Source organism: Larus michahellis, chromosome 9, assembly GCF_964199755.1.
Source record: "Larus michahellis chromosome 9, bLarMic1.1, whole genome shotgun sequence".
Lineage (NCBI taxonomy): Eukaryota > Metazoa > Chordata > Aves > Charadriiformes > Laridae > Larus > Larus michahellis.
Window position 1 is genome coordinate 30,774,536 of NC_133904.1, and position 1,153,433 is coordinate 31,927,968.

The 1,153,433-nt window shown below is 40.5% G+C and overlaps 4 protein-coding genes and 1 long non-coding RNA gene across 57 annotated transcripts; 3 read left to right on the forward strand and 2 right to left on the reverse strand.

Moving 5' to 3' along the window:
• Window positions 1–104,840: 104,840 nt before the first annotated feature.
• On the reverse strand, window positions 104,841–377,674 carry FGF13 (fibroblast growth factor 13). 4 transcript variants are annotated; one of them, XM_074601703.1, is made up of 6 exons: window positions 377,168–377,674; window positions 234,265–234,432; window positions 171,853–171,963; window positions 165,907–166,010; window positions 110,934–111,132; window positions 104,841–109,686 (listed from the first exon to the last, which is right to left on the reverse strand). In XM_074601703.1, exons 1-6 carry the CDS (start codon window positions 377,214–377,216, stop codon window positions 109,550–109,552), a joined length of 768 nt encoding a protein of 255 aa, XP_074457804.1. In that variant the 5' UTR covers window positions 377,217–377,674; the 3' UTR covers window positions 104,841–109,549. The 4 variants fall into 4 exon arrangements, with proteins under 4 accessions (XP_074457804.1, XP_074457806.1, XP_074457807.1 ...); XM_074601705.1 differs by lacking the exon at window positions 377,168–377,674 and adding an exon at window positions 368,379–368,535; XM_074601706.1 differs by lacking the exon at window positions 234,265–234,432 and having other exon boundaries at window positions 377,168–377,612.
• A 58,703-nt stretch (window positions 377,675–436,377) lies between these two features.
• Window positions 436,378–453,457, forward strand: F9 (coagulation factor IX). The gene is made up of 8 exons (XM_074601702.1): window positions 436,378–436,470; window positions 439,531–439,694; window positions 440,031–440,055; window positions 441,954–442,067; window positions 443,768–443,896; window positions 446,870–447,117; window positions 449,182–449,299; window positions 452,717–453,457. The coding sequence occupies exons 1-8, from the start codon at window positions 436,404–436,406 to the stop codon at window positions 453,262–453,264; spliced, it is 1,413 nt and encodes a 470-aa protein (XP_074457803.1). The 5' UTR covers window positions 436,378–436,403; the 3' UTR covers window positions 453,265–453,457.
• Window positions 453,458–453,600: 143 nt separating this feature from the next.
• On the reverse strand, window positions 453,601–697,278 carry LOC141748935 (guanine nucleotide exchange factor DBS-like). Of its 46 annotated transcripts, none has more exons than XM_074601713.1 (30): window positions 697,206–697,278; window positions 688,147–688,244; window positions 687,395–687,502; window positions 686,627–686,676; window positions 597,844–597,984; window positions 585,365–585,514; window positions 584,591–584,641; window positions 576,577–576,648; window positions 576,305–576,471; window positions 572,606–572,783; window positions 572,395–572,519; window positions 557,248–557,376; window positions 555,717–555,795; window positions 550,948–551,027; window positions 547,152–547,714; window positions 530,090–530,141; window positions 524,181–524,314; window positions 484,267–484,553; window positions 479,829–480,000; window positions 468,321–478,985; window positions 467,277–467,498; window positions 465,057–466,741; window positions 463,713–463,805; window positions 462,657–462,735; window positions 462,058–462,121; window positions 461,477–461,583; window positions 461,282–461,394; window positions 460,806–460,918; window positions 459,344–459,444; window positions 453,601–457,171 (listed from the first exon to the last, which is right to left on the reverse strand). In XM_074601713.1, exons 23-30 carry the CDS (start codon window positions 463,803–463,805, stop codon window positions 457,125–457,127), a joined length of 717 nt encoding a protein of 238 aa, XP_074457814.1. In that variant the 5' UTR covers window positions 465,057–466,741; window positions 467,277–467,498; window positions 468,321–478,985; window positions 479,829–480,000; window positions 484,267–484,553; window positions 524,181–524,314; window positions 530,090–530,141; window positions 547,152–547,714; window positions 550,948–551,027; window positions 555,717–555,795; window positions 557,248–557,376; window positions 572,395–572,519; window positions 572,606–572,783; window positions 576,305–576,471; window positions 576,577–576,648; window positions 584,591–584,641; window positions 585,365–585,514; window positions 597,844–597,984; window positions 686,627–686,676; window positions 687,395–687,502; window positions 688,147–688,244; window positions 697,206–697,278; the 3' UTR covers window positions 453,601–457,124. The 46 variants fall into 46 exon arrangements, 45 of the variants coding, with proteins under 45 accessions (XP_074457814.1, XP_074457829.1, XP_074457828.1 ...); XM_074601728.1 differs by lacking the exons at window positions 687,395–687,502; window positions 688,147–688,244; window positions 697,206–697,278 and adding exons at window positions 638,268–638,377; window positions 641,752–641,817; window positions 686,783–686,817; XM_074601727.1 differs by lacking the exon at window positions 687,395–687,502.
• Window positions 688,125–695,268, forward strand: LOC141748937 (uncharacterized). Its single transcript, XR_012589169.1, has 3 exons — window positions 688,125–688,304; window positions 690,093–690,224; window positions 693,737–695,268. It is a non-coding gene; the product is annotated as an uncharacterized LOC141748937 (long non-coding RNA).
• Window positions 697,279–697,369: 91 nt separating the features above from the next.
• Window positions 697,370–922,479, forward strand: DIAPH2 (diaphanous related formin 2). 5 transcript variants are annotated; one of them, XM_074601951.1, is made up of 29 exons: window positions 697,380–697,685; window positions 713,525–713,557; window positions 715,953–716,129; window positions 717,634–717,738; window positions 721,994–722,014; window positions 727,982–728,121; window positions 728,497–728,571; window positions 728,659–728,728; window positions 730,151–730,287; window positions 731,474–731,582; window positions 733,552–733,662; window positions 735,107–735,225; window positions 736,180–736,296; window positions 737,021–737,139; window positions 738,570–738,634; window positions 740,468–740,572; window positions 743,027–743,614; window positions 745,902–746,016; window positions 771,126–771,227; window positions 772,669–772,763; window positions 777,654–777,755; window positions 783,166–783,405; window positions 791,654–791,783; window positions 806,516–806,639; window positions 829,868–830,033; window positions 845,988–846,123; window positions 862,310–862,405; window positions 870,973–871,074; window positions 921,955–922,083. In XM_074601951.1, exons 1-28 carry the CDS (start codon window positions 697,566–697,568, stop codon window positions 871,044–871,046), a joined length of 3,591 nt encoding a protein of 1,196 aa, XP_074458052.1. In that variant the 5' UTR covers window positions 697,380–697,565; the 3' UTR covers window positions 871,047–871,074; window positions 921,955–922,083. The 5 variants fall into 5 exon arrangements, with proteins under 5 accessions (XP_074458056.1, XP_074458057.1, XP_074458052.1 ...); XM_074601955.1 differs by lacking the exon at window positions 713,525–713,557 and having other exon boundaries at window positions 697,370–697,685; XM_074601953.1 differs by lacking the exon at window positions 870,973–871,074 and having other exon boundaries at window positions 921,955–922,479.
• The last annotated feature ends 230,954 nt before the right edge of the window (window positions 922,480–1,153,433 follow it).

Genomic DNA, 1,153,433 nt, shown 5'->3' on the forward strand with positions numbered 1-1,153,433 from the left:
GGTGGCTGGTCCAAGTAAGACAGTCCTGATCATTTTAACAGAAGAGCTGGACTTTCAGTTGAGATTTTATGTTTACAGTGCTGTTAGGGCTTTCTGTTCTCTTGGGGACAGCCTCTTACAGCTAGGGAGTGCAATCAGAGAGCTGACCTTGTACTATTACACTTCCTTACCGTCCTAGCTTCAGCCACACATGGCAGGTTATAGGGAATCAGGCCCTAGGACTTGTCTTTGGGCTCATGGGGTGGTGGCATTGAATGCTGATAGCCATATACTTTCCTGCTGTGGTACTGCCGTCCTGGCTGGGCAGTCAGGCACAGCTGGTGGAAGCGAATAACAATACGATTTCTCACTTCAGAATTGTCTCACTTGGCATTCGTGCCCTTATGAAGCAACTATTGCCATTTTCCCTTTCTCTGCTGTATCCCTAACAGCGCCTGCGGGTGACAAATCGTAATCAATTACACTATTACTTTTAACGTGGGCTGTATTGATTACCTGGACTCTGCTCCGGGTAGGCCTGAGATATCTTGCTTCAAACTGTTCTTTTCTCTTGGCACCAAGAATCAGTGCGTGGCGCATTGAAATGAACTCGAATTAGAGCAGGCGGCGTGTGATGTGCTGAGTGACAGGCCACCACTTGCTGGGAGGCCAGCAAAATTTGCAGCGCGCTGGGAGGGGATGTAGGGGCATACGCCAGCAGCCTTCTGCTGAAGCTCCCTGCCAGAGACCTCGCTCCCAGCCCTCGGGAAAACTCCTCCTGATACAACCTGTGCTGAGAGCTCGAGCTCAGGCATGTGGGTCACCATACCCATGGCTTCCCGGGAAAGCCTCTCTGCCTCCTAGGTACTTTCTGCCTACCAAATCTCATCACAATAAATTTGTTTTTTTATATTTTTTTTCCTTTTTTTTTTTTCTGTATCCAGTTGGCTTTATCCAGATCACCTTCCACTGGGCTGCCTTATTCCCCTTCTGACTTTCCCCATATTCATGTATAAATACTGAAAGGGTGGGTGTCAGTGGGACGGGGCCAGGCTCTTCTCAGTGGTGCCCGGGGACAGGACAAGGGGTAACGGGCACAAACTTGACCATGGGAAGTTCCACCTAAACATGAGGAGGAACTTCTTTCCTGTGAGGGTGGCAGAGCCCTGGCACAGGCTGCCCAGAGAGGTGGTGGAGTCTCCGTCTCTGGAGACATTCCAAACCCGCCTGGAGGCGTTCCTGTGCCACCTGCTGTGGGTGACCCTGCTCTGGCAGGGGGTTGGACTGGATCATCTCCAGAGGTCCCTGCCAACCCCTGCCAGTCTGGGATTCTGTAGTTTCTGTGATTCTTTGCAGCCCCAATAAGGTATTGGGCTAGGAGCTGGTCCCTGTGGGACTCAGAAAAGCTTTGCTCGTTGATGATATCCTGCTGTACTTGGGGTTTCAAACGTGTATTTTTGTTGGTTTAGTATCCTTTTGTGATAACTTTTGCCAGGCTGCCTTGGTGTATTTTTAGTTTCTAAACCAGAAAAATGCCCTATGATACCAAGTCAAATAGCTGATGAAATATTCTCTATGAGAAAACTGAAACTCGCCGAATTAAAAGATGTTTGCAAGAATGAATAGATTACAAATAATCTAACCATTCTGAAAACAAAGTAGGGAAAAAAATCTGAAATAGCAGCAATGAACAAGTTTCATTTTTCAACTGTAAAGGACCTTTTCTTTTGAAATATTAGCTCATTTATACTTTCTGAGAAGTCAAACTTGAGGTAAAGCATTCTGCTTTCACAGCTCCAAAACATTTTGGGTTAGTGACTGCTTTTCTCGCTATATAAAGTTTGGGATGGCAAAGAATGTAGAATTATAAATAAATAAATATTTGGAACAGTGTCAGATTGCTTCCTGGTCAGAACTACCTAAGTCCAGGATATTAACATTTTCATTACAGCAATGAAACCTGCAATTTTACCCCAAATGATGATAATGAGTTAGCTTTGAAGGTGCAAAGTGAAATAAAAATCTTTAAATTCAGAGCCAGTTGAGATTTTCACACATTTACTTTTAGGTGAAAGTGAATGCAGAAATATAGGAACACTGGATGCAAATGGTTTCACTGCTGCCGTTTGTAGCAATCCAAGAATAAGTGGATATCTTTCTATAAAACTGATCTAACGAGATTTTGAAATAAAAGGGTCGTCTTTATTGGAGCATTAATTAGATTCTTTGAAAAAAATGGGTAGCTAAAATTTTTGGTCTGTCAGCGCCCTAGGAAAGACAGAAAACCTGTTACTAAATGTCTGTTAAAAGTATAACAAGATCATGTAACTAGAAACTGAAGAAGTCAGCGAAAATCAGAAAGCAAGCAGGCCATTTTTAAAGTGAGATTAATTAACCATTGAAATAGCTTCCTAAGGGGCACAGTAACTTTCCTACCACTGAAAGTCCTTAGCTCAAGGTGGAATGTCTTTTTCAAGAAGATTCTGTAACAGTGCGAATTGTTCAACTATCTCTAGGGGTCGTGGGGTGAAATGCTGTGTTATGCAGGAGTTCAGATTAAAGAGGATCGCCACCTTCTCCTTTGGCCTTGGCATCCGTGGGTTCCAGACTTCATGGAATGGGTAAGAGTCAGGTCTGCAAGCTGAGACTTTGGGAAGCCGAGGCTTTGGAAACCAAGACTTTGAAGGACGTGTGGAGTACGTGTGTGGGGTGTACGGATGTGCAGCTCTGTGCAGGTGGAGCACAGTGGTCCATTTTGAGCTCCAGCTGGAGCAAATCATGTCCAGGGAGGTTGCAAGATGAAGCAGGCTTTGTCCTGTGGTTTGCACTTGTTTAGTTTTTCTTATCCCTTGTCTAGTTTTTCTTATTAGGTCAAGGGAGGAGATTCTGCCCCTCTACTCCACTCTGGTGAGACCCCACCTGCAGTACTGTGTCCAGCTTTGGAGTCCTCAGCACAAGAATGACATGGACCTATTGGAGGGGTTCTAGAGTTGGTCATGAACATGATCCAAGGGCTGGAGCCCCTCTGCTGTGAGGACAGTCTGAGAGAGTTGTGGGGGTTCAGCCTGGAGAAGAGAAGGCTCCAGGGAGATCTTAGAGCCCCTTCCAGTCCCTAAAGGGGCTCCAGGAAAGCTGGGGAGGGGCTTTTTACAAGGGCATGTAGTGATAGGATGAGGGGCAACGGCTTCAAACTGGAAGAGAGGAGATTTGGATTAGATATCAGGAAGCAATTCTTTGCTGTGAGGGTGGTGAGCCCCTGGCCCAGGTTGCCCAGAGAATCTGTGGCTTGCCCCATCCCTGGAGGTGTTCAAGGCCAGGCTGGACGGGGCTTGGAGCAACCTGGTCTGGTGGGAGGTGTCCCATGGTAGGGTTGCTGGAACTAAGATGATTTTTAAGGTCCCTTCCAACCTAAACCTTTCTGTGATTCTGTGATCCCTTCCTGTTGCTCCCACACCTTTTGAGCGACTGCTGCTTGCAAAGCCACTGTTAAACTCTGCCATCGCTGAACCCGCATTAACCTGAAGGCATTAGAGAAATCGGTTGGAAAGCTCAGAACATTCTTGGAGGTCAGGAAAAAGACTCTTATAAATGACAAAGAAGAAAATAGGAGTCAATGAGACACAATGGTAGAGGAAAAATATTCTCTTTTAGAAAATCCAGTGGCTGAGGAAATTTCCCAGAGAAAGGAGAATAAGGTGCTTCCTGCATGACAGTGAATGACAGCTTCTTCGTGTACTGTGGCTTGAAAGTTACGTTTTTCCCCCTGAGAAGCAAGTGAGAAAGGAGAGACTAACTCTTTTCTCAGAACATGAATGTTCACGCACATCCCAGCTCTTCTCTATTTTGGTGTTCTCCATTTCAAGTCCAGATCTTCCTCCGCTTCTGCTGAACCCTGCACCAGTCTTTGTTGCACAAGATTTGAATGAAAAAAAAGACAGGGGAAAAGAGGAATGGACCAACCTTCTGCTTCCTGCCCTAAAAGTAAGTGCTCCTGGTTCCCTCCATGTCACCGGCTGCTGCAGCCCTTGGGTGGTGGATCATCAGCAGTGGGAAATATGATCCCCAGTGACACCAGGAGCTTCATCATGGAGACACAACCGTGCACCGTGGTGAAACTAGGAGGTGCCTGGTGCATTTACTGCTTCACAGGATTAAGGACTGTGGGTCTCTGCAAGCACTCCTGGAAAAGGGAAAACACAACCCAAGGCAGAGTATAGGGTGCTTTGTGAGGAGTGAGGTCCCGGCCACCCCATGGAGTAAGAGGCTCTCCTCAGGCTCCTGTGGCTAGCTCTGGTTTTCCAGGAGTCTCCTCCCAGTCTTCTGACCCAGCGTGAAGTGGATGAAACTGCCCTGAGCAGGACAACACAGATTCTCCACCACCCTCAGCCAGAGAGATGGAGCACTGGTGGGCCAGGGCCACCACAGTTTTATGTCCTTCTCTTCATGCACTGAAAAGGGAGAAGAACTGGCTGCAGTGTCCGATCCTGGACCATCCGACCTCCCCTGTGCGTATTTACACGTTTGCAGGGTTCGGGCCGTTGCACAGTCTGCAGCCAGTTCTGCATGTCCCGTTTGCTGTCACTCTGTCCCGTCCAAGTATGGGCTTTATCCTGCCTAATACCTGCTGCGGTATTTTTGTGTTTCCTTCTGATGTCTAAGGATGAAAAAGGTATCTGAAAGGAGGACACATGGTTTGTAGCAGGCGAAATATAATATGCAATTTTCTGAGCCCGTTTGAAGCCCCTTAGGCAACGGTTACGCCATCTCAAAGCAAGGTTTGGTGAAATAGCTCGTGTTGGTTTCTTGGGGGTTATAACTTCTTAGCAGGGAAATCCCTGGGTGCGCTGCCTCTTTCCCTTGACTGTCTAGTTTAACATCTTGTTTGCTTTTGTCTTGTATTATTTTTTTCTTTCCTCTTTTTCGGCGAGCCTTACTCACTGACTCTCCTGTTGGTTTTGATGCCCGAGTCATGGCTTGTGAGGCGAACGGGGTGCTGCAACGGGGAGGCTGCTGTCGGTCGGTCCATCTCTTCTTCTCGTTCCCTTCTCTAAATTCAGCTTCACAGGGTAACGGATAAAAACTACAACCCTTCCCTGCAGGTCTCGTGGTGGCCTTGATCTTTGTGGTTTTTCAGCTCCAGCCCCATAAACCGTCGAAGCCAACCTTGCAGCTGCGTCCTGCTCGGCTCTCCCGCACAGGTCAATCTCATTTCTAGTTTTGATTGTTACGGTTTAAAGATAGAATTTCCCTTTCTTGCTTCACAGCATTCAAATGCTAATTAGATCCCTTAAATGTCTAGGAAGTTATCCCAGTTTACACATATATGGTTTATTAACTCCTGCTCATTTCAGACCTTTTCTTTGATGTAGGCTAATGGAATTATTCTTTTAGAATCACTTTAAAAGGTGACTTTTCTCTCTTTTTTTTGCTGGATGATGTTTCTCCGAAACACGTTTGTGACTGCTTGCCTTTGGAAAAAAATACCTGCTTTTCCATGGGCTAATGTCAAACGTTCCTGGAGTTGCGTGCAACAGATAAACAGCTGCTTTCTATTTGCGGCAACTTACTTTTTCAAGTTCACGCTTCTACTTTCCTGCTGAAGCAATATTTATTTTCCCTCCCTTTCCATAGCTGCACGGCTAATAAGACGGAGCAGACCAGGTTCACAAAAATTAATCTGCCTAGAGAATATGGTCGTGTGAGCCAGCATTTGTTTCCAGCTGTTTTCTTGTCATTAGCTTTTAATTTCAACAACTACCTGCTTGTGCCTCTCCTCTTCCACCCCCCCCCCCCCCGCCTCAGGTATTTTGCGCTGTTATTGTGATTGTCAGTTCTGTTCTGCTTGAAAGGTTTCAGTGTATGTTGCCATGGTTACAGGTGCCAGAATTGGAAATAAATGAAGGGGGTATCAAGGCACCGTTGTGACTCTGATGGAGGCTTAGCACTAAGATGGTAGCTATTACTTCGCTGGATTCCACATTATTTGATGACAGATCCATTTTAATAGAATATTTAAATGCTTGCGTGAATATAGATTGCACTAAAATGGAATTATGCAGAACTGGATTTAAAGTAAATTAATTTTTTTTAACAGTATTTTTTTTTTTTAATGAGTGCATAGCCTTTGGGACAGTCTGCAAGTAAGCAAACAAGGTGTCTAGAACATCTCCTTCTGCATGAATGGTATGATCATGCTTGATTATATCTGCCACTGGAGTATGGAAGAGTATTGGGTATGTTTCTTTCCAAAAGTTCAACGAGAAAAGAGAAAAACTTTTTTTAGGAAGTAGGCAGCTTCTTCAGAATGGTTTCCTAAACCTGAATGAGGAAGGCACTTGGAAATTTGGTGCTCGCTGTCTCTCTCTTACGGTCTGTGTAGTAGTAACACTTGCTTCTGAAGGCTTGCAGGAGGCTCACGATGGAGACGACATGAGGGTTCTGCAAAATCCGAGTTCCTCCTTCCTTTTCTCATTTTACAGTCTTGAGACGTAAGCCAAAGCCAGGCCAACTCAATGGAGAAATTCCTAACGACAACAGTGAAATCTGAATCAAATCTTAGGTCAGTTTTTTAGCAACCTTTTCCCACATTGTTTAAAATCTGTTTTAAGCCCTTTTTTTTCTATCAGATTGTCCCAATCAGTCCATCCCTCTCAGTGTGCATCCATGGGTAATGTGTTTCATGTGTTCTTTAACCAGGGGGATGGGCGAAATGTGGAAGCGCTGCTAAATGTTTAAAATGGGTGGTAATCACACTTATCCCAAAGAAAGTTCCTAACTGGAACTTGGATTTTCCTTTATCGGTGATATCTGGCCCCACTGAATCAAGCTGAAAAGCTCCTGCCCATGTGAAAGGAAATGGTGTGTGAGTATATACAGGTATACATTTATACACACGTGTAGTTATGCATGGTTAATTCAAATCTTCATCTTTTTGAAGTAGTTTTACACAGAAACCTGTGGCTTTCTAGTTTCAGAAATGTTGTTTTGAAGCCAGCAGAAAGAGGGCAAAAGATATGGTATTCTTATAGCATTGATTAGTGATTAAAATTGGAGGGTAATAGTAATATGACATTTTACTAAAGGTCAAGGTTTTTACAATAATTCAATTTATCTTCTGTAAAATGCAGGTAACTGGAACAAGTTGAAGGCAGTTACTGTATTCATCCTTTCCCCTAATTTTGTCTTCATTTCTTATTAACCCTTCCTCTAGTAAAATTGCTCAACGAGAGCATTCTTCCTCTAGCCATTGGGCTTAATCTTGTGGAATAGCTTTGATAATACCGTTATAAATGTGGAACTTGGAAAATAGCCCCTCCAGAAAATGCAGAACTTGCGTTTACCCTCGTCAGAGAGTTTGCATTTGTTCTTGAAAGCTGGCTCCCTTCTGAGGTGGGTTAGAAATAGGGCTGTACGGCGACCCCAGTGGGGTAGGCAGTAAGTGTCTGCGATCTGGTTCTGTAGTTGGAAAGCGGGAGGTGCCTTTAGTGTCTCTCTTAGGTGACTCAGTCCCGTTTGGGCATAAAACAGGTAGATGTGACTGTCTGGAGAAGGAGGATTTAGGCTGTGGGGTGAATCTGCTACAGGAAGGAACAAAGCTTGGGAAAGAGATGGAACTTTTCTTTATTATTATTATTTTTTTATTAATGAATGTAGATCCCAAAAGGGAACTGAGATTTAAACCCTCCAAAATCACAAGTTCCTAAAAAAATAATTAAGACAGAGTTTAACCATGTAATTCTGTGTCACAGAGCCATAAAAACTACGCCTGGCGGCCAGAGCACCTCCGAGTCCATAGTTACTGAGGTTTCACAAGTGCAGTCAGTTCGACATACAAAGTCCAACTTGTCAATTGTAGTTGCGGTCACCTTTTGTACACCTTGTGGCACTTATAGAAGGGCTAGTGGCTGTACCGTTTCCACTGCCTGAACTGGCTGATATGGAGTAGCCAGGGTAACTCTGCGCAGCACTGAAATATGCTTTGCAGCCCCCTGCCCCCCTCAGTGCCCTACTCATATTTGTGAATTCTGCTCCACCAGCTGGATACCTAAAAGCTCAGCCCTTAAAAGTCCCTTTGTCAATCTGGGCCTAAATTTTTAACTCTATATACTGTAGAGACTTTGTCTGGGGGAAGCTCGAGAAAGCAGCATCTGCTTTGTTTGAGCACTTGCTTTGTCTGAGCACTCGGCAAACACCCAAAACTTCCACAAAACCGGGGATCATATTTTCCTGTGATGTTGCAATCGCCCGTCGTTAGGTTGGGAGACACTTGTGCACGTGGGATAAAAGGAGCTGCATCAAAATCAGTGTTTACACAAACTCCGTAAACAAAGCAGCATCTGCTTGGCTAGCTGCAGTGCTTCCAATTCACTGCGACACCTAATTGTTGTCAAACTGTTGTGTTTTCCTTGACGCTGAATATAATTTACAGGCAGAGGTAAATGTAACACCCCTTCATCTGATGAATGAGCAGGGCAACCGTTTTATGCTTGACTTTAAAATTTTGACTGTGGTTTGTCCCCGATGAAAATAAACTCGTGGAAAATACTTGGCGGTGTTCCCTCCCTGCGCCAACTCTGGGAATTATTGCTGCGCAGGGCGACAACGACCACTAGTGGCTAAAGCTATTTTTTCCAAAATTGCTAAAACTGCCAGGGAAAAGTCATGGATTTGATACGTTGACTTAATGCTATTGGATGGATTTGGTGTGCTATGAGATAAAAACCTGTCAGTGTTTTTGTAAGGTGCACATATTCTTGTTCACAGCTGTGATTTCTCTCCTTTTCCCAGGACTGCTCCAAGGTCTCCTCCAGCTGGCCGCGTGGTCGGTATTAACGCAGACTGCTCCAGGCCCACTTCTCCCTCCAAATTACTCAATTTTGCTTTTACTGTGTTCTTTGCTGGTTCAGCTGCTATATTGATACAAGTCGCAAGCACAGCGCAAGGTCTTCAGCAGCAAACTGTGGAGTAGCTTCCAGCCATTGCCCCGATATGGAGAATCCGGGCTTTCCCCCCATTTAGGTATGCTGCATCAGCCCTTGGTACTGCAGTTCTTGCTTCTCCTGTTGGTTAGCATCTTCTGCTGCTTGTCTTTCATGCACTTTTTAATGAGTTAATTATTTTATCCGTATGCTAAGCACACACTAGAGCGCCAGTCATTAGTGATACCACGTGTTGAGTTCACTCTACACATTGTGGCTGGAGAGCTGCCTGGCAGAAAAGGACCTGGGGGTTCTAATTGACAAGCGGCTGAACATGAGCCAGCAGTGTGCCCAGGTGGCCAAGAAAGCCGATGGTATCCTGGCTTGTATTAGAAATAGTGTGACCAGCAGAAGTAGGGAGGTGACTGTCCCCCTGTACTCAGCACTGGTGAGGCCACACCTTGAGTATTGTGTCCAGTTCTGGGCACCTCAATACGAGAGAGATATCGAGGTGTTGGAGCGAGTGCAGAGGAGGGCAACGAAGCTGGTGAAGGGCCTGGAGAATAAATCTTATGAGGAGCGATTGAAGGAGCTGGGACTGTTTAGTTTGAAGAAGAGGAGGCTGAGGGGAGACCTCATCACTCTCTACAACTACTGGAAAGGACATTGTAGAGAGGTTAGTGCTGGTCTCTTCTCACAGGTAGTTAGCAATAGAACAAGAGGGAATGGCTTTAAGCTGCAGCAGGGTAGGTTTAGGCTGGACATTAGGAAAAAATTTTTCACAGAAAGAGTGGTCAGACACTGGAATAGGCTGCCCGGGGAGGTGGTGGAGTCACCATCCCTGAATGTGTTTAAGAGTAGTTTAGATGTGGTGTTGGGGGATATGGTGTAAGGGAGAACTTTGTAGAGTGGAGTTGATGGTTGGACTCAATGATCCCAGGGGTCTTTTCCAACCTAAATGATTCTATGATTTTTAAATGCTATATTTAGGCATTTCCTGGTCTGCGCGTCTTCCTTGAACAATACCATAGGTATCTCACATAGGCCTTTTGTTAGTTCTTTAGTGGGACCTAGGCATCCTGCTTGTTAGTCTGTTACCTAGCTGCTCATCCTTCGTGCTCACAGGCTCCCCATGACTTCCCTTGCACAGCCACAATAATTATACATCATTCTTTCCGGCGCAAGTCTGTAGTGTTTCATGGACAGATGATGCAGAACGCTACGAAGATAGTATCTCTCCAGGCCAGGGACTGTTTTACCCTCTGCTTGTTTTGCGTTGCCAACAACGTTTGCGGTGAAACTGAGCCCACCGAAGCATGAAGTCAGCTCCGATGAGGTGAAGGGACCACAGAGCATCCAGTCCCTTTTGCCTTTCCCTAAATGACTTTAATACAGTGCAGGGCACTGGGAATCAGCCTTCATACATCCCTACCTCAAAATGATAGTCCTGCTGCCCCCCTGCGCCCCTTTTTAAAATCGTTGTGCTCTCTTGCAGGAGTTACTGCAGTACCACATGGCAGAGGAAGGTGGCACAGGAGGAAGAGGAATCAGAGACACGTTAATGAACAAAGCTGCTGGAGTTCAGCTTGGGCACTGCTCGTCCTCTGCTGCCATTCAGCCCAGGGTAAACTTAGTCGAAACAGGGCAAGGAGCGTGAAACAGAATAAAACGTCCGAATAAAATATAGATAATATGAAGGGCAAGCAGAACCTGAGCTTTATCTCCCCGTAAGCTCTTTGTGGTTCCTCCTGTTACTCCAAATACCAGTCTGCGAACTGAGTTTTGCACTGGTTCGGTTGGTGTGCTGGGGGGCTCCAGCAAGGACAAGAAAGTCATCTGATCCATAGTGGAGCTAATTTCCCCTATCCATGCAAATGCGTGTAAGTCACTTTATTGTTAATGAGCTGCAGGCGTGAGTGGAAGGGGAATGTGCTCCCCAGCTGACTTTACGAGACAGTGTGTAGTTATTGTTCTGAATGGTCTCTGCAACGTGTAGTTGAACCCAAGCCAGGGGCATAGTGCCAAAAGAAAGGGGGAAAATACTTAAGGCAGACAGTTTGCCAGTAGCTTAAGCAGCTGTCAACTAGTTGTTCCAGGAAAATATAAATATTTAAGATTAATGATACCTGGCTCTAACTCTCTTTCTGTGTATAATACGTAATAATATCTGTGTTGCTATATGATGCGTGTGTTGTATTTAGAGATGATTATTAATTTAAACTGCTCAACAGTGTGAGCAAAAAGATGATGATTGACTGAACACCAAATGCAAAAGCTACATCCTGTATTTACAAGAAAAGTTATTTCTTCCCAGTTGGCCATGGTGGGAGGTAAGGGGTGGTTCTCTGGTTAGGGCACCCACTTGGGCTCTGAAGCTCTGCACTGAATCCTCCCGTGGGGAAACTCCTTTCCAGGAAGCCCCAAATCCCCTTTTTACTGAAACGCTCCCTCTGAGACCCAAAGAATGACTACGTAAGAGGTTAATGCCTAGCTACATACTTAATTTCCACTGAAAGAGACAGAATAAAGGGAAATTTCTTCCTTCTTTAGGGGACTATTAGGATACATGTTAAGGAGCTATATCTATCAGCAGGGAATCATATCCACAACTAAGGGAAAACTTTGGGAATTTCCCCTTATCCTTCTTTGATTTTAATTGACATATAAATTTTAAACAGCTTATACTAGATGGTCAGAAGACAGAAAGAAAAGTCCAAAGACGTGATGGAATTTTTTTTTCTATGTCTGCTTTTTGAGAACAGGGAGAGTACAGGAATGGTTGGGCCCGTAGTCCCATAGAAGGGCTTCTACGGGTATGTCAGCCAGAAAAGGAAGCTCAAAGAAAGCATACCCCCCTGATGAGCAGGACCATCAAACTGGTAACAACAGATGAGGACAAGGCTGTAGTAGTCCACAACTCTTTTGGCTCAGTCTTCCCTGGCAGCCTCTCTTCCCACACCTCAAAGGTGATTCTGTGGTCTGGGAGGTGACTCTATCGCTCTGCTCCGCTCTGGTGGTACCACACCTGCAGTGCTGCCTCCAGTTCTGGAGCCCTCAGCATGGGAAAGACAAGGACCTGTTGGAGAGAGGAGGCCACAGAGATGCTCCAAGGGCTGGAGCGCCTCTGCTGTGCGGACAGTCTGAGAGAGCTGGGGGGGTTCAGCCTGGAGAAGAGAAGGCTCCAGGGAGACCTTAAAGCCCCTTCCAGTCCCTAAAGGGGGCCTACAGGAAAGATGTGGACAAACTTTTTAGCAGGGCCCGTTGTGATAGGACAAGGGGTAATGGCTTTAAAACTAAAAGAGGGTAGATTTAGACTAGATATAAGGAAGCAATTTTTTACCCTGGGGGTGGTGAGACACTGGCCCAGGTTGCCCAGAGAGATTGTGGATGCTCCATCCCTGGAAATATTCCAGGCCAGGCTGGACGAGGCTCTGAGCAACCTGATCTAGTTGAAGATGTCCCTGCTCATTGCAGGGGGGTTGGACTAGATGGCCTTTAAAGGCCCCTTCCAACCCAAACTATTCTGTGATTTCAATCTCCATCCTTTCATAAATGGGTTGATTCTTCTTGGGTTTTTCTGGCTAACCAAAATGGGAAAAATCTTTATTCCTTCCTGCGAGAAATCTCCAAAATCTTGACATGCACACTGATTTCTGTTTCTTTGTTAGTAGGTTGAACCTTGGCTAGCGATCACATTCAAGCAGCCTCTGGGATGGACATGGTGGTGTTAGCTGGCTCTCCAGATGTCCCACCTGTGTTGGAAAAAGTTGGTCGTTGATTCTGGGCTGAAGAAAAGTCACCAGTTTTGGAGCAGCCAATGTGGCCTTTATGGTTCTGTACCTTCAGGAGCTCCTTTTCTCATCCCCTTCTACTCGTGGATCGGTGGAGCTGAATGCTGGAGCTGAAATTAGAGCATCCCCATGGTAGTTCAGGTGAGTATGGGAAAGCCGTGCCCTTGTGCAGGCTGGCTGACAGGGGATAGCTTCCGCTGCAGGACACGCTTAGGAATATTAGATGTCTTAAATGTTAACACATGGGGCATAAAAAAATTCGTCCTTAGCAGAGAGAATTTGGCTCAGGTTCCTTCCTCCACTAAGGGACCCAAAAATAGTTCAGAGTCTTTTTTCTATGCAAATGAATGTATTGTTATAAATCCATTTTCTCATGAAAGATATGTTTGGAAAACATTTCACTGTTTCCAGTGTTTGCCCCATATTAACTGGCAGCTTGGACACGTGTATTTAGCATTTGAATGAAGCTAGATTGTTTCTATATTGGAACAGGTCCTCACTCTCTGAATGAAAATACTCTTACATAGCCTCTCTTATGGCACTGGTTTAATTTGTTCCCAGTTGCTAGTCCTATTAGGGGGCTCTTTGGAGAGCCCGTGTTAATCTGCTCTTAGAAATTTGTAGAGATTCATCTGAAAATCAGCCTAATTGGAGTGCTTCATCGCCGATCCTTCCTGTGCCAATGCACTTAGCTCTGATGTGCATTAAGCCACTATGTTGAATAAAATGTCCTTGGGATTGGTTCATGTTAAAGGTAGGCTTTTATCCGATTATGTAAATTTTGCTCTGTAGGGACTGTTCCTGATGGCCCTTCTAATCACCCAGGCAAAAGAGTGCTGCTTACACCTTTAGGTAAAGGCATGTGTATCGATGACAAAGTGTTTGCTTTGCCAGAGCATCCCCGTTACACCAGTAAAACCTTCCTGCTTCCTTCTCCCTCGTGGTCTGGGAACAAGAGAGACCACACGGCTTATCACAGCCGAAGACAAACAGCTTAAATGACACAGGTGCTGGAGTGTGGGTACTTCTCCCAAAGCATCAAACTATTTCAGATGGCCTTTTCTAGGAAACCATGGTGCGCTTGTGGATGTTTCATATATGGAAAAAAAAAAGAAAAAAAAATTTAATTAATTAATCAGTTGAGTCTGAGTTAGGTGTTGGGAGCTATCAGTTCAGCCAAGGAAAAGTCACTGCGGAGGCAGGGTGATCAGCCTTCTCACCACCGCATCCAGAAAAAGGGAAGTTGCGTTTCATTTTAAACACTTTTGCGTGTGCAACTTCTAGCTTTTCACCTGCTTCTCTTCTGCTTTTCCCTCTGGTAGCGTGGTACAATTGTGGTCATTTCAGCGGCGTGTTAGCAGGTGGCAGTCTCGATCAAGTTTTGAAACAGGGTGAAATTTCTCTCCTTCCTTCCTAGGTGGGCCCTGAAGATGGTGCAAACCTTCTCCTGCCAAGGATGGGCTACCTGGGCGTGGAAGGAGGGGGTGGTCTCACTTTCCTATAGCAAAGTATATGCACTGCACTGGCAGCAAACCTCACTTGAGGACATTTTCATCTGTGGCCTGCTTTCCTCCTGGAATGTGACTTTTAACTATACCTGTGAAAGCTGATCATATTCAGCAAGGCGACCAACTGGTTTCAGACGTTAATGCTCTTCCGCATCTCCTTAAACGACTGTCCAGACTGAACAGGAAAGAGGGATTGTAGAGCCCAGCTTTCCTGGGGCCCTGCCAGCAGCTTGCAGCCAACAAGGTGTTATTTTACTATGGTTATTTTCCAGAATTAAAGTGTTACCTTACTAAATATTGACCTTTGAGACACCTCCTTGCCTGTGGCCTCAGCTCGCGGGCAGCAGGGAATTCCTTCCTCTCCTGGTTGTTCTTCCAGTGTGGTGGTGGTGGTGGTGCTAATGGGGACACCTTGACCTCCTTTTGAAGGAAAAGCTGTCTGAGATGCTGTTGTGCTGTCGGTGTAGGCTGGGCACACTCTGGGCTGCCTGAGCGTGGGACATGCTGGGGGGATATCTGGAAATGCTGCCCTCCTTGGAGGGTCCTGGGCCATGAGTAGCTCAAACCTGGGGAGCTCTGGGCATCTCCAGGGGGACCTGGTGAAGTTGGAAGTCACACAGAGAGGTGACATCACCAGGGCTAAGGTGTAAATGGTGATTTTTAGCTGCAATCGCCCCAGGTCCACTGGAACCCCTCTTATAGGAACCTTGCTGGTTCTGGCTCTGAGTTTGCCTCTCGTCTGTCAAAGATGGATAAAAGCATTTCACCGCTTTGTAGGATAATCCCGGGTTAGTCTGCAGTGGAACTGTGGATTTAGCCCTTGAGCTCCTCTGAAAACTGAGCACACTGGTGCAAGAGCATCTCTCCCTTGGAAGATGGGGAGAGATCTCATCTGTGAGAGCAAAAATCCAGGGAGACAGTTCTTGGATTGCCGTCCTGAAAGAAAGATGAGCTGTTTTAGCAGGGACTAACATGTTCACCTGCAGAGGTGTGAAACCTCCTGAAGTATTTTTGGGGTTGGTGCTGCGGGTAGTCTCCAGGGAGAGGAGATATATGCACACATATAGGAGTGCTTGGGTCAGCAGGTGCTTGAAGCAGACCTACTGTTGGCTTTACCAGGGTAATTTAGAGATATAATTCTCTTGGAGAGGCAGAGGTAAAATGCTGTGCATGGAGGAGCGGGCAGAAAGAGCATATGTGTGGTCTGGCAGGGATGCCACAAGCTATAAAACCAGTGATGCTGCCTTTGGCCATGGGAGGGGAGAGGGAGGAGCGGTGCCTGCGCCTGCCCACACCTCCGCACAGGAGCCCTCAGACACTTGTGGAGCATTTCAGCTCTCCTCCGGCCTCCTTGGAGGCACTCAGCTGACTCACTTCTCAAGTCTGGCCTGTCTGATTTGACCTCTGTCTCTGGAGAAAGAAATGGGAGGGCTTACTGATGTGGGTTGAAAGCCCTTCCGTGTTTCTCCTTGGATCCTTTCCCAGCCTGTATCGATAGGCAGGTCACCTTTCTTTGCTTTCAAAGTTGATGGCTTTATGTTTATCATCGCAATATGTCTCTCAAAAGTTAGCCAGGAGAGATGACTTGCATGCTAGTCTACCAAAGAAAGATATTTTTAAAGTAATCATCTCCATTACAGATAAATGGAGTAGAAAGTGGGTGATGGATAGTACATTTCTTTCTGAGAAACTTCACGTAACTAGAATATCGCTGCATTAAACTGGACTGAATGTTATAATAGTCATCCAGTGAATTGGAGAGAAGCACTATTTTCAGCCTAGCATTAATCTAAATGGAAACTTTCCCCAGGTTTTAAATTATTTATTCCTCTGCTGTCTTGCAAGTTCAAGACAACTGCGGTTTTAAGAACAGCTCTAATCCACTTCATGAAGGTTTTGGGTATGGAGAGGGATCAGCAGTGCAGCTGCAGAGAAGCCGGTCCTGCTGGGGCGGGAGGGTGAACCACCGAGACCATTTGTTAATTGTGCGGCGCGTGCCGGGGAAGACAGCCTGGAAGTCAGCTGAGACCTTACTTTCATTCCTCTTTGATAGACTCTCTTGTTGGAGCTCTATCAGAAAAATGGATTGGATCATATCAACTGCTCAGGCAATTGCCACAGGGCTGTTAATGAAGATTTCAAGCTATGAAGGGTATCTGGCCTGGCCTTTCTTCCTTGGACAGCATGGGGATAAGGTCTCCAGTCGCTGAAGGGTGCTACAGGAAAGCTGGGGAGGGGCTGTTGGCAAGGGCATGTAGCGACAGGACGAGGGGCAATGGTTTTAAACTAGAGCAGGGCGGGTTCAGATGAGACATTAGGAAGAAGTTCTTTACACTGAGGGTGGTGAGACACTGGCCTAGGCTGCCCAGAGAGGTGGTGGAAGCCCCATCCCTGGAGACATCCAAGGCCAGGCTGGATGAGGCTCTGAGCGACCTGATCTAGTTGAAGATGTCCCTGCTGACTGCAGGGGGGTTGGACTAGATGGCCTTTTGGGGTCCCTTCCAACCCAATGCATTCTATCATTCTATGACTCGTGACCTCCTCCTAAATCCCCCTCTCCTCAGCTGGAGAAGCTGCTTTGTGGGTTTTGTCCTTAACCATCTCCTGAGGAATTTTGTGCCATCCTCTGGCTGCTACAAAAACTGGAGCGGGGAGAACATAGGGTAAAATAATAACAGGCAATTAACAAAAGAGAAAGTTCTGAATTCCTCCTTGTTGGATAAACGCACGCTCAGTTGCCATATCGTTTGTGTGTAGTCTCACCCTGCACGGCACTGCGAAGCTCTTCGCGCTCCTCAGGGTTGTTGGGAGCTACTGGATCTTTGTGGGAGGCAGATTGCAAGGAGTCCTCTGAGAAGGTGGCATCTGCTTCTGGAAAATAAGCAGAAGACATGGGAGGAATAGGGCCTCCACTCTTAGTTTCTGCCTTCCTATCTTTGTTTTGGGAAAGAGGTATGGGAAAGATTTCCAACAGAAATGTTTTAATTGGAGCCACTTTTGGCTCTTCTCAGCCAACAGCATTTTTTTTTTTTTTTTGCGTGTAGCATGACTGTTGGTAACTTTGAAAAGTGGGCAAAGCTAATTTCAGATGTTTCTTCTCCTGGCCCTGAGGATTTTACTTTACGAGAGAGTGTGGTCCCTTCAGTAAAGCAAAGTTATTGGTCTGGCACCACTTTCGGCAGCTTTCTCAGCAACAGCGCATGTGTCTGGGGTACCAGAGATCTGGTGATCCCCCTCTGCCGAGGGCATCGTGGATTTTTAAAATGATGAGATGGAGAGGTAGGAGCAGAAGGACCACTGGTGCAATGAGAGCTTATCCTGGGGAGCAATGCAGTGGGACAAACTCTTGACTTCTCAGTGGGGAGACTGGGAAATGAGCCCTACGGCCCCGGGCTGCGACAGCGGCTGTGCGTGACCCTGCCAGCACGAACGCTTCCCGCCGTAGAGCGGCGGCTCCTGCAGGCAGGGCCTGGTGTGTGCTGGCCGAGAGAAAACACAGTCACAATTTACAGCTGCGATGCAAGAACTGGGTGGTAAAAGTTTTATGGACTTCTCGTGGGAGCCAGAGCAATAGGGTAACTGTAAATCTTGGAGGCGATGCCTGTAGTCTTCTAAAGAGAGAGCATGCCAGTGATTTCAACAAAGTGCTTTCTTTTAATAGCAGTAACTATGCCTACAGCATACAAATCCACCCTGTGTCCGACTGACTCCCAAATCCATCTGTAGCCATATCCTGTGCAGTGCCTGTGGATCCACAAGATGGCACTTGGTCCTCGTATTACTCTGAATTTGCTTTTTCCTCTGCTCCAACTTGGCAGATGCTATAAATGGTGACTGTCTGGATGTCTGGGTGTTACTCTTCATTCTGAGTTAATCCTTTTCTTTTTTAACTTGCTGTTAATTTGGAAATTAGTTGTTGGAAATCGGTAATGCTAAAATGCTCTGAAAGCAATTAATAGAATAGACTCAGCTGTGACCCACACCTAGGGTTACAGTTATTTGTAAAAGAGAGTCCTTTGGGAAAGCTTACACCCGAGGTACAAATATTTTAATGACATCTAATTGGATTTTGAAAAAACTTCTGAGCATTTTAACTTTGTGCTTTAGTGTTCAGTCTCATCAAATGTGTGTAGTTACAGCAATGTATAAATCCAGAGTGACGGGGGATTATTCCGAGATGCTGGAAGCCCCCCCTCAGCAGAGCGTTGCTGCTGGCTCCGTTAGAGAGCAGAGAGCACCTGGGGTGACGGGGACTGTCCTCTGTAGTGTGAACCCTGAAAATGAATCCCAGCAGGTGTAAAGAACAAGAGAAAAATCAGTGGGAGGGGCTAATGCTAATCAGAGTAATAAAGACAACACCACACGTTCATCTTCTGACACAGACGTTAAAATAGATATGCTAGAGCAAAATGACATGTAGAAGAGACAAGGGACTCTATTAAACTTTTTTTTAAATAGCTAGTCTACATAAAACTACCTCTAAATTCTGGATTTTCTTCCATTTGATTTCTTTCTCCCCCAAATGGGTAGTTGCTCTGCTTTGGAGAAACAGAGGCTGAAGGTGGGTATTTGCTGCTGAGACTTCAAAATCTGTTTTCTTCACACAGGGAGAAGCAGTATCTGTTCTTGGCAGTCCTAGCCTCTTCCAGGCCGGCTCGTAGCCCAACATCTGGCTCCTGGTCCTTAGTGCAATGTCCGAGCAACATTTCCTTGTCGTTTGGTCCAACTGTTTGGCATCTGCAGCTTCTTGCTGAAAGGCAGCTGTAACTGAGTCGGTCATTGCTGCTGCTTTGGACTGTGTGTTCCAGGTTTACACAGCACGTTCATTCAGCGGTAACTTCCCGCTGCCCTGGTTGTTGCGCAAAGGTCTCATCTCCTTTTTGTTGATGTAGTTTGGCTTTTGATGCAGGTCTCTGTCATTTCAGAGTTTCTTCTCCCAGTACGATGCTCCTGAGAAAATGGACTGGAGAACCTTCTGTGGAAAAAAATGGTGCTTAAACTTAGTGGATGTTTCTGGGGTCATCTGTCTTCACTTTTCCAAATGGCTCTATCCATACCAGTGCAGTTTTATTCCCCTTCCTGCCAGTTCTCCAGCGGGAGTATTGGAGTCTGCTCATGTGTTTTTCCCCCCACAGTGAATTTCTCACTATTGGCAGTGGGAGATGGTGGCCCATCTCCTGTTCCTAGGGATGTCTGTGTCCGTTAAAGACAAAGGGATTACTCTAGATTGAAAACGAAGCTTTCTGTCGTATTCAGTAGTGTTTTTATTGAAACTGTAAATCTGCAAAATGTTTTGGAGTTGCCAAAATGTCTTGTGCTGTTCTTCATTTCAACTCAGACCAACAAACCCAAATGCCAGTTCTGACCGTATTGCGAAGTTTTAACTCCTAGCACTTTCTTTCCATTTCAGTTGGGAAAATTCCATACTATAGCTTTAAAAAGCCTATATTTCATTTGAAATATCATGAGTTTTCTGAAAAAAACCACAAACCAACCAAAAATACACTTCAGTCTGCCAGAACACTCTTTCTTCTCCTTGGAAACTGCACTTGCCCTTCTCCATATCGAATTTCTAAAAAACTGTACTCCTGCCTGGAATTAGTGTGCTAATTTGATTACAGCTCCGAAGTCCGCTTATGCTCCCTGTTCTCCTGTAGACTGGGATGAGCCAAGGCAGGATTTTGCCATTTTTGCTCCCGTAAGGTGGCCGACACAGACCGGCTTTGTTTGTTTAGCAGAGCGTTTGCACTAAATGACACCAACAATGTTAAGTAATGAACTTTGCTGGTACATTTTGATGAATTTCAAAGACCAATTAAACCAAGAAGAGCACAAAGTAGTGTCATATAAATATTTAATGTAAACTTATGGATTACATTGTTCTGGAGACTGCTATCAGCGGCACTTTGAAACCACATGTGGCTCACGATCGCTAGACAGAGCCAGTTTCAGCCAGAGATGAGTTCAGACTCCTCTAATAAATGCCCCTCCAGGGATCGCTTTGAAGTGGTAAAATCTTACGAGTGGCTAAAAAATCAGAGTTCTGCAGTCAACAATAAGCACCGTTGTATTTCCTCTCTGCCCTAACGAAAAGGACGGAATATGTATTTTTAGTACCCTTCTCCAAAATGAAGGTCGGGTAGCACAGCTTTGAGAGAAAAATGGTAAACAAAGCAAGGGGTTCACGGGGAACGGGAGCCTTTGTAGCTGGCACCGGTCTCCAGATGCTCTTAGAGCAATGGATTTGGAAGGAAGCTCTTTGTACCAGCTGCTGGCAGTGACGTGCGCCTGGGCTGCAGCAGCCACTGTTCGGCTCCATGTTACCCAAACGGATCGATCTCCATGTGTGCTGCGAACACCAGGGAGAACAGCACGTTCTGCCCTTGCTTTAATGAGCTGGTGCCACTGGCGCGGCCGCGAAGCCCCCGCCCGCCGCTAAGTGCGGTAAGTGCCTGCCCCTCTTTGCTCCTCCTTCTCCGCTCTCGGTTTCTCTCTCCCCGTTTTGGCAATCGGAGGCAGAATGAGCTCCAGGGGTAGCCTTGATGGCTGGGAACCACAGAGGTGATCTCTGGGCAGGAACTTCCTACAGGTTAAGGAGAGGCTGGTGGAAGACCGCACAGGACAGAGAGCACTTAAAGAGGGAGAGGAGAGGATGATGAAGCTATATACCCGCTAGAAGAGGGTCTGAGTGGCCCATCCGCTTAACTAAAAACAGTGGTAGGAGACTGTTTCTAGCACACACTGCTTTGTCAGAGCATTTCACCCCGTGCTGTAGGACTGCTGGAGCTGTGCCCATTTCCAGGTGGGGATGCTGAGGCCGAGAAGGGCGGTGGCACCGTGGAAGCCGAGAGTACAGCTCCTGCCTGCCGACTCCTGTTGCATCCTCCCTTATCAGCCAGGGAACGCAGCCAAGAGCAGAAGGTTTCCTGCGTGGAAGTTAGAGCTGTGTCTAATGAGGCTTCCTAATTGCATTTGGATTCATGTAACCAGTCAGGAGCACCTGAAGGTAGCATCTCTGCATCTATAAACCCTCCCTCCATAAGAAGGGAGTCTCTTTAGGGTGCCAGATCCCTCTCTGCACGGGCATGCTCCCCAAACCACAAGCAAGTTCTCCCGGGTTAGCCTCACCAGTTCACGACTGGTCATGACTTGGCCTGCTGAATGTCTGCCATGCACCTTGTGCAAACTTTTTTTTAGGAAAAAAAAAAGTTATAAGCGTCAATTTGCAGTTAAAAGAGTCTTAAGGAATTGCAACAATGGCAACTTAAAATCTACATTTCCAGAAAGTTTTATAATGCCGGAGACATCTGTGTTTTGCGCTGTACTGGGTTTTATTTTCAATCATTTTTCTCATTAAAAAAATGTGTGTATCTCATTATGTCTTCATATCTGAGCCAGCATTTAATTCTCTGATTGCATATGGTCGGTACAGCATGTGCCATTACACCCACCAAAATAATGAAATGACAGTTCCCTTTGCAAAGTAGAAGACTAGAAATAACTTTCTGCTGAGAGATGCTATTAATTTTTCTCTCTCTCCTTTTTTTTTTTTTTTCCTTCCCCCTCCCCCCCAAAAAAAGTGAATAGCTAAATGGCCATGATTCAGATCTCAGAAAGTGTTTTCTGGCTTGTCTGTGACTTGACATGTAAGGGCTGCACTGCAGCTTTGATATTTATGGTATATTATACCCATGTAAGAGTTATTTTAAGAGGCTACGAGCAACAGCTGCCTTGTGTTTTATGCATTATTTATCGGCCTCTTATTCTTTCCTTTATGCTGCGGATTTTTATTTTTTTCTATATCTTCCCCCTTGATGTTACAAAGTAATTGGCCTAATAACGTAATTTGTGTTGGGAAGATGTTCCCTGTGGCGGGGGCTGGGATGCAAGTGGGCAGGGCCCGGCTGGTCCCCACCACCCGGGAAGTGGCTGCGGTGCCGCAGAGCTCCTTCAGCGGTAGATGGCTCTGTCAGCTCTTCCTCGGGAAGCCACTTTATCAGAGCACCTGGAGTTTTCCCAGGCTTTTTTTTTTTTTTTTCCAAACTTTATTGCTGCTGTTCATCTTGCGTTAATTATCGTCCCCTCCGCCTTAATATTTCCTCCACTTTGGGAAAGCTTGTCTCTTCCTAATCCAGAAAATGTCTCGTGGTTTGTAAAAAGGATGTAAAATTAATGTGAAACCAGTGAACGGCAGCGTCAGGGTTATAGAATCATGGAATGGTTTAGGTTGGAAGGGACCTTAAACATCATTTAGTTCCAACCCCCCTGCCCTGGGCAGGGACACCTCCCACCAGACCAGGTTGCTCCAAGCCCCGTCCAGCCTGGCCTTGAACACCTCTAGGGTTCTCCGCTGGCTGGAAAACAGAGCGTGAAACCAGTGCTTCTGGCCCAGCAGCATCAGCTTGCGAAGGGCAAAAGACCTCCCATTAGCCCAAGGCAACAAATACCCATCTGCTAAACACGTATGCAGCAAACCCCTGGTTATGCCGGTGTGCAGCAGTCCCAGTTACCGAGGAGGTGGTTTGTGGATGGGAAGCTGCCCTTCACATAGGATGGGGGGAGGATTATTTAACAGAAATGCTGCAATATTTAGGGTTTTTTGGTTTTTTTGTTTGTTTTTTTTTTGTTTTTTTTTTTTTGTTTTTTTTTTTTAAATTTGAGTTTAACTACTTCATTTTCCTTGCTAATTATGTGTCGTGTATGCTCTTGTAGGAGCAACCAGCCTGTCAGCTCTCGTGTTGGCCGCCTTGTGCCTGTCTCGCCTCATGGCAGATATTCCCATTGCTCATCCCAAACAGGAGGCAGCTCCTTTACGGGAAGAGCTGGTCCAGAAAAGCCACAGCACTCCTGCTGTGTGCTGCGGAGTCTCAGCAGTGCTCTGGGGCTCGGGATGGGCGAACGGAGCAGAGGGGCCCGTTTCTCCACATCTCTCCATTCCCTGCACTCACAGATCGATTGGAGTTATTTTATCCAAACCTCTGTGACTTGTTTTGTTGCCTTTATCTCCCTGCTGCAGTCGAAGCATTGAAGCTCCTGGAGATAATAAAGAAGCAGCTGTATATTCACCCCAAAGGTATCGGTTACAATTTAATAATATTTTTCCCTTATTGCGTTCCCCCCTCCCCCGCCTTTCCACATGAACTGCAGTGACGTCCCTTTGAGCAGCTGTCTTCTTCCATCCCTGCTTTATCGGGTACCCTCTGGCTTTAGAGTGGTTCTTCGCAAACTCCTGCGTCCGCACGTCGGTTGGCTTATGGCTGTGCAGTTTGGGCAAGGATTGGATGACTGTTTTCCAGTGGGGAAGGCTCAGCTGCGAGCATCGAATCACATGGAAAAAGACACGTGCCAACCAGCCCAAAAGTCATCCCGAGCCTCATCGTGCCAGCGTTGTTTATTCCCATGTACTTTGGTGAGTGGATCTCAACAAAGTGAGACAACCCCAGGAAGTGGGTGGGTGTTTGTTCAAAGGGAAGTGAAAGCCAAATGTGCTTTTCAACAGGGTTCACCTTTCAGGGTGCCAGTTGTTGTGAAGTGAGCTGTTTTCTAGGCTGTCTCTGCTCTTTGAAGCTACGTTTTTTTTCCCTGATGTCGACAAGGCACCTGGGAAACATGGCCCCTAATCCATCCCTTACTGCATTTGTTACATTCTGCAGTGACACATCCTTTTTACTTCTTCTAACAGGTGTTTTTTAAATAAAAGAAAAGGCAGACTTCTTAGCGGCAGCTTGGTTATTCATCAATATTATTAGATTCTCCCTGCCCTCTCCCAAAGCTAGGAATAGAAACCTATGAAATTGCTGTGGAGGATGCGCTCTTAAAACAAAGCGCCGAGTAAGGAGGATGGGAAAAACAGCTGAAATACAGAAAGAGGGTTTTATGTGCCAGTGTAGGGGGAATATTACATTTGATACTGGGTGTATGAGCTGGCAGGACCTGGTCGGGAGCAGCACGAGGGAGCGGGGAGGGTCCGCCATGCCCGTGCCCCGCTGCCGGCGAGGGACTCCCCTCTCACTCCAACAAGGTCGGTCATGAGAGTGAACGCCTGGCCAGACCTGGCAGGGCAGAACAGCTGCTTTTGAGAAATATATTGGATATTTTTTTTTCCTTGCTTCCAAAGCTGAGACATACACAAACCCAGAGAAAAGGCCGTGCCTCCTTGAAATCTTGGCGAGGTATTTTTCTCACGTGGCGGGGGCACGGGCAGCTTGTACCAGGGTGGCTGTTTGCAGGTGGGGTTGGTTGTGTGGTTGTGTTCCAGCTGATTTGCCCCAAATGAATCGGGGAGTGGAGGCAGCCATGGAAATCACTGCACTAACAGCCCACCAGGGCTGGAGGTGGTATGGAGCATCCCTCCCAGTTTGATCCGAGAGGGTGATTGCCTGCTGGCCCAGCCTTGGGAAAGGAGCTGAGCCCCGGAGAAGTGCTTTTGCAGTGTATTTATCACTAGTGCCTGGTCAGGTCACGCTTTCTTTCAGTGGGTGACTTGAGGAAAGTAAGTCTGCAAGTGAGAGATGTATCCAGGCTGCTGTGAGTTTGAGCAAGAGCTGGAGGGAGAAGTACTTGAGTCTCCATCACACCCAGTCATGGCCACAGGTGGATTTCCAGTAAGAGCTTGTGGCTTGCTGTCTTTTGGAAGTGCTTTTTAGCCTTGTCCCAGCCAAACACAAGCCTTCTTGGCTTTGTTTGTCCTTCCTGTGGGAAAATTCTAGTTGGGCAATGCCTTGTCTCTCATGTAACAAGCAGAGAAATAAAAATGCAGCCCTTACTCCAAGCTCATCAAAATATAAATACAGGACAGTACAGGAGGTGTTAAAACTCCTCCTGCAATTACAAACTGAGGTGTGAAGGAGGAATTGGAAAAACTGCAAGGTCCAAGTGCTGTACGTGACAGAGAACCAGTGCTCCAGCCAGCACAGGGAGAGCAGCCTCCATCCTTCGGCTGTGGCTGCTTTGCTTTTTCACAACCTATGACACTATGGAAACACAGCTGCAGTTACGTTTCTGCTGCAAACACATAGCTCACAGATGTGGTACTGCCTAGGAAAGTCCTGGGCTTCCCAGGAAGTTATTGTGCTGGGTTTCTCCCACCTTTCTGGCCTGGGTTAATAAGGGCACAGGGTGCTGGATGAGAAAACGTGGAGCTTTTCTCTTTGCAGTTCTCACAGGCGCAAGTTTCACCTGTGGTTCAGTGTTTAACTAAAATTAAAGCTGACAGCTTTTCCCTATAAATTAAATTAATGAGATGTTTGAACTGCTGCTAAATTGTTTGTGCAGCTCTTTGCTGCTTGATATTGTGCTCCCTTCCCATGGACACCCTCCGCAGCTGCACTCCCTCACCTGCCCGTGCTGGGATTACAAGAGGGGTCGTTACTGGTGTGGGGAGAGACGGACACGCAGAAACTCCCTGCTTCGCACAGAGCCACTCCTGTGCAGGGAAAAAAAAGTTTACTTACTACAAAAAAATAATTAAAAACTGAGAAAATCCTGCCTTTTTAATCAGGCAGGATGCTTTTGCTGGTGGTGGCCTAAGGGCACTGTACAGCAGCAGTGCTGGGTGACGGTGACCGTGCTCTAGGTGGGTCTCTCCACTCTGCCCATTTCACTTTGACCTTCTCAACTCATCCTCTTCCAGCCCCTTGCCACCCATGGCCATCTCCCAACAGCAGCACCACTCTGCCCTTGTCATCACTTTTCAGTTAAAATGGGCTGTATTAGCAGAGGGTACTAATGAGCTCGTTTAGGCCAAAATGGGATAAGGGATCTATGTAGCCAGAAGTAGGAGCTTTGCCCCCTGGTAGAGCGGGAGGCAGTGAGGTCTGTTTGCCGGTACCACCAGCTGCAGGACCTCAGTGGCTTGATCCAGCCTGGGGCCAGCTGGGAGAGGTGGCAGGACCTTGATGATTACAGGACACTTGCCTGGGGTAAATAGGGCTGGAGCCCCTCTGCTGTGAGGACAGGCTGAGAGAGTTGGGGGGGTTCAGCCTGGAGAAGAGAAGGCTCCGGGGAGACCTCAGAGCCCCTTCCAGTCCGTAAAGGGGACACAGGAAAGCTGGGGAGGGACCTTTATCAGAGAGTGGAGCAATAGGACGAGGGGGAATGGTTTTAAACTGAAAAAGGGGAACTTCAGGTGGGATATGCGGAAGAAATTCTTGGCTGTGAGGGTGGTGAGCCCCTGGCCCAGGTTGCCCAGAGAAGCTGTGGCTGCCCCATCCCTGGAGGGGTTCAAGGCCAGGCTGGACGGGGCTTGGAGCAACCTGGTCTGGTGGGAGGTGTCCCTGCCCAGGGCAGGGGGTGGCACTGGATGAGCTTTAAGATCCCTTATAACCCAAACCGTTCCATGATTCTATAAATCTGCTCCCTGAGTAGCTCTGGGAGGGTGGGTAACAGCTATGGGTTGTTAGCATTTTCATCCTAAAGAACTGCAGCACTTGGAGGAGAACATCTACTCTATGGAGCAAGCAGAGCAAGCAAGTTATTTAAAGAATAACAACCTTGTAGAAGACAAACTTTTTAAAATGGGAGTTTGTGTGATTTGGTGAAGCTTCCTGAGCTCTCCCTTTGCTGTATCTTTGCAGAGAAAGACTTTTCTTCATAATAGCACAATTCCCCGTAGCAGAGTAAAGATGCAGTCGTGACCTGGGAGCTGTGGTTGCCCAGCTGAGGACGGGAGAGAGCACATTAGCTCTCTGTTGCTTGAAAATTAATCTGAGCAAGTATCACTGTCAGAGGAGTTAATAGCTGTAAAACAGATAGGAAAGCAAAATGCAGGTAATGAGGCTATTTTACATGTACATCTTAAGAGGGTTTTAGCTGTGGTCTGATACCTCAAGGAACCAGTTTGTGGCCAAAATCTGTGGTTTGTAGTAAAACCAGTGTTTTTAAAAATTTCAGGTTTAATTTTGTCTCTTCTATCCCATTTGCACTGCATCTCCATTACAGTCCAGGATGGATGTAGAAAGTGTTGTTGAGTAAGTGCTTACCCTCTTTTGCTACCATTTGAGCCCTGGTTGCATCAGTGGAAACGGCACCCAAATGAGCACATCGCAAGCCTGGAGTGCAGGTGGAGCGAGCAACAGTTTCTTTGCAAACACCTGTGAATTAAAGCTGGTTACTCTATTCCATTCCAGTAAGGGTAAAATTCTTGTGAGGGGAAATAGTCACGACCATTGCTCAAACAAATATAGTATCCCTTGGGCTCCTGGTAGTATTGCAAAAGTTAAGCCGAACAGCAAATTGCCAAACAAGAATAAAATGTGACCAAGTATAGTCATTTGCCTGATGGAAGGGGAGCGGTTTTCCAGCAGAATGGTTTAGCATCCAGGACTCCCCTGCTCCAAGGGGCTGAAATTGGACTGAGTGTATAGTTGTGTGTATCTGGTGGTCTCTTTGCCGCTGACATTCCCATCAGATCAATGTTTCCTTGGGGAATCCGGGTGCTGTTTTATAACTGGAGTATTTTTTTTGTTCTTTGGGAAAACATAGACCTCTGCTTCTTGCTGAATCATCAAATGAATAGTTCATCCATTAAGTTGTTTTCAAAATAGCATCCATTTCCCTCTCTCTGGTACCATATTCTGCTTAATAAATGCAAACACAGTACAGGGAGGGTTGAAAGAAGCAAATTAGAGATCCGTCTAGAGCAAAATATCCTTCATGCAGGGAGCAACTCAGCGCAGAAGACAAAAATGAACGTATCGTACAGACGTGGCCTGCAGACCTTGCAGCTCACAGGCCGTTGGGTTGCGAGTGACCGAGAAGGGAGAAGGCGGGTAAGAGGAGAGGGACCAAGGCAGGAGAAGGTTGTTGTGAAGGGGGAGCAGGCAGCGTGTGTGGATTAAACTTAACGAATATAGTGCATTCTATTGGATAACTCTGTGTGAGTTGTCTCTACCCGGGCTTTCCAGTTTGAACGGCCCCCCAAAATTACTGGGTGTCCAGCTCCTGTTTAATTATTGGCATTGGGATACCTCAGGCAGATTTCGGTAATCTCAGCCTTTTGGGCTGATGCGGTGTTTCTTCAGGGTTGCCAATGAATTTTGTGTCCTCCCCTGTTTGCATTTTCATCTGAGATTTACAGCAAACAGCAAAGAGAGATGCCAGAGGGCAACTTTTCAATTCTTAGCAAAATAAAAATACGTGCCAGGATTCATGCATATATTCATGTGGACACCTGTGTTATTGAAACACATTTCCTTTGCTATTTGTGATGTATTTACTTGAACCATTCTAAAATTCAACTAATGCATAATACTGAAAAACCTCCTGTGGAGCTTGGTAGGAAACATGAAACTTTATTTTGTGCTTGGAAATACTGCGCTATATATTACCTACGTTCCCTTCAAGCACTTCTAGCACTTTTTATTCTTGGCTGGAACCGGTGCAAACCCTGGAGGGTCTCAGCAGGCTCTGAGCAGAGCAAAGCCTTTAGGGGTCAGTACTTGTTTCTAAGCCGTATTCCTGGGCAGTTCCATTTTCCACCTAGTACTGAACTTACCTTCAAGTCTTGTCTGGCTATTTGAGATGCTCTCTCATCACCAAAACATTTGCACCTTTGCTTAGCTTGTTTAATTTATAGATGAGATCTCCCCCCGATCCCCTGGTATCTTCTTTTTTCAGTTGATTACAGGAGCTTATGCTCTTCTCAGACTCGTGTTACAAGTGACTAACCCTTCCAGGGAGATATTAGCCCTCTAAGGACCTTCCCTCCGTGACTTCGAGGAGATGCTGGGAACGTCTGACAGACTGTTGAGACAGAGGAGTAGAGTAGGGAGGAATGGGATCTTTATTTATGGTGTGACGTTTAGTGGGAAGTGCGGTGAGGTCCTGACTCACTGCTCAGACACCCTCCTATTTATCTCCTCCTATTTAACACGTGTCTAAAATGTAGCTCTAAGCACATGTGCAGAACTTATTGCTGTAACAAATCTTGTCAACCTGAACAATGTTTGAGATGAAGAACAGGAAGAGAGGCCTTCAAGTCAGAGCCAAGGAAGGATACCAGAGGAGATTAATAGGCCATGTCTGGATACATTTGTGCGATGGTATCACGTTGTCACCCGTGTCCTGCTGGCGCAGGTCCCTGGCACCAGGGCTTTGCTCCAAGACCACATTGCTGCGAGGAGCTTGTGGCGCAGCCTGAACTCGGGAAAGCTCTTTGGAACTAATGAAGATAATCAAGAGTTCCCATTCCGTGAAATCGCAGTGCACCGGGCCCTTCCTGCAGATGTGATTGAAACCTATGAAAACTTGCCTTGTTTGCTACCGGGAGGCTGAGGCAATGGCACTCGTTCGATCTCTTCCAGCCAAGCCCGGGTTCAAGCTCTCTTACCTGTGAAAAATCGATAAATCAAAATGTTAGAAGGTGCCATGCTGATAATTGATTCTTCCAAGAATATTTTCCCCAAAGCTTAAACTATTTCCAACAACAAGAAGTTGTAATGAAGACTAAGTGTATTTATGAAGTGAAATCATTAACAATGGATTAGCCTGTGGAATCCAATTTCCTGTTCCATCAGTGATGCTAACACAGACTGAAATTCCATTGACGTATTGGGCATCATTGCCATCCTCCTAACTGGGAGAAAAATTATATTTGCCGTTCTCCACTGGCTGCACTTCACAGGCAACTCCATCTTATACAAAGGATCAAGCCAGAGTCTTAATGGAAAAAGTATTTACAAGAAAATAAATGTGCACATAAATATTTCACAGGCATCTCACATGTGCTTTGTGTTTCATCATATTTAATGCATGAACGTAACTGTTTCACTTGTGTGGATTTTTTCCTCTTAAGCAATGTCTTAAGGAGCTTAAGGTAGAGAAACACACTTACGTGAATGTCTTTAAGGTTTTATAAGATGATATATGGAAGGGGTACAGGAAACCTTCTCCTAAGCGTTCTTTTTCTTAAAGAACAGAACTGAAAGAACTCTTTCACCGCTTTGTAAGTATTAAGGACTAAAATCCAGGTGTGTGAAGCTCTGGTCCCTGCATTTATGCTCCATGCTCTCAGCCCTGCTGTGGCTTTCCCTCTCCCCAGAGGAGGGGGGCTCTGGCTTCCACACAGCTCCTGGAAATGGGCTTCACAGGCAGCAGCAGGGAAGCGGCTGTCATTTTGGATAGCCAGTTCCACGCCAGGGGACCAAACCACCTCAGGCAGAGCAGAGATCTGGACTAATCTGAACCCCAGTGTCATCTGCAAGTGTTGCTGCCTTGCTGCTCATTGCTCTCTTCTCCCAGCCCCTCAGGAAATACATTAAGCAGCAGGTGATCTTAGAATCATAACGTTGTCTAGGTTGGAAGTGACCTTTAAGATCATGGAGCCCAACCGTCAACCTGATGCTGCCAAAACCACCACTACCCCATGTCCCTCAGCACCATGTCTGCCCGGCTTTTAAATACCACCAGGGATTGTGATTCTACCACTTCCCTGGGCAGCCTATTCCAATGTTTGTTTCTTCTATGAAGAATTTTTTCCTAATACCCATCCCAAACCTCCCCTGGCACAACTTGAGGCTGTTTCCTCTTGTCCTATCACCTGTTTCTTGCAAGAAGAGACTGACCCCTCCTTTCAGGGAGTTGCAGAGAGTGAGAAGGTCTCCCCTCAGCCTCCTTTTCTCCAGGCTGAACACCCCCAGCTCCCTCAGCTGTGGGTTGTTGTCTGGACTTGTTCTCTAGACCCCTCTCTCTGGGGAAAACCGACAGTTTAATTCTTCTCCTTGCTTCCCAAGTGCTCTCCCTCCTTCCACCCCTAGGATCGTATTTTAGCGTCTGAAGTAGCCTTTGGTAGAGGACTCTGCTGGACTGCAACAAGGTTGTCCATATGATGTATCTGGTGGTGACTGAGACAAGGTGCTCTCTCTGGGTGTAGTAAAGCTGCATCTTTAGCCTTCTTAGCACAGAATAAATACAAGCTACCATGTGTTAGGTCCTGCGAGGGGCTCCTGGCAGTTCAGTGTGGTGCACTGTCATCACGAGGTCAATACCGTGGTGCTTCGGGGTGTTATATAGGTCTGCAAACAGCGTGCTTAGTTGCATATGCTGGTGGTTAAATTTTTTTCTCTGAATTGTTCTCTGCCAGAATAATGTGGTTTGGGAAAATCCTCAGGAGACGCTGACGGTCAGGAAAATCAGCTGCTGTGCACTTCTGGGGGGTGGTGGTTGTGGTGTTACTCCATGTGCAGCCCAGCAGGTACCAACTTCATCTCCCCGAGCACAGGCAGCAGGGCTCTGTCTGTAAATAGTGCCTTTCTTCAGTTATCAGACCACTGTCCTAAACCAAAAATGAAATATAAGATTTTGGTCCAGTGTTATAACTATGCAGTGATTGATACAAAAGGAAACACACCCACACCAAACATTTTGTTTAGGGAAAAGTAATTTTTGTAAATGTTATTTTAAAAATAAGGACATGGAAACTTTAACTTGAAATACAAAACAAACGTGGCTTTGCTGTAGGCTTTTAGTGAAATCTATTTCCCTTTTCCTGCCAATTACAAATGCCCAAACCAATCCATTTCCAATCCAGCTCAAGGTGACCAAAAGGTAATTCAAATAGAAGATAAGACCTTATTGCATTTGGACTTGTCTTGAGTTTTAATACCTGCAAGCATGTTACTTTCTCATCACGTAAACTCTAGAGAGAGGAAAGATTATTATTATTATTTTTTTAAATGCTGATGCTAAAATTCTCTGTTAGCTCTGAACATTTCTGCTACGATAGTTGTGGCGTTACCTCCCACAGCCACCTCTCCCACTGACACAGAAGCCGGGGAGCCAGGTGGCTGTGTTCATAGTGCACCAGATTAGCTCGAGCTGCTCATGAAGGAGGCTTTGCTCTGATAAGCACCAGAGTTTGCCTCTGTCACCCCCCCCACCGCCCCCTGGAGCAGGCTGACCTCACCGGAGGGCTGGAGGAGATGGTGTTCAGAGGAAAGGTTTACTAGGGGAGGTCTGTCTCAGTCCTTAGTGCTTCTGCCTTTTAACAGAATGATTAAATACAAAACTAAATCAGGTTAAGCAGCCAACAGGGGCTTTACTTCTCGCCTCCACTTAGTACGCAATGTAGTCAGCGTGTGATGCCGGGTAACTTTGCTGTTTCCTTGGAATAGCCCTCTGCTTTGCTTTTGCTGAAACCCAGGAAAAGATTTCCCCCCGCCCCGACAGTCAGGTCCTAGTTTTAAATTGCACTATGGAAATAGCTAATCAAATGCAGTTTCTGCAGAGTTTGGGGCTTACGCCACCCCTGCAGTGCTGCAGGATGCAAATGCAGCCCCGCTCTCACCATCCATTGTAGTGCCGGTGAAGATGTTCAACCTACTGCGCTAATCGTGTGGAGCTGGGTTACCTTCTTCAGCAGTTGAGTCATCGCGTATATAATATGAAATCACCGTTTGTGTCTCCAGTGGTTCCCTCAGAGGCCAAAGCAGTGAGGAGGAACATCCATCAAGTACCCCAGTCTGCTGCTTTGGAAGCTCTGATGGCCACCATCCCTCCTGGGCAGGCCAGCAGCTGCGGCTGGGCCAGGCTGGGCTGCAGGTGGCGATGCTTGGCAGGGAATGTGCGGCTCCATCCCTGGAGAGGAGGCTGGATTTGGAGCCTTACTGCTCAGATGTGGGCTAGAAATGTGCAGTCTGGGTCCTTCCTATTTGGACATGGGTGTGGGAGGGGGAAGCAAGCACTGCAGCGGGGACAGTGGTGTGGCACAGTTAAAATCAAAAGAAAAATGTGTGATGAAGAAGGAACTAATGAAAGGGAAAGAAGTTGTCAGTGCAGAGGCAGGTGGGTGTGAGATGAGAGCCAGAGGGTTTTGGCATCCAGGAGGGCTGGGGGCTTGCAAAAAGGGAGGGATGCTCGCTAGTTGGGGCACGTGGGCTGGTACCAGTCTGCAAACCGAACTGTGCTGGGGATGCTCAGAAGGGCTGCGAGCCCCCGAGAAGTTCTGCCTCAGAGCAGCCCCTTCCCCATGCTTAATGCCATGCTCTGGAGGCTGAGGGTCCTGGATGTGATTCCCTGCCTCTCCAGAGGGAGCCTGGGGGCCTTAGGTGAGAACAAGTTGCCTTGAAAAGCCCACTCTGTGACTGGAAAAGAAATCTATTCCTTGCCATTAAGGTATTCAAATTGGAATGTGCCATATGCAGCATTTCCCCATGGGATGCAGCCAGCAGATGCATTGGCAGTCCCCTGCAGCCCACAGTGGGCAAAACAAATGCTCGCAAACACAATAATAACCGTTCTTTGAAATCTGGGCCAGTCTCAGCTCTGCCTGTATAACTTGGGAGGCTCTGGGATGTGTCCGAGATCACACGGGAAGTCTGTGAAGCAGGGACTTGAATTCCTGTCTCTCCATCATATGGTGATGCTGTAACGAGTAGACCATCCTGGAATAACAGCAGTGAGGAGAACAATATTTAAATGTATATCCTACCGGGGAGGTAGACTAGGGGTTGAATGTATCTGATTGGGTATCGAGTTTTAGAAGAGGCTCTGTGGCTGAAGTATGGAGTGGGGAGAATTATCTGATTTCTTTTGTGTTCTTCAATCACCTACAGAATATCAGAAGGTCACGGGCAGGGGGAATTCTTCTTAACGCTGAGACTCTTCTCTTAATGTCATGGTTGTGTTCTGCACGTCAACATCAAATAGTCTGCAGAAAAATTATTCTGTTTAGAAAAGCATCAAAAGCTAGCTTCAGAGAATAATGCATCAAGACCAAGTACGTGCTCCAGCATTTTTGAAGTTGCCTTCATACTCATTAGACTTTAATGATATGATGAGTGACTTTTTGTCTATCAAAAGTTGCAGAGACTTCTAACTTTCTAAGCACCTTGCACATCACTAATGTCTGGTTTCGGTAGTCCTCCCTATTGCATTACATTTTGCTTGTGTGCTTTTAAGCCTTTTATTACACAAAATGAGGCCTTTTGCTGGGCAAACTCCAGTAATTTACGAATTCTGGAGGCTTTTTCCATTTACAAATCAAATGGAGGAATTAAATTGGATTGGGACAATAAACATCCAGGGGATGGTAGGAGATGCCGTCTTCCGAAGCGTAGCCTTCATCTGGCTTAGCTGCACAGACGCAGTGTAACAAATCAGCTCTGTTTACCAAAGTGCTCCGGGTGTTTGCCGTGCTGTGTCCCTAAATGTCATTACTGTGAAGCACGCAAACTTCCTGCAGGTGCACCAGGCTCAGTCTTTAGCTGTTTTTAGGGGAGGTAACAGATTTCTGATCCAGGCAGCTATTTCTTTTTAAAGAGGGATACTGTCTTCAAAAGTTAGACGTTTGATGTAAGGTAATAACTGGAAATGAAGGGCACAATGAGCTGATCCTCTCCGCTGCTTCTCTGCAGCCCCAAGCTGAGTAAGGAGATGGTACCAGGCCCTTGCTTTTTCTCCTAGGATGCTCCTGCTCTGTACATAAGGTGTTTTGGCTGTATTGGAAATACCCTATGGCTTTCTGGTGGCATCACCCCCCAAAACTTTGCAGTACATCCATGCTTATACGAGAACCAGTTGCGTGTGAGGGTGGTGAAAGCCAAAGCCAGGTTTCACAGGTTTCAACCCCAAAGAGGCAAACCCGACTCGTCCTTGGGACAGCCTGGGAGCCACCAGCAGCCTGGGGACTCTCTCAGGTCTGGTTGGAGTTAGCAGAAATCCTGTCTTTGTGCTTTCTTGCGTCTGTATTGGGGAAAAGGTCTTTTCTAAAGCTCTGATATTAAGCTCTTCTGTCATACGGAGCTTGCATATAATAGATAGAGGATGCAAGTTATTGGTTTCCAGGGAATAGTGTACGCAGTGATGTTCTTTTTATTATTATTTTTTAAAGTCAGATGTCTCCATTACTCTGACAGCAAGGAAAGTGAACAAGCTGCATAGTCTTTGGTGACGGCCACCTCTTCCCTCCCCTCTTACATACAGGGAACAGGGACACCAACCAAGTTTCTCCCCTGTGGTACGACTGGGTGCTTGGCTCTGGCAGTACAAGGAAAAACCACCCCTGCTGCTCTCCAGCTGGAGGTGGCACTTCTGCAGGCAGAAAAGGAGCAACCAAAGGAAAAGATATCCAGGTTTTCTGGCTGAGGTAACTGAACCTATTCTTTGCAACCCTCAACCCTCTGCTACCTCTTCCCTACAGTTCAGCTGGGTATTCTGTGAGTTCTCTGATTTTCAAACCAAGCTGCTGTAAGCCTGTTGCCCTGGGGTTGCGCCAGCAAAGTTTTTGCCATCCCAGTGGACCTTGTAATGGCAGGAAAAGAGAGCAGTGCTGGGGTCCGAATCGGAGCTGATGGGCAGCACATCTCCAGAGAACATCCTCCTTTTCCCTAGCGAGACATGGGGCACACAGGTATCGGTAGGTGGGAGCAGCTGCACTCTCTGCTGTGGGAGAGAATTAATACCATTTAAAATGAATTATGTGCTTGAGATAAAATACCTCCTGCAAGTGCGTTGCCTCAGAAGAGTCTATGGCTTGTATTGAATAGCATTGACAAGGTGTTCAGGCTTCTGCGAAATCGGGAGAGATTTAAACTTGTGAAGGAACTGCAAGTTCTCATGTTTCTGGGAGGTCTGGGTTTCTCTAATCCCCATCTCTATTCACTTACATTCATTAGAGACAGGCCCTGAAATGGTGTAGTGGGCTGTGTGCATGCTGAATCCATAGCTGAGACAAATTCATTTATCAAGTGTCATTCTTGAACACAACTGACCACCTGGCTCTGAAACGCCGGCATGCAGGACCTCCGGCAGGCTGGGCAGGAGGGCCGGGCAGGTCATGGGAAGATCATGCTTGTCTCCGCTTGTGCAAGCTCTTCTGGCTGCCTTTCAGGGATTGCAGAGGGGCCGCTCTTGCCTGTGCTAGTAATGCAGCTAGAGTGGTTAGTGCTTTGCACTCACAGAATACTTTGGGTTGGAAGGGACCCTTAAAGGTCATCTAGTCACCCCCCCTGCAATGAGCAGAGACATCTTCAACTAGACCAGGTTGCTCAGAGCCCCGTCCAACCTGGCCTTGAATGTTTCCAGGGATGGGGCGTCTCCCACCTCTCTGGGCAACCTGAGCCAGGGTTTCACCACCCTCAGTGTAAAAAATTTCTTCCTGATATCTAGTCTAAATCTACCTTCTTTTAGTTTAAAGCCATTAACCCTTGTTCTATCGCAGCAGGCCCTGCTAAAAAGTTTGTCCTTATCTTTCCTGTAGCCCCTTTAGGGACTGGAAGGGGCTTGAAGGTCTCCCCAGAGCCTTCTCTTCTCCAGGCTGAACCCCCCCAACTCTCTCAGCCTGTCCTCACAGCAGAGGGGCTCCAGCCCTCCCAGCATCTCTGTGGCCTCCTCCGGCCCCGCTCCAACAGCTCCGTGTCCTTCTGCTGTTGGTGCCCCAGAGCTGAAGGCAGCACTGCAGGGGGGTCTCACAGAGTGGAGCAGAGGGGCAGAATTCCCTCCTCACCCTGCTGCCCATGCTGCTGGGGATGCAGCCTAGGCTGCGGGGGCTTTCTGGGCTGCCAGCGCACATTGCCGGCTTATGTCAAGTTTTCATCCACCAGTATCCCCAAGTCCTTCTTGGCAGGGCTGCTCTCAATCCCTACATCTCCCAGCCTCTATTGATACTGGTGGTTGCCCCAACCCAGGTGCAGGGCCCCTCACTTGGCCTTGCTGAACCTTATGGGATTCACAGGGACCCACTTCTTGAGCCTGTCCAGGTCCCTCTGGATGGCGTCCTGTCCTTCAGGTGTGTCAACTGCACCACTCAGCTTGGTGTCGTCCCCAAACTTGCTGAGGATGCACTCAATCCCACCGTTTCTGTCCTTGATGAAGATATTGAACAGTACTGGTCCCAGTACAGACCCCTGAGCAGCACCATCATAACTTTCTTTTGCAGTTCTGGAAGCACCAGGCCCATCTCCTGCTGTTACAGTGAGCATCAGAGCGGTCCAAAATGCTTCTCAGCATGTTCCTCGCTGGCTTTGCAAACACATTGCTTGAAAAACCTGCTGGTTATGAGGTCAGGTTGGAAGCGATTGGCAGTTTAACACCTGCTTTGGAAAAATGTGCTTGTCATAAAGTCATGTTTGTCAATGAAGCCAAGCTGCAATTAAACATTTGAATTGCTGGAGTAAATATGCTCGTAAAATGATATGGAATTAACTCATGGAGCTGTGGTGACATGGCATTTGTGTCTTGTGGCTTCCACAGATACACACGACAGTATTTTGCAAACACTGTATGTCACCTGAAATATATTTTTGCTACTTCAGGAATAATAATTACACTTAAGTGTGTTCTGCACAAAAACATTCCTTAAGCATTTGTTGAATGATGAAAACTAAACAGGTTTTCAAAGGTCATTGCAGCTTTCTTGGCTCTAATCGTCAATGTTTCCCAAACCAGAGGGGGATGAAAAAGGAGGCAGAGAAAGCCCCTTGCCCAAGGTTCTGTGCATGGAATTTTGTGATATGCTCCAGTGAGCGCAGTTAGCTCAGGGCAAAAGGCTGGGGTATGTACATGCCCCGTCAGCAGCAAGGCTGGTTGCACCCATGTTGGGTAAGGTAATGAGAGACTGGTTGGGGAGATACGGCCTTGAAATAGTACTGAGAGAAAGGAGAAAAGGGAAAGTTCAGGAGAGAGCAAAGGACATGAGTAAACAGATCCATCCACGTCAAGCAGAGGGGCTGGAGGTGACAGATACGTGGGGGTGGAGGGTTGTTCCCTTCAGCACATGAAAGTACCCCTAGAAATAAGAAGTTGCGAAGAAAGGGACGCTAAACCTAAAGCGGCGCTTTCCTGAGGGGACATTTTCCTTTTCCAAGTGAGGCCGATGGTTTGAAAGGGTCTGTCTCCAGCGCTGGGAGCAAACCAGGGCAGAGCCCTGCACCCGGTCTGCGCTTGGGTGAAGGCTGGATGTCTCCAGCGCTTCAGCCCCGCAGAGCACACTGAGTACTGGCCTCGGCTCAGATCCGGTGCCGACTGTGGAGGCTGAGTTCTTACAGAAATCTGGCTCATCTTGTGTAGGAATAATTGAAACAGTCAGAATTATTATTCTCCCTCCCCAGTTCTTCTTCATATCAAATATGCATTTCCCCCCCTATGCTCTAATTAAAAACTAAAGGAGAGGGAGAGAGGAGGAGGAAACTAATAATGCCAATTACACATTTGGCTTACAAAAAAGAAAAGAAAAGCACACTCTAATGCGTTTGTGGACAATGAGTAGGAAATGATTCACGCTTAATAAACCTCTTTGCTGTTAATCTCCATTAACCTAGGCATTCTGTAACTTATATCGAAAAATCTCCTCACTTTCTGTTGTGTTATTGCAGAGAATGAACTTGTGTTATTATTTTTTTGCAGGGGCTATTGAACCTGCTGCCTCTGGAGCACTGGGTTGCTGTGCAGATGGGGCAGCCTGGCTGTTGTCACGGTAAGAATATTTTATCACCGTGATGCTCCTTCCCCTCGCCCACTGCGATGCTGGGAGGACAGGAGGGCCCAGGACATGCACCAGTGTCATGGAAGGGCTGTCTGCAGCTTCCCAGGTCTTGATGCAGGAGGGCTGCTGGGGTCACCTGCTCATTAAGATCAGAGAATCATAGAATGGTTTGGGTTGGAAGGGAACTTAAAGACCATCTAGTTCCACCCCCCTGCCCTGGGCAGGGACACCTCCCACCAGACCAGGTTGCTCCAAGCCCCGTCCAGCCTGGCCTTGAACCCCTCCAGGGATGGGGCAGCCACAGCTTCTCTGGGCAACCTGGGCCAGGGGCTCACCACCCTCACAGCAAAGAATTTCTTCCTAATATCCAATCTAAAGTTCCCCTTTTTCAGTTTAAAACTGTTCCCCCTTGTCCCATGGCTCCCCTCCCTGATCCAGAGTCCCTCCCCATCTTTCCTGTGTCCCCTTTAGGGACTGGAAGGGGCTCTGAGGTCTCCCCGGAGCCTTCTCTTCTCCAGGCTGAACCCCCCCAACTCTCTCAGCCTGTCCTCACAGCAGAGGGGCTTCAGCCCTCGCAGCGTCTTCATGGCCCTCCACTGGACCTGTTACAACAGGGCCACGTCCTTCTTTTGCTGAGGACTCCAGAGCTGCACTCTGATGTGATCGCTGATTGACAGGTGCTGCTAGAGGGGTTTCTGGGTGGATTCCCGCCACCTGAAGGGCTGAGGATGAGTCTGTGCTGGAGAGTTTAGAAAGGAGCCCCAAGCTAAGCATCTGCCAGCCGTCCCGCCACCTCGCTGGAGGGCTGGGAGTACAACGGACGGATGTGATTAGCACACTGTGTTAAAAAAACATATTTTTCTAGCATGATGCACAGTCTTTCACAGCTTTCTCATCCCATGGAGTAATGCCCAGAAATTGATGTTACGCTGTTGTAATCGGAAAGGAGTGGGGGGCTGCAAGGGGCAGAATGGATGTTGCTGAGAATCCCTCATGATTAATGATTTTCTTTCCAGCAGCATCATCTTCCACCCTCTCCCTTGCGCCTGGGCTTCAAACATCTAAAGTGTGGTTGGTTTTTTCTTTTTTTTTTTCTAGTCTTGGTCTGTGACATTAAATTCCGTCACTGTTTTTCTGAAGCAGCTGTGGTGGCAGAGGCCAGGTGACTCATCCCGTCTGTAACCGATGGCTCAGGAGGACACAGATGCCATCAGTGTTACTGGGAGCTGCAGATGGATGATCCACGACCCTCCTGTGGTGCTGCTGCGTGTGCGTGTGGCCGACTCGAGGAGAGCGAAGGTGTCTTTGCAGGCAGGGGATGTGTAAGAAGAGGAAAATGAGATTTTGGGGAAGAACCAACATCTAATGCAAGATGTCCCTGTGACTCCTGAAGCAACTCCCAAGAAAGCCCTGTGCTCTTGCTATGTCTGGATGATGGCTCTTCCCTTCTCTGCAATCCGCAGATCTTCCCTTCCGGCCCAGCTGGACCCAAGCTTTCAGAGAACGCCAGCATCTCTGGCTGAGATGTCTCCAACCCGTGAGGTTCACAGGAGGGTCAAATCTTGATTAGATATCAAATCCTTCAAAGGAAACTTTCCCATTGATTTAATGCATTGGGTTTTTTTACCTCCAGTCAGGAGTTTTATCTCATTAGTTCTGTGAATCAAACCGTGCATCTGAAATCCTTTAATTTTCTTTCTGAGAGAAGGATATTTTAAATTCAGAGCTGGATAAAAATTAAAGCATGAACATTATCTGGCTGGATTGTAAGTCCTTTATGAGATATTCAGAGTGAAGTCTGTACAGCTGCACAATGTCATTCCCTCTTAGTGTAATCAATACTCTCCTCTCGTGCAGTGTTATTACAGGCATGTTACTCTTTGGTTCTGGCCAGTGAATTTTGAAATATTGTTTGCATAAATTTGCCTGCTTCTCACTGTGTTTATTTGCCAATGCTTTTAATTATCCCCAAATCGGATTTTCAAATATAGCAGTTTCTCCCCTCGGTGATTGTTATGGAAATTTCACCTGGAAAATCAAAGCTTTCAGAGGTCGTTTTACTTTTGCCTCTTCCTTTTGATGAGGTCCTAAGGCATCAAATATCCACGCTCAGAAGCATCCCGCTCTACTCGAACATTTGAAATACCAGGAGGCCTTCATGGTACAGGAGGAGCGCAACGAGGAGCGTCACACCACTGCGCTCACTGGAGCTTGGGATGAGGACCCAAATCATGTCAAAACTCAGGATGCTTGGCTGGAGTGTTGCCTGTCTGCGGGCACCACTGCTGGGACCGAGCAAAGCAGGAGCATGTCAGGGCTGGATTGAAACTGGACAGAAAAGGTCCTACAGGAGCACGTTTTCTACGGGAAAACCCCTGAGATGAGAGGATTCAGTGCTGGGTTGCCAGCAGCTGGTTACTAATGCTCTGAAGGCTTTCTGTAAATAATTTAACAATCTTTCCATCCAACCTCAGGGAAATTTTTGCCATGTGTTGAAACGTTCTCCGCCGATAACTGAAATGATGAGAGAAACCCAACCTGAGCACTAACACTTGTCATGACAAAGATGAACAAGAAAAAGTGCACGGAGAAGCAGCCCTCCTGCCGGAATATGACATTTAAATGTGTTTCCCTCTTTCGATTTAAAATGCAAGAAGCAAACAGATGTAAGAAGGCACTCGCTTGAGGTTCAAAGAGCTGTTCATGTAAAGGATCAATAGATCCAGCACTGTATTTAGTGTCCTACAAAATGCGGGACCAGGCAATTATTTTGATTCATCGCTGTGGTAAGCGAAGCATCCAAGTGTGACAGAAAATTCTCATATTTTCTTGTTTCTTGTTAACTGAAATATTTCATCTTTAGAGGCAGTTATGTTAAAGATTAATATTCTGTTCTCGACAGGTAGTGCCAATGGCTTGTTAATTCAGTGTTAGTTTTACAGGTTTTTTTGGCATTTTGCATTCACTCAGTCTCTGATCCCTGGGATATCTGCTCCAGAGGGACTCTTCTAGTAGCACCAGTGTCCTCTGAGCCACCTGGCTGGAGCATTAGGGAGCAAATGTGTTTACTGGCACCGCAGGGAGAACTCCTGCTGGCTCCAAAGAGCCAGTTCTAGAGTTGGATCCATCTTACTTTAACAATCTAAAAGATATAGGTCTAAATTTATGCAGGGTGACAGATTAGATAACCAACATATTACATATGCTCAACCGCTTTGTTTCAAAACACTTTACTGGTTCTGTAGTCACTAACAGCAACAGAGAGGTGTCATAATGTCTTGAATAAAACCTGCAAGAAAAGCTCTTACTTTTTGTTATTATATAGGTAAAAGCAGCAGATTCTTATGACATCCTTCGCCAGTCCACGGGACAGCCGAGAGACTGGGAATTCATGCCCTGAGCCTGCAGTGGATTTCCCACATCGGTGACTTGCAAGTAGTGTTTCTTCCAGCTGAGATGAACAGAAGTTTGATCGTGAAACTAATGCTGTCCTGAGGATGGGGTGGCCTTGCAACCACGAGTTGCTGTCAAGAGTTTGCAACCCTTTTCAGCCACAGGAGGGTGTGTTGAAGCCAATGAAATTAAACGCTAAGGGAGCTGCTGACCATCTTGTATGAGTGGTGTGTGACCTCCTGGGTAGCTTATGAAGAGCCCAAGGGTTTCCATTTTTACCCAAGGTCTTCATGGTCTTGGGTACCTACAGCAGCCTTCCTATAGCAGCCTTCCAGTGCCTAAAAGGGGCCTAGAGGAAGGATGGGGAGGGACTCTTTATCAGGGATGACAGGACATGGGGTAACGGCCTCAAACTGAAAGATGGTAGATTTAGATTGGATATTAAGAAGAAATTCTTTGCTGTGAGGGTGGTGAGCCCCTGGCCCAGGTTGCCCAGAGAAGCTGTGGCTGCCCCATCCCTGGAGGGGTTCAAGGCCAGGCTGGACGGGGCTTGGAGCAACCTGGTGTGGTGGGAGGTGTCCCTGCCCAGGGCAGGGGGTGGCACTGGGTGGGCTTTAAGGTCCCTTCCAACCCAAACCATTCTGTGATTCTGCGAAACGTGGGCTTAGGAATGGAAAAAGTGTCAGAAGTGAAGATAATATTCTGAGAGGAGAACAGCTCAGCGTGTGTGGGGGAAGGGTACAAACAGTCCCCTAAAAATACTGGAGCCCAAATGAGTATCTGTTGGAGGCTTTTAAGGACAATCGCTGTTCCAGAGAACAACGACCTTTGGACCTGAGGACATGATGCTCTGAGGTTTCAGCTCTTTTCAAGTGCTCTGTGCTCGTTGAAGAACCTCTTGATTTTACCAGCTGTGTAAGTCATAGCTTACATACTACAGAGCAACTTGCAGCGATGTGGGGGCAAAGGGAACTGATTGCACCAGTTCTGGAGTGTTTATCTCCTTCCACAGAGCCGCAGCTCTTCATTATTCGGTATGATTTGAGCATGCTGTGAAAAACACCGCAAGTCTTCAATTACCTGTGCTGTGATGGGTTAGAGGTACGGGCTGGTCCTTAAAGTCCTGGGCTCTGAAACTGTGATACTGTAACCCTCGGTGTCATCTGTTGCCTTCATCCCTAACTTGTGTTGCAGATATACCTGCTCAAAAGAACAGGAAGATGCTGGCTTAAATTATATATATACACACATATTTGTATTTTTTTTTTCTTTTAAAGTAATTAAAATTCCACTAAAACTCTATAGAAGGTTCTTTAGGAAACTGCCCGCCTGAGGTGCCTCTGCAGGCTGTTTTTTACCTGTTCTTGGCAATATTTCTGCCTTAAATCCTTGTCGCAGACTCAGGATACAACGTCACCTGGAGAGGGCCTTCAAAAGATCAGCAATAGGACGGATCTGGCCCGCAGAACACGGCAGGCAGCTGGAATCGAAATTACTGAAAGTACCAGTGGAAAGCTCAGAATTTATATCAGATATAATGTATTACAAGTAAGATTTATAAAAGGATTACAGAAAGCAGTTAGTTAAAGCTACTGGCAGTAAACAGGGATTAAAATATTTATCTAGCTGTAAAAATATGGATAATGGAGTCATTTATTTAGTTATGTAAAGAAGCTGCGTACTTTAAACTGACAACAAATAAGGCTCTTAATATCACTGATATTTTACAACGTCCATGTATCAAAATCCTTCCATGCCTTTCACTTCCAAGCAAAATCCTCTTGTATCTAATCAGTGCATAACACAGAATTTCCTCAAGCGATGGACTTGCTCACAAGGGGGTAGATCACCCGACAACGTAGTTATTTGCCTTCCTGCCTCCTTTCCCTCTCCAAGGCTGCAGCATTTGGAGATCAGTTCTTCCTTTTCCTTCCCTCTGGGAGAGTATGTGATGCTGGGTACAAGGCAGCCGGCTGCTAATATTTCCTGCATTTTTATATCGCTCTTCCAATTATTGCCTTTCTTCTGACTTTGTGATTAGTATTATTTTACAGGAAGGTCAGGTCTTTCTTTGGGAAGTGGTTGAGATGTGGGCCCTCCGCAACTCCAGTCTAAGACTTGAACCTTTTTACATAAAAGCATCCGTCTTTTTGATGAAGATCTCGCTGTGGTCACCTGCTGCAATATGCCTTCAGTTCAGCAGCTCAGCCATGTAATCTATACAATGATCAGCAAAAGTAAGGCAAACACTTATTGCCCCAAAAAAATGTATTGGTGACCATGACTGCTATTAGAGCTTTCACTTTTTACTTTTTCAATCACCTGCTTGCTAGGAATAAATTTAAACATTGTACATCTACGGTGATGCTTCCAGGCGCTCTGTGGTGTTTTATCATGGAAAAGCTGCAAATTCCCTTGTTGTTGTAGGTCTGTAAATCTGTGCTTAAGTCTGCCTGGACTGGTAAAACAATCTGGTGGGGAATCATCAGCTTCATTTGGAGGATTTGTACAGTCCTCTGATGGCCAAAGCACAGCCCCGGGGCCAGTTCCTTCCTGTTGTGTCCTTATGGATTTCAGTTGCCACCAGGTCTCTCGACCCTCACCTCGAGGGCTGTGTCCAGTTTTGGGCCCCTCACTGCAAGAAAGACATTGAGGTGCTGGAGTGTGTCCAGAGAAGGGCAACGGAGCTGGTGAGGGGTCTGGAGCACAAGCCTTGTGAGGAGCGGCTGAGGAGCTGGGGGTGTTCAGCCTGGAGAAAAGGGGGCTGAGGGGAGACCTTCTCGCTCTCTGCAACTCCCTGAAAGGAGGGGGTACCCGGGGGGGGGTTGGTCTCTTCTCCCAAGAAACAGGTGATAGGACAAGAGGAAACAGCTTCAAGTAGTGCCAGGGAAGGTTTAAGACGGATATTAGGAAAAATATCTTCACTGTGAAAGGGTTGTCAAACGTTGGAACAGGCTGTGCAGGGCAGCGGTGGAATCGCCATCCCTGGAGGTATTTAAAAGACGGGTAGACGTGGTGCTGAGGGACATGGGTTAGTGGTGGTTTTGTCAGCATCAGGTTGATAGATGGACTCTATCTTAAAGGTCTCTTCCAACCTAGATGATTCTATGATTCTACAAGCATCTTGCTGCCAACCTTGTGGGTGAGATAAAAATATTGTTCATTCCTTGTTTAGGACTAAGGTAGGAAAGCTCGGTGGTTTGCTGGTTTCTCCTCTTACTCTCAAGTCAGCTTAAATTTTTAAAATATTCAACAGAGAGGATTAGGAAGCACAGCTGGCCTTACTTCTGTGTCTTGCTGGATTCCCATGGTAATTGGTCACGCCGCACATCGAGTGGCTCCCAACAGCTGGTTATTTCCTACGTTATCTTCTGCTGACAGTAGTGAGTTTAGCCCTTGGGGTTAGTCTGGGAAATTGGCATTAATAACGATTTTTGGGTGGCCAGTTCATTTCCTTCCTGGGTCAGACCACCCAAGCTTTGGTCCTCTCTCCCCCTGCAAGGGATTGGTCTCACTACACTGCATCGACACAATTGATTTAGTCAGTTTGTGTTTGAACTCTTATCTTTTAAACGTAAGTTGTGAGTTCTGGGTGAGCTGTGTTTGTGGATTTTTTTTTTTTTGTATGCACAACGATTCGTCCCCTCCTGAACATCTGTGGTGTTGAAGTGTGGCTCTTCCTCTTGATCGGCACATTCCCGAGCAGAGTGTCAGTCCTTGGGAGCAAGGAGCCGGCACACAGCCGGGTACCCTCTCACAAAGCAGGGAGCTGCAGAGCTTAGGGGTGTCTCTACCTTTGGAATTGCAAAGTGATTTTAGTGCTCATCGAAAGCATGGCGTGCTAATTTAAAAGGGTATGAGCAGTGGCAATCACAGCAAGGAAATATGGTATTAAAATAAAGCTAAAATATATAGTATTGAAAAGATGGTGTGATTATTTCAGATCGCTAGTTAAAAATGATGCAGTAAGACTCATGAAAGAGGAATAAAAAAGGGATGTGTGTGTGTGTGTAGCAAGAGACAGATAGGAAGTAGCTGCCAGAGGGTTACCCGAATGGTAAAAAGGCATGAAATATTCTCATAAAAAGAAATTTCAGCTGCTAAAATGGGAAGGAACACTTTCTGTTGCAAAAGCCTTTCTGCTTCTGCCAAGTAGGGAGAAAAAAAAAATATATTGTGGTGACACCTGGGATTTATTGCTCAACTGCGTTGAAAATAGAGCTGGTTTTCAAGGTATAGATAGGAAATAGAGCAGGAGTGGATCACAAAAGCAGGAGATCTCTCTCCCCTGGATTCTGTCAGGAGATTCCTCAAGGTTTCCCATCTCTACAATTATTTTTGATTGTTCATAACCTAGTGGCTTTCATTTTTTTTAAGGCAATATCAGCATGCATTCTTTAGTCATTATATTATGATTCATGTGTTCTCAGGGCTTCTTCACACTGTTATTTAGAATTAGTTTTCCATCAGCATGGGGATGTATTAAACTTTGTAGAAGTTATTACCTTGCTTTCTCATGAGGAAAATGGGAGGGAATGGGCTGTACATCTGTCCTGCCCCAGATTAGTAACGGTGTCTACCTGCTCAAAGGCTTCTCGTTCTTTGCAAATAGTCTTAACACATTGTTTATTAACAGTTTTAACAAGCAGCACAGTGTCTGTACTTGTTGTGTACATTTTTTGAAGTGTTTAGCCTAAATAAATGCAAAAATACAGCACAATAGTAGCTAATGGTGGGCAAAGTGTCAGCCAGAAGTTCCTAAGTAGCTTCTGATGACCCATAATTATTCAGTCTGGAGAAGAGAAGGCTCCGGGGAGACCTTATAGCGGCCTTCCAGTATGTGAAGGGGCCTACAAGAAAGCTGGAGAAGGGACTATTTACAAGGGGATGTAGTGATAGGATGAGGGGTGATGGCTTCAGACTGGAAGAGGGGAGATTTAGGTGAGATATCAGGAAGAAACTTTTCACTCTGAGGGTGGTGAGCCCCTGTCCCAGGTTGCCCAGAGAAGCTGTGGCTGCCCCATCCCTGGAGGGGTTCAAGGCCAGGCTGGACGGGGCTTGGAGCAACCTGGGCTGGTGGGAGGTGTCCCTGCCCAGGGCAGGGGGTGGCACTGGGTGCGCTTTAATGTCCCTTCCAACCCAAACCATTCTATGATTCTATAATGTCTTGTTATATTTACACTGAAGTTCTACCCTGTGCTCCTCCTCCAGGCTGCTTGGGAAATCTGGCAGCAGTTCCTGGGCAGGAATTAACTTTGCTTTGAAATGACCTTTTCAGGGTCAAAAAGGCATAAATAAAGTTCCTAGTGGAGGCATGTTGTTCTGCAAGATTGCAACTCCCTTCCTGTGAAACACCCGGACTTGGCCACTGCCTCAACATACGGGCAGTGGACAAACGCCTCTCCAGACTAATTCACAGAGCCACGTTCTTACTTTCTTCTGACAGCAAAATAGAGACTGATTTGTCCAAAGTGTGTGAAAGATGTTGAAGTTATCAGTCTTCAGAAGTAAACGTGATCCCAAAATGAGTTTATATCAAGCCTTGGGTCATTGTCAACTTCAGTGCAGTCCTTGGGCTAATGTCGTATGAAGCACCATAAGACATTAATATTTTATACTTTGGAAAACTTGCAGCCAGCCATCCTTGGTGCATGTCCAATGTCTCCAGCATTGGAAGGAAAATCGGCACTTTGCAGTGCTGATTTTTACTCTGGGTCTGATCCGGCAAAGCTGCCACTACGGGGACAACTAGAAGGCTGTGAGCTGCTGCACCGTGGGTGTGGATTTAGCTGTTTTACAGCCTTGAAGGAGTGGGCACCTGGCTGGACTGAGCTCTCCTCTTGGCTTGCGCCTTAGTTGGGAGCAGCTCCTTCTGCCCGAGGTTCTCCTTCCCAGCCACTTGGCACGAGTAGGACGGAATGAGGAAAGCAGGTTAGGAATTACCAGGAGAATCCCAAAGCAGGGAATTAGACTGGCCTGAAAAACATCATCCATATTGTTTTAAAGTGACATCTACCTGATCAGTTTGTTCTGGTTACATTTTTGTTTCAAATGAAGGATGCAATGATGTGCTGGAAATTTTTTATTTCGATGCGTTTTTACGATGCATTTCAACAGCAACAGGAAAAATGAAAGGGAAAAAGCAGGAGGGAAATATTGATAAGAACAAAGAAAAATCACAGCCAACTAAGTATCAAACCTTAAGGAGCATAGCATGCCTGAAATAATAGGGAAAAGCTATTTTTGAATGATGGTTGTCTCAGAAATGCGAAGCTTCCAACTTTCTGATTTGCCTCATTATTTCAAAACTCCCTGATACACCAGGTCAGGTGTTTGGCAGGTTTCAGAGGAAGAAAAGGGAGTAACTTCAAAGGTCTGAAATAGGATGCTACGTCGCTGTGGAGGTGGGGGGGGGTTGTCCGTTGCAGGCTTCTCACTTCAGCCCCGTGGAGATGAAACATGCTGCACCCCCCGGGTTAGCATCATCTGACATGGCTTATCTCTGGGTGGGGGCAGCTCTGCTGTTGTCTTCAATAGCAGCAGGTTTAAACCAATACGGAGGGCTTTAAAAAAATGCTGTTCGTAATAATAGTAAACAATTTGGAGTTGCTACCTCCAATGCAAGGCTATGAAATGCCCTTGGGCTTTGGCACAGGCAGGGCAGCAGCTGTGCTGGCCAGGGATAGCCCTGTTTGCTTAGTCTTGGCAGTGAGAAACCAAGATTTCTGTGATTTCTGCAGACTATTTAAAGTGTTTCAGGGTTTGCTTGTAGTTTCTGCTGAGACTGGAAGCCAAGGGATGCGGTCGTACAAAATGTCGGTTCTTCAAAATGGAATATGAAGTTTTTCTTCCTGGTCTGCAAACTAAAACTTCTAAACAAAATGACAACATGCTTTTTTATGAGGGAGTACGAAAGCAATGTTTAAAGGAATACAATTTCTCAATATCTGGGGCTAAAGAGGGAAGCTTGCAGTGCTTTTTTTGTTTGTTTTGTTTTAAATCCAGGGCAGACGCTTCAGTCCTGCAAAGTGCCAAGCACGCTGGTCTCTCCCAGCAAAGCCACAATACATGTCGCAGAGCATCAGATCAGTCCCACAGATTTCATGCTCAGTCACTTTTTTGGATCAGACGGGAGCACTCTGTGCTTATTCTGGCAAGCTATTTTTCCGTCGAGAGAAAAATGCTTGGGGCGCTGTGGGGGCACATCACTAAATGTCTTTTTTTTTTCCTTTTTTTTTTTTTTTTTCCTGGAAAGTAGAACAGAGCATCCCCCATATCATCCTGTTTGATTCTTAAGGGGGAGTAATTCCACCCAGTGTAAATTCCAGTGCTGTATCTAATCTTGCCTCAGAAATCGCCAGTACTTGGGGGAGAGGAAGGAAATTAGGATATTGGGTAGGAGGTAACTCCAGCAGCATTGCCTGGGGGAGATGTGGACATTTCGGGGTATGGACATTGACTCTGTAGGAAAACAGGGCTCCCTCAATTGAATGGAGGCACAAGCCTCTCTCCATCCCTTGGGACCTCCGTGTTAGTTTTACGGAGCCCCATCAAGCGAGTCGCAGACCTCTGAAATGTCACCTGCTGCTGTGCAAACCCGCGGGTGACTCAGCAATGCAACACAAGGGCTTGCTCAGTAATGACAGATTGTTCTGTATTTCTAAGTACATTACTTCTTTTTTTTTCTTTTTTTTTTTCTTCTCATTATGTTCTCTTTGGTATTGATCTTGTGCCCTTTTAGAAGCTACGTTCACCCTTTGCTCCCTAAGAAGCAGAAAAGAAAATATTTGGAGTCTGAGGTGCTCTGTGGTCCACCAACCATGTCTGCTGGGCTCGTTTGCTGGCTGACAGTTGGTTTGGGACCCTTGACTGCATTTTTTTTAGGGCTGTGATTTTACAGTATGTCAGCATCTTATGTCTATCTCCCTTCCCTGCAAACCACTTGTGGACAGCTGACCAAACCTAAGTTTTATGTTTTCAGAAAAAACAAGATGCGATTTTTTAGCAATGTGATTCTGTTGCCAACTCTCCTGTCATTCTCCTGTCCTATTTATTGCTTAGACTTGAAAAGCATAACAATTTTTGAAGGCTTTGCTTTTAAACTCTGCTCTTGTTTTTCCTTTGTGACTGCTTTGACAGACTGCTCTGATGTATATTTCAGTATAGGTTGATGCGAAGCTAATGAGAAGGCAGGGGTTTATTTACAGAAATATGGGTTCCATTTGTAAAATTATTTCCTGGTGAGAAAAACATTGCTTTCCTATTGCCTTACATGCTAGGATTTTTAAAACTTTTGTTTTACATCTGCATTTCTTTACAGCTTGGTCTTTAAACTGTATATTGCTACAGATGTATAAAACAGCCAGTAACCCCTAACCCTACAACTTTAGAGATCATTATAAGACACAAAAAGATTCAACTGTTGTTTTAAGTGAAGAAACAGATTTACACATCATAAAATTAGTTTAGAAATCTGACTAATAAGTACTAAATAAAAAAAAGATTAAGTTTATAAATTTTTCGGTGACACTTTGAGATATCTGTTGATTGACTTACATGAAGTAAAGCTTAGAAGCTCTGTTGTTCTTAGTTTTACACAATCTTGTCTTCCATATAAACCCTGACCCTTGTTGCATACGTCCTGCTTAGACTTATTTTTATCACTCCACCTTTTGTTATTACCCTTGGCTCTATAAAATAATTGTATAAATAGAAGCATAGCTGCTCTGTAGCATACGGTCATGAACTGATGCTGTATATTAAAGCCTACCTCATCCAAATTAAACACAGAGATCTGCTCGTGTTTTAGAATGGGATTGAGGGTCCAAGTACCTAGCTGTGAGAGACTGAGCTGGCCTTTTTGGGGATGGGATGAGGTAGACTGCAGGTAGGGGATGCTCTTGCTGCAGTTTGTGCAGACTCGGGACCGGCTCTGGCACTGCCTGCTTGTTTACAAGGGTAGGTAAAAACTTTAGGAGGTAAAATTTGCCCGAGAAAAGGACTAAATACTCAAGTGGCTCCTGTATATCTGCCGTGGTTGGTAGCTAAATCGGCTTGCAGTGAGATGTGCATGCCCCAGAATCTCTAGAGTGCTGCCACTGGGGCAACCACGATGCTGTTCTACCTGCAATGGGACCCCCGGCTGGCCAGGGTGTCCCTCCTGGCTTGCACCAGAAGTAACAGGGTTTTTCCTAACTTGGGCTTGCAGGTCATGTGACAGGATCGACCCCCCTGTGTGAGTCACCTGGTGGGAGAAGACAGGGAGAAGGTCTACAGTGGTCTTGGGTCCCTCTAGCTGGTGTGTGGGGCCAAGTGGTGCCGGTGGAGAGGAGGCCTGGCAGTGCACTGGAGATGAGTAAGTCCCCTGTGCTAGCCCCTGCTGGCTCTCCTTCCCTCTCCTGATAGACCATAGATCTGATAGACCCCAGAAGTATGTTTACAACCTCTTCTAGTAATTCATCAATGTTTTCCTTGTGCCCTGAGGGTAGCTGGAAGGACAAACCACCTTGTTTCTCCTTATCTCCAGCTGCTTTTTTGTATTAAGTGTCTCTAAGAATTTTACTTGATGTTTTCTGGGGTTGCTTGGCTTTCTGTTTTGCTTTTTTTGTAAACAAGCAGTGCAGTTGCTGCAGGGAGATCTTCCCTTTCCCAGCATCAGGGACTGGCTGGCAACCTGGAGCCAGACCCCTTTAGGGACTTGCCTGCGTTGTGGGACAAGCCTGGGGGACCTTCCATGCTTGCCTCCAGCCTTAGCAGGCTGCCTGAAGCGTTGAGTACATCTGGCTGAGTTACGCTTGCACCTTCAGGCTGGTCCTGCCTGGGGAAAAAAGATCTCCTGTTCTTCTCCTTCTTACTTTTTGCCAGGGAGATGTTTCTCCATCGTCCCTTTGCCAGCTCATGGCTGCTCCTCCTCCAACTCTGGTGGGCAGAACGGGGTCAGTCCCATGGTGGAGAAATCTGCCCTTACCTTGCTGGACCTAGGCTCATGCGGAGAGCCAGCTGTGTGTTTTCCTAGCTTGTTTGTGGAGCAATAAAATCTCTTGAGGTTGTTTCCACCACAGTTTCCTTCCCTTCATTTGAACTTCCAAAGCCAAGCTCCTCCGTCCTCCCAGAGTATGGTTGCAAAGGTAGATAGTAGGATCGTGCAGGACATGACCACCCTGAAGTCCTTGGATGTCAGAGCAAAATTAGACCTTTTATCTCCATATTCTGCGTTTCAGCAGCTGGGTGGTTTCCCACTAAATCTTGGAATCCCTGTTGATAAAAGAAAAGGGGAAAACGAATAAGCTCTCTAAGAAACATACCCTATCAGGGAGCTTACTGGCACAGTAATTGGTGAAACCTGGCTGCGTTCCTGTTTGAGGCTTTGAATGAAATATGTTGCTTCAGTTTTTGATTCACTTTCATTCTGAATGAGAATTACACAGTCCCGTTACCTTGTCTTCAGGGAACTGGTTTCTAAGACTTCATCTACCAGGTTACTGCTAGACTAACTTTTATCAGGCTTAGTCTCTACTCAGTGTTTTTGAGGAAAGTCCCTTTTTTTTTTACTTTTTATTTAAGATGAAAAAATATTTCCCCCCTCTGCTAGGAAAAAAATAACCATCCTGTACTGCGTGGCTTTGTTGGGAGAGAAGGAGTTGCAAGATCAGGATTTTTAGCCACCCAGAACTGGAAATCTGACTTAGAAATGTGTGTAAATTGGGATCCAGAGCTGCACCGACTTCGGAGGTGGGCACAGCCCCTCCGTCTCAGCTCCTGCGTTTGGTCCACAAGAGCCGTGCAAAGGAGTCCGTGCTGCTGGAGGGCTGCAACTTGCCAAATCGTTTTGGCAGCCAAATCCACGCAGCCTGTCCAAGAAGGGTAAATGAGAGCAGGATTTGGCCTGCTTTCTTTCGGTTAATCTCTCTTTTCAGAGGAGCTCCGCGTTCGTCTGGTTGCCACACGGATGTTCAAGAGCTCAGCTCTGCTTGTTGAGGACGTTACTAGCCTGACAGCAGCCTGTAATTACCGCATGTCATGCAGGGTTGGTGATAGATACAGCAGCACTGGAATCCAGGGGCTGGTGAATTCATGAACCACTCGAGGGTATCCGAACAGTAGAACGACACTTGGTGTGACTAAAGCATGCAAACGCTTCAGAACGGGCTTAATATAAAGCCTGCGAGTTGTCCTGCTGGAGGAAATGGAAATATTAGTATGCTTATACAAAAATATCTCTACGCTTGAAGGCTTAAACATCAATCCAGTTTGAGAATTAATTTATATTGACGTTGTGGTATGTTAGTATGCTCGGGGTATCTTTACCCACAAAAGTCGATGTGCGTCGTGGTGGTTTGTGTTACGCAGTAAGTGCATGTACTTCTGCCATCAAGGCCGCTTGTCCTCTGTGTAAGGGAAGCTTGGAGAAGGTCAGTTGATGTGGTATAAGCACGATCATCACTTTAGCCACTCACCATATTTATGTTATTTCTAACTTTATCCAGGTTTTGGACCCTAACCCTGTAAGGGTGGATGATGCAGGTCCCTGCCGTGTGCTGCGCGAGATGCTGTACGAGGTCTGTCCCCATCAGCCTCCTCCGTGTTTTCCAGCTCAGCAATGAAGTTACTTCAGGCTGTTATTCTTTGATTAAACCCTGATTTGTCTGGAAGGGTGAGTCACCTGTAATCAGCACATTAAATGAAAGACCTGCCCGATTTGCTATTGAGAAATAATCACAAATTCAATAAAGGCTTAATTCCACATTTACAAATCCTGGTGCTTTCAGCTCTGTAATCACTGTTCCCTGTCAACCACAAAAGTCTTTTCATTTCCTGATGTATGAATGCAAACAACGGTGCAAGGAGCCACAGGCAGAAACCAGGGTTGACTTGCTCTGTGCTAGGACACTGCATATTCAGATACCATCTCATCTCATTAGAAAACCTGGGATTTTCATGTTTCTAAGGCATTTTATGGAATCACACATCTAACAAGGGTGTCGCATCTGTCACTGCTGATGTCCTGAGAGATCCGGCCAGCTGGTAAGTGGAATAAGCCAGCATCCACCAAGTTTCCAGGCTCTCCAGGTCTGTATTTGGTGGTGTCCAGGCGTATTTGAAAGGATTGATGTTTCTGGAATCATTTTAACGCTTAGGAAGCTTTGGAGAAATGCGCTGCTGCGTGAAAGCAAATGGCTCCCTTGTTGTTGAAAGGTGTGTCCCCAAAGGAAGCTCATCACAAAGTCAGAGCTGTTGAGCAGCTGAGTCTGTCTCACGTCTCTACAGACACTGACTCAGGAAAACAACTGGGAACTGCTGTGCCTTGTTTCCTGCCTTTCTCCATAGCCGGATTTTGGCCGAGGCGGTCTTCTGAATGATTCAACGAAATAGAAAAAGTAAAAAGACCAGCAAGGTCATTTCACAAACAAAATTCCCTCAAGATTAACTCTATTATACACCTCTGGAGTTTCAGCAGAACAGTGAATTCTTTTCTTGGAGAGAAAGGATTTAGCATGTGCTTTTTTGTGTAAGTCTGAAGTGGGCTAACGGCAGTTCTGAGGTGGGGAATAAAAGGCTGAATCGGTGACTGAAGTGCTCTGGATCTGCAGTGGCGGTGCTTCATTAAGCCTGTTTCATAGACTTACCAGAAGGCAAGGTTCAGGCGCTCGAAGCTACGCAGAAAAAGGGAAGAAATGCCTTAGTGCAAGGCACACTGCCCCGTTGTTGTGTTGTTCCACACTGTTGTGTTGGGGAACTTTTTGGGGGGAGTTTAGAAGGAGACAGGACTGACAGCTAAAGGATTAGTGACCAGCAGAAGTAGGGAGGTGATTGTCCCCCTGTACTCAGCACCAGTGAGGCCACACCTTGAGTATTGTGTCCAGTTTTGGGCACCTCAATACGAGAGAGATATCGAGGTGTTGGAGCGAGTGCAGAGGAGGGCAACGAAGCTGGTGAAGGGCCTGGAGAATAAATCTTATGAGGAGCGATTGAAGGAGCTGGGACTGTTTAGTTTGAGGAAGAGGAGGCTGAGGGGAGACCTCATCACTCTCTACAACTACTGGAAAGGACATTGTAGAGAGGTTGGTGCTGGTCTCTTCTCACAGGTAGTTAGCAATAGAACAAGAGGGAATGGCTTTAAGCTGCAGCAGGGTAGGTTTAGGCTGGACATTAGGAAAAAATTCTTCACAGAAAGAGTGGTCAGACACTGGAATAGGCTGCCCGGGGAGGTGGTGGAGTCACCATCCCTGAATGTGTTTAAGAGCTGTTAAGATGTGGTGTTGGGGGATATGGTGTTGGGGAGAACTTTGTAGAGTGGAGTTGATGGTTGGACTCGATGATCCCAAGGGTCTTTTCCAACCTAAATGATTCTATGATTCTATGATTGATGTTTGTTGTATGTATTTACTAAGTTGCATTGATGTGTATAAGCAAAATGAGTTAGTCTGTTCTCCCTCCAGCAGTGTTCCTAGAGCTAGGACTGTCCAGCACTTAAAGGATTTGTGGAACGATGTTTCTTACAAAGATGAAGAGTGGCAACTTTTTATATCAAGCATGTCTGAGATTTCCTTTTCACTTGGCACACGCAGGCTCAATTAGACTCAAAGTGATCCTAGGATAACGATGCAAGCAGAAGCAAAACAAGAAAATTGAGGGAAGTGCTTTTAACTGCAGTGATCTGAAGTGTCAAAGATAAATAATACATAGATTGGCATGGCTTGCTAAAGTCGACCGCTGAGTCTGCTGGAGGTTTTATTGCTGAGAAGTCACGTGTGCCCTGTGGAAGAGCTGGCGTCGGGTCATTTGTGCTGAGGAGAGCTGGAGTGATGAGGAATTCCTCTCCTCTGCGCAGCACCAGAGGTGGCAGGGCTGCTTCTCCGCTGACAGCAGATCCCTTCAGCACCCTCTTATTTCAGGTTGCTGCGTTAGCTCAGTTTTAATAATCTACTTGCAAGAATTAATGGAGTCTGCTTCTGCAGCAGAGGACTCATGCGGCAAAGTGGGGAGGGGATGGTTCCCTTTGTCAGGCTGAACTCTCTGTGCTGGAGAAATGAAACAACTTGAAAGGGAAGGCAGTGTTTTGCTCTAAGAAGGTGCTCTTGAGGTGGCATAATGTGATCCTGTGTGATTTTTTCCCCCAGGCTTGTTGATGGTAGGAGCTGATGTAGGGGTGGGAATGACTGAACCTAAAGGTGACAGTGTTGTGGCATTTGTAGGGCTAAGATGGTGATGTGGAGATGTGCTGGCACCGGGGACCAGGAAGGAAGGGAGGAGGGGAGGCAGCTGAATGTGATAGAAGATCCTCGGAGACAACCAGCAAGGGAAAGATGGGAGGGGAACACCAGAGAGAACAGGAAAAACGAGGAGGGAATGTGTCCCGGATGGGCTGTGCTTCCCTTTATGTGACTGTGGAGCCTGGTGGTGATGCATCCAGGACCAGGGTAACACCAGTGTCTCCTCTTGTCACCTGGACCTGCTTTCTGCAGCCTCAGCCTTGTCCCATTCATGGCACCCAGTGGATGAGCCCTTCTTACCATGCTCTGCTTCCTCAGATCAGCAGCTCCAGTAGCTGGTCGGGGGCCAAAGTAATGTTGACGGAGTCGTTACCATTCAAGTTGCTCCACCAACGCTTGATGGGCTGCACAGAGGCCCCGCTGCCTGCAGCCTCATCCATATTCATAACTATGATAGCTTCACACTCGCAAAAATTGAATTCCCTTGTTTCGCAGCCCTTGATAGTTACAGTATGTGGTTCCGTTTGATTCTAACAAGGCAGATAAGACACATCCTACAAGCTGGTGGCAGTCTTATATTGATTTTGAGTAACTCTGATTTCTGTCTTTTGACAAACTATCACTTTCTGTTGTGATAATTAAAGTACAATTTTGCTTTCTGTGGCATGAAGCCCTGATTTTCTGTGCACGATACACTGAGTTCCCACATCACACGGGAAACTATTGGGAAATCCATAATTGCAGGGCTTTGGCAACCTTTAAATATTTCCATGGTTACTGTGGGGAAGGAATTTCCCATTGGTTGATGCACTAATTATGTCAGTGACAAGGATGAACATGATTTTTGAAGTTGTTTGTTAGTGCGTTATTTGTAGTACCGACTTAATATCGTAGCTTAGAGCACAATTTAACTACTTGCTATTTATTGTTTTTCAAAGCTGATTAATGAGAGGCGTTACAACTTCGGCTAATAGAGCCAGTGGAATGATGTGGAAAACTTTGCCGCTGGTACTTTTCTGTTACTTTCTAGTGAATGGGGAAGGCCAGACTCTTGTCTATTTGATTTCATTGTGATTTGCATCTGGATTTCATGCCTATGTCAAAAATTGTGGTTTTACTGATACAAAAATCCCCAGAAAAGAAAATTCAGGGTTAAAACAAACAACTGTAAGTTTGTGCCTTATTCAAGTGTATTCAGGTAGAAATTAATGTGCTGAGATCATACACGGCCCAGCTGTGATCAGCTGGTGCCTGGCTGATTTCAGGCTATCTCCATAACAGGCTCCTCAAAGTCAAGACGGGCCAAAATGTGCCTGCGGTCGATGGAAAGAGGGAGTACCAGGGTTTGTATGTGTGTGCAGGAGGATGCTGAGACTTCCCTTCTAGAGCTTTCCCATGAACAAAAGAGGGCAAGGTTGACTGAATAAGTAGCTTATGAAATATTGCTCGGTTTTCCAGCAGCGAGGACAAGAGAGTAATTCTGGAGAGAGCCCCAACCTGTAACGCTTGCTCTGATCCTGCTTGTGCAAGGGATGTGAAGCGATGCCAGGTACTGGAAACCAGTTTCCATTTGTGCCTGTTTCTGACTTCTCTTATCTTCTTCAAAGAGTGCCCATGTAGCACAGAGGGTGGGTGTCTCTACGCCAGGTGACTTCTTGGTGCATTTGCAACTTTGGCCTGACAATTCCTAGAGTTAAAGATTTAGAGCTCGGTACGTTTGCCCATTCTTTGGCCCATTATCAGTCTAACCCAGTTTGATGAACAAATCTTCAAATTTGTATTATACATTGAGTCTCAGCATGTTTGTTTTCTCTAGGGGAGTTACGACAAGTCTTAACGTCAAACTGGATTTGAACTGAAAGCATCACACAGGAGCTGTTTTATGGGATAATACTCCAGTGTTGGGTTGGGTTGGGTTGGGAGGGGGACTGCCCCCTCCTACTGCCTACACACAGCCCCAAATTAGGACAGTTAGAAATTTTCTGGTTGAAAAAGCTCAAATACAGCTACCTTCAGTACGTCTCTGTGCTAATGCCATGGGCACATGAATAGAAGCAAGACTTGAGGCATAAACCTGGGGCAATTCACACTGTGGCAGCTGCAAACAAAGAGGCAGGCTGTGCGTGGAAAGGTGGACACTTGAAAGTGTGTCAGATTTAGCCAGGATTCAACCCAGGGGACACAGTGAAATCATTCTGGGGGGCTGTGTGCACAGATTGATTTATTTTTTAATTGGGACAGCTTGTGTTGGCAGGGGTTAACTTATTCACAGCTCTGTGGCCCAGTAAGGAGCATATTGTTGTGGACTGAGAGGCCAAATGCTCCATCGCCTACATAAATAAGCCCACCTTCTCCTTGCTAGGAGCTGCACTGACGCAAACAGCATATCAACTTCAGTACAGTAGTGAAAAGAAGCCTAATGTATCATAGATCATAGAACGGTTTGGGTTGGAAGTGATCTTAAAGGCCATCCAGTGCCACCCCCTGCCCTGGCAGGGACACCTCCCACCAGATCAGGTTGCTCCAAGCCCTGTCCAGTCTGGCCTTGAACACCTCCGTGCGGACATGGGAATCTTCTCATTGGCTATGATCACCTTTAAAATGGTCGTCAGATAAATTGGCAAGGTGGGAATCCTGTATTTTGAGGGATTTGGGTACATGAAAGGATTTTCCCATGGCATGCTGGCTGGCTTGAGTGGGGGGTAATCTGTGCACTTGCAGGAGAATGGTCACTTTTCCTGCTGTGGGGTGGTAGACCCTAATGGGCTCCAGCTGTCCCTGGACATGCTTCCAGGCTGACCCTCCACACCATCCTTCCCAGGGAGCTGTAAACCCACAAACCTTGACTGGGACACACAGAGATGCTGTGCTGCTCCAGCACAGGCAAGGCTGGGTCCGAGGTGATACTTACTCCTGGCCCTCCAGAAAGGTGGGGAACCACTGGACTCGAAGGTGCTTCTCTCATCATTCAGTCCCAGCAAAACTCTTGCTCACCTGGAAGAACATGGGCTGGGCATTAAGTCCCCTTCCCTTTCCTCCCACCTGGTTGTGGTGAGGGATCTGGCCCATCTCCCCTCTTTCTTTCCTCTGGCCCATGTGCTGGCGGCGGCTGCTGGCTTTATCTCGTCTTGATGCGATTTGGGATGACACGGAGCAGCGGCATACAAGATTAATGAAAATGTTCTGTAGTCCCTTCAAGTCTTTCTGGTGAGGTAATGTAATGCAGATTGATTTGCACCATTCCTCTCGCCTGTCCCTGTTTCCCGGAGGCTTTGACAGGATGGCAGGCTCGCTTGTCTGCTTTATTTATTTATTTTAAATGGGGGAGGAAGGATGTTAAATATCCCAATTGGTAGTTGTTATTTGAGAGCTCAGTTATCTCAGAGGCCAAAAGAAGTCCCTTCTCTGATGTTTGTATGTTTTAAAAAAAAATATGGTCTCTTCATGTCCTGTGCCATGTGTATAAGCATAGATACATACGTAATCACTTAAAATTCACAGTTACTTTTCCATGGAATAGGTAATTGAGAGAAAGTGCCCATTTTATGTATTTCAGTTAGAAGAAAACCTCGTGGGAGTGGTGGGTCTGTGGCAGTCACAACTTAAAGAGGTAGAGCCCTGTCCCCTGCGGAGACCACCTGAATTCGGTGCGCTCTGCCAGCAGCCAGACAGGTATGCCCTCGGCAGCTCCGATATTTAGGATAGAGGAGGAATTTCTTCCATGTGCACAAATGACTCTGTGGAGCAGCTCTGCATTGTACCATGCTCCTGCTCTATTATTACAAGTGCCCTTAAAACCTTGTTTTTCTCCTGCCCCTGTGGCATCTCCAGTCTTGACAACGCTGCCCTGCTGGTGGATGTGGCTTTGCTTTAATTTTGCTGACACAACCTCTCCGTGCCCCTCCTGTCCTGCCCCAGGGAACCAAAGAGCTTCTGCAAGCAAAGGCGGAACCAAGAAACGGGTATAAAAGCTCTTGAATGGAAAATTGTCCACCAACAATTAAATCCCTCGTACAGTCTAGATCTAAGGACCATAAACCTTGTACCCTCAAAGCTGATATTTGCCCCCATGCTTTGGGGGTGTCTAGGTGTTATTTCAGGGCTCAAATTCACTTCTGTTCTGCATAAATTTGATTGTAATAAGGAATCTGTCATTTTTTGACTTTGCTTTTTCATCCTGTTGGATGCGGGTCCAGAGGATCCCCACCTTGCTCCACACCCCTGGGTTACTGGCATTGGCTGCCTGCAATCAAGTGTCACCTTCATTTTTATTTGTTACTTTCTTTTTTTCTTTTAGCTGGCACCGCTGATTTTTAACCCTTTCAGGGCAGCAGCTGTGGCTGGGTGTGAACGCAGTGCTGGGTTGTAACAGGCAGCCACAGTCGGTTGCTTTTCTGGATATGAGACAGGCTTCCCATGCTTATCTCAGCCTCTCCATCAGCATCTCTGTTGCTTTCTGCTTTTTAGAAACCACTATAAAAGATATTAGAAAAGCTTCCTTTTTAATTGCCTAATTGTTTCACTGAGACAATTTTTGCACTGGTCTGTATCCCCATGACATATGTGGCTATGACCTCTCACATGTGGCTCTTTCCTTCTGTTTTTTTCTTTTTTTTTTTCCTTTAAACAACTTTAGCACCAGATCCAGGTGATCTCGCATCCCAGAAGGCCAATCACATCCTGGTCTGCATCAGAAGAAACGTGGCCAGCAGATCCAGAGAGGTGATTTTCTCCCACTACTCTGCTCTGGTGAGACCCCACCTGGAGTACTGTGTCCAGCTCTGGAGCCCTCAGCACAAGAAGGACATGGACCTGTTAGAGCGGGGCCAGAGGAGGCCACGGAGATGCTCCAAGGTCTGGAGCCCCTCTGCTGTGAGGACAGGCTGAGAGAGCTGGGGGGGTTCAGCCTGGAGAAGAGAAGGCTCCGGGGAGACCTTCCAGCCCCTTCCAGTCCCTGAAGGGGGCCTACAGGAAGGATGGGGAGGGGCTGTTGGCAAGGGCATGTAGCGATAGGACGAGGGGCAATGGTTTTAAACTAGAGCAGGGTGGGTTTAGATGAGACATTAGGAAGAAGTTCTTTCCACTGAGGGTGGTGAGGCACTGGCCCAGGTTGCCCAGAGAGGTGGTGGAGGCCCCATCCCTGGAGACATCCAAGGCCAGGCTGGATGAGGCTCTGAGCAACCTGATCTAGTTGAAGATGTCCCTGCTGACTGCAGGGGGGTTGGACTAGATGGCCTTTAGAGGTCCCTTCCAACCCAACACATTCTGTGATTCTGTGACTTTTGTCACAGCAGTGACCAGAAAGTCACAGCTTGTGAACAGAAACCAGCCTGTCGAAACAGGCCCGATCTTACCATCCTGGATGCGGCTCTGCCAATGCTTCCTTGTGAACACAACTTCATTTGTTTTTCCCTTTCCTTCCAGTCAAAAATCTTCTTCCCCACTCTCGAGTCTACATTCAGTGTTTACTTAAAACACTCCTGCTTTTAGCAGCTATACGGAAGCTACAGTGCGAGACAACTCATTACAGCATGATAGAGGGGTATGGACATATGTATGCACCAGACTCACATACAAACAAATCTAGAAAAGAAATAGCGAGGCAAGAAATAGTACGGCAAAGACAAGTGGGAGAAGAAGTGACTGTCAGAGGAGGGATTTCAGCCTGCGGTTAGTCACCGTTGCGGCTCCTGCATCAGCTCTTAAGGATGAGGAATCCCCGTATGCCCTGAGCAATGTGTAGGTCATCAAGCAGCTTTGCAGAAGGTTTAGGAGCCAAGAGAGGGACCCAGAAAACCTCAGAGTAATTTAGAAAGCTGCTGGGAAGATGTCATTTTTTTTTCCTTATTCTCATGAATTTTGGCTTCAGTAGGGTGCGTGTTCGCGTTTGTAGTGGGGAAATTGCTTTTTCAATGATCGAATTAGAAGCCACCTTTTCCTGCTTTAATTCTCTCAGAGGAAGGCAGGGAAGAGCTTTGGGTTATAGGTAGAAGCAGGGGAGGCTTTTTCAATGGTAGCTGGGGTCTCTGGTTTTCACTGCCTTTGAAATGTTCCTCTGTAGGCCTAGAAGTGGTTTTAAGGGCATCTTGCCCGAACAAGAATAAATCAGTTCTAGAGTTAGTTTAGTGTTGGGAAGGCATTTTTTTTTGCCAACATTTTCCTTCCACTGTCTTGCTGCTGTATGGTTCCATGCCCTCATGGAAAGCAATTGATCTGCACAGAAAAGGGACTTTCCTTAGATGCTGTTTTGCAATAGCGGGGGCAAATCCTTAATTTTTTGACTTGGAGGGTAAGAACAAGCCGTGCCATACACAGAGCTCTCTGACAGCTAGAATTGCATCTGCACACATGATTACAGCCTGTGATAAGAGAAAATACTCCATTAAACCCAGCTGATAAATCTTAAAGTAGCCTAAATTTTCTATGAGGTGAGCCTCAGGCTAGCTGTCTCTGAACCAGAATGGAAAAAGTTTTACAATTACGAGAATTTCTTGTTTAGTATCTTCAAACAATCCTCATTACAGCTAAACTGCATGTTTAAATCAAAGTCTTTTCTGGGTAAGTCTACAAAAAAAATAATTATAAGAGGCAAAGGCAATTGCGAATCACTACCTGAGTTTCTTTAAAGGATGAAAAGAATTAACTTGTCTATAAACCTACATTTTCCCCTTCTCTCTTTTCCCCATTTTGCATTTTCTTTTCCCCAGGACCCAAAGCATGTCCTGCCAGTGAGACCTTGGTGGCACCTCCACGGAGACAAGCCTCTGAGCTGCTGCTCCGGCAGTCGGGAGCCCAGCTTTTCTCCGGCTTTGAGCTACTGTAGGTGCCTGGGTGATGGCCTGGGTGGGTACTTGGGGTGGCTGTGCTTCCCGCACCCCCAGGAGCTGGAGCAGAGGGTACAGACAAGCTGCTCGGAGTAACACCATGAGATCTGGGCGATGAAATCTGCCTGTGAACTGCAGATCTCTGCCAGAGCAGAGAAATGCAAAGCCTGGCTCTGGACTCAGAGCTTACCCACCCTGTGACCGGTCTCTGGCACAGCCTGTACTGATGCTTGGGAAAGAGCATCCCAGCAGGGGGTTTTTAGGGGGGTCCCTCCCCAGTTTTCCTCTCCTCAGCCTCCATACACCAGCTCTTTTGGCCGGAGGGGCCTTTGCCCACAGAGCAGCGGGTGGTGGTGCAGTGGAGATGCACTCCGTGGTTTTCCCTGAGCTCCCTATGAGCTTATTTATATTTTTGGGTGTTACAATATCCTGTAGCAAAAAGTTCCAAGATTTAATTAAAGGCTTTCTCAAGTGTCATTTCCTTTTGTTTGCTCTAAACAGGCATCTCTCGAGGTAGCAGATGTTTCAGGAGGTGAAGGAATCCCCAAAATGCTTTTAATGCGCTCTTTGCATTTGTGTTGGTGATGAGGGTTTTGCAGAACTGAGAGATCCAGCCAAGGATTTTTCCAGTGAGGACGGTGAAGGCTGTCGCTCTCTGTGCACAGAATGCAGTTTCCTTGACAGGGCACAATGACATTTCCCGTTCATTGCATGGGGACAGTGGCATCGGCAGGAACGGTTGCCATGGCAATGTGATAACTAGCACATCCCCGGGGAGGTGGTCCCCTCTGCGGCATCCCGAGGTTTCCCTTTGCCTCCCGCTAACGTAAGAGCTGCTCTCGAAGCCAGCTGCTGTAGCTGTTGCTATTGCAACAAAAATAAAGCAAACTCACCCCCGAAACGGGAGGCACCTGTGGAACATGAGTGTGGAGCAAAGCAGCCAGCAAGGGGGCGAGGAGCTGCCACTGGTTTCGGGAAGTGAGAGCCGAGTCTTGCGCGGGTGGGACAGGACTGAGACATTCGGGTACTGCATGTGGCACAGCCATGGCTGTCACGCCGCCCTGCTGTCCCTGCCAAAGGCACCCGAAATCACAGCAGCCTGTGGCGGGGCTCTGGCACTGCCTGGGTGCTGTGTTTTTGAGGATGGTGGCTAAAACCTTCTATATTTTTTTTTCTACTTTCCCTCGACCTAAAAGTGCCCTCCAGGTTCGAATCTTTAAGCAATGCCTTGAGGAAGAGGGTTTTCTGTAGCCACCAATATGGTTTTTTTGATTTTTATCTTGTTCCGTGTACCACCAGGGTTGAGAAAGGTGTACTGCAAGCAGGGAGAGCTGAGGCGGAGCTGTGATTGCCTGGCTGTATGACCAGCTCCTGGGCAAGTGAGTGTCCTCCCTTAGCCTGGTTCATGCGTGACACTGAAATTTGTGCCAGACCAGCTCGGACAGGCTGGTGCGCATGGGGTAGGAAAATAAATAAAGGCTGAAGCCCACCTCAGTGATTCAAGGGCATCGTAGCAAGAAAAACCTGCATTTGCCGAGAGCTGAACTGTAACTGTTACATTTCGGCAAGTACTTTAAAGCAGAGTCACAGAATTATTCTGTGTTACTAGACGACCACTTTGTTGTTATAAGCTGGACTTTGCCAGTAACATTAGCACATGTTGCGCCGTTCTGGGTACTGGCTTAATCTCAAAGAAAACTAATCCGTTTCAAGAAGCAAAGTGTCGCTTTCATTGTATGCTCCAAATCACCACTTTTCCTTTTCTCAGTGTGAGAATCCGAGCCTGCCACTGTGTAATTTGAGTGGCTGAGACGGCTTTATATTGTCACTGTTGTCAGCAGTTCCAGTTTTCATCAAACAGCTACTTTTTGGCGTGGGGAAATTTAGCATGCACATTGTCATGCTGGGTGCAAACTTCCATCTTAAAATATAGCTTAACGTAGCAAAAGCTCGTTCCAGCTCTCCCCAAGGTTGTCTCTGTACCACTCCAGACACACCGATACTGGGAAAATAAAGGGCATGCACTGCTAGAGCCAGCCTGTAACTGGGAGAGAAGCACCAAGAATCAGTTTTGCAGGATCCTAGAGAGCTCCCTCAGGGATGGGGACAGGCTCTTTTCCCTGACCTCCATTTCCACTCTGGCTTGGAGGAAATCACTTGCTGGTGATTCTTTACAGAGGGAGGAATTGCATCCTGTGCACGTAGAGGGGGATTTTGGATGGTAATGAAACCGGAGATCTGCCCATTCTTTGCTCCCTTCTCGCATGACTGTGAGATTTCTGGTCTGCAAATAGAAACTGCAGAGGAGCCTGAAGACCTGCTTGTGCCTGAGAGGGAGAGGTCTTCTCCTCCTCTTTATGACTTTACTACTGAAGAAGGCCGCACAAACCCAGCTGTTAGTGACATTCCCCTGCCAGCTATGTTCTTGGCGGAGGTAACTTACAGCATTAGCTCAGCATCCTCCAGACAAATGTCACAGATGTAGGATAGCTTCTGCTTAGCAAAAAAAGCCCTTTGGAGCTGGAGATTTGTGTCCTTGTCAGGAACAGCAGGCATCGTCCAACAGGAGGCTGGTGCCTGCGACCCAGAGATGCAGCGCTGCTGTGAGGAATGGACGTTTATGGAAACGTTGGAAAGGGCCAGAGGTCTGTTTGGCTCGGACCTCCAGTAGTTTTTAGGTGTGAGGGGACCCTGATCCCTGCAAAGCGTTCGCAGAAGGTGATGCTGCAGGGATTTTGCTGTAGAAATGCCCCCTTGGAGAGAAATTGCAGCGTGAGCTGGGTCCTGGTGGGAACTGGTCTTTAAACCATCTGGTGCAAAAATGAGCAAAATGGAGAACCTTAAATTAATAGACTTAGAAAACTTCCAGAAAACACTCAGAGTGCTTGCCAGCAATTGGAGTGGGTCCTAGCAGCCTCCCCCCAAACTTGTAGCCTTCTTGGGGCAGCAGCATGGTCCCAAGAGTAGCCAAGGGGGATCATTCTTTGAGGAGCTGAAGCTGCCTGCACTTCCCAGCTCCGCACAGGGACACAGCCAGCGCTCTCCTGATGGGAGGTGAGATTGGCAGGGTCCCCATCTGGGAGACACCCTGTGAGAGGTTGTGACATCCAAAGAGCTTCACCAAAAGCAAGTTCACTGAGGTGGAAGGTGCTGGCAAAATGAGCTGGATGAAAATACTCCAGCATCAGCATGGTCAGGGCACGTAGCCTGCTCCACCCCTGGGTTTTGGGTGACACACGCCTCATGTGGGGAAGGATATTTCTCTTCTCAGTTGCTTTCCTCCGTCCCTGCTCCCCAGGCAAACCCAGGGGCAAGCTCACATGGAGTGCAGTCACAGTGGACCCTGCAAAAGCAAAAATTCCGCAAGCTTTTTCTTTCCACAGACCCTGTCACTGCCTCTAGGCAAGTGCCTCAAAACTGTGGGTAGTGGAGTATTTCTAGGTGGGTGTATGCAGGAGCAAAGTTTGACCCGAAATTCTTAAGTCAGCCTCAAATGGGAATCCTGGAGGAGGGGAAGGACAAATGGAGATAACGCTTTAGCTTTGCTTTGGAAAATTTGCTTTTTCATAGAGGAAAGAATATTTTTCAGTTTCTTAACTGAATTTGTTGTTGCACAGAGTTGAGTTTCATTTGGAAAAGGGCATTCGGCAAATGCGTGTGATTATATTGAGCTCAAAGGAGGTGACTCACTGGCATAAGATATTTCCAGGAAACAAATGAAGGGTAGGGTAATGATATGTTGTTTCTTTTATCACGGAATAAAAGACTAACCTTTCTGCCTGAGGGTACTTCTAGAAAACCAGATAAAACCTGAAGTCAGAAACATTTCAATCGATAAATCCTGTCTTTGAGGTTTCCTGTGCTGTAGTTTCCGAGGAAAAGGCTGGGCTCTGAGAATCAAGTTACTTCCAGCCACAGAGATTTGAAGCTAAGTTAGCCAAAATGCTTCCTCCGTACCTCTGCTGGAGGGGTCCCTAAATACCTGACTCCTTGCGGGACAGAGCCGCTTAAGCAGATGAAGTAAGGGGGCTGGAAATAGTCATTACAATGCTGGGTGCAAACTTCCAGGGTCTTTCTCTAATAGCTGGTGCTGCCCACAAGCGTGCCGGGGTGGAGAGGGCTGCTGTGGCATTAGAGCGATGTTTGGGAAAGGCTGAAGGAACCGGTCCAACTGCTGAGCATTGCTTCTGCTTCTGGGAAGACTTAAAAAAAAACTTTAAAAAAATCATTTGAAATCACCCACTCATCAAAAGAAGAACAATGCACGTATGCAGATCTCTCTGCAGCATGGAAATCTTTTCTAACAAACACATGAAGAGTCATTACAACTTGTGCTTCCTTGCTAGGATTCAAATAAAACTAAAAATAATTTACAGCCTACAACAAATCCTGTAGATAGAGGAGACATAATTTTCAAAGCTTAGTATTTCTGGTTTGGAACAATTATAGAACCTTGTATTATAGAGGATGATGTGATTGTTTTTCATGTGGAAACACCATTTAATTAAGATTTAAACAGATGGTTAACAGGAATGGTATTGTAGGCTTCATCAAAGTAAAATCTAAAGGGCACAATAATATTTCCACTTCAAAGTGGTTTGTTTTGATTTCTACCAATAAATAAATTAAGTTCAGGTGTCAAAGGGAAACATTTTCACCGTGCGGTTAGTCTATTACTGCTTGTGCAGTAAAGTGTGGTTCACAAAACAGGGGCTCAATTTCTAACCCCAACGCTGATAGAAGTCTACTAACTGAGTGAATTACCCGATATTTGAAATCTAGTGATAACCACCAAATGCGGGAAAAAAAAAATTAATCTGTTTTCCATAACTGGGAAAAATACATCCATGAGTTCCATGGGAAGGCGGCGACCAGCCCCTCTGCTTTGCCCTTCCCCTCTGCTGCCACCACCAGTGTGCCTTCCCCAGCTGAGAGAGAGGGAGGACGTTCTGCAAAGCAAAGAGGACGCTCATGAGATAAGGAAAATGAGAGAAGTGGTGCTCTTATCTCCCTTTACTCAGGGAAGCGAAGGAAACATGGTGATTTAACCCAAGAACGGGGCTGGAAGTGTGTAAACAAAAGTCGACGATGGGAGCGGCTCTCACCCCACCATGTGTCATCCTCTCCATCCACTCCTTGCACGCACCAGCTTGCAGAAAACCCGTAGCAGGAGGAAAGTGAGTGCAGTGTGGTTTTGTAGATGGGGCTTATTTATTTTTTCCTCTCTGACACAGCTCAGCTGAAGAGGCGCTCTCACAAAACCCCCGTCACACTTTTCACATTCAGAAAGGAGAAAGCGCCGTATCTAAATCAAATGGAAATGAAATTTTCTGGAACTTCTTAGGGCAAAGCATTATTTTGATAAGAAAACTCGCCTATCGAAAGGGAGAGGCCACGCTGGCCCCATGGCTCACCTCCAGAAGAAGGTGAGAGCAGCCCAGCTGAGATAAAGTGCCCTATTTCTGGGCATGGCTCAGCAGCGAGTCTGTTCCGCAGCCCCAAAAGAAGATTCCCAGGAAGCAAAGGTCACAGCAGGTAAAGCAGTGGTTTAGGAGCTGTCTCTCTCTCCGGTTGACGTGCTTTCTGCCACCTTCCTCTTCCTGCTCACACGCAGCTAAAGAGCAAACCTGAGTTCAGAAGTCACTCTCCTCCAGCAAGGATGCATTGGGCAAATGGTCTGGGATTCATCTCGTCCAGTTTTAGCTAAAATCTAGTTTCCTTGGGAGTCCGCAGGAAGAAATCAGCTCTTCTGGAAGGTCACTCAGCCCACGCATTTATCCCTGTTGACTTCCAAGAGAGTCTGAACGACTTAGCTGATCCCAAAGCCCTGGTGCTGCACCCTGCCAATGCCAGTGTGCTGGTGAGACTGGAGCTTGCTCCTGCAAACTGGTCTTTGCAGAGAGGTAATCTGCGATCCTGGGTGCCATGCTGGGATATGAGTGATAGCGTAAAGGCACCTGTTCAAAGCTCATGTAGGCTCTAGGGCTATTTTGGGAGGATCCTGGGATTCCCTGCTTGTCCTGAAGTTCCTACTTGCTCCAGTGGAGCTCCAGCTCCACTTTTGCTGTGTTTCTAGCATGAATATTTAGGAATTTGGAATGTCTAGGGAAAAAACAGAAGTGATGTCTGGTGGGAGGGAGGGTAGATGGGCAGTGTGTAGTACGCATGGCACTGACACTGTGCCCACAGCACGGGCTCCAGCCAAGGCTGAGACTGGTCCCATCAGTTTTTTTTGCAAACCCCCAGAGATGGAGCTGCTTGTCCTAAAGACATCATAGTCTAAAGATACCCCACAGGTAGGTGAGGACCCTGCAAACCAACAGCAGAGCTGGGAACATGAGCCAGATCTGCAGCTTTTCAGGGAAATACTCTGTGAAATATAACAATAGAGGCAAGCATCGCTTGAGACATCCCATTTGTAATTAGCACTTTGCAAAAGACAGGAGGGTTTTTCCCTGTGCAAGACCTAATGTCATTAAACTTAAACCTGGCAAATGTCAGAGTTACTGGAAACAAATTCAGCCTTGTCTGGGAATACAAACTCCGTCCTTAAAGTGCTGATTTCCCAAAACATGCAGGGGACAGGCTTGGAAAGTGTAATTAGAAAACCCCGCCAGGCTTAAAAGGAAATTTTTTCACCCACAAAAGACCCAAGTGCATATGAGGCTCCTATCACCCCATGGCTTGATGTATTTAGTAGTCTCATTGCTCAAAGTGATAGCCAGACCATGTTGAATTTGATATTGGACCATAGAAGTCTGAAGGAAAATTAACAGTATCGAGTTCCACCTCGCTTAATTCTTCTCATGGTAGTTGGCAGTGCTCTTTGTCTTCTGATTTGTTTGTTTGTTTCTTTGTTTGTTCCGACAATGTTGTCACCTCTCCCCCTCCCCTTCTGTCCCCCTCACCCTCTCCTTGCGTGATCTTCCTCCAGCTGATTTCCAATTTTCATCCCTCGTAGAAGAGGTGACTCACAGGATTCCAGTTGTATCAGCATCTCCAAGGTGTTTAACAGCAGGAGCAACCTGAATATGGCATGAAAGTTAATAGCTGATGAAAGCATAATTTAGCATAGTATTAAGAGGCCGGATTCTCAGCTGATACAAATTGAGGAGAAAATTAAATTGCACCAATTTTCAGCCGCTAAAGAGAGGCACAGTGTAGATCTCTAGGTAAAAGTAGCTTATGTGGTTAAAATTTCACACTCTACCTTATCTGGAGACAGGGAATTAAACAAGATGACTAAGCATCTTCCAGAAATAGATGCATCAGTGAGAGCTGGAAAAGGATTTTTAACGTAATTACTATCCTGCCTGGGGTGTCAGATTCATCAATAAAAGCAAAGCTTTTCTATTGTATCAGAACATGTAAAATGGAGCCGACCCCACGTTCTGCGCTAATTGGTTGAACTAGACGTTTTGCAGAAATACTGAAATGGTGAAAAGTGGCCAGATGGAGGGGTGAAACCTGTCGGGCAAGTCTGAGTAAGGGCTGCCTGGTTTGGCCCCTTGTCTTTCCTTAGGGGGCACCAGAGAAATGATGGCTCATGACGCGGCGCCTCATCCCTCTTCTGACGGCAGCAGATGGCCAGGGCTGCTCAGTCCCACATTAATCAAAACTCCATTTGGAAGAGGCAGTGCACTTGAGGAACAGTCCAGAGACGGGACTGGGCTGACAGAGGGGGCAGCAGGATTGCATGTGCTGAGAAAACCCCCGTGGGATTTATGGAAAAAGTAAACAAAAATGTTCTAGGAACGGGTGCAAAAGGAAGGGGAAGGACAACTTCTAGATGTGATTGTCAGGACTTGGGGTGGGAGCCAGACTGATCCCCTAGGCTTTTTCCAAGAACATTTCCCACAGGTTTTGCAGCGAGCAGTAATGTCATAGAGCGGTGATGCAATCCGAGGACCTGGAGCTAGAGATGTCATATTTTATGACACAGCAGTGACAGAGAGTTGCAGTCCTGGCCGTAACCAAGCCCACGAGTCACCAGGCATTAAGGAGGTGCACACTTTCCCTTCGCCTTTCTGTCCCCTGGGGAAAACTGAGTTCCAGAGAGGTGCGATGGGTCTGCGTCCTGATGTCAGTGACATTGCTGATATTACTGCCTGAATGAGGGCTGCCCCTTTTGGCAGCGATCCCCGAGTCCCGGTGGAGTGGGGGAGGATCTGGTGGAGACGCCTAATGCCTTGTCATCCAGAGCTGTCGCTGCTGCAGATAGCCGCGGTGTAGGAGTAAAGTATATTTGGGAATCCCTGGTTTAATGCGGTATTTGGGATACTGCAGGACTGGCTGCATCGTTTGGGCTGGCCTGGTTCTGCCCTTTGGAAGAGGTGTTACTTCCCCACAGAAACCCTGGGATTTTGGTGTTTTGGAGGGTTATGCCTCCTTCAATTACCCCACAGAATCTGATTTGATCCTCAATTTCTATAAAAATCTGTTACATACTCGTCTTATATTACTGCTTTGTGGAAGAAATCGTTTTTTTTTCCCTATCGTATTAATTCTGCAATGGTTCTTAGGGCTGTGGAAAGGGCAGAGATGAACCAGTACTAAGTCAGAGTTTTAAGCCCAGTTATACCGGGCTTTATGATGCAGTGTGTGAGTGGGTGAGCTGCAGGAGAACGTGCTGCCGACCAGCCGGAGTCCCAGCAAACAGACTTCCCTGCATGGGCACGATGAAGAGTTACCAGAAAAATTGGCCATGTTGCTTGAAGGAGATTTTTATAGCACATATAGATGCTTCAGTGGTTTTAAATCAGGCAGGCAGCCACATCAGCTTAGTTAATAAACTCTGCTGTAGGTATGCAGGATTCATTGGTAGCTTCTTAATAAGTTCTGCTCTTGGTTTTAAAGGAAGCTGTTTAATTCTGCACATGATGCTACCAGGACCACGGGGTGAGACTGGTTCCGTGCTGCATGTAGAGGATCTTGCGGCTTGCTCAGGGTGCTGCTCTGCGTGTGTGGCAGCGTCCCGAGGAACAGTGGGACTTCTAATGTCATCTTGCCTTTTGAACAGGAGAAATGGCTGAAATCAGGGACAATGCATTCCTCTACCCTCCCTTGCAGAAAGAAGGATTGTAAATCCAAGAACTAGACACAGCACAGGTTGTGCCTGTCAAGCAATGCAGGCTGTAGGTGTTTTTTGGGAGTGTTGATCCACAGTATTTGGTATTTAGTGCATTTAGTGGTGACTGGTATTGGTGCAGAAATGAAAAATATATCAGAACTTTTCCTCTGGGGTGCCTATCTCATTTTAGGCTGCATAAATACTCTCCATAGGTTTGCAATAATACATTGGCTAACTTTCTGCAGGTGATTTAAAATGTGTGTTTGACGAGATTCCCTGTGCCATGTTTCCCTTGCTGCTTGAATGCCCTTTAGCATTCAACAAAAATCCAGACTGCTTATGTTAATCTGATTTTCCCAATCAAGCCACCCTAAAGTGCATTTATTCCTGTGTGGTGAGTCATGCTGTAACGATCTGATTTGTAGATCAAGTCCGGGTTCTGCAGGGTATTGTGCAGACATGAGACAATTTCTTTTTCAAAAGTCCTGGAAGGCACTTTCTCTCTGCTCCATGGTAACAAAAGAAATGAAAATGCTTATGACTACTCCAAGTGGAAGACAAAGCTTTCAATTGCATTTGAAAACAAAATTCACAATATTTTCGTTAAAGGAAAACACGCATGAAGAATTGTCAGGTGAAACCTGAGATCCCAACGGGGTGAGGGAAGTAAAGGTCTCCTGAAGCCACGATGGGAGCAGAGATGACAGTAGTACACATAGTTTGTGGACAAGGAAAATGTGTACTAAAAACAATGCAGGGCAACTAAGTCATGTCTAGATTACCATGGACATAACACTTATATTTCCTTCTTGCCCCATGTCCCTTCTCCAGAGTTAACAGGACATTTGCTGTTGTTGCTTTGGTGTAGTCCTTCAGTTAACACCACCTGACTTTGAAGAGCAGTAATTTCGGTGTATTAATTATCGTTATTGACATTTTGTTTCTGAACTGCAAGTGCGCATCTAAAGTTTAATTCAAATGACTGGATTGGGAGCTGGAGGCAACACAGCTGGCAGTGCTAAACCCGAGCTAATTAATTCTGCTGCAAGACAGCCTTATTAGCTCAGACAATATTTCCTAACCAGGGAGGATCTAGTTCATCTGTGAAGGAGAAGGTTGGTAATGCCATGGGAGCTGCAGACCACTTGTGGGTCATGTAGGAGGGAGAGTGAAGAATTTTTAAGTCCAAGCAGGACCACTGTGGTGCCATGTTGGTGTCCGCTGTCTGGAGGCCATACACTGCCTGGGCTGGCTGGTGCCTCCACTTGGCACTGCCCTTCACCGTGCATGGACACCATGCATGCATGGCTCGGTGGTGCCTCCTCAATGGTGTTGGTTCACTCTGAACTCTTCTTCATGTCCAAATTGTTTGGGCATGGCTGGGAATTTCTGCCTTTCAGACTATTGAAATTGGGAACAAAATCCCTGACTGTAAACCCAACATGCCACGGAGCTGCTGCTCCTTTATTAATGACGTACACACACACTGGCTGCCCTCCGCGAGCCGAGCTGCCAGCAGCGTCTCGCATGGCTTCAGGGAGTTGTTTCATTCTGGTGTAAGGTTAGAAATGTTTTGGTCGACTGTGTTCCCTCGTTTAGTGCTGTGATTTTTGGTGATGGCCAGATGAAGCGATATCAGCGGCAGAGACCTGCAGGCCAGGCAGGGACCAGTGAGCGGCACTGGCTCACATGGGGGTTGCTTGTGCTTCTGGTGGGGAAAGGTCTGCACCATGGTCAGAGCCAGCGACTGCCATGGGAGATTGAGGAATGGGCTTGAATAGGAATATCACCACAGGTTCCCTTCTTTCATCCTGCTGAACTGGCAGGCTTTTTTCCCTAGGAAGACACAGTGAGTTTTCCTTTGCCTTACATAGGTGAGGAGGTATAACTTGCGCTTGGAAAAATACTCTTTTTCTCCTTTCTCTGTTGACTTGTTTTTTCATAAGTGCCATTCACACGGGGCTGTATCAGGCTCACAGCTGTGGTCCTCTCCTTCCTGCTACCCAGGTGCCCATCGCCAGGGGACAGATTCCAGAATTTGCTGCTTTAGGAGCAGTGACCCTTTGCGTTCGTTTCAGGTCACATTGTTCTTTCTCCATGATAAAGCCTTGGAAACGCATCCCATATTGTAACAGTCCCTTTTGGTTACTTTAATCCTAAATGCAGAAATTTCATTAAATTACTCATTCTACCGCATTTTCATTGTGATCACCAGCCATGTCAGTCACAGCCACTCTTCAAAGAGGGAGGCTGAACTGTACATCAGATATGACTTCATTCTTTGTATTTATAAGGCAAAGCATAAATTCTAACAGGTCCACTAGTCATATCTATTGATTTGGTACTTAATCATATGAACACAATGAATATTCAGTGCCTGTATGATATAAAAAGAACAATCAGAATAAGCTATTATAGGTGCTGGAATCTCATTTAAAATCTAATTAGGTCTAGAACAAAACTAGAGGAGTCCTGTCTGAGTATGAAGAAATGGATGTGTCTATATAATGAGTGAAATGTCTTCTTTTTTCACCCATCTCTTGGCATGTATTAAGAGACTAATATTTTTTTTTCTCAGTTCCCACTTAGAAAACCATTACTCTGTCTAGCTCAGACAATGGCTGGTGCCCTCATGCTTTAACTCAAAAATTAAAGCTGATCGCTCCATGATGTATAACTATGCACTACTTTATACATAGCATGGTTACGGTCACGGTGTTAGGGGGTGGTCAACGCAACTCAAGCAGCAATTGTTTTGTAGCTGTCCCTGTTCCACTGCACTTACTGGCCTCAAGCCTTAGGATCGCTCTCTGCAACTACCTGAAAGGAGGTTGTGGCAAGGTGGGGTCGGTCTCTTCTCCTAAGAAATAGGTGATATGACAAGAGGAAATGGCCTCGAGTTGCACCAGGGGAGGTTTAGGTTGGATATTAGGAAAAATTTCTTCACCAAAAGGGTTGTCAAACATTGGAACAGGCTGCCCAGGGCAGTGGTGGAATCGCCATCCCTGGAGGTATTTAAAAGATGGGTAGACGTGGTGCTGAGGGACATGGTTTAGTGGTGGTTTTGACAGTGCTGGGTTGATGGTTGGACTCGATGATCTTAAAGGTCCCTTCCAACCTGGACAATTAAAAAAAAACACGAGACAATGGCACCTGCACCAGCTCAGCGTTACAAAACCCGCTTGCAAGAGATGAATGAGAGCATCAAATGCTGTGATAAACTTCATTAATTCTAGTCACTTGCTCAAATGCTTTTAAAGATTTGTGTTTGGTTAACAAGGAACACCAGATTTGGTCAGCTGCTGTCCATTGTGGGGGCAAATGCAAAATTTACTGCCGCTTAAGTCACCTTTCATTAAGGATCTCAATTAGCTGATTTGTGAGAACAATTACAGTACGACTGCTGAAATCAATAACTGCGTTTCAGAGCAGACAGATAGATTGTATTTTCTTGCCTAGCTTCCATTTACAGAGGCCAAATGAGGCTATCACTAGAAAATCTTATAAAGCCTCAGAGCCTCTTAGAATCTAGTTAGAAGTGAAAATTCCCCCCTTCATTTAGCCCCTTGCCTTGCCAGGGCGAGATTGCAATGCGTTTCTTAGCATCTTATAAAGAGTTACCATCGAATGAAGTGGGTTTAAGAGATTCTGATTAAACCCATTCATCTCAGATGAGATGGAACAGAATCAAAATCAAATCCTGGGAACAATATAGTTGAGGAAGGCAATACCTATCAGGCAAAAATTAGGATCCATGCACAGCAGCCTGCAAAGTCTAGGGACATACCTGGCAATTGCTGGGGTTTAATCCATTACAACAAGGAGAAGAAGTGCAAGGAAACCATCAGTATACCAAGCAAGACCTTCCTCATTCTCCTCAAACCATGAGGAACACATGCTAATTCAGGAATTAACCTCATGCCAATTAAACTTCTTCACTAGTGATGGAATCTTTCTTTCCCGAAACCCCTTGTGTAGCTCCCCCATCATCAGGTAGGTCTCAGCCCTAGAGATGGTGGCCTCATGGTAGTTCCATGAGGTGACTGCCACACTGGGTGGTCCTGCGCATGGTATGTTTCCTCTGCATCATTTGCTGCTGGGACCCAGCATTGTCCCTGGTGGCCACCCTGACCTGGCATTTGGGCTCCCTGAACCCATCCCTGTTTTCACAGGTTCAGATGCATCAAGTGACTAGAGTTTATCAAGCCATCCCTTGCCTGTTGAGCATCCCAGCTCTTCATGAGCACAGTTTCTCCCTGGCAAAGAGAGGTTATGGAACTTCTCTTGGCCTGCTATGGTATGGAGGTTAAACTGAGTCTCAGCAACTTGAATTTGCAGGGCTAAAATGGTGGAAACAGCCACTTACTACAGGTGGAAAGATGCGCACAACTTGGGTTATACTTCTGAATCTTAATGTTCACAAGGAACAATGTTAACATATTATTCAGAAAGTCTAGCAAGGAGTGGGTCCTTACTGGTTAGTCCCTGTGTGAATATAGTATATCAGAGGGTACAGTATAGAATATCAGAATTACTTTCCCTGATTCCTTTTAATTCTCTATTTATGTGTGAAGCAATAGACTTGTAAATATAATTCCTTACATTTGGAATAATGATATTAATTCTAGACAGCCAGTTGGGGTGGGGATACTCGCAGTTGGCAGTTCTGAAGTCATTGCAACACTGCTTCAGGCTGAGCCTTTTGCAATCCAAGTACATCGTCGTAAATGGCACTTTTCCTAGAACAGCTGCCTTGGCTTCTGTGCCGTTAAAAACCTTTGAAGGTGGGATAAGAACAGGCGTTCAAAGCATAAAGATCATTCCAGCTACAAATGTTCAGCAGCAAGGAAATGAATTCATGAATGAAATGTCATTTCTATATCCAGGGCTATATTTCCAGGAAATTAACATTTAGGATGGTGTGTATTTAAGCAGTTGTTAGCCAGCTTCTTGGGCAAACTCTAATCTCCAGCTTTGCTAACCCATGGTGCCATTCATGGGCTTCATTCAAAAGCAGACTTACACGATCTGACCTTTAAAAAGTGAGGGTGAAGCTGTCACCTGAAGAACACCAGATTTTGTGTTATGGGCTGGAAATGACACAGAAGGAGAAAAAACCCAGTTGTAGTCACTGAATAAAGGATGATTAAAAGACGCAGTGTAATTTGAGCACATCAAGCACAGTCATCCCACCACACGCAGGGTGGCAAAGCTTCCCCTGAAAAGCCTTGCAGCCTTTCAACCCTCCTCTGCCAGGCTCTGAACGTTGTTTTGCAGGGTGCGTAGGTGCATGATGCACTTTTATCACCATTATAGCCTGATCCAAAGCTAACTGCAGTCAAAGAACAGGTTTGCATGACTACTATGAGGCCTTCTGGCTCAGATCTTGAGGGTCTGGAGGACCAAGTCCACCTTGCCCATCGGAAAAGGCTGAGTCCAGTCAGAGCCGAGATCACTGATGCCAAGCAAACCACTGGCTCCGACACGGGCACACTGGCCAGTGGTTCACCGCAGGGTGACCACTGCTCACATCTCTTGGCTGCCTCAGCACGAGAAGTCAAGCTGGATTAGACCCAGCCTAACCTTTAAAGGGAAGCCAGTCATTCACCAGCTCAACTCTGCCCAGCAGAGCAAGCCCCTCTGTCCTCACACAAGACAACCCCATTTTTTACAAATAACTGAAGTCTTTCTCAATCTTGTTATTAATAAATGAAAAAAAAAATACCAAAACCAAAAGCCACAGAGCACTCATCTGATATGGTGATGAAATCTGGAAAACGATGAGTTCAATTAAAGCAATGTAAATTAGGGAGCTTATGAGCTTCTGGTGAGAGCCTGTTATGGTTTGAGTAACCCACAACAACTTATTGTCTTTCAGACAATTATTCATCACCTGATGACCCCTCCCCAGCCATGAAGGGGAATCGGGAAAAACAAGGAAACCCGAGGGTTGAAACATAAACAGATTTAACAGAATAAGACTAGATAATTAGCATTAGTAACACTAGACAACCACTATTGGTCCTGATACCAATATAAAATACACAAGAACTGTACCCAGCCCATTCCACCAGCAGAAGCCGTGCACTCCCTGCAGGGACAGCCAATGTGGGACACTTCAGGAGGAAGGGAAGGGCTCAGGGCTCCGGCACCGGGGCAAGGAGCTCTCAGGATCTCTGATGTCGAGGGAGACAGAGAGAGAACACATCAGCAAACTTTCTTATTTCTATTGAGTGTGCCGTTCATGGTATGAAATAATCCTGTTGGCAGCTTGGGGCAAGTGCCTGGGTCTTGCTCCTCCTCGTCCCCGCACCTGGGGAGCTCAGAAACACTGAGACCTTGAACCCGGCACCCCAGAGCTGGCAATAAAGTAAATATTGTCACAAATTCAGTCACTAGAGTCTTCTAAAAGTGCAGTTTTCCCAAGCATTAGAAGATAAATTAGTCCTGTGTTGCCCAAACCACGACAGAGTCTTAGCCTGGTAAATACAGATGGCATCCAGGCACAGAGTTTATTTTGAAAGCAAGATTTTAATAAGGCTGAAATCTCCAATTAGGCTGAAAATTGAGGAAGACAGGCAATGTCTGGAAGCAGCCCAGTCTGCAGAGTAGCCAGCCGTTGCCACACAGGAGGAGAAGAGGCTTCCCAGCCCTGGAAGGGGACAGGTCACACCACAGCGTGTGTTCCTGGCATCCTCCACCCAGGTATTTCCAGATGCTTTCCCCACGGCAGTACCTCTGCAGGCCCAGGTTATTTTTTAACCAGTTTGGGGAAGGCAAGGCTGGGTTTCCCGATGTGCGCTGACCCACTCTCGCTCCTCGTAGCTGCCGTCCTTGAGGGGCACGGGGCAGAGAGCCTGCACCGGGAGCAGACAGACAGACAGGCAGATGACCCCACTGCGGGAAAGCTAAGTCAAAGATTTGTCAGGATTGTATTTAGCTGTGAAACCCTCAGAGCATCCAAAGAGGCTTTTAACTCTTGATTAATCTCCTGGGGATGCTAAATTTAAGCATTTTTTTCTGCAGTGCTTCAAGAAGGAAAATCCCCATTATTGACAGTAGCAATGGCCAGTTACAGACATCTGAAGGTAAAGGATTTTCATGTTAAATCAGAGTTTGAAGCCTAAACTCTTTTTCTTGCAGTGAAAAGCAGGGAAAACATTTCCTGCAAGAGAACTATGGACTCACATGGCATTCAACCTCAAGTGCCTTTCCTGTCTTGGTCTCCGCCTGCCCTCCTGCATCGCCGATGGAGAAAAAGCAGAGGAGTGAAAGACAGCAAGAGTGTGAATAATCCTACTTAGTCGGTTGAACCCACTCCTACAAACACTTTGGTTCACCAAGAAAAGCACAAGGGAAAGTAGAACAGGCATTAAACAACAGATTCACTTTGCTGGCACAGTTTTAACAGAAAGATATACCCTGAAGACAGAAAGCCATGTCCTATTTGCAGAACACAGTTAGCTGAAAGGTGTTTATTTTCCTTGGTTCTGTTCTTCATCTGCCCCTGAGGCAATCAATACATGTGGTGAAAAACAGTTTTATTCACTTGCACAACTATCTATGTAAGAGCATATACTCATGGTACTCCATTTTTCCTGCAAAATATAAATGCTGAACCCAATTATGATCTATTTTTACCTAATCATCCAGGCATGTGTATAACACTGATAGAGCTACATCCATCTATACGTCTCTCTTTATAAATGGCGGGGCAGGCTCTGTCCTAATCTGGGAGTCTGACCAGATTTATTTTAAAATAAAGCCTGCAAGACCCTATTTTTATTCCCCCGGATTTCTTGCATGACATCTTAGTGCCCTAAGTGGATTTTAAATATGGGATAGGATTTTCCTATCTCCCACTCTTTTTACTATAAAAGAGCTCCTGGTAGAGCCCCACTCCGCACAGGTTTCAAAGGCAGACGGATCTCCTGGTGTGGTACATCTGTACCTGAAGTCATCCTCGTTCTGCTGTTGCCAGTGAGACACATGTGAACAAAGCCAGAGGAAAGAGGCCTTCACTGACTCTAACAGGGAGTGATAATGACCTCAACTTCTCTGTGACTCCTTTTTTCTGAGTTCCTCAGCACATTGCAGTCACATCTGCAACTGCCCGTGAGGAGGAGTCTCAGAGCCCACCAAGGATCTCTGTGATGCCTCCCTTTGAGAGCACTTGGCCACGCTCAAGCTCATGATGCACCGTTTCTCCATGGCACTGCTGCCCAGGGAGAGGTCCAGCGCTGCTGGGGAAAGGGACACCCCAGTGCTGCAGTCAGACAGACCTCGGTGAACACAGTATTTGCTGCAATTACTCTTTTTACTACCTTCAAGCACCTAGTCTAGCCTAAAGCCCACCAGAGGTGGTGGGCAGTAAGGATGCTGGTCCATTAGCACTGTGGGCAATGCAACCATAGAATCATCTAGGTTGGAAGGGACTTTTAAGATCATCGATCCTCCCTCACCAGCTTTGTTGCCCTTCTCTGGACTCACTCCAGAATTTCAATGTCTTTCCTGGAGTGAAGGGCCCAAAACCGAACACAGCACTCGAGGTGGGGCCTCATCAGTGCAGTACAGGTGCACGATCACTTTCTTAGTCCTACTCACCACATTTTTCCTGATACAGGCCAGGATGCTGTTGGCCTTCTTGGCCACCTGGACACACTGTTGGCTCGTATTCATCTGGCTGTCGACCAACACTCCCAGGTTCTTTTCCCAGAGAAGTGCTTTTCATCAGCTCCAGACAAGGGCTCCTCTGTAGAAAGGGCAGACCCCAAACACTGGATGTGAAGACGCCATCGTGCCAGTGGTCTGCAGTCACGGGAGCATCAGGTCTCATGTCTAGTGCATGGCCGTGTTGTCCTCATGGCTGATACGCTGCTGATTCATGAGATCCTTGACACCAGGGTGTGCACAGGGGAGGCCGAGGTGTCAGGTCTGGAGGCAGGACCACACCTGAAAAGTGCTCCTTCCAGTTCCAGGCAGTATTTCCCCAGGTTTGTGGCTCCTCCGTGCAGCTCTGCACTTGGGGCATTTTCTTGCATTTAGTGACCATGGAGCATCTCATTGCTGCTTTGGGATGTGTTCCCCAGCACGTGAGGGGGAAGGTGCAGGGAGAGACATCACGGGAGCTTTGTGTTCAAAGCCCAAGACATGGCAGCTCTGTTTTGCAGCCATTTCGGAGGGGTTTTGGCATCTCTTTGTTCTCCTGTTTGCTTGTGTGTTTTTCTGCCTTCATTTTGCAGCTCTCGCTGGTAAGAGAGGACTCTCTGAAGTTCTTCTGAAGATTCAAAAAATTAGCATACTTTCTCCTCTGAACTTTCAAAATCCAACTAAAGGCTTTTAGCTGATTATCTCAAGTCTCCTCTCACTAATGACTTTCCAGTTTCTTGATGCTGAGCAAAAATCAGCGCATAACTCTCTCTATTACATATAATTATCTAATACATATTGAGCTTAGGAAATTATTCCGTTAATTTTGTCTTTAGTCTTCCATTTCCTGTTAGAGATTTGAAGCGTAAGCCTGCAGTTCTCTCTTAATTACTGCATCCTGTTGATTTCTTTTTCCATTTTTAAAGATAAGCATGTACTTAAGTGAGAGCCTTTGAAAGAGGGAAATATAAAGTCTTTGTTAAAGTGTGATTGTGGTTTGAGTGCACAAATATCACTGACTAAGGTGAACCCTGATTTCCGATTGAAAATTCACCACTGATTTAGCAATTTCTTTTGCAGAGATAGCAAGGGGGGGATGGGGCTCGCCTTAGCAGGAAAAGAGTATTTCTCTTGATTAGATTTCAATCCTGCCTCTGCACTTCATCCTCCGGAGGATGGGTTCTTGTTCAAGTGGAGCTACACTAATAGGAATGATCATATCCCATACTTGGCTGCTTTAGATCTTTTTTTAACACTTATCAACCATTCAGCTGATTATAAAGAAACTGTTAATATGGAAGGACGTTTATCAGGCTGCAAACTGCTTGAACTACGAAGTGCCTTCAGTCGCAGGTGAGCAGCTGGGATCGCGCTCTGTGTTGCAGAGATTTTGCTGCCATAGCTTGTCTTCCTATAGCGGATGAGGAGAAGTCTTTCCTGTGGCTTTTTAAGGTCCCCAGACTAATTTTCAGACATTTTATTTTGTATGGGGGGGTGGCGGTGGTGTCTCCATCACTGTACCCATGCTTGCTTTCCTGCCATAGTGGTGCTGGTGCAAACACCCACTGCCTGTGCACTGGGTTGTTAAGAGAGCTGGGTATTTTGTCCTAAATGAAGCAAACTGCAGCCCACTGTTCGTTTTTTTTTTTTCTTTTTCTTTCCTCTAAAAAGTAGTTATTTACAACTTAATTCTTCAATCCTTAGGATCACAGAATAATATAGGTTGGAAGGGACCTCTATCTTTGGCCTTTATTCTAGTCTGAACAGAGCATTTTATTATTTTTTTTTTTTTATTCTGAACAGAGCACATCGCTACATGTTCATCTTCTCAAATAAGCAAGAAAAATATTCAGTTAGTGCAGCTGAGAAAGTAGGTCTGGATCTCGCTGCTGGATTTCCTTCCCTTGCCTATCCTTGATACCTCTTGTTCCATTTTTGCCAGTGCTACCTTTATCGCAGAGCAGTCTGACAGCAGGCACACACTGAGTTCCTCTAGTTTGATGTTTCTATTGCGATATTAGGCTGAATGGTAGTTGGCAGCAAAATCCATCCCTATACCTCCAGAGACTCATTAAAAGCGGCTAACTCTGAAGTACAGCAAAATTATTTCTGTTTGGACTACATTGCCAATTTAACAGATGTGTGAAAGGTAAAATGACTAAGTAGATGCTTGTAAGGAAATTCCTCTACTAGGCACTTTCTAAAAACTTCCAATAAATGTTCACTTATTAGATCAAGATTGTAGACATAACTTCTCGTAATCATTTACTGCATGTCTAAGAGAGAACATAGCATTTTTTTTTAGGCCCACACAGTTTCTTACATAGCTGATTATAATTGCAACGATTTGTGTATGTGTTTAAAGCAGAGGATTGGGAGGACCATCATTGCATGGTTTCACGACGCATACTGGTTGAGCAATGCAGCCGCTTCCGTTGGATCCTAGCCGGCATGGATGAACTTTGCCCTCCCCAGTTCTCCTTCTCCTGGAGCTTGCACAGACCTCAGCCCCTCATCCCCCTCTCCTCTTTCTGGAGAGCAACAAGCGCACAATGAATGGTGCTGTAACTGCACTATCCACTCAGCACATACAACTGTTGGGGCAGTGGATTTAACAATTGTACATAAACAAACCAGTTCTTGGCCAGGGTTTGGCCACAGCTAGATATTCTGGTTGAATTATAGCAGCTTTCAGTACCTGAAGGGAGCCTACGGGAAAGCTGGAGGAGGAGTTTTTACAAGGGCATGTAGTGATAGGACAAGAGGTAACGGCCTCAAACTGGAAGAGGGGAGATTTAGAACAGATAATGGGAAGAAATTCTTTGCTGTGAGGGTGGTGAGGCCCTGGCCCAGGTTGCCCAGAGAAGCTGTGGCTGCCCCATCTCTGGAGGGGTTCAAGGCCAGGCTGGACGGGGCTTGGAGCAACCTGGTGTGGTGGGAGGTGTCCCTGCCCGGGGCAGGGGGTTGGAACCTTGGGCACAGGAGCAAGCTGCGGACATCTGGTATTTTTGAGGCCAGCCCTGGGGCGAGTGAACAAGGCCGGTTTTGAGGCTGAAGGTGGCAGGAAAGCCCGAAGCCCCGAGGGTTGTGGGGCAATGCAAGTTGTTCCCAGAAAGGGTTGGAATGAGGCATAGTTTTCCTTCCTGGCAGCTCAGGCGCAGGAATAAGCTGTGGACATGTCCTGATTTGGGGTGAAGCAGAGTCAACTTTCTGTGCAGCGAGAGGGGCTCTTGCTTATGCTTGTTGCTGTGGCCACCAGGCTCAGCTGACTTGGTTGTTTACCCTGTGGAAGGATTTCACCTGTGTCCACAGGTGACCCAAAGTGACCAATCAGGTGTTCCTTCCCATCTGCCCTGCTCAGTATAAAAGCTGAGGGATCAAAGCAATCAGGTTGGTTCCTCTCCAAGGGCTCTTCTCTTGTGAGTTCTTTGTCAATGGGTGGCTTCTTCAATGACTGACATCTGAGGAGGACCCCCATCAGCTCATGTACCTTTTGATACTGATTAGTGTGATCCAGTTCCTACGTTTAAAAGAGTCCAGTATGGAATTTTCACAGTGCTTGTCAGTGACATCTCCCTGGGAGCTTGCTACAGTTTTGTGTACAGGCATGGGAGCCACCTTTGGATGTTTGGTATTTTGGAGGCCAGTCCTGGCGTAAGTCAGAAAGGGTGGTTTTGAGGCTGAAGGTGGCAGGAAAGCCCGGAGCCCCTGGGGTTGTGGGGCTGTCCTGGTTCCGGTGGTTCTTTGTTGCCGTCTGAGGCTAAACCACGACAGTCGCGATGCAAGTGGTTCCCAGAGAGCGTGAGAGCAAGGCTCAGTTTTCCCTCCTGGTAGAATTGCAGAAAAAAGATGTGATATAGATGAGTGCCTGAACACCTTTTTACCTTCCAGGGCACACACCCCTGTGTATGTACCTCTCATTAGGTAGAATGTTGTTGGCATGCCCATGCCTCTCAACTGTTTTTGTGTCCACACCTGAAAACTTATACCATAAACTAACTTCACTGACATGGCGTTGAATTCTGCTTCTCTAGGGCTTGGTCTTTAAGGTCCCTTCCAAAACCATTCTATGTTTCTATGATTCTAATTCAGACCCCACTGAAATAGTTCTGATTTTGACTTCCCCTTCCCCCCATCTCAAATTAGAAGTTTTTTGCTGTCAAGAGTTAGAGAGGAAGGAAGAGCTGTTCCAAATCCCCAGGAAAGCCTGCTTCGGTCTGGACTCATAATTTTAGCCCTAATCATAAAGGAATATCTACTGTGGTTTTATTTTAAGCCCCTTTGGTAGAGGTGGCAGACTGACACTGCTTGAGCCCTGACACTGGAAGGGAAATAATCCCCCTCTGACAGGCTGCTCAGTCAAACAGAGATGTCACGCAGGAGGTCAAGACAATCCCACTAACGCATTCAGCCCCGAGATCTCCCCTCCGGCAAATTCACGCCTGCCAGCCGGGGTGCCCAAATGTGTTGCCAAAAGGCCAGATGCTGCTAATCATCGTCTGGGCAGGTGGACACCCCAACCCCCAGCCGCTCCGGCTGAGGTGGTGGGGACCCTGCCAAGGCGCCGCAGAATGTTTCTGCAGCACCGGCAGGTTTTCCTAATTCACTTTTACGCACAAAAATCAAACAGGGAAATATTGAATTTGACAGGGCAAACAAATGGTGCTTTAGTGGAGGAACGATACTTTAAGCATATGATAGCCATCTGCCTGTTCCTCGCCGTGATTGTTGGGGAGTTATAATTGGACATGCGGTTTTGACACCTATGGAGCGTAGCTGTCATCGCCACGAGGCAATTTTAAGTGGGACAGAGCACTTATGAGTGTGAATTTTCACTTGGCTGCCATCCCAACAGCCCTGTTAAGGATCACTGAGTGATCGGGGATAGAAATGGTTAATAAAGATTCTGCCTAGGTTAAAGCTAGCTGTAGAAAATGCGCACGTTTTGTATTTAGAGTTTATAAAGATTCTTCCTGGGTTAAAACAAAAGGTACAAATTGTACGTTTACACATATTGGCGTTCATAATCGAGCTCTGACTGCTCTCAGGACCAGGTAACCAAGCTTTTGGTAATCACGCCGCATCCTGAAAAATGCAGGCAGGAGCCGTGCCCCCTGCCCAGCCTGTGCCCGTGCACACAAAAATCAGTGTGTGATTCATGCCACTGGTGCTCAAACCGCATCTCCTGTAATTTGAGTTCTTTTCTTAGTAAAGGGTGATAAAGTTTTCATAGACTCTTTTTTTTCCCCATTTCAAAATATCAATTTTTAGCCCAAGCTTGTTGCCAAATTCTATTTTGATTCTGTGCTTGTTTGGTTTTTTGGTTTGTTTTTTTTTTTTTTTTTTTTTTTGAGAACTGGAGATCACTAAATTCAGGACTCACAATTACGTGGAGAAAATAATGATAATCTTGTTCTACAGCTTACCCACAAAACGTCTGCATGTGGTGTTTATCCTCTCGGTATCTAACGCTAGTGACAGCAAACAGTCCTGCTGAAAGCTGCCTCTTTTCCAGGGAGCTCTGCAAAACGCAGGTGTGAGCAGGAACGTGTCATAGATCCATCCTGGGAGTGTGTGGGCGGAGGATGAGCAAGGACAGGGGTGCACAGCAGCTCAGGTCTGTTGTGTGCATTAATGGCTATAATGAACAGAACTGCCCCAAAATCCCACTCTGGCATCCTGGAGGAGCTGCCAGGTCCCTGGGGACCATCTGCCACATGGAGCAGGTCCTGGCACATCATAGAACCACAGAATGGTTGAGGTTGGAAGAGCCCTTAAAGCCCACCCAGTGCCACCCCCTGCCCTGGGCAGGGACACCTCCCACCAGACCAGGTTGCTCCAAGCCCCGTCCAGCCTGGCCTTGAACCCCTCCAGAGATGGGGCAGCCACAGCTTCTCTGGGCAACCTGGGCCAGGGGCTCACCACCCTCACAGCAAAGAATTTCTTCCTCACATCTCATCTAAATCTCCTGTCTTTCAGTTTGAAACCGTTCCCCCTCATCCTATGGCTCCCCTCCCTGATCCAGAGTCCCTCCCCAGCTTTCCTGGAGCCCCTTTAGGGACTGGAAGGGGCTCTGAGGTCTCCCTGGAGCCTTCTCTTCTCCAGGCTGAACCCCCCCAACTCTCTCAGCCTGTCTTCCCTCTGCTTGCATGGAGGGTGGCTGGGAGAAGCTGGAGCCAGCAGAGAAGAGGTGGCAGCACCTGAGCCCCTCTTCTTGTGCTGGCTGTACAGAGGGATGAACCACCCATGCAACAGCCCAGACCTTTCCAGGTGGGTTCCCTGGTGCCATGCCTCTGGACACAGGTCTTTTCTGCTGGGCACAAGTGAAGTTCATAGGTTTTAAGCTTGGAACAGAGGCGTCCTAGAGAACCTAACGGCCAGGGGCTTTGCTGTAGATCCTGATTTTCTAGAGGCAATTTCCCCCCCATCGTGGGGCTAAGTGTTGCTGGGCTGTGCTAAAACATCGGCATCGCAGACCCATTCTGGACCTGCCTATTCCAGCTGGGAAGGCGAGTGGCGATGTCGCTCTGGCATTTGTAGTAGGTGTGGAGGAAATGAGCTTTTAATACAGTGTGCCTGGCTGTTCTTCATTTAATATTGAAGGGAGCTGCTTTAACAACGCATGACGGGGCAATCATTTCCCATCGAGTATTACAGATATATTTGAAATGGGACCACTCTCTCTGACGATCTATAATTCAGTGGTTCGTGCCCAGGCAGAGGAGGGTCAGTACAGCCTTGGACGAAAGCTGTGCCAGCATAAAGATACTCTTTGGCACCGCAGAGGGTTGCCAGGTCCAAGACCCGATTTCTTTATTTATTGATACATTAATTCTTGAATGAAAAAGAAGGCATGGCTCTGACAAGAACAGACCTGAACTCCTCTGGTCCTCTACCAGCAGCGAGGTGAGGCAGGAGCACATCTCCGTTCTTGCCCTGTGGGCAGATGTTGGAGGACCCACGCTTCTTCTCCAACTACTAATGGTCATGTAGTGTCAAAAAGACTGATGCTGCCAGACTCAGGTTGCAAAGTTTTGTTTTCTTTGTTGTTTTGTTGGGTTTTTTTTGTTTTTTTTTTTTTAAAGAATGGAAATTAGAGGATTCAGGAATGGTTTCCATGCATTTAATTCTGACCTCTCGAGAGGACACTCATCAGTGATTTTCTCAGGTTTAGGTTACTGACTAATCCTAAACCCCAAACCTGCTATCGATTCCCTCCTTTGCTGTGTTTTGCTACTTTGTCCCAGGCACTCTTTAGCTAAGGGACTGTCCTAATTATGTACAAAAATACCAAACCAACAGAAGTGGGATCCCAAAGGTGGATTATGGATTATTTTTTCTTTGTTGAGGGAACAATGTTTTTGTCCATGTATTTAAAGGCACGCCTTTGTTCATGAACAATTTAAGAAAGAAATATTTGATGCTGCAGGGGGCTCGGTAATGACTTCATCAAAGGCAAAATACCCCTTTGCTCCAGTTCAATGATTATATAGTTGAGTTCTTATTAGCATTGATTTTCCCCAAACCTTTAGCATCTTATTTATGAAAGGCAGCGTAATGAATTTTAGCAATAAACAAGAATGTTGGAACAACAAAATAGCCCATTCTCCCACTCGCTGGTGTGTAGGTGTAAAACTCCTGCTGCATTTCTAGACGGGCTCTACCTTGGCTGGTTTACGTTTCCTCTACAGTCACACGGCAAACATATTGTGCTTCCGTCTCCATCCATATGTAGGACAAGAGGAGTCAGAAACCACCTGGTATGTGGAAAAAAACCCACGTCTACATGAGCAGACACAAATCCCACTCCAGCCAGCCTGCCTCCACCGAGCAGAGCATCCCTTCTGTGCCTTCCTTCCTCCCAACGCCTAATGAAGAGCCCGGGGCTTCCCGGTGTAGACCTGACCTTGTGATTGAGGGGGAAAAAGGCGATGCGATGCCGTACCGACAGATTTTACGGCAGATGAGGGACATGCTGAGCTTCTGGTCTGATGATGTTTTTATTTAAGTCAGCTGGGAGCCTCTGACATTCGCAATTAAGGCTTGTTTGCACACACTCCTTGCAATTGAAATGCAGTTTGCGGGCGGTGCACCTAATGCCTGCTCTGGGACAAGCTGAAATCTCACTGTCAAAGGTATGAAAGCATGTGGCATTTGCAGTGCTAATAGAGAAGGATCTGGGAAAAAAAAAAAATATGCCCAAACTTTCTTCAGACCTTTTAAGCAATGACTCGGTCACAGTTCTTCATTGATGTTCTAATTACGAACCAATACCAGCTTAGGCTGTCTAAAAATAAACTTCGCATTTTCCTTTAATCAGTCGGACTGTCTGCCTCACTGCCGTGAAAATGATATCGAAAAAAATATTTACTGAAAGGAGTTTCTTAAGTACAATCTCTCAGCTATTTGAATTTCCCTAACAGGTAAGACAATAAATCTGCAGAAAAATGTGTTAAACTATAAACACATGTTTATAGTGTTGAAGTGCTGGAGCGTGTCCAGAGAAGAGCTACCAGGCTGGTGAGGGGTCTGGAGACCAGGTCATACGAGGAGAGGCTGAGGGAGCTGAGCATGTTTAGTTTGGAGGAGAGGAGGCTGAGGGGAGACCTCATTGCCCTCTGCAACTAGCTGAAAGGAGGTGGGAGAGAGGTGGGTGTTGGCCTCTTCTCCCAAGTGAATAATGACAGGACCAGAGGAAACGGTCTGAAGTTGTGGCAGGGGAGGTTTAGGTTAGATATTAGGAGGAATTTCTTTACTGCAAGAGTGGTCAGGCACTGGAACAGCCTGCCCAGGGAGGTGATTGAGTCTCCATCCCTAGAGGTGTTTAAGAAACGTCTAGATGTGGCACTTCAGGGCATGCTCTAGTGGCAGAGATTGTAGGTTGTTTGGTTGGACTCGATGATCTTAAGGGTCCTTTCCAACCATGAAGATTCTGTGATTCTCTGATAAAAGGCAATGGGAGAGTGAGTTTTGGGTGGGGGGGAGCCAAATGCCTGTGTCTTTTTCTGGAACCCTGAAGCTCACAGCCCTGCCTCGCAGGAGATGCAGGATCTCCCTCATTCTTGTCTAGCCTTTCCTTGACAAAACTCATATAAAAACCCAGTGAATGACTGAATTTTTGCACTCAGCCTCCAACCAGAGCCCACCCCGGGGGATAGCACACAGGTGGCAAAATCTCCCAGTTGTGTGTTTTGAAGCAGAAAAGGGACTTGTGGGCAGCGAGGGCTCTGCCAACTCTTTTGTCTGTGCAGCCCCAGGAAGGCTGGGGGCCTCCCGTGCCCTGGGAGCTGGAGCAGTGGCGCTCCCGCTCGGCGCATCCCTCTATCTCCAGTAACTTCCCCCCTCCCGATGCCCTTTGCTATGGCTACAGCTTTGCTTTTCACAGGGGAAGGATTAGCGTTTGCAGTCAGCAGCTCAGACCTGCGTCCTGGTCAAGCCGTTGTGATTTCTTTCTTTGTGATGAGATTCTGGCATGTAAATAATAACGCGTGTTAACATCTCTGGAAGCGCTGCACCGGCTGCTGGGCGTTGCGGTGGCCTCGCTGTTACACCGTAATATTCTTCTGATGAGTAGCAGCTTCCTAACAAAACACTGTGCCCCTCAAGCATCTGAAAAGAAGTGAAAACTGGGATAATGATGGGGTTTATGCTTTTTTTTCTTATTATTTTTTTTGTAGTGTATGTGTTAGTGATTTGCAATCACTTGAGAGAATACTGCAAAAATGCTCTTGCGAATATTTATCTCCGCTCCCTGTGAAAGGCTACTCGAGACATTCGAATGCCAATAAAACAGTTCTCAGGGACATTAGGCAGGGGGAAGCACGTGGATGGGGATATGGGGGAGATGACTGGATCAGTGGTTGTGTCTGAGAAGTGCTGCTTGATCATCCCAAAATCCTTGGTGGGCTGAGGCTGACCATCCGAGAAGCACGGACTCAGCAGACACCAGGATCAGTAGCTGAAGGATTTGTAAGGATAGTTTTTGGCTGCATTATATTAATGTAAACTGGGACATGCCTTCTTATTATATTTATGAATAGTGGAGTTTCAGGGCATAATTCACAAGGCAAAAAAAAAAAAAAAAAAAGGAGGTAGAGTTGACAAACAAACTATGCATTGAATGTTTTGCCCATCTGAAAGATGTTGCTGGCAAAACTGAAAAACCTCAGGTAATTTCTGTTTCAGCTTTATGATGAAGGCCAGGTTGGACGGGGCTTGGAGCAACCTGGTGTGGTGGGAGGTGTCCCTGCCCAGGGCAGGGGGTGGCACTGGGTGGGCTTTAAGGTCCCTTCCAACCCAAACCATTCTGTGATTCTATGAACTATTTATTATCCCAATAATTATGTTTGATGGTCAAAGATCAATATAGATCGTCTAAGTCGTTAATGACAAAGAGTGTCTACCTTTACTTAGTGCAGGTCCAGTCCAGCTCCCCAAAATCTGGCTGTTGGTGACTCTGTTTTGGCAAGATGCTGCTACTGAAGCATTCCTGTTAGCCTGGGGGAGATGCTTGCCAGAGGACGGCGATGCTGCAAATACCTGTGAGACGGGCAGCACCTCGGGAAGGGGGGGCAACCATGCCACCGTGCTATGTGCCCTGCGCCAGAGCCACTTAAAGCCATCTTCTCGGCCATTCCTCAGAAAGAGAAGCCCTGCCTGGGTGAATGCCTGCAACGCGCTTAGTGGGAAGTCCAAACCTTCAGGTAACGCTACCCCTGAGCGTTCAGAAATCATGGAGGTGGCTCAAAATGATGCCTTTACTTTTTTCATGTGAGCAGCCTTTGTCTTCTAGTTTCTGAGCTTCTCAAAGTGTCTCACTTACGATAATTAATGTTTGTTTTTTTTTTCTGCAGAACTTTATGAATAGTAAAGCTTTTTATGTAAAAGAAAGAAAATGCAGAGGTTTTCCTGGGGAATATCCCACTACCAGGATCTATCGGGTAAATTGCCAGATCATTCTGAGATTTGCATTAAAAAGCACAGGGTTAGCTATCCCCAAGACATAATACTCTACCTCCATTGCTTGTGTGTTGCTCAATTACTCAGCAACCACAATTAAGCCTTCAGAGTGGGGGTTTGCATGAAGATCTCCGAGGAGAGCTTTGCAGCGTCCTCCTGCAGCGTGGACGGGTCCTGCCCCACCTCCCAGGGCAGGCTGTCCAGGAGGAGGAGGGGGCTCACCCCTTATTTCTAATTTCATGCCCTCCATGAGCTTGGCTCCTTTGGCATGTTTTGAGGTGGCAGGATGCTCCTTTCCCTGCGTGCTGAGGCTGTATTCCTTTTTCTGGTCTTTTTTTTTTTTTATCTCTGGTTGTGGGTTTATACCTCTTTTTCTGGTCTTTTTTTGTCTAGGTGCTGAGGCTGTGCCTCTTTTTCTGGTATTTCTTCCCCTGGATGCTGAGGCTGTACCTCTTTTGCTCGTCTTTTTTTGTCTGAGTGTGGGTTTGTACCTCTTTTTCTGGTCTTTTTATTCTGAATGCTGAGGCTGTACCTCTTTTTATGTTTTTTTTGTTGTTTTTTTTTTTTTTTCCCCCTGAGTGCTGAGGCTGTACCTCTTTTTATGGTCTTCCCCTCCCGCTATTCCACGTTGCACAGGGATGCTGCAGCCCAGCCCGCAGGGGAGCATCATCTGCAACACGTGCGGAGAAAACCCATTTCTCCTTGTCCCCACCAGCCCCCGTCCACCGACTGAATGCTTTTCCTCCCACTCATTTTTCCTCGGCGCCGGGAGGGTGGTGGGTGGCGGGGAGAGGCAGGGAACCCTCCCCGCGGTTTCAAAGCGCTGGTGCGATTCCTGCCATCCGACTGGCGCGGATGTGATGGGAATGAGAATCGCGGAGCCCTGTCCTCATGCAGCGCTTTGTAAATGAATCGCTTTGATCTCAGGCGGATTTCCCCGTGCTATTTTTAGATGCGGTGAGGATAACCGAGGGATGTCGATTCTAATGCAGACAGAAAGGAATTTCAGATGCAGTTTTCCTCCTGGGGCAGGAGAGGAGAGCAGGAGGAGGAAAACAAGGCAATCTCCACCAGCATTTCTGAGTCTCCTGGAACAGACAGAGCTAGGTCGCTAAGCCCTTGAGGCTCGAGAGGGATGTTCCCCAAATACAAAATTCACTAGATGATAGCTGCTAATGCGCCTTATGTTTCTCCTTGCTGCCTTTTGTATAACTCACCGCTCCGCTACAGCCCAGCTTCAAGACCTGTGATTAGATTCAGCTTTGTAGTGTCGTGGATGTGTTCATGAGGAATTGCTAGTAATTACCCTTGGATTGAAAAATAATTGCAGCGTCTCTGAGCTTCCCTGCTTACGGGACATATGTGGAGGTCTCAAATTGCTTGGTTTTGATCGTGCCAATCCCTGCCTTGCATTTCGCCTTCGAAAATAATAAAAAACTTAAGCAAAACAACACACAGATAAGCAAATCAACACATGGATAAGCAAATCAGGCCTTTCTTCCATAGTGAAAGGAGTGTGTGTGTGTGTGTGTGTGCAGGTTTGCATGCAGGCTGCTGAGAAGACCAAGAACCTGTTTACAGGGGAAAAAGCTCTTCCGAAGGATTTTTGTATTTTCTTCCTCTTCTTCTCCTTCTCCTTCTTCTTCTTCTTCTTCTTCTTCTTCTTCTTCCTCCTCTCCTCCCATCTGCCGTTGCTGGGGAAACCGCCATCCCCGGCGCTCAGAGCGGCTGACTCACCCAGCCCGGTCCTCTGCCGCTCGCATCGCGCCTCCAGCTCCAGCACAGCAACAAAAGAAATACAGACTTCAGCAGTTCAACATGGAATACGGAAACATCTCCTTTCCCGGTGTCTCCGGGACAGGGATGGTGACAGCTGGCTGTAAGTGGTCCCCAGAGGCTGTAGAAAAGCGATGGGAGAAGCTTTTCTTTGGTGCCCCGGGGAAGAAGGAGCTACCCAGAGTGATAGAATCATGGAATCATAGGGTCATAGAATCAGAATTTCCCAAGTTGTGATGTGGGTCCCAAGCCTCGCAGCAGCCGGCAGCCCCATGGAGGGTGAATCCATAGGGAATCCCATCCCTACAAAGGTTGCTGAAGCTGATGGAGAAAACCCCTATTGCTTTTCATTGGATTTTACTCACTTCTCACCTTTCCATAAATGAACACGAATGAGCCCTCTTCCCCTGCTCCCTTGCCTCCTGTGTTTGCTGATTCTGGAGTGGAGCTCAGTTCTGCCCGGCCGTGAGCTCTGGGGCTTGTAACGGGAATCTGTTTATTTTGAATTGTGATACCTGTGGCGCCTGAGGTTAGAGGATGGCTTTCCGTGGCCAAGTGCAGTGGTGCAGTAAACCTGGTGATCTGTTAGCATAAATCAAGATGCTAATACACTTAAGTTCATAAATCCCAAACCACAAGGTCAGCCAAATAAGCTTAAAGGTCAGAAGCTTAAAAATAAGAAAATTAGGGTCTACTTGGGTTTTGCAATGCTTTTACAGCTATTTTATTCCGCTTTTCTCCTCTGTCTTGAGCTCTAGAATTTTAGCTGCTACTCCGTTGTTTCTGGATTTCATCTTTTCTTTTTATCCAGTGCCATAGATTTGGAGGGAGGGGGGGAATCCAGGAAATGTGATGAGGCTGCAGGAGAGCAGTGAACACAGCAGGACCGGCAGCAGCCCAGAAATCAAGCTTAGCAGGTTGTCGTTAGGCTGGTGCGTTTGGCTCCTGGCCTTGGCAAGCTTTGGGAAACGGAGCAATGTCTGGAAATTTCCCCTGCACGGGTTTCTGGGCAGCCTGCGATGCACAGATGTTTCTAACATCTGCGGCTGAGAGCAGAGCCCTGATGTTACAGTTGTTGAGGTCTGAGACAGGCACTACCAGCTCTAAGACTTCCAGTTCTTTACACACAACCTTTCCCTGCCCCCGCTTTATCCCTTCTTTTCCCTTTCCAACACTGGGGTACAACCCACTTCTTCAGGCTAAGTTAACCTCACAGCTGAAGCAAAAAGATTCAGATTTGGAAAAAGAGCTCCAGACCCTTCAGTTACTAGAGCACAGATGTTTGTGTCCAGGTGGATCAGTTAAACCTCCTTTCTGCCCCCCCGTGCAATTTTTCCAAAGCCTTTTTGGTACCCAGGTTACCCCTTCCTCGGCATCACCAGGGCTGTCTTTTCTCTCCATCAGCCGTGGTTAGTCCCGATGCCCCGCTGCAGCAAAACATTCCCCTTTTGTTCCTTTCTCCTGCTTCAAGCTTGTTTCTTTTTTCTTCTGCAGGAGTCCCTCTGGGTTTGACGCTATCAGTAGCGCTGTCTCGCTTTGTTCTCCAGCCCAGAGAAAGCCCGTTCCTGCGAATCTCCTGAGAGGAAAGGGGGGAAACAGGGCTGTGGGCTCAGCGCTGCTTCTTTGTTCACCCTGGACAAGTGCTTTTCAGGTGCTCGGGGTCAGACCCTCTTTGTAGACAAATATTCCCTTGTTCCTCTGCACACAGGGGAAGGAATATAATGAAAGGAAGTTGTAATATCAGCCCAGAATCTGGTGTTGTGCTTGGGCAGGTCCCTCAAAGGCTCATGGCTCGCTGCCCCAGCGCCCTGTGCCTGACCAGTGCTCCCACATACCCACTGCAGAGCTGCTGCTCGTCGGCTGTGATGGGCATAAAATCACAGAATGGTTTGGGTTGGAAAGGACCTTAAAGCCCACCCAGTGCCACCCCCTGCCCTGGGCAGGGACACCTCCCACCACACCAGGTTGCTCCAAGCCCCGTCCAGCCTGGCCTTGAACCCCTCCAGGGATGGGGCAGCCACAGCTTCTCTGGGCAACCTGGGCCAGGGGCTCACCACCCTCACAGCAAAGAATTTCTTCCTCAGATCTCATCTAAATCTCCCCTCTTCCAGTTTAAAACCATTCCCCCTTGTCCCATGGCTTCCCTCCCTGATCCAGAGTCCCTCCCCATCTTTCCTGTGTCCCCTTTAGGGACTGGAAGGGGCTCTAAGGTCTCCCCAGAGCTTTCTCTTCTCCAGGGCTGAACCCCCCCCAACTCTCTCAGTCTTTCCTCAAGGCTGTTGCATTTTGCAGGGATGATGTGGAAGGAGAGACCCACTGGGGAGGACGGAAATCCACCCACATGAACCGAGCAAGAAATTTTGCACTGCAGGTTTATATTTTGCACCTGCACGATTAAATTGGACTTTTGCACCTGCAAATTTAAGGCTCGTGTCTTTTCAGTGGTTCAGATAGCTGCAGTAGCACGGTGCAGGCACATCCCAGCCACGCTCTACCCGCACAGCCCCATCCCTGACTCCTTCCCTCCAACTCCCCACAACTCAGCCCCTTTTTTTTCCTGTGTATACAACAATGTACCACTGCTCGCTGGGACATGGAAGGCAGGTTTGGTTTTTTTTTCCCTGGTTTCTTGGCAAGGTGCATTAGCTGCACTGAGCCACCTGTGAGCTGCTGTTCTGGGGTCGGACCCCCGCTTGCGTGAGAACCTTTTGCTGCAGCTTGACATTATCTTCCACATCCCAGGAAGAGACTGGGCACAGCTGGAGAGCTGCCAGAAGTCAGGGCGGGAGAAGAGTGGTTTTAGCTCAAGTAACGAAGCAGCATTTCAAGCCGAGTCATAAGCCAAATCTGGGTTTTCACAACAGAAATTTGGGTTTAGAGGGTGGACTGTCTCCTGAATCCTAAAACCTTTCTCCTGGTGAATTCTTAATTCTGCAAGTAGGTCATGCCTGCTTTCTCCCCTTGGGTACGGCGGAGACTTGACAGGTCTAAATAATAATTCTTATCTCTTTGCTCTTTGATGTTAGATGTCACTAAGTTGTTCCCTGCCGTCCGCTTTTCATTTCTTCCCTTCAACTCCTGTAAAATTCTGCTGAACACTCAATTTACTGAAGGATAAGACATTTCTAGGTCCCACTGATTTTTTGTGGCACGTGGGCTCCCCCCTGCCCCCAGCATCACCCATCGCGTTGGCCTGGCATGAGAGACAGGCTGGAAGGACCACGGCGTCCTGTGAAGTCATGGGGCACCCAAAGCTTGTCTTTTAGTGGGTGTTTCAGTGTGCAATGCCCAAACTTGGCTACCCTCTGCCTATAAAAGAAGTCACGATCTATAGGGCATGGCCAAGAGCATCTCTGTGGGGTGTGGAGGCCACCTCCATCTCACCTGGGCACAGAGGCTGTGTTCATGCCATTGGCGCTTCCAATTCCACCTTACAACGCATAATTTCTTAACTATATTTTACCTATAGGCATTCAGCTGAGTCTCTCTCACAGAGGTTTCAACTTCCACCGGGAGCCTTTTAAAGACCTTGCCCTAATTACGAAGAAATTCCAGCGACATTTTAAATTATGGGTGAGTTTTACATAATTCTTTTGATACGTGTTGTTATGACATGTAAAATTCTATCTTTGCCAGATGCGGTGAATTATGTAAGGTCTCTGTTTTGCGTTTGTCAGGATAATTTGAACCATTGCACATTGAACAAACGCACTTTCAAAGGACCCAGTCCCGCGCGCAGCTGCGATAGCACAGATAAGCTCCATAAACTTTGTTAAATTTCTATTCAATTATATAAGCTAACAGACAAGTTTATATGACAGTGTTCAAACTGCAGAGCCACGCGTGCGAGGAGCAGGAAGAGCCTTATCCTGAAGCGCAGCCCCTTCCCTGGGCTGCCAGCGATGGCTCATTATATGCTCAAAGGCTGGTTTTTCCGTGGGGGCCCTGCCTGAGCAGACGGCCTGATGCAAATCAGTGGGCAGCAATTCAAAAATCTGTTTTCTTCCCGTCATTCAGCGTGTGGCCCCAGCCCTTGTTTACCGCATACTGCTCAGCCTTGCCGTAAAGACGAAATGCTGTTTGCACTTGGGTTTTGGGTTGTTTTTTTTCTTTTTTTTGGTGACACTCATTACTCCAGTCGTGTTTGTTTATTTCACATGCAAACCATTAATTAATTTGTCTCTGTGAAGCCCAGTAAGGCAGGGGAGAAACATTATCGCTTTATAGATAAGGCACAGAGACGCAGAAAGGTTCAGTCAAGAGCGTCAATTAATTTGGGATGTTCAACTTGAGATGCTCAAGGGCTGATATCTCGGAGCACACGCGGTTTGTTTGCTCGCTTTGGCGGGGCTGTGTCTTCAGGCACCAGCGGGCCAGGACGGCAGCCGCTGCCCAAAGCACTTCCCAGGACACGAGACAACAAACAGCAGCCAGACGGAGGGGAAGGGAGGATACACACAATGCCTTCTTGGCCAGGATGTGCACAGGGAAACAGGGAATGTTAAAGCAAAGGGATAAAGGAAAATGTGGATGTGACTTTGTGGGTGCTTTCTTGTCGTCTGTTTGCTCTGTATCCGTTCAGGCACCAGTTCACAGACTGCAGCCTGTTCCTGGTCATCGCATCCATTGCTAGAGGAGTCCTGCACGCTCCTGCAGCCTGGTCAAAAGAGGAGAAAAAAATCACCCCTTTCCATCTCTCACTTGGGCTCCAGCATGCACCAGTTCCACAAACGAGAACCTGGATGAAGCACGGGCAGCCGCAGGGACCCAGGTCCGTGTTGAGCTCACCAGCCTCCTTGGCTCATTTTCAACCATGATTTGCCAGCTCCCAGCCCATTAATGAGAGACCGGAGAATGACTGCAGAAAGTTTCACTTGTCCAAGTTCCAAGAGTATTTATGTAATTTAATCGATAAATTGCATTGATTTATTTGCGCTAAGTAACGCCTTGGGATCTAGAAAATAGATAAGGGTGTGCATGGTGCTGCACAAACACATCATAAATAAATGTAGCTTACAAATCAATTGCCAGATATTAGTGATTAATCTTCTCATAGTCAAATAATGTGATGTCTGTCCATTATGGAATTTTTTAAAAAAAATCTGACCTAAGAGGTTTTAGAGTCAGTTATTTCAGGAAGGCTGCCCTTTAAGCCAGATCGTGCACTTTTTAAAAGGTCGTGGGGTTTAAATATCATGGTTACTTACGAAGCGCGGCTCCCCGAGTGGTTTGACAGCTGCCTTCATCAGAACAAATCAAGGTCCTGTTCAAATAAGTGCTCGGCCGTTGAGGCTGAAGGCTGGGTGCTTGCAGGGAATTTCACACTACCGTCCTCTTTGGCTGCTGGTGCCGAATATATAGAGGTTGCCCTAAAATACGGTATGATCGATGATTTACTGCACTACATTTCATGCTAGTTTTATGCAGGCAAAAGACAAATGTCTCTGACCAGAGCTAGGTGTGATTCCAGGTACACTCAGCCCAACAAACCCCCTTCTCAAGCAGTCAAGCCAGACTAGACTGTGGCCATCAGATCCATCACCAGCCCTCGGTGCTCCCAAGCTGTGCAATCTCGTTCATCCCCATGAATGATAGCAAGGAGAAAGTGTTTGTTCTCTATCTGTTCACCCAAAGGGTTGTCAAACATTGGAACAGGGCAGTGGTGGAGTCGCCATCCCTGGAGGTATTTAAAAGACGGGTGGTAGTGGTGCTGAGGGACATGGTTCAGGGGTGGGTTTTGTCAGTGTTAGTTTAACGGTTGGACTTGATGATCTTAAAGATCCCTTCCAATCTACCCGATTCTATGATTAGGTTTTCCGAAACAGGACAAACTTCCTTGTCTCTTGATCTTCCTCATCCTCTCTTAGCACATGAAGGGCAGTGAGGAAAGGCCACGTTGTCCAAACATCTCTCTGTCATCTGTAGTTCGGGTGTTCCACGTGGTGGTTCCATTTTCTTTTTAAGAGCAAAAAGGGCTTTTACAGTAATTTGTGTGCAATTGTTCTATCATACCTACAATGCCTTTCTTTTGCTGGTTTCTCATACCCTCTTTTTCATGCACTTTTAGGCACACATCACTTTATTTCGTAGCACAGCATTCACTTTTAAGAAGGGCGGGTGACAGCCACTTGAGCTATTTGGATTAGGATGGTTTTGTTCTAAGAGTATTTACAGGACAGGGGGATGTACATGTTTGCTGCTAAACTTTTAGTTGATTCGACTGATAAATTCACAGTGATAGCCTGAAGTCCACTTGGACACAGATGAAGTATTTGGCAGAGCACTGTTATCCTTTACGTATGTGAAGTAACACAAACCATCTGATTACAAATTTGGCTTACAAATAAATTATTTCCTTCTGCTTATAGAGCAGTAACACGGTTTTAGCCCAAGGTTTGGACGATAAATAAAACTGGTTAAAGCCGCTGCTGCTCAGCCACTCGCCCTGGGCCTGTTTGTTCCAGGATGCAATACGCGCAGGCTTGACGAGCTCATTCATTTCAGTTGACCTTTCTGTAACTACAGTGCTTTTTCCTCTCACAGCCATTTTCCAGGAAGGCGAGGAGATGACTTACCCTGTGCTCTGGGCAATCAGAGCAGGGATCAGCTTCGGTGGTTCAGAACTAGATGCCTGGAAGTTTTATTGGCATTAAATGAAGACTTTTGGTACTAAGACAACTGCTTAGATCTGGAGGCAGCCCAACGTTCAATAACTTCTTTGCCACTTTTGAGTCATCTTAATACCAACCCACTCAGCGGTTATTCCTAGGCCCCCTCTCTCTTCCCAGCACTTTTTTGCACATATACTTTCAATTTCCTTTAACCCTGTTGGCAATTAACCTTCCCCCTCCGCCCTGCTTCTTGTCTCCTCTTACCTGGCACGCTCCATCCAACTCTGTAATCTTTGTCAGCTGCTTAATCCCTTCTGCATTTCCGTGGCAGTTTTCAAAGACTTGAGGTCTTTGTGCAGCTTTCTGTGAAGTTTTAGCAGCCACTTCCCCTCCCTGTTGCTGTGTTGGTCAAGGGACTGGAGTCTGCTTTCCTCTTTCATGCCGTTGCTGAGCAATTCTTCACCATTGCATGTCACCCTGGCTGATCAAAGCCTTTCCCACTGCAAACTTTGATCAAGGAGTAAAAGACTTCTAGCAAAGGGTCGGTCCCTTCCTGTACAAGGTGGCTGAGCCAGCACCGAGGGGAATACGAGGGCTTTGAAAGTGCTTGCATGAAGGAGGCTTGCAGGGTTTTCATCTCCTAAACATTTTCCAGTTTACTGCCTAGGCAAGGTGGGTTTCTGCCTGCTGCAAGCCTGCTTCGCACCAAGAGGCACTCCTTGAGCTTGCTGGTGCCGACCCCATCCTCACCAGTTCAGGCTGTTTGCCCAACAAGCACGAGCTCATATATATATACACAGATCGATCGATTGATCTATATATCTATATCTATCTATCTATAATATACATATAAAACTTATATATGTATGTAATTATATGTGTGCGTGTATATGTATCTTTCATATGAGCTTGTGTGTGCGCATATATACTAGATTTCCTTGTACTTCTGTGATCATATTTTCCTCCTTGGCAGAATTTAAACTCTGAGTGGGCTGCTGTCTGTCTGATGGGGAGCATGATGGAAGAATTCTGCCTTTGTCTCCGTTGAAAATGAAAATGGTTTAGAGCTGGCTCTGCTGTGGGTGAGCAGCTGCCGCAGCTGCCCCGGAGCCAGATGTGCAGCTGGGTAGGTACCGTCCTCTGCTCTGCACGGTGCATCTCATGAGGGGCCACACTGAGGAGGAGAAGGACCCTCAGCAAGTGACCTCCAGTGGGGAAACACCGATGAGATGCTTTGCATGACAGTAGAGATGCCACGGACCTACCACGGGAAGCAGGCTCGTGCCTGGGCTCCACATCGTGCATCCAGGGAAGCTGCTTTTGGCAGGTGAGTCAAGGCAGAAATGCCTAAGCTTTTCTTGAATGTTAGTTAAATTTGCAGAAAAAGATACAGCAGGACCATGCATTAGTGACCAAGAAGGTGAGAGACTGGTGATGTGTTTGTAGGTTGAGCCCTAGGGATCATCCAAGCAGAAGAGGACGCTGGCTGGTAAGAGCAGCATCGCTGTTCCTGACTGGCTTATGATTTCCTTTTCTCTTTGTTTTGCTCAGTCTACCCTGATTAAGTGACCATAAGATCTGCTGATTCAAACTCCCTAGAAAACCTCATCGTATTAGCTAATGCAAAACCTTTGCGTTATTTAATGCAAAGAGTATTTACACCGACATCCCTGTAGCAGGTGGGTTCCCAAATATTGACACTATTTCCAAAGGCATTAATTGTTCTTTTAAATGAGGAAAGTTTAAAAAAACCCACCCCTTTAAACAACAACAAAAGTTCTGCTTGTGTTTAACAAGGGAAGAAGTTTAATTTTTAAGGATCACTCTATATTATTAACTTGCTTAATTATCAGAAGGGATGGTTGGATGAGCAGACAATTAAAATAAGGAGAAGCTCAGAAAGAAATGTTCATCAGTGCATTAGACAGACAATGGGGGAAAGTAAAACTATTTCAAGTACCATTTCAAGGAAACCATTTGGGAAGGAAATAGGATTAATTAAGTTTTGAACCGGTTAATTTTGTTATCTAAAAATATTTCACAGATTAACCACTGTAACGTACTTATGCATGAGGTAATGTCTGAGGTCCTTCAGCCATAGGGAGAATTGCTGGTCTAGATAAAGGTACTTCAAATCGGCAAGGGACTCCAGATTTACCGGGGTCCGTGGGTGTATTCTCCAACTGAGATTAGGACCAGGCCTTGAGACATCCACAACAGAGGAGTCAGAACTGTGCCATGTTATTTTGCTGTGGTTGTGGGTCAGGGTGTGAGCCGAGTCCTACTGAACGCAGTGCTTGGCAGTGGTTTTGCTGCCTCTCATGGCGAACGCGTCCTTACGCTGCGTCCCCTCCTTCACCTCCCTTTATTGGCCTTGTCCTTTTCATCATAGGCACAGTGGCACTTCTGCTTCGTTGGTCTAAAACATCTTTGTTAGAGCTGTAACAGTGACCTGGAGGAACCTGCAGCGATGTCACTGTCACCAGAAATCCCCCTGGACAGGAATCATTTTCCTTCTGACACTTTATTCCCATTACCCTTCCCTGGAGCACGTGTGCGTGCAGCACCAGGGATGCCCCAGGTGTCCTTCGGAGGGTTTCCAAGTACAACACTAATTCATGTAAACTCTTCTCTACCTTTTCTTTTTCCTGTTTCCCTTGAGAAGGTGTCTATAAACCTTCCCTTCCACAGACTCGTCTCCCTGAGGTTTTGGCTGTAGGGTTGATCCTGAGATCACAGTAGGGAAAAGAGAAGACAGTTTTTGCTGACTTTGGCTCAGACCTCGCCGTGGTTTCCTTCAAAATATATATAGGCTTGTTTGAAAACATTAAAAGAGCTCTGAGTTCTTGTCTATATGAAACTTCCCTGCTGTAAAATTTTGGACAATGGAGTCTGTGCCCCTGCTCCAAGTGCAGCGCCCTGCTTTGTGTAACCGGCGCCAATAACTGAATTAAATCAATACACAAAGGAAGGGCAAATAAATGATGTGCTCACCCCAGTTGGATAGGGCTTTTGTTTGTGCCTTCGCTTTCCTTAAGGTGTGGGTGACAAATCAGGACAAATTACTTTTCAGAGCTTTGCAGTCTATTCACTAATGAATTAATTTTAACAGGCGCCAGCCACGGACTTCTCAGCGCTGCCACAGCCGCGGCCGTTCAGCCACAGCGAGCAGCATTTTGCCGTCAGTGCCTGAGCAGTTCTTTTCATTGAAAAGCCCCCAGATTCAGCCCAGGCTCCCCTGGGAACACGCTCTGAGCTGAGAGGTCTCTGCCAGTCTGCTGTGTCTCCCCCCAAAATATGCCATCAACAGCTCGGATCTGCCCTGGTCAACACCTCATCAAATCAATCAGCTCTGTGCACTGGAAACATTGGGACAGGGACAACCCTTCCTCTATAGACAAAAGTGGTGGGCCTTGGTGGAGGGTGGACCCGTGACCCTGTCCTCGGCAAGGGGACGAGCTCAGAAATGGACTGTGACAGGCAATGTGCTATGTGGAGAAACCCATGGGAGATGAAAGCATTCATCCAGCTGTTGAGCTTAGGTGAGAGATGCCAAACATATGTGGGGAAAAAATTAGGCCTACGGGTCCTTGAAAGTAATTTTCCATATGTGGTATTTATGAAACTTAACTTCCAAATCGTTAATAATGATCTTTGAAGGGAATCCTATAAACTGTCTTCCAGTTCCTGATGAGATGGAATAATTTATTACTTCAATTTCTCTGATTCATGTAAAACATGTTTCAAATTTGGGTTTTTCTTTAATATTTAAACTTCCCCCTGAGAAGAGCGGCAGAAGGGCAGGGTGATTGAGTGCTCCCCAAGCTGACATGGCATGGTCCCAAAGCAGGGTAAGCTCTGCTACCGGAGCCGATAAGCAATAAAAGCCACCATGCACCATCAAACCCAGCTTGTTGCAGGACCCCACTCTCCAAAAGGCATGGACCAGGAAAGGGCAGGGCCCCACAGCTCTGCTCACTCATGCCAGGGAAGAGAATTTCTTAAAAATTTAACCCATGATCCAAGTTGGGAATTTTAAGTTGTCACAAACGTCTGCCCCAAAAAGAGTTGAAAAAAAGCCCAAAGCTGTTGTTATGTATGGTAAATTGCATGGTAGAGCTTTTTTCTCAAGAAACCAATTTATTTTAAATAGGCTTTCTACTATTCTTTCTGTCATTTTTGTAGAGCCAAAGTCAGACAAAACCACGGTGGTCTTTATCTTGGTCTTACCAAGAAACTGAGCTCCAATATTTAGAGTAGCCATTCCCTGCGCTGGTAAAACACACCTCACTTTCTGCCTCCTCCATGAGCCACGGAGAGGCTGCAGTGACTGAAGGATCCGTCTGGGATGGTCCTCTCTTGACCACTCAAGTTGCCCCTCTGTGGTTCAGGAAGACTTAGGAAAAGGACAATGTTAACACCAAAAGGTCTATATCCCAAGGATAGCCCAGCTTTGAGGCTGGCAGAGCCCTGGCACAGGCTGCCCAGAGATGTGGTGGAGTCTCCGTCTCTGGAGACATACCAAACCCGCCTGGAGGCATTCCTGTGCCACCTGCTGTGGGTGACCCTGCTCTGGCAGGGGGCTGGACTGGGTCATCTCCAGAGGTCCCTTCCAACGCCGACCATTCTGTAATTCAGTGAAAGCTAAGCAATGGCACAGTGCACCAGTGCTGGAGTGGAGAACCTTTAAATAGCTGCAGTGATAAAAATCAGAGCCCAGACAAGAGGGAGCCTGTTTTAGAGAGAGTTATTTATTAGAAGATAGGAGGTTGTTATGTACAGATTCTGTCCTGCAAAAGTGTCCTGGTCACGGATATGTCAGGGAGACATTTAAACCCGTTAGAGCTGGCTCTGGTCTCCACGCAGAGATACTCAAGACACAGCAGAGCTCTGCCAGACCTGGCTCTCGTGCTGGTGCTCAGCTGGGGAGAGGCCTGGCGTACCACAGCATCCCTGAGCTCGTTACAACCGTCTTTATCCCACTGGAAAACCTGGCCCGTGGGCTGGAAACCAGCGGTGGGGACAGCAGACGGTGCTGCAGAAGGGGCACCATTCTTCCCTGGGATAACTTGGAGATATTTTCCCCAAGTAGGGAATTGTCTTCCATCGTGCCAGCGATGAACATGGCTGAGCAAGCGGCTACGGAGATACAACCATGCTATGAGGTAGCATGAGGTAAATGCAAAGAAAAAAGGAAAAGAAAGAAAGAAAGATTCTCTGTGGTACAGAGAAGAGCTCTTCCCACCCTCCCTCACCCCAAAACCAGACCAAGCAGGCAATGCCTGAACCCCCTCCAAAGACCTCCGAGAAAGCAGCTCTGACAGGTGGATCACAAAAAGGTAGCAATTTTGTCTCCTAACAGTTGTGCTCCTGGCAGTATTCCTCCTGATTTCATGGGTGACCTGTTTTCGTTTGGGTTGGCGGGGAGGATTTGTCAGCCTTTTGTAAGGCCTCCGCACAAGCCCCTGCGGTGGCTCAGGGCTTTGCCCAGTGAAGCCCAGGTGAATCAGAAAGCTGCTGTGACGCTTTTGCACCTCCTGAGCCAACTCCAGCCCCATGGAACATGGGCAGCAGCGGTGGAGAGGCAGGGACAAGAGAAGCGGCAGATGAAAGGAATCAACCACCACATTGGCAATAACACAAGGGCCTGGGACCAAACCTTCTCCAGATGGTTAGTGGCTCATGGCCAGCGTGGGGTTTGGTTTCACACTGGCCCCTGGGCTTTGTCCTTATTCCAGGTGTGCATCTTACTGCACTCTGCTGCTGTAGCTGTGGCAGAGCAAAGTGGGTTGAGCAGCGGCTATAACTTTTCTTGATAGACAACCAATATGGGCGTTTTTCCAACATCTAGCAGATTTCTTAAAGGAAGCTATTATCCAGGAGTCATCTGTTTAACTTTCTAATTTACGGGTGCTGAAGGATAAATAAATACTCCAGAGTCTGGCTCCTAAATCTGGTCCTCTGCTGAAGCCACATTCTTGTCTACCCAAGACTGGTTGGGTCACAATATCACTGTCACTTCACTGTCTGCAAAGGCTCATTTAACTCTATTTCTCCTCATTAAATCTCAGTCTATGGCTCCAGAGGCTACATGTAAACCCCTGCTTTGCCCATAGCGTACATGAGCTTTTGTCTACTATCAGGACCCTACCAAGAGTATTCCCCCATGAGTCCACAATAAGCTGAAGGAAAAGCTATTGTTGGAACGGGTTTGTCAGAAATTTCATGTAACTGTCAGAAACACCTGTTTATAGGTCATCTATCACCATATCTCTCTCCTCATCTTTAATCCAAGAGTGACCTTTCTTAGCTTGGTATCTAAGAAACCTTTGAAACTAGGCACTTAGCAGTGAACGCTCACAGCTGATGCCAATGTCAGTACGAAAGATGGGTCAGACTACAGATTTCAGAAGGGACAATTTGTGAGATGAGCATTTTTCTTTCACTGCAGATGACCTTCAAGGTTGGAGGTACTCGGGGTGGGGAACAACAGTAAGACTGCAGTTATAAAGCAAAGCAGCAGACCTCCAGTTACCTTTAGGAAAGATAAAGCTCAGCATTGACCTAGCTCTGCCACAAATATGTCTATTTTTTAATCAGGTTTTATGTTCCTAAGGCACTCGGACTCCTTTTTTGGAACATGCACCCCAATAATTTGATGTATGGGCTTGGGAGGGTTAAGAGAGGTGTTCCACAAGGGCATACTCCAATTAGTTGAAGGGAACTCCAGGATGCTCCAGACGCACTGAGTTATCAAAACCTCTGGAGCAATCATGGCAACCTCCACAATTTTTAAGGATTTCTATGGCACTGGTTGTGCTCCCACCTTCTTCACCCTTTGGAAAGGGGTGAGCTGAGGATCCCCAGGCCCTCTGAGGGACAGGCAACACCGTGCTTCAATATGGGAGCTCAGCAAGCCAAAGCTCTTTGCCTACTATTTGCCACAAAACAAATCTGGGGGTTTGATCTGAAATATAATCTCCTTCCCTCCTCTCTCAGATCCAACCTTAAAAAAAAACATTGTCCCAGCCTGGTCTGAGGTCTAATTCCAGCTTGGTCAAGTGGGAGGCACAGAGAGCAGACAGCAGAATAACTCATTTTAATTTCAGGCTGACATTCATACGACACTTTTTGCCTCCATTTCCGTTATTCCCTTCCAGAACTAGTTCTTCTGCCACCCATGGTGAAAACTTGTTCCTCCTAGGACTTTTTGAAGCACCTTATATTAGAATCATAGAATCATAGAATGGTTTGGGTTGGAAGGGACCTTGAAGATCATCTCGTTCCAACCTCCTGCCCTGGGCAGGGACACCTCCCACTAGACCAGGTTGCTCAGAGGCCCATCCAACCTGGTCTTGAACATTTCCATGTAAGGGGCATCCACAACTTCTCTGGGCAACATGAGCCAGTGTCTTACCACCCTCACAGGAAATAATTTCTTCCTCATATCTAATCTAAACTTCCCCTCTTTCAGTTTAAAACCATTACCCCTCGTCCTATATCTACACACCTTCATAAACCTTGATGAGTGAAGCTCACCTGTCAGAGCTGCCTGGATGTTACAGATGAGGAAAGTTCTCACTGATGTTTTTGGAGAGGGACATTTTCTCTCCAGAGCATGTGCAGAAAGGCAGGAGGCACAGGAGCCTTTTCCCTCGAGACCAGATACAGCTGGCCCCTAAAGGGTACCTGCAGTGACACACAGCAACCTCCGAGCATCCTCAAGGCGCCACCTTGGTAGGAGCAAGTGCTTGACTTCCCGGCCCCCTTTGGGACCCGCTGGGCTGTGGGGAGGTGTGCTGTGAGGCAGCGCTACGTGGCTGCACTAAAGGAAGTCTAACAGGGAGGGCAGACACGGAGAAGCTGGAGAAGATCAAAGCAGAGGAGTGCAATTCACTGGGGCTCCGTCACCAAGACTTTGCGGCACTTAATCGTCACTATGTTTTGAGTATCTCGGCTGGGGACATAAGACCAGTTCTAACAATATCCAAAAGAAACAACATGTTCTCATTTGTATAGCATACAGCATTACAGGGGAATAACCCATTACATAGAAACGTTTTGAACATTAATTACAGTATTATAATTTAACTGCCAACCCTTTCCCTCGAAATTAATCATGGATGTACATCATATAATCAAACCAGCTTTTTTAAAAAGTACATCTTAATATAAATAGTTTATTCAGTGCATGGTTGTGTATACAACAAATAATAAACAACTCTTTTCGTACGAGGCAGAAAGCTGCCTGTACGGAACTATGTCAGTTTTGGAGCACAGAATCCAACGATGATTAATGCACAAAATCTTACACATCATGCAACTCTATGCCAATATTCCAACTTTCTCCCATGCAACAGACATGATGACCTAAATGGAAACCTAACTACATTTTTTTTAAACAATTGTTTCCAATAGCATGTATAAGTATATGTTGTTTAGGGGTAACCTGTCCTAACGCTTCCTCCTACACAATATTCACGTGCCCGTTACAGTGAAAGAAGGACTTTTACAAATAAGACGTTTCTTATAAAAAAATTAAGTCACCTTAATTCCACAGTTTCTGTCTTTAGAAAAGAAGCCACAACAATAGTTTAACATGACACACAAAATGGAATTAAGAGAAATCTACACTGGAGGATAATTTTATCCCTTTCTGGTAACTTCCACTTGGGATAACAAAACAACTCAGCTCCTACAGACTGGGGTTAGCACAAGAACTTTACCAGAAACTACAAATCTATAAAAATTTATATTTCATTGTGTTTAAAACCACAAGAACACTGTTTGCTTGAGCCTGAGACACCAACTCTCAGTTCCAACCCTGATTTTTAAATTATTTTTTTAAAGACATAGCTTTAAAGACCCATTGGAGTTCAGAAATCAAAAAGTTGCACTATTCCAAATTAAAGGATACATTTTTTATCAAGCCTTAGATATAAAACGGTAAGCCAAGGAAACAACAGAGTTTACATATTTGTTTTTTGTTTGCCCCTATAAAACATACAAGCATTAAAATTTCCTTTGAAGAGCAAAAGTGGTCTTTTTCTGAGTTGGAAAGCAAATTCTTATCAGCAGTGAATGCTGTGAAATGTTTTTGTTTCGTATTCCACAAAGCATAGGAGAGAGAGAGAGAGAGAAAGAGAGACAGAAAAAGAGAGAGAGAGAGAAAGAGCTGGACATTTCTTCTCCGAGATTTATTCCGCAGGTATGTTTGCTGGCTATCCAAGTGCCTTGTGATATGCACAAGCATATTCTACATTATTGGGGTATATCCTTTGACAACCAGTAGATCTAATGGCTGATAAAAGAGTGACCTATGCAAGTTCGGTGGCTTGTCCTGGGCAATTGAACATTTGGATGAAAGACTGCTAGTAAGAATTCAACTGCATCCAGAGGTAAGGTTCTGTTTAGAGAGCACTTGGCTTGCCTGAACCTGGCTACGTTGACTCGTTTTGGCTCATGGATTTACCCCCATTTAGCACTCCTGAAACACTTCTGCTCTTTGTTGGGGTCCCACTTCCAGATCTTGAGAACTCTGTGAGATCGTGGAGAGAAGGCTCTTTGTACATGGCCACTGCAAAGCAAAAGAGAGGTGGCATGTCAGCACGCGCTACGGGCTGCTCGGTCTGTGGGTGCAAAGTCCGGCGGCAAAATGTCGGGATTTTTGATTCAGCAACATGCAGTGTCAGGAGCGAATGAAAGAAACACGGCAAGGGGACCTCTTCCATTTCAAACACTAAGAGCCTCTGAGGTCCTCTTCAAGGCAATGACAGTTTAGAGAAGGGAAAAACCAGAGCTCCCTCCCTCTCCCAGTTAAATCACCCAACCTACCCACCGCACTTACAAAACTCTGCAGGATAGACCTAAGCTGCTATAAATCAACATTTCCTTATTAACAGTGAAGCAGCGCTGTCGACAGCTGTGATTTGACCTGTTACTTGTACACGTAGCCTAAGCAGGTGGGTGTGAAAATGGATTTTCAGTCATCTGTTTCCTTTGTTTTCACACGCATTAGAAGTGAGGATCAACCTTGACATCAGGTGCCTAACACCTAGTCCTAAATGTAGACTGCCAAACCAGTCCAGCATCCACCCAGGGCTAGACACCTTTGAAATATCCTCTCTGATTTTGAAATGACACTGCCTTAAACGGCTACCTAAGAGCATAGCCCAGAAGTAGGCGGCTTCATTCCTCTTAAGGAAAGGGCATATGGAAGGTAGTTCTTCTGGAGAAAAGGAGAACCTCCATACATCGACTGAGATCTCCCTCTTTGCATTGACCAAAGAGGAAGCCAAGTCTGACCACAGTCCTGATTCAGATCCTTTGGATAACTGGGGTGAGTCTAGGTCCTGGCTTTTCATACACAGCGGTATATCTATGCCACATGCATTATTGCCTTTAATGTCATATGCTGATGCCACATTAATTGCGGCACCGCACATCAGAGATTTATCTCAGGCAAAAACAGACAAACAAACATCTCGGAACATAAAGCACAGATTGACAAGCCACACAGCAAGTTGCTGATGGCCTGTGAGCAGATGCTTGAGCCATTCCAGATAAAGCCTTCGTTATCTGTAATGGATACACTGTGGACTTTGGGCATAAAGGAACTAATATGTGCATTTGGTTAGATTACAGAAATGCAGAGATAACGCAGAGAAACCTAAAAAAAGCAGCTCTGGTTACATTAACAGTGTGTCACAGAACATTATACTCCTATAAGTAGCTGAACCCTTCAAATATGTATGCACAGCAATTAAACATCTCTGACACAAGACAATGTCAGTTCAGATAGACAGAGCAAACCCAAGCAATTACCTTTTAATGGTTTTGGAAGAAAGTGTGCTGCAGGTTTATTTTTCTTCACATGGTTTCCCTTCATTATTTCTCCTTCTTTGTTAAGACCCAAATACCAACCCCGGCCAGACTGTTGCTGTCTGTAGATCATTGAAGAATACGTCACATAGTAGTTTTCAAATACTGATTCTTTGAACTTGCATTCAGGTGTAAAATGTTCCTGTAAGAAAATAACAGATCAATATGTGCAGTGCTGAATCTCACATCGGTTAATGAAAAAGCATCCAATATTCATTGCTTTCCCGATGGTTAAAAGACATACTTCTCACCCTGCGCTATCCAATTATGAAACACGGGCCCTGAAAGTATTAACAGAAGCGTAACACAATTTGAAACCTGTGAAATGACGCCGTGAGCGGCTCAAAGTGGCATAATAAAGTCTTTTTGAACAAGGAGTAAAATGTCTAAGTGAAGAATTATTGATCAATGCCAGTAACGAACAGGAGGCAGACCCAGCCCTGATGCCAGCCCCACAGGACCAGCTGTGCTCCAGCCCCACGGGTGAGAAGCGAGGCCATGTAATGCCTCTGTGCATTAACTCCTGGCCTTTACTGCTTAGGAGGAAAGCGTGATAAAAATTCAAAGCCAGGATGCCATGAGTAAACGGTCGTCTCTTACTAACCCAGCAATATTCAGTTCGTTTGTGGCAGCTGCCTCTTTGGGCTGACCTGTGCTCTTTCTCTGCCCAGCCTATCAGCCACTGAAAGAGGCTAACGCAGACATTAGCCTCTGCCCTGGGGTTGGCAAGAGTTAAACAGTACACAGCTGAAAGTGTACGGGATCTTTACGGAAGCTCTAGTCTTCATGTCGAATTGCACTGCTTCTTTTGGGGAGATGGCGTTGGGCTAGCAGTTAAAATAACGAGCAGTAATCCAGGAGAGACTTTTTCTTCCTGCCAATGGTTTCCCCTGTGCAATGCTCTCGACTCAATCAATACCTGCTGGCACTACTGCCCATATTCAGGAAAGGACACAGACATGAAACATGGGTTTTGGAGGGAGCTAAGACCGAAACACCAGTCCTGACAGCACCTCTCAGCTGCTTCCCAAGGCCTCCAGGTGCTGCAGGGTCTCTAACATCCCAAGTTCTGACCATATCTCACCTAAGGACCCCTAAAAGTCCATAAAATGTGAAAGAGGAAGAGCTTGGTCTGTTGACGGGGATGTTAATATCCCAATCCTGCCTGTCGTGGCACGGCGCAGCAGGCAGCTGGTTGCCGGTTTTCCCTTGCAGAGGCAGCCAGCTTCAGCGGAGCTGCCCTTGTGCTTCAAGTATCCTACAGCGGCGCGAAAGGAAGGAGGAAAAATTGTGCTTGCATAATGATTGTGATCTTGAGTTTAAAAAAACGAAAGGAAATTAAATGTCTCAGGCGCTTAAGATGTTCTTATTTAGTTTCTCAAATATTCTTGTGTGAGAAAAAGATGGTATTTAAAAAAAAAAAAAAACCCACTGCATTTTCTGCACATCTTTTGCCATTTTCGCTTCTCATAGGAGAAAGAAAAAAACCTCCCATCCTCTGACTGGCGTTTGCTTCAACAAAGAATGTGAAGTAAGCAATTTCCTTCTTTTTTTCTTCAAGCTAATTGGCTGTTATTTAGTTAATTGACGATTGGTTTCAATTGCTGTCAAGCAGGGACAGTCACTGCATTTTTGCAAGATTTCTAAATAAAAGCCTTCCATCACTGTACCCTGCCCAGCACTAGCCACGTTAACAAAGACTATTGCATGTGTATCATCCAATTAGCAGCAAAATGGAAAACTACAGTGCTCCCACCGGAAGATTATGGTTTATGTACAGTAATTTGGAGCTGTTTCGGGTACAAAAAGCCTGCTTGTACACAGCGGCAGAGGGTCAGATTGCAAACACAACCACAACATTTACTCTGGCTCTCTTAGGAAGCAAGTTAACCTCGGTACGAGCAGCAGGAGCCAACAGCCGGCGGAGTCCCTTGAAGCAGAGGGCCAGAAACGGTGGGGAGACAGAAAGAAAGACACCAAAAACCCCTTCACCACTCATTTTTCCCTTGGCTGGGAGGCTTGTGATAGCAAGCTGTGATGATGGTGCACACCAGCCATCCCCCGCGAGCATCACAGACAGCAGTCGCCTCCCTGGAGCATCCCACGATTCAACAAAAACTGCCACAGCAGTCATGTCTAGGGGCTGACCTGCTGGAGAGCAGCTCTGCAGAGAGGGACCTGGGAGTCCTGGGGGACCACAAGTTGCCCATGAGCCAGCAATGTGCCCTTGTGGCCAAGAAGGCCAATGGCATTCGGGAGGACATTAAAAAGAGCATGGCCAGCAGGTGTAGGGAGGTCATCCTCCCCCTCTGCTCTGCCCTGGGGAGGCCACATCTGGAGTGCTGCGTCCAGTTCTGGGCTCTGCAGTTCAAGAAGGACAGGGGACTACTGGAGAGAGTCCAGCAGAAGGCTATGAAGATAGTCAGCGGAAGGGAGCATCTCTCAGCTGAGGAAGGTCTGAGAGCCCTGGGGCTGTTCAGCCTGGAGAAGAGGAGACTGAGAGGGGATCTCATCAATGCTGAGCAATATCTAACGGGAGGGTGTCAGGAGGATGGAGCCAGGCTCTTTTCAGTGGGGCCCAGCAACAGGACTCAGGGCAGCGGGCACAAACTGGAACACAGGAAGTTCCACGTAAACATAAGGAGGAACTTCTTTCCTGTGAGGGTGGCAGAGCCCTGGCACAGGCTGCCCAGAGAGGTGGTAGAGTCTCCGTCTCTGGAGACATTCCAAACCCGCCTGGAGGCATTCCTGTGCCACCTGCTGTGGGTGACCCTGCTCTGGCAGGGGGTGGGACTGGATCATCTCCAGAGGGCCCTGCCAACCCCGACCATTCTGTGATTCTCGTGACAAACAGCGGGGCACAGAAACGAAGACACCTCTCTATAACGTCCTCAGTTACCGTGTCAAATTCCCTCACAATTCTTCCGGCACCAAAGCAGACCCACCTCCTTTACCTGACTAGCTTGGTGCAGAATTGTGCCACTTTGTCTCGACTGACGTGTGTTTAATTCCTCAGCTACGGCTGCAGCTGCAGAAAGGTGCTGCATGGTGGGAAACCCATCCTCCTTGCCAAAGAGAAGTTGATCCCACGTGAGCTGTTTGCAGCAGCTGAAGTGCTCTGCTTGCTCCTGAATACTAAGCGGTCGCTTACCTTTTGCAAGCGTTTGTTCCCACCCATCACTTGCCTTTAGTTCAACCCAACCTGTGTCCTTCCCACTCCTTAAAAATAGAATCGGGGGGAGGACTGCAGAGGGAAGCTCTGAACGACGAATGCTAAGCAACTGTGCTCCGGATTTGGGGGTATTACAATTAAAAGGTAATTTTCTGTGTGGCAAGTCCATGTGCCAACCCAACTGGGTATGGACAGGGCTTCCTTCAGCACATCGGTTCAAAATACAGTGCAGAGCAGCAAGTGCAAAGTGGCCATTGTGTTATCTTTGCTGGCAAATTCTTCAATAAAATACTGAGGAAGTGCAAGTTAAAGCTGGGAGAGGGCTGAGTGCCCCAATTAAACCCGATCTTTTCCAGCTCATATAGTCATTCCTATTGAAAAATTTCTAAATATAATTAAGTGTTGAATTTTAAGACCAGTTTTTTCCTGTCTCTCAGCTGTCCTCTTTGTCCATTTTTGTAATAAAAATAATTTTAATGAGTTCTGAGACGTCCAATGTTATGAATATCTTGTTATGCAAAAGATGAAAAACGGGTATTTGTGTGAAACAGTATTTCTTTCTCAGCTTACCTCAGAAGTCAGGGATGATGGCTCCCACGCCATGGTAAATCACACTCACCCAAGCCCCTCACACATGCACCCTAACAATGAATAAGGCAATGAATGAACAAACGAATGAATAAATAAAAGTTAACGAAAGTGCTGGATTCACTGTAGTCATGACTCAGCCATGCTTAAGTAAGCAAGAAGACAAACTGTCAGGAGCTTCTTCTTGGTTTTGAGCTGATCAGCTGAACTACTGAAATGTTCCTTCATGAATAGATCTGCAGCTGCATTAAATATGTGAAAAATAATTAAAAGAAAAAAAAAGAATAATTTGGTGTATGATAATTTGGTAAAAAGGCCTCGTAGCAAACACTTAGAGTGGCTGTATTTCCAGGCAGCTGACTAGATTACATCTAAAATAATCCAGTCTCTTCCATACAGATACTGCATTACGGGTAAGCCAAGGCTGAAAGCTAAAATACTGTAAAAGTGAAGCTGGAATTCTTCCTGCTCTAATTGTGCAAAAGCCAAAGACCATCCAAATTATCAGCCATCACACCCACCTACACTGCAGGACAGAATATTAATTCTTCTGGCCCCCAAATGATCGTGACCGAGGAATTCAGACTTCCCTTAGACAGAAAATGGGAAATCCGCTTTAAAGAAAGGTATTTAGTGTCTTCCGATTTCTGTCATATTCTAGAAGTTAATTCAGGATGGCTGTAGGCACAGTGCACGTATGAGGGCAAAGATGTTTCCTCTCTGCTATTTATTGCATGTTGTATTTGCATTACGGGTGCCATCAGCAGGGAACATCACCAAGTATTTTATGGAGTAGTAAGTTTAAGTCACTAGGTCATTACTGAGTTTGTTAAATGTCTGTACGTTGCCCGTCCTGCAGCTACCCTGCAGCAGTTGACCAGAATAATCAGAAATTTTATTCAGATGGGTTTAGTGCTAGGACCATGAATAAACAAGAAGAAAAAAATAACTGACTTCTTTGAAAAATATTTGGGAAAAGTATGGGGTACTTGAGGAAACTTGGAAAATGTTCTTATATATCGAGCATATAATTACATTCCATGGGATCAATGACGATATCTGCATATGGGATTTATTCTTTATTTTCTCCACTTAATGAAAATTGGATTTTTTTCCCTTCATATCCTGATCTCTTTCAGGACCATAATGTAGCCCAGGATTCCATTCTATAATCATGAATTTTTGAAGGAGCCTCTTTAAGGCTCCAGAGTAGTGATTTTCTGCGCCACTAAGCCTGCCTTTTTTTATTAACCGAGATTGATTTTCTCCATCTTGGCATGTGAAGTTCTGGGGTGTATCCTCTGGATCATCACCCTCTAATGTGCAGTGATATCAACAGCACAAGATGTGAATACTTCAACTTGAACGCTATCAGAAATAACAGCTTTTAGATCACCAGTGTTGGAAGACTCTCTGAAGAAACCAGTATTTCCGGAAGCCACCAAAAGCTGTTTGCTATGGGAATGGAAACTTACAATTATCTTGAACCAATTTATTCTGCATCAGATATATTGCAGTTCCCACAGATAGTTCCTAATCCCACAGTATCGTCCAATTTGCTTAAATTCACCTATTTTGAGGAATCCTAGTGATTTCAGAGGGAGCAACTCACAATATATGGTGAGGGGTCTGGAGCACAAGTCTTGTGAGGAGCGGCTGAGGGAGCTGGGGGTGTTCAGCCTGGAGAAATGGGGGCTGAGGGGAGACCTTCTCACTCTTTGCAACTCCCTGAAAGGAGGGGGCAGCCAGGGGGGGTCAGGCTCTTCTCCCCAGGAACAGGCGATGGGACAAGAGGAAACGGCCTCAAGTAGCACCAGGGGAGGTTTAGATTGGATATTAGGAAAAAATGCTTCACTGAAAGGGTTATCAAACATTGGAACAGGCTGCCCAGGGAAGGGGTTGAGGCACCATGCCTGGAGGTATTTAAAAGATGGGTAGACATAGTGCTGAGAGATATGGGTTAGTGATGGGTTTTGTCAGCGTTCGGTTGATGGTTGGACTCGATGATCTGAAAGGTCCCTTCCAACCTAGGCGATTCGATGATGCTATGATTCTATATGAATATGTACAGGTCTCATAGGACCTGTAATTAGGAAGGCTATTTGACCATGCAATCGTCACCGTACACAACAGTTGCCAGTCACAGCAAAAGATGTGCTCATCAAAAAGCTGCGTGGGCTCTTGAAGACAGATGCTCTACCAGTGCAGAGCTTGATTTTGGCTGTGTCTGTTCCAGGTGAGTTCTCACAAAGACACCGTAGGTAGCCCGAAGCCCTCAGGAGGTGCTGCAAAGCTGAACTAACTGCTGCTTGAACCAAAACCTACTGCTGAGCAGGAATTTCCTGAAGGCTGGAATTCCCCTTGAGTTCGCTACAATCTGAAGGCATGTCTAGCGGCCATGTGGTCATGTAAAGAAGAAATTAAATTCAAAATTATATAGAAAAGATACACTAAATTCTTTCATCAGGAAACCTACTTACTGGCAGGAGGGATAGGAAGGCACAATTTTCCGGGAGGGTGATGCCAAACTACTCCATAGGATGGAATTGCCTGGGATAGAGCAATCAGCAGGAATTTATCAAGTGAAACCCAAACTGTCAGGGGTGCGTAAATTTATTTAGGACAAAGTCTCCAGAAAGAGTAAAATGGAGCCCAAGGAAGCAGCTGGATATCCAGCGTCTCCAGGGTAAGATTTCAGGTTGTCACTAGGTATTCTCTGAATCTATGAGAAAAGCATTGAAAGGATCCTGTAATTATTCCCTTGACATTGTTCCTCTGCACAGCAAATCAAATGCGCAAACTCGGGGAAAGAACGCACACAGTGAACTGAAGCAGAAAACATATTAATTACAAATATGGAGATTTAGTGGTTTAAGTTTTGTTCATGACTCTTTTTCTAGCCTTATCAGTGACTCAGTTGCGAAAACTTGTCCAAGTCATCTTTGCCCAGATTTTTAAGTGGCATTTAGGCGCATCAATAAATACCTATTTAAAGCGTGGTGCGTCACCTCTCAGCATGCTCTGCCCATGGAATGGATGTACTGCCTGATGACCCCAGGGAAAAAGACTCAGTGGCTGCAAACAACGCTGAAATTTAATTGAGATAGGAACTCTGCATGATCATATTATTGTTCCCTTGTCTTCTGGTGATGCTTCACTTCTACGACTGTGTTGATTAACCAAAGCACTCCTTAATTGGGGCAAGAGAACTAACGCATGATACATACAGAAAGAAGACGCTCTTCTGATTACCGCAGAGGAAATTAATCCTGTTAGAGAAAGCCTGTAATGTGGTTTAAAAGTTCTGCAAGATGCCCAGGAGAACACCTCCCAGATGTCAAACGCAGGCCCCTTTCCTAATCTGGCCCACAAAGTCATGAGATGTAATTTACTTGATGTGAATAAGGAAGAGAGAAGACCCACTTTGCCCCCAAATGCTCCTCTTTTGCATCAGTGCTGAGCGGCCCTGAACATGTGCATCCCTGACGATGCTGGAAGCGTGGTACAGGCAAACCTCTGCAATTTCCTGAATGATCAAGTCCTCTATAAATATTTTAATACCTTCTAATGCTTGTTCCTACCCTTTTTTAATTTTGGTGGCTTCAGGGCACCAGACCTGCCAGTCCCAGTTCAAAATCAGTGAAATTCTAATATAATAAAAGGAAGAAACTACTCTTTAAACATTGCCTGTTTTGTGAAGCTTGGGAAAGTTCATTAAGCAGAAGGTGCCCATCAGGTTGTCTGAGGGCTCTAAACCAGACTGACAGAGAAAGTCCGTGTGATAGAACCCTACTACTACCTAGAAGCTGTTTTTTAAATCATATCAAATTTTTATTGTTTCCCACAAACAGAAGTCCTGTTACTGCTTCTAGATCTGTAAAGGGAAGCCTACATATTAATCTGCAATTAAGCCTCTTCGGAAAGAGATCTTCTCTACTAGTGTAACCATGGGTTTGGTGTTAAAAAAAGATTAGAATAACTTTCTCAATGGCTAGCCAAAGTTTTTATTGCATGATAAAGCCCCCTGATTCATGGACTGCACTCCCAGGGTTGGTCAAGGACTGGCCAACACCACTATAGCCTTTGACTAAGGTTGAAAAATGGGAGATGGAAGTATCCTGCACTTTTTCCTTGTACTTCCCCACTCTGATCTCATATTCTTCTCTAGGTATGTGCCTCTCATCATCTTTGGGCAGTGAACTTGCTGGACCTGGATCTGCTACAACTTCTTGTGATGCTCCCTCCCGTGTGACGGAGTCAAGCAGAGGAACTAAACCTTCCTGGCTGAGCAAAGCACCATGAGCAGGTCAGCAAGAGCTGCCTCGATACGCGACCTGCACGGCCATTAGAGAAAACAGGGATGTTGGAAAGGATGTGCTCCCTGAGAACGCGCTGGGAAAGAGCCCACCTACTCAACCTGGACAAAAATTGAGTCATCTTACATCACCGAAGGCACCTGAAGTGGGTAACTATCCATACCTAGAGCATGGGCAGTGTACAAATACCCACCGAGGCTGGCGGTTCCTTTCAGCAGCCTTGGGATCACGCCAACTGGTGAATCCTGCTCCCCTTCAAAGCTCCAGAAGAATTCCCTTTTCCTCTCAGTTGGCTCGCAATTTTCCCCAGAGTGCCAATCCTTTCCATAATTTTCCTAAGCTCATTATCTCTGTTTCCTGCAACAGCGGCTTCCACAGGTGAAGCCAGCACTGTGGAAAACATATTTAAAATCTGTCCGTTGTTGTTTTTTGATCGTAAGCACATTTCTTCTCTTAGTTTTTTTTACAGCTTTCTTCTCTCGGCTTTTAATTTTGGAAAACAGCACACAGCGTGCCTCTTCTGTGCCATTCAGTACCCCACATCTCTCTACCCTGTCTCTGCTTATTCATCTCTTGTTTTAACTAAGCGGGCTTAATCTTTTTAAATCTCTCCTCCTATGAAAGGTTCTCTGTGCCTCTAATCATTTTCATTACCCTTCGCTGAATCCTTTCAATTTTTTTTTTTTTCCCTCCATCATTTCCAGAACTGAAAGACAACATTTAATAAGAGGCTGTGGCATTGAGTTGCGTAACGGAGGTAAGATATTTTCAGTCATTTGTCTTATGACAAAGTAAAACCGTCTTCGCTGTTCAGCCTCACGATTGTGCATCTGTACAAAAGTTCTCTGCCTTTTAAGTTGTGTCTCTGATAAATACGGTCCAATTTTATGGTATTTCTGACCCTCTGATCGTTCGGTGTACCCAAGCTTAACAATTGAAGGAAGGGAGAAGGAAGCAAAAGGCAGATAGGACAGCTTTCTTCCCCAGAACTAGAGCAGAGAGCCCCAAAGATGCTAAGCAACCTATTTTATAACATGCCCATTATTACACAGATAACCTGCCAGCCACAGCAATCAGATTTCTGGCAGTTATAATTGACATCAAATCCCGGCATTGTCAAATCTCTCTGACACAGCTGTTGTGCAGAATGTCCTCAGCTTAAGTGTGTCACGCATTACTTTTTACTTTAAAAAAATATATATTTAAGTTGAAAAACTCCTTTTGAAGTACAGGGCCCATGCTCTGCTTTCAGTTAAAGGCAGCCCAGCGTCCTGCTTGTTTTAATGGCCAAGCCCTCAGCCCATTGCCATTCGCTCAAGGTGGCCAGTGGCATGAGATGCTGGAGGACTAAGAGGAGCCTGAGCCTTAGGAGACACCACAACCGCCTTGTCTGGAGCGAGCTACGTGTGGTTTGTTCCCCTGAGCTGCTAATTGCCTGCCAGCTGTCCCTTTGGCTTTGTGTGCCACCGGCTCCGTGGGACATGGGGACAGAGCAACCACGCAAAGCCTGGTATCTTCCATCGAGCAGCAGCAAGGACGCACCGAGGGAAAGCCACTCCATCAGCCAGACGAGCGTGGCATGAAGAGACATCGCTTTGTCACAGCCCGGCCGCTGCGAGGGCGAGATGTCTGCGAGCTGGCAAGAGCAGCCGGGAAAGAAAACACGTCCCTGTCCCAGTAGCCCTTTTACACATTTACTCTTGTATTCGTCTACATGATCGCTGCCAGCGGGGGAAACCCACACTGCTGCTGGGGCTGCGGCAGCCAGGGGTTAATTTGCTGCTGGATCGAGGTGGCTTGGCCAGCATTTGATAACCACCCCCTGGGAGAGAGGGGCGAGAAGGGCAGCACAACCTTTCTCCTGCCATGTTGAATGCCTTGGCCGTACCATCCCAAAAGGATCCCTCCAGTTCCCTGGGGGTTTAGCAGGAATGACGGCCGCATCGGGGCAACCCCAGCCTCCGCAGCTGTGACGGGCAGCGGTGCTGGAGCTCTGCATCCCCTGATGCTTTCGTGGTCCAGCTCTCCCTGCGCCAGGGAGCTCTGCAGAAGCAGCAGGGCTAATTGGAGGAGTGTGGGATTTATTGCTCTATCCTAGATACAGGACATCAGCCCCGGGGTAAGGAGATAGAAGAGATCTCCTTCAGACTGTCACCCACGAATTCATGCAGATTTATCTTAAAGTGCTGGAAAACAATAATTTAATCAGTGTTTGCAGCAAGCTCTAAATCTCTCTGTTTAATTACAAGCTGGGACATGACCCTTTTAGCAGCGGATGCTCCTAAAATTCTATGGAAAAAAGGAAAGCAACAAAGGTTTCTCTTTTCTGGAGGAAGGGCAGCTGAACGAACAACAGTCAGAACAAGTGCTGCCGTCCTTCCCGTGGGAGTAGGTGATAACAGGGAAGGCTGTTTCTGTGGTAACCTGCAACCTGGCTGGAAGCCTGTTTGTCCAAACACTGCGAGCTACGACGGGTGAATCCATGTGGAAGTGATCTCCTGGTCCTCTGCTGCTCTGGTGAGCTGCCACCCTACGTTTCTGATGGCAAACTGGTGGAGGCAGTGCTCCTCCACCCAAAGGCTGGGCAGGGAGTCCCCCACAAGCCCAGCCTCAGCGCAGCTGGGACGTCCCCAAACTACCACAGGCCACCTGGCTGACACTGCAGAAGAACGATGGGGTCTGCCCCAAAGGATGTCACAAAAATGCTCTGAGGGCTGGAGCCCCTCTGCTGTGAGGACAGGCTGAGAGAGTTGGCGAGCTTCAGCCTGGAGAAGAGAAGGCTCCAGGGAGACCTCAGAGCCCCTTCCAGTCTCTAAAGGGGACACAGGAAAGATGGGGAGGGACTCTGGATCAGGGAGGGGAGCCATAGGACGAGGGTGAACGGTTTTAAACTGGAAGAGGGGAGATTGAAATGAGATGTGAGGAAGAAATTCTTTGCTGTGAGGGTGGTGAGCCCCTGGCCCAGGTTGCCCAGAGAAGCTGTGGCTGCCCCATCCCTGGAGGGGTTCAAGGCCAGGCTGGACAGGGCTTGGAGCAACCTGGTCTGGTGGGAGGTGTCCCTGCCCAGGGCAGGGGGGTGGGACTGGGGGCGCTTTAAGGTCCCTTCTAACCCAAACCATTCTATGATTCTATGATTCTATGTGCTTAGAGACAGATGCTGCCCAACGAGGTCTTTTTCTGCACGCTAGAAATTGCCTCTGCTCACTGACTGCGAGAAGCAGCAAGTGGAAGATAAATAACAGCGTGAGCAGCAGCAGAAGAAATAATGCCACATTACATCAAACAGGCCCGTGCTTCACTGTCAGCTTAGAGTCTATTCCGCACCAAAGGACAGCCCTGCCATTTGGCCTGTATATTTTATTAATGCGGATGCATATTTATGGCGCTATGGATTAGCCGATACTTTGGCATTCAATACCGTCCTTTTATGCTGTAGTTCTCGGCAAAGGCATTTGTCCTGTTGGCTGTTATTCCTCGTGGGCTCTCGGACGGCTGCTGTTCGGCCCCTGCACCACCTGGGCTGGAATCACTGCCGTGGAGATGCTCACCTATACCAATACTACCAAACATGTTTTGGGAACCCGCTGTAAACCTCTGTAAAGTACTAAATGCAGCAGTATTTGGACTGGCATTGTATGCTAAAATGCTCTTTTTTAAATATATATAATATATATAATATATGTAATATATGATATACGAAATATTAATACTAAACTAATAGGCCTGTTAATTAGGTTTTTATTCTGCAAAGCACTAAACCGCACGCTAAATTTTTAACACGGATAATGTCAGTGTCAGGAAAGTTAAGCAGGTCATTACACTGAAGAAAAGCAGTGACTCTTTCAGGACCTGATCTAAAATGCGTTATGAGCAAGGGAAATACTCCCCCAAAATGCTTTACTGCATTTTGGTTGGTTTTTTAACGTTCATGTAGTCTGCAAAGAAACATATATGTCTTGCTGTAAGAAACCAAGGCTATTTGGTATTTTTCACTATTAATTCAGCTTACTTGCTCGCTACGAGGTGATTAAGCTTAATAATAATGGGAATGTCACAGGTTCAAGGAGCTGGTTAGCTCCACCGTGACCAAACCAGCATCCCTCTATGACCAAATGGTAATGAGACCTTTTCAGATGAGTTTGATTTACTGCATTCCATTTATTCACGAATGCCATGGATGGATGTTTTTCAGACCTCGGTAGTTTGACAGTGCCAGGGCATTACTGGCAGCCAAAGCCTGCTTCTTGATATAAAGCGGCGATGCTCTTTGGAATTCCTCTGCCCTAAATTACGCTATTGAACATATGCCACTAAGAGGATCTCAGAGGGATGTTTGTATTAGGTGGCAGGCTAATGAAGGGATTTGAGAGATTTCAGATGGCAAAAAAACTTTAAAAAACAAGATAATCAAGGATTATCCCAGGTAGATGAGATGTAAGAATGACCCTTTATTTAAGAGTTGATGCTGACTGGCAGAAAACATTTGTTTCAGCAGATAAACACCCCACCTAAGAAGGAGCACTTGCACAGGGAACAGGCTGAATTTCTCTCAGTAAATGACATATCTGCATTTCTCATCAGCAATGCTCTGAGGGTCAAATTAATGGAAATTTTGGGGAAGTTTCCCAGCACCTTGCCCACGAAAAACTGTGCAGCGGAGCAGAGCCCAACCTCCCCCGCAACAGGCAGAGGTATGAGGAGCACATACGGCTTTGGGGGTAATTTGGGGGAGTCATGCACTGGCATTTAAAACACTGCACTGCTCTAACAAGCAAGTTGGCAGCACGGAGCTTGAGGAATGGGAGGTTTCATGTTACGGTCAGCGCTGGAACCACGGCTAAGCCTGAATACGTCCCTAGAAACCTCGCTTCATGATATGGCTATGCCATTAACGTGAGATGAATATTACACGTCCTCCTAACGGTCCTCCAACTGTCCTAATGAAGTTAAGAATACACGCTTTCTTTTTCAGTGATTTATGGGAAGCTTTCTCCAAAACAAATACACGGTCTAATAGGAACCCCTATCCTTCCAAGAGGCAGCCTGAGCACAGAGATAAGCTTCTAAAGCTCTGTTTTCTTTCCCGCACGGTGATCTGGACTTTGCGAGGGTCTGTCATTTGGCTGTTTCACGACTCCCTGCCGCCCCTGGGCTGTGGAACAGATTATTCTGGAGCCAGACTTTTGGGAGACACCGAGCTGCTAGGGTCTGAGCGGCAGAGGAGAAACGGGTCCCTGGTAAAACACTTGCAGAGCTAATTTAAACTTGGAAAGCACCCAAATGTCTCTGGGAGGTGCAATTTAAAACCCTAACCTAAGATAGCCTGGACGGCAATCGCAGATTTCTGGGAACGACGTGGAACAGTTGCTCCATGAGCCAAACACTGCAGATCTCTGTACTACAGTATTTCGGTAGGAGAGCTGGTGCCATTCTGAGCTGCCTCACAGGGAAAAAAGTAGCAAAACACTAAATTCAAACATAGGCACGACCATTCCCTGGCTTACACATCTGTACCGGCAAGTCTCTCAGGCTCCCCGAGACTTTGAGTCAAGGAACGTATAACATCTCAATCTCAATTTCTCCGACAGTGTTGCCTGTTGAATTGACAGGGAGCTTCCTGAAAGGATTTAGATGGCTTCTAGTGCAGCGAAATCTCCGTCCCTGAATCATACAAAAAGTTGAACGGTGTGAGCACCTTGATTTTAAACCCAACCCTTGTATCTCTGCTACAGAAAGCCCTTTTAAGCACGGTTAAAACAAAGAAGTTTCTGGCACTAGATGAACAAATGCTGTGCTTTGCCCTACAGAAGGAATCTCAAAGGTGAGGCCAAAGCTTAGTTTGAAAACTACTGTTGTATTTTTTTTTTTTTTGAGAATCTAAACTGCTTTGGATCAGTTCTGCTTCGAAAATCTGGTTATCTGTTTCCAAGCCAGCAAATAACAGCTGGCTGCAGCCAGCCAGGCAGAGAGCTAAACCCCGCAGCAATTCAAAGTATAAAGGTGAGCTTGTCCATCAGAAAAGGTGACCGTCTCTCAGTTTGCCCACTGGTTGATCTTCCATTTCACCGTCCAGGGCCACCCGTTGTTAGTGTCACCTAACAAGCAGCAAAAAAGGCTGAGGGGAGAAGGCACAGCAGACCAAGGATTCAAGGGAAATGCTGATGAATCACCTGCCACAAGGAATATGTGCTGGCAAGTTCAGAAACGCAATTTTCCTGCTGGCAAGAAAGACGCCTTGGACATCCTTGGACTTTGAAAGCTTTGAGGTTAAAGCCTGTGGAGACCAAATGGGGTAACTAAATGCCATTTAAATTCTACCATTGAAACAAAGTAAGACTACCAATGAAACAAATGGGATTCATCTATCTAAATATCCCTGAGGATCTGAGTCCAAATCTGGACCTGTGTGTGCAAGTCCAAGCTCTGATTCATCTCACCTACCTTCAGGCACTTAAAAGAAACACCAAAGTTAGGAGCTGGGTCAATCTAGGATTTTCCTGTCCTCAATGAACGTAGTTGAGATAAATTACCCTCCAGAGAGGATAAGGGAGGATGGATCTGCTGTGTTTGACTCCTACACCACAGACCCAGCTCGGACAAAGCCTCTGGTCCTTTCTGAGAAGAGGAGCAACGTCTCAGGGCAGGAGACCCATGCCCCATGCCACCGCGGTGCCCGGAGACAGCTGCTGGCATGCCACGGCTTGCACCACCAGTGCTCGGCTGGGGATGGGGTCCTGCAGGTGGGGAGAGGCCAGCAGGGGAAAAGCAGGGAGGCGAGGGCAGGGCTGGGAACGGGCAGAGGTAAGACCCAGGTGGAAATGGAGGGAGAGGAGAGGGGTGAGAGACAAAGCAAAGCAAACGGGGGGGGCCAGGCTTCTCCTGCCAAACCACAAACTGAGCTGCAGAGGTGCTGGCACTGTTCCTCCTCCAGTGATGCTGTCGGGGTGAGGCCAGTCTGGGAGCTCTGCTGGAAGCCTCGGCAGGACTGTTCTACCCCACTACGCTGTGGCTCTACAGAGCAGCACAGGCTGTCCCCAGGTGGCCCCAAGTGGCTGTCCCCGTCACAACATGAGATGGGTTAAGTGAGCTTTAATACCAGGTATTGGAGAGAAGAGGATTTCATAGAATCACAGAATGGTTTGGGTTGGAAGGGACCTTAAAGCCCATCCAGTGCCACTCCCTGCCCTGGGCAGGGACACCTCCCACCACACCAGGTTGCTCCAAGCCCTGTCCAGCCTGGCCTTGAACCCCTCCAGGGATGGGGCAGCCACAGCTTCTCTGGGCAACCTGGGCCAGGGGCTCATCACCCTCACAGCAAAGAATTTCTTCCTCAGATCTCATCTCAATCTCCCCTCTTCCAGTTTAAAACCATTCCCCCTCGTCCTATCACTCCCCTCCCTGATCCAGAGTCCCTCCCCAGCTTTCCTGGAGCCCCTTTAGTGACTGGAAGGGGCTCGAAGGTCTCCCCGGAGCCTTCTCTTCTCCAGGCTGAACCCCCCCAACTCTCTCAGCCTGTCCTCACAGCAGAGGGGCTCCAGCCCTTGGAGCATCTCTGTGGCCTCCTCCGGCCCCGCTCCAACAGCTCCGTGTCCTTCTGCTGTTGGTGTCCCCAGAGCTGGAGGCAGCACTGCAGGTTTCAATTCTGTTCTCGTCCAAGCCAGGGAAAGTCTGTCCCTGCTCAGCCTTGGCATCAGCAGTCTGACTGCCGAAATGGAAAGAAATTACCTTGGGTACATCCGAGATACAGTTTTCCCTTTGCAGTATTTACAGGGATTTCTTTCCCCATCACTGGAACAGCCCCCAGACCTCACAGTCTTATTTTGGCCAAGCTCCCACTGAAATGAATCACGACTTTGCCCGAGTTAGTGCTCCAGGATTGAGCTCTAAATTATTAAAAGCGAATGATATGTAAGAATTTATGTCAATTTTCAAAACAGCTCAGCAAAGGTAGACAAAAATGCTGCTTTGAAACTAGTAGAAGGCAGGTAGCTGAAATCCCAGCCTGCTTTGAAATCCAAGCCCTAGCTTTTTAGTGAAACACGGTGCCTTTTAGACCTCATATTTTAATCATCGTACTTCTGTATGATGCGGAACTCTTGCCTTGTTTCTTTGCTGCAAATACAGCCTCCACCATGGGTGTACGGTGTCAGCGAGCCCCTGGCACTGCAAGCTGACGCTCTCCTCCCGGGGGAGCTGTCGGCTCCTTCCTTTTCTCCCTCTTGCAAAATAACCGGCTGTCGGAACAGAAAAACGTACCTTCCCAGAGCGACCTGTCGATATCCCTTCCCGTTCCTGCACGGCGCCTTCAGGGGACTCAGACTGAACATCAAATATTGCTTTAGGCATTTGTAAAATTAGCATCTGTCGCTCAAGGGCTAATTAACCCTTCCTTGGATTTGGGTGGGGGGGTGTGTGTGTGTTTAGCCTGTGCCACCTGCACAGCCAGGTGAGTGGGTGGCTTTTTGCTGAACTGGAAGCAACGTACATGGAGCTGAGCAGAGCTCCACGTGCCCAGATGGCTCGAGACCGATTTCCGAACTCCGTGACAGGCAGGACACCTTCCAGAGTGGCACCCGTGGCCCTTGATGCCAGCCTCAGCCCTCAGCCACGTCCACGGGCCAGCAGAGGCCCCAGCTACTCGTGTTTGCTCAATTCAGTAACGCCACAGAAAGATTACCATCTGATCATCAGGGATTCCTCGACTTTCATCACAGTGGAATGTTTTTATAATTATTCCTAGCTGGCCTTGCCTAGGATGTCTGAGTGCAGATTAATTGAGTATACAGAGTAATTATTTTCTTTCAGTAGGATATAACAGTTGGCTGCTGGCCCCTTGTCTTTCGAAAATGAAAAAAGTGACGGTGAAATTGGTGGAATTCAGCTCTTTGCTTCCGTGTATGCCCTGGCTGGATGTTCGTTATTGAAAGGCGGCTTCTGCCAGAGCTGAAAACACAGCTACACAAGCGCGGAATGCAGAAACTGGAAGACGATGTGGAAGAAAAAGATTAATTTCTTCCCCTAGATTTTGCAAAGCCATTACCTGTTTTTGAATGACATTTCCAATTCTACACTGGGAACCGCTAAAGCATTTACATAAGAATGCAAAAATGCACACATTATCACTGCAGGAAGCACTTAAAATTTAAGATAATTATATAGTATGGAAACGATTTCAAAGGACTCAAACAAAATAACAACTAATTCTAGAGAGTCACCCTTTAAGATGATTATTACTCTGCACTACCGCTGATCGCTCACTAAAAAATCCTTCTCTTTACAATTATATGCACATTATACATTCCTACTTTGTTCTTCCACCATCAAGCTCCTACAGCTGCCGCTGACAAATTTGCATTCTCTGAGAGCTTAACGAGGCAGCCCAAATACTCGCACTGCAAGCGGAGGTGAAGCGCACCCTTTGCCATGCTGGGGTACGATCCTCCCTTCACCCTCGCCTCACGCCGGGTCCTCTCCTGAGGGCTTCTCCATCGTGATTTGAAAGGTGCTGAGGTTCAACCAGGGGACGTGGCAGGGGAGTCCTGGGGGACAACAGGATGACCATGGGGCAGCAATGTGCCCTTGTGGCCAAGAAGGCCAATGGCATCCTGGGGGGCATCAAGAAGAGTGTGGCCAGCAGGGGAAGGGAGGTCATCCTTCCCCTCTGCTCTGCCCTGGGGAGGCCACATCTGGAGTGCTGTGTCCAGTGCTGGGCTCCCCGGTTCCAGAAGGACAGGGAACTGCTGGAGAGGGGACAGCAAAGGGCTACCAAGATGCTGAGGGGACTGGAACACCTCTCTCATGGAGAAAGGCTGAGGGATTTGGGTCTCTTCAGTCTGGAAAAAAGACGACTGAGGGGGGATCTTATCAACACTTATAAATACTGAAAGGGTGGCTGTCAGGAGGATGGAGCCAGGCTCTTTCCTTTCTGTGACCTCTTTGTTACAGGTACCCAGTGACAGGACAAGAGGTAACGGGCACAAATTTGAGCATGGGAAGTTCCACCTCAACATGAGGAGGAACTTCTTTCCTGTGAGGGCGGCAGAGCCCTGGCACAGGCTGCCCAGAGAGGTGGTGGAGTCTCCGTCTCTGGAGACATTCCAAACCCGCCTGGAGGCGTTCCTGTGCCACCTGCTGTGGGTGACCCTGCTCTGGCAGGGGGTTGGACTGGATCATCTCCAGAGGTCCCTTCCAACCCTACCATTGATTCTGTGGGACACAGCAGGGGACATGGAGGGCTGAAGCCCATCCCGCAAACGCACAGACAGCACGGAGATGCAGGCAGAGAGTTTGCAACAGGGAGGTGGGGAGGATTCCCCTGAGGGACTTGGTATTTCTCTGCCGTGTGATGAACGGAAGAATAAAGCATCCTACACCAGAGCCAGCAGCACCGGTTACACACAAAACCTCCAGCCCTGGGTTTCAGGGGAGAAACCCTCTCTGTCATTCATCAGTGTGGTGAGAGCAGCAGCCAGTGAACAGGGATGCATCTTCTCATCCGCGCAAACTAATAAAAGCAGTAAAGATTTATTTGGTCAGTGGATTTCCAGACAAAAAAATATCACATTTGAACTGGGGAAACCTGACATAGGAAGGGAGCAGCACGCTTGTGTAGGTGAAAACCTCCTGCCCCACTAGCCTCTCTCCACCTCCCATCTCCACTCCTCACTGGCACTCTCGTTCCTGCCTCCTGCCGCCGTTCCTCTCTCTTATCTTTTCCCCAATTGTCCCAGGAAAAAAAAAAAAAAAAAAAAAGAAAAAAAAAGAAAAAAAATCCTGCCCAGTTCTTTTGCTCAAGGCAAACTCAGTTGGGGAAAAACTTATCTGCCAAACCCTAATATGTTTTTATTGGATATCTGCAAAGAGAGATTTACAGAAGCTCATGCCAAAGTCAAACACTACCTTCCCCCCCCCCGCCCTTTTTTTTTTTTTCTACAGCAAGGGCAAAAGTACATCCTGAACTCCCAGCAAATGAAAACCTCTTGTCTCAGATATTATGGAGACATAAGAAAGTCCCATCCCAAGGCTCTGACTGAATATAAATGGACCCCCAAAAAAGTGTTTTCCAAGTCTAATTCTTGAAAATAATTGCAGTGATAGAGCTGAAACTTCCCCGCAGACTTCAGCCTGAAATGCAAAACTTAGAGATTTTAAATCTTAAACTCCGACAAAGTACAGAGCAGCTGAAAATAGTACCTGGTAATGGGAAGCGCAGCCAACTTACTAATAGGTGTTGCTACCTGGGCTGCTGCTGGTCTTTCACACCACGGTCTCAAACGAACCAAAGCGTCAGAGGTCGGAACAAACCAGGACTGTTTGATTGGCAATGGGGTTCCTGTTGGAAATTTAATTAGGCTTGGACTAGAAAACATTTTGGGTAGCGCTGGCATGAATTCCCATCTATTAAATAACACTTTGCATGAGCAGAATGCCACCAATGCTTTTGCAAAACGTCTTACGGATGTATGCGAAGCTTTAGCAGCTAACTGTGAGCAGGTCGGCGTAGGGCAACGCACGTTCACAGCAGTTATTTAAATCCTCCAGGGCTGCAGCGTTTCTTTTCTATGGTCAGCTTGGCTGGCTCAACTATTGCACTCCAGAGACGGCTTCTGCTATCAGGAAATGCCATAATGAAGCCTCTTATTCTTCAAACATAGACAGGGGTGTATGAGATCCTGTTTCCCTAAAGGGCCTTTTGGGCCCTTTGTTGGCCCCAAAGGCAGAAACCACCTTCCCTCCAGTTTGTCCCCATGGCTCCAATCCTGGTGTTTCTTCAAAGAGGGATGAGATTTCCCTGCCACCTCTTGTCACCACGTACCTGGTTCTTCTGCCCATCTTTTTTGGGCATGGAAACCATCACAAACAGCAGCCAGAGATGCTCCCCTGCCTGCTTGGACCCCAGGTGGGTCACTGCAGTGGGCAGCAGCATGGGCTGGGACACAGGTGGCCTCTGTTGTTGACATACCTCATCCCATGAAGGCACACAACCGCCTCACAATTTCCTCAGACAAGAGACGAGAGGAGTTGCCAGCCTGTGACATCACTTTTAAAAGCAAGCTTGCCAAACTCACTCTAAAATGAATTACAGAAGTCTAGCTTAAGCCAACCAGCTGCCTACCCAACATCCAGATTGCAAGGACCTGTCTAGACGGAGAGGTAATTATACAGAAAACAAGACACTAGGTCTTTGCAGGAGAGCCCATTTTTCATGTATTGTTGTCACTGAAACCTTATCACTACTGAAAAAGACAAAAGAGTTGTGCCAAGCGATGGTCTAGATGTCATCATCTGGTGGGGACACAACCTCATCTGACCTTTCAAATCAGCCAGCGCCATTTGAGGAGGGCCATGAAGATGATCTGAGGGCTGGAGCCCCTCTGCTGTGAGGACAGGCTGAGAGAGTTGGGGGGGTTCAGCCTGGAGAAGAGAAGGCTCCGGGGGGACCTTAGAGCCCCTTCCAGTCCCTGAAGGGGGCCTACAGGAAGGATGGGGAGGGGCTGTTGGCAAGGGCATGTAGCGATAGGACGAGGGGCAATGGTTTTAAACTAGAGCAGAGTGGGTTTAGATGAGACATTAGGAAGAAGTTCTTTACACTGAGGGTGGTGAGACACTGGCCCAGGTTGCCCAGAGAGGTGGTGGAGGCCCCATCCCTGGAGACATCCAAGGCCAGGCTGGATGAGGCTCTGAGCAACCTGATCTAGTTGAAGATGTCCCTGCTCCCTGCAGGGGGGTTGGACTAGATGGCCTTTAGAGGTCCCTTCCAACCCAACACATTCTATGGTTCTATGATTTGGGGTCAGGGCACCACAATTGCCTAATTCAAGTTTGACACTTGCCAGCATGGCCTAGGACATGTCTCTTAGTTAGAGCCTCGTTTCTCAGGGACACACTTTGGGGAGCTGCGCACACTAAAATGCGCAAAGCACTATATCCAATTTCCTATTTTGTAAACCAGCAGTGATTACAACTGCGAAGAGTAATTAATGTTTGCACTGCGTTGTGAAAATGAAGACTACTAAATAATATCTGAGTGTAATCACATTTACATAGTTGAAGTGTGCATAGGAAAAAAAATAATCTTTTAAGAGATTCACCTTTCCTGCTCCCAGTAGCTGCAGTCAGTAGCGAGACCAGCCAAGAATGCAAAGGGCTGAATTATTTTTGCAGACAGGAAGATGCTTTATATATTTTTAAATAATTCATGTGAATTATATCAAAAAAGCTTGTAACCTAACCATCAAATGCCGTATAGGGTGGCTTATGATCAGGGTTTTAATATGATACCTCTAAAATACAAATATATATGATTCAGTGATTTATCAATAACTTAATTCTACAACACAGGCAGAGATGCAAAGCAGGACAGGTCTAAACCCACCACTCTTAATTACCACTGCAAAAATTAAACCATTTGGTTGGTTTTATTATCCCTTCGTAATTTTTAATTGGTTAGTAGGCTACTTTCTACCTCAGTGAATCAATAAATTAGCCTTCCATCATCAGAGATCTTTACAATATTGTTGTTGCTCATTTACTCTGTTACATTTCTGGATGTGCTGGGCATATCCCAGACACGCAAGAAGGACCTACCTGCCCTGAGAAACTCCAGGTCAAAGAATAAGGAAGATAAAGATGAAAAACATTCATCAGAGGCAGCAGGAAAGAAGGGGTCTCAGAGACAGGCAGCAATATAATGTTAAAAATTAATAATAAAAAAAAAGATATAGAGCTGAAGTGCATTTTAGTTTCAGTAGCAACTTCAGCACTCAGGGTAAACTTGTGGAAGTGCTGCGGTGATTTAGGAATGTATTTTTCTTGGTTTATCAGGAGTTCCGTCTCCCTCTGTTCCCTCCTTGCTTTTGGAAACAGGACTTGCCCACCAGCAGGACCTCCCAGCGCTCGCATGACATTCCCGCATGAGCCATTTTACAAAGGAGGAAATGGAAACCAAGTTTTTACATGTTTTGCCCAAGGCTAATAAGGAATTTATCTCCCAGCGTGGATTAAAACCCCACAATGCTTCCTGCACCACGACTGTTTTTCGTACAGCCTTTCCCTGCCTCCCCGGACTCCACCGAGCTCTCCTGCACATTGAGGTCGAGGTGAGTTTGGAGTCTCTTGATTTATTGGTTTTTAAACCCATAAAAAGTCCTGAAATAGCCCCAGTCCTCGTGGTCTCCTTACCGTCTCCTGCTACATTGCTAAATCTGTCTTTTGTCTTTTTCTGTAAACCTTTTCACGCTCAGGAGATGTGCGCAGAATCCTAGGGCCAGCGGAAGAGCATCCAGCCTTGAGCTCACGCAAGGAGTATGGCCACGTCTCCCTCTTACAAAGTTAAAAGGCAGAGGAGTAGCTCCTAATGAGGGTCCAAGCCTCCTGCCCGCAGAAAAGCAACCCTCTTCCCAGCAAAGAGGAGACTCCCCCTGTATTTACACTACGTTTACGTTTACCTCTGTACCATGCCTTTATTACTAACACAGCCACGTTGTCCTCTGATTTCTTCGAAAAAGGTAGATGCCAAGGAACGCGGGGGCATCTCCAGACTGACTCTTCTGCAACTTTATTACTGCTTTCTGGAGCAAGAATTTCCTATAACACCACCCTGGTGACCTCCACCTGCACTGTCCAACTGCAGAGGCCTCTCGGCAGTGAACTTTTGGGGGTATTTTTACCTGATGCAGCTTTTTTTCACCCTGAAGCTGGCAGCACACTACTGACCTCTTGGCAATGGCAAACCGTTGGCACCAGCACCTGGTTGCCATCAAAAGAAAGCTGGGCTGCACCAGACGCAAGGTACTACCATAGTTTTAAAAATTAATATGGCACCGTGCACTGTCAAGCGTCTCCGTCCCCTGCCAAAAATGAGTCCATGCTGGTGTGGGAGGGGGAATTGGTGGGAGGATCTGTTGGTAATCACTATGTACCAGTAAAACATGGTTAATGTGCATAAACAGCTACACACTGCACCAGTTACAGTACGTAGCTACAAGTAAGTCAAGTACTTTATTTGTGTAATTACAAGGAACCGATCCCTGGGGGTCATACAAATAATTCAGTGCGCTAGCTAAAAATGAGCTTTCTGAGAACATTTACACTAGTATAATCTGATGGGATGCGGAGTTCTGGAAAATAAATGCCAAAGGGGATGAGAACACCGCTAAAGCTAATTTATTTTTTAAATCAAGTGAATATTCACATCCCCCCCCCCCCCCGTATTTGCTCAGCTTTAATGAATAGCTTCTTTGCTTCTTCATTGCTGTCTCTCCCATCTTGGGCAATATATCCCAAGTTGGGGAATTGTATCCAAGGCTCAGCGCAACTGCCAAGGGTGAAATGCAGTTAAAATAAAGCCCTCAATATACACCTTTGTCCGTCATCTGAACGGACAGCCTTTTCAGGGAGCTTCTGAAAAATAACCTCCCTTATTAAATTAATCAGCTCGTGTCAAACGGCAGAGTGACAAGAGAGAAAATTTACCTGGGTAATAACTCAGCAATAAATGTATATAGAGAGGAGGAGGAAATTGGGTTGTTGCAGGGACAGCAATAACATCATGAAGCAAAATCCAATATTGGAAGAGATAAAAGTTTTCTGTCCCAATATTCCTCAGTGAAAAATATGAAAGAGTATGCATAAGAACAAGGGAAAAAAGATGAAAGATAGCATCGGTAAAAAAGGGCTTTGAAAAGTGAGCTAACAGGTAATTAATCCCTCAAAAAAAAGAAGATCAGAGCATTTGGGAAACTTGCAGAGATACCCATCTCAGTAACATACGCTTTGGGTCCTCCCCGTTTAGTTTTGTTAAATGCTCTGCAAAGGGGATTCGGAGAGATCCCAACCAAAGGGGCTGCCTCTGCCCCCGGGAGAACCCTGCAGAGCTCCCCCCGCTTCCACCCGCCCGCAAAAATAACGCCTCCATGGGGGCAAGCAGGGCACTAAGGTGGCAATGGTGGCAAGCCAGAGACAAAATGTATGGAGCAGTGACATGTTTTCTAACAGTGATGACAGATTTTAATAAGCAAGCTATTCTTCAGTTTTGATTTGAGGTGTATATAATTAGGTAACGTGGGCGTTGAGTGATAAAACCCACAAGAAATACACAAACTGGGAGCACTGATTTTTTGAAACCGTGGCCCATTTCATTCTAAATGGCGTGACCTATTTTTATTGCATTATGATATTTGAAAAATAAAAGGAAATATTTTCTTTTTCATCTCCTCTTCGTCATGGGGAAAGATATATTGGGGACAAATCACGCTGCTTTTTCAAATCTCCTCTTTCAAAACCGAAGAACCCCTATTTGCGGTTTGATTTCTTTTACTGTTTTCTGGCTTCTTCCTAGGATTTACGGATAAGACCTACCTTTTCTTTTCTAGGTTTTTTCAGTGATCACTTTCACAAACTTTGCTACAAACTCAGCTCGATATTACCCTGTTCTAGATTCCAATAAGAACAGGGAACGCTAGAAAAACTCCGTGACTGCTGATCAGAAGCAAGAATTTACAATGAATTTCAAGAATATCCTTTTGAAGGGAATATGGCTGCTGAAAAAATATGAGGCTTTTTGATCCGCTCTGAATTTTCGGGCGTTTGCACACATGGCAAGATCTTTTTTATGAGCTCTAAATGTGAAATACCTAGGACAACTTCTTATGCAGATTGGAAGAGTTCATAGTCCTTGCCACCGTCGCTAATGGGCTGAACGTGGAATTAATAGAGCAGCTGTACAAAATGCATATTTCTATCTACCTCAGTAATTTAATCAATTCCTTTTTAAACAAGCTAGATTATCTTCGTTAAATTTATAACTTGAAGTACTTCAGTGTGCAGGACGGTTTCTCGTTCTAGTACCTTCAGAGTCTTCCATACAGGCTTCCACCGGCCAGTAATTCATTAATTACCTTTTTTAGAGCAAGTTATCATCTTTAAATCATACAAATGTTGCATAATGACACACCTTTATCTACAGTACTCGCTACGAGCAAAAGCACAGCATTATTATTTCCCAAGAAATCCAGTCCACCTACCAAGGCTGACCAAAGATAGCTGTTGTTATTGAAAACGCTATCAAATACAGATCTTGGGAAACACAATTTGGCCAAATCTCCTGTCATACAGCCCGCACAAAAACGTTGGCCAACCTTATCCGAGTCCCGCTCTCTCTGATGTGCTGCACCAATTTGGTACGTGGCTTTCCGCCTGCCATGCCATCCCCAGCTGGGGCCCAGCACACAAAGCCTGAGCTGCAGGGAGAACTGCAAACCCCCTTCACAGGCTTCTCTGAAGCCCAAGTGCTCCTCAACCAGCCATTCATTCATTTTTGCTACGGCCCTAGCAAATGATAAGGTACCATTAGAGCAAATATAAACAAATTCAGTCCTAGAGGAAACACCGGGACTTCAAAAATCTGCTCTTGTGTCAAACGAGCATGAGAAAAAACCAAAATCTCAGATCTTTTCCCAAAATATAGAGAAAGCATCTCTTGATAGTCTAAAAATGCTTCATTTAGGCTACCGTACAACATGAAAACTGAAATTGTAATGTTGAAATGTTTTTAGCCATAGTACAATATTTTCACAATCTTCCCTCAGGGATTTGAAAAGTCAAAACTTCCAGCTTTTCTTCTGAACCCAGCCATCCTTCTCCCAGGCTTTCTCTCCTGAACCCTATATTCCTGACGTCTTTGATTTTCCTTATGGATGAACAGCCCTGTTTTATAGATGTCTATATACAGCACCTCATCCAGAGGATTCCTGATCCTGGTTCCCCAAGTATCTTCCTAAAGCTGTCATCCATTTGAATTCATAAGAGCAGTGATTAATAAGGATAAGAACATAAAACCAGCAGCAACAAGAGCTTAGTGGGAATGCTATACTTTTAAATGAAAGCTGATTAGTCTCAGCTGTTCCTTCCTGGCTAAGAGTGAACTATAATAATTCTTGATTCTGTCTGCTTTACTACTTGGCCTTTTGAGGGGGTGGGGCGGAAATAAATCCCTTTTATTTTTATAACTGGGAAGGCAAAGTACAGTGTTTTCAGTGACCTCAAAGCTATGATGAACTCAAGAACAAGCATCCTTGCCGACGATCTGCGCAAAATTTTCCTTTTTGTCCCACTGCCTTTCTACTTAACATGTGGTTGCACCTGGGGGGAACCTGAGAAATCCCCTCCTCCCTCTGCTCGACCCATTTTCAGCCCCAGTATTGCCAGGGTTGAGTTTAGTGACTCCTCCCCACCCCAAATAACCTGCCGGCCCTCAGCCTGCCAGCTCCCGTGTGGGGATCGCTCCCAGTGCGGCTTCACGGTTTTGCCATCCACCTCCGCGTCCTCTGCGCTGGGGTGGGATAAATCCCAGCGCTGCTCCCAGCATCTCCGCCCCAGGAGGAGCCAGCGGTGGGGCTGGAAAGCTGATTGCTAAAGGTTTCCTATCGCTGACAGCAAGGCACGCTGCTCTGTTGCACTGAGGACAGCACCAGCTTTCCAAATATCTCAAGGACTTTGCAAAGAAAACACTATTGCAGGTCAAAAAAAACTATACTGCGGGGAGGAAGACCCTTTTAACGCAGTGTGGGAATGTTCCTCAAACCCCTGCCGTACCCAGACAAGCTTAGTGACCTTCACAGCTACGCCTGGAAGACGCTGCACGCTGAGGGGATGATGCTGTAAGTAAAAGCCAGGAGCAGTAGGAAATGGACTGCTAAGTGTCTCATTAAGTTCCATTAAAGGGTCTAACCGCTCTCCTTGGATTGACTGTCAGATGGAAAACATCTGTTTTATTTAGTGATTTCTACTGATGCTATTCAGATCCCCGCAAGTTTGAAATGCTGCCCCTTATGCACTTAGAGCACATTTCCCAATTAAGAGCGGAGCAGTTCTTTTTATAGTAAAGTGGGAGACTTGCAGTAACTACTGTAACGCAATTGTAAGGAAACTCTCCAGGGCCTGATGAACTTTTTCATTGCAAAATGCAATCTTGGTGAGAAAAAGCAAAATCTTAACTCGTATAGCGGTTTCCCAGATGAGCTCTGTCCTGGTTGTGCCTTCCCTTAGTCCCACCACCAGAAGGTTGCAAGATGTGTCCAGAGGCTCAGTGTACAGAAATGGAGCCACTTCTGATTATTGTCGGGGGGGGGGGGGGGGGGGGGGGAAGGACAGATTCACAGAATTCCTTATAAAGAGACTGACCTGGAAGAGCGAGTGTATTGTCTGATAGGCAGGAGACTTGTTTCCCACAGGAATACACTTTCAGGGAGGTTGTAACTTAGCCCTTATCACTTCTCGACATAAAAAGAAAACGCTTTTACCAGCTAATGGTTCAGAAAAGCGCACGACTGGTTACTGTAACCACAACAACGTACTCGGAAGCAGCCAGACAGAAAATGAAGTGCCCGATAAGCATATGTTGTTTTTAATAAAGAATGATTTAGTGCTAAGTGGACCACACCGTCTCCAAAGGTTGCTCTGTGAAAGCAGAAGAGGGGGGGAAACCAGCACCCTCGGGATGCCACGCTGTCTCCCATCCATCACCATCATCTCAGCCTTCTCCCCCTTGTGCAACCTGTCCCTTGCTGCAAAACAGAGCTGGTGTCTTCCTTTTTCCGCCTTCCCTACACAAACTGTTCATCTCCCCGCCCCCCCGCACAAGGCCAGACCAAATTCAGTGCTTAATGTACTCTCCGGGTATTTAGGACTAGGATCGTTTGGTCAGAACTGAGATTTGGAAAGACAATTTTGTTCTGGCCTCGCGTTAACTGTTCATTTATTACACCGTAAGGTCAGCGGCTTGTTATCAATACGCAGAGGTCTGAATGCACCCGGCGCAGACGTGCCGCAGCCTGACAGTCGTTTATTTTGTAGAATGGCAGAGATGAGATCAGGGGAGAAGCGCTACCATCCAGGTGGCTTTCTGAGTACAAGCACAATGAATCAGCCATCAGCAATTTAAAATCCTTCCTGTGAAATTCTGGAAAAGGGAGGGAAGTTGGCCCTCACCCCGCCTGCCGTTCCTCCTGCTCCTGGGCGCAAGAGAGCACCGTGTCCACGAGACTGACTTCAAATGCTCTTTGCCTTTCATGAGGGTCATCCCAAGCAGGGCCTAAAAATACCTTGTTTACAGACTGCAGCTGAAACAAGCAAGATCACCCTTCTTCCTACAGCAAACCCTCAGTAGACCCTGCCTGTGGCACCCTTCCTGTGGCACCACATCTCAGCACAGAGAGATTAAAACAGTGGGCAACCCTGGTCGCCCCCAGGCTGTGTGGCCATGATATAAGACCTTCTTCCAGCTGCCTTTTGTTCTTCAGCCTCAAATAGGTAGGTGAGGTTACTGTTAGGTCCAAACTCTATGCAGGAAGAAACATCTAGTGTCAAAATCAGTTCTCATGGCAAGTGAGACCTCAAATAGACTTCACTCAACACCACCACTCCAGCAACCGCCAAGCCATGAAGGTGCTCCTTGTGCTGGTTCAACCACCACCAACCTCCTTATATGCTTCCCTGCAAGAAAAACGTAATTTCTTCCTTCTTGGGAATGGTTATAAGAAATGTAAAGCTTGGGTAAAAGTTTGTATGGGAATGGGAATCTGGCTCCAGAGCGATCGTTACTGTGGAGCAAATGGGCGCAATGATGAATAGAACACAAACAGCCACGAACAAGAATGAGACAGAATTTACAGAGAAAAAATATGTCGCCTTATTTAAATGAGCAAATCACTATTATTAAATTACCACCTCCTTTAGCTGGCGCTGAGCTGATTTACCCTCCACCAAAACACGCACAGCTAAGGAAACAAGAATGAATATAGGGCTGGGATGAACGCTGGGTGTCTCTGAGCACTCGCATCCAGCTGAGAAATGCTAATGCAATGTTTTTGCTTAAACCTGGTGCTCGGACCCCACTTTTGAGAAGGCGCAAAGGCAACCGCTGCTTATACAAAACCAAGTCTCTGATAAGATGTTGCAGGTTCCACACCGTTTCCTGAAAGGGAGATAAGGACAGAGCTTGGACAACTCCAATCCTGGGCAGTGGTGACTCAGAAAATCCATCTCTGGGTACAAAAGCACAGATCCAGGTAAACTCATTGGTTGATATGGAAAAGTCATTCTATTTGGGAGATGAAAAGTATTTTGGAGTCTCATAAAAACAATCAGACAGAACAAAAAGCACTTACAAACTTGTATCGAATCTAGCTCCATCTTTTGTCTTCCTTGATTTAAGGGCTAGACTCCTACAGCTCAATAGGTCAGACCATAGGTCAGACAGTAGCACTTTGGGCTCTGAAAGTAGCATCACTTCTACAAGCTGCTGGATCATCCTTTGTGTGGCCGTGCCAAGGACTGGAAGGGTGTCACCCATGCTAGCAGCAACGCTGCAGAGGGGTTAGCCTTGGTGGCACCAGTGGTGCGGCACACGTGGTGGCGGGGACGTGCTGGGCACAACCTATGTGTCTGATGGCTCCCATCGAGACAAGCCCCGGGACTTGTCTGCTTTTGCCTACTTACATCTTGTCTTCCCCGCGGTGGGACCAGAGGCTCTGTGAGTACGGAGCTCTGCAAGTCAGGTTTGGAGACCCAGCGCCTGCCTTCGCTGCAAGATTTAGCCAAGGAGAACCAGATCTTGGGTGGTCTGGGGCACCACAAGCTAACAGCATCATCCCTGCACCTGGCTCCTTCCCTCTTCCCTCCTGGTAAAAAAATAACAGCCATTTTCCTGAAGGTTTTCAAACTTTTTTTTTTTTTCACAGGCTCCAGATTACTGACAAAGTTCTGATCTCCAGCTATCACGGACTAACCCTTTGTAAACCACTTATAAATGGATCCTTACCATCAAGTGCAACTTGGTTCAAGGAGAAGGCTTGATCACGTAGCTAATTTAGGCTGGAGGAAACAGCCTCTCTGCTAACCCTCTACGCTCATATTTCACACCGCTTTGACAATCTTAAATGTTTTCCACTTGTGCTGATACTTTTCTCCTTGGTGTCAAGCTCCATGTAAAAATGTCTGGAAAATTTCAACATGTACCTTCAAATCATCTTCAAGTTGAGGAAAATCTGAAAAGTGTGCATCTCCCCACATAAAACCACCCCCAAAATATCTGCCATTCCTTCTACTGCCCAAGCGAGGTTTGAAACTTCAGGGAACACCTTCATTTAGCGAGGGAAAAAAAATAAGAATCAAGGAGGATGAACTATATTGAAAATCATCTGTCATCGGTGTGTTCAGAGATAGCTGCTAGGATCTTAGCAGAGCCTGACATTTCATAACTCATCTATTCCCAGCGTGCCCAGCCACCCTGCCGGCGGTTTTCGAGCACAAAGGGGCCATTAAAGAGTAATTTCTGCCTTTCGGAGGTCCCAAGACTCACATTCACGGGGCTGTGGCTTGTGATGGTGAGAGCTGTCCTCAGGCTGTTGGAAGGACCGTCCACACCCAGTGGGCACACAAGATGCCTGTGCAAACCAGATGATGCCTGCACACACGAGATGCCTGCATGCACGAGGTGATGCTTGTGCATACGAGATGCTTGCACACATGAGATGATGCCTGCGCACACGAGATGCCTGCACACAAGGCAATACCTGCGCACACAAGATGATGCCTGCACATGAGATGCCCATGCACACGAGATGATGCCTGAGCACACGAGATGCCTGTGCACATGAGATGGTAGCTGTGCACGTGAGATGATGCCTGTACACGAGATGATGCCTGTGCACATGAGATGATAGCGGTGCCCACCAGATGACGACTGTGCACATGAGATGACGCCTGTGCACACGAGATGCCTGCACCCACCAGATGATGGCTGCACACACAAGATGATGCCTGTGCACATGAGATGCCGCACACACGATATGATGCCTGCGCATACGAGATGCCTGCACACACGAGAGGATAATGGCACCTGCCAGATAATGCCTGTGCACATGAGATGATGCCTGCGCACAAGAGATAGCATCACAGTGTCATAGAATCACCTGAGTTGGAAGGGACCTTTCAGATCATCTAGTCCAACCATCAACCTAACACTGACAAAACCCATCACTAAACCATATCTCTAAGCGTTATGTCTACCCGTCTTTTAAATACCTCCAGGCATGGTGCCTCAACCACTTCCCTGGGCAGCCTGTTCCAATGCTTGATAACCCTTTCAGTATAAAAATTTTTCCTAATATCCAATCTAAACCTCACCTGGTGCAACTTGAGGCCGTTTCCCCTTTTCCTTTCACCTGTTACTTGACAGAAGAGACCAACCCCCACCTCACTGCACCCTCCTTTCAGGGAGTTGTAGAGAGCGATAACATGCCTGTGCACATGAGATGCCTGTGCACAAGAGATGATGCCTGTGCACATGAGATGCTTGCACCCACCAGATGATGCCTGTGCACACAAGATGACGCCTGTGCACGTGAGATGATGCCTGTGCACATGAGATGATACCAGCACCCGCCAGATGATGCCTGTGCACACAAGATGACGCCTGTGCACATGAGATGATGCCTGTGCACATGAGATGATACCAGCACCCACCAGATGATGCCTGTGGACACGAGATGATGCCTGCACCCACCAGATGATGCCTGCGCATATGAGATGATAGCTGCGCACATGAGATGCCTGTGCACATGAGATGCCTGTGCCCACCAGATGACGCCTGCACAGGTGAGATGGTATCAGTGCACACAAGACGATGCCTGTGCACGTGAGATGATGCCTGCACACACGAGATGCCTGTGAACACATGATGATCCCTGCCCGTGCGAGATGACGCCTGCACCTGCAAGATGCCTGTGCCCAGAAGAAGCAGCTGCTGCCCGGTCGCTGCCACTTGCCGCTTGCTGAGCCCTTCCCATTTGCTCTTGTTAAACCTCCAGGCTCAGAAACACGAGCACTACTTCACAAGGGGTGGATGAAATGATTTTGCAAATAAGTAGGTGCGGAGTGCCCGTGTTGCAGGGCTGTGGTTTGACGCCAGGGCAGGGGAGGCACGGCGGTGAGCACGGCCGCCTGGGCCAATGCCCTCGCCATCCCCACCAGCATCCCAGAGTGATGCTGCCCCGGGGACCCCGGCGTGCGTCAGTGGAGGACAAGCCAGTAACAAAACCCTGCTGAGAGTTCAAACACTTCCCTCTTTGGCTGTCCCACAGAGTTGCAAAGAATTTTGCAAACGCCTCTTTTCAGCAATTCTGCCACTAAACTCCAGTCCTGGTGGCGTTGCAGTGAAAAGGAGAACTCTCTCATTCAAAATGAGCAACTCATTTTCAGGTAAACAAACGAATCCATCACCGAAAAGTCAGATAAAGGATTTGCAAGTTTCTTTGGTGGGGGACAACGATGCAACGGTCCCGCTGCCACAGACTGGTATAGAAAAGATGGTTTAAAATTTCCTGTGCCAAATCGCGTTGCAGACCAGAGGGAAAAATCTACACGTGTGCACAAGGAGAAAACACACATGTTCTGGAGAGAATTTATTTCCTCCGAGGGAAATTATTGAATGTTTTAAACCCATGAAGAAAGCAGCCAGGGAACATGGCCCTATTTAATCCTCATTACTGATATCCGCATTCCCTGGCTCATCCATGCATAACTCCGTGTGTCAAAGGGTTCAACTTCCAGTACATAAACTTTCCCCACTGCTAATTAATTCTCTCCCAATACTTCTTTTTCCCTGAGTAATTTTCTATGTGGAAAAAAACCGCTGAATTAATCCTTTGCCCAGCTATACTTTGTTAAGAATAATCCAGTCTCAGATGTGATGGATGGCTGTCTGATCTATAATATGCTTGCCTTATATCATATTTTATATTATTCTGCTTTCTTTCTTTCCCTGTTTCTGTTGCTTTATTAATTCCTTCTCTCCCTCCCCTCCCTCTGGCTTTCCCCTTTGGTAATTCTCTGCTCACTTCCCAGCCTTATTTTTATCAGTGGATTTTTCCATGGCTCCTTTTTTTGGCCTCCTGAAGAAAATAGCAAACCTAATAACGCCCGAGCCCTGGCCGGACCTCCAGACTGTGAAAGCTCCTCCACCTTTGGTAGCAAGCAGCACACTTTTTGCCCATTTTCACTTTTTTTTTTTCTTTTTTTTTAACAAGCCTTCGAATAAAAATGCCAGTGCTTAAACGGTACAGCCTCTTTTTGCACAGAGATGATCACATTCCTAAGCAGTTCATCCAAAGGCTTTGCAAAGGCAATTCAAGCGCATCCTTTTACCTGGGAGAAACGGATTGTTATTTCCCAGAGGCAAACACAGCCTGATGCTCATTTAAACAGAGCTCAGGAAACCGTGTGTGCTGCTCTGAATGGCTAAGGATCATTAGGGTTTACACCACATAGGCATCCTAGCCATGGTAATTTTAAATTACCCTATATATATATATATATATATGCATATATGTATAAAAATATATAGAAGAGTTGAATATCTATGCCTGCCACCCCCACTTCAAATTGAAAATTACTTTCTTCGTAATAAACGCCTATTTTGAGCAGAGTGTTTGGAAAAGAAAAGCCCTTCCAAGCCAGGGTGTCCTCTGAAGCAAGCGGGAAAAGAAACAGGTTTTCAAACCACTCCTTTTGTTCCAAAATGCGAACTGCTTTTTTGTTATTTTTATAGCCACGCACTTGCAATTGGCTCCAGGAAGCTTTGAACCAGGCCTGAGACGATTCTGGGAACAGGAGGGAGGGGGCGATGGGAAGGAAATTTGCCTTCTCTGCTGGCAAAAGGAGGGATGGAATAAGTGCTGGGGAGGGGGGGGAAGACAAAGGGAGAAAAGTGATAAATAAAATATTGAGAAAAGTGGACATGAGAGGAGGGGAAGTGACAGGAAGAAAGGGAAAGAGAAGCCAGTTGTAGTAAAAATTAACAAGCTGTTCATAAAAAAGGATGCAATAAAAGGAGAAGAAGGAGCCACTGAAGTTAGGGGAAATCAAGGACAGTCTCTGGCACCAAGCTGGCAGAGGAAGGTGGTCGGGAGGTGGTCACTCATCCTGTGCTCCCCTTGCAAGGTGAGGACCATGCCAGGGAAGGTGCTGGATGTAACCAACAGCCACATCAGCTTTCTGCTGAGGATGTAGGGTGATGCCGGGCAGCCTGGACCCACACAGCCACCTCCCGCCCATGGACACTGGCAGGCAAAAGCCGTCAGGAGCCTTTGTGATCTGCAAACCCACCTGGAATCCCACCAAAGCCAGTGCCCTGTCCTGTGGGCAGGAGGAGAGCCCAGCTCCCCTTTCACGGCGCTGCTGCAGGACCTGAGCTGCTCTCCCCCAGTCTTAGCAAGCCCTTAGACAACTTCACACGCTCAGTCTCTTTAAACTAGCTTTGGGCTTTCTCCCGACTTAATGAGAAACAATTTCTGAGCTACTCATCTAGAAAAGTGCCCTTCTTCAAAGCCCTTGCCAGGTGCCATGTGCAAACAGTAGCAGATCCAGGTTCCCTCCTTAGATCTCACTTCTCCGCATCCAAGGACTGCTCCCGGGAGCCGTTTCAAAGGCTGAAGTGTCAGAATTAGAAAGAAAAGAGGTGTGTGGGTGTGAAGTTACTAAATGCAAAACTGTCACTCTCCTTTCATTTACAACCCTGAATATGCATGCATGCAAAAATGTAGGGCTTACATTAAAGTTTTTACTCTTGGAGCAGAAAATATCAAGGAAAAAAGAGACTAAAAGATAGATGAGGCGGCGCAGGTTAGAATTCTCTCTCAACTAATCTTTTATTTTTCATCAATAATTATTTCTGTTAATAAACCCTGCCCTACCTTGAATTAGATTGTCTTTTATCGTCCCGGGGAAGGGCGCCGTCAGCAGACAGACACGCTGGTGCTGCTGACTGGTCAACGGCAGTAATGAACAGCAGATGGATTTTTTAGTCTCTTACCCAGATAAAAGCCATGCAGAGAATTACTGATGTCCAACCCAGAAGAGCACTGGCTTAAAAAGCACCTGAAGGGGAGTTGTGGGCTGTCTGGGGGTTCACAGTGGAGGAGGCTTCCTGGGCTTGAGGCCTGGCAGGTTCCTGGCGAGGAACCCAAAGAGTTACCTGAACAACTGGGAGAGCTACGTTTACTGGTTGCATGCGCAGGAACAAGGACACACACAGCTGTCTTGGACACTCAGTGCCTGCACCAGCCTTCACAGAATCACAGAATGGTCGGGGTTGGAAGGGACCTCTGGAGATCATCTAGTCCAACCCCCTGCCAGAGCAGGGTCACCCACAGCAGGTGGCACAGGAACGCCTCCAGGCGGGTTTGGAATGTCTCCAGAGACGGAGACTCCACCACCTCTCTGGGCAGCCTGTGCCAGGGCTCTGCCACCCTCACAGGAAAGAAGTTCCTCCTCATGTTGAGGTGGAACTTCCCATGGTCAAGTTTGTGCCCGTTACTTTTCATAATGCAAAATTGTTAGGAATATGCATTGCTGCTCTTCAAGAAAATACGTTCCTTATCCTAGCTTGCACTAGCCAAGAAGGATGAAAACTTACCCCATCTGATGGGAAACCTTCTGCATTCTGCACCTCGGTCGCCCCCAGACTGCATTTCAGCATGAACTCTGCTGCCTGGTGGTGGCTTGGACATGTCACCCGGTCAGGGAGGGACACACACCTGCCCACCGTCTCAGCAGAACATTTGCTAATGCCGCTGGGACAGCTCAGATGCCAGGCACCACCACCACCACGCTCCCATGATGCTCTGTGGTAGCTGAGGCTCCCTGAGCTGCCAAAATAATTACGTGCTTGGATCTAAATGGAAAAGAGCAGTGGGGCGGAGGTAAAGCACCAAGGACTGAAGGTGGAACATGTCTTTAATAGACACCCCCAACGTTTAAATGGATTATTTTTGCATTTACTAAGTTGCATTTACTCAACCTCCAGATATTCTGGCTGAGCGTCTGAACTTGCAGGCAGTTCCCAAATGAGGCATACCGGCAAGGATGCTGGAGAGGGCAGAGGAAGATACCAAATTTCAGTTGGAGGATTTTTAGAGCCCCCCAGCACCCAGAGCCAGCGCTCAACAAATTGAGCTTGTGCCCCTTGATGAATTGCGTCAGCGCACCTGGGTGAGCAAAGAAACACTTGGTACAACCAACAGACTGATGGTATCGCCCAAATCCCTGAAAGACAAAATTTACATGGGGTAAATGGTTCCATTTTTTATTCTGCACCATATTGCATTATGAAAGGATTTCTCAGATGAGATTTTTCAGTATAATGCAATGAGCTACATGTGGGGGATGAAAATTAATGAGAATGTCTTTCCTTTTACAAAGGACTACGGTACTTTGATTGATCTGCTGGGCTTAAAGGAAAAGCTAAGCATTTAAAATACAAACACGCACATGCACAAATACATGTTTTCCCAGTTTCCAGTCCTGGAAACAGGAATGCTGCAGCAGGTGGATGCCGTCCTATGGGCTCTCTGCTAGTAGGACCAGCGCCACAGCTAGGAAGATAAAGCACACAAACTGACCCAGGAATGCTTTTATGATTAAAATCCTCACCTGCCTTCCAACAAATCTTTGCTTATGACTGCCATTTAGCCTTTGCAGTAATGGCAAATATTACTAACATGTTTCTACAGGCTTTGATTACAGACATTGTCCTAACCCTGATTTTTTACCACCTTTTTTACCACCACAAGCAACAATCCAGAGAAGTAGAGCTCTGGCGTGCCACGCAGCCAAAGGAGCGCGCAACTTCCACATATATCAGCTTGCTGGATGCAGATTGCTTATTAAATACTGTTGTACAGTAGGTAACATAGCCAAGAACACCGATTGACTGCACTCCTGGCCTCCGGACAAACTCAATATTTCAACGAGACTTCTCTGACTCTGACCCTTCTTCCCATGAGAACCTGCAACACCGTGGCTGCACTACAGATGCTGCTCTTGGTTATAGCCTCAGCGGCATCCGATACACCAGAGATAACCAACAGAGCTAAAAATTACAAGGCTGGGCCTTAAAAATGGGCAGTTTCACAAGCAGTCACTTGAAGGGAGCCTTGTTTCCCAGGGTTTCCCAAGCAGCTGGGTTCTCTAGTGTCTAGTAAAGCGTAAGTCTTGGTGGTTCCCAACCTGAGGGCATTCCTGCTTCCCCAGGGGCTTCCCCTGGGTTTGCTAAGAGTTGAGCCATGCTGCAGCGTTCCTTTCCTTATGCCCATGAGCAGGTCAGCTCTCTCTCCCTTACCCAGCTGCCTTATTTCATGAAAATTGCAGGAAAGTAGTATCTCTGAAAACTGCACATAGTCTGCTCCATGTTGTCAGAACTAGATTTTAATGTTATAAGGAGTAGAGTCAGATGACCAAGCAGGCACACAAACACAGTATGTACACTTCAGGAAACAAGGCAACATTGTTTTGATGTCCTTCTCTCTGATAGATTTTGTAAAGAAATAAATTTAAATAAAATTCTCCCAAACACCTTATTTGCTTTGCGACAGTCTGGTGCCATGTTGCAGTAGCTATACTAACTTCCAGGGCAAAAAGAAATAGGAAGTTAAGAAAATAAAAGATGAAAAGAGGATGTAAAAGTTTTTTAACTGGCTGTTACCTGTGCTTAAATAAAACCACAACTTTTGAGTCACTGTGGTTTCTAAATCATCTGCAGTTTCCTTCTATACCGATTATTAAATACATGCACTCTCCGAGGCCCTACTAAATACACTTTGCTGTTGTGCTGCTGTAAAAAAAAATCATAATACATCATCTGTTTGTAACAGGATTCATTACAACTGAAATGTTGTACCGGCCAGATAGAGTCTCAAACATTCTTCTTATGAAGCACTTCATAGGAAAAGTGACTTATTTAAGAGGAGAAAAGTACACAAACAGGTGAATCTAAATTTACATCCCACCAGCTGTCCTTGAGGCCCTATCACCAACCCCACTGATAAAATAAAAGCAATGATTTCTGAAATGTAAATATCCAGTGCTTGCTGCCAGTCAAATCTTCCCGGAATTACTATACAGAATTTGGAGGAGAGTCAGTTGACGTAACAGAGAGGCTTTAATATCCAAACCAAGCAAGAACAAGTTTAATAAGGCACAAAAATACCTGTAGGTTTTCAACTAATACCCATCCTCTTTGCGCTGGATGTGGATCTCCAATGCGCCATGATCCCTACGTGCCTGATCTCAACCATGCTCCTGACCACACCAGGTACACAAATGCAGGCAGAGGACTGGACTCAGACCCTTCATTTGCTTTCATCCATTGTAATGCACACAGGAAGGGGGGAAAAAACCACTACAGAATAGCCAGAAACCTTGGGAAAGGTTTCTTGTTCCACCCCACGGTGATAACAGCTCTACTGTGCATTGATTACTGAGCCCTAAAGAGGTATTTTCTTTTTTTTTCCGAGGCTTAAATGATTGTACTTTGAACTGTCCGCACATTTGCACATCAAGGTGTTTGCTAAGTGGGATACCAGGAGCTTGCTAAGGACAAAAGGATCATAATATCATCCAGCTAAAGGTCAGCCTGAAGAGTAATAGGATTTTTGAGTGGTTGCTTCCCTGGCCTGTGTCACATGCTCACAGAGACTCACAAAAAGAAAAGGAGATCAAGGAGTAGGGGAAAGGAGCTGGTGGAGAAGGGCATGCCTCATCTCCTTCCAAATGCTCACAAACACGGCCTTGCAAATGAAAATATCAGCGTGAAAACCTGACCTCGCTGGAGTTAGCAATGGCTTCGACACTGGCGGGCCATAGCTTGGCCAAGCACTAGCATTTCATCCTTCTGCGCGCTGCAGTCTCAGTGATTCGTGTTCAGAGATTTAAAAAGCAGCAGACATGAAAGTATTACTACTGCCCTTATCCCTTCCCCAGGATGCGACCAAACCGAACAGGAAGAGTTCAGCTATTTTTAACCAGTTTCTCTTTCTCTCCTGCAAGACCTATGTGGGCATAAGTGCATGAGAACAGACTTGGCTCACGGACATTCGGGGCTCGCTTTGGTTCAGCATGGAAAATATTGCCTAGGCACAGCATTTAGCTACCAATCTAACCCCAGATCTTTCCTCACCTCCTTTTTCATTGGTGCCTGAGCTGTTGAGATATCAGATTTTGATGCAAGCCAACTCCTGAGCTGTTTGCACGTTAGGCATAATGTAAACCTGTATATGGCTATTTCATCAGTTTGGAGAGGACGTTGAAGATACTGAAGTTGCCTCCCTGGGGAGCCTCTGCGAGAAGAGGCCAGGCCACCAGGACTCAGAGCGAACCTTTGACCACAACGGGCATGCATTTTGGTTATATCCCACCTCACCCTCCTCTGCGGCAACGTCTCTCTCGGAGAAGGCAGGAATTATAGGAGCCTGGCTCACGCTTATACCGCATCGTTTCCAGCCAATGCAGCATCCCGTGCAGCGTGGCACTCAACATCAGGGGGCGAGGAGGCTCTGCGAGAGCGGCCAAATGCCCTGCGAGGGGCACTTCCCTCACGCTTGAGAGCAGGTACCCAACATACAAATTGATGATGGCTTAACAATCACACTGAGAAACGAAATGGGCTCTTTCGAGCTGAACCGCCGCTCGGTGCCACACTCTTTGTATTGTGCTTGCTGTGTCACACAACACCGTGTACCGATAAGACGTGTCGTAAGTGACACAAACAGTGAGAGAAAGCAGGGCATGCAAAATAAATGCTTGGAGAGGTGGATGTCGGGACTGGGTGAAATGTGCCATTCCACACGCTCCCTCGGATGGTTCCAGTTTGCTATTTGCACATCCCAGTGCAACCCTTCCCGCACCAGCAGCATGCTCTGAAGCAGTGCCCAAGGACATTGCTCTAATCAGGGGGCCTTCCCAGAGCTGCTGGTATCAGAAAAGGGCTGCAGCCACTGCTGAGTGTTTGACCATCGCTATTTCAACTGCCATCCCCTACCATTTACCACTCGACCTTAAAAACAAACCTTTGGTGGGACTTGGTAGGCAAGGTTGCAGCCTTGGAATGAGGTTGATGGAGTCTGGATGTGGGCGTGAATCATCCCTGTGACTGCAAATCACAAAAACCTTGGGTTTTCTAAGCAGAAATACAACTCTTTACTCTTAATATCCCAATTAACTCAAAAACCACAGCCTGATCATAAGACCAGCTTTCTCATAAGAATATCTACTGAATGGGTATGGTGGCTTCTCATAAGTGATAGATTGGAAGAAGCTTTCAAGGCGGTACTGGTATCATCAGGTGACTGCTGGCCTGCACGCACGTAACTTTTCAAGCAGAACACTCCACTTCTAACCAGCCATAGCAAAGCGTTATTCACACCCAGTCTTTCAGAGACGGTGCAATTAGCTTTAGGGGCACAACTGCCTCCTCTTAAATCTTATACGCCAATGTAAGCAACAGACTAATATCTCCACAGCAGTAGAAAGTGTCGAATGGGTCAAGAAGAACAAATACATCTTGGATTGAAATTAAATCCATGCTATGAAGTTAAAACTTTCCTGTTCTTGAAAGAGCAATAGAAAAAAAAAACAACAAACAAAACCCAAACCAAAACAAACAAGTAAGCTGTCTTAAAGCCAGGTTGAGCCTGAGCCAAAAAATTTTACATTTGGAGAGACTGGCATTTGGAGAAAAGCCCTGAGTTCTGGCACATCTCTATTTCCATTGTTTGTTTGTTGGAAGCTTCCCTGTCCCCCGCCCCAAATCTCACCTGAAGTTTTATTCCAGGTTCCAGTTTATACCTACACAGAGCTCCACAACCCAGTTTAAAGTCTTGGGTGTTGTCCATCTCTATTTATTCTCTCTATATGGGTTTACGTGTCATATCTTCTGTACAACAGATATGTTCTTTATCATTACATTAAGAAACTAAACGGTATCAGGTTGGTAGCGATGCAAAGATATTATTTCAGAAGACCTTTTCCAAGGAAACAGAATTTTATCAGACTTTCAGGACATCGAAGATGAGAGAGAAATGAATTTTTCTGTAGCTTTGTTAACCTACTTTCCAGGAATTTATCCATTTTTGAAGTAATCAATATAAACTCACAAAACTCTCTATTTCTAAGAGTAATTTGGGCTATTTGCATATCCCCTGTATTTACTGCTGTCCTACAGAAATGGAGACTTCTACCTCCAGCTTGAAGTGCTTTGATTTGGGTTTAAGCACTACGTGACCTGTAAAACCTCACAAGAGTCTCTACCCACAGAGCTTTAAAAATGCCAAAACAGCACTCAAAGGACCAAACTCTTCTCTTCATCATGTGTGTGACACTGCTGCAGCTGACACAGTGATGTGGGTACGTGGACGGTGCAACCTGAATGGGTCTAAGGCACAGGAAACTCAATTCTACGTTACTCAACATTTTTTTTTGAGAAAGAGTAGAGATGTTTGGCCTTACTGTAGCAAACAGTCTCCAGAGGGATCAGTCTAATGACAACTTAATTTTACCAACTTTGCTTGACTCAGTAAAAAAGTACAGATTAGATAATTGCTATATCAAAAAGTAAAGGCCGTAACCATCACAATTACCCACATTAATTCCAATTGTTTCATAAGAGAGGCAACTGTTGTTTAGAAGACTGTCAGAGCCAGAGGGAAACAAAACAGCTCAACAGCAGAAAGCCTGGTATTAAATGAGAGGGGGAAAAAAATCACTTATCTTCTTCTACTGTCATTCCTGTGATAATAAAATGAAGGGCTGCAAATGCAGAGGGTTTGCTGTTGGGTAACAAGTGAAGCTTCATCAGATGATTCACAGCCAAGCCAGGGTGACTGTGTTCATCTCCTCAGTTAACAGCACAAAAGGAGGTTGGTTTCCTTAGCACGGGTATTCCCAAGCCCCTTGCAGATCAAAACTGCCTCCTGCTCAGCTGAAAATGTCAAGATCTTCAGGGATTCACCACGGGGAAATTACTGCATGGCCTCTGAACGTCGCACTGCCTGGGCTCTGTGATAGAGGTGGTGCATAAACACGTGCTTTTAGTGCGATCAAATCAACGCCGTTTGGGAAGATGCATCGTGAGGGGAATGGCTATGGGCCGATGAGCCGGGAATACCCTCTCCCTGCCACTGCTGTTGGGCAGAATTTTGTGAGGAAAAATATTATTTATAGTTTAGTTGTAAGAGCTACAAGTTCTAATAAATGCTTGCCATTCTGGTATTGTTCCTACAAGCATAATTAAAAGAAATATAAACTGTTAGTGCAACACTTAGAGAGTACAGGTGTTTTTTGGCATCTCGCTGATTAGAAATGTAAATTTGGAAAACAATTAGCTAATGTGGTAGAAATCAACAATTTGCATAAAGCTCTTTCAGGTCTTTTCTATTGCAGCTGCAATAATCTCCCCAAGAAAAAGCCTGCGGAAGCCTGTGCCCAACTCCACTGCCCATGGAGCAAGCTCCCAGTCTCTCAGTCTAGAATACACATTACATCTTTGTTTCACGCAGAGGCAGCTAAAGCATAAATTAAAGTCAAGATTTTTCAAAAATAGGTGAGTGAAGCTGGCTCCGGTTTCATGACGCCCAATGGTGGCAACGCAAACGCAGTCGCAGCCTTGCTGATGCGTGACACCAGGCGTAAGAAGACACGGCAGGCTGTGCTCGCTGGTGAACCTTATTGCAAGGCTGCTGGTGCCGTGACAGCGCTGCAGAAAGAGCCTGCTGCTAACCTTCCCCCGCACCTGCACAACTCGAGATTTCCATATGGTCTGCCAGAAAACTTTAAGCCCTAAAAGCAAATGTCCAAAAAGTGCAAGGCGCTCGCAGAGAGGGATTGTTTGTGAACGACACAACACCTGGTTCTCCACTTGCTGAACTCTTCCGTAGGAAAGCATTAGCCGCCCAGCCACCGCATGGCTCAAAATGGGCATTCAGTTCCAGAGAAGGCTGCAAGCCTCAAGTCTCGCCCATGACACTGAACCAACCCCCTGGGCATCCAGGACCAGGGTCTGCTGCTCTCCCTCCACCTGATAACCATTCCAGGCCTTGGGACCTGCCTCCAGGCAAGAGGGGACTTATTTTAGTCTTTAAGCTTCACTGGCCTCCCAAATGCTCAGTTCATTTTTTAATCAGACAGAAATTTCATATTGCAAATCAATGGCTGCCTTGTCCAGACCCTGAAAATCTTAGGTAAATTAATTCTTCCTCTGGCAGGCAGTCAATGAAACTGCTTGCTTGAGTAAGGATTACTTACACGAGAAAGGGTTTGCAATACCAAGCCCATTAAACTCTTAGTTCATCAGGTGAAGGGAACAGATCAGCACTTTGAACTGTGTCTATTCCACTTATTAGAATTTCTTTGGCTTTTTGTTCTGTTTCAGATCATTCACTTATTTACTCTGAGCTTATTGTGCCTTCTGTCAGTGTCAATATGGCTCAGCTGGCAGCAGATGCTCCTCTAGAGCTGAGCACACTGGTGTGAAATAACGAGAACGGAATGAGAATTGATGGGAACTTTTGCCTAAAACCTGAACTGAAACCTTCATGTTTACGAAACTCTGCTTCTAATTTGTGTACCAGCTCCATGAGATATCCTCGTTTTAAAAATACAGCAGGTCTTCCAGTTTAGTTGGAGGCCGCGAGTACTGGCAGGGTGAGGAAAAGCCCACACTTTTCAGTTTGCTAGACCCGTTTTGTTAAAACATTAGGTTCTGGAGTTGTTGTTTGAGGAAACGTGCTCTCACAAGTCCTTTGAGGTTTGCCCATTCCCAGTCAGCTCAAATGCAAGGTCCCACCAACACTCGAGAGGGTTCAAGAGGAATGCTGCTATCTCATAACAGGATTTTTTACTGTCTGAAAAAGCTCTGGGGATGAGGATGGAGGGTCTAAATTGACTCCCTCATTAAACTGCATTTGAAGTCATGAGAATGAAGAAAGGGAACAGCCTTCATAAAGCAGACAGCCTCGTGTGCTGTGCTTCTGAAACCGGCTCTCTGATTTTTAGATACCTCCTGAGGCTTTAAATAAACAGAACTGTACTTCACCAATTATCATGCCTGTTTTGCTTAGCTCCCCAGTGGATTTAGTTTTAGAAGAACCGTACCGCTCAATATTCAGTGCTGTTTGAGTAAAATTACAAAAATGAAAAACAATGTGATAGCACCTGTAGCAACCACAGAACGTAAAATATGAAAGGTCTTGTCTGTTCAATTATTTAAACCATCCAATCTGCTGGTAAAAGCTATTATATTGGCATTATATCCAAAGACTCCCTAATCCATTCTAAATTTTGCATTCCTTTGTTAATCCTACGTTGCCTAATGAAAGCAGTTCCGTTTGGAAATGCAAGTTTCTTGGTACAATTTTTATCCAACTGACTTGTTTTCTTTCCCAGACCCTTTTTAGGTTATTCCATCCAGGAATTCAGCAGCCTACCTCCAAGCTTATATATGGAAGAGTTAGTTTCTGAAACCAAGGCCTCAAGGACATAATCTACATATGACAACTCTCCTGTTTCCTTTGTCCTTGCTTCTGTTATCACCATGTTTATCCTGCTTTCTAGGACTCATACAGGCATCTCTGGTTTCAGCGCTGAGAAGTCATGCCACGAGGATGGCATTCAGGCTCTCTGTGACTAAAGTAGAGGAGTTTCCTTTGGAAACCCTGTCCAGTTGTGCTGCAGGTCCCAAAAGCAACCATAACGCTCAGAATCTTGGGGATAATGACTCCTTTTTCTTGCCCAATGACTCTTCATCAGTTTTGCTTCGCAGACTTTTCAAAAGATGCCTACAGAGAAGGTGGAGAAGGACTCTTTATCAAGAAGTGTAGTGATAGGATGAGGGCTAATGGTTTTAAACTGAAAGAAGGGACATTTAGAGGAGATGTGAGGAAGAAATTCTTTGCTGTGAGGGTGGTGAGCCCCTGGCCCAGGCTGCCCAGAGAAGCTGTGGCTGCCCCCTCCCTGGAGGTGTTCAAGGCCAGGCTGGACGGGGCTTGGAGCAACGTGGTCTGGTGGGAGGTGTCCCTGCCCAGGGCAGGGGGTGGCATTGGGTGGGCTTTAAGGTCCCTTCCAACCCAAACCATTCTGTGATTCTGTGCCTTTTGACTGACAACACTGCAAATGCAATCTGAACTTTTACAGTCAAGCTGGATTCTCACTTTTCGCACCTCATCACTTGCAACAGAAGTTCTGCCAGGAAGAGGATGCTCTCAGTGGGTTTGCAAGGATGTAAATGGCCAGAAAGCAGTAAACATTCTCTATGGGCTGCCAAGTAGGAACAGAACTGAATTCACTTCCTCTTAGCACTGTCGCAACTGCGTGGTACATGAAGATAAAAAGACACAAAAATGTGTTTAATAAAGTCACTCCAAATACCCCCACATGACAGATCTGTTGCTGATGCCAGCCTGGATTGATGGATAGTCATTTTGGGGAAATGAACTGCCCTTTACTTACTTTTAGCACAGGAAATGCCAAATTCTGTTTGTCCTGGCACTGCTGCAACAGCCGGAGCTCCTGGTCCTGCCCTGCAGCAATAGGCACACACAAGAACAGGCGCAGGAACAGGCATATACAGGAACAGGCACGTTTCCATCTCCTTGGTCAGCTTTTCTGCAGCCCGTTCTCACCCCAGTCCCATACTCTCACCACAACCACTTTTTTTTCTTGCATATAGAATCACAGAATCACAGAATGGTTTGGGTTGGAAGGGACCTTAAAGATCATCTCAGTCCAGCCCCCTGCCCTGGGCAGGGACACCTCCCACCAGACCAGGTTGCTCCAAGCCCCGTCCAGCCTGGCCTTGAACACCTCCAGGGATGGGGCAGCCACAGCTTCTCTGGGCAACCTGGGCCAGGGGCTCACCACCCTCACAGCAAAGAATTTCTTCCTCACATCTCATCTAAATCTCCCCTCTTCCAGTTTGAAACCATTCCCCCTTGTCCCATGGCTTCCCTCCCTGATCCAGAGTCCCTCCCCAGCTTTCCTGGAGCCCCTTTAGGGACTGGCAGGGGCTCTGAGGTCTCCCCGGAGCCTTCTCTTCTCCAGGCTGAACCCCCCCAGCTCTCTCAGCCTGTCCTCACAGCAGAGGGGCTCCAGCCCTCCCAGCATCTCTGTGGCCTCCTCTGGACCTGGGTTATCCTTAACCATGGTTAACTAACACTTTTGGGTATTTCTTATCAAAGCACCAACAGCCTCCTGAAAACTAACCCATAAAGAAAACATCAACAGGATGCAGCAGCAGAACGGTAAGGGCACATCTTTCTCAAGCCGTTGGCCTGTCACTGGCTAACTGCAGGTGCCTATCGGAGAATATAAAGAAACAAAGGGAATTTTATACCAATATTTTCCCAGCACACTTCCCCAGTCCCTGGTGAGCCGTGATTTCAGGACATTTCTAAGCCAAACACGACATCATTGTATTTCGCAGCATTTTTCTTTCAAGAATTTGCCTAAATGATATTGGAGCCCACAAAAATGAAGGCATCCTCGGCACCCTATTGCAGCAAGTTCCTCAGCTGAGGGGAAACCACTTTCTGCAGATTTAATAAATGTGACGAATCCTTGTGCTTCAGTGTCATCCTGGGCGAGTTTCCACTCCGAGTTCTGAGTTTGTTTTCCAGCCCAAACTGACTCCCGTTGGTTGCGGGGAGTCCTTGGAGGCTGCCTTTAATTGCTCCGGCATCCTTGTTTAGATGTTCATCCTCGCATGGGCATTTCCAGCGAGCAGCAGGCTGCGAGCGCCGCCGGGGTTGAGGCATCTCGTCGGCAGGTTACAGAGTGAGCCTAACGAGGCAGAAGCGCTGCTGAGTCACTGTGACAAGAGCTGCTTCATTAGCTCAACCTGCAGCACGAGAGGGAGGGGAAGCCCTTCTGGGCAGAGGATGGGAAGGCAGACAGCTTTCCAGAAGGAAAGGCAAGCGTAGGAAAGAAGCTGAGGTTTCATAATGGTATTTGCTTTTAATTAAAGCCACATTCTGAAAAAAAAAACCCATGTTAAGTTTGGAGAGTTATCTTGCTTCTGATCTTGAAGATATTTCTCACATAGCTTGGAAAAACAATGCCACAACTCAGAAATCCACAGAAATACTAATATACGTATTTTCCCAGCAAATTGGGAAAGAAGAGCCCAGCCCTGCAGGGAGCAGGCACACATACCACTCGACAGGCACCTACGCCACCAGTCACAACGTGTAGCACCCACACCACATTTAGGAGAGAAATCGGAATATTCCGAGGTGGTCTGAATACACAATCCCAACCGAACACGCCGAGAACCTGACAATGCTCTTATTCTCGCACTTTGCGATGCAAGGCCGTCCGCTCCAGCCCTTATCAGCTTACAATCCTGGCTTGCCAAAGACGCTTCACGACATGACAGTGAAGAGTTGGGAGTCACCTGGAAGTCCTGGAACTCAGTATTCCCTGTTTGCTGGCGCGGGGCCGAGACACAATGCTGGAAGCAGGCGGTGTGTTATCCAGGTGCCAAACTATCAAACTCGGGTCCAGCTCCAAATTCTGCAGAGGTGGGTTGTTTTTTTTTTTTGGCATCAGGCTGGTTTTGTGTCACTGTGACCCCAGTGAGCAGCGCAACGGACTGGAAAACTGGGCCCTATGAGCTACATTGCCTTTTCAGCCCCATTTCTGAGCTTGCTGAGTCCCAAACTTCTGCTCTGAGCAACATCTGAGCTTATAAAGGCTTTCTGCCTTTTCACCCAAGGACTTCGGCATCGATTAGCAAATGACTAACAAAGAGAGTGGATGCACTTTTAGTCTTTTATCTGCTTCACATGTACATTGTTTATCTCTTCGGGCGTTGAAACTGTTCTTGCACAAACAGCAATTTCATCGCGGATTTTTAACAACTGCTCTGTCAAGAAAATCATTGCACAGGTCTGGCAGGATCCGAGCAGCGCACAGTCCTGAAGCATCACTTTCTCATGCTTGGGGTCCTCTCATGAAGCCTCATTTTAGAAGGTGCCGAGTATCCCCAGCTCCCACCACCTGCGGTGAGGGATGAATGCACCTCTGTGGATTTCAGATGCCTGAGAGACGACTTGTAGAGAAACGCAGCGTAATAGCTCCAAGACTTTCAGCTTGCTGAGTCTTGTAATAATTCTCCCAGACAAGGACGATGCTTTTCCCCCTTTCCTGCTGGAGACATGCTGTCTCCTGACATCTGGAATCACTCTCATCCCGGCAGAGACAAGCACCTGAACGAAACAGCACTGATCTCCCTGCCCCACCGCTCAGCAACAGCACAGATCATTAAGAAAGACCAGCACATATCTCATTAAGGAAGGCCTGCTGCAGGAAACCCCTCCGCCTCCCCAGGGACCCAACCCCCAGGAGCGTCCCACCCCACAGAGCGGGGCCAGCCAGCCACAGCCAGCTCAGCAACAGGCTGCCGGGCCCTTCGGCAAGTGGGAGACAAGTCTGTGAGCGGTGGGTTCTGCAGCTACACTGCTGGGCACAGCACAGCCCGCAACCAACCCTCAAACCATCACGGAGCCTGTGATGCTGCACGGAGACCCACCAGGCTTCCACCCAACCGGGCACCACCAGAACCCACCTCTGTGCTGCATCACTGATGTAAAACTGAACCAAAGGACAATTGTTTGCATCTGCCCAGCTTAGCTGCCAGCATAATTTAGAGCAGAGTCTATGGGTGAAGGTGTCAGAAAACATTTATCAGTTTGGGCTGGTCCTACAATGCTCGGGAACCTCCTTCGAACACGCTCTTGTCCCAGTGCTGATCCCAGACCTCTCCCACGGTTGAAGTGGGGCAGCGAGAGCGGTCTGGGATGTCAGCACGATGCCAGGTCGCGGCAGGACTAGAGCATCCCTCCTCACCATAAGCGTGTTGCATGTTTATCCAGCATAGAGCAAGAAAACTGTGCTGTGGCTCTATCTAAGACCCCATCACTGAAGACAATGAACTATCTTAAGGTACAGTCTACGCTTGAGCATGCATGGTTAAAAATGATTTATACTGACATGCAAATTTAACTAGATGAAGCTTTTGATTATTCCCCCTGTCTCCTTCTTTGCGCTATTTCCCTGAGGTGGGAAAATGCTCTTTGCCAGTAATTCATTATAAATGCCCCAGCCATTCCCATTAGCTACAGCAGGTCTCCCCTGCACTGCTCAGTATTAAAATATGCACAAACTTCTCTCCAAAACCAATTTTTGAATCACTCTGAGAATTTAATCACATTTCCCTTCTCTTGGCTATAATCAACGTGCATGCTTCATACAATATTTACTTTCCGTGCAGGTACCAAACTTATATATGACAATCTATTTTACATACAGAGGACAACATTAGCTGAATGCTCTCTTAGGGTAAATTATATATAAAATTCTGCACAGGGTATTATATCAAAGTGCTCCTTAAACCCATGCTAACTCTGTACCGAGTGCATCAGACAAGAAATGGTGAAATTAAGCCATGTACAGCAGCTCTATTAACTCAAATATACTGGACATCCTAAAAGAGCTAACAACGCAAGCATAAACAACTCTGCCGCGTAGCATTCTTCCTAAGACCCATCCTACAAGAGGCTGAATGCCCTGAATTTCCAATAAATGAGCTGAAAGGCTGCAGGAGGGAGGGACAGACTCATGGTCAGGACTACTCTCGGTCAAGGACTCTATCCAAGCTGGGAGAAGCTGTAAGCTCCCTCGCACATGACACTGTTAAATCAAACGCTTTGGCAAATCACAGGAACGCAGAGCAAGACAAGACGGAAAGCACTCTTTACAAGCTGAGGTGCATGGCTCCTGAGAGCAGCCAGAAGGACACAATGAGCAGCACACATTGAATTTCTGACAACGCATCCAGGCTAAACAAGCACACAATTAACATGGTCCAAAACGTTCTATAAGAGAAATACGCATTTCGCCGACAATCATTAAATGATTTTAAAAACTCCGACATGATGGTGCACGGAAAATACAGGGCTAGATGTTCTCAGGTTGTTCTTTTAAAATTTACTGTATTTTGGCTTATGCTTCAGTCTATGTGGAATTCAAGCGGTACATCCAATTCTCTTCACCTACATACCCGCCTTCCTTTTAATGAACTTCACTCAGCGGCTGCTCTGTATCACTGTGAGCCTCCTCCGTCACATCACAGTCACTTTAATGAGAAAGCAATAGCTCTAGGACTACACGTCTGACAAGCAGATCCTTAAAATATTTTCCACTCTTTTGTTCCAAGACGACGAAAGGACACAAGGAATTCGGAGGGTACGAAACCTAAAAAAACTCAAGCATAGTATCAGTGGTCATCTGAAAGATGTGGTTGTTCATAGAAAGAAAAATAAGATAAATTAAAAGCCATCCTAAATTATAAAAGTGCATGATTCATTGTGTGGTTACGTAAGGCAGCAGTGCCATAACACTGTTTAAGTCATCTTGCAGAAGCACGACGGTGCTTTAAGAAGGGATGAATCAAACCCCGTGTTTTCCTTTTAAAAGGGTGCTCGAGCACCAAACAGCAGGAAGAGCCACGGCTTGAAATGGCTCCTGACAAGGTCCCTCCAAATACAATTGCGAGGGTGGGTTCGGCTTGGGAGGTGTAGTCACACAACTCCCTTCAACTTTGGTAGGAAACTGGCTACAATTAAAAAATGGTTTCAAATGTGGTGTTCTCTTCCATGATAGGAAGATGTGTTTCCCACCCGGCGTGGAGAGGAGGCACTCCACAGAGCGGGGCGAGCAGTTGCTTCCCTTCCCTGCCGTCCAGGACTTCTAATGCACTTCTACAACAAATGTAGATAATTATATAGAATCATAGAATCTTCATGGTTGGAAAGGACCTTTGAGATCATCAAGTCCAAATACACACACACAAAAAAACCCCTACAATCTCTGCCACTAGAGCATGCCCTGAAGTGCCACATCTAGACGTTTCTTGAACACCTCTAGGGATGGAGACTCCACCACCTCCCTGGGCAGGCTGTTCCAGTGCCTGACCAGTCTTGCAGTAAAGTCATTCTTCCCAATGTCTAATCTAAACCTCCCCTGCCACAACTTCAGACCATTTCCTCTGGTCCTGTCATTATTCACCCGGGAGAAGAGGCCAACACCCACCTCTCTCCAACTTCCTTTCAGCTAGTTGCAGAGGGCAATGAGGTCTCCCCTCAGCCTCCTCTTCTCCAAACTAAACATGCTCAGCTGCCTCAGCCTCTCCTCATATGACCTGGTCTCCAGACCCCTCACCAGCCTGGTAGCTCTCCTCTGGACATGCTCCAGCACCTCAATGTCCCTCTTGTACAGAGGGGCCCAGAACTGAACACACAGTACACGACGTAAGGCCTCACCGGTGCACCAGATATTATGTTAAAATAAATATATTTATTTTTTACTTAATATCTTTTTTTTCTACTTAGCTGAGTTGCTGCCTTGTCCCCGAGGAGCTTTTATCATTACATTAAAGATCTTATTTTTGCTCTAACTGACAGACGCCGCAAACTATCTATAAACTCTGGCAGACAACTACAGGTATCTGTTCTCGGCTGATTTATTAGACATCAACGATCCCCTCGTAGAGCAAATCCACCTCGTTCTTGAGTACAGTCACTGGATCAGAAGCAAACCAGCCTACCTTTGAGGTCAGAGACCAGAGTCCGCATCCTGGGCAACTGCTAGGGAAGAAGAGGCATGGCCAAAGCCCCGAACTCAACAAATTAGCAAACTGGATCCACAGATATTCTCCATCTGCCAACCACTGTTATGGACTGTGGCTGAGACGTACTCCCTACATATGCAGGACACTCAGAATCAACTCAGTCAATTCTGTTGCTGCACAGCCCAAACCTAAAAAATATACCGTAAGGAACAACATACAAGAATTCACCACAGCCGTTAAAAGGAAAAGCAACTGCGATTTAATATTGCAATTTAGCGCAAGGTACATGGAAATGGGACACCTGGTGCGTTAGCCTTAATGTGCTCTCCTGTGCGAGTGTGGGAAGGCACTTAGCTGTGCCTCCATTTATCCTCCCGTAAGCCAGATGTCTTATTTACCTATTTACCAGTGGGGTAATTGCCGAGGACTTAATGGCGTCTTTATCAGGCGCAGCATTTTGGAAATGTTTCAGGCTAAAAGGCGCTATCAGGTGCAAGGCACAGACAGGAGCACGGGGTGAGGAACAGGGATGCCGTGGTAGCAGGGTGTTTTTCAAACCATTTACCTAATGAACCTTCGGCAACGCAATCTGAAGGAAACGATTCCGCACAGACACACGCATGACTGAAGTGCAAGAGTCGCCGTAAAACCAAAAGATCATGACACAGACCACAATATTCTCTCTCCCTGTTACATTGCATCATCAATTCTCTCTGGAAATGGTGCAACTACCTGTTATAGTTATCTACAATTTAAGTACCTTTCTGTATTTCCCCTTATTCTTGCTTCAGGAATTTGACAGTGTTTTGTGGGGCTTTCGCTCCTGATCAATCCCATGTTGCCATCTGTCTGCTCCTGACAAATCCCAATCAGGAACACATCTCTGTGAGGGCTTGGAAACCCTCAGGATGTGTAGATGGATGTCATTTACTTGAGCTGAGCCGGTCCCCAGGCTCCCTGTTGGCATCCCTTGAACAGGTGAGTGTTCAGCTGGTGTAAATCATCTGAGCTCTCTGGGGACTCATTCACATCAACCAAGAATCCAGCCCAAAATATAGAGCTAATTTCCCATGCATCAGGCTGTCAGGCTGTAGGGCTTGCTGAAAGGACCATTAGCAGCAAAAGAAGTGCTAGAAATGCTTGAAAAATGGTGCTGGAACTGCAATTCTGGTAACCTTTTTGCCTAGCAGATGAAGTAGGGGCAGATGCTCCTCACCAGCCCTTGTCCATTCCCTGGGCACATTGACAGAGACATGAGCAAGGTTTTGCCCCCTAAAACAGTTTCTTGCAATTATTGTAAAGGACAAAACAACCAAACCAGAAAGCACCAAGTGATAAACCCAAGATCATTGAGAGCTTGGGTGGGAACCCTCTTCGGAAAAGGAGATCAACATGAAATGGACACCTGTCTTTGGGAAGAGAATTCAAAAATATGGATTTCGGACACAACAACATGACAAAAGTCTAAGGCCTTGCCAAGCCCATGAGGTTCAAGAAGAATAAAAGAATAAATGTGAGAAAATATAGCCGCCTAATAAAGAAACAAAAATGACCATTGTTACTAAGGGGAAAAGAGAGGGGTGTCACCAGTTAATTTAGCAATGGCATAAACTATTAAATTCACAGATACTAAAGGATTCAAGGAAGACGCTATTCATGGCAACATGTGAGACCACATGAGGAACTACCCCTGATCAATGCAAATACCAAAATTACAACCAAAGTGAATCTCTGAGCTCTGCCTAAGATGCCTAGACACCCATCAAACTAAAAGCTGGACTTAATCTAAATAAGGGTTATATTCAGTCCCTCCTCCTCCCATTGAGGGATACTAGAAATGAAACTTCATCCTCTCAGTGGCCCCTTTGACTTCAGGATTACGTTTCACAACGAGAAGTTACTGCTTCGGCGGCAGAATCTGTCCCATTTGCTGCATCTTCGCAAAAATGGCTCTGGTTCTTCCAGAATGTGCGCGATGAAAGAACTGACCCACTCAAACCCAGCACCTTCGCTGCGTGCGGTGATGGAATTTCCCTTTCTGTCCAAACCTCTCTATCCCACCCTGAGCCGCGGCTCGAGGGGATGCTCTCTGAGGGGGAATGCAGCCCGCAGAAGTGCTGTCTCGGGGAGCGGGCAGCCGGGGAGGAGCGCGGCTGAGGATGCTAAAGTCAACGAAAACCCACGGTACAGCCCAAGGTACATTTGCAGGGCAAGTGTAAATGACCCGTGACCACACGGGATGAAGGGGACTTTGCACAATCTGGCTGTGCGGCTGCAAGCCCTGCAAACACATCTGTGGATTAACCGCCCTGAGCAAATAGCCAGAGTCAAAAGAAGAGCAGAGTTCGAGGCCGTTCACTGAGATCTTAGTTTTACTTTGCCCCACAGCACACCCAGTTCTAATTCACTTTGGCTCTGGCAAGAGGAAAAAGCAAAGCCGCCCCTCGTCCCAGCTGTCAGCGTTGCAAAACAAAACGAGATATTTGAATATGTTTACTTAACTGCTATCAGTATTAAAGGCACCTTAAGGGAATCATTCATAGAAGAGAATAATTTGTAGTAGATAATAAATCACATTTTCCTCTATTCTCCTCCTTGGGAAAAATCTATTAAGACTTTATAATTAAAACTCCTGAACATAGTTCAACTAAATGTTTTTAATTGAAAAATGGTCTATTTTTAAAAATGTCCTTTTTTTCTTTTTTTTTTTTTTCATAAAAACACTGTTTGCTCTCTTGAGGAATGCCACTGAAAATTATTAACTATCATTCCTCATCAAAACTGCTAATAAAACATTTCTTTACTCACTCAGCAACTTGGAGCCATAAGATTTTGACACCTAATTCCATTTCTATTTGAAAATCCTGGCCAAACAAAAAAAAAAAATTAGTTTCTCTAATCCCTTTTAAGAACAGTAATAGAGATTATAGAGGAAGATATAAAACGTGTTCAGGCACGTGTGTGATTCACAAAGTTGTCCCTTTCCCTCTGTCCCCCGCACTGATTAGCCCGAGCAGTCCGCAGTGACCAAGAGAGAGCATCCTCTCGGTTTGGGGTTTTCCTTGTGGGTTTTTCATTATTCCACACTTTGGGATCATTCGTTTGCATCAAAGGCACCGCAGTTCAATTCTGTACATCTGTACGTGTTCATAATGGAAACAGAGTAATAAGCTAAAACCAGACTCTCGCCACATTCCCTGTCACTATACGGAATTTGCTGTCAAATCTCACGTCTATAAACAGATTCCTTGCAACAGTAAATTATTCATTTACTACGTTCTTACCATAATTTCAGTGAGAACAAAATGAAAAACGTTTACTTACTGATGTATATAGGTATCCTTCACTGTTCATTGCCAGATACAATTTTGTTTGAACCCCCTGAATCGCCACCACTCGTAAACCCACAGGTATGAGGTTAAACAAAGCTAGGAGAGAAAGGAGACGGAGAGCAAAATTAATCCTTTAGAGTAGGCAGATTAGATAGAGAATTAAACCATAATTACCAGAACCAAATAAAAAATGCCCATTCGTGCATATATTAATTTCTGCGGGTGCTATAGACCAATACTGCTGCTATCGTGTTCTTCTATAGCAATTTCCATCAACAGCTCAGAAATTATCTAGAGGGTACCAGCGTATGTCCCCCAGTCTGAAGACGGTGCATTGGAGGTACTGAGAGCTAAACGGACTTACCTGCCTCGTGAGCGGAATCCGGGGGTTGCTGAGTTGAACACACTGAATTTGGTTTTGGTTTTATCTTTTTTTGTCAGCAAGTGCAAAATGAAAAAAAAAAAAGGTAATCCAAAAACAAACACAAACTTCTTTTTTTTTTTTTTTTTTTTTGCAATTTCAGAGCAAATCCAGTAACCATTTTTGACCCAAAGGAAGGAGCAAGATGAAATTCAGAAAAATTAAAACCCTTCATTAACATCTCAAAATGTTTCCACTCAAAATTCATCAGGGGTTTAGTGGTTTTTTTTCTCTTTTTGAGAGGAGAATGGGTTTGAAAAAAACATAGTTAAAGAACTTCAAAACAAAACGAAATGACAGCATGTTCTTTAGATCAAGCCCTCAATCTGGGCTTTCAAAATTGAGTTGCTTCGAATGTTCTGCTTGCATTTATGTTTGTACACATGCTAATAGTGGCAGGATTTATAAGCAGAGAAACTTCTCTTCAAAAAATGAAGATTCCGGTTTGTAGAGTGGCTAATTAAAAAAAAAAAACAAACCAAAACAAAACAACCAAACAACCAAAAACCAAGCAAAGCTCTGCCATAACTTAGATTCATGGATACGTTAAAATTGAACACAGGTAAGAACAAGTTGAATACGGTACTCTGTGTTCAATATGTAGGATTATAAATAAAGGGGAATTAAGAAAATTTTGAAGCACTGTTATCGTAGCCCAAAGCATGTCCTTTCAGGCTGCCCTATAAATGCAGAGAGAGTATGAAAAAAGAGCCAAACTGGCTCTTATTTCCAATGGTTTATTATTTGGCTGGAAAACTCCAGTCTGCTTCAGGCTGAAGTTTGGTATTTATGGTCACTGTCTGAAGCTAATTTCAAACTGAATTATGAATTCGATAGATTTTTATTATTTCCAAAAGTATAAGCTAAGAATGATGACACATGATAAATTCCCTTTTTTTTTTTTTTTTTCAGCCTGGCAACCCCCAGACGGTCATATTTAATTAAAAGACAATTTGCAGCCTGTCATTGTTTAATACAGAGCCTAAATTCTGGGTGCGGAGTTGTCAAAAGTATATCCAAAAAGGGGGCTGGCAGCCTGTGGGTGCTCTGCACCTCTGGGCATTGAATACAGGTGGAAATACCCAGAATTAATAAATGAACGTAGGACATCACGAAATCATGCCTGTGTTTTTCTTTCCCTCTCATAGACACGAGGGTCCAGGCAGCCACAAACACACAGACACAGCCCCCCCTGCCCCCCCCAACTCGCCTTTTGCAAGCATAAAATCAATAGAAATGGCTTTCTCTTCCCTAAAACAAAATCCTCTAGTTCTGGGTGATTTTTGGCAAAGAAAACGTAGATTTTTCAGTAAGAGCAGTGGATTTTTCTCATTTCTTCTATCAAATGCTTGACTTTACTTGGGGGAGAAAATAGTCCCTGTCTGACTCAGTAAATATTCCCTTGGAGAGCCCTCTTTTTCTGCAGTTCAACCCCAAAAAGCAGCGTCCGATCTGTGTGTAGGTGGGAGAGCGCGATTTAAAGCCCAGGATCTGGGCAGAACCTGGAGGTCCCTTTCCAAAGGCGCTTTCTTAATGGCAGATTTATGAGCAGGGCAAGCAGTTGGGCATTTTCAGCACAAGGGGAGGAGCCTGGGCTCCGCTGTAAATAGTGGTAGGAACCTGCCAGTGGATTGGCCAAGGACAGAGAATTGAGAAGATAAGAAGATGGAGCTCCCAGCCCTGGAGACGGGTTTTTGTGAGCAGTTCCTGGCTGGGCTGTGCTTGGCAAAGTGACTGGAGACGGGAGACCCTGCCATGGGTGCTCAGCTGCTTTCCCCGGCAGATGGACGTGTTTTCCTGCCGTAAACCTCCGTGCTCTATTTTGAGGCAAGACGAAGGTTGGGACACACTCGACACACTCAGGAGCTGGTGTAGACATCGGCGGGATTAGCAGCTGCGGTGGCACAGGCTCTTGGAAGTGGGAAAAGGGCTGTGGGGGAGTGAGGATGGCTCTGCTGCCAATGGCTCTGCCAAAGGGGACAGGGACCGGCTGGTAGAGGGGGGCACAGCCAGACACAGCCAGGCTGCCCCAGCTGTTGCCTCCGAGTCCAAGTCCTGCTTCTTCTGAGCAACCTGGTCTAGTGGGAGGTGTCCCTGCCCATGGCATAGAACTAGATGATCTTTAAGGTCCCTTCCAACCCAAACCATCCCATGATTCTGTGGTTCTATGAGTGAGTGCCCTGTCTGTGACCAGCGAATGTGATGGGACCAACAGCAGAGCCACGCAGACCCCCCTTCTCTGCAAGCCCCCAGTGCCACGGACACGGGCTTTGAGATGCTATCGCCTTTCTAGGGGTTGACGCTCATGCGGGCAGATGTGGCAGAAGGGGTGGCAAAAAGCCACGGGAAAATAAACTGTTTGCTACAACAATCACTTTGTGTTAGCACAAAATAATGCAAAGTGATCTGCGTCTTAGCCTTTCTCTATTACATTTGCGCTGCTTAAAATAAGGATATGCTATCCAGCGTAATGAAAAACTTGGAGATGCCCAAGGGAGAGATGATCTTTGCTACGGCCCTTGTGCAACACAAGCCGACAGAGAATTAGAGCTGCAAAATAAAAGGCACTGGGCCACAGCTGGATTTGTGAATGCGTACATTACTGTGAGCTCTGTGCCATCCTTGGCTTGGCCACCTGGACTTGCAGGAAATTGTTTCCTCTATTTCCTTATTTTATCGGTCTTGAAATCTCTTTGTCTTGCCAAAATTGGGGAATAAATTCTGCCTTGATTTAAAACCTTGCCCTACTTAATACATTTAATGAGGCGAAATCTCTCTCTCAGCCAGGAAATCCTTTCCATGAGGAGCTTCCTCAAATTACGTAGACTTTTGGCTAACCCTGGGGTCTGGTGAGTGCTATGGCTCCTCAAATCCCTGTTTCTTCCTGCCTAAAACTCTGCTCCAAAAATCTCAGCTTGCTTTTAAACTCCCTACGATTGTGGATCCAACCTTGGTTTCGCGAAGCCTAGTACAGCAGTAGGTCTGCAGAGCCTGAAATAATTGCTCCCAGGCCAGGAGCCCAAGGGGATCTTCAGGCAAGCTTCTCACCCAGCGCTAGGGAAGAAAACGATGGAGAAGGTGGAATCCTGGCCCCAGGATGCTGTCAGGAGCACAAACCAGCAGCTGGCTATCGGGGGTGGCAATTTCTATCGGGAGTGGCAATTTCTCCAGGCAAATTCTGAAATTTCAGGCAAATTCTGAAATTTAAACAAGGCTGAGTAAGGCTCTGTCTGGAGACCAGGTGGATTACAGCTACGGTTTGCTCTAAAAAAATGCAGTTTTAGAGTCCTAACGCTGTGCAACTGCTCTGCTGGCCACTGCTGAATAAGAATAAGAGGATGTTCCCCTTATTCTTAAAGGGGAGTTTTAATTATCGTCCTGCAACGTAAAGCAAATGGCCTTAGAGTAGATGTTCAGTGAAGGTGAGGAAAGGGAACAGCAGTGATACCCCTCGGGGGTGCAGGGGAGAAGAGAATGGACCCTCCTTCATTCAGAGGGGGCTACAAGCCCCGTGGCTTCCCGGCAGTGCAGTAACACGGGCTAAATGAGAGATGTCCCTGCAGATATTGGAACGAAGGATTTTAAAGGGCCTGATCCCCTTAATATTCATGCGGGCAAGGCTTTGGGAGAAGCCCCTCATGTGGGCTCTGATCCACAGCATAAATCAGTCTCTTACTAATTCCGTTAAAAATATGGTAATTAGAATAAATTCAGGACTGCAGGACCTTTGGGTCTATACACCTACCTTACGTAAAGAAGGAATACATACAAAAGCGTGTGGTTTTTTATGATAAATCCCTCCTCTGAACACTTAGATGCTACAGCTCAGCTGCAACCATTTCTGGGATACTTCCATTATATTTAAGTATTTGGTGTTTTGGGAGGCTGGTATCCAGCAAGAAGGAGTTTTTAAGATTTGCTTTGTAATCTGTGGGGTTATGGGAAGTTTAAGGACACCGTGAAAACACAGGCATCTTAGAAACGGACACAGTTGTATGAACGTCAAAAAGGACAGATTCCCATAAATTTTATCTTCGTTTGAATCTCAGAATCCCTATTAGAGGAATTGCAAGCAAAGTATTTGAGTGAAATTATCACTTAAAAAAAAAAAAGATGGAATTTCAGCTATTTGGTCTGGTGCATTAGAAGTTTATAATAATATCATGCTTTGATGTAAAAAGTAAGGTTTGCCTATTTTTTCTTTTTGAAGGTAATCAACAGAATTACCCTGAAATCCTGAACGATCTGCACTGACTTTTTATATTGTAAATATTAGACCATTCACTTGAAAGAAAAGCGATGTTTAAGGTCCATAAGGATTGTTCTTAGAGCGGATTTCGTGGCTCCACTGAGGAGAAGTCAATTAGTTGGCAGCGGCCACCCAGCATCGCACTGATCTGGTCCTCAGGCCACCTTCTCCATGGGCGAGGATGGGACCTGGAGCCAGACCTCAGGTGTCCCTACGGACCCCAAGCTTGATTACCCTAAGGCCAGTACCTTCAGAGGATGCCAAGGAGACCTCCTTCAGCAGCATAACCCGTTCCCTCCCGTCACTCCCAAGTTAATACCGGGATGCAAAAAGGGTTAAAAAACGTGTGGGAGCAAGTGATGGGATGAATAACATAAGATACATCTTACTGGGCCGTATTCAAGTGCCCTGGAAAATGAAACGATCTGTCACCTGCAAATGCTATTCCTATGAAAAGGATGGGACTTAAATCAGTGCTTTTCAATAATTAAAATGAAAGCTCTGCCTGTTGATTTTCCTGTTGAAATACCTTCTCGAGCTCCTGGCTCCTCTTTTCAGAACAGAAACGTAGTTTCAGCTAAACAGCACGACTATGGGAAACACTTAAATGTCTTATTCACACACACCAAAGTTGTGCGTCTAGTCATCTTTTCCTTTTTCCTACTAATTCTCAAAGTTGTGAAAAAAAATAAATAAAAAAAATCAAAACCGTTTAGAGCTTTCTCATGGAACAGCTGAGGGAAAGAAATCTGGTTGGAAGCTGAAGGTATAATTAAGTTTAGAAGGGGTAAAAAAAATAATAATAATAGGGAAATGTGAACTTTAAAATGATGATGAACTCTCATTGTGTGAAATAACACAGCTCCGTTTGAATGAGCCCCTGTTTAAGAGTGGAGATAGTGTTATTCTATTTCAGGCGCTCTGAGTAGGCGAGCAAATTTTCCCTGTCGAAAAAAAATTAAAAAAAAAAGTCTAATAAAATCCTAAAGGACAGCAATGAACTTCTCTAGATTACCATGGAGATAACATTTGCTTTGTTTGTCGTATGTGTCATCATTACCTCCTCTGGTTCATTATTTCTATAAGTGATTTTTATTTGCATTTCTCTCAGACCCAGTAAGTCTGAAAGGCTTCCGTGCCGGGAGCGCAGCGGTCGTGCCGCTTCCACTCACCCAGTCATCCCAGGACAACAATTGGGAAGGGATCTACACGGGGAAGGAGGAGACACCACAATTCACAAACACACCATTTATTCTCGTGTCACTTACTATAACTACTGTCCTCCTCTTTTGTTCCATCAATTGTTCCATCTGCTTGCAACTGCAAGTGGTATCCTTGCCTGCTGTATAGCTTTGTTACTATACCTTTAAGCTGAGGCTCTGTAAAAAAACAACAGGGAGATTAATGTGGGAAATCCTGAGGTGCCGTTCCAAGTGAGCAGGATGCTAAAACCAAACCTCCGGGTTTCTTCTCAAGGCTGAGATATGAAAGAAAAAAAAAAAAAAAGATCCAACCCAAAAGCAGGGCAACCAGCTTGGCAACACTTTTCGTTTAGGTTGAGATGGGATTTACGGCTCTGAAATCAATTAGCAAAATGATTAAATGCCACTCTGGATTGTAATGTAGGTAGCACGGTGCCATCGGCTTCCAGTGAATCCAAATTCCGACGGCGTGCTGCTTGGCCTCAGCAGCTCAGCCCTATCTCGTTTAAGATTAGAAACGAGCTGGCAAAGAGCGTATTCCGCCTTTTAAAAAGGTGTGAGTTCTTAAATGGAGAGGAAAAAGAGGGCTACTACGATAGCGCTAATAAGAGCCATAGTGACAGTTGAGAGCCTAAATATATAGCAGCAAACGTTTAGCACAGGAACTGCTGCGGCTCTAATAAACAAACCCCCATCCCTCGCTGCTCCGAGGAGTACGGAGCATCCCGAGTGCAAAACCACTCAATGAACATATGGAAAATGGAGGGGGGAAACCCTGAAATCCAGCAATGTGTGGAACTGCAAAATAAATATTACCATAAGGGTTGAGGTAATTACCTCATCAGCTAGAAGAAGAAAGATCAAAACAACGCATAGTTTGGATAGATTTCTTTTTTTTTCCCCCCCGCCCCATAACCATTCTCAGATTCACAGTTAGAAAGTCAGGGATCTCATACGGTTTCAGATCATTCTAGACCAAAAAGTAAACAGCAACGGGATGTGCTGTCAAGTCTGTCATTTAAGATATCTAGGTAATGCACCAGGAGCAATTGCAAAAAAAAAAAAAAAAAAAAAAGGTCTACTTCCCCTGCATCCCAATGACATCTGCATTGTACTCATTTCACACAATTATGCCTGTCAGGAGGCGATGCATCTCCGCAGCTCGCTCCACAACAACTTACTGAATTCTGTGAATTCAGAGATAAACACACTGTGAAGATACGACGCGTCGTTTCTAGCAGCCGGTATCTGGGTAAAGACGCCTTGTGTTTATAATCAAAGGCATCAGGGAGCTCTGCTACTGTGCTTCGTTTTAGGAGGAGCTGAAGGCAAAGCCTGCAATAGTTTGCTGAAGTATATTAGCTCCTATTAGCAACCCTTAATAAGGGTACTGATGGATGCACAAATCTTATCCACCAACTTTTCTGACAAGAAATTAATCCAACCCCCCGCTTTGGCTTTTGAACCGTAACACATCCCAAAGCTGTTTGCAAACTGGGAACCGGGCACCTCTCCTGCAGCCAGCTGAGAAGGGGAGATGGGTTAAGTGGCTAACGGCATCCAGGTTTCAGCGCAGCAAAGCGACAGCAACATTACCAGAGGGTTTTGCTCCTCCCACATACAAAAAAACCCCACTCAGATCAGGGACTGAGTCTTCATGCCTGATCTTTTGCACCTCCGGCACAGAGAGCATCGCGTCTGCAGGGCGGCTGCATGGAGGAGATTCCTAGAAAGGAACAGGGCGCTGAAGCAAAACTCTGGAAGGTGCCAGCGAAAGCAAAAAGCCATGTCTGCAATCAGCAAATAAAGCCCGGCACAGGCATTCTGCGAAGCAGGAAGACAAAAATCCAGCTCTCTAGACTGCCAAGTTATTTAACAAACAACCGAAGGAGATATACGTGTGGGAACTTCCCCTGTGAACATCTCCCCCACAAATAAATCACGTGTGTTTGTATATGTGCAAGACAGGCTACTGAATTACTGGTAGACAGGTGTGCAAGTGAGGCAGAAAGCAATGGTTTATCCAAATAAACCAGATGAATATGAAAGGAGAAGGGACTGGCACGGGGCACCCACATCTGTCAGATCATACAAGCCAGGATGGGGCAATACCTGCATGTTCATTTTACCAGCCCAGAGGCATCGGTCCCCCTTTCCCCACGCCTGACGCACACCCCAGTTTGCATGAAATTAAACAAACCAACCCCCACCAAAGACATAACCCTTGCCAACCTGGTCGCCGCCTTCGCCTTTTCTTGGAGCCAAAGAGTTTGACCCTGGAAAACACATTCAACTTGTTCTTGTCGCAGCTTCCCTTGCTCTTGCTGGGGCTGTTGACACACTTACAAGCATTGGACTTCTCCCGCTCCCTGGCTTGTCTCTTCTGGCGGATCAGGGAGCTGGCGATGGCTGCGGCCATGGCCGCCACCGCCCCGGCACCACCGGCAGGTCAGGCACGCGGGGTTTGCTTGCTGGCCGCGGGCGCCGCAGCCAGCATGCTGCTCGGCCCGTCCCCAATGCCGGGGACGCTGCCGGGCGCCTTGGCCAATGCCACCCACCGCCAGTCGGCTTGGGAGCCCAGGAGGTAGCGGCGGGATGCTTGCACCGGAGCCCCGGGTTGGGATGCAACAGTTTAGCTCAAGCGTTTTTGTCCGCCAAGATCTTCCCCTTTCGATTTTCTGGTGCTTTTTTATTCCTCCCAACTTCTGGCAGGGGAAAGTTTGCAGGCAGCGGTGAGCGTTTCTACGGAGATGGAGCAGATCACTTGCAAGACATCCCTCCGAGCTTCTCCAGACGCACTATTCACACGCAGACATGGCACATCCACTTGGCGCAAGATCATCGCATCTCTCCTAGCCCCAATTTCGCCAGTTAACTTTTCTCCCCACCCGTCCCCTCCCCATTCAAATCCCAGCAAACACCTGTTAGACTCCAGCAGGGGGTCTGTCCTCTTGCAGGGGTTTTCCGGAGCCTTTTTTTCCTCTTTTCCCTTCAGGAGATCCGAAGCAAGCGGTGATGGAGACACAGGGAGGAGGTGCCGATGCCTGGGAAGCCGGGGCTGCCTGCTGCCGAACGCCTGGGGATGGCTCTTCCCCTTCAATCCTTACAGGTTGCCGTTGCCAGCGCAGCCTCCCCTCCTCTCCGCGGCCGCCTTGGGCTTGTGCGTGGCCACCTTTGTCGCCAGGCGGTAAACAGCCCGGGCTCCCCCGACGCCCGGCAGCTCCGCGCCGCGCTGCAGCAGCCGCCGAGCTCAGGCAGCCGATGGCACTCGCGTCCCCCCCCCTCCCACCCCCCCCTCCCGCCCCTCCGAGCTGTGCGCTGGGTACAGAAATGATGGAAGCGACGCGGCAAGCCCCTTATCACCACCCTCCCCTCCTCCTCCTCCTCTTCCTCCTCCTCCTCTCCCAGAGGGAGACCTGCCCCGGTGGCTGCGCGGAGTTGCGGGGGAGCCCCCCCAGGGGAGCAAGACCGGCAGGGAGAAGGGGGTGCACCTCAGCACCCACCCCCCCCCACACACACACCCCCCCCCACGGGCTGTGGGTACCCGCTTTTGGCAGAGCCACCTCCTGGGGAGGCGCAGACACCCAAACAGACGTGACTGCGATGAGCAAGTAGCTGGCACCGGGGGTTCAGCAGCAGGGTGAGGACGCCTGGCCGGCGGCTGGAAGGGGGTTCGGTGAGACAGACAGGGGGGCAGGCAGGGGAGCTCCCCCCTGCCTTTCCCTCATCCTTACAGGAAGGGCCCCCGCTGTGCCTCACCGATTTATTAGGGGCTTTTTGCCTCTCTTGCCTTTCCTTCCTCCTCCCCACACCTGCTCTTAGCTCCGCTTTTCTACCAGAGACTAGAAAATCCTCAGAGAGCGCCATTCCCTTGTCATTGCCATGTTCTCCACCCCGCCCCATCCTCACGGTGCCTCTGTGTCCTGCAAGGCCAGGCTCTGGGTTTATCCACCCTTGGCTAAGTGGTGGTACCGGGGCAGGGAGAAGCAGCAGCGGTGCCACGATGCTGGGAGTGGAGCCTGGTGTCAGAGCCTGGCACCGCGTCATGGGTAATGTCCTGCACAGAGGGCACCCAACCCTGCACACAGGACACAGGCAGCAGGAGGTCCTGGGGGTCCCTTTGCCACCCCCACCCCTGCTCTTCAGCATGCTTTCAGCAGCTGGAGCCTAAAATAAAGCCAATTCAGGCTAGAAACAAAACTGAGATTTGCAACCCTGAAGGCAAACAGCTATTGAAAGAATTTATCCCCGCAGCAGAGGGGATTCGCAGTCACTTGCAGGTGCGGAGGCAGGGTGGGATGTCTGTTGCTGGGGGGAGGCTGTGGGCTGGTTCCTTGCAGGAGCTGAACTCACCAGGGACCACAATGGCAACTTCAGTCACCCAAGTCCGGGAGCTGTGTCCTGTGTGCCCTGGGCCGGCCCCAGGGCTCCCCTGGGGCTATCAAGACAGAAACAATGCAGGTGGGTTGGTGTGACAGCACCACATTTCCGATGGGACTTCAGACTCCGCCAGGCTTTGCAGGACACCTGCGCCGCCTTCTTCTCCTCCACACAGCCTTGGCAAAGCCACGCCGTCCTCCCCTCCCTCCCTAGGGTTGCACACTGTGGTTCCAGGCAAGCACAGTACAAACCATGTCACCCAGCGCCTTCACTTCAAAGAGCTCAAGCTGTTCATTCTACCTCTGCAAACATTCCAGTCCTTCCCTGGGCTAGAAACAGCTCACAACAGGTCCAAACCTCTTTCCTCCAACTGGGAACTCCTGCCCCAATAAAAGATGCTGCATGGCCAGGCCTTAATAAAAGAAATGCCCATAATGCACAAGTTTTAAGAGAATATCTGACAAAGTACAACATGTGCCATCACAGCCCAAGGCTGCAACAGCTGATATGGTATATTGAGTTTGGCAGCCCCACAAACCCATCCACAATACCTCTTTTCTGCAAGAAGTCTGTATGTATATATGCATGGGTGAATACACACTCACCTTTGTTTATGAGGGACTTCACAGCATCCACATGTTCATATTAAATAAATAAGAATTTCTTATTTGGGCAAAACGGTAAGGTAAAAATAACTGTAATTCACAAGTCCCACCACTACCTTCATCTGCCAGTCCACATAAGGCATGTGAAATCCAACCCAAGAGACAGCCAGTTGGATATTATTAGTAATAACTCATCCTACTCAACTCACCGGTAACATACTATGAATTTTGCCATCTTTCCACTTCCAATACAGTCACACAAGCGAGGCTTGTTTTTCCTGAGACTCACCCATCACTTCCCCAGTTTGGAAAGCAGCGTTTGATCTTCAGATCAAAGTGAAGCTGCCTCATTGTGATCTGTCCTATGGGTCAGATGATATTTCATTTTCACAACGACTAACCACAACTCAGAATTCGGCTAACCTTGAACATCCTGGGGAAAAGCAGGATATAAAAGCAGCACTTAGGATATCTTTCTGCCAGCATTCCAGCTTGCATGCTTAAAATCCATAAAGAAAATTCATTTGCACAAATGTTCCTTGACAGATAACTAAAGAGAGGAATAAAAATAGCATATATGCATAATCAGATTTAAGTTTCAAAAAAACAGTCCTCCAGTTTTTTTGCATGATCAACCTCCCCATCTATCGGTACTCCTACAAACATGTCTTCATTTACTATAAATGGCACATGAAAATGAAGATCATCTTGGGAAAATGCCTTTGGTACAAGACCAGTCTTTGGACTACTTCAGTGTCACAGACATAAAAATCTCAAGGAACAGCTTTATTTTCTTTGAACAGCAAGAGCTGTTCACTCCCCACCATGCTAAAAAGATAAAATAAAATAAAATGACATTCCAAGTGAGTTTTTGAATGTAGAAGGCAAACAGATGCTCCTTCAACGTACATCCTCTTTCTTTGTGTGGGACTATTGTAGCAGGGCAGACTTAAAGCTAAAGAGCAAATTGCCAGCCCCATTTCATAGAATCATAGAATCGCAGCATTGCCTGGGTTGGAAGGACCTTTCAGATCACCGAGTCCAACCATCAATGTAACTCTGACAAAAACCGTCTCTAACCCATGTCCCTCAGCACCACGTCTACCCGTCTTTTAAATATCTCCAGCGATGTCGATTCAACCACTTCCCTGGGCAGCCTGTTCCAATGCTTGACAACCCTTTCAGTGTGAAAATATTTCCTAATATCCAATCTAAACCTCCCCGGCGCAACTTGAGGCCATTTCCTCTTGTCCTGTCGCCTGTTCCTTGGGAAGAGACACCAACTCCACATGGCTGCCCCCTCCTTTCAGGCAGCTGCAGAGAGTGAGAAGGTCTCCCCTCAGCCTCCTCTTCTCCAGGCTGAACACACCCAGCTCCCTCAGCTGCTCCTCACAAGGCTTGTGCTCCAGACCCCTCACCAGCTTCGTTGCCCTTCTCTGGACACGCTCCAGCACCTCAATGTCTTTGCTGTAGTAAAGGGCCCAAAACTGGATCCAGAAATCAGCATGGGACAGACCTGTAGAGTTACCATCAGGGACAGAGCCATGAGCTACCTGGAACTGGGATCTGACCCATCAGTGGTTCCACTCTTTTGAAGTAGACCAAGATCTCACCCGCTTTTGATTTACATTTTTTCATCCCAGTCATCTGTTGAGTTTATGCTGATGATTATCTCCACAATTCTGGTCATTAAAACATACTTCAACCTCCAGAAGTTGCCTGGATTGGGCAAAAGCAAAGCCTGCAATTTGGTACCATGCCCCCCCAAACCAGGACTGGCTCTTTGACCAACACAGGACATGGGTTTTGACCAACACAAAGTGTGCTGCCCTCGCTGCCTTGCCCCTCAAGAAAAGGCATCAAACCTCCACCATTGGCCCAAACTGCCAACAACGGTGGCTTTTTCACCAAATTAGAGAAAAGCGCAAAAACTCTGGGTTTTGCTCCATCCTCCTTGAACCATTTGCACCGTAGCAGGTCCCACTGCTGTCTTCCATGTGTTGGAATCTACCTTGAGCGCAAAAGATTTATAGTAGGTCCTATATAAACAAGTAGATGCCGGGCGAAATGAATGCTGCACAAAAATCGAGACCAGAAGAAGAATCACAAGCCGGCTCCCGACCTCACTCTCATGAAAGACGCTGCAAGTTTTGAGAAGCTGCTGCAGCTTTGCAGCACGGACGGTGCCAGCTGCTGCCTGCGAGCAGGGGAGCTCCTTCCCCCCCACCGCTTACCTCCCACGCTATTTCAGCACATGATGTCACCAGATGTGACCGAGCGTGGTGCAGCGTATCGGTGCAGCTTTGCTATCAGAGAAGGGAACAGGTGGAGAAGAGACCGCACTTTCTGGCTGCCTCTTCAAGTGCACCAGTGGTTGCCACATGAGCCCAACGTGTGACTCATGGAGGGACCCAAGCTCATCTGTGCCCTGTAGAATCACAGAGGACGGGACCTTCGGAGATGATCCAGTCCAACCCCCTGCCAGAGCAGGGTCACCCACAGCAGGTGGCACAGGAACGCCTCCAGGCAGGTTTGGAATGTCTGCAGAGACGGAGACTCCACCACCTCTCTGGGCAGCCTGTGCCAGTGCGCTGCCACCCTCACAGGAAAAGTTTTCCTCATGTCGAGATGGAATTTCCCCTCTCAGCATCCCAAACTGGAATGTTCCAGTTTGTGCCCGTTGCCCCTTGTCCTCTCTTATGAAGAAAAGCTGAGGGATTTGGGTCTCTTCAGTCTGGAAAAAAGACGACTGAGGGGGGATCTTACCAATGCTTATAAATACTGAAAGGGTGGGTGTCAGGAAGATGGGGCCAGGATCTTCTCAGTGGTGCCCAGTGACAGGACAAGGGGTAATGGGCACAAACTTGAGCATAGGAAGTTCCACCTCAACTGATGGATCTCCAGAGGTCCCTTCCAACCCCTGCCAGTCTGGGATTCTGTGAAGGCTGGTGCAGGCACTGAGTATCCAAGACAGCTGTGTGTGTCCTTGTTCCTGCATATGCCTTCAGTAGAGCAGTAAATGTGGTTCTCCAGAGGTCCGTTCCAACCCTACGATTCTATGATTCTGTCTCTTGGCACCACTGAGAAGATCCAGACTCTTCTGTCTGACCCATCCTCTTGCCACCCGCACTTTAGATACTGATGACATCCCCTCTCAGTATTCTCTTCTCCAGGTTGAACAGCCCCAGGGCTCTCAGCCTTTCCTCAGCAGAGAGATGCTCCATTCCCTTCATCATCTTCATAACATGCATTAACAGTTCTCACGACATGTTGCCATAAAGCAGGAACTTACTGCCAGCACCTTGGGTCAAAATATCCCATTTCCTCAGACTAAACAGCACTGTCAGTTATTTCCTCTTCCCCTATAAACAAGTACCAAAATATTTATAGTAGGTCCTATATAAACAGGTAAAACTGGTAAAAAACAGGTAAAAAAACCCGGGGAGAACAAATGCTGCAGGAAAATCACAACCAGAACAAAAATCACAAGCCAGGTCCACACCTCACTCGGCCCAGCGTAAACCCGAAGCCATCCCTCTGTATTTACAAGACTCAAGCTGCCTTTGGTGTGATGATAAAGTCTCAGGTGGGCATGGAATGCCAGGAGTCCCTCCCGAGGCTCTCTTGTTCTCACTGGCATAACACGCTAGTGATGTCACAGGAAAAAAAAAGCTTCAGGACTAAAATCTATGGACTATTTCCAATGCCTCCCCAAAAGTAGAGAATTATTTTCTGAAAAGCGCCACCACAATCCCTTCTCTCTCTTTTCAGGCTGAGATAAACAAGACTTCATCCAGTCGGGTATGACACAGCAGCACCGAGGCCCCCAGTGATTTTTTCCTTCTTCTAAGTAAACAGAATTACTATTCACCGGGAAACAGAGCTGCTCCGACCTGAGCCCCGCATCACTTCGCTCCTCCGTGAAACATCCCGTGGAAATGACTCAGCCTTTCCTCTGCAGCCAGCTCCGCGGCTGGAGACGGGCACTGCAGAACGGCCAGGCTCTGGGTGCCAGTTCACTGCCCACCCCCCCCAGCCTACTTTTACCCTAGATATGAGCCAAATGAAGAGCCCGCTCGAGGTTCATTTCTGAGTGCAAGGTGGAAAAAGGTATCAGTGGAAGAGCTGGGCCTTCAGGCAGCTCCAGACCAAGAGCTCAAATTTGAGGCTATTTTAGCCAACAGACCTACCTTAAAATCAAACTTAATGGTAAATATTAGCTTCAATAACCAGCCGCAGACCTTTATACAAGCTATATTGCTATAAATAGAGGTATTTTTATGCTGAAACTGTAAGGGCACTTGTAAACGGACATGGATGTTCCCCTGTGTGTCTGTGCCGTGGTTCTTTGCCAAGGTGCACTGGGCAACCCTGCTCAGTAACAGGAAAAACAATCAAAATAAATTCTTTTGACACCAGTGTAGACACGTCACGTGGACCCAATTTATCTAAGACCTCACTTATTGTTCAAAGGTTGATTTTTGTCTTCTCTGAGTAGAGAATCACAAATCCCAACACCAGAAGAGACTCCAGTACAACTGGCGCACAGGACTGGATGTGCCGAAACTGGCCCCCATCCAGTGAAGCAGAGAAACGACGTCTCCGTCTTCAACATCTGAGTCATCTCACTAAGATATTTAAAAAACAATCATGCGCCTGATGCATTACAAAAGGTTCTCATATCCTAATCCTGTTCTCTTATCAGAGCTACACAAGTTTGCTACGATAAGGTTCACTGACTCTGACAAGAATTTGGGTCTCTTCTTCATGCCTGACGTGCCCTGCTAGATGCTCGGGACGGCCACGAGATCTCACATCAAGAACACCAGTTTCCTCTCAGGTTCTCTGAGAAAATATTAAAGAGAGAAATCCCAGTTCTGCCCCTTCCCAGCTGTGAATTCCGATCCCTTTACAGCACCGTCTCAAGTCAAAACTGGATTTGATCTGACCTGGTGGTGCAGGCATTTTCGGAAAAGGAGGGCATTGTTTGAAGGTAGAAAAATGGAAATATTTTTGCCTAGGTTAATCCATATTCAGTCAACCCAAAATGTCAACCACAAAAGATCGTCTATCCGGTGCATAAAAGATCAGTGCCAATCAGCTGGGAAAGGTCAGAGAACAAACAGAAGAGATCAGCTCCCACAGCTCTGCGGACTCCCAAATTGGGAACATGTTATTCCGGTGTCTCCGGGGGCCCAACCTGAACCAGGAACTTGCAGCAAGTGACCGACCGACTTCTCTCTGCCCACCGCAAAGCCAGAGCAAAAAATACTCCGGAGCCTCCCACATCAGTATGCACAGAAGTATCTGTTCATTCACCTCTCAGCATGATGACTCTCAGAAACATCAATGTAAATGACAGCATATCATCCCTGAAATATTTACTTCTCAGCATGGGACACACGAGAAGTGTGGGCTATATGCCACTGTCAAACTGAACATAAGGCCACTTTACACATGACAAAACACATAAATAGTCCTTTGCAGACCCAAAGCAAGTTGCCTAGAGATTGTCACACTACTCAAATGGATCTTCCTCCACCTTTTCATATATCTGATGGTTCAGCCTCTGTCAAGAGCTTGACAAAAACAGACTCACTGGGTCTCCACTGAGTTGGAGCCTCTGAGAGTTTTCCTCCTCCCACCTGCACCCAAACATTCCTACCGGTTTCTCACAGCTATGGCCCTTCCGAAGTGAAGTTCTGCCCCGTTCCTTGACTTCATGTAACTACAGAGCCAAATTCACTGCAATCTTGTGATGAATGCCACGCTCGCTGCTTCCCGTTGCTCTATTAACGATGTAAGACCCATCTGTTTTCTAATAATGAAACCAAATTACCCGGGCTGGGATCAGAAGAGCCTGGCCAAGGTTTTCTGTGACTTACTTGACTGCTGACATCATGGCATCAAGTTCACACAGGACAAATGAGAATGTGAACACGCTGGCCATGAACGAAAGGGACTTTGAGGAAGAACTGCCATGTCTTGGGTGGAGGAAGTGCTCTCCAGGAGCTGGAGTCAGAGCCTGCACTGTGTCGCTGCTTCTGCACATGTCCAAGGGGGACCTTGCTCCACTCACTGTCATGGAACTGGAACCAGTTTACCTGAGCAAAAATGCTGTTCTCAGTTTCAGTAACCAGAAGGAAGGTATATCCTTGAGTACTAGGAAAAAAGCCATGAGCCCGAACTTCAGCATTCTGTCTCAGTTCACCATGTAATAATCATGATGGTAACAGTGATGTAAGAAGACCTGACCTAAATTCAGTGATGTAACAGTGAGGTTTCTCTACGCTCATCTGACCAAATATCTGGGCTGTACAACCAAGAAAGAAGTGAGAAAGGCACCTCTCCAGATGGCAATTCATTCCCATCCAAAAAAAATCAGCATTATTTTCACAGCTGCATGAAGGAAAACACTACCTCTGCCTTACTGAACTATCATTGCAGAGTGATTCAGATTGTAATCTATGTAATGCATCTTTACAATAAATAATATTTACCACCATCAAAACTAAGTAATCACTTAATAGAAGTCCGTGTAGCTCAGTGTCTTGCTTCTGGCAGTGCTCAGTAGTACGCATGGATATAAAACCAGCCCAAGTAGTCACACAGTGGCACTTCCCCCCCCTCCCCCCCCACCTTCCAGCAAGTGGCCTCGTGGCACCTCCAGGCTTAGCAGGAGCTGCTGCTGGCAAGCACAGAGCAACGGTGACATCTATAAATCACACAGGTATTTTGAGGTGAAAAATACAACATTATCATAAGTAAACAGAGAAAAAATCATTAGCATAAGTTAGATGCACTCTTTTTGCAAGCAACACTTACAAAGAACATCAGCTAGTGAAATAGGAATGAGAACTATCAGCTGGAATTTGCTGTATTGGATTTAAATAGGTCTGGAGACCAGAAAAATTGTGTATGAAAATTCTACATAAGCAAATTAAAAGAAATTCAGAGAAGTCAATTCAGAGGAGGAGGCTAATAGCAGAACATCTGCTGCTGCTCCCAATATTCGCATTCGGCAGCTGGGTACATTTCTGGGGACTCGGGCATCATCAGAAAGCACAGAAAGGTTTTGTTGCTATGCAGAGAAACAATGCTCAGAAATCAGAGAAATAGATACGAAGCTGCCCCAGCTGAGCGCTGTTATTCCTCGCTTAAGTCCAGCTGAACTACAATAGGAACACATCTGCTTTTACAGAGACTGGATAACTGCCCAACTTGGAGCTGCATTTCTACCTGAAACCACCATAAAACTAGTATGTTAGGCTGCAAAAGTAGATACAAATATAATGCCGTGATTTTAATTAAATTCCCAGTCCATACGCATGGCCTTTGCAACTCCCAAGTCATACTGCTAAATCACGCTGAGCTAACCTCACAGCAGAGAGACACCATATTTAGCAGATGATGATACATCATCAGGATTCCTGTTCTCTCCCTTCAACCCTCTTCCCTTTGTTTATCATTCTCGTTGTCCACCTCTCCTTGCCAGGATCTTCTTTCCTTGTTTCATTAAAAATTACAACATGCTTCTAATGAGCGGTAACCACAAAACCCATCAGTATCTCGACATCCCTATCCTTCAGTTGAGGTCAACTTAATCCTGTTTACAAACAATTAAGCTTAGTTTTGCTTCATCTACGATACAACATTCCAAGGCCTTGGAGCTTTTCCTGGGAAAGAAAGGATGAAGAGCAGAATGAGATCCTGAGGCACAGAACTAAGCCTGCTGGTTTGTAAGATGTTATCTTGGCTGATCTTCCAACGCTATCATTTGACCAACTCCACTCCGCCCATTCCATGTAACCACAAGGAATGAAGACCTCTTTACATTTTCTTGTATCCTATATGGGGCAGTTATGAAAAGGTAGAGAGTCTAATTGTAAAACAGCACCTATACGTACAGCTGCATGGGTAAAACACATGGCCACACAGAATTCATGAAATTTTGCAGCACTCTGCGAGGCCTGCAGGGATTCCCAGGCAGTTCCCCTCATATGACTGGAGCAAGAGATCCGGCTCTGTATTTCCTCCGGACTGGAACTGGGATTGGATGGCTCAAACCTCTGCAAATATGGATTCTGCGTTCATAATACAGACATTTAAACACTGGCATTTTTTTTCTGCCTTTCCTCTTCCTGACTTCCAAATACGAGCAAACTCAAGATGTTTCAACGCTGCTGAGATGCACAAACACCCGGGAATCAGAGCAGAGCTGTTAAAGCTGGGAGAAACTTCCACCTTCCTCAGCCCTTTTTATTTTTCCCAGCTCTGTAATATAGGAAATGTCTTACTCATTGACTATATTTTTAAACCATTATTGCCATAAATTTTAGCCTACTTAAAAAGTTCTGCTGTAAAGCCTTTTCAGGAGGCTTTTGGCAAAATATAGAGTTTCCTGTACAGGAAGCATGCCGTAGAACAGTAATTTGTAAACAGTTACAAACCAAACAAATGGGACAGATTTCCAGTACTTTCAGTCGAAAACCCAAACGTATAAAATTGCTGCTAAAACCAGAAACAAGAGGGACACCTAGGGTTAGTTCTTGTAACTGCCACAGCAAGGTCATTCACTTTCTTTTCCAGTTTTGTTTCGGTCATTGGCGATATTTAATTACAACCAACGCCCGTGGTGCCTCCGGCTGTTAATTAACAGCGAACTTGAAAGCGCAGGGTTGGGGCAAGCAGGGAGAGACGCTGTGATTCGGCATTTAATGCTGTGCTGTTATATTTACCCGGAGCTCGGTGGAGCCTCCCTCCCTCTCGGTGGGACCCCGAGACAATGTCACCGGCGACGATGTCACCCAAGACGATGTCACCCAGGACGGTGTCACCCTGGGGCAGAGGCTGCTGTCCGCGGTGCTGATCCGCACCCTGCCCTGCTCCTCCCAGCTCCGTCAACGCGTCCCCGGGCCTTGACACCAGATTTACAATCAAAGGTCCATCACAAACCACCAGAATTCCTTTCATATCTTGTGGCTAGGCAATGTGCTCCCCAAAAGCTAACCTACCGCAAAGTCTTACAGTTTCAGACCCACTTCATCCTTACAGCTATCACGCTATAAAAACTTGCCGCTTTTGCAAAAAAGCAAGGCATTTAGTAGTTAATAATGTGGATTACATATTAAGTGATTATATTTCATAAATGCATTTTTAACCTGCCAAAAAATTGCACTTGACATTCTACGCTTTACTATACTTAGATTTACTATATTAATTTTGAAGAGAAAAAACCCCATGGATGCCACGTGCAATGTCATAAAAGTTGTTTACTAATCATGTTGAGTCATTTCTAATAAAGAATGATATATGACCCAGACAGTTAATATTTAACTCTCACAGTTAATATCTAACTCTCTGTACAGACTGCCGATCAGATTATTGTTTGATATTGGGGCATTTTCCAAGAGTCCTTGGATTTGTTTTTCCCTTCTAGCCGTAGGGCGTTGGTTCTTACAGTAATCTGATCATTTCACATGCCAAATGCAGAGGACATACTTTTTCATTATTAAAGAAAAATAAATTGCACCATCACAAGCCTTTAGCTAAAACATTTGCAAAAGAATAGAGAAATGCTGATGGTTTTGTATTAAAAATGTTTTCAAGTTATTAACAACAAAACAAGATTGTCTTCAGTTAATGTTAGGCACAGTACCCTCATGAAAGGCAATTAGAACAGAACAGGAATCATTGTTCTTTTTTTCCTTAAAGCAAGTTTTATAGCCGACAAAAAGCTTGGGCACAAAATTAACTAAATATGTGGCATGGATATTTAAAAGGCCATAAAATCAACCTGTGCGACATTCAAAATACATATTCAAACAGGACAAATTTGCCAGTTCAGCAGCATATTCAGTATATTTACAGTTCTAATCACTAGTAATTAACAATAAGACTTCCCTTTTCCTTCTTAAATATTGTATTTTTAGAATTATCAAAGAAAATTCATGAAGTCAAAGAACAACCACATTCTTAATAAATATTAAGGTTTAATTTCTTTATATAGTTTATCACCTCTACAGAGGATTAGTCACCAGGAAATACCTTCTTGTTTTTTCCTGTAAAAATATTGCTTAAATACATCTTACCTGAATAAGACTTTCTTAACCCCAAAGCCATGCTGCCTTACAAGCTGCTCCTATCCAGACAATTGCAGTCTACATTTGGAGGAGACACACAGGGAGCAGATCAGAGAAAGTTTAAGGCATATTTAAAGTATTCTCTAAGGTACTGGCCAGAAACATCAAGCCCATACTCGCGGTATAGAGAGATCATTAATGGGCATTAGTGACAGACCATTATGACTTTCAGAGATCATTAAAGATTCATAATGTAGCTGTATTGTTCTGGCAATATCTGACCATTTCTTGGACATAAATGTACGTTTCTCCTACATGATTTACCTAAACTTATTATTTTTGAGTGTCAAATTTTATTTTCTGCCTCCTAGAATTACAAAGAATGCCTGTAACAGGATACTGTAGTACATTACGCCAGCCACAGGAGCCTGGTGCTTGGTTTAGTTGATACCCTTTATTCTAAGGCATTTTGCAATATGAATAGCTCAACAACATTCATGAGGTAAAATATGTACCACATATTCTTTATGTAGAATATGTACTACTTCCTTTTTTAAATAAGCTGCATTATTGATGTACTGGAAATGTTACAAGTATAAAAAGCACTCAGAATAATTATATTTCCTAACAATTCTGAAATAATTAATTTTAGAAATGTTTAAGATTTACCTCTGCATTTCAAAAAAGCTCACTGTTTGGTATATGGATTTAGTGAAAAATATTGAAAATATTCTTGTTGGGGTCAACCAAATCAGTTACTCTTAATGCCATTTTGACAAGTGAAGAAAACACTCAGATTTGGTGTTGAAGATGTACAGTACTGCAAACACCGTGGTCAAAATGTGGCTACAGTTACACTTCAATTGCGTTAATCAAGGGCTGGATTTGAATTTTCTGTTGCTGAACTTGACTGAGACCTTGTTTAACTCATCCTTCTTCAGCACTGCAAGTTAAGCCCATGCTCACATATTATATAATAAGATTTAGGCAATTTAGAAGCAGAGTCAGATTTCAAAGTCAAATACTGTCTCTAAGTGTGATTTGGTCATTGTGGAGGCATATAATTACACGTAGTAGAGAAAAGCTATTTAAATAGGCTCTCCCTATTACCACTCCCTCCAAGACACGATTACAAGTCACGTGTGCATGAGCTTGGTTAATTTTGCAGTGCAACGGACCCGCAATGAGCATATACCAATTTGCGTATCAGAAGGAAAATCACCGAACTCCAGCTGAGGAGCACTAACTTCTTAATTCCTCTAACACAATCACTTGCAAATGTCTGAGATGTGTTGAGGATCCGACCCTTAAAGTCATAGACAAGTAAATGTCTTCCAGATGCTGGCCTTTAGGTACTAAAATGAGATCTACCGACTCAAGTCACTGAAGCATTTTAACATGCTTTAGCATTTATGTTTTGCTGAATCTAGGCCTGAAAGGTGAATCATGCCAATTTACTACCAATAAACAATTTTCCCCAAATAATATTTCAGTGTTTATTAATACGCACTAACACTTATGTACTTGTAATTCACAACAAGAAGGATGCAGAAACAAACCATGCTGTGATTTGCACAATTTTAGAATATTCACTGTTTATTGTGTCACGGTGGCTTATAATCAAGCTGTGAATATTGCTGATATCCAAATACACAGAACTATTTAAAACATCCTTATTTATTGCTGCCAGAAACAAGCAGTACCACACCAAGAAAACTGCAGTGGGGCAAAAAATGAAGTTAATTCTGAGACCTACCCGCTTGGAAACGGCACCATTTTCACAAAAAGAAGTCAAAAACCCCCGTGGAAGAAGAACGTACCCAAGCCCATCTCTAATCGCCTGCTGAGTTCTGTAGATTCCCAACAACTGACCTTGAGTCGATAGGTTTTATGTCACCCATGTCAATTATTGACAGGCAGTCAAAAGCCAGCGGCGCCATTGCTTACTGCCTTACAATTATAAACAACGTTAATCGGCTTGTAAATGTAGGTTTTTTTCTTTTCACAAGCCCCAGTGCATTTAACTCCTTTTCCCAAAGCCTACATGAATTTGTAATGACAACTCCCTAAAATTTACACGGTTCTTATTAAGATTTCATTATTCTGTACTTTTCAGCTACCTCAAAAATGGTTTAAGTGATTCAGAATAATTCTTACAGTTTTACAATAAAGTTAGAGTTGTATATTGAAAACATAACCTGTGTCCAGCTAATCCATGTTACCATCTAGTTATTCATTGCATATTAACTGGATTTCTTGTTTTCATTAAAGAAAAAAAAAAGAGAAAAAATAGCTCGTGTCTCATCTCCACTTTGTTTTGATCACTTTATGTCTATTATGTGCCCATGACTGGAACCACCTGGCGTAAAGGAACGCAGCTCCTCTGAGATCCCTGCGTTTAGACCAGCTAAGACCTTACCTCTATGGAGTATCAGTTACCTCTGTGGGGCATCAGTTTCAAAAAGCAACTTTATAGCGTAATGTAGGACCTGCAGCAAAAGAACTAAAAGTAGAATTTGTAATAAAACAGCCATTTTATATTTTTTCCTTATGTACCAATAAAAATCAAGCTGACGTTTGCTAAGAAGTGCTCACTGGAGATTTTCACCTTATAAAAACTGCAGATGACTGATGAGTAAACAACTAAGAGAAAGGAGAAAAGATGGTTCAAAGAGGGCATTTACATTCCTAACCATCCAAAGAGGAAAACTCAAATTAGCCCTCCAAAAGAGACAGTAGTGAGTCAAACCCAGCCCCTTTAAGGCATAATTTGATCAGATTACCCATGGTATTATGTGTCCTACCTATTGGCTTTCCAAGCAACCAGAAGAGATGGCTTGGGAGGTCCCAGTAGGATTAGTGGCCCCATGTTCCCTTGCTGGCTGGTATGGGGATAGTGCAGCGAAGAATTTCAAGCACATGGTCCCACTACCAGCATGGTGCTCTACCTTCTGCATGTTGCCCACGACAGATACGCTTTGGCTAGTTGGCATCTAAGCAACAATGCATGCTGAAATAAAGGCCCAAAGAAGCCACAGCCAGCAGGTCGAGGGAGGTGATTCTGCTCCTCTGCTCTGCTCTGGTGAGAACCCACCTGGAGTACTGCATCCAGCTCTGGAGTCCCCAGCACAGGAGGGACATGGACCTGTTGGAACGGGTCCAGAGGAGGCCACGAAGATGCTCCAAGGGCTGGAGCCCCTCTGCTGTGAGGACAGGCTGAGAGAGTTGGGGGGGTTCAGCCTGGAGAAGGGAAGGCTTTGGGGAGACCTTAGATGCCCTTCCAGTTCCTGAAGGGACTCCAGGAAAGCTGGGGAGGGACTCTGGATCAGGGAGGGGAGCGACAGGACATGGGGGAATGGTTTTAAACTGGAGAGGGGAGGTTTGGATTAGATCTGAGGAAGAAATTCTTGGCTGTGAGGGTGGTGAGCCCCTGGCCCAGGTTGCCCAGAGAAGCTGTGGCTGCCCCATCCCTAGAGGTGATGCCCCACCTGGATGGTGCCTCCATCCCTGGAGGTGTCCCTGGATGGGGCTTTGAGCAACTTGGTCTGGTGGGAGGCGTCCCTGTCCAGGGCAGGGGGGTGGAACAAGGTGATCTTTACAGTCCCTTCCAACCCAAACCATTCTATGATTCTGTGATAAGCTAGTATGTGTACAAGAGAAACAACACACATTGTTGCTCTGCTGTTGCAGAATAAATAGCCCCTTTCCATGAATGCAACATGGGATCAGATTGATAACCTAACAAACTATTAGGCACTCCTATTTCAATAAATCCTATGTTGCAGTTTTGAACTGACCTCATCCAGAAAAAAAACCCAAACAATCAGGGTTGACCTTATTCCCTGGAATTCAACAAGAAAACCTCCAACTGTCATGAGGAGGCTGAGAGCTTAGGCTCCAGTTCTGCTGCTGCTGTTATGACCAAACTCAAATGCAACATGAGCAACACGAGCATGCGCAGCACTGCTGCCTCCGCAGTCCCACAGCAGCACCGTGCAACGTTGAACAGCAGCTGCAACAGAAGCCTTCCAGGGAACTACAGGTGATGAGTAGGAGAAGGTTCCTGCCTCCTTGGAGAAGGGGAGAATAAGGGGAATAGAGTGCTCTGACCTGCCGCCCAGCCAGACAAATCCCCCATTTGGGCTTCTAGAGCCTGTCGCCCTGCATAGACTATTTTCATATTAGTGATCATTATATTTTCATAGAGTCATTCGGCTGTTTAAATTTTAGCGCCAAAAGGAAGTGTCTCAATTAATCCCATTTTATATGTATTTCAGATTAGTAAAAATACCATATATTTGTATATTTGCATGGGAGAATCCATGATTCCATCCAATTATTTTTTCTCTCTCTCTTTTTGACCTGATTGTACTACCCTGTACAAGCCAAAATAAGGAAGAAACCCCTTAAAGAGTGAATCCGATATTCCGATGCAGGGAATGTTTCCGTTTCTACTTCCTAAAGGGAATTCAGGGCAGCACTAGCACTTTCTTTCCTTGGCTTCAGCTGCCACCTGGTGGTACAATCCCAGCGAGCAGAAAGTGGCACTTTTCTGGAAGAACCCCCCATGTTCCAACAGGCTCCTGGAGTGAAGTTGTTTGTAAGGCTGCAAAAAGCTCATGTCCACACACAACGCAACATGTTTAAAAAGCATTCTGCGATCAAAAAAAAATATCTTTTAACAGGAAGGGCACGTTTGAAATACAGATTTTTCCATGTATGAAGCTAAACAGCTGCAAACTCCCAAGTGTCAGAAATTGTCCCGATAACTTATAACACTTAGGACAAGTTCCTGAGCCCAACGGAAGCTCAATTATAAAAGCAGGACTCACAGTCAGACGTAGGATTGAAAACGGCAAAGTGTGAGAGCCACTTTGTGACCTGCAAAGAGCTTGTGACGCCCCGCAGTTACGCCACGACAATAAAGCAGGAAGGACTAGAACAGGGACTAACCTAAACTTTTAAAGCTATTGTATTCTATTTGGAATACAGTGTTTATTGTATATTCTATGCAGAACACTTCAGTAAAGTTGCAAAATGAAGTATAATCAAAAGTAACTCCTATTTTCTCTTTTTTTGCCCTTGTTTGTGTTGTCCCACATGTGGCACAGGGACAGGGTGACCCAGTATCCACATCACATCGCTTTGCAGCTGCGGGTGGGAAAGTAAATATTTACTACCAGGACGTGTCCCTCTGGCCAAAACCTAAAGGCCAAGTCTGCTTGGCACAGTGTGGTAGTGAGCAGGGACATTCAGGCTGTCTTGGGTCTAGCAGCGCTACTGTTAATTAGCAGACAGAATGCTTTGTCTGGCATTCCCAAGATACCGAAGAGAGCACAGTACCGTTGCACTGCCACACTCAAGGATGGGTATCTCGAATCATTTCCATCTCTGAAATATGGGGAAAATTAGGTGAATATACATCAGGTTACTAGCCCACTCTGCCTTACAACCGTGCTGCCGCCGTGCACCCTCCGCATTTGCAGAGGCTTTTGGCAGGATGACTCTACAGCAGCTCACAGTGAAGCCCCCGCTCCTTCCTTGCCTCTTATCATAACCCAAGGACAGACACATGCATAAATGCTGATGAACACACAGCAAACATTTGTTAAAAAAAAGAGACACAAGTATTCTGATAGCCACCTGAGTATTTACACAAGCCCTGTAGGATGACATCCTTCTGATACCTGGAAAGCAAATTTTGATCACACCGGCAAACTTCTAACTCAAACCCAGTTTTTACTTACTCGCCAAACATGGGAAAGAAAACACAGCAAATGTCTAATCCGAGCCCTCACAACAGCATGGGCTTACTCATATCTGGCACTACAGGTGCTGGAGAGAAATTCTTAAATCTAAAAGGAGCATTTTCCCTATTTTCCATTACAGACCAAAACTAAGACTAACCCTTCACTTGCCTGTTGAGGGAAGGTGGATCATAGAACCACAGAATAGTTTGGGTTGGAAGGGACCTTAAAGATCATCCAGTGCCACCCCCTGCCCTGGGCAGGGACACCTCCCACCAGACCAGGTTGCTCCAAGCCCCGTCCAGCCTGGCCTTGAACCCCTCCAGGGATGGAGCAGCCACAGCTTCTCTGGGCAACCTGGGCCAGGGGCTCACCACCCTCACAGCAAAGAATTTCTTCCTGATATCCAATCTAAATCTCCCCTCTTTCAGTTTGAAGCTGTCACCCCGTATCCTATCATTACACTACCTGATAAAGAGTCCTTCCCCATCCTTCCTGGATGCTCCATGTATGTTTGTGATGGGGTTTGCAAAAACACCTGAAGGGAATTGGGAGCATAAAACTGATTATATTTCCCTGCCACGCATGTATCAAACTCCATAAAGTGCTTTTGAAAAAACCCACCGAAAATCACATTGAGACATTTGCAAGGAAATACTGGGCAGATGTTGGGGATGAGGAGATGGGAAAGACTCCATCTCCATCCCCCTGAGACAAGCCACCAGCAGCCCAGATGGGTTGAGTCTGGTGGTGGCTACCAGGAAAGGTGGCTGAGGAAACCCCAAAGACCCTGGTCCAGGTGAGAGTTGAGCGTGAAGTACCCAAAGCCCTGTCCTGGCCAAATGGCAGGCAGCCCAACCACGGCCGCTGCAGCATTCAGTAATGAGCAGATCCTTTGGGAATGATGGAGCCTCTTGCCAAGTCTGACCTGCTCTGACTCCCCCAGTTCTGCATCACCCCCAGGCCACTTCCAAAGGCTCTGCGCAAACACAACTCACACGGAAAGCTCTTCCCTCAGCAGCCTGCAAGCATTTCCAGCCAAAATCAATACGCACATCAGTGCTAATAAAAGTAATTTCATTTATGATAATTAAATAAATTTGCTCCAATAAAAATCATGATTTCACTATTTACCAGAGGAAAAGAATGGGTTGAAAGTCATTTAATTTGACACAAACTTGGGGTTGGGTCTAATCCTTTAGATTTTATTCTTCATTTCTGCTCATGTTTTATAACAGTGCAAATCGTCATTATTTTATTTTCCTGTGGTAACATAGGAAAATAAACTACTGAAAATACTGACCTAAGATCTGGAGAGAGAAGGGTGAGCAGACATCCCTGAATGTCAGTTGGATGCACCGTTTGGAAAATCAGCCTCAAGTTCCTTGCATGCACATCAATAAAAAAATAAAACACTCTGCAAGTGGATTCAGACCATGTTTATACCTGGGAATTCCTGATGTGAAGACACAGAAGTTGTACTGTATTTGCACGGGTATAAATGAGATGGAAGCCTCCATCCTCACCATGTAAGTTAATGCCTCGAAGAAGTTCGATCAAAGTACAAAATTCAATATTTTTCTCCCAAAGTTCCATTCTACAGAGAAGATGCTGCACCAAACCCTACTAGAAAAGTGCGAGTGAAAAACACGAATAGATTAAATGGGTTCTTATGTGCCGTTATCATCCATCAGACCTTCATTCTGATTGTTAAATACACTGTCCCAGCACTATGCTTATATCCAGATGGGGAGCTGATCACACAGGAAAAGGTTTGTTAATAAAAGATGCTGGGTGTCTTTACCAGAAGGACAAGCATAAACCTCTATCAGACAAAAAAAACCCAAACAACCCTCTCACCACTTATTTTGCAGACATCATTCTGGCCTACTTTCCTCATTAGGGAAAAAAGCATGAGTCAAGCCCGCCAAAAAAAAAAAATCAATAAAACATTTGCCACTAGAGGAGGCTATTTCATAATTCTTTTTCCAGTGACATACCCGTACCAGGGAAATTTCAGTGGAGAGTTTCTGCAAAACTGCAAACTGTTTCCTATCTAGTCCTGTTGTGACTGACTCTGAAATCAGCAAATTTCTGAATAACCGTATTCATACTTAATCTTGAGCCAAAGGAAAAATAAACCCACAAAACCCACAGAGTTCATAACCTGGATAATTTCTGTCCACGTTAGCATGATGGTACATCTCACGGCCTGTAGAGTTGCCAAGGGGAAGATGTTGGTGAGCAAGTCAGGGGACTTCAGCAACTCCACTGATCTGTAAGTATAATAATCCTCAACAGAGAAACTTCAGCTGGATGAATTACCGATCAAGCCCTACCATGAGCAAGTGCATCGGTTTTCTTCACTACTCCCCCACCCCCTTTTTGTTTTTTTTTTTAAGTCTTTCAAGCATCTGGCCCCAGATTAATATCCCAGATACCCTCAGCCTCAGACCATCAGCCTCCAGGCCCCAAAACTTCCCTTGGAGAATTGTGTTTTCTTGCATTTTGTTCCAGATCTGAATAGAACCAAATTTTAAAATATTCCCATTTTGCGTGAAACAGATTTGCCCTTTCCAGTCTGGTCTAGGTATAAACAGATATTAAGGGAAATGGTCCGTGTAACTCTGCTGGAAAAATCTCGCACTCATAAAACATCTCTGGCTGATGGTCCCAGAAATAGATGCCCTTTCTCCATCAACAGAACAAGCACATCCCAGAGGAGATCAGCACAGCAATGGGAGAAAGGTATGTCCAACAAGCCCATCTTTTGATGCATGCATCATAGGTTGTTGTACCCGGTGGTACCTCTAGAGACTCCTTCTTGCCTCTTCTTTACCTTCAGCAACAGAGGCTCAGACATGGGGTTTGGCCACGTTTTTGGCCACAATGCCCCATAATCAGGCAATGCTTGTGGTCAGAGAGGCCTTTGACAGAGGGGGACACCTGCAAATTGCAGCCATGCCTCCAGAACTCACCTTGAGCTTTGCTAGCTCCCAAGGGAGCTCACACAGATAGAATCAGCAAATCTTCTAGGTTGGAAGGGACCTTTAAGATCATTGAGTGCAATCATCAACCTAACACTGCAGGTTCCTAGGTGGCAGCCCTCCTTTAGAAACGACCCAAAAAAAGCTACTGGTATCCTCTGCCACAGGCCAGGCTAGGAACCGCCTCATAGACTCGGAAGGGTAGTTCAGAGGTTGGAAATAATATCGCTTATGGCTTAAATGATGTGGGTGCCACAAGTCACATCATGCATCTGGGGCTCCAGGACGCTAAAACCCACCCCTCCTGCTGCAGCACTTCAGAGGCCCAGCACTTCAGTAGGAAGCATCCAGGATCATTTTTGGGGACAGAGCCTGGAAGCCGGCTACTTAGTGACACCTTCTGTGCTGCTCCTCTGGCTTCCGACTCATAAACTCCAAATCTGACGCTGCGTCATTAAACATTCCCACCTCCATTTCCTTGGCAAAGGAGCAGCTGTGAAACAAAGTAATTTAATTTAATTACAATTTTTTAATTAAACAACTATGTAACTAAGTGCTCAACTGCAGTGGTGAGAGCTCTAACTCCACATCTCAGCATTAGAGGGAGTCCTGCTCCCTTTTTATTCTCTTTGCAGAAAGGAGGAAAAGTTGGAAGCGTGGCTTTAGGGAACAGCATCCCAGCAGTCAGTCAGCAGCACTAGAAAAATGAACACGGAAAAAACCCAAGAGCATATTTCATGCTCTGCAGTGGACCCATAGCACACAGCAGCATAAAAATCTGGTCCCTTTGCTCATGTCAAGCATTAGCATCCCTGCTCTAAGCAACCCTGCTCTGGGCTGCAACGCTTCGAAGACTATTCACGCAGATATTCAGGTTCAGCGACCTTGGAGATCCAAAAGGACACATCAGCCTTTCAAGTAGTTAGCTTTTATGTTGACGGGCTTGGAGAAATCTGTCAGACATGGGCAGACAGATAGGAGTCACCCATCTCTGGTTTTTTGATATTATGGTAATGACTGACGAATACAGACACCCATAAATAAATGGGCAGATGACTCCAGTGACATCATGTTCTCAAGTACTACAGCAACAGAGGCAAGGTAAGTAGACAGGCAGACAGGAGACGATCCAGTCATGCCCTATCTGCGCATTATGGCGTGAGTCATATTACCTTCTTTCTTCAATTGAGGTACTTGAGGGGTGTACCTGGAGAGCCGCTGAAGGTGTGTGCGAATTCAACCAAGGGAAGTACTTGGCAGTGCCTTGTCTGCGCAAACATCACAGGGCCATAAAGACTGCTGCATATTCAAGAATCTGGATCAGATCTTGACTTCAGGGCTTGGACTGAACAGCACAGGCTCATAGATCCTTGGAAATACTCCTTTCAGCCTTATTTACCCATCTGACCCTGTGTATTGCTCCTTTTTATTTTGCCTCTACGTACCCTGGAACGGGACTTATGTTTTGCAGGGCTCCATACCCAGTAAGAGAAGGTAACGGGAGTCAGCTACGAATGTGTTTCCAAAATATTATTCCAGACTCCGCTATCATACAAGTGGCTCTGCAATCAATAGCTAGGCAAGAACAGCTTCTTAAAACCAATTTTAAAACAACAGCAGGCACAACAACAACAAAATACCTCTGATAAGGACACTACAAGCCCATTGACATGAGAGCTCTGAATTCCTCTAAAGAAGTGAGTCCCCAAGCTCTTGAGCTCCCAGCAACTGAGCAGCTCATCTGAGCACCAACCAGCTTCTGCTGAGCTAACAGAAAACAAGACGAAGTTAAGCTGAGGGAGAATAAAAAGAGCAGCTAATTTCATCTTCTGTTTGGGACATCGGGAAAATCCACTCAGATCAAGAGGGGCACTGAAAGAGCAGGACTAGGAAGGTGCTCTCAGTGCAGTACAGGAGCCTGTGCTTTCCTGTTCACAGAATCACAGAACGGTTTGGGTTGAAAGGGACCTTAAAGCCCACCCAGTGCCACCCCCTGCCCTGGGCAGGGACACCTCCCACCAGACCAGGTTGCTCCAAGCCCCGTCCAGCCTGGCCTTGAACCCCTCCAGGGATGGGGCAGCCACAGCTTCTCTGGGCAACCTGGGCCAGGGGCTCACCACCCTCACAGCAAAGAATTTCTTCCTCAGATCTCATCTAAATCTCCCCTCTTCCAGTTTGAAGCCATTACCCCTCATCCTATCACTACATGCCTTTGTAAAAAGTCCCTCCCCAGCTTTCCTGATTCCCTTCAGATACTGGAAGGCTGCTGTAAGGTCTGCCCGGAGCCTTCTCTTCTCCAGGCTGAACACCCCCAGCTCTCTCAGCCTGTCCTCATAGGAGAGGTGTTCTGAGTGGTTCTCTGAGAACGGGCTGCTTACGAAAGCATGCGCATCTGTGAGAAATGATTTAGGGGATTTGAAATGGGAAACGGAGCTTTGTTTCCCTAGCTCCTGTTTAAACACAGTCATGAGCATCAGCGCCTAAAAGCTGTCAGGATGCAGAGGCTTTTCAAAAAGCTGTGGCCCTGTTGAAAAACAAAGTGCTTAAAGTCAGGCACCTAAATCTACGCTTGCGTGTCCAACTGGGAGCAAAGTGAGCCTCATGCCACAGCAGCTTCCCCGCTCTCCAGGAGACGGTCTCAGCCCGCAGAAGCCACCGGCTGACAGAGCAACGCAAACCTGCCCGCATGGGGACAGGCCACCCAGACAGCTGCCACCAAGACCCTCGCCAGCTTAGAGGACTCCACTGGGGAAACTCAGCCCCGTTTTCAAATGGGAGGGCGCCAGGAGTCAGTGCAGCAGCTGAGAGATCTTCTTAGGTATGGGGCTTTCCAGGATTTAAATGTGTCTGGTTTTCGGAAACATTAGGTCTCACCTGCATTTCTCAATGTGGGCACATAGACTCAATTGGGTGTTGAAATAATCACAAATATCAGAAATCTCGGTAAAATGCAGAAAGGAGCTTAAAATTTTCACTGAAAATTTTCCATCTAGAAATTATAAGTACAGATGAGCAAGCAGTATTTTTTAAGAGCACAATGACAAGTACATATCATCCCTAATGTCAGGATCTTAACCAAACTGCAGACTGTGCTACGCTAAATTACCGTCCAGCACATGAGGCTGTTTCGGGATGTCTCTAGGGCCATGCTGTCCTACAATTACTTTAGAGAGAAAACAATACGCTACAAAACCTGAAATAAGTATTTCAGAAATGCACAGATTTCTAGCATTTTCTTCATTTTAATTTGAAAAGTGGTAACTCAGGATACAGTTCTGGTCTAGAGATATGTCTCCTTTTTTTTACTTTTTCATGTATTTAAGCGATCTCTCGATTTGGGGTGCCTTTGGTCAGCAGCAAATAACTTTAAAAGGCTTGTTACTTTGTTTTCAGAGTTTTGACACTTTCATAGAGAAGAGGATTTACCCCTTTGTCAGGTATTAGAGGAAAGGTGTTAATTCAGGTGACATTTGGAAGTTTTCTCTGTATCTAGAAGAAAGCAGTGAATGGGGTAAAAGTTAACTAACTGTCAATGGCAGTTCAGGACTATTACTCATGCCCATTGTATTTCTAAATTAGTTTTTCTGCAACTTCTTATACCGTCTTGTATGTCAATCACCCTTCTTGGAATGAAAAGTCCATCCTCTCCAGCTGGTGTCTAACAGGGGATTCAATTGTATTTTGGAGCCAAGGCTTCCAGTTTGCCCACAGCGACAATTCCTTCCCTGTACCTTCAGCTTTCACGTGGTTGGGACACAACCCCTCTGGTGTGGCCATTGGGGCTTAATTTCTGGGAGGAACATTCAACCAGAGCAATGCTGCTGATCTGCTCTTCACATGACTCCAGACCCAGCTCAGACCCACCTCCTCTGAAGTTCACGCTCATGACTATCCAAGGAACGCCGAGTAGTACCACCACAGGTACCAGTTAGCTTTCTGGTGCATAACATAGGAAGCTTATTAAACCTTCTCCTTCATAAACCAGTATTCTAAGGAAAAATTAAGGGGTATCTCTGACTTCGAAGAATTCTTTCTGGTTTGGGCCCTAGATAACTCTGAAATGGGTGGGAACTGATGCTCCATTGCCAAACAGCTTAGGCCAGGCTAAGCACAACTATCTGATGGGAAATGGAGAAGGAGACACCACATTCTGCCCTCGTTCAACACTCAACCTGGTGTGTTCAAGACAGCGATGGCATACAGAATTTACGGGGGAATTTGCTGCCTTCCAAGGTTTGAGCGTGCAGGATTTTCTTAACAATGGGAACACTTCCAAGACCATTCTCTTACCTCAAGCTTTAACTGCCCTAGTTAGAGGGCAGGGGAAGGTGCAGTCTTACTCTTTTGTGCATGTTCTCTCCACGCTGATGACACATCACTTAAGACTGATGGGGGGATGCACTTTCTGCTATTTTTAGGCTCCTGCAAACCAAAAGATGGGATAAACAACACTACCCGAGCTGGATAAAACAAGGTAACACCGAACAGAACAGGTCATATGAGGAAATGGTGTGGGATGCTGATCTTTATCACTTATTTCCTTAATTTAAAATATATGAGGGCATATTCCGTGCATCAATGCAGCTGTCACTCACAAAGGTGCCCACTTGAACATACAACTGATGTACAGTAATAGTAACTCCTTTTTTGGCAACCCAGCCAAAGGAGTCAATGGGGAATTTGAGTACCTACTTAAAGCACTAAAAATGGCTACGTGCCACCAGAGACACGCACAAATATTTCACCCCACTGTGAGGAAGAAAAGCGGTTGGTATGGAGAAAACAGGCACTGATAAGACTGTGTCTAATATTCTTTTACCCAGGAATATCTTATATATTTGGCTCAACACTCAGTGCTAACAAGTTTTCCCAACTCTTCAACTTTAAGCCAGGGAACTGATGATGAAAATTAAGGTGAAAGGCAGATTACTATTTATCTCTTGTTATGTCATGCTTAACAGCCTGCTAATAAATGAACGTCAAGAAAATACTTATTACCAACTTTCCTGTAGTTTAAGCAGCGGGTTGTGCCTATAAGTAAACCAGGCACTTTTGTTTAATTCAACAGAGGGAGAAATATTCTGGAATAGAGGAGGAAGAGCTGCTTTACTCCTGACGACTACCCAGGGTAGAGCAGAGCTCCCTGATGCCTCACACTGTGCACGGCTACCACAGCCGGTGGGGCAGGAGGTGGGGAACGGGGCACCCACACCAAGCAGGACCCCCTCTGCACCCCTCCATCAGCTGTGGGGTGACCCTCTGCAGCACCGTACAAGGATGATCTCCTGTGCCGACGCTGCTCCATGAACACGACCCATCTGTTTTCCTACCTCTGCTGCTGCTAAGACGGTATTTTAACAACCAGGCTGCGGTTCCTCAATATAATTTGAGAGGCAAGATTAAAGCAACATTCTTTTCTATGCTCCACTCCGTGTTTTGCTGTGCTCCTCCAATCAATCTATGAAGCATCAAGTGTTTGTTTTTATCTTTGGCTGCAATTAAACCTACAGGAAACATGTGGTAAACGTAACCTTCCCACGGGGAATATTACTCTGCAAGCCACTGACTAACCACTAGATAAAACACCTAAATGACACCAGCATCAATTTTTCACAAAGCAAGACTAAGATGAACATCTCACGGTAATAATGTTAATTACACTCGGTGGATAAAATGAGGAGAAAAACACCCAGAGAATTCAGTGAGGGATGCTAAGATCTGTAATGCTTAAATAGCTAAATGCAATTAAGAGACTCACTCTTTAGTCATCAGCACTTTTGCAGCTCTACCGTAGGACATAAGCACTGGAGCCAGTGCACTGTGACAAGAGAACAGATTTCTCCTTTGCTCTATGGCTGACAATCCTTTATCTGTGGGATGTTTGACATTTTATGCTAGGTTTGTTTTTTTTTTTAAATAAACTTGGCACAACTGAACAATCGTATGAGTGTTATAATTAGCAGCCATTTTCCAAAGCAATCGTTTATCCGATCAGATTGTATATGATTTTTAGATGTGACCAAGAGTATTTTAATGTCGAAAAACAACAAGGGATCTTCACATGAGGCTAAAACATACCTGAATATCCAACATCTGTTTGACTGAATGCTGTTGAGCCCACCTAGGCTGGGTTTAGCGCGGATGTGTGTCCTTCAAGAGTTGTGAGCAGTTGTTTGCAGGATCCAGGTGCCTTTTAGGGCAGGTCTGCTTAATCTCAACCATATCAGTCCAATAAAGCCTAAGCACAGAAGCAGCTCAAAAGGCAAAACCTCTGTGAGCTCATCTGCAGTTTGTCAAAAGCCAGGAAAACATAGAAAGGCCCAACTGCTCCATGGGTTGGAGTCACCTCCAACCTGTTTCACAGGGACAGCCGTGACAACTCTTCAGCCAAACAAACCCATAACCATAGCTCTTCATCATTTCACACCCACCCTTAGCAAAATAACCATGTAATTTTGGCTCGAGCTTAAAGGTGCTGCCTCCACAGATACGATTCTCTTAACCTCTTGGCCTGCGTATCATAAGAAGTTTTACCAGCATCCTTTGAATCAGGTTTATTAGTTAGGGCCAATTAAGCATTGCATAAACATGCCCTGCTGACCAGTCATTTTGAAACAGCCACAGAAAGTCACAAAACTATTCCACGAGCCAAGGGCACATGTGAATATTAAATATTCCTTTATTATAAAAATGAGACTGTCTGTCATTCGCCAGAGCAAGTGCATAGGGAAATGACCGTTTCCCACCCACCGGCACCATGGAGGGCAACCTGTCACCTATCACCACCTTACACAAGCCTTTCTACTTTATCTCATCCTTAAATAATGCCTTGTTGCTACCTTGCAACATATACTTCAGCTCATCTACCTGAATTGCTTGTTGAAATATGCATGTGTTCTTTAATTACCACAGTTTCATTATTTTTACAGCTAACTTTGCAATCGATTGCTAATCAAAATCAATTCTGGCACACAGCTTGCACTATTATTCCTTGGGAAAATATCCTGACTTTATTACCGTTTTCATCCAAAAACCAAACGACGTCACTATAATTTTCTGGATACTAGGTTGGCTGCTGCGCATCAGCATACCCACAATTCATTTACCAGATCAAATAGCTGAACGGTAAACAAGCGGGACTCCTCAAGCCCTACTTTTCCCTGTCTATATGACCCCAAACTAAAACCAAAAAAGCAAAATCAAAAAAAAGTCAAAACCTCATTTAGGTTTCTACAATGGGATGTTAAATTAACCTGGTTGCCCAGTAACTATAAAAATTAGCCCCTTATCTTTATAAAGTCCAGCTACGAATCTCGCAGAGACAAAATACGAAGCAGAAACCTGTCGTCGGACTTGCAGAATTACCTCCAAGTGCTCTCAGCAAGATTAGATTACGAATCAATGACAGCTATGCCGAGAGCCAAATTATGGCTGACCCTGAGTGAGTATAAAAAATGTGAAGAATGTGCAATACCTTCCTTTTTCCTCTATTTTGTTTCCACATAATACCATGCACAACTCAACCCATTCAGCTTTCCCAGGTAATTGATTTTTTTTTTTTTCAGTTTGACGCCCAATAAAACATTTCCTTTCTCCTAAAAAATGATAAGTTTTGCTTTAATGTGGTTTTGCAATGTTCTCCCACAACCTGCAGCACTTCAGAACAATATCTAATTTTGAACTAAAAAGCCAAAACAACCTGTTTTAAAAAACTGCAACACTTTTTTCTTTTAACCAGGCTGAAGCTACTTGCTGAACATCACTCATTCATCTCCAAACTCCAGCTCCGCATGAAAAATGGCTTTGTACCATTTCCTTCCTAATGTTATCATTAATCACCCAGGAGATTCCTTTTCCTCATGAAAATTTTAGGCACTTCAATGAAGTTTAAGCTATAAAGCTAGTTTGCAAGGAACTCCATGTTATTATTGGCCTGAGGAGGAGAAGGCCCCGGGGAGACCTTAGAGGCCCTGCCAGTCCCTGAAGGGGGCCTACAGGAAGGATGGGGAGGGGCTGTTGGCAAGGGCATGTAGCGATAGGACAAGGGGCAATGGTTTTAAACTAGAGCAGGGTGGGTGTTTAGCAGGTGTTTAGATGAGACATTAGGAACAAGTTCTTTCCAATGAGGGCAGTGAGGCACTGGAAGAGGTTGCCCAGAGAGGTGGTGGAGGCCCCATCTCTGGAGACATTCAAGGCCAGGCTGGATGAGGCTCTGAGCAACCTGATCTAGTTGAAGATGTCCCTGCTGACTGCAGGGGGGTTGGACTAGATGGCCGTTAGAGGTCCCTTTCAACCCAACACATTCTATGATTCTGTGATTAATCAAAGGAGACCAACTCCTCCACAGAGGGAAGAAACCCAGGTCCACCTGGGTGTGAGTCCTCTGGCTTGTCCAAGGGGATCCAGCCAAGCAGGGGCAAAGCCAGCACTAAAATCCCAGCATATCCTGGACTGCAGATTAGGTGACACGCTTTCCCTGCTGCACCACTACTTTTCCAAAAGCTGATAACTCTCAACCTGCTGCTGCTTCTGAACAGCCATGAGGGGCGGCCCACGGCAAATTCAAAAGCCGCTCACCACAGTGGCAATGCCTACCACAGACAAAACAAGTCACCTCCAGCTTGGTACATTCAAAAAAAACCCAAAATGCTCTCAGCTACCAAACATACACTGTTAAAAAATATGAGGTGTGTGGCCCAAGAGACGTGTTAGAGGAGAGAACTCCAAGGCTCACGCTTCATCATTTCCAGTGTCATCCGCTCATTTCACCAGATGACTGAGAGCATGGAAGGCAAGCAGTGGAAATCTTGCCAAATAAATACTCCTACATCTGTCGACAGCTTCTAGGCACTCAGCTAAAACGAAGTCATTTGTTTTCAAACTGCACATTAAGGCTCGGAAGGGATGAAATTACCAACTTCATCATCAAATAATGCAATATTTGTAATATGGTAAGATCTAGAAACCACAACCAGGTTCTTAAATGGAACCTGCAAAGGGATTGAGACACAGATCCTTGTCTGAATAGACAATTAGCATTGCAAACTGACTAATCATTGTTTCTACCATCAATAGCTTGACTTAAATTGTGTATGGAGACATAAATAACTAGAGACAAAGCTCTGGGTGTTTTTGCACTGTTTTGGCTATGCATGCCAGAGCTTTACAATTAATGAATCCAGTCAACTGGAAGAAATGCATATCTACTCTCAGCTGAAGGTGGAGGGATTTTGTAGTTTCATACAGCCTTGCGCTGCTTTACATCTTGCCTCTCCTAAGCCTCTTCGGAGCACACAGAGTGGCAAGCTGTGATGTGCCAGTTCACAAACCATTTCAAAACATGGACAGACTAGAAGAAACTGATTAAAAAAAAATTCCCCCTTTTGTGTTTTTGGTTTTTTTTTTTTGGCAAATTAGAGTATCTGCTAATTTAATTTTGGGTGAAATTCAGCTCTTTGCAAAGGTTAATTTTTTATTTTCCATTTCCAACACCTGGAAGTGATGTTCAATGGATATGTCTAAATGAAAGGTTTCCATTTACAGATTTTTTTTTCACCAGGATTTGTTTTTTAATTAATATTTTACCAAAATCAGGAAGAACTCCTGAAATGTTTCAGTTTCACCAAGCCTTCAGACCAAAAGATGTCACGGTGAAAATGAATGAAGAGTTTTTCTACCCTTAATATACGCCCATAGTAAGTGACGGGGCTGATGCTACCCATAGGTAGGAAATGCTTGTAGATACGACGGCACGGAAGGAGCACACTGTCATCTCCACGTGGTGGTAGCAGTGAGGACTGAGGGAAAACCCACCTCAGACATGATGAGTGAATTACGTATCTTATTTCTGCCGTTGTCAACAAGACCTACACAGCTGTGAAATTTAAGCTGTTACAAAAGCTGCCGATACGTATGTACAGGCTATAAACAACTGGCTCCTTTCAGAATGTCATTTTTATTAAGCAGGAACAATCAATAAAACAGAAGAGACACTGAGAAAACTTACATTCCCGCTACTATAGCAACACCTTCTTAATCAATAGGGAGAATGCAAAGAATATGCAAAGCAACGGACAACGCAGCTGCAGTTAGTACTTCACGTGGGACTATGCTTCATTTGCATTGCGATATCCAATCAGTCAGAATTAAGTTTTGTGTGCTACCCTATGTCCCCAGATCTCTCCTTCAGCTAATCTGTCACATCCTTTTACAGAAGTGTTACAAATAAGATTTATCAAGATGACAAATAGAGCTTTCATTCCTACGGCGCACCGCGCCTGCCGCGCTCAGTGTACAATCAGCAGCTCAGCTGCTAAGCAACAAAAAGAAACAGAGAAAGAAAAAAGTCGCCCCCATCTCCCCAAACCCCATCAGAAATGCCCATCTTTTGGCACACCGAGTGGGAACCACCATCACGAGAAAGGGAATCAGTTGCACCACGGACACTCCGCATTCTCACGCATGGGGGAAAAAAGTTATGCTTATTTGCCATGTCTCTGATTAACAACAACCTTTGATTTACTGGGTCCTACAGCAAATTCCTGTTTTCAGAAACATGTTCTGTTCTTCCTTTTTCCAAAGCTGACTCATAAAATAACTGCTGCCTGGGGCAACGTAATGTCTGCTGTTGCCCTCACCAACACGCTGCTCCGACACTCCGTACTCCACCAAGGTATTATTACCTTGACGCTTGTGTTCTCTCAATCAGCACAACACACAGACAACTCCCATAACACGGAGCTCAGCAATCACATTTCAGAGAAATCTACTTCTGAATGACTTTTAAACTGCTATTACGTTCATTTCAGATTTCCTCCTCTCCAATCCTTGTCAGAATTTACTAGGCCGCGCATACTACACGTTTTATTTAATATTGATATTCTGCTTTGTACTACTTTTATTTCCACTAACCCAAGCGCTGAATTTAATTGCCAGCCCTGCCATATATCTTTATAACAAAACCAAACGATGTTTTGCTCTTCAGCCAAAACCACTCTTACCACCAAGGGAACCAGCAGGGGAGAGGTCTGAAGACTGCCATGGTTTGTATCTGCAAGTCTAGAACCGCACACAGCAACAGGCTTCGATGCTACAGATTTAGGTTTAGAGCCAAAATAACTTCAGCTCCACCACAATGTCCGTGACAGTCAAGTGAAAAACTCGTAGCTGAATTTACAAACAAGTCATAGCAAGGTAACAAGCTTCCATAAGCTCATGGATCCAAGGTTCCTCTCTGCACTTGGTCTTTGTTCCTAGAAAATAAGGAACAATGCAGTTAATTTATTCTGTCTCCGTTAAATTTGAATAAATTGGATGGCATCTTTGTACTTAAAATTTCCTCTACTTCAATATAATTTATCCAAGAATCTACGATGCATATCTACTTTTACTTTCTTGGTTCAGCTTTTACTTATGTATGTTGTATTATATAGCAGGCTTATCACAATACTTATCACAGGGTACAGAATTAACTCCAGTAGAGCAAAATAGATGGCTCTGTCTACAAATATTGTTATGGATGGGATAATTTAGTAGAACAACAGCTTAGAGACACATTTAAGAACCTGAATATTACCTAAAGAGCTATGTGAGCGCTACCTGCCTTTTAAGTGATGGTTCTTAGCTGGCTCCTAACAACCGAAGCACAAATCCACTCCTCGTTTCAAATGCTGAACGGCACAACCTGCCTGAGCTCTTCCCTTAGCTCTGATCCGCGTGGCACCTAAGTGCCTCCCAGTCTTTGATATACTTATCTTTGCTAGATTCCTTTTAACTGAGATTCCTTTTAACTGATTTTGCCCGCGTCGCTGTATGTGGAGGGTATCTATTATCCCACACCTGAGCACAGCTCTCCCAGCAGCCAAGTCGCCTGACTCTGATTGCTATCGCTATCTCTGCCTCCCCCAAGGGGAGCGCGGTGATACTCAGAGCTACTCTATGATGAAGAGTCTTTGGAAGCTCTGCAGATAGAGGAAGAGCTAGTAAACGGGAGAGAAACACAAAGTTCAGTCCATAGGCCATAGCCCCTTGAAGACTACAATACAACACCGTAACCACGTTCAAAATAACCAGGACTTTAATTTTTCAAGCACAGCCTTATTTACCTACAATGGGACAATGTGTATAATATCTAACAACCGAGCATCAGAAAATTTTCTGCAAGGCTTATCACCACCAAGAATAACAGGAAAATAAAGGAATTATCATACCAGGTAGAAACAGAGATCCACCTATCCCAGATCCTAAAAAGAAAAGTATATGCACCGTGCAGTAATGACACCTCCTCTTCTCTCTCCTGCCAACTCTATTTGATACTATGAGAGTGGTTTAAATCCTATAACATCTGAACATGAAACCCTGCCAAAACCTACTTGCAATTAATCTACAACTAGATATTTTGATCACTGGCACTTCCATGGAGCCCAAGTACACCACCTCCCAGCTATCCCCACATGAACTCCAGTTTCTAGAGAAGCCAGTTCAAATTTACTTTTTTTTTTTTTTTTAAACTCTATATATTTATGGAAAAAACAGAACTTTGCATAAAAGTTCGGAAAACCAATGCCTGCCCCCAAATTGAACAGTCTTAAACAGCCTTGAGCCAACATAGTATCAAAGCCAAGAGTCTGAGGGAAATTTAATTCACATCTTAGTCATCAGCTTTAACTGCAGACATATTCATTTGCCAATGGCCAGAAATACAGCGACAGTAAACCTCACCCAGTCACCCAGATTAACACCCTCCCACATCTGAAGTCTCCAAGCAGCCCTTGTCTGCAAGAGCCAAAGCCAGTTGCAGCTGAGGGACTAGGAGGGAACATCCATGCTCAGAGTTAACTTCAGGCTCAAAGCCAAATTCCAGACCAGATTTGCACCAGCAACATTCCTGGCAAACTCTGCCTGCACCCCGGGAAACCTGGTCACACTCAGCATCTTGAGACACCCCCAAGGTCCCACCTCTGCAGTCTGAACTGGTTGACACGGCTGGACCTGAGCAGGATACTGCCCAACCACACAGCAGGTATTACACGTTTAGCTCTTCCTAACCACAACCTGGGTGATTTGAGCTACAGCCAAATCAGCAACCCCTGTGGCAGGCAGGCAGAAACCATGGGGCCCAATGCACTCGACCATTTCTGGATGTACTCTTCAGTTCATCTGAAGACTCAGCTTTGTTGTTTCCGTAGATGCTGGATCAAAACCCTCCTAAGGCCATCTGGTTTGACTTTGCTGCATGGTCTGTATCAGCAAGTAGCTAGAGAGTTTCCTTATTGAAATTTCTACATATTAAAAGTGCCAGAAAGGTACCTTTGAGTCATGTTGATAAATCCTTGTTTAATAGCTGTCAAGGGAACATGACAGATTAGCCAGAGGGGGGATCTCTGGGCATCCAGCACTCACAGGCATATCACGTACAATAAAATGCAGATGTAAGAAGCGATCACATCACAGTGCCAGGCAGCATCATGTCTGCCCATAACATATGGGTATCAGCCTGCATAAGAAAAATGGCGTTATAAACCTTTATGGTGTTATCGTAGGCTGAGGGAAACTCTGGAGCCTGTTTTGGCTGCAGAAGTCAATAGGACAAAACCCATGCGTTGCCTCACCATGAAGAAGGCAAACACAGCCTGGTCCTTGGAGAAGAGGCATCACCAGTCCAGCCCCAGACACAAGACGCACATGCTATTCCTTTGATTGCCAGTTGTTATGGTATGAGAAAATCCATAACAATTTATTGTCATTTAGAAAATTATTCTATCACCTGATAACCCCTCCCCACCAGAAAAGGGGCATTGGGGAAAGCAAGGAAACACAAGGGTTGAAATATAAATAGATTTAATGGGATAAGACTACATAATTAACAATAATACTAAAGAACAAGTATTAATCCCAATACTAACATAAGATATACAAGAATTATACTCAGCCTGTTCCACCAGCAGAAGCCATGCACTCCCAGCAGGGACAGCCAATGTGGGACCCTGTGAGCACCGCAGCTTCGGGAGGAAGGGAAGGGCTCAGGGCTCCGGCACTGGGGCAAGGAGTTTCTCTGTACCGCCACCATCAAGGGAGAGAAAAACTACGCAGCAAACTTCCTAATTTATACCAAATGTGCCGTTCATGGTACGAAATAATCCTGTTGGCCAGCCTGGGTCAAATGCCCAGGCCTCGCTCCTCCTCATCCCTGCACCTGGCAAGGCTTGAAAACACTGAGACCCTGAATCCCACATAGCCTAGCTGGCTATAAAGTAAATATTTTCACAAATTCAGACGCTAGAGTCTTCCAAAAGTGGAGTTTTGCACAGCATTAGAAGAGAAATTAGTCCTGTGTTGCTCAACCTGGGACACCAGTGTAACACAGCTGCTTCCATCAGGGGTTGAACTTCCTTGTTTTGTCAAATATCCATTGCACCCCAGCAGTTACATGAAGCAGATTAATTCAAAATACAAGTGATTTGGCCTTTAGACCAACCGTGTAACAACAAGACCCCACTTTTTCCTGTGCTACTGCTGCTGCCCCCTTGAATCATAGAATGGTTTGGGTTGGAAGGGACCTTAGAGATCATCCAGTTCCAACCTCAAATCTCAAGGGTTAGATGACTAGAACTCCAGAATAGCTTGTAAGCAAGTACCTATGGACAATATTTGGACAACTTTTCCTCCTGTGCTGTATCTTTGTCATGTAATGCTCATGGTCTTGCATACAAAATGACGGAGTCCAGATGTAAAATTTGCAGATAAAATCTTAACAAACACTAGACAAAATCCCAGTGGGGACACGCCACAGGCCTCTGATGTATAGCAAGTTTAATCTTCCTGAATAATTGTTTTCTTTCCCATCCCGCACTGCTGTATTTTTCTCTATCTTAATTTATTTTAATAAAACATACGTTTGTTTGGAAACAGCATATATTATTGAGCTGCTCCTGGTTTAGAAAACAGAATCATTAACATGATATAGCACACAAGTGCATCTCTAGTTCATGTTATTTTCTGCTTTGTCAGTTTGACTCAGTCTGTTTTAAATTGCTCAAGCTATTTTTAATGGCCTTTTTGCAATTCAAATCTGCATTCTGTAAGTATAACGGAAAAGATAACAGTTCATTTTCAGCCTTGCACTCAAATCTGTTGAAGGAGGCTTTACTAACTGTTGAATATTCTGTTATTTAAACTGCCTTTTTGATTGTATTAATTTTAAAACAAAATATTCTTTAAGAAGTTAGACCTATGAGATGAAGTAAAAAGGTGAGGCTGGGTTTGCAGCCTGAAGGCAGGCTCCGAGAAGACCAGTGAGACGGATGTTTCATGACAGGAAATTTGAACTGGAGCTCCGTGTGGAAACACTTATCCCAAGCCCGTTGCGTCGGAGCTCCAAGGTTAGACCCTGAAAACCCATCTTTGAGAAGTCTCTTCTAGGTTTTTCCAACTTTTTTCTCCCTTTTCCACATCACACACCGGAGAAGTACTCTACCTATGTTTTTGAAAAATCTGTTTTCACTTACGTCTCTTGGACCTACCATAAGGTTGCATGCAAGCAGAAAGCACAACGCAGAAGAAAATCAGCTCCCTCCTCGCACCCATTTCTGTCTCTTTGGCTGGAGCCTTGGATCAAGTCACGAATCACAGAGCATTTTGTCCTAATTTAAAGCGATAACTGTAAAAGAAATTTGGAATGTATATAAAATTGCCTTGGGTAATAATGATTTTCTTGACTCCGCATAAGGCAGCGTTGGAATAATTACTACATGTTTGGTGCTGCAGGGCCAGAGAAGAGCTGGTGTCAGGGAACAAGTGCTGGATAAGGCTCAGAAAAGAGCTTGCAGGAAGGGGAGCTGCCACAGACACATTGGGAACAGTCTGACCCGCACAGCACGGTCTGACACACCGTTCTCGCCCATTACTTTCCAGTCACTGTGATTACCTTCCGTGGACTGTGGAAATCAGGGGTGCCTGCATGTCACCACAAAGTCAGTACGCAGGTTAATCACTGGCCTTTGGGTTACTGATGGGCTTTTGTGGCAGACTCCAGCATTCTGATTTGTGAGACTGTATCAGTAATGAGAATTACTGAATCTCGTTAAGGCCACACAGCTCAACATCTCTGTGGTCTGTATCAGCCCTGCTGAACCGGCAGAGATCACCAAGGTTGCAGAAAGTATGGGATAGCGTTCGGGAAGGATATTCATGCTGGTAAAACAGGCAGCAGCACAGTTTTGTGGAGCATTGGGCAGTGGATTGGAGTTTAGGCACCCAAAGGGAATAGGTGCTCCCGAGCCGCTTTCAGTCTTATCAGCAGACCAATTCACAAACCTCAAAATCCCCCAGTCCATGGTTTCACCTCCTCCAGAGGAGGTTCAGACCTCCTCTGTTCCCTTTGAGCGTTGCTTAGCTTCGATAAGAGATTTTAACATATGAGATCAAAACCATTACCATATAGTCTTCTATCGAAATGCCTTCACAGCCGTATATTCAAGAAGTGAAAAGGCAGAACAAGGTTTAGTAATTATAGGACTGTGTTAAACTTATTCTGGGTTACTCTGATTTAGAAGATCATGTCAAATAATGAAAAGTGCCCTGGTACAGCAGCAGGGCTCCTACACTTTCCGGATTCCCTGGGTACCTGTGGATGGAGAAAGCTTTCATGTCAAGACTCTCATTAGACATGCACAAGGCTTTATAAAAATAAAGTTTGCTTCTGAATTCTGAAGCCATAAAAATATAATTAGCAGAAAAAGAGGGTATAAGCAAACCTGCTTGGGCATCCATGTATTCAAACTGATGTGTGCACTGAGACACACGAATCAATGGAGATGCTGTGCCCGGCCTGAGGACCGTCAAGGACGCCCAGGCTTTATCTCGCAGCTCACTTACGTTACACCCATTTCACACGTCTGCCTTAAACCATCGCGTTGCCATAATGGGCCATGGAAAGCGAGTCTGCCAGTAGCGGCCCTTCTTTCAGCTTGAAGGGTCAGAGGAGGAACAGGTCCAGCCCTGGCTTTAGGCACCCCCGGGGCCACATGCAGCAAGGAGCGAGTAGGCACAAAGGCCACCCTCTCCCTGTGGTCAGAGAGCCACCAGGCCACATTGTCCCCGCAGGGATGTGCGAGTGGCTTTACAGCCCAGTCTCAGTTCGTACATTTAAATGAGTTTCCACATTTCAGTGTTGACAGTTGGCGTATCTGAGGCATTATGAGAGTACCGTTCTATAGAGTTTGACCTTAAAAAGTATGTAAGTTAACAGCAGAGGAAGAGAACAGTTGCTGAAACTATTGATTTTTAATTAATCTTCATTCTTTAATTACATGCCGTTCTAATTAAATCGCTGTGAAGTTGGAATGCTGGAGCATCCGTAGAGGTTAGTACCTTGTTCCTATGTGTCTTTTACCTTTAATATTTTATCCTTAAAGGTAAGTTGGACATCTTTAGAACACTCGTTCAACTTCCCAAAAGGTAAGTTGGCAATCTTTAGAACACTTGTTAAACTTCAGCATACAACCCCAAATTTTGGTGGGTGTACGCTGCAGGAAGACGCAGTGGATAATTACCGGACCAACCCCACTCCCAGCTCAGAAGTCTCTTTCTAGCACATTGCAACAAGGGCTATTGATCTCCTACCAGCAGCCTGAGAATGGACAGAAAATCATGTATTTTCAGTGACCCTCGTGTAGATTTATTATTTTGACAGAGAAATAATACCTGGGAGTGTCTACTTAGATTGTCATGTTTTTGGGTGGGAATGAAACAGCTTTTGTTATATGAGACAACACTAAACCACGAACAGATATTACCATAATCCAATTACGGTAACAACAGCCATCATCACCCCTTTTTGCTTTACTGTCTAGCTTAGAATATAGTCAATTTTAACTAAAAGCACATATTCTTTACTGATCTCAGTTATGGAGCCGGCTCTGTCACCTTTGCTAATCTTTGAAGAATGGTTATGCTGTGGGTAAACACGAGATCTAGGCTATTTATTTCTGCCACAAGTAAACACAGGACCAAGTGATGTCAGGAAAGGAGACAGAGGCCTTCCCAAGTGGAAGGAAATACTGAAAAAAGGGGGCCTTTTTGGCATTCTTTAGGTACGAAGTGAGCAACAACTTTAAAGAAAAGCAGCATCTTTTAGCATGAGTTAAAAACACTGTCTTTTCCTACAAGCCACATTTGACTTCTTATCCATTACGGTTACAACAGCACTAATATTATGCTACGAATGTATTCGAAAATGTAAATTGGATCAAGTCATCACAGCAATACATTCTAAAAAAAGAGGAAAAATAAAAACATCGAAGGCCAAAATGTCACCGATTTAAGTAGAGAGGGTAAAGGAACTTTTTCCAAAAGCAAGGCTCCCAGAAGTTCACCGTAGCATAGACTGTATTTTCCTCTCTTCTGAGCCTTGTACCTGGGTTCCTTCCACCATCCTGCTCTACGCTTCGGCCCAGTCGGACATTGCTGTAAAGATGATGCGCTCTCACGATGCCAAAGCGGTAAGTTCTCAAGAGAGCTCTGCTCCACAGCGTGGGCTTCCCGCTTTGGCCCCCCAGGGATCTCTCTGGAGGTTTCCTTTGACAGCTTCCCGAGTTTTTGCTCTGAATTCCATGAATGTACAAACCCCAAATTACACGAATGAAAATTCTACACGTCTTGTGCCAACGGGCTATAAAACTACAAATGCCCTGCTTCTCTCAAAACCAGGAGCTGGGGTTTCTGTTGAGATTTCTGAACCTAAAGGGTCATTTCTGTCCCTCTGGAATCTGCTCTCTGCTTTTGCAGTGCCAGTGTCCCAGCGCACTGCTGAGCACTAACCACGGAGTTTCAAGTCCTCTGCTCTTCCCCTTCAGCAGCAACCGTTCGATATCCCATTTCCTCTCCTTGGCTTTCCTGCTGAATAGGCAATTTTTCTCCACTAACTTCTCATTTTTTTCCCCCGAGTCAGCTTGCTGCAGCATCTATCTGAGCAGTCATTTACTATGGAGTTCTTTACTCCTAGGCTTATTATCTTCCATTTATCTGCATTGGACTGTGCTGCCCGATTACAGCCCAGGTACTCAAAATTAATCCTCCTCATGTATCAGATTAAATTGTTTCTCATTATCTGCTTGAATCCCAATTCAGTACCATTTGTAAAACTAAAACCTACTTTTCCATCTTATTAATCAAGACATTTTTTTTTGGTGACAAAAAGCCATTGTGTCCCAATCTGAATGATCTAACAGTTCAAGCAATATTCCTTCTGCTAGCCAAACTTGAACGGTTCCCTGTTTTCCTCTTCCCTTCCTCCTGAATTCCTGCTTTGTGATCAGCCTTTTGAAACGTGAAATTAATGCATCTAATGTATATTTCTCTAACCTGTACTACCTCCTTATAGCTAAAGGTTCTCAGGGATCAATATTTTACATGATCAGATCAATCATAGCCTGTGCAGCTGCTCTAGGAGCCCTGATGAAACAATTTCCTATTGCTTTTCTAAAATGGATTTACAAGGCAATTTCCTCACTTGCTCTCTAGCTGTACCAGCCTTCCTCTAGCCTTTAGATATATGTTTGTTTATGCTAATTTCTTGAACTTCATTTTGTTGCAGATTGCGGGGTATGGGGTTTCAAATCTGGGTAATTTTAAAATGAATTGTGAATCACCTTACAACTTGCCAACATTTGAATTCTATTTGATAACAAAGACAGTAATAACCCTTTAGTAAATATGCATGTTCCCCTGCTTTGATTAACTGCCTTTAATTACACCACTCCAATTAGTTACTCCTAATTCGCCACACCATTAAATCTGAAACACGTGTGGCCTCTTTCCCCGACCCTCCCCACCATCTCATCCGACACAACCCTGATTAAAATGCAATTTGGTTGCTTAGGAGATCCCTCTTGGGGCAAGAAGAGCAACCCAAAGGCTAAAGCTTTCTACATGTGCCAGAGATGCAGAGAGAGGAGACAACCAAGACAGCAGGCTGGGAAGAGATAAGAAATGCCTCTTGTGGGCAAACCTACAGGAGATTTTGAGGGCCACAGTGTTCTGATAACATTCCCTGTACGTACGGTGGTCCGTAATCATAGACAGTACGATTATGACCTTGGAGACAGGATAATTCTCAAATTATAAGATAGAGAAGACACAATTTTGAGAAGCCATTAGGGAAATCCTGCTGACACCTCCTCTCTCTGACTCCAGAACTTACAGGAACATTTTCAGCACATTAATTTTATACGCATGATCCCCATTCCCTCCACTGTATTTATCCCCTTTGAAAATGGAGAAGAAGGGAAGAGGAGAAATAAAAAATGACCCATACTTGAAATTTAATTTAAGAATGGCTCTGTTCCAGAAAAGAGCAGCCTTGGTTTATTCAGTCCCTCAGTTATCAAAAAGCACTTCAGCCTCGACTGAAGGGCAAGTCTGTGTCTCTCTCCCTCGATACCTCGGCATGGGAGGACTCACTAACACACCACCCCCTGAGCATTTCCTAGCACATCCCTTCTGCTGACAGACCTCTGCAGTCAAATGCACGGGTTTGAAATCCGCTGACAACAATCTTCCAAATTTAGGTTCACGAATTAGCTGGAAATAATTCCCTACTGGGACCCAAATGCTTTTGGAGTAAACTTCATTGGAAAACCCAGCCCAAACCTAGACAACTCTTCCGGGGAGCTCTGCAGGGGCACTGCCAGAGCTGGCCCAAAGGGTGAACATCTTCCCTGGGGGTGGGGAAGCCACAGGTGTGTCCCCCCAGTGTCCCCTCCTGCCCCGAGTAACGCTGGTGCACACCCTGTCTTTGCATGGATGCTCTGCAGCAAACGCAGTCGGGGAATTTCCCCTCTACAGGACTCCACACAAACCAATTTTCCCTTAACATACCATGCTCTTCTATGTATGCTTTAATGAAAATCTTCACGCTTTTCTTTAAATATACCAATACCCAGTCTGTCTAGAAAATACAGTTAAAACATGGAGAGGACAAAGGAAATTTTATGGTAAGTGAAGATGACTGCATCAACCATTTTTCAGAGCAATTTTTGAGGAAAACAGACTACCAAGAAGATGGTGCATCTTGAAGGTGAGATTGCTTTCAAAGAGATATATTGGAATCAAATGGAGCCCTGGGCTTAATACCCCAGTCTGGAAGCGATGCTGTGGCCTCCATTACTCAGATGATCTAATGTCATTTCTGCTTCGAGTCATGGCAGCCCACTTGCAATTCAGAAAAACCTAATCCCCTCAGGCTTGAAAACCAAGTAGAAAACTTAATACTGCGCTCTGTGGGTGAGGTTATTTCCACGCTTCCTGCTGTAATACTCTTCTATGCAGAACGCTGCTCAGCTCATATACAAATCATGCACCAAAAGATCTTTTCTCCTTCCTGAATTCCTGCCTCCCATTGCCTAATAGAAGACATGAACTTACAGCACTTATTGGGAACTTGACGCTCTTCAGCACTTTCTACACCTAGGCACAACACCTCTGCATTAATTGTCCCAATCAAGTGATTGTGCCATGAAGAACAATTTGACATACTGTGCAGAATATCTCATCTGGTCTCTGCATTGACACTTCACTCACTATGAGAAAGAAGAACATACTCCTGGCTCTCCCATTATTCAACGCTAATAGACTTAATTATAGTATAGAGGTTACAGAAAAAATCTCAAGACTATCCTAAACCATTTCACATATTTGTTAATTATTAAGGAAGCACACAATCCAATTACACCTGACTTTTATTTGCCCTTAGTGCAAAGGGAACTAAAAGGTGATGTAACATTCTTAAAGAATAATTAAGGTCACTGCAAGGCTCCTTCCAACCATCAAAATGTGTGAATGACCTAGTACAAGTAAGAACCAAGTCTATTACTTTAATGAAATCACAGCCATAAGTGGAAATACACTGTCCTGGGACAACAGCAATTAATGTCACAGGGTAGCTTACCCAGTCAATAAACCTTGAATCTTTTAAAGCTGAAGCTATGCCAGTTGAGTCAGCAAGAACAACGGTCTCTTCTCTATGAAGAGTTTCTTTGCCCGTGTTTCTGCTTGTTGATCCTTTAACTTCTAGTCCATGAACCCAGCAATCAAGAAGGAAATACGATCGCTGCTAAACTCAGGAATTACATTGATTTTTGGAGAGTACTGTCCCTCATTTTCCTACGCACTTTAATTTCCTATCCATTCTTTTGCTTAGAGTATGTACTTAGTAACTGTATTTTTCATTGATACTCTCCTCTCTGCCAAACACTCTCAAGGTGAACGCACTCTGTGAAGTTATGAGCAGGAGAGACTTTAGAGAAGATCTTTACCTGCATTTGCTTATATGCAATGTAACTTAAACTTACTGATTGGATACGCACATGGAAACATAAAATTTGGCCATCCTTTACCTATGAGATGATTATTTGTTAGCAGTGAAAGAGACCAAGAGATTTCACTGGGTTTTCTGTTTTCAGTCTCCAGGGGAAATTTTTTGTTTTAGAGAAAAATGGGAATTTTTCTCCAGGGGAATGTAGTTTTTATTCCAAGAAAAGATACATCTTTGGGTAGAGGGGAATAAAAAAAGTAGACCTTTGTACCAACTATTAACATAATAAATGGCTTTTAAAAATAACACAGATGGAGTTGTCCTATGCAGAAGGAGCATGAAAACCAGACTGTCCAATTCAGCCTACGCTGAATGTAGTGCATGCATTACTCCTCACTTCCTTGCCCTGCCACCAAACGAATGAAACGGCATCGCAGGGTTACCCTGAGAGGACATGACAAGGGACTGAGACAAAGTCTGAGCTGTTAGCTCATTTGTTGAGATGGGAAGACAACCCATGGATTCCGATTCCTGAATATCTGAAGTTTTTCAATATGCAAAGCCCTGACTCACGCCCAAACTACACCTTGCCCTAATATTCCAGCAGTTTTCTCTATCATGTTGGAAAAACTCTCACATCTTCTACTAGTTCATGCAGTCTTGTTGAAGAAGACACATGCCCTGAAGATATGTCGAAACGTAAGTCTACAGAGCAATCTTTACGAGAGAGGGAAAGGTTTAAAACAATTTTGCAAGGAAACCAGGATAATTTCCCAACTTGGTCTCTGGTCTTGTTATTACAGAAAATGGAGGATGAAACGGCTTATCATGAGGAACCTCTATAAACGGTGAAAGAGGTCTCCACATGGGAAGACTCCAATAAACACTCCTGCAACGGCTCAGGAGGGAAAGAGCGAGGGACAGAGCAAGAGAGAGAGAGAGAGAGAGAGAGAGAGAGAAACACTTTGAGAAAAAAAGTAGAAAGTATTTTCTTGGCTTAATTTAGACCCAAATAATCAATTTATGCAATGCAAAGTTGATAATGAAATGTGACCCATGCTACTACGTGGCACATTTGCACAGTTACACCCCTTTTTTGGTGAACCATATTTCTTCTTTAATGAAAACCTGTGCTGAAAGCACTTCCCTCCTAAGTCTTCAGGGTTCATGTTACAGACACTCTTAACAGCTGCAGAAGACATAGTTCCAGACAAAATCTCTGTTTTGCGCATATGGATTTCTTCTTGTTCCTCCCGCCTCCCCTCTCATTTGTTTTTTAGTAGACTGCTGAGAAGAAGGGCTATTAGGAGTAGCTGAAGCAGGCAAAGCCATTATCACTTGTTCTTTACAGGACCTTCATTGCAGCTAAGCTTAATGGAGTGGCAGAGGATTCCTAGAACATTTGGCAGCACCGCATATAAAATCAACCTTGAGTATTTAGTCTCTCAAGAAGTTAGAAGAAAGCATTACGAGCCAGGTTCTCAGCCAACACTCACTCCACTCCTGCAATCCCTCCGCTTCACAGCTTCAAGATCCATTGACTTCAAATGGGGCGATGCCAATTTGAACAAGTTATATTACACACGGAATAAAAAGTCTTGTTATTACAATGATGGAGAAATCAGACATCAGCTCTCCCATACTCTGCAACACCGTCGCCACTAGATTTTTAAAGACCACAAAGAAGTCCTAAACTACTTGTGAATTTGCTCATACTACCAACTGCAAGAACCAATCTGGTTTGATCCTTCCCTGGAGTCCCATCCTAAATCAAAGTAGTACAACTGCACCTTTTAACTAAGGGTTCCTTTCTACCCAACCTATAGCAAGAGAAGTCTCTTGAGAAATCTGGTGCATGAGTTTAGATTTACATGTTTTTCCTTATAAAACTTGACTTACGGATTATAACAAAACCCAGCATTCCTACAGATTTGTGTCCTTAAAAGTAAGCGTTCACCACAGACATCAACTCCAGGAGAATGAAAAGCTGATGGTATTTTACTGGGTGCTCCTTCCCAAACTCCTCCTGCCTCCCAGCCAGAATCCTTTCCCTAGGACTAAACAGAGAGAAGATGGACTTCTTAGAGCAACAATAGATTGAGCTCAGAAGGAAACAGAATGACTCATGAAACACAAGTTATACAGAAAGATTGCTAGAAATAAAAGAAGGAATGAAGGTAGAGAGCTTGGCACCTGGAGAAGAAACAGCTCCTCTTAAGAGAGGAGAGCTAAATATAGAACTCCTCTGCAACACCAAGTTAAGTCACTGGTGCCTTTCAAAGGTATGGGATGAAATCTCTGGGGATGTATTACAGAACTCAGACATTAAGTTGACCCGAAGCCAACTACTGCTCTCACCGCATCCATCCCAGGATGACTGAATTCCAATTTTACCCATAAATAAGAGTCTGGCCAAGCACTTACAAAGAAAAATGTCGGCAAGCATCCATCTCAACTTCATTCTGTTGGAAACAAGCTGACTTTAAAAGTTGGCAATAAAACTCCTAAAAAAAACTCCTAGGCCCAAAACACACCACTAAAAAAAGCCTGGCAGGAGTGTTGGATTGGTTTTTTTTCTTTTTTAAGATGTCCTTTTGAGATGTTAGTTTTTAAAAGGCACCTTTTCAATTTTGCTGATGCAGTGCAATTTCAGCTATAAAAGAGATTATATCAAGAACAAATTGTCATAGTGCTACTCTGTGATTTTCCTCAGTTAATCTCTTGGATAAACAATTATGCACATGTTTTCATTTGCATGTGCAAATTAAAGAATCTGCCCATAAATACACCTGATCAGGTATAAATCGGCAGCATTCTGCAGAAGTCAATGTACTTCATTAAATCTACATAAATTGAGGATATGGACCACTACTTGTGTGGTTCTAATCCATTGTTTAGATTATTAAATCCTGGCATGCATATGAGGGTACGTACAGAGTGGGAACATGGAGTTAGAGAAGAAACTGCTGTGCTTTTTGCCTCTGGCTGGTCGGTTCATGGGATCAGATCTTCTCAGGGTGAAGCAGAACAACCCAAGAAGAACAGACTGTGTTTCTCTGGTAGTGCTGGCGTAACAAAGATGATGTAACTCAAAACAAAGTCACAGCTGAGTAACTAATGTGTTTTTCTTTGGAGATGTCTGTCCTCTCCTGCTCTTTTTTCTCACTTTCAGGTTTCCATCCAGAACGGGCTTCCAACTCCTCTCCAATGCAGTAGCCTGCTAACTCGGTTGGAGCTCAGGGATCCCTCTCTTTTGCAATTTTGGATCTCACCTGCAGCCAACAAGTTCATCCAAAAGCACCCTGATCATCTGTCCATACCACCAGCTTCTTAGCCACTCTCCTAACAGACTTTTCTTCCTCATCATTGGACTCACCTTCTCCCATTTCAGTTTCTCCTCCTCGGTACCATGACATCTTACGGTTCAAAACCTGTACTCTTCTTGCTGCTCTTTATACCCATTCTCCTACCATTGGTTGCCACCCTACTCAATCCATGTTTCGTCTTGATGATTAGTCCACACTTATTTGCAGCTTGCTTTTAAATTAAAATTAATAGGAATGGGGAATAGAAGTGTTTTTCAGCAAATGAAAAATACATTTATCTTCAAAAGTGTCTTCAGTGGACATGACCCGTCAACTCATCAGAGTTTTCAGGGTTCCCAATGGTACCAGCCTGCACAAGCTGAGCATCTGCTGCCATTACATCCTGAAGATGTTCTGCTGTATTTGAATTTGAAAGAAATGTTATTTACACACAGAACAGACATCCTTAGGAAAGCATGCACCTTAGTGTGCCAAAGAACAAGCAGCCAAGAGAAACCTCTGCAAGAGAAATGGCCATCCCTTAAAACAACCTACTAATTTCGGTTAGAAGGTCATCAGTCTTAAAGAGGAGGAGTCCACGTTAATTCAGGAACCTTTCGGCGATCTGCTTAGTCTTCCTCAAGGCTAATCAGCATGCCTTGGAGGTAGCTTGCTCAGCAACCCAGCAGACAAATGATTTTAAATAACCTCCTTGTCTGTTATTTGGAAGGAAACTATCAAGGGGCAAAGGAATTTTTCAAGCAGAGCATCCATCTGAATTTTAGAGAATATATAACTTCCCCTTGAGTAGCAATTGCATATCATAAAGGATATGTTCTTCAGCGCCAGCAGGAAACCTTGTTTTGACTCAGAGCTTCCCTCAACTTTGAAATAACTAGCGCCGTACTTTTTTTTTACATATCCAGAAATATATCATACTGACTGAACATTTCACAACACGTATTATTAAATGCACTACATGAAATTCTTTTCAGTTAAAACAGTAATTTCCTAAACGTGCTCCTTTGTTATTAGTACAAAGAGCAGCAAAATTTCTCACCATTTTTATATTTATCTAATTTAATATCCACGTGATTTAAGAAACCCCTTCCTTGCATTTGGCTAAGTCCCATTCAAATTTTTGCTTACTACTGTTCTGACAGTGTATTTAATCTAAATTGATCATAAAAAGGCCAGCTGTGTGAACTCTACTGGGTTAATGCTGGTCATTAGAATGGCCATCATTAGAAGGGAACATCCTATGCGAAGCTTAAATATTTTCTACTAACAATATTTGAGAGACACCGGCCACATTCGATGTCAGCTTTGCCACTGGTCTGAAATGAGAGAATGATTATACTCACCAGAGGGAAGAGCCAAAACTCACTTCTTCAACTACTGGCTCAAACAAGCAGGAGATGCAGAGGAAGAGAAACAGGAGCAGGCACCAATATAGCAAAGGTGCGCAACCAAAATAAACTCTACATTTTTAACAACTCTCGCAATTAAGTGTCATCTTTGGCATCACCTGGTGCAGAAATTTGAAAAACTATGACTGCACAGAGGAAAGGCAGGTTTAGAGAACAGACTGACAGTCACCACAAACGTCGCTCATTCACTCTTAGTGCCTTTTTCAAAAGGCAGAAAACTTAGCACCGCATTCACTGCAGCCCCAGATTCTTGTCCTGCAGATGGTCTCCGTGGCAGACTCTTTTTCTGCAGCCCCAGCTGTCTTCACAACATTGAAGTCAAATTGGTAAAGCTTCCAAACCAATGGTGTCCATGAGAGCAGGAGATACGAGTGACGACACCCCTATTCATGAAGTCACCAGCTCACAGTTTACTGGCATCAGAGCCCTCCATGCCCTCAGAAGTCTCCAGACCATTTACTGATGTATCTTCAAGGGATGCTAAAGTACCAGCTTGCTGTATGGAGTAAGTTCTGCAGATTCAGGGACATAGATACTTTTTCGCCTCTTTGTTTCATCCTCTAAGAATGTGAGGTTCTAGGTCAAGCTAAGCCTCTAACTTTCTCATAAAGGTTGCAAGAAACACAGCTGAGGAATGAAATGTACCTTTTCCACAAGATCCAAGGAAAGAAAGCCTGAGACAGGAGTATTTTAACAAGAAGGAAAACCAAGCATAAGAAGGAAGGTTAAGCTGTTATTTAGAAAATATTTGTTAAGAAACCCAAACCTCAATCAGAGCAATTAAGAGGAAGCAGGGTTAGGCCACTTCATTTGTCTTCTGTACCAGGCCCCAGCAAAACAATCGAGATGCTTAGATATTTGTGTAACGTTACACTCAGTCACCACTCTGCACCAACGCTCTTCTGACTTCTCTATGCCAAGGGCCACAAAAAAAATTTAAAATCTGGCTGAATGATGCTGGCACAAATTTGAGGAGTGGTCACTAAGTTTTTATTTTCTTGTGAGAATTAAATTTGAATAGATAGTGAGAACTAACACAGCTGCACCAATAACCTCTCTAGAAGGGATTTTTATGTAATGTGGAAATGTCAAGTGCGAAAGACAGTTGGTACCTAAAGACTTCTTGTGCAATAAATTGTATATCTTCTTATACAACACGCAAGAATTTAGTGCACTTGGAAACTGTGGCAGACAGCTTCAGATCAGGAGTATCCAAGAGGCCTGAGAAAGGATTGCTCCTTGTTTCCAAACTGCACCATCGTTTTCTTCACAGCGGGAGTTCAAGGAACACTGTGTCACTTCAAGAGGATGCGTAGCCACGTGCCGGACACACCTCTGCAGGCCAGAACCTTGGCAGGTGTATGGCCCTTCTAACCTGTAGGGTTTAACCCACCTCTTCTGTAATCTCAGTCTTTCAGGAAAAAAAAAAAAAAGATCTGTCCGTCTCAGTGTTTTCAAACACGTGGTAGAAAGAAATAAACATGCACGCTGGGATCAACACCCAGCAATCTCCTGTTCCGTCTTCCTGAACACCACTGCTGGATAGTGCACCTTTCTGTCCTGGAGGACAAGACCTGGCTTAAAAGAAGGTATTTTGCACTGTCCTACAAAAGCTGGGGTTTTTTTTAAGCATATAAGCAACATCAAAGAACTTGTACACAGCAGGAAAACTCTGTAGATAGATTCCAGTGGGCAAAAAACTGAATATAAAACAGTCTGAGCACTGACTTTTTCCAAACACTCGGATACTACTGAAAAAGCATTCAATAATTTTATGTAAGTGTTCTAGGAAAACTCTGGCCTTTTGCAATCTTTGGACCTCTGTTGTGCTCGCTGAGGTCTGGGTAAAGCTTCTTCAGTTTCTTTAGCTTTACAGGTCAGGACGCTTAAAAAAGAATGAAAAATAGAGACAAAAATACTACCAGCAAAAGTTAACCGCTTATGCAATCATAAAAGAACACTAACGCACATTAGTGCATGGCGTGCTCACCACGTATTTGAAATATAATGCACTGCTGTGCAAATTCTTTAGCTTTGTTCTGAAAGCATCCACAGCGTCGACAGAGCAGTACCTGGAACAAGGAGGAGCATAAGAGAAAAACACTGAGTTGAGGGAGCACGTGGAGACCAGGCTGAGTTTGAAGCAAGACTGAGCTCCTCTTCTTTTCCAGATAATCCTAGAGGTAAGGAGTCTGCTAGGCTTTCAGATGAACCTTGACCACTTTTGTGCATTCAGAGGTATCACAGCTGCTGAAGGCCCAGACTGTTGATGGAACGAAGAGCAGAAACCCCCAAGTTGCATGTGGGCTGAGCTAACCCTGGAACTGAAAACGGTAGACATGCTGCAACATAATACTGTGAGTTACTCGAGCTAATTGCCCCTGAGACTACCAACACCATGGCATGGTGCTGCACTGGGCTGCAGAGATGTGGGACAGTAGCTCGGGGATCTCTGCAGCACGTTCTGCTGCACCATGCAGACATGCCTAAATGCTTTTGTAAGTGATTGCCTTGGGAAAGGAAACAACTTTCCAGCGATAGCTAAAAAGTTTAACAACTCCTTGTTTCTGGAGTTGTCCTAAACCTACAACAGCATGACAAATTTGGTGTGCTCTCAACCCAAAGGCCAATGTTTAAAAACTACAGACGTTACCACTGACAAAGGGTCGTGCAATAATTATGATGGGCCATGTAGTTGAATAAGGTACAAAGAACCTTCATTATTAATAAAGAACTACATCATCGTGTTTAAAATGAGGACAGATTGAAGAGTCAAGTCTGATGCTTTCTCAAGAGAACCATGGAATCAAAAAGTAGCAAGACAAAGGCCTTCCTCCATACAAGGAGCACTCTTTGAAGCTCTCAAAGAATCCTTTAAAGATGAGATGAGAAAAGAACACCAGTGTGACTCATTTGGTAGAAATGCCCTACTTCAGATATGCTAAGTGCCAGATACTGTCTCCATAATGAATATTTATTCTGAGACGAGCACAAAATAGCAAAAGGCACAGATAAAAGATTTGCCTTGAAGAGGACACAGGTAAGGTAAGAGATAAGAGTTGTCTTTAGGTTGCCATGACCTGCTCAGTGGTGGGGCCAGCTCCAGCTTGAGAATTAAAAACCATCGTCTTGAAATAAAAGCGCTAAAACTGCTCCTAATGCTGGTACTTACTTAAACTTCTCCAATGCTACAGAGTGCCAATTTGGCTAACCATTACACAATTCACAACTACAGCTGCACCTCTGAATTTTTCCACCAGGAAAACCCAGTCCAACAAACCACTTAATTTCCAATTTGTTACTTGTGGGCAGGTGAGATGGAAGAGATAAGTACTGTGAGGACTCTTCGTGCCTCTCCAGGTGCATCTTCTACCTATGGACTTGGGACCACTCACTCAATGACTCCATGAGAACAGTCACCCAGGTCTGCATAAGGTGGAAAAACAGCACCGACTTGAAGGTTGAAATCTGATTGTCCTTTACAGAGGTCAGGAAACATCTGGGCACTGAAGAAATTGGCTAGCAGAAAAAAGAACGTAGTCCAAAAGGGATTATGCACTCAATACCACATGTACACAAAAAGGTACTTTATAATGGTAGATGTGATCAAAGCACATGGTCTGCAGAAACTATGACTTAAATACCAGCTCCCCTGAAGAGCGCTGGGTAAGAGGTGGCTGCAGGGTGAGCATCGGTCCATCAGTGCCCGACACCAGCTGAATTCCCCCTCTGCGAGCTGCTGGCCTGGGCAGCAGCCTGGAAAGAGCAGTGGCACTGTTAAATTTGAAATCCTTCTTCTATCAGAAAGAGGGTGCCTGGGCTCCCTTTCTTCCTTATATTTTATCCTCGTTTCCCCCAGCTACGTTGTTCTAAAGACTTAAGTCTGACAAACAGACCAAGGTGTGCGCCCCACTTCCTGGACTGAGAGGTGTGCGCATACACAGTGAGAAGGATTTTTCCAGCTGTAATCCTTATTTCAGGTCACGTTCAGCTGACAGCAAGAGCCACAGACCTTTGACAAAGTCTATTTTTTCAGACAGGTAGGAATAACCTGGCAGGTGTATTAGTTAAAAGGAATTAGCAAAGCAAATCAATAGGATGCAGGAGTCAGGGCTGTGTGTAACAGACTGATCTCCAAGCCTCTCAGGAGCGAAGGAAAGCCCTAAGGAAACCTCTCGCACCGTCTCCTGGGAGGTGGCAGGTATACGTGAATTCAGGAACAAAAGAGATTGGCAAGCCATTCGAAATGCTACATTCAGTGACTTTTCTTCAAAACCTAAATGCCTTCCTCAATATACGCTTTGTAATCATTGTAGTACCTGCTGACAGAAATGTTTTGTCAACAATTAGATGCCTCCTGCTCAGGACTTTAAACAGTGAACCACCACGTTATTCTTTAAATCGTGTCCAGTCACCTTAAAAAGAAGTATTTTTTATAAGGCAGCACACAGACGGATGGGTAAACACTCAGCATAGAGCCAACTACTTGGTAAAAAGTAAATAAAGTGCAGAAAATGAAAGAAGTGGTAGAGGATATCAGTTTAGGCTAAAGCTGAAATAGCCTAATGCCATTCGTGCATTACCTGCTAATGCTGGCTGCTCCTGTCCCCCGGTCCTCTGTCCCTCACCATGCCACCCCACCCTTCCTGCCACAGCCAGAACTGGGCTCACCTAGTGCTGAGCCATTCGTTGACTTACATGGTGAGAAAAGAAGGTATTTGGTGATTGGAGGTGATTCTGGTCCTCTACTCCACTCTCCTGAGACCCTGGAATCCACCCAGATTACTGCATCCAGCTCTGCAGTGGATAAGTGGATAACATAAGAAGGACATGGAGCTGTTGGAGCGGGGCCAGAGGAGGCCACAGAGATGCTCCAAGGGCTGGAGCCCCTCTGCTGTGAGGACAGGCTGAGAGAGTTGCGGGGGGGTTCAGCCTGGAGAAGAGAAGGCTCTGGGGAGACCTTCGAGCCGCTGCCAGTCCCTAAAGAGGCTCCAGGAAAGCTGGGGAGGGACTTTTTACAAAGGCATGTAGTGATAGAACGAGGGGTAATGGCTTGAATCTGGAAGAGGGGAGATTGAGATGAGATCTGAGGAAGAAATTCTTTGCTGTGAGGGCGGTGAGCCCCTGGCCCAGGTTGCCCAGAGAAGCCGTGGCTGCCCCAGCCCTGGAGGTGTTCAAGGCCAGGCTGGACGGGGCTTGGAGCAACCTGGTCTGGTGGGAGGTGTCCCTGTCCAGGGCAGGGGGTTGGAACTGGATGGGCTTTAAGGTCCCTTCCAACCCAGACCATTCTGTGATTCTATGATTGGTAACAGACCTTGCCGAAGCACGGTCAATGCACAAGCACGTGGTGAGCGGCAAGAGGAAGGGAGGGATGGAGGCAGCTGGCAGTTCATCTGGCACAGGCTGCTGCAGAGAAGAGAAAGACAAAACACTCAGATTCCAAGTTTAAATCTATGTAAAAATGTTGAATTCCCAGCTCTGCTCTATTTCCACATGGCTAGAAGTGTCACACCCCAGAATCTTCCAAAGACAATAATTCAGTACCTGGTGCTCAGCTGATTCAGTAGGCAGTGTTACCGCAACGCTGATGAGATGCCCAAATAAGTTTTAAGAGTCAAATTCTTCACTTCCCTCTTTATAATGGGAAAGATTACATTTCCCTACTGCACAGCAGTGCTATGAGGACAAGCGTGTTCAATCTTGAATGGCTGTGGCAATAAGGACCATAAAAACTCCTAAGAGAGTGGGAAAAGAACTCAAATTAAACTCTATCAGAGGGTTCTGATCCCATTTGCAGACAAGTAAATATCGAGTAAACCTTGGATTTTGGCGGAATTACTCTGGATTTGCACTGTCTGAGCCTGAACCCGAGCCAGGCCCAGACCGCGTTCAGGTAAGCTCATTAAATACATCCCAACCCCTCTGACTCTGCTGGGAGCACTCACATGTTTAAAGTTAATCGTGTGCTTAAAGGCTTTGGAGGATCAGGGCAAGAGGGCTCAGCCACTTACAGGACTGAGCCATTCTGCTTTATGTACTAAGCATCTGAAGAAAATAAGAGTGCGGTTGTCACCACTGCCTCCCAATGCCCTGAAATAGAAGGTTATCACTTAATCACGAAGTCGGCTTCTCTTTGGGGGGAAAAAGCCATTATAACAGCGGCAGCTTCAGACCTTTGGCTTTTGTGGTCTATGCCACTCCTTTCAGATCATCCTTCACTACAGATATGGTCCCACAGCTGCAGCAACTCCATGTGTCTCCAGACAGACAGGATTTAGAGCTTAATATTGGACAAGGCTCAGGCATTGCTCATTCCTTCTTCTTGCCAGTGCCAGGACTCAGGAGGGACATGAGGTGAAAGCTTCACGTTCCCCACAGGAGGACCCAAGAGATGCAGGCAAAATCCCATCAAGAACAAGGTTTTGCTGAGGGAAAGGGTGATGATGGATGCTCTGAGGGCTGCAGGGCCCGACACCAGGCAATAGCAGACTGCCTGCCATCCTTCCCTCCCTGGGATGAACTACTCCAGGCCAGAAAGCTCAGCTGCGGCAGAAAAGGGCAGGAAACTCCTGTTGGCAAAAGCCTTGGTAAATGGGAAACCAAGTCTTCACTTTTCACTTCCACTGAAAGCAGAAGACACAATGAAAAATATCACAGAAGATGAGGAAACGTGATTAATTTCATATCAGGGGACCATAACCCCGATAAAGTTTCTAAATAGGATCATATACCTTAGTAGGAACCCCTATTCAACGAACCACTGAGCTGCTTTGAAGTGGCTGGTGGTCCAGGTTAAATCAGAGGTTGAATGCACCCACAGCAGACACTGAACCTCCGCGCTGGTGTCTCACAGCTGAATGTGCTGGGTCTGAACATCTCCGACACGACCAGCACAGGCAAACATACCTATGTTTCACATGCCTCATCTCCATTATTCCCCACTGCAATGCAAAGTCTTTTTCAGTTCTGAACAATAGATAAAGCCAAAAAATGTCTCGGCGTTCTCCGTGATTTCAAATACAGGTTCTCCTCCCACTTCTTTTGTCTTATTCTCCTCTAAAATGCAGAAATGCACATGTATTAACATAATTAAAGGAGGGAGCTGGGCTAATAGGACTGATTTGGTCTAGAAGAGAAGTGTATAATTAGAGTGCCAAGTAACAGTACTCTCAGCGGTGACACGACGCTTGGAGCACCAAAGGGACATTCGGTGTGACAACAGAAAGGCTGGGAAATTCAGCTGGTGACAAAACCCTGTGTATACATGGGGTAGGCAGAACAGCCAGCCTCCCACATCGTGCGCTTAAATGTCCTACCTCTTCCTCCCCCCCGGGACTGGGTCCGCCAGTCAGCCCATTGCTAGGGACGAAGATAACAAACCATTGTCAAGGGCAACCGCAAAGCTGCTTGTTTCACATTAGCATCCTTAACATTTTCTATCTAATCAGATTTCCTGTTGGTTGAGGAAAGCTGCCTGTCCTCATTACCAGCTGCTATCCCAGATTTCCCTCTCCCAATACATATTTTGCCATGCTTGTCTGCTTTTCTGTGTAAAAAGGTTATGTATGCCTGGAGGGAGACTAAATGTTAACACAAAAAAAGAAAAAAAAAAAAAAGGGCCAAACCCCCCCACGTGAAAACAGAACTGTGGGCAAGAGGCCAAGACTCTTGAATATGTGACTGTGACTAACCAATGGGTGTTTTTAAAAAAACATTTCTCTCATTATATTCCCTCCTCTGGATGTAATAATACAACTCAAATTAGTTTTCCAGGAGCAGACTTCTTTTTATGTACCCATGTTTTATACAGATAGCAGCAGCTTACGTTTAAACTATTTAAGAGAACAAATAGCTGCAAAATGTACTTCAGATGGCCCTTCTCCTGCTAGCAGTGTATTCCTGGCTGGAGGGAAGCTACAAAAACACCCTGTATTTTTGCTGCTGCTGGGATGTAATTGTAAACAATGCGCAATGCCCACAGGAGCTAACATCCAGGTAAGGATGTCAGGTCTGCTTGTTTTATTGCATTTGAGAGATCCACGACATTGTAAACTGTAGAAGGACTTTGACAAAACAAAGCCGGAATGATGCAGAATAAAAGCAGCAGTTCGTCTTTTACCTTAGTCCAAAGTTGCCCATAGCATAAGGAAAGGCAGCATCCTATCTGAACTGGGATCCGGATGACAGACATCACCCTGCTGGCACTGGACCCCAATGGGAATTTCCACATTTTGAGAAGATAATATTGTTGTGTTTCCTATTGTTCTCCTCCTTCCTTCCACATCTACCACTTAAAAAAAAGACCGTCCTTGCTGTAATTACTGCACTAAGGACCTTCTATGGGTCCTCCAGGCTGGTATCAAATGTACGGGCCCTGGACCTATTCTGTTAAGGTGTAGTTGAGGCAGATGGGTGCTGTGAAAAATGATGACATTGCAAGCAGGCAGGTAGAGTGCCAGAAAAAGAACAAGAAATCAAGCCAGGTTTAATTTAGGAAACACAGATCTAATTTTCCTATTCCTTCTCTTGCTTTTAGAAATGGGCCTGAGATACAAGAAACGATGGGCCACTTGGTTAAGACACCGGAGTGAGGTGGTATTTAAGTCTTTCAGCAAACAGTAGAACGTTCCCCAAACACCCCTACAAAAAGCCAGGAAAATCTTTTTACCTGGTAACATCATACATGCCTAGGGGGTTCAAATTCTAAAGCGTTAGATGAGGTTCCTTGAGCATTAACCCTCTGTGAAAGTGGTTAAAAAGTGCAGAGAAGAAATCCATCATCTAAATGAAATATTTAGACAAGGAGTTGCAAAGTTAGAAACGTGCAGGATTTACTCTGTGCTCCCAAGTTGTTACTCAGCAGATAAAAAAGGTACATTTTTTATACTCTCTGCAGAGTCTTTCAAGTCTGTGGTTTTCCATAAAACTTCCATTATGACATTTTACTTGGAGAGCTTTCCTAATAGCTTCTTAGTTGCCATACTTTCCGGTACCTTCAAAAACATGCAAATTATGCTGCAGTAACAGGTTTAAATGTTTCTTTTCATTCATCCTCCTAGCACAATCGAGCTATTAACTGCTCGGTTCACTCTAGAAGGTTTTCAGGTGGGGTTTGCTTCGGCCACTCCAGTAACTTCAACGGACTGTTTTAGTTTTTGCACTGAAAGCACAGTTCAGATCATTTCACACTCAAAATTTTTCAAGCTTCATGCCAACAAACCCCTGAGGATGACACCCACCAGTCTTCCAGTGGGTCTAACACCATTGCCAACCAGTTCACAGATTTTGAAGAAAGCCCAATGCAGCCCAGGCCATTTAAACTGCAGCACAGACTACAAGGACTCCTAAACATGTCTTTTCCCTCTCATGCTAGTGGCAATTTCTTTCACAGAAACACATATAGAAATCACGCAACAATAACAAAGGATACCCCTATGAGTTTCCATCAATTCAGATGGTTGTGGGATAAGTCAATAGGGCCACTGCTTCTTGTGCCCCATCTAATAATGCAAAATTCCTGGAGGAGAGGGTGAAGGATAAAAAAGGGAAGGGGAAGAGACATCCCTCCTTGTACACTGCAGTAAAAGATGAAAAGCTTTCCTCTTAGAACTAAACATTTTCGGTAAGAATGATTAACGGTACCATCTGCCATGGAGGAAGGAGTAACACAGCTGCTGTTGGAGAGAGACAGTACGTAGATTTACGGAGAATCTAAGAAGAGCAACTGTTGGCTTCCAGGTGACAATACGGCAGAGCTGATGCTCCCCAGGTCTTCACTTAGAGCCTGCACCTTACAAGCTTCTCCCAGCGGATCCTGAATGCTCCACATTGAAGAAAACCATGCCCCCAGGAGATTCACGCTCTGGAGATAAAAGGCCCAGCACAACTCCAGTTCCCTTGTTCCTCTTGAATATTACATGCCATTACCATGTAAAATTGTTGATTTATTCACTCAAAATGATCAGACTAAGAGCTAGTCCCCAGGAGGAATCCAGCTGCCGGTAGAAGTTCCACTGAAATGACCATCAGCTTCCGCTGGAGTTACACATGACCACAAGGAAAAATTGAAATACAGCATGTGAGTCGATGCCAAGTTGAGGGCCCTTCTTTTTATGGCTCATGTGGAACCTTTTCATTTCATCCAATATCACCTCCTGAGGATGCTGAGCACCTCTAGTAGCTCAGTTGTCATCATCTGCCTAGAGGAGCTTGACACACAGAGCTCTCGGCTCATAATTTACTCATGAACAACACAAACCCTGACAGATGCTAGGAAATTCATTGTATTTGCTAATCCAGAAGAGTGCTATGGGATTCACCTTTCCTTCACGTTTACTGAAGTCAGAATTACAAAATCATGACTCCTATCAAGTCAGCCGCAGAACTGAGAGAAAAATTAGACTTTGTGTTCTCAAAACCCGATTGCAATATTCAGCTATATCATCACCGAACCAAAAAACCTCTCCCCGCACCTTCCATCAGTGTTTGTGTCAGACTTAGTATTTCTGGTGAGATGAGAAAGAAATGCTATTTTAATAAAAATACTTTTAAAATAAAACACCCAGAGCTCCCAGAAGCGATACAAAGAACATTCATGCAAAATTTAGGGTATGTAAGAGGAGAAAGCAATTGAGTGAATATTTTGGGCTAATAGTGACAGCTCAGCAACTGATGCCCATCATTACACAGGGAATAATAGAAGTGATTTGTGAGGAAGGACTCCAACCTGCTCACTTTGCCATTCCCGCAGACTCAATTGTGGCAGAATCCAGCCCTGAATATTTCATCTTAAAATACATCTACCAGCAATAAGCATTATTTGTCTTGGCAGATACTGGAGCTTATGCAAAAAAGTAGAAGGCTTACCATGTGGAATATGAGGCAGTAACGCAAAACACATACGGAACAATAAGAGAAAATAGTAAAAAAATATAATTTATAATACCTTAATCTTACTTACACTAGACAAACAAGTTAAGATATAGATACCTCAATTAATAATTACATATTAGTAAACACAGCATTAGAACAGACCATACCTTTGCTTTATCTGAAAAGGAAAACATTCTACTTGTATTTTTCTGCTCTGCATGCATTTCATTTTCCAAAATGCAACCGGGCGTGCATTACAGACAAACTTCACCCTGCTTCAACCGAAGGACAGCTGTCATGAGCATTCTCTAGCGCTATGCAGAAGCCTTATGGAGTGAAAGGTGTTTGGGGACAAGCCGAATCCGAGTCTAAGTGCCATATTTGCAGCAGAGTGCAGCTTCGGGAATGTTATTGGAAAGAATCGACTAGGAATTGATGCCGTTTACGTAGCAAGCGACTTTTGGCAGCCAAAAAAAGGGCAGTGTGTAATGATGAGAGCTGAAACAAACAGACTTTATTTGAGAAAAAGCAGCGTCACTTTACTTCTTGTCTAGAATGATACCGTACATGGCTTGTATTGCTGTGTCCCGTGATAGCTGAATCAGACACTAACAGGCAAGCAAAGGGGGACACGGAGTGCATCGCGCTGCCTGCACTGACACAGGCTGGGAAACACACAGCACACTCTAGGGACATACATGGAAAAAAAAAATAAAATAAGAGAAACAAACAGAACATGGATCCATAGTGCCACAAACCTTCTGGCTCTGTGTTCTCTTTGAGGTGCACTTGCTTCAGTGGGCAGCAGAAGATTTCGTGACACTTAGCACGAAAAGGGGACTCTTTTTTCTTTAATTCCGCAGATTGGATCGAATCTTGCCGTAACATAATGTACTCCTGTGTGCCAGGGGGAGCGTCATCCATAACTGTGGTCACCACATAACAAAATGAACTCAAGTTAGAGCTTGAGAAAAGCAATCTAGAGAATTAAATCAACTACATCATGTCAGGGTGGGGGAAAGAAAGGAGGGGAAGAAAGGTTTATAGGAAAGAAAATCAAATTTAAAGTGTAAAGTATCTTAGTCATGGTGGTAGAAGGGTGGGGGAAATATTTACTTCTATAAACAACGCTTCTCATAAACATCAACACTTTATATTGTTTCATGCAGCTTTAATAAACAGTAGAATAACACCCTGCTCCAAAAAGCAACAAGGCTCTCTCCTATGTCTTTGCTTTATTCTCCTATAGCACCTATATCTACTCTGCATGCAGACTAAGAAAAAAAAGGCAAACACAGCATGCTGTTATTGCCTAGCCACAGGCAATCTCTCCGTTAACACCAGGGAGTAATCATTCCACATCTGCAGGTAACGCAACATCAGTGTATCTATTCCCCAAAGTAAAAAGAACACGCCTTTATCAGGATATGTAATTGCACACAGTTCCTTAGAGCAAGGCTGACAATCCAATGACATTTGACTTGGCCGTAATTTTCAACGGGTAGAAGAGTAGATGTACAAAGAGAAAGCACATTAATCCTTTCGACGGTTTTCTCGTAAAACAGCAAGTCATTTTTTAAAGTTGATCTTATAAGTCAATACTGCCATTAATAATATAAATGATACGCAGCCTGAAATGTTTTCTGAATGGGGTCAGACTATTAAACGGTAAAAAGATAAAATATACAGCACACAGAAAGCTCCAGCTACCTCAAACTATTACATTACCAGAAAGAATTGAAACACTTTTCCACTATCTAAGAAACGGAGCCTTAATAACGGAAATAGTGAGATTCCTCAGCTTACAGCTTTAAGGCAGAGATCATCTCTCAAGAACAAAAATTAAACGCTTTTTCAAAACACAGTCTCTAACCACTGCTAGATATTTCTAGTGTGATGCAGAGATATAAAACCACAGCCAAAACCAGGCTGAGATTCTCCAACTCTGTAGAAAAAAAAATAAAAATAAAAACATAGATATATATAACAAATTCCAAAGATTGGGAAAGTAAAATTCCAACAATCAGGAAAGTAACGATTGATAGGCTAGTCTAAAACTGCAGACGCACTAGCGCTATGTAAGTTTATACGGGTCTAGAAGTGTCGGCTGTTAATTCAAACAATTTAACCGCTTCCTAAATATCTGTACATCTATAATCATTTCAAAAAACTGTCAGATTTAAATATGGATCCCCTCAAGCAAATATGACCCTCTTGCATTTTCATGCACCGGACTTTTTCCTCTCCCATCACGAACAGCACTAGGAAGAGTCACATCTAGGTGCTAAGTAAGTGACTCAATTTGATAGCCTTTCGTTTCCCAGTGGGCAGCCACACTCTTTCAAGACCTCATTAATCTGCAGGAGACACTTTGCACCTTGGCTGTTGTTGCTTCATTAGACTACACGCAGCACCAGTGACACACGCTAATAATCCATATAAAGCGTCATTAAAAGGGATGCAGGAGCTAATAGGAAAGCACAAGTCGTCTAAAAAAAAAAAAGAGCAGTGGGTTAATGGAGCACAAGGTCTGGGTTGACAGACAGTTTCTCCCTTAACAATATTAGTTTTACTTTGGCTTGCTGGAAGGCTATGTGTGTGTTCACAAAACATACCGACAGCCCTGAGAATGAAGGGCAATTCCTGGGAGTAATTATTATGAGTCAACACCCAAGATAAGCCGAAGACCAACAAGCCCTGCTGGGTCAACTCCTCCAAAAACTGTTGCAAGCATCTGCGTAAAGCCACCACCAAGCTGTGCCACCAACGTCAACGGTGCGGGAGCCCTACGGCGCGTCCTTCTGACATTTAGAGGGAGGAAGGATAACAGGCGCCGTGACACATGAATAGCCAGCAGAGGAGTGAAAGGCGCAGCTCTGGCTGATGCGCAGCAGAGCGTGTCCTGCTGGCAAAACCCCAGCTTTGGGCAAAAGGCACATCCCTGGCCTGACCAACCCTCTGAGAGACAGAGCCCTCGCTAAGAAGTCCCATTCAGCTGTGGGGACCTCAGAGAATGACCCACAAAGCTCAACGCTGTGGGATGTTGGACTCATACTTTAGTGAAAAAAAACAAAAACCAAAAAGCAGAAATCAGGCTGCTAAACAGGGTCTGCAGGTGAGGAGGAGGACTGGAGATTACCCAGAGGTATGGAGTAAGGACCGGTTCTTCTAGCCACGAGAGCTGTTTGGCACTGGGCTATGATTTCTCAGCTTCTGTAAGCTCAGAGGGCTCTTGCAGCATCTGCAAACCAACTCCACCGACTGATTCCATTCACCCAATGTTTGGCAAATAGTTGCTTGATATCATTAGGTAGGTCCACCTCTACCTGGGGCAAGCTCACTAAGGCAGGTAGAGGAGATATAAGTGGTCCTTTATCAGTCACCTATATGCTCATATCACCACTATTTATTTAAATATGAATAAGCCACAAAGAGAACCACACCTTCAATAAGTCTAGAACACACTGAGATCAACAAAAGAACATGGGGTCACTAGAATCTGGGACAGCAGGGGTAAACGAGCCTTAGTTTTGAGGACCATCATAGTACTGACATCTGGAGCAAACCCCAGCAACCGCAGCTCTAATAAAGCCTTAATGCTGGAATGATGTATGGATAACTTAATTGATGTCAGTGTTTTGAAGGAAACGGCTAAAACCTTTTCTTAACTTGATAAATAGCCTCAAGTCAGGCAGAGAATTTATTACAAAACTAGGAACACTCCCTGGCCCCCATGCCTCCTTTCCCCTGCTATGACGACAGCCAGACACCCTCGTGGAGCCACTGAAATCACAGCTACGGGACCTCAATTATGGGTCCCAAGAACCAATCCACAGGGAGGTTTCAACGACACAGAATCTAATGTAAAAAGCTTTAAAAAACCTGATGATGTCCGTTTTTGATGACTAAAAATAATCAGTGCACAACCATGAAAGGATCATTGTTAAACAACTGTGAACAAGCACTTTGGAAAAGGAGAAATATCACTAGGAATCTGTTAGGATTTTGCTAATGGGATAAAAAAAAAAACACATATGAAGGAAACACACATACACCAGAGTAGGAGAGAAACGGTAAATTTTAGGTGATTAACAAAAATCCAAAGTAGTATTTACATACTATGCTATGTGGAGCAGAGGACATTGCTTTTACTCAACTGTTCCCACCACTACAGACTCTGCTAATTGCAGGACCTAAGATATGCTTACACCCCTCTGCATAACGCACAGGTACACAAGTGAGCTTTAAACCAGCTAATTTGGGTAGCAATCACAAGCCAGCACCAGGATCAACAAGGGCAGAAGACCCATGAGAAGCCTGACGGACGCCCAGCTTCACTCCATCACATGGATGCTGTTCTCAAGAGCAGCTGAAGAACCCTTCATCGAGGCACATCTATATTTCCTTGGCCACCTTCCTGAAGGCAGATGCGGAGTCATCCTGCCAGCCTCCGATATTCAGCAATGCCTCCGTCGTTATACTTCAGCAGCCACTCACCCTAATGGTACTCCCCATCCTCATGGGTAAAACGCCTCGTTGGTCTCCATTTCCATCTCCCCGTGAGTAAAACAGGGACAAGACTTCATAAGTCATGGCCACAAGTGATTAAGATACTAGTAAGTAACTTGTATATCCTCAGCTAGAAGATGATAATTAAATACTTCATAGCTTTAAAAAAACCAAACCAAAACAACATGTTTTTTCTTCCCTTCATCCTCTCCTCATAATTCAATGGAGAGACAGAAAACACAGCAACTGTGTCTACATGAGAGGAATTTGCTCAGCAGTTAGCATAAAATAGCTGCAGTAACTGTTGTTTCCTACATCAAAACATTCAACTTCCTAAATAACAGCCTGTAGCATATCCCTTAGGTTTTTTTTTAAAAATAAAATAATGACAGTAATAAAAACTTACTGACAAGCCAGTAGGAAAAAAAAAAAATAAAAATAATCTTTTTTCCTATAAGCCTTACTGAGACAGAGGAAAGTGATCTTTAGGATGACTGAAGGCATCAGGATGTTTTTCAAGATAAATCCAAACATGTTTACTTTCTATAAACGCACCAGCTAAACACTCTGCTGGTTTGTGTCTTTCTTTTATGTCCAACTGCATTTCAGTCCCATCTAGAATTGCCAGAAACCATAACATCAACCCTGTCCATAGGCTTTGGCTCAGGTTCCAACTGAATAATCTTTGGTATAATTCAGAGTTTAATAAAGCTGGAAGGAAGCATCCTTCCCCCTTCCCTCGTTTTAGATGGAGAGGCTTCAGCTCTGCGAGCTAAAGGCTGTAACAACCATAGGTTAAATACACATTGATATCCAGGCTAAAAAAATCCCCACGTTCCTGTTAGACTGTTGTTCTTGTAGGTACGACACAATTTAACACAAACATTTTATGCTTCTACGGATCCTTTCCCTCCTTGAATGACCTTTTCAGGTCATTACCTGCAACATGTGCTTTCTCCCTCCTCCTTCAGTTCCTTTACTTTTCTTAGTCTGGTTAGTTTTACATGCTGTGAACCCCAGGATACTTATCCTTGCAATAAATTACTTTTTCTGGCATTTCAGAAGGACTAAAGTCATAGCTCTACACTAGATCTTCAAGCCATGAAGAGCACTGGAGTGCCTCTTCAGTCATTGCATCCGCAAAGTGAAGAAAATCCCCCTCTTTGGCACAAGGGAGCAAGTTGTAAAGGAAAAACATTCCCCCAGTATGACTCTTTTGTTTTTTTTTTTTTGAAAAATCAAGGCAGCAGCACATGCCCCACCGCTGCAGCTGGCCAGGCTGTGCTGCCAAACGAAGCGAGGATGCTCCCACCGAGCCCCTCCCGCATCCTCCGCCTCCTCCACCCACGAAAAGGAAAGAAAGATCACGAGTGAGGGGACCCAGGCCCCTGAGGCTGTTTACGGTTATGCAGGAAATGTTTTTTTTCCCTTTTAGAGAAAATATTAGGATACTGTGGTCGCTTTCAGCTCCTCACAGGGACAAAACTAAAAAAAAACAAAAAAACCCTCCGAAATAACTTGCTTCAAGTGAGTGGCTGCAGGACAGGGAATGGGTAAGAAAGAGGGGTATTTTTTCTGTAATAACATTTCCCCCACTGAAGCAGCTGCTGAAAAGCTCTCAGGTACACATGCAACAACAATTCCCTTTGCTTCTTTTCATTACTGCTTTGTTTTCTCCCTAATTTATTCCCGTTGAAGGGGTGGGTTTTGTCGGCCACCTGAACAACCACAATCAAGTCAGGGCCCCAAAATACTTACAAGCTAATTAAAAAATAAAACAAAATTCTATTCTAGGGTTGTGATACACTCAAGTCCTCTTAATGGCAACACGGTCTATCCATACCATTTCCCCACCCAGCTTTGCCAAAATCCCGACAAAGTTTTCTTACCCAACAGCCCCGGCACTTCTGACTCCCCCAGAAACCTTACCTCCCAACTTTAAAGTTTCTTGACTCTGACTTGCAATTTCCCCAATGAAGACAGATGTCACAGGCGATACAAGCAGCCGTATTCTCTGAATTTTACTCACGACAATTCATTCCTGGAGTGTCTCCTTTTGCCCTGCTCCTTTCTCCCCAGCACACCACCAAACCCGGGCATCGCACTGGAAACACACCACCTCGTTCAAAGTTTAAAAAAAAAAAAACAACAAACCAAGACGGCAAAAATACCTTGTGGAAGATGTAACTTTTACCTTGAGAGTTTCTTTAGATGGTATTTCAAAATTAAGACTCCGCTGGAAATGCAAACTCTCGTTACAGCTGGCAGGAGGCCGTGATGGACGACAGGCTGCCAGCGCCACGGCGGCACAACCGGCTCTTACTGGGAAGCAGCGCCTGGTCTTTTGTTCTCAAACCAATACTATAAATTTCCTCTACAGCAACTACTTCTCTGTGCTTATTTTTGAACTGATATTAAAAGGACAGTTTTATGGCATGCGTGAACAGAGCATAAATTTTGAGATGGGCAATAGTCGTCTCTAAGAGCTCAGACACTTACAGTCTTGGGAAAGCAAATTCCTTATCCAATAGAGGGCTTTTACTACTTCAGCTAATGATTTTTCAAACTGCTGATCTAAATTAGATTGCAATTGGTTATTAGGAGTTGAGGCTTTGGGGATTCAACAGTGATCTAAGAGCTCTTTTCTGTGTCTGGTGGGAAAGGGAGGTTAAACTTCTATTTATGGCACAAATGTCACAGGAATATTTAAAATCCACTGTCGATGGATGTCCAAGTAACAATCCTTATGGTAAAGCCAACAGCCCAGCTCCTGCTGTGATTGCCAGGTAAAGCAGAGATTCTCCAACACTTCTATAGGCAGGAGCCTGGACCTCTGCATTTCCCCAGCCCCTGGGGCAGGTTCCTCATCCCGCATCAATTATTGGTTTTATTTGTTGTATCAGTTTTTGTTACCCCAGCAGCAGCCACGGCCAACCACGCTAACGCGCATCTCATCCAAACAGCCCCGAACTGCTGCAGCAGAGGCTGCAGCGTAAGCGTCCCCAACGATTTCTGCCAAACCCTAGTCCGAACTGGGGGCCTGATTCCTAGATGGAAACAAAGCGGAGAACAGACATGCCCTCTGCCAGAGGCTGCAGGAGGAGATGGAGTGCCACAGTCCTACTCCCAGGGCTTGGTTGAGCGCGTGCAAAGCAGAACGTCCCATCTAGCTCATCAAGTGCGCCACCTTCCCCCCTCCAAGAAAGTAGGAACAAACTCCATTTAAATCCATTCCAGCTCATCCACAGTGGATTTCTCCCCAAGAGCTCCTCAGCTCCCAGGTGGATCCACAGGTGGATTTCTCCCTGAGCTCCTCCCTGCTTTAGGTGGACCATCAGTAGTTACCGCACAGTCCCTTCCTATACACTCCATAAAGTCCTTATTAAAGAACCAGGAACAAAAGTGAGCCCAAATGATGCGGTTAAGACCTGCTTTAGGCAGAACATTTAATTCTTAATTAATTCTTAAGGTCTGCACAACCCTGCCTTCACTCCCACATCAAAGAATTTCACTGATGACTTCAGATAGTCGGTTTATTTTCCGATTTGAAACTACTTTCCATTGTGAAATATCTTTAATATTTCACAAATTAAAATAAGCAACTATTGTCTTGCAGTCAAAATTGAAAGCCTGCAGCCCTTTTGAACGCGTCTCTTTCAATACGTGTAAGAATTTCTAAACTTTTTTATCTGCTGAAAAATTCTGAAATATGTTCTCTTTGGGTCAACCACACAGAATAATTTTCTCAGATCCGCCAAAAATATTTGCACAGAACACTCCCCCTTGACCTAAAAGAGTAATTGGATTAACTGCTAGCAGTAATAGGCTGTTATCCTCTAAAAAGACTAGCCAAGATAAGGCTGCATTTAGATCCTTGTGCATAATAAAGACAATGACATCCAACATCAAAAATTTGCCAATAAATTCTGCTAAGAGCGCATCTCCTCTTTTTCCCTATGGAAAGGGCACTAACGTTTCTCCTTATTTCCCAGCTGTTCTAAGCACCTACTACCAAACAGCCTTTGATTAACTCTAATCTGGCCACTATTCAGTGATGCAGCTGCCTATAACCGTGATTTTACTGTGCCCACACGCAAGAGGGTGGTTCCGATGGGCAGCAGTTTCCTCTCCAGATGCTGCAAGGCAGTGCCATCAGCCTCCCACATCCGAGCTGTGATAAAGATCCACGTTCCTGCTCATCCAGGGATAAGTAACATCCACAACCAAGGCCAGGTTATACAGGGCTTGGAGCACCCTGGTCTGGTGGGAGGTGTCCCTGCCCAGGGCAGGGGGTGGGGCTGGATGATCTTTAAGGTCCCTTCCAACCTCAACCATTCTATGATTCTATGATTCTAATTTACTCGCCATGGTGCAGACCTGCTGCCTTTCCCTTCCCAGCCACCAGGATCTGTGGTTTTGCTATGCAAGACGCGTGCCCACTCGTATCTAACTCGGCAGCTCAGTTCACCACGTCACCGTGCTTGCCACTGAATGGATAAATATTGCTTCCCTGCCTTCTCTGAGTGGCTTTCTGCTTTTCCCATCTGCTAAAATAAACGCGAGCTGGCTGCTTTCCAAACAGGTGGGTTGCTTCATGCTCCACAGCAGACGAGATAGTAATTTACAGTGTACTATTCATTTTTCTGGCGTGCGTGTATCAAGAGCAACAGCCATACGGACCAGCCTACGGCAGAGCTGTGAGCACACCAGAGTGTTACCGGGGACACTTCATGGAGAAGTCGGGGTTGGCTCAAGGGAGGATATGGAAATGGCAGGAGCTGCTTGGCCAGCTTCAGAAGATATCCCATCCATATTGCACAGCCACCAAAAGATGTTGCATCTTCAGATCAAATTCTGGCTGACACACAATGTGGTGCTGAGGGACATGGGTTAGTGGTGGTTTTGGCAGTGTTAGGTTGATGTTTGGACTCGATGGTCCCTTCCAACCTAGACGAGTCTATGATTCTACCGCATCAGCACACAGCTTGTGGATCAACCATTCCTCTTTCTGCTGCAAAGACGCAGGTAAGGGAGCCTTGGGGATGAGGGGAGGAGATGGGAGGCAGCCCCGGATGAAAACGAGAGCTCCCACCCCTCACTCACCCCCAACCTAACCCCAAATCCACTCTGACCAGCTCCACACAGAGAATATCTCGTAGTCACACAGCAGTGAATCATAGAATCATAGGGTTGGAAGGGACCTCTGGAGATCATCCAGTCCAACCCCCTGCCAGAGCAGGGTCACCCACAGCAGGTGGCACAGGAACGCCTCCAGGCGGGTTTGGAATGTCTCCAGAGACGGAGACTCCACCACCTCTCTGGGCAGCCTGTGCCAGGGCTCTGCCACCCTCACAGGAAAGAAGTTCCTCCTCATGTTGAGGTGGAGCTTCCCATGCTCAAATTTGTGCCTGTTGCCCCTAGTCCTGTCACCAGGCACCACTGAAAAGAACCTGGCCCCATCCTCCTGACACCCACCCTTTCAGTATTTATAAGCATTGATAAGATCCCCCCTCAGTCGTCTTTTTTCCAGACTGAAGAGACCCAAATCCCTCAGCCTTTCTCCATGAGAGAGGTGTTCCAGTCCCCTCAGCATCTTGGTAGCCCTTTGCTGTCCCCTCTCCAGCAGTTCCCTGTCCTTCTGGAACCGGGGAGCCCAGCACTGGACACAGCACTCCAGACGTGGCCTCCCCAGGGCAGAGCAGAGTGGGAGGATGACCTCCCTCCACCTGCTGGCCACACTCTTCTTGATGCCCCCCAGGATGCCATTGGCCTTCTTGGCCACAAGGGCACATTGCTGGCCCATGGGCATCCTGTTGTCCCCCAGGACTCCCAGGTCTCTTTCCACAGAGCTGCTCTCCAGCAGGTCACCCCCAACCTGTCCTGGTGCAGGGGGTTATTCGTCCCCAGGGGCAGCACCCTACAGGTATGTTTCCCTCCATGGAGGAAGTTTGGGAGAAAGAGGGAGGAATGCCTCTGTTTCTAAGAGAATATCCTTGCAGTGTGGTGAAAAACAGGCAAGCAGAGGAGGAAGCAGCAAGAGAACTGCTAGCAAGGTCCGGGGATGAGTGGGAAGCTAACAGTTTTTAAGAGAGCTTTGGAGAGCTACAGCTCACTAGTTATGAAATATTAGAATGCTCTTGTGCAACATAACTTTTAATAACAATTTAATTATTAATCTAGCTCTATTTGGAGCTAGGAGAATAGTTTCAAATGACATGGGATGTCAAGAGAAGCAGGAATGCCTGTAGCTTTTTATTCCTATTTATAGAGCTTCTAGTGACAACAGAAGGGCTACAAAAAGAGACATAAATTTCCCTGGCGGTGGGCAGAAAAGAAAAACAAAAACACAAAGAACTAAAAGAAATCAGAATCATCCTGGAAGTGCAGAGCAAGGAATAGAAGCCTGTGACAGGCAACAAAATCATCAAATGAAAGACTGCATCCTTCCTGGAAATGTGAAGAAGGATCAGCCGTACCTGTTGAGGTACAGGAGATGGGCAGCAGCACAACAGACTAAGACTCTTGTTTCGGAGACTCTCTACCACTGCAGCTCTTGGGCATTTCACTCGGAAGAAGGGGACAAGAACAGAAGCACCGTTCATGAAAGGACAGGTGACACCTCCCAGTTATGTGCCTATTTCACTGTGGATTAACAGAAGGAAGGAGGCAAGAAATGGAGTGTTTTAAGATTCAAACTCATTACAGAAAGAGCCGTTCTGAGACACGGCCTCAGAGGAAATCTTTCAAAGCAAAGCACAGAAAAAAACTAATCAGCAGGAGCAAAAGGTGTGCACCCTGTTCCCATGGCCCCGGGAAGCGGCGGAGCCCCATACGATGCTCTGGTCCAGCAGCTGCTGGATGAACAGCCGAAACATTGTTTCAGAAAAGAAAAAAAAATAATCTAATTTAACCTAAAATTAACATTCTTCTTCATTTTAAGGTCAGAAGTTACTTTCAATAGGTTGAAAACTAAGCTTATACAAAATGGGTCTCTGCACACAAAAACACGTGTACACAAAATATTTCAAAACATTATTAAAAAACATTAAAAACATATTTTTAAAACAGTCAAAAGAAAGGCTGCAACATTTTCTCATATTCTTTTCTTAGTTAAATTCACCTCCATCCACAAGTGGATGCAAACCCCAAAAAATTCCCAGCAAGTTATTCACCCTGAAAAATACTATTCAACCGTAGCCTCAATGGAGTCACTCATATGACCAAGAGAAACCTCTGCCTACACTGTCATTTCTATTTACCAGTCTATCACCTACTGCAGAAGCCACTGCTGGAACAGCATTCCCCGGCCAGCCAGGGGAAAGCTCTGACATACAGGCTGCCAACATCATGACCGAATAACACACCTCAAATAATGTGACAATTAGCCAGCTTCCCCCGCCCCCAATCTGGCTCATAAAGTCTTAAGTCATTATATCCACTTGAACAGCATATCGATTAGGAATGATGTGCAACAATACTCATAAGACTGCATGCTCCCCGCTCCTGATGCTTCCTGAAATAAAAGGACCACATTCCAGAAGCCTTCACTTGACACGGGTATAGCAACTGTACTTGGAAATATTTTTTCCCCTCTCTACATTTATCGAAATCCCTCTGTACATTACACAATTCCATGTGCAATTATGCTATCACCGTTACACGCTGTAGCTACAATGCACTTGCTGCACAGACACAGGGGGGTTTTGCTTTTCACTGTTAAACAATTTAATCAGCACAGAGCCAAATGAGCAGAAGATTAAACTACCTGTCTTCCTGTTACCGTTCACCGTAATGATCATGCTTGTGGAGTCCAGCTACATGTTCTCAACTACCCAACAACTTCGTTTTGTACTTTCACATAGCGGGCAGCACAACCACTAGGTACTGGCAGCCTAACTGCACCAGAATCACCGTAATTTTCATAAAGTATGACTTTAAATGTTATATTCTTATTATTTCATGTCTAAAAGGGCATCTTTCAATTCATTGAGGCAGCTGCTAGACCATCTGAAAGACAAGGCGGGAGAGGTCATCAGCGCTGGGTCACCTGCAAGAAGCAGCGAATGTGCAGCGACGTGGCAAACACCACTGACCAGGTGGATCAGGGAGAGCGCAAGGAGGACTTTCACTGCCCAGTTATTCCAGCTTGAACAGACAGAAGCTCACAGCAGAAACTGGAGCCAACTTGACCTCAGCAAGCATGAAGCGACCAGCTCCTCCCTCTCCAAGTGGACTCTGCAGGCAGATGTCTTGGCAGCCCTCTTCTTCTCCCTGTCCTGCGAGCAGATGATGGATGAGCAAGACCTGAGTGGGTGATGAACGAGCAGGACCTGGATGGGCGATGGACAAGCAGGACCTCCTTGGCTCCCCAAAACAGAGAAGCCAACCTACCCCATGTATGCACAGCCTGGAGGTGGTACCCAGACAGGCTGCTTAACCAACAACATTACAAGGTTGTCATGTTCCTCCCACTGGTTTAAGCTGCCGCCACTCAGGTAGGAGCACCGATGCCAGCCCAATTCTCTGAGCGGGTTGAGTGAGGGAAGATACACCAAGAAAGCTGCCGCTGGTGTAGCTTAGAGTATGTTTGCATGACGTCCACTGCATTGACATGGCTGCACACACAACCTGGACCACAAAAGCACTGGCACTCTAGACTAAGGCCTGATACGAAAGGAATTTCAATACTAAGTGTTTGCATACTAGTGAAAAAAAGAGTTAAAAACCCAAGGGGTGCTGTGCTTAAGCCAAACTGTAAATAACTCAGAGGAGCGACTCTGACCCAGCAGGTCACTGGTCTGCTCAAAACAGGCCAACTCATCTTGCACTTGTTTGTGACTGAGTGACGTGTTGTCACCAACGGGAAGGGCACAGTGACAAGATCATAGGAAAGAAATTAATTCTGAATTTTCTACAAACCAGCGGATGTTTCCACACAGCTTAGCGTGACATTCAGATGTTGCTACAGGTGATCTCCATACCCGGGTGGCTGCCATCCACCGCCGGCTGCAGGAGACCACTCTGCAGCAGCAGCTCCTCCAACACCCATCAATGTGCACTCCTGGACACCCAAGCTGCAACACACTATTTGGAATGATCTTTTTTCAGAAATCAAAAGGCAAAAGGATCAAACAAGGCTGTTCCGTTAAAGTAGAAATATCAGCGGAGTTTATTGCCTTCATACCTATTTCTTACACTACATTGCATAATATGCTCACATTGGCGTTCAGCGCTGTAAATGACATAAAAAATAACCCTGGGCAGCAAGCACAGCAGAGCTTGAAGAAAAAAACCCTCGTATTTCACATTCCAGTGCATGAATACTGCAGTCCTCTAGCTTATAACAGTACAGGAAAGCTAGCAAAGACAAATGTCTGTCTTAGAGAAAAGACAGTTTGAATACTGAGCTATAAATTAGCTTCTAGTGTTTAGGATGTAGTAAATGATTTTTATTTTAGTAGAAGAAAATGCCACTCTCTTCAAACTAAGTAAGGACACTGCGTACTGCAGATTGGCGTGGGGGATCTGCCTCTGGGGGTACCACGATCCCTTTTCGTACTGCTTTGAACCCATCCATATTAGAGACAAGTCACTACTTCACATCACTATCGTATTTACGCCTACTGGGCCTTCACATAGCTCAAAATAAATTAAAACATTTATTCTGGAAGATGGTTCAAAAACTTTAAAACATGGAAAGGACTTTCTGTTGCTGTAAATGTCTGGAACTTGTGGATTCATACCAGCTCCAGTCAAATAGAAAAAAAAAATAAATCAAGAAAAGCTTCAGAGCAATTTGCAGTAGCTGAATACTTGGCCCATACAGCTGTCAAAACAAGTTCTCGAGTATGTACGTCCTGCAAATGCTCATTACTGAGTATTGTGCTGCTTTGGACCGTTCAATTTTGCAAACTCTGTGCTCAGCAGTATTTGCACAGTTCCTAATCACCAGGGGTAGGAGTCGTTCTATTGCTCCTTGCCCTGTACGCCACAACAGCACTGACGGTATTTTTAATACAAGCCCCCACAACTCCGCTTGCATCTTAAGTGACTGCTGGAGAACACAAAATACATTTTTAAGGGTTTTCTCACAGAATTCATTTAAGAAATGAGGTCTTTGCAGGTTGAGAACAAATCCACCTTTCCTTTTACTTTTGAATCTATTAATCTGTAACTTCCACGTTACTGATGTGCTCTGCTCCTGAACCAAAATCCTAAAGAGATTTTTGCAAAACCTTATTAGCATTTTAGCCTGCCTTTAACTATTCATTTCACAGCCGATACACAATTGTCACGGGCTAATGGACGCCAGCTTGGTGAAGGGGAGGAGGAGAAGGGGACAAAGGCTGCAGATCACAGACGTGCCATCCCACCCCTCCAAGCCCCCGCCTACAACAGGTCCTACCTCTCACTGCCTTGGTCTTTTGGGATCAACCCCACCTGAAGCCCTCTCTGGAAGCAAGAAGACAGTGACTTTGAGCTGCTTCTCCTTGTCCTGAGCTGTCCCGCAGATACGGGGAACTGAGGCCATCCTGGGGGCCCGTGGATCTCCAGGCTGCTAAATTCAACGATCAGAGATGACTCACTGTCACTCTCAAATACATTAAATGGTTCTGTCAATGTTCTGACTTGTATTATTGCTGTAATTGTTGTGTCTCACAGCTGAGGAGCTGACACTAGGGCTGACTCACCCACGGCAGCCGTGCTGGCTCAGGCTGCTCCTGGCGCTGGGGCTCAGACCTTGCCCTTACCCATCAGAAGTCATTCTCTCCCACCAGGTAAGACAACAAAAGAGAGCTTCCCTCGGCCATATCTGACAGATCTGCGCCGAAGTTTCTCTCCAGGAATGCTTTGCATATCGTATATTAATAGAGTCTGACTAGCGTCTTTAGCTTCACAACATGTCTAGACAAAGTGTCCCGCTGTGGGCAGTTGCCTGGAAGGGCACTTGCCTGGAAGGGCACTTGCAAAAGCTGTGGGTGAACAAAACAGAAACCGTGTGGAGGGCTGACACATTGTGTGTTCCCTGCATCTCATTTATTTATTCGCAGAAAAGTGAAAATCATGGGAACCTGGCTGAAGTTTTAGGCCAAAAGAGGCTAAAGCCCCAATGTTCATTCCTTTCAGTAGATGTCCATCACCCAACCACCTACAACAAAGGAAATAGTCAGCAGACAAGAACTAGTTAAAAGTTCCACAGAAGCTTTTTGAGGGTAAAAATGTTAAACAGGCACAAATTGCACAAACAAGATGTTTAACCAAGTGCTCCCAGTGCTGAATTGCTCTCCCAAGCCCGGGTGTACTCAGCAGCGTCCACCCTGCCTGCACTCCAACCATACAACTTCTACCCAAACATCGACCAATGCACTATATAGTTTATATGGGAAAGGGACTGTCAACACATGGTGTAAAAACACCGTGTCACAGCAAAGTCACAGTAAGACGACGCTGAAAACCAAGAACAAAGTATTTATAGCCCACCAGAGAGTCTCTACCACTTCTCACCAACCACAGAAGTTCGCTTGCCCTTGCCATGTTTCTTGTTAGGTGAAGACTGCAGCTAGATATAAAGTTGCATCACTGCTTTCCTTCATGTAAATGATCTATTTAAATCGAATGCATTTAACTCCCTTTCAGCGCCTTTTGTTATCCTCCAACATGCTGTGGCACGATTACAGCTTTAAATATTTACTTGACATTATCTTGCATCTGGCAAATGTATTCTGATACTCCCAAGTAAGTCCCATGCAGGATTAAGTTATCCACTGGTCTTTGCACAGTTGCGATGGAGCCATTTATTTTATCGTTGCAATTCTCTCTGAATCCGGCCTGCAAAGTCTAAGGAGTTTTCCAATGATTATGTTATGACAGATGAGATTTGCAGAAACCAGACTAATTTCTGAGTTTCTATAGAAGCTAAGTCTTTCTTTCCTCCATTAGGATTTCTCAGTTTCTACACTATTCAAACCCATATAAAGCCCGGCTAATATTCTGTTAGTGCTGCCAATCTGTATGCATCTTCTCAGTTTATTCTCTTTCTTATTGTTAATTAACTATTTCATGTTGCAAATTCCCATTTTTAAGATAAGGTGCTGTTGTCACAAAAGTCCCTTAAGTGAATCATTATAACTATAATGCATTCATAAATAACACATTACAAGACTTAAAATAAATATTTTTTCTACAGTTGCTGCAACTCAATTGGCCTACGTGTAATAGAAATTGTGCACCCATGAAATTAAACGGAACAAAAAAAATAATTATTTTCAAAGGCTTAGTTCTCTGAAAAACTTATTGCTTCTAATTCTTTTTGGTCCATGCTATTTTCTTTTTGATCCTAAAACAGAAATTAGAATACTAAGACACATAAAAATGACAGCCTCTGGGTAGAGAACTGAAATAATGAATGGCAACCAAATTCCACTGAAGGCCAGGAAATCACAGCGGTGGGAAGGAGAGAGGAAGACGAGGAAGGAGAAAAGCAAACACCTAAATATCTGCTAAAGAACCTGTGGCAGTGTAGCAGCATTCTCAGACAAGTCTTCAGTAAAACTTTCCAGAAATCCTGGTCTCTAAATTGGAGACACACAAATTTGACAGATGGACCACTTGGTGGATCAGGAATTGGATGGATGGCCGCAGTCAAAGAGTTGCGGTCAACAGCTCGGTGTCCAAGTGGAGACCAGTGATGAGTGGCGTCCCTCAGGGGTCAGTACTGGGACCGGTGTTGTTTAATATCTTTGTTGGCAACATGGACAGTGGGATTGAGGGAACCCTCAGCAAGTTTGCCAATGAGACCAAGCTGTGTGGTGTGGTTGACACACTGGAGGGAAAGGATGCCATCCAGAGGGACCCGGACAGGCTTGAGAGGTGGGACCGTGCAAATCTCATGAAATTCAACAAGGCCAAGTGCAGGGTCCTGCACCTGGGTCACGGCAATCCCAAGCACAAATCCAGGCTGGGTGGAGAATGGATGGAGAACAGCCCTAAGGAGAAGGACTTGGGGGTGTTGGTTGACAAGAAGCTCAACATGAGCTGGCAATGTTTGCTGGCAGCCCAGAAAGCCAACCGCACCCTGGGCTGCATTCCCAGCAGCGTGGCCAGTGGGGCGAAGTGGGGGGATCCTTCCCCTCTGCTCTGCGCTGGGGAGACCCCCCTGCAGTGCTGCCTCCAGCGCTGGGGCACCAACAGCAGAAGGACACGGAGCTGTTGGAGCGGGGCCAGAGGAGACCACAGAGATGCTCCAAGGGCTGGAGCCCCTCTGCTGTGAGGACAGGCTGAGAGAGTTGGGGGGGGTTCGGCCTGGAGAAGAGAAGGCTCCGGGGAGACCTTAGAGCCCCTTCCAGTCCCTAAAGGGGCTCCAGGAAAGCTGGGGAGGGACTCTGGATCAGGGAGTAGGGCAAAAGGATGAGGGGGAACCATTTTAAACTGGAAGAGGGGAGATTGAGATGAGATCTGAGGAAGAAATTCTTTGCTGTGAGGGTGGTGAGCCCCTGGCCCAGGTTGCCCAGAGAAACTGTGGCTGCCGCATCCCTGGAGGTGTTCAAGGCCAGGCTGGATGGGGGTTGGAGCAGCCTGGTCTGGTGGGAGGTGTCCCTGCCCATGGCAGGGGGGTTGCAACTAGATGGTCTTTAGTGTGCCTTCCAACTCAAACCATTCTAGGATTCTCCTCCCCAAAGGCAAGGTCAGGTAGGAGGAAAGGGAACATAGCAAAGGTTTTTCTCCCTCTTTTGCACAGGGCACAGGCAGGAAGGTCTGCATGGATCTGTGACCATAATCTCATGAGCAGGGAGAGGGGGTGAGAGGCTGATAGGATGACACACAATTTATCCTCAGTGATGGCAGCAACACACCCACACTGGAAGTCATCAACCTAAAGGGCCTCAAAAGCAACGTCACACATCTTCAAGATGAGAATTAAAAAGCAGGGTCCTGACCATCAATGATCTCCACACATTTTTAGAAGAGGGAGGGCAAAATATCAAGTGTGGTTCATCACTAATTGCATCTCCACATTCCTCCCTCCTGGAAGAGACAGCAAATGCAATTATGCTTTGATGTGCTGTCACCAAGCCTTTTGCAATTAATTCCTCTGTGCTCTCAAAGAAACCTCTGATAATGGAGAGCTCTGCGTAGACTCCTGCATACATCTGAACAGGCTGGACTGACATTTGCCAAGGCCCCGTTGCCATGCTCTTCTCTCTGCCTTTGCACAGGTTTCCATGCCCGTAGATAACACACGCTTCATTGCTCACCTCCTCCTGGTGAGCCCCCATCCCACTGAGGACACAGACCTAATGAGCACCAGTAACACGCAAAATCCTACTTCACTGTAAGCTTTGGTTGGGTGTTCACAGCCCCGCGAGAGGCAACACAAGTTTAATTTGATGTCAAAGCCCATGTGTAAGTTATGGAGCTTTTGCAGCTCTCTCATTGATCCGATCACAACCATGAAAACGGATGGACAGTACTGGTGCGGAGTGCTTGGGAACTGGGTGCCTAGACCGACCAGCATGAAGAGTCTGCGCGACATCCCTTTTCCAGGGATGCAACAGAGCACAGTCAAGAGAAGATTGTCAATGTTTCTATCACCCTTTCTGCTCCAGTCCAACCTGCAAGTGCTAAAGAGCCCCCTTGCTTTCCCCACACACCGTTACTTCTCCATTTCAGGTTGGAAATCGCCTTGCCGTGCCCCCAACAGTGCACGCCGCAGGCGGACTCTGCTCCGCACACATTCCTACAGCGCTGCGCAGAATGGGTTTTTTCCCCATTTACTTGCCATGAAGAAACTCAGCCAACAACAACATGGGGAGGGGGAGTTGCCCAAGAACAGTTTTGTCAGGTTCTACAAAAGTAAAAATTCAAAAGGATGCCCCCCCCGCCAAGTTGAAATAATTAGGCAAGTCCACGTTTTTTGGCTGACCCAACTTTGCGCTTAGCGAGACGCTCTGTAAAACATCTCCCTGATTTCTCCTGAATGGCCTTTAAAACATTGGCAGTTCAGCCTGCTTAGGTCAGCACCACACGCAGAAAGCTATTAAAACCTGTGCCTTAATAACTAATCCCTTCTACCCGCTCGTGCCCACCCCACCGAGCAGCAACGTGACAGGTAAGGGTTGTTCCCAGCACCGACTGCAGCATGGACAACGGTTACATTTCCTTCGTACCTAAACCAGCAATATTTTCACTTTATTTTTGGCTCACTCTTTATCACAGGGCTAATAAGTCCCGGTCGGGTAAGGCTTTTGCAGGCTATCCAAGGCTAAATCACCTAAAAGCACCCCTCCAGCTCACAGCGCTTTGCCACTGCTGGCATATGGAGAGTTTAGATGAAAATGAGCAAATACTGGGAAAAAACTATTCCAGAAGAAGCTGAATATTTATGGTTTGTGCACAGAAACCTGACTGGCAAGTGAATGCTTCAGGTAGAGATAAAAGGAGTGACAGAAGAATAACTTTTATTTATGCAGTCCGCATTTAATGAATGCAGCAACATTTGCAGATGATTAAGGTCTAACCAAAGCGCTTTGTTGTTCCTGTTGCAATTCTGAAGGGTTTGGGCTTTATTTATTCTTTGTCTTCTTTTTTTTCCTCCCCCCATAGTTGCAACTAAATATAATTTTTGGCTTTGCGAAGGCCTATTTCCATTTATAGAATCCAGATGACAGGCTGGGGACGATATTTTCCTAGCTGAGGCATCTGCCTCCTTGACAGAGAGAGAGATAATCACGTTGGGTGAAACAGGCTCGGCGTCTGCGACAAGCTTAAGATGTCAGAAATGAGAGTATCGCGTCTTGTCCCTCTGGATATTTTTTTATTATTTTTTTTTTCTGGAGAAATTTAGCCACATCTCATGTGAAACGCAGCCAGCTCGCAGCCCTGCTCTGCCGCCAGCGACAGGGAGGGGGAGAAGGGAGGGAGGCAGGGGACCAATTCGCTTCTGAGACTGCCACAGTTTCTATTTAATTGCTTGCTTATTTATTTAATTATGGCAGCGACAAGAACTTCTGGTCAAGCTGACAGCATGCTTTCCCTGAAACAATTCACTGGTCTGAAATTACTTTCGCTGGACAATCCTCCTTCCCTCCTGGATCTCCACCAGGAGTCGCCAAGGCACAGAGCAGCTCCATCTTCTTCTGCATTCCCCTCTTCTTCTGCATCCCCATCCTCTCCTTGCATTCCCATCCTCTTCTGTATCCCTGTCTTCTCCTTGTATCCCCATCCTCTCCTGCATCCCCATCCTCACCTTGCTTCCCCATCCTCTCCCTGCATCCCCATCAAGAGGGACCAAGCTGACTGGAGCCACCTTGCCCCAAGGCAGCAGAGGCAGGAGGTCCACTGCACAAAGGTTTTTGCAAGTGGACTGAGTCTGGAGAAGCATCTCCAGGTGGACTGAATGCTTGTATCCGAACAAATGCCTCCATGGCACACGTCCCTGCCTACCAGATCAGCACTAACCTTCAGCACTTCCCCCCGCTTCGCACAGATTACATCCTGCTTTTTGAATTATAGATCAAATGTTCTGCAGTCACAGATCAAATTACGCTGATCAAATTAGTAAGATCAAGGTGGTACTTTTCTTTCGAGATTGGCCATTTGATGCTGCAAAATGCCACCAAATGAACTTTTCTGAAAGCAGATCCCTCCTCCCTCTCACAACTGTTTCTTGCCAGATGTTGATGTAAACGCTCACAAATCAGGGCAGATCTCCGACAGATGTGCCACCTTTGGTGGAATACACAAGAACAAGGAGGCTTTTTGAATTCAAGACTAACATTAAGCCAGAAGTGATTGCTCGATGCAGATGACTGTTAGTATAAATATTTTAACTAATGTTCACCAGGGGATTTTTTTTCAAGAAAGGCTGTTCTCCTTGAGTTGATTATTAAGGTACTATTTTGTAATGACTTGCATTATATCACGAAGAAGCTCCCTCAGCCTGTCTTAACAGGAGTGCAAGTAGTACTCTTCACAAAGTTTGGAGCTAATGAGACTAAGAAAATGCCTTTTTTCCCCAACATTATTTCCTAAGAAACTCAGAAATGGGCTCTGACTCAGAAATAGTCTTAGAAAATAACTCTGCTGAAACTATAAAACGTTCCTTGAATCCAACACTTCCCTTCCCTTCACAGCAAAAATATCCAAAAAGCAAGAAATGCCAATACATAAAAGATATATAAGGTGATACTGCAGGAGTTTCTCCAAGAGAGACACATATTATTTGGCAAATATGGGCTCTGGACCAATACAGTTACTCAAAGACTGTGCAGTAACCAACCAACAGACAAAAGTGCTCCTTTAAAACATTAAATAGGGCATCTTAGGCTAGCAGACAGTGCTACAGACAGCAGACGGCTATTGTTTGACCAGCTGTAGTCTATTTACTTTACTGCAAGCTTATATTTGTTGTGTAAATGCTACCACAGCAGATGAAATTCCACTTGAATTGACTGAAGCCAAGGAAACAGCCCCCCACCCCACCTTTCCCACTCTCTGGTGGTCAGGTCCCAGTAGCCACCCAGGAGGACCGAGGTGACAGCAGAGGAGAACAGAAGTGGCCGCAGCAGGTTTTGGAGAAGAGCAAAATGATGCTGAAAACCAGTTTCTTTTCGCCAGAGCGACCTAAATGATTCACAACTCTAGACTCCTCACCAGTCCTTCCCCACCATAGTCACGATCGTCTCCCCTGAAGGAGTCCTTCTCCCTACTCCCGCTTTATTTCAGGACCAACATTTTTGTCCTGTACTGTGGATGCTGGCACATTACAGACTCTCACAACGTTTGCCTTGTTCTGACACTGAACCAGCAGCTTCTGCAGGAAAAGCAACGTGCCGCACTGCCTACCACAGAGATTTCTATAAACACTATATTTTAATCTCGTCGAGTTTTCAGCATAATATTTTAGAGGTTAATTTGAGCTCTGCTGAGGTTTCAGCTCCTGTGATCTATACTCACCAATTTAATTACAACCTTGTCAACTCATTCTGTCTAAAGCAAAAGGTCCAAAATCTACCCCTGGAAGCACACGTTCAAGTGCTATGCCAGTCTTCCTCCTTCAGTCCAAGGGGATTTAAGTCCAAAGCTCTACAGTTGTGAAGATGAAGATGTGAAAGTTGTTTGAAAAATGTGCCAATCATTTTTCACACTCTCTTCATCATCCAGCAAAGAATGACAGTAGAGGCCTTTGGGGCTTCTACTCCTTCTCTGGGAAAGAGTGCTGGAGTGACCAGAGTAAGGACAGTACAAAAATTATTTTGGTATATATATAATATCCTACTGGTTTTTATATTTTGCTTTGTACTTTTAACAGTTGACCCTGTAGAACATCACCAGCCCTTTTTAAATTTATAAAAGGATTCCAGAAAGAGGAAAGCTCTCTATATAAACTTTCATGGTAGGATAGCTTCTCATTTGCAATATATTCAATAAAATCAATTCAAAACCATTGAGTATGGATCAGCACGTAGCAGAAAGCTGTACTTAGGATTATCTTGAATGACAAGTGGGAAACGCTCTTCAAGAAAAACTGAAAATAAGGAAAGCACATTAGCAAAAGAAGAGGCAAAAGGACCAGACACGCAGGGCAGACAAACTGCAAAGACAAACTTTCTGGTTGATATACAGCATATGCAAGTGGCTCTGTGCCTGCCCAGGTTTGTGTTTATTACATGACAATAGAGTGTCCAGAAAGTCCTACTGAGATGCTACAGTCCCATGGAAACGATCCCTTGTGCTACACAGAGACTTCTCCCCAAACTACAGTGTAGCTTTTTATCTCCATTTCTTCTGTCATTGCCATAGTTAATATATGTGGCCCCGCAAAGATGGAACAATTATTATTAAAATACAATAATAACAAAAATATAATCAGACAACGGTAATCGTACACCCATTCTCTAGACAAGCCTACGTGAAAACCAGTGTTGATGAAGTTACTTAAACTTTTTTCCTTTCAAATCATTCCGACGTGCTTCGCTGGTTATTCTAACCATGACAGATCACCTATTTTACATTAAGTGCCATTTCAAAACAGCCTCCCACCCCTGAGACAGCCACATTTCACAGATGCCACCTGTGGCAGCGTATTCGTTAGGAAATTTTCTTGGCCTGGTTCTCAGCTGCTTGCAGGTTACACAGGGCGCATCTCCTCAGGGAATTGCTTTCAGCTGGTTATCAAAGGAGGTCCCACCTCCATCCTCCCCGCGCTCAGGTGCACGCTGCCAGAAGGCAGGAGGTGGGGAGGGAAGGGTGATACAAGAGGGCAGGAGATCTGCCTACGCTGCCTCTTGCCACTTTCCTTCCCAAAAGTGCTATTCTCCCCAGCAACCCTATCAATAAACACCCCCCCACATTTCTCTGAGCTGAAGGGAATGGAAGAAAAGCAACTTTCCAAATCATTCTAGATTTTAGGGTGCAAGGACTGGGGTTTTTTTCCAAGGGAGGCAGGCAGAACAAATACGTATTTGCTCTTCAAACATACCACAGCCAGTTCCTCCTCTCATCCAACTGTCTAGTGTGGTGGAAGGCAGTCGATGGCTATGCCAAAACCTTGGGACTCCCCGATGGTTCACAGGGCTCATGAGACTAAGCACATACCATTTAGATTAGGATGAAGTTCTTTCCATTGAAGGTGGTGAGACACTGGCCCAGGTTGCCCAGAGAGGTGGTGGAGGCCCCATCCCTGGAGACATTCAAGGCCAGGCTGGATGAGGCTCTGAGCAACCTGATCTAGTTGAAGATGTCCCTGCTGACTGCAGGTGGGTTGGACTAGATGGCCTTTGGAGGTCCCTTCCAACCCAATGCATTCTATGATTCTATGATTCGCCCTCCTCATGGCAAGGCAATGAAACCAACACAGAGTCTGGCAGGGAGCTGCGATCAAATCTACATTTTCAGAGGTCTGTGGGATCTGGTATCCACCACAGCACGTAGTTTAAATGCAGATGCCTTTGATTCAACTACTTGAGGCTTAACCCCCATAGTTAAGGAGGATGTTTCTTTCTTGCTGTGCTCAGATCTACTCCTTGTCATCCGCAAACAATTTAACGATTAAAACAGAGATCACGAAGGTATTAATAAGCCACAATTAGTTTGCTCATTGCAGAGCCAGGGACAGATTGGGAACCTGTTTCCCAAGCAGATTTGCATACTGGTTTGTGCATAGTTTGACCATCCAGGTGAATGGCAAGTTTTAACAACTATCGGCATGTTTCAGCCATCAACACAACGCATGGCATAGCTCAGATATTAAGATCTGTGCCAGAGACTCACTCCCTGGGTGTCACGAAAGCTCTGCAAAGCAATTACAGAAGCAAATAAATTATTAAGAGAAAGAAGTGACAGCTCTGGGAATTGATGCAGATCCCGGTGTGAATCTAGGTTGTTACTGACAGAAAAGTATTGTTGAGTAGGTGATTGGTAATGCATAAGAAATGAGAGTTTGGTCTTGTTTTGAATACCCTCCTCACGAGCCACAGAAGGAATGAGCAACGTGAGTTACCTTCAGGGTTTTGGTGGCTCTTCATCCCTTCGGTCTGCTTCAGACACACAACCAAGCCCAGCTACCTCTTGCTCTGGCTCGGAAATTGACGTTCTAGCACCCGTCCTCTCAGATGCTTCGACGCCAGATGCGGAGTTTCCTCCCCCACCCCGAGGAGCACTGCCACCATCTTCTCCCCATCTCCAGCTCCCTCCATGGACTGCCCCCCTGGAAACACAGCCTGGCAGCAGGTGACGCAGAGCAAGCCTTGCACCCACACGCTCCTTCCTTAAATTGTTTTTCCTTTCTCTCACATTCAAGTAAAATTAAAACTTGCAAACTTCTACTGCTGTCCTTGGCACTCTTGACATCTATGTATTCTTTTGTTTGTTTTTTCCTCCTTTCACTCTTGTTCTCTGCATCTGACACAAGACTTGTCAGAAAGGACATAAATGGGAGAAAGCACTTGACAGAAGAAGAATGAAAACATTCAAAGTAAAGTTTTTCTATTAAAAAAACAGAGTTTCCAGCCCAAGATTCCTCCTCTTTTTGAATTATATTTTTTTTTTCCTAATTGAAGTCTTTCCAAGAAAACAGACACCAGCCACAAAGCGCTTGCCTAGTTGCAAACCCAGGGTGTTCCGGAGTGTAACAAGAGACAGAGGAACAGAGGGCAAAAGAGGGGATGCATTTTTTTAACAGCTGTGAATCTATGTCAGCTCCCTGCGAAATCACCAGAAATCTTTCCATCGAATGTAATGGGCCTGGCCTGTGCCCGCAGAGTGCAAACCAACTCGTGTCCTTCTCATCTGGTGGAATAACCCGTTCTTTCACCTGGATAATTCACCACCACTCCGGGACTGATACTTCTCCCTCCCTCTCCTACGTGTTATCAAGTAAGACAGCTCATGTAAGGGGAGATATGACAGTCTGTCAAGATGTAAAGAGGTTGTTATGAAAACTTATGTTCTCTCTGAAAACAACTGCTCTCCGTCCCTACAAGAGATTGCTTCATATGCGGCAACAATATCAGATAGTGTATCGAGGGGAGAAATACCTTTGCTAACGTTCAAGGGTGGAAAGGATGGAATAACCCAGGAAGGCTCTTTGCGTTGGGACATTCATAGTGCTCCTGGAGTTGATGAGAAGGTCGCGTTACAGTTTATATCAAAGTTCAATCTTTAATACAACACATCAGCTAACAAACATGAGGCCAAAGACCTTGAGATGAAGAGAGGAATCTGCATGTTTCCTCTCTTCGAACATTACTGGTATGATTGAACTTACCAACCCGACTTAACCTGAATACTCTTGAGCTGTCACATTTACACCAGAGCCCCAAACAGACAAGTATACTTCCAATTAAAAATCCGTATGTAGAAGTTCATATGTATATATACTTTGCTACGCATATATCCGCGCATACCTCAATCTCTGCTTTAGCCTTGTACATCTTTCTGGGGCCTTTCTTTTGGTGCTGTGCCATCTACTCTATCGCCCTCGCATGCTCTGTTTAAAAACCTGTATAATTTCTCACATTTCCTATCCTTCTCTTCCAGAAGTGGAAGAGATCTCTCAAATATAATTTCAGCTAGTAACGATGCCAGTATCAATGCTGCTGCCCTGAAAGTCAGCAGATAGAAATCCAAATCTGATTCTCCAGCTTCTTTAGCATTCCTTTCTATAAGATCATTGCACTGCAGGCTCAGAGTTACACACTTTAAATCATGTCCTTTTGCCCAAAAAAAAAAAGTGTAAACTCCAAACAATCGAATTGTGATTCATTATCTGTCATTTTCGGTCAATATAGCATGTCTAGCAAATATTGATTTACATGTAAGATTACAGACTTTGCAGTTGTATTTTCCAACAAAGCTATTCAATAATAGCAATGATAACCAAGAACTGATAGGCAATTTTTCCAGTATACACAAATTAATCTTTGCTCATGTGAACATAAATGACCCTAAAGTTTCATGATTCATTTTCACATGCAAAACTGCAGGTGCTGATTTGCATTTTTTGGTCACATTATTCTTCTTTTTTCCTCCCCATCTCGTCCTTTGATTATTAAACTCTTTGATGGTATCTCATGCTTTCATTTTACTTGCTTTATGTATTTAGTAGAAAAGCAGATTTCCCTTCTCCATCTCTGCACGTGTCTTGTAGTTTTGCTTCTCTTGTAAAGTATTCTCTCATCTGGAAAAGTCTTCTAATACGTCCTCCTGTGTCATGGCTGCAAATCCAAACCTGACATCCTACTTTGCAAAACAATTTCCGAATGATTTTCCAAAGCTGTCAGGCAGCACCTCACATGCCCTCACCCAAAGGAACAATCTTCCCCCCAGCTGCTCTGCCCGTGCCTTGCCTCGGAGGTTTCTCTTCACAGCCTTTTTTTTATAACCTCAGCTCTCACACAGACTGTGATACACACGTACTACCCACCACCAGGTAAAAGTGTATTTTTACTCATCTGGGTAAGACATGGTCCGAAAGGTTTTGCGTAACTGAATTTGGGACTAGGTATGAAGCGGTTCTGTTTGTACTCTGCAACTGCAGACTGGATTTCAGCTTTCATAGAATCATAGAATGTCTTAGGTTGGAAGGGACCTCTAAAGGCCATCTAGTCCAACCCACCTGCAGTGAGCAGGGACATCTTCAACTGGATCAGGTTGCTCAGAGCCTCATCCAGCCTGGCCTTGAATGTCTCCAGGGATGGGGCCTCCACCACATCTCTGGGCAACCTGGGCCAGTGCCTCACCACCCTCAGTGGAAAGAACTTCTTCCTAATGTCTCATCTAAACCCGCCCTGCTCTAGTTTAAAACCACTGCCCCTCGTCCTATCGCTACATGCCCTTGCCAACAGCCCCTCCCCAGCTTTCCTGTAGGTCCCCTTCAGGGACTGGAAGGGGCTCGAAGGTCTCCCCGGAGCCTTCTCTTCTCCAGGCTGAACCCCCCCAACTCTCTCAGCCTGTCCTCACAGCAGAGGGGCTCCAGCCCTTGGAGCATCTCCGTGGCTCCTCTGGCCCCACTCCAACGGGTCCATGTCCTTCTTGTGCTGAGGGTTACAGAGCTGGACAAGCTTTCCTTGGAGCTGGGTGCTGCAAGCTCATCTGCTGCTGCGCTGCTTTGGTTTCCCCACTAAAATTTGTAGATCGATTTAAGGAGACTCTGCTTGGCCGTAAATTAAATTGCTCCCTTTTTTCTTTTTTTTTTTTTTTTTTTTTAACATTAAGCAACGAATTTCTACTAACCTTCTCAGTTCTGAGAGTCTGATATTCATTATGGTCTCATTTCAAATTAGGGACCTCGTATGCCCTCCAACAAAATCCCATCTGATTCAGGAGTATCAAAGTGCCTGTTAATGATTGAAAAGTTTCTTCTTTGATATTTTTTTGTTTAATTTATGCTGTTAAACACTCCAATTACTTCAGCAGCAATTCTATTCTTTAAATCTCAATGTATAGGCAGGTAATGGCTTGGTCTTCCCACTCACCATAGGCTGTTAAACAATTCTAATGTCTCAGGGTCACTACTATTCACAAAAATACCTTTTGCTTACTCCCATTCCCAGGCTCTCCATTCAGCTTCACAAAGGGGGTTACCAGTTAACCTCCAGTAAATCTCCACAATTTGTTCCGTTTGCATTGCGTTCTCAGGACTACTACTGCATTTTCTCATTTGTCACCTTTTCTCCTATTTCCCTATTGCGAGTTATTGTATTCTATTTCTAGTATCACACAGTATTTTTAATAACAGACAGTGTAAGCTCTTATGCCGTTACATCTAATCAAGAGGAAACTACCCTAGGTAAGCCAGAAATGAAAGAATTGAGAGAGTTCTCTATATCGACTCTTCACAGCGCAAATAAACCAAAACCAAAAAAAATGCACTAAAGTAAAAAAATCAATAAAAAATTAACAGCTTCCAATGTTGAACGGTCACAGGTTTTGCCTTGACTGGGCAAAAGATGAACCCTGTGCCAGCTGACACCTGAAAATAAGGCTGTTGGGATGGAAGGCGACTATCCCAACCTTGCACCACACTGCCCCAAGATAAAGACGAAGCGCGTTAAAGCTCCGGCTTTGCTAAGTTGCCATGTGTGCAATAAAAAAAAAAATGCTTTTTTTCCCTTGAGGGCAGCCTGATTTCAGCCTGGCAGGTCCCACACACACAGCTCCTGACCCCCCGAGGAGGGACACGATGCCTGACATGGCCAGGGGCAGGGCTGCCGTCCTTCAGGAGCTTTAGCTCACTGCCATTAAAATTAAAATTTAAAGAGAGACACACCGTTGATCTGAAACGGCCACCCACAGTTATACACGCGAGCCAGCACCCTACCCATCAGGACTGTTATTTTCACACCGATCTGCTGCTACATGGTTGTTTTATTAATAGAAAGGATCACACGCAGCCACGAGGCAAATTTAAATTCAAATTCTGCTATTTCATGTCATTGTACAATATGGCAGGCTGTTGTTTGATTTGGTTTCAAGTAAAGCAGGCTAACAAACTTCCTTCCAAGCCATTAATTCAGAAATGTAACAAGGCTAACACAACTGCACTGACTCATTAAAGCAATTGGATGTAAGCTGCACTCATTAGAGCAGCTACCATCTATATTCCTACGACCGCAGCCTTGTTTTCAGACACCACCAGAGATGACCTGCTGTGCCAAATGCCTCTTCTGTCGCGGCAAAACTTCAGAGAAACAGCAAAATGGAAAACCTTGCTTTGCTCAGGCCTCAAAATCCATTCCCCCACAAGAATATTATAACATTTTGAGGCTCTCTTTTCAGCCGGAAAAAGGCTATTTCATTAGATAAGGAGGGAAATGCTACAACAATACAGACAGTACTGCGAAGACAGTCATGCACGAGCTAAGTTTACAGATAAAATTGATAAAGTTCCTCCTATATTTGGTGGAAAAGATGGTTTATGAGTACAGGAAAAAAAAATAATAAAAAAGACTAATTATGGGTGGGCCACAGTCGAAATAATAAGAACCAACCCGTGACCTTGGTGTGCAGCCCCGGCTGTCTGTAAGTCTAAAAACCAACTGTGGAGAGAGGGCTGTTGCCCAGAGGTAGGGAGAAAAAGCTTTCTGTGTTTAAAAAAATAAAAAGGACACCAAGAGAAGGTACAAAGACAATCAAGGCTGCGTTTAACCTTTAAGCGGTGACCTTTACAGGTGTTCCAGTCATTAAGCTTGGAATAATTAAGCCCGGCCCTTGGACTAGATCAATCCACAAAGCACAAAATCCTGGAGCAAGACTAATTCTGAGGCCTCCATCAGAGAAATTAAATAGCTTAACACAAAGCAGCTTTCATTCTCTTAGCATACTTAAAAAACAAAGTGCTGTTATTGACCTAACACAAGGGAAAGAGAAGTGCAGCAGACTTTTGACCCGCTACTACATAGTCAAAGGAACTGCCTAAGAATAACAAAAAAAAGAGAAATCTATGCACATATCACCTGTTTCCTAAACAAAAACCTGTTTATTCGAACTCAGGTCCACACTCAACATTGAATAATGTTGTAACTGCGTTGACAACACTGCAGGCTTGCACAGGCCGGTGCCCTCATTACATACCTCCCTATGAATGAACTCAAGAGTTCACACTAGATGAAAAAGTTTTTTAAAAAGATTTTGTTTATTTATTTCAATTTCGAAGCACTACATCTCCTGTAACTAAGGCACCAATGCTGGGAGAAGCAGCTGGCGTGCACAGAGGAATTTGTGAGTAGAACCAGAACTTTTCTGCCCCCAAAATTCATGCCCCTCACTTGAACTACAGGAAAATCACTTTAGCTAAAAGTGACAGAACATCCTGTATCGCCCCTGTGGGCTGGACAACCCCTGTCACCTACAGAAGGGCTGCACCTCAGGCTCATCCCTGCTTTCCTTCACTACCCAAGATAGATGCTGCCATGTATCCATAGAAAGTGATTGGGTTTCAGCAGGACTGCTCAGAGACAACTAAGGAGAATTTCACCCGGTATCTTTATTTCTGAAAACACTTCTAAAGTTCTTTCTCGGTTCCCTTTTAGAAGGCTTCCTGAGTAACCTGCTAAATAATTAGTATCTTTCTTATTTTGCTACCGTCATGTGAATAGTTAATACTTTCTTTAGTAACTACTATATAACAAGAGAATAAAGTGATGCAGTGCAGTTTCAGAGAGTATTTACACACTTCCCCAGAGGCACCTGCACAGGGGGTCTGAGTGGCTCACATCCCTTTTACCATCATCCCATTGAGAAATTCTTTAAAGTTTCACATCCCCTTCACCAAGGATCCCAAAACACGTAGTCCAATGCTGGCAGATATTTTGTGAAACCTTTGGGCGTTTTTTCACTATGCTTGTTGTCATGCATCCTCTGGTTGTGTCTTGCCAGCCTTCCCTCCCCCTGCTGCTGCACACAGAAGGTGGACCTTGCCTCCCCCTGCTCCGTCACAGGCCACCGTGCCAAAGCCACAAGCTTTTCTGTGATGGCAAAGGTGGAAAACTCCTGCGCTTTTGCTCCTCCCAACCGCCTGTATTATAACAATGCCTTTATAATCTTAATGGAATCTTTATAATCTAATGGAACAGGTTTAATAAAATTCAGATAAATTGTCTCAAAGGAGCCATTGAGATGGCAAGATGGCATTTCATGTAGGAGTGGTGGAACAGTTTCAGAACAAGGGTTAGCCCAGTGCTACAGCACCAGCTCCATGCTGTCGCCTAGGAACAGGGACCAGCAGCCTTCTACAACACTGCCCTTCCATATATCCCCTCCGCCAGCTATTTTCAACTAAGGGATGCTTGGATGACTCCCAAGCCCTTCGAACCGTCTTTTTCTTGAGCCCAAATTCTCTGTAACAGGCCCATAAACACATGGGTGGATGGACAATTATTCAAGGTTTTTCAAGTTCATAATCTTTCCTTGTTCACCTGTGATTTCTTGGAGGTTTTCTTCAGCTTTTCTCCCTCATCAATCCTTTTCCCAGCACATGCCAGTCCAAAAGTTTTTTTTTTCAACTTTCAACTCTGGACAAGTTTTTCTGATGCTTTGGGGTCTCCAGGTGAACATCGGAAAAAACTAAGGTGGTGGCGACAGCCGGGAACAGCACAAGGAAATTCTCAACCAGAAAAATCCTCAGCTACTTTCGAGAGCTTTCTATTCTTGAGCTCAGCACAGGCAGCACTACAGATGAAAAGCAGCAAAGGCCCCAAAGCTTCACAAGCATCTCCAGATAATACTCTCAAAATTACTCCTTACAATTAAGCTGCATCATCTGGGAGACTATCAAATGTTTGCTGTAGTCTTGCACCAGACACAAATTCACAGCACCAGATGCAAGCTCTGAAGCCACCTTTGGCCGTATTTCAGTGAAATAAATGAAGAAATGGCCCAGTTCTCTGGAGTAATTTGGAAATGAGCATGCAAAATAAGAGTCAGGGGTATTTTAGGGCTCCAGGCTTTGAACTTGACCCATGAGTTACCTCCAGCAATGTCTGAGGAGCCCCAAAGAAGTATTTAACCATGCACCAAGGTGATGGATACAACCCGTTTGCTGTGCCCTTCGTTTTCCAGGAGCACTACTGCAGGAATCAGCCTGCTGGCGAGAATGTGCATTTTCATCACTGCTATTTTTTGCTTTGTGCGTCTGTCCGATTTCATCTTCAAGGAAGCGGAATAAACCCGTAACAGTGGCTCCCAAACATTTCAGCTCCCCATTGCGTACTCTTTCCCTCTCCCCCATGCCATTGAACACTGAACTCTACCTGCAAAATTCCAATGTGGAAGAAGTTCACTTAACTGAACAATTTAAAGGGACAATTGCCTCTTCCCACCTTCCTCTCTCCATTTTTAACACCCTTCATTTCAATACCATCATCACTTGCCACAGTGTTTAGAAAGCGCCAGCATAATTAAGTATAAGGCTAAAATTTGTGATGGTGAAGAACTGATAGCAGTTAGGATGTTTTTATAAAAACAGGTTAGGGAGAAGCCAATCAGTCTGCAAACTACTGTACAGAAAAGCATTCAATTTCCGACTCTAAGAGGAATTTTCCTCACCTACGCCATCCCTGAGGGTGAAGGAGACTCTTGGAAAAATGGAACAGAGCGTTCAAAACACCAGCAGACCCCATGCAATACAACCATACCTCCAAAATCACCAGCAGGTCAGCAAGCCTGTGCATTAAAAGCTAGGATCTATTCAAATATTCTCATTGTAAAGAGAATATATCTTCATTTTGTCCGAAGGCGGCTTAAAGCAACGTGGCAACATTGTGTTTCTAGCTGTAGGCACGTCCTCCAATCTGCCTTACTTTTCAGTGAGACTGAAGAAATCAGCGCTGCTCTGAATCGCACGTTACGAATGGAGGGTCGTTAGACTCAGAAAAGGCTGGATTACAGCATTACATTCATTAGAACAACAAGGAAACACATTCGGTTTGAACCAAGGCTTCTCTTCAACGGAGAAGTACTAAAAGCAAAAGAATAAACCTATTTATGGTATGTTTAAAAAGTGAAATAAAAGCCTGTAATTACCAGGTTTTTAATGGTCTCTGTATCAAGCTATTGTTTCAAAGCCATAGAGCTGCTAAAGGGCTGACAGAAGGAATATTTTAATGTTACAGCACACCATTATGGGGTGCAAAAAAAAAAGGGCTGAGGTGACCCCCAGGCAGGACTGGTGCCAGCACATCGCTTGTGGTAGCTAGGCATTAGGGAAATAAATAACCGGGGTGTCTGGAGAGATGCAGGCAGAGCCCTGCAGGCACAAGCCAAAGGAAAACAGGACCAAAGCAAACAGCCTGGCAGAACCCAATCACCCAGGTCTCGGGGGTTTTAATTCCCCAGCGCAGAAAGAGGAGAAGAAAAGGCACCATGTCTCCTACCTTGACCTATGGACTTCCACCTTCTCTCCATTTAATCGCTCCTGGGCAAACTCACTGCATGGGAAAACAATATTATCCCAGACCAACTTGCAGTCCAAACCTTGTGTCCAAAAATAAACACTCGGGAATGCATTCAAGCAGCAACTGGAAAATTTCGGAGTAGGAAACCCCAAGAAACGTGACTAACGTTTAAGCCGGGCAGGCCCAATTCTCCTGCTCTCCTGTCCTGCAAACATCTGGGTGCCAGCATGTGTCAGAGGGTGCAGGATGGCACCCCGCAATGGTGCGTGCGAGCTCAGTATGTGCCGATGGGAGAGGAACCCCAGCAGGATGTGATGGAGAGCTGCCCGGGCTGCCTTCACTCCCGCTACGAATGCAAGGATAAAAAACATCCTTCTGGGAATCAGCATTTACATTTTGTTTGTGGGTTTGGTTTGGTTTTGTTTTTTTTTTTCAGGCTGCTCCAGGCAACGTATTTGTAGTTCACTGGACACAGGCTTCCTAATAATCTTTATTGTTTCTGGTAATTTTTAATGAGTTGATGTAAGGCAATTTCACTTACTTCCCTCTTAAAAAGAATTTATAAAAAAAAATATATCTGTACAGGAGGAAAAACCTCATAAACAGAGGAGCCACATGCCCATGATTGGAATTAAAGGAGCCATCTGTTTCTTTACAGTCATGCACATCTCAGACAAAAAGTACACACACGACATATGTCATTACTTCCACTTTCCTAACAGAAAATATTTGTCATGATTCCCTCCCACAGGAGCGCAGGAAGCTCCACCACGAGCTTTGCAATGCCCCAGGAACCCCTCCCACTAACGCCCTGCCAGCCGCGTATTCGGCTTCTTTCTCTTTCTCTTCCTCAGACAACCCAGCACAGTTTTTTCATGCCTCTGTGAACCCTTTGCAAACATATTTTCCGCAAGATCTACAGCCAGGGATGGGCTTACTGAATTCTACCATCAAGAGGAACCGCGCTGTTGAGCTCCGTACGTATCGTTGTGTCTTCCCATTTAAAAAGTCAATTTAGGAAATGAAGCTGTTCATTGGAGGATATATTTTCGTGTCAACGTGTTGTAGCCTGCAGTTTTTTCCCTTCACCTACTTCCAAATTGCTCTGACAAAAGCAGAGTGATGGAAAGGCACCAGACATACCTAGACATACTTCACAGCATCAACTTTCAGGCAGTTACAGACAATTAGTGCAAAAATTCCCTTTTTCCCTCACCGGCAGAAGTAAGCAGCAACGCTGTACTCTCTCTCCTTTGCTCTTCATCACACACATGTAGCCAGCTGGAAACCCAGGAGCTGGAGATCTTAACTTCAAGGTAACATCTACACAAACAGCACACAGCCATGCTCTCGCTAACAAAAGTAACAGACTAAGATGCATATTTATAAAGCGTTCAAAAGCATCACCCGCAGTCGCATATATCCCCAGAGTGGTCTCCTGGAAGAAAAAATGCCTCTTCTGGGACAGGTTTTGGAAAAAAGGTATGGTAGACACAACAGCTGCTACTTCACGTTCCTCTCCTGCTGGAAATGCACAACTGCTTTTATCCTGAGGACCCCCGTACACCAGAGCTTTTGGGTGCATCCCACCTCAACTCAAAGGTCTTGCTCTGTTAAACATCTCCCACTGTTCCCAGAATCCCAGAAGCTTTTCAGCTTTACAGTGTGTTCAATTAGCATCTAATCAAAAGAAAAGCAGGATCCGTAGGACAACTGAAATAATCAGTATTTCTTTAATCTAACAAACTACTAAAGCCCTGACATCTTGAGATGAAATTACGAATTTACACATGCTGCCCATCAAAGCAGCTCCTGCCAGGGGCAAAATTGGTGCAGCATCTTTAGGAGTCAGAACTGCCCCCGTGACGCTGCCCTGGAACGTGAGCAGGGATGCTCGGGAGAAGCCATCAGGAGGCTACCATCGCACAGGGACACGTCTGGTATCAGTTCTGCTCTCTTCCACTACCTCAGCCCTGGCAAACCAGCCTATCCCTAAACTCTAAAAACCAGACCAATGACAAAAGTCCTCAAAAAAAAAAAAAAAAAAAACCAACTCCTGAAAAGACATAAAATTCTTCCGTCTAAAACATCTCCTTCGCTTTCCCTGCCTTGCCGCAGCTCAAATGCTGAAGAGTTGGAGACTACCTACTGTGCCGCTGAGACACTGTGAAACTATTTCTGCAGAAAAAATCAGAGAGGAGCTTAATTTAAGTTTGTCTGACCTCACATGTTACCCTTGCTCTCAGTTACGGAAAATCTTTAAATAGGAACAGCAAAAAAAATAAAAAAATAAAACAATAAAAGTAAAAGTCGTCTGGTTCTTCAGCTTTTTTCTCTGCAGGCATGAATGCTTTTGATAGAAGCTATTTATCAGGGGCTAGGACAAAACTTCTGAAACTAAAACTCTGGCAGCTCTGCAGTTACGCAAAGGGAATATTTCCTTCCCCCGTTGTGCTCTCCCATGCACATAATCATTTCTGTGCGTAGACACGCATTTCATTGTTTGCAATACTCTGTGACCCTGAGATGTTCTGTAAATTCTCCATGTCAGTTCAGTAAAAAACATTGTCTTCCTCAGGTGTATCCATATTCAGTTTCTGTGACATCTTCTCGCATTATTATGCAAGATTGCTCATCCATGGCAATCGCCCCTTTGCTCTGATCACCTATGGAACGTGTAATGATGAAAGATGTTAAGGTGAAAAAATAAAACAAAGCACTTTATTCTTAATTCAAATATTGAGTAAGTTGATGTACATTTTTGAAGTCCTGTACAAAAATATACATAAAAAAGAAAAGTATCTGTGTTTTTATCTAGCCTTCTAAATGGAAACTTGTAACACAAGGTTTGCACTGGGGCTGCCATGAAAAACCAGATTTGTGTTTCAGAGGTGCAAAGTTAGGACATACCTCATGATTCCCACCCTCTTCTATTCCACAAATACATTGCTAAATAGCTACGTACATTGACACCTTATTTAAAAAATAACTGAGTTAAGCCCCTGCTGAAGAGGAGAGCAAGGTGTAATCTAGATTTACTGACATTTCAGCTGTCCCCATGCAATTTTCACATGTCATTCTGCCTTCTAACAATTACAGTCTAATACAGAGTAGGTAGACAAATATATCCACTTGACTATCTCTCACCTACACATGAAAATCTCTCTTCAAAACATTAAGGAAAATGCAACCAATTGTACACATATTAGAAAAAAAGCAAGTGAATGATACAAGAGTGGCTGCGTCTTGCCCTTGAACTTCCAGGTACTGATGGAGCCTTATGTATCTCTAAATCACGCCACCCAAAATTGCCACACTGAAAGCATCAAGTCATTTTTCTCTCTGGCTTAGAAACACACTGACAATTAAACCATGGAACAATTGGGAGTGCTAAATCCAGACATAAAGGTTATTTGTTTGAGTAAAGACTTTTTTAAATCACACTATTAGGAATTTCATGCGATACAGAACTAATTTTCAAGCTACCTTGGGTTTCTGCATGAAGGACAATGGAGAAACCTAAGTGCGAGTCACCATAAAATAACAGTAGTAGACTGACCTGTGCGAACATCGGAGATGGGTGCTGTCCTGCCCCAGCCCTCCTCATAATTGGCCTATTTCAGGAGGAAATCAGCTTACGAAATTTCAAATACCCAAAAAGCCATCAAATGCTCACAGAACAAACTCTAATATCATGACTGTTCTCCTCAGCTGCATTAGCCCAGAAGCCATTTACCCGGGTGGGCCAGGAAGACATCATCAAACCTTTTATCTCTGGAGGTAGTTCCCCCAGAGCGATGGTGGGGGAAATAATTTTTGGTAGAAAAACTGCGTCTGACAAGGCTCCCCAGGGCAGACACGCTCACTGGCACGGACGCGGTGACTGCTCTCAACGTCACCCAGACCAGCCAGCAGCACCCAGGGCTGAACCTGGCGGGGACCACACAGCCGGCGTTCTTTGGGGTCCACCTCCTTCATTGCCCAGCAGCAAAGTTAAGGCTTTTCCTGCTGATTGATTCTGCTCCGTTTTCATGTTCTCCCTGACAAAGCAGTTTTACTAGCCAGAAGCTATCCACATCTTGCGCTAATAAATGCTACATATTAATTTATTTCTATTTATTAAACCTCTTCTAGCAACAGTAGAGGTTATTTTAAGACTTGGAAGTAGAAAAGCAATCATTCCATTAGAGCGGGGAGTGTCACTAAACTGAGATTAGCTAAGGAAACCAGCAACATGTCAGGAAAGCTCTTTCTGGATCCTTCCACCGCTTCTTGGCTAACAAAGGCTGGCCAAGATGAAGCACAAGCACACATACGTGGAGGTAACTGTCACTTGCTACTTACACAAGTTTTGAAACGCTCTTTTAATGCTCACTCTTTACAGTGGGAAGAAATCATCCAACAAGCACAGTTTTCCATCATAAACCCAAAGCACCTACAAGATAAAAGCCCACCAGCTCAGCTCTGCTAAATCATCCACCCGGACTGCAATGGGGAAGAAGGGATAACGAACGTGTCAAACTATTTCACGCAGGGCACAGATTTTCTCTGTTATGTTAGCTGGAGGACATAACAAACAAGAGAACTGCACCTTGACAGAAAATGCATACAATTAAAAGTTAGAACTCCGGTGGGATGGATAGGAGCTGCTTGGCTAGGAGACGCACTTCATCGCTCTACGGTGCGGCTCTTGGCTCTTGTTCTGCCTGAGGGAAATACTTCAGCATGGGCGTCTATTTTAAAGATGTCAAACCACCAACCGATATTACAAAACAAAAAGGGTTCTGAACAGAAGGCACTTCAGAACAACCAACATGCCACAATTTTTTTTTTTTTTTATAATTAAAAAGTTCTTTACAAATCTGCCTTCCCTATTCGCATGTCTAATCTGGTTTCAGCTCTTCGCCAAGTTTACTCTAAAGTGGTATTGCCAAGGAGAATGAAAAAAAAAAGCTAAAAGATGCACAAGGAGTTTTGGCAATATAAAAAATGTTATGCAAAACTGACCTGATTCTGGAAAAAAGTGAAATGTGAACACAGCATGATATAATTGCATGAGTTTGTTATTACACAGTCAGTCTAACGACATCTGCTTCTTTCTGTGCCTCACTGACTTGCACAGGATAAAAAGCAGACTGCATTAGATGCTGGTCATTCAGGAAGGACATCAGCTGACTGTGATCTGTATTTCCAACTTGATTATTTTAGGCATTTTTATGAAATGCCAGAAATTTCTTTTTCTTACAGAAAATAACCATCTGCAAAAAAGTAGCAATAGCAAAGTCGAAATACTTCTAAAATGAGGCTGAAAGAATAACGTGAAAACAAACGTCATGAGAAGGGTTAATTTGGTGTCAGGACACTCAGGGATTTTGCACTAGGATTTCTTTTTTTACTGTGATTTATCACTTTGAATTTATTTGGTGTTTCCTCGTCTCATTTTCATGCGTCAGTGTATCACAATCAAGAACAAAGTTTGATTCCAGCGCTCCTACCGGAAAACCACTGTTTCAGGGTGTCGTGCTCAGAAATCCACGTAATACAAAGAGAACACCGTAGAGTATCACTAGCAGAAGGGTTATCAGTAGTTTCTCAGGTATTTGCTCTTTAACTTCTAATTAGATTGATCCTCCAGTCAGGCAGACAGTGGTCCCACCTAATCAACAAGGCTGTGCACAAAAAGCAACTGAATCAGGCCAATACAACAATAAAGGGGGAGAGAAAATTACATTAAATGGGTGCTATTGTAATTAAGGACTGAAAGATAACAATGGCAACATCCTCCTCTCTGACCTACGTTGCTGATGAAAGCACAGGGTGTACCTGTACTGTAATTTCTGAATTAGAGATATAAATGGTACCGCCAGTGACTTTCATGGATCTCCCCTGTGCAAATAAAACCCAGAAAACCTAAATGGCAATGACAGATCTGTAAAGAAAAAGAAACATATTTCACTAGAGCTTGAAGAGAAATGCAATGTTAGAGCATAAAGAAATACAATAACACATTTCGCTACATGGCACATACTTGAGATAAAACCCCAAACCCCCGAGCTGATTATTGCCAGCCACAATGCCATTGAGCATGGCCCCAGTGCTGCAGAAGACATCCCACTGGAGCAGGTGGCTTGATAGAATCTAGCAGGACTTATGCAATATTTTGCAACCCGACTATATTTTACTCTATGCGATATACAGACAGATAGACCGAAGGAAGCTCCTTGCATCAAAACCAGTAGGATGCTTCATTCTTAACTAGCCCACTCTAGACTTGCCCACTCCTGTATGCACCATTAAGAAACAGAAAATTATTCATATTTCACTGTGCAACAAAACACTTCTAATTGAGTCTGGATAGACACAATATGGAAATTGCAATTACAGTAACCCCAGCTGCTGAGACAGAATGTGAACAGCAGCCGAGGACTCTAAATCCCAGTGTAACAGTGCTCTCCAAAATTCCCCAACAAGATTGATAAACACAGACAATCCTGCAGTGAGACTTAAGTATATTTTCCTATATTTTTGTTCTCATTTGGTATTTTTTTGTTTGCCTTTTTTTTTTAATTTTATTTTATTTTTTATACTACATGCATTAATTGGAATAATACTAAGCATATCTCAGTTACGTGCTCAGCAACAGCAATTAGAGCGCTCAGCCTCACAATAAATCTTTATTGCAAATGCTTTTCTTGTAATATCTGAAATTATCATAAGACTTGTATCAAGTTTAAAATGTAACATGGGGATAGTCATAGAACTATAGAAGAGTTTGGGTTGGAAGGGACCTTTAAAGACCAAGCCCCCATAGCCCTAATGCTGTCCAAGCCTCGAAACCTGACAAAAGGGAGGCACAAGAGGAGAATGCCATTTTCAGTAAGAATTAAAAGCGATTACATTGGTTTGGAATGAATTTTCCACTTACACCAAAACATCAATCACAGCTCCCACTTTCCAATTATCTCATCGCTGTTGATACACTGTTTACACAACAATTAAAAACAGAAGGTCTATTTCATTTTTCAAGTATAGCACTCCTGCTGTTCTGTTGGATTTTTTTTTCCCTCCCCCCAAACATGGCCATAAAAAGAACTACATACATTTTTATCATTAGATATAAAAACAAGTCTCACACATTTATCGGTTTCTTTTAAGAGCTGTTAGGTACAAGCTAAAGAAAAGAAATTCCGGTGCAAGTTCCATCAGATTGAACTTGTACTTCAGTCAATTAATTAATTAATCCATACCTTAATTCAAAACGAGGGCTCTCAGTCCTGTCATTACTTTCCATAAGCCCTGATGATTATAAAATATTAGTTCCAAACTGCTCTTGTTAATATTAGGCTCAATCAATTCAAACTTAGATTAACTGGCATCAAAAGACGGTGCGTATCTTTAAACTGTCTAGGCATTGATCTTTGTGTTCAATATTTCTTTTATTTAAAGATATTTAAAAACATAAGGTAACGGGAAGCCTTTCCGCCGAGAAATGCAGGATATCGCTGTGCAATAGACAGTGCAAACCTGGCTGCTTTTCACGTGTTTTGCTGAGAAAGCGCCAGAGGTAACGAAGACCCATCGCACATCCCCACCTGCCGCTGAAAGAGAGCCAACGTTGAAAGGCATCTATTTTTAGGGGGATGCTAAAGGTCAGCGAGCTAAGGCCTTCAGTCATGCGATGGCATCCGCACGCTAAGCTTCAAGATGCTTGTGAGCAAGGCATTTGCTATACAGTAAATGGCAGATTTTTTATTTTTTTTTTCCAAGACGTTACATATTCGTAAGTTCACCTTCAGTAAGCGGCGCCAAAAGTGCTCTCAGGAAAAAGAAATGGCACAATTACAGCTCGAGCAGGAATTAGAAAACGGCTGCACAATATAATGAGAGCCTCTGGAATGCTGTCATGATCCCGTTTCCCATGAGAACAGCAAGAATCAGAGGGTGGGTTTTCAGGAAAATACGCAACATTTTTAAGTTCTTGAAGAGCCACTGAAATGTCATACAACCTACAGGGTGCCATAAAACTGGAAGGGGAAAAAAAACCAACGAACCCTTCTGTGTGCACACAGAGATAAAGCATCACATTACACACATGCACATACAAAACACCCTCTTTGACAAGGGGTGGATAAGCCTAAAATGTCACAGCTGCCTGGGGACAGGAATTACCCTGCCTCAGCCTGGCCACGTAAATGACACCCAGCAAAGCCCCACCGCCTGCCTTTCTCTGGCTCCGAGCAGCAGAGGGATTTCAAGCAAATATATGGAGCCTGGGCCTTGCTGAGCCACCTCGGCAATAAAATAAGGGCTGGCACAAGGCTTCACTGACGGCAACAGACAGCACATGCAGGAAGACCCGCGTGAAAAGCGATGCCACCCACTTACTCAAAAGCCAACGGGATGTTTGGCTGAACAATTTCAAAGGCTGAATTCAACAGCAGATGAGCCAGGCACAGCGGGAAATGGGAGCTGTAGCTACAGCCGCACAGCACACCTTATGGTGCGGAGCCCAGGCAAGTGCCAAGGGCCAACACGTGGAGGACAGATGTGGAGCTACAGCTGAGGAGCAGCCACAGGGCTCTAACCACTGGCAGAGAAAGGACACGGCCTCCAGGTCTGTGCAGACCAACTCTTCTCTGTTTGTCCAGCTTGATCTCCTACAGCTGGGGCGTAAGCAGCTATCCTGCTGCTGACGGAGGAATTATGCCCTAAGATATGTACACGCTGTTTAGCCCCTTTGCATTTGCAAGCAAAATTTGTTTCCCTGCTGTGAAGTCCCCCTTTAGCACTTCTGTCTAAAGTTTCACCCATGATGTCCGAGTTGAAATTAAGCCACTCTTCACCTCCCCAAAATGGCATTTCTTGGCAGGAGGGAACAGCTCACAGAATCCTAAGAGAAGAACCATCTTTTCCTCTACAGCAGGTCTCCCTTTTCCCCGTGTAGGTGTGAACCCTCTCTGCCAGTCCTGCAGACATCACCCTGGGGAGCTGGAGTTCAGTGAAGAGTAGCACTTCAGAGGAGACCTACCAGGACTACTCCCCACAGGAAAACTAGCCCGGCTTCTGTTCTGGAGGTAGTTTGCTACATGGCACGTAAATAAAATAAAATAAAATAAAATATAATTCAAGTATGTTAATAACTACCAATAGCCGGGCCTTTGGCTGAACAGGGAATGATCATAGTCCTGTCACAGTGAATGAGATGGACAATGGCACAGAAGGTCACTATCGATATGCTCACAGAAAAAATAGCTTACTGCAGTGTAAGTCAATGCACGTTTGTAGGTGCTTGTACCCAAATGGTATGATAGAACGGTTGGGATTGATTTCGTATTTTAGTTTGCAAAATAAATTCATACAGCAAACTTGTAGGGAATCAGAACATCATCGATTTTGTCAGCTTTTTAGAAAGGAAGAAAGAACAGCAGAAAAAAATGAAAGAAAGAACACAAGAGCAAACTTTGCAGACCGACATCGCTCATCCAGGAGCCTTTCCAACTGGAATGCTACCAGCACTCCTGTGCTGCCACCAGTTGGAGGAGGATCCAACCCATTCCCCCTCCTTCCAGTGTCCATCCACCTAACGTGAGCAAAAACATAGTCCTTGAGGATGCTAGATGTGACTTTGAATGGCAGGAGAAAGAAGGTCTAGTAGGTTGGTCAACATACATCAGGAAGACACATAACACAAGCAAGAGATCTATAGCACCTACTACTTTCTGCCATGCCTTTGAAGACCTTGCCTGCCCAACAATAAAATGTTCATTTTAGATAGTAACTGCTCTCAGGAATTGTTCAAGCTATATAATGCAGAAAGAAGGGCCAATGAACTCCAGTGAATCTTAAATGCTTTGAGTGACACTGGAAAGAAAAGCAATGCTTTACTGGTACTCTTTTCTTAGCAAGATGGGGAAAGAAAAGGGAAAAAAAAAAAGAATTAAAAAAGATGCAGTTCGTTGCGGAGTATTTCTTGCTTCACTGTTATTTTTATTATTTGTCATTGCCTAGGGCACATGAGCTCATACTAAGCAAAAAAGTGGAGGAACAAGTTGCAAGTTTTATTTTTTCTCTCCTACATTCCCACAAGTCACAGCCACTGACGTACCACAACTTCTGTCCCCGTTATTCAGACTGGGCCTTCCTGCTCTTTTATCACACTACGTTCTGTTTCATCAGAAGCTGAGCAGCAATTTCCTCCACAGCTCAAATCACAGACGTAAAAACGTTCTCTGCCATCAGAATGATTTACTAAAGACACTAGGTCCTCCGCATCCTCAATACCGACACCGGCCTTCTCGTCTCCACTTTTATGACAGGTAACAAATGAAGTAATGAAGTAGAAATAAAGTAATAAAATGAAGACAAATCATTCATCTTGGGAAAGTCTGCGTCAGACCAATTAAAATAATGTCTTAAACGCACTGTGATAACGTATTGTACCTATGGGAAGAGGCTACTAGTATGAGCGCGCCCTGCAATTGGTATCTTCTCCAATTATACCCCCAGGGGTTTCTAGCTCTAGCATAACAAAAGATTAACAAATTAAAATATGTGAAAAAATTAGTCTTTGTATTTTTAAGCTATTAAAAGTGACGACAGCAACAAATCTCTGCCTCCAAACCGGTCCTCAGGCAAAAAGCTCAGAGAAGTCAAGATGAGCGCCAGCTACAGTGAGAATTACAGAGGGCGAGGAGGGTTTGCAGACCTGGGTCGCACAGCTCCAGTCCACCTTACGAGCCCATTGACTCCCCTGCGAGGCAAGGGCTTTCCTGAGGCAGGTAAAAAGGCTGAATCCTGCACTCCCGTTAGCACCAGAGGCGCAAAAGCTCCTGCTTTGCTGCGTTTGATGCCGCAGGGCTAGGCAAGTTCGCTCCTCCCTGCTCCGCTCAGGGTCGCATCCATCCCCACGGCATCCCCACAGCGTCCTCGAGGACCCAGGGCTCAGGACTATGTGTTTACATGCCAGCATCCGCCCTTACGCTATTAAAAAAAAAAAATAAAATCAAATAGCTTAAAGAGGATGTAAGTCCTCGGTGCTTCTCAGTATGAGCCCTCTGTGTTGCTCCATCCTTTGTCATGTCCTCAGCAGCAGTTTCCTCTCGAGTTAAATCACAGACATAAAAACGCTGGCCGCCGGAGTGATTTACTGAGCTGTAATACAACCAGCAGCCTCCGTCTCTCCTGCTGCAGCAGGCAGCGCCCAAGGAGATGCCGGAGACCGGAGCACAAAGACATTTGTCGAGAGGGCAGGCTAGGGATGGTCTTAAGGAGGCGAAAACCAGCACAATTTCGTTCAGCCCTGCACTCAAAGTGCCCAATTAGTCCTGTAAACCTCCTGGCTGCGCTTCAGAGCTGTGGCTGCTCCCCGGCTACAGGGATACGGGCACCGGCTGCCACAGATTTTCCTCTAGACAGTCGGTCCTATCTCAGGAGAGATGCTCCCTGGTCTGTGGATTCTCCCATGTGTCTATAAATCAGGGAAAATCTGGTTTGGAATTTCGTTCTTCTCTCTTCTAGAGTCCTAGTCTAAAAATAGCACCCATCCCTTTCACATCTGTTGATTTTTAAACAATTTTATAGCACTGCTATCTAATTACAGTATATCACCACTCATTACAATTACACGCCATTTACTGTTTGGATGGCCAGTGGAAACCCTTTTCATATTCCAAATAAATTCTCCATCAATACCACACATGGTTTTGCCTCAAAGACCTAGCAGAACGAATAAAAAAAATAATTTATTTTTTTTTTTTTTAAGCTCATCATTTCTGACCACTTCAAAGGTTTACAACAGAATTCGGTGTCAAAAACAATGAACGAGAGTTGAACGTTGGGGAGGATTGCAAACCAGGGAAAATCCACTGTGACAGAGTTAACTGAAGCATGATGGCACAGGCTATCAGACAAATCTGGATCACTTGAATGGACTGGCACAGCTTAAAGGGGTTTTTCTTTCATTTATAATTAACCACTTGGCTGTCACATCACTGCATCCACGCATTCTTGGTTGCGAATGTTTACACTGAAATCCCTGTAGAAGACACGGAGACTGTGAGCGAGGAAAGGTGAGAAGTTATATATGTGCCCCGGTGAGATGCTATGTTTAGCATCACGAAAACGGCCAGAGCAGAGGGAGAACCATTCACCAACAAAACAGCCAGCGAGGCACCAGCTCTGTGCGCTTCCCTGGGTGCCTTCGCCTCAGCCTACGGAAATTAATTATTTTGGGGTGACGGAACATGGTGAGGTTTTGGTCTGAGTAGTCTGATACAGGGTACAAGGATAAACTTCTGCTAGGAAGAGGTTATCAGACAAACGTCAGTAATGCTCCCAAAAAAAGTATCAGATGACGCAGGCAGTGGTCTATGAAACCTGAGGTAGAGTTCCCAGGAAGTTTTCAAGGAGACAAAAAAGCTTGTCATTCTATTAGCAGCACTCAAAATGGAAAGCACATTAAGGAATGTAACAACGAAGTATGGACCTCTAGTTTAAACAACAAACAAATGACTTCAAGCAAATTAAATACAGCCCCCATCCTGCTTTAGAAATAGGTGCTTCTGCCAGTAAATAGAGTAATTTTACAGAATGCCAGAATAATTGAGGTTGGAAGGAACCTCTGGAGGCCACCTAGCACAAACCCCAACTCATGCAGGGCCAGATAGACCAGGTCACACAAAGTTTATACATTCAGCTCCTCACCTGCTCCTCTTAGAGAAAGCCGTTTCACAGGAGGTAACGGCAAGCTCAGGGTGTTTGCGACTTATTTCTTTAAAATGCTGAAAACACGGCTGTGAAGATTGAACCTTCTAATAAAGCCAGCGAAGGGTCCAGTGCTTCACAAAGCCTTCAGCCGTGCAGCAGGTGCATTTGTATCTCAGGCAGTCCTTGAAGAGGACATCCCTATAAATCTAGTTTCTCTAAACTTGATGCCACATGGGTATCTTCATTGGCTTACCTACTTGCGTACCTCAGATATGTTTAAAATAGACTTCACTTTCTTTTTCCTATAGAGAATATTCTTCAAAGCGCAGTCCAACTCATTTATCACTGCAATCCGGGTCCAAAAATGTATGCAGCAAAACATTTACCCCCCCCCCCCCCGGCAAGACAGGCAGCAACACCGAGCTTTGGAGAAGCCACAGACCCATCTCAAGAGCCAGGAATGGATACTTGTGCATTTTGGAGACTTCCTGATCTGTCCCTCACCAACTGCACCACAAGCCAGCGGAGAGCACTCTCCATCCCAGCATAACACCAGACCCCCAGTCTGTCACCCAGGCTCTGCTCTCCAGCACATAGTGGTAAGAAGGGGTGTTGCGTGGCAGCATGTGTCACCTGGGCCCATTGAGGAGTGATCAAAACTGCTGGTTATTTGAACCAGTTGTGTCTCACTTGTTGTCACGTACCCATCATGTCCCTTCTTCCCTTAAGCCTTTAAAGGAAGAAGCTGTCTGCGTCCAGTGGTCAAAAGGAATGAGGTTTATGCTATTGTAAAGTATCTGCAGGGCGAAAGTCCGAGTAGACACTTCACAACTCAACCACAAGCCGTGATGCTGTAAGACACTGAGCTTCATTAGTCCCACTGCTGATCAGATACATGTCTGAAGGGGGCCTACAAGGAGAGGGGACTTCTGGAGGGACTTATACAAGGGCATGTAGTGATAGCATGAGGGGTAATGGCTTCAAACCAAAAGAGGGGAGATTCAGATCAGATCTCAGGAAGAAATTCTTTGCTGTGAGGGCGGTGAGCCCCTGGCCCAGGTTGCCCAGAGAAGCTGTGGCTGCCCCATTCCTGGAGGGGTTCAAGGCCAGGCTGGACGGGGCTTGGAGCAACCTGGTCTGGTGGGAGGTGTCCCTGCCCAGGGCAGGGGGTGGCACTGGGTGGGCTTTAAGGTCCCTTCCAACCCGAACCATTCTATAAACCCAGGATTCTACAGCCCTTTGCAGAACGATGCAACATTGCTCCAAGAGTAACAAGCAACGCGGGATTTGGTTCACCCCAGGCCCTTCATTTTGTTTCCTGGCAGCTCTGAGGGATTACTAATTTTGCAATAGTTGCCAGCACCAATACACCAACCAGTGGGTTGAATATTTTAGCTGTAATAAATAGGTTTAAAAAAAGGCTTTCTTCACCGACAACCTGCTTTATTTTTGCCAGCAGGCATGAATCAAAACAGAATCACAGTACCCTAGCCTGACTTCAAAGGATATGAACATTTAATTTTTTGCAGCTTTTGCTTGACTGTCCATTGTACTGCAAATACACCCCCGGGCCCCCAGAAATCTCTTTCATCACTGGTATAACGTTCTTTTTTTAACAATACAGAGAGGATGAGATGCATTTCCAGCAAAGGTTGACCCGGCCCGACCTTGTTTATTTTCCATGCCCAGCCTGTGGACACCCAGTGTGGATGGACACCCAGCGGGTTTCTCCACAGGCAGGAGGCTGAGCTGGGCCCAGCAGAGCTGGAGGACGCGATGCTCCTGGACTCCCAGTCCTGTTTCACCAGAGAGAGCTCGGGCTCCAAAGGTCGACGTGGACCAGCAGATGGGAGGCAGCACATGGTTTCCTCTTGCTCTGTGGCATAGCAGAGGACTAGAGATCAGACCCAGGATTTAATGCAATGATGCAAGAGAGGCAATTAGTAAATGACTCAGCATCTGCAGACCAGCAGGCCCCCTATTAACCAGCTAAGTAGATTATCTTGGCGGAGATCAGAGATTTTTTTCCCTTAAGCTAATTGCCTGTGTGTAACTTCTGCAACTTGTCATACCCTGCAGAGGGTTCTTGGGCTCCAACCCTGCAAGGGACCTGGTGCCCTTCCTCCACTGATGTCCCTGTGAAGCAGCATGCCCCAACCTCCCTGAAGAGGAGAGCATCCTCAGGCTCAGAAGTCTCACTGGAAGATGAAAGAGAAACCAATAATACTTCCTATGCTCCCAAACAACATTTTATTCCTTAGCCCTCCATTCAAGGAGGGGGGGGGGAAATGGTTTCACTTGTGAACAGCCTGAACAGCAGGATCTAGTTAGCACTGTCTCTCAAGTATCTTCAGGTTCATCTTTACTCTGTGCCTGTTTCACAAGCAGGAGAACATCAGCCAATCCAGGCAAAATACTAGCACTTATAAAGCAGGGAGACGCCACCAAGCAATAGAACCAACTTCAGCTAAGCTTAGGATAAGTTAAAAGAAACCAAATTAAACTCTCTTGTCCTCCTACCTCACCATTATCTATTTAAGAGTTAACATAAAAGATCAGGTGTTTGCATTAAGTTCTCGGGACTGTTATTCCAGTTAAAGAGGTAGAAAATATGTCGGCATTAGTGACTAAAGCACCCACAATACTTTGGGAACCCAGCAACAACCTCCTTCTGACTTCCAGGCACTGAACAGGCCTCAATCTGTTTTACTAGATCCAAAAAACCAACATTGGCTCTCATTTTAGACAGATGCGATGTTGGCCATAAGGCTACATACAGTTAAAAGGACAGACATTTTTCAAGTGTTGCTTTCCATGAGGGGAAAATAAGGTATGGTCCATGCAAGAGAGAAGATAAGGACATGCTTTGCAGTGAAAGGAACCCTCCTCTGTCATCTACCATGCAGCCTGGCAACCCCACGCCCGGGGAAGAGAAGAGAGGTGTGAACAGCCATTAGACGATCACAGAGCATCAGCGTGCCTTTCATCTCAAAGGGCTTGGAGGTATTGGCCATCCTTTGATGCTCACAAATATTCTGAACCCACTGTTATTTCAGCCAACGGGTGTTTCACTATCAGGTGCTGCCCAGAGACCTTGTGGAACCCTGGCCAACTCTGACACTAACGATGGGAGCACACAGCTAAACTGCGAAAGTGGGACTAGGCGCGGGGCCAACATCACAAGGAGGGAAAAGCCCTCAAAAGAGAGCTACAGGGTTTGTGGCAAAGCTGTGCAGAAAAGGATATAACCGTGAAAATATCTGAGAGCACAGAAGGAATATTCCCTTCCGTTTTAGGATGAAAAGCTAACATTTCTACAACCATCACCAGTCCGGAAAGCGTAAAACCAAATCTCAGTTCAGGTCAGACAAAAACGCCATTTAATTTTCACCATATATATATTAATAAAAAAAAAAAAAAGAAAAAAAAAAAGAGGCAAACAGAAAACCTGCAGGGTTGGTTGGTTTGATTTAAGCAGACCTGAAATGCAAAAGAGGTTACATTCATCCCTCCCTCCTTTGCATTTCAGGTATGTTGTTAACTTTCATCTCTTTTACAAGAAATTTGGGGCCTTTTCCAGTGCTCTTTACACCCATGCTTTATTTGCTACATCATTTGTCTCCTCAATCAACTCCACCTACTGTCCCCTTGAGCTTCGGAGGCAGATGACAGGACTACTGAGTATTTCGAAATGCACCGCTCTGCTTTCTGTAGGTCCCGTCCAGCTTCCCCGGTACAGCTGATCTTGGCATCAACTCTAATCCTTCACCAACGATGCTGTTCCTCAGCCCAAGGCTCCAGAGGCCTGGTGTCCCCTCCATAAGGCACACGTGAGGTTTGCTGTGTGGCTGGGACCAGCTCCTGGACAACTGCATGTTCCTAAAGTCCTCCAGGGACCTGCCAGGTCAGGCTACTGAAATACCTCTGGGGATGCAGATGGCTTGACATTCAAACATTTGTTGTTCACCAGTAAAAGACTCCAGTGAGGCTAAAGCAAACTGCGTTCTCAAAATGAGTATTGATCATACAACACTGTTCATTTCAAAACAGATGACTTATCGGATCATTTCTGCTCTTCCATTTCCTCTGTTGGTAATTTTGATTTCACTTTTGAAAGCCCAGTTGGCCCCATCAAGAAATTTAAAACTGCAACACAACACAGAGCTGCAAACTGTTGCAGAACCCAAGCGTTCCGCAGAAGCACAGAGCAGCATTTTGTTGACGCTTATTTTACAAGCACCACCCATGTCAAGAGCATTTTACATGTGCTTGAAATCCCCTATCCCATCTTTTCCTTTTGTCATATGACAAGAAAAACCTCCCTGCCAGGGGGAGGTTTAGACCAGATATTGGGAAAAATTTCTACCTCAAAAGGGCTGTCAAGCATTGGAAGAGGCTGCCCAGGGAAGTGGTGGAATCACCATCCCTGGAGGTATTTAAAAGACAGGTAGATGTAGTGCCGAGGACATGGTTTGGTGGTGTTTCTTTCAGAGTTAGGTTGATGGTTGGACTCCATGATCTGAAAGGTCCCTTCCAACCTAGATGATTCTATGATTCTAAGACAATCTGTAAGGCAAATATAACCCTCCTCCACCTCAGTAGATGCAGTTATCACATTCCCACTCTTGCCCTTCATATTTTATTAAGGTGCCGAGCTCCACTCCTGTCCCAAAGGCAAAGAGCAGGACAAGACCTCTCTCGGGCAGGACAAAACCACTTCCAAGGAAGCCTTGCCACACACCCAGATGGCCAGTAGCAGGTAGAGCTTCAAGGGCCCAGCTCTGTGGCAGCTGTTGGTACGGCAGATCTCTCAACAGTGACAAAGCGGGACCGGAACATGGTGGAAAGAAGCTCTGCCATCTGTTGGCCTTGAGCCAGCTGGGATGTGGGAGGTCGTCGGAGGTCTCTGCAGCACACGGGGCTGCCAGGTGGGTTACAGAGCTGGGAAACATTTTGCAGATACAAGCAGACAAGGACTTTGAAAGAAGAAGATTAACGCTCTTGCATTCAAATTGCATGTAGACACCAAACGCCTCGTCCCAACATGCTGTTCAGTAACACCACAGCAGCTAATGTTCAAACAGCCTGCTTTCAAGGAGGGAACTTAATAAGAACTTTTATTAAACACAGCCCAATGTTTGCTGCTTTACTACACCTTGACATTTCCAGAAGGTCACAGGCAAGCACGGCTTTAATCCAAACTATTCAGTAACACCACCGCTCTGCACAGCATTTGTAACATTTAAACTTTCTCATGATTTCCCTTATGAGATTAACACAGGTTTCAAGTAATTCACCAAATTGAGACCCACTGAGGCTCTATGGTTGTGCTAGAAATTAAGTTATTGCAAGCTGCAGAGCAGTGTGGGTGCTGACTGCTGCCAGGTAAAGAGAAAATCTCACACAGTTTAGTATCAGCAAACCATTAATGTATTTAATTAAGAGTTTGTGAACAGCCCCATTGGAAAAAGTGGCAATACACTTCTGCGTAGCCCTGAAAACGTGCGAAGGGTCACAAACTCTTTCCGAACATGGCTCGGTAACTACCCTACCAGTCAAAACTGAAGATGGTCTGACAGAAATTAAAGGCAGTATGATATTCTGATAAAACAACATTTCCCCTCTCTTGCTCCTCGGAAGCTACCACCGTTACATTCCAGTCCAAGCACCGCTGGTGACTGGTATTTACTGAAGATGAAAGCCAAAGACAAGCCCACTCTAAGCCTTTTTCTCTTTCAACTTATGCAAAGGCCAAATTTAACTTCAATCAGACTAGCACAGGAAAGCTCCGTCCATCAGCTGTCAATGCAGTTCAGCTTGTAACCTTCTTCTGGTTTTTGCTTTCATGTTCTATTGATTTGTATTGGCAGAAGTCTATGAGCTTCAGCTCTTGTTCCGTTTGAATATTTGTCGCAGACAAATTCATTAGAATTGGTACAGGCAAAGCTTTAGGTGTCAGAAAGCTGAAGACATGTAACAGCATGAAGGTAATGAAACTCTGAAAGTTTTTGTTAGATCTTTTAGCATTAAGTTAAAATTTTTATAGACTTGCAGAAAGCTAGAAAATGAACTACAATATAACAATCGGGCAATTTAAGAAATGAAGAGATACAAGCAGAAGCACAGAGAGCGCCAGCAGCACCCAATCACACATGCAAGTATAAAAACAATATCCCTTTTTATGCCACTGATTACAAGCGCTATTCAAGCGTGTTTGGCCATCGCATCAAATCTAACCATATAGATCAATTCATGCCAGAATCTACAGAGAACAACAAAATCTCTTGCAGGCTTTTCTTTTGCCCCAGTGCTCAAACCTCAGCTAGGCTTTTCTTTTCTTGGATCAAAAACATTTCAGGCAATTCCAAAGTGTTTCTCCTGTCTAAAAAAAAAACTCCTCCTTAACTTTCCTAAATTACCATTATACTCACTTTCTCTCAGCAATTCAGACACTGAAATTGAGAAAGAAATGTAGGATCAAGCAAGCAGTTACCTCTCCACTGACCATGAGGGGATTTTCAAAGACAGATGCCCCTCAGTTTAGAAACTACCCCACCGACAACGTGATTTCAGGATTTTTGTACCATCTACCTGAACTGAGCATACATACTCTTAAAGTAATTACAAAGGCAGTCCCTGCACATAAGGAGATGAAGTCCAGGTGCCACCAAGCCATCGTAACCAGCCTGGCAAGAGGCTTCCATCCATGCTCAGCAAGTGAAGATCCCTTCGTTCTATAGATGCGGAGACAAAGCACAGGGACCAGCGGCGACAAGTGGTCCTCACCCAACATAAAAATTCCATGCATACACCGCACTATTTGTACACTGAATACATAAGCATTTCTTTGCAAGTCTTCAAATTTCCAGAGAGCACGATAATGCTGACAAAGACCAAAAAAATCCACTGCATGCGCTTCACTTCTAACACGTAACGTTTCAAGATATACTTCCCTTAATCTAAAGCTGGGCTCTCCCCAGCACTAATATGCACCAAAATAACAGCTCCTGAGTCTGAATGAATTCTTTATTGAGTTATAGAAGATTGCTGGTAGGCTTTGCTCTCAACTTCCTACATCTAACCTCGGGAAATTCCCACACCAGCTTAACAATAAATTGAGTTCTTTGTCACACTTAATGAAAGAACAGCCACCAAGTTAATTCCCGCCTGCTTGGCCCACAGCCAGCACAAAGCAAAGAGAAATTTGGGGGCATCAGCATTTCAGCTGGATTTCACGCACTTGCCACCACGGTCTATTTAAGCAGGAGTAGCTCAGAGCTTTATTAAAAAGGGATCACCTTGATTGGCTGCAGAGAGTTTCACAGCTCCAGAAAGCACAAGGAAACAGTTACCTGCATCCCTGCCCCACTTAGTGCTTTAGGAAAACGAAAAGGAGGGGCGAAAAAACTCTCAGGCAACCTCAACGAGGCAATATCTAACTTGCTATGGAGTGGCAGTACCAACCAGTGAACACAAAATGCCAGCATTCGTGCAAGGCTCAAGAATATTGAAATATTTTTCCATAAGCTGCAGGGTCTAAAAGAGCGAAATCACTGTCCACGGCTGCTCTGCCGGCACGCAGGGCTTGGGAGATGCAGATACCTGACCTACAGGCTTAAAATGTAAAATAATAAACCTACCAGGTGATGAAATGACACTATAAGGCAGATTTTTAAAAGGGAAAGAACACCCACAAAAAAAAAATGGTTTGGAAAAAACCTGCAGTAGGAAGTAGTGCTTTAAATAAACAAGCGGCAAAGTATGTGAAAAGCGCTAATCCATTTGCCCATTTGAAATATTACTCACTGGATGGTTCATCTCAAAGCACGGGCTTTGTAGTTTATCCTCCTTAAATGACTCCCAGATAAAATTAGTCAGGTGATTTGTGGGATATATTGATTAGAGAGGATTTAGCTAGGGCAACATAAAAAACACCCAGCTTTATCTTTCAGTGAAAAATGAAAGAGAAGAAAGAAAGCCTGCAAGCTATTATCACTGTATATAAATTAAGCTTTATTAATGAATGAATTAATTAACTACATGGAAAACGCTAGATAAGAGTTAAAATAACACGTTTTCCCTCTTTAAAAAAAACAACAAAACAGATCTGAGAAAAAAGCAATACAAATAAAAGTCTCCACTGTTTGCTTGGTTTTGGTTTATCTCCTAAATGTCTGCAACAGGCTGAATTTTCACCTGAACGTTCCTGAAAGTCCCTGAGATGAGACGCTCAGTTTTCTCCTCCAATTCACAGCTTTTTCAGCCTTCACATATCGAACATCCTCAGCTTCCCTCTATTAAACCTCCAGGCAACAGGAACTTCCCAAACTTTTCCCACTGAACACTGGTTTCTTCGGGATTAATTTTCAAGTGCTCAAAAGGCAAAATATCCTGACTGTGCTACGCAGGGACTGAAAAATCAAGGATTCTTCTGACACGGGGAAGAAGAAATGGGTGCCCTCAACTCGCCTGGCTGGGTGGGGGCTCTCCCGGGGCTCCAGGTTTGCAGGAGGCCTTCAGAGGAACGTCTGTAGCGTGACCGATGGTTGATTTTACCTGTAGGCTACCGTGGCCTTCACGTTACAGATTTGTGAGAACATACGTATGCTTTTACATACTGTAAAAATCAAACTCCACCCATCTGAGCTTATTGGGTTCCCTATAAACCCAATATGAGCAGCACAGTTCCCCATAAAGGGGTCAAGCTTAAACCTACATGCACATGTGACTATACGGTCCTTTATGGAATTGTCCGTATTGCTTGCACGGAAAGAAAAAGAATAACTTATTGGATCTGATTTAATACCATATTCCTTACACCGACAAACACTTGTACTCCCTCAAGCAGTGCCACCAATAGCAAGGCATTCATCAAAACACACGGTAGCTCACAGTCTGTGCCTCGCAGCATTTTAAAGTATAATTTTGTGTGAAATGACTGTTGCTCAGGTTTCCTCCAAAAGTCCTTGAGCGCTATTTCTGCTTCACAAACCCCCTCACACAGGACACCTTAATCTCAGAAAAGCTGTAAAGTGCACCCAGCTCCTGATGGTGCTGCAGGAAGGTATGCTCCAGGAGGCCAGCTAGGAAACCCATGGAGTGGAGGTATTAATACATTTAATTCACTTGGTAATGACTCCTCCGAGATGGGTTTGCTGCATCTTAATGTGCTAGGCAAGACGCACCTTCCCAATGGCAGAATACATTCCACTATGGAGAAAAGGTAGGGAAAAAAAAGTCTGCTTAACGCACTACTTGCCTAGAAAGCTGCTTTGGTCAAGCCTTAATTTGAGTTGAATCCACCAAGTAGCTTTAGATGGGAAAAAAAGAACTGGTTGATAAAAGAGTAGTGGTGTCAGCAGCCCCCTTCTCATCGGCAACCAGCTGGAACACTCACCTGCAACGTACCTGCAATGAATCTGCAATGCCCATGAGTCGGGCCACTGAGGAACATCGAAACAATCAGCACGTGGATCAGGCAGCTAAGATTTTCCAGACAGATTTGGACTGGGAACATAAAGGTGAACTGTTTTTAGCTCAGTGGGCCCATAACACTTCAGGTCACCAAGGAAGAGACGCGACATATAAATGGGCTCGTGACCAAGGGGTGGATTTAGCCATGGACGCTATTGCGCAGGTTATCCACGATTGTGAAACATGCGCCGAAATCAAGCAAGCTAAAAGGTTAAAACCTTTGTGGTATGGGGGAAAATGGCTGAAATACAAATCTGGGGAGGCTTGGCAAATTGACTACATCACACTCCCTCAAACCCACCAGTCTGCCTACTCTTGAGCAGACTGGAACCTGCAGCATTTATTGCCCAGGAGGTGCCACGACTCCACGGCACCAGGAAGGAAGCGAGAAGGACAGTTGTCAATTTCTCTTCTCGACATTGCTTTATTTCCTTAAATATTCAGCAGAGCCCAGACTGACTCCCCAGGTCAGCGGCTAGATACTTTCCAGGAGAAAGGCATCTCAGTTCCCTCAGGCTGAAAAGGGAAACATCCACAAAAGTTCAAATCTACAATCCGAGGTTCATCAGCTCATCCAGGAACTACCGGGGGAAAAGCGCTACGTCCCAGATGTGTTTCTTGTTTTATGAATCACGCTTCTCTAGCAATTAACTCATTTCAAGAAGATAAAGATGCTTCAAAGGGTTGGGGTTTTTTATTTTTATTTTTGGTTTGAGTTAAAAATATATATTCTTGTCAGCGAGACACGCTGACAAATTTTCTTTCAGATTCAGAGCACATTTTGGTTTTATGTGCCATTTTAGATCAAGCGCAGAGCCAAAAAATAAATGCAATTATGCATTCAGCTCTATGCTAAAGTCACATCTAAAGTCAAAATGGGAAGTATTAACAGGCAGTGGCGGGGCAGAGCAGTAAAGTGGCAGATTAAAAGATCCAGGAATTCTGCTTAGTGGGCACATTTCTCTGCTTTGCTCTTGTCTTCGCAGCCCTTTCTGAAATTCCCATCATGGGCAAGAAAGTGCTCGTGAGAACAAACCAATTTCTTGATTGTCGTGCTGCATTTCTGAGAAGACAAAGACACCAGTTGTTTTTACCATATCTGAGGCACAAAAAAAAGAAATTGGGGGCCGCAGAAATATGGGATGATCTTTCTATTTTGAGCAGGAGATGGACCTATTGTTATCTTTTATATATATATTTTTTTTTTGACCACAATTCAAGCCTGTTGTCATTCCTCCATTTGAATTTAATGATACTTCGAGGAGGAACAAAATGCAACCCTTGGGTTCAGTTTTACCCCAAGGTCAAATTGTTTCCCAAGGAAGCTAGTTAAGATTATAAGGCTAACTTTCAAATTCAGCTAAAAAAAAAAATAATATTTTTTACTTAAACTAACTTCTAGCTCTAATAACAAGCCAATGGAATTCCCATATTCTGGGCTGTGACTGACTCTATGGAAAGGCCCAGATTCTAACACCCTTACAGACAAAATTTCTCCAGATGTCAGTGGGAATTCTTATGCTAGTAAACCAAGCAAGAAGTATAAAGCAACAGAATGCCATCCTTCAACAAAATGACACAAATTTTGTTGTTTTATGTTTAAAGCGGGCATTCCATTGTTTTACAAAAATAAATGTTCTAGCCTTTACAACAAACAAAAACCCCCGCACGGCCATTGATTCCCACATCAAGAGCACTGAAATGAAAATCTCTGCCTTAATCTGTGAAATTGCTGTGTGTTCAGATTTTGTTAATTTAGGTGGGTCAATTGCTTGTAAAATTTCAAAAGCTCATTGCAGACTTTCTGCATATTCAGCAATTAAACTTCTCCATTGCACCTGGTAGTTTCTCACCTTGCCTTCATAAAGCAGATCCGGTTTTATGGAAGCACAGCATGTGGTGTGTAATTACTTCCGAGAAGTCAAGTAAAGCAGTTGGTCTCTTTTACAGTCCAATAACTTTCAATACTAAAATCACTTTAAAGGCACAATTTAAATGAAATTAAAGAACCAATTTGAGCTTTCACGCCTTGAATTTTTTTTAATTGCTATGGTTGTTCAAAAGCAACATGTGCTCCTTCCATTGGGGCATCTCAGACTGAAAGCAATACCTGATTCCTCTGCAGAGCATTTCATTTAACCTCCTACCCCTACAGCAATGAAGCCATAATCCTACATTTATTGAAGGCAACAGGAAACTTAATTTTAATGGCAACTCAGGATTGAAACCATCTTTCCACCACGGGGAAGATGGTCACCTGGACCGTGCAGAGGCAACAGCTCATGTCCACGAGCTCTGGAATGAAGTATTCTGCTGGACATACCGGCTACGTTTTGGGGGGCAATATTTCAGCAAAAGGGCACAAAAAGCACATCCCTGAGAGCATTCACATAGTCCCTTAATGCTGCCAAGAATTTGAATGCACGTAATCGTACATATTACTACCAGTGGGCATAATTAAGGGGATTTTGGAAGGCTTCTTTAGATGACCCGTTGGCAGTGTTGTTCTCCGGGTCAGTAAGATTTCTTTCAGTCACTGGAAGAGCTAGTAGAGCACGCCGTAACTGCTGCCTTTAATGCTTTGACACGCATCCCTAACAGTTTCTCCACACAGCTTTCCTACTTCTGCTAGGAATCACGTTAGGCCTAGGAAAACTGAGGTATGCAAGCTCCAGGCTTGTACAAGATACCTTCTCTAAACTTAAATCCACTTACGTTATCCTTGTTTCTAACTTTCCCTTTTTGCCTGTATGCCTGCATAGGCACACACATACACTCTTCAAGATGCCTCATTTCTTTATCTTTCTGTCCCCCTAAGCCCCTTGACTCACTCACACGAGCACACTTCTACCCTCTCATTGCTTGTCAAATAATGAAATAATTACAAAGCTAGGTCACTCACTCATGGAAGCTCCTCAATGCGTTGCTGCGATTCAATCCATCATTAATATTCAAGAGATGCATCAACTGCTCTGTATAACCATGTTATCTCACCAGCTCTGTTGGTGTCCCATCCCGTTCCCCCCCTTTTCACCATTCTCTCTTTAGTCCATCAAAATCCCTTTGTTCTTTTCTCCGTGTTAGCAGGGACGGTTATTTACTGCACCCAAGCACAACATGCCAAAATCCATTTTAGGCTCTCTCACCAGTCCAGCCAAACAGATTCCCTTCTTTGCCTTTGACAAATTGGAAAATTGTAACATACAACATACAGTCAATCACAGCGAACGGAGCTAAAACCAGAACAGTTAGCTGCTTATGTCACAACTCTTATCTGAATGAGTTTATCTTTAATCCTACAGAGAACTCTATGGGACTGAGCAAAATTTCAATACATCAAAAATTGAATTCATTATGCGAAAAGATCAGAAACACACATACGACTGAAAATTATTCAGGCAAACCCTCAGGTAAAGGCTTCAGCGGAACTTATTGTGGATGTCAGTTATCCAGCCGAACCCCAGCCTCGCACACGGGCGAACTCCGCAGAGCTCTCACAGACTCGGCAGAGACATGACACAAAGACGGGCAACCCTAGAGACTAAGATTGGGATTTTGCAACCAGTGGGCAAAGACTCAGTCCCGTGGCTTAATGAGTTACCAGGCATTTGCCATGGGTTAAGAGTTCCTATACTGACAGCCACTGTGGATCAGTTGATAGAAGATAACTCAAAAGCACGTGCAAGACTATTCTCCAGATAAAATGATAAGCAGCGTTGACATGGTGAGGTAGCGCTGGGTATTATCAGCATTCACTCGCTTGAAATATAATAACAGCTCTTTTCTTTTCTTCTTTATATATTATGAAGACTTCAATCCATATTATGAATTATGAACCTAGTTCTGTTCCCAGTAATGTTAATGGCAGACAAATGTGTCTCTACACTTAATATATTCTTTTCAATGTCATTAGCTTATTAGTGAATATCAAATTCTGCTGTCACTACAAAACATTTCATGTTATTCTACAAAATGATCTAGTATCTCAGAGAAGAAAGAAATGTGTACCAAGAGAACAGTCACCTCTGTTCTTAAGAGCTTAAGGTGGAACATCACTCTGATGTCGCTCCGTTCACCACTTAATTTAATTTGCATCCATATTTTGCTCCAGTCAGCGTGGCCCAGCTAATAAAAGGAGGCAGAGTATTGCAGGGAATGTCTCAGGAGCGACATCACTTATTTCAAAAGGAACTCAAACAAACAAATAAAAATAAAAACAGCAACAAAATAAACCAACCTAAACCCCTCGTTGCTCTCCAAAAACAAATTCTGGATGGGTCCATCTATTTGTCTTGATCAGTTTATCCCCTCCTAATTATTACACGCTTCATTTTGAAAGCATTCAGTTTTAGTCCTGAGCACACTCACAATTTAAGGGGGAAAAAAAAATAAATAAAACCAGACTACTCAGTAACATAGATCAAGGGAAGCATTCCTGTCACAGTAAGAGAAACCACAAAGCACCCAGGGATTTGGTGAGCAGGAGAAATCAATCGTACATCAAGTCGATTGATGCGGTTTATTTTAAGTCCTTCTCTTTTGATTTATTGCCATCATTGCCACCAATTTGCATAGATAATAGAACAAGACACCCTCTTAAAGTCTTAATCAGGAACTAAAAAGTAATACACTGTTACATCTCTTTCTGCTCATCAGAAAAGCGCACACATTAATGTTTAATGTCAGTTTTATTATAGGGATGGTACCGGATTGGAAAGAGGCACTTTAAACTGCTTCCTGACATCACCACCAATTTGTTACTGTAATAGCCGCAAATCAATAAACAGCCAACAAGTCCTTCAAGCTCAAACAGGTTGTAAACACGGCTGTTACAAGAAGAACAAGGGTGAGACGTATTTCGGTGAGCAGCGCAATTTTCTTTTCAGTACGGCAAGTGCTGCCACAACTGCAATATTCTTTCGACGCATTTCCAAACTTCGCCAATTTTTTGTTAGAGGTAAGGTGGGTTTTTTTGATACTTGCAGGTTACTGAAGATGAGTGAGTAGTTTGCCGCTCAGTAAAGTGATTTCTTTGGCAGATATTTACATCACTGACAAAAAACCACCATAAATATGCACAACAGTTTAAAAAACAATGGGGAAACAATGAAAGCCTTGCCTCAAAGAGACAGGGAAAAATATGTTACAAGAGCAATAGTTCAGGCACAAAGCATATGTGTAAGAGGAAAGATGCCGAGGGGGACTTGAAGAGCTCAGCCCTGAACTGCTACCGCCGAGTAGCAGGTTCTGCACAAAAATGTGAAAAAAAACTTGAAAAGAGAAGCAACAATAGCACATTGACTTCAGGAAGCGCATTGGGAGGATGTGCTCACAAAAAAAAAAAAAAAAAAAAAAAAAAAACGGGAAAGAGAAGCAGGAAAAATTATTCTCCGTTTTCCACGGAGAACAAAACCGGGCAAAGTCAAACACCAGGTGGGATTGGCTACGAGCCACGTCTACAGGACAGTGGGCTGGATCAAGCTGATATGGTTCTAAGAAATTCAGTACCATACACCTTAAAACCAGTGATTTCTCGTGAGGATGAGACACAATCCATCCAACACGCTGTGTATGAGATCCTCGGGTCACAAACTGCTGGACCCCAATTAGAACAGGGGCTACAGAGATAACTTTGTCTTTGTGCTCCCCCTTCCTAGCTGAGCAGCTTTCTCCTCCACAACTCCTGCTTGCAAAATCTGCTCTCTTCCATTCTCCTCCCTTCCTGGTTGCTTCTATCACACCTTTCCTCAGGGCACAGCAGCACCCAAACTTGGCCATATAATAATGCAGCTTGCTTACCCTGCAGGGCCAAGGCAAAAAACATTAAAGATGACTTTTTTCATATAAAGAAATGCAGAGCTGAGCTCCCAGGGCCAAACCCTGAAGCCTCAGAAGACGTGTTTCCCCCCAAATTTCCCACATATTGTAGATTGGTGGTGTTTTTTGGGTTTGGGTTTTTTTTTTCAGTTTTGTCAAAAGGGCTGTGGCTCTTTGACTAATAGACCCAGGTCTTGGATTTTGCCAGGCTTTCAAAGGAAAAAGCATGGTGACAGCATGGGTGGTGAGCCCCTGGCCCAGGTTGCCCAGAGAAGCTGTGGCTGCCCCATCCCTGGAGGGGTTCAAGGCCAGGCTGGACGGGGCTTGGAGCAACCTGGTCTGGTGGGAGGTGTCCCTGCCCAGGGCAGGGGGTTGGAACTGGATGATCTTCAAGACCCCTTCTAACCCAAACCATTCTATGATTCTATGACAGCCATGACCACAAGAGAGTCTTGCAGCAGTGACCCAGGCAGAGTAACCTGGGCTTAAAGCTCTGGGACCACGGCACCAGGCTGCCCCACAGCTGAAGACCCAACCTTGTATCATCCTTCCCAACACCTATTCAGGGGGATCATTTATGTCGTTAACTGACATCAGCCATGACTTGTGAGACTCAATCTTTTACTTGCTAAATAAGGAAGACATCACAGGGGCTCTGTCATTAAGCAGATTCACAGGTGTTGCTTCCTTTAGCTGTGTTAAAATAATGAAGAATTAAAGTTTGCTAAGAAGCTTCTCCCTCCAAAAGAGCCTATATATAGATGAAAGACAAGATCTGCTGCATGTCTCCACGTTAAAAATAACTGCAATATTAAAAATTAAAATTCTCCTACAAAGAACTGTCATTATTAACAGTTCTAATGCCAAGTTAAAAATTGTACCCAATCAGCACAGAACAACATTTGGAAAGTCTTCTAAAAAATGAATGAGACAAAGATTAGCTACTATAAAATATAGTGCCACTTGTATGAAGCGCAGATTATCTGTCCAGAAAAAAAAATAAATCATGACTTGCCATTACTGACATACAGCTAACACACTGCAGCTGAAACAAGAACGCGGCATGGATTTTTAAAATCAAATCAGCTTCAAGTCAATTCCCAAGACAAATATCTTTTCACTAGAGAAACCTGGGATGCAGGTTTTGTTCGATATGGTTACTGACGGCGGTTGTTAAAATATAACTCACAAAACATTCCAAGAAATGCTAGATATATGCCGATTAAAGAATCAGCTTCCAAGTGGAAAAAGGTTCTTGCTTCTTACATTTCCTATAAAAATGTTTAAAAATCCGTTAATCAACAAACTGGACAGTAATATCATCTGAGTAATTCTGTTAAAAGAATTAACCAAGTTGCTATGAGGATACCAGTTGAGTTGAGGCGCTCTTTTTCCGTAACGGACACCAGCTCATCTAAAACTGCACATTTGTTGCAAGGCCCACATTTCCCCTAAACCTTTTTTAAAAGTAAATTGTGGGGCAGGAGAGTATATGCATATTAAAAAAAAACCCAATCCACTGTTAAGATACATGATAACCGCATTTACTGGGTTCCTCATAAGCCAAAATAGATCACATAAGTGTGCAGAGTGCTGCTGATGGATTTTATCTCCCTCCTTCTCCTCCCTTCCTTCCATCCCTTGTCTGTACGCAGGCCAACTGCAGAGGTGATGGGTGACACCAGAAGGCCATTGCCACACACGTGCCAGTGTCCCTTCTCTCCATCAGCTTTAGAAGCAGCTGAACTAGGCAAGCCAGATGCCTGCTTCTAGTTCTTCACCGCGTACTGCTCCTCATGTCTTACTACGGGGAATTTCCTTCACAATTTTAATAGAAAATCCCCTCTCAAAACTAATTTGACAGCGTGGAATCGAAATTGCACTCCGCTTCAAATAAAGTACCTTCAGAACAATGTACTCTGAGTGTAGAAGAAGCAGAAGAACTAATAAATGAGACTGAAGATAAAAAATGCAAATTTTTCAGTGGAGAATGATAGTACTTAGTAAAGATAATTGCACACATTCACCATAAAATGAGGACTTGAGGAGAATACTGTAAGTCACAAAATATTTGGATTTGAAGTATTAAAAATGTATTGCAACTGAGGGTTTATCAGCTGAAAAAATGCTGTTACCTATTTCCTGCATTGTAAGTTAACCTATTTTACATGTAAAGCTGTGCAATTCACATCGTTACAAAAAATGTCTTCTTTCTCAGGCTGTTTCTGCTGTAGCAGGACTCATTCTTATTGCAGCATCGCAGAACAAACACCAGACTGAAAATAAAACCCAGTGATAAAAAGATGCCTAGGCCTTTAACTAGTGTAAATGGCATAAGTCCAACCAAACGAAGGGAAATTAAATAGCTTGACATCACCTTCTGATGTAGACCAGGGTGGTGGAGGAGGGTGGGGGTAGCAAGGCAAAAATCACCTTCCATTTACCTTGTTATCCTAGAGTCTCCAAAATTGCTTCAGAAAAGCGAGTTATATTTATGTGTTGCCGTAATAGTTTTGTCACCTCTTCAAGCTCAAAAACTAAGGTAGTTGAGTAGGTTGAGGGTTGGTTTGTGGTTTGATTTTTTTTAGTCTTTTATACCTCCAGCTAACCCAAGAGGACGTACTGGTCTGTTTTACGTTGTCCCTGCTCACACAAAATAGAAGACTTTTTCCTGTCAATGAAAAAACAGAATTTAGCTTTTGGAATACCTGCCGCAGTTTTTCCTTCCTCAATAATAATACGATTTTGAGATGCTTTGGGCTTTACATTATTATGCCAGGGATATCTAAATTGTATCTCTTCAGTTACATGCTAGATAAAAATTGCTCAGTACAATTTTCTTTGCCTGTCTTCATGGTGCTTATATGTTAAGATGTCTTTATCTTCAGGGTAGTATAGTTGGTAAAAAATTATTTGCCCTGTGAGATCACGTTATTACTTCACTATTGAATTCTGACTTTTGAGTGAAGGCTACCTTGCAACTTCTCCAACTGTCTGATAAAAAAAACCCAAAACACCAAGGAAGTATTTCCAAGAGAATAAACAGCTCATATCTAGAATAAATCTAAGGATAGTATTTATTTCTATTTATACTTATGGCATCAGCTACAGCCCTTCACCCTCATTCAATTACACAAGCCAAATTCTGCGCTACCAGTATTCTCGGAATAGTTTTAAGGAAGAGGACATTTCCACGAACCCAACTTACTTCACTTCCAGCTGTGGAAGTATTGGGCGTTGTTTTGGTTTGGTTTTAAACCAACAGTATTAGAAAGAATAAACCATCATCACCTACCAAACAGTTTACAGGACCGTCAGTGATTTAGGAAGTGTTAAGTATTGCTCACACTAGAGTTTGTGCAAAGAATACAATAAATCCAAAGCCCCCTTGTACTTCCCTGACCTGGTTCAAATCTGCTCGATTTGGAGGCTTTCACAGAAATGTGGTGGAATGGAAGAGGGCAGAACTTCCAGGAAAAGGCATTTTTTTAAGGAGTTCATGAATTTTGCAAGTATAATTCTTTTTCATCTGGGTGCCAAGGTTTTTCTTCCATTTCAGGAAATCCTGGTGTATAAGCCTTCGACTTTCATTATGGCATCATTAGATAATTCACAAATACCTGTCTCAAACTGAATCTACTTAAATGGGTTTTACCCTCAGTGAAAGAGTACTAAGGAACAGGGTGTCTATGGACTCTCAGAGCCCATGGCAGCTCAGAACATCCAACTCTGGCCTCTGACAAGGCAGGGAGGTGAACAAATTCCAGCGCAAGGAACACCTGCTTACGCAGAAGGCTCTTGCCAAGCCAAACTCAACAGGAGACCCACCAGACACCACGGGAAGCAAAGCCAAGGGTACACCGGAGACGATCCACATCCACATGCCACCACTACCGTGTCTTTGGGGAATATCAGGAGAGCAAAAAGGGGTAAGGGAGGAAATCACTCTAAAATAATCTCTCAGTCCAGGACTTAGCGCTTCTTCAGCATCTACCCGCTGCCCAGCAGCAGGGAATGCTGCTGGACTGACTCGGCTGTAGAGCAGGCCCCAGCATGGGGGAAGGATTACACACCTGAGCACCACAAAAAGCCGGCCCAGAAAACCAAATGCTGAAGTACAACCACTCAGTTAACCTCTGGTTATGACGGAGAAGGAAAAGAAGCAGAATCGGTACGGAAAGACACACTTACAGCTTCAACGGCACAGCTTGCCCTCACCACGCAGCGAGGCCGCTCCGCCTGCCAGGTTACTGCACTGCATTTAGCCCGTGCTTCCAAGTTTTCAATTTGTGGGGCAACCCACGGAGTTCAGCAGCCTCTAGGAGGCCATAGCCTGCTCGTAGCTCTCAAGTCCTGCTGCATTTGGATCCCAGAAAGGAGCTGTTGCCCTTCAGTGCGCCACGGCTCCCAGGCTCCAGGGCCTTTTGGGCATCAATCCAGAGGAGCTTGCATGCAGACAGACAGTCCACGGCTGGCTAAAATCTGCTATAGGCTATTGCAGTCTGGCCAGAAGCATTTATTAAAGAAAACTGCTGTAACAGCAAATACACATGTATTCAGATTCTGTTCCAATTTTCTCTTTTTGTTTGCTGGGCACGTCAGCGTGTTAATGCTGTACTAGCCACAGGGGGATATCCAGCAACTCAACGGCACAACAGCAAGGAACATCTCATTCCAGGTTAGAGATATCCAAGAAGTTAAAAATATATATATATATATAAAAAAAATTCCTATCAATTTCCATACCGTAAAAATCTGTGATTGCAGACAAAAGGCAAATTTAACATAAGAACAAACATATTGGCTAAAAGAAAATAAACCTCACCAACCCCACAGTTTAGGCTCTTGATATGGTTGATGGGGGTACACAGGGAACAGTCTAAGGACAAGGCAAATACACACTGACACTTCTGAGCCACCCTCCCAGCATCCAAACAATCCGAGTCTCATCCCTTCTTAACAACAATTCTAAAGACGGGTTTCTTCCTCCACCATTCCCATGGTTTCCAGCATATGTGGCATAAAATAACTGGATATGTGTTAAAATAAATGCAGATCTGCCTACCAAGTGTCCTGCTTTTCGTTTAGATTCACTGTCTTGGTGCTTATCTCCAACCAAGTGACACTAACATTGAGTTTAGGACAAGACTAATGAAGTCTGGTCTGTCAGCCTACCATTCAGTGAGTTTCACATACCTTTTATTTCCTTCCTACAGTGCGTACACTGTTTTATAAGATTCTGGAGAAAAATACTTTAGGATTCCTGAGCAGGTATGACCAGTGGTCAGAAGAGAGCAGGCAGCTTCCTTAGGTATGGCAGGCTGAGGGCAAGAGCCTGGAGTAGCCAGAACATCTCAAAAGAGATATTTAGATGCGCAGAGAAATTAACGTGTGCAATTTGCAAAAAAAAGAAGCCGTCGACAAATAGCAGCAATTTCCAAACTCACTGGCAGCAGATGCCATGTTTATAAAATTTCCCCACAAATGAGCATCTGTAATACAAAACGGGGGAAAAAAAAGCCAAAAAAAACCCCAAAAAAACAGAAAGGCTTCTGGGGAAGGAAACTCTTAAAATAAATCATTATAATCCAAGGCTTTTGTGACCATGTCTTAGATTAAAGGTTAGACTTTAATCTAGACATCTGGGGCTGGATTTGTCCTATTGGTAGACAAACTGGAAACAACTGTTCCCCCTCACAAAATCAGATGCAACTGCTTCTTTCCATTGTTTTGCAAAACAATGCTGTGGAAATTAGCTTAAAGTGACATATTCACTCAAGCTTTTGTTTCAGAAGAATGCTAATGATTCCCATCCTGCGTCGCAATCACTCACTGCTTCTTAACTTTATTAACAACTCAAGATTCAGCATAGATGTAGAAGTCCCACAGAACCGAAAGACAGGCAGCAGAAATAAATACATCAAAACCATTATGAAGCCTCTTCTCACTGCCAAGCAAGAGCTGTGTAGACTTGAGCCATCGTAACACCAGAAGAAGCCACGTGGCGATGGCACTGGATTGTGTACTCAATTCCAAGTGCCAACAAGACTCCTTGGGGTGACCTTAGACACATCATCCCATCCAAAAGCCAAAAAGACAATAATAATATGCCTGAAAAGATGATAATATGCTATCTCCCCGAGATAGCAAAAGGGTAGATGTGTGTATAGGAGACACTAAGACGCAGCGAAAGGGACCACAAGACTTGAACGGACACCCTCTGTGGTGAGAGCGGGGAAAACTACATCACAAACCTATAATTGGCAAGTCTAACAGAGTTAAGGCTGATTTGCCCTGCTTGATTTAAAGCCCCTGAGTACACTCTTCTCATTCATAGTTAAGGCTATGCTGGCACCGTCCCCTCATTTAAAGCAATCCCAATTGCCCCATACGGATGATTTCGGGTATCTCATCTTTACACAGCTAAGACAGTCTATTTTTAAACCTAGCTATCTGCAGGCAGGATATTGGCATAAAACTGATTAAACACAATTTCATATACAGAAAGACAAAGGATGGATCTGGCAAAGAAACAAGTTGGTACAATGAATACACACACCTAAGAGTAGAACAGAGAATAAGCAGCAGAGAGTCCATTTAAGAGCAGATTTTAAATTTGACCTTCAGAATATGCAACAAAAGTAGTGTATATATACACGATCGGCTTTATAGGAAGAATATTTATCCATCGGGTTCAACTGAGCTTCTATAAATAATGCAGAAGCAAAACACTAATTGGCCTGTTGCAGAAAAATTTTGCATTTCACAACTCACTGCCCTTCCTGTGTATTACCTAGGGATTTATCCTGACTAATCCAAGAACGTAGAAATGCATCCAAGGAGTCAGTGCAGGGCTCCCAGAAAAAACTACGAGCTTTTCCTTTTTAAACCTGGTTTCCTGAGAAAAAGAGACGAAATGCTTTCACTGCCCAGCTATCCATCCCTCTATTACTTTACTTCTCCCATTAAGTTTTTTTTGCAATTTTGAACCATATTAAAAAATATTAAGTTTGTAAAAGTTCAATCCAAACCAAAGCCCAGGTAAAGAAGAGATCCAAAATAGTGTCTCAATGATGGAAAGGCGGTTATAAACCCCTCCTAATCCATTTCAAGAGGAGATATCCAGCAGCCACCACCTGTCCTGCCTTGCTAAACCTGCACACAAAGGTGAAGGAGAGCACGAGTGAGCTGAGCACAAGAGTCTGAGAACAGAGGCTCCCAACCTGGCAAACGCCCCTTCCCTACTTCTTTCCCTTACAGAAAAACTGTCCTTTCAAGTACAGAGAAATCATCATCAAAACCTCAGGTTCTGACCGTGTTTCCTCTTGCTTACAGGTTTTTGGTTCCCCCCCTTCCCCCCCCCATAAACAGAATATATGCTTGAAATTAATCTCATTCCTTCAATTTCATTTTTTTTTGTAATTATAATTAACTCAAATGTATTTTCAAAGGCCGGAAGAATTATTTATGCTGTTAGAAAAGGCCCTTATTCATCAAGAGAAGAGACTTAGAAAATTTTTCGCGGAGGCCAGACACACAATTGAATTACTATGCATCAGTGAGTCACCACCTGCCACCTGGAGCAGTACCTGCCTGGGCACGCACCCCGTCCTCACCACAAACATGAAGGAAAACAAACTGGCTGCAATAGGCATGCTCATATCATAGAATCACAGAATGGTTTGGGTTGGAAGGGACCTTAAAGACCATCTAGTTCCACCCCCTGCTCTGGGCAGGGACACCTCCCACCAGACCAGGTTGCTCCAAGTCCCGTCCAGCCTGGCCTTGAACCCCTCCAGGGAGGGGGCAGCCACAGCTTCTCCGGGCAACCTGGGCCAGGGGCTCACCACCCTCACAGCAAAGAATTTCTTCCTCACATCTCATCTAAATCTCCCCTCTTCCAGTTCAAAACCATAAATACGCTTGGTTTAATCTTCATGCATGCTTCGGAGAGGGTATTTAACCTTGTGTCCGCTGCGGGCTGAGGACAGGCATCCAGCCAGTTACCGTGACTCAGGGGACACGCAGTTACCCTGTGCCCTGCACTATCTCTACCCGAGGTCACACTTGGGCAAACAAGGCATGTCTGCTTTTTGCACTATTAGTCTTGCCTTCATTCTTTACATGAGGAATCTACCAACACTTGCTGAGCACATTAAGTGGACAAACGTGCAAAAATTCCTGAAAAGTGTACCAAAGGAATTGACTCCGTTAAGCTCATTTCCATGACTCAGGTGGAAGTTTCTTCTTCAGGGGTTGATCATCAGCCTATCAGCTACTTATGTTTTAAAATCCATCCACTTCTGAAATGCAATAACTAGAACAGGAGACTCCTCTACATTCCTACCTGCCTGGGCAGCATCGGTGGAAGAGGATGGGCAGCGCAGATGGGCTGCACTGAACTCTCGGCTGCAAGAGCCAGATGCCCACGTAGAAAGTAGCCTGCTAACTTCATCCGCCGACTCCTTGGCTAGTTCCTCTGATAATAGCTGAGATGACAGTTCTGAAGTTGCCTCTGGGTCTATCACATGGTTATCCAGCTGATGAGCTATCCAGGCTGTCCTAACCTTTGAGACAGAACTTTTATTCAATTTGCCTGTCTTCTAGGGGAAATGATGCATTCTCCTTCACTTACTGCACAAGGTACTGCACAAGTCCTTCAATAAAAATCTCCCCGTGGATTCTTTATGGATAGGTAAAATGAAGTGTTTCTCTTTGCTCCGCCTGGTTTCTTCTTGGATCTCACTGGATATTTTTAGGTAGCATTTTGGGAAGAGGTTCTGACTGGACCAATAATATCTTCTAGATATCAAGACAAATGTTATCTTTAAAGGAACAAAAGGCAAGCGACATAAATCAGTAAGAAATTCACCCAAAATCTGTAATACAGTTCTCTGATAAAGCTGGCATTTATGAGAGATCAGTGGGAAGGCTTTAGGAGCCTGAATGAAATTATTTTGTTGATTCCTTTTAACAGCTTGAGCAGACTGGTTCCCAAACTTCAATTGAGAAAAATTCATATCAAAGCACTGCTGCTTTTTAAGCCTGCTTTCCACAGGGAGGAAGAATCACAGAAAAAAGTCCTGGAGGGAGTCCAGGGTAAAGTTTCTGTTTACAAACATGATCCTGCCTCAGGGCTTTGTTACTTAAGACTCCCTAGAAGGTGTAAGCTTTGGCCAGAAATTCAAACATCTTCAAATCCCAAGAAAAATTATAAATGCTGAACCAGACCAAACCATTCTGGTAATTTAAGCTGAATTTTTGTATACCGTAGGCCATAGACAAACAAACAAATGATTCTCAACAGGGTTTTTTGGTGGACCGGAGCAGGGGAAACACGCTGTTCTCCTGAGCATGAGCCTGACAACCCGGTTTGTACCCAGTGAGGCAGATTCAGCTATGGGCCTCATATCTCCTTTCCCACCCACTGCTCCAAGGAGAGCCTTCCTTAAAAACTGGATCTTCCGTAGCATCTTCTTCAGAAAGAGAAATCTCATCTGAAAAAAATAGCTAACGAAGAATCTACTGCCATTCCTAATTAAGGTCTTCCCAAATCGATAACGATAACAATGTTGTTCTTATTTCTTGATTTTCATTAATTTCTCTCTCTCCCAACCCTGCCTGTTCAATGATGCTCCATTTCCCTTGTGCCATACTGAGAATCCACGTGCTTTCCCACAACCTCTCTGGACTAAAAGAGGTGATGAGACGTGGCCTGTCCTCTCTTATTCCAGACCCAAGAAAGGCACGAATGGGACATCCATAACACGCAGAAGGACCAACCCCAGCATCTGACACAGTGACTTATGACTCAGCAGACAGGAGTCTCTCTGAATAGACAGATGGCATCTAATACAGTACATTATTAACAGAGATTTAATGACCAGAATAAGTAATTATATGCCAGAAGCTTGTTTCAGTCAGGCTAAATAGCAGCAAACCAAGCAAATCATTCTGCTACTAATGTAAAGGGGCAATGCTATTTACAACAATTTGTTAAGACTTTACCCTAGGCAAAGAAGAATTAAGCTTCACAGAAAAAAAGAAACAAAGGGCAGCAAGCGGGCTGGATAGGGGGGAAGCATAAAGCTGACGGAAAAAGAGATACCACATGTCCTTGAGGAAGGACAACGGGTGTTGGGGAAGAAAGGCCAAGTGCCAAGACTGGCTGATGTCTTCTAAAGGTACATCAAACTTCTACTCTTCAGACCTTGCTTTCAGGATGTTCAGAGTCAGTTCCTCCTCTGAATCACCAGGTAAATCAACATCTTGATCATACATTTCACATCCTTCAAGTGTTAGATAACATGAGCTAATTCCAAATATACCCAAGAACCTAGGTAAGCATGATTACCCCCAAATAAAAATGTAGAACTACAATAAAGAAGGGTTAGCAACTTCATCAGGGCAGGCTGCCAAGCCAAGTTTACTGCTGGAAGGCCCTGGCTCTGTATTCAATCTTTAATTTGCTCGATCATCAATTTTCAGACTGTTGTGTGCATGAGTTCCCTTTTTCAGAAGATATACCATCTTATCTACTCTGAATAATACAAGCAACAACAATAAAAGCATGATCTGCAACCCCCAAAATACAGTATTTTATGCTCTCCACAGCACGTGTCTGTGGCCCAACTTCAGCTTGAAAACCACCAAAGTGGACCCGTGACCCTGTGATTACTTCTGTCCAGCCTATGGAACACAATAAACTACAAGGAGCACTGCTCATTAAAAAAGATTGACCTAATTGCTTCGGGACTAATAAAAGTTAGATGGCTGAATGCATTACAGTAATTCTTTTCCATATAGCCTCAATATTTCAGTACTTCTACTCATATTTTCAATATGGATAAAGTTTAAATATTTTAATGATGAGGTTAAAATACTCCCACAATAAAATGAGAGAAAAAACACGATCAGTTAAAAATATGAAAAAAAAGGAAAAAGTCAGCTAGACCCATGACTACTTTTAAAGAACAAATGATTTCACCTTTTGTGATTTTGCGAAATGCTACCAACAAATGCCATTTTTGTTCATTGCATTAATGGTATCTAGCTTTTCTGTTGGAGCGGTAAATTAGGTATGCTCTTTTCAACATAAAAATGCAAAAGATCAGCTATTTCAAAGATTTGATGCCATTTATGAAAAGTCATCGTATTCTTAGCTTCATCTCATACAGTGGTGGGGTTTTTTTACCATACACTTTTACTCCTTCTGTCTGCCAGCTGCAGCATTTAGTCTACCAGAGCATCACTCATATAAACAATGATGTACCTCAAACCAGGACAATTCCACATGTAATGCCCACACGGGTACCTCTGGTGCTTCCCGAACTGCCAGTAACTTTAGCGTCCTTCTAATGCATGTGGAAACGGGATACAACAAAAAAACAGGTGAAAGACAAGGAAAAATGTTTATCAACTGTCGTCAAGAAAAGATATTGTTTTCACTCCCGCACTTCTATTTTTTGCAATGCTGAAGCACGAAATGCTCTCCAAAAGGTTACTTATGAAGTATGCAAAGACTCTGTGTCATATCAGATGGCTCAAGCTGTTGCATAATTTACTGTGATTGTGCTAATTATCTCTTACTAATTTTTGCAGTCTCATGTTCATAGTCCTAAGCAATAAGCAGAACTCGCGTTCAGCCCAACTGCAAGAGATCAAATTCAAAAAACCAAACAAAAAAACTCCTCCAAAAACACACAGTCAAATTTACCCTTGTTTCAATGTCTCCACTCATCCACCTCTTGACGCAATTCTGCATCCTGGAAAAGCTCAGGGAAATAGGACCTTCTCCAGTACATACTGGGGGGTCAGTAAATCAGTATTTCAAGGGCATGACCTAGAGAATGCTTTATCCACCAGCTTCATTCTGCTTATAGTAAGAAGTACTTTGGAAGTACATTCATAGCAAGAAGCACTTTGGAAGATCACAAGCAGATCAAGGCAGGCTCAGTGGGGCCTCATGGCAGAACAGGAGATCGACATCCCACAGCATCGCTGGGGCATACACTGGCGTCCCCCAGCTGGGCTGAAACGGGGCCCTGGGCCAAGGGTGTGGGGAGATCATAGAATCGTAGAATGGTTTGGGTTGGAAGGGACCTTAAAAGACCATCCAGTGCCACCCCCTGCCCTGGGCAGGGACACCTCCCACCACACCAGGTTGCTCCAAGCCCCGTCCAGCCTGGCCTTGAACACCTCCAGGGATGGGGCAGCCACAGCTTCTCTGGGCAACCTGGGCCAGGGGCTCACCACCCTCACAGCAAAGAATTTCTTCCTCACATCTCATCTAAATCTCCCCTCTTCCAGTTTAAAACTGTTCCCCCTCGTCCTGTCACTCCCCTCCCTGATCCAGAGTCCCTCCCCAGCTTTCCTGGAGCCTCTTTAGGGACTGGAAGGGGCTCTAAGGTCTCCCCAGAGCCTTCTCGTCTCCAGGCTGAACCCCCCCAACTCTCTCAGCCTGTCCTCAGAGCAGAGGGGCTCCAGCCCTCCCAGCATCTTCACGGCCTCCTCTGGACCCGCAGGAGGTCAGGATGGATGATGAGGCTGGTGTCCTTTTAAACCACCCGCTGAAGGCACAGAAGGGGAGGAGCGGGAAGGCACCTAAAGACAGCGCCTTTCAAAATTACGCTCACCATCGCAGCTCTGCAGAGCTGCAAGGGGCTTTTCAGTAAATATTTCTTGGATGATTTTTCCTTGCTCAGGGTTATCAAGGGAGCCCGCGCCATCATCTCGAGGACAGATTGGGAATGCAAGCCTGCCATATTCTTTTCTTCCCTTTCAAAAATCAGATGATCAGCTGTGGCTTTAGTCCTGCCAAATTTTGCCAAATATAGCACAAAATTACAGAGAGCCATAGTAACTGCACTCCCACTATTGTTCTGATTTAAAGAGCAGTTTGATTACATTAGGTAAATATTTGTCCTTATGTAATAGCTCCCTCCAACCTTCTAAAAATTTGCTGTCTCCTAGAATTTAACTGAAGAGGGTGCTTTTATATGCCACTGCTCTGCCCCAAAATCAAGTATGCTCTATTATACTGTGAGTATTAAACTGTGAGTAATGTTATTACAAGCAATAATAGTTATCCAGACAATTATGTAGTTGCAATTGCAGTTTTCCTATTAAATTTAGAAGCTTTAAGCAAGTTCAGAGGCAATAAGAATTGCAACACCACCTCTGATGAGCTAAATAGCAGTTATTTATTCACAGATTGTTAAATTCTTATGGCCTTGAGACTTCCAGGAAGAAAGCAACAAAGAATTGACTCCACATCTAAATACCGGCTCGTGCTTTGTGTTGATATAATTATGAAGTTTCAGTCATTGCAAAGCTGTTCACACTGCTTTATCAACTACATGCATTGCAAAATCTATGCTAACTGCAGTTTTTCCATTATAAAACTAGCTGGTGAAGTCACTGTTCTATTTCCAGCTCATCTCTGGCACTGTGCGGATGCTCACTGCTTAGTAAATAGAATTTTTTTTATTTTTTTTTTTAGGGGAAAAAAGAACACGCTGAATAAAAAAAGCTAGAGGCTTTTGATACTCTTTCTTCCAAGTCATTTTAAATAAGGTAATGAAATAAATGAATAGCAAAGAGCAAATAGAGGCTTGTGTGATGACTCAACACACCAGGAGTCATGAGGAAAATGCCGAATTCTTGACTGCATGTTCCATTATAATACACAGGAGCATACACATAGGAAAGCTTTCACCTTTTAAAATAGGTGTTATCAACAGCCTGGGCAGCATTAATCAACATTCTTATCACTTAGGTAATTACAGTCCTCCTAGCACTCATATGCAGAGGAAAAGAATTTAAGATCTTTAGGTTTGGAAAAGGAAGAACAAAGAAAGCAAGCTCACTTGCCCTATGCCTTTCCTTGACAGCTCCAGCTAGAGTCTTAAGTTCTTCGGTCAACCTCCACGATGAAGAAAGTTTTAGCCCCATACAAATATATCAGCCCACTTTCCTATGATTATTTGCTCAAATAAATTATTTAACTTGCCCTGGCTGCCTTCATATTTCTGTTCCGTGAATCTTGGAGGTAAGGTGACCCCAAACATTTGCTCAAACAAAGGTTTTAAAACAAGCTTGCTGACAGTTTTCTTCTGAAACATTGAATATCCCTGGCAGAAATATGGTTATTAAGAGTCCAGCTCAAGCAATCACAAAACTCACCAGCTACTTACTGTATCATAAACGGCGTGGTTCAAACGCCTCACACCCCTATAGGAGATAAAAACATTGGAAGTCACAAGGGAGATGCACGCACAGACTTCATGGAGAGACCGTAAGAAAAAAAAGAATATTTTCAGAGGTACATCTGGAAGGTAAGAATAGACTATTGCAGTGCCAAAAATACTTTTCAAAATAGAGCACACTTGTTCTATCCCTTTCTGCTGCCAAGCGGAATCTGCGGCACAGGACCGGAGGCAGCAGGGACAGGTGTTTTCTCTAAAAGTAGAATTCATTCTTTTGGCCACCTATACAACACGGTTGGCCAATATGTTCAAATCCAAGTGTGGGATCCTTCCAACAGCAACATTCATTCACTGGCAAGCTTCGCTGGAAGCTCCGCACTTGCCTTTAGTATGATCAGATGAAAAACTATTTTCTGAGCTCCTGTTTGCAGTTCCTTTTTTCTGCCGAAACACGTATTCTTTAAAATTATCTGGAAGAGTTACAAATTACTCTAACCAACTCTTTCAGCAGGCAAGAATATGTGACTGCAAGGAGATTATAAATATATTTTCTTACAGCTGAGTAGTTCAAGCCCAACATTTAAGTGTCGGTATAAAAATATGCGAAACCAAATTGTATGACAGAGCTTGCTTTGTCAAAACACAAATGTCTCATGAAATATGCTGTCTAGCATCGTAAGTAGTAGGTGAAATTTTTCTGACAAACTTTCCCAGTGAGAAACACCTAGTAAAATTAACCAAAAATATTCAAAATTCAGATTTGAGATTTTAATTGACTTTTGATTTGAAATGGCAACAACTCCGAGGGCTTTATCTAGATTTGTTAAAAAATCAACCCCAAAATAAATAAAAAAAATAATTTCAGCTATGCAGAACATGTTGCTTAACCCCTCAGAGCCTCTTAAAATTATGTTTCTTAGTTAGAAACTGCCCCAAAAAATCACTCATATCTATACAGTCGCACTTTTTGCCTTCTTTCCCTCCAGTCTTTCTCATCAGTCCGCAAACCAAAATATCAACAGTTTGTTTGACTCTAATCCAAAGGGTCTACACCTATAAAACATATCAGTAGGGTTGGGTTTTTTTTGGATTTTACATCTTCACAGTAGCTGTCAGCTTTTGGCAGCTGGTGTGAGGAGAAGGGTTCAATTTAATGGAAAAGAAACCCATTCCTACCATTCATGCATGACCATACAAACACATGTAGACCAAGGCAAGACGCAGAGGTAGAATGGGTTAACGGTGCCTCTAAAGATGGGACAGGAGGAAGGGGAAGGAAGACCTGCCAGACTGTACTGAAGACACAAGATGTCACTTGGCAAGTACTAGGTAGAAACCTGAAGGACTGGGAGATGGTTACCACCCTCTCCCTGCCAGGATGGAGACCCAGGTCTCCAGAAGAGGAGGTGCCAGCATGGAACCTGCTGCAGAAGGATAAAAGTGCCTCCCCGTGGGGCTGTTTTCCACCTGGACTCTTGGGCACCAAGGCTGAAGCTTATGGGGATGCAGAGTCGCGGGAAGCAAAGGCTGCTCTGATACAGCATGCCCGGAAGCAGGGAACCTGATCTGCAGGAACTCATGTTCGTTTCTGCCCTTTTATCCCCCTGCCTTTCTCTAATTACAGTTCCTCTGTCCAGAGCTATTACATCTCAGTTCTTGAGAGGCAGTTTGGGTCATTTCAGAGAAATGAAAGCAACCGATACAAAATCTGGACATTTACTCCATGTAAAGCAATAAGTATTAGGCTGCATCGTATCAAATTATGATCAGTTTTACCCCTCTAGGAAAGACTTCACAAATAACCAAAAGACCTGCAAGCACAAATTTTTTAACTCAAGTAGGCTATAAAGTATTTAATTTCTTTAAAACGTGGAGGTTTCGACCATCTCTTGCTTTATCAAAGCAAGACACAAAGCCTTGGATCTATTGAGGTACATCCTGGTCATCCAATAATAACATGATTTTATTAACAGAGCAGACATTAAACCAGATGCTCTTGTTCTGCATCAGGCTCAAAAGGCTACTCTGTTACATGTGACCCTGTAAGAACAAAAAGAAAAGAAAAAAAGGGGGAAAAAAAAGACCTTAAGCAGATATACGGATAAGCTTCCCAATGACCCTTACTGTAATCTATTTACATGGTTTCTGCAGAGACTCCTTGGATGGACAACTGTTTTATTTACAGAGTGCTTTATACTTCAAGTTCTAGCCATTTACCTGAGCAACTAAACACTTTAAAGCAGATAAAATCAGAAGACATCAGACATCCTCAGGTGGAGGATTCCAGATGAAAAGCATGGCAGTGACAGATTTTGTACTGTATTAGCCAGAAGTGAGAAGCAGTTGTGGATGCTGCGTTTAAAGCTGGCTGTGTTACTAATTACCTCACTGAAATAAGTCATATTCAAACCCAGCTATGACACGACCAGTGGCAAAGCCTGAAAAGGACGACATCTGACTTAAATAATACTCATCCTGCGAATAAATACCAATATCTTCTCTTGATAAAAATGGCAGTCTTTTTTTTTTTTTACAAGGCAAATGACTATGAAAATCAGGTGAGCTATGGGTCACACACTGTATTAGTGAGAAGTCAGCAGCCTGCAGAGGTGCTGAGCATCCTTAATGCATTTTGCTTGGCAAAAGTGTTCAGCACTTCACCACATCAAGCCCCATAGCCAATTAAGAATTACTGATTACAAGAGGATGGTCTAAAACACAACCGCCCCTACATACAGAACATACTCCCTTTTTACATGAAGCGTTTTACCATTTCCAGTAAAACCCATCAGGCTCAGCTGCCTCCAGTGTCCCTTGCAAAACACTAGCTTTGCCTGTGAGAACTTCACATATTTTGTCATGATAAGCAGGAACAAGAGGCAGATGACCGTGTTGGTGGTCCCTCCTGCCTCCTTTCAAATATAAGACAGAAAGTGAATAATGTTTTATCCTGTCCAAATTCAGTGAGGTCCAAAATTGCCCCAGCTGGTGGAAAGCCATCCTGTGACATCCCAAGGATGCCAAGGGTGACAACAGCACAGACCGAACAACTACGTTCCATCTCTGAGAGATTCGTGGAGGCCATGAGTGGGACCAGGGTACCATACTGCCTGAGAAAGTGATGCAGGACTTCCAGGAACAAAATCCTGACTACAGGTAAAATAGCAGCAAAGAAGATGAGTCTCCAGAGGAACCCTTCCCATTTCATTAAAACGCTTTTCATTTTGATAAGTCTCTATTTTCCACAAGACATAACCCTACCTTGTCAGAAAGCTTCTAGCCAGCTCAAACCCTTAACGCACTTTGCCTCTGAAGCGGCAAACAAGTCAGATATTTCTTATTAGAAGACAACCTGACCGCATGCATAGCTCGTCTCCGCTGGCTATTCAAGACTCTTTTTCACTCATCTGACTTGTCTATTCGAGAACTACAGCAGCAGGTTACACTCTAGCCATGAGCTCCTTCCGATGTTCAAATCCAGTTAAAATGAATTATTAAACTGCTGAAATAAAATTAAATAAAAGTTATACAGCAATATTTCTTGCTGGCCCTACAGGCTGCACTCTGTCTTACATTATACAAGCCCATAAAATATTTAAAGTGACCATGTCTACACAATTACACATAATTCAGTTGAGAGGAATATACTGCTAAACGAAATAAATCATGCTGGCATTTGTGTCTACGCAGGACTAATATTAAATATAATTAAAATACTTCATTTTTTTTCCTAAGAGAAATTACACTCGGCTGATTGCATTTGAACAATAGTGATTGTTAAATACAGTTGTTTCATAGCCACCCTATACAGACCGCAAATACAGGGCAAGATCTCGAGCAAGCACTTGGACATTTAGAAGGATATCTCGCACGAAATTCAAAACACCTGAGCTGTGCTATAGCCCAACGTGCTGCGGGGCAACGTGAGCACGCCAGTGAGCACCTTCAAAACTAAAGTGGTTTGAAGCCTCTGCATTGAAGTCCTCTGAGGAGCTCACTCCAGACAAGGTATTCAGAGACAGGGATAGCTTTGATTTCACTATAAACCGCATCAAACAGGCATAATGACTTGAAAACACAGCAAGTCAACAGCAACGTTTCAAAGATTTCTGGGGTTTTTTTAATGTGACAGCAAAGAGCGGGCAACCAGGTTTCTCTTCTCCAGCTTCCCCCGCTTTCTAGGGCAGTGCCTTCTCCATCAAACTAAGGATGAGATCAAACCGTGGCCAATATGACACGTGTAACATGCAGTTCTTCATGATGAGAGCAGGACGGGCACAATTATCATGGATCAACCGATGCCCAGAACAGTTGTCAACAAAAGTAACTCAAACTCTCTGTGTGATCTTAGTTCTACTCGCAAGTCCGCAATCTTTGCAAGATTGAGCCTAGAGGCTGTATTTAGTGTACAACCAGTTAAGAAACACAAGCCAAACCGTACGTTATTTGATAAGCAGAGTATTATGAAAATTCAGAAAGCAATACCAGTTATTTCAACTCCCACTAAGAATGCGTGAATATACACGGAAGGCAGTTGTTCCATGAGATCATTTGAGAGACTGATTCAAATTACTATTGAAATGCTAGAGCTAAGATTTTTTTTCCATATCCTCTTACAATAATTTTCCCAGCCATTATTCCTTTGGTGTATACTGGTAGTATAAAATTTTCATCCCATAAAGTTTCCATTATTCTACCTTTAGTAGGAAAGCTCTGCTCTCTCAAGAGACTCATAAAGCCTCCTATATTGTACCAAAACACGATGTAAATTTTTTTATTACTGCAGAAATTGAAGCATTGTTTTGTTACTTTCTTACGCCATGCTGTAATACGTATTCTAAATCCTGCGGTTTTCTATTACCCTTCTCCTTTGGCCCATCCAAAAGCACATCGCCTATGCTACACACATGGAATTATAAGAATAGGTATGAAATGAAAGAGAGATGACTCAAGAGACTCACCCATACGGGCGCACACCCCCATCACACGTGATCTCAGCAATCCTTTGTCTACTTAAAACCGCAGTGTCATCCTTAAATTACAAGTCGAGAGAATAAGGTTGCTTCTCATTTCTTCCAGCAGATCAAGATCTCCGGTCTCTGGCAAACCCTGCCAGATTCGTAATTCATTTCTTCGGGACAATTTGTTAAGGAGCTGCGGCTGCCAGCCTCCTCCCAAAGAGCCCGAGGTGCCAAGCCCAGAGGATTTGGAAGTCAGGGAATGCTGTTGTGTGACCTGGAAAGACAAGCTCCTGGGGCAGGCACGCCACAGACCGTTTAGCCCATCGCAGGCGAACATCAACACTTCAAGTGCCACCTGCAAAACACTTGCTGCTTTATAGAGAGAAGGGTTCGCAGGCGTTACCTGGTCTCCACGTGAAACACGGCTTGGCAAGCGAGCGTCTGCAAGCTGACACCTCCAGATGGCTTCACAGCAGCCAAAACCACAGAAGACAAAGCTCTGCTCAGGGAGAAATAGCATCCAACCTTTCTGCATGTGGAGGAAAACAATCCTCAGCTTATGGAGCTCCCGAACGCCAATGGGACACCAACCTTGCAACTAAAAAAACAGCACAGCAGACTACAGTGAATGGTCTTGGTCCTCTCTATTGTCCCATCACCTTATAACATCTTATTCATCACTCAGTTGTATTTCAGTGGCCTCCCGACACCCCAAAGTAGGCAGCAGAAGGCTCACCTCGAGCTACCAGGCTCCAGGCTCCACTTCAGCCAATTAACCCGTCTCCTCCATGCCTCGGCAATTTTTTGTGTCCTCCCTCATCAGCATCTTTATTTCCTCTCCGAATTCTTTACAGAGGTTCACCAGAGAGCAAGACAGCAAACCCCATTGCCCTGTGGGTCAGGGAAGAGCTGTGTGTTCTGGATTTTTCTGCATCTTTGCCCTGCCTTTTGGCTGCCCAGTTGTTTTAAATAACCTCAGGGGATTCTGTTGTACTATGTTAAAGGAAGTATTTTCCTTTCCGTTCAGATTCTTTCGCATTTAGGAATCCTATCATCGGTCATAATGATTTTTCATGCACTAACTAGACTGAGGAAGTGAATAATGCATTATTCCTTACACAGAGCTTTTCCAAACGGCTTCTTTGCCCAGGGTACAACGCGGTAGACCCCGCGGTCTGACTTTTTGCTGACTAATACAAAGAGAACGCGTGCTGCAATCTCATATTCCATCCTTTGGTTGCCCAACAAGGTGCAGCCGCTGCACACTGGGTTTGCTGGAATCGCAGGTGGCTGCCATGCTCCAGCATCTCTCATATCATAGGAAGCCACAAAAGTTTAAAAAAAAGTTGACCAGATAGAGTTTATCCGCCCTGTGACCCACACATAGCACAGCGTCATTAACACTGTTTCAAACACAACCTCCTCGTGCCCCAACCTAGGGTTGTTTTGGTGGGTGATGTCCATGAGAATTTGAGCTTTATTCCCAGCAGAACTCCAGACCCGAGAGCACGATATTAAAGATTCCCTGATTTAGAGCATGCAACTGTCTCAAAGACGTGACACATTACAGACTGCGATGGTAAGAAAGGAGAAATCATTTCACAGTTCAGCAGGGCTCCAGCTGTTTAGCAAACAAGCAATAAATAACACAAAGCAGCGATAGCTTCATAAAGGCAAGGGAGCAGCTGAAGGTGGATGAGCTGAAGAAGGAGGAAAACCATGTTTTGCATTTGGGAAGGAAATGAGAATGAAGCTGCAGGGAGTGAAGAGGGCAGGAGATGGTGAGCTTGGAGGAAACCAGCGGGATTGACCAGATGAAGAAGACAGCAAGGACAAAAACCAAAGCTATGGCCAGCTGGTTTCCCACCGCCCTGCCAGCTGGGCAAGCCCAGGATGGAAACCACAAACCAAAATAGCAACATCTGCACCCTTGGTGAAGGCCTGATGGGCCACATATGAACACTGGTGAAGGCAAAGTGAGGTCTACTGAGACCACATTTGAAAAAAAAAAAAAAAAAAAAAAAAAAAATCCAACAAGTACTTACTCCTGGTAGGGAGCACGGCAAATTTCCACAGCCTGAGCACAATTGTACTTATGTTCTTTGAAAGATCATCGACAACAGGACCCTTGCACTTTCCTCTTATGAAAACACAGCTACTTTGTGTGTCTTAGGAGACACAGGACAGGAGGATAGGAAATAAAAAGCAAATAAAGACCCAACTTTAGGACATCTTCACACCTGTGAAGAATTCTCCCTCTCAGTGGAAGCCCCCTTACTCTTGAGGTAACAGTTCATGGCCCAGCAGATTTGTGGGATTGGGTCCGAAATGCTTCACAAGGAAAGGAAATATGCAGCCCAGGGTGGACATGAAGCTCGTCACACAATTTCTTTTCATCTGAAGCTGCCATGATATCTATTTTGCAGAGCAAGAGTGGTTCAGCTGCACGTTCATGGGTTGACAGAAGGGTAAAGGGCAAGGCAAAACTTTTCAGGACAATGGCCTCTGGAGTTTGTCCTTTCCTTTATTAAAACTGGAAGGTTATTTATAGAATACAGTTTCACTTCAAGCCCTGTCAAATACTATATCGCTCAGGACACATCAAAAGTACAACAGCAAAACTGAAATGAATTAAAATCATCATCTTTTGAACCATCTGATGCCTGGCGAAATAGAAAAGGACAGGATGAGCAATGATACCCTTTGGAACCAAAACAAGGAGAAGAGAATTTTAATCCATCTCTTTAGAGCTTATCTTCCACTTTGAGCATTTGTGGAAGAAGTTGACATGTCTGGCTGTAAGGCACAGACGACTCCGTCAGTGATGGAACAAACCAAAAATGGTGGTTTGCATCATCAGACAAGTCACATCTGTGACTCGGACACTAGTGCACTATTCAAGTAAACTTCCAAGTATACTCCCCACTCTGCTGCCCAAGGAGTTTTTGCATTGCAAGTTAAACGTTGGAATTCATTTTTCAATAAATTCAAATTAATTATCTCATAAATTTCAATTAATTTTCCATGAAAGCAGATGCAAGAAACGTAAGCATATGAAGAAGCAGAAGGAATAATTAGTGAATTTGAGAGAATTTCTTTAAAAAGAAACATCTACACATAACGACTTTTCTTTCTGTGCGTGTCTGTCCAGCAGATGCAATGACAATGAATGATCAGGCAGCATTTAGTACCCTGATTAGAAGCAACTGATCATCCCAGTAGCAACACATATATAATATAGCAAGGTGCCTGGCAGCAGTGCATTTCAAATATTTCATTAAGCGCTACATAAATCAAAATTCAAACACAGTCCTAAAGCTCAGTTAATCCCAATATAAGCAGAACAAGGAGACAAAAGCCTTTATTTTCTATGGATTCTTAGGGCGGCTCCAAGCTATACCACATGCCAGTTACTCAAAGGTGACATATCCATCAGGAATGAGAGCAGGAGGCATGACCAGAAGACAACTTCTGGAAACGGAAAAGAAATCTTAACTATCTCCACACCAGAACCTGCAGGTCTCATCAAATAAAAGACTGGGGGCGTGGGGGGGAATACCCATGATTTTCCTGAAAGAAAACAAAATTCTCACTTTTCAGCTAGGACAATTTCCTCAAATTTTACTGTTTAGGGAAGGGGATTAAGTGAATTATTTCCTGCTACCTCAGGAATAAGAAAAAGAATACTTTTTGACAACCCTAAGACGTTTTGGGTTGAATCAATTCACACTGTATCCCATTGCTTTCTTACTGCTACCTGTGCGTTACTGAATGGCAACAAGTTGAAGCCAGCACAATTTCACTTGTTCCAGACCCTTCATCTGGATTTACCTGACTTCAGAGCATTACAGAAATCATGTAGGGCCCTTACAACTCCAAGCCTTCCTCTAGGCATGGCTTCATCTCCTGAACTGTGGCAAAGAAACAAACATGCCACAGTAGGAAACATTTTAATATCAAACTGATTTGTAAGGATACTCCTACTCATCCCATGTACTGAAACAAAGCACTCATTTCCGAACGGTTAAGATGTCTTTTTAATTTTTTTTTAAATAAAAAATGCCTTAATTGAACACTATCAAATTCAAAATAACCTCAGAACCTTTGTTTTCTACACAAAGTAATTTCATCTTCCTTATAGTTGTGTCCTCACTTGCTTTTGGGTGATAAGAAGACTTGGGTACATCACCAACCCAAGGAACAAGAGAAACAGATGCTGTCTGACCCTTCTGAAGTAGGTATTGCTCGATAAGTGCATCAACCTGGACCTCAAGGTCTAGTCTTTTCGTTCCAAACCTTAGTTCTCAATTTAGGATGAAAAAAATCCAGCTGAAATGTCAGAATTTTCCACCCGATGGAAATCCTAAATTTATTCAGCTGAGCTCTCCTCCTGGCTCCGTGCAGATGAATGCTTTCCCCAGAGTGTGGTGGAGGAGGGATTTCTCAAACCACGATATTACACAATATTAGTACCAGACTGCTGTGGACTTGTACATGACAGTCAGCTGTTGTGCAAAACACAGGTAAGTAAATTCCAGAGGTTAATCACAGTTATTCTTATTTGTAGGCCCACTGGAGTCCCTACAAGCAGTTATAGGGAAAAGGCTTTTGACTGATAGGCCCCGAAATTATCTCAGTTCATTGCAAAACTTACTAGTTCACAATATTTTCTGGGAGACCTCTACAGAAATTTCTCAAACATATTTTCATTTCTTATGTGTCACCAGAAAAGGTAAATTCTAGACAGACACCTTCCAACAAAAACAGGTGGGAAAAAAATTCTCTATTTTATTATTTCCTTAGTTTTATTTTGCTCCCTGTTTTGCAGAGTTCAAAAAGGAACGTAATTAAAAATTTACTCTTCAAAACCAATTTTTCATCTTTTTTCCCCACAGATCCAGCTGGGGGGAGGAGGAGGAGGGTGTGAGGAGCAGAAAAGGCCTTGAGGGCTCAGCAACAACAAAACCCATCAGCGCGCTACCAGCGCTGTTCTCATCCCAAACCCAAAACACAGCACTACGCCAGCTGCTAGCAAGAAAGTCAACCCCATCCCAGCTGAAACCATGACAGGGGAAGAAAAAACAAAAAAAAAAAAAAGAAAGGAAAAAAGAGACTTCCCATCACATAAATAATAAAAAAGATGCTCAAAGACTGAAAATTTCACACACACCTTTTGAAGTTATTTTTTACTTCTTTATATTTTGTTGCATGCTCTACCTGCTGTTTTGGTGCGTTTTTTTTCCCCTTGGTAGCTTGACAAGTTCTTTTTTTTTAAAAAAAAAGATTTTTAAAAGGCTGAGAAGACAACAATTCAAGAAGTTTCCACTGATCTGGTCCAAACAGAAGAAAGATTCCTTTTCGTTGAGTTTGCAAACTGCAATCCTTTGAACAAAAGGCACTTGACTTGCGTGATGCCAAATCTCTCCTCAGCTGAGAGCTTACACAATGCAGGCTCCATCCACAGTAACACAAGTGTAATAGGGGAGGAAAAAATAAATATATTTAAACCAATCTCCTCCTTTGGCCAGGCTCACCACATAGAAATTATCTTTTTGCCGTTTAGGCATGGAGAAGTGACGTATTTTGCTGTAGGAGAGAGACAATACCTGGGTCCAGGCGGGGAGGTGACAGAGCTGAACAAGCTCCCAGCATCGGTCCGCATCGAGCTCATTTCCTCAGAGCTCGCTGCATTACCCACAAAATGGTTACAAAACAAAAGCAAATCTCCGGAAAACCACTCAGCTGTAATCTTTGTAGACATTTCCAGCATCAGCCAGCCAAAAGGCAAGAGGCTCACCTTTCTCCTTAGCTCACCTTTACTCAGCTTTCCTTTCTACTTGCACTGTTCCCCAAACTGCCAAACACAAGTCAACCCCTTACAAAGCGCTGTGCTTTCCACAGCCTAGCACAAAACATGCATTTGTGATCCTTCAGACAGGCAGCTCCCCCCAAAGCCACTCACTCTCATCCTTCGCCACACATTTTTAGGTACCAGGACGCTGACCACTGTCTGTGCAAGGAAGGTGCCACACAGACCTACAGGTCTAACTGGTTCTGCACCGTCTGTGTTAGATGTGGCCAGCGCAAAGTAATGAAACCCAGTCTGCACCAAAGGAAGGAGTGAACCTTGTAGAAAAGGGCTCAGTGAAAACAGACCGTGCTTCACAGAGCTTGCGAAAGCCAGGAGAAGTCACGCTGCAAAGCACTGCTGCTCCTGGCGTTCAAGCCTCCATCCCATTAGTTTTATCTTGGCTTAATCTCCTGGGAAGAACTTGGAGAACCGGATGTGCCAAACTCCAAATCCCTTGCTCTTTTCTCTTTTAAATTAAATACAAATTAATCATGTTACAATAGCACGAGGGCGCCGCAATGACCTTCATCAGATGGCACTCCACAAGGCCACGCTGCATCCAGAGGTACGCGGCGTTAACCATGCTCCGGGCACACCAAGGGTCTCAAAACCGGAAAAATGGTTTGAATCAGCAATTCTCACGTTCAGATAAATACGGTTGTGAAGCAGATGGAATACACAATGGTATGTATAAACGCTTTCCTTTTCCTCTGTTTCCTTTAGTCACTAAGAACACAAACCTAATTCACAAATGTGCACTCACAGTGTATTAGCAGCCTGCCTCTGCGATCTCCCAGCGTAAAGAACATGGAAATTAAAGGTTTGAAAACCATATCTTTTCAAAGCCAAATGGGCTCCTTTAAGTCACTAATAGCTTTGCAGAAAATTCCCCTGTGAAGATGAAGGGGGGTGATATGTTAGAAACGCTGTTCTGAGCTAATTTATAAGTACTGCATGTGGCTGGGCTGGAGAAACGTTTTCCCCACGATTAAACAGAATTACTGGAAGGCTTACTGTATGCATATGTTGATTAACTTTAATTGCAGAGCTGTTATGAAACTGGCGGGAAAGAACATAATAGACCACAGTAACTTCTTGGATACTCCTCACACCGAGAAAATTCAGGAGAAAAACATAGGGAAGTAAAGTGGGATGCCCACCTCCACAGCTTACGCTGCCATTCTGCTGAGGCAGCGTTCCCATCACTTCACAGCAGGAGCTTTCCCACTTCCCAGTACAAAACACTCGTGTCTTCCTTGTACAGCAGTAACACAGTGTCATCTCCAAGGGAAAAAAAATGACAATTGGATAACTCACCTAAAAGCCTCCACAAAACAGCAGTTTCATGGGTGGTTTCAGAACCAGAAGAGAGATAATACTGTGTTTGATGGTGTGGGACATGCCTACAACTTTCCAGACTATTGACATGAAGCTGCTATTCACACCAAAGCCTCCCTCAAGCGCTCCCGTCTCATGGTTTTTCAGACACCCGGCATAAATCCTAAGTAACGCTTCCCTGTAGCAGTCACAACTGTGAGCACAGCATCTTTTTTCAGCCTCTGATTTACACTACAGCATCACTTTTAAATGTCTTCCACACGTTTGGGATATATGAGAATGAGTTTTCTTTTCTTTTTTTTTTTTTAATAAAAAAAACCTCCTAGATATAACAGCATCAAAGACATGGTACATACAGAGAAACATAGTCCACCCCCTCATTCCAAGAGGCCATAAGACCTGAAACACAAAGATTTGAAGCACGTAATCTATTACCAGTTAGTGATGCTTGAGCACTGCATTTTAAGTAATACGCAGTAGTAACAAAAATCAACACAGTCTCTGGCATCACCATTGTTCATTTTTTCCCTTTTTATGTGGTGTCATCATCATCATCATGAGAGCTTTGAGCTCAGTTTATCACTCGGGTGGGTGAATAGCCACACAGGGAGAGATTAACATGCATTTGAAATGTAATGGCAAATGCAATTTCAAATGGGAGGCCTACATCTTCTGCCTTTCTTTCTTTCAACGAGATTATTGAAAGTGGTTCAGAATTGCACTTTAGCTTCGACTCATTCCCATAGCCACATCTCTATCTCTTGTGGCACACGCACCCTCAAAGGGCAAAGGATCAACACCCACCAGAAAAGCTTGATCCTATTTGTACTTCAACATACTTCCTAAACCGACGATAAGAACATGCAGAACTGGGAAGAACATCAGGAGCTGCTGATTCACTCTGAAACGCCTCACCGCAAACCAGCGAGCGTGTCCCTGAACCCTTTTCAGCTTTTCAAATTGGCTCTTCACCTGAGCAAGTTCAGTCTCGGCAAACACCAGCCGCCACCTCTGCAGCCCTTCACCTTGGTGGCACATGTCTCTGAATAGAGCAGTTCTTCGTGCTCCCCATCAACAGCGACCGGAACAAAGTGCCCGTGGCTGGAAGGGCACACAACGTGTCACAGAGACACTAATTTATCACAAGTATCTGCTGATTAAATTAGCCGAGCTTTAGAACAGGGCTATTAACAGGACTCATCAAATCGCTTGAAGGACCATGAAGTAGACACCTACCTACACAAAACCAAGCAGAAAAGCAAAACAGCCAAATGCAAAACATTCGTAATTCAACAACTCCCTCCCATGCCACAGAGGCACTAATTTATCACAATGTTAGAATCATCCTGTGGGAATGCAGTGGGAAGCAGCAGCATTCTGATTCTTGCAGATAATGATGTAAAATTTCTAGGGTATAAGGGAGGAAAAGGGCTATTTTGGCTTTTCTGACTCTTGGAGGTGACGAAATGCATCAGACTCCCCGCGAGAATTCTCCTGGAGAGCAGGTAGGCTGGGAGGAGGAGAAAGACAGCTACAGCCTGCGTTATGTTTTCCCCCAAAGTTTTGCTAGGTACAAAGCAAATCACCATGAAATGAAATTTATTCTTTCAGCCAAATGATGTTCTGAGACAGGTATTCATGAACCTCCCATGTTCGTGATGCCTGAATGACCCCCAGAGAATTTGCATTTGCCAAGTTTAAAAGTTTCCCTGCCTCTGACGGTGTCCCGGAGCATGTGAGCTCCACAAGCCATTCCTTTACGCCAGAGATCACCAGCAGCAGCTTTGTGTTACTGCAGATCACACACCGCTACCCATCTTTTACAGAGTTACCAACAGACATCCATATTGGCAAAATCCTAATACCCCTCTGCAAAGGGAATACATCCATCAGGTTCTCTTTCTAGATAGGAAGGAGTAAAGAAACCAGAAATATATTTTCATCACCTGGCTAAGCAACTCAAGCGTTAAACCCAACCCAACCCAACCTGAATATCCTGATTACCATGACAGCCTTCACATGGTTCAAAGGCTTTTCACATTCAGTTCAGGCACTGGACCCACTTTTTCTTTTAACTGCAGGTTCTACACTGTTTTAATCCAGAAAACTCAACAGTTAATACAAGCAGTAGACATTTAAGCATGTTGATCCAGCTTTACACATTGGCAAAAATGGCATTTAAAATTCCATCAATATCAACAGTGAAACTTTCAAATAACGATGCAATGCATTCAATCCTTTGTTTTTCACTGAAGCATCATGCTGAATTCACTAGAGATGAAAACAGCACAATTTAACTCCTCTTTCCTGCTTTTAACACCTGAAGTCATAACTTGTCAATAATCATGGGAGTGGGGGCCTTTCACTGTTCATAGAACCACAGAATGGTTTGGGTTAGAAGGGACCTTAAAGATCATACAGTGCCACCCCCTGCCCCGGGCAGGGACACCTCCCACCACACCAGGTTGCTCCAAGCCCCGTCCAGCCTGGCCTTGAACCCCTCCAGGGAGGGGGCAGCCACAGCTTCTCTGGGCAACCTGGGCCAGGGGCTCACCACCCTCACAGCAAAGAATTTCTTCCTCAGATCTCATCTAAATCCTCCCCTCTTCCAGTTTAAAACCACTCCCCCTCGTCCCATGGCTCCCCTCCCTGATCCAGAGTCCCTCCCCATCTCTCCTGTGTCCCCTTTAGGGACTGGAAGGGGCTCTAAGGTCTCCCCGGAGCCTTCTCTTCTCCAGGCTGAACACCCCCAGCTCTCTCAGCCTATCCTCACAGCAGAGGGGCTCCAGCCCTCCCAGCATCTCCATGGTCTCCTCTGGACCCATTCCAACAGGTCTATGTCCTTCTTGCGTTGAGATCGTGTGCTGTTGCGTCTGAATTGCTGCGGAGAGCAGGCTCCAGCAGCAGAAATCATGCTCGGTTGCTTTGAAAGGCCACGCTCCTCGGCTCAATTCTTTCTGCTGTATACTTAACTGCCACACCTCCTGCCTTCCCAAGCTAACAATCAACTGCACTTGGTGGCTACCTGCACCAGCATCCCTTTGGGGGGTGGCACAGTGGTGCCCAGGCAGCATCAAGGGCCAGGCAGCTCCTTGGTGGGGCTGGAGGACAGCTTTCCCACAGGAAGGACGAGGCATGCCGGCAAACATGCTGCAGCTGGGATAAAGAGAGAATTAAATCTACTCTGGCAGAGTCAGAGTTGAAGGTACAGGCACCCAACCACTGTGGCAGAAATTGCTACTGGAAATACTTGTCCACAACCCAATTTCTTGGGGAGCACCGCAGGAGAAGCGTATATAAAAAAGCAGGAGTTAGCATGGCAGACTGCTCTGAAGGCAGATGTTTATTCAAGACTGCTTCTGCATACGTGAAGCGGGCACAATAGAAAAGGCTTTTATTTGGTTAATGCACTAAAAAGTGGATGCTTTTATTATTCAAGATTTTATGATGTAAATCCTGCAAGAATGGCTGGGGCTGGAGCTATTTATCATCTGGCACTCTATACTTTGTTTCCATAGAAGGAAATGAAAAAGGCCAGGAAGGTTCAGCCAATTTGTCTTTTAATGCTCTTTATTGGCTCATTACTGATTAATTCTTTCTAACGCTCTGCCCTAGATCCTAAATTCACAATGGCTCAATGGAGATGAAAGATTTCAAAATCCCCATCTCTCCTGGTTCCTGAGCCTATGTTAAAAAAACAAACAAACAAACAAACAAAAAAAAAAAAACCCAAAACAAACCATTTCTGCCACTGCCCAGCACGCTGCTGTCGAAGGAAATCATCCAGGACAGAAAAACATCTTTGGAAGATTAAGTGGTGCGAAAAATGAAACAGGCAAAGATCACAACCCAAGCTGGTCCTGAAGAGCCGCAAAACAGTAAAGGACCCACTCAATAACGATAACATCCGCCACCGCTCAGCCACTAAATCTACAACTTATTTATGCCTCACACTGCACTACCGCAGTACTGCAGCATTCAACCGCTTCAGTGATTGAATTCTTTGAAGGAGCGTGGATTTATTTCTTCAGTGTGTTGTTAAAGGCAGAAAATATTACTGTTCCACAATCAGAAATCAAAGAAAAGTCTTAGAAACGCCATGTAACAAGAACATTATTCATTTGAAGGCTTCCTTTGGATTAAAGAAAGCTACAGCCCTGATCACAGTGGTCTTTACAATTCTCGCAGCAATTTAACAATGCGTGTGTCAATACGCTGTCCTATATGCCATGATGTGCATAAGAATACTCTGCCAACATCAAGTTTCTTCCAGGATTTCAGCTAATCTCTTCACAGTCTTTCCTGAAGCCGTCAAAGAACCAGGTGAATAGGACAGGAGTCTCGTATCCTTTTCCTAGCACAATTATCAACGTTTTTTTTTTATTTGTGGCCAATTCGCTTACCCATTTTGCATCTCGCTTCTGTTTACAGATCAGGAAGCAACTAAACAGTCATCTTCATGGTGCGCTTTGAGATCTCTGGAGGAAGGATGCCCTTTCTGCTCAGTATTTTTACCGATCTGCTCCCCATGCTGTTACTAGCTGTTGCAGTTCAAAGCAAAGGTGACTGCGTTTCAGTGATCCTGGATGAAAAGCATGATATAAATAGCAGTCTCTCTATTAAATTCGTTAAGTAGGCCTACCGAAATCAAGTGATAAAATTAACCGGATGAACTAATAGTAGTGTATCATTAAATAATCATCATGTCACACGGAACGCAGTGCTTACCACAGAGAGAGAAATAGAGCACCCGTAGTAAGCCTGTTTGAGCAAAACCACCTGCAGATTGGGGTTCCCTGTTTGGCATATTTTTCTTTCTACGGCTCCAGAGCAAGAGTACGCCATGGATTCAGCAAACAGGGGATTAGTGGTAATCAGAAGGTAGAGATAAAGACTGATTTCCGACAGATGAATACATTAGCCTGTAACTCATTTACTCAAATTGGCTGATATGGCAGTACATTAATTAAAACTACTTTATACAGGGGATATTAATGAAGATCATCTGCAACTGAAATCACAGGTGCATAAATTTTGAATAAATCTCCCGGATAATGGGACACCAATCCTCTGCCTGCTGGTGACCTGCAGCGCTGTCAGCCTTTGTCCATAATGTGTTCAGCGGCCAACAACAACAGAGATAAACATTGCTGCTCTAGGAACTAAAACGAGAAATCCGATCTCCCCGGAACACCACTGCTAACAAGGACATCTATCAGGACCTCGTGGTCAGGGACCCGACTGGAAAAAGAAACTGGATTATCCTCCCTCCCATACCCTGCTAACAGGGACCTGGGCAGTGGCAGCCTGCATTGTCCTGCCAACGCCGTAGGAGTTTCAAGAGAAACTTTAGTCACCGAGACTCTCAATCCAAGTGCTTCCAAGTCCAAAAATAATGTTTAACAAGAGATTTGTAAGGATGATGCACTACAGTGTAGCATCTTTATGCAGGTGCAATTACCTGTGCTTTCCGTTAACAGCCACTTTGTGATGATCCTTAATATTGTGTTATTAGGTCCATATTTTGAAACACAGATCTAGGCCTGCAAGTAAGATTTCATTAAGCAATATTGCAGTCTTAATCAAAGGTCATTACCACCATTACCTATAATTACCCAATCTGAAACGAATTTTACAGATAAGGCATTCACGGGAAAAAATTATTCATGCCTGCAACAGGTTCTTTTTACAGACATGTCTGGAATTCAACAGCTTCAGATTTGGTGAAGTTAGTGCATAGAAATGCTTTTTTTTGTTGTTGTTTTAAGGTACAGTTTTCCCTTTTATGGTTGCACAAGAAATGTATATAGACATTTGTATATATGCAATGTATATATAGACTACTGTATCAAATCAGTAACATTATACATATCTCAATCTTTAGCACGAATAACCTTATAACATCTCCAATATATGCAGAAGCTTTAGAGAAGACATGTTTGCCTTTAAGTACACTTGACAAGACTGTAGCTCTGCCATTCACCCCAAACGAAGAGAATCATACATAAACATGTAAATTTACACATAATGCAATTAATCCAGGTGATGCATTCATCTGAATCATAGAAGCTTTTTTTTTTTTTAATTAAAAAAAAACATCAAAAAAACCCAAAGAACTTCAGTTCCCTAGATCAACTAGTATTTTTGGCCTAAGGACACTGACATCACCACTCTACTCAGAAAGCTAAAAGCATGGGTACCACAGCCAGGAAGGTTACTCTTAACTTCAGAGCTAACGGAGATCTTTGATGGGATTTAACACTTGAGGAGATGGTTGGTCTCTAGCCAGGTGTCTGAGTGTCGTTAATTGGAACATTACCTAGTCAGTATTGCTAAAAATACCTTTGCCACGATGACGTGCTGAGTAGTCTGCACTCAGCCACAGCACTTCAGGCAGTTTCCCGTAGTCATTAACCATAAGCAAATCTGTGCAAGAAAAAAAGAACGTTGCCCAAACCTTTTTGTATCTCTGTCATCACACAGACGATCAATGCTGTTGGAAACGCCTCTAGAGCTTAAGATCTCCCAACAATTCATCACTAATCCTGCTTTTTCATTCCCTTCTTCCTACCATGTTGTGATTCTTGTTGCTATCAAACTGGAAAGGATGGAAACTCTGACCAAAATTACTGGGTCTAACCAACCCACTGGGGCACCAGAAGGGTGCCACCAGGCACTGCAGCCTCCGTGCCCGGGACCTGGCCAGTTCCACCCCACATGGCAGAGGCAGTGCTGCTCCACACCAGAACTTATGCAGCACAGGGTCTTTAAAGTCTTAGGTAACGCTTTCCATTCTCACCACTACACACAAGGACTTTCAAGGCCGTAGCATGGGACACTAAAATAAAAACTTTATCAGCATTCATAGATATACCAAATACGAGTCTTTATTACTTCTCAGAAAGTAGCAGTCATTCATTTCTTTAACATTATGGGTTATAATGAGGTTTTGGGAAGTCTGCTTTGTCTGATAAAGTATGTAATTCCCTACAGAAGCAGATAGAACCTTTCACTGTTTTGTTTGCATCAACCTTCTCAATCAGTTGAGTGTGGGTGTTTTGTTGGTTTTGTTTGTTTGTTTTAGAGTACAGTTTTCCTTTCTCAAGGTTGCACCAGAAATGTATTTAAAGCCTCTGACAAATACATGCCACGCTTTCACTGCTCCCTGTACCTTACCTCTCCCAACATCTTCACGGCTAATAGAGATGACAAGTATTACTAAAAGTTGCTGTATCTACAGACCAGTTCTGAAGGCACCTTTGTAAGTTTTGGGGTGGTGTTGTTTTTGTTTTGCTTTAAATAACATCATTATGTCATTATTATCCTGTACAAAAAGGATTTTCAAGAGCATCCATTTCTCTTTTACTAAGCATTCCAAGAGCATGAAAGTTCAGCTTTTCCCTTGCAAGTCACTTCACTTAGGCCTCTCTATTTAACAATCCACAGACTGCCTTGGAGATCTGGAGGGCATGAAAATCCTGCAGAAGAGATCCGCTGGGAACACCACCCTGTGAGGTTTACTGCTGGGTGTTGATTACGGTGGGTGCTGTGAAATCCAAAAGTCCCCTATGGACCTCACAGCCATCGTGACCTGCTCCTCAGCAACCACATGCAATATAAGTGGGTACGAACATCCTGTAGTTTCTGTTCATATTTCCATTGAACTTTCCCCAACCGCCCTGCATCACCAGCCCCTGGGAATGGCCAACTTCAGGAGCACGGGGATTTATTTTGGCAATCACCAGCACAAGGTGCCCAGGAAGACAATGCCAGCAGCAGCTCTTGGCTGCAGGCAAAGTTTCAAATCGCTTGGAAGTGGTTTGAATGCCATGACTGTGCTCCTGCCTGCTCTGCTCCTGATCACACATAAGCCTCAAAGGTCCTTGTTCCACAAGGAAAAAAAAGTCTTCTTCTCCTTCACAGAATCAGAATGGCAGGGGTTGGAAGGGACCTTCGGAGATGATCCAGTCCAACCCCCTGCCAGAGCAGGGTCACCCACAGCAGGTGGCACAGGAATGCCTCCAGGCGGGTTTGGAATGTCTCCAGAGACGGAGACTCCACCACCCCTCTGGGCAGCCTGTGCCAGGGCTATGCCACCCTCAAGGGAAAGAAGTTCCTCCTCATGTTGAGGTGGAATTTCCCATGTTCGAGTTTGTGCCCATTGCCCCTTGTCCTGTCACTGGGCACCACTGAGAAGAGCCTGGCCCCATCCTCCTGACACCCACCCATTAGCTATTGCTGAGCATTGATGAGATCCCCTCTCAGCCTGCTCTCCTCCAGGCTGAACACTCCCAGGGCTCTCAGCCTTTCCTCAACAGAGAGGTGCTCCAGTCCCCTGAGCATCTTCATAGCCCTCCACTGGACTCTCTCCAGCAGTCCCCTGTCCTTCCTGAACTGCAGAGCCCAGAACTGGGCTCTTTATGTTATTTTAAGCAAGTTATGCTTTATGTTATTTTAAGCAAGTGCATGGTCCAATTGACTTCAGAGGATCTACTCACGTGCTGAGCTGGACATATGCTTAAATATGCCAGATCCTGCCTCCCCTGCACCAAGCCCTCCCACACTCCTTCTCCTCTCCGAGCCTGCTCTGATCGGGCTCGAGTGTGTCCGCACGGATTATGCTCAGAAACACCGTAAGATCCCAAAGCGTGCCCGAGACTGATCCCGTGGCTACAGCCTCTTTGCATTCCCACGCTAGAAACAATGCTCGGAACCTCTTCTTTCTGTTTGCCACACGTGGCATTTCCTCCCGTAGCATCTTTGCCTCTGAAAGCAAACACCTCAATTTTAGTCTGGCACAAAAGCATCTGCTCAAAGCCTTCCACCTACGTCAGCTCAAGAAACGTTCTTGCCATTAACTCTCACTTGGCCAGAGCAGTGCGAGCTCGTGTAACCTGCTGGATCAGACCCTGCTCTCACCCCACAGGAACTCAGGAGTAACTAAAATAATCTGGTCCAGAATTCATAATTATGCTACTACATTTCTGCCAGCTGCATATAAAGATACACACACACCCCCAAAAAAAAAATTAAAAAAAAAAAAAATCAGTAAACTGATTTCCAGGCCCTTTGAAGTGCAAAAGAGAAACCCATGCCTGCCTGCATTTGGATTCATTATCTACTTTCCTTATATATTCTGAGGAGCTGAGAAGGCACCCAAGATAAACAGCTTGAAATCATCTGATATCTTCATGTGACCTCCCTCTCTGCAATTTGCATGGGCTTCGAGTTTCCAGATGAAGACGTCGGATGGAATAGTGCTAGGATTAATTTTAGCCTCCTCAAGATGACTCGCTGATTCCAGAATAAGGCCATAACACTTGACAGAGCACAATATTTTTCCTTGCCAACATAAGCTGTTTCAGGCTTCTCGGGACTGAAATAAAGTGTACAAAACCACTTCCAAGCAAAGAAGTGGTGGGAGCTTTGGGAGCAGAGGGAAAAATTAAAATAGCATCATTCTTCGCGGTTTGCAAATCAGGATATGGAGCGCGCACCGGCAGGGCAGCCGGCATGGCACAAATCTGAGCCCCACAGCATCTCCTCTAAGTGAGACGTTCACTAAAGCTTGTCAAAAGATGGTACAAACACACTTTTGGTATGTTGATAGAACAAATTTCTCTACTATTTCACTTCCAACTACCTGGAGTAACAGACTAACTGAGGGAAGCTTTAGTACCACAAGGAACAAAGGCGTTTTCACAGCAATGGCCCTGCATCCTTCAGCCCAACGCACATCCTTACGGAACCCCACAGCCATCCATGAATTTTAGCATACACTCCACAGCAGAGTTAATACAGCTTCAAGACTGTATTACCTTGATTTTTTCAGAGACGCTTGATGTCAGCGGCTCTAGAGAAAGCAATCAAGCCTTTCTGAATCTCCGCCATAGAGAAAGAGAGCCCAGTTCTGCCTTCTCTTACACATTGCCATCCCGCCTGCAGCCCCTGAACGTGTTCGCTTTGAGTTATAGGCCTGCAACTCTCAAAAATGAGCTCACGCTTCAATAACTTCCAGTGTCCTTGTCAGCCAAAATACTACCAGGTGTGTTGGTAAAGAGATTTTTCTTTTTTTTCTTTTTTTTCTTTTTTTTTCCCAGCCAATTGTCAGAGTAAAACAGAATCTACCATGGTAGCGCAGTCACACGCTTCTGGCAGTATAATGAAAAACTGGAGTGCTGAGGGCCAAGGTTGCTGAGAGGGGAGATGAGGATGCTTTTGAGAGCATCCAAACTGCACTGCGAAGGAGGAATCTGAATACTGACTTCTGTAAGGGGCACAGAGGGGTTCGGTACGTGCCAAAGTCATCGCCTGGGCTCAGGAGGGAGTGAGCAGAGGCTGTGGCAGCACGTGAGCCCATCCACCCTGCATCCACAGGGCAGCCCAAGCCTGGTCCTGTCTGCTACAAAGCAACCCACTAGGAAAAAAAAAATACCACTCTTGCAACTTTTCCTCTCTGCCACAGAAAACAGCAATTAACTTACTTGTGTCCAATCTACAAGTAACGTTCTAAATATCTGAGCAGCCAGGAAGAGCTATGGACTTCCAGGTTGGGGGGGGGGGGGGGGCTGAAATCAAGACGTATTTACTGAGCATGTCACAAGACATATTTACAAGCAGTTTAACTCAAGGGTGCGTACATATTTCTGCCTAGAAAATCCCAGAAAAAAAAAATAATGTAACAAGCCTAACTAGTGCCTGAAAAAACCCACAAGTCAATCATGTTCTAATACTTAGATTCTTAATAAACTACGCTGATATATTTTGCATGAACTACACCACAAACGAATTACAGTGGAAGCTAATGCAGATCATGGCTATATTTGTTACATGAACTTTCTCTTGCTGTGGATAACTGCTTGACTCTTCCAGGACACGACTGTTGGCTTGTAAGTGGACTTCAGGGGATGATTTTTTTGAACTACTATGCTCTAATGAGACTTTCCATCAGCGTCTACGCTTTCAGCACTTGAAAGAGAATGAAGAGGGATGAAACCTGGGGCAAAGATACAGGAGCCGAAAAATATCCCAGCTCAACACAAGCAGAACAAAATACCATCTTAACAACAGCAACGTGAACAGAGAGGAAAAAGTAGCTGGTGAAATTAGCAGATGAATTCAAGAGACAAATATGTCCATGACCTGGGAAACCTTGGCACCACGACAACTGACTTGGAAAGCTGTGGAAGGGACGTGGAAAGTGAAGCAATGAAGGACACAGAAAATCAAGCCAGCCTCGTGGGTAGAGATGAACAAGATTGATGCAGAGCATGAAACCCACCAGGGTGAGGTGATAAAAACACTCTCCCAACTGAAACCAGCAGAAATCAGCGACTTGAGGACACACTAACAGCAAAAGCAGACAAATAGCTTTGCCCTAAAAATGTCATGTTTGGGCTGGCAAGGACCCTGAGGAGGGAGGGGGCTTTCTTGGGGCTAGTCTTTCTCACAAGCTCATGGCAGCTGGTGCTGTCTGGCGTCGCAGCTCCTCAAGCAGCCCCAAAGGTGCCGCAATGGTATCTCACACCCCTGCTGGTGCCAAAACCGTGACATTCGACATCTCAAGATCATGCATCAAAAGAAGCGTGGCCAGCAGGGAAAGGTAGGTGATTCTGCCACTCTGCTCCATCTGGGGAGACACCCCCTTGCAGTGCTGCCTCCAGCCCTGCAGCCTCAGCACAAGGAGGACACGGACCTCTTGGAGCAGGTCCAGAGGAGGCCATGAAGATGCTGGGAGGGCTGGAGCCCCTCTCATATGAAGACAGGCTGAGAGAGTTGGGGGTGTTCAGCCTGGAGAAGGGAAGGCTCCGGGGAGACCTTAGAGCCCCTTCAGGAAAGGTGGGGAGGGACTCTGGATCAGGGAGGGGAGCCATAGGATGAGGGGTAACAGTTTTAAACTGGAAGAGGGGAGATTGAAATGAGATGTGAGGAAGAAATTCTTTGCTGTGAGGGTGGTGAGCCCCTGGCCCAGGTTGCCCAGAGAAGCTGTGGCTGCCCCAGCCCTGGAGGTGTTCAAGGCCAGGCTGGACGGGGCTTGGAACAACCTGGTCTGGTGGGATGTGTCCCTTCCCAGGGCAGGGGGGTTGGGACTAGATGATCTTTAAGGTCCCTTCCAACCCAAACCATTCTATGATCTCTGCCCCACCAGCCCAGGGACCCCTCACCAGGTGCCTGGCACTGGGAGGGTGCAGGATGGGGTTACGCAGGCACCGCTGTGATCACACCCAGTCTCACCAGCAGCTTCTCCCCTTCCTGCAGAGCCCGGGGAGCTGCATACTGTAAGGGATGGCCGTGACATTTTAGGCCAGCCTAAATAAAAGACCTTGACTGTAATCCTAGACTTTTTACAGTCAACAGCACTTGTTCTCAGAAGCGCCGGGATTTCACCCACGACATTGAGACGGCCCCAGTGCCTGCAGCCCACCTCCCAGGAACAGCACCCATGGGGTCTTAAGGGAAAACACTCAAAAGCCCGAACGCTCCTGACCAAAAGGAGCACAGACCTACTTAAATCTGCTCTATCCTGCCACAAATGTGGTTTGGGGTTTTGTTTCGTTTTTTAAACACATGCATATTTAATACCTAGAGTTCTTTCGAAAGTATTTTAAGAATTAAAAACAAAGCCAGACAGCAGCAGGATGATCTTTGGAAAGCTTCAAAGAAATACAGTGTGCGCTTGTTTGTCTTTCTTGTGAAGGAAAAGATTTGGTGTGTTTATGGACTAAGAAAAAAAACAAAGTGGTGTTTGAGCAACTATAATCTGCCCCAATACAAAGAATTTGTGAAATGGTAAAAAGAAATAAGGGGAAAGGCTGAAATCTCCTCATTATATAAATATAACAAAATAAAGATAAATGCAAATAAGGGAGTTCTTGTGAGTATGGGGAATAGTGGTCCCATTGCTACGTGAAAGCCCTTTTGCATACGCTGCCGCAGGTTAAAAATATTAAGCAGACACACGTGCCTTTGCTTTGTCCATGGGACACAGTTGGTCCCAAAAACCCCCAAAAGAAAAAGAATCCCAGGATCTACAAGAAGCCACTAAGAACTTAAGTTGCAATATATTAAGAGAAGAATACTGGCATACTGATAGCAATCGCATAGTTTGTTGCAGTGCATTAAAGAGTACAAAATAACATAAGCTAATAAACCCCAAGCTAACACTCCCTTTTATTTTCATGCCTCGTATCTGGAAAAAGACAAGTTACGAAGGTTGAAGAATTTACCAAATAAAAATGAGGAAAATCTGCTGCAGCTCTCCTACAACAGAAAAACTGTCAAGTTATTATTTCTCTAACCAATTAATCACATCAGGGGAACACTACATGAGCTTTTAAGAGTTTTCTGCACTACAGACTGAATACCAAATTCAATTAACTCTCCTGAGTTTCTGGTAGTAGGGTAGGAGGTACAATTTTGCATAGCGTGATTTAATTCTGTCCTATTATTATATACATGCCTTTTTTCTTTTTAAGAAAAAAAAACACAAAAAAAACAAGCAGACAAGTAAACTATCAGTTTTCATGACATTTACTTCCTATTATTCCTTTCAAAGTATTTCATCTCTCCTAAAGTTAGTTCGGCATGGAAGAAATCAAATTAAAAGAAACTGGCAGACCTATAAATCATGCCTTGCTTTACATAGCCCCTCATCAGAAGTTACAAGTCTACTACTTAATTTCCAATCAATTAATTACTAGTGAAATCCATTACAACAAAGTGTGCACAGAATAAATGCGAAAACTAAAATCTGAGCAAAATCTTAGTTGAGCAAGAGCTGTCGTCAAAGTAAGATTTGTCTGAATTTTCTTTCAAATTTGTGCAAATACTGTTATTTAAGCTTTCTTTGAAATAACACAGGTTTTTTTCAAAATGAAAGCTACAAAACTAAAATGTTCAGCTGACTTTTCTTATTATTATGCTCAACAGTTCCACAATTCTGAAAAATGTACACTTCCACAGTCACAAAACTAAGTCATGCAAAGCAGGTAATTCACCTAAGCAAAAATTCCAAGTTTTTTCTAATCTTTAACTGTCCTGTCTTTTAAAATAATTTGCAGGGAAGCACGTGCAGAATTCCACAATATGCAAATATTAGAGAGGGAAAAAAAAAACAATTAAAAATATTGTAATATTGACAGAATATATATACAGACTTCTCACTAACAGAATTAGACTGATTCAGTTACAGAATAAAAACTCATTGAAAATGGCCAATTCACTTCAACTTTGACTTACTGAATGTTTGAAGACATCTCGTCACCAGCAATACACAGACCAAGAATTCACCATGCAAATTCAATTGATAAACTTTGAATGTATAGCATTTTTCCCCGCAAGCAGTTTATTTTCTCAGTGGATAAATAAAACCTACTTTTATCAAGCATGCAATTATTCGTTCAGTTTTTATGTCATCTCTGAATAAAGGCACACGAAGAAGGGAGAGAAGATTCATTGTAGAACCAACCTGTTACTGGTGCCAACCCAGAAACATCTTTTCAAAATCTCGAAGAATTTTAAACACCACTTAATCGGACTTACAAACAAACGGTTATCAGTTTTAACTGGATCACTCATGGTATCTCTCTGAAACTGTTTCTTCATCTATGTTTACCTGCTCCCAGACAAGTGAAAATAGGATGTGTGTGCTATTATTGGGTAATTAAATTAAGCCTAAAAAAATACCATCTGTGATCAAGCGTTCTATAATTAACATATGTTTACAGATATGGTGTCATCAAAATTAACTACACTCTAATCTCAATAAATGTGAATTTTGATCTTTTTATTAACTAATCTATTGAACACGTTTTCCAAGCTCTTGACAAAAGGTCATTTCATTAGCAGTGAACTCTGGCTGTAAGAACACTCGACACCGTGTTGAACTGCTCCAGTTACTTCCCAAATACCAGCTCCGAGGCAACCCATAGAAGATGAGGGGGGAAATAAAAATTAAATAATAATTAAAAAAAAATAAAAAGGCATTATTTGCAGTAGACAGACTCTTCCTCCTCCAAAAGCTTTTTACCTTTTCCTGTCCTGTGCAAACTACCTGCCATAAACATATTAAAAGTTCAGGATAAAAAGACGACTATATTGTAACATTACACACAGGAGAGCGGAGCGCGAATACTGTGGGGCCAGCAGCTGAACTGTGCCCGTTCATTTCACCTTATGGGTTACAAGAAACCTCACCCAATGACAACAGAGTCTCTAAGCGCAAGTTTAGAGAGATCACGATCTGACACAACGGCATCTCTAGATTGAGAAAAAGACCACCGACATACCCGTGTGCATGCAGCAAAGCACCCGCGTTGGCTCTGCACGGCACCGATGGGGGGACAGCCTGGACCTGGAAGACTCCCTTCTCCTCCGATGCAGTGCACTTTCCGTGAAGCTCTATGCCAGGCATCTACAGGATTCTTGGCTGCACTACCAATGATGTTTGAAGATGTTCTTCAAAGCATAGTTTTCCCACTTATTTAATGTGCATAGGCAGCACCCTTATTTACTAACCAATGCTCTCTGAAGCATAGCTCCCCGATCATGGGGGACTCAGCTGTAACATCTCCTTCTTAACCGGACATCTCCCTCGATGAGAAGGCAGCCATGCATTTCATGTGAGCAACTGCGCTTATACTGTACCCGCTCCTGGATTTCTCCTGTTGCCCGTGGAGAAAGAGATAGCAGTTTCTAAACCGTCTCTGCTGCTTGTTAAAAGCACAAGCTTCAGAACCACCCTGCCAGGCCGTACAGTCTCTGGTCTCTACTCACTTAAGATAACTTTTTTAACCACAGGCAGCACAAACAGAACTAATGGGGTCCTTATCTACAAAAAAAAAGGGGATGAATCCAAAGAGGTCTCCAAGACACACTCTTTTAAAAAAGCAAATCATTATACTACCAGATTAGTATATAAATAGACCTTTGCTGCCATTAGCCTGAGGACATGGAGTTTAAGAACAAAGACCAATATCCAAAAATCTGGCTGGACTCACTGTACAAGCTAGAGATGAAGAGAGAAGATGATGTTATCCCTGCTTAATACACTTACATACAGAAAACTTCTGTCCGAGTATGGCATTTCCAGTCAAACCTACTCTGAGATCCCCTGTTCTGCACGTTTGGCCATAAGTCTTTGAAGAGCAGCAAGGTTCTCCAAAAAAATCTGTAAACTGAGGAACATGGCAAGCCACTACAAGTGAGACAAGACACCAAGGTCTTCAGCAAAAAGAGGTAGTAAAAAGAGGTAGACTTTGAAAATGAAATATCTACATTTGGCCAACAGACAAAAGTAACGCAGAGGACTGAGGGAACAAAGCAAGGCAGAAAATCCATCCATTTTAAGGGTATGTGAAAAGTAAGGGAGGCAAAAAAGACCAGAAAAAGTAATTTTCACATTAAATACCACCAGCCCCAACCACTAAGAAAAAGCTTTCCGAGCTCTTCCCCATGCTTTCCCAGCCAAAGACAATACAAGAACAAGACCCAGCCCTCTCCTTGTGACACTCTTCTGTGGCTTTACTGCAGTCTCTAGACTTCCTAAAAAATACACATTTTAATTTCATTTTCAATGTCAAATAACTGATTTCAAGTGCATTTCCCACAGCAACCCATACATTCTCCGGCTTTCTATTTTTAAATGTGTGATAGCTCACAGCTCTTTGAGGCTGCAGCACACATTATACTGCAAAATTACCATGTCAACAAATAACTTTACTTTACTTGTAAACAGTGCCTCTTTGTGAACTGGCAGATGTCTGCCAAATTACGCTTTTGCTCATCGAGATGTTCGTTGGGAAAAATATCAGTAAGATACAACCCTTTTGTGCAGCAGGCAGCAACAAAAGACTTGATGGAAAATGACTACCCCAAAATACTCATATCTCAACAAATAAAAGACAGTTCTGAGAGCTGATGTGCAAGCAAGGGATCTCAGGCCCTTGAGGAGAGCAGTCATCTGATAAATTCTTTACAAAGGGGACGCGTAATTCAAAACCAATCAATAAGTAGGTGCCAAATTCTCAGAAAATGAGTCCCAGAGTCCAGACCTCAAGCGTGTACATACGTGCCGTTATACTTGCACGTATACCGAGGCTGCAAACACAAACTGCGCTTGAATTCCTACCTTTGTAGGTATGTAGAGGTCAAAAGGTGCCAAAATGCCAGGTTGCTCGTCCCAGCTACGTGCACGGATCAGCTCCTGCCCATCAACTGACCCCCAAGGGAACGTGATGCTCAGCTGACTTTCCAGACAGGCAGGGTGCAACCACTCTGCCCCACTGTCCCCTCCTGCCACGCGTCTCGCTCACCCCAGACCATCCCTGTAGCTCAGCCTCTCCAACCAAGCTGGCACAAGTTAAGGGGCCGCACCAAGAGACCCCCTTGGAGATGCTCCAGGAGCACCCCAGACATCATGCCACCAAGCCCTGGCATCTCACCCACCCAACACAGATGCAGCTCGGCCTCGACACAACATGTAAAACGGGGAGGACTCAAGTGCTTCCCCTCGCTAAAATTAATCAGACAATAACTTATTTATTAGGGGGGTTATTCAAGCCACTACTTGAAGAGTCACTGTTTAAAGTAGTCACCAGTGTGTCGGTTTTAATTTTATATTTTAATAGCTGTGCTTCACAAAACACACAAACAGATTTAAAAAAAAAACCAAAACACATACATAGGTGCACATACCCAACTTTAACCCCCAGCACACAAGGAAAGGATCAAAACTCCAAACTTCCCAAGTAAAAGAAAGGCATCCGATCATTCCTGAAATGGAAACAAATGTGCCTCTTAATTGCTTACCCCAAGAAAAATTTAATCCTCTGGTGAGGAGCCTGTTGTAGGCAGGAGTAAGACGCCTATGGGCACAATTCCTGTTTCTGGAGATAAAGACGGAGGAGGCAGCACAGAGGTGTAACAGTTGTGCTGGCAGCACCTGGGCTCCTGGGGACAACAGACTCGGAGCAGGGCTCCCCACAGCTCTCTCACCCTTCCAAAGCAAGAATTAAAATCCACACAGAATATCATGAAAAAGCCTTCTAACGAACACTGATTTTTCCCCTCATCCTGCTGCACAGTGAGGAGCTGGGAGGAAAAGAGTGAGTTTCCCCATGGCCACAACCTGACAACCCCGATAGCCGTGCGACACCCTGATGGTCCTCCAGCCCCTCTACAACGGGCAAGTGCATAACGCAGCTCCTCATTTCTGATGCTTTTTTCCCCAAAAGGACTGCAGGGTCATCTAAAGTAAAGAAGAGTGAGCGTCATCCCCACAAATGCCTGATCGTGAGTGTCCCTTGAAGGAAGGCCATTCAAAAAAAAAAAAAAAAGGTTTCACCAATTTGCATCACCAGCAGCTAGCCAGAAGTAAATGAGCAAGGAATTTCTCCTGGTAAAGACGAGTGTGAGGAAAAAACCTGAAACCTTCAAAAACATTTATATGAACGGTCACGATCAGGTACTGATAACACCCACGGGAAGAAGGGTGGGCACATGAGGCCAGAACACATCCACATTCTGGTCTCAACACCACAAACCAAGAGGACAGGAGGTGGATGCTTGCTATAAATGGTAGGAAAGGGGGCGCCGAGGCCATGCGGATGAAGGAAAAGCTATAGTTACTGCTGGCAGTGCCAAAAGGAGCACAAGTAACTAAAATTGTATGACCTTTTTATTTTTAAGCGCACGCATTGCAATGCAAGTTAATTAAAAGGATCCATTTTCATCGTATGCGGGATCTATATACTGCTGCATTACCATGGCTATGCACAGCACACGTGCTCAGCGTATGGAAAAGAGACTAACTGCATATCAAAAATCACCATAGAAGACTGAAAAGAGTAAAGGCGAACCAAATAGGTAAGCTGTATAGCTTTGACAGCACCACCGAAAAGCCAAATCAGACAGGTGGCCATAGAGACCAGCTGAGAAAAGAAGCTAGTCTTACACTAAAAAATAAATTGGTCTCTTTGTGGACACTTAATTCCTTTATTGACTCAACAGGAGCCATGCAAATATACGACTAAAACAATAGAGAAGACAGATAAATTTAGAAACACAAGCAAGGCACCGTTTCATAGAGAAATCCTCATAAAACTGGAAACCATTAAATGGAAGATGAAGAAGTTTGTTCATGTCACAGGAATCCAGATCCTGCAACAAACAGCAAAATTTAATATCCTTCTACTAATATCCTTCTGTGAAACCTAGGTCTTGCGACAAACAGCCCAATCCAATATCCTTCTATTGAAGCACCAAATGAAATCCTCATGTACCAAAGAGGACAAAGCAGCTTTCTGCACTGAACAATAGCTACCCGCAATTTGCATTTAAAATTCTCTAATCTAAGTACGATCCAAATGTAACTCCCGAAGCAATCAAACCTCATGTATTTTGATATTATTTTCGAAGTGAACAGGAAAAAAAAAAAGCATGCGCACACAGAGGAGAGGGATGCCACCTTCAACCAACAATTATTGAACTGACTTGAAAACAAGGACAACGATGAGATCCTCCCAATGGGAGGTAAAATGCTTGATTCAATCACGCAGCTCTCCAATAATGCCTTGGGAGGGGAAAAAAACACATTAGGTACCTGAAAGGTAAGCGGTAAACCATTTTACCCTTAACAGAAATAGGGACAGTCTATATAAAACTTCACTAGTTTATAAAGTCTCGTGTATTTAGCCATCTTAAATGCAATTCAGCAGTCTGTCTTTAGTTTCCACAGACCACCTTGACGAAGTACATACATAATAATTTCCTTACAGAAAGGAGACAGTGGTCCTTACTGGATAATTACAAGCAGGGCTTGTATTTTAGATGGGCCTTTCTATGGTAAGCCTCTTTCACAAGTTTTTTGTTGTGGGTTTTTTTTTTTTTTGGTGTCCTTTGTTTTGTGTTTTTAACTGTGAAGTGTGAGACTTCAAACTTCTTAGCAATGATTATAGGCCTCATATGGCCTTGGGTGCATAACGTATACACATACTATAACACTGGCTTGAAGCACGATGACAGATGAAACCTGCAAACCACCGAATCTTTCATTCAGTGAAGTTTTTGTCTCCACGCTTAGGCGTAAGATCAAAGGGCTGGAGCCCCTCTGCTGTGAGGACAGGCTGAGAGAGTTGGGGGGGTTCAGCCTGGAGAAGAGAAGGCTCCGGGGAGACCTTCAAGCCCCTTCCAGTCCCTGAAGGGGGCCTACAGGAAGGATGGGGATGGGCTGTTGGCAAGGGCATGTAGTGACAGGACGAGGGACAATGGTTTTAAACTAGAGCAGGGTGGGTTTAGATGAGACTTTAGGAAGAAGTTCTTTCCACTGAGGGCGGTGAGGCACTGGAAGAGGTTGCCCAGAGAGGTGGTGGAGGCCCCATCCCTGGAGACATCCAAGGCCAGGCTGGATGAGGCTCTGAGCAACCTGATCTAGTTGAAGATGTCCCTGCTGACTGCAGGGGGGTTGGACTAGATGGCCTTTAGAGGTCCCTTCCAACCCAACATGTTCTATGATTCTATGATAATTAAGGCTTGGATAGTATTTCCCTAACACTTTGTGAGTGTACAATGCAGAATATGCACGCTCCTCAGAGTATATCGGGCCTGGTCCAAAACCAAGCTGTGTTCACCTCATGCAGCAACTCGAGGAAGGCAGAATCCAACAAGCAAGGAGAGCATCAGCACCGTTTCCTGAGGGGAATTATCCACTGACTTATGCTCACAAACAAAATTAGTCATATTCAGGAGTTCTTGAGTTTTAGGCCTCTTCTGCTGTACAGCTTTACAGCGAACAGGCTTTGTGCAAAGATTCAAAGCACTAGCAGGTGACACTGTGAAGTACATCGCTGGGTGGGCATGATAAGAATGTCAGACCACAAACTGAACTTTAACTGAACTCACGACCAAATAAGAGTAAAAAGAGTAAGGGTAACTGTCCTGGTTCCGGTGGGGATAGGGTTAACTTTTCCTGGTATTCCATGCCATGTGAGCCACGCCCACCCTGAGCTGCCGGGGGAGGGGGCAGGAAGTTGCTGCTTAAAAGCGGGCTGGGGCGTCCCGGGTCCGGCCGGTCGGCGAGCGGCGGTTCCGTAATCGCGTTTGTATATTCCCCTATCCGTGTTGTTGTTGTTGTTTGCATGTTCCCTTTGCTGTCCTGTTAAACTGCCTTTGTCCCAACCCAAGAGTCTTGCCTTTTCTTACGATCCTTCCTGTATTAGGAAGGCACGTGCGAGCGGCACGTGGTTCTTTGTTGCCATCTGAGGCTAAACCACGACAGTAACTCTCCCCAGTTGACCACCGGAGACCCTCAAGCACGCGCAAATCGTTGTACAAGATACAGCTTCACATGTTATTAGTAACTAGTGTTGAAAGGCCTTATGCATATTCTCACGAATAATGAAGATTCTATCCTCGATGTATCAGGCATGGTCTGATGAAAAGAACTCCTAACCAAGGGAGGCAAGTATTGTATCATTCTCGAGGAAGCACATCGAGCATAAGGACCTTGAGGATGGTACTAATCTACACGTTTTGAGAAGTTTAGCCAACCTGGCAGGAAAGTGAAAATTTTTAGTGTCCTAAGCTGAACTACCTTCATGATAATACTAAAAATCACGCCCACAGGTCAAGAAGACCCTTGCCCATGTGAAGACCCTTCCTTTGAGCATGCGTTGTAGCTATAACTTGATGGTGTAATCGTATGTAAAGTACTAACCAATCAAATATAGGAGGGAGGTACTAATATTACAATGATGTTGTAAAACGTGTATAAAAATCGCACGGAGAATTCTGATGGGTGTGCATGATAGGAGGGCAAATCCCTCACGCACCCGGCCCCGTAAATAAAATAATGTTGGCTTTCTAAACTACAAACTTATTTTGGGGAATGATAGTTTTGTTACAGATTTTGTTACAACAGGCACCAAGGACCTATTACAGCTTTAAATACAGCTGCCGGACAGCCCTGCAGAAGAGGACCGAGAAGAAATATCACCTCACTGGGCCTTGTCTACGGGGTGATGCTGGAGCAGCTCCAGGCTGCCCATCCCGGTCCCCAAGTCCCACAGCAACCTGAGCGGGAGGAAAAGGGGGGCACAGATGCTTCCCCATGAGCCAGGTCCCCCCCTGCTTCCTCAGCCCACTGCCCTGCCACTTGCCATGGCAGCGACGTCTCCCAGCCGGTGCCACCACAGTCTGCAGGGTTCCAAACCCTTCGGCGCTGTCACAAGACATGAATCCTTCTCTACCACATTTATTTCATATGCTTTAAGTTAAACTCTCTAACAAGCAGCACAGCCTTTTCATCAGTTCATCTTTAGTGGTCGTTGTTTTCATGTTCACCACAATTATTTCTTCACCGCAGATGTGAAAGTAAAATAAGGGACCTTGTAGGAATTTCACTGCCAAAATTACATCCACTTGGATTTGAATCAGTCTTGCGTCATCTTCTGCACATATGCTGGACTGGACTTTTCTACACCAGTAGAGTCTGCCTTAACCTCCAGTGCAGCTCCCTGATACATAAAGATAATGACGACACCGAAGAGAAGTGATAGAATCAGGTTCTGGCTTATAACTATAAATACTTTGGCCCAAAATGCGTTGAAAGAACTTGGAGGGAAACACAAAATCCTGTTCTAACACTAGGATTTCATCACTAGTGGCGGAGAGCTACGCAGAGCAAATGACTTTTGTTAAAAACCACGTGCTCATTCAGTTATATTTTTGACTAGTCACACCCTCTCATTCGTTTTAAAAACAAGATTTCTCAGAGTTGCCAATAGCTGTTCCAAATAGCTTTCTTTGCTGAATAAGCCTCCCGGTTTCTATATTCAGAGCACAACTGATGCAGAAGTCTCTTAACACCCACTAAACTTGAATAATTTATACTCGTACAGTCTTGTATGGCAAGATACAAAGTGACTTAATCATGAGGTATTCATAGCATTCTCCTCCACAGAAGTATGAAACTCAGTGAAAAATATCATTCCGATACAAGTCCTCAGGTATGTTCCACAGAGGAGACTGACTTGGGTTTTCATTAAAAATTCAGAGCCATAGACAAATCAAATACTTTTGTTTTTGTATGACTGCTTGCCTGGGCAGTTGGAGAATTCATTATTAAGCACACTCCATTTCCAGATTAAGCTGAGAAAAGAGGATAGGTTGCTTTAATATTAATTCATGTGTCTGCACCATGCCTATTGCATCACGTGAAACTTTTTAAGCACAATTGAAACTTAAAATTGTCCTTTACTGCTTTACAGTGAACGTGCCTGCATGGTGGCTAGGCTTTACTGCATGGATGCTACTTTCTAAAAAGGAAAATGTGGCATTATAGCAGGACTTATATATGTTTCCTTGCTTCATTTTTATCCAGCTTATATTTTTTATGAATACATAAACAAGGCAAGCAAATGTGTCCTTTACGTCTTGAGACATAAGCCACTCTAACAGTTTTGTAGGAGAGCCACAGAAACAGTCCTATCTTTGGGTTCGCTGTTCAGCTTTGGCTTTGGATAGAGATTTTCCAAGAGATGAGTAGGTGCTAGCACTCAAACATTTCCTGTGGAGGCTGGATGCCAAGTTGTCTTTGAGCAGAAACTCCCTACAGAGATGTTTTACTCCTTTAAACATTTTAAAGGTTTACGAAAATGAAAGGAAATTTAAAACATATATACGATTGCCTGTTACGTAAGCTGTGTTTGAAAGCATACCGAGTTTAATGATATCTCAGTGGAACAAAATGAAACAAATCACTAATCATAGTTACCAAAAATATTCTTATGTCAAAATATTTTCTCATGAGTTTCCTGGGTTTTTTTGCACATTAAAAGTGGTTCCACCTGCCTTATAAACACGTAAATTTAATCAGCCCATTTTAAAAAAGGATATTGATATCAAAGTGCCCCAAAACAAAAAAAAACAACCCAACACAGCACAAGCCTGACAAACTGTCCAACAAATACAGCCAAGACAGTGCAGTTCAGCAGCCAAGACACTGGACTGAGAGCCAGGGGACGTGGACATAAAAACTTATGTCCTGTGTCAGGGCAAAGGTTCATCCCATCCATCCCGCGGCAGCAGCAAGCACTAGGGGAGCGACAGGAGCATTGAGGATGCGCAAACCCAGCAATCGGCACCGAATCATCTCCCTTGGCAGCTGCGTGTCTTCACATTTAACAGCCACTGACAGATCTGCTGCAACCTACCACTTAAACGCTGTGATTATACAGCTCACTTGGCCTTTTTTCTTCTCTTCCCCTCTCTCCCTCCTCTCCTTTCTTCTGTCCTTTCTATTTCAACTTACCTTTTCAAAGCAAGGACTATCTCTTACACGACTGCGTTCATCAAATACCTAGTTCAATGCAGCCTTGATCTCAGCTAAGGCCCCTAAGAGTTATGATCCCTGGAAAAGTGTACATGCCAAGCGACCAGAAGAAGGGGCTGGATGCACACACAGACGCAAGGTAGTAATTTCCTGGCAACCAGCAAGTACCTGAGGTTTGCCATAAAAGTCATCAGGTTGGCCTAAACAGGGAAGTTAAGCTCTCTTTTTTTATTAACTGCATGCAAGGCTATTTATATTTTAGTTCTCAGTTAATATCATGGCCTTGTGGTTTCCCCAAGCATGTTTTAGCATTTCCCTTTTGCTGTGACATCTGGCAGCGCATCTTCAATATTCCCTTAGAGCAGACGCGACTGTGGGTATTCAGTTCAATATCTGGATTACAATCACATTGATTAGGTCTTTGGTCTGCGAGTGGTTCCATCAGTTACCCTGAAACTATTCTCACAAAAGAAGCTAAGAGCAACAGAATTCGGCTTCAAACACATGAGTACTTGCCGGGTAGAAATTTTGCAGATTGACACCTAAACGAATAAAACCATTGACTTGACAATATCCTGCTGAAAGCAAATGTCATCGAGGCTTTTATAAATGGAAAAGCTTTCAAGAAATCAGCTCTAATTGGCTGAACTCAGTTACGCTACCCACTATTATGAAATAAAGTAAATCTCAGTGTCTTATTTTTAGCATCTGCTGCACTACAGAATAGTGTCTTTGACAAAAAACTACTCTGCTCATCATCCAAAAGTCCTTTCTCCTTCCACATAATGAAAGCCTCTAGAGTAACTGGCCGTTATCCTAACGAAGTCAATACCTTACCACACAAGTCATATCACAGACTCAACACCAAAAGGCTACCAGAATCCTAGTCTTCCCAAGTTAATAACAGAAGGGTGCAACGTGGCACCTCCAGGCTTGGAGATCAAGAGGCTACAAGGGGAACGGAGCAGCTCAACTTTTATAGAAGCTGAAACGAGTACAAAGTTAATGCCGGAAACCCCCCGGGATTATTCACCACCTGTCCACCAATGCAACAGCACTTCTCTGGGGTCCAGTTGCAGACATGCCAGCAGTGGATTTACTAATTAAGCAGCAATACATGCACAATAATTATAGCTATCACATCATCAGACATTCTCCCCTAATTATTTCTAGTCATGGGTTTTTTTACACCTTAGAACGCAACAAAAATGGCAAAGGACTTTCTTACAATTCTCACTGATTTCCCTTACATGAGTTTTCACATTTCAATGGAGAACTCCAGTCCGTGTGAATGCAAGCTAGGGCTGAACTTTCTTACACAGACGTGACCTTGAAGGCACTGAGCCAAAAGAAACTATTCAGTTTTTTCAGAAACTATTTTTTTTTTCAGAAACTATTCAATTTATTCAGTTTTATTGGGACGTGTGTTTATTTGAGAATATGAATTGCACATATGTCCAACCTGCTCTGGGTGACCCTGCTTGGGCAGGGGGTTGGACTAGATGATCTCGGAAGGTCCCTTCCAACCCCTGCCATTCTGTGATTCTGACCTCTTTCCTCTGTGAAGGCAACATTCAGACCTAAGGGTCTTGCCCGGGGGTTTCCTTCACAGACTCCCCCAAGAGAGGGCTGGTGTTTCACCCCCACTTGCTGCTAAGCCAGTACAACCCACCCCCCACGACACAAAGCTGCGACTTTTTCAGCTGTATGAGAAAACGATCTCAGCTCCGTATCTGAATGAACACAGTCCCAAGCAGACGTGCCGCTCCTGCAACATCCCTCGACAAAGCCGGCTCCATGCCCAGAGCATGCCGCTGTACCCCGCACGGTTCTGTTCACAGCGGCATCGCATCCCAAAGCCCTGATCCCAATTTATAAGCCTCTACCATAGGCACGACCTGTGAGTCTCCGATAACTCCTCACCAGGCACAGTTTCCCCAGGCTACAAGAGACAGAAAATGAAGAAATTGAGCAAATCCATCTCAGCTCCCTTAGTGCTTCCTTATCAGCAGATCTCCTTTGCTGGAGATCCCTCCAACTGCTGCTGGCTTCAGCACATATTGAAATGCAGCTCGCCTCTCTCCAAGTATAAGGCTTTCTGATTCCTTTCAGACGAGGGATCAGAAAGAGCGAGGGGAAAAGCAACAGGGAAGAAAAACTAAGTCAGGATGAGATCCAAACACTGCCAAAATCAATAGGAGCCTCTCTATTAACTTCAGTGGGGTTTTGATGTAGCAGAGAAGTCAAACAGGCTGAATGGCAAGCAAATTGATTTGTTAGATGCTCAGATACCACGGTGAATGATGCCTTGGGCAGAGACTAGAGATTACTGATCTCCACTCATTATGGTTTTCATATATTATACATCACACACACATACAAGCAGATTTCCTAAATAGTATTGAAAAGAGAAAACACCAGAATAAAGGCATTCTGTATTACCTCATTAAGCCTGTCAAAAAATACTCAAGAGAAAATATTACCCTTCGTCTCCACTTTTGCCTCCAATATTAGATGTTCCCATTATATTTTAAATAGCAATAGGCTGGCAAAAATATAGAACAATTGAGACTTTTGCATTGAAAACAGTCACTAGCGACAATTACTTCTTGTCAAACTGCAAGAACATCATGAAATTGAGTCTAATTTTGAACGCATACAGAAGCAAAATAAAACTGACCATTTTTCAAGTTCTAATTCACTTATCTTAGCAAGCACATATTCCCAATGGGTACTTTAAAAGATTTTTTTTTTCAGATGTTAAGGAAAAACAGGACTACAATAAAAGAACAATTTCTGCAGTTCTGAAAAGGAAATTTTCAAGTACAGCACAGTAATAATAGAAGAAATAAATAACCCAATCATTAGAGATCTTGGTCAAGAAGTCCAGGCAGAAGTGGCTGCACATCATTATTATTGCCAATTTGTACTTCACCCTCACGGTTCGTTGTCTTGTAAGTTGTTATTAATTTCACTAAACTCATGATAACTCTCCCCTAAATTTCTCTTGCTCAGAATAAACAGAAAACTGAAAAGTTCAAAGCCGACAAACTTCGATTTCAACCATAAGGACCCCTCCTATGGCTGTGGTTTTCCCACCGCTGTTTGCATGTTTTTCAGGACTGGCCTTCTTGTGCCGAAGGTACAGGTACAGTGCTGGTGATCTACAGAGGAGGAATAGCGCTATTGTTTAGGTAATATTGCCAATCAAGCCAATAAACTACTCCATCACAATGGCCTCCTTCTTTTTAAAGCACATTTAGTAAGACAGATGGTCCAGCTACCACTTCTGCTACTCCAAATGCTAATTCTTTTGCCTTTCCTGATGTGACAGAGTGAGCCTGAACTGCCGAAACAGCCTTAGAGTCTGCTTGACTCTTTTCCACCTCAAAGACTGATTAACATACTTGCCATTAAAACTTTGCTCCTCTGAATCATTTATATGTCCCATTCATTGATTTTCACATTCTTACAACACCCGCAGCGGCAGCACATGTGAAGTGCCCAATTCACCAGCTTTCACCTGCTCGGGAATCCCTCCTGTCTTAGGGGCTACAGTGCTAGCACGCTCCCAACACCGATTTTTCACTTTGCACTTGTAAGCAACCCCGTAGCTGCCTGCGACAGGCGGGGAAATTGCCCCTCTATCACCCGGCTCTTCCCTGGCAGCTCCACCGGCTGATCTGCTGTATGCCGTACCACGCATCAGCAGCTCTCCCACAGCCTCTCCCACCAGCTTCCCACTCTGCAATTCATAGAATCACAGAACGGTTTGGGTTGGAAGGGACCTTAAAGCCCACCCAGTCCCACCCCCCTGCCCTGGGCAGGGACACCTCCCACCACACCAGGTTGCTCCAAGCCCCGTCCAGCCTGGCCTTGAACCCCTCCAGGGATGGGGCAGCCACAGCTTCTCTGGGCAACCTGGGCCAGGGGCTCACCACCCTCACAGCAAAGAATTTCTTCCTCAGATCTCATCTAAACCTCCCCTCTTCCAGTTTAAAACTGTTCCCCCTCGTCCTATGGCTTCCCTCCCTGATCCAGAGTCCCTCCCCATCCTTCCTGTAGGCCCCCTTTAGGGACTGGAAGGGGCTCTAAGGTCTCCCCGGAGCCTTCTCTTCTCCAGGCTGAACCCCCCCAGCTCTCTCAGCCTGTCCTCACAGCAGAGGGGCTTCAGCCCTCGCAGCATCTCCGTGGCCTCCTCTGGACGCAAATTACCCAATTACCCTAAGTCACTCCGTAATCAGCAGATTCCTCTGCTTTCCCATTGTCACTGCTATTCCAGTCGCACGTGCACATATAGATCTAGGTAAAACGGTAATATAATAATTAATGTGGTGTAATGCCCACATTACACCATGGTTAAGTCCTACAGTTGTGGGAATGAAGAATCAGGAGACATTATGCTTCTAACAGCACCAGCGTGTCCTCCTTGCACAGAGCAGTTTTGGCACCATAAATCCACCGGTAACATACAGAGGTGCAGGTTCAACCAGTAAAACCAGCGCAGAAAAGGCTGCACATGCAGGTGATGTTAAACTAATAAGTTTGTGCGGGAATGGCAGGTTTTGTACTTCCTGCTGTGTGATTATTTGAATTATACAGCTCAGAGCTGCAGCCAAAGTAACTATTGCATTTAAACACTTCAAGTCTTTGTTTTCAAGTCTTTGTTTTCAGGTTGATTTTGTGAGGTTTAGACGGGTGGAGAGTGAGGGTGACGTGTGTCTGGGGTTGGTTGTTTGGGGTTTGGTTTTGGGGGGGGTTGTTTTTTGGTTTGGTTTGTTTTTTAAAAAGTCTCTTCATGGCAGGTTCCAAGTGCCCAAAACAAACCTCCCGGAAATTTAGGAAGTCTAATAAGTGAAAACTATTCTGAAGTGCAAAGCCTGCATTGCTGTTCCCCAGGTGCTCCTCAAGATAGAATGGATCCAGTAAATTAACATTGTGGTTTCTTGCCGTCTTTAAGTCAGGCCAGCACTTGGCGCGGAGGCACAGCCTTTGCTATCAAACAGCCTGCACTTGCTCAGCTGCTCTTGTCCCGTAATTGCAACAGCCCTTCTGAAAAGCAAATCACACCACTTGTTTAGCTCATCAGGCCACCAACGGCCACAGGCTAAACACTCGGCTTTTTTTTTTTTTTAATCTTTTCCTTTTTTTTTTTTTCTTTTTCATTGCAATGCTTTGGAGACGAGTAGCTCTTCCTGCAGAGGAAATCAATTATGAAATAAATCTAATATTCAGATCAGACTGTATTAGAAGGGACTACTCATCCTATAGATGATATTTCCAGATTACATCTTAGCATGGCTCACTGAGTCATCACTTTAACATTCTCACTAAATCAAAAATTAAACAAAGCGAATCAGTCAATTAACGTGGCTGCTTCTTGCTCTATGCACATATAATCTTTTCAAGTCCAAGCCTTAACTTAATTTGGAGCAGGGTGCGCTCAGTATCTAGGAAGAAGCATTCACCTCCCAGAGCCGGCTCCAGGGTTACAGTACACTACGTCCAGCTTGGTGTTTGAAATCGCTGCTGCACAAATGCAACCTCAGCCAGCCAAAGGTCTAGCCTGAAAGCCATTAATTTCCATCAGAGAGACTACCAAATAGCACACAAATTAACAACTGCTACCAGCAACAAAAATTGAATATTCTGCTTCACTCCTTCAAGACATTTTCTCCCCCAAACCTCTGCCAAGCATGGAAGACAAACTGGGAATCTGCTCATTTGTCCATCTATTTGACAAACTGCCTACACTCATAGCCAGAACAGAGGGATGATGCAAAATGCTCTGATCCTCAGACTTACTGATTATACACAGAGCATATAGTTTTCCGCAGGTATAATCTACGGGCAAGGAAAGGGAAGGATGGGTTAAGTGCACAAAGAAATATTTTGCCCTTGAGAAATACTATCTAAAGTATTTCTATTTCTAAGGTATTTCTATATTTCTAAATACTTTTTAAAGCATTCACTAGAGCACTTTTCTTTTTCATTACAGAGATGGACCTAACTCCATCAAATGTGATGATCTATGCAGCCTCTCTTCAGTTACCGAAGGGTTAGGGGTTTGGGTTTTTTTTAAAGTAAAAAAAAAAAAAAAATGGCTTTAGAAGCTCCTTTCAGCACAAAAGCTAAAACTCCTAAGTCACTGGCCACCTCCCTTCATTTTGGGTCCCCATGCCAGTGCTTTTAAAAGAGAGAAATAAGCCCTAGCACATATAACACAAAGATGCTCTCCTTCCCATGTAAGGGCCACACTGGGTCAGACCAAAGCTGCATTCAGTATCCACTTCCAGAAATAAGTGGAACATAGCCATGTTTTCCAATTATTCCAAGCTATTCCTCAGCTGAGATACAGTTGAAGCCTAAAAGCCACAGGCAAAGAAAGTGGGTAAATGTTCAGGTTCCTCAATAGCAGAGAGAAGAGCATTTCTCCCTCTTACACAAACGAGTTTGCGCATTTGCTTTCCAATTCAAAACATACTGTCCTTTAATTCCCCATTCCCTCCCCACACACACATGCCTCAAGGAAAAAAAGTTCTGAATTAGTGATAAAACAAGCTCTAGTCTCATTAAAGTCAGCATAGGAGCTTTGCAACGGACTTAAATGGGATTAGAGCATTTATCTAGATTAACAATGCTTAATAGCACGGTTACCAAACAAATTGCTCTGTATACTGAAGAAGTGATGACTATATTTTTGTCGACTGGTCACTTTTTTCCCCCCAACCAGCAACTGCAGTATCTGTGTACATCCTAACCAACAATATTTTCCCATTTTGCCCCAGTTTCTAGCCTGGCTGGACACACGTGGTGCCGACTCAGGGACACAACTGCATCGGGCAGCTCTCTGAATGCAAGAAATGAGGTGTGATTCCCCCTCTCACGCGCTGAAGGTGCTAGTTTTGGTCCTTTTCCTTTACACAACACCACTTTCCATAAAACCTGCAGAAACTGCATGTTTTAGAGTCCCACTGACTTTGCCCAGTTCAAGTTTTACTGGGGTTAAAAGGGTTGAGAGACCAGCGCTTCTTAAGCACAGCGCTGTCCTTAAGAAACCAAATGAGGATGTCACATTTTCAACAAACGTAGGGGTTTGAATATAATCTGTTGTAACGACAAAAGGAAAAGCCTAAGGACTCACACTTCACCTTGCATTTGCGAAGAATTGCTGCGATGGCGAATGCTCAGCAGCGCAAGCTAACAAGGGAGACATAATCTCAACTATGAAGGCAGACTGCTGCGCGAATGCCTTTGCATTATTTTCCTGTATTTCCTACCGTTTAGATAAATCCAAATCATTTAGCTTCAGATATTTTTGCACCTTGGAAAACGACTGCAGATATCCATCACCAACCACAGGCTCCTGCATTTTGGACCAAGCATTGTGAAAAGCAGCATTTTCCTGACAAAAGCTACTGCTCAGACCTTCCCACTGGTGAACATTTGGCAATAGGTTTGTCCCTGCTTCTTCTTTTATTGTGCCGAACAGGCTTCCCGGAAATCTTTTTTTATGCCCCTCTTCACCAACTTAAAAGAGACTATCATCGCAAAGTGAGGTCTGCATAGCATCCTGTGCTTGAACGCTTTGCAACAAGGTACCGATCGTATCCGAAGTATTTTCCCTTTTAGTGCACGGATTTCAGCACCTCCTCCTCTGAAAGTCCTCTATCTAGAGCGTTGTCAAAACAGCTTCAGAAGAACTGCCTGCTGAGCTTCATAATTATGCTGAGTACCAGAATCTAATAATCCATGGGCGCACATGAAGACTGTCTGAACTATTAACCTTACCTCCCTCTCAACGCAAAGTAAAACAGATGTCTGTATATACTACTCCTTCGAAGTTTACATACTTACTTTTACATAACAATGTTACAGCAACAAAGTCTCTTGTTCACTCCATGAAAGCATATAACTGCATTTTTTAATGATATGGACCCAGACAAAAGATCTTTCTCCCTTTCAATTTTAAACCACTAAAAAGCCAAAGAGGTATACGACCCATATTGTGGCTAAACACTGTTCGCTTCAGATATTTCTACTTAGGCTGTAGAGATGGATCCTGTGCCAAATTGAGCTTTTGCGCAGAAGGGCAGTAAGCTCCTCAGATACCCATTCCACTGTCTCTCATGCCCTGGTGGTTCTTCGCCCTTGTGCGACAGCACTGGCCGTGCTGGGCACCACTCCCAGTCCATCTTACTGCCATAAGCTTCCACCTCTGCAACTGCTTTGATGACCTGAGGATGGAGCTAGTATCTCCAGCCATGGTCACCAGCAAGGCTTCAGACCAGGCTGCTGTGGAGAGGCAGGGAAGCTCCACCTGAGCCGCCCTGCACAAAGCCTGTGCTGTCTGGTAAAATCCACTTGTGTGGGTACCACACCACAAGGAAGTACATCAGCTTGGGAGCCAGTGAACCAAAGCCAACTGCAGTGGACACGGCCCAAATTAAATCATTCCCAAATCCCTGTCCATTCAAACGTAAGATGGGACCTTCAGCAAACAGCTGGAGTGAGGAGCAGCAGCAGCAAGATAACTCAAGTAACAGCACTGCATCTGGGTAATAAACAAACATCCTTATCTTTTTATATACAAATAAGTATTTTACTTTTCTGGTGTGCATTACTTTGACCATATGTTACCACCATCCAATTGGTTTTCCTTCCCCCCCATCTCTTTGCAAGTCATCTTCTCTCTGGCAAATATTTTTGAGAGTCTTCACCTGGTTTTGAACTCATAATGTAATGAATCAATTTTGGTTTATTACGTTTAAGACATCTTCTGCCTCTGGTTACTTCTCACTTAGCGTACAAAAAGCATGAACACATAATCTAGAACATGTAGGGCATACACGCTAATAATTATATAGTAAAGACCTACCATTTACAGGTATGCCATTTACATTTAAAATTCTGCTCATTTTTCCCAACGTTCTACATTAAAGCTGATTAAAATTATATACTAATACTGCCTTGTAATTGCAAGAGTAAAATTCAGTATTTATTCCAAAGATAATGAGTATCTATAACTTATATTAACAGGGAAGCTGTAAGTTACAGTAAAACATGATTTGCTGCACTAAAAAACCTAGCAGCAATTCTATTCCAGCATGACAGGTAGTTCCAATTCTCAGAATTAAAAGTTAGTGCCACAGGTGACAAACAGAGTCAGCTCAGGCACAGAGATGGCTCTAGCCCATCTGTAATCCCTCTGACACCAAGAAGCGCCACCTGAACACCATTTCCATGCTGGCTTTGAGATCTTCAACATCTGTAAGCAGGGCATAAGAAATGCAAGGGATGTTCTTAAATCAAGGCATGAAATGCCAAGTCCACCATGAAATGCATGATCTTCTTTGTGAGGGCAAGTACCCCCTCCTGCAAGAAATACACTCTGGGTGCAGGTCCCAGCACCAAGGTTTAGCCCAGCTTCTGGGCAGAACAAGCTGGAATAGGGCAAATTCGGGGGTTACTGCTCCACCGAACAGGTCGGTTCTGTTCTCCTAAAGTCAAATGAGTTACACGGGTCACACAAACCTACCCAGACTTTCAGGTTTGGCTTTGCTTTCACTATGGAATACAAATCACTGATATTTTGAAGGATCCACTGTGAAAGAGGTGCCATTTTAATACCCCTATGAAGGAAAAACAGAACAAGAGCATATGTGACTCCAGTTTTGCTGGGCTTGGACAGTTGCCTCACAGCCGCTGGCCACAGTCACATCTGTGCACAGATGAACACAAGGCTCAGATGCCAAATAAGCCTGCTCAAGTAAACCCCGAGCAGTAACAGAACAGCAGAGGACAAAAAATTAGTCTGATGAAAGCCCCGAAAGACAGCACTGCAGTTACAGAAGGTGCTCTGAAATACCAGCCCCATTTGGAACATATATTTAATAACCACACAGCATCATCCCTGGGAAGAGAATGGGCCTTCTTAACATTTTGTTTCAGAGGGTACACACCTGTATTTCTAAAGAAGTGCGATTTGTTTATTCTACAGATATAATTAACATCTATGGAGTGGATAATATCCTTCACATCTGCTTCTGGTTACTAATTTAGCCAATCTTTAAAAATGGAGGCATACGAACTGGAAAGCCAGACTCATTACCTTTGCAACAAAGACTACCAGTTGATTCCCACCAGGACCTGGCCTTATTAACCTTAGTTTTAAATTACAAAGTCACAGATGTACTCATCAGTTGCTTGATGAAGATTCGTTTGCCAACCTCATCTCACAAAAGGAGTAATTAACATGCAGACATTACAGGCTGATGATTGAAGTTGTTACAATGCAGGACTACGGGCCAATAGTGAGGCACCTGCATATCTAAAAGCTCTCTCACAAGTTCCAATTAACCAGCATAACCGTAAGAAATTAAGTAAAAAGCACTGAATTGCACCAGTCATGGGCCTGTTCTGCACACAGTCGGACAAATAAATTAATGCTTACAAGTGCGGCACTGCTACAGCCATGGTGGTTTAAGGACAGAAAGAGAGGACAATAGTATTTGTTTGACTAATTAATAAAGATTGGACAAGTCTTTGGCACAAACCCCCTTCACCAGATCTGGCAAACTTCTAGCTAAATACAGGTTAGAGACATTCGCTCTTCATTAACCTAATTATCAGTCAGGCAACTTGAGGGAAAGGATGGTTAGCACCTGTGGAGGAAAGAAGGGCATCGAGGGGGAGAGATGAGAGTTTGGCAGCTGTGGAGCGAGGAGGCAGGACCTGAGGAATAGGGTCAGTAGGGAGCGAGCTGAGAAAATAACAGCTCACAAAAGCACGGACCCCAAGGGCATGGGCATTTCCAGCCACGCTCCAGCTCCAGGAGCCGAGGCTCTCCGTTAAGTCCAGGGAAAAAGGTAGGTGCAGGATTTGTTCAGTCTGCACCAGCTCCAGAGATCTCCGGATTCCCGAGGACGCTCACACCCATGACAGCCTCTCAACGGGAGGTCTGAAGGCAGATGGTGTGAAAATCCCCGAGAAATTCCAGAGGAACACCCTGGGATCAGCTGGGGTGTGCAAATCCACCTGGAAGCTGGTGGTGATGCGCAGGGCAGCAGCCTGCCTCCAAATTAACCGTCAGGCTCCACTACTGTGGCACCCACAAAGCAGAGAATGGCTGGAGACATGCTTTCTTGTGCCAGATGCCAGTTTCAGTCTGAGAGCCTCTTTTTATTCTATTTTCTTGAGTGTTCAAAGGACCAGAGACAGCACATGATATACAGGACAAGAAACCCATCGGTGCCCTTATCAAGTGGTGGCACAGACACCCTGTTGAGCAGCAGGTTTCATGCACTGCTGAAAAACTTGCTATTTCAATATAGGAGGGTTTTCCTGAGTAGAAATTTCAAACTGCCTCTCTCTACTTTATTAATATCACCAGCACCTGTTTGTTTTCCTGGCACCTTTTGGGGTATATCTGCACCGCACCACACATCGCACTGCAGAAGGCTGCAGGCCAGTGCCAGCTCTCCTCAAAATGGGAAGGGGATATTGAAGTCAGAGGAAGGGCCAAGCCCCTGGACGCATCGGCGAGTGGACAAACACCTCCAGGTCCCCAGGCAGGGACTCTGCAGAGAGCAGCGTTTGGCCATGCAGATGTGGCAGCCTGTTCACAGATGGAGCATCACACTGTGCGCTGCAGATGCTCCCTCGCCCTTCTACAGAGGGTGCTTCAGCATCCCCTGGGCTGGGTAGGCCCTCTACGTTTGCAGGCCCTTCAGAGAACCACAGAAAGGTTTGGGTTGGAAGGGACCTTAAAGCCCATCCAGTGCCACCCCCTGCCCTGGGCAGGGACACCTCCCACCAGCCCAGGTTGCTCCAAGCCCCGTCCAGCCTGGCCTTGAACCCCTCCAGGGATGGGGCAGCCACAGCTTCTCTGGGCAACCTGGGCCAGGGGCTCACCACCCTCACAGCAAAGAATTTCTTCCTCAGATCTCATCTAAACCTCCCCTCTTCCAGTTTAAAACTGTTCCCCCTTGTCCTATGGCTCCCCTCCCTGATCCAGAGTCCCTCCCCAGCTTTCCTGTAGGCCCCCTTTAGGTACTGGAAGGCTGCTTTCCCAGCATCATCATTCTTCAAAACCTAAGTTCACTGGTATAAAGCAACAAAAAAACCCAGAAGCATAAATTTTATAGTAAGAGCAAGGTCTCTTAGGAAAAAAAGTGAAAGCTCAGTGTGTAGTGGGGTCTTCTTTTAAAGACAACAGTTTATACATCTCCTGGTTCTTGGTCTTTCTCAATTTTCCTTCTTACCACTGTCATTTAACAACTCACAGGCATTTGCTGAGGGGTTGTTCACCTCCACACACTCTGCTTCACCTCTGTTCTCCTTGCAGCCGCCAAATAGTCAAAAGCACTACACACATGCAAGAAACATCCAATACCCGGGTAAACACAGTGCATTTACATAGCAACTCCATCACGGAGCCATTACTGAGGACTCGTGCATTTAGCCTGAGCATATTTATTCTGATCAGAAAAATAAAAGATCGGACACTTAAAACGCGCTAGGATGGGTAAAGCTCGAGGGCAGAAGAAAACCCCACAACCATTAGACAAACTTCACAGGGAAACTGGTTTCCTCGAAAAGCATATAATGAGTATGTGATAGTATTGGAAAAGGAAAATAGGCGCCCTTGTAAGGTACACTAAACTAATCTCTGCTCTCCAATGAGAACCGCTAAGATTTCATACTAAGATTCTTCAGCAGCTAAGCTCTTCTAAACATATTCAGGGACAGAGAAATGCTATTTTGAAAGATGCCCAGAAGTGGTTTCAGGAGACAAAGACAAAAAAAGAAGCCAATGACAAGCAATAACCATATAATCCTGAGTCTGTGTGGCCCGTCTGAACGTCAGCAATTACATGCACAATTCTCTGACGTCTTGCTTTCAAAACTGCCTCCCTGCTCAGTGCTCAAGCTACAAATTTTGTTCAGCTAATCCTGATCTGTTGCAAAGTTTTATCAGTATCTCACTATTTAATAGCAACACCGCTACGTGAAAACACAAACAAGAAAATGAACAGTTGGAGCGGTACGTAGATAGATTTCCTCGCATAACCACCAACAGAAGGAACAAAGACAGTTTGAGGACGCATATGGTCATTGAAAAGTTTCTCCACTGAAATGAGAAGCACCAGGTTGTGCAGACCTTATTATTAACGAGAAGAATTTACTTAGCTAAGCAGCCTGGAAAAATCTAGTCTATTGCGGATCTACTTTCAGTGTGAAAGCACTGTGGTGGAGCCCATACACATGAGGCAAAGAAGAAACCCCTGAAATATGAAATATTAAATAGTTACTATTCAATTAAGGAAAGCTTTCACACATCGTGTGTATTACACTGAAAAAGGATTTAATGGTTTTGAAGACAACTCTCAGTATACCTAGTGGCTCTGCAAGTGCAGGAATACACTCCATCATCCCTTTTGCTCCAAATCAGAGCACAAAATATCTGTTCATTCAACACATGGGTGTAGTGACTTAGAAAACACCCTGACCATAGAAACGTATGTATACCCAGTTTAACAAAAAATAATAAAAGCACAGAGGCCTTCAGAGGTACAAGTATTGCATTTTGGTATAAATTTAAAAGCTAGGAACTTAGAAGTGGGGATGACAGTCAACTACAATAAACCTACTCTGGCCAGCTCTTCACCTTGATGAGGATAAAAAGATTGAAGGATAAATCTCATCAGAAGTTACATCATACCTGTTGCTCTCAGGCAGAGGACACAGTGTGCAATAATCTTTTGGGGCTGTCGATAAGTGCTCTTTGAAAATGTCATTTCTGATAGATTATGTAGAATTTCATAGGATTTTTTATTATTTTTATTATTACTACTTTGGTTCAGAGAGGACTAATCAATCATCTCCCCATACCACCTGTATATTACTGCCTACTTACTCAGCTCCGCCTTGAAGAAGCCCATTAACTTAGATTAAGGAGGAACCACAGAAGATTAGCGACGAGAGCTTTCCACGCTGAACAAACGGACTGAACAGCACCTCGGCACAACACTCCTTCCCCAGAGGTGGAATCCTCAGCATGATATACTGGCCAGACCGCCTTAGATGGGGGACGGCAGGGCCAGCTCAAACCTGGACCAAGCTGTGGCCACCAAGGACAATCCACTGCCACCCACGGTCCTCCCTCTGATGGTTACCAAACCCCTGGTGATTAAGAAAGTGAATAAAATTACCCCGAATACACAATATCCACAGTGGTGCCCCAACACATTTCATGCACCACTGGGACAGATTTGTGAACTGCCCATCACATTCATACCCCAATTTTATTCTCCCCCACATCTCCCATAAACACCTAGTTCCCTTATGCTGCCTGGAGCCTGGTAGGGGAAGATTCATAAATATTGATGCAGGAAAAGGAAATAAACTTTTAGTGGAGGAGTAGCTCCTACCTATGATGCCCCAGGAGCCATTAAGCATCTGTGGTGTCAAACCATGATTTAAACACTGAATTTTATAGCAGCTCACAGGCCCTGTCTGTGGCAGTCAAGGCCTCCCATCTTCCATTTCAGGCCATTAATGTCACAAGAAGTCAAGAGCCTTCTTTGGCCTCATCACTGCTTCTGGAAAGGACTTGTACTCAACTCCACGAGCTGCTCCTCCTGTGAGAGAAGGTGCTCTTCACATGCCAGGACAGCACAAATTCCCTCACCTCTAAAATCCAAAGGCCAGCACCAGCCAAAAGGATTTGTGTATTGAAGGGGTATATTTTCAAAGGAGACATGGTTTTCCGATTCAGAAGAGCCTCCTAATAATATGGATCATAGCTATTTACATTTGGTGCTTTTTAAATGGCACCAAAAAATAATTCTTGACAAATTATGGTTTTTAAATAACAGGGTAGGAGGGAAAACACAAAAAAAACCCCAATGAAACACCACCAATCACAACCAATTCATCTATTTGCAAGGAAAAGCCTCCCAGTAAGCACCTCCTTCACAAAGGAGAGAAAATACAGAAAAATTCTTCTCTACCCACTAAAATTCAAGTTTTACCACAGACAGCAAGAGCCGAGCTCAAAAAGTCATTGATTATCTCCCCTAGAGAACAATGCCGCTTTCGTATCAAAAACAGACAGTTACAGGTCTCTGCAAGAAACTGTTCAGAAATACAATTAGCAGATAATGTAACCGAACAAATACGTCTCATGGAAATGAAGGACATAAAACTTCAAATTAACCAGTGCCTGAATTGCCTTTGTAATTGATCACCTCTGACAGATGTTTAAAGCACCTCAGTTCAACAAACCCAACCTAGAACGACAGGGACACTCCACCAAACACGGGGCAGCCAAAGCTGGCACCCAACTGGACCTTATAGACAGAAAGAAAAAGTGCTTGTATACTTTTGATTCGCTGTCTGCTACGCAGGATGTTGTACTGATATTCAAACAATTCTCGCTGGTATTCAAGTTACCTACAACTTGTTGTATCAGCCCGACCAAGAGAGCAGTGAATGGCAGCTAGGGTGGTGGGAGGTGGTGGCACACTGAAGAAAGCCTGTCCGGACCCTCAGAGAAGGGTATCTCCATCCTTTCACTGTATGGATGGGGATGCAGAAGGAGTCTAGGCTCTTTTAGGCACTTTAAGCTGCGTGCCTGAAGGTACGCCCCGTGAAAACGCCTTCAGGCGCCAAACCTGTACGCATGCATAATTTATTTTTTGCATGAGTGAGTAGTTTCAACACCTCTGGTGTTTGCCAAAGAATCAAAGCATTAAAAATTAAAGCAAACTGACTGCTCTCGTCCCACAGCAAAACAGCACAAACACGTGTCATCACTCTTCTCTGCGGCTCCAGGCGCTGAATAATCCTCCATTGCTTTGAAACGCAAGGACCAGCAGCCCAAGGAGAAAAATATCACAGGTAGTACAACTGAAACAAAAGTTAAAAATTGGCATTTAAATGCTTCCAGTCTCATATGAAAAACTACTTCTTACAGTAATCAATAGGTGTCATGTCCCCTCAAATTGGCAATTTTCTGCATGACCAAACAGGAATATTGTTGCCCACTAGAAACCAAACACCACCGGTGCATCAGCCTTTCAGGGCGAGCCTCACTCAAACATTTACCTCCTTATGCTGAAAATCTTTGAGGTCTTCAAAACCACGGACGGATTAATAAAATTGACCAAGGATGAAGAGGGACTAAAAGACTAAAATAGCTCTTTTTTTTTTTTTCTTTTTTCTTTTTTTTTCCTAATCATCAGCAAAAATCAAACCAATTAAAATCATGATCCGAGTCAGTTTTAGTCGATTGTTAGAACCTTGGGCAAAATACTGCTAGAGCAGAGTTGCAGTTGGTTTCCAATTTAGCTGTCAGCATGAGGAGGGAAGGGGCTGGAAGAGATGGAGGGAGGCGTTAATAGTAACACAGGCGAAAACACGAGAGCGTGGTCCACGCCATGGGCACAGGATTTGCATCAGTTCCCCCTGCCTGGCTGACAGCAAGCCAGAGCCGGGGCAAGAACAGGGTGGAAAGAGGAAAACTTAAAGGGAAGAAAAATAAAAACAAAGACGCATGATGAATAAAGAATTTCTTTTCAAAGCAGTTTAAGCCAGAAGAAACGTTTTCAATTGGCATGTGACAAATGCACCTTGCGCAGAGCACTACAGATGTTTTGTGAAAAGCAAGCCCCCTCACCTCACCAAGCAGAGCAGACCTGCTGGGAGCATTAACATCAAACCGAAATATCCCACTAGATTGGCAAGTGCCACATCAAGCTGTGGGATGACCCTACCAAGGACACCCTACGTGTCCTATATGCCATCTGCATCACGGAATCTCCTCAGCTGGCTTCATCCAGGACGGTAGAATGTACTCAAGGTTACAAGAGCAATGTTGGCAAGGGGCTGGAGGAGAGAATGCAATAACTACATCAACACCAAGAAATTAATTTTGCCCAAGGCAGCGTGCTTATTTTACAAGATACCCTCACAACGAGAGCAGCAGCATCCCCATCACAGCAACAGCACAGACGCGTCAGCCGCAGGGTATTGGCCAAGCAGACTGGACCACCAAGTATTACTGATAGAAAACACATACAGCACGATGATGTTCTGAACAGCCCTGACAGGAGCAGTCCAAATCTTAAAAAAACCAAACCACAGACCCAATCCCAAACAAGCAAATAACAACAAAAAAAATCCCCGTAAGACAGAAGCTAAAAATAAGATTTGACAATACTGCTTTTCATCATCTCTTCCTCTGGGCCTGAAACGGAAGATCTTGCAGCAAGCGATACCTGCCGTTGCTTCGGATTCAGGATCGCAAACAACTCAACTCATCAATGCCCAATAGTTCATGTGCAGCCTGACCAAAGATATTATTTTTCTGGGGAGGAAGAGCAAGGGTGAGAAACTATTGCAACTCTAAAAAATATTGTGGGGTGACAAAGTGGAAGGCCGGGTCCTTAACAGAGGCTGATTTTCCTGCCTCTTCTTATGCATGCATGCTTGCTCTGGTGGTGAGCTGCGTGTCCAGAACCTGCAGGCAGGGACAAACCAACCATTCTGGGGGTAAAAGCAGAACTTTTCTTTGCAGGAAAGGCCAGCAAGGTGCCCACTCCTTTTTTTTTGCTGTGCCCTCCAGTGCTTTCGGCTGATCAAAAGTAGGTCCCTTATGATATATGAGGCCTTTACGATAGCACAGGAGGAATTTCCTACCTCAACTTGTGGATAGCATCCCGCAGAGGCAGAGAAACTGAAAAAGGGACTGGTTTTCAGAGGTAGCCAAGGCGCAGGAGATAATTAGTGAACTGTATTAGCCTACTGAAAGAGGCAGCCAACTGTGAGTCTGTGCAGTTTGAGGCTCCCTTCACACATACCCTTAACCTCTCTTCCAGAAGAAGGTGAAAAGGACCAAGACAGTCTGATTCCTATGGGACAGGCTGAAAAAGAGATGGACACGAGTACAAGCAAAGAGGAGTGTTTAATACCACAGCACCCAGCGAAAAGCCTGTTATTACAGAAGATGGTAACTCAGCTACTACCACGCCACATGACGAGAAAGCTCATGAAGTTTCAATCTTCTCCTTTAAAACCTGCCCCACGCCTTTCTCATACGCGTGGCATGCCCTGATCAATTAGCTTACGTCACAGCCTTGTCACACACGGAGCTTTAATTGATTTCCTCGAGTCAGCGAGCAAAGGAATAATTACATCTCGGAAAATAAAGCTGGGCAGGCGAGGGCAGCCGGCTTCATTGCTAGGAGACTTAAAAGTTGGAAACAAAGGCGGATCTGGTTTCAATCCCACAGTCGGATTGTACGCTGCGAACTGCCTGGTGCTGCGAGACGCTGCGTTAGCTGGGTGTAATTACCAGCCAACCCCCTGATTTTTTGTATCAGCGCAGCCAGGGTATTAAGCCTACAAGTACAGTCATGTTCCGTGTAAAGATATTGTTTATCTGGCAATAAACTTACACTAATCAAAGCGGTATTAGCTTTTATTTACAAAGCACGAGCTGTTCTCTCTACGTGGTAAACCAGAGAGACATCCTACAGCATGTTGCAAATCTGAATACTGATTAGGAAACGCACATAAAACTAACGTTTCCATGCTTTGTGGTGGTATTAGGCAGACAGGGTCAAAAATGGATGCCACCGCCTTTTAAAGACTCTTTATTCCCACCATACGTATCAAGGCATTAACCATTCTTCAAGACCTTCAAGTCAATAATCCTTATGTTTGTGGATAAAGGTAAAACATAAACAAGGAAGAGATAAAGATTAAGAGAATGGAGGAGATCAAATTAGGCACTTCTGATACCTTAATTCCCAAAGTCAAATTTTGCAGCATAAACTACCATAACACAGTGGAACTGTAGCAGCAGCAGCTGCCACCAAAGCCATCCAGCATGGTACATTGTAAAATTTCATGCCACACCGTTTCAGTTGGGGCATCTTCCAGGCAATCTTTGAAGATACAAACTAAACACAGGGTTCTGCTACCTTTTATTCACCAACAGGGTTTTCTGCCGATTTCCAAGATGGGAATTTCAGGAGCTCAGTAAGAATTTGGGATAGTGGGGATGTGACATGACAGGAACACATGACATTTGCTGATACAGGGCCCAAACCAGAGTGCTAAGAGTTTGGGGGTAAATGAACAGTAGAGATGCTCGGCACCTTGCAGGACAGACACCAAGGTTTTCTGCAGTGTTTTAGGTCATCAGACCTGGGTGCTGTCACTACAGGCTGCTGCCGTTACTGCTAAGGATTTCAAAGACAGGGCTGTTGGGAATTCTTTGCTTTCAATACTACTACAGAAGATAACCCCATTTATGCCATTAGAAAATACTAAATTTTCTTTCAAGCTGCTTTACCAGTGAAAGCAAGATTTGGTCTCCAAATCCCAAATAATTATATCTGATAATACGATCAGAGGGCTGGAGCCCCCCTGCGGTGAGGACAGGCTGAGAGAGTTGGGGGGGTTCAGCCTGGAGAAGAGAAGGCTCCGGGGAGACCTTAGAGCCCCTTCCAGTCCCTAAAGGGGCTCCAGGAAAGCTGGGGAGGGACTCTGGAGCAGGGAGGGGAGCCATAGGATGAGGGGGAGCCGTTTTAAACTGGAAGAGGGGAGATTGAGATGAGATCTGAGGAAGAAATTCTTTGCTGTGAGGGTGGTGAGCCCCTGGCCCAGGTTGCCCAGAGAAGCTGTGGCTGCCCCCTCCCTGGAGGGGTTCAAGGCCAGGCTGGACGGGGCTTGGAGCAACCTGGTGTGGTGGGAGGTGTCCCTGCCCAGGGCAGGGGGTGGCACTGGATGGTCTTTTAAGGTCCCTTCCAACTCAAACCATTCTGTGATTCTATAATTTTATTCAGGCAAGTCTGGTAGAAGGGCACACTTTAAATTTAATGGAAATTTGTGTGTGCACCAGGCTACAGATTACCCTCAACACACCAGTAAATACATTCATCCTCTGCGACAAGAGTTCCCCAGCTTTAGAAAAAAAAAATCAAGTAGTAATTCCAGAATTCACTTTTGGGGGTCACAAGGCTCAGTGACACTGGTGCAACACGTGGGCTTTCACAGGACTAGTTATTAGGGTAGCAATTGTCTCAAACTGGTGCAAGTCCAGGATAGATACTTTTTATTATTATTATTTTATTTTTTAATGGTAAAAAAATGGACACCCAAACTCTGGGAAACTCATGAATAGAAGGAAGACGATTTGAAGGTTTCTTTTAAACAAACCATTTCATTATTGTGTGTTTGAACCAATACACGTAGGACACAAATTTTAATAAGCAAAGATACGCTCAGTTTAGTACATTGAAGAGGTGAAAAATCAGACTAGATGACCGAAGTTTTTTTAGATCCTTGAGCTCTGACTGACCAGACTGCTACGCGCCACACAGAGCTGGGTCTCCCTTGTGATGTTTTCAATGTAACTATTTAACTATTTATTTATTTATTTGTAACTCCAGTTCTGTCTCTCTTGATTAAAAGCTCAGCCTCTCCTGCGACTTTACAGTTTGGGCGCTTTTCTGCCACCCAGAGACAAAACACCCAACCGGTGGAAAACCTACTTGGGCGATCAGCTCAGGGAGCTAACCGGGTACGCAAAAGCATTTCTCTTTACGTGCTCGGTATTTGCAACAGCTTCAGTGGCTCAAATGCTAACGGTTTTGCCAGCTCCTGCCAACAGTGATGATAAACCCCCATCTTTGGTCCTCTTATGAGAAGCCCTGGAGCTGCAGCAAATTCATAAGCTCCTTTTCCTCCTTGTGCCCCTCCGTCTCCATCTCTGTGTCACCGGTAGCTTCATCTCTCCCTTGACCCTGCCTCCACTGATCCCTTCCTACCTCAGCTATCCAGCGCTTCTTTTATGTTCTTCATAAATCCACGCTCTGCAGTGAGAAAACACATAGCGCCAGTCTATTCTTACACTCCCAGAAACCATGATAAATTATGCCCATAATATCCCCTCTTCCATTCCATTTTTCAGCTTCCTCGTGCTCTCCAGAGCCTTTTCAAAGCTAATTTTCTGACATTCAAAGTTTCACAGGATTTTCTTTCTTCTGCCACTCCATCACACTTTCACCCCCTTGTATTCTCATCCTGGCATCTCTCATTCCTTCCCCAAATAGCAAAGTGACTGTACGTTCATCCTTCACCATACAATCTGCAGACAAATAAAAACAAGACACTGCCAGTCCAAAAAGCACATATACAAAACCTCCCTGCCTCGCTACAAAGCCTCCTGACATCCTCCACACCACTCATTGAAGTTGCGCTTTTTGTTTTTTCCTCCTCCAAACTCTTATGTTCCAAAATCTACTCCTAACACTGTTCACAAGTGTCTAACCAATTTTTCCAATCACGCTCAAAAGTCTCGCAAAAACATCCCGGTTTTGACTGAAGGGCTTCTCAGATCAAGGGTGGAACAAGGACACAGACAGAAAACCTGACAGGTCTTTTTCCTTAAAATAATTCTGGCGTGCCTCTTGTTCTTGAGTAGCTTCAAAGAAGTTTTGTTTACGTCCCAATGGGGGAACAAATACAAATGTTTAAACCCTTGAAAGTTGCCATGAAACAGAACCGATGACTTTCACAGCTCTGCATAATCCTGCTCTCCTCCACATTCATCGCTCCAAACAAGAACATCTACTGTTCTTAAATGCACTACTAGGAAAAAGTGCGATTCTACAAGCACAATTTTACCAGCACAATTTTACCTTCCTCCTGTCTTCTGTGCTGTTCTCTCCTTGTATATGAGTTACTACATGAATGTCCACAAAGCTTTCGCTCCCTTCCATCGCCTACTACTTGGATACCCGATAAGAAAAGGCTGTTATTTATACCCGTTTGCTACTCCCAACATCCCAGAAATCATGTGATAGAAATTCCTCCCAAAGACACAATTATAAAAAAACCCAACAAACTTGAAAACTGGTTTCTGCACTGATATTTTGAAATGAAAAAATAAGCAGCACTCCAAAACAAAGAAACAAAACCCCAAACCCCTCTTTCAACCAAAGAAAACAAAGATGCAGCTTCCCAGAGGCCAAGGAACACAAGCCTGAAAACGCAACAGGTCAGATACTAAACTCCAACATTAAAATAGACTTATTGCTTTATTGGCCACCCTGGCCAGGACGTATCCTGACACCAGGGTGGAAGAGAAACAGGTCACACTTCATCCCAGAACTCTTTTCTCAGCTCCTGGGACTGGCATCGCAGCCTTTCTGCTGCTGTAGCCTTCCCATGAGGGGATCAAGGAGAGACTCGCTATTTGATCCCTTTTTACTTACTTCACTTTTACTGCCTTTTCTCGACTTCCACCAGAATAAATAAAAAACATAACATACTTTCTTCAGAAAGCAATCACAGGGCAGAGGGGGAAGAAGGGAAAGAGAAGAGCAGCAGATGAAAGTCCTTCCAGTTCTCCTCACCCGATCACTTGAAAACAGACGGCTATTTTTGGCAGGCTCTGAACATTCGGTCGCTGGTATGCAAGATGAGAAGCAAACGTAAAGTAGAGCACATGACAGACCTGCAGCGATTGTACATCAGCATGGTCGCAGGGACCTTTCTCCCGTTTACAGCCAGAAGAAACGTTACTGAAACATCTGCAGCGGGGGGTTGGAGGGAGCACCTGTACTACATGATGGTCTCGAACAATTACAAATCATGGTTCCCCCAGGAAATGCATACACCTGCAATTCCCACCAGTACTCCAACTCCCAAAAATACCACCCCATCTTTATTTCACTAGAAAAGAGACTTTCACGGTTCAGGTATTCCAGCTCCGCACCCCATAAGAAGTGACAATGGCTTGCAGTGGCAATTGGCTCTATCATACTTTCTTATTCTCTTGCAGCACTCGGAGGAGCAAAGTCTAAGTGACAGCAGTTCGCAGCACTGTGTATAATTACAATTAAAAAATTTAACATTTTCAAGGCAGTGCTGTAGCACAGCTTGGGCAGACTGAGATCTAAGAGCAACATAAGAAATCTCTCTGTTTATCGAACATCAGAATGTACAGAAATTCACAGCAGATGTAAAATCCAAAGGAAAAAAAAATAATAAATGTTTTCACGTAAGCAATTTGACAGCACATTGACAACGCGGGGAAGTAAATCCAGCCTAAGCTACTTGAGCAAGCGTTGTGGCCAGTACCACTGACCTGTGTAGGGATGCAAGGAGGGGAAATAAAAGCTGCCTCCACCTTCTTAGATTTTGATAACTCCTGGGAAAAATAGCCGAAAAAACAAAATCCCCCCACTTGTGTGTCTGTTGGATAGGTAAAAGAGTGTTTGAGGCCGGGTGCGAGCAGATGAGGTGCTGCACATCACTTGAAGCTCATTCTGCAACGCTCCCCTCTCCTACAGGCTGTCCTCCCCTGCCCCTCTCCTGTTAAGCTTTCTTTTATGGTTCTTTCATACTTTATTTCCATTGTATCTTTCTTATCTTATGCAAAAAAAAAAAACCAACCACGTCCTGCTGTTCTTCTCTTCATTTGACAAAAATCATAAATACTTCTAAAACTTGAGGAAAAAGTCACCTCCAACAGAAGAGGAAAAACACTGAGGATTCCATACACAAAACGAATAGAAAAAAAAAAAAAACTAAACCAAGCCAGATTAGTGCTAATTACCACCAGATTTGCAAATAGAAGCTACAGGGGGCAGGGAAAAACTATTCATAATTCTAAGACTTCTATAATTAAACCAAGCACATGAATAAAAGCTATATGAACCTCCTGGAACCAAAGAGCTCCAGACATCACCTCCCTCTTCTGCCAGAGGAGGCATTGTCCCAGGTGAAACCACTGACACAACGGGAAGGGCCTTCTTATTCCAGAAGAAAGTGGGACTTTTCTGTTTAATTCTTTCCACCTGACCCACTCTAATGAGAAGTGCAATTAGCAGGTTACCTCCACCATCCGAAGTTAAGACCAAGGTGGTTTTGCCCATGGCAGTAATTAGCAAGCGATCTCCCTGTCTTTATCATTGTGACCATCTTTTCCATCTTGTTTTCTCCCTGTCTTGTCGAGGAGGGTGAACGAGAGAGGGGCTGGGTGGGCAGCTGGCTGAGGTCAACCCACCACAGGAGCATTTTCCCCTCTTGGGAAACTGTTTTAAGGGGATGGAGGAGGAAGAAGACTGGAAAAAATAATGACATGGGTACTACTACCACTGATGATGATGAAATCCTGCATCGGCATTGCCAGTCTTGGTTGTTCCTACAGGAACACGGAGACAGAAGTCCACCAGAGCGGTACAGCGATACTACTGGATTCCCCATGCTGTCACCTAAGAGGGATGCTCAGAAGCAAAGCGGTCACTTCACAAAGCGCGGCGAATGCCCGTGGACCACTCAGGTCAGACCAGTATTACACAATGCGTAATTTCGATCTGATCCTACTAAGACAAAAGAAATTTGTCCTAAATCTGTTGGTAAGTAAAAGCACAAGTATCAAAAATACCAAGTGCTGCTTAAACAATTTATTCTTACAGCAACCAACAGAGCCTTACATCAATTATGTCAAGCCTCAGCTGAAAAGCACCTAGAGATTACTTGGGCCACAGGACAGAGTAATCTCTATAAATACACCTTCATTTCAGCCACAGTCACAACCACAGCGTCAAAGGTAATGAACCACCACCAGTTCGGGTTTAGTCAATCTTGAACAGCGTACACGTAATGCTACCCAGACCAATGGCAATTCAATTGCTATTTCAGGAATATCGCTTCTTCCCACTTCATTTCAGTCCCTCTCCTCCCTCCCACCTCAGAGTGATGCTCTAATTATTCAAACAACGTAAGCAGCGTTCAATCCATGCCAGCCCTTTCTTCCTTTAGCGCTGACCTTGCCTTATATCACTCTCACAAAACTAATTAAGTGGAGAACAGTCTCACTTTACACTCTCTTCATGAAAAGAACTGAATTGTTACCTGCCTGAGGGTGCAATTCAAATTATTTTCGCCTTCATTTCTCTCAGCAAAACAATACAAATATTGAGCAAGAAACCAGACCTGACAATTCAAGGAAACTCTTTACTCAAGTTACCACACACAAAAAATAAAGGGATTATCGTAAATAATGTAGTCCTTTAGTTGTTTCATTTTCTTTTTTAACATACGTCATTTCATGTCAGCTTGACCAAGACATGCTTTGGGAAAGAGGGGAATTTTGTCAGGCCAAGAGACACAGTTGAGGAAAGAAAAAAATAACGTTTGGGACACACAGACCCTAGAGCCAGGGATCTAAGAGGGATCCAAGTGTGTAAGAAAGCTTCAGTCCCCTAAAAAAAACCCGAAACTGCTGAATCCATAAAAGCATCCAGTAATCAACGGAGCAATTTGTCTCCAAGGAAGTGGTTCATATAACTCCGGAGCCACTTCTTTTCCTAAATGCTCTCTAGCAATAATACACAATAAGGAACAGAGGAAGAAAATTAACATTAATTTGACCCAAGATTAGGCTGCAGCACAAAATTCCCAAAGCGCAGGGGTAAAACCAATGCCTTGCAGGAAATCACAGTAAATGGCACAAATACATCTAATGCCAAGGCTCCAGCATATTGTGGGTGGCCACGGACCAGAGATGCCGGGAAGCCCGAGCCACACAAATTGTTACGCAGCTGCTGCGGATGCTGGTACTCACCCCTTTGCAGCCCCCTGCAATGCTCCATGGGGCTCCTCATCCCCCAGGCTTCATCTGCCTGGGAGATTTTCCTTTGGAGATGAGATTTGGCATCTGTCAAGAAGCAACTATTATTAAGTTTTCCTCTAGAAGCAAAAAAAGATGACTATCTTTTACTACCTTCCAACAATACACGAGTTCTTTGCCGTGGACAACAGCCATACGAGAACCAACAGCATCACGAACCCCCAAATTTGGGGCTTGTCCTTAAAAATACTAAAAATACCCACTAATGTGAGGTTTTGGCATTAGCTGAAGAAATCATTACAGAGCATCAGCACGAGTGTGCTGGCATCTTGATCTCAAAGGCCACTTCCATTTTTTAATTGCTGGTGTTTTACCACCAGATGTCAGGGACCACCATCTCAGGATTTAGAGGGAAGGATGTGTCTTTTATAAAAGTATCTTTTACGAAGAGCTGCTGTAGTTTGTGGAACCAAACCCGGTCACAGATAATGAGTCATAACAGGAGGTAGTTACTGTAAATATTCCAAGCATGGGCACATTAACAGCCACCCACTAATCAGAGGCAATGGCACAGGCAGACACAGAGAACTCCCACTGGCAGCACTGGGAATGTTGAATGGATGAGGACCTCAGCCAAGAGCTGAGCATCCCTTGTAACCTGCAGCAGGGATATCGGGGATGGGCTGGGTCGTGCCTCGGACTTTGGCTGTCACTTTCCCGTGGGCACCTATTCAAAGGGGATCTGCAATCTCCAGTTTCAGACAGGAGGCACTCAGCTTGCTAACGCGAAGAAAATAAAAGCATTGAGTTTAAATACTCATTAAATGTCTATGATGCAAACACAAGTTCTGAGGCATCAGTCAATAGTGCCAATTGGCCATAGTGAGACCCAACCTACTGCGGGGCAAACATCTGCCCGAACTCATACATCAAACCGTGGTTGCTGCTGAAGTTTGGTGGGGCTTTTTTGTCTGGGATGGAGAAGAATTAGCACGCAAACTCCTGATAAAACAACCGAGAAACATCCTGCCTCCCACCGGAGCTGGGCAAGCTGCAGAAAAGGGTGGTGGCACTAGGCTCCCTTCCCCCGTCTCACACGGGTCTGCGCCTGCTGCTAATTTTGATTCTGTGGACTCGGACCAAGACGTGGTCAGCTTACATGTTGCCTCTGCGCTGCTCTTCTTCAGTCCCCCAAGTAAGTTACTTTCTCATGATTCAGTACTATAGAAATATAACTGTTGAGATCAGCTCCTTTATTTTTGTCAGCTTTTCTACAGACCTTTCAATCATAAGCTGCATTATACTATATTCACATAAAGCCAGGAAAAGCAGTAATAGAAACCTCAAAATTCTAACTTCCCTTTTTCCTGCCAAGTGCTTTCTTCAAGTGCTTTGTTTTCAACTGTCACTAAATTCGAATAGTGCCTGCTCTTCCAAAGTCTTTACCCTTACTGTCACTATTTCAATACGCTCTTCTCAGATTAGAAGCTAATCAGCTTCGAAAACACTCCTCCCTCCTATTTTGCTTTCTGGAGAAGAAAATATACCCTGCGCTTCCTCACCGCTTATGGCTGAGGTTATCAGGCTTCTGGGCAAAGCTGTCAAAGTTTCTCACAGTGAGAGCACGGAGGGACAGGAAAAAAAAAAAACCCTGTGTCTGCCTCGATGGGGAAGGCAACTGTACATAATCCAACCGGGGAAAAAGAAAAACAAATGCAGCTGAATCCATTCCTCAGATTTAATTTTAGGTTCTTTACTCCGTCCCTTGACTTCCCTCGGCGGAGCTGCACAAATGGCAAAGCGGCCTCTGGAAGGAGCCTGACTGTAATGCCAGACAGCAGCGAGCTCTCTACGGCCCCCGTCCAAAGCCCGAGGATTTCAGCAGGGCTCGGCTCCCTTGCCAACGCACAATATCCTCCTGCTGCCCCATGCCTCTCCCGCAAATAAAAAGTTAACAAAAATATTTCATTAAAAAACAAAACAAAACGTTGTGTTGATACGGCCCCAAGGCTCGCTGGGGATACTGGATATACTGTTCCTCAAAGCAGAAGCTTTTTGAGGGAGAACCGGGGAAAGTCACCCATCCCGCCACACATGCAGCAAGAAAAGAACCGACTGGTGGGAACCGCTCATCTGCCGGTGGGAACGTACCCGGGGGTGTTTCTTGAGCACATACCGAACCTCCATTGAGGAAGAGCTGACAGACTCTCCATCGACCATCAGACTCCCGTTGCAGGACGCTGAGCCGTCCTTACCCAGACCCTCCTACTCCTGCTAAGCTCAGCCAAAGTACAAAGCGAGAAGAGAGATGGGAACCTGCCCCGTGCTTGAAGCCACCAACGGAGCTGGGACAAGGCTGCTCCCCCAAAACACTCTGGGACGGCAGCAGCACCTTTGGGAGGCAGCTTGGAGGATCCCTGGGCTTACGGGATCCCGCAGCTCCCCAACACTCACACAGTTTAAAAAAAATAAATTAAAAAATAAATAAATCAACGCCATCATCTTATACATATACATTTCCAGTTGATGCAGCGTTTTGCAGAAAGTAAAGGTGCACGTCCCTGACTTCATTATGTTAATCCCTAAGCTTTATTTAGATTGGGATAGGTAATTCTCAAACGTCCACAGCCCATTTTAAAAGCAGCCAGATTTTGAGCAACACAGTCATCACTGGGTTTTCCAGGCAGGACTTACAAGCGGGGCCAACAAACTCTGAAGCAAGAGGTTACTTTCCTCTTTGCCTTAAGAAAAGATGTGGGGGAAAAAAAAAAAAAAACTATTTCTTTAAAAACAGATTTTGATCCTTCTGTTACACCTGTGCAACTCCACTGGCACCACCACAGGCTTTATGAGAGAGGGCAACTGAGCTGAAAACACCCCTTGCAAGACAGCAACAACTAGCACTGGATCATTCTGTTTCCTACCAAAATCCACGGCCTTTCAAGATTCTGTGTAAATCGGGCTTTTCTACAGAGACTCAGCCCAAAAGCTAGTTGTGGAAATTGCCATTTAACAACTTATATTCAGGCTGGATACGGCCCTCCCCAAGTTCTGTAGAGAACTACAAAGTCTTGTCCCATGCACCACCCTGTAACGGGTACAAAAGCTTCAGGAATAAAACATTATTCTCACTAATAAAGTACTCCACACTTATCATGTAAATATAGCCCTGGGACACCTGCATTTACAGCAGGTATTAAAATTATATCGTATATCTTACAGAACGTGGGGTACGTGGACATATCCTATAAGCCACTGTCATATGAAACCTGATTACATTGTTTTTCGCAAGAGTGGTTAACGAACTCAAAAACGTACAGGCACCTGTCAGGACCGAAGTATTCCCAGTGCCACAGCATAGCCGCAGAAATATGCAGAATATGGTACCTCATCCTCTCCAGACGAATTACTGTTTCATTATTTTAAAATAATAATAATTAACCTGTTTTTACTATGGCTAGATGCAAATTAAACATTCCCATTGCGAGTAATATCGCTTGCAGTCGTCAAGAGAAAATTCAAGTGATTCAGAGGAAAAACACATCTCCTATTTTAGTCTATGACACAAAAGGCTGAAGAAGCCATGGAGCCTATACATTAACTGGTAAATATGACCTCCTTAATGCCGTACCTGGACCTTTTTAAAAGCCTGTTTCACAGGCTGTGACCATCACTCACTTTCCTACAGCAGCACCAAAGCACCTCATAGGTGAACCAGCTCCTCCTGCTGCATCTGAAACCGCCTCTTTATGATAGCGGAGAAAGTTTTTATACCAGTTCCAGAAGAGCACCAGCATCTCCTGGAAGCAGAGTGTCACCATCAGCTGGTTTTCTTGGGACTCTCGGAATATACACCCTCTGGTACACTGTCAGCACAGGAATCGAAGCCTTACGTGCGTGTCTAAGTCATTACTGACTCGTTAATACCAGATACAAATGCCGTTGCCCCAGTGTTTTAAAACACACATTATGTCCCAAAACCTATTCACTGGCAATTTCAAACGTGAAGTTAAAATGTCATTAAAGCTTGTAATAATAGCACAAAATGGAATACAGAAGTTTGATTTTTAAAACCAAGCTTTCAAGCAAGTATAGCGCAAGTACGGCACATTCTTTTTGTGTGGGTTTATAATATGTAACACGGTTCTAAAGCATGCAAAATAATTCCTCAGAAAGGCAGGAATCTTTTGTTCTGCATTGCTTGATAAATTATTTAAGAAGCATTTTAGTGAATAAGGCCACTATAAAAAAAAATACTGAACATCAAAGAAAATAACGTAAAGACAAAAAAAAATTCATTTAGAAAATGTCAGCTTTTGCAATGTATCTGAATGGTGAACTTTATTTTGTTGATGTGAAAAATATTTTAAAAACCTGATAAAACAGTAAGGTTTTGAACATAAGATAGTTAGAAAAGGAAAGGCAGAGTTCGGGGGAAAAAGAACATTTAAAAAAAAAAAAGGTCTCAAAAATCTAGTGTTAAATACAAACTTTCAAAATCAAAAAAACAAAAAGTTCGGGGGGAAAAAAAAAAGCAGAGAAAAGATGTATTGTTTTGATTTGGCCAGAAAAAAAGTAAATGCCAGAAAAGTACCCATTACGTTTTATAAAACTAAGGAGCAGCTTTTTCCCCCTCTTTCAGGGAGGCCAAGAGCATTCCCTTCACCCGGATCCCCCACCCGCCTGCCGCACAGAAGTACTTTTGAGAAAATAATGTAGATTTATCTACAAATGCCCAGAAAAACTACTCCCTGGAGGGACACACACCAGCGACTCAGCGGGATGCTCCGACCACCGCGCAGCGAGCGCCCTGCGCGGGGTGGAAGGGGGTGGGGGGGATGCGGGGGCCGTCCGGGGGGGGCGGGAAGGGGGGACAGGACTACCTGTGCGGGCACTCACGGAGAAGGACACCCTACATGCACCCTACCCGCCCCCCCGCCCAAGGCATGCACCCTCGGAGCGGGCACCCCCGTCCCCTGCACGCCCCCCCAACTGCCCCGCCGGGGCGTGGGGGGGGGGAAAGCCCACCAGTGCCCAACCCCAGCTTGCGGGGGCGGGAGGGGGGTCTGCATGCAACCCTCGGCACCGGCTCCGCGTCTCCATGGCGATTCCCCCCCCCAGCTCCGCCGCCTGCAGCGCCGAGCACCCGGCGGCGGGGCAGCCGGCTCCCCCCGGCCGAGCGGGGTGGGGGGTGGGGGGCACTTACTTTGGCCGGTGCCGCATTGAGCACACACACACACCCCCCGTTCCCATGCCGGCGTGCAGCCGGGCACCGATTCCCCACCCGTGCCCGGGGGTCCCCCACGATACGGAGGTTCAGCAGCTCGATGCCACCCACCCCCCCTCCCCTGCTCCCCGCAGCCCGGTAAGGTCGGGCCGGGGAACAAACACGCTGTTTATCGGAGCGGCTGCGCCTCGCCTTACCCTTGGAAGCATCTTTCTCTTCTTTGGGCTTGATCACCTTCCCGCTCATAGACCCCAGCTTGGGTGGGAAAATCCCCGGGAGCGTTCACGGATTCCGGCTGGACCCAAAAGAAACCTCGAGCGGGGAGTGGGGGGGGAGGGGGGAGGAGAGGGCAGCGTGTGTGCGTGGAGGAGGGGGGGGGGATCCTCTACGCCGAAAAGGCAGGAATAACACCAAGAGAAGGGGAGGGAGAGAGAAAAAATAAAATACGAATCGAGGAGCCGGCGAGCTGCCCGCTCCCCGGCGCGGTGCGGGCGCGGTGCCTGCGGAGCGGGGCGGAGAGCGGGGGGCTCCGGCAGCCGCAGCACCGAGCCCCTGCGCCGCTCGCCGTGCCGGAGACAAAAGCGATTTTCCCTGTGGCTGCCTGGCCCCCGGTCCCCTCCTTTCCCCCGCCTCCCCGGCTCTGCCTTCCCCTCCCCAGGGCCAGGGAAGCGCAGCCGGTCCCTGGAAGTCCCACCGACCGGGGCGGGGGGGTAGCGTGAGTTCGGGGGAGGCGGGGGTGGGGAGGCTTTGGTTGTTTGCTTGGGTGTGTTGGGTTTTGGTTTGTTTATTTATTTATTTATTTCTCCCCTTTTCGTATCCTCCCCTAATAATAAAGGGATGGAGCAGCAGAGCTGCAGCCGCCGATGGGAGGAGGAGGAGGAGGACGCGAGTCCCCGGCACTGCAGAAGAGGCGGCAGGTTTACGCTCGCCGGCAGCAAGGGGGGCTGGAGGGAGCAGCTCTAGCTCCAGCCCCCCCCAGCTCCCCGCATCCCCTTCCCCATCACACAGCCCGGGCCCCCATGAACCGGTGCGGGGAGTGGGAAGGGGGGTAAAGACGCATCTCCGCCTCCCTCCCTCCAGCCCCGGGACGGTGCCCCAGCACCAGGCTGGGCGGGGCGGGGGGGGCATAGACTTGCCCTGCCCTCCCCTTGGGGACCCCCCATCCCACAAGAGGAGGCTCCGGCCGGTGGGGGCTATGGCCCCCGGCGTCGCCCGGTCCCGAGCCCAGCAGCCTGTTGCTGCTGCCTCGGGAGTGCTAAGGGCCGGGGGACACTGAGGTGGGGGGGACGACCCTGAAGGGAAAGGGAGGCGGGGGGGGCATTGGTCTCTCTTTAACCAGGGGACACATGGAGCCTGCGCCGTCCCGCTCCCAGCCCTGCTGCTCCGCCCCGGGGTGTGGAACGGGGCTCTCCCCGCTCCCAGGCAGGAGGAAGGGACACCCCCCTCCCCTCACCTGTGCGACAAAACCGCTTCCCCCCCCCTCGACAGGAACAAAACTTCCTACGACCGGAGCCGCCGTCGGGGCAGGGAGCTGGGTTCGTGGCCGCTCATCCCCTTCCCCCGGGGTGGGAGGGGGACGCGGGGGAAACCCGATGCAGCCGGCGCCCCTGGGAGCCTGGCCCTGCTCGGTAGCGCCCAAAACGAAGTGTTGGGAAGGGCGAGGTGGGGGAGCCCCTCGGTGCGGCAGCTGGATCCCCCCAACTCCCCTCAAAGTGCCCTGTTTGGAGCGGGGGGACGGGGCACAATGGACTTGCCTAAGACCAGCAGGGAACAAGGCAGGGCTGGGCAACCTTCGGGGGAAGGCAACGTGCTCGGGGCACGGCACTCCCCGTGGCCTCTGGCCACCCCTCCGCTTATCCTGCCTCCCCACCCCCGGCAAGGCGAGCAGCTCGCCCGCAAGACTAGCCCCCGGGCCAGCGTGGTGCCGGGCCGGGGGGGTGCTCCGGGCAAGGCAGCAGCCTATTTTTAGCGGGGCCGAATTCCTGCCCCCTCCCGCTCCCTTCGCTCCAGCCCAGAGCCGCCGACAGCTGAATGCAGATCGGTTTACCGTGGCCACCGGGTGCCCGGCTCCTCCACGTCCCGGCTCCAAGCAAAAAGTGACCGGGCTGCCAGGGGACAGGACATCACCTGGGTTTAACAAGGTGATGAGCCACAGCTGGCCCACAGCACGGGGCAAAGCCCCCATTCCCATCACACTCAGGTGGTCATCAATCAGGTGTGATTAGGAAAATCTGGGCTCTTTAGGCCAAGACTGGAGAGCCAGAATCAAAGCTGCCGCTTGGAAGACTTGCACTTCTTAAATGACTTTCTCCTAAAAAATGCACAAAGCGCAAAACTGAACCCCCAGCCCTCAAGCAGAGCTCCTCCAGACCTCCACGCATCTTGTCCACCCCATGGACAACCCCTGCTCTGTTTCTGGAACCAGGGAATTGTCCTGGCAGGGTCAGCTTTGCTTCACAGAGATTCAGTGAGCCCTCTGAGAACAGCGGCCTTTGGGCGCTCTCAGTATATGGCTGATTTACTTCAGCCTTTTCTGTGACTATTTTCTTTTTCAATGCTTGAGACCTGCCAAGAAGATCAAAAAGCTGGGCTTTCTCTTATAGAATCACAGAATGATCTGGGTTGGAAGGGACCTTAAAGCCCACCCAGTGCCACCCCCTGCCCTGGGCAGGGACACCTCCCACCAGACCAGGTTGCTCCAAGCCCCGTCCAGCCTGGCCTTGAACCCCTCCAGGGATGGGGCAGCCACAACAACTCGGCTGTTTCCAGTTAAACTTGGACCACTGAAACCAGAGAGCTGGAAGGGGAGGAGTGGGGAAGGGAGGATTCTGCAGTTCAGCTGAGCCAGTGTCGTCAGAATTAGCCAGCGAGTCCCAGTGAGGAGATTTCAGCTTCCCAATACAACTTAGACCCTGGTTTCTAAGGCCTTTGCAGTGACTTTGATGAGAGTACAGACAATTCACACTTCTGGTCCGAGGTCTTTGCGGCACCAGAGGCCACTGGTAAACGCCACGCTTTGTACTGACGGTGAACTTGCCGTTCTCACCTTCGCCAGGAGATCCGTTAATTTTTACAGGAGCAGTTATTACACTGACCAAGTGCGGCCTGCACGCTGGAACTAAACACTGGAAGGAGGCAGCAGCTCAGCGTGTTGCAGAGGAACTGGTGGGCAGGGAGAGCTTACCCTGCTGTTTTGAAACGGGTTAGTTTTCCCCCTTACTAGTTTGCAAGGCTTAGAAGTGTCAATTAAACCAGTAATAAAATACAGCATTATGCATGCAAAATCTAAGGGGATTTGCATGAAGGCTTATTGCAGCCTCAGTATGCATGGCCTTCACTTTTCACCTTGATGGCTGAAGTATTCCAGTGGAGAGGGTGTTATCTGGGGCTGGGACACTGACTTAGTTCTTCAGCTTTCCTCATCAGTTCCTTGCTTTGATGTGAGCACCTCTGGATTTGGGGTAAAATCCCATGAGGTCTGGCCTTTGCAACAAAATTTTGTCAACGATTTGGCAACAAATATTTCAACATGAATCTGAGCATCTCTGTACATCACTTTCCCAACTCTAGTAGCGAAAAGTGTCACCTCCATCGCTTGGCAGCTGTAATACTGGAAGGTGAGAAGCACTCGGATGCTGCGGTGGCAGAACTGATACGCAACAAGCTACACCCCACAGCCAGGCTGATGCAGAAATGTGCCTATACGTGGCCCTGACACGGAGCTTGGGCCTCCCACTGACAGCCTTCGCTGAGTTTCTGGCTTAGAAACTATTTCTGCACCTCCGGATAAATGAGATACCCGGAGGAAGAAAATTTAGTCATGTTTAATACAAAGAAATCTGTTGTGTCCTGTGCAAATGCTGTTCAGGTCTTTCATATCCACCTCCGTGCCTGGGGAGGGTTTAAGTTCAAGACTCTATTTGGGGGTAGGGTGTGATTTAAAGTCAAATATAGTAAATCGCTCTAACTACACACCTTTTGTGCTCCTCTGAGTGGCAACAGGGAACAGTGGAGCATCCTCGATACCCTTTTACGGTTCCTGAACTCCCCTGCCCAGAGGGACAAACGCGATTGCCCCAAGCACAGCCAGGTCTCACTGGCTCCAAGTGGGAAGTGAAACATGAGGCTTCTGCAGCAGAAACACACACACACAGCGGGTCATATTTGGGGCCTCCAAATATTTGGAGCTCGGGGTCGCGCTCTGGAAACAGAGCACGACGTGCTGCACGGAGCTGTGCCTCCACTGAGGATATTTATTCCCCCCAGAAACATCTCCCAGAAGGTCCTGACTTGGCACCGGCTCGGATAAGTTGGGTATCGTTTACAATCTGAAATTGTAAACTCCAAGTGCCTCTCTACAACACAACTGTCACTGCTTAATGTCCAATAGCTCTGCGGTTTGTCCATAAAACACGCACTCAAGTCATGAACATGCTTTTCCCACCCTCGTAAAATATCTATGAAGACATATATCCCCTGAGGAATTTTGGAACTCACACAGATAGAGAAGCGGAGTAGCTCCTTGCTGTACTTTCTCGTTGGTTCTTTGGCTTATTCGGAAGCTGAAATTTTCTCTTTTCTGCAAGCAGTGGTTTGTAAAAGGTCCATATTCTGCTCTTTTATATAGCAGGAATTTCACATTATGCCTTTAAAGCAGTCCAGCATGTTTAAATTAGCTGTGTCATGATGGTTCCTGGTATGTTCCCAGTTAAATCTTAAGTAAAACTCTCCCTGCCTTTGGGTGGAGAAGGATTAGGCCTTAAATTTAAGATTCCGGACATGATAAAATCTCACTAACGCAAGCACTTATTCCTCATTTCAAATTATATTTTATATATTCATACTGGCATCTAGAGGTATCTATTGCATTATGATAAAATAAGTAAATGATTAAGAGTCCGCGTCTAGAGTTTTGTTGCCACTGTTATGTAACGATGCCTATAAAATCGCTCCAAATAAATCCATCGCCCATCACCTCATTGCCTGGCCTGCCACTGGGTTAATTGGAACACTAGGACAAATTTCTTTTCTACCAGTCGTGTGTTTTAACAGAAAACACAAAGATTTACAGAAGAGATAAAACACTAAACGCGGGGCCAAAGCACAGCCTATTCTTTAGCAGGCACCTCCTTGTTCTAATGGATGTTTAATTTGGTCCCCATCTTATTTTTACCAGTCCCATTCCTACGCAGTCTTAAGCGCTACACAGAGGCTCTTCTTTTTTTTTTTTTTTGGCAGCCAGCTCGCTGTTGCAGAATCTTCCTCTTTTTCATTGCCAAAACCCAACTGCTATATGCAAATAGAGTTCCAGCTAATGGATAGTATGGGGATTGCAGTTTAATTTCTCTAAATAATTCAATCTGATAAACAGAGAGGCCCTAAGCAGACACTAGTGGTAAGGGATAACGATCATACTCACACAGTGAGTCTCTCACCTATTTACTATGAATCATTTCAATTAAAATTAATGGACATCAAGCATTCCGTGCTGTGACCCTGGCACTTCGGGTTGCTTCTCCGGGCTGGGGAACGTGCTCGGCACCTGGGAGATGGAGCATCTCGCATGGCTCTTCAACGGTCCCTCCGCCTGACCAAGTTTTGCCAAGCGCCAAGCAAATCCCCACCGAGGCTGCCGGATCCAGCACCAGGCAGATGCCCACGCTTTTAGCGCTGGAGATCAAAGTCTTCCAGATTACTGAAAAGTCTAAAAAAGACCAGTCTTGAAGGTCTTTTCTCTCTGCGTTTCAGTGCATTTGCGAAACTAGACTGATCACAGTTTACAAAGGCACGCATTTCTGCAACAGAGTATGGTATTAGTTTCAGTATCTAAGTGAAAAAAAAATAAAATAATAAAAATTCTTCTTACAGAAAAAGCCTACAAAGTAGCAGTTTAATGTAAAGACTCTACCTCAGGTGCACTCTCAGCGCTTCGCTCCCAGCTAACCAATCTTTTAAAGGCTCACGGCAGACCTTGGGTTTAAGTCCTGGATTTCCTGAAGCTAAAGCATTCTGAAATATACCACGAAGTTCTGAAATCAGCGAAATTTGGCAAAATGTGTTTTGGGGGATGCTAGCGGTTACACAAACACCACATGGTAAACGCAACATATTTATGGGCATCGCTGACAGTATTTAACGCAACCTATGAGTTATCACTTGAAATCTTCATTTAGCAGAAATGTTTACACAGAGTTTTATTAAGCCTGCAGAGTCTGAGTAGACCTACGGAAGAAGTTTTCTGTCTCCAAATCCTCCCCAGATTACTTTTGGGGAGTAAAAGTACTTGACAGCCTGCCTTTTTTTGCCTCTCCAGTTTGGCGAAATGCAACCATTTAAGAAACCTCATCTCCTTTGCACCAGCGGCATCTATCTGACACCGGAGCCTCTGTACGTCCAATAACCGTCTATCACCAGCACACTAAAACTGAATAGCCTTGGAAAGATGAAGGACTCAGGTATGCAGGTGGCAATGGCACAATGTGGGGATGCAATAAAGGGCCCTTGAGCATTTTCCAGCGCTTTTATGGAAAAGCGGCGCCAGCAGCCGAGGCTGAAGCGCTGCCTGGCTTAAGGCGTGTGGTAGAACACGACCTGCGCGTGTTCTACCTGGGGAAGCAGGCAAACCAACTCAGCTTCGGGACCCTGAACTGATTCCTTATTTCTCATTTGTGCTTTCACGGGTAAATTAAAAGTTGTGAGGTTTTCTATGAAGTCTCTTCGTGCTACTGCTGCCAGACAGCATCCAGCGAGAACAGCCGGCAAGCAGAGACCCAGCCGAGCAGTCCGCGCTGCCCTTCTCAAGTGAAAATAAAAAAATACAGCTGTCAAAGTAAAGATAGCACATCCTCTACATTTGCGGTGATTTCAAACCTGTTAAACACCAAGGCAAACTTTCTGCTGATGTGATTATCATTAGTATTATCTGGATAATTCAGTCTGATAAACAGAGAGGCCCTAAGCAGACACTAGTGGTAAGGGATAACGATCATACTCACACAGTGAGTCTCTCACCTATTTACTATGAATCATTTCAATTAAAATTAATGGACATCAAGCATTCTGTGCTGTGACCCCGGTGCTTTGGGTTGCTTCTCTGGGCTGGGGAACGTGCTCGGCACCTGGGAAATGGAGCATCTCGTGTGGCTCTGCAATGGTCCCTCCGCCTGACCAAGCTTTGCCAACCGCCGAGCAAATCCCCACCAAGGCTATCATTAGTATTATCTGGATAATATTAGTATTATCTGGAGAAAGGCACCATCCCCGAGCTGTGCGGAGGCCCGTGCGCTGTGGATCTAGTGCTCTGCTGCCGAAGTTTTTGTTGAGCATGTTTAGGGGCAGAAAAGCACTGGCTTTTAAACTGAAGCATAAATCTGCAGGTAAAAGTTTGACACTGGGATGGAGAAAATAGTTTCAAGACAGGGGGGAATCAAAATCTGCCTTATTCTATATCCTCAGAGATAAAACAACAGCGAATGAACTATAATAATATGCCTAGAACAGCACAGAGTTTCGAATGTCCATTTCTGGTCAAGGCAGACCTCAGCCCTTCTCAGTTTTGCAGGAATGCGTACACCTGCACAAAGCCAGTGAAGTGACAACCTTGCCGAAATGACAGGCAGCCGGTTTCCTTTCCAGGGAAGGCAGTGGGGAAGAGAGGTCATTTACAGAAAGTTGTGACTCACTAGCTTGTGTTAGACACCTGCAGGCTGAGCCTTTGCAGGTGGAGAGTGGAAAAAAAGGGGGAAGCACTGAGTATCCTAACTCAAACTGGGTGCCTTGGTGTCAAAACCAATTTTTGCCCAAGGCTCCTTCTCCAAGGCTGGCGAAAGGTTTGTCAGAGAAAGTGTAAAGATGAAAGACCCGTTCTTTGTGGTTCTTCACTATTCGTAGTACATAGATCCATAGTCAAAGGGCGATGGTGGTCCCACACCCCTTATGAACATAATAGCAAGAGGCACGGATCAAACTACAGCTATCGCTCACTGCTTTTTACTGTGTGAAGTGAGAGGCAGATGCACTTCACGGAGCCCAGCACCCTGCGCATTCCGGCTTTCCCTTTGCAATTCCTTCTGCTACTTGGTCAAGTCTTAAAACTTGAAAGGTTTTGAAGTCGAGCTGGAACAGGAGCTTTGATGTGTGACTCCGCCGAGCTGCAGGCTGGCAGTGGCGGCAGATCTCACTCCTGCCTTTGAGGAGCTGCGAGTATTTCAAGAAGAGGATGGGGAGGCAAAAAGTATATAATGCCAAAACCTGAGGTAAACTCCGATGGACATGAAGTCCTGGGGTGATGGGAGACCGAACGTTGGAACCTTGGGCCACCTCGGTAATAAGCAGGCAAGTACGGTGATGAGCACGACATGATTGAGCTGGAGTCACACCAGAGTTTCAGACACAGAAAGCTAATAGAGCAACAGCAGGAAAAAGAACATACAGCAATATTTGGAAGGAAACTTGCCAAGTAGAGCTCTGACATTATTGCAGGCTTGCATATGCCGTGATATCATAGGATAACATTTTTCCATGCCTGACTTTTTCCTCAAGCGTGGTAAAAATTAATCAGTGTTTGATTTTTACAAGCCTGAGAGAGAGAGAGAGAGGAATGTAATGATTAGTTTTTCAGACCTATTTTTGGGCTCAAAGAACTCTGAAAAAAACAGTTATTCTTAAAGTTCAGAGTGGATCCTTAAAGGAAAAATGGAAAGACATTAAATTAGTTCAAGAAACTCATCTTAAAATAAAGTTCTAAGTGTTGCAAGAAGCCTACAGTCCCCAAGGCACGATATTTTCTGTTAATTTGAACATGCTCTTATGCACCAGGCAGCGCTAAAACTGCATGGCCACAAATAAATTGCTTTCCTCTGTCATGAACCTCTTACCCCTCTACTACTTTCTGTTCCTTTCCTGCCTGAAATCGCCTTCCCCTTTGGAGCTCCACACGGTTCATCCCAGATGCCTCAGTTCTCTTTAACTTGCAGTGATTGTAAACTGCATCTGATGGATTTTTTTCTAGTGTTTCCATCACGAAGACACGTGCTCGGTTCAGTGCTCCCCCAGGGTCAGAAGATGAAGCTCACCTATGTTACACGGGGCATTTCGGCACCGTTTCTGCTCTTTCCTCTGGTCACGGCACATGCACCGTTCATGCCAAACTGAGCTGAACTTGTAGCTACCTCCTAAAGCTCTCACATGCCTTCATCAGACGGCAGCTGGGATTTCTCATGCGTCAACCACGTTTTGATCTGAATGACAAGCACAGTGCCACGGGTGAGTGCAAGCAAAGAAAAGAGAAATTTTTGCTTTTGTTTTTATAGATTTGCCTTTTTTTTTTTTATTGAGTCCTTATGACCCATTAAATCCCCATAGCAAAAGGTGGCTGGCTGTGACAGCGGCCTGGTAGCTAGCATGATCTTTGAGGAGAAGCAAAGCTTTAGCTCTGAAAGTCAAGTATTGTGTGACCTGGAGACTTTTTTTTTTTTTTTACAAAGCAGACGTCACGTAAGTTGGAGGATTTGGATTTATTCAAGGCAGAGCATGTAGCTACAGCCTTTCTCCTTCAAGCCAGCACTGAGTGCAGGCCCTTGCCTCGCCAACCCAGGAGGATTCTGCCCACTCATCCTTTGCCGAAAACCACAAACACTTCAGGAGATGTTCCCTGTTCAAAGAACAGTATTTGGAGGTCATGGCTCTGAAAGGGAAGGAATTTTAAACTGGTTTGTATGCATTTAAAATCTCTTTCTAAAGCTCCGTATGAACTGTGTTGACATAATCGATTTTTTTTTTTGACGTTTTGCTCTTGCTTCATGTCAAAGCAGTAGCTAAATGGTGCGTTCAGATGAGGAATGTTGTGGGTACACACCAAAAACTGGCATTTTGTTTGAGGCAGGGCTGCATCTGCGCTCGGTGCTGGTGGTGGCTGTCAGATGTAGCTACAACTTGATTATTTCTTGCTGTTCCATTCTGCGTTGGCTTTTTCCTGAGCTACTGCTAGATACTGCCTTGGAGCACCACTAAGAAGCAGTGCTCTCAGGCTCAGCTCTCTGTTCCCCGTTTTTCTCCTCCAAAATTATTCCTAGGTATACATCCTTCCTCCTTTCCGGTGACACTGTGATATCTGCAGATATAATATCCATAGCCACAAGATTTGGCGTTCTGCGCCTCCAAATCTGAGCGTTCCCTCAGCATCTTTTAATAGCTGTCGCTATTTTGTATCCCTTTTTGTTTTTCTCCAGGGAGTATGCCAGCAGGGATGGGGCTGAAATCCTCCTGGATCAGGAGCAGAGGCAAATGCGGCTCTGTTTGTAAACACTCCAAGGCTAAAATTAGCCAGAGTCAGAAGAAGAATCGTTTATAAACTTCAGGCTCCCCGAGCCATCTTGAGGAACGTCACAGGCGTTATTGACACATCTGCTGCCGATTTAAATAGCACCCGGCATTACCTTCCCTCCCAGTGCCCCGGGGGGAGCCGTGTCTCCGGCATCTACCCCATCAGCTGGGTTCTCCAAAAGCCGTGGTTCCTCCGGATCCTCCTTAAAACACCTTGCAGAAACTGGAAGACAAGCCTGGGTCAGCCGGAATACAGTCCCACGAAAAGGGGAAGGTTTCAGGCTCTGATGAAACATCAACGACCAGTTTTTAAGCAGGTTTGTGCTGGGAAATTTCAAGCTTGAGGGAAAACTAAGCCACGTTGGGTGCGGCAGAGGACTTGACATCAACTGCGATGGGCAACCCCTGCATCTGTCTCTCCTTTCAGCAGGTACAGGCATTTAAAAACGACCTTGGCTGTGTCTGAAGGAAAACACGACAATAGAGAAGCAGTGGTACGCTCAAACAGTGTGTTCAATAAAATCTATGCTTCTCAGAATGGGCTGCCAACCAAACGCCAAACGATCTGAATGCATCATGTCAACAGTTAAACTCAAGTCTTCGTAGATCCTAAAGCAGCAACTTGGCTTTCTTTGTTCAGCAAAGCACATGAATACCTAAACTACGCATCTAAAACCTTCTTAAAAGGCATAGCAAAATCATGGCATCTTCTATTTTAGCCACCTATTGGCTTCATAACACTGAAAGAGATTAAAATATATACAAAAGAAGTAGGTGGCTTATTCTAAAAAGAAACAAAAGAAAAAATAGTGTTATAGCCAAATAAAGCAAACATCTTTAGGAAATGCCATAAGCCAGAACAATCCTGTTTGGAGTTTTATTCAGTGTTGGAGAATACAGCCACTTTTTTGGAAAGTGAAAATTCATGCCCACAAACCAGAGGTTATAGAAGGAACTTAGAGAAAGAGCAGATTTTATTTAGGAGAGAAAACCAACTGAACTGAAAAGAGTAACTCCTCTCTGCTTTGCGTTACTGGCTCGACGTGGGAAAAAATAACATCTTCATCTCCACCAAAGAAACGAAGTGGAGAGAAGAATTCAGCAAGAAGGGATTGCACCCCGCTCCCAGGCTAGGAGGTCTTACTGAGCTTGTTCTCTACAACTAATACAATTGGTAGCACTGCTGGGATTTTCCTTGAGGGAGGGGGGGAAAAAAAAAGAAAGGAAAATACAAAACTAGATGTTTGTAATGAGCAATCAGGATATTCTGGGTACATGGCTTTGTAGAACAGAGCTGCTCACCCCCTACCCTACTGCCTGCACAGGGCTGTGCTCTTCAAGTCATCCCCCGAGCGCAGGGGAGCTGCTTCGAGAGAAGGAGCCGCACATAGTCCTGTCTGTAAGGGTTTGCCTAGAAGGTCTTCCAGACCCCGGTAACTCCACCTGAGAGGCCATTGGTAATGGGACTGGCACTGTTAGCAGCAGGCACTCTCCTCCCCAGACACCCCAGTGGATCACAGCTTCTCAGGGTGCTGCTGTGGCTCCCCCGCACAGCCTCACGCTGTCACATGCTCTCAATTTAGAAATTGATTTATTTTAATTTTTTTCCCCTCATTCTTGTCTAATCCTGGACTTTAAGGGCTTGTTCCAGCTTCAACCAACTGTAACCATTGGGCATCCCCTCCACTGATGTGAAGCACGAAGGACCGGGGTGTGCTCTGCTTCACCTCCCTCCTCCTTCCACCTGCAGGAACCACAGCAGGAGAAAGTATGACCATGGTGTGAGAGAGGCTGCCGATGGCAGAAGGTGTCCCTCTTGGAAAGCCCCCACCAGCAGCAGCAGAGGTGTGCTTGGGACTGAACTGCCTCAGGTAGAGTCCTCAAGGGACGCAAAGCCCTGACTCTGTTGGATATGGGGACACCCAGCTTGGTGACTAAGCAACATCCCTTGGGCAGCCAGACAGGGGGAGGCTGATGTACCCAAGACCACCCCAGGCTAAGGTGGCAATAGCCCAGCACCCACCAAAAGCCACAGATCCCAACCCGGATCTGCTATATTTGGAAGGCAACAGCAGCTCCTTAAAAGAAGCAATAAGAGTCAAAGTACGTGACTCGAGGTGCTTTCAAAAGAGCCATATCCCTTCCATTTAAAGTGCGGTGCTTGTCGACGTTGCCATTTCTCTGCCCTTGGCAAGACACGCACACGTACACTGTGTCATGCCCGCAAAATACTTGGCTGCGATTCCTATCCCCAAATCCTTACCACATATGCAAAATATCCCATCCATTTAAATGGGAGGATTATAGGAGTAGGAGGAAGCTTAGCACAAACAATAGCTGCGATCAAACCCAGCGTGCACGAGCAATTTGTGGGAAGTGCAAGACATATCAAAGATGGCAGGTGCTGCTCTTGCTGGCAAGCTATTTATACTCCCGGAGTCACTCGACAAACGCTTCTTACTTTAGTACACTCGTAGGATTCCTTTTCAAAGGGAGAGGAGAGGTGCAGAGTATGACTGCACGGGCCAAGTCTGTCATTTTAAAGATAACCGAATTAAGCGTTGCGTAAAAATCCCACTATAATACACAAAGAGCAGTAGCCTGATATGACTGGCTTCAAAGTAGGGAATCACGACAAACCTGGAGATACGTAACAGGGGGAAAAAAAAAAAAAAGACATAAAAAGAGTGGAGGGGGAGCAAAATAAAACATTTTCCTCTTAGAGATCCAGGCTCTGGTGGGATTTTGCGTGTGTGTGTGTGTGTGTTGGGGGGGGGGGGGGGGTGTTGTGGTGTGTGTCCCTTTTTTTTTTTTAAAACAAAGAATCACAGTCTCCCCCAGGAAGTAAATATATTTGGTAAACAGGGCCTGGCTGCTTACTTCTGAGGTTTGAGAGAGCGATGAACATGACTTCTTGCCCAAGAGATGTTGTTGGGGGGGTCGGGGGGGGGGAGTTGGCCCTGAAGAGGGATCTCCTGGGCTTTGGTGGGCACTGGGAATGATCTTTGGGCACACGCTGGCCATGGGCATGGCCAGATGCTCTCATACCTTCCCCCCAATCCACTGCGCAGATCCAGTCGCAGGACAAAGGCTTTTGAATTCAACTGGAAATAAAAGCTGAAGACCATGGACCACCCAGGGACATCGTCAGTCTCAGCCGCAGCATTTCTCAGCTGGTGTGAGATGTCGTAAAACCCAAGATTAATCCCTAAGACGCTCTCCTCGGGCTCGGGGAGGAGCAGAGAAGCCGCGGCGCTGTGACCGCTGCATCCCTACGCTGTGCAAACGCAGGGAGCTGCGCTTCAGGTGCCCTTTCCGCGATAACACCCCCAGCGCTGTCATCCTTGCTTGCGTGTGCCTGGAAACAATTGTTTGAGAAACTGCTATTTCTGAGTCACTATTCCAGTTGCGAGCGCGTGTACAGTGGAAAGGTCAGCGCCTATGTTATTTACATGTCAGCGTGGTTCAGAGGCACTAACAAAGGTTAAAGAAAGCAAGTAAAGATGAACGTGACCTATTCTTTGCAGTCCTGATCTTCAGCCTTTTAGCCTGGCAGATCTCCTTTAAAATGAACGGGAGTTTCTGTGCTAAAGCTGCAAAATTCACAAAGAAAAAAAAAAAAAATCATCATTTTCCTTGTGTTTTGTTATTACAGCCCTGCAGTTTTCAATTGTTCCTCAGACACAGTCCTGGCAGGCGCAAATTGCATCACTACCAATTATTTTTCTTGAAGTACCAAGTATCACTGTCACCGTGTCATAACTAAGGCAGTAACACAAGTCTCAGAAGTGATTTTGGGGAAAAAAAACAAACCTGATTAGCAAGCATCTTCTTTAAGGCAAACTACCACAAGTCATTAGTCATAAAAGTTTCTAATTTCAGAAATGAGTTAACTGAACTTTAATGAGACAAACAGCTTTTAAAAGCTGCCACCACAAGCCTGTACGCATTAAACTGGAGAGTGTGGCAAAGTGAGGGATTTCATTACTGATTCCAGGAAATGTTTCACTAGAAGCAGCTTGAGAAATCCTCGAAATCTCCAAATTCCTTTCAAAAATTCTACTTATTTATGGTACTTGGTATTCCAGGGCATCCACGGTACATTTGCACATAGAGTTGAGGTCACCACAATAGTATGACAGCAGATAATTTTATAATTAGCAAAGCAGATTCCCTGCCACGTCGTACATGGTTTCAGCTGGGGGGAAGTGTCACCCTCACCGAGGAGGACAGTGATGCAGCAACATCCCACAGCAAGAAGGGTGTTGGAGGCTGAGGAGAGCTCCTGAGCACCCATCTCGTGCACGGTGCTGTCGTATTCATAGAATCACAGAATGGTTTGGGTTGGAAGGGACCTTAAAGACCATCCATTGCTACCCCCTGCCCTGGGCAGGGACACCTCCCACCACACCAGGTTGCTCCAAGCCCCGTCCAGCCTGGCCTTGAACCCCTCCAGGGATGGGGCAGCCACAGCTTCTCTGGGCAACCTGGGCCAGGGGCTCACCGCCCTCACAGCAAAGAATTTCTTCCTCAGATCTCATCTAAATCTCCCCTCTTCCAGTTTAAAACTGTTCCCCCTTGTCCCATGGCTCCCATCCCTGATCCAGAGCCCCTCCCCAGCTTTCCTGTGTCCCCTTCAGGGACTGGAAGGGGCTCTAAGGTCTCCCCGGAGCCTTCACTTCTCCAGGCTGAACCCCCCCAATTCTCTCAGCCTGTCCTCACAGCAGAGGGGCTCCAGCCCTCCCAGCACCTTCATGGCCTCCTCTGGCCCCGCTCCAACAGCTCCATGTCCTTTGTGTGCTTCCCACCTGTCCTTTCCTCCAGCTTCTCAACCCATCAATAAGAAGTTGGGAGGGAGAGGTAGGGACCGGAGGGGAAGGCACAGAGGGGTTGGCAATGGCCGTACCCTGGTATATTGTGGTATATTCCCCGGGTGCCTGGGCTCCTGAAGTCTCTTCCAGATCAAGGTTTCTGTGATTAATAACGTCAGGACATCAAAATGGATGTATGCATTTAAATCCGATATAAAAGGGAGAGAAACAGATAATTTCTGCTGGGGAACTGCTTCTTCTGGAGTGTTACATTAGGGCAGAGTCCTTGCACTGCTGGGGCAGGAAAACTCATAGACATCAATAACTGAAGACACTCAGCAGATCAAAACAAATACTAGCATTAAGAATGTGTTAGTCACCATGAGAAGCAGTCAAAGGGGAAGCTCGATGGCATTGCCACATTTTGGCCTAAGCAGAAAGTCACTGTGAATGGGATGAAAGGTTTCCTGAGAAGTATTCAGCTGTGACATTGCTGCAAATGAAACACACGGTCCTGGAACAGTCCTCCTTTCAAAACTACACCCCGCTGGCCTTCGTTCAAACAGATGTTCGTAGGCAAGTGTCTTCTTGTGACAAAAGCTCAAGTAAAGGTTTTGTTGTGGAAGGCACAGACTGGGTGCTGCTGTTAGCAAATGGCAGCATCCTGCTGTCAAGGCAGGCGCGCCAGGGCACGGAGAGATGCCAAAGCCGGGCTCACATACAGCAACACACAGTTCGCAGGCATCCGACTCCCTCATCTGCAGCACGGAGAAGATACTGCCTGAGGTGCTCAGACCACCTCCTTCCCAGAAGGTTTTTCAGTCTAGGTTTTTCAGCCTGGTTCCCCAAAACCAGGAGTTTACGTAAGGATGCGCTGCGAGCCCATCATGAGTCGTTTATCAAATTTCCCACACAGTCACGGGTCACAGCATTGTCTTTATAGGGGAAAGTCAGGGGGGACAAGGCCTGAGCTGTGTGGGAAGAGGCTTGGTTTGTGCCAGAGGAACCCCTTGTTTATGAGCAGGGAGGTGAGGATGGTGCCACACACCATTTTACCCAACCAGCAGCAGATTTGTGCCCCTTGTTGGTTTTCCTGCTGACCCGGGATCACTGACGGAGCCGGAGGCTCCATGCACAGCTTCACCGCCACGAACCACCTGCCTCCTCGTACGGCAGAGATCTCCAGCTCAGCACCACTGGCGGGTTCTCAGAAAACTGCTCTCTCCCCAGAGGGACAGGGATGCTCTGAGCAGCCTCCTCGGGGCTGGGGAGCAGCTCTGAGTAGGAACAGTTTTCCTGTGAGGGTGGCAGAGCCCTGGCACAGGCTACCCAGAGAGGTGGTGGAGTCTCCATCTCTGGAGATATCCCAAACCCATCTGGACGCATTCCTGTGCCACCTGCTGTGGGTGACCCTGCTCTGGCAGGGGGTTGGACTAGGTGATCTCCAGAGGTCCCTTCCAACCCTAACATTCTGTGATTCTCTGCAGGCTCTGTGTGCCTGCATGTCGCGTTGCCACCTAGTGACCAGCACCAGAACCCAGCACCCTGCCAGCTTGGGGCAATAGTTTTGCTCCCAGAAGAATAAAATCTCCCCCAGAAAGTCCATAGGTGCTGAAGACATTGATCACTCCACTGCCTGCCCTCCTGTCTCCCCTCCACTGCCCAGGCACCACAAAGACACAGGGTTTCAAATTAAAACCTTGAGCGGTTAATGTACCAATTAGCAATCACAGCGGTCACTCTTAAAGCCAAAAGCCAAACACATCAGTAACATGGATGGGAGGGAGAGATGCTCTATTCTGCATGTGAACCTGCCTCACCAAGTGCCATACGCACAAAGCGGATCAAAATCAACAATACGAGTGACTTCATTCCACTAAACTTAAATGAATTTGACGATAAGCACTGTAAGAATCTTTTTAGTGTGTTAATTGGTACAACAAGTTGTCATATTTGTTATTCCATTAAAAGATAATTAAAGCAAACAGTGGCAGCCAGTAACTTGAAAAAAGGGAATTGAATCAACTAAAAACTCCCTTCCTTGAGTAAAATGTTAGATACACCTGTATTTATTGGCATCTAGTGTGGCAGGATAATGCTTCTTGGGAAACAATTCAGCTTCTATTCCTGACATTGAAGCAACGTTGTAAGAATAATTTCCATTAAGAATACCTGCCTCAAAGAGCTACTTCTTCCTGAAGAAGGGATGAACTGAGAGCTCTTCACTAATGACTTGTGATTCATTTCCTCAGCACCTCCGGTAATGAAGTACTGTTGCATTCACTTCCATGAGTGAAGCACTTTCTCCTTCATCTTCTGAGCTGTGCTTGATACGTGGTTTCAGGTTTTTCCCTTTCCTGACTTACTACAATGGCATTTGTAAGTTCTGGTTATCTGTGTAGCTTCGGTCCCCAGGAAAAACAGGTTATTTCCAGCAGAAATATTTGCTCTCCAAACTCGCTGTTCTAACTGCGCTGCTAGGAATTCAGGAAGGTCAGCAAAGGCAATCAAGCCAGCACCCACCAGCAAGAAATTAAGTTTGGAAATTGCCAAAAAGCCACACAGACAAATACAAGAAAGCATTGTGCAACCTGGTCCTTTTTTTCTGGAGCCATCCAGGAAGCAACAAAAGGCATTGCTGTACCAAGAAAGCATTTTATGGCTTTTTCTGTGGTTCTTTGTTATCCGACAGTACTGAAGTAGCGTCCCATGGTCAATAATGCTCTCAGCTCTGTGAAGGCCAGTGCCCACTTAAACAGGCAGTGTGGTTCCCACGCTCCAGAAAGAGCCAAAAATCTTTTCATGAAGCCTATGAAGCATCGTGCAGCACAGCTCCAAGAGCCCTGCCGGTGGTGTCATTACCCATAGAGGACAGGCCGATGCCTATTCCCTCTCCCCCAAAACTATCATTGTTTCCAAACGCTGTCTGTACATTTCTGCTTGGTTGTCCAGTCATGAAAAATCACGTCAATTCTCCTGCTTCACTAGATGTACCGAACCCAGCTTGCTACAGCACGTGGCCTTTGGTCAAACTCAGATGCATTCATAATTAATGCGCAATGCTTGAAATGGATACTTTTTAAGGAATCCACTCTCCATACTTGACCATACAGCCTTATCTTATGTGGTGTGGCTACTTAGCTTGGACTCACCTTAAGCAGGAATGGAGAAAAAGGCTTCCCAATATAAAGAAAAGAAAGATACATTTTCAAACCACATGAAAGGTGCCCTGGAAAATGACTTTACGGTTTTCACGATTGCAGGACTCTAATATCGCTGCTTATTAGCCGAATATAACCTGGTGATGACACTTCAGAACATTACTCACTGTTAATTGCCAGATCGTTGTTTCTGCCACATAGTCCAGCTCAGCCCCCATTACCAGCCGGAGGGGGGCAGGCGGAGGGTCCATGACCCCCAGGCCTCTCCATCCATCCATCGGCTTTTGACCATGGCCTAACGGAAGGAGTCGATGCTTATTCCTTGAAGGATCGCACTACGTGGTGGTACGTAAACTTTGAATGCTCACAGATCTAACGATAAGCACCGAGGTTGTTTACAAACAGCGCGCTGCACTTTAGAAACTAAGCCCTTACCTTCTGCAATTAGTATTTAATGACTTGTTGCCAAACGCTGCTGGATCCCAAAGGGCTGCAATCCCCCAGCACAGAGAAACTGCTTCCTCCACCACGGCTCGGGAAAACCAGGATGAAACTCTCCTGCCCTCTAAGCCTCTGTGGCCACACCAAATTACTCAATGTAATTCTTCGTATTCCATCGCTTGGTTCAATCAATATTTTGCTGGCTGCCCCAACCTCCATGGGAGCGTTTAGAGGCCAGTTCATCTCTGCGTTGTGATTTCTGGAAGGAGGTGCAATTGCATTTGAGATGTAAATGGCTGTTTCTCTGCTTGGGACTGCAGGATTCGGGCTTGCTCTGTGTCTAGTGGAGAAGAGGCCATAAATGCCCTCGTCAGGCTGGGATTAATTTTAATTACACGATGGCCTCTGATGCTGAACATCAGCTTCTGGAGAGCTGTTTTCATATCTTATTTGTCACGCAGGATCAAAACCTTGCAGTATTTGCACAACTGTTCCTATTGTTCATGTACGGGTGCTGGTTTATCTCCCACCAACTATAATTACAGGTCCAATTCTCCTGATTTTGGGGAAGAAAGGGCAGTATTACAGTGGTTAATACTACTTATTGATTATTTTCATGGCTTTTCACCCCAACTAGATGTCTTCATTCTAGACATCTTCATTCTAGGCTGCAGCCCTGCTATGCACTGTTGTATAAACACAGAGAAAACAAGGTTCTATCCAAAAGCATCGGTATTTTACAAATTCCCTGTTTGTCTCTTTTCTCCCTCCTGTCTCCTTTCTCCTACACTGTTATCTAGATCCTAGAAAAAGCAGGTCTGAATCATGTTAGGCTTTCCATTAAAAAAAAAAAAGTCGTATCACCTCACGCCATGCAAGAAGATGCTCTAGAAGCACAATCCCGGTGCTCATGAGACTCTGAACGGATCCGAAGAGCACTGTCTGCGTCCCCAGACGTCAAGAGCGTTCAGGCCCAAGGTCTGGCCCATCTCATCCTCCTCCCCATGTTCTAGTAACGATGCCTTTGTCACTATAGATTAAATAGTGACCGATCAGCTCTCATAAAAGCCTCTTGTTCTATTCCCTTTGCCCCTTCCCATCTCTCACCAGTAGTACATTAGCCAGTTGCAAATGCCAGCTCATGTTTGCTGGGCAGCAGAGCCAGGGCCCGGAGGATGCTGTCTGGAGATGGGGGAGGACCACGCCTGAGGAGCACAAAAGCCCCCGAGCCCAGGAAAACATGTGGCGTTTGGCAGCTGAGCGCTCTTCGTTAGCTGCTTTTCAAGGGCTGGGTTGTATGAAATATTAATTGTGATTCTGTGAGTTCCCAAACGCCCTTTCAACCACAAATCAAGCTGAAGAGATAAGATCTGTTGCAGAATGATGTAGCAAAGCTGTCACTCAACAACAAAGGGAACAAAGGTCTTATTCTGTCCTGTGTGTGGCTGTGTTACCTTTGAACAACCCCATTTTGTTGGGCTGCAGACAGACAAACCCACCTTTCACACAAATTTGGTTGGCAAGTGTTTGTGGCAGGGACCATGCTCTTTCAGCGCAGGACACGGTTGGGTCTGTGCAACACCGAGGGTGCGAACATCTCTCTAATTTGAGCTGCTGACAGCATTACATGCACTGATTCCGGCTGTTGGCAGGAAAATCCCAATTACACCCATGAGAAGAACATCCCCACCAAGAGGGAAAGGTGATGGGGTGGGTGCTCCTGTGCTGGCCACAGGAGAGGGGGAAGGAGTCACCTGTGCTCTCTCCTCCATCTAAACACGCTGGAGCTCAGCAGCCACAATTAGCACTAGACGGGTTTTTTTAATGGGCTAACTACCTGTCACACGTGCTGGACCTGACTTTCAGGTACCCTAATCACAGAGATGAAAGGATTTTTTTTGTCCATCTGTGTCTGAGGGAGTTTTGCATCCATTAGCAATTATGATAATGGATCTATTTCCAGAGAATTAATTGCTCCTTTGCCCAAGTCCTAGACAAGTTTGCTGTAAAAATTAATTACTTGGCATATACAATATGCTTAACAGTCAAGTAATAAGCTAATTTTCTGAGAATTCACTGAGGGCCCCCAGTCTCCCAACTTCTCAGAGGAGTTTCTGAATATACGGTGAAAAGCCAGTTGTCTTTTCTGCAGTTCTTTTCCCATGGTATTTGACAGACCCAAAACTCCTTACCTGGCACTTGACAGCTCAGGACCCAGCAAGCAGGCCAGGAAAGCACAGGGGTATGAAAATAAACATCATCTGCAAAATAACCCTCCCAAACAAGCGTTTCCCTCCTTCTGAAGCTTTCCTGACCAGCAGCATGCATTATGCCTGAAAACAGAGGAGGATAATGCCAACAAGCAGTAGAGAATCAGAATGGACAAGAAACACTGCTCTCCCCTTCTCGATTCACATCTTCATCCCAGGGAGGGCTTCAACCGTTACACTGGTGGGATGTACCAACAAGGAAGAGAGAGAGCACGAGCTTTATTGTCAGAAGACCACCCAAAATTGAAAACCTTCAGCTTTTGGTCCCTTTCTAGTTCGGAGAATTGATGTTGCACCTCCCCATGTCCTGGGCGAGTTCCCCATCCATTGCAGAGGTGGCTGATCCAAGACGACAGACATGGATATCTCTGTGCTGTGTTATCTATGGTGACTCAACCTCCCACCATCTCTTCTGCAGGAATCTCTGCTTTCTGCCTAGGTATCTGTTTCTGCAAAACCTGGGCAAAGCCAATATTTTGCAGCCTCTGCTCTTTTCTCCAATTTTCTTGGAGCTGACCAAAGAGTTCAACAGAGAAAGACAGCAGGATCGCAGCAAGAATTTTTTTTTTCCTTAGGAAAGCAGACTGAAAATTTGCATAGAGTGTTTGCAAGCAACCTAATTACCTCTCCTGAACAAGCTACCACCCATCAGGTAGCCCACAGTAATTGATGCCATGTGCTCCTCTTGCCTGCCCCAAAAGCAGAGTGAAACAGTTTTACTTACATTAGCAGAAAGACATTGTTTTTGACCAAAATCTTGTTCCTTTCACCAAGTGCCCACAGTAAACAAAGCTAAGTGCTTTCTGTGCATGCACGAACACAAGACAGTTAATCTCCTTAGGTTCGTAAAATGATCAGCCCCACACTTTGAAAGGACAGGGATGGTTGGTCATTTGTTTCTTGAGGTTTATTGCAGCTATTTGCAGTCCCCGTTTTTTTCAGTAGCGTAAATATTGGGGGTTTTTATAGCTCATGAACATATGCAGTACTTTGCACAAAAAGCATACACACAGATGCAAAGGGATGGTACTTAAATATAATGGAGATGACCCAATCTGTAAATGTGAACGAAAGCAGAAGAGCTTGCAGGGATGCTGGGGGATGCTAAAGCAGGAGAGCACGGTTCACAAGGACAGAGGTCTCCTGGGGCAGCTGGCCCCAGCAGACCTTCTCGCAGGCGGTTCCAGGCTTTGGATGTTTTGTTCCTATTCATTTAATGGGAATTGAGCAACCAAATGCCAGCATCTGAAATCTCAGCCTAGCTACTACACCAATACAGAGTCTGCTTCCAAAAGTCCTGCCCAAAGTATGGAAATTCCTCCAGCTCAGGAGGAAGTCTACGGTCAGTTAAAATGGGGATCAACAGGAATAGCATTAAGCTAACGTTGAGCATGCTTGGGGGGAAAAAAACCAAACCAAACCAGAAAAACAACACCCTCTTGACACTAGAGACTACTAGTTTCAACATAAAACTCCTTTTTTCTCATGTGTTTCATGACTGCTTTGCTTGGTACAGGTGTTTTTAGCAATAAGACCATCCTCAACAAATCAGCAGCCCATCTAAATGTTAACATAACTTCTCTTTAGGAAATCAATATGTTTTAAAAGTACAGAACTGTCCTGGCTTGGTTATTCTCTTACCCTTCCCTGTGCCCTTGAGCATACACAGTTCGCGCAAGGAAACAGCGTTTTTAATTTCTCGTGGACATATGTTATACCACCTCACAGAAGAATGCTGGAAATGATCATCTATGAAGAGCATGGGGCTTCCATCTGGCACCGTTTTGATTCGAGACTGACAAAAATATCTAGCAGAACCACATAGAAAATGCTGAGATCGCTAATGGCCCAAATGGTATCTTCTAGGGGGGACGGGGGAAAGGAAGGGAGTAAAGAGAATAAAAATCAAGCCATCTGCAAAGAGACATTTCAAGTAGAAAAAGGGAGATTTGTGGCATTTTATTGTGGTGCTATAAACGTACTGATTCCTGCTGCAGGGAGCCACACAAAGCTTTCCTCCAAGTTTTATTCACGGGAGGTAGGGAAATCACAACTGCCAAAGGAAGACAAGTCAGGATTAAGAGCAAAAAATATGTTGTTTTGGTCCCAGAAAATTCAGTAACAAAGAACCCAGTCGGAAACCTTTGGTTCTGCCTCAGCTTGTGCTAAACACAAACTGAAATTTGCATCTATTTGATACCAAACTATAAACAGTGTCAGTTTACTGGAGAATTTAAAAAAAAAAAAGTTAAAAAAAGGAGGTAGGGAAAGAGATATAACATGGGAAATTGCCACGCGGTCCTGGTACCCAGAGATATCCATTTGAACTGGATCCTGAGCCTGGAACAACTGGAAGCAAACGAATATGGACAGATCCTTTTAAAGCTCCCAGGTGGAGGCTTCCCACCTCTGTGATTCAAGACAGAGATGGGATTTTGGAAAAGTTTCCACAGCGCTCTGCCTCTCCCTCGCCTCTGGCCAGCTGCACTTGCATATGCTGGGAAATTGATGTAAGGGGCTACAATTCTCACATAACAGAGAAGAAGATTTGGCAAGGAATAACTTCTCGCCGTGAAAGCCAGTGCGCAGGTCGCACTATCAAACTTCTACAGACTTCCAGACATCAGCCAGACTGGCAAGACCTTTTGCTGTAACCCAGGATATTTATTTCTGAGGAAACTCAGATTTATTTCATAGTGGGGCTTTAAAAGGAAAAATGATCCTCTTTCCTAGGATTCCAGAAAGCCTGTTATAGCTTATTACATCCCTTCTGCATCTGACTGGAGTGATGAGAGGGTTTCATATCATTTAAAGGGGTTTTATTAAGTTAAGACCACAGATAGCATTTGGAGATATTGCACAAGTTGTGACTATCAGGGAAATATGAGAGAAGTCTCTCTCTCCAGACAAAAAACATAAGGCAAAGCAAGCCCAGAGCATGACCTGGTGACAGCAAGGACCGTACCTCTCCTTGGTGGCTGCTCCATGGGTGGTAAGATGAGGAACGTGCCATCCTTTCATCCCTCTGATGCATCTGGCAGCCTCCACCATACAGTGCAGGGAAAGAAAGACCTTCACCGTCTCTTGTTCTTTGCTGCTGAAATGCTGCATGGTCCCAGGAATAGGGACCTCTAATTCGGGGGTGGCTGTTGAGGACCATTTGCCCCATCTAATTCTCAAGCAGGAGTCAAATCTGAGCACACCTCCAGTTACCTTGATGCAAACATCCTCCTCCCCTCCTCTTGCATCAGTATTTTGTCTCCAGCATCTCTCCTGCCTGTCTCCCAGAGGCATTTGTTCTCTCCCCTCGTTTGCACACCACATGTGCCTCATTTCCTACTCAGGGGCTCAGCAGCAGGACACTTCAGTGCCCTCCCACCAGCTCCACTCAGGCTGAAGGTAAGACAGGTGGGCATTAAACCTGGGGAGGTGCAGCCCCAGCTCCCTGCACTGACAGCCCATCCCATCCGTGTTAGCTGATCACTGCTAGCCTCCCACAGGGCATCTGGGCTGGAGGGTGGTGAGACACTGGCCAGTGTCTCACCAGAGACAGAGAAGCTGTGGCTGCCCCATCCCTGGGGGTGTTCAAGGCCAGGCTGGACAGGGTTTGGAGCAACCTGGTCTGGTGGGAGGTGTCCCTGCCCAGGGCAGGGGATGGGAACTAGATGACCTTTAATGTCCCTTCCAACCCGAACCATTCTATGATTCTATGACCGTGCTCACCAGCAGCTGGGCTTTGCCCACAAACCATCTGCGCCCTGCAGGTGTTGGAATCCCTTTGCCCTTCTGATCTCCAAAATGGACAAGCAATTTTTGGTGACAATCCTAAACAAACCAGTTCCTTTTAGCTTCTGTTTCCCTACCAAGGCTGCCCATCATAGCCTAGTCCTCTCCATATCCCCAGACAGACCTGTCTGCACTCTTGACATACACATATTTCTGTGTTTGGGGAACATGAAACATGCTTTGCAAGCCCAATTCCTGCCAGAACAAATCCCTTTAGCATCCTTTCCTTCAGCGGTATTTCTAGGAATGGCACAGAAAAGTGTTTAGAGGGCTCTTCACTGATGCTGTCTCCATCACAAACCCTCCCAGGGCCTTTGGCCACGCCGGTATCTTATCGCAGCCAGGAAGTGGGTCAGTATCTCACCAGTGCAGTGGGTAACACAGGGCGAGAGTGTTGAACGGAAAACAGCTTTATATCTTCCCAGCACCATTCTTAGAGACTTAGCTGCTCTGCCTTGGACAAGATATTTCCCAGCCTGCAGGTTTTGCTGTGGAACATCCAGAGAAATATAGACCAGCTTTAAACAACATGTTTAAAGAAAATACTCAACTGTTAAATGCCTTGGCTACCTACCTCTCTGTGGAGAAGGACGCAAATTTCTGAGCCCAGGCACTTTCCAAAAAAAATTAGATTTCTGCCTAGTAGTGTTATCGCTGAGTGCTAAGAAATACTTCTTTTTCTCTACCCCATGATAAACTCAATCCGGGGAAGATTTTCTCTCAAAATAAACGAATCTGACTCTTAGTTTGACAAACAGGCCTTACAGCCAACTAGAAGCTCTTGTGTGTAGACATGCCGACGTCACAGAAATACGGGGAAAATGACGTAAATCAGGCATGGCATTTAAAGCGATGGAGCCTCGCTTGCCATAATACTGGAAAAAATCTCTAGCCCAGCAGAAGACTGGAGGGGTATTGGTATAATCTGCACTCAGATGGCGGGGAAGGGGAAAGGGAAAAAATGCAAGACCAAAAGCATTCTTTGGCACCGGAGCACCTGCAGCTTCACCGCCTGTCCCAGTCTCAGGCAGACTGTGCTGCTTTCCTTTCGCCGTACAGTCATGGCAATAAAGGCACGCAATTTTTATTTCAGGGTGTGCAGCTCCTGATTTTATAGAGCTACAGATTAGATTTAGATAGACTACACGTTGATAGACCCAATACATCTCCCAATTGCTCTTCAAGGGGAACAAATGCCTTTGAGACCCCTGAATAAATATGCTTTAGGACCAAAGTTATGAGGCTGTGAAGCGCACAGGCGTCTGCGAGTAGCATGTTACTGAGGTAAGATCTTAAAGGAAAGAAACTCCTCCAAACTGTGTGAAAACAAACTTCTTAATTGGTGAAAACCGCAGTTGGGAAACGTCCCAGGCAGCTGTTCTTCAGCTATCTGGAGACCCGCCAAATCTTGATATATCAGCTTTGAGCTGAGAACAAGTGTGATAAATTCCCGCCAAGAGGGTAATGTTTTTGAGTTATAAGCACCTAAAAATAGGCATATGTAATGAAATTGCCTCCTCAGCCATAACTGGAGTGTGACTGGTATAACCGTATAAGGCACCACGTCCGCCTGAAAGCTGATGGAGCTCTGCACCCCACCAAGTCAGAGGAAGACTCCTGTTGCTGTCAGTGGGCAATGCGGCATCAACAGTCCAGGGTCTCCTGCAAACCTCCACTCACTGGCTGTCACACAGGCTGAAAATCGTCACCAGGAACAGGTCCTCCCACTGCGTGTGCCCCCTCCACCCATGAGTCAGGCAGAAGGACCAGCTCCAGCTCCAGCCAGAGCATTAGTCTTTGCAGCATCATTATTCATGTTTCCACTGGGATAATGCAGGATGATCATTTCTAAACATTACCCTTTCAGTGCACACAGAAAGCTCAGTGTTAATCTCATAACATTTGCAAGGAAATCTTTTTAATCAGTAATGAAAGCCAAACATTATCTAGCCTTTATTGACCTGCAATAACAGAACACCACTGCTACATTTCCCCCGTGCCTCTTGCCCAGGTTCATTTGACTCGATCTGTGGTTGGTGTTTATTCTTAGCTCACAAAGCTCAAAGAGTTTATATTATTGATTTGCTGTATTTCAGGTTCAATCCCTTGGTGCCCCTCAACCTGAATGAATTAAGTCAGAAAGAGTTAACACCTTTACTTCCAAGACACAAACGTGATGGTGGTTTCTATAATCCGCACATCAATTTTCCCTCAGCCAGTGTTCAGCACATTAACTGGAAAGCACCAAATGCTGCAGCAATATTGATATTTGCAACAGCAAAGGTATTCGCAAGCAAGAGCCTGCTCCTGGCAGAGGAACAGGACAGTGAAGAGGCACAGCAGAGCAACCCCCACAGCCTGGGAACCATCCTTCCTGCAGCGCCGTGCTGAGGTCCCAAATCCTTTTTCCCGCCACTTATTTGTTTCATGTACTTCTTACAGTTGGTCAACAAGTTAGAGGGTAAGCACATGGGGGCAGGGGCATCACTTTACCTGGTGGTTATATGACGCTTGCTCACTGCCTCTCAGTGCAAGAACCAAGGGGCCTCAGCTGAAACTAGTAGACAGAAAGTTCAAAACCAAGCAAAAGAGTGGCCATGGCCAGCAGCAAAAGTGGACCTGTGGAAAGCCTTGCCCTGCGGATTTGTGGATGCTCAAAACTTACAGGGATTTAAGAAGTGGTTGGACAAATCCTTGGGGGAAACCTCCTTCAAGACCATTAAAAACAAAAGCCTCCTCCCCAGGAAATCCTTGAGCCACAGATAAACAGAAACTGGGAAAGGAGCTAGGTATGTGCCATTACACCTCTGTCTTAGACTCTTCACCAGAATAGCTTTTGGTCACCGTTGGAGACAGGACATAGAGCTGATGGGTCTCTGGTCTGATATAGGACAACTATTCCTCAGTCACATCAAAAACCTCAAAGTTTTGTACCTTGCAGAAGCTGGGCATTTATTCCTTCCTTCATTTATACCGACAGCTACTACAACAGCTCATGTACCATCGTGTTAACCATTAACACTTCTTTCCATGCAAAAAAAGCTTAAGCAAAGTGCTCCGGCACTGTAATCACCATCTCATCCACCGCCTGGTGCCCTGCAGCGTTTCACAGGCTCAGCTTAGCCCTTTTCCATTCCTTGCAGAGCGGGTCAAGAGATGGCGTGTGCAAACATGAATAGCTGGGCTCTGCATTAATGCAGTTGCCTAGGTAAGTGTTTTTCAAATAGATTTGAGCTAGGGCTGCCTGCCCAGCCACAACGAATTTATAGTGACCACAGGGTGACAGAGTACTAAAATATTAAAGTCTTTGTATTGTGATTGTACTTGGGAATTGCTCAGTTGGCTCTGAAAAGTAGCTACGACTCTATAAATAGTAAGCACTGTATCATTTCTTGCCTGCTTTAAACACACAGCTATATTTCAATCATGATGCAGAGTAAATCAAATTCCATGTGAGGCATGGTAGAAAAGTTGTATGCGCCAGAGGTGCACCCTGAGCTCGTATAAATCAGAGCAGCTCCACTGATGCCTGGGGAAAGGATGCCAATTTATGCCAGCTGAAGATCTGCAGGGCAGTGTTAGTATCATTCTCTTAAGCCTGAGACGCAAGTAAGTAAACATTGAACACCAAATTATTCCCTGCGGTCCTCACTGCCCTCCTGAGACCTACTGAAAAAAGGCGCTGTAAAAGTGCTTATCCGTTCCTACGTCATTCATTCTTATCAAAATATTAGAAAGCTGTTGGTTAGAACTAGTTCTAATTTGCCATAAATCTCGGTGCTATGTAGCAGTACATTTTGTTTAGGAATGTGACCTGGAAATTAGAAACGCAGTGAGCCATTGATTTTTAAAATGCCATAGAGCCAAAATTTTTTCACAACAGGATGCAAATCAACTCAAAATAGATTACTGTTTACCAGAGGGGAAAATGGAACAGGATCTATATACTAGGTAAACACTAGAAAACAAAAGATTAATGAAACCCTCACTTGAAAAATCTAATGGCCAAGGAACCAAAAAATGTACCCGTAAAAGGTAGTAATAATGGAAGAGCTATGGGGAAATACGCAGCTGCTATGGCATAAATATATTTTCCTCCTCTCTGCAGCTATACAGCTTGCTGTGCACACCGTGTTCTTCTTCGGAGTTGGGATTATAACTGTCTTTTTAATGCATAGTTGCACAGTGGTCAGAGGGGATCATTAAATCATCCACAGAACACAGGTCTTTGCGTTTCACCATTTACCTTTACATTGAACCCAGCGACTTGACGTAGGCGGTATTTTTTTTGGTCTTGGCCTCAGACAGAAGTTCTTGGGCTCAGACAAAGCGTTGCTACCTTTCCTCCGAGGATAACTACACTTGGTGTCTCAGAATAAGTGGAAACACTCCTGTGTAGCTGCTTTCAAAGGACTTTGCAGAAGTAAAGCCTGATGTTATCCCGCGTTCCTGAGCCCTGGTTTTCAAATATACTCTGCCGGCGGCATCAAAGTCCTCTTCCGATAGCGCAACAGGCACAGCCACCGCACGGGATCGCCAGGCAGCACATCAGCACGTCCACAAAAGAGTTAAAGCAGCACCACATAAAAGCAGGCAGCAGGGCTAAAAATAGACAACAGTTCAAGGGAAAAAAAAAAAAAAGAAAAAGAAAAAAGAAAAAAAAAAACCCTTCAACACATCTTAAATAAATCCATTTATTCCAGGGTTTCATAGAAACCATATAGCTGAAATTGCTACAGGATAATTCCTTATAAGCCTTATAAGAAATGTTGCTGTCCCAGAGCCCCAGTACAAATCCTGGCAAGAATATTGGAGATAACAGATTGGATGCCATGGAAACCGAGACAGACCTAATTTGAGCAGTAACCATTGCTGTTATTTATTTAATTCTGATAAGCCATCTAAATGTAGAATGACTAAAGGTTGCTCTGCACTAAAAATAGCAGGCTTGTAATATTTTAAATCGCAAATCGCTTGTGTTTAACAATATTTTGGGCATCTGACATTAACGTTCTGCAGGCACTTTTGAAACCTCAAAATTAACCCTGCTGTGGTTTATACCATAAGGAGAAAAGTGCCTTATTCCTTCCTTCTTATATTAACGTTACACATCAAGGGTGCCTTCCATCAGCCCAGGCCTCTCATGGGAGCTTGGATGTCCCTCTCCTCCTCCCCCAGGCTTAAATAAAATGTTTGAAAGAAAGTGGAACTGGGCCGTAGGAACCAAATTCCCCTTCTCTGATTGATACCAAGGCTCCTCTGTGATTGTTTGATCTGAATGTCGCCATAAATAAAACACCTCCTGAGGCACGTCATTTTCGAGCCGGCTGACAGCTCCCGTCTGGTTTTGCACCCCTGCCGCCTCCCTTTCCTGAGGTGGAGAAGCGAAAACCCACGGGTGTAAATTTGCAATTTCTGGAGGTTTGGGGATTTTGCGGTGCTGCTGACCTGCATGGAAGCAGGGGAGAAGCGAGGTCGCTGTTGGGATGGCAGTACCACCTGAAGGACCAAAGCGAATAACCTCATGTCTCTGCTGTGTTTCCCCCCGTTGTAATCTTCACTGTTTCCACAGCAGGAATAACACCTCCATTTCTCTGCTGTTGTGGATTTTAACCTTAAAGTGTAAATGCAGCTGTATTCCCTGGGAGGTTGTACATACTGCATATAACAAATAAATCCTAGATATGCTTTGTTTCTAAGAAATTCGCTCTGCTTCTTGCACTCCTACATCCAAACAGATGAGCAGCAGCCCCGGTCCCTCACAGCAGCACTAGCATTTGCCCTTGGGTGGGGAAGATCCACCAGCCAGAGCATCAGGAGCCCACCGTCCCTCAGCACACAGTCTCTTCAGAAACTTCCCCCTCCTCCTCAACCTGCCTCAGTTTTTCACTCTACCATCTTTTGAGCCAGGAACTCATGGTGTGGACGGCAAGGGTGAAGCAGCTGCCATCCAGAGAAGCCCAAAGCATTGGCTGGGCTAATGAATCACAGAATCATAGAATCACAGAATGGTTTGGGTTGGAAGGGACCTTAAAGACCATCCAGTGCCACCCCCTGCCCTGGGCAGGGACACCTCCCACCAGACCAGGTTGCTCCAAGCCCCGTCCAGCCTGGCCTTGAACCCCTCCAGGGATGGGGCAGCCACAGCTTCTCTGGGCAACCTGGGCCAGGGGCTCACCACCCTCACAGCAAAGAATTTCTTCCTCACATCTCATCTAAATCCTCCCCTCTTCCAGTTTAAAACCACTCCCCCTCGTCCCATGGCTCCCCTCCCTGATCCAGAGTCCCTCCCCATCTCTCCTGGAGCCCCTTTAGGGACTGGAAGGGGCTCGAAGGTTTCCCCGGAGCCTTCTCTTCTCCAGGCTGAACCCCCCCAACTCTCTCAGCCTGTCCTCACAGCAGAGGGGCTCCAGCCCTCTGAGCATCTTCGTGGCCTCCTCTGGACCCGCTCCAAGACGTCCATGTCCTTCTTGTGCTGAGGGCTCCAAAGCTGGACACAGTACTCCAGGTGGGGTCTCACCAGAGCAGAGTAGAGGGGCAGAATCACCGCCCTCGCCCTGCTGGCCATGCTTCTTTTGATGCAGACCAGGATGCGGTTGGCTTTCTGAAGCTACAAGGCTGGATCCTCTTGCCAATTAACACCAAATAGCGCTGACAACATCAATGTAGCAGCACCAGTCTAAATCAGCTAAGCATCCTGGCCATGGCACTTTAGTGGCAGTCTGGATTTTGTACAGAAAGGAGGGAAATGACCAACATTCTGTTTCAGTCTGCAATTAGCTGAGCTCTGTAACATCAGCCAAGCCTTTCTTGTCTGCGGCGCAGGGCTGAAGGGTGAGTTGTCAGGGTTGTTTTCTTCAACGATTCCGAAGTAGGACTGCAAGAAAGATATTCTGGGCAAGAATCAAAATGAATAAGAATCGCTTTCAGGATCTGTCAGAGAGGAGTCAGCATATATTTAGCTTCCATTGCTCTCGTTTACAAACTGGGAGCAACGCTGGCATATTTATAGCCTTCAAAGACTTTTTTCAATGGATTGCAGCCCCAAGGCTCCGTGCTGGGATGGAAGAGCGGTGATACGCTATATTAGTATACCAGGTATACCATTCAATCTATATATGGCACAGTAAGACTGGAATTATTTTGAATAAGTACAGGTTGCGATTTACAGCTTTTTCCTGTTTCACTGACTGTGTGCTACAGGACTGTTGCCAGTTTAAGGCTTTAATGGTTAGCAATTACGTTCAGAAGTGAAGGGTTCATTCATCAGCCAGGGTTTAATCTCAAGCGTGATATGACTGCACACCGAATATTCCACAACACGCTGCTCATGGTATCTGGGTAAATTAAATCCTGTTGGGCAGGCTCAAGATGAAGAATCGGATACAGCAGTTTCCTCCGAAAACCTGCACAAGACTTCTAACAACCAGGTTTTAGCTGCTACAGAAAGAAAAACAGTTTCTAGTCCAACTTTCCAAAAAGAAAAAGTTGCAGGGGGTAGAGGGCATGTGAGATCTCACATCCTGGTTAGCTCTCTTTTCTCATTAGACCCTGCAAAGATGTTCATCTTCTGAAGAGTATCTGACGGCTGCTTTTCATAAAGGAAATCTCTCCTGAGTTGTCCGACTAACAGCAAAGAAGTACTTTCTGAAAGGATTTTTGTTCAGACGGTTTCACGTCACGATAAAACGCCGATTATTCAAATACAATAGGAAGATGTTGAATAATTTCAAACTGAGATTTCGCATAATAGATATCCGACTGTCTATATTTAGCCACCCAAATCTATACTTAAACTCCTATGTAAAAATGGCCAAATGGAACTCGGCCATTGGAAGCTGGTTGTTACAGCTCGTATCATTATTGGTACGAGTTTGCTGGTACCGTTTCATTTTTCCTTTCTCTTTCTAATCCTCCTCCTCTGTGTCACTAAACTTCTTCCACCCTGTGTTTCTCTGCCTTTTAATAAGGACACATGAAAACCCACATTTGGCTTGGAAAGTGCTTGGACACCAGCACCTTTGAAAATTTGTACCAAGACTTTGAACATACTTGAAAACTTCAGTGACCCTAAAGAGATGATGTGGTGCAACCACTGTATGTCCAGTTCCTTCCGCCTTCTTTGGAGACCCCTTCCACCACCAGCCTGAGATACTGATACCCCACCAGAGAAGTGGTGACTCACTGACACCAGACAAGAACATGGGTGGCTTATTAACCAGTTCCTTGAATTACACAGAATATTGCGCCCTAAATTTCAATAGACAAATCTGTGACTCTGTAGAATTCAAGGGACTTGTGTCCATACATACCAGTGTGTGCAAGATGAGAACCAGGCCACCATCTGTATAACAACACTCCGCTGTTCAATGCCAGAACCTTTTGCCACCCCTCCACTGCTTCAAAGCTGAAGAAATTTCATTGCAGCAGAGGGCACGGAAAGAAATTCTTAATTCTTTTTAATTCTAGAGCTGCCCTTGACATTCAGCAGAAAGACATGAGTGTACTGAAAGAAGTGTAAATAAGGTTAACACATCAAGAGAATTGCTCCTAAAATTGAAAAATGTAGTCATCTGCTGACAACAATCTATTCTCTTCTCGCGGAGTCATAGCAGGGCCACTGTGACTACAGCTACGGTTGAGTCAGCATTTCCATTATCAACTGCCATTTTCAAGGATTTATATCGTGGCCATTAAAAAAAAAAAAAAAAAAAAAAAAAAAAAGAGTTCTTGGCTGAAATTTCCATACAAGCTCCTTGGGTCTGATCACGCCTCTGCTCTCCACCTGGTACTATCAGCTGTTCCTGCTCAGCATGAGTACAAAACACTCCAGCACTGAATTACTGGTGACCGAATCACTTCACACAACCAGGACCAATAACTGAAAGGGCAAGAGATCAACAAATCCATCCCTGCAAAAAAGCTGCCTTCGCTGAACACGGACATCAGAAGCCTGCCAGAGCTGGAGAGTTATTTGAGTTAGCTTCCAGAAATTAAGTCTGGCAAACGACTCCCCTGCTGTGCCGGGTAACGCTGTCACAGAATCTGGCACGTTATAACTTGAAATCACAACTGTTGGGTTCGCCGTCAAAGTTTTTCCCTTAAAGACAGCTCTTATGGGGTTTACTGTATGTTTGACTCCTGCTTGCAGTAGACAGACAGGCTGACAGCTCCTTTGCGATGCGATGCGATACTCACAAAGCTATTACCGGGTTTTAGAAACTGTTTGTAACAAATGATTCAGCTACACAGGATAGGATCTTCTGCAATGAAGAGATTATTCAGTGACTATCAGTTTAGCCATGGGAAGACGCGTTTTTTCTCAAAAGAGGGAGCGAAAGAGCGGTCATGGGCACATCAGCTGGCTCACCACCACCCTGCAGAAGCAGAGGGAGGTTTAGCTCAAGATCAATGTTAAGCTTCTCCATCTGGCACCAAATCAGGCCACGGACTCACTGATCTACATCAGCTGGGTGAATTGCGAGAGCCACCAAAAAACACACGGGAAGTTACACCAAGGGTTCACGTTAATCACAGCTTTGCACTGCCAGCCTGTCTGCTAAAGGCAACTACTAGTCCCAGAGATGCTCATAGAGATGATCCTGACTTCATTTGACAAGTTAATTTTAAACTACTAATTCACATCCTAAAAGCCAGTTGCGTGTCTTAGCGTGTCATAAATACAGCTCGCAGTAGCTCGAACGAAACCGTCTTCACCAGGGCCAGTTCACTGGGAATGGGTTATTTCGGTCCCCCTCAATGCTAAAAGAGCATTGCATGACCTACACGTGACCAAGTCCTTCACACACGTAGAGGCTGGATGGAGACGCCGCGTTACAATCCCAGCACTTGGGATGGAGAGAGCATTTTTGCGTAGCCGTTTCCCCCATCTCTCCCTGCACACATCATCTAACCTGTGTCCTGGGGCTGTGGGAGCCTTCGCAAGGAGCAATTTTGCCTCCGCCACCTGCTCCTTTGGGCATCCCCACACTGTAGGACTTTTGAGTCTTCCTACCTATGGGCTCTATTGGCACAGCTCAGGTCTCAGCATGTACTTTAATAAGAAACATTTCATTTGGTGTTGTTTACAGAAAGCCTTAATAAGCTTTGTGTTTTCACTCTCTTTTCTCCACACTGTTTTTTCCCAAAGGAGAAGGTTTTATCCTATCGGTTCTCATGCAGCAGTCCTGAGTTACTACATTTTGTTTGCCTCTGTCTTATGTTTTTTCTTGCCTTATGAAGTCTTCAAAGCCACATCCATTCCTCTGTGTCGAGTGTTTTCTTTTCCTCCTGTGCTCCATCGCGGCTGTCACTTCCCTCTAATGACATTCAAATGGAAGTGCCATGCTGTCAGGCTAATCAATGCTAATAATATAATTTAAATGATCGACTAGTCTTCAGAGACTGTGTGTAGTTGCTGTATATCTTTAAGAAATTGAAGAAAAAACAAAGCTAAAATCTGTAGACCTCAGAATGCGTTTAGGTAAATCGGGCATATGTAATTTCGACTAGAAAACACCTCACAGCAACTATTTATGTAAACATTGAGTGTGTCTCAATGAGAAGTATAATTCATCCTTTCTCTGGCTTTTGCTAGCTGGAACTAAATATTGCCATTGGGATATTTTTAAGTTATATGGGAGAATGAATTTAAGTCTCAATGGGAGGCTTCAACATGGCAAAATACTTAAGCCCTTGTGTAACTTTAAAAGGACACAAATAGTCCCACTGAAGTCAATGGGATTTAATACACAGACTTTAGAGCCAAGTTGAATCACGGCCTGAACAAATGCTGGTTTCATCTTACAGAATTGTGTGACCTGATACCCTACTTCCAGCCGCATCCCAGCTCTGCTGACTGCTCTCCGTCACTCACAGCCGAAACACCAAACCCAAATCCTGTCTCGCTTGCAGCTTAACGGGATTCAATTTTTTAAAAGTCACATTCCCCAGACATCTATATCTTTTTACCTTCTCTATTAGAAGTAACACTAGATATGGCTATTATAAAATGAGATTCCAGGGAAAACTATTTGCCAGTCCATTTACTTTATGCACTTGTCAATCATTAATGTATCATCACTATCGTTATACGGCAGGTCCTACTGTCTGTATCTGACAGTAGTCTCCTACAGGTTTCTTCTGTCACCAGCTCATCCCTGCCCAGCAGCAGGACGCACAGTAAAGAATCAGAACACAAACACATCGCTGCAAGGACACAAAACTCGCAGGAGTTCTCAGGGTAGAATTTGCAGCCACAGGGATTTATATCTCCAGGGGTGTACGCGGTCCTCATCTAACTGGGAGGGGTGTCACCAGCCATGCCACCATCCTGGATGCTGTTCAGTAGAGGGAGGGTACAGACAGGGCACCATGCCCCTCGTGTGGCAGTCAGGCTCCAGCCACTGCAACTCATAGAATCACAGAATGGTTTGGGTTGGAAGGGACCTTAAAGACCACCCAGTGCCACCCCCTGCCCTAGGCAGGGACACCTCCCACCACACCAGGTTGCTCCAAGCCCCGTCCAGCCTGGCCTTGAACACCTCCAGGGATGGGGCAGCCACAGCTTCTCTGGGCAACCTGGGCCAGGGGCTCACCACCCTCACAGCAAAGAATTTCTTCCTCAGATCTCATCTAAATCCTCCCCTCTTCCAGTTTAAAACTGTTCCCCCTCGTCCTGTGGCTCCCCTCCCTGATCCAGAGTCCCTCCCCATCTTTCCTGTGTCCCCTTTAGAGACTGGAAGGGGCTCTAAGGTCTCCCCGGAGCCTTCTCTTCTCCAGGCTGAACCCCCCCATCTCTCTCAGCCTGTCCTCACAGCAGAGGGGCTCCAGCCCTCTGAGCATCTTCGTGGCCTCCTCTGGACCCGCTCCAAGAGGTCCATGTCCTTCTTGTGCTGAGGGCTCCAAAGCTGGACACAGTACTCCAGGTGGGGTCTCACCAGCGCGGTGCAGAGCCACTCCTGTGTGGCTCAGTGTCCCTCCTTCTGTCTCAGCCCAGGTGGACATCAGGCAGGGCCAGGTGGTGGGGTCAGGAGAGGCTGCAGCACACCCACATCCCTCAGGTGGCCCCCTCTGCCTCCAGCATCCTTACTTCCACCATATGGATGCAGAGGAGGACCGTGGGCCAGGGCACTTGCTCTGTACGATCCATGCAGGGGGGTCAAGCTGAGCCCAAACACTCGGCATCCGAATCACAATTTAGCCAGGTCTGTGGGCTAGAAACACCTTTAAAAATGGGGGGGAGGAGTAGATGAACTCTCGCCCAGGCAGAGGAGAAAAGAGGCGATTTGAATATTAAACTCTCCTTGTCTTTGAAAGGGTTAGATGTGCCTACGATAGGATTTTTTTCTGTAGGCAAACTTTCTCTGTACCCTTCAAGTCAGCAGCACCAGAGAGAGGTTTAACCATGGACAACAGAATCTCACAGCTGCGTCAGACAAGATGCTTCATCCTTACCCTTTATAGAAGGTTTTCCAAGCTCCTGTTACCAAAAATGGAACGGGCAAGCCGAGCAAACCTGTTTGCTTGCCAATTTGAGGATTACAATTCAACTGAATGCTATAGCTCTGTGCACCAAAGCAACTAAAATATTGACAAGGCTACTTCCAGGACTGATAGCGTTGCTAAAAAAGAACCACAGTAAATAGGGCAATTGACTGGAAGCTAAAATGGTGTATGCTTTCTGGGCTAAAAAAATCCTTCAAAGATATTTATTAATTCATTATTCAATGACGACGTGCACAGTGCGACGCACACTTAAACATGAGGCACCACTCTAGCTGCTTCTTGAAATTCTGATTTGCTTAAAATATTTAGTCAATTTTCATGCTAATTAAGCAGCAGCCAAGAAGGGAAGCCGTAGGGGAAGCGAGAGGAAAAACAGATCTTTTCATTGAAATGAGACTTGCCCCTTTCACCCCTCCCCACAGCCAAAATCTTACATGACCTTATAAATACTCTCATATATTTTGGCCATTTGGAGCAATCACAGGTACAGGACAGACCACAGCCAGCACAGGTCAAGAGGTGAGGTATGTCAGCCATGGTCAAGAATTAGAGGTAAGACACAAAATGCAATGCAACAGCTGTCACAAGCAAATCAAGCTACTCGGAGCCTGCTGTGTTCCCAAGCCAGGCTCTTTTTGCTACTTCAGTAGTGATAATTGTACATCTGGCAGTAAGGATTTGAGTGCAGAAACAGCTCTCCAGTCATTTCTCAATTGCAATTGTGACTGGAGGATGCCAGAACTGGCTGACCAGCTGGCAAACAGCAGTTTTTGCCAACAGGATCAAAAGACTAATCTTTCTGCACACTGTGATATTATTACTCTTGAGTTCCAGGTTTTGGGGGCTCAGGATTTTCAGCTCTCCATTGCGTTTCTCCATCTGTTTGCCACCCCACCCACTCTCTTCCTCAGGCAACAAAGTCATCCGCAAAGAGCCAGTCGGGGGAGAACGAGGGGCTGGCAGCTGCAACCCAAATCCCAAATTTTGTGATTACAACGATTGGTTTTGGACCCAACCCAATAATTAAAGTAGCATTTGTTTAGACAAATGTCCCTCCTGGGCCAACAGAAGGAGATTGACCATAACATCGCAGCAGATCTGGCTGGAGGTGGAATCTCCACCTGGGAACTGCAATCTAAAGGACCATGGGAGAGAGGAGGCAGAGTTCCCATTTCATTTTACCTATCAAAACATTGCCCAGAAAAAGTTGCCTAGAGAAACTAGTAAAACGGCTAAAACAAAAGAGAACAATGTCTGGGAAATCTGCTGCTGTGGAAGAGAGAATGTTGCCGTAAGAAACTCTCTCTTTGCGAATACATATCCCAGCATTTCACAGTTCAAGTGAAAGCACAAGGAGAACTACCCCAAGAGATTTTGCTGCAGTGAACTAGTACAAAGAGATTCCAGAGAAGAGACAGGCAGTTGCGTCTTCCTAGATTACTAGATTCCTAGAGCAATTTGTGAACAATATGAAATGGATCTGGGTGACTCTTCCCACCTGCGCAAGTTTTATGAGAAAGTTCATTACTTCTTCCTGCTTTACTTTTCTGTTTTCATTGAGAAGCACCAGCAATGCTTTGGTGATACCTAGTCCTACACACACATGAAAAAAAAAAAAAAAAGAAGGCCGGAGTTCTCCTTCTGGAACAAGCCCTGACTCATCCTGGTGAGTCAGGCTATCATTCATTTAAGTTTGTCTGAAAACTTTGAATCTCCAACTTTGGATGGGTGCACAGATCTTTCCATTGGCAAATTAACCCTCTACCCACTCATTAAAAACCATTATGACCCCCTAAACCCAGTGTAAACCAGGAACTCCCTCTGCCTTCAGGAGCTAGAACTGATTCCTCTCTTCACTGTGGTCTGTAGACTACCTTGAGCTCTGAAAGTGCGGCTGTTTGCATAGGAACACAAAAAGTACTTAATATCTACAACTCATCATTTTAGCTCTGATCCTGCTCTCAGAATCTCTAAACAAATATCGTATGATCCACCAAAGAGCTGCCTGACTGCCACCCACCAAAACTGACCCCACTCGGAATCGGAATGATTTCACTGCGCTTTCATTTTGCCGGTGCTGTTCCGCCAGCTGAAATTTCGAGCTGCAAATTGCATTTGAGAAGATGTGCAAATATTTTAGGTGCACAATCAATATTCTGTAGATGACAAATTACAAATTAGGAAAGGAATAACTGGCCGTAAAGTGTGGCTTCAATGCTGAATTAAGAAGTCTAATAAAGTGACAGCTACCATCATGCAACACAGACATCTGATTCACTCTGCCAGCAAGTGCATTATTTCAAAGAAACATTTATATGGTATTTATCTTAACCTATTCATCAGCTCCCATCAAATCAAGAGTGTCCCTATGCTACAGATTCTCTGTCCTTAAAATAAAGCCGTGAAAATTGAAAGGCTAAAGAGATGAAAGCTACATTATGGGTAATGCAAAAATATATGCTAATTATCTCTGTATGGAGAACTTCCACTGCAGTTTTGAAAGCAGCAGTCTGCTTTCACACACAGTATGATGCAATAGGCATGTGGGGAAAGCAATTTGCAATGTTTTAATAAATATTTTCCTGTTAAAGTATGATCCTGATTTTTAAAGCGTTGTGTCTGGTACAATCAATCGGATGCTAGAGGGAACGTCTGTGCTTGACCTCCTGGTGTTCCCAGGGTACCCTGACCCTGCTGTGGGTCAAAGCAGGCATGCTGGTGGTGCTTAGTGCATTGGCAGCGTGTCTACCCCAACGTGCCTTCCCGTGCCCTTGAAGGGAACCATGCTTTGACTTGTTTTCACCAAGAAGGTTGAGCTTTTGCAGGGGATAGAGCAGAGTGCTGCCCTTTTTCTGGAGCAGGCACTTTGTTTGTGCCATAATGTGTCTGTTGAACTGCAAATCCAGCTGATTACCCAGCATGTTAAGGCATTAATGGTACTCTTCTGTAGAGCCTCGCCTATGAGTCCCAGTCTAGTCCCACAGTAAGATGAAGCTTGCACAGACGTCCTCATCAGCAGTTATAGCAGGTTCTCCGACTATTTCCACAGCAGCCCTTGGTAGGCAGCCCTGGCTCAGCTTTATACAGAATTACAAATAAGATTTAGTGACTCACCTTTCCCAAGGTATCAAACATTCACATCCCAAAGTCTTTACCTACAACCTCAAACCTTTCCCCAACCAGGTGTAAGCTAGTCCATGGCTCCAAGAGTTGATGCTTCCCTTTCTGGGAATAGGGAAAGGAAGAGGGTGAGGAAAAGCTAAAGGAATCCAGGAGGTACATAGGGACAACTCTGAGCTTGTCAGAAGATCCTAAAAGTTGTTTAGGAACCTAACCAGCAGCACTCCCATTTCCCACACACACACCAGTGACAGTGGTAAGGAAATCCTGAGCTTAGGACATCTGAAGAACTGTGGAGGGACAAAAGCCACCCAGCAGAAGGCTACAGCCATATAGACCACCTGCAATCACAGCCCTTTGGGAAGTCTTCCCCTTGAAGCTGAATATTTTCACCACTCCAGAAAGAAGCACAAGCAAAATTGGAGATTTTTGCCTAGAGAATTTTTCAGTCTGTCCATAGTAGCTGACCCCTAAATATATTATCCTTCTCCTCAACCTTGGTTTTGGACAAGGACCAGCCCAACCAAGTCTGCTGTTTTAGGGGACTTCCCATGCATTTTTCTGGCGGACATTAGATGAGCCTCACATTTCCTTCTCCTACCTGTGGTGGTTGGTGGAGGAGAAGGGCTTAATTTCTGTCCATCACTACATGCTTTTTACATCTAGAAGTACTGAGGTGAGCAAGTAGATTCAGAGGTGTTGAAATGAGATGCAGGGAATCATTTACCTTAAGAGTTTGCTGGAGCAAGGCATTAATTCCTTTTCAAGTATGAGAAAAGCAGACGGGTTTTGAAGTCGGCGCCTCTAATGGAGGAAAAGGTGCTGGAATCTGGCTGTTTTGCATCAGAGAGAATAAAACAGACAGTAAAAATGAGTGCGAATGAATGATTGGCCTGTCTGTCTCTTACATAAAAATACCATTAGCTCATTTCATGTGCCACATGTTATTTACTGACTAGGTTGCTGAGAAGCCTGTGTTCTCCGCCCTGAATGCTGCTTCTGAATGCACAAATGCTTTTGTCCAGAGGGTAGATTGAGGCAGGAGTGGTTGTCCCCAGCAATAGCTAACACTGTTACTGGGGCCAAACATCTATTTAACCTGCAGAGGCAGCAGGCAAAGAGCTTATACCAGCACCTGAAACTCTTCCCAAAACAGCCTCAGAACAAAACACAGCAGAGATGTTAATAGCTCTGAGTCAAAACCTTGCCATGTTCATGTAGGAGTGGTTGTCCCACCAGCCCTAGCAGTTTTTGTCAGTCTAGGTGTGAACTTGGGCAAACCTGAAGATCTCACTACTTTGTCCGTGACAGACCTCAAGAAAAAAGGGAGCCCAGTAGTCATGGCAGACACACAATAGCTTCTGAAGCTCCAAGAGCAAACCAAGAGCTGCCGTGTTCACCCGCGTTGTTCCCAGCAGGTGAGCTGTGCTGGGAACAAAACCAGCCCCCTGAGGTTTACCTGAAGCACTTACGGGTAGGCTGGGAGGGAGGGACACAGAGGAATCTTGTTCAGGCCCTCTGCCTGAGCCTGCTTGGGGTTTAAAAAGGAGAATATTGAGAATAAAGACATCCAAAAGCAGCCTAGGTAGTTACTGAGCTTTCCCAAGAAACGTAAGCGCTCTACAATATCACAAGTATTTCCAAAGACAGAGCAAAAAGATCATGCTGTGAACCTCACAGCAGACCTGAGTCTCAGCAGAACTGGACATCTGTCCAATAATTTCTCCAATAAATGCCATGTCAACAATCTGCGGGTTTTCCTATCAACCAAAGAGGGACAGGATCATGCCCTTCTCTACCCAAGAGACAGCAGAGACCACCCCTTACCAGCGGTACATATAGCAGTTGCCATTTTGTCAGATGTGACAGTGCTAGAAGCCTCGAGCTGCACCCTTCGGAGCTGAAGAGGCTCTCCCATGGTGAGAGGGATGGACATTTTCTAACCCAGGACAAGAGGAGACAACATCTCCTCTTATCCCCTTGTACATGGGGATAAGATTGTGCATAAGAGGCCAGCTAGAATGGAGAGGAGCTCAAAGCCCTACTGCATTACAGACAGAAAAAAGGGATCCAGCTGAAAAACATTATTCAGCAAATAAGACAAGCATCTGGAATTCAGTGTGAATTTCAAGACTGACCGAGGCTGGCTGAGAAGTAATGTATTTAATTATTGAGAAACCAAGACAAGGCTGATCCTGCTGCTGTCCAGCCTGGCTGTCTCCCCCCAGCTCCATCTGGGCTGGAGAAGGAGGCAAGAGCCAGGGCTCGGCGCTGGCTCCCACTGGAGCCCTGCACCCCTGGGCACGGACCCTCTGGACAGAGCCTGCATGTACAAGAGATGCCAGAAAAGCCAGCGCTCCTGCCATCCACCATTATGTGTACCATCGGGCAGCTATTCGGGAAGATGCGTTTTTGCATGAAGGTTTGGACATCACCACATCGACATCCTCATTACAGAAACTGCTGCTGGCTCACTCCGGCTCCCGCCTGCGCAGGCTGGGGCCAGGGCCTCCAGGCAGCGGCTGCGGATGCAAAGAAGCCAGCAACGGCGACCGTCAGCACCATTTCACCAGGAGCCGCACATCCTCCTCCTGCTTGTCATTTCTGATTTTGCAGCCCGCTGGCCCGGATCATTTGCATCCATTGTCTCTGCAAAGTAAGGACACAGCCAAGCTTTTCGTCACAGGACTTTGCACCCTCGGAAAGCAAGCTTGTTCTGATGTCTTGGTAGCACAGGAGGAAATTAAGCAGACTCTTGCCTCGCTGTTTGTTACTGAAAGGTGGCGGTGACCCAGGGTCAGAGCTGAGCAGCTAATTTAAGAGCACAGACAATACAATGAGGCTTCACATAAGGGGCAATGGAGGCACTGCCCACTTCGATGGCTAACCTTGCAATTCAGAATCAGAGACACAGAATTATAGAATGGTTTGGGTTGGAAGGGACCTTAAAGACCATCCTGCCCTGGGCAGGGACACCTCCCACCAGACCAGGTTGCTCCAAGCCCCATCCAGCCTGGCCTTGAACACCTCCAGGGATGGTGCAGCCACAGCTTCTCTGGGCAACCTGGGCCAGGGGCTCACCACCTTCAGAGAGAAAAATTCCTTCCTGAGATCTGATTTAAATCTCCCCTCATCCTATTGCTATATGCCCTTGTAAAAAGTCCCTCTCCAGCTTTCATCTCCCCACAGAAGGTAACCTGTTTCCTCCATAACCACCCAGGAGGTGTGGAGAGATGCAGAAAGTAAAGCAAATCTCATTGTGTACGGGAATTTGCAATGTGAAAACAATTTCAAGCCTAACTCCTATATTCACCCATATTAAGGCAGCATAGAGGTCAACCAGCAATCCAGCTCCAACCAAAGCAAGAACTCCTGAGAAACAGGCTCCTGACTCCAGCAGTACAGACATGTTTATTTACAGAAATAGAAAGTTTTAGGCTTTTCAAAACATTTCTCCGTAAATAGGGCCTTGGGTTCCACTGCATGATAAGGGAACATAAGGAGTAAAAATAGGTAGAGAGCCCTCGGGGAAAGAAAGAAAAGTGAACATTAAATCTGTTTGTGGAAATGCTTTTCCTGTAAAATAATCTCTTTCAAGCACATTGGCAGCAGTGTGTTCAGCAAAAACCAGCAACCTCAGGAATGGACAATTTTTGGAAAGATAATTAAACAAGAGGTCAAAACACATCTGGGGAAGCAGGTATGGCAATTACTTAGCTTCAATACTTAACAGTATCTGAGAGACAAATTTATACAGCACCCTTTTGGGCAGTTTAGGCTTCCATTTTCCAATGCCAGTGGCTTAACTGCTTCTGAACTAGCTAGTATCTAACCTACGACAAAACAGCCTTTTGTCCCTGTAGCTAGACTAAGAAGACAACCCAAAAAGCTTTCCAAACTGCGGGAAGATGACACCCCAAAACCTCCCCAGGCCTTTGACCTCCCCCTATTCTGATCCAGGCTCTTTAGGTCACATTATTTAGCCTGAGAAACCAGATGCAGCCACCTTGATGCCCATCAGAGTTTCCATCTGCATTGAGGGAAGCCAGCTGTCTATAGTGTCCTTCATTGACTTTTGTCATGGAAAACCATGGATTTTTGTGCCTGGGCAGTTTAACGGAGGGGAGATAGACTAGGGTGGAGAAACATCGACCCTAACAAATGGAGAGACACCTCCAGAGCACAGGAAAGAGCACCGGTTCTGGCCTCCATCAGCAGACTCTCAGCCACTTCTAGACACCAACCACTTGCAAACTCAATGCTGACCTTGCTTTGAGCCATCGGTCAGTCTAGATGACTTCCTCAGGTCCCTTTCCACAAGATTTCTCTCCCATGTTGTTACAAAGAGCTCACATGGCATTGCAAAAATGCCTGAAGAGGAGGAAAACCACCAGTAGGAGAGTGCTCAGTAGCAATTTGCTGTTTGCTAAATGGAAAATGGGAGGTGGCTTAGGACCCCCAAGTCAGGTCATTGCTGAATGAACTTGTAGGGAGATGCATCCTTCGGCCCCATGGGAAGGAGCTGCCTGCCGATGGCACAGTGTTGGCACTGGAGAAGGCACAAGGGGAACTCCTGCCCATTCCTCCTGATGCAAGGGATGAAGAGTTGAAGCGGGCTAAGCAGCAAAGAGCAAAATGGCAGATTGGAAATAGAAACTAGCACAAGGGGATAAATCTGCAGTCACAGTGCCATCACCACTCATTAATTAGTCCTGTTACCCTGAGACAGCTAAATCACTGAAATAACAGTTTGTCCATTTGGGACCCTATTTGGAGGCCTCAGGGCTGGTTTTTGTGGCTCTTCATGGAGGTGTAGTAATGCAAGACCTTATTGTATTGCATAGAGAAGTCTACTTTGAATCACTCCAAGCTGTGAAGCCAGAGCTGAGCCTTCACCTTTGCCTTATTCCCAAGAAACATTCAGCCTCCCGCCCTGCAACAGTTATATACATCGTGGCTTTGATCTCAAGGGGAACGAGCACAAGATAGATGCTTCCCCTGATGGTTAATAACGAAGGCTTAGGTGGGAGCACTGGCCATCAGGTAATGCTAGCTGCTAAATGGGCTGTCTCCTGTAGAGGCAGTAGACCGAAATACTTGACTTCGTCTTCTCCAAGGCACCTGCCATTAGTCCTGGATGCATGGCTTGCTTTGTGTTGCCAGTCAAGAAGATAAACCCATGAACACCAGCCTCTGCAGAGCAGCAAAGTGAAGTGGCGTTATGCCAAGAAAGGCAGGCAGGATGATTCAGAGTTGCTTTTAAATTACAGGCTTCCTTCAAAGTGGCAGCCATCTGCAGTCACACAAGCTGCAAGCCAAGTGCCTAGGGGAGACAACTCGGTTTCTTTACTAAATGAAGTGGAAGAGGCACCTTACTCACTCTCACCCGCTCTAATTGCCTCTGTTTCCGTCAATTTTTAGGCCTGAATGTTGAATAAGAAATAGAACTCCTATTTTAAAACCATCCTCGGTTTTTCACTCTGTGCAAATTCAATGGGAAACAGAAAGAAAAATCTAATCTAAAGCTTTGATCCTGCAGATTCCTGGAGGTGCTTATTGCCTTTCACAGAGACCCACGTGGTGGAATGGGTTTCTTTCTCCGTGATGCTGCCGAAGCCACACAATTTCCCCCAGACTGTTAGATTTCAGATGTTCAGAATGAAGTGGGCCAACCTCTGGGGATGAATTCAGAGGGCTCTTGGGACTCCTTCCCTGGTACAGGGTGAAAAAATTGCTTTGAAGCTCCAGCCTAAACTGCATTGCTGGAGCCACAGGTCTTCTCAATATGTCATTTTTAATTCCACATCAACGCTAAATTCATCTAGAATTCTCCAGCAATGGTACTTGACCATGACCTCTGTTATTGTCCCCATGACCATTCACTCATATTTCTTGCGTGAAGATGCTACTCTTCAATTTCCAGGATCTCGTTAGAGCTTTATCTGCTATATCAAAAAGGTTCCCCTCACAACCTTTTGTTCCAGGTGTGGAAAGTTAAGACTTGCCTTGGTTAACATGAAACTGTTATTCTGATAGCTCAGCAAATTGCTCAGGTTTCTCACAAGAAGGTGTGTTAATCAATCCTTCTATTATTTTGGTAAATCTTCTTAGAGGGGACTCTGATTAACCCCAGCCCTATTTGAACTGCTGACCTAGACAGACTCTTCATATAGCAATTATATCAGCACAGAGGTGATGTCCCCTTCCCAGGCTACATGTTCTCAAGAACCACAGTAACATTCTGGCTATAGGCGAACTCATATTCAGCATATTTTTCCACTGGCCATCCTTTGCTGTCTCTCCCCATGGCACCATCCCAACTTGTAAGCTGGAATCTCATTGTCGGTGCCATTTCCAGTCAGCTGGTAAGTATCATGGAAATGGAGAAAAAGACGAACCCCAGAGAGCACCCACAGCACCAGCAGCTGACAGTGATCACTTTGAGGACCATTAGTTAGGCAGTTTTAAATCCCTTTAATACACACAATATTCATTTTTGCACTCTCTAGTTACTTAATATGCAGGGCTCCATGGTACCAAATCATGTGTTTTGCAGAAGTCCTTGTCTATTCTATTGTACCAACCCAAGTGTTTTCATCAACTGAACTTGTAATCTCACCCCAAAAATACTACATCAAGCTCTTTTGACAAGATTATGTTTTCCTTAACCCACAGTGGTAGCAATGAAGGAAATTTTTCCTTCTACAATGTACTATTCAGTCTCATTCTTTGAGGTTCCTTTCAGATAACATCAACAGTCCATAAAATTTATGATTCTCTGCATATGTTCAAAATCCAGCTAGTTTAGTCACTGTTTTATTTGCATTTGCTTGAAGCATAAACACCAAAGACTTAGAAGCAGGTAGAAAAGAAAAAAAGACAGAAAAAGAAAACAACAATAAAAAATATCTCCTCTCTGCGTCTAACATGCAAGACAATTATTTTTTATTTCAAAGAACTGGCTGTTTTCTGCTATTAAATGTACCACAGAGGCTACAGGATAGAAGACCACAGAGATCTGCCATAACACCATTCTGTGTAATGTAGAAGGAAGAAACGGCTGAGGCTCCTGCCAGATTATTGCCACATTTAAGCATCAGCAGACTGAGGATGAATCAAATTTGCAGGATGGTAAAAACAATGGAGAGAAATTATGCTTATTTGTGGCTCTGCACAGACTTATTTTTCAAAAGGGCCTGTTTTAGTTTTAATTTTCCTTTTATTAAAAAGAATTAATCAACAACAAGATACGCTTAACGTTACTCATGTATGTCAGATTCTGCAGAACATTTACATATCTTCGGGTCTGTGCAAAAATGCTACGGAAAGACCCCCACTGGAATAAGTCTTTGATCAGGCTGTAACGCTGTTTCTACTCCTAGAGGTGAATCAGCAACCGGCTCAGCTCTCTGAGCTTTTATTTCTACAGCTGAGGACCAAAGGCCCCAAAGATACGCAATCAGCTCCACTAAAAGATCAGAAGTAAAGGACTGAGGGGCTCTGGGGCTAGCTGCAAAATCAAAGAGCTATGTTCCCATTTTGTTTCTGTTTCATTTTGCAGATCACCTTCAGGGACTTGGACCACTTCTACAATTGGCAGTGGGTCTTTCCACCCGAGAAACTCTTCCTTTAATGAGCACAGGGCAGAAGCCTAGGTAAACCTTGCACTTTGTGGTCATAGCTATAGTTGTGTCCCCTCCCACCCCAGTCCCAAATTTCCTACTGTCTCATCCAATTGGTTTTAACGGGTTTTGCTTTTAAGCATTTTTTGACCGCTTCTTCTCCACCTGCCCCCATCCTCACTGCTACTGGCAAGTTCCCAAAATCTTCCCTTAGTCTGAGGTGAGGAACTTGTCTCTAAATTCTAGCTCAGGTTTATTTGTGACTGCTTTATACTCTTCTGTTCTTACATCGCCGTTCCTTTCCTCCCCAGGACACAAAATTTAAATTTAAAAAAGCTGAAAAACAACAACAACAAAAATCCAACAAGATCTTGTCTCAGTCTTGTAGAGTATCTCCAGCCTGCAAGGTATCTGCATACAGGCAAGGTGTGGATTTGCTCTTTGCTGTAGGTATGCATTTTGTAGTTTTTAAGAGGAAACCAGAGGGAAAAGCTGATATGGACAAGAAAAATAAAGTTCTACACCAAGCTCAGCTTGCTTACAGTTCTACAGAGCCTGTGCTGGGAAAAAAGGTGTTACTCAGGTTTAACTCTGAATAAAGTACCTTCTGGAAGGCTTAAATTCCTTCTCCATCTAAAGAGAAATCTTCCCCCTTCCCCAGGCAGGACCACTGCTCAGCGGTGTTGGTTTTGCAGGAAGCCACCTGCAGAAGGAATCCACACCAGACCTTTCCATGGTGGAGCACACAGGGGAGGTCTCCTCCCAGGAGACGGGACTGGGACAATGGAGATTGTGTCTGCAGGAGTTCTCACGCTCTCTAATTGAGAGCGAGTAGAAATCCCGGTTCTATGTGGGTAATGGATATTTAAAGCTCCCAGAGGTGGGATGTGATGCATGAACTTCAGGGCTACAGCAGGTTTCCCTAAAACGTACTTCTTTCCCAAATTACGTATTTCACTTCTGGTAGGTTTTAGCTTTAGTGGCACACATTACAATTTGTTTGCCTCTGATGAGTTTGTCACTGTTTAGAGCAACAATGAAGACACAAATGGCATTTAGAACTTTCACTAGACAGATTAGACGCATTAATTAAAACTCATTTGATTTCAGGCACGATAATTTGTTTTCCTTCATTCTGCCATCAACAGTTTTGGTGCCACCTTATCTTTTGCAATGAAGCCTAACTACAGCAGCCCTTTCAGCTGAGGCCTCAATTACCAAGAATCTATTGTCTTCTGGCACCAGCGAGAGGGAAGCTGGGCCATTTAGAAGACATTTCCAATTACTTGAGACAAGACAGAGGTGATAACCTTCACAGGCTGAACTAGCAGGCCTAAGGGAGTGGGATGAACGTACATTGCGCAAAGCAAGTTAAGTGGCTCAGCCGAAGACAAGGTGTATTACCTAGCTTTGTATTTGCTTATCTATGAACTTACATACTTGTGAGAAAGTCCTGCCTCATTTAACAGATAATATTTCCTTTTATCAAGCTTTTTGTTGCTCCATCTTCTAGACAATTTCCCTGGTGATACAGGGTAGCTTTAATGAATGACAGGAAAACACCATGCCCTGTACAGACCCTCCAAAAACTCTGCTGGTCTTACCATAAGGGGGTTAGCCTGAAAGAAGAGTCAGGGAGCTGGATTAGCTCTCTAGAGCTAATCTGTCCTGGTTCTCGCCCTTTTTCATTGCGTTGTTTTGGGCAGGGTATTCTTCCCTCAAAGTGTTCAAGGCCAGGCTGGACGGGGCTTGGAGCAACCTGGTCTAGTGGGGAGGTGTCCCTGCCTAGGGCAGGTGGGTGGAACTACATGATCTTCTATGTCCCTTCCAACTCTAACCATTCTATGATTCTACTGCGTCCATCTCCCCTTCCTCTTCTCTGTGGGTTCTTGGTGGAGAGGTTTCCTCTCCCCACACATTGGTACAGATGACCACTGCGAAGCCCTTATTTCCACTGAATCCTGCATGAATTGATAGGGTGCACACACACACACGCAGATTCAGGACTTTCCCATAAGAATAACTTCTTAAACAATCTCTGCTAAGTGATTAAGACAACCTAGCATGGTCCTTCTAGCTATGGTTAACCCAACAACCTTTACAGAAGATAACTTTGCAGAGATTTACAAATGAGACTATTTTCTACCATGAGATAATTTTCTTTGGGAACTCACATTTTAAATGAAGGTTTTCATCATTCCCCTCTTCCCAGGAGGTACCAGGCACCTCCCCAGGCAAAGCAATGCCAGCTCCATGTGCACTCACAATTCAGGGGGTTCTTTTCCAGCTGGCAACTTGACAGAGATTCAATTTGAAATCCTATACAATAATCACATCTTTCTTCACCACTGTATACTATTGTGTAGACAATTATTTTAAAGATTTTAAGTTTTGCGGTTTTTCTAAAGAAAGAAAAAGTACAGGTAGTTCGATCAATGCATGGAGAGATAAAGTTTCCTCAGATTTGCCAAACCTCAAGTTATTATCCCCTGAGATTACTGCAGGCTGTTTCCTACATAGCTAAAGCAAGGGAAAAACAGAAGTTAAAATAGACCAATGAGCACCCAAGGGCCCCACGTCTACAAATGAAGAACATGAAGCACATGAAGAACTCAATTTAGGGAGCAACTCGAGGGATCTACCCAGAGAAATGTGACCATCGCTCCTACGGGGTCAAGCCATGAGAAAGAACCACAAAATTTGTAGGGCAAAGGAGGTTTAAGGGAGGAAACAAAACCAACCCCATTTCTAGCTGTACTACATAGAAGACCAAAGTGCCGATCATTTTTCCAAACACTGTAATCTGACTTGAAGGCCTTCTTTAGAAATGGCATTTGCACTTCATTTTTAATCAAATGGATTGTTCTCCTCCTTAGAATGGGGCTGAGCCTTTTAACATTGCTGCAGAGTAGAGACACTGCTAATAAATATTTAAAGGCTCAAAGCTTTAAGTGAAAAGAAGGATTTGTTGGATAATATTTCACTTTCCTTAAACTGTTTGTTCACCATTGAAATTGAAAATTTTAATTTTATGGTGATTGCTCAGAGAGCTGATGTTCAGACACTTCCCCAAGAAACCCGAGAGCCAGGAAGGCAGTCTATAAATAACTGCCTTGGAAATAAACTTCTGTGAATTGGACATAACCCAGATCAGATTTTCAAGCGTGTTGTAAATTACCCACAGCCAGAGCATAGGTCAAAAATATTTACTAGCATTGAGCTTCATTCCTCAGATTCACCTCCCAGGAGTATTTTAAACCCGGAGCAGACAATAGGGAGGTCTGAGGTTCAGCTCTGCTAGCCCTCGGCCCCAGGTGGTTATTTATTCCTGTGCTGACACAGCAGTATTGTCTCCCGGCCTTGCACTAGTGCAAATGTCCGTAAAAACCAGAAGCATCATCTGAATCTTCTATTATATTAATAGTAAAAGGATTGCTTGTGATTAAGGACTGCTTACGACTAAGCCGACTTGAAAAATACTACAAAAGCCTTAGAGAAATGCAGGAGAGCAGAATTATATGGGAGGAGAGATGGGAGAAAGAGAAAGGGAAAGGGAGGGAGGGAGGGAGGGGTTGCACCATCCCTCTCCCGAAGAGGAGACAGAGGGAGCTGACAGAGCTCCTCCTTAGAAGGAGCAGGGTAGTGGCTATGTGGGATAACACATGCTACTTTAGGTGCCATTTTGTACCACATTTATTTAGCTCCAACACAGGCTGACCCCGTTGATGGAGGATGACCCAGCAGCACTGCCAGGGTTTACTGGGGAGGTTGAATCCAGTCACTTGTGCAAGGCACAAACAGACTCGTTGGCTTTTATGGATTAGTGCCTGAACCCCCACTGAAGTCTCTACTTTGTGAGTACATCTCTCCTTTCATTTTTTCCAGGCTGCAAGTAATTAAGGTTGTTGATTTATAAAGTCCCACCTCCCTGACCCCTATCTGCTGTAGCTGTTGTGAAGCTCTCCTTGGGCACACGCAGTCCCTGCTGTTATGCCTGGGAAGTTCTCAGTGTGCTTCAGACACCGCAGCAAACCAACCAGAGAAAATATTAGAAGAAAAAAGAAGTGGAGACCATTCAGAGGTGGTGACCTGGCTAAACTGCTGAGGTAGGTCCTCACAGGTTGGCCGCACAAACTACCAACGGGGTTGGCGCAATGGTTGTGAAGTCCTGCCAGCTGGTTTGCTTACTCGCCTGGTTTTACCCAAGGACTGAGACAGCCAGAGCTATCATGCCACCAGACTCCCAGTCCCAGAGTTTGGCAGCAAGGTGGCCCATTAAGAGAAGGCCAAACCTGCCGCCCCGTTCCAGTCAATCAAACTCTGCTGGCACAAAGGGGTGGCAGAATTTAGCCCTAAATCTACAAGAAGATCCAGATGACGTCAGTACTTGGACAAGAGCAACATGAATTTTGTTCCCATCCTGCATCCGTTCTATGGTGCAACCTTAGCTGGGAACCTCAAAGCCTTGAAGATAAGAAGCACTCAGGCCCAGACTCATTTCTAGGAAGAGCATTTACCTGTTGAATCAGGATTCATAGCTGGGAGCTGTGATGCTTTTTAGAAGGAGGACACATCACAAGCTCTCCATGTTTCCATGAGTTTGACACAAGATAAAAAGCTGATGTGAAGAAGCACCCATCAAAAACCCTTGGGAGATACTTTTTGTGATTTCTAAGATAATTCTCTGCAGTTTCAAATTCTGATCTAAGCCTGAGCTGTGGAACTCATGCATTTTTTCAAAGGGATGAGCCTAATTTAGAAAGAGTGTGTCATATATTAGATATCACATCTTTTAACCACTTGTATTTCCATGCATGTGAAATATTTCACTTGATTTAAGAAGTTTACAATATGCTTCAACTCATAATTAGTCATACAACCTTAATTGCAAAGAGGGCTAGCCAGAAACAGACAAGAGAGTTTTCCTAAGGTAGGATAGGCATGCTGCTTTTTAAGGTTACTTTGTATTAGTTTAAATTAAAAACTCTCAGGACATCTGCAGTAAAGTTTAAATTAGCAACTTCAACTAGAAGCTCAACTAGTGCAAATCTGATACAGCACCATTGCATTCTGTACAGCCACCTCGGGTTCCAGCCCTCAGCTGTCCCTTTGCATCCTACTGTCCGTCCATCCTCTTACTACCAAGGTTCCCAACATCTTCTGAACAAAGCATGGGCACAACACAGCAGCTTTACAGGCACCAAACACGTATGGACACTGAGCTGTCATCTCCCCATCGCACTTGGAGCACAGGGCCGTACATTCCATGTGGAGCCAACACAGGGAGGAATGCACTTCAAAGCCCAGCCATACCCCCAGCGCCTCACCTTTTGGGTCTCTAGAAGTACCTCTTTCCTGCAACTATAGAGTCCGTGGTGCCGGACTGGGCAATTCAAGTTAGGAGATTAAATTCAGAAAGATGAACCCAAGCTTCTGTGCCTTCTTAGCACCGGAGACTGGAAAGCCCACCTGCAAACAGCCATGGCTGATCTTTATGGCAGCAGGTCATCCCATCAGGGAGGTGACTCCACTGTACACCAGTAAAAATCACCCTTCTGAAGCAACCACTGGGTACACAACTACCATCCTTCTTGAATTTTCACCATAGAGCCCAAGTAGTGCAGAGAGGTTTGGCTAGTTCTCTTGGTGAATTTGGCTGCAAATTAACCTTCACAACAGAGCGCTGTTGGCTTTGTTATAGAGCTGGCAAGTCAGAGCACCCAACCATCCATTAGCGAGCGCTGTTACCAAGAAAAGTACGCCAGGGCACTAGGTCAGGGGAACAGAAAAGAAAACCCAAGTAGGTCAGACCCGCTAGAAAGGCCAATTCAGTCTTAACTATTCATGACATCATATACCTCTGATGGTCCTGGGATTTCAAGAGAAAAATTGCAGTGTCTCCCTCTGGAAGCAGAGTGGTGCTTTCATCCATCATACCTGTTGATGTGAGCAGATAGTGGAGACCGTGAGGTCCCTTTCTCTGAATATATGTCAAGTATTGTCTGCCTCGTGCAGTGGGTCAAAGACTTACAGGGAGAGCTCTCAGCTTTTCCGGTTCCCTCCTAAGTCAATCAGCTGGAAGGGGTGTTCCAAGACCACACTTACTGAGCAGGGGATGAGCTTTGAGTGCCACTGATTCAAGAACCTATGTCTCAGTGAGCAGGCTGGTGGTATCAATTAGGGATACACAGATTAGAAACACCCTTATCTCTTGTCTACATATCCTCCCCTTCAATTTTAATGTTAATACCACAGACAATTTTGTCCCTAAAGGCCAAGAAGGCAAATTATAAAGACAGTAGAAAGAAAAGGCGGCTCAGCATGGAGTTAAGTGCAAGGCGGGTTTGGACGTGCTGGTTGAGACTCCTTTCACCCCAATTTTAACTTCCCAAAAATAAAGTTTGACACAGAGCATAAACTGTTAATCAAGGCTCCTTTTCTAATCACCAGAAAGGGAGAGCAAGAGAGAGAGACGCCTCCCTCCTCTGACAACAGGCATCAGAGCAAGGTGGGACGAATCTCCTCCCATGAGTGAAGAAGGGAACAAGTTCCCTCTGCTCAGTTGGATGCTGCTGGCCGGAGTTAACCTGTCTCTATTAACAGTCCTGGCCCAGGAGTATTTCTCTAGGTCACTACCCTAGTAATGCCATCAGCAGATGGGAGCAATGGGTTTGCTGGAGGAAGGAGAAAGATCTTAGAGAGATCTGTTTCAAAGGAACCTCCAGAACTCAAGCTCACACCAGCAAGCCTGGCGAAGAACGAGCATCCATCCCACGCACAGCGGTGGGCCAGCTTTTGAGCTTATATTTAACTTAGTTCTTGTTCTGTACGATGATGTTGGAGCTTGGTGATCTACCTGACCCCTCAAAACCTGCAAGAGCTGCTGCCTTCTCCGAGCTTTGTTTCATTGCTTTATTCAGAGCTTGAAGTGGAGACGGCCAAGTCTAAATTTAGAATAACTCCAGCAACATGGTGTGTCTGGCCGTGCTTGCGCTCCACTTTCTGAAAAGATGATGACCAAACCAAATCCAGATTTCCTTTTAATCTGGCCTATTTTAAATCAAGCTGAAAAGAAAGATACTAAAGCTGCTACTGTGAAACGTGCTGCTCCATGAATTAGTAATTGTGTTTACCTTCTACATTGGGAATTTTTTGCCTGTGTTGCTGTTTCTTACTGCCACTCAACATGAGAAGCTTTTATTCGAATGAGACTATTTCAAAGCACTTTTACACTCATGTAGAGTCAGGGACTTATTTACTTTCTGACAGTTATTTACTTCCCGTAAATATTTCACAGCACAGGGTCTCCCAGATGAAAGTGGAGTTTGCTCTGTGCTCCTGTTCAGGAGTCTAATTAAAAATGGAATAAAATGGGAGGGACAGAGCTTAAGTGCTAACCGCGATGGATGTGTCTGGAGGGAATTCAGCAAGGGGAGCCTGTTTCTTGGCACAAGTATTCAAGCCTCTGCATAAAAGCAGAATAAAAATGCCCAACACACAGGAACTGAAAGCCTGGAGATGGATCAGGGGAGTAGGGAAGAGGCTCTCAGAGATGTGAGAGCTATAAACCAGCACTGCTCCTGCACAAGCTGTATGCTGCTGTCACTGAAGGGATGGTCCTGGTTGCCATTTCACATTGCCAAAGCCAGCCACCTCCTTTTTGCCTGAATAACCCTCCCACTGCCCAGCTTTGAAGTCCGCAGCAGCATCTCCCTGCGCCTGCGATCCCACCAGTCCAGAGCCACCACCATGGGGACAAGGCTTCTGCATCCCGCCTGTGAAAGCTGAGGGCACATCCTCATCTGGGGTAGGTCACCAACACCACTGATGTCCAAATACACCTTAGTATTTTTTTTTTTTAGAATCACAGAATGGTTTGGGTTGGAAGGGACCTTAAAGACCATCCAGTGCCACCCCCTGCCCTGGGCAGGGACACCTCCCACCAGACCAGGTTGCTCCAAGCCCCGTCCAGCCTGGCCTTGAACACCTCCAGGGATGGGGCAGCCACAGCTTCTCTGGGCAACATGTTCCATAGCCATCTTCAGTGGCCATGGGACTTTTTACAGAAGCGGTACTCTCTCCAGTATGTTAATGACTACAACAGAATGATAGGCACTGCAAAGGACTCCATGGCTGTGCTGCCTCTATATTTGGATAACTTCCCACAATCGTTGCTCCAGAAAAAGCCTGGGACTTCAAAGTAGTCAAATAAAGAAGAAAAAATAATAAAACAAAGATCAAGCATTACTTTCCCTGTTTTTTTCAGAAATGGCTTGTTTGCTGCTGGTTAAGGAAGGATTACTTACCATAGCTATCTAGAGGACAAGGGCAAATTGCAATTTGCTTAAGGTTTTGAGCAAGGATCTTTCGCTTAAAAGAGTGCATTTGGAGACAAGGGAGATTATGAACAATCATTTAACAAGATCTTCAAGCCATCAGGCTGTTTAACATTATTGATCAGTGCAGCCAGAGCACATTTAAAAAAAAAAAAAAAATCTATCAGATTAAAATGGAAATAGCTTCCTTGTTCTGACTTCTCATAAACTTCATTTCACTTTGCAGCAGAAAGCTTCCCTGAAAGACGTGCAGTCCCCAAGCCCGAGGTGGTGACCCTGCCGGGAACATGCTACCCTGTGTCCCTGCCAGCCCCTTCAGCCTTTGACACAACCATACGTCCAACAACCGCATGCGTGGGACCGTTTTGTTCCAACAAAAAAAAGGGATATTTCCAAAAAAAACCCACCCCAAACCTATCAACTCAAACCAGAAGAGATGTCTCCCAAGAGCTCATTGCTACAGAAAGCCTTTTTAACAGGAAGGAACATGACTTGGTTGGTGTATTTTAAATAGTCTTCTTTAGAGAACGTAGAACACTAAGTCGAAACAAAGCCAGATCTGATATTTAATTGATGTCACCCACCTAAACAGCAAAGCTTTCATCTCCCAAGTGCCCATGCTGGGGATCGCAATTCTAGGGGATTTTGTTTGCAAATACAAATAAAAAGAAACACTTTGCTTTGAATTTAGTGCCCCAGAAGTTGACAGCAATAGTAGTAAACAATAGAAATTATTTGTATTAATAGCCTTGTTTATTCTAATGATGTTGGCATTTTCTGTGAAGATTAATTAGCAATAATGTTGCAAGTACTATTACAAGTGAAATAAACACCATAAACCAAAAATAATTTGACTGACCTATGTTCTAAAGTAAAATATTTACAGTAATGAGGTTCTAATTATCCTTTCTTATGGCAGGCCATTCTCTACACTCCTCTTTATTGATAGGAGATGTATTGTTTCAGCATTTTAGCTCAATTTATTTCCTCACATTTGCATTTTCTTATGCACAGAAAATGAGAGATTATCATTACCTTCTTCACTTTGCATTCAATTTACATCAACAGCACGTTACCTCACCCTAACTCATTTACCTACCACAGAAATTTGATAACAAAAGCTACTGTCGGTGAAGAATAAAGATCATTTCAAACGGAACAAGAAGAAAGAAGATGAATTATAGGTTTCAGGACCTTTTGTTTGCCCAAGAAAGGGAAAATAAAGGATTTTTTCCGCCTAGGCAACACAGATCTCACAAGGCTGTAACTCACGTTCAGCATCTCATATTTACCTGTGGCTGATCGGTCCTTTCTGCATACAAAAGTAACTCCAAATACCCATGCAACCATAAACCTCTCTCCCATTTGCTGCGCGAAAGAACATTTTTAATTTTTTTGGCGCACAGAATTTATGGTTCATAAGCTCGAGCAAACACTTTAACAACTACCCAAGGGCTATTGTAGCCTCGTAGCAGCTAACAGCTCTCTGGCCTGCGAGACACGGGCACATCCAGCACGGAACGTACTGGGCGTCTCACCGGATGGCGTTATCTTGCTGGTGAGCACTCACAGTGCCATGAAATGTGCTGTCGGACTGATTCTCTTGCGTTGACAATAGCAGAATATCCATCTTGCTTTGCTGGCAACTAGTAAAACCTGCCAGCTCCTCTCTTCTAGCTCTTCTGCTTTAACAAGCCTCTCGCTGCTCTTCTCTTACACTATTAGAGCCAATACCACAAGGCAACAGCACTCAGAAATTGAGTTCTGCCCTAAAATTCCTTTGTCCCAGACCCTCTCATCTTTGGGCAGCGCACTGCAAGCCCCAGACACGCACGGGAGCAATGACGGATTTCAATTCTGCCCCTTCCATGGAGGGATTACAGGGAGAAGCAGGAACTGGGAAGCAGGTTTTGAGGAACTGGTCACTGGCAGAAAGCCCACAAGCCCTCCCCAGAGTGGGATGAAAGATTTTGGCCTGCTTTCCCTGCAGCTCCTCAAGGAAGGAGGCGTGGAGCAGAGATTTTTGACCTTTCCAAAAGGGAATCTTGCATTTCTTTTTTTACAATATTCGGTATTTTCCCAAAAGTAATTACTCACCTTGAAATAGCTCTTACATTAAAGGAAAGCCAGGAAAAAGGAAGAAATGGGTCTTACAAGTTGTAAGTAACCCACCATTGAACATGAATGGTTTCATATGAAAACCCGCTCTTTCTTTTCTGTATGAAAACCTGCTTTTTTTTTTTTTTTTTTTTCCTATTTCCCTCATCTTCCCTCCCTTTCATCCACTCTTTGGCCAGTGTGGATGAGGAGCAGCCTGTGGACCTGCCCTGGACACTCTCCCTGCTCCAAATGCAGCATTTTATCAGCACATCCCTACACCAGCCCACTGCCCAAGCCACCCAGCTGCGGGTCCCCTCTTGTGGCCTCAAGTACAGGACCTAGGAAACTCCATGGTGTTTCCAGGGTTTGCCCCTGCAGATATGGATGGCGAACCAGTAGTCTCGCCTCGCTTCATCCAGGTTTTTAATTAGATAACCTGCGTGAAACCATGCTGGCTGGCACAGCCCTGCTCCAAGGGTACTTGGTCCCCCAGAGGAAGCATCATCTGTAGGGTGGTCTTCAAGGGGATTGTGCTGCCTCTTTTGGACAAAATGTGGACCATGCTGAAGCCTTTGAAAATGCCACTGTGGACTTTTCTATGACCAACAACATCACCCGGATAGGAATGGGAAATCCAATCCTTTAAAGAAGTTCACTGAAGCTGAGCTAATTTATTGTTGTCTCATGCTCAACTCCCCCCCAAAATGGCAGTAATATCCTAAAGGGCAGAAGATGAGCCCAAGGACTGGAATTTCCTATCAGGTTTCTTGTACATAGACATGTCCTCTTGTATAACACCCGTGTTGCCATTGCAAGCCTCACCAATGGCACATCTGGGGACCTTAAATTAAAGGGTTACCCAGAATAAATAAACAAGCACTTGCACTTTGGAACTATTGACTGAACTCCACGACCTGAACAATTTGTCAGTGAGAGGTTTGGGCAGTGGGAAGAAGATGGCAAATATCCCCCTCGTACTCTCCGTCTGTCTTCTGGGAGCGTGTCTTGCTGCCGAAAGTACAGGTGGGTTCACTTAAAACCTAGCAAGTCCTTCACTTTTGGGCACGGGGGGATTAGTGGCACAGGTGAAGGGACAGTTTGCCACTTGACGGTGGGACAGGTCACGCAGTCTCATAAGAGACGAGAGCTCAGAGGGGTTGCTGCGTTTTATAGCTCCTCTCTTTAAAGCTCTGGTTCTTTTCTTGGGAATGAAATAATAGTTTCTATGCTGATGTTATGCAGAATGTGTCACAGGGATTAATTTTAAGAATGGGATTTTTCTTAATTTTTTTGCGGCTTTTAAGCTTTCAGAGCTTGATTCAGCCATTTTAGAATGCACGCACCCACACAGAGAAGGGGAAAAAAGGGGAGAGTGTTGCTGGCGGAGTAACATCCACACCTCTGCCTGTGCCGCCGCTTTGTCCTGGAGTACAAACAAGTACTCACAGCCATAAAACAGTCATTGGATTTGCCACTGCGAGAACTGTTTAAAGCCAAACCCAGCGTGAATTTAACAAAGACTGTAAGACGCAGCCAAAACTGTAGACAAGATAGAGCGGTTGATGGATGTAGGCAATCACACATAGTAATGCAGGCTGTTGCTTGATTTATCTGTAGCAGCAACAGTTCCAGCAGAGGCTGGTTCACATCCAGGGTGAGTACTCGTTTGGTGCAAGGCTGGCCTTTCTTCTTCCATTAAAACGTGGCGAGTAACAGGTTAAAAAAAAGGACCTTTTCCCAAAATGTTTGCTTAGCAATGAAAAGTGAGCAGAACCTCCTATTGGTACCACCACCCACCCAGGTGTACCTCCTAGAAAATACGATATTTGGCTGGCAGGACACATCCACCCCCACGTCCCCTTGGCCCAGGGACCCATCTCTTCTCTCAGATACCGGTTCAGAAGTTGATAAGTCATGTGTGAATATATTCTTGGTGTGAGGATGGTTTCCAGCCAGGCTGAGTACCGCATCTGTGACCCCATGGGGCCTGCAACCTTCAGTTCAAATCAGGTTTACCTTGTAAAGCAGCATGTGGGATCAGTAAGCAACTGAGAAAGCCTAGAGGGATCTGAGGGAGGCAAAGCTGCATTCATTAAAATGAGTTCTCACCATTAAATGGGTTAATTACGGCAGGTGCCTGGCACATCCCACCGGGAAGAGATGAAGGAGAAGGTCTAACGCAGCTGCCTCTCTTCACACGGGGTGATGTGCAGCCATGCTCACATCGGGACCCCAGACACTAAGCACATGGAGATCCCAATAGGGCTATAAAACCAAGGGAGGCCACTCCACCATTCTCACCTTAGCCTTTTCTGCCCGGCTTGGGGACAAGCTGGAGGCTGCAGCCCATGCCATGGGGAGAAGGTCTCCTCCAGCGAAGCTGTGACTCCATGCTCCAGGGAGCCTTCCTTGGGGGTGTACCTTCACATCCCACATGTAAACCACAACCCTGCAGCTGGGAGGGGACCGGCCACCCCCTCAGGGGCTGCAGTGTTTGAAACAAGCCTGGCTTCTTCAGAGGTCAGTGCTTTGCCCATCGATATCTACTGCCAAACAACTAGATTAAGGTCAGGATCTGAATGCACTCCTTTTCGTTTTTAACCAAAACCACACTAGCATGAGGAAGGCAGAGGTGCAAACTTGCTCTACAATGATTAAAAGCATTGCAAAAACAATTAGTTCGGTCTCTTGCAGAGAGATCTTTCAGTCAAGGGGCTGATTACACCATCACTGGCATGGTGTAAATCAGAGCAACCTGTTTGGGGCTCATGAGAGTTCAACAGAACCAATCCTCTGTGGATTCAGAGAGGCTGGGATCTTCTCTGGATGAAGATCAGAAGTTAGCCATAAGAAGGAACCAGGGACTGGTAGTTGCCCCTCACTCTCCTCTCTGCCCTCCCAGCTGAGCTCCTGCTCTCCATAGCCCTCAGAGAGGCCTGAACCCCTTCCGGCATAGAGCCCCCAGATAAGGGTCCGTGTCCAGGGTGGCCACCAGCAGCTCCAAGAAGAGCTGCTCTACCATGCCATCTAGTGACAAAAAGAGACATGGCTGCGAGCACTAAGAAAGGGTGGAGAGAGAGGAGAGGCAAAGCAGGAACAATCCTCTGGGTGAATAATGTCTTTTTTAGAGAGGTAGGATTAGAGAAGAGTGCTCAGCAGAGGTGGGGGTCTCCAAGAGGTGGGTGAGGAGCAAACCCTGCCAGGTAGCTGCCATGGGGAGGCTGCTGCTGTTGACCCAGCTGATGGGACGTGTGGCCCTGCTGGGAGGCCATTCATGGTAGCACCATGATGGCACTGCACGTCCTTGTGCCCTTCACCAGGCAGCCACCATGGGAAGGCTGGTGGCCGCCGTGGACATCCCACCTGGACTGGGGGTCCCTGCAGCACCAGCAGCGCTCTGCTGGTGGTTTCTGCCCCGGAGCTTGGTCAGAAGTTGAAGGGGGATGGACGCACAACACCTTGTTGATGTGACCTGGCCCAGGGGGTGAGGAGGGCTCGTGTCACCCCTCCTGTCAGCACGAAATTGTGGTACCCAGACCCCTGGGCAAGGGCGAGGAGCAGGGGGAGAAGCAAATGGCTCATGGCTTCCAAGGGCCGCAGCTGCTTGCGGAGACAAATGGCTTTTCAGGGCCAAAAAAGGCAGAGACAGTTAAAGCAGGACAATTTCTGTGTCCAAACAAGACTTCACCAAGCAGCAGCATGAAAAGGCCTATTATTTTCACCTCTCAAATAGCTTATTCTGAGCTGTGCCTCCATGATAGGAGATACTCACACCATCTGCTTTAGGGAATTTCAAGCATCAAACTTCAGCCTGTCACCATCAGTCATTTCTGTCTATTGTCTACTTTCACTCTTGGTTCTCCAAGATTTGATTCTCTGGATTGCACTTTTTAGACACCAAAGAAACCTCAAGTAGATGATAATGCTCCTGAAACATCCCTGGCCATGGGGCAATGGGGCGGGGGGGTTGAATGCATGAAAAGGTCTTGATTTCTGGGAGAACAGAGCCCCGACAACCCATCCCGGCTGCATCACCCGACGGCACGTGCTCCTCTCTAGCCCCTGTTCCTTTTCGAATTGCAGTCTTCATCGAGAACAAAGAGGCGAGCTCGGTTCTGCAGCGGCAAAGGCGAGCCAATTCAAACAGACTGGAAGAGGTTATTCCTGGGAACCTCGAGAGAGAATGCATAGAAGAAAAATGCAGCTTTGAAGAAGCCCGAGAGGTGTTTGAAAACACAGAGAAAACGGTGAGTATCGCTGCTGCAAAATGGCAACATCTCGTTCCCCCCCAGCCCATGCCTCTACGAGCCTTTTGGGTGAACAGCAAGGGGGGAACCTGCAGGGGCCAAGTGCGGCATCTATTGTGTTTTGTTCTCATTTGTGATCCATCAGTCGGGCTGGGGAACTGCTTTAAAGGTTTGTTGGTCACCAGTGGGATTACGGAGGTGGTTGTTTTCCTACAAGTCTTTTGCTTTATCTTTGGAGTCATCCCTTTACTACTTCAGTCAGGCAGTGCCTAGGAATTAGAAATCAAAGGAAACCTCTTTTTTTGTTTGTTTTTTTTTTTTTTTTTCCCTTTGCAGATGGAGTTTTGGAAAACATACATTGGTAAGAGCTGCTTTTTTCATGTCCAAATACATAATAGTCATCTCTCAGTGCAGAAGCAGCAGATGTTTATTGAAAAAAAGTATATTCCAGCATTCAGAACCCGTATTATGACAGAGCTAGGCAGAGTCACGCACCTTAAATCCTGCAGCCACCCAGCCTGGGCCTGCCCCTTTTGTATAAAAATTGAAGCAAAAAAAAAAAGTACATAATTACTAAACATTTTCTTTGTTCAGGTTTTTTTGAACAAGCTTCAAAAACCTCACTGAACAAAACCAGTTCACACAGACCACTGGATCTGTTGAGCCCAGGTCATACTCTGGGCTTCTAGTTTCAGCCGTGGTTACAGAGTAAAACACGACAGCAAGAATTAACACCCCTTCAGCAAAAGGCAAATGCTCTGTTCTCAAGCAGAGATCTCCAGATAAGGCACAGCCTCGTGCAAGCCCAGTGTGAATCCCTAGAAATGCCATATTAAAGTGGAGCCTCAACGTGATCACAGCAAACAGCTGTTTGCAATTCACACCAGTGGTCCCAAACCCTTGCTGCTCCACCAGTTTCTTTCCACCATGTATTTTTTTCCCCCCCTTCAGCCTCCATCCCCGACGACTCCTCAGTCCCTTACCAAAAAGATTTCAATGCCCACTAAAGCATCTGAAAGTAATTTTAAGGACGTTTCAATAAATGAACCGCTTTGTAGGTTGGCGAAGGGCCCAGAACATCTCACTAAAAAGCCTTAAATAATTCAGATTATTCTGTCCAGACTATAAAATAAAGAAGTTACATTTGCATGGAAGGACTGTCCTCTGAAAAACCAACCGCTGAAACCCAATGCTGCATTTGCTTCCCTGCCACCGTAACCAATTAGCTCTTCAAAACTAATGAATGCCATATATTCCCCTGTGATCCGAAGTGCCTGGTTTACCGCTCAGTTTACAAGCTGCTGTTCCCAACACGTGCAGCCCACAGGAGCTCACCCTTCGCACTGCACCCGAGTGGTACCAAGCCCCGATTGCCCTCGCCAGGCAGCAGCAACAGCCGCGATCCACACCTTCCACGCAAACCCTGACACCATGCCTTAAACGAGACAGAACCATTTTGTCCTGCTTGCAGTCCGCCTTTTGCATTCCAGCCCCTTCCCGAAAGCACCATTAACAGCCACGCTTTCTGGTAGGACACAAACGCATCAAGACATTCCCCTTCCTCCTTGCCTTTAAAGGCACAACCATTGCAAAGCGCGCTTCCTTGTCGTTTAACGTCACTGACTTTCTCTTCCAAAGTGTTACATCACCAATTTTGCAATACTGGGTGTTTTTATTAAAGCCTCAGCTTCTCAGCTGTAGGCAACTGTGAAAATAAAAGCCCTGACATATGAAGAAAAATACAAATCGGTTAACAGTAGTACAAGACTTAGAGCAATGACCGAGGCTCTCAATCCTAACACACAAAGAGGTCTCCAAACCCAAGTGGACAGGCCCAAACCTTCAGAGAACAAAGACGGTAGTGTTAAACAAATTCAGATTAGGAAATTCTAACCACTCTTGAGGAAGCAAACCTTCTAACCTTGCCTAACTTAGCCAAGGCATGAGGTTCTGTTGACATGGGGCATGAAGAGGACTGAAGAGGTGTTCTGCTGAAAGGAGCGGAATTAACCCACGCGGGACGGGGTGCATCATTAGGACCCTGGGTAAAGCCCTGCTGCTGGTGTTACCCAGCGCTGACATGGTCTGCTGTGCACTTGGGTGCCAGGATGTGACTTATTTTCCACTACAAAGATGGGAGGCGTGCGGTCTCCTGCTCGTCTTTAACAGGAGGCTTGCACAGAGCAAGGCTCCAGCGCTTGGTCGGCACCAGACGTGGTGGGCACTTAGGTTTGTTAATTTTCCTGTCTTCTCTCCAAGATGGAGATCAGTGCGACCCCAATCCATGCAAAAACGGAGCCATTTGCAAAGACGCAGTAAGTTCCTATGTGTGCTGGTGCCCACCTGGGTACGAAGGCAGAAACTGTGAAATAGGTACGTACTGGGGGCTCGTCCTGTGGTTGTTCTGGCCTACTTGAACTCCCATCGGATCAAAGTGGGCGTAGAGCTTCGTCCTGCTAGGGGGCTGCTTCAGACATGTTTCGCCTTGCTGTAATTTGCACAAATGTGCAAATTCAGCCTGTTGGCAATGGGATTACCGGGGGACGTGCTTGGGGATGGAGGAGCGGATGTCCCTGTCCTCTCCTGCCCTTGGTGGAGCCCCAGCTCCACCTCTGCTGGGCACCGAGGTGCCTGCTCTTACGCAGGGTTCAGCAGAGACTCAGGCTCAAGGTCTCTTGTTCATGTTGTGGCTGCCAGCGCAAATGTTGACACAGAGACCTTCCTTTATCTCCCCAGCACGAGCCTTTCCAGGGCTGCCCGTCAATCAGGGGTGACGTGCTCTACCCGGTGAAAGCAAGAGTTTTCCACCGACCCCGATGGGCCCCCCCCCCATGCTCTCACTCCTCCTCCCCGCTTCCCACGCCAGGCTGGGCGGCAGGGGCTGAGCAGGGCAGGATTATCGCAACCTCCTCTCGATGGCACTCCGCTAAATTCATAATTATAATTATCACCAGCAACCTTGATTCTGAAGGCAAACGAAAGGCAAATATTTTCCTGATGGGTTGAGGAGCTTGTGAAAACCAAACAGCTGATAATTTAAGCAAGAGGGATATTCAGCTCTTATATTTATAATATAATCAGGGGCTGTGCGACTCGCATGATGTGCTAGACTCGCTGCACTAATAAAAGATTCTCTTTCTAGTTGAGCTTCTGCTCTGGCAAGAGAGGAGTGTACGTTAAAAAGAGCATTTCAAAGCTGCATCAAATTTAAATAGTCTCATTGCAGATTTTTCGTGGAAGTGAGGCAGGAACAAAAATAGAGCTAGAAGTGAGGCGTGAAAAGGAGCTCTGTAAAAATAGTAAATGATGGCATTAAAATGGCTACAGGAAGGGGGGTGTCCTTGAGAAAGTAGGAGTGGAGTTAATCTGCTGTGAAGTTATTTGAAAACTCACTGAGAATTAAAAGGGTGTCCGTGGATTAGTGGTTTCCCACCTCCAAGAGATGGTGTTCCCACCACAGAGGAGCGTGAGAAGACACACAAAAGTCACGGGAATTTCCGTGCCTCAGGTTAGGACACGTTTCATCAAACATCCTGCTGAAATGGGTCTTCCACGTCAGGCTGCGATGATCTATTGATATGTCAGAAAAAACATATGGCTTTAAATTCGGAGCCCAGCAATGATCCCAGGACGAAGCCCTACTTGGGCTCAGGGTTTGCTCCACCAGCATCCGCAGCAGGGCTGGATTGCCCTAAGTACGAAGGGGGAGGAAAGCAGCACGACAGTGGGGAAATCACATGGCTTGTAACCAAATATTTGCAGGAGTCCTTTACGGTCAGGCTGCCAGATTTCAGACAGCACGCAGCTGTTGGAGGCAGGAGGAGGCTGTGCCAGGACCTCTCATAGGGCCATTCTTCAACCTGCCTTCTCAAACAGGTGCCCGCTGCTCCTTCATTGCGAGCAGGGATGTGATTTGGAAGGAGGACACTCTCCTTGCAAACAAGCACCCGTTTTCCATAGTCTGGAACAACCAGACTGGGTTATAGGCTGAGTCTGAAGGTCCAAGTCCCCACACATCTCTAACCTGTTGTATTTCAAAAGGGCTTTCACAGTTTCATTTTCATTTCTTTCAGACTTCACTTGCGCAATCAAAAATGGAGGCTGCAAGCACTTTTGCAGGCATGACCCACCGCAGAAAGTTGTGTGTTCCTGCGCTGCTGGCTACAGGCTTCATGAAGACGGAAAGTCCTGTGAACCTACAGGTTGGCTTTTAAAGTGTTTTTAAGAGATTTGGGTGACAGTTTCCAAGGTCTTGTCCTGAATTTAGGTACATGAACCTCATAGAAATGCCATATCCTGATAGAGACCAACCTTGTCTTCCTGCTTAGCAAAAGATCCTGACCCCACACTTTCCCAATGGGGTCAGGTTTGAAGGACACAATTTAAACCTCCTTTTTTTAGCCTAGGTGGGTGGAGAAGGAAGGTAGTTGTCTGGAAATTTTTCACAAGGTAAATGCTCGTTTCAGATGGCCGCTCGCACAGGTACCTCTCCCACTTGCAGCCATCTTATATTTCTAGATATGGATCAGTAGTTTTCTGGAGGCAGAAGTGTGACGTTCAGCTACACCAGCATACGCACTGGTGTCCAGCCAGCCAGAGCTCGCTCCCCTGTTCTTCCAAGAGGAGCTACTATTTAGTTACTGATGCTAAATTGAGGGTGCTCCGGGCTTTTTCAGAACAAAAGACAATCTTTCTTACTGCAAATCCTCCTGATGGTCCTTTTCATGGCTTGCCATCACACAGTGTCTTATCATTACCTGAGTTGGGTGGAAACAAGCTAAGCTTTGTGGTGGTGCTGTCCTCCCAGCAGTGTGTGCCTGCACACAAAGACCCTTGACAGAAACTAGACTCTGTGGTATTGAGCGGGGTGGAGGGGAAATGCATCGCTTGAGGTTGCAACTTCAGAAAGGGCTAAAGCATAGGTGGTTGTTGTTATATTCCCCAAGTTTACCCTGCTCCTAGACTGTTAGGCTACCTCAAACCACACCAACACGAGCAATCCCAACCCACCGCAACACAGCAAGTTAATTGGGCATGAACATCTCTCTCAGAAGCACGTCTGGTAGAGGAAAGAGGAGACCGAGTAGAGAAATATTTTGTCACCTAAAGTCAATTTAACATTTGATGCTGTCGTATTTCTGACACCCGAGAGTACCAGATTTGCACACCTAAGCTAGCGTGCAGGCACCTGCACGGGTGAGTTGGTTTCTGAAGGTCTGATAGCTGCAGCCAGGAACACTTTCAGCTCCTAAAAGCGCTGACTTTCAGCAATCAGCATAGGAAGTATCTTATGCTGGGAGTCCTTCCGTTAATGGAGAACATTAAGAGCTCAGGCCTGTGTTGCCCAACACACTGTATCACTTTCACCGGACCAGAAAGTTTGACTGTTAGCGATAAGATCATCTTTCAGGTTGGGTAATTGCCCTTCCTGCAAAAGCTTAGCTTTTGTTGGCTCTGAAACCTTCATTTCCTAGCCTAACCTCACGGGTGGCACTTTCCATCACTCAGCACTTATTTGAGCCCTATTCCTAAAGCGGACAGTTTAAAAAAAAACAATGAAGTCTCCGTAGGCCACACTTACATCTGATTTCACACTAATGTCTGTTTGCACAGTGCTGTCGAAAGCTTTTCAGATGAAAGACAATGCCTGATGCTATTTACTATTTTGACTGCCACTATCAGCAGGAATTTGGCACACAATGCGTAGGAGAGAAATGGGAAGAGCTCGTCTGAAGCGAGCCTACAGTTGAGATCTTCATTAACAGAGAAAATCTACAACTCGAGACAGAGTTTATTAATGTTTTCCTCACCTTGGTGCCAAGCAGGATTAGCTGTACAATTGGCAGATACTATTTCCTGCCCTCTCCCAGCTGGACTTTTATTGTACTGGAGCTACTTGCTGTAGGAATGTCAGCCAAGCGCCCGGCTGCCTCCCAGGTATGTCCCTCAGCATCCCACAAAATACAGGCACAGCTGCACCCTCCCGTTGGGAACACGCTCCCTCACAACCCTTCCTCTTTTTCAAAGCTGTTCAGTACTGGGCCCAGCCCTGCTCAATATGTTCATCAATGACCTGGATGAAGGGACAGAGTGCACCCTCAGCACGTTTGTCGATGACACAAAGCTGGGAGGGGTGGCTGACACACCAGAAGGCTGTGCCACCATCCAGAGAGACCTGGACAGGCTGGAGAGTTGGGCTGAGAGAAACCTTATGAAATTCAACAAGGGCAAGTGTAGGGTGCTGCACCTGGGGAGGAATAACCCCATGCACCAGGACAGGTTGGGGGTGACCTGCTGGAGAGCAGCTCAGCTGAAAGAGACCTGGGAGTCCTGGGGGACAACAGGATGCCCATGGGCCAGCAATGTGCCCTTGTGGCCAAGAAGGCCAATGGCATCCTGGGGGGCATCAAGAAGAGTGTGGCCAGCAGGGGGAGGGAGGTCATCCTCCCCCTCTGCTCTGCCCTGGGGAGGCCACATCTGGAGTGCTGTGTCCAGTGCTGGGCTCCCCGGTTCCAGAAGGACAGGGAACTGCTGGAGAGGGGACAGCAAAGGGCTACCAAAATGATGAGGGGACTGGAACACCTCTCTCATGGAGAAAGGCTGAGGGATTTTGGTCTCCTCAGTCTGGAAAAAAGACGGCTGAGGGGGCATCTTATCAACGTTTATAAATACTGAAAGGGTGGGTGTCAGGAGGATGGGGCCAGGTTCTTTTCAGTGGTGCCTGGTGACAGGACTAGGGGCAACGGGCACAAACTTGACCATGGGAAGTTCCACCTCAACATGAGGAGGAACTTCTTTCCTGTGAGGGTGGCAGAGCCCTGGCACAGGCTGCCCAGAGAGGTGGTGGAGTCTCCGTCTCTGGAGACACTCCAAACCCGCCTGGAGGCGTTCCTGTGCCACCTGCTGTGGGTGACCCTGCTCTGGCAGGGGGTTGGACTGGATCATCTCCAGAGGTCCCTTCCAACCCCTGCCAGTCTGTGATCCAGGTGTCATTTCTAAAGCCCAGAAACAATTTATGCTTTTGCTGCTCTTACATATCACCTGCACCGGGACTCTGCGTCTCCCACGTTGGTCCCAAAACAGAGTGTGAGATGAGGCAGGACCTGCCTCCTCAGATCGCTGTAACCCTCAGCGTGATGCCCAGCCAGTTGTAACCGTGACTCTTTCTCTCCCAGTGCCATATCCTTGTGGGAGGATCACGGCTCCTGAAGCAAAGAGCAAGCTCACCCGCTCCATAAACACCTTTGAGCACTGGAACATCACCGCCATTGACCACGATGATGATCATGACGAGGAGCTTGACAACATCACAGAAACCAGCACCACCGCCACTGCTGCCACCACAAAAATCACACCGATAATTAAGACGGGCACCCGGGTTGTGGGCGGATCAGACAGCATGAGAGGAGAGGTGCCTTGGCAGGTACTGGCTATTTCTGCAGCTCTCCTATTCATTTCCTTCTGAATGCAGCATCATCTTCCTTCTACACACCCAAAGCCCGTCTCTGAGGTTAGTTTAGCGATAGATCTCAAGTCTAACAGGGGCACAACTTCTTTCTATACACGGTTTTATGCCCCAAGAACAAAACTTGCCCTGGCAAAAGTCTGCAAGTCGGAGTTACAGCAGCTTTACCTGGCGGGGCACAAAGGAGCCGCATTTGAGCTATAGCAAGAGATTCCCCGGTAGTCCATGAATTTACCAAGATTAAGCCAAATGCCGAGGGAGGGTAGCTTTGCAAGGCACAGCTTTGCAAGGAACAATGCAGCTCATTTTGGGGCTCCATCAGTTTCAATAGATCCATGATAATTTATGCCAACACAGGACCTGTCCTTGTGTGACATCTACCAAATCCAACTTGTGACACCCAAGTCATCTCTATTTCACCAAAAGTGACATCTCAGGCAAGGGAGGGGGCTGCAAAGAAACCCCCTCCAACCCACCCCTCTGCAAATACTTCTAAATTGTTGGCAAAATGAAAGGTAGCTCCTGGCTTGGATCTTTTTTAAAGTCATCTACTGCCCCTAAATTCTACTCTGGCTTCAGCAAACGCAGAAACCTCAGTGGCTGAGAATGCAAAATAATAATTTCAGATGAGGTTTTAGCAATGGCAAATCTCTTTCTGTTGCAAGCTCTAGCACAGACCCACACTGGCCACGTCCATGAAAAGGTGCCCGCACAGGGACGTAAATGCCTGTTCACGCAGATGAGCCCATCCCGCTATGTCTGCTGAGGGAGCGAAGCTGTGAGCAGGGTGCCTGTAGGAAGGTCAGGAGCAAGAACCTGCCCTCCATTTCAGAGCTAAAAAAGCCAGTAAAGTGTTGGGGACATACACGGCCACCAGAAGCAGCAGCCGGAAGTTGGTTGGGATGTCATATTTTGTGTCGAAAAGGCAGAGGCCGTACCGCTGCCCTAGCCACAGAGAGCTTTCTGTGCAACAGCCCTTTGTGGGACAAACCACAGGTGATGCTGGCACCACTCAGTAAGTCAAGAGGAGAACCAGAAAGTTAAACACGAGAAATCAGTACCCATAAAGCATGCAAAATCACATGCTACAAGCCCACCAAGCCTGGCTAGTTGCCTCTGTTCGTGGAGACCTTTACCTCACCAGGCACCCACTGAAAAAAAAGTCTCGGTTGCCCTTTTGCCAGCTGGCAAGTGAAGATACTCGGCCTGCTGGGCTGCAGCAGCAGCCAGGAGGGATGCGACATTCCCCCTGGTGCTTGGGGGTGGTTGTGGGGCTCAGATCCCAGCCAAGAGCTTTATAAACCGTGTCCCTGTTTCCTCTCTGGCTGCTCCACGAGCACTCTGGGCCACCAGCAGCCTGCGCTGCCCTCCCGTGGCCAGCAGCTCGTTGCCATGGGCAAGCTCCATCCTCTTCCTTATGGATATGGAGCTCCTTGAAGTGCAGCCGGCTCTGCCTAACGAGGCATCAAATGAGTAAAGACGTGGAAAACTCGAGGCAGGTGGACAGTGATGAGCCACCTCACATGAATTATAAAGAAATCCTTCTTTTAAAGCTCATCAATTTAATTAGAAGTTTTAGCATAAGGGATGTCCTGTCTTGTGCCCCGTACTGAGGCAGTTCGATGCCCAAATGGAATGGGTGGTTAAGATTTTTGTCCCTAGTTAACCAGTTAAGATCGAGTCACTGGCAAAAGACTTTTAAGAGGTACGTGTGGATGCACTTGTATTTCGGCCGCCCTCAGTTTTATGCTGAGGTTTGTGTTCGGGGCTGTCGGCTCTCCCAGCCAGGCCGCATAGGGAGGAGAAGCGCAATGGGGCACTAACACGTGTGTGGGGCAGTGCTGGCCACCCCCTGCACAGAGCAGGGGACCGAGGGGCAGGGACTCCCCGAGAAGCAGCGTCTTTGGGTCTGTACAACCTGAACACAGCCTGCCCTACAGCCAAACAAAACCCCCACGTCCCACTCCTCTTCTCCACCGATTTACACAAACCCGGGGATGTCCCTGCCTTCTGCTCCCGCAGATCCACCTGGTGAACAGCCACGGCGTGGGCTTCTGTGGCGCGTCCATCATCAATGAGAAGTGGTTGGTGACGGCGGCGCACTGCCTGCAGCCAGGCGACAACGTCACGGCAGTGGCAGGTGAGCACCTCGGGTGGCATCGGGCCAGCACAGGCAAGGGACGTGGGGCAGGGCTAGCACTGGCCAGGCACCAGGCATTGCACAGAGCCCCGGGACCCACACCATCATGATGGGCGGCAACGTGGGACAAATTGCTTTGGGGCACCAAGGCCCCAGTTGCAGATTGCAGCATTTCGGCAGCCTGGTCTCTGCAGGTGCCACCACCTCTGGTGGGAGCGGTGAGCTGGGTCTGGCCTTGGTCTCAAAGCCGCGGAGCTGCTGGACCATCTTGCAAACACAACTCAACCTGACCACAGGCAAGCTCACCTGAGAGTCCCAGGCTGCTTGACAGCCTGGTGGACTTCAGCTGAGATGCTGCTTCAATGAATCATAGAATGGTTTAGGTTGGAAGGGACCACCCAGTGCCACCCCCTGCCCTGGGCAGGGACACCTCCCACCACACCAGGTTGCTCCAAGCCCCATCCAGCCTGGCCTTGAACACCTCCAGGGATGGGGCAGCCACAGCTTCTCTGGGCAACCTGGGCCAGGGGCTCACCACCCTCACAGCCAAGAATTTCTTCCTCAGATCTCATCTAAATCTCCCCTCTTACAGTTTGAAGCCATTACCCCTCATCCTATCACTACATGCCCTTGTAAACAGTCCCTCTCCAGCTTCACAAGCTGGTGTGATGGATTTTTATCTCTGCTGGCCACATAGGACCTGACTCGGAATTTCTGCTCTTCTTGGGGGTCACAAGAAGTTTTCACACAACTCTCAGAGCACGGATTTGTGTGGCTGGTCCGAGAGGGGTGCCAGTAACCTGACTAGCTCCTTGCAAGGAGAAGATGACTACTTTTGCGTCTAACCTCTTTAGAAGCAAATAGAATTAATGCATTGAAGTAGAGAAACGGGGATGGCACGTGGGGAAGCGTGCTTTTACAGCAGGGGCTCTGGGAAGTTAGGCAGGGGCAGTGTGGCCAGACTGCACAGCAAGTGAGGCTCTACTTTACAAAACAAAGGTGTATCTGCTTGAAAAATGGTGTTTCCCCCCCGACTCTTGGTACCCAGCGGTTGCAGCCTGCTGATAACTCAGCACGGGGCCTTGGCAAGCATCACGGTGCCACATGTCACAGCTGTGGCAGAATCAGCTTCCCCAAATTATTTCTTTCTCCCCTGTATGAATACCTAGTGTAGAAAGGTTATGCTGATGGGTACAAGAGGGAAACACTGATGCGATTAGTAATTGCTACAACCAGCACTGAGAGGAGTCTTGCAAGAGTCATACTTTCAGTTTAAACACTATGAAATGTGACAAAAATGACACTCTACCCGAGCCTTGAAGCACTGAGTTTCTACCTACAGAAGAAATAAGCTCACATCAAGAGGGCTCCAGCTGCACCTTCATCTTCCACGTTAACGCGGCCAAGCTCCAGGCTGGACCATGAAGACCGAGTGCCGTAGGGCTGGACACCCCCCGATGAGGCTCACGGCTTGCACACAGCATTTTTTTTTGCCATCTACTTTTCAGGCAGTTTTGCCACAAAGCCCAGCCTTGCACCCACTAGTGTGAGAAAGCACAAGATACCCTGGGCAAAAACAGTCTCCCCCCAGAAAAACACATTTCCACCTGAACAGAGGTTTGGCATCTGCTGCATCTGCATGCAAACCGCCTCTTCTTTCAGGCTCGCTCCTGCACGTCACGTCCCTGCTCTGTTTAGGAGATGTTATCCCTCCCCTCACACTACCTTCACACCGCTCTGCGGCACCGCGGGGCTTCCAGGGCAGGACTGTGGCCCGGCAGCAAGTCAAGAAAGCAAAACAGGATTTTGTAGGGCTTTCAGGGACTACTGGATTCACACCTGCACCACATACACTGCGCAGGCAACATCCCATTCCTTCACGTCCATTCATGCTAAGTGTTCAGCTTTGTCTATAGCATCCTGGGAGGCCCAAAAATCAATAGCAGGGGGGTGACAAAGCACTCCCCTCCCCTATCCTTTGCCTCTCCACTTTCCTCCCTGCAGCATATTTCCAGGTTCCCAGCAACAGTAAGCAGCTGTAGCACAAGAAAAACCTCCTAAAATTCTCCCCCACATCTGTCTTGCCTTGACACTGTAGCTAAGGATGCTAAGTGTCTATAGCATCCTGGGAGGCCCAAAAATCAACAGCAGGGGGTGGAAGCAGCACTCCCCTCCCCTATCCTTTACCTCTCCGCTTTTCTCCCTAAAGCATATATCCAGGTCCCCAGCAATAGCAAGCAGCTGTAGAATAAGAAAAACCTCCTAAAAGTCTCCCCCACATCTGTCTTGCCTCAACACTGTAGAAACACAGCCTGCGAGGAGGCTGACATTCACACTCTGCTGCAAACAAACAAACAAACAAAACCAACCAGCCCCTCGCAGAGCACGGCGGCAGCACCAGCCGCTAAAGCCGCCTTCGTCAGGCACCGGCATTAATGCGACCGCAGAAAGCTGCCTCACCTCTCTCGCCGGGCTCCGCGCCACTCCACGCAGGCAGACACAGCAGACACAGGACGCTGCCAGGGCCAGGAGCGCTGCAGATATTGTTTAGAGGAGACGGTGTGTTCTGGAGATCACAGCAAAGCACGGAGCAGTACGGCAGCAGGGGTTAAACGCCCCCTGAGACTCTTGGGCTGCGAAGAAAAGTCATCCTGCTCGAGAGCCTGCAGCACAGGCAGGAGAGGGGATTCGGCTGCAGACAGACCCAAACGCTGCCCACTTGCCAGCCTGAGACCACAGAACATTTTCCCTTCCCTCTACCTGTTACACAAGCCGGGAGGGGAGGAAACAGGCTGCCAGCAACTCAATCACAGGAACCTGGAGCCGCCAGCATCACCCTGTAATTGCAACCAGCTGAGCCTCGTCAGGGCAGCAGGGACCCGGGGCACCTGTGAGCATCGGGGGCAGGGGGTGGGTATTCCATAGCCCTCTGTGGCTGTGGGGTTTTGGAAAAGGCAAGGTCAGGTTTCTTTTCACTAGTTTATTTTGAACAATGATTTTTATTTCTAGGGGCTTTCCCCACTTTGATGCTTAGGCAACATCCTCTTACATCTCTTTGAGGGTGCTAAATCCTGAGAACAGCCACAATGCGACTAACCTTGGCAAAACCATCTGGACCTTTGGCACTTGGTCAGCCGGCACATGCTTGGTGTCACATCGGGGGGTCCAGGTCCTGCTGGCTGTGGGGACCGAGGAGATGCTGCCACGGGGGAACCTCCAACGCCCTTCGACAAGGAGCAAGCAGCCTTGGTGGCACCAGGCCTGGAGCTTCCCAAGGGCTGGGGTGTGCAGTGATCATCCCTTTGCAACCACCCGGCTGGGGTGATACCACATCAGGGTGGTGTCACATTGGGGTGGCATCTTCAGGGCATGGTCACTGGCCCAGCCATGGAGCCCAAGCCACATTTGTCTCCGCAGGTGAATACAACACCAACGAGGAAGACAACACGGAGCAATGGCGCAAGGTGGTGAAAATCCTTCCCCACCCCACATACGATGCTACGATCAACAAGCACCACAACGACATCGCCCTCCTGGAGCTGGACCAGCCACTCAGCTTCAACAGCTACGTCACCCCCATCTGCATCGGGAACCGGGACTTCACCAATGCCCTGCTGAAGCTCGGGATGGGGACGGTGAGCGGCTGGGGCAGCACGCTCTTCCGCGGCCGGCCAGCCACCACCCTCCAGATCCTCAAGGTGCCCTTCGTGGACCGGCCGACCTGCCTGAAGAGCACCTCCACCACCATCCTGCAGAACATGTTCTGCGCGGGCTTCTCAGCCGGGGGCAGTGACACCTGCGGGGGGGACAGCGGAGGTCCCTACACCACTGAGATCGAGGGCACCTGGTTCCTCACGGGGATCACCAGCTGGGGCGAGGAATGTGCCAAGCCAGGTAAATATGGCATCTACACCAGGGTCTCCAAGTACCTGAAGTGGATAAAGGACACCACGAGGCTTACCTAACCAGTGGGAGGTTACGCCATGCTGGGGATGGACTGGTTCGTGGAAGAGACCATAGCAATCTCTGCGTGTTTTTCAGAAATCGTTGTGTTTTAATAAAAATTTCTAAATGAACTAATTTCTGCTCTTGGAAGGCAAAAGTTGAGAGAACGCAGTGGAAATGTGGTAATAAGGAAATAAAAAGCCCTTTTAATTACCCATGACTGCATTCCTGAACGTACTGGCACTGCTGAGATGGTGTAAATCCCCCAAATCCTGGCTGGTGTGGATGAGCTGGGGCATGGCTCACACCTGCCCTGGGCCAGTGTGCCACCGGCATCGCGCACGGCTGCGGCACGGCAGGCAAGGGGAGCCCAGCAGGGACTGGGGGCCTGGGACACCCGCATCCAGCATCGTCACTGTAGCAGGAGCCCAGGCCGGAGGCGAACACGTGAGGCATCACACGTTTCCACATGAGTCAAGCTGAGATGGATCACAGGCAGCAGAAAACACTCCTCCTGCTTTAATACTGCATAAAAACTGTGTAAACTACCTAAAATCTGTATAAAACTCATCTAAAGGCAGTGGCAGGCGTTATGCTAATGATTTATGTGGAGTCTTGCTAGGATTATAAAGAGAACTGCTTAGAGCTCATTACCTCTCCTGGTCTCCGTATTAATGGTGTTAAATTAGAGACCGCAGCCACGGGTGCTGCTGGTGGCGATGGAAACAGAGTATTGCCCTCCCCAGCCGAGCCTGGGGAAGTCCCCCAGCGGGACGCCCCTGCCCAGGATGGGTGCTGGCACCCAGGCACAGGGAAGGGGAGGTGGCAGCAAATCAGTCACCGGTTTGAAAGCACTGAAACAACAAACCAACCTCTTAGAAACCATACGTACATACATATTTACAGTTGTGCAGATAGGCTCAGTCCCTAACACATTAGACACCAGCCCGACACGCTTCCTGTGCAGCAAAATATAACCTGATTTACAGGAGGGTGAGAATGAATTTCTGTCTGACACAAGCCCTTCAAAAAGTCAGAGTTAAATTTCTTATCGAAAAAACTAGCCAAATAGATCATTCCAATGACTCTAATTTATTTCTTTTTATTATGTTTCCATTGCACTTGATCACCTGGGGAAAGGCTGTGCTGGGCAGATGTGTTGTGTGGGGCTGTCTCCAGTGGGTTTAATTCTGTTCCCAACTTCAAGGGAAGGGAATAATCCCAGGAGAGGGGAGCTTTACCTCTGATCCGTGCTGGCTTGTCGTGCATCTCCTTCCGTGGCAAACTCCAGGTGTGCAGAGGGGACCAGCGTGGCCTCGGGGAACTGCCCCCCGTGATGGGCAGAGGCTCTACCGCACCGCAGGCACCGCGCACAGGACCACGGCACGTCCCCAGAGGCAGAGCCCCACTGAGGGGGGGTCTCCTCCCTCCCACCCAGTGAGATGTGCCCCCCCAGCCACCTCTCCCCCCAGCCACCTCTCCCCCCCACACCACCTGCCAAAGGGCTGTCGATGCCCACACGGCCCCCGTGGTCCCCAGCCCGGAGGTCCCTGCTGCGCTGGGATGCAGGAGAGGCTGGTGATGGAGACACCCCGAGCCAGGGCCGGGTTTTCAATAGCCGCTATTGCAGACATAAGTATGAGCATTAAGGTGCCTCTCCCAATTTTACTGCTGCTCCATCCAGCGAGAAGCTAATCGGATCATCTGCCACTGCTCACTTCAAAATCAAAATGCGTGTAAGAAGGTTAGATTTTTTCCAAAGAAGTGAAATAAAACCAACACTGTGAGAATTGTTATTTTTTTTCCTCTAGCATTATAGCAGAGGTGTTCTTTGGACAGAATTGCATATTCCATATGAATTTATTTAACAAGTTTTTAACCTTTAAATATAGATTTAACACCTTTTTTTTTACAGGTACATATACAATATAGTTCATTTAAACTTGCAGTCAGAGAAAATTCTCTACTGTAATTTATCCATATACATGAAGAGCCTAGTTCAACAGCATACTTAAGGTAACATACCACGTCGTGTGCAAAGTTTCAAATGTTAAAAATCTCAGGCTGTACGTTCAGATTTGCAGAACTTATCAACCTCATAAACTAAGAAAAGCTTAGATTTAAAACCATGGAAGACAGAAAAAAGATTAAAACCATTAAATATGCAATGTGTGCGTGTTTGAGACAGATATTTACAGTTGTACCTCAAAATGTGTATTGTTACCCCAAGAATTGTTACCGCTATAAACAGCCCCGACAGGAACTTAAGAGGCTCCTACTTTGCCACCTAGCAAGTGCACCGTGACCGATTTTGAAGTAGATGGAAATAACCTCCAGTGACTTAAAACCTCTCTGCTGTGGTTGCCAGTGGCTGAAGGGGTTGCGTCAAGGGTTGTCCTCAAGAGAGGACAATCCCCACTGCTCTGGCCAGCAGGAGCAGGGGACACCTGAGCTCGCTCCTTCGGGCACACCCAGCAGGAGAAACCTTTGCTCGGCTTTATTGCACGAAGAGCACACACAGGGGACGCCTGTAAGAGAGATCATTTGGCAAGTGGGGTGTTAAAATGAACTGGGAGGGTCTGGCGTGTGGAACAGGACCTGGGTCCTCCTTAAACCACGCAGGTGCGTGCTCCTGCGCCGGCACAGAGCATCCTTCCACCCTGCTCCAAGCGCTCCTCGCCTTTGGGCTCAAGTCACCTTCTGTCTGCAACTCTTTTTTTGCTGTTTAAAAGAACTTGAAAGTTGTAGCAATATTTCTTTTATATATGTAACATGTAAAGGCATTAACCACTGCTTCCATCTGGTTGTTTGAATCCTGTTTTTTATGCAGGCCCATCTATTTCATGCTCCCTCTAAAAGAAATCACTCATGCAACCTCCACGCAGCGAGTGGAAGTGGGAAATGTGCCCTTCTCTCTGCCCAAATTTAAAGGTCAGGTGGAAAAAAAAAAAAAAAAGCTTTAGCCCCATTTCATGAAAATCTGGGAGTGAACAACCTGCTTCCTTTCGCTTGCATCTGTTCAGTGTTGCTGAGAGAAAAGAAGACTGGGACGCTGCTGCCCTCACCTTCCCCAAGGCACCGGTCCTCGTTAATGCCCATAATTGACCAGGCAGTGCCCGACCGCTTTCACGGCAGCTGAAACTACCGACACACGGGTGGGTCTCAGCGGGAGCTATATTTGGGATACTGCTTTTTCTGAGTGGAGTTCGCTCCAAACTTTTTCCAATTTTGACTTCTGCGCGTTATCCACCTGTGATGCAAAACTATTTCTACAGCACCCACCTAAGAAAATCCCCCATGTATTTGCACAGGAGACAGAATAAATCTATTCGGAAGAAAGCAGCAAGGGCTAATCTCAGAAATTACAGCTAGAGGCACACCAGAGGGAAAACTGGTTTTCAAACTGCCCCCCAAGCCAGCCTTCTTCCTCCCAAACAGCCTCCTGCCTTATATCCAGGCCAAGATTTATAAAATGTTTAATAAGGTTTTCCTCCCTCACCACCTTTGCAAAAGACCAAAATACTTTTGGACCAAAATACTTGCTTTATCAACATTTACATGGCATTGCCAATAGTAACCATTCAACTATAAGCAAAACTACCCATGCAGCCACGTGAGGAAAGGGAAAAACAATCATCTGTGTGTTCGTTTGGGTGTTGCGTGTCTGGCTTTGAACATGGGTTCTCCCTTAGGAACCAGGCAGAGGATGGTGGATTTGCCAGGCTGGCAATGGTAGGGGAGCGGGGCACCGAGCAAACACACATCTGATAACTTCAATTGGGCAGCAAAAAGTTCCTGGTAACTTCATTATGATTCATACTGGCTCATCGCTGGAATAATTACCAGGAGGGGAGAGGAACAGCTCGGAAGGGTGCAGGTATCAGCCATCCTGTATCGGGAGGTTCTCGTTAGGGCCACAGTATAAGTCTGAGAAAAAACATTCAGGTAAGGGAACCGTTTCATCTATCCAGCTAAAGGCTTTGCACTGAAAAAGAAAAAAAACCAAAAACAACCCCAAACCCAAGATTTGTACGAATTCTGGTTATGGAATGATGTGATTAGAGATATATTTTTATTTATCGTGGGGACCTGTAGCCAAGCAATAACGGCAGCACTAACCCCTGCAAAGGGCCAGCGCTGCCTCTGCCCCGGCTCTGAAGCGACTCCAACACGCTCCAAGCTCTTGGGGACCTGACCCGTTCATCAAGCTTACCCTGCTTACCCGAAAAACAGCATTTCGGCACAAGCAGATAATAATATGTGAGGGTTTCAGTGCTCCCTCCTGCCTCTACTTTGCTTGGCTGCCTAATTCTCCCTCTCCTGAACTGGAGCAAGAGCTCCACCTTCTGCAGAAGCAGGAGAGAGCCCAACCTGAGCACTCAGTGCTACAAAGACACCTGCAGTATAAAATGACCCGTCCGCAGAGGAAAGGGAATTGCTAAATGCAGAGGTACTGTTTGAAAAATCAGTTTTCAGAGTGCAAGTACATTCTGGCTATAAGGAGACGGCCCCGAAAAGCTCTAGGAATAGCTCTAGGAAACAGCAAGACGACATCCTACATCACCCCACAATATGGCCTGGAGCGCATGTAAAATTAGAATCGTGCCTAGAGCCTGCATATAGGATGTGATCAGCAACAGCCAGAGAGAACAGGGTTAATGTTAACAGGGAAAACAGAGCCCCGGTGCTACGACTAGACCCGGACAACACGACTGCAAAGCACCGGGGCAGCGGTGTGAGGCTTTCAGGAGGAGCTTTTTGTGGTCTTGCTTTGTGAAATCCTCTTTGAGTCTGCACCCAGCAACTCCGCAAACCAGCCTGGAGCTGCGAGTCTCCGGGCTTTGGGGGATATGACGCCCGACAAAGCAAACCGCCATTCAAAGTTTGCCGGCATCCTATTTTCAGGATGCGTTTATGGACGGAGAAAGCTCCCCCATGGTCCAGGACCCAGGGAGATGTGATAACCAGATTTCCCCAAAAAAACCAACGTGGTGCTCCAGGGTGGGGAGCAGGGCCAGGGGAACCTCAGCTCTGCGCCAGCGCACCCCCAGCTGCCCCTGCGGAAAGGCAGGAAACCTCCAACCTGTGAAATCTGACTGCCCTGCAAGACAGGGGATGGAAAAATACCTTCCTGTGCAGGAAGGACTGCACGGAAAAATACTGCAAAACCATCAAGAGCTGACTGGAATTTTAAGCCTTTCAGAAGGCTTCCTTCGTATTCATCAAAACAAAAGATTTTGACAAAAAGGAAGTATTTAAAAAAAAAAAAATCTATTCGCAAAATTTGTTTCATAACTGGTGTATTCTCTCTTTTTTTTTTTTTTTTTTGAAATGGACTACATCTACGTGGCTTCCCTGAGCAGCTCCCATCGCAAACCCTGGTCTCCCGTTTCCAGCGGACGGCGCGGCGATGAGGCAGGCCACAGAGCGGGGATGCTGCGTACAAAGCAAGGGCGACAGGCTGCTCTTAAGGCACCTTCTTGTGTTAATGCTCCCCTATCTAGTTCTATGTACACTTACAGCTAGAAAATGAGAAATACTATTTTTGAGACTAGACACCTTCTGCTGAAACCTGGTGACTTGTTTATAAACTCTATCCTAACGCTGGATTAACGAGCGGGCAGCAAAGAGGGCAAGAGAGATGCAGGAATGGAGTATTGCCTTTAGAGTGCCGGGGGTCGGGCCGCGACGCCTTTTGCGGCAGGAGGAGATTTTTGCTTAGGGACCTCCTGCTCAGACAGGGTTTGAGCTACAGCAGCGCGGAGGCAAAGGAGTCCCGGCAATCCCTGATCAGACTCTGTCTCTTCTGCCCCACCTTCCACCCACTGCTCTTGCAAAGAAATCTACGTTTTTAAATGCCTAGTTTTAATTTACTAGCGCCTGAAGTCACAGAAACATCTTAAGGTGTTAACAAACAAACAAAAAGGCTTAATTTACTACTTTTGCAGGCTTTTTGGAGTAGCTGCTTTCTGTTGTTTTGTTGGTTTTTTTCCTGCAGAGGCATATGCAGCCAGATTTAGTACATCAAGTGTAACGCAAATGGCTTAAAAGACCCGACTGGAGTTATGAAATATTTCTGCCAGGCGTGCTATATGATACCTGCGACTTTGGCATTCCGAAACCTGCAGTCGCCCACTACTATCTGCAGACTGTGGATGGGAATCCAGCCTTCTTTTCTTCTGTTTAGGTTTTTCACCAACCTTGGAACAACAACAGTATTAGTAAAAGAAACAAACCGACACGGGAGCAATTTGACACGGGCACGTTCTGCACAACTGCTGCTGGAACCAACAGTTTGTTCAAACTGGGGAAGCGTTTTAACAGGAGCTGGGCATTCATTTAAAGTATTCTTCCCACCTATATTGAGGAATCTAATTAAAAAGCCTACATTGGGAGCTCAGCTCTCATCAATGGAGAGTTATCATGCCCGAGACTTGTATTGATCTCCAGAGGGGCCAGTTTCCCTCCACTGACCATGGATGGGAAGGGCAATTACGTTCCTCAATCCTGTTCCTAAGCTAGACTGGTAGGATGGATTTAGGCAGGGTACTATAAGCAAATTCAACGCAGGATGCAGGCAGCTGGAAATACTCATGCTCAGAAATGACATTTCTCTGTCTCACTCATGCAGGGAAATCTGCACTACCAAAAAAAATAAAAAAATAAAAAGAGCTCGGTGTGCGAAATCTTGGCCGAAGTGGCTGCGAGAGGTGTGGAGCGCTCAGCAAAACTGCGATGCTTTCCATCTTGCTTTTGATAACAGGCTGGATTTCCCTTGAAATGCCAGGGCTGTAGATGTCAGCCAGCAATCCCCCACGGGGCACTTATTTCTCTGCATTTCGGGGCCGGTGCCTGCACAAATCTGATCCAGGTTCCTGCCAGCATCGCGCTCCCCACAGCCCCACCAAGGCTTTAGCCTGATGGGACCCTGGGCAGACTGATGAGAAGCTAGTCAGAAACCAACATGGAAAGGAAAGACAGCCAGAAATCTCTGCCAAATTGTTGCCAAAAAAAATAAAAATAAAAAAAAATCAGAAGAGGGCACACTGCCCTCTGAGAGGACGAGACTCAACAGGCAGGAGGCTGGGTACAGTGAATTCCCAGGCAATGGGAGAGAACCAGCCGTGAAGCGTTATCTTCTGAGCCGCAGCTTCAAATACAACACAAAGCTGGTGCACAGCCATTAACCAGTTAACACTCATTTGAGGGAGGAAAACGTCTCACAATTACTTAATATTGCTATTAATAAGCCCAGAGGAGCAAAGCCAGCAGCTGAGCTGGGGCAGGCAAAGAGCTTTCACCTGAAGCATCATCTCAAGCAGGAAGAGCATGGCAAGAGGGACGGTGAGGATGCTGGTAAAACAGCTCGCCCACGGCAAGGGAAGTCCTGACATGTTTCCCCAGGCCAAGCCAGTGCATATGGCCTCCAGTCTTGGCAAGAGAATGAATTCTCTGGCTTTCTGGAACAGTCTAAAGCTTAATCAGAAGCTGCAAGCGAGGTTGCACGGGGACTGCCTTGCAGACTCTGAGAGATAAGGCAAAGTAATCCTAAAATACCTACCACTGTCCCTCACCATCTTCATGCAAAAGCTGAATTTCATCCCTGTTTTTCACCAGCAGGTCTTCTGATCCTCTCCTCTTGCAGTCCGCAAGGGCTTTATATTTTCCTGGAGACTGTGGTAGTAAGAAAAAATGATCTTATTTAGCTACATTTCCTGTCACGCAGGGAAGGTGACAAAGCCCTATCAGCTACGTTAATTAAAATTATTTCAGGAAACTGTGTCCCCAAAATTGAGATATGGAAAATCTGTGAGACACGGACAAGATACATCCGTTGTAGAATCACAGAATTGCCCAGGTTGGAAGGGACCTTTCAGATCATCTAGTCCAACCATCAACCTAACTCTGCCACAACCCATGACTAAACTATATCTCTAAGCACTATGTCTACCTGTCTTTTAAAAACCTCAAAACAAAGTGAGATGACCAAAATCAGCAGCACCCCCAGCTCTGGGACCATTGCATCTCCGTACTAACCAGCTGGTTCCCGTCCTCCTCTTCCGTGTCCGAGCAGTTGGAGAGGTACTGGTTACCCGACCACTCCTCCAGCCCCTCGCAGATCTCCAGGGACTGTGACATTCCCGGCCAGCCTGCAAAGAGAGCGTGCAGCTCAGGGTGGGGGTACCCCAGCACCCGCAGAGCCCGCCCCGGGGGAAGGGGAAGGGTCCCTACTTCTGGGGGGCTTGTTCTGGGGGGACGGGAGCCCACTGTCCGGCATCACGGGGCTGGTGCGCTCCGAGTCGTTCTCTTCTGAGCTTATGGAGGCTCTCTGCTGCTTTCTGAGTGATAAAAAAAAAAAAGTTAATCTTAGTTTTACTTTATGAACAAATGCAAACTCCATAAGGTCTTGTAAAACAGAGTCAGAAATAATAATGGTACTTTTGGATGTATGTTTATATAAAAGTAAAGGACTTCAGTGCCCAGTTCCAATTTTTTTCAGAGGGGAAATAAAGTTTCTACAGTATTCCTTCCCCTTAATCTGAGCACTGTCTTTCATCTTCGTCTCCATCTGCAGAGGAGCTGCAGCTCAGGCTGTGCTGCCGGGAAGCGCTGGAGGCTGCTCTTACAGACCCCGTCCCCAAACCTCTGCCACCGAAGGACAGATGGCAGCACGTCCCTCCTGCCACCCACCCGGGGGTCCCGGACAGAAACGGAGCTGGGGGAAATACACAGAGGCACGATACAGCACAGCCCGAAGGTGCCCAGCGATGGGAGGTACCAGGGGAGCCCCCGGTCTGGATCCCGGCACTCACCCATCGCTCAGGTGGGAGGAGAGCGGGAGCTGGTCCGTGCACGAGCCGGGCTGCTGCTTCTCCACTGCGGGGACGCCAAACACCAGCATAAATCCCATTTTTTATTAGCAACCGTCACACTTGAAGCATTACTTAGAGTCAGACGTCTTGTACAACCCTAACGATTTCTGGTTAGAGAAAACCAGACCTAGGGACTCTTGCAAAGCACAGACTTCGTTATGATGAAGACGGTACGCTAGCACAAATCCAATAGCCAGCATGCCACTGTGGACTCTAATACGCTTAAGACTAGGCATCTGCTATGTATTCTGTTGAATTAAGCCCATGATAACAAATGTGAAGTAAACCCCAAATAATGACCAAAAAAAAAAAATATATATATACTTCAGTAATTCATTTTCACATAAGCACGTGGCCTTTACTGCTCTGAGTTACATTATGTCCCGGCAATGTAAGGCCTCACTCCAGTATTTTACTACCAGGCTGCTTCTGAAAAATCAACATTCTGGTGAGAATGGGTGGATTTGAAGATTAGCAATGTGAAAACAGGAAAGGTGCTGCTGCAGAGTCAATGCCACAGAGAAACTGGTCCAATGTACCTTTTATAAGCTCCTGCTGCTTGAACAAGATTTTCCTTATTTCATTTAGCCATGCCATCTTCAGATCTACTGTTTGGGCCTGGAAGAAGAGAAAAGTGTCTGAATTTTGAATTAAGAATCACCCATTATAATGTATGAACAAAACCTTACTTTTCCATGCTGTAATTAACCTGAAATCCCCTTTTATCCAAAGCCACCACTAAATTTTAAACATTCTTCAGCTTTTAAAATTGATGATCCCCACTACATCCAGGCAAAACACAGTGGAAATTGTGGAGCCATCACTACAATGCGAGGAGTGTGGGCAAAAGCGCACGTGTGTTTGCTTCTTATCCCTTTAACAAAATAGCTAAAGGGCCAAATCTGCATTTTGTATATATGTGCACTTGGCTACATACATCTGCTTTGTGAATTTAAGTTCACAAAGAGAAAAGAGAAAAAAAGCTGGGCAGAGGACCTATTAAAAAAAAACCAAACCATATTTTCACAACGGGTTTTCCTGTGAACACCCCAATAGGCAAACATTTCACCTCCACAAATTTCTATTCAAAATGCTAGAAGAGGGGGGGGAAAAATAATCAGGAAGGAATCAGGTCGATCAGGCTACTATTTTGCAGATGAGTCGAAAGACTGCTGGAAATAGCAGCACAGAGGCTGAGCCTTTGCTCCGGGAGCAGTTCTGACATCTAATTGTAGAGGAGCACACGTGGCCTGTGTCCATTAAAGCATGATGCCCATTTCCCAGCCCAATTCATACAAGCTATTAAGCACAGTAAAGTCTTTTTTTGTCCAGTTCCAGGTCTATTGGAGGGTTCATCTGGAATAAAAGGCTCTGGTTCCAAGGGGCAATTCTGTCTCCACTTTAAGATGACTTTTACAGTCCTGGACTAGCCACCAAGGACCAGCCGCTGGGACAACTATGGGAATGCTGTCTTGGGAAAAGAGGAATTGAAAATGCAAGTTAAATATCTGATAATCCCATAAAGATCAAGGGGAGGCATTTCCCTAACGCTGTTATGAGGATGTACAAATACCCAGGCTTTCGAAGCGACAAACCTGCACGACATAGACCTCTTCTCGCCCACTATACCAGATTTCAAATTTCCGATGATCTCCTTTCACATTCTCAGTTATTCCAACTACGTTCATCTGCAAATCCAAAAGAACCAAAAAGTTAACCATACCACAAATCTCTCCCTCTTCCCTACGATTCCAGACATTTTGCAGCATGTTAAACAAACCTGTTCTCACCCAATTTAACATATTTCGTCAACTTTAATTTCAGTTGCAAGTGAAAGTCATTATCTAACTTATCCCCCCTGACTTTCCACCAGCTTGTTGTATTTGCAACAGCTTTCTGAAACCAATCGATGGGGACTTTTCATTCGGGAATCAGTGGAACTAACTGAAAAGTCATCTCATACCTCTTCCAGCATGAAGTTTCCCAGATGAGGCACACGAAGCATTATAAATGCATGGCACGTTGTTTTTCTACATACGTTATTTCTGCCATATGATTCTTTATTTACTCACTGGATGCCGTGTTTCATTCTTTCAGTGATCTTTAAGACCCCTTTGTGAAGTCCTCAGCTCCTTTAGGAATTTCAGTTCAACGTCTTTTGGTCCCTGCCTATCCCTGTAGTTGAGACATCATCCCAAGGTTCCCAACAGAAGGGTCAATTTTTTGATGTACAGCCTGAGCTGCCACAAACCTGGCTTTTAGGAAGGACGCAGATTTCAAGCTAGATGTGGCTGGATGCTGCTGTACCCCTTATCACAGCCCACTTTTGATAAGGTGGATGGAAATGCCAAAGGCACAAATCATTCAGGATCTGCACACCATGACCCAACTGAATGAGAAGCTCCAACTATGGTTGGAGTCCAAGAAAGTCTTCATCAACAGGAGACTTCTGTCCCACCTGCCGAACACGTCAGAGAGCTGAAAAGTGCTTTAATACCCGATATCGCATAAAACATCTTCTCATTTGAAGCACAGTTTGCTAGGAATTTATTGCTGATTAATGCATGGTCCAAAATAGCTAAAGTATCCCACTTACACGTTTTGAAACAGATCTAATAATAATGGTATCATCTACCATAAATTATTCACACGGACCACATTAGATAAATCAGCATAAATATAAACAAAGCCCTGGAAAGAGCATCTGTTTAACACTGCTGTCCCTCTTTAATACGTGCATCCTCAGAGCTCTTGGTCTGAGAAACTAATGAGGAGGATTTACAGACTGGGTCACCTGGGCAAACTTTCTGTTCCTAGTTATGTTTTCAAACGTCGGCGCCCATTTTCAGTGACCACCAACAGCCTCAGGAAACAGAAAACAAGTTGCTAGTTAGCTTTTGTCATTTCTTCACTGGCATAAGCAGCAGAGCTCTTCTGACCTTTGGAGAAAGCGTTTGCCTCCAGATGCGGAAAGGCGCTGCGCTGAAGAGCGGTCAGTATTTCCCAGTCTCTCTTTGCCTGGCATCCCTCTCTCAACCGCTCCGGTACAGCCACGTTTGACAAAAGTCGAGAGACCTGCGCTGAGCAGGACTGGGCTTGCAAGAAGGTGATCAAAGCCAGTGACCACTGGCAGTTCTACACACATCCACCGGTATTCAAAAAACACACGGGTTAAAATCTGCAGCATCGTCCTGAACGTTTTGGAAAATTCTCTCCTGCGCAGTATAGCGCCGTGATGCCCTCGAAAGCTGGATCAGGCTCCATCCTGATGTTACGAACACTTAAAAAACTTAAAAGTTAAAAAAAATAAATTTATGGAAGATGTTGAAAGGGCACCCCATCCAGTTACCGCAATTTCCAGTTCTGTGCATCTTGTTTAACACGGCAAATTATACAGAGGCTCCTACAAAACTGCCCAGGCATCGAGATATTAAAAATTTTACATGATCTACTATGAGGATGTGAAGAGAAGTGCCAGCAATAGACATATTTAAGGTCTGTCCGTTCACGTTAGCAGATTTTGAGATTCTGTGTCCCCCCCTGGCCAGGATTTACTGTCCCTCAGCCGTTGACTGCAATGCAGACGAGGTGGGCTGGTGGGAAGCTCTGGGATGGCGTTCCTCTGCATCGCCTTCCAGGGCAGTACAAGGCAGACTCACCTCCTTGGCGTTGCAGCGAGTTATGAACCTGCATCCTCTACATCGCTGAATCTCAGATGAAGAGGTATTGACCACTGGATATTTTACATACTCCGTACGTAAATGTTTGTTTTACAGACGTCCAGTTACACAGCTTCGACCCAACGGCTTGCTTTAATTCCGAATCCCCAGAAAACACCCTTGCGAAGAAAAATAATGTCCTGGTGCCATCATGAATCAAACAAATGTCAAGCTCCAGAAACATGATTTTGCCCTCAGGACAGCAATTCTGAGAAGGGATGCGTGCAGATGTAATCCTGCAGCATCCATGGATTCTCTTACCCCAACCTCTCGTGGCAACGCAAACAACTGGAAAATGAGCCCTCTGGAGGCAAAGAAAAATCCTGGCCACATTGCCTGAATTCCTGAGCACAGGATTTTCTCCTCCGAGCAGGCTTTCCCCACACCACCTTTTCAGTTCTTTCAAAAGCACGTATGGCAAAACAAGCGCTACAGGGAAAACAAGCTCTCCAGAAAGAAAATGATGCTGTTTGGGAAAAACATTTCACATATGGCCTGGGATTTGCTTTTAATACACAATTTGTAACGTGCGCTGGAGCTGAACAGACTTATCTACTATTACATGGCTTTCCGACGACTCGTGGCACCTCTGTCCCCAGACCCCGCTGAGATCAAGGACCTGCAGCATCTACTCCAACTGCCCAGGTTTTTTCCTATTCTAAGATATACCCATATGGGGTTTTTACTTATTAAGAAAAACAAGGCAGAGTACTGAGACAAAACGCTGGTGTTAGAAGCACTCATCACCCGCAGAACGCCAGGAGGTCTCTTTTAGAGGAGCAGTTTGGGATTTTTGTTGACCATAGTTAGCATTTATAGGCTTGAGACAGTTGTTTATGTCCCTCATATTTTGCCACAGGCTACTCTCTTCATCTGATAATTGTCCTTTCAGCTGCAGTTAGAGCCTGCCAAAGGAGAAAGGCAATGAGAGAGGAGGAAGAGTTCTCTCCGCATCCCCCTGGCTGGGAGACAGGGCTCGGGAGCAGCCAGGCTCCTCCAGGCTGGGCACCAGACGGAGCCCAGCCCAAGGGACCTCCCTGGGGACCATGGACATGAGGAGACCCCTTGCTCTCCCAGTTGGGCTGGGGAAGAGCCTCCCCAGTTTCATGCCCTCGCCCCCGCTGCTGGAAAGGGGACTAGGGGAGGGGGGAAGGCACATTCTCATCCCTGGGACTTGCCCACAACACCATCTCCCCAGCAGATGCCACCACATATGTGACACTGAGTCCACAGGCTCTCCCAGCTGCTGCTTCAGCTATGGGGTTCCTCACAGTATATTACAACCAACAGCCTTGCAGGGGCATGGCACTTCCATACGGGGCATTACAACCCGTAACAGCAGGAAACAAGTCACCATGACAGAGGAAATACACTCTCTGGGTCTGCAGAATTACTGATTTACAATATAAAAGGCAATGGCCCCAACTAAAAATTCCTTACTTTCAAAAAATGCTTAAAACTGTAAGATGAGGTTTTGTCATATCCATCTCCATGGTCCTCTCACTTCTTGCAGAAGACCAAGGCTTTCTCATACAGGAAGAGATGCCTCTGCATTGGCTTGAACCTGGCAAGATCCTTCATTTTTGTCGGACCTTTTCGGTGTCCCGTCCAAACACGGAAAGATCCTTGCATCAACACTTTCCCCAGTTCGCTCAGGTCACCCTGGTGAGAGTATGACAAATAAAAAAAAAGAAAGAAAGAAAGAAAGAAAGAAAGAAAAAAAGAAAGAAAGAAAGAAAAAGACGTCAATTAAAATGCAAGAGGACTGTCCAAACAACGACGGGCAACGGGGCCAGCCCTGTTCCAAGGCAGGTCACTCTAAGAATAGGTCTTCCTGGAAGGATCAGATGATTTTTTGGGAGAGACGGCACGGTGCCAGGAGGGAAGCAGAGGTCTCGGATGCAGGGCTGCAGCTGGCCTATGTGAAGGGATACAAGTCCGTAACTGGAAGAACTGAGAAGACAGGAAAGCTCTCCAGCTCCTGTGGAAGTCCAGGTCAAGGGCTCTGTCTACTTCAGTGGGAGAGGGCAGAGGAGATTTGAGCCTGAACTGAGGTCTCGGAGCATGGACTTCTCAAGGAGGCCAGGACTGGGACCAGCAGCTCAGAAAGCCATCCCCTCACCTTCTCTGAACCTACTGCATACAGCCATTTTCCTACCTCAAAACATACCCCTCAGGTACATTGTGGCTGTACCAAAATAAAGTATTTTTCAACCAACTCGCTAGCCTCACTTTAGTATTAGCCTGCAGGAATGTATTATGTATTGTACAGTTTATTGAGAAATTAAATTAGTGCTAGCTTTGATTGCAGTAATTGCAAAAAGTCACTAGTAGTAGCAGATGCATTATATATACGGCTATAAAAAAAAAAAGATTTTAAGTGATAATTTTCAACGGGGTAATTTTAAGCTAGGTTGTCTCATCTCAAAAACATCAAAGTGACATGTTTTCACAGTCAAATCTTAATTATTGTGTTTTGCAGACCTGTTGATAAAGCCTACAGGAGTTCTAATTAGCCGTGCTTCTGCATTACTGCTGCTGCTGTATATTCCACTGTTCTCAGCGTGTGCTCTCCTCCTGCAGCTTGCTCGGTCAAGGATGAATACAACCACTGGAATCTTGGCTTCGATCCAAGTTACAAAACCTGAAGAATTTATTTATTGTTTTAATCATCCATTTATTCGTCCTCTCTAATCCTCTGTCTCCACCTTCCTATATTCAGAGAGCAAAAGAAAATCTGAGTTCCTTAGAAATCATAAATCTGCTCTTTTGTAAATGTAATTTTAAATAGTAAAAAACAGTAAAAATGAATAATAGTAATAAAGTAACAATAAAATAAAAAGGAATAAAAAGCAAAAAGCATTTAAAGTAATGATTTTACATGTCCAGACTTAACACGAATAGGGAGAATTCTAATGGGATGTTAAAGCGCTACATTCACCTGTTTTTTGCAATGAATTATCTCCCAAGTAAAAAAGTTTTATTATATAGAAATTTGTATTTTTAATATCTCTATTTTTATACTAAAGAAGCACTCAGTAGCTTAAGTTTTCTGGATGTCATACATGGAACGAACTTTCCTATTGGTTTTATGATCTTCTGCAGCAAGAGTTAGTGATGGATGCTGGCTGTGCAGAGTCAAAAATTTAACACTCCTATTTAATTCCCCTTCCCCCATTTTCTTCCAGGACCTACGTAATTCACTTCCACAATGTTTTTAGTGCAAAGACAAGATGCCAACTATTTATTTAAATAATAATAGCAATTAAAAAAAAAATAATAAATCACAATGGAAGGCTGGAACTGGAGTAATAAAAAACCACCTGGCAGTGACTTATTCAACTTGCTAAACAGGAGAGGCAACATTAGTACCTTCAACATAAAATCTACTTTGATGCTAGTTTCGAAAGTAAGTTTAAGTTTATAAGATCGTATTTATAATAAATTTAAATAAATATTAGAGTTTGGATCTAGAAAACACTTCTCAACGAAGCACTAAGCAGAATAATGCTGTAAATCAGAGGGTCATATTCCCAAGCAGATATGCTGCAGTATGCTGAATAAAGGAAGTGAAAGCTAAAGATCTTAAGTTGAATGCAAACATTGCCCTTCTGCCATTCAGTGCCTTACCGTAGCCCAGAGCATAACGGGGATTACAGCGTACTACATAAACTGGAAAAGGCTTAAAGGTTACAGAATCACCAGATGACAAATCCTCGCTGCGTTTAAATCGCCTGAGCTCAGCGGACCTAATGTGCCATCAATGTTATTACTATTAAATGAACTCTTATGAAACCCTGTAAGTCTTGTTTTCATGGAGATTAAATCACATGCTGTAAATCACTGTATTTACACATACCAGAGGATGTGATTAACAGTGCCATCTTTCCAACTCATGCTACCAGAACAGCACACCAGAAAACCAGCCAGAAGTCTTCCTACTTAGCTAACAGTTTTAAGCTTGTGGCATTTTTCATTTGAATTAATTAGGATTCATTTGAATCCTAAAAGCCATAAAAGATAAACTGGGTCAGGGATGTCAACAGGTTCTTCTGGCGATTTGTTTTTTTTGGGGGGTTGGGGTATTTATGTTTGGTCAGAGTCTTTTTGAAAGTAGTGCTTTATCTGTAATACCACTCCCCGAAATATTCTGCTACAAAACCAAAACGTAAAGACTTTATCTGTTAACCAAGAATTAGTATAACAGAATTCTTCATCCAGACCTGGTTGTATTTCTGCTAGGTTTTTTAACTACTTTTTTTGGGGGGGATTTTTTCCCCCCAAACAAAAAGAGAAATAGGAGTAAAAAAAAAATATTTCTTCAACAAAAGTGTGATATGGAAATTTTCCTTCAAGAAAGAGCTGCAGTTGACACTGGGATCAAAGGTCTCCAAATAACAGTTGTACAAAGTCTGACCTAATTGCTGTTGAAGCCACATGGATTTATGCTTCACCCTAGCCAGCATACACACCCTTACCTTAGCTCTAAGGCAGCTTTGGACATCTAAAACATAGGTATCTTGGAATTTCTGAAATAAATTGACCATCAGGTCGGAGGACAAAGAAGTACGTTCACGACACACAATATGTATCCTGTGACACAGAACACGGCTAAACCCATGTAACACAGACTCATATTCCAAACATTTCATCACACAACTATGGATACAGAAGTGCCTTAGGGGCAGATGACTCATCTTCTGATCGTATTTTGTCTTGGAATTAGGCACTTCACTCTCCAGACATACCTTAACATAAAAGCAGTTTACTGAGGAAAGCTTTCTAAAGCCCAATGATTTAACCGACTGGAAACACACCGAGCTGACAAAAGCCGGCAACTCATTTTGAGAAACTTGCAGAGTTTTTTTAGATAATTTTTGCACTATGCAATCACAATTTAAGACATTTCTAACTACAGTAATACAGGGTATCTGAGACTGAGATCTACCCTACTCTATCCTGAAACAGCTGCTGGGCATTAATTATCATATTTTCCCTAATGCTAGAGGGAGAAAAGCCAGTAAAGGCAACAGGTGATGTGAATAGGGGAACCATGTTAGGCAAGAAGCTGAAAGACTGTATCGAGCAGAATACTGTTTAGCCTCACAGCTTACCTTACATCACAGCCGCTACAGAGATGCGGAGTGAGTACATCACTTACTGTCACGAGGAACAACACCACGACCACTCCAAATTATTAATACGCTCAAATTGCTAATTACCAAAAAGCATTAGAAAAATTACAGCCTTCAAGTACATAAAAAGTGGCTTTCCACCAAGCTCAGAAAAAAAATATCACTATACTAAATTGTCCGCCTCTCCTGCTATGTTACTTGTACACACAGTAGCGGTGATTTATAGTCCAGCTGCGTGACAGACAACTGTGTCTTTATGTAAACTCTCTAGGACACCTTTTTCATAAAAGTGAAGAGTGATTTAGTTGCATGAGTTCCATTAACATTAATGGCTGTCACTTGGCTAAATCCCAGTGCCCCACTCTAAAATTTTATCTCTCTGGGTAATTAGAAATAATTTTCTCTGAAGTGACTTCCTTTCTAAGTGGTCGTGTGAAGAGAGAGCAGAAAAAAATATTGCAGTGCCAGTCCACCATGACACGGGTGACACAGCTCTTAGAGAACACCCAAGAAATTATTTCCCATGATTCTAGCCATTTCTCTCTTGCTTTCCTAACTTCTTACTTCCTTCCTCCAAGGTATTTTGATTGCTGAAAACAGATTTCATGTTCTTTTTTCTTTCACAAAAAGTACAAAATAATAATGATTTTAAGCTTTCCTCTCTTAACAATTCAGCCACAGAAATCACGTATTTAAGATACGTGCTTCTATTACTTTGGGCCTGCTACATCCCGTCGATCATATCCTACGCAATGAGCCAACAGCTCGTAAACACACCCCTTCCCTATGCTTAGGCAACTGGTTGTTTTAATCTTTCAGAGCAACTCCTGCAGCCAGATTTTCTCACCAGGCTTGAAAGATTCTTCTACGTCTGCTTCTCTGAGTCATCTTCAACAACTTGGTTCCCCGCTATTACGACCATGACACACCACCTCATGAAACATTCATCTTGTGCATACACTCACACGTATGTGTAAAATGAAGAATGACAAAAAAATGACTTATCCACATAGAAGAAGTCTGTATAGGCCAAAAAAACCTTTCAGAAAAGATTCAAATAATCTGCCATGAAGAAATGGACAGTGAAGTGGATCGAGAACAATCCTCAGAGGGTTGTGATCAGCAGCACAGAGTCCAGCTGGAGGCCTGTAACTAGCGGTGTTCCCCAGGGGTCGTTACTGGGTCTGGTCCTGTTCAACAGATTCATCAACGACCTGGCTGAGAGGACAGAGTGCACCCTCAGCACGTTTGCTGATGACACAAAGCTGGGAGGGGTGGCTGACACACCAGAAGGCTGTGACGCCATTCAGCGAGGTCAGGACATGATAGTGTTGGGCGGAGAGGAAGCTAATGAAGTTCAACAAGGGCAAGTGTAGGGTCCTGCACCTCGGGGAGGAATAACCCCACACACCAGTACAGATTAAAAAAAACTATCAACTTAATAGCATATTAAAAACGTTTTACCATTATAAGCCACAACTGTGAATTACTCTGTGCCAAGAAACTCATCAGTCTGGTAAGCAGCTCTGATAAAAGCTCTGCACAAGTGTAAAACAATTTGTGCCACAGCCATAATTAAAGCATCTGAGAAAATACTTGATTGCCAGGAACACCAACCTACTCTGACTTCCTTTTTTGTTTGTTCTCTTTTATATTCTTTAGCAATTATATACCTTTTTTTCTTTTTAAAAAAATGCAGTGCCAATGGCTGAGAGAACATCAATTTGTTCAGTCATAACCCACCTACTGTGCACGGTGGGTGTCCTTCCATTTGGCAGATACATGCCTTGCATTAAAAATAAATGCAATGCCAGTGCCTACTGAACGGCTGAAACCCAACATTCACAGGTACTTACACACCAGCTCAAAAGAACAATGGCTTTATACTGTATTGGTAAAATGCAAAAACGTGTTACCCATCTTGCTATCTGTTGATATTTGATTACTACACCATAAATAACCAAAATGGCAATGCAACACAGTTTTAATTAAGAACTGTGCGACATGTAGATACAGGTAACTAATCCCCATGAAGCCCTCCAACATGAGTTAGAGAAGTATAAGATCCCTTACACAACTTTTTTTCCAGGTAAAACAAGAAGAGAATAATTAACAGTCTGCCATTATAAAAAAAATGATCAGCTCAATTTAAACAGGTACAGCATGAGTCACAAGTCAGATTTAAGACAGAATGAAAAGGTGACAAAATACAGGAAAGGCTCAGAAACAACAACAACAAAAAGCAGGATACTTTAGAGGTGCTGACAGTGACTCTGGGCACACGTGTTCAATAGAACGGACCAGTTCCATTGGAAGGGATCTACAACGATCACCTAGCCCGACTGCCTGACCACTTCAGGGCTGACCTGTTCAGAACAACATTCATACCACCACTACCGAAAGGAGAAGGAAAGGACAGACTACAAAAAAATAATGCTTACATCCAGGCAGATATTCATCAATATGCCTGTCAATTGAGAAATATTTATCTAGGAAGAACTGGACATTAACAACAACAGTGAAAGACAGCTGAAGTTGACTGCCTCATCTCACTTCTCCTGAAACTTGTTTTGCCCAGTGAAGCCATACAGGAGTAACAGACAACCATGACAGAGGCTAAGTTGGATTCACTCCCATACGCAGTACGACTGAAGGAGACAACACCAAGGTTTCACTATCACTTTGGTGCCTACTAGGCTGTCGACATTTTGATTTCCACAAGAATGGAAGTATAGATACTTTCCTTAAGGTTTCTTTTGCTTAATAGACAGAAGAAACTTCAACGCTATCCAAGACACAAAACTAGTAGACTGTGAAAACAACATCACACTCACAGTAACACATCACCTTTTTAATTATTGGTTCTTTTATTTGCGAACGGATTTTGGACTTCCTTTTCCTTCTCAGTTCAGTACATCTTTAGTTCCAGTTTTTATCTTTCCTTGCAGCCTTCCCCTCTTCTCCCTGTCAGCTTCCGTTGCTTTTACTGTTAAATTGATCTTATTCCTGAAACCCTTCATCCTTTTCTCTTGTCATTTTGTACCATTTTTATTCTTAAATCCATATTATTACTTCAGACTTTTTTAAAAAATCCTTTGCAGTTTTTATCTTTCTTATGTTTAATCTCTTTTATCTCTGTATCTGTCAATCTTTCAAAGATCTGCACTAGACGTAGGCTTCTCTTGCGTCTTTATCCATCAAGTTGCTCCCGAGTTCATTAAGTAGGAAACTTGCAAATAGACAAGTTTTACTGCTCTCTAAACAGGAGCATTATATTCTCACTTAAAATTATCTTTATTAAAATTGCCTGAAAAGGTCTTAATTCTAGTTATTAGTTTGCATTTGTTTAGTCTTGGCTGAAAGTAAAAATAAAACTACCTTGAAACAGTCATGAAGTAAACTTTTCACCCAAGACTACTACCAATATACCTAATACCCAAACACCAAAACTTTCATCACCCACCATCCTTGGTAGGAATACCAGTTGTGACAGGTTTTGTTACATTTATTTGGAAACTGTGCAAAATCATGAGGATTTTTTCAGTAGCTGTTCAATAAGCAAATTTTTCTTGCTGATCAGGAAAAGAAGAAAAAAGGTTGAAGGTAGATTTACTGACGGAAGACTACAGAAGTTGTGGATTACACCTACACTAGCTCACTTTGTAGTTTGCATCTTCACATTACACGACAGAATCACTTGGGAAATCAGCACATAAACACATTTTTAGTTCAAAGCAAGTTCATGCAAGTAGCCATGAATATGTTTTAAAGTTAACCATCTGAGAAGAGTCGTAAAGCTCATACAGACTACTCGCAGCACGGCAGGCACTGCTCATTGACAGCTAGATTCCCATGAAGTATGAGTTCAGTTCCATAACGAGAGAGGACTCATCGTGCTGCTCACAACCAGGGTCAATCCATACCTCAAACTGAGTTTCAAAACTCATGCCAACTTTAATAGCTTCAGGATTTACTTGTAGATGTCAAACTCTGTGCAAGTAGCTCTTGCGAAGTAAAAGAAAAAAATTTTATTACATAAAAGGCGTCCCTTACCATATCTGTGTCCTGGAGTTGCACAGTAAATTAGAGTTTCTGCAACTCTGTATCACCAGCTGTAAAAGTATTAGGTACATTATCATACTGTCCATTCATCAGGGTTAAATAACTCGTTTTTGACAAGCAAGGAAAATAGCACTCATTTTTCATTACCATTAGGTGAAATACGAGCAAATAAGACTGTCTAGGCAGGTAAGTCTCATGATCATTTCTCAACACAGTTTGCAATGAAATCAAGTTAAAAATAGTCCAATTTTGGCACTGCAAAAGTAGAGAGAACGTGCCAATCTTAAGGAAGTCTCCTTTACTGTGCACTGCTGCTGCCTGTAAAACTCAGCAGTAGTTTGTTTTAAATCTGTTGCTTCAAAATGATGTGGTATGATAATAATAGGTAAATAACTCGGGATTCTGTATTGCACACTGCCCCTCTGGGGGCAGTAATATCACTTGTTATTCTCTGTAGATTTACAAGTTGATGCCTCCGTTAAAACAAATTATTTATTTTAAAACAAAAACACAAAAAAAGGCAGCAGTTCTACCTGCAAGCAGGTTTTACCATTATATATTATACATTTGATTGTTGAAATGAAGTACTTTGTATTCTTCCCCTATCTTCTGTCTTCACCACCCACTTCAGTAAGTTTCTCAGTATTGAACGGCTCTGGGAATGACAAAACTTGCTATTTTTAACATTGCCACTACCTTATTTGCTAGATATTAAATTAAACTTTAATGCAGTGTATGAAAATCTTTCCTTGATTTTACCAGAGCATGACCAGAATCCAAGGTGTTTACACAATGCGAGTTGATTCAGTAATGCAAATATTTTTAATAAGCATGAAGCTGATAGAAAATTTCAGGGTGACAATCCTAACAACAGTTGTAGGACAATGACAGTGCAATACCTCTGCCTTCTTCTAGAGTATCTGAAACCTGAAAGCAAACTAAATGTTCAAGCTCCCTATTCTGTTCCATTCCGTGAAGTTAATTGCATGATTTCTCTGCTGAGACTGAAAATCCTGGAAAGGTTTCTAACATTCAAAATTTACAATAATCATCTCAAAACTCTTACATACTGTTTCTGCCCTCTTTTCCCGCAGCTGTTGATGCGCTCTCCAGTAGTCTCTGACCTGCTAGCATATGGATTATTCTTACACTAGGGATTAAGGAGGGGATCCATCCCACCCTGAACTTTCCAACACTCGGTAAAATCCTTCCAAGTCTTATTTCTCTCTTCTGCTAAGCACAGGTGATGCACACACTAGCACCAGGCCTGGCAGCACAACACGCCAAAGAGGGAATATGCTGCACCGGCACAGCAGACCACAGCGGGGGCTTCCCTGGGTATCTCCAAGCTCACTTAGGCATGGGCCACAACCACGAAGCTGGCACACCAGTCCTATTCATACTGGGAGTGGTGATCCAAGGGGGAAGCCTGAGGAGGTGGCAGGAATAAAGATGTCCACCAAACCAAGACGGCTTCTAGGAAAAAGGGGTAACAGTAGCAGAGAAAAGTATGGTGAACCCACCATGACTTTAACCAGTCATTCTATTAAAACAGGTTTTAATACCACTAATACATTTCTGTTCTCGCCTGACACAACAGCAACAAAAATTGCTGCTTTTGCTGTAACACTATGGAATGATGGACAGAGTTTATTCAGATATGCCTATATGAGGTAGGCATTGACAAACTCAACTGTAGCAATGGCTGGCATAGCCTGGGGACACAATTATTCTCAGATCCAGATTTTCCATAACAATCTCCCAAGAGCTCTACTTTTCAAAGCAGAAAAGGTACATTTCCTCAGAAATTTGATGACCAGTACCATCAAATATATCAGTCTAGATAAAGGCAGAAAAATCACTACATTTAGATATTAAAATATGCAGAAACAGAGTATTTTAGGATAGTAATCTAATCTAACTGATGCGCTATTCCATTTAGATGGGAACTCTTCCTTCCAGTCATCATTCAGGGGATCACCGTATATATGTCTGTGTCATAATATGAACTCCCTCCTCTTTATAAACCTGTAGGCCTGCCTTCCTCCGAGTCCGTCTATAATTCTTAGGAATTTATTTCCATTAGACAAACTACACAGGGCATGAAGTGAGAGTTTCGGGAGGGAAGAAGTCACTTGGTAAAAGCTCCCATCAAGATAAATTCCCTCACATACAAAAAGAAGGAAGCTCATCAGTGAGTGACCTGAAGCAAGGATGAGAAAGATATGAAAGGATAACTCTGCAGTTGATTTCTATGCTATTTGTAACAATTCAAGAAAGGAAGATATTTGCACTATCTAGCTCTTTCTTACTGGCTTGCACTACACAGCAGCTGCCCAACGTTCACATACTCGGTTGCCAATCATATAGATATATATTTTGAAGAGAGACTAAGACTGGAAATAGAAGGATACTCCTTTCTCTCTCTTTCTTGAGCAAAACCAGAATATTACAGAAGTTATTCAACTGCCTGACCTTAGTCTACTTGAAATTACTGAATTAAATTGGCATTATCTTACAATCTCCTTTATTTACCCATCACATTCAGAATTTGTCATTCTATCACTAAGGAAAACCTTGAACATTCTAAATTAAGAAATCTGAGTTAGTTAAAAGAGATAATCCTGGAAAAATCTAACAGCTGTCATACCCTTCCAGCATGAGGTGAAGCCCTTCAAGCTAGTATTATTAGTAACCAATTAGAAAGTATGTAAGAAAGATTCATAAGCAGAGTTAAAAGTTGAGAAGATCTTTCTTTGCTACAGAAGAAGAGTAGACCTTGGTGAAAGAAAGTGCTGACAGAAATGTCACAGAAACTGCATTAATGACAACTGCACTAGTAGCTCAATAGTTAGTATGCAGAAAAAAAAAGTGACAGCAACGAACACTAGGTTGTATTACTCTCCACAAAAAAAAAAAAAAAAACACCCGCCAAACCTAACCAGATATGAATCGACTATATTTCTAGCAGAGATGCCCTCATAAAACACACTTCAATCCAACACCTAGAAACTTCTGCTTTTCCAGTCATGATTTCTAAGGCATTTATCTTAAAAACTCCCCATGCAGGAACTGAGGATCAACGGTCAGTTGCAACCGCTTGGACAACACAAGGCAGGCAGAAAACTGCACGTAAGGAATAATTTCAGGAGTCCTTGGGAGGCATAAAACAAATTCTCTTCTGTGCCCCTCATTTCCACTACAGCAAATAGTTCAGGAAATACAGCTGGGATTCCTTTGATTCTCAACTGCAAAACACAGGGAGGGGAAAAAAAGAGGAAAAAAAAAAGAAAAAGAAAAAGCAATTTAGGAGAGGTGATGGCAGCTCTGTGCAGCACTGACATCTCCAAACCAGCCTCAGGACTGAAATGATCTACACGACAACCTCAAATATAGCAAGTTCTGCGATCACAAGTCTTACTGCAAACCACACCTACAAGCAAAATGCTCTGCCACCCTTGAATTTGCATCCTATGAGTTTTGAAACAAATGCAACTAGAAGGGAGGTAATCAACAGGAAGAGTGACCTCGGAGACAACACAGTAGTTTTGTTTTTTTTTTTTTGCACTTCTATATAAAGTACCCTATGAGATGTGAATGGACCACTTGAACTAATAATGGAGAACCTTCTCAACTTCAGCCACAAGTTTAAACCCAAACTACATCTGATTTTTTTTCTTTTTTTAATTGAAGAGGTCTTCGTCTTTATCGTATAACCGTGGATGATTTTGGCCAGTCAAATATGTCTTCTCATAACAGCCCTTGTTACAATTACTGCCATTTGCTGTCTCAGAAAAGACAGAAGACCAAAAACACTGGACATGAAATGATCCTGCGGGGAGAGGTTCTGCTCCACCAGAGAAGCGAGGCAGCGGCAGCCTTTGACACCACATCTGTTTCTCCGTTCTGGCAGCAAAGCAACAGAGTCTTCAGTGTTGTATTACAGCAGCCCCTAGGAAGTAAATTCAATTATTAATTACATCAGTGAACGAACAATTTAAAATTAGGGAATTAAAGTTTCATGAATGATATCCTGGATTAACAGTTTTTAGTCATAAAAATTTACTGTGTAATTATTCAGCAGATACAAATTATCAAGACAAATCAGTAACTGACCAATTTCCTTGCCATCTCACTGCAAAGAAAACGTTTATAACGGAAAATACAAACTAGGAGCATATTTAACAATATCCTATTTTTGGTCCAGCTGCTTCAATTATTTTTGTCTTTAGCATCTGCCAATACTGCCATTTTAAGAATTTCATAACCAACAGTATACTCTGACAAGGTACCTGTATTAATTTCTAAATGAACGAATTGATTCCAGTGTATTCAGAGATTTGCTAATTAAAATGACCGATGGTCAATACCGAAGTCATTTATAGTTCTTGTCAACATATTTATCTTGTTCCTTAATGTATTAGGCATATTATGAGATATTAAAATGCATCAATGACAAACTTTGAGAAGATAATTGATTAAGCCTGGGTATTATTCACTGTATTTGGGAAGAAAGCAAAAAGCCTGTACATCGTTCAAGAGAACAGGATCACCCAGGCGTCTCAAGATGGAATTAACATCATAAAATAACCTGGAATTGGGCAAATAAATAGGACAGAAGCAAGCAATTAAGCAACGTGTCCAGAATAGCACAAAGCTGGTGGCATAGTGGTACCAAGAATATTTAGGGATTTATTTAAAATATCAATGCTATCTGCAGTAAAAATCATTAACAAATTACAAATAGTGCTATCCTCTATCTAATGATATGATAATTCGTAATGACAACTCATACCTCGGTACTTTAGTATTTAAGGAGCATCCATCACAGTAAGTCTGTGCACAGACTCGTGTCTTATGTCTTTCTTGCTCTTTGTCCTAATGCAATAAATCCTAATACAGGTGGTTATGACCATTCACTCAACTTCTAGTTACAGAGTTTTCCAAAGCAGTTAATTCCAGAAGACCTACAAGAACATACATTCCCAAGCGTGATCCAGACACAAAACATAAATTTTTGATTTTCTTAAAAAAGGTTCTTGGCCGAGGAGTCCCAAAAACCTTAGGATGGATCTGAGAAACTCGAATGTAGGAGAACGATTAGCAGCAGTGTGACCATCAATGAGACAACAGAATGGAAGGAATTCAGCAAGATGAAGACAAAAGCCTGTTACAACACATGCTAAAAGCTTAGACCTATGTACCTTTGTCCTGTATACGCACATATAAGTCTGAACTAGCATTCCTAGCATCTTCAAGGAGTGCTCAGCAGCGTTCAGGAAGGTGTTTTAAGATATGAGAGATTGTATTTTATTATTACTATTATTACTATTATTACTTCTTAGAAATAGTATAAAGGAATATAAAAACATATGTCAATATAGTTAAGTCACTATTTAACATTCAAGATGATAATTAAAAGTTGCTATGGAGGGAGGAATTTATCTGAATGTTGCAGTTTCACTTCTTGGTTTGGAATATTTGCTTGGCATAAAATCATCTCTCAGGACATAAGAGACCTCAAATCTCAAAGTCCAGTGTGACTGAAAATAAATATAAAGAATTAAAAGTTAGGATTCATATATGTATTAAAGCTAATAGACCCATACTAGAACTAGCATGACATCTGATGAAATTAATGAGTGGAAAACTCAAAACCAGTTAGTGATTTTCTTACACTAAAAAATCACTGCCACAAATATTACTAATAACAGGATTTAAAAACTGATTAAATATTTATAGCTACAAAGAACATCCAGAATCATGACAGCTGCAATTACAAATGTAGAAGGGACGCTAGCCTTTGTGCATGCTGGTTTAAGGAAATTTTAGTACCAGAGAAGACCTGCGGGACACGCAAGTGTTTTACATAGACATAGACAGGTTCTTGTGCCTCACCATAAGAAATCACTTTTGTGTCACTTCGTTATCAATCTGAGCCAGTATAAAAATCCCTCTGATCTTGAAGGCATGTACACAAGATGACTGTATTGCTAAACGTAGTAGATTAGGATGAAAAACGTTCTACCGCCATCACATACAACTCCTATCACTGCTTTTATTCGTCCTGAATTTTGGCGGGGTTTTCTTTCCCCTCCTTTTTACTCAGGCACTTCATTAGTAAGAACTAGACTTCAAGAATCTCAGTAATAATGCTCAAGGTTACCACCATTTGGGATTTTAGAACTTCGTAATTGTTCATAAACTTTAACTAGATAAAAATCTCACATTTATACCTCAATGATAAAGTCTGCTAGGTTAACAACCAATATCAAATTGGAAATGATGATACCTACACATGAAGAGCATTTTATCGGAAAGGCAGATTCTCTTGAGAAAAACTGAAATTCTATTTAAGGTAGTAACGGTCCATAGCTACTATCAATAATAATTTTGAATTGCCTGAATAACACACTCATCAAGTATCACTGGTAATTAATTGCTGATCCTAACATGTTTGATGATGTTACAAAATAATAAAACAGTTAATTCATCAACTATAACCTAAAAAAAATATTAAGAAATAAAATACTAATTAAAATTATAAGGAGTAAACTGAATTTGTAGTGCTCTCATATATATCTGGGTAGATACATATGGACACACTCTTCCTTAAGGAGAAGAAGAAAACAGGATTTTGTTCAAGACGGTGTAATAGCAGTAGAGAGGAACGTGAAGAAGAAAGTATGTTCTCTGTTGCCCTCTTGAAAAGAGAGGCAAATAAATTTTAACAAAAATCTGGGAAAAGGGTTGAAAAGACACAGGAAAGGATGCAGAAACTAAAGACCCAAAACTGATTGTAACAAAGTCAGTTCTCTGCATCTACCAGTAGATAATTGTGATGTTCTGAAAACTCATGGGAACTCACTTGCCATGAATTTACCATTTGTGGAAGTGCTACCTGCATCTGCCTGGAAGAAAAGCACCCGGACTTAGTTTGCATTGTTGCCACACAGAGCTCCTGGAACAAGAGTTCAGTGTTACACCTTTACTAAAACAGAGATAGTATTACCTGTTTTGAAAGAATGCTACAATAGCCCATTTCTCATTTAAATTGTTAAGTCCATGACATACTACTAGGTGTTGGGTTGTGGGTATTTTTTTTTTTTTCCATAAGGAACCTTGTGGAAATAACACACTAGCTTATGTTTTTCACTAAACTCTTGAAGGGTATGTCTAAAGTAATAGCTTTTTCAAGCAAATGTTTGGTTTTTTTTTTTCCTGTTTTGTCATTCTAGATTTTCACTATCCAAATAAAATATGAGAAAAATTAAACTAGGATTGTATCACGAATTAAATACCAAACACTTCCCTCAGTACATGGAAGTTTCTCAAAATACTGACCCAGTCCAGGGAGATTCATATAAACACAGCTGGATGATCTGCAGGAATTTAATACCTCTTACTTTGCAGGAGACAATTCAATGTAACAAGGCTTTTAGTTTGATTGCTAATATGGGACTCCTCCGTATCCATGTCGTCTTCATATTTGTGTCTTCAAACACACAAAAACCCCAGCTCATAATGAATGAAAATAAACTGCTGGAGAAACACAGTAAAGCACGCATCTTAATAGTTGAATGAGTGCTTTCTCTGTCTATAAATGGAAAATTGTCTTCTTCTCCCCTCCTTTTGGCATGAGGATTGCTCCGCTCCTAGACAGTCCCGCTCTCTAGAAATTGCACAGCTCAGTCGGTCAGTTTGTGGTTCTCAGAACCACTGCACACTGCGCTGCCATCTTCAACGATGTACGTGGAAATAACAATATGGAAGAATCATTCTGTAAGGTCTAACAAGAGCTGTCAAGTCTTGCTGTGGGAAATTGTATGCATTTTTGGTCTAAGTATCTGCTTTCAAGTAGCATCAGAGCAGAATCTGAAACTAATTGTACCGATCAAGCCCAAGACACCTCCAAAGACAAAAGGGAACATTCATACTTAATAGCGAAAGGCAAAAAGAGCCTTTGCTTACAACAAACCTTTTGTTTTAAAGAGACATTTCAAAGAATACAAATTTACTAATTGCAATATAGACTAAGTCAGTTGCAATGGTCTGAATTCTCTGCAACAGCCACAGCCCCAGACACGTTCTAGATGCGATACCACAGGAGCAAATGTGGCAGAACAACACAAACCACTCCCCAGTACATAATCTTGACTGGAAAACGGGCAACGAAAGATAATGCAATAATGGGAAAGTGTACATTAAAACATACTTTCAGTGTCTTTAAATGTTTCTGGGCATTATCTTCAACTTGGAGTTTACTACTTTTGCCTCAATTCATTAAATAAAGGCTACATTTCACTTGAGTTCATATTTACAATTCGTAAATAACAGGTTATGCTCCTGTTTCACTTCTACTCTTCCTTTTCTTTTTGTCTGTTTTCCTACACAGCACTGACAGGAAAACACAACTGTATTTCATTCGTGTACAATAGTTCTGTTTCCCACTACGCCTCAGAAAAACACTGCACAGTACTTTCAATTACACTGTCTACAAAACCTCCTGCTTCCTTCAAATATATAAAAGCTGGCTTTGGGAGCTCCAAAAACTAACAATAAATGATACAATTGGCAGCAGTTTAGGAATCCTCTGAGGGGAGGATACCAGCACACAAGGAAAAAGAGTTAAGCTCCTTAGACTTCGCTGTCATTATCTGCAAACTACATCTCCATAATGGAGAGTAGACAGTAAGCACTGTTCCGTGGTTGGGTCACACTCCCCCCACCTCCAATGTCACCTGGAAAGAATTTATTGACTCATCAATGATGAAAAATATGAATCACTAAAAATAAGAGAAACATTTTCATACCTACTGTTTCGTGTTGTCACGGTACTTTGTTTCTTTTAAACTACACACAAGATGGCATCTCATGGCATTCACAAAATTGGTCCCAGGGTATCCAAGACGTTACTACCTTGACAATTTAACCCTGAGAAACTTTCTAGTATTTTAATGAGACATTAATAGTCTAAATATTCAACAGTATTACGATTTTTTCTTAAAAAAAAAAATAATAGTGAAGTACTAGCAGAGTGGAATAAAAAACTCAAAAAGATTCGTAGAGAAAGACCTACAGTGCCCTCAGTGTGATGCTTCCCAGTTCTGCCACGTAACATGAGTTCCCTTAAGTGCAAGGTAAAGGTAAGAAACATCCAATACCAGTGCCTGTGCACCGCACACCAAAGCTCTGCTCTGAATTTGGAGGGAAGGACAGGTAACAGAACTTACCCGAGTATCCAAGGTCCTGGAAGTGACACCTATCAGAATGCCCCAGAAACAGCATCAGGCCTTCAGGGTATTTGGAGCAGTTTGGTGTACGCTGAAGTTACGACTGACGGTTCACAGGCTGCGTGCGGTTATCTGATACTCTGTTGCGCAAACAGGGGGGGTTTCCTGAAGTTTTCTTCTCCAACACATAAATGCAGCTCAGTGTTTAATTTCAGTTATTTTTCCAGACTTCCAAGTGACATTATTGCTCACATTCCAACAAGATCTGCATCTCACCTCTTACGCATCTACGTGGAGTGGAACCAATTACAGAAAATGATTACTGTAACAGTGTCTTATTTTTCCTAGATATACTTTAGGCTATAATAATATACTACAATGGATTCCAACAGATTTCTGTGAGTCAGTTTGAAAAACTTTTTTTTGCTGAAACAGAAGATGATTGAATTGATCTATTTTTAAGTAATCTCAGTCTGCAAACAGCTTATCGAGTACATTAAATTCGAAAAAGGTCTTCCTCATAACAAAAATTAACTGGTTAGTAACCTTCGCAAGCACATGATGTTGTAAGTTTTGTGTTGGAATCACTCACTACAAAAAAATTCCTATAAAAAAATAAATTAAATTAAAAGTTAAATGGGACTGTAAAGGACTTTGGGAGGTCTGCAGTCCAGCCTCCTGCCCAAAAGAGGCTCTGAATTCAGACTGCTTTGCTCAGGAGTTTGTCCCGTTGTTTACCAAAATCCTCCAAAGATAGGAAGTCCACAACCACTCTAGGTTAACCATCCTCAGAATGCATAATTTTCAATGCAGAAGACTAATTACCAGCCTCCACATGCACTTTTAATTGCTCACATGGAATAAACACCACGTCACATCTTATCTTAAGTGTCACTGAGAGGCACAAAGGACCTCTGAGGTAGTCCCTTCAAGACTGTCTTGCCAGTATTATTTGTTCATAACCTCATGCCAAAATACTGGTTATAGTTGAATATAGCTAGGTTGGGTGAAAGCATCAAATAATGATTTGCTGAAAGAATCACATGTATTTTATAAAACCTTTTAGGCACTCGACACTTAGTATTATATACTCTCCCATCATAACATTAGAAAACTAAGCTCTGACAGCTATGTTGTTCTGATTAACACAAATAAAAGGAAACAATGCTGCTCTGTATCTCCAAATCTATCCTTCTGAGCAAAGCAGACTAACAAGTCACAGTTTGAAAAATTACAATTTCATTTCCATGACCAAAAATTACTTGATAGAGCCTGGATTGGATTAATTTTATACTTCTGGGAAAATCAGCAAACAATCTTTTATGCAACAGACTGAAATAGGAACAACATTATGCAGACATTGCAACAACATGCCAATTACCATGGTGTAGTCTCTGGTGAAATATATTTCCAATTTTCCAAGTTGAAAGACCTTCAATAATGGTAATTAAAGATGCTCTAATGCTTAAAACCCTGAATACACCAGGGATGGAAAAAGAGAATAAACAGTTTTCCAGTGGCTTCGCACACAGCTGATGTTGCAAAAACGTGCTGCGACACTAGCAGAGAACACCACATTGCCTCATTTACAGGCCCTCTCTGGAACCTCTGACTGTCAAACACTGCTGGGACTTATTTTCATAGTTCACTGGTTAGGACAAGCCCAAATTGTATTAGGGACCTTCCTAACAGTTTGCCAGCCCAGAGAGTTGTGTCCCAGCATGCAGGACGTCTCCTAGGTACGTTTGAATTGAGTACACGTTCAGCCCTGATTTGCAATTTAGCCGTTTTCTCCTCAGTTGTCTCTCTGTTATTGAAAATGTGCCTTCTAAATCCTTTTCTGTGTCTAAATTGAATAAATGAACTGATAGATATTAAATAATATCTTCAATGGCAAAACTAAATTTGATTTAAATCAGTAAAAAAAAAAACTCAGCAGGGCAGATCACCAATCACCATTAGTTCAAGTCTTCTCTTTTAATAGAATAAGCAGGCTCCAAATTGAGAAAAATTGCAGTGGAAGTAAAATGTGGTAATCGAGTTCACGTTGTAATCTTCTTCGATGTACTAATATTTCAATGGATTCAAAGACAGAACACACTAAGGCATTTTTAACTTCCCTTCCATATTCATTTTGTTTCACAACAGGCAATTGAAAAGCTACACAAAAAGAGCAAACTACCTACATTTTATCTGCTGAGTTGTCACTTAGTAAGAAAATAAAACATTAATCCGTTCACTTGTAATTTGTATTTCTACTGGTTAATGCCCAAAGCTTGGCCCCAGGTTAGTACTTTTTTCCCCCCACAAAGCAGACTACAAATGCTCCTTTATCCTGATTTTTGTCCTTAGCTTGATAGCCTGGTCTAGTGGGAGGTGTCTCTGCCCAGGGCAGGGGCCTTCGAACTAGATGATCTTTAAGGTCCCTTCCAACCTGAACCATTCTATGATTCATTCTATCAAGACTTTCTACCTAGAACTACAAAAGTATCTAGTACTCGGAGCTGACATCCAACACTGCATAGATCAAATACCTTCAAAGTAAGTTAACATTGTATGAAACCAAGTTGGAGGAGTTTTATCAGTAGCTTTGCTTATGCTCAGCTGTAAACTTATCTCTAGCTCTTCCTCCCTCTTCTTCAACCTCCCAACCGCAACACTCAAAACTATTTTTTCCACTTAGTACTCCTGCCTCTCCACATCAGGACTTACTCCTTCTTACCTTCCCCATCTTACCAACCCATGTCTCCCACCTCCATATGCCCACAATTCCAAATCTGTAAATGCAAGTCTTTGAAAATACTGTTGAGCCCCCAAAAAAGTGAGAGACTGCTATTACACACAACATGAAGTTTTTTGTTGGCATAGTCACTGATGTACAGACAATTATTTCAGCTTACATTACATACTTTTAGATGGGCAGAGTCATCCCTTGCCACTGCTGCCAAAAACAGTGAGGAACTGTACATACAATAATGCTGTAGCGTAATTCCTCATACCTAATCCATTAGGTTTTCACTTATATGGGGTATATTATGAACAACAAGGTCCTGTTTCCTTTTATCCTTCTCTCCACATCATGTGATTACAGTCCCTATGCCTCTGTCGCACACATGTAAGGAAAAGAAAGACTTGGATCTAAGCTCGGATAATTTAAGAAGTTTACTGATACAAGCAGGTTGTATAGCCAAAGGATATCCAATGATAAGCTAAAATACACAACTTGCACGCTCAGAAACGGTAGAAGGGCTTGAAAGACAGGCGGCTGCTATTTGTAGAAAAACCAAGTTAGTTTTCAAACATACAACAGGAGAAAGTTAATTGAAGAAATTAAATTAAAAATTAACAGAACAAAATGTTTACACTTACATACACTTTTATATACATTAACAAGGTAACAATCATCCAAGATGCATGGGAACACCCTTTCCACATGCAAAACAAGGAATGAAAAGGTATGAAGACAAACTCACTACACTGAGGAGGAACATCAAGCCAAACACGCTGAAGAGGGTCTTTAATTCACTGTTAGATGCTTTAACATTAGCCCAAAATCTGCCACCATAGCAGTTAAGAAGTTAGGCTTAATTAGTACAGCTGCTACCTTAAGACTGATGAAGTTAACTAATCAACTTGTTTTAGAAGATGAAATACGACCAACCTCTTGTCCCAAACAACAGAATGGACTTTGAATTTTTTCCTCTGTGCTCAAAGAAATAAAGCCAAATGACACAAACAACCTATTGATCATCAAGAAATGCAAGTGCCCTGAGAGAATAGACTGGACTCCACCGTTTCTGCTACAGAACAGAGAAGTCATGTTATTTCCAAAGCCCTGCTTTAAGGTGGCCCAGAATTATGATAACAATTTCCTGTAACGGGAAAAAAACCCCACGTATTTACAAAGATGATTCACATCTACCTAAATATAAAAATTAATATTCTGCATTTTAAATAGTAAATTGAAAATAAAATAGTATAGTGAATATTTCAAATATAAAATAAAAATTTTCTAGCAGTAACTCATACAGATTTCTAATCTCGTTTTTTGGAAGGAATTTCATCCATTTATCTTTTTTTGGCTTCAGATGAAGACCTTGCTTATTTCTACAGCCATACCCACATTTTATGATCATTAGCCTTTTTTTGGAGCTCTGCAGCATTTCATTATTGACTACTTCTCTTTCTATGAGGTTTTATTGTTCCATCTGGCATTTTAATTACAGACCTAGTATCAATTTTACATACTTGCTGAAGAGGAAAAAAAAAAAATTACTTCAATATTGACTTCCCTGCAAATTTACATCATGACTCCATTAAAACAATCACTTTTGCAACAGAAGTATTTTACCTTTGTATTATAGAAATATATCTGACTATGTGTTGGACAGCATTAAAGCAAGTAAATTTAATGAAGATAACAGTTTAAAAAAATCATAATTTTCAGTTTTACAGGAAATCACTGAAAAAACCCTAATGTTGAGTTTCAGTGAATATGTAAGAAACTTGGTCTAGATTAAAACATGACCAATTGCACGAAGCTAGGTGTTTCTGAGGACAAACACAGTGCTATCTGCCTACCTTCCATCAATCCAGTACTAGGTATGTACCGCACACACCGACTGGATGCTGTATTCTGGACCAGGCACAGCAAGAGTAACAGAGAGAGTAAGAGAAATCAGCAAGAAACGATTGCACCCCTTTTTATGGCATTTCACTTGAGATTCAGAGCCTACTGAGAGGTTTCCAGACTTGATACTTTGCTTTTATGAAAAGTGTTGGTCATTTGGTTTCGAAGTTCCACGGCTGAAAAACTTGTAATACAACACATGTTACATAGAACCTGGACAGGCCAGAACTCCAAAAGAAAGAAGAAAAGACAAAGAGGACATCAGTGGAGATATTTCCTGTGAACTAGCACAAAGCTTCTCAAAATCCTCATTAAATTCACCAAGTAACCACACAAGAGTTTTCCCACAGCATCAACAGACATACCCACAACACATAACTTCAAAAAAAGCTTGTTGTTGGCCAACCCAGCCTAAACCATGCCAAAAACACTAGTCAACATGGCTTGCTATGGGTAAAGAAAAAGTACATCAACATTCTTGGTAATATCCAACCATTTATTTGTAACTTTCTACATGAAGCATTATATTTGATACATCATGTCATGTTGCTTCACTCGTTTCATGTTCTGTCACTTTATCCAGTATGATTTGACAGGTGTAATTTGACAAAATGTAAGATGTAACATGTCATGCAAGAAATTCAAAACCATGGGAGAAGGTTTATTTGCAAAAAAATATGTTTTTCTCCCTCTAGAAGTGTCTTCAATCAGCTATTTTAAAATACGACATTAAAAAATAACTCCATAGTTGTGTAATTTTTGTATCTACTAATGACATGAAAATTACAACTCTGAAAATATCAGATAAATAAATCAGAAATTTTCATTTTAGCATATTCTGTTCCTCAATTTACTAGCTACATCTTGTCTCCAGAAAAAGGACACCGCTCTTTAGAAACTCAAGGGACTTTCTACTCAACTTTTAACTTTTATTCCTCCACAGGCAAGTCCAAATTCAGAGCCCGGCATAATTTATTTCCTGTTCACAGCTGCTTCAATATTTACACACTGTACCTGCTGCCACAAACTAAAGAATTCCGCCCGCCTCAGTAAAATGCTACAGCTCTTCCTGTATATTAAGCAGTTTATGACTGAGCCTGATCTTTTCTACTGATCAGATCAAAACAACAAACAATGACATGAACTCAAGAAGCATTAGCTTTGCTGAGTTTTCTACACTGACTAAGCAGATTCATCAATTCAAGGACAAAAGGGGAAAAGGGGGCAAGGACTTCAACACTCCTTAAGTTACCGACACAACTGAGACACTGATGCCCACATAAAGTTGAATTCAACAGGACCCTCTGGAGTTTTAAATCCTCTGTACAGTGATTGTAATGGGCAGTATGTGCTTTCTTTCAGGCAAACTGACAAAATAAAAATGAAAAATATGCAAGTAGGGATTTATTCACCTCATTGAACTATTCAGAAAATAAAAATTAACTATCATTTTCTTGTTTATGTCCTATCCACAGACTATCAATTTTTAAAACTGGAGCAAATGCACAATCTAAATTTCTTTCCACTACCACAAATTCTATTGAAAATCATGTGGAATAAGACTAACATTGAGAAAGAATTTTTCTTCTCTAACAATAATTATTTTCAAATTTAAGTAAACTGCAGAAATAGTTTGCTATTTTGTCTTCGGTCAGTCATTTAGTGGTACAATTTACTGTTAAAATACATACTGCAAAATGAAAAGGCTTCCCAATTAGTGTCTTGGCTCCTTCCAGTCATTCTATTCGATATCCTAATATATTCACAGAAAGCTTAATTTGCCATTAAGAAAAGTCACTTACAATATGAAAATCCCAAATCAAATCCCAGACAGAGGCTGGGAATACTAAAGCCAATCATCCTGATCACAGAATCCCAGACTGGCAGGGGTTGGAAGGGACCTCTGGAGATGATCCAGTCCAACCCCCTGCCAGAGCAGGGTCACCCACAGCAGGTGGCACAGGAACGCCTCCAGGCGGGTTTGGAATGTCTCCAGAGACGGAGACTCCACCACCTCTCTGGGCAGCCTGTGCCAGGGCTCTGCCACCCTCACAGGAAAGAAGTTCCTCCTCATGTTGAGGTGGAACTTCCCATGGTCAAGTTTGTGCCCGTTACCCCTTGTCCTGTCACTGGGCCCCACTGAAAAGAGCCTGGCCCCATCCTCCTGACACCCACCCTTTCAGTATTTATAAGCATTGATAAGATCCCCCCTCAGTCATCTTTTTTCCAGACTGAAGAGACCCAAATCCCTCAGCCTTTCTCCATGAGAGAGGTGTTCCAGTCCCCTCAGCATCTGATGATGGGTATAGGAACACAGACCAGAGCAGCACACACCTTCCTTCCGCATAACAGAAATTTCTACCAGCACACAGACAGCACCGTCAGCGCAGCCTAAATTCAGTTTCATTACAGCATCCTGATGAAGGGGCTGTATGAAGGGGCTCCATGCAGTTACACATAAGGCTTGGCTGTTTCAGAAAACAACGTCACGTTTGGTCCAGGCAAACTGCCGGGATGCCTCACTGGAGTCCTCCTTCCTTTGTAGCAAGGAATCTTCACTCAGACTTCATCTCTCACGATGCTTTGTTCTGAGAGTCCCTAGATAAGCACTCTCTTCCCTGAGACAACAGTCAGATAGTCTGATGCAAGAAAGCCAACTTAAAAAAAAAAAAAAAAGCAGCAGGGAGAAGGTTTGGGATTCTGTGTAGCAGTATTTCTGTATTTCTGAACAAATTGTTGTTCTCCTGAATAAGTCACCTAAAGTTTAAGAGCTTCTTATTCACAACCTAAGCTAACACTCCCTGTAGAAAAGTTAGTATTACTTTGTATCATAACTAGGTTATTGCACATAGAAAAAGTTGCTGTTTTCCAGATATAAATAATGACACTTTGTACTCCGTTTTGGAAGGAAAGGAGGTAAATTAATGTGATAGGGCCCCTTTTAAATTGCGCTGTGAGTTCTCTTAGTCATAAATAGTACAAAGAATAGGACAGTGTCCTAATGAAAACAGCTTTCATGCATCTACGATCTTCTATTTACTGAGTGTATGAGGAGCCACCCTAAATGCTTGGGGATAGTCAAAATATTTTCCCCTCTTATGTTTCTCAATGCATTACATACCTCAGTGAGTGAAGCTTCACTAACTCATGCCATACAGCACTTGCAATCGCCCTAATCAAAAAGCTGACCTCTTAAGAAGTTTAAAAGGAGCAACGCTTGGCCCGTGTTAGAATACTCATGGCTGTTACTCTTTCTTTAAAGGACCTGAAAAATCTCAAAATTCAACGCCTTTTTTTTTCCTTGAAGCTACTGAATATACTGTCCATTTCAGAGCTGCCAGAACTGAGTATCAATTTTTATTTCTTTATTTATTTAAATGTTAGTGGAAACGAGATACAGTCGCATCTCAAAGGAGAGGCAGAGTATGGCAGCAGGCTATTAATATATTTCCCATAACCACCTCCAATTTCTTTTTTTTTTTTTTTTTTTTTTTTACTATTCAGAACAATTTATCATCTGTTCTGCTTAGTCCACGCATACCCAAGTACATTCATAAACATAAAATGGAAAAACATAATTTTCTGATATACCACAGCTGTAAACCGATCTGACCAGTGGCCTAACAACAGCATTTTAAATTAGATTCTCCAGTGTTTAATTTAGACACAGCTAGATACTTAATGTACAGTATGTTATTTAAATAATCACATGTAAGTGAAGTTCCTTTGCTTAGGGTACTCAGGTTCCCATTTAAGTAAGAGACTAATTACCTGACTGATTCTTCTTCTTAGCTCTGAGTACAAGCAACTGCCTAAAATCATTATCTGAGCCTCAAGGAATGTGTGGGGTGGGAATGGAAGTCAAAAAGCTTTGACATCCTAGTCCTTCATTCTATAGTCTTGTAGCAGTGGAAAAGCACTTTTAATTATGCTATTATTAGTAAATAAAGCCAAACTGTAAAGTAGTTACGATCACAACCTAGAAATGGAGATTAGAACACGAAACCACCTGGGGAGCACCGCCTTCTTTAAAAGCGATTCTGCCGGACTACTTCCCTGCACTAGCAGCATATGGTATAAGGGCACATTAAGTCAGAACCGTCATTTTACCTTTCTAAGGATGCCAGACCCTTTTTAATCATCTTCCTTGCACAGTGGAATGTTTCCTTTTCCCCAGCTGCTTGATAAAACTAAAAAAAAGCAGGCAGTGTTTGACATGCAGTGCTAGAAGATGGGCTTCCACGGTGATACCGAGCAAAACTGTTACTTATTCACCAGAGATATCGTCCCACCCTACTCGCTTCCCACAGCCATTACAACCCAGAGACAAGTTATGTCCTGAAATTGCTTATTATAATAAACAATACAAAGGCTATCTTGAGTGCATCATTTATTTCTACAAACAGTTCATTACAGCCATTTCGTTTCTAAAATTAGGCTCTCCCATAACTTACAGCGTACAATGCCTCCCCACATTACACTGAATTGCTCCGGTTGACGTTCTCAGAACTGCCTTCTGAGTTCAAAACCAGCAGTCATATGGCAGTAAGAACACGGCCTTTCCAGACTTTAGACAGCCCAGAAAGATGCATCACCTTCTTTAAGTTACAAAATCTTTTGTTTCTACAACTTACCACACTTATCCGGCCATCATCAATTAAAAACATACAAAAACACACAGAAAAAAATCTCTCTAGAGAATACATTCCTTTAGTCTTAGCAACCTGTTTTGATTTTGACGTGCTGCTGGTCATGCTGTAAGTTTTTCAAGTTACCTGGGCACACAACTAGACTGCAGACTAATTCTGAATTTTGCTCTCAATGCTTTGTACCAATTGTCAATGATTGTCTAAAGACATCTCCCTCCCCTCTGTCCATTCTAGAAAAATGTAAATAAAATAAAATATTTAAGTAGAAAATGCCCTAAGAATTCTATTACCACACAGTCATCTCGAAGGGCAGTATAATGCTGTGGTCTTTTCAGTAAGACATCATTTCTAATATTCTTAATGAAAAACAGAATACTAGAAAAGACAACAAAGAACAAGACTTGTAGCAGTTTCTAGCACTGTATAAGAAGGGGGTGGGTGAGGGTGGAAGAGTAATTCATCCACATCTTCTTACCCTGTGCTCTGTAGCTTCTACAGAGCTCTCTCGGAGCACACCAGCCTTTGCTCAGATTTTAATCCTCTGTATATTTCCTAAGTTTATTTATGAGACTATCCTGGTAGCCAAACTACCCGTTTAGCATTTCAATTTAAAGACTGTGCATTGAAAGTTTGAGAATAGAAAATGGCTGTTGTTATTTCTGTATAGATGGGGCAATACATACTAAGAAGTCACATAACTATAGGCACATGTTTTCAAGATAGAAAACCCTCAAGTCTTTAGGAAACAACTTAAAATCAATTGCCAAGCAGTCAAAAGGAAATTTGAGAAGGACATTAAAATGCAAAAGGAACTCAGACTGCTCCCTACACAGAAACCGTTCAATAATATTGCACACTCATACGTCTACCCAAGTTAATTTACTTTTTTTCTCCTGAATACTCATTGAACTTTTGCTGCTGTTGATAGTTTTCTGAGTGGGTTTCATGAGCCCTATTCCAAATAGGCCAGTATCTTTATTTACAATTTCTCCACCAGAGGGCACGACAGGACTTCACAATCAGGTAGGCTCAGGGAAAGCAGGAGAGCTAAGCACTATTATAAAAGTAGAACAAAAAGCATTCAAGGCTTCAGCAGGTGCTTTTTTATTTATTTAGGAATCTGTCTTAGCACCCACACGCACCCACTGACTACCTTTCTGCAGTATAATTAACTTTGAGACACAGCAGCTTTCAGAATTAGATGACCCAGTAAAATAAATCTTGTACATTCAATAGACAGCACCGCATCAAGCCCATAGGGATGATTTCACCTGTGCTCCGTCTTAAATCACCCTCATCTCTTTCAAAGTTCAACTATTATGCTCAGGTTGGAACCAGGAAACAGCCCATCAGTAGCCCAACAGACCCTCGTCAAATATTAAAAAAAAAAAAAAAAAGCCAAAACCAACCACACAAAATGCCCCCCAAAATATACATTTTGAAAAGGTGATACATTGTTGTAAATATTCTACCACCTAAATGTAAACATGAAAACAATTACTAGATAAACACAGATATGGTTTACCACTTCCAGGTGAAGCAGCACTGGACACCAATAACAAAAAGATGCTGACACCACTTCTGTGTACCACCTGGGACGATCTAAAAGCATGGCTATTGAAAAAAACCACTCAAAACAGTCTGAAAAAAGATTACTGGGAAAAGAGCTCAGAGTCTGAAACATGCCAGATTCACTTCTGCAGTTCTCATACATGAGAAGATATGAAGCTCAAATGAAAGACATAATTCTCATGGGTACTGCATATGGAATATGTGCATCAATACGGCACCTTCTAGGAACACCAGATAAACTTTATTAACTGTTGGTATAAAGTCAGGAATATGTCTCTTCCACAAATAACTACGCAGGACTAATTCATCTGCCATGTAATCGCTCCCCATTATAACACTAGGGGAAAAAAAAAAAAAAAGAGTCATTATCTTTGTCTTTTCTATGCTTCTAATAGACCTTTCAACATTTGAAACAGTATGACCACATCATAACTTAATGTAGAAACAAGTTATCCTTCCCACACTATTTTACATATACAGGGGCTCCTATTTATTACCCCTCTCAAAAACTTTGCACAGAAACACATTACAGCCACCAAAGACAGACTGATCCAAGTCTTACAGGAATCAAAGTACGTCCTTCCCCTGTTAAGAACATTCTCAGAGGTACGGCTGACCGCCACGTAAGCTTTTTCACAGGAACCTAAGGAGGACTATCTATAAATGAAGCAAGAGTGAGGACAGATCATTCTTCGTATATTTTGTACAAGGAAATATAATGTGTCATCAAGCTCTTGTTTTCCTTCATCCAACTTTCTTGAATAAACTTGAGCATTTCACCCGCTCACTTAGTGTGAAACCATAAGCTCATGACACGAAGTAATACACAATGTAAGGACAATTCACTATCGCATAAAGATGCATAGCTGACAATAAAGATGTGAAAATCTGAGTTAGCCACTCGTAATTACTGCTCACAAAATCACTAAAATCTCATTATTTCATATCTCATTATTTTTCCCTCCCCTTAATTAGTTAGGATTTCCAAATCAACACACTTGAAAAGATTTCTATTGCATTTGGTTTTTAAAAGAATATTGTCAAAACTGTAGCTTTTTTTTTTCTTTTGAAGAATTATATTTAGAAAATTCCTGAAACTTGGCCCAAGAAATTAATTGACACTGTTAACTTCAGCCACTAAACAAGTCATCTGCTGTTGCACAAATGAAATACTTGAATATTAACTAGTGGATATATGAATGCACTGGGACTTCAAAAAAACACTAGGCTATCAAGCACAGTAAGTTGCAATAAGGAGGTATAATAATATAATTAGTATAGCTGCATATAATACGGCACTATTTCAGAAACAGACGTAGTAATTGTAGAGACTGTATTATAGTAAGGAACACTACACACACACACAAAATCAAGCAAAACCAAGCAAAATGGCAACTTCACTCCAGAGTCATTTAGAAACTAGAAACCTAATGAACACTAACGAAAGATTTGAGTAGTTGGCTTCACCTCCACCCTTCCTACACAAGAGATGAAAGAATTGTAGTTGATCTTATTATAAGTTTGATTCAGAGAACAAGCAGAGTTGTTTCTCTTAACTCTTCTCTGACACTGGAACTCAGTGCTAATGTACAAAGTAAACCCACCCCAGTAAAACTCAACAGAACAATTTTATCTCTCCTAGCAGACTGACACTTTAAAAAAAACAAAACAAACAAACAAAAAAAATCCACCTAAAAAAACAACCAAAAAAAACCAAACCAAAAAACAACCCACACCACACATTGCAAGCCTATGGCTCCATTTACAAGAGATAAATTTCTGTCCAGAATTTGGAATATACTGTATTGTTTTGGTTTTCCTTAAATAAATTTAGAAAATAAAACTTGAATTGATTCTTACTGAATAGTGACAACTCACTTCAAAGCAGTAATACGTACCTCTGATATCTAAAAAGTTATCCAATATTTGAATTACCTTTTTACAATTCTATCAACCTCTTTAGGGCTATTAAAAATAAATAAATAAATAAATAAATAAATAAATAAATAAATAAGAGAGACATAAAAGCAACTACAGAAGGCTTGTCAAGCACAGACATTATCTTTTACCATGTGTATGAAACACCACCAGTAAGATCGACCCTTGTGATTTCTCTGTTCCTGGTACCAGAAGACTGGATTATAAAAACATATCAACAATAGCTTCAGCTTTTCTGTTAACTAAGAAGAGTCTGGAAGCATCATGTAAAAATAAATTAAGTAGTTCAAAAACTCAAAGGTGAATCAAGTGAGCCCAAAATGCAATATCCTTTCAAAATTTCATTTTAGCCTACAATCCTGTGATCTTCATTTTAGACTCCATTTTGAAGGACTGGCCTTTAAGATTAAATTAAGGCTATGATGTTTACCCTGATGGTGGGAGAGAGACACGGATATTGTATAGGAGATAGCTTACCTGAGAAACACACGTGCATAGCTTCCAAGCTAAAGTCAGAATTACATTTCACTTTCGCAGAGTTCACAAGAAACATAGGCCTTACTTCTAAACTTGACATAGAGTCATCCTGCCGTCAATATGACATGCCACTGCTTTTAAGCTGCAGTTATAATACATGATGGATGTAAAATACATTGAAGTAACTGCACCGTGTCAACTTAATGTATTTTAACTGATAAACGCAGGGAAGTTTCTCTTAAAAATGTATCGAAAGAAAAATCACTCCAAAAGTCACAAGTAATAAAAATGACCCATCTCATCTGGTCGTTCTTTGCCAATACTACACACAGCTACAGAGCATTGCTGTGTATAGCTCATTTTTCACCTGTTCTCATGTTAATATAGAGGCCCTCCTTAAAGCCACTCGTGAAAGGCGTGTTTGTAAGTCAGTCTTTGCACATTTTAAAAAAGACAAACTTCCCTAACAGAAACTTTTCAAAGTAGCTCAAACAAACATCCTTCATGTCCAGAGGAAAAGAAAACAATTTGTACATGTGAACAACAAAAAACTGGAAACTAGAGGAAACAGTAGGAAAAAGACATTATCAGCATTCTGGGGATTTGAAAACATGGCTAAAGAGGATAAAAATGCACACAAAATTGACAAGTATTAACAAATTAGATGTCCCTGCTCTTCTGAAATTGTCTTTCAACGTTCAGCTTAATACATAGCTAGATATTAAAGCTACTGAATTTCAACTAACCGGTCAACCCTTCTTATTACCATAGCAACCAACAGTCAGAACAACATTTTCCTTCTGCTTATGTAAAGACCGCATTATCTTTTTCAAATTTCACTCATCTCTGAGACAACATTGTCTTCCATCTTCATCAACCTTGTCCACACTACAAACACAGCCCCTTACACAAGGAGTTTGTCTTCCTCATTCTCATCCCACATTCTCCAGCTTTTCCAGTTCTCTTCCCTCATGATACATTTATTTTCTTTGGAGCCTCTCCAATGAAGCATGGAATTGTACAGCACTAATTCAGCAGATTTACTTAACTGATTTCTCTATAAATCAAACAGTATACTTTTTCAATACCACCAGTGAAGATGGTTTCATAAGTGGTATTTCAGAAATCTATTAGAAATTTGTTTAGAACTTATTATAATAGTTAATCTGTGCTGGTTAACAGGTTGGCCCTTCTTTCTTTACAAGGCTTTCAGAACTCAAATTAACGTCAGGATAGAACAAGAACCCCTGACACACTCTCATCTGGCCTTTTGTAACCAAAGTGAAATTTCAGCTCCATTTTCAGAAAGCAGACTAACAGGTACCAAAATTATCTTCTGTCTCCTAATGCAACTCTTCTATTTTTGCTTTCTCTCATCTGTTTGTCTGAAAGGTAAGTAGGAAGCCCGCATTACCCTTCTCTGTATTGTGCTTCAGTACAGTACCATAGGCTCTCACATCCCAGACAGCAAATGCACGTCATTTTTATGGTACACGTTAATCATTAGAAGACTTCTCACTGCAAATCATAGTTTCAAAGACACTTTTCAGGTACTAAAGCAGGACTTGTACGTGTCCTCCTAAATTTATGTGGCTTCTGTCAATGAGCTTTTGAAGAGTTGGAGCAATGCACGTAATCTTTCTTTTTTCTGATTTTCAGGACAGAAAACTATTAGTTCTGCTATATTTTAGATATTTCAGTTTAGTATTTTTAAAAGCTGGAAGATCAAGGAGGTAATAGACTCAAATGACTAACCCTTCACATGACAAAGATCACTTAAAAAAATAAATACAAGCTTTATGCCATTACACTGAAAGGCATACAGCTGTCTACCTGAGATGTCAGCATATATTTTAAGTCTCTTTTGTCTGTTACATATCAAAACAGAAAACTGAAATCTGTTTTCCTAGATCCAAGCCAGGGTATATTAACAACTTAAATGACATCCACAGGCCCAGATGATCAAAGAAATCTGAAGATTGGGTTGTAGATTATCTGTACCTCCATCTTCTCTAAACAACGTTTTCTAAACATTTTCTAAACAACCATAAACAGAAGGGAGAAAAAGACAGATCATAATTAAATCTGTTGACAAGAACAACCAAAAAGAAAGTGAGACACCCCATAAGTAATAGTCACAGTTAAGGAATATTCCAGGAAAGTTACTCAACTCCTATTAACTGGCACTTGATGGATAAAGCCTTATCATAAGAAAGAATGAAAGAACTAGCCTTCCCCCCCACCGCCCCAAAGACTGTACATAGGATGTAACAGTTTTAGCTCCAAGTAATCTCTTCGGTTTAAGGTACACGCTGGGTGTTTATTCAGTATTTATTCAGCTTTTTTGCTACCGCTAGCTGTGACTTTATTTAAAGATTAAGTAAGTACAAAAAATAAAAAGCAGAAACTGTTCAAAATCCGTTCTGAAAGATGGAGAATGACTCTAAAGTAACTTAATGGATAATTGCTCTAAAAGCAGGTTTTCTTCACTGCTTTTGGCGAGTTTAAAATTGTGTCATGTCATCCAAAATGCAGTTTGTTGATAATTGAGGTTTAACTTTAGAATTTGGACACGTTAAAAAATTTGCATCAATAGAACTGCACATATTCTTAAGGTACCACAAATGACAAAGCAGTTCTTAGGTTAATCATCAGAGCAAGGGCTGTTTCCCTTCACCATCAGGCAGAAAGCTTTGACTGATCCGCACAATAATTCTGCAAACCACCATAAAAGGTGAAAATACATTTTATGTTCTCAAACTTACTATAAGTTTCATAACTTCCTCCTGAAATCTTTATTAAAAACACCTGAACTGAAATATCATAGCGGAGAAAGAATAACAATACAGAGATCACACTAATTTAAGACAGACCTTCTTCCTACAAGAATTATGCTTAAGGGAAGCAATAAATCTTGTGTTTAAGAATACTGTATTCTGTCTTTCTACATTAGTAATTCAGCCCCATGCTATGATAAAAGTAATACTAAGAATTTTATTGCAAGTAATTTTTCAGAGCCACAGGAAGTTTTCTACATTTCCTTGCCTATCTTCATTTCCCTTTTTTAGTTTACTCATCAGTCTTTGTTCAAAGAATCCTAGATCTCCCATAAACTTGGCTGAAAAGCTGTTTCAAATACAAGACGGCATCTATTGCACACAAAGGAATGCACTGATTTTGGAACAATTAAGGGACACACTGTTACAACAGTCTATGGGAAGAGCGACATTAACAACTTTGAATTTTAGCGTACGCAGATATTCGGTGAAACTACGCAGGCAGTGAAGCTTTCAGAACTGCAAGTCAACAAGTACAAACCTCCATCTCCAGGCAGCTTGAAGTTGTCAAGCCTAACGTCAGTTTTATAATAAGATCAATGTTTAACCTCCTCTCCTTACTACTAAAGGAAACTGAGAGAAGGGTTGCAGACTTTTGACGCTTGGGAGCCCAGCCACAAACCTCCTGTCTGGCTGAAAGTTGAGGAAAATGCAGACACTGGCAAGGAACTGATCATGAAAGTCTCTGCATTTCTTTTCCAGAGGTTCCAACAGACCTAGTGAGCTGAGGAATTAATTTGTAACACTTCTGACTGCCCTTTGCAAAGAGACAGGTGATTCAATTCCATGTTATGAAGGGATATGATTTTCACTGGCACTTAATGGAGTGGAGAAAACACTATGTACTAATTAAAGAAACCCTTGAGCATTGGCAAGTATGAAGTTAGTCAAATTCCTCTTCTCTTCCCATTAGGACCACCTGGTCATATAAGCCTGTGCTCCAGATGGGTGCTTAGACCCTCCACCATTCACAATACAGAAGGACCAATGCCAAGTTCCACAGCAAATGCCATTCCTTCAGGAATTATGCCAAATCCTGACCCGGGCAACATTTTGTACCCTTGTTAGATGAGCTTTGGCTTCACCTTCAGCAATAAAATGAGAGTTGCCTATTAACTTTGCATCCTTAGTCACAAAATATTCAAAATTAACTTCCAAATGAAGAGACCAGACCTACAACAGGTTTTTCTTGAGCTACATGCTTTAAATTCACACATATAAGACTTTGATGTGAATAAGGGTTCACTACCGCTACTGCAACCTTTCAGAAAAAAAGGCTTTTCAGTCAGGGAAATTCTAATGAGAAAATAGAAATTACTTACCAATGAGAAATTAGTATTTATAAATATACAGGACGTACAACATTAACACACACGTGCTGAAACGAATGCTCACATTTAACTTTACCCCCGTCGGCCAAAGCTGCAGCACACCAGTTAAAAGCCGTGCTTCAGTGTGCCAGCAGCAGCAGTATCCCGAATGTTTGAGCAGGGCTGGAGTGGAGTCCTGAGTTTTGCGTGGGGACTCTACTGGAGTCAACTGCGCTGTCAACCATTTCTCAGCAGTCTCTGTGGCACAGACAGAAGGTTAGAATGCACCTGAAGTGGTGTGAGCTATTGAGAAACCTTTAATTCACACCCTAAGGACACGGATTTAGTATTTGATGAGGAATTCCCTAAGTTCAGGTGACCTTTCAGGTTTGAAATGCATTCTTTCTACTCCATCAGCATTTGACAATGGGCATTTAATCTTACTAATCAAAGAAGGATTACACCAAGAGACCTGAAGCACTAATGAAAGCTTTTGATGTGCTTCACACATTTGGACAGATGTGACTCACATTGACAGGCATATAAAAAGATTTGATGCTTAAATACGCTCTTCCTTTTAGAACAGTTTGTATTTGTCAGTTGTTCAGTGTAATGAGATTTATTTTCACTAGGGTATATCTGGTGGGGGAAAAAAAAAACAAAACCAAAACCAAAACAACAACAACCAACAAGTCAAAAGAAATGTGGATTCTAATCTAGTGAGTTTTCACATTGTGTGCCAGTAAAAGAATATTATTTGGGGGGGGGGGGGCGGGTGGTGAAGAGTAAGAAGCAAAACTGTAGTTCACCTCTATTTACAATATGACTTAACGTTAAAATCACAGTTTCGGAATACAGTTTCTGAAATAATGAACTGTGGTAGATTACTAAAATCCCCAGATGAACTTTTCAGACAGTGGTCCTCCTATCATATTTTATGTGATAAGTGAAAAAGAAAAATATTGATTGGAGAAACACTACTCTGACTAAGGCCATTCGCAAGAACAAAATCAGAACCTGTACAAGAAAAATGTGTGTTGCTGCTAGCCTCTAAGTCCCTATGCTTAAAAGAATTAACAATACACAGGAAATCTTATTTCCTAGACAAATTTTCACCATGGTCACTGATTACAGTTAACTTCCTCTTTCACTGTTGATTCTCATTAACATTCTGAATGAGGAAATACCAGTTTTGCTCAGATAAACTTCAGACAGCTTGCCATTAGACGTTTGCCACACACAACCTTTATTGCACCTGCATGAATCTAGTTCAGGGAAACAAAACCAACAAAACAAAACAAAAACAACTTTGTATGGCTTTTTGGCTAAAAACACTACCTCTGAAGGAAAAAACTTTGCTAAGATACCTCTTCTTGACAACATGCTATCGCAAAAATCATTCTTTGAAAATACTACCCTACTTAAAATATACTCATAATTTTTAGTTTAAAAAAAAAAAAGCTGTTCAGCTGAACTTATTACTAGTTACAATTATGTTGGAGACATGTCAAAAAATAACTAATGAAAATGCAGGACAGAATATAAACTCCAGAGCTCAGCCTGAACTGAAGGATAATTTGAAAGACTCAGATGTATAGCATTACGCTATATGCAAAAAGAGGTGTTTTAAAGTTTTGACCACCCCTTTCCTCTGCCTTTTTTTTTTTTTTCTTCTTCTTTTAATAAAAAGCCCCTTCATTTTCAAATATGCTATATGAGAAAGGGGTGTGGAAACTTTGTTTCAGCTAGGAAAAAAAAAGACAAAACCATTAAGGATGACATACACTTGCAAGACTTACAGGTAATGGAACAGGGGATAAGGTGAAGATTATTTCAGGCAAAGATGGGACTTCGTTTTGGCTGTCTTTCAGTTCAGCAGTATTGGTACACTACATACTGACCAGCAACACCTCTACTTTTTCCTCTTGAAAGGTCAGAAAATAAATGTTATTGTAAATTGTGATAAAATATTACGTCTGATAGACTGCCACTACACATTAGATCCTTTTTGCATCTATTAGAGAAAAAGATTAAATATTAACAATTCTGTTATAGTGTCTCAAACTCTTACTTACACTTGACCAACACTAGATTTATGTTTTTCTGCTTTTTCTCTTTCTGCCCTACTAAATTATCTTACATGCTCCTTGGTACACCTTTTTCCGCCCCCCCCCTTTCTTCGTCTGTGGAGAATAGATTCACGATGCTTTACTATGTAGCATCGCTTTTACATAACTGAGTATTTTATTAAACTCACATGTCTACAATATGTTTTGAACTGATCTCTAAGAAAACAAAACAAATAATATTTCAACAGATCGAATTTTTATTTTTTTTAATAAACAAGCATTACGTATTTTCCTAACTGCAACTACATGAGTTCATAGGAGAAATGGAAAAACTTTTTGTCGTATCATTAATGTCTCCTGCTGTTTAACTTGTTACTTAAAATCTGAAAGACATCTCACATAAAACTATAGTCATGCCACTGCCCTGTTTAATAGTTCCAGAAATTGCCCCACTGCTTATTTTCCATGTTCAATTTAAAAGTTCAGAAATAGCTTACAAACCACAGCTGGATCCTCAAAAACATTTAACCTTTCAGTTTTCCTTTTCTTCCCTAATTTGATGAAGAGCTTCAAGTTCACTAATACAGGAAGACACATCTTAGAACTACACATTGAGCTACCAAGGATTCTGCATTTCTTCATTTGATCCCACAGAATTAAAACAGCAAGGTGGTATGCTTATTAAATTTTTATGGAGATTGATTTCTGCAGAGACTTCAAAGACTTTTCCCCCCCTTACAGAGATATAATTATACAAAACCCCAACTTTTTCTTTGCTGAGAAAGCCAAGCTTTCCACATAGGAAGTTTTGCTACTTTTCTGGGTAAGGATAACTACGTTCTAAAATTTTAAGTATTTATCCTCAAAATATAATTATTTTGTTAAACAGTGAAGCATACTGTCACACCCTTTTGATCATAACATGTCAGAAAGACTTCTGGCGGAATGACCCATAGTATCCCTATAGCCAAATTTCTGAGATACTGTCTGGATAAGCGGACTGTGATGTGGGTGGAATATTGTCTAGACTGGCAGAATCAAAGGGTTGTAATCAACAGTACAAAGTCCAACGGGCAACCAAGTGCTAGTGCCATCCTTCAGGGATCAACACCCAGGCTGAAACTGTTAACAGCTTTGCTAACAAACCTAGACAATAGGATAGAGCCCATGCTCAAATTCATGGCGGTGGCCAAAACACTGGAGGGCAGAGCTGTTATTCAGAGTAAAGTCGACAGGCTGGAGAAACAGGCTGTCAAGAACCTCATGAAGTTCAAAAAAAGGCAGAAGCAGCCCCCACACAGCAGTACAGCCTAGGCCTGAGCTGGATAAAGAAGAGCTTTAAAGAGACTTGATGGTCCTGGTAGACAAGTTGAACATAAGTCATCAATGCCTTGCAGTGAAGACGACCACATCCATACCAGGCTGTATTAGCAGAAGTGTGGCTACCAAGTGGAAAGAAGTGATTATTCTCCCTGCTCAGCACCCAGGAGACCACATCTGGAGTACTGTGGCCAGTTTGGGATCCCCCAGTTTGAGACAGACACTGCCATACTGCAGGGTGTTCAGCAGAGGCCACAAAGACAATCAGGGCGCTGGAACACGTGAACAAAGAAGAGAAAACAAACTCTGAAACAAAAAGAAAACAATCTTAAGCAGACATAACGCTGAGTTAAACCTGCATCTTGTCGCTAAGCTGGTTCCTACTAGAATAGCTATACATGAAGGAGTCACTCAAGGAAAATACAGAGTACACGGTGACCATACTTAGTTACATTAGTACCAAAAATGCATGTACGACACCGGTCTTTCAACAAGCAAAAACTATAGTGATTTCCTACGTATAAGCATACACATATTTACTTCTTCCTTGTGTACCATCAACAAGTGCCAGGGAGCGGCAGAAATTGTACTCAACCAGAAAATGTTGCTAAAATGTTAAGCTATTAAAAGGAAAAATAATTAAAAGAAACACTTTAACTGTGCATCTAAAAGTGCAATTACAGCTGTAGAATCATGAAAACTGCGTGGTAAAGCTATTAAGTACTAACTTAGCACAAACACTAGAGCAGCTCAATTAATTCATTTTAATTACTGCAAACCAGTACAAAATTTATCAATTTACAGCATATTAACGGTTTAAAGCACAGCTAAACATTGATGCCCAAAAAACCACAAGAAACAAGTGACAAAATTCTACACTGAACAAACTAGCAAATACTAAATGCAGTAAGGTTTCAATATTCACAAAACTGAATCAGGTAAAGCTGATGAGATAAAACTGAAAAAGGTGACTTTCTTAAAGGAAGGGGGTTGCCTTTTTTTTTTTTTTTAATATCCTTCTATTATATAAAAATACAGAAGACTAATTTGGGCATAATTTTAAAGAACGAATCACCAACTGCTAAAAAACTTTGAGTTGTCATTTTAATTTAAGATTGTTGAACAGTTATTATTGATTTTGTGGGGTGGAAATCCTTTGAAGAGGCTGTACAGAAACAATCAATATATTTTGACAGCTATTCCCATAGCATCACTGTCCAGGAAGACCTACTGTTCCTCCTTCCTCCCCCAAGCTGTTTAGGACAGCTATATTTTCAGTCTGACATATGATGGACTTTGTTTTTAATTCCCCAAAGTCTGCAATGGACAGGAAAGTATTGATCTTATGTTATTTCAAGGTTTTCTTTATGCAAATATAACTTAGTCTTTCTTTTGGACGGAAGAAAAAAATAAATTAAAAAAAATCGGTATACAAATTTGCATCCCAGCTGCAACTTGCCTATATTCTATAAAAAAAAAATAATCTACTTCAGCAAACTCAATTGTTTGGTGAAATTCAGGGCTTTGATTTAAAATAGTAAAAAAAAAAGAAAACCCCTAAGTAAAATGCTTACTGAAGCTGTCCTTGAAGGTGGATAATGTCACACACGGTAAGAACATCATGCTACCTACAAAACTTCTAATATTCTCTTCACCAGTGGAAATCTAAGAAACAGACTTTTAGGTCACCGACCCACCTGAAAGTAAAAACTGTCAGATTCTGAAACATTTTCTACAGCAAATACTCAATTTTGAGCTCAAACTAAGGCAGAGTGTTATTAGACAAACCCCTTAAAACATGTCTAGGAAGGTGCAAGAAAAAGCTGGAAGGCAAAGTCACTTACAGTTGTATTTGTAGAAGCGCAAACCAACCCCCATCCATGTCACCCTGCCACACTTGTTAAAAATCATGTATTTCCTCAGAATTGCACAGAGCTTTAAGTCAGTAGTTGGACTGGCTGCAGCATGAGCTGATTTGGTCTGACTTAAAGTATTCTTTGTAAGGTCAAAACTACCTATAATCTTTTTATGTTTATTAGCACAGCAAAGCTCAAACAGGAAGTCCAAGGACAGAACAACTACATTGTGCTTAACGACGCGTGTGCATTCAATATCGTTAATTCCTTCATGCTGTTTGTTATCATTATTTACAGGGATATGTGACTTAAGGAGGGTGTGTCTGTCCTATATATATTTTCAAATTAGTACAAATCCATAACCAAAATCACTAGCCATTTTCAGTGCTACCAACTACTGCCTGGTAATTCTAAAACAAAATGATGTTTGGTGCCACAGCACCTAGGTGCCTAGCAAGAACTGAAATCATTACTGATAACACACTGGCATTAATATAATGGTGTTTTGGGTTTTTGGGGGTTTTTTTGGGTTTTTTTTATGAGAAACCACAGGTGATGGTGACAAAGAAATAATAGAGCGAGAAAGATAAGTAGTAAGACTTCCAATTCTAAACCACTTTATTGTATGCAACCCAGTTTAACAATCTAAGTTTTCTTCAAGTAAATTTGACCCACTGCAGAAATATACATGCAAGAGATGACATATACCAAGAACATTTGTGCTTTATTTAAAGCATCACTTTGTCTCCTGAAACACTGCATCAGTGCAAGGACGGACTGGAGAGTTAAGCATCAGTTCTATGCATGCAAAACCTAAGATTGTAAGTATTAGACTTAGATCAGGATGTTTAAAGATAAAAAGAGTAACTTCTCAGTTATTAATAAACAGCCATCTTTACAATAATTCAAAAGATAGATACTGTATCTCTAAATGTGGAAACAAAAATAAAGAATATGCACACGCAATATAAAGGGAGAGGAAAGGAAAAATAAAAAAAAAAGGATTCCATCTATTTTCCATGTAGATGGAAAGTAGAGGCTGCTTTACAAGTTCCAGCCTGTAGAAGTGAGAGCGATAAAATGTTTCACTATCAGTTCGCCAATGGGGCGAATTTTACATGTTCATTAATAAGATTTGATTATGGCTGATCTACTTTCCACATCTTCTCCCACTCTTCAGAACATTTGTGCATAAAATTCTGCTGGCTGGACTGGAATGCTGATGAAAACCTATATTTTCTTTTTTTTTTTTCCTCTCTCTCTCTTTTTTTTTTTTTTTAATACTATCACTAACCTATTTTTCACTTTTGCTAAGGTAGGCAACCCAGAAGGGGTTTTTTAATGCAAATTCTACAATGTCACACCCCTGGTCTTTGAAAATCTGAATTCTCAGTACTAAATATTCATAAACCATTTATAATCTAAAAATCATTCTTCAATATCATTCTACTAATCATTTAAAACTAATACATTTGAGGTAACTGCAATATGCCATTATGTATTTTCAAGAAAAAATTGCGTTCACTGAATACATTATCCACTGTGAAGTATTTATTCAGAATGACTCAGTAAGTTCCACCTACCATATGCAAAAAGCTGATTCTGTCTGGCCAGTGGGAACTATTTTATCAACAGTATTTCCAGAACGCCTTAACCATGTCCGCTATTTTTTTGTTTCTCTTCCCAGTAATCTTTGCTACTTGCAGCATTTGGCCTATCTCCTCACATGAACTATCTCCTTTTTTTAATCCCTTAGCTGCTGTTCTGAGATTTATTTTGATTCTCTCAAACCTTCTACATCGAGGTCAAAAGAAGAATCAAAGGTCTGACACACAGGATTTTGTTACCAAATTACCTTGCTGAAGGCAAGCAACGCGCTCTTGTCAACCTTGTTATTCCCTTGAAGCATGTCCACCAACTTTTTTTCCTTAATTACTTGCTGATTGGCAGAGTCATAAAGTGCTCCAGTAATTGCACAGCTTCTTCACAGCTTTTTTATACAATGTTAATCCTCAAAGTCATACTAGCCGCAACATTTGTTATTAAAAATTCCACAAATATATTACCTCGTAATTTTTACAACCGTGAATATTTTGAAAATGGCAGCAATCGTTCAGATGGTTTTGCATGAATTTAATTTTTCCAATAACAACAATACCAATACATTAAAAGAAAACTAACAAAAAGTCTTCATCAAGAACAAACGTATAATAAGCCAACCAGACAAAAAGGTATTTTTGTAAAGAAGACGCTGGGATAAAGAAGAATCTCTCACAGACATTTCACAATGTCAGTGGAACCATGTTTGGGAGCACACGGCAGCAGTAAACTTTCTTCCACTGCATTTCATTTCAGAGTTTACCCACGCTAGTTCACAAGATGCATACCGACTTAGTTATACCTATATCCCTGGCATTTAAACTGTTGCGATATCCAGGGGGGGGAAAAAAAAAATAGGAAGAGAAGTGGCTACTACTGGCAGACTTTTTCCAGCACCCCTGCCACGCTCTACTTCAAGTACACAAAGCTATCGGGGTGGCTGGCTCTCCTTCCTGAAGCAGCACGGGTCTAACAGCTGGAGGTGGAGAAAGCCTGCAGATTTCAGGAGATGTTAGGATGCTACCTGGTGGAGGAAAACACAACTGGAAGCTATTGTCAGAGTGGTCTGACAAACAGCCATAGATTTATGAATAGATTAAACGATTCACAATACTCACTTCACCGTCCACTTGAAGTCACGTGTCAATTGTTACATGGGAAGAAAAAATAAAATAACATTACCTCAAAGTACTATTGCTCCCCACCATCAGTATTCCTTCTATAAAAGGCTTCCTAAGGAAATCAACAATATTCTACTCACGTTTCTTAAAGAGAACTCATTGTCTCAGCACAAAATTTTATTACATGCTGTAGTAGCAATGAATTTGCACTATGTGGTTCTTGGTTTTAACTTCTACTTACTGTTGCAGAGCCAGAGAAATTTCAAGAGTTTCTAGTAAAACATTATTTTGGGTAGCCTTGATAGTGTTCAGCACTAACAGTTTCAGAAGACCCTCTGGGATATCAGTAAGTGTTTCATAAATTCAGCAGCTGAGTTTTCACACCAGGCTGCAATTTTTTTCATGTAACCTAAAAAAAAGCTACACCTGCACAAGATCATCAGTTTCTAGTTTCCACTGAGCTACCAGATGAAAAAATACTCGTTCCACAGCATGTAGTAATGACACATTGTCCTCACTGCAGTCTCGTCTGGAGGAGCAGAATGACAATTGGAATACCTCAAACTCCTAAGAGCCCTTTGCAGCAAGTGTTTCCAGTTAAGGAAGGACAGCAGGACAAAATCTATATCCACAACCAACCTCTGAGCTTGAACACAGAATGAGAGCAAAGTCTAAACATGAAATAAGATTTAGTTCTTAATTTCAGACATTTAAAAAGGAGGAATACCGGTTTGAAAACCTGGTATCAACTACTTCTCATAGGGATGCAAATTGGCTTTTAATTTGCTAAGACAAAGCCAGAATTGCTTCAGGACACATTATACGTAACTGGCTGTGAATGGAATTTCCGTCCCCACATCCCTACTTTTACATAATGTTATACTGCACAAGTGATTACTTTCATCTACCTACCATACAATGCATTTACGAAGTGTGACACCAAATCTGGCCCAGATAAAGGAATCTGGACCAAATCTCATATTGGTGCAACTACTGCTCTTAGTCAGCAAAGAATTTGGACATTATAATATTTTCACTAAAAGGTTTTACTTGCCAGTGTCTGAACTCAGGAAGACCTCCATAAGTGGAGAATGATTTAATAGCTTTAGCAGCAATTTCTTTTACGGGCATGAGAAAATTAATCAACTTTGATACAACACGCTCTTGTCATTTATGTTAATTCTAAGCTAATCCAGCAAAAACATCATTTTATTTGCTTAAGTAGAATGATTACTGACCCTGTTACAGACACTACAAAATTTTAGTTAAGGAGACTGCGATGTCTTCAGAAGTCCATTATGTGTATACACTACCAGATCTTTTCCAATAAAACGTTCCACAGGGGCAGGTATTATTCACCTGGTACGATTTGGTAGCATGGGTCAGCAATATTCTAACGCTGACATATAACGTAGCCTGTTCTGAAATACTCGATAGCAACTAACACAAAAAGACATTGAAAATTTTCATAAAAAAAAACCAAACCGCAATAATAGATCCTCCTAGTGATTAGAAATTACTGTTAAACACCCGAGAGGGAAGAGAAAATAAGAATGGGTTTGTTACGCAATGAGAGCTCTCCTCTTCCAACTGAAGACATTACCACACTTCCTGCCATATATTACTTCTCACTGGGCTCTTAAAAATTCTTCTGAAGAGCAAATATTGGGTTTTATTATGTATTTTAGTTTTGGGTATTTCAGTAAGAGACCTCACGAGGTCTTACGTCAGACAAAGAAACAGTGGACATAAATAAATTTAGGCTAGAAATAAAGAAAGAGGTTTTTAACCACTGGAAGGAGAAAGCTTTGCAATATCCTTGCAACTGGAAGACAACAATCAAGCTAGTTTTAACAACTAGCACAACTGATTTATTTCCATTCAGACAGAGCTCTTATACGCACAGCTGACTAATAGCTAGGGAAAGGCAAGCTAGAAATGGAAAGAACTTTTTCAGCCAGTGTTTCCAAATTTTTCTACCCATTCATTTTGGAACAAAAGGATATGTATGCATGTGCTCCATAAACAATTCATCAATTCAAAACAAATAAACGCAGTGTGTATATTTCAAGCCTGTGATAATTTTGAAGTAATTTCTATAACTTTAATTTAAAAATATCTTCTTAGAGATATTTATGATTAAGTATCAGCTGCGGTTACTTTGTGCGAGAGTGGAAGAACACATCTGTTACTGAAAAGCAGACCTTGAGCGTACTGGCACAGTTGGAATCACAGTCAATGAGAAGCAGGAGAGAAGGCAGAAGTTCTGCTTAGGACAGTACAATAAAGTCCCTTGAGCATGGTCCCCAAAACAGAAGTTATCATTCAAAATACCCTACTTAACAGTTCTGCCCTTTGCTTGCATGTAAAGCTTCCTAGTATAAACTGCTTTACTGATATTTAAGCTTTACTGGTGATTAACAGATGTATGCTTTTTTTCTTAAACTTGGCCTAATGCTAACTTGAAATAATCTAGTGCACATCAGCCACATGACTCTTCCAGTCATCACACGTTTACTAATTATGGATGGCCTTGCAAACTCTTAGAGTTCATCTCCCACCGGCTGTGAAGTTTGTATGACATGATGCAGTAATTTCACCCAGGATATACAGAGGCTCTATCACAGATGAGAAAAGTTCCACACCTGCTTGTCTTCAAATCCTAATTGCAGTCAGATATCTTCACCGTATCCTTAAATTCAACTATTAGCTTGCATATTCTACATTTCTAATTTTGCTTCTCCAATAATCTCAGAAGAAAGGTTAAAAAAAAACCAAAAACTATTTTGCACAAAGCTTGCAACCATGTTGCTGGTGTAACTTGGGTAATGATTATCGCAGTCAGTAGATAAACAACACACAGAATTTTCATGTCAAAAAAACAACTTTAAAAAAGTTGTTCTAAAACAAGTACTCTATCTTCTCCCTTCCACAAATCAAACTTGATGGCCAGAACCAAATACGTAACATCCTTCAGCACAAGATCCTTAGCTAAAAAGAGCCTAGTGACACCCAAAGTCAATACACAAGTTGCAGGTCACAAGCCCCAAATTCTAATATAATAGCAGATACTAAGATGTTTCACAGAACATTTTCTTCTCTCTCAGTACGAACAAAAGGTTGATTTCAGAGTTTACACTGACATTCAGGCATGCAGCCTAAGGGGGAAATCAAAAAATTACTCTCTATATTTTTGTTTAGAAAAACCTTTTGTTTAAAAATTTAAGGGTTCGACAGTCACCCTATACAACAGGGTCAGAGATCACCACACCAGGCACTGGGCAGCCCAGCACATGCAAACAGTCTGGGTCTAAGGTTGCACACAATGTCATTCTGGCCACAGAAGTAACTGTCTCGGTCTCGATGTCTTACCTGAACAGCTACAGCAACGTCTTTACGAGTTTCACAGGCAGGTCAGCCACGCTGAATCACAGCATCTTGAGACATGTCCACGTAACCATGTTAAGAGGCTGCTTAGCCTCTTCTGTAGATGGAAGGCTTTGTTCAAAGCTTTGTAAGGTTTTACTTTACCCAAGAATACTACTTTCTACACCGTTAATACAGCAAAGCTTCCACACAGCATCAATAAAATGTTTCTCAAGAAAACGATCACATCAAAACCTGGACTTGACAAGGTCTAGCTGGCAGCAGCAAACTCATTTAATATCATTTGACATGTGAATTCCTATGCATAAGATATCTTAATGAGATAAAGATCAGCTCTTGAACTCATCAAAAATAAATTATTCTAAAAGTCTAGATGTTTTGCAAGATAAGATCCCTCCTCGCCACACAAAAAAAAAAAAAAACACCAGAAAGAAGTCAAAATGTTTTACTTTCAAAATGCCAAAGCATTGATTTAAAAAAAAAGAAAAAAGACAAACCACCAAACAACTATTTTGAAACAACATTAAAGTACATAACAAGCAAAGTTTCTCAGCCAAATCAGATATTCATTCACAAAAACTTCAAAATTGCAGATTAAAAAAAAAGAACAAACATACTTAATGCAAATCAAGTACAGCATTAAAAGTCATTTGAGATCCTGTTTCTATAACAATAAAAATATTTTCTTACATAACCTTTTAATGTAATAATTGAGAAATCTAATGAAAGTTGGGTTTGAACGCATAAAAAAATTTCGGCATATGAATAAATTCCATTTCTTAAGAGTGGCAAAATAATTCAATAGGCTCAGACCCTCAAAGTTCTTCAGAAAAGACGCCTACTTCATGAAATACAAATTGAGCACAAAGTACTTCTTTCCATTCACCCACAGTTCCTATTTGGGATGTATCACACAGTATTTGATTATGAAACTCTTGTTGGTACATTCTGAAGGTGAGAGAGACTATTATGGCACAAGAGCTGCTTCTGCAATGAATCTCAATGAACTGGACAATGCCAAGCACATTGTTTTCATACTGTGCAAATACTGTTTCCATTATTATAAAATTAGAAACATAATTGGATATATAAAGTGTATTAACACTTTTAAACGTCATATGACTTACCCTGACATTACCAAACCGCAATATATTGCAGTCCTCAAGCTGATTCAAACAATGGTTTGAATCAACAGTCAGCAAAAAGCAGTTCATCACTCCTCATTTTAAGACATATTCCTGAATTTAAGTCAACAGTTACTTTATTCAGCTTATGTATTTACTTCAAGTAACTTTATTTTTTAATTTCTTGGTGCTCTCTGCCTCTTTTCCACGTAAATCAATTAGATACACTATAGATCTATTTTAAAAAATAAACAAGAATTCGGTTATAATTGGTCTTCTCTTTTCTAGCTTAGTATTGCTATAGAGGGTCATCCGTGCAACTGACAGCTCTCAAATTAGCGCTACAGAAGGATTACAAAGTACAAACAGCACTGCTTCCTTTTCCTGCACGGTTATGATATTGAAAGTGTGGCAGCTTTAGGAATACTTTACAAATACTAAACTACTGACCTTTTTCTCACCTAGCAAAAAGTATAAATTAGCTATTCATTTCTGTGATTAATTCTCCAAGCTACACCAGAAAGGAAAGGGGAAAAAAAAATATGTCACCTAAATTACAATACAGTTTTGTAATTTTAATCCCACCGAACTGACTCACTAGAGGGCATGATTTAGCCAGAAATTTGCTCTAGTCGGCAGGGCAAGGGGTGGGGGATGGAGCGATACAAAAAGCTCTTCTCTTATAACCCAACAGAAATGGCTAGAAGAATGTTAAAAATCTTTTTTTTTTTTTTTTGTCAGAATTGTCTTTTTCACCATGCCTAAAACAAGATTACCAAGATGATTTTTAGAGAGATGTCTGTGTCTCTTTTCAATACCCTGAACTGGAAGAAGCTGGATGAGGAAAGATACTCACTATACCAAGGTTTAGTGAAGGTGTGGCAAAGGATCATAGAACAGAAGGGACCTTAAAGCCCATCCAGTGCCACCCCCTGCCCTGGGCAGGGACACCTCCCACCAGACCAGGTTGCTCCAAGCCCCGTCCAGCCTGGCCTTGAACCCCTCCAGGGATGGGGCAGCCACAGCTTCTCTGGGCAACCTGGGCCAGGGGCTCACCACCCTCACAGCAAAGAATTTCTTCCTCAGATCTCATCTAAATCTCCCCTCTTCCATTTTGAAACCGTTACCCCTTGTCCTACCATGACACACCCTGATAAAGAGTACCTCCCCATCCTTCCTGTAGGAAGGGTACTGGAAGGGGCTCTGAGGTCTCCCTGGAGCCTTCTCTTCTCCAGGCTGAACCCCCCCAACTCTCTCAGCCTGTCCTCACAGCTCCAGCCCTTGGATCATCTTCGTGGCCGCACTCTATCCCCGCTCCAAGAGGTCCATGTCCTTCCTGTGCTGAGGACTCCAGAGCTGGACACAGTACTCCCGGTGGGGTCTCACCAGAGCAGAGCAGAGGGGCAGAATCACCTCCCTCAACCTGCTGGCCAAGAAACATCTCCCTAAAAGCCAAGGTACACACAAGTTTTATGGGGAAAAAGACAGACTTGTAAGGAAGAATTTCTTGGAAAAGCCATGATAAATTATCTTGGTTTTGCATTGCATTTGCAAGCTACAGTGTCTAGTTTTCACAATGACACTTTATAGCTGGCAGCCTGAAGGGTAGTACTCACTTTTCAAACAAAGTATCCCCAAAGGTGTCTAAAATTAGAAGTTAAGTAAATTTTGATACCTTATTTCTTGACTTCGTCCTGCATGAACCTCTATGTGGAGTTGGAAATGGTAACGGCTACAACTTGGAGGAAAGCAGCACCTTCCCTGAAGCCAAATATCACAGCAGTGCTGCATTACAAAAAAAACCAAAACAAACCAAACACCATCCCCCCCCCCCAAACAATACTACCTGCAATTCCCTCTCCGTATTTAGCTCTGTTCAAGTTGACTTGTAATACAGAGTAAGACACCCAACCCGGTGTTTTGATGGCTCATCACTGAAAAATACTACGATTTACTACAGTGTACTGTAGCAATATGTGCAATATTTCCTCTGAGGTACTGCTGCAAATTCTGTGATGGGTTGATCAACAGGAGAGACTGAATTGCTCCACAGAATTTAGCCTGTCGTCATTCTACTGCAGCTGTCTATTCAGTACAAACTGGTATCATTATTTTAAAAGCGTTTCTGCTTTTCAGTAGGCAGGTATTAACAACAGTGAAGAAAAATAATACAGTTGGTCTGAATCATATTTGGAAATGCTCAATGTTAAGGATGTTACCAGGCAGGTAGATCATATTTTCTCTATAAAGTAGTTTAACCTCCGATTTAACAGCTTTAAGGCATTTGTGCTCCCTAATCAGCCACTGTATCTCTTGGTCTTCTTCCTGCAGTTGCTGAAATCATTAGTCAGGGAATTGGTGAGGAAGCCATAGAAAACTTACACTAGCAGCTGGGAATAAAAGTCTTTAATGGTAATAACTCACACTAAAAATGACAATTTATGGCTTTTTACAGCATGTAATATAATTTATGGGATGTTACACATTGATGTGTATGCCTAATGAGTGTTGTAGAAAGCCATAAATCATCAGCGTTTCCAACTTGCCATTAAGACCTCATTTATGACACTATTCCAGAGGTATATCCTCATGATAACCACACCCCTGCCTTGCTTTATTTAAAGACAGGTAAAAGATAGAAAAGGTAGATATAACAGCGGTCGGATGTAGTATTAAAACCAAAACCACATTCCAACTAATACAGTGGAATAAAAAAAAAGATGAGTCTTTGCTGAGAAATGCACTGACTTCCCTGATCTTATTTATTTTATTAACAACTAGGGGAATACACAAAGAAACATTTTACCACATTCATCACCTGAAATGCAACATCTCATTTAAAGAGGTAATATAAAAGGGAAAAAAAGACAGGAAGACTGTCTCCAGAGCAACACAGTTCTCTTCACTGGTGACTATTGCCATACTGAATCTAGTATTACAGGTTTGTATAAGTGTAGTATTCATAAAAATCATAATCCAAAGCCAAAAAATCCAAATAGTTCAGTAGGCAGCCTTAAATAAGTGCATGTTACCCTAAAAAAAAAAAAAAAAAAAAAAAAAAAAAAAAAAAAGAAGTCTTAACACTGAGAAGAGAAACAAAAAATATAGAGCACTCTGATGGAAAAAAAATTAAGCATTAAAAAAAAAAAAAAACAGAAAACCAAAATGGCAAAACAAACAAACAAAACTACAAAAACTCCCACAAAAACACATGAAAGAAAAAAAATCAGGACAAGTACAGTATGTCTGAATATTGCTTTTGGAATTTTTTTTTTTTTGATTTAGGCATTAGTTTCTAAGTCTCTGGAATGCATTAGTATAACTCAGATGAAAATCAAGTGAAATTTCTAACAGTTTCAGATGAAATTATCCCAGATGACATGTGTCAAGAGATGCCTGGAATTTTATTAAGGAATGTTCTTAAAAAAAAATTTCTCAGGGCCAGGATAGAACTTTTGCTCAAACTGCAAGCAAATGACATACACTCAGAACTGTTAACAGACTCAAAGGGGTGGGAGAAAGTCCAACTCCTTGTTCATGGCTAGCAGAATTATCTCCAAAAAGAGGGTATTTTCTAGCAGAACAGACTGGAACTTTAACTCCTACATATAGATGTCATATATACCAATTGGGAACACCAGCGTTTTCCTGCTCTGTAAGAGGCAGTCTTATCTTAAGAGGGTAACCTAGCTACAGAGCTAGCAAATCTAAGCAGTGCTACGGGTTGTTTTATCAATGAAGAAACTAAAGTGCTTCCATTGCTTTCTGTTGCTCAAACAAAAGAGTTCCCCTCTCCTCAAATTTGTAAATTGTAATGCTTCAAAATATAAGCTGTCAGATACGTAAGTGGGCACGCACTGAAACCCCAGGTGTTATGGTTTGCAGATCTTTAAACAAAGCCTGCTCATTTTGCAGCAGAGACCTTGCAACTCTAACCTGAAAGTCAAAAATTCTGCAGATTTGCTACAGAACTTGTCTTTACGTTCACTTCTTACAAAACTAAGTGTGTTACAGCATAGTTAAGGTGTGCTTCAGACGAACCATGGAAAATGCTCAGCTACATAACTCAAAATAACTTCAAGACCGCTGAAGTTCATAACCAGACAGCATGAATCAATTCAACCAGGTCTGAAGTTGAAACGACTCCTAGCTCTGCCATGATTACGGTGGATCAGCAAGCTGTTCAAGGTGAGAAATTTTATGATACTTCATGGTTCAGATTAACTTTTACTGCTTCCTTGGGTTTTACCAAATCTACAAATTTATCAGGAAAGAAATTCCTTCATGAAGTCTGACCATATCTTTATATAAACAGCTTGGACCTCAAGCAACGAATTCTGAAGTTTAACTTCTGTTAAGCTTCCTCAGCGCACACCTTTACTTAGTAGGCAGTATGCTAACAGCAAGGCCACTTTGAAGGCCAGATGACCAAAATGGGAAAGGGTGGTCAGCCTTTTGTATCGTAGTAGCAGGCATCAGGCATCGTGTATCGGTCTAACTGGATGACAAAGCAAAGATATTTATAAGCTTTTTTTTTTTTATGCTGCCCGTTTCTTCAGGAAAGTTTACAGCAGCCAGGCAGCAACTCTCTGAAAGCCCTTCTTGAAAACTATTACCCAAGCCCTTAAATGGCACTGATATATTTTGCCAAAGACCAAGCTCCAGCTCTTTCATACAACATACAGCTGAGACTATTGCCATAGACTATTGCAAAATTAAGGTACTTGAAAAATAGCAAGAAACCTGTAGCTGATTGTCAGGAAATGTCAATGCCTGAGCTAATATGACCAAGACTGGGTTATACATAAACTCTTGTACTGAGATTTTGTTGGCTTTTTTTTTTTTTTTAAACAGTTCTTATGGATCATACATACCAAAACACATTTATCTATAAATAAACTCAAGTGCTATGGAAATTGTTGAGATTATGCTAACCATAAAACAAATACAGCTGTTTAATATTTCAGCCTTAAATATTTAATTAAGCATAGCAACAGCTCCATAAAAGCAGGAGTATTACTCAACAGTATTCGTTTTATTCGTGGCAGTCTTGAGAAACAGAGTCTACGGACTCCCTACAGGGAAGTCATTCACCCATCTTCCCATGTACACTGAGGACAATGTTTGCAACCCTGAAAGGCAAACACCATCTATAACTCAAAACATACTCCACATTTCTTTTTGTCAAGATCTTCCCAGAAGTGGAAACTAAACAGGGTAACTTTTTTCAGCTTCCGGTTCTAGTAACTACGTCACACAAACTTCCCAGGTAGGCAAATACAGCAAAAGTCATAAAGCAATTTGCCTTGGAAGGACCATATTGAGTTCATCTAGTCCAATGCCATGATCAAAGTGGGGCCAATTTCAAAGTTATCTTAGGTTGTTCAGAGACTTAGGCAAATCTTTAGTGTCTCCAAGGATGGAGATTTATCAGCCTTTCCCAGCCTCTGTCCTAATGTTTAACTAACCCTCATTATGAAGATCTGTTTTTTTCTTACGCATAATCAGAACCTCCCTTGCCACAGAGCACCTCCCCTAGGCACGTTGTTCAACCCCTACAACAACAAAATATAATCTCCGTGCATTCAAGAAAGCTTCTGCATTGCCTGTGCCCCACGACATTGCCCCAGTGAAAAAAACAGAGCCAATGATCACGAAGTTTTTTCCAGCTGTCAAAAACAACAACAAAAAGGCTTCCTCCACTTCCTCTTCTTGACTGGATAGCCTGTAGGCAGTGTTCACCATTGCAACCCAGCTGGCCTCTCCTCTAATTGACTGCCGTATGAGCTCACACAGCCTGTTCTATAGCAAAGCTCCGTGCACTCAAGCTGCTCAGTTGTAGTAACTGCACTGCCCTTTTCCTTTATCTTCCCAAAGACCCTGTATCAATCCATGGCAGCACTCTAGGCATGCAATTTGTCTCACCAGGTGTCTCTTATTTCCAATTAGATTACAGCTCTGCAACTCTGTACGTAGCTCAGATATTCCGCTCCATCTCTCACCTGCTTAAGCGAGGCTTTTGAGTGTCTCTCCTCCCATGTAGTGCAGGACTCTGGCTCTTACCCCTGCTTGGTTTCCAAGAAGAGCCAGTTATCTCCTGTTTATTTTCTCGGATATTTGTGCAGTTTGCTCACGCCTTCCCATAGCTCCATCAGCTGGCAGCTCAGTAACTTGAACAGAGCACTAGACATGGTCCTGGGCAACCTGCTCTAGCTGAGCCTAGTGTGGTTGAGGTTGGACTACACAGTCTCCAGAGGTCCCTTGATTGTAAATGCTTTACACCAATAAATACTTCGTAAATACAAACTGTTAGAACAATCAAAGAACCTCATTTTAAAGTGCAGATGGGATAACAAAAGCCTATACCTATAAAACAACCTACATGCCCATACCATACCCCCTTGACAGCTGGAACACTATGTATGAAAAAACAATAACTGACTTCTCAATGCTGTAACAGAAATATGTGATTCTCAGAAACAGATTGAAAAGTACACTGCTAGAGCCAGATGAATTTTATTTTGTCCAAACTAAAACCCCAGATTTACATTATGCTAAGAACTCTTTGGGGTATACCCTGACTAAAAGACCAAGCAATTCAGCAGTTTCCAGATGTTTATTTTGTTGGGGAATTTTTAGTGTACCCCGTGAGGCAAATTAAACATGTTTGTGTTGAACATTAAAAAAGAAAGAGAGAGCAATGGATTAGATAGAGTCCTGGGGCCACAGGCAGTTATACAAGGAGGCTGCAAAGATGCGTCACAAGCAGATTCCTGGCATATACTTGCACCAGCACCACTCCTGTGAGCATCAGCAAGGGGCAGCTCAGCCTGGCATCGCGTCCATACCCCAGCCCAGCTCTGCTGCCCAAAGGTGGCTCCTGAGCCCTGGAATTCCAGGATGGCTACAAGGCAATATTGTGGCTGTTTCATACCTCATCACCACAGGAAACATCGCTCATTCGCTCACAAGAAGTTCCTCTGTCTCTGGCATTCCTGCTTCCAGCCAGTCTAATCCCTTCTGCAGCTGGGTCTTCTTGTCCTCCATGCCACATCATTCCTTGGTCACAAATTACCACTGATGAGCAGTTACAAATTGAATTTCCCCTTTAGTTTGTACAGGGACCCACAAAATCACAGCACACTTTTGACTGTAGCCACTGCACAGTTTTTACCCAGGTAAAAATACTCATCTTGAAATTCATCTGGCAATGTTTTCTCTTAAAAATCCAGCAATTTTCTCACATCATTATCTACAGACTATGACATAATTAAATATTAATTTAATATACTAACAAAACCTGGAAACATTAATTGCCAGTTTTTGGGGGAAAAGGTAAAAAGCGATAGGAGCTACAAGCAAAATACAGTATTCCATCTACAGCAGACTCTTAGCAGAGGAACCCTCAGAAATCTTGCATTTCTCCAGAGCACGCAATTCAAGCCCTCAAACACATCAGCCTGCTCAGCAACGATAAAGGTTTGAGCTTTTACTGTCGCCTTAAAAACAATTATCTGCCACAAAAATTCCATCCCATGTAAAGCCATAGATATTACTGATCCCACACTCTGAAAAGGCCTCTTAACTTCTCTTTACACAACTGCAGCAACTACAATACTACACAGAAAGCCAGGAGCACCATCTGCAAAGTTGCGATCCTTCCCAACATTTTCATTGCTTTCATGATTTTATTTGGTTATGTTTTCTGTCAAAGGTTCAGTCTCTGTCACTCCCAAGTACAAAAGAGCAGTTAATGCTTTCAGTAAGAGCTGCCTAACTACCTTCGAGTTAGTTGGGATGAGAAAGCAAACCCAGGAACAACCAAGCCCCAAGCAAAGAAATTTAAAATTAATATATATTAACTGTATGAGACAATCCCTGTCTGAAACAATACCACAAAAATCATAGAAAAACTTGAAATTACCAATAAACCATCTACCCAAGATGAGCTATCTAGGTCTGAAACAGAACAAGAACACAGGTCTCCCAATATGAAGTTCACAGTCGTACTAATTAGACCAAAGAAATCTAATAGTAAAATCTTGGGAGTTGCAAACAAACCTAAAAAAAGTGTCACTTATTTGCTCTTTATTCTACCTCTACCAGTAGAGGTGAGATTTCCACACACACACATATATACACACTTAGTTTCTTCCATAATCTAGATTTTAGCTGTTAAAATTAGCAGATTATATTGAATATATGTGCACTCTTTAAACCGTTAAAAACATTGACCACATTAGTGTTAAGTGCAATTTACGGCAAGGTAGCACTTCTGGCCAAAGGCCCCTTTGCTAATAAGGTAGGGAGATTTATACCATAGAAGAGCAAACTAATGAATACAATTCAGGTAGTGCTTTAACCTATTCAGTAGCACCATGCTGTAAATCCTCAAATGAGATAAATGCAGAAGACGATTAGAAAAATTAGCCCTCGGACTTGTCGGTTTCTCCAAGTTTTTGTCATGGTGTATCAGAAAGATGAACATTGGGGGAACACTTATGAACTGTATTTACATTCATTAGGAAGATTTTTGGGTACCACACCAATATCAGGATCACCGTGTAGTTTCATATTTGTATTCTATCACCTCCAAAACTAAGTACCGAGAGAACTGATCCTTCTGATGAGGCATGAGCTATACTAGACCGGATGAAAAAAAAAAGTAAACACATATTTCTGCAACAAAAGATGCACTTCCTGCAATATCCAACATCTGTAAAAATAAAAAGTGATGATCAAGGCAAGTAGCCTTTTTAAATTACTACGATACCAAAGAGAAAAAAAAAAAAAGAAAGAAGTTTAAACTCACTCACTCTCAACTCCTTTAAAACTCCCCTCCCTTAGAACTTACTAGTTCTGAAGGGGAAAAAAAATCGTTGATGAAACTTCTGCTTCTGTAAAAGTCATTAAAATTAATGGGAATATTTGATATTTATTTGCAAGAAAAAAATAAGAAGCATCTTTCTTCTGAGTAAGAAAAATCACCAGTCTCCCAGGAATGGAGTTAAGAAAAAAGCTATCGGGTACTGTAAGCTTCTGAATCAAATTCCAACTTCAAATCCTCACTGAATTTTCCCCAGCTTTTGTTGTGAGTTACCTATTAACATTGCATAATAAAAATTGTTTTTCAGGACAGTAAGATTTATCTGGTTTCTTCTGTCTAACAAAATATACTTTATGCACATGCTGCAGCACATACCTTTCAAGTATAAAACGTAAACGTCTGGCAAAGTTAACAATTGATTTTTAGTTTTCTCTGACCAGTTGACATTTCAGTTGGCAGGTCCCCCTGATCCTGCTATTCTGCAATATTCAGCCTTCTGTCTAAAATGAGTTATTACACGCAAATATGCTGGACATTTCCATAGCAGCCAGTTTACAAATAGAACTTGCTTAATACAAATCAGAAACAACATGTATTCAATCTTCTTACCTTTACAGTCCAAGTTCAAGACTCGTCCTGTTCCCAACATGCATTTTCATTGAAAAATATAGCAGCAGTTCTTGAAGTTCAAAGGGCAACAGCCAACTTCTGTTTTATCACCCGCCAAGTTTACATTCTAAGATGACTTATAAAAGTCTAATGTATTACCGCAGGGGAGTTTTTTTTCCTTTGGTCTTGCAAAGCCAACGAGACATTACATTTGCAAGGGGAAAAGCCATGACTTTTGCAGCAGAGCAGAGGTGTGCGAACAGTCAGTTAACTTTAAAACATCCTGCAATTGATCTTCTCCAGACTTCATCACCAAATAGCACGTGACATTACTTCAGGCTAGGCAGTGCTTACCCTATGCAACTCTTAAGAACTACATTTCAGGAGTTACATTTTAAGAGATGGAGAATACATTTCATTGAAACTTTGAAGGACTTTGTTGTTTAACAGCTCTGCCTTTTCCAAAGCAGCTATACACTAAGCACCACGCAGTAAACCATTATTAAATACTACTTCAATGGTTATCAAAATCCTACTGAAGCTGAAGTCCACTGAATTCTAGAAAATAAGTTAGAAACAGGAATACTACCTTCAAGTTTCAGGCACAGAAGCTCCTCTCCAAGTAAAAGGCACCATCACCTCAGCTTCCCGCAGAAGAACGGGGCAGAGCAGCTTGAAGGTGAAAGGTCTGTTGCTCTCCATTAACTGTGTTCCAGGTGCCTCCTGGAGAGTTACACAATTTTAAAGCAACATTAATTGTTGATCCTGGGGAGATCATCAGCATTCCTCAGTTGTCCATTTCCTTTTCACCACGTTTCTTGAAAACTTTGAATCTATGACTATATACTTACATGAACCTTGCAAAAACCATTCACATTAGAGAATGTTTTAAGATTATAGAGGTACAACTTTAGACTTATGTTACTACTTCCGTAACAGTCCATAAGTTTCAAGACTACAGCATTACAAACACAACTGCTTTTGCTGATTTGGAGTTTGCTACTTTAGTACAAAGATCAAGTAGTCCTACATGCTGTTAAGGTGACCACAAAATAAACAAACCCGCCAAATTCCAAGAGGAACCTTCCTGCCAATTCCAAAGCAATTTAGCACACAAACTGAGATCAAGCTAAAAGAACAAACTAAAAGAACACATGTTATGAATTTAAAAACTTGTGCTGAGGTAACTGGGCTTTTTCCCGCAAAATTATAACCCTTCCCTTGTGGAAAGTGTCTGTGCATGCCCATGCGTAGGCACTTCAAATGGCTAAGCATATCAAAAACATTTATAAATCAAATTAATATTTTACTTTTTTAAGTCTCTTTCTACACTTACGTATTCAATTTAGAGATTTACAGGTCAGCAGTGCAGCAGCCGCAACATTACAGTAGACTAAATAATTGAGCTGGAACAGTTGATGGTTTAGCACTATTTGCTGAGTTTAATTGATTTATAATGCAGATAAGCACCAATAAACCAAATTAATAGAATCTGTGGATATTAACATGTCTTTCTTCCCAGAGCAATAAAATTCTGCTTATAGTAATCTTTAATGATAGAATCTTTACAATAATATTTTTTAAAAAGTTAAAAAAAAAAAAAGAGTGTGAAAGAAATGGTTATGCAAATTTATGTACAGGATATTAAACTCTTCGTAGAAGTTTTTTTTCTTCCCCAAATCAAACAAGCCCCAAGCAATTAGGGGTAGTTCTCACTTGTTTTGAGAAAGCAGGTGCTACAGTCCTAGATGAAAGAGAGCTGTACCTCGTAGTCTAAGTAGCACTTTCAAGTTAACTGTGGAGACGCTCATTACTGCAAATATAGAAAAGAAGTCTACAATTTAAAATAATGGAAAAAGGGGCTACTGTCACATAAAAACACCAAGTAAATATTTTTTGGGTTTTCCTTTGTTTTCAGTTAAACAGTTGGAGGGGCCGAGTGCTTGTTTCACATTTGTCAACATGCGTGCGAAGACTTGTGAGACCACTGAAATGGACGCTGGAGCAGTTAACCTTGCTTATTAAGTCCTTATTAAGAAATATGGCAGTACAGTCTGCAATATTTACCTCTTCTTTAGGTATAGTACATTTGCCACATTCGTGGCAAAGCCTTATGGTTTGGGATGTGTCTGTTTCCTTAGGCAGCTTATTCAAGCCAGCTGCAGGAAATCAAAGCTAACATTACAAAATAAGAGGGCCGGGAAAACCCATCTCTGTACCATCACTTTCTCTTCCTAGCCACAACTAATTCGTATTCTTTTCAATTTAGAGACGGAGACCATGCAGTAATACAAGTTTAGTTAAAACTCGTGCTAGACGGGAAGTCTCCCTGATTTTCCTTCCCAAATATGCTAAATTTAAAATGCGTGCAATAATACAGCTGACACTTCTCTTAGTTTCACTTATGAAATATTCCCAATAACAACAAAAATTCCCTGGTAGATTTAAAATACTTCTTTAAAGGTGCCTTGAGGAGAAGCAACTGTTCCTTCTTACTTTACTCATTTTGAACAATTTCTATGGTAAAATTTACAGAGTTAGATTCACGTCCTTAGCGGTACCCACAGTTTTAATAGGTGACTGAAAAAGGAATGGCATGGTGGAGTCCATTTCAATTCCACTTGCGTATTCTGAATCATCTTCTGGTATTTTTTCAGTGTTTTTACTCCATATTGTTTTATCTTATCCAGGGACAGGCACTGGCAAAGAAATTCTCTGATACCTAACATCTCTTTTACTTAGCAAAGTAAAAGATATGCTGTCTCAAAAAGTAGGCAGTATTGTGGAACTCTGCGTAATTGACAGTCAACAGTATTCCTTCTTCCTCAGGACTTTAATTATTTTACTATTTTTATCAGAAACCTTAAAAACCAAGCCAGGAATAAGTTATTTAAGAAAAAAAAAAAAAAAAAAACAAGCAAACAACCAACCAGCTTGCTGTAAACTTAGTGGTCCATATTAATGACCCTTACACTGTGGAAGCTGCAGGTAAGGATGACATCTCTTCCGTAAACGTCCTGCCGTAAACAGAGCCCACCTCGCCTATACTCTAAACAGGTATTATGCTAGCTTTTAATAACACATTATTCTTAACCTTTTCAATTTTCATTTCATTAAATAAGCATTTACTGAAAGTTAGGAAAAGCCAGAACTCGTTAAACTCTGTAATACTGTGAGTAGGCCTGTAGGTAAAATATAACGAAGTATGCTTCTGACAGACTACCAACTAAATTGGTTAGCCCTACACAGTCTCCGCTGGCTATAAGTATGCCTTTAGCAATTGTTTTCACATCTGGATACGAGCTAAAGATAGGTGGAGTTTGGGTTTATCCAAATGCATCTTTATTTAAAACTGAAGTTAAAACCAAATTAACCTGGAAAACTCCTGATCCCATTTTAGAACCGCATTATGCTATACAGCACACTAGAATATATAAAATACAGGTACACTGCTGTGCATGAAGTACTATATAAATGCAAACCCGTTGCTCTCCCATTGTTTCACTTGGACATTAAAAAGAAGAATAAGCTTCCTAGAGCTGAATTGCTATGAAGAAAAATGTGCAATTCTGAGATGATGAACTGTAATTCACTTGCAAACTGAAAAATATATTATACCAGAGCAGACTTTAATTGCCAAATACACTGGGTAACAACTTCTGGGTTTTTTTTGTTGGCTTAGTCCTGTCCCCCGCCGCCCCCACCTCTGCAGCAAAAGACAGCATTTTGACCATTAAAAAGCTCTCTAGTCTGCTGCCTAAACTACACTATGCAGCTGAAGCTCACGGAGTTTATGAAACTCAGAAGACAAATCTTCTCATCTACTTTTGGTCAACTACATCTCCACAGCAGGGAAACCGTTACAAACATACAAAAGTATTCTGGAGCTTTAACAATAGCAGCCTCAAGCCAGCCACAAGCTTGAAATTAGTTCACTTTGCACTGGACTAATTGGCTTATGCTGGCTTAGACTTTGGTATCTAAGCTGGGTGCCCAACCTAGGGCCTGATTCTCTATATTGAACGTGAGACAGGGACAGGCCAAAACCCAAAGCTGTGAGTCTGCATGTTAAGGTAGTTTATGGTGCAAACACTACTCTGCAGTCTGATGCAAATTCTGTACACATACATGCAGCTTTTGGACTAAAATCTTTGTCATTTTATAGAAGGTCACATCAAGGTTTGAGTGAAAACTTTAACATGCTGGTCCAAAAGGTGTTTAGTTAAAGTGCATGCGGTTCTTCACGGCTACTTCCACTATGGGTGGGAGAGGCAGAGAGAGTAATGCTGTTTCATCATACTTTTTTCACCAAGTATTTGATCCCAGGGTTCTTTGTTTAAACAAAACGAACCAAAACCCCACCACTACCACACACAGCCCTTTATTCTGCAGAAAGACCCTGCACAGCCCAATCAATGTAATGTAGAGACTGATTTTGGATTTACTGCTTCTTTTTTAGAAAGAATAATATTGCACAGAGGAAGAACTGTTAATAGCTAGCATTTCCCTTGTACTAGACAATGCCTCATCAGAGCCACATGCTCATTAACATGCCCATACACTAAACTGCATGGCAGACCCTCTCTGAGGGAGATCATTCCTCAGTCCTGTGAACTGCTATAGTTTCAGTGTTATTTATAGAATCCAGTTCCAATGAAAACCACTCCTGGCCTACCCATCCGTATCAGTTTTATCTAGAGTTAGCTTTGTAGACACTGCAGTGCAAATGCAACTATTTTAGGTATAAAGCATAACATAATTGTGCACAGGAGCATTAGCTTTGCAACTCATATATCATAGCATATATTTCCACTTATTCAATCATTGCAGGCAAGCAAGTTTAAGGCACTGAAAGCCAGGAATAGGTGTTGGGGGTCCCAGGGGGCACAAATCAGTGACATTCCCTGCATCATGACAGAGGATTCCAGTTATCTTCACAGAGGGTAAGATCAGAGCTGGGTCAACTGACATTATTAATTTATAAGACCAATTATATGCACTGCTTATCAAGAGATATTATAGCTGCTGATAAAAGGGAATGAACTCTGGTATTTAAAGAGGGATCTGCATGTTACATCTCTTGGGTTCTGTATCTGATTCTGACCTTAACACATCTTGATATGACTCTAGGCCCCTGCCTGTACACTTAAAACAGCGGCAATTTTACTTGTTCAACTTACTAGCTGAAACAAAGTTAAGAGAAGAGAGTAGTGGTCTTCAGGGAAAGTCTCTAGCAGCCTCAACACGCATGTGGTTTGTGTTTCACAATACAATAGTGTTGTACAAAAGTTTTGGGGAAAAAGCTTATAACGTAAATAAGAGCAAAATTGGAAAAAAAGTAAGTATACTGTTAGACTGGTGGGCTGACATGTTGGTTGGGTTGGTTCTTTTTGTCCTAAAGAGTTATCAAAGCTGGAAGTAGTCATGTTTGTCCTACATAGTAATCTTCCAGCACTCTTCATTAACTTGATCTTGACTAATGATTATCAAATGGAAAAATCTGCAAGGGACAGAAAATTCTGCTACGAAACTTTACCATTTCTTTCCCAGGTGGCCAGCAGAGATCAGCTATATAATTACAACATTCAGTACAAATGTACTTTTCAGATCCTCTTAAAATTAACCAATGACAGTTGCCTATGTTAACTTCCTGTAGCCCACAGGTACTACCCAAAATCCAGGCCATGATTAAATCTGGTGAAGGAAGTGTTCCACATAAAACGCATTATTGAATTAAACCTGCTGTTAAAGTCTGGTTACCTTATCAGGTAATTCAGCCAAGATAATTAGCAATAATTAGTATATTACAATTTGGCTGTTACCCAACAAGAGGCTAGCTATGATCTTGATTCTCAACAGCTGTCATGTAAACTAGCATTGGTACTCTGAAGAGCTGACGACATATATTGCACCTCTCAGCCTGTGGCCAAAATAAGTTATACCAGTTTGGCTGGGCATAGTACCTACTCTGATTTGGGCTTCGGAGAAGGCAGTAACAGACATAGCAGTAAATTACTCTAAAAGGATTAATTTTGTCATTAAAAAAGTTGAACGGGAGACCTTATAGCAGCCTTCCAGTCCCTAAAGGGGGCCTACAGGAAAGATGGGGAGGGACTCTTTATCAGGGTGTGTCATGGTAGGACATGGGGTAACGGTTTTAAACTGAAAGAGGGGAGATTTAGATGAGATCTGAGGAAGAAATTCTTTGCTGTGAGGGTGGTGAGCCCCTGGCCCAGGTTGCCCAGAGAAGCTGTGGCTGCCCCATCCCTGGAGGGGTTCAAGGCCAGGCTGGACGGGGCTTGGGGCAACCTGGTCTGGTGGGAGGTGTCCCTGCCCAGGGCAGGGGGTGGCACTGGATGATCTTTAAGGTCCCTTCTAACCCAAACCATTCTGTGATTCTGTGATTCACATCACTTTCAGAAATTATACTGTTTTCATTACCTCACCTCTATAGCATGGAGTGTAATGTGATACATACGTAATACACCTCAAACTTACCTGAATGAAATAAACATCAACTTCAGAAAAGTGTGATGAGGATTCTTGAAGCCTAGTAGAAATAAAGGAAATGCTAAAGGTCAGTGAGATTTGTAAATCAGGACAGTATCAAAACAGACTAAGTACATGTACTAGCTGTTATTTTTGTGAGCAAAACAGTCCCAGCTTCTTACAGGAAAGAAATACTATTTATGATCTCAGTTGAAAAGAAGCTGCCAGTCAAATTCGGCAATTAAAATTTATTTTTTTTCCTTTGTGAATATTTACAGACTACCACGTTACATCATCTTCTTCATTACTCTACTGCTCAGCTCAAAGTCAATGGTTTTATTTCTTGCTGCTTGGAATGTTACATTTCTAAATGGCATGTGAATTAAAATACAGTACCTCTCCAGAGGGAAACAAGATATGTAGTTAAGAGCACCCTCTAACAGATGGAGAGGAGCTTTACTGACGTTGTACTGTATCTTCACAAGATAGCCCACAGGAAACATCACTTTTGAACATAGCCGTTTTGAGAGCGAACCCTGCTGATAAACACAGAGCAGATATAATTATATGCACTAGTAACACTCCGGAGCAGCAATAGGGATTTGACTTAATGGTGCTTAGAGAGTCAGATGAGTGTGCTGTTGATGCCTTGGGTGCCACGAAAAGAATAATCAGCATTTAACTGGGCTCATAAAATTCAGCCTTAGCTAGGACTTTTCTGTTCTACAGAAAAGAAGATGGAATACAGACAGATTTAATGATATTAATTAATGTTTATATTTCCATTCCTCATATGCTAGGTAATATATATATATATCTTTATACACTGTGACACAAATTTAAAAAATAACTGGGAAATCTGACTTCATATCTTGCAGTAAGAGGGAAATAACAGAACTAAGACTAAGAAGGTTTTTCAGAGTTAATGAATATATATTCAAATAGAGGTCCACAAATATAATTCACCTTGATATAAGCAAGAATTCTCTGCCTTTAAAAATATAACCCTAAAGACAAAGAAACTGTATTTATAATGACAAAGAGTTTATAATTTTAGGATTCTTGCTGTAAGTTTATAATTTTAGGATTCTTTTTTAAGAAAGATGTAGCTTTCTTTAAAACCAGAGGCAAGAATATTATCATTATAATGTATGGGTCCTACAGAGGGGATCTGCATTCCACAGTCAGATTTACTTTGTAGTAAAACCCCACAGTCTCAAAGAACCTAAGGGAATATGTAATTAAAGCCTCATCCTATTAACTGTGTTAATTAAATACAGTCCTGAATAACTGAAGGAAAAAAGGTGGTGGGAAAGGGGTGTTTGCTGGTTTTCCTATAAAAAGGCAGAGTACATTAAACACTGTTCTTGTGTGCCACGCATCACATCCGTACTCTCAGGCACTATTTAGCCTATTTGTAAGAAAATAAAGTTAGACAGGACATGACAGCTTCTGCTACAGATGGGAAGGCAAGGAATACGCTCAGTAGTATCATTCTTAGACAGGACATTCCCAACCTCATTACATCCTTCTCAAATTAAACACATTTGGAAAGGTAAGGTTTTGTCTAAAACTGAGAAGTTCATTTACATGGAAACATCTTATCAAGAAAATTCTAGATTCCTTTTATTTGTACTCAAGTTTTTCACTTAGGTGCCCAGAATAATGATCATGTAGATTAGGCATCAGTAAGTTACTACAGACCAAAGCTGGAAAGATGTGATTTAACAGAACGTTAATTGAGCACCCGGAATGCAAAATAAGAGGTACATAAAGAGCAAAGTAAAATACTGTTATCTTAAGGAATAGCTGAAAACTCACTGAAGGCAGGGAGCTCACAGCCATTCTAGGTCTAGGGAAGTGAAGGGCACACTATATCCATTTTCACAGTATTTCCATCACAGAGTATGACAATACATCATACAAATCTCTGTGGCAAAACACTAACATACATTTTACCTAAAGGGAGCATGAAATGAAATGCAAAGGTTTCGGGTTGTGTAAAAGAAACCTTTCAGTACTGTGTTGAATGATACTCAGATGCAGAAGTACATTGTATTAAAATGAGTCATCTGTCAGGTCCAACACGTGTACTGCAACTGCATTTTCATTATACTGCATTTTCAAATGTAAACTCATTGCAAAACAAACAGCCTCTCAAACAAGGTTGCTCCAAGAACAGAAGTAACACTGATGCAAGTTACTGGCTCAATAATACAATTTGTTTTAAGACAGCGATGCTGAACATGTCATGGAAATGCTTTAATACCGTCCTGGGTGGTATGATGTGATCCTTACTAAGTGGGAAAAGCAAACTTCAGCTTAAGTGGTAAACCTTTGGCTATAACGATACTACCACAGAAGAAAAAAGGTGTTGGGATTTTTTTGTTGTTATTAGTATTACATTCAGTGTGTTCTGGGTTCTCTGTTCTGTCCTCAGAAACCAAGAGTGCTGTTAACTATGATAAATGCTGTATTTTGTGATGATCCCAAAATCAAAGTTTCCCCATACACTTTCCACTAAAGACCAAGTTTGTGTCATAAGCTTTAAGACACAAAAAGTTAAGGGCATAATTATTTCTGAAAAAAAGCAATGGAGACAGAACCTTGGAAGGTGCTATCAACAATGGCTGACGTGACAAAGCACCGATATTCTCCAAACACCTTTTCACTTTTTATGATCAGTGCAAATATTGTCCCTCAACTCCAACAAAAGAGTTTCAGATCATCACAGCATTTACAGATTTGCACTTTCAAAAGCAAATTTTCCAGATAAACAGTAGTGAGGTTGATAAAATAATTTGTTCATAAATTAATGCATTGTTTTACCAAGGTTAAAAAAGAAAAAAAGATAAGCTGGGGAACCAAGACTAACTCTGGAAGCAACCAAAACCAAGCAGCAGCCAACCCAGGATGCAAAGCGCAGCATGCATATTTAAAATTGCTTAGATTTTGTATGCCATCAGGAGGATTCAGAGACCAGGCCTATTTGCAGCCTGACATGTGTTCACAAATTCATAAGTTCTCTTTAAATTTGGTTCTGAGACTGGCAGACCAAAAAAAAAGAAAAAAGAAAAAGAAATAAAAGCATTCCCCGACAGATTTAGCAATGTTTATGTACCTGTCTGAATCAAGTTCAGGAGTCTTCAGAAGTCTCCCTGTCTGTGATCTGATGCCTTTTCTGAGGGCTGGCAACTTGATGATCTTCCTTCCTAGGCCAGGGCACTACTGATTATTGCTAAAAGCTAGCATAAGCAAAGACAATTTCCATCTCATTTAGTTATAGAAAGAGCTGTTGATCTACGTCTTCAGAATCCAATTGTAAAACTGTATATGGTTGCTATGACTAAATTGGTATTGTTTACTCCCCCACCATCTCTATACTAGAAAGCTGGCTTTTATCAGTGTTCTCGAGTTGCAAAGAATTTGTAAATCATTCTTGAGGTAGTGGTATGTCCTCAGAAAACAAGTATATCCTTAGGAATGCTAGCCATGTGGCAGCCTGTGATTGTTGCTTATGTTCCACTAATGGAAATGCAAACAAGTGTGACTGCCAAAGAAAAAAAAAAAAAAAGAAAAAGAAAAAGAAAAGGAGCTGAGAGGGATATACATTTCTACATGAAGATTAATAAGTGTTCATTTTGGATATACAAGCATGGATTTGGGCCTACTTTAAGTTATCTTCAAAGCACTTCATCCTCCTTTACTGTGCATGTAGTTTCAAATTTCACTGTCTAGGAGTAAGTATGATATGCTACCATTCAAAACAAGCCATTAATCTGTTTTTGCTACTGCTGGTTAGTCAAGCAATCAAAATTCAAAGTTCAAATTCAGTAGCACCCTACTTCAAAATGAGCGCTACAGCCTGAACAACAATTTCTAGTCAATAACTGCTGCAGTTTTAATGTTCTGTTCCTGGCCACGTATTTCTGTATTTGACATACTTCTGAACTTTCTTTATTAAAGGTATAACACAATCATACCTTCTTCTACAGTTAACTTCTGAATAATTTCTGGATGGCAACTACTCATAAGCAGTTGGCAGCCTCTTCTTTTTACCATCTATGCAGCTAGATGGGATCTGTTAAAATATAAATAGTACCTACTAAAACTGGGCTCTGAATTTTGTGTGTACGTGTACACATATGCATACATGTGTGTGTTCTCACACTTCAAGTGGGAAGGAAAAAGAGAGGCTTAACTACCATTCAATTTAATGGTAATAGCAAATGCAATTCTCAACAATTCCCCAGTTGGGGGGCAGAAATATGCATTACAGATATTTGGCATGATGAAAGACATGACATTTCTGCAAGTAGAGTCAATACCTTCCAACACAAGACGAAGGAACACATTTCTAGTCCAAACATTTTATTTAAGAGCCATTTCAAGGCATCAAGAATTGCAAAAAAACACAGTGAAGTCTAGAATGTCTGAAAATGAGTCACCTTAGGGTTCAGAATTAGAGTTTACCTCTCTCAAACTCCAACCTAACAGAATATCAAGAATGAATTATAAACCTAGTCTCAAAAATAGTAACGGAGGAGCACGTGCTCAGGATTAGCACTGGTGCTGACTGTTGCGTGAGCACTCGCTCCTGTAAGCAGCAGCACTCCTAGAAAATTCATCACACACAGAATTCACTAGGGCAGCTACGCAGTTTGCTGTGTCGAAGTTTTGGGAAAGGAAGACTGACATTATTTGTGGTTGGGAAAAGCTGGTAACCGGAGAACTACCTCACACCGTGGGAAAAAAGCCACACTTTCAGAAGTTTCTTATTAAGGTAGCAAAAGCACGTATTGCTCTGTGGAAAATGCTAAAGTAACAGTATAGAAAGGTATAGTGCACAGCATGCTTTGAAGGTGATCAAACACCCAGAGCAAAATAAGAGGGAAGAAAAATCTACCAAAAAAAAACCCCAAGCTACTTAAAATAATGCAAAATTATAGGTCTTGTGTCTTTTTTTAGCTTACTTCACCGCACAGACTACAAACAAAGCAACTTTTTAAACCCATTCCTCTCAGAACTTCTTAAAACAGCAAAGACCAGAGAGGTGTCTGTTGTCTGCATCAAACACCATCCCTTGGAACCACAAGGCGAAGATGGGCCTTGGTCAGCAGCAAAGGCTAGACCCAGCCAAGCATGACACCGCCTCACCTACCCCAACTTTGCACTTAACAAACCCCAAGCAACCTGCACTGAAGAGTTATTTACCTTACAAAGGAAACACTTCCTTTAACGTCCAGACAAGGGATTCATGTACAATTTGCTACTCTCAAGATACGTGCAGACACCTGAAAGTGTCTCTGAGAAGTAAGACTACCGGGCACTTGACCTCCCTCGCAGACACTGAGGTAAGGCCAGCACAGGACAACGCTCCCCACCTCCCGCACTCACATTTGATTTCATGCATATGATTGAAAAAGAGTTTTCCATTAAGAAGATTTCTTCAATCTTTTTTTAAATGCCCTTCTTTAAAAATTGGAAAAAATTCTTTCTGCTGGTTATTAAGTCTTTAGCAAAATAGTGAAAGAAAATGTGAAGGACACTCTTGAAATATTTTCTCCATGCTGTTCACCATTGGGAATAGTAAGAAGCTTTGTGACATTTTTTTAATTATTATTTCCTAGATAAAGTATAAATTTACCTAGCTAATATAGATACCATTGCAGTATAAGAAAAGAAATCTCATTGAATTGACAGTTTATTTAGGGTAAGACAAAAGTTGCCTAAGATGACCAGAAGTTCTTTTACATTCTTTTTATGCTTTGATGTTTCTTGTTCAATAAGGATTTTTAAAATGTCAGAAACATTTAATGAATAAAAGGAAAAGTCCGTACACAAGTGAACCAGCTGCTCTATCCGCCTGGTTAAAATAATTGACCAAAGTGCAACCAGTCGCATCATTTATCTCATAATTTTTCTGAGCAATACCATCCATACCCAGCACTGACATCCGGAGAGGTTCTGGTATTAGTTATAGCTTAAGGGAGGCTGGCTGGAGCAGTTACAGAGCACTGCGAACAAATCAGAGCAGAAAGCAAAATTCACACTTTCTGAGAGACAATACAACCTCTGGTTCTGGTAGGAACAGTCTGCAGAAATACTGACTGAAATAATCTGAAGAGAAGTTTCTAGAGTTTACAGGTTTTTACACAATTGTCATATAAAGCTACCAAGGAAGGCTTTGAGAATAATTACACCATGAAAATTGAGCATGCAAGTTTTAAGACTTGACCATAAAGGGCATCAAAGCATTCTAAAGACAAACTGGGGCTACAAATTAAATCTAGTGAAAAAGCAGCAGACTGGTTATGCGTGAGCTGAGGTTAATGTCAGGCTATAAACCAATAAAGAGGATCTGAGGTAAGAGCCAGAATAGCTTTCAAGCATGTTTTGCCTTGTCTGATTTTAACTAATACAATAGGACTACCAATAGGCCAACAGACATTTTATCTAGTTTACTGATAACATCTTAACGTATCTGCCTTGGTTCACATACACGATACACTCAGTGTTTACAGCAGAGGCTCAACGAAGCTTTCATTTCAAATTAAATCGAAACATAGTCGTTTTCAAGCAAGATGGGTGTGGGATACCTCCCAAGCCTGAGCTGTAATGATGCTTTTGCCTCAGGCAAATGACCTAGACAATTACTGAAGAGGGGCATTAGCAAAAGCCAATTGAATTGAAGACGTATAGATGATTGGAGTGTAAAACTGAAGGAATTTTCATGTCTTAGAAAACCTTACCAGGTTCACATACAGGAGTTCATTTAGGTGAATTGCTTGTCAGAAGACAGGAAAGATCAAAGTGTTAGAAGTCAGATGCCAAGCGCAGGTGATTCAGAATCATGTGAGAAGATAATCTAATAAAATAATGGGGAGAAAGGTGTGTACAAGTCATGTGATACTACATTATGTTAAGAAACTAATTGGAAAAATGCATTGTTTCCCCCTGCTCCCCTATACTCTTTGTACGGTGTTGCAGCTGAAAAATCCATCAGGAGTGAGACAAGTTATCCGTTCCACTCTAAATAAAAAATGATATTTATGTCAAATTGTATGTGGGATGGACGCGACAGTGCAAGATGTGCCTTATAGAATTTCAAGCTTAAAAAATCAAGAATGAACAGAGTAGACTACAATTAGAAAGTAATAAGAAAGTAATTGCTTATAGTTCAAACTATGTTTTAGGCATTTGATGAAGTAGGGAGGCTGAGCACTAACTCTGAGGGTGCTTGGACTGTGATACTGTAAGGATATTAAAATGTTTATGCTGCAAATGCATAAGGTTGTTACATAGCTAACAGGATTGTAACTAACAATATGCAGTAATACCATTTAGTTAGACAGAGTATATTCTGCTTACACTCTTACTTTTTCAATAAATCCTGTTTTAGTCTCCTTGAATAAAGATAGACTTAACCTATCTGTACAATTTCACAAAAATATGATGATTGCTTGATGGTAAGGGCACAGGGCAAGTTTCTCTGTACAATTCATTGTCACTCAAGACTTGCAGCATCCTTTTTCTTCCAAGCTGCAGTCCTTGGCAGAAATAATGTTTTACTCTGTTGTTTAAAATGTCATAGGGATGATGGTAAAGGCAACTATGTGCTGAAGTGGAGGCAGTTCTTTAGTACTGATGATGGAAAGTTATATATATATACACACACACCCCTCATCTTACTTAAACTGAGATAAATTGGGGAGGGAAGGAAAGTGATTTCACAGCTGCTCTGCAGTATGCTACTGAATTCCTTTTCTCTCTGATGATCTAAATCGAAAATTCAAGGCAGCTTTGCCTTAACATTCAATAATTACTATGAGTATGGATTTGGAAGTTTAGGGTGTTGGAAGAGTCAAGGTTGGATTTGTCTCATCTACGATTGATGGAAGGCTTGCAGAAATATGAATTTAATCTAGATTCGTCATCTCAGTGCACATGACTGAACGCAGCTTTACTGCTGTCATCTGAAAAGTTACGTAATGTTTCAGCTTCAGTAGAAACCAACAGTATTCATAAAATACATGCAGTTTATAACACTAACCACTAATTTCCAAGAACATAATGCAAAAAGTATACTTTCAGCAGTTGCACAGAAAAACAGGTTATTAGCAGATTTATAATAAAAATGTTTTATTGGAATTAATAATTAAAATAATACTGTAAGGAATTTTACTTTTTTAAAAAGATGATTCTTATTAGAAGCTTTTCCTTAAGGAAGGGGAGGTAACTTATAAGGATATGGATGGCGTTTGGTTTATTTTATTATTAAGCACAAGCTCTTTAACATAAGTCATTTCAGCTGTTAAATTATCTTGTGAAAGCCAAAGGGCTCTTCTGAAGTACTTCTATGCATATTATGGCTTCAGTACATTGGAGTTAAAGAACCTATATTTTATAATGTAATTGAAAATCACTCAAGTTTTTATCCTAGTGAAGGGATGGGAAAAAACTAAATTATTCTATATTTTTTTAAACTGAATGTGTTCAGGACAGCTGACAGGTATACAAGGTAAGGATGAGTCTAATAGTAATTATTTTATCTTTTGAACTAATGATTCCATTAAATAGTCACAGAAGCGCTTTACAGAGCAGAGGAAGCGCGAACGAACACTGATGCAGACTTAGGCTCAGTGGCTATAACAAAAACAACGTTTTAAGTAAACTTGTCTGATAGAGCTGACAAGAAAAGCCTCTAAGCAATAGTTTTGCTGATGGCACTGAAGGGTAATGAAAATAAAAATTAGAAATAAAGATTTTCCTACTCACTTTGCTAAAATAGCGCAGGAGTACGAAAGGCAGTAAAATAGCTTCTTCAATGAAAACACTCCAATAAAGGATATTCTTAGGGTATGACTCCATGTGTTTGTTAGGTATAGGTATAGAAACTTAAATATGTTGAAACTATTTAAAAAATGAAGTACATACTATTCACAGTATTTCTTTTTCATGCTATGCTTTATCACCGGTTCCTTCTGTTACTTCCAGTAAATAAAGAAAATGCTGTTAGTTCTGAACTATAATTACATTTCTCATACAGACACTCTACACATACCGTTAAAGATAAAGTAACTAAAGAAGATGTGTTTGGGACTCCTGGTTTTTTCTTCTTCCTCAATGATATTATATTATATCTGTCTCTATATCTGAATATGCTCATCTTGTGTCATTTCAAGGATGGATTAAGAGGCCAGAAATAATTGCAATTTTTCTTTAAAGCAGAAGTAGGTGTGGGTCCTGTTATCCAAGTAACTATACTGCTGCCAATGGAAACTTTGCTTACTGTCCTTCCTGGTAGGATTGTTTCTGGCTGACACATGGTCCATTTAGTTCATTGCTATGTCTCGCTTGTTTTGTCAAAAGAGCTTGAGATCAGATAAGAGAATATGTCCAGACTCCACAGTGGTAAATTTCTCCCTAATCCCTGCAGACATTTTAAGCTTTGAAGCACAAGGACTCCTATCTTTTTCTATTCTATTTCTGTCATCTTTTCCAAGATGTGCTTGATCATATTAATATTTGTGATGTCTAACACGTTTTACTGGAATGCTTCTACAACTTCCATTTCTTGCTCATCCACAGGAAAAAAAGGAGTCGTAAAATGTTCCAGATAATGCAAATCAAGAGTAAACACTTCAGGTTAAGACAATGAAGCAACCAAATGGGTTTCACTAGCAATTAAACCTTGTGGGGAGTTTTAAAACACGGAATTCTTGTTTTAATGCTATCCTCGTATAGAAGACCCATAGAAAACTGGAACATCTAATACCTAGGGCAAAGCAATATGAAATAAAGGTATAGAAATGAACAGAATACTCCTATTTTCCAGGTAGGATTTTCTGTGCAGTGCAAGCTGGCATTAGCCGAACAGCTGGTAAATTGCAAAGTCAAAAATTATGTTGTTTTGTTCCAAGGACATCCTCAGCTCCTGTAGTTCTTTTTACAAAATAAGCAAAAGGTACAATTTCCAGTAATGTGGAGGAAATATTCCAACTATCTATTTGTTTAGACTTCATCTTCTCATACAGCTCCTTCAACACAGTTCCTTGATTTAAAAAAACAAAATCACCTAACATCAAGACAGCTGGTGATATTTCTCTCTTTTCAGTTGTTGTCTTGAAAGATTGTTACAGCCATGTTCAGGGACTATTTTTTTTTTTTTTTAATTCCACTAAATCACAAGCTTCCATGCACGGTGTTCTTGTCATTTGTTTTTGTACATCTTAAATCTTTTTGAAGCTTGGCTTTCCCAGGCTATTGCCACAGGCAGCTAGTGGGGGAGCAGTTTTTATCAACCACTGAGGTAACTGTAAGTGGAAAAAAACCACAGTGACTGTTTCTGTCTCTGTTTTAGTCATTCTTCAGCATTAGCAAATTTTGGGAAGGACAGTGCCGTATAGGTTGTGTTTCGGGTTTTAGTTGTTGCTGATTAATGATCATTACCTCCTACAGACCAAAACATACTTCAGGAAAGGCAGTAGCCCCCACTGTTGCTTGTCCTCACTAAAAGCTGGCACTCACTCACAAGGATTACGGTGGAAATAAGAGTTTCTGACACTTTCAAACGTATGAAAGTATTCCAGTCCCCTTTTCAATGTCATTTGACTGCAAGTGAAGAAAATGGCAGGCCGAGGGAGTGCCAATTATGAAAATCTCTAACCTGATTTTGACAAACATGCATAGAATAGAGTTCACCTACTCTTGGAAGATTAAAAATAAAAAAAAAAGAAAGAGTGGTGTGTAAAGGGGCCATATCAGTGTGGGTATGAACACCGTTACAATAATCACAGAATCACAGAATGGTTCAGGTTGGAAGGGACCTTAAGGATTGTCTAGCAGTTATATAGATCAGCCTTCAGGAGCGTTCCATTGCACTGTCTGCAGTACACTTAGTATAACAGGCAGCTTATTCTTTTTAAATACTAAGGGTTTCTTTCAGTTTATTATTGGTTGCTCAATGTTATCTTTGCATTTGTGAGAATCACATTTGAAGACTGATAACACAACATGACAAAGTATTGAAAGACTGCTTGTTTTGGCATTGGGTTTTTGTTTTGTTGGGTTTTTGTTTTTTTTTTTAATAATTGATGTTCCTGTTACATGAGATGTCATATTGAATTTGGTTTTGCCCTGAGGTGACTGGATAGGATTCTAAAAGGGTTTTCACAGCCTGTATTTTAGGAGATAGAGGCATTGCTAGAAGCAACTCCCAAAAGCAGGAATACATGCAGTGCGTTTATTCAAAACAAGTGGTATTTAAGCTAGGTAACCGTCAGTACACCTGATGACTTCTTCTTTACTGCACTTTGTAACCAGAATCCACAGTCTGCTGCATATTGCTTTGTATTTGGTTGAAGATTTTCCCAATAAAATTCTTTTATGTGGGTATGTGCTGTTGGTGAGAAGTTTCTGTTAGATGTGTGAGTGGGAGGTTGCAAAGCTCTTCTGTACAAAAGTAATCAGGGAAAACAGTATGGCCATAAAAAGAGTGATATTTTGGACCAGTGGTCTGTTTCTCTTAGGGATTTGTGGTGGCATTTATCATGCAATGTGTGGTACTCTGCACAGCTTTCTGTTTTGTTTAAGATTTCAAAACTCCCAAAACACAATTGTATTTTTCTACTATTTGCTTGTCTTGTAATACACGTTGAATTTAAGTGCTTTTTAAAACCGATGACTTTTAGCTATGACACCTGCCTGCAGCCTGAACTTGCAACAGTTAATTTGTCAATTCCACCTCATATTTAGGTTTTATGCTAAAAACAAAAAAAAACAAAACAAAAAAACCAAAAAAAAACAAAAACCAAAAAACCACCAACCTGTAGTAAGATATCACAGAGAACTACCTGAAAGAGGGTCTAATCTGCTGATTGATCATCGCATTCAATTTTTTTGGTTGGGCTTTTTACATAGTATTCCTTAAAAAACCCTTTCAGTTTATTTGAACTTAGTTTCAGATACCTTTGGAAATGAGATCCCATTGCCCTATGCATTGAATGGCATTTTGAAAGTCCTTAAGTGCTCGGAAATGACTCCAGGACACAGTGTGCAATGAGGACAACCGTGGAATCCTTCAGAATGGAAGGGACCTTTGAAAATTGCCTAGTGAAACCCTCTGCTCAAAGCAGGGTTACCAACAAAGCTCAACCAGGCTGCTCGGGGCTGTTCCCAGTCAAGTTTCAAGTACCTCCAAAGACGGAGACTCCATGACCTCTTCAAGTAGGTGAACACCTACTTGTTGTCAATTGACTTGTTGTCAATTATTTTCTTATAACCAGTAAAAATGTTCATTGTTGCAGTTCCTACCCGCTGGCTCTTAACCGATACTAAATGGCAATAGAAACCATACAGTACCTAGGGCACTGGTTACATCCAGTGCTCTGTCTTGGCCTAGCCAGTGTTAAAGCATGAAAACACAGAACTTTGAGTCTTGTGCTAAGGCTTACAAAATCATTTCTCTTCCCTAAATGATCTAAACATGTACATGAATGGTAGCTCTTGTATGATCTCTTCCCTGATCTTGTGTACAGGCTGTAAAATGATGGGCAATTACAAGGCAACAAAGGACCTGGGTTAAATTTTTTCTTTTGGTAACAGTCTATAGAAAGTGGACCTTGAAAACAGGGGATAAAGCCCTGTGTGCCCGTGAACGGTGTATTTTAGTTGCAGTGAGTAAAATGAACTTTGATGGCTTTCCTTGACTCTCTATAAAGAGTGGCTACTTTGAGTGATAGTTCAGTATCAGTGGAAAAAACGTGATTTCAGTTTTATCAAAAAAAAAAAAAGTTAATTCGGGATGCAAATACAGTTTCTCATTTGGCACTATAAATGATCCTATTTACACAGAGAAGTCCAATGTTATTTAGATTGAAAGGTATTTCTAACGCATCATTTGTTCTATTGTTAGGCATCACGGCAGGCTTGATGTAATTATTCCTAACTTGCCTTTAATAGATAGCTTAGTAGAAATAGGAATTGCTTCCTTTCCTCAAAGTATCTCTGACTTCAAGGTATGTAATGACAATATGCTCAAAGAAAGATACTGTCAGAACCTAGGTCATTCCAAGGAAGTAATCCTTTTTTCTATTTTGAACTCCTCTTACTTGTCCTGCCCCACTATTGATAATGATCTACTCTTGTAATTTAATCAGCACTGATAATTAAGTAATTTGGTAATAAGAGCATAGACAATATTTTCACCAATTTACTAATACAGGCCACTATCCCTGCCTTTAAGATCCATGTAAGTCTTATGTGGATTCAGCCATGTTCTTTGTGAGTGATGACTTCTACCATACATTTTCTTTTAATATATTTTTGGGGGGGACTAAAGAACACTTTTACTTCATGAGAGGATATGCCACTAAACTTCTTCAAGGTAAGCTGCAACTTGTTGCTTTATTATCTAGATGTGTGTTGACCCTTAGTGATAGACTAGGCTATTGAAGAATTAACTTTGCTTTCAGATTGACTGTGCTTACTGTTGCTTGAGACCTTTTAACGTGATTTTAACTTCCTTTTCTTTCATTTCTGCATCAGCAGTGCTTTTTGTTTGTGTACCAAGGGATCTGGAGCTTTCATTTGTCATCTCAAGGTTCTTTAACAAGATGGTAGGGGATACTGTTACAAATTTTGCTATTTAGCAATGACGTTTTCTGAGATGTGGTTCAAGTTTTGATGAACAGTGAATAAAAGCATGCAGTAAGTGAGCAGTAGTAGCTTTTTTGGCAGGGAAAGCTTTGAAAGAGGAAAAAATATCCCAGCTACAGTGGGAACATAAAGAATTTATGTCCTACGTCCTATGTGTTGAGAATTTAAAGAGAAAGGTCAAAAATCTAGAATAAAGATCTTTTGCCATTTAACTTCCATGAGGTTTAATCACTGTAAGCAGCCTGATTTGGCTTTTATGATACAATTAGTAAGTGTATGAAATAAGTGCTGCTTTGGTCATCTTTGCAAGCTGTGCGAAGCTTAGCGCTATAAATCTTTTAGTTTCTGTCAGATTCTACCACGATCACAATGGCTTGAGATTTTGAGAAAAGATGAAGCATAGCATACGTCTTTAGAATTAGTCTGCTCACTCTGTCATGGGACTGAGCCTTGGCAGGAAGATGCTATGGGATACATAAATCAGGAAAGTAACCTGTATGTCTCCTGATTTGGTATGCTAGAACACAGCTGTCTCCGTGGTAATATGTTCTTTAATGCTTCGTTGAACGTGTTCTTAGAGAAATGAAAATGCATGTGTTTGACACGCTTGCATAGTTGGTTGGTGGATCAAGAAAGATTTTTCTTAGGTTTTTTATTTCTCCCTCATCTTTTCATGGGCATCATTATCCATTACTTAAAATTATTCTGAGAACAATGTCTGAAGCTTCCTTCCTCAGCTTATTTGAATATGCCTCTATAATCTACACAGAGCAGTGTCCTTTTGGACATATGATAAAAAATTAATAGGACTTCAAATTTTTTAGCAGTTGGCTCCAGCTGCTGGATTTCTTCCTGTATTAAAATCACTTAAAATCTCTTTTCAGTTCTGTTCAGAAGGCAAATTATCTATGAAGGGTAGATAAAGTAAAACTGGCAGATCTAGTATTTCTTGATGATATGTGTGCGTATTAAAATATGCAGTTCTCTGAGGCAACATATAAAACATGCATAATCTATTATAATGAGATTCCAGAAAGTACCACTCACAACGGCTGAAATGTTTGGAAGTGCTATGGAGGAATGTGCAGTGCAGGCCCGGCTTCAGATGGAACCCTGACTTCTGTGAAATTTGTGTGGGAGTTACCAGTGTAGTCCAGGACAAAATACACCCATCACTATTAACACTATTTGCATCACGGTGTGGGAACGTTGTCCATTTCTTTAAATGAAAAAAACTTGCACCGTTTTTTACTAAATATCACAGACACACACTCTAAAATCACTGTAGTAGAGAGAGTCCCTCTTCCTGTGTTTTTCTTTCCAATACTATATGAGAGAAGGTAGGAGAGGAAAGAGTTTTTCCATTACCAGTATTTTGGAGGAGAGAGGAAGGCTGAAAGATGTTAACAGAAGTTGTCCAGCATTAGGCAGATAGAATAATGAATCCTATGAAAAAGATGAATCCTTTTTTAAATCTCTGTTTTCACAGTATAAAAGCAGTGTAGTTCCATATTTGCACACCTTAAAATTTTGAATAAGATAGAATGAAGTTATAAGAGAAATAATTATATTTAGCTCAGAATTGCACTATCCTTTTCAATAATGATTTCTTTTCAAAATATTTGAAATATTTACACGATGATAAATAGTACCTGTTGTTGCCTCACAGTTACCAACATATTACTAGCGTTCTCTTAATTAATCCATCTTTTCTAATAGTCTGAGTCTCTCAGGAACTTTTAAATAGTACTTAGGACAAGAGGTTACATGCTGTGAACACAGAATTTCACATACAAATTAAACAGATACCAGGTTATAATTATGTCAGACAGTCCAGCAGTAAGAGTTATGGCCCTGAATAAACCAGAAATTCAAGAATGCAAATGAGAGATTTCCTAAATGGGACACATAAGGCAGCTGATGGCGGGTAAATGAAGGGAGACGTGTTTGAAATATGACTTGTATCTCGAGTAGGGATGGCTTTCAGTTTGTCATCGATGTCACTGTGTGGCTGGACTCAGAAGCCACAAACGCCTCCGTGGGCTGACGTATTTCTGTCTTCCATTTAGGCATATGATTAAAAACCACATTCTTAGAAATAAAAAATGGAAGGGTGACTGACCAAAGCAGAAAGCTCTAAACTATAAAACTAAATTAAAGTTCTTATAAATTTGTCTTCTTTGTTTACAATATAGTTGTGGAAAGTTGAAGGTGCAGGGTTTGGTAGTGCTGATTATTCATAGAATCACAGAATCGTAGGGTTGGCAGGGACCTCTGGAGATGATCCAGTCCAACCCCCTGCCAGAGCAGGGTCACCCACAGCAGGTGGCACAGGAACGCCTCCAGGCGGGTTTGGAATGTCTCCAGAGACGGAGACTCCACCACCTCTCTGGGCAGCCTGTGCCAGGGCTCTGCCACCCTCACAGCAAAGAAGTTCCTCCTCATGTTGAGGTGGAACTTCCTATGCTCATTAATTATTTATTATTTTTTGTCATTTCATAAATTCTTTATTTTATCTCATATAAACGGTTGTACTACTGTTGTAGCAAACCTGGCTACAAATTTGTTGTTTTGTTGGTTTTTTTTAAGTGGGCATGAAGGCATTTGTAGCATTATTAAGAAAAGCATACCTGTGAAATCTGCAAAGATTCTGCCTAAAAAGAGAAAACACATTACATTTTGTCAACCTTTATATCTGTCCTTTAATATAAATTCGGGTTGAATAAGAAACTAGATGCATAGTTTTATTTGAGTTTCTGAATTTCCCTGCCAGTGGAGCAGTAACTGCCTTCATCGTAGATAAGTGCTAGTTGTACTGTTCAAGTAACTGGGTCCTCAGTGCGTACACTGTGAGAGGCTCAAAACTGCTGGCATCAATTCTTGTCAAGACTTTTGGCACAATATTGCTGGCATCTTCTGTGAAGACTGTTGAAGTCACCTTGTGATTTGAAATGCTACTTAACTTTTAAATGACAGCATATAATTAATATAAAAGAATATTATCTGTTGTCTTTGCAATACAGCCATCATATCACAGTTAAAAACAGTAGAAAAATCTCTCATGCCCATCATCTCATGCCCATCATTCTCTCTTTTCCCTCTTTTTTGCCTATGTCTTGCTTGTGAGGTGCTGCTCTTACAAAAATGAACCAATACTTCTTTGTTATTTTAAAAGATAACCGCAAACTGGAATCAGAGAAATAAGTAGAACAGCGATTACTGTAGGAGCTGGGTAGCTGGCAACACTTAAAGGAAAAAGGCAAGTAAATACACCAAAACAAAAAAAAACCAAACTTTTTTTGTTGCATGTGCCTCAAGCTGTCTGTGGACACAGTTTGCACTGAAATGCCTTTTATCATTCTTAAACATAGTCCTACTGTAAGCAATCGATATCTGGGTTGGGGGGGCTTACCTTTCTGACAAAAACTGTAGAACCGATCACCTGCATCAATCCTATTTTTAGAAATAATTCATCAAGGTTGCACAGACATCTTGATGTCTGTAATAATATTAATGCATGTTGAGCCTGCCATCTCCTCCCCATCACAGTTAATGTTGCTTTAGTCTTTTACACCTTGGAAAGAATTAATATATTGAGGCAAATGAAGAAAGAACGGGGTGTGTTGATAGGTCCTCAAATTCATCCAAACCGTTTAGCAACTGGAAAGTCCCTGTGCAACACCACAGACCTGGTTTTTGCAGATCTAGCTGGACAGTTTGCTGAAGTCTGTTATTGTATGAGGCAGCACTTTGCTGTAAAGCAGATGCTATTCCCAGTTAAAAGAAGTAGCAGAGTCCTCTCAATGTGTATCCCTCCTGTTTCTTAGGATAGCTCTTGCTCCACCCTCTTCCTTCTTGTCCATTGTTTCCCAGAAGCGAGGAGAAAGGAAAACCCTGTGGTTCTCTGAAATGCTGTTGAAGGAGAGCGGGAACTGCTTTTTGGCTGGACGGCATTACAAAACGATGATCTATATTCTAGAAAAGGATAGAGATAACAAGGCTGCTTAGAGAATGTGTAGGGAGCAGTCTTGCAAGGTCTGGAAGGGAATAAGAGTATTTTTTTCATTGAAATAGGGGAAGAGAAGGTCTTAGAAAAGAGATTAATAGAATAGGCTGTGGAAGAGAGAAATATGGACCACTAAACCAATCATAATCTTCTGAAGTTTCTTACATTCCCTCTGAGCCTGATAGACCCTTATTTAATAGAAGCTCATTTTTTTTCAGATCAAAAGAAATATTGACATAACAATGTACAGTTTTACTTCGATTTCAATTGAGACTTGAGGTTTTGCATTCATTTCAGTGACCTTAGACCAAATCTATAAAGGATGAAAAGTATCTACTATTGTTTGACTTTCAGAATGCACGTCTGAAGTATAAGGGAAGAAACAGGTATAGCTTGGATGAAGTACTTAAAGGCATACTAAATCATAACAGTATCTTTTTATAGTGTAGAGATTAAGGCTTCACAATAAGCACAATAAGAGTATCACTAATTTCCCTGTGAAGTCAGTCTAAGACAACAATGAGGAAAGCCGATTAGTTGCAAATCGGTGTAGAAGCACGCTGCTGTATCACAGTACGGCTGACCATTCTGTACCTCTTTCATAAGAAAAATAAAATCCATATTCTTGTTTACCAGATATTTTTCTGAACCATGAAAATTATTGTAAATGAGTACGAAGATGACAACAGAGAAAATGAATGTTCTCAAATGGAAGTTTGGAGGCAATTTAGGCTGTTCTTTTAAGAAGAAAAGAATGTCAGAATTCTCACGGTGTGATTACACAAGCATTCTAGACAACTTTTATTTGTTCTTACTGTATAATTTTGTTTCTAAAGTAAGTTGATTTAAGTCTTAAGCTGGTTGCTGATGCTAGGAAGACCAATTTGTAAGAATAAGTTCCTGTAGCTTGGGAAGCTTCAGTGCATCTGTTTTCATGGTTGATTATTGTGGATTGTTAAACTCCTTTTCGGAACAGTGTTAAACTGGTATATGTGGGGTTTTTTATTTGCTCTGGATTAATTTAATGTGTATTGGAACCAGATGGGATGATTTCAAAGGGTATGGATTGATCACCTTTATCTTTCTGTAATATTTTAAAATTATATTTTAAAAGTGTTCACCAGCAAAAGTTCTTGTACTTATCCTTTTCTACAGAAAGGAAAGGAATTCAAACTACTCTTTTATCCACAACAGAGTATTTCTTTGGCTTTATAGATGTTCTGTATTATTAGTAGTTCTCTGTAGAACTCCCTTTCGACATCAAAACTTTGGTCTTGCTGTAGAAAGTTACAGAGATTATGATTTAATTATAAGCTGTGAGACAACACGTATTATTTTGAGAGGAAACTGCATAGCAACGTAAAGGCAGCAATAATAATTACATGGTAGTTTTTGTTATAAGTGTGGGGTGTTCATAGGATAAGTTATATCTTGCCATACGCATCTTGAGATGAATATCAATGCTACTTCAATATGAGCCAAACCAGATGTGTCTGATAAACTGGAAGGGCACTACATAACCTTGAAATAACACAGAGGCTAGCTAGGCTAAGTTCTTGAGATAGCTCTCTAGGGTCCCAGATGGTGCAGGCCTTGAGGCTTTGAAGTTCCTGTAAGAATTAAACCGGCAGGGTAAGAGACCCTGTGATTTAGTAAGAGTTGTGAAGGAGGAGGGTGTCCGCTTCAGTGTCCCCTTCAGGCAGGACTGCAGGTCCATGGGTTGGGTTGCTGCCAATTGAGGCAGATCTTACATGGGGAAAAGAAGTTAACTTCTGCATGGATGAGAGAATTAGTAATTGAGGAGAATGCTCCTCCATACGCTTCAGATTAGCCATTTTACTGTTTCTTACACCCTGGCGTCAAAATCTTGTGAGGGAAAACCACTGCAAATGCTGTGTTTTTATTTTTGATTTCTGCAGCCAGCAGCAAAGAAAATTCTGACAGCTTAATCAGCCAGTGTTATGCAAATGCAAGGAAAATTACAGTAGTTGATGTTTGAAGAGCATTGTCAGCAGTGCAAGTGTTTATAATGTTTGATAAAGTTATGGCTTTTTTTGCAAACAAGTAAAAATAAAACATGTATCACTACATTTTCCCATACATTTTTGTTTTGGATTCCCAGTGAAATTCAAATTCAACTGAATCGGTTTTGTCTAATCAGATGGTCAGTGTTTAGTGCTAGGGTAATATATTTTTGTATTTATTTTTTGCAGTCCTTTCAATTGTTGTTAAAACAGTGAAGAAAAATGAAGGAGGAAAAAAAAGCTGGGAAAAGGCAGAGATAGTCATCACCACCCAAGCACCTTCAACACAATGATTATTTCGTAAGACGTGAGGTGTTGTCAGCATTGTTAGCTGGGTGCAGAAAAACGGACAATAGACCCTTGCGTTGGCAGTTTGGATTTCCACTGGTTTGAGGCGCCACAGAAGCAGGCATCATCTGATAGACTGGGCAGCAAAAAACATTGGCATAATTCTGAGTCTGACAAAAAAGGCTAGCTACTGTATCTTTGCTCATTGGGAAATTTCTTTGTGGTATATTGAATAGACATATTGGCCAGAGAGTAACAGTATCTCAGGAGATGCTGTGATCTACAAAGTTGATGGTTTTTGTCAGGGTTAGGCTGATGGTTGGACTCGATGATCTGAAAGGTCCCTTCCAACCTAGGCAATGCTGTGATTCTATGTTGATGTCCCAGCATGGCTGAGAACATAGTAATTCAAGCTTGTGCAGCATCTTCATCTTGATGAGGGGGTTTATTATGCGAAGCTCACTTGTACAGGTGCTTGATCTGAAAGAGGCAGAAGCATAGGAGGAAGGTGGGATAATGCCTTAGAAAGTGCATTAGCTTTGGGGGGATGCAATTTGTGCTCAAGGGATAGTGCATTGACACAGAAGAAAGAAAATATGGACCTACTTATCTGCCTGTAGAGAGGGAGGTAGAGCTGTGATGATTTCACTGTGTTGTGGTTTTAGTCATTCTTTTTTTGACATGTAACAGCTAAATGTCCCTGAAATATCAGAACAAGCGAGCTCTAAACTGAGATTAGAAATAGCCCTTCCAGTCTCAAAGAAGAACCATTGCGGGTTTAAGTACTACGAATGAAATGTGTTCAAATAAGCTACAGTTATCTAAGGCTTATAGAATCCAATGCAAAACCTGGAAAGCAAGAAGCAGTGAATTGAAAATAGTTGCAGTACCTCCATCACTAGGTGTTAAAACCAAAGACAGACAGCATTTCTTTGTGTTGATGAATATATCAGAATTGTTGCTCATTTCACTGCAAAAAGTAAAAGAATATTAAGGTTTTCATGCTGAAAGATATCTGTGTTGCACTTTGGAACATATGCTTGTACACACAAAAAAAATGGGCTGACAGTATAACAGGGATCCAGTACTGTGGTTCAGAACTTTTAAACATAGTTTCATTATTTCAATAGTTCTCCATCCTGTTGATTACACTTCTTTTTTTGGCAGCTCTGAAAAAATACTAGTTCACAGATTCTTTAATTGAATTTCAGCCGAGAAGTTGTCTGTATGGTGTAATTCAATGAACTTCAATTTTTCATCACTCTCAAATTGGAAGCTGAAAAGTAGTAACCTATGGAGTTGTATGTCACAGTGTCTAAAGTCCACCTTACTTGGAGGTTGATTTTCTTTTTGGTGTCGTAATGTACCTGCATTGTTTTGAAATAGAAGAAAATACCTTTTTGGTAACGAGCACAAAAGCAAGTATTTCACGTACTGTACTGCTTTTTTTTTTGGTACTATACAATTGCTTTAGCTAACTAACAGCTCTGTTAGTTTGGCAGTGTTGACATATATCAACAAAAATAGATGCAGACAGTCAATTATTTGAATTATGTTCAGAGAGATTCTCATCTCTGTTTTTTGAGAGAAGAAACTTTAATGAGGGAGAACCATTCCTGTGCCAATCACAACAAAGCAGAGCTGCTGAGAGCAAGGGGCAACTCAAGTCAGGCTTTTAGGGGGTTTACTTGTTTGTTTGGGGTTTGTTTGGTTTCTTACTTTGCTGTCAAAATTCATATGTATTAGAACATTAGATTACTTTAGGGGGGAAAAAAAATGTGAACTCAGTTCAGCCTATACATTTGAATTTAGTTCTTCAAAAACCAGCATACAAAGTTTGGAAAGTGATGATGCTGGTTTTAAGTGGGAGAAGAAAAATTCTGAGTAGAGAGCTGACAAGGTTTTTCTGTGATTCCTATTTAAATTTTCAATTATGCCCTTTTTTAAAATCAGTACACATCATGTACAAAACACTGTACAGTGAATCAAAATATATTTTTCTGCTTTCTGGAGTAACCAATGTGCACTGACTACCACGGCATGGCTGAGCATTTACTGATGTCTTTCTAGACTTAGGATTGATCAAATCAGGTAGACTGCTGGTCCCCATTTAGGAATAAGGAAAATTTATCTACTTTATGGATTTTGCCTTCCCAGACTACTTACAGACATTTGTGATGTAGCTTTCGTGTGGAGAAGACATTCCGTTTCCCTGACTCTTACATAGTTGATAACTTTAATAAACCATAAAACAATTTTACATTTGAAAGTTTTCTGACCTTACAAGCTTTTTTTAAAGTGTCTACATGCTTTATTTACTGCAAGGTAACGGGACTTATTCTTCTACATCACCAAGATGCTTAAGTATGTTCTTAATTAAAGTAGTTGCATATTTTCAATCTTACGTGTTTGCTGTCTGGAAGTTAACATGGCTATGTGTTTCGGAGAATAAATGAAAAACTTTGAACACAGTGATACCAAATGCTTGGTCTAAATTTTCAGGTGTAAATGGTAAAAGATATTCTATGATAAGTGGGTTTTGGATGTATATTAAATAAAATGAGTCTAGCACTCATATACTGCCTTATAATGCCAACTTTTATAATAACATTCATTTTCATGACTTGAAAGCCTTGATTTTTTTCATCAGAACATTCCAGCCGTACCTTCTTTGTGCATGTGTGACTGCATGTTGGTTTTGGCTTACTGAATGGAAGGAAAAAAGCTGTTTTCTTGGAGTGTAAGTGGGAAGAGCTGCAATAATATTCTAAATAATTGTTCCCCGTTATCTAATTTTTTTATTAAAATGAGAAAATAACTGCTCTGTGAATATGCACGTCTCCTGCTACTGCACAGCTGTAATCAGAATTCAATGGACAAAGATTTTTTCCTAAACTGTACATGCAAAAGGAAGTTCTGTCAGAGAGATCAATTAGATCATAATTGATGGTACTGTATCTCTAAATAAGAAGCATCTTTATTTTTTAAAAAACCCAAACAACCAAACCCTTTCATTTGCATAAAAATATGACTTACAGCTGGTATACATTTTAAAGATAATTATGTGAGGGGAAAAGAAAGAATCCTTATAAAATTAAGGGTTTATTGACCTTATTCTTGAGATGAAAAGTATTCTAAAACGTATGGGTTTTATATGCAGTTTGCATGAATATAAAGTGCTTTCAATTATTAAAAATGCTTCCTGGCTCGACAGTTATGTACTTCTGTTCAAATTGACTGTCAAATATTTGACATCCAGATTATTCTCCCTGTTTCAGTGCAACTGCAGAGACTGTTACGGAAAAATACAAGCATTCAGAAATTCAGGCTTTTCATTGGACTTTCGTATTAATATTTTTAAGTTGTTAACATTATCAAAGCACACATTAAAGAAAAATAATGGTAAACTAACATGGCTGCTTCTGGTGACTGACATCCTTGTTTGAACATGCTGAAAATCGTTTTTCCAGATCATGTCAAAGGACAAAGTTGTAGAGCTCTCAGGTGTTCTTTAGCTTATTCCAAAACAGAGTTGATTGCCAGTCTGTCTTCCTTCCTGATTTTCATAATCCTCATTATAATCATGCACTAAAGAGCAAGCTGAATCAGCATTTTGATTAAGGAGATTGTTCTAATAATAAGTGAATAGCCTTTTTTCTATTGAGTGAAACACTAACCAAAGAACTCTTAAAGCTTTTGTTTCTATGAGACATATCTTTCCAAAAAAATACCAGATTTCACGAATTTCCTTCATTTGACTGCAGGATAAGGATAACTGCCTTCCATGGCAGCCGTGTTATTTAATATTGCCTTTAAGAACAGAAAGATCTAGCTGGAAGTCACTGAATAAACTTCTGTAATGAGGAGAATAGCAAAGGCTTATAAAATGAAGACCATTTATTTAAACAACAACAAAAAAACAAACCCAAAAATAAAACCAAGAACAAAACTCCAACAAAATCTCTGACTGAAATGAATGGAGATGCACACTAGGACACAAACTAAAAGTACTGTATATGTTACCCTCTTTCTCTGTTATTCTTAGTTGATCACCTCTTGGTATGTAAAAAAAAAAAAATAAAAATCTCTTAACAGAGTAGAGCAAGCTTTAAGAAAGCTATTGGCAATGATATGAAGGATTTAGAGCATGCTATTAACGATCATCTCCACTCATTCTCTCATTAGCAAGAACCTTTAACAAGCTGTCTGCTGTCCAGAGCGAAGATATTTTTCCTTCTATCCTTTTTCTGTTTTACAGTTTCTTGTGGAATACTGCTTCCAAATTTGACACATCAGTCTTTTGCAAGAAATGTCTAGGCTGTTCTGCCAACTCTGGAGCTTAGCACAGATGACTTGATATTAGATAGAGAGGCCCTTCCTTATGTCCTTAAGCTAGAATGCCATTCTTGTGAACTTTAGGCCAAGCAGTTTTGGCTGACTTAAAGACGCTTCGCTTTGACCGGTCCACCAAGTGTTCCTCTGTTATCTCAGTCTTTGCAGTCCCTGTGTGAGGGGGACTGCTTAGAGTGGCTTTTCTGCCAAACCTAATTGCTTCTTGTTTGGGACGGGAAGCTGGGACTGTGAGGTGTCACCCTTGCCTGGCCTATCCTTCTAATTCTTTTTCCGCTGGGAAATAGTAAAGGCTATTTTGTTATCCTAACTTAACAACAATCAATGAAACGAAAATGAACTGTCACCTAACAGAAATGCAAATATAATCTGCTTTAGTCAGTCCCCTGCCCTTGCTCATCAACAGATACACATAAAGAGCTCTCTGTCTGTTTATCTGTGTTTCATCTCCCAAGAGCAGTGATGCCTCCTGATTCTTTACAGTCCCTACCAGACTTACACGCAGCAGCTTAAGATGGTGCTTATGACTTTCACCCCAAAATTAAACATTTCTGGCAGTCAGAGCAATGAGATGTTGGGTAAAAAAATCCCAACAAACTACTCTTCAGAAAACTAGACTCTGACGATGGAAAACAGAGATAATCTTATTTCAGCATATTAATTATGCCTTGTAAGCAATGAATCAAATCACTTTGCTGTATAATACAATTACTGCTGTAATTTGTAGTCATTACAGTTTGCACTGAGGTATAATTGCATAATTCATTTTATGCAGGTTATTGACAGAGAAGGTCTTAAGAACTTTAGCATGGCGACTTACTTCATGTTTACTGCAGTTTAATTTGCAGATGATTAACATAGTAGACCTAATAGCTTGTTGTGTCTCCCTGTCATAGAGTCATTTATGTTTGGATCACGCACAAAAAAAGAAAGATAAAAAATAAAGAGATTCAAGGCAGAAACATGACTACCGGGTGCATTGTTCCCCTTACAGTCCATTAGGCTCTGTGGTGTTGGTGCATTGTGTCTTGTGTGCGGGCTTAATTCCCTGGTCAGCAGTATTTTTGTAACAGGTTTACAAACAGGTTGTTTGAAGACAGTAGGTGCCTTTTCTACATGCAGTGAATTGTTTCAATTAACAATTTAATATTTTGGCATAGTCTTCTGCATCTGATTGATGTTTATTAAATCAGTTGTGACTTGATAGAAATGGATTTTTTAAGTATCAACTTTCACATCTAAAATTGAGCATAACGAATGCTGTTACAAGTTAAGGAGCCTTTGTTGCAGGGAAGCAAAGCACTCTTACCTTGTCCTCTGTGCTTTCTTTGGTACTTTCCTGCTAGAAACAGGTTCCTCCTTGAACATAGGAAGTTCCATCTAAACATCTGACATACAATAAAATATAACAAATAAGTCATATTCATATTGTGGTTGTTTTTTTGTTGGTGGTTTTTTTTTTTGTTTGTTTGTTTTGTTGTTTTTTTTGTTGTTTGTTTATTTTTTTATGATTCTGTGATAAATTTATATCCTGAATGTTATTCATGGTGGGTTTTGGGGGGGGGTTGGATTTTTTTCGCCTTTGGCGTCCCTGTTCCTGTTAGCCTTTACTATTCTAAGAATGATTAGTTTTACACTTATGCCAGTTCCTTCAAAAATAATAGGGATATTTTTCCTTATCTAGTCTCTCTCCTCCTAAATTAAGGAGAGGGATAAAGCTAAAAAAACAACAACAAGAAAAAAAGATTGCCTTACTGAATGCAGTCAGTGTTCTATGTATTACAATGTACAGGCCATACCGACATCACTTAAGAAGATTTACGTGGGTGATTTGTAGAAAATTGTTCTTGTTGAAAAAAAGTGAGGGGATGATTCCGAAAATCTGTCATGTGCTGTGGAACTGATATCTTGGCAGGTTTTGGCACTTAGATTATTCAATTCTCAGTGGTAAATATACATCACTTGGTTCAGAGAAGTTTAGTTATATAATATTCATATAAATTGTATTTGAAAGATACTTTTTCACTGAAGTTTTACCTGAGCAGATACGGTGCTTTGGATTTCTTATGTAATCTGAGAGTTTGTAATTTTAAAATGTTTTACAAGTGTAAACAATTACTTCCAGAACCTTATAAATAGGCAAGTCTAGGACTCATTTTTGTTTTCAGCCAAATTAAGATTTTGAAGTTTGAGAAATCCCCAAGTTACTCAGATGTTACTGAAATTTGCCATAGTGGAAAAACAACTGACTTTATACTAAGCCTTGATTTATTTAAAAAAAAAAAGAAAAAAAGTCGGAGATACATATACCCAGTGCCCCACATACCATAAAATTAAATTGAAGTTTTAAATGTTAGAAGAGCAAGAAAAAAAGTTATTGCAGTGAGTCGTCTGTGTGTTACTATTTGCTTACATCTATAGTATAAATAAACTGTAACTTACATACACTGCACGAAACTGCAATATATTAATAAATTGAAAGTATTCAGTGATAATGATATTGTGAGCTTATAACTGCTTGATTAAAGCCTCGGAATTCCCTTTTCTAACATTCCCCACAAGAAGCTGTCTTATGAATTTGAAAAAGAGAGCTCACCATCATGGAAAATCAATGGAGTAGGAGAAGGGAGAAAATTATTACCAGAAAATACTGGAATGGGTTAAGAATCATAAACCTTAGAAAAGGAGGATCTGATACGAATGAGCAGATGAAGGAAGTTGTCATTGTTGCATGATTGAAAGAGTGATTGCTCATCACCTCATGCAAACAGTATCTGTTGGCTGAGAGCAGACGTAGCAGCCAGCAGTTGCAGAAGAGACTGCACAAACTTTTCTGTTACCTGCAAGTGAGCAGAGCTGAGTCAGTGCCCATCAGCATTCTGTCTTGAAAAGGATTCCGTGCACAGTCCACTCTGTTGTAATAGCAAACTATTCTTTGTCCATCCTGTCAGGGCAGTGCAGAGATGATGCTACTGGGGGAAAAAAAAAAAAAAAAAAAAAAAAAAAAAAAAAAAAAAAAAAAAAAAAAGGAAGAGGTAGGAATTTGGGGCAAACTTTGACAGTGAAATCACAGTAAATTACAGGCGTGCAAGGGAGGACCATTTACTTTTGCCACCAGCAGTGTTTATGGAGTTGTTGCCTCCCTGCTGAAACCAAATCCTGTTGTTAACGTACACACAAGCAAACACGGACAGTGATTTCAGTCTATACATCTGTCATTTTCTAGTTCAAGTAGTTGCTGTTCTTACTTCTCATGAGGATGAGATTGCAGTATGAGGGAGAGTTCATGTACAATGACATGGCAGATATCTTGATCTCTATAGGGGTTCCTCCAAAACCTCATTTGATCTTCATTCTATTTCCAGTGAGTGCTCACAGCAAGCAAAGCAGTGGATGAATATCTTCCAGAGGGAATTGTGCAAGTGAAAAAGGTTATCAGTTGCAGCTGCTTGTCGCTGCCCTCTTTTTGGAGATTACACCGTCACACACCAGCAATCTGCTGATTAAGCAGTTCATGCGAATACTCTCTCATGTGTCATGGACAGAATCAGACAGAACAGTTTAAATAGTTTTTGCCTGAGGTAAATTAGCAGGCTTTGAATTGAAACACAATGAAGTAGATTCAAAAGGGGTAGTAACCTCCTTTTACTGATGTAGTTGAAGCCTTAATACAGTCAATGGACTCATTTGGCCAATCCTTACATCATCTGCTTTGCCCAGCTCAGGATCCCAAAGTGAAATACACTCTCTTTGCTTCCGTGAGTGACTGCAGCATACGTCATTGTGCTCATTTGAAGTCAAATATTCAGTTCACTTGAAATTGCCAGGATAAATGAATTATATCAGCTACATACAGAATTTGATCGTGTATTCTTTTCTGATATAATCTCATAGCAATTTGAAAGAACACTTTCCTCATTTGGCATGATGCATTAAAATATGTTGCGTCTCAGGAATTCTAGTTCTCTTGTTGACAATATGACCTTCATGTAAATCCAAATACATCTTGCTACATGTAGCATAGATTAGCCCTTAAAGGATAGACAACTTCTCACGTACCCAAAAGAAAAACTGGTAGCCCAGTTCTGCTTGAAGAATAGCTACCTCATGGGAGCTACATACCATTTCCATAAAATACTAATGCTTTACCTTTATTAGGTAATAAGTCACATAAATTTGACCAACTTAAGCCTGGAAGCACATTCCTAATTGAGAGCTCTAACAAGAAACGTTAAAGAAAGAAAATAAAGAAAAAGCAAACTCGATGCAAGATTTTATCAAGATGCTTCTCCAGCATGTAAGCATCTCTAGATGGTATTTGTTGTGGCTTTATTATCGCCATTTTGGTGATAGTTGAGTACTTTACTTACTGTAGGTATCATCATTGTACTATTTCACTTTGCAAATAGAAATGAAATATGTAGATAAAGTAACTTAAGCAAGGACTTGTGTGTTTGCAGTTGGGTAAGCAGTTGAACATGTCCTCCTATTGCTAGGCTACTCTCCTTTTCCTTCCACTACTCTTTCTCCTGATAAGTAGAACCTATTTTGATGAGTAAGTCTCCTTCTGTCCCCTTCTTCCTCTGCCCCTACCTGTCAAGATACTGTAAAGTGATCCAATGCATCTCCTAGAACCCTTGAACAGTGTCCTTGGCTCACCCGAGCTGTTTGGTTAAGTTGGAATAGCAAAAGAATAAATTCAGATTGCCTCACAGATTAAAATATTTAGAATTTGAATATACTGTACCCTCAATATTTTTAATTACTTTCTGTGTTATTTTATGACTGTATCTTTATTTCTGAGTATGGCTTTTCATAAGCAATGAGTACTAGTTGTAAGCTAGAAGGGTGAAGGGTTTTATGATAAAAGAACTGGTTGTGCTTGTAAGCTACTGTGAATACAATTCTTCATAATAAATATAAGTTTAGATTACACATACCCTGTAAGGGGAAGGGAGGCAGAAAGCAAGCTTTTCATATTTGACACAAGCACCTCTATCTAGGAAATTTATATTCGTGATTATGAAAAATAACATTTTATGATTAAGCTGATACTATATGGAAATTACAATTATTTTTCCACACTTCCTATAATTGTTGCAAATTTCTCACAATTGACCAAATTAGTATGTTTTCATGCATAGTAATAATTTCCAAATACTATTCCTGAGTTACGTATGATGTCTTGCACCTTACTTAAGAAAAAAATATTGCATGTACAATTACATTTTCTTATTGTTTGCATGCAACCTCTTTTTTAAACTACTTTTGTTCAGGAAAAAAAAAAAAAAAAGCTTTTTTAAAAAGTTGTCATAAGGACCTGCAACAAAATGAAGTTATTCTGCTCTCTTCCTTGACAAACTTTATCCTCAGAATACAGAATCCAAACTGCTTCAGAAATTCTTTGAAAAAAAATAATGGCAAATGTTGCTATGGTTACAGAACCATTCCCATTTGCTTTTCTTCTCTGCCTTAGCAATGAAAGTGGAAAGAGATATTTTTATTCCAACGATTTGTATGATGCTTTGCAGGGGAGATTCATCTCCCCCTAAATATTTCTCAAACAGTTTTTTAAACTGGAATATTTTGGGGTTTGGTCTTTTCTGACGTTATTTATCCCTGTCTTCTTAATCAAGTTGATCTTAAAAAAAGTTGTAGTGAAATTGTGAGTTTCGCTCACAATTCAACTTGGATGAAGGATAGATTCAATTTCCCTCCTTCCTCAGTCTAATAGCCCTCAGGTATAAAATACTCAGGTTGCCTTGAGTTACCTAAGTCTCAGGAGTGACTAGCACTGATTATTTTTTATTAGTTTGGGTTTTTTTAAAGATTAAAACACAAGCTATTCTTAAGATTTCTTAAGTGCACGTGGAACAGATAAGATAGTGCTCTAGGATGCCCAGTTTTACCCCACAAGGTTGCTGGGTTTTTTTCCTTTGTATTTTCATAAGCAACTTTCAGTTTCGTCTCCTTCCACTAACACAAACCTCTGTGAACCCAGGAAGAAGCCCACGATGCTTTCCCTCTCAAAGATACTGTCCTAGGACAAGTAATTTCTAGTATGGCTGAATTTAAATGTTTATGAAAACTTTTCTGAATTTCTTATCAACAAAGCATCATCATCAGCTCTTCCTGAGGATGAAAATATATTTGGAAGCAGCCGCTGCCAGAGTAATGCAACTGAAATGTTCTCCTGAGGACAATAAGCAACCTCTTTTAAGGTAGCGATGATATGGCATAAATGTACTCCCTAAGGACAGAATAACTGATGCATTTCCCTGGGGTCCGTTATGATTCCGCTACAGAAAGCCTACTGTGAAAAGATAATGCAAATAAAGGCTGCTTGTCACGGAAACACACAAGTGACTGTGTAGGGTCGGGGCGGTTTTTTTCCCCAGAAACCTCATTTGGGAGTGAGAACAAGCTTCCATTTTACAAAAGCTGAAGACTTAGACTACTTTACACAGCCCCATTAGGAAGAGATTTTTTTGCTGGCTGTCTTGACTGTAGGTATGTTTTATGTGGGGATGTGAGCATGGCTATCATTAAGGTTTTCTGACACTTTTTTTAGTAACAGGTAGTTCTCACTAGCTCATAACTTTGCCAAGCAGCTATGTGAATTTTTCCATTCCGAATGGCTTTTCTAGATTTTTATATATATATACACACACAGTGAGATATATTCCCTTTAATGTTTTGTTTCATTTTATTTTATTATTTCAGCAAAGTAGTTGCGGATGTCTCTGAGACTTAACCTAAGGAAGTAGTATAGTGCTGGTTTGGGTTTTTTTTTAGTTTGGATTTTATTTTCCCTTCATACTCTTGAGCCTTCGCTTTTTGGAAAATTTAGACTTTGTTGCAAAAACCTAATTTGATGGCCTTTAGCATTACTTTTGCCTTTGCTGACACTATGAAAACCTCTCCACATTTTCTAAATCACAAGACTAAGAATTTTGCTTAATTCTTGGAAAGATACATTGTTATTTTGGGCAAGCCCTTCACAACTTTTTTGCCCGAGCAGACTGGATACTGCCAGCGCTCGCACAGCATCTACACGTCCAGACTCTTAACGAACCGTCTCTTCAGACTAACTGAGCGTGCACCAACTGCAACAGCTTCGGGAAGTTGAAAGGGCTGGAAATATGCCATCCTGGAGTGCAACAGCTGCTTCAGGATGCCTAGAGTGGAAGGAGGGGTGCAGAGGAAGGGCTCTTGGTTACAACTGGGATTTTGTATTCCTGCTGATGCAGTGGGGAAAGAAACCTGATTGAAATGAACGTGGTGATAGGGAACGATCTGTGTGTAAGGGACATAAGCGTAAAAAAGGCACGGCTAGTGTCACCTTGGTCTGGGAACATTAGTTTTAGAGCTGAACAGCAAAAAAGGGCATGAAGCAATGCCTGATGGAGATATAAAGCTTGCTTAGATTGCTTAGATTTCATGGCACTTGCTGACACAACAGAACTGGTGAGATAAGCTGAGAGGTCCTTCTGCGATGTGTAGACATAGCTCGAGACTTTTCAGCACCATAGGAAAAAAAAATTAACATTTTTTTTTGCACTGGCAGTTGACCGGACTCTTGAGAAATGGGGTGGAATGGAGAAGAGTAACTGCAGAAATTTTAGGAATGGAAGTTAAAGGTTGGGAATTGAAGAGGACTGCAGATATGAAGGTGAGTAAAAAGGGCTGAGAGGAGTCTGAAGCTTCAGGAGGGAGAAGCGGGGGACCCAGGAGACTTTCAGACTGCAGTTGACAGAATAAAGATTAGGAAGGACAGAACAAAGATCAGGAAAGAACACAGTAGAAAGAAACAAGTTTCAGAAATAGGAAAAAGAATTTATCCACATTATTTTTGGGAGTCTGGATTTAGAGCTGGACAATAGTATACAAATTAGCTGCTAAAAGCGTCAAACTGCCAATGTTGCCTGTTCCAGAGAGATGGTGACCTGTTTTACTATTTTGCTGCTGCTGCTGCTACAGAAAGAGTTGGATTATCATCATCCAAGGTCTAGCTGTGTTTCTTCAGTGACAGTCAAACTACAAGTTCCTTCAACTGGTTCAAATTTTAAAGTAACCAGAAATGGGTTAAGGTACAATAGACTACAGACGACATTCCCTGCCTAGTGTTTGTACTGACTGAACTCTCAAAAGCAGAGAAATGGACCCTGGAACCTTGTGAAACAACGGCAGACTTAAATAAATTACTGAGAAACCCTCATGATATGCTTTAAAAAAAAAAAAAAAAAAAAACACACAACAAAACCAAACCCAAACTTTTACATTTTTGTCCAAACATATTATGGAGGATACTTCAAACAATAAACGTTTCTGATTCTTACTACCTCACCAGGTGACAATCTGCCAAAGAATTTGGACTTATAATCTAAGATTCATATTTTAAAGATTCTGAGTAACTTCGGTGCTTAAAGCTTCTTTGAAAGAAACAGTAACTTATGCAAGTTTAATTTTCGTATTTCTGTGAAATTTATCTTCAAATATTTGCTTGAAGTTTCGAGATCTCTCTCAATTTCATGAGAAGTGAAACATTTAATTAAAATTGACTTAAAATCTAAAGAAATACATGAGGAGTTGTTTCAGATAACTTAAACATGGGATGGGGAAAGATTTTAATTATTTGCGTACTTTATTACTGGATATAAAAGCATTTTTTCAAATAAATGCTAGTTCTTCTGAGTTTCCTACCCATCTATCTGTAAAAAGATCAAACAGAGTATGCAGTCTCCAGAATGCTCTGACTTCCTAAGCGGCACTAAAAATATTTTAGTTCTGTCTGTCCAATGTAAGTTACTGGAAAATGTTCTGTGTTTTAATTGGTCTCTACTGGTTTTATGCTCAAAGGACAGTTTCTTTAAGATAGCTAGCAAAACTCTTCTAAGAGAAAGAACAATCAATATCTAAAAGGGGTTTATTAAAGGAAAATGTTATCTTCTTTGTCTAGCTCAGTTTAAAGTTTTATATATTTTTTTCAGTTAGTCAAATAATTTTTTAAATTATTAACACTGCTCTGTCTATAATTTTATTTCCTTTGTTGTTTTCCGTAACTGACTTCAATATAGGATAAAAGTAACTGAGTGACTGAAATTTAGATTGAAATCCTTTGCCATTTCTAAAAATAGTTCCCAACTACCCCAGTGCCCAAACTACTCAGAATTACAAGAGTACTGCCTGTACCATTATTGCTTTGCATTGGATGCATCTGCAGAGAGCTAAAGAAAAAACATCTTCATGCCTTAAAATATCTTCCATTTATTACTTTACAGCTGATAATTCATGTGTCCTACTAAGAACATGCTACCACTTTCCAAAGATGCAAGTTCATTAAGTATAAATGATTTTCCAAGTGATTCTTTATCTCAGGTTTTGTTGTTTGTATATACAGGTATCTAAAAATTGCCATGATTTTGTGCATATTATAGCTGTAGTTGTCCTTTATGTCGTACCTCACATCACATATGCCCTGACATTGAAAGTTTTACGTATATGAATTTTTAGTGTCCACACCCTGAAGACAAAGGGTGATTACTGATGATTATTGATTCTTACTAAAAAAAAAAAGGTGATCCTTGATTGATTTTTTTTTATATATATATATATTCTTTATATATTCATATATATTCCTTATATATCCAGCCCACTTATATAAAGTTAGAGCAGACTCTTTGAATGACAAGTTTTTAACAAGTGGAAATAAAGTTGTAGTGGGAGGGTGAGGGAGTCTGAATAATTTCAGATTTTGTTGGCAGGTGGAAACTCATTAAAACTGCACATGCTTGAGGAGGTAGTATATATATTCTGTACTGCTATTGAGACAATTCTCACAGAAATACTCCTGTTTCATCTGTCTGATAAATGGTGATCTTGGAAAAGAATGTGGTTCTTCTTTAGGCAGCTGTGCAATTCACTGCTTCGTGCTTCCTTTCTCTGTATGCTATAAAGATGAAGTCTATTGCCTTAGACATTTACAAATCCAATCTTTTCATATGTCACTAACTGCTTTTAGAGAAAAGCACAGATGTAAAATCCCTGTTTGTCTCTGAAGAGAGGCTAGCAAATAGGCTACCGACAGCAAGGCTCACCACTGTTTAATCAGAACCTACACTCAAGAGCATCACTGCAGTACTTTCCACAGAAAGTGTATTGCTTAGAACAATTTTTCTGCTGAATATTGGAAAACAGCACTACACTTAAAATCATGTAAGAGGGACAAAGCTGTAGAACATCTAACTTTTTATTTGAAGTCCTGGCCTTCAAAGCAAAAAAATACCACTCCATCCCTCTCTCCCCCCGATACAGCTTGCTAAGAACTGTGGTTGCTGCAGCTGGGATGGGGGTTTCTGGATGCACTGCAGAAAGCCATGGGATTTGGAGTGGGGTGTCAGGACCTTGTTTGGGGATTTTTTTTTTTTTGCTATTTATGGAACCATAGGCATTTCTTTTTGCTGCATTCTGGTAGGACAGCCAACCATATATTTGGGGAAGGACTGGAGGTTTTGAGAAGGCTGCTGGAAGGGAGAGGGCAAGCCTGCTGCCTGCATTTCAGTTGTTTTTCAGTCATTGGTGCAGGACATACACTTGCATAAAGCTTCAACACATTTTAAAATAGTCTGGGGTTTTTTTTTAGTTAAAAGATAGCAGTTCTGCTGCTCTCTCTCTATTTCTCTTTGTGAAAGCAGATCAAATTGAATACTGTCAGAGCTTAGATCTTATACAACGCATATGGTGATCTTTATTTTTATCTTCTATTGTAATGGAAAACTTGTACCAACAGTTTGAGGCATTTTAAACCTTTAAACTGAGAAGGATGTCAATCCAAAGACTGGTCAAAATCGAGACCAGAAGATAACTGTTGAGCCTTTCGCCACATCTGGAACTGCTTTCAAGAACAGACCTGTAGTTTAATATTTTTGAGATATAAAGATACAAGGTGGCATAGAGATGTCAGTTTGTAAACTTCTTTCCTCCACCAAAGCACAGCGTATTAAAATTGCATGTGATAAAGTAGGAGTTTTTTTGTCATGTAGCGAGAAACATTCTGAGTGACTCCAGCATGGTTTTCCTCTTGTCAACAAGATCATTTGAAGAAAAATAGTTGTGCTTCCAAAATAATAGTGTCTCCTGTCATAGAATTGCTGAATACTTGGTTCTGCGACAAGGATTTTTATGAGAGAGGAGCAAGACTAATTTACAAACATCAAGAACCAGGACATGATAAACCTGGCTATGCTTGGATGTTTAGAGAATCCGCACTGTCAGTTTAGCTACAAATGTGCTGTGGCAGTCAGGAACACTTGCCAAACCTCTGACTTGATGCATTTTATGTCTCCATCATCTGGGTATTCAAAAAATACGAGTTGAGGCCCTCAGAATCCTTTATAGCTGTTCAGTTACATAGGTATGAAGTGTACACTTCCATTTCTTTTATGTTGTATTTGAGCTTGGGAGTTCGACGACATACAGCAGAGGTGGAGAGAAAGAAGGAAGCAGCAGCAGTAAAGGATTAAAAAAGCTTATAACCTCATCTTAAAAAAATAAATTGCATCCATTCATCAGTTACATTGACTATGGGCATTTTTTACATCCTGAAAGTAGGTATCCAGCACCTTTTGGATAGCGTTTGCCTACAAATGTGTATTGCCATTCACGATTTAAGTTTTTGCACTGATACAAAGTGTTACGAATTTATAATTGCTCATACCACAGCTAGAGAGCTACACGAGTTCTGACACTGACATTTTCACAAACTTCCGTAACTGTCAGTATAGCTTTTAGCTATTTGCCTTACTTTGTAATTAAGTATGGAAATAGCAACAAAGAATAATAATGTATGCTCCTAGGTCTGCTTTTATCACAGCATTTATTTCTCCCTTCACTTAAGAAGAAATATACATTGTTATAGTCTCCTTGACACCTTTGTGAAAGCCTGCTATTATAACTCTCTGTCTTGGATATTTTTCAGCATCTGCATGTGAACTTTTTTGTTATTGTTAAACTAGTAATATCCTAAGGCATTCCCAAAGTATTCCTTATCAACGTTTTCTCCTTCTGATGCAAAGACTATATGGTATTTATACTGCAAAGTGGGTTTACTTTGTTGCTTCTTCAGCAAGACATCCTTTTCTTGTCTCTAGCAAAAAATGCAGTCCTGTTAACTGTGCTGCATATAAATAAGACCGCCGTTCTGTAATTGGAAAGCTAAGCACAGTCTAATTATGAGCTCTGAATTGGATGTTATGTTTATTTGAACACATATGTATCCCAACTACTGAGTTACAAATCAGTACTAATTTATACAAGTCAAGGCCTGTCTCTTTGACTTGAAACAGCTCCTAAAAGCAGAAATCAAATATATGGAGACACCTGACAAAAATTCAGATGCTGGTAAACTGTAGTAGGTGCTTTCAAGCACCACTGAGTTCTTTTACCAGTATTTTTGCTTTGACTTTTATCAGTGTAAAGGCCTTACATGATTCCCTCTGAAAATAAAGACATCTAAGAAAGATGAAATAAGAGGAAAAATCTATAGCTGAATCTATTATTTGCCTCTTGCCTAAGAGAATAGTTCATTGCTGCAGTGGTCTAATGAGCCGCTCTGTGCTGGCGCTCGACTTTGACTGCATTCTTAACAAAACAGTTGCACTCTCTCCAGTCACAAATAGGATTTTTATAGGAAGACACAAAAGCAATGGGTTTTACTTCTGAGTCCGCAAGAAAAACTTGAGTGCACTCACAACTCAAAACTTGAGCACGTGCAGAGCAAATCTGCCTGGACAGAACGAACCAAGGAAGGGATGGGGAAGGCATTTTACAGTTAGTGTAAAGACTATCACCTAAGACATATGTGTATGGCTACTTCAGGGTTCAGTGATCTTTGTCTTCACTGGGTACACCCCTGTTCATTCATAAAATGATCCCTTTCACTGGCAAAGAGGCAATATTGAAAATAAACCCGCTGTAAACTAACTGAGGTAGTGATAAAAAGCGAGCGAGACACTGTTCAGAAACAGTGAAACTATGGCTGGAGCTAGAAGAATTGCTGCAAGACATCTGTGCAGAATTATATTTTTTTTTGTCTTACTTTCTGGATGTCTGTTAACCTGAAGTTTTCTGAGGGAGAAGACACGACTAGTGACTAAATCAGACGTAAGATCTTGCTTCTCTCACCCCTTAATGAATGCCATAAAAGCCAGCCTGCTAGGTCTCTCATTATCAGGTATTCATGACGGACTTGAAATAGCTTTCCTTCTGAAGCTTTATCAGAAACTGACCTTTTCTCAAAACCTTTTAATAAACTGTCACTTTCTGATGAAAGTAATCTTGGAAAAAATCCTGGCCAACTCTAATAGCAACAGTTTGCCTTTAACTTTTATTTTAGACATAAGCGTATGAGTGTGTGTATGCGTACATAGGTGTGGTTACAGCCCTGTGTATGAGAACTGGTACAATAGAGGTGTTTCTAATTTCCTGTTTCTTTAAAGTTAAGGAGTTTCTTCCCAACTGAGTAAACAAAAGAAAATGCTCCAGACTTTTGCCCTGTCTTTGAATGCCACCCTTTCCCACACTGTACAACATCTGGACATCACACTTGGTGACAGCGGTGGCAGGTTCAGCCTTACCTACTGCACCAAATTTCCTTGGGAGTAAAAGTGGAACCTATACCACTAGCTCATAGCAGTAACCTCCGCTTGGTTTTAAGCTCCATGTTATGCACCTTGTATGATTCACCACAGGAAAGTAAAACGTACCCAGAAAATACATATAAATACCTGAAAGATTTAACATTTGCAAAATTATAATCTCAGTATAAATGGCACTGCATATACCTATAAGCATCCCTAAAACAAACATAGTCTTCTCAGGAGCCTGGCAATACATCATATTTGCTAACGCACAGTTGAAGAGGAATTTCTGCATAGTCATTACAAACGTAGGGACAGAAAGGGTCACCAAATATAGTTGCCTACAGTAATGAAGCACTGTGTCACATAAAACCTCCATAAAATGATACGTTTCATTTTAAATTAATGAACTTTGCTCTTATTCACCCTGCTCAGAGATAATTCTACTTCATCACTTGTCTAAGTGAGGTCTCTTTCTGCTGCTCCTTCCTTCTCACCCTTTTCCTTGGCTCCAGCATGGATTCTCCACACACCATTGTTCCTTCAAGAAATATCCATCTACTCCAACAAAGGGTCCTCCACAGGCTGCGTCAGGGGTTTCTGCTCCAGCACCGTGGAGCACCTCCTCCTCCCTTCTCTGACCTTGGGGTTCCCTCTGTTGTTCCTTTGCTCCCTCCTCTCCCTCTTGCTCTCCGGGGTTTTCTGCCCTTCAGTAAATGTGCTTGCACAGAGCTCCGCCAGCTTTGCTGATGGCTCAGCTGTGTCCTGCATGGGGTCCAATGCAGAGTCAGCTGGCCCTGGCATGGGGCAACCCTGACCTCCTCCCACAGAGACCCCTCCTGCAGCACCGCCACCCCCAGCTACCAAAACCTGCCCATGCACACCCAGTACAATAGCTAAGGCTTATGCTCCTATATGATCTTTATATAGTATTGTTATTTTAAATTGACAAACCTGGAGTTACTGTTACATCAGTCTTTGTTATCAGCTTGTCAGTTACTTAATAAATACATTCCATGGTCTCTGTGGGAGTTTTAGTCATTTAGATGGTAATTCCTGTTTCACAGGTATGTTCTGCACTAGGCGCCAAATATAATCATCTGTGGTATTACTGGTGATAAATTTTAACAGTTTTCATGTCGGTAAATTTGCATGTAGTTTTATTATGTAGGAAGTATCTAGATTTAAACTAACATCTCAAACCTATGTGAGCCATCTTCCTTTTGAAACTTCTTAACTTTGCTGTGCTTCAGGTATGTAATAGTATTACAAAGCAAGAAATAACATACTGATAAGACTGGTCACGTCTGTTACCACCAGCAATTATGGTTGTCAAAACAGCAACCCAGTTTTCATCCCTACCTGTCAACATAGTTCATTGTGATACTCAGAAGGGAAGCATCAAGGAAATGTTAGAGACATCTTTGTCTATTAAACTGTGCTTTAACTCTTAAAACTATTTCTTTCGTCCACGCATTGTGGGTGATTAGGGCCACCTCCAACTGCACTAGAATGAATATTCTCCATGTTCTTTTATCCCAGCAGTTTAACGTATCCATCAAAATACCTAAGGATCTTCAGATACAGTAGTACATGGGAAAGCTCTTCCTTAAACAAGTCTTATATGGGTCATATGACACAAAATGATGTGTCTCAATTCCAATTAAGAAAGCCATCATTTTTGAGTAATCTAAGCTATGATAGAGAATTTTTATCCTGGGCTGTTTGTGAAGTGTCCTATGATCGTGGTAGTGCAGTAGAAGTGATTTTAAAATTATTTTTTCCATATAAACTTTAGATATTTGGGATGTTTTTCTACAGAGTGTCAGCCAGCTGCAAATTACTTTGAGTTGTCTATCTACACTTACAGATTGGCCTTCAGGGAGGGAAGCGAGACAAAGTGAGAAGATGGCATTAATGAAAGCTGGACAAGCTTTTCCACATTTTTATTAGACTCTTAATCTGCCAGATCTTTTCCCCAAGTAAATTCTTATGATGAAAGCTCTTCTATTCACTGTGCTTTAGACTAGGTGCTCTAAGTCTGTAAAAAGGAACAATAATTCTAGCTGATTTTTTAAAGTTTTTTTTTTGTGACCCTGGGTGTAATTTCTGTATAAATAAAGAGTGACCCATTTGCAACTCTTCCTATAACTTTAACATGTTCTTTGCAGAATTGTTAGAGTAATATAATGACAAGTTATTTTTCTGGTTTCTGAGCATTGGTTAAAAAAACAAAACAAAACACCACACTCCTACGGATTTAGAGGTGGTGAAGGAAAAAAAAAAAGTGAAAAGATAAAAAAAGTGTTTGGAAAGATAATGGGATGTTTTCAAAACAAAGAATAGAGCCAGTGTAAAAAAAAAAAGTCATAATGGGCAATATTGCCTGTTTAAAAAGAGAACAACACCCCCCAAATCTTGATAACTAGGAAACCTGAGAGGATGGAGAATCATCCCTCCCAACCCAGTCCTTCAGTGTATTTGACACATTTCTATTGCTGTCTCTGCCAGTGTGTGCTTACTACTCTCCCATGACTCTAAATTCCAGATATTTTTATTTCAGAGGAGATCATAAAATGCTACTATAGATGACATTTCATCTTTCACGGGTTTTTTTGTAATCAGAGATAGGTGAAGGTTAATTAGATTTAATACAGTGTTGGCTGGTGGTTTTTTTAAACAGAGCACAGTGATTGCCAACTGGCACAGTGTGCGTAACCCAACTTTTACATTCTTCTGGTCTGTTCTGTAAGTAATGAGATTTCTACAACAGCAGAAATTTGCTGCAAAGACATTGGGCTGGGACTCACGAGACTTAAAATTTATTCCTCGCTCTACTGCTGACCTGCTGTGTGACTTCTATAAAAATCACTTCAACTCATTCCTTTTCATCGCAACCTTTGCTGCAGCTGCTTTATACAGGTACTGACCTCCTAAGGCAGTAAAGCAACTTCATAATTGGAAGCTGGGCAGTCTCCCTCTATAACAATCTCTACATCAATTCCATACCATTATAATTACGGATAATACAATTAAAATACCTTCACCTTTTTATCAATAGCAAAATTCAGTGCAAAGTGACACCTACTATGAAAGTATGGTTATGAAGTGGCTTATTGTAAAGTAAGTTTGATGGAGGTGGTCCAGTTGTCCAGTCAACAGCTAGCATCAAAACCTTACCCCTGTAACTGGCATCCTTATGGGAATTCTCAGCACAGGAAACAAGGAATTAACAAGCAGAATGAAATAACCCACCAGTCCCCAAGTATGGTCCTCCTTGGATAAGACTGCAATTTTTACCGTGTCTTATTCATGCAGGCACCCCCCTCTTTTTTTTTTTTTGCGAGGGTGGGAGGGTGGCACAGTGGGAAGAAGAGGAGAAAGATCCTCAAACTCAAGGCTTTCCTTAATAATGACTTGATAAAAGAAAATGCAGGTTTCTATTAAAGGTTTATTAATATCTACTGTGATAAAAAAATCTCTGCATTAAGAATAATCAAAGCTCTCATTTTGCCTTTCCTTTTTCTAACAATGATTGTTACAATAACATTCCGGTCCTCTAAGCCTGAAAAAGTAGAAAACACAGAGAATGGCAGTAAGAAAAAAAGATATGAAGTGCTGAATTGCATTCAGCACCAAAAATATGTAGGGAGAAGAGTAAGAATGGCTGTTAAAGAAATCATATCATGAAAGATAAGGGATCTCACAGAACATCAGTCATTCTTATTCTGCATGTTTGCTGGCACAGTAAAGGCAATAAAACAAAACATACGCTTTCCTTTGTGTAGTGCACAAAGGCAGGATCTGAGGAAAAATAACTAACCATCTAGTGATGGTAGTCAGCTAAAATAAAATAGATTCCAGTGCTGCAATTTGCAGTATCCTGCAGTGTTTGCAGAAGTTTTTTCTCAAGCATTACTAATGTTAGAACTTTAGACAGCTTCCTTGAGTCTTTGTGGAACATGGTGTGTTAATTCCTACAGTGTTAAAACGATGTTTTGGCCTGACAATAGTATGCAAAACTCCCAGGAAGGCTGTGTTTAAAATGTAAAAAGCTACAAGCAATTCTTTCTAAATTGCTCCCTCCTGTTTTAAGATATACTGCACTTTCAGACATTGTCACATAACATTCACAGTAGTACGCACATAAGAAATGCAAAATCTTAAGGCCTAGTTAGCAGTTTGCTTCTATAGTAGGTTAAAGCAAATAATTACTGCAAAATTAATCTCTAACGTGTTACGTGGAACCTCAGCATCATCCTAGGCTTACCCCTTGCTACACAGAGAGACCACTTATTTAAATAAATGATAATAAAACTAATGGTCATCTTGGCATACGGTAACACTTACATGATGGAATCAAATCTCTTTAGCAGGATGGTTGGTCGCTGTCCGGGCGGCAACAGAAGTTTGTCACAAGGATCCTTGCGATGGCATTTTCAGACGGATCAGGTGAGACTTCCCAAACCACTGTTCTGTAAAGCAGGGCTCCATCACATGTAGCAGTTACTTGGGAAGACAAGTGCCATAACTCTTAACGCCCCCCCTTCCTTCTCCTTACCTCAGGCTTTTAGTGCTGAGCACGATGTGGTGTGGGATGGGATATCCCTTAGGTCAGTTGGGGTCAGCTGCCTTGGCTGTTTCACCTCCCATCTCCTTGTGCACCCCCAGCCTACTCGTTGGTGGAGCAGCATGAGAAACAGAGAAGGCCTTGAAGCTGGGTACGCATCAGTTGCCAGCTGCTAAAACATTAGTGGGTTATCGACACTGTTCTGGTCACAAATTCAAAACACGGCACCATGTGGGCTGCTACAAAGAAAATTAACTCCATCCCAGCTAGACCCAGTACATCCATTCAAAACATGTAACTATTGAAAGCATGTAACCGTTGACACCATTTCTGTATCTGCAAGATTTTCTTCTATTAACGTGGTTTATATATGTAAACTTGGTCAGTTCGGCAGCAGGAAACACCTAAAAGAGTCTCTGCAGGGGCCAGACTATCTTACCAAGATGTTAGGTATACCAATTGGTGCAGGCACAACAGATGCTGCCTGGGGGACATCTTCAGGAACTATACCAAACTCTTACCTGGAGACGTCCTGCCTGAGTTAGTCAATTACTTAATGGTAAAGGTGACTGCCATTAAGCACTGCCATTTAAGTCTATAAAAACACGGTACAAACAGGAACAGGCTCTTAATTACTACTTATTCATAGAAGTATTTCTTCCAGAAGAAAAATGTCATCTTAATTTAATATTTTTCCTAGTCATTTGAAATTTAGGGACTTTCTATTTTTGATAGCCTTTACAAGTCCAGAGTTTAAAAAAAAAGTCTTGATAAACAATATTAATTTTAAATCATTTGATCTAAGCCTGAGATTTAAATTTATCTCCTTTAAGCAATCTTTTTCACATTTAAAAAGAGAAGCAGACTTCACTGTACAGTAGTTAGCTCTGCAGCTACAAGTGGGATTGACCAGTATCTGCAACTATGACCAAAACTTGAATCTGCAAAAATCATGATATTTTGGATCTGAGGTTTTCAGAAGGACAAAGCACAGACACTATTAATTTCCATCTTAAAAGTTCCATCTCTATGGTGCATCTTGTTCTTTGATGTGTAAAAACTGAAGTGCTTCCAGAACGAGTACTTACCTGTGGAAACACAGCAGTTAGTTCTGCATGAAAGCAATTAATTCTGAATAAAATTCAAGACGAGGAACAAGCTCTTCTGTCTCAAATATATTGTCCCAGAACACCCTCCTTAAAGAAGGACATTCATCAAGAATACTAGGAAATACTTAACAACAAAATGGAATATTTATTGGAAAAATATAGCAGTGGTCCTCAAAGCACTCAATTTTTAGTCTAGAGGGTTAAAAAAACAAACAGGAAAACAAAACTTTTAAAGTGTTAGGTCTGGAAAAAATGGAAATGAGCTGGAATTTGTATTCTGAAGAAGAACTAAAATAGAGCAAGAGAAGAAAACAGCTGCTTCAGGAATACAAATGCTAAATTTATTAATGCAAGAGAGGACAGTATGATTAAGGTGTTTAATGTACTGTGTAAAGCACCAGAACACTTGGCTTAATATATTTTAACCAGGAAGGCTAAAAAAAGCCATGAGTCCAGGCTGGAGTAAGTTCACAAGTGGGTTGTCCCCCCATTCTTTGACTGAGATTGTTTTCCAATTTTATTTTTTCCCCTCATGCTCAATCCTGGCAAAACTGTATTGCCGTGCAGAACACCTCAATAACAAGAATGCTAGTTCCAGTCACTGTTGAGTCCTAGCTGACTGTATCGGACTGCATGTATTCCTGACATTCGGCCGCACAGCCCGAGCCAAGTTAGTGAGGCTTGCTTACCCCAGCAGCTACCAGAACACTTAATTATTTTACTGTATTCTTATACAGTTAATCTCAGCAAAGGCTCCTTCAAAAAGAAAAATGGAGCATAAGATCCTAAAACTTTCCATATGAGAGAAAATATAGGTTTTATTCAAGGACCAATAAAAATAATTAAGGACTTAAGGTCACCAATGAACTCCAGTAATGGAGATTGTAAGGGATGTGGGGAGATACCACATGCTTTCCATCAAATTTTACAGTATTTTCTCATTGTAATTTTTTCCCCCTCAACTTGTCTTGAATTTAGTTGCTTTAATCATCCACAGACCAACAAAAAAGTTAGCAATATTGTCTATTATTTATATATTTTTTTCTGTTGCTTACCCTCAAACCAGCTGTAGCGGGTAAAGGATTCTCTAGACAGACTCCGCAAGTCCGTGTCAGTGGCAGGGGGCTGAACACAATTAGGGGCAGCCAACTGATAGTAAAAGGCCACTGAAGCCTTTTATTCATATAAGCATATATAAGCGTATATATGTATATGCACACAAAACATATAGTGGAAGAAACACCTAGCTGCACTGTGACAGAAAGAAAACCATATGAACTTTAACACATACACAAGTACAATTTCTGTTCTCACAGCCCCAGCACATTCATACAATCAATAAGAGTTGAATTTGGATCACTGAGTATTGAAAGTGATCCATGTATGCCTTAAGGAATATATCACCGAGGAACGGTAGACTGCTTGTGACATAAGCCAATAACTGGTCCTCTCAAGAGAAAATGCTGTAGAGAACAAATGTCATTTCTCTGCAGGGAGTAAATGAGCAAAACTCTGCTCACTGGGACTCTTTCTTCCGCACTGAAGAATTTAGTTCACTGGAAGCACTGTCTTCCTCTACATTACATACGCTTCAGTGAAAATAGGAGAGAGTCTTACTACTTCCGCCTTAAGGACAGGATAACCTTAAAGTTACTCCAAATGGAGTTATGCCTTAAAAGACCTTGTAAAAAGTCTTAACAATCAAACTCGACAACAAGCAGCACCGTTCATGTAGAATGGTTAAAAAAAATACTCAACAGTGAAGTGATGAGCTTGCAGGCAATATACAAATGCAACTTTTTTCCCCCATAGTCACACAATATGCTACAAAAAGAGATGAAAGGGAATGTTTTGTAGGTGTAGTTATGGCAGTTCTTGGCTCCTTCCATCCTCAGTAGAGATTAACCAATACAGAGTACCATCCTCTTTCAACTGACTATAGGCAAAATCTAAAATTAAAACCAACTTTTGTGACTATTGCTACATATGCCGAAATAATCAGTTTTATTCTGTACTTACAATTACCCCAAAATATAAAAGAAATTACTGGATATGCTGTCAGATACACGCTGCTTGCCAGTCTCAGCTATTTACTATGCTAAATTATACAGCTTAAGTATAAAAAGAAAAGTTGCCAGAACTCAGGGCATTTATATAAATTGGTAAAGCAGACGGGGTGGGAGGGATAAACTAACACCATTAGAAGCAATGGATACCCTTCTTCAAAAGGGTAATTCAGTGTGTTATTCAACAGGTAAGTAATTCAACATTTCATTTATTTGAATATAATTTAGCAGACGCTGTTCTGTGACAGCTACTGTCAAGCAAACTACTATTGTTTTGTTGGTCTCATTTTAATGTTTTGTGTTTATAGGATAAGAGTCCTAATTTCTAAAAGTATCATAAATTGCAAAAAAACCATTTTATGTACTTTCATTTGGACTGTAAACGGAGTAAGTTGCTTTTATTCCATGTCCTACTTTTTCTTAACGTGTAAACTTCATCTTAAGATTTTAATTTAAAAGTTAATCTTCTAAAAATAATATTAATTAATGTAATTTTCCTTGTATTCCCCTATTACCTTCTGTCCTTTTAGTTCCAGGTTTTCAGTTGTAATGGCCTGTGGCTCTACTGCAGGCTTCCTAGAGGAGAAACAAATTTGTGCCAGCTTGCTGAATAACCTCAGTAATGTTCAGTCACTCAGAACTTCTCCATCTGTGTGTCCATCCATCCAAAGAACCAGATGCTCTGAAAAACACCATAACCACCTTGCCTGATGTATCAATATCTGAAATATGTTGCTACCACAACTAGCGTTTCCAGCCCTACAAGCAATGGCAACAACTGACCTACCTGGAGCCCTCAGCTCTTTAGTTGGTCAGGTACAGGGTTTTCTTTGCAAGTCAACTGTTTCTGCTACTGGAGCTAAAGGGAAACATGCAAAAGGTTTTTATATGATATTTTTCCTCCCCCCAGAAAATGAAATCACTTAACTGGAAGCATCATAACAAAAACTAATAGAAAGCAATCATTTCACCAAGGAAGAAGAGAAGTTCAGAGAGCAGGCAGATTTCATCAGAATGAAAAGCTAAGCATAATTACCAGTCTTCCATTTCCATTGGTTTTCCACTGATAGGCATTTAGACAGCTCAATTATTTTATTATTGAAATTAGACAGTGAGATAATGATATAAACTTCCATTCTAAACTTTTATATATTCCACTGACACAGGTTGCAGAAATATTTTTGACAAGAACTTGATGATTAAACATGAGCTTGCTTCAACAGATATGAAGAAATGTCCTTGATTCTTTGTTACACATCCGTGCAGCTGCTCTTTTAGTTCAACAGGAAGATTAATACATAGGATCTGAATCAGCAGCTAACCATTTCCCAAATTATTTGGCTAATAACCTGAAATTTCTTCTGAAAATACCTTAGAAGAAAGTTTCCTCATAAAAAAAAAAAAAAGAAAATGTGTGCATGGTATATAACAATTTTTGCAAGAAACTTAATTGCGTTTTACTATCATAAATCACTGCAACTCTTCTCTGTTATACCCTCTTGAGCGAACAATTACTTCTGATCAGCAGCTTTGGCAAAAATATTGATTAAGCCATGTTCTTAGAAACAAAACAGAGATGTATATAAATTTCAAGGCTCTGTTAAAGTACAAGCTAAGTGGGCAAAAAAATATTTCTGATTTGCATCTAACAGACAGATGTTCCCAACCATATTACATTTCAAAGCACTGCAAGGGAGATGTTCAGTATAGAATACGGTAAAAGGAGTCCAGTGATTAAACCTACAGAGTTAAGCATCTTCAGTCCAACTAGTAGAGTATCAAGAATGTTATAAAATCCGCTTAAAAGTGACTATCAACAAAGAGTGAAAAGTTACTGAAACACAGTATTTTCTTTTATCAAAGAATTTTGTTTAAAATGCTTTACTTTTACTTTTGTTGAAGTGCTTTACTAAGTACAGCAAAACAGTTTTTAATGAAAAATAGTAATAATATAGTTACAAGTCACATAAGCCAATGAACTGTGTTAACAAATAACACTTGGAAAAGGTGTGTACATATTTTAGCGGCTTAATTTCTAGTTTTTAAGATAAACATTCCATCACTTAAGCATCAAAGCTTCTGCCTTGGGCAACTATTAACTGCTGGGACATCTGTGGAAGCTGAAGTTACTGCCTCTCAACTGTTTGTTACCATTACTCTTTTGCCAAAAATTGCCAGCCCCATAGAATGTGATGTTGCTGAGCCAGCAGAATGGGTCATACAAGATTCCCTCATCTGTTTCAGTATAAAGTTAGCTGAGTCAACTTAAATCCAACTGCTCACGCATGTTGGTGAATCAAAAGAAATGGTAAACTTCTTCTAAACATTTAATATTTACTGTTCCATCTTGCACACATTCTTGCAAAATAGTAAGAATCAAATTTAAGGATCAAAAGGATTTTTAAACTCACGCCAATGTTTATCTGCACCTTCTTATTCTGAAAGAACTATAAAATGTTAACATTATCAATCGTTAAGTGATTTGCTTCATTAGGGCTGTTAGATCTTTGTTGCTAGGTATTTACAGCTGCTGCAGAGACAATCAACAGCAAAACTCCACAAGACTGCTATGGCAGCAAAAAAAAGCATTAAGAGGCGTGGCCGTGACACTAGACAGCACTGTTCTGCAGATATTCATAGTGCTTTTTATGCTGTGTTGCTATAAATAGGGACAGGGAATCTAATGAAAACATTCAAGCAGGAAATTTGCAATTCTGTCAGGAGCTTATCCAATGTCTTCACTTGACCCTCCTTCAGAGTTCTCATCTACAAATGGCAACAGAACTGGGGAGGAATCTGGATCCGAACGCTCTCAAATGGTTTCTCTTCATCTACTAAAATGATTTGTCCCAATGCAAAAGGGACATGTAAAGAAGGACGTGTAAGAATTATAACCATACATTGCGTATGGCTGGTAGGTGAATTTTGCCTTACACCTCACACCGATGGGACAAGCTGACTACGAAGCAACATAACCTGAGCAAAACTGAGCTGTCAGGAAGAGGAAGGAGTTAGAGCTGTATACTATGCTCAGTTCTCGCCATTTAGAAGTCTTTGGCCAGAGGCGTAAGTTTTGTCCCTAGCAACTGTAACCTGCATTTAGATGGGATTAGATGTCTTTGCATCATGAAACTGCACCCTTTCTAACATAGCAATAATCCCCAATTATAGTCTGAATTGCAAAAATATGGCATTAAAATCATGAGAAGGGAAAAAACTCCTATTCAGAGAATATCCTTGATAAAGCAGCAGTGTGTCCTGTGTGTCAATTAGGCCTAGAGAGATACTGGGTTTTATGTAAGACAGAACTGTTGGTTTTAGTCTTACAGGTGGATTCGTTTATAAATGCTGACCCTGACATATAATCTTAAATAAAAGCTGTGCTTTTCTATCTAATTTCCATCTTTCAGCTGAGACATTAGCATTCCTTATTCAATGTTCTTCTCTCTCAAGCATTACCTCAGATTAATTGGCACTGTATAAAATAAGTTGCTGGGTGCACAATGGTAACCATGGTAGCCTTCATACTATCTTCACGGCGCATATGTAATTCAGTCCTCAGGAAAGCCTAATTAGTATGTAGCATAATATATTCTCTCTAAACACATCACCGTGGTATGAAATACACACAATCAAAGCAAACAATGCCAACAACCTCCACTGAACTGGGCTACCATTACGGAGCAGTTACATTACAAATGAATATACCATTACGTAGTTTTGCTGCAGCATCCCCAACCTGCATAAAATGCGTCTTCTTTAACCGTATGCCTTTTCTTTATGACCAAAAGGTGGCAATGTTCTACTTATTATCAGCTGGCCTTAAAAAGTCAATAGAACTGTACTCATGCAGGAGTAGTGAAATCTCTTCCCAGCCAAGCCAGAAAGCTATACATCATTAACTAGTGCGCTTACTAGGTCCCAATACTTCAGTGATGACACCTTCAGTTAAAGCGACACAAATATTAACATACTGTTCAAGTTGTAACCCAACGAGCTGTGTGAAAGTACATTCATGTGTATCTTCTCATAAGGAAAATCAAAAAGCATACGCAGCTTAAAAAGAAAGTATATTCTCTGTTACTCATCACATATAATCAGGCCTTATTTGGGATACTCTTGACATGTTTATACAAGACAATTACTGCTATGCAGCGAGTGAAAAGTTTCACCAGCCTGGCTGCTCAGAAGATGCCACCCAGACACTTGAGATTTTTACAGAAGCTTATTTCGAGAAATGTTAACTCATTTGAGGTGACCTCCATGATTCATTTGGGGATTTGCCAGTTGCGAATATTGAAGTCATCCAAAACGCCTGCCCATGAGGCCTTAATACCACACCCACATGGACTGTCAGTACGCATAACAGCGTGGAAAAAACAGCGTGCAGCTGTTATTTTTCTCATGAGTGTGTCAACAACTGCATTACTTATTTTAATGGAACAAGTTAGGAATAATCACATGCAGGACTGGACTGCTACCCTGGTGCTGGGCCCACTCCTGGGATTACCAAACATAGGGTGTCCTACGCCCGAACATTTAGACATTATTTCCACAGGACACTAAATGAGAAAGCTAAGTGACAAAATAAAATATGTTTTTTCTGCTGTTTCACAGAAAGATGTTTTTTCAGTATCAGCAGTAAAATGGCAACCCTTACATTATTTTGTATAACTATTTGTGGTATATAGGAGGAGTGACTGCTTGCTATGGAGTTAAAGCCAAGGCTAGCTAAAGAAGGAATGCCAGGAGAGAGAGGAAGATAGTCTATATGAAGAGCATCCTTACGAATACACTGAAGTAATTGTTGGGTTTCTAACAAAAAAGATGGCACGGTCTGAGGCCAAATTTGGCACCATAAACATTCTGATGAGGCTGAGGAGAAACGCTTACAGTAAGAGATCTAGAGAAATAAATACATTTTCAAATGCTGCCAGCTAATATCTGTTAAATTACTGTTAGCTACAAAAAGCAAAATGAGAACTGCTTCTCCCCAAAACAGGAGCAACAAGAGTAAGGAGGCGTCCAGACATGTACAGAGTAGTCAGCACACAGCAAATACGAAAGTCATTTAATTCCTCATGTGAATATGTATTGATTTAGTGTACTGATGTACTAGAAATGCTACTTTGATTAAGTATGGGATATCAGTCTGTCAGATGAAATGCAGACATTTCAGAGAACTTGTTTTGGATCCTAAATCAACTTCCCAAATACGATATGAAATAGTTGCCTGGCAGTTAATCCATCTTGGCCTGGAATCCTTAGTAATTTTCATGTTTACAAGATTTATCTTCATTCTACTCTCTCTACATGTGCATGAACGGAAATACTTTCCAACTCATAGCAAAAAACTTTCAAACTGTTATAATATTTTTTTTTTGAAGTGTGGATTGGTTTTGATAGTACTAGTTGACCCTTCTTTTATACCAACATGGACACTTTTTTCCTGACAAGTCCTTGTGGTGTGGCAGTGGTTTTTTTCCAGAACAGAATGAACTAACTGTGATGTTTCCCCTCCAACATTGCCATACCGGCTGACAGCTTCTTGTCCCGGTCTGCCAGGATAACAGATGCAGATCTCCATTTCAGATATACCTGGCAAAAGGTAGCATTATGGTCATAAAATCCCAGCCACACACATGCTGACCATCCGTGTGCATCTGATTCCACACATTTGGAAGGAACAGCATTTCTTTCAAGTGGCAGTGCTATAAAACAATTTTTCAAGTAAAAATGTCATTTATTTCAATTAAATAGAATAACAAGAAAATGCCCTCTGTTAATACCGTAATGCTTACGTAGGCATATCACACTTTCTATTTATGGCCATTATAAAATTTATTTGGCAAAAAAAATGGGAAAAACTGGTAAAATAGTAGCATTTTATATGGAAAAGTCTGCTAGTTCAGAAAAGCTATTTATCTTCATGTAGGTGATGATAATTATTTCATGCATTTACATTGGGTTATCTGTCATCAAATACATGTTATCTTACATTAACTCTACATTTTTCTTAGGAAGATACAGTATTTTATTAGATGTTTTTTCACCTAGTCTCAGTCATGTCAGCAATTCTAAAAAACAGTCTTAAAGTAGTTCTAATAATTGCCAGACTCACTAGACGTAGATCCATTCATTTATGACCAGCTATCCTTGGCCACTGGAAAAATGTGAATGAGTGATCACAAACAGAAACAAAACAAAACAATTCCTTCCGTTTCAGGTAGTAGAATTTGGGAGCAGAAAGATCACAAATACTATTTGCTGTACATTATATATTCTGTTTCTATTATACAAAACTCAGCTTTGCTTTATGTAAAACGCCCAGGCAATACTATCTGTGACTGCAAAACATTTTTGAACGAACTCTACTAAAAAATGGGTTGCTGATTCTTCTGAATAAGAGCTTTCATAACCCATCACACAAAAAGTATCTAGAGCACAGGTATGGGGGAAAATGAGGTACTGGATCTTGCAAGTGGTAATTTGGTAAAGCCAGCTGCCCCACAGTGGCTAGTACTAAATGTCTGTGGGAAATCTTATAGGCATATAAGTAATAGAAATGCAAGTTAAAGTCCTATTATTATCCTAAGTAATATAATTTAAGCATTAGCACAGTAAAATATTGGAATATTTTAAATGCCTTTCAACTGCCGAAAACAAATTGTCATAGTCATTAACTATTTAGCATTAGAAATCCTATTTATTCATTAAGGTTATTTAATGTTTGTGAAATTATTTGGCTGTCATCTAATTACTGGAAATTCAAAATCATCAGCTTTTTCAGAGTCATCCTTTTCACAGAGACCTTCTTCAACTACCAATATACCAAACATTTACCAGCCATAGATATCTACATATAGTGAATAAAATGTATAGATGCATACGCTCCCTAGAAAGCAGTGCTTCTTTCAAAGTCTCAGGGTTTTGGTACCAAACATATGTGGCATGATTAATTAGGGAAGAATTTCTTAGATGTTGCAGGAATATCTCAAGAAAATCAATGGCCATAAACATGAAGAACCTAAGAAGGTAAGCTGAAAGTAAAGAGTCAAAAAAAAAAAAAAAAAAAAGCTGCTTCCACTGAAGTGCAGTGAAAAGGCAAAACCATCGGCATTACTGAAACAATGGAGAAGCTGTAAAAGTTCCCACAACCAGAATTTCACACCGGAGACCTTACACAGAAGTTGGTCCGTTCCTTCAACCTTAAATACCAAGTTTCTGAAACAGTATTGTGTAGCCACAGGTTTCAGATGCAATTCCAAAAGTATAATATAATGCAAGATGCCTACAGATACTAACTCAGAAACAGGCAATGCTGTTAAAATATCATAATGATTTGCAAACCAGCAAGGTTTTATGAACCAATTCAGATAATCTCCAATGGGTTTTTTTTTTTTTATGTACTATATATATATTTATACAACAAAAGAAAAATGAAATCAGAACAAGAGCCTTAGTCTCTTTAATGTCTGCAGCATACTTATGGGAAGACTTCTGTCTTACTACACCTTAAAACTTTCTGAACGCTTTGCAAGTGTTCAAAAGCACTTATAATGTTGGGAGTTATTTTCCTTATTGCGGGGGGGGAATCACATTATTAGAATTAGATAGATACTTCGCAGCAATTCTTCTGGCCTGCGAGTACAAATAGAGGCTCATGCTACCTGCCATACAAATGTCACAGTCAATCCCTCATCCCAAGAGCTGAAATTAAATACAGCCAATGTATAGCACAGACACGAGTTTGAGTTCCAAAACTCATGTTTAAACTACACAGCAAACCTTACAGTGATTTATATTCAGAGTTCTTGCTACACCATTCATGACAATAAAAATCATGTAAGAGCTTCCCAGTCAGCTTTCAGTCCAAGACTCCTTTCCTACGCTCATGAGTGTAAAATACTCATCTCACTTTTTTCGTTAAGCAAGATGCTATTGAAGAATCTTAAGGATAAACAGAACGAAATATCATATATAACAGAGTGCCATACAAACGGACATTCAGGGAGACAAGCAGTGGCTTATGCTACATGAAAAATAAGGCCCCCATTAGAAAAAAGGCTAGTGACAGGAACTGCCCAAGTGACAAGAAAAGGCATGATACAAAAGCCTGCCACTAAGGTAAACATTTACAAACTGTGAGTCCCATCACTACTGACTTGTTTTCACTAGATCGCATTGTAGAACATGTAAAACGTCTCTGAGCATCCTCTAATTGCTATCAACAATATTATGTTAGTAGGTCCTAGTACAGCATATTCTGCAACACAGAATTACACATCATTACCAGTCCATTTAAGCATGCCAATTAGATCCATTTAAAAATAAGTATATCTAAGGTGTATTGTAAAATGCAGTAATGATTAACTGCGATGCCACTGAGAAAGAGAGTCACTCAAGAACTGAGTCTTTTCTTTAAACAAACTTGGTTTACAAATCCTGTCATTTTTCACTATAGCTGTGAGTTGTCATTCAGGGGAAGCTGTCATTGTACTGACATGCTGCAACACGAGCTCCAGGGTAATTGTGCAGATTAGGAAACAAAATATTCACGTCCCATTTGAATGAATGGAAAAATTGTAAGGCAAATTTGTGTTGGTTAACTTAATAGCGTAGCTTGTCTGCTGACATATTCCCATGGGAACTGGAAACCAAAAAGTATGTGTTACATGAACTGACTTATTTTGGATACTTCCCATGTTATCACTAAGTCAGAAGCGAGATTTTCACATGTAACTCACTGTCCTTTACAGGGCTTTAATCACTTAAAACAGTGACTGCGAGTTCATACATACCAGTTTCTGGAAACCAGAGAAGGCGATGGATCAGGCACAACAGCGCAGCACCTGAAAATTGAAGCATACAGACATCTGTTAAAAAGAAGCAGAAATTACAAATAGAAAAACAGAAGTGTATGAGTAACTGTTGGGGGTTTTTTTCTTCCAATTCCCTGCAGGTTCCAGAAGGTTTGGCAAAACCAACATTTTCATCAAAACCAAATAATATGCAAATCTGCTGTAAGTACCAATTTTCCTCCAGTTTACTGAATCTTTAGTAAAAACAAACTTAATAAAGATTAGACACCTGAGTTTTCTGCCAAGGTAACAATATCTGTATAAGAATCCCTAGTCTATCTGGTGAAATCCTGAAAAACATCAGAAAGAAGCTTATCCCGCCATGCTAAAAGCTACTAGCAAGGGATTATTCTCCCTCTCTCCTTTTTCATTCACAATGGTGTTCTTGGGAACAGATTTATTTTGTACTTACGGTGTCTAATAACAGCTGTTACGCATTTATTTTCCCACTATCCTGACACAGTAATGTTATCCTACTTAATTCTGCAACTCTTTCTGACATAAAAATGCACCTGCCATTAACATTCCTTAATACTGTAAAAAACTGGTAGTGACCTAGGACTTCCCGGCTCTTACCAGTGCACGTTCCAGCTGATTTAACTCCCCCATAGTACTAACAGAGAGAAGTCATTACAATATAATCACTACCAATAATATAAAACCTATAAAACAGAAAACACCCAATTTTAATGCCAAGAATGGCAGACACTTTACCTTTAGAGACAAGTGTTTGAAGTAGCCTTCAATTAGAAGAACTGCTCCAGGTTTGCTTTGGGGTTTGTTTTTTTCAGTATACTGATATTTCTCAGACACTTTCATAGCTCCATTTCCATCTCATGTCAATTGTTGGGATCCAAACAGCAGCTGAAACAGTTTTGGAAATGTTGTGAATGAACACCTCAACCAGAACTCTTACATTACCAAGAATACACAAACTGGAGTTCAGAGTCCTGAATTAAATTCCAACATCATTCTTTTGGTACCAGAAAGGCAACCTGTTTTCCAGGTCATTTGCACCTGAAGTCAAAAGGCAAGAAAACGTTTTGAACAAATCTAAATTAAATTGTAGGAAAGACAAAATGCTACCACTTTATCCGTCTTTCTCTACAGTACAGAGTACAACATTAGATTGGCTTTGAAACCCAACCTTAACAAGTCTCATTCCCACAGAATTACCCTTATCTTCCGCTTCTATTTCCACTGTGCTTCTGTTGCTTTGTTAGACTTGCTGTTTTCTCTATCATATACCTCCTCATAAAGACCACAATGATGGTCAGAAAAACATGATTTTCTTAAAAGAACTTCCCAGTCATTGTTAAACCCCCACACTTATTTCTAAATATATTTGACTGGGGGGTAAATGGAGGGAGACACTAAAAGAATAACAGCCTTGTCCACAATTCCTATTTCCTTCTAAGATTAACAAAGACTCGTTTTAAGCAAACTTCTTTTTTAGTGACTGGTTATTTTCTAACACAGATGCTACACATAACTAGAAATGTTCATTTGTTGTGAAAGATTTTTAAGCGTAAAAAAATTAGATCTTTCTACCTGTCACTTTCTTCTTCTCCCTAAGTATCGTTTAAGATAGAGTCTAAAACATCAGACGATTACTAGATACCCAGCTTCCAATATAAAGTTCCCTGAGGTTCCCATAAATTTCCCTTTTTATGTCCAAACCATCATGTGTATGCAGGTCAGTGCAGTGAACCTGGTGAACTGGTTTATAGTTTATTAAAAAAAAAAAAAGAAAAAAAAAGGAGGGTGGGTGTGGAGGGAAAAACAAACAAACAAAAAACCTACTACATTGGAAGAAACTCATTTAGGCAGAGTTCATGACATTGCAGTTGAGAGAGCAGAACTCAAGGTTGTGCAGCAGACACCCCCCCAACCCCCCACCACTGCGATGTCGCCTCATGTGTCATCAGTGACATTGTCCAAGATGCAGTAGGCGTTCTCATTAACAGAAGTCTTTTCGTGAGTGGATGGATGGAAACAGAGAAAAACACAACTTGGATAAAGTTACAAGCTTTTAATTTATCTGAAATTAAAAAAAAAACACAACACCACACCAAATGCAACCGAAAACTTGTAGTGATTTGGGTCTAGCTTACTATGAATGAATAACACAAGCTAGAAAACACAAGAGAAAAATGCAGGAAACTAGAGAGGAATCTTAAGTATCAAAACCTTATTGGAAGCAGGAAATTTGGGGGGTGGAAGGCAGGGATAGTGACACCAGTCCATTAGACAACAGAGAGGAAAAATGAGCACTAATAACATGAAACCAAAAGCCTATGTCCATTACATCATAGGAAAACCTAACTGTAAAAAGAAGTATTAAAACTACTGAAGTGCTAAACCAAGATATTTAGAAAACAGAGCAAGTGCTAATCATAAATGGATTAGTTGATCCTTTCTTATGGGTGGGGAATAAATTGGATGACTTCTGAAAAGCTTACTCCAGCCAGGTTTTTCTATGATCTGCATTTGCTATATCACAAAAAGTGGTACTTGAAAGAAAGTTTACTTGTATTAAAAATTAAAAGCTTACATCTCTTATTTAGGCAAACACCCTAGTAGTTCAATTGGCATTAAAGTATTTGTTTACTCGGTCTCGTTACCTATTCTGTAAGTTTTTATAACCTTCTAAAACATGAAGTAGCACACTGTATAATAGCTTTTCCAGTTTTCTCTCAAAATCCTTCTCAAACAGTAGCTTAATCTCTTTAAACACTTGTCCAACATTCCATGCATGCGCTGACACCATGGAATGTCTTCCAATAATAAAGAAAAATAACAGCATGGTATTTATTTTTTATTTCTCTTGAGCTGTAAGTCATACTTGTAAGATAACGATTGCTTCATGAATGATTAACCCATCATGTAATTTAGACAGATAAAAGACATAAATTTTGAGTTGTTTATTCTGCATTTTCACTGCCAAACCAGAAGGATGGCTTTCTTTTGCAATTTCATGCTGATTACATCCTGTATGAATATAAAAATCTTAATCAGTGGGACTAGCCTAAATATTTCTAAAGAAGAAGCCACAGAGGAATGTGTCAGCCCATTCTTTCAATAACAAAATGAAATAAAATAAACCAAGGAAATAAGCTGGAATAAGCCTATCGTAAGTATTTTTCCAAGGACATACTCTTTCTTGTTCGTCACACAAATTGACTGATAGGCATAAAGTGGGTGAGCAGTAGGAAGCCTAATCTGATTCCTCTTTGATTTTCTGAGATTATTTTGCTCTTACTGGAACAGCTGAAGTGAACATACAGGGGTTTTTTGTTTGCTTCACAAATGAAAGCTTGTATTTCCCTTGACTTTCTCTATAACAGAGCGTACAATCAAGCTCAAGCTGTGGACAATGCTTTTCCTCTCTACTGCAGTCATTACCAGGAACAATACTGGCAGTCAGATACAGCTACACAATCCAGGACTGTAACTCCTGGCTAAATCCACGTATGAATTTGTATTAGATATAATCCAGTGATAAAAGGCCATATTTGAAAAAGGACCATTTGGATGAGTTCCTCATCTACATTTAAAACACAGCAGAAAGAAATCCAAGAGACCATTTAAAATAAAAAAAAAAAAAAGGCACATTAAAACTGGGAACATCTCAACATTGGGAAGATTTACAATTCAAAATTCAAATTTAACAAACATACCAACCTAAACCAGGATTTTTTGAAAAAGAACTGCACTTTAAGGTCACATAAAACTTCTTAAAATACAGTGTAATAAAGAAAGAACTACCCTGAAATCCATACAACTCCGATTTTATGCAGACTGCACTCAAAAATGAGTTAGGCTTTCTGTACATTGCTTGGAAAACCATCATTATGTCAACAATGGTTCTGTATAATTTTGGTATGTACTGCTGAAAACTGCTACATAATGTAAAAATAAAAAAAATTAATTACACAAGAGTTTTGCATTCACCAGGGTCAGGGGAAATGCCTTATTGTGTAGGAAGTTCGTTTCATGTGACCTTCCCCTTAATTCCTTCTGCATTTTCTGTATTTTGTCTGTCCTACTGGTTTTACTAGCAATTACAAAAAAATAACTTGTCACTTACACGCAGGGACCCTAACATGTAGGAACAAAGACAGACTTAAGTGAAGCAACCTGGGCCAATGTGAATGCACTGGAATGTAGTGATTACAATAGGAGGAGTTCCAAAATATTTTAAACAATCCTTATCTTTCAGAGGTCAGACTAAGAGCAAAGAAGACAAGGCACGAAGTAAAAAGTTCTATGCATGGCTTCTCCTCCTCTTCCGTTTGGTTACTGCAGAACACTGTTACTTCGCCTTTTTTATGTAAATTTGTGTCACTTTCTTCTATTGCAGGGGGTGTGTGTTTGTTTTTTTACAATTATTGTGGTCAAAGTCCCAGATGAAACTAAAGATCGGAAGTTAACTGAGCTCAGAAGTAAATATATTTGGGTATAGCCCTGTTTAAGCACTACTGACTTCTTCCTGCTTGCTTCTGTTTAAACAGGGAGGAACGACTCCTGAAAAGAACAAAAAAACCAACCAAACAAAAAAACCCAGTGGGATCAGAAAACATCCACTGCTTCTTAAGTAGAACTGGTCAGAGCAGAACTGAATCAAGAGGTAATACCTAAGCGAAAAATAAGAATACTGATCAAATTTGTAGCATCACTTAATTCAGTAGCTCACAGACACTTTGGGCAAGCAAGAGATTTGGTCGGTAGATTGTCAACCGATAGTACTTCAAATAGCTCTCACAAAGCCGATTTACCCAGGTTTACAGTAGCTTTTGATCTCTGAGAATGAAGGATTTTCAGAATTCCTTTAAGTTTCAAAACTGCAAGGAAAGTGATATATTTATAGTTCACAATGACAGGCAACGCTGAGATAGAACAGAATTCATTCTCTGCAAAGGGAGAAAGATAAACACAAACCAACAGAACATTACAAAAATTCAAACAACTTCAAAAATAAGCTATTAACCATCATATTCAAAATAGAAGATTTTAGTTCAGTCTCTCATCTCTCCAATACTAGTTATTGTCCATTAACTTTCCAGGTAACCACCATGCTGCAACTTCACGTACACATTTTCATTCAGTATTTTTAATATTGTAGTGTCTTTTTTTTAAACCTGCATAAATGAAATCCGCAAAGAGTTTACATTTGCTGCTCCTAAATACCCGTTCAAATATTTTGGCAGAAAGTATCTAGAAAAATAAACCATAATTATGTCATAAGGAAATAAAAACAGCATGCAATCCTTGTTCTTATATAACCTTTCTTCTCTCTATTGTCTTTCAAAAAACTTTTAAAATCTGAAAAGCAAGTAAAATCAATGTCTTAAGGATTAGTTTTAAAAAGTGAGCAACACAAACTCCGGAAGCAAAAAAACTCATTCCCACTGCCCTTGACGAGAACAGAGAACCATGGAATAATACTTGCTTATGGAGCCTCATAAAAAAAAATTAATCATTAAGTTGTCAATAAGACAGAATTATTCTAAAATAAAAGCAAAGAGATGACGCTTTATAGAAAAAATACATTGAAAAAAATCACAACCAGGAACAAATAAGATGCTCATCTCTTCTTTTCACTCCTGTAATTTTAAAATCTGTGTGTTATTCTGACAATTTTACAACATAGTACATCAAATTTTGTCTTCATATTTGACTTCGGGCACAAAGGACACCAGCTGCCCAGTAAAAAAGTCTTGATTAAAAGAAATTATAATTTCAAATTAGAATTAGCAAAAATACAGTAACAAGAAGGATTTCATTCATTCTACATCTTCCATTTTGTTTATCTTTGATTCATTTTATATTCACAATGAGCAGACTGAACACAAGAAGAGAACATGAAACATGGAGGATATTTTTAACGTAACAATTAAAAAAATACTGACGTGAAAGTTCTCTTCTAAAAAGTTGCAAATCACAAAGAATCATAGAATGGTTTGGGTTGGAAGGGACCTTAAAGACCATCCAGTGCCACCCCCTGCCCTGGGCAGGGACACCTCCCACCACACCAGGTTGCTCCAAGCCCCGTCCAGCCTGGCCTTGAACCCCTCCAGGGATGGGGCAGCCACAGCTTCTCTGGGCAACCTGGGCCAGGGGCTCACCACCCTCACAGCAAAGAATTTCTTCCTCGCATCTCATCTAAATCTCCCCTCTTCCAGTTTGAAGCCATCACCCCTCATCCTATCACGACACAGCCTGATAAACAGTCCCTCCCCATCTCTCCTGTAGGCCTCCTTCAGATACTGGAAGGGGGTCTAAGGTCTCCCCGGAGCCTTCCCTTCTCCAGGCTGAACCCCCCCAACTCTCTCAGACTGTCCTCAGAGCAGAGGGGCTCCAGCCCTTGGAGCATCTTCATGGCCTCCTCTGGACCCACTCCAACAGGTCCATGTTCTTCTGATGTTGGGGACCCCAGAGCTGGACACGGTACTCCAGGTGGGGTCTCACCAGAGAGGAGCAGAGGGGTAGAATCACCTCCCTAGACAAGTTTACTACCATAAACTACTAATACATTTATCTGCCATTTAGTCATGCATTCTTTTTTCTTACATTTTCATACAAAATTAGAGTAAAGCATACATACTCGTATTGAGGGTCTGAGTCTTTTAAATAATAATACTCTGTGCTACAACTACATTTGAACATTGCTTTTCTATGCTATACATATAATTTCTGGTGGTACTTAAAGCATTCATCCAAATCAACAAGACTTAAGGGCACCTGACAGCTCAGATTTCTGGGTAGCATTGTAACAGACAGCAATTGTACAATACTTAAAAGTCAGTTTAATGTATGTCTAGTGAACACTGTTTTTAAGAAAGTCCCTTAACTCATGCTCCATTGGAGACCTAGCCAAGGTACCAATTAGAGGTATTAGGGGTAACAATTTTAAAAAGTCCTAGTCCAGCTTCTACTGAGGGTTTTGCGAACATCAAGTTTTCTTTCACCATCAGCACCAGAACGTCACAGTAATTACAGCCTCCTCACTCCCCCAGAGACAAAGTTTAAGAGTTCAAGCAGTACGAAGCAAACACCTCCTACGCGGTGTTAACTTGTAGGCAAGGAAAGGCAGAAAGCTGTTGGGAGTGTAATACTGGGAGAGATGAGAAACAAATTTTGCATCAGCTGATGTTGTTGCAGACCTTTTCTCCTTTATGATGGAAGTTAGGTTAACACAAGTCAAAGGTACCAAAGTAGCTCTCCACGTGTTCTAATCTGCAAAGAATTACCACAAGCACATACTACCGATAAGTCATTTTTAGGCTTTTTGTAGACATTTGGATGTGGAGATTTGGCATAACTTTGTGAGAGATTTTATCAGGAAATAATTTTGCTTACAGAACTCGTTCTCCAGCACTCTAATATCTATATCTGCATGACAGATTAAGTAGCACATGGGAAAATCAACATAGCATTTTTCAAGGTGGCTTTGCTATACTACTAATGATCCTCACCCGTCAACTTCACCAGCAGAAACAACTGAGAATGTGTTAAAGCAAGACCAGATATATAATGACAGAGACAAATGAGGCAGAGGCTTCATGAATGTCGTGCACAGAATCCAACTGGCATTCTCACTATAACAGACACAAAGCACATTTTTTAGCTAAAAGACTGAAAACAGACAGAAAAAGGCAACAGCTATATGAAATATGCAGTTAAAGAATTAACAAGGAATGTTGATTAAAACATTTTACCCCACTTATTACACGTACACTATTCTGAATTCATAGATTTTTCATAACTCAGACTAATTTTACCATAATGATCATCTTAAAGATGGTGGTTAATTGAGAAATATAATGCTTACCAGTACTTTGAGGGCTGGAGTTACACCATGAAAAACAAAATACCAAGTAATTCATATTTTTAGATACTGAACTAATTTCACAGAGAAGAAAGCTTGCTTATTTAGCAGGAAGCCATCAAAATTCAAAATAGAAGCCAGCTTGAAATAAATGATGTCTTATTTTAGTGAGCGAGTTTTGTTTAATTGCACTTCTGAATGGAATTCAGCTTTTAATGGAAGATAAAGTTTTCAGTGAGCAATGCATAATAAAAAGCATAGCACAATCACAGCACAATACATAACATTCCCACTACACATATACTCAATCTAGAGCATTATGATTCAAAGATATCGCTTATCTTTACAAAATCAGGGGAATGTTTTGAGATGAAATTCGAGCTGAATGCTTCTCTGAAGGACATTCAAATCCTTCTAGAATACTTAAACTCAGTTCACCATGATGCTATTCCCATTCTGTCCTTATACGCTGAAATCAAACATCTATTTTAATTATTGCATTATAAAGAAAAAGTATTTCAGAGTGTTGGAGCCCTTTGGAGTGGTATTCGACCAGTGTTAACAAATTCAGCAAGAGGAACTCAGTCGCCTCTGCTCTATAAATTGATACATAGAGGAAACACAGAAGTTTTCATGCCTTCTTATGGGAAAACTGGGTCTGGCTGCCATTCTTCCCCTGCTCAGAAACAACTGATCTGTCAGAGCTTCAAGATGAGCTGATTAAACAGTCCCAGAGCAAGGATTACAGTCCCATATCTCTAGTCCACTTACTTGAGCAACATTTCTTTTCCCTCTTTCACATGAGCTATTTACCATATTCTACTCTTTTGTTTGTTTGTTTTGAAGTTTTTGTCTTTCCTCATTAGAGACATTTGCATTCCTAGGGAAATGTGCACCTGATTTACATATTTGTTAAATCCAGAAATATAAGCAGTCTTGAGTATTAGTACACTGACAGAACATCATGATGTAAATAATGCAAAAGAGTCTCATAACAATTTCAACACATATCTCTCAGGGTAATTTGTACAAGTGCTCTGTGTTGTGGCATTATTAAGAAAACTATTTTGATGCGTGCCAAAAAGAGACAGAGTTACAAGTAAAACCATGTTAACTTATAATTTTGTCCAACTTATTACAAAGAAAAGAATTAAATGGGTGAGGGGAAAACATTTTAAAAGTCAAGTGAGATCTTTAAAGAAATAGATTTAAAATTTCCATTGCCTTGGGAATACTGCTGTGGTACCGCCAGATTTGCAGGGATGCCACAAGAAAGGCCGTTGAGTCATGACATTTTGAAGAGTTGAGCATACACCACTTGAATCCATCGAAGACTTTCTTTGAACTCTGTAGAGTTTTTACACAAGTGCCACGTAATTCTCCTTTCAATAGAGAAGAACATACTAAGGCTCAAAAGGAGTTTTGCACAACTTCTCAGCCATTACTACCAGCAGCTGTACTGCACTGAGTACGAGACTTCCACAAAGACTGAAAACAGGTTTTCTGTAGCGATTTCAAGTTATAGTTGTTATGGCACAAGTACAATTATTGTAGGAAATAAAAGCATTAGCCTGGACAGGACTCATGAATGGAAACATTTGTTCCCCTCCAAAGCTTAGGAAATTGTCTTTAATATGCAAGCAACAATATTATTTGACCTTTAGATTTCAAAATTGTGTAAGTTACATTACCAGAGTCTGGTTTGAAAACCTCCTCCTACCTTAGCTATACTTTAAAAAAAAGGGGGTGTTAAATAAAGTTAACTCTTTATACTCTTCCAAAATAAAAAGCATGCTTACTTTTTCATAAAGCATTAAACATCATAATTTTATGTAGTATCTCTTGATATAAACAAGAACATAATCATTACTGCTAATGTAGAACTCTGCAAAAATTTATTTTATATTTATTACGCCTGCAAAAATAAAGGTAATTTTAAAGTCAAATCTGGCATAAATACACTGATAATATATTTATATTATGAAGGTAATACTACAATTCGGGCTCTGAATTAATACCTCAGATTCAGTATTTTGAATAAAATGTGTGTGGTGAAAAACAGAATGTCGTTGCTCAGAAGATTAATCAAAATAGAAGCCAACTTGAAAAGTGAAAAACAACCAAAGAAAAAAACAGATATGGCTTAAAAAGTATGTCTGTCATCTATTTTTTCTGCAAAGTCTTTAAATCACGTTAAATATGAAATGTGACAGATGAAACAACCCCAAAATACCCAGAACGTAGTATTTCTTGTATTGCTACTGATACAATAGGCTACAGCGCTTTCAAGCCTTTGCTCATGAGATCTTTTCCCTATTCTGATTTGAATAGCATGCCAACTTTTTTTCTTTTTTTTTTTTTTTAAAAAAAAAAAGCTCAAGAGCATCAGAGCATTATGTAATTTTCCCAAATAGGAAGATTTCCATGACAAAGGCAGACAACTTAGCACAGTGCTGTGTGAAATACAAAGCTGATGGCTGAAGCTGGCAACTGCCAAGGTTGGAGCACACATTTTACTCACATATTCATTTTCTGACATCGCTTGCTTAGTCTGCGGCACCAGCAAAGGAGCTGGCAGGGGAACAGAAGGTTACAGTGGTAGGTGTGGGGCTGTAACAAGTTGTCTTAGATTAAATGGGTTACGGACTGCTAATGGAAAGAGAAGTTCAGGACAAACAAAGGAATACCTTTTGCCTCAGAACAAATCTTGAGAAATGGTGCTAAGGAATTCAAAGTACTGAGTTACAGCAACAGCCTCTCATTAGGAAATCACACGGTATTAAGCTAAACTATATTTAGAAGTAACAGTGAGATAACATATTTATGCTATCCCAATATCCAGCTCCTCTCAGGTTCTCCACAGCAAGAGTACTAAATTTTCCAGATTTTCATTACTTTGCCTTCAAAACTACTGTGTACGTCAAAGCACTCATGCCAAGGATAATTAATTACTTATGTCTGACATAATTGTGACCAGGGATTTCTGGAATAGATTTAATTATACACAGAAGCCATTCTCTTATGCTTCCAACCTTGTGACTTGCATAGACACCCAATCTAAATTCCAAATGATCAAACGTAACCTGGATACTTTTAAAGTTGAAAGAAATAGCCAATTTGTAGTTGTCAGTCTTCATCATTTTGCTTGTCTGGAAGAAAAAAAAAATATCCCACCACTTAAATAATATTTATGCTACTTGACATACATTGGAAGTACAAACAGCCTACAGCTGCAAGCAAATCAGTCTCTTCGGATGCAGTTTGCTTCATAAAACTAGTTTAGTATTACGTGCATATAATAAATAATTTCCATGTTGAGAGTTTACCATCTATAAGAGCACACTTAACCTTCATGTTCCTATTTAAGTTACTAAGCGCTGCCTCAGTTTATGTAAACACATGCATCTAACAACTCCTCTCTAAACCTTCCTCCTCTATGCTCTAGCGTTTTTTGCTTTCCAGAAGAATTTCACCATTTGTGGTTTTGCTCAATATTTTATAAAGGCAAGGGGCATTTATAAGGCAAATTACAGAGCTTGCAGTCAGGTGGATTTCTGCTTGTGCGTCAGCGGAACGTATTTTCTTAGTATAGTGTCTATATAGTTGATAGCTGCAGTCAGATAACAACAGAAAAGTAATAGCACTAGGAGGCATATGAGCAACCTAGGGAAGTTATGTCTATTTAATGGGGACGGATTGTCCCCTGTGAAATTTTTAAAGCATAATATACAAAACAATGAGTCATTGGTTGAGAAAGCAGCCGGTTCTGTTGCAGAACAGCTTCAGAAAAGCTGTTATCACCTCAGTAAAAGAGGTGAACCAGAAAGCTGGAGCATTGACTCAGCAAATTAATGCAGGACCACATGCTGCCACAGATGCTGGAACTCTGAAGACTGATTTTCAGCTATGGTTATGAAATACAGAATTTTGGAAGCATTACCTTGTAAGTTGCAGTGAGCTAAAAGTAAATTATTGCTTACTAAAAAGCAACAGTGGCTCCAGAGCTAGATTACACAATGTCAGTTTCCATTAATAATTGTCCTAGAAGTAATTTGAATGTTAATGAGAAAGCAAAGAAATGAGTTCTCAAAATCAGGAGGAATTCTGCTGCCAACTTGAAGAAGTGGATACTACAGAAGTCAGTGATAGCATTTTGCTAAGATTTCAAGCACTACAAATATTAATTACACCTTATATTACCCACGAAATCACACATGATTAGGGAAGACTGCATGCCATGTTGTATGTATAATATGTAGACTTAAGAATGTTTTATATTAAATTTTTCTTTTAATGTACAGCTAGATGTTGGCATCTGCTAATGTGCTTGTCACAGTAACAACGATACACTCAATTTCATGTTTTACATGAAAGCCTTCAATCTTTTCATACGTTATTATACTGCGTGCAGGTATGTGCATGTTTGATGGACACGTTTCCAGAAATCCAGCCCCATTTTCCTTATATATATTGTGCTTAAATTCCTATTGCTTTGTTTTCTTTCCTTACAAGAGAAACGTAATTCATTAGAAAAGAGTTCAAAACTACAAGCAACATGAACATCATGGTTTACTGTGAAAATGGGCAAAAGCACTGCAACAGTTGTTTATCATTGCTCATTCTTCCAAAATGACAACTTTATATAACACTAAGAAGAGCTGACTGCTTTCTATCCTGTTGTACTGACAGCTTTTGGCATAGGCAATTATGACTCAATTTAAAAAACCCGAGAGGAAGCATTTGTGCGTGAACACTAGAGATGGGCCAGCTCTTTTTTAATCAGCTATTAGGCATAACAAAATGGCATTTGAGTTCTGTCTGGTCATTCTTCACCTTCCAGATTATCTGAAGAAAAACTAGCAGGCAAATGAGGAAAGTTCAAAAAAAAATGAAAACGGAACAGAAAAGAAGCAAAGTAAGAAAGACTGAGAAGAAGCAGTGATTGCAAACAGTAGTGGAGAACGGTTAATATTGTAAATCTTCTCAAGACAGAATGCTTATTCTAGATGAAGGAGCACTTACTTTCACTAGAAACAGCCATTTATTTGTCATGCATCTTTCCAAATAGGATAAACTAGAGGAGAGTAGTCGGTAAATTTTATCTGCGTAATATTTCAGGCATCATGTGACAGCACATTTCTCACCAGCTTCCCATCCTATTCCACATCCCACAGGCTAAACCGTTAGAGGCCTGTCATACTAACAAAACCAGCAATACTAATGTTGATCATCCCAAAATCAAATTATTTGTGACCAAACACAACAAGATTTGTGGCAATTATTTTTCCCTCTGGTTACAAGTTTTCATATTTTTACTCCTAACACACGGTAATTAACTTCCAGGAGCAACACTGTGTGTTACCTGCTTGGTGAATCTTTCGGTCCTGGGGTATGCAGGCAGTCTAAGGGAGTACATGTGCTAATTTGCTTTTTTTGCTTTTTCCTTATCAACATCTGGCTTCCGGATGAATAGCTAGCGGGGCTCCTGATGTCAGTTATACTCCTAAAAGAAAAAAAGATTAATGTCAGTATTTCAGTTCTGTGGTAATACGTGAAGTATCTGTAGGCACTAAGATTCTTCTTACACCATCTCCAAATACATCCTTCCCCAGTGCTGGGGCAAGATTTGCAAAACTGCACTGTGCTGCTTTCTAAAGGGAAAACGTGGAGAAGTGGTGATGAGAAATGAGACTCGCTCCCCAACAAACAGTTGCCAAGTCCTCCAACAGTCTTTCCTGGAAATAGATTGTTCTTTCACAATCAGCTAAAAGCAAAATAAGAAAAGCAAACTACTCTTCTGTTGAATATCAAGGGCTAGAATTCCATCTTCCACTGTCCTTAGCTGGCCAAGATATTTCACAACAGCCACTCAAGTTCAAGTGTGATGTCTTCTTCACTTTGGGAAACGATTGCTCCCAGGAAGATGCATTGCTTCACAGGTTTCGCTGCCCCATTACCCACCCTGTACCTGCAACCTGGGCCCCAACAATTCAGCACGGCAGACAGTGACTGCTGGCACTAGGCTGCTCTAGTTTTTGCTGCCACTGAAACCGTCTCCACGAAGTGTCACCGGGATGAGAAGACATTTTGTATTCTGTCTTACACAGGGGTGCTTTCAGTAGCTTTTTCATCTTTAGAAGGTGATAGCTGAAGAACAACACTGCAGAATTTAGAGTATTTAAAAAAAATTGAAAAGCATTTTAATTGACTATGCACGCATTTGTGTGGCTGACATTGGTACGTATTTGGGACAAGTTACTTTGGAAATACAAAGAGAGCTGACAGCTCCTGGCATGCCAATTCTCTGGAGTCAGGCAGTGCCTAGTCTCAGAAATTCTGGGGTTTATATCAAAATAAATGCAGGTAGAACAAGCGGGCATAACTCCTGTTATTAATTTATATTACTTTTATCGCACCTTCCCTCTTCTGCCTCCTAAGTACATTAGTCTGTTTGGAATCACTTGCAGGCTCGTTCATGGCAAACTCTGCTATATCAGCTTTCTCTCAGAAGTGTAGGCCTTTGCTCTGCACTTCCTCGTTACCCACTGATTTCTGTGAGCTTCAACTAATTTTTCTAAACATGAAGAACGCGCTTGCTTCCTTTTATCAGATACAAGCACAAATATATTAATGTTGATATATTAAATAAATATTAGTACTAGATATACCCAAAAGTTTTAAAAATGCGTGTAAAATTATGTATGCCTTAATGGAGATAATTAAGAGTTAATTCTTCCTATACTTATACCTATGTTTATGGTAGGTATTACCATTGCTCAACTCCTAGTTAATTAGGTAGTGCTATCTGAATAGCTATCTAGGTACACATAGGATGACCTCTCTGTCAAAAGATTACTGAATTTGGAACCATTAGCAGTAATCAGAACAGGAACCAGGTAGTGTCGCAGCTTCAGAACTGTGTCAGTGTCTTGCAGAACGTGACACGTCTTTTGGTCAGCACTTCTGAATGCATTCATTAGCCCTGTAGAAAGCCACAGGAGTTCTATTGTCAGGATTCCCGAGCATCTACAGCAGTAAATTTATTTAAGCGCTCATTCCAGCTTAATTCTATCCTTTTACTTCTATACACACGTTTTTCTCTGAAGTCAAAAAGCTCAAGACAAAAAATCAAATTCAATCAAGGCTACGCTGGAGAAAACAAACATGTTGGGCATATGGAATACGATGGGAGTTTGCCTAGTTAATTCTTTCTCAAAGAGTCAGACAGTAAAACTACTTTTTCCTTGTCCAAACTTTTTGCCGATACCAGCTTACCACTGGTAGAATCAGTGGTCTAGAACAGCTAAAGATCTGGCTCAGCCTGTCTCAGACAGCGCTTGTGGATGCTATTGATGTTATTCATGTCTGGTATTGTTTTCAGACTTGTCAGATGATATCTACCTCCATGTCTGAACTCAGAAATCTTTTTATCCTGAAACTGAGAATATCTATGTTTTATCATAGACTGAGAATATCTATGTTTAATTTGTTTATCATGCAATTACTTTTAAAAGGTTGGTAGCTTGGTAATACATTAAAAATAATGGTTTTTTTTAAAATATTTTAAAATTACTAACATAAATCAGAAGTTAGTATTTTTTCCTGTGACTCGAAGACCATCCCATGAGTTCCTCTGTTATTGACAAGGGGATTCTTCTGAAGAGGATTTCATAGGTGATAAGGGAAAATAAACCACCCCTGACTTTTCCAAAGTCTGCTAGACATTTAAAAGCTCCTAGGCATCCCAGTTTCCTGAATATCACCCAACAGGTCTAGAACTTAAGAGTATACATTTTGCAGGGAGCAGGGGACTTTCCACACAGGTAACGTGTTGACATGATGATGGTGACAGAAGGCCGAAATCAGCCACACTTGCCATAATGCTCACTAGGCCAGTCAAGCCCTAAACCAGTTCCACTCCAGCAGGAAGTGCATTTATTCATCTGTCCCAGTCTAAACACTCGCCTTGAAGTCTGACTTACTCCGAACATACTTTCAGAAGCACACACATTCAGAAGCACATTATTCTGTCTGAACCATGAGAGAGCTGTGCTAATAATAGCAACTGAAGGCTCTTTTGCCTTTGTTATCTTCCAGGTCAGCAGTAATGCAGCTAGAAAACAAACACAAGTGTCCACTTATCTCAAGACAAACTACATATAAATATGTAAATTAAGAGCTTTACAGATTTATGAGTAATCTTTTATTTCCAGACAAAGCACTTTTGGATGAACCATTTTTGCAATCTAAAAACCAGTAAGTAAGCGTAATTGAATGCCCAGTCATACATGTAGTCAATGAACACTTTGCTATTAGGATAAAGATCGATAAATACTTTAGGTCACACTGCAGCCTATATTTTGGCAGCTATCCTCTATCTTTGACATGCTAATTATCAAAGATGTCATTGTCATCCTACAAACCACAGAGCAGAAGTGAAGAAGGAATACCCATCCTGAAAGAAATATTAAAATAATGTTAACAAAACAACTCAAAGGTCTTTTGCTGGAACATGTTAGAATGCCATATCTAGTACATTGCAGAACTTAATACATTTTTGTCTTCAGAAATTTTACAATCAAATCTCACAACCGAGTTTACAGTTTTCCCTCAACCTGCAAGAACAAGATGTTTTGCATCACTGAAGATGATGTGGTTTGTATTGGCCTATTATTTTTATTTACACTAAATATACATTAAATGCAAGAATTGTACGTTGAAATGGGCACCTTCTGTGCGATTTTTTTTATCAGAAGTATACCCTTCTGCACTCTCGGAGCATTTTGTCTGCTTTTGCTTTGCCCTACAAAGATATTTTTCTAAGCAATTAAGTCAGTTGCAACTAATAGACTTGGACAAAGTGAGCATTCTTCAACTTACTAGAAGCTGAAGTGATATAAGCAACAGAAAGCTGCAAAAAGTGGCAGCTCACACTGATGAAGACAGATCCCATGCTCACATACACCTCTAAAACTCTACTAAGTCTTCTGTTCTCATCGGCACAATTTTTCTACATAAATGAAGAAAAACCTCTTATGACAAAATTATCTATACTTAAAATTACTATTTATATTTATGTGCATTGTTAATTCTACACAGTACATAAATTATGTTTACATACTATAAGTTTAAAAATTTATCACTTTATACTAATGTAGTTATAATAAATATTTCAACTGTTAAAAAAATTATTCTTTTTCAAACTATGTTCCATTAAAATGAAACTGCCCTTTTTATTCTGAGTTATTCTGGGTTGTGTGCATTTGTATTTCAGTGAAAGGCAAGTCGATAACCTCATTTTATGTCTGTCATCACTTAAATTAGAAAGTGACTTTTTCCACAGGGTAACTGGGCAATGCCAGGTGTGTAGTGTCCAAAAATGATTACACAAATATATATCATTTATCTGGTGGTGGCAACAGGAAGAAAGGTGCAGTTCATCAACTGGGGAAAGTACCTGATGTTCTGATTGCGTCTTTTTATAAACCTCTGATTAATATTTCTCCTTAAAGTGCTGATCAACTCTAGTATTTGGGACTTCACATAGAAACATCCTCCATGATCCTCATTGGCTCAAGATACATACACTTTTTGAGGAGCAACTGCTAGCATAGTTCCACGATGGCCAGAAAATAACAACATAATACCTCCTTCAGTGTTAACAGTTATACAAAAAAAGATGGCATGATATACCTCATGGAATTTGATTTAAGGATCCAGTCTTCCAAAGAGGAAAGCTCAAAGACAAGTGAATGAATTTAGATTCAGATAGACATTCTCACAACAAATGTTCATGCTATTGTCCTCAAAGCGTTGTCAGAAGCTCTTGCCCTGTATCCTTTCTTTAGAGATTCTTGTCTTATTCTCAGCAACACGGTTTTGAGTGTGTTAGCATAGTAGTGTGCTGGGAATGTGATTCTGTCATGTTTCACACTCTCTACACCAGAGGGGAGAAAAAATAAAAAGCCCTCACACTAAACCGTACTTCTAGAATATGCCAATCAGGAACCACACTGGGCTCTGAAAAATCATGCCAAGGCAGCAACAAGCAAGGTTTCATTGGCGTCTTTTTCTCCGCAACTCCATTCATTGGTTAGAGACTTTTTAACAGATAACATACGAGGAAAAATTCTGCCCTCAGTCATTATCTGAAAGTGAAAATATGTCAAGGCAGATTCATCTGGACAGCTTCTCTGCAGGAACACGCAGGACAGGACAAAGCATGCCCCACAAGAGACATCCTGCAGAGCTCCTACAAGTCTTCAGCAGGGTTTCAGCCTGGATATGGAATTTCTCCAAGTGAATGCACCTCCCACGTCCCTGAAGCTACAGCTTTGCAAGCCTATAACTACAAGGCTGGTAACATAATGAGCTCCCTGCAGACTTCTTCCTAACACATGCAAAAGGACGTGCAAAATATAAAGTAATATTGCTAATTAGGCAGGAAAAAAGCCCTGTAACTCTAGTCCCGCAAGCACCTGGGCTGTTCCCTTCCACTGAGGTCATCAGGATGACCTTGTCCCTGTAACGCTTAGCCCTACTGTGGAAAAACTGCAGTGCACAAATGCCTACATGGCTTTCTGAAACTCAGCTTTTAATGCTGCTGGGAGACTGTCGTGGTTTAGCCTCAGACGGCAACAAAGAACCACGTGCCGCTCGCTCGCGCCTTCCTAATACAGGAAGGATCGTAAGAAAAGGCAAGACTCTTGGGTTGAGACAAAGGCAGTTTAACAGGACAGTAAAGGGAACAGGCAAACAACAACAACAACACGGATAGGGGAATATACAAACGCGATTACGGAACCGCCGCTCCCCGCCGCTTGCCGGCCGGACCGGACCCGGGACGCCCCAGCCCGCTTTTAAGCAGCAACTTCCTGCCCCCTCCCCCGGCAGCTCAGGGTGGGCGTGGCTCACATGGCATGGAATACCAGGGAAAATTAACCCTATCCCCACCGGAACCAGGACATTATCCACCCATTATTCCATACCATCTATGCCATGCCCAGCAGGTTCCAATGAATTGCCACCACTTTCCCCTGTTATATATATATATACACACATATAATGCCCTTAGTTTATGGGCCATCCCTCCAAAGTGTCCGTTGAGTTCTTTTAATCAACGGCTTTGGGCTCCATCTGTTAGAACAGTCTCTCAGGGCAGGTGAGATGCTGGGTGGTGCTGGTCTGTTGCATGCTGTATTTTTCGGAGCTTGTGACTGGTGCACCTGGTGTGGCTCATGCTCACAGTCCGTGGGCTGAAGATGTAGATCTTGAGGAAACTGCTGGGCGCCAGCTGCTGAGGTCAGTTCTTATCCCATCATCCCTGTGCCTTACTTGTAGTACAACTGATATCAATTATAGCAATGAGGACATACAGTGACAGTGTTACTTAGCAATTAACAGCACACAATCTGATTCATTGGCTATTCTCGCCCAAAATCAGATCCCCATGAGGTACACATCGGACTTCCCCATCCTCCCGCATCACCCACCAAGTGCACCCAGGTCCTTGGGCAAAAGCAATCCCACGGATGGGTTTGCCTTTGCCTGAGGCAGGACTAACCCAGACTGTCTTCCCTAGCATATTCTTCATGTGCACTACGGGGACTTTATCCCCTTCTACAGTACGTGGAACTTTTGATTGGGCAGGGCCAGCCCGATTGTTAGATCCCCTGGTGTTAACTAGCCAGGTAGCTTTTGCCAAATGTGTATCCCAGTGTTTGAAAGTCCCACCACCCATTGCTCTCAGTGTAGTTTTTAACAGTCCATTGTATCGTTCTATCTTCCCAGAGGCTGGTGCGTGATAGGGGATGTGATACACCCACTCGATACCATGCTCTTTGGCCCAGGTGTCTATGAGGCTGTTTCGGAAATGAGTCCCGTTGTCCGACTCAATTCTCTCTGGGGTACCATGTCGCCACAGGACTTGCTTTTCAAGGCCCAGGATAGTGTTCCGGGCAGTGGCATGGGGCACAGGGTATGTTTCCAGCCATCCAGTGGTTGCTTCCACCATTGTGAGCACATAGCGCTTGCCTTGACGGGTTTGTGGCAGTGTGATATAATCAATCTGCCAGGCCTCCCCATATTTGTATTTCAGCCATCGCCCTCCATACCAAAGAGGCTTCAAACGCTTGGCTTGTTTGATCGCAGCGCATGTCTCACATTCATGGATGACCTGTGCAATAGTGTCCATGGTCAAGTCCACCCCTCGGTCACGAGCCCATCTATATGTCGCATCTCTCCCTTGATGGCCTGAGGAGTCATGGGCCCACCGAGCTATGAATAGTTCACCCTTATGTTGCCAGTCCAGATCCACCTGAGCCACTTCAATCCTAGCGGCCCGATCCACCTGCTGGTTGTTCTGATGTTCCTCCGTGGCCCGATTCTTCGGTACGTGGGCATCTACATGGCGTACTTTCACAACCAGATTCTCTATCCGGGCAGCAATATCTTTCCATAGTTCAGCAGCCCAGATGGGTTTGCCTCTGCGCTGCCAATTTCCCTGCTTCCACTGCTGTAACCACCCCCACAGAGCATTTGCCACCATCCATGAGTCAGTGTAGAGATAGAGTACTGGCCATTTTTCTCGCTCAGCAATGTCCAAAGCCAGCTGAATAGCCTTCACCTCTGCAAACTGGCTCGATTCACCCTGTCCCTCACTGGCTTCTGCAACCCGTCGTGTAGGACTCCACACAGCAGCCTTCCACTTTCGATGCTTTCCCACAATACGGCAGGACCCATCAGTGAACAGGGCATATTTCTTCTCATTTTCTGGCAGTTTATTATATGGTGGGGCCTCTTCTGCACGCGTCACCTCCTCCTCTGGTGACATTCCGAAATCCTTGCCTTCTGGCCAGTCCATGATCACTTCCAGAATTCCTGGGCGACTGGGGTTTCCCATTCGAGTTCGCCGCGTGATCAGTGCAATCCACTTACTCCATGTAGCATCGGTTGCATGATGTGTGGTGGGGACCCTTTCTTTGAACATCCAGCCCAGCACCGGCAGTCGAGGTGCTAAGAGGAGCTGTGCTTCTGTACCAACTACTTCCGAAGCAGCTCGAACCCCTTCATATGCTGCCAATATCTCTTTTTCTGTTGGAGTGTAGCGGGCTTCGGATCCTCTGTATCCACGACTCCAAAACCCTAGGGGTCGACCTCGAGTCTCGCCTGGTGCTTTCTGCCAGAGGCTCCAGGTAGGGCCGTTCTCCCCGGCTGCGGTGTAGAGCACATTTTTAACATCTTGTCCTGCCCGGACTGGCCCCAGGGCCACTGCATGGACTATTTCCTGTTTGATTTGTTCAAAAGCTTGTCGTTGCTCAGGACCCCATTTAAAATCATTCTTCTTCCGGGTTACTTGATACAGAGGGCTTGCAATTTGACTGTAATCTGGGATATGCATTCTCCAAAAACCCACAATGCCTAAGAAAGCCTGTGTTTCCTTTTTACTAGTTGGTGGAGACATAGCTGCTATTTTGTTGATCACATCCATTGGGATCTGATGGCGTCCATCTTGCCATTTTATTCCTAAAAACTGGATCTCCTGCGCAGGTCCCTTGACCTTACTTCGCTTTATAGCAAAACCAGCGTTCAGACGGATTTGGACTATTTTACTCCCTTTCTCAAAAACTTCTTCTGCTGTGTTTCCCCATACAATGATGTCATCAATGTACTGCAGATGTTCTGGAGCTTCACCCTGTTCCAGTGCAGTCTGGATCAGTCCATGGCAAATGGTGGGGCTGTGTTTCCACCCCTGGGGCAGTCGATTCCAGGTGTATTGAACGCCCCTCCAAGTGAAAGCAAACTGTGGCCTGCACTCTGCTGCCAAAGGGATTGAGAAGAATGCATTCGCTATATCAATCGTGGCATACCACTTGGCTGCCTTGGACTCCAGTTCGTACTGGAGTTCTAGCATGTCCGGCACGGCAGCACTCAGCGGTGGCGTGACTTCATTCAGACCACGATAGTCTACAGTTAGCCTCCACTCTCCATTAGATTTTCGCACCGGCCATATGGGACTGTTAAAGGGTGAGCGAGTCTTGCTGATCACTCCTTGAACCTCTAGTTGACGAATCAGCTCATGGATGGGAATCAGAGAGTCTCGGTTAGTGCGATACTGCCGCCGATGCACCGTTGTGGTAGCAATCGGCACCTGTTGTTCTTTGACCCTCAACAACCCCACAACAGAAGAATCCTCCGAGAGACCAGGCAAGGCAGACAACTGTTTAACTTTCTCTGTCTCCAAAGCAGCTATGCCAAAAGCCCAGCGGTACCCTTTTGGGTCCTTAAAATACCCTCTCTGTGGTCCCGCAGGTAGAACCACAGGGTGCCTCGTGGTGTGTACCCTCTGTACTCTCTCTCTTGAGTGGGGAAATGCCTGCTTCTAATAGCTGAGATGCTGGCCCATGCAGGTGGGGAGTAGGACATATTCTCTTCAAGTTGCTGGACCTTCCGCGACAGTTTCTCCACAGCTGAGACAAGGGGGGAAGAGAGACTTTCTTCATATCGCCGGAGCCGGCCAGCTACCTCATCCACCGTTGGTCCCTCTTCACCTTTCCATTCCATTACTGCCAGGGAGTTGGCATATGACGATGGTGCGCTCCGTACAAACTTCCGCCACATGGGCCTTGTGCATCGCACCTCATCAGGGTCTGTGGGTAAGTCGGCATTGTCCAAGTCATAATAAATCATCTCCCACACGGCTAATTCTCTCAGGTACTGGATACCTCTTTCCATGGTAGTCCACTTGCTTGGCTGACATACAACATCCTCACTGAAGGGGTACCTCTCCCTCACGCCTAACAGGAGTCGTTTCCAGAGGCTGAGGGCTTGGGTCTTTTTCCCAATCGCCTTGTCAATGCCGCCTTCCCTAGACAGGGATCCCAGCTGCCTGGCCTCCCTACCCTCTAATTCCAGGCTACTGGCCCCATTATCCCAGCACCGGAGCAGCCAGGTGACAATGTGCTCGCCTGAAAGTCGGCTGAAATCTTTTCGCATATCCCGCAGCTCACTCAAGGATAGGGATCGAGTAATTACCTCTGGTTCTGCCTCTTCCTCCTGCTCTCGTGATGACCCTGGTTCATCATCATCTCTTACTAAGCGAACTGATTTCTTTGTGTACTACTTCTTCTGTATGGGGGCAACTGATACCGGCACGGGTTGGTTCCCTGGTTCAGTGGCAGTGTCCGCCGCAGGGGCTGCCGCAGCCGCAGTGTCCGCCGCAGGGGCTGCCGCAGCCGCAGTGTCCGCCGCAGGGGCTGCCGCAGGGGCTGCCGGTCTGGTTTCCATCTCTTCCCCTTGAGGGTGCTGCATAATTCTGAGCAGTGCCTGGTAGATACTGGCCAGGGCCCAGCACAGCGCGGTGAGTTGTGCCTCTCTAGAATAGCCACAGCATTTTCCCTTCAAATATTCTACCACTTTATCAGGGTCCTGTAATTGTTCAGGGGTGAAGTCCCAGACCATTGGAGGTGAGTAGTTCTCTAGGTACCTGCCCATGCTCTCCCACATGCCATGCCACCCCTGACTATCCAGCCTCGGAGCAGATCTCCGGGTGGTAGTCTTAAATAGTCGCTTAACCCTAAACAAGACCTGGAACGTATTCAGGAGACATAGCACTAGGAACACGCTGGTTTGAGTATCCCAAGGATATTCAAAATTCTCAAAAGCTGTCATACCTGACCCAAAGGAGAAAAGGGAGGCAAAAGGGCTGGGGAAATTATTAACAAATTCTGAGAGATGGTGTCCAATGTACGAACAGGACAGCAAAACCACATAAACACCCCAAAATAGCCGTCTGAACAGTGATGTTATCATATCATAAACAGATAACGCACAGGACAGCAGAATGATAATCCTCATCCCTCTTCCAGACATGGTAAACAGCATCGCAGGGAGTACATAAGCCATATAGGAATTTATGTAACACAGCCATGAGAACAAACCAAGCAACATGATGACCAGTTATCTCAACCCTTCGTGCCCCACGTTGGGCGCCAAAAAGGACTGTCGTGGTTTAGCCTCAGACGGCAACAAAGAACCACGTGCCGCTCGCTCGCGCCTTCCTAATACAGGAAGAATCGTAAGAAAAGGCAAGACTCTTGGGTTGGGACAAAGGCAGTTTAACAGGACAGCAAAGGGAACAGGCAAACAACAACAACAACACGGATAGGGGAATATACAAATGCGATTACGGAACCGCCGCTCCCCGCCGCTTGCCGGCCGGACCGGACCCGGGACGCCCCAGCCCGCTTTTAAGCAGCAACTTCCTGCCCCCTCCCCCGGCAGCTCAGGGTGGGCGTGGCTCACATGGCATGGAATACCAGGAAAAATTAACCCTATCCCCACCGGAACCAGGACAGAGACTAATTTTTTTTACAGGAACATTCTCTACTATCTGTGGACGTCAGTTTTCCAACAAGTGGCCAGCTCCTTTATTGACCATTACATTGATAGCAGAAACAAAAAACAAAGATGAACTAGCATCATCACACATGTAGCTGTTTCCTGTAGCACATTGATTAGAGAATGGTCATCGATGACGGTCAATCTACAAAATCAAGTTACTACTACAACCCCCAATGATCATCTCTTTCCTGAAACTCTTAGCATTTTATAGTTTAACCTACCTTGCACTGTCAGGGTTACCTTTAATAAAGAGGCTTATTTCAAACCATCAGAGTGACCACCCATAATTGAATAATCCTTACTGAAGAGACATTGCGCAGGAAATAACAACCTATAATAAATGCAACTTAATTGTTGTAGAACATTGAGAGCTTCCTGGAAGTTTACAGAGAAAACAGTTTCTCTGGAAACGTGGATCCAATAAAGCCCAAACTTCCCATCAAAACAGAAATCTCTTAAGATGGACTGTGCACTAACGTCCTGTCGTAATGGCCCAACAGGGTGTTTCTGTGGGATAAGAGAGACCAGACTTATATTTCTTTTCTTGCCTTTCTGGGGCAACTGACTTGAATTTCAGCCTTCTATATTAAATGGCAGAGTTCCGAACACCCTGGGGTGCTCTATTCTGGGCCAGGAAGCTGTGCATCTGTCCTGGCTCAGTTATCTTTATTCATCTCCAATAAAGAGATGTCTTGAAGCTGGACATCCTTTAAAATCTTGGATTTAGTATGACTTGGAATAGGACATTTTTGAAATGACAACTTCTGCAGGCTTGAAGTTATTTCGAAAATTGACTCCAACATGACTACCACTGTGAGACATTTCTTTAAGTACAGACACTGAGAAATCTTTGCCATTAAATGCTTAAACTGAAAATTCAATGTTTATAACTTAAGGGTAATAAAGTTTATGTACCTGAATAATAAGATTTGACATATAAAGCTTGATCAGAAATTAAAAAGGTTGTTACTTATTTCTTTGTGTTTCCTTGAGCAGCACGCTCAGCAGTAGACTACTCAGCAGTAGGCTGCAAAAGGCTTATTTAAAGGAAGAAATATAGACAGGAGCAAATCTGGATTAAAAAAAAAAAAAAGAGAGAGAGAGAGAGAGAGAGAGAGAAACTTCGGGAAGAAGGGAGCAGAAATTCCTTTCCAATGCAAATTCTGGTATCGTAAGTCAGGCAAAGTTTCACAGCTCCTGAAGGAAAACCAACAGAAAAAGAACCACAAGAAGAATAGCCCTGCTGAAGACCGTTCGAAGCCTGAATATATCTCCCAGGTAATTCTCTCTAAGAAATTTCTCTGTTTATAACTTCTACTTTCACACATAATTAAGAGCTGTCATGATTCAGGCAGAGAGTTGCTGGAAGTAGGATAGTAATTGCAATCTTCCACCAGGGATAGATGTAATAAATAGTAAAGATCTTTCACGAAACAGTACCTGCCTCAAGAACAGAACTGCTGTCACCTTCCAAAAACATGTGGAAATCTGCTATGGTAATTTAACTTAGAAACAAGTAGAAGCTTCGCTGGATAGTGCTTTGCATACAAATGTATATAAGAAAAAGAAGAGACTACAAAAGAGATTCAGACTAACTGAGCATTTGGGGGGGGGGGGTGAAGGTGTTGCTAAAGAGGTTGGCACCTACCAGCAAGTGTCTGTCTGTCTCTCTCATTTGCACTTCATATCTCACCAAATTTTTAAAGAAACAAAACTTCTGAATTCTTTATAAATAAGCAAGATTGCATTTTTAAAAGTCCAAAAATTTACATGGAGCATTTTCACTTACATCCTTTCTTTTTACATCTGAAACACCCTTACGTATCCGTGTTACAGCCTGCACATGACTTAACACTCTGAAGTATGTGTTCTCCCTTCCTACCTTTTAATAACATTCACAGTTCACACGTAACATCACAGAAACCCTCAGAGAGTAGTTTCATTGTTATTCTGAATATATGTATTTGGAGTAATATGTTTCTCCTCTGAGACCAGTATCTCCAGTGGCATTTTTATAAAATCTGCTCAGCACTGATGTGAATGCATATGCATTATACCCTCCTTACAACACACTCTTCAGAATTAAATTCCTCACTGCTTTCTTCTGAGAATTGCTTGGAGCCTCAGACATTAAACACTTGTACAGAACCTGATAAAGTTTTTAACTATGAAGATGTATGCTTTGAAAGATGACCCATGAACCAAGACTTTAAACATGATTTTTGCCTACTACAGCTAAATGGACGTTTATCAAATCCTCGCTAAATGGCTGTAGAACAAAAAGGAAAATGATGGATACTTCGTGCAGAAGGATTGAATTTTTTCTTCTCTCTAACAAAGTAGCATTCATCATTTTCTTCCTCCCCTGCTACATTACCATATTTTCTTCAAATGATGTTTTTGAAGTTAGACATTTTGCCTCACCATTTTATCTGTCAAGCAGCTCAAAAGAAATCAATGCTCTTACTGGAGTCCACTAATGTTTACATCTGTTTTCTTCCTTGCCTTTACTTGCTTCTGCTTTTTTTCGGCAGTGATTGTTTACAGCAATTTCAAATTACTACAGTCTGTAAGTGATGCATTAACAGAATTTAAAATCATTACCTTGTGTTATCAATTATGATACCTACCTGACTGAATAAGAAAAAATAAGAAAATAACTTTCAAAGAGGAATAAAAAGGACTTCTGAGACAGCAGGAAATTCAATCCTTCAACAAGCATGTTTCTTTGTTTTAATACGTGTAAATAAATTTTGATGAATGTTCTAAAAACATCATACTAGTGATTTAACCTGTGAACTAGTTTCATTTCACAGCTTTACAATGAAATTTCATGTCTTGCACTTAGGCCTAGTACACAACACTCCTGAATTTTGATTTGTAATATTTTTTTTGTATAACTAATATTGTCTATTTAAGCTCATGAATCAGCTCCTTCTTAGTGGCGGGATGGAAGTGGTGGAAGCGTTTCAAAATAGCTTTAATGTATCAGCAGAGATACAAACTTCCAAACAGCACATAAACAAATGCTATCTCCTTATCCCAACACACCTCTACAACCTTCCTCTACTTTGCTTGTTCCTCGAGGAACTCTCTCTCTGCCTTTATTTTCTTTGGCACAAAAGCGAAATTCTCTCTACAGTTCTGGTAGCTGCTAAACTAGTCATCAAAAGAGAGCGTACTGGCTAGTACTTTCAGTACTTTTACTCGAAGTTTTAAGCATCCAATAACTGGGTTTATCAGAGAAGCCAATAAGGACCAGCAGAAAAGCTGACTCCTCTGATGAAAAAATGCAAAGATGCTCAGAATCGCTCTAGGAGCTTATTTCTTAACTACCAAACTTCGACAAGATTGGTTCCCAGGTGGCTCAAAGAGCTGACTGATAAATAATTTACCTAGAAGAATGTCTTCACCTTATTTGAAAGGAGAACAATGCTACTTTGATTGCACAGCAGCAGATTTGGTTTTTTGTTTGTTTCTTCAGTGGATTGACATACTCTGCTCCTCTAGAGGGTGCCTGAAATAAACTCTGGAAAGGAACGTTAAGCAGCATGGCTGGAAAATAACCTTCTCTGCCAGCAGGAAGCAAGAACAGCCTACGGTCTCATAACAGATTAGTGGAGAGATACTAACAAGACTAATCCAACCAACATCTTAAAAACGCAGAAGCAGCCACTAGTAACAAACCAACCTCAATATTACAGGTAATGCAAGTCAGCTACGCTAGATTAAGGCAATATGAGCAAAAGGAATTAATGAAACAGTATTCTCTTAGAACATGGCCATCTTACAAAACACAAACTTCTTTTCACTTTCACTGATATAAATCTTAATTACTTCCAGCCCACTTGTTGCACCACATAACAATTAGGCATACGTTCCTCTAGGTTCCTTTCAGTGGCAAAACCTATGAGCACAGGACAGCCACAAGATAAAGGTTCTTATAGGCCTTATTCTTCAGGGTGAAATTCCCATGGCTGATATTCTTTCAGTGATCTAGGATAGCCTTAAGTCATAGCCATTTGGTTTTGCTGAAAAGTGGAAATTCTGCTGATCTTCCCCAAAAGATCCAATTAATAGTTGTGTAGAACTACTTTGCATGTATAAGAGATAACATCAAGAACATCAGTAAAGAGACTGCAATGGAGTTTTGAAACATTATTCAGGGCTTTTTGTTTCTTAAGGAACTGTTAACAGAACAAGTCTGAAAAGCATCACATGATAAACTAGAGCTAACGATGCTTGTATTATAATGATTTTTCATACCATCTCTATGCTACTGAAAGTTTTCTTTTCTGCTAAATAAAAATTAAGGACTTTTGAAAGAAGTAAATGACGAGGAACAGACACCAGTTACAGTCAGTAAAGTGACCCCCCCAAACAAAGCACAGGATCAAATAATCAGCAAAACTATGGGCAGTCCACCTTGAGCTCTCCAGTTCTCCTGTTTTTCGGCAAAACAGATTCCTTGTCTGAGAAGACTGTTAATAATTCCACATTCTGAGTCTTCCATACCTCTCTTCAACAACTATGTTTACAAAGAAAGCAAAGTATTGTATTAATCTATTCCATGAGCATACATTAGTTAAGTAACAAAGTTTCAGATATGTAACAAAGAAAAAAAAAAACCCAGCATGGCATCGCACATCAGCAGAGGGGTGACAAAAAAAAAATATTAAAAGGTCTAGGAGTTGTCTTTAGGTGGTATCTGCAACTCAGAGAAATCATATTCACCACCACAAAATATCTTGTATAGAAGCAGCCACTATTTATTAGTAAACATAAAAGGAAGCACTGGTGTGCAGAGCACTTCTGCTGCAGAAAACACTGGTTAAATGATGCAGGAAATTAAAGGAGGAAGGTAAGGAATAGGTCCTGCAATGAATCTTGACAGATCTCTTTTGGGAGAAGTCAACATGCTTCCTTTCTAGTCTATATTTCAAGTGCTGCACTTACTCTCTCGGTATCTATCCCACCATCCTGTCAGAGGTAAGACATGTCCTTACATTCTGGTCAGTTAGAGCAAGTAGTCAGCAACCAAAATAATCCCCCGAGCAAAAACCTAGGCCAAAAATAATCCTTATAGTGGTACCACTAATAGCTTTCAGTGGGGAACCATAAAGAAACAGATGTCTGCTTTTCCTTTTCTAGAACTGAAACATTTCTTGGAGGAAGCTCTGGCTGTGAACTTGAAGTTATGAGTAAAAGGTAACTTGTATTGATTTTTCTCCTACAAATCTTAACAGGTTTATGCCGTTTTTGAAAGGGGTGTTGACAGAATCCTCAAATGGATTACAACTGTGATCTTTTATTGAAGAACTGAAAGCCTAAATTCAAAGACATTTCCAGCTTTAAAGAACCTTAATGCAGCAGACACAATTTTCACTTGTCAAGGTGTATTTCCTTTTTTGAAGTCCAGTTTGGTTTATTCTGGCTGACCGTAGAGCAGAATACAGAGGGTGATGTTCGGCACATGGACTTCTTAATTGATGCATCATGAAGTGGTGTCTGGAATCCAGGCAGCACATGAACCAAATAATTTGCTAGATTTAGTCAATAAATCTACACCTGGAGTGTTTGAAATCCTGCGCCTTACTTAGCTGGGTACCTCCTTTATGATGGAATAGCTGATTTGTCCAACCCCATGTGCAAGCCAGAACACTTCTGGAAGACAGCTGTTCAAATAATGCGTTCTTCAAAAGAACTGAGATAAATTCATACTTTTATGATAAAGTCCTAGTTGCAGTACCACCACCACTCTCCAATTGCCTTCCTAACAATAGCTCCCGTGATAGATTTGCAGAGACAAAGCTCCAGATTCAAGCCCTGTACAAAGCAGAGATATCACACACCTCCAGAATTACATGGAAGTTTTGGAGTTTGGGGCTAATTTGACTTAGATAATTTAAAAAACTTAAATAATTTATCAGATACATGCAGTAAAACAAAACCACCTCAAAATCGGCCCCCAAAACCAGTAGAAAACTGCAATCCTGTAACAGCCATTAAGGAAACACTTTTGTCAAGTACACATATATAGATTATATATATAGGGCTCTGAATTAAGATTAAAAATGGACAAAATTTGTTCCTAATAGAGCAATGTCAAGACTATAGTTTTCATTATCTTTCTTTAAACAAGAAACTAGACAAGTAAGAAGAAATTCAATATTTGAAGTGAAAACGGGACTGCATAGAAAAAAAAAAGTAAGTGACGTATTACCATTTGGAGAGACATCTGTACTTTCCTTCCAAAACTCCTGTGGATTCTTAATTGATAAATTTCCATACCATAGTTCAAAGCTCATATGCATAAATCAACAGTTACAGACTTTAGGACTAAAAGTCATAAACGCTGGCTTAGACATATGTCTCTTCAAGTTATCTTCCTTGGGATTTTGATATTTGGGATTTGAATATTACCACCACTATCCCCGATGCCTCTGATCAGCATAAAGCTAATTATGTGCTGCTATTAAAGGAGATTACATGAGACAGTGACAGTTGGAAAGGCCTAATGACCAGCTGGATAGAAAAATAACAACCCATGTTGTCAAGTAATAAATTTGCCAGAATTTTTATAGGCATCTTTTATCACCAGCTTTATTATTTCATTCTACCATTAAAAAAAAAAAAACAAAACAAAAAAAAACCCAAAAAACACACCAAGCCAAAACACCAACAAGCCAACAACCCAAAAACCAACAAAAAAACCCAAAGCAAACCAAAACCCAAACCACAACATAACTGGAAAGAAGTCAAGATTGAGAATGCAATGAAATTTCTACTCTCAGCACAATGCATCATTAGTCATGCAGGTCAGTACTGTTCAAAAGACGAAAATTCTTCAGACGATCTAACATCAGTTTTCATAATGGTATCCTTTGCTTCTCTATAAACCACCCGTGGGTATTCACTGTTACCCTAAAATAATGGAAGCAAACAAATATGCATCCATTGCATATATGTAAATCCTCAAGAGAGGGTGCTGAGATTAGTTATTCCCATCACGGAGAACCATATATTTTCTCCAAGTACTTACAGGATTCAGATAGCCAAGATGAATAACTGGCAGTCATGAGATGACAACATGATGGAGAAGGTCATGTTACAAGGATTCCTAAGTGTAGGTGAAAGGAAGCCCTCCAAAAGAGACAGATAAATAAATATCAACTCAACTACTCTCGACAGTTGCATCAAATCCATTTAAATGTTAACATCCCACCTATTCTTTTATTCTACATCATATCATTGAATCATTGAGACCCAGAATAAGGTAAGTTTGAAAGGGGCCTCTGGAAGTCATGTAGTCCAACTCTGGATGCAAAGAAGGCCAATTTAAAGCCTATTGCTCAGGGTCTTAAGTGATTTTGCATTTTAAAAATTTTGATTCATAAATTTCAGTGAAACAAGTATATCTGAACCTCTTAATGGAAGTCAAAAATAAAAATAAAAAAAAGACAAAACCCAAATTCCTCCCTTCAGACAGCAGTGAGCCATTCTGACAATTTAAACTTTGATTTTTGCCCTGTCTGAAGTCAGAGCACCACCTATGTAACTTACTAAAAAAAAAAAAAAAACAAACCACAACACTTTGGCAATTACATAGCCCCAGGCATAGGGAGAAAAAAAAAAAATACATCGGAGGGTTTTTTTTCTGCCTGGTAACTTAAAAAGCACAAAAGTCGAAAGCTTAGGCTAGCCCACAGTTCAAATAAACTTGGGTGTAAGCAAGCAATGGAACAAGTTATTCCTGCAAAAATGAATCAGACAAAAGTATATTTCCAAAAGGTAACTAGGCAGGTTTTTTCCTAGCCAAGAGCTTCCAAGACTTCTTAGGCCTCATATTTCACATTCTTTCTCTGTCAAGTCAATGGCACTTCCTACATTTGTGTATCAGAGATCCAAGTCACTGTGATTTGTGTAAACTCTCCCTTCAGACCCTCTCTTAGAGCTCTTAGAGCTCTGCAACTTGCTGCCGCAGCCAAGCCACTCAGATGTACATCAACAGAAAGCCTGTCCAAAAAACCCCACCGCAGTTCAGCTTCTTTTACATCACGAAAAGAGGACTCTCCCCCCCGCCTTTCTGTTAATATCACCGTCATTGCTATCCCTAATCTCTACTACTTTGTATTATACTCACAGTAAGCTGTTTTAGAGATTGATTAATAATCGAAGCAGAGCTGAGGCATTTAATCAATCTGAACAACAGATTACTGCTTTGTGTACCACAAAGACAGACAGATTATCCTTTTATTATTGATTAGGCTAGCTACACTGCTGCCAGTTCCATTGCCCTTATTTCTAAATATTTTTGCTCAGCAAGTTTTCAACTCACACCAGTCTTCAAGACAAAAAACATTTCTTGGAGCTTTATATGTATTGATCAGCTTTCCACTGTAATCCCCTGACCTTTTTTCAGATGATATAATAGTTGTGCAATACGTTAGCCTATTTACAACGCCTTCTCTCCTCATAGAAAAGACACTGAGGATACTTGTACCCTTCATAGTCTTTTTCATCTTCCCATTGTTCAGGTACAATACATTCAATCTTTACTCTCAACACTTCCAGAGAAGTGGTTACAATTTACAGGTAAGAACCCCAGTTGCATCCTTTCACAAAAGAGGGGCTTGGCACTGGACGGCATGGATGGGAGAAGTGCTGCAGAAGGAGCAGACCGTGCTTCAAGAAGTGGATAGAGTAGTACGCTCCAGTAAGAATAATCAAAAGTACTAATTCAAAATGAGATCCGGCATGAGTTGAGCAGAAATAAATACACAAAATCACTAATACAAGCCACTAAAAATGTTCAAAGACCAGCAGATATCAACAGGAATGTCATATGCAAAACATGAGGCAATCCACCTTCCCCACGAGTGTCAGGATCTGCATACACATAAGATCCTCAGAAGCCCAGCAACAAAATTAAGAGCTTTAGAAAACTGGGTGGGGTTGGGGGAAGCCTTTACATTGAAAATACACATTAATAAACTTCCAACTGTAAAAAAAAAAAGCTATCAGAAAGATAAAAGGAGAACATAACTTCCATATCCACTGAATAGGACAAGAATGGTGACTTGTCACTGCTGCCAGGGAAATGAATCAGAAGTAGACAATTCTTTTTCACTGTAAGTTAGTGAAGACCTCGATCACGCTGCTTAATGCAATTCTGGAAACTGTTTCACTAGAGATTTTTAAGTAGAGGTGAAGATTTATGAGACAGTTCGGTAGACTAGATGACCTCTCAAGTTTCCTTCAGCCCTGTTTTTTCTCATTATGTGAACAGTTTCAAACCAAATATTTACAGGCATTGCTAAGGCTAGAATTTGTTTATTGCCAGATTTACCAGAATGAAGCAAGTCAACTGTGTGTGAAACATCTGTGTTAAGAATTTGCTCTTTAGCCTTGACTTGGACTATAGAAGTAGAAAGCTATTATTTTCTACTCAGAGTATCTGCATGATGTGCCAAGATACTGATGCAAAATTGAGACAATAGTGGAAATGCAACTCATCGTTGCGGTGACTTAGTAACATTTGCTATGTTAACATCATTATACAAATATTGTGTTCTCTAAAACTGGAACATCTCCTTTCCCAAGTGAGCTCCCACTTGCCACTATAAAATTACAATTCTTCATAGCTCTTTGGAGAGTTAGACAAATACAATTTTTTAAGTCTAGCTTATTTACCAATGCGTCCGTTTGCTTTCAGAGACCGGTGCTGCTGTTGGGTACCCCACGTGCATTCATCCCTTTTGAGATGTAACTTAAGCCCAAACAACATATGGCCCTATTCATGGGTCTGACTCTCACTCTTTAATTGCAGGCCCAAGATGTAACTAATTTAAGAGACCACAATATTTCTTGATTAAGACACACACTACTAAAAAGCTAATTAAATAATAAGCTAGCTAATAAACACACAGCTATTATTAATTTAGAATTCTGTCATTTTGTGACTATTACACACAATTATAAAGTTATTATGTATCACTCTTAAATGTTGCAAATCACACCCAATCACTATGAAATTACATCATATCACTCCTTAGGTGCTGTTTACAGCTACGGATGGTTGAGCATGTTTCCACTGAGCCTTTATCATAGAGAACTGACAAGTGGTGGTGATGAAACAGGAAACCAAAATAAAGTATCTGCTTTAGTTGTTTAACAAACTTGAGTCTCAGACTGAGACTCGGTCCTTCCACCGGACAAGATGAAGTCTCTGTACCACACTAAATCTCTGGTGAGAGAACCTGTAGCTCGAGAAGGGGCTGTAACTTCCCCTTCCTCGGAAAGGTAGGGGAAAACACCAACTTCTCAGCAGGGACAAGGGAAAAGTTCCCCATGACTAGACCAGGCTGTGTGGAGTTTGACACTATTCCTACAATGGACACATTGACCCAAACCAGGCCTGGAGCAAGGACACATCCTGAAAGGATGCAGAAGAGGAAGAAGAAGGGGACAGAGAGAGAGATTTATAAGTCTTCTCCAGTTGTGCTACATCTCACCTATATAATGTATTTAAAGAGTTAGGTAATTCAATGTTTACTCTAATAAATCTGTGTCTTTTGTTTGAAAAAAAAAAATCAAAACAAAACAACTTTTGAACTTTGAAGAACTTTATATAAGGAAAGACCTGAACAGACTTATCTCAAAGTTCTGGCCACATCAGCTTCTGACAACGTGGGCACTACCAAGACTAAATGGTGACAACGGAGTATCTTTTCGCTCCTAATTCAAGGTTACAAATATAGATTGGTTTTATTTCAGCATTACATCTAACTACGGAGAAATTGATGAAGTGTTCACAGTAAAGGACTATATTCTGAATACTGTCCCACTAGATTTACTGCAATGAGTCCTACTCAACTGTCATCTGTCACTAGTCCAATCGACAAGAACGTTTTATCAATGACTTCCGTTACATCCGTTTGGTCCCTGCCCTCAAAGGCAGAAAGGTTTGACTTGCACGTTTTTCTCCCCTTCCCTCTAAATATTTGTAACAAGTATGGTTGTGATAACACTTACACATAATTCACTTGACTTAGCTATGCAAAAAACAGTTTTCTGATGTTGCTCAAAGCAATTAAACAGTGAAATAGAAAGTTTTACATGTATATTAAGAAACATGGACACAAAAGACATATTTTCTATATGTACTTTTTCTGTACAATAAACAACCTTTTTCCTGCCACATATTTATACCAATGATGCTGTTAATTCTGGGTGTTTTCCGAACTACTAGTATGAATCTGTGGGTCAGGAGTAGTTAATATTTTATAATAGTCTTATACTTTAAAGAACCTCTGTCCAGTTCACCAACAACTGCTGGAGGGGGGGGATTCTCATTTATTACATTATTGTTTCTCTAAAATGGTGGAACCAGTAAAAGGTTACGTAGGTGCCATCACCTATGTAAACACCACAGACCCCTGCTCCAAAAAGGTTTAGGTATGGCCTTGCTTTGGGTAAATTTTGATTCCATTACCACGGTAAACTGAGGCACATATAAGACTATTGCTGTGGTCTCTGCCTAGCGAAGGTGATAATACTGAAGTACTGTTTATAACAGTGAAGTAAGATTTGTTTCATAATTAATGCATGAGGAAAGTTTTCAGCCCTGTGTAAGATGAGGAATGCTCTACATACACCAACTTGAATAACAACTCAATCTTAAAAACAATGGACCGTTCTGCTCCCAGAACTTTCATCAGCCCAGTCATCTCACTATGCAACTGTAAAACTAAGGGCATCCTTTCAAGAAATTTGGTTATCTTCTTACAGTGTTGGTCTAATTATGCTTTTAAACTGTTTTTTGGGTTTTTGTTTTGTTTTTTTCTTTTTCTTTTTTTTTTTTTCCTTTTCTCTAAGGTTCCAAACCTCCAGCAATTGCCTTTTCACCCACTGTTTTCATTCAACAGTCATACTTTTCACCCGTGGTTCTGTCTATTGGCAGCTTTAGCAATAATTCTGGAAAGCATTTTGCAGACAAAAGCAGTCATCACTCCAAATCACCAGGAAGCTGCATGGATTAAGTTAGCAGAAATCAAGTCAATAAACCTAGTGAAAGGCATGCTAACATTAACTCAAATTCTGTATCACATTGCCCACACCGCCACAGCTTCTGGTTGTCTCAGTGCTGGCCTGGCAGACATTCCTGTCTGCCTGGAAAATGCAGGAGACCAGACCTGTCTTCTATTCAGTAGCTGCAATCATCTCCAGAAACTATTGGTAACAGACTTGAGAGACCAAAAAACTTAAAATTAGTCAAAACCCATTCTTAAAACACTTAAAACACACATTCTTCGCATTAAGGGCATGTTCACCTTACCATTTTCATTTGTATGAGGAGCATGCTTCTGAGGCAAATCTCCTGATTAGACTAGAGCTTGTTGGCAACACACTGTCCTCAGCATCATGCTCTAGTCTACATATTTACTCTTACTGCTTGCTAATCGAGACAGTCATTTGTTCTCAGGAGGCTGAACACTCATCTCTGGTACAGCCCCCTGGAAAAGAAATCTGTTGTAGTGTGTGTTCCATGGTTTGGTAATTAGTTTCTACTATATATTTGAACAAAGATCTTTCAACAGCGGTATCAGAGGAGGTTGGAGGGGGAAAAAAATGTTCTTAAAAAAAAGGTAGCATTTCCAGCTGCCCTAACAATTTCAAACATCTAAGTAGTTTTTGTCCACCCCAGTGAATTTTTTTTTGTACGAGCCAAATTGGAGAGCTTGAAAGAAAATGGGAGTTGAACTAATGGTGGGGGAAAAAAAAAAAAACCCACATCTCATCTGTGGGTTCAAGTGTTGGGTCCAAATCTCTACATCACCAAAACAATCAAACACTACAATTATCACATTCCAGATAAGTATCAAGCATTTGCTTACATGGAATTGGTCTCTTCCGTCATGTAACCAAAAGCATCCTTGGAAGAGTGCAAGGCTATCAATTAAAAAAAATAATAAAAAATTTAAAAGTTGCAATTCTCTATGCAATGACTAATCCTCATCAAAGCAGCTACAAAAGCATTCACTAACTAATCCATTTCATTCTTAGTTTATCTAAAAGCAGCTCCCCTCATACAAAAATTTTTCCTAAAATGTTATTGTGTTTGCATTTATTTATTAAAATAACTTAAAAGTTCCAAGGAGGGCTCAATATTCAGGTAATAAAATGTTCCTCAAGTTCCCCACTACATCACCTCATGATCCTGCTTTTCCTCTCGGTGCTACCGCCACCCTGACCCGCAATGGCCATGTGCCATCTGTGTGTTGATATGGAGCCTTTGTTAAAGGTCAGAGTGAGATTCAAAGGCCCGGTTATTAAAACAAAGAAAAATTGCCTAATTCCCATGATCTGAATTCTTTCATTATTTACCACTACTTTACAGGCGAAAGGGCAGAATTAGTCACGATAATGGAGTACATTAGGCAAGTCATCTTTCAATTGGTTAAACTAATTTAAGCTTAATTCATTTTCTTGCAACAGTTTGCACAGGCTCCTAGAAAACATTAACTGTGAATTTTCCATTAATGACTTTGAAAAAGCAGTCAGCATTACCTAATTTTCTGTCATTGTTCAGGAACTGATGTATCCCTATGAACAAAATCATTCCAGATTCTTATATCCAATCTCAGATATGATTCTGATATATATGATACACTTCTTGTTCACTAAGAGAAACCGTATGTCTTGTGTGAAAATGAATTAACACAGAACTTCTCGTATATCTTTTATATATGTAACATATATAAAAATATATATTTATCTATATTATGTATAGTAGTGTATCTACATGGATATATGTGGCTTATTTTACAAAACTATTTAGCAGAATTTAATACAGCAGCTGGAACTTTATATTTTTGGAAAGGAATGGAATACAAATAGTAATTTATTGTATCCGGTATACCTAATATTAACTAGTTACTCCAGATTTATCAGTTGAGACTTTCATTCCCTGCAACAGGACACATTAAAATGTTGATCATGTAAAGAGACCTCCTACAACCTGAAGATGGATAAAGGTTAAAGACAACTAAACTTTCCTAAAACAACATTTCAGACAAAGTGATCCAAAAGGATCTGTCGACCTTCTTATGAAAGAAACTGATAAAATCATATATGCATTCAAGCATAATTTCTACTTTATGGGTGTTTGGGATTTTTGGTTTCATTTTGGTGGGGTGGTTCTGCTTTGCTTTGTTGCTTTAAACAAAAAACAAAGAACCCACAAACCAACGCTCCCCCGTTTGCATTCAAACTTCACCTGAAGGCAGAGGCTATTTTTTTTCCAGGTAAAGTGGAAGCAAAGTAAATTGAATTTGCTGCACTTGAGACTTTGCTCTATTCACAATAAGCATGTATTTGGAGAGAAGTTTGATCAGTACATCAAGACATGGTCAGAATCATTCTGGTGTGACAGAGCAAGAGAAATTAGTAGATCTCTACTGATTTTGGGCCCTGGAATTCAGCCACAGGGAAGTTCTGTTGCCATAGAAGATACTGCAATTGGAATAATAGGGTTTTTCCTTTTGACTTGTAACTCTTTCCAAGCTAAATAGTAATTAGAGGATTAATCTTTCCTGGAGATACACAAATGTGCTACTTCTCTCCCTCTCATCTTCATCAGTATTCTACAATTGGTGCAGGTTTCCAATTATAATTCCTCAAAGAAAACAATGCTAGGGAGAAAGCTATTCTCAACAGCACTGAGTCCCTTAAAGTTATTGATGCCCGGGTCTTGACTTGACTGCTTTGCTCACTGCTACGTGAAGCAGCGTGAAGAAACAGATCCTGAGACAGGACCAGTCAGAACAAACAGTGAAGTTCAGACAGAGAAGGGCAGACATTTAGAAGCACATATTCTGCAACATATGTGACCTTGACCTTTAAGATGAATTTCCACTTACCCCAAAACATTGGGAGTGCCTCATTTCCCTATATTCTACTGGAGGAATAGTTCCTCAATTTGAGCTATGACACCTGCCTAAAAAGTTAATCACCACTATAGAGCGTTAAAAGCTTGAAAAATAGCTATTAAAATTATTAAGTACAAAAACAATACTCCAGGTTTTTCCTAGTTCAACATGTAGTGGAAACTGCTAGGGAAATGTTACTGCAGGCAAGAACATATGCTTATTTACCTGCAAGAGGGTTTTGTTGCTATCTTGACCCCTCTTCCCTCTCCTCCAGAACTCCCACAGAATGTCCCTTTCAACTGAAAGCGAGCTCAGAAAAATAACACACTGTTTGGGATGGAAAATTGACTTTTTAAGGTCTTTACAGAAGGGGAAGTATAAAGAAATAGTTTCTGATGCCAATAATGTTTTGTCTATGAATGTTTTCAACATTTCTCATACTGACTCTGTTGCTCTCAGGACTTGCATGCCAGCGATAGCAGTGGAAAGAGCAGCACAATACAGCAAAACTGCTCTGGAGCTGAAGACCAGACTGTTGGCCGAGAAAGCCTGCATATACATCATCAACGGATGGTGGCCAGATATTAACCCAAGTGATACCTGTGAGTGTGTTTTATTTTGAGATCCTAGTCCATCTATAATCCTTTCTAATACACAGTACAGACACTCCCCACTCAAGATCAGATCCAGTCACGTGGAGACATTGTAATGGATTTCCCTAGTTACCAAGCACAGACGTAGATCTGTTTCATCACCTGCCAAGCCATTTCGAAATCAGCTAGCTACAGCAAATCTCGATGAAAGATGAAATATAGCATGCGTGGTGGTGGGAAGGTCTTTCACAACCCATTTTCCACCCCCCTCAACAAAATTCAGTGCCTGCCTATCATAACACCAGCATAAAAAGAATAAACCTTTCACACTACATTTTGGAGTATTTTTCACTTTGGCAACACATCAAGTACTTTCACAGTTGCAAAAAGTCAAGTGTTGTGGGATGCATAGGTTACAGTTCCACCAGAATTGTCAGCTCTGGAAAGGAATTTAAAAGCTCTGGGCAAATAGATCCAACACAGCAAGACAGAACTGGCAGCATTTTACAAACTTTTGGCATGACAAAATGACAACATCAGCCAGTGAGTCAGCTGTACGCCTCTACGTTCCCTGGCATGCTAGAGAAAACCCATTATCAGTGCTACTACATGGGGACCAATAAGGATATTACTGATACTTCCTTCATGCTCAAAGTCACAGCAGTAGTATCTGAAGCCTTATATTAGCGTCCTTGTGTTTTCTTACTTCACCCACTGCTGTGTAAGGCAGAGACAAAGAAAGTTGCAACACAGATTATATATTCATCACAGCTAGTACAGCCTAATACAATAAAGTCAGTGCCACAGAATCACTTGTCACTTTCAGAGCATGAGATGAAATGATGCCATCTGCGAGAGAAAATAAAGTGGGGAAGTGAGTCATAGCATACTCTGATAAAATGGCACAGCCACTCTGGAACTGGAAAGAAAATGATGGAGGAAGGGCAATCAGAAAGCCACCGCGCTAGTGATTACCTCTTAACTCACATAAAGACATTGTTCGTTTCAGTCTATAGAAGCGTCACTTGATAAACCTGCTATACACACCTGCACTCTTATCGTAGTTTTGTTATATCTACTAAACACACCTGCATTTTTCTGACTGTTTACCTGAAGTCCCTATAGTGGCAGGACCAAGAATATATTTTGAAAATTAGGGTACCATTAAGCAAATTCAAATTCATGTGAACGATCAATAGATCACTATTTAGAATTTAATTCATTCCAAAATATACTATTTTATAGTTGATGAAACAAATCAAGTATTTGCAACTTGCAAACTTTCAGCGTCTGAATTTCTTTTTAGGGAGTTCTCTGTCCAAAGTGAAAAATCTAGCACAATGTCCATATTCAAGATAGGCATCCAAGGAAAAAAAAAAGTCTTTGAATTCTATTTCTCATTCTGCTTTAACTGCTCTATTTTATACAATTTTACAATAATTCTAAATGTACTAGGAGTAATATAAGCTTAAAAATCCAGGCATACATTAGCTTTTAAAAGAGTGAAAGAAGTGCATTTTTACTTTAATGTAACTTTTAAAGAATTATATAAACAAACGTTTTGTGATATCCAACAACATCTGGCATAAAACATGCTTCATTACTATGGAGAAAAGTGTGTATTTTCTTTATTAACCCACCTAAAATCATGCTGCCAAATAGGCTTGACCACAGACGCTGAACTGGGAAGATGCTAATCCCGTCTATTGTTTATAACCCACAGAAGGCTGCAACTTCCATCTTCAACTTCCAGGCACTCCGGGTCTCCAAAGCCCATGTCTCATTCTTTTTCACTGCTGTGCACATCACTCAAAGAATGTCTGATCCATATAGTCTTGATAGAAGCTAAAATATGTAGCTTTTTAAGGATGCTCTTGGTGTAGTAAGTACCACAGCATCCACTGGTTAGCGCTCTTTGTCAGAGGTAACAGTCACTTATCGTACTGCATTAGGCTGCTTAAGGAGACATCAGCGATCTATTTTGTAAAAGATGGTTATTTCTAAAGGTGAGAGTTTAAATTCCTACATCATTCATCACCAAACTTTTAAAAAAATATTCATAAACCACAGCATATTTTCGGAAAATCTTACCAGCTACCAGCAACTCAATAGAAAAAAGTTTGCAGGAATGCCACTCAACTATATTACACATACACATTCATGTCCAGTGGTCAGATACTGTGAAATCAATTACTGCTTGTTGCCCAGATATTTGATGAATTGCTCAACACCATGAATGCGGATCAGGTTGCTAAACCCTTGCTTGATGTTGTAAATATATTTCTTTTCTCCTTTATGTCATATAGCATTACTGATTTAGCTTACTATTTTCTTACAGAAGCACTGAAAAGGTGCTTCCATACACCTATGCCAGATTAAGCTACAGGTCTGCAATTACAGATTTCTAAAAGATACAAATCAATGCTTCTACCATGGCAATGAACAGATGACTGAAAAATGGATAACTTGTTTGCTTGCTTTAACAAGATTTAATGGTATACACTTAACTTCTATGTCTGCTTACAAGGAGCCTAATAAAATAACTATTTTCTTTTTTCATTCTTGTATCTAATAATTTCAAATAATGAACCTACAGATTCTACATATCTGAGTAAAACCATTAAGGTGACCTAACGATTTGGTCACCTATGGTAAAGTCACTTCAGTTAACAGAGTTGCTGGTCCTCAACTAAGCCTTTTACTAGTGGTGGGTACGCTCCACACGCGAACTGGAGAGTGCTGGCTGAAGCCATCCTGCAGTGGAGAGCAGGTAACCTCAGCTGATCAGCAGCAACTTGTTCACTTACAGGTCATGTTGCTTCCGACTGATGTCAAAGGCTTTTCAGCTTCCACGAAAGCCAAATACTGATAATTCAACTCAGTATCAGTGAAGTTCAGCAAGTTCGGCCTTTGAATTTGTCAAAGCCTATGAGTTCAACCAAGCTAGTCAGCTGAAATCCCTTACTACATACACCGAGAGCATCCAAGCTGTGGCAGGGACAAAGGCCCTTACTGAACAGCACGCTCTTTGAGACACCAAAATCCTAACCCAATTCAGACTCTACCCCCCCAGCAGGGTTCAGTGTATGGTAGTACCTCGGGGCGGGGGGTGGATCACTTTTCTATGGAAGAAGGTTGTCTGCCAGTGCTGAACACGCAAAGCAAATGAGGAACACCATGCCTGCTATCCCTCCACAGGACAAGCATTTCTTCTAGCCAGTGCTCCTCCCTTCCCCTTGCTGCCCCCCCTTCTGCCCAAGTTTGAGTTAATGATGTTCCAAGCAGATGGCTGCTGCTGGTAAATAGATAAATTATAGCCAGCAGAAAGCATGAAACTTGGGATCACTGCCACGGTGAAAAATTGAATCCTCAGGAAACAGTATTATATATAACTTAACACTGCATCTAAAAAAAAAAATAAAACCTAAATTTTTCAAGCACGGTATTGTTTACAAAAAAAGTTAGCAGCTTTCTTTCTTATGCCTGAAGCTTTGCAATCGCTAGGTTTCTGAACTGTATTTTTTTCATTAGTCTTATGCTTCCAAATATAATCTATTATTTGGCAGCAAAGGCACCAAAACATTTGTTCCCTCTCAGTACAGCTGCAACCAATTGGATTTTAAAAAATGGTATTGGAGATCCAACAGTTCTCTATCATGTTGATTTTTCCATGGTAACATGGTTGTACTTTTTCCCTTGGGGGGGTGGGGGGGGGTGGGAACACAATAAAGAAATGCGTTTCCTGTGTTCTCTCCTTTTCCTGTTCTCATCCCACCACACACTGATAGACGGCATTACACTAGACTCCAGAACTGCATCCTATGAAACTTTTTTTTTTAATGTATATTTGTATAAAACAATCTTTTCTCTTTTTCACTCTCAGGCACGCAAATATAAAGAAACTCCAAACTATGTCATTATACCTAACGACGAGCAGGACACTGGAGAGTTTACTGTGGGCTTTGACCTAGAATCTCTGAAAGCAAACCAAGCAAATATGCTCCCCTTTCAGATATGAGTAGACACCGAAGATGGTACCGCATGTAGCTTACAGTGGTATTTACCTGAGAGACACAAATGAACCAAAAATTGTCATAAATTACTTAAGGGCTAATATTACTGCTAGGCTAGAATGCTGGCCATGCAAAAACGGTGGACACCTAATTATACGGTCAAATAGATTAAATTTCAAACAAAAGGTTATGTTTTCTGTACTAGATACAAAATACCAAAGCCAGCATAGTACCTAGATTAGTATAGAAACATGGCCTAGTGCACGCATAACTTAATACATTCAAGTTCTGGTAGAAAACATGAGAAAGAAACAAATTTCAGCAGAAAATATCTGGCTTTCCCAGAGATTACGAGTGCCAGAATTAGACTGCACTTGCATCTCAGACCGCGAGTTGCCCTGTTACAGATCCACCAGCCGCAGCTGCCTGAGTCCGAGTGAAGGATGCTTCACTTGGCATTTTCCAGGTCCGTCTGAGCCTGTTTGAATAACAGAGTTAAAGAAAACCATGGAACAACCCAGCTGTTTGGTGCCTATAGTCTTAACACTACAGCCTCTGAACAAACTGGAATACCTGCAATTGCAAATTCATGGTTTACTTCAAATTAAGATTTTCGTATCGGGTATTATTGACTAAAAGATAAAAAGTAAATAAAAATACATAAGTGGTAGGTAGCAGATGAGCTGACAAGCCCCAGCCAGGCACTTGTGGGGCAGGGGAGGAAGGGGAAGAAAAGGAATTCCTTTCCAATTTACCTCGGCAAGACATTTAAGGAAAAGAAAACACAAAATGTAATTTTGGAGAAAATTGAACACAAGGACGTTCATTGGAGCCAAGTGTTCCAGAGCAATAGAACTTGTTTTGTCAGATACAAAAGTTGACTTCTAGTTTAATGCCGAAATAGGAAGAAAAAAAAAAACCAAACAAACATGAAAAACCACAAGAAATCTGAGTGTCAACGCAATTGCTGTTGTTTGGTAACACTTCAGATAAGGGCCAGAAGGGTTAGAAGAGTTTATCGCACAAGTGCAGAACAAATCAGGAATGCTGCAATGGATCTTTGGCCTCTCAAAAAGTATTGACTTGATAAGCTGAAATTTCTCACCAAGTTTCTGTGAATTTTGTGCAGTTTACTAGAAGTGTTTGGAGGCCAATATATTAGAATGAGTTAAATAATTTATCTAAGAGGTGGCGGAGAAACTATAATGCTAAATAAAGTTGTATTCTGCTGCTTAAAATCCATCCCAGTATCTGACATTGATTCTCCTGTTTGACTTTATCAATATTTAAGCTAGTCAACTTTAACGGACATACATTTCATAATGTAGTTTCTGGCAACTGTTCTCCTTATCTATAAATTTTCCTATATATTATAGTTCAATTAGCTAGCCAGGGGACTCCTACCAGCTGAAAAACACTAAAACAAGCAGGATTTGACACTATGATTATTTATCAGGCAGCGTCATAAAGAATTAAAAAGACACACAGATAATATACGTGTAACCATTTTGAGGATTTAAGGACAAAAGGAAGATAAAATACATAACTAGTACAATAGAAAAGAACAGACAGAGCAGAGAAAATACTCTCAGGACATCAATGAGTGAATTCTCAAAACAGGCAAGTAATAAACGCAAGCCATAACTGTCAGAGCAGCCACCCTCTAAGTTCATAAACAGTACTGTTCTGCAAGGCATCTCTGCAGAAAAGGTCTTTGGAATAAGGAGAGAGATTCTCCTGTGTTTCCCACCTCCTCTGCTGCCTTGCAAAGCCAAAACAAGTTTTGCTGCCTTCATCTCCTGTTAGCACTGCAAGCCAACAGAGACTCTCTTTTCTTGAAGTAGACCAATTTGCTAAATTTCAACCAGTTAGGCCAGGACAAACATACTGAAGGCATCACTTTTGCGTTAACGCAATTACAACTTATCTTTCAGAGCTTGGCAAAATTGTCTATCAGTCATTCCCTGGGGGACTTTTCAGGGAATGTAATCAAGAGAGTATTTAAAATAAAATAATAAAAAAAAAAAGCGACTCAGCACACTAGATACAGCTTTTTTAGTCACTGCACCACCTACATGGAAGCCTATAATAACATTTTTAAAGTCACTTTGAGGAGCACAAGCTGATGGTAAACAGTGTCAGATTTCATCTTTACTAGAGCAAGGGTGAATCACAGCAGATGCCTCATAACTGAGTCTTGGCAAAACACTGCTGGATCCGTATGTGTCCCATTAGTGTTTTAAAGGTTTTAAAGTCTGAAATACCACAAGGTAAAATTATGCAGGTTGACAGCATATGATCAATACTGTTGTGACATGTACTCCCTTTATTATCTCAGTTATAACTACCTAACATCAATGTGCACGACAGATTTCTTTGCATGTTAAGTGTATTTCTGCACACTGTTTATTCTGCAAAAGAACTTCAATATCACTGGATTTTTTGTTAAAACAGACAAAACCTTAAAGCCATCCAAGCACACGCTTATACTACTATGAAGTAAAAGCTAAGTTATAAGAGAATTTATGTTTGCAGAAGGCATGGCATTTATTCATAGGCATCACTGTTGAGCGACTTTTTTCAGCTTTAAGTAACAGTACATGAAATAATTATACAATTCCACTCAACTCCTTTGAGCAAATATCTACAGATATTAAAACACTAATTAAGAATGATGACTGTCTTAACATAATGCACCATGTTGTGAAATATTTCTTCATTTATTAGAAATGTGAGTTTTTTTGAAGGAAATGTTGAAGAACAATACTTGAAAAATACCTATTTTTTTTCCAAATACCAAGCAGATGCACATGTTTATTTTTTAATAACTTCCCTATCTTCATTTCTTAAAAGTTATATTTGCTTGTTCTTTAAAAATGGACTTCATCAATCTTTTGCTATATGATCATGAATATTTCAGAATACCCTTTGGAAACAGAGGCTATTCTGAAGACAAAACCCAGAGTTGATGAAACACAAAAGAAAAAAACCAACACAAACAAACAAACAAAAAAAAACCCCAGAACTAAAACAACAAAGGAGGAATTCAGTTTCAAGCACTTTTCGAAGTTATCCGAATTATTCGGTTGTGGCTATGAGACAAAAATGTAGAGATTCAATAGTAACATGGGACATAATTATGTCTTTCAGTCAGAAGTCACAACCATAGAAGTTATGAATCAATATAAATGGCAAAACTATTGACACTTCTATTTTCCTTTTATTGCTAGAGAAACACAAGTAAGCATAGCTTGACACACTAGTAAATAAATGCCTCCTCAGTTATGTACTACCATCCAATCTGAAAAGAGTTGACTTCATATAGCAGTAGCTTAACGAATGTTTTAAGGCTTTAGTTTTGATATACCAGTGAACTGCAGAGCGTAGTTCCTTCTCTGTAGTTGCATCATAGCGGCATGTATATTAAAACAAGTGCTGAAAACTGATTTTGCTGAAATTAATATCCCCTACTCTTTTCTTCAAATTCTGAAATTCCGTATGTTAGTATATTTGGGCAAAGGGTAATTGGATATAATTAACCTCATTTCTTCCCCTGATCTTTTGCTTGGGATCTCATTGACAAGATACAGGTCACGTAAACCTGAATTTCTGCTTGGATTTATTTCATATTAAGAGAGTCTTACATGACTAGCACACACTTAACAGGTACTTTGATTAGCACTACGTATTTTCACCAACTTAATGGCATCTCATGCCATTTTCCTTTTCTCTTCATCATCCTACTTTGGAATAAGATTTCAAGGCTTGAAGAGGTTTCTTCACCTTAGACAATACAGCAGTCTGACAGAACCACAGTACAGGGAACAGAGGACCTTCCCTCTGCTGGGCAGAGACTAGCAGCTCTGTGCTATTTATTCCCCCTACACTTCAGTGCCTGTGTTTTTCAGGATTTTGTTTTCGGCGTTTGTTTCTTTTTTTTGAACCACATCGTGAGCGCTACAAAATTTAGACGACATAGTTGCTTTGTGTAACATCACAATCCTATTCTGTGATTTCCCTGCATCATTAGTGTACTCCAGGACATAATGGCATTGCTACTAACATACCATTGCGTGTTATACAGAGACGAGCAAAATCTAGCTTTACAACAAGGCCTGCAACCTTAGAACCTTACTAAACTGACATTATTTACTTGACTGTTCATCACCCTCTGTGGAGTCTCATTGCTTCATTAAAATTAAGTTATTCTACTGCTTGACAACTTCATACAGTTAAGAATATACAGTTATAACCTTTGCCTGGTCTCTTTTCATCTATTACCATTTTTTGATAGCTCTATGTCATGATGTACGTCTCAAAATTATTGTCTAATTTGCACAATTTGAATCAGTCTGCTTTTTGACCTTGTTCCATGGTAGGAACACACTTTAATTCTCAATAATGATGCTGTATTTATATTCTGAAGTGACAGAAGTCAAACATACACAAACGGCAATCAAATCCTTACAGAGTTTTTGAAACTACTTCTCAATTTCTTAATTACTTTCCCTTCTTTGCTTACACTCCCAATCCTTCTCCACCCCCAGCAGCACACATATACCTATGACTATCTCCCAGTACATTATTCAATACCTAATGAGGTGGCAGTGCTCATCCAATTTTCCTCTCCCTCACACGTCAACAAGATCATAAGTGTTACTGAACAAGCAAGCACTTTTTCATTATTCCAGGCCCTCAAAAGTAAATTTAATCCATCACATGTGCAATTTCTACAGAAAACCCACATGGCCCCAGTTACAGCGTACTGCATCCTCATTTTCACTTGGGCTTATCCAGTATAGAAGTTCCTTACGGCTATCATTACTGACAGCTTGTTTGCAATCTTAGCTGGGACTCTTATCTGGAGTAGCAATCTCTTATTTACTTCGACTATTATTTTACATCCTCATTATGGACTTCATAGAAGCAAATCAAAAGTAGCAATTTCTACCTTCTGTACAAATTTGCATACCATAATGTACTAGATGTATTGAAACATGCTACATTTTGATACTGAAAAAGCAGCAATTTATTTTTAGGTGTCATGCTGTAATTGCTATACTACAGTAACATATCCACAAGGGAAACCAGAGTATCTACTGCAAGAACCTTTTTGGAGAAAAACTAATAATTAGAATTAAAGGTCAGTGTTCTCTCTGTGGAACTCAGACTACAAAAACTGTGTACGTTCTTTTACCTTGTATTGGTGGCCTGTCACAACAGTGATCAGTATCTCCTTCAAAAGTAGCGAATGTTTAGACCTATTCTGAAGACAGACCTGAATAACTCATTTCATGGTATGTAACTGTAAGAGACACTTCATCATCGTTTTTTAGTATTTGAAATACCAAAGCAGTGTTGTCACAAGTAATCTGACCATAAGCAGTGTGGGGGGAGAATGACAACCTGACAATTACAGTTTAGTCACGCTATTATAAAATACAACATTCAGTTCAACTATACAGCATTCCTTGAGAAATAAGCAATGCTAGTAATGTCTGTTCAAGCTATGGCTATATTTTGCCATTGTTAATAAATCAGTTAGCATAACTGCACGAAAGGAAAGCTTTCTGTTTCAAGAGATTACAGTTTCAAGCTCTGTTTTCAATACAATTAATACAGGATTGTTTACAGACAGACAGAATGGACCGTGCCATTCACAGGCTGCTTTTTGTGGGTTGCGTTTGGTTGGTTTGGTTTTTTGATTGTTGGTCGTTTTGGGGGTTTTTTTTGTTGTTATTGTTTTGGGGGGTTTTTTTTGTTTATTTTGGTTTTTTTACATGTAGCATGACTAGCTAAGGAGTCATACTATGACTATTGTTACCCACATAAATCAATAGAAAACAAGGTAAGTAATAAAATTCATGCTTACACAACAATCAGTCCTATATCCTTTATTTCTACAGATCACCTTGCCTTCAAGCTTCCTCCAATAGAAATTCTTGAATGGCTACTAGAATATGAAATGCAGCCGTATCACCAGAGAGAACATCCTTACTCTGATCTTCCTGCAAAGCCACAACTACTCTGGAAACCTCCACACTGTGCCAAGAAGGGTACCTAATTCTCAAAACATTTGTACCAAACAAATAAGAGTTGATTAAAAATAAATAAATAAAAGAAGTTCTCTACTAGTATCTTATTATTTGCACACCTATGGGGCACTTCAAGAAATGTTATTTTAGAAAGAATTTAGCTATATAACGATCCATTCAAATGACAAAATTCTGTTAGAAAAATTCAAGGACCAGCTTAACCTCTGTTAATTTGTACATTTTTCTAGACTGCTGCATGGAAGTTCATCTAAGTGTTATTGAACTTGAGTTAAAATAGCAGTAGTTTAAATAATTTACCTTATTTCACTAAGGAAAAAAAAAAAAAAGACCAGTACTGCACCTCTTTTGATAAGGCAGCAACTTTCAGAAATTTAAGCTACTCACAGATGCAAAGAATCACAGGAATATAGTCAAGCACATGATCAGTCTTTGTTGTATAACAAGCTCCACAGAGATTGTTATTACTCACAGATAATAATTCCCACTGTTTCAAAATTCTGTGCTCAAAATAGTACCTCCCAAGGAAAAATTTCATTGTACAGGCAATAAGACTTGGGATGAAAATCCTCAAGTTGGTGAACTGGGAATAAAAATTGACACCTTGCCCAAATTCATCTGGCATTTATGGAAAATCAGCAAAGCAATCAGAACTATCTTCTAAATTATGTTGCAGACAAAATACTACAGCAGACAGAAAATATCTCTTGTGTACAACAGAAAAACGAGTATATTTACTATTTTATGTTAATGTTGTTAATTATGTTAATGGCAGTATTGTTTTAAGCTCAAAGTATTAATGCACTCTAGATTTTGACCCTGCAACTGAGAAATTAATTTTATAGCTTAAATTTAGGAAAACTTTAACAGGATATGTTGGATAGTTCCAAAAGAAAAATCAGCACATTAGATAGCAGGTTCATCACTTCGTAGCAACAAGAATAACCTCAGATGTGTAATCTTAGCTGTACCATGCTCTTATCAGTATGCTTTAATGTGTGAAATCTTATTAGCAGGGAAGAACTACATGCTTCCCAGGGAGAAAGAGGGACGTTTAGTATTTGCTACAGAGGTCTAAGAACAATAGAAACAAGAACATTCCATTGCTGATAATTCTTAACATGCCTAACTGAAGAAAACAGGTACAGAAAAGGTTGATGGAGCTGTCATCAGTGGGCAGATGTTACTTTATTAGTGAAAACAGAAGGGCAACTTAGCTCTCAGTTTCCAAGGCAGGCTAAGACCAAAGACCTGAGACTAGCCACACTGATCACAACTTGTAAAGTAAATAGCAGCATAAACAAGGAACGTGTTTGATTTATGTGTGTTGTTCCTTTAAATCTAAGAACATTATCTAGGTAGGTAATGAGGACATAAACCAAAGGAGAAGATGCCCACAGAAGAAGGTTAAACTCTCTGCTATTAAAATAGTATTAAGCTGCATCTATGGCCAACTCGCTTTCACAGAGCTCCACATGATCCATTAAGAAACAGTCTTCCAACAGAAAAAGCAAGTAACCACATACCAAGCTAAACACGCTAACAAAATAGCTGGTAAGCACACTGACTTGATTCACTAGGACGATTTTTTAAGTTCCCTCCCAACTTGAACCATTCTATGATTTCTGAAACGTGATCATGTGTACATGATGACTTTGCAGGGCTAGATTAAATAGTGCTTGGTTAAGCAAGATCACTTCAGGAAGACATAACGCCCAGAACATCTTTATCAAAACAAATATACCCAAGACCAAGTGATGCTTTTACTTGAGCTATTATGACAGCAGTTGCAGCATTTAAAAAAAACAAATGGCAGAGCATTATCTGTGCTGTTGTCATAGATTCAGACTAGTACAACTTGAACAACTGCATTTACCGTTCATGCCTTTACCCACAGACAGAGGTGTCTAAAACACCAGAGGTATAAGTGTGTTTACTAGAACAGTGCATCCACGTCCCCATTTAGTTCATAGGAGTGAGAAGTGTACCTCCTGATCATTCCCACTAGTAGACACACATTGGTTCACATCTTGAAGTCATCTAAATATGTTAATCTGGATTCTTTTGGATGAAACTAAACCAGAAAGTGTGTTCAAGTAACACACTGATGTATCCTAATCACTTTAAGGTTTTTGAATCTACAGGAGCAGACTAGAACTAGTTTCAAGTAAACATTCCCTTCCCACCCCAAACACAAGGATATCGCCTGCACTGTCTTACTGCATAGAGCTACGCCTACTTCACCACAATAGCTGTTAATGGTCACATAATCAAGGTTTGATTTTCTTCTGGAACACCTCTATAATTGAAGTTACTTGTTGAGAATCATGGCATAATATCTGCAAAACGCAAGCCTGCTTCAGCTGAACACTAAGCACGGGATTCAGCCATCTGGATGGACTGCAGCAGTATATCGACAGTTTACGCTGATATTGTTAGAAGTAACTAAAATGCTTGTGATTAATCTGCTTCATTCACTGATCTTGTATTGCTAAGAAAAGTTACTGTTGTGTTGTTCCATGCTTACTGCATAAAAATGGCATTTGCATGAAGGGTCAGCCAAAGAAGATAAACTGTTTTGCAGCTTTGTGCTAATATACATTTCCTTTACAACTGCATCTTTTCACATTTAACCGTCTCACACCTATGAAAACTTTCTTCTTTGAATTACATATATACCTTCAGCATTTCTGAAATAAGCAGCCACTTCCTTTTCGCTGTTCTTTCGGGAAATTATTACATACTTTTCTTCACTTTAATCAGGTCAAATAAACAGAATATGTTTCTTCTCTATTGTGGCCAAAAAGAGTCAATGTTGAAATTCTGACCCAATTTAAAAGTAATCCTTTTCCTCATCTGAGACTGCGAAGCTAGCCATAAGCCCCAAGTGGCTTACTTGTCAGACTGAAGTATAAATTCACATAATTCACAGTTATAAACGGCCCCTTTCAACAAAACATCCCAGTAATTAAGCAATTCATATTGCCACAAGAGCAAACATACAGTCTTGAAAAGGCTCTGCAACATACTTTCACTTTGGAAGCATTTTTATCAGTTCAGAAGAATGAACTTCAGCTACAGTGATCTTGATATTTTTCTTGGCTTTCATTTTGTATTGTTACTTCTATAACAAAACATGGCTTCTTGTTGTTGCTTGAAAAAAATTTAGCTCTTATCAATAATGCTGGATTATTCATTTCTTTGAATTCAGTGTATTTCTTATGAGTTTCATCAAATTAACTTTTCAGAGATTCATCATGAGAATTTTTATTATGTTTACAGTTACTGAAATAGTTCAGCTTATAGCCAGTGCTTGCTGTTGAAAGGCTGATATTTCAGTTTAACAGGTCTATCGGTTCTAAAGTTTGTAACATAAAGAATACAATTTTAAGATTCATATTTTTGTACTTATTGGCTTTGCATAGGATTTTACAGCTTGAAAGCAGGTGTGGTAGTTGAATAATGGATTGTGTATTCAATATGCACTTATAAAAAGTGAAAATGAAATAAAATAAGGGGGACTAAACCACTGGAGTTTTTTCAGTAGGAATAAGATACCTCTTTTACCCTAACCTGATTAATTATCGTGGGTGATATTACTTTAATCATTAGCAAACAGTCGTTCCAGTTGCCTCTAGTCACACATGAATGTTTTGCTGTAAGTCGTGCTGAAGATAGTTGTAGGGATTTATTTCATCAAGTTTTCTGGGCATCAGAACTTAGTGGGAAACTCAACTATAACTAGCATTGTGAGTGCAATAATCTACAAACATGGTTATCATTCATTTCCACGTACAGCTTGAACTCTTGTGTCCCGTTTTCCCACTACTCCTATCTGACAAAACAATTTTCTGTCTCCTTGTGGCTGGCTCTTGTCCCCTCAGTCTCTTCTTCTTGCTCACCTGCCTATAAGGAAGAAAAGACAATTACAAAGTATCACTGTATTTGCAAGTCTGAAGGTAAACAACATTTTCTTGATAAATCTGAAGTACTGTGCACGTGATCACATATATATGTATTTTAAAAGAATAATGTACTTATTTTTAACTTGATCATGACAAAGGTCTATACTTATGGCATTCTCAGACAGTACTTCTGCCCCCGCCCCAAACGCTACTGGACATCATTAGACAGAATTAAAAAAAAAAGCATACCCTACTTCAAAAATATTTCATCCTTCAAGTGCCACCCACCTATCCTGCCTCACTCCTTCAGACGGCTGGCAGCACTGCCGTCACTGGGAGTGACGCTCTTACGCTCCCTCAGAGCAACTCTCTGGCACTTCATGTCATTTAGATGATAACTTAAAAGCCCCATTATGTTAGAAGAAGCAAATGCTTGAAGTTATCATTTATTCCATATTCTCAGAAGAAAAATTCTACAGGGTAAGGAAAAAAAAAAAGGGAGACTTGTCATCTGAGCATGCATTAATAACCATTTCTGTATAATTTTGATTCCTCAGTAAATAATAACAAGCACTGAGAAATACCTACAAACAAATGACAGGAACTATAGGTTTCTATGAAGACAGAAGAAGTGGCAATATAGAACTAACATTTTCTAGAGCTCCTGATGGTAAATTTCTGGAGAAAAAAAAAGGCTGCTTCCAGCTGCAAACAATCTCTGTACACTGACAAATGCCTACATATCTCCACAGTCCAATACTTCATTGCTCTAGCTCTTAGTATTTTTTGAAAACATTTTCTCAAATATTGTGTTCAAACTGAGCCATCTTCCTATAATGGGTAATGTTACCTGTCTGATTATAATTTACAATTTTATAACTGTCTAACATTACAACTCCACTACTTAAATGCAAATATAAGCTAATGGCCTCAATTTTATGCAGCTTTTGAAAGCACCATTTAATCTCAGCCAATATAGAATTGCTGTTGCAGTTTTATTTCATCTTCCCCTATATGCAGCACTGCTTAGTATTTTTCGAGGTGGTTTAGTATCTTGCCTCTGTCAAGTTCTATTTTGTGGTTTTGGAAGAATTACAACAAAACTCAAGAAATGTGTAGGTTTTAGGAATGTTTTAAGCTTTGCCTTTCTGAATGACTGCCTTTTTGCACTAATCTTTTTTTAAACAGAAATGTGTTCCACAAGAGAGGTGAGAACTATTTTCATTAAAGCATATGTTTTGTCTCTATGTTACTTAATGCTTCAAAACCATTTCAAAGACTTAAATTCTTTCAATGTACTTAATGGAGTACTTTCTTTTGTTACTTTTCTCTCCATAAAATAAGTATTTTTATTAGTGCGCGGCACATCTCCCCTACACGTAAGTTAAACTCAACAAAGCCAATAATATTTATTAATCACACATTATTTTCATAATACTTATAGCATCAGTTGTCTTCCGATCTATGCTTGTCAAGTTTTTTGAGGTGTCTGACTGATTTCAAGCATGTTCTCTCTTATTCCATTTATGCAGCTTTGTATCCTCCAAACTACATGAAAGAAATACCCAGACTACAGCACTTCGTAATTCAATCTCATACATATAATGCATAAAACCATTGAACCCAAGTATGTTAACCCTTTCCACTTTTCCCCCTTAACAGCATCCTCAGCAGGCTCCCACTGACAATGCCTTCTCTTCTTTTTATTCAGTTATCCCTCAACCTGGAGGGGCTGCTTCTGTATCCTAATGTCCCCACATACTTAGCATCTTTTCTCCTTTTTGACATTCAAAACAAGTCTTATGCAAGTATCCACTAAAAATCTCCTTATCCTACTTTCATAATCACACAAGAGGTGCCTCAAGGAGGCTGTAAGGACTTTAAACGCATTTAGTCTTTTGGTACCATGGTAGAACAAGTTTCCCAATAACCACCAAGCAACATGGAAACACAGTGAACTACTTTGGAGCAAAGCATTTAACACTGTCCTGCTCGACATCCTTGTCTCCAAATTGCACGTCTTCCACCATTTGTAAAAAAAAAATAAAACGGTTTAATTATGATATCTTGCTTGCCGTGTATACTCTCATATCACATTAATTATAATAAACACCACTTGTGATGGTTCTCACTTTACTAAACTTGCTTTCCAGCTCCAATGCATTATTCCCACGTAAAATGCTAAGTACTACCAATCAGGGCTGAAGACAGCAATGGAATTTACAGTAGAAACAACACTTAAGTATAAATGTGCTTGAGTGAAAGTGATTTACCAAGCTTACTGCAACAGTCATTATAAGCCATAGTTACATGTACTAGAAGCGATTTGAAAGGTTTCTTTCTGGTAAATGCATTTTTGAAGAGTATACCCTTTATCATTTGTTGAAAAACCTGGAAAGGGAACTAAGATTGTGTAGCTTATTTATGGGTTACAGTCACTGATTTATTTTTTCTTTTTTTTTTTTTTAAACTGTATGAGTAATTCTTTGGCAATATGCCTGCAAAGTTAAAAGGACGAACATTAAATTATGTGCAGAACAATTTAGCAAAGACTGCTCAAGCAGCACACAGGAATAAGAATCCACATTTAGGATTTTATTTGGTTTCAGGATTTTAAATTGTGGCAGATAACAATCTATTAGCTGCTGAATCTGTAGGTACTCTGCTGCTAAGTGCTTCATATAGTGCCCCCTCCACAGACACTCCCTGTGTTCAGATTTCCACGTAACAGTTTAACAAAAATTAAGCTCTACAGCTTCTTGTCAGATGATTTTAAATTCTAGACAGAATCAGCTTCCATATCGTTCACATGGTCATTCATTATAAGTCCACAGAGGGGAAAAAAAAAGAAATCTGTGCAGTTTTCCACTGCTGCCCTCATTCTATCACTGAAACACAAACCGATTTCAGGGCTTACGCCGAACAGGAATAGCAATAATTAAACAGTAGGAAACAGAAGAATGAAATCACTCCGCCTTAACAAAAAAGATACACCATTACAAGTGCTTCAGGGATACTAAAATATAACCCTGAGTGTAGATGTACCAAGTTACAGTGCAAATTTTCTATATGATGTCATGAGGCTCCTCAAAAACACTGCAATAACAACACTGTCTAACTTGGCTTGTGTGCATTAGAGCAAAATGTAAGTCACCTTGCAACGGATGATAAAAGGTTGGTCTTCAACAGCGTTTTGAGCAGCTGCTCACTCACAAAACTGTGCTGCTTCTACACCACTACAGGAACGCTGTGACACCACACTATGACCTCAATGGGAGTATGGAACAATAAGGTCACCCTCAACCATGATGGGTAAATTGGCTAAGTGAAAAATGGACTTCTCACTAAGTTTAAAAGTCTGGAAAGGTGGCCTACCTGTCCACTCAAACAGACGTATAAGAGACAATGGCAGCTATCAGGGATGGTCTCTCCTTAAAATTACTAAAAGGGAGGAAAAATTAAGAATATTTATTCAATAAGGAAAAAGGTTTCCATTTTAAATCTTTGCAGTAAAGGCTGCAGAAAAGTGTAAAGTTTTTTAATAATTCAGTGGAAAATTAGAGCTGTATATATTTATTGGCAAGTCACTTAATAGTAAACACTGTTTTAAGAGACCAATTATTACTGATTTTAAGACAATAGAGCTCTTTTATTTATACTGTGCCAGAGGTCATTATAATAATGTTATAATGAGCCACCTGCAAACTTTCTGATACTTTTCCTTTTCTAGGCATTATTTATGAGCCTATTAACTCCAAGGAACCTGAAAGCCGGAAATTTCAGGAAGATAACAGAATCACAGAGCTTCTCACTTGCATAAAACTAGTTGTACAGTCACACCACCACTAGAAGTGACAGGAGGTCATTACGAAGTTAGGATGCTTCGCTGATGTACATGGAAAACTTTTAGTGGGCTTAGTCTAGTTGCAGGCATCATCTGTAACACTAATTGGCTCCTGTCCTGGCAGATTCAAATGAATAAAAGTAACAGAGACTGAATTGCACTTCATTCATTTTGGAGGTAGAACACTTAAGCCTTCACCACCAGCCCTGAAAATTCTTTTACAGTCTCTAATTTAAAGTAGAAATCTGAAAAAACCTAACGTTGATGAGTCATACAAGTTCATCTTATTAGCTCTTGCCTAAACTGATATTCACACAGAACAAGTTTTACTTTGTGGGCGCTTTTTCTTTTTCCCCATTTCCTTTAGTAGAGAAATTATTTGGAAGACTAATTGGAATACACCAAACTATACTTTGAGTCTGCAGAGCAAGGATGAGGATGGGTACTGTAAGAGTGCCCAGAAAAGGACTATGTTAAGACATAGAGAAAAGGCGCTGCAGGAGGAGTTTTTGTGCTTTGAGGAAGAACAAGAGGAAGTCCACAGCATTCCAAAAAAGTGAGCTACCTCAGAGCCTTGGTGAAAGGTGAGAAAAAAAAAGCTCCATCAGAGAAAGCATTCAAGTCAGTTTGGCGTGAGACACACACAGAAAAGTAAGACTTGTCTGCATACTGTTTACAAGCTAAAGAAGCAATGACAAACTCCTACAGTGTAAGGTCACACCTGTGTACCTCCTTTCCTCTTGTGCATCACGATTATGTCATTCTGTTACAAATAATAGAAGTTACAGTGGCTTTACAAGAAGTTTAGGATCAAACCATTGCAAATGGCATTGCAAGGTGCTTCGATAAGCAATCTGAGTAATATATGTTAGTTTTAACTTCATCAGCTTTAGAAGGACAACTGTGGCAGTGATATGTACCAAGACAAAGAATATAAAAATTCCACACTTGCTTTTTATTTAGTTTTTGCAAAACATTCAGCTTAAGAGACCTGCACTTCTTCCACACTTGACAGCACTAAAACAATAAATACATTAAAACAGTCTATCTTTAAAAGCAAATACAGCGCAAACAAATCAAAATAATGCCCTTACGGGCAGTTCTTTGTGTGATCATTTCAGGAGAAGAACACAGTAAATACTTTTGGATCATTAGAATGCACACGACAAAGATTTACAATATTCCCAAATTGAAAAATTTAAGCTGTTACATTCCAACAACTGATGCTACAAGGAGAAGTTGAAGGTGCCTGCTCTTCTTTTTTGCCATATTGAAATAGGGAAAATTTTACTTGTGATAAAATTGCAATTTTCACAATGGGGAAGGAAAAAAGAAAAAAAAAACAAATCAAAGAAACAAAGAGTAAGTACTGGGTCAAATTTGTTCCTCAGGTAGGAGGCTTGAAAGTAATTGAGGCTATTACAATGTATCCAAGATACACACCTACACACCTGAACCACCATAAACACTTCAACACAAACAATTCAACAGAACTACTACCCCCACAATTTCCTGAATCAAACACACATTTTAAAAGACATACGGTAACACTATATCAGTTGTTGATGCTTACTAACCACAATTCTCACTAAACATAACTTTGAACAGTTTCACTTGAAAGTTTTGACAGAGTTTATGTTCTGCACCTTTCCACAAGGCATTCACCTCATCCTCCACCCACTCGCTCCGACTTTTCCTCCTGTTCCCTTCAAAGTGATCAACTTCTTACTGATTAAACACTTGTACATTTAACAGAACAAGCACCCATTCTTCCTTAATTTAAATTACTTTTTGTGCTGATACCTTCTCGTTCAACTACAGAACATTATCTGTGACATCACCACAGAGCCTTTTCATTTAACAGAAGTCATACTCTGAGACTGAACCCAAAAAGTGATGTGGCCCTCCATTCAGGCCAACTGCGAGGAGATACTTGTTTCATCTTCGTCAGTATATACGTTGGGAAAAAGAGAAAGCAAGCAAGAAAGAAAAAAAAATTCAGCAGGAGGTACAAGAAATAAGATTAAGTTTGCCACCTACATAGGGGTTTCAGCTAACCTAGCCAGCCCTAAATTGTTCCACTTTGTCTGCATTTCCAAGAGTCCCGTACTGTGCAGAATAACAGCTCCCACCTTCTCTAACACCCACTAAAGTTTGAAAATGAAAGAGAAGGAATTTTTAAGAACTTGCAATTTTAATGAATCATACTGTGCATCTACCTACTGTAAAGCAGCAAGTTACTTTATGATCTATCTTACAGGAGTAACTTTACCTTATTATAAGAAAAATTCATGCCAAATAACATCACATTCAGCTAGTATCTCTAAGGGAGATGGAAAATAAGAGGATCTCTTTGCAAGCCCAAACCTTTTTTTCCCACATTGTGTTGCACTCGGTAAGGACAGAAGCTGTACAACCCATTTAAAACATCATTCTCATTCTTAAAATGAGAGACCAAGTATTTTCAGCTTAATTAAATGCATATTAAACATTTTTGATATTACTTAACTGAGGTCAGTGCATCAATATGTTTTATGTATCTACACTTATAATATATTTTCTTTTTAATTTAAAAGTCAAGGTTCTACTTAATTGTAATAGTAAATAGAAATTATTAAACAGTGTAGAAGCCTTCATCTTTTGAGTTCTCTACTTGGTAGTTTGGAAGGAAGATCTACAAACCAACCTTTTCTGCAAGGCACCTCAAGTAAGAAGAAAAGATATGCTGCAGAACATGAGAGAAAAACAGGACAAAAGAAGCTGAGTGGAAATCTTTCCACGTTTCTTTGGATAAAAAGAAAGCATATTTAACAATATTCCTTTCTTAAATTAAAAGCCTTGAGAAGCGATGAAGGTGTAGGACAAAACAAGCAAGCTGTCAGATACTCGCTGACCAACTATCTCTGTAAGACCCCAGATAGGACAGAATTCATACCCTACTTCTCTTCTACACTTCTCTCACTGTTAGCTGACTCAAGGTCGAGGAGACACTTCTTATCAGAGATGTTTTCAAACTGGAGGCCTTACTTCCACCAGAATTGCAAAGGATGAAACACTGCAAAACTTTTACTTCAACATTTTATTCTATTTATAGCACTTTTTCCCCCCAGAAGTCTTCTAGAAGAAGAATTATAACGTATTGATAAATAAGGCATGTGAGTTTGATGGAACAGTATAATCCTGTTTGCAAAAGTTAAATGGCAAAACTTGCCAGTGTCACAACGCAGGAGTCTCAATCTCCTCCCTCTCAAGCTTCCCGAGGCAGACGTGCTTTTATTATTTCTCTTTAATGCTTTATTTCTTAGTGCATTTTTTCATTCCAATGATTAATTATTCCTTTTTTTTTCTTTAAGCAATGTAAACTTTAAACAGCCATAACTTCTTGCAGCAAGAAGTCCCACACATTGACAGACTACGGCATCAAGAACAATCTTCTGTTTGTCTAAAGTCCTTCACCTACATTCTCCTTTAGATAGTGCTATAATTCTTCTACAGCAAGAGACAATGACAAACTCATCTATGCCATTCTTCATTTACAGTTTCCATAACTTTATATGATTAGTTGCGTCTTCTTTAAGTGGAAAATGTTATGCTACCTACACATTCCTATTATGTGCAGCATTTTGTATCTTACCACTCTTGTTGGTCTTCTTGAAACTCTTTCTTGTTTTTCCATATCCCTTTGAAATTAAGATAATTCAAGACAAATGCACTTACCAAGGATTTTACAATAACAGAGCAGATGCGTTCTGATTTATTTTTTTTCACCAGTGTATGTAAAAATTCCATCAGTAACCGGATGGCTAAAACTCTTAATGCTTTATTTTGTGAGTTCTTACTAATTTTGTCTTCAATTTTGTAATTTCCTCTTTCCATTCCATAATTTTCCCTAAATGACCAGCAGCCAGATAACTATGAAATTCCTTTAATTGCTGGTAGCTCTTTAAAAGTTGGAATAACAATGTCATTTTATAAAATGACAACCTAGAAGAAATTCTGTTACATAATGAGACTGAAACACAAAAGGGCTCCTTATATACATATTACTTCAACAGTAGAATTACTGACATTTGTGTCTGCATAATCTGGCAATAGCCTAATTATCCCACCAAGTTTGTAATTTTTTTAGAAGGCATCTCATTCACCTCAACATTGTTATTTTGGTTATCGTCTGAGCTATTGAAAGTGTTACTAAAGGTTTCAAGGTTTGCTATGCGGCAAAACTACTGACAATAGAGACTCTAAATACTGACAGAAGTCAGAAGTGTTTGGATGGGCAGCTTAGTTCAAACAAACTTAGTTCAGTCCCACATTTTCACAGAGAAAAATAGGCATGTATAGCCAAGGTACGAAAAACTGTGCGTCACGCTGAAAGTGGTGGAAGGCAAGTTTTGCTTCCCCTTTGCTTGTATTCCATTCTGAATCACCCCCCTACTTGCTCCCAGGGTCCAAAGAAAAACAACTAAAATATTTCAAGTGCAGACTGAAATACTCACAAGATGTAAGTACCAAAGGACCAATTTTGCAATCTGTGTAAAGGTCTTAAGTACAAAAAGTTACTAAAAGCACTAAAGGTGATCTTATCTTGGTTCATCCCCAAGCCAGCCTGACAGTTTTTACCCTATATACTGTGCAACTTTTTGCAGAAGTTCTCCCATTTCTCCCCTTTAGAGTCTCCTGAGTAGCAGTTATAGATTGTTGCTCGCCCAGATTTTGACTACAAAGAATTTTGTACAAAATCACTCCAAACTCCATGCAAACATGCACCTGGTAGTTGCACTAGGAATAAATGTGTCTCTATAAGAAAACCCTACCATGATAAAATTGCCTCAGCATTTTCTTTTCAATTCCAGCTTAGACTACTTACTGCAGAGAGTACATTAAGCATTTGCAGAACTAGAAAATCAGCAGAGGTGCTCTGTTAGCTTTATCAGTTGTCCAGAGCGTTGAAGACCAGATGAATCACTTTATACACAATCAGGAATTTTGTTTTCTAGCTCAGTAATTTCACTATACCAGTGACTCCCTTTTTGGGGTTTTGCTTTTGCTTGTGCACTTGCCTTGAGGTCTTACAGTATGGTTATAAGTATTAAATATGAAATTTCTAATCCTGCATACAAATCAAAGTTACAGTTATGACCACAGTAAGTTAATGCTACTTCTGCTTTCAAAGTTATTTTCCAAGAGAAAGAAATAATTCCTCCATTTAAATACATATTTGAGTAAAGAACGAACATGAAAGAAAATCAGCATTGTGGAGAAGTGTACCATTAAACATGAATCAAAGTTGCTTTACAGATGAAAGAAAATACCTAGTCAACTCCGCCTTTTATCACATCTGATTCAAATAATGAGTTTAGCAGATCTATATTTAAAAAATAGCTACTATTCTATGTAGTTGGATACTATCTTTGAAATCTATATTAGCCTTTTAAGGTTTAAGGATATAAATTTAATTATGTCTTGAATGCAGAAAAGGTAGCAGCTTGAAAGAAGGCGATCCAGATACCATTAAGGCATTTTTTGCACCTCCCTACAAAAATCACAGAATTGTTTTGCTTGGGAAGATGACCTGAGAAGGTCATCTGGCTGATTTCCAGCCCCCTCCTACGCCACCAACTTGGCTAACTTCACTTTTGAAGCAGGTTGCTCAGGAACATGTTCTGACTATCCCTAAAGATGCAGATTTCATATCCTGGGCACCTGTTCCAGTATTGATGACCCTCACTGCAAAATCTCCTTTCGTAGTATCCTGCTGGAATTTGCCTTGATGCAACTTGTATTCATCATTCCTCATCTATATCAACTTAAATATTAGCAGCTGTATTTAGTTTTGGACTTGAAATAAAGTAGATTAACAGATATCTTTTTCTTGCTGGTTAGCATCAACTAGAGACTGCCTAACCAAAGGCCTATGCTTTTGTTACGTACCCAGGGTGATTTTTGCATCTTAACAAATACATTCCAAGCAACCCTGACTGTTCATGCATGCTAGATACTAAAACAAATATTCAGAAGTCTAACGAAACTTCACTGCTCAAGGGAACATGTGCTATTTAACAAGAAACTAATTCCAATATATTTTATCACAGAGCAAGTGATTAACAAAATGAGTCATCACATTGTTTGAATTATGGGACTTGCTACATCAGCTATCTAAACTCAGATAAGCATCGCTGCTGATGAATCAACATTTATTGTTTCCACTTATAGCCACAAAACATACTATTTAAGGAAAATTTTTAGCTATAGCACAGCCCCCAGCATATGACATTGTCAAAATAACAGCTAGATAGTAGGAAATTTCAACATAGTACTCACCCTGAAGAGGTACTTTTCTTCCCCTCGTAATTTGTTCCATTGCTCCTCCTCCCCACTCCCACAAAGAAAATATTTCCATCATCTACAACACAGGGAGCTAATTCCATTAAGTACCTTGGAAAACCCCGCAGACATAGATAAACACAGAAGGGAAAGATTCAACAGAATTTCACAGTTCTCTGCTTTTCAGTAATCAGTGTTTTCAGGTTTACCTCACATTTACACACTTGCTTGTTTGATGCTTCTGACCTTCTCAGGAAATCAAAGATGACAGGAGTTACATTATTATAAGATAACAGTTTATAGGAAGTGGTATATCTAAATATAACTGTAAATGGAGTAACTGAAGGTGCATCACAAAGTTCTCATACTGGGAAGTAACAAGCCTGGACGTAGAACCACCGCAACTCCAACTTTGCAAATATGAACTCAATTTTCCAAACATGAGTTTTAGCACTATTGATCGATTTAACATGTTAATAATGTATGGAATGCCTTCTGACATTAGAAAGATGTAAAAGACTGTAAACAAAAAGAATAAATTGATAGTGAAACATGCCATTAAGTTAAATCAAATAATTTTTTCATGTTACCTCTCAATGCCTATTAGATGCCCAACAGCAAATTTATTCCACCATACAGTTCAGAGGATATTGTTTCTAGCCTTAGATGATCATCATATAAAAATGCTTAATTATTAGGGTCTTTTGCAGCCAGTTTGTCTTATGCTCTAGTAACTGTAATAAGAAAAGCAGCTTATTGCTGGGCATTCCTAATCCATACAAAAAGAAAAAAAAAACAGGCTGCCAAACCCATCAGATATATTCAAGTGGACAAACAAGCTTACAAAAGGCAATTATCGACAGAGAACTGTTCTGACTGAGGAATAGTATAGAAGAATATGTATAATATACACATTGACTCAATACGAACTGTTGTTACACAGTTTATAACTGTAGTTTTGAACATCTTTACACAGAGGAAGAAGTTGAGGTCCAGCATCATTAGCCAGGACTGTGAATTAAAATACAATCGGGGTCATAAATACCAAAACAAACCAGCTAGCTAGTCGTGAGTATTGGAACTGGATTGCTAGATTATAACTGAATTTAGAAAAAACAAATGTTTTTTACATTACACGCATCAACCTCATTAAGCAAAGCTGGTGAAAAGAAAGAATAATAACTTATAAATAGTAGTTATATCTGTCTCGTCATAGCAGAATTTCTTGCATCATCACAAAGAAGTGCAGTTATTCTCTAACAGTTTTAAATCTATGGTTTTCTTGCTTGTCTGAGCTTAGAAGCTCCATTCCATAACCTCTTGTTGCAGTATTAGCTCTAGTAGCGTTTACCACATACTAGCCTGTGGAAAGTTGAGAAATAAATTTGGAGTTAAAAAAAATAATTTTGTACCTGTATAACATTTTGTTCACTATATAAAATCATTTGGTTCCATTTACCTGCAGTCTTTAACTGATGATTTTGGAAGCATCCCTAGATGGAAAATTAATTGTTCCAGGACAGTATTACTTTCCATTTCACAAAGTGACTGGCATTCCTGTCTTGCTTTGCTTCCCTCATTACTTTGGATAAGTTAAGCATCCAGAAATACAGTTAACCCCAGGGTTGAAGAATTTAGTTCAGAGAAACTTTGACACACTCAATCATGCTTTGAACATGGGGAAGCAGGCAAAGAGGAAAGTTTTAATTATCACTAGTTAGAAAAACAGCCATGATGCACAATTTGATTACCTTTTGCATAACATTCCCTTGATATTTCAAATTCATTACAAAGATATTTGAATTGAAGTTGTTCTGCATATTGATATTATATATCCTGCAGAAGTTAACTATTTCAAAATGCCACTACACTACAAACCTTTAAAACTACTGTTGTTGTTTTTTCCATGAGAAAGACAGGCAGACAGGCAGGCATCTGTTCTGTAACCATTACATGAAAAAACCTGATGTTTTCATAACAAAAAGCTAAAGTTAACACGTCTGGAAAGGAAAACTGCCGGTAAAACTATAATCCTGAAACAAAAGAGATTCCAGCAAATCAATTCTGTTACACATTGACCAGAACAAGGAAAATTCTTGTTCGTGTTTTAAACACTACTGAACAAGCAAGCAAGCAAATCCTCCCAAAACCTGGAACCCAACAGAAGTCCTAAAATTACTCAGAAAGTCCAATGACTAAGGTATTCAGGTGAATTAAAATTGGGTTTCTCCCAGCCCAAGAACTGTCATCAGCATTCAGTGATTCTCTTGCTCGCAAACTACCTTTCTGATCGAAAAGACATTCCATCCCACATATTCAAAACATGTATTTTGCAGTATTCGGGTAACTCCTACATATACAAAATGCTACCATGACAACGTGGATGTTGAAAGCGAGTTAAGTAGATCATATTTTGCAGTGATATGCTCTGACGTACAAGTAGGAATATTTCAACTGCTATCTAGCGACAAATTTGCGATACAGGGGAAAAAAAGAAACCCGTGAGCATAAGGATGTTTTCTTCATTAAACACCAGGCCTAGTCATTGCCATGCTCATGATGTCACTTACTGGATTTACTACTGCCTCAAAATCTTTTGGATTTATGCATCTTATATCCATTAGCTTGGTCCTGAAATGTTTAATGGACTCTTATGAGCAAGATAAAATTTCATCAGAATTTATGCTAATTTCTGATTGCACTTCTAGTTTGAAGCCAAACCCTTTGCAGTTTAAGAAAGTAAACAAAACCCCAACACACTAAAGGGATTAAATCCTTAAACTTTCTCTTTTAAGCTTTTCTGATACAAAATGTTAGATGTAAATACATTTAACAAAGTGAAACATGAATTTTTACAAGCCAACAGCCAGTATATTAAAAAAAAAAAAAAAACAAACCAGTTAGTTAGATCTTGGGAGTCATCTGACTCACAGTAAAAAAAAAAAAATAAGTAGAAAACAGCCTGCTATTTCAAAACATTAGAATTATGGATGGAAATAACTCATAATAATTGAAGTTAGAATGCCATTCTTTGTCAGGATGTGGTGACAGCTTTGAGTAACAACTCACCATGGGCTTCCCTAACCGCTGGCTACACACCAGCTATGTTACATACCCATTGAAAGGTCTTTTTTAGGGAGAAAGAAGAATAAAAACAAACAAAAACACAAACTAAAACACGACTTTGGAACACAGCTGTCACTTCTTCGGTGTTGTGAATCAGTTTTTCTTCAGCCACCAGATTTCTCACATCCCTACAGTGATGGCCTTAATCTCATTCCATCTTCTTTATAATTTGGGTCAATCAAGAGAAGCTAAATCCCTGTCCAAATTAATTTATAAAATTAAGGTAGATTAACCTTTAAGGATGAAACTTTAAATTTGATTTATGGTAGTCCAATAAGGAATAACACTCAGATGATGTTTACTTGGCTTACTAATAATTGCATCATTACAACATAAATATTAACAGCTTCTGATTGCAAGTAAATTTCCTCCGATGCAATCTGGAAACTGTTTTTAAGAGCATATAACATAGTTAATTCACATTTCTTGAAGTCTTTACCACCTTGGTTTCTTATTGTAGATTATCTTTTGTGATAGAGTTCTGGAAAAGTTAAGTAGCTACTCTGGTAGCTGCTACCCAACAGAGATCAGTTTGGCTTTTAGAGAAGACAGATTTGGAAGGCACCCTAAGGGCATCATTTAGTCCTATCCTTTTCCTTATGGGAGAACTTTTCTGACAGATAATTGTGTAACATTTTAAACTCCAGGGACAGTGCTTTTGACTTTTTTTTTGGGTCCTTATTGCAAATAAAGATTCTCTTGGCTACGCTATATAAAATATTTAGAATCATTTCTGATGGTCCAAAAAGAGGCACACACACTCCCACTGGCCCAGCCTTCATTATCATTTATTAATTGTTATTATTAAGAAAAGATCAATGTTAACATCTGTGAAACCTGATTGACCATATCAGTGGAAATTTCAGGACGCACCAAGTACTCATTTTAGTTTTCCTACAGTCAGTGTGTTCCCATTCTTATTGTACTGGTACTCAAAGCAGCACTGTCATTAGCACAGAAGTCCTTCAGTTGCCATCTAGCAGAAAATGGCATTGAACAGACTCATTGAACAATGGTGACCAAAGTAACTAATTATGTATAAATTGCCTGAGTGCCTTGGGATCTCTGGATGAGTAACCACAGCAGTCGGTCAGTAATATGATTAAAGTCTGAGCTACGAGGCCATCTGACTATGCTTTAGATCCTTATTGGTGTATCTCTAGATTAGCAGTAAGCACTAGATCCATAACAAGGTCATTTCCCACAGCATGCAGATATTAGAAATCTGACATATAAGACTGCTCCCAGGTACCAAAAAAAAGCAGCATCTTCTTACTGAAAGAATTTTTAATGTGTCTAAGGTTTGCTAACACATGAAATACGGAGATATTATTTTCATTGCAGAGACTATCAACGTGTAATCATACACATTTTCATATTTATTACCAATTCAGAGACTTAGTAATAAGATTAATAAATCTTTCCGCTATTGACATTTTAGAATAGATAGAAAAGCACAAGACGCTTCCGTGGAAGTCTTGATAAATTTGCAAGATCCTTTATTTTTACCTCTATCAAAACTGTTTAAGTTCTTCCACAACAACCACATGCAAGTAAGGGACTGCAGCACCATATAGCACGTTTGTCCTTTATAGCGTACCTTATTGCTTCCTTTTGACAGGGATTAAAGTTGAAAATAACTTTAGTGTAGTAACAGCCAAACTAGCAAGTTATCTTGAAAAAACAGAGTATATTCCTTTCAGTTAGATAAAATGCAGCTACACTGGAAAAGTGAGCAAAGTATACCATGAAGAGTTAAGTATAACATCTACCTCTATATTATCATCTTGCCTTTTGTGTATTCCACGTGTTCAGAGCTACTAATTTAGAAAGTCACTTCTTTAATTACATCCTTTCCTCCTAGTTTAGACTAGCACATATACACTATTCTGAAGGCATAGCCAGTGATGAAATGGAGCACTGCTGCAACACCTGCCACCGATCCTTAGAAAACACTTTTTTTTTTTGCCCCTTGCTGCTCCTGATTACCATTGGTCTGAGCAAAGCTGGACCCTCAGATATCATGTACTACATTAAATTTTTTTCTGACACTATTGGTGAGATGAGAGAATAAGTTCCATCCTACTCCAACAAGACAGTCATTGATAAGCAGTAGCTACCTCACTTGTTTCAGCACAACATGGATGTAGTCAAAGAGTTAACAACCATAACACAACAGCCTTTGAACTTTATTCCATATGGCTACTCCCACCATAACAGATGGTGTAGCTATTCGTTTTCAGTTTACTCCCGATGTACTGTTTTCTGTCAAAATGACTGTGGCTAAACAGTAAAAATGACAGCTGCCCATTCCTGTTGTCCTTTCCTTGCAGCTTGCTATCTGAAAGCTCAAGGAGAACCCTGCTGAAGGAGAAGATTGCTCATATGCTGCAGGCTTTCCGATTGCTGTTTTTCCTCCTCTCCACTCCTCCACATGGCAGCAGTTTCTCTTAGCCGAATACACTAGCTGCTGTCTGAGAAGAAAAAGTAGGAGACCAGAGAGGAGCCAGGGTCTTGCTTACAGCAGGAGCAGACCCCAAACCAAGCTGCAGAAGTGATAAGGATGAAATAAATAAATAAATAGGCTTGAAGAATTTTTGCAGTTTTTTTCCCCCCAGAGAAAACCACACGTACATAAGTATGTATACAGCAGGCTTCTGTGACTTTTTGTCCCACCATTCCTCTTCCCTCCATTGCCAAAGATGCATGTAACTTTCTTTTTAATCACATCAAAAATTTAGTTCTCATTTTTAAATAACTGTTTTAAAATAAACACAGTTAACTTTGTTATATGTGGTTCTTGAAACATATCATCCACACAAATTTAAACTACATAATTTTAATATTATTTGATGTAAGTATTAATTTTACTACACTTCCTTCATGTTTCTGTACACGTATCTGACTGAACTACCACTATCTGAGATTGCCTTGTAAAACACCTGAGTTCTGAGCTCAGTGTTTGGTAGGTCCCGATTGCAAATGTTCACCTCAGCTCCACAAGCTTGTCAGTAAATGGGAGAAAAACAAACCAAAACCAACCAACCAAAATAAAAGCACCACACGTAACATTTCCTACACTGAAAAAATCTCTATTCCTTAGGAATAAAAAAGAAAAAACCCAAACCAAAAAATCTTGAACTATCCCACCTGCATTCCACACAGAAGTGAGGAGCTAATTCCGTATAGTCTCACAGTAATCCCTGTCCCCACCTAAAAGACGTGACTGCATATTTATCACTAAGTCACTAAACATGTTGACTTTCAAAACTCATTACCCATAACACTTTATTTCCACCATACAAGCCAGTAGTCTTATTTACGTTATACCAGAGATAGAATAAGACCTTAAAAGGACTGACAGCACATATACCATTAGCAGCTTTCATCAGTACTCATTTAAAATACAAAATGCATTGATATTATACGAGAGGGCCAAGATAGCAGTCTGAAGAAAGTATAATAAACTTGGGAAAGGATTTATATGTAATGATAACAGGAACTTAATTTTAAAATTTCTTCCTGATAGCAGGAAATACAGCACTGCATGCCATGCTATACACTTAGACAGTGTGACATGAACAGGAAATTCTAAGGAATCCAAGGAGGGACAAACAAACAAATCCTGTCTGGCATAATAAAATTAGGTTCTGGTCTTGAGTGTACTGCTAAAAATGTCTATTTAGATATCCAGAAACTGTAACTAAATATAATATCATGCAAACATGAAAAAGGATGTGGTAAACCAGTTCTTTCTTTCAAATGAAAAAACCTAAAAAGCAGTTAATTGTCAGGAATGCCAATACCACATTTTCCATTCAGAACTTTTCCCAAACTGTTTGAAGTTATTCGAGTTTGTTGTTTATTCACAACACTTTTTTTCATTTCTCCAGATAAGACAAAAATCTTACTAAAAAAGGATTTCATTAATGACCTCACAGACTAATATTTTTTACAGCTACTAAATAAACTACTTGCACATTGTTTCAGAGAGCTAGGCCACTACATACTGTTGGTTTTTTCCTTCTTTTCTGCTATATATTCTTATTAAGTCCCCTAACAGCAAATCATATGGCTGTAGGAGAAGATGAATCCCCATCATTACCTTTCCACGTTAGCATCATCTCATTGAAAGAGGAGGGGGGATGACTGGGCTGCTGAGAGAGGAGCAGAGAAGCAGACAACTCACAAGACAAATCTCTCCATTGAAAGAGAGAAAGACAGACAGCTTACAGCTCATTTTGCCCACAGTTCCGAAGTTCAAGATGAAACAATACTTCCACACCACTGACATCAAATACAAGCAGAATTGTCTTTTTGCAAAAGTTAGCATTCAAATTTAAACTTCACTTTAAAATAAACTTTACTAAACTAAACTTTACTTGTAGTTTACCTTTTTTTTTTTCAAGTGAACCTCTTGAGTTTAGTCTAAAACTTCATTACAAGCTTATGATGAAAACAAGCTCTGAAATTAATTTTTTTGGAGTTGCATAAAAATGCTTTTCATGACAATAATATATGACTCATATGACTTAAATAATATTATTGTACGCTTCACTTTGACTCTTTTTATTACTTTCTTTATTCATTATCTCTTTAATAAAAAAGCTGAAAGAGAGGACAGACTTCAGTTCCACATGCAATGATGTGCTGGTCTTTTCCCTCCACATCCAACCCCAAGTACTGAATATTTCTTTCAGTAAGATCAATGGCAAACAAAACAAGAAGTCTGAACTTTCCGCTTGCTCCACACAAAAATAAATTGAGATGCTTGTGTTAGAGAAGCTATGACAATTATTCAAGGATTGATTTGTAATCAATAACTGCATAGCTATCGTGTTTTTTAAACGTTTCCATCACCAAGATACCAATGCCCAGCCCATAAGCACTGTAGAAAAGCGAATGGTTAGCATGCAACATCTTCATAAAATCCCCAGTCGAAAGTCCCAAATTATGGTATATTTTATCTTATATGCCAGTATAAAAACAACATCAAAAACCACATAGATGCTTGACTAAAGTTATACCACTCGCATTTCATAACTTCAGACAAAGTTATGGTTCTGCGAATAATTTAGTTTTAGCTAGATTGTGTGCCTCAGGAAAGGCTTTATATGATTTCCATCTCTTCCTGACTCCTCCTCCATAAAGATGAGGTTCATATTTAATTCAAGCCATTCTCAGTCACTTCCTTCTCTGCCTTAGAAATGACATTCTGGCTGCCAAATATCACAGTAACATGGCAGTGAGCAAGAGCTGTGATCAATTCTCAAATTGTACTTGGATAATGGATACAGGCATATTTCATGCAGATTACAAAACGGGGAGGTCTTCACTGAATTTTCACTATGATTTATTTTATAAAACAGAGACGAGCCTAGAAAGCAGGGCAAAAAACCCCAGTCATTTATATAAGATAATGACAACAACATGCATTAATGTACAATGTAAAGAGACATCTTTGGGGATTATTTCAGCCACTGTTCAATTAAGTCATTAGCTTCCATTTCTTAGTAAGACCCATTTAAAAATCATCCAAATGCCAACATCAAAATGAAAAAAGAATTATGTACTGCTAAATTATAAAACAATCTCCTTAATGCAGAAAAATCAATTCTGCAGGCAAGGTGAAATTTGTGCAAATGCCTATTTGGCAAGACATAACCATTATTCAGTCTTTTTAATATTTCTCAGAAGCTAAATTTATATATCATCTATTTACTTGAATTCACGCAATTAAGACTGAAGATAAATGACCTCTATAGCACTGTACTATACATAGGTTGATGGTACTTGCCAAGTAGTAAGAGGGTATTTCCTCCCTGGGAAGTAGTAGCGAGGGGTCCCCCTATAGATCCCAAGATCCGACACAGAAGCTCCCCTCAAGCACTTCACCAAACATAGCATTACACACCTGACAGTGTTGTGAGCATTCCTGTCTTTCACTGCTTTTAGAGTCACAACTACAGCAGCTTCACTGTGACATCCAAGTTCTCAAAGACAATTTTTCCTCAACCTATGCTCCAAGTTGTCTGCAGTCCCAATGTTAGTCTCCTCAAAGAGTATTGAAGTATGTTGTGACTATATATAAAAGCTTCCAATACCAATTTGGGTCTGCAACATTCATTTTGCCTAACAAAGTTCTGTGCAGATTAGGTCACCTTGAATTATTTACAGCACTAAGGAACACGTAGAGTTGAAAATCTCAGTCTTTCTGATGTTGCCACTGCTACAGGCATTTTTTCTTCTTCTTTTAGACCTTACTTAACACAGGTCACTTATTTTGGTAAAGGATTAATTTGGCAATTGTACTTTGGCAACTCTTAAATATTCTATTATGATAATTTGATACCTTGTACTACTACTATACCTACTGTAATGTATGAATGCTTCATATTTCAAATGGATTGTGGTTGCCCCGTAAGTTGATCACCAGAGTTGCACCATATCTGAACAGGGAATTTCTTCCACTCAATCCTTCCACTTCACCCCAAGGCAGGACAAATACACGAAGACGTTCACGCTGCCTTTGCTACAGTAGTAAAGAGTTCTACACGCCCAAGCTAAAGGACACAAAGCACTGCAAAACTTTCTGCTGCTATTCTAGGTTGAATCCACTATTTCTGTACTACATCAACGTTTAGCATAAACATAATCCAATTTTTGAGTCTGTATTAGCCTCTAGATTCTCCGCGATGCCCTATGGTTAATCAAGAATGGCCAACCGGGCACACACTCACTGCCCATTTTGTTGCAAAATGACAATTTTTCAATCAGGAAAAACTGATATGCTGCTTTTCTTTTGAATCTATTTGCATCATCAGATAGGAAGTACTAAGGGTTCAGCATATATAGTGGATACTAATCTAGCTGAATTGTAAAACACATTTGCAATTTTTGCAGAGGCTGAAGGAAGAATAGGTATGCTGAAGGGGATCAGTCATTGTCAGAATTACTTCAGTTACTTACTATGTGCAATGCATACATATGTTGGAAAAAGGTTATGTTTCCTTGGCAACTATCAAATACATTGTTAATGTCCCTGAAGAATTTATAGTCAATAATTATTTTAGTCCTTTAAAGCTTATTTTATTAAACTAACTTTTTAGTTCGTTCAATTCTACCTCTAGTTTTTGTATTTAATTGATTATCATCAGGAATCTGAACATTTTTATGAAGGAAAGGTTTTAATCTATACCTTATTTCTCTTCAGAGATTTAGTGCAACGCATCTGAAGGAATCAAAGATGTCAATGAGAAATAAAAACTTGCAAGGAACCTACCCCACCTTTCAAAACAGAAGTCTAGGATCAAACTGAATTAAGGTGAACGCTGAAATGAAATGACAAACACTAATTCCCACTTACGTGTTTCTCTCTCAAGTAACTCCTATGTTGAGAACATGAGAAACATATGCAGCTTTAACAGAAATAAGGACAATGATTGCAAATACTAAAGAAGAATGATAAAAAAACAGCTTTAAATTCAGCTGGCCCCCAAGAAGTTTTGAACACCCCTAAGGCTACTATCAACTACATCCTACTGAAAATTAAGATTTTCTTTAATAAAAATTCCAAGTTCCATGTTTATCTTAGCACAATGAGAACAGGTATGTAAACCATCACTTTGAAGTCCAGTAGCTTCCCATTTTGAAGCCATTAGCCAGCAGCTGTGCTTTACCGCAACACTTCTGACACCACTGGGAGTTGCTTTTCCTCCTCCAGTTTAAAACGTTATTCTTACTGTATTAAATTGCTGGACCATTTTTATACATCACATGACTTTTGCCTCTACATGCTACTTATCTTATGGACAGCACAGATGGTGACTGCCTTGTTTCCTTTTTAAGTTTAATGACAGAGATTAAGAGGCCCACGTACACCAGTACTTCACGCTGAGCACTATAAATCTTCCCCAGTGGTCAGCATCTTCAGAAACTTGATCATAATTTGCTGATTCAAGATTCTCCTGCCACTGTCTATACTGCAGCGGCCTTGAGCACTGCTGCCATCTCTGGATATGCTTATCCCTTCAGTTAAGACTACTATCCCTCAATTTGTGTCACACCTCATCAGTTACGAGTTTCCTTTCTTCAGCATCTTTGCAAGGCTGTTAGATAAAAGATCTTATTACTTAACTTTTCTGCTTACTTAAGGGTTAATTTTGCAAGTATTCATGGTCTTGTAAAGCACACCTTAGCCTGCCTTACTGCTACTGTAGCAGTCTCCACAGCTCTTCAACTGTACGTCCACATTGTCACGGGAAACTGCCTTTTAATATAACCTCCAAAGAAGTTTGCAGACTAAAGTTGACACTGCCCTGCTGTCATTTCATCTTTTTTGTTTTAGTATCAGTGCACAGCAAATAGTACTAAGATCTTTGCATATGTAATTCTTTTATTTCCAGAAGATAATTTGAATCTGAGAGAAAAGTGATTTATTTTTTTTCTTCACAATAAGAATTTTCCAGAAAGGGTTAATTCTAGGACTGTTATTGAAGATGAGAGCATTTCTATGATGTTTTGATTTCAGGATATAATTTATTATATCATTGGTGTTATATGATGCTAACAGAAAAAAATTCTTCATTCTCCCCAGTGTTAAGTTTCACTGTCCAATGCGAAATAAAACACCTCATAGAAGGTTACACAAAGTTGGGAAGTAATAATAAAGATAGGCTTTGATTTCTATTTACTCAACATGAAGACAACTACAAAAGAGTTATTAGGAAAATATACTGACAATATGTAACACCTTGTATGTAGGTTAAAGTCAGTATCTGGTAAAAGATACATCTATTCACAGAGATGTTAATAGTTTCTACTGGCAGGAGGCAGATAAAGCAGAAGAGAAGCGTATAATAATATTTTAAATACTTTCCACAACAAGAAGAAAATTTACTAAGGAGTTCCACAAACTAGATCTGTTTAATTAATGCAAAACACTCTAAATCCCCATCACCTTACAATATTAAGGTCTTCACTAGATTTCTAGAAGTTGCTCTTTTACTGGTGTGTAACAACACAAAAAAAAATTAAAATTATTAAGAACATCACTTGGCAAGTTTTAAACTATCCTAATACTCAATTCAATGGTTCTGTTGTCACACATCTCTCTTTTTCCTTAGTGGTAGCACTTCGGTCAGTGGGGCTTTTTGGATTTGGGGGTGTTCTTTTTTTCTTAAGCACTATCCACAAGAGTAAAAAAGAAAAAAAAAAAAGCCCTTTATCTTGAAATCAATATCTCCTGATCTGGCAGTAAATTCCTACACACTACTTAAAATAACAAACACAGGCAAAAAGTCTTTTCTTAAGATTAAAAACAAACAAACATATGTGACCAGTACAATCTGCCTTTTACTTCCAAAAATGCAAATATCATTGAAATACACTTATAATTGTTGAATATTAAGAAATATTGGGGGGGAAATACTAAGTTTGGAACAATATGATTCACCTGAAGAGATGAGTTGTTGGGTTTTTTGTGTTTCTTTTGTTTGTTGAGTTTTTTGTTGGTTTTTTTTGTTGTTTTTTTGTTTGTTTGTTTTTGGTTTGTTTTTTTTTTTTATAAGAGTAATCTATGATAACTAAAACCACTAGAAGGCAGTCCAGTTATTATTTTCAGAGCTGGTATTTTTCCTCACAACTAAAGCTTTGCTGTAGAAAAATCTCAGCCAAAAAATAGTTTATGGGGAAAGGAAGTCAATTGGTTTTGTAAGCTATAAAGGTCAAAATACTTCTGTGAAATATTCCCTTTGGAAAGCCTGGAAACAACCCTTTTCTCCAAAATTTTATGACAGCTGGTAAAGCAAGAAGACATATGCTTTTTTGTATTGCCTAAATAAAAGTGACTGATCTGGCTTATTAACCCCGATTCTCTCAAGACAAAAACAAGAGTTTCCAGTAATTTTATGCAGTTCTCATTATATATGTTAGCAGTATCTACTTTTAGATGAGTAATATTTATCCTCAACATCTGTTTGCAGGATCAGTTAAAGGATTTAGAAACTATGCTTCCAAATTTGTTAGCTTACATGGAAACTATTTTTCAGTCTATTGAGAATGATTAACTGAAGCTTTTAAGGCTACAGAAATGAAAACAAGCGGTGAGGTCTGAGATAAAAGTCACGCCTGTAATTATCTGATTCATAAACCAGAGCAGCTCACTTACTGATATTTTGAAAGAGATTTGAGAGGTTTTTTTCCCCAGACACTTTTAGATTTCAAAGCCAGAGAAGAGACTATGCTATATTCTGATAATGGAATAATAAATTCATTGTAGTAGATAAAATCCCAAAAGACTAAATAAAGTAACACAGACATGTACAAACAATAGTCTAGTAAAAATACGTACAGTAAAAATCCATACACCTTCTAGAATAGACAACAAGTAAGTATAACAGGAATAAATATGAAAATGTACAGTTAACTGGAAATCTTTTAAGAAAGAGAGTCTATTAAATCCTGCTCATTCTCTAAAATGAGGAAATCTAGAATAGCTAGATCTTTCCATTTATAGGGTAATCCTACTTGTTCTGGATAGAAACTGAAACGTAGCACTAGAGAAGCAGAATTCCATGCCGTGTCAGTGAAGTTAGTTTATGGTATAAGTTTTCAGGTGTGGACACGAGAACAGTTGAGAGGCATGGGCATGCCAACAACATTCTACCTAACGAGATGTACATACACAGGGGTGTGTGCCCTGGAAGGTAAAAAGGTGTTCAGGCACTCATCTATATCACATACTTTTTTTCTGCAATCAGCTTAACTCCCTGCTGAGTACAGGCCAGATTGAGAAAAGGCACCAGACAGACACATTTTACCCAATACTTGCAAGCTCCCTGTCAACATTCAGAGAGAACACTAAAACTTTGTGCATATAAAGGCTGCTTGGCTTAAAATATACAGTAAACAGGAACTGGAATGTTATTAATAGCTTCAAAAATAGAAGCTGTTAGACAGTTGTATTTGTGTTCCTCATACAGACCGCCCCACTTTCTCACTATTATATATGATGACTCTCATACAGCACCCTCATTTACACCTTTAAGCACATAACAAGTTGTTTGGTTCATTTTTCCAGGGAGCCTTTCCCACTTCTTTAACATAAGCCAGGTATGTAACACTGGGATGCTCTCCCTATCATGATGCAGCACAGCAACAGACTTCCAAACTTTTTCAATAAACAAACATTTTAGCGCTGACAAATGAGTAATCTTTCACTGGTCATAAAACAATTTTGATGCGAGTATTGTGAGCCAGCTCTCTTAGATGACAAGCAGAGATCAAGCATTAAATGAAAATCAATGTTACCTTTTCCCAGTTTCTCCGCTTTCCTTAGAGAGAGTGTCAAGCATCACAGCTCAAGCCACATGCAATGCTCTGATAATTTTGCACTTTGGCAGCCACCAGAACTTTGTGCACAGCTGAATGTTAAATGGGATTAATAATGTATGAGATTATCATTTGACAGTACAGGAGAGAGATTAAGCTACATAAGAAAAGAGGAACTAATTTACCACCCTGAGAAGTTAAGTGCGTGTTTACTTGACCAAAAGTTAAATTAGTGAATTTATTTATGACTGCAGGCTACCCCAGAACTCTCATTAGTTGGTTCAAAAATTCTATCCGGAGAGCAGTCTCATTGCTACTTCCACTGCCCAGGCCATAAGAAGCCCAGAAAAAAACAACAGAACTTAAGGAAATACATATCTGGTTTTCACACTGCATAGAAAGAGGGAACTATTTTGTGGTTTATTTCTAAAAGCAGCAATGTCAAAATTCCACCTTGGATGTATTAGGATGCTGTAAAAAACAAAGCTACAGAAAAACATCAGAACTGGATGGCCTGCACCAAAGGTGTCTGAACAGAACAATTAACTCTCCAATAAAACATGATCCATTGATAGATCCTTCTACTTGGGAGGGGGAAGGGACACTACACAAGGGTTTAATCTTAAAAAGAGTAGTAAAGGAACTGAAGTTTTTAGCAGGAATTATCAATTGTGAAGCAAATAATCCCTCAATAGCTCCGTGGCACAGAAGATTAGGCCACCCTTAAATAAAGCCAACACATGTGGAATGCTGAATATTGAACAGGAGGAGGTCGAAGTATCCCACAATGCTCTCATTTTCTAACAAGATTCAGCACAGCAAACACCAAAATCTCCCTGAATAAAAGAGAACGCAACATTCTGAAGACAGACCTCAACAGAGATTTCTCAAGCACAACTGAGAAATTAAGTCAATCAAAGAACCTTTGCCGAACTATCATCACACAATAAAATGAGACTTTGATCTAAGACAATTCCTAACCATAATAGGAAATAAAATATGAGCTCCCCTTCACAATGGAATTGCTGGCTCACCACCAGCCACTGAGTACCCTTCTACTTCAGAGGAACAGAATGAATGATTATCCTCTTCTACTCTTTATGAAAATAGGTTTTTGTAAGTATTTCAGGGCTACTAGAAACAGTCAGGTCAGGGTTTTTTTCTTTGGTTTGTTTTTATTTTACCTAATACATCTAAGCAATGAGCTGATTAATTCATCTTGCTATGGTTGTTTTGTTTCTTTTTTTTTTTTTTTACCCAAATGCAAAATATTACAGCCTACTGTGTTTTCATCAAACTAAACATTACATCCTTCTTTGCTGACGCCTCACAAAGCTCCGTGAAAGCAGCCATGACTGGCAGGTATCACATAATTAGCTTAGAGACTTTTAGTGCAATAGTGGGCATCCCAGTGTTGGATACCACCTACCCTAGAGACTTCAGTGTCTGAGTTTTGGGACATGCTACTGCGCACGCTAATTTGTACAAAAGCACCCAAACAACCAATATTGGTATAAGTTTCTCAAATTACTCCAATAACCACATATGTGAGAAATTAGAGCCAAGCCAAGAGAGAGAAAAGGAATTATGATAAAACAAAAGGATAAAAGGAAAACACTGAGGAAAAAATTGAGACAAAATGCAGCGATTTAACTCACATTATAGTGCGATATCTGAAGTATGAAATTCTTAAGAAAAACTCCTTAGGAGAGAAAGGCAGATGAGGCTGCAGGTCTTTCAATCGTAACATGCCAAGACAGCTCCTTAATCTTGCAACCTATCTATAGCACCATTCTGCAATTCTACAGAGCTAAGTTATTTTTTACTTTCCTTTCACTGTTCTTCCCATGCTATCTAATGCTAATATGTACACTGAGTAATAGACTCTCAGCAAAACTAAAACTTTCCAGTTATTCTTATTCCAGCGCCTACCCTTTCTGAGAATTTCAGTAAGGCGTATCAGGGTCAAACAGTTTTTGCACCATCATGCCTTGTATCTAGTCCTCCAAAGATGAGATGAAAGCGTAAGGATCACTTTAGCTGCGTCTTCACACATGCTAACTGTCGCCAATGTTTTGTGTCTGAACAGATGCTTTCCTAGCCTTAACAGAAATAATATTAAAAAAACCCACTATTTGATTGATACTGGATGTATTCACTCATTAGCCACGTTACGTACTAAGTGCTATTCAATGCACGTAACTGAGGGCCAGTTACAGTAAACTGGAAGAAATTCAGTACAGAGTGAAAGTTACTGTACTAATAATTTGCCCAAGTAGAAGAAACCTTTAAAGGTCCCTTCCAATCCAAACTACTCTATGATTCTAAAAATTGTTAAACTACCTCATACTACCAAATAAGCTTCTGCAGTAACTCAGTCACTTATTAGAACTGGACTGGCAAATAGAATTCCCATTTCAGACCCTTCCCTGTGAACAGAACATGAACGTAATTCCAGCACAAGCCCACATGGTCTTTAGTTCCTACATACAGTTTCACTGTTCTTTGGTATTAAATTCTGCACATTTCTGTGAAAACCCATGAGGCCCCCAATCCTGCAGAACTTCAGTAGACTGTATTCACGCTGAAGATGTGCTTGTCAGGACCAAGAACACGACTTAGACTCTAGAGCTGAATGGCAGTCTTGACACTTGAAGTTGTAAAATTTTGGTAGATGTTGGAATTACATTATTAATACAAATTTAAAAATTAAATTAACTAGTGTTTTTCCAGGATATAATCTACTGCATAACAAATTCGCAAGTATTTTAAGAAGGCCTCCAAAATTTTATATATACTTAAGAAGCACCTTCAACAATTAGTTTCCAGAGTTAACTCGCTCAACTGTTAATAGCAAAATTTTAAAAGGCCATTTAATTTTTATGCAAAGTACACAACAAGAGTATAACAAGTACAGTACTTCCCATACACATTTCAAGCCCAGTTTTGGCATTCTCACTGACATCTTCCTTATAGGCACATCTAATGCTTATTTGTAGCTATGCTGATCTGACAAGAACTTCGATTAAAAAAAAAAATAAAGTTCTCCACCATTAAGGAGGACTATTAATGATCAGCATTTTTGCAACTGTAAGTCATTTGTTCTCATTTTGACTATTGCTGATTTCTAAACACAGGCTAAACTTCCTTTTGGACAGAGTAATTTCACTTTTTTACTGGAAATTTATGAAGAGAAGTTCAGCATTATTTTAGAAAGTACAGGGACTATGTGTAATCAGGCTTACAGACAGTTGTACCATCTAGTATAGCAACAGAAAAAAGTCATACTCATCCACTTTCAATCTCAGCCAAAGGGGAATTCTCAAGAATGGATAAACAGACAGTTGATCAGAGTCCCAGGAGCATCCTTGTATAGATAGAGCATAAAGTGGAAGTAGCAATTCCAGCTTCCTTATAAAAGCGTTACAGCTATTTTAGATGCACGTTTTCCTGACAGCTGCTTCTAAAGTAAACTACTAAACTTTCAACAACAACAAAAAAACCTATCCTTATGAGAAGTATTTTAGCAATTCCTCATCACGCTGAGCAGAATAAGCATGCGATGCAGTGTTACACCTCTAGGGACTGAGAGAAAACAGAGATTAAAAATGTCTTGCAATAAGGAACTAAATATAATCTATAAAATTTGGCAGAAAATCTAGAGATAATTCAAGCTGGGATGTTCTGTTCTGCATTAGAAATATAAATTGTAATGTAATTAGATCATCTAAATTACTTTTAACATTTATTCACAGAATAATTTTTGCTAACCTTTGTTGTCCTAAACCTTCAGTTAGTTATTTCAACTACACAGTTTGAAGCCTAATTATTTTGCAGATTTACGGTAGCTGAACATCAGAGCACCACCATCAGAGTATTTGAACACCACCAGCACCCCCTCTGCAACACAAAAAAGTGGGTACCTCAGAAGTTCCAGACAGTTAAAAAGGACAACTTTGAAATCCAGTAACAGATGCACACTTGCACATACATGCGCGCACTAGCAGTATATCCTCACACAGTTCATTCTAAATGATCATGTTTTTCTGTAAAAAAAGTCATAGTGTAAGGCTGCTACTATATTAAGCAGCCATATAAATACAGAAAACAAAGTCTGGCTCCAAACCATTAAATTGTAAGTAAATAAATAATCACAAAATTATTACGTCTTCTGATATCTTCCCTCTCCTATAAAGATCTTTATTTAAATTGAAAGCAAAAAGAGGTATTGATATGTAGTACCAAGTGCACTCTAATAAATTCAGTGAACAAATCTGTCAGAGGTAAGATGTATCAAGATGTACTAAACTACAGGGCTCTTATCACCCAATTTTAGACTCAAAAGTGTGTGTGTGTATTTCCATTAAGCAAGTCACTTGAAAGCAGTCACCATCGTCATTTTCAAACTCAAACTATGTCATACCACCAATAATGTTATATTATACCTTATTTGTCTTTGCCTCAGTAGTAACACAAAAATCAGCTAAAATATATTCCCAGCAGCCAATTATTTTTTTTTTCCACATTGGAAAGCACTTAGAATTCACATGCCTACATTACCCTTTCCTTCTATCCATTATTGTCCTATTTCCAAGATCTTATTTCCACAAATATTCTTCACACACCTTACTAAGTTCCTCCTCTTTTCCATCTACCTTATTGATGGTACAGCTAGGAACTGATGCACAGAGTTTGTCATCCAGATGATGACAGAATCATTTCTTCAAAAATAAACAGAAGAACTTTGCTTTCTAAGGTTATTACTTCTATTGGTTCTTATTTCAAAAAGAGTAGAGAGAAAAGGGGAAGACAAAGGAAACTCACTGTGAGCTGGTGAGAACTATACCATTAAATGGACCGAGTATCAAGTAAATGGAAAGGGGAGCATATTTAAAAAGATATACCTGTACAAGAAGTAACATTAACCTTTTTTGACGGAGTGGATAAGGGAAGGGAATTGTATTCCTATACATGGCCTTAGTGCTCAAGCGGATAAGGAATCTGTATTGTGAAACATTGCAGTTTAAAATATATTCACAACACGAGGACTGATAATCAGGTAATTCCTCTGTAAAAACAGTTTGATAAAACAAGTTATCTTCAGTTCATCAACTGGTAATCCTTGCGTCTCACAGACTCGCTTTTCTAAAAAGAAAATTGGATACAATTTCCTACTGAGAAACTAATCCATATCCAATAAATACCATCTCTTTGTATGAATTTAAATCATCAAGCATACAGTTTTTCAAAGTTCATGTCCTAACTATGCAAATGATTTGTTTGTTTCTTTAGAGGGCATACCTCTATATGTGCAGTATGGTGTTTTTAATGTTTCTTACATAATGCTTATTTACACCCTGGAAACTGTTTAAAAGATTCTGTCCTTCCTTCTTTTTGATCTTTATATCAGTAATTAATACTAAACTGTAATAACACCTTTTGGGACCATAACCTGTTGCCAAGGATACTAAGGATATAATTATGATTTTATTGTAGAGTAACCAAAAGACTTCTCTTTGTTGAGAGCGCAATTCAGACTCATCTACTGTTAATTGCACCTACACGCCTCCTTTCAGCAAGATATTGTGGAGTACTATGAAAATTATATACCAACACTCCTGTGACTCAAATTCTGTTTCTATTATATGGACAGGGAAACTACAGCACAAAGGCTCTGAATGACTTGCTGAAGGTCAAAACTTCAACTGGAAATGAAATTCAAGTATCACCCTACTTCTGACTGCTGCCTCTAAGAGGCAGCAATGCATATGTTTGCCTGGCCGAAGACAGCCCTCTGCTATAAATTCTTACTTTGTGTGAGTTCAGCTTTACAATCACGAAAGCTTCCTGTATTGTTCAATGCTATCAACTTACTGTTGTATCTGACAAGGCAGAAATACCCACTCTAATACAAGTTTTGTCATTCCTCATCGGTATGGTGCAGCTGTTACCTTGCTTGCAAGAACTGCCATCCCTCAGGAGGAAACATTTAATTAGCTTGGGTTACACTCCAAACAGCACAGAACTTGAAAGAAAACAAAGCAAACATACCAATAATTAAATTGTTGCAATTGCAGTGATAAAAAATGCTAGGGAGACTCAATACTGTGAGCTGGGTTTTTCCCCCCCCGCTTTTTTTTTTTTTAAATAATGGATTGCACAATATTTTTATGGAATAATGGAATATTCCACTTCATACAGGAAAAGCTCTTAAGTTTGGTATGAGTCCTGTGGACTCATTCTTTTTGCTACTCTTATCTTTCAAGCAAAAGAAGGAAAGGGGAGGGGGGAAATGGAAAAAAAAAAGTTTCAGGAAAAGAAGAAAAAACATAATTTACCAAAGCCCCAAGACTGATTTGTATTTAGCAGGAGTATAACATGTATCATGAAATAGCTTTAACCTCATATGAGCCACCTCCAAAAAAACCTCATAGTCAGCTAACTTCATGTTTTCCATGTTGAGCAAGAGTAACCTCCGACTCAGATAAATCAGTATTTTCAGATAACTTCCACACATAACATCAGTCAAGCCTTCACAAACGTATGCATTCATTCATTATTGTCTTTTTTTTTTTAAACACTTTACTGCACAAACTTTGCCATTTTCTCTTTCATGCCTTGAAAAGTTTGAGGAGTCATCAATACGGTACTCTCACATAAGAATAAGAAATACAAACAAGTCTGGAGAAAAAAATCCCTACTATTTATCAGAACTTGTTCGGTAGCATTTTGGAAAAAGACCCTTAAACACACAGATAAATAAATAAATCACTTTTCAGCTGATAATAACTCTTAGCTGAAATTTCTTATTTGGGCTAGTAGGATTATTGTGGTTACATTATTGAAACATATCACCACATGTTTAGCTTTGAAAGTTTAAGCCAATTTCTGGTCTCATAGCTAGTTTGATTTAAAAACAAAAGAAACAAAACCCAAAACCCCCACATCTTCATGCTATTAGTGCTATTGTTTTGGAAACCAATTCTGAAGAAGCCACACAAGTCAAATCCTACTTTATTTCTCCACATTGCAGGTATTTTAGTAGCAACCTTATGCTTTTAATAAAGACATTTTGTCTTTCTCTCCAGCAATATTTGACACAAAAACTGTAAATTATGTACGTGAGATCTTGCAGTCACTTCTGTGATTCTCAGTGATGCTCTGCTGGCACAGCAGATCTGGGGTGACAAAACAGTTGCTGCATACTTTTATCTTTTTTGCTCTATCAGATAAGCATGGACTTTGCTCAGGTACTTGTCTACAGGATGAGCAATGCCCCGAGAGTCATATGGGTTTGTTTCAACTTCCTGTCACTGTAACAGCTTTTATTTTTTGTGATTTTTTTTTTTTCTTTTTAACCTGACTGTTCTCCACCTTTGGTCTTTAAGTTACTACTTTCATCCTTGAAAGACTGAAAACGATCTGGATTTCAGTAAACATTTTGGGAAGAGCCAAACTAACCTGCAAGACTTTAGGGATTACAAAAGGCTGATGCATAAAAGGCATAAGATCTGAGCTTTCTTAGGGAATATCATAAATTCACCTGGAAGAAAAATAAAAAGACAAAACAAAGAAAGCAACACTCTAAAAATTCTTCTCTTTCTCTTTGGCAGAGATAGGAATTACAAATACCCTAAAAAAAGAAAGGATTTGGTTATTGGAAAAGAATTTCTTCCCATCCCATTTCAAAGAGTAAGGTAAACATTGTTGCACTTCCAGTATTTATCAATTGTTATCCTGTACACAAGTTATGTAAAGTAAATATGATAATGTACCTATATTAATGAATAGGCCAAGATCAGCAAGTATTTATCAAGATATGACCACGATGGAATATTTGCTGGTAATCAGTCTCAGCAGGTAAGAGGAGACATGAATTTGTCAAAATGCCAGGAGTCCCAGGCATTGAATAAAGTAACAGGGAAAGAAGACGACTTCCCTTGGGTTGAGGAGGAGCGAGTGAGGAACCAATTAGATCATCTAGATATTCACAAGTCCATGGGCCCTGATGGGATGCACCCGAGAGTGCTGAGGGAGCTGGCAGAAGTCATTGCTGGGCCGCTCTCCATCATCTTTGAAAAGTCCTGGAGAACAGGCGAGGTGCCTGGGGACTGGAGGAAAGCCAATGTCACTCCAGTCTTCAAGAAAGGCAAGAAGGAGGAGCCGGGGAACTACAGGCCGGTCAGCCTCACCTCCATCCCTGGAAAGATGATGGAACAGCTCGTTCTGGGTGTCATCTCAAGGCATGTGGAGGAAAGGAAAGCTATCAGAAGTACTCAGCATGGATTCACCAAGGGGAAATCATGTCTGACTAATCTGATAGCCTTCTACGATGGCATGACTAGATGGATAGATGAGGGGAGGGCGGTAGATGTGGTCTACCTTGACTTAAGCAAGGCGTTCGACACGGTCTCCCACAGCAGCCTCATAGGTAAGCTTAGGAAGAGTGGGTTAGATGAATGGACAGTGGGGTGGATAGAAAACTGGTTGAAAGATAGAGCTCAGAGGGTTGTGATTAGGGGCACAGAGTCTAGTTGGAGACCAGTGACGAGTGGTGTTCCCCAGGGGTCAGTACTGGGTCCAGTCCTCTTCAACATATTCATCAATGACCTGGATGAGGGGACAGAGTGCACCCTCAGCAAGTTTGCCGATGACACCAAGCTGGGTGGGGTGGCTGACACACCGGAAGGCTGTGCCGCCATACAGAGAGACCTGGACAGGTTGGAGATCTGGGCAGAGAGAAACCTTATGAAGTTCAACAAGGGCAAGTGTAGGGTGCTGCACCTGGGGAGGAACAACCCCATGCACCAGGACAGGTTGGGTGCTGACCTGCTGGAGAGCAGCTCTGTGGAAAGAGACCTGGGAGTCCTGGTGGACAACAGGATGACCATGAGTCAGCAATGCTCCCTTGTGGCCAAGAAGGCCAATGGCATCCTGGGGGGCATCAAGAAGAGCGTGGCCAGCAGGTGGAGGGAGGTCATCCTCCCCCTCTACTCTGCCTTGGTGAGGCCGCACCTGGAGTACTGTGTCCAGTTCTGGGCTCCCCGGTTCAAGAGGGACAGGGAACTGCTGGAAAGGGTGCAGCAGAGGGCTACAAAGATGATTAGGGGACTGGAACACCTCTCTTATGAAGAAAGGCTGAGGGATTTGGGTCTCTTCAGTCTGGAAAAAAGACGGCTGAGGGGTGACCTTATCAACGCTTATAAATACTTAAAGGGTGGGTGTCAGGAGGATGGGGCCAGGCTCTTTTCAGTGGTGCCCGGGGACAGGACAAGAGGCAATGGGCACAAACTTGAACATAGGAAGTTCCACCTAAACATGAGGAGGAACTTCTTTACCCTGAGGGTGACAGAGCACTGGAACAGGCTGCCCAGAGAGGTGGTGGAGTCTCCGACTCTGGAGACATTCAAAACCCACCTGGACGTGTTCCTGTGTAACCTGCTCTAGGTGACCCTGCTCTGGCAGGGGGGTTGGACTAGATGATCTCCAGAGGTCCCTTCCAACCCTATGATTCTATGATTCTATGAAAATCTTTACCAAGTTGTGACCTATATGTATGAAAGAAATTGTGTGCCTATTTTATAGCTATTATCTTCATAAACTTAGTAGATTATTTTCAGCTGTCAAAATGAAAAGTCTTTGCAGAAACTTATCTCTTACCTACTAGACCATCTCACACTAGCCTACCAATTTTGGACAACAAAAACACCCTCAATGCACTCATTTTGACTCCTGTTTAGGTCCTAGTTTGATTCCAACAATGCAATATTCAAAAGTAGCTTTAAGTATCATTTAAGTTCAAAGTGCTTGCATCATCATAATAACTGGCTAAAGTCATTCAGATGACATGTGGGGCCAAGCTAGTAATCTTTTTGAAGAGCATTTCATGGAGATGGTTTCTGAATTGTTTCTAATCAAGAGCCACAGCAGATACACTTCCTATCAGCTTATTCACTTGGCTCTTTTGCAGCATACCTGCTTGGCTGCCCCAAAGTCAAGTGCCTCTGACTTTGCTGAGTCCATCCAAATGTTGAATGCAGCCTTATCCTTTTTTCCAGAAACTCTACTGTTGTTTGCTCAGAAATGGAACCCAATCACCTTTTGAAGTGTTGAAATATTCCACAGAAAATTATTTTGCACCATCCACTTAGTATGAGTAGGTTATACTTCCTTGGCAAACAGACCATACTCAAGTCTTCTGTGGTTTGTCCAATGCCATTCATTTCTCACTTTAGACACCTGCTCTGAGAAGACAACATCCTCCCCTGTGTTTTAAGGCTTGGTACAAATTTCACTGCTGTTCAAGCTTCTTTCTTTGAAAGTTTTACAGCCAGTTCGCTTGTCTTATTACACAATTCTGCCTGACACGTGGGTAACAACTATACTTCCTGAGACCCACGAGGATGGGCTGTTCAGGACTTCTTTTTCCTGATGAGGTTCTTTTTCCTAACTTCAGACCATGGTAATTCTATTCAAGAAACCTAATAAGCCAAGTCTATAAATTCTGAAGTATTCAAACTCTACCTTAAAGGCATGCTAACACTAGCTTTGAAGTTCTAAAATACTTTAAGCTACAGAAACCACAGGACTCTACTGCAGATCTTACAGTGACTCAATGTTGAAAAGCATTTTGAAGAAATATTAGCATTGTTCAGCTATATAACCCCAGCACAGAGTTGATGACTTATTTGTTTCTTAGCTGTTAACCAGATGTAATCTTGGGTCTAGATTCAAGAAGAGTAGTTTCATGGTAAGTGGCATTATGACTAATGTCCAATACCAAAACAACACATAAAGGAATCATAGACTATCTCGAGTTGGAAGGGAATCGTAAGGATCAAGTCCAACTCCCACTCAACTACCTAAAATTAAACCATATGGCTATAAGCGTCATCCAGGCACTCCTTGAACTCTTGACAAGCTTGGTACTGTGACATCTGTATTTATCTTGTAGCCATACAGATGCCTGCTACCCAGTCCTGGAACATTCAGCAGAGAATCAAAGCATAAGTTGCTTTAATTATCAGTAGTTAAAAAAAAATTATCTCATTACAGCCGGAAATATCATTCAGATCTCCCATATGAATAATTTAAACTCAGACACATAATTTGCTGGTTTGCTTGCTGTTAGGGAGTGGCAAGAAAAGTTTTCAGAAGACAATTTCTATCTTTGTCTGTATCTTACACTAGTGAGAAAGTGCAATTATGTGCACTTAACAAGTGGAAACCCACTGCAAAACATACTAATCTCCTCTGCAATTACTGGCAAAGTAAGTTGGCTTTTTTAAAACGTGCACTCACAACACCAGCAGCAATGAAGCTTCTGTTGGTCACTACAGGATAACAGCTGCACAAGGAAAGTGCAGAGGATCCGTACGTCCTGAGTGAAGACCTTCAAGTCTTTGTGGATCTCAGGGGAACCAACCTGCGCAGGCCCTCAGTAGCTACAACCGATTTAACATGAGAACTCACATTTTAAAGGGAAGAAAAGGTGTTCTGGTGAGCTGTTCATCTCTACCTACAAAGGTGAAGAATCTGCAACATTACACATTAGAGAGGCAAAATGGCATCATTTAAGTAAATAAGAAATTGCGGTACAAACATAGAAGTCTCTTAATCACTTGAAAGAGCACTCTGTGATATGCAAGTGCTCTGACAGGGTGAGGCACTCCCATACAATGCTGTCTTAAACTGTACGGAGCATCTTTGAATGCTCATGTAATTAGAATACTACCATCACTGGTAACTCATTTCATGGACAATATACTACAGTCAAAAGATAAGCATTTTTTCTTGTGACTGACCAGGAAATTTGTGTGGGTTTTGCATCAACTCATAGAATGAGATTTATGCAAAAATTATAATCTGAAATTAAAGGAGCCTTTAAACTCTTCAAGTGAAGCTGAAAGATAAGTCCATTTTCAATATCAGTCAGAGGCTATATGCTTCATGGGTTCCACAGTGGATAAAAGTCTTCCTTGCAAAATTCAGAGACTTCATTGCATGCTCTTTGTAATGTGTTGCAAATATTCAGCATTAGTGTTACTAGTAGACACGTGGCTTAAAATATTAGCGTACTTCTTCCCAAAACTGACTGATGTAATTTTAGTCACTTTACAGTATAAAGCTTCTTTGTGATGCAGGTAAGGGACAGCAATGACAATCCTCTTACCTCAGTCCAACATATAGGCTGCTCTTTTTAAAATGGTTGGGTGGTTTGGTTTTTTTGTTTGTTTTTTTGGGGGGTTTTGTTGTTGTTGCTTGCTTCACCAGATAATAAAACTTACTCTGCGAGTTGGCCAGTAGAGGGAAGCATCACATTCTCAAATCTAACAGAGTACAACGTTACCGTAATTAACCACCACAAGTTTAAATGTTTTCTGATTCATGTCAAAAATAAAGATTACTTTCTCAATTAAGCTTTTTAAAGCTATGACCTACTTGAACGGGACAGCACAGATGCTGAAACTACTGAAGAAAGCTGCGGTTCTCTCATCAGATGATGTTTGCTGTTGGAGCTCATTGAGCTACTGCTGCAGGGGGAAGGATGCACATAAGGCAACATTCTGCGAGGCGTGGTTTAATTTTGGCACAAATACTTTATTCGGACTCAGAGTTTGGTTTGTGGTTTTGGATTTTTTTGTTTTTAAAATGTTATAAAACTCAATTCTTCCCTGATCACAGTGACAGTTCGAAACATCCGGTGAAGTAAATACATAATTATGCCATGCTTTCCTGTTTTCATCTTAATTATGCTTCCAAATTCCAAGCTTAAGATGTACACGTTCCTTTAAAATAAACTGAAGCAGTAAATTCTGCTCAGAAATCACATGAAGGTAAGAATTAGTAGAATGTGTCCCATGATAACATGTTTTCTAAAGCAATACCTGACATTTAACACTGAATTGACTATTTCAATAGTACTTTTCTCAGATTTGCGTAAAATCCTTTCTGTTCCTAGCATATTGATTTGGGTTTGTTATTGCCTCCTTTATGAAGCAATATGAAGGCTTCCTTCCGTAAGGAATGGAGGTCTCCATATATTTACCATCCTACCAGTAAAGCCAAGAAGTTGGATGCACCTCTGTGCCTCGGCTGCAAATTTATAATGTGACAAACAATTATTGTTAAGTAAGAACAATAATTTCAGCCCATTTATAATCATACATAAGAACTTTAACATCAACCTGAAAGTTTTATTAGGCAATCAGCACACATAACAGAAAAATAATTCCTGCAAAGATTACCACATTTCAGGTCTCAACTCATTCAAGGTCACTTAACAGATTGGTAGCAAGTGTGCACAAACACTGCGTTACTTTTATGCATAAGTCTTGTCTCCGTTACTAAAAAACTAAACAAAAAAAAAATGGCACTGTATTTTCATAGCAATGCCTAAACAGCTTATCAACTGTTCAAGAGCAACTAAGATCTTAATATAAGCAGTTAAGAAGTATATTGACCATGAATACTCATTTCAGCTTGTTATTGTCCGCCTTAATTTACCACCAGAAGCTGCTAAGCAATTTGAAGGTACAGTCCTTCTGTTTTCTGTATTAAACATAGGTTGGGATATTCGCCTTCCTGTGTTTAGCTCACATAAATAGAGTTAAACCAAGCCAATTGACTGAGGAGACTTCTTTTTTTGTTTGCTTCCTTAACCTAAAATTTAAAAGAAAGTCATCAACAGATTTTGATTGTCTTTAGGTACAGAAAAATTATTAAGCTTAAATAGGTATGGAAAAGCTGCACAAAGGATGCAGAACTACTCTTTCACATGTTCCAAAGGTCTTATTGCAAGTTGATATACGAGCAAACACAACAGTTGTTTTAGCAGCTTTAAGAAGATGCATTCACTCAACAACAGGAAAACCATGAGATTCTCTACAAAGCAACAGAATTAGAAAGATGGGAAGAAAGCAAATGAGCAGCTGAACAAGGGGAACAATCATTTCCCGAGTCCTTCTGGCCATGCTGCTTCTGATACAAGCCGGGATGCTACTGGCCTTATTGGCCATCTGGGCACACTGCTGGCTCATATTCAGCTGGCTGTCAACTAACAGCCCCAGGTCCTTTTCTGCCAGGCAGCTCTCCATCCACTCTTCCCCAAGCCTGTAACGCTGCATGGGGTTGTTGTGACCCAAGTGCAGGACCCAGCACTTGCCCTTGTTGAACCTCATACCATTGGCCTTGGCACATCGATCCAGCCTGTCCAGATCCTTCCATAGAGCATTTCTACCCTCCAGCAGGTCGACACTCCCATCCAACTTGGTGTCGCCTGCAAACTAACTGAAGGTACACTCAATCCCCACATACAGATCATTGATAAAGATATTCAACAGAACTGGCCCCAATACCAAGCCCTCGGAAACACCACCTGTGACTGGACACCAACTGGATTTAACTCCATTCACCACCACTCTTTGGGCCCAGCCATCCCACCAGTTTTTTACCCAGCAAAGAGTACACCTGTCCAAGCCACCAGCAGCTACATCCAAGCCACAAACAGCCATACAGCACTATGAGGGGAAAAAAGAACAACCAAAACAGATGTCAGCATTAAAAACCCTCTTGCAATTCATTGCAACTTCAAATTTTTGTTTTGTATTCAGTCTTCTAATATCAGTACTCTCTGCAGTGTCTTGCTTGGGAACACTGGAAAACACTCTACCAACTTTATCAATAACTTTTCTTCTATTCAGCCCACTCCCCTACTAGTTTCACGTGCCTTTTCCTTCAAATAAAACAGTGCCCATGCGATCTGTCACTCGCCAACAGAATAAAAACTTACGTACTCTCCTTTATGAGGGCTCAAAAGCAGCAAGGGGAGACAGTTATCTCCAATTTCCTTTAACTCTATTTCTAATGAACCTCACATAACGAACAGGTGAGCCTTTCTGTATTACTTCTTTATTGCTCTGCTAATAGACAGCGTACAAACTCTCTGGAAGCAAACGTCCAGAGAATCCTCCCACACCCAAGTTACCAGGAGGGAAAACTGTGCCTTGCTCTCACGCTCTCTGGGAACCGCTTGCGTCACCCCACAACCCCGGGGGCTCCGGGCTTTCCTGATGCCTTCAGCCTCAAAACCACCCTTTCTCACTCGCCCCAGGGCCGGCCTCAAAAATAGTGAACGTCCACAGCTTGCTCCCCAGCTGCCAGGAGGGAAAACTCTTGCTTGTTTTCACTCTCTGGGAACTGCATTTGTTGTCCCACACACCTCAGGGCTCTGCTCTTTCCTGTTGCCTTCAGCCTCAAAACCACCCCTTCTCACTCACCCCAGGGCCAGGCTCAGAAATAGCAAGTGTTCTGAGATCGCTTCCACACTCAAGGTTCCAGGAGGGAAAACTCTTGCTTCTTCTCACTCTCTCTGGGAAATGCTTTCATCGCCTCATGAGCCAGTGTAGAACATTGTACATGTACACTCTCTTTATTTTGAAAGCAAAGTATTTGTTCTGTCTTAATGTAAAAATGAATCAGGTTATGCAGAGCATTGAAAAAAAAATAGAAATTAGAGGCAAAATACATATATATAGTTATGAAAGCAATGCTTGTTTCCATTTGTTGAATGTTGGATTGTTAGAATTTTGTTTTTATAAGTATCATTAGGGTTTCAAAACCTCTCCTAGAATCTATGCATTCTCCCACACCCCCACCAAACGAGTTCTTTAGGAATTCCATACAGCAACAGGTCTAGCATAGCTCCCTTTTAACAGCTCTCTTGGAGCATTCATAATAAGTTAGACGGATCTGTGTTTCAGCTCCAGAAATACAGAGCAGGACATTATTAGCTGCATCCACTCAGGTTTTAATTAACATATTAGTCATCACTAAGCGTTTAAAAGATACTGTCACTAAATGCTGCCTACCTCCCTTTCGCTCACTATATGCAGGACTCACAAAGCAGACCTGCTGCTGCTAATCATTGCTATCCTACTGCCAGTGGAAGCTAAAACAATATCCTTCACTTACAGATGCACAAATTGGATTAGACAGAAATCTGAAGTTGCCATTGAGAACATACAGACTTTCTTACCATGTATCTGCACTGAACACCTAAGTCTCCAAGTCAAATCCGCTGAGCCTCAAGTATTTGCTATCAAATTTGATACCAAATTTGCTATCAAACCATTTCAAATGGAAGTGCAGACCCTACATGGCAAAACACTTGTTGACTGACGGCAGAAACCTACATTTCTTTTACGAAGCATTCCATGAACTTGTACTTGTCTGTCAACTGGAAAACACTGTTTTAAGGAGAATATTTTTATAGAAAAGTCATTTCAATGCTTTAAGTTTATGCTCAATTACATGTTTATTTTGCTGCTTAACACCCCACATTTTTATTAAACATATATTTTATTTAGATTTACTTTTTATTACAAAAATCAACACATCTTCACTGATTCTGCAGCACAGCACTTAACCTTTTCTCATAAGACATCATTATCCAGAGATCTGGTGTGTGTGTGTGTATATATATATTTATATATATAAAAAATTCTTACATTTATAGAAACATCACTGTCACTACTGAAAGTTTCCTTTAAGCTCCTGTACATGCACAATGAGAAACTGAATAATTGGTCAATTATTCTGATTGGAAAAAAAAATTATTTGTCATTCTAGCAACTGAAACTGATTTGCTTGTACATGCTTGCTTTAGTGTGCAACATTGGGTGTCTCCCACAGCTGACAAATTAATGTTTAATTTTAAGTGGTGTCATGATGAAGCATTCCCTCAAAAAGGAAGTATGACAAAGCTGTTTCCTGTTTTCTGCAAACTGTGTGGTCACATTATTCATACTGTAACTAACACCAGATTAAGTCTATCTACACTTGTTTTCACATACTGATATAGCCAATCGTAATTAAAAATACAAACAAAAAAACTACCAAAAAAATCCAGGAAAATTGTTATGTAAAATCCAGATGCTTTTTCTTCCTATAAATACTTGTTTTTTATTGTTCACATAGGCCTAGCCTGTTCTTATGACACCTGTCATTCAAGGCGGTTTCCCCCCCCCCCCCAAGATATCTAATTTGTCTCCCCTTACAGTGATGTTCTTACTAGTGTGACACTAGTCAAATGCATTTGGTGTGACAGTTATATGAAGTCTCCACATTGCTGTTGCCATTTCATGAGAGAACTGGTTTCATTAGAGACAGAACACAGTGAATTTCTTTATTAATTGTAAAGGGGGACAGCTAGGAGCACACAAAACCTGGAGAAGCTCTGAGCTAATAACACTGAACTTCAGGCAGGGCTCGGCTAGATATATAACCTTTTTGAAAAGCAAAGGGGTGGGTGAGAAACCCACATATTCCCAGGATTCCTAACTCTTCAAATATTACATTTTGCCATGCTCCTGTTATTCCTTCCCTCATCTTTCATCACTGTTCAGAAAGCTATGCAGCTGCTGTGGACTGGACACATGGCAGAACAAGCAGATGTAAAGGAGGGAACAGTGCTGCCCCATCCTGAGTCAGCACACACCTGTTTCTGAAGTGAAATAAGCTTTTACTTTACACTGGAGACATTTAAATAGCCCTTGAAAGAAACAGGGCAGTATATCTCAGACAAACATAAATTCTGAGATAAAACAACCCCTGAAGTTGGGTACCGTTATGACAGGAAAGTATTTCTTATCATCACTTATGATTCAGGCTAAATTAGCTTATTCATGGCTACTGGCCATGGACTGCACAGAAAAAACCACACACTAGAACATTTCTTGGAACAGTTAATGTTGCAGTAGTATGTTAGACCTAGAAGCATTTTTTTTTTTTCTTAGAAGTGTCTGCCCTAGTAAACTGCTTGTAGTTGCAAGATAGTCTGAGGATATAGCAACAAAGCTCCATTTACTAGTTAAGAGACTCCTGAATGAACTAGCCATTTATCAATATAATAATTCTAACATTTACTAGTGTTTCAGGTTGCTCTAATTTGCACAAAGCATGTACTTTAGTGCTACAAGTTGCCAGATGGGAAGTTTAGTCAAGTTTTAGATATAGAAAAGCAGAAATAATATCCCTATGTATCTGATACCACTTGTGGGCATCAATAAAAGAATTAATGAAAAACATTATTTTGTTGTTTCCACTAGCTTCATGTGCAATAAAAGAAGTCACTAGTTAAAAGAGTTCTGCATAAAGGACAGCAATCATGCCAGCCAAGAGTTTTGACACATTTTAAATTCATTTAAAATGCAGAGATGGAAACATTAATCCAGAAATTCTCCACACCAGTCTACTGGACTTCAAAATTTAGACTGGGGGAGAAGGGATCTATTATTTTTAATTAATTCCATCCAATTCTCTTTCTTAAATAAACCACATAGCCCTTGAAACTCCAAAAATACTAAATTTTTACTACTTTTCTAATTTCCCACTGTACATTGTGTTAGAAGTGATGTTAAGCCTGTGAGATTAACAGATCCCAGATCAAAAGGCAATCCAGTTTTGAAATGGATTAATTTTTTTTGTTTGTTTTTGTTAAACACTACCTCTGTCTAAGGCTTTTTGTATGTACGCTGAGAGAACTTGAGGTTTGTGGAACATGAGCTCTGCCAGTGAAGGAGGACTGCTCCATGACCTTACATTTATGAAACTCTTCCTTTCTACCTTAGAAGTACATTAGAATTTTCTCCTTTGTACTGACTCCGCATTCAGAAAGTACATTTGTATTCTGTAATTTTAACTTCTGTCCCTTTGGTTTGTCTAGTTTTTGTTCCTTCCACAACATAAGCAGTTTACATCTAGACACATATTGTGCTATCTCACTGATGGAAAAAGGTGCCAAAAATAAAGCCATGCTTGTAAAAAATGTGAGGTAATACATTTAAGTGCTCTATTGTACAGAATATATAGTTCCTCCTACAAAACAAATGTTCTGGCAGGGAATCTTGCAGCCAATAATGGCCCATTAAAATTTTCTTTTTTTTTTCTGAGCAGTTGGAAGTCACTACATATTGGTAGAAAGTATCAATGAGGTGAAACAAATACTCGTGATGTCTTAAGTTGCATTTTCAAACTAATGGCTGTCATTCTTCAGAATGCTCAAATTCATTAACAAAATCTAGAACTACAAAAGTAAGCAATGCTGCAAATCCAATATCTAAACATTGACATTTTAAATGTTTTATTTAAAAGTCAATTAATTATAAATATTAAATATAAAAAATAATTCCAATACAGCTTGGGCATCTGATTAAGAGTTACCTTAGACAGTATATCACAGTATGCAATTTGGCTTCATCTAATGTAGATAAAAGCACTGGATGCACTACTCCCAAAACATAATGAACTCAGCACCTCCACTAACTTTTCTTTTCAGCAATCTATGAACAATTACTGTATCAGGTGTAAAATTCCTGAGTTTATGATTTATTTTCCCAAAAGTTGTACAAGAAAATGAAGCAGATTCAAAACCACCTCAACACCTGTAACATGATACTAACATCCCAACAACTGCCATTACATTGCAATCAGACCTTAGCATACAAGCACAATATAGTTGTTTATGTAGACATTTCTACAGGAAAAAAAAAAGTATTTCCAAAGATGCTATATATGCCAGCTGCTTGGACCACTTTTTTCTTCAAAATCATTCTACAATCAAATAGGTTTTCTGTTTTTACTAACTAATGTACGTGTTTTAGAACAGACATTTAATTTCAGGCGAATTTTTGCATATCTTTTTTAAACCATCTTTTTCTGCAAAGTAGAAAAAGAAACTGACAAGATAGGAACATGTTTTAGGCAACCATTAATGCTCCTAATATATTTCATTTTAGAGAATCAAACTCCTCTATTCCTTTGTTCAGCTGTCTGAAAAGGATACTTGATTTTAAAAAAGCAGCTCTAAAATTCTCCTGTTTATGTCACTAAAACCAGATTAGCATAATCTTGGCTGCTGTGCATCACTAACACCTCATTAGCTTTAGTTCAATATAAGAATATATAAACCCTAGAATTGATGTTAAATAACTGTATTCTACTCATTTCATTAGTTACTCCATTATGTTTCCTACACTTAATTAGTAAACACAATATGCAGAAACCAACAGCAAAAGGCATTGAATTCTGAAGTTGAACTACAGATGTGAAGCTAAACAGAGGAAAAAATTGTGAATTATCAATGAACAAGATTATATGCATTCTGCTTTATCGCTTCAGAGTGGGAACAGAAGTGTGGACATACCAAATTGTTTCTAGACCACAGAAGGGCAAAGCCCAGGAAGTGCTCTTGTAAGTATTAACCCTCTTTGTGCTGGTGTTTAATCAGTGGTGCTGACAGATTGTCAACAGAAGTCTGAACCGGCAAGAGCAGTAGTCAAACCACAGCAATCCAAACAGTGTCTAGAACAGCAGGGAATATATGAACTAGGAATGACATGCATGGAAGAAGATTCATCAGTTTCAAAAAAAGCCTTCCCATCTTCGGAATGAAGGAGCTGGTACTTCTTGCCATCCCTGCAATAAGAGCATCCCTCTTGGCAATGGAGGGACAGTTCTGGCATTCTGCTCAACTGAACTGAACTTGGCATTTTAGTCTCCCAGACAGTGCTAGTGTTTTTTTTTTGGGTTTTTTTTTTTTTTTTTTTTTTTTTTTTTTTTTTTTTTTTTACACTCTCCTTTTTGCCCCTCTCCCCCCCCTTTTTTTAAAAAAAAAAAACAAACAAAAACCAAACATGCTAATCACTTCAAGTTTCTTATTGCTTCCGTGAAAAGATTATTAGCTTAATATAAACTATCTGCCAGGGCAGTCACATTGTAAAAGCCTGAGGTTCAAGCAATTTTTCAGGAACAAGCAAAGATTGTTTCTTCTGTCTCAGTCAAGTGTACAGCTGCTTAGTCTCTGAGTAGTCTTGATCCGCTAATCTGAGATGATAACAAGCTTCTTATTATACTAGCTTATTTTAAATATAAAAATATTTATACAGAAATAAGTGTGTTAGACATACTTGAGTGACCATTTGCCTTTCAAAGCTGGTATTAAATTTAAGGAACTTAAGCTGCTGACAAGCAGCTCCTTTTCTATTTTATACATTATACTGAAAGATGAAAAGATACTAGGCAGGAGATATACAAATAACTGTCAGGAAAGTTTTTCCCAAACTACTGTTATAGGCGGAAATTAATTTCACAGTCTCTATAAAGTGTTTAATTAATATTATATACCTCTTGATTTGCAAGTGTGAGTTTACGGTGCACTTTTCCCACCTAGAAAACTGCAACAACATCCAAAGACTTTCAAAACTGCTATAAAAATTCTCGTTTCGGATATTGCTGTGTTTATCCAGTAACTTGTCCTTAACTACTGCTCCGTATGGAGATTAGATTCATGAACTTTTGAAAGCCTAATTACTAATTAACCATGGATATAACATTGTACACTTCAGAGCTTACTGCGCATTACACTCCAGAATGATTACATGATGAAATTGTTTGGGTTTTTTTTCTAGTCCTTTACAAGCATAAGCTTACTACAGTGAACACTGAAAGCATACTGGAACATGAACCTAGAATGTGAAAAATAAGATCCAAGAAGTTGGTATTTGTTCACACAAGGAACATGACAGTAGCCAGTATAGTTTTCACTGATATGCATCAGAATTATCTGCCACAGTCCTGAGTCATAAGCAGCTTGCTGGCTGTATTTAGCAGCAGAGGAATGTTTAGTTGATTAGCTGTCCTATAACAATAAATAAGATATTATTGAAGTCTGTGAAAGTACTGTTGAGGATTTCAGGGAGTGTGACATAATTGACGTAAAGCCTGAGACTCCCAATTAACCAGAGGACCCATTATGAAACTTAAAATAATGGCTCAGTTGTTAAAACCTGGGAGTTGTTCACAATTATGTCATCTCCCTTATCTAAACATTCATATGCTTAAAATATTTTTAACTTTAGTCTATGAACCGCAAACAAGTGACTATGTAATTACATGAAGTGATTCAGTGACTCATCTCACTTAAATGACTGGTCTCACAAAAACTACACAGAAATACTCTGCTCTGAAGTCTAGTTTTACTGAATTGTTTTTCTGTCATAAAGCAAATTTATACGAGACTTTTAAAAAAAATGTGCTAGAAGAGGTACTTCAAAGGAAACATTGTAAAAAGCTCTCACAGCTTACTCTACTACCATGTTTACTTGCTTAGGTGTGACTCAATATGAAGGAGAACCACGAGAACTCAGACTAATCAGTTCAGAGTTTAAGCAACACAATGTCATCGCTATTGGTAACATGCTGACTAATGTTTTTTTCAGTAAAACAAAGGTAACATTGGATACTGATGTGCATCACGATATTTATTCTGCCTTAGCCTGTTTAAGCACACTTACAGCCAGTGCCTCTTTAACTACCTTCCAAACAGAAATAACTATAGGTTTGTATTGTTAAGAAAAAATCCACGAAACATTGTTCTCTATGCAATCCAGAGAAGCCACAATGTTCTAATATCCATCTATGCAAAAGATCAAGAAAACTAGTCGTAAAGAATAAACAGCTTCAATACACTTTCAAGATACACAGTCAGACCTACTCATGTCTGCCTAGATGTCATTCAAGGCCTAACAAGAAAATAACACCACTAAATTGCACTCTTAAAAGAGATTAGAGAACTAACAATATTTTCTAATATTTCTTCTGAAAAAAAAAACCCACCAAAAAACCCAAAACAAACCCAAAAACGTGTTTCATAGTACTTCCAGATAACCGCACCTTTCTTTCACTGCAATGTTGTTGTAGTCAGGTTGCTTCAGGACAGAATTTGAACTTACTAAGTTAATTCTTACTATTTTTCCTATACTTAGAAAGTAACTCAGGGTTTTAGCTCAGTATACTACTACCAGCCTTTCAATAAGCCTCAGGTAGATTCTTACCTAAAGATATTGTCTTGGGACAGATGTTTATTTATTAGAGAAAGAGGAAAAGAAGTAGCTTTGTTAAAGTGCAGATTTACTTTGGAGAAATAATTTCAAGGGTCAATTTAACTGGCTAACCATGACTAGTAAGATTATATTAAGGTTAAATTACTAGATTACTAAGGATACAAAAAGAAATCTGAATCATACTAAGACTAGTGTTTTATGAATTACTTGGCAAGCTTTCAAGAAAATTAAAGTGTTTCACAGCTACATTAGGTTCATTAAACAGGGGTAAAGAAAATACCTAACAAAAGCACAAATGCCATGTAGAACTCACAGGATAACCTAAAAACATCAGTTGATTTAAAATACCCCATTAAGATCCAAGAAGGTCCAGAAATAAACAAACCATTTATCACTATATAAACTGATTTGTCTGAAAGGAATTAAATCCATAAAAGCTCTTCTGTTGTCAAAAAACTAAAGTACTGTTTCTTGATATTTCCTACATAAGCGAGTCAAACCACATACCATTCTACAGTTACACAGCGTAAACCAGTAGTACTACTAAAATACACCCCCCCATCACTGGTTGTGTCACCTTTTTAGGTACCTTCAGCCATGAACAGAAACTGCACAAACAAAATACATATGCAGCTTAAAAACATAAAGCAGTAATTTAGCAGTTAACACACATAAAACATGGCTTGCATTTAACAAGTTACTTCACTAAGAATAATACACTTACCAGGCTAATAAAACAGCCAAAGAATCCTTGCTATCCAAACAAGCAAAACCCTAGAAAATAAAAGTTATCTTTCACTGGATGCAGCGATACAACCTCACTATTGTTAGGTGACTGCCTTTCATTAAGTCCCTAGTCTTTTCAGTTAAGATTTCATACGCTGCCATGTTAGTATTTTCTCTCTTCAATCCTTAAACCACCAGCAAGCCTAGCTCAGTCTGTAATTTTGCTTTTATTTATCTCACATGGCTCTGTTTTACAGGCCTTCCCACAGCTGTTCCTCAAAATTTAGCAATTTCCTCAGCAGCCTGAGCCAAGATGACACAGCTGGGCCAGATCACAGAAAGGAGCTAGATTCCTGAAAGAGCCAGCTGTATGGTGAAGGGGATTAACACTGCTCTCTTACCTGTCTTCCCTTTTGTACCAATGCAGGTATTTCTGAGACCACATGATAAGCACTGTTAAGGAATTGAACCATGTTTAAATAAGGGATATTTTAACCCAGATCACTTTCGCAATCCACTTAACAACAGTCACATGAATGTTTGCTGTACACAAAAGGGGGCACCAGGAGACTGGAAAGGGTAACAGGCAGAAACAAAAAACCCCTCTTTTTACAGCAGGGCTAACTTTTTAAAATAAAACCACAGTTTGAATAAAATGCGAAGCAACTTCTAACTAATAACTTTCTATTAGTAGAACTATACATAGAAAAGACAAAGCAAAGCAAGAACTTCACAGCAAAGACTTCAGAACTAACTGAACTATTACCTGCACGTAAACAGTCCCCTACCGGTGGATACTTCTGTCCTGGTTCCGGTGGGGATAGGGTTAACTTTTCCTGGTATTCCATGCCATGTGAGCCACGCCCACCCTGAGCTGCCGGGGGAGGGGGCAGGAAGTTGCTGCTTAAAAGCGGGCTGGGGCGTCCCGGGTCCGGCCGGTCGGCGAGCGGCGGGGAGCGGCGGTTCCGTAATCGCGTTTGTATATTCCCCTATCCGTGTTGTTGTTTGCCTGTTCCCTTTGCTGTCCTGTTAAACTGCCTTTGTCCCAACCCAAGAGTCTTGCCTTTTCTTACGATTCTTCCTGTGTTAGGAAGGCACGTGCGAGCGGCACGTGGTTCTTTGTTGCCATCTGAGGCTAAACCACGACAACTTCTAATACCCTCAGGTGGCTAAAAAGATTTCCTTAATAAGGGGGTGGGAGTCTCAAAGGTCCTTGGAGGATGTAAAGAGACAAACTTCCCCGAAGAACAAGCATGATTTAGACCACAGAACTCCAAATTCCAGCAGAGACAGTGGCTGTGGAGCTCTGTGCCAGTTCCACTCGTTCCTTAGACTGCAGTGAAACCACACTCAGGGAAATCTGGCATGACCTTCTAGCCAAACTGGGAAACACTGACCTTTCTCTTGCCATTAGACACCTTTAGCAGCTGACTGCATAGCTACTTGACTGCATTGCCCTCTCTTAGCTTCCTCTTATTTTCCCGATTCTCTTTCAGACACTCTTTCGGATAGCCTCACCTTCTCTCTCCAGCTGTCTACGAAGATTACAGAGCCCTCTCCTCCTGCTGTCTTCTCCCTGGACAATTTCATCCACAGATTTCTGTACCATTTCTATTCTGAAATTATAAGATTGTCAGAAAAATAAGTTTTTTAAAAACTGGACAGTAATAATTCCTGTAAGTTGAACCTATATTCTTCTACACCAGAAACTTGCAGTTCTTGTACCATCCTTATCACTGCAGCATTGTGTCACCTTCCTATAATGCATTAAGCAATGGAACAAGCATCTGTCCCATGCTTGTGCTCATGTTTCTCCAGAGAGATATATGCAGGAGAGCGTTTTGTTTTGGCAGCTTTTTCTTCATACTCCCAACACCGAAGATTCAATAGAGGACCCAAGTGTTCTGATGCAGAAATGAGCAATAGTATACACTGATCTGGCTTACAAGCTTAACTTGCCCCTAGCCTATACACCTTGCTCTTTTTGCACAATTTCAATTGATTTTAAAACACATGGCTGTGAATTATGGCAGCCTGAGTGCAGACAGTATTCTTCCCTAAGTCAGAATGTGGTAGACAGGAAGGGATAAAAATCTTGCCTCTTGTCACAGTATAAACTGTCACATTTCATGAATCACAGCATTTTTAGTGGAGAGTTAAAGGTGACAGTAATGAGGATTTGGTACTATATTACTGTTAGTTTGGTAATCTCTTACTGTCTCCTATTCCTTATGTCACTACAGACACGTGAATTAGCTCAGTAATTTGTCAGAAAACAATTTTTTTAAATCTATTAATTTTGCATTATATAGATTTGCTTAACAAATACACTTTGCATGTGGATAGAGAGGGAAATATATACCACTTGCCACCCTGAGTCACCTCCTCTTATACTAAATGAAGTCTAATGTGTGTTATCATGTGAAAAAATCACATTCTCTTGGGCTGAGCTTCAAACTCATCTTCAGCTACTTGTTCAATTAAAAATATACAATTGTGCACATGTGGAACAAGATCAGAGTTAATCTTGCTTCTCACTGGTGTTATTATTTTACCACACTCCATTCATTTATGAAGAGGACTACGTGGACAAGCAAAGAATTTAGATTACATATTCCAGAATTTTTCTTTTCACAAGTAAGTTAATTGTAAGCAATATTTAACAGACAAAAAAAAGAAGACTAATTCAGAAGAAATGAGAAATGTAGAATAAGAGAAGACACTTTGTTTTCTGTAAGCCTCATGCAAGACCATCTTACTAGAACCGTGCCAGATGATAAGGAAACCTATTAGACTTCAGAGCGATGTTTTTCCATCAGAAAAGCTAGACATAGTTTATTTCAGTGGTAGTTATTAAAGATTCTTATATGTTAAACACAAAAACTAAGTGAACCAAATGCAGAGAGTACACCAAATACATTGCTGCTCAGGGTAATTTTTCTCAGGGTAATTTTTCTCATTCCTCAGAGTTGCAATACCTGCTTTTCAAGATATTTAACTAAGCAAATCCCTTAAATACCATGAAGAAATTATATAATAAAATAGTATTAGTTTACCTACTAAATAATTGCATCACATAACTAACTTGCCTCCCTTTAAAGAAGCTGTTTAAATAATCCAATCCCACTGTTAGCTCATGTAAAAGGACACACTTTTAAAATGTGTCCCACCATTCTCCCCAAACATGACCTTTAGTGGAGTTATCATAGCTATGAAAAAAACCTTGACGCAGACCTGATGATGAAAATCCCTCCGTACAGTGTATATACCACCAACAAATGATACGTGCTACACCCAAAGACAAGAACTGTTAAAAAAAATCAATTCCTTTCTATCAAGGGAAACTATTATTCATATGCTGAACAGGTAATTACCATGGGTGAAAATTACAAGAGTTTTTACCTGATTCTTCCATTGAACAACTTGAACAAAGATTCCTTAACACTATCTTTTGCTTTTATCAGGCTTACTTTTGTCCATCTGCCTGGAAGCTCTTCATTAATATCTACTAATGCCTTAAACATGTATATTTCCATCAAAATGAACTTCTTCAACTAATTCCACCCAGAAACCTACTTATTGGAGTATGGGCAATGGTGAGTTACAAATAAAGCTATTCCACTGATAATTAATTCCGTATACTGTAGAATTGTTATTTACTAAGCTTTCATATCACTTACAGAAATTGTAAACACTATCTCCCCATAATACAGCTTGCTTTGTGGACAAAATAAACAAAGTAGGAAAGTTACCATGTAGAGCAGCCTGACCATTAAATAACCAGTTCTGTTCTGTCCTGTTCTGACCAGCCCTGGGTAATTTTGAGGCATGTGTGAGGAGGTTGCTAGAGAATGGCTACAGGAGGGTATTTAGTTTTTGTCAAAAGCTGTGAAGATGTAGAAAAGCAAGATAAATAGAAAGGTCCCTAGTGCTGAATGTGGTCAAGGGAACCCATGTTTTAAATAAAAGGAGTAGTAAATAAAAGGAGTTTATATTGAACTGTTTAGTTATGTTTGAGAAGTAAATTGTGCTGCGAGATAGGAACATCAAAAGACATTTTCTAAACAATTTGGGGAAGATACCACAGCAGGATAAGCTGTGCAACTCAGCCATTGGTCTGCTGGGAGATGTGCAGAACAGGCAAGAGAATCCCCGAGTAGCCTTAGATGGGAAAAAGATACCACATTCTGAAAAAACACCTTTTTTGTTGCCTTCTACAGAGCTGCAGGCAATGATAGAACACGGTCTCTGAATTACACTGTCAGATACAGACAGTACATAGGTGCTTGGTGTATAAAATACTAGATATGACAGAAAAAGTGTAAAAATTTAGTAGCTTTTACTAAGACCCTGAATACTGTATTTAAATCAACAGTAACTATAGGGATTTGACTCTAAATCAAAAAGATGTACTATATTGTTAAAAATGGTAAGGTAGCACATATAAATAACATTAAATGTACATTTGAAAACTGAGATGTAGTATTTAGTGGCAACATTACATTTTTTCTCTCTGTATAGATCACCTCCAGTTCTTTCAGGCTGGAAAGGAAACTCAGCGTTATAATACGAGACATAACTGTCCTAGAGCAGTTGTGTCCCAGCACATAAAATGTGAAAAAAAATGGAAGTACTAACCCAAGAAGTTCTATATGATACTACTGGGATTACTTTATGGGGAAAAAAAAAAAAAAAAGGAACAGGCATTTTGCTTGCCAGCAATACTGAGAAATTACCACTAGATGCAAAGTTTAGACAATTGCACTAATAACCACATCTTGTACTAGCTAAGACTACAGTTTGGCATTTTAAAAGAGAAGGGGAAAAAAGGTAATCAATTATTACATAATTAGCATGTATATTGGCTATTTCATATAGCAGTTGTTTGTTTTGTTTTTTCCTGTGGGAAAAGCCCAAAATCAAGAAAAGGGATTTCTTCCTACTTATTTTTTTACATCATCCTCTGAAGTAATTCTGTGCAATTTAGTCATACATGTATTGTTTCTAGAAAACATGAACGGGGCATGAATGCTGTTCTCATACTACTGTGTTAAAACCTGAAAGTAAAAAATCACGTGGAGAAGATAAACCTAGTTGTGATCTAGAATTATAGGCTAAGTGGTCAAAATACAGAAAATGGTGAAAACAGAATTCACCTAAATTAGTTAAGTGCTTCAATAAGGGAAAATTCTTGTAACAAAAAAGTAACACATTGGAAAGTATAAACCTAAAAAATGTATTGATGTTTTGATTCCTAAGTATTAGGGGAGCCTGGCCTGGAGTAAATTAAAATTACTAAAGATTTGTTCAGATTAAACCCATTATTCACTTTATTTCTGGATTTATATAAGTCACTGTTGTGGTTTAACACCAGACAGCAACTGGACCATGCAGCAGCTCACTCACCCGCCATTCTTCCCCGCTCCAAGGGTGTGGAGAAGAGGGGGAAAAAAAAGAGGGGAAAGGGAGAAAAAAAACCCTCATGGGTTGAGATAAAGACAGTTCAACAGAAACAAAGTTTTTCCTTTTGGAAAAATAACAGGGCATTCTCAGCACCTGGTGAATTGGCACCATCCAGAGCAGGGACTGTGGATTCCCATCCTCCGGCTAAGTCCCCTTTATACACTGAGCATGTTGCCTATGGTATGGAATATTTCATTGGCCATTCCATTGCTTTTTCTATGCTTCTATGGGAAGCTGGAAAAAGTCCTTGAATGGTGTAAACATCACTTAGCAACAACTAAAACCCATACCTATTACTGACATTCCTTTCACAGCAATCACTAAAAGGAAAATTAACTCTTTCCCAGCTGAAACCAGGACAGTCACTTTAATTAAGTGCCTTGACACAAGTAGACTGTACTTTTAATGTATAATTTAATAATGATATACCCCATCTAGCTCCAGTGCTTTAAGATTTTAAATTAGAGTTAGACATGGAAATTAAAGATGAACTATAGGTCTCCTGTGACCGCAGAGGTAATTACTTTGCTAACATATGCAACATGAGAACTTTTTTAAAACAATAGGTGGGAAGCTGTCAGCTTCCTCTTCCTATAAAAAAGTACAGGCAAAACGTGTAACTCGACTTAAAATGGAAAAGTTCACAGCCTAACGTGAACTGTTGTGCAGCCATCTTACAGCTGGTTAAAAACAAAATGTAGCTGTAGCCATAGAAAACTAACCTTGCTGCAGCTGTAATGCTTATCGATTTATAGAAATGTTCATTATTAGCTTTGCTTTTAATTAACATTTCTGATACTGTTCATGATTGTAACATGAAATGTCACTTTGTTTTACTGGTTAATATAGGATGTTTTAATGTACCTTCAAATCTAACAAATTTTGTATAGATATGATAGTAACTTCTTGTGACTTAATTTACAGAAACACTATAGAATGTACAAACATTGCCTTTAAGAGGACAGGAAATTATTGTTTTAGATTAAATAAAGCTTTAGCAAACAGGTATTTATTGGCATTATCAGTGACTGTATTTTCTCTGGATTTAGGTTTGCAAATAAATCATATTTATTAAGTAGTCAGAGTATTTTTTAGAAAGTGAGGTTATTTTGTCAATAGGGAATATCTATTCATATGCAAATAATGTTCTTCATTGATTTTCACTGCTTAGTAGTTAATACTTCTAATCCTATTTTCCTACCTGATAAGATAAACTATATACTCTGTGATTTTCTTTTTATTATTTACCACATTTTTATGCACTGTAAACAATCTTAGACTGACTGCCTTCCAAAGATATATTTTGGGATTTTTTAAATTACTAAACGTAAATAGATTCCAACTACAACTGCAAAAGAGAGTAAAGGGGAGGAGGGTAAAAACTGACTGCAGTGATGATACTGATCAGGAAGAGAGACAAGACAATTTGAAGAAAGTTTTACAGCTAAACAGTAGTAGAAGGATTGTGGTATGTTTTCTGTGGTAGAGTGGTTGTGCTAATGATATAGAACTTTTGGATGAAAAGCAGGGGAATGTACTACTGGGTGACTTAGCAGCATGCTTCCTGTTTGTGGTTAAGTTAAATACTGCATGTTTTCTCTCCTGGTATTATACAGAACAATTCCTTTTTTTTTCTTTTCCCCAGTGCAGTTAGGACAAAGACTTCAACTGTCTTCTTAACTGTCTTCCTCAATACTAGAAACCTGGTGAATAGGACATTTCTCAAGGACTGAAACCTGAATAGCTGGTTTGGTGACCAGACTACAGCTGTTTTAGAACTGCTGTTATTAAACAGAAGCCTAGGCCTTCTCTGGCAAATGGAAATTCCTTCACTGAATTTCTAAAATCACATAAACCTAGAACCCTTTTCTTTTTCAGATATACTTGGAGTGTATGTCTTCTGGAATCTTGCACAATTGTATTTTTTATATGTTTAGAGGGAGGGTGCTAGAGTGACAAGTTCTTACATTGCTGGGTCAGCCAGTCACCTTCAAAGGCCTATTTCATTCAAATTCATATATAAAATAGTACATGCTTTGAGGAAGCTCAAGATATCTCATGCCTATCTATCTATTGTGTGAATTTTATTTTTTTTACAGATGCACACTTGCAGTTTTCTGTCACTGTTAGCTGTTGTGGTTACGTGACTGAGATTACATGCAAAACCACAAGGAGAAATGTTAGTATCTACGTAGCAGCGGCCTTTCACAGTTACACGTTTTTAGTATTGTGAAATGATTTTTGTAAAATGCATAGTTTTAAAATACATTTTCTTCAGAGATGAAGCCAAGTAAAGAACAGTTTGTACAACTACTAGTTTGTACCCTCAGGCCATACTATGTTGCTCTCAGAGCTAGGCCAAAATACTGCATTGCAAACTGACTGCCAAAATGATCTGAGGTTTGCCTGGTTGCCTTAAGCAGAATTGTGGTTTTCTGGGCTTTTTTTTGTTTTGGTAGGGAGGGGCTTTTGTATTTAAATTTTCCTAATTGGGACAGCTGCATTATTTAACTTCACACCTTTTGCTCAGAATTGCCTGCAGAGTTTAAATGCCCACAGGTCCTTGGTTCATACATGGAATATTTGTTTCTCAGTCTAAGAAACAGGGGAAAAAAAGAATACTAAAATGCTGCAGTATGACTAAAAACATTTTCAAAAAGAACATGGTAGGCTTTAACTTCTGAGGAGGCTGTGAAGTAGATCTAATGATGCTTCATTTATAGTAATCTATTCAACAGCTAGTCTCCAGAAAATCCTGTAGCAATGTTTTTGTACAACAATTTTAAGTCACAGCTGAGCACTCTATGTGGACACTTGCAAAATATTTGTGAGTCAAAGTTAAAAAAAAGTGACAACTATGCTAACCAGGCAGCCATTTGTACCAGGAGAGCAGGCAAACAGCAGGAGGAAAGAGGAACTAAGAGTACTTGTGGGGTAGCTCTTTCATCACATGATGTAGCTATAGCCTGATGGTTGCACATTTTTTCACCATCAATTAGACAAGAGTACAGTTATTATTGCATATTGACACTGAAAATAGTAAATGTTTTGTATTTTCTTTTCAATGTAATGTGCATAGTCTCTAAACCTGACTTCAGTGCTTTTTTTCCGTTTTGCTTAAGATCATGAATGGGATCTGAGTTTTACTCCATCAAAAAATAAATTAACTCAATGCCTGAACATACATTTGCTCCATTTTTTTTTGAGTTCTGTCATGTGCATTTGTTTTCAGTCATACTGCAAAGTATTTTTGCAATGTTCTGCCTGCTGCTCTTGAATCTTAGAGGTCAGTCTAATGTAAAAGTTTTACTGAAGACTTGACTAAAGCAGTATGAGTAGTATTGTGGCAAATTCAGAAAATTTGAGTAAAAAAAGCTCTTGAGCACTCAAGAGTTATGCTTAACAAATAGTGCTACAGAGTTTGAATTAAAAACTCTTAAATTTGTGTACAGAGATGTCAGGCAGTTGGAAATTATTCTGTGTTTTCTCCGACTCTGGAATGACTGACCTTTCTGCTCCAGTTATGGGTGCTGCTTAATACAGACAAATAAACACAGCACAGAAAAACAAAACGGCCATTAGGGCTAACTAAAGAGAGGAAAAAAAAAAGATCTGAGCATTTCTTTTTAACTGGAACTCGCAAATTGTTTTTAAACTGTTGCTGTAGAATGAAGCACTATAAATTATAAACCAATGTGGTTGGAAATAACATTACATTGCCTGTCACTGCAAACAAATCATTAAATTCAAGATTACTTGATTAATTTCATAATTACAAATTTATGCGTGGTTAAGATAGCATAAACTATGCCCAAATACTTACTGTTAAAATCAGTAAAATGAAATAAATGGATAACTTGTACTAAAAAGAAGAGCTGCATGCCAAAGGAGAGTTTAGAACCGAGCAGCTCGACAGACCTGACCTCCTTTATAACCTACTAACTTCTGCTGCAAAGATTCTACTCCAATGTTAAGACCCCTGCAATTTTTGGAGCTGTCATTTTATTTGAAAGCTGGTGTTGTCATATTTTATCAACAGGTTTTCATGATCAGATTTTTTAAAAAAACCCACCTATTTCATCCAGTACTCAGGTAAGTAGAGCGCGACAAGAAATGCAGACAGATACATGAATCTCAGGCATGCTTAAACTATGTGTGTATGAGACAGAGATGGGGAAAATTCACTGTACTGGTCTCACCTGTCTTTTGAAAAAGAACAAGCCCACTGTGGAAGAAGTGCTGAGCTGGGCACTTTTCTAGTGGGCAATCAAGTAATACTTTTGTATGTTAATTTGGACTCTAAAGATTTGCGGATTGTCCTTGTCCCACCAAAACAACTGATGATGATTGTTATTCATGATTGTTTTTTCAGTATTACTTAACAAGCACAGATTCCACTATAGGAACACAAAACGTGTGCTTTCCTCTTTCTAAAATAACAATTATATTAATATGAAGACATCTGCCAACGTGAGCCCTCTAATAATCAGGCATGCGATGCTCGCTTCCACTATCCACACTGATATATCCATGCTGAGACCTTCACTTTACAGACTGAGGCTCACCCAAAGGGAATCTCTAACCCACAGAAACAGTTCAAGCAATTTCTTTCACTGTTGTGAACCATGAGCACGTGTACATGACTCAGATATTGGGGACTGGAGTTCTTTACTTAAAACATCGCAGTAATCCCTTGCGTATCGTGTGCTTCCAGAACGAAACAGAGTGAAACATACTTGGGTGAGAACAACCTCATGAGGAAACCCGCCCTCTGGGCACTCCACACACGGGGCCCAGCGGCTGCTTGGGGGAGGCCGCTCAGATGGAGACAGGGCTTTTCTCCAAAACACCTCCTGCCACAGCCGTTGCCAGCCGTCCCGCTTTCTCGAGAGCCCCAAAGTACTACCACAGCCGGCTCCGGCCGCCTCAACTCGCTGCCCACCCACGGGCCGGCCAACTCCGCCCGAAAGGAGACGGCCGCGCACCACTCTCGGCCTTCCCTCCTCACAGCAACCTGAGGCACGACTTGGCTGGCAGCCCTCAGAATAAATCCACCCACACGCCGGCTCCGCGCCGCTAAAGCCGGGGCCGGTCAGTTCTGGTTCAGACTTCACCTTTTCCAGTGGGCGTTTCTATTCGAAACCCCTCAGTTCCGCCATTTCCTGGCCGGGCACCGCCAGCCCTCGCCCGCTCCCGCCCTATGGGCGGCTGCCGGCCTCCACAGCGCATGCGCGCGGCGCTGGCACATGCGCGGTAACGCCGGCCGGGCGCCGCGCATGCCCGCGGGCGTCCGGCGTCTCCGAGGCGGTGGATTGGGAGGAGGCGGCGGGGCAGCAGGACCAGGAACTGCTCCGGGGAGGGGACGGGGAGACGCCCGGTGTTGCGTGTGGGCCGTATGGGGCCTTGAGGGTACAGCCCCGGTGAGAGAGAGAGAGGGGCGGGGGGTTGTGCTGGGGCGCGGAGCCGGTGGGAGGATGGAGGGTCAGGCGGCTCCGGGCGCTGGCGGCGGCGAGGAGCCCCTGGGCTCTGGCAGGATGAACCCGAAGCGGAGTGGGCGCGCCGCAGAAGAGGAGAGCCGGAACAAGCCCAAGCTGGTGAGCGAGCCGTGATGCTGGGAGGGGGGCTGGGGGCGGCCTGGAGAGGAGGAGGAAGGCGGGGGAGGAGGAGGAGGCAGCGGCTCGGGTGCCTTCTTGTTGCTTCCCTAGTAGAGGAGCTGGGGCGGAGGGGCGTGCGGCCGGGCCTGGGGGGTGCCGGCCTTTCAGGAGTTAAAGGCCCTTTTTTAAAAAAAAAAAAAACGAAAAACCAAAACCCCAACAATCCTGTGAGCTTCTGTGAGGGCTTCTGGGCGCCGCGCGGGAGCGGGAGGCGGCAGCTGGCGGGGGGCGTGCGGCGGGCCGCGCTGTGGGAGCGCGCCGGGGGCGGCGGCTGACAGGAGCCGGGGGTTCCCCCGGCAGCAACGCCGCTGGGTGAGCGGGACCCGCCGGCCGCTGCCCTCGCCTTCGGAGGGAAACACCCTGGGGCCGGCTGGGGGGTGGTGGTGTTGTGTTTTTTTTTTTTTTTTTTACTGTCGGTATTGAAGCATCCGGTATATTGGTGGTTATGATGCCAACGACGTGCCTCCCAAGAGAACTTCTGAATTAATGTGAAAATAATGAAAAAAATTTGGAAATTTTCCGGTCTTCTTGGAAAGATCTGACACAAAAACCCTCTTTGGAGCTGTAGAAGTTTGTTCACTATGCCTGTGCTTTTTGACTTAAAAGAAGGAATTTCTACTTACAAACCTGATAAGTTGAAACATAGTCATATTTCAAAGCCAACAGCACTGCTTTATTTTTACCTCGTTTTATAAAGGCAGTAGCAGCAAGACCAGTTAATGTGAGTGTTTACTTTTAATTGTTTACTTCTGTTACTTACACCTATTTTAACTTTGAATCAACTCGTTTTAGCTCAGTTCCCTGATGGATTTTGAAGAGCAGCAGTATAGCGGACGCTTGAAACTTACCTGACTTTTCTTATTGAATGGAATACTAGTTACAAACTTTATTTAATCTATGCGAAGTTTTTCACAGGTAGTGGTAAAACTAAGTCAATATTTAAGTGCTCTCACCTCGTGTTCCTCTCATTGAGTATAGTGCAGCAGAGCCTTGGGCTGATCAGCCTGAGAACTGTGGGGTTTTTTGTCACTGAAAACTAAGTTAGAATGCATGTGGGTAAGATATTAAACTCAAAATGTATGAAGCATTAAAAAGTTACTGAAAGTAACAGTTATCTAAAAGGAAGACAGAATGCTAGAATACTGAATAACTTGAAGTGTGTTTTTATTGAAAGTGACCGTGTATATCTTAGCAAAAGGCAACCAAATATGATGTGTTACTTTGTTTTATAGTGTTATTGGAAACAAACTCATACTTCCTTGCACAGGATAAAGATACTTCTTCATATAAACAAGGTGTTTGTTTATGTTTATACTAACTTTACTATTTCCTAGCTAAAGTAGCTAGGAAGGGTGCTTGAAGATGCCCACGGGGAAGTCCTTTAAAAATCACACAGGAAAGTTCTTCTGTTGACAGCTGTGGATGCAAATTTGAATATTGCTTTAGCAGAGGAGAACACTGTTCTGAAAGAAATGCATAATTTAAAAAATCAAAGTGAAATGAGCTTGAAATTGGATTGAACAGGATAACTATTTCCATTGCATGTTCTTTTAAGTTATTATAGAATCACTAGAGTAGGCTTTTATTGTTACATTTAGTGGAAAAAGTATGCTATGTTAATATTTGCGGTCATATGCTTTCTTTTCTTGAGGGGACGATTACAGTTCAGCAACAGCATGGATGGGATGCCTTCTGAAAGATAGTTTTGCCCTGTGATAAAGTGACTAGCCTCTGATGATATCATTGAGTGAACAGCTTGAGTGGGAAAGTAGATTTTTTTTTTTTTTTTCTTATTCTGGACATGATGTACACAGTGTGTAAAACTGACATGACCTCTGAGGAAGAAAAGGGATGGGATTCAGGTGTGTTTTAAACTGAGGCAGTGTGAGTGGACTGCCAGACTTACCAATTACTGCCATGGGTTTGTGAGGGAAGAACAAGGCTGCAATCAGGGAAAGGATATATCCGTTATATAGGAGAATAATCTTACTAAATTTTGTTGGCTTTAATTTTGAATGAGGAGTTGATTCTGCTGAGGTTAGCAATATCATCAGGTAGTCAGAGAGCAACCTTTCTTGTACCTCATCCCTATTCTCTTCACTATACAAATAAGATGAAGGTATATTTGGGACTTTTGTAGGAGAAGCCATGCTACTTGTGCAAGTGTTAAGTTGTCACCGAGTTTGTATACAAAGCTGCTCAGAGTTTGGTGTGGAGATTTTTTGGTTCAGCTTCATAACTTATCAAGTTTCAGTAGAGTTATAGGGATGAATCAACCTGCACTCTGTCAGCTTGTTGCGTATAATTCCAGGAACTCGGTGTGCTGAGAGGAGTGTGTCTCATCCAGAACTTATTTCACACATCAAGCGGAGTGCTGAACAAGGGCTTGGTGGGAGAGGGTGTGCAACTCCATGTAACAGAGGATTTATTTTTAGTTCCTAGCATAGCAGCTGAAATTAGGCAAGTCATTGGGAAGAAGTCTAGAGGAATGATTTTTTTACGATAGAATAAAAACGGCTGTAGGTGACAGGGAGCTGGGAAAGCTGAAGTCATTATTTTGGGGGAAGGGAGACTCTAGAAGAAGAAGAAGGTGGAAGTTTTTTTTGTTTCCCCACACTCTCTGTCTGAAAGTAAAAGTTGAGCAATGGTGCTTGGCCTGCAGATGCATAGTGGTTTGGTGGGTTTTTTTGTTTGGTTGGTTTTTTGTGTTTTGGTGGTCGTTTGTTTCCCCCCCACACCAAGGTCTGAATCAATTGCATTTGTTCCTGATTGACAGGAAGTAAGACGAAGCTATCAAGAGAGGATCTGTGCTAGAAAAGAAAATGGTGGTGTAAAGTATTTTTCTGTAAGATAATTGTTGCATATGTACGCACACAAATAATTGCAGATGGTCTATATTAGAACTACTAATTCCATTTTTTTCTGCTTTAGGTCATTTTGAGAGTCATTTGAATTTTGTATAATTTGTTGCACCTGGCAGGACTGCACAATGAGAATTTGGTTCCAGTTTTTATACTAGTAGTGTGTAAACTGGAATATTTTTCTAAAATTTAATGTCTGTCTTGTGAGCACCTTGATGCATCGCAGTTGCTGAAAGAGCTCTGATTTAATTTTTTTTTCTTTATTTTTTTTGCTGACAAAAGGACTGGAGGTGGAAATAGGTGCCTGGTGTTTTTGTCATTATTTTTGTTTGCAATGAAATGGGCAGAAAAAATTAAATTGTTTTGGCAAACAATCATCTGATCTCATGCCAGCCCTGAGAGTAGGCTGGCATGAGATGGCAGTGAGTAGTTACATTCTTAACTGGGTTTGGCAATGGGCTTGTTTTGCTTATTTAAAAGTATGCTTGTTATACATGGGGAAACAGACTAAATCGAGGTTGTCAGGGAGATTGCTGGGATTCCTATATTTGTTAATCCTTAATTTAGATATTGTTTACTCTCTTTAGCATTTCACTGTCACATGGGATGTATATAATTCTGTTGGGTACCTAGGAAATCAGTAAGTGTTTGAAAAGTGTCACGTCTGATTTGATGTAGCTATTGTAGCTTAGCCGAACCCAAAGTCTTATCGAGTTATTTGCCTTTCTAGCTGGGAAGTTGAAGCCAGGCTTTTTACAGAAGTTCATGGGAGAAGAATGTGAGACAGAGGTCATAAAAAGGAGCAAGAGAGGTCACTGGAGAGGAGTCTGAGTATAAGGGGAAAAAATGATTAACGATTGGTTGGCCAGAGACACTGGAATCTCCGTTCTTGGACACTTTCAAGATTTGCAAAACTGGACAAAGCCTTTAGCAGGCTGGTTTTAATTTGGTGTTGAGCCTGCTTTTTGAGCAAGAGTTAGGACTAAACTGAGAAAGGAAGGAGATCCTTTCTAACATCTGTGATTCTATGAATCAGTACTTGAAAAGAGGTGTTATAGCAGGATTTGTGGTGCTTCCTGAGTATTAGAACACTGGCTAACTAGAAGTTAATATGGCTAATAATTATTGTGTGGTTTTTAATTGAAGTTAATAATAAATTGTGTTGGTTTAGTATTAGCATAATTAACACATTTCTGTGCATATAGTGGCTAGTACCACGCTAAAAGCATTCTCCATTACCCTCAAGTTCACTTCAGGTTTGTGTGGTAGTTGTTCAGTGACAGATACTCCACTTAGCCCCCTTCAGAAATTTAGTTTGTAGCTGTCTTCTGAGCGTGATACTGTTTTTAAAAGCAGATTAGGAGGAAGATCTTGTGTAACATGAAAAACAAATTGTTAGGGGTAAGAGAGAGCTTATTTAATTGGAGAGCAAGTGGATTTGGTGATTCATCCAACAGGGAGCAACTCATACTTTGTTTTAAAAGTAAAAATTGTTTATGCTTAATACTGAAGTCTTTCAAACCCCGCGAGCTTTGAGATGAATCAAAACCTATGAACTCAACATTCTGACTAATGTGCCATAAACTAGCGTTGAGCAGTGGAATGAAATCTTTTATCAATTAGCTTTAAAACAAAAGTAAACTGCATGTATTTGGGAGGATAGGTTTTCCAGCTGCGTTACTCCACCCGTATCAGTGCAGGAGTTAACCAGGGCTTTAATTTGTGTGTGTCAGTCGCTGTCAGACAGGCCCTGTGCTACAGGACCTACAGCACACCATCACCTTTGACTCCTAAGGTTGTTTGATGTCATTCTCCTGTGGAGACATAATGTGCTTTTTACATGTGACTTGTTTAGATGTTTCTGTGCTGCATGCATGAACTCTGAGTCAGGTTGAGCAGAGACTTTTGGTGAATGAATAAAATGTATTACGTTTGAGATCATAGTGTCGCTGAATAAAATCAGTGCACGCCTGCAGAGGATTCTTGCTTCAACTGTATGCTTGAGGAAAAAGCGAAGTGCTTGTGTTTTAGAAGACTCTTGGTCTTATTAGATCAAAGTCAAGACATTCCAGCAAGTGATGTTAGTTAGGGTGCAGCCATTACTGAAGAGTAAGATTAACGTCTTGGGAATATTTGGTTCTTTTGCTGAAAAGCATGCTGATTCAGCACTACTTCTAATACGGTAGAGTAGGGTATGCTTGGTGCTGATGTTTAAGTAAATGCTTTAGCTTTTAATGTGAATTGATATTGACGCTGTTAAAATGAGGTGATAGATACAGTGATAAGCCTATCCGCTTGTGGTAATTAAACTTCCTGAACTACTACTTGTAAGGCAAAACTGCAGAGCTATTCTGTACCATACAGGAAGCTTTGCAAACAAAGCAGATTCCACCTAGGCAATGTGGAAGACGCTTACAGTGAGAACTGACAGCATGCATATCAAATGGAAGTGATGTTTTCTGAGATTTTTTTCTGAGATAAGCACTGGGTTGATGAATATCCAAGTTGTTGAGGGTGAACTTTTGTTTTGTATTATGAATGGCCTGTAAAGCATTCTGATGATGCTGTGATTGCTGATGATCTGGTAGAAGGAAAAGATGGGCTTAAAAACTTTGTCTTGGGTGACAAGATTACTTCATCTTTTCTGCAACAGTTGCAGTTCTTTAGAGGTAAGCTATAATGGCTAATAACCTTCCTCAAATTTTTTTCACCCCTGTGCAGATTTAGAGGTAAAGTAGAACAAGAGATGGCAGTTGCTGCTGAAGCAACTAATTTCATTTGGTTATCCATCAGTTTACTTGTTCAACCTTAAAACCACAAGAAATTAGGAAATTACTAAAATGAATGTTTTCATACAGTTCCTTACAACTTTTATATCATGGCCATTCTTTAGATACAGTAATATTTTTTTTTTTTAATCATTCAGTAACTTAATTTTGGAGGAAATAAGTTTTTTGTTATAAAGGGCTATGGTAACAGAGCAGATACTTTTGAGAGAAGATTAACAGTTAAAAGACTAGTATTTTTGTAGCAATTTATAAAGTTGCAGGTAGACAAAGCTAAGTTGTCTTAAACTTGCATGTTTTTTTTTATATCAAACTGATCTTTTACTTAAGGTCTTGTGAATCAAATAGCTTATCTGGGCAGTATTGGTGGAGTGAGGGCCTCTAGGTTTCCTGCTTTCAAGAGTAACTTCCTAATAGGTAGATAAGCTGAATCTTCCTTGACAAAAGTTGTTAGTACTAATGTCGTCCCAAAGCTTTTATAGCTCTTTGTTCTTGCTCAGTGAAGGATTCCACTTTCTAAGGTACATCATTCATGCAGTCTGGAATGCGAATATATTCTACTTGTTAACAATTAATTGTATACAAGAAAGGGGTGACACTTAAAGAATCAGCTTTTTTGAGGCATCAGTGTGGGCTTAAGCAGTCTCCATACCCTCCTTAGTGCTCTACTGACTTAAGTTTTTGTGTGACAGCGGGACAAACAAGATCCTGAAACGGAACCAGTCAAAACCTCTCCTTTATTGTTTTTACTTCTTTGATTATTTGCTAGAACTAATAAGATTGGTGTTATGGCACAGTAGAATTCCTCATTTTCTATTGTTTTGTCCAAAGTTCATCCATTAGTACTATTAAATTATGATTGTGTCTGCTTTTCAGCCATCTTGACTGTTGAGTTGGACATGGTGTGAAAGCAGCACACTGTATTCACATGGGCAGACCTGAAAACGATCTGCTATGGCATTTAAATGATATTGTAACCTAGATCATGATAAAACCCATAAACTCAGCTGATTTATAGAAATTGAGAACTTGGAAGTTCAATTCCGGAACAAGCCCACACATGGAAAATGTTGTATGGTCTGATACAGCTACTGAAGGTATTTGATCCACCTGGGTGTGTTAGTAGTTGGTCACAAGGTGTAGTGCATACTGCAATACCACCACACCTCTGTTACATAAACCAAAAATGTTCTTAAGAGTTTCTAATAGATATGGGCTCTTTCTGTGTAAACAGGAAATTCTAGTTTTGTATTATTTTCAGATTGTTTTGGGGGAGAGTGGGAGAAGAGGAAATTCAAGGTGATGCGTATGTCAGGTGGCTTAATTGTGAAGTTCCCTTCTTGGTCCTTTCGGTGATTGTCAGAGTAAATAATTGGAGACAAGATGGTATTGGAGAAAGTGTTACATATGCTGAAAGTGTGATACATGTTTGCTGCTTTAAGTCTTTGCCTAGTGTTATCAGATATGGAGGGCATCGAAGATGGAAAATGTCTTTATCACTAAAAAATATTTTCAATTTATACTTCAGAACAGTTAAGTGTGTTTAAACTTGTTTTGAAAGTGAAGGATATAAGTGTAAAAGTCGCTAGCTGATTAAAGAAACGTAATTGGAAAGAATCCTGCCTTCTATTCCTTCATGATTTTTGTGTGTGTATATATATATTTTTAACAAATACTCTTACCACTCTCCTAATTGTAGTGGAAATATGAAGTTTTCTCTTTATAACGAACCCAAATTAACATAGTTTCCCCTTTTACGTGAGAATACATACAGGAGAACTTAGTTGAGGAATGTAGAACATTCAGAGCAGTGCTACCTGGTAGTTCAGAATAAATTTCTAAATAAAGTTAAGCTTGAGGCAGCCAGGTAATAGTACTGTATAACCCCAGCACTTGGAGCAATGGGACTGTAGATGGAACAGCCAGTAAAGCAGCAAATGTAACTTCGGGTTATGTAGGCTAAGGGAATTGCAGTAAAGGTACTGGTGGATGCAAGTTGGCTTGAAGGTACACAGGCCCACTCTCTCATGTTTCTTAGTTCAGGGATTAGCTAGTCAAATGCTAATAACTCTGTCCTGTATGGGATGACGTTAACAAAAATGCATCATAATTCCTGTTTAGGCATGAGGATGAGAGGAAATAGCCACAGACCTTAAATGTTTTTTGATGATACATTTCTGTCACTTCTAGTTAGTTATGTGTTTACAAGTGACTCTGTTTAAATTTATGTTGGTCTCTCAGGGATGGTTGAGCAAGACTAAATAAGTACTTTGGTCAGGAAAAATGTTAGTTTTGCAGTCTAGCTCTTGCCATAGTAAGAAAGAATAATAATGGTGGTTGTTAAGAGTATGACCTTTAAAGGTGCCTGTGGTTTGTTTGTTTTTTGTTCTTTGTTGTTGTTTGTGTTTGTTTTTTTTTTTTTAAATGAGTGTAGCTTTGTGAGGAACAAATACTAAGCCAACATGAGATTCATTAGATTCTAGATTCCTAACAACAGATACAAATAGTTAGTTCTTGTTCAGTATACAGTATCCTGCTTTCCTGTTACATTTTCATTCTTCGTAGTCTCCTGCTGTGAATTATTTTTATACCTATAAAATTGAAGTAACTTCTAAAATACTGTGGCTTTGTAATGGAACTGTGCTGAATGTTTGCATTTGTAATTGTGTGAGTGCATAAGTAGATGAGAACTTGACAGTTATTAATAGTTGAGATGGTTACATGCAGTGTTCTAGTTGCATTATAACGGGTAAGTATGTGCATGAAGAAGAAGAAAGACGACAGAATATCAGGGTAAGCATATACACTGAAGCCATATATATTTTAATTTTTGTGCCAGCCACATTTAGAGGGTGCATTAAAAAGAAAAGGTTTAAATACAAAATCTGAAATGCAAAGGGTAAACCCGTGTCATCTGGCCAAGTTCAAAAGTTAGCACAAAAACTGAAATTAGCTGAGATACAATGAGGGACAGACTCAGACTGAAGCAAGCCATATGGTAACATTTCTGTCTAATTTTGTATACACTGAAGTAAAATTACATACAATAAGAAGGGTTTTCGTAGTCATTGCAAGTCGTTGCTTATAAAAACCTTAACCAATCACAGATTGAGTGAACTAATGAATATGACAGATTAGTAGAAGATAGTTTATAACCAGACTTGAGACTTAAGTTGCAACCAAAGCCTCAGCACTGAAGCACGTAATAACCGCTTTTTATCCTGACTTTGGTGCTTTGTTTCTGGTACTGCTGCCAGCCTTAATTCCCATAAAACCAGATTCTTCTTTCTTTCTTGGGTATTTTTTTGGTCTTATTATATAATGGGACAGCAAGAACTGTTGCTCCCAGGCAATCTTCTTTACTAGAATTGCTTCAGTTCTTTTCCACTCCTCTATGGCAAACAGATCTCAACTGCTTTATTCTCGTCAATGGAAAAAAGTGAGGTGAGGAAACTCCTTTTGATTTAGCACATAATTTCTTGGCTGAGCTCTGCTGCAGTCTCTCCAACCTTTACAGTCTTCCATTCTCTACTATTCTACCATTTTCAAGCAGTGCTGTTTCATTTTCATTCTCCAGTTTATTTACAGCTCGGTGGAAGCATTCCCAAACCAGAAAAGTAAAGTGTACAGCAGTAAGCATTAATAAAATTTCCATCTGTAAATGAGATATACAATTTCCATTTTCAAATTTTACAAATATACATTCACGTTTGAACTTCAGACAAAGTTGGGCTGGATAAGACAGGCTTCCTAAATCCATTAAAGTTAGTTTACAGTATTCTGTGATTCAAACTAATTCCTGAATGACTTACAAGATAAGCAGTAATCCCATCAGTTAACATTTTTATATTTAAACCCAATTGTTTTGTGAATTTATGGGAAGACCTTTATAAAATTCATGTGGGTATTCATGGGTAACCTAAGCACATACCACACTTCAACACTTCAATATTATAATAAACTCATCTTTTTTTTGCTTACATTTTTCCCTTCAGCAGAAGATAACAGATTATCCACAACCCATTTATAAACATCTGTAATCATACTGAATTCCTGTTACTTGTTAACAGGGAATCTCACCTGTACTAAAGTCAAATGATACTGTTGGCTTCTTCATTATTATGTGTAATATAATTCCTCTCTATTCACATGCAGCTTCATTTCCTACTTCCCTGAAGGACAAATAGTCTTCTCAGGAAGCTGTTATAAACAGGAAAGAAGAGGAAAAGGAACAGAAAGCCCTTGTGTGTATCACATCAGCTATAAGTTCGGTTTAACCCGATATGCTTTGGCTGCTGAGAGTCCATGCCTGCTGAAGTTACGCGATCTAGAGTTTCTCTTCAAGGAAGAGCCAAAGTTCCTTGCTATGGCAGCAGCATTGCTCATTTTTCCAAGTTTTAGTATAATTCTATTTATTATTAGGGGAGAAAAAAGTAACTTTACAATCAACTTTTTCTTATGAAGGGATCAAGTACTGCTCTGATCAAATACTTGTTCTTTGCTAGGAAGTCGGTGCCTTAGAAGACAGGCAACATTATTCTAAGAAGTTGTTGACGTGATCCCTGTGACCATATATTCCAAGACTGCTGGGTACAGACAAAATGAATAAGTTCACAAGTAATTCCTGCTTCTTTGGGTCACTGCATCCCTTCTACTGCCAGTTCCTTTGCGGGCTGTGTTTTGGTTGGTTGGATTTTGTGAGGGTTTTCTTACTATTTAAAACACGACCCAAACAAAACGAATACATGTCCTCACTTCCTTAAAGTCTATCAAAAGTAAAATACTCCATTTTCAAGGAGCTGCCCAGTATCCAGTGAAACTCTTCACAGTATAGTCTTTATGTCAATTTCTGCAACTTGCTATGGGTCTTCTGCTTTATTTTTAAGTTTATCAGTTCTGTCCCAACAGATGTATTCTACTGGTTTTATCCTCTCCTCAAATGGTAGCAGAGGAAAATTCAAATGGACTGACATTTATTTCAGTGTTTACTGTACCCACAAGAGCAAGAGGTGTTGTCGAAACCAACAGCATGCTTAGTTAAGAATCTTCCCAAAACTATCCCTGCGTACAACAGGAAAAGTATAATTGAGCCTGTCACTTATACAGGCGTATTAGGCTGTGCTTGCGTGCACTGTGAAATAGGAAGCAAGTAAGCAGGAATGAAAAAGAAAAATTGTGCAAAAGTACTGAAGAATTTTCTCATCAGTTTCTCAAAGCAGTTTCTGCTTCGTTTTTCATGAAGATTTCAAAAGAACTCTCTCACTGTCAAGTGAACTTGTCATTGCTCATCTTGAAAGAAAACTCTAGGTTTCAACAAAAGATGAATCCCAGGTTTAAAGCATATAATTGTAGTTAAAAGGGCAGCATGTCTATAAAAGGGTAAAAACAAACTAAGACCACACTTCAGTAAGAGTAAAGATGAACCTTGTCATAATAAAAAAGACGTCTCTCTTTAGGAAGTGAGGTATAAAAGGAGGAGCCCTGTTCTCACTGCTCTTAATTGACCAAACTCAGTAGCTTTATAATAGCTTTCACTCAGTCTGAGCAGCTCCACAATGTGTCTGAATGAAAAGATCAGCCACTTGCACTCAGGAGAGGCCGGAACAAGGAAGGAAGATGAACAGCAATTTGACGTGCATCAAGTATTACTGTCTAGCAAAACTGGCTTTGTTCTGCTGCTATGCTGAAAGCAAAAGCCCAAATCCACTGCTTGCTAAGCATAACATTGAGATAAAGTCTGCACATACTCTGTCAAGAATTGTTTTGACATAGTTTTTCCAGTTTAACTGTTCCAGATTTTTTCAAAAGCACTTCACGGTAATATTATACCAAAAAAAGCAAAAGCCAAGTTCCCTAAAAACTCAAAGCTCGGAAGTCAAACAATTGCACTTCTGAAAAACAAGCAGCAGAGACAGAGGGCTGAATGTGGTCCTGACAGGCACGTGTGGCAGAAAAGCAACAGGCGCGCAACCGGTACGGGGAGCATCTGAACCATCCATGCACTGCGCTAGGAGCTGTTAAGTCCCAGAAGGTGGTCCGATGACTATTCAAATGACTAGTTTAGCAAGTGGTCTCAGTCTGTTTTCCTGGAAAAAACCACTTTCTGATTTTTTTCCAAACCACTGGATTTGTTTGCTGTGGTGCAGTAAACACAACATGCTGATACTGACAAGCAATCCTCCCCAATACCGGTACAATAGGGACCACTTGGACAGATGGCTTCTTGTCTGATAAAGTATATCTGGCACTTTTTACAGGCACAGAAAGCTACATGGGTGTATCAAAGGATTTTTGAAATGATTCCAATGCACTTCTAATCTACTGGCGTTTTACCAAAGGAAGCTTAGGAGGTGCGGCTTTTGAAATAAGCTTTCTTATCATACAACATAATTGGCACTCAACTATCTGAATCCTGTTTGTTTGTTTTTTTTAAATACAGTGTTCTTCAAGAAAGATCATTAAAGTATCCATTACCGAGATTATTAGATTTGAAAGTGAAATTATTTAAGGCGAAAATAAATACAATGCTAGTCCGCAGATGACCCAAACAATAAAATGTATATGGCAACAGCGTATATGCTTAGCCTGACAATTCAAGTACATGAAGTAGAATTCCCGTACTTATTTTCCCCATTTACGCTGCTGACAATTGGTGCAGTCCCACATGCTGTCTTTATACTGTCAAATATGACTTATTTTCTTTTTTATTTTGTATGCAAATGCTTACCTATTCTAGTGCAACTGATACACTGCATGTAACATGTGAGGTCTTGCTGGAGGAACCTGTTGTTCCTATGCAGAAACTTAGTACCAATTTTTGTTGCTACAGTTATTTTATAGAGATTTGACAGACTGGCCAGAACACTTAAACTAAGAGATTCTTAGTGAGCCCTTTTTGGGCTTTAAGGACATGTAGACATGGAGTTTTGTACCTGCTTATTTGTGTGAGTTGTCGGTGGTGGTATTTGATTGTTGGGTTTTTTTCTTTTCTCTTGGTTTTTTTTTTTTTTTTTTAAATGTGCCCTATAAAACCTACTGTTGGTTAATGATTATGCAATGCCACCCGCATTTCAAAATTAAGTACTAAAATAAGTAGGTAGAGTTTCTGAATAAAAAAAAGAAATTACCTGAAGTTGCAGCCTGTGTGCAGAAGCAGGTGCTGCAGCCCACCACGATTTGCCTGAGCAGTGTGCAGTGGAGTGGAAATTGCTGTTAAGTTTAGAAGTTACCCAGCTCATCGCTATTTCGTTGTAGATGTGGTAAAATGTGAGTTGCTTATGACTTTATTTTTGTGGTGGTAGTGAGAGTCTTGAGTGTAACAATTAAGAACATGGCAAAGTAATACTTAAATGTAGTTTAAAAGATCAACCAACCCACGTAAATGCACCTTAATTTACAATTTATGGCCAGCTCAAGTGATCTTGAAAGGTTTATTAATACGTAAGTTTGAAAAATATTCAAGTGAGTTTTGCACTAAAAGTTAACGCAAGCATTTCAAGTCGTTTAATTCTTTGAATGTTGACATTGTTACTGCGGTAGCCTGAACTGAACTTGGATGAGGAAATAGTGATTTTTATACCAGTAAATGTAGTGAACTGTGGTGAAAATCTGTCTGCTGTTTTTATGTGTGAGACTTCAATTACTCTGAATGTTAACATGGCTGAGACTGACCTTTAAGATAAAAGACTAGTGTGATGCAGTTGCATTAGTGTATGCTATCATTTTTGTATGCCTTATTGTTGTGATCTGTCAGTACTTATGCAAGTAGTGGGATACTTAGAGTAAACTAAAATTGGAAGAAGTAAATAGAAAGTGATATTTTTTTAACTATTGATGGACAGGAAAGACTGTGTTTAAAAGGAAGAAGCTCAGTCACTTAAGTCTTCTAAATGAAGAACTAAGTAAATCAGTAGGAAATAGTTCTTTGATCTAGGAGTTGAAGTTCCATGGTTTGTGTTGATATTACAAACTAGGAGAGAGAGATGATATGCTGCTGTCTTGAGTTGTATGTATATTTATACATATAAATATTAATTTTATATCCCTTATCTGCAAATGTTTTATCATAGGGGCTTTTGCAAAACTTTTGCCTTTGGGCTGCTTCTAAAATCAGGGAGTTGATGTCTTTACCAGCTAGGAAAAGGTTGACTTCTTTTCATCTTGTGATGCAATGGCTGAAAGAATAATGCTAGAGGACTTACTACAAAAACTGATATCTTCAACTTCCTCCTGGGGAGGTAAAGCACTTTTGGTTTATGTTCTTAAATCAGATTGGAAGCATGATTTCTTTGTTAGTATAAGAGACTGTCAAAATTCTGTGTCAGTGAGAATCTGTAGGTACATAACTGCCTTGCCTCTGCCTCCAGCTACTTGCAGTATCTCTTCTACCTGTTAAATGTGTTGCTTATCTTGAGTAGCTACTGGCAGCAATGTAGCTTATGCACCATAAGGAAATCTGGGGAAGTGAGCCTGAGCTGTCTGAAAAAATGCTGTGTGCTAGCTTGCTCTAGTATTCTCTATTTTGCCCAGAGGAGTTTGAGTGACAAATGCAATATAAATGTAGAGATGGAGTAGATTATCCCGTTCCAGGTTCTGGGAGAGATTGACAGTACTTAAATGAGAAGGGGAAAAAAAAAAGAAGTATTTCTAGTACAAGTGGCTGCTAAAACGGGTACAGAGTTTCAGAACTTCTTGCTTACATAGTTGTCTTTGGATTGAAGTCATGGTTAGGCTTTACTTCATTTGGAATTCCTGCTCAATAATCCCTATTCAAAATAAAAAGTCTATTTTCTAGCATAAGGACATGTTTATTTTCATTTCAAGATTAGATTATTACTACTTTTTTGAAGTCCAGGTAACAAAAAACATGTGTAGCTGTAAGGAAGAGGTTTGAGATACAGCAATTAGGAAGGTGAAAGGTTGTTGGTGTCAACATCTAAAAAGATTTTGTCCTAGCTGTCCCTCTTTCCCACCTTGATGCCGCCTCCACTATTTGCGTAGTCTTCGGATTTCTTTATTTCAGAAATACAATATTGATAATTGTAGCCAAGTAATAGAAAGTAGAATTAGAAGGAACATGGTATCTTAATATCTTCCACCAAGGGGAAGTAAAATGTTGTGTGGTGTATGTTGAACAGTTCCAGGTTCATTTCCTATTGAAGCCGTGTACTGTGTTAAGGATAGGCAGTGGTATGGGCTATTGACTAGAAGCACCATGATCACTTCAGCTGGTGAGAGCATAACCAAGGAATCTGAAACTTTACTGTCCAAGAAAATAGGGTCGCTTTTTCCTAACCAGCGACTTGCAGGGCTGTGTCATTAAGGATCAATTACCATACTCTTTCATATAGAGCCGTTCCTTTTGTCGGTGTTGTGTCCCATCCCGCTCCCTCTCCCAAGTTTTAGATCTTAATTACCTGTTAATGACTGCTTGGTGTAAACTGAGCATTGTTTATAAACCGAATTCTTCCTTGATACAATTATTGGTATGCAATATAGATTGCTTTCTTGGCCGTGAATAAAGATGTGGTGTTGGTGATCTTTGTCAGCAGGATTTTACTGCTGTTAAGGAAAAAGTGAGAAGGTATTAGAGGGGGAGAGATACAAGTGACTAGTTTGTACATCATCAGTACACTGTCTGTAACCGGTTCATCTGTCAATTTACGTTACTTGGTGTTAAGGAGAAATTGGCAGAAGGGCTCAAGAAGCTAGGGCACAGGAAATTCTTCTCAACTCCCCGAGTCTCAAAAACTCTGTCAAAACTGGGAACGTCATATAGCTATCTGCTGACTTGGTTTGAAGTCCATTAGTCCCTGTTTGTTTTGGAAAGCTTTTTAAGAGATCTTGCTGCATTTTTGTGAAATAGTGGGGGTGCTAGAGCTACACACGTTTCGGGTTTATGAGTTAAATAGGCAAAAGACAAGGTGAAATGGGATGCAAGCCTGCTTTCACATAAAATGCAGTAGATTCTATGCTCATTTAGCTGCAGTTTTGTTAGAACACTTACTGAAATTTCAAGTGCTTTTTAATGTTAGAATGTGTGAATTATAGACTTCTTTATTCTGAAACAGTAGGTAATTGTATTTTTTTTCTTTGATTTGTGTGTGTGTTGTTTTTTTTTTTTTTTCAATAGAATATTCAAATAAAAACTTTGGCAGATGATGTGGTAAGGTCTTTGTAACATCTTAATTTGCAATGGTAACTCCACGCTGCATGCTATTTTACTCCAAATGTTGTGGACAATATAACATGTTCTTATAAGGATATTAAGCATTAGATTTCAGAAAATTGAGTTACTATTCCTAAGCGTAATTAATGATATCTATTTGGAGAAGGTTAAATACTTTAGTAATATTGTGTGTATGTTGAAACTGTTATTCAGCAGTTCAAGTGATACTTCTCTTGACCTTTCTATTAACAGTAAAGGATCTGCAGTGGTTCTTTAAAGTTAGTTGCCATATGATTCGAGTGGAACCATTTTGGGTAATAAGTGTGTACTGTATATCAAACAACAAGTTTGTATTCAGTAGCACCAACTTTATAATTCTGAATACTTCAAAACCTGTTGCAAAATATTCTTACAGGAATATTTTTACAGGAATCAAAATTGATTTCAGTAAAACTATAGACTTTTACTTTCTACATATAGTAGTTAAGCCACACTGGCCACTTGTTTAATCATCACTTACATGTCTGAAATGAAGAAATAATAGCCAGTAATCATGTAAAAGATTCATTTATGGCTTTAAAGTGATCTCGCCATTGCAATCTGATTACACAAATTTGTTGTTAATAAGGTCTACTTGAAACAGATCGAAGTACAGTGAAATTGATCTTAAATGGCTTTTTCTTTGTGACTGCTGAATGGGCGTTGAAATGTAAGTGAACAGTAAAACTGCATTTGATGTTTATTGGCTAATTTTGGATGCTGCCTTTCAGGCATTATGTCATATCTTTGGCCTCTTCAATAGGCTATGCCCTAATTATAGTTTCAAAAATGTAATGTAAACTATCCTCATAAGGAAAAAAAATGGGATTAAAGTAAAATTGCTGTGTTGTTTAAGACTTTAAGAGTATCCTTGTAGGTAATATGTTTCTGTCCACAAATGTAAGATTTCTAAGGAAAGAGGAAAACCCAAACTCAACCCCCGCTCCCTTCAAAAACATGAACAAAGCCTCCAAAGAAATTCAGAGGGCATGCAGCTTATCTAGGGATACTTTCCCTTCAAAAAGTGAAGGTAATCTCGTAGGATCTCAAAAACCAACAACAACGAAAAAACCCAACAGCAAAACAGAACAAGAAAAAGAAACAAAGCAAACAAAGAACAAAAAAAGAACCTTTCTTCCCCATATTCCACAGCACTTTGTCAAATTTCTCCACTTCTGACTGAACTAATCTAAAAATGAATCCAAATTTCATACAAATGAAATACTCCATTAAACATTTCACGCCTCACAGAGGTGGTTTGATTATAGAAAATAAAACTTTTGGTTTACGTGTCTTCATAGAGATGAATTGCTATGAATGGTACTGGTAGCCCTACATAAGCTGCAGTTAGGTGGAAGCACGTCTTCATAAGGCTGTTCAATGCCTGCAACAAATACGCTAGTATTTGTTGATACAAACAGTTAACTTAGAAAAATTGCTGTAGACATAACATTCTCAAAATGAACATATGTGTATATATATATAGTTAAAGACAATATTATTAAATAAAAAAAATTCTGACTTCAGAATAGTTATATGTTAATAATACAGAAATAAATGGCCTTATAAGGAAAGTGCTCTTGTTGGTTGTTTCCAATATTAACAAATTAACTGAGTAAGCATGCTTTAAAAAAAAAAAGGCGGGGGTTTGGTATAAGGCATAAAACAAGTCAGCCTTAACCAGTGAAACGTCGTTGCAGACTGTATAATATGCTTTCACTAATGTCTGTTATGTGTATTTAACTATGGATGGCTGCTTCTACGTGAGTAATCCATTAGCTGGCTTTTTAAAATTACACACTAATTTCAGGAGCCGGTACTCAAAAAACACTTCAAGGAATTGTGAACTATGCTTGGAGCATTAATTCCTCTACAAACTTTATTTTACTTTAGCAGGATTTTTTTATAAGCCTGATGAACTTGTGAGTACCTCCTTCCCAACGCTGGCTTTTTCAGTTGTCCTCCAAAGACTTATAGCTCTTCAGGTGAAGGAACGCTTGGACATTACCTTTGTGGTACCATATTTATTCACTATCAGGATAATAAGGGAGTAATGTGAGAAGATGAACTCAAGATTTTGAAATGCTAAGAGTTTAACATAGATGGTATACTTTTGAAACTCTGAGAAATAGTTATATCCCTTTTGCATGTGACCTGTCATGAATTTACCTTAAATGTCGTTGTCTTTCTATGAAAAGTAATCTCTGAACGTTAGAGTATTTTTACTTACAGTTCAGTTTGATTTTTTAACTCTGCTGCTTGGATTAACTAAAAATGTGTGTATTACAGCCATGTAATTGGCTGCTTTCCTGTATTTCTATTTCTGCTTATTTTTAAATGGATGTCTTTGCAGCGTGACAGAATAACAAGCTTCAGAAAATCAGCAGTGAAAAAAGAGAAACCTCTCATTCAGCATCCTATTGACTCTCAACCTTCCATAAGTGAAATCCCGCTTTCCCAGGCGCTTGTTGATGAGCGTTGTATGAACTTATCAGAAAAAGAAGTTATGGATCTCTTTGAAAAAATGATGGTAAGATGATGTGCTACATTGTTTTAGTAGGTCTTAATTTGCTTTCATGTTGGCATTTATTATGTAGTAGTGATTTTCAAATGTTGTCGTTTTGGAAGTAATAACTACTTGGGAGGGTATAGCATAAGACTGATAGACCTGGCTGAACTGGCACATAAACAACTGAATAACTCATAGAATGCTAGCATTATGTATATTTAGATTACTCTACTTCCACAGAAAAAACAAAGGCAAAAAGCAAAAAATAAAAATTGTAACCTGTTGATTGGGTCAAGATAACCTCTATAGAACTTAGTTGCAGTAGTTAGATACTGCTGTTGAAGGATAGTTTTTAATAAACTTAAGTAAATTCCTTTGGAAAAGAGTCATTTCCATTCATAAAATCTTAATGTATAGAAAGCTGAATTTTTGTGTGGTCTTGAATATTTTCTGTCTTAAGATCACTCTTCAAGGTTTGTGATTCTACTCACAAGTGAGCTTTTCCATTAGTCATACAGAAACTAACTTTTGAAGTAGGTGTTTACTAATTCTGCCATGCACATTGGTGTTGATACGTGAAGTATCAGGAGACGGAGGCTTTTGAGTATTGTCAAAAATACTGGTTTTTTGTATCATTTTTTAAAATTATTGTAAACTTCCACAGTCAGTATGGCTTAAGAACTGTGCTGTTCCATTAAGTAGTTCTACTTTGTTCAGTAAAGTTGTAAATATCTTTTGAAAGATAGGATGAGTGTTAATTAATACTTGCTTGATTTTCTTGTTAGTTTAAGGGATTAATTTTAAACTTTTCCAAGTAATGTTAATTGAAGCAGACAATAGGTCTGTCTTCCACAAAGTAATAATTCTTCAAAAAAAACCTGCTATCTAGTAAGTTATTACGGTAACGTTTACTGGTCTTAGTTGCTAATGTGAAATTGCTTTGACTTTTAATAGCAAGACTAATCACTAGTAATGACTACGTGTTGTATTTAATCCAGTTATTAAGTTGAAACAGGCATCTTTCGATTTAATATAGCAGAGTATTTTGATTTTTTTACATTTATTTTAAATACATAAATGGGAACACATTCACATCTACCCCTGCCACAAGCTAATAATCTATATAATAACAGCAGCCTTCTGATTAGATATTGCAGGAATGGTGTCCATTGTGATGATTTTATAAAAAACACAGGAACTTCACAAGAGTTAACACTTAGGTGATCAACTTGAGGTGTAGAATTCTTGATTTTTGTCCTTTAGTTTTATTTCTTGAGCCAAACTTCACTAATGGTAACTACCCTTGATGCAATTGTAATTTTGGCGAAGTCCTGAAAACAACGAACACTTGAAGTGACAGAATGAAATGAGAAAATCAGGTAGCTCAGAATTAAACTGAAATGCAGATAAGCTGGAAAAAAGTCACTTCTTTTTGTTTTAAAACGAGCTATTTATTCAAGAAAAGGAGTATGAAAATAACAGAGACTAATAGAATCTTGATGTTGTGTGGTCTGTTTCTTTACAGGAAGACATGAATCTAAATGAAGAACGAAAAGCTCCTTTAAGAGATAAAGACTTGACCACAAAACGTGAGATGGTTGTCCAGTACATTTCTGCAACTGCCAAATCTGTAAGTAGTCACTTCTCCAAGACAGATGAAAGTAAGAAGCTTAGCTTTGTGACCATTATGCTTGTCAAGCTGAAATTTTCAATTTTTTTGGTCTGGATTTATCTTGTAAGAGTGGTAGGAAAAAAGCCAGTCCTGTATTAACTAAGATACTTCTAAATGTTCTAAATGCTTGCAGCTGTGTCTGAAGGGTTAGTTTGTATTTCAGTTGTTGGGCAATGTAGAAACTTGATGCTGTCTTGTAAACCACAAGAAATTGCAGGTCCAGTGATGTAGTGTAATGAATGGAGCCTGAGTGTAGTTCTGTGGGATTCATTATACGCATTTTTGGTATCAGAAGTTCTTGGAAGGCATAGCATGACATTATGGTTTCAGTAATGACATACATATTGGACATACAATTTACAGTGTTAGAAACAGGGAATTAAAATACTGAAAGTATTTAAAATTGAAGTACAGTCACTATTTTAGCTTAATTTGAATGTGTTGAGTACTGTAGGTGGCTTGAAGTCGGTTAAATATTCTGCTAAGCAATGTTCTGAAGGTAAATAAAATGGTCTTAAAATGAGTTTTTAAAGCACATTTTGAGGGGAAAAAATATTTTCAGACTTTTCCTTCGCATTGATCATTCTCTGTACTTAAGTTGAATTGATTATCCCTTAGTTGATGGATCCTTTATGCAGAATCCAAAAGTGTGAAAGAACCACTGGATGCCCCAATATTTGCAGAGAAATACAATTTCAAATAGTGAAGAGCTGCAGTTTTTCTGCAGTGGGACTAATAGTAGTGGGACTATTAATACTAATTAGGTGTAAAATACAGCAGTAATGCGTCTTGTGTGTTAAAAATCTACTATGGCAACTATAGTTCTTATCATGTAAAAGGACAATATGCCACAAAAATTCATGGATGAAGCAGAGAGACATATGGATGTTGTGATTTCCCTAGAAATAGGTTTTATCCTGATTTGTGCCACTACTTGTATAAAGAATTTTAAAGAGGCCCGTGGTGAATTCTGAGGAACTGAACGTATTGCTGTACTGGGGAGAAGTGTTGGTGAGCTTTGTGTATCCAAGGGACAGCAGTATGCTTGAAGTGATAAAATTTGCTATCAGCATAGTTCTTGAATAAAATGAGGTTAACCCATATGATTTTATTTGGAAATTAGGATTAATCTCATCCTTTTTTTTCCCCACTTCAGTTATTGTGCACAATAAAAGGTTATTGGAAATGAAGACTATGTGTGAAATAATTGTTCAAATACATAAAGGCAGCACTCCCAGCAGTTCTACAGAGCTGAGTCTGAGTGCTAAATACAGATAACATTAAATAATAATGTGTTTCTTAGTCCTGTTTGCCAGTTTATTTCACTATGTCGGTGTCTACCTCATGAATCTATAAGCATGGACTGCAAGCAGGACAATTGACTTGTTTTTCTTTTAACGTTTAAAATCAGCTCTGCAGAGTTAAATTTCAAAAAACTAAAACTACAATGAAACACAATTATTAAATGCAACTGATTTGCATTGAGCATTACAGAGTTAAGTGGAAAAAAATCCTTGCATTATAATGTGAAGATGGTGATGGATGTTTCTGAGAGGAGTGATGTTCCTGCATGAGTCCATCTGAAACAAAATCCACAGTCCTTTAGTCTGTCTTGGAAGGAATTCAGTGCTTAAAGCATGGTCTAGCTAAACATACAAGTTATTGGAGAATTATTCAAGCTTACGCAGTGAATATTGTGAAACTTCCTGTTAATATACTTTGCCTAGACTATCTTCGGGAACTATTGATTATGTGTTATACGGTTTTTGTCTTCATTTGGTGATCAATGTTAAATCTTCCATTTTCCTTAGTAAACAAAAATATCTTATTGAAGCAGTAGAAACTTTCACAATGGAAGTACTTGCTATTCTTTTCCAAAAACATATTTGGAAGATAGTGATTTCTCTTATATATATATTTATATATAGATATTGAAATACAGCTGCCTCAAGTATGATAATTTTGTAGCTGAGTAAGAAAAGCATGGCTACCATTGCACGTCTAACTGCTGGAAATTTTAACAGATTGCATCACTGCTACCATATGTGCTGCAGCATGGGAAACTTATCAGAACTGGGGAAATGTACTAACAATTTAGGAAAAAAAAAAATTAATCAGATACCAAAATGTCCTCATACATGAATGTGCACTTTGAACTTAAGTCAGTGCCAGTATGGATGTGTTATGCATATGAAAAATGTTTTTCCTAATGGAAAAATGGCTTGTGTCAAAGCTCGTGTGCTTCAGTAAGTCCTTCTTGCAATTGAATCACAGCATTTGAATGGAATAATTTAAGGTTGTTCAGAAATATGAATGACCTTTCTGTAGTGTGTTATCCTAACTTAGCTTTTAAATAGCTAGCATCTTAACTGGTTTAAAAAATATAAAAAGTAGAGCTCAGTTGTAAAATGTTGATTGGGATCTTACCATAAAGTAAAACCTCACTTTCACTGTTAATTTCGTCTTTTGTTTACTTTAAACTACTGATTGAATACAAGCCCTAATCAATCTTTACTGTGTTGTGAATTATCAAACTTTCTTTTCTTCAGGCCAGCTTCAGGCTTGCCTTCCATGAAAATGCTGATCGCATTCAAAATTTATCTTTCTTAAAATTTTCTACCTTTTCCTTTGTCACAGATAGTTGTTCATCTGCCTTCCTTGTTTATACTGAAAATACTTGGGCCTTTTCTTCTGCTTAGAGCTCATGAAGCACACTTAACAGCTGATGTTACTTTTCTTCCAGTTCATTTCACGTTTGTTTTAGTTAGGCTTTTGAGCTCTCTCCACTCATTTGAAAATATCACTCATTTGCTGATGTTGTCTTAACCAAATTATTTTAAAATTTGGTGCTTCGTTTTCTCTGCCTTGTGTGCCATCTGCAGCATGTTGACCATGCTTTTCTGAAACACTGTGCTGTCTTCAGAGTTCCATGTGAGAAAGAAAGCTTGGTTTTCAAAGGGTGAAGCTAATAAGCTGGATGCTTTCATGTGAAGTGATTGTCTGTGCTTCTGATCTGAGAAAGATTGTTGACCATGGAAATTATACTTGGGAAACAGTGAAGGGACTTGGTGAGTTGTCATCCTGAAGGAGTTGAACATTGGTGAGAGAAGAAGGTAGCAAATTAGGAAAAGAAATTGTCGTATGATGACAGTCCATCTTGTGCTTCTAGAGGAAGCCTCATCAGGAAGAGAAGAGGGGATTGTGAAAGACTTGCAGGGACTTCTGTCTTCTGAAAAACTTCCTAAAAGAATAATGGAAACGATAAGAGTAGAAAATGAAGCGGGTAGAGGCTGAACAGATACAATCAAATTCAGATATCGGAACAAAATAATACTGTCTTAGGCTCTTACTCAGATAAAAATGGTTATTCAATAAATTGGCTGCTATTAGATTGCAGCAAATAGCTGACAAGGAAAGGCTTACAATATTTACACGGAAGTTTGTAATCCTGGTGTTCACAGGAACATGGTCATTTGTGCAAATACATAGAGCAGGGCAGAGATGTGCTGCCTTTCTGCAGAGTCTCTTCTGTGTAAAGTCAACTCCTCATTTATGCATAAACAGAGATGCTGTTCCATGGTAAAAAAAGATGTCATTCTGTAAATCACTGTTTAATTATCCATGTAATTAAAAGCATCCATACTGAGCAGTTGAAGAAAAATGCCACATGAGATTTTCTGAAACGCAAGTTAGATTTATAACTGTAGGCTATGTTTTTGATTATGAAGACTTAATTAAATTCAGTGATGACATCATCTAAATAGATCAAAAGCTCCATAATAAATGAAGTTGTTATACATACCAGGAAGTCAGTATGCCATCAGGTTTTTCTGTAGTTTTCTCAGTGTCATATATAAAATATCTGACCTGATAATTTTAACGAAATGGCATATCTCTTAATCTTTCAAGATATAGATGTCAGTCTAGGTATTTAGTTATTTGTCTGTAAATGTGTAAAATACTGATCATTCAGCAGCAGAATATCAAGAACTTCAAATTATATCTCCTACAGTAGGACTACTGTTTTCCTGTGTAGAAGCTGTAACTCTTAAACAGTTTGGTAAAGTAATAAAAGAATGTAACTACTACTAATGATTAAACACTGAAAAATTTGTGTGATGCTACATCCTACTAAGTACTTTGCTGTGTTTATTTATATATTATTATTATCTTTTTTACACAATAACCTCTCTTGGCTGACCACTGCATGCAGATAGTCGGAAGTAAAGTTCCGGTGAGTATGAACATGACAGTTTTGTTCTTTCTTATGAATACACTTCCATTTTTAGACATTAGGCTGGAATACGTTGGACTTCTATCTTGGCTTTAAAAGTTCAGTGGGCATAACCGAATCCTTGTTTTATCAAAATAGTTATCAACTTGCTCAATCATGATTATCTTGACAGTATAAATCATTGATGGCACTTTTGAGGGATCTGTTTTTTAAGTTTTCAGCAATCTATTTCCATATACTTTAGACTTACTTTGAACTAATCTGTTCATAGTGAGCAGCAAATATAATTTAGACTTGTCTTGCGTTTTATTGAAGGCAATCACTTGAAACTTTAAATTTACAGTATTTGACTTACCTCATGCTGTTTAGATGTGATTTTTTTAATGTCCTAATTGTTAGCATTCGTAGTTGATCATGGAAATGTCAGTTGCTGGACGTCAGTGTGAGAATAAGATTAACACAGAGAATTCAGAAGGTCAATTAATCAGCATAAGATGAGATCACTCACAGCATAACTTTTTTTCTTAAGTGCTCAGCTATGTTTTATGTTAACTCATGGTTGATTTTTTTTAAATTATTTTTTTAAAACAAGTATTTGGGACTTTATTTGTTGGACTGCATTCAGCAAATTTTTGTTTCCTTGAAAAAAGGATTTGTCTGGGAATAACTACATATACATTTGAAATGATGGCTGAAAGCAAAGATGCGCTATTTAATTACGGATGGACTTTATTTTTGATTGCAGCCAAAACAGGTTTTTCAGGTACTGCAAGGTTTTCTACTTGGGTCATATTCAGTACTTCTATTTTGTAGTGAAAAGAAGAAGGAATAACCTATGACTTAAAACTGTCTAATCATTACCTCAGATGTAATTAAATATTTAAGGATATAGCGCATAGGGATGAAGAAATTTCAGTTGTCTTTGCTTTATTCAGAGTGGTCTTTAAACAGACTTTTCTCTCTGTGTTCACCAGTACTTCTTAGTTTTGTACACAGTACTGGTCTGTATGTCGACTGAGAAAATATCTAAGCACAATGAAGGTATTTAAAGATATTTAATTTTTGAGGGGACAAAATTATCAACTCTTCAGTTCAGTGAGTTAAAACCAGTTTCAAATAATTCCTGCTGCCATGTAATTTCCTTATGAGATGAATTGGCCTGAACAACTGCTTTGTGAAGAGATTATTTGGTAAAGAAATAGGCAATAGAGAAACTTTGTAATATCTGTTTTCTTCCCCATGCCTTTTAATTCAGAGTCTGATGGAGAGCAAGAATAGTTATGCATTAAATGCATGTTTTTGCACAGATAACTTGCAAAATGGTAAAATAAGAAATGTCCCTCTAAGAGTATGGGTTCTGCACGTTATTGCTTAAAAATGCACGCATCTTAGTGTGCTGTTTCTCAGTAAGTGAGTGGTCTTCCCTCACTTACTGTTTCCTCCCTTGGGAGGGATGATAGGATATCAACTATCCCTTGGGAGTTGATGGCATGTGCTGGCATATATAGTTATTTTCCTGAAGATTTACAGTGGTTAGGAAGGAGAAGAGTTTTGGACTGTTGGGTTGTAGTGACAATTGCAGAGAAGAGGTTTGCCTGTTAGTTGGGAGTTTAGAGCTTTAAGTTATTTGAGTTTTACTTGGGATCTCAAGCACTGGTGCCCGCTTGTCTCTTTAGCTGCCTGCAAGGTAACCTTTCCTTGCTTTTATAGACAATGACAATTGTATTGAAATGGCAGCTGCACATCTTCTATCTGTGAGGCATTAATGTAGATATCTAAAGTAGGATTAGCTTATTAGTTTTGTTTTTAATGGGTTGAATTAATACATTTGGTTAATATCTATGGGGTGAAGTGGATATAAACTGTGTAAACTTCCAGTTTCTAGTTCAGGAGCTGACAGTGTTTCCTCATAGTTTGAACAAGGATACTGCTTTTCCAAGTCAAATGTGCAACAACTAGAGTATATTACATACTCTAGTATGTAATATGTAAATGTAAAAATAACCGAAAACGCTTTCATAAATTTCCTAAAAACAAACAAACCACCCCCAAACTTGTATCATCTGACTTTGTTATTGTACTCTAATTAAAATATAGTGGTTGCTTTGCTTCAGGTAGAAACAGAATTGTATTAATAGAGAGTATGCAAAAGATCTTCAGTTAATTGTTGGTGGGGGGGAAGGTATAAGCTATTACTTCCAATTCTTTAATAATTATGCTGGTACCGGTTACTTGTTTCTGTGATAATAATCACTCTGAATAAAGAGTGATTTATTTTCTAAATTATGGAACAGGTACAGTGAATCGGATAGAAGCGACCACTTATGATACTGTGAGATTTTTATTCAGTGTGCTGGCTGCCAATGTTCTCACTGCAGTACTGTCTCATGGAACCAATATATTTGCAACTTCTTCAGCTGAACTTGGCTTTAGCTTGAGAGCTAATGAGATCTGAATTGTCTGATACCTCAAAGAGGAGTAGTTTGTGCAGGGTTTTCTGATCTTGTATTTGAACTGTTACAGCCCATCCATTTGTTTCAGGTGTGCTCCTGAACTCCACCGTTCTTTACCTCCAAGTAGATAGAATATCTGCTTATTCCCCACAGAGGGAAAAACTTTTGCTTTTTTCCATTTTGTTAGATATTGGTTCTCAAGCTTTTTTACTGGCCTCTGGTGGCATGTCTGCGTAGTGTATAAAGCTGGACATTTGCTAAGTCCTGGGTGAGGAATTTCTTTGTCTAGCCAACAACTCTCAAAGTAGAGTAAGAGAAACTGAAATAGAAATCTCTAAAATATTTAATTGTTGTCTTATTTCCTAAATATTAAAAAAAAAAATAATTGTGTAGGAAGAAAATTATGCATAAGTTTTTTCCACTGTGTCCTACACTGTAAGGTGTCTGTCCTGTCTCTCTGTCACTCTTGTCCCTTAAGCCCTGAAATGTGTCCTACACACAGATTTGAATTGATTTGATTTACCCCCTTCATGGAAGGCAAACTAGGTTCTTTTATATACTTGTTTTTTTGTGGCACTTCAGGAGATCCCATAAGCTTAGTTTTTCACTAAAACTTCATCACTTCTAACTTCCTCGGAGAAGGATTTTTAAATGCGTGTTCCAGGCTTTCATTTGAGTTGCCATGAATGAATAATTTTATGTCTTACTGTGAAGGTGACTGGTTATAAAGTAATTTCTAAGATTGTTGATCTTATGCATTGACTTAATCTCTGGAAGTTTTGGTGTGGGACCTCATAACCCTCTGAGTTTCTTTGTCCTTCGCTTTTGCCTTCATCTTTATTAGACGCTCTCACATAAAGCACATCTTTCACTGAGATCTTGTACTTCCAAGTAAATGAGAAGTGTATATATATTCGATTCATGTAAAGGCATAGCATTACTTAAAAATAGTATTCCAATCAACTCTCTTTGGATAGGAAAATGAAAGAAATAGCACCTGGTTGTAGCACTCCAGTTTGCATGGCTAGAGGTAAGAGTGGATTGAGACTGAAAAGTTGATTTCAGAAAATAACACAAATTAATCCTGTTAAGCTGAGAGTTCTCTAGCATAAACTGGAGTATTTGGGTGAAAGGTTTTGAGAATGGATGGTTTATGAACCATCTTTACTGATCATCTGTTTTGAAGAGGGGGGAAAAAGGGCAGAGGAGATGGTTCCTTATTGCTATGCAGTTAAAGGTGCTTAGTCCTAGAACCAATGAAGAAGTATGCCTGTCCTGTAAGGCAGGGTAAGGAGGCTTAGGACAGCATGCTGACAATTCCTCCAATTTTCAACCTATTGTAACTGTTTTTGAGGGAGTCATAGGTCTTCTGAAAACAAGGGGCTAGGCTTGAAAGGAGCCTTACTAATAGAGGCCTCCTGGACTCATAAAAAGAGGAGACAGTAAGAGCACACCTTGGTTTAAATATGAATGAAAACGTAGCAAAGCCCTTAAATGGCTCATCAGAATAGAAATCTCCTTTGGAGGTGCAGCAGACTGCAGTGGAAGGGCTAACCACAGGAAATGGTTTTCTTGGGGGGAAAAAAGTACATCTTGCATTCTAGATTGCTTTTCAGGATCTGGTTTAACATGTAATGGCATTTGACTGAAGTTGCCATTATCACATCTCTTTATAGATTTTGTGGCTTATCGCAGTGTTTCTGTTTTCTTCTCTTACTTTTGAGGTTTTGTGAGTGGCGGTTGTCTGAAAGGACAAAATCTATATCCAGTATTGTGTAGATGTGTACATTAGTTACACACATAATCTTTTTCAGTTTCCATCCAATGCAACGAACAGCATAAAGCTGTTCCTGTTTTCTAGTTCTTTACGTTATGGTCTTTAAGACTGATGATTCTTCTGAAGTATGATGATTTTTAATATGTAACGCTAATACACTTACCTGAGTTAAAGTCAGTTCCTACTCTTATAATCTCCACCTGTTTACTTCTTTTTCCTTCTGTGGAAGAGCATCTCTTTGTTTAGGAGGTTGGTAGTGGCAGTTTTTAGTTCCTTTATATCCTGTTTACTCATGTTTGTCTGTCTTCGTCCTTTGATGTATAACTGGCATCCATTGTCCACCTAAAGGTGCTGTATGTGTCAACAAGAAACATCTGTAAGGTTGACATAGTCCAGAGGACACTGTCACCTTAATGCATTCACAATCTGTGTCAGATTTTTGTTTTGTTGAGGTGAGGGCAAACAATCTGAAAGTATACAATCTGAAATGTGAACACTTACACAGTTCTGTTACATGCATTAATACTGGAATGTATGTAGGTCAAAATCATTAACTTAAATGTAGACAACTCCTTTTTATCATCAGCCATACTTAGTGTCATTTTTGGAAAATGAATGGTAAGAATTTGAATAGAGCAAACCAAACACTTTGTATCTTTTCAAAAAGCTGTGTAGCTTTTTGAAAGAGAGACAATGAGAAGATTACAGTAGTCGAAGAAGGTCCTGATACAATTAAAACCAAATACATATAAATCCTATTGTAGGTCAGGCACTTTTCATATTGCCTTTACACCCATGACATCTTTATCAGGTTCTTTTCAAGAGACCACTTAGAGCTAAGGAGCTTTGGGAACTGTATGCTAATCATAACCACTTTTCTGAGATAAGCCTACTTTTCTGCAACTTGTCAGAGCTGTACAAAAGATTAGTTGCACCCTTTGGTAAAATGTTTTGCATAGTGTTCATGGTTTTCAATACTACAGCTCTAAGAACTGATTATCAGGTATTTTAGTATTGAAATACCGTGTAGGAAGGTATTCTGTAATGGCGCTTCAGCAGGGAGATGAGCTCTCTGTCAAATCTTCCATATGATTCTTTTGTAGCAAACGAGATCCTCTAGAGATCTTTATTAGTGGCCAAACATGGAATCACTGAGTCATGCAGTTGCATGATTTTAAAAACACTGATTTAACAGTTGGTGGATACCAGCTCCTTTTCAAAGTTATTTTCAATGGCTTATCTTCCTTTTGGAGAAGAGAGAATTAATTTTAGAGTCAGGATATGTCCATAGTGATAATGCACAGATCTCTTGAAATGGAAGACGGGTACAGTGGGGAATGATCAGACAAGCTTAATAACAAGTGGGGAGGTGTTTGTGTGTCCCTGTTTATGATTGTTTCTAATACAGGGTGTGAAGTAGATGTTAAATGAGAGTGCGTAGCAGTTAAACGTTTTAATACAACTGAGTTATGGAATTAAATTTGTGTTTCCAAGATGTAGTACATGCACGTTACTCAAGGAAGTGAAGAAGATTCCAGACAAATATCTACCCTTGTGATGCAAAACCTAAACTATTAAACGCTTATGACAAATGAAAGTCAAGTCAGGTGTCTTCAATAGCTGTACAGGAAAAATGGTGATTTTAAAGTTCATGTCGAACTATTGGCCTTACATGTTATCAACTAAACACTACTGTGATCAATATAACATTAAGCAGCATTCTGTCTTCTGTGATAGGGTGGACTGAAAAACAGCAAGCATGAATGCACACTGTCCTCGCAAGAATATATTCATGAGTTGCGATCTGGAATTTCAGAGGAAAAGCTTCTTAATTGTCTAGAGTCTTTGAGAGTGTCTCTAACTAGCAATCCAGTCAGGTAAGTAACAATTTTTGCTGTAGTTCTAACATCGTGCTGGTTTTGCTCAGCAATAAAGAATTGTGGGTGTTTTTTTTCTGAAAGCAGAGTAATTATGCTAATGCTTGTTGGCACGAGAAAGTAGTTCTCAGCACACTGGAAAAGGATAAGTGAAATGTTTGCAGCTGTCTGTGGTATCTTCTCACCTTTCACAGTGGTTCTCGACAGCTTCTAGTTGTTGGAACTAAGCATTTGTCTTAACGGTTGATCAGGTCTTCCTGGGAAGTGAGACAGCAGTGTCTATGACGAGATGTACAAGCAGTATTGGAGGCATAACTTTGCAAGTTTTAAATTTAATTGAGACATAATTAAAAGCATTTTTCTTCCTTTTTCCAGCTGGGTTAACAATTTCGGACATGAAGGTCTTGGACTTTTGTTGGATGCATTGGAAAAGCTTCTGGACAAGAAACAGTAAGGACTGGGATCATTTGAAGGGAGGGGTAGGGGAGCTTGTGACGATTGTTTGTACTTAACGTTATTTTTCTCCTCCCTTTCAAGGCAAGAAAGTATTGATAAGAAGAATCAACATAAACTTATCCAGTGCCTCAAAGCGTTTATGAACAATAAAGTAAGAAATATTTTAAATTTAAATACTTCTAGCGTGATTGTCTTTTGTTGACTTCAAGATCTATGTAGCATGCTGAATCTCAGAAAAGGAAGGAAAGCTTGTCTATCCGGGGTCAGCTGACTCTGACTTTGGAAACATAGGTGTTAAACTTAGTGTAACTTTTTGTTGAGACTCCTTTTCATAGACCTTTCTGAATATGCATTTTTGTCTTATTTTTGTTAAATACTACTAATTTTTGGAAGTAAAATATTTGGCAGACAGAGGGTGTTAGTATGGGTGTAAGGTAAGTGAATTCAGAAACAAATTGCTTGTGAAATTGAAAGGAAATTTTTTTTTCTAAATTCAGATTTCAATACATGATTGCTTTTGTTCATATAATGTCTTTTTCACCTCATTTTAAATTGAGTATGATTTAATATCTTTTTAGCTACAGTTTTTAAGTTGGTAGGTAGTAGGTAAAGGATAAAACTTCGATCTAGTTTGTCTTATCTAACTTGTTTCTAACATAGGTTACTTATGTTCGTAAAGTGAGAGTTCCGTTTCTAAGTGTTAAACTTGTGATTTTGCTTTATTCGTAGCAAAATCTAAAGTGTTGTCGTAATGATTTATTTCCCCCCACCTGTAACAAATAATTGGATTAAAAGTTTTCCTAAATTGTTGCTCAGTTTAGTAAAATCTCACAGAATAGGCTGTCTGAAATGGGAAAAGCAAATTTAAATGGTTGCATGCTTCCACCCCTGCTATTCCTACACTTACAGTGTAACTTCAAACAATTAGATATCTGATTTACCAACTATCCTGTAGTTAATGAAAATGAAAAATAAAAAGAATGCTATTTTTAGCAATTTTAGATGCTAATCTAATTACTTTTTTATTATTTTTTTATGTTCTTATTTTTAGAAGAAGAAAAAGAATGCTATTTTTAAATAAATGCCAACATGCAAGTTTTTTTGATTTATCTGTACAGAAAGTGTAATAGAATATACAATAAATAAAAGAAGATAGTTGTTTCAAAAAAGAATTTCAGTTTCTATTGGTCATTGTGTGGAAAGTATTATTTCAACTTGCCAGGAGCTGTTACAGTTACGGGGGGGGGGGAAGATTACTTTTGCATACTGTTGAGGTGTTTCAGATATAGATAGAAAATAAAAACTGGTTTTTCTTTTGGTGGTTACCTGATTTTACAAGATATGGCATCTTCCTTAAGTACTGACTCCCTCTTTCTTAGAGAAAGCCTCAAATGTAAGATTGGGAAGACTGACTTGTGTCCCCAGGTGGTAATAGCCAGAAGGTTTTAGCAGGCTGTTGCCAGACTTCATATGGGGAGGTGTGTGTGAGGATTCCTAAGGATCTGAAGCCCAAAGATGATGAATATTCAAGGTGAATACAGTTGTTTCACTGTAAGCTTTTTTTTCCTTTAAGTATGGATTGCAAAGGATTCTAGGAGATGAAAGAGGTCTCTTGCTGTTGTCAAGAGCAATTGATCCAAAGCAACCGCACATGATGACCGAAACAGTGAAACTACTTTCTGCTATCTGCATTGTTGGAGAGGAAAATACGTAAGTAAGATATTGAAACAAATTGAGGGTTTGGTGTTTTGGTTTTTTTTAATGCTCTTGAGTTGTCAGTTTAGACACAGGTGAGAAAACTTAGTGCAACAAATGCAACCTTGTTAAATCTTTATTTGTGTAACGTAGTTTAAATTAGAAGAGACTTTAATGTGTTCTGATGCATTAATTCAATATTAAATCAGACAAAAGCAAATGAGCAGAGATCTACAAACTGTGGCTTAAGTGGAAGCTCTGAAAGGACTATCATTGCCTACTATAGAGAAGACTTAATAAGCCATAACTGTTCATAAATGGCTGCTGAAAAAGGAATAGATAAGTTATTTCATATATACCCCTGATGAGTATGATCAGGAATTGTGAACTTTTAATTGCCACAAGAAAAGCTGTCAGATTTAAATACATTTTAGAACAACGTTAGTAAGTGGGGCACTACTGAGCCTATTATTGTGGGGAGGAGTGAGATTGGGACATCTTCCCTGCAGCGGGGAGGAAAATTACTGATTTGATACCACATGTTAACATTTTTTCATTAGTTTAGAAGATAATATTAGTAATGTAGAAATAAATATATTTTTGGATTTTATTAAAATATCATCTCTCTACCTAAACATAACAAATTTGTCAGAGGCAAAAAGTTGTCATTTGTAGCTGAAGTTTTGAATAGTTCAAGTTATGGAGTTATGTAGCACATGTCAGTGAGCTTTTTAAAACAAAGATAATCAGTTGGTATACGTCTGCTTTGAACTATGGAGTGTCTTAGTTTACTGAAGGTTGAAAATGACAAACTCCATGTCTTGTATGTAATAAATAGATAAAACCATTTTGATTTCTGAAAAGACAGCTTATTAGAATTCCCAGGTGTCAAACATGTCAGCTAGTACCTAATGAACAGTCTTGCATAGGTTTTTTTTTTCTCATTGGTTGCGCCTTAGCTGAATGTCACAATACTTCAGTGATTTATTAATTTTTTTTTAAATTCAACATTAACCATGTAGATATTTTAACACTTGCTTCTTGGCTTGTTTTCAATTTTCTATAGATAACTGTAAATAAACACATTCAAATTCTCTGTCAGTGCACTGAAGTCTGGAGTTGTGTAAATAGTGGGCTGAGTATCTTTAAAATGACAAAGTTGGCTGTGGTATGCTTTTTGACAGTTTATTTTTTCTTTTAGTCTGGACAAGATTTTAGGTGCTATAACAACAGCTGCTGAAAGGCACAATAGGGAACGCTTTTCTCATATTGTTGAAGGACTAGAAAACCATGAATTCTTACAACTGCAGGTGGGTTTACTTTTTTTTATATGCTTACTAATACTTCAGAAATAATCTAAACTCTTAGGAGACTGTGTATTATTTTGTGATCTTTAAATTATTTACCATCAAAATCTTGTGGCGCTATTACTCCAGTGCTCAGTAAAAGACGAAAAATACGTAGAAATGGCCTACTGATAGTAGGTTTTCTAATTTTTAATGGAGTAAACTGAAAAACTCGCTTTCTTGCCCCCAAAATAGGATTAAAAAGTCTTGAGCCTTACTATAAGGAGATTAATTAGTGATATTCCTTTTTTTGGATGCCAGATGTAATGCTCAGGCAATAAGTCTGTGAAAGCATTTTCTTATCTTTGTCACTGCGTGGTCTTCTTGACCAGGAATTTTGTGTGATTTAATGGACCAATAAAAATCCAGCTCTCAGTCTGTCCTCTGAAATGTTTTAGTTATCGTTACTGGAGATCTGAGGAAGTTGGAGTTTGTGGAGTTGGAGGCACCGCTCCCCGTATATCTTTTGGGTTTAGGGAAGAAGCATGAAAAAGTACTCCTAAATTGCAGTGCTGGTTTAAACGCCCCCTTTCCCTCCAGTCTTGCCCTGCCCAAAATAAACAAAAACTCCGGTACTTACAGCTTTGAACTGATTCTATCAATGTACTATATTTGTAAAAAGACAGAACAAGTTTGTGTTCTGCTCTTGAAATAAATATTTGACTTTAGTTTAGAGCCACAACCACAACTGAGCACACACCTGAAGTTTCTTACCATTTGAAGTACTTGTGGCAGGAAGATACTTCATGTATTGTTCACCTTTTTGTAATATTGCCGAATGAAGAAATAGATAAGAATAGATCTTATTGAACTGTTAAGTATTTTGAAGGGTTTTTTCTTTTGTACTATGATTTTCTAAAAACTGCAGTCAAAGTGCCCAAACCTCACTTATACATCAGTAAAGGTACAATTGCAAGACTCATTAACTTGTTTCTGACAAAATCGTTCTTTACTTGTAATGTATTAGCACAAGTCATTAAGCCAGAGTCTCTTCTGGCAAGAGCAATCATAGCAGATGGCACCTCTTCTCTCTATTAATTTCAGATTGGACATGTACTTTGGCTTGTTAAGTCGTGTCATAGTCGTAAAATAACAAGAATCATTCAAGCGAGCATGATGATAGTACATTATTTGAAGATACAGCGGTATAAAGGGAGTGCCTTTGAAAGAGCGTTTTAATAGAAATTTAAGACTCCATAAGGTGTTCCATTAAAAGTAAATAGTGAGTGTAATTAAAACAGGAAGAGTGCTTTTATCTGACTTTCTCTGCAGCTACTGATTTTTATTTTATTTTTTTCGTACTCTAATGCTACTTCTATTTGCAGTTAATGTCTTTTGATATTTCCCTGGAGTCCTATTTCAGTCTTTTAACATGTATCAGCACTTTTGGCATTATGCTATTGTCTACCTGTTTTAAAGTAAATCAATTAAAGTGCACAGCTGTTCAATTAAAGCATTAGCCAGTATTCTAAGACCTCAGGTATTCTGCTGAAGTGCTGTGCAGGAGTAGAAAAGACACCTGGTGGTGTTAATTACTTTGTGCATGGATGTTTTTGGGGTGGTTTTGTTGTTTGTTTTTTCTTTTTTAAATTTTCAATTACTGTAAAAACAGGTTGTTTTCAAATTGGTGAATACTGTGGAGAAAGGAGGAGTTGCAGTGTGGAACTGTAGTGTGGGAAGAACTTTCTGAAATAAAGTATGATCCCCTATGTGATACAATTTTAACATAGCAGAAGCATTCACAATATGAAAACTGAGCAGTATCTGGTGTTGCTTAAATTAGCCAAAGTGTTGCATGCGTGCTGCATAATAAATAATATTCATCTCTTGACATTTGGTTTTATGGTTTTATAATTAAACTGAAATAGTCAAAGACAATATTTATTTTCATTCTATACATACTAAAAGTTTTTGCCTGTATTTCTGATAACAGGTAGCATGTATGCAGCTCATCAATGCCCTTGTTACGTCTCCAGATGATCTTGATTTCAGGATACACTTGAGAAATGAGTTTTTACGTTGTGGCCTGAAGAAAATACTGCCTGTAAGTCATTTGTGTATAGGAATTGATCGCAGTCAACTGTCTGTGAATGTTGCAGATAAACAAGTTGTTTTACTGAGAGTAGCAGATGTGAAAGACTTGGGGGTGGGAAGGTCAGAGCTGGGAAGGTCTATCAATCCAAATCTGCTTTTATTCTGCGCAGTTGCAAATTTAGGCTCTCATTAGCTATGTAAACCAGAATGGTAGCTGAAACAAGTCAATATATTAGAAATTAAATTAGCGTAGTCAAATTTAGCATAAAGAGCTCAAAGCTCATGCAGGAACTTGAATCTGGCTGTGTAACCAATCTTGGATTGACTTTCTTTGTATCTGCCGTTCCTGTTGTTTCTATTTTTTCTTTGAATCTATTTGAATCTATTCTTTCTTTGAATCTATTTTTTCTTTAATCTGCCTTCTGAAAATGCATTTGGAGTTTTTAAGGAAAAATCAAATCGACTCCTTCATTCTCTTTAAGACTGCATATCTTCATGCCGCTGCACAGAAGTATGCCTTTATGGGTAGTTGTGTATAAGTATTTGTGACTTAGAGGTAGACTTATAGCTCTTAACCAAGAAACCATTCTGACTCTTACATCAAGAGTACGTCTGATTAAGTTACTCGGCAGTTTCTCACAAAACATGATACCTGCTTCTATTTGTCTGAAACAGAATTTATACTGCTATAATTTTAAGATACGAAGTTTTGAATCCTAAACATCTGCCAGAACTAAAAACCTTCAGTTCTTAGGACGTTAAGCTTTGAAGCCCTTACTGGTGTGTGTATGTTAGTTTTTCTTAGGGCATGTATTTAGGTTTTGTATCGTTTCATTTAAAGCATGGAGTGCGTTCACACTAACAGCTTTTGAACTCATTTCCTTTTTTGTGATTTGCCTAGTACGAAGCTAAACATTGCTCTTACCTGTTACTTGTATTTCTTGCAAGAAAAACAAATTTTTCTCTGCTCCGAGTATTAATTTTTATTTTGTTTTTTTTACTTCTCTTCTAAGTATTACTTAATGTGCTATGGATGTTTTTATGCTATGATCTAGATTAAGTTAATAACAGAAGTTGTAAGCGTATCTTCTTTATGCTTCTTTACGTTTCTTATGTTCACTTTCATTAATATTTTGAAATATCCTTATGCTTTTTTTAAAAAAGAAACTCTGACATTAACAAGCGTAAACTGCTGACTATGTCCCATTAAGAGAACTCAGCTTGATTACAAGGCTTCGTGTTTGTTCTGCAGCCCATACCTGCTACATTTGCTGGCATTTTGCCTTAATTTTTCTCATCTGTGCAATTATAATAAAAAAACACAGGCACTGAGTTACAGCTTAGTCCTGTTCCAAAGGTTAATGTCTTACATTTTGTCATGATATAATCTTTGAAGGGGGGAATTCTTGCTTTAAAAAAGGGAAAATTAAGATATACTATGCCTTGAAAAATAGGGCTTGAAAGATAAGGAAAATGAAGAGCTTGATATTCAACTGAGAGTGTTTGATGAGAACAAAGAAGAAGACTTAATTGAACTGTCACATCGTCTCAATGATATCAAAGCTGAAATGGAATATCCTTTAGAGAAATGGTGTTACAACTTGTTGCATCGTTTCATAACTTTATTAAACATAAGTTAGAACACTCTACATGCAGCTTATTTGTCACTGTTGTGTATCTTCCCAGGGACTTTCTCAAGCAGATTTTTTTCCACTTGTTTTTTGTTTAAAAACTTAGAAAATTAGTACTTAAGTTTGCACGTCAATGTAAGTCATTGAGAACTGAATTTATTTTTCATAAATAATATTTACTGAGCTAAACTCTGGCTTGTAATACGTGAAGATATAAAGTTACACCCATGGACGATTATAAGTTTGAAGAAAAACGAGTTTTGATGACTAAGATGAAAAAAAACTTCCAGTAGGTTCTGAAGCACTGAAGATGTATGCCTTCTCTAGGTGTGAAGAAGCAGTAAATTTCAAGTTACTTAAATTCAGAATGGTTGCTTGCAGCTTTTGAAAGAGTAGTAGCTGGTACTTAAGCAGGGGAAGGTAGATGCAATGAAAGAGAGGATTATAAAATCACTAACAAGCGGTGTTCTTGCATTACAGAATGGGGAATTACAGGTGATTTGGTTCTTTAAGAAATAAAAATGATTGTCTAGTGTGTATTTGCCAATAGCCCAGCTCACTTCAGAGTGAAAATGAAAGCTTTGTGTGAAACATGTTTACCGGTTTCTATGGTAATAAGTATGTAGTATGATCTTGCTGAGTAGTAATGAAGTACGTCTTAATTGTTGAACAGGGGACAGTTTCTGTGGATAATCTTACTGGAAAAAGTGTATTTACTAACAAGGATAGTAGCGTGGAGTGTTGAAAGGTTTTGCTTCAACAACATGAAGAACAGCTGGGGAACTGGGTTTGAGGTGGGGTGCGTGTTTTGTTTTGTAGTGGGGTGGGGGTTTTGTCCTTTGTTTTAATTTTTGGGGTTTTTTAAGACTTCTCTATTTCCTTAACAATGTTTGAACTGATGTGAATGAAGTATTTCATCTGCTGTACAATATGTTGAAAGATACTTCTTCTGAAAATTATTTCTTGTCAATTCTCCAACATTTCCTTCTCATCAGAAATGATTACTATGTCCGGTAAGCGTCAACTCTCAGGTTTGATTTTTGGAGCGTGTAGGGGAAAGAATAGAAATCATGACCCTGGTAAACTGAGTAGCTCATAATTGTGCATGAATAGTTGTTCTTTAACTGATCTTTTATTTGTCTTTCTGCTCAATGTTAATTGAGATTGATAAATACAATAATGCTTATTTCAAAGACTTGAACCTTATTCTAACACTTTCATCCCAAAATGTGTTAACTCGTTGAGCACTCTTTATTCAAGTTTGATAGCTTCATGACTTCAAAGAACTTGAAAGTTAGTTTCATTACTAATGAAAAATACTTCCACAGTACCTTCTATCTTGTCTTTTCAGTGTAATTAACTAATTTTATAACTCATTCAATACTGGTACTGTTGCCAGTCATGGAATTCACTGTGTTGGGAATATGCTAAATAATTCTTGCAGCATATATTGAAAATACTAAGGACATTGTTGGTTTTATTCATCATTGTCTGGCAAAGGATAAATGAAAAGCGCACAGTATTTTGTGGAGTCCTGAACTTGGGATATCCTTCTGAGGAACTGACAACAGTGCTTCATTAGCTGGAGTACAAATAAGACTCTCAACTTGATCCTTTTACTGGCAATTGTGGAATTCATATATTGGGAGTTAAAGTTTCCCCTTTTTCCCCCTCCAAGTTGCATAAATAAATTATTGTCCATATTCTTATTATCTTGTAAAATGTGTTCTTTGCTAGACCTCAGTATTACAAGATAATAGAAGAATGCGTATCACAGATTGTATTGCACTGTAGTGGCATGGACCCGGATTTCAAATGTAGAGGAAGAATGGACGTGGATTTTACTCATCTTGTTGGTTTGTATACTATAAGCAATTTTATCTTATTTTACTGAAGTGCACTTTTTTTCTTTATGTGTTTCAGTCTAAACTTAAAACGACTGTGAATTTTTTCATTTTTCTGGAAACATGCATATAAGCTGTTGTGGAGAAGGCCAGACCAAGCTCTGCAGCATTTGATAAAATGACACTGATGAAGTTTACTTCTCCAAATTAGTCTTGACTTATATCTGAATACAATAGTCTTAATAACGAAAAATTACTTGTTCATAAATTCTATGAACTTCAGATCTGTTAAAAATATCAAAATTACATGAACAGTAATTGTTAGTGGATTTATAATTGTTACATTGTTCATTCTAAGAATATTTTCTTTAATATTTTCCAAGTATTTGAGGTTAGTTTCAAGTAAACTAATCAGTTAAAGCATTGAGGGACTGTGGATGCTGGATGCTCATGTCATGTGAGAAAGAAGCAACTGAATAAATACTGTATCATTGAAATGTCAGTTATCAGCATTTAGAAGCGTTGTTTTATGTTCTTAAGATTGGAGGGATAGACTGTGTTCTTGAAATACAAGGGCATCTGTGGAGTAAATATTTCATAGGAGGAAGTAATTGCTCTTGGAGAACACATTCACTTGGGAAAATGTTTGGGGGTTTTTTTTTTGGTGATGTGTCAAAAGGATCAGAGAAAGGATGTTGACTTTAGGGGGTGGAAATTGCTTTCTAAAAGATATCCTACATATCTAAGAAGTGTGTATTTTCTATTCACTTATGACTCTAGGAACATGATCCACTTGATCTTACATTAAGATCTTACCTCACCTTGCCTTCCGTTTCCACTGACCTGCTAGTTTTAGGAATAACTGGTTTGTCTCTCCATGCCAATTCCTACCTGTAAAATACAGTTACTTGTGTTACCTCACTTACAAAACCTTTAGAGTTTTACACTGCATGAGAATTCATTAGAAGTGTGTTATACCTTTGAGTGAGGATTCCCAGTCTGTCCAAATTCTCCTTATCTACAAAATAATTTTACTGAAATAAAGAAATGCTTGGTTTCGGATTCCTAGTCCGGAAAGGCAGCTTTCTGATTTGAAAGCTCAGAAGTAATTATTACTTCATATTAATGGAAAAATCCTCTTTTCTTATTTAGTTGTAGATTTATATAAAAGAGAAGGGCATGCAAACTCAGATCTGTCAGAGACAGAACTATGACGATTCATTTTCAACTTTCTTGGTCACGTCTCCTCACGGCTTTAAATTTACAGATTTTGCTCATCAAAATAATCCACCAAATGTTTGGTCAGATCAACCTAGTAGTTCATTGTGGTTTTTGTCAGTTGCTTTGTGTCATGGGCTCATAGGGTAATTATGGTTGGAAGGCACATCAAAGCTGTGATACGTTTTACCTGACTTCTGTGTGGTGTATTATTTAAATTCTAGATTCATGTGTGGACAAAGCTAAAGTAGAAGAGAGTGAAAAGAAAGCAGCAGAATTTTCCAGAAAGGTAAGCCCTAATCATCACTCTTTTTAAGGTATGGAACAGAAGCCTGACAGAAACACGGTAGGCTTGTTTCACGGTAGAAACCTAGTGGAAAGGGGGAAATAGTGTATCTCGCAGGGAGGATGTTCTTTCACGTTTAATATCTGGGTGGGTTTGGGGGTTTTTTTGTGTGTGTGTGTGGCTCAGATTCAGCTTGCTCTTAATTCAAAAGCCGATGAGTAGTGTTAGCTGGACGTATCTTCAGTTGTATCCTCTGCTGTAGAAAACTGATGGGAAAAATTCCACTGGTTGCTATTTTGTCCTGAAATACTTAGTCGTAGTTAAATACCTAAAGTGCTAGTATATACTTAAAAAAAAAAAAAACAACCCCAAAGCCCAAAACAACAAAAAAACAAAATAGCGGGGGAAAATGTTGTAACTCTTCACCTAGCTTTGGTTTAGAACCTGAAGAAACTTATTGAAAAGCAGTGTCATTCAGTGTTTGAAAAAGCATCAACTCCTTAGGCGCAAGAGATGCTAATGTTAAAATACTGCTTTATTTCCTTGTAATGTCCATGGATAACTTATTATGTTATGAGGATGAGTAATTTATTTCCTTTTTATTCACATTTGGGAACCTGTTTTGCAACCAGTTTTATTCTTCTGATCCAGTTCTCTTTTATTAGGAACTTGGAAACTAAGTCCTATTTTGGTCATGGGCAGTTCTCTTTTATTACTAGATACAGGAGGGGTTAGACATTTAAAGTGATTTCTGTATGAAGAATTGCAGCTCAGTATATTTCTTGTAAGAAAATTTTTGGGCATGTTTCTAAAGAAACTGATGCTTATCATTCTGCTTTATCGCTATTGGTGTTTGTGCTGAAAATATTTTCATACAACATATTTTTTCAAGTTACTTAAATTCCTGTTTCCTAGATTACGTTAATGGTACTTTGTTAATTTCAGCTCATCATATCCAACATATGAAATGCTTAATGTACTATATTAGCTGCAATATACTGAAATTCATAACCATGTTATTGTGTATTAAAAAGCATTCAATATTGAGATTTTTTGCTGGAGGGGTCCAAGAAGCCTTTTTACGGGCCAAAAGGCAGTACACGTTCTTGAACATGATGATTACAAATTTCAGATGAAGGGTTGCATGAAGTCATTAGCTTTTCTCTCGTCGATGTTAAATGTGGAAGCGTTTAAAAAAGCAAATTGTTGTGATGCTTCCTTGGCAGAGTTATTTATCATAATGTACTTTGTTAGTGGCAGTCAACACATGCTCTTCCTAGTGATAAGTTGTTTTGTCCTGTGGAAGAATGAATAACAGAAGCTTTTAAAGATGCTAATAATATCTGAAGCCTAGCAAACTGCAGCAGGATGAAAATACACAGCAAATTTCTCACAACCATGTTGTAAACTGGACTTCTGTTTTATATGGAGACATGAAGACTAAAGGGATCACCGACTTATTTTGGCTACCTCCTTTCTTACGTTACTTTACGGATGGTACTGCTGAAGCTGCACACGTCTCTCTTCAGATTTAAGCTTGCTGTATGAGATACATACTTGAATTTAGTTTGAGAAGTCTGCAAGGTTCTGTTGAGGGGGGGAAACTCATTGAACTTACAGCTTTACTAAGCAGGATCTGAGTGGTTCTGTATCACTGACTTACTGATGGAAGAAATTACATGGTACTAGAACAACACATACTGGAAAAATACTTTTTTTTAAGCTAAAAGTGCATCTATTGCACTAGTTGTGATATTGTTCAAAGAGTTCCTGAAAATATAATATCTAGTGTGGACATAAATGGACAAACACTTCTATATTGGTTAATCATTACAGTTTGATGAAGAGTTCACAGCTCGACAAGAGGCACAAGCGGAGCTTCAGAAACGAGAAGAGAAAATCAAAGAACTTGAAACAGAAATCAAGCAGCTTCGAACCCAGGTAATAAAACTAAATCACACTAAGTTCTACAGTTGAGTTGAATTTTTTTTATTTTTTAAAGAATTGAAAAGAAATTGCCCTGGAGTATAGTGTCTCTGTGGAGTTTGAAATGTACGTTATAGTTGTATTGATTTGTTTTTAAGCCGGCATAAACTACTAAGGATCATTAATGGAGGTAACATTTTTCAAATAGTAGTATATTCAACACCTATCACAGATATTTGCTTTATTGAGGAAAAAAATTCCTTAGGCTGTGAAATGTTTGAGTCCAGCCTGCCTTCTTTTTTTCCAAGTATTTGTTTATGCTTTAACATTGCTACTTCCATATGTTTTGGAGAAAGTGTTCGTTTTGGAAGGCTTTATACTTAAATTGCAAAGGTGGAAGTCATAACAGCTGTGCATACCTTTCAGCATGTGCATGCAACTGATAACATCAATATTTTTTTTTGAACTCTGGCTATTAGAGTGTAGCCACTTCTAAAATTAATGAAGCCACTAGCTTTATGTAGTCTTATAGGTAAATATAACAAAAAATGCAAGACCTTATGGAAAGGGAAGGTGATGCTTAGTTTTAGCAAAGGTGATTTTTCTTGCATTCATTTCCTCATAAATTTTGCTCACAAGCACCAAAACTGTATCTCCAAGTGGTCTGTCCAGGATCACTTGTGAAGCAGAGAGGATAAGAAACGCTGCCTGTCGAGCCCTCGCAACAGCTCTTGGGTTCCTCCTGTTTAATGACAATGAACTGGGTTTTAGAAAGGTCTTTTATACCCTTTAGGAACTAACAGATACTATGGTTTGATTTTTATGCCTCAGCCTGGCTTATTTTGTACTCCTTCAGTGCTAGGCAAGGTTTACCTGTTGCCTTCTTTCCTAAACGTGGATCTCTTAAAGCCTATGATCTCACTTCCTATTTGGATAGTAAGAGGAAGACTAGCATGTGATGTTCTGTAACCTGGTTGCCATCATCCTGCTTTCAGAATGCTGGTCTTCTGCTGGCAAGTTGTCTGTGCTATAGACTTATCAGAGCACGGGCCTCCTCATCTCAATGTAAGCACGTTACGCTGCATTTAACAGCTGGATTGCTGTTCGTCGTTGTTGTGTTCTTTGCTATCGATACAAGTCGTCGTTGTAACCTGTGGTGTCTTGTCATTTCTTATTCTGTTTTCACACACAGACACTTCTGTTCATACTTCGTTCTTACCAATTTTACTGTTTGTTACAAATATCTACAAGACAACGTTACACTGCAATTTGACAGTCTGTTTTAATGAGTTCTCCACCAGTTGTCGCATTACAATTTGTGTAGTAGTTCATGGGACAAGGAAACATGTGCCTTATGCAAAGCAAAAAAAATTATTTTTAGTCTAATTATTAATCCTGTTAGATCGATTTTAACACAGTTCAGGTTATGCAGACATTACAGCTCATTCACAATAATGGTACAATTAAGTGTTACGCATTAACTTTCTAGTATCCATGCCTTTTTTCTCTAGTGTTATGCACCCCAAAAAATATATGGTGGCACGTATTTTTAGGTGCACTCAGATTTTTCTCAGCTTGATTTTTTTTTAACAAATTTGCTGCCTTTAAACTAGAAACAATAAATAATCGTGTAGGGAAATAGTATGAAAATTAGATTAAATGAACAGCCTATATTACATAATAATTTTGTAATAAAAAAATAGTAGAGGAAGTAGACTATGAGCTCGTATGGTGGTTTGTGCATAGCTTCCGATGCCGCTTTTTAACAGATAGTCTTGAAGGACAAAAGTCTGTGAGGAATTCGTACTAGGCTAGGATCACATTATCACTACAGAAGCCTCTCTGATGGTTTAACGTATTGCCGTTTCTCTTCATTGTTCCTTTTGCAGCTTATTAGAATTGACGTTGCAATTGCTCTTTCTTCCTATCACTGCAGAAACAACTGCAGACAGATTTAAAAGAAAGCATGATTTGGTTTTTAAATTCTTTTCCCTCCAAACAAGATGTCAGAACAGTAACAAACAACTGTGGTCCCGTAACGTCTTGCACTGCAATAGCCATTTCAGTGATTTTCTGTGGCAAATTTTCCACCAGCAAATTAGTGTTGTTAAAATGCAGCCTGGTTATTACCATCTCTGGTGCCCCAGCTTGCCAGGATAGCCTAAGTGGGATAAATGTTTTGTGCATTGGTAAGAAATAAAATGCTGTCCTGTTCACTTAAATGTTACTGCTACTATTAAATTTTCTTTAAAATGGAAACAATTTGTTTTTATAAAAACGCTAGGTTATTCAGTTTACTTGGCAGTTTTATGGAACGTGGCATAATCTATTGTTATTGCTTCTCATTTAAATAGGAGAATGCTTGCATTTCTCACTTTTTTGAGGTACAGTTGACTACAAGGCATCCTAGTTGGTTCAATTTCATATTAAAATTCCTCCCTGATGAAAATAATTCCCTTTATATTTCAGGGTCCAGTCCTGACAGGTCAACAGACAGAAGCAGCACCATTACCTTCAACCCTACCGAGTGAGAATGCGCCACCACCTCCACCACCTCCGCTACCTGGTGGAGCAATACCTCCTCCTCCTCCACCACCTCCGCTACCTGGTGGAGCAATACCCCCTCCTCCCCCTCCTCCTCCACTGCCTGGTGGAGCAATACCTCCTCCTCCCCCTCCTCCTCCACTGCCTGGTGGAGCGATACCTCCTCCTCCTCCTCCTCCTCCGCTACCTGGTGGAGCAATCCCTCCACCACCTCCACTGCCTGGTGGAGCAGCACCACCTCCTCCTCCTCCACCGCCTCCTCTGCCTGGTGGAGCAGCACCGCCGCCACCTCCTCCTCTGCCTGGTGGAGCAGGACCACCTCCACCACCTCCGCTACCTGGTGGAGCAGCACCACCTCCTCCACCACCGCCTTTTGGTGGGCCTCCAATGCCACCACCTCTGGGAGGTGTTCCTTTTGCTCCCTTTCCGGTGATACCAGCGTTACCACATGGGATGAAGGAGAAGAAAAAGTATAAGTTGGAAGTCACAATGAAGAGGATCAACTGGTCAAAGGTATTATGATGTTTGTTTTTATTCCCATTGATAAAAAGTGGCTTTTGAGGAAGGAGATGATGTGAATAAATGTTAACTTTAATGCTTCTGAATTTAAAAGGAATCATATAGTCCTGCTGTTTTCTTAAAAGGTCTGTGCAAAATACCTTTAACCTCCTGCCAGCCACACCAATATAGTCTATATTTTAGAAGAAAGAATGGACTGTTTTAAGTAGCTTAGTTGTATTATTAAAAAGAAACAAGAATGTAGGAGTTTTCATACTGGAAAAGATGCTCATGTATTACTTTGAGGAATATGGCATTACCCAGTGTTGGAATTCAGAGATTTGGGGTTGTTTTTTTTTCCTTTGAAATTCATCTGGCCGTATAAAAATCCCTTTAGTTCATGTACTCATATGAATCATATGAATTATGCAATTTTGTAACCTTTAAACCCCTTTTATATATATAGAAAAATAATTACTTCCTCACCTATGAAATGTTTATTATCTGTTGAAGATATTTTACCATTGAATGTTGTTGTCATCGTTCTGTTGAGAAGATTACTCTCTTCAAAGATTCTATCGTACAATTTTCTGGATTTTTTTTTTAAAACTGTTTTTCCTCCTTTTGAAATGGAGCTCTAATGTTTTAGAAATGCATTTCCACCTGGGCTTCTAAGAAAATGTTTTTTGACTATTATTGCAGTTAGTTTCCCTTACGATCTTTTACTTCCTAATTTTTATATTAAGCCCTTGTATCTGTTTGGGTATTTCCGTCTGGACTTTTTTTTTCCTTATGGAATACAGGTTTCACCACAAATTGATATTTTGCCAATTTTCTTAAGGGGGAGAAGAAAATTTGTATGCCATTGGCAATATTGTTCTCTCTTGAAGTTGCTGCTCATCTTTGGCTCCCCACTGCTTTGTCTGATAAATGAATTGTAGGAGAGAAACTATCTTAACCATTTTCATTTATTTAGGCATCTCACTTAAGGAAGAATTCCTGCCATACGTGTAACTTATCCTTTCTGCACTCAGTAGTCCTTGTTAAGTAACACCTGATTCTAGAGTCAGTTGCACTAGTTCTGTAACTGACTACTATCCTGTAAACATATAGAAAAATAAGCTTTGTAGTTTATAGTACATATTTGTCATTGCATCCAGTTTCATTGTAATCAATTATGTTCATGTGTTTGTAGAAATAGTTCATAAAGTGTACATCTGAACACTGTGTGACAGTGGAAGGTAACTGGAGATGGACACTTTGCTTAAGTGCTCTGGGAGGAGGGCCAAAGTTCTCCGGAGTACTGAAAAAGAGGAAAGTCTGTTTGATCACCGCTTTTAAGGAGACATCATTTTGGGGAATAAAATTCTTATTGTTTGATTTAGTGCCTTTTGCTGTAACTGTCTTCGCCATTAGTGTTGGTTTGAAGTAGTTTTTAAAAATGTCCTACTGCAGCTGGTGGTAAAGCAGCTACACATTGAGGGTTGATCGTATGGCAAAAGGTGGAGGACCAACGTGTTGCAGTGAAATCCCAGTGAGGTTTACAAGTGTGGTATTGATAAATTTCCTGCGTATCATGTTAAACAGCCCTTGAAAATTAATTGGTGTTTAAGCAGACTTGTCAGCAAGAATTGATAAGACTTTAAAAACTGGAGGAGGAACGTATTTTGAAAAGAAAATAGCTGTTCTAAATTATACATGGAGAGTAAAATTGGCTTTCAGCTTCTATATTGCAGAGTACTTTCTTCCTCTTAATCTAGCCAGTTTGATGTAAGGTACTGTAATGAAATCTGTGTTTACATTTGAAAAAGGTAAACAATTAAACAAAAAAGTATAACATTATTTCTGATACTTAAAAAGATAATTCTTCCTACAGACTTAATATCGAGTCACTGAAGGGTCCACGTTGAGGTATTGTGGGCAGATAAGATATTCCCTACTGTGGCAGTGTAAGAAAGACTATTCCTTCTACAGTTCTCGAGTAGCAGGGATGCGTACCAGTGGTGAAGAATTTGGGAACTGTCTAGAAAGTAATCAAGAGAAAGCTAGAACACTTTCAAACCTAGATGCTAATATGTTATCAACTTGTTGAATGGGGGAAATATAATAAAAATCATTGTGTAGATAGAGGACAGTTCATCTGATTGTGTTTTGTTTAAGAAGCATCTTTAAGACAACGTAATACCTGGAACATTGCTGAACTTAATTCAGTCCGATTATCACAGAAGTCTAGTAGCATCGGCTTTAACCTGATTATCGAAAATGCTAGTTACTAACTTTGGAAATGCCATTTTTGTTTCAGATTGAGCCTCAAGAGATAGCAGAAAACAGCTTTTGGGTAAAAGCTGAAGAAGATAAATATGAAAACCCAGAACTGTTTGCAAAATTGGCGGTTACTTTTGGAACACAAATGAAAGGTACATTTCTCTTTTACTTTGTATTATACTTTTATTAAGTTTAAAACTGCAATGACAGTGTCTTTTATGCTTTGTGCAATACCATGGAATTCATAGAATGGGTTTATAGCAGGAAGATGATTTAAAATGTATGTTTTTACTAAGCGTAGCAGTCTATTACAATAATTGCTCCTCCCTCACTTTACAGCGTGAGGGGAGGAACAGTTTATAATAATACCTCTCTAAAAGTGCAAGGTATGTTGCAGACAGATGTGAATTTTCTTCAAATTAATTTATAATTAAATTGAAAATCTAATCCTAAAATCATGCTCATCTGCATTAATATTCTTAGCTGCAGGAACTGTAAGTTGTCAGGTTCTTTTAGATATTCCACACATGGAGGGTTTGATGTGTAACAAAAACATACTTGCTTGTATCACTCTGCTAAATCAAAATCCTCTACAAGTACTAGTCAGACTTAGAATGTAGCAATTGCAATATACAGTTGAATCACAAAATTACAACTTTATACTCTGCCTGCTGTCATGATTCTGGTATATGTAGATTGAAACCATCGTTCTTTCCAGAGTTCTTGTGTTTGCGTTGTTAGTCTTTGCTTTCACTTTTTTTTTTAATACTATATGCAGCTGTCACTTAAGAAAAAAAGCCTTTACATATACTCCTTTAATCAATATTTAAATTTGTGTTGTGTAATCTAAGAAGCATCCTCCCCGCAAAGTTATATACAGTTAAACTGCATTGTAACTGCCATTAGTGAAGGATGTAACTTAGTTGTCAAAGGGTTAAATGTGAGTGCATGCTCTTTGAACTGTTTGCATAATAACATGGTAAAGTGTCAGACAGTCTACTGATGTTTGTTCAAACACAGTGTGAAATGAGTTGGTTTGGCTACTAGAGAGAACAATAAAGTAAGAATAAAAACCGTGCTGGAGATTTCTGCCCAGTGTAAGTGAGGCTGCTCAGTATGTCATGTCAATAGCTCTCCTGCTCTTGGTTTTAGATGAAAAAAATCATTAATTTCTCAAACACTTAATTCCTTCAGTTGGAGATATGATAGTAATATTTTTATCTTGAGTTGGCAATGCAGCTACTAACAACTGAGTATCGGTTATGATTTTGATACTTTAATACCATCCTCAGCTCTTCATGACTTACAGATGGTCTTTGAGTACTTCTGAAGCTGCACACAGCCTCTTCAAGCCTTTTCGCTATTATCCGTGCTTAATGGTCAATTGATAAGTGTTTCATATGTGGCCATTTACCAGTAATTTGTTTCAGGTATTGAAAAGAAGCAAGTACTGCTGAAGTACGGTTCAATAACTTGGGAACTAATGGGGAAGTCCAAGCAGCGGCAGATACCGAAAGAATGCATTCCTTATCTAGCTACAAATCTTTTGTCCATTTATCAACCAGTTAGAATACGACGTACTTCAGGGATGCGCAGTTCTTGAAGGTGGATGGAGTCAGATCTATCAAGTGTTCATAGGCCAAATCTGAATAAGCAAACACACACATGGGATTTTGAAGTGAATATGTGTACTGACTGTAAGCAGTTTTGTGCTGCTGTTTTTTTAAATTTTAACTTTTTGGCTTTGAGAATTAACAATTCATGTGATGCTTTGTATTTTAACCACAGGGAGTCTTCTATTTTAATTCAAACCACTAGAATGCTCTGATGTCTATGACTTCAAAATTAAGTTGTATTGCATGTAGAAGTTTGTGGTATCCTGACGGTTGTCTGAATTTCAGGAATAAGAACTGCAGTTTATACTAATATGGAGTTTGAAAAGTTAACTCAGGTTAAGGAAGGTCTCTCAGAGGACCATAACTTTTCTGAACTATTTCTTGAGTAGATTCCTTGAGTTATTTCTGAATATGTCTTTTGAAACCCCTTCAAAGAGTTAGTCATAGCTGTGTTTTTCATAAGATAAATATACAGTTCTTTCACTCAGAGCTCTTGCTCTTTTCGGTAGTCACTGAATCTGAGCCATTAGTATTCTGCTTTTACAGTGCTTCCCACTTTCTGCTCTAAATGTTCAGATATTACATGCAGTAGTACAAAAGCATCATCTGCAGTAATTGAGCACTTCTTTCCGTACCGAAGTTTGATAGACTCTTGGCTCATAGCATTGCACTGAGGGTAGAATGATGTGGAGTTCATCACTGGTTTTCGTGTGACAGTGAGACAGGAAAACCTTTAAGGGAAAGAACCTCTAGCAGCAGATAACGCTTACAATGGAATGAGACCCTTCTTAATGAAAACAACAAAGCTTCTGCCTGGAGCTGAATTCTTTCATCAGAAATCTGAAGAAATGTTTCTGAATTCCCGAAAAGCTTCTTCATTAAAAATGCTGAAAAAAACCCCTCTTCAAATTTTGACATAGCTGTCGGTTTCATGTGAGAAGAAATTCTTGTTGACATAGTTGCACAGTTCCAAAACTACGAACAGCAGAAATTCTCTAAATAGCTTACTGTAGTGATAGCCTTGCAGATATTTTTCCTGTTCTTCCTTATGTTGTCCTCAGTTAATGGCTGTAGAAAATAACATGCCGTAACAAAGGATGGGAAGACTGTTAAAAATGCAGCTACTTATTACCCAGGACATTAAAACCTGATTTGGCTGACTAGTAGAGAAAGTCAGTGTTGTCTGTCTTTGAGTTCAAGTTTTTCTTAAAACTTGAAAATCTACTACAAAGCGAGAGTCTCAGAGCATTTAGTTGCAGCACAGGCTTAAATAACTGCATTCCACAAGCAGCTCTTTTCTGCAACTGCTATCTGCAAAGGGAAATATTAAATGATATTTGCCATTCTTCCTTACCTTTTGCCTTAACAGCCACGGGCAGCTCATTAATCCCCAAAATACTTATTTCAGGCATAATCTAGGATCAAATTTCTCTTCTGCTGTAGTCCCATTTCTTGGTGTGGTCTCCTAATATCTTAAAGGAGAATGATAGAAAGACAAATAGAAGTGTATTTTATATTCTCTGGAGGGTGCAGTCAGCATGTAAAACAAATAAACGGATGAGTGGAAGAAAACTGACAATTGCCAAAAGCAATTTTGATGACTTAGTGTTTACTATCTTGTATTTCATGTCATTTTGGAATGCCAGTGGGAATAGTAACTGAATTAAAACAAATGATAGTATACACACTTAAAAATTCGTAATTCCATGTAGGTTGCAGCACTCAAATTTGATTAAACCTCTGAATTCTATTCATGATTCTCTGGCACAGTGAAAATGAAACTTTGAGGTTTTTTCTCATTCAACGTAGCATTGTTTTAAGGTACTGGTACCCCCAAGAATAACTTAATGTTGGTTGTCACTAAACTATGTGCTGCATTGCTATCTGAGTACTGCCTGTTTTCAAGCAAGAGTATTTACCGGACACCAAAAGGTGGGGTGAGGGGTAAAGTAATAATAAGACACTTCTGAAGCACAATTTCATAGTTTTCATTAACTAAGGAATTATTCCATTCATCAATTATCTGCTTGTAAAACATAAGAATGTTCAACCACAGAGCACCAGGAAAAAAGAGGAATGTTCCCTGGCTGGTAAAAATAATTTTACTTCTAATATACTTAGATCCAAACTTTCTTTTAAAAAGTATGCATAAGGTTAAATCTTTACTCGCTACTGTAAAGTAACATATTTAATACTGGTGCCACACGAATATGTTGGGCATCAGTATTACGGCCGTACCACCCTGGGAACACCCAACCTCGTCTGAGCTCAGAAGCTAAGCGGGGTCGGGCCTGGTTACTGCTTGGATGGGAGACTGCCTGTGGTAGTCTTTTGATGCTTGGACTCCATGATCTTAAAGTTCCCTTCCAACCCAGACGATTCTACGTGAAAAGTATTCAGTTAAGTTCAAACCAGTAGTAACAGTCAAACTGCAGTATTTGGTCTATGAATTCAGTTATGGGTTATTATGGTGCACAGTTATGAAAACATCTGCTGCACAGGGAGCAATGGAAACATTAAAAAGTATTCCCTTTCAAACTTTATAGGATTTTGAGATCTTGGGGTTTGAACTAAGTTAACCGAGATCTAATTATCACTGTCTCAGTACAGCCTGGAACTACTTTCTCCATTTTTCTTCAAGAGAAATAGAGATGGTTTGAATATCTTTTAAGGGCCTCCGATGAATGGACTTCAGGGCTTCAAATTTTCATTGATTGAAGGTCTTAGATGAGTGTTTTGAGCTTGGAATTGTGCTTCCAGGTGCAGAGATGGAAACAATTATTATAATCTCACAGACCATGTTGGCAAGTAAATGATATTCCAATGAATGGGCAACTGTGGTGGTCGTTAATGAATTGAGTAGTATTAAGATGGGGGACAGTTATTGCATTGTGGTGGCAATGGAACACAGAGGGGCATATTTCCTTGTGTAGCTGCACAGAGCAAGGAGTAAAGATAGTATGTTTGTAAAGAGTTTCCAACCAGTTACTTGTTTTCTTTTGACCTGGTTAATTCTAAGAGAGAATCTGGTATCATCCAGGATCTTATTTTGTGAATCATGTTTTGCTTAGAAGTGAAAGCAGTGATTTTGTTGGTGAAAACATGCATCATCCTTTTACAGTTTTTGTCATGACTTGAAAATTTCAGGCTCAGTAGTATTTGGTTTGCAAAATAATCTTATCATGGATTGATTGGTGTTTTGATATTTAAATAGCAAGAGGAAGGAATTCTATTGAGGTATTGTTAGCTCAACATTATCTTCTTACTTTTAAAAGAGTTAAATCTTACCTGCAAACAACACTCTCTTCAGGCAAGTTTTTTTAAAAAAGGAGGATAAACTTTACGTAGTGAGGTTTTTTCTTTTTAGAACTTGTGTGATCAATTTTAAGCTTTGTGTGATCACATAAATGTTTTCTCAATTGGAAAAAAAAAAAGTCCTTTCCAGTTTATGGAGTATAAAGGAAATGTAAAATAAAAGCAGGAATCCTCCATAGCTGGATTACTTAGTATGAACCCTGCAGTATTTCTTAAGAACTGAGGAGAGGAGATCCAAGCGATGAGATAAATGCACCTTGTCCTTGTGAGTCTATTATGTGATCTTAAGTAATTAATTTTCTGTTAATACACAGTGAAATAATGAGGTGCGTTGTCAACTAAGAATGCCTTCTTGTTGATGTCTCGGGCTATGGCTTGTTGGGGGGGGTGTGTATTTGTATTTCTGCACATGTCTTAAAAAAAATCTCCAACTAGAACGAAGTGTTTAAGATGCTAATGTTCTTGGCAAGAAACCTACTCAGTGTCAAATCTTTCAAATCATTTAAGCAGGTCATATTATGTTGTGCAGCTAGAACATTCTTTTCCTAAATTTTGCTTTCGTCCCTTGACTGACATCAAATTATATTTTTGGCTACCGGTATAAGGGAAAAGGCGGCCATCGGCAGCAGCAGCGTGATGTCTGCTGTGCTTTGTGGAATATGATCTCAAAACCTCCTTATGTTGGTGTTTCATTTTGTGCATGTTAAATACTTATATAATTGTATGATGAAGTGTCTTGTAGCAGGTAAAAGTAAAGGATGAAAATGTTACGGCCCTGTAGATAAGTGGTGATACATCATATGCTTTCAGCCTCAGATAACTTTGTAATAATGTGACAATGCTCGGTGTATCTGGCCTGCTGCTATCAAAATCACTTTTCACTGTTTGATTGATAGTCTAATTGCAAAACACTACAAAGCAAGTTAATGCCTTCTCCCTAAAGGATCATGTTAATTTCTGGCTCTTGTAATTTAGGTTGTGTATTTTGCCAGTCAAGAATGATAGTGGTGCTCTGAAGAAATTAATTATGTGTACAGTAGATCTGTAAAGGTAGTAATTAGTACATAATAGTCTGTAACTATTGGGATTGTTCCAGCACAGAATTCATTATCCATCCAACTTACCTCAAGGGAAAACTTCTCGATCAAGCTTCTGTTGCTTCTTTTATGATTAGACTTTTAAAATACAATTCAACAATCATTTTGATACGATTTTAAAATTGAAGTAAGGTTTTAATGGCTGAGCTGTATTTTTTACATTGCGGGAGTTTGAGTGAGAAAGGACAAGAGAAAATACAAACTTGCGTGTAAACTGCAATTGAACAAAACATGAACAAAATACTCAGTTTTTTATTTTTATATGTGTAATGTAATAATATAGATGTAATATAAAATATATTAAATACCTTATTTTAGTATGGTCTTGTTTCAGTAATTACAATATGAAAACCTGGGTGGCTGTCCAGTCCTACCTGTGATATCTCCCTCCGTGAACAACTTTTAGGGCTCATCTGTAGCTCAGTTTTAAAATGTTAGTAATAATGAAAAATCAGTAAAACGTTGATAGGATTAACTAAAATTTAGTTTTAACTTGTTCATGTTTTGGGTCAGTGCCAGGATTTTAGTATCTAAATGTGTTTTGTTGGTTGAGGAGGAAGAAGGTTGAAATAGGTAACTGAAAGCAGTATGAAAGGGTGGGTGTAAAAGTTTAAGAGCGAGCATAACAAACATACCAAAAAAGCTGAAGAACGGTCCAGGGAGACAACATTGCTTCTGAGGAAGATACAACATATGACATGAGGAGGTTAAGAAAAAGGTGATGTTTAAATAAGACTAACTACAGTGATGATATCAACATCCTCTTTTGTCAACATCATTAATACTCCTTATTTGGAGGTGATAAATAGTTTCTTTTTTAGGCTATAAAGTTCAGACTATAAACAGTTCAGGAAACTGTACTTATGCAGAAGTGTAAGCAGATAACAATGCTTGTCCAAATGAGTTTATTGTAAACATTATAAGGTAAATGTTCTTTTAAAATTTGTCAGAACTAGTGAGGGCACTGGTTCTAAAAATAGTTGAAGGTGGAATCGTGGCTATTACTGTATGTAGGTGGTTGATAGATGGATGCAGGTGTTGCATTCAATGTATTCCTGAATAGAAAGTATACAAATCTTATATGGAGAGGTCAACACTTACTTGTACTTTAATGAAGTGTTAGGTCTAGTCAAAATACAACAAACACGCACCATTATTCCAGTTATGTTGATATTAATACTCAAATAAACTTATCCACCCCTTCTTTTTTCTGACGTTATACTCACCCATCCTATGTCCCCCTGAAGAGTGGAGCTCAAATGGTATTGCAACAAGTTGTCAGCATCTCGATCTTCACCACAAGTTGTATGATCTTACAGTGGAGACTTTCCTCATTTCAAGTCGCTTGGGATTGTTCTAGCTTACTGCTAAAGACTATTTAAAAGATACTGACAACTTTTTTTCTGCTGGTAGATCATTGACTAGCGTCTTCTGTTTGCATTGGTTAATTGGGGTAGTTTATCAAGACTTTCTTCAGCTCTCGTAGAATTTCTGTACCTTATTCTTCCCTGCCTTAAAGTGCTTGGATGACTACATTCTAATTAAGGTGAATTATTAAAACTTGAGCTGCAGTAGTCTTTTGATTGCCTCCTACTTTCTGCAGATGCATGTCGTTTGAGGTCTAAATGTCAGCTTTCTTGGAGTAGGGAATTAAAGGCCAGAATGTAGGTGGGCTGCTATTCCCACCCACTTTAGCTTTTATTTTCCCTTGCTTTCTGCATCCACCAGAACACCTTATTAGACCTTAAATTTATATTTTCCATTGTTAAGAAAACATGCCAGTAAATTTGAGCAACTTACCTACTTCAGTATTTGAAATTGTTCTTCTTCCCAAAGAAGTTCTACAGTACAGCAATATGAAAGACCTAACTGTCTGTATTTAATTTCTTCATATGTGTTGAACAAATTAGATCATTTAAACCGGGAAGATGCAATGTCCTTAATATACTTATATCAGGCTTTAATTAAAAAAACTCTTTTGGTTTGAAGACATTTTGTCGATCCTTTTAATGTGTTAATTCTGCAATATCCATGTGCAAGTAAATAGTGTAGTCTTACATTATGTTCCCATGTAGAATACCCATGTGCAGTCTTCAGTGAGTTTCCTTTGAGGCTCTCTTGCTGCTACTGGTTGAGCCATTGCATGTTCACAATAGTTTGTGTCTTTTGAACCTTATTGAAGCTTCTAATTTCAATTCTGGAAGGTACCTTTATGCAAGAAGGGAACGTAGAACTGACTATGGAATCAGCAAAGTATACCAAATCAGGAAGGGCGTTTTAAAGCTATGTCTCTTATGTTCTACATCTGATTTTTGATCTCCTGAAGAAAATAGTGTGTAAATTTTTTCTTCTGTGAAACCACCTGTTCTTAAAGGATAGTGTGTTATTTTGCAGGTTTTTTTAAAAAGTCTATTTGCACATCTGCCAGATATTGAGGAGAGGGAGGGAGAAAGTAAGATATGCTGGTTTCAGTGTAAATCAGTAGATACTGTTGATTAAGTTGACTTTTTATTCCTTCCCCTTGCCCCCCTAGTTAACAGGTATGTCTGTCTTTCATGAATTTTATTATTTTCAACCTCTTCTGTGACCAGTCAGTCTGCTGAAGCAGATAATGTTTTTTGTGTGATCAGAATGAATGTTTTGGCTTCAGACATTTTCAGTGAAATAATTTGATTTGCATGCATTAAATACAATTTTAAAGTTTTTATTCTGCTATCAGTGATGTGATATTTCAAGGTTGATTCTACCTCTGTGCAGTGTTCCTCTGCCAATATTACAAAGCCTGTATTCACTACTGTGCTTGACTGACAAATGACAATATGAAACACACATCATTCTTCATCAGCCCTTGCCTTTTGCTTGATGTAATGAAACACTTTTAGTGGGGGAAAAAAAGTTTTGTTTATATTACTTTTCATCGATTTCTTAGTAAAAAGATAAGTACCAGCCAAAGAATGAGGTTGGTGCACCATTATACTTCAAGGAAAACTGTTTGCTTTCATTTGCATTTGGTACTAATAAATAAAAGGAAAAGGGATTAGTACTTTTAAAATATGGATCTGAATTTGATATGCTAAGAAGCTCCGATCAAATTTGTCAGAGAACTTAAACTTCTACAAGCTTTTAAATGGAGTCAGTTTTGTCCTAAGTTCCTGTAACAGAGCTGTATTTGTAGGTGTGAGGCAGCAAGCTTCAGTTTAATACAGAAATCTCTAGTATTAAGCACAGATGTGTTGCAGTAGCTCAACTATATGCATTGCTTTGGTAAAATAAAGAGAAAACTGCAAACTCATAATGTGTCTGTTTCTGGATTGCTAACTGCAGGTGGCTCCCTTGGTCTTCTGATTAATTCAGCATGGGTATGTTTGTTTCCTTCCTTTCCCTCCTCGCCCTCTCCTTTTCAGAAGTGTATGAATCCAAAGCAAAGGAAGATACTGCTTTGCGCCATAGGGGGACGAAATGTTTCTTTGTCTTACAGGAATTTCACTTAATTAGATTGCAGGCTTAGGTAATCAGTCTTCATAACTCAGTTTCACACAGAGGTGAAGTAGGCTGGTTTGTTTTCATCTTTCAATGTATTTGAAATTGTTGCTCTTTTTCAACAAAATAAATCCAAGTACCATATAGAAGAAAGAGTGAGTTATTAGTTTGCCATTTTTCATCTTTTCCTTTCCTTCTCAACTGGATTTATACAGTAGGTAAATTGTCAAACTCAGGGATGGACAAAGCTTTGCATTATTTAAATAAACTGATGCCTGAAATTATTACGACATAAATTTATATGTGCAGGTGTCTATACTTGTATTTTTATATTTTATGTATGCTTTTTTTTGGTTCTTAAATGATCTTAGAATTATTTAAACAACGATCACAGTAAATGCTTGAGTAAGGGGGGGGGGAAACCAATTTGTACATAATTAGCAATACAATAAGGGCATTTCTGCCCAGAAGTGTCAGGGGCAATTTGCAGCAGATAACTATATGTCTTGCTGTGTTTAAAGTATCAAGAGAAAAAAGAAGGGGGGGGGGGCGGAGAGGCACATGGGTTCTTTATATTCAATTTTGCATCAGGTACTAAGGCTCAACTGCAGAAGCTGACTCCTTAACAGTTATACTTTATAAATAGACTTCCAATAGTTACACAGGGAAGCAGGGTTTCCAAACTGACCCTAGGAATGACGCGGGTAGTTTGGCTGCAGCTGGGCTATTGTTCAGGAGAATCACAAATGAGGCCTCCCAAGAATTACTTGTGTGTATGTTCCTGTGTAAAGTTTTTTCGTACGAGGAAGCCAGTGTGCGAATGGTAGCTGTTCGATAGCACCTGCTCCTGGTGGAGGGAGCGTGTATCTTTTATTTCAAGAGCATCGGTACCCATTTCATTCATCGTAGTACAAAAGGACTGAAATGAGAATAGCATTCTGAAGGGGCCAGAACAAACAAAGCTTCCAATTAGGAGGCAATGTTTGTAAATTGTAGTTCTTCATATTTTATTTCAAATAGCATTTTAGCACACTTACGTTTCAATAAGTTAAATGATTCCTTTTCTGTGTGGAAGGTAATTTGTAACCATGAGTCACAAATAATATATATTTTATATTGAAAAACCATACAAAGTAAAATAGATGTACTGTTGCTATGACCTACTAGCAATTATACTACTTATTTGCTAGAAGTAGATCAGAAGCTGAATATTCACCCCCTAATTTGGATTTAAAAACCACTGCAACAAAAGAAGCCTTTTACTCGCTTTAAGAGTACCTGACAGTTCTGTATTGATCATATTTAACACTAATGCTGTATGATAAAACACAGTGTTGTATGATGAAAGGCGTTATTGTAAATATTACTGAGAACAAAGGAAGGCTTTCTTTTCGTAAATTACTTCAATGCTAATATTTTGACCACAAGTTTTGTCTGCGGTGGACTAGTGTGAGGGAACACTGATGCTTTGTGAAGACTTTCTTTTGAAACATACAGGAAGTTTGAAGTTATTATTTTTTTTTTTTCAGTTTGGTACTGTAGAGTTGTTTTCATCCAGTGCCAGTGAAGGAAGAATATCCCAGATTTAAAAAAAAAAAACAAACAAAAATCTATATAGACTATAGAAGAAGACTATATAGACTATAGACCTCAGAAGTTAGGATCAATCTCAGTTGTTTTATTTTTGTTTTGTGTGTTGTCTTGTTTTCCTTTAAAATCTTACATAAATAACGCTTTCAGAATGGTCACAGATCGAAGAAATGCAGGAATTTTACTAGAGATCTCTGTCTGTAGTACACTTTAATTATGTCTCTTTTAGGACTCTAGTTTTAAAAGCTTTGTGGTATATTCATAAGGGACAAAATTAATGAGGGACAGGTCAGGTAGATACAATTTTCCTAAGTCTCCTATTTGTTATTCCTGGAGCTTGCTTTCTTTACAGATGCAATAGTTGGTGTTTTTTCAGAGCGTTGGTGTTGTATCGGAAGGGTTTGGATTGGGTAATTTGGATATTATCTTGGTTAGCATTACATAAAGATTTGTAATAATTGCAGCTTTAGAAAAGCAAATAGAAGTAGGCTGTATGTGAATTAAATTATATTCAGATTAAGAGACAGATGGGAAATAGTTTGAGATCTGGGATATTTGAAAGGTGCTAGCTTTATTCACTGATTGCTTTGAGGTATATTGTAATGTATTCCGCACAATTCCTACGGAAATCGAGTTCATTTTCAAAATCAACATTATATTTATTCTGAATCCAGGTCAGATGCTCTAATGTGGAAATGATTGCTTCAGTTAATTAGCACTGCTTAACCCTTTTGAAGTGTTACTGGGACAGGTTAGTCTTCCCCACTGGAGACTTGAGGAGCAAGGGCACAGAAAGAAGAAACCCTGCTAGTTATTACTGCTACAGATAGACACTGATCATCTGCCTGTTTTAGTACTAAGCGTGAAACTGAGATTCTAGACAATGTCCCATGTGGGTATATGCTTGCTGTAAGACTGTCATTTGGTTAAGAAATCTGTAGAAATGAAAATATTTCTGAAGAATATTAATGAAATTGTGCTACTTAGCTTCAGCAGTAGAATTTAAGAAAGGTTATTTTCTTTTTTCTCAATTATGATGGTTTTACTGTCACAGTCTTTCTGCTTAAATAAAGCATGATAGTTTTACTTCTTGAGTAATTTTAGTTAATTGTTGGTATACCTTCAGTAAACTTTGGGAGCTGCTTGATAATTCAAAAACTCTAATAAATTAATGAGCTGCTTCTGTATTATTTCATTCATAAAAATCTGATTTTAGAAATACTGATAACTGATATTCAGAAAGTGGTTGGTATTGGGGTTGTGGTGAACTTGTAGTGTTTTCTATTAAAGGCTTGGAAGGAGAAAAATTGGAGTGAGAAAAGCCATGTATTGTCTTAAAAGGTCTCTGTGCGTTAACAGTGTTGTGACTGAACTGTCTTGGTTATAATGTTGTAAATTTTAGGTGGTGACTTACAGGATTCAAGCCCTAATTTGTTAGACCTGAGTTCTCAGAATTTTAAAAATGAAAATCTTGAAGGGGAAAGGTGGAAGAGTCAGTCTGACTGTAAAGAAAAGTCAAGAGGAGGCAAACTCTCGAAGGTGTTTGGTATCTCAGAGGTCCCCATTAGAAAAGAGGAAGGATCTTGTTTTGCACTGAGCAGTGTGTGTTACCCACAGATGTATATTCACCAGGACTGGAACTCCAGCCTGCTGGGTGATAACTTTGTTAGTAGTTAGTACATTCTGTCCCTACTTTTTTTTTTTTTTTTGAAGGGAAATAGAGCTTTTGTTTGTAGCAGCTTTATAAAATACAGCAGAGGAAGAAAGCCAGTTTTGTATTCTGAAATGTCTTATTTCGGTCGCAGTGATACAGTGCTCAAATAAACTATAGCACATTTAACGAGCACTTGAGGACAGAGACACATGTACTAGGCACACCAGGGAAAGGGATTGTGTACAAAGACTAATTAGCATGAAATATGAATACATTCATGAAGTAGTCTTGATCTATAATGCTCTTACAGAGAGTATTTTTCCTATGAATTCAACGGAAAAGAAATTCAGAAGTTGAACTGAAAAGAGAATCTGTGTTGAACTGAGAAAAGAAGTGGGGTTTGTTTGTTTTTAAGCGAATAAAAATCTGTATTCTTGGGATAAAACACATTCTGTATGAATAGGTAAAAAGATTAAACTGAAAAGAATGCTTTCTCTAATGTCAAAACAGGAAAAATAACCCTCAAAAGATATTCTCCTCAAGTATCATTTTGCAGCTTCATTTTTTGCAAGGAAATTTAAGGTAGATACTAGAAAAATCTATTTAATTTGAAGCTGGTTACTCAGAACATGATTAAACAGCCCATTCCATGGATTTTGCAGTAACTTTTAGTTAAATGAACTGTTAAGGTTGTCTGTTGTGGAAATTTTCCTAAAGTGTGACCTGTCTTTCATGTGTAACAACTTACATCTATATACATATGTAAAATACACTGATAATGAGTTGGAGGCCAATCCCTTGTCACTTCTAGGTCTGTGTTCTATAATTCTATGCAGGATGGTTTTAAAACAATGTCTTTTGTCCTCTGGTGTGTTATTTGTAGCTGTAGCTATGTTTTTCTGGAAACTTTCTCAATATTGGTAAAGGAAGCTCCATATCTAGTTACTATGAGAAGGCTGGTAGGTCCCAGGGAGCTACATGCCGGTCAGCCTCACCTCTATCCCTGGAAAGATGATGGAACATCTCGTTCTGGATGTCATCTCAAGGCATGTGGAGGAAAAGAAAGCTATCAGAAGTACTCAACATGGATTCACCAAGTGGAAATCATGTCTGACTAATCTGATAGCCTTCTACGATGACACGACTGGATGGATAGATGAGGGAAAGGCAGTGGATGTTGTCTACCTTGACTTCAGCAAGGTGTTAGACATGGTCTCCCACAGCATCTTCATAGGGAAACTTAGGAAGCGTGGGTTAGATGAATGGACAGTGGGGTGGACTGAAAACTGGTTGAAAGAGCTCAGAGGGTGGTGATTAGGGGCACAGAGTCTAGTTGGAGGTCAGTGACAAGTGGTGTTCCCCAGGGGTCAGTACTGGGCCCAGCCCTGCTCAATATGTTCATCAATGACCTGGATGAGGGGACAGAGTGCACCCTCAGCACGTTTGCCAATGACACAAAGCTGTGGGGGGGGCAGGGGTGGCTGACACACCAGAAGGCTGTGCCCCCATCCAGAGAGACCTGGACAGGCTGGAGAGTTGGGCGGAGAGAAACCTCATGAAGTTCAACAAGGGCAAGTGTAGGGTGCGGCACCTGGGGAGGAATAACCCCCTGCACCAGGACAGGTTGGGGGTGACCTGCTGGAGAGCAGCTATGTGGAAAGAGACCTGGGAGTCCTGGGGGACAACAGGATGCCCATGGGGCAGCAATGTGCCCTTGTGGCCAAGAAGGCCAATGGTATCCTGGGGGGCATCAAGAAGAGTAAAACTCTGGAGGAAAGGTTGGAAAACGGATCAGCTACTTACTAGGGAAGTTTGTGCTAACTATTAAATAGAATATGCACCTATACTTTAATATCCTGAAAGCTTCCAGCAGAGTTCCAGGAATAACTGTGTATTTGTTTAAATAAATACAACCCCACCGTAAACAAAGATGTAGTTATAAGCAAAATTTATGGCCTTGCTTGTAAAATAATTCTTTTAAGTCCATATTAAAGAGACGTTCTCTCCATCTTTCAGCAGAACAATAGCTAGTACATACTATGTTACTTTCTAAATGTACTTTCTCTCAACTTTCTCTACATGAAATACAGTGTGTGGGTTTTTTCTGTAAAAGTGTAAACTGACACAATGCGGTCTGATCCGTGGCCTACTTCCAGTTACATGTCGTGCTGACCTGCAATGATGTTGTAGTTACAAAAAATACTCCCCTCCCCATGTCCGTTTGATGTGCAAAATTGATTTTTCTTCCTTTTTTGCTGACACCTCAAAAAAATATTCTTCATCTTTTGAGATTGCAGCTTTTATTTGATTGATAGCTGTTTTAACTGTCGTGCTCTTAGGAGTTGCTTTGAACAGAAGTCTACCATTGCAAGAATTTCTGCCATCTATACATGGAGTAGGGATAGATCTGTTACCTAGAAGAATGCAGGTTCTTTGGAGAAAGATACATTAAAAAGCTATCTAAAGGATTAAAAGTTAACAGCCATGCTATTAAGTTTCTGAATTCATTGAGAAATTGAAGATACTAGGTACATAGGCATTAACACAGATAAAAAGCCGATAATTTTGTTGAGCTGTTGAATTAGTTGTTAATGATCTCTAACGGATGTAAAGTTGAAATTACAGCTTTTTTTGTATTCTGTAAGTGTTATGTGTCTTGTGCAGTTGTGGGAACTGAAATTTCTCTGAAACTTCATTCTTTCAGATACCTTTTTCTGTTCCGTAAGGTTGAGAATATTATTATTTTAGAATACTATTATGGAATAATCTCCCAACATGAAGAGGCAAGCGATTAAGAAATTTATGGCCTAAAGGCTTTCTAAAAGCAAAAAGTCCATATGGTAAACTGGCTGATTTTTATAAGTCAATGTGAAACTACCAGTAAACTGTGTATTCTGGATGGTAGTATGCATGTAACAAGTTTTTTGAGGTTTTCCTTTTCACATTTTTTGTTCTTGCATTTAAGAGATTTGGGTCATTGGCATGGAGATGCTGCCTTCTCAATGGATCATTTTAGCCAAATTTTGCTTATGTTGGTAACATAAAGGTAAGCAGAGCATAGATTATATTTGCTAAATTTAGAATATACTGTGGATTCTGTATGCATATATGCTTAAAATGTGCTGAGGTGAATAGTGAGACTTGACTATTTTGGTAAAGGTGAGAGACCGGTAGCTGTGTGTTTCAGGACTATTTTTAGTATGCTGCAACGCAAGTGGCTTAATTTAGTACTCTGGTAGGTCCCCTAAGACTAATCCTGTGATGTGGAAGCAATTTGTCTTTTACCTCTTGAAGGCAGATAATCATTGCACGTGTCTTCAGTGAGCACCTGGGTGTTTTCAACACTCTTTGAGATACTTGGACCCCAAGAAAGCTTTTTCAAGGTAGATCTGTTAGAAGGTATTTTGTCTTCAGTAAGTGACTGAGAGTTGATGCTTAGGCAGAAGAACAAATATGTGTTAATTAATATATATATTAAATGTCTGTCTCCTTACGTGCATAGGCAGAATAAACCAAATAGTGATACTTTCCAGCTGCCAACAGTTGACGTTTTTTTCTAAGTCAGAGGTCATGTCTTTATACATGGTAAAGTCTTCATGGTGTTTTGTCTTCAGTGAACTCAGGATCTTTTAGCATTCATAACCTGTGGCACATCTTCTCTGTATTTCAAACAAATATGTAGTTTTCCAGTGTTTATATCCCGCTGCTTGCTAGTCTTCCTTTTTCTGTCATTGCAAGTGTCGTTAATAACTGATTTGTATTTACTTTCTCTGTGTTTTCAAAGACCGCAGAGGGGAAGACTAAAATTGCATGACAGAGAAAAGACAAACAGTAATACATCATGGAATGAGGGCCGTTATCTAACAAGTATCAGTTGATCTACCCCAGTTATTGGGGCAGGGGGGACGGACCTCATGGTTTTGGTTGTCTAAGTGTGGAAATATCACATGTCTCAATTAGTGTGTGTTTTTCAGAGAGCTCCAATAGTATGCCAGGAAAGTTCCACTGTCACAGTGTATTGAAACTCTATTGGGATGACCTTAGTCAGAATGATGATTAGTCAGAATGATTGTAATGTGGAGAGATGCAATGTGTCTTCCCTGTGATATCGTGTGGTGTGGCAGTTCCTGCTCCGAACAGGTCACTGTCCTCTAACGTGTCTAGTCAAACCTGTAAGGAATTCAAACGGAAAGGTTGCAGTGACCTCTATTCCTGTCACTGACATGTAACAAAAATACTCGTGCCTGCGTATGATTACGTTGAAAGGTAGACTTGTTATAGATTACATACAACTAATTAGATTTATTTGATACCATCCACCACAAGGCTGCCATTTCAAACATTTGTTTATGGAAGACTAATTTCTCAACGTTTTATAAATAAGGATGAAAGTTGCTACTTGTATTTATCAACTATGAAAACTGTGATTACCAGTCGGCTTCACAGGGTTGGCTATAGCTGGCTGGCTATAGAAATCAATGGAATCTATTATGACAGATAATTTCCCAATTACTTTTAATATGATCCTTTTCCCTTTGAAGTTATGCTTTGGACCTGACGCCTATGAAGGCATCCCTTTGCGTTCTGCTGGCTTAACAAAACAATAAATACCAGCTAATTACCAATTAATTTTTTTTTTAAACTCTGAATTAGTAGGAGAATAGAATTCTTTTTACTAAACATTAAATCAAATTTCTTGAGTACTAAGTCAATGGAAATGTAACATAGTGTATTTTACTGTGTAGGTCAGAGTGTATAACCAGGACGTACCCCACTACACTTAAAAAAACCTACAGTAGATCTAGAAGATGGTAAACAAATTGAGGGTTTGGGCATTTAGATATGTACAGTTGGAAGAATTTTTCACATTAAAACCTTGATGGTAGGGAAATACTTCAAAAAGGGAAAGGATACTGGAATGTGCATTCAGAAATGTGTATTTTACTCAGTGTTTAAATATTTAGTCAGGAGTTTTGTATGTCAAATATCACAGTGAAAGTAAATCAGTTTAGCACTTCATTTTCACTAGAATTTTAGTCTGTTCCATTAAACAACAATATCTATTTAACTTGACTGTATAAAGGGATTTTTGGATCTTGGGATCTTTTTTTTTAGCTTCAGTATTTCTAAAATTCCTTTGGAAAATGTGATTCCCTTAAGTGTCTTTATTGTGAAAGATGTGCCTTTTACAAGCCTAATCAAGGGAACAATAGCTGAACTATTCATTTAAAAGACTCTTGTTTACTAGACTTCTCATAGTAATAACAGAAAATGAGTTTATTAAAATCTTGATAAAATATGGTAGCGTTTTTTTGACATTTTCTTTTGCTTCAATTTTTTTTTTTTTCCTGTCTGAGTCTTGGTGCTTTTGCTTTTGAAAGTTGTACGGATAACAGGTGTACCAGTTAGCTACAATTATTTCCAGATTCTATCATATCTAGCAGTTCTGAGGTGATGATGACCTGGTATCAGAGGAAAAAAAGTATAACTGGGACAGGCGACTGTCTAAATTAGAAATACTATTATAGGCAGCATTTTATTTTTATAGGCAAATGTCTTCTCTGACCCACATACAAACTTACTATATTGCTTCTAAAATGCATTGACTGATCTCTTTAGTCATGAGTCAGGCACTAATGTATAGGCAGCAAAGACGTGTAATGTCTCAGTGCCCAGCGAAACCCACCAAGGATGAGCATCTATTCGGGGCAAAACCCAGCATATTCCAGTTAAGTGTCGCAGATGTTGAAGCAGTGGCAGAGGGAGGAACGGGGTGGACAGTCCTGAGGCTTATCTTCTCGATAAACATTCACGGAGGGAATGGGAGAGAAGAGTTCATGGAAAAAGCTACTAGCTTTATTCCAGCTTCTTGCAGCACACCGTACAACGCAGTCAAGTAGGCCCATTGAGGATATTTTCAGTTTAATCGTTGTTTGCCTGCTGTTTGATTTCTAGTGTTCAGAAGGAGCATTCACATGTATTTCTGTGACCATTTCTATGTGATGAATTGTTAATATTTGCTTACTGTCTTTCAGCAAAACAACATCTTTTGCATTGGTCATTAGCAGGCTAAATAGAAGGGGGCAAAATCAGTTGTGGAGTTCTTGTCCTTGTATTTGTGGCCCAGACATCTACTTGATTTCGAGCTGTTGATAGAAAACTGAAAGCAACTGCACTATGGAGTGGTTAACTAAGTAGACTTTAACCGTACAGCTTTACTGCACGAATTCCTGATGCAGATTTTCAAATTGGCCTTGAATTGGACTAGTTACAACCATTTTAGGGCAATTTTAATAGAACAAGAAATTTTTCATATGATCATTAAATGTGGTGGTCAAATATAATAACAATCAATTGCTTGTATAAGACAGTAACAACAATAAGATAATAAGAACAAATAACAGGAATATAGATCCCCTGCTATTTCTTGGCAAAACTCATTTGTAAAACTAAGTAATGATTACTTTTTTTTTTCTTCCAAAGAGCATAATCTGTTGGGTTGATGTCACTTCCTTCAGCTTGATTACATTAATTAGGCAAAAAACATATGAGATTGCAAGAGGTTCCATGTTTTTTTCCCTTGTCAGTTTTGTTTTTTTTTTTATCTTGAGATTTCAAACCTAAGATCTGCTTTCAGATCAATTGCTTGCTTTCTTTGTAATAAAATTGTTTTCTTTGTGATTTTTTTTTTTAATGCTGTACCAGGTATTTAGCTCTTCTGATTGCAGAAAGGACAGAGTGACAGCAGGAGTGCTTAATTAATTTTACTTGAGGAATTGATAACTGAGTGATTTTAGGTGAACTGTGAAATGCCAGGTGGCATTGGGAATAATCATGAGATCACACAGCTGCTGACTTAATTGACAAGAGGCTGTGGCTAGCATCTCCTAATGATCTTGTGTTTATCTCGAGATATTTGGGGAAACAGTATGATATTTGTCAAAGTTTAAGACCAAATGACATTGTGGAGACTAAAAATGATTTTTGGGTACCAAAGCACTTTAATCTCAATTTGCGTAGTTCACAAATTGCATGACATCCATGTTCTGCAGGGGATGATGTGGTTCAGGAGAGCAGTTGTGGCTTCAGCTGTGTGATGCATAGTCCAGTTGTAGGACTGTGGCATCTCCCAGAGTCTCTCCCTGGCATCTATGGAATATTCTCTAGTTTCATTGGTTGTAAGATTGGATAGAGAATACCTCCTTGGTCCCTGGTCTGTTTAGTCTGCTCCACTGTTTTATGACTTGTTGCCACTGGCAGGGCTCTGCTTGTTCAGGATGCCTCTGGTCCCATTTTCGCTCCTTGATGATCAACAGGTTCTCTGCATCGTTTGGCTGGCTGTTTCCTTGAGCATGTGAAACTTGCCAGAGTTCATTCTGCTGTCTGGAAGAAGAGCTTGGTCATATTTCTTCTACTTTACTGAAACAAGTGCCTGGTGGAAGATGACGGGCTTATGCTAACAGTGATGCGAACTAGGCTGAACTTGACGCGCTGTTTCATTGGAGTGTGGAAAGGGTGCACAAAACCAGAAAGGTTTAATGTTGGTGTATTGGTGAGGGAAGAGAACAAGTGCCAGTTTGAGACTACGTTATGTTTTACTTTCCTCCCTCTTCCCTTTTCTTTGACTTTTATTTCCATTCTTAGGTATCTCTAGAAGTAAAGCAGAAACAGAAAACGATCAGTAGCTTCCCAGTATCATCAATTTAGCCAGGCTTAAAGAAGTTTTTTTTATGTTGCAGTAGTATTTACTTAATTTTTGTGCTATGAAATATCTTCTGCTCTTTCAGTGACATTCCTAGCTCCTTATTTCATTTTTCTACCAAGTCATATCACATGGATTAGTGTTTTTGTAAGTAAAGTTCTCAGTGTAATTAATAGTTTCAGCTGTTCGAGCATACTCCTGTATGTATAGTTTACATCCCTTACTCCTCTTTCAGGTAAAGGGAATAATAAAGCAATTAACTTACTTTTGCTGCCAAATACTAGTAAATGCAATTGGTCAGCCACTTGCCAGATGGAAATAAGATGAAAGTACTCATTCATTTCCTGTGGTAATATAAGGGCATTTGTTCACTCTGGGTAAAGACTTGATAGAAATTGGAGATTAAAGCTCAGGTTCAAATAGGCTAAAGGTCGTCTAAATCTCTGCTTTCTCCACACTGTAATTCAATGTACTCCTTTTTGTCTCCCTTTAATTTTCATCTTCATCATGCTCATGACTGATAGTTTTTACTGTTAATTCTTTATTGAAATTATTCACTGCTTATTTAAGAAAAGAAAGGAGGAGGTTAATATGAACTGGACATTTCAGCTTAAACCGCTTTAACAGCTCCAACAGCATAAACGAAACTCGTATATAATTCTAAAAATTCATCATGACAACTTTTAATGCCATTCAGTAGCTGAATTAATGAACAGGTGTAGAATGGGAATTTTAAAGATCCGTGTATGCTTACTTTTTTGGCTACAGAAGTACAAAAGTACTGGTGGTAGGATTTTTTTCTTAATTATGTCTCTGAAGTATTTCACTGTGTTTGTGTATGTTCTTTGCCGTGATTATCAATAGTCTTGTTTAATGTATCTTGAACTTGGATAACATTTTGTTTAGCGTTGCCATTTTTTCTTTAAACCCTACACGGGTTTCAAGCAGTGCACTTTCTGGGGGATTAAATGAGTTCCCAGCTGAAGGTATCGCTGAAGGTACATGCTGGAGCCGCACGTGTGTTGCATTAATAGGAGATGAACAGAAAACAATCCCTTGCAGCATGTTGCATCAGCTTTTTTCCTCCAGCGCTGATAAACAAATATGTTGTTACTAACAAAATAGAACTCTAATCTAAATTAAAAAAGGAAAAAAAAAACAAGGGAGGTTATGTAATGTTGATGTTTAGATCTGTACATTCCGGTCTTCAAAGAGGCATCTGCCTGTGCTAAACCTACCTTTTCTTTCCCCTTTTGCTTTATCATATTGGCTCTCTTCGCCTTTCCCTCTCTTGTCTGCTCGAGGTGGATGGTAAAGAAAAGTGTAAACTCAACCACATCATTCTATGGGTGTAACCGGTGTAAGATAATTATGTGTTAGTGGGTATTTTGTCATTTCGGTGACTGTTAATTAGGTTTTTTTTAAAAAAATGCTTGCTGCTTTCTTACTACTTCACAGCTGAATGGGGAAATAGTTTTAGACAACCAAGAGTATCATTTTATCATTTTCTCCGTTTCTTCAAAACAAAAAATCCACACATGTATGTGTGCCTGGTTATGTGTGTGTATGTCTATATATGTGTGTGTGTGTTTATATTCCAGATAGGTCCAGACATTAATCTACATGAATTTGTGTGAAAAGGGATCAACTTTCAAGAAAAACAGAAATGTAGGGTAGGGATTTAAAAATGCTTTGCATCAGCACAACAGAAGTGCATTAGCATTGTCAGTTATCACGGATATGGTGATCTGAAATACGAGGGGACAACCTGACAGGCCCTCTTCAGTCTGAAATCTACTCTGCTGGTACACAGGCTTCTTTCACGTGGTGACAAAATACTCAGGCTTCTGGACTCTCTTCCTGAGAACTTGTGAGGGAGATATTAGTCACTTCTGCAGAGCGTGACTTGCCAGAGTACCTGGACAGGCTGAGCCACTTACTGGAGGATGCTGCCATGGTTCCAGGGCTGTTAATGCAGTGAAGGACTGACATAAACTTGATTTGTGAGCATGTTCTGGGCAGTGAAAGAGCTGAGCCATGAATCTGGAAGGCTGAATTTGGATCAAGCCTGATTTAAGGTGGGGAAAAAGCTAGTTGTGTTCTTAAACAAGAGAGGAAACTTAAGCAGGGTGCTTGGGAGTTGGATGGCTTGCTCAGCAGGGATTTGGCTGGGAGATGGATCCTGTGGAATAAAGCTTCAAACTTGGGGAGCACACCTGTTTCTTTCAGTATCCTATTGCTTAACAAGTTGTTGTGGTCAGAAAGTAAGTAAGGAAACTTTCCCTCTGCTACACTCTTTTTTTTTTTTTTTTTTTTTTTTTTTTTTTAATAAAATATCACCATCTCTGTTATGGAAACCCGGGTATGACTGTCACTGGCTCTAGGTACTGTCTGTGAGACTTGTCGGTTTGAAAACAAGTTAACTTTGAATGAAGTGCCATTATCGAAGTGCTGTAATGAAGAATGACAGCACTAAACTCAAAGGTCTGTATGAGGTAATACAGATGCGTTAGCTTCCAGGTTGATTTTTTGGGTTTTTTTTTTGTTTTGTTTGTTCTGTTTATCTTGCTTTTTTGAGCTACCCTGTGTTAACTTCTATAAAATCCGTTTTTAATCTCTCCCTCTGGTTCTGTGGCAAACTGGTTGTTTGCTCTGTACGGGCAGAGGTCCTGTTGTGAACTCAGCCCATCCTCTGTCTGTCTCTTTCTAGAAAATGTTCTTTGCTGAAAAACTGAACCCCCAAAACCATTTCCCCTTTTTTGATACTGTAGTAGCCGAGAAACCTAATACGCATTTTGAGTTGGGCTCATGTAATGCCTTCGCCTCTGAACTCTTGCTCACAGAGATGTTTCTCTCACTTGCTGCGTCTGATCAGGTGCACATGAATTACCACTGTAGGAAAAATGTTACCTTTGTGTGGGGGCACATTAGGTAAGAAAACCACCTACGTTTCTTCTGTTTTCTTTCACAACTTCGTATTTTTGATAGCTTTGCAGTTTTGCAAGCTACAAGACCGCAATGGTTAAGGCTCGCTTTGTGTGTGTATTGTCTCAGCCGGTTACAGAACAGGTTCGTATTTAGTGCTCACAACTAATGTGACAAGTTCAGTACTCCGTGAGCTGGTTGGTTGAAGTTTGGAATAGGTCACTCGTGGTCTTGAATCATTTCTCACACCTGTCTCAGCAGACATGAATCTACACTTCTCAATAGCTTCTGTTCATACAACAGAACTCCTAATGTTTATTGCCTTCTCATGGGACAACTAATTATTAACTCCTGGGTGTGTTTTGTTTTGTTGAGCACCTGGTTTTATTTCCTTGTTTAATTGAGAACGATTAGTGATAAGGGTGTGATATATTTCATATATCTTGAGTGTCACTTCAGGATTTTAAACAGTAGTTCGTTATAGTTAAAGGGTCAGTGCTGGGGGGGATTTTGAGGATTATCTGTGTATTATTGAGTCGATGTGTAGCTCTGTCCTTTTACAAATACAAAGCAAGCAGGTCATATTACATAGTTAGGCTTGCAGAATAGTGGTGGGGCAAGGGGAGAGCAAGTATTGTGTTGTTGTTGAATCATCTTTTTTGTTTAGCTTTTTCTGCATTAGGCTTTTTAGAGGTAGCTGGGGATGAGGGAACTATCTTGTAGTACCTTAGTTTACGCTGCTGTGAAAATGCCCAAGGTAAACTAATTATTCAAGTGGTATAAACCCAATAGAATTATTTTATGCCAGATGTTTTCCTAGTGGTAACGTGTATAAGGAGAAAAAGAACTGCTTTACCTGTTCTGTTGTTGTGGTTTTTTTTTTTTTTTTTAAGAGGCTGAAACTGAGGCTTTGGTGTTACGCTCCAACAAAAAATGAACATCCTTTTTTTTAGGAGATACCTGTAAGGAAACCCATGCTGTTGAAATTAGTACAGCAAAAAAAACAATGCTCAGAGAAGAAAGGCATAGCTAGTCTGCTTAAAACTTCCTCTTAATTTGACTTTCAAGTTTTTCAGTTACTTCTGAATGACTTAAAATGTTCATTAGATTTAATTAATGTTAAGCATGTTAAGTTTCTATTCCTTTAGTGCTAAATAAGTTATGTGATATTTAAAAGGAAATAAATCCTTGTTAATGCATTTACTTAATACTTAAGAAAATTCTGTGAAAATTGTGTGTTAAATTATGCAAAAATCAGCATATATTTTAAATATTTCAATGCAACATTACTTTCTATATAATTTTAAGTACTGAATATGAGGCTAGTGGTCCTTGCTAATAAAAAAAAAAAACACCCCAATTTAAAGTATATGGTATTTTCATATTTGGTTTTTGCTCTTTACCAGTGACAACGTAAATAATTAGTAAAAACCTACCTTTCTGTAGTGTGATAAAACTCAAATGATATATATTATTGGTTTTGGTTGAAGAACTTCATATGGTATTTGAATTAATATTTCAACAGAGGGCACTCACGTGCTTTGAGGTAACACCAAATCACCGTGTTTTTAAAGGTGCTTGGAATAAACTGGACCTGAAGATAACAAATTTTGTGGGTTAAAATATATAAATATAATTTGATATTGCTTGGGAAAATTGGTCATTGTCATAGTAACGTTTTCATTTCACATTAGTCCTAATTTTGTAAATTTACTTTGTTTCTTTGGATATTTTTGCAGTACATTGAGGCAGTGGATTCATTTTGCCTTGAACTGATTTGAAATAGATGCATTATTATGGCTTTCTGGCTGAGTTGCTCTTAGTCTGTTAGATTTAACAGTTGTAATGATGAATCCATATTTAATAAATACATTCTTTTCAGCTAAAAAGACAGTAGAAGAATCAGAAGAAAAGAAAACAGTTCAGTCAAAGAAAAGGATTAAAGAATTAAGAATTTTGGATGGAAAAACCGCACAAAACTTATGTAAGTGATCAAATGCATTAGGTGAATATCTAATTAGCATGTGCACACAACTGTTCTTAAATGTTTTCTTTTTTATTTACATGTACAGTGTTCCTTTTCTAAAAAAACTGGCTAATGTGAAAATGAGTATGAAGTTCAGAAGTGGCTTACGTACATATGATTTGAATTCACTATACAACTTGGGAAAACTTACAATAACATGGGAAAATGATGTAGACTTAAATGTTAATGAACTACATTATTTATTTATTTTTTTGGTAACAAAAAATTGATTGTTTCATTAATTGCTTTAGACTAGAAGTATAAGGGAAGGCACAGTGTTGGTAGCTTTTGTGGGTTGTGGTTGAGAGGTTATTCCTAATGGCTCTTTCTGGTTAGAGCAATGGAGAAATCGAGCTTGATGGAGGTTAGACTTTTAAAGAGAACTATATTACAAAATAGGGTAAGCTGGGTGCAAATACTGCAATGAATTGTAAGGAAAACAGCCCCACCTATTATTTTTAACTTGCTGCTTCTCTCTTTAATTATGGAGGGAAATCAGTCATTGAGAGTAGTAGATGCTTTTACTTGAATTAGAAATACCATAAAATGTCACTCATCTGCCCATGCCTGTGGCAAATGAAGTGAGTAAAACCAAATCTGTGCATTGCTTATTGCCACATCCAGGAGCACATTTTCTTAAGCAGAAAATGCGCCATGACACAAGTGATACCAAACTTCAAGTTCTGAAAATACGGATGCAGGGAAACCAGCTGTAGTAGTTAGGTTGAACATACAGCACTTTATTACAGTGGTATGCTAACCCATATGTTAGGATACTTTGTAGTTTCTTGGATGGGGCTCTGTTGAGATGTTGTAACATCCTGAGATCAAATTGCTTTGCAAACTCCCGTCTTTGAACTTCCATCTATTGTCTCTTGTATAACTTTAGTTACACTAAGAAGTGGTAGAGATTGGGTATTGTTTTTTTGTCTTTGCCCAACTCTTCATTATCCTTTTGACATGGATTTTTTTTTTCTAGAATGTCATGTAAATGTCACTCAACCAATTGTAAATGCAATAGAGCTATTCATGCATGGTTATGAAAGCAAAAAATAATAGCTAAAGTCTTCTAGCAACTGAGTAAGTCTAAGTAGTAATACAGGTATGTTGCCATTCATAAAAATAGGACTTTATTGCTGGAGATAAATAACATTGCTAGGGAGCAACTGAGGCTCATTAAACAGTTAAAGCTGTCATAGTTTTATTTCTTAAAAGTAAAATTCCTAAGTTGAACTGCAGTAGTGTGGCTCATCTACTGATTGTTTTATATAGACGATACCTTCATTGTGAAACATCTTAATTTGGCTCAGATATGATTTTTGAGTTGCTAGAAATTGTTTGCTTTCATGTATCAATCTTTTTGACTTTTTGATTATAATTATTTATTACTGAATTTCAGCAATATTTTTGGGTTCTTTCCGTTTGCCTTACGAAGAAATAAAAAATATAATTTTAGAGGTTGATGAAGAGAAGCTGAGTGAATCCTTGATTCAGGTATGTGAAAATGTTTCTGGTTTTATTCGTAGTTTGTTTTCCACATGAAAATGCTGTAAAGGTGTAAGAGTTCAAAAGTAAGAATAGTGTAGAGTTTTCTGGATATCAGGTACAAATGTATCAGTTGTGTTTACCATTTGGGTTTTGGGTTTGTTTTTGTTTTTTTTTTTTTTAATTCTGCTTTTGAATATGGTTGATTATAGCAATAAAACTGCCTTTAAAAGACAGTGTTAACAAAAAGGTACTTTTGAATCAATGACTTTTTGACATTTCTCTCTCAAGAGGAAATCTCTGCTAATTCTAGTTTTTCAGTTTTGAAGGCAAGCATTTACCAGATTTAGGCTAGCGGACAATGCAGTTTCATCAGTCTTCTTGTGGAAACAACTCTGCTCGTCACTAGTGATAGATAAAACTACCTGAATGTTTCAGGACACTGCTACAACCCTGAAACCATTTGTAAATCAAGCCTGCTCTGAAGCTGTTTTAATCTTGTTTTGAACCCAATGTATCTCAGCTGGAGAGAAGAAAGTACAGAATTCAACTTCTTTACATCCCTCTCTGATTTGTTCACAAGAGAAAGAGAGCAAGTGTGTAGGCAGCCCCTCCTCATCTCTGGGGAGTGACACAGTGCAATAGAGAAACATGTAAACCTACGGTGGTACTGCTATTGAATTGATTTATTTCAGTATCATACTCAGATTCACGTTCTAGCTAACGTACCTGGACTCTATTTATACTTTCCTCCTTCCCTGTCTCCTGCTTGCACCCCTGTCCCAGTCCCCCCCAAGGCTTTCTAAATGAATTTCTTCTTCCTTTCTTGGACTTGGAAAATGGCTATTCCAGGTACACTGGGTTAAACTGGGTTTCCTGATCTATTCACCATTAATTACATAATTCATGACTTCTTCAAATTTTAACATGAATGCTTTTTAACAAAACTACTCTGTCGCAAAACATAGAGTGTAAATGGAATTATATATTTCAAATAAAATTTCCTTGTCCTTTTTCTGCAGTTTTTCTTGTGTCACCAAGGCCTCCTTACATATCTAGAGTTTTGTTTTCTTGAGGCTCTGGAGGAAGGGCTGCAGTTCCCTCATAGACCTCAAACTATTGGGCTCACAGAACTACATTCAGTTATATTTTCTTGTAGTGTCATATTCTGAGAGTTATGTCACGTAACCTAATGTGTTTGAAAATAGAGATTTGGTATCAGAAATTCTCATTCGTATTTCATTTGGGATAATCCTTGATTTTTTTTTATAATTCTTTTTTTTAATTGCTATTGCATAATGTTTTTGCAAGTTCCCGTTTGATGGGAAAGTATTTCCAATCTGACTTTGTGTTTCACTGTCTTGTCCTGCTTCAGGCCACGTCGGCATGGAGTTGATTGGTTTTGAATGTGGGCCCTAAAATTAAATACACATTTCCAATATAGATTTATTAACATTGCTAAAAATACTACGTTTGGCTACCAAGTCTTCTCACAAAAAATTAAAGCACACAATACATAGTATTTGGAAATAAGTAATAAGTCTTAAGCTTATGTTTAATGATTGGGGACATCAGATCACGTGATTGAGAAGCCTGTAAGGTTAGTAAAATCAAAAATCAACAGGGAGAAAAAACCCACCTTGAATACCTCAGATGCAGAATAGTTTCATATGGGTATAGTTACCTCTGCAACCAATGTAGGTATATCTTGAGACCTGGATTAATAGAAATAGGATTTAATATGTTATGCTGAAGTAAAAGGTCATGATCTTGCGTCTTAATTGTAAAACACTGGAAGCTGATGTTGTAATGGCTACTTATCAGTTGGAAATGGTTGAGGAGAAGTAATAGTCTGTGCTCAAGAGGACAAGTAGAGCTACTGCTGGTGTAGCTGTATGCTAGTAGTAGTCCCAGCCACTTGCCCCGGCCCCCTTGCAGAGTGAGGAGCGGAGGTGGCCTTCCAGCTGCACGAGCACTGTGCAATAGCAGCGAAACCATCGGGGTGTTATCAACACCGCGTTGGTCACAAGTCAAAACAGCACCATAGGGGCTGCTGTGGAGGAAATTAACTTCACCCCAGCCAGAGCCCGTACACCATAAAAAAGGCAACTGTCACTGCAAGGTGTATCAGGTCAAGTATTTCCAGCAGAGAGGATGATTATTATGCTTTTGAATAATGCGCTTCTAAGACCTTATCTAAAATACTTGCTACATTTCTCAAAAATTAATTTAAAATGGAGAAGCTGAACTTAAAAACTACTTAAGATGATTGAGGGATGGAGAAACAGTCTACAGAAGGAAGCTAGAAAAGATTGGCTTGATTAGATTAGCAATATAAATAGCTGAGAGGGGATATGACTACATTATAACTATAGGAGGAGAAGAGCGATGTGCATAAGCAGTGGGGAGAAAAATGAAGTTGCATAAGTGAAAGGCAATGTTAACACCAGAATAAATGTATATGAATTCATCGCGAATGCTGCTATCTAGAAACTCAGCTGCCTGTAATCTTCAAAAAAGTGAGGCTGTGGAGATGGGCCTGTTTCTGAAGGGAACGGTGTGGCAGTGTTGTTCTCACCGCGGGGAGGTTCAGCTGATAACCCAGAAGAGATTCCTTCTCTGTATCATCTATTTCGTGTTCAGTCTGTTCTGGTATATTTCTATTCTAATCTTCTGACTTATCATCTAATTTACCAGTTTAACAGTCTTCAATACTACTGATTGGAAAAATTTTACAAAGCAAACCTTGCTTTCTTTCATGCTTAGCAAAACTTGCACTTTATAAAAATGCACATGTGGAAACTGCTTTGTTCTAAATATCAAAGTGGTGAAAGCCAAATGGGTACAGCGTAACTGAGCATATCGGAAAGTGCTTTTTCAGTTCTGTTTCTCAAGTCCTCGTTTCTTGCTGCTTTTCAGAATTATGTTGTAATACTCACTAAAATTAATTGGATTAATCAGTTTGAGTACGTGGTAGACTATATACTGTTGTAACTCTTCCGTGAGGAAAACACTCTCAGAAAAAATATTCTCAATTCCTAGTGTGTCTTTCAGATAAATTCTTGTAAAAATACTCTTGTCAGACACCTTGTTTAGCAGAATTCAAGGCGTTGTGACAGTGAGTAGACAGTGATAATTTCAGCTTCTTAATTTCAGCCTCAGATTTCTACTACTACTTACGTTTAGGTAAACTATTTTTATTTACCATATTTTTATTTAAATCCACATCATTATGAATACATTATGAAACTGTTTCCTAAAGTACTGACAAAGATTTGAGTATGTGATCACTGAATGCTTTAGCTTCCTTTTCAGTTATTCAAGTAACCATATTTAAACACATGTCTGGGGGGCTGCAGTGCTAATAGAGCCGAGCTCCTCGTTTTAGAAGCTGAGGGTAAAATGAGTTGATCTATTAGCTCTGGACTGTTAAGGGATGTGGATGAGGAAAAAGAAATGATCAAGCGTGTTAACAGATCCTAGTTACGTGGCAAAAAACAAAAAAAGGCAGTTTTAGTAGTAGGCACTTGTATTTCTGCATTGATGGAAAAAATAATGTTTTATTGTAAGTTTATTAATGTGTACTGAAATATACATTTTTCTATGTGAAATTACTGTGAATTAATTTCACAAATACTATGAAATTATTAATGACAGCTTTTGGCCAATAATCTACCTAATGAAAATATGTTTAAAAAAAAAAAGTTCGTATCTTTGATCTTTACCAGCATTAAACAGTCAATCAAATGAGCAAGAATGTTTTTTGTTTTTTTTTTTTTCTTCAAGTAGAAATTTGTGGGGTTGGGTTGATAGGAAAGGAAGCATGCTTAGGTTTAAACAGGAGACCGTAGCTTATTTGCATGACATCCAGGTGAATCTGATGCTTATCTCTGTTGTGTATATTGAACTTTGCTCACTGAGACACTCAGTACTCCCCTGTGTAAGTGTAAAATGTCCTTCTGTAACAAGGACACTTTGTATGAGACTGCTTGTCATCTGTATTTTTCCTTATTAAGATGGGCGAATGTTTGATTCTCTCAGCTTGGAGAGTTCAGTTAGCTATCACTTGCAAATTTGACAAATTAGACTGATGCCTTTCTGAAAGTTGCACCTTAATGCCTACTTCATCAAGCTTGGCAGAGTGATCAGTAATCAAATTCTCCTAACGAATAAAAAAATTTTGCAAGAGTGATGGCAAGATTGGTATGTTCTAAAAGTAAGTCACATGTACCTCTAATAGTACAGGTTTTCTCCCATGAAGATTTTTATATCTGGAAAAAATATTCTTCTCTAGCACCGGTTGCTTTTCTGATTTTTTTAAAAAGCACATAACTTTTTTTCGTAGCGAAGCTTATTTTTTTTTTTTTTGTGACATAGACCTGAACAGTCGTTATCGCTTCTGTCGTAGTGTCAGGGTGCATTTTATTCATAACTTGTGGGAACACATGGCACTGCACCTTTTCTGATGGGAGGAGACCCGATGTGCTATAACCTAACCAGGAGAAATTCAAGTTAAAGGAGCATGTTTTGAGATGTTTCAACTCTATGACTAGTGTTGCAGAAAGTATCGAAAGATTTAATTTTTGCAACGGTCCGTGCAATCAGGAGGGCAAAAGGAGATTGATTCTGCAGGGCCTGACAGCATCAAGGAGTTTTGTCTAACTTTTTAGTACTGAGAAGGCACTCTTCAAATTAGAGACTGTAACAGAGGTGCTGATGTCTGTATTAAATAATTACTGGCTTGATTTAATGTTTCTATAGTGTTAAAGCTGCGTAAATAAAAAAAAGCTTTCCATGATATCTTCATGCATTTCCATGTTGTGGTATTTTAAACGTGTTATTTTAAGATCTCAGCTAGTTTAATATAACAAATTTAATGTAATACCTTGTTTGTTTTAGAACCTAGTGAAGAATCTTCCTGAGCAGAAAGAACTCAATGCCTTAGCCGAATTAAAGGATGAATATAACGATCTTGCTGAGCCAGAACAATTTGGAGTTGTGGTATGTATTAGTGCAATAATTAACTGGAGGGTTCTATTTTGTCAAAGAGATTAAAAAGAAAAAGTTTGGGTTTATATTATTTTGGTTAGTGTTTCTGCAAGTCCTGCATTAGAAAAAGTTATCATCTATTTATTGATGAGTGATAATCTAAAAATTTCTGTAAATACATGTTAGGTAATTTTCTGGAAGGAATTATGGTATGTAGTTAAGAGCAACAGGAATTTCTGTGCCAGACCAAATCTTTTGTCTGACTGTCTTGCCTTGTTTGCATGTCTTGTATGTTTATTAAACAGTAAGGGAGAACACGCTAGGTTCAGGTAGTTACATTTCCAAGAGTTCATAAAAAAACCCATTAACTCAGTGGCATTAACTACTTCAATTAAATTTCTTCTGCTGTATCAAAAACTGTAAACAGCTGAAAGAGTTAACGTGCCCATAGTATCTCATGTTATGTTTCACCTTTTGGTTAAAAATAAAAATGCATGCATGTGTGTATATGTATTTTATGTATATATACACACGTATGCGTGTATATATACAAACACCTAGAACCTTGCAAAACTGCTCTAGAAGAGGTGTGGATTCTTATTAGAACTGAAATTGTAAATCGTATTCTGTTGCTTTTATTAGTGTTCAATACATATGTCTATTCCATAAGCATTATATATTCCATGGAATTCCATTCCATTATATAATACTCCATTCCATGGAGTATTATAATGGTTAGAACCTGTCTCCGACTGAAATTATAAAATTTGCATAAGTTACCCTAATACATGCTGGCAGATGATTGTATGATACCGAGTACTAAACTAGGGCTTGAGGACTCTCTTTCTGCTTCTGGTCTTCCAAAGACCCGACAAGTCCTTAGGCAAATTAGTTCCTGTTTTCATTTCACTTTGTCAGTCTAAAAGATTATAATGATGGTGATAGCCTCTGTAATGTGTTTAGAATTTATCCCTAACTCCACAGGAGCTAGGTTTGCTTTTGCTGGATTTTATGATGTTATGTACATTAAAATGTATTAAAACAGAAATAGAGCGTATTAAAAGAAAGAGCGAAACAAGCTTTTTACTAAAAAGCTCTGATTTGAGCTTAATTTGGCTTCAGAACTGCCTTTTGAGTGATTTTTTTTTTTTTTTTTTTTTTTTGGCAGGGACACATATAATTTGAGCTAATGAGATTTTTTTAGAGGATTTAGAAAATGGAAGATATCAATGACTTCTTTGGAAAAACTTTAGGCTATTGATTTTATTTTTTTAATAAACGGCGTAAAGTTCCAAAAATGTTTTATTTCAGAACAAAGATGAGGAATTTTGGTAGAAATGTGAGATTGGTTAGTCTTAGTGCAAGGTCTGCAGTAGGAAACCATTACCATCTATTTATTAATCAGTAACAACCTAAGAAGGAACAGTTCTCTTGCTTTATCTTGATGCGTTGGTAAACCACAAGCATTCAGTGAAGCTGCCAATATACAAGTAGTGTATTAAGTATGTGTAGATAGTAACTGTTATTAGTACAATTTTTACGAGAGTTTGCATTCATTTATTTTTTTACTGATAGATACCGGAAAACCAGTTGAGCTGAGAGGAGTAGCCGTTGTTGGATAGTTTACTTCTTTTTTAAATCAGAAGTGTATCTGTTAGGTCTGGTACTTATTTCCTTGTTCTTTTTATAAGTTGAGTTAAGAATATTACCACTTTTAAAAAGATCACTCCACAATTATGTGGTGTGAGTTTTAATTAATAACTCTTTAGTGAGCCAACAAAACAAGTGACTGGAGCTTACCAAAGAATTTTCTTTCTGCTGTATGTTCTGGGAAACTGGGAGGGTTTGTTTTTTGTTTTTTTTTTTTTGCTGGTATCTAGTGACTTGCAAAACTTCCTTCACCTGGTAAGAACTGGTTTATCAGTAATTTCATTGTTAATGCAAGGGGATAAGTTTCACTGAGTCGCTGTAGAGACTTGCAGATTCTGTGACCCTCTTTGCTGTGTAACCAGGATGAGCTCTATTGCACCGGTCTCCTTGAGAGGTAGACAAACCAGCAAAACTTGGACAAGTTTGTTGCACCTGCATTGGTTTGGAGTCATTCACTCATTTTAATTGAATTTATCTGCCACTCGTTCTGCCTCATTGTAATTTCTGGAGCTGCTGAAGAATTAATCTTTCTAGGACATGACTAGGGAAAATAAAAGGGCAATTGTTTAATATATTATAGGTAAGAGTCTGAGTAAGTTGACAAATTTGTATTGTAGGATTGTCAGTGCTTTTCCTTAGGAAATGAGGCAAATTTAATTGTGCTTTATGCCTCTTTCTCCAATAACCCTTGAACCTAGTTTTAATCCAGGGCTTGAGAATTGAATGATGATAATAAAGAATAAAGAACTGAATAAAGAACTTGATTAGGTAGAGAAATCAGACGAGAGACCTTTATGAAAGCCCAGAAGGGGAAATGACATGCAGTCCAGTGCTCACAGTTAGCTGGGAAAAAAACAGCCCCCTTTTTCTTTCTTCTTTAACTGTTTGTGGTCAGAGATAATGCTTGCTATTGCATGCCCCTATTGGAATGTGTTATTTCTTATATGCCTTTGACACTTAATTTTGTAAACTAAAAACAATTTGACCTTTTTCTAAGTGAATTTAATCTTTGCACCTTACTATTTTCAGACGATTCTTCTAAGTTCAATACGTTTATCAGCCAGCGAAATCACGTATTTAGAAATATGCATATGAAAGAAACACCAGGGCAGGGTTGGGAAGGAGGAAATAAAATGGCATTTGTGGTCATCTTCTATTGATACATAAAGAGCGTGATGTATATAAAACAACCCACTTGAAACAGCTCTTTTGAAATTAAGGTACTTGGAAAATATTATGCAGATCAGCAAATGAAATTAAAACTTCCTGCTGGTTTGGTAGGCAGACTACCTTGCAAAGCAAAGAAATGGTCAGTGTTCTATGACACTTCGCAGCATCAAAGAAAGTACAGATTGGCTGAAGTGTTGTAAAGGATTATTCTTCACGGATGTTTAAGTCACACTGTTCTGTTGGCTTATACATGTTTTTGTTGCCCTCTGTTTTCAATGCCTAAAGCTTTTGACACCTTTTTCCTGTGCCATTTTGAGTAAAGTCAGTAATTGGAGATTGTTCTACAAAAGATAAAGCAAGTTGTGATTAATTTTAATTCCCATCTACTGCAGGCCACTGAAGGTAGATCCTTTCAAGGCAGATGTTTTCAGTATGATATTTCTGCAATAAGGAATGACTAGAAGAATAATGTTTCAAGACTTTGTGTGATGTTGGCTTATAGAGGCTCACAGAGAAATTTGTGACAATGGGGATATATAAAAAAAGATTGCAAGTTACGCTGAAATGCTTCTTTTCCAATTCTTTCCTTTTCCTCGTTCGGTCTGATCATATGAATTGTTGGAGACCATCTGGAGTGCCGTCATATTTATGTTCATTTTAGTATGAATTGATCATTATTTAGGCCCCCCCCAAGTCTTTCCTATGAAAGTTATTGCTGCTGCTTCTGGTAGATAACACCGGTAGAAAAACTGTGGTTCCTCAAGGTGCCATGGTAAAGCTTTGGGCATCAGAGACATGAACACATGAAAATCTTTCTGCTTTGATAGCCAAGATCTGTGATTTGTCACATAACAAAGCTTTTCTTTCAGGGGGACAAAGTGCTTCAGGAACACCACTGATAGTGAATACATTGGGGGAGAAATCTTTCTGTATTCTGCTAATTAAAATTAGGAGTTAGATTTGGAAGGTAATCATTCCCGCATTTAAATGAAAATTTTTAAGTGGATTAAAAATTTTCAGTACATATTTTTCTCTTAAATTTAAATATATCATGTGAATATCTCCTCTGCTAAGTAGAAGGCAATATTGCTGATCACTTGTGCAAAATATTTTGGTAGCTACTCTAATGAAATTGGTCTTGGGCATTTAAACTAACGAATCACTTCTGTAGATACATTTCAGTATCTGTCATTTACCGTGTTACAATGCTGTGATTTGTAACCTCCCATCTTTTTATCAGCTCAAGAAAAAATTAGTCATATACTACCTTTTGCAAAGTTTATGATAGTATCTTGGGTTAGTAGTCTTACGAAAGTTGTTTAGAAGGACAAAAAGACAAGGAGTTGAAAAGCAGGCAGTATATTGCCTACAGAAACATGCCATGGAACTAGAAATTAAAGAGTATACCAGAAATAAATACCTACTTTAGTATCTCTGGGTATATTGCTTTTTTATGTAGAACTTAGTCTAATGAATTTCAGCCAAAACCTCTTTATGCACCTCCTGAATCTGGTTATTCTTTGGGATACATAGATTGGGGCTTTTTGATGGTTTGAACTTGAAAAGTCTTAGGATCAAATATATATCATAGTGTACCTTTAAAATACTTTTGAGCTTGTTTGGTAGTTATCAATACCAGTAGGATTCATATTATTTATTTTATAACTTGCTATAAGTGTAGATAATAATGGAACAAAAGTTTGGGTTTCATGTTAATTAAAAACTGAAAAAATAACCACCTTGTTAGATGTAGCACTGATGTGATTTGTAAATATCACAATTAACAGCTCATATCAGTTCAATGGCAGGAAATATTTCATGAACAATAGTACTAATATGACCTGGCTTGATATGAATATCTGCCTAGTGAGTCTTGACCTCCTGTGTCTCAAAGTCGCTCAGGTATTCCCGTGTCCTTCCACAAGGGTCCCGAAGAATTCATTGTCTCTCCCCGCTGTTACTCTCCCAGGGACCAAGAGCAAGTTGAGACCTTTGGGTCAGCTCAGTGAGAGAGTCTAAAACTGGAAAGTAAAATTCTTTACCTTAATCCGTCTGAAGTGTAGTGATTTGTGTCTATGCTGGTATCAGCACGCACATTTGAGACACTGTTGTGCCACTTCTGAAGGGAGAAAAACTGAGAAGCTTAGTTTTAGAAAATTGGTAAATATCAGTTCAAGGGTAACTTCACTGGAGATATGACAAAATGTTTGCAATGGGTACTTTCAGGCTGGTCGTCGGTTCTTGTGAACTGGTGGAACTGACTCACGTTTCCTTTGCTGGGAGGAAGGGCTTTGGCAGTGTGCATTTGTTGCCCGTGAGTTTGGAATTCACAAGTTAAATGGTTTGGTAACACAAAGCACTCTCTTATTTTCAAAACGTTGCTTTGCTGATTTTTTTCAGGCAAAGAGTATGGTTTGGAGAAGAATGCCCATGGGCAGGTACGGATTCCTGGAAGTACAAGATAGTCAGTGAAAACATATAGAAACTAGAGTCTTGCTGGTTGCACAATACTTTTTTTTTTTTTTTTTTTTTAGTATAAGCATTTTGCTTAAATAAGCTTTTGGTTTTTTTATGTTCTGATTTAATGTCTGTTATTTTGTAGATGAGTTCAGTGAAAATGTTGCGGTCACGTCTCAATGGGATCCTTTTCAAGCTTATGTTTGAAGAGCACGTAAACAATATCAAACCTGACATTATGGCGGTTACACTGGCTTGCGAAGAGATGAAGAAGAGTGAAAGCTTTAGTAAGCTTTTAGAGTTAGTGCTGTTCCTTGGAAACTACATGAACTCTGGCTCCAGAAACGCACAGTCTCTTGGTTTTAACATCAGTTTTCTTTGCAAGGTAAGATAAAGCTATAGAACTTGTATGTGCAGATTCATGAAACTCACGACACATGAGGAAGTACCCTAAATAGGGAAAAACAGCAGCATAATTTACTGACTGCACCTCTGTTATTAAAAATGGATAGACAAAATAGAGAGTAAAGATTACTAGGATGGTCCCCTGCTATAGTTGTCTTTTTCCGTGCAATGGCGATTTAAGGCAGTTAATAGTAAGTCTGTTCTGAGTCTTTCTAAAGTATACAAGTAGAACAGCTTTTTTTGATTGGAATTTGTTCAACTATCATCTTTTCAATAGAATATACACAGAGCTCAGAATTTGTTAAATAGCTCTAGCTACTAGTCTGTCTTTCCATCTTCTACCCAGCTGTCCCTCAGGCAGCGTCACGGAAGTAAGTATTTGGGATTAAAGATGGACATTGTTATCCTGTGTTTAACTTTAATTGTGGTGGCAAAATACAGGATGCAAGGAGAACTCCAGAATCTATAGTGGTTAGAATTTAATGAGCAGTGCTTGTTTGTTTATATGGTAAAACGTGTGTAAGGCATTGATCTGAACTTGACTGTCTCAGTTTGCAAAGTACCTTTGAAAGGATCTTTAAAATAAAGGCTTGCAACATTTGTAAACAGATTTAAATAAAAGACAAGTTAGCGTAAACCTTGCAGAGGAATTTTTCGGTTATTTTCTGTTTGGTCTAATCAGAGGGTCCAGGTTTCAAGACCTTTTTTTGGGTGCCGTGGGGAGACATGACGTGTACCTCAAGGAGATTGAACCTTGGGGGGAAAATAATATTCCAAATGCACAGCAAGTCTGATCTGACATATTTCAGTAGAGAAAGACTCTGCTTGCTATAGTTTAATACAAAGATGTTGCTAACTTTTTTGGTAAAATAAAAACCATCACCTGAGAAATACTTTAATTCTTTAATAGCTTTTTTTAAAGAGAGGCCAATTTGAAGGATATTTTTTTTTTTTCTAATAAATCTAGTGCTGCATTTTCTTTTCAGTAGTAGTGGAATCTAAAGGGAATTTAATGTTTTAAGCAGTAAACTTCTTGTTAATGGTAGGGAGGGGAAATGACGAGTTCATGAATGGTACTCTAGCACAGCGTAGATTTGAGAAGGTATTCTTGCACTCCAGGTGATAGATTTATGAATTGGTGTCAATGCACATCCCACAGATGTTGACACAGCTAATGCAGACTGACTAATCCTGCAAATTGTTCTCCACCGAACTGAATAATTGCTGAAGCATAGCTATCTGTGCTTACAGCTAAATTCCATTTAAAATAGCTGAGACAAAAATCTATGACTGTTTAATTCAGCCTTGCCCTCAGAAACAAAATCTGTGTGTGAACTTTTTTGTTTTCAAGAGAGATATTTCTGAGGGAAGTGTTCTTCTCCCCCTGCCCTCCCCACCGGGCCGAGACATTAGAGAAAATACTTAAACATTATCCCAAATAAAATGTTGACTGTACTCTTGCGTTTAGGTACTAGGTATATTTTGTTATAAGATGAAGTCAAAAAATAAAATAATCACAAAGTCAGTGATCGTTGTTAGAGCTAAAACAGAGGTCTCGCCAAAATCTGGTCATGAAATTGTATCATTAACACCTCTGCATATTGATTAAACCTTGTGAATTATCACTCGTAGGTTCCAAACTCATAACAAGTCACTTAAATTAATGGAAATGTAAATAAGTTTCTCCAGACAGAGTGACATGTGCATTGTCTGCTATTTAAATTTATTCTTTATTAGGCAAGTTAAAAGATATTTTTTGCTATTTAAAAGCTCTGGTTTTCATTGCTTTACGTATTTGCCATTCTAATTTGAATTAGATTAGTATAATAACGTGCTTTTGCAAGAGGTATTTTTTCAAATGGTTTTGTACCTTTACTTATGCTTTAGTATCGTATTTGGAGAACTAACCTTTTACTGCATCGATATTTAATTTCATGAATAAGAGTTGCTTACACAGTTAGTATTCACAATGGATTTTTTTTTTTTTAATTACTGTTAAGAACCCAAATTTATATTTGGGTAATGACTCTATTATTTTCAACTGGTAATTGCATTTGGTTTATTTGTTTAATATCTTTCAAATTCTGCCCTCCCATTTTCCACCCAAAATACTAAGATAGCTTTATTGGCCTTGTGTTATTAACTAAGAGCACAGTCTGACGAGCCTTTATTAACTGGTGCGAATAGTACAAAATACTAAATCGTATCAGGTGACAATATCTTTTATAAGCGCTAGGTTTAATATCTGTCTACAACCACCTCTCAGCTTTAATCCTTTATTATTAAAACAGCCTCAAAATTTAGTATTATTGGTCAATAATGGGCCTTCACTGTGAAAATGAAAACTTCTGTAGGTGTAAGCATGGTAGGGTGAGTATATTGTCTTGTTTACCGAAATCTTGCTGGAAATTAAAATTTCTGATTTATATGTCTTGGCTGAAGAAGGCAGTAAAAGAAATGAGTGACATGGAACAGCAAGAACAAGGTAGCAGTTTGTTTGCCAGTGTCATGTAGGTTACATGTTTTTGCTCTGTGGGGCATCTGGACGCTTCTAAATTTTGAAAGCTGTGTGAACGTGGAAAGATGTTATTTTAATTTATTTTGTGTGGTGGTAATTTGAGAAGGCACTTTTGCCATATGAAAGCTCTTCCTTGAATAATTTTCAAGTGTCTTTATTTCTTCTCCCAGGGAAGGTATTTCAGTCTTCAAGCTTTTCAAGAGTAATTTGGGAGCCTTTTATTTTGCATTTTGATAGCATACCCGTAAAGCGTAAAACTTACTAACTTACTTTAATATTTTGTGAAATACTTTGCGCACTGTTCGCTTTTATGTATGGAACCATGATAAGCAATAGGATGTTACACTTTAGAAGTTACGCTGTCAGATATAAGGTGGCAAAGAAACTTTGTCCTAATTTTTTTTGTTTGCCGTAAAACCTGCAACTTTTTTTTAAGCAACTTTAGAATGGGGAAAAGAATTTCTTACCAAATCTAAACATTATTTGCTTAAAGTAAGAACTGCTTCAGTAAGAGTTTTAAAATCAAACAAGGCCACCTGGCTTAATGTTTCAAAATGTTGGTCATTGCTCTGTCTCATTTTTTGGTCTTTTTTTTGGTGGCTCTCACTGTAAGATACTTGATGGGTCAAATTTATAAGTTAAACCATAGTAGTGTCTTCTGAGTATCGTTGTTCTGGACGGACCTTATCTGATATGTGAGTAGAATTTATCATAAATCTAGCTGACTTGAGTCATATGGTAGTTTTTAAGCTGTTCTTTACTGTATGTTGATGTTTTGCCCAAAGACAAGGATTTAAGTCTCAGAAAAAATAACCAGGAAACACATTAGGAAAAGGGGAATCAAACCAATGGTTATTTGGTCAATGATTTTTAAAGGCTTGATGTTTGCAGGTTTTTAGTTTGTAGGTTTTTTTTCTTTTTTAGACCAGTGACTGAAACAAAGATAGTTTGGACCATTGGACTTTCTGCTCATGACGCTGTTAATTTCTTTTTGAGCCAGCTGTCAGCATAGTAGTACACATGGGTCCGTGCACATGTTTCCGTGGGCAGAATACACATAAAAAGCAGAGTTGTTTTAATGATGAGGTATCCTACTGTTGGTGAATTCACTTTTCAATAAAACCTGTGTTTCGCATTGATTTTTTTTTTTTTGGTCATCTTTGAACAGTCTGAAAATTAATTGTCTGTTTAGTAAACGTAGTACTTACGTTATATGATTTGAAAAAAGAAAAGAAAAAAGGCAAGTATTGATCTGGGATAAGTGTTTGTTTCTGTGAAATAAATATTCTTAAAACAGAGCTGGTCATTTTGTACACAGTAATCTGTTACCGTGTAACAACTTTTATTAAAACATTATAAAGAAAAGAAAGCGTGAATTCAGACCTGTCTGGACATAGCTAAAAAGCTAATGCCTGTGTAGTAACTGCAAATCCTTAAAAACAGATTATCTTTCTGGATGTTATATTGCGGTATATGACATTCGTGAAGAAAGAAATGATTTGTAAACAACCTTTGGCAGAAGCCAGAGAACTTAATTTTGTTCAAATAAGAGAGATCACCATTAGAATTCCTGCGCCGTGTGAAGACTGGCAAGCAGTAACAGCTGCTTTGTATGCACCAGGGCGTTCATGATTGCCTAAGTGCTCCGTGAAAATGTAAGTATAGTAGAAAAATAGTAAAGTTCAGAGAGGCTGCTGTAGTAATTCGCTAAAGGTAAATCTTTTTACCAGTTGTTGCATTCAATTAATGTGTACGAGTGATCCGACTGCTATTGTGGACCCTATTGCACCAGTTTCTAGCTCTTACCAAGGACAAGAGAACCCTCATAGCTGTATAAAGGTATGCTAGGCAGAAATTTAATTGAAAGAAAAGAGGTTTGCTTTAGGCATGCGTAGGGTACAGCTTCGCTTCTTTTTGTGGTGAATTCATGTCAAGACTAATAGCAAGCATCCTTCTGTTTTAATAAAGCTTTTGTGGTATTCTAGCTGGATCAGTGTGTATTTTATGTAATAAGGAATATCATGTTACTTGTTCATGGTGCAAATAGTACAAGACAAGCTCTTTATCTAGTTTGACTGTTACTTACCTAGTGTACATTTATTAATGATCTACCAGCCCCTTTTCTGTTAACGTGGGAAAGATTTCTAGGATATGAAAAGTTATATAATCTCATAAAAATAAATAGAAAGCTTTTTTTTAAGCTATAATAATAATAATCAAATGTCAATCTAGTGAGAGTTAAAACATACTTATTTTTTTCCTTATGTTCGCTGTCACTTTTAACTCTCACACCTGCCAATTTAATCCAAAAGTACATGTTAAAAAAAAAAAAAGAAGAAAAATTCTGGAAGTGGGTTATGGTATGATTTGCATGTTTTAAATGTTTTTACCAAGATACTACATGTAAAGGAGAATTTTGTGTTATTGATGTTATTTCTGAGCTACAGACCTAAACATCTTACTCTGTGTATTACTTGATTTGAATGGGTGTACTTGCGAGTATTGTGGTCTGTGTATTATTAATCTTTAATCCTTTCCCAAGCAATGAATCTGATAGTATTGACCATTTAAATTGATGCTTCAACGTTCAGCGGGAAGCTGCTTTCTGAATCCTGCACTGATCTACTGATTTTTTAAGTGTGTTATTCCCAAATTCTGTCTCTCAGATAAAGAAAAGCCATAGAATCAAAACCTATGTTTGAAAATTTTAACACTATAGTGTCAATGTCATCTTTAAAAATAAATACATTTGGAAAACGTTAGGTCAGTGACATGCATTCTTAATGCTTTGCAAATGCCATATATACAGACACTGTTCTGCAAAAGCTTTTATACTCCTGTGTGTTAACACTGCCAGAGATGTAGAAATGAAGCAATTATTTGTATTCCAAATGGTGAATTCCATTACTGTTGGTGAGTTTTGTTGGTTTACCAAGTCTCAGGGAACTATTTGGAGTTCTCTAATATGGTAATGCTTTGAGAATTAAAAGGATGAAAATACAGAGGGCATAATGCAAAAACATTTGAAAGGTGGGGATTTTTAGGATTCACATACTTGTGTTCCAGTACACATCAGATCAGATGGGAAGAAAAAATCCTTTTCTTTTTTTTTTTATACCCATTTTATTTAGTTTTGTGTTTTGTTTAACGTACATAGGTGACTGGCAAGGGAGGAGGAGAGGCTGATGGAACTGGGCTTGTCCAGTCTGGAGAAATGAGGGTTTTGGGGGGGACCCGTAGCAACCTTCCAACACCCTATAAGTTCCTGGGAAGGTGGGGCCAGGCTTTTTAGCAAAGTGTACAGTAAAAGAGTGAGACAGGGGTTATAAATTGAAACAAGGGACACTTAAACTGGATATAAGAAAAACAAACTTCACTTTCTTAAAATATGACTTTTTAATTCAAAATGCACGTAATTGTCTTTTCCATAAAGTCAAAAATGTTAAAGAAGAATAAAAAAAGAGAGCAGACAAACAATTTAACCTGAATACAAGTACGCTCTGTGAATACAGAGGATGTAAAGACACAGCCCTGTTGATAACATTCCAGTTCCTATCACTCATTTCTATTTTTATATTTAAATAATATCTGCTAAACTACACTCAAGAAACACCTATCTTCCTTATCTTCTCATTATATCAGTAGGCCCGGAACTTGATTTTTAAAGTATAAGATTCTAAAGATCAAACAGAGCTCAGGGTTACCCGCTGTGTGTCTGAGCTATTGAAAGTCAAATATGGTTGAAGGCAGCTGAGGCGCGTTTCTTGACTGGGCTGAAGAAGAGCATTTGGCAGAGTTGGGTCAGATCCGAATGACTGTTTATTACAGGTTTTAAACAACACAGCAGGTGCTAATATTAACTCTTGTTAATATGATGTTACTGGTGGTGACAAAACATGTTTCTGTTGTAATCTGAAGGCAAAATAATTTTGTCCATTTAGGAGAAAAAAAAAAGCTTTATCTATTTGCTGATGTCAGAGAGATCAAAGACTGCAAATCCCACAGTTCTTGTTCACAGACAAATTGAAATGCAATTTCTTTTTACTGTGCAGATGTTTAGCCACTAAATCTACTATGTTTTTTCAAGTTGGAAAAACTTCTATGCATGCAACACATTAGAACCTTTTAACTGCGTACCATTACTGAGCATAGTTTAGTCTTTAATCACCGAATCGGTATGAATTAAATTGCATTCTTAATTGCCTAAATACCTTATATTTTTAAAAGCCTGTTTTTCGACTGCACTCATTTATTCTTAACAGGGTAATCCTTAAAGCTGAAAGGCCTGTATTAAATTGAACATCGATGGCAAGCCTGTCATGAGGATTATAGAATTAGAACTTCTAGTGATTTAGAGAATGAGAAAACAAATAGGAGATTTTACACACACATTTATGTATTCTTCTTAAACAAATCCTTGATTTCATTTGTTGTGTATGTTGTAGCTTACTTCTGTGTAAGAACGGTACTAGATGAGTTAGTAAAAGGCGGTTAAAAAAAAAAATCTTTACAGATATACTTGTAATACTAATTCTCTGCAAAAAGTGAAGTATGCTTATCTCGAACTTCTGCATACACCTACTCTCTGTCTTGCCCTTGTAAAGAAGGGGTAATCTCCACTTCCACTAAATCTTCAGTCAGCTCATGCATTCTCTCTTTATAGCTGCATGAAAATGGAGAAACTAAATTTGGACTTAAATTCATTTTCTCATTCTTTTAAGTTCATGATATTCCTTTGCGTATACATGGGGTTTAGCCACAAGTATCTGTTTATTTGGAAATTTCCCGCTAGCCCTTTTTTCTAACATTTATTTCAGTGTGTTTTGTGTGTTTTTTTTTTTGTTTTTTTTTTTTTTTTTTTTAAATAACAGATTCTAGCAGTTAATGCGGCTAGGTTAATGGAGAAGAGAGTGTCTTATCGTTTTCAAGAAGACTAGTTTATTTCAGACCACTAAAAATTGCCTCTGCAGCTGAGAGGATAGTGAAAATACGTAATTACCTATTTCTTCACACTGTGCACAACTTTCATGCGGTTTTTCATAAATAAAACTGGACGTATTAAATTTTCTTTACTGGCAGTTAGGATTACCTTTGCTTTTCTATTGTCGTTTTGTATTCCAGTACGTCGGGGTGCATTTATTTCATGTGTCTGTGTAGAATTTGTCTGAAAGTCTTTAGGATAAAGTAGCACAGTGTAGATGTTGCTTGGATTAAAAAAAAGGATTTACGACAAGGAGTTTCTTTAACTGGACTGGTAAAAGAACAAATTTTGACTTTTAGCAGGCTGTCCAGCTCTGCGGCGTTTCAGAGCAACTCCTTTAGAAATCTGGCAGTGGGGGGCATTGAAGGAGTGAACTGAATTCTGTTCTGTTTAATCTCTCTTCACAGCTATTGTTTTTTCTTGTTATCACAGCGAACATTCTGAACTCATGTTGTTAAAATCTGAGAACTTTATGGACTGTCTTCAGGTTTTTTTTCTCAGCATAATTAATTATTCTTTTTAAAAAAAATACAGCATAGGGATAGATTCCCTTTGTAGTCCTAAATTATAAAGAATGGGAGAAATTTTTTAAATAATTTGTTTCATTTGTAGGTAACTTTTTGCTAATGAGTTTACATCTTCAATATTCACTTTATTGAAAAACTTTTACTAAAAAAAAAAGTGATTTTTTTTTTTCCATCTTTGTTTTCTCCTGTGTTCACTTTTTAGATTCGAGATACTAAATCATCAGATCAGAAAACAACCTTATTGCATTTTCTGGCAGAAATCTGTGAGGAGAATTACCGGGACATCTTAAAATTTCCAGATGAATTGCAGCATGTTGAGAGTGCAAGTAAAGGTAAGCAAATAGATGAAACACCTCAAGGTAATAGCTGTTTGCTTTGACATTAAGTACTTCCAACATTTCATTTTAGATTGTAGGATTACGTAACCTGTAAGCATTGATAATCCACCTGGATTTTGCTTTTCTGGTATTTATTGACCTGAGGAGGAGTGAGGAGGAGAAAAACAGTAATAAACTTCTCTTCTCAAGTAGGTTGTGGAAATAATACAGCATATTTCAGTGAAGTACTTACAAAATCACAGATCGTCAGTTGTGTAGTTTACCATTAAGCTTTTGAGGTCTTGTTGCTTGAGAGTGAACACCCAGGTGTGCGCATGTGTACACACATGGTATGTTCCTCCTCCTAATGTGTGATTTAACATCTGAATATAGAATAACAAATACGCTTTTTAAAGATCCCAGACTGTATATGAAATGTATAGTTTAATTATAGTGTACAGTCAAATGTTTAATACTGATTTTATTTTTGGTCAGTCAGTAATATAGCCCAGTGAATATGATAAAAAAACTTAATTCATTTGTTGGGTAACTTTTTGTGTGAAATATGTTGTGCAGCTTGGCGCACTTGTTGCTTAGCTGTCGAAAGCGGAGGCTATGTGATAGCGGTTGATGGAAATAACACAAACTGGTTTTTTGACTGGGCATTACTGATGCATCAGAGGACAAATACTTGGAGGGAGCACAAGAATATGAAGGGAAGGAGAAGGGAAGAGAAGTTTTGTACACGTTTCTGCTAGCTCTGTCCAGATTTTCTCTTGCAAATTTTTGTCTCTTTTTTTTTTTTCAGTGTTATCAGTCAGTGTCTCTTCAGTACAGTGGTTAGCTGTTAGATACTTTTTCTTAATTAGACCATCATTTTCTTTCACTTTGTCGTCTTCTATCTTAAACTTCAGTCTAGTGAGAGCTGGACTCTTTTTTCCCAGAGGACTTAAGGAATAGGTCATCAATCAACCTAACTTTGGTATTGTTTCATCTCCAACTTATTCACAGATTTATGACATTGTCTTTGTCATACCATTTTTGTGCTGCTTCTCAGACTTTGCAAGTACCTTTCCATGGGGTTTTTCTGCATAGCAACTAAATTTTATTTATATTGAATAAATGTCTCCATGCATCACTTGCCTCTTCACTGATGAATGCTTCATTGGCATCAACACCTATTGACAAAAGGGAGCTGATTTGTCTCTGCAGGGTTGGGGATGGTATTGTGTTTTAAGGTAGTACAGAGACTGAGGAGATAACTTGTACATTACCATCTTGAATGTGCCATATATACACACACACATATATAAATAAAGGTACATGCTTAAACAGTGTACAACCGGCTGCTTATATCTGAGCACTACTATGGATCTTTCACAAAGAATTTTTACAATTGCTATTAATTTTGCTGTTGGCTGTCAATGTGATTGTTCCCGACCTCTCGTACAGAGTCAGATAACTCCCTCAAACTGATTTTTTTTCTTTAATTTTTTTTTTAACCCAATAAGTGTCACTGGTCTGGCCAGAGTGTTCGCAAGGACCTATGATCGAGTAACGTAGTGATTAATTTTATTAATGCAAATGGCAGTTTGACATCTTATCTAAATTCCATAAATGTTTTCTACCACTTGGTAATTCTTTTCCGGCGGTGTTTTTTTTAAAGTTTAATCTTTTTATTCTTGTATCTATCGTTAAATTCTTTACAAAGCCTTATTGTTTACCAGGCACATGTTATTATCTTTTATTAATTTTCTCCTGTGGCTAATGCTTTACCTTGCAGCTTTGAGATTTTTATAGTGATTTTTTTTTGAGATTTTTTTATAGGGGTTTTTATAGCCTCTGATGCTCTGTAAGTTGACTTGAGGAATTAAACCAAAAGAGTTAGTAAAGTTTAGTTAAGCTATAGCATCTAAAAGAGAGAAAGCATATTAATAGGAGTAAAGTCACTAATAATCCTGATGCTTAGAATATGTATGAAAGAGGTTTTATTGCAGTTAAATTTGTTTCATTCTCTGAGATAAAAGCTCATTACGATTCCTATAAATAGTGGTGACTTCTTATCAGAAGCATAAATTACCATTCATTTTTAATGACCAAGACTTCCCTTTCAGCCCTTCTTTGCTTTCTGTAACAAAGCGCATTTTTGGCAGAAAAAACGTGATTTGTGCAACTTGCTTCAACTGTTACCCATGGTACTTTTTGGGTTTTGTTTAATTGTAAAGTTCATCTCTTCTGTCAGTTGTCGTCGTTTTTTCTGTGTAGGAAGTTAATGTGCTTTGTGTGGAAGAGAAGATTTTTCACTTCCTATTTATTGTTTGGTGTTTTATAAACCAGTGGTTTTAGGGGCGGACAGTTAGGTTTATTTTTCCTGTAGGAGGCTTCTTTTGGAATAAATTGGCTACAGATATGAGGACATTGGCATCAGTTAGTTACGCATAAAATAGAAGGAAATCTACCAGTAAATATTATCTTTGTGTGAATTTTAAGTAAGGAAATATGAGCTAAACAGGTGACAGTCTGATTACTTGAGATGTATGCTGCTTACTTTTTAGGCAGAAGGCAGCCTCATAGTTTGAACCGTACATAAAATTCCAAATGCAAGACTTAGCATATTCAACTCCGTTTAAATCTTGGATGCATTTTCTCAGTTTCTCGTAAACAGAAATAAAGTCCTGTTTTGCTTTAATTTTCCCATAGGAATAAAGAACCAGCATCTGAATAATGGATGGTGTTGTCTTTTTTTAACAAATAGCAGATAAAGCATAAAACTGGATTTTAATATGAAAAGGTCAATGGGATTAGATGAACTGCCCGTGCATGTACTAAAATCTTCAATAATCTGTTACTAGGTATAATAAAATATTTGATCTTTTTAAAGATGGAAGATCAACCTAGAGGTTTATGAAAAGGAAAAATAAATTAGGAAACAGTTTTATTCTGGAAAGTATAAGCAAAGGTCAAACTGATTAACTATCAAGAGATTATTGGAAAAGCATTCCTTCTTGCTTGAAGCAGACTGTATGAAAGGAAAACCAATAAAAAAATCACAAGATTGTGACAAACTGGATTTTTTGATCGAAGTAATATTCACGTACCTTCCCCAGTCTGCAGTGTTTTCCTCTTGTTCGCCTATTGTTGAAACTATGGAAAGCCTTTTTTCGTATTTCTACCTTTACTTGTTACTCCTGTTGCTGCTTTTCATGGTTTTTGGTCTCACCATTTTATAATCCGCGATTTTACTAAACGCCTTACAAATTTCAGTCCTTTTCTTGGGGTTCAGTCAAACAAAACTTCAAAACAAAAACAGGAGGTACCTTCCTAAACTCAGGTAACAAGTTTGGGATTCCTGGACAAAGTCGTGTTGTAAAAAGTAGAATTTGGAATTCCTTAGAATCGATAGGTTTTTTTTTTTTTTTTAATTTGAAACTCCTCTGAGTGTCAAGCCTCCCAGAAATCATAAAAAAGAAACATGTAACACATGAAACTAAGAGGAGGAACATTAGCCATGTGTTTTATAACAACAACTTGATTTCAGATTTTAAAAGGGCAACAGTTATAAATCCGCAGCTCATGGTTTTAAACATTGTGGCCGTATTTAAAATAAAGCATAACCGTATCAGTTGAACATTGTGTCCAGCTCCTCCGACGGTTAACAGTTCTTGACATATTGTGTTACCTGCTTGCTTTGTCTGCCAAGAGTGGGACTTACCGGGCTGCGTGGAGTCGTATGAAGGTTTGTGAGTTTGTGTTGTCCCGCTGGTGTTTTCTTCAGCAACAGCTGGGTATGGAATGCTGTTATCTGTAGTTGGCCATTCTTCATGTTCTCCTGACGCGTTGTAGGAGTTAGTGACCCCTCGTGTGTATAGATGGATTTTGGGGTGAGCTGAGCAGTTTAATAGGACTCCCAAGAACAGCTAAACTCCAAGCGAAGGGCTGAGCTTAACTGTGAACGCAATATAGATAATATAGCCTCTTTCAGAGATAATGAGGGGTTTTTCCAGTTCTTAAGATACAGAATTCTGTGCCTGATATATACCACCTAATAATTCTTTTAAAGTATTGTTAAAAGAAACATGGAGCATTCTGAGTAAAACGAAGTGAAAGACGCCTTGGGGAAGGTGAATTATGTCTGTGCAGTAGACTAAAAAGCAGTAGTAACAGGAGCACAGATTTCTCACTCATGTTGAGACAAAAAATTTATTGCTTTAATTTGCAAGCATATGGTTTTGGCAGTTAAGGCATCTCTCTAGAAAGGACGTTAGCAATCAGAAGCACTGTGGAATGCAAATATGTATATACTTAATATATTATTACAAATACTGTAAGAAAATATTAATTTCTAAATTCTGTACAAGTGCTTTACTTCACTGTGATTTAATGCCATAATTTTAGAGTGGGGAAAACAGTTTAAAACATTCTGTGCCATTGTTGCTTTAAGGTATAGCAATTTAAAACATACTCATAAGTAGTAGTCATTTTTCTGTCAAACAAAGTTTTATAGTTCGTTGCAATAGAAGAAACTGTTTTTACAAAGCGATCTGCAGTATTTTCCACCTTGCGCAGTTTAAATTGCTGAAACAGATTTTGCCCAATCTGGCACATTAGTGCATATAAAATAGACAATGCCTTCTGGCGTGAGAAGTTTAATGCCTGCATCTGTGACTTTTCTCTCCGTAATAGAATGCGAAGTTGGCGTTTTGCATCATAATCAAAAGTCAATCTTGCACTGCGTAGTGACTTCTATCATTCTCTTCATTCACATAAATCGCAATATTGGAATGTCTCGATGTGTTTTTCTGTATGTAGTAACTACGCAGTTTGGTACCTCAAATACAAGACGACTTTTTTTCTCTAGTAGCTCTCCTGTATTTGCATATAGCAACACCACATTGATGGTAGCTTATGCGTCATCTCGTTAAAAGTTTTTTGACAGACATGTTCTCCTTCATTGACAGTGTCGGCAAGGAAGACAGGGAAGCAGAAACTTCACAGATAGTTTGGATGCTGTAGTTACAAGGTGCAATTTCTGAAAGAGATCCTGCTGGAGACTCAGTAGGATTCTGGATTGGCTTACACTCTGCAAAACTGCTTTCTAAATTTTCCCAGTCTGTGAAGATTTTGAGGATTTATTTAGTTGCTATCTTCTAATGTGTAATAAATGGTCTGCAAAATCATGGTAGTTCTGAATTCTGAAGCTGCAATTTGGATTCTATAATAAACAAAGTTATGTTGTAGAGCATGCATTTTAAGGATCCCCTTCTCTCCCCGAAGCCTAAATATCAAGGGCAAAATTAAAGAATAGTCCAAATGACTCTCGTGGGCTGTTTCTTATTATAGAAATTAAACCATTTAAGAATTTCTGGCTGTAGTTAAACCATTTGAGATTTGAAGACTGCTTTAAATGACTTCTCAAATTATGTAATCCATTTAGAATTCCTTAATACAAGCCGCTGGGGAGAGGTGAAAGCTGAAAACCAGCACTTCCTCCTTATGCGTTCTTGAATTTGTACTTTGATGCAAGAAAGGTTGTTACACCTCTGGAAGCACGGCTTGAGCTTCAGGTAATGGGGAAGCCCAAACTCCTGTTGGAAGTTGAGATCCTGAAGGGAGGTCTATTGGGTGAAGTTGTTCAACACCTTCTCTGGTGAGTGTTCAGTAACAACAGACAGGTTGTATTACAAAAGCTTTGCTCTTTCTTTTTATTCCTTTCTGCCGGTTTTTGCACACTTGCACTGCTGAATAGTGTGCCAGAGCTGCTTCACAGTGAGTTACAGCAGGCACACATCAGTTCCGTACACAAACCAAGCAAAGTTGGACTATGGAGAAAGAGTGACAGTGCGAAATATGGGCTTTTGAAATGAACACAGCAGAATTGAGCGCGTTCAGTTGATGCTTCCAAATCTTCATGCTATGAATAGAACAAAAAAGTCCAGTAGCTTCTTTCCCTTGCCTCACTTGAAATTTGCCTTATACCTCGGAGTATATATATATACTCTCTATATATACCATATATATACACACAAGGTGTGTATATATATATGTTTATGTATGTATATACAAGGTGTGTGTATATGTATATATATACACACCATATATATACACACACACACCTTTTATATAGATATATATATATATATACACACACACACCTTATACCAGGGAGTTTCGCTTCAGTATTCTTATTTAATAGGTACCGATTTTGTGATTATAAGCTCTGTTTTCAAAATTAACTCAACTTTTAACATCTTGAAAGACACTTGTAATTAAATTAACATCAAAGTCAAGTGAGTTTCTGGAGTGCTCTGGAGGAGATATCCGTATGGCCAGGGGAATGCTACTGAACACAACGTTCTCCTCACTGATCACCTCTAATACTTCTGGTTACCTTTCTGAAATAGGGGCATCTGTTTTCTCAAAGGTTTGTATTTGTAATATGAAAAGTCAGTTCATATTCAGCTGATAAAGGTTATATTCTGCAGTGACTATTATTTACAGTTTACTCATAGTGAGGTAGACCCAAAAAGTTGGGTGAAAAAGCTGGTGTTGACAAGGGAGTTCAGGGAAAGGAGGGAGTTAGCGCACACAGAATTTATGCAGGTCACAAAAATAAGCATAACTCTTGTCAGGATTCAAGCAGAGGGACTCTTAGGGGCTCAGGGCTTTTTCTTTTTCAGAAGACCAGTCTTTTGCTGCCAATTATTTTGACCTTAAGAAGTAAACAATTTTGAGTCAGTAATGAGTTGCTAATATGACCTGTCCAAAGAAAGGAAGAGATTTCATGTTCCAATATATCACTTCAGGAGATCAATGACTTTGTGCTGTGGGAAGGAGTTTTACTGGCTTATGTTGATACTGATAGTGGTAATGCATTTTGGGCTCCTAATGCACTGTTTGTCCATTTATAATTGATTCTTAATGTCTTAATAAGTTGCGTTATGTGCATCAGAGTTACTCTTTTACTCTTAAAACATGTACGATGGCACATAATTGCTGGAACTGAGACAAGCAGATTCATTCCCTAAACCAGAGTACAGTTCTGGACATATGTTGATATTAAATATAAGCTGCCCACAGGAATTTTTTTTTTTTGTTCTGTGGATATATTGAGTGTTTCAGGATTGAGCACTGTTTGTAATTTCCTCAGCACCAGAGGAGAGAAGGAAGACATGCTGCTCATGACGTTTCTGATTTTAGGCTAACAGGCAATGGGGTTTTCTCACTTGTCAAGGCAAGTTTGTTAATGGCATTTGCACTTCAGTGCCTGGAATATTTAAATTAAATTTCCTCACTTTAGATGGCTGTTGTTGTTATTATTCTGAGAAGCTGAAAATCTGTTCATAGTTTGTACACAAAACTTGCTTTTTATAACTTTGCAGCTTGTGTGGTATAGGTTTTTCCAGATGCGTGTTTAAAATCTGTCATCACTTTCTTAAATTCTTTCAGATATATCTGTTTTCTTTCTGTGATAAGACATACAAAGATGTCATATACCTTTGTAAACATTTGGATTGTGGTGATTTTAGGTCTGAATCACAGTTGAGGTTGTGACCCTTTTTTGCTGTGGAGGAGCGCTCCCACCCAATAAGGATTGCTGAGTCTCCTTCCTCTCTCTCTAGGTGGAGAACAATACCGCAGTATAGAGCTTTCTGCACACACGTGCCTCATTAAACATCATCTCGGACTGCAAGCTAATTAGTGTCTTAGACTGAACCTCTCATTAAACTTTAAAACCAAGAGCTACTTGGGGCTGGACTTGTTACATGGTGCCTTTATCTTAAAATTGTGGTTCGTCTCTGCTTGCAAATGGCCGGGACAATAGAATCGATGCACAATTGCTTTATCTTTGGTTAGCAAAGGTAATGATTTTACTGTAGAAGTCTGAAATGATAAAGCATAGCTGTGTCGTTGCCTTGCTTCACCATTCTCTATCAATGTTGTGATAAGGCACCTAAAATGCAGAGTCCCTGCTGATGAATGAAATCTTAGCATGCAAATTAGAAGTACAAATGCACATCTATGTGTGAAATGTATCTGTTAAAAATTCTATTTTAAAGCTTTTTCGAATTACATGTTTTCATTTACAGTACGTTGTCATAATACATAAACAAAACATTACTGTTTGGGCAGAGTTGTTTTTTCTAAACTTTACAGAGATTCAGGGAAAAATCTGTGGAAGATTTACAGGAAAAAGTGTTATGCACGATGCGTTGACTGTTCAGCGTAAGTAGTCTGTGTCAGAAAGCTTACCCTTTTCTGGAAGAAGAGGATGGGGATGTGCCTTAGCTGGTTAGGATGTGCTCTAGTTTTTTTTGCTTTGATCCCAAGGTGTTTAAACCTCCCCTCTTAAGCATTTCTAACACTTCTTCTGAGCTTTTGCACTTAATTATAACTTCTTTTGCTATAATTCGGGTTCTGCATTGAATTTAGACACTGTTGGCCTAAGAATGTCCTTTTCAATACTACTTTACTTCTGCCTAAGTTCTGTTAAAAACACGTGATCTTTATCTGTAAAGAGGAGTGCTTGCTTGTTATCATTAGTGGGCTTGGTTGCATGCAATCTTAAGAGTTTGTCTGACTTCAGCTGTCTTGAGTCTTCATTTAATTTCTTCTTCGGAATGTCTGATGATTGAGTTCAGTGACCATTCTGGGGAAAACATTTCAATACAGAGCTATTTTTACTGTCGAAGTTTGTTCTAGGTCTATCACGCTAACATGTAGTGAAGACCTAGTTTCTGATAGAGGCAATAATGCATGTGATATCTCTCCCCCGCCACCCCCACCCCCCCCCGCCTTGAGGAGGAGTTGTGACCGAAGGCATATTTGTACCATGCTTTTCAGAATCATTCTTCTAATGCTGGATTTGCCTTTGTAGCACAATAGTTTATCTGTATACCAGAGTGTGACAATGTGATTGAGCATAGCTTATATCCTGCAGATGGGATAGAGTGTTAGTAAAGATTTCTAGTATGAATAGTGACATGTTAATTGCTTGAGAAATAACACATTAAGGGAACTGTACTGCTTGTGAGTCCGGAAGCTGTTCAGCCATGAAGCTTTAGGCATGGGTTGTTTTGTGTGATATGGACATGCTGTAGTATATATCAAAGATAGAGATATATATCACAGAATCGTAGCATTGCCCAGGTTGGAAGGGACCTTTCAGATCATCGAGTCCAACCATCAACCTAACTCTGACAAAAACCATCACTAAACCGTATCTCTTAAGTGCTACATCCACCCGTCTTTTAAATACCTCCAGGAATGGCAACTCCACCACTTCCCTGGATAGCATGCTTAATAACCCTTTTGGTGTAAAAATTTTTCCTAAGATCTAGTCTAAACCTCCCCTGGCACAACTTGAGGCTGTTTCCTTTTGTCCTGTTGCCTGTTACTTATATGTGTGTTTGTATACACACGTATAAATGCATGTACATATACATACGTGCCTGTGAGATACATGTCCTGGTACACCTGTATCACACACAAATATGTGTATAAATGTATTTTATACCCATGAGAGACTTATCCCAGTACAGGTAGATCTGTCCACACACATATGTCATATACAGGCCTACACTGAGATACACGCAGGTGCCCGCGCACACGCGCTGCGCTACTCAGCATCCTCAGCAGGCTGTAGCTGCACTGTTCCCCTAACTCCAACGGAACATTTATTCTCTTAATAAATATAAACTTACTTCATGGTATGAATTGAGTAATCAATGATTGTAATTCCTGCAGATTGTGGACTTGCTCACCCATTTCCCCTCAAACTGTTTTTCAGACTTTCGTGAAAGACTAATTCCGTCTGCCCTCAGGCAATAAGAAATAATCATTAGTATGCTCACAATGTGGTTATGGCACAAATACTGTCTAGACTTACAAATCCACTGTTCATTTGCTTCATATAGACTTGCCCTTGCTTACCGAAGTCATTTATGTCCTTGGGCTCTCGCTTTAGAGTTTTCACTAAACGAGGACGTGGCCGTCCCTGTTTTGCATCGCGATCCGAGACCTTTTGCGTTTGTTATGCAAGAGACACCGCACCGAAGCTAAATGCATCAGTTCATCCCTTGTTATAGGGGAGGGCTCTTAGTCTGACGCAATCTCATTTTGGAAAGGATTAGTCTGTCCTTTGGTACTATTACCGTATTACTGTAAATATAAAATGCTTAGCTTGACTGTGGGGACTAGCTAGTGCTTGACATTAACATGAGATTAACTGCTCGTAGCATTTTCTAGGACTAAGTGGTCTAGCAGACATTCACTAAGCCTGCCTTAGCGTGTGGTCTGTGCAACTGCTTTCTCCAAAATAAGTGGATGGCATTTTTTTTTTTTACAGAGGAGGAATTAATATGGGGAAAATAGTATAGTGACGAAAAAAATTATCATCCTTCATGTCGAAACGTCACTGTGCCTTCTCTTCAATGACTACAAATAAATAATAATATACAAAATAATCTTTTAATCACTCAGACTTAATGGTGCATGATTATCGGGCTTCATACAGTATTTGTGCAGAAAGAATATCGATAAATCTAGTAGGTGCTTTTATTAGTCTTCCATTGACGTAAAAAGAATCTGATAATATATTAATATGCATAACTTCATATTCACCTTGGTTGTATTAATCCTATATGTTAATAGTAATTTTGCGTGATAGTGCTTTAGTTAGTTGAGGCACACATGTTTAATTTCTGGTATTGGATTTTTCCTCTCATAAATTCTTTTATTGTGGTGGTTTGAGGTACTCCTGTTAAAGATGCGGTATTTCTTTCCGTCTTAGAGTTGCAGCCGCTCTCCACAAGCGAGTCGTTTCTTATTGCCAAATAAGGAACCCGTCTGATACAGTTTGGTACAGATTGATAAATCTTGCTGCCTTTTTTTCCTCTCTTTGGCCTCAAAGATGAGTCCGTATATAGGTTTTGGAGTTTATGTGGTTTTTGCCTTAAGGCATAACGGTGTTATAAGTGCCCGGTGTCCATCCAATCTGATGCCCTGCCCCGTGCTGTTCAGGAGGGCGCTGCCGTTCCTCCAGGCCGTTTCCCCCACCAGACGCGTGTGTTCTCAGACACATACTAAGCGTTACACCCCTGCCTATTCCTTTTGATATCTATTTATGGACCTGTTGTATATAAATCTAAATAATCCTTTTGTAAACTTGTTTCTGCTATCTGCCTCCACTCTTTCCTGTGTCAGCAAATTTGACTTTCGTTTGACTTCTCAAACTTTCCCATTTCTTAAATGCTGGCCTTTCCACTAGGGATGGGGACTTTAATTCTCCTATAAAGCTGTGAGGGTGGTGAAGGTAAATTGTTTATTGCCGTTGATTTGTTTTACTTTTGAAATATGGCAAATATTTCCCTGCTAATACAGGAGAATGTCCAGGCTTCTTGTAGGATGCTTCCTTTTCCTTTTTTTTTTTTTTTTTTTCTTTTTTTGGGACAGCTCATTCTAGGGTGTGTAGGAGTTAGAGGGATTTTTCTGGTGGTTGTTGCTGATTTTTTTTTTTTCCTTCTTTTTCCTGTCTCTTGAGTATTTGCCTCATTGTTCCTGTCTTGAAGGCAGATATTTGTGTACTGGTTTTAGTTGGCTGCTTTCTCCTGCTGCAGTATTAAACGGGATAGTATCATAATTACTGCTACAGAGAGCCTGTCCCGGTGTGGGTCCTTGAACTGTGCTCGTGTGCCACTGAAGACCAACTGCTACCTTTCCTGTGGATTTTTAGACTAGATCTACTCGGATGCCTAATTTTTGTGTGGAATGATGAGGAAACTGAAGGTCAACAAGCCTTTGTCTTGTGATCACCGGCTCTGAGGAGCACAGTGATAGAGACAGACGTCTTAGTATGTGCATTTATGGAACGGTTTCAAAATGGCATTTTGCCGCAAGTAGAGTTTATGCTTTCATAAATTAGAACCTTGCAAGACTTTTAAGAAATGATTTTCCCTGAAAGAGTAAAAGGTATTCATGTTGCCTCCTCTTCACATTAGTGAAGTAGTAAATCTCGAATAAAACAATTTTATGGGAGGAAATGCAGATATTTTATTATAGTCTATATATACGTTTTTGGTTATGTAGTCTTTTTAAGCTTGTCTTGCAGAACAGCAGCGTCATAAATTGTTTGAATGGGAGCTTGTACATTTGGTTGGGCTAGCCAAAAGAATGTATGCGAAAATGGACATTCGACAATACTTTTTGGTAATTCAGTGCGAATGTAGAGGTTAGCTATGGGAAGCACAGCTGCTGAATGCAGCCTTCTTGCTTGGATGGAGTTCCTTCGTACTTTCAAAGTCAGCATACACCTAATTGAACTGTTTTCTGAACTTAGTTTTATAAAGCAGAGTTACTGAAAACATTTTTCTTCCATTTTAATCACAGAGGCTAAGACTTATTATTTGTCATTGCTTGCTGCATTTCTTTGCGCTTTTGGATTTCAGACAAAAATAAGCTACTACTCTTGCTAAGCGGTCCTGCATTTAAATATTTTCAAATTGCTGAAAACAGTTAAACTTTATCTGTTATGTTCCTTATTTACTTACCAGCTGCTATTCTTTTTACCAACAAAATTACCATTTGCGTCTTCCTAATTTATTTTTTAGTTCTAACATCTTACTCCAGTGCTGTTTGTCTCCCTATCCAGCTATGTAATAGCCTATAAAAATATTATAGTAATTCCAGTTCTTCAGCTCAAGCAAAACTGTGTGCTCCTTTTCTGACAATAATAGCAAATGATTGAACTAATGCAGCCATAACGTGCATAACTGTTCATACTGCTTTAGGGGTTGGTTTCAAGGTTAACTCTCGAATGTTAAGATAATAGCTTCAAGGATGCTGTGGTCTGTATAGACTTCTTTATTTCCCCCCCTGGTTCACTTAAGCTTAAAAAGGTGCTTCACTATAATTATGACATTACATGATTAGTAGTTCCCTTGGTACCCAGTATAAAATAGATGAAATTGAGAATAAAATCAAGATTATGTCTGTGATAAAGACAGCTGTATCGGTGCCTTATGTGTTTGCGTGTGCTTATGAAAAGTTGAATCGGTGGTGTGATGGCTGATATGAATCGTTACAAAGAATATAGAATTAATTTTGTTCTGGGAACAGCTTCCTTATTTAGAGGATTTTTATTTCCTATATACTGTTTTTCAAGCCATCTTAAATCAAATTCCTGCTACTGTTTAATCTCACATAGTCATAGCACAGGTTTTTAAATTGCACGGAAATAGGAAAATAAACCGTTCTTTTGAAAAAACTCTATGCAGTTTTTTGAACAAATGGCTTACCATCAAAAAATAATAAAAAGCAGAAACACCTTTAAAAAAAGCTAAAAATTCACGTGCTTGTCTTGACTAGCAAAGAAACCTTGTGCTAGGTGGCATGCAAATCTACAGCATTTGCTTTGTAGAGCAGGTGCCTGCAGTCAATAAGGAACATTGATTTGGCCAATTACTGAAGAGTAGAGGATGTGCTGGATGCTCTCACCTCTGATTCCACATATCAAAAGTTGTTCGTGGCACTGTCTTTTTAAGAACTGACCGGGATTATATCCACTGTCATTAAAGATTTAGTAGTTTGCAGAGTTTATATGGCCTCTGACATGGAGTATACTTGAAATGCTCTGCATTCAATTTAGAGGAAGGACGTGAAACGGTGCAAATATTACAGTGCTCTTTGGGAAGGGGGGTGCTGAGACTGTCTGCTTGTACTCGAGAGCATGTATTTGTAAACTCTCCGAGGGGAGACAAAGAACACGAGATAGAATGTGGTTCTAAAATGCATCTTTAAATTGAGAGGAAGTGCTTGCCAGACTGCTGTTTAGGATTAAATTGAGAACGAGAAGTGGACTTTGTGGATTATGTCACAAAACTCAGTATTATGGATTCAGTTTGTTTTTAATATTACAATTTGACCAGGGACTTCTCTGCAGACACTCTGTCACTGTCATCTGGTTCTGGAATTTCTTTGTGGCGTGGTATTGCTTCACCCTCAAATTCGTGATGTCAAGGATTCCAGTGGAGATTTCTCTCACCATGTATCAGTTAGTGGTTGTTTAATACAAATGACAGAAATAGTGGTTTACATTAGAATAACGTATGACAGAGTGTTTCTTTAGAGTAGCCTCTCTTTTTTATTATTATTTTATTTTTTATTGGATGCTATACTGCGAGTCCTTTACTTCTTTTTAATCATCAGTAGCTTCTATTATTCAAATCTACCTTCGATGTTAACAGAGGATTTCACAGATGTTGGTTTCTAGAAATCAGTTTAATTTCAATAAAAGAAAAATATTTGATCTTTTCTCCATGTCTATTTCTTAAATCATTTCTGTAACTGAGTACATGCATTAATAAGATCATTCATTTAACCAAGTACATGCATTAATAAGGTAAAATCTCTTTGAACCTTACTTACTTTTTAATCTTTGAATTAGATTTAGAAGAATGAAATATTAAAATTTTTACCAATAAATTTAAATAGAAATTGAATAATTTGAACTAATGGTAGAATTAAGTGGTGACATTTCAACATTAAATATGATGATTTGGTGTATTACATTAGATATTTTCACTTAATTTTTATGAAGAGTAGGATTTTTATGAGCAGTAATTCAGAAAAATGTGTGTCTACTTAATGGAATTATTCTCCTCAAGACTCTTCATACTGACATTGTTTTTTCCCCTTCTGATACCCTTTCTGGAATTTGGAAGCATTTTACTCATTGTCATTTTTTTTCTTAGTTTCAGCCCAGACTCTGAAGAGCAACCTGGATTCAATGAACAATCAGATCCAGCGCCTAGAGAATGACATTCAGAATTTCCCTAAAACACAAGATGAACATGATAAGTTTGTAGAAAAGATGAGCATATCCTTTTTGCACGTCTTCATTGGGGGTCTGAACTTTCTGATCGTCTGGCTAAGTATTTCCAACACTTGAAAATAAGTTTTATGTCTATTCTTCCATGCTTTTATTCTAGTGCAGAGAAAAGCAGAACAGAACATGCTGGAAGTAAGACGACATATAACTGAGTATAGCTTAAAGCATTTATAATCAAACTTCGAAGGGAGGAAACCAGATAGCTTTTTTTGAAGTATTTAGAGTGTCACGTCATAAAGGTAGTAGTATGGGGCTTGCCCTTAGAGAATGGTATTTAATGATAACTGTTGAATCATTTCAATCTAGAAAACTATTTTAGTTTCAGATATGTTTTGTGGGTTTGGATTTTCTTTTTTGAAAGAGTAAGAATTTTGTTAATAGTTTTTATTTATTTTTAGCAGATCATTTTAGAGCAAAAGTGTTTACATGTTTTCTACTCAAGCCTGATTTGTCCTTTTATTTCTGTAGGGACTGTAGGTTCTTTAAGCACTACCAAGTAAAATCTGTGGGAAAATACCAAATGATGTCTGTCTAGCCCGTTTTCCCTCCAAAATTTTCATATATCCAGCTTTACTTTCACTCAAAATTATAAAGTAGTAAGTAAAGTATACTGTAAATGCAGCAAGCGCGCAAAACTGTGAGAAAAGACTAAGCAGAAGTCCTTTTCTTCTTAAAAGAAATTTGCAGGGTTTTATTTTGCACAAAGCACGCTTCCGTCTAGATAGAAGTATTTGGAATATGGTACGTGTCCACGTCTGGTATGTAAGTCTGAGGCCTTTTGTGCACTTACAGAAGCTCAGATAGTTCATGTGACATCTATTCTTTCTTACTGCGACCAGACCAAAGTCATGGTTTTGTGGGTTTTTCAAAGGAAAAAAAACCCAAAACAACAAGAGAGGATTGATGTCTAGAGCATTCGTAGCTGCTCGTCACGTTTAGTAAGTGGCTGTAATGAAGGTAGGTTTTCCGAACTACTGTGTGTTTGGAAAGTAAGTTTTAGCAGGATTAACCATCTGAACGGATTCAGTGACAGAAATTCACAAAGATATTAAATATCTTCTCTGTATGGATTTATTTTAAGTTTCTGCCAAGGCTGCAGAAAAGTGTCTTAAAGGAGACAACTCATAACTAAGTGGAAAATTGTTTCTTGTTACTTAAATGTTCTCTTCCACCTTGTCTTATTTGCAAGGTTAGGAGACTTGCTAGCAAGTAATCACATTTATCACCACTGCTATTAAAAATAAAAAAAGCTTATTATTTTCCTGTGATACATTCACATAAGAAAATCTTATATTGCCTTGTAATTACCCTTTGCTCTGTCATCGCGTGTGTAGGCTGAACGCTGTCAAGTAAGCCCCACTTTTGCTCAGATTGCAGTACACCTTTTGCAACCGTGTTTTCTTATTAAGCCTGACAGTTCTGTTTTACAGGTTATATACGTTATTTTTCAGTTGTGTGGAGTAAATGCTTTGCCATTTGTTGTTTTGCTACCTATGTGTTTACTGTACTTATAAAAACGATTTGCATCACTCAAGTGATGTGCTTAGAAAAAAGAGCCAAGTAGGTAACGCCTACCTTTTTCTGCTCTGCAGTTGATCACCTGAATTTCTTAAAGAAGGATCATCTGACAGTGCAAAAGCGGGGTGTTGTGGTTTTTTGAAATGTACTAATGCCTTTTTGTATCAGCAAAAATAGCAGGGTCCTGTGAAACTTTTGCAAACTAATTGTTGAAAGTCTCCTGAGCAGCCTTGCTTCAGCACACGTACACTGATGTCACAGCTGATTACCTATTCCTGGTAATTAAAATAGGCACCCTCAACTGTAGACGCCTGACAGCTTTTATCGTGCTAGGGAGTTTGGTGGCTTGACAAAATAGATAAGACTGTAAGAAATGAACTGATTCTGCCTAAGGATTTATGTTTTCATAATTAATAGATGACCTGATAAATGGTGTTTTTCTTCTTTAGAAAGTCATCTCCAGTTATGTCAAGTGATCAACTTTTTTTTTTCTGCTTATCATTGAATATTTTTAAATTTTCTACACTCTCGTATTGTTTTTTAGATTGAAGAATGAATATTAAAGGCAGGGGTGGGGGGTGTGTGAATGACATCTTAATCTCCAGTATGTATTTCTTTGTTTCTGGCAGCTTGTTGAAGAATTGTTGTTGATAGCACAAACTGAGACTAGAAAGTTAAAGAATTTCAGGCTGAACATCTCTCTAACAGCTTGAGCGTTTCGAATAGTTCTGTGGATTTCATGCTCTATTAAATAACCTATGTGTGTTTCTTGAGACAACTTTTTCATGATCTGATCCGTGGCTAGAATTGTACTTTACTTGAAGGGCAAATTGTAAATAATTTAACTTTAAATGCGAGAGGTTTCTTTTATAATTAGCCCAGCTTCATGCGGCACTGGGGAGTCTGATTCAACAGTTTAGAAAAGTAATTACAACTATGACAAATGTGGCTTTCACTCCTTGTTTTAGTTCAGTGTTTGCGCGTCTAATAGGAGATTGGTTTTAAATGGAAAACTCTGAATGTAACGCTTACTTGCTGTTTTCTTTTTAGTGATGTTAAAGCATGAGCGTCTAGTTGGGGATTGAGGAAGATATTCAGATTAATGGGCTTTAACTTTAAATGTTATTAAGTGTAAGGACAGCAGAATGAAAAGATTTCAGAGGGAGTAATGGCGAGTTGTACAGAGTTAACTTATTAATTAGTCTTGACTTAGGACTACGGATAAATAATAAATACCACTTCTTCCCCCCCTTCCTCCTCCATGACAAAGGTTTAGTCCTCTAGAAATTAGGCAGGAGGTTTGTTCAGAGGCGAAGGGAGAAGCGGGGAGCCGGGTGGCAGGCAGGCACTGCTGGGTCGCTGGCCATTAGGTTCATTCCTTTTGTTACCCGGCTACTTAGAGAGACTGATTTCTTGCTGTGTTGCTTTTCAACAATTACATATAAACAATTTTCCATTAATTTATTTATATAATGTATCCTAGATGTACTAGTTTTTCCCTAAATGAAGATTATTTTTTTTGTTGTGGCTTTTCTGTTTTTCAGCTGTGTCCTTTACCTCAGTCAGGGATACTAACATGCCTAATCTTGTTAAAATCTTTTGCCTACCAGAGCAATAAATGGTGCCACTTGGTTTTTCTAGCTGGTTGCATGCATCTGAAGAACTAAAAGCTTATTTTTAAAGAATTGCAAAATTAAGGGAACCATGAATGAAAGAACAAAAATTACTGCAGGTAGAAAATAGTCAAAGCAGTGCGTGCTCAGCTTATTAAATAGAACAACAGCGATTTGTGAACTAATTTTAATTTTCAGAAAGGAACAACATTCATCAAAAAAAGAATCCTTTTCATGAAATAAAAAAGCCGCCTTCTTGAAAGGCAAGTATTCTCACTCGATGTATTTATGCTCATAGTTCTGTCTAATAACGACTATTGACTCACAACTAAATATGAGTTTTATTAGTTCCTTACTTGATGTACTTCAGTGGCGGGGAGAAGTCTACTTTAGGTCTGGGGGGGACTTTTATGCACCGAGAATGTTAGATAATATTTAATGTGTGCTAAACATCAACTGATAATTCTCTTGTACGAAGCACGGTACTGCAGAATCTCTTGCAGCACGTCACTGGGGCCGAAACAAATATACTCTGAATCAGAATGTCAGCAGCTGGAAAATGCTGTGAAGCTTTTTTCCTCTCGGAGTAACTGAGCAGCAGGACATCATTTACACACTGACACGGAGCGCTGAAGGAACGTTAATGGCATTAACACTTTTCTCATCTGTTAACACTTGGGATTTCCTTCTAGCTCGTTATGGAAAAATAATTCACTTAAAGTGTTTTGAGATGTCATTTTTAGGAAAGCGTGTTTTTGTTTTTCAGGCAATTTGAAATGCACTGTTGCCTTCATTTCTGCATGAAAATGTACATTAATGTCTGAATTTGCTTATATCTAGGGCCTTCTCAAAAACAACCCCAAAAGGGGAAAATTTCTAGGAGCTTTTTTAGATGCCCCTACGCTTGAAGTAACCACCTTTTGAGTTAATGTATTTGAATGTATTTTTAAATGTAGAGGCATTTTTCAGTACTTCGGGAACTGGAAAAGAGAACCATTCAGTGGTTTTTCAAATTCTAGGTCATGTATAATCCTTAAGACAATTTTATACATGTGCCTTTTCTTGCAATATTTATATAACATTTTTGTTCTTGCTATCTAAAAGATGACATTTGGAAAACACTTCCATTGTAAAGGGCAATTCTTGACTAAAAGACGTATTTATCCTGATAAAATACTTTTCCTAAATAGTCTGTAGGGAAAGAAGGTCTACCTTACTTAATTTTTTTTTCAGATTTCTCAAAGAACCGGGTTCTTACCCCCTCCCTGCTTCCCTTTTTCCTCTCTTCTTCCCCTCTCCCCTCACCCCCCGAATGAGAAAATCAATGTTGTCCAAAAAGGCAGTGAAGAAAGCACTTACTGTAGTTTGAAAGTTATGAAGGATTAAGTTATGTGACGAACAGAAAGACTTAGCTTCTAGATGTAGCATGGCTTTGTTTAAATTTCTTTTTAGTTGTGGTTACATCATATGAATGTTTTGTTACCCTTAGTGCCGAGCGTTGTTTAACGTTAAGCCTTCTGCTTACAGTTAAAAAAAAAGCTCCAAGGAACAGTCAGCGGAAAGCATGTGTCTTAAGATATGCTCACACCAGGGAATAAAGTCTTGTTTGAAACAACTTATGAGTGCATTCAGTGGAAGGAAATGAAACAGGAGTGATTTATTCTAGTTCAAGAGATCAAAATGCCAGCAGTTCTCTCCAAGTCTTACCTTGGAAAAAATTAATACTTGATTAAATGCTTAGCCGACCAATTTTTTTTACTGTTTTCAACCATCAATTATGTTAGTCTTTCTTGTAGAATAGAGAAAACAGAACAAATAATACTAAATTCATATTATTGATATTGTTTATAAATGAGGAAAGGCTAGAAACAACGGAACTTTAAAATGCATTTATTTCCAGTGGGGAAATATGGGCTACTTTTAAGCTTGACTCAGCTCTTTCGAACTTTGATTTACTTGATTCTTAAGAGGATCAGCTGAGGCCATCGTATGGTCTGTTTTGTTATCAACCATGAAATGATTATGAACTTGTTGAAACCTTACGATCTTGCTTAATATCAACAAATTATAATGAGCATCTAGTAGTGGTGCTGGTAGTACCGTATTTAATGAGACTTCTCCTATTTTGTATCGATTATTTAAGAATATATAACTCTGTAGTTGTTTGCATTTAAGTATGAACTAAATTATTTCTTCAAAAATAAACTTGTGATTAATTGAACTTTCTATTAGCATCATACAAGAACCCCCCTATTTTTTATGTATTAAAATAGTAAGTGCGAGAAGGAGAAGAAGACTTTGCACTGCCTGCTGAGAGTACAGCGCGGAAAAGTTGCCGTTTATTTGCTGTTGAATCTTTAGTTTATGGAGTTTTCTGTTTAAACTGTGGCTTGTGTTGTTTCAATATCTTTTTACTTGGGGATTGCAAGTTTAAAACCCAAGGAAAGAGAGCAAAAAAGACCTTCTAAGGTCTTACCTTCCTGGTGAAGGGAGACAGTACAGTTTTCTCCTCAATATGCAAGTGTGTGCAGTATATTAGAAATACAGTGATCTATAAATCATTTTCTTCAGCTGAAAGTTCTCTGTTTCCTTTTCCCTTTCTCTCTGAGAAGAGTACAGCCAAAAACACGATGTTAGACGAAATGTAAAATCATCCTCTCTGTTGGCTTTTTCTGTGCTGATTTCCTGTTTGAATTCTGATTCTTACAAGCCCACACGGGCTGAGGACAATTGCTGAAGTAGGAATGTAAATAGAATTAATTTTGAAGCTCTGATTCTGTTGGGCTTCCTTCTGATCACTTCCATTGAAGTGAGAATGCGATCAGCTGGAGAAAGTCCGAGGAGAATGGGAAGTAGCCAGTAGATCGAAGGATGAAGATCCAGGTTTAGCGATAAAGGGCGCAGTGTCAGAATGACAAGGTTTAGAGCTACTCTTACTAATGGCAGGAAAAGCTCTACGTGACAAAAAGATGCAAACTTTTTCTTTCTGCGTACACCCTGAAAGTTACAGATGTCTTTTCCTCCCTTGTAAGCCATTCTTAGTATATGCTCAGTACCTTTTAAATCAGAAATGCTTTAAGCAGTAAATATAAGTCCCATTATGCTGTGTGTCTTTGCTTTACAATTCCTTTTATGCTTAAGGTGGGATTTTTTTTTTTTTATAGAATTGTTATTGCTTAGATTAATGTGTAGGCCTGCTTTTGACTGTAAGGAACTTTTTCTCCTGTCTGATGTTCAAGTTCTTTGGGTTTCCAAGTGCATTTCCAAGGATATAAATTGTTCATGTTCCGAGGAACTTTTTGAAGTAGAATGTACATTTAAGTACTAGGAATACCATTTCCCCCCCCACTACGGACTTGGGTCAATTTGAATTAGTTGTTAATGAGATATTAAAATGCTCTGAAGAACTTCTATCTTCTACTACATACTCTGGAGGCTTTTTACTCAAATTTGGCTCATTGATTGACATGATGAGCAAAGGGGGGAAAAAAATCATGTGGTTGGTGTACATTTAATTTGTCATCCAGGATGTTCTGTACTAAGTTCATGTTTCTCTAAGAAAACTAAATTTGTGATTTGACCATCAGGTTTGAGATTTCAGGGAGTAGCTTGGCTGTTTGACAGCCACAAAATCTGTATGTCCTAAATTTGCATTATTTTGTGTTGCCCCAAATGCAAGAAAAGAATCACTAAAATGCATTTCTGAAAAGGAAATCAACAGTGTATCACTTTATGAGAGGTTACATTTAAAAGCCTTTTATCTCCAAACACTCGCATCATATTTAAATGGGTATGCTAAAGCAACCAAGACACACTTGATTAAACTGATCGTGCTTGTAATTCTTAGAAGTACATCTGAAGGTCTGATGTATTTCATGAGCATAGGCGGAAAATCCCACTTCTGAAAGCACTGTGATAGAAGATAGGAAGAATTAGTACATACATATAATCTGCTTTTCTTTTCCAAATCAGAAAATTCAGGGCATCTATGAATAAACGGTGTTTTCTTTTTCCGTTTTTTGCATTGCTAATTGTTCAAGCTCATAGCATCTCAGCATTTGGAATCCTATTGAAGAACTGACCCTGCCAAATTCCAAATCAGATTACAAGCAATTTGCGCTATGTTTAGTTATGTATATTTAATTGACATTATTAAGCTATGGGGGGAAAAAAAAAAGATGGCTACTTGATGTTGTGGAGCTCAAGAATACTTAAGTTGTTTATTTAGTCTTTAGAGAGTGTGTCTCCCCAGCATGTAAAATGATCTGCTTGCCCAGACTCGCCTTTTTTATAGGTACCAGTTTAAAAAATAAATAATGAGTAGGTCAGAAATATGGTCAAGACCTAGTGTTATTAGAAGGCACAATATCAGAAACATATTTGGAAGATCTCAGTGCTGAGCAGTACTTGCGCAGATATGATTCCAGAAGCCGTAATGTTATTTATTTATTTATTTATTTTTGTAGGAGATCCTGTTGTTCGGTGACAGTCGTGATGTAACTGTTGCTATTCAATTTCATTTCCACTGAGAAATGTCAGTATGGCCTTGTGGCATTAACTAATCCTTTCACTTACCTAATTTTTCACCCTGAAAACAAAATTAATCCCCCACTAAAATTGCTTTGAAATATTTGCATGACTGGTGTTACATTTTCTGTGACTAGGCTTTTGTCATGAAGGTCAATAGACATCATTGAATTAACATAAGGTTCAATATACTGTTTCTATTGCGTGTAAACATTCTAGACCTGCAGCGCGTTTTCCCGTTGTGTTCTGTAAGACGCGGCAGATGAAAGCTGTAAATATTTAGAAATATATAGATGAAAGTTTATAAAAATACAGTACTGAAACAAGGCAAGTTATTTTACTATCCCGATATAATGAGTCTCCTTTTCTGGTCGTGACTGAAAACCAGTTGGGTTTGGTTTGCTATTTAATACAGTAAATGGTGGTGTCGCCAGTAGTTTTCCCAAATAAACTTCTTCCTAAATTAGTGGAAAAATCAGTTTGTTGTGATACTGTTACAGTCCTTAGGGGAGTTCAAGGAAGTATTATATTTTACATTTTTAGAATTGCTACACAGGGGTTTTATACTAGCCATTTTAAATGAAACTTTATTTTCATTCATTTATGAATGTGCTTTGAGCATCCATGGTTATTAGTAACCAGCTTAGGCTGCAGCTCTCGTAGAATTAGAGAGGCTTTCCAATTAAAGATGAGTTCAACCTTTAAAAAAAACCAACCCAACAACTTTTGCTATCTTCCTGCTCAGTCATGTCCAGTCTTTCCTACTGAGAGACAGTATAACATTAAATATATGTTCCTTAAACTGTTTCTTTGACAGAAGAGGGTCGAGGAATGGAGATTTGAGCACAGTTTTAGCCTTCGTGTTTGTGCCCTCCGCTTTATCTCTAGGGAGTAAGTGTGATACTCAGAGTGCTGTGAGAAATAGTGGTGGAAGAAACTGACAGTCCTTCTTCTACATTAAATCTGTAAATTTAAACAGCCAGCATGGAATTCCAAGGGTGTGTGGAATAGCAGGTTTATCTGGAACTGGAGCGAACATGCTATCTAAAGGCAAATCTAAAGGCATCTCCTTTGTTTTACGGCCTCTCTTTCTTAGCTTTCCTGAGGCATACTGAAGCTTTCGGGAATAAGTATGGGTGGGTTCGTGTGGTGGTTTTTTTTTTTGTTTTGTTTTTTTAAATCGCACAAAGTATGACATTTTCCATAAGGTATGCTGAAACTCTGTGTTTTCCTCTGTGGTGCACTATGCAGCAAAAGAATTGTTAGTCTGTTTTTATTACATACCATCAAATAACAGAGATACTGTTGAGATATTTCACGTTGAGATATTGTATGTTAATTGCTTAATTTGATACGGGCTGCGTGTTGCTCAGTGCAATAGAACTTGGAAAACTTTAAATTGGTCAGGTCTAATCTGGCAAGATTCGAGATGTTTATTTTTGTCCTAATATGAGTTTTTAATTATACTTTGCTGTGCTTTTGCTCGGTACCTGACTTTATTCCCTGTTTTTATATTGCTGTATTTTAATATCATTACGTTCCTTGATGAAAAAGGAATTCTACACAGGCCTGCATAACTGGTCATGAGATATTCTGTTATGAACAAAATATGATATAAGCCAACAGAGAGATATTAGTGAATCATTGTTTCAGTGCTTGACCAGTTATGTGGAAATGGTTGATTTGCTTTGAGACGTGATCAGACTACGGACTGCCGTAAGGGCAGAAACAGGATGATGAGAAGTAGCAATATATTTCGTAGAGTAAGGGTCAGTCAGGTTCTTCAGGGATTGGTGTGAAGTCCGCTTCTGTAGAATATTTTCAGGAAGAGTCTGTAACAAAAGGCAAAGAGCATACCGGTTAAATTCTCAGATAACGAATCAGTAAAAAATGCAAGCACAAGGGAGAGAAATACCAAAGGGCCCTGGGAGAGTCATCAGGTCAGGATTTAAGTGTGAGAATAAGCGGGTATAAAAAAGCGTGTGTACTATAGTTGAGAAAAATAGTAGTGGACATGTGCATTTATGAAGGTAGAGTTTTTTGGTGAGAGAAATTGGACACTGCCTTCTCTTTTAGAAGGTAAAAAAATCAAGAAGCAAACCCAGTTGGAAATGCAGCGTAGGTGATATGTTCACAGTCCCTCATAGAAGAAAATTGCTTGAGTTTTGCTAAGAGTATGCTCTTTGTTTTGTAGACATAGCGTTTCAACTGTGTTGACTTCAGGTTTTTTGTTATGTTTATGGAGATACTCTATACCGGAGCAGTTAGGCAAGTTTACAAATGGTTTTACATGGAGTTGAAAGTTGGGCTGTCAGGTCTGGGGGCACGGGGGTGTCACAGAAAGATATGTGACTGGGCCTGGAGGAGAGGGGAGCAAAAGGAGCTAAAAAATATGAAAGAAAAGTGCTAATAACTCATCTTCATGAAATATCATATGATTTTTTCATAAAATATTCAATCTGTGAATTAAATTAAAACTTTGTGCTTATACGCTCTCAGTTATGTCTATTAGAAGCTTTTTTTTGAAAAACTTTTCTTCCCCAATGGTGAATTTACCCAGTTCACCTGGATTTTCAGTCAGTTGTCACTCATTTTTTGTTACCTTAGTGTCACTTTTTAAAGGGCTCTTCTCTTTCCTTCTTGGTTTATCCTTCTTTTGGATGGACGCAGAAAGAATTAAATCAGCTGCAAAATGTCTTTCTGACAGATTCACCCCACAGCACTTTTTAAAGAGCTTTCCACTTCCTTTATTATCATACGTTCTTTCTTCTCTTTATTTTTTTCTCTATTTGATTCATCTTTCTTAAAGCAAACTAAAAATGCCCACTGTGTTCCAGGTGATAACTGTAGGATTATATAGGTATAATCATGATTTAGATTGAACTTGAAAATCACCTAATAATGTGTCATGTTTTAATGTGTAATGTTCGTTTTTCTTACAACTATTTGATATCAGTAAAAGAAGTGACAAATCCCTTTGGAAAATGATCCTCTGAATTTTAGCTGGTCCGGACGAAGGTACAGTTTTCATGAAGTTAATATTTAAAAATACAAGAACTGTGGAACATTGTAAATTAAAATAGAGTTGCAGATTATCCATTTCCTTTCTGACAGTATATTTTTACCTTCAGATCTTCGTTTCTTGTTAAGAAGGAAAGCCCCGATGTGAGGAGACCTAAGATTGTATTGATTTCTTTCATATTGGGCTATACTATAAATCCTGTGACCGGGAATGTGTCTGTAGGTGCCATTATAGTATGAATAAAGGAAGAAATTGGAAAATGTTACAAATGGGGAGGCGTAATGATATGCAACAGGTAGCTGTGTGGCAATTAAGAACTTCAAAAAGCTTATTCTTCTAATTTTTATTTACCGAAACACATATAATCTGTAAATTATATTGTCCAGACATGACACTGCAGATTTGTGTTGGATTTTTGGTTTGTTTGATCCCTGAGATTATGTAGCTGTACCACATGAGGGAGCTCCGTTCTGTTCTGCACCTGTGAGGACTGTATCTGGAATTGTGCTTCAAAGCTAGTCCCGAATACCAGCGAGAGAGGATTTTATACAGGAAAGGAGGAAAGTCTGAAAAGGTTGCTGAAATACATTTTTAGAGCATAAGTTGTCGAACTAGTGAGAGAAAATTTTTTGACAGTAATCGACACAGACAAAAGAGAAGTTATATAGGAGGAAAGCTTGCTTGTTTAGGAAATTCTAAATAATAAAATTCTGTGAACAAAAGATCTGGTTAAATACATGGAAAATTTAAAGGCTTCTTGATTGTGAATAATTGCCTGAGGGAAACTGTGCTTTCATCCTTAAATTTATATTAAAGCAAGTTGTCCAGATCACTGAAAGATATTTTTGTAAAGAATTGTGTGCTACTAGAATGAGAATTCATTAGAGATCCATTTTCTAATTGCTGTATGCTTATTTTAAAATCTGAAATTAAAGGAAGAGTGCACTCTGTAAAGCCCTGGAGCTGCAGCATTAGATATCGAAATCAAACTCTCAAATACGTTGGTGTTGATGGAACTGTTTTTTGCCCTCTTCCCTTCTCCTTTTGGAGGGAAAGGATATCATCAAGAAAGTGTTTTGAAAAGTGGTGAAGGCAATGAAATAATTGTCCAAAAAGTTATGGTTATGTATTTTTAGTATTAATATCTGGAGAGAAGAGAGGAGGGAAAGGGCATGCAGCGTTTTACTCAATTCATATGTGTGCTTTTAAGTATGCAACTAGGATTCAAAAACCTATTTAGGTGCAAAATAGACTCTCATTTGTAGAGTGTAGTCTTTCATTCTCATTTTCTCCTGCGCTTGAATTTGTGAACACTTGAACAGTTGTTTGCACTAAACAAATCTCAATTTGAACAAATTTATCCATGCTTTTTTTAATCAGGTGATGTAAAATAATTCCTTTTCCTCCTTGATTTTGAAAATCTAGGCTCTTGAAACATTGTGTGATCTGAACTTTTTCAGATTTCTAAAAATGAGGACTTCTGACATTCCTGTGGTAAAGGAAGCCTAGAAATAGAAGGAGTCACCTCTCTTTTCCTTCCCCATACTTTGCCAAAAAATCTTATCTCGACGAAGTAACCATCAGAGCTACTGATGGAAGCTTGTTAAAACAGGGTGCAACTTGACAGCTCAAACATCCCTCTCTTCATTAAATCCAGATGAAGTGAGGAAAAGCTGCATGATCAAAGAGAAAGTGAACGTGGTTGCAGTTTCTATGAAAGATTTAGGGCACACAAAGCTGTAATTATTGTTTAAGGCGTCTCATTGTGTGTTCCAAAGCTAATATAATATTTCTAGGAGTGGCGACCTTACTATGGCTTTGCTGAAATAGATATCAACAACTAACTTTTTTATTGTTGTTACAACGTTATTTGTCAATGCTTTGTGTTGTTTGAAACAGTCACATTTAATTAATTTGAATATAATATGCAAAACAAATCTTGCAGAATCATTTTGTTTGTACTAGCTGTATTTTAGTTATTTTCTTTCTTGTTTTTATTCATCTAAACAGATTTTTGTCTAATTGTTCTCCAGGGAAGTTAAGCTAGAAATCCATTACTCTTGCAACATTTTCTGTTTGATATATTCGTGACTATCATGTCTTCTATGTTGCTTTCTAATTAATGCATGAATAGTGATTATAATTAATTGTTTGCCCCCTCAAGAAATGAGTTAGATTTGAGTTTGAAAAAGCTACAAATACCACTCTTCATATTGTTCCTTTTTTTTTTTTTTAAACCAAAATATTGTGAATGTGAATTGAGTTCAGAACTAGATGATTTCCGTTGTGAAAGCTGCTGGAAAAAGAGCTGCATGAAGTATATAGGGAGTGACGACCTTTCACATTTCTTCCTATGGGATTCCAGGCAAAAATGTGATCCATGACTGTGAAGAATTGCATCAAAAATCTGAATTTTGTACAAGTATAGGAAAATAACCTGTAAAGTTGTTACAAAGCTGGAATAGTAAACTGGACAATTCATTACATTCTTCTGTAATTTTAGAAGACTTTTTGCCTTTCTTCTGTCCTGTCATCTAGCGCCCATTGTTCTGGCTCTCCCATCAGTTGCCCCCTCTTTATGCCGTTGTCATGTTGAAGTACGTGCTGGAGGTCTACAGAGGTTTAAGAACTGTGAGGGAAGATCATGAAATACGTAACCAAGATATGCTGGCTCCAATGTTAAATCTGTACTTCTGTCTATTTCATTCTTCATCTGCTCTAATCTTCTTTTTTCCTTATTTTAACAGCCCTAACAGCTTTCAGAACAAATGAAGTTTAAATGGCCCACCTCTTTCCTTCATGAATGGCGTTTTGCCTTTCTCTTAAAAGGATGCTTTTCACCTGCCAGGCAGTGTCAGTAAACTCATTGCCCTCCCAGCATGTTCTTGCAAATGCAGTTTCAAAATTCGGGTAACTTCATCAGTGGAAAGAAAGCTTTGTTTTTGTCAGGATGAAAGGTTTGTTTTGCTTCCAGGAGTTCTAGAGCTTTTAGAAATTGTTTTGATCTTTCTGTCTTCTGTTAGAAATGTGAGTATGGACTTTGGAGATTATTTCCCTGTTACAATTATGGGAAAAGCCCTTAACTTCCAAGGTCGTCAACCCTCTTTTCCTCTGAATAGGAAAGAAAAATTCGTGGCTTTAAGTTAATTTAGGTTAATGCCTAACTCTGGTTTTGGAGTTTTAAAATTTTTTTAAAGTATTTTTATTTAAGATAGACGAGATCTTCCTTTCTCTCTAGCCTGTGGCTTTATAAATGCTGCCTTTTTTGTCTTCTGTTTGAGGAGCCAAGTGCTCTTATTTACTTTTAAAGTTGTTCTTCATGCTGCCACAGGAAGTTCCTAAATCGGCATCGTAAGTCTTTGCGCAGCCTTTTCCAATATAAACCAATTTAAGAAGCAGCCTGTGGAGCTTTGGTCCTTTGACTGAATATTTTGTAAAATAGTCCCTTGTTTTTTATCAGTTTTTGCCTAGAGAGTTCCTATGGGGCTTTTAGAGAAATGAGTGCTGATCTCTGTGTCCTGATTAACAGAAGTATAAATAAAAACGGCAGTGTTGAAATTATGTTGACATAAGCTTTCTCTTGTGCATAGTAAAGTGGTGTATGCAGAATCAATGGAAATAGTCTTTTCATTATTGAGAAGTTTGAATGCATGAAAATTAGGAATTGATATGATTGCTTAGAGCTAGGAGTACATTGATGATTTTTCTAGTGTTTATCAAGATGAAAGTTTTATGGCCGTTTAGAGTCAAGTCAGAAAACCTCATCTTAATTAACATGAGCTTAAGCATGATTTTGCGATTTAGGGAGAAGAGCAGGTCACAGCTAGCATTGTTATCAGATGGTTATGGTCTGTCTGTACTTCATTTTCACAACCACAACCACTGAACTAGTGTCTGCACAGCGAATGCAGTCGTAGTAAATAATGCTGATGGTTAATGACTTCTTCAAGCATTAATGGGATGAAGGCCAGGGAGAGGAATAGACTTTGCTGTGTGATAACCGAGAACTAACTGTTCTTTTGTGGTGGTGTTTTTTTCTGGGCTGTTCTGTCAGATGCTGAATGATGAGGTAATTTGCTTTGTAATGAGAAAGAAATTCTCACACTGAGCTTTTTATGGCTATTTTATTAGTGAGTCTTTAAGCTGTTCAGAAGTACGTGATTTTGTGTAAACAGATAAAATGGGGCTCGTTCTATGGGTCTTGGTTTCTTTGGGTTCTAATTTGGGGAGGTGAAGTGCATTGTAATGAAGATTTCTGCAATTTTTTTTATTTTTTTGCAAAGGCTTTCAACAGGAAGAAGAGATTAGGTAAATAATTGTGGTTCGTAATTATCTGTGTATGCTCCAGAAGTCTTGTCTTGTGTGTAGTCACAGAGATACATTATGTATGTAGTGGGGATGATAAAATTGTTAGCATCTGTTTACATACTGATAGCAGGTGAAAATAAAGCTATCAGTGTAAATGAGTTACTGTTATTAAAGCTGAATTTCCATCTTCAGCTAATAAGTTCTGTTTGTGTTTCTCCAGTTCAAGTCAAAGAGTGGTCTATTATGAATGAGCTTGGAGATTAGAAACCAAGAGCAATGGTACATCCTTCATTAAAGATGATGACACTATTGAATCAAGCTTTCTCTTCTAGTTAGATAAAACATATTTTTTGCCTAGTTTGGCAGTTCCTTGATCCAGAATCCTGCTTGGAAATGGTTTCCAAGAGTTTTGAAATGACAGAAAGCAGTTTGTGTGGTTGAAATATTTTTTTTTTTTGTAAATTTTCACACTTTGTGGTAGTTGTTTGGAAATAATTACAAAAATATTTGTGTTCTTGTTGAAGTGTATTTCTTTAATGTCAGTAGTAGATAAGTGTACCTGTGGGAGAAAAAAATGTTTTGCTCTCTGAACAGTGCATGGCAATAGGTTAGTAAGCAGTCCACTTCTGCTTTTAATTTCAGGTGAGCATACCAAGGGTGTACATTATTTTCGTGGCTGAGTTTGAAGTGTGGGTTTGGTTCTTTTTTCTGAAGTCGGACAGTGAGTGGCTTTAGTGCAGATAGGAGGCTAAGTCAAACCCAGTGGAGATAAACAAACACAATTATTTGGTCCTTATACTTGCTTTAGCTGAATTGTTACTGTCTTGTGAAATTCTGATGATGGTGAGAATAATCCATTCTCTTGAAAACCAAGTTTAAATAATGAAGACCATTTGATTTGTTGAAATAATGAACTGTTCAGCAAGGTAACTTTAAAACTGGACGTTTATAGTTCATAGTGAGGATTCTGACAACTGGCTTGTTCTTAGTTTTTCATGTTTCTCTTCAGTTCTCATAATCTGATTTAATTTTGTCATGCTTGGAGTGGAAAAAGCTATATTTGGGAAAGTACAGCATGTGAAACTTATTTGGAAATTCGTGATTTTTTTTTTTAATGGAATGAAGTTGCATTATATATCCAGCTTAGAGGGAAATAAATTATATTGAACTTATAAATTATATATTGAAGTTAAAATTCTGTATAAAGAGTAACCAAAGCCTTGTTCATTTAGATTTCCCAGAATCGCAGAATGGTTGAGGTTGGAAGGGATGTCTGGAGGTCGTCTTGTCCCAACCCCCATGCTCAATCTAGAGCAGGCTTGCAGAACCACGTCCAGATGGCTTTTGAGTATCCCCAAAATTCCACAACCTGTTCCCAGTGCTCGGTCACCCATACAAGCTCAGCTGGGCGGCTACTCAACACTTCATCAAACTCAGAAATATAAAAGGCCAAATATTAATTAGGTTGTGAATTTTCATTAAAGTACCTTTAGGTATAAATGCAGACCCCTCTGTGGAAGCAGAGCCTTCTAATTGTTTTCTGATTTCTTGCCTGCTCTACTATACGCTTATTTTCCTTTTGTTGCTAATTTCTTACTGCTGAGGATGTCAAGTGCCACCTATGATATGGTTAATTTGCAAGCAGGTCCGGTGATCCACACATAGATATTGGTAAAACGCAACATTTATGGTGAGTGGTGTCACAGATGTTTTTTAATCCCGCTGTTGTATGCTTTATCCACTACATCATAAAGGCATACAAACAAAAATCAGCTGTTGTGTGATTATTTGCATAATTCCTTCTGCCTAATTAGTTCTCCCCCGACTATGTCATTTCGGGCTCCAACAATTTTACTTTCAAGCTTTTTGAATAGGCAGTTTTTCAGCACATTTATTAATTTTCCCCCAGTGTCTGCAGAACATGTTATGGATTGAGCTGACTGACAGTTAATGGAGGTAAAACTCACTTCTCTTTCTTCAAGAGAGAAGAATACACAGTAAAGATAATAGACTGGTTTTATACTGTTAAAATTGATATACTCTGTGTTGGGTTAATGACGAAGTTGTAATTTTATCAAAACATGAACTGTTGGCATGTCAGTTGTTCCAGATATTCCAGATCTGTCTGTCCCGTTGAAGAGTCGCAGTGTGTATGCGTGTCTCCAGAATAATAAGGTGGCATTAACGACGTGCGGCCGTGTTCCCTCCTGCTTCAAGTACTGCTGACATGAATTCTATAGTTCAGCTCAGGACAGGAGAGAAACATTCCAACATATAATTTGTCACGGAAATTTTAATAAGCCAGTTTTAATTAAACTGTATTATCTGAGACACAGAACATTCTGATGGAAATTGTCAATTTTCAGAACAGTAAATGAGTACTCGAGTTTGGAATAGCTAACGGAATAATAAGTTGTTTCAAATTGTGTATTTAGTAAAGCATGAAAGAATCTATGTGGACATATATATTTTCAGTCTTGCAGTATTTAGGATTATGAAGGTTCAGAGCTTTATCATTGCACAATGATATAGTTTATGGACATTTTGTACTCCTCAATGTAGATTTATCAATCTGCAACTTAAAGTTATCAAACAAACACTGCACATTTTTCAAAAATGCATTATTTTAAGAAAAAGGTTATTTACATTGGAAACAGTAAGTGAATTACCAGTTTTCCTATTGTAAAGTATAGGTTATGATTGACTATAACTTTTATCTAAAACTAGTGTGTCATGAAGTGTAACTGTAGAAGCAAACAGAAATGCACCGAAAAGACTCGTGTGGACCAATTTAAAGGAAATCTGATGGAGATTTATAATGAAGCCATGTTTCTGTTTTTTTAATGATGCTGTGCTGTCTTTTGAGACATTTCTGTCTGTAATGAATATTAGGATCAGTGTGTATAATAGAACTAGAAACCTTGATACATTCAGTAAAACTGAAATTAACTGGAAAAATAAGTAGATCAGATATTTAAATAAATGAAGTTTAGGTGGCTTTGCTTTCCGGACTCCTAGAAAATCCCAGGCTGATTATTTTTTACTTCCTCATTATAGTGGTAATTTATATAATATGCCAAATCCATCGATTCTTTCCCTTTAGGTTGAGTATATTTATAAATGAGAACATCTTCCATCTCTAGTCCCAGTGGGCTTTTGTTTTCTTTTATCCTTGTGTTTTTGGTGTCTATTAGGAGTTAATCCATCTGTAGCCTAATGCCAGCTGCCTCTTTCTTAAATGAATTTTTTTTGTGTCAGCACAAACTTTTGAGAATCAAGCGTTACATGAAAAACTCTCCCAGTGGAATGCTGCTTTCTCCTGTTTTCAGCTTCCTGTAATCAGTAGCTGGAAGGATGTGTCAAAAGAACTTGGATTCAGTCTCTGAAATGCTTTTGGAAAGTGTTAAAGAGTTTCTGGCAGGTGTCTCCTTTTTGTCTTGCAGTACATCCTTTCTTCTGCTGGAGGTATCAAAAGACATCAGCCCAGTGGTCTGTATGTTTTACAGTTGCAGACCCGTGGTCAACGTCCTTCAGATTCTGTTTTTATAGTGACTACATACCCTGGAGCGGGGCCTCCTTAGTTGCTGGAACACCAGTGCATTTTTTATAATTATAGTTAAATTACCAATGTTCTTTCTACCGTGGCATATTTATTGTTGATGAATGCCAAGCTGTCAGTGTTGGCTTTCATTTTCTTTGTAAATGCTGACAGTAATAGGTCTTGCCTTTGGGCAAGTGAGTTTTCTGTGTGTTCAGGTACTTTATTAACTCTATTATTTAAGTTATTGATATATTGATATGAAATTCATAGCAGATGTTATTGTAGAAGCAATGACTTTCCCTCCAGCAGATTTGAAGTCTTTAACCTTGATTTCTCTGATCTTTTTTCTCCTCCGTTTACATGGAAGAAACTAGGGGAAAGCATGGAAGTACCACGGTAGTGGTCCTAATATGGACATACAAGAATGTATGTATACCACACAATTCTAGTATTGATGGTAATTAGTGATTTTTTTATCTCTGACATAATGTGGTAGCATGGTGTCATGGTAACGTTTGTATCCATTGCTTGCTTAATTAAGTGAATTAATTTAGGCATTGCACTGAAATGCCAACAAACTGTAGTCATCTGGTCGTATTTCAAAGTGTAAAAAACAGTTGACTTGCAGAAAAGATATTTTCAGTCCTTACAGCTGGCTTTATACAGCCGTACCAATATTTACTTGTATTCTGACAATGATACTGCACCGAATATTCTCACTGCAGAAATCCTTGTCCATCTGGGTATCTAAACGTTTGTTTTCCCTTCCTGGAGATGATTATTACCAAGCAAACCACTGCACTGGATGGAAGCTTAAGTTGGCAGCTGTAATGCAAACACATAAACAAAATCATTTAAAAAAAAAAAAAAAAAGAAAGGGAAAAAAAAAGTGTGGAAGTTGACCTGACTTTACAGGAAGAAGACAGGACAGAGTAGAATTAGTAAATAACTGAAATTTGGCAACAAAAGTTAATGAAGTACTAAAGGAAAATTAATGCTCTGCATTTACATATATCTTTGTAGTTCATGTAGACATCAAGTTTTCTTTTATTATTTGTTTGCATTTTAATTTTCTTTAGAGTTCTTTTAGTGACGTGGTGTACAGAGAAGTTTACTGGATTGTGTGGTAAAGCATATAGTGTTAACTTTTTGGTACCAGTTACTGGGCTGGTGATTGATTGGAAATATCTGATTGGAAACCACTGAACTGGTGATTGATTTATTTATTGATCTCAGCATGATGTGTTGAAACCAATGAAATAGGACGGCGCGTTTGGAAGACACCTGTAAATTTTAAACTGCAATAGCACTTGCAAAATTCAAACTTGACTTTTAGAAAATCTCGGGGTAATTTTGTGTAGTTGCCATCTGCAGTAGTATTAAAATGAAAAAAGGAAATGGATTAAAGGTCATAAAATTACTTACTAAAATAAATATTTCAAGACTTCAGTAAGGATTAAAGGTATGGAGTTGCCTAGATGATGATTAGATATTGTTCTGTTATTGTTGCAGTGGTGTATTTCCTAATCTTAGTAAAGCAATAACTCTCCATATATTCAGAGTTACAAACTCATTTTTCTTGGTTTATGTGGAACTTTGGGAGATAGGTATGATACTAAAGATGGAAAAATGCTTCCAAGTGGTTTTTTGGGTGTTTTTTTTTTCTTTTTTTAATTTTTTAAATAATAGTATTTACAGTAAAGTCTTAGCTTAGAGTTTTTTTTATGGTTACGAAATAAACTAAAAAATACGTGTATGTGGAAAAACAAGCTTGTGAATAAAGTAATTTTTCTTAGTTGAACAAGCATCTTTACATTTGATAGTTCTGTGTTTTTTTTTGTTGTTGTTGTTTTGGTTCAGCGTAGTAAGAATGAAACTTTGTTTACAGTTTTTAAATGACCGCTCATTAAAGCTTCAATCTGTATTAATGAAAACTGGTGGAATTAAGTATTTCTCTTATGCAAAGTTTTGATAGCTTAGATTTTTCAATAATGCGTCTTCATGAAGCAGAGTATGGCTTTGCTTCTCTGGAATGGCTGTATTGACTGAGTCTTTGCAATGACTTAAAGTTGTACATTTCAAGGTGATGGTTCAAGATAGTAATATTTTATAAGTATGAAGATTGTGTGAAGCATATAGAGTGTGACAAAGAGCAACTTTGTTAATATGACATGGTGTATGACTGGAAACTATTGCCTCTACAGTACTGACTTGTTTTCTTCAAAATTAAGCGTAGATAAAATACTGTATTCTCTCTGCTCATCATATTAATCCATCTTACTGACATTCTTTTGTCTTACAAGCCACCTGTTAATGATGTTTCTTCTTTGCAGTTTGGTACTTGTACTGTAATTTCAACATTATTTTTATCTAATATATTTCTGCAGTGTTACTTTAAAATATGTTCTAGTTCCAGTAGCGGTATTGGTTTTTTTTCTTTTTAGTGCTTACTGGTGTTATTTCTCATGTTTAATGTGAGAATTCGACTCTGGGAGCTTTGTCTCAAGGAATTAATTTCAAGTCTGAAATGCTCAAAGGTTTTTTTCTCTTTTTATTTCAGACTTTTCAGTGATTTTTACTATGTTAATTTGGTTTCATGTTATATTCTATGAGGCTGTTTCTAAAGTAACAACAGATACAATTTGTATAATTATGTACCTTCGTATTTCTTTTTCTTAGTATTTTTGGTGAGCTGTTCAACACAGTAGTTTGCTGACTCCAAGGCAATTCATGTTTTTCTAAAATTTTTAGACTGTGCTCAATAATTCAGTAATGTGCCATTATTACCTATTTAATGTATTCTTGCCATTAAACTTTCATTTCCTTTTGTACAGTTAAATGTCATTGAAGACTGAACTATACCAAGTTTGTCTTGTATTAAGATGAGCGATTCAACGGTCCAAGCTCGAAATTCTAACTAAGCAGGTTAAACTTCATTTCGATAAACTGCAAATATAGGTATTACTGCTGTGTTTGCACTGGTATGAAACTATATAGGTAGATGTGACTGTTTCAAAATCTTGATATTTGTATATTAAGATCCATTACATGGTTGGTTTCTTCTTTTTGCCATTCTAAATGAACATTATATCTAATGCCATCTAAATGAACGTATATCAGTGGGCGATATTTTCAGCCTTGTTACTCTTGCATGTAGCTTGTGAACTGATAGCCTTTTAAGTACTCAGCAGTATCCAAACACTACGGAAATGTTATGAATAGATTATCCACCTGAATTTTTTTCTTTATTCTGCAATTTGTTGACTATTTTCTGAAGAATCATTTTTGGATTTAGTCTAATCTCAAAAATAAATGGTTTCTATAATTTCTCTGTATGTCTCCCTTAATTAGTTTCCAGGTTGTTTGTTATTTAGCAGACAGATAGAGATCTTAAAGATATTGAGTAATTAGAAATTACTCAAATTAGAAATGTGACACTAAGCAGAGTCTCAAATTAGAGATGCAAGTATGGGGAAAGGTTGAAGCATGAGCTGTGCTGAATTAAGAACCAGAATCCACATGGAAGAGAATCGTTACAAGTAAAAGCCACAGGGAGCCAGACTGTGTGATTTTTGTAGTTCAGGGAATAACTTGTGTCTTTTGTTCTTGGGTTTTGATATGTACAGCACAACACTTTCATCAGCTACAATTCAGTATCAGCAGAACTAGTTTAATCGTGTACTAGCTGTTTTTTTACAGTGATTTGTGACTTTGTGGATATAAACAACCACAACAGAAGAAAACAGCAGACTGAACTTACTTGCTTTGAGGCAAAGTAATATTTCCCTTAGTAGATTGCACCCTTCCTATATTTGCAAATTAATTGTTCAAAAAATATTTTTTTCTTACAGGGGAAAAAAAATGCCACATTTTTCTATATTATGCCAAACTTGCAATGATGACTGCTGGGATGGGAGTCAATCAGTTTCATTTCTAGACTTCCGTATTTCCTAATGGAAAAAGCAACTTGTGTTTTTCTTACTAATAATCTTTCAAAGCTGTTTGTCAGTTCACTGGGGCAGGTGGGTGGATATTCCATTTTTATAAATGAAAGGACACAGTTAAGAGGAGAGCGCACCCCAAATAAGTGTACCTGGTACAGGAAGCTTGAGGCATGAGCTGAGCTGTGTGGTGAGGCATTAAAGAATCCACAAAGATGCCACATCTGTAATAAAAGGCAAAGAAAATTAGACATCATACTATATGATTTTGTCATTGGTAGTTATGCACAATGCAAATTTTACAGATAAAATATATGTACATAATACAGGGGACATGACATCACTTGAACAGAGTAGGGGATTATAGTTAGAGTCTCACAGCAAACTAATTTTCAGTATATATTTTCAGTGTATGTATTTTCATAGAATGTGTTTTACAAAATTAATTTTGTATTGGAAGAAAAATGTCCAAGATATTTGGAAATTTTATGAGGTCAGTAGTATAGTCTATTAATTGCAAATCTTCACCATTGGAAAGGGATCTTTTGATGGAGAAGTGTGCCGCCACCTTATGTTGACATGGACTTGCAGAGGTGTAAACATTAACACATAAAGATGTGGTATTTGAAAGCAGGACAGCACTAGCAAATTTTCCACTTTTAACCTTTGTACTGACTTTTCTTTACTTTTTGTTCTTACTGTTAGATTGGATTACATGTGAATCATTTTCCTTAACAAAAACTTACAGCTTTGCTGAGAGTGCCCGAGAGCAATATGAAAAATTGTCCAACATGCACAACAACATGACTAAATTGTATGAAAATTTGGGAGAATACTTCACCTTTGATCCCAAAGCAATAAGCATAGAAGAATTCTTTGGCGATCTGAGCAACTTCAGAACTCTGTTTTTGGTGAGTAATGTCCGCAAAACATTATCCATATTCTTATTTCTTCTTTCACCCAATTTTATTTCTTGTGTTATAGCTAACATTATGTTTTGTTCTATGGCAGGAAATTGGATTAGTGTTTCCAGGATTATGTAGATTTTGGTCACTGATAGCTGTTGTCTTACAATTTATAACTTGCCAGCTCAGCTGTCAGGGTGGTTGAGACATAGGGATAATCAAAAAATATTTTTCCTCTTTAAAAAACTTGCTTGATGCACAACAAACGGGCGTGATACTGAAAAATAGGTTAAAATCAAGACCTGAATGGATGTGTCTACGTTCATGTTGTGTTGGAATCTGATGCCGTAACGATGCTGTGATGCTAAGGCTAGGACTTTCGATGAGCTGACAAAACTCCTGAAGTTCACCGAGATGCTTACATTACTATTTCCAGTCATCCAGTTTGGTTCGTGTCAGGGTATGGCTTTTTTAAGAAGGAATTTAAGAATTTAATTTTAAGCAGCTAAGGGTTTTTTTAATGGCTTTAATGTCATCCTTCCTAGTGACTGTCTGGGAGCCATAATTAGTTGCACCATAGGAAGTGTGCAGGGAAAACAGATGCCTAGAATGTCACGTTGTGTCTCTAGAGAATATTAACACGGAAATACCACCGTTTACCATACAGCTGTGCCTCACCAATCTGTCTATTGCCAGTGGCTGGCTTAATTTATCATGTAATAATAAGGACTTTCAATTTCAGTGTGATGGAGGAATAACTACTTTAAAAACATATTTTTCATACCAAGTGTACTTTATTAGAAAACTTTTACAACAATGTATTTAACTATTCATTTAAAACTTGCTGAAATTATTCATTTTTTTCCATAAACAAGTCACCAATTCTTTTATAATTAGTAAGTATGCCAACACATCTGGGTGAAGACTTGTCAAGAACAGAAGTAGTTCTCGTGAGATATTTCATCGCATTTACTTCTTCATAAATCCAAGGCTTACATTTCCAAATGTGGATATCTGAATTTGGAAATCTGCTCTATTGTAATTACTTGAAACAGACTTCAGACTAGCACTGTCCAAATATTGTGATAAGAGTCTGCCCTCAAACATGTATTTAAATTGTTATGAAGGTGATAGGAGCTAGAGGGCAAATGTTTTCTGGAAGGTGTATTGGAATGAAAATGCTTACTCTTCTCTTCCTTCCTTTTGATGTCCTAAGATCTGGCTGATGGCCTGTTGCTCTTCAGTGGTTATCACTGAATTTTCAGGGAGAACGTTTGTAAGAGATTAATGTATTTCTTTGGAGTGACTGAGTAATACCAAGGGAGGGGAAAAAAGTGGTATTTCAGGTTTTCAGTGGGTAAATGTGAGAAATTAAATATGAAGTGCAATAACTCTTCTAATAAAGCTGGAATGGTTTTGTGGCCTTTCCAAATGAACCAAAAGCAGAAAAGAAACTACTATGCATCCATCGCAGTTCCAGGAAGAGATGAAAGTGTCATTGTTTCAGGTTGAGAATGAGTTTCTGTAAGTAATTTTGTAAGAATGAAGTGTTGAATTCTGGGGTGAGCATGTTACTGAATCATATGTAAAAGATTGTTATTTCACAGCAAAAAGCTGCACTTAAGACTTCAAAAAATGGTAGTGATAATAATTTTACTATTAACTTTTCTTGCTGTCGTGAACTTTGGACTATATGATGTAGTTTTAATGATATATGTTATTATATTATCATTTCCGTAACACTTGTTCTTTTTAATGTTTTTGCACGGGTATAACTGATTGGATGTTGCTAATTATTTTGATAAAAAGATGAAATACAACCTAGCTGCCTACATTTTTGTTTATTGAATGCTAGTTAAGGAGAGGGGAATTCTGTGAGACGTATCTGTATATCTTTGTACAGAGGGCAAATCTCTTGAGTTTCAAGGTACAATAGTTTTGTATTTTCTACATTAATCTTGTATTCTGAAGAAATAAATGGTTATTCCATCCTTTAGCCTTTAATAGAATGGCTATATGATATATGATTATAATAGTTAATGCTTTACCTATGTCCCTTATTTTGATAACTTAAAAGAACAAAGGGGCAACTGAAGACAAATCTTGGATTAAAAGCACTGGTTATGAAGGAATTGCCACAGGAATTGTGGTGCCAAAGTTTCAAATGTGTGGACATACAATGCATCTTCTGATGATCTAAGTTCCACTATCTGCAAAGAACAGAATCCGGGCTAATTTATGAAGTTTTTATTTTTATACTTTCTGTACAATATCAACACTATTTTGCTGGCTATCCATGTCTAAATTCATGGAATTTTGTTGGTTGGGCTTCCAGAGATTATATGGTTTAACTTTCTGCTCAAACCAAGATCAAGTTGTGTAAACTACCCTAATTATTTATACTGAGAAATATTATCTGGGTTTTATTTGCCAGAATCTACCTTACTTTGTTTGCTCTTTATATGTGAGCGCACAAGTACCTGTGTTCTTCTGAGTGCTAGACAGTACTCAAAGCAGACAGCAGCCTTGCCTTGATTTTGTTGTTATTGTTATTGCTGTTATTTAGTAGGAGGAGAAGAGGCTGTTGTGAAAGTGTTTGGCACAGGTAAAATGCCCTCTGTAGTTGAATCCTTTTCTTCTGCTAGATTTGATCTTGAGTGGGTGGGTTTTATATTTTCAGCAGATTGTAACTACTCTGCTGTTTTCAAATGTAGTCCATCTGTTGTATTTCATTTATATACTAAACCAATTTTAATGGACTTTCCTTCTTTTCAAGATTTTGATATAAGGAGTAGCTATGGACAAATTAAGAGCAAGGCCGCCTCCTTCACTATGGCACTATGTAGTCGTGAACTAGTGATCTCTTGTTACTGAGGATCACAATAACCTCACGCATACGTTCTTGCAATCCTAGGTACGAGATTGTCGTGTTCTGGTAACATCTCACCTAAACCCTTCATCTTGCAGTATAAATACACTCAACAAATCACTGCATTGCAAGACATTAATATCTCTTCACTGAATTGACATAAAGTGCCTCCTGTGTTAAGGGGAAATCATTATAGGTACAAACTCCTGTTAGTTCTTCTAGCAAAAGTCACAAGCAGGTGTTTCAGAGGCTGGAGACCTTTCTGCTTTTGGAATTTCTACAAACCTATGTATGGTCAGTTCTTCTTAGGATATCCATATGATATTTACTTAATAACCTTTACTGAAGTCTCCATAAATTAATCTAGTTTATCAAGACAGAACTGTCAAGTTCTGTATTCTGGTTTGGAATATTAAACTCGCATTCCAAAGAGAAAAGACAGACACAAATAGTCTTTGGGTTTAAAGAAAAGCAGGCTTCATTTCTTGCATTGCTTTATAACTTTAGAAAGTGGACAATATAATTTGCTACATGTTTGTCTAGGTAGTTAATTATACCCATCTGATGCTATGGTCTTTAAAGTTTTTATCTGTCCTTTTATCTTCTAAGCCTCTTAAAAAAAAAAAAGTTATTAAATAAGGAAATCAACTTGGACCACGTGTATGATGCATACTAATTTAAATAGTAATTCTTCCATATAAAAAAGTGAAATCTGAGGCTTATGTAGCTTAGGGAGACACTTTCTCTTCCTTACCATCATTTGTGCTTCAGTCAATTCACTTGTTCAGATATATACAGTAGTAGTAGTTGTAATTGTAATTAGGTCTTTTGAGAATTTCTTGACTTATTTTATCCACTAGAGCAGAAATTTGGAGACTTTAGTGGCATAAAGATTCTTGTTTAAGGATTTATTTTTTTACAGACATTTGAGGAAGGCAATAGAAGTTCACAGTACAGTAATACTTTTTTTTCTATAAGGAAAAAACTACTGAAAAGAATTGAGATTTTCTGCAACATTTTGATGCTTGTGAGAAGTTTCCCGAAAGGATAAAGACTCTGAAACTAGTTTAATCTGTGGAATTTAGTGGGGGGAAGAAAAAAAAACAACAAACAAACAAAAAAACCCAAACCAAAACAAAAAAACCCCGGCCTAACTACTGGTAAGAATTCAGGAACAATCAGAAAAGACTGAGGATATACATCATCTCCAAATGTTGCCTAGAATATGCGTATTTACTAAATTTGTCCAGTTCAGACTATTGTAATGCCTGCAGGCTTTCTCTAAGTGGTCCCATTAACTTCTTTTAGTATTTTGGTAAATGACTGAAGTATAATAATATAACATGGCACAACCCCTGGTCACAGAGAAAATTCTCTGTCTGTCTTTGTATGTATATGTATATTTAAAAGTATGTTTGGCTCTTGATATGCGTTTGTCTTATTATGCTCATATCAAGCTATTTTAATGTTAAGAAAACAGCTGGTCTTTAGAAAACTCATGGTAAAAACTTTTGATGATAAGTAGAGGAAGTGCCATGAATGGAAAATAATGCTCATTTTTGATTACTTGAAATAAAAAAATATATACATGTATCGTCTTTTCTAATTGCTTGCCTTTTGCAAGTTGGACAGAAACAGTATTTAATAAATGCACCTCCACATGGTCTAAGCGTTCAGAAGTTGTTAGGCTAAATGACAAGATGTAGAGAATATGAGGAAAAAAAAAATTCTGGAACAGTCAATGTTGTTTTTTCATCTTTCATTCCTCTGATCAAAGTGTATCAGCAATACGATGATATTCCTTTGGGTCCAGTAGTTTCTCTTCAAGTTATTTTCCAAGAAAATTTTCCATACAAATAAGTTGTTATTCTGTTATCCCTAACCAACAAGAGGAAAGGAAATTGTAAGTAGCAGTGTAGGCTGATGCAGTAGCTGACGTTTCTCAGTTTCTTTGTGAGACGTATTGATTGCTGTTGGAACACTTTCTATGCTTTTTCCCAGCAATAGACAATTACCCCAGAAATTTACTTATTTGTGGACATTTGTTGTTTGTTGTTCTATGTCTTTAAAACTGTCCAGATACAAAGTTTCCAGTCAAGTTCCAAATTAGTCTTTTGTACTTAGTTTTTATCCACATCTGTCTAGCTTTGTGTGAGAGAGAATAAGCATTTTTTGGGCTGTTCTGTGATGTTAGGAGGAAAAAAAAACACCTCTGCGTAGTTAGGAACTCACAGTCTAAGTGACCCATCATATGGTTGCAAATAGCCAAATAAACTTACAGCTCCTCTGACCAACAATCTAACCAAATGCTGCCTGTGAGCCATTTCAGTTATTGAGCTGCAATATAGTGAATCAGCCTAGAGATGCAGATAGAAGAAACAAGAGTTTGTTTATTGATTGATTTATTTATTATTCTATATCTGCTCCGGTTTTATCCCCAGCATTCTCTAACAGTTTTTGCAGGAAGCATAATTAAAGCCAAGGGTGTAGTGAGACAACAAAATAAGGTTTGCACCACTTTACCGCGCCACCTCTTATAGTTAAAAATCATGTAGTGCTTCTTGCTCAGTCTATTTTTTTTTTTTCTTCCACCCCCCCCAAGATTAGGTAGAATATTCAAACATTTGAAGTGAGCTTTTAACTTTTTGGTACTTATGCCACCTCCTTCTGTGTTTACTTCTTTGATTTGGTGCTTATGTATGTCCGGATAACCTCGTTGTATTCAAGGCATATCACAAGAAATAAGTAAAGCACTTTGGCGTGACTTTCCTTTGCGAATGGAGCATGATTCAAAATCAAGCCAGGGGTGTGTGTGTGTAAAAAGGTGTATTTCTTCTTCTCTTGGAGCTGACGATTATGGAGAAATATAACCAAATGTAGTTACAAGGGGGTTTTGTTTGGTTTTTTTCTCTTTGCAGTTAAAATAGCAGATCCACTGGATAATAATATGGCTTTTATATTTAGGACTATTTTTAAGAAGAAATGTTTTTTGATTTTATTGCATTAGTCCTTTCTTCTATTGAAAGTAAACACAAATATCTATTGTCCTTAAGGATAATTGTAACCTGATACATTTTGGGTTGATATAGTTTCAGGCTCTTTTCAAATAACGATTAACCAGTTGCCTGAAGCAAGATTCCAGTTTGTTCTTTTCTGTTTTCGTTCTTCACTTTAACCTGCTGTCTCACAGAGTTCATATCAAATTATCTGAAATATTTTTAATGTGTTACACTCTGAATGTTTGTTTCTGTTGGTGCTAGAGTATTTAAAAATATCGACCAAATCTGTCATGCCTGTGTTTGCAAATGGACATAAACTTCCTTTTAGTCAGATTGTGTGCTTCGGGGAAGTTGTATGAAATATATACTTCAGCATTAGATAGGAAATGTTTTTGGTTTTTTTTTTTTTCTAATACAGTTATGAAATGTTTCAGGTTTTGTTTGCTCTGTGGGCTGTCCCTTTAATGCAGAGTCTTAAAGGTGAATTTTGAGTCTAAAAAAACCCAGTTGTAATAATGGCTATAAGAATAGTTGGGTAAAATTTGATGCAGTAACAGGCATTTATGGGCATAGCTGTTATGAAATGCGAAGAAGCTTTTTCCTTCAGTGAAGTGTTATTTTTTTATTTTTATTTTTTATATCTGGTAGACAGTTTTATCAGTGGCGACTGCCTCCCTGACCTAGAAAACATTTGTGTAAATGCAGCTCTTTGAATAAGGAATTAAATCTTTAAATTACATTATAAAAGGGCGGTATTCTGGTATGAGTAAATATTTAAGCAGATGTTAGCAACTCATCAACTGCCAGAATGAGAGATGGGTTCTTGTAAAAGACCTATGAAATAAACTGCCCTTTTGTATCAACGCTGACTATTGATTGATGATTACTGCGTGGCTGGGATCTCTTAACAGTAACCCTGTAATACAAGATCCAGAAAGCGAAAATCCCCACAAAATGTTAAGACATATTAAATGACCAGTAAACTAATACTTTTTATTGGGTGATGACTAACCTGGTCTTTCTAGATGTTATAAGATTGATGCCCTGTGCCAGGCAGGAAACAATCTGTTATGTTGCCTTCATAAGAAAAAGCTTTCACCACAGTGGATTCAGCGTCTTGAGTATAAATGTACCTGTAAGACCTTTTCTTTCTAATATTTGTTTGCTTCTAACTTGCTTCAAAGTAAACTTCAAGCTCCATAACTTAGGAACATTTTTCTGTGGCTTTTTTGAAATGTCCCTTGGATACAGCAGATCATTGGGCACAGTAATATAAATCAATGAATATACAATACATAAATTAATACATAATAAATGTATGATTTACTATAAAATGCAATACATAGTCAAGCTAAATTCCCAGCTTTCAAACTCATAAATTGAGTTTGTAATTCAGGAGTGGTTTAAAAGAAAGGCTGTATTTATTCATTTTTCTCCCTGGTTATTTGTCTGGGAATACAGTTTCTCCCTTCTGCCTAAAAAGTAACAGTTCTTTAATGTAGTCTGAAAGATAACAGTTTCTAGTGAGCAGGAAGCTATGAAAAAATAAAGAATAATGAGCAAGAAGTATTTTCTCCAGTGAAATTTCCCAAGAGAAAGTGAAAACAGGGTATCAAAAGTGAAACATTGTCCTTATTAACAGGCAGTATATAGCAAGCCCTTCCTAGCCCCCTGCCCAAAAAAATTCACACAAAGACTCTGTTGCAAGCTCTCTAAATTCTCATTTGAGTGTATACATCCAGCTAGTGCTAAGGAGAATTAATTTTTTTAATCATGATATTGAACAAATCAGGAATTAGCTGTAGGCTGGGAAAGTCTATAGGTAATGGAATCAGAAGCAAAAGAATTCACATAGGAGCAGTAACTCATCAACTTTATTAACAAGCTGTTAGTACTACTAGATAAGTAGCTACTCCATTCATGATATAAAAGGTAAGGATGACATTTGTCTTGGAAGATATCCAAAAGATATAAAAATAAATAATAATAAAAGAAACTGAACTGAATTACAGTACACTGCATTTGCAAGCAGTTGAAGGTAGGCAAGTGTAGAAATAACAGGTACCACAGATGGGGGCGGGATTTGTTTCTGACAGGTCTCACTTGCATCTGTGGCAACGTGGTTGTCCTTGTGGATGGGTTAAAAGCAATAGATGTCGTCATTTCGCGGTAGTGATGCCTTTGCTTAAGTAGTATTTTCAGAAGTAATATGGGAAAACATGGTCTAGAGGAAAGTATGAAGTTAAGTTTTCTAATCTGAAAAAGAAAGCATTAAAAAACTTTTCTTTAGAATTTTCCATTTGATAGTTTTAAACATACTTTCCATTCAGTGCTGATGTCAGTGAGTCCAACTGAGTAATGTCGTCATTCCCAGGCATTATCTTGAAAGTTTATAATATTTACATGAGGATTTTGAATCCTCATTCCACTCTGGAAACCAGGCATAGTTTGGAATTTTAACTATCACAATACTTGAGCTGTGAATCTAACCCAGATGTTGAAAATCTCTTGTAAACCAGTAGACCTTATTACTTCTCTAAGTGACTCCCTTTGGCAGGATTCAAAGTCTCAGAGGAACCCTTCCGTAGAGGGTGCTTACAGGCTACAGACGCTTACGTCTGCACCTAACATTTCTACAAAGCTGTCATGAGTTAGAAGGAATCTGACTTCTCTCTATAATCTCCACAAGGGTGTTTCATATAGTCTTAGCCTCATCATTCTGTTTGTTCATATATCATATTAAGATAATTTGATAATTTGAATCCACGTTTGTCTTAATTGTGATTTCAGATTGATCACTGCATTATTGCATCTTCAATTAGCTTGCTGATGTTGTAGTAAATTATAGCTCATTCACTTCCGTAAGTTCATATTTGCTTGCTTATCACGTTTAGGAAAAGCAAGCTAATAGAATTGGATTATCCTGTCAAAATATAATATGAAGCATGAAGTGGAAGGTGTAAGAAACATCAAGAAAAAAATTGCAGATGAATAAGCGTATCTTGTCAGTGTTGATTTTTTTTCACATTTATCATTTCTTTGGAGTGTAATGTCACACAACCTCTAGAACGCTTTCTTCTGATAGTCCATAAGCCCTGTCTTGAAGGAAACTTGCAAACCCCTTCAAACCCAGGCACTTTTATTTTGTTATTTAAATACTTTATATCAATGTACACTGCACGGTGTGTAATTCTCACAGCGTCTATTAAAATGTGGAGAATTTCTAGCCAGAAACTTTGAAACCATTTAACACATCATATTCAAGGTCCAGCTCTTTAAAAAACATATGTGACTTTTTCTACTGGATTTAGGCTTTTGTAGGAACAGATTTTGTAGAATAGAAAGAGTGAATTTTTCTTAAAGAATTTAAAGGGTTGCGCTTGCATGATCAAGGCTTCACATGCTGACCTATTGATTTGTCTTTTCCTTGATCCAGAAAGATTGCTTCTTGAACAAAATAATAATTCATCTGCTGTGGGCTTTGGTTTCTCTGCTCTGATTGTACCCAAAATAGCTAACACTTGTTTTGCTGAGATTTTTTTGTTTGCGTGTTTGAGTTTTTGGTTTGTGGGGTTTTTTTTGTTTGGTTGGTTTTTAGGGTTTTTCTATTTGTTTGTTTATTTTCAGTAATTGCAATAATACAGTTCTGTTACTGTGTAAGTGTGTATTTCAGCTCTCTGTCTCTTTCAGGAATAACCTGAATTAGGTATGCATGTTTATTCTGGTATCCAAATATTGATTTCAAGGAGCTATCAAAACAGTCCCAAATCTGTCCACTTAAAGGCTATTTAGTAATTATTCAAACACATACTGTCAAGTAATTAAAACATACTATATATATTTTCATTGGTAGCCTTAAACTTGGTTCACTAAACACTGAAAATATCTTCTACCTTACACTGCTAGACAGTTTTAAGTGTTTTTGCAACACAGCTGATAAGCCGTCAGCAAACCCCTTCTCCCTACCTGAATATACAACAGCAGCTACACTTGCCAAAAACCTTAATCTGTAATGGCATGTCAAAGGCATTTCATGTCAGATGTAATGGCTCTGATGCATGAACCATGAGCCAATATCCCAAAATAGAATCTTTTCTACGTACTGTTTCATGACCACCCATCAGGAAATTCAATTTGTTTGCTCTTGTTTAATACCAACTCATTGCATCTCTTTTCCATTATTTTCATAAGGATAGCAATGTATTTGAATATGTTATCCTCCAAGGAATACTCATGAAAGATCTTTCTTTCACATGTAAACTGATTGCTCAATCTGCTGTATTTTAACTCTCTCTATTTCTGTAGATTAACTGGAAGTTAATCTGAGGTCGTTGTTCCTAATGAGTTATGCCTGAAAAAGATTATTTTATTCTTTTTCCACTGGAACTTCAGTTCATATATTTTGCAGTTACAAGGCAAATTTAGGGAGGGCCTGTGGGATCACAGGCAGCCTTCATTATTGGTGCATGACCGCTTTGTAGCCAACTGTGTCTTTAATATCCAAGGAGATTTGTGCATTACGGTTTGTTTTCTTTCTCCTTGTTTTTAATAATTTACCTTTGAGAGCCTATTTACAGCCATGTTGGTGTGTGAATATTTGTTTGTCTGTCAAAAGTTAAGATATGTACAGAATGCAAGAGATACATTAATTTTTTATTTGCTTCTTAAGGAAGCCAAGCTATAAACTGGCAGTCCTGAGTACAAGAGCCTTACTTCAGTGAAGCCTAATAAACACAAGGGGGAACATCAAGCCATGTGCCCCTTCGACTAGCTCTCTTAACAAGAGATAATATTCCTTGCTGAATCAATTTCTCTGCTAGGAGAGACAATAATTTGGTTTTGTCTTTATTACAAGAAAAAAAAAACCAAACACCAAAAACCACAAAACCCCACGCTCAAACTTTCTTTAACTTTTAATTTGCAGTTGAATTCACAACACTGCATGCTGTTGCGCACCAGCCAAAAATACAGAGGATCATGAATAGCACATCAAAAAAAGGGGTTGTATACATTAAAGTATTTCTGTCTTAGATCTACTTGAAAATTATTTCATATTTTGCATGCACTTACATGTTTTGAAAAGTCAGTATCTAGCTGAATACTTTTCAAAATGTTTTCCAAAGCTGTTGGGAAGGCTTTTATTCTTAACTGTGTATTGCTACTTGCTTTGTGACATTTGTCTGATTTGTAGCTGTTACATTAGTTTGGTTTTACCCTTTAGTTAGGGAATGTGTATATATATAGTTGTGTAGTCTATACCTATGAACACTAATAGATACTTTTTCATTGTTGAGGTACAGTAAACAAATGCTGTTTTTTTCCCCCCTCTTTTAAAAGCAATGCCAATTACTTTTTTCAGTATTTACACTGATCTCTACCTTCTAGTGATTAGGTAATTTAGCTTGCAAACCTACACAGAAAGGATCTCACTGGCATTCAACACTTAAAAATAACCTGATAACCCGAAATAGCGCTATTCTACATTAAAAGAAGTCCACTGAAACCCAGGAGTTTGGAAGAGAATAGATAGAGAGGAGTATAAAAATATGACAAAGAAAAAAGAGGTGAAAGCATGAGATGATGTTCAGATTTCTTTTAATTTAAGGCTTAACTTTAGATTGGTGGGGTCCAAATGGGCCCCGTGGTAAGGCAGGTGCAGAGTCATATCACCTTTGTATTAGAAAATGTTAGGCTCATCCACAGTCTGGAGGTCTATAAAGTGAGGCAATAGTAAATAATGCAGTAATCGAACCCACATGAAAGAGAAGAATAACCCTTTTCAGTAAAACTGTAGAAAAGGAAACTTAAAGGATTGGTAGTATAATTCAGGCAGAGCAAATGCTGTAGAAACCACTATACTTGAGTCAAAATTCTCTTTACCTTTATTTACAGTCATCTTCAATCAGCTTTGAAAAACTGATCAAATTTGTTAGCAATATTAATTCAAATGTAAAGTGTGTTTATAAATACAGATTAATATATATTTATTTGGCTTTGAGCACGTAACTTGAAAACATCTGGGATTATGTTCTTGCAAATGATTTATTTCATTCTTTCACCCAGCTCTGACTAAATGTACAGCAGTAAGTGACGTAACAAATATGAAATGGTTAAGAGTCAGACTGCCTGATGGAGAGTAATAGCAAAGAAGTACATTCGAGGTAGTTTGTTCTGAGACGCTTTACGAAGGAAAGGGATTGCGTGCACTAAACGATGGTGATGGTTCAGTTCGTCCTTGTTCTTTTTTCACAATATTAATTTTTAATTGGCATGTAGATGAAAAGAAGATATGTTAAATTTCAAGGAATGCAGCACACGAACCTCCTACCCACCCAAACACTTTTAAGGGAATTTGGGATGGCAGGAAAGAATCCACCAAATAATAATCAGAAATATTAGAGCTGTTACCAAACAGTTGCTGGGGTACTACAACAAAGCTAAGAGTCAATGAGGTGCTTTTTTTTTTTTCTCTCTAGAGTAACCCTTTTATGTTGCTATGAAAATGGCTCTGAAGCTGATGAGTGCAGTGCTGCCTTGCACTGTTGGTTCTGAAAGAGGCAGTCAAGGGCCTGAGAGCCCCAGAAGCCAGTTGGTGTGATGGCCTGCTGGGCTTTCGCTCTCTTGCCTTCAGAGTGGCCGGTTTGACCACTGCAGAAAGTGCCGGGGGTTAATGCCCCTTTGCTGCAACCTCCACCTCTTGTAGCCACATGTTGGTTGGAAAAAGCTGTGGTATTTCAGGTTAGCACTTAGTGGATTTTTACTTGCTGTCGCTGACTCTTCCTTTATAGTCTCTGGTAGGAGACTATATGTGAAGATGCTCTAAAGCATTTACATCCTGGAGGTAAGTAAAATACTAGGAAGTGTGCATTTTGAAGAAATAATGGACAGGCTCATCTGACCTCTTTGTGCTTCCTGCGCTGCATGTGTTGGAATGCTGGGTTTTGTTTATTTTTGTTTGTATGTACAAATGTGTGTATATGAAGGGATAGGTGTAGGTAGATGAAGATAGGCACCCTCACACACAGTTGTCAGTGTTTTGTTACCTTACTGTTCTTCAGGAAGATTAAACCTTTATTTTGAATGGCTTTTGTTTGAATCATCATTGGTAGCCAACATATTTTACAAGCTGCAGTCTGTATTTTCATGTAATCTCCCTTCAGATAGGACTTGTGGAGTCTGTCTCAAAGTGAATTTCCAGATACAATAACTGTAGAGCTTGTTTAATTCAGTCTACTATAGTCTTCCTGTTAGAAAATGTGACAGAATCTATGATCTAATCATAGTATGTCAATGGCTAGTGGGCTACTAGTTCAGCCACGACATTTCTTATTTGCTTTCTCTCATAAGATTGTGGGCATTTACTTTCATTACAGCCTGTGAAGTTGCGGTAAAATGAAATCTCTGTCAAGTGTGATTGAATGTGCAGAGACAGAACTGTCCAAAACCAAAAAGGATAAAACATTGATTTTCTCCTTTAATTCTTTTTTCTCTTTTCTGAAAGAGAAGGTGTTTCTCAGTGTGATCGGTTATGTGATGGTACAGCAAATGCAGTTCTTGGTCCAATTTTCAAGTGCATCCACAAGTAACATCACTGGTAACTGTGGTATCCAGCATCTCTGCAGAACAGTATCAGCTCTCAAAGAAGGGCCTCTACGTAGTATTTTACCTCAGTAAACTCTTGAAATGGCATATGCACATTGAAATATGCTGTCCCTTGCTTAAATGAATATTCTGGTTGTGGAGGCATTTGGGAGTCTTGGATTACCAAATGCTGACATAATTTATATAAATCTTAACACTTAAAGGTGCTTTAGAGAGGATTTTTTTTTTCACAAGTGACAGTCATTGTCCATAGTTTCTTCCTAGCATGTACGCAGTACGGTGAATAGTCATCTTCATTTATAAACATTTGAAATGTCATTTCTGAGGAATATACAGAACTGTGTAATATGAGCCTGCCCCAAATTTCTCACGGAAACTTTACTTGTGGAATAATAACTGACATATTGTCTTAGATATTTACAAAGACACCCACAGAGGTATCTTTTTTTTGTATTTGTGAACATTTTTTTCCTAGTTTTTAGGGCATGATTAAATTGTGTATGTAATAAACTAAACATTGACATGGAAACTATTTATCTTATGCCCTGTGCTTACTTAGTATTGCCTGTTCAGCTTCTTAAGCTGAAACATCATTAATGAGCACGTGCTGCGTTAATTCTGGACATTTTTGGATCCAGTATCTTCTTTACTATTACTACTTGTTGGACATAATGTGTTGGGACTCCCAAAATCACCCGAAGCCCAGACCTGCAGTACCTGTAGGCAGAGGATGTTAGTATAGTCTGAGTTGGAGAGGAAAAGGAGCAATAAATTTGTAGCTGTTGTGAATATAAATAGGAAAATTATCCCTAACATTCATCATGTCTGTCTGTGACATTAGGTGAAATTCCATCATGATGGATTTCAGTGAATTTCTTCATGATAAATGAATCTTAAGAAAGGCAAAACTAAGGAGAAATTTAGGATCTTGGGGAAGAGCTTAAGGGAATTCAAATATCTGTCTTTTTCGAGAGAGCAGGCAATGTAAAAAGAGTTATGAAGGTATTTGTGAAAAGAAGGGGTGAGTTAAGTGTAGTGGGTTTACCTGTCTGGGTGCTGGCAGTGGGGCTGCAGGGCGGCCTCTGTGAGGAGAGGCCGGGGCTGCCCTGTGCTGGACACAGCCGGGTCGGGCTGGTTCTGGCTGGTTCCAGCCGGCTGTGCGACAGCCCCGCCACAGGGCACAGTCAGGCCCGCCAGTGAGGCTGGTGGTGCCTGTTTAAAAACTGGTTAAGGAAAGGACAAAATGTTTCATGGCTGAGAAGACTGAGGGAAAAGTTGTGAGAAAGAGCCCTGGGAGCAGCGGGGCCAGCGAGGGAGTAGGGGAGGAAGGTGCTCCAGGCCCCTGAGCAGGGATTCCCCTGCAGCCTCTGGAGAAGACCTGCACCAGAGCAGGTTTATCCTGAAGGACCCACAGCGGGGCAGGTGAAAAGTGTGAGGAGGAAAGAGTGGCAGAGAAAGAACTGTTATAGACTGACTGCAACCCTGCATTTTCCTCCATCCCTGCTGTGTCGCTCGGAGTGTGGGGCGACATAGAGGAGCTGGGAATGAAGGAGTGAAGTTGAGCCTGAGAAGACAAGGGGGACAGGGGAGAGGTGTTTTCTTTTTTGTATTTATTTCTCACCATCCAATTCTATTTTAATTGGCAGTAAACTAAATTCTTCTTCCCCGAGTGTTTTGCCCACGGCAGTAATTGGTGAGTGATCTCCGTGTCTTCATCTCAATCTTCATCTTGTTCTCTCCCCATCCTGTTGAGGAGGATGAGTGAGAGAATGGCTGGGTGGGTGAATGGCAGCCAGGCAAGGTTAACCCACCACAGCAAGAAATCAAGATTAACCTCCTTTGGAAAAGGAGGGTGTCTTCTAGACTGGATGGAGGCAAGATCATAGAAAGTGGTTGTTCGTTTTGCTGGCAGGGATGTTCTTTTACATTTGTAGTGTTTAGTTTGGTAGTTTGTGTAACGTGTTGACTCAGAGAATTTAGATTTTTAATCTAACTTGTGATGTGTTTTGTCTATTTAAGTGATCCAGACTGCTTTGGATATTTCAACAAAAATATTTGAGGAATTGTAGCTTAAATTTTAGCAACTGAGTTTCCATTACTTGTAATTGAAGTCCATTATAGTAGGAACTTGGCTTCATCCCCATTCATCCCTCCTAACAGCAAGATACAGGTTTAAACTAGACGTAGTCTTAATAGAAAAAATATAAACACGTTGACATTGAAAAATTTGGAATTTTTCGATTCACCATAAATGCAAAGTTATTTCAATCTTCATTCTTCTGGTTATCTAATAATGATAATGAATACGAATAGTACAGTAAATTGTGTTCCCTTTCAGATTTCTGAGGATGCTTGAAATATTGGGTGTCAGTCCCTGTTCCTCCCGCCCCCCCGAGAAGTAAATACAGTATCTGTGCAAACAAGGTTATTTTTTGTTATTTCTAGTTTTCCTCAGCATATAGACACCCGTGTTCATTTTATCTAATGCAGGAAGCATTAAAAGAAAACAACAAAAGAAGAGAAATGGAGGAGAAAACAAAGAGAGCCAAACTGGCAAAAGAAAAGGCTGAACGAGAGAAACTGGAGCGACAGAAGAAGAAGCAGCAGTTGATTGATATGAACAAAGGTAAGGCATCATTTTTAGTGGAGAGATTTGTTAAAAAGAAAGTAAGGAGTAACAAACTGAAGGCTATGGCTGATCAATATGAAAAATACTTGCTGTCTGTTTTGAAAGCTGAAAAAAAGGTTAATTTTTCAGTGAAAATTCTGTTTTGTTTTAGCCTACTTGATCGTGTAATTCCGTATCTGCCACTTAATATGTTTAATGTTCCTTTCAAGTTGTTTTGTTGTGAATTATTGGCTTGTTTTCATTTGTAACAGTTAATTGATTTTTTTTTTTCATATGGATTTGCTTCCAAGAAGAAGTATCTTACTTGCTTTGTTGTTAATTTCATTCTGTAAACATCTCTATAATCAAGGTAGTGTGGCAATTAACGTCTTTCTTTTGGGGCTTGGAGGATCCATGTTATAATGGATGTTCTCCCAACAGTCCTATTAGGAGCTAGAAAATCTGGTTGAGCTTGGAGCTGAAGTAGAGAGTGACATTTCAGTATGATAAAAAGCAATGTGTTGAATTCGTCAGCTGTGAGAATATTGTATTTTGCATGAGGCCACCCTAAGAGAGGAACGTAAGAAAGCAGGAGGAATTGCATGGTCCTGATATTGATATTGTGCAGATTTCTAGAAGGCTGTAAAATACAGACTTTTTTCTTTACCTCTCTAACTTCAGAAGGCAAGTAGAGTAAAACTGTACATTGGATAGTGCAAGAGATTTTTTTGAGCCTGCAGTTTTTTTCACTTTCCATGAGTGTTTGTTAATCTGCTGGTCTGACCCAGCTGTGAAACGCTTGTCCTTTTTATCCACTGAACAGTCTAACAGGTGCATACTCCTGGAAGAATGCTGTTTGGTTTTTTGTTATGATGAATGTTATGGAAGATGTGATGATGTATTAACTTTATGTAAGGATGATGTTGCAATAAACCATACAATTATTACAAACTAATATAGTGCAATGCTGAAGATTGATCGAATGGAGGTAAATTTAGAAATAACACTGCCTTTCAAAGGCATATACATATACTTATACATAGTATCTGTAAAGTCAGTTTATACAAGGATGAAAAATACTAGACCAGGCAAAGAGACCCACTCCAACATTTAATAGGATGACTGCGGAAGTGAACACAGAGCCATGAAAAGACAAGGTACTGGTCAGAATTTTCATCAGTGATAATGTAGTAGTGCAATAATATTGTCACGTAATACTGATGATAACGTTTGCTGTCGCGTGTATTTAGAATGTTAGTATTTCTGGCATATGAGTAAATTTTCCATCGCCAGTGACAATCTATGACTTGTGCATGGATAGCCAGCCCTCAAGGAATGTTAGCCAGCCACCTTTCCCTTCCTGTTTGGCAACCACGTTTCTCTAGAACCTGCAGTTACACTTATATCAATATATCTTACAAATACATCATCTATTTAAGCACTGCTTTGTCAGACTGAATCATATTTACAATGATTTCAGCAGGTAGTGCAGTTTTATCTTCATTGATATATGTATACAAGAGTCACAACTTTGTGCTTTTTTCTGCTCAGTAATTTCAGTTTAATTTTGATAAAAATCAGCAACCCGTATGTAAATCTTGAAAAAAAAGAAGCAGACAAAGGGAGAACAAGTTTTATTTACAAATGAAAAATCTTTCTTCTGTTATCACTTTATATGTACTAATAATTATATTTTAAGAAAACGTAAATTAGGGTTGCTGTTGTATTTGCTGATTGTGATAAATTGTTTTTCACAATAGTTCATTCTTTGCATTCCGAGTTTCAAAAATGAATTTATATTGATGTACTGTAATTTGAATGCCATGATAGGAAACAAATTGTTTATGGGAGAATCTTTTAAAAATTCTCATGTGTTTGTGTACATCACTTTGCCCCAAAGCCTCAGAGTTTCGCCGTTTGTTTGATTGTTTTCTGTTGTTTTTAAAGTTACTTCCCAAGGGCTGGTTTGGAGGGTTTCTGCAGTGGTACCACGAATCCTGTTATTTTTTGCCTTGCTTGAAGTGGCAGTGACACTGCATGGAATATACTGTAGCAGAAGTTTTAGTGAACAACTCTGTTGCTTTGTATAGATGACAAACTTAAATTCCTTATCATATAAAGATTCTTCTAATAATTTCAGTTTAACTCTGAACAAAATATAAAATTTAAATGCAGGTGATGCATAAATATATTTTCAGTATTTTGTGACATTAAGCTCATAGAGTTACCTGATGTGACTTTTCTAATGCATTCTTTCAGTATTTGACTAATCTTTCTTTGATATCGATCACCTGACAAAAAAAAAGTCCTTTGTAGTATGGACAGGCACTTTCCTATGAGTGAGGTAAGAAGAACCTAAATTATCCCATCATCACCCTCCCCTCTACCAGTGTGCTTGAAGACATACTGAGTTTAGTTTACCCGTTAAAACAATGTAAGCTAACATGTTTTCTCAGCTGTTGAAAACTGAGAAGCCCACTTAGATACTATTGTCAGTGAATTGGTCTGTGTTTAAAGTTTGTAACTAACAGATCAAAGTCACACCTTCTTAAATTGCTTCACCTCAGTCAGTGAGAGCGTAACTGTCTACATCCGTTAAATTTTTAAGCAGGTGAAGAGTAGACCATGCTTAGCAGTAACGTAGATGCCTCAGTATACTGATAGCATTTTGCTTTTCATCGTGAAAGGCTTTCATATCAACAGATACAACTAAAGTTTAGGTTTGCGTTATATTTCTTTTTTACTAAAACTGCAAATATGTGAATAACTGTACATGGCCAAACGCACTGAAACTGCCATTTAAATGACTAAAGTTTCTAACCAGTGACACAAAGTTAGTTTAATACTTCTAAAATCATTTTTCCAACTTTTAAATATATTGAAATATCCATTTCACATATTACAACCTCTGTGGCAGGAGGTGAGGGGATAGTTCCATCCCCAGTGGATTCCATGATGTCAATATTCAATTAACTTTTTTTTCCAAGTAACTGTTTTTTTCTTGATACATCTACTTCTGTATGCTCACTGCTGCTTATATAAATAGTTTGCAAATTTGTCTAAGTGAATGTGACACAGAAGACTTAGAGGAAGGAGGCAGATGTCCTCTCAAGCTGTCATTTTGACAAGGTGATTTTCACCCAAAGGGTATTTTAACCTAACTCTCTTTCAGTTATTTCTCTAGCTATATCTTCAAGAATTAAATTTTAACTCATTGCTACAGCCTTTCAGGTCAGAGCAATAGGGTTCCTTCATTTCCCAGCCTTTTATTGTGTAGTTCTATAATAAGTATTTTTTTTGCTGTTAGCTGGATAGATAGATACAACTTTCTTTGTGGCCACTGGAGAATCCATATTAAAATTAATTAAATATTACAATTATTTTCTGTTTCTTGGTGTAACTGAGAGAGCAGAACTGCAGTGTGGCCAGAATTAAGAACTCTCCTGTATAATTTCCGATTATAAATTAACCTTAGAGTAGCCATATTTTAAAAATCAGGTTGCTCAGTTTGGTGTTTTGTGCTTTGTAGAGTGCCTGGTGTAATTGAGATGCCATGTAAATACTGTATGTAAAGTGATATAAATCCTGCTAAACATTCCAAAATGTGTAAAGATGAGTGTAAAAACACAGACAAGCTCTCAATTCCATGTAAACTTTGAAATGATTTGCACTGGGCAGCATTGTACAAACTTAAGTAATTCTAAAGTTTAAAACATGTTCACATTGCAAAATACAAGCTTTTTTGTGCAGAACTGAAGGTGGGCTGATACAGCCTCCCCACTTGTAGCTGTACGGCTTGGGAATATTTGGTCTTTTTCGGTGTTCTTTTCACGCTGCTATTATTTATGCATCTGTTATGTTTCCTGGATTAGAAAGATACTTCTGTTTGCCTGTTTTCCTGGTGAAGTATGGAGAAGTATGAAGAAAAGACTGAAGTGACTTACCCACACACCTAGAGATCCCAAATTTCACATTCTAAATCATGAACCATTCTTTCTCCTTACAGGAGAGGAATTCTGTAGGAAATGGGCTTAACAGTCCCTTATCTTCTTTAGCATTCACAAGCTCTGTGGAGAAAGAACGTTCTTTATAGCTGTTTTTGAGCAGTGTTTCCTGTTTTTGAGGGCTGTAGAAGACTGGGGGGTGATACATTTATATATAGTCTTTCATGACTTCCTCTCATGAGTCTGATTTAACAGCTGCAAAATTCTTGCAGCATTGCTTCCATGTGCATATCTGAACAAGAGAGAGAGAAAGAGAACTGAAGACAGCTTTCTAGGAGCTGAAAATTATATAACAGCAATTCTGATGCAAATGTTATTTAATCAGAAACAGTTTTGCTCTTCATTATATCTGATTACTATGGCAATTAAAATCACCTTTTAACTACCAGTGTTAGGATAAAAGATAGAATGAGCTTCCTCAGTCCCAATTAGTATTGAATTAATTGTTTTGAAGACATATTAACGTTCTCCCCTAATGCAGATGATGGAAATGAAGTTCTGTGCTAGTGGTTGATGGATATTCCTACTTTTCCTTTTCAAGTACTCATGTATAAGAAATCATGTGCTATTTATTCAAACTGGTATGTACTAGTATGAGCAATAATTCTGTTGTGTTTCCTTGAACTGTTGTTTTGCACTGACTGTTGCAGGATGTGGTTCGAGAAGGTTACTTTTCCTGCAGCTTTGTAATGATTCTGTGCTTTCCTGATTGTTATGTCTTCCTTCTATGTCCTTTAGTGTAAACAGAAATCCATACTAAGTTTATTACGTGATACACATTATTTTGTAAATGTCTTAGCCTTAATCCTTTGAATTTATATATTGTCCAGTGATTGCATGGAGTACCTGGAGTGATAAAACTTGGGGCTTATTTACATTCCACAGATTATTAGTTTATGGTGCTGGATGCCAATGAGGCAAGTGTTACAATTCCTATGGGAAGTCATTATCTTTCATATTGATGTTGATGGTCTGTTTGAATACGCTGCACTCTTCCTGAAATATATTATTCACAGAAAAAAATTAGGTGGAGATTTACATTATACTTAAATGTGAGCATCTATAGAACTAAGATGAGGTTTGATTTTTCTTCTTCAAAGCAATTATGCATGAGTTGCTCAAAATTTTTTAAGATCTGTTTATGCAGGAGTTTTAAGTCATCTTGAGAATGAGTTGGGGATGGCAAAATTACTGTAAATGTTAATAATATGGGTTAAAAAAAGCTCAAGAGAAATGCAAATAGTTGTGAGCATGGACAGGAAGTTAGAAAGAAATTACAACTTAAAATTTAATCTTCCCTTTTAAATTTTTGCAATGGAAAAATTTCTGTTTATGAATATGGCATATGGTGCCTTCCAAGTAAACTGATTTAATGAGGTAATTTGTCAGGGGAAGAAAAATAATTATTAGACTCTGAAATCTGAGATTGGGATAATTACAGGTTAAGAAAGGCAGAAGAATTGGCTTCTTTTCTCTTAAAAGTAGGTTTCTTGGGGACTATTTACTGAACAGTAACAAATGTTAACTTTGAATAGTTGTCTATGCAAATTCAACTTTTCCTTGGAGAAAGTGTTCTTATTTCAAAAAGTAGGTATTGCTGTTAATTTTGAAAATACCAGTAACATTTTTTTATCTCAAAAGTAATTGTTACTTAACATTATATTTGTATATTTTGTAGAACTTGCAGTGTTAAAAAACGTTTCTGAAATAATTAAATTGGGTGGTCAACTAACTTCTTCTTTAGTAAAAAGTTTGTTCAGGAATCAGATAGCAAGGAGGAGGATTGCACGTAAACTACTGTGAAATGGAAATTTATTTGACTGTAGTGGCGGGACAAGTTCAGTGACTAAATTCTGTCTTAGTAGAATCGTTATGTTTTTCTGTGGCTGTAGTATCTCATTTCTAATAGAAGTGTGAAGATACTGTCTTCACAAGAGTAGTTTCCGAAATTATGTAGGAAAGAATATCATGTTGATGAGCCTCTTTCTACTGTATGCTTAAACATCACCCTCCCCACCACAATACCGCGCCCCAATTGTTTAACGCTAGTTTACATAAGGTTTATCATAGAATGGTTTGGGTTGGAAGGGACCTTAAAGACCATCCAGTGCCATCCCCTGCCCTGGGCAGGGACACCTCCCACCAGACCAGGTTGCTCCAAGCCCCGTCCAGCCTGGCCTTGAACACCTCCATGGATGGAGCATCTACAGTGTCTCTGGGCAGCCTGTGCCAGTGTCTCACCACCCTCAGAGCAAAGAGTTTCTTCCTCATATCTGCTCTAAATCTCCCCTCTTTCAGTTTAAAGACATTACCCCTCGTCCTATCACGACACAGCCTGATAAAGAGTCCCTCCCCATCTCTCCTGTAGGCCCCCTTTAGGCACTGGAAGAGGCTGTAAGGTCTACCCTGGAGCCTTCTCTTCTCCAGGCTGAACACCCCCAACTCTCTCAGCCTGTCCTCTGAGAGGCTCCAGCCCTTGTAGCGTCTTCACGGCCTCCTCTGTTCATGTCCTTTTTATGTTGGGGGCCCCCGAGCTGGATGCTCTGAGTTAAAACCATGAATTAAATAATGATAGTTTGCCAATATATATCATAATAGATCTTAACTAATAATTTTCCATCTGAAGTGTTGAGTAATGAAATGTTACAACACTTCCACAAATGTTAGCGTAGTTTTGTACTCCAGTACAATCATTGTACTTAAAGGTAATTTAAAAGGCTGATGATAAGGCAATGTATACTTAAAAGGAAAAGTTCTGTAAGGCACCAAAGAACATCTATTTTAATGGTAAAAGCCTATTTCTTCTCAAATGTAGAGATCTAATTAAATTAACTTGAACTTTGTCATCGATTTCAGTGGTTCTTTGTTAGTTGTATAATCAGATTTTCAACTTGAAATTGCTGGCATTGGTGACTTGTGCAATCCACTGGTAGAAGATTTTAAAAATTCTAAACATATTGCATTTCATCTTTTACACGTCCAGCAGGAACAAAGGCTCTGCTTCTGGATTTGTATGAAAGTAGAAAGTAGAAATACGCTTGGTTTTTTTTTATGCTTGCCAGATGGGCAATAATTGTAAAAGTGCAACTTTGCAGGTCTGGAAATTTAGATTTTAAACATAGAGGGACATCATTTGGTGTCATATTCTGTAAGGTGAGAGCTGTAATGTACTAACATTTGTCTTGAGACTATAGAACGTTCAACTTTACCACATAAAAGATGATTTTCAGAAAGCTATCAAAAGCTAAAACCAAAATATCTCTTTAGACAATGAAGTAATGAGAAACTATCAACTAGAAACTTTGCAGAAAAATCAAAGAACTGATAGCTGGTTTGTACCAGTGTAACAAAACAGGTAACTGTATTAATGAGGAAATTTATATTCAAGGTTGGGCTGTATACTATAAATGAGTTCTGAAACCGTGTGTGTTTTCTACTATCTTCTCTATTTTTGTGACAATATACTCTGTAATACTTCTTGTTTTAAGTGAAGTTTTCTGTGATTGCAGTAGGACTTGGCTAGTTAGTAGATTCCAGGTAAATCCTGTGACATGTCAGGGTCAACAGTACATTTCCTGCTGGAAACAGCTTGGGCTACACATTCTAAATTCTCTTAAGTTTTGATGTCTGTGTTATATTCAGATTCCATATTTGTCCAGTCCACCTGAAATTGCTTAATCATTATGGAAAACAACGTAGGTTTCAGAGCCGCTTCGAAATCTATGTAGAAAGGATTCAAAAACATGAATAAGTTAGACCTTGACATTCGCCGTGGCATTTTTCTGTGTACACATTCTTAGCAGGAAGGATTTTTTTTTTTCTCATACTGGGTATATTTGGAGGTATCAGGCTAAGAAATGAAGTTTGGCAGTTTAGTCTGAACTAATAGCTTCCCTTTTTTTGAGTTAATTTTTGTGATAAAAGTGAACATACACTGATAGGGCTGTCAGGAGCTGACCAAGAATTCTGTAAGGTATTAGATGAAAGATAATTGATTCTCTATCATATGGACATGTGGTTTGTTTTGCTCTAAAATAAAATGTATTTTTTAAAAGGTTTCTTTCTTGCAAACTGTAATAAGAACAGCTCAGCTACAGAAGTTTTCTTCTAAAAGGCAGAAAGGCTCATAGAAACCAATTACTGTCTGATAAATATTATGTGTCACAGAGAGGTTTCTTTGTTACGTATTTGACTTCATAATTGTCATCCCAAAATGAGTTTAGGACCAACATTGGTCATTTCTGGTTTTGGCACTGAAATCTCACATTTGTTACAACTGGCTAAACTTGTTTTAGGACGTGGAGTAATTTAAATACAAATAGAATGAGGTCACTACAAGATTAAAGAATAATAGTAAAACCCCAAAATAAATCTGAAAGAACAAGAAATTATCATTCCCCAAAATGAGTTCCTAAGACTGGTTTCTTCCCTAAAATATTCTGGCAGTTGTGCAACTTTGAGCCATTTTTAAAAGAAAATTATTTTCTAATGCTGAAAGCTTTGATGTCTGATCTATCTGCTAATCATATACATTAAAATTTGCTTAGCACTGTGACTGAAATGTAGCCTTCAAACAGTAGTAGGACTTGATTACAGATGGATTACATCGTTTATTGTATGGTCGTTTTTCTTTCATTTTTTTGAGCTACACAATCTTCCAACATAGAGGCAATGTCTTCCCATTTGTTACTAAGTAATCCATATTAAAGCCTTTTTTTTTTAAGTTTAGTGAAAATCATCCTTGCAAGGGGCATAAGTCCATTCAGAATGAGGCCCCAGGGGAATGCTGATACATTTCAATTAAATACAGTCCTACTGAAGTAGACCTTACCCATGGTGACATTTTCTGAAAAAAAAAAAGTGTGCATATTTCAAAAATTGTTGTCAGTAACCTGCCAGTACAACAAAGCACGTTTTTTTTCTCATTCTATTAACTTTATGTCAGCCTGAGATCGGGTTATCATAAACAATAAGCCTAATTGGTATGTAAGCAAGGATTTGCCTTGTTTCATAAACTGACATGAGGTATAGGTTCACTTATCAGTCATACTGTCCTAACTTGTTCTCCTTTAATTAAAAAGTAAATAACAGTCATGAGATTGTATTCTAGTGCAAAATGCCGAGGAAGACTGCTTCCTGAAGATATTTATTATGCATGCAAAATAAATTTAGCAAATTAATAATATGCAAATATATGAGAAGAACACAAAAACACACTTTCCAAAAGACACTGAAAACTGACTTTTAAAAGTGAATATATTGCAATTAAAAATTCTGGTACTGATTTTGAATAAAAAGTCTTCTTTAAAAGTGTATACAGGACACACATTAGACTTACGAAAAGTACTTAAAGGTTCAAAGCAAAACAGGGTAGTGCAAGATGTGAACAGAAGTATAATTTCGAAACCGTTTGGAGAAGCAGGTGGGTAGACTGCATGTGTTGCCTAATGTGCCATTTGACTGGACTCTTTCAGTAAGGGCCTAAATTTAGGAAAAAATTCCTGGAAAATTCCTATAAACTTTTTATTAGCTTAAATTAGTTTACAGTTGGTATATTTGTAATAATAGGAGTACAGGATTTTTTGCAAAGTACGCGAGAGTATTGCCTTTACTGGCAAATGAAAGTGCACCAGTATTGGGTATTCCTATAGTAATCTTCACCTAGTTGGTGCAGGCAAATAAAAGGGAAGGCAGCAAAATGCTTCAGAAACAAGAGCCTGTTCCCGGGGGCTCTCGGAGCCTTAGTGTGAATCTGAACTGAAGAAACCAAAGAGATAGGAGGTGGATCGTGTTTTAGATGCATGGCTGAACTCTGTTGTAGCTTCGAGCGAAGTGCAGTTTCTGTAGTCTCTTCTCCAAAGTTATTCAAATAATTTAAAAAGCCTAAACTATTTTTTTGCTTCATTTTTACCAACGGTAGTGCTACACTAGTTCTTAGATTTCATTTAAGAATAGTAGTAGTTATTGGGGGATTTTATGTTCTAATCAAAATAGCCTCCTTTCTAGTGCAAACTGAAAAAACAGTCATCGTGAAGGTCCTGAAAAAATCTGCCAGAAGATAGATTATGATCTATCAAAAAGGAAGATTCCTGCCTTTTGTTAGGTGATAATATGCTGAAGGCAGAGGTAAAACTTTGTGTAGTAGAGGCCACAAAAAGAAACTGAAATTGGCCTCACCAAGTTTCTAGTTCTTCCAATCTAAATCAGAAAGTTATGTTTGAGTCCCTTGTCTAGTATGTACAAACATTTTGAGCCAGGAAAAACAGGATTGTTTAATTAGTGCATGGAAATATAGCTGACACTAGGAGGCAATATTTAGCTAAAACCTCTTACCTCTTCCAGATTTACTTTAAGACCTCACTTAAATCTATTCTTTCTTTTTGTTCTGTAATGGGGGTGGGGTACTGAAGTTAAAATCTTTAAATACTTTTACTCAAAAAAAAAAATAAATTGATGAGAAAAGGAAATGAGCTTGGCTTCAGGGAAGTTGATACTTGTCTTCTTGAAGAAAGTAAGGACCTATTTTTAGAACAATTCAGTGTGATTGTTTAGAGGAGAGAAACAAAAAACTCTCATAAAGTTGAAAATGTCAGAGCCGGTCACTACCACAGAAGCAAGTTCAAGAATGCCTGCCGAATCGGAGGCAACCCAAGAAGTTAAATATTCCCATCTTTATGTAAAGTCTATGAAAAAGCTCTGATTTTACATACATTTGTCATTCAAGGTTCAAGTTAGGCACTAAACAGAGCACTGTCACAATTTTTCTAGTGTGATCTTTCAGCGTTCCTCTTTTGATTGCAAGAATGACTTTAAAAGCCTCATAGGCTACAACAAACTAAACACATTTCAGTTTCCGATATGAAATATTAGCGGCAGTTATTTAAAAAAAAAAAAACACCACCACCAAAAGACAGTAAGACTTATTGTCCTGGCTGAGCTGTAGCTTTTATTGCTACTCAGGCTAGCAAAAGAATGATACTTTACCTATGTGTCTTTTGTCGATTTCAGTTTTCATTTTAATGTTATGAGTTATAAATAGAAAAGAACGTTATTTTGCATTTAATATCAGGAGGTATGGGTGTTGGTGTCTCTTTTTGATGTTTAGATGAGATTTGTCAGGAAGTGATAAAGGAATGTAGCATCGACAGAGGATGCTAAATCTAACTTAAGGGTTGTATTTCATAAGGTGCTAGCAGTGATAGCAAAGAAATATTTTATCTTCATCTCTGTGTTGAAATGGTTCCTCTGTTTCAGAGGAACTCTGTTGAAAAAGAGAAAATGGCTACAGAAGCAAGTGAAGAATTGCATTTGCTCTGTGAAAAATAAGATAAACATTCTTCATCATTCTCAAGTGTTTGTTTTCTACCTTTATAAAATAGTCCTCGTGGTTAATTTAGCAATGTACAGATTATACTAAAATAAATTACCTACCTATACTGAGAAATCTTTGTTCTACGTCTTTGTCAGATACAGGCATAATACACTATAAGAGCAAGCTGTTTGAAATAATTGTTTTTAAAAGGGAAGATACTTTAATCCCTCTGCTGTTTTCCAGGGGTAGGTTAAGTGTCAGCTCTGCACAGTTATTTGTGTTGGGTAAAAGACCTGATGTGCTTGATGAGCTTTTTCTCTGGACTCTTTTAACTGCTTGAACTGTTTTTGTGCAAATTCTCATACAGTAGATAAAAGCAACATAAGGCATACAGACCAGCAAAGCATCTTGATTATTTTCTTTTTTAAACATTTACTTTCTTAAGTACTTGTCAAAGAAAGATTTCCATGTAAGGAGAGTGACACTTAAAAACCATAAAAGTAGATACAAAGCAGAAGGTAGACTCGGTCAGTGATGTCTAAAAGCACGCCTGATCCTTTTAGTCCTGCATGTATTGATTATTGTTTTTTTAAATCTTGATTTTATGTTTTACAAAGGGAGGCTTAAGGATTGTGTAATACTATTGCAGTCTTTCCTACAGTAGTATTGCACATGCAAAGGCACATTTACATTGATTTTTATCTTTTTAGAAAATATTTTTTCCTGCCTTGTTTCTAAATATTTACAATTCTAAAGTTAATATTGTCTTTCCATCTTCAAGTACCACTTACTGATGGATAAAATATAGAGAATGGCTTGAGTTTGGGACAGGTTATCTATCTTTGCAAAGCTGAAATTTAAAAATAATATTCTGGAAATAGATTATATGCTTTGTTTCTGTACAATATTTACTTCTTTGGGAAGTACTTTAGTATTAAACTGCTAATTGATTGTAAAGTTTTGAATTCACATGAATAAAAATTAGGACAGGCTAGTCATACCTGATCGCGTGCTTTCCTGATGTATTTTTGTCTTGATAAATATTCTAAACAACCAGTTATTATTTGGAAGGACAGTTTTCCTCATAAATATAGAAGCCATATCTGCACTAGAAGTCATTTGAAAATAAAGGCACTTGCTCAAAAGTAAAGGCTTTGTTCATGACTAGAGATAGACAGGAGTTGTTCTTCACACTGTAACTTAAGCAGCAGCCTAAATGCCAATAACTGGTTTCTTGCAGTGTCATTCCCCATTTTGTCACGTCCCCTTTTTAAAGATACACCATCAATAATAGTGTTCTTTATTCCCACAGTTTTGTTTGTGAACACATTCTAAAACATAATTTTTGATTGCGAAGATACTTCCACTAACTCTGCCTAAATGTTTTCCTGTTTGCTGCTGTACCAGAACAGCCCGCTGTTGGGGAAATTATCTGTTGGGATAAGTTTTCTCTCTTTGGACTTCACGGATTCTAAGCACAGGAGGAGATTGTCATACCTCTTTTCAGTGGCTGCTTTATATAGTCATAGAAATTGTGCTGCCTTAGGCATTTCTTCTTAGAATCCACCCCAGTAGTTAGTGTAAAGGCTTTTCCAGTTGTGATTTGTCTTCTATGGATGCCATAATCAAGCTTGTATACCACTACTACTGGAAATGGAGTATGCTGACTTTTTAACACACTGATCAAGATTGGTAATTCATCGTTGTTTCTTTGGTCACTTCTTTATATTGGAGCTCTTGGTCATTCCCTACTGAGGAGCTTGCACCTGAAGTTATACACACTCATCTGTTTCTATTATTTTCATTTATTTTATTATTCCAAATCTTAGGCTTGTTTTGATCTTCCAAAATGGTAGTATTTCTTATTTGTATGTGATCTGTTGTTAAGGCAAATCCACTAATTAGGTTTTCAGAAAAATTCAGCTAGTAAGCTCTCAAATGTTAAAGTTTCCTATCTATAAACAACTTTTTGTTATTACTAAGCCAGATATTTTAGTAAAGACCATCTTTTGCACCTTCCACTGATTAATTAAGCAGACATTATATTAAATGCTGAAGACCGGATAAATGAGAGAGAACTTTTCTAGCCAAATGAAGTGCAGTATATTGCATTAACAGAAACCATAAACCATAGATTTAGTCTAATATCTTTGGCAGAATCCTAATCTCATAGTCTTGTGTTCTGTTGTCTTCAAAATTGGTTTGAAAGGTCTTTCATGCTGCCAGGTGAAAACTACCATACTTTTTTTCTTTTTCCCCACTAATGTTTTGTTTTTTCTTGTAAGCAAATGCTACCTTTGCTATTCTCAAACAATAATCATAATAATAGGAGGTATTTGGCCATTTCAAACGTTACGTTAATTTCAGAGTTTTGCAGTTTCCTTCCACATGAGTGGAGAGAATGTTATATTAGCTGATTTGGCATTAGTCATCCATGGTCATTTATCTATCTTGTCTTTGTTCCAAGGAGTAGCACTATTTTTGTGCATTAACTTTGAAAAGTTGACTCAGTTTGACTGGGCTGGGATTATTATACATCTCTAGCAATAGTCACTGTTCTGTTTGTAATACTGTCTTTCACCCTTCACTCTACCCCTGTGTACAATGGAAGATATTTAAAAGGGAAATAAGCATTACGTATTTCATTTCCACTGACAATTTCTGTTGGAAATAAATTTATCAGTTTAGAAACTTCTGTTAGTTTTTGTCTTTGTTTCTGATTTATGTCTACAAGTTGCTATAGGTAGTACATAAAAAAAGGGGGGGGGGCAAATCCTCTCTCTCAAGGAGAGAGCTAGTAGTATGTGAAGTAACTCAGCAAGAACTATGGGGAAAGTCTGAAATTTATGCTGAATTTTATTTAGGGATGTTAATGAAGGCGAACTGAAAATGCAGTTCTCTGTCCAGTTCCCACTTAATCACCTGACGACTTTGATTAAGGTGCAGAGCTGAGATCAGACGTAGCATAAATTTTACTTTGAGGAGTTAAAAATCTCATCACTGTGTTCTACAGCTTCCTTAATTTATGTGTCTTTATATTGTATATTTTGATATTCCAAAAATAGTGTTTTTTAGCACTTGCATTAATTAGTAGGTAGAATAGCACACTCAGCAAAAAAGAAGTGGAAGGCTTCATAAACATGTATGAAGTATTGAAGGAATTTTATCTTTTTTGAATAAACTCTGCCAACTCTTATTTTTTAATGAAGATTCAATGCATTTTTTTTCCTACACATAAAATATTCTAACATATTAACTAATTCTATGTATTACAGTTGCATTCATTAAACATTTCAGACTAACTTGGTGTGTATTAGTTTGGACAAAGTGTATTCACAGACCTTTGATTTAGAATATAAATTCAATACAGAGACAACAATAAAGAAGCACGTGTAGGGTAAGGAAAATAATTATGGTGTATGCTTTAGACAAGATTCTGGCCTTCTGTATTTGAGTGTGAATCAAAAGAAGTTAATTTACTTATTTATTTTGCAGGAGCTTAGTTTTTTAAGGGTTTTAGATGGAATGTAATTAAAACTGGTATTTCAGAGTCTTCTGCTGGTTGCTATTCTTGCTCTGCTCCCTTTCATCTTACACTGGAGAAAACTTTGTGTGTGTTGTATATTATACATAATGGTTTAAATTGCATTGATGTATAATTTAACTGTGTCAAGTACTTACACTGATAATCACATAGAAATTTGAACCATGTACTGTTTTAGGAGTGGTCTTACATCAGGTCTGGATTTAGTCTAATAAATCTAAATGTAATAGAGAACCAGGGCAGAATACCTTTTGCATTAAGAAGCTGCTTTTAAACTTGAACATTTGAGAGCTTGAATGTACATTTAACCTCCTACACTTTGTGTGAGTCAAAGTGTTTTACTGTAATGTAAATCTTTTGCATAAAGTAATTATCTTCCCACTCTGATGGGGAAATTTATATTAACTTGAAGTCTGAGAGATGTGAATAAAATGTCCACCTACCTGCTGAGTCTAGTCTATATCTTAGTTTTGGATTGTAACACAGACATGTGAACAGAAAAAGAGGCATTTGTCAATAGTTTTGTAACATTGCAGTTCTTTGACCTCTATTTCTTTTGCTGTTGAATGCTGCTATCAACTGTTATTAACAGAGTGAAGTGCAAAGAAGTTAAAGACTTAGATACATAAAAAGGAAATAATCTTTCTACCCAGATTTCCATAATGCACCATAAAGTCCAGCAATTTAAAGGCTACAGGTTAGCTTGGATATGAAAAAAGCAAGAGAAAGATTTAACAGAAGTAGAATTTAGCGTTTAAGAAATGTTATGCCACCTACTTTCACTGCATGATTCTCTCATCTTTCTTCTTACTTTAAGATAATCCATGGTGTACTGTTACATGCTGTGGTGTATGTATCCTTGCATGTCGTATAGATAAATTATTTTTTTTCCCAAGGATTTAATGCATCATGAGAATGGGAGGCAACATATAAATACTTGCAGTATCTCAAAAATTTAATTTTGTGCCATTGAGTTTCATCAGATTTTCCATGTATGTTGATTAAATAAAAAAGAGATGACCTGTTTCTACTTCAGGAATTAAACAGCGAAACAGCAGTCATTCACCAGCAGCTATCTATCTGCATGCTGAAGATGTCATCAATAATGCACAAGATAACATCTCTACGTTGAAAGAACAGTAGGACTGGCATCAATTTTGCTTAATAGAGCATCATACACAAACTAGACAGTGATACCTGAAGCACTGACAGCATCCATTACATTAAAATGTATACAACTCTTATTTGGAAGCATTATGTAAACTTGACAACACTTTTACTTTTTTCTTCCTAAAGTCTGATTTCAGTTGCACTGAGATTAATATTATTTTCTCCCATTCTCAGAGGGTGATGAGACAGGAGTGATGGATAGTCTGCTTGAGGCTTTGCAGTCAGGAGCAGCATTCAGAGATCGCAGGAAACGAACACCACGAGGACAAGGTAAGATGCTTTCTAAAAACTTCTAGTTGTGAACTGAGTGGGCAAAAGTTGTTTTGTAAAAGATTTACCAACAGTTTTCACTGAAAACCATTGAGCTACTGTTGGTCATTGAGCTACTGTGAAAACTCAGCATGCTCTTCGTGGTCATGGATTTTTAACTTGATAGCCCCATCTTCAGGTAACTATGGGCTCTAAGATACAGCAAGTGTTCCTAGTGTGTTTGAAATGGCATTTAAAACGTTGCTGCACAAAGTAGGTTTGTCTTAATCTTTAAAACCATAGGTATAATTAATTTATTGTAGGTGTCGCTGTGAAAAAAATTAGCTTCTTACCCCACTAAGAGTTTGGGCGTAGTCTAATAGTCTTTTTCCAGCACTGGTGTTAGATATGTTCCGGTTTGGTTGGAAGCTATAGTATATGTAGTCATAAAAGTCAAATTACAATAAAGTAGTTTTACTTTCTTGAGAGAGATTATTGTATTGCACTGGATTTAGTCTTGTTCACTGATTTAGTCTGAACAATCATTGCTTCCTGCAAATTTGGTTTTGAGAAAATTTCAGAGAAGCCTAAGCAACTGCAGTGCTTTCTCTATTCACTTCTCTGCTTATGATATGCCAGTTGCGTACAGTTTGTGAACTGCATTCAGTTTTCATCACAGCTCACGGTAGTATACTGTGTTTTGCAATTTTTCAGTTAAAGCACGTCTTACAGTGAAAAATACAGTTTTAAAATTATAAATTAAAATTATATAATTAAAAATTATAGTTATTTGGCGTAAAATCAAAAGCTCATGTTGGATATGTGCTGCTAAAAGTTGGTCAAAATGGAGTCATCTTACTTTATAAATAAGCTATGTATATCTGCCTCATCCTCAATGAGCTAGGGTTAGGTTCATGTTGGTTGATTTTTATTTTTTTTTAGACAAACAGATGATTAAAGGCAAATTCTACTACCTTCTTTCATCTAGTTAGCAAAGATGGTATATAATTATTTTTAATCTGCCATATGTCTGCAAAAATAAAAATAAGTTGCGTAATGTGTTCATAGTAGGAAATGAATTCTGCTACAGTTCCAGTATCATTCTTAATTCAGAGCTTGTTTCTGCTCTCAGATCAGAACTGAAAGAACTCCTCGATCAAAATCTATTTTTATATGTATCTTGAGAAATATCAATGTGAGAGATGGTCTCTTTGTTTTGTGGCTTGAGGAGAGATTTGTTACCCAGTGGTGACAAAGAAAAGCTTCCCAGAGACCAGAGGAGATTGCACAAAATCTGCTGCAGCTGAGAAAGCCAAGGAGATGACTGAATCCAGGTCCAAAACCAGGGACTCCTCAGACAAAACAGGGGGCAGAGCTAATTAAAAATCCCTTTTATTTCTTTTCTGTTTCGTACAGTCACTTTGACTTCTGTGTGTTTGAAATTTCATATTCTACTGAAGTCTGGCTTTTAAATTGAAGGAATTGATTGTTTTGGGAAAACTTCCTGTGAGAAAAGATCTAAGTAATCCATTTCCAAGACCTGGCCAACTGTTAGTTGTCTCATAAGTGGATAAGACCATTATGTAAAGTTTTCAGAGGGTAGCGAAAAATTTAGACAAGAGGCAATAAATGTCAAATATCTGATTTAAACTATTGTGTAAATTTTCTCCTGTGATTTAGGAACATACGTGACATCTAGTCAGTAACTTGTCTACAAACAGAAGACACTCAAAAATGTGGCTATGACATCTCTAAATAAGTGAACTATAGCATTAAAAAAAACCCAGGGACCATGTTTACAAACTTCCAAATCTTACCTTAAAAAATGGAAGGGACAATGACACCATCAATAGACTGGGTGTTCTGGAGAGTTTCATCCACTGAGATTTTAGTAAACAGTTAACTCCATGCCACCTATGGTTCAGCAGAAGGAAGAAAAAGTAAATAAAAGCATGGAAAGAGGAGGTTGGAGGATTTCTGGGCTTGCTGGGTCCTTTGGTTGTGATTGGCAAGCGTATAGCACTGTCTATACATGATGCACAATGTAGGAGTCTTCTGTGCATTGTTGATAGCTTGGTGCACTCTCTGTAATCAGCATGTATTCTGAACACATCGAGAAAAAAAGAGCTGATGCTACTTTGAAAGTTAGACTTGCATAGCAAAGTTTTGAGCTTGAACTTCTTGTCTTGGTAGCTGTCCTGGTCTGAGAAGAAAGATTGTTGTTTTCTGCCTGTTTGGACATAGATTTCATTTTTGTGTGGCTGGTAGTTTAGATGTAGTGAGGAGAAAAAATGACTTTGGCTTGCTTAGTTTTTGGAGTTTTATTAGTTACTCAGTAACAGGTAGCCCCTACGGAAAGCCTAAAACCAAAACAAACTAGAAAAACTATAAACTCCTAAGAAAATGCCCCTAAAAATGCTCAGCAATACAGTAAGTTCACTTGTGTACATTTTCATCTGTGTGTGCTAGACCTGTCTTGTTGCAAACTTGCTTATTCTGTTTGCACCTACTCAGCAGCGTGAAAATGAAAACTATAGAAGGCTACAACCCTCTCAATGGTTACAACCAGTAGACCATGAAAATTTGGCTTTTGTTGTATTTTCTTCCAGCAGTTTCACAGAGTGAATTTAACTCAGAGGAGCAAACTGTAGCATCATTACTAGTGGTGTTCTTGATCAGTTTAGCTGAAAAGAAAAAAAAAAAAAAAGAAAAAACAAAACAACTTGCAACTTTCCAAAAGAAAAACCTCTGCAATGGCATGTGTTCACTGCTAGCTTTAGGTGAGTAGGTTGGACCTAGCATTGGTCATTTCATTTGGATAATGGACCTCCAATTATTGTAGGCCTACAATTACCCTGGAGGAGTGTCATTGTATGAAAGATACCTGTTCAGTTAGCCTTTTTTACAGAGGTTGCTGATGTACCTTGTAGCATATATTTGTGCTCATGTCTTTAAAATATTTAAAGAGTAAGAGACAGACTGACCAGATGAGAGATGAAGATAGGAAGGGAACTTTACTCTGCTTGTCTAGAATGGCAGCCCTATGGGGGGGGAATGACTTAATATCTCAGTTTTCCTACGGGGCAGAAAAATTTTGGTGAAATGTACCAATAGGTTTGGAAAAGTAAAACTCACTTAAAATATGTTTAACTGCATTGTTTATACTTGTTTGTAAATGAAAAGCTAAACTTGAATGGGTTGCATTGTAACTACAAACTTTTGCAGTAAAAACCTTTTTGTTATCAGCTCTTGGAAGTAATAATAAAAAATTTCTGTGCTCCTCCCCCCATTTTTCTTTTCATTGTACTCTTATGTATTCTTTGTTATCTGGACTTTTCAATGTGAAAAAAGTTTCAGTGTGGTTTCTCTTACCTGAGCTTATTACTGTATCTTTAGTTTCTAGCTACTGGGTTTTAAGTATAGAGTTTGTTCTTACTGTGCTTATAGAGGCTATGAAATAATAATTAGAAATCAGTTTCTAGAAATGTTGCCTCTCCTTCCAAAAATAAACTTGCCTTTTGCAAGTTTGCTAATATTGGAATGAAAGTATAATGAAGAATGGCATTAGGTGGCATTCATCACAGGGTACCAGTTCAAAATGTGTGTCCGGCACTGCTGTTGTACCAATTATCCCTGACCTTTTTTCTGACCTTGGGGTATGATATTTATTAAAGAAGACTGATTCAGGAACATTTTCTCTCTAATATTAGTTTAAGCAAATTTCTGCACAGAGCTAACTGCTCTGTTATGGTGGTTTCTGTTACACTGCTAAATTTAATTTAAGTTTAATTTTTTCAGAAATCTTAACTAGTGCCCTCTCCTATATATCCAAACTATTGCAACTGCAGTGATAATACGTGCTATTATTTCTGTAGTCTTTCACTACTGGGAAAACATTACTATAAGGAACATGCACACAGGTTCTTTCTGCTTTAGATTTCAGTGTAAAGTATATTTATCAAATACTTAATATGGTCTATTAGTACACATGTTTTGGGCTATTTTTTAATCTGCCCATCAATATCAAGTCAGTACAGTGAGATGGATAATAGGGACAATTTAGGAACTTCTGAATTTGATTTTATTGAGAGTTTCTACACTGTCATTACTATCTCCATATTAGCAGTACACCTTGAGAGACAAAGAGAAAGAATGAACCTCCCTTGTTCAGTTTCAGCATCTAATGTGAACCTTTTATGCAAGCCATCTCAAGTGCTGCCACCATTTGTTTAACTTCTGTAAGTTAAAAAGGAGTTGAGGCAATGGAATATTACTGCTTTTTAATGACTTTGATAATTTTCAGATGACGTTCAGGCACTTCCTTTAATTTAAAATATACTTTTTGAATAAAAGAAGTAGTAGGTGCATATTTTATATCAAAAGTTCATTAGAATTCTGATAGAAATGTTATAGCTTTAGGAATTGTGTGTCTTCTGCTTGAAGACATAGCTTAAAATTAAAAGGCTGACTTCTATGTTTACCTTTTCATTGATGTTATTAAATAAATTCTTGAGAGTTAGTTAGGTTTCTGCGTGCACAATCCTTACTTACCTAAAACACATTCAAATAAAATTCTTAAGTCAAAGCATATCTGCCTTACTGAAAATGTTGTGAATCGTTTTGTCTGTGGCAGTTTTGTAAATAAACTGATTTTTGGCTTGCTTACATCTGTCTGTGAATTGATGGGATTTATCAGTGTTAAAATCCAAAAATGTGGTAGGTGCATTTCTAATAGATCATGATTTGTACTCAACAAAAATGGTGTTTGAGTAGCCTTGTTTGCTGTCTTTCTGTTGAACAGCGCGTCATTGTCTTTATCATTAAGTATGGAGGGGTTTTGCTTACAGTCAGGAATTGTGGACTAATGAGACTCACATGTATGATCTAAGTGCTTTGAGATTATCGCAACTATAACAGCAAGAGCTAAACAAGGATCCCCATAATAAATTTACTGGTTTTGCCATCAGGGCATTAGTGTGCGATTTAAGTTTGCTTTTATTGCTAAATATAAATATGGGTTGTATAAGGAAAATCTATTTATAGTACGATTCAAATCGAGTCTTAGCAAATTACTTTAGTCCAGAGAGCTCCATAAACAGTCCCAAGGCTATTTAAAAATAGGTATTTGTGGTGTAATCGGTTTTTACTGTGTATGCATTTTGGCTTATGATTTTTGTAATTAAAGGAGTAATATTAGATAATATATTATTCTGGTGGCTTAGCATGAAAGCAACAGCTGTAGTATGCGGAGGTTTTACTTGTCATTTCAGAGAAATTCTACTTCCAAGCAGGGTGAAGGAGAAGTGGTGAAAAAGGGATGGGGAAATGGAATTAAAGCAGCCTTTAACCTCCAGGCTGCTTAGACTGGATTCTACAGGTTTTTAGATGGACAACACCCATCAGCATGAAGGGAATGAAAAGGCTCTGAAAACACCTCGTAACTAATAAGTGTATGGATGTAAAGACAAAAATTCAAGTACAGTATACATTTGAATAATTGTTTTCTAGAGCAAGTATTGAAGGTTGATTAGTTGTCTTTCAAGCTGATTCTCTGATCTTGGTATGCACGAGGTTGTTCACATGTATACATAGAGCGTGTAAGTACTTACGAATGTTTGGTGAACTAGACAGACATAGAGAAGTGGTATTGTGAACTCTGGACTTTGCATATATTGCTGCTGCTTTGTCTGATTCAAAGTTGTTACTTGCCATTTTACTTCCTTTTTTTTCCCGAGACAATAATTTTGTGTGAATAAATATGGAATGGCAATGGCATACACATGTTCTTAAAAATGTCCTTTAAAAAGATAGCGCTATATAATTGTTACTAATTACATCTGAGTTTGTCATTTAATAACTTATACAAGGCTAAGGAGAGTTATGCGTCCCTTTTATTAGTGTAAGTGCTTCAAAATGCATTTCAGTAGTATGATAAGTATTCTCTGTAAGTTCTTCTGGAAAAGTATTACATAAAATTTTGAATGAAAAGTATCAGAACATTTTTCAAGCTTAAGCATTTTTAAAAGTTTTAACAGTAGTGTTACTTTACTCATCAAATTCTCTTAAGATCCAAAAATGAAGTTCTAGTTTTTTGTGACTTAAGACATAGCAGAGTGCCTATTTCCTTTTGAATTAAAAAACACATTGCCCATTAATGATGATGAGAATTAATGGAAGTACTGAGGATTATTCTAGAGCCTCATGAGCTTATATTTGTAAGCTGCATCATCTGATTTTATGCCAGCCAGTTGCAGGACTGTGCCAGTTGGTTCAGACATTGAGGCTGTTATATTGCTTTCTTTAAAGCTGTTTCTGTATGTTTCATCACAGGACTCTGCAGGTACCCAGAACAGCTATGGAGCTCATACAGAGTCTACGTTATGGAGTTTCTTTTTCTGGGAGTTGACTTGGCACAGTTGCTTCTGAAGCTTTTAAAAGCCTTTAGAATGCCAGAAGCCTTTTTTGAATGTCCTACGTTGTGAAATAGATTTTTAGAATTAAAACAAAGCTATTTTGAGAACCAGAAAATTGGTCATAGTAACCAGCCTCTCTAAAAGTGTCATCCAGAAGGAGGCTGCAAAGTTCATGTGGTAGAATTTTGTATGAGTTGAAAGTTACCCACAGTTCTGAATTTATTTACTTTTTTAATTCACACTGAATCTGAAAACGATTCTATTTTAATGAGGTATGTCTTGCTAGATGTTAAGGCCTATGTTGCTAGAGATGGATAGCTGAGTTTTGGCTAGATCTGTGTCCAGTTGCTGAAGTTAGAGAAACTCCTTTTAAACTCAGAGAAAGGATATTGGTGCATTCGTTTACCAGCTACATGCGTAGTAATGAATGATATGCAAGGCTAACATAATTTGCATTTGGACAGTTGAATTTTCTTTGTCAGTGCTGACATTGTTATAATGCAATTATTGTGAAACACTTCTATTGGAAAAATTTTCTACCGCAGTACTGTTTACTGCGGTAATGCACGTTGGCTTTAATATTTTAATAAGTATACATGATGAATGTAAAGGAAAGAAAAGAGGTGAAAATCACTGTTGCAGTTATGACTTGGTAACACATTAATTTAACTGGCATTAGGTCAAAATGGTTATTTTGCGGGTAGGGATGTTTTCTGTTCCAACCTGTCCTAGGCAGACAGTGTAGAATAGACAGTCTTCTAACCTCAGCACGGAGACACTGTCCGAGGTTTTTTACTAGTGGTTGTCATCTTGACTGTGACAATCTAACTAGTTTACTTTCTGCAAAGACAAGACAATAATGCTACAGGTTATGACGTAACAAAACAAATCATGGAAATTCTAATTTTCTTGTTGCATGATCAGGAGAAAATGAGATTCTCTGCTCAGCATACCCAAAATAATAGTGCTGAGTTACAAAGTACTGATAGCATTTTAGCAGTAGACATATATTAGCAGTTAAGCAGGTATGTGACTGCGTAAGAAGCCAGAATCTCAGTTGCTGTATATTTTCCATAACTCTTTACACTTTACTGATCTTTTTAGTTTAATAATCTGTGACAGCTTAAATTAAGGATCTAAACCAGGATGTCCAACAACAGAGGGACGGGAGAGGCCAGCGATCCCTGTTGGAAAAAGAGGTTAAAAAGATTTCTAAAAATGATAGAAAAGCTGTGTCAAAAGAAAGGGGTAGGAGGACATTACATATGGACTTGACAATTAACCCACCAACTTCACTTTTTTTTTTAACACTCTTTTCCATTTTAAGTCCCAGAATCCCAAAAAAAAAAAAAAAAAAAAAAAGAAAAACCCTCAAGGTGACTTGAATGTGCTGTAACCATTTTCTCCAGCGACTTGTTAAATGCTTTTGCAGTACTTTATTTGAAGTACTTTTGCCTTGAAACCATAGTCGTCTATTTTTCAATTACAGTAGGTTCTCAATGTTTTAAACTTATCTGGGGGAAGGCTTGTTAATGGCAGTTTAATGGATTCCTGCCCCAACCCGTGTTTTATTCTGAAGTCAAACAATGATGGGTTTTAAAAAGGGTATTGGTGGTATTACTCTGTATTCATTGTGTTGTCTTTATCTGAAAATCTGAAAGCTCTTTAGATAAGTGGGCACTACTCCCCATTCCATCATTTAACAGAGGAGTAAACACATGCCATAGTTCTGCCCTCTTTCAAAGCTAGCACTGGGTGCTAGGGTATGCTGAAAGAGCAGTCTTGCTCCAGCAGCTGCCTTTTTTTTTTTTTTTTTTTTTTTAATTAAAGCTTGTAATAAATTCAATGATCGAGTTTAACTTTGTGGCTAGCCCAAATCTTTATTTGACTTTCTAGAGGGTCTTCATGCAACAGGCTGTACATGAGCCAAGAGTATATTGCAGGCTGAACAGCCAGCCAGGCTGAAGCCAATTTGAAGCCAACTACCAGCCAGTTTTCGAAATTCTCGTTAGATTTGGCTAAGGCAGCGCTTGCCTTAGTGAAGGTGTTTGGGGGGTCTGAAACGCTGCACTAATGCAACTGTGGTGGCTTCTGAGTGACCTGTGACGTAAGAAGGGCAAGTTCATCTGTCTGAAAAAGACCTAATAGGCGTTTCTTTCATTTTCTTTATACTAGTTGAAGGAGTAAAAAAATCCTGTACGTGCATCAAGAAAACAAGTTTAAAAGCATTACAATCGCCTAGGTTGTAATGGACCTTTTATATCCTCTAGTCCAAAGGTATTGTCCTTTTTTATTGGCCTTTTAGGAATCCTGAAATTATATTTGCGTGTAAGTTTTCTTGGGGCCTAGTATGAAATGATGCTTTATAATTACAGTGGAACTAGGAAAGTGTCTCTGTAGTATTCCAACTTAATGCATTTTTGTATACAGAAATACCTAGAAAGAAAAAAGTTGAAATATTCAAACCAGATAGAGCTGTGTAGTTCTCTGCTATCTAGGGAAACATTCAGACTACTGGCATGTGTTGGGGGAGAATACAGCACCACTTTCAATTTAGGAAAGGGTCACATGCAGTGTGTAAGATTCTGAAGCGTGGCATCACATTCTGTCAGCACAGTTTAAAGAAGCTTATAAGAAATCTAGAATTTACTCTGTGTATTTATAAAATCAGGTGGAGTTACTTATTGTTCAGTTGATGGACTCATTCTAGATAATGAGTTTGCTTAATCTAAATGGAGCAAAAGTCCTTACAGAGGGGCAAATGTCAGGGCGAGTGACAGAAATACCTTGAATAGGCACTGTTGTGTGTAACTGCAGCAATTACCAGACTTGCTGGATACTGTGCTTGTTACACACCCTGGGCAATTGCTGCATGTTGCATTCTTTTCCCCTCTAGACCATCTTTCTAAGTATCTTGCTTATTTCTTCCAGAGAAAGAGACATCTTGTTTTATTTATGTTCAGCTTGTTCCTTGCATACTGTGTTGAGATTTATTGCATGGTGGGTTTGGTGATGTCTTTACAATGGACACCTTCAGCAGTTGGTTGAATGCCTTTTTCAGATAAGTCAACTGAGACTAATTTGAAGGTATTACTATTTTTCTTAAAAGTTTCACCAACAGGGAAGAAACTTTTTGTTTTTAATTTTAGGTTTTTGTTCTACACAGCATTCAGTAGGTTAGTTTTGGGGAGAGCTAAGCAGTTTAGGTGTATTAATCCCATATAAACACTTGTCTGTCAATATTTTATTCTGTGACTTGTGTAGTTCTCATTTAGCTTAATTTTTACAGAAGACTGTTTCTAGACAAATATAAATATTTTCTGATGCAAATATGCTCTAAGTTATATGGTACTGGTCAAGTTTCAATGTTCCTATTAAGATTTTCATGCAAAAGGGCAATTTTAAATGTATTTTTAGCATACTGTAATGAATGAATAAGCTATTGAACTGGAAAGTACTATTGCAAATACAAGATCAAAGAATGGATGTCAATGATAGACAACAGAAAATATCATGAAACAGAAGATTTTGCCTGTGAAAAAGTAGAATAGTTTAGCTGAGGAAGCAAACTAGTCTTAATTAGATTCATAGACGAGACTTTATATGATCTGTGGGGTGTTTTTTTTAACCTATGCTTAAACTTTTGCTATTATGATGTTAATTAGAGGCATGCTACCAATAAACATACTTTGATCTTTATAGCTTATTTTAACTGTAAAATTTTACCAGTTTTGTGGTATAGATTTTGTAATGTCAGCTCGGCCTGAATTTGATTACTTTTATGCTTCTAGGAATTTTGGAGAATATAATTTTAGGAATGTATTTTGTGTATTGGCAAGTGTTGACTAGTTTTATACAACGATTTTTTGCATCTGTCTCCAGAGCATCTTTGGCCATTCATAATGCATTGGGCTTAAAAGACTACGCGTCTGACTTTGCATGGCAAATGCACTCTGGCAGATTACATTTCCTACTGCTGTGCTGCAGGCAAGTTTAAATTTCAGGGAGCATATTGAGACCTGGTCGGTCAACATTTTTAACACAACTTCATGTCAGTATCTCCGTTACATTTCTTCAGAAATGTAGCACGGTACCACTGTAGCACTGGTGGTTCCTCTAATTATTGAGCATTATTGCTCAACATAATGTAGCTGAGCTGTTACCTTTGTAATATATGTAATTGCAAAATTGCTCTCACATTCTAAAAAGTAGCGATGCTAGTTAATTGTAATACATTTGTATTGCTAGATTGTTTGAGTTTGAATACTCTTACATTTTATAGGGTTCTGCAATTAGGGTGAAGTTACTTTTAATGACAAATAGAAACAGATGTGAGATATTGACAATGTAGGTTAACAATAATTCTAATAGTGACATATTTTGAGTAACTCTAATTCAAAATCCTAGAATTATTTGTATTCTGTAAAAATAAAACAGCAACCTTGAGAGAGTTATTTTTGTTTAGTCCTTTTCAAAACATACTGCAGAAGATAACCTCTGATGTGATTTTGTTGTGTTTGTCTCAGTAGAAGATCTCTGCATATTCCACTCCTGATTTCTTTTTTGGAGGAAAAAGTGATTGAGGCTAAGATTTGTTGAAAATATTGTAACTAGTATATCTATCAGTGTGTGCCTTAGCTCATCCTCTTTCACCCTCTCATGGAAGTATATAAACTCATAATATTGTTATTTAAAAACCCACATACATACTGTACAGTCTCTTCCAGATGGATGTCTAAAAATAAATAAGATACTGGAGTTCTTCAAGTTAGATCTATATTATGTTTCTTCTCATTTTCTCAGTGATTTCTGTATTTTTTTTTCTTCTATTTTCTGTTAATGCATTAGGTATTCCTTCTGTTGTTGAAGAGGATTCTATTTAAATAATTATAAGTCAGGTATATAAAATTGTACAACAGTGTCTATGTGCCTGTAACTCCATAAATATATTACTGGAGTCTTTCTTTTTCATTACTGGAGTCTCTTTCTTATTACTGTCAGACTTTCTGCATTTTTTCCTACAAATTTAAGTTACAAAGAAAAATAGACATATCACACTGAAATAGGGAAAATGTTCAGTTATTGTCAGGATTATTTTCATTTTAAACAGAAAAGATTTCTAAACATAATAGGGGAAAAAGCAATCTTATTGACAGCATTCCTGCAGGAGCTTTATCTTCCTCAAGTGTTTACAGTGAGGGTTTTTGGAGACCTTGGAACTACAGTGATATCACTGATGGCTTATGAGACAAAGCCCAACGTAAAACTTCAGTTCACCACTTATCAGGGGATGTGTGAAGGCTCTTGGGCCGAAAGGTTCCTTAGGTCACTCTGTAGAAGCTGTCAGTCAGCCTAAGCAGAAAAGAGAATGTATTTGGGTTTTTCCTCGTAAAAGAGGGAGGGAGAAATAATTCAACTTTAAGGGGGTACAGCATTTTCTTTCTGTCATCGTTACATTGCCAAATTATGTAGCTTGAAACTCTGCAAAAGTTATGGATAAAATAGACCTGGATGGAGAACACGAAAGGTCCTTATGCGTAATTTAAGTTTGAATTAGGTTGATTTAAGAACAAAACTAAATTTCACTGTTACTGTAGGCAGGTTAAAATCTAGCAAGGTGTTGAATCAACTATTTGGAAATCAATTAATGATTTCCTTACCAAAAAACCCCACTATATCTGATTATTTACTCCTGAAAAAATACCACTTTTGTCAGACATTCCAAAGATGCCTCATAATTTCTTCATGTGTAAGCACTGCTCGTTACAAGATGACCTTGACAAAAGCATATTTTATTTTAAAATCTTCTTTACTAGAGTGAAAACCTTAAAGGGAAACTTACTAAAACTTTGATTTCTTCTCCTAATGGACTACCACTCTGAAGGAAGCTAGAATTACGTTTATTGTGTCTTTTGAATATCTGTTTTCTGATGAAATAATATAGTCTATTACTAAGGAATGTACATTTCAGAAAAAGATGATATCTCTTCACTGAAGGCAACCATGATTTTCATTTAAAGCAGTAGCAACATATCTAAGCGAACAGAGTTTCAGTTTATTTCTGTGTTGTGCTTAAACTTCTTAAACAACAACAAAAAACACTTCTAAAATGTATTCCTAAAGAATGGGGAAGTTTCTTCTGGGCCCCACAGTTTAGGAAGGATGTGAAGGTCCTTGAAGGTGTCCAGAGGGCAACACAGCTGGTGACAGGGCTAGGAGGAATGTCCTGGGGGAGCGGCTGAGGACTCTGGGCTTGTCTAGTTTGGAGAGAAGGAGCCTGAGGGGCGACCTGGTGGCTCTGCAGCTTCCTGAGGAGGGGAAGTGGAGAGGGAGGTGCTGAGCTCTTCTCCCTGGGATCCAGTGACAGGACACCTGGGAGTGGTTCAAAGTTGTGCCAGGGAGGTTTAGATTGGACATTAGGAAGCATTTCTTTACCGAGAGGGTGGTCAAGCACTGGAACAGGCTTCCTGGAGAAGTGGTTGATGCCCCTGGCTATTAATAATGTGCTTTAACTTGGTCGGGTGGTTGGACTAGATGATCCTTGTAGGTCCCTGAAACTCAAATAGTCTATTCCAACTGAAATAGTCTAGTCTATTTGTGTAGCAGTGAGAGGAGAGAATGTAAGGGTATGGATAAGCTTTTTAAAAACTATTTTAGCAGTTTGCTGGAATTGCATTGCTGTTAGAGTTCTTATTGTTAGAAAAGTAGTTGAAAGGATCAAACATTCAAAGACAAAGCAATCCAATGGAACGTAAAACCCGTAGAGAAATGGTTCTTCATTGTATAGAGATACAGTCCAAGGTCTGCAAAAATTGCTGTAATTATGGCCGCAAAGTATAATGGAGGATAAAATTATATCATGAGAGAGAAAAACATAAAAACATTTTATTCTCAATTGAGTATCAGTTGTCAGGTATTGAAAACATGATGCACCACACAGGTTCATGTATGGGTGAGCCTGTAGATAGGGACTGACGTGAATGCATAGCTGACCTTGTCATTTGATATTAAGGCCACACATTTGCAAACGGCACCTGTATTTAAATATCTACTGAAACATCCATCTCTTGCCATATGGGGGTAAGTTGGTGTGTGTGAGAGGGAGTGCACATGCACGTATGTACAGACTTGCTGGTAACGCTATCCTGAACAGCTGCAGTACACTGTAGTCTGTTGGGTTTTTGTTTGTCTTCCAGAATAGCATAAATGATGTGGGTTTTTGCTTTGCTGGCATATCATAGGAACATTTAATGCTTTCTGAAATCATCTGTATGATTCTTTTGCACTGGAGCTTCACATAATATCAAGATTGTTTTTGAATTGTCACTGATAGTTTTTAGATACAGGTCATTAGATTTCATCCTTTGTAGGTTTTGTTCTGCAGAATTTTGGCAAATAGTGCTCTGTAATTTCCTGTGATTGTTTCATACTTGCTTTGTCTACATAGCTGCAGTATTATTTTCTTTCAGGATGAATACAATAAGTTCTTATAAATAAAAGTAAAACTCAACATTAAACAAATTATTATAGGGCAGGGGAGATGACTGACAAAACAGAAAGCACCGTGTGCTTGTTACTAAGCAATTGCTCATGTTCTGTTTGAAACCTCTTAGAGCACCACATTTATTATGCTGACTTACAGGCAGTTCTTCTCTTGCTTGTAGTCCGGTGCCTGATTTTGGAGTGCATTCTGCCCTCCAGATGTCAGAAGTAATATCTTCAATACAATTTTCAATTCTCTTACATGTCTAGCATCCCTGAGTTGGAAAAATCTGTTGATATTTTCAGGAAAGCAAAGCTTTAAACTGTCAAGAGTCTCCATAACTGGAGAGAAAATTGCATAATTTTTATTAAAAAAAAAAAAACCAACAACCAAACCCAACAGGAACCCCCAAAATCTTCGTTTAGTGACTTCATCTGCTGGAGGTGTCATCTAGCCCATGTAGTCATCAATATAGTCGTCAGCAAGCCCAAGATGATAGTTGCAACATGACAAAAATAGTCTAGAGTCTGTTCAATTTTTGATGTGTCTTGGAATTTTCTATGTGCCCAAAACATGTCTCCCACACCCTGCAGTTTCTTCACAGTTCATTTGTATTGAAGAACAGAAAGATCAATGTAAGCTTGGATATTCGTGTCTCTTGTTTCAAAAGTGCTCATGTAGTGTGGAAAGAATTTGAAATATCTGAGAATAAAATGCAAAGGTTTACTCCAAATACTTTACCCACTAGCTGTCTTTCAGTTGTGTCTTCTTTTAGTGATGTATACTGGAGAAATTATCCTAATGCTGCCAAAAGTTCAAAACATTTTGGAAATGGTGCACGAGGATTCTTAAAGTATCACTAAAACATCAATCTAAGACATTTTTGCAAAATATTGATAATAAGGCAATGTTACTCTGAGAATTACGTATGTAGAAGCGTATAAAACCTGTGAAAGTATCTGTGGATTTTAATTGCACATTGTCATCTTTAAATAGGATTGCCGTAACTTTAGACTGATAAGGACTTTTTTAAAAAGTTGCTTATACATGGATGCGTTAAGAGTACACTTGGAAAACATTGATGGAAGAGTTTGTGGTTTTGAGCAAAGAATACTTTTGTTGATCTTTGGACTCCCAGAATTTGAATATGACGCAGTTTATTTTAACCGAAAGTAGGAGCTTTCTTAAAACGTGGTGGTTTTTTTTTTTCTTCCAAGGATTAAAGAGGAGTATAGTAGAATAAATGACAAAAAGCAGAATTAGAAACAATGCTCAGGCTTCTAAGACTACAACTACACAACATTTTTAAACAGATCTTTTAAATTTAGGCCATAATACATTAGCATATTCTTAAATAGTATTATAAGGGGTGCCATGAATCCAGATGCTTATCGGTAAAAGGGCTACTTCCGCTTTAGTGACACATTTTATGTTCCATTATTCTCTTTATAAAATATGAAGATGTATTCCTTCCTAAAACATTACTTTTGCTTGTAAGTGAAAAAATATTTTAATTTCAATAGAAGCAATCTGAAAACAAAAAAGAAAACGTTGCAGCTCCAGCTATTAACAAGTTGCATTTAATACAGAAACAAGTAACACTGTAGATCAAATATGTAATTGTTTTAAGTTTGTAGGAATGATTAGAAGTAGTTGAAATCCTGAACTCAATTATTTGATTACAAGAACAGTGACAAATAGTGACTGAATCAGAACAGAAGTTCTATTTCAAAAAAAAAAAAAAGGCAATCTAGTCTTCTATCTACAAATCAAATTAGCAGCTGTTATTCTGTAAAGTTTGTATCAGAAATTGCAGTAGAAAATTGCAGTAGAGAGTGCTGTGGTTTATCTTGCTAAAAATGAGCTCAGAAATTTGGTGGTTGTATTGATGTAGGTGGTGAAACGATGTGATCTTTAGTGATAGTAAAAAGAAACAGTAGAACTAGGTACTTGAAAGACGCGTAAGTGTTGTCAAGCAAATGCTTCATTATCTGTTGAAGATAAGTATGTGCATACAAATTATGATACTTCGTACGGGAGTGACCCTTATGCTCCTACCTACAATTTACTTTTAGAATTGTTGTGGGTAGTAGCAGAAATAAGGTCCTCCTTAGCTTGAAAAGATATTTTTCACTGAAATGCAGGGAGAACTGGAGGCTGCGTATTCTTCGTCCTTTCTGTACTCTTTCAAAAGAAACAAATATTCATCTATAAAGAGCAGATACAGAACTCTTAAATTGGACAAATATTCTCCCATCACATTTTTTTTTCCAAGTGCAATCTTGAAGCTTTCTCTACTTAACCAGAAAGCAGCTCCACCCCTACTGTATTGTATCTCCTGTTCTTTTATGAGTCCCTATTTCACAAGTCAGTAACAAAGAAAGGAGAATGTTCAGAGAAGTCCAAGGCAGAAGTATAACAACACCTCTCCTACGGTCACCAAGCACAGAAGATTTCTCTTCTTTAACATTTGCATTTCTGCAATTCTGATTTTCAGATTACTTCTTTCACCACATTTATCATATAGTTTTGAATATCTTTATAATGTACTTTTCTTGAAGTGAAATTCCTGTTTGCCAGTAGGTTGTTTTTTTTTTTCTTAGAACTTAGAACTTGATATAAGATATAAAAAGTACTGGAGAATAAGATGTGTATGGGTCTGTAACCTCTTGATTTTCTCCTTCAACTCTAGTGGAATAAGCTTTTCTGTATGCATGTATATATATAGACACACAATATTGTGTGTCTATATATATAGGGAGTTTTTTAATGTTGTCTTTTTTAGAAGAGGCTTCACTTTTACTATCAGTATTTCAAGTTAAGTATATGTAGTATAGTCTCTGGATTTAGCCTTTTGAAAATTATTCAATACGAACTTACTGTAATGATGGGCTAATTAGTTAAAGTTCATTGAGTTTAGCTAAACATACAGTGTTTGATTTAGATAAATCGGTGGTCTGTCAACCTTTTCAGACATAATCCTACTTTCAACATTATCTGACAGGTAGTCAGCCCATCAGGCCTGAGGATGCGCTCCGAAGCACCTCATCTCTTCACTCTTGACTAGTTATTTATCTTATGAAGCATAATTCACAACTGGCATATGGAAAGTGGGGAGGACTAGAGGAAGTGTTCCAAACCTTCCTTTCCTCCTTTCATGCAGTATGAAATGGTTTGTAGATGTGGCTGCAACTCACAGTTCAGTGTTTGGGGAATTTTGTTTCCATGGCACAACACACACAAACAAATGTGATGTTTCAGTTAATGTAAACGATCTCTTAGGGCTTTGTATACTGAAATATGTACATTTAACCATGCTCTCTTATCAGTAATATTCTGCAAGAAATTTTTGTTACAAGCCTTTTTTAACATTATGCATTTTCAGAATATTGCAAAATTCTGAAAGATAATCTTAAAAATGTCTTCACAAGAGAGGTATTCGCACTCTTTAGCAAAATAAGTTGGGGTTTTTTGATGCAGCTGGTAATATAAGGTAATAAAATCTGTAGATTTTATTTTATTTGAAAGGAAAATGATAAGTTGTTTCTAATTATCTGTTGTTGCTGCAGGCATACAGAAGAATGAGTATAAATCAGTCATTTACCAAAGACTGTCTGTCAGTTGGTAGATATAAGTCATTGGGTATGTGGTCTTCAAATTCATGTCCTGATGGATGAAACATGCTCGCTTGGTGAAAGCCACTGTCTTGAGAGAGCATTAAAGCACCCAGCAGCAAACCCTTTTTTCATTAAGCTGCTCAAGTAGTTTAATCCAGAAGGAACTTGTTCCTTGTCCATAGAAGAGAACTAGGTGCCTAAAAAAACCAAAAGGACCCACAAATATCATCTTTAACTACACAGGATTTTCTACCAATTCACTGTAGAAGTTTTAACTTCAATTGGAAGGGACGCAAGGGGAGAACCATTATGGTTTAAGGAGAAAAAGACTGCCTGGTTTATAATTAAAGTTAATTTTAAGCAAGGGAATAACTGATCTGAATAACTTGTACACATTCAAAGCTTATCCTTTAAATATTTGATGGATCTATAGGCACATGAAAACTATAATAGAGGGCTCCAAAATTGAACATATCTCTTTGCTGCCTACAGATGTTTTAATCCATATTTGGATTTACTATGCACTTGGAGAAGTCCGACTTTCCTCAGTGCACATGCTGCTAATTTGCCTGTTTTTTCCTAGACATGGCCAATCTTTTTACCCCATACAGAACATCTTGCAATTGCATTCTCCTTGGTTTTACATTTTTCTGGGCTGCGCAGAAGCAATGGAAACCTTTGTATGCAAACCCCTGTCACAATAAAACACTGTCTTATACAGAAACATAAAAGGAAAAATATTTAAATAAATAAATAAAAATCTAACCATACTTTTGAAAACTCTCCAAACCAGTAGTTATCTTACAGCCATAGACTATACAAATAATTGTTTGCATGGACCTCATCATTCTTGTATAACCCCATTTTTTTCTCATTAAAACGTTAAACTATATTTTTAACTACTATGTATATTTGTAGTTTTACTGAATCTGAGACCGGTGCTGCAGGTACTGTTGAACGGATGAAGTTACTTCTTAGGTATCTGTTATATTAATTACAGTATTAAGTGTTCTGTTTTACATGCTATATTTTTATATAAGTGCTATATTTTTATATAAGAATAACTGATGTACCGTCTTGATCCCGATCCCATTTTCAGAGCTAGTCTTCTGGATCAGTTTGAATATGATGGGGTGTTGTACAGTTCTAAGATTGCATGCAGGTATGCAGTCTTTAAATGTAGAAAAGTTCAAACTACTTGGTAATAATATGTCTGTGGGGAAAAAAAAGTTGTGGGTTTGGTTTTTTTTTAAATGGCAATCACTTGATACTGCTTTTGCTTCACCTGCTGGGAGTCTGTTTGTCCTACTGGAAGAATCTTGGTCTTTCATGAAGTCTTATTTTCAGATGAATGAAATAATGTAAGATTTCATTTTGCTGTAGCCTCATTCCTTTTAAAGGCATAGCCTTTTAAATGGAATAGCATGTATGAAAAAATAATTTTAAATAGAATTGCCCGTTTGGAAATTAGTTGCAGTCTGGTTTACATAATAGGATTTGAGTACTATGCAGAAAAAAAAAAGCATGGTTGCTTTCTTCGAGTGGAATCTTTTAAAGTGCTAAATAGTGCTTTGTGCTAAATTAGCATCTGAAGTCAGGGTTCAAGTGATGTCATTAACAATCTGGGGTTTGGCAGAAGGGTCCTGGAAGCTTTCATAGCGCTTTGTCCATACGATGCCCACTTGGTCCATATGTCCATGGATACCACTAGGTGGTACCATTAAACCTCCCTTTTTGAGAATGTTAAAACTGACTTACAATCAGTGAGTGTTTTAAAAGGACCTAAGTAAATATTTTTTAAATTATTTTTATTTTTCTAGTCTGTGACTGCAGAAATAAGTTACTACCCAGTTGGTTGAAATTGTTTCCACTAAAATAGGCAATGCAGTTTTTCTGTACTGCCACTGAGATTCCATATACTGGCAATTATGCAGACTTTCAGGTGTACTCACTCTGAAGTTTTTTTTGACTATGTGTCCCAGTTGCTGTCTACAATTCACTTTCATAGGATGTAATCAGTTCTCAAAAAAATAATTCAGGCTTTTAATATAAACTGCAAGCTTTGTATGTTTTTAACCAGTAGTGTCAATGAAGGAAAGCACTAGAACTATATTTTTCAAAATACTTTTTTTTTATTTTTATATAGCTTAATTATCTTCTTAGCAAAATAGTAATGTTTCTTCATTGGAGAAACCATCCATTTCAAACTATTATTGTGAATAAGGGGTAAGACCTCTTTTTTTCTAATTTACTGTGTTTGCTTGCAGTAGCTTATATTTTAGCTCTTATGCATGGATGCTTTTATACACTAATTAATCTTTTAGTACTGTCATAAGGCCATGCTGATTCTAACTCCAAAAATCTGAAACATTACTGTAAGTGGAGATCTGTTGTGAAATGATGCAACAGCAGTAAAAAACAATTGCACCTTGAAATTGTGGAGCACCTAGTAATGGATACAGGTGAAGTTTGTTATTGTGCCTATTTTCATTGACAGTAATGATTGTAGTAAAAGATTGGCAACAAAGAGAACTTTTATATTGATAATGGTTCCCTATCTTGTATTTTCTCTTGTGTCTTAACTTAGCAAAGGTGAAGCTTTTCATCTCGGGATGTACACGGTACAGCTGCAGACAGCAGGGGGAAGAGTTTGGTCAAATTGCCACTATAACAAACAGCTATAAAACAAAACAAAAAAATCTACATTACCAATGACAAATCAAAGCTGAAAGTTTGCCTTGCCTGTTGTCATTCATTGCCATTCATATTTAGAAAGCAGACTGCTGTGATAATTGATTTGATGGTCCAGCTTGAGTGGAAGCACTTCTGGGCATAGCATGCCTCAGAGATGCCAAAAAAGAAGAAAAGGTGGGAATGAAATAATGCACTACTTTCTCCTCAGAGGCATGTGGCCCAGTTTTGGAGAACAGAAAAACATGCTTTAGAAGAAGGAAGAAAAAAACTTAGTAACTCAGTAATAAATACAAAAATGACCATATAGCCTCAGTCAGATAAAAATAGGCATTCAGAGAGAGACAATGAGTGTACATATTTTACTGGCAGGTGAATAATAGGAGAATGCTGTGGAAATAATCTGATTTTTAACGGACTCTGTCCAAGGGAGTACCTTTTTTGCTGCTTTTTTTTGTGTAACAACAAAAGAGGTTCCCTTTCCAAAAAAAAACAACAAACGCCACACACAAAAAAACCCCAGCCAAAACAAACACTGCTCCCACCCCCTTCAACCCTGAAAAAGAACATTTAATTTTTTTAAGCTTTTCAAAGAGGAATTGATAGTTCGGAAGAAGGAAAACAAAGCAATTATTGAACTCGAAAGGCAATATGTGTGCTTGGATTATCTGAACTGCTATTGAGTTTATTTACTTCAAGCAATAGGTGATAATGAAGCTTGCCTCTGTATTTTTGACTAGGGGGTACTGCTCACCCATAGCCTCCTGCTGGTATGAATAACTTGGGACACTAAAGTGCTAGTTGATGAAAAAAGTAGATTAAAAAACTTTTTAATTCAATGCTTGACCTCTTAATCATGACTGCCAGTTTAACTGTGCACCCTGTCATCAATTTAAAGAACCAAACAAAACCAGATAAAAGACATGAGCTATTGAAGCACAAAACTAATCAGAACTGGTTTGTCTTTTGAGTGATGCTTATTTACTTGCAAAAACAGTGTGGTCCTTCAGCTTTGCTGAACTCTTTGTATTCATAGTCTTAAATCTCTTATACGCGGCAAAGCAGAAGTAACTGAAATTTACCGGTAAAGATTAAAAACAAGGAGCTTGATGAAGTAGCAGGAGGTTGTAAGTATGCTGCTCCAGGTCATGTATGAATATTACTCTCTTTAATATTCATTTTTTTGGAAGTACCTTGCCTGCCTTAATGAGATAATGGTTGGTGTAAGCATGCAAAATATTCTAGACATATAAAGAAAGTCTGTAAAAGACATTTGTTAGGAGAATATTTCAGATTTTCTTGTTTATCTATTATGACTTTTTTAATTCCTTTTTTATGTATTGGAAGCAGAAGCTCAGAGTTTGATAATCCATTAAGCATCCAAGAACAGGATAACACATATGTCAGTATTTCTCTGATTTCTTTCTAAGTATCAAACCACTCCATTTAATTTGTGGATAGGAAATTCAGACATCACATGAAGTATGAAACACGAAACACGTTGAATGATCTACACTGCTGCCTGTAGATCCTTTCTTGCTGTTTGAGGAGAGGAAGGAAAATGAAACACAGATGCATCAGGAACATTGACGCTTTATGAAGATTTAATAAAGAATTGGCTGGTCTTATTCCGTATGTGATTTTCTTCCTATGCAGAGGCAGAGTTTAGTGCAGTATTAAATGGCCTACATGTCAAATAAACTGATTCCAAATTCATCCCCTTAATATGATGTATATCCGATTTCCACCTCCCTCCCCTTGTGCAAGGAAATGAAGATGGCATCTGACCCTTACAAGAAATAATCCCTGCACAAATGTAAAAATTTATGTCCAGGACCCTTGATCCTTTCCGGCTGTAGTGGAGTATCAGCTTGCAATACCTAATTCACTGCCAAATGCATTACCTCTCATCGTGATATTTAAATTATTCACAGTCACTTTTCTATTTTTCCTCCCTTTTATATATTTTTCCCTTTTCTTTCCCAGTTGTGGCGTGTTTTCTGTCTGAGAAGAAAAGAAAACAGGGTCTAGCTCAGGAAAGCTGAGTTTCATCAGCTTTATTCCTTTATCTCTGTCATACCTGTCTTATGAACATCTGTAGTTCTTTTTTGCTTGATTGAAGAGGGATGATTACGGAATAATTAACTTTTTGCAAGGCAGTGTATGTGAGCAGGATCTAGTCATGCTGGTATCACCGTGCAAATGAACCACATTACCTATGATCAGTCTGAAATCCTGTCTATGTCATTTTTATATGAAATATTTTAAGAAACATGTATTTTTGCCTGCAAGGGAACCTCTTTTTGGTAGAAACCCAGTGTGCATATCGAGATTTTGGTTGGTTTTTTTTTTATAGTAGTACTGCCCCAGTTTAAGGGTTGTGTGTTTCGACACCCTGTCTACCTTTTAGAGACTTGCTTTACTACTCTACGTACCACTGAGATATTTTTCCCTACTGTGTTATCCCGCTGATGGCTGGCAAAGGCTTTCGCTGCTCTGTAGAAAGCTGTAGGATTTCAAGCATGGTATCTGTTCTGTCTCTAAGAATTTTCAGAAGGTTTCAAACCCAAATGACAGAAGGACTCGGGTGGCAGTGTTGTCTTTGCATTAAATCAGTCTTAGTGTCTGATTCTGCTGCCGTGGAGCTCAGTCGTTAGACTCTGATTTCTCTGGGGTTGATTTAGGTTACAACAAGCAATTACATACATTTTTGAATTTTTATGGTAAGTATACAGTGTCATCATTTGTATGACATTGCTAGAAATCATATGGTCGTTCTTAAGTAATCTGATATTAGTGGAGCAAACCTACTTCCCAGAATTTTATCTTTTGACAAATAATTAGCAGAAATACTTATTACAAGGTATAAATGTGTATTGAAGCGCTTATGTGCAAATGTATTTCTACCTATATAAGCATGCAAATCCTGCAGTATATTGTAGAATAGAGTTGTTATCGTGGTTTGAAGATGATCGCATTTTCTATAGATAGCCTAGACAGAAGTTATTGGCCTAAAGCATGCTTGCATTTCAACAATAAAACCCTTGCAATCTGCTCTTTCAAGAACTCTAAGGAAGCAGGATATGCTGACGACTATTTAGTGACTAGAATGTTACAGTGTTTTCTCCCCAAAAGATAAAACTGTCCTTTCTGGAGACTTGCAAAATACTTGAAAATTGGGGTATTTTTCCAAATCTCCCTTTTTGGCTTTCATGCTAAAGAAATTTGCAGAGCAGATTTTTCATCTTTTTGGGGAAGGGAGAAGGTGTTTTTCACAGTAGGGTCTAGTTGTTGGCAGCTGCTAGAAATTGATTTGAGTCTTAATGTTGAAGTAAATTCTTGGTATAAAGGTGGCTAGTTACTGCATCCATAACTATCTGATTACCTAGGGATAAAATTGATTTTGTTGTTACATGTCTGTGGAGCTTAACATGTTGATACTCTCTTTGCAGTAGTGTATATTTAATACCTATAGATTATTTCTTTTTCTTAAAATCTGAGTGTGTCTTGGTCTATGCTGAAAATGTTGCTTCTGTGCCTGCAAAAGGTTTTATGAAACTGTTTATTATAAAGTATTGTTGCATTTCAGTGGATTTTATAATTTAAAAAATTTTAATCCCACAAATTACACCCTGTTTTCGAGCTGTGAGAGTAAAGAAAAAAACTATCTTCGTTGTATGACGCTATTTTACAGTATTTCTTGTATTGTCTGTTAAAAGCGAGCAAGAGAATATTCAATATAGAAAAAATGCTGTATATAGTAAATTTTTTACTGTATTCAGTTTCACTTTTAAAGTCTGCAGATAAAGGAACCGTAGCATATAACTACTTCTAATTTCTGTGTTGTTCTCATGAAGATGAATACCCAGTTTAGATAAATACTGGTATAGACAGTAACTGAAAATTATAACATATCTGCCTACTTATGTTTGAAGGAGATGGCTGTTTGTATACGTTCTCAGAACAAAACTTCTGTAAGAAGTCGTACTTTGAAGGTAATGCTGAAGTTCTGTGGCAAGTGGGATGGTTGGATCGTTCAGAGTGAGCTGGAAATGATGTAGCAAGGAAGGTGGGACAAGTGGGAATTGAGTTCTGTTTTAGTTGTGAGAAATTCATACAGACAGCTTAGAAGGTGATGGCAAGAAGAATGCTCAGCTGATGAGGAGACTTGCCTGGATTGACCTAACTCTGGATCATTAGTACGTGGGTGCTGAGGTAGTCCAGATCTGAACCTTAGATAAATTTTGCATTACTCCAAAATCTGTGAATTCCCCTGCGTATTTGTGGGAAAGTGTGCACTTACGTTCAATGTTTTTGGAGACATTTGTGACAAATAACTGTATTTCCTAAGCACACAGAACTTGTCCAGTTTATCGGAGCTGGAGCTGGGAAAGTGCTTCCTGCTGAGCACATTGTAGTAAATATTAGCATACCTTGATAAAAATATAATTTGAGTAGTTTAGGTTTTTACTGCAAATTCTGTGCGAGCTATTGCATTAATAATGATTTCTGGGCCAGGCATTTGTAGACATTTCTAATGATTTTTAAATTGGTCAGCATCACCATCCTCCACTAATTGCATGTGACTCTTAGGCATGTCTAGTCAGCCCTGCACAAGGCTTAAGGCCAGAGAAAAGCCAGGAAATGGCCCATGCTCAGCATTTTAGCTGGAGAGCACTGTCTGTAAGTGGAAGATTGTAGCAACTGCTGCATTACTTAGCTTATATGCACATACGTGCTTATGCAGGCTCTGTCATGTAGTCTGTACATGTCCCTGTACACTGGGAAAAGTAATCAAGAGACCTTTTCACAACTAAGTACGTTTCCATGGAGCTGCTCCCACCACATTACCTACTTTATTCATACGGTAAGGGTTGCTGGAATTGCATAAAGTCCCCTTCATCTGTTGAAATATTCTTCTTCTGGCCATCTTCCTCCAAATGGTACTACAGAAAGGAGCGAGAACTGCAGTGGTGGTGATTTATATAGCCTGATGGATAGAAAAGTCTGGTCTGGAAGGGACCTCTGGAGGTCATCTGATCCAACCTTCTGCTCAAAGAAGGGCTGTAGATTAGGGTCTGCTTCTCTGTCAAGCTGTCTTGCGTATTTTTAGCAAAAAAGTTTCCAGCACTTGTCTGGAAAGATTGTAATTTTTAATTGCTGTCACAATGGAGTCAGGTTGTTTTTTCTTACATAAAGAAGGAATTCGCCCTGAAGGATCTCTTCCCTTTTTCCCCATGTCCTGTCATCATGCACCCGTGTGAGGATAGTGCCATGATCTTCTCTGTAACTACCATTTAGGTATTCAGATAATTCTTTATCTGTTAGGTAAAACCTAATCTGATCGCCAGGTGTCATAACATTTCAGAAAAGAGCTACGTGTTCTGTAACTGGTTAAATGTGCTTTCCATACTGTCACATCATTTTTAATAGTCATATGGATTGCTAAATCATAAAAACAACCCGTCCAAAGCTCTTCTCAAAGCAAAAGGGAGATCAGCACAAAAGCACCTTATTTAAAAAGGAAGAAAGCTATTGGAAGGTGACAGCTGGAATTCCAGTGCTTAATCTGTGTAATTAAAACTTTTCTAAGGAGCAGGAGAAGCAGGTTGGACTTGAGGTAGTTTTAGGAGTTAATTAGCAAGGTCTTTTTGAATATTAAGAATGCCTTTGAAGGATAAAGTTTTGAAAACTAGTTCAGGGCTTTCAAACAGCATAAATTAAGGCAGAAACTTTTTTTACACATATTCAAGATGCAGACAGAATCGTCCTCCCTAACCGTGCCATTTCCTTCCATCAGAAATATAATCATACATCCTCCTCAATGTCTGATCTTCATAAGGATTTATTAACTTACTAACAGTAAAGTGGTAATTTAACTAGAAATAATGTTTTGCAGGGGTTTTTTACACATTCACAATTGCAAATATTAAAGTCAGTAGCTCTTAAGTCATAAACTGAGTTTCTTTGCAGGCTGGATGCTGTAATATATTACCAATATTGAAAACAGCAACCTGTATGTTTCAAGGTACAAGGTGGTCACTTGGAAGAAATTACAAAAATTGCAGTAACAATAATAATTTATTCATTTCTCCAGAGTGTAGTGAATTTTATGGTAATCCAAAAGAAAAAAAAATGGTAGTGGAGCAAACGTCATATCTCTTCTCTATTATACTTCCATTATTTTTGGATGCCTTTTGTTCCATCTACCTCAAAATCATAGAGGGTCATGATGACTCTTGCCGTGTTTGTCATTGTGCCCTTGCCCAGATTCTAGCAATTTTCAGAATGAATTATGAAGAAATCCTTCATGTCATGTTATACATAGGAGTACCTCAGACAATATTTAAATGTAGCAGGCAAATCTCTGAGTAAAATGCTGCATGAGCAAGACTGATATATTTAAGAACATATTTTAGACAACCTGTCCGTGGTGCAAATTACAGATGTTAAGAGGTAAAACAATTTTAAAGTAAATGTCAAAACATCTTATCATTCAAAAAATACTGTGTCTTTTTATTATTCACTTCATCTTGATGCTGTATAATGGGAATATGCAGGTCTTAAAAGTAACTTTTGCTGTGCAGAAAATGAGACTGAAAAGTATGTGCCTATATGCGTATTATACATATGGAAACCTATGGTTTTATTTATAAAGACGCACACATACAGGTCTAAAAATTCTGTGCTGGCACAAATATTTCATGAAGCTATAAAATTTTATATTGACCCGAAGCAGATGTTAGCTCAAAGCTGACTCTGCATGCAGAAATAAACTAAAATGTCATATGATTTGTGTGAGAAAGCTAATATGTAGTTTCAGTTTATCAGTTTGTAAACTTCCAGTTTATCTGACTTGTAAATTTTCTTTTTACAATAATCCATGCTGCCTTATTCTTTTATATCCTCCGATATGTTGTTGACAAATTTTTGCTGAATAATATGCGTACTAAATACAAAGAAACAGTAAAATAATGAAAAAGAATCAAATTTGACAACTCAGCACTGATGTTAATTTTTAGTACAGATGATTAGAAAATTACTTTTGTATTGTATGTTTCTTTCTAGTGCTAATATAGCTCAAAGAAACTTTCCATGTCGTAACCCAGTTTATTCCAAGAAAAGTGAAAATGTGTTTGAGTAAATATTTCTCAGGTGCAAATAAATCATGCAGCCTTGTGTTTTTGCCATCCCAGACATGTTTTCTTTTGATATCTATCAAGTGTAGCTCTGCTACTTTCAGTTCTGCTACTTGACTTCCTGTAGAACTAGTGTCAAGGTTGGCAGGAGCAGACCGTTAGTCATTTTGACTTGTTAGTCTTCACAGCTACTTTTAATTACTATTAATTATCTGGTGTTTACATTCACATATTTGTATCCAAATAACATGTTTTTATCCATATAAGTCTGAAGCTTCTTTGTTGAGAATAATTAGTAATACTTGCTCATATCTCTCATCATAAATTAACATTATCTGCCACAAGCATAACTAAGTAAAGATAGTGATTTTATAAATAACAAAGGAAGTGACATCAGTCTTCTGATAGTCTTGATTTGTCACTCTCCATCTTTCTCCAAAGTTTAGAAATAGCCAAAATAACATTATACTGCTTCTTGCTTTCATGTGTTTTGCTCTGAAGTAATATCTATGCAGTGGTATTGGATAATGTGTTCTAAAACACTGTAATTCCATTAGACCATAAATCTGAATGTAAAGAAGTAATACCTTACAAGATCTGCGTTAACCATTAACCAGAAGAGTACTTGTTACCATCTCCAGGCAAAATAAATCTCTCAAATTCATTCGTAATACTTTTCAATAGTAAACTAGAGTTTATTACAGCAACCAAAGAAAAATACTTGCACCTTAGTTTCTGTTGATTTCAAAGAAAAGTATCTGAAACTACCTTTTTTTTGGGTCTGCAGAATATGTTGATAAACTGGTATCCAGTTTCATATCTGGCTGCATAATTCATAATCAAATCAAAGAGTGAATTAGTGTAGATTTTAGACAATCTTTGAGGAAGTTCAATTTGTAAGTGATTGCCATACAGATAAGGCTATAGTGGTCGTGTGATAGATGTCATTTTATTCTAATAGAATGCATATTATGTGAAGGACAACAAGTTGTTAAGGCAGTGTTGATTTTAAAAGTATAACCTCAAAATTAGTAAATTGAAATACATTAGTTGAGTTTTTCCATGCAACTTCAAATACAGTCTGATTCTTTAAAGAATTGTTTTAAAGTAAAATATGATTGTGACCATAATGAAATGCATATTACAGCTCTGAAATAAAGTATTTAAGGCTTTTGGGAGAGAGAGGTGAAAAAGAGCACTATGAATGTGATGAGAGACAGCCCTGGTGCTTTGGCCGTTCTGTTGTACAGCGCCTGCTTTCAGCAGAAATGTGGTGCTGTAGTCAAGGTGACTTAGCACAGAAAACCCACAGGCATCTTGACTTTCACATTCCCTCACTGGATTATGTACAAATGAAAATAGACAGGAACGTGGTATTTATGTTTTATAAAACGAAGTATTTAAAGACATCCTAACAAACTTATCTTGAAAGCGCTGCTGTGCGCTAGGCGTGGTATCATGACAGTGTCTCTGCAAATGTTTCTGATACTGTGGTTTAGTGTTGTGATACCTCTAATATTATGCTGACATTTGCAGCCTTTTCACTGCGTATTATTGGCCAATATTTGTGATACGTGACATTCTTGCTAAGTCCTGTCAGGTATAATCTATCATGAAACAATCTTTTAGAGTATCCATACAGAGTCTATAGTCTTTCTGTAGGGACAGACATCCTTGGGAAGATGGTATTCTGAGTTTAAAATTATCTGTGCCTTAGAGAATTAAAATTATTAGGGAACTCCAGATTTTTGTCCAGAGTTGCCAAAACAGAAAATTTAACTTCAGGTGCAATCCTAGCAATTTAAAATTAGCTACGTAGCTCAGCACAGCAGATTTCTTATGTGGTTCATGCGTGACAGTTCTTTTCTACTCAGCTATAGTAAAACCACTTAAGTTATTCTAAAGCTCTTCAGTCAGAAATGTTCAGAAGGCTTTAATTGCATCAACTGTGTACCTACTGATAACCTTCCAATCTGCTGAAGCTAGAGAGAGAAAAGATACACACTTTGAGGACTGATGCAAAACAGTTAAGGTTAATTCAGGCTTGTTTTTCAGGAACATGGGCAAGGAGTTCATTTAGCTTCTGTGCCCTTTAGGAAAGAGGAATAAGGTCACGGAATCTTGTGCTACTAACTATCTGCAGGTGGATTGGACACAATCACTACAAAAATATCTTTCTAAATCCAATAATTTGGTTAAACATGTGCCCTCTATTTTTCTTTTGAAGAAAGAGGTGCAACATTCATACAGAATGGACATAAAGCCAAGACTTGGCTTATTTGTGTTCTGAAGCTGATGAGGTTAAGAAATACATTCTTCTCTGCTTAAGAAGAGCTGTGGACTAATTGCATGGTCATAATTGAATAAAATCATTTTGTCCTTTTGATAAATTAAGGATATAAGAACTGCCTGTTTTGTAGATTTGTCTAGATTGTTCAGTTCTATAAATTGCTAGAACATGCTTGTAGGTGGAATGCTTAAGCATCAGGACTGGATTATGCATTGGTATACATTTAATGTTTTCAGTATAATTCAAATACTCATATTAATTTGCATTTTATTAATTTATTTACTCTGATACAATATTTCAGAGAGAAAATCATTACTTTATTGGATCATCATCTTTTGGAACTGTTCTGCTGTAATTAACCACACAAAGTAATAAATTCTAAATTGCATTTTCAATTACTTGTCACTAAAATTATCTTAAATTAAAAAAAATTGGTTTTGTCCTATGGAAAGCTTCATTGCTTTATCAGTGTTGTAGTAGAGCTCTAGATTAGGGTAACTTGGTTTTTAAATTAAATGTCAAATATAATTTGCTATTAGAAACATAAAGTGTATGGCTATAGTCTGAAAGAGAAAAAAGCCACTTCAGCATCATTTAATAGTGATACATATGTAAAATCAGCATTTTACCAATTAGATAGTGTCTGGCAGAACAAAAGTGTGTGTGTTAGGTGTGTATGTGTGTATATATGTATGCAGAGCCTTACTGTTGTATGTATGTATCTACGTACATATACATACAGTGCCATAAATATAGGAATCTGCAGTTCCGTCACAGATCTTCTAGAAATAATGGAATCCATAATTTAATATTTGTCATAAAATATTAATACTTGAAATGTGAAAATCCTCCCCTCTTGGTCATTGACATCTCCAGCTGAAGGCGTGTGTGTGTGGCTGTGTTCAGTAAAGAGTGACATGTGGTTCTCTATCAGTTGTGACCATACGAAAGAGGTACCTCAGCACAGCTGAGGGGATAGTAAACAGCACCAGAGGAGCAGATAGGAGTTTAAATTTAATGAAGAAACTGTAGGGAGCGTGTTTGGGGACTATATTGTTAGTATGAGTTACAGTTATTCAAAGTTTTCATTGACAGTCTTCCAAACAAAGAATTTTATCTTCTGTATTGAGACTGAAAAGAAGCTTCTAGTTTAAAAGGAGTCCGATTCTTTTTTTTCCCCTCATCATGTGCAGAAATATATTTTGTAAACAGGGATCTCAGCCTTTGCCCTTGAAGCAGTTTTTTTTTTTTCCTTAGGAAGGTAGTAGGAGGTAAGCATTTTAATTAAAATATTCAAGATGTTAAGATTTTTTTGTATCGGTCCAATATCAAGGTTTTAGGGAATGTTAATCTAAAGGGAAATTTTGTGTATGTAGTTAATTTAAAACCATAACAGCATAATTCTTAGCATCATTTATCATTATCACTTTTATTTACTGCATGGAAGAAGACAGCAATTACATCAATTCCACAAATGCCAGGATCTGTAATTTTTTGTGTTACAACTTTGGCATTTAAAATTGCAGACAGCAACTCTTTGGGGGGAAGAGAGGGGAGCTGGGAGGGGAGTAAGTGCTTGGCCTGCAAAGTTTAAAGCTCTTCAGGAGCAGGACTGTGGTTCTCATGGTTTAAGAGAGCTGTAAGGCAAGCTGTTTCCCAACAAAGACGGCAGTACATATCCTCTTAACGCTTTATGCAGAAAAAAGGGTTCTTCTCCTGCCTATATCCCCATGAGATGAACAGGGGTGGATTAAGCACTACTCTCCTGAGCAGCTGCCAAAATGTACAATAAATATCAAAACTTATTTCCTGCTCATTTTCTAATAGTCTTGACATGAACTGCTGGCAATTTTAAGTTAAAGCACATAAAGATTTATATGCTGAAACAGGAAAGGTGGTATCAAAGAATTTTAAAGCATCTTTCATGTAAAGTTTCTTGTCCAAACTCTTACAGGGTTCATGAATCTCTGCAGAAAGCTTTCTGCATAAAAGCTTAGATATACTGCATGAAGTTTTTAACATATTACTCTGTATATTTTTACATTTTAAAAAACTGTAACATTATGTAGCTGAAAATATCTTGCAGGCGAAACATCATCATCATCCAACACTTGAGGCTGGCATAAACTTGAGCCTTATTCAAAGTTCAAATTTAAGATACAGAAGATGGACAGCCAAACTTATTTTTCTTAATTGGTATAGATTAATGTTTGTATATGGAAAGGATTTAGGGGGAAAATAGAATTTTTTTGGAAATACTTTAAGAAAGTGTCTGCTTTTCCTTTTCAGTAAATATTAAGTTGTTTTAAAGTTTCTGTATTTGGTTGTTTAATTTTATCCAGTCCCTTCTACAACTTTAATGTTTGATATTTACCCTTTATGAAGGAAAAATATTACCTGAGCAAGTTATTCTTTCATGATAGAATGATGCCTGTGTATTGCTTTTGAGTAGCCAAGATTACTATGTTCTCTTAAAGAAATACTTGCATTTATTCCATTTTTTTCCTCTGTGTTCATTCTGACCTATATATTTTCAGATATTTTTTTTTGCATGCATTGCCACTTCCCACCTCTATATTTTTACCTGTCTTTCCTCACTCGCACTGATGGTATAAGAAGCTGTATTAAAAATGTCAAAATGATCTTAAATTTTATAACTGATGTTGTTTTCCTAGGAACTCAAGTAGCCATCCAGTAGCATTACTGAAATCAGGTTCTATGTCTGTAGAAGGTCCTAAGTTGGGTTGCTTTTATAGGCTGAGTCCATTGTGTGTTTGACCTTCCATGTATTTTTATGTTCCTCACTAAACTTCCCAGGTACTTCCTTGTTACTTCTTTTTCACATATTCAATGCAACCTGCATCTCCGTTGTTTCCTCCTATCATTCACTTTTAATGCCTCACCCCCCTCCATTACCTCTACATATACTTAGAAGGGGAAAGATTAACTTAAACCAACATTTACTTAAATTTCCATATGTAATGCTGAATTTCCTTGTGTGGAAACTGCAGGGAGATGCGCATGCCATATATCAACACTGTAGGTTGAACCAATCTGTACTAGACAGCTGTTAATAGAATATTCCAATTGCATCCTAGAGGAAAGCTCCTCAGATAAAATATCTGCCTTACATTTTGTAGATTCATGAACAAATAAAATGCTTTGGAGATTGAGGAATTCATAGAGAAAAGTAGCAAGAACTTCACTGCCAAAATGACTAAGCAAATTGATGGCTAAATACTGATATGGAAAGTGGGAGTTTTTGCTGAAATCTGTCATATGCCATAGGCATTGAAACATATTTTTGTATTATTTGGGAACAGGATAATGTTCCTTTCAAAAGTTCACCTTCATCAGCCCTTCCTCTCTAAAACATGTCTAACAGGAGTTGTCTCCTTAATAGTCACTATAGTAGAGACAGTAATAGCGATCTTTTATTATAAATATATGTATATCTATGCTTTTGATAGTAATTCTTAAAGGGGTAGTTGATTAGCATGCAGATATGTTCAGATTATCAGCCTAAAACATTTTATGTTGGGAGTTTGCTCATTGACATTTTTTTTTTATATGAGCTTTCGTAGGAATTTCTTCCCCCAGATCTGTTTGTGTTTCAATCCAGTGCTCAATGCCCATTGAACTGACATAATTCAGTTCGGAATGTTTGGGGACAGGGGCAGGAGGAAGAGGTGGTTTCAGGGGAAACTCTTAGGATTAGATCAAGTGCATGTAATTCTGAGCAGTCATACTTAGTGAAAAACCTACGTAACACCTAAACAAAAAAAAAAAAAAAGATAATGGATTTTTAAAAACGCTTTCATTTTGCTTTTCTTGCTTTTATTTTTAATCCCTAAGTGAAGGAAAAAAAGCATTGACACATTGAACAATAAGTTATTTTGGCCATTCTTTTTTGGTGCGAGTACCAGGTGTCTGCGTTTTTTATCATTACTATGGCTGCTTTTAAAGCTTCCTTCTTCCACTCTCTTTAATAGCCAGATGGTATCTCAAAATACTTTTTCAAATTGACAAAGGACAACAGGAAGATAGAGTGAGGGAGGGGTTTAAAAGCAAAAGAGTTAATTACTTCCTGCAAGTCCCAAGATCCTCGTGTACCACTTAAGATATTCAGCACTTTTCAGTGTGCCTTTTAAGTTTTATGTTTAAAATAGCAAAGAAATACATTTTATGGATAAGAATGGCATCCTTAGGGAACCCAGAAGTCGCATAAAGTTAGAATGAAGGACAACTCAAAGAAGCTTTCACCTTTAACTCAGTCTGTGTTCTACAATCCACTTAGTACTAGAGATGTATACAACTCAAGAATTGTATACAGATCAAAAATTAAACGGATTAAACTTAAATGTGTGGGGAATGTCATAGAAATATATGGAAGCCCTTTGCCAATGTCAGAAATGTTAAAAATAAAGCTACATTTAGGTGAAATACATGATGACAGGGCAAAAATGCTAACAGAGTTAGAATTGCAATAAGGAAGAAGGAAATGCTGTTCTTGTCTTTCATCTTCACCCGTCATTTCTGCAGATGTAAAAAAAGGTCTCCAAAATCTTTTGTCAATCACTATACAGAAACGTTAAGGAAAAAAAGTCAAACTGTGCTTTATAAAAGTTTGTTTGTATTTCACATTGACAGGTCTTCAGATTTTATGGAAGGCAAATATTTGAGATTTTGTTGTGGCTTTCATTCAAGCAATTAACGTTTCTTAACCACTTATATGTTTAGTACCTGAGATTGGGGAAGGTTTCTGAGCTGTTTTGGGCTCCCTCCCTGAAACATAACTGCTTGTTGCGGAGTAGGGCGTGCTCCCAGCCCTCTTCCATTTGACGTGAATTGCTGAAATGGTTGGGGTAAAACAAACAGATTTGGCATCAGCAAGAATATTTTTCGTGGGTCAGATTAGTGGGAACCTCTAAATCCTGTTTCAAGTTTATACAGCTAAAGGATTTCAGAGAAGCATCTGTCAGGATTTTTTTATTACAGCCAGAATGTACTGGAACTGCCTTTAGAGCTTACTTTGGCTCTTAAATTTTCTGGTGTAATCTTTTGCTCGGTGCTAGGCAGAATGCTGCCCTGGTTGATTTCTCGTGTGTGTATTGATAGTAACTTTGCATCAAGGAAAGTCAGCGTATGTACATTGGAGACAAACAGTTTTAATTGCCTTGAAGAATAAATATCATTAAACAATATACAAAAAACCTGAACACAGCCATATGTAAATAGGTTGTCATTGGCTTGCACTTCGTTTTAAAGTGTTTCTGCTGGCAAAGAGAACTCTGGGGGGAGAAAAAAAAAAATCAATGCACATGCTGTACAGATTCTGCATCTCCATTTTTCACACTGCTGTTAGTTCTAATGTTACTTCCCTGCAGACGTGACCTGAAAGCTAAAAATTTACCTAAAAATCATTTACAGCATATCATTTTTACTAAGTTGAAATCAGTTTCTCTATAAAGTTGTACAAAGCATATTATTTTAGTAATTTTGGCCTGATGTGCCTTGATGAGTAGACAGCTTGATGTTGAAAGTAAGCACTACTCTGGCAACAAGGTCACTGGGTTAAAATTCTTTCATACATTTTCCTATTACAGGCTCTTTTTATTTAAGTAGAGGGTATCATAGTAAAAAGTCCACAGATATTAATAAAGGTCCTCTTTTTGCTTGTAAACTTTTTACAGCACATATTGAAGCATACTTTTTTTTTCCCCTCTATTTTCTTAAAAATTAGTTACTGTCCCAAAGCAAATGCCTAAGCAGACATTCTGCATGTTTTTTCTTATATATGTAAAATCATTTTATTTTGTCTGAATTATCATCTAAGTTTACTTTGTAATTCCTAAGGGTTATCAGGTGATCATTAAATCTTGATTTTCTGTCAGAAAGAATTAATAATCTTGACTTCTGAGTGAATTTAGGAGCGATAGGGGATTGGAGTCAAATATTTGAATACCATTTCAGTGTTAAATCAGTTGTTCATGTTTCAATTTAGGCTGACTGGTAGATAAAAAATAAATTCAATTCATAAATCCTTCTTTGCATTTCTTTTTTGCTGGGTTAAAATGTGCATGATTTTGGGTGGGGATTGCTGTTACGGTGTCCTGTGGTTAGAACATCTTTTCATACAAGTTGTAATAAAGAACTTATGTATCCATATGCACAGATCACACATAATGCTGTCTTAAAAGTTAAAAATAAATTCAGTATAATAAAATAAGAATTGGTTTCTGGGTGAACTGGTCAACTTTATTTTAAAGGAAAGTTAAAGGAAGGGCTTTCATATTCTAATACTAACTTAGAAGAAACTGCCGGTTTTGAGCTTGTGTTTCTGTTTATTTTCTATTACTGTATTTACTTCAAATGGCTGTGTTTTTATTAAATAGATATATTTTCAGTCCTCAATCATAAGGACCACTGAGAGAGAAATCAACTAAGCTGTAGACATTTAAGAGTGTTTTGTAGTCTGTTTCATGTTTTCTGTATTTTCATGTCTGAGGTATCAGTAAATATAGAGCCCCATTGTCCCCACATCTTATATTCTCTTATAGTTACGTGCCAGCCTGCTGTTGTTGACGCAGTATGTTCATCCACCAGGTAGCAAGGCTTTATAGTTACAAAATAGTGGAGGCAGTGTTATTCTCTGCTTGCTTTATTCTGCTTATTTATTTAACTTGTGTGTCCTGCTGCACACCATTTAATGTCTTACCTGAAGCTCTGTGAAAATGTTTTCCTGGGCTATATTATTCCCCATTAATTAATTTCTCTTCCTTGTTTTTCCTAGTGTGACACATTCCTGATCAGCTTTCCCAAATCCAATATATTTCTCTCACATATTTTTGTATACTTAATATACATAGAGTGTGTATATCGTAAATGTACATATATAGTACATATTATGTATGAGTTTATAGCTTTAGGCTTGGACTCTCTACAGTATTCTGAACCCATATGTCATCCCGTCTGTCCTTTTAAAATAAATAAAATTACTTGCCTGTCTTTCCTTCCTTCTGTGTTTAGGCTGAGCTTGAGGATACAATATTCAGCCCTCAATGACCCCAAGTTTTGCAAATCTAAATCATGTTTTAGTTTCTGAAGTGCATCTTCAAAAAGTCGTGAACTAGCAGCAAAGGCATGTTTGCAATTAAATCTGGATAATTATTGTAAATTCTAGATCTAATGGCAGTGGAAATTAATCCTATTTAGGGTAACAAGCAGGTTTACTAGAAGCTACAGGAAAACACTTAGCCAGAAGATCAAAACCACTCTGGTTTACTTTCATAGCAGTTAGTTTATGTATTTTATTTTGCTTTTCCATTGATAATGTATAGTTTTTCTATATAAAACAATACTTATACTTTCTAGAATAAATTTTTAATAATGTTTAGTTAGTTTGGAGACTTTTTTTCCCATTATGTCTTTCAAAGAGCACAAAATCGCACTGGACAGATATAGTGTATGTGGGAGCAGGAGAATTTGATGCCCTTTCACCTGAGATGGTTTTGTTTGCATTCCAGACAGGACTCCTTAGGGGGCTGACTTCAGCACCCATCTATATTCAAACTTCGTGGGCATATGAGATGACAGCATGGTACTCTTTTGGGCCCTTTTGGTAATTCCTCTCTTTAGTCCTGTTTGGACCATAATTCTACCCTGACCAAGGGCTTTCTTGGCAGATGCAGTTTTCAGTGGTGACTGAAAGTTATACCACAACTCAAAGCAGAATGGAAAAGATTATCACAACAGTTTTAGACCAAATAATTTCCTTGAAATTGTGCTATGCTTTTTCTTAAGTACATTTAGCATATGTCATATATTTAGAATAAAGTGAAGCTGAAATTGATTTTACTTCATGTTTTCAGAGCATGCACACTGGAGAGACATCTATCAGTCACTCCTGTCCTTACAGATACAATCTTCGCTCTAACAGAAAGTTGCCACTTTTTTGTCCCCATGTTGCCACAAAAAGTTTAAAAAAAATTAAAAAAAAAAAAAAAGAGACCAAAAACTACACCACACCAAAACCCCATACAGATACCAGAAATCTATTTTCTCTTGGTATTTCAGGAAGCAGTCAGTCTTGTATTTCCTCCTCCCCCTTGGTTTCTTTTGACTTGTTAGTTTCCTTCTGTTTTGCATGCTGACTCTTTTCTCAGTTACATGTCTTTTTTTTTCCTGTGGCACACAACATGCAGAAATCTCAGTGACATCTCAAGGATTTGTTAAAGCTGGCTTCTCTTCTTGGTATATTCTTATTCTTTGCTGTTACACAGCAGATTGTGTCAGTATTGTGTTTCTTTGGTGAAATCGATCAGAAATCTAGGCATAATCAAATTAAGGAAGGATAATGAAGTTTTCTCAGTCTTTCACTCCCCTTCGCCCCCGCCATGGCCTTTTAAGATGATGGGAGACAATCTCAAGAACTTTTTATTTATTTACTTTTATATAATCCAGGGAGGCTGTTCTCCTCATCGCAGTGCTGACTGAAGTCCCTTTGGCTGTGTCTGTGGCACAGACAGATGTTTGATGGCATATTCAAGAGTCTTGGTCCATGTGTTCACTGCATCTGCATCCTGATGCATAGTGTTCCTCCAGGCAATTTGGAAGGAAACCCGGACACACAAGCCAAAGTGACCTGGCTTATTCTCTACTGGGTACCTCAAACAAAATGAATAGGGTACCTCGCTGAGGAATGCACCTGCTCCGCAACTGGGATGCGGCCAGCACATGCACCGTGGGTGCAGGGTTATAAAATACTGTGAAATAAACATAGCCCAAACCATCCAACTCCTACGCTGTATCCATAGCAGCACTTCCTAAATGCCTGTGATATGGGTTCAGTCATACCTAACTATGGCTTGTTGTAGTTATGAAAATGTTAGTAATAGTATTTTACGTCTATGAAATTCCGAAGCGTTACTGGTGTTTCTGTGCAATGAGGAATTTATCGGGCAGCTAGCCTGAGTCCTGTTTCTACCATGTCTTATCACTGAGTCCTCAGAGAGTGGTGAAGGTCCCCTACCTCTAACTTTTGTTTATTTTTTTGGTATATGCTTTAGCCTGTGGGCATATGTTAACAATGTTAAGAACAAAGCTAAATAATAGATGTTAATTTATTTTCATTATGTACAGTTACTTATGAAGAAGTCTCACTGAAGAGTTCTGGCTTAAGCTTTGAACAGATTAGAAATGATAAATCGGCAAAAATACCCTTTCCTATTTTAAAATTATCACTGAAACCAAAGCCTTGGCATTTAGAACTGCTCAGAGTATGGATGTAAACACTAATGACAGGCCAAAAATAACTAGTGTTAATACTTATTATTTCTGAATCCCTGATACGTGCTTGCCAAGAATCGAGGAGTTTGATAGGGTGTGAAAAATGTTTGGAAGGGCTTTTGGAAATCATCTAGTACAGCCTCGTGCTTGAAGCAGGATTATCACCACACTAGATGGAGTCAGCTGTGACTTGTCAAACCAAGTCCTGAAAACCTGCATAACCCTCCTGGGCAACCCATTCCAGTGCTGCCCTGTGTTCCTAGCGCAAAATCTTTTCTTCCCCTACCGTTTAAGCTGGAGGGTTAGACTGCCGTCTCTTGTTTTACCTTCCGCTGTGACCAAGAAGCATTTGACTCCGGGTTTTGTGATTCGCCTTCAGGCAGGTTCCTGTTAGATCTCTCTTTAGCTGTTCTCTTCATAAGAGCAAACAAGCCCAACTTCAACCTCCTTGTAGTTCATGTCAACAGTCAGTCATCTCATAGGTCATCTGAAAGGAAAAGCAAGACAAAACATTAAGAAACTGAATTTTATTCCTTTCATAAAGAAGAAATATAGAGGGTGTATGACTTGAATTAATTTGGGGCTTTGTACAAAAAGTAAATTTTGCAAAGGTGGGGGATTGGAGACGTAAGAATCAATGATTTTAGTGTATTATCTGAATGTGGTCAATATTAGTATTACAGATTAAATATAAATTCCGTAGGATAAGAATTAATGTTTAGTTACATCAGTTGTCAGTTACAGGCGGGGAGATTTTCAATTGCATAATCCAGACTGGATGATTAAGCCATTTTCAGAATGAAAGAAGGAAAGACAGCTTAACTGCTGGCTAAACTACTAGGATTAGACCCAGAATATCCAGGGCTAAGTGGTTTGCTTAAATATCGAACTCTGTATTTGACCTTGGATTTTTTAGAGATACTTAGTGAGATTTTCAACACCACTTAGATGTGTAGGAAATAATTCTACTAGCCATTGATCAGGGTGGTTTTTTTGGGGGGGGGGGGGGGGGGGGGGGGGCTGTTTTTGAAAAACCTGTGCTCTTGCCCTTACATGTTGCAGTGGAAATGGTAAGGGAAATAACATTGCTATTTCTTATCATGGTTTGTTTTATCTTTGTAAATTGATGTTGTCCTGAGTGCGTGCATAATACCTAGTACTGGAGTCATGATGCAAAGATCATGCTGCTTTGTTTCATTAATTTAGATAAGATATGAGCATTTGGAAGAATTCCTGCTTATTTATAACAACTTCCTGTATCCCACTGCATAATCACACCTTTTTTTTTCCTGCGTCTTAAACCTATCGCTGTTGCTTGGTACGTCTTTGCTGTGTATTTCTGAATAGGGTATAGTTAAGCATTCTTCATGCCACCCGTAAGAGGTGAATAATCTGTCCCTTAACTTTAACAACTTTCCTCTTCTTTTTGTGTGTTTTGTTTTGTTCATTTGTTTGCATAGAATCACAGAATGGTTTGGGTTAGAAGGGACCTTAAAGATCATCTAGTTCCAAGGCCCTGCCATGGGCAGGGACACCTCTCACTAGACCAGGCCGCTCAAAGCCCCGTCCAGCCTGCAAGCATGCAAGGATGTCAAGTCACAGTACCGCATGGTTACTCTTACAGGATCACCTTTAAACTAGATCCTCTAAAAGCTGTTGTGCACCAACCTGAAGGTTGCCTTTCCTCTTTTGGGCTGCTCCATGAGAAGGATAGTCCCTGGGAGTGTTGAAAAGATCGGTCTCTACATAACAGTGCAATGTGACGCTTGCCCAATCTCTATGGGGCAGGTAAAAGCCGCTCCATTGCTGCTGTGTTCTGTGCCCGTTCTCTCCTCCCCCCGTGTTGCAGCCAGCACCTCTGTTTGCTCAGACTGTTAGCGGTACAGTCACAAATATTTTCCCCCACTATTATTTTATATTTTTACCAGCCTCCAGTATAGTACTGAATTCAATTTGTTTCTCCCATTCATCTCTCCTCCATGTATTCACCTTTCTTTTCTGGAGTAGCTAGATCGTGTTTTTAAACAGCTTAGGTGAAATTAGATTGTAGATGTAGATTTTACTGCTCTACAAGTTGACTGCTAAGTTAACTAATGTTTTCTTTACGAAAGTATGAACACTATGCATTTGTTAGAGACTTCAAAATGTAATATTGTGAGGAAATGGGCTTGGTGGGATGGAAGTTATTTTTCTCAGTGATGAATTGGTATGAGGTTGCTCCTTTTTATTATTATTACTTTTTTAGAAAACTGAAGGGGTTTTAGTGACACAATTTAATATGCAAAACAGTCTTTCTGAGGCTTGTCTCTATCTTGAATCTTATCAGCCCTTGGCAAACTGCAGGCTAAAATCCTGTTTAGTATTCTCATTCACAAAAAAAATTATGAATTCCTCGTGGTTACTGTCACTTTGTTTTGGGTTTTGTAAAGATTCTGAAATTTTCCATCACATCTCCTTATTGCTCTCTAAAGCAGCAGATTTAATCTTTTGTTCTTCCCCTTATGAAGCAGAAATATAGTAATAGAAATCAAATAAATTGAAAAAATAAGGTACAAATACAAGCAAACTCAGAAGAAACTGAGAAGCTCAGAAGTGTGCAAACTTAAAATAATCTGTAAATGTACATAGATATTTCATAATAAAATACTGCACTATGCTATTAACCCCTTCATTAAAGTTGAGAGATATAGTGTCGGTGCTTAAAAGTCTTCCTAAGGAGGAAGAATCAATATTTTGTGTAATAAATTATTTTCAGAAAACTTGGAATCTGCTGGAACCATATTGCTCACGGAAACCTATAGGTTCCCTAAACCTAAAATTGACTTTAAGTCAACCTAAAGTTGACTACTCTGCTTCAAAAATGTTGTAGGAGAAGTGTTGAAAATTGTTCAATATTCTATTTCAGTGTTTTTTAAAGGAAAAGGTTTTGGTTCTTCATTTGGTCACTTTATCAGAACTTTGTTGTAATATTATTCTTGGGATTTTTTGAGAAAACTTTTAGACCTGTGTATTTTATTCATATTTCAGATGGCAAAGATTTTGGAAATGCCCTACTGTGAGAGCATTTTTAAAGAAGAATTAAAATTTACAAGTAGTTTGAAATTAATTTGCTCATAGTGTCTTTAAACTGCAAAAATCATAATTGTTTTCATATGCTACTCAATGTTCAAAGGACCACATGTGAACAGTAATATAGATGATAACTCTTTTTACTGGGTTATTATAAAGCTTATAAATTTCCAAACATCATACAGGCAGTTGTTACTTATGTTGTAAATAAAAATCGTGAGTCTTGGATATCAGTTATTTAGGTTAACTCCTGTATCACTTTTTCCAGTGAGACTTTGCATGTTAAAAGACATCATCTGTTGTTTCTCAAAGTGATAAAATATGTTTATGTACACATACATAAACATATAAACTTACTGTGGAGCATACAAAGCATTTTTATTTGATGTTCAGAAGGTCCCTTCTGTGAACAGTCTTGTCGTCATATGTGTGTGATAATGTAGAAGAGAAGGGGCTGATCTTTTTTTAGGAGGCACTGGGTGACTTGAACTGTTTTAATAGTTCTTTTGCTGGACTGCTAAATGATTGCAGCAGTCACATCAAACAGCTGTCACTGAACATACACTGATGGCAATGCAGAGTGACCTTTCAGTTTGCTTATCATTAAGCTTAAGTTAGTAGACCTTTCAGCCTGATGCAGATATTTTTTTCAAGGCACCCTGCTGTACTTTTCCTGTTTAAACTCTTGAATCATTACCTATTTTAAGGATCTACTGTGCCCTGAAGGTATCGTGACATTTACTAATCCTTCCCACTGGACTTTCCAGACATTATGGCTGTCTCATGCTGTGCTGGACTTAAAGTACATACGGCTTGTTTTGAACTATAACTCAAAACAAACACAGTAAATCAAATTGCAGTTAGCACTTTAACTCTTTTTTTACTGTTCATGCATCTGTGTTGTTAAAAGAGTATTTAAATGTATTCTTGTCAAAAATTTAAAAAAAGGGATATGAAGATACTTTGCATACTTCAGTGTTTCTCTTCCTTGTTTTTTTTCCCTTCTATATTATACATATCGTTTTCAGCCCTTTGCAAGCATGCTGTTTTATGAAATAATTATTTGCCTTAAACTGCAGTCAGAAGAACACTTGGAATATAAGTGGCAAAATTTGCATACATTATGAAAGAAATCTCTGTGACAAATTTTGTATTAAAGCTTTGGAAAATTTTTCATTTACAGTTTGCTTTTCCGCTAGTGCTGAGTAGGATATTCCAAAATCACAGTTGTAAATTTCGTACAATTAAAAAAAAAAAGGTTTTAAACAGTTCCCATCCTTCCAAAAAAAAAAAAAAAAGAGTCCGTAGAGATGGCTTTCTCTGCCCAAAGCCTAGGTAACTTGCAAGTCAGGTTGTTAAACTGAAATGCAGTCGGTCTTTCATTTACTATAGTTTTTCTTGCTATTTTCTATTGAAATATTAGGTTGGAAGATTGTGTAAGTTCATTAATTGTTTTTTTCATTCGTCATAAACAGCTGGTGAAGTAGTTTGAGAGCCTCACAAATGTCATTTGGTCTTTAAGTTTACGTCATTGTTTCCTTGAGTATCTAGTGCAGGAGAAGTACTTAGACATCAACAAGAATTATCATCAACGTTCAGCAAAGTCTCAGTCCTGTTTTGTAGAAAATGCTGTCTAGAACATCTAGTTAAAGAGAATACAAATAAAAAAAGTAACACGTACTTTGATCAAAAGTTTAATTCAACAAAACAGGCTTTGCACCGTGTGCTCTGAAATCAGATTCACTCTGCTCCTGTTGGACAGTGGACAAGCGGTTCACGATTTTCATTGCTTTGGCTCTAACAGCAAGCAGAATTCCCTGGCTTTAGGAGTTGTAAGAAAATACAAGAGGTGAGTGACAGTCAAAAGGCCACAGTGCCTGATGAAAGAGAAACAGGTGTAAACCATTAACACACTGACTTGGTTATTTGTAGAGATGAAACTAGTTCAACCATGAAAAAATATTCCCTCAGATGAAATTGAAGGAGCTTGTGGTTAAAACTGTTTACATACAGCAAAACATAATTCTAAAGGACATTGCCAGCTTTGGGCAAAAAATATCTGATGGATTGTTATTTTAGTGGCATTAAGGATGTATTTTTCTAATCATTTTATCTGGCAGCAAAATCTGTGTAAGTTCCTACTCCCTCCCACCCCAGACAGAGGCTCCTCGTAATTTCCTTGTTTGTATGGTAAAACTAGTTTTGGAGTGGTCTGTAAACTAGATTTCTAAAAGGGAAAAAAAGTTGGAAATAAAAAGAATATTTATTTTATGGCGCAAACCATTCTTTTCAAGGCTAGAAGGAATGGAAGAGGAGACATGGGGTTCTAAAGTCTCTTCCATGTGACAGTGAAAAAGATTACCCAACAACCCTCATCCTTATTAGCAAATCAAGTCCTCTGTGTTCAGAAGACGCTTAAGGCCAAGATTTGTCCCTGAATGACTCGCTCATTTTTCTGCATTCTCAGCAGTGACCTGTTCTGAGCCTCCTCTGCTGCCTTGTACACAGCCACGCTACCCTTGCCCTGTCCTTCCCTTCTGTCGCTTCACTCTGGAGAAGGGTGAAGAGCAGAATTTAAATTCCAAAATCTTCCAGAGTATTTTTGTATAAGGTGTCATTACTGCTTCCCATCCAGCCCAAGTGACTATGAATATATTTCTTCAAGCTTTGCATTCACATGTGTTGCATGAGCTAAGTGGGCTGCTTTGGTCGCACTGCACCAGCATGGATAACAAGACTGAGTGACTTTTTTTTAAAGATATGGAGAGGCATGGGGAATGGTGGGATACTTACTTAATTTAGCCATGTTCTGAAAATGCTGAGAAGGAAAAGCAGGTAAAAATGAAGCTGATTCACCTAAAAATTAAAGCAAAACCAGGTGTATGAGTAGAGTGGCTTCAGCGTGGGGAGGAAGTTGATGGAGGACTCAAAAGATTTTGAAGAGTGTGTTCTGGTTTATATTCTGTGATGAAAAAGGCTGAGGATGGAAGAGGAGGTCGAAACAACCGAAGAGAAATGAGGCTTACCTTGTTGTTCCTAGTGATGAAGTAAGGGAAAACATTTGAGATACTTTTTTTCTTTTTCTTTTTTCTTTCTGTCTTCATCACTGCTAGAACAAAGAAAGTCCAGTCACAGGAAATGATGTCCTGTAATGTGATCAGGTGGGGGACCGTAACCAGTCCTTTGATGTATGTTATGCTTCAGACTCTCGCTGATAGAAACATAAATAAATGACAAAAACATCTAGTGGCTGTTTGTTAGCTAAACAAAAAGGTGAAATACAGGATTCCTTACGGTTGTCTTTGTTACCTAGGTTTGTGGTATCTGGCTTGAGCAAGAGTTGAGAAAGTACAGATGATTTTCTATTCCTGCTCAGAATAGATCTGCTCAGTAGTTCTCAGTTCCACTCTTGATAGTTATATGTGCAGCTCATTTTCAATTATCAGTGAAGAAGATGGAGTTATGGTATCAGTGTTATCTTAAAGAGAATTTTAACATAGTGTAAGTTTAGTATGTCAGGGAAGAATAGCTGATAGATAATGTATTAAGGAAATTAATAACTGACAAAGAGGTCAGAAACGCAGGAGGATTGTGAGCAATTGATATGAAATAGTTTCATTTACAGAAACTATGCAGTAACCAAGTGAGATTTAAAAGCATAAAGCAGCAGTTCTCACTGCTCAGCGAAGCTGGAGAAGTGTATTTTTCCAACACAGTGTGCCTCGAGTTCTTCAGTGTGCGAGAGGGGCAGTAAAGCTGCAGAGAAGCCAGACTGCGTGGCAGATGTCAGCAAACAGGTAGGTGTCCAGGAAAGGTGTCCTGAACTCCAAGGAGTTCATTAATTCCAACTCCCCTAGGAGTGCTGAATTAATTATTCTTATGGCTTTTTTTAAAAAGCAGAATTGGGAAGCTGTGAGTGGTCTGCTAAATTTTGGGGAACTTGCTGTAGAACATTTTGAAAAAATATGTTCCCTGTAACGCACTAAAGTTTTGAAGCTCCTTTTCTTTGTTGTTTGTGCTAGTCATAGAACTAATTAGTATCTGCTGTTTTGTTACAGGCTCCTGGTGTGCATACACTGCAGAAAAGTCCTTATGATCTCTAATTTTAACTAGATAAAAATAAAATTGACAAAAAGGAATGTTTATGTACTATTTTATGTGTAGGAAAATGCTGTTAAGTTTTAAGTTTCACAGAAGAGACTTGCTCACAAAACAGAATGCAAAGTGTCAGCAAGAAAATGCAGATAAGAGGTATTTATTAAAAGCAGCAGTGGACAGAAGAGGAATCCCAAATGGTACATGAAGAGATTGTGCCCTGGTGAAAGGCTTCTAGCATTTATATAGTATCATAAAGTAATCTTTCAAATACTTTGTTCTGATGATCTTTCACATACAACAGAGAAGAATGAACGGATTGAAAAGGGCACACAATAGGAGGGTGTAACTAAAGTGATCAATGATTTTTGACGCTATCTTAATTAAGATAAACTTGTTTAACACCAAAAGGGGCAGAGAGGAATCTGTTTCTATTTAGATAAGATCTCCAGGAGAAAAGACTGTAGACTATTGCCAGAAACTTTTAGGATAAGTATTTTATTTAAAAGAAGCATTAGCATTTGGATATAGTTATTCTTGAAACAAAATAATGGTTTAAGAACTTGTGGAAAAATACTTCTCGTTTAACTCATTCATCTGTTACCTAGCTTTGAATTGTAGCATAAGTGAATTTCAACTAAAAGAGCTTAAAAGGCAACATACAAACATTTAACAGAATATTTTTAAAAATCTGTAAGCAATATTAAGATTGTATCACTACCTGACAAAATCAATGTTAACCTTGGCATTGCTTGCTCTGGAGCTCCATTTGTAAGTGGTAACTAATTTCACAAAATTTTATAGCTCTGGTATTGAGAGGTTGAAAGATGCCAATTAGTTTTCCATTTTTGACATTTATCCAGAGAGTGCAACACTTGTAGGTTGTAATAAGGTATCAACTGTTAATTGGTGACCTCAGGAGCATTTTTGGTACAAATCTCAGTCAGTTAGAAGAGCTTAACTTCTTTTTAGCTCTATATTGTTTATTTATCTCTTAAAATAAAGTGAAATTGTTATTTAAAACTTCTGAAATTTGCATTGAGAACTTGTTCCATATTCTTGTTACTAATAGGAGGTGTTCTGTAGTGTCTCTCAAGCCAGACCTGGTCTTGCTTTTAATACGGATAACAGGTTTTTAGGGCCTTCTTCATAATGCATGATGCAGGCTGTCAGCACTGTCACAGCTCATTGTTAAAGGAAGGCTTTGTAGTTATGCATCTGGGAAAGGCAGAAAAGCTTGACCTCAGAAAGAAGTTACCGTGTATGTACAGGTATTTTGCTTTTGGAGCAGTTGTGTCCATATTTATATAACTGCAATTTTTTTTCTAAATAGGGATGCATTTAGGTAGTCAGACTCATTAAGAAGTAATATTTTGGTGTGTGGTTTTAAAAAGCCCTAGAGTTTTTAAACCTCTTTTTAAAAAGCAGGCAGTAATAGTACACCCGCACAGGGTTGTCCTCTTAATCTTTGCAAAAGGGCTGTTAAGGCAGTCCTAAAACACTGGCAGATTCTTAGGAACCACCTGAATAGCAGATGGGTGTGCTGTAATCACACCCTACCCCTGCCCTTCTTCCTTTCGGGGCCTTGCTGTTCTGTCAGAAGGAACCGTATTGATGTATTGATCCATTGGTAGATTTTTGCACGCAAAATAGATCAGGATTATGGAGTGATGAGGTGTTAATTTTTGGGTTCCACTAATCTTGAGAGAGTTGTTACTGAAACAGCACAGGAAGCCTTAGAAAATGACACTCCTCAGATACATGTATTAATAAATAGAAACTATTTTGAGCTCTTTAATGAAAACTTGTTGCCTCTTTACAGCATCAACTGCTTCTATACTTTTATTCTTTATACGAACATAAAGGGTCAAATTCTGCTTTGTGTGAGCACCGAGGTCCCGTATTGAATCATAAAGGAGTTGTCTGTGCTCAGCAAAGAGAGAAATTCAACTCCTAAGTGCTTATTTTACCTCAGTGTCTGTCACGTATAGTCTAAATTACTTTCTTGTATGAATTCTTTTAATAAGCAACAGTTTCACATTCACATAACCTGCATATGCCTTCATTGCAAATAATTTATAGTCAAAGTCACGTGCAGTATCGAATTATTCTCAGTTGGAGTGTGGAGGGAAGTAACAGGTAGTGCTCAGATCGTCTTGCCTGGCTCAGACCAGAGCTTTTCTTTAACGTTAGAGGATAAAGGCGCAGCCGGGCACAGAAGACCACAGCCGGTGCCAGCCGGTCGTACAAGAGTGATGTAGTTTTAAGTTTTCTCATAGCATATTCAATTCCATTTAAATATTGCAAAATGCTGAATTGTAAATGTTAACCTAGCCATGAATAAAAAATGCTGATATTTTATTTAATCCCAAAATAATTATGGATAGTCTGCCTTTATTGTATTATTTAAAATATTTCATTTTACATGTAGAGGACAAGTTATTGCAGAGTTATTTTTTTATATCTATATAAAGAGAATTTGTTTCTGATGCATAAAAAATACAGAAGATAGACTTTTGCAGACTACAAGGAAAATTGTTTGCTTTTGACAAGGGCTGTCAATCGTCTGGGTATGGAGAAAAACTCTGGTAGCCGGTTTACATGTAACAGCAGGAAATACTTGCTTTTCAGGAGTGTTATCCAACTCCTGTTCTGAAAGAAATTCCGTTACAGAAGAAAGAGCTTTCTCTTTATTTCCCTTTCTTTGAGCTCATTACTTTCATGTTCTATACAAGGACTAAAACATCTATGCATGGGAGATGTAACTTGCAGTATTTAAACTGCTAACTGATAAAAATGAGAAGAGGAGGTGGGGTTGATCCTACGGAGGCAAACACATTCTTATGCCACTCTTTAATAAAATATAGCAGGGAATAGCTAGAAAGCTTCTCCTTTGACTTTCATCTGGCAGGTTTTGATTGTAACTTTGTAAAGGAATTGGTATTGACTCCTCTCAGGCAGTTTCGGAGAAGAGGTGAAGAGCTTTCTCTCTTGACTTTCTGTATGTTTTGTCAAATCGAATACTTCCATTTGAAGTGCGAAGTGAAGGCTGATGTCAAGAAATGCCTTCAGCACAAGCTGGTGCTGGTCTCTCGCGACTTCCTTCTTTCTTAAAAGTATCAGATTAGATGGTAAAATGACGGCAATCTAGCTGGACATAAACACGTTTATTGCAGGCTCAGCAGCCATTACATATCATTAGTGAAAGGAGGCAAGGGGCAAGGGGACCACTTTGATGTCAGTTTGATTCTTTTTAAGGACAAATGCATTCAGATGAGAAGATGCTAACTTTACGGCTGCTTGTATACTTGAAGTTCAGAACCTATTACTATCTGTATTTCTTTGTCCTGTTCATAACCTTACAGTCAACTTCTTTTCAAAGCAAATACAAATTGTAAGAGCAGTAGTGTTAAGAGGGGAGCTGGGAATAGGACATTTTGGAAGCCATTTTAAATTACATTATTTATTAAGAGTATGGTTTATTACCATCAGACCAAATCTGTTCAAAATGTGAATACATATTTTTGCAATGACACACACTTTGCCTTAACAGTAAAATAAATTGTGCAATTAAAATAGGGAAACACATCTTTTGCATCCGCAAATCTGTCCTCTGTGACATGAAATGGTTTTTATTAGAGGAGCTGATTTTACTTTTGGACAACTGCTAAAAGTGTGTGTGTAATTGTCATGAAGAGAGAGATGCGCCCTCTGTGTTTTGGGTTTAGGTTTTTTCCTTACTGAAGCAGATCTAATTTATTTCCTCTGTGAAATTCGGTTTGCCCTTCTGATTTGTAAGATATACCTTTTGCACTGTGCATGAGATGCAATAAAGGTTACACATTAGAAGTCCCAGGGAAAATATCTGAATAAATATAGTTTTATTGCAGTGGGTCTCTTTTTCTGTTTCTTTGTTACTGTTACTTAGATCTGACCTTCTTCCAGGATTTGACACATCACATCACACATCTTGTTCTTTTTTTTTTTTTGTTATTTTATGGAGTATTCAGTTGTCTCATTTGGTTTAAAACAAATCATACATTCATGTCCTAAATGTTTCACTAGTCAGAATAATTAAGTTGATCAGGTCTGGGAGCATTGGAAGGAAAATAATAGGGTCATTGAAGCATTCAAGCTCTAATGGGAACCTGAGTTCATTCAGATATCAAACCTAATAATTGCTTTACACCTGTATACACACTCCCAGTGAGCAAGTTCACATTAAAGCTTTAGTGGTACACTTTCAATACTCTGTTTCAAGGGAATTTTACTATTCTTTTTAAAAGACTACGTTGTTTTGACTTTTTCCAACTTTGCTGTTGTTGGGTTTGTGTATCAGTTGTAGTTTAGCTGATTACTCCTCTTTATGCACTGGAAAATATTTTTGCCTGAGAATTTCTTACTGGAGGTATGATATGAGTAATATATCACAAATCACACTTAATAGGAATCAGAAAAACATGGAGACTGTCGTCTGAGTTTCACTTTGAAACAATTTATTAGCCAAGTTAAAATTTACTGTATACAATTTAGCAGTATTCAAAGGCTGAAAATCTGAGTTTATACATGATTGTGTGTGTAGCACAGCATAAGGATTGTAGGGATACTCATAGCCATGATTGCTCCTTGAAAAAGACAATTTCATAAGGATGCAGTAAAAATCAGCATTATTTTGTGAGATTGTATGAGAAAAAAAAGCAATAATTATAACTTCTCAGTTTAGCTAAATTCTTTGACACATCTCCATGAATGCCGGTGGTACAGGCTGTCACAAAAATGTAAGTAAATTATATCACAAACAAGAATAAAAAATTACTGACTAGGAAAATGACAGCTATTCATAGCAGGTTTCGGTAAATTTCAGACTCAAATGCTGGTCACAGCGCTGCTTGTTATTGGAGAGGATTTGAACTGATGCAATCGTTCCTTTTCATCTTCTCTTTATTTTCCCACCTTTATAAGTTTAGTTCTCAGCTGAGAATTCAAACTGAAAAAGAAATGGAAAATGGCTGTATATGTGCCTGCATTGTACTGACATGAAGGCCTATTTTCCTCTGTAATTTTAAAGGCCAATTACCCTTGGAGGAAAAGAGAAAAATAGATTGATTTGTCTTGTAACCCCTGAGGCAGGCATGTGTTGTCTCAAACTAAGGCTTTTCCACTGCAGTTCTTGTGGAAGAGCTTTCAATGCATATCCCAAGTGGTACTATTAACAAAGAAAGCAAAGTCAAATTAAAATATTAAATAGATCATTTTAAGGTTTGAGGAATCTTAGCTTATTGTGCCAGTTCAGGGTTGTTTGGTTTTTTGGTGTTTTTTTTTTTTTTTTTTTTTAAATCTTTAAGTCCTGGAATAAGCAGTAGTAAAATTTATTTTAAACAGATTAGTTGAAGATAGGGTTTACAAATCCATTTTTATTCTATAAATACTGAACTTTATTACGTTTTCTTCGGCTCTACATAGGATAAGTATTTATTTGCTTAATGGAATTGTGATACAGATGGTCAACACCCTAGATTTTGATTGCGAAAGTATTACTTCTGTTGTGTTCCCATACTGTATTGACTGTGGTCACAGCTGGATGGCACTGAGCTAGTAAATGCCATCACACATGCCATTTAACATTAAAACTTCTCACACTATTCATTTTTAAAGCATGTTAATATATAGCACATAGAACATAAATAAATGGTTTTTTTCTACTGATGTTCTGCATTTTCATATGACTCCAAGGCTACAATTAAGGGTGCTCAGCAAGCTTGGTCTGAGTGGCAGCAGTAAGATTAGACGTGTCTTTGTTCCCTTTTAATCTGACTGAAACCCCTTTGTGTCAGGACTTAAATCCTTCAGCTCTCCGTATTTTAGACCTGCCACTGTACTACAGTGCTTCTGGATATTAACGACTTTTATTTAGCAAGTTAAAAGAATCCAAACTTCCACATATCTTCTTAATGAGAAATTGTGCATATAGGCTGGTCTGGGAACCTTCTTAAAATGAAGGTACTGTGTGTTATCTAAATGACTAAAACTTTTGAAGGAAATCTTTTCAAAGAGAATACATATCTACATACAAATCTATCTTACTTTAAGGCTTACTATGTTATGATGATAATTTTGGCACTCCTGACTACAGTAGATAACTCAGGATCCTCATGTGTGTTTGATTTTTTCTGAGGAGGAACCATTCAGTCTTGAGAGATGTCCTTTTAAGTTTGTTACAGTTCTTAATACTTTTTCTTCCTATCCTGGAAATCTTAATAGCTACACAGACCTGTTTGTTTTTTTTTTTTTTCTTCCCCCTTATTTCTTCTAACACCTTTTCTTATGTATCAATATATTGGTAAACATCCCACTAACCAGGTCAAGAACATATTTTTTTTAATTATTATAAGATCAACACATGATGTGTTTATAACTAAAGTGTATGGGCTGTTTATATGTGTTGTCTGTTTTTGAGGGCTTTAAAAAAAACAACCGAATCGCAAAACCAAAACAAACAAACCGCCCCAAACTCTTTAGCCTAAGGGTAAGTTTCTTTTTCTCCATCAAAACAACATATAGTTTGTATATGCTCAGGTTATCACTCAGCTTGCACCTGAAAGTCTGAGGTTGGACCTAAACCAAAATAAACCAGCCTTTAAAGAATTTGACCTCACAGCTACAGGATTTGATTGAAATAGCAATAGTTTTCTTGAAATTGATGCTAAAATAACCATTTTAGCTGTCATTTAAGTTTGATTGTCAAGAATTAAGATTCTGTTTGGGGAAAAAAAAAGCTGAGAAGCGGGATGTCGTATCACTTGATCTTTTCTCATTTTTGGTTATAAAAATATCGTATCCAAATGAATGTAAAATGACCCAGTGTGATGATTGTAAAGGGTCTAGTTCAGATTTTGCCAGGCATGTGGAGGGTGCCTGCTGAGGTTGAAATAAGAGTGTTTAAAATACTGAAGGACTGAAAGAAAACATGTTAATTGTACAGTTTGCCTTAACCCAGTTAGAAAACTGTTCTATTTGCTTGTTTCATCTATTTGCAATAAAGATCTTTTGGAAAGTGCTGTCTATTTCAGAGAGTGCTTTCTGAGGTTTTATTTTGTCTGCATTTCTCCCATAACTGATTTTTACCCCGTTGCTATTTTTTTTTTTTTATATAGGCCACACATTTTGAACGATCAATTTGAAATCAAATCTCCCAGAGATGGACTGAATCTTAACAGAATTGAGGTTAGGAGAGCCATTTTCTCTCAAGGTGCTGTTTTTAAGAAGGATTTTGATCTAGACACCAAGAACAGTTGTTTTGAAGTTCTTAATTTCCTCGACTAGCTTATTTCTCAGTTGGTATTCTCTAATAATGTCACAGGTACAGGCCAGGCAATATAGAGAACAGTGTTCAGCTGTAGCGGTAAAGAGGTGCTGGAGATTGATGGCCTTCCCTGCTGTCTTACGCTATAGCAGTTCCGCTTCTTTCTTAGGTTCTATCAATTCCAATTTCCAAAATGATTTACCTTTCATTGCTGGTAAGCTAAGCTGATGTCAATAAAGAAAAATAATAAAGTTAATTCTTGTCAAGGGTGGCTCTTTAAAGCAATTGATAATACGCTGTTACATCAACTGAAATTGTAACTTGGCTTTAGTTTTCCCTGTGCATAAATGGCTCAAAGATAAAACTGGAGGCTACCCAGGCCTCTGGGTTATCAGGAGTGGTCAACATGGATTCACCAAGGGGAAATCATGCTTGACCAATCTGATAGCCTTCTGTGATGGCATGACTGGCGGATAAACAAGGGGAGAGCAGTGGATGTTGTCTACCTCGACTCTAGCAAGGCTATCGACCCTGTCTCCCATGACATCCTCATAGGTAAGGTTAGGAAGTGTGGGTTAGATGAGTGGATGGTGAGGTGGATGGAGAACTGGCTGAATGGCAGACCTAAGAGGGTTGTGATCAGCGGCACAGAGTCTAGTTGGAGGTCTGTAACCTTCCTGTCCCACCTGGTCTGGGTGACCGTGCTTTGATGGGGTTGGACTAGATGATCTCCAGGGATACCTTCCAACTCTGACCATTCTGTGGTACCTTCTTTCTCTGAGTGTTAAACACCTTTTATTATTGTCAGCTATAGGAAGATTAATTCTCTCACTTTGGAGTGGTTACTCAGGAGGGAAAAAAAAAGGGAGGGGGAAAAAAAAAAGAAAAACAAAATGTGGTGGTTGTGCAAGTTAATGGTGTGAGCTTTTTAAATAAATTAGCATTTGAGAGTTCTCCTGACTGGGGCTCAAGCCTTTCAGCATGTGCTCCAGCACCACAGTTGCTGGCCAAGCACCCAATGCTGTACGCTCCCCCTCTTCCAGATCCAGCATTTTGGCACTATTTTAACCTTATTAATGTGATTAACGTGGTGTTTATTAACTAAGACATTCTTTAAAACACGTGTTGTTCAGGTATGAGGGTCCTGCGACCACTGTCTTTAAAGAAGGCAATATAGTTCTGGTAGTACTTACTACTGAAAAACCCAGTATTCTTTTTAGCCCATTTTCATAAACGTTTAGGTGCTTCGCCTTCTGCATATAGATAGATGTTTCAAACTTTGTTTTAAAAAAAGGGCAAAAAGTAGTTATATGCACCAGTCATGTTTGGTTGTTGGTTTTGTGGGGATTTTGGGAGTTTGTTGTTGCTGTTTTTTTTAATGCTAATCAAGGGGTGCTGCAATTATTTGCAGTTGCGAGGCACTTAGATACTCTCCTGATGAGCACTCTAGGAAAGTCTGCAGGGAAGTAAGATTCCAAAATCAGGCTACTATTTGGATTGACGGCTGTAATTAAGGTATAAAGAAACACTTTTAATGCTTTAACTGACTGGAAAATTCTGGGAGACTTAGTCAACTAAGGTACCAAGCCCAAGGTAGCAGTTTATAATACAATTTTAATACAAGGCATGTCAAAGAGAAAACTCTTTTTGTGATTGTTACAGGATAATACAAATTCCAATCAAGTACGTTTGAGGTATGCTTTTGTCGACTCTGTCTCTTTCTATTATCAGATATCTCAGTCTCATAACTAGTCCATTCAATTGCACATCTATATTATTACTAGCATTGATTGCTCATAAAAAGTAAGGTTTATAATTAGGAGAGCACAAAGTTACTACCTGGAAGAGTGATAAGAAGAAAGTGAAATGGGAAAGTCACTTAATCTTAGTATTGCAGTTCTGCAAAATAGAATTTATTTTTCTGCTAATATAACTGAGTTTTATGTTGATAACAAGCTACTGAGTTAATAAATCTGTTGCAGCTATTGAGACTTCTCTTTTAATAACAGAACTAATGAAGGTGCATTAAGGACAGGAAAAATACATTTTGCAGAGTATAGTTTTTGCAAAAGTATTTTCTTCTCCCCTACCAGTGTGTTTTTTAATTGATTGTAATTTCTAATGCTTGATACATACAGAGTATAAGGGCAAATATCTTAAGGTTGAAGTTGTCAAATTCCGTAAAATTAAAATACATTGTCTAAAAATAACTGTTTAGATTTTTTTTTGTTTGTTTACTTAATGGCATACATTTATTGTAGTTATACACTAAGCTTATTTCGGTTTTGCTTTTTTTTTTTTACATCATTAGATTCATATTACGTGGTGAATGATGTACATTTATCAAACACACCTCTACAAATACCTTGTATATTGTAGATATTATTTATTCCCATCTAGATACTATATTGAGTGCAAGAAGACATGAGCAGCTAATTGTTATTATAACAAAGTTCCTATATTTTTTCCAGTGGAGGTATAAAGTTTGCATGGTTGAGATTGCATTCTAGTATTACGTATACTAAAAAGGAACTACTGATTCGATTTCTTAGCATTTAATTGTATATTTCTTTCATTTGAATTTGATTCAGCTAGCTAAAAGATTAACATTATTTTATGATATAAAAATATGCGTTTTTTTCCATTTTAATCCTTCATTGTTCTACCTTTTACTGCTCCAAGGAAAGGTCCATTCAGATGATTGAGAGACTACTTTTAAGTTTCAGAGACAGATTATAATGTCTGTAATATAAGCATTGTGGATGCTTTTTAAATGCTCTACTTCAATGTCAGAAGTCCATCTCTTTTAAAAGTAAGAAGCAAAGTATTCATCTACGTAGGTAGATGGATTACCAAGAAGGCATGAATGATGCATACACAAACTATCACGTTTTCTAGTCATTTTTACGTGCTTCTGAAGTGTACACCTGAGCCCTTTGGCAATGGTTTGGCTTAATTTCTAATACTCTTAGGTTACTGCTACTGCCTTTTGTTTGCCATCCCCACTCCCCTGAAATACAAGTGAATAGTTTTACCATTTATTGATGTTATACATAGTTTTATGCTAGAGTAGTCACAGTCATGTTTATAAGCCAGTCTTGCTTTGTGTTCTATTCAATATGGTCTGTAACATCAAAAAAAAAAGGAAATACAACTGTTGGAGATAACTGAATCTATATGTTGGAAGTGTTATAAATGTCATGGTTTTTTTAATTTTTGCTTGAGTCACTGAAATATCAGCCCAATCCAGTTTCAAATCCTAATATGAAACCCTTTGTTTTAACCTAATGAATGTTTATACATATACAAGCACATTTTATATCTAGTGAAGAAACAAGTCATTTCTTTATATGTGTGTACGCATACTGATACCTCTTCTTTTAACCAGATGTAAATATGCACATGTACACACAAGGTAGCTTCCAGATTCACTGCTGAATAAAATAGGTTTATTCGTAAAGAAGAAATACTTTATATTAACCTCCAAAATTTTCAGATATGTTAAAGATTTCATGTTGGTAGTAAATAAATGTAATCCTCCCCTCCCTTTTTTATAACAAGCTGAAAATTTTATCAAAGTGTAATTTATATCCTACTTGCCTTTTGTTTTAGTAAGACTCGCTATGAAGTGCTCTAAGCTTTGCAGAAAAATCTCTTGCAAATGCTGACATTGTTTGTTACTGGCAATAACTAAATCATTGCATCCCAGTTTCCTTGATTAGAAGAACTTTGTGGTTCTGTCCAGTCTGTCTTGAATCTTTCAGATTTTGTATTCCTATCTCTAAAAAATATAAAAACTGGAAATAATTGAAAATAATAGATTACTTCTAATTATTGGGGAAATACTTTGTTTGTTATCAGATGAAGAAGGCAATGATAATGCTTCTTGTTTTTACAATTTTGTTTTGTGTTTTCTTTAACTCCCAGCTCAGTTGTGCAGTTACAGGAGAATCTGAACTGTCGTTTGCAGAAAATGTTTGTCTCTACCGTCATGAAAAAAAAAAAAACCCCCACAAAAAAAAAACAGAAAAGAGAAAAATCTAAAAAAAACAAGTATGAAGAAATCAATGTTAGACTCTCTTAATCTGTTTTTAACCTGTACCATCGATGATCTTGAAGTTCTATGAAGAGATAGTCTACTGGAGAAGGCACTTCTCCCACTGCAAGTATCACTAGACTCTCTCCGCTTTCCTCTGCGATAGAGGAACAGCAGCACATTTGAGTTAATAACTTTCCTTCTTGGGTTTTCGACAGCATTTTTGTGCTTTAATTTCCATTGCCTAGTGACACTGCAACCACTGTAGAGATTTATTCCCATGCAAAACAGATTGACTTAGGGTAATTTGAATACTTTATGCATGGATAGATTCATTAGGAAAAGGAGGCAAGGCAGAACTATAAAAAGAACTAATAATCTTGCTAAAGGAGCCGTTAATTCCCTATAGCATTGGAGACACTTTCATGGAACAGGGAAAAGGAAGGTTGATTTTGCAGAGCCCTTGCCATCTACACGGGCATCCTCTCTTCTTTGTCCAGAAACAGATCACAAATATGACATTCTTTGTCTTCTCCAGAACCTTATTTAATATGCTTGGACCATTTCTGGCTTTGTTAGCTTAGAATGGAATCACAAAATGGTTAGAAGGGACCTCTGGAGGTCATCTTGTCCACCCGCCCTGCTCACACAGCGTGACCTAGACCCAATTGTCCAGGACCACGTCTGGACATTTTTTTAATATCTCCAAGGACGGAGACTTCACAACTTCCCTGAGCAACCTGTTCCAGTGCTCAGTCACCATCATAGTAAAAAAGTGTTTCCTGATGTTCAGAAGTAACGTCCTGTGTTTCAGTTTGTGCCCATGGCCTCTGGTCCTCTGACTGGGCACTGCTGAAACCAGCCTGGCTCCGGCCTCTTTGCACCCTCCCTTCAGGTATTTGTGTACATTGATGAGATCCTCCATTGGTCTTTGCTCCAACCTTTCCCCCAGTCTCTGGAACATAATGATCCAGTCGATAGCTTTTACAAAGTATGGATTTCTATCCAGCAGATGCGCTGGGGTCGTGTGCTTTATGCCTGACCCTTCTGCCTTGGCCCGAGTTGAGTGCTCTCCCCCAGCAGTACCAGTGACACCAGCTTTTAGAGGCTGCTGCACTGGGCAAACAGATAGAGCTACATTGGCTCAGTTAGAAAATAAGTGAGAAAACCTGCTTACCTGCAGTTTGTCTGTCAGGCTTTTTGCTTCTGAAGTGACTGTTGCCTTTTAACAATCCAGTTCTAGGCAGGAGTTCCAGCCCTATATTGGGACACCCTGATGCTGTAGCAATGTAGATACTGTACTGACGGGAACAAAGAGCAGCAACCTGAATATGACATAAGAGAATAGAAAATGCTTGGTCAAAAGTAAGCAGTCACCAAAAACAAAATAAAACATTGCATGGCGGGACCACATTTTAAAAAAGAAAGATTAAAACCTCCAGAAGTCTAAGTGGGGGTTAATTTTCTACCCCTTTTTGTGTGTGTGCATGTGTATATTCATCGCTTTAAAATTTTATTTTAAAGGCATTTAGGAATGTGGCTGGTACTTCATGATTGTTTTCCTGTGATAGAGACGTATTTATTATTCATTGCAATAATTACTGTGTAATATTTTATACTAAAAGTTGTTCACATTGCACAATCAGGAAATGCTTAGGAAGTGGCTGATTTAACTGTTCTATTTTTAACTCCGTACCAAATTATAGTGAATGGTGTTAGCGCTTTTATACTTGTAGCATCTAGTAGGCTTTTCACCACCACGCTGGTCAGTACCTTCTCATGAAAAAGGAAATGTATTTTTCCAGAGCTTCTGTGCATAAACTGTTTGTAAAATAAGATATTTTTTTTTTTTTTACCCAGAATTTTTGTTATTGTGTGCTGTTTCCAAGGGGACTGTGTTTCAGGATTCTCCTAATGCTTTTATCACCCAGCTTCTCTGATCAAGAAAGTAATTTATTGCTGATTGCAGAACTCTTGAACTCAGTCTGGCAGCTGCAGTGTGAAACTTCTCTGATCCAGTCTCCTAGTTACTTATTTACATATCATTTGAAATGATTTTCAGGGCTGTTTGAAAACCTCTTGACATTGCATTATCCATGTTTCAAATCTTATGGTGATTTGTTTTTTTCCTCTCTTTGTATTACAGATAACAGACGCGTAACTTTGGAAAGGTCTCGTTCTCGCCACAATGGAACAATTGCAGCTGTATGATTCTTCTGATGCCAAAGAATTAGTGAATTGTTTTATTTACAATTAAATGGATATACTTTGAAAAGAGTTTATCGTACAAATTGGCAATGATCATAAAGGAATACTGGTATTGATTAAATAAGGTGTATAAATATTATGTATTTTAAAAGCTATTGCTAAATAATCCACATACTGTATCTTATTACCCCAACTACCAAGATCTGTAAACAGTGTTAAACAGTAGGATATATATCTTATTTTCTTATGTTCTTTCTTCTTTTTTTGTTCTCCCTTTTTTCTTTTTTTTTTTTTTTTTTTAAAGCTGGCAACTTACATGAAAGGAGTTGGGGATTTCTAGGTTATGTTTCATATGGGTAAGAAAATACAAATTTGTTGAAAGAATACAGCTGTGGATTCCATTTGCAGTTCTGATTTGGACATGAAAGGAAAAAAATAATAAAATTGTATGTTAATAAATTCAGAGATGAGCTGGTCTACATTATCAGAATCTTTTTTGTAACCATAAAAAGCAATGCATAGCCCCAGAGAGGTTGCTGAAAATCTTATCTCAATATAAAGCCTGGTGGATTCAGCTATTTTGGCTGCAAGTAGGATATACCACATATCTACACTTTTGTTGATATGATGATGTATAGTTAATTATCACTGCTAAAAAAAAATTTAAATAAAACAGAGCATAGGATTTTACCAAAATTAAATGATATCAAGGACAGGATATGTTTTTAACTGTATCTAAGGAGGGATTTTTCTAATGATGCACTTATATATTCTTTATAAAGATATTTGGGGGAAAGTATGATTGTCCTATTTTCATTACGCTAAAAATACCTTTGTGTAGGTTTTTAGAGACAAGCTACATTATGAAGTTATTCAGAACTGCCTCTGAGTTTTTCCTCTGTTTCTCAGGTAAAACATGTAGCGGGATCTCTACTGGTGGATTTTAGTGCTGAGGGTTTAGCAGCTAAGAACAGATTTTCTACCTGGAGCAGTATATAGCAGTGATCAATGATTGCAGCAGTCTGATTTTTCGGGAAGCTCCTCCCATTCTACTTTGTATACAGGCCCCTGCACTGCAGTACCTCAGGTGAGCAGTTAGTCGAGTAGCTGACACTGTCTACGTTCTGCCACTCAATGGGAAACTACAGTTCCCTTTTCTCCCCAGACTCTAGTTGAATGTACACTCTGTTTGGTGTTCAGGTCGGTCTTCACCATCCTTTTTAATATAGGTTCGTTGTTTATCTGGATGGGATAGAGGATTTTAAGTGGGAGTTCCAATGGAACTGCTCATACGTTGCTCAGCTATGATATTTAAAAAAACGGGATACAATGTAGTAAATGGCACTTGTTCTCAAATTATTACTGCTTTTCACTGATGAATTATTATGAATACTTTGATTGCCTGGCGTTATGGGGAACTTTTGTTTTTAAAGTTATATCAAGAATATTTGGAAGGTAAGGTGTCACATTGTTTTCTGTGCACAAACTGCTAGCTCTAGAGGAGCATTCAATATTGGGGCAGTGTAACTTTGCACTACTGCTTGAGCCAAGCATCTTTGTACAGTAGATTCTTTTTGCTTCTCTGGTGAGATACTCTTAAGACTATCTGACTAATTTGGGATAAATTCTCACAACATCAAACTACACTGATCAATATCCAATTATTGTAAGAAAAGTTACAGCTCCTTTTCAATCTAGTATTCAAATAATTATTTTTTTTTTTAATTGTCTTCAGAGGAAACAGGGGTTTTGCCTATTGCTATATCTGTAAACATAGGAATACAACTGAAGGCTAGTGAAACGTGTGCTATCAACTAATACCCTTCCTAAACTGTTTGGGGTTTTTTGTGATTTTAGTAACTCACTGAAGAGTTGTATGGTATTTCAGGAAAAAAAAACAACACGCATGCAACAGGATTACGTCTCCCTGTTTACCAGTAAGAGATACAAAGAATTATATCCTGTTTCATGTAAGGTTGACATCAACCTTGTATTGAAGTATAACTTTTTAAAATGGAACTATTAAATTTACAGTTATAAAAATGTGCTTAATGTACAAAGCCAGTTTAAAAGGATTAGGTTCATAATGTCTGTAGAAATTTGTACTACAATCAACAGTGTATTAGAATTCAAATTTTAAAATTAGCATTTTGCTGGGATTTACAAGTATTGGTATAATCTTTATATGTGAAAACTCAAAAGCTCACAACAGAATCTTTATACTGTAGCAGTAATTATTAGTGCACGAGTTTTTCATTTCCATGGGTGTTTTGGTTTTTTGGTTTTTTTTTTTTTTTTAAAGCTCTGTGAAAGCTGACTACAGATTTTCAAGAACCAAATCTTAGGAGAGAAAAAAAAAAAGCAAATCCAAAATAACAACATCATCTGATGCTTCTATTTTACTACTATTTTTTTCATATTTGAAACATTTATATAATTTAATGGACATATCTGTTAGAACAAAAGTGTCTTTCAAAGAAAAACTAGTTAAAAGATAATTTATGTAAATATAGGGTGCTCGTATTTATGAAGTCTAAAATATTTTCTGAAATTGATGCTGGTCACTTTGTCTTTTGATAGTTTTTCAGTCTATATTAAATTGCAGATATTTTTAATGTTTTTATTATTGATCTAATTTTCAGAGGTGTCACATGTTTATCTAGAAGTGTAGAAGAGTAGCACCTTTTTCAGAAATGCACTTGCCTTATTTTCTAATTTTAAAAAATGAAATATATCAGTTAAATTATATTTGTATTCAATGTAATCCCAGAAAGAAAATCGCCGGAGGGTTCATACATAAATTTCTTGCTAATTATGTTTCACTATATGTCCTCTGAGACATTACATTAACAATATACCAGCACATCTGTTTGCATTCACATTTTACCAGTTACAAGTACTGAAGAGATTTTTATTTTTTTTTATGATGTTACACTGTTTACATTTCTTAGTTTATTTAAGAGGAAGATAAATTTACCTTTGCAATGAATTGAACTAAATTTGTGATTGACAAATTGACATGGGAATGAAATGCTTAAATCATATACAAATACACATCTCTGTTGCTTAACTACTGGCTGTACAGATCAGAAATGTAAAGACACTAGACATTTTTTGCTCCAGTTTTATGCGGTTCCTGAGAAAAAAGTGCAACGCGGTTTGTCATGTATGTTTGTTTGTGATTCAACAAATACCCTTTCCCAGCACATAAGTGATTTTCTGGTTTAAGTGTTAATCATGTTATGAACTGATGCTAAAGCCAAAACAAAATTAGTGCCTCAGAGGGCATTGAGGAACAGCTTCAGGAAGTATTCCCAGAAATACTGTTTGTTCTGGTTTTAGACAACCATGGTCAATATGAAGAATGTTATCTAAAATTACCTGTTCTTTCTTGAAAATTCAGATACAAATGCAAGCATTCCCATCGTTCCCTTCTGTAAAATGCAAATAGTTATAAATATCTGTATATTTTTGCATTTTTTTGTGTGTGGTATATGTACTACCTCAGACAAATGCTGTAAAAAACATAATGTTTTCATGGTTTCTATCCGAACCACAATTCATCAGTGATCTACTTTAAATTCATCCCACAATATACAAATGGTTTGCAAAACTCTGAGAATCTGGCTGAGTTTTAAGTTTGGCTCTGGAAATCCTCCTATAGCTTTCATTAAGAAAACTTTGCAGTGTGCAGCTTTTGCATCCCTCGGGCAAATCCTGCTTTGATGGGTGAATTTAGTACTTCCTATATTGAGAATGATACAGCTAGTAAATATTTAAAGCTGGTAATAGTAATGTGGGAGCCAACTTACCTATATATGTAAATTGCTTCTTATCCATTAAACAAAGGCTTGGCTGAATTATACCTTAATGTTTGCCTTCAGATTGCTGAGAGGTCGGGTGTAACAAATGCTAAATGATAAAGCAATGTAAAGCCCACCTCTTCTGTGCCATACTGTATCTGCAAGTTATTCATTTAAAAATAAGTATTGTAAGAAGCCTCTACATCTTTTCTTCTGCAGTATCTACACACACGCCCACGCATGCACATAAAATGTAAATAAAAAAAAAATAATAATCAAAGCAGAAAAAGCCAAATCCCTCAGCTTCAGGTGTCTCTATTTCAGATCACATATTGCTTTTGTGCACAAGAAAGGGAGTTGTGTAAGCCTGTGAATTCTGCAGTCCTGCAAGCTGTCACTCAGCACCTACTGGTGTCATTAGAAGAATGGTAAAGGAGAAAGATGTGTTCCTGTAGTGCTTCTTTTAGCGCCGTTTGAGGTGATACATATGCCACAGAATGTGAACAATAATCTATTACAGCTCAGTCAGTCTGCTATCATGCACCATTTGGTTTCCCTTTTGGAAGTCATATGAGTCCTGATGCCAAACAAACAAACAAAAAAAAAACACACAAAAAAAAAAGTGACAAAACTCATGCATTTCTATTTTTTAAAAGCTTTGTGTTTGTATGTAATGTTTAAAATAGGAATTTGATGAAATCACAGCCTGGCCATTGTTAATCCATGTATTCTGAAAACTGTAATAAAGATATACATAACATGATTTTGCTAGGTGCGCCAATGTTTTGCTTGTTTATAATGATTATTACCTATTGAGTGCCATCACCTCAAATTCCGGTTTTTGTTGTATAAAATTATCATGCTGAAATTACTTTCCATCTTATGGATCTCTATTTCTTTTTTCTCTAAAGTGTCAAGTATGTTTGACTTGAATTTGGGGAAAAAGATGTCTTTTCCAACGGAGGAGAACTTTAAAAACAAAATAATAAAAAAAAAGTATATAAATAAAAGCCACCAACATTAAATCATGGTGATACCATTTTATTTTTGCAAAAATAACAATAAAGGGGAATCACTAAAAAAATTACATGGGTCCATATTATTTTAAGTGGCTGGATTCCAGTACAGACTTTTTAAGACGGACATTAGTCAGACGGCTATTATTGGTGTTTTCCAAATTATTTACTTCACTTGGTCACAAAATGGTCTTAACAGAATAGAAACTTGACAGACTTTTACCTTCAAAACTGTATATTGCACCTTAAACAACTTAATGATGTCACCATAACAGACTGAACTGCACAACAGTATAGAGAGATAGCACTGAATTTCTGCATTAAGTACTCACGGTTCTAATTGAATGGGATTCTAATGAATATGATCAGCTGTGTTGATATAACACTCCTTAAGTAACTTCTTGTATGTGGAAAAGATATGCCAAGGGATAGTGGAAGGCACCATTTTATTTTTAATGAACGGAACTATAGTTAGAATTCACTATTTGATATATGGTGAATCCCTAGAGGTTTATTTTCCTATAGGACTAACATGAAAAAAGACGAAAACTTCCAAGTGCTATAAATGTAAATGCGGTGATTATCATAATTAAGAAAAACGTAGTAAGGGTGTCCTACATACACCATATTCTTGTTCCTTATTTTTTAGGTAAATGTTCTTGACTTTCTAGTGTAGCAGTGTGGGATTCCCATCATCCTCTCAGATATTTTTGCCTTTGGGAGATTGGCAGGCAGAATTCGTCCTGAAACGAGTAGCAGGTGCCTTCATACCTTGCTCAGTGGTGACTATTTCTGTTGCTTCCTCACATGCTTAAAAAATCCTGCATGTGAACTTCAGATTGATAGCAAGTTATGGCGCTCTGCCACATAGAGCACATTTCTTCCTTATATTTGCATACTTTCTGTAAATTTGAGCTGTACTCCTCCCCTCTACTATTTCTTCCAGTCAGCATCTCAAAATTAGCCTTTCTACGTTTTAAGTCAATATTACTGGGCTGTAGTAAAATTATAAAAACATTCCATTGATTTGCTCAGACGTATTTGATGAGTACTTAATGGCCATAATTAATCCCTTTCAATAGATTCAAAACTAAGATTAAGGAGAAAAATCCAAATTAGAGATTTTTGGTTTGCCTGCAGGCTGTGAGCAAACACTAATTTAGTCTGCTTAAATTCACAAGGTACTGAAAGCTGTTTACTTGTGTTAGTATAGTAACGAGGCCAACCTCAGAAACCCATCTGAGAGGCAAAGGATATGATCTCAGGCACCATGCTAACAAAATCACACAGGTTTTTGATTTCAGCTGGCTCTCCCCTGCGTGCGGCAGGCTGCAGTACGCTGCTGGACATGCGATCGCCGTGAGACCGCGGGACAGCCAGGTCTTCAGGCCAGGTTTTTTAAGGGCAACGTGCCCAACTTTCTTCCATTGAAATAATTGATCTCTGAGTTTTAAGGGGCAAATTATCTGTGAGGCACAGATGACTGAATAGCCCTGAAAAGTGCTTATCTCCTTTTTAAAGTGTCTGAGTCCTTTAGAAAAAAATTAACTAAGACCTTGTCCCGACAAGGCATTGGTCGGATCTGGGGTAAATGAATTCTCCTCCACTGATGTTACACCAACCCCACGTACCCAGGCCTCCGGCCTGTAGAAGTTACTCCTCCAACACTCGGAAATGTGTGTTTTTAAATAGTTTTTGAGAGTACAAGGATGACCTGCTGAATAATTATCAGACTGGCGATTCAGTGGCGTTAGAGACTCATGTCAGGCTGTTACTGCTGTAGCACTTTGGTGATGCAGATACCCTGAAGTGGCTCAGAAGACTATTCCATTTGTGGAAGGCATTATTAATCATCACACATTCTTAAACATCCTTTATCTGCTGGAGTAGTAAAAAAGGAAAAAAGGATTACTTTGAAGAGATAAAACAAGTTCTGACCAAAGATATATATATTAGAAACTATGAATAAAGTTGTAAATTTAAAGAAGTAACATTTTAAATGCACCACAGCTTGGTTCCATATCTATTCAAGTGAAGTTCTTCTACTTAATTGGTACAGGATTGGTCAACTTAAAGAACAGCAGTAGTTGTAGATTAAAAAAAATAATAAAATAACGCAATGACTGAGTTCACTGCCATGAAAAGAAAGGAGATTATGAAGGCAAAAAGTAATGACAAACCTGTAAAAAGGCCTTTGCGCTACCTGTAAGGAGTAATACTAAAACCAAACAGAAAAACAGGAGAGGCAAATTTGCCTACATGCACTTGGCACTGGGCATAATAGGTTTTGACATCGATCTGTTATGCTTTAATGAAGATTGTGGGATTTTGAAAGCTGTGGTAGCATAGAATGGCCCAATGAAAATTGTGTTTCCAGAAATATTGCAAAATTCTGTTAAGCCAAGAAAGGTGTAATTTAATCTCTGGCAATGCATGTGTAAATGTAATATGTATTTTACCTGAAACTAATCTCTTCCAATAACCTATAATTTTAACTCCAGTGAACAATAATTTGAGCAAGGTTTAATGAGTTTCAAATAGTACCTAAAAGAGAGTGCCACAATGTTTTATATAGCTTATTTATTTTGTGTCTAGGTGACGGGTCTTGAAAGAGTCGTAACATCTTTTTCTTTGGAGGAGATGCACTTGCAAACATTAAAAAAATATTTTTTAGTTCCAATAGCATGAACAAGTTAAAACTAAGAGGATTATTACATTTTACCTCAAATATACTTTTGTGTGAGTATTTTGCTCTTCATTGCCTTTCACTGTCCAGAGTTGTGCTTAAATCCTTGAGTGCTGAGAAATTCAGATGAGACTTGCAGGATGCCTAACTGCGCAAGTCTCCCAATGGGGTATTTACAGGGGAAGAGAGGAACTTACACTGTTCAAGCAGCCTGCCCAATGAATAGCCTTTTTTGTGAAGATTTTTGAAGCATGAGAATAAACTGATCATGATTGAGATTTGAGTTTATTTATTTTATTTTTTTTTCCAAATTGAGAGAATTTTAGCTCATGACAGGATATTGTTGGCAGTTAGGAATAAAGCTTAGTAGTAGTGTTGAAATACAAGTCAGTGGTCATGGCACCATTAAGTCTAAATAAATATTTTATGCCCTGTTTATGAAAAGTGAAAAATCGAAAAGTGTAAATCGGTGGAGTTAGACGGTTTCTACAGTGGTGATAATGCTGTCTCTTCTCTTTTTTTTTCCCCCCAGAAAGTAGTCAGAGCTGATTGCAAATGCTTCGAGCTGTGTCCTTTTATTTTTTATTTTCTGGAGAAAAATTGTTCATGTAAAACATCTCACTATCAAATGAAAAGCAGAAAAAGCTGGCGTTGAACGATTATAGCTGAGAAACACTCAGGGAAAAAATACAAATACTGAACGAGAAGGATGTGGAAAGAAGATCCACGTCAGTACAATGGTGACTCTTCTATTCTTCTGTTGGAGTTTTCACTTTTTAACCCAGTCTCACCCAAGCGAAGACCCGAAGCCCAGAGTTCCCAGTGTAGCAGCTTGGCTTGAGCTCTGGGCCTGTGCGGGAGCAGCTTGGGCAGGCAGCTGTGTCCGCTGGCCAGGCTGTGCCTCTGGGCAGCCCCCTTACCTGCCTGTGGAGCTGTGCAGGAGCCATGCCTTCCACTTGGATTGGCAGGTCTCGGGAAGGAATAGTAGAAGACAAGATGCTGCTGTGGGCCAGTTCCTAGCAGGGCAGGGAGTCAGATCCCAGGAAGGGAATGCTCTGTGGTATCTAAGATGCTGCCTGAGGAGCAAGGAGCTGTTCCTTCCTCAAAGTCACGGTTTTGCACTGCAGGCTCAGGCAGGCATTATTGCAGCAGATTGTTTACAGATTTCAGCTTTCTCTGCACTGTGAAGGTTAAGAACAATTTGAAAGAAATTAAAGGTGATTTTTAGTTCCATTTTGGGCAATATGGAGGAATTCTGTGCAATACAAGAGCCCTGTGTATAGGTACAGCATAAAGCTGGTCGTGATGGTCCTTCGATTCCCTTCTTAGCCCAACTACTATTCTTGATCAAGTAACTTAGACTCCAACTTTAATTTCGTCACCTTTAAAGTAACGATAGATTAGCAAAACTTGCACAAGATTATGCTGTAATCAATCAGCTTGATTTTTGAAAAGAAAATTATTTGTTGACAAAGAAATTGTTCCTTGCATTGACTAGATAAATTGGTCCAAATTGATTTTGTCTTCCCTCCCATAGGTAAGATATTAGCAGACTTCTGTAATTAGTCTGCAAGCCATTTACATTCCATCAGCACTAACACCTGTAGAATTCTGAACAGTGAATTGCAGTGGAAACAAAAATACTGAAAATAGTGGAAGTACTCAGATGAAATACAGCAAACGCATTTTCTTGTTACAACCTGCATGTGGTATTTGAAGCAAAAATTCATATTGATTCACTTCAGACACGTAAGTTTATCATTGAGGTACTGCTGCTGTAATGATATGCAAGTGTCTCTATCAAATATACAATATGTTGCACAATGTTAATGCTTTCTGTATTGATTGCCTCCGACCACTATTCCTCATAAGCAGTAGGAAGTCTTAAAGCCTGATGCAGATGCTGGAACGTGATTATGTTATGATGGAATGGAGCTTATTCAGCAATCCTGTGATCATTAAGGTAATGAGGGTAATTTATAGCCTCTTATGACCTACTGGTACCAGAAGCTAAAATGCATGTGTTGGGGGAAACAAAACCCTACTTCAAGAACTAGTAGGCACAAAAGCACATCAGTTTTTGTTAGGTAGTGATAAGATACAAAATATAGCTTGTATAATTTATAGAGAAGCCGTAATTAGTTCCTGTTTGGATCTTTAGATCTGGTTAATATGCCAAGCCAGACATCCAAAACGCTCCTCAGTTTAGTATTATTAGAGCAGTTACCTGACGTATTACTGTGATGTTTGTGTACTATAGTCAGTCACCTGGATGCTGCTGGGTAGGTTATGCATACTGCGCCTGGCTCTGCTGATTTCAGGCTGATACTCTGAATGAAATAAATGGCAGCTTTTCTGTGGACTTTGGAATCATTCCCAATCTATATATCAAATTATAGTTATCTAAATCTATAATGTTAATGAAAGGTAAGTTTTCCATCCAAAGCAAAGTTTCTTCATATAAAAAATTTCCCTGAACCATCTGCAAGTGCCCACATAAATATTTAACTATGCAAGTTTTGCTTCTTGAAGTATGATTAAATTGCTTAAAAAAATGGATAATACGAATTGTATGAGTTTATTAAAATTTGTTGCTTTCTTTGGTAACCTTTATATGCTGATAGAATATGTGTTTTATGACATAAATTTCTTCATTTCATTAGTTCCTAACAGTAGCTGGTTCCCCACATTTAAATACTCGTATTCTGAAGCTTAAAGTTAAGCTTAATTGTGATATTAAGTGGTTAAAAATTATTTTATAAATTCTTTATCACAAAACTGGTCATGGATTCTGTTTGGGAGAAGATATTTCCAAGTATCTAGTTACTGTGAATTTAACTAAACATAATGGAAATGCTACTTTATGTTTGCACAGTACAGTCACTTGACAAAAATGAATAATCTGGAGTCATTCACAACAACATAACTTAATAATTACTTTATTATAGCATTCCTACCCAACTGGATATTCAAATAATTGGGAGAAGAGAGCTATCTCCGGTTGAAGTGAGTGGGAGACAAGCATCTAACTTCTTAATAGTGAAGGATTGAGGGAAAAAAAAGGAATTGGAATGGTGATAATCAACTGTCAGTCTCAGCTCTCAATCATAGCGGTAAAAATATCTCAAGGAACTTCATGATTTACACTGGAAAGCGACATTTGGTGTAACGAATAATGCCAGGAAGGATAGGAAAGAAATAATGAGGAAGAACAAAATACATAGAAAGTAGTGTTATAAAATGATTTATGAAAACTGGTGTTTCAGAAAGTAATGAAAGTATGTAAATGCCTCAAAGAGAAAACACGGAAATTGATAGCACAGAGAGAAAGTCTGCTATATTAAGGAAGAAAAGGAGCAAACTCACAGCATATGGTTAGTTTTATCATCTAACACAAGGTGTTGCTCAGCTCTCATCCTTCAGTTTGCAGTATAAAGCGCCGGCGTGTTTGTCCATAAGGTTAATGCTGTTGCACAGCCTGTGGAAGGTGCCAATGTGGGGGAAGGACAAAGGGTAGGGGTTAATTCGCTCAGTCAGCCAGAACTGGGTTCCAACTGCCTGAATTGCATTTTTAAAATAATAACCATTATTTTCTTGCCTGCTGGGATTTGGTGGTCGGTCATCTTTAGGCATTACTGCCACAGCACTTCACTAACAAAATTCAGCTCACATCTCTGTAAAGCGGGCCAGATAACAACTGTGAGTAGTCTCCTAAGAAATCACTTAAGAAATGACATAAACAGGCAGACATAGCTTAGAAAACACATTTCTCTAATGGCATTTTACAACACGTAAAGCTAAAATTAATCTAAAGGATGCTTCTCAAATATAAGGTGGGATTAGATTTCTAACTTTTTAAAATGTGGAAACAGGAAAAACTGCTTTGCCACTGAAATACTTCTGTATTGTAAGACTTCCGTACATGCTGAAGTCAGGTGACAACATTTTTTTAAACTGGAATTTTTTGACAGTATGATAATCGTAAACTGGCATAGACACAAGTTACAAAAGGGACAGGAACATAACTATGCTAAATAATTCAGCAAAAACTATTTCAGGTGCTTTGGGGGGCTTTTTGCATCTGTCCTTGTATTTTCTTCCCAAATAATTTCATTTCTGTAATCTTACTTTTACAGCAGCAACCATTTAAAAAAGCACTAAATCATAGGCAGTATAATCCGTTTTACACAAAGGAACAATTTAAAAAGGATAAACTTCATTTTTATGGGTTTCAGTGAACTGTATCTCCCATTCATTTAGTTACTGTGTTTGCCTTGAGCTCACAATGTGTTTTGCCCTGTAAAATCTTGAGTGTTCTTGATTCCTGCATTTGGCAAAGCTCTGACATAGAAGATAAAAGGTCTCTTGATCTGTTCCCTTGTGTTGTTCAAGAAGCGATTCAGACCTGCAACTACTTATCTACGAGCCACACAGACTCAAATCTGAGGGTCAAGCACAATTTCTTGTGAAGCAAAATTTAAAACGCTAAGTGTAAAGTAAACAGACCTTGGAATGTAATAAAAACGCATCTGTTAAATACTATCTCTGATATTTTTGGTTTGGTTGGACGGTTAGAAAATTTTGGCCTTTGAATAAAATCGATTTATGCATACTATTAAAACATCTCGTCGAAGAGTTATGCCAGGATTAGTTTTAGGTATTGCTTACTGCTAGGATTATTCACCTAACCAGGTTTGTGGTGTTGCTCACTGATTTCACCATTATTTGTTTTCAGTTTGAGCCATATTGATATTTTTGAGGAGAGGTCTACCCTGCCATTTTCAGCTAATGTATGTCATTGATCAAGGTAGGTAAGAGACATCAGTCCTACTGATGTAGTTATGCAGGGGAAGCCTTTAATGTAAATTCTGCTGTGTCAGGAAAACTATATTTTTACTTTAGTACATTGTATAATCAAGGAACCAAATTATATAAAACATAGATCTGTCCTTATGAAGTTCTTTTCCTTACAATGTATACTAGTTTTCCTACATTAATAAAGCATTTGCTTCTAACGAAGACGTACCCTGCAATGTTGGTACAATGGAGTACCAAAACAGTCATAATTTTCTTTCATTTTGATTTTAGTCAGTTTTCTTTCATGGAGGATCAGTTGCAGGTGCCCAAGTCTAAAAAGGAGCAGATGCGAAAGAGCAGGTAGGATCTGATGCCGAATTTAAACCAAAATGTTTCTGTTGAACTTCAGATTTTTTTCACCCGTGGAGCAAATTTCTGAAATCTTTTGCTTTCACTGTGTGTTTCATCCAGTGTTCTTTCAGTTAGTTGGTCTCTCTCCACATAATCTCAGTTGCCATTGTGGTGGCTGCCCTTTGCAGAGCAGAAAATTGAAGTTATCAGGGACCATCTGCACTACACATTTTCAGACTGGAAAAGTAAGGAATATCCAACAGAATGTGCGGGAGAATTTTTTAAAGAAACAAATTTCAGCAAACTGAAATAATGAGACTAGGTCCTCATAATTTTCATGGAAGCAGCCGTCTTCACCCCTATAGGTAGACTTCACTCCAGTGAAGCCCTGCATGTTAGTATATACTTTTAAAGCATACTTCACTTATCTCTACTCTTTGAAAAACGGCTATTACCTGAGGCACAGAACTGAACAAGGATGTTATTATGGTGGAGTTCTCATCCATATAGCTTCCTGTGCTGACAGTCCTTTGCAATATAACTGTTTTCTCTTTCTCGCTCTCCAGAATCATTTTGTGAACCCGTGAGTTTGAGTTAGGTACAGTGGAGAGAAACAGTCAGCTTTATGGATGTCTCTTGAGGAGGCAGAATTGACCACAAGAGAGACTCTCCGAAGTGTCATTAGTTTATTGATGCAGCATGCTAGGAAACAGAACACTGTGTCCTAAGTGTGGAGGACTTTTTACTTAGTGCGAGGAAGACGGCAAGGTAGGTACGCGTGGAGCGATGAGAGGATGTGTGCTCGCTGTGTCAGTGAGCAATGACAAGAATTGTATCCGTCAGGGATGTAAGGGTAAAAGACGCAGAGGTTTATATTTCTCAGAAGGCATTGCTTATTCTGGCAAAATGTAAATGTATCAATCTATAACTACCTAGCAGTGTGTGATGTGAATAATTATTTTGGCCCCAATTCATTTTTGGTGCGGTTTAACATTGGTGGAATTAAAATCCAACCCTTTAACTATAGGTTTTGTCTCCCCCAGAGGAAACAGTCCCCTGTTGAGCTGAATGCCCTTCTCAGGAAGTCTCCTCAGTAAAAATGAATATTCTGAATGTGTCAGTGTTAAATGTATCTAAAACCACTATCTTACTCTAAAACTAGTATTTTTGTACCTAATCCTGGGCCCAGCCTTTTTGCAACGTTTTTGTACAAGACAACGATATAAGTATACAGCACAGAGACTGATTAAAAAGTTTTCCATATAGCTTCTAGCTGGTTGCAATTTAGAATATGAGTTGCTATACTGAGATGCTGAAAACTGTAAACAGTATTTGCATTTTGTTATGAATATTTTGCATAACTTTAAGGATGTTTTCTTTATCCCCAAGTGGGTCTGTTTTGAGCCCATAATGTACTGTGAAGTTTCAGTAACACAGAAAAATTTGTTGAGCACAAACAGGCCAGTATCACAGCAGAAGTAACAGCATTCAAGCAAAGAGTGTTTTGCATCCAAAATATGTATACATTTGCATTTTTGATGCAAAATTCTACTTAATCAGCACTGCAAATGAAGCCCATAACTGAGGCAGTGCAGAATTCTATGAAATTGAAAAGTTGTGTGTAATTTCTGAAAAACAAAGTCTATTTTGCACAGCTCTGACTATAGCTAATATTTAAACCAATTTAATCACTGGTGAATTAACATGGCAGAAATACTCTGAACTTCTTTATCATTGTAAGTTTTGAATGTCCTTAGCTCTGTGGAGTATGGTTTTTTTTAACGTTTCTTAATTAAACATTTATCCTATTTAATTGCTAGGAAAAGGAAAAAGCGTAGAAAGATTGAGATCTGAATTTTAAACATCATCATTTTAGGCATGTTCATTTTTGTTCTCAGTTTTAGATGCTTAGGGAATTATGTTGGGGGAAATTCAGTAGACAAGATTCCTGTTTAAAGCCAAAGGTGTTGCCAGCTATTCAGCTAATTCAGTTGTTTGTGTCACAGTTGAGGTATCTGTTCTAGAGAATTCTTCATAAATGCAGTCTATGATTGCTGTCCAGAATTGACTAAGAATTCCAGAGTTTTATTCCCAGAATTCTGACTTTTGAAAATGTTCTTTTATCCAGAATGGGTTCTGTTTTCTGCCTGGAAAAGGGACTGACCTCCATCCCAAAGCAGCTTTTAATGCAGTTAATAGTTATTATTGACTGTTCTTTCTTTTGGATTTATTTCTTTCTTACACAATTCTTGCTAGCGTTGATTGATTTTTAGTGAAAAATTGTCTACAACAAATTCTATGTCTACAAAAATTCCATGGACCCGACACTTAGTCTTACCAGAAGACTGACTAGGCTGTGCGAACTAAGCAAGGGTTTTATACCTAGTCTCAGTCTCATCTGTCTGAGATGGAAAGGTTATAGATGTTAATTATAAAATAATTATAGATGTTGTTATAAAAGTGATTTCCAAGGTAGAATCAAAGGAAACATGTTTGGGTTTATGTCAGTAATGTGTTTTTCTTTTTTTACATTAACGTTGTTAAACAAAAGGAGAGCCTTCTTTCACAGAGTAAGGGGACAACTACTTTGTCAAGGTCCTTCTATAAGCAAAATTTCTCATGGAAAAGGTTTAAGACATTTTAAAAATACTATAACTGTGCTAGTATATTTTGAATCCTGTGCTTACGATTTTAGGGGTTAGATTTCTAAATAATATAATAAGTCTACATAGGGAATCTCAGTCAAATGTCAGGCTTCTTGTCTGTAAGGTATATCCACTCTTAAGTGTAGTGCAGAATGTCACTGTCATTCCAATTAGTGCAGCTGATTGGTATTAAATTTGTTTTATTTGACATACTACAATATTTTTTGCTTCAAGCCAGACATTTTGTACAAGATACAGAAACACCACATGATCACAACATACATTAAGGTTAATGGCAGAAAGGATCTCTAAGAGTGTGTAAAATGGAAGAAACCAGCTTTCTGATTTTTGCAGTGTTTCAGTTACATTTGTTACAGCACTATTAAAAGATATTTTAGGACAATGCAGAGTCTTCCTTTTTCCCTTTTTAAAAATGGGGGTTATGTTTCCCCTTTTCCAGTTACTGGGGACTTCACTGGACTGCCATGACTTCTCTGTTGGATAGTGGCTTGGCAACTTCATCCACCAGTTTCCTCACTACCTGTGGATGAATCTCATCAGATCACATGGACTTGTGCACCACTAGGTTCCTCAGATGGTCTTGAACCTGATCTTCTCCTACAGTGTGCAGTTATTCATTCTCCCAGTCCCTGCTTTTGCCTTCTGTGACTTGCGTAGTGTTGCTAGAGCACTTGCTGGTGAAGACTGAAGCAAAAAAGTCATTGAGTACCGTGGCCTTGTCCATATCCTAGGTAGTCAGGTCTCCCATTTCCTTCTGGAGAGGGCATGCACTTTTCCCTAGTCTTTCTTTTCTCGCTGACGTACCTGGAGAAGCTTTTCTTATTGCCCTTGATGTCCCTGGATAGATTTAACTCTGTCAGGGCTTTAGCTTTCCTAACCTGATCCCTGGCTGCTCAGACACTTCTCTGTATTCCTCCCAAGTTACCTGTCCTTGCTTCTACCCTCTGTAGGCTTCCTTTTTGTGTTTGAGCTTGTCCAAGACCTCCTTCTTCATCCATGCAGGCCGCCTGGTGTTTTTGCCCAACTTCCTCTTCGGATGCATCGCTCCTGAGCTTGGAGGAGGTGATTCTTGAATATTAGTCAGCTTCCCTGGGCCCCTCTTCCCTCCAGGGCTTTATCCTATGGGACTCTGCCAAGCAGATCCCTGAGGAGGCCAAAGTCTGCTCTCCTGATGTCCAGGGTAGGTAGTGAACTTGCTGTGCACCCTCCTTGCTGCCCTAAGGATCTTGAGCTCCACCATTTCATGGTCACTGCAGCCACGGCTGCCCCTGAGCTTCAAGGGCAATTTGTACAACAGTCTCAGTCCTTAGGCTGAGAGGTATTTGCAAGTGACTTTGTTCATGGGTAGGGGTGCAGGAAGAGGATTCTGAATGCCAGACAGATGATGTTTGGCTTGATCTTTATCTTCTCCTGAGTGACACGCAGAGTCTTTATCTGACTATCTGATAGTGGGTTGAATCATCAACAGTCAAATATACCTTTGGTGCCTTATGGGAAACGGTTCAGTGAAGAATGTCAGTCCCAATGGTTTGCAGAGACATCTGCAACTTTGTTTGCGGTTTTGGAAGAGGGGTTAAAGGCTGGATGGACTTGAGACTGATCTGCTCTTTGCTTGCCATTGTAGACCATGCAAATTAAGCATAAGGTATGTTGGCAAGGCACTGAGGAAGAAAAGGCAGAAGAGAAGAGGAGGAAGCCTCCATCAACACTGCTTGTTTTTATATAAATAGACTTTTCTTTCTCTGCCTGTCAGTCAGACATCCTCCACTCAGTTCACATAAGAAACAGTTATGCATGCCTAACTTAATATTTTACCTTGCTACAGTGCACTTCTATTGAAAAATAAGGCTCAGATATTCCATTTGATAGTAGTGGTATGGAGTAATATCAGGAGAGGACAGTTGCTGAAACAAAGAAACTCCTCAAACAAGTAAATGCAGTTTTCCTTCCCACATTGACACATCAGTGTAATTACACTGATTATGGGACAACAGTCAAACTTTCATCTGCATGACAGTGTTCTTGGGATCCCTTTCAGGCAGAAACCTTGGTACCATTTTGATCATGCTGAGCCAGCAAGTTTCAGGTAACAGAAGCTTGGTAACAGAAAATGTTCTGGAGCAGAATTATAGGAAACACTTCGACTCTAAGCAATATGAGAAAAGAAGGGTATTGTATGTTGAGAATACTTATTTAGAAGTATTTGTAAAAGTAATTCTAGAAAAAGCCCCTTCCTATGTCTTGAAGTTGATGTCACCAAAGGAAATTTTCAGAGCATAGATTCAGATCTCTTGAAATGTTTTCTGTAATATTATTTATTACACTGGCATTTGGGGCATTATTCTTTTTGTTTTCACTTAGTGTTCCTTTCAGGTCTTGATGCTGCTATCTGTTTTCAACCAATAACATGACATTCTCAGACATCATTTCTCTGAGATACGGTGATGACCAGAATTTCAAGCATCATCATCTTGAAATATTGACAAACTACAGTTATATCAAGTCAAGCATCACTTCCCTTTTCCCAAATGTACAAACCAAACTACAGAGCTCTAATAAACAGACTGGTCCTTTAAGAGACTACTCAAATTAGAACCCAGAAATGGTTCTTTTAGTTCAAAATTAGTTTTAATAAATTCCTGAGCAGAAAAAAGGGTGCCGTGCTTTTTTTTTTTTTCCTCCCCATGAAAAGGTACAGCCATTGCTACCATAATTATCTGGGGCTAACAATCCCTAACGTTTCAAACTAACACAAGAATAGGGTCAGAGAGAGGGTGAATAGAAAATTGATAGTCTGTGAGGGTACTAGACACCCTAAAAGATTAGTTTCTTTTGGCTTTTTATGTTTTTTTCCACAGGCTCCCGCACTTTTGTTTTAAAACAGTAACTGCATCAGGCTTTCATTCTTCCCCATATGAAGATTACCTTTCAAATGTATTGCTGCTTTTTTTTTGGTGTATCCTGAAATTTGGGATAATAGTAAGAACTGCAAGTACTTGGGGTTTCCATAGGCCTTTCAGTGAAGTTTAATCCTCAAAGCCAGGAGGGAGCTGTGTCTAAGAACATGAAGGTGGGTGTATTCACATAGTTCGTATACAAACATCGTGGCTGTATTTGGCATTAGCGAGCTCTGTGGAAAGCAGTAGTGATTGTGTGAGAGAAACATATGCATAGGAGTCTGGGATTTCACTGCTGTGCCTTTCAAGCTTGCTTGCATGAGCCTTACCTGTCCTAATGCCTGTTAGTACTTTGTTGCTAACTCTGAGGCTGAAAAATGGGCAGCAGCATCCTGACCTTAGAATGGCTCTGAGTGGCAGATAGCATTAAGCACGGTGACTATCAGTCTTATTGGGTGTCGTCAGGAAAATGGTGTGAATAGTCAAAGTTTGCTTGAGGACACAGCACTATTGACTGTTCCTGTTCTTACAGCACTTAGCCGCATTGAAAATTGTTGCCAATATGTCTTTACTAGATCTCTTGAACTCCCTAAGTGACCAGTGAAAGCAGTACTTGTTTCTTTGGACCCTACTGACCTTTTCTTTGTGGAGCGTGTTTGGCCAAGCAATACACAGGCCATCTAAGATGATTGTAATGCACTTTTAAGTGCGTAGAGAAGGCTATCAACGTGCAGATATTACGCCATGTCATGTCTAAATCTTCCTTTCAGGTAAGGCTAATATCTGTGTAGCGGTGACAACACGAATGCCTGCTGTAAGAGCAGTAAGGGTTCTATGGTCAACTGCTAGAGATGTGTTTAAGTTGCTTGCATGGTTTTTTGTTTGCACTCCATTTCACTGTGGTGAAGCTGGTCGGAGGCCAGGCAAGTGCACGAGCTGGGCAGCACAGCTGAGTGCTATTTGCACAGTGTAGCACGACCGTTACTACAACAGAGGTAACATAAATTTGTTCAACAGTGCCAAGAGACTCCAGTGAAAGTGAGAGATCGAAGGTAGACAAGTAATCTTCCTTCTGGGAGAAGGAAGAGATCCCTGTGCAGTGGAACCCAGTAATATGTGGTTTATGGCTTCTGTTGATCCCTCTAACCTATAAGGGGTATGAATCGGAAGAGCCAGCAGGGGCACTGGGAAATTAAAACAAACCAACCCCTTCTTTATACAGCTATTCCATAGCTTTTAATAGAAATGATATGTGGGTGGTGCAAAGCTGCATCAGGAGCTGCTGTAATAAGGATAATAATAATAATATATTCTGTAGATAAACATAACAAAACATCTTACAGGAAGTATTCATGCTCATTTGTGATTTTATGCTATGGGCTTTTTATGGACTTTTCCATAAGGATATGTACTAAATCTGGTATATTAAATATATGTCTAATTACTTGTATTTTTAGTGGCTGTTGACAGAATTTATTCCAGCAGCTCTACTTACTCATGTATGAGAGAAGATACTCTATTATCTACTGCATGCAAAGTCTACATCTGTTTTTGTTCCATTCTGCTGCCATGTATAGTGAGTAGGAGTTACTTCATTCTGTCAGAACACATAATCATCCTAGGTTAATTCAGAACTTTCCTTCCTTCTCCCAGCATTACCCTTTTACATCCATTGCTTCCTTTGTTTTGGGTCACTGGGCCAGGCTTACTGTCTTGTTATCAGAGTTTTACAGTTCACAGTCTGAAACCCCTCCAGTTCTTAACAGATGTTGCAGACAAGAGATATTTAACCACTCGTGCTGCACTGGTAAACAGAGCCATCGTGGCAGAAGGTGAAGAATTTCACTCAGAAATAGAAATGACACAGGAAGATATTTTACTAAGGCTTATCTTACAATTATTTGATGTTTAGAAAAACTACAGTGTACCTCTCTGTTGTTTACCTTCAGTTATCTCTGGGATTTCAGTCCCACTGCTTTTAGAGGCTCTAACCAGATGCAGCAAAAAACCTAATATTGCTCTAAATACTGTATTCTACAGGAGCACTCTTCTTCACAGAACTGTGCAGCAGGTCCTGTTCATTGATCTGAACAAACTGATGGTGACTACAAAGCCCCTGGACTTTTGGTCTAATACAGACTTTATCCAACTAAGTCTTTTTTGTAGGAGATGACTCCAAATCTTGACATCAGACCTGAAGCCCACTAAATCTGTGGGGAAGTTGATGAGTCCAAAATCCAGGGGGAATTTATGGCTGAAACTGTTTCTAATAATAGGACAAGAGACCCATTGTTTCTGTATAAATAAATGTGTCAACACAGTTTTGTGTAACTTCACCAAAACCAGTGGTAGGAGCTCCTTCCCAAGGGATGCAAGAAGTCCAAAGCAATTCATCTCCTCTTTACATTGTCACTAGTTCACCAAACTTCTCTTTTATCATCCTAGTCCCTATATTTTTCCTTTCTTCTTTTTTTTTTTTTTTTAAACATCATTGTAGCTTAAATGCCAACAGAAGTAAAACCTAAAATTTGGGTTTGTGGACAAGTATTTAAAAGTAAGGATAGGTAGAGAGAATGGAACTAATATGTCAACCAGTTTTCATAATCATTCCAGTATAACGTTTTCCAGCCAATTATCTGTTTTTCTGCTTAGAATGTTCAGCAGGGAACATTCACCATATGTTTCTATAACGTTTAGCCAAGTTAGATCCTGAATAGAGCCTATGGACCATTAATAAAATGTAAGTAAATAATAGTAATAAGTAATAAGGATCATTCAGAGATGACCTTCCCTGGTGGCAGAGCTCAGCTATTCATAACCTTCTGGTAAACACAAACGACGAAACAGAGGAAAATGATATATGAGAAACAGGTGTAGCATCTGGGGAGCACAGTACTCTTGAGCTGTTTGACATGCTCCTTACATCTGCATTTAATAGAAGAGTAGAAATTATTACTTATCTTGGCAAATTGGATATGAGAGGTAATTAGACCTGTATCCCCTTGAAATTTCATAAGCTTGTAAAATGAGTGACAGAACTTTACCTTTCCAGTTCATATATTCGAGTATATCTGAGAATTGCCATCACCATTTTACTTGAACTAATCTGTACAAATTAGAAAATACAGTAATCTTCAGGGTCCAGTTAGATTTGGACTCATTGCTCTTTACCAGTGCTGCTTTCTGATGGATAAATAGGCCAGCAAGTGGGGCACAGCCTGAGACTCAAGAGACCCAGAACCAGTTTGCTGCTGCGCTGTAACCTTGTTTGTGACCTTAGAGCTGTATACACAGAGTGTCTTGGTATGTTTTAACCCGATGGTGTGAGATCAACAGCTCTAAGTACCTGTCCTCCCGGGCAGTGAAGGGAGTTAGAAAACGGAGTTTGCAATAGTCGACACAAAGATAGGACATCATCATGATGAAGAGGAGAATGCATATTAAAACTTAAATTCCTCGTCAGTTTAGGAGTCCAATCCTGGCTTGAGGTCATATGTCTTAGATCATAATCATCTTAGCTGGAATTGAATAACTGTGTCATGTGCCTCAGTAATCATCACTGTTTTCTCTTAATACACATCTAAAGAAAGATGTTTGTCCTGACCATTTTGAGTAAAGCATGAGCAGCCACAAAGGGACACGTTTTGCCCACTGTCCATTTTCCAGTTCTGTGTCTATTGTTCCATTAAATCTTTAATGCAGAAGCTTCATATGCTTATCTGCTTGATTAAGTATATACTATCTTCTTTCATCTTCATCATTAAACTGACAGTAATTACACAAAACTGAATGCATGACCTCTAAGTCTTTGCCCCAGTGAGTGTACCAGAGAAAGACTGGTTATACTCTGATCCACTGTCATCAAAGTTACAAAGATTTAGTTCCCCCAATTCAGAGACAGTGATTCACATCAGGAAAAAAAAAAAAAAAAGGTGCAGATAATTACCATTTATTACCTGCAATACAAATCAGGTCTGAATCCTCTATCTGTGTTGGCATGAAAAATAACCACTACTCAGTGGAGCAAAAGGTGACGACCCACTGGCTAATGAAGTGTCAAAATGAAGCCAGGAAAAAGAATTGACTTTCAAAGTCAATGAAATGTGCAGGGAAATATAAAATGGTAAATATTTTATTTGTTTTCTAGGATTTACACTAATTTGGTTTCTTATTTTTTACTTGCTGTTGTTAATTCCAGACTGCAGAATTAGGCTCTATCTAAAACCAGTTTAGTTGAAAATTGTGTCATGTTGAGAAGGCTTAAAAATACAGGCAACTCCCATATTATTATTCAAATAGAGACCTCTTCTATTTTTCCTGCTTCTCTGAGATTACAAGTTTCAGATAGAACTGACTATCTTACGGATGAACTAAGACAGCACTGCTGCTGTGAAATCATCCCACAGACTTTGACAGTGTAGCATTACTGCTCATGCTCCACCACAAAAATCTAGTTCTGCTTTGCTTTGTCTAGAAGGGAATGGAGTCAGACCATGTTGCGGTTTTGCACGAGAATCAGGAATAAATGTCACTCCCAGCACTTCTCAGGCAAATGGCTACATCTAAATTAAACATTTTGAGCTAGATATAACTGAGTCTTAATCAATCACTAAGAATTCTGATTTTCAATGTACATGAAAACTGGTGAAGTGCTGTTCTTCAAAATGTTTCTCTGGTAGAGCAGCTTTGATTTAAATTATCCCAAGAGAAGCTTTAGTGTCACCGGTCAACTTCTAAGCTACTTTTAAAGAACACAAAAGAGCAAAAGTTTATTTGCTTTAGCTTGAAACTATTTCTACTAGCTGCTGCAAAAGTTTTGTTTGTCTGCATGACAATTTACTACTTTGCTTGCTAACTTGCATCAGTTGGCACATAATGAGATCAAGTAACAGCTCAGCCTTAAGCTGTCTGTCTGTCAGCGTATTAGCTATTCTGTCATGGATAGGAACTTCGCAGAGCAGCTTGGATAAATCAGCTTTCGCAGTTGTCATCTCCAGCGTTATAGGGACTTTATGTTAGAAATATACTGTCTAGATTAGGCAGGAATTGATAGCTGTGCTCTCCAGGAATGATGAAGAAATATCAGAGATGATCATTATCCACATAGTCAGCTTCTTGCGGCCAGTCACTGCCTCGTGTTCCGTGGGAATAACTCTAACCCATCTCCTTCCGTACAGCTGAGCTCATGAGAGAAACGGTGAAAAATTACATCCGCAACTGCTTTTGTAATGGAGCTGAGCAGCTGGCAGAACAGAATTCCTGAAAGCGCTGCATGGGTTGGACACAGTTTCTTAGGAGGTTTAAGGAAACAAGAAGGCAACATCAAATTTCATTCAGCAGGAAGTTTGTAGAAGGAAAGGGTAAAATAGAAACAAAGAAACAAAAGAATAAAAGTCAGTCTCTGCAACGCAATGTGAAATGCTGAACTGCCTCACAGGACTAGAGGAAAGGTTAAAACTGGAATCTACAGTATTGTAGAAATCTTAGCCCCAATTTCAATCCCAGTGCAAATCAGAGCCAATCATCAAAGCTGTGGTAATTTAAAAGGTGGCAGTTCATACACGCTAGAGTGGGAAGGCCTCTTCTTTTTTGTGGCTAGTTCTGCCTAGCAGGGTTACGCAGCTTACAGGAGTGCTGTGTCAGTCGGGAAACCACCTAACCATTGGGCAACAACGTAACAGAGTCTGACCCAGTAATCATACGAGCTACGACATGCGGGTTCTTTTTTAAGTTTTCATAACTTTTCTACTACATTGCTTTATTATTTGTAGAAAAGACATAGAAAAAGTTTCTGTTGAAATAATTTTCTTTTAAATGTTAGAGGTATTTCATATTGTCACATTCTAGTTTATCTTGATCCATCGTATCAGATCTTGTAATGCCTCCCTTTCCAGCTCTCCTGCCTTTAAGCCCTCCTGTTAGAAAAGCTAGAATTAAAGAACTGCTGTTCCTTTGACCACCTAAAGAAGGAAACAAAGACCACTGGCAAGATTTTCTGCAGTGAAATGGACTAAAGATACAGCCTTCCTAATCATGCAGTTATGTATCAGGTTACTAATGCGCTGGCCGTAATATTTCATAGTATTTTACTTATAACAGCTTTTACGTTCTTTGTGAAGTTGTTAGGACACACTCACAGGGGGGAAACAACCTTGAAGAAAGGTTCTTTCTATCCTCTCCTTGCAATTTCATTATAATGCGATTGCAAGTAGGGAGTAGAGACCCCACAAAACTTTATTTAAGATGGCATTTCTGGGCACAAAATGTTTCCATTCTGGAATAAGATGGTGTTTAGAGAATAGCAAAGAGTCTGTTGTGACCCCAACCTTAGCAAACGGCTGTTTTAGGAAGAGCTGCCTGAGGACGAGTTGAAGCTGTGATAGCTAGCTGGCCATACTCAGCTTTTGAAGCTGCAGAAGATTGTGGTGGAAACTTGGGGATTTAGGATGCACTGCAATACTTTCCATTTGTTTGTGAAAGGAAAGCATGGGATTTGGTCTAAAACCGCATGCGGTGAGGAAATAGAATAGCCTTGAGTCCCATCGGGAGGTTTCAGCGTGATCAAACAAGTAAACGGCAGTAAATGAAAGGATCTGTGCCTCTTGAATGCTATTCTCTGCAATAGGTACTATTAAGAGCAAACATCATGATAGACAAAAACTAAAACAGACTATATAGGCGGAGGTTAATTTTATTCAATAGTAATACGCATCCCCTAAATTAAAAAGCATTGGTCTTTCTATTCTTTCTATTGTTAGGAACATTGCTAAGGACTTCATTATGTGCTTTAGGGGTTAGTTTTCTCTTCCTCTAAATTTCTGAGATAATTTTTACAATCAATTTTGGAACAGTGAATAAACATACTCAGGCGTGGCATTTGAGTAGCTGTGTGCTGTACATAGAGTTTTACTGTCTTACAAAAGTCTCAAGTATAGACAGGAATGTATTTAATAGGAAAAAAGGATTTTATTAAACTAATAATTACATGGAAGTCTGCACCCTGCACCATTCTTGCCTGTCTGTATTCTGTTCTCATACCTATGGGACCAGAAAGCGCCAGATGGAAGCTGTCCCTATTATTTAGAACACTGGCTCAGGTAAAAACAATCCTTACACATAGATCACTGACTCTAAGAAAAAGCTGATTTCATAGTTGTCCGTAAGTATCCTTTGATTTGAAAATACTGGTTTTCCATAGGAGATATCTGAAGTATGAATATTTCCACCAGTGATAAAAGATGAATAAGCTTTCCCTGGGAGCATCTCCCAAACCCATTCCAATATGTCAATCTCGAGCTTTGCTAAGCAGCGCCTGCCATTCATGCCAAAGTGCGGTCTGGTTTTGAGATGTGACATATGGGCACTGAGATTAAACCTCCTAACTTAGCATTTACAAATGTAGCTAGGATTGAATGTCAGACGCCTCAAAGATTTTTTTGCCCACATCATAAATTGAACAGATTTTTTATGGTATTCTGACAAGGCACAAGTATAAGAATCAGAAATCACAAATATAAGAAGCAAAAATTGTAAAAAAGTAAACAAGACATGAAATCAAATACTGTAGGAGCTGCAACTTGAACTGGGGGGAATTGATAGGAGCCTCTTTTGTACTTGTCTAAGAATGAAATAAATACTATCTTGCAATTTGTGTGGCAATGTGCTGGAGAAAAATAGAGAAGGTAATCTTTAACTTAGAATGATAAGATTTCTGACCCCATTTCTTCAAATGCTTGTTGTTTGCAGTCTTGGAGCTATTGTTATTTTTCTAATGCAGATGCGAATGAGGTAAAATCTTATTTCAAGCCATTACTACTTTCTCACTGCTCATCTGAAAACACGTTGAAAATCTGAACTCCCACATGAAGGTCCCAGTATTGCAGGGTACTTCCTCATGTGCCGGGCTTTAAACACAGATAAGCACTAGTGGCTTTAAAGCTGAAGATCAGCAGTAAACTGAGAGATTTTTGACCCCAGTTACCAACTTTTTATTACTATGGGATTCTACTTTGTGGTTTTCACAGAAGACTTTCTAGCATCTGTATAGGAGCATAGCATAGCCTATAAAGTGTAGTTTGAAGTGAGATTTTTTTTGTTTGTTTACCTAATTTCCACTAAGCTTTTGAAAGAAAAGGAACATATGGACACTATATATAGGAATTATTTCTCTCAAAATGAAGTGGAGCTACCTGTGGGACTCAACAAAGCAGCTGTTTAGAGATCACACTCATTTGTGAACAAGAAATGAAAAACATGATTTCAGGATCACTGTGCAGATCAGCGACATCGGTGTTTAATACAGCAATCTAGCAGCAGTTTGTTTTTGGAAAAGTACAGGATTCAGTTTAAACCTTTGGGATTTAAAACTAATCAAATTAAAGATCAAGCCAATACTTTAAAGATGGACACTGCTGTCATTTTCTTAATAGAATGTCATTACAGTTGAGAGGCAACAGTGAGACGCACTCTGTTGTCGTGGTTCTTTTCTCTTTTTGCAAAAGCTGTGTAAGGGACGTTGAAACTATGTTCAGGCATTGCTGAATAGGGTGCTTAAACAGTTTGGGGGGATATGTCAAGCTATTGTGCTTACCACTTGGGCAATCAGTAAAGTCAGAGCTAAATAAAATATCAGGTTAGTATAATGCTTCTGTCATATTCCAAGTGAAAAAAAGTGCCAGTGAGAGTGTATAGTTTGGTGGGTTGAATCCTTCTGATGGTCTTATTGTAGAAGCCACGCTCGTGTCTCCCTCCTTGTAACGATAAGAGAAGACAAAGCTCGTTATTTACAGCTTCGGGATGATTTTTTTTTTCATTGAGAGACTCGAAACATACTGCTTTCCATGCAAACTTTTTTGCATTGTTTATATTATGCAATTTGAAACCCATGCCAAATGGAAAACCAAGCAGAAAAATTATTTCATACTTCCTAATGTTGTATAGTTATGTATTAGATAGGTCCTACAAGAGGACTATGGCGACTTTGTTCCAGATGGTAGTGCAGATAACAATCAGTAAGGACAGGATTAACTGCCATGGTGAAATCTAACTATCAGCTTTATTTGCTTTTTTATAGCTAGATCAATGATGAGATTTGTGACCATTCTTTCAAATATTCCTTGATGCTTAAGTTTGCCTTCTCAGCTGTTGCCACAATTAGATCTTATAAGCATTGTGATCATCCAGAGAAGGGCCACGGGGATGATCAGAGGGCTGGAGCACCTCTCCTGTGAGGACAGACTGAGAGAGTTGGGGTTGTTCAGTCTGGAGAAAAGAAGGCTCCAAGGAGAGCTTATAGTGTCCTACCAGTATCTTAAGGGGGCCTACAAGAAAGCTGGTGAGGGACTTTTTAGGATGTCGGGTAATGGTAGGACTAGAGGGAATGGATTAAAACTAGAGATGGGACGATTCAGATTGGACGTTAGGAAGAAGTTCTTCACCATGAGGGTGGTGAGACACTGGAACAGGTTGCCCAGAGAGGTTGTGGAAGCCCCATCCCTGGAAGTTTTTAAGGCCAGGCTGGATGGGGCTCTGAGCACCTGATCTAGTGGGAGGTGTCCCTGCCCATGGCAGGGGGGTTGGAACTATGATTCTATGATCAGTCACTTCAGATTCATTACGAAAACATCCATTCACAGACATGTTTTCAGACAAAAAGGCCTGTAAAAATACCAGCTAAGCTCTGTAACTCTTGATGTCTTCATTCAGGAAGCTTTTATAAAATTACTTTAAAATGTTTAAATAAATCAGTTCTATCAAACTTTGACCTCTTTTTGAAATTTACATGAAACTAGATGAATAAAAAGTAAAAAAAAATTAAAAAATTGCTGGAAGTGCCTGAAATACTAATCAGAAATTTAAATGGCTTGATCCATTCAACCCAGGGATGACTACCACATTCCTGTTTCTTATGCGTTTTTTGGAAGAAAGTCTGATGGCCAATACTTCGTCAATACATAGTCCTCTTGTAGGACCTGTCTAATACATAACTATACAACATTAGGAAGTATGAAATAATTTTTCTGCTTGGTTTTCCATTTGGCATGGGTTTCAAATTGCATAATATAAACAATGCAAAAAAGTTTGCATGGAAAGCAGTATGTTTTGAGTCTCTGTTAGGAGAACTCCGATCCCTAATATAGCCAAAATCTGGTGCAGCAACTATTTTTGTACGCTTTATCTGGCTTAGCCAGCTGATTTAGAAGAAATATGTATTATTTATGTATGAAGAAGACAGAACCTGTAAGAGAGCATAAAAAAGTCCATTTTGATTAAGTCAACTGATGCACAACAAAATTTTTGGTAGCTGATGTTGTTTCATAGAGAAAAATCTATTTAGCTATCTAGATATGAAGAGTTTTCACAGATATATTTTAAATATTTAACTATGCCATTAAGTCTTATTAACATTATGTTTTTATTTTTCATTTAAAAAAATCACAAGTCTTTACAAGTCTTTCATCTTGATGAGGCTATGTATTTGTCTTAATAAACATTCTGTGAATGTTTAATGTTAAAAAAAACCCCAACATATATTTTCCCTTTTGGTAAGAGCTTCATGGAAATAACATTGAAGTTGTTATTTTGTGTACTAGCTAACATATAGCTTTTCTACAAGCCAAATAGTTCATTACTATTTGTACAGAAACCTGTTATAACGGTGATTTTGGCGTCTGTTTTGCAGTTATCTGAGGGTGCTAGGGTGTCTGGCATTCCTAAACAAATGATATTTGGGAGTTAAGAAAACATGATTCTCACTGAAAATTCAGTAAGAATGTCTTCGCTTAAGATCGAGCTTATAAAAGAGGATGTATGAAGTGTATCAAGTGGAATTTCCATATGAGGACGGGAACTTCCTTCTAGGGATGGTTCAGCAATAACAGAATGTAACAATAACACACCTGAATATTCTTTGCTTCTTCTCAAAAGAGTATCACTCTATGGCATGGTTGAAAGGTAGTTTTCACAAGAGCTGTAGAGAGAGTTCAGATGCGTGCAGTTCCGGAAGATTTAGAAGAGTTTGCAAAGCCATCAGAGACCAGCTGTATCTCCCTGATTGGTAAAAACTTGCCTTGGCTATAATGAGGCTTGGCAGCAGTGAGCCGCTCGCAGCTTCTGCCGACTGGATTTGAGAATAGTGGACACTTACTTTGTTGTTCCCACATTGACTTTGTGGTCAACCATCTAGGCTGAGCCTGCTCTTTGTATGCAGAAGAAAATGCCTGGTACGCTCTGGTTTTAGCTAATCAACAGCTTTCTGATTTTATCCTAATCTCTCTCTGATAGAGCTGGGATATAAAGCTGGATACTGTCCTTGCCTAATTCTTTTTGATGCCATTCTGATGTCAGCATCAGTAAGCTCTGATGTTCCAGATGATGAACTTCATCAATGGTCACTTTTGCATTTGCATATATAGCACTAAATAAACAGAAACATGCAGCATAAAGGTATATAGTATATATAGTAATTGCAATACAGGAGGCAGAGATAGTATGTGCATGTTAATTGTTTTCACTCCTGTGTACTTGTGCTGCATTTTCCCACCCCCACCCTTGGAAGATGTTCATATGCCAGCTTGATGTAGTTGGTGTAATGGACAAATAAAAAGAACAGATAAAATATTCTTCAGTTACTGAATCATGGTATCAGTTCAGTAATTGTTTTTGTATTAAATGTTTCTTTTATTTGCTTGTGTTTAAACAATATTTAAGTATTGTGAAAGATTATGAGATGTGAAAAGTGGTGCATTCTTCCCACCCATTCTTTACTGCTAGAACATTATTACCAGTAAATCAAAGAATGCACTTTGGTGGTATGTAGTTTAACGCTTTTTTCTTCAAATAAAAGAAACATCTTAAGTATGCTGCTTGCCACCTACGGAAGAGTTTGTAATATATAAATGTTACATACAAAATAAATAAAACCTAACATGCAAACTCATTCTGGCAGGAATTTTTCTCCTTAGAGCATCCCAGCTACTCTCTGTGTATTACAAGATGTCGGCCAAAATATGTTTACTTCCCAGCTCAGTGCTGGGTATCATTTCAAGCCCATTAGGTCAGACCTGAAGAGTGATTGTTCAGAACTCTTGAAACTCTTAAGAAAAATTGCTATTTTGGTCACATTAAGGCTTTTGCCTCTCCCCCTTCCCATCTGTTTTTAAATGCCTGGATGTTCAAATAGCCATGTAGGAAGGTGTTAAAAGAAATGCTCATCATCGTGTCTTGAAGTAAAGGAACAAATGTCTTATGAATGCTCACTCTGATATCTTCAGACTTCCTGAGCAGTGATATTTCTAAAGGGTTTGTATTCCTCATTCATTGCTATGTTTCCCAAGCACAGTTGCAGGTTTTGAAGGCTTTACTTCCAGAATGCAATTTTTAATTAATATATTTTAACACAAGCTTTATATTTAGCTTCCCTAACGAATAAATTACTCTACTGCTTCTGAAACCTGTGGAAATAGGATGTTATTTTTAACAGGCGTGAATATATGATCCATGTTTTCTGGTAAGATTTCCTAAGTCTGAACTGGATACGTGTTGCTGGAATATGCCATTTGAGTTTTTCCTTTTGTCTTAAAGATTACAAAGAACAAGCTTTCTTTTCAGCATTCATTAATTGATGTGGTTTAGGTTTCTTTTCATTTATGAAGCTATAACAGTGAAGCAGAATGTTTTGAGGCCATCCTTATAAACCAGTTATGATATATCAAGACTGAAATCATATTAAATAGTAACTATAGGAATACTATCTGAAGACAGGCACTTTAAGATGGAATTAGATTTTTAATTACTTCAGTTCGTTAAATAAAATTGACTCATTGACTCAAATATGATACAATTCACAATTTTGTATACATATATCATAGTTGTAATCACAAATACATAGACACAACTAGAAATCTTATACATAGAACTGTTAAAATATTTTTCTAAAAAAATGTCCTTTATGAAATAGCATTTTCTCAAAAATGGGAATGTTCATTTTGATAACTAACCAAAGCCAGCGAAAATAAATGTTTACGATATTTACATTTTTATTTGAAATTATTGACAGATTTCATGTCGACAGTGTTGACATTTTAATTTTCAGAAGTTGTTTTTTGGTTCATCTAGCTTTCTGTTTGCTTCAGTTTTTTGATTTTTCCTGTTCTGTTATCTATTTGAATATGAATATTAATACGGGAACCTGGTAATAGCTCAACGTTATTAAGATTTTCATATTTTTCTCAGATTTCCAGCCATTCTTTACAAAACCAAAACTGACATTGAATTCCCAAAGTAAATATTAACTGGTATTTTTCAATTTGGTTTGCTGGAGGTTGCTTACATATAAATTCAAGTTAGAAAGTTCTAATAAATGCCAAACAAGATTGTGTAAGTTAATTTATATATAATCTCATCTGATTGCCACAAACTTAATTTAATAAATACTAAATACAGACCCAAAATTTCTTCAGGTTCTGACATCTCGTCAATACATACTCACGCCAGTTTGTCGTGGCAAGCCTTAGTTTGCCCACATGAAGCATTTTTCTTCTCTGATAATAAACTGCTACTCTGTGGAAGGTATCTGGGAACCTTACTGAGAAGCATGAATTTGAACATAAGGCAATTTTTATGCTGCTAAATGTGAAATCATAATGGTTTTGCTACTTAAACCAAGCTTATTTCATAGCCTGATTTATTGTGGCACGGAAAAAAATGAGAAAAAAACACGAGATACTGAGTCATTGAAGTGAGTAAATCTTTGAGAGCCTTAGTACTGCTGTTAATTTTAAAAATTTGCCTAAACTGTTTCTGTGTTAAAGCAGTGGCTGTTCTTTCTCAAAAATTGATTTGGTTTTCTTTTAATGACTGGGTTGTGATGGTATTTTAAAAGCCAGTTCTGCAGCGCAGAAGGATGGCAAGAAAGGCAGGTAAAGGGAGGAGAGCTTTGTTCAGATTGTTCTGGAGATATGCAAGATGCGTAACAAACACAAAAAACCCAGACCTCCAGAGGGGTGAGGAATTAGTGGCTGAAAACACTGCTTGGTGGTCAACGATAGAAACTAGTTACTGTTTCATCCTACTAATGGTGCCTATGCAGAAAGTTTGAGAGGCAAGGTAAATTTCTTTGACTGGCTGAGCATCTTCTCTACAGTGAGCAAAGTTAAAAGGCGTGATTAGCAAAACACTTCAAGGAGGAAGCATCAAATCTCTTCAGAGGAATCTGTCTTGAGAATAATCATAAGGGAACTTACAAAGTCAGCTTTGTTGGCAAAAAGAGAGAAACGGCATTCTGAAAAGTTCTTCCTGTTGAAAGCTTCGAGTTTGAGTACCCCGGGCTTTCAGCTAGGTTAAATTGCAGCTCATGAAAAACACACAAGAGGAGTTCATTTAAAGTAGATTTTCGGCTGTGGTCCTCCATCAGACTGAAGATTTAACTCCTTAGTTGGCCAATACAGATCATGACCGTCCCGTCCCACGTGTATTAAGATCAGCAGTATCAGCAATGAACAGAAGGTGTGACCCAGGCTTATGCCAGAACAAAGCTCCTTTCCTGAAAAGGAGAAGGTTTTACGAGTGTGAATTGGCAATTCTTTTAGGGAAAATGTGGTGAGACAAGCAGTGAGATTCTTTTTCATTTTCAGAGAAATAGCAGTGAGATTCCCATACATTTGCAGAGAAATAGCAAGTTGTAGAAGTACTCTGCCCTCCTTATGCCCTATTTTTTCTCTGCCTTTAAAAAAGAGAGTTTGAAGTAACACATATTCAGGTCAGCGGAGCGTAAAGTTGCTGCCTATGGCAGAATTTGGCCCAGAACATGAGATTTCCATTCTCATCTCTTCCATAGTGGAGAGGAAGGTAGACAGTTGATAAAGTCTATAACTTTATACGTGGGGTTTTAGGCATTGTTAGTAATTCTGCAGTTTTACAAATGCCTTGAATTAAATGAGATTACAGAAAAGTCCTAAAGTTCTAATTTAATCAAATTAGATGTAATTAGATTTTGTATTAATTTTTTTCTAAGTCAAATTTATTACCTTTAGGAGAATTTGTAATATGGTATAAATTGTGGCTCGTAATACTAAGTCAGAGTAATAGTGAACTGAGTTTTTGTTTTATTAGACATTACGATTCTAAGAGTGATTAATTTCTTCTTTATAACAAAGATTTGTTTCTTTACTTGACAAGTCAGCGCTTATGAACAAAACTTTTCAATTTAGTTACCATAATTTCACTCTCAAAATCAATAAACTTACATCTTAATTATGAACAAAATTTGTGCTAAGTTTAGTCCTATGACACAGAAAAGAGAAAAGAAAAAAAAACCTCAACAAAAAAACCCCAACCAAAAATTAAGATTGGTTTTCTTCTTTCTGCTTTGCTGGATGAAGTAGAAATTCTGTCTGTTCCCCAGTGTATTAACCAGCACGTGAATTCCATTTGTTAGGCAAAACTTCCTTTTGTAGCCAAATTTTAGAAAGCCGGCACAAACCCAGATATAGATCCAGTGACTGTACGAGCATTTTTCCTGTGTTTGTGTTGTTACTGGAACAAGTTGCGTAGGTTTATGCTATATATGCTGATCAGCTAAAAAGGGAGTGTCTTACCCAGGAACCCATGAGATTAATTTCAGTTGAAACAAATTTAGGCCATTGCAAAATGCTGGTGATAGAACCAGCTTGTGTGTTACTGTTGTCAGTCACTGCCAGAACAAATGTGATTTTGGTATCATAGAATCATAGAACAGTTTGGGTTGGAAGGGACCTTTAAAGGCCATCTAGTCCAACCCCCCTGCCATGAGCGGGGACATCTCCAACTAGATCAAGTTGCTCAGAGCCCCGTCCAGCCTGGCCTGGAATGTTTCCAGGGATGGGGCATCTCCCACCACTCTGGGCAACCTAGGCCAGGGTTTCACCACCCTCATTGTAAACAAATTTCTTGCTTATGTCCAATCTAATTCTACCCTCTTTGAGTTTAAAACCATTACGCCTTGTCTTATCGCAACAGGCCCTGCTAAAAAGTTTGTCCCCATCTTTCCTGTGTCCCCTTTAGGGACTGTAAGGGGCTCTGAGTTCTCCCCGGAGCCTTTTCTTCTCCAGGCTGAACCCCCCCAACTCTCTCAGCCTGTCCTCACAGCAGAGGGGCTCCAGCCCTCCCAGCATCTCCGTGGCCTCTTCGGGACTCGCTCCAACAGGTCCATGTCCTTCTGCTGTTGGTGTCCCCAGAGCTGAAGGCAGCACTGCAGGGGGGTCTCACCAGAGTGGAGGGGCAGCAGAATCCCCTCCCTCGCCCTGCTGGCCACACTGGGGACGCAGCCTGGATGTCCCAATATGCTGGAGGGATTATCTGGTGATCGTTTCGGCCCTTAGCTATGCTGTTCCCCACCCTTTTTGTGAGTGAGAAAGACCTTTCACCATACTCCAGACCACCTGCAGTGAATCAGAACCTCTCCCTTTCATTTTTTCTGCTGTTTCTCCTGTACCGTCTGAGAGTGAAGCAGACCTTTGCCATAAGAAATTTCAACATTCTTGTCTCCAGCTGTTAGTGAGATGCTGACCATTGATTTGTTTAACTCCAGTCAGGTTATCAAAGACAACTGATTTTCAGTGATGACTTTAGCTTATTTCTACAACAGAAAAGCATATTTTGACTGATTTTCCTTTGTAAACTTCTTAACTCACTGTAAAATGCTCTCAAAATTGGATTCATCAGCTCTTGCCAGGCAACGAATTACTGCAGGGGAATAATAGATGTTCCATGCTACCAGATTTGCTTCTTTTGCCATTATTTATTTCCTGCTAGGTGAGGCAGCCTCCTCTTTTACCTAGTCCTCAGACTGGCCCTGCTTCCCAGTGGCTGAGCTGTGCAGGCTTTTCACTTTATGATGAAAAGCAAACAATTGACAAGGTGCAGTAAGTAGCACAAATTCATCATCCATTTCTCCATTTCATGAACATCCTGTGTTTTTGAAACTATTTTCATTCTTTTTGGAGCCTGGAGACTGCTGAAGTAATAATAGCTTACCCTAGGAGCAGGTTTCTTAGTAAACACTATACCTTTGTGAAGAAATAGCTATTATTACGTTCTAAAGAAAACCAAAGGTACAGTTTTATTGGGGTTTGGTTTTGGTTTTGTGGTTGGTTTTTTTTTTTTGTTCCAAAATATTTGTTTCTTTATTAAAAGAAATAGAAAATTTGGAGGATTTTTATCCATCCATTCTAGCATAAATCAGTGTGATTTACCAACTCTGAGTAGCCTTTTATGAAATTCACAGTATCTGGAGATGTGACTGTTGTTAAATAGATGCTTCATAATGCAGCTTGTATCTTTGTATACCGCAGGCCAGAATCTACTGAGGAGTAGAACTCTCACCTGTGTTTTAAAAGTCACAGATTTTTGGAAGGAAGAAACTCAAAACTTATTTTAGAATTTACGTCTGTATCCTTCCCTGTAGTTTAAAGTATTCACAGTCAGTAGCAACTGAAGATCTAAGAAAAGCATTTCTATTTTGATACTGACACAGTAGAACATAGCTCTGGGAATTTTATGCATTTTGGGTACTTATGCTACATATAAAAATAGGTGAAACTGAATCAATATTTATGAAAAATGACATTTTTGTCTATAAATATTAGTGGAAGAGCTTAAATATTTGGTTTCACACTGCTCAAGCTAGTCCATGCAGTATCAGAAATCAGCGTAGAAGTGACTGATGGCACATAAATGAATCAATGCATTTTAGGCATCCATAATCATATCTACCTCTTTTCACATAATTGGACATCAATGGAATGCACCCCAAGTTTCTTCCCAAAGCCAAAGTATTAATCTATAAAGGGAGGGATACTAGTCCTGCAGTTCCTACAGTGACTAAACGTTAAATGGCTACAATAAATCCCTGCTTTTTAGACAATTGATATCACTACAAAATGACGAGTTATTGCTGCCCATTTCATGAGGCGCTGCATTTTGAATCCTTCAGAACACAAAGCTGCTGGACATGTTGCTAAGTCAGAGATCAGCTTATCAATACATGCAGTTTTAAAAGCTTCATACAGATTACAGTTAAAAAACAGCAAGAATTTTTCAGTGATGAAAAATCCTTCAAGCTGTCCTTCGGATTTAAAGATAAAGATTCTATTTGGTGGTAATAGCAAAGGTATTGTTATTTATTTATTATTATTATTTAGCCTGTTTGCTAAACTTGGCCATAGAGCATCTTAAGAAAAAATACTTGGAAATATAATTTTCTTGATAAGGAATGCAAGGTATTTCTGTGCTTTTTCTTGCAATAAGGAGTTCACAACACAAACTGCTAAGTAGCCTATATAATCTGTTGATCTATAACTGAGCAGCTGAAAAGTACAGACAATGTGGTGTTATGTAGGTCTTAATTATAAGATGCCTTTCACACCTCTGATCAACTGTGAGGATTCATATATTAAGTCTAATTACTACAAGTATTCCAAACCAAAGAACCATAATCTCATTAATTTAAGAAGATGTCTTTCTGTATGAGCAAACTACAAGCGATCTTTTACACAGATCTATTAATAGTTACAACAAAGCACAAAAGGTATTGTAAAACTATAGATGAAAATGGCTAAAAGGTACAGAGAAAGTCTGCATCTTTATTTGCACAGTTTGGTTATTATGAAAACCTAGGAAAAGATTTCAGGTGGCCTTTATGCTGAGAAGTCTCGAGAATCTTGGAGTCTGTTGAAGAATCTTAAAGCCTTTTGGATTTTGAAGCCAAGGTGTGAACTTATTTCCTTCCTACTGATTATGGGGTTTGACTTTATTATAATTTTTGGAGACTATGGGAGACCTACTACTCCTGTTGTGAGTTATTGCAGCGTTATTTTTGGATATTTAATGGAGAACCAAAATCATTAATTAAATTACAGGGCTTCTTGTGAGTTCTTGTCTATCAACCAAGAAAATAATTTCAACTTGTCAGAGGAGAAATTAATACTGGAGTCCTACCCACCACGATGCAAAATTGTTGCTAACTATCTTAGTAAATAAGCTTATTTTGCACTGCTAATTTAGGATGGGTGGTTTCAGTGCAAATGAAATATTTTTCAATTTCAGAAAAAAAAACAATCGAGTTATATTTTAGTTCCTGTATGGGAACAAAATATCTAGATTAATACATGTGTGCAGTGATCCTCAGTCATAACTTCCTACTGTGCCACAACGTGAAATGGAATTTGAATAGGAGAGAGGCTTATACTGAAGTTGTTTCTAGGGAAGCAATTTTCTAACAGAAAATGCAGATTTCACAGAATCGGGTTTGGGTTTCTGGAGTTGTTTCCAGGGAAGGAATTTCCTAACTGAAAATGCAGAATCAGTGGGGTTTTTGGTTGGTTTGTTTGTTTGTTGAGAATGCATGATTCTTGTTATTTTCAGTAGAAATCAAGTAGTTGATTGCCCTGAAATGCTTTCATTTTCTTTCCAGCAAGACAGAAAACTCTGGTGGGTTGGGAAGACAGGATGCTGGCTAGCTTGCTATTTGTCAGCTGCCAGGTGGACTAGAGGATTGTCCAGTTAGTTGACCAACCAAATGCAAATATATTATTCCACTTCACTAGAGATTCCAATACAACAATCCAGAAGTTTTAATTGAATGGAAATGTAGCCACCCAGCAGCCCTGCTCTGTCCCTTCTTTATATTCATGGTATCTGCTTGGCCAGCACTTTTGCATCTGATTGCTTTTGCATAAATGTTGGCTTTGATTCAGTATGAAAAGTAGAACATGGTTTGGCAACTTTTAATAGTAGTCCAAGCTCATACATTTCTCCTGGGAAGCACTTCTTTTGCCTGCCCACACAGTGCTCGGTACCAGCTGCCTGAAGTTTATTCCCGATCCCCCTGCCTCTGCCACACAGGAACAGTTTGCACTTTTGCAGGCAGCAGAATGAACTGGCCATGGCTGTCACGATCCCCAAATTACGTTGTGGGCCCCAGAGCTGGAGGCAGTACTCCAGGTGGGGTCTCACCAGAGCGCAGTAGAGTGCCAGAATCACCTCCCTTGACCTGCTGGCCATGCTGCTGGAGATGCAGCCCGGGGTATGATAGGCTTTCTGGGCTGTGATAGAAAAACCTGACAACATGTTATGGAGGGGAAAAAAGGGATTAGTTCGAAGATAGTAACTGGTAATATATTTCTGTTTTCAAGAATCCTTTGGTGCCAAAGTGTATCCTTGATTCAGTGTCTGAATTGTGATTGATTGGCATTGCTTGATGTGGGTATGTAATAGAACAACTGCTTCCAACACGTTTATGCCAGAACTTAAATTCCTCATTTTTTGCTTTCCAGACCATCCAGACAAGTTGTCTTATGTGCTCAACCCATAGCACAAAGAGAATAGACCAATAACTGAGGCATGGAGAGCTAGTACTGAATTAGTTTCTATCTTCTCTCAATGGCTGTTCAAATCTACCTTGACAGAAACAGAATCAGTTTTTGTTCTGGGATGTAGAAATGATTGCTTCTTTGTTGAAAGTGGCCCATTTCTGAAAAAAAGAGAAAAACCTGCAAGATTTTTCTCAAACTTAGGTCTTTTCTTTATTATTATTTCATCCAAAAAGTAAACACCATTCAGGTGTTTTCAATTGGTATTTAAAAATCTCATTTGGAACTTGAGCATGCAGTAGTCACGCTTAACAACAGATTTGTTGCAATTTCTCTAGGAATTAAGCTGTGTAATTCCGGCTCCCCATACCTTGCACACTAACTGCTGGCTGAAGTTGCTGTCATGAATAACTGAAGCATAAGCAAGTGAGGGCGTTGTTTCTTGAGAGCCACTAGACTTGGACTTCGGTTATTGAGGAGGGAAAAATATGGCTGTGTTCCATCTCTCAGCCAGTAGTCCCATGGGGAACAGTGAGTCTCTACCGATCATCTAACCTGCTTTCTACTGAAGTCAGAAGATATTTCTGTAAGCTTCAGTGAACTAAAGTAAAATTTTCAATGCATTTTTTCCCCATTTTAAAGGCTTTTAGAGAAATCCTCTGAGCAATTTAGGCAGCGAATTCTGTATGCTTCTGTGTTGCCTTTCTCAGAACTAGAATTCCTAAGAATTTCTATTGCAAATAATAATTTTACTAATTGGTGAGATGAAGTACAACAAAACTACAATGTCATCATTTTTCTCAGTCAATAATTAATTTGTTGTTTCCACAGATGATGTTACCTTATTTAATTTTTAGTAACTCCTTAATTGCTTGTGAACCTAAGAATTTTTGTCCATGCTATTGATATACTATAGTTTATTTCTGTTTATTTCTGCAAGTCATTATTCAGTTTCCTGTTTTGTAATATAACCCTCTATTAATTTATAACTTGTTTAAATGGAGTACATTGTTTACCTTCATTCTTCATCTTTGTTTAACTCAACTCCTGCAGATATCTAATTTTTTTACTGCATATTCCTCTCCTTTTATATTTCATTCAACAACTTTATGTCAGTGATACAACATCTTTCCTTTTCCTGCATCTGAGCTACTGAAGATTTCCTCAAGTGCTTCTGTGCTGATGTTCTCTTCTAAATGTATGTTATTCTCTCTCCACATTTTTGTGCTTATTGCTGTGTACCCTTCAATCACAGTTTTATAGTTCACTTTATTCTTTTGTATTGTATTTTCCAACTGTAGTGCTTTTTGCTTCCACTCCTGCTTTTTGTCGCTATAGTCATTGTACAGACATGATGCTATCTTATGAGTCTCCTTTATTATATTATTTACCTGCTTTTAGTTCTCACTTTTAATTTTGGCTCCTACTATAATGTTCTCCTCCTGTTCTAAAAATTGTGCAGTATATTACAATTCAATTCTGCCACATCTTTCCTCATCCTGCTCTTGCTGTTTCTACTTCCCTTCCCCACTGTCATATCCTAACTGATACCATCTTGATGAATAAATTATCAGGATTGTTCTACAAGAAATCTGTCATGTGGTATGTGACCTCTTTTAAATTTGAGATTTAGCTATGAATTCCATATTAGTACTACATGAGGTGCTCTTATGTAAATGTATAGGAACTGGTGTCTGGCAATTTCTTCTGAAGACTTCCTGTCTTTGTTCTGCTTTTCTATCCTTCTATAATTTATCACTTTTAGGACAAAGTAAATTACTTTGAAAAGGACGTTTTGCCCCAGTTATAGCTTGACTGAAGTCAAGTTCAAACAGATGGACTCAATACACAATCTTGCAAGGAAGTTAGTTATTACATATTAAGAAATAAACACAAATGGACACATGAAAAAGGGGTGGGGTTTTTTTCTCCACCATTACTCTTTCATAATTAATAAAGGGGAAAAGTGTCACATTATGATTATGATAATCACTTTTAGGTTTTTAGCTCAGCCAGGAGAAGGTAGTACTGGAAACCTCAGTTAAAAAGTTCTCTAAATATTTTTAAAAATGTGCTAGATTAAGTGAACATTTGTACTGTTTGGCTTTTATTAAAACCTATCTGAAAAAATATCTTAAAGTACCTAGAATGATAGAATAGTTTGGGCTGGAAGGGACCTTTAAAGGCCATCTAGTCCACACCTCCTGCCATGAGCAGGGGCATCTTCAACTAGATGAAGCTGCTGGTTGTCCTGGGTTTAGGAATTCTTAAACTCAAAAGTGAACTATGGAGGGCAGATTTTAGATTTTATTCTGCAAAGGGAGAATATTTTTAAAGTATCTGCAACTGTACATAAGAAATAAGTGAATAACTGGTGACTAAGTAAATTCCTAGGCTGAGAAAGCACTGAACAGCAGTAATTTTTATCATTTTTCAGTTGCTTTAAAGACTATACTTTAACCTTTCAACTCGACTGTAGTTTAATCATTTATTTTACATGGAAATTTAGTAGGTTCTAAAAACGTCCCCGAGGATGTTTGAAGGCACTCAGGTGCTGTAATGATAGACACAAAAAGCTAGGTGCATGTAAGGACTAAGGCAGAACTAGCAACTATTTGTTTATGGTCATCCCAGTTCCTGCCCCCCAAAGTACCTCTTCTTTCTTCCCATTATTAGATGAGCGTCACTGTCTTATCCTTTATGAGGTCTCTCTCTGCCCTTTGTGAGGCGTTCATAGATGTGTTCTTAATACAGGAGCATTCAGAATTTAATTTCTTGTAATTGTGGATCCACATTAACTGGATGTACTTTATGTACATGAATATGTCTCATTATCTCAGTATCTTTCCCCAGGAGAATTACCCAAGAGAGACCATTCGCCATGCTCAACTAGGCAAAATCTACGAAACAGAAAATCCAATCTTCAACAAGCAGATCTTGTACATCTCTCAGGCATTTTCACCCAGATTTCTTGGAAGCATTATTCTCCTGATATATCTTGCATCAAAATAGCAGACAAATTGGTTTCATTTTAAAAAGTGTAGAGGACTGTGTGGGCCTGTGTGCATATGTCTGAGATCCAGGGAGAGAAAAGAATGATAACAGGCAGCTAATTCTTAGTTTAAACAAGTGCTTTTCTGTATGTTGAAAGAGTATGTATAATCACAAAGTGAATAATTCACAGAAAGCTTGGAGATTTTTCAGGGAAAAGGATGTATTTTGTGGAGCTGGGAAAAGAAATCTCTGTATTTTATCAGAATGTATTCAACCCTGAAGAATGACATTTCATACAGTATAAAGCTCTGAAGCTCGGGAATCAACTATGGGAGAGTTTGGTACAGATACGCAAAATGTGGCATTTCACATAAAGAATCAAAAGTGCACCAAAGGGATAGAGAAATGAATAAGTGTTTTGTTACAGTTATTAGCTGCAGTTTGATTAGTTAATAAGGTGTGACGCAGTACAAAAACACCTGGACTACTGCAGAAGTACAAAACTGACTGGTACAAGTTTATATGCTGGTATATCCATCCGACTAACCTCTACAGGCATAAGCAAACCAACAAAAAAAACCCCCAACTGCCAGTCCAAAGGAATTAGTCAAATGTTTAGAGCAATTTTGAATTAACTGAGTGAGAGAGTATCAATCTACCACAGGATTTTTGATCTGTAACCTGGAGCTGCAAAAGCCAGGTTTGCAAAGCCAGGTTAAGCAAAGATTAACTTTATTGCCAAGTCAGATGAAAAGTTACTTTATGTTGAAGCAAAATGCCTAGGCAATATCTTCCATCTATACCTTAGGTATGTGTATGTCATCAGAATATAATGAAAGTGGAGCAAAGGAAGTTATAATTTGCTTATCCTTCTCAAGTGATCAAATCATAGTAGATCAATAATATCAATCTTCATCAATCTAATGATATCTCTTGTACTTTTATTTTGTGAAAAGAGGTTGATAAGGGGTACAACTGATGCTGCCTAACAAGTACTGAGGAAATGCACGTAAAAGTCAGTTTTATCGCCCCAGATCAACCAACTGCCCTTTTTAGGTGACAAGAATCAGTACCACCTTCTTTAAATACTACTGACTATTTTACAATATAGCAGAAATCTGTTGTACGTTTCAGTTACGTGCAGACTGTGAAGTCCATATGAAAAGCTTGAAAAGCTTTGTCAAATACTATAGTTTCTTGACTTTCATATGTGAAAAATATTTGAATTAATTTTACAGGGTTAAGATATTCAAAGACATTTGGGCCTTCAAAAGACTGTGAAATTTAAGTTTTGTTACCGTACATAATGTCATCAATACTCGTCAGTATCTTTACTTAAAGTCAGTAATTACTAAAAAATTTTAGATCAGTAATTTATTTTAACTTAATATAAAGGGATGCGAAGAATCCAGCAGCTGCTATATTTATTACAGCAGTATGCAAAATTTTGTTTCTATAATTTTATGTTGCCCCTTTCATTCCTGAACTTTCTTTGAAAAGGAAAAATGAAAAACTTGTAAAAAATATCTGCTCAGAACATAAATGGGGTGGAGTCCATCAGTGGCTCTGGTTCCGTTTCTTCTCCTCCTTTATTTTGATAATTCCATGGTAACTAGTGACTCTGAACTTCTGGAAACTTCTGTGCTCCAAGTATACCTTGTTAGTACTTGAGGGGAAGCAAAGGAATTCTTCATTTATTGAATTCACTCTGTGAATTCGTTCTAGGGCTGTACCCCTTTGCAGTGAAACAATGAAAATGGGATTTACTGAAACTACCAACGAGATTTCTGGATTGCTTGATTGTGTAAGTGTATTTACCACTTTAATACACAGTAGCTACAGTGGTATTTTCCATCTGTCTAAGTGTTTTGGGGATAGAGAGAAAGTGAATCCGATGCTTATTTCCAAGGCAAAATTGATTTTAACTAGAACCAATGCATTTTATATTCCCGTGCAACTCAAGACTAACTTAGTATTCATGATGCTTTTCTTCATACAGTACTCATGTGGTGTGCTTCATTTGCAAAATGGCATGCACAGGAATAAAGGCCCAGAGGAATATAACACTTCTACCTCACACAAAAAGTAAATTAGGTTTCCTTAGTGTTCTGTCTCTTCATCATCTGGAAAACCTGCTGCGATTGAAATTTTCTTCTGATGTCCAGTGCATTTGTAGCTTGTTTAAAAGGCAGCTGCAGTTTGTGTATGTTCGGCAAACATCTGCAATAATTCAAAAGAAAAAGGTAAAACATTAGTACTTGACAAAATGATCAGAGAAGGTCAGGTACAGCAGATGCAAATGTTATTAATAACTGAAAAGCAAGTGAGCTAGGCTGCTTTGGGAGGTTCAGTGGTGTCCGGGAACAATAGGAGTTGTTGCCTGTCCTGCCACACACAAGAGTTAGAGGCACTGCAAAAAAAGTCTACAGGGGAAAGTCGAATGACAGTTCTCAATTCCAGCTCCTCAGAAGATGTTTGGTTTCTCTAACTTCTCATATAAAGTATTTACTAACTACTGAGTGCAGAGGCACTTTTGTATGGTATACACTTAGTGAACATTGATAAATATTGTCATTGTCCTTGTGTCGTTGGGCTTGTGCTGATAACATGTCCCTAAGATCAGAATTTGGCACTCTCTGCTTTTGCAGTAGAAAGATAACTATTTCCACACACAAATAAATGGCTGTAATATGCATTTTGTTCATTTGTTAAAGTACATAAACCCTCAGATATCCAGCTTTTGTTAGCTTTTACAGTTCCAGAGTAGTAGACAAAATCTTTTCTTCAACTTTTAAAGTTGCTGAAACTGAATCTGTTTTGGAAAGCCTTTTTTTTTTCTTTCCTTTTTTTTTTTCTTAGAGGTACATGAGGTACTTAGTGAAGTTAAGTGACTTTCCCTAAGGCGTAAGAGTTGGTGGAGGAAAAAAAGAACTAAGACAGGCTTTTCTGGCTCCCAATTTCATGTTATTAGCCATCAGATCAAGCCGGCTCTACGCTCAGCACTGAGCGTGTTTCAAAGTGCTTTCTTGGGAGGATACCGCTGATGCAAAGGGGAAAATGTGTCATTTGGGTGTATGCTGTATATAGCCACCAGGTCTATTGCGCTGTTTCTAAAAGGGCATGAAAGTCACACAAATTCACAGCAACCATTAAGTCACTTAGTAAAATTCACAGTGGAGGTCACCATGTCCACACTGATTTTTTTCTCCTCTTTCCATTCCTCCTACTCAGTAGGCAAACAAATATGTTCTGTGTGAATATCTATCACAACAGACTGGCAACCACTGAGCAACCAAAGCAAATTACTGACACAATCCCTCTGTCAACTTAGTAGCAAATCTAAACACCACAAACTTTATTATGATGAATATAATAGAGAAAAGAAAATGCTGAATACATTTCTGCCATGAACTAAAGGAAAAGAATTAATTAAAACCCTAAGTAAGAAATTATGTCAATTTACCATCTCTTGTACTGTCCTCATTTTTAACTTTCTTTTTTCTGTCTGTCTTAAGTCTACCTCACAATTTTTTTCTCATTTTATTAATGTTCTGATGCTTTTTTCTTTCTCCAAGATCGGTTTTTTGTATCCATTGTTATAGCCACTCTTCTCATATGCAGACGCCACCTTTATTCCTCTTATGATCCTCTTCTAATTGTTCTTCTCTGTTCTGGATTTAATTTTTAAACACCAAAAGATCTTGGGAGTTTTGAAAATCTTACTACTTAATAGTTCGTATTTAACTCACATTAAACTGCTTTTATCTTGCAAATGTCAGTCCTGCTGCCTATACTGGTTGATCTTCCTTTAGGTTTCATGAGTATTTAGTGATCAGGAGTTAGAGCATTGCAAATGTTTAGTAATATTTTTCAAGTGCAAATGAAAATTCAGATGACTGGAAGGTGTTAATAACGAAAGGCAAGCCTAGAACTTCTAGAAGATGTAAGTCACTCCTCTAATCCAAGAGTGAGATTTACATTAGGACCTGAAAAGCAAATTCCACTAGTGACTGACATTTCTCTGTCCTGGAAAACAAAGTTTTGGAAACTTTAAATTCCTCACTGAAATAAAAAAGAAGCCATTTAATTGTTTTCAGAGAGGGGAAAAGAATGGTTTCTATTGGGCATTGGCCTCTGAGTTCCAGATTCCATATCAAAAGCTTTGCATTCTGCACCACTTCGCATCAAGCAGAACAGGAGCTTAAATGCTGTCACAGACCAGTATGTTAATTGGTCAGCAACAGCTTTTGATTCAGTATTCCAGCCTAGGTCTATGGAAATAGTTTCACTATCTTTACTGAACAATTGGTTCATTGTATATAATGGTTTTAGACCAGTGAACCAAATCCTGCCTGCCTTTCTCTTTAGCTTCAGTGGGAGTTTATAAGCAAAGTAACAGAGCTCGGCAAATGGCACACTATCCCACTTGAACTAAAGGGAGAATTTTCGGTAGGTGGAATGTCATTATGAGGCTGGAATTCAGCCAGGATTTGGGCAGGAGAGTTGTGGATCCGTCGAGCAGCTATGAAACATGTCTCAAAGTTGTCCCCAAGGTGGAGGGAAAAGAAATGTTTTGTCACCTACACAGTATTAGGCTACGAATTCTGTTCTCTTTCGCTGCTTCCAAGGTATGGAGGTAAAGGGGAAAAGTGAGAAACAGAGAGCTGCTTTCCAGAACATTCAAAGAAAGGCAGAGGAAAGTGCCAAAGATGGGAGAAAATATCAGTGAGTTTCACAGCATGTAGTTTATTTTCTGTCCCATCCTGTTAGTACGTGGTAAATAAAAGCAGGGTGTTTAATGTTCACAAAGGCAATAAAACATCTTGAAGTACGCAGTGTGGGCTAGCTTTCAGTCAGTATTGTATGTAATAGTCCTTTGTGGGAAATGCGCAGGGAGAGGAAATTAAGGTGCAGAAACCTCATCGAAATCCAATTTTCTGAAGCATTAGAATTGGCTAAACAGAACTCTGTGACCGGTTATCATTAAATTATGAGAAGTCTTTTATTACCTCTGCGCACTTGCATGCAGTCCAGAAATCCTCTTTAGTGAAACCGGCATTTTCAGGAAGCAGAGTGAGCCGTGGATCAAGAAGTTGAGACTTTTTTTGGTTCTACTCTATTGTAAGAAACAAGGATAGATTTTTGATGCTTTCAGCCAGTCTCCAAATTGACATAACAGTAATTAGAAGTGATTTTCTTGGTTTCTTTCTCCCTCTTACCAGTTCAGTCTTCCTAGGCAGTAACGTTCTCTTGAGATTAAAGTGACAGTCTGTAGTTAAATTGGGAAGCAACACATCAGAAATAGCTGCTGATTGCCGGATTGGTAGTGTTGGACTCAAAGAAGACCCCAAAAATAAATGTCAAAAAGTGGAAAAACTTTATTTTTTAACCAATTTTCTCTCTAGCCCTTCTTTCCTCCAATGAAGCGGTGTTTTGAAAGTCCTGTCTGTTTTCATCTGTATGTTGAAATAACGTGTTATTTGAAATGTTTCAGTACTTTTTCCATTCCTTATTAATTTTAAAATATTTTCCTTAAGTTAAAATTAGTTCAGAGACTGTTAAGAACAGCAGTGCTCATTTGTTTGGATTTTTTTTGCCCAATAGTATTTCTTTCAATAAAATACAAAGTACGGATCAGATACATGTACCGTAAAAATAAATGACATTTCCTTAATCAGATTATCAAGAATGTGGGCAAAACCAAAACATAACCCCAGAATTCAGAAATGTGTATAACAGAGAGATTCTTTGCTTAAAAAAACAACAACCAGAGAACCAAAACCCCCTGTTTAATTCTTTAAGAAACTATAATTAACTTTTATAAAAAATGTTCCTGCTAAATAGCTACACAGGGAAGCATCTTCTGAAAATGGAATATAAAATAATCTTAAGGCAATTACAAAGAAGTTTTTGATTTGCAAAATTTAGTGTAATTATGTAATTTTCTTTTGTGTGCAAGCAGGCTTGGCATTGAACTCCCACAACATGATGAGTCATATGGAGCTGGTTATTTCCTAGTGAATAGCAAGAAGCAAGCAAAAATTATCATTTGAATACAACAACCCATGAGTACAATGAATTAATCTAATTTTACAGTAGAATCAATGGCAAAAGTTCACTCTGATGCTTGAAGACACTGTACCAAAGGTGTTATCTGGAACACATGAAGGCCTGACAGGATGTGTGTGACAAGCAATGTTAAAATGCTCCTTTCCTGAGATGTGAAAATGCTTTCAATCACCACCTGCAGATGAGTTCACTCCCTTAAAGATTTCATTTCTTTGCCAGTATGTTTGCAGTGAAGCAGCCGTAAGAGTGTGTTTGACTTTATTATGCACTGTGAAAGGTGAACATATTGAAGACATTTACCAGATTCCTAGTATCAGGCTTGTTAAAAATGGAGAGCTCAGTAAATGCAAATGTTGCCCAACTGAATACATGATACTACATGTGTAGATATATAAATTTGTAAGTGTAAGTATACATAGGCAAAGTAAAAGTATATACAGGTAGTGATACCCATAATCTAGATTTTAATGACTAAGTGTGTACTCCTGTAACAGAAATTTGCTGATCTCAGTGTTATTAGGCCAGAAAATAATTTGGATTACGCCACGTTTTCATTTAGAATCAAGCAAATGCTATTAAATTATTTACAAATAAGCTGCTATTTCTTTTAGTTTTCCAAGTCCTGTAATGAATTTATTACTGAAAGGTGCTTTATCACATTCCGAGGGTCCAGTGTTCACCAAAACCCAAGAATTCAGTTGTGGAGAAGACACACTTTGGGTTAAGTGGCACCTTTTGCATTTTCCTAGAACTGCAAATAACCTTTTTTTTTTCCTTTTAATTTATTTACAGTTTTTTTCCTGTATAGACTATTATTAGAATTAAGTCCGTTTGAAAATTACAACCAGATGTCAGTGGTGCCCAGTGACAGGATATGAGAGGTAACGGGCGCAAATCGCGATACAGGAAATCCAAGTTAAACATAAGAAAAAACTTTTTTGCAGTTAAGGTCATCAAGTAGATTTGCCCAGACGGGCTGTAAAATATGCATTCTTGCAGATAACCAAAATGAGACGGAACCAAGGCCCTGGGCAGCCTGCTGTAGTTAACCCTGCTTTGGGCAGGGTGGTTAGAGTAGCTGAGCTCAGGAGGTCCCTTCCAACGTCAACAATTCTATGATAAATATTAATCAGTAAAACGGATTACTCGCTGTATTCAGAGAAAGGAATTTCCAATTAATGCACCCTTCTCAAAATCAAGTACGCCTGTACTAACACAGTGTAGAGTAGGACTCTGTTTTGGAACTCATTTTTTTCCAGTGGATTCTGACTCTGGCAAGAAATTGTTGTGCCATCTCTCATCATTAACATATACATGACATGTTCAGGGGACCAAACCAAGTGCTTTTTACAGGACATATGCTATGTGACTTGAGACACATTAAAATATAATTAAGTATATTAAAAAATAATTTGATTTATTTCATATTTGTTTTATATGGGGATATAAAACCTGATTCATGCCTAATTCATTTCCCAGGCAATATCTTTTCATGGCACAGATGTTTAGCAAGCAGACACAATGCTGTCTCTACCGTACTTCTTGTGAAGCATCAGAGAAAGTTGACCAGGAGGAATAATGTGAGGACTGCTAAAAACAGTTAAAGACAGTGAACAAGGAGAGGAAAAAAAATAACCCCAAATTCTGTTGCTAGAAGATTTTTTCCAAATGATGAATAAAGGTGACTTTTATCATATGCAAAAATCTAAATAAATCGTGCTAATTATTCTCATACTTTTCTGTCCATGAGCATGACTGCTTGAATTGATGAAAGCTGGGCAATAGACTTAAAGGCAACAAAAATGATCACGTCTTCTTTGTTAATCTGCTCTGAATTCTGGTTTTCCGAGCAAAATGACACAGTGCTGTACTGTGATTGACATTGTCCAGAAAGACATGCTGATGGTGAGCGATAGTGGACAAGCATTAGTCTGTTAAGTTGTGGGGTTTTTTCAAATACAATTGGGCAAACTTCAGGGCTTATCTTTTTTAAAAGCTCACAATGATGTTCAGCCTCCAATTGTATGGCTTGGAAGAGCAACAGGTCTTGCGTTTCAGCCAGTCAAACTGGAAAACCGGGCAAATAGGACAACTTTCCCAAGAGACAGATATAACGTCAGCTCTGGCCTTGCCTGGGTAGAAGTGTGCATTAGGAGCTATGGTCAACCAGTGAAAGAGTATCTGATGCTACTTCTCCCAGTTGATTCAATTTTTATTTTGTTTCAGTCTAAAACAGGTACGGATTTATTCCAATTTTACAGACGCTGAAGTATTCTAATAACTGAAAATAGAAATATAAAGTTAAATATGCAAAAAGTTAAATACAAATTTTATACTAATAATTACTCAAAAAAGGTAATCTTCCACTTCTATGTTAAAACATATTCCGATTTAGATGGCTGGCATGTTATCAGTAATCCATTGCTATAAAACATTATTTGTAAAAGACCACTTATGCATCTTGCGTGAAGTATCTAGCAGATTGTTGATTTTTAAAGAGAAGGAGAATGCTCAACAGTACAGGTGAGAGTAAAGATGAAATTTCATTTTTGTAAATACAGTTGTTAAGGAGGTAAAACAGACCCTGAAAAGTTTTAACAATTATTATTTTGGAATACCATTATTTTAGAAATATTTAAGATGATGAATTAGAAGTCAGGTTTAGAAAGAACATGGATATGAAAAGTCAAATGTCCTATTTGAGAGCTTTTCCAATACTACCTTGGCATAGTATCAGTCATCCTCAAACATTCTTGCATGGAAATCAAGGTCATCCAGCATACATCATGCTACAAAGAAAATCACCCATCCTGTGTTGGTCCGTGACACTGATGTGATTTGGAAGAAGCTAACCCTGGTATGATTTTCATCATACCAAGTGGCTCACAGATTAAAGGTCTTTCCCTGATATAGTCCACAAAGACAATAGAGAGATAGCTATGCTTGCACTTCAATGTCTTTATTTTGATGTCCCTTATTATTATTTCACCATTTCCAAATTCCAGAGTTTTTTCCCTGAGGCAGAACTGTGTCAGGAATCCAGGAAGCCAAAGTGTTTTCAAATGATAGACAAAAACACATGGATAATTATGGTACGTTGGCTGAAGTTTTTATTTTCACCAATGTTCTTAGAGCGGTTTGTGATATATTGAATGAAATTGTAGCTGTGTAAAAATTATGTTTTTCTTTGTTTCACAAGTAAGAATGACTGTGTCTGGAGATCAAGACTCTTAGCTGATCGAGTGTCCAGCCTAACAAAGCTGAAAGGAGGGCAGATGTGAGTTACTCCTGTGTTCCTGTTCTGGATCTGCCCCAGTGGCCAGATAAGCTCTGGCCCCTCACACAGCCTGAATTGCAACCATGGCTGGAGGTCATCATTCACATGAGAATTTTCAGACTGGACTGATTAATATTTGACATCAGCACTTCTTCACCAGCCCCTCAATGATAAAAAAAGAAAAGTTGCATTCTGGTATGAATGTACATTTTTCAAATGGCCGTCTCTGAATAAATTTGACCCATAAAAATGTTTATTAGGGGCCAAACTTTGCAATGTCTCTTTAATTTAAATTCCAAAGAGTCAGTCTTAAATCTTCTACAGTGGTCAGGACACTAAGGCTCTGCATAATTCACAGGCCTCCTTTTGACAGACAGTACAGCTTATTACTTTTATTTCCTTTTTGTTCTTTGAGAATATGCTCTGCCTTTGAAGGCAGAACAGGGAGATTTTTCTGGTGATTGCTTCAACAGAATGTGTTGAAATTCATTTTTTTTAAAGATTTGTTTACCAACTGCATTTTCCTTTGTTGTTTTTCTAAATTAATAAAATCAGTGTTTAATATCCATTAATCATCTATTTCTGTTAGGATGTAATAAACATCCTTTTATTCATTTATTTGTATGATATCACTTAAACCCCCCATTTGTAGATCATGCTGGGTTATGCAGGGCTCTCTGCAGACCTATAACAAAGAAACAAGTTTTTACTCCAGAGAATTTTCAATATACATGAAAGAGAAGATGAAATAACAGGGCAAGACAGACCACCAGGGTTGGGGAAGAGAAGGAAGAGGAAATAGAAAATGAGCAGAACTGAGCAGAAAAGCAAAAGTCAATGATGACTCCTGGTGAAACAAGAAACATAAATATTAAACTATGATATCTGATAAAAAATGTTCTTAGGTGCACAGATGTTAGAAAAAAGTCACAATAATATCTACTTCAATTATTTGTAATTAATTAATCAATTTCATAGCTTTCTTAACATTTTAGGGAATGAGACTCTCTGCCTACTTTTTAGGCTGTTTTCTATTTCCCTGAGAATTTTGGAGGCCTTTGTCCTCAGCATCTTTGGCTTATCCGATCTACTTCTCATTTTTATCAGTAGTGGCCTCTGCGGATGGTTATTTCATATGTTATTTTGTGCAATAAATAACTAATTTTGAGAACTGATCTTTCATGCTGTAAGTCCAGAGGTGCTTAGAAGTCAGTTGTATTATTTTTGTATTATAGGTAGAATGTGCTCTAGGTCGGTATTCTACATAGTTGTTAATTCTACGTAGTTATATCCTAGGTTTTCTTTCTTTTTCCTGTCTGTCTTATTTTCTTCTCCCAATAATCAAGATTCAAAACATGTTTCCTCTATTAAGAAGGACAAATCTTGACCAAAGCTAATTTCTAGCTTTAAGAAAGGTTCCATTTTCCTGTTTTCTCACATTCTGCACTGGAAAATTTTGAAATTTGAACTCTTTCTTATTCTTTACCTTTCCTATGTTCATATTTACATCTATAGTCATATGCCCTCCACATACAGATTTATGAAAGCCTAGCAACTTTAGAGAAAAATATGTCAATATAAATATACACAAATTAATTCCTATTTCAAGATTGTAATGCTTTTTGTTCTTTGGCAATTTGTCATTTTAGACTGTTATAGAAATAGTAAAACTTTGCATTGTAACGTTCTCAAATTCCCCCAACACCTGTTTTAAGGGCATGCAGTTCTGCTGATGAATGTCCCATGGTTTAAGTAGTGATATGTCATTAATCACATTAAGAAATAGACCTAACGAACCATAAATTAAAAGTAAGACTGTGTTACTAGCTCTCTTTTTAGTAAAGATTAAATACTCTATTAATATCTCTGCATTTGAGATGAAGGAACATCTGGATATGTTATTGTCATGATAGGTCCTTTTTCAAAGCAATGCTCCCCATGGCAGCGACAATTCACTTTTTGCTCTGTCCCAGGGAAGAGCGAGAGAATCCATTCCGATGTCTGCAGTTACTTGTATGAACTTTCTCTGAAGATTGTGGTCCATATTGCAGACTCCGCTAATCACTGTCAGAGTATGGGAAATTACTGAAATCTAATCCTGATTTATACTTTCTGTGAATAGAATTAGAAGACTGTTAGGCATTATAGCCTGAAGCACTCTGGGAATGATACCCACCACTGGAGCAATTTCCTTCAACAGTTACATTGAAATTGTGATTATCAGAAGCTGCATTATTTAAAAAGGTAAGTTACTGCAAGCAAGAGATATAATTAGCATAATCTTTTCTTAAAAAGATACATATGCCATTAAAGTTTTAAAGAAAGAAAATCTTAGCTGAAATCATCTTTGTGTTTTACTAAAGCTCATTTCTTTTCCATACCATTTTGTCAGAACAGCACAAACTTGGTGTTGGAATAGCCTGAGCCTTTAAATGGTGTTCAGTTTATATAGTTTTCATATGTCTGTAAGAATGACATTGATTTCCTCAGATTTTGTACAAATTTTCCATTTGCACCCTCAGAATTTTACAGCTTCAGTTTTAAGCGCACAAGATTTATGAGAAACAATTCTCTCTGTTCCTGAGCACAGAACGTAGGTTACCATCTACCGCTTAATCAGATGAATGCAAAAGGAAGAAGACATATTTTGATATTGATCTATGTAGTGTAGTGAAAGGAGAAGAGGAGATGGTTATTTCTCTAACTTGTAATTTAGTAATTAAATACTTCTATTAATTTCAATTTTACCTACCTCAGTTTAATGATATCAAGCTAACCTGCTAGCATCTATTCTATGACCACAGTGGAATTTCTGGCTACTCCCATATGCCCTAGCACTGCATCGAATCTATCCTACATTTAGCAGGTCAAGATGTTACCATAGGATCATAGACAAGTATGGGTTTGAAGGCACCACTGAAAGTCATCTGGTCCCAGCCCTGCCCAATGCCAGGTACACTTAGAGCAGGGCCGTGACTTGCCAAGTTTTTAATATCTCCAAGGACAGAGATTTCACAGACTCTCTGGGCCCCTGTTCCAATATTTGACCACTGTCATTGTGAAATCTTTTTTTCCCAGGATCTGAATGGAGTTTCCCTTGTTACAGCTGGTGTGTGTTGCCTTTCATCCAACATGAAGATCCTCCCCTTGTCCTTCTTTTCTTAAGGCTGAACAAAACGGTTCTCTTCGTGTACATCATGCTCCTGCTTCCTAATGATCCCGATGGCTTCTGCTGGACTACGTCTAGTTTATCCATGTCTTTCTTGTACTGGGAAGCCCCGAACTGTTGCAATGTTGCAGGAAACAATGAGAGGAAAAGAAGAATTCTGTTAAGGCTTTGGCTATGCTTTTGTTAATACAGCCCAGGATGCATTTGACCTTCTTTGGTTCAACAGCACACTACTGACTCACATTCAACTCCTTGACCACTAACCAGGACCCCCAAGTCCTTTCCTGCATGCTGGGAATTTATTCAGGACCTGATACATCTCAAATGTGCTTACTTTGGCATTTGAATTTAAAAAATGCCAAGCATCGATAATATCTGTCCACTTTGAGTGGCCTTCTAAAAGCTATTTTAGAAAATCAGGTCCTAAATTTTTACAATCCTTATTTGCCAGTAGGAGAAAAAAGACAGAAAGATCACATTCAATGAGAAAAAATAGGATCTAAACCTACAAAGATCACTTTTCACTTGTAATTGCAAAGATTGTTTTTTCAGCTGTTATAATGTCTGAAGTCTTTTATTCACCTATATGTAACCTCTCCTTGGGCACGTGAAAATTGTCCTTCATTTATGCACATGTAATGAGAATTAAATAAAGGGGCTTTTTGAAGCCCTGGACTCTGCAGGAACCAGTCCAGGTAGAAATGTGAACTGTTTGTAATATTCAGGTTTTTATTTCGGGACTCAGTAGTAGTAAAAATGTTGTTGCTCGTGCACACTTCAGAGAAACTGTGAAAGGCCAGAACAAGTCACAGATGTGTTAAATGATGTTCTATCATTAAGCTTCTTAACTTTTTTCTTAACTAACAGGTCAGGGACTCTACGGGTGAAATCACATCTGAGACCACACATTCTCTATTGGATCATGTTCTAAGGAAGCATCATGGCGTAAGAGAGTGGCAAAGAGTCTGTGGGCACTGGTGACACTGCTTCTTGTCCATGTCCTTTCCAAGACACATGTACTGCTCTGCTACATCAGGGAAGTGCACAACTTGCCAGGGAATTGGTAATGAGGGCTGAACAAGTGCAAGACTTGATTGGTCTTTCGGTTTAAAGGCATATTCTAACTTCTGCTTGTTTTCCCTTCAATAAACTTAGGCCTTGCAGACAGAATTATGTAGGGGAGGGAGCCAGGAGTGACTCCAGTGCCTTCCCTCCTATTTCAGTGTTCAAAAGGGAGGATTTGAGCTTTTCACTATAGAACTGGGCGAATCATGCAGTGATAAAATCTGAGTTCAGAAATCCTTTTTTATCTGTTTATGTTAGGTATGCTATAAAAAGCTATAAAAAGCGTATCACCATGGTATCCCACCTCTTTCCAATTAACGAAAACTATTTCTACCATTTACTTAGCAACTTTGACAATAGCCTCCAGCAGCAGTAAAACAACTTGACTGCCTGGCATTTTACAAGATAAATTCTTCACTACTGTCTGTTTTTTCTTGCACTGTTGCTTGCAAAGACTTAAAAAGACTTAAAAAGTTACTGCTTCTTCAGCCACCGAGGCTGGTATTGTTACACTCACTTGAGCTATGGATCACTGGGTACACTTTGTACCTTTACACGCCAGTTTGAGAAAAATCAATTTTAGTCTTGAAGAGATGAAACTAGTGTTGCAGAAGATCAGTGCACATTTCCCAGTGCTGCAGGGCACTAGCATCTTGATGGGGATTCAACAAAACATGACATAGGTATGGTGCAAAATTGCTTACTCTTATGCAAGAACTTCAGAGATCTTCTGAAAAAAAATTAGAGAGTAAATCAGAGTACTGTGGAGGCGTGAAAGTCACACTAGGTACAGTAAACACTTCTACATTATTCACAATCTTAGCACCAAAACCATAATTAATGTTACTAACTATGAGTTACTGTATGCCAATAGATGATGTAGGTACAACAGCAAAATCAGATAATATTTAATATATAGATTAAAACTGGCATATACCTGATGTTGAGGGAAGAAACAGTTTGTGTATAATAATGGGTAGAAACGTTTAAAATACTTCTGTCCAGGTAGAGCTTGGTTGTCACCTAACTTGGAGATAATGTCAAAACAGGGGCGTTACTCTCTAGCTTTTTCTTCGTTTATATTTTAAACCTTTTCACCATTTGTATACATCTACAAAGCTTGAGAAATGGATCATTTACTTTCTTTTCCCTGCTAGATTTGTACTGAGATAGAAAAATTAATTTTTAAATTTTCCTTTTTGTAATTTAGAAATGGGTGTACTCTTTCCTGTTTTGAAGGACTCAGATTGCACTTCCGTGGGATATTAACTGTGCTTTCAGTGAAAGTAGACCAGAAATGCTGAGTTCAGATAAGACATTCTGCTGAACTCATATAAATGTTCTCTGCCAGATCGTATTTATTAACATTTTTGAAGGAGTAACTTTGTCTCAGAAGAGGTTACGCTAGATCAAGTATCATCTGCTTGTGAAAATCTACCTTAATGCTAGGTCAGGTGTTGTCTATTCTCCTGCAGCTGATATAAGTCAGATTTGTTCTGGTATAAAGTATAAACCAGTACATGTATTTTATTGTGCATTCAGGCTAACCTGATGCAGATATATTCTTCTGTCTGGAGTCATACCAGCTTGAAATTGCTGCTCCCTCAGCCCTTCTTCTTCTTCATGTCAACATTCCCTGTAGAAGGTAGTCCTTTTTCTAATCTGGTGGATTTTCTTACCTGTATGCTTCTTAACTAAATGATCCGAGTTAACAAATAGAACATACATAGTAGAATTTTGCTAATCAACATGATTGGAACTGAAACAGGTTAGGAATTGCTTATAGAAGCAGCTCCGCTGGGAGATAAGAGGCAGTAACCTCTAACTACTGCAACAGACTGAAGGTGGTAATTATTTCACTGGTGTTGCTCTAGCTGGAGAAGGATGTATGAAAACAGCTTAAATGCTAAGAAGGGCATGGATCCTACATAAATACAGATCGTAGCACTCACTCCATTTCCCAGTGGAAGCACTAAATACGCAGCCAACTGCAGGCTCAAGACCAAAACCAAAAGAAGAACAGAAAGGGAGATCGTGTAAAAAGACTTATCCAAGGTCTTATTCCATTTTTTTCACAGTATAGTTTTTCCAGGAAATACTGTTGAACACGCAGGAATGTTTTGAAATTCGCTCTGCGTTCTTCCTATGACAAATATAGATTTGTGCAGACATAGTCAAAACTTGCCTAGTCATACCAGCTTTAAATGTGCTCTATTTTGAGAGAAAAAGGTGGGTGAAAATTCACTTCCAAATCTCAATTTTGTAGAACTAGCTGGACAAAGCAGTTATAAAACAAGGCTGATTTAAGAAATTCCAAGTATATAAGTAACTCAAGTTGATCATAAACCTGATGTTCACTGAAATACAAAAATCAAATAAGGAGGTTTGAAGTACTTCATTAAGAAAAGTCAGATTTTTTTCTTTTTGTTTCCTTTAAAATCCACAGCTGGTGATGGTGACAATGATGTTGTGACAAATGATTTTGACATTTACATATTTGACTTAAAGCTACTCGACATTTCTAATTTATTGTAATGATTTATGAGTAAAAAAGCCTACGAGTGTTTAAACTTTGATATCATTTCCATAATGCTGACAAAGGTTTTCTAAACAATAATGTTCTCCTTTTATATTTTAGGATTTCTATAGCACATTTTAGATGATGTTTTCTTTTATTCCTACAGGGAAAATTTCTCAGTGTCAACACCTTCACTTTATCTTCCTTTTCCTTTTGGAGAATACCTCTGAGCACAAGTTATTGATTTTTGTTATATTCCTAAGGCTACGATACTCCAGTTACAGATCATTTGTACCGCAAGTGACTGTATTTGCAGTGCATCAGGAACCATCTAATTATATTTTCAGCCCATTATCACAGTGCATCATCCTCATCTGGCCTTATTCATGGTGGCAGATTCCTGTGTTTGCACTGAGGCTCAATCAACTTGGTAGAAGAGCACATGGATGCAGCACTGACCTGCAAGCAGGAGATGTTAAGACAAACACTTTATTCCAGCACTATAGTTGGGTTCCTGATTGCACTGTGTTCCCTCTATATGCAATAAAGAAAGGTAGGCAGCTCCAGAATGTGATTCAGCCTGCCAAAACTAGAACTAATCTTCTGCAGATGTCTTTAGAGGAAGCCTAGGGAGATCACACACCTACTGGAGGAGATCACACACCTACTGGAGGAGATCACACACCTACTAGACGTCTTGGCATGGTGTGTGAGTTAGAAGTGCTACATGCAAACTATAAATCAGCCAGAGACCACTGTGGTTCCTTTCCTCCCTCTGCAGTTAGCCACTTCATATTGATTTCAGGGTTCAAAAATACCATCAGGATATCCAGTCTTGGCTCCAGTTAGCTTTTACTGGGGGCTAGCCTTCTCTAGACAACATATACTCCGTCTATTTCTTTTCATAGCAAAGGACTCTGAAAAAAGAATCACTTTGTCTTGGAGGGGGTTGCTCTTGTTCCGTTTTTATTAAAAAGAGGTATATCAGGAGCCTGGTTGAGAGATTAAGACACCAGAAATATAAAAGGAGTTTAGGGCAATGTAAGACCAAATCCATTCATAGAAATCGCTATCGTGAGGTGGATCAATGGGATAGGTTTTCAAAAAACCAGTGCAAAAATGATGGGTTAAAACGTTGCTAATGTTGTCCATATGTTACAGGCCAGAATCAGTGGACCATTTTTATGTTGTGTTTTCCTGTAGTAACCAGTGTTTCCCGTTAAAATTTGAATTAATGGAGAAATCATCTGTATTTAAAGAGAAAAATTCATACTTCTTCCATTAGAAATGAATTGCACTGTTCAAAAACTGAGTGGAACAATTTAAACATTTCCTGGAAATCCTCATTGTGTTTCTGTGTGATTAACTGTCAAACTATAAAACTTATTTGTTGAAATTATGGCTGTGGAAACCCACTTGTGTGAGCCCTAGCATGTAATTCCAGACTGTTACCATGCTGTTCATACACATAGGCTTTTCTGACCGTATGACCATATGCTTAAAAGTTCATTTTCAGGAGCTGAATCAGTCGGTAAGACTGAGTTATATTCATATTATCTCCACCACTACACTTAAAGAAAGCAAAACTCAGTATTAATTTTGGAGATTTTCCTAATTAGCCATCACCTTGAATGGAGTGTGCTGGAGGAAGAATGCCTCATCCATATTCGATTTGTCATTGCTTTCTCTTTATTTCATATATTGAGAGAAATGCATTACTGCTTGTTACCTTGTTTAGGATTTAACTGTTTCCATCAACTGGCAGAATCTTTTTTTGGAGAAAAATATCCTTTCCCTCTTGGTTTGCCCTTTCTAAACTCAACAGATGCATCACATACCTTTTTCTTTTTTGCTGTTTCTGCACTATTATACTTACTATACAAAGCTAGAAATACCTGTGCTTTCAGTTATAGGTGTTTTCCAAATTAGTTAATTTATGGAAAATATTCTTGAATGAGCATCTCTAAAGCAACCCCACCCCCATTCCTTTCCATACATAGGAAATGTATAAACACGGGGTTTTTTTCTGACTTCCTATTCTTACTGCCTTACATGCAAAGCAGGTTTTCTTTCTGCTCTGATTATCCCCTGTATTACTTCATTTTAGGACATCTTTGAAGAAGCTACCCTAGGTAGCTGACAAGTACAAAGAACTAAGAACTCGTAAATTAATTTGATAATCTGCTTCCTTGTCTCGGCTTGCTCCAGTGATGTTCTGCTGTGATTTTAGTAGTGCTTTTAAATTTTTTTTTAAATCTCATCAGCTTGTCTTGACTTGTAGTGGCTATTCAGAGGGATCTATAACTTTTGCTGTTTATGACCAGCTGTGCACTTTATATTTGTAATGATTGCCATTTCTCTTGTTAAATCCTGGGGTAAAGGTATTTATGCTCATTTGAATGATAGGTATTTATTTTAAATATTGACTGAAAAGGCAGTAGGTCATGAAAGGAGAAGTCCAAAAATGTGAGTGCAATTTATTTATTCCAGCTCGGCACCATTCATTACACCTGATATTTTTCCTGTTCTGTAAACAGTAAATATACCGGGCACTGAATCAAAACCAAACTAACCTGTAGTTACACCTTTACAAAGAGTATACTAACTTGTCAGAAATTCATTAAAATGATCATCTGTGAGTGTTTTAAAGAAATTATTTTGACACATAGACATAAGAAGCAGCAGAAGGACACAAGAAAACTGTAAGCTAATTACTTGAACTTAGAAATCTCAGCCGAAATATCAGAAGAAAAAAATACTGTTTATTTTTGCCTCAGTACTTCTGACACTTCTCACACATATATCTTCTTTTCCTGTGGTACTAAAACAGACTTTTTGGGATATGAAATATTGGGAGAAAAACAATGCTTTTACATTAAACAACTTTATTAATATGGATATTCTGTGATTTAGCTGGGACTAGCTTCAAAACATGATGTTTTGGAAGACAAAGTACAACCAGAATTTAGAATGAGTGTGAGAAGTAATTATTTGGGGATGGATACTTCACTGACAATTCGAATTTAATCCTTATTCAAATTGAATTTCCTTTGAGAAAGCTTAAGGCTATGGGTCTATTATCAGACAACAAAACCGACTATTACTCATTTGAGTTGTGTGGGGTTTTTTTATTAAACCTGAAAGAAGTATGGTGAACTAATGCATTTGTAAACTAAGCCTGCAAAACCACAGCAGATTGATAGGCATGCTTAATTTGGTAGGAAAAAGAGCTTTAGTGCAGTTTGTTTTCTCATCTTTTCACCTTTTTTTTTTTTTGGTCACTTTCTGGTTTCTATTGCTGCGTTGTAGTGTATGTTATATTCTTTGTTCAATTCTAGGTTGAATTGAGGTGGTGTGAAAGCGGTGGTGGCAGTGCTATGGGATTGGAAGGTGGATCTGGAAGAACATAATTAGCAGGACAGAATCACAGCTTCTTTGTGCCTGTGTCAAGCCTTACTGCAATTCCCCAGGATATCACAAGAGTGACAGTACCTCAGACAGGTCAGGTTTTGCCGGGGGGGGTATGTTTGTCAGGCATTTCTTCACTCTCTTCGGGTGTCACTCTGCTGAGCGCAGGTTGGGGTCTGGAGCTCTGCTAATCAATATTCTGGAGCAGTGAAAACTTCCTTATCTCTGAACCTCCATTCTCTATCTACGCTAATGCCTTCCTCCCCTTCTGCTCTTTAAAATGCTAATGGTATTTATTTGTTTATTTTGCCAAAAAAAGGCTTTTGAGGGAACAGCCAGACCAACAAAATTAATAGGTACTCATTAAGCTAATCACACATTAATAAATTGCTTTTCTAGAGGTTTAAAATCGCTGTACATTGTAAAGTTAAAATGAATCCTCTTCCCAGTGACATGTAAATGAGGACAGGTTATTATTCAGAAAACAGTAGAAAAACCTGTAGCCTCTTATTAAATTATTTTGGTATAAAACCATAGTAATCAGTGTTGTTTGGGGCCAAAACAGATGACCAATATTATGATTAAGGATAAGTATAGGTAAGCATTTTTTTTGAGAGAAAACTCCAGAGAACGGGACATGGCAAGATTCCCCATCCGGGCAGTTCTTCTGAGTAGGCTGGTAGGTTACAAGAATGACATTGCCGACCTCCTTCCTTTTTATAAACGGTACTTTAAGGAATAAAAATACACACTAACCAGCAGAAATCCAGCTGATGGGTATTAGTCTGAATGTGCTACTCAGTCACAGCAGAAGCACCGCTTAGGTAGATTCAGTGTTACATTTTTCCTCCTGATAGTTGTATCATTAGGATTTTGCTTGAATTTTGAATGTTAAGTATACTATTGGTATAATAACATGAAATGATTAATGGTCTATCCTAGGAAATGTGTCATGTCAATAAAACTGTTGCAATTCCCCAGCTGAAAGAATTTCAAGAGTCAGCTAAGACAAAACCTATTTCTCGTTACAGAAATTCCGTAGCAGTTCTGTAGCTGAGCACAGAGGACAGAATGGGCTCAGCGACTACACAGAGGATTATTGCCCCTCTGCTCCCATTCCTCGCTCCTTATCAGGGGAGAGGCAATACAAAAAAAGTGCTGCTTGGAGTTCCTTTCCCAGACCTCCCAGAAATCAACTACCCAAACTAAACTCTGGTGCAAAAAAGGGGCTGGAAATATCACTGACTTCAAGCTATCAGAATTCAGGAGGCGTATTCCCAAAAATATTAATTGAAATATTCAAAAAGGTTTTTGTTTCCTTTGCATTTGTTGGTGTACCCAACAGTTCCCTTATTATAGCTCCTCTTTTTAATTTTAATTCTTTTTCTTTGTGAAATCTACCCTGAAGGTATGCATTAGGGTACCATGGGCTTTATTTAGAAGGGAGGTTTACTGAACAACACTTGAAAATAGATAAAGCAACCTAAGTTAGTAAAACCCAGTCTTTTTTTTTTTGTCTCTTTTTTTTGGTCTTTGTTTTTGTTCTTGTTTTTTTTTTCCTGTCTTCCTCACCTGTAAGTGCCAATGAACTCATACTTCTGTAAATGTATAAATACTGGCATTGCCATAGCCTGGGGTTAACTGGTGGGGTTTCTAGAGCATATGTTGTAGTTCAAACTAGTGCACTGAGTTGTGATATGCCACGTGAATTGTTTTGCTGTGTGTTGTGGGAGACTTTGTCTGTTCTAGGATCATACATGCAAATATTCCTGGCTCGCCAGTTCCATACACTGAAGTAACGCTGGTTTGGTGTACTCCTCCCTTCTGCTGGTGGTATCTTTTTTATCTGGAAATTAGTCATGGATTCAACTGAAGGTGATATCTTCCAGTTACTGCATTACTACAATGGCAGAGTTTGTGCCTCTGAGAAGACAGATGCAGCCTTAAGAGATCAGGTAGACCCAGTGAAGAGAGAATAGTTGATAAAAGTGAAAATCAAAACAAAAACCTCCAGATCTTTAGAAACGTTGTTGCTGAAAAGTTTCAAAATTATAATACTCAAACTGATTGCATGAAATTTCCAGCTGTTAAAAGCTGAACTCGATTCCTCCTTTAATCACTCTGAACATATAATACTTGTCTAACATTAAAGGTCATCCACTCACCCAGGGCCCTACAAATGTGCTTTGACGTTAAAAGGTTTACAATTACAATATACCAGGATGGGAAGTTACCAGCAGGGCCTATAGGGTTAAACGGAGCAGTACTGTTTCTGGTTGAAGGAATACTTTACATTTTGTGTGGGGGCACAGCACAGCCGGCTCGTCCCCAAGAGAGAGGAGCCGAGTGTGGTGACACGGTCAGGGCCCCATCCCACAGTCCCCAAGGATGGTGAACGGGCATGCCTGGGGATGGCATCAGGTCTGACCATCACTCCATGGGGTCAGGGAATCAGGGACAGCGTCAGGTCTGGTGATGCTGACCGAAGTCACATGTATCTCAGTGACCGCCAGCCAGTGACCGTAGGGATGAGGCAGGTCCGAGGTGAGGCTGGGAAGTCAATCCGTGTCTCGGGCCAGGTCTGGATCAATGGGGCCCAGGGCCAGGCACGGCCCCGGCTGTGACACAGCTGGTGCTGTGGTTCAGGCTGGAGCCAAGCACAAGAGTGTCAACTTAAAAGCGGTTGCCAGAGGAAGGGGGGGTCAGCCCTGGCTCAGGCCTCCCAGCAGAGCTGTCTGGGGAAGGGGGCAGCCTGCAGCTCCGCTACGGCTGAGTTGTCCCTGAGCCCCGGCAGCAGGAGCTCCAGCAAGGGGGAAGCTCTCGGGGCCATTACACTTTGATGCGTTAATGTTTAGGAGAAATCTGGCTATTTCTCTACTTAAAATGACTTCTTTACCAGCAGAGCAGAGACGCTCTTTTTCTTTACATTTCTGTCACAAAACAATTGGTGTGTCATGTTGCATTATGTCATATGATGTGGTGAAACACAAGCTGACATACTGTATCCGAAAGGTATTTGAACATATCATGTCAGAAACTGGAAGAAAGAATACATACTCTTGCTCTCTCTGTCTTGGCAGAAACTGTTGTTTTCCACTCTTTTTTTAATTCCCCTGGATTGCTGATGTTTAAAAAAGTATATCACTGCAAAGATAAGTGCCCAGTTCCTGCCTGTACTCAATGGCCCTCTAATCTTCCCTTCTCTTCTTTGCGGAAAAGCCAGAAAGCCATGAAAGCAAAAGAAAATCTACCAGGTGAGTAAATTTGCTTTAAAAAAAAAAAAAAACCAGCAAAGGAAAAAAAAAGCCAAACACAAAAACCATCTGTGGGACACGACCACCTGAGGAAAGATTAATTAAAGTAAATAGAAAACTTAAAATAAAAAAACACAAGACAAACAAACAAGGAATCAAAATAAACCAGTGCATAAGGAACCAGAGAAACCTGATGCCACTTTATGGGATGGTACATGTCAAAGATTAAAAGTAAAGGATTGGCAGTAAATACATGCCAGGCTTCTTTTTTTTTTTTTTTTTGCAAGGGCAATCCATGCTGTCTCAGCGTGATGGTATTTAAGAACCAGCCCTAGGCATTCTGTTGCTCTTGGTGAATCTGATTATATGTGCCCCTGACCTCTACTGATATATCGTATCCATTTTATATACTTGTTCATTCATTTAACTATGTACTTTGTCATTCACGCTTTTCCAGAAACTAAAAAAGGAAATATAATCTCATTTGTATTCATTCTCCTTTCCCACAGCTTTCTATTATTCTTTCTCTTTTCTCTAACTGCTGTACGTGTTACTAGAAGTACGTGTACTTCTCTCTTCTGTCTTCCTTCCTTGATTCTGTTCTTTGCTTTCATATCTTTTTGGCACATTTTCCTTACTTTTGACCTTCCCCCTTTCTTGTTCTTCTCCAATCAGCTCATTGCCTCTGTTCTTTTTCCATATTATTTTACATCTTTTCTCATAAGTGTTTTCTTCTCTTTTCTTGCTCTGGAGTACAAACTTTACTTTTACTGGAAAGGACTTTCAAAAAGATGTTGCTTCCTCACTATTCTTCTGCTATGGTAGTTATTCGAGGTGAGATTCCTTCTGGTAGGCATTAATATTTACAGACTTGTTTTAAGAATCTGAAGATTGATTTAGCTTGAGAGTAATGCAGGGAAACAGGCGAACCATGGTAATGGTAAGGTCTACTTCACTAAGATTCATAAATCTGAGAGCCATTCTGAGATGAACAGCAACGCCTAATAACTGAAAATCATTAAATATCCAAAGTCCAAAACAAGTTTGAAACTTAACTTTCACAGGTACTGCAAATGATCTTTAATGGTTAAAAACCTTCTCCAAACTCTTACAGAATTACAACTCTTTTCTTTAAAATTTATAAAGTCTAAAGATTTCAAGTAACACTAGTTTTCTTAGGTATTCAGGTGATAAATGTACTATATACTAATATCCCATATGTGTATGACGTCCTTAGGAAGTTGTGACACCAGTATTTCACAAACTTCTGCAAACCAAAAGTTTTAACTGTGTTCTCATTTGCCAGTTGTCAGTGTTAGATGCTATGTCTATACTCATATCTTTCATACGTATAATAGGTATTCTTCTGTATGTGCTCAAGCTTTTATTAACCTAAATGGCAATTTTTTCCCCTCTGTATTCATATGTAGATTACAAAGCAGTTTGAAGTTTACATTGATCCTTTTGGAATTACCAAAATGTATGCACATTTGTTTAGCCTAATAGAATTTTGTAGGATATCTTAAAGGAAAACTGTGCACACTTAACACTGCTCTTAATCTACAGTTCATCCGTGCTCTATGTATCCAGAAGGTGCCAGTACTGCAGTTTCCCTGGCATGTTTCTCTCAGAATGGATTTTATTTTAATCTTCCATTGTATACACTTTAGCCGGTATAAAGTAAGTTGTTTTCAAGAGCTAAATTGTTCGTTGTAAACTATTTTCTACTCTTAAATTCAACATTCACGTTAATTAAATTTTACTCTGTATTATTTAATAAATCCCCAAAAGGAGAGCTTATGATACTTACAGGTTCTTTGCTGATCTTACCAATAAAGCGATATTATCTGTGCTGCATCCACCTACATTTCAGTGATGTAGCTGTGGCACTTCAATATTTGTCCTAGACAGATGCTCTCTAGCAAAACTCGCTGCATCGGTTTCAGATGGTAGTGGCCCCGGCGTTCTGAGCCCCCTCTCCACTGAGCACTGGGGATGGAAGTGGAGGTGAGTCTGAGCCCCTCCTGATTAACCGTCTGTTAGTTAAGCACTGATGGGGGGGTTGTGGCCTTTATCTGACAGCAGTTAGTTGAGTAAGTAATAACAGTAGAACAAAGTAAACAAAGTAAAAGTAATTTCTCTGTCAGTCATTACCTGTGTGGTTTCCTTTGCTGTTCGACATTTTTTATTGCATCTTCTATGCCTTTTCTTACAACAGCATAGCATACCTTAAGCTATAGCTACTCTTGCTATTCTCGTTTTCCTTTTCTTTTAAAATTATGATTTGTTTGGCACTGAGTGCTTTTGTCTTCTAGATATTAAACCCAAATATTTCACAAGATCAGACCGTGAAATATAGATTATTTAGTTTCAACACAGAAACTTGAAATTGTAATGAACACATAGCTATGATTAACTTGAAAAAAATATGTTCCTATTACAAGTGAAACATAGGAAAACACTGTTTGGTGTTCTTTTGTAATTAAGAACTTTTACTAGTCCCAGCTGCAGAACTACTATGCTTCTAGACTATCTAATAGAAAGTAATGTTTTTGAATAAAATGTGACATACAGAGGTTGGATTGTTGGATATCTTATGCACAGTAAGTTACACAATGGAAGCATTACAGCGGCATTTCAAGCAGAGGACTTAACACATTTACTGCCCTTCTGACAAGGAAAAGACAGGAATGAGCTAAATGTGTCTGTTACACAAACCTGGTATTTAAGACACATTCTTCTTCTGGCAACCATGAAGTGGTAAAAGGGAAGGCATCTGAGAATTGTACCTTGTCAAGGACTTTCCTTTCTTTTTGTGATGTTTAGTAGTTTTGTGCTAGAAAAAATAAGTTGAACTCCAGGCTAAGGCTGCGTATGTACTTGGGTAATCTGTGCACAGATGCTCCCTTTTACCTGCAAATTTCATTTTACTGTAAGACAGGCAGAATAAACTACTTTCCTTGAACCGATGAGACATTCCTAACCCAATCACATTATTTTTATATTTCCTGTACTTTATATGTGTTTTATGTATTGTGTATTTAGATGCTTCTCATCAGTTTAGGGCTAAAAGCATAACTTGTATAACAAGGGCTCATTATAAAGAAGAAAAATAAAAAAAAAAAGAAAAAATCAAAAGCAACACACTGTGCGATTAAAGAGTGTAAAACTGCAAGACAGTTCTGTTTTCAAGAGGTTGCTTACTCTATCAAGCCATCATATAAAGTGATGCTTATATAGCTGCTGCAAGCCTCTAGTGTATGTAATATACACATCATAAAAATACACAGTTTGGAAAACAAAGTGGCACTTATTCAAGATGGAAATGTATAGGAGAAGTCACTGGAGAGAAAAAAACAAAGGGCCTGTGCGCAGCTTCTCTTGATTTTGAATAAAATTGTGAAATCGGAAACAGGGTAAGAAGAGAAGTTGTGACAGGTACACATATACACTGGGTATTATGATTCCATATGCACTCATTTAATTCCAGGAAAATTGTTGTAGAGAGTGAGAGAAGAATCAGATGGCAGACTTGACTGTGGGTTAGAAATGACAGTACTGGTTCTACTCAAACCTTGAAGGAAATTCATTGTTAATGAACCATTTTCTAGTATCGCACATTGTTCTCTTACCAAAATTTGGTACTACTTTGGTACTTATTTTTTGGGATATAAAAACATCTGCATGCCGTTGCTGTACAGCTGTTTACTGAGCCATGCTGCAGAGCCTATCACATCCTCTCAGCAATTTCTGAGTATTGAGAGTTAAGTAATGAAGCTAGAGACATAAAGCTTGGTAAATTACAAAAAAAACCCAAACAAAACTAACCAAAACCAAAACAAACAAAAAAAACCAAACAAAACCAACCAAACAACAACAAAGCAAAAAAACACCAACCCCCCCGCCCCCAAACCCCTCAAAACTACTATTTAGTTCTACATCTCTTTATTCTAAATTAATTGCTCTGCTGGCTAAGTTCTGGAATAGAGGATGGGCTGCAAATGGTGTATATGGCCACAGTGGCTTTCAACTGTCATGAACGTCACTGAAGAATGAGTAATACCAGCAGAATCTGACCACTCCATATTTGGGTGCTTTTTCCAACTGCAAAATCTATGCTCTTTATCAATATTCAGAGAGTCAAACCATTCCCCTATAAAGATTAATAGACTCCCCTTACACATAGAAAAAAGGTCTACATTTGATTTTTTTTTAAAGTAATCTAAAAATAAATCATTTTCATATAGATTTTTTTTCTGAACCTATATTGAAGCATTTGAATTGTGCTCATGGAGGTATGTTTATAGGAAAAAGTATTATCTTTTATTAGATCACATAATGTATCTTGAAAAGGAAGCGTCTCAGGCTCACAAATGCTTTTTTGGCCCCTCTCTGTAGGGATATGGAAAACAATCTTGCTGGGAGGAAGAGAGCTCAAGGGAGAATATAGATGTCCTGTTAATCAGGACATAAAAAAGAAAGGAGAAGCTATGATGTGACAGTGACTGGTGGAAGAAAATCTGGCAAACAGCAGAGAGAAGATTGGGAGATATGACAATTTGGGGAATGTATGTATAATTTATAAATCCAGACTTATTCTATGGATTTCACTCTCTTCCTCTGTCTGTATTTAATCTGCCACTTGCTGGCTCGGACTATGTCATAGATCACACATTCTACAAGAGAACAGATACAAGAGTAATCTAAGAAGAGATAACACGATATGATTTTTCCTCAGTAAAGCACTGAATGTGCTGAATAGACTGGTTAAACTAAAGGAAACTGATCGTCTCAGGTTGTTTGCTTCTAAATTAGAACAATGGAAATTGCCTATTGAGAAAACAGACGAGAAAAGAATGCATGTTCTGTGAGCTGGGGAGCTTTCTGAACGAGTGAGAGAAAGCTTGCCGAGAGAGCCTGCAGGCTGATCAGGAGGACAGTCAGGCTTTAATACTGTGGAAGAATTGTCCCAAACTTCAAGGTCTGACAGGCTGTCAATGGTCCCAGAGAGAAGGTTTTTATTTCCAGGATTTTTGTTTGCTTGTTTGCTTTTTATTTTGGGAGTTGTAAGTCTAGGTGCTTTCTCCATTAACATGATATGTATAATAATATGAATTTATAGTCTCCACTTACTTTCTAAGTACTGTACAGTTTCAGAAGATGAAACTGTAAACTGCAGTAGTCAGGAGGGGAAGCTTTATGCCATGGGGAGGTTAGAACTAGCCTTAGAGATCTTGATTAGAGACTCTGAAGGCTGCCTGAGAATAGGCATCAACACCTGTATGTTGTGTGTGGTCAGTGGGCATCCAGTGTTGAGTTTCAAAGCACAGCAGCAAAGGCATTGTGACCAGGGCTAGTATGAGAGGGAGATTCAAATAAGAGCGATTAGAGGGCGAGAGAGAATTTTCTGTCACAGAGAAGGTGGTGCCTAAAGACAGCTATGTGTCAAGGTGGAACTAAGTTATCTTAAGCAGTCTAGGTAAAGAAAGATAGAAAAAATACAGATCAGAGGAGACATTTTTGGCACAAGTTTCATGTTTTCCTGCCAATGGCAGAAGAGGAGGGGGGAAAACCATTCGAGTTCAAGGGTAGAGAAAAGCTGTCCAGATGAACAGACAGGGAGTGTCTGAAGCCAAGCATGCCCCATCCCTGGAGGTGTTCAAGGCCAGGCTGGATGGGGCTTGGAGCAACCTGGTCTGGTGGGAGGTGTCCCTGCCCAGGGCAGGGGGGTGGAACTAGAGGATTCTTTGAAGTCCCTTCTCACCCAAACCGTTCTATGATTCTAAGTGGCAAGGCTTCTGTCACGCAGGTCTCTGGAGCTGGGGATTGAAAAGTGAAGCACCGGCAATGATGAATAGCAAGTAATGCCTTTTCACACCGTACTAGAAATAGTGGATGAATGTTTTGACCTCCTGATTTGCATGAGGTCGGTCAGGTTTTCCTGCATGTAGAAGTAGTACATCTTCCACCAAAAACTGCCTTTAGGATTTTGTTTGCCCTAGGCACGTGGTGAAACCTTTTCGTTATGCACAGCCAGCAGAAGGTCTGCTGCCACTGGGTGCTTGTCCTTACTTACAGACAGTATCATCATAGAACACCTTCTGCATGCTCGTTCATGAATGCCTACGTAACCAGAGAATTTTGTTGCCACTTACTACTTCTGCCAATCAAGTGTTCCAAATATTTAAAAGTGTTATGGAGGAGGTGCTTGCTGTTATTGTATTTCTAGTAACATTTTGCTATGGGCACGCCCACAGATTCAACAGCACAAGTAGGCACAAGGGTAAGAGAGTTAGTCCAAAAAGAGAAATTCACATTTATTAACATTTGTAAAGCACAAATCATATGTTCATATGATAAGACCAATTTGGAGTTTGCTATAATAAAATAATTGATGTTAGTAGTAAATTCCAGTTAGTGAAAATACTCACCATAATATTAGTGGAAAAAATATTTTCAATGTACTGATGACGTGTAATATTTCCATTAGGAAGAGAATATATATCTCCTATGAAATACAGCAGTGGTCGGAAGATGCATTTCTGCTCGCTGGCATTGGTTTTATTGAATTTGCCTCTTCCATTGGCCAGCTCAGTTCTTCCACTACATCTTGTATTGGCTTCCAATGGCCAACACAGCTGCAGATTTATTCTGCTATACATAATGTACCTAAAATTTACCCTTAATTTGGGATCCACTAGGTTTTTGAACTCCTCTAGTGAGCTGGATCCATTACAATTGATGGATCAACAGATTGTTCTGACAGTCTCTCTTTTCCACCTTCTTTTCTGAGAGCCCATATGACTCCTATGTAGTGAGTTCAAAGGCATTGAAATAATGTTAGTTTTGCGCATGCAACAGCAGAGAGATGCAGAGACTTAGAATTAATTTTTGTGTCAGGAAATGATAAGTAGATGGAATTCATACTGTGGTTAATGGGTTGTTATGGTTGGTGTTTCTTAGATTGAAAACCGCTGTGCAGCAGTGGTCTCACTTTCAATTATATACCACAGTGTGAACCTGCTGGAACCGCACAAGGCAATCCAAGTGGCCAGTTGCAGTTCATTTGAAGAAAATGGGGACCAGTTGTCAGAGAAGAGCTGAATGCCTCTTCCTTCAACTACAAATGGCCTGGTCAGAAAACCAAGGTAAGCAGCTGCTTTAATTTTTATCAATAAAGGATGGTAAAACAGCCCATGCTGGATACATCTGTGCCTTCCTGTCAGAATTTGTATTGCATTCCAAAAGGAATGGAACAATGTGATATTTGGCCTCCTTGACACTTATCACAGATAAATGATGAGAGAAGAAACCAACAGTCCAGAGAGATAAAACATCTTTTTCAATATACCAAAATAGATCAGTGGTAGAAGTAACAGTGGAATACAATTTCACCATTGACATCTTCTCTGCTCCTAATGTTGCCCATAATCTTCTCATTGCCTGGGGACAAACAAGCCAAGGAAGAAAGGGAAAACAAATATGCCTAACTGAACCTGTTTTAGAGGGCTGACAGTTTATTTAATACTCATATAAATCACAAAGCAGAATTAATTCACAGGACAGTTAACTTAATTTAACCACAAGATTTATCCTGAATGTTACCAAAAGACACCATATCATGTCTGCACTGGTTTTGTGCGAACTTATGCATATCCTAAATTTCTTTGAGTAAAATACTAAATTCCAGTGAGATTAAGCAAGTAATGATATAAAACCCAAAGAGTTTTTAAAAAGTTTTCCTCACTTTTGCCCTTCTGATTCTTTCCCCCATCCCACCAGTGTGAACGAGCATGACTGGGTGGGGGGGTTACCTGCCAGCTAGGGTCAACCCACCACAACAAAGATACGGGGAAAAGCATGGCTGTGTTTTGCCAGTGTCCATGTTATGGCAGACCCTGGACTGAGATCCTTCATAGCCTGTGCGTTGAGAATTGAATTCTTAAATATAAGATATCCAAGCACAATGCCCTAAGAACCAAACTTTTGTATTTTGGAGTGGGAGATTATCTCATTTCCTAGCTCGTGCTGTTTTGTTCAGACTTTAGTTACTTTCTGTTCATTTTACTTAGACAAAGTGTTCAGCTTTGGCTTTCAATCAGTGCATGTTTACTAGCAGCGATTTGGCACAATAGCCTTCCCTTTCCCCTCCCCAAGTATTATGGCCCTACAGAGCTTTTTAGTGGGGGCTGGAGGACTGAGCACAAGTTTCTGTTTGTGTCATCTTGCCCTGGAAAGGGAAAATCTTTGACACGGCATCCCAACTCAACCAAGAGCTGAAAGGGAAGCAGGGTATCTCCACATCAACACAGGTTAGCATATAGGTGCTTCTTGTTGTCTTACTGTCTTCTTTATAGCTCTTTATAAGGTGAGTACTGTCATAAGTTTAAATTGGGGTTTTTTTCTTTAACATGTCTTTAAGCATTTAGGATAACCAAGGTCCTGTTCCTGTGATCCCAAGTTGCTGTTAGAATAGAAATATCTTGTAAACACAACTGTGTTCTGACGATAATGTGTGCACTAAATACCCAGCGTGGCCCCGTCAGTAATTGGGAGGGCATAGTTCAGATTCTGTGTCTGACTTCTTGGTTGCAATGGTCAACCAATTAATGGAAGTACAGGGGTTTTTTTGTCTTGTAACATTTGATAAGTAATTTTATCTGTATCTGTATCTGGAGTACAGATAAAATTACTTCCTTTTTCTAGCTGTTTTGTGTTGTTTGTATTCAGTATCCCACATAGCTTGTCTCAAACAGACATTCACAAAATAAGAATGATCTGTATGAAAACTCTTCCTTTCTTACAGGATAAAGAGGACACCTGAATCCTAATCTTAAATTGGTATTCCTTAGTTGGCTCCTTGTTACCTGTTTCTTCACTGAAATAACACCGATACTAGTTTGCCAGGAAAAAAACCCAGAAAGCTCAGTATTTGGGGAGAAAAAACCTCAAAAGAACAGTCTATATTGTGTAGCTGCCATATATATGTATGTAGATGGTATTTTGTATATATTCCAGGTTATTTTAAAAGGCCTAGTGAGTCTGGCCTTGACATTCAGAAATAAAACTGCTTTGCTGAAGAGTGAAGAACTAAGTTTTGTTGAAAGTGTTGGATTCACTGGAGATTTTTTGAAATACATCTTATACATCTACAGCTGAACGTTTCTCCTCTTCATACAGTAGATCCCAACTCCCACCTGTGCAAAACACAAAAGATATAACAGAGGAACGTAGAATGTGTTCATTTTGACAGAAGTGTCAAGTTTGGCTTAAATTTTTTCTTTTTCCATATAATATCACTGAAGCAAGCACAGTTAAGAGGAAATACTTTAACTGCTTTTCAAAACCAGTTCTTCTGACAAATCAAGAGAGCATTTTTTCAAACAATTATTAGCTATTTTTAGATTCTGTTGTAATATCCACCTTTCTAGTTGTTCTTTTCTTTTTGGTTTTTTTTTTTTTTTTGTACCAGAAGGAATGAAAGTATCCTTAAATGAAAAAATTGGTTTCCGTTAAGCCTAGTCTTGGTTCCTAAAGCTAACTTTACTCGAAGTAGTTTCTACTATCTGTTTTTTTCATTTGTTTGTTTATAATAAGAAGTCTTCCTGAGCAAAGCAAACATCTATGAAAATTCATAAACATTTTCTGTGGAAATGCAGGCTTTTAAACCCACTTCAGTGAATTTATGCTTACATTGATGTATCAGAGCAGAAATAGCATACTGCATGTCTTGCTTAGACTGGGATATAAAACCGCACTTTGCATCAGTCTGGCTAATTTAATTGTTTCACTTCTGTGCAGTGTTTTGGGTTTTTTTTCTTGACTTTTTCTAATTATTCTAGAAGGTGTCTGTGTAGATTCCATTCTAATTAATGTTCCATTTGCATGTTTTAAAAATAATTTTTTTGATTTGGAATCTGAAAACTAAAGAGAAGTAGTATCAGGCAAAATGCAGAAAGGATTCCTTTCTCAGCTTAGCTAAGCCTTGTGGGCATGTTCCTCAGTACTTGACTGCTCTAATTCTGGAATGCCATCAGACTGGAAAGAAGTAGTTTTGGGATATGCACAACCATGGTGTTGGACAAGATCACTGAAATTCTTGCCGTTCGTAATCACAGTTAACAAGGATGTCCTTTACAGCTGCAAAAGTAAAGTACATGGTAGTAGTGCAGTCCAAGGACTCCTTACTTATATCCCATACCTGAGTCCTCACAACGTTTTTACTACTACTTCTTATCGGTCTGTTAATCTGAAACACAGCTACATTCTTTTAGCTGGTTTTAACATTCAATTCTGTAGACAGATACGTATTCTGACATTATAAATCTGTTAAATTTTTGTATCACAGAAAATAATGAAAATACATAGTGGATTATTATTGTGTCTTACCACTAGATGCGTAAACTTAAGGCAGGCACAGAGTTTCACACTTTTGACCTGGGAATCTGACTTTGATTAAAAAAAACCCCCAAAACAAAAAAGCTTTATGAGAATGCAGGAAATCTTGGCTGCCAGCAGTCATGTCCATTTTCATCTGGTGTTGTGCTTGTTAATTGCTTGGACCACCTCACTGGGGCAGAGATGCCAAGCAATAATAGCTTTATATAGGCACTTTGCATAATAAGGTGAGCGGCATCATTTGCCGCTGGGAGATCCATCACGCTAACGTCTTCAAAGCACTGATGCCTCCTGTCTTTTTAACAATAAAATACACCTGTTGGCTGTTCTGTGCCAAATATGCCCCTGAATGGTGGAGGGAAGGAAAGCATGGAAAACAAGACAATTTTTCATTGCCAAAAGAGGCTAGCTATACTGTAGCTGGCAGCTTGGACCACCTATAGTATATCTAACAGGAAAACACTGCTTGATGGTGGCCAGAGAGGAAAAATTAAACCACCTGAGACAGAGATTGTGGCCTTACTCTGAGAAATTGGCCGGTACTGATAAGATGACATAGAGTGGAGGAGAAGCAACATTGTTCAGTCCAGATGGTGCTATGAAAAGTTAGAATTCCTGGGCCACAGATGCTGTGTGGAAGGTCTGTCTGCTCCTTAGGAGTTAGGATTTGGCTTCGCTTTTCCTTTTTTCATGGCCAAGGTATTCTGAGCAAAGTATCTTTTTCCTGCTTTCCCTGAACAAAATCAGGATATACTTTTGCTGCAATGTTCAACATCAAGTCACCACCAGATCTTGACAGTAGCCCGAGATGATATAAACTTAGAAATCACATGATTCAGTTCTCAATGGATGTTTGACAGGTGCTTTAGGCAAATGTTGCTTTAGCTACCAAAAATTCTATTTGAAAGAGTCTTTGGCCTAAGGGATACGTAAGCCTGTACATCGACATATTTCAATTCAATATAGAGCAGATGCATTGCTTAGGACATTTTATGTCCTATTCTATTATATATTTGTCCATTTATATTAACTCTTGGAATTTCAGAAATGAGAGATTGTCCTGTATATTTCTTGATATAGCGTGAATCCTGCGGTGGGTATGTATACATCTCTTTTTTTATCTCTGTCCTATCAGCTGCCCTCCTTGTATCTTATACCCATCTCCTACCAGTACCTCTCTTGCAAATATTTCCCAATCATCTCTCTTTTGTGGCCAAACTCTTCTAAGCAAAATATATTCTTCCTGCTTTTTCTGCCAGGTAGTCTTTTTTAATGTAGCTATTTCTCAAATGGAGTTTCTGTGCTAGTTTTGATACAATAGTTTCCTCTTTCATAAAGCAGCAGCATCATACAGAAAATACCAACAGGGATCAAGAATAGCAGCCAACTAGAGAAATACCATCTAGAGACAGAGCTGGTTCTTTTCCGCAGTGACCGCATACCCCTTTTTCCACTTGGGCTAGTGCTCAGCCATCTGGAAACAAGATGGTGGAGAAAGAGACATTTTTACTTACATGTAACTTTCATTTTACATCTCAGCCTTCCTAGTAATGAACCTAAATGGAAGTAAAATACCTGCAAAGCAAACCACATTCTCAAGTGTGAGAATGACAGAGTTACAGGATCACTGAGGCTGGGAGAGGACTCTTGAGATCATCTAGTCTAAAAGCCTTGCTCAAGCAGGGTTAGACAGAGCAGGTTGCCCAGGGTTGGGTCCAGTCAGGTTTTGAGTATCTCTATGGAATCGTTAAGAAGATGTCTCTTCTTGCGGCTATAACCAAAAAGCAGTTACTGGTGTAGCAGTACATGGTTTGCTTAAGAAGGGCCTTCTCCTTTTTCCTAATGACTGCTGGAACAAAGGAAGGATTTAGGAGGAACAGAAGGAACCAAAGGGGACTCCTAAATCCTTATGGGCTTTGAACTTTTTCTCATGTAGTGGCTGTGCAATGTGGAACATGGGGATGGAACAAGCTCTCAGAAAAGATTTAGGTAAATCTTTAGTCTGGCAACAAGTAACCAGTGCAAAATCTTCCCCTGAAAAATCCCAGCTGGAGTTCAACCATTAAACTAACACCAAGCATTGCAACATTTGGCAGGGGGATGTCCCTTACTGCTCCAAAAGCAGAGCATACAAAGTTGCACTTGCTATTATATACATAACTAACTGTGTATTTCTGGTTGGGAAACTGTGAATACATATTTTCTTGTATTAGAGATAGGTCTTAATACTGAAGTTTAATTGAGCTCTTTGCATATTTAACAGCCTTGTGTGTTTAAAAATGCAAATAATAACTTTTTAAAACATTCTGTATTTACTTCATCACTAGGATATTTATACTCCAAACCTGGAGTATTTTACAGGTTCTTAGATTAACTTTGCAGACAGCTTGTTAAGTGAGTGTGGGCTCCTTGTGTGGTCTGGTGACACGTTTTGACAATCTGTTACCAGAATATCTGTCTATCAATAAGTTTATCAGTAGACTTTGTTTATTAAAGAGAGAAGTAGCAGCGGTCTTTGTTTTTCTTTTCTGCTTAAGGAACAAATAGTTGCCAGCTGGCTTTTTTTTGTTGTTGTTGTTTTTTCCCTATTTGTTTGCTGGGTTGTTTTTTTTTTTCACTGCAGTATTTGTAGTTTGATTTGAAATACCTGAAGGAATAAATTCCTTTTTCAGTGATGAGGATTAAAAGAGAGCACCAAGGTATTACTAGACTCAGGCAATATTCCTTGGTGTCCTATATTGAGCATTCCCTGAAAGTAAAGATTTGCATGTTCCATGTTAATTATCCCACCTATAATTATAACACGTTACTGTAATACCATAATGAAGGCGCTATTTATATTAATAAAGCATTACATTCATAAGAACAACTCTTCACACTGGTCTTCATTCTACATATAAACCCCCTAACAATAACAAGAAAAAAAAAATAGCTCTACCTCAAGCAGAAAGCAAGTGAGTGTGCCTGGCAGCTTACAGAACCAGAGCACATCCACAATCATATATCTGACTGCAGTCTTAGGGGCATTTCATACCTCAGTCAACCTCTTTTTCTCCCTCAGGGATGTTAATTCTCTTTATCTACTCATTAGCATGTAAAATTAACACCGTTCCTGAGAATATTAGTGATCAGAATTTCAGTAATGCTCCTATCAATGTTAATCTCACTGCATTTTCCATGACAATTAAGCAGATGATAGTAGAATTATATTGTAAGAGTCCTGTGACATTCACATTTCTCAAATACTTGTCCTCTGTACTTGTGCATGAGATTTAAAAAAAAAAAAAAGCCAAACTATTGCACTTCATGGGGAGAAATTTATTTTTGCCTTTTCTTAGTGGGGTTACTGTAATAGTTGACACTTATCAGTAATATTTAATCATGGTTTGGAGCTGATTCGGGGTGACTTAACTGAATCATCTTGGCCTATCTCTTTAAAATAAATCTGTCACATATTCATAAACAAATACAGAGGTCAGATAATGTTAGTTGTCAGGTCTGACTATGCCCTGACTTTTATTTTAAAGCGCAGAGAGACCGATCTCAATAAGAGAACAGAACTGCTGGATTTAAATGAGAGGCTTTTTGTCCTTCTCTTATTCGAAAATCCTGCCTGCTTAATTTGACAATAAATTAAGCACCGATGTTAAAACTAGATTTTCATTGAGACTGAAGGAATGATATTCCTGTTAAGAAGAAAGGATTGCAGTGAAGAGGTCTTGGTTCATTCATCTTCACCTTAATTGAGCTATATGACCATGAATTTAGATTTAACCCAGTCTCTTCCTATCAAAGATCAGTACCAAGAAACGATGTGATTTTAGGATATCTACGAAAAGATGGCTTAATTTGCATATTTCCTTTTTCATTTTCTCTGTTGCCTACCACTAAGTTGGCGTGTCTTCCCCATGCTGCCCCAAGTCCTCCCTGATGATGGGAAGGGAACTGGCTTTGTGGAAAATGGAGGGACACTGGATGTTTTCTGACAACTGAGGAGACATTAGGTAGGTAGCAGCCTGGAAAACTTTCAGTTCCAACTCTTCTCTTTTTCCGGCAGTTATCTTCCAGCAGGAAGATAGTGTCAAAGGCAGCCACTAGAATAATGCAGAGACATGAGAGTTTGTGAAATGGAAATGCAAATAGGCTTTGAAGATTGCTCTTTTCTAGTGTGTCCCCCCATATAATGTCTCTGGCCAGTCTCTGAAAGGGAAAAAAATGATAGCTATATAACACATGATTTTTCAAAATATATGTAAATATATATGTTTATATAAAAAGGAGATATATGTATAATATCTCAAGCAATTCGTAATACTCAGAATTAATTTCTTAACAGGAAAGTAAAATTATATCATAATATACTTTACTAAAGCTGTTCCACAGCAGTGAGCATGATTAAGAAAGAGCAATTTTCATCTTATAAATTGTATTCCAAAATTAAAATTTAATAAAGCAGTAATGCTGCCATTCATGTTTCCTATATTTTGATAAGTAAACTGGTTACCTTTCTAATCTTTTTACAAACTGGATTTCTATCCTATGACAAAACTGAAACTAGTCTTTCTCCCAAATTACTCGATTATAGAAATTCAAGGGGAATTCCTAACAGATTTAATTTTCACTCCACATTTAATCTTCCCATTTGTGTTTATAGAGGTTTTTCCTGGTTCTTGTTTCTAAAATATACCTTCTGGTGAACATTCATTACTGCTGAACCCATATAAGCAGACATTTATTGACACCGTTAAAATAAACTTAGTGCCTACAAAAGAGAGCTTGTTTATACATGTTAATATGTCTATTTATCTTTGTATTTCTTTCAGAGTTGGTAAATAACCTGAATAGGTCTCTTTTATAGACTTTAATGACTTGAGTGTAAGAGCTTGGCAATTTTGAAATTAATTATATTAAATAACAGTGCATATGGTTGGCAAGATACTTATGATCACTGCAAACAATCCTGGAGTAGATTTGTTCCACTAAGCGTGTAGGGAATCTTGCAGTTTTAGGGCTGGGGTGTCATATAGTTTATTAAAGAAACTGTCAAATCCGTAACTGTATTTAGGAGAGCAAGCATACTTTCCACAATGGAAAGAGATGTTTCCTAGTGTGGGACACTGTTAGGTTATCCGAGCTCCAGACAAAATATGGACAACCAATTCCATCCCAGACTGGTGGGCAGAAGGCATAGCTCGTCATCCCATAAGCAGAAATATCATTACAGGCAGACTTTGTATTAAACTGTATTCACCCATTGTTAAAGTTAGCGTTGTCAAACAGACTTTTCATTGAGGAGCTCTCCTTCGCCCAGAATTAACTTCTAAAAGAAGGGACCTGAGTTGACAGAATGTAAAAAAGCAGCAGAGTGTCATTCTCAGAGGCGTGTAGTCTCACTACAATCACTTATCCACTGACTTAGACAGCACCAGTGTTTGGTTCTTAACAAAACAAGAAACATGTTCATTTATTTGTATAAATGGTCAGGAACACTATATATAATGGTAAATCTTTGAACCTTTGTCCAGAAAAAAATGCATGCAAAATCACGTAATGGAAGAAACTGCATACCTCGTGGGTGAGCTGTACACAATGAGTAAAGGCTAGAATAAAATGTTTTCTTAAACCTGCAGCTTTATTTTACACAAACGCTACTAGGAGTACAGAAGAAGGGCAACCTTTCCTGAAAGGATATGGTGCAAACACTACAAATCTCCTTTGGAAACCAACAAGACTTTTAAAAGGGTCTGAGTTAGACAAAATTTTCCCCATGGCATTCAAAAGGCAGAAAGTGGAGCAGAAGAGAACACACAGCTGTTCAAGAAGTGGATACATATGGTTCCCAACAAATCTTGTAAACTCAAATTTTGCTAATTCTAAACAAAAACATCTAAACAAAGTCTAAAGAAAAATACCGAAAAAAAGGTTTAGTGGAAATGGTGTCACTAAAATGTGTACAATTATTTGGACATTGCATAGCAAAGGATAAACTTGTGCTGGCAGAAGGTTGGATAATGAAAAGACCCAATCAACTGTTTCCTTTACTAATTTCAATTAATTTGAAGTATAAAGTACCGTTAAAGTATAATGAAGTATAAAGTGTAATTGATGTATAAAGTACAGACTGATTTGAGGAGATTGCAGCAGTCTATATACTGTATGCTTCTTGAACCTTTAGATTTTATATCTGCCAATAAATCTCACAGTTTATCAACAGTTAGTTGATGTAGAGGAATTAAACCATTTAGCGATTCCTGAACATTCTCTGTCTTATCATTTTCCACAGATTTTTAGACTCAATTCAGAAATACATGGAGCACTACCAGTAGTGATTATCTGCCGTTTCTCTGGCAAAAATCACTGTGCAACTCACTCACTTCTAACAGGAAGCAAGCATTCATAGATAGCACCATTGATCATATATTTGGAACATGTCTATTGTGTTGGCAGCTGGAGAAATCTTGCAAAATAAGGGTATGTTTGGCTTAGAAGTCCTCCCAGTGGTATACTCTTTTTGAAAGTGAATTTAGTGTGTTAAGAATCTTGGACCGACAGCTCTGAAACAGCTACAGGAAAGGGGTGGTTCTTTTTCTAGACCACCTAGTTAGTCTGTTTTTATCTTGCCTTCTAGGCTTGCGAACACAATTTATTCTCTCTGCCAACTCACTCGACCTTCCACTGAGAATGACATTAGTAACGCCAATTCTGGTGATAGTTTCTGATGTGGATATTTATCCACTGAAGCTCTGGACCAAACCCATCAATTCACTTCATACAGGGTAGAAAAGAGCCATTGGGCAGCAATGACTTTCAGCCTTTGTTATCTCGGGTCAGAAGTGAGCCAATGACCTTTCCACGAATGGCACTATTGCCTGTCAGAGCCATCATAGCAAACACTCATTTTAAATGCTATTTTAAAACTGATGAAGATACACCATAGTCACTAATCAAAGGATAGCTTTAGTGCCTCAAAAATGTGGAGCAAGTTACAGTCATCAGAATAAATTACAACTGATTTTGAGCAGTCATTGAAGAAAAAGTTCAGGGGCCGTGACAGAAAGAGACCTTGGGATGGGCTGATACATTATTAATAACAGTCTGTTAGGTCATGTCTTGGCAGTATCTATTTGCAATGGGTTCAAAATACCTATTAAACATTTACTCTTTTTCATTGTTCTATGCCACGCTTCGCACTGATTGGAGTATTTTAAGAAAGTTGTATGTTTTGTTCAATTTTTTTTTTTGGCACGTGATTAGTATGTAGGTGTGTGAAGACACATATGCATATATACGTATACAAACATACATACATATATACAGAGAGAAAGAATCTGTTTTTTATCTTTTTTACTGTTATACCATTGTTTGCGTGACTTTTTTTCCCCTCCTACTTCCACTGAGCCCTGCTACAAGTAGACCCTGAGGCAAAATTTCTACAGGTTTGCCTGTCATTTTGACATTCCAAATAATTCAGAAGGAATACAATAGAGTAGTTTTCCCCCGTTCTGTTTCCTTCCTTGCGGTTTCATTGCCTTTATTAATGGTAAACAATTTTTTTTACCCTTGCGACTCTAATCCTACTGTCCCTTCATCTGTCGAGGGAACAGGCAATTAGATCAATACTGAACAGCCTTAGACCACAGATTGCTTACACTCCTGTTGCTGCATGCTCAGAATTCACCTTATATTCCAGACTTCAGCTGTAGTTAGTTACTATGGCACACTAGAACCTGCTGGAACACCGGTCCCCTCAAGTAGCGTACCATAGCAAAGTGTTACAACGCTTACTTATGTTCCAAGATACTACAGAGACTTTGATTCAGTGCGTTAATGGCATTGTTATCTTTCTGCAGGTACGTCAGATGTGTCTGAATCATGTTATACTGGATTAAACAGCTTGTCTCTTTGTCGTGTGCTTACACCAGCACGCAACAGGTGAGTTACACTGGATACATCATGAAACACACTCATTTTTTGCTGTAAGAAGCAGCATGTTTTCTAGAGTAGGATCATGGAATCGTTTCGGTTGGAAAAGATATTTAAGATCATCGAGTCTAACTGCGAACCCAGCACTGCCAAAACCACCACTGACCCACGTCCCTCAGCACCACATCTTCACATCTTCTAAATCCCTCCAGGGGTGGCGATACCGCCACTGCCCTGGGCAGCCTGTTCCAATGCTTGACAACCCTTTTGGTGAAGAAATTTTTCCTCATATCCATCCTAAACCTCCCCTGGCGCAACGCGAGGGGGCCTGTTACTACAGGCCTGTCGCCTGTTACTAGTGTACTATTCATTGCACCTCCCCCGGCCTGCCCGCCGCTGCCGCCTGATCCCGCCGCGAGCGCAGGGCTCTGGCTCTGGCTCTGGCTCTGGCTCCGGCTCCGGCTCCGGCTCCGGCTCCCTGCCGCCGCGTGCCCCGGGGCCGCCCTTTTATGGGAGTGGGCGTGGCCGCCGTCGCTGCTGGCCCCGCCCCGTCAGCCGGCCTCACGCGATCCGCCGGCCGCCGCGTGCCGCCCGCCTGAGTGGGAGCGGCAGTCGGCGCGGGGAGCGCGAAGCGCCGAGGGCGTTCTGTGAGAAAACAGGTCACAATTTTATTTATGTATTTATTTTTTTTAAATCTAAAAAGTGATTTAAATTGGTTAAAAAAATAATTTCCTTCAAAAAGGACTTGGGAGAAGCTGAATTAGCCTCAAGTTGCGCCAGGGGAGGTTTAGACTGCATATTAGGAAAAATTTTGACACTGAAAGGGTTATTAAGCATCGGAACAGGCTGCCCGGGGAACCGGCTGAGGCACCATCCCTGGAGGTATTTAAAAGACAGGTAGACATAGCGCTTAGAGCTATGGTTTAGTGATGGGTTTTGTCAGGGTAGGCTGATGGTTGGACTAGATGATGTGAAAGGTCCCTTCCAACCTGGGCGATTCTATGATTCCATGATTCAAATGGCGAGGGACATGCGTCACATCCATATATTCATTGCACTGCTACTAAAACTTAATGGAGAAGGGTGAAGGAAGAAATCTGTTTGTTCACCTCTGGTTATGAGTCATTTGTCCGGTAGTGGTGGAGGGGAGTTTACAGGTACCCAAAGCTAAGGAATATTTAATATCTCTAATCATCTAAGTGTAAGATATCTATAATACTCTATTGAAACTTCCAAAGTCTGTTCAGATTTTTATTCCTTCTTCCAAACATTCCTTCTTGCAAAAATAATATCTTACTTGAATTCTTCATGTATAATAAAAATTTTAGTTCCTTTTTGGAATGGAGACTTTGAGGGAAGACCATGGTTGGGTATAAAGACATGAAAAGTGGTTTTTAACTCACTATTATTTTTAGCTTTTGGATTTGAGGTTAATGTCATGTCGTCTTCAGCAGATAAGTGCAGCTGATGGATACTAGAGTTGTCTCTATGTTTGACCATGGGCTTGGTGCAAAATGGCAGAATTTTCATCGTTTCATATACCAGTATTGACCTTCCTGGAAGTAAAACCATAACGTTTGCTGTAAATTGCTGTCATTCCAGGTAACACAGTGGAGGAAACTGGTACGGATCCCAGAATGACTTCTTTTTGTTGTTCACCTTGCAAAGGTAAGTCTTCTCTAACACAGATATGTTTCAATAGTTTATAGACGAATTAGATTTGTGATAAAGAGTAGCTGTAGACTTTACTTCTCTAAAAGTAAAAATCATGTTCATAAGAATTCAACTATCACACATTAAAGAAAGTTATTACAGTAAACATACCCTTTCTTTATGGATAGTAATAAAATGCTTCACAGTTATAAGTTCGGTTAGTTTATTCACATATCTAAATCTTTCCAAAGATAGGTGCATTTTCAGTAATTCTGTTTTATGCCTTAACGTATAGCTTATTCCAGATTGTCTTTGTTAGAAAATTCCATGTAAGATTTTAAAAATCTGGATTTGTGGCATTAATATAGTAAAAAATGAAAACATAGCTTCATGATTAGTCTTTCCACCTGCTTTTACCTGCACAAAAATTGGAAGCAGTGTAGCATCCAGTACAGGAGAAACAATGTCACTTCATCTTTGTAAAGTGCACATCTGACTGACTGAATTACCTGCACAGATAACATGCTAATAAAATGCTTGGACTATCTTAAATTGGATGGGCTATCAACTGGTTCCTGGAGGAAGGAGGTTTGGTATGTTAGACCGTTATCTGTGCAAGACGTTTTTAATTTTACAAGTAATTCACTGTAATTAAAATTAAAATGAAATAGCTTTCACTGTAGTATCCTCAGAGAGTTTACCAAAGCAATACCCTAACTATGTGAAAGCAAATGTAATTTTTTATCCATATGGTATTTATGGCAATATGTCTATTCTTTCCCAAAGCAGAAATTTTTTTTAATTACATTTTCTAGGAAGGAAGATTTCCGTAATCGAGATTTTTACGTAATGCATAATTTATGGTTTCTGGGAATGGGTGATTAAAATGATGTCCTTAGTAAAGGTGGTCCAAAAGAAGCCTCTGAGATGCATTAAGATCACCTGTATTTACAATATCTTTTTGATAATTCTATACAGATACTCATATGGAGTTTTCATAGGGGGAGAAAGAACACTGGCTAGGGCAATTCGTGTTTAGAGGTCTATTCGTGTTTGTGTTTACAGAGCAGGTTATTTTCTGTTCTGCTTTAAAAAAAAAAATCCAATATGGACTCTTTTGAAAACAAGAAAACTGTAATTAAAGGCATTGATGGATAGTTACATTAACAGCTCGTCAACAGCTAATCTGAGACCATCTGTTCTTTAGTGGTCTGAAAAGGTTAACAGCATATGGATGCATCTACTTGCCATATACTATAATATAGACTTGCCAGGATGAAGGAATGGTGCTATAGTGCAGGACTTCTGGCAAAGCACATTGTGCTGAAGTTCAATTCATGCTACCAGAAATGGCCACACAGGACACAGTTTTTCCAGGCAGGCACATCATTAACTACTGCAATTATTATTATTGTTTATTTTTTTTTGGCAATGTGGGTTAAGCAGACTTAATCAGCAAGTGGCTCTATGTCAAGCTAAGAGACAGGTAATACGTGTTATTGAGGTCTAAGGCTTTTTTTTTTTTTGAGAACTGTGGATTAAAAAATAAAAAAAGGCTTTAACAAATTACAAGAGAACGCTGACTATCTTCAGAAAAACTCTGAAGTTGATTAATGAACAGTTTATTATTATCTTCTACAGAAAGTGAATTCTAATTCTGCTGTGTAATCAATTTTCAATATATTGCCATAAAATGAATAGTGTAGTCTCTGGGACAGAGCTGTTGTATTTGTGTGCAGCCTGGCACAATGGCTTGTGGTTCCAAATCAGCCCGTTTCTGTGAAGTGTTGATGTCAGGGCTACAGCTGTGCCTGTGCCCAGCTATGGACCCTGATGATCTGGGTTCTGCCCTGTGGACAGCTTCACCTTGAACATGCTTCCTCACTGTGGATGGTGCAAGAAGAAATGCCTGTGCAAGTTACCTTGTTGGTTTGTTTCTTTCCCTCTTTATCATCAGTGTAGTTTTCATCACAAGGGAGAGAAAGTATATTTGTCTAATTCCAGAAAACTGGATTCATGGTAGGGACACAATGATTCTCTGACTTTCGTTGCCATGGAGACATGGGAGAGGTAATAATAGTTTTGTCCTTTTTGTGTATGTCTGTATATATATATGTGTGTGTGTATATTTATATAAAATAAACAAACATATAGTTCTTTAATGGCATTGCGCATCTACAGAGTAAAAGGAGTTTGTGTTAGTTGAAACAGGGTGGGGAGAGATTTCTCATTCTTGTGAGTATCTGGGTAGTAGGATAGCCATGAAGGAAAGTGAACTGGGGAGAAGGTAAACTATGGTAAATATGCAGATTTAAAATTGAGGGAGACAAGGGAGTGTTAAGAGTGAGAGGGGCTGAAGACAAGAAAGGGTGGAAAGGCTGGGAAAAGTAGGGATTCCAGTCCTCTACTGGGTGGATTTCCCAGGCACAGAATTCCGGAAGGAAATACGAACAGATTTAGCAGGAACTAGAGATAGCTGTATTAGGGAATATGAATCAGAGAAATGGTATGCCTTGGGAAAACTGAAAATGGATTAAAAGGGACAACTGAGAAGCTATTTCCACCTGTTATGGATTTCCCTACAGCAATGAAAGCTTCTTAGCAGATGAGAGCCTGGCTCTTCATTCTACCATCGTGAGGAAAAGTGGTTGTAGGAGTGCTTTGGGTTATAGCTCTCAATTGGGTAAAATGCTTGAGGCCTTTTGTTTGGCTGAGATTACCTATTTGACTCAAATATAGGCAAATTTGATGGAAGGTGGAAAACCTGTTTAAGAAGCTGAAGAGATGAACTGTGTTGCAGTGCTTATGCTTTTATCATTTATATAAAAGGTAGCTAAAATGTGTCAAGAATATTCTGCAGTCCTCCTGTAGAACTCTTCATCCTCTTGCAGTAAAAGCATGAACCTGTCAGAGTACTTGTATACCTGAGTTAATGAATCTAGATCACTTATGAAGCTTGACACGTGGACTTAGCCTACATTTTAGTTCTGTAAGCGACTGTCTTCTGGCTGCACTAGTGTTATATTCTTGGTATAGCTGTCTTTTAGGGCAAAAAAAACCCAAGGCAACTTCTCAAAGGATAGAAAATGGCATATGCTTCAAACGTATTATCACAGAATACAGTAGAGTAAAAGTCATTTAACAATGAATCATCAAAAATGTCTCTGATCAATTTAAAAAAAATGAATCACTAAAGTATTTCTGAGTGCTTGAGCAACCTCTAGAGCAAGAAGTAACACTTTTATCTGTAAAAAGAACTAAGTGAATGGGGATTATAAATTAGATAAGTTTATTCATAATAGTGTAAGAGGAACAAGCAGAAGAATAATATTACTCTGTCAAACATCTTGTGTATCTGCATTCCTGTGTAACACATAAGAAAGAAACGTGACAAATATATACCGTAAGGAAGAGGAACTGAAGGTCTTAGCACTGGGTCAAGTTTGTGATGTAATTGGCATATGAAGACTTGAAGGAATAATGCACATGATGTAAATTTTGAATAATATTTCAATTTGACAGGAGTATAGCTTGCCAAAGAAAACAAGTAAAGTGATACTTCCTTACAATAACTTACTCTTATGTCTAGAACACAGACAGAGTTTACGTGTCTGTAAATGTATGGCAAAAAGAGTAAAATCACTCTGATGGTGCACATCTAATACAGGCTCCCAAATAGGGCAGCCCAGGTTTTGGAGACTGTGAGCATTCATTAAACTGCAGGTTTGTTAGTTCAGTTTAATTACCACAACGTATATAGTTAGAATAGAGACTACATTGGTTTTCACTGGTTTGGGACTTTTTTTTTTTTAGAAAAAAACAAAACAACAACAAACGCCACTAGGTAAAAGCATAATTAAAATTGGATACTGAAATTGGAGAAGTAAAGAAAGGGAAGGATAGTCAAGACAGGAGAGAAACTGGGAGTGAGGAATTTGTTGAGAATATGCTGGTGGAATGCAACTTTGGAAGATGGATCATGAAATAATAGAGTTCATGATCTTTAGGAAAAAAGGGGCAATAATTAAATAAAACAGTAGATAACAATAAACTGAGGTAAGTGATGGGTTGTGCTTCATGTGAAGCTAGACTAGGTGAAATAGGGTTAAAGAGACTGCAAAGAAACAACAGGTTTTTTGCACAGAAAGCACAGCAAGAGTCCGATCTGGATAAATCATGAATTGTTTAATTATCTTAAAAAAAAAAAGTGCCCAAGAACTAAGGTTACTGAGGGTGAATACCTAGGTACAAAAATAGAAAGGTGAGTGCACAAAATGAGATGCAGCTAAGTAAAAGTATGCAGACATTATTTCTGTCTGCTACCACTAAGGAAAAAACATTTTTTCCATCTCCGCTCAGTGAAAATGAGAAGTTACTGAGCGAGACATCTAAAACACTCCAAATGTTTGATATGTTTTTCCTTCACTAGAAAGGCCAACTGTGATTACTTGAATGAGGCAATTAATTTTACTGCCAAAAAGGCAAAATAGGCTATAATAGCAGAAGAACATAAAATAGTTGGGTTGTATGTTTTCAAGTTAGTTGGACCACATTAAATTAATCCAACAGGCTGAATCAATCTCAGAGCCATTAACAATGATCTTAGAGATGCTAGAGGATAGGTGAGACTGTGAGAGACTGAAAGTGGCATCCATGATATTTTGAAAACATATGAGCAGGAGAAGTACAGGTAAGGCAGCCTAATTTCAGTTTCAAGAAAAAACAGTAAAACAAACATACTACTTGTGAGCACCTACAGGATAACAAGAAATTGTCATGGATTTGTCAAGAACAAATCTTATAAAGCCAATCTGTTTTCTTCTATTGCGGGATAACAAGCCTTTAGCTAGAGGAGAAGCAATAGATGCATATCTTGATTTTAAAAAATTCTTTTGAGACTTGTATGACATTCTCCTCAGTAGGACAGGGAAATTAACCCAAGGTTAATGTATAAATGGTTAGAAAAGAGTACTCAAAAAGCACTTATCTGTGTTTCACTTTCATTTGGTAGGTTGTATCAAGTGAGTTTCCTTAGGAATCCAACCTGGGATCTGTTTCTACTGAATTTGTTCATTAATGTTCAGGATGATGGAAAAGATAATGTGCTTGTCAGATTTCAGACAACAGTAATCTGAGAAGGTTTGCAATCGGGACAAAGACAATACTTAATTCTTGCAGTAAATGTCCGAAAGAATAAAAAGCCTAGAAAGGCCTTGTACATATTCAGCAATGACCAACTGCATGAATATGAAATTAAGAAGAGTTGTCCAGTAGGAGTTCTTCTGGAAATGATTTGGGGAATATTTTGGATCACAAATTGAGTAATTGAGTCAATGATTTTGTACTATGGAAGTAAATACACTGGGATATCAAGGAGACCTGACACTGTTCCAACGGGCCTTAAGAGACACGCCATACCTAGTGTAATCTCATTTGATTTGCTGTTTTTTCTTTACAATTTGCTTGTTTTACTCTCCAAGCAAATATGTTCCAAAGTGTCCAGTGAGTTAGTCGCAGTGGGCAGTATCACTGACCAGTGGGTTATTACTGATGAGTGGAAGAGATATATTTGCTTATCAACTTTAATCGGAGACAAGTTTAAAATGAACAAAAGAAGATAGATGGGTCTTCCTGCAGTATGTGATCAAGTTGTAAAAGTTCTTACTGCAAGGCAGTGTGAGTGCTGAAAGTTTATACGGGCTTAGAAAAAAGAGGGAGGGGCTGAGAGACAAATTCATGGGAGTTAAAAAAAAAAAAGCTGAAATCACCACTGCTGGTTCACAAAGTCATTGAGCTGCGAATTATCGGGGATTTGTAGTATATTCTGAGGAAGCATGATTGCTGATTTCTGTGAGAGGCTGGATATTGAATTGGATGGACATTTGAACTAACCACCTGCTAGTTTTATTTTATTTGGTGTGAGGATAAAAGTGGGCTCAGAGCCTGTCCAAGAAATTTTCTGAATTTTGTGCATGGAATGAATTTTCTTTCCTAGAATGAGTTATGATTAAGTGTTACCTGGTCACACGGATACTGCAACCAGTATTCAGTGACAGAACAAGCCGTGGCTTCCTATGGAAGCCTCCTTTTACTTTGTGTGAAAGACGTTGACCTTCTGACTTTTAAAACTGAAATTCCTTCCTGACAGATATGATATTAATGTCAATGCAGATTACTTTTTTTTTTTTGAAGCAGGAGACCATAAACTACATAAGCAGCATTTTGATCTAGACGTGGCTAGATTTTCTAGATCTGTTCCAAGTCCTTATTCACCTTTTCGCTGACTTATGTCCTTCACTGTATCAGAAATGGTAATTACTCTCCTTTGGCTTGAAAATTGCATGTTTGGGTGAAAAGTAGTATATGTGCTAACTTTTCTCTGCTGTCCATATGTGCATTTATTCAGCTAAGATTATCTGAAAAAAACCCAGAGTGTACAACTCAAGTAGGTAGAAGGGTTTCTTACAATTTCATACCAATGGATAGGCGTGGGTGCTGGTTGACTGGCTTTAATTGGAAAGTATCACCATATTTTGATCCTTATGCCTTAACTTTACTGCACTGCAGTTCCTTCATTTTGTTTTGAAGTAAACTCTGCTATCGATACATTAAGTGCATATGTGGTTAGTACGAACTTAGAGTAAAATTTTTTAAAGGGCTCTAATTGCTTTAGTGAGAGGTAGCTTCTGTTCGATTCTAGAAGTACTGTAGATAAATATTTTCTAGCTGAATTTCCAGATACTCTCCAGTACCTGAACTAACTTACGTGACCATCCTGAAAGTTCTGTTTGCATCTACTGCATCAAGAGAAAGACATTTACTGGTAAATCATTGCACATATAGCACTATTATATTTTGCCTGTCTTTCTAGAGGGGAAAAAGGGAAAGAATATTGTTCCAGTGATAGGTCCTTCATCTCTTAACTAGAAAGGAAAACACTGCCCTGAAAGAACCTCCCCTGCAGGAAAGGTATTACTTTAGTACCTGGCAAAACAGCTTGCCAGCTTTCTTACCAAAAGTTTATTTGGTCATGAGTGAGAGCGAGCCTGGAAGTCTTGGATGTATTTGGACCTTAAACGTGAGTGCAGTGCCTTGTGAGTGTCGTTTGGGGTAGTACTAGTACATCTTGTCATTCTGTCTGAAATCTTTGAAGAACATGTGTAGCCCCCAATCGGTGGGCTTAGTCTTCTTTCCAAAGAATTCACTGTATTCTACTTCTAAAATGCATAGACATTTGTATATAATTAATGATTTAAATGACCAGAAAATGTAAACCTTGGTGTCGGGCATCTAAATTTTAAAATCAAGTTGTTGTGGCTGTTTGCTTGTTAGTTGTTTTTATATTTTTTTTTTTTTAAACCAAAACTAAGGTTATAATCCCTATCCAAGCTCCCCCTGTTAAATTGTGGGGAAGTTCAGATCCGGATTTTGCGTACTTTGGATATCAAATTAAAGATAGTCTTAATTTATTTAGGGACTTGTCTTCAATTTTTCTTATGAAAGCAAATTACTAAAGACTTTTCTTACAAAGGATGATGTCTTCATTATAGATTAGCATTATGAAAATTACTGTACAGTTTAGTTATTGTTTTGTGCAAGGTTTAAAGGAAATAGTTTGCAGGGGCTTCTGCTCTCAGAGCAGAAATTTAGAGTGTCTGTATTTGAAGTACACAGAAATATTTGGATACTATAAACATTTTCTAAATTTGAAATGCTACATGAATATGTTTAGCATTGCAACAGAGTAGGAAAAGCAAACTAATGTAGAAATATGGCCTGGCCTAGGGAAGTCTTTAAAACTACTTTGATTTAAATATGTTCAACATAATTATAGCAAGCTAACCTTCCAGTCCTCTTGCAGAGGTCTCTAATTTTTAAGTGTTGGGCCCATTTTTCATTTGGGGTTTTTAAGGTTGTTTGATTTTATTTTTTTGATAGAACGGTCATCTTCATATCTTAATAAAACAAAAATTGAATTATATGCACTACTAGGCAAGCATGGCAGGACTTTTGCTAGCAGATGTAAGGTGTGAAAACCTGTGGGAAAATCCTATTCATTTTAGGTTCCACTTGAGAACACTGCAGTGTACTGGAAAAAGATTCAGTCTTAACGGTACTGAAAAGATAGAAGCTGGGGAACAATGGAAATCAATGATTTGAACCTAATTAAAAAGACCTGATAAAAATTCTAGAAAGCCAGATGGCAAAGTCAATTTCTCAGGATAATATCAGCGCAGAGAAAGAATATGATTAGCTGTTGACTTTCTGCAAGGGTAGAATGATCTTATCAGCAAGGAAGTCAAAGTATTTCTTTAACAATAGTAGACTGTGCTTTTATAACTATTGTACATGTGAGTTAATGTAGATCATTTACTTTCCAAGGAGTATGAGATACATCATTTTTCTCAAATGTCATAGTGCAAAACTCGCCAGTTAGTTATCTTGATACAAGCTTTAGACTTTGACTGCTGAAGGCTAGACTCATATATGATTTGAACATCAGTGCTGAAATCAAAGTCCAGCTACAGGCGCTGGAAAACATGAGCACTTTTGTGACTATTTATATCTATATTTGTGTTCATAGTTTTCAGCTAATTCTGCTGAATTAGGAGGAAATTTGGGAAAAGGATGTTTCCTATACATATGTATAATGAAGCATATGTCTCACTGCCTTTAGCTGAGCTGTTCAGATTTTGTACAAAATGCTTAAAAAGACAAAATGAACAAATGATGTGATGGCCCAATTGCTAAGATAATCATGGTGGAGAAAAGATTTCCAGGATCTTCTAGCTCCTGCTGTAGTGAAAGCATTTTATATAAAACATCCATCTGATAGACTGGGATCATCCAGCAAAGAGTAGACTAAAAGGTGGTGATTTGAAAATTTTCCTGGGAGTCCAAGTTCAAATCCTTTCAGAGGATGAATTGAATCTAGGTCCCATATTTTCCAAGCAAAAGTGATCTGATCACATAGCTACTGAGTAAGAAAGAGATTATAATCATACATCATTATTTTCTGATTGTCTTCCCTTAAAGTGTTGGCTACAGTAATTTATAATAACGGATTTAATTTTAATTTATTGCTGTATTCAGAGATCTAAAATGAGTGCCAGTGCTAGCAGGATTAGGAACTGTTTAATTTTGATTTAAAAAGAGGTCACCTGGGTGTTACTGATATTAAGTTTTGGGAAAAGATGAATTGAAAAGCTTTTGTTTATTGCTGAATTATCCAAGCAGTAGCTGGTTCACTGCTGGACATTCCAAACCCCAGAGAGCTGATGACTGGTATGAGCATAAACTATCGTCCCCTTCGTAATTTTTGTTGCTCTAGCTCATGTCTAGTATGATCAAGACTACAGTTGCAGCATGCCACCATTACACATCTAGTCTTTTGAGTTCAGACAATTTAAAACATAAATCACAGCTCATTAAAAAAACCTGAATAACTGGTATTTGATGACCTGCGATGCAGGCGGTTCAGGTATAAATTTAAGAGCACATTCATCTTCCTTAAACTACACTAATTAAAGTAGCTTTAAAAATCTGGGCTAAAGATAAAACAGATGATAGAAATGTACACAAGTAAAATGCAAGAGTAACTGACGGGTTGTCTGTTGCACAGTAAAGCATTCAGTGCAATGGAAACAGTTTTGAATAATTGAGCATTGAAATCTTCCTTATTTATAGTTTGCAGATAAAATCAGAAGTAAGACTGCTGGTTAGCAAATGGCAAATAGCAATATTCATACCCCAGCTTCAAAATGTTAAGCAACCTGTTTCTGTTTCATTTGCATATTCTAAATCAAATGTCTCTTAAACACTCTTCCCCCCACCCTCTTTGAATATTTTGACTATGTCTCCCCTATGGCCTTTAAAAGACTGGCTAAATATAGGACATGGCTCATAGCAGTTATTGACTTGTGCCCTTTATTGAGTTATTAGACTTCATTATGTTAATGTCTGAATTTATCTGTGGCCATGTTGAACATTTAAACGGTAATAACTCTTCTTTTTAAGTGATAATTGATGAGTTGACACAGGTAAGGAACCTCCCTTAAACAGGATGCAACCTGGCATAAACATAGTTCCAATAACTGATCACCAACTGGTTACTTTTTACTGTGTAAAAGAGCTGTCACTAATGTATTATTCTATATATAAATACAATTCCCATGTTCACAGTGGAAATATTCATTGTAATGACAGCCCTTTCTCTATCCTTAAGACAATTTATACCCCTGAAAATCTCCCTACTGTGGAAAGATTAAATGTAGCAGTATTTGCCTACTGCCTGATAACTTCCTTAATTAAGAGTGAAACTAATATATGTTGTCTATACATTTATTTCTATACATTTATTTCCTTCATTATATTGTTCAATAAGGTATTTCATAGGTGATTAGGTCCAATCTAATTTTTCAGGATTTTGAAACCTATGTTTTTTCCTTTAATCTCTATTTTGTACTGCATAGATATTAAGATAGTATTTGTAATGCAAATTACTAATGCAGTTTGTGGTTTTGAAGTTGAAATTGTAATAGTCATTCAGTCCTTAGAGTAAAAGTAATTTTTCAACCTTTGTTTCTTTAGCCTTACGTTCTCTAATCACTTTGTGTGTATGGTTATTGTGGATATGCATTTCTTGATGCTGTAGTTAGTTCTGTTTTATTATACAGCCCATCTGCAACACTGCTGGGAATACCTCTGATGATCTCATTACTGGATCAAAGCCTTAGTCACTTGGGTCACAACCCTGCTTAATGTTCTTCTGCAGAACCCTCCAGATTTCCACTAAAAACAGCATGTTGTGCTAATAAAAACATTTGTTCAGGACATAAGCAACCAGAAAAAGAAACAATAAATCAGGCTAAAAAGTATTTGAGTCTTTTGAGTTAAAAAAAAAAAAAAAAAGAAAAAGGAAAAGAAAAAACTGGTTTATGGTATCAGCTTTTCATTCTATCTGCTTGTCATGTTATCTGTTATGACCAAGCTCCCAAAATTAGTCTTTATTGTTTTTACTTTATAGTAAAAACATGGAAAAAATGAAGCTCAAGGTTGAATACTGTAATTTAAAAACACAATTTAAAAACTCTCCTAAAAAGAGAGTCAAGGAAATGTTGATTTTTCTGATTTTTGTCTTTCTTTTACATACGTTAGATGACCGTGGCATTATTTTATGTAATATAAAAGCTTCATATTATTAAGCTGTGGTGGAATATAGTAAGAAAAACTATGGGGTCTTGTTTCCTCTTCAATGAGAGAACTTTTCTGATTTTGAAACTGGATCAATTGACAGCAGAGGAGCAATCCGTTCTGGAAAGAGCTAAATAGATCCCTGACAATAGGTAAATGGATGCAGTCTTGAGGTGGTGCATGTCGAGGTGACACCCTGCATACTGTAGTGGTAACAATCCCTACCACATCTGGTAACTCAAGGAAGAGAGCAAGTATTTCAGGATTCAGGATCCTGGACTTTTTTGCGGTCCTTGGATTCAGTCCTGCTGCTGCCTATAACTGTGGAGTTCTATAAAAAGATGGCCTGGAGGCCGTTATCATGCTATGTTTATTGTTAACTGGTAAGTTCCTTAAAGCGTGCACAAATTGTGGAAGGGAGAGCAGGTTTCATTGAGCGGTGGACAATGCTGAGCGTGCTGGCATCATACCCGTGTCTGAGGGACTACCCCTTCTTGTCAGGAATCTACTGCAACTCTGCCTGCTTGACAGCAGGGCTGCTGCTCAAAGGGACCTGGGCAAAGGGGAGGACTGGGTCACAGGAACCTTATGAGATTCAGTGAGGACAGATGTACTTGCAAAGCAGGAACCCCTTGCAACAGTACAGGCTGAAGTCTGGCTTCTGGGGACCTGACCCTTTTTCGTATGGGGCGTAACAGTCACAGAGTCTGTATGAGATATATGAATTATCATACAAAACTGAGTAATCCGTGGTTTTAAGGCTTGATATATTGTAGTGTCCCCCATGAAATTCTCCTGATAAAATACATTGTGAATGTAACCTCTGTATTCCAAAAGAATGCAACATTCAAATATTAGACATCACTTCAAACAAGAACTAGAGCGCAGACATACCTTGTGTTAGGGTGCGTGATATATTCTTACATATTGTGTCTGGCAATATATAAATGTGTACCTAACAACAAAAATTTTTGTACATCTGTTGGTTATTCTAATTGGAACCTTTGTGAAGGTGTCAATAAAAATGGTCTGAAAGTGCTAGGTGCCATCTTTTGAGGAAAACTGGGCTATATAACCTTCTGGGAATCTGATGGAATGGCTGTGAGAGCGCCCATTTTCCTCCCCAAGAGAGGAGCCTGCTGTAATTTTGGAAGGTTTTAGCATTGCAAAACAGAAAGTTTCTCTTTCCATTTAGGTGTCTTTGCTAGTCTTGCCAGTACAAATATCTACCTGCATTTCCTTATCCTGGATAATCCTTCACTTAAAAAAAGAAAAAGGGGGAGGCGTGAGGGGGAAGGGGTTTGCAGATCCTCTAACAAAGACGATTTTAAGGCTTAAATAACTGCAATGTGAACTTATTGCCACACGTAATACTGATTCTTGATTTATTGCCTTGGAAACAGCCTGAAATCTTTGTTTTGTATACTAACTCTACCGTGATTTAAAAGCAGTAGATGAGTGAAACATATATCTAATAAGATTTAACTCTTCCTTGGTAAGAACATGTAATCAGATGTATTAATTGCTTGATTCTGGCCATAGTTTTGGAAACAGGAAAGCCTTACATTTGAACGAACAGAGTTCTTACCACAATATTGAGTTCCACCTCCATACCATTAAATTTTTCTTACGCCCTTTCATGAGCCTTCTAAACAGAGGTTTTTACTGACCTACCAAATTCTTACAGCTATTTGATAGAAACAGTGAAACCTTTTTTAATCTTTTTCTTTTCTTTTTTTCACCAGCTGGTATCTATTTTCTATGTAGCATAAGCAGTAATGTAAATATTGTAAATATAAAGCAGTAAAAAACCAAAAGCAATAGAATGTCTGTTCCCTTGGGAGAAAAAGCCATCCAGATCCTTCCACCTAACGTGATAATACACAGTTCTGGAGCAACATTTAGGTACTTTTTATGTACTGCAAAGGTCTTAATACAGATGGGTGGTTACAGAAGCTAAGAGTGTATAAACTGCATAGATCTCAAGACTCTATACATGTTGTTCCTAACATTCTGTAATCAATAGGTTCTTTAGACTGTGGAATGGCCACTAAGTAGGCTTTCATTGGATTATTTGTTGCTTTCCCATCATCTTCTTTAGTACTGAAGAATCAACAGAGATGAAATAAAAGTGCTTCTATTTATTCATCTAAAAAATGGTTCCCCAACTTCCTATTGATTTTAGTTGTACAAGTCAAAGGTATAAGAGGAAATGGCCTCAAGTTGCACCAGGGGAGATTTAGGATGAATATGAGGAAAAATTTCTTCACTGAAAGAGTTGTCAAATATCGGAACAGGCTGCCCAGGGAAGTGGTGGAATCACCATCCCTGGAGTTATCTAAAAGACGAGTAGATGGTGATGCTGAGGGACATGGTTTAGCGGTGGTTTTGGCAGTGTTAGGTTGATGGTTGGACTCAATGATCTTAAAGGTCCCTTCCAGTCTGGACGATCCTATGATTCTATACAGTGGCATTGCACAGAGGTTTCAGTCCATGTCCTATTTTATTGCTGGTGACAACTGGCATATAGAAAAAAAAGTAATCTTAGATTTCTTTCTTTTTTTTTTTAATCTTATTTTTGGAATGGTAGTTAAATTATATTGTGATTCACAAGCATCTCTGATAATGGAAATTGAGTAATAAATTTAGAACCTACAAAGTACCATTGTTTAATGTTCTGAAAGTTTCCAAATATCATTGTACTCTTAGTGTTATAGGATGTACTGTATTGCTCGTCCTTTTTTGATATCATATCCCCCTTTAAAGAACAAAATGGTAGATATAATGAATCTTTTCTTTGAATCTTTTGAAGAGAGAAAAGTGGTACATGCTTGAGAATTTATGCAATAGAATGTTAAAAATAGATTAGTAAGAAAATAGCGGCAATGTCTTTTCAAAGATAGCAAACTTGTCTTAGGTGGTTGTCTACATGTTGGACAATGAAAATTCATATGCAAGATATATGAAGTAGGAAAAAAAACCCAGACAACCATTGGAAGAAGAAATACTTGGGAATAAGATGACTATGCATATATATGTGAAGAATTAATGAAAGGCCTAAAATTGTAGGATTTTAATTTTAAAAGGATTGTAACTTGCAGAATGGGTAAAACAGGTACCTAAACTGTTCTAAAGTAGGAAATATAGTACTGAATTTTTATAGACAAGTAACAACTGGTTCTACAAGCTTATGTTTTATCTATCTCTTTCATAGAATAAGCCTCACACATTCTTGATGGGTCTTTGTTTCCTAAACATTTCATAAAAAATTGATTTGTTCTCTCAATTGTAGAAGGGATTTTGTGGTGGAAGAGGGAGACCCAATCAAAAAAATCTGAGAAACTAAGAGGGCATTACAAGAACATGATGGAGTGATAAAAATACCTACTGCCTTAGTAAAATTATCTGATACTTTTGGATGCATTTTAGACATGGGGAGCTGTATTTATGCATCATCTGAAAAAGCTGTGTTTATTGTATGTGTACTCAATGCCTTATCATGACAGTCAAGGAAAAGAAACTTTACATGATGTACATGGTAAAAGTTTGGGCGTGTTAGCAGACTTTGAAAAATGAGATCTCCAGGTGTGGATGCACAGGTGTAAATAAATTGTCATTTAGAGCATGAAGCAGTATGAGAGAGAGAGAGGAAAATACTGAAGCCTTCAAATTAAACTGTGAATGCTCCATGTTAATGATGATAACTTGATACATTTTCTCAGAAAGAAATGCAAAAAAAAACCCCCTTTTTTCTACTCACAGCAGAAACTAAAATAAAAATAACCTGTGGATTTTTATGAGGAATAATAATTGTATATAACAATATAGCACAACATTAAAGCCAGCCAGGAGACTGATGAGCCTTGGTTTAGTGAGGAACTTTTTAACGATGTCAGTCATAATTGTGGATATTTAATACTTCAAAGAATTAGCCCCATGTAGCCATTACGATTTTGTCAGTGAATTGATCCCATATTTCATACAAAATCCTGCAGGTTAATTCAATTCATGTTGTATCATTTCTTTGTGCAGACTAATGGTCTTTGTCTACCTCAGATATTTTATAGAACTGAGTACTTAAAACAAAAGCTCAACTGATAAATATTCTATGTGTGTTGTTTCTCCCTGTTATTTTTCTCATTTTTAAGTGAACTTAATATCGACAAGTCTAAAACAGGAACCGAGTTGTTAAAAATGGCTTCATTCTGGGCTCTGGTCTAGGTCCTTTAAAAGGAACATAGAGCGATTTTCAGAAATTCTTTAGAGTTCGTTTTGTGAAAATCAAACTATTTTAAAGGATTCAAAGGTTTCTGCCCGGGTTATTGTCCTGTAAAGTGCATCTTCTATTGAAGAAGGCCACCAAGCCCTGAGCATTTAGTCTAGTAGTATAGCGAGTATAAAGCAGATGTCTCAGAAAATTATGTGAATTATGCAACCTGATTATTGGATGGTGTTAGATTATTTTGTTTCCGCTTGTGAGTCATTCACAAATCAATCTCAAATTCTGCTAGAACACTAGCGATTAATTGATATATGCCAAATGGTGTTAACCAACAGCTTTCACTTAGAAGTTTTTGCTAAGTGTTTATTTTGACACAAATTAATGGCCTCTATTTAATTCTTATATTATTTTGCCTTTTCTTATATGACTGGCAAGCCAGGAAATAGCCAAAAAAAGTGTGTGTGTGAGAACCAGAAAAAAACCTGAATAGCTAAAAAGTTGTGTGGAAATGTAACTTTTGGAGCAGAGCCTATCAATAATAAATACATGATAATAAAATAAACGTGTTAGAGTCAATGTTTTAATTTTTCACAAATTTTGGAAAAAGAAGCCTATACCGCTTCTCTGAAAATATATTTAACTGGAACTCCTAGAGCTAACCTGGTATTGTGCTGTTGGCTCGAAGAAGAGCAAGTTGAGTCTTGATGCTTAAGTAACTTGTGCCAAGCTAAGGGATACAAGTATGCATGCCTGTGTGTGTTAGAGAAGTGTTTATTAAATAAATTGAAATAACGTATTTCTGTGGAGATAGATGTACTTAGTATTTTCTCTGATTGATCGTATAGGAATCCTATTAAACAGACTAAATGATTCTGAATGAATTGTGGGAATCACAGCACGTCTAATTTAATGCTGTTCTATTTTTCCTTCCGATAATTTTCAGAGAAGGAGGATTGATGTTTCTCACAGTAGTCTCTCTTTCGTGTTGCTTTTGTAATCTTAACCAATGTGAATTAATATTTAGCCACTTCTCTTTTTACTAAATTTTGTTACAAGCACATAGTATCAGGATGCCCCTTGAGCGCAATCCTTCCAAGTGCAAAGCACCTCATGTCTTTAATTCCTCTGGTTTTCTCTGTGAGCTGAGGCCAGTCAGTGCTTTGAAAGACTGTTCTTTAATTTTGCATAGCCCTCAATTTAATATTATTTTGACCTTTTTAATATTCTGGGTTTAGAGTGTTCGCCATGCTACAGTATTTCACAAAGTGAATGAGTGACTACAATTTTAGGATTTGAATTGGGGATTTAAGTAGGAGAGGACCAGAATAAATTTCCTTAATCTGTAGATGAGATGGTTTAAATACTCATGGTTTCCAGACTGTAATTTTCTGTTTTCCCTCAACAACTCTTGCTTCTGTAGCTTCTTCCTGGAAAACTGAGTTTTTATTTAATTAGGTGTATTAAGACTGTATGTGAAAACTTTGTTGTGTTGCTGATACTCCTATATGTATATCATAGTCTGAGTAGTGGGAGATACTTTTTCAGTGCTTTCAGATCTACTTTTGATACTTCCACTTGCTTTTGGAAGCTGTCAGCTATTTATCTTCCTAAAATGTACAGGTATAGCTGACTTGCTTAACAGAAAAATTCATAGGTGTAGCTGGTGAATTGCACATAAACATACACAAATCTAAACATACACAGTTCAGACTTATTTAGGGCATATGTATATATATCCTATTTCTTGGTTTTCCTCTTCCTACAAGTCTTGTATATCAAAAGTAGTAGGCTGATGTTGACATTATTGACATTCTTGATAAAAATCCCTATATCTTCTTACTTAGATTTTTAGATGGGGGAGAGTTTTGATTTCCCTCAGGGTACTTAGCTTTATTTGATTTGGTTGTTCTTCAGATTTCCTTAAATTTCTATGCATTTGACTTTGTATTTTCTGGAATATTTGGGAGCAAGACAACTGTACTATAGGCATTATAGATTGCATTATAGATTAATATGCAAGTGGGCAATGCAAAAGAACTTTAATATACAAAAGTTTACGGGAAACATATAAATAGGTCTTGGTGGTTGGAGAGGTCATGAAAATATTTACGTCTGATTAAGTACATATGGACTAAATTTGGACTAAATTAACCATTTCAACTGTTAGTGACTTGTACACTCCCCCTGTGACGTACACAAGGAGATTCTGGGGTCAGCAACCGTTAGGGAGACCCTAGAAACTGTCTGCTGACTGATCTACAGGTTATTAGGGAACAAATTGGGGGAGGTCGTAGGAAAGGCCAGTCCTCATATCAGAGACAGTAGGGGATTAACTCATCTGTCTTATTGCTGAATCAATCTTATCACTTTTCCAACCAACAAAATTCAATTAGCTTTTATGAATTATTTAGCCACACTGAAGTCTTACATAGTATTAATATTTGTGTTTCAGCTTTTTTTTTTGCAAGGAATGTAAAATATTTCTTCTTTATCATCAATCAAACTGCAATATAGATTGTAATTTTCTATTTCACTGTTTTAAGAAATATCTTCTTAATCACACCTGATGTTGACTGAAGAATTCTACATGCTAGCTGCAGCTTATATTTAGATTATGAATTGCCGCAGGAAAAAGTCAGGGATTCTATGTAACTTAACTTAAATGATTTTTTCTTTTTCCAATGGCAACATTTTTAACAAAAGCTTTTAGAACTTTAATGCTACCAGATGAATTACAATCTGCTAGTTCAACCCAAGAAGAAAGGAGTTTGAACAACGTTGCTAGAAAAGTTGCTAGAGTATTTATGTGTTTGACAAAAGAGTTTCTCACCTGAGAAACTATGCTAGAGAGAGCAGCTAAGAATAAAACAGGATTAACTTGTAGGCAGGAAAAACTTCTTTTTTGAGTGCCTCAAAAAATGAAAGATTGTTGGTCCTTCAGTCACTTCCTGCACTTTTCTTAATATGATAGCAAAGATCTAGTCATCAAAACTGAAAAATACGAACTTGAAGACTTGACAAGCCAATCAAGATCATGAGAATGTCTTCTGCAAGTGCTCAATGAAAAGCACGGACAGAAAGGCTTGGAGGATGAAGAATGAGACTGCATGGGCTAGTTACTTAGCCGCTATCATCAATGCTGTTGTGAAAGGATAAATAGTTCAGTGCAACTTAGTCACCCAGCCATGTATTCAGACTCATGGGTGAGTATTGGAATCTGCAATAATTTCATGTTGCTGCGTCTACACCGGCACTCATTCCTGAGCTAGGTACTTTACATAGTTTAAAGCTGGTGTGGGTATGTATGCAGAAGCGAGAATCAGAGCAGGGAAAGGTGTGAACTGCATCTCTAGACCTTAAATCATTTATGCCAGGATTTGTCTTCTCAAGTATTTTGGCCATTCCAGTTACACTGTCAGCATTTCTGCGTGTTAATGAGTTACCTAGCACCTATCTACTCTGCCTTTATTTGAGCTTGGACAATACTGCATGGCATCTTCCTTGAAATAGCGTATCCTTTACCATCAATCAGGTATTTTATCAGTCCCCTCTGCTTTCTCTTGAATTGCTTTAGGCTGATTTAATATTAAATTTTACTATGATTTCTTACTGCATTTTTTCCATTGACTTTAATTAAGTGTCTGAGCTTTGTGGATCAGGTTGACTTTTATTAAAATTAATAAATGGATGGTCCTTACAGATCTGCTTGTAGTCTCTCATAGTTTCATCAAAGCCAAGGACTCTAAAGATAGAATATGCTTATAAGATAGATGGTAAATCTGAAGACTGAAGAATTTATTACATGAATTTCAAATGCAAGTTGCTGATCTATTCTTAAGAAAACAAGGGGACAGAGTTACCAAGCAAGCTGGAGAGATAGATACCTTTTTGAAAAATCATAGTCAATTGCACATCAAACTTAACAAACATGATTGGGTAAGATAGGAATTTACTTACAAAAGCACAGAAATTTCCACTGAATTCTTGGCATGTTGATTGTAAATGTTGAATAATTTAGAAGTCTCAGCAGTGCTGCCAATGCTAGTAAGATATGTTAATTCCTAATATTAGAATGTGCTGTTCAGTACCTTCAATTTTACTCTCTGTTCTTACAACAATCCTGCCTTTTCAGTGAAGGAAACTCAGGAAATAATCCTCCAAGTATCAAAACTATGTGATAGAATGGTAGCATATTTAAAATGTGCTATTGGGGGTTCTTTGGTGTGTACAATACCATAAGCTTAACTCTAGAAATTATCATAAATGTAGAAAGAAGCATACACTTGATCTTATTCCCTTTCAGTAGTTTCTCTTGCATTATATAAACAATAGTTGGAAAGGAGAAATTGGTTTAATTTGATTTTTTGTACTTGCATGGGGATTTCTCATTTTAATTGTTAATACAATTAATTGCATTGACATTAGCTATGAAAAATAATGCAATAAATTTTTTTTGTTAATTACTGTAGACTATAGTCTTGCAGATAAAGTACACTAAAATTGGGTTACTTACCTTTTCTCAGCATCCTTACATTTTTCTCAACCGATTAGAAGAACTGTAAAGTGTGTTCAACAGTATAAATGTTTTACAGATGTAGTTTACATGCCACTGTTAATTATTTGATTAGTTAAGTAGCAATTTTAATGGTCATTGTTAATATAGTACTCAATTAAGATTTCTGCTATTACTTACAATAGTTCACCTGTTTTTCTGGAATATACACAGACTGATACATTACAGGAATCTTGGCTCTATTAACCTGTTGATCAGTTTTGTCGTTCTTTTTGCATACCTGTGGTAATTTCTTGTAAGACAAATTTGAAAGTCATTAAGGAATGGAAGACTGTACTAACGTCAGCAGCAACTATAAGGGATTAACTAGAGAAAAAACATTTCCCACTGCTAATGACATTTTCCATTCAGAAATGTAGTTCAGTAACATTAAGTTAGCCTTGCAATAAAATCCAGGGAATACTGACTTCTCGTTAGCACTTAAAAATCTGTCTAGATTTTATGCCACAGTCAAATTTTCTTATGCAAATGTTCACATGCTTGCTAATATTGCACACCTGGCCTAGTTATGTGATGTGTAATTACACTGACAAAAATGAGGGTGGCTTTAAAGTCAAGTGTTTGCTTAATTTCAACAACTGCTGAAACAGATCCATGCCTTCTACAAGTGGTAGCTTTTTCAATTCAATGGAGTTTTTCACTTGAATAAAGAGAACTGGACTTTGTATGATCTGTTTGCTACACCCTGATAGAAGATGTTGCTAACAACCCTTTTTTCCATGCCAATGTTCTATTAAAAAAAGGTATTAAAAAATGTATGGATGCTTATAAAGCATGACCATAAGGAAAAGTTAACCGCTTTAGATCTGGTATAGAGCATTTAGATTTTACATAGTGTGAATTAAAGAGCGTCAAGGCCACACATTGGATCTGGTGCCTGGCAAAAACAGTGAATAATTGTCCTTTAAGTGAGTAAGAGAGTTCTGTGGGAAAGGTGAACATTTACATAGCTTAAGTTTGCCTCAAAATAAAAATTTTACACTTTGAACGCATGGCATTCAATATTTGTCAGGTCTTTATCTTGTGTGACATTACAGTGCTTAAGCTAGAGCAGGTTACCCAATAGCCACTTGACCACTAGACCCACAGTTGTTAAAACAAGTTAAAAACAGCTCAGGCAAAGGACAGCTTAGGTAAGTCCTGAGATCCTGCACTGCCAGGTCATTGCAAAGCCCTCTGCCATCTACTAATATCAGCAAAAATCATAATTAAACTACTTACTTATCTACACTTGAGCCTAAGGCCAGTCCGATTAAGCTGAGTAGCGTTGAAAGTTTTTCAATCCAGAGAGTGTGGCAATACTTTAAAATGAATTTGCAGATCTCTCTTGCAGTACCCAATGTTAGAGTGCAGTTCTCCTGGATATAAAAGGAAACTCTATATGTCCAGTTTAGGAGCTTACAAAAGACTTATTTGTGGAGAAATTGTTTTATGGTAATGATGGTTAGGCAGCCCAACTTCCTGGCTGAAGTAAGCACTGAGCCTAAACACTTCAAAGTTTGCAAAAACCAATGAGCACTACCTAATAAAGAAAGTCTTAGGCCTACTTCACTAACAAAAGTCTGGTTGAATAAAACGTTTTAAAATGCCATACATATAGCACAAAACATGACCAATTTTCAGAAGATCCTATCTGTAGAGAGAGAAGGTTTATAAGATTGTCCTGATAAAGCAAATAACAGTTAAAATTTGCACATTTCTAAGTAGTATTCTTCAAAAGGTATAATTTAGATACATAGAAATGCTGTAGATTTGAGGAACGTGCTACCAGTGCAGATACAGTGTTCTGTTTCACTCGTTTAGCTAAACAAGTTGCAACATAAATGCCATCTCCTGAGAGTGTTCCATTTCCCCTTCAAATCCTTGAATGGTTTATTTTTTGTGCCGATGGTTATGACATGAAGATTAACAGGAGCACTCTGACTATAATAGTAGTATCTTTTTCTAACATAAGCAATACTATGAAATCTAAAAAGCAAAAAATCCTCCCAAGGAATAGAAACAGATTTTGAAAAGCAATATATACTTTAAAAGTTTAATTTTTACAATAGAATGTTTTGTTCTGTTAAATGACTTCAAACAGTTTAGAATGGTTTCTTCAAAACATATTTAGCTGTCAGAATACCCACGTGAGGTAAGTAACATCCTTTTTTCCAGATCACCAAACGGAAGAATAGAACTTCAACAACTAGATTTAAGTATCCCAACAGTGAAGAAGCCTTATGAAAGGGACTCCCCCTTCCCCCCTGCTCATTTGATTATTATTGTTTAATTTATATTTCAACCTTTGCCAGTTACACTTCTTCGAATTGAGTTGATGCACAAATAAGCAGGCATAGTATATATTTTGCGTATGTAGATACAGATGTAGATAAATATATGTGTATGACCTACAAGCTGATGAAGTGAGAAATTAAACAATCATCTAAAACGTTTCTGCTCAGTCTAAATGCTGAAAGACAAACGGTTGTTAAATTCTGACATGAGCTGTTTCCTTAGGGCTTCCAGTATCTCTTTGGCTTTGTATTGTGTCATTTTAACAATGCCATTATAGTAAAAGCAGTACAAATCCTCTAAAATCAACACAGTAACCTGTGGAGTAGGAGGAAATTATATTAATGCAGGTCATCTTTCTACATACAGATGTAAGCATAAGAGCTAGGTGACTGAATTGTAACTCTATTTACTGTAGTTTTATTTTAATCCTCTGGGAATTCATTAGCATCCCTCTCAAATGCTAGTGTTCAAATCCTGCCTGTAAGAGAGCAAATAAGTAAGATAACAGAAATGATTTACTAGAAGACATTTTCCCAGGGTATGCAAATGGCTAAGGAAATACTGCGTTCTTCTGGGCTTCCCATGTTTTGTTGTATTAGAGGAAAGATACAGAAAATAATACGGGTTTCCCTATTGAAAAATCATTTCTTACGAGGATGAATGTATCTTCTCGAAGGGTGAACAATGAATGCAATTCGCTAATACTGTACAATCTCCTCATCACAGGTTAGAGTGAACAGGAAGGAAGAAAACTGTTGTGGAGTTGTTTTAGGAATGGATTAGGTGAACTGCATCTTTTTGTTTATTTGTAAATCCTATTTTAGTAAGACAATGAGGGCGGCTGTTGTTGTTAAAGAAAACAAGGGCAAACAATTCAGATCTTAAATCGTCCCTGAGTAAGGTGGTCATGCTTGCCTGAGTTTTCAGTGTTTTCAGTAAGCCATCAAGAATGGTGGTTGCTCAGGGATATATGTATGTCCCGAATGCTGGATAGAGAATCTATAAATAATGCTGGAAATGCTTTTTCAGCTGAAAAATACTGTTTTCATCATCCCTAATCACTCTTTGAAAGCGTTCCTTCTAAAACTGAAATTCCCTATGACTTAATTGGTTATCAGATATATTGTTCATGTACATATGCAGATTTTATCTGCATTCAGAGGAAAGAATTCAGATAGAATGTGTCTCTGTGTACTAACTGACCACCACTGGAAATTTTATTTTCTCCAGAGTGTAATATGAAGACAATTGACTGCTTCATGCTGGTACTCTTAGAAGGGTTGCTTTCTCTTACTGTTTGTGTTGGTCTGCAATATTGGTCTGCAGATGTCAGTGTTTCTGGTGTAGGAACTGTGTTGGGATGTGCTGCCCTGAAGTAAGAGAATTCATGGAAGGCTTGTCTTGATGGTGAGTTAATACTTAGGTTTTATAAACCCCATCAAATATAGGGCTTCCAGAACATTAGTTGTTCTGTTCTGAAATCTAAAATCTACTTTATTCATTGCCACAGCATAAAACAAAATTCTGTAAGTTACAGATGGTCACCAAATTGACAATGGATTTACTGAAGCATAAATTTCCAACCCACTGAAACTCTACTTCCATGTGCTCAGGAGACTCCTGGAATAACACAAAGCGACAATATGCATGAGTATGCAAGCAAACATATGAGCATACAGCATATGTTATACCTTAGCTTCATATTGAGCTGAAGGGAATTGAAAAAAAAAAAAAAATGCTCGTAGCAGAAGATCTTTTTGGTACAATCAAAACTCTTTCGCAATTTCAAGTGGAAGCCTAGAGATGTGGCTATTCAGATCTCTGTTTTATGCGACACACCCCGTACTTCTAACCACACGCATTGTAAAGGTTTCTATAGCTTTCACACGGCTACCTGTGACAATAGTCAATACTAAGGCCAGGACCTTTCTTTGTGATTCTAGCTACTCCAGTTCTGTTCTACATAATGAAATCCTAGGCTTCTGATATGTTGTTGCTTTAAACTTTGCAAGTGTGTACTTGCTCTCCAAACATAAATTCGTATTTACAAGCATAATGCATCTGGAACTTAGAGATTTGTATTGGGCTGTAAATGGAGACATGTGGTTCCTAAAGCTGGTGCAGGTAAGAGAATGTTTTGCTACATAATCTCAAAGTAGCATGCAGGTCCGTTTGTATAATCAACATATGAAAACCTAGTATATGAGATACACTCCCACTATCATATATTTACATAAATACATGTACATACATCAACTGTGCTACCTTAATATTAACATGAACATGTGTTTCCAATCTCTACATGCAGATATTTATTTTTCTTATTTCTCTGGAACATGGTTTAGGAATTTGGACTTCGCTGAAAATGTGGTGCTTAACCATCTGGTTTTAATTGTCTTGCTTTTTAATAGATATTGCTGGGTTAATTTTCCAGTGGTTATTTTCTTACACACATTCTTTGGTGTCAAGGTTGAGGTATCAGGATAGAAGGGGAACAAATCAGGTGCCTGAATATAGCTGTCTAGTGCCCTCCACCTCCTGCTCCAAAAAGGCATGGCTTTCTTATATCCTGTCTTATACCTTCCAGACCTGTTCCTGTGATTGAGAAACCACAGGGTATCTAATATGGCACTACATCCCTATATTCGTGGGCCAGTAATGCTTATAAAGTACAGAGTGTTTGGTTTACTAATTCCTGGCACTTCCGGTTGATTTATAGAGCGCTGCAGTTGTTGTTACTCTTACCCCTGAATGCACACATTTGAGCTTCTAATTTTGGCCCCCAAAAGAAATTCTAGGCAGATCAAAACCAAGACAAGAAAGAGTCAGAAAAAAATGAAATACAAGGAAATGAGGAGAAGTTGCCCAGTACTTTATCTTATGGAACACTGTGACGCTTTAGAGTGACAAACAAACTCAAAGATCATTTTTTTTCTAGAACTGAGGAGTAACCTTACAAATTTGAGCATATCTTTCCATTGTCTCAAAACTATATAGGCCAAAATCACTGAATAATTTCTGAAATTGTTCAGAAAAGTAGCTTTCTGAAAGCTACTTTTCGGTTTAGAGACATGGCCTTATTAGAAAGAGAGGTATTCTTTCTCTTTCCCTGGAAGACCAGCAGTAATAGCTCTCACGCAAGATGTGAGAGGCCTAAGTTCAGTTCTCAGGAGGCTAGAGAGTCACTGTCTATCAGAATCCTTGTCCAAATCCCCACTCTGAACCAGGTGGAGAGTGGATTTTTATGTGTATATTCTACTACCCAGTTAAAGAAGTTGTAAGTAATTTCAAATGGATTTTTTTGAATTTTTATAGCTGGAGCCAGCAAATATATTTGTATAAAATATTTATATAATCTCTGAGCCAGAAAGGGAATAAGTCACTAACTCGGTAGGTGGAACACTCACCTGGGAAATGGGGCACGTAGCTATCAGTCTCTTCTCCGAGTCTTAAAGATTTATGCAGGGTGGAATAACTCTGTATAAGATAATGAGAAAAGCATGCCTCAATAGTCCACCTAGGGCACTTTCTCCAGAAATAGTAAATGTGAGCTCAGATCTGTGCAGGCAGAGGTCTGCACTGAGGCTCAGTCTCTTACCGTCTGGGAAATAACTCTAAGGAGTAAGCTGATAGAAAATACATGCCATCAATACCAGTTTTATGAATCGGATTCCTTGTTTTCTTTTCTAACAGGTGCTCAAAAGGCATTTCTTTCATTTAGGTTCAGATGGAAAGTCTGACTTAATTTCTTTTATTTTATAAAATCCTCATTTGACTAGGATTTTTTCCCTATTTGGTTTTATCCAGACATTTTTTGTCCCTCTGGTTTAGCTGCACAATGTTAGTTTCAAATAGGTTCTTTTGAAACTTTTGAAAAGAATGGCCTCAAGCTCGCCTGATTTTAGGATACCAAATGAAGACTGCAAATTCAGATGGATGTTGTCATGATTAATAAGGAACCTATGCTCTTTGTGTCCGATGGTTTTAAATTTTCTTTTTAATAGAGAAGTGGAGGAAGAATGGAGTCTATGTCTTTTGTTCAGCAGTAGTGTGATGGTGAAGCCCGTTGAACTGTCTGCATCTTTCTCATGCACATTTCTAATTACCATTTAAACTAGAGAAAAGGAGAGACAACCAAACAAAATTACAGGAATTTTCCGACTCTCTTATAACTGTTTTTCAAACTATGGTACAATTGTTTCTTAATAATAAATAATTATTAAGTGGTGATAACAAGATCCACCTTGAGCTGGAATAACTTTAACACTTCATAGTCAAGGAAACGGCAAGCATTCAGTCTCTCTGGAATTGTCACTCTTTTGGATCATCTGGCAGAAAGTGCTATATGAGAAGCACAGCTGGGTCTTTTTCTCTCAGGAGAATCAAATGAAATACCCTCGTGTCAGACTCAGCTGCCTGAAAACAATGCATGCCCAGAGTTGTCTCCCAGTTGCCTGCGAAATGCTTTTTTAATCTATCTTGCACTAACTGGAATTAGTTCAGCATTTCAGATTGATTAATATGTATTTTAATAATATTCAAAACACATGTCAGTCCCAAAAAAATACATAGATGTCATGAAAGCTACTATCAGACTCCTAAAGACAAAAAATGCTAATTATTCAAGAGAACACTATGACAAACTACAGTAATTATCCTAATTTCCATTTTATTGTTGTAGCAACAAATATTTTAATCTCCCATTGCTATGCAGTGATACAGAAATTAAAATCGTTACTAAAACTAAACATTAGGATTTCAATTTAAAAAATACAAAGGGAATAACTTATCCTCTTTGACTACTGGATGTGCTTCCTTAGGCCCCTCTCTTGCACATACATGCACGAGTTTTTAACTTGGTGTTGGTGATTGGTAGCACTGAAAGCTAAGAAAAAGTCTAGCTCAAAAAGCAAGAGAAAAGACCATGGAGGACTCCTCTAACTGAACTTTTTTTTCTTTCCTTTTTTTTTTTTAATTTTACTTGGATTAAGTTGATCTTCTATCCTAAAACACTTTGGCTGGTAGTTTTGTAATAGTATAATACTCACATAGTTTCACTACATAACTGTTTTGACTGGTAGACATGCAGTTTTCATAGGTGGTGAGAATTGCAGCTAACAAATATGGTATAATAGTTGGGGGTTTTAATCTAGTTAGTTCAGTGATGTAGTGATTGTACCGGCCCTGCTTCATAATGCAATAATGTACATTGCATATATATGGTCATGTAATTCATACAGCCGTACTGTAAACTTTTTATTTGTAGGATGAGGAAAGATCTGTGTGCATGAAATGGGAAGTATATTAGGTGGGAAATAAAAACATGCAATGGTAAGCATAAGAATCTATTGGTTATTTATGTATTAAACATAAAACTTACCCACTACTGAGTAAGAAAATACGTGCAAAAATGCCTCTTTTGACCATTGGGCAAGGTTAACATTTCGAGGCATTATTTCCTAAGGCAGTGATTGGTTTCAGTCGGTAGGTATTTCTCACGACAGTGCATGGTGACATTGAAGTAACTGCTTTGTTTTGTATTTTTGCCTTTTATTGACATTTTTTGTTATCCCCACAAAAAGCAGCCTTTTGGGAGTTGGTTTTTTTAGGAACTACATTCATCACTTTTCATCTTTCGTTAAATTCTTTTTCGTTTGCCTCAGAAAAGCCATTCATTTTTTTACTGAAGCCGGAAGCTTACCTTTTCTTTTACTTACCCCAGTCATATGAAGTTGCGGAGTATTTTATTCTATAGACCACTTCTTTCATATTATCTAGCAAAACAGAAATTATAATAGACTCTTTCATTGAATTTAGCTGGTATTTTACATTATGGAAACCGGAGGTAGTTTACATTATGGAAACATGACCACTTTGAATCAAACTCATCATGAAAATACATCAGGCATGAACTAGGCTTTTCAAACCCTCCCAGGGCCTTTAGGAAAATATGTAAAATATCTTTGTCCTAAACTGAACTTTCTTAGTTTAATGTGCTTATTCCTCTGAGAACTCCAGTTTTATGGAACATATCTGGATGTAGCTTTTTATTGAAATGGAGTAATACTGGGAGATACCTAGGAATATATACTTTTCGCTGCAGTCATATCAGCTCTAATATATGGAAATATATTTGAATGTGTTCTACATTAACAAACACAAGCTTATTGGTGAGAATATACGGTTAAACATTCTGACATTCACTCTGGAAATATTTGCCTGGTGTATTAATTCCCAGAGAATATTATTACCACTTGAAAAGCAGACCATTGGAGATTCAGCTGTGATTACTTCCTTAGTCTGGTTTCAGGATTACTGTATCAGTTTATATGCCATTTTATTTCATGATGAAACTCTTGTATTAAATCTTCAGACGGCCTCTTCCTCCCCTGTTCCTTCCCTTTCAGATATTTTTTTTGTAATACTGCTACAGAATGAGAACAAAGCCAGTGCTTCTCAGTGCTTCCTTATACTGAAGTTAGTTGCATTGTTGTAGGTTTTTATGTCAGTATATCCTACAGTTATTTCACTATAAAACACTTAGGAAACTGCATCCCGTCTGTAGAGGAGAGACAGATTTATACTTTCTTGAAAAGCAATTAAAAAGAGTACAGTTTTTTATGTGTACGGAGGTTGTCAGTTTGTTCTGAACGCAAAATGCTACCCATAATACAAATACCACAGCTTCTGGTCCCAGCAAGGCATTACCTATTATGGAGTCTGAAGCCTTATGGGCAGGGCAGGGGAAATGGTTTCTCCATCATTAGATAAGACAGTGCCTAAATGTGAACAATCTTGGGAGTCCCAGTCCCGTGACAGCACATACACGGCCTTGTCTGAAGGACTGTCAGGGAGAAAAGATGATGGCTCACGTATGTTGCCTTGGTGGGCTGTACCCAGCCTCTTGGTTGTAAATTGACTCAATTTCAATGAAGTAGACACTTGCATTTCCCAACAGCTAAGAAATGTGATTAATACAATTATTTGCATTTATGAAAATCACTAATTTTTCCCAAGTTACAGGATGAATCTGATCCAGCTCCTTCACTCCCATATTGGGAAACTCATCTACAATCAAAGCTTTTAGGAACCAAGCAGGTTTCTTTCCTGAACATAATGCTGAGTTCTGTGTGCCTTGGTTGTATTGCAGCTCATTTGTCTATTCCCATTTACAGAGATTTCATTACAGTCTCTATAGTCTTTGTCCATTTTTTAATCTGAAATGAATGAAAATTTTACCAAATATTTTCCACTCATATTCACTTTTACCAAATGTGACCCAAGCAGCCAAAACGTCTCACTGTTTACATATTTTAGCCTCATTATTCTAAGGAAATTATGTTTGATCATTTTATTTGTACGTGTGTGTGCAAACTACCCCTCACATGTTAGTTCACAGATGACTATTGCAAGAGCGTCTACAGTCTTAAATACGTTAGATTCATCCAGATTTAGTGAAAACTGGCAGTTAGGTAGAGAAGAGAGATCCTATTAGCCAGGCAGGTTACAGAAAGTCTGTAGTATCGGGTAGTGTTGTGAAGCACCAGAGAATCTACCTGGGAAAGGGCTGCTATGAGCCAACAGTGCTCCAAATCCTGTACTGCTATGCTACAGCAATGCAGAAAAGCTTTATTTACAACTTATTAGGGATCAAAAAATCTTATCACAAGACAGGAATTTCTATGAAAGCAGGCTTCCCGGTGGTCCAGAGTGTGTAGAACAACCTGTCATTTAGTTTTGTTTGGCTTATATAATGCAATTTCTATCTAAAGTGAGCAAAGCATACATTAGAGTCATTATTAGTCCTCTTGCTTTCCTTGTACCTGACTTTCAAATCATCAGAATGGTATCTTTTGTTCTATAATAAATTAATTGAATTTGAATCTTCTGTCATTAGCAGATGGATTTCTTTGTTTAAATATAAATATGAAGATGCTGATTTATTTTGATTCATGAATGCTGATTGTATGATAATTGTGTCTTCTTGTGAATAAATGAATTATTTTCACATTATGTTAATCTCATTTCCCTTAAAGCCTGACTGAAAATCAGACTGATTTATTTATCACATGTATAGGTGAGCACCTAATCCAGAATGATCTATTTTTAGTCTGTAGAAACACTCTTCAGATTTCTCCTGTATCTTTTTATTATTGATAAAGCTTGTTAGAGCAGTGCTAATGCAGCTGCAGGAAGTATGTTTTTCCAAAACAGCAGCTTATGCAGGTTATTCTACTGTAATTCTACAGTAATTAATTCTATGGTGTTAATATTTTATTAAAAAAAAAAAAAAACAAAACAGGAAAGGACTAGAAATGAGAATTAGGCCTGCATTATATTACATACTATATAAAACATGTGTTTGAAGTTTCTGCCTAACCAAGAGGTTTTTTAAATAATCAATAGCCTTTGCTGGTGTTATCTATTTGTTGCATCCAAGTTATGGAATATGTTGCGTGAATTCTCCATCAATTTCACATGCAGAATCTTGTAATGGGAAAAAGGAAACACACTTTATGTGCAAAGCCAAAATTTTATTATTAGCCTAATTGAAGTCTTAACATTCTAAAAATATAATTAGTAGAGTTTTGATGATACTAATTGTTCAATTTATATACAGTTAAAATTAATACATACAAACACTCCAGTACCTACCACTTTACCTTTAGGTGCTAAGGTCAATGGCTTCACTTACCAAGTGAGCGCAGGGTACAGAAAATCATTAGCATCCTGTGACCTCTCCTGGGAGAACTGTGATGTTGACGCTTTTCTCCTTCTTACTGTAGGTTCTGCATGGGGCCATTTTACTGTGCCTACGAATATGCTCTGTATCTTGTTATTTCTGCATTGGTATGGTATTCCACGTCACATCAAAATTTATTACATATGGTTTGTTTTACATATATTGGACGCTTGCATTTTCCCTCTTTCTTATTCCTAAAACTGGTTTTGTCCAGTTGCATTTTTTGATGATCATGAATTGACCATTGAGTCCACAGAGTTGCTTATAGCCCTGAAGTCTCTGGAACCATCCTGTGATTGTACTTTCAAGGCTACTGTTGTCATTCTGTGCCTGTTCTCCTGGTTTTGGCATTTTGTTCTAAGGCCATAGATAGTTCAGTCTGCACAGAGTAACTGCTCATTATGACTAGATATTTGTTTCAGAAATGTATATATATGTGACAATAAGCATGAAATCATGCAATAATACAAAGCTAAGCAAAAGCTAAAAAAAAAGCAGGTAAAAGTCACATTTTTCATAGTTGTTTTTCCACAGATAAACATGCTAAAACAAGTCTCCATGCAGGCCCAGACAAGTCCAGAGAAAGCCTGACAAGCCCCGAGGCCTGAGGTATTAGTTTAACACAGAGCTAGTGGCATGTCGCAAGGAATGGCAAGATTTAATCCACAAATTTAAAGCAACTATTGTAAGCTTCACGTGTCTTTTTCATTTTTTGCTCATTTTTCATCTGGATAAAGATCATCTGAATACAAACTGCTGGTATACCACTTATTTAGTATTGATATGTTTTGACCAGAAAAATGAATGACCTTTTTTCCCATGGAATATCAGTAAACAGGAATGGTTGTTTTATTACTGAATATCAGCAATGTTGATCACATAATTTACTACCTCATGCTATTCTGCCTCAGGAAAAATTGTATGAGAATTGGAAATACATTTATTATTAATATTTATGCTTGATCATATGAAGTGAAATCCATAGCATTTAACGTAATTTTGAGGTCAAAAGGAACCCTACAGTAGTTTGACTGGTGGGAAGTATATTCCAAGCTCAATGTCTCTGGTATCAGTAGAATATTTGAAAAGAGGACATAGGTTGGCATGGCAACACCGCTTAACTCATATTTGTCAAGGACGCTGTAATTACTTAGCAGAAGACATAGGTCACAGGAAGAATGTTATCAGAAGCAAAATTGTTCCATCATCTTCTCAAGTTCCAGGCCAAAGGTTCCTAGATAAATCAAGAAGTACAGTTTGACTGGAGGAATTCATTCTCTCTTGCCTTGGCCTCAGCAAAATCTCCTGTCAGTACACGTTTGTTCTCGTGTGTTCTGTATGTGAATTGTGCATTATTTTGGTGAAAAGTATCTTGCTCTTGCTTATGTGATAAAACATTTGGATATGAAAGAAAGGATTGGTTACTTATTTGAGGTGTTACTCTCGAATGTGTGTTTCAGAAGTCACTACTCAGTATCTGAGATCAACACCATCTGACAGTAGGTATTAGAATACAAATTAGCGTATCAAACAGTGGTTTTTTTAGGAGAGAACGTGAAAGTACAGTCTACAGTACTTTACTAAAGGAAGGAATACTTGTTCATTTGGGGGCTGAATGGATTTGATGTGGTAAAACTGGAAGGCTGGTAGAACATGATCGCTGCTGGATTGCTGCAAGGCTTGTGCTAGATTGCAGTTGAACACATCTTAAAACCATGAGCTGAGGTCTCCCATCATCACTATTACATCTAAAAATTGTTCTTGTCAGCACAGGGTTTTGAGTCTTTTGATCAAAGCTTGAATTACCTGTTACCACTAAAGACTGTTCATTGCGTATAAAGGTTGAAAATTTGCTCTTGCAGGTGGCATGCTTTTAAATAGGAGAATTTAATGGTTGTTAATAATCCTTCTGCATCTCTGAATTAATTTAACTTGCTTACCAATATGGAGCAGTAAAGCTTCTCAGATTAAACAATGTAATTAATTTAATAACTAAGAGCCTAAAGAATGACTGCAGAACAAAATATTTATTGGGATTTCTCCTTTCTTTCTTGACACCTAAAATATTTTGCATGCCTAGCTAACAACTACAGACTTCAAAACAAAGGTCGCCTACTGCATGTGCATCTCTACAGGACAAGACATATGCTGATTATTAGACTTCTAAGGGGTGCCATGAAGAATATCTATTGAAAAGGATTCCACTATTCCTTATGATCCAGTTCTTTGTTTTGGCTGTTGGCTGTACCTTCTAGTGCCGCAGCCCTTTCAGTTCTCACTTCAAAAAAGTGAGCTGCATTTATATTTGAAGAAGCAGCAAATAGGTGTTAGTGATTTCAGAAATGGAGTTCTTTTGCCATAGTCTGATTCCAAACTGTGATTAAAGATGATGTTGACAGAGTTATTTTCTTTAGCTGGTGTTTCCAGACCATATTAAAAACTGTTTTTCTTCTGTTAAAAGGAGGGATATTACTGCTTGTGCTGGATAATAATTTAGGAAATTATTATGAAGTCTGTTTAAATTCTAGTTGAAGCTTAACTTTAATTTATTATTTTTTTCTTTACTTTCCTAAAGTTGTGTACACAGTGTTGTAAAACCTCCCATATAGAATTTCACATGTGCATTATAACATCCACTGTTTCTGATAAATGGCTTGTAAATAAAAGCATTATGGATTTTAATGGTATTTAACCTCTATTTCTATTTTCTTCTTGGATTTATAATATTCTTTTTCTATTGATCCATAACATTAATGCACAGATATTCTAAATTTATTTTCTGAGATTGATCGGGCTAAGTGTGGTTTGTTGGCTTTAACCTGAGCGTGTGTACAGAGAAGAGTCTTTAAGCAGAAGGAACTACTATTTGGAACACAGAGGTCTCTTCAAGGAAAAAATCCTAGGGAATGTTTCTCTTTATAGTATAGATTTTACATATAACTTTGAGTTATCAATGAAGATAAAGCCCAGAGGGAAAATTTAGCTTTGCTTTACAGGAATGCAGGTTCTCAGTTGGTATAAATAGGCCTAGCTCCTTTGATTTCAATGGGCTTACAGTACTTCATAGTGTCGATGCGTGTAGTTTCTGCTTGGGGAAAAGAATGTCACTTCTGTCAGCAGTGTTTCAGTTAAATAATCCAGTAATTTATCCGAGTAGCATTCTCAAAATAAAAATGTAGAAATGTTCTTGTTGAAGCAGAAAAACAGAATAACAAGGCTGTCTGAGTTCACACCTTTCTCAGGATACTAATTGAAATTGAAAAATCAAAACAATTTAAAACAAAGCAAAAGCAATTAGCAAAAGAATATAACAATAGTGAAGTTTACCACTTGGAAATGATCTTATTTGTTTCCCAGAAATCTTTATAAATTAAATTTCATTGGAAGTGTTTCTTTTGTAATTGACTCATAGAGTTATCTGTTAGTGTTTAATGGTAGTATTTCACTCTATTGAATTTCCCTAAAATAGGGTAGCATTTTGTGTTATGTGCTCAGATCCATGTATTGCAAGTACAGTCTGTGAAATCTGCAAGTAATGGTTGTGGGCTGTAGGACAGCTTGCTGAAAACAGCTCTTTAATATCTTGTGCAATTCTCCATGCATACTGTTGTGTAAGGGACAGTACCTTTAAAGGCCACTAATTTTTTCATTGACACTCCTTTATCAGCTCCTACCTAAACTCCATGCAAGGACATCATTCTACCTGCATAAAAATCAAAGAAAACCTCAAAAAAGTAATGAGACAAATGGGGAAAAAATAGCCACTGCAGTGTGTTGGAAAAATAAAATGTTATCTTAAAACTATCAGCTGCAAAGCAATACCATCAACCATCTAGTGCATTGCACTCCTGTCCATTGCACTGAGATGCTCAGTCAATTCTAGAAAAAAAATGAGCTACTGGGTTTTTTTTTAATTTTCTCTATTGTTCCTAAAATGTTTTGCTGTTTGGAGTATTTATGGCTTGATGCCTTTTTGGCTGTCATCATTAACAAGACTTGCGGCTTATTGCTATTGATATCCCATTTCACAATGGGATAAATTAAACTGCAAGAGGTTTGGGACCAAGGCTGACTGAGTGTTCCATAAGAACAGGGGTGTCTCTCATCATTGAGGATCTAGCTGACCTTTGACTGGAGCATTTTCAGTGGTGACATATGCCACTATTTTTGTGTAAAGGACAATGAATTGTTTTCTGCTTGAATTGCCTTTTTATGAAAGATGTAATCACTAATAGCTAACTGTAACTCCCCTGTCTTGCTCTTCTTCAGGATGAAAGTCTTATTTCAGATGCCTAAGGTGCCTGCAACTTGCTTTTTACATTTATGTTCTTAAGAAGAAAAGGCCGGTCCCTCTATTGGTATTAAACATTTAAAGTTTCATTGACTGAAGTGAACTACATTGACTCAAAGCAGTGGAAAATCCCCTAAATTTATTACTTGTTTCTGATGCTGTCCAATTTATAGGTAAGAATCCAACCTGGTCTGCCTGGCTCGAGACTCACACGAAGTTGTACATAGTTTGCAGTTGAAATCTCCAACTGAAGAGAATGAGAATACAGTGTTTAGACTGTACCTTGGGATTTCAGAGATCCAAGTTGTAGTAGCAAAGAATTAAATATAGGGTTCATAGGGTACAGGGTTTAAATTCCCCCGCTGTTAATTTTTTGTCTAAATGTATTTTACATTTGCCTCATGCCAGTGAGAGGATGAGAGTGGCCTCTCTTGTGAGGGGGGAAGTAAATGTGTGATGTAATGTACTGAATCATTTCAGTGCTTGTGCCCTTTCTCTGATCTGCCATTTGACCTTGCTGTGCCTTTGTTGTAAAATAGACTTAATATTTTCCAACTCAGCATTAAATATTATGATGTGTCTGGATATTAGGGTAATACCGACACTATAAATTCTTTATTTGTATATATGTTGGGACAAACTAAACTGAACTTCTTTTCACCATTCTGATCATGAGCTTTTAAAAGAAATTACTTCAAGCTAGAATAGGTGCAAAGAAGAGCTAGTATGATTAGAAAATGAGATGTAATATATGAGAAAGATTTAGAAAAACTTGATTTACCAGGTTGAGTAAAGTGAAGGCTGAGATAAGTATGAAAGCGTATCGTTATCAAAAGCTGGGGTGTCAAAACACTTTAAAAATGAAGGAAAGAACCTAACAGGACTTTTAAGATAGAACATTATGGAATTTTATCCTAAGCAATTGACTGTCATAAACACCAATGACATTCTGATATCATATGCATTTCTAGGAGACCCTTTCAGTATCTCTTCTGTGATGTCTCTTGGTTTGTAACATTTTTTGAACTGTATCATCAAAAGCCATGAGAGTTAATAGTGTAATGAAACTGTTTCTTCCTAAATCTAATTAACTAGCAAGTAAGTCTTTAAATTATCTAAAATTTTTCAGCCTGAAATTTGCCTTATTCTTTCTTCTAGGCCAATTTTAATTTACAGTATTTTGGAAAGAGATACTACAATGTGTTTGTTCCAGAACCTTTCTCACACACTGCTTATGCTTTACTTACATGATAATGTTTTGTACAATTTTAAAATTAGTTGAAATTTGGGAATTTACTTCCACTTAAGATTCAACAACTTGCTGTTGGTTTCGGATTTTTTAATACATTAGTAGTTAAATGCTCATTGTAGATGCTCATTGCTGTGTTTTATGAGAAATGAGTGTCTCTCTCTCAGCTATGATACCAGAATTTAATTTTGTCTTTTGACATTTTATAAAACAAAAATTCATTTTGCCTAAAAATCTGATATCAGTATTTTTATTTTTTTGCAGAAGTTTATTTTCCCACCTTTTGATATATTTAGGAAAGGAAAAAAGAGATGTGGTATGGAAAACACTCATCCAATAAGCCAGTGTACATTTAGTATCTTACATTTGACCTTTAAATGAAATTACAAAAAGTACCCGTAATAATCGAGTATGCAACTTTTTTCGAAGATATTTTCTTGTTCACATCCCAGTTTCTTGTATGTACCAGAAAAGCTTCAAGTGTTTTAAACATCGTGTTTACTTTCTGTCGTATAGATGAAATTACTGTAATATATTTGCATTTTTTTGAATTCTACAATTCCCTTTATACCTGTTCTTACTACTCTGACAATAGCACTGGTAAAGAACAGTGCAGTGTGGGATATGTGTGGTATCTCATAATAATTGCACTCCCACACAAGTAATTTTAGGGAGTGCAAAACTTGTTTTCTTTATTATTCCTTACAAATCAACACTGTAATCATTTTTTTGTGTGAGAGACAAAAGACATAATCCTGCTTATTTTACTATGATGTGGTGAATTTTTCCAGTTATTTATTTTAACAAAAATCTTAGAAAACTAACTTAATGGAAAGTTAGAATTCAACCTTGACATTGTTACTGAATACAAACCCCTATGTCAAGTGGAGTACGATTCTTCTGGCGGAGAGGGAAATAGGAAGCAGCTTTGTGGACAATGTGTATTTGGGGTTAGTACTTCAGATTGATACATAAAAGCATTATTCATTCTCTTAACTTAGACTCCCTTTTGAGAGAAACTGGAGAGGATCTCTGATCTCATCTTCGGATATCTCTTTTTATGGAGAAACTGGAAAACGTTTAGTCAGTTCTTTTGGGACGAGGTACGTCTTCTGAATTGCCATCCAGAACTTGTATTCCACATAGCTGTACTGTGGTCTGTAGTGAGAAACTGCTGATCCTAGGTACTTCTGTGACCTCTGTCTCCAAGGATGGGGTAATTTATAGTCATAAATGCATTAATTCATACATTTCGTTATGTATAATTATGTCATACATAGGAAGCAAGAAAAAGATATTATCCCTACTTCGCAGGCAATGTGAGTCATAAAAAGGTGAAGATCTAGATCGTTAATGCCAAATTTGTATTGAAATCATTGAGAATTAGTTATCCCTATAGTTTCAGCATCTGAACCTAAGTTAGTTGCTGAGCAAAGAAAGGAAATCTGTGGAATATACAGAGCATCTCAAATTCTAGATTAGCAGCCTGATTGCTAAACTAGCTATTGTATATCAGGTACAATTTTCTATATGTAGATTTACTTGCAATCATTATATATGTTTCATTGGCCTAGGGTGATACTCCTTTTTGAAGTCTCTCAACACAAGATTTCTGTAGGAAAATGCTCATTTCCATGTATCTAAACACTAATAATGGAATTCATTACTGATAAAATCATTATTTTGTTTCTACTTTGCGACATATAGTTTTAGTGAAAGTATCATATGTTTTATTTTTGTTTGTTTGCTTGTTTTTAAAGAAACCTTGCAAAGCGTATCTTAAAGAAAAACCACCACATTTTTCAGCATGGTCAACGCACTGTTTGCTCCCAGCAAGAAGTACAAGGTCAACTACCTCTCTCCAGCTGCTACTAGCTAAAATTTGGCTTTCTGTGGCTGATAGCAAACAGAGAGGAAATGACTCCTCTGAGTCTGAATTGAGAGAAAACAAATTCAAAGAAATAAGGTTTTGGCAGCTAATCTTTAGAGACTAAGTCATGATTTCATAGTCAAGCCTTTAATAAGAATCTTTTTTTAGAGGCAAACAACTGGGTCAGTTGCCAGTTAGGTCGTCCAGTATGCCAGGATCGAGAATATCAGTGCTGGTGTTAATACTTACAGGAAGAATATATGTATTTTTAGGGTATCTCTCTATATTAATGACATTAATTCTGTCATCTTTGTGTTATTATTTTTAAACTTTTTTTTAAAATATCTTTCTAAGGGTAATTCTTTTCAAGCTCACTGTGTATTATATATTATGGGTCTGGCTTATACAGGTGCCAATGTGCAGGTGGGCAGCTCTTAAGAAAAAACAGCTTTCTTAGCATTGTACTGGTTGTTCTCCTGTCCAACTCTGTATCGCGCTCTGTACCTGTTTCATGCTCCCTAGTCTGTCATTACAACTGATATAATTTGACCTTGAAATAAATTTCTTGATTTCTTGTGTTTACTTTTGATTTCTACCTAAAAAGCTCTTGTAAAAAAGTTGCACAGATTTGTAGTTTAGTATACTAACAGGAAAAAATCCATCACCAGGTTTTGTTTTCTTGACTGAGCTGGAGTCAGATAGGGAGAGTTACATGGGACATAGAAAGGGAGGAAGAAGAACTACGTTCAACTGAAGTGACAAATGCAAATCCTTCTGTTACCTTGAATTAAAAAGTGCTCCCCTAAAGGGTAATTTGAACAGTGGCTACATTACACTGTCAAGTGCAAAACCTTTAATGGAGAGAAATTGCCTCAACTAATCTATTTGTCAGTAGGGAGGGGAAGTAGAAAACTATATATAACTTTGAAGCTGAAAGGTTTTGCCCTTCTCCAAAAGAATAAAATAATACAGCACTGAATAATGGTTTTGGTTCTAGTTTTAAATTAGAAATCCAATTTGTTCTTACGAGCTCCCTCCTCCATTTCTTACTACTCTCTCAATTCTTCTGGGTGACATTGTGAGATAAAGCAGAATTTACAAGATTGAAATAGGTAAAATTTTCTTAAAGCTAGACTGAGACATGTCCAGAATGAGGTACATAAATTGTATTGCTTTTATTAATAAATGCCAAGTATCTCCATATAGAATAATTAAATTTTATGCTCCAAGATGTGCTAAATGCAGATGCCAAAGCCATTCTATCCATAATTAGTGTTACCTGCTGTAGGAGCTGAAATACAGAATTTTTAAGCTGTCCGAATACAGCATTGTGTTACAATTACACGAACACAGGCAGGGGAACGAGAATTGGCAGAAAAACCCCACCTGTTAAAATAAGTGATTTATATCATTTGGAACCACTCTCAGAAAATAATATGCTATACAAGTGCTACTTAATAATTTATATCTATGTTTAAATTGGGATTTGTCTGCTGTCTTAAAAAAACCTGTTGCGGGTTCATCATGCCCTAGGGTGGTGGCGGTGAAATAAGTCAGGTCATTATTTAGGTTACGAAAAACTGTGCCAAATAGCAGTTACATAGTTTAGCTTTAATGAAGAAGAGCTCTTCTTGAGAGAGATAAGTAAAATTTCTTTTCTTATTTTGACATTATTTTTTAGAGAAAAGCAATAGAGGAAGAGTCCAGGTTTCCATCTTTCTTATTCTGTGAATTCTACATGGGCAGGCTGTGAAATGGGGATTATTCTGTATACGCCAACAATGAAAAAAGTAGCAAAGTACATTGTGAATCTTACTTTTACTGTATATGAAGTACGTGACTTGCAGTAGAAAAGTTACTGAACATAGTGTACTTGAATTTGCAACTGAATTAACTTAAAGAGCTTAACTCTTTCCTGAACTGTGATTGTAAACTGTAAACTGTATTCAGAAAACTGTAAACATTTACGCTAGTTGAAAAGTGGAGTGCAAACCTTAGAGACTGGAGTCATAACATGTCTGGATCAGAAACATTTATTGGCTTGTGTGAAAATGAAAGTATGTATAGGGAATATTGTAGCGGAATTGTGTTTTGTATGTTTTGCAAAAACATTTGGAGGAGGAGGAGGCTGATCCATTGTTTGAAAGCCACCGTAGTACTCCTACTGACTTCAGTGAGTGCTCTGAATTTGACACGTGTTCAATACGCTTGCAGTTCTAAGAGCCTGCAGCCAAATAAACAGAAACAGTTTCAAGTTTTATTTATATGTATCCAAATTTATCGATGGACCTTTTACAGTAATATCTTGCTCACAGGACTTCAGAGTCCTTCATTACCAGTTATCAACAAATCATATTCACTTAGCGACATGGTTTAGCGGTGGTTTTGTCAATGTTATGTTGATGGTTGGACTCGATGATCTGAAAGGTCCCTTCCAACCTAGACAATTCTATGATTCTGGGATTTGGTAATACATATTAAATATATTCCTTTTTCTTTTCCACTGTGTACGAGTTTCACCCTCTCCTCATTGTCTAAAATTTCCCATCTGAAAAAATGTCATTTCAAAATATGAATTGTATGAAGATACAATTGAATCTGAGCTACTTCTTTTCAAAGACTTAAAAATTTCTTATGGTTTTACAGTTTTATATTATTGTATAAAGTACGATTGTCTTAGTTCCTGCATAGTAATTCCAGTTATCATCACTTTCAAAGGGAGTTTCAGCATTACTTCACTGTCCTTATCACTTTCATCCTACTGCTCGGTAGTGGGTTTGTTGAGATTTGAACAGAAGAGGAGCCGTGCTGTGTCAGACCTGACGTCCACCTACAGCCCCTCTGACTGCAGGCTGCAGTGGGCAGCAGTGAGTGCATGGGGACCAACGGGCAGGACCACAGCCGCGGTCCCGGTAAGGACTCTCCAAGCATCCAGTAACCAGTTATTCAGGCATTTCCTGAGCCAAAGCTGGTATTTTGTAAATTTCTGGAAAAAATTATGTTTACATTTATACATTTATTTCCCTGCATGAGTAGCCAATAGAAACTGTTTTCATATTTATGTGAAGGAATTGTCACTGCATGATATTCCAGAAGATGTAAAAGAGCATTCAATGACAGTACAGTCATTTATAATTCCAGAGGACACAGTCTGTTCTATACAGCTGAAATTGCAGAATGTTATTGTTCAATAGGATATCAGCTAAAAAACTGAGGTGAATATTGGGATATTGATGAGAAGCTATCCATGTTTTTATTTAAAACATGTTTTGTCTAATAGCACGGTATGTGTTCTACATATCCATTCTTAATAGCCTAATAGTGATTTGAAAGGGAAGAATGTAATTTCCAGAGTAAGCAATGAGAGTGTTCTCGAACAATATATGAAAAAGCTTAGAAGAGAATTCCTGGGTAATAGAAGATATGCCTGTAAGGCCAGGTACAGACAATCGCAAGCGAGATTTGTCTGAAAATAATTTGGGGCCTTAGCAAAGGGATATTGATTTTTTTTCTCTTGATTTTTTTTTCTTTTTGTGTGTGTGTGTGTGTTATGGTTGGACTCGATGATCTCAAAGGTCCTTTCCAACCATGAAGATTCTATGATTCTATGATATAAGAATACCTATACTAAATTTTTTCTCATCTACTCAAAACTGATAAGTAAGCAAACCCTTACAAGAAAAAGCTGTGTTATTCAGGAACATAACAACTATGATGTACTTACATTTTAACCAGTGTGAATATGAAGCCTTTCTCCAGGCTGCAGAAAAGGAGCCAGGAACTCAATCCTTTAATCCTCTGCGTGCTGAGGCAAACGCCGGGCTGAACATCCCTTCCCTTCTCAGGGACTTGCCAGCTCTTGCCAGCCTTTCCAGTGGCTTGCCAATGGCTTGCTGTGTTTCCTTGCGTGCTGAGAGTAGCCAGTAGGGTGTCGCAGAGGGGGCACAAACATGCTATGAGGAAAAAGGCTTCATTGATGAAGTGGTCTTTTTCAAGACAGAAGTTTTAATTAAGTTTAAGGTGCCCAGTTAAAATATTACATTCTGTGTCACTTTCCTCATCAGTGCCATTTGGCACTTGCCAGAAGGGTTTGAATTGTATCTTCATGTATTTAACTACTGCTTTGGAGACACTTCCCGACAGTGCCTTTGCTCCCTCGGATGAATTATACTCTTCGCCTTATTTCCTTCACATGTGAGGAAGTTCTTCTCCTAACGTCCATAATAAACACTTCCTTTTCAGTGACATCCATCCACGTTGCTCCTTGCTTGCTAATATTCACTGTGCTTAGTTTTATCCCCAGTGTAAATTATTAGCCCTTAGATACTGGAAATGTTAGCATGTTGTTGCTGTAGGCTAACTGTAATTCTTTTAATCTTGATGGTAATTTCCTGGTTAAATATTTTAAATAAATACATTTAAATAAATAATTTTGTACAAGTAATGTTAATTAGTCATATCACTTCAGTAGTACATTTGGATATTCAGTTATTTCTGACTCTATATTTTTTAACTTTTATGTTTGGAGCCTAATTTGGCAAAGAAGAATGTGCCTTCTTTGTAATCGTGTATTTTAATCAGCATGTTTTAATTCTATTAGTATCAGCGAATATGGTGAAAAACTAATGTAGAGTGTAGAATGCTGTTCTTCTCAATGATAATCTATAGGAACTGTGAGATAATAGAGACTTTGTACTGTGCTCTCCTCTAATTTCAGAATGTTTTAAAAGACAAAACTGTGGCAGAAATTCAGCTTTTGTGCCAATGCCTTTCATCTGTTAAAAATAAAGATTAACTGGCTAGATATGGCTGAGATATTATGTAAGTCCTTGTGTAATGCAACTGTAGCACAAATGTTTTATTATATCTAGGACATTCCTGAAACAGAGAGTTCATTTCAATTTATGCCACTATTCACAGAAACTTGTTTTGATGATTCCTTGCAGACCTTCATTAACTTCAGCTTAGGTCAAAGAAAATCAAAGGGATTTTAAGCAAAGACTTGGCTATTGTAGGTGTTTGTTTTCTCACAAACAATGAGATTAACAAGCTTTTAAATGATCAGGAGACAATCAAGGGATGGAATATGAGTCGTACTGTATTTGTGACCTTGGCATAGAGGACATCGTAAAGGGTGGAGCGAGTTACTGTTTAGAGAGAGAGTGTGAGGGGTTTTTATTTCATCTTCCATAGTTTGACATTAATGCAGATATGCTGTGATTGTTTTTCTTCTTCTGTTTGAGTATGATTGAACTCTTTGAGTTTTTAAAGTTGACCTGCAAAATGAGAAGTGTTTCCTGATTTGAAAGATTTCTTATGCTGAAGTGTTTCCTTTATACTCATTTTATATTTTTAATTAAATAAAAAAAAAAAAGGTAGAAGCAAACCCTAACATGTCCATGGAAATATTATGGATTTTTGCTCCTTTGTATTTCAACTTTGGGTGCATGCAAACCTCTCTGAGCTTGGCTCTGTTTTGTAAGCCCTACCTTCACTCCACAGCCTTGTGGAGGTCATGCGTACTACTGTAAATTCTGGTTTTGCCGAGTAATTTGCACTGCATTTTTCCACATTTTACAGCTCTCCCTTATGAATCCTGGTAGAACCCAGGTTGCTACAAATGAGTTAAGCAGAGACACCATAAAGATGATTTCTATTTTATGGGACCATTGCCCAGATATGGAAGGACTTAACAGTTTAAGCTTTTTTTTTTTTTTTTTTTGCATAGCAAAATGGTAGGTTTCACTGAATGTCACCAAAAAGAAGTCTTCCTCCTACTGGAGGAATTAAACACATACATTGCATATTTTCATAGATAGTGCATAGTGTTTTGCTAGTTCCTCTGACTTAATTTTATGTCTTTTTCATCTTTCTGTCCTATTTTTATGGCTTCTGTTTTTGCCTTGTTATTTGTAATAATGTAATTCAAATTTCAAGTACCCTTCCTACTAACATTTCAGAAAATCCCTACGCTTTTAGTCAGTAAGGTCATAATGAAAATTCTTTAAAAGTTAATTTTAGAAAACCATTTTTTTTCAATCAGTTCTGTATAGATGACAGTTTCCTTGGCTTCATATCTATTTTACAGATCTACATATGCAAATATAAGCAATTACAATTTTCAAATAATATTTGCTGTCTTTGCCCCTGTTCCTGCTACATAGTAAGTCTGAAATAGCGAGCCTTCCTGTCCAGGAGCTTTTTTATTTGAGAATAATTCTGCAATCCAACTGAAGCATCACACATTGCCAGAAGAATAACAAACTAAAAAATACTTTGAATGAGAAATAGAACAGTGAAGCTTTCAGGAAGTGGGAAGAACAACTGGAGAAGGCTTGCACAGCATTTCATTCTAAGCACTGGTTGTCTTCCAGAAGGAAAATGCTGGCTCCAAGCACTGTTTTGCACTTTTCAGTTAAATCAAGGGAACTAAGCCAATTGTGTTTCTTTTTACAAAAATTTGAGAGTGCTGTATACTGCATAAAAATGAATTGGATGATACATATTCTCACTTAGGATACAAACAGATAGGGAGACCAGTGAACAACTTAGTAAAAGCTGATGAGCCTGAGACTGGGATGGCTACGGGGGAGAGGGCTAATGGAGGGCTCACAGAGGTCTGTGACATTTCGCTCACACCAGGTCTGACTCCTTACAAGATGCAAGTCCTAGAGTTAGCAGAATTTACCAAGAAAAAAAAAAAAAAAAATTAAAAAAATCTGTCCTGAGTGAAGCTAATGTAGACCATAACAACAGCAACAAAAAGTCCACTTAAAGAAGGGATGGCACTGTTTTAGTTCCATAGTAGCATTATGGTTCTAAACACGTGTGATAGTAAGCTCTTTAGATACAGACATCCTTACATCCTTGTGGTATTGTAATGGTTTTGTGCCACGATCTCAGCCACCCTAGTCAGCCTGGCTTGCACCTACTCTGCCAGGTAGCCAGCTTCACTAGACCACTGCCTTCCCGAGCTCTTCCCTGGAGCTGTGATCCTCCTTGCCGGCTAGTGGCTGGCAGCAGTCAGTAGTGTCTGGGGAAAAAAGGATTTATCATTAGCATAAATGTGTCAAATGTTGCTTTAACCAAAACAGTAAATTGACTGATATGGTAGAGAACTAAAATGAGTAGTTGATGACATCTCCTGATGCATATGGAAGCTCTAAATAGAAGGCAGGCTAGAGCTTTAAAAAATAAATGAGGCAAGATTTGTATGTAGAGGTGATATGTCTTATTTGATCATCTGATACAGATAAAAAAAAAGAGACAAGCTTTTGGGAGATGTCTTTTTTGTGGGTCCCTTTTCTATTTCATACAATAGATATTTATAACTAAAATATTAATTATAGATTAGATAGCTATTTCTACAAGAAGTTATGTTTCACTTTCCTTAAACATTTCAAAGGTAGTTACTTTTCTATTTGCCAAGGTTTGTTTATCAATTTTTAGATAAATATCTAAAATGCAAATAGTTATCTGTATTTCTAGACTACTTTTCAAATCTCTTTCCTACAGTGGAACAGTAGAGCAGATTCATCGACTGATCAAACCCCCAGCATTACAATTTCTCAGACAAACAGCTTGGTTCTGAAGTGAACTTTGACCGTTGTTGTTTCTGGTTTACTGCACAGTTTAAGTTGCTGTCTGTAATTATACAAAGTTTTGATTTCCCACCATTTTTTTTTGTCTAAAAGTTGACTGTCCATATATTACAACACTACTAAGCATAAAATCTATACAAAAGATTTCTGTATACAATATAAAATTTCTGCCAGAGGGGAAGAGGTGGAATAATTTTTTTTTTTTATTATACTGTACATTTAAATCTGAATGCAAAGAGTTGTTTACACTTTTCCATATTTCTAATAAGTATGCTTTATATAACCATTGCATTATATGACTCTGTAATGGAGAAAAACTATTTTTCAGACTTTATATGATATAGATAATTCAAGAAATGGAGGACTGTACTGCTACTGTTTAACAAGATTCTGGATACACGGATGTTAATTAGAACCTGTCATTAGGCTTCCTCCTGCCACACACTGTCTTGGAATATGGTGATACAATCTTAAACAGCCTTTGGATGCAGTATTTTTTACTTAAAAAATCAAATTACTTTTGGTAAAACACATTTTAAACCAACCAAACCGTATCCGCAAAAGTGATTTAAAGTCTACATGAGTCTTTTCCCATTAATTTTTCATGAGACAGGCTAAGTGGATAAATTATTTTGAAATTGGGATTTAGTCGTCTAAGTAACTTGTTACTTAGTCAAACTTTTAATTAACTAAACTGTCCTCTTTATAATTCATATTGAGCAATTTCCTGCAGCAGTATTTTACAGGTGAAAATCCATGGATTGCTGATTTACTGAATAAGAAATAAAATATGAAAAGAATGACTTGTAAAAAGGTTTTAATTTATTGCTTTTTCATTTCACTTGAGGATGCTCTTATTTTTATTCTGTGGGTTTCCAATTTTTCTTAAAAGCATTATTTTATGAACCACTGACATATATACCATCGCTCTCTTAAACTGTAAAATGCTTTTAAAGAATTTCAGGTTATTCTACATAGAATAGAAAGCTTTAAGGTTTTTATTAAAATGCCAAAAAAGAATTATTTTATTAAAAATAGCACTAATATTTAAAAAAAAAATCCACAAGGAAACCCCTGAAAAAATAAAAGTTGAAAGTCTTCTAATGACCCAAAAGAAACTTCCGTTCTTTTAAAAGTTAGATATATATATAATTGTCACACGTTGCGCATGGAATTTGTACAGTGTAAATTGGATTGGAAATATTTTAGAGATGGTGTTCATAGTAGAGGAAAATTATATTTCACAGAGATACAGGACACCCAACTTGTCTTAAAAAATAATCCTAGAGGGCTATAAGGATGTCAGTGCTATGTTAACAAACTTATTTGTCCTGAGTCCTCTTGCACTGATTCTTCCCAGCGTGCTGAACTATGTTGGGTATTTTCTTGCATTAGGTTAGTAAGGAAGAAAGGAGGAGTGTGGATCCTCACATTTACTTCATAGGAACTCATGTACTAAATATCTCTCTGATCCATAGATAAGCAGGGAATGTTCTAGTCTATGTGTCTTATTTAAAACAAAAATAATTTTGGTTCTGCAGGATGTATTAACTAAAATACAAGCACACCAAATGTTCAGAACACAGCTAATTGAATAGGCAGCTATTTTATAATGGGATCAGTTCATCCCACTTGCTATGTCATTATCCAAATGCAGTTCTTAACCTATATAAGGTCTAATTTTGCACAGCACTATTCCTTCGTTAGTAATCCGTATGGAGGTAATGGAACTATTTGCAGTAGAAACGACTCACATGCTCAGAGGGCTATAAAAGCATCTCTTCATATGACAACCTTTATTTTCCTCTTATTTGTTTTATCATAAGAGATGCATTTCTAATAGATTACATTGCATTTCAAATATAGTTTAAATTTCCAAAAAGACTTGAAAATTTTCTCTTAAATGGTTTTTGAAATGCATCTAAATTTTTCTCATTCTTGTGAAAGTCCCAGAAGAAAGGAACACAAGTTGCCATCAATAGGGAAATTTCTATCACGTTGTAAATTTTATATCCATTTTGTTTCATAGAGCTGCTGAGTGATATTAAAAGTGGCTGACATTATATCATTCCAGTAATAGAAAGGAACTTGCTCATTCATTGATTTTTGCAACCTAATTTTGTATTGCCAGTGAAACCCTTCCTCAGTCCTTCTGTAGAAAAAATGCATATACAGTAGGTCTACCTTTTTTAAGGTAGATCTGTCATTTCTTTATGTAACCCCCTACCAGGAATAAATTTAGTTTAGACTGCCTCCAGTTTTTATCACTTTGTAAATGTCAGATTTATAAAATGTATACAGAGTTTTGTACAGAAATGTGAAGGATTTAAGTTTGTGTAATCTAATAATTCTTACATACTTCAGTCTTGGCTTTTTCCTCTGTAAAAATTGTCTATATTTCAATCCTCCTGGTTTTCCCATTTATCCTTTCATCTTTAGACATCACTTTTATTTGCTGAATGCAAGAATCTAATATATGTGTTGTTTTCCAGGATACCTATCTTAATGGCATTTAACATAAAATCATATGATAATTTGGGTAGGAAGGAATCTCCGAGAGACCCACCTCCTGCCCAAAGCAGCATCAGCTGTGAGATCAGACTGGGTTGCTTAGGGTTTTACCGAGCTGCGTCCTGAAAGCCTGCCAGGAAGGGGACCGCGCTGCAGCCTCATGCGATGCTTGACTGTCCCCATGCTGAAACACTTTCTCCTTCTATCAGCTCAAGAACACTCCTGTTTCCCTGCTTCAGAGCTTGGTAACAGTGTGTACTCTGCAAGCGTCAACAACTTGTTGTCTCCGACTTTGCAGATACCGTGTTGAAATTAGCTATATATTTGCATTTCATCTGAAATACACATATTTAGAACAGTCCCAGCCCAGTAATGGAATCTGTATACCTAGCCCGTACAGTGGTCCAGTCAGTTAAGAAAAAACAATATATTTGGAACCAGTACATCATAAGCATGTACTGCAGAGTCCGTGGTAACAAATGACAAGATCTTTTGTTTCTTGTGGAAAGGATTGTTATAATAATAGTGAAATTTAATTTAATTACATTAATTTTTATTATTGCAGTGCTGCCTAGAGACTTGAAAATAGGTATTATCTGAAATAAATTTAGACATATTACTAAATGTAGGGTTGGAAAATGAGGAAAGTAGTACATGGTTATGACAAAGATTAAATAAAACATTGATCTGTGTCAATTCAAAGACTCTATGTAACATTCGTAGTTGCTTATAATGAACAATAATGCAAATGGAGTAGACTTTTAAAAATTATTCTCCAGATTCTCTCTCTGTACAAACTGGAGAACAAATAGTGGCAATATCAAATATATTTTCCTTATTTTTTCCCTGATGTATTTACTACTGTGATGTCTGAACATTCACACGTTACAGGAAATACATAACTTTACTTTCATGGAAAGATGGAGCTTCTACTTTGAGGTGGAATTTATAAGCAAATAAATATAATCTACTTCTGCACTTGCTTTATTTTCTATAAATATACTTTATATACCATTTGCTGTTAATTTACTACTAATTGTATAGACATTTTTGTAACAATACAGAACATAACGTGATTGTGCAGTTTGCAAGTGGCTGGTGCCACATAAAACATATCATCAGCTAATGGATTCACATTAATCACTGAACTAGCCAGAAACAAAGACAGCGACTGAGAAGAAGAAAGGATAGTAAGCAACGCCATAAAGCTCTGTCTTACTTTTAAAGCCTGTGGAAGAATGAGCATGAATTTTCAGATGTTAGTATTCTTTATGTGTGTTACTCTTTTTAGCACTTTGTTCTTTCTGCAGAAGTTTTTCACTGGTCTCTGTGTCTGTTCAGAATTAAGATGTTTCAGATACACAATGGTAAATTTTTTGTTGTTATTTCAAACACACACGATTACTTTTACAGTGTTTTTATTTGTAAATACAAACCCCAGCATTTTCCCAGGCACTGAATATCTTTGTAAATTTAACTTCAAAATACAATCCGAAATACACTATTGAAATACGTATTTCAATAAAAAATACTCTGTGATGTAGTAATGCTGCTCCGCTACAACTTTTTCTTTTGTGCCGTGCTCAAGTGATTGAAATAACAAATAGCAAATGTAGCATGTTGCAGAGTTTAATAGTCCTGGATCTAGAAGACAAGGAAAGAGGAATTAACTTCTAAAGCTAAGACTAATTTCAAGCTCTTTCTCCTGTGAAGCCATGGCTTCATGGCATGTAGAAACCCACTTCATCCCCAAACCCAGCTACTGTTTCGAGTAACGAAGCCTTAGCCCCTGTTTCAGAGAGCGTAATATTGTGGGGCGTGTGCTATTTTTCTTTCAGAATTAACTAAAGATAACCATTCTAAATGGCTGGTACTAGTTAAGGTTTACACTTTAAAATATTTTGGTTTACTGTTGATATAACACTATTTGCAGGAGGGTGGGTTGGACAGAAAACTTGGTGTAAAGGCTGATGTGATTGCTATCAGTGTCATGTAGAAAATATTACGCTTTTTTATGCTGTGCCTCATCAGCAGACACTTTTTCTTTTTGCCTTTGTCGTCTGTCCTTGTCCTCTAATAATTATGATCAGGAAGGCAGAAAAATTTTGCTTTTTCTTTTGTATTCCGAGCTTTCAAATAGGTTTTGCCTGGGGCAAAACTTTCTGTTGCTTACTTTCTGCCTAACCTACTGTGCTATCAAAATATCAAAGAATAAAGTGGGTCAAGAAAGTTGGGGGTCAAGAAAGTAAAACATATCCACCTACTTGGCAGTTGTTCCTTGTGACTCCTTATGTCCTTCCTACATCTGTTTCCCTGTCAACACTGCACAAGCGATGCAGCTTGGTTCAAGGGCTGAAATTCTATTCTTATTTCCATAACAAATTGTCAGCAAAGTTCTAGCTCCTGGACCTTTCGTTAGTGGTGCAATAATACATAAATCATTCAAAGAGCTACAGCTTGATTAAAATTTTTTAGGATTCTATGTCAAGTCTACAATTCTGCAAGTTGAGTAATAATATAATGAGTAATTAAACACCTGAATTAAAAGGTGAGCCTCATACTCTGTCCTGAATATTTTCAGGTTCAGGCTTTGCAGATCATTTGAAAGAGAAAGGTCATTTATTACAGATCTCTTTTTTCCTCTGCTAGGTTTCAAAAATCAAATACCACCCTAAGAAAGGGATAACTTCACAGCCCGCTTCTAAAACCATAACTAACATTTTCAGTTGTATCTGAAATTGTTTCAGATAGAATTGTTGGGGATCTAGAAAAGTGTTAGTGTCGAAAAAGGGAAATGAGTGCCATGAACCAGTCTTAAATTTGTAATGTTTCATGCAGATATAATGTAATAACTGGAAAAATATGGGACAAAAAATTGAAAAACATGCATCTTCATTATGAGAATCTTGAGGGTACCATTCGAAAGAGCATCTTAAAAATATTGTATTCTATGGATTGTTGCACTGTGTTAGTCTTCCTTTACAGTATTACAGTTTGGGGATTGTGAAGTTTGACATGCTTCCTTAAAAAGGATTTTTTTACTTTCTTTTTTTCCAGTACGCGAATGGCAATTTTTTGCAGGAAAGAAAATAGCTAGAAGGGGAAAATCAAGGTATTGTTTTTGCAGTTCCTGGTTGGTTGATTTGCCCTCCACAATTTGTTTTTGTAAGGGCATTACAGTAAAATCCCACATATGGATGATATTAACCTTTACCATATCTTTTCTCAAGGGTAAATTCCTTCAGTCTCACATGGGAGAGCTGTGTGGGTAAATCCCGTGAATACTAATGGGATGACAATGAAAAAATTGTCAAAAGGGTCCATTAAAACAGGCATAAAACAATTCCTTATACTTTATGCATTTTTCTAAAAGTGGGATCCCTATTAGATTGAAACTCTGTCCTCACGTTCACATATATGCTTACTACAAATACCAGAAGGAGATAATTTATAGGAGGTTATATTTTGTACATTTTATAATTATATAACTTAAGGATACTTTAAAAAGTCTAATACCAAATTTTGCTAAGAAAGATACAGCAACAAGGGCTTTCCTTGTCTGAAAATAATTGCCATAACTTGAACATGCTCAGTCTGGTACAAAAGAAATAGAAAACTTCCATATGAATAAGTCCCAAATTTAGGATCTGTTATGACAGCTGAAGTCGAAGTGAATGTGATGACTTTTTATTTTGTCTTAATTTTCTGTCATGGTCTTGCTGGGTCTTTTTTTTCTGTAAATTAGAGAAGCATTCCCTAACATATCAGTGATTATGGATATGTGTTGATTGCACTGTGAGGATGAACAAATTGCTCGTACTAACAGAATGATACAGGTAAACCACTATCTTCTGTGTTGAAATTATAGTTAACAACCCTTTATTCAGAATTCACTCTGCTGATGCTCAAAGTCAGCAGTTTTGGCACCAAAGACAGAAAACGTTATGACTGGATGCCGTAGAAATTTGTCTATACAACGGAGAGGTTTCTACGTCTCAGTTTCATAGTTCAGGCCAGCAGCTGTAGCTAAACGACTTGAAAATCTGGTCCCTATTTATTTGGTGAGACAATCTGCAATATTCCATTCAATTCCAGATAGTTTTATGCCTAAACCACAAAAAGCCAGACTTCAAGCAGTTTATCAAATAGGATTGAAACTAATTTTTAATAAGTTTTGATACTGGTGGTGGATTTGAAATGGGCAGAGTGATTATGACTCAGAACATCTGGCAGTTAATTGGATCTATACTCCAGTGTATTTTGAAATCTGTTTATGTGATTTCTTATATCGTGTCTGGATTTGAGGTGCAATTTCAGTAGTCTAAGCTAGATCTCATTAGTCAGACATGCATGATGAAACTTTTAGGAGTCAAGGATATCAGTGAGCATAGGAAATTTAAGCTCTGATAGATTCTTTTATGTTGATTTAAGCTTCCACTTTTTATTGATGGGACAGTTTGTATTTTATTAATTTCAGGCTAGCATCAGATTTCTACGTGATCAAACACTTCTGAAAAGAGGCAAGAGACTGGTATGTGATATTCCTGAAAAACTTAATTCTGTAGATTTGCTTTTTCATACAGTCTCCTCTAATTCAAGATTACAGCATTTGAACAGAGGAAGTATGATAGTCTTATGCTCTGCAGTCATTGATCTAATATTTTTCAATAGCTCTAAATTTAGTAAGTGAAGTAAATAAAGTCGTATTTTTAAAATAGTGATAATAATAAGTAAAAAGGTACCCAGCAACATTTTTAGTCTCTATCAGAATCTAATGATCATGTCCTGCACTAGTTCTTTCAATTATAACACTACTTTTGTTGTTGTTAGTGAATAAATTATTATTAATGCAATCTGATACAAACTTTATTCTTGTATTAGACAAAGGTAGCTAATTTCCTCTTTGGCCTTTCATGGCCCTTCATGCAAAGAGCAGATTTGGTTTTCGTGGAAGACAGTCACGTAAAGAGAAAAGCCTTCTCCAATCTAGAAAATGTTTGGATAGAAGCACTGTTAGAAACAAAATCAAATTATCAAATGGCACAGCTGTTCACTGTATGTTCATAATGATCCTTTTTATTTGGGTGCTGTTTGGTATTTATAGTTAATTAACTCCCTTTTACTCCACCCAGCAATCTACATTTAAAGAACAGAGAAAACTGAAATAGATTGAATTAGAAGCTGCTAAATATATAGAACAAATTCAGTTAGTTTACTGTAGGCTTGTTATTACCGAAGTACTGAAAGATACTTTCAGGTTCTGTTTCTGTTACTGTGTCTTTATTTTTTTAAATTTTACTTAAAAAGCTGAGACTTTCAAAAGTTACAGAAACTCCAAAACAAAACAGCCTCATTTTCTCATTAGTAACTTTGACAAAATGGACTGTTTTCAAGGTAAGATTAAGCAATTGTTTCCATTGCTAACGTTGAACTATTGATGTATGGGTAACGTTTTGTTAGAGGCTGCCTTTGGCCAATTCAGGTAAAGACAATACATCTCTCTTTTTCCTCTTCCTTTGCTTTGAAGTGAGTAGTTTTGAAACAGTTTCAGAAATGGAGAATTGTGGCATTATCAGTTAATTGTAGTAAAATGTATAATGATATCTTCTGAAATAGTGTTCCAGCCTAGATGGATATAATTTAGAAATTACTTTCTGAATATTTGTCTACAGAGCACAGATTCCCAGTTAAATTCCACCGTAATATGCTATAATAATAAAAAAATAAATATATAATTTGGATGCTTGAGCATTTCCAAAACATTTTGTTCTCTTTGTCTTCCAGTAAACTCCTTTTTGAACCAAAATTAATTATTCTGGTTTGATGCTTCCCAAGTATTTTTATCAGAACTTATAGTTTTTTGGGGGGGGGGCGGGTAATATTAAAATTGTTCTTTGATGTGGTTATTTTGGACTGGTGGATTTCCTGCTTCTTTTTATTCTTAGTTCTCACTTACTGTTTGGCCTTAGAAAAGTCACTTCAGGGTAAATATTCAACAATGACTGCATATATTTTATGCAGTCCATTGTTAGGTGATTTCATACAGTTTTCACATGTATAAAATGTATGATAAACTGTCTTTCTGTAAGTGTTTTGAAACCTTATTGTTTTAAAAGCGTTTATTGATCTTTAGGTGAGTCTGTCGTACCATTATGGATAGCAGATGTAAGGGACAGGAGGCCTTGTTACTTATTTGTTTTATCTGCAGTAAGCCTCTTTGAAAAATTGTTTTTGAAGAACACATATGCAATTACTGCTGTTGTAATATATCTGGGCAGATGAGGTAGGCATGGGAAGCGGAAAAGGAAGAATACTGACTGCCTCTAGCTGTTGCTGCCGCCTTAGTTCAGGTTCATAATGGGCATACAGTACCAACGTAGTGGTAAGAACTGAGCGATAGATTTACCTCGTGAACCTGGTGAGTCTGCCTTGTGCCTGGTTGTTGGGCTGCTTACTACCCTAGAACGGGAAAGTTTGTGTGTCTCAGGTTTGGGAAAAATTAAATTTCCACCTCTCCCTCCTGCCAGACTTCTCAGTTGCCCTCAATCAGGGCCACAGCACTAGTAAGATAATTAGTTCTTCTCTTCTTCAGTGTTCACTGAATATAACAAAATGCTGTTAATCGAAGCACAGTACTTCTGTCTCTGCACATCAGCAAGAAAATATTAAAATATTATTTCAGTATTCAAATGATATGTTGTTTGTTTGTGTATTATTTAATTTTCACTGACTTTAAAGCAAGATAATGTTTTTATCCCTAAAGTTTAATAGCACAACTGGGTGTTAATTATGATAGAGTTCAGGAGCTACCAAAATAATGCTGCCAGAATTTTAGTAAATAGAAAACTGCTGGAAATTTTAGTAATACAGTGCTGGTATCAAATAGAATGAGCAGCCAGTCTGCAGATGAGAGATTCAAACCACTTTGAACAGATCTCTTGTTCAATTGGCAATCATTAAAGAGGCATTTTTACTGATTTAGCATCTGGTATTCAGTCAGAATTCATAGTTCTGAAAATGTATAAAATAAGTGCCTTTTATAAGCTAGCTAGTCTATTGAATTTGATTGTAACTTCAGTTGAAAAACCTTATCAAGAATATAAGCATGAAGAAAATTTTATTATCTCTATAATTCCCTCTGAAAAAAACATCTCAATGGGAATTTGTAAACATTGAACTACATAGAAGTCAATGGCAAATTTTCAGCAGACTTCAAATACCTCTTGCTACTTTTATTTCAGGACTGATTCTTTCTTTTACTAGGCTTCAAGATTTCTACTCTCTGACCAAAATATCATCTCAGGCAGGCACTCATCCTACCTTAGAGAATGACACATTTTACTTAGAAACATACTTTTCAGCATATACTTGAGTCCTACTTGTGTTACTCAAGTGTGTATCACAGTGGAAGGGATTTGAGGTTAAATTCAAATGCTTGCCTGAAAGAAGTCTTTCGATGGAAGCCAGGGGGCAGGGGAGGTTACTTTCCATTTAGCAATTTTGAAGTGCGGAGAATCATGAAAAAAACCCAGAATACTGGAAAACAAATACCAAGAAATGCCTTCCTTTTCAGTGTATTTTAATATGTGCCTGAGTAGCTTTACATTACTGGAGAATCAGACAGACACTATATGTGTGTTTTCTGAAAAAGAACGGGGTAAAAGAAAGTAGACGTACAAAAGAATCACTGCATTTCAACTCAGCTGGGAGATAAAATAATAATTCATAAGCAGCTCATTATATTTAATATATCTCTTCAGAATAATATTTACTAGACATTGTTTATTGTCTTATGTTCTTATATAATTTGTAAAAAGAACCAAATGAAGGGTCTTAAAACTGTTACGTCAAAAGGATTGCAGAGGCATGTCTTTCTGGGGGAGATGTTTAGAGTAAGGGTTGCTCAGACATACTATGTTAGTCCTTTCTTTGTGAATGAATTTGGTAGATGCAGAAACATCAAAACAGATTAAGAAAGCCTGTCAAAGTTTTCTTTCTGGACTCTACGACCCTTGTTTGGTAGCAAAATTCTGTGTAGGTTTTAAAAGTTGTCTGTGCATTTCAGCATATACGTATTTTTAAGGCTTTGCATCAGATGGAGGAAAAGTAGACAGTGACAAGATTTGCTGAGTATATGGTGTATATAATCTGACATTTTCAGGACACGGATTTTAACTTAACTAATTTACACCATCAAGCCACACTACTTAAAGTATGTGACAGAAAACCATCTTCAAATTGTATATATGGAGTCCTACATTTTATAGATCTAAGATCCATCAATTTTGTTCTGTAGAACTTAATCTTCTTTTCTCCTTCCATATTTTGACTACAAATCACTATTGTAGTTGCTGTTAGCTCCATCTTTAGTCTCTTCTATGTCTATATGAGAGCTCACCTTCTGCTGTCAAGCTCTGGCTCTTCCCTTTCATGGAAAGTCCACAAATTATCCATGGATGGATTAAACCAGAAGCAACAGTACTGTGTGTATCTGATTTGGCCCATTACCTATTCAAAAGCCATAAGAAGTCTGACTCGCTCCACCCCACCTCCAGGATGAGGAGGAGATGTCAATAAACGCATGGCATGTAATTGCTGGGGAGAAGAGACTTTTACACCAGACTTATTCACGGTGAATAATTGCTGTTCCAGAGGGAGGGCCAATACCTGTTGACTCAGTGTCTCTTGTCATAGCATATGAGGAAAGCCATGCGTTATAAAGCTTTCTGTGAGATTACAGAACTGTCTTTAGCATTTCTCGGTTTTGCAGCTAAGCTCTGATCTTTCTCGCTGTTGTACACTCTGTCTGTATCTATACCCCAAGCCCTAACGTTAATTGAAGAGCAAAATACCTCAGAGCATAAAACACTAAATTGTTTGGTGGAGCAGAGAGAGTTGCATCCAGAATGATTCAAAGTGGAAACATCTGGTTCTTGGTCAACAGTAGATTAGTAAATCGGTGAGTTGATATAAGGATTACTGTGAATCAAAAGTTGCACGTAAGTAAATTTCAGCTACTGAAAAAACAGCAAGTATCAAAGATGTGAAATGGCAATAATTATTCTTGGAGTTTCTGAAATGTGCAATTATATGCTTTGTAATTAAAAAGCCAAACGAAAACCAACCCCCTTTATACATACATCTGTTCACTGTAATTTAAATAGCACCCCTCCCAAGGATACTATTTAGATTTTTCTTTCATGTGAAATTTCCTTCCAGTTTTATAATCAATTTTATTTACACTCCTATTGCTTTATTAATGGATATTTAAATTATCTTACTGACTAAGCGGGATCAAAATCCAACTTTGCTACTGTACTGACATTGTTTCAAATTTACATCAGCAGTTCTTCATGAACTCTTAGATGAGAATTTTCTAGTGGCCCTGGTACATGCAAGAGCCCATTTTCATACATCTTCTGGTCTTTGAGTAATTGCCACCTCCACCTTGGTCTGCAGTTTAAAGTGCCAGAAGCTTTGCTCTAATTGGGTTTGTATGAAGACAGTTTATCCTATACAGATGCCTTATATTCCAAAAATTTCCACAGTCCTGCCCTATCTTATCTGTACTTTCTCCTTGGTCACCTACAATCTACCCCTCTGCTTCTACATTTGGACATGCTCGTGGTAATGGCAGTTGCCTCCTACCTAACAGCTCAAGTCTTGCCTCTAGTGCATTCCTCCTACTGCATTTGCTATTGTTGGTACCCGTGATCTGCACATCCAGCCATCTTCTTGGGTATCACAACTGCAGCTATTTGAATGCCTCTTAATCAAGCCATCAACCACTCTCTCTGTTTATTTATGGTATTGTGAAATACAGCTTCACTTAACGTGGATGGTCTATAATTTGCATGGACTAGTGCAAAAATGTTTTCAGAACACCGCATGGAATAGATGTGGTAACGCCAAGGAAGGTTTTATTCCTCAGCAAGTTACATGCTCCGTGGCAGACTTTCCCTGTGACGTGCTGAAGAAAAATGAACTGCACTTTAGGGCATTAATTAAAAACAATAACTCCTATGCCTTCATAAGGTTGTATAATGTTGTGATTAAAATCTTCATGCTTTTCAGAGAAAATAATATTATATCCATATTTTATGTTATCTAAGAATAAAAATCTTAACTGAAATGTTGAGGAAAGCAAATAGGCACAAAGAACTACCCCAAACTCTCCAACACTGCAAAAGCCCAAAATGCCGAGCTGGCTCAGTCTCTCTTCTCCATTATTCCTATAAATCTCCCTTTCCTTAGCACAGGATGCAGGCAGGCTGAGGGTTAAAGGCAATATGACTAATGTATACTGATTTTTACAGAGTGGTATATGGCAAACCAGATCTATAGGAAGCCATCATTGTGTGCTGCCGATAAAATCTATTCAATAGTTCAGAACCACTGAAGTAGGGTGAGGTAGCTCTGGTACTAAAGGACTGGAAACATAATGACTTGTTTTCTTTCCCTTGCTTCTTTAATTTTGTGGAAAATAAATTGCACTCTCTAAGTGTGAGGTGACAGATGATCTGAGTTTCCCAAATAAATTCTGGACAAGTAGGGCATAGCGAGGATTTAAGTGGTGTTATGCATCATGAACTTGATTTGCCTTTTTAGGAACATGTGCTGTTCTTTTGTGTGAAAATGTTATCTGTGTGTTCATGAGAACAGTACTGTTCAGATACAGAACACTTGTGTTCTGTCAGCAATATATAAGACTACATATTTTCCAAAAAAATGCCCAGCTTTATTTCATGCTGCCTGTTCTTGGGCAGCATGAAATTGCGTTTGTTGGGTGGAAGGCAGTATCTCACTGTTACAGTACCTCTTCCTGATTATATCTTGTTAGAAACTATCCCCATGTTAATCAATTGTTTCTACTGCTCCGTGCACACGTCCAGTGCCACCAGAAGAAAAATGTGAGGAGAGAGGAAACTATTTGCAGTGCAAACACCTTTTAGGTAATTAAGCTAGAATTGTATACTGCTGATTTTGTTCAAGAGAGAATACAAATGAAATGCATTTGAGAAGATCACAGTTGTTGAATAGTAACTGGGTGCTGCTTAAATTCCAGAAAAAAACGGTTGGTAATTACTGGAGGTAATTGTAATTTTGGATTAAATATGCCCAGGAAAAAAAAAAAAAGAGGAATATCTAATTAAAGGTGGCAAAGGCAAGCACTTAAAAGTTATTGCATAGCAAAATTAATGTTGCCAGTACAACCTTATTTGAGCTTCCTTATGTGAGTGGATTCTGATACAGTGTAATTACACAAACGTATGCTACTTTTAACAGAAACCCCGTGCTTTGTCGTGTACACCAAGATAATTTAATTAACCCAATGAACAGAGGTTCAATATTTCATTGAATCCTTATTGTTAATTGTTGGCACTTTCGTCTGACTGGCTTACTAGATACCGCTAGGACTTTGATCTAAGGAAAGAATTGTTAATTGCTTCATTGTCCATTTTACAGTTCTCATCAATACAATGTATAGGTGCTTTTCAAACATCAATTTAATTTATGCACTTTCATAATGCTCCTGTGAGATGGAAGGATACTATTTCCATTTCACAGATGAGAAAGTAAAAAACAAAGACATTGAGGTCAAAAGCTTTGGCTAATTTCAGAAAACTTGGATTTTTTATACTTAAATCAATGCTCTGAGTCTTCATAGAACGCAAAAATACCGATTTCCTATGAAGAAGTTCACTTTAAAAAGTCTCACAGAATCCAGTTTCCCAGAGCCATTCTCAAGTGCTGTAACCATTGCTTTTTTCCCACATTTACTGTATGTCTTCCAACTTGTTCTACAAATGAAATGGAAATCTGAGAGACAAAATGAACAAGTAATTCAAGCCTAGAGCAGGTCTACCTTATGCAATAAATGACCAAAAGGGACAGAATTCATATGGAGAGGGGGTGGGGGGGAAAGCATGTGATGGTGTAATACTATACTTTCCAGTTCCAAGGATGTGTTTTGCAAACTTAATGTTTTTAATACCATCTATTTGTGGTTGGTTTTTTTTTTCAGACCGGCATTATGTAAGTTATGAGCAAGTATGAAACAGGATAAACCACATCAGTCACTTAAAAGAGAGCAAATGATCAACAATAGCAGGTTGTGATTCCCAGTTTAGAACATTCCTAAAAGAATATGCTTTTCCAGTGGAGAATTGCATACATTTCTGAGAACAGACAAATATTGCAGTTGAAAAACAATGTATTCGCTCAACCTGCATCTCCTAGCTTTTTTCTTCCAAGTCTTCTTTTCATGTTGGCGATCCTACCAGCTCTCTAGGAACCTTGTTTCTACCTACTTAGTTTGTTTTCCATTCACTTAGCATTTAAATTAGGCAGATTACTCATTTATGATGCCTGGCAATCTTCAGAACATAAGTGAGAGAGTTTACTGTCGTTAGCTGCACCGTCAACCTGGGCAAGTCTTTAGCACGGAGGTTACCAGGCAGTTCTGGGCTCTACGATGCTCAGCGAAAATCACATCTTCAGTGAAATTCCAGGTGTGGCCTGAGTTCCTTGGTAATTGCAAAGGGCTGTCAAGACTCTCCTGAATGAATACAACCAATCGTTTTCATAAGATTTATAACTTGGTCCATTTTTTTGGTTGAATTCTGTTATTCCCACTACATGGTGTAAAGGGCAGGATGGATGTGAAGACAGTACTAGCCAAATCTCTTGGCAAAGCATGATCAAACTACAGATTCTTAAAAACAAGCCTGCAGGAAATTTGGTGTTTTTTTTTTTTCTTTAAGGGTTTTTTGGTTGTTTTCTTTGGGTATTTGTTTGTGGTTTTGGTGAGGTTTTTTTGGTGTTTGTTTTTTGTCTGGGTTTTTTTGTTTTTTTTTTTTTTTAAATTCAGGAAAAATCTTGAAATAGACTCATTCTGTAACAGATTAACTGCTTTGACTAGAAATTCTTCCTGAAACTCAAAGTGAAAAACTGACACAGAATATTTCGGTTTAATGGTCAAAAAAAATTAACTAAGACAAAGGATTTTATAATGAGGAATGTTGGGCAATATAGGCAAGCTTTAATGTCATTATTCCTCTAGTGTTTATACTGTAGAAATCTATTGAGCAAAGCAAGAAGTGATTTTTTTGTCTTTCTTCTAATTGTAGAGTTTTAACTAACTCCTCTTTCTATATAAACTGTGTAAAAACAGAAGTAGAATGAGTACCAGGCAGATTCCTGTGAGAAAAAAAAGAAAAATTGTATTGTTTGGTCAATCCTCCATCTGAACAGTGCTCCCAATGGGGCTGGTTTTGCCAATGTGTTTTGAAAGTTGTTTTGCAATTAGAAGACTGTCAAGGTGGTTTTGTACAACCATACCTTTAACAATGCGATTTCTGCTGAACGCAGTTCTTGTAAATCTTTCAAAAAGAAGAGCATTCTGATCTCATAAAGACGTGTGTGTGTGTGTGTGTGTACACAAGCATTCTGTAACATTCTGTAACGTTCCTGTGACCCACATCGTATGGATTTTAATGTGGAAAAAAAGTAATTTTAAATTAAGAATCTGGGAGGAGAGGTTCAACTGAGACCTTGAACAGATCTGCTTTTGGCCCAGTTGCCAAAAGCAAAAGGGGATCAAATATTTGAGGGGAAAAAAACCCACTGCCAGAATTTGCAGATAGTCTCATAAATGTAAGGTGGTAATGAGAAAGATAAACCGTATAAAATGATATTCTAAGGCTGTTTTATTTCAGTAATATGTATTTATATTAAAGCTTTCAGTTCAGAGCACATACATGAAGGGGAAAAAGCGCAGGTCACACTAACAACCGGAATTTATTTTCATTTTTTAGGAATTTTTAGTTTTGGTGAAGGATTTTACTTAGGTTACTATGCTTAAAAAGTGAGTGTAAGCCATTAGTATCAAATAAGTGATACTTATACAAAGGGGGATGAAAATCTCCGCATCTGTAATTCCACTGAGTTCACTGAAGTTAATTAAAGAACGTATCAGACTTGTGCATTTCCTGATTGTTTTGATGAAACCATAAGGAAGTTGGATTTCTCATGTGCTTTTGTCTCCTGTAACACCTTTCTTCTGAGTACCTGAATCTGCTTTTAAATAATCAATTAAATTTTGTTGCACCTTTGAGGAAAATTTCAAATCAATATTAACTGCTGATACTGGTGCTGTAGTAGGGTTAGAAATAAGAAAAACTGGGAAAAGAAGACTAAACACACAAAAAGAAGACTTTTAGCTAAACTTTTTTAGGTTTGACTCTGCCTACATTTTGTTACTGAATTGGAATTCTAAATCCATTTTTATAATTCTGCTTTATTAACTACTAGATTAAGGTTTTGAACTCATTTAACTTGGTGACAAAGTAAAATAAACTGTCTTGAGGGATATATCAAGAAAGGATTTGCAATTCTAGTTAATGTTCTTATCTTCCATCTTTTATTTATAACACAGCAAACTTTGATAGTATTTCCTGATAAATGAGAGTGTCTCCCTCCTCTGCCCCAAATCTTACATATATACAGTAAGTTGAACACCGGAGCTGTTCACAAACTGAGCTGGACAGACAGACCCCAAAAAAAGAAATTTAGGACTGCATTTATGGATTGCATCAACAGTATATCAACGTCAGAATGTCAGGTAGAGTAAATCATGGCTGGAATGGACCTTGTGTGGTTTTGGAACTGGCAGTTTAAGTGTCCTTGTGGTATTGGCCAAAGTAGCAGACCTCTGTCTTCTGTGTGGTGGTATGTTCCTGAAGTTGTAGACTAACAAATGCAATTAAAATAAAATACTGAAGGGGGAAAAAAACCCCTGAAAATTATGTTGTTTGCTAAATCTGATTTTAGATAATCCATTCCTTACCTATGTGTGTGCTCACTCTCTCTGTCTCCCCCCATCCCCTTTTACCCCTCAATTTCCCTGCCTTCCCCCCATAGTTACATATTTTTATATGTGTAATATATATAAAAAAAAAACTTTTTAATTTTATTTTTTTGCATATATCACTGTATTTCCACTTTGCCTCCCCATCTACTTACTTGGATTTGAGGCCTCTGGAATACCAGTGCTTCTGTCTCCTTTAAGAAAGCAAGTTCTAAAATTAATCTTTCAGAAAGAAAATCCTCCTGGCTTCACTTTGTTCTTGATCAGATCCTTGGGGGGTGGTTTGTGGTTTTTTTAACTTCATTGTCCTGTTTTGTCTGTATTGAAAGTATTTTCTTTATTTGTGCTTGAGGGGAGGAAGCACCTTTCCAAAGTCCAAGAGATTTATTCAGCAATTCAGGTATGTAGAGATACTGGTACTGACCGAGAATCATAGTGCCACGTTTCATGTGAGTTGGGAAACGCTTCTGTGAAAATGACCTTGCTGTAAAAATTAATATAATTTATTAATAATAGGTTAGAATTAGAATGTGGATAAATTATGATAGATCTTTAGGCCAAAATGATTCTGACAATGATTGGCTTAGCCTGAAGAAAGTACTTTTTTTGCTATCTTCTTATCCCTCTAGGCGTGTTGCTGCTAATGGAGGCACTAAGGAATGGTATAGCCTCCAGCTGAACTCTTAATGAGACCTGTGAAGGAAGGGCTGGGGCAGTACCCAGGAAACTTAAGAAAAAAGGAATGTGGAAGGCAGGGTGCAAATAAAATGAAAGAAATAGAAGTAAACAGGTGAGGTGATAGAAAAGAGGAGACATAAAAACAAGTCAGATATGCACAAAATATTGCGTTTCAAAAGGAGAATGATCTCCCTCCGGCTTCTTTCTCTATAATTCTCTCATTGAGAAGTGCTAAGAACTAAGCTAAATGATTAATAATTATTCAGGCTAAACCAGTAGGATTTAGCCATTAAATGATCATACTAATTATTCCAAAGTGGATTTTACTTTAAACTTTTCTCAATAATAAAATCTGGGAGTTAACATTCTTTATCTTAGAAGGTGTGAGTTCACTATGTGTAAAGCAAACCCTCCCTTAACACAGTATTGCTGAAATAGAATATGAACAACTTCCACATCTGAAAATGCTACTTCAGTGAAAAATTTGGGGTACAATATTGAAATAATATTATTTGTGACTTAAATTCAAATGGTGGCTTTGTTTGTTTCCTGAAGTTGAAAATCTGAATTCTCCAAGAACACTGAATTTCTAGTAACCCAAATGTCTCTAAAAGGTGTGGAAAAATACTGTGATGCCTAAAATAGATTGTCATTACCTCCTCCTAGTTACATGATAGGGAACTGCAGGTGGTGTCACCCTCCTCATGCGCAGAGAGGGGCAGAGATAAGATCTGAACCGAGAAACTGCTGGTTCATTTGATCCCAGTCTGCGGCACTGATTTTATCCTTGCTACTGCAGAGAGATGCTTGGAGAGAGTGTCAGGGTCTTCGTACTTGTCCATTTTCTGTGACACAGTCTGTAAATAAACCCAAACAAAACAAAACACAAAAAAACCCAAACACCCATCCCCCCCAAACAAACAAACAAACAAAAAAACTAGAGAGAAACTTAAATTGCTATATCTAGATCAAAATATTAAACATTCCGTAGAATAAATACATCAGTCTAAGCAACATACTACTGGAGTGTAAAAGCTTACATTATTGATAGTAGTAAATTTCGTTAGTGGAGTGAAAGACAGTGGTTGGAATTTTTGGTGGGTTTTTTTGTTTGTTATTGTTTTGGTTTTGTTGTTGTTGTCGGGTGTGGGTATTTTTTTTAATGGAGTTGTGAGAGTTCTGTGTTTATGCCTCTCTTAAATCTTTAGTCTTCGTCCTGAAAGTGCAATAGTCAGACTTAATCAGTATCGGCAATAAATTATCCAAATAATTTTTGTTTTAAACTTACTAAATCACAAAGTTTTGATAAATCTGCCTTCAACTTTGCATGCATAAAGAACCACGGGCAAATTAATTGCATGATTTCAGACTGGCTGTGTTGCAAATTTTCTAAACATTCCCCCTAGGTTTTTTAAAATGACTTTTCTTGCCTTTTCGACAGGCTGAGGCAATGAAACTTTCTATTTAAAAGAAAGGAAAAAAAATACAAGTAAGATTGATAATTTTTTTCCAGCCTATCACTGAAAACTCTGAAATCTATATCGAAATGTTGTCTCTTACCAACAAATGGGTCTTTGGAGTAAAGTAATTGGCTACTGTCTGTTGACAGTCTTTAAGAGTGCAAATACTACTCCTAAACTGACATCTTCACCTGATGCAGAACTGTCCACGGGTATCTTGCAGTGAAAAAAACCAAAATCGTTCCCATGTGGGAAATTCCTCACTCATTTGTAAGCAATAAATATAGGTACAACTTGGCTTCTTTTCCAGGTGATATTTATGTTATATCTAGCCTTGGCTTATATCGTCCTTAGATCACAAGAGAGAGAAGGAGACTTGCTCTTTTCAAGCCTGCACAACCAACATGCCACTTTAAATGCCAGACTTAAACATATTTTTTTCTGTTTGATTTCTGTTCTCTGGGTCATATTCTGCCAATCCATACTGAGAACAAACATCTTCTTTGTTCAAAGCAGTCTGAAGAAACTGCTTGCATATCTATTCCAGTAGCAAATTACTTCAAAAATTAGACAATTGTTGCTGAAGTATTCTCACAATTAGATACAAGGGATATGGCACTGTAAAGCTGAGAAGTCAACATAATGTCGGTTTTCTTATCCTCACTGTGAATACATCTCTGTCATTTGTTGGTACCCCAAAAGGCATCTTGTAGTTCTACAGAATCTTTTCCAAATCTGGAATCTTTGAACTTTTGGGATGTTCGTTAAAGGGAAAGCAGTTCATCTTCCATGCGTTTTCCCTCTAAATAATTTCCCTGGACAAGATATCTTAAATTTATGAATCTTTTATGTATTAATAATTTGTTCTTTGCCAAGGTACTTAGGAATGGCAAGAAAAGAATCCTTGACAAACATATTTCTTCGGCATGTCAGTGTAGCTCTTAATTAAAAAAAATAATTTAGAAGAAGAAGCCATAGAGAGACAGTGAAACAATCTTTCATTGAGAGAATGAAAGAATAAAAGTACATTCAGTGCTATCATTTGAGCTTTTCTCCCACTTATTACTACACAATTTGATCGTTAATTTTAGATAAATAGCATGTTAAATGCTTTTAAGGATATACAAAGACTGCTGTCTCTTTCTTCTTTGTCCACTTTTGCTGGAGTTATTAATTATATATTATCTTTCTAAAATGTAACATTTCCTATTAATTAAACTCGTCCAAAGATAAGGAGATATTCTTGTTTTTATAGATCATAACAATTGATTTGGGGGTTGGGCTAAAAGTGGTTCTGTAAAATATCAGATTGTCTTCAGAGCAGAGGGGAATCTGTACTGCTGTGCCTCTAGATACGGACAAAAAAAAAAGTCAGCTCTGCAAATCAGAGTGCAAACTAATAAAACTGTTAAGCAGGGCTGACAAGAATGTTCAAAATAAATATATTATTTTTTTTACTAAATCAATTACTTTCCTGGAATTTTATGAAATACTATTATTATTATTATTGATTGATTGTTTCTTTGTTGAATTTCAAAATTCTCAGCTGTTACTCTGGCAGCCTGCATTGTCACTCTGTTTGGGTTCCAGGGTGTTTATTCTATCAGTGTCCACCTGCAGGGCAAGTGCATGATGCCCAGCCCTTGGGTCATTCCCATCACGGGACCTTCTCTACAGGAACTAGTACCGTATTGTACTATTGCTAGATTCTACTTATCATTAAACACGGATGAACCTTTGCCACATCTTCCAGCAGCAGATACTGAGAAGGTTAGCAAAGTTTAACGGAGACTACTGCTGTACAAATAAACACAGCAATTGCATAGATATTGGATATTTTTTCTAAGCTGGAGAAAGCATGCAGTTAAACCTCATCATTCATCTTCTCTGTCCGTAAAACATGCATGTTTTCAGCCCGCTTCTGGTTGCATTTGTGGTTAGCATTGCAATGTGTTATGCATCAGTGCACAAACGTGTAAGTACTGGAAGAAATTAATACTGTGTACCAGGAACATTTCCATAATTACGCTGAAAGCACCCAGTAATTAGAGACACTCTATTAATAATGTTACCAAAATACACTTAAAGACTTCTAAAGAAATTTCAGACTACTTTAAAATTTCAGAATCCCCAAAGATACAAGGAAGCAGCTAAATCTGCATTTGATATAAGTCCAAAACAATCTCGCTCCTGCATAGTCGATCTTTAAATTCATTAAAGACTCTTTCTAATTAAAGTTACATCACATTAAAAAAATGAATCTAAATGAAGACATCTGATAATGAACATCTTTTCCCTGTTTGCATATAAGGCACAAACTCTAGCTTCAATGCATGTTTTGACAGAACTGCAGAATTCTTCCCTATGCATTTTTTTACTGTAGTAGAAGCATTTTTACTGTCATAGAATCATAGAATCATAGAAGCCTTGTATTAGCAAAAGAGCAAAACATATCTTTGCACCAAAAAATGCATGATATTAGTGCTTTGCTTTATGGATCCAGACTCTTAGAGATCATGTGGAAAATGTGGATTGATTTTCATTTGATGCTTTTAGCAGTTCTGTTGGCATGTTGTCCATTGCATTAGGGGTTTTTTGTTTATTTGGGTTTTTTTTAATTATTTTTTTTAACTGCTGTTTTTAGCTTTGATCTAAATGGGGAAAAGTTTCACGTTCAATCAATTCTTCTCCGTGGGACTTTGATAGTCCCACGGAGTTCTGTACATCCTTAGATGCGCAGAACAGCTCTTCCTTCCAGAAACAGATGTGAATATTTTCCACTCTCATGATTTAATAAGCCTGAGGTTTGGATTGGACTTGTGTTGTTAGAAGCCTCACCATGTCAAGAGTTTTTCTTTTTACCTGAAATTTGCCTGGCTTTTCGCTGTAGACACTCTTATGGGAGACAATCATCTTTGTCCCTTCCTGACATTCTCTGCTGGGTGCTTTGATATTCAACAAATAGGAGTACATGTGCATGCTTGTTAGCATGAAACTATTTGTCTCCTCTAACCTAAGTAAATGACCTTACCTGGCATGGTTTCTGTTTTGCAGTATGTAAGTTTAGAAAACTTTATTCCCAGAGGGAATAGAAGAAAGTTTTGTGCTAATATGACTTTTTCCATCTTTCTCTCTACATCCTTCCCCCCCTTCCCTCACCCCAAGTCCTTTTTCTTTTTGGTAATTTCAATAGGTCGTGCTGAGGTTTGTTGGTGTCAGACTTCACTTGCTATATTTCCCTACCACAAACAAGCTAGTTTTTCTTCCATTTTCAAATCGGTACCTTACAGCCTGAAAAATAATCAAACAAGATCAGAAACATGGCATTTAAACAATCCTGCCATAACAGACTTATGCTTATGTTTAGAGGTAAAACTGCTGTTTACTTCAATTCTGAGTTCTAGTGCCTTTATTTTAAATATGATTCTTTCACCAAGTTTACAAAACATTTACAAAAATTAAAATGTTTCTCTTTCAACTGATTTTTTTTTTTTTTTAATTCTGTCTTTATCTAAGGTACTTTTATTTTTCTTCCCCTTTACCTTTTGTTAAGAGTGTAGAAAACGCTCTCAAAGTTACCCCAGGGAAAGCTCTAAGCCAGGGGACACACACCCATTCCACTTTTTTGTGCTTCAGGCTAAGATAGTTTGACTGATCCATCATCTGGCTAGTGGGCAAAGTATAAATCATGTGTGAAAATGGGAGCTGAAATTGCACCTTCATGTCATTCATTGCTTTCTTTAAATCTTATGTCTGTATCATCTTAAGAAATTCCCCAACATAACACAATTGCAAGTACCAAATACTGACTTTGGGCGGTGGGGGTGGTGGTTTTTTTTTTGTTTAGTTGTTTTTTTTTTAAACGGTGCAAAAGTTAAAGAAGGAGCTATGTGCTAGCTTTTTTAACTGTTTCGCAAGTTCATGTCAAAACACTGGATATGAGAAGTCCTTTCAATTCTACTTGTTTAGGTTTATCTTCTAGACTAGAAAATCTAGAGAAGATCTGAAATATAAAGGTCAGCTGACCAGTGGAATTCCACCAGCCAGTGGAATTTGGTCACTGTTTTCAATCAGACACTGCTGTATACCTTTACTCAGAACTATTTCAATTCCAGTAAGTTATGTGTATCAAGAGATACTCCAGTCCTTGTTAAAATATACCATTTGATCTTCCTCCTTTGTGTGTGAGAGGAGGGAAAAAAACAGGGAAGCAATTAAACTTACGCTATTGTTTTCAGAGCTTCCTTTAGAGAATGTGGATCCCAGACAAGTTTGGCTGGGTAACAGAAGCAGCTGGTGGGTCAACACATAGTGCTCTGAAATCTCTACAGCTTCAAAAGTTCTATTTTTATGTTGGTTTTTTTTTTGGTTCTGACAAAACCTAATTGACTGAAATGTACAAAAACATCTCACAGAATGGACTGGTTTTTTACAATCTATACAATTTTGTGGGATTTCATGTCATAATTTCATATATTTGCAAAGAGGAAGCCTTGTCTATATTTGCATATAGACAAGGATTACACTATAGTCCTCTTCTAATGTTTTCTTTCATTAATTGTCTGTGCTTTTGAGGATTTGGATTGTTTTGTTGTGAAGGCTGTGGCTTGGGATTGTTTTATTTCTCAAACAGCAACAAAGGATGCTGTACTGGAAATTGAATGATTCTGACCCTTCCTTGTATTTTGTTCATTCAACTTCAGTTAGATTGTTTGCTGTACCAAACTCTGTACTATTAACCTCCACGCTAAAAGCTGCATTTAAAACTGAATCATCAAGTAAGATAGAGCAATCACTAGTATAACAAGGAAGTTTGAAGAAGTTTAGGACAACCTCCTTGCTTCCTCCTGTTCCCAAGACAAGCACAGTCAAAAGAGAAGCCAATTGGAAAATGCAGACCTGGACACCATCAGCTTATAGTACACGAATGCAAATAAAGCATAAGTAAGTGCTTCACATACATGAAAATCTAGATCCTTTTAAAACATCATAATGGTAGACCAAATCAAACGTTCCCCTCTTTTTTTCTTTTTATAACGTATTTACAGCCTAAAGGATGTCTTCTCTTTCCTAATACCTCAGACTGCCTTTCTTTTGATCAGTGGTTTAAAGACAAGCTTGGGTTGCTTTATATGGCTCTTAAACTTAACATTAAATTCATTGCTACTTCAGACTCCCTGAAATTGAATTTACTGTTCAAATATTAATACAAATATTAACTTTCTTTCTGCAAGTTCTTCATCTTAAATCCAAGTTATTCTTGCATATTATTCTTTTGGCCATGATGCCCTCCTGGTCATTTGCTATGAATATAAAAGTTTTCATGATTTTTCTTTCCCTGTGTACTCTTCAGATAAATGCAACCTTCTCTTTCTAATGAAATTCTCAGACCAAAGAATTTATTATTATTATTCTTACCACTTGCCTTGGGGAAGGCATATATTTTATGAACAAACTGTTTCATTTTCCCATTGCAAGAACGAATTCATTGACCTGCACTCTGCTGGACTATGTTAATTTTTCTTATCATTCTGCCATAGAAAGATAGACTAAGGAGTTTATCAAATTAAAATTTTGTGAATGTTACATTTTCACATCCCCAGCTTCTTAACTTTATCCCCTCATACAAAATGAACCAATCTTCTAGTCCACAGGTGAAAACAGAAAAGTGGTCCTTTCTCACTGCCAAAGATCTTCAGAATAAATAAGAGTATTATTTCTAGTATTTACATCTCTCTGGTTCTCTGGAATGCTAAATCAGAAACTCTGTGTTATTCCTACATTACGTGCAGCTATATGTTTAGTTATGTTATTTTAATTAAATCTGTAATCATAGCATTAAGGGTTTCTGATTTTGGGGGTATTTCAAAGATAGTAATTTTGTTGAACCTCAGGCTTTTAGTTACCTGGCTAATTTTTTTTTCTACTCCAAGTCACTTCCTGATAAGAATTAAAATGTTTTCTATTTCTACAGAAGATAAATTTTCTTATTAAAAGAGACTGAGAGGCTGAATTCCTTCTTAAAACAATAATATTTATCTCTTCCCAGTTATACTATCAATCAAATAGATTAAAACTGATTAAGATAAGCTTTAGGGGAAAAAGAAAATAAGAATCAAACCTGTCATTTTTGAAAATGTAGACTCCTATTCTGAATTATATCAGACAATAAATATAGTGACTTTCCACGTACTTTGATAAAAAGGCAGCTCAATACATTTAAAAGATATTTCAGTCTATCATTCAGATAAGCAAAAAGCAAATGAGATTTGAATTACAAACCAACAATTTATTCAGACTCAGAAATTTAACAGATTAGCAATTCCCCTTAATAACAATTTAAATCAGATTTTGAATCTGCTTTTAAATCTCATTTGTATTGTTTAATTGCTATTTAAGAGGGTTTGCCATAATTATGTTGAAAAAGCATTATGATCAATCAAAATGCACAATTTTTCCAGAAAAGGTTTGAATTTCTAACCTCAATAGGGGAAAAAATCCTGTGCTCTCATTTGCTAATATTTTTCTTACTAATTACGTTTATCAAGGTTAGAGAGTGTACCCATCTCTTCTTCATTGATCAAATTATTAATTTTTGCAGGTTGCCTACAATATTTCTTAGTCTGAAATAATAACTGAAGTTCACAGATTACTGAGCAGGTAAGGCAGCTGGAGATGCATTTTTGTAAGAGTACCCCTCAAGAGTTGGACTGAACTTCTTTTGTAACTCCAACACAGATAGTTAGCTAAAAGAAGCAATTCCAAAATTTTCAGACAAGCCTCTGATACCAATGTATAATCCTTAAAATTGTAACACTGATATTACTTTAGAGCTTTTTATGGCGAGATAAAAAATTTTAAGGTTGCACCGACAGATTCCAGAAATTCTCACAGCAGCTGTTTTACAGAGGAATTCCACTCAATTTCTGGTTTTCTTCAGATGACCATTGTAGTACAAACCTGCAGCTTAATTCTTGTTAAATATTTTACCAATGGATTAAAATTGTGAAAGTGTTCTAATACCTTTCTCTGACAAAGTGGGGTGGAAGTACTGTCTTCTCTGTGTTTCCTGGAGTAACATCTCATACTTGCAATTCATTTAAAGAGACGATCTTGGGAGTTTTCAGGCCACGAAAGTTAAAAGATAGATTGTGTTGCTCATCTAAATGTTAGGACATGCATGCTAATCTGACATTTATAAGCGAGCGAAGTAATAAAGACTTTCTGGAGTAGGAAAGACACTGTTGTACGCTGGGTGGCTTTAGGCTAGTTGGAGCTACTCTTCATACTCATTACTCGACCCTCTTCTAATCAAAATTCTGTTTACTTTAATTTTTGTTGTTGTTCATACACTTGATTCCTAAGAGATCCAACTGACAGTATAGTACCTTATTTCATGTTAGGAGTACAACTTCTAATTAAATGCCCAGATGTTACAGCCAGATCTGAGTTTCAGGGATGACACCTTCAGAAAAAATCTGGGGACAGTTAGCAGAATTTTACTGTATTTTAGTATTGCTGATATGTTCTGTTTTCAAAGGTAGTCATAAAAGGTGGGTTTTTTTCATCCAACAATTATAATTTGACCAAGTACAGCCCAAGCTTCTCTCCCATTTTCTTTTTTCTGTGAGTCTTAATGTAGGTTTAAGTTTCTCCTTTCTCATTTAGTACTTGACTATTATAGAAGTGTTTTTCATTTTTAAGTAACTTCCCCATTCGATACCACTTTCAATATCTTTCTAGATATTTAATATATGGAATATATATTGATTTTTGGCAGATCATTTTCTTTCATATCTCTTTTATGTAGGGATATTAACATATAAAGTACTAAATTCTTTAAAGTAGTCAGTGAGGCCAAGTCCATAAATTCTGAAAAGCGGGAAAGCACAGGGGCAATTCAAAGGAATTATAAGATAACAAAAAACTTGAGGCAATGGTATACTTTTATGCTGCTGAACTTTTTAGCATTCAGAATTAAGAATATAAAGTGCTTTTAAGTAATTTTCTGTTACATAAAGGCACCAGAGACACAGAAGAGAAAAAAACCAACCCCAACACGTAAGATTATAACAACAAAACCCCCAGTCCTAGGGTAAATAGTTCTGTGATCTCTTTGTTACATAAAGGTCTGTACTGAGGTCTGATTCCCTAGAGAAGGCCTCTACTGCTTTCTTGTTGTGTTATGAGTGTTTTCAGTATTAATATTCACGGAGTATATATTGTTGACTTCACTGTGCTAGGTGGATTGGGTATGGCAGTCAGCATGTTTATCCTACCGGGCAGGGACATTTTTTGCATTGAAACCACATTAAGTACAGAGAATATCAAAGTCCACAGTGACCACAATATGCTCATTGTGCTCTTTATGTCAAGGTTCTGTCTTCTCCTTTCCATTTGGACCCTGCACGCGGGAAGAATTGGAATGTGAGTTCATTTTCTCTTGTGAATTCTAAGGACATTGCAGATTTTCACAACGCTTAAGAAGTCTTATGTCAGAAATGATGACAAAGCCCAGTACTGGAGACACCGTTGTGGCATCTCCAACTGGGGGGAGCACAATGCTTAAAATCTGAGCCCTTGATGTCAACACAGTGATTCGGAGACCTACTGAAGTGCCAGAGTTACCTCGGTCAGTAGGGAAACCCAGGGACTTGTAACAGCTGATTGGCAGTGGGTGGAGGCATCGGCACTGGCAGTGCATAGAGCTGTCTGATACCAAGCAATAGGGGAATGTGTGTGTCTGCCGGCTGGGTCAGAGCTGTCGGACTTCCAGCTGCACACAAATGCTTCATTGCTTTGCTGACCGTGGACTTCTCCTGAGGGAAGCTGCTTAACTGACAACAAATATTACACTACTGCCATATAAAAAACAAAAGCAAGGCCCCCAAATAAATAAATCTAATGGCAGGTGTACTTCTCAAAGTTTATTTGGTAAGGCAAATTCCCACATTACCAGCAGTATTTCAGCAACTATATAACAGTTACGCTTTCTCTTCTAACAGCAGCAACAAAACCCTCAAAAGTTGATTCGCTTAAACCAGAGTGTTTTATGCCTATTCTTTCCCTCAAATCAGAGATTTGTTGTGGCTTTTGTTTACACGGGTGGGGTAAGACTAGTTAAGTGAGAGTGCTGATAGCGCAGAAGTATAATGGTTCGTCTGGACGTTAGTTCATGACTGGATCTTCTTGGCTTCCTGCAGTTATGAAGTTAGCAAAATCCCAGTTGGGCAACAGCTATGCAGGAACAAACTAGGTTTTTTCATAGTGATAGGGAATTCCAAATCAACTCACCTTTTTCCTTTGTGCTCGTGTCTACGTGCCTGCAGGCAGCACAATATAAAGTACTGCTTTGTATATGCAAATGTCATTCAGAATTTTAATTACTATGCCCCAAATTCTCAATTTCACATTTAGCAGATGCTACTTAACCAGTAACACAGACAAAGACACAAACAGCAGTCACTTAACAGACATGCAAGGTCTCCTTGAGCTTCGTTCTATTTACCTCTTCCTCCTGTAATTATGATACTTCTGAATCTTGTATTTAGACTTTTTCCTGCAAAACACTCCAGGCAGAATAGATGCAGCGATGACCTGTTTACCTGGCAAAGATCTTGCTTCACTTCATCAGATGATGAAAATGTATTTAATTTCTGGTGACTAACATTTCATGAATGCTCACCAAGAAGGGTGCATAATAGGGTGAAATACATGCTTGTCACAGTATTATGACCAACTCAAAAATTTCATCTCTTTTTCTGGTTAGACATTAGTTACTTTTTCTTTATGTAATGCTATCTAACAGACAGAAAACATGTGTTTTAAAACTGCGGTTACCTAGAAAATCTTTAGAACTCAAGTTTTCTTTAAGAATCAAGAGAAAAAAAGTTGAATTCATGTGACACACTTAATGATCCTTACATAGAAAGTCAGAGTAGTGCAGACTTTTCTAATACTTTAATTATTGTGTGCTTGTGCACCTGATTTCATCACAGTATTTGGACTCAACTGTTTTAACAGCATGGGTTTTTTTCTGCTGGGCTCTTTGGATAAAATTGTTCTCAATTTAAGTAGCATCCATGATCAAATTACCAAAAATGATTTGGGACAGATATTAAGAATGGACCAATAGCATTCTTGCTGTTGGAGAGTAAGATGGAAGATTGAAAGGATGCTCATGGAGAGAAATGCCTTTTCAAGAATACTTAAATGAGAAGAATGACATGGGATGGCAAGGATGGCAGCAACTTGTTCATGCCACGCACACTGGAAATTAAGGAAAAAATGAGCATCACAATACTGGCAACAGGTTCAACATACTGTATTCCTTGAAATGCGCACAACGTTATGGTAAAATATTCAATACCAAATGGATATGACAACAAATAAGATCTTGTGATATACATGTGGCATACATGTGGGTTTTTTTAAAGTTCCCTGGTAGGATTTTGCATCACAGTAAACTGCATAATACTAAGCTTAGTCTATTAAATTCAGGCAGATAAAAGGGTGAGTGGATTGTATCTGCTTTAGAGCCTGTGATTCCAGAAAGTCTACATACCAAATTCAATTCTTATACAACTACATTATCTCCTGTTTAGCCGCTGTATATGTTTATCTCTACAAATTACTATCCTCTTTCATATCTGACAGTGAGTTGTAGTCTCTATTAGTGATTACAAAAATAATATGCCACTCTTACTAATTGGTTTTGCATCATGTTGAATTTCATGGAGAATCTGCCTGGCCTCAGCAGCAGGAATACGAGATAACTATTGACTACATTGCAAGTGCAGCTTCAGAGACTGAAAGGAAGGAAAGGTAAATATTCAGCAAGACATTCTATTCAGCTTTACACTTTTTTTTATAGGCTTTTTTAAAATAGGCTTTGGTTATATAAAACTTTGACTGTTTTTAGCTGTTACTTTAACAAGACAGACATTAGTACATCTGATGAGTAGCACGTATATATGCTGTAAATTGAACAGCTGAACCTCTCCGTCAAATCTATCCTTTTCTAGATGTGGGGAAGGAAGGATGTGTTCAGATTTTCTTTGGGAATCTGCACCCCACAGAAAAAAAGCTACAGAGAAATGAAGACTGTCTTTGCAGGGGAATGCAAATCTACAGGGTTTTGAAGTATGTACTGCCCATAAGGATTTGGAAGAGGTGTCTTCTTCCCTGTCAGAAATATATTTGGCTGAGTATCCAAGGGAAGGGAGTTACGCTAAGAAAAAGGCTATTCCAGCTAATTTAAGATTGCCAACCCCTTGCCTGTTGGGTACTGCTTGATACTGAATTTTGCCTAAAGCTAATGGGCTTTGTTTTTGCACTAGACTATCTTTTTATGTCAGTTCCTTCAAATTTACTGTTTATTAGAACATATTTTAATTAGATTAAACATAGCAGTTTCTTCTTATGGTACCTTGGAAACTCCGCATTCGGGCACATTTGCTCCAGGGCATTGCAGGTATCACTGGTAGCTGCTTTCACAGATCAACGTACCATAACACTGAATATAGCAGCACAAATTGCATTAGTTTGCCACAAACTGTGTAAATGTTCTGGCTGGTAAGATAATGACGTTTTGTAAAAGCCTGTCTCATGTGCTGACTGCATTAGAATTCAGTCATTTCCTCAGCGTATCTTTCTCAAGAACTGCATAGGACGTCTACGGGGCTATCACTGAATGTCAGAGGAATAGAAAGAATTCCAGGACTTCTTATTTCCTCTTCTTGAGTTATCTCAGAGTTGAGGAAGTTCTGTGTAACAGTCAAGACAGTGTTTAGCTCATAATCAACAGAGTACCTGCTATCGTTTCTACAGCTATCCCTTTGAAAGTCTCATCTGCATTTTAAGTCTGATAGAATCATCTTTGTGTCTTGGAAGTCAGTTAAAGCACAGAAAAGCTTGCTGCAAGTCACTCCTTGACAAAAGCGCCAGTCTTGTCTGATTACTTATCATTTACTGTAGGAAACTCCTTTCCAAACTGACAAGCATCACACGTAGTTGTATGCTATAAGACAAATCACCTCAAAAGTTTCGTGCTGCAGATGCATTGTAGATACAGTTTCAGGTTTGCTGTTGATCATCCATATGCTCGTGAGGATGCTCGTTACGTATATGATGGTGCTCATAAAAAAAAAAACCCAAAACAAAAAACCACAACAAAACAAAAAACAACAAAAAAACCCCCACGAAAACATGGCTTAAGGAGAGGGAATCCTCAAAAGCCACATCAGCTCTGTTGTTACGCAGATGAAGGCACATCTGCCTTAGAAACCATAGTGGACCTGTGACTTCAGAATCTTAGTGCTCCTGGCCCTACTCTCTTGCATGTGGTGATCCTCAGGTTTCTGCTAGGCTCTTGATCTTTGTTAAAAGCAATTTATCCTTTTCTGGCCGCACTGGGTGAGGCATCAAGATTCCTGTAATCCCTAAGGCTGACTGGAGGCCATGATTCTCTGCAGTGGGTCACCAAATGACTAATTTGACCCATGAGGTAAGAACCTTTTAATTTTTCTAGCTGGATAGTTTGTCCTCATCTGATTATTTCTGGGGGACTCTGACATGGAAAAAGAGGAGTCTAGAAGCAATCACAGTCTACCTGACAAGATGGTAACTTTCTCAAACTAGTCTATAATAATCACCTACAGCTCTTTGCGTAGCAGTCTAAATTATATTCTCAAAATGTGGTTTCAGAAATAGTCTTTTTTTATTCCTTTTTATCTTTTCAGCCTGTAAATAGTTTATAAATGGAACTGCAAAAGCAGAATGCAACAGCTTATACACCCATAGCTGGTGTGTATACCACACTGGTATGCACACTGGTGAATCCTTCCTGTGGAAGGATTAAAAGCTGCTAGGTCAGTATTTGTAGAATCATATCCTGTTTTTTCCCCGTTCATAACGCAGCTGGAATCTGAAGTTTAAGTTGATTTCCAGCAACAAAATCAACATTTGAATACAAGTCTGACTTATATATAGAGAAAATAATTATATTTAATAAGCATGTGTTAAATGAGATGTTGGATGCTCTGTAGGTTAGAATACAAACAAACTCTTAAGAGAATAACAGCAGAATTGCGTGTTAACTGCCATGATCAGCAACCTCACATCTGGAACTCTGCCATTGCTCTAATTCAGTAAAAAGGTAAACCCAAAATTAAGTAGAGCTTTTTAAAGAGCTTATATTATTTTAATTAATCTTTGCTCTTCTCTAGTTTTTAACCAGGACAAGAAAAAAAAATGTCAGCTGTGCTGCCAGAAAACACTGTCATAAAATTTCCAGTGCTGTTGTACTTGTTTACTGATTTTTATTTTTTTTCCCTTTTTTCGTTTTAAGTGTTTAACAGTTTGAAGTACTTCACTGGTGAAGTATAACAAGGAAATATTAAAAAAAAAACCCTATATAATATTAATATTTCATTACAAGAATTTTATTGCGTCACATTCTATTTGAAAAGAAAATCCAAAACGAAAGGATGCAAATGCTCCATCTTCTGTAAGAATAGAAACAACAGAAATAGTAGAAGAAGGGCTGTCTAACCTAGTGTCTTGCTGAGAACAAAGGCCTGTTTACCCCCAAGCAGTGGCCAATAGCAAGTATGTGGAGAAATACATTTACGAGTAATGTAGTATACTGTGGTTCTCTACCATCTTCTAGCAACCTTTATCAAAGGAGCGTCCCTGTTTCACAGTGCTGCTAGCTGTTGGTTTGACATGCTCTTCTAATCAAGAATATAACTCCCGTTGTCTTAGCATTCACCAAATCTAGAAGCAATGTGCTTAATTGTTAAACCATGTGTTACATTAACAGCTATGTGCTATATTAAGAATTTCCTCTTTTGGCTTGTTCTGAACCCATTAGTTGCTAGCTTTGTTTGATGCCCTCTACTTCTTGTATTCGAAATCTATTCACCGTCTCCATGCCACTCATGACTATTATAGGCCTTTATAACAACCTAGTGGTCTTTTTGCTCACCAAAAAAAAATTCTAGTCAGTTTAGCTCTATGTAAATCATTCCACATGTTTTTATTTTTCTATACTACTGCTACTTTTACTGTTTCACTATTTTACTCTTACTGTACGAATGACCTGTAATGCACAAAGGTTTCAAAAGCATGTAATGGATTTCTGTGCTGAAACAATGATGTTTTCAGTTTTGTTCTCTACTCATTTCCCAACAATAGTTGACGTTCAATTGCTTTGTGAACTGAGCTGATGCTTTCGTAGAATTGTCTGTCATAATTCCAGCAACATATTGTAAGTGGTAACAGCTTGGTCAGAGCCCAACACTGTAGATGCAAATTGAGAATTTTTTCTCATTGTGTGTTGTTTTTATGTCTATCAGCATCATATTTTATCTGCCATTTTATTGCTGCTTTCTCAAACTTGCAAGAAAATGTCATTTTTATTAACATCAGTAGGTTAGAAACAAGAGAAGACCTTGTAACTTGTAAAGTTTTATTTCCAGTTCATTTCTGAATATAGGATCCAGTACAGATCTCTCTGAACAACCCTCCTCTACTGTAAAAACTGACCTGGGTCCCCAAGCGGCTTAATTTCCTTAGAAGCCTTTAGTGGGGGATCTTGTCAAAGCCTTTTGTCATGATGCTGTTAATCATTGAGATCTTCTCCTCTTTCCTGTTCCTCTTACCTGGACTTGCTTCATTTTTTCTCTCCATTTTGATAATCCTGTTGTGACCCTTCCCCTTCCCTTGTGGTTTAACCCCAATAGGCAGCTAAGCACTACACAGCCGCTCGCTCGCTCTCCCCCAGTGGGATGGGGGGGAGAATCGGAAGGGTAAAAGTGAGAAAACTCACGGGTTGAGATAAAGACAGTTTAACAGGTAAAGCAAAAGCCACGTGCCCAAGCAAAGCAAAATAAGGAACTTGTTCACTGCTTCCCATCGGCAGGCAAGCGTTCAGCCATCTCCAGGAAAGCCGGGCTCCATCACATGTAACATAAAACCAGCACACTGCCACCTCCCTCAGATCAGACGCATATAAAGCAACTTGTCTGGTGAGCAGAAACAAAAAATGAAGTCTGCTTTCTCATGGTTTTCTTGTTTTCATCCTCTAAACACTTCTTTCTGACAACTCGGTAACCTCAGCTGTTCCCTTCCTCCTATGGCATCCTCACCAGGCATGATTAGTCAAGGAATATTCCCATATTCTTCTACCTCTTATGAGCCAAAATCTGCTGATTGGACAGCACTTTTATGTCAGTAAGTTTTCAAAAATATTTGAGTGGTAATGTGCTAGATCCTATATGTGTAAATATAGTGCAGTATATAGAACCATATAATATAGGAGGGTTAGGAACAGAAGTTGCTACATATAAAATGCACCATTGCAGCAGAACTAAAGAAAGTAAAAAAATCTAATACAAGTGGCTTTGTTTAACTGGGAAAGAGTGTGTTTTGCAAACAAGTACAGTCTATAGGTAGTTATAGAATAGAAAGAAAGAATAACAATATTTAGGTTAACATTTACCATAAAAGAATGGAAGCGTATTAATTTTGAAAAGACTTGGAAAAGATCTTGTGAGAATTTGCCATCATATTTTTGTAAAGAAAGTTCTGAAGAATATCCTTTTTTCCTGAGCCAAATGGAAGAAATACTGAGAAAGATTTATGTAAGTGTTTGTGTGCCTTTCCATATGCCACAGTTTAATAGACACTAGCAGGTCTGTTTATATCATCATTTTTCCTCTTTAAAAAAAAAAATTGCTCTTTGCTAGTTTTCACATGTTCCCTAAAGATTTTCATCTTGCAAATAAAAGAGCTTAATTATTTCTATAATGGAAGGATTAGCGTTCCCATGAGCAGATTCTTTCTGTTTAAAAATCATTGTAGGTATAATAAAATGCAAGTAGTTCATGACCAATGCAGCTGCTTCACAAATTACTGGAGTTAAAAAAAAAAACAAACCAAACACATGAAAACCAAACCGAAGAGAAAAAAAACAAAAGGAAAGAAATCCTTAAAAAGAGAGGATTAAAAATAAAACTAAACAAAACTGTGCCATTAATGGATAGTAGCATTCAGGTCAAGACCGTGGAGAATAAATTAGTTGACAAAAGTTTAATATGATAGCTGACACCTAAACAACCTTTAATGTTTTTGTGGTTTTTCACTATGTCCTTGGAAGAGAGGTTGTGGGGCATTACATCACAGCTGCCAGGAGGATTTCTCTCTACTGCAGCTAAATCGCATTGAACGCTTTTATATATACATCATATTTTATTATATATTGGCAAATGAATTTGGGTTTCTCTGTTCTCATTTACATCAGTGTAACTACTGGCTTCGGGCGATTCATGTTTTATACCTCTGAATGATGGGTCGGTGTCTAGGTCATGATAGAAAGTTACCTACCTAATGAATGTGACATCAAAACAGTGCGCCCTATTATCTGGTTCTCCTAATAGGTTTACAGTCATTTTAAACAGAAAACCTGACAGATTCAATAAATGAAGACAGGGAGTCTCCTGGCACTCCATTCTGGAGCCGAATTCCATTGGGCAGACGGAGTTGCTTCTCTATCTGTTCCTCTCTGACTGTAGGGCTTTGGCCTCCAAAAGCCACAACAGCAAACTAAAAAGACAGCATTTAGTGTGGGGACTGCAAGGCTATACTTTACTTTCTTAATTGTTTTACAGTCCTTTCCTGCTAATGTAGGAAGTTGCTTTATGACCGCAACACTCTCACAGCTTTGAACTACTCTTGTGTTTTCTGGGAACTTCAGGAGTTCCCAGCACAATTTAAAACTGGGTATGGTAAAGGAGACCTTAAAAGTTCTTTTCTGTTTTCTTACCTTCTAGGAAGTAACATCAAACTCTCCTTTAAAAACGAGTCTACGTTTATGACTCAGTGCAGTACCGTAGCCCTGCGGCCAGCCTAGAAAACCTGCTGTGAATCATTTAAAGCAGAGAGATAATAACACCATTATTTAAAGTCTGTCTTTATGTTACGTATGTTTGTACAACAGAAATAGGTGCTTTGACTGAGTACTAGCATTCCAGGCTATTTTTGAGAACTCTTTTCTGTGACTCACTGTAGTCTTTGATCAATTTTTATCACTGTTCAGTGAACAACTTCATGTTTACTTATCTATTTGAGGTTTTTTTAGAAGTGCTTATAATTAAAGTAAATGCAGCATGTTGTAACAGTAGACTACAATCTTGCCACTGTGGAAACAGTACTCTAAAATGCCGAATTTTGGCTGTCATATGAAACTATAAAACTATACTTAAGGGGGTGGTTTATGTTATATCTAATCCAATTTAACTGTGAGTGATGCTAAAAGCTGCAGTCCTATCATGGATTCCTCTTGTCCCTCTGTTTACTCCTTTACATTATATTTATCAGTCAATCACATGTAGAAACAACTGAAAACTGATTTAACAATCCTATTCCCAAATACTAGTTTTCCATCAGATTAGTGAACTGAACTGACTCAATCTTTACCACTGAATCTAATACACTGCAAATGTTAGGGGGAAAAGAAAGGGCTTTCAGTGGAAGTTTCCAGTTACTTTCATTTATATACACTGTGCGTTCATGCTCTAAATTAGCAGATTCCTAGTATGCTTCGGACTATTACTAAGTGTATATCTTGGACTATTTTACTTAAAAGCTAAAACACAATTATAGCATCTCAGCTAAGTCTTTGTTATTGACACTTTTAACCTTTCTTCAAACCTTGGTAGTATGCTGCGTTTTTGTGAAGTATTACTGCTGGCATTACAAGCAATTCCTGATTTATTATTATGTGTCAGTTTAATTAACAGGCTGTTTCACTCCCTCTTCCAGATTGTTAATGAAGACGTTAAATAAACAGGACCAAACAGTGATCCCTGCAGAGCTCCACCAGACACCTCCCACCAACTTGATACGTTGCCATTTTTCATTACCCTTTATTTGCACTCAGCCAGCCATTTTTAAATCCAAGCGATGGTACTCCATGTCCAAGCCAATTTGAATTAATTTTGCAAGTAAAGATTTTGTAAGACACTACATCAAGTGTTTTACTCAGGCCAGATATATTACACATGCTTTCATCCACTAATTTTCTAAAGCTATCAGAAAAAGCAATCAAGCTTTGAAGATTACTAGTGCACCAGCCAGCTTTTTGCTGGGCTATTCACTTACAAAACCAATCTTGGCATTATTAAGGAATTGCCACTCCTTTAGCTGATGACTGATTTAAAACAATGCATCTTTCTAATCCATTACCTTCCCAAAATAACATACAGCCCTGATCATCCCCCCTAACTTTTAGTTTAGGGCTATATGGCATGTGGGTTTAAATTTTGACTGACAGATATTTTTCTTTAAAAGGATCTGTGATTTCAGTAGCTTAGCTTATGTTTATTTTACATATTTCCAGCTGTTAGCTTGTATCAGCAGTTATTCCTTACTCCCAGTATGAAAGCAAGTAGGTCCTACGACACCTCTTTAATTATACCAGTGAAGGAACATCAGTCTGGCAGTAGGGGCAAAAATACAGTACAGCAGGACTTGTTCTTGACAAATCAGATTTATTTCTTATCACAGCAAGAGGAACATGCCACTCAAAATAACTTTCTCTCTCTATTTAATATATTCCTTCCCCCTATGTTTTGTTGCTTACTCATGTTATAAATTGTTGTACTTAAGACTTCTAGTCAGAGTTTGGCTTGTTCTCTTTTGGCATGTCCGTTCCTTATTCCTTCTGTCTCCCTAAATCTGGCCCCATTCGTTTAATACTCCTGGCCTTCCTAACAGCCTCTTGTTGTGGTAGTGAAGTACTGCGTGTGTTTTCCAGATGTGGTATGGAGCACAGAGAAACTTGGTGACTTATCTCTTGTTGGATATAGACTCTTTAGTAACAGTGGGAAGGTTTCAGAGACGCTGAATTTTTTTCCTCCTAAGGCCTAGCCAATATACTGTCTACTAAGCCGTTCTTTTCCAGATGCATAGAATGCAGCATCGTTCACCTAGTGGGAATGAAACCTGTAGATAGGTGAACATGTGTAGAATTTTCGGGTTTGATTTCCCAGTGGAAAGAATATAAAATAATACAATAAGTTAAAATATCTTTAAAAATAATCTCGGATTAAGACATAAGCAGTATTGTATAATCCTTTTTTTGAGCTGGAAATGAGGAAAGCAGGCCTCATTTTTCTCTGCTCAGCCTTTTTTAAAATATCATGCTTTAGGTGCTTCCATGCACGTTGTGAAAAGCTGGGCACACATTTTGGGCTCTTGCCTTCATATTTAAATGAGGTTGCGCTTGTGGGAAGATGCTGTTTCACAGAAATACTCTGTGGTAATGCTTTCATGGCTGTGCAGCGAGACTGTCAGAAAAAGAGCAGAACTTTGTTTTAATCAGTGTCTGTAATCCTTAAAAACAAAGAAATTGCTGATTAACTCAATATGATAAGAAATGGCTGGTGTCTGCAGCAAATTGCCTGGAGTTAAGAGTCTCTTCTCTCCACGGATTGACCTTCCGGAGTCAAATGGTCAAGTGTTTATTCTCGTTTCACCCCCTTCAAGCTCAGACTAAGGGCACAAATCTTCAAATTGCCACAGGAAAAGTGAAGACTTTCCCTTGGTATCCACCACAGTGGGGGGAAAATCAGGATAACTGCGACCTCACCGCCCCCACCCCCGCGTGACTCCTACCCCTGACTCCTGCTCCGGGGTTAAACGTGACTCCCTGCGCCACCGGCTGGGAGAAGCCCTCCTGCCCTAGGCGGGGAAGCTGCCATGACTGTGAGGGACGGCTTCTGTCCGCGGCTGGGCAGCCTGGGCCCCACTGGAAGGCAGGGCAGGGCAGGGGCCTGCTGATGGCCAAGGACGGCCTCAGGGCGGGTGGGAAGGAGGAGAAGTCCCCGGGCAGTGGGGGGAGGCTGCCCGGCAGTTCTCGTGGCACCGAAGGGTGCGGGCTGAGAGAAAGGCTGGAGCCCCTGGTGCAGGCAGAGGGGCAGAGCTCCATGTCTGCTCTGCTCTTTTACATTTATTTCATCTGGTACGTCTTTGCTTTATTCATCGGGCCCCCCTGCTCGATTGTACCAATAACATACCTGTGAGACTCAAAGCCCCGTTGTAGCGACAGGACAAGGGGCAATGGTTTGAAACTAGAGCAGGGCAGGTTTAAATGAGACATTAGGAAGAAGTTGTTTACAGTGAGGGTGGTGAGACACTGGCCCAGGTTGCCCAGAGAGGTGGTGGAGGTCCCATCCCTGGAGACATCCAAGGCCAGGCTGGATGAGGCTCTGAGCAACCTGATCTAGTTGAAGATGTCCCTGCTGACTGCAGGGGGGTTGGGCTAGATGGCCTTTAGAGGTCCCTTCCCACCCAACACATTCTAGGATTCTATGATGCCCGTGGTGGCAGCACGCTGGCTGGGGACATGGCACTTGGTCACCGGGGCACGCTAGTGTGGAGCCTGCCTAAAGCACACCCTGATCGGGCACCAACAATTTACAGGGCGTTTAAAATCCTAAGTTACAGCCTTTTTGTATATAAGCTTCTCCATTTGCAAGCCAGAGAAAATAACTTCCTTTGGTGCATTGTTGCCAGCGGGCCTTAAATAATCTTTGAGGTGAGAGTCTTGGCTGAGCACCAGTGAAGGTTGGGGAGTGTTAGTGGAGGAGCAACTGTATGAACTATTGTTCAGACTAAATATTGGCAGAAAGAGGAGGTCAGGTTCCCAGACTCCCAGCCTTCACTTCAGTCCACCACTGGCTGAAATTGATTATAATGCTTCTGATTATAGTGCCAGGTTGAGTTTAGTTTGTTGTCTTTATTTATTATTTTTTGTCAAAGGCTGAGGTTTGACAGATCTTCTGTGGCAAATGATTTCATCTCCCAGAGTGCTGTGAAAGGTGTTAAACTTGAGAGGCTTGATGAGTGCAAATATTTTCACCAGCTTTGCCTCCCTAGCACTTTGGGTAATAAATTAAGAAGTTGAGACGGGACTCCCAGCACACCAGGGTGGTCCTACAGTAGCAGTAGCCGGGGTCTGGAGTCTGTCACAGGCAATGTGTCTGCATTCCATCCTGCTACCTGGAGCTAAATATTATATGTTTAACTGCGTCTCATTGGAACACCAGTGTCTCTAAGGCACCTGTCTCAAAGTTCTGTTGCATTGTACTGTTTGGGCAGTAGAATTTGAATTGCCTATTTATACTCATCCTTAGCAGTGTTTTTTCTCATGCAAGATGATGTTGTCATTTATCTTCCACAATTCCCTTTTAGTTTCTGTACTGCTGTGCAGAGCTTTTCCTTAACACAGTGTTAGCGACAGAGATACAGAATAGGCAAGTCAAAGGACGAAGATAAAAAAAGAACATCGATGTTGCTGCAGCAGAAGGAAGAAAATGATTCTATGATTCTATGAAAAGTCATGAACAGTGTCTATTTAGAACATTTAGATTTTTATAGTATATTGTTCAAAATGAAGTTCTGCTCTTTAGAAGGGATTTATTGTATCTAAACGGACAGGTATGGATTTACTGCAGGCTCGGAGGGCTAAAATGAGTTTTGCTCTGGTGCATTCACATGCCTGCGTTTGTATCTCATCTTAATTGGTGACCTGCCTCATAAATAGGTCCCTGTTTTGTTAACTCCTTCTGAGCCACTCACATTATTAACAGACAACAAATACTGAAAACTTCAGCAGTTATTTTTCTCCTTTAAACTGTAATGGAGGCTTTGGAAGCAGCTTCATCTTCAACAACGTGTTGCAACTTGCACTTGAAGCAGAAATAAAAATGCCCATTTCACCCTATAATTGAATTTAATCTCCAAATTTGGCACAGTAACTCCTGAGAGGTTAACTGAATTTTAAGTTCACCAAACAGAAGTCTTTAAAATGTTTACTGGAGTTTTGCTCAGTTTTTCTCATGTTTCCCGGATTTTCTGAAATAGTTAGTCCAGCCCAATACAAAGCTTTAAATGGCTTTCTGGCATCTGACAAAAAGCCACCAACTTTTGAACATTGAGTACTAACTGCATAAGTGTATTTCTCTGTATCCATCATAATCTAGTGGTTTTAAAAGATTGTTCATAGACATTCAGGTGCAACAGTGGACGTTGTTTCCTAATATTGCTAGAGACAACATTTTGACCAAAAATTAACCCACAATTCTGCCCTTGCCTCTCTTTTTAAAAAAGAACACAACTATTTTTTCTATGCTCTCTACTCATCTATGATCAGTGAAAACCATGGGGGCTAGGTAGGGCATCATGTGATGTTTTAAGTCAGAAAATAAGGTTCTGACAGGATATATAGATGGTGGGAATATAAAATTGGAAATGGTGAACACTGAAGGTCATGAACTGTGGATTTTTTGATGATGCAGATGTATTTGTGTCACTTCAGGAGCTGGAATTACCTGAAATAAATCCAACGATGAGAAACAGGCCAAAAAAATCTAAAATCTACCTACAAGGCTAAATATTTCATCAGTTTACTGGTGTTTAGCCTATGGCACTTTCCAGTAAGTGAAAGGATGGTGATGCTGACTTCAAGCTCTGCCTCTTCTGTCCAGTGGGGTAAGATACCTATTTTCACTAAAATTTTGTATGCACTTGCTGTCTGCTGTAGAAATAGCTAAGCGCTTAAAGTAGATAGACACAGGAGAATCTGACCACAGAGCATTTTGCTTGACAGAGTAATGTCAGTGTATCCCTTTCTTTCATTATGGTGGTCATTTGGAACCAGGTTCGTTTTCTGCCTCTGAAGTACTTTATATTGCTCTCCAGCCTTTTGTCTAAAGTTCTTAGAGTAATGCTGCTAGACTGGAAAAAAGAAAGGTTATTCACAGCTTATTAAAAGTATGTAATGCCTATTACTGAATTAAAATCAAGCCTGATATAAGCCTAGATTGTACCCACCTTATCAGAGACGGTCTACAATTCTCTTCTTGTCATAGAAACTGTTGAGTTTGATTGCATTTTCCCTGTCTTTTAGAAAGGAAATGTTGAATTAATGAGTTTCTTCCTCCCCTCTGATTTCCCAAAGAAAAGAAAAAACAATATTCATGTCGTCAAGAATTTTCTACAGTGCTAAAATACATTTGTGCTATGTTAGCTTTTCTTTATTTTTCATACTTCACTTTTATTTCTAACAAAACTGGTTGCTTATCCAAAATCTTATGGTATCTTTTAGACTACAATCTATTTCCAATGTCTTTATGAAAGACAAGCTCTGTCATTATGTTCCCAAAGGGATATACCAGTAAACCTGAAGTCTGGGGAATAAAATTGGAAGATTACTGTTTCTTGTCATATATCTCTGTTTTATGGCTTTGAGTACACTGGAATGGCTTAGTGGGGAGAAAAAACACTGGCAGGGAAGGAACTATTAATGTCCTATCAGAGCTTGATGGAGCTTGATATAATTAAAAAACTTGTGATATCTCCAGCAATTGTAATTCCAATTATTTGCTAGCTAAAGGCAACTTTCACTGCTCTAAGTTAGGAAATCATGTAAATAGCCTAATTAATATAATTTGCCTTATGCTCTGCTAAGAAAACAAACCCAAATATGTCATTTTTTAAAGAATAAATAACATGGTATAAACTAAATATTATAAATATTCAGTCCATTTGTAGAGCAAACATTACATATTACAAATCATTCTCGTCATTTCTAAGTAATTCAGCATGATTTAATGAAATTATGATGGCTTGCTTTAGCTTTACAACTGCATGACAATAAAAGGAAAGCATTCCTTTGTGTGGATTAGAGCTAGTTCTTTTACAAAATAGTGTGTAACAACATGTACAGCAGGGGGCCAGAAGATATAAAGAAGGTTTCATCATCTTGTATCTGCAGTCCTTTAATATCAAGAGACTTCTACAAAACTTAAAATAAGTCTTTGAAATATTCCATGCTGTGGTGGTAGAAAGGTACAATAAATAATACTTCGCTTTTTCCTCATGTGGAATGAAGAGATAAAGCTATTTATAAAACTGTAAAGACTTACAAATCATTCTAACAGGTTGTCATATGTTAATGTCAGTGAGAATTTAATCACCCAAGGTAAAAATCTATATATATTTTTTTTTCTCCAAACCTATCCTGTTTTCATAACTCTCTCTATTGACAGATTCTCTCATGATGATAAATTAAAAGAACGCCCAAGACCACAAAATGTAAAACCAGAAAAAATACAAGGACTGGAGCAGTAGATTGTTTTCAAACTGTGTGGCAGTTTTATTTTTTTGTTGTAGCATTTACAGGATCTAATGAGGAGTCATTGTGCTCAGTACTGTACACCTGCTTAACAAGACAATAAAGAGATAACAAATAGATGGACTGTGAGGGTTCAGATTTATATAACAGATAGCTAGACTTTCTCTGAAAAAAAAAACAACTTTTTTTTTTTGAGAGAGAGTTGTTGATTCAGGAATAAAAAACCTTGCTTAGGAGCAAACCAATTTTATTCATCAATTTATTAATAAAAATCGTTACGACAGCTGCTTACCCAAAAAGCTGTTCAGTGTCGGTTTTAATTTGCCAGCCGGGATTGGAGTAGACTGAATTCTTTGGCTGTTAGCCACTTTCAGTCCTGTTAAAACGAGACACTTCCACAGGCTTTCCAGGTGATCCCATCGTGAATTAGACTTTATCCTTCTGTATGTACTTGAACCAAAGAAGAGTTTTAGAGAAAAATAAAAATATGCAAGCTTTTTGGATTTGTAAGGTAATTTTATCATTTTCTATACATCTCTCCGTAAATCCCGTATTGATCTGTTTTTTGTCCAGAGGAGGAGGAGGATAGACATACCACATTATTTGGTGGCCTCTATCCTGCGTTCAAATTCAAGTGAGGAAGGCTTATGCCATGCTTGCCATGCTTTGTTTTGTTATGATAACTACTAGAAAAATCACCCTCTCCTCTCCTTCAAAAGACTTTCATGCTACCTGTTGATTGAACTGATGGCTTTAGTTGTCTTCTTCATAGCGCAAGAGCCGTACACAAAATTAAAATGTAAAATTTGACTCCTTTTATTTTCTTTGATTCTGTAAAGCCCTTCTCTGAATCAACACTAGCATTGTCAGGCAGATTACCGTTGCAGGCATCTGTCTGTCCTGATTCATGCAAAAGCGTGATGCATCCTTAGATGCGTCTGTCAGCCAGGGAGCAGGGTTCTGTGTTCCGCCTCACAGTCCGGCGACGTGGGAAGCTGAAGGTGTAAAGTTTCCTTTCTATTCCTAGATGTGGCCTGCTGCACTTGAAGGGGAAGGAGAGAATAAAATATTATTTTACATATAAACTAAGCACATTTGATCTAGAAGCCTTTCGTTTGTGCTAAGTACATTCATCTCTCTCTGGGTTTCCAGAATACGATCTCCATTTCTCTCTCTAAATTTCACGATGTAAGGGTTATTTCCAAGCCTAGATTTTTAAATGAGGTATTTTAGCTATTAGAAATGCAGACCTTGCTTTATATTACTTGACTCCCTGATGAAAGGTTAGTTGCCTAATCGCATGGGTTTGGTGGCTATGGTACAGTGCAGAGTGTTAAGGCTGTAATAGGAAATCAAATAGTTCATTTCACAGCCATCAAATACATGCTGAGCTGCCTGACTGGTTTATGCCGCTTTATCTTTTAGGACGTAAAACCTATTCTTACTTTATGAAAACAGTACTTTGTGTTAGATAATCATTTCATTTACATATAAAGGTTTCACTTAATAAAAATATATGAACCAAAATTGCAACAAAGATACAACATCATAAACCACCTTTTTTTGAGTGTGCTGTTTTTTTCCCTTGAAAGGCTTCATTGCTTTTAAGACAGGAGATATTGCTTCAGAACTAAAGATTTAAAGCTTTTTTCTTCTGCCTGTAGTAAAAGTAATAAAGCTTTTTATTGTACAAAGACTGTAAATATATTTAGCAATAATTTCAACAGCTGGAAGTGTCTAGATGTCTGTAGTGGAAATACAAGGGTCATATTTACCTAGGCTTGGCCTAGAAATTTCTATAACCTTTTTCTTTCCACCTAACCAGCACTGAACAGTTATTGTTTGTTATCTTGTAAACACTGGAAGACAATCTCATGGAGGAAATGACTCCTTGCAGTTAGAAATAAGATACTGCTGTAACAAGTTTGTTGTGATTATTTTCTGTTGCCATCATTTCTTATGATTGTTTACTGCAAATAGGCACTGTTCCTGCAGTCTCGAGCCTGGCATCCAAACCCATGGTAGCTCCTCCAAGGCTCCACAGCAGTATAGTCTGATGATAAGGAATTTTAGTCCCCTAGAAGAACATGCCACAAGAATTTTGCTGTCTTAAAATAGTGGATATTGTTTAGGGAATCCAGTACAAGAATAAAAGAAAAGAAGGCTGATGATGTGACTTGAAGAGTTGACTTTGGGAAGAGTATTGAAGGACTCTGAATAGGCCAAATATCTTCCCACAGCTTTGTAGGTTCTACTTTGTGAGTCAAATTATCTTTATTATGATTTTTGTTACGCTAAATGTCTGAAATGCTTTGGGTTTGGTAGAGGAGCAGATTTAGGATATAAATAAAGTTCATTCCCTTTAGAAATAGAGAAAGTTGAGAAACAAACTTGTATCTATTTTCATTCCTTCTAAGAGCTCACTGCCTTTCTCAGTAAATATCTCAGCATTGTCAGTGTTTCATTCCTAAATCAATATTAATATATTTCCATTGTTTCTGTTCTATATTGTACTCCTGTTGACCTAAGATTACAAGCACACTTTCAACTCCTAAATCTTATTATCTGAGGAGAGTGTTGTACAGAGAGACAAGGGTACTCTGTAAGCAGTGGAGAAGTGTATCTTTTAACTCCATTTTTTAATTCTTCTATCTTTGCATGACATGAAGTGTAACCAATTATTGCATACCTATAATCATGAAATACGAATGAAATCCAACACAGACACTCACTGCTTATGGGGAAAAAAACTGTAATCAGTTTTTGATGAGTACTGTTAGAATGTCTGTTGAAATTCCATAGTGAGATGGACTTGGAGGATAAATACTTTCACAGTTTACAACAAAGGAAGGAAAAAACCCCTGAAAAGAATAGTTAGGCATCCTGGAGTTGTTCATTTTGGGTTTTTTTCACAGTTGTGCCTAGGTCTTTCATACATCCAGATTTTTCTGGACATAGCCTTTTATCCCAGCATTTAGAATGTGGATGTTTCTTGTGATGTCCCAATCGGTGCAAAAGCTGCTGTTCCTGCCAAGCTGTAAAACTTCAGAAACTTCAAAGAAATGACTGCAGTGCTCAGAGTCCAATGTATCTGGGCCTGTGGTGGAACTACTGCCTGTGGATATCTGCAGATAGCCAGCTCAGGGTCCGTGGGATTGACTCATCAGTATCGGTCTACTAATGGAAACCAAAAATGGTTGGATGAATAGTTGTCTGTGTCAGTGCTGTACCTTGGAAGTGTCATATGAAAAGTGGGAGTCCAGCTTCATGAAAGGGAAGCATGCTGCCTGGAGCACAGATTTGGGTGACTTGGGTCATGTACTGTACCTATACAGTATTGGGTGACCTAACTTAAAATGTTTCTATATTCTACTATCCTTTGGTTTTGTAGACCTTCTGTTAGAGATTCCTATCCATCTCAGCTGACATCTGGTCTGCCTTTTGTACTCTTAAACAGAAGAGATCATACTAAAATAGAGAAGCATTGATGAACAGAACAAAACTTTCACTCAAGACATTTTAAATTTTGTCTTGTAATATTTCACAGTTCAATATAGCTTGAAGAAATGATATTTTTAGGACCCAAAAAGTTTTGAGACAATAATGAAACATCCAGTTTTTGACAGCATCTTGCCAGCTACTTGAATTTGAAACATGGGAAAAATGTCCATGAGTCTCTAGAGAATACACGAAGAGTGATTAAGCAACCTGGTCTAGTGGGAGGCAGGGAGTTGGAACTAGACGATCTTTACAGTCCCTTCTAACCCAACCCATTCCATGATTCTATGATTCTATAACAGCACGAAAGAAATGAACTGTTCATTGTTAAAAAAAAATTGACCTGTTCAAATATACAAGCATAATGGATGCTTGTATCAAGGAAATCATGGAAAGTGTTATTATACTGATAAGCAGTTAGGTTAAGGCAGTAAAGATTTGATTGTTTTGCTATCCTGGTGTTTAAGACCAGGAAGTTTAGAAGTTTGATGAAAGTATCACGTTGTTTGTATAAATGGTAGCTGCTTTTGGAATTTCTGCTGAAAACATTCTCATGTTGGATAACAAATTCATTTTCTTCCTTATTATGATTATTATTATTATTACTTAGCATATTAGTACTTAGATGGGAATCAAGTAAAAATTAGTCAGGCTGGTTAAACGTGTCGTCCACCTCACTTAACAGCTGCTTGAAGTTCAGCTTCTCTTACTTGAGGAGAAAATCAACTTTGGGCTACTACATAGTTTATAAAAAGAGTTCCCACTGAATAAATGTCAGGTTATTTCCCGAGGCCGAAAGCCCATAAAGGAGCGGGAGACTTCTTTCTGATCGGTGAAAAGAAGACTAAAGGGAAGAAAGAATTTGTAAAATAATGCATAACTGACATTTTTGAACAATAGTACAGTGTTTTAGAAATAATTATTAAAACAGATTTGAGCAACTTCTAGGTGTTATATCTTGGGATCAGTGCTAAATTTTTTGGTAGCTGGTAACAAACCTTGTATCTGAGATACCATTCATTTCTAAATTAAAATATTTAATGGTATATTTCAGTAGAAAGTACAAGAGGATTTTAAAAAGTAGACATCAGTAGTAATCAGATATGTCAATCAATATACTGTAAACAAGCATGAGCTTGTGTATTTCTGTGAAATTAAATCAAATTATCTCAGCAGCTGACAAAGTTACTTTATTTACCTCTGAAAGGTAACTGTTCCAAAGCTACTAGAACTGCAGGTGATCTATTACACAAATTATCAAATATAAAACATTGCATTATCAATTTATATCTTAAATCTGTGACAGGATTTACTGGATGTGATTGTAGGAAACATACATACTTGACAAAACCATTTTTTCTGCTATTCTTTGGGATCAGCAACTGAATTTAGGTTTTGCAAAACACAATCACATGTTCAGCTGGTAGAAATTGACACTGATATTACTACAATTAGATCTGGATTATAAAGATTTTATGCTTCTGAGTCTAAAATCCAACAGTAAGTCTAAGCGCAGAGTCAGAAGAGCTTAGGTGAAGTCTATGCAGGGCATAAACCGGTAACAGGGTGATGCTGTACAACTACAGCCCACCTCACCACAGAGAACCAGTGGACTGTGAAATTAATGAAGCAAGTTATAAAAAAAGCAAACAAAACCAAACCCAAACCCACAAAAAAGTCCCAGCCTCCCTTGCCAGAAGTTCAGGATGATGGAACTTCCTAAGTAAATTTCACTACTTAGACACACACTATTAAAAATACAGAACTTTGCACTTCCTTTAATGCTTTTAATTCTTCCTTCATAAAAACAAATTAAAGTTCTATAGCAGTTGAAGAGAAATTTAGAAAAATATAGTTAATTGTTGAGTCTGAATGTACTTCATGAGAATGACCTAAAATATTGTTTGGATTTATATCGCATCAAAGTTCTATATACAGTATAAAATCACATAAGCATTTGCGTGTGCTTTTCTTACAGAAGACCTTGCTCTCATCTCTACCTTTATACCACAGACAAATCTTGTAGCTCACAGAATGTAGATAATTTGAACACAAAAGATTTCAATAATTTGAGCAGAATCAGATCAATCCATTTTGACGTGCAGATTTTCATTCTGGTTTATTTAATAGAAGCATCAGCATCTCAGGTCTTACAGAAGTTAATGATCTGTCTGAAATGATAAGAGATTTTAGAAGCAGGAAGTAAATATTAACTATTTCACTGCAAGTATATGCTATTGCAGAAATCAAAGATGAGAATAATGCTGGCTTCTCTGTTCAGAAGTAATGGTTTCATGTATTACTACCACACGGTTTTTGTTGGTGATATTGATATTCACAAGAGAGCTCTGTGCTATATTCATAATGCCTATCTGGGCTGGGCTTCTGTGCTTATTGAAATAATATGCTTTTTCATGTGGAGATAGTATCTGTCTTCAACTTTCGGTTGCATTTAGCATCTTTAGGTCTGATAAACATGGAGGAAATGTTTCAATGTTTGATCTTTATGGTGAAACAAAGTGAAAGTTTACCCCCTCCCCAGGTAATTAGTTTTTACCACAGGAAACATTTTAGGATTATATAAGATCTACTGAAGAAAATATAAAATATGATGAGAGATGGAATGAATTACAGACAAGGGAAGGAAACGGGGAAAGTTTTAAGAGAAATTATTTTATATAAAGTAGTTAGTATAACAGTTAGTCATTAAAACAGCAGTAATAAAATTATATTTATAGCTGAATAAGGAGTCTCAGTGTGATTAAGATATGGAAGTAGCTAATTGGACTGCTGAAATATTAGGAATTGAAGTGATGAAAAGTGTACAAATGAAAACAAAAGTGCATAAAAATTAATGAGGAGACTGAAATAGGAAACAGAATAAAGGAAAATAACAAATCAAGTAATGTATAATGAATAAACATATAGCTGCTAGACAAGGAGATATTAAGGCCATTGGAAACGTGAATGGATATTCATTGCCTCAGAGTTGCTATTTTTGTAGAACTTTTGCAAAAGTATGATGGTTTTGGTTTTATTTCTGTACAGAATGATGATTTCTTCTTTACATGACTTAACACTCTACAAGGTATATTTGCTGGCAGCGGAGCTGCGAAGTTTTTATCAGTAAAGCCTGTCCAGAGGACCGTGATGTCCCAGGTACTCCCGCAATCCTGCTGCTGAAGGAAGTGGACCTTCCTGCCCTCAGCCACTTCTTCCCGATCCTATGTCTCCCTGCTGTGGTAGCACAAATGAATTAAACCAGCCTCTGCTTTCATGGGGAGAGGAGGAAGGGCCAGAGGTGTTTTTTGTTGGGCTATGTTTAAGGAAGGTGGCAGTGCAACTGCTGGAAGAGGCAGCTAACTGTGGGAGAACGTGGGCCTGCTGTTGTCATAGACAATATAAGGAAGCTTTGGGAGCTGGCCTGGATTTCCTTTTCAAGTTCCATTTAGCCTCATCTGTTTGCAAGCTAGAGCTTTCTCTGTGTACTTTTAAAAGTGATTCCTCCCTCTTTCTGTGCCAGTCAGATGTGCTTTGTCACTGAGCCATAACGTATTTCCAGGGCAACTGACTGGCTGCTGTGGGACCAGTTCAGACAGATCCAAATACACCTTCAGCCACTCGCTTGTTCACTAGAGTCCAACACTGCTGCGAGGTGGATTATTTGGAGCTGATTAGATGCTGAGCATGTGTGCCTGGTGCCTCATAGTACTTGATATGCCCATGACCAGATACTGTGATTAGTTCTTGGGATCCTGGAGAATAAATAAGAATAATGTAGGGTATTTAAGAAGAAGTAAGAAAAAATTAGGGTATGTAAACCAATGGTTGATAGCAGTGCTATTGTCCGGAGTGGATCCCAGTACCTGCCTGTACATTAAACTAGATGCAGTCATTGATAGATTATCCTAGGGCCTCTGTATAAACCATGTGTTCTGACCACAGGTTAGCTTTTACGGCAGAATTACTTCTCATTCCAGATTCATCCTTCCAGGTAATCCCTGCTGCTAGGATGGGATTCATGTCTCTATTATCTCCATGTACCCATGAATATAATTTGTCCAAACTCCAGTGCCTTTCAGTGCCTTCAAATCTGCTTTGAAGTATGTCTTACCTCAGTCACAGCATAACGGATGGTAGTTAACACAAAAGGGTTTGCTGAAGTTCAAGTACCAAAGCTGTTATTATTCTAACATGTTTGTTATTGAATGTTATATTCTTGAAGCTCATGGTGTAATAAAATGTGGATTACAGACTCTAATTTCTGTTTGTGCATACTTAGTCAGGTTGCGCATTTGTTCTTTTGAAGAACAAATCCCATATGTACGTTCTGTGTTGTCTTTAAATATTCCAAATAAGAGGGCAATAATGTGTGTTTTATAATGGATAGCCAGATACACAATGTGAGTTTAGTATCATACAGACTAGTGTCTTTGTATTAGAGCCAGTCAAAAGCATTTATTTTCAAAAATGGGGCTAAAAATAGAAGAACACTTAATGTTTTCTCCAGTACCCCTTCTCTTTTCCTCAGTGGCAAGATAAGAAAAACTGTTTTCAAAATATAGTATCTTTAAACGTTTACGAATGAGATTATTATACGTCCTTTGGCTTTTGTTCCAATTCTTTCAAGATTCTCATAATAAATGTTTTACGTATTTTCCAAGTTTAGAAGATTTGTGAAAGACTAACAGTTTGGAAAATATATAAAGCATTTATTATGAGAATTATGAGATTTGCTGTGTACTGCTATCTGTATCTTTGCAATGATAAAGTTAATAGAATTGTTTGTGTATATCAGCACACACAAATATGATGCTTTCACGTAAATATGAGATGAACTCTCTTGCCAACCACTTTACACAGTAACTGGTGTTTCATTATATCCCTGATTTATACCAACAGGGTAAGATAATATATTTACAGTTAACTAACTCTGTAAAGAGTTTTGGCCTCTGAGATACCTTGACCTGAAATTTAGGCAGAAATGAAAACCAAAGCAACCTATTTAGATTAAACCCATTCTTTTATTGTGAGCAAATAACTTTATCTGTATGTATTCATTTAAACTGAATTCTGTTTTATACAGAATTGTCTTATTCTTTTCAATGTATGTGGCTGGAAAGGCTAAGGCCGAAAAGCGTATTGTGCTAAACATACACAGTTCCAGTCATTTCCACTCCTTGAACTTAGTGTAAGAAAGCAAAGAATTTAGATTTAGGTGGCTATTGAGTCTTTAGTTTTAAATTATTTTTTTTCCCACTGAGAACTAGCTATTTTTATGATGACCAGTACAATGTTGTCCAGAAGGCAACGGCATAGTATCTGTCAAAAAGCTAGGTTATTGTTCTCTAATTTGTATTTTGAATTTAGAGACTACAGAAAGCTGGTTTCTAGCAGATGCTATTGCAGTGTCTGGGACGTGTCCAATGCAAGAGCAACTGGAATGTGGTCACATGAGTGACTGTAAACCCCATCCTAAATTCTGTGCACCTTCACTGTCTGGTTACCCTGTTATATTTCAGGTAATCGCAATGCTGGATATTTTCTTCTGAGTGGGAGAGAAAAATCGAGTAATCTCTAGTAATATAAATAAAGCCTGAACTAGATGTCTGCTGGTTCCCTTTCTTTCTAATTGTATAGTGCTACACTGGAAGGGACATCAAGAGGTCATTTAATGCAGTTCTCTTTGCTAAAACAAGATGAACAGATCCATGCCATTTCAGAGAGATTCTCATCCAGTTTTCTATTAGAGAAACTTTGCAGCTCTCACAAGCAGTCCTTTTGATTGGCCTTGCTCGTAGGATGTTTTTTTTTCCCCCCTGATATCCAGATTTGAGCTTCCTTACTGCAGTTTAAATTTATTGCTTATTCACTGCGGACATGAAGAACAGATCATTCAATTCCCCTTTTCAACAGCCTTTTATTTTCCTGATGATTGCTATAATGTCATCTTTCAGTCTTTGTCTTTAGGCAAACTAATGCAATTCAATTATTCTTTTGGCATAGGTAGTATTGATTATTCCTAAGTATTCTTGTCCCTAGCAATTGTACCATTTAAACTATCTTCGGTTTAAGAGCTACCTCAATAAATTTATCGTGTGGAAATTTAAGGAAAAACAAATCTTTTTTTTCATACAATGTGTAAATAAATTATGGAAGTCTTTGCACTGGGCATTGCAGAAGCCAAATTACAAATGGGTCCAAAAAAGGATTATCCTCAGCCATTACGGAAGACAGGTCCACTGGGAGCAGCTGAAAATAATTTTCCAAATGAAACCTCTAGCACAGGAGTTCTGAAACTAGGGATTGTACCTGGGAAGGAAGAACGAGGAAGGGGTTGTTCTTTACTTGCCCTGTTTCTTATGTTCTTTCTCTGAGCATCTGCTACAGGATATTTCAGTTATGATCTTCTTTCATTTTATTGTTTCATCTTTAATAAGCTTAGTATACCGTGGTTTGCATACGCATTTTAGAAATTTGTTGGCTTATTATTTCTGATAAAACCCATAAAAGGATTACAGGCCTCTTATCTCCTACCAGATTAATTGTGAGCTAAAACAGCAAAGGTTAAGAGGCTTGCCATTTCCTTTTTCCTCCTTTTGCAAATGGCTGCCTGAGTCTCTCTAAAAACATTTATCCTTCATCTTGTTCATTAGTTGTTGACCTATACCTTGTAAAACAAGCTTCGCTCCTTTTTGAGATAGAGGAAAAACATTATGTAATTATGGAGATAGATAGTCTCGTTCTTTAACATGTCTAATTATTTTTTTGAACTGTCCTTATTTCTGGGTTTCACTTAAGTTTTAAGGCAGGGAGTTCCAATTTTGAATTATTCAAGGAAAAAATATTTCATACTGCTTGTTTTCAAGTAGGCTCATTTCGGTTTTATTGACTTGCCTCTTTTCCTTCCCTTATTTTTTTTTCTTTATTAAGAAATTTGGCCAAGATTGGTGTTTGGAGAAAAGTAAATTGATTCTGCGCAAGCTAGATATTTGTGGGCTGGTGGAAGAGTCAATTAATTTAATACCAGGGCTAATATCTATCCCTTTTCCAGCTTCTATTTTCTGACTCATTTTGTAATTTCTTAGTGCTGCTTATCTTCACCTGGCTTTCAATGCTGTGACATGACCATGGAATATTATTTTTCTTTTATCTGTTTTGGAAAAAGATTGTGTATTTTGATCTCTAATCTTGTCCTTCCCAGAGTGGGTTATTGCAGTCATTTTCTTTGTGGGCTGCAGATGGAAACAAATGAAAAACTTCAGCTGGAGCAGATTGCCAGTTCTGTGATGGCGTTTTATGAGGAGACTTCGTATAGATTATGTATTAATTGCCAGTTCAGTTTAAAATGAAATTAAGATTGGTTTGTGATGCATTCCTATGCACATACCAATTAGGGAGCCTTTGTGAGAGTAGGAAGGTGCCGGTAGGCTCTAATTGTCCTGCCCTGCCTCAGCTGGGGCTCTCCCAGCCCAACCCAGCACAGCTGTGGGCAATGTCTGATCAGAGCCCACCTCCTCAACAGCCTTCCTGCCCCCACTTGGGCTCTGCCTCGTTGCCCTGAACTTGTCAGTGGCCCCGGGCTCTTGGTTCAACCTGCTGCTACTTCTGCTCTGCTCTCTGCGAGCAGAGGGATGGCGTGATGGGGCTCTGGCTGGTGGTGTTCTCCTGCTTGGAAAGCAGCCGTCCCATCTGTGTCCTTGGAACCTTGGCCTTTCAGCTTTAAGATTGACAAGGTAGGGTGGGCTGCACTTTTGGTATGGTTGCCTAATAGGCTTTGTGGTTTTGGAGGCCTCTGGTTCTGCATTTTATTCTGTAGTCTGTAGTGTCTCTTGGTGTTTGAGAGATGCTGCAGTGTTTGTTTCCTTATTCAAAATGTTTCTAAAGAGCTGTTTAGAAAAGAAAAGGGTTTTGTTTGGCAGAGCACTAACTGAAGTGTATTTTGTTGTCTCTTACACCTGTGTGAAGGAGGTTTTAGTTAAAAAGCATGAATTCGGAACTTAATTGGAAGGTGTAAAATAAAGAATAATATATAAATAGGATAGTGTCTATCATCCATCCTAATGGCTTCGTGAAATTGCTGGAGAAGATAACAATACTGAAACAATGTGCAATGCTATAGCTCTGAGTCTCAAAAGGTCTACTACCCTGTTAAGTGTATTCCTCAAGAAATAAGCAGATTGCTTCAAAAAACCAGAAGAATTTTGTCTGAACACAGTTCTAAAATAGGAGCCTTTTCAGATGAGGAAGAGATTCTGAAACAAAAATCTATTTATTAAATAACAGTTAACAAAAAGAAGCTTCGGTTGTTTAGAAAGTGTGGATTGAGCTCAGTTAAGTCAGTCCCAGTAGAAAGGATTAATGTCTTTTTGAATTGTTGCAAGATGGTTTTTACCTTTTTTGATTATATTCTCAAGCCTCAAAGTTTGCTACTGTGAAATAAGCTGTGGAGAGTGTTGAGAGGTTCTGTAATATTTTTTTTTCTAATACCTTTGAGCAACTTAGCTTATAGTGGAGCAATTGAGGTGGGGGCAAGTGTTTCTCTGGGCTAGAAATAAAAGGTGAGTGATAGTCACATAGGCCAGTGGAATGAGGGGAGTTATTAAAAATTGTCAGAGTGATTATGGAAGATACAGTGGAAGTCCATGGACTGCCTTACAGGAGCTGTCTTCCTTTGTTGCTAGTTTGATTCCATTGCAAAACAAAATATGCATTTCTTTCCAAATTGCTGAGTTTAAATTGAACTTGTGGACTCTGTGGAGCAGCAGCAGTTACTCATTCTTCACAGGTGCTGCTTTTCAAGCCTAATCACAATCCCACCTGTTCCTTTATTGGGGATTGCTGTTAGAGGGTATGAACTGCGATAGGAAAGATAGGGATGCAATTGTGATAAACCATTTTTTTGAGTTCACAGACAAATTAAGACTAGCAAAATCTATCTAAGTAATGAATTGACTTTTTGTGGAAGTCCAGCTTCTAGTATTTGAAAGATGTTTGCAAAAACAACACCGGATTCTCTAACATTTTTGTACCCTAACAAATCAAAAAGTAATTTTGAATCCTCCTTAGTATCGTATTCTCGCATGGTTTACGGAATATTGAATCTTAGCAAATATCTTATTTATTCCTGTTTCAATGAAATAATGCCAATAGACAAATACTTACGTCAAAAAGACAGAAGAACAAAACACTTATGTATGCTTTACACTTTGATTAAGCTACTAGATAATCTGTTAGATAATCAAAAAAAGAAAAAGTCCGGAACCTGGAGGTTAATCAGCCTGAGAGAAGAAACTGGTAATTTCGATGCTTCTGTAGCCAGCAGGAACAGCTGAACTTGGCACAGTTTATGTATGTTAATGCAAACTACTGCCAACTTCAGTTCATAATTATGTGCTAGATTAACAACTGAGTTGTTACAGTTTACGCTCCTTGTTCCTCAGTTGTCCCTGATGGAGTAGCACTAAGCTTGAAGAGGGCCAGTGTGGACAGCTGAGGGTAATAATGTTTTAGCCATTTTAAATCCATCTGCTTGCAACTGCTGGTCAACTTCCTGAATCATAGTTAATTAATATTTTTCAGTCGTCTTCACTTTGACTTTATCTTGCCGGCCTACCATAGTTTGAAAAAAGGAATATGAATGTTACTCCTCTACTGAACAGTGGTGAGCTGGCTGTTGACTTTTATAACGCAGTTTACTTGTTAATAAACCCTGAAAATCTTCAGTGCAGGTTCACAGAAGCGGCTGAAGAGCACGCGGCTGAAATCCTGCAGTTTTATAGTCATTCTGTTCTTACACCAGATTATATTATCTGCTTGCAGAGGCCTCAAGCTTCACTGAGGTTTCATCTAGCCATTAATGAATGTGTTAAAAATAAGCTTGTGACAAATATCTGGAAGTGTGGCTTTGTTTTTGTTTTGAGGTGCATTGAGATTATACGTTTCTAGAAAGCGACAATAAAATATCTGTGAACAGGTTTGAATTAGCTGTTGACTTTCTACTAGAATTTGCTTTCTTTGAATAGATGTCATCTTCCTTGATTTATTTTAATCAATTTTCCCCTGGACCTGAAAGGATAAATATATATATATTTTTTTTAATAAGATAACTCGGGCCTCTGTCGTAGTCTAGATCAGTTATCATTTTGTCTTGAGATATAAATATATGATCCCTTGTGGAGAAAATTGTGCCCGGTAAATATAATGCAGCAAAATAACACAACTATAATAAAAATATATATTTTAAAATGAGATGTGTTCTTTGCTAAAGACTTAAAAGTTACTAAGCATCTTTATGAGCCAGATATCATTCCTTGCTTTCCATAGTAAGTTTTGTAATTAACAATGGAAATAAGTAGCTACAGGCAAGATCTTTGTGTGTGTGTATATATATATATGTATATGATAGTTTTCTCGCTTATTGCAAAGGAATTGATCAGATTTGCATACTGTTTTTTTGGCAGGCCCTTTATTGCCTTTTATAAAGTTTTTAAATATCTTGAGCTCAGCAGCAACTTCTCTCAATTGTTTTGTGCTCGTCTCATTTACACTTGTTAACTGAAAGTAGCATTGCTGGAGAAAAAAAAAAATGGACATTTCAGAATGGGAATGTGTGTGAAGTTGTATCTTCTGTTTTTTTGAAGATAATAAAAATTAAAATAATTAAATGCAAAAGAGTACAAAATTAATGATAATTGATCTTATGTAGTGAAGTGTTCGTTTCGTAAAAACTTTCAATAGGGACAAAAGTTGCAAATTGTTTTGGAAAGCAAAATCAGACTTTGAAGCATACAAGAGCCAGCTACATGGTCATTATACTTCCTGAACAAGCATGCAGGCAAACATCACATGTTTAAAAAGATGCAAGAAGAAATTTGAAAGGCGTCCAGTTATATCAGACAAATAGCTTTAGATGAAGACTCCAGCAGAGATCAAATTAAGAATTGGCCCAGAATGGGGGTGGTAGTTTTGAACTAATCTGGTACTGTGCGTTTAATATCAATAGATTTTCTTCATTGAAAAAACGATTTGGCATAGTTCCTGTGGATTCCATCATAAAATAACTCTTTGGATGCCGTTACTGTACATCATTTGATGGTAAAAGATGACTGAAAGAGTGTTCAGCGTATGCAAATATGGCATATATTGCCAAAGCCAATAGGCTTTGGCATCAGAAAGCAAAACTAATCTTCCACTGTAATTCATAGTAATTTTATCTTTTTTGCAAATGTGTGGAGTTTTCAGAACTCTTCAGAATGAATCAAGATTAAAATGTAAAACAAGGCATATTTCTCCATTATTTTTCTCACCAGACTTTCCTCAGTAAACAAAGGTTTCTGTTAATCCCTGCATATGAAAATTTTGGCTCTGGTAGGTGATGGTATGAGAACACACTCATGGATCTATTTATTAAATGCACCTGATTTATATAATACTGAAATGCAAAAATTATTATAAAACAACGTGATTCTTTGCTTGAGACTGGGTTTCAGAAAGACCTCTCTTACTATGAATTTATTTTTTTTCTAATATACTAGATTGGACCTTTAATTTCTGGTAGTGGTGTAACTCATCTGTTGTTGGGTTTAGGTTAGCTGAGACTAACTGTTTTACGGGAAAAATTTTGTCTCCTTTCACATTCATAGTTGCAGACTTTTTTTTTGAGTAGAAATGAAATTATGGTTAGGGTTGTTGTGGGTGTTTTGGTTTTTTTGTTTTTTTTTTTTTAGTCTTGAAAACATGCAAAGCTGGTCTAAAACTAAGCATTCAGTAGTGTTTTTACTTCTTAATGAATACATGCCAGGTGCATGTATAAAAATGTTTTTAAAAGGGTTTTTGGTCACTGTATGTTTTTTGAATTGTGTTTTTTATGCTAAAAAAATAAAATCAAAAGCATCCTTTCTGAGTTATAATATTGTCGGTATAAGAATATTCTTATAGCTGTTGCTAGACTGTCCGCCCTGAATCTTTCTGTGGTTATTTTTCCATGTTGGCAAAGGTGTATTTCTTTTTTATTACCTCTTTTAGGAGAAAGATTGAACTGTGTTTACTAATATTTTGAAAACATACTGATTAACACATCTTACCTTGATTGTTAAATGCCTGACATTAACAGGGAACTAAAAATCACTTTCAGATTTAACTGGGTTTTTGCAGAATATGACAAGAATTTTCATACTTACTATTCATGGTGTCATTCCATGATGGGTAAAGCTAAGGGAGATGTGGGATGCCGTGGTCCCACCTGTCTCCCCTCCCCACCGCGGCATGTTCTCACCCTTTCCTAAGCACTGGCCCCACATGGTGGTAGCGAACTAAGTATTTTTGGCTGTACTAGCTTTCAGCTAGATCCCTTCCCTGAGACCACAAACAAGTGGGCATAAATATAATTGACATTTAGATGGCATTAAAAAATCATTTGTAAATTGTTACCATTTATTAGAAAGTAATGATGTTTTATGTAGAGGTGATTTTTTTTAAGTTTTCAAGGATTTATGGGGAATTTCTTTCTCCCTCCCCTTTTAAAGAATCATTGGACTAAATGACTCCCACCCCAGACAAGAATCAACTGTAGCTGTCATCCTTCACAGATGTTTTGATAATCTGTTTTTAGATGTCAATTTTGAACGTTTATGTTCTCTGCAGGCAGCCTATTCTAGCCCTTTGTCTTAACTGTAGACAATTTTTTCTAAAGGTAACTTAAATTTTCCTTACTGATATTTAAATTCGTTATATTGTGTCCTCCCAAATCTGGGCTTATAGAACAGCTTAGTCCCTTCCTCTTCACGGCAGCCTTTTACGTGTGAAGGCTGAAGCCAAACCCAAATAAACATCGTAACAAACCTCTCATATCTGAAAAGCGGGGATTGCTGTTCTACTCCATATGGCATTTCGAGGTGTGTGTGGCAGGTGCAAAAGATGAATCCCGACTCTGGTCATCACTTGCACGTTGTCAGATCCGAGGGCAAGCTCTCAGGTCCCATTGTTGTTGGCCAGAAGGGAAACTGAGGAACTGGCCCTTGTCTTCTGTCACTCTTCACCTGCAGGTTCCCGACTCTTGTTCAGGCCCTCTGCTCTTGGTGAGGGGCTAGAACATAGGAATCGAATCCTTATTCAATATTGTTTTAAGTTTTAACATGAAGGCAAAAGCGGACTGTGTGTTTGGGAGGCATTTCTCTAGAGACAGAGTAAGGAGTTGCCCTCTGCTCTTGTAAGTAACTGCTGCCTGGTATCTCCTGCAGATATTCATGACTTGGCTGAGAGGTGCATCCAGGCAGGAGCAGCCTGGCGCTAATATTCAGCTGAAACCAGGCAGGGTGGTACTTGCACTTCTTCAGCTTGGTGTATCACAAATACTGAAGAGTGAGGCAAAGTACCTGGGTTGGGGATAGTTTACATAGTCGTGGGCAAGGATGAGGTTCTATTTCATTCTTAAAGTGTAAGTTAAGGAAGGAAGCAGGAGCTAAATGTCTTTACATAAGTGCTGGCTAATTGGTTTGCTTTCTGTTCAAATGTTTCCCATCCTAATTTCCCTTGGCATAAAAGTCCCCTGTCCAGATTTTGTCAAAATATTAGTACTTTGGACAGAGATGGACACGTGCTAGCCAGACAGTTCCCAAAAGTTTTCTTCCTCTTACACTGGTCACCCATACAAAACTCCACCTCTTCAGACAAATTATTGTTTTCTGAGAATATCTGACAAAATGGACCTCACATGGGAGGAACCCATGGTTTAAGGATTTTCTTGTACCCAGGTGTAAATTAGAGCTCTGACCAGATGAGCGGATTTGAGACTTCCACATGTCAACTGATAGAAATTGATGCTTACTTGACAGTGCTGAAGGGAGGTTCCAGTGTCTAAATTGATTCTTAGGTTAAACTTTGTAATTTATGCAGGTGGTCTGTTTGGACTGCAGTTAACATTGTGAGGGATGCTTGTGAAATGTGGTGACATAACAACGCAGGGTTACAACAGAATCATGGTGCTGTGTGGACATCTTCATAATGAGCTGTGGGTTACTTCTATGAGGGTTGAAATGAAGGCTGTGATATTCAAATACTTTGTTTTCTAGAGGATTTGTGCTTGTTCAGGTCAAATAGACTAGATGTATCTGCTCAGCAGTTCCTCTCTTCTTTTTTTTTTTTTTTAGGGGGTGTGTGTGTGTTTTTCGGTTTGTATTTTGGGGTTTTTTTTTTTTTTTTTTTGCCTTTGGGGCTGGATTAACTGGACATCTGGTGCTGGAGACTTTCTCCTCTTCATTAGAGGCAGGAGTTGCTGCCATGCCGGTCTTCTGATGTCTGTCCAGAAGATTCTGTAGTCACTGAGACATGCTGAGTTGTGGGTTTCATTATCCTGGCAGGTTGTTAAGAGACAAAACAAAAAACAGGAGTTGCCACTCTGATAACAGAAGCCTGTACAGAAAATTCCCTAAGGAATACATAAAAATGTGAACCGCTTAGTAATACTGCATCATTTCTACTCAGGAGCTGCCTAAATGTGTTCTACATATTTCTGGGAATTCCAGAGTTGTAATTGTATTCACTTTTGATGCTTAATAGATACTATAAAATGATGGTTTATGGGGTGAAAATAAAGCATTTGCATTTGATTATCTGGTTTTGTCTAAAAAGCAGGGGATTTTTAACTGATGCCAATCAAATTTGGCACTGGTGTCTGTTGGGTTTCATGCACTTGTTGGCCATAAATATGTTGTATTGTATATTTTATATGTTAAATATTGGTGTGCAGTTAAATAATACTGTATTTAAAATATAGTTCATGTAATTGACTACAATTAAATCTGTCATATATAACCTGTCGAGGTTAAAGCAAACTGTACAGCTTAGCATGTTTCCTGGTTCCAGCAGTAAAATCTCTTACCTCGAGCTCTGACTTTAGGTTAACGATCTCTGTTTATCCCAAACAAACCAAAGGCAACTGATCTTGGGACCAGTTTTCAGTCTACTTTGTGGACCTTTTCTTAAGAGTGTCATCAAGTCTCTAGGCATGATAGCACACTTTGTCTTTTTTTGCTTCCACAGTTTTTTACTTCCTTTTTTTTTCTCCACAGGCCAAAGGTTAAGAAGTTGTCTGGGACTGGTGGAAGCAAACGTAGCTTTCTTGTTACATGGTTAAACTTGGGGTTGGGAGGAAGTTCAGTGCTTTGGAGAGTATATCTCAAGAGTCGGATTTACTGCTGCATGCAAGGCTGTAGGCCTAAGAAATACAGGCTGATATCTGAAGGGATGGGTGTCTATTATGAACCACCTGTTTGTTAAGATTGAAGTTAAAGTAAGTTTTCAAAAATGAAAAGGTTTTGTGAGACTTCAGAACTTCTCATAGCTTATTGAAATTATTCAGAAAACTGGTTAAAAAAATTTAGAAAGGCAGACAGAACATTAAGATTTATTAGGAGATGAATAGAGACTGGAAAATAAAGAACACCATTAGGTATCTCCAAATCTATACTGTGCAGGCATCTCAGTGTCTGTTGGTTTGATTTTTCTTGTCTCAGGATGTAGTAGAACTTAGAGAAGAATGCTAAGGGATAATCAGCAAATGGGACTTGGTTTTTTTAAGAATAACAACTCAATTATGCTAAGAGCTTTTAGGCTGGAAAAGAGATAACAGAGAGGAAATATGAATGACATGGAAAAACAGAACAGGAGGTAGTTGTCTCTTCCAGTATGAGAATTAAGGGTTATCAGACTCAGCAAGTGGTTGGCTCAGTATGATTAAAGAAAACAGTTCCTCACACAGCATGAAGTTAAGCTGTGAAAGTTGTTGATCCAGTGCATTGTATGTAGATACTAAAATTTGTGTGGGTTCAAAAGCAATTGGACGAGTAGATGACAAATTCAAATTATTAAGACTTATTGTATGCAAAGAAGTCACTTCTTTTCAAGAAATTTACTGACTTGTGAAATCTCTGGATTGTAGAAGAACATTCTCTCAGAACACTATGTACGCTCTATCCCTGTATTCTTGTCATGTTCTTACAAACCTACTCAGTCATCTGCTGTTGGCTGCTGCTGGGAGAGAGAGTATTGAACTAGATGGATCTTTGGTTTGACCTTGTATTCCTGTTCTTACAAACTGGATTAATCATGTGTGTCTCTTTTAACTAAATAATTTAAAAAAACTGAAAGTAAAAAGGGCTAATGTCTACTTCCAAGAACAAGTATAAATTAGCAACTAAAAAATATAATACATCTTATGACTCCATGATTCTGACATCATTTCTTGGACAAAAATCAAGGCTGTAGCTCAGACCGAGATGCCCTGTTAGATTAACTGGGAGTGCTAACCCATCTTTAACTGTTTTGTTTTTCTGAAAGAACCTGGAAACTCTGCATTAATTGTTAATCAAGATCAGCATATCTAGGAATTCAGGCAGCAACTCCTCAGTGTCATAAACCTGTTGATAATTTATGGGCAGGGATTTCACAGAATTGCTGATGTGGGAAGGGACCTCTGAAGACCATCTACTCTGACCCATGCACAAAGCAGGGTCAACTGGAACAGGTTGCTCAGGACACTGTCCAGTCAGGTTTTGAATACCTCCAAAGGTGGAGACACCACAACCCATTCCAGCCTCACTTAATAAATAAATAAAATATATATATATATATGTAATTGTTGGCATGTTTCTGTGGTGCTGTTGGGTTTTGGTAGTGTTTCGTTCTGTTTTGTTTTTTCTTAATTATAAATTTGGTTTCTTTTATTTCAGTCTTTGCCTATTGCCTCAGTGGTACCCAGTTAGAGGACAGGAGTCAGGCTCCAACTTATTTACATCCTCACACTAGGTATTTATACATGTTGATAAGATCTCCCATGAGACTTCTCAAAGCTGAACTCTCCCAGCCCTCGCAGCCTCTCCTCCTAAGACAGGTCCTCTGATCCTTTAAATCATCTTCATGGCCCTCAATTGTGGCTTTGACTTAAAACTCTTTAAACAAAGCCCATTAACTTTTTGATACCTCTAAAGATTCGAGAGAGTTGATTGCTCTTCTTTTTTAATTAAGCTTTTCTACTGGATTTGATTCTCTATAATTTAACTAAAATGTCCATGTGAAGGAGAATAAGAGATTTCTTGGTATTGTTGTGATTTTTATAGATAATGTAACACATTTAACACGTGCCGTTATTTAGAAAGATAGAATTGCGGTATATCGTGTGGGCGAGCGATACTAAGTAGTGGTCAATGTCTTGATGTCCAGGTGGAGAGGGGTCACAAGTGGTGTGCCTCAGGGATGTGTACGGGGACCGGTACTGTTCAATATCTTCATCAATGATATAGACAGTGGGATCAAGTGCACCCTCAGCAAGTTTGCAGATAACACTAAGCTGAGCGGTGTTGTCAACAGGCCAGAGGGACAGGATGTTATCCAGAGGGATCTGGACAAGCTAGAGAGGTGAGCTCGAGCAAACCTCATGAAGTTCAACAAGGCCAAGTGCAAGGTCCTGTACTTGGGTCAGGACAATCCTCATTATCAATACAGGCTGGGGGATGATGTGATAGAGAGCAGCCCTGCGGAAAAGGACTTAGGGGTGCTGGTGGATGAGACGCTGGACGTGAACCAACAGTGTGTGCTCGCAGCCCAGAAGGCTGATTGCATCCTGGGCTGCATCAAAAGAACCGTGGCCAGCAGATCCAGAGAGGGGATTCTGCCTCTCTTCTCTGCTCTCTTGAGACGCCACCTGGAGTACTGTGTCCAGCTCTGGAGCCCTCAGCCCAAGAAGGACACAGACCCATTGGAGCAGGTCCAGAGGAGGGCCACGAAGATGATCCGAGGGCTGGAGCCCCTCTGCTGTGAGGACAGGCTGAGAGAGTTGGGGGGGTTCAGCCTGGAGAAGAGAAGGCTCTGGGGGGACCTTAGGGCCCCTGCCAGTCCTGAAGGGGACCTACAGGAAAGCTGGGGAGGGGCTGCTTGCAAGGGCATGTAGCGATAGGATGAGGGGCAATGGTTTTAAACTAGAGCAGGGCGGGTTTAAATGAGACATGAGGAAGAAGCTCTTTCCACTGAGGGTGGTGAGACACTGGCCCAGGTTGCCCAGAGAGGTGGTGGAGGCCCCATCCCTGGAGACATTCAAGGCCAGGCTGGATGAGGCTCTGAGCAACCTGATCTAGTTGAAGATGTCTCTGCTGACTGCAGGGGGGTTGGACTACATGGCCTTTAGAGGTCCCTTCCAACCTAAGACATTCTATGATTCTGTGATTCTAAGTGCTCTGAATAGGAGCACAATCTATTTCACTTAGACTGATAAATATGTGTATCTTACAAGTCAATCTTTTTGATTGACATAGATGTTGAGCCCTTGTATAAAAATTGAGTTTACAGTTGTCAAACCAGTGTAAGAGATGGTTTTTCTCTATGGAACAGTTCTGAATATAACACTGTCTGTAGCACTGTTTAGTGTTTAATTATATATTCAGCACTTTCTTGGTAAGAGAAAGGTCTCTTACTATCGATAGAGATATGCAAAAGGCTTTCTTTCAGTGTATCTCTTGTTCTTTAGAAGACCTTTAGACTATTATGACATGGTTGCCTTGTTTTAGGCAATTCACTTTAAATGCAAGTTATTGCGTGCTGTGTATCTAAGCTTCTGTGCAGTTTTGATCAAGTATAGCATAACCTTCATTTTCTTTTAGTGTTGCATATTTTTCCTGTACTACTTGAACTGTTTTAATTTTCCTCTTCAGCAGTACTTGCTTTCATGAACAATCAATGTCTATTTCTATAAAAGTAGCAAAATTGCTAAAATCTATTGCACTGGTTAAAGATTTTTCACCTATTCTTGCCAAATAGTAGCTGACTAATTTCAGAAAGCTAAAACCCAATAAATATAGTTCCAGATAAAGAAGAAGTGTCAACTAGAAAAAGGAACTAATAATTATTTTAAAAAGAATATGTATTTCTTTAAATTCAGCTGAATATATCTATTAGGTAGGCAGCTATCTCAAAGATCTGTGTGTTAAATTAGAGGAATCATAGAATCATAGAATCATAGAATTGTTGAGGTTGGAAGGGACCTTTAAGATCATCGAGTCCAACCTTTAGCCTACCCTGACAAGAGCCACTTCTAAACCATGTCCCTTAGTGCCCCATCTACTCTTTTTTTAAACACCTCCAGAGATGGTGAATCCACCACCTCCCTGGGCAACCTATTCCAATGTTTTATAACCCTTTCAGTGAAAAAATGTCTCCTAATATCTAATCTAAACCTCCCCTGACGTAACTTGAACCCGTTTCCCCTCGTCCTATCACTTGTCACCAGGGAGAAGAGGTCAGCCCCCATCTCTCTACAACCTCCTTTCAGGTAGTTGTAGAGGGTGATAAGGTCTCCCCTCAGCCTCCTCTTCTCCAGGCTAAACAACCCCAGCTCCCTCAGTCGTTCCTCATAAGGTTTGTCCTCCAGGCCCCTCACCAGCTTTGTAGCCCTTCTCTGGACACGCTCCAACACCTCAATGTCCCTCTTGTAGCGAGGGGCCCAAAACTGAACGCAGTACTCGAGGTGGGGCCTCACCAGTGCCGAGTACAGGGGGATGATCACTTCCCTAGTCCGGCTCACCACACTATTCCTGATACAGGCCAGGATGCTGTTGGCCTTCTTGGCCACCTGGGCACACTGCTGGCTCATATTCAGCCGGCTGTCAACCAACACCCCCAGGTCCTTTTCTGCCGGGCTGCTTTCAAGCCACTCTGCCCCAATCCTGTAGCGCTGCATGGGGTTGTTGTGTCCCAAGTGCAGGACCCGGCATTTGGCCTTGTTGAACCTCATACCATTGGTCTCAGCCCATCGGTCCAGCCTGTCCAGATCCCTCTGCAGAGCCAACCTACCCTCAAGCAGATCAACACGCCCGCCCAGTTTAGTGTCATCTGCGAACTTACTGAGGGTGCATTCAATCCCTTCATCCAGATCATTGATAAAGATATTAAAGAGAACCGGCCCCAGCACCGAACCCTGGGGGACACCACTTGTGACCGGACACCAACTGGATTTAACTCCATTTACCACCACTCTCTGGGCACGGCCATCCAGCCAGTTTTTTACCCAGCGAAGAGTACACCTGTCCAGGCCATGAGCAGCCAGTTTCTCCAGGAGAATGCTGTGGGAAACAGTGTCAAAAGCTTTGCAAAAATCCAAGTAGATAACATCCACAGCTTTTCCCTCATCCACTAAGTGGGTCACCTTATCATAGAAGGATATTAGGTTAGATAGGCATGACCTGCCCTTCACAAACCCATGCTGACTGGGCCTGATCACCCTGTTCTCCTGCATGTGCCGTGTAATGGCACTGAGGAGGATCTGTTCCATGACCTTCCCAGGCACCGAGGTCAGACTGACTGGCCTGTAGTTCCCCGGATCCTCCTTCCGGCCCTTCTTGTGGATGGGTGTCACATTTGCTAACCTCCAGTCAGCTGGGACAGGAAGGGAGTCTTGAAAGGAAAGCATCACTTTTTAAAGATGGAGAGGTGCCACTTGCCCTTTTTTCACTTCAGTACTTCTTAATAATTTGATTCTATGCAATTTAAGATTGGGCTGCAGTTATAGATTGGAAGTCTGGGATGGGGACATGCCAGAGTGGTGACATTTGGGGACTTTTGTACGCTCTGGTACTCCAGAAGTTAGGATGAGGGCTGCTATCCCTTTGGGCACATGTGTCATCATTCTCTGAGCTCCGTGGAGTGATCTTCCCTCCTGTCCAGTCAGAGGTTATAGAGTGGAGGTTAGGATTGGGAAGAAAACAGAGTAAAGAACTTTGAAGGGTTTTATAGGCTGTTAGTTTGCAAGTTTAAGTGAGAGCTGTTCTCCCTTTGACAGTGGGTGTTGTCTTGCTTTGAGATCCATGAAGAGGTCTCTAGCTTCTGTCCTATCCTTTTCCTTACTGTTTAGATAACAAGCGATCCCATACTTGAGGAATTATTATAACTACAGTGTAGCTTGAGCTTGGCAGTGTGGTGAGTTTGATTGTTATGGCTTCCAACAGAACTCTGCTGGTTCTTACTTCAAGGGCTGTCTCCTCTCAATGCAGAGTGTTTTGAAATGCATAGAAAAACGCAGTGACTAGAAAAGAGGCAGCTTTTGAACCACATGATTGTATTGCCTGGCAGCAGGAATTTAAGACAGGATTGCACGATTCACAAGATAACTCTTATTACATTCTTTTTATGTATTTTCTTTAGATATACATTAGGAAATTTTGGGGGGCACATGTATATGCATGTTCCCCAAACACAAGTTTTGTAACCAATGATACAACTGGCTGATATTACTGTGTCAGTAATATTTCTGATGGCTTCTTACACTTAAGAACTGTTAGTTAAAAACGTCTGCAACAGGAACCTCAGAACTTGTGAATTTACTGTCTCTAACTCATTTGCTTTTTTTAGCAATTAATAGCATTGTTGTGCCATAGCTCATGCTTAGCTTCTCCACCTTAAACAAGGCTTTCTTGATGGGTTACACATGCTCTTATTTAGGTATTTTCCATTATGTTCTGCTAAATTGAAGTTTCTGTTGTCTACAAAAGTTTATTCGGTGATGACCAATGTGTTTTTTTTTCAGAAGCTAATGTACTGTTGCCATTATAGTGATTAAGGGATTCTCATTTCATTTGAACTTACCTGTTGGTGCATTTTTTTATGTCCCCATGCAAACAGCCTTTAAAGTTCAGGTTTTAGGACCCCAGAGGTTAGCAGCAAGTCCTCCACTAGCTCTACCTGTACAGTGTGTGTTGGGGGTGGGAGAGGGTCGGGTAAAAACATCGACTGTGTAGCCATATGCTTCAGCCTTCATTCTCAGCATGGGTGGAATCATGCCACCTCACACAGTAATGGTGCACGGTACGGTTCTGATCGGGTAGCGGGAGTGAGATGAATCCTTGAAGCTTACCTATCTGGAAGCACTCAGACTTGGTGAAGAGAAAATTGATAGTTTTCTGTGGCTCGCGCTAATCTCTTGCTGCAAATATCTATTCCACTTGAGATGTTTATGAAGAAAAATGCCTTGCGACTTCAGGGAACTGGTAACTCTATTTCTAGTTATTTTTAGTTCTCCATTGCATTGATTTGTGGTTACCTCTGTGGCTAGCAAGAACAAAAACAAACCAACCAAAGACAATCCCCAAAACCCCAAACCAAACCCTCCCTCTCTCCACCCAGAACCAGACCTTCAATGTGTAAGAAGGTCTTTGGGACAAAATCATACTCCTTCAGAAGCTTTTCACATTTCTTTTTCTAATTTTCATTGTCTTTTCCCTTCCTCTTATATTTAACCCTTATATAATAATCTCTTTTTTAAAAAATTCTATTTTTTAATGCAGTTTCTACCACAGTTGGTTCTTAACAGGATGCTAAACAATTTGTTCTATTACATATTCCACTAAAATGTGCAGAGCAAAGGCTGTGGGAGTTTTGTGCGACCACTAATGGAACATAGATCTAATTTTGAAATTGCAGAATTTCTGAACTAAAACTGGGAACTGTTTTTTTAACAGCTTCTTACTTAACAAATGTTTAGATAATTGTTAATTCATATTTCCTGAATTTGGAGCTGTTGATCATATTACTTCACCCTTTAATTCAATAGAAATTTTTTTTCCTCTTTGTCAGAACACTGCATAGTAATTAGCATAATACTTGTTACTAAGCCTAATTAGTATAATACTCGTTACCAAATATAGTTAGTATAATAATTTGCAAGTTTAATTATTTCTACTCTTGAATAAAGTCACAGAGGAATGACCTTTTTCAAAATACATAATGCTTCATGTACTTTTTCTGACCAGCTAAAACCTAAAAAAATAATTACAAAAAATAAATCATAGATACATTGTTGTTACCGTGTACCTTTGAAAGGTGTTAAACACATTCTTTGAATGGTACTAGATTTCTGTAATATGTAACTTGATGATAAAAGAAATACACAACTTTACAACACACAGGTTGCTGCTAGGGAACAAGTCTGAAGACCTCTGGAATAAGAACCAAGTGAAAACTCTTGAAGTGTTTCAGGCACATTAGGAGAATATGAGTGGAATTATCATGATAGATGAGAAGTGTTTTATAAAGGAAAACCAAGAAGTTTAACGCCCTTAAGTTATTCTAATTCTTTTCTTTTAACAAGTAGACCAAAGTTATACAGCAACCACAAAAGTATAAGAAAAAGGTGGGTAGGTCTCTCTACCTTGTAGCATAAATTTCATTACTGTATTCTAAATGAAAATTACTAACTTGATTTTTTTCCCCCCCCCCCCCCCCAGATTGTCTATTCTATTTGACAGTCCCAAACAAAGCATCCAGGAAAGACGGTTAATTCTCAGTAACCATCCCTGCCTGCTCTTCATGGACTACAAGAACTCTATTGCTTTCTACTCAGACTCTTAATTTGTATCTTTAGTTAAGTTGTGATTTCATACAGAATCTGTTCAGTAAGCAGTGTTATTTTTGGAGGAAGTTCTTTCTACCACCTTCACGATATGTGGTGGCTGCTTATTTAAGGACTGAAAGTTTCCTCCATTCTTCAGTGCTGTGGGGTGGTTTCTTGGAGGTGGGGGTGATGGCGTGGTGGTTCTTGATTAGACGAATGAAGCGAGTTCTCTCTTTTTCTTCTTTACTTTTTTGATGAGAGATTTGATGGACCATAATATACCAAAGTAGCATACAATCCATATATACAGTACGAAATATATTAAGAGCCTATAAAGACCTTTCTGAACATACAAACTAACAAAACTGTGTACTTATCCTTACTTGGAAAATGCTATTGAATAGCTGTTGCTTGAACTGAATTGGTTTTCTGCAGAAAAGCAAATTGTTATAATAGTTTTGCAGTGAAAATTGCCAGTTGAAGGTTAATTTGTAAAAAGGATTGAAATCTATTGAATTACTTTTCTAGCATAGTACGTGGAAAGTATTCTGGCTCTTCAGAAACTGTGAGGTGGAGCTGTAAATGTGATAGCTGCATGCAAATTAGTGCACAAGCTGCTTGTTTAGCTTCCTGAATATCAAGCTTATGTGTAATCAGCACGTCTTTGAAAAAGGGAAGAGATTTCTGGTGATAGTAACCAGTCAGCATGCAGGGACCACGGCTCAGCACGAGGACGAACCTTGCAGTTTAACAGTGGCTTGAAGATGCTGACTGTTAATTTGGCCAAACATGTATCTCAAGCTGTCAGATACTTTGCAGTTGAGCATTTTTGTGCTGTTATTGCTGTTATTGCCAGACATAGTAACTTATGACTTGGGCTTTTTGGAATTTGTGGAAATGGGAAGTTGGGAAATTGATTTCTGCTTATTCTGCTTTTACGTTGCCTCTGAAAGTAGGATTTTTGCTATCTTCTTCTTTTCTTTCCTGCTCTCTGCCCCTCCTTCCCTCCCCCCCAGCAACAAGATGGTGTGTGATAAGAAGTAATTCTTGATTATTTTTTTTTTTTTTTAGTTCTGGGTAGTGCAGAAAACCTTTCAGTACTCCTGCATGAAAATCAGTATAGTGATGTGGTCCTTTCAGGTACCCAGTACAAGACTGATTCTAGATGTGAGTGGGAGGAATCATGGTATCTGCTTTCAGGGTGAAAAACTTTCTCCTAGAAATTCTTCTGTTGCGCTTCATCCATTGTTTTATTTCCTTCATGAACAGGGAACAATTTGTCATGAAGCCTTTTGGAAGCGTGCTTAACAACCCTGAGTGCAGCAACCCTGAGAAACAGGGTTCAGCCAGCAACTCTCCGGCATGCTTTCTCTAACCAGCTGAAGTACTAATGAGTAATCAACAGAAGAGGAAAAATTTACAGCAGGTCTGTGTTACACACTCACCACAGCATGCGATGTTTTGCTGCTGTTAGGTGTCTCTCAGCTTGACATCTGGTGATATATCTCAGATGTTTGAGATGAGCTGAGAGTAGAGAGATGGGCATCTGGGGTGCAATTTGCTAGTTTAGAAGCATAGTGTGAGGAAACCTCAACACCTGGAAGGGAATATTTCCATTGTCTTCAAAGCACGATGTGAACCCTGGTGTTTTGCTGTGATGGCAGATGACACCATTTTTATTTCATGTTATAAATTCAAGTTTTGAGAGCTGAAGTATGACTGAGAATATGGCTGCAGGGATAGAAGGAACAAAAAAGGCTTTCCTGTAAACATTTAGTCTTAATTTATGCTTCCTAGTGTAAACAATGAACCTGTTCTTCTCTCAGTAAATATTTAAAGTAAATATTCTTGCAGACTGCAGTCATCCGAAATAGTTTTGGTACTGATTCAGCTAGAAGACCACTAACTCGTAAGCTTGGAGAAAGTGTAGTAAACATTTCAGCATCCAAGAATGTGGATTTTAGCAGTAAAGAAAGAACTCAAAAGTCTTTGGCTTTGATGTAGCTAAATATGTTGAACCACAGAAACTTGAAAGAATTTGATAAATACTCCAAGAGAAAATCAGCCTCCCTCCAGCAGTCTAATAAATAATTTTCCCCACTCTCTTTTAACTCGTTTTGCAGAGGAGTGGAATAGAAAGGCTGCTACCAAAACATTAAACCTCAAAAACTGAGCCAAAAAAAGCCATGTGAGCTTGAAGTCTTCCCATAGAGAGATGGAAGATTCTAGACATCTATTACCATAAAAAAATCTACACATCTAATCTCTTTCCTGCTGCCATTACAGTGCTTTAGCGTTGCAGTGCAGCACTGTGTGGTTTGTCAGAGTGCCACGGCAGAAACCGTTGTACAGGATTACAGGCTATGTCAGCTACCAGGATTCCCATGCTGAAACCGTTGCTTTTTGTGATTGTTTAATGTTGTTGGTTGGAGCACATGTGATGACAAGATTCAGCCAACCAGGTCATACTGTTTGGACCTAGTTTCAACATCAGAAGATACACTATCCCAGAAGCAATTTTAACAAAGGCAGAATCTATGGAGAAGACTCAATAGTGGTACAAAATGATAACAGTACCTACGCTGATTGGTGAATGTAGAAATGGTGGATAAAAATCAGTGTACTAGATATGTACTTACATGACTGGGTGTTTTTTCATTATTGAGACACAGAAAATAGACAAGTATTTTGTGCAAGTTTTTGTGTCAGCTTCCCTAACGTTCCTGCTTCCTAGAGCCTCTGTTCCCTGCTGTTTTAGTTAGTCCTGATGCTGACACTTCAGATGTTTGTAGTTTAGAGGGAAATTAAAACTAGAAAGGTAGAAGGTTCCACAACAAGACAGCAGGAAAAGCTAGCCCTGCATTAGAAGCAAGTGCTCCTAATGCATCTTTCTAGGCCAAACAATTGCATGCACTATTAAAACAAACGTGTTTCTGCTCTGAGTGTTGACTTTGTGGGGGAAGTCATCTCTTCTGCAACTGAAAGCAGTTTACTTCAACTTGCACAAAGGCTCGAAGGTTGCTCAGTATTGTCTCATTATGAATGACAGCATAGAAACATGTGTGTATTTCAAAAACTGAGATTATAGCTGATGTTAAAGCTAACTTTCAAATTAATGCAGCACAGTAGAATAGGATTTCTGGTGTCAAAAATGATGGTGCTGAGAACCTGATGTCCGTGCTCTGCACACTTCACAGGATTCAGTTTGTGAACTGAGCGTCTGTTAGTGGTTTGATAGTGTTAAATATGATCTTGGAGTTCATCTTTTGGATTAGACGTGTCCGAAAGGAATTCCGTTTGGGCACTCTGAGATCACTCTGCTATGCCAACCGGTGTATCAAAGGAGGATACAAATGTGATATTTTTTTCTAAAGTTCTAGAATGCTGATACGGACACACCTTTTGAATCCATGTGTCAAACCTAGTGTAATAATGAGGCTATTAAAGTGCAGAGTTAGAAATGGGCTCTGTGTGGTCCTTGATAACCTTCTATTCAGGGTTCTGCAGAATTTTGTTCTGTGACATGTCCCAGAGGAATATTTGAAATACTGGCCATTAGAGAAAGAAGAACAGTTCTGGCAATTCTGTGGTAATCTATACATGGTGCATGATTTTCTTGTGTTTAAGTACCGAGTACTCTTTCCTGAGTAGGTTGTACAGTTAATTTTTGGCTTGGGGCCTGTTCACAGAAAACTTACTATGTGGATCTGAAGCAACAAATGAGACCTTGGGACAAATGAAAGACTTCATTGTATATGTTCAAATGGAAAAGTAAATCAGCAAACAGCTCAAGGGTGAATGTTTTCAGGTGCTAGAGTATCATGAGCAAGTAACATACAGGCTGGAAAATACACCTGTTAGCAAATACATAAACTTTTAGCTATCATCTTTGAATTCTGGCTCCTGTAATGCTTGTGAGTAGTAGATTTGGAAGTTTGGATGGTCTCTGTGGTGCTACTTTGGTCTGTATGAGTGAAAATAAATTCAAGAGTGTGTATTTGCTTGGTAGAAAGAGTTGTTAAGCCTCATTGGGTCTGATCAGCTATCTTTATGCTAATGATTTTTAGGGACTTTGGTATGAGTGGCTTTTGCTTCAAGAATTCTTGCATATTACTGTCAGATTTAGATTCTGGAAAAACCCAGAAGTTTCTAAAACCAAAGGACTCGCTACCTGTCTAGAACAAATTGTAAATACTTAACACTTTTAATTCAGTAGTAACACATGCGCTTCAGAATTATAGTTAACATATGTAGTGATTGTCATATAAAAAGGTTTATTTGGGCATAGGAATAATTACTAATGATGGATGTCAATGGTTTTAAGTTTCAGTGCATAGAACTTAGCTCTGCTTACAGGATTTTCTTAACACCTATCACTGAAGATTAACCTGATCTCTGTACCACAGGAAATTAAAAAATTTTTTGACAGTCATTTTAAGATTATGAGTGGGAAGGCAAGATGAAGAGTCTCTTAGCCCCTAAGCATGCACCTTTCTCTTCTATTTCCTAGATAGAGGTAGGAAAATTTGTAGGGATTAAAAAAAAAAAGCCAACGGTACTGACAAGCAACGCACCTTTCATGTGGGTTATGGTACTTTTCACTTCTCTCTATGTTATTCAAGTAGCTGAAAGTGCTTTTATGTTGATAATTCAGCTTTCAGAGACTGTACCTGGGAGTAGGTAAGCTATTTTAATTTTTCAAGAGATTCTTAATCCTTGGATAGTGCCCATAAATATTTAACAGTGGCTACTGCAACATAGTCTTAGTCTTGCTGGTACCTGTGGGCATTACTGCAATGCAGGTAATAAATGTAATGTTGACGGGAGTAGAAGAATCTGGCTCTCAATAACCTTCCTCCTAACTTACTCTCTGGTAAAACTAGTTTTTGTGGTGCTTAGGCCCATCACAACAAAACTACTGGGGTTCTTCTCTTTCTCAAGGTTCTCTTAAACCACTGTCCTGCTTTTCTGCCTTATCCCAGCCTCCTTGCTTTTAGAAAGGAGTGCAAAGAGAACACCATGCTGTCATGGGTTACTGAAATGGTGCTCTCGTCTTCTGTTTGTACCAGTGACACCTCTCTGCTGCATGGGTTTAATCAAAAGCCAGTTTGCCTCTCTTGCTTTCAAGAATTAAAATGAAGTTGTTTTTTAGGATTGCTGATGGGAAACCTCTTCCTCCCATTTTGTATGTAACTCCTTGGAAAGAATTCTGCAAAAAGCTAAATTTGTTGTGCTGGTGGCGTTGGATATAAGCAAGATTGATGTGTAGGTAGGGAGAATAGGTTGGCTCTTAAGGATTAGGCTTGCTGTGTTCTTTGTACCCACTCCTCAGGGCCATGGACGTTTTAGTTTTGTGGTAATTTAGAAAATTAGTAGCTGCATCAGCTTTTTATGAGTGGAATATTGAGTTTAGAATATGACTTCTCTGAAGGCTGCATCTTTGCTTTTCCAAGACACGAGCCCCAGTGCAAGATTCCCTTCTCTTTTCTTCCGGAAAAGAAATCTGACTTTGTTTCCAGAGACCATAACAGCAGTGGAATACCATGACTGTTTTCACCCCTTGAGAAAAGAATGGAGCCCTTAAGTTCTGCCTTCTTACAGACATGTCCTTGCTATACAATTACTGAGCTCTGTGGGCGGTGGTAGAAAGCCTTTGAGATAAAGGGTGACGTGTCAGAGAAGGAAAGAAGATAGGAATGGGTTAGGCCTTAGTGCCTACTGTCATCCCTCTCAAGGCTAAATGTATGTTAAAGGCTAGTGACTTTTGTGTTTAACATAGCTGTATTTTCTTTCTTGTATTTCCCAGTTTCTCATTTTTACCCAGCTCATAAATAAAACAGTTATGTGGTGGATTTACTACACTTTGAAAGAAACAAAGATAATGGATAATATTGTACACTTACAATGAAAGATACTTAGGGGTCTTAGGTGTATAAATTAAGAGGTTTGTTGTTATTAGATCTTCTTGGGCACAAATAAAAAGTGTATGCCAGCTACTGCTCCAGTAGGTATGACTGCCAGGATTCCTGTGAACAAAGCTTGGGTAAAAATGACACCATAATGTCTGGATGTCTGAATTTAGGAGAGAAGCGTATATCTCCTGAGGTAGGTAGTGGCAGATTGTATGTTCAGGCAACAGTTCTAAAATCATGTCCCTGCTTCTTTCATACAGCTTATCGGTGAATCATTTCCTTGGTAGAAAAATAATAAAAAAAAAAAATCTAAAATGCAAACTGTCCCCCATTACGCAGACATGGGACTTTAGACGCTTAACTCCCTTTAATATCCTAGTTTTTAAAGGTATTTGAAACTAGACCTATTCATTTTCATAATCCTTTGGCTGTAATATGTATATTTTAGACATAGCCTATGTCATTAAATTGTAAGTTTGCATCTGAATTCCTGACAATTTAAGAAACTCAAAAGCTAAATTTGGCTGCTTACGTTTTCATCTCTCTTGCCTCTAGTATTGTAATTGGAATTGCATTCCAGGTGGAGCCTGAAAATAGTTAAGTTCTCCTAAGTAATGGACAGTGAGAGGTTAAAGGCACTTACTGACAGCTTAAGCGTCCTCTGTGTTCGTGCTTGCATAGGTATTCATCTGCTTTTCATGTCAAGAACCACCCTTTCAATGATTATTTGTCCAGTTTCATATTAGTAAGTTGCTATAAGTCATCATGTCTTGGTTTATGTCATCTTGATTCAGCATGTGGGGGGAAAAACCCCCAACCCTACCTAAAATTAGTAACAACAGAAAAGATGCTATTCCCTTGCTCCTAAATTCTGCAACTCTTCCCCCCTCCTCCCCGCCCCTGTACATTAGGTGCAATTGAGTGGAATGAGGCATGGGGAGTGTTGCTTTAAAAGTTTAGATATGCCAAATTCAACTCCAGCCAGCTGCTGTAAAATCACAGAAGGTACAGCAAACAGCCGGAGTTTGAGAGATAACAGGTGCTGCTTTAAGATAAATAAATATGGGAAAAATTTATTAACTTGAAAGACTTTTGTTTAAACATCACCTCGAAGCAGATATCAGATGAGATGAAAACTTCAAGTAGAACAAATGGAGAAAAATAAAGTAAGGTCTATGTTATGGTAGTTCTCTGATGTACAATGTGTGCTTGTGGCATACTTAATAACTGTTAAACAAGAAGGAACAGAAAAAATCAGACTCAAAAGGAAATTAATTTTGAAGGTCATATTCTTGAATGTCAGAAATCAGATATATAAGGAAAAAAATTCTAGTGTCAACTGTTAGGGGTTTCTGTACGTGATCTAACTGCAGATTTCTTTGGTTGAAAATAAGACTCCTGTATTTGTCATTTAGTGCTGTTTCAGATCATCTGCTACTTTATTTTGTACCACAGAAAGAAAAAATATGAAAAGAGGAACAAAATAATTCTGATGAATGAGACAGGAGCAGTTTAACCTTTCCTTTGACATTTCTGTAAGAAATTCAGTGAAGTTTATTTTTTTCCAAAAAGTTTTAGAGGAGGAGATTGTAGCTTTGTGAGGGAGTGGGGGGAGGGAAAACAGCTTTGAGGGCACAAAAATTAGCCGGAATCTTCTCTTAAACAAGCAGACTTTGTCTTCTTTAACTGGGTAAGTTAGAAGCAACTCAAAGCCTATCCATACTGTGTGGTGACGAATGAGTGTGAGGAACCCAGGCCCTGGCAATGGAAGTATCAGGGCAGTGTCAGCAAGACAAGAGCTTACCACACCAAGCTTAACACTGTGTTAACACCAGTGTTCCGCTTTCTGGACCCAGACTGGCATTCGGCATCGTGCCTTGGAATTTTCCCTCTGCCCTTTGGGGACCTTGGTAGAATTTAATTTTTTCCAAACAGAAGTGGACTTGAGCAAATATCCACTTTTTGAATAACTTAGAGCAACAAAGATTTGAAACCTGAATCTTGGTTCGTTATGCTAGCAAGTAGTCTGACAATTATAGAATGTAGAATTTATAGCTGACCCAAACTGTTATTAAATTAGAAATCTGGGTATCTATTTCTACGATGTATGAAAATCAGATTGAGACACTTCCACTTGGGCCTGACTTTCTGGTTTTGAACAGATTGGAGCGTTAATGACCCCACAGATGGAAGCTGGAAACATGTTCATTCTCATGAGATATTCTTATCTAGAATTTTGAGAGGCCTGGTTTCTACCCTAAGTTTCATATAAATATATGACTAAGTGGAAAAGTGCTTTTAACTGCTGAAGGCAATCTTTCTTGTTTGTCTCTTAGAATTTAAAAAAGTAGTTGGCCGTGCTGTCAGTCTCTTTGGTACTTCAGGAGTGTTCCTCAGTGAGCTAAGTCATATCTATTTTGGATTGTCTATGAGAGTTTACCGCCAAGGGTAGTTCTTAGTTTGACCAGATGTATTTAAGGATTTCTTCATTAGTTACAGATTTTCTTAGGCTGCAGCATGTTTTTTTGAAAGAGCTTTCTGCACTAAGGACAAATCAACTTTCTGAATCTGAGATTGTACCACAATAATTAAGCTTCAAAATAAGCTGTCTCTTAAGGCATTGTGAAATATTCAAGTGCAAGACAGTCAATTATTTGACTGAAGAATTAATAGACTCGATTGTGTGATCTTGTTAATGTGAACATATTTTGGTGTCAAAACCATGGAAAATTGTAGCACAATCCAAAAACTGCATGGGTGACTTTGAGATGAGAATCAGGGCCCCCCATTCTGAACGACTGGCAGTTGAAGCAATGTCACGGTCCCAGTTCTCAGCCAGACTCTTGTCTACATAGAAAAATCTTGATGTTAAATGTCTGTCTCCTCTTAATGCTGAGGAACGTGATCCTTGGTCATCCCTGTCCTGGCAAAACCGTTCGGCTAAGAAAGATGACATTGAGAAGTTATTTCCTCCTTTTGCTCTTTGTCTTGACTTTCAACTAATAGGGGATGTCAAGAATGAGGGAAGAGATCGATACTACGCAAAAGCCAAGTTAGAAGGGAAAGAAACCAGTTCCATGGAAAAATTCTCCAGAAGTTGATAGGTCACAAAAAAAATCTAATCACTCTCTATCTTGTCCGATTTTTATTCAGGGGTTCTACAGTGGAATTATATGGGAAAAAAAATCAGAAAAAATGTATCAATCCTAGCATGACTCTGACATTTCTGTAGAACTTGATGGAGTAATTATTACAATAGGATTCACGTTGTACTGTGTTAACACAGCTTCAGTTCTGGGTTGATAGTTGAAATATGGGTCTATGAAGCTCAAGTCAGAATATATAACACTTCTGTCAAATGTCCTCTTTTTGTATATCAAAATCAAGGATTCCTATTTTAACTGACATTGTTTTATGTCCTTTATAATAGTCTCAGAGCAAATGGTACAGGCTGACGTTTCAACTGTGCCAATAAATGATGTGGTCTTCCGACATCTGTTGAGGAATATAAGTAGGGCTGTTTGGGACAGGGGAAGTCTTGGCTTCTATTTCCTCTGCTCTGCTTCTTCAGTAGCTATTTAAGAGTTTGGTTTCATTTGCGGTTAAATCAATATTGTTAATGAGTATATGTGACGAGATGATTAAAAAAAATCACAGAAGCATTTAGGGGAAAAAAAAAACCAACAAGAAACAAATGAGGAGAGTTTTCTTCAGGTCAAAGTAGTGTCTGAGTTCATGCATGTCTCAAGGCTCCAGAGAATCTTGCAATTCTTTTATTAGGTAAAAAGAATAGAAGTAGCTCAATTGGTGCATGCTAAGTGGCAGGCATCTCTGCTAATTGAAAGAGAAAATAAGAACAGATAGAAGTAACCTCTTCACATGAGTTTATCTTATCTATGAGATTAGTGAAAGCAGGTTAAGAAAGCCCTGTCTAACATTCAGGAACAGTTAACCTTCTAGAACTTGTTTGAAACGTAGGCAGCCATCACTTTAGCTGTATAGAGAAAGAGGGGGGCGGGGAAAAAGTCTAAATAGGAATGTGGACAACAACAATAAATTTGTAAATACTCTCCAGGTTATTCTTACAGAATAAGTATTGTTACTAGCTTTTCAAATAGAACTGGATTTCCATCCTTTGCTATCATTTGATGGCAAAATGAACAGGTGAGACATAATAGATGTCTATTGTTGTGCCCGTCTCTTTAATCCTACCTCCACCTGACTCTTGCAGTATGCCAGATTCGTGTTTGTTGTAATTAATTTCAATTTTGCTATGTTGATTTACAGCAATAGAGAGTTTGGCCTAGATTTTTAAAAGGCTGGCTAGCTGAAAGGATATATCAACAGGTATTCAAAGGTTCTTTTATAACTGCCACGGAGTAATTGGAATATTTTGGTAGATTCAAAAGAATAGGGACTCACTAAGGGAATTAAATTAAGCTAATGAAAGAAAGCCTTTTACTTAGAACCAATAAAACGTATTAGACTTTGCAATAATCTGTCTGAAGTGGTTTTGAAGCCCTGTGGCTTGATTTTATTTGAAGCTGAATTGGACAGTACACTTAACGTCCTGTGGGAAATGATCTTGAACTGGTGTGGGGCAGTATTAAATTGTATGTTAGATCTCTTTTTCACTCGTCTCTTGCAACCACAGAGGAATTCAGAGTCTGAAGAAAGAGACCTGCATGAACGATCCAGACTTTGCATGGTTGGGGTATATTGACTTTTGTAGAGGAGGGACGGGGGAAAGCACGAAACAGAACAACCTTTCAGTGATTTTCCCAGTTCGAGATTGTGCGAGTGGTTCCTGTTGCTAAGACCCTTTGTATGTTCTTGGCTGTATGTCCGGGTGTGTTTGTAACCACTGTAGTAACTGGCTGCAATATGGTTTGCATATTCAAAAGTCCTGGCTTGTTATTAGTACTATATTGATCTAGATGGGGCATTGACCTTACTTTTGGCATGGTTAACTCCTGTGATCCGTGTGTTTTCTTTCTCTTTTTCCCCTCAAAAGATTTTTGTGCAAAACAACATTGAAATTGTCCTGTTCAGGTAATAATGAATATTTCATAGAGGACTGCAATGCTGCTTGACTTCAGGTTTCCTTTCTCTTTCCTGTTTCTTTTCCTCTACCTACAAATAACCTGGTAATCAAAGTAAGAAACCAGTAATACAAAAAGATTCATTAGAGCATCACGTTTTGATCCCTTTCTTTTGTTTTGATCCCTTTCTTTTGTTTTGATCCCTTTCTTTTGTTTTGATCCCTTTCTTTTGTTTTGATCCCTTTCTTTTGTTTTGATCCCTTTCTTTTGTTTTGATCCCTTTCTTTTGTTTTGATCCCTTTCTTTTGTTTTGATCCCTTTCTTTTGTTTTGATACCTTTCATTGCAAAAATGACCACAAGAAAAAAAAAGCCCATAAAGTTGTAAAAACGTTTAAGTGTTTATTTTCTTTTTGGGTTTAAGCCACTTTTTTTTTTTTTTCCATCATGACTTATTGACAGAAACTCCTGTAGAAAAATGACATCCATTATTAAAAATTCCCCCAGGAAGTCTCTAGCAGACAAATAAACTTTAGTAGCTATAGTTATTCCTCCTTTGTTCTTTTTAGCTGTGCTTATCACAATACCAAAATTTCATTCTTCATAATTGGAATAACCATAACTTAATTCCAATAGTTTCATGTGAAATAGTCTCTAAATGCATTTATTTCCTAACCTCTGTTAAGGTGTTCTGCCTGCCTAAAGGTTGTTTCTGTCATGTCCTTTCCATAAGTGGAGGACAGAAGGTTGGGTTTTGCATTGTCGGAATGCCTGCTTCTCACGTACCGTGTCATACAGCTTTGTCTCCTGGTCACAGTGCCCTCGGAAGACAATTTGCCTTTAATGTTGTGAGTTCTTGCACTGTTTTACAGAGATTGTCACCAAAGCCAAGCAGGCTTCTCGTAACTTTCTTGGCTTCTTAGGGAAAAATGTTAATCTACTGCACTTTATTTAGCATTATTTGATGCTTATACTTGTATTTGCAGATTTCTGTTAAAACAAATTAGGGACAGAAAGTTTCCTAGTAACCACCACCTCCTTCAACTTTTATCTAGCAGATAAAGTAAGGGATGTTTGTTCTGGTGTGCCTGTGGCTTATCAATGCTGTTGTCAGAAAGCAGGCACGTTTTCAGGCAGACTACAGGTGGTGTTGACATTTATGGATCCCATTTTCTCTAAACAGGCTGCTTTAGAATCAAGATCGTATTCAAAAGCTGCCTTTCAACGCAGTTTTATTTCTCTTTGAAGGGAGAATTTTGTGAATTCAGACAATTATCATTTTTAACAGCTTGCACTTTAGAAGAAGGGTAAGAAAGTCAGCACGCATAGCTTTACCATAAGGTATTAAGTAACTTTTAAACTGGGGGCATTCTCAGCTCACCATAATTAGTTCTCTGATAAAACTTGGCTCCAAAACTCAGTTAAAATGGCATTAACTTCAGCTAGTTCTTTTGAAAAAAAAATCCAGACCCTCAGTGCAATGTTCCAGTGCTCTCGGTTTGTGAGGACCATCATTAAATATGAAAGATGACGCTGCTTTTAAAAAATATATTTAGTCAAAATTATTACATGCCAAAACAGACAAAACTTTTCTCTCTAATTCTAAAGGCCTCGTTTTCCTGCCAGTCATCCCTGTACAGCTGTGCCTTTGCCAGCAGCTGCCTTAACACTGCAGTATCACCTATTCATGTTGTTTGCCTTTTTTTTTTTTTTTTTTTTTGAAATGCCATCAGATTTAGTTCAGCGTGTTTGGATGTGAACATTGGTGGAGTGACAGGGATTCGCAGATGGTCTTAGCGGATGGGGGGAAGGTGATGGGGTGATAATACCTTTTAAAAAGACTTTTAAAAATAGATGTGTATAATTTCAATTTTTCTTAACTGCCCTGACAAGTATATTTTCTAGTGATGGGGGTGAACGAAGGAAATTAAGTAGGACACAGGATTAGCAAACACAGAAGTCATATTGGTGAATAGTGTACTTACTGTTTAATTGTTTAACAGAGGTAATGAGCGTACGTAACCTAGCTATGTAGGGCAAATCTTGCTAGACTGGTAAGAGGTATTTTAAGTAGCAGGACTAGTTTCCTTATAATTTCTTCTCCAGGTACAGCATGACTATGATGCCAAGTGTCTGCTAAGTGTAAGTCAGAAACCTATGAACATAAAGCACGCTAACCAGTACCTTCATAGTACATATTTCAGTAAAGATAGCAACTTACTGCCCCACAGTAGCTGCCAGTCCCGTGGCATTCTGTGGTAAATGCAATGTGTTCTTACACCTTCTTTTTTTAAGGACAGGTGAGATACTGTAATTGCAATGAAGTACAACGTTTGCAAGTCAGATAAGAATACGTTTGGTTTTTTTAGCTGCACCACAAGAGAGTGACTGCTAATTCCTTTTATTTTGCACCATTTCTTTCTTCTTGACAAGATAGACTTTCATGACTTGTTTTTCCTGTGCTACTTACAAAAGAACAGATTTGCTATGAGGGCCGGGGCACCCAAAACAATCTGAACACCGTCTTCTCATGGAAGTGATTCAATATAAAATATTGCACTGACCTTACATTTTATTTCCACATCATTACATCTCTGTTTAAAAAGCGTTTCTTTTCACCATGCCAGCTGTGTGTTGCTATTTCAAACATCCTTTTAAGGCATATTAATTTGGAGAACACATCTGAGGCACAATTTTAATAGCTGAAACATTTTTTTTACTTATGTTTTTAATACTTAGGTAACTCCAACAATTGTGTGCGTTTTTTTCCACCCCATTTATAAATAAATTTCATCTGGGTCAGAGTAAAAGCTGAAGAGATTTTAGCCCAGCTGGTGTCTTCTGGTTTTTGTTTGTTTCCCCCCGCAAAGTAATAAGTGAAGAATCACCTTGAGAATTGCTGAAGTCATTTCCTATATGATATCATGATTTTTAAAAATGTTAAGCTATATCTTACTCAGTTGTAAATCCTAACATGAATAAAATACAAAATTCATCTGTGGTGTTACCACATGCCTCAAGCAGCGTAGTAATAGTGATTCTTTAATAAAAAACTTACTTGTTTACAAATAATAAAAACATAAGACACTTCACATTACAATGAGAATAGAAGCTGAAGTGATGGGTCTTTAAACTTGAAAATCTAGTTTTGAGAACAGGAAGTCCCCAGAATTCTCCCTGGATGATCAAAGAAGGCTTATTTAAAGTCCAGTTGTTTGAAATGCATTGCAATTTGTAAACCTGCAGTATGAATTTGCACTTGTATTAAAAAATATCAAAGTCACCTCTCAAGGCTCTTCAGGTGAGACTGTGTTTCTTTCACATGGGCAAACCAAGGCAGGGAATAATTAATTAGCTGTTCCAGGTCAGTTAGCTTAGGCCAAAACTATAATAAAAAATCCCAAATATCCAATATACAGCGTAAGTCAATAAAAACCCACTTTCTTACAATCTTTGCTTTAAAACCATGCTTATACGTTTTTACTTTTTGAGCTCTTTGTGAAGAAAACAAATGAAACTTCTGCATTTCACTTCTGGCTCATGGTAAATGTTGAAATTTTAAATGGATGCTTGATTGTTTTCCTTTCTTTCATTGCAAATGAACTGAAGCAGAGTAATTATATGTGGGTTTGCCAGAGAGGCTGTTAACCGCTGTGGCGTATGTGAACGATACAGGAAATAAAAATTGTCTTCACCAGCACCCCAACGTTACGACTATGTAACCTCGGTTATGAGAATTTGCAGTGTCGTGGTCCTTCATGTGAAGGACGTTGGCAGTGGGGGCTGCTTTTTGCTCCTTCCCAGGAGCAGTGTGATGTTGGTGGCTTCTCGCTCCTGGGTCTCCTTTGGGGGGTCAGTTTTGTGCGATTGCTGTTTATAAGCTTAAGTATGTCATATGGCATTCTTGTGTCATTGATCTGCAAATCTATGTCGCATCGAATTTATTACGTAGTAGGTGTTTTACACATATTGAATAGTTGATCTTTGTTCACTTTATTCCCAAAACTAAAATTATCCAGTTCCTAAGGTTGTGTTGCATTTGAGCAGTGCTTGGCTAGCCTGACATCTGTTATCATCTTGTGCCTATGCTTTCAGGGCCTCCGCTATCATCTCATGGCTGTACTCCGTTACACTGCATTGTTATACTAAGATTGTAGATCATTCATTCTGCACAGAATAATTAGTTGTTACTGCTATCTAATAGTTACAGAAATATATATATGTATATAATGATAGATGTAACACCACAGTCATACAAAGCCTGAAACCCATTAGGCAGTGGTCATCAGACAGTTCCTGTAGTTTAGCAGGCAAAAACAATTTTTTCTTTCTTTTTTCAAGCAGTGTAAGACAGACCAGACAAAACCTGAGTGAGACCTGTGTTAACTTCACATGCAGCCTGCCGCCTGTTCCTTGTAACAGCCGTGTTAGTTCACTGGGCTACAAAGCTGCAGGCTCTGTTGTTTTGGGCACACTGCGACTGCTAAAACATTTGTCTTTGACTTAATTTAAGTCAGTAGTTCATTTTCATCAGTGTAGCATTCCGCAGCAAGTAAGTAGAAAATGGACAAAGAAAACATAAAAAGCAACAACAGCAGTACATATATAAGTGCTTTAATGTCTCCCAGTCACCATTTTACACTGCTTTTTGTGTCTAGAAGTGATACGAAGAACATACCAGCTCCAGTTGAACTATATCACCTCACTCTATCCTTTTTTGTAATTAAAAAAGCAGAAAGTATTAACGCCACATTTGTTGTAGCTTTTAGAGCAATCGGAACTCTAGAGTTTTACCAAATGTTTCCAGAGGTATTAAGAAGAGTGCTTAAAAGTACCTTTCATGATGTCTTTTATGGGTATTACTGGGTAGCAGCCTTTGACCACATTTACTAGTAGGCCTCTGAACTGGTTCAAATCTGGCTACCCCTATATATTAAATACTTCTTCCTATGCCAGGTCATAGCTGCTTTATCTGCTGTTCATGTTTGTACCGTCACAGCTGTGCTTCACAGGAAGGCACAAGATGGAGGGGTTGGTTTGTGCTTCCTCCCCGCGCTCTACATACCTGCTCTGGCGTGGGGAAAAGGTTGTCCCTCATTTCAAAGTCCTTACTTTCATGTGGAAAATGCACTTCCACCGTTGTATGTTCTGCTGAATTTCTGTACTGTTGCCTGAAGGTCAAACGAGACAGCCTGTTCCAGGGTTGCAGGGAATTAATATTAAAAAAGAATATAATATTTTCTACTATTTCATAGTTTTGCTTTAAACAAACAAACAAATCGGATAAATCTAGGGAAAAAGTAGAATAGATCAGAAATCATGTTACTTCTAATTCTTTCCCCAAAATCTGTAGCCCAGGACGGACCTGGGCTATGTTAAAAGTTCATACGTTGCCTCGAGAAACAGACATAATTATAATCTTGAAATTAATGAAACAATTAAGTCATCTTCAATGTTTCCAATCCTTTTCTCACAATGTCTTTATGAATAAAACATCTCCCAATGGTATATTGTCTGTTTTTTAAACATCCTTCTGGATTCCTCTCTAAACTCATTCTAAATAAAGATACCATCTTGAACAGTACAGTAGGTCAATTTGCTTTTTACAGATTAGGATTTCTGCTATTAATTGGACACTTTCTAAAATATGGCAAATCAAGGATTCATAATTGTGTCTTAAAAGACTTGTACAAATACATGAATGAATTTTTCATGCATTCTTGATTTGTTAAAATGTGTTCATTTCTCAGTGGATAGAGAATAATAGGCAAGATACTAAAAAAGACCTTCATTTGTGGGCACAGGAGTGAGAAAGGGCTTAAAAAGTCCTATTAAAGGCAGAAGGGAGTCTTCAGGTGCGAGGGAGAAAGCTTGAGTGTAGTACAGAAGTAGTTTATAGGTGGTGAGCTTTATGGGGTTTGGGAGGGAAGAGACAAGAATGTGAAGAGGTGAAAGGGTGAGCCCAGAGAGCGCACTGATTGCAGCGGGTGTTCATAAAGGGGGGCGAAAGGGAGAAGGGAAAGCAAAAAGGAAAGGATTTTGTAGCTTGGTCTGAACTATGTTTGGCACCAGTCAACTCCAGCTGTGTTTAGTAGGGTAACTACCTCCAGAATCAAGAGCCTTTACTAGGGATTAAGGTCAAGCAGTTTAACACTTCTGGGTGTCATATTATCAAGCCACTGAGCTAAGTGTCCATAATTAGATGCACAGGATCCATATGCAGCGCGTAGAAAGAGTGAACCATGTATCGAATGTGAGTCTTTCTGGAACTAAAAGGTGGTTGAGGGTCTGTGTAATTTGACAGCAGGAAATTCCTATGAAAAAAGAGACTTAGTTTGAAAAAATAGAGCTGGAAAATCTCCTGAGAAATACAACTTGATATTTTACAGCTTTGGGAGGCTGGGGAGCTAATGCCTGTGCTCTCTGCAGATTTTTTCGTACGTATGACTCCTGCTCCTTGCCTACCTATATGCCATTAAAACCCCCAGTTCATCACCTGAAACTATGTCACTTACTGTTGATCTATATTTGGTGGTTGGCTTTGGTTTTACGTTGGCTTTTCTTTTTTTACTACAAAAATTTAATTCTAATAAAAATCTTGGTGGGTTTTTTTTTTTTTCCATTCTGGAAGCCAGATTTGCATTTACAAGGATCTGAAAAAAACTTCACATTCACAGTAACTCTGTGGACAGTAACTGTATTCACAGTAACTCTTAAAAATAACACTTATTTTTAATTCAGAAGAAGACAAGTAATCAATAATGTATGTTTTCTGTTTGTTATTGGTGGGCTGCAAAAAACAAGTGTGCTTTTGCATAGGAAGTACGGCATCATCATTAAATAAAGAATAGTTTACTCCACCGTCTTCCTACTTTATAATACATAACAGTATCAAAGACAGAGCGAAGACTTTTTTTTAGTTAAAATACTTTTTGCTTTATTGTTAATGGTGATTCAGACTTAAGCTATTGAATCTTCTTATTTTATACACTTTGAATGAAGATCCTGTGGAAAGCCTGTCACTTTCGGTTGCAACAGAACTGCTGTTCTTGCTGATTTTGGTTTCAATTATGTTTTGGAAGGAGGCTTGCTGAAAAAAGCAAATTATATTGTTTTCTTAGTTTGCATTTAGGTCTAACAATAAATGTCTTAGGAACATAGAAATGGACCTCTAGTTGGGCTGCTAGAAATGAATATAGGTGTTTTGAAGTATTAACATACCTTTTATCCCCTTCTAATAATGGTATCAAAGGAAACTGTGTAAGGAGAGGTTTTGCCCCAGTTATTCCCCCTTCCTTAAAACAAACAAAAAGTTTAGTCTTTCAGATCTTTGGCTATTAAGACTAATTCTAAGTTGGAAGTTTGTTGCATATGTGTAAGCTCTTAATATTACTGTTCAAGTTGCTCTGTCTTGACAATGACTGATTTTAGGGAGAAACCACCTTCACAGGAGACTGTTTCAGTGTGTTTAATGCTACTTGCTTTTTATCTTATCTTGGAGAGCTACCTTCCACATCCCTTCATACTTGGGGGATGTACATGTGTCCTAACGTTCCCGGGTGAAGAGACTTCCACTTTGCATTGCCTACAGAGGGCATGCTTATGCTGTCTCCTCCCTCAAGCTTGACATGGAGGGCAGGATGGACTTGGTGTAATTTCAGTTTCTCTCAGAACTGATTATAATAATACTCCGTCTTCTCATGTAGTAACAGAGTCTAATAGGCAACCACCAGGATTGACCTGAAAATGAACTGTTTATGCAGAAAAATGATTAAAGTTGATTTTTCTTTTTTTTTATTTGTCTCCTTTCTTATAGTTTCCACCCCTAATGCGATAATGGAGTAACTTCAGTGCTCCTGCCCCTCCTTCCCGTGCTAGCCTTCTCTGGCGAGGGATGGCAATGCTGGCAACTGCTCGTTGGAGCTCTGTGTACACGTGCTGGTTGCTGCCGCTGCCAAATGCAGTGCGTGCTTTTACTGCACCGATGGACGTTGGGTCTCTTGTGCCCAGCAGCCAAGTTGTCACAAAACCTGTAAGAATAAAATAGTCGCTGAAAACTTTGCCAGAATTAATTTGCGGATTTGAAAATTGTATTGAGACATGAAGTAGTGGCAGGCAGACAGATGGACAGAGGGAGCTTGATTGCTTTAACTGGCAATTTCCTCTGGAAACAGAACTTAAAATAATGTAAGAATGTGTGTATTCATTTGATCAGACCTATGTCTAGTAGAGTGTGCTGTTTTCCCAAGTAGCCAAAACTGGATACCAAGAGAGAAGTGTAAGGATGAGATGGACGGCAGCAATACTTCCCCGTAATACCTTCTGCTTTTGGTAACTTCTGGCTTCAGGACTTCCTGAGCTAAAGGTTTTACGTTTGTATTTAATAGCCCTTAATGGAAAATTTCTGCAAAGAAAAGGCAGTTGAGCCCATGTAAACTTCATAGCAGCTACAAAATTATATGCTGAAGTATTCTATACTTTAATAGAATATGTGAAGGATCAAATATTTTAGCTATTTTGATCTTGCCTGTCTATCTACTTTGAACTTAATTTGACAAGTAGGAAGACTAGAAAAAAAGTTACACACAAGGACCAAATTTTAGATAGAATTAGGGATTGATAGACACAGAATGTGCTAGATTGGGATAGATCTGGATTCTGGAAGATGAGAAAATAGGATATTTAAATTAAATTGAGGTAGAGGAAAATTAGGAAAAAATCTGTTTGCAAGAGGGAAAGCTATGAGGACACAGATACTGTTCTTATAGTGGAAGAAGAAGAATGAGGACAAACAGTCTTGCAGGGGAAGAGAAGGAAAAAGGAGAGACTGGCTGAAAGGAGGAATTAACAGGCATATGGGGCTATTGGCATGGGCAAACAACATTACAGAGGGGTACGTGCTAGCATCTGAGAGCATCTGGAAGGTCTAATAGGAAGGTCCTAAAATAGGGGTGCAGTTGTGGCCCATAGATGACTGGAGCTGAAACAGGACAAATGGAAGTACCTTTGGTAACTTCTGCTTGATGCTTTCTGGAAATAGAGATCAGGAGGTATTTCTTAAGTACAGCATTCTTATGGTTCACACATACGAAGGCGAGTGTGAGAGAAATAACGTAGTTGCTGGCTTTAAATTTTAGCTTAATTTTCTTATTTGTCCATCGATTTGGATGTTGCACTCTGAGACAATCTTTGTGTGTACTTAGGTACCAGCTAGTCACCTTTCTGTAATGTCTTCTCCTTACAAACACAGTTTACTGGAGTTGTGAAGTTGTGAATGCTGAGAGACTTTATTAAAAGGAGACTTCATATTGCATTCTTACTGTAGCTGGTGATCTATGATAAAAGACTCACTATGCTGGGCGTTCTCTTTATTTCCACTTCCTCCTTTAACTTGGATGGCCTACGTGTTTCCCTGTAGGAGATATCGTTTGAACCTGGATATAAATCTCAGAGTGGTAGTGTTGGCAGAGGGAGGTGTTTTTCTCTTAGATGCTGTGTAAATGTGCACAGTGTTGTATTCTGCAAAAGTCCTGGGAGTTCAGTTTTTAACTGATGTTTTACAAAGTCAAAGAGCAAATCTGTACCAAAGAAGAAAATTAAAATATATGCTGTTCAAAAGCCATACCCTAAGGTACTTGATTTTATGTCTGTACAAGCATTAAAAGAAAACAACAAACTAGAAATGACCTGCTTATATTTGTGTGCTAAAAGAAATTTAATTTCACATCTGAAATGGAACAATGATTAACATGGAAAAAAAATATTTTTAGCTTTCTGATTTTTATTCAGTATTCCTCAGGGTAGGAGGCAGACAAGAAACTAAACATTTCAGCCTCTGAATTTTCCCAGGACAAATACTAACACCTGTTGTTGGGATATTGGCCATTTGTTAGATTAGAATGCCGGCAAAGCAGTATGCCACCTATTGGGCTTCCTCTTTTTCACTGCATTGGGCAGACACTTCGGGAAGCGTGGACTGACCATTACCCTTCGTTCAGTGCTTTTACATGGGGTGCATTTTGTGAAGCTATAGAGTAATACTCTGCTAATTTGTCATCTGTTTTGGGGGGAGGACTATGTAGTTTTGATTCTTATCTGCCTCTACCGCTACAAGGAAGACTGTATTCATAGGTTATTTATTTATTAAATCTAGTGCTTGCAATCTTTAGAAATAGCCTTTTTCATTTTCATTAGAAACTTCATGTAGGAGACAAGTACTGTGAAGGCTTCAGATTTTAATTAAATCATGTCCGTTTTTTACCAATTTGTCTTAACTACATGGGAAATATGAACTGAGATTAGTGTTGCATGAAGAGAGAAATCCATCTCTTGAGTTGCTGAGCTTTCTAGGAGTTAAATTTTTCCTAACATAAATCTGGCTATTCTTGCTAAAGCTAATTATTCACTTGTCCATCGTGCTCAGATGCTATGAAACAGACATGATGGACTGCAGTTACTTAATGTGGATGGGGACAGCCAAAAAATGTACGTTTTAAAGATTCTCAGGCCAGTTATAACTTATCGCAGTACTTGCCAAAGCTTGAGAGGTGCTTTCAAAGTCCCCAAAAAAGCACAGTTCAATACTCCAAGGAGTATACAATAAGTTATGTGTATGAAGGGCAGAGATATTCATTTGGAAACATTACAAATTCTTTTCAGTATGGGAGAATACCAAGGACTCTCCCTACAGTTAAGTTTCCTGTGTGTGCCAGTATGACTTTGTTCTCTTGCTTGCGGACTGAAAGATGGTCCCCAGCAAGCTCTGTACAGAGACTCTTCCTAATAACCATTGCTATAGAACAGTTCCAAGGTAGCGTTGTCTTAAGTAGCACAACACGGTCATATGTGCAGGGGACGAGTGCAAGCTGTGGATGCTTCTTAAAAGTTGTTAATACCTTCAGTGTCCGGGCCACTATTGCTTCTGTTAGTGCATTTCTTATCTGCAAAATCAGTGAATTCTTCTTGCTGGACTTGATACTCACGTTGTTTTGGAAAATGTGAAAAAATGTATACAAAGCTACTTTGTATAGCAGTAAATTTTCCATTTGATTTATTCTGACTACTTCTGATGATTTGGGTTATGCCAGTAGCCTACAGACCAACAAAAGTAGTTATAGTTATAAAATCAGTTTGTTTTCTTGAATAGGAACCAGGCTTTTCTCTCAATGATCTGCAGATACTGATTTAAAAATAAATAAACAAAAGGCAGCTTGTATGTGAGAACTGATAAAATTAATGGTTAGCTCTTTATCTTAGAGTTTGGTTTAACTCTATTTCTGACATTACTGATATCTAGCTAGGAGTAATTAGACTATTACATAGAAAGTATAATTTCAGTAAGTGACGTAAAGATGGTCACTTTTTACTAGGAAAGTGGTGTATTAAGCAAGATCCATGACATGACTGTACTATGATGGGAATCTGAGGTTCTTCCAAGCAGGACTCTTGTTTGGGCACTAATCATAATAAGTAAGGAACTGAAGGCTTCCACTGCAGCACGTTTCATTCTTCTGGGTCAAGGCTCGTCTCCATTAAGGCCTAGGGAAGCCTGGAAAGATTCAAGGGCATCAGCAAGACAATAGTCTCGGAAAGGCTTTACGCACATTTGGTTCCACAAAAATATTTTTTACTACTAGCACGTTTTTTCTATGTTGCTGCTTCTTCAGAAGTAAGTCAAAGCTCAGTATATCTGCAGGTCACATTGCCAATATCCTGTTAGATTTGTGTCTGTGTCAACTGATGATAGCCTCATAAGATAGCTGTTGGTACTACAATAACCACAGCTGTGACTCATCTCTGAGGCTGTATTCTATTGTGTTGCTGAAGAATGTAATTAGAAAGCAAAAGACATCATGCCAGCAGTAGTGACTGAAGGCTGTCTTCCGAAATTCTGTGATAAGAGAAATATGGGACAAGAAAGAATTTTGTGCATCTTGGCAACAGTATTGGAACCATGCTTCAAGGGCAGAATCGAAGTCAGCCTTGCAAAAGGGTGCAGACAGGTTATAGGGAAGAGAGCCTCCTAAGATTGGCAAAGCTTTTTCCGAGATATTGCATGGGAAAGTGAATCTTGGGAATGCTAAAGTATGTCTGCTGTGGAGCCTATGAACCAAGTGGATGTGCTGCTTTACTGCTAAATTTTTACACTGAAGTTTGCAGCCTTTAAATGCTGCTGTTCAGAACAGCAGATTCCCCAATAGGTAGTACTATCGAAATGGTAGACCATAACGGACAAGTTTCACTATTGAAAATCTCTTCAAGGTGAATCATAGGTCCTTTCCAACCCTATGATTCTCTGGAGATGATCCAGTCCAACCCCCTGCCAGAGCAAGGTCACCCAGAGCAGGTTGCCCAGGAACACATCCAGGCGGGTTTGGAATGTCTCCAGAGACGGAGACTCCACCACCTCTCTGGGCAGCCTGTGCCAGGGCTCTGCCACCCTCACAGGAAAGAAGTTCCTCCTCATGTTGAGATGGAACTTCCCATGGTCAAGTTTGTGCCCGTTACCCCTTGTCCTGTCACTGGGCACCACTGAAAAGAGCCTGGCCCCATCCTCCTGACACCCACCCTTTCAGTATTTATAAGCATTGATAAGATCCCCCCTCAGTTGTCTTTTTTCCAGACTGAAGAGACCCAAATCCCTCAGCCTTTCTCCATGAGAGAGGTGTTCCAGTCCCCTCAGCATCTTGGTAGCCCTTTGCTGTCCCCTCTCCAGCAGTTCCCTGTCCTTCTGGAACTGGGGAGCCCAGCACTGGATACAGCACTCCAGATGTGGCCTCCCCAGGGCAGAGTAGAGGGGGAGGATGACCTCCCTCCCCCTGCTGGCCACACTCTTCTTGATGCCCCCCAGGATGCCATTGGCCTTCTTGGCCACAAGGGCACATTGCTGGCCCATGGTCATCCTGTTGTCCCCCGGGACTCCCAGGTCTCTTTCCACAGAGCTGCTCTCCAGCAGGTCACCCCCAACCTGTCCTGCTGCAGGGGGTTATTCCTCCCCAGGTGCAGCACCCTACACTTGCCCTTGTTGAATTTCATAAGGTTCCTCTCTGCCCAAATCTCCAGCCTGTCCAGGTCTCTCTGGATGGTGGCACAGCCTTCTGGTGTGTCAGCCACCCCCCCCAGCTTTGTGTCATCGGCAAACGTGCTGAGGGTGCACTCTGTCCCTTCATCCAGGTCATTGATGAACATATTGAGCAGGGCTGGGCCCAGTACTGACCCCTGGGGAACACCACTTGTCACTGACCTCCAACTAGACTCTGTGCCCCTAATCACCACCCCCTGAGCTCTGTCTTTCAACCAGTTTTCAGTCCACCCCACTGTCCATTCATCTAACCCACACTTCCTAAGCTTCCCTATGAAGATGCTGTGGGAGACCATGTCTAACGCCTTGCTGAAGTCAAGGTAGACAACATCTACCGCCCTAAATGCTGCAGTATAAGTCTTAATATTTCTATACTTAACCAAATGACTGCATTAATCTGATTTCTTGACTTTGTCACCTCTTTGTGAAGAGATTGTGTGCTAAAAAGTATAAAAGGGGGTATTTGGCATCCCTTCTTACTGAAAGAGCAAATATAACCTGAATGGGTAAGACACTTAGCAGGCTTCAATCTAAACTTTTCCATAGGTAGTTACAGCAGCTGAGATATTTGCTCTAAGTCATCCAGTGGCTAATCATATGAAAGGGACTGAGGGGTGCACACACCCAGGAAGGACAGAGGCAGTTTTCATTAATATAAAACATGAATCCTGAGAGCAGCAAGGAAAAATTGAAGAAAAGACTTAATGTTGTATTTTAGGACAAAAAAAACCTTAAAAGTGAATTTCAGCAAATGTTGAAACTGCTTCCAGAAGGGAAATGATGAAAGCCTCATCTCATTATAACAGAACTAAACAGGCCAATGCACTGTAATAAGAATTTCTGCAACATCTTTTGACAGATGTGTTGGTGACATGGTGGGTCTTTGATGTTTTACACTTTTCTGATTCCAGAAATATAGTAATAAATTGAAATCTGTTTTCATGAGAAACGGTAAGATTTGGGGGGCATACTAGCATACATCAGGTAGAATTAGAAAAGAATATCTGAAAGGACAAACTTGAACCTTTGTCTTCTGCACATACCATATGTATGTTGGTAAGCTCATTTAAAATATTACAGCGTTTAATAAATTTCCATCCTTTTTGAAAGTTGGCAAAGTCGATTTGTGTGTTAACCTGTTACTTTTCTTTAACCTGATGCAATACCAGTTTACTTTAATGAAGGGAAAGACCTGTTAGAACAATTTGGCAGTGGATCTTAAGATTCTAGATACCTTCAGGACCTTTTAAAAGGAACGTTGTACCAAATTTTCTTTTTGAAGGAGTTAGAAGGTATGGGATGGAGGTAAATCTGTGCAGTATTCTTTATGTACCTGCTGACTTCCTTGCTCGTGGATGTTCCCAGGGTCTTGTGTCTTTAGCTGATAGAAGTTCTGTTGGTTTAGAGAAGTCTGTCAGCTGAGCGTGGACTTACAAGATACTGCTTCTGCAAAGAATTCATGCATGAATACTTGGTGGTTTGTTTTGATTTTGGTGATTGACACATGGCATAGGATTGAAGGAAAAAATTCTGACTTGGCCAAATTAGGTCCTGGAAATGGTTTGTGAATGTTTCTTGTACGTCCCCGAAGTGGCTGTTTCAATGAACCTCCTCATTTTCCAGTTCCTTTCTCTACTACTACTGAGAATAGTTGCACTGCGTGTGGTGTGTAGAAGAAATTAGGAGCTCAGTTTATGAATCAAGGAGGCAACGGAGAAAGACAGTGATGGCAAATGCATAGCTATAATTTAGAGATAAGTAGGTACTATCGTCACACTTGAATAAGATTGACAATATATTCCATAGACTAAGATATCTTAAAGCTCAATTAGCTTGCTTATTATCTCTTTGGTATCTTTTTTTTCTTTAAGGAGACTGGAATTAGATTTTTCAGGGCTTAAAGATGTTAGCATTGTTGTTCAACCATACAGGTATGGGGTTTTCTTTATCTTCACGAGGCTAAGGTACACTGATACAGTATTATTGTTCCTATGTAAATTAAATGAATCTGAAGCTCTATACTTTCTTATTTCAACTTGTATTTGCAAAGGACTACTTTATAAAGGCAAGGATCCAAAAGACTTCTACCTTCTGTTTATTCAAATAAACAGACTAAAGGACATAAGTCACGTTAGGACTGCTAGAGGTATGAGCCCATGCAGGTTATAGTATTTAAATCAAGCACATGTTTCCACAGTGGTGAAATTGCAAGGCTGCTTTGTAAGGAGTTATTGCAATAGGCAAAGTCTGTGCATAAATTCTGATCAAAAACTGATGTGTAAAATACAGCTTTTGTACATACTGGATGTAGAAAGTGTTGAATTCTTCTAACGAAAAAAATTTATCAGCATCTCTGGAATATAAGACACATCATCTTGAATTTTGTTAGTAACTATTTTCCTTATGGAAATTTCACCTGCATAGGAGAAACAAAGAAACTGTTATGGCTTTGGGGAAAAATAATTTTAATTGCCGAATACTATTAAAAAGATAAGTATCATTGGGTTTCTTGTTTAGAATAGACAAAGAATATTTTAGCTAAATTATTAATAAAAAATATTTTTGTTTGTGTTATGCAAAGAAACAGTACCAGGATTTGTATCTTTGTTCTTTCCTTTTTAGCATGCTCAAAGTCAAGTGAAATCTGGAGAAATGATCAAATTAAGCCTTGATTTTTTTTTTTTTTATTTTATTCTTTTCCCCAGCTTTGTTGTTTATAAGTAATACAGGCAAGGTTACAAAAATCAGTTATCCTGAAAATTAAATTTATTAAATACTATTCGTTTCATTTGGGACTGTATAATGTCTAAGGAACTTAAATTCTGTAACTTCTGTTTATATGCTATCATACATGATTTTTTTATACATTCAATGGTTGGCAGCTGTTTTAGAGTTTATATTTCTATTAGACACAGGCATTTCTTTAGTGCAAAATCAAGTATTTAAGCTGTTGTCAGTCTGTTCTCTGTGGAGTTTAATCAACGATCTCTTTGAAGTGCAAGCTTGTAACCTCAAGTCCTTTGTGCATCTGATGCTTCCTGCATGTCTTAAATCCTCTAAAATTAGTGGAGGCAGCCATTCATAACTCCAGATAGTCTTATTGTAATAGCCTGTTTACTGTTCAGAGCTCATGAGGCTACAACTATATTTGTAAATAAAAAAGGGCAGCACTCATTCCCTATTGAGGGTGAGTGCTATAGAACAACTCAGTAGAGGTAAATGCTTCACAAAAGTGTGGTCTTGTCCATATTTCCAGTCAGACCCAGTTCCTACCTCTGCTGTTCCTTGAGCCATTCCCAGTTGTTGCACTGCTTGACCTAAGTAGTGACGTTAAGTGTGAGCTACTTAACACAAGTGCAGCGGAATGGCTGGACAGTCTAAATGGCTGTGGGACAGTGCTTGTATCCTCACCACCTCCTTTCTAGCTTGCTGGATCGACATAGTCCTAAGGGGCTTTGCTTTGGGGAAGGAAGGACAGGAGTAAAGCGGTGGGAATCACTGTCTGGTGTGCTGGTGGGGTGGTGCTGGGGCTCTCCAAAAGGCTGGCCTGGCCCCCAGAAGGAGAATACACTGAAACTACGCAAAATAGTGAGGTGAGTTGTTACTGGCTTAAAAAAATGGGTCTATCAGAGATAAGAATAGATGTTTGGGGGTTTTTTTTTGGTGAATATAGTTCTCAGTCCTTCATCCCCAATTTTAACCCAAAACTCTTAAATTCCAATTACTTCTTGTGCGTTGCTTCCCATGCTCACCCATTAAAGAAGCGTAACCAAGAAAAATCCAGAACAAGTAAAGAGAATCCATGAGACTAAATAGCTCAAGTAATCCTTACCTTCATTTCCTAGCACAAGAGAACAGGGAAGGGTAAACAACGTGGTTCTCTGCCTTGGAGCTCTTGGTGGCTTGTATCCTTACCAGCCAGGAAAAGGGGCTTTGCAGCTCTGGTTTGAAGGCTGTGTTGAGTGGCAGGTGAGTGGGGAGCAGAAGTGAGGGTAACAATATCGAGAGTTTTCAGTTGCTGTTCTGTTTTTCTTTTTTAATCTTGTTTTGGGAGGATAAGCAGGGAACTTACTACTTCAGGACTCAGAGGAGCGTTGCAGACCTCTGCAAAAAGCATTTGTATTTCCTTTCCCTGAATTGACTGTAAAAAGCTGCTCTGAGATCCCATAGGGCCTGTGCAATGTATTATAAATTGCTTGACTAAAAGAAGTGTACACTATTCATGTACTACTGCTGCCCAAGGCTACTCTATTAAAACATCATGTGTTCGCTATATCATATTGCTATTCCTTAATTTTTATTAATAAATAAGCACAGCTATGCAGTTATTTGCATGCTGTTGGGTAGACTATACTCACTTTGGGTTTAGAATAGAGGAGTGTCAAATAAAACTATGCATTATGCGAAGGGTGAAGAAAAGGGAGGAATACAGAAATGCTTAATATTCATAATAAATTATGTAGGAAGGTTAAGGCGTCACTTTCAACAACTGAAATTACAGGGATTGTATTTTCTGTAGTTAGAATAGATGCAAGGTATGTCGACAAAGATGGACATAACACAATGCTGCGTTTTTTTCCAGTTCAGTATTTGTTTCTAGTCGGTCTTCTCTGACCCCTGCTTGCACCGCATGGTACCTTTCTCTGCTCGTTTCAGTTGGATTTCTTGCAGAGTAAGATGTTCCTGATGGGTTGCAAAGGTAGTAAAACACAGCTTTCAGTTGTCAATGAGAGTTGATGCTTTTTTTCCCCTGTCATGTATGGCTTTTAAGTCTTTACCTATTGCAGTGGACAGGTATCTTGTTGAATTTTATATTTCTATCACTGATGACCTCTTTATTTTCCATGGTGATATTTTACCACCACTAGACAAGATAGCCATTTAATTTGTGAGCCCTCTAACTACAGGCAGTGTGAAGAGTACATTTGTAGAGCAGCGTGTGATGGAGTAACTGGTAATAAAAAACCTTGCATCTAGATCAAAAAAAAAAATCTGTTAGAGCTCTCATATGAAAGAAGTTAATGGATTCCAAGGAAGAAATGAACTGGAGTGTGTTGTCATTCAATCGTACTGAGGTTTGATTTCTTTTATCAGGCTGAGTAATGACTGTAGGCACTTGCCCTTTCCATATCATTATAATTTGCAATAAAATGAAATGCTGAGGACTTTCTATGTTAGCTGAGGAACAGTAGTTGACCACTTGCTTGTAGATTCATGGCCTGGTGCGTGTTTCAGAACAAAGTAAAGAAATACAAAAGACTGGATTTATCTGTTTTTTAAGAGATCAGGTATACTAAAATGGAGTATCAGTTTGTGCACATGCACTTGCTTACTTTCAGCTTCATCTGAAAACTCTAAAGTACTCCTATGAGCTGCTTTGAGTGATGGATAAGTAGGAAGCATCCTGTAGTTTCATCCTGAAAAATGACTGAATATAACTTATATGAATCTAAAAACAAAACAAAAAAAGCTGACTTGACTTTTTTTAGTGGGCTGTTTCTCAAGAAATCGGAACATCCACTGACTCTTAAAATAAAATGGGGGTTTAGGTGCCTGGCATTTCCTATCTAATTTTCATACACGTGTCACTGAACATGTCCAGAAAAAAATATAAAAATTGATAACCACTTTGTCATCTTCTAGAAGAAAAAAGACATGTCTTTCTGTCTCGGGAATTGTTACTTATTTGCTTTGGAATTTTATTTTTGGACTTTTGGTTAGCAAAACAGTCCAGAATGGCATGCACTGGTATTTTACTGATAACCAATATAGTTCAGAAATCCCTGAAGAAGAGAGATTAGGGATAAAATGAGGAAAAGGACTCTGAATGTCTCAAGCCAACTTTAACGCTTTTGTTTGTATGTTAGTTGATAGAAAGCCTTCCTTTAGGTTTGATGTTATTCAATAGGTAAAATAAATGGATTAAAATTGACTTGCTCATAGGAAAGCATAATCTTCAGCAAACATTATAAGAAATACATACTTATGATTTGCAGAAAAGCACTTTTTTTCTGGCTTTTATATGTAATCTCCACATCATTAATTTAAAAAAGAAAAAGCAACTCCACCATGTATTGTCTATTTCTAAGATCCAGGTTTGTTACTTTGGCAGGATATCAGACTATTGTCCGCATTTATAGGTACTTAAATTTTTGTGTGTAATGATATACAGAATATTGCTTGCTGTTGTACATTTTATATATTCCTCCTGTCAAGATAAAGATAACGCATACATTAGGTTTAGTTACTATTCCCTTCTTGTATTCTAAAAAAAAAATAAATGTGGTTGTCTTTTCAGAGAAGCTGTCTTTATACATTTTCTAGTTGATGCATTGAATTACAATGCTCATGTCAGATTGTATCAGTCATACAAGAGAACTGAATGATGCACCTCCAAGAAAGGAAGCAATTAGATGCCCTTTTTTCTACAGTGAGTTTTCATTTTATAGTTACAGTCTGATAGCAGGGGGTGTGTGTACTGGGA

Bases quoted from the DNA above. Each gene is read 5' to 3' on its own strand.
- FGF13 (XM_074601703.1), bottom strand. From the start codon at position 377,216: ATGAGCGGGAAGGTGATCAAGCCCAAAGAAGAGAAAGATGCTTCCAAG. The intron at 171,964-234,264 runs GTTTGTGGCACT...GTTTTTTTACAG, and splicing joins AGAGAACACAGAGCCAGAAG to AGCCTCAGCTTAAAGGTATA. The intron at 109,687-110,933 runs GTAATTGCTTGG...TTTGCTTTGCAG, and splicing joins TCTTCCAAAACCATTAAAAG to TGGCCATGTACAAAGAGCCT.
- F9 (XM_074601702.1), top strand. From the start codon at position 436,404: ATGGCAAATATCCCCCTCGTACTCTCCGTCTGTCTTCTGGGAGCGTGT. The intron at 443,897-446,869 runs GTTGGCTTTTAA...TTTCTCTCCCAG, and splicing joins AAAGTCCTGTGAACCTACAG to TGCCATATCCTTGTGGGAGG. The intron at 447,118-449,181 runs GTACTGGCTATT...CTGCTCCCGCAG, and splicing joins GAGGAGAGGTGCCTTGGCAG to ATCCACCTGGTGAACAGCCA.
- LOC141748935 (XM_074601708.1), bottom strand. From the start codon at position 464,122: ATGCTTCGTGTGCCTCATCTGGGAAACTTCATGCTGGAAGAG. The intron at 462,122-462,656 runs GTACATTGGACC...GCGTCCCCGCAG, and splicing joins GCAGCAGGAGCTTATAAAAG to TGGAGAAGCAGCAGCCCGGC. The intron at 459,445-460,805 runs GTAGGTATTTTA...TGTTGTTCCAAG, and splicing joins GAAGATGGTGAGGGACAGTG to GTTGGTGAAAAACCTAAACA.
- DIAPH2 (XM_074601951.1), top strand. From the start codon at position 697,566: ATGGAGGGTCAGGCGGCTCCGGGCGCTGGCGGCGGCGAGGAGCCCCTG. The intron at 743,615-745,901 runs GTATTATGATGT...TTTTTGTTTCAG, and splicing joins AGAGGATCAACTGGTCAAAG to ATTGAGCCTCAAGAGATAGC. The intron at 771,228-772,668 runs GTAAGTGATCAA...ACTGAATTTCAG, and splicing joins AAAAACCGCACAAAACTTAT to CAATATTTTTGGGTTCTTTC.